Here is a 1,153,433-nt window from a genome sequence, read left to right on the forward strand (position 1 = left end):
GATGGAACTGAGAGTCTGGCAAATGAGCCCAAATGTCTATGGCCAATTGATTCTCAACAAGGTGCCAAGATTGTGCAATAGGAAGAGAATAATCTCTTCAATAAGTGGTGCTATGATAATTAGATATTCACATGCAAAACAATGACACCTACTTAACATCGAATACCCATTTCACAATGCTTTCTTAGATGTGATACCAAAAGCACAAGCAATAAAAGTCAGATAAATTGGTCCTGATCAAAATTAAATAGTTTTGTACATCAAAGGACACTCTCAAGGAAGTGACAAGACAACCCACAAACAGGAAAAAATATTTTCACATCACATGATACGGATCTAGTATGAATACTATGTAAAAAATTCAACAAATTAAAAAACAACAAAATAAGGAAAAATCAGAATAAGTATTTCCCTAAATAAAATGTAGAACTGAGCAGCACACATATAAAAACTGCTCAACATTATTTGTCATTGGGATAATAAAAACCAAACTACAAGGTGGTACCACTGTACACACACTAGGATAAACAGCTGCTCTCAAAAAGATGGACAAAAACAAGTGTTAGTGAGGGGGAGAAAAGGAACCCCTCCTATGCTGCTATTGGCAATACAAAATGATGCAGCTGCTATGGAGGAAAGTGTAATTTTCTCCAATTCTGGAAAAGTATAAACATGGTTTTTGTCCCAATAATTCCTACTTCTGGGTATATACCCAAGAGTAATAAATACTATATGGGTACACACAGACACAAACTTGTGTGCAAGTGTTCAGAGTAACATTAACTCATAATCACCAACAAGTGGAAAAACCCAGAATGTCCACAAATTGATGAGCGGATACTGTAAATATACTGTGGATTTCATACATTTGGATATTATGCATCATTAAGAAGGAATAAAGTAATAGTAAATGCTACAACACGGATAAACTTTGACACCATGACTTAAGTGAAGGAACTGGGCACAAAGACCACATTATATGATTCCATTTATATATAATATCCAGAATAGACAATTTTTTATACAGAAAGAAGATGGATTAATAGTTTCCAGGAGCTGAAGGGAGGGGGTTTTGGAAGGGAATTGGTACTCGGTTTCTTGGAGGGAATAAAAATGTCCAAAAATCAGATTGTCATGATAGTTGCAGAACTCTGTGAATATTTTTTAAAATTGAATTTTATGCTTTAAATAAGCAAATTGTACAATATGTGAATTATCTCAATAAAGCTGCTCAAATTAAGGGGAAAAACAATGGGATATAACCTGCAATTCTCTAAACAGATTGTTTATATATTTTAGAAACATAACTGCATGAAGGCATTATACATTTTTATATAATAATTCAGATAAATATTCACAAAATATTTCATAAAATATCATTTTTAGTGTTGTAGTTTATAGATACTTCATTATGAAAATTCACTTCCAAATATGAAAGTAAACATAGTGAAAGGAAGATGCAATAGAAAACCAACAAAGCGATATTTTCTGTTTTGCTGCTTTGCCAATGGCAAATCTCATTAATAGGCCTTCTTTACACATTTCTGTACAGAAAGCCTTGGTTTATGACATACAAGTTCACTTAATATCTAAAGGCCCATGTAGATTAGTGATGAAGAACATAAACTTCAGAGTCATATGGTTTTGGATAAAATCCTGTCCACCAATTACTACTTACATGACCTTGGCAAGTAACAATCTTTCTAAGCCTTGTTTTCCCCAACTATAAATAAGGATAACAATAAGGGAAGGTATATAAGATGTCACAGGAGTGAAGCCATAGTACGTAACAATTAATGATGTGTAGAAAGAAAAGCAACTGTCTCTACTGTTCTATGAAGGCTCTTATCACGTCTACCATACTAATTCCCCTATTATTTCCAAAATTGTCACCATTAAGGCCACTTCTTTAACCACTCTAGAATAATATTAATTCTATATTAACCAAGATATTATGATTCCCAAAAGAGCTCACATTGAGCCAGGTTGTCACCATTTTTTTAGCAAAGGACATCTTCTGGTCACCTCTCAGCTTTAAAGCACAATCCACCCTCCTCTTTGCTACAAAGTCAAAGTATGAAGGAGGTGAACAGGCAGCTGGTCTCAGGGGATGACTTCAGACACTCTGCAAATGGAAATCGCAACCATCCACTGAGGGTCTTCTATATGCTAGGACTCTGCCAAACCTTCTTTGTAGTTTTCTTCTAATCTCCAAAACAGCCTTAAGTTTGCTATTATGTTCTCCATTTTACAAATGAGAAATTGAAGTCCCATAAGGGTAACCAACGTTTCAAATTTACAAAGCAAGTAATTGCTGAAGCCCAAAATTAAAATTAGATTTGCTTGACTTAGTACATTTCTCCTATCACGTTTACTACCTACTCAGATGTGTCTTTTTGCAGCTGTTTTTTTGTTTTGTTTTGGTTTGTTTTTGTTATTTTCTTTCCATTATGCCTGAAATCTCAAGCATTAAATTTACTCCCTTGAAAAAGATATTAAGGCAGGTAATTTTGTCTTCATAAAAAATTTTTAAATACATGTTCTTTTCTTTTTATTGTTTATGTTATTACAGTTGCCCACCTGCACCCAGCACCACCCCCTCCTTCGGGCAATCCCCATACTGTGGTCTGTGTCCGTGGATCTTGCTTATACGTTCTTGGCTACTCCCTTCGCCTTCTTTTATCCAGTAACTCTTACCCCTTCTACTCTAACAGGTATCAGTCTGTTCCATATATCTATGCCTCTGTTTCTATTTTGTTCATCAGTTTATTTTGTCCATTAGATTCCACTTATAGGTTAAGATCATATGGTATTTGTCTTCCACTGATTGGCTTATTTTACTTAGCATAATAGTCTCCAGGTGTGTGTATGCTGTTACAAAAGGTAAGAGTTCCTTCTTTTTTGCTGCTGCGTAGTATTCCACTGTATAAGTGCACCCATGTTCTTTTTAAATATCTACTGTTCCTTTATTCCTTTTTTTAAACCTTTTTTCACTCCAATTGGAAATTTTTTTCAAGTTATTTTATTTTTTTAAGCTTTTATTTATTTATTTTTAGAGAGGGAAGGGAGGGAGAAAGAGAGAGAGAAACATCAATGTGCGGTTGCTGGGGGACGTGTCCTGCAACCCAGGCATGTGCCCTGACTGGGAATCGAACCTGCAATGCTTTGGTTCGCAGCCCATGCTCAATCCACTGAGCTACACCAGCCAGTGTCCTTTATTTCCAAACAAACAAACAAACAAACAAAGGGACAGTGGTTGCTTCATAAACAGGTTTCCTTTCTATAAAGTAGTAATTTTAAAATTTATCCCGCCATTTTCTGTGTTGTAATAGCTATTTATATGAGCTAAATGGAGTACAAAACTCTTTCAAGGAGTCTATCCTACTAATTGCTATTAAAATTTAACCATATATTTCTTCCAAAGTAATGTACTTTGAAGAATCAATAAAAACCATAAAAATTAGAGAGCAGTGAGTCAGAATTGTCTCCTGTTAAGAGTTCCTGTATGCTGGATTTGGGCAAGTTAGTTCCACAAACCATGCTTTGGGGAGAATTTAAGATCATATTGTCATTGTTGATGTTTATGGCATCTAAAATAGATATTTAACAGGTATATAGTAATTATAGTCATCAACTGCTTTTGAAAAAAAATTTCAGAAGTTTTAACTATTCAGCTTTCGTGATATAGCCAGCTTTTAAAAAGCTGTAATACCTTTGACAATGAAACACTTTAAATCTTTCAATATAGCTGAGAATTAAAGATAAAAATGAATATAATGCTGAAAATAAAATGTTTACTTAATTACATTAAATTTGAAATATAAAATCCAGAAAGTGGTCAATTTGAGCTTGCTATTGATTGATCTTTAAACTGTATTCCTGAAAATTACAGACAAAGAAGTTGAATTTCCAATTGATATCATTCATCTATACTACAATATGAGTTTTCTCCTTTTCTGCTACTTAGTAGCAAAGAGAACTTTCTAAAACATAAAAAGTACTAATCTAGAGAATAACAGGTAATTTTAAAATTTTGAAAGATTTTCACACAAATTTTTATATAGAAGTTATGTGCAGAACCAATATGATTGGAGCACATCCTGCTTATTTTATTCTGTACTTATCTCTGTTTATAAGGAAGTTTTGAGAAATGAACATTCCTCACAATAATGCCATACATATTCATAAAGTAATATTAAAGGGTTATTTTATGGTGTCATTATTCAACATTTATGTGGCAAGGCTTAATGGCCTAGATCTATAAATAATCTGAACATTGCATGCTTTGGTGACTAAATTAAGTCATCTAAAATGGAAAACTGAAAATAATACAGGAATACTAATATCAATGTATGTTGTTTAATAATTAGATTGTAATTCAGCTGAGGGGGGTGGATATGATTCCGTGCATTCATTCTCACCTGATTGCATTTCATCATTCTTAAACACTGATGGATATGTCAGAATGTGTATGTTGGAGAAAAACTTGTACATTAACTTCAGTTAAGTAACTAAACTGATTTTTCAAAAATTCAAAGTGATTTATAATTATTAGCCCTCACAATGCCTGCCTTAACAGTTTGACATCCAAAACAGACATTGTATTTGCTTATTTAAAATTTATTTTAATACAGGTAGGTTGAGCATAACAAGCTTTTTTACTAAAAACACAGAAAATGTAGACATATCTTTTGAGTGTAGTGAATATTTATAAAATATTTTAGTTGTTGGAAGAATTTCCCACTAAATGATTCCAGAATCAGCATAATTGAGATATGTGACATATGGGATATAAAGATTCAGTGAAATATCCTGGATAACTTCTTATATTCTGACTATCCTAATTATGTTATATATAACACATTACATATAAACAATCTGTGACATATATTATAAAACACTCTATAGAATGCAAATTTATCCTAATAATGGGCCATTACATTTAAAGCTTCAAGCATGTCATTGATTCATTAAATTAACAACCACCTACCATCTTTCTTACTCACTTCCTCTGCCAACCTCCATTCCAACTGTTCAGAACTTCCAGCTTTGACTCTGCTCATCTTTTTCTTTTCTCTACCACACCTCACATCCTCACTTTTCATCTCACCAACTTAAATTTTAAGGCCCTATTTTAAATCACCCCCTTTTGCAATACTACTCAGTACCTGCATTTGGTAAAAACCTCAAAGCTTGTCCAAGCCAATTGTTTTCTTAATTTACAGGGTGGAGCAAAAGTAAGAACATAATGATTAATAAATTATAATGCAAGAATTAACTGTGTATTTTGCATACTCACAACTGTAAACCTACTTTTGCCCCACCCTGTATGTGTCCATCCAAGAGCCAAACGTGGCGGAGAGTAATAGATAACCACTTATTCTTAATCACTTTTAATTCTTGATCACCGACCTCAAATGAACTATTCAGTCACTAATCAATTACACTAGTTCAGTCTTTTGTCCTGATGACTGTTTGATAGCTTCTCCTTTCTCTTCAAACATGTAGATTTCCCTGCACCATAACTCCCTCTTGACAACAATCCTACCAAGTCAACAAAAGAGGACCTCTCCTAACCCTAATACCCGCATCTCCCCTGCGTCTGGGACTGTAGATGGTACCTTCTCACCGGTTGCTGTGGATGAGATGGGCAGGCCCACATGTTCTCCTTTTCTATGAAAGTTCTGTTGTTTTTTTTTTAATAATTTGCTCTTTTTTTAAACTTTTTATTTTCTTTTAGTTTCCTAACTATAATTGCAATTTGGAGGAGGGGAAAAGGAAGGGAAAAAAAACCCCAAGACATTTCATGTAATATTATGCTAGTACGATACTATTATATGTTGATATAGTATAGTACAGTACAGTACTATCTCCAGACCTTGCAGATATTTAAAACTCCTTCTATCCTGGACTACTTTCAAGGTTCTTCAGAAGTTCCCTGCTGGGCTCTTCTTCCCAAAGATCCCTTGATATGCCTGATACCGCCTCTGCAGGTGGAGACTTTCATCTCAGCTCCACACTCAGATGCAAGCTGCGGAGTTCCCTCACTCTCCCACGTAGTCCTCTTTGATGGGACATAAAGGCTGTAGGCAAGATGTCTCTTCTGCTTTGCCTCCCCGTGGTCCATAGGAAATGGTGATGCGCTTCTTGGCATCGGGGGGAGTGTTTATTGCCTACTGCAGCCCTGTGGTTTCTTCCTCTGCTCTGCGGCAACCAGTTTGGCTGCACTGAGTGTCCGGTCCTGAGGTCCCCCAGAGAATGCACACCAGGCTTCAGGAATGCTTCAGGTGACTCTTCAGGGACACCCTTTCTCTTCCATTTGTGCTCACAGTGTAGTGACCTCTTCTGGTTGCTACTGCTGTGTCACAAGTTGTTCTAAAATTTAGTGGTATATAAACATTAACTGTACTGTGATCACAGATTCTGTGGGTTAGGAATTCAGATATAGCATAGTGGGGATGTGTTTTTCTTGCTCCATGATATCTGGGGCCTGTGCTAGGAACCCCTCAAGGAGGGAGGTGACTTTATTATTTGAGGTATGGAGTCATCTGGGTGTTTTTTGTCATATACCTGATAGTCGATACTATCAATGGGGACCTTAACTGATGCTTTGGACAGACACTTAATTTGGCCTTTTCTGGTGGCCTCAGGGTAGTTGGAGTTTACACATTGTGGTTTAGGCTCCAAGATTAGTATCCCAGCTAAACAGGTGGAAGCTTTGTCTTTTGTGTCACAGCTTCAGAAAACACACAGTGTCACTCCTGTCACCTCCCATTGGTTACGGGCCTGTGATAGTACTACTTAGTTTAGAGAGTGAATTAAATTTTACCCTAGATGGGGGGGGGTGTCAATGTACTAAAAGGGCATTTGGGAAAGGAGCTATCACAGCCATCTTTGAAAATGCCCAATACTACATTTTCTCTTAAGGTACTTTTACTAACTAAATCCTTTCTTTAAAATATATTTGACTTTTCTTTTAATGCACTTGAACCGACTGAGAGGTCTAAGTGCCATAGAATATGTTTTTCATGTGTTTCCTTAGAAAAGTAGTCATTTTAAAGTGTCACATTACCTTGGTATGCCGTGTCTTTCTATAAGATTTCAATATCTTGTTACAGAAAAGGAGAATAACAAGGAGATCTTCTACCGTCTTTTCTAGTCTGGCATCAACCTCTACATACGTGAGAAAAACAAACTCTAAATGATACTCACAATGGAGTCTTTTTCAGTCACGAAACTAGGAAATCTTTCTCGCAGTTTTTAAAAGTAGTTGAGAAAGAACTTTTTGGAGCTGGAATTCCTAAGTTTTAGTCCTAAAGACCTTACAACCATAAAAAGAAAGTTACAAAATAGAAATCAAAAAGCATTATGATTTTTGTAGTTAAACAGCTTTCTCTTTGGTAAAATATGCAGAACACAGCAACAACCTGAAATAGTTTTGGATTATTTGAAGTGCTATGAAGTCAAGAGACCTGGATTTTCTATATGATTTTCTATATGATTACTCAAGAAATCACCATGGTTGTAAGAAAGTTGCATTCGTACAGATTATATTTCTTCTAGAAAAAATTTCCTTTTGAATTGTGCATTTAGTCTCTGCCAAACTTGTTTATTAAACCTCATAGTGTGAAAAGAGAGTGGAGACCTGGACACCTGCAGAAAGAGTTAAAAATACTCAACCTTCACAGGGGTTAACAGACTAAAGAGTCTGATAATTGTAAATGCTCTATGTCTAGAGTATAGTGGTAGACTATAGTGGTAGGACTATACCACTATTAGTCTACATAAACTGACTTTTGGAAAATATAGGCATCGTGTAATTTAGGGGGTTATAGCTTTAAAGGCTATAAAACAAGATCACTCTGCATCTCTCTCTCAAAGGAAGCAGGTATTCTGATTTCTCATGTGCCTTAGAAGAATAGATTTGAAAACAGAAAACAAGGCTTTGGGAGGTGCACCTTGCTTTAGGGAGGGACACACCATGGCTCTTCTGTCCTACAAGGCTTTCATAACCACAGTCTGAACAGTGTGGACATATCTAAGTGTATCCCACTGCGGACAGATTAGCTGACTTTGGCCATATGATGCAGACCAAGAGCTGGGCTGAGGGGGCATTCCTGGACATTTCAAAATGCGGGACTCAATCTTCAGGGTCACCATAAGTAGAAGCAGCTAAATCTCACCCACTGGGTTGTATTAACTATTACTGCAAAGAGTCTAGAGAAAGTTCTTTCTTCAAATTTGGAGTAAAGGACTGGCAGGAAAAGAAGCAGGGGGCCCTCGGAAAGCTGGGCAGGCAGCATTGAAGCTGCTCTGAAACTAAGTATTCAACAGCTTGTCAGTAGCCTGGGAAGCTATTGTCTACAGGGGAAAAAAAATAACAAAAACAAGTGATAACCAGGAAAGGTTATCTAATGTATAGAGTATATAAGATAACCATTAAATCTTTGAATTTTCCATTTTAATATAGATTATACAAAAATTGATACAAAATCAAAACATGTTCTTTGGAGTTATGGAAGAACCTACCCAAATAAATAAATTAAAAAATGGCTCCCTAAGGAGAACAGAATATCGATTTGATTTCATAACCGTGTATGTGTGTATCAATTTTATAATAAACATTAAAACTAAGTACAAAATAGTGCAGCAGCTCAATTTTATATATGAGCTGATAAAGCCAGGTGACATTTGAATTGCATATGTTTCAGTATGCAGAAGTGAGAGAATGAAGAATTTTGCAGAGGCAGCAATTTCTTCAGGAAGGGAATAGTGGAGAAAAAAAATGCATACTTTATGTTGGAAGGAGTAGTTTGGTTAGACCACAGTCTAAAAGAGAGAAAAGGGAAAGACAGGATTAGAAAAGTAGGATGAAATTCCATTGCAAGTTTAAAGAGTATACATTTCTCCAATAACTATAAGAAAGATATCAAATGTTATTAGACAAAGGAGTGACATGCCTAAGGATCTTTAGAAAGATTAAACAGAGCATTATGTAAGATGGTTTTAGAGGTAGTACGGGTAGGTCAATGGATTGACAGTAAGTCAAATGGATGTCAAAATACGCTACAAACAAAGAGGGGAGAGCAGAATCAGATGGAAGACCTACTGTGGAGGTTCAGTCAGAAGGGCTGGACATCTGTAATCATTAGACCAAAATAAACAAACACATAAATAAGGTAAATAAATAAGAACATGTGAAGTACTCCTAATATTTTAACTCTAGGTAAATTAAAAACAAGTGATTCTAAAGCAGAAACAGAAAATAGAAGAGGAAGAAATATTTAGGGAAAAATTAAAACATAAAAACTGTGCTTAGCCTTTTTGTCTTTTGTACATTTGATTTGGAGTTTCTGGAAGAACTACAAGATAGACGTGTTTTTTTTTTTTAACTAAGTGGCTGGAAATGTAGCTATAAACTTTTATGTGTGGCGTTTTTCCTTCATCAATATAGAACTTTGATTAATAGTGTTAGTAGCCATTCTAAACTGTATGAAGAATGCAATCACAAAAAAAAAGAATGTAGCCGTTGCTACTCTTACGCTAATTCCCACTGAGTTTTGAAAAATTTTGTCACATATTTCACCTTATCACTATCAATGTTCAAAAGCTTTACATTTCATGAATTGAAATTATTAAAAAATCGAGCAATTATTGGAATTGTTTTTCTATTTTAAGCATTTAACAAACTTTTGATATAAAACTGGCATCATATATCTGTATTCCTATTATGAAGCTATTATATCACTTTTCATATTTGTACAAGAAAACAAAATCGAAAATAAAACAGAATTATTTTAGAAAAAAAATTCCATCCAATAATTGTCTAAATAAGTCATACTTCAGAAAGAGATTAACACACACTTTTGGCAGTTGCATAAATAAAATTATTCTCATTAAATGAATCTTTCCAAGTAGTTATAAATGTCCCAACTATATTTTTACCTTCTAATTTTAAGTTGTCAGTGGAGTCACACTGGCCTACTGTCCTAACAAAATATTACAGCCTGTGTGGTATAAACAGCAGAAATTTATTTCTTGGTTTCTGGAGCCTAAGATCTCACTATTATGACCTTCAGTGCATGTTTATTTACAAAGAAGTCTTTGGAAATGTAATTAAGTATACCAGGATGAGATCATTCTGGTTTGGGATGGTCCCTAATTCTAGCGACTGTTCTTGTAAGAAAGAAGGGGAAAGGACACAGAGAAGGTTTTTAACACTTGGTCTTTACACTTGGGGTTACCATCTTACCCATAAGCTCATCTCCCACTACATTTGTTGCCTAGCTCCCACTTATCCAGCCAGGTTGCTCTCCTGGTTTCCTCCAGTATGCTAGACATATTCTTCCCCGAAGGCACTGACATTTTCTGTGCTCTGCTTGAAAAGCCCTTCCCCAAGATGACGGGGCTGCTTGCTTTACTCACCGTCTCTGGGGCTTTCCTCATATTCCACAACCTGTCAGAGATTTTCTGGCCATCGTGTTTATAATTAAACCTATATTCTCTCAAACTCCTTATACCAATTTCCTACTTTCAAATTCCAGAGGTGCCTCTCACACACTTATATTCTATATTTTAATAATGATGTATTGGATTTTTTAAATCGCAGTTATGTCCCTAGCACTCAGGTATGGTAGCTGACACACAGTAGACACTCAAGACATTTTTTGAAAGAGCGATACATTAAAAATGTGGCATTTAGAGAACTTTGAGCATGAATAACTGAGCATGGCTATGATTGATTTTTGCTTTCTTGTCAGTGTACAAAGAGTTAGGGATCAAGCTAAAATTAATCAAAAGCCAGGTTGTAGATGATCATGTATGCTGTATAAGAGATTTGTAATTTATCTTTTAGTTCATTGTTTTCAAAATTGTTTCATTGTGATTTTGTTTTTTATAGCTGCTTGTAGTGAAACACATCAGTCAAACAAATCTTACAGAAAAATATGCAGAAGAGATAAAGTTAAGCTGCTCGGTAAGAAGCAAGAATGCGGGTCCCAGAATCTTGCCCTCTCTCTGTTCCTTTTCTTCTTCATAGCACCTGTAGATCGCTTTATGCACCTAGGGTTTCCTAAGAACACAGGCCTGATAAACCTTGCTGTAAGCACAGGAAACCTCCGAAGGATTAAACCAAGAAGTTACATGAGTGAGATTTGCATCTTGTTAGATAACTGGGGTAATACTACAAAGGATAAATCAGAGGCTTGCAAAACTGAAGGCAGAAAGGCTGGCAGGGACAATTCCACAATAAACCAAAAGAGCTGTGACAAGGGCCTGACTCAAAATAGTATCAGTAGGTAACATCATCTACAAGTGAGAAATAGTGTTGCTAAAATCTGATAAATTGATTAAATATGTACAATGGGGAGAAAAAAAAAGGGGGACTTCCAGATTTCTTAGTAGGACCAATGAGCCAGAAATGACACCATTTACTAATATAGAGACTACAGAAAGAGGAGCAGATTTGCACAGCAGTGCGATCAGCCCCCAGTACATGCAGGACATTTAGGTGTGTGGGTCCAGCAGCTTGGCAAAAACCATAATGTTGAGGTTTAGCTCTGGGTGTTACCTTATTCAGCATTCACTCACTAAGTCAAAAATAGTCACCGAGTTCTTTCTATATTTTAGATGCTTTCCAAGTTAAGGAACATGCAGTGGAAAAAAACATTCAATTTCCTTACATATAGTGATAAGATATGATAGCCAAAATGTGAAAGGGTAAAGGCGGAGCTCTTTGTCCTGTGTTCATGGACAAGGGAAGAAGAACCAGGAAAAGGCTTTACCAAATTAGTCTCTTATTGCCTCTCAGCTCCAGATTTACTTTCTTTGCTGCTCTATAAAATGAATCTTGGTTCTTTAAATATTTTTTTTTCCTTTGCCAGCTGCCATGCTAAGTTTTATCAGTTAAGGGTGATGGAGAGACACTGCAGGAGGAAATGGGTTGGTTTTCCATTTTAGGTATGCTCACCTGGCAGCCTCTGGAGCTGCGGAAGCTCCCCCAGCATCTGTTTCTGCAGCGCACATGGTCTCGCCAGTGCCTGGCTCCTTCAATTACGCTAGCCACATCATCACCCGGCCGGCCATCGCTTTCTGCCAGCAACTCCATTAGACAACTTTATATTAATTACTATTTTAATTCAGGGTCCCAGTAAATCTTTTCTTGACCATTATTTCAGGAAAACACCACGATGACTTAAATTTCAATTTTGATTTAATTAATTATATATACTTGTTTATTTTATATATTTATATGTACTTACATATGTATATAATTTAAAATGTTTTTAATTAGCTCTGGCTGGTATAGCTTAGTGGATTAAGCATGGGCCTATGAACCAAAGGGTCATCGGTTCAATTCCCAGTCAGGGCACATGCCTAGGTTGCAGACCAAGTCCTTGGTGGGGGGCGTGTGAGAGGCAACCACATGTTGATGTTTCTCTCCCTCTCTCCCTCTCTTCCCGTCTCTCTAAAAGTAAACAAATAAAATCTTTAAAAAATGTTTTAATTAAAGGCTGCAATCTCTTATGTATATTTCCTAAAGATGGTCACAGGGAAGAATCAATGAAGTGAAAGTGAGTATATTTTATTAAAAACCTGAGAATATTAACTGAATACTACTATTTAGATTACAGATATTAACAAAATGTCTTTGTACATATAGAGATTTAGGTGTTATAAAAAAGAGTATAAATGAGAAGTTTCCAACCTCAATGAACTTATGCAAATATTTTTACCAATAGACTATTTGTTTATAAAATGGTTTTGTGAGCATTGGCTCATCATTCTTACCAGCCCTCCATCCCAAGATTAAACAGGAAAACAAATAAAATCAACTTAATGGAGTTTCAAGCCAGAATAAGGCCATGATACTTTGAGCCAAGCAAGACTATGATTTAATGTCCTATGTGAAGATGACCCTGCATGCATGAAGCGTGATGATTAATTTTCTACAATAATTTTCTCCCTTTCCACAGTGCAGTGATAGTATTAAGAAGTAGCTCGCTTTCCAGGGACTATGTATTCAGGTACCCTACACGTATATGGGACCACTTATGTATGTATTATTCACCCTCTATTCCCCCATCAGCCAGCTAAATGCAGACAGAACACTCTGAAACCCCAGGGCATGGCAACAATACAGAATAGAAGGAGCCTGAGTCCCTAACCAGCCATGAAGCAGAAAGCTACTTATGAACTAGGAGCTTTCTCATATTGGACTGTTATATGAACAAGAAATAAATTTCTGTTGGCTAAAGTCTGAAATGTTAGGACTTGTTTTTGCCAGTAGTTAGAATCCTCACACGAGACCCAATGGTGGTAGAAAAGTATTGTAACAAAAGAAAAGCTACACTTCTTTCCTTTAAAAAATAGTTTTCCCTTCCTAAATTTATCAAATCTTCATATAAATGTGTTTTTCAACAATTCTTTAAAGTGATAGATATTGTTTTAATCACAATCCTTTCTTACTTTTCAAACACATTTCCTTTTGTTAAAACCACAGTGAGATACCACTTCACAGCTGTCAGAATGGCCATCATTCATAGATCAACAAAGTGCTGGAGAGGTGTGGAAAAAGGGAACCCTCGTGCCCCACTGGTGGGAATGAACACTGGTGCAGCCACTGTGGAAAACAATATGAAATTTCCTCAAAAAACTAAACATGGAACTGACTTTTGATCCAGTGATCACAGTGCTGGGATTATACCCTAAGAACCTTGAAACACCAATTCAAAAGAACCTATGCATCCCAATGTTCATACCAGCATTATTTACAATAGTTAAGTGTAGGAAACAGCCTAAGTGCCCCTCAATAAATGAATGGATCAAAAAACTGTGGTACATTTACATAATAGAATACTACGAAGCAGAAAGAAAGAAAGAAGGAACTGCTACCCTTCCCTACAACAGGACTGGAGAGCATTATGCTAAATGAAATAAGCCAGCTGGTGAAAGACAAATACCATATGATCTCACTATAAGTAGAACCTAATCAACAAAACTAACAAATGAGCAAAATAGAGCCAGAGACTTGGAAATAAGGACTTACAGTTGCCAGAGGGGAGGGGCAGGGAGTAACAGGGGAAGGAAGAAGGGGCAAGCAAAGGAACATGAATAGAGGACTCATGGGCATGGATAATTTGTGGAGATTGACTGTGGGAGTTAGGGGGGACAGTGTAGGGTGAGGAATGGGGAGAAAGGCAGGACAGCTGTAACTAAACAATAAATTTAAAAAAAACAGTTCAATTACTCTGATTTGAAAACTAAATGTATGATATACTGGACAGGTTGCTCTTTTCTAATGAAGATTTCCTAATTGTCTTCATGGCCAAAGGAAAAAAAAAAGAAGTCACTGATATTTAATTTGAACTTCACTGTTAGTGGTACAATTCTATAGTATGAATACTGCAAACTTGGTCCCTTGATTTCAGAAGTAATTTATGCAGCTCTATTTTTAGAGAACACATTTCCACCATATTCAGTTGGACTCAACTTTTGTAACATTGTACCATCTGGAAATAAAAATAGAATGCAGATATTCTCTGTTTTATCACTGTGACACTTTCCCACTAGGCAAACACTCTGTCTTCTGCTTTCAAATTAGTTTGTGCAGGTGGTGCCAAAAATCCTTATTCAATAATTTATCAAACAATCCGCATAAAAATATTACATTTTCCTAATCAGGCATAATTCATCCCCAAATGTTTTAGAGAAAATAAGTACAATTCAATAATTAAAATAAGGCATGCTGTAATTAGTGCATTAATTACTATGATGTGGACTGTACACACAATTAGGATGCACCCTTTCAGTGTACAGGTCATTTCTTTAGTCACAGTATTTACTGAGTGTCTGAGTGAATCCCAAGGCGCTATAAATAAAGTGATATCGGTGTTTTCCCCATATAATAGAATACCCTAACTGCAGATAATGAGAACGGAATAAAGGTAATTCAGGTACAGTTGTGGACAGGACAGGGAAAGCGAGTGATCATCTTGCTTAATGTTTTTCTTTTGCAAGCAAAAAAAGAATGAAGGAACTTGCTCAATTAAAAATGATAATGATGACTAAACACAAAATCTGTAGATTTTGTTTCAACTCTAAAAATACTTATGTGGAATATATGAAACACTGTCTCACCATTCCCTTGGACACAAAGATAGAGTGGAAATCTTGTCCTGTTGACTCTCAATTGCATTGCCGCAGTGTGAGGGTGTGACAGAAGGATGGTCTCAATCTAGTGATGCCGCACTCAAGTCAGAGCAGGAAGGCTTTTCATCTGTCCTGTTTCATCATTCATCTCAATCCAGCTAATTTTATAGCTGGTGTCAAGATTTCAGAGATGAATCCGTGTAGAAAATATGCAGCAGGTCAAGTAATGGAGATATGACTGATATAAGTGAGTTAAAAAATAGTCTAATTAATCTGAGGCAAATAAAAGATAGTTTCATGGTTTTATAAATCAAGTTATACTATAGGGTCCCTTTAAAGTAGCAAGTGTCTTGGAGATTGGACAGTTTTACTAACTGTAATCCCCACTTATTAGGCATCGCATGACCTCCTATGAGGTCAGCTTTTAGGTCTGTCCCATTCAACTCTGTGTCTGCAATGACAAACATAATACTGGTATATAATACATATTTGATAAGTTTTAAAAAAATGTGACCAAGTATAAGTGGACATCTCTGTCTGGGTATATTGCCTCATCTCATGTCATGTAACTGCATCATCTCACTAATTCTCACACTATTCTGGTGAGCAGACATCATTACTCCTCTTTCTACAACGAAAACACTGAAGCTCATGCTTTAAGTAACCTGTTAGATTCCACAAGTATTAGGAGCCCAGGTTATATTAAAGCTCTATTTTCTTAACCATTGTACCATCATAAATCCATTCTATCATAACACTACCGTGAAATATAGAACACAAATCATATTGGAAAGAACCAGAATAAATAGATGTCATAAATTTGAATTGTGCTTTGGAGTTTCGATTTCTTGAAGATATGGAAAGTGAAAATAAATCTTTATATTTGTTTTCATTATTTTCAAAAATAAATATCACAGCATGGCTTTTGTATCTACTTTTTTCACCTTTTGATATTTTCCTAGGAAAATATAAAAATAACAAGATTTTGCAAACACACATTAAATGATAATTTGGCTCTATTTCTTAATGTGATCTCAGAACAAAACTTGTTGAACGGTCAATTCTTGAATCTCCAGTATATGTAGAAATAAGAACATATCCTTATATTACAGCTGAGGGAAGGTATTTTTGTAAGTGGCTGAAATCATGTGTTTCAAATACATTTTACCTCATTTTAAATCAGTATATCCATTATATTATATTTCTCATGTAAAAGATGAAATGGTACAAAATTTTGATAAGTTTAAATCTCAGTACAACAAAAGTCACATTTGTCACAAGTATTTGCAATGCATATAATCCTTTAATACTGGCTGAGTAAAATATGCTTAGATTAAAAGTTCAAAGAAGCCAAATTATTCTAGCAGGCATCTGTTTTTCTGTAATTGTTTGATGGGATTGTTTTGTTTTTTTTGCCTGGAGTTCATTTCATGTCTTTCTTCTTAGAGGCCTGCTTTTATCTGTCAATCATATGATCTCACTTCTCTATTAAAAGAAGAAAAGATAAAAATTGAACAAGCAGAGAAACTAACATCTTTATACCAGTGATTTGGGGGGATGAGGTAAGAGGGAGATTCAGGAAGATGAGTGACCCAAGGAAACCAAGATTTGTCCTTCATGGAAGATACTGAGGGAGGGGTCCTTCTGAGTGAAGGAAAGGAGTCTGAGTATGAATGAATCCAAATGAAGGAGAGCAGAGTTAACTGACAAGAACCACTTAGAGACAGAGTTCATTACAACTTAGAGGTTAGATCCAGCTATGCTAAGAGGTCTACATCAAAGTTTCCTTTAGTTTAAGCATAATCAGGTTTTTTCCCACATTTAATCAAATAAGTCAGTAATAATGTATGCTACATATTGGTAGAAGATAGTTTTAGCATTATTTTTGTTGAAAAAAGCGTGCATAGGGAAGTAGACTTTGAGACCATACATGTTAGAATCAATTGATAGGTATCTGCATCTATATATGTGTATCTATATCATCTATATTCTCATCCACATTCATATTTATATCTACAATCTCTCCAGCCTTCACTCTTGATTAACACATGGTGGTCTAAAATTATGGATCTGAAATTATTTTTGCTCAAAATACTGAAAACCTTCATTTAATGTCCTTTAGCAGCAGTTTGCTATTACCCTGATGTTCAGTCCACGTGGCATAATGGGTCCCCCTATGCACCGACTTAGTTTTTAAGGACCATGCTTTTGTTCTTGTTTAATAATTTTACACTGATATGCCTTGATACGGCTCTTTTAATAATAATATTGGGCACTTACTAAACTTTTCCATTTTTTCTGGAAAAAACTAATATTCTTACCATTTTTCTCTATATTTTCTTTTTGGAAATCATATTACTTGCATACTAAACATATCTCAATTGAGCAACTGAATCTTTCCTTTTTTATTACTATTGTCATTTTTTCCTTCTCCTTTTTTATTCTATTTTCTGTGAGATTTCACAGCTTTATTTTTCACACATTAGCTGATTTTTAAACATATTTTTGCTATTATATTTACAATTTCAAAATCACATTCTCTATTTTTAATAGCATTCTATTCTTATTTTATAATTTTAATATCTTCACTGGATCTGCAATAATAATTGGCTTGGGTGTTTATGTTTTCTCATGCTTATGAATTTCTCAAGTTTGTTCCCCATACCACAGCCCCTTCTCATTTTGGCTTTCCAGGTATACATTTATCTTGATGCTTTTCCTCAAATGTCCAGACATTTTTTACGCCATTCACATTAAAAGTGTAAGAAACTTGTACTGAATTGAACATTGTCCTCCCAAAATCCATGTCTACCTGAAATCTCAGAATTTTATTTCATTTGGAAATAGTCTTTGCAAATATAATTAAGGTCAAAATGAGGTCCTTCTGAATTAGGGTGGGGTCCTAAATCCAATGATTTGTGTCTTTGTAAGAGAAAGGTAAGGGCAGTTCAGATACAGACACACAGAAAGAAGAACAGAGGCCATGTGAAGACAGTGGCAGAGATCAGAGTGATGCAGAGTGGTGCCAAAGAAAGTAAGAACTGCCTAACCCTAACTGCCAGCAACCACCAGAAGCTAGGAAGAGGTGAGGAAAGATTCTTCTGAGAGCCTTCAGGGGTAGCTTAACTTTGCAGACACATAGATTTCAGACTTCTAGCCTCCAGAATTGTGATAGGATAAATTATTATCTTAAACCACCCAATTAGAGGTAATTTGTTCCTGCAGTCCTAGCAAACTATAGCACAGCCCTTTATGGGCACATAAATTATTATTGTGGTCTTTAGAGTAGGATAACAGGTGGAAACCAACCCACTATATAGATATTCTGACTTGGCTTCACCAACATTCTGCTGGTGTGATGGAGCTCACAAGGGTGTGGGTGAGCATTTGTGTTTATGTGAGGGTGAGGGAAGGGCAGTGGTCACAAACTGGTCTGCCTGACAGCGTTCTTTTAGCCAGGAAGGGAAGGAAGGTGGGGACTCGTATCATTCCTTGGTAGCCTCTCACTTGTTCTCCCAGTTTTTAGTAGAAGAGCAAACCCCTTCATATGGTAGTTCCTCCTTTCTTCTGCCAGAACAGGAGTGGTACTCACCCAGTTTGGTAGATTGGGATTGATATTGTGAGCATCTAATTGCTTTTCAATCAGACTGTGCCCTACCTATGCTCACAGTTAACTGGTGCCTCCACTGTTCTCCTTAACTCGCTTCATATTGTTCTTTCCTCTGCAGTTTGTAAGTTTTCAGCTTTCTTGTGTCTTCCTAATTCATTTTGAATACATCCACTTATTTTTTGCAAATTTTTCGACATCTATACTTTGGTGTAACTTCCTTTCTCATATTTTCATCTAGAGGTTTATAATTTTTCATGTATTCATTATATTATAATTCAGTGGGATTTTAGGAAGTACTGGTTATAATCTCATGTGTTTAAGTTATTAAATTTAACTATAGGTGTTCAAATATTTATTTTTAAAGTAACTTTTACACTATTTTATTCTAGGAATTTTTAGGGGGTTATTTTATTTCATCATTAATTTCTGTCAGTCTCTAGGCTTCTTGTTTAAGATAAAAGGCAGGAAAAAAATCAAAATAACCCTTTAGTATATTGGATATGTCTTAATCTCAAACTCTAAGATCTCTTAAGATAAATTTAATTCAATATTTTAGCATTCATTCATACAGATTTTTAAATTAAATTCTTCACACTTAAGACATTAAGATATCACAAACTTGACAAAAATCTAAGAATTTTTGAAAAAACAAGCTATAATTTTCAAAAGCAATGCTGTCTGAAACATATTCATATGTGCTCTACGTAACAGTGATAGAACACAAAATATATGCAAAACCTCATCTGTGACTAAAATGTACTGTACAAAGATATATGGTTTTTACTAACAAATAAGGGAAAGTTTCACCAGGGAAATGAGTATAAAAATTATTTTCCTCATTAAAAACTTATTCATATTCAAGTTGTAGTCTAGACAGAAGCAGATTGAACTGGTGTGGTGGACAAATGTACTGCCGGTAACCTTTCTTGAATTATTCATCATTTTTACTTATCTGCCTAACATTAGCCATCTGTCTCCTCAGGTTTATAGCTCTTAAATATGGAAATACTCCAATATATAATCTTAATGATAAAATATTTCAAGGAACAAATTGGCACATGGAATACTCAAACTTTCCTTATATAACATTGTGAAACATAGAATTTATAAAATGTACTCACACTAGCTACTTCCAAACTAACAGACATAAAATTTTGGAGTGTCTTGGTGGCATGTGATCATGATAATTACAGAGAGTTAATAGCAACTGCAGACCTTCATAAAACTCTTGTCTCTATAATCAATTAAATATAGATCCTTTCTCTTTTACTCCCATAATTTGATTTATTCTATGTGTGAAGACATTAAAATACTACTCTACCATGGGAGAAATGTCTTTAGAAGGACAAAATGCACATCACGAAAGAAAAGTGAGATGGCGAAATGTCTGTATAACTCGGTCTTCTAGAAATCCATTCTGAAAAACACTGTCTCTTTCAGGCATTTATTCCATGGCAGGGAGGGACAAGATGATTAAAACATGTTCTTTGGGCCATAAACTAAGGAAATACTCTCTGCCTTGATCTTCTGTCATAATAACGTATTTCTCAGACTACCAGTCAATGACATTCAAGGATGATTTTTTAATTATATAAAGGAAGAAAGGATAATTACTATTTTAATGAAAAATACCTTGGCATTTCCTGTGTCTAAATAATGCCTTGGTATTAAACAGTATTTATGAAGCAATTTGATAAATTCTGGTTCTGTTACTTAATGATTATTTAAAGATCTTCATGTATACAGCTTACTTATAGTCTCATTCACCAGCATGAACTGAGTTCTTGAGAGATATACATCCTGAGACACAGACAGATATTTTCCAGGGAAAAAATTACTGTGGTTGTGAATTTCCTTTCTTAATTCATCTAGCCTTAAAGTATGACAGATAAAATGGGCTGGGTCATGATAAAGGCAAAGAGCAGAAATTCTTTTTCTTTTCTTTTTTTTTTGTACTCGGAAATTAGTTTTAAAGATTGTATTTATTTCTTTTTAGAGAGAGGGGAAGGAAAGGAGAAAGAGAGAGAGAAACATGAATGTGTGGGTCCCCCTCTCACATCCCCTATCGCAGACCCAGCCAGCAACTCCAGCATGTGCCCTGATTGGGAATCGAACCCGAGACCCTTTGGTTCACAGGCCAGCACTCACTCCACTGAGTCACACTGGCCAGGGCAGAGAGCAGAAATTTCGATCATCCTTAGTGGAGGTTCAACTCAGAAAATGTGCCACACGGAAGTTATTAAAAGCCCCTGTAGCACTTCAGCCTTTGTATCTCTTAGTCATTCCTCAAGTTCAACCAATCCTTCTAAGGTCAACTTCTCTATCCTGATTGGGTTCCATAGTCTCATACTAATTGTTGCTTTCTTGTTAGTGTTCACAAAACTCAATTCGACTTTAAACTGATGCTTCGGCATGGTTTCTGGCTCTCATTCAGGCCCACAGGATGCACCTGTGGGCTGCTCCCATCCAGGTCAATAACCAGAAATCCAGCCCCGGATCTCTTTTCTGAGAGATAAGTCCATGTATCCTGATCCTTCATTTCTATTTTAGTACATACTTGGGGTCCTGCTTGTTCAGTGGTCACAGAATCTGCCAGTATGAACTGATGGCATTTCTGGTGTGTATGGAAGTAATGAGCAACCGTGAATAGCAATGAGTTCCCTTCACATTCTCCTACTGTATACACTGATGCTCATTCCCAAAACTGGAGAAATGAGGTAGAACAAATTCTCAATAGCTTGGAAGGCTGGAAGGAATCATGTAGCCCAGCTTCCTCCAAACCAAAGGCCAGTCCATATTCAATGTGGGGAAGAACTTTACTTAGGACTCAAACAATATTGAGACATAGGGAATAACAGTGCCATTTTTAAAAAGTGGTAACAGAGAGTAAGTAGTAAAAGTCACTTGCCCTGGTCAGGAGAGTGAGTCTGCTGGATCCTCAAACCATATACCAAGAATAGTTGCAGGTTTGTCCTGGTCAGGGCACATGCCTAGGTTGTCGGTTCGATCCCTGGTTGGGATACATACAGGCTACAACTCATTGATGTTTCTTTCTCTGTCTCTCTGTCTCTCACTCTCAAATCAATGAATGTATCCTCAAATAAAGGTTAAAAAAGTAAGTATTGCTGTTAACAAAGAATGAGCCAATAAAAGTAAGTTATGTCACGTATTACTATTAAGTAGTGAAGTCAAATTCAATCTGTGGTCTTCTGTTACTTAGCATTTTCATAAAAATGACTGCTATAGGATTGCCAGAAGGATTAAGTGTGTCACTAAATAAAAAAGTAACTTGATTTGGGATCTGATTTTATCCTAATGTATTTCAAAACCAGTATTTAGCCCAGAGTTGAGGTTCAGGAAACATTTTTGGATTACTGAATGAACATTGACTTTCCCATAGTGAGTGCTAGGAGCAATATAGTCTTTTGTCCACTCCTACAGAGGAAGAGAATTTGGATGATGATAGATTATATAATACCTATTAAATTATCGGTTACATTTGTTTATAACAAGCATGACTGAAATAAGGGGTTCAAAACTAAACCTTTAGTAAGTAAATACTTTATTCTATTAATAACTAAAATTCACATCCCTGGTCATAGCCATCAATTTGTCAATATGTGCCAATGGTCACAGAGTGGTTTTGGGAAAGAATGTGTGCCATTAAGATAATTAGTTCCCATTAATCTGACAAAGAATGATCTTATATATAAATGACTTAATGTAGCTTCCAGACGCTGTGAATTTATATGTTCATACTAGCTTAAATAACAGGATTGCCTATATTTTTAGAGTAATGCACTTTTTTTAAAAGAGAACATTGACATTTCATGTTTGGAGATGTTTTTCCTTAATTAAGCAATGAGCTAGTCATTTATTTCTCAACTACAATATATTTCAAATTATATTCCTTTTCCTTCAATTGTATTTAAATCCTGTTCTCCACAGGAAGGGTAGAAAAGATGATTTATGAAGCAGAGGGCTTAGAATTTTCTAGTCATTGGGAGTTATGCAGGATTTGAATTGGTGAAAAGGATATTACCTGATCCTGCAAACCATGCAGATATAAAGCAAATGCTGAAATTCAAAGAAACAATATGAAGGAAATATAAATTAGTCTTCTAAAAGAATTACACAGAAAAGCACATAAATGCTGATTACTGAAATATGTATCTTTAGTTCTGCCCACTACCTGGATACCAGACACGCATATCCCTCAACCTATTTAACACCATGACTTGGACTGCTATTTTGGGTTTAGCATTTCAGAAAAAAAAACCTCTTTCTTCCGCATCACAAATTACCTCCCCTTGGCTTCCCCCAACCTCAGTAAATAGCATATTTAAGTTTACTCAGCTCAAAAATCTTCAGTTATTATCTTTGCCCTCATTCTCTTTCTCCACCCTATTTCCGCCAGACCTTTGGTTTGGTTTTTGTATATTTCCTGTATCTACCTCTAAGCACGCCTCAATATTCCACTATTACTCTGCTACGTCAAACTCCCCGTCACTCTTCCAGATTATTCTTCTAGATTCAAAGCACTCACCAACTCCCTGGGTCTCTGATTCTCCTCATGCTTTCCTACTCTAAATTACCTCCCCACAAGCTTTACTGAAGTAAAACTATGCTTAAAAATGTAATTAAAGTGTACAACATGATAATTTGGCATAATGTTCTCCGGGATTGTATCTTGTCACAAATAGCATGATTTCCTTTTATTTTTTTTTATTTTAATGATTTGATAATTTTTCTCTGTATGTGTATGTGGGTGAGTGCTATTTTCTTTATCCACTCATCCATCAAGAAAAACGTAGGCTGTTTTCCTATCTTGGCTATTGTGAATAATGCTGCACTGAACACGGAGTGCACATATCTCTTTAGGATCCAGATTTTATTTCTTTGATATATGTTCAGAGTGAGATTGCTGAACATAGTTCTAATTTTAGTTTTTTGAGGAAACTCCGTACTGTTTTCCATATGGCAGTACCAATTTACATTCCTACCAAAAGGGTATGAGTTTCCTCTTCAAACCTTTGCTGATGCTTATCTCTTAACTCTTTAACAAGAGCAGTCTTAACAAGTGGAGGTGATAACTCCTGTGGCTTTGATTTGCATTTTTCTGATGAAATGTGAGGTTGAGCACCTTCTCAGGTACCTGTTGGCCATTTGTATGCTGTCTTTTGAGAAATGTCTATGTAAATCTTTTGCCCATCTTTAATTGGTTTATTTGATTTTTTGCTATTGAGTTAAATGAGGTTCTTATGTATTTTGGACATTAGCCCTTTGTCAAACAGATGATTTACAGCCACTGTAAGCATTCAAATGCATAGCCTTTTAAAACTGTAAGTCATATCAAGGGACTTTCCTCTTCAACACTCTAAAATAAAATACCAGCACACTCAGAATGAAATCCAGATTTTACTCAGACCTACGAACTATTGGGTTGGCCGAAAAGTTTTAATTTTTTCTGTATGATGGGTCTAGTAGTGCTTAGTTGTCTTTAACTTCATCTGAAACAATTTTATTAGATTGTATTGTGACAGCTGTCATATAAGCATGCATTTTTTAAGAATTACCCAAATTGGCGAATTTTTGTGGAATCACTTTAATATTGAAGAGGGAAGAAAATATGCAACATTTTTAGCATTTTATGCTTTATTATTTCAAGAAAGACAAAAACACAAAAAAATTTGTTTGGTGTATGGAGAAGGTGCTATGACTGAATGTATCAAAACTGGTTTGTGAAGTTTCTTGGTACTATTGACATTACGGCCAACTAATTCTTTGCAGTGGGGCTGTCATGCATTGGAAGATGTTTAGCAGCAACCCTGGCCTGTACCCACTAGAAGCCAATAGCAGGATATAGCTGACATATTCAGAATATCCAAATCAATAAAGTTATTGATGAAAATGAGAAATGTGTCTTTTGTTTTACAGAAAAAACTAAATGGACTTTTTGGCCAACACAATACTACATGATAACCCTACCCTCTCTCACCTCCTCATTCATTGCAGGCTAGCAATTTCCATCTTTCTGCTGCTCTAATTGGCCAGACTCTTTGCTGACTCAGACTTCCCATACTTGCTGTTTCCATTACTAGAAATGCAAGTTTCCAAAGTCTTTCTATGGTATGTTCCTTCACTTGATATAGGTTTCTGCTTAATATCACCTCCTAAAAAGTATTCTGTAGACACTCAATTTTAAATAAACACGAGTGTATCACTGTATCTGTTTACTTGCTTTATTTTTTGGCAGATCATTTGACATATTATATAGTTTCTTTTCTGTCTTTACTATCTACTACACTTTGAGTTGCACTGGGGCAGGGACTTGGTTTCGTATCCTGTTTATTATCGAACATCTAAATCATGCCTGGCATGTAGCAGACATTTAAGATATATTGCTGGAACAAATAAATGAGAGACTATGGGAAACCCTTTTTCACTGAAAGATTCAGAGACAGGTAGACAACATCAAAAATTATGTTTTCAGCATTCCTTCCTTTGTCCTATAACTCTACGATATTCACTATAAATGACCAGAGATTTCAATATGGTTTCTTAATAAAATATATTATGAAAATATAAATACAGTGATTGTTCTTTATTCTAATTTCTGGGAAATTTCTGGGAAAAGAAACCAGAATGAATCAAGAGAAATGTCTGATTTGGGAAGTTTCCTCTTTTTTTTTTTAAAGTAACATGTTTATTGCTTTGAAGTTCATCTATAACTATTTGCATTGCTGAGTGGAGAACTTGTACAATTTTTTAAACCAATTTATTTTCTTAAATTACATACATTTTTAAGTTACTCAAATATGATTATTTGATAGTATAAAATATGCAATCAAAACATCTATACTGAACCAGGCTGAGTTCAAGAGGATTTTGTTATATTTTTATGATCAGCTATTATGGTTCTTTAAGTTATTCATTATAATTTGCTAAGTTAAGGACCATTTATCACACAATGTACTAATGATATTTAAGGCTTCATGGAATTGATAAAATTGCTCAACTTCACACTTAGAAATTGTGTTAATAATTTCTAAAACTCCAGTTAAGTCTTGATTTACATCCAAGATGTAATCAAAATGCTTTTTCTTTTTTTATAACAGTAGATATTTACAACAGACCACTTCATATATTTATCATCATTTATCAAAGAAGTACTCAAAATGTTCCCAAATGGCATCTTGGCTTGCCAAATGGTTTGACCTTCACGTAGTGACAAAGCCAGACAATTTCAGACTTTTCAGAAATCTTTCAAGTATCTGAGAAACATTGTTGTACCTTATCTCATATTCTTTTGAAATAGCTTTACATGGGATACAATCATTAAAGACTTTCATTGTAAAGAATTTTGAACATTTGTAAAATATAACAATTGAGTTCCATTTAATGAGGCCTTTAAGATTTTCACTGAATAAAGTATATCCAGTCTCTCCTCCAGTGTTATGCAAATTATAACTTTGAACATAGTATACGCTTATGTCTTTTGCCTCTTAACCAAAAGGTTGCTTATTACTGAGATAAAGTATATCCCAGAGGATTTTCATGCTTTTATTTTCCCGTTCTATACATTTTCAAGAATTAGTCTTGGAATAATCTTTGTTATTTTATACATTAAACTTCCAGTTACATAAATACTTACAATCCAATACTATTGTCTTTTATACTGAGTACTATATATAACTATTCATATTAAAATTATCATTAAAATTTATTATTTATAGCACAAAGACTTTTATATTTTTACTTTGCTCAGTAATTTTCTTTGAATTGAATAGGATTTGTAATATTGAAAAATAAGTAAGATGCAGCATTGTATGTGAACCTGAAAGACTTAGTTATCAAAAAATATTTTATGTTAGCAGGGATAAAATTTAGCTAGAGACCCAGATACAGGCTTAGGGCAGCTGAAAATGAGACCAGGATCCCCAATTAGAGCACAGGCAGCAAACACAAGGCCCACAGGCTGAATCCAGCCCTCCACCTTGTTTTATCTGGCCAGGCACCTTGTTTCTACCCAGTGGCAGCACTGAGCTCTCGCTTAACTGTTAAGGAGTAGTTACACTTATACAGCGCTAAAATTACACTCGGCCCTTTGAAGGCAACCAGGAGCCCCCAGTGAAAATGAGGTTGACACCCCTGAATTAGAGGAATGGATGTTTATTTTAGCTAAGTAATGAGAAAATTCCTAACTCCAGATCACTTATTATCTAAAAACATACACATAAACAGTTTTTTTTTGTAATGAAGGGAAGAGAGTAATTTGACAAGTAGGTGTAAGTAAATGAAAATGAAGAGCAATTTCTAGATTTAACATAATCACAGTAGGATGTTTGGACAAGGCTAAATCATCTCACAAGGTAGGGGAGCTACTCACACTTCAATTTGCAATGGGGTTATGTCCCAATAAACATATTGCAAGTTGAAAATGCATTTAATACTTCACTGGAGGCATCATGAGTTGCTCACTCAGGACTGGAGTGATTGACTGGGAGCTATAGCTGGCTGACTCTGCCAAACATCACACAAGAGTATCGGACCGCCTATTGCTGGACCAGGACAAAAAAAAAAAAAAATCAACATTCCAAATCTGAACTATGGATTTTACTGATCGCTTGTCACTTTCACACCATTGTAAATTGCAAAAAATTGCAAATGGAACCATTGTTGTAAGTCAGGGACTATCCGTATTTAATTTCAAAATTCTGTTGTTTACTGACAGTTCTATTTAAAATTTTTTATATGGTTTCCACTACTTTCTTAACTACTTCCATTCATTTCTCCATAATAGCTTTTCCCTTAAACATCAAAAAATATATCTATGGGATTCTTATATTTTAGAAGATTCTAGAGGTAAATTAATTTTTCTGAGACAGAAATTAAGATACACTTATTGACTAACAGCATATTCTGATAGAAATACACCAGCATTAACTAGTAGACTTTCAGATAAGACAAGAGGAACAGCATGGTAATATTTGATGCTTTTACTCTATCTGCTCTCCAGAACCACATTCACCTGTGATGTGTCTGCCCGAATCTATTAGGGGACTCAGTCTTCAGATTCTTTCACCTGTTCTTGAAAGCAAAATGGATGCTGGGTTTTCTTCTTCACTGTACTTCCCGTGCTGGGCTGCGGCATCTCCCGTTGCATTGATGGAGACCGGCACATCCGCTGAAGAGCCCTCACTATCGGGCCAGATCCTACTCCTACAAGGCTCCTGATGACTTTGTTTGGCACCTCCACCACAAAACCAAGGTCGTATTGTGGGAGGAATGAGTGACTGCCTGCTTGCCTTTTAGGAAAACCCAAGCTTTTACAGGCTGAGCATGAAGGCATTCGGCCACCTGAAACTTAGATGCTGAGAGACTCCAGCTGCAGTTACTTAAGTTTCTCTATCAGTGAAATGGGGTAATAAGTACTTCTCCTTCAGGGTTTTATGGGTATTAGATGACTGAGTAAACAAACAATAAATGTATTTATTAGTAATATTTTACTTAGTACACTTTCTGAGGTAGAAAAGAATTAAATAGGAAGCTAGCTAAGAGATGTGACTTATTTATAGCAATACATATTTTATCCAGTTCAGGACAGCTAACCTGATGCTGTCAGAAAGGGTCTGATATGGCAATGGATGCACATCTTCGCTTAAAACTTCAGATCAAATATTAGGGTAATGCAAATGCAAAAGTATGCCTTAGAATATATTCAAAATCAAAGTTGCTTTGGTATGGCAAAATAAACAAAATTTGGAGATTAATTAATAGATCAATGTGCTAAATAAATACCTTAGATTAGAATATTAGGATAGACGTGTAGATAAGGACAGTTATTTATTCATGGGAATAATTATTAGAGTGGTTTGCTTACTCCTGAAAACATTAAAGAAACTATATTTCTTTAGACAGTTTCATTTGACCAAAGATGTAAAAGACTTGTACTGGAAAAATAAGACACTAAAGAAATAAACTGAAGAAGATACAAACAAATGAAAACAGATATCATGTTTGTGGATAGGAAGAATTAAAATATTAAAATAGCCATACTACCCAAAGCAATCTATAGATTCAACACAATTCCTATCAAGATACCAATGGTATATGTTATAGAACAATTATTCCAAAAATTTATATGGGAACACAAAATATCCTTAATAGCCACAGCAATCTTAAGAAAGAACAAAGTTGCAGAAATTGTGGTACCTGATATCCAACTATACTACAAGTTCATAGTAATCAAGACAGCATGGTACTCGTATAAAAATGGACATATAGATTAATGGAACAACATAGAGAGTTCAGAAGTAAACCCATGGCTTTATGATCAATTAGTATTTGATAAAAGCAGCAAAAACATACAATGGGATAAAGACCGTCTATTCAATAAGTGGTGTTGGGAGAACTGGACAGATATGTGCAAAAAATAAAACTAGACCACCTCCTTACACCATATAATTTTCTTAATTTTCCTAGTCAAAAGACCAATAAAACCTCCTCTTGGAGTGGACAATTGTTGCTAACATTTTCCCATACTTGCTTAATTTTTGTTGGCTATTAAAATAGATTAAATATACCATTTCAAACTCAAAATGGATTAAAGACTTAAATGTTAGACTAGAAGCCATAACAATCCTAGAAGAAACATGAGCATTAAAATCTCAGACATTTTTTACAGTAACATTTTTTTCTGATACATTGCTTCAGGCAAGGGAAACAGAAGAAAAAACAAACAAATGGGGCGGCATCAAACTAAAAGTGTTTTCACAGTGCATGGAACCATCAACAAATGGAAAGAAAACCCACTGAATGAGAGAAAATCTCAACGCTTTCACCAAAGAGTATTAAATTCTGTTTATCATTGTGGTGAAAACAAAGTTGCTGTATCTACCAAAGAATTCTGAAACGTTTTTATAACAGTATGTGAATTTATTATTACAAGTGCAGTCACCGTAAGAGTTTTTAAAGTATCATTCATTAGAATTCTCATTTATTCTCTTATTCTAACGAGGATTCACTCAACACCAGTACCAAATAATTTGCTGTAACATACATCTGTATGCTCCTCACACACTAGGTGCTAAATGCACAAAGATAAATGACTTCGTTTCTACTCACATATAATCTTACAGAGGAAACATGTACAGCAAAGATAATGTCAAGTAGGTTCTATTTATTATGGTCAAAGGAGGGAGTGATATATTCCGTAGTGTGGTGTGGTTGGTAGAATGTGGTATTCAGAGTCAGACCTATTTTTTCCCCCACAAATAGACCTAAACCTTAATCATGGTCTGACCTAAACCAGTTTAGAATGCTATTTTCCCTCCCCAGAATACATTTATATTTCTTCAAATAATCACACCCTGACTTTCCTTTGGGGAAAAAGCCCTTTTATACTTGGTTTGTCTTTGAGCTGGACTAACTGGCAATCTCATCCTCAGCTGTGGACAAAACAAGACTCAGGCTTGGCCAATTTTCTCAGCCTTTCTAATCAAAAGACCCATAAAGCCTCCTCTTGGAGTGGACAAATGTTCTTAACATGTTCCCATATTTGCTGAAATATTTTAAGATAGATTAAATACATCATTGCTATTTATTTCTGAAGATAAAACAATGTTGCTCTACTTCTATTACATAACCACTAAACTGTTATAATACATAAAAGTTAGCAAGTTACCCAGTAGCATAGTATATTTGAATTTCCTCAACTTATGTTTGTTTAAATCAGGATTCAAAGACCACACACCATATTTTGCAGTATAATGTACACCTTTTTGCCCAAAATTTTTAGAGAAAAATAAGGATGTGCATTATGCATGGGTATAATGATTACATATCATGGGTATAATAGTGGGTATGATAATCCTGTGTATATGCACACAAAAACATGGGTGCACATTATATGTGGTAAAATACAGTAGTTTGCACTTGGCTGTTATATCTCAAATATCTTTTCATCTAGAAAATCCTCTACTCTCCAACTTTTCTTTTCCTACGAAATGTGTTAGTTAAGGCTGGGCTACTTATCCCATAGAATATCTCTTCTGAAGTTATCTCAATAAATAAATACATTATTTATTGGGTGTTTTTGTCATTTAACTCCTATTTCTATTTTTTGAGCAATATACCAAGAAAGCTAGATAAAAAGGTAGTAGACACAGGTTAAACACATTTGGCAAGAAAAAGGCACAGGTGATTTTGAATAATGAAGACATCTGCTTTCTCTGACTGTTAGTAGTAAGATTGTTGACTGGGTGAAGATGGAAACAGCTAGCTCTCTCCAGTATGAAGCCGAATTTTCCACTGTGTGCACCACAAGTTACGTGTGGGGTGAAAAGCTGTTTCCATGGCAATATTCAGGTCTAGTCAACCTGTCAGCTACTGGTATTTGTACCCACTGCCTGCCTTCCTGGTATCCATCGTTTCATTGGTACTGCAAACTACCAATTGCTTAATATTTGTTCTATAGTTATTAGTTGGCATTCTTCCACAAGGGCCCTCCTTTATCAACTGTAGCCTTTTTGATATCCAATATGGTTCTCATTCAAAAGTTAGGAGATGTGCTTAGTTCTTACCTTTAGTCACCGCTTTTCAGCAGAATTCACTTGTGTAACAGTCACATTAGAATATATCAGTTAATACAGTAGGCATTGCTACTCACCCTCACCAATATGTCTTCTGTCCTTCTGCTTCTGAATCTGTGAGAACTGCATCCCTGGCTCTGTGGAAGTACAGGATAAGCTAATCAATTGAGAAGATTAGGTTAATGGCATGCACTGGACAGGAACTTCCTATGGAATTTGCCACGCTCTCTCTCTCCACAACCATAGCAAATATTATCCCTCTGGCTGGTGGCGCCTCATCTCCTGGTCCCCAGGTGAGGGACTATGGGAAACCCCATGCAACTTTTGAATTATATGTAGTAAGAGGGAGAAAGTGTTTATTGCTTTAAAATTTTGATTTTTTAAAAGTTTTATTGCAACATAAAATAGCCTGACATATATAGTAAGATATTGTACAATATCTTACAGAAGAGTTTTATAATTATGACTTCAGAATTTGCCCATCACTAAAATATCTACATGCAATATGGGAGTGTTTTCAAATATTCAGATATTCTGTGCTAAGAAGCAAAAACTCAGTTAACTCTTCCTATTTTTTACTTTCCTTCCATATGTTCTCACTTTAGGTATATGCTTGTGTCTGCAATGTGCCAGCTCACTTAGTGGCAGAGTTGCAAATCTTTTAGATGCATTTTACTTAAATAGATCACTGTAGTTTGTCTCCAGATTGAAGTCATTGGCAGAGGACTGGAAATAGCAGTCATAACAATTGTTTAACTGAGAAGCCATTATCCATATGTGGCTACAGGGCTAGTGAGAAATTGAAAAGGCTAAAATGCTACCAGTGCCTCCATTCAGCTCCTATTCCCCTCCAGCACGCTCATGTTTTTCAGCTTTCCAACGTTTTTTCAGACTTCGTCTCTGTAGCACGCCCAGTGCTGTCATACCATATGCTGCTTTCTGCACTTTCACACTTTCCAAGAACACTTGAAAAGCTAAAACCCATGGTCTGGTCTGGGAAGGAAGAAATGCTCAAAAATAACTATACCGCAAAGCAGAGAGTAATAAATGCCATAGGAAAGGGACAGATAAAGTGCTAAGGAAGTAGGCAAAAAGATCCTTCCCAGCTGTGAAAATATGAGAGGAGACGGTTTCTCACACAGACTCTGGAAAGTAGATAAAACTACGGGTGTGTGCCTATGAGGAGTAAACAGGCGGTCTAAGCAGACTGGCAGAGAGCACTGGCCAGTGAAGACATTAGGGAAGGCTCATCAAGGAGTTACATTAGGGGAGAGAGCACGGTTCTTTTCACCTCCCTGATCTGAAATGTGTGGCCTGCTCCCTCTTTGAGGGAATTATACGCAGTTTCTGATTGCTGGAACTCTGCAAACCGGCCTCTACTTAGGGATGATTTATATTCACCATCGAGGTCTCTACTTAAAAACCAGTTTTCCTAGGAACACAGTGTAACTCCTTTCCAACTAGGTCCTTTGTTTTTAATTGCTTATTGCAACATGGAGCTTCTGTTTGGTTGTGCTTAATATCGACCTGTCACTGTTTGCTTTGTTTTTACCCTGCTCCCTCATCAGGCTTTGAGCTCCATGAGAGAAGGGACTGTTGGTTTACAGCAAGTACCCCAGACAGATACATTGATTAAATCAAAGCTAGATTTAAAGGAGGTAGGCCTGCAATGTTTACTTTATTTTAGGGATTGGGAGCGAGTATAAGTTAACAAAAATGTGCTTCAAGTTACTAAATGATAAGAGGCTACCGAAGGTAGCTCTATTAATTTTCTATAGCTGCTGTAACAAATTACCCCAAACCTGGGGCTTAAAACAACGCAGTCCTACAGATGAGATATCTGAGATGGGTCTCGATGTCCCAAAGCCAAGATGTAGGCAGGCCCGCATTACGTTCTGGAGGCAATAGGGAAGAATTTGCTTCCTATCTTTTCCAGGTTCTAGGGACTCCGAGCTTACCTGGCCTCATGGTTTCTTCCTCCGCCTTCAATGCTCAGTGACCCTGGGTTAAGTCTCGCTTCTGCTGCCATCCCTTCACCTCTTCTTCTGGTTCCTTCTCTTCCACTTTTAAACACCCGAGTGATTACATTAGACCCACCTGGATAATCCAGGTCACTCTCACTGAAGCCTGCTCATTAGCAACATTAATTTCACCTGTAACCTTCATTGTCCTCTGCCGTGTAACCTACCATAATCACATTTTCCAGGGTTTAATACGGAGGTATCTTTAGAGGGCCATTATTCCGCCTACTATATTAGCTGCCTTAATATTGGAGAATGCTGACAGACTGAAGGGGTACTTTAGTCTTATGAAGCTGCTATGACATTTTCTCTCTTTGTGGCAATAACTAAATAATAATCCCAATTGCTCCTTAATACCAGAGTAATTAAAACCATGTAAAAAGAATAGAAAAAGGGCAGACACTAGTAAATATGCTATGGGAAAACAACATAAATATGCATTGGTAATGAGAATACTAAGAACTATGTGCAGTTTTACTTTTGCTCTACGGACCTGGAAGGCAGTTCTGTGATTATCATGTCAATCAGCTGGTCAGTAGCTGGCTGCTAACTCAGTCAAGCTGGTGAATGTGAACATGGAGCAAACAAAGCAAATAGCCAAATCACATTGTTTAGATATAAATTGGAAAGAAAGTATTCTGTGATCCAGGCCTATTGGAAAACTGCTTAGGACAGAATCAAATCAGCCACAAGATAACACTTCTAATACCGATTTTAGCAGAATTCTAGGGACATAGACTAGATAAAGGGGGTTATTAAAATGTTTAAATTAATGTTAAATAGTTCAGCCCACCAGGTATTATATATGTGTTGTTAAAGTTGCTGCCATAATCATTTTAAGTTACTTTTAAATAAGGTTTTACAGAAAATGAAACAAGTCTTAAGAAATATCTCTACATTTATTTGGTGAGGTAGAGGGGATTAATGGCTTTCTACTGCAATCAGGCACTGGGCTAGAAGGTGGGCAAGTTATAAATAAATTGTAAATTCCACCATCAAAAAAATATGAGCTAGCCCAAGAAGTAAACACCATTATGATAATTTTAATACAGTCCTTAAGGAAAACAGCCAGGTCCATTAGCAATGACACTTGGAGATACCTCTACACTTACACTTGATGGATGGATCACGAATCTTTCCTTGATTCTCAAATATTCCCTGTTCTACAGTGCCTGATTAAAGATATTTTATTCTCTACACTTTCCAGCAATCTTCAAAACCATAGAAAACAAATCTTCTGTTTCTCTGGTAAAGGGCAATAAAAATTAGTATCATTCTGTTAAAAATTGGTATATATAGTTTAAAATGTTTTCCAGAGGAAAGAATAAAGAACTCATTAAAACTTCTATTCTCATAAATATTTACAATATTTTGCTGGTCTAATTTTGAAGAACATGGTAAATTTGAATCACTAGATTGTAATAACTATAGAGATTATATGGTCACTTCCATCCAACAAATGCCTGCTTCTGAAAAGGAAATAAACAATAACTAATGTTAATAACAATGAAAGGTTAACGTTGCTTCACTGATAACTAACCTAGGTGTTAGTTATAGGAAAACAACATAAATATGCATTGGTAATGAGAATACTAAGAACTATGTGTAGTTTTACTTCTGTATGCTTCTAAAAGGTACATCTGTGATCCAACTCTGCCTCTCATGTATCACTCATTCTTTTTTCCTCCCTTAAAACTAACCTCTCTTATTTTACTTGGCTACACATTTATATCTTAATTTCAATAACATTTTTCTTCTGTTTGTATCCATGTTTTTCCCTTTTTATTCTTACCAGCTTGTAGGCATGTTCAGAGTGAATGAATTTTGCTCTGTGGACCTGGAAGTCAGTTCTGTGATTATCATGTCTTATAATACTGTGGTGTCATAAAGATACAACTGGCATTATGAAATTGTTGTTAGGTGTTCACCTTTAAGAAATAACCTTACCGGAATAGACAGGGGGATGCTAGGAACAGTATAGGCAATGGAGAAGCCAACAAACTTACACGTACAACCCATGGACATGACCTAATGAGGGGGAGTGCAGGAAGGAAGGAGGCACCTCAGCAAAGGTGAGCAAAGGGGGCAAAACTGGGACAACTATAATAGCATAATCATTAACATATACTTAAAAAAAAGAATAAAATTTAGCCCTGGCTGGCATAGCTCAGTGGATTGAGCACGGGCTGGGAACCAAAGTGCCCCAGGTTTGATTCCCAGCCAGGGTACATTCCTGGGTTGCAGGCCATAACCCCCAGCAACCGCGCATTGATGTTTGTCTCTCTCTCTCTCTATCTCCCTCCCTTCCCTCTCTAAAAAATAAATAAATAAATAAATAAAATCTTTAAAAAAAGAATAAAATTTTATCAGTTAAACCACAAAAAAGAGGAAAGAAATAAAAAGAAAGAACCTTCTCATATTAATTTTCTTAAAAACACTTTTGCCAAGTCAAGGCCTACTATTTCACAAATGATGACACCTGTCAGTGGCTTGACAGAGAAAATAATACTGAAAGACCTTAGAACATTTGCCAACACGTGGATAACTCTTTTGCAAATTTGTCAGTGTGATTTTACTCTTAACATAAAAGCTTACCAAATTTACTTTGTTAAGAATCTGGGTCAAGCCCTGGCTGGTGTGGCTCAGTGGATTGAGTGCTGGCCTGCAAACCAAAGGGTCGCCATTTCAGTTCCCAGGCAGGGCACGCACTTGGGTTGTGGGCCAGTTCCCCAGTAGGGGGCACACAAAAGGCAACCACACATTGATGTTTCTCTCCCTCTCTTCTCCCTCCCTTCCCCTGTCTAAGAATAAATAAATACATAATTTCTTAAAAAAAAACCTGGGTCAGAATGTTAGACTAATATAAACCAAATAACTTAGAATCGAATTTCCTGATATTTGAGCTATTTCCAAATAGCTCAAAACAAATTTAAATTACTAAGTGGAAAATGGCCTGACAGTTTGAAAGTCTGTTTTCTGTATCTATGAGTTTTTCTTTATTATTGTTTGTTCATTTGTTTTCATTTGTTTTTATCCCATATATGAGTGAAAGCACATGGTTCTTGTCCTTTTCTGTCTGACTTATTTCACCTAGTATAACATTCTCATGATTGTCCATTTAGTTTCTGCTACATAGTGGAATTGTAGCTCAAAAAAAGTAATCAAGGTGAGTTACATAACAATAATGAAAGTTATATTTCTTGTGCACTTATTTTTGCAACCTGAGATTTGAACTTGCTAGGCAAAGCCTTAAGAATAAATCAAGCTCCCTCAAATAATCGGAGGTACATTGAAGAAAGTACACATGGAAATAAAGATAACAGAAGCTCAGAATTTTAGTGCCTGAAATATATCAGGGCTTTTTCACAAGGAACAAATATAATTTAGAAACTGGAAAATACACAAGAACTCTGGGGATCGGGTTATCTCTACATGCCCTCAACAGCAAGAATGCATTACTCTTCTGGGTGGTGACTCAGCATCTCTATATCTGTTTCTGTTGCTCCTACAGATAATAATCACCTTACATTTTTCTCTCCCTCCATTATTCACCTTACATAATGTGTGTTGTTATCACTTTTACTTATATCTTCAGTTAATAGGAATAGGCTCCAGCTTCCTGTGAGTTCCCTTTGTCTTTACAACTCCTGCTCCCTGTATAAACGGTCTCGTTCTGTTTCTATATTTCTAATTCAAATTCCTAATAGAGATACTCTGAATGGCCCAATCAGTCACCATTATATCCAATTGGACAGATGTCATGGTGCTCACCAGCCATGGCCCCTTAGGTCAAATATAACATGAAGTTGTGGCTTATATATTTCCCTTAAGTGGGACTTTCATATCCTTATCTCTGCAATAGGATTAATTATAAAATTTATAGTGTGTTGCTTAGTTGCTTATATTCTTAGTAGACTAGTGGTTTTCAATCTTTTTTTGACTATGCATGCCTATGAGAAAAATATTTTGAACATACATTTTGAAATTTAACATATTTATTTCGACATAATCAATATGTACTATTGTGCTAATTCCATAGGTACATTATAGGGCATACTAACCCAACAGATTTTAAAATTGTTAGAAACACTAAATATGAAGCAGTCACATGTACTTCCCTCAACTGCAAAATCGTTTTGTCTACAATAGAATCAATGAACTGTTGATATTGCACTACTGTATTAAAAGCAATTAAGCTGACTGGTGCTAATTAGTATTAAAAATAGGAGTAGTAATTATAGTAGAATTAGCAGTAAAGGAAATGGTAGTGATAATTGTACTGCTAGTAGTAATATTAATGATAAGTGTAGCAGTTGAGAGAAGTCACAAAAATATTGATTGAATGCTTATTATTCTAGGTACCATGTTAAAAAATATATATATCACCATACCTCTTCCTGGGTATAGATATTAAATATAATTTCACATTATATGTGAGAGAAGATAAGGCTTAAAGGAACTATACAAGTTGCTTAATGTCACACAAACCAAGTTGATAGATACAGAGAACAGATTGGTGATTGACAGATGTGGTGAGGTTGGAGTAGAAGGAATGGGTGAAGGGGTTAAATTTATTTTTACAAATATATTACAGAAATACTCTATATTTTATTTATACTTTTTATAAACATTTTTGTTAAGTATGCCAAAATTATATTCGAGAATATATATAATTATTACATATGTAGTGAAATTCCACATATATATACTTATGTATGCATATGACCCCTGCAGAATTGCATGTGTGTACATGCCTGCATGTTTGTGTTCCTACATAAGTAATTCTAATTCCTTGGGTGTAAAACATCTCAGCTGAAAAGACTCAAGTCAGATACTTTTCCTATGGGATCTTAACCTCTTCTGAAGAGCTTATTTTGCTACTTGGCAGTTAGGAATTAATAAAAGATGCTAGTTGGCTTTACAAATGGGAATCATAGGAGGAGATCAGAAATAAGGAGTGAGGTCAGGGACCAACTTTACCTGGATCCCTTCTTAACAGATGCTCATTGCTGCTGGATCCATCAGCCAAAAGCCAGAGCCCAGCCATTGTATGTGGTGTTCTCAAGCCTGATGGCCACTGTCCCCATCTTGCCTCTTGATGCTTAAATAGCGGAATAGAATAGAGAGGAATAGAATAGTTAGAATATTCTATTTATTAGCCTAACTGAATTACTGGTATTAACTTATTTAAACCATATAGTGGTCCAAACAGCCAGGTACATCCCCTTCTATTAATGATCAAAGATTTTAAAATACACATCCCTGCCAAGTCAAAGGTACCATACTTTAAACTGCTCTCACACATATTTTCAAAAGGAGAATTTTGAAGAAATCATCTTATTAATTTGCTTTTGTTCAGAACTTAAAAGACTACTTGTGAATGAAAATCCATTGAACTCCATTTAAAACTAAGTAATTTATTTTACTTTGCTATTTTATATTTGTTTCATTTTTCTTCCACATTGATCATTATTTCTCTTTCAGTTGACAAATTTCCACTTCTCTCCTCCTAAGTAATTTTTTTAAATGAGTATAGTTTCATCTGCCATTTCCTAACTGCACTTTTAAGTCTGTTCTTAGAGGTTCATGAAAAATGATTCAAGTTCTCTGTCCTCACATGTGAAGCTCATGGGCAGAATTAACTGGCAATCAAACAAGCAATTGTGAGATATCTATGGTGTAGCTACTCCATGCTTTCCATTATGCTTAGGTCCCCAGGGAATGTGCAATACACACACACACACACACACAAACACATACACATCTCGGGCCTTGAAGGCTTTCTAAATCTGTATGTACAAACAAGGTAACTGAAAAAGATTTGGTAAGCTTGTTTGTAACTGGTTCATCTTATTGTAGCTACCCATAGTTTTAGGATAAATGTTGTCAACCATCTTTAAAAACTTATGTGATAAAAATAGGACAATATTTTAAGGTCAATGTATACTTTTGAATGTATTTCACCCTGGTAAGGGAATCTACCAGACCAAAAAACAAAAAACAAAAAACTGATAAAATGTCCTTAACTTTTCCACTGAATATAAATTTTTCTGCTTAAAATTTTTCATCTTTGATTCCGATCTTCACAAACTTTCCAGCGCCTGGGGCTTTAGTTTCATATGGCTCTAATGCTCTTTTGTAAAAACTGTTCTTTCTCTTGTGCCTTCAGGGTGGTTGAAATAGGTTGGTGTTAAAATAACCAAAACAATATCTCAAAAGATAAAGATCAAATGTCAAAAAAAACTAATGCAAAATTTTAAAAAAGGATAAAAGGTACAAATGCAAAACAGTGTGAAATGATTCCAGACTAGTAGTTACTCATAATGAGAAGTTGTCTGTAGTGTTCTTAACCACCTTCTTCCCACGTTCTCATAGAACACCCCACAATTCTAAGTAAAAAAGCTCTTCCAATTTATCTGCTCTAGGATATAACTACTTATTTGAGATATGATTGAACCCCAGAAACTAAATATATTTAAAATTGGGCTTAAGACCACCGCTCTTACACTGTGTGTTTTCATGTGTGTTTTGTCTTGCACTTAATTTTATCCATTGTTACCATTCTCCATCTGCACTCTCCAAACCAGAAAATTGCAGATCCCATTTAGACTATCCCATTAATGCACTGTCATTCTCTGTCTCCCAGCACACTCAGCCTGGGCCACGTTCTTCCAAGTCCATCTCGACTCTATCACCCCAATGCATACCCTCTGTCCTAGCCAACTAGAACTGGTTTACATCATCTTCCTGACAGACCTCATGGTGTTTTCCAACCAGACTTCTTACTCTAAACTCCTCTCCTCTAACTCTGCATTTCTCTGCTTCCGGAGTGATATTTCGCTCCCTAAACAAAAATTTCATACTGTTTCTAAGTCTAAAATCTTCATTGAATACCAATTTAATGCAGACAAGAGTTGAATTTCTGTATCATTGCACAGGGGATTTTCTTGATCATGTACTTCTAAAGTTTCTAGTTTCATTATTTTTCTTTCCTTCAAATGTACCTTAAGCTTCAGGGTTTCTAAACAACAATGTTAATTCTACCATATCTGTATCTCTCTATATTGTGTCTCTTTGCTGCTATTCTGCCTGAACCTTCCCTTTACTACCCACTTCTATCACCAGTTATCTACCTTTCAGATTCCTATTCATCCTTCAAGGGTCAACTGAAAGTATTTTATTTTTATGTAATCTTTATTATATTCCATTTTCCATTACCATTTAGTCCCCTTCCACTCCCCTGCACCCCACAATCACTACACTGCTGTGCATGTCCGTAAGTCATTTTCCCCTTGTGCTCACTCCCTCCGCCCTCTAACTTCCATCCCCACTAGCTGTCATCTGATCTCCATCTATGAGTTTGTCGGCCTCATCCAACAAGGTTAATCACTTTTTCCTCCTTGTTTTATTAGTACTGGGGACAGACTTTGTCACTTATTACAAGGCAACATGTGTGATTTACAACCTCACTGTGGCTGCTTTACAGAGGACGGGCTAAGAAAAAGAGGACAATGTGAAGACAGCACTTAGCAGGCTACTGTACTGTATAATCCGAGAGAAAGATGATGTTACTTTCAACTAACATATTGGCAACGGAATGGGCAGAGAATGAATAAATCCAAGAAATATTTAGCAGGCAAAACTGACATGACATTATCATACACTGGCCTACGGGAAATGAAGGTGAAAGAAATGGTAGGGGTGCCACCTCCACCGATGGTGTGAATAATGTAATAGCTGGGGTGCAAATCATTGAGTCAGATGCCCGAAACTGGTCTGGTTTTGATATGCTGCGTTTTAATGAGGGAAAGTAATCGAAATTTTTAAAACAGCTTTTTGAGGTAGGAGAAAAGTTGTTCCCTCAGGAATGTGAATACTTTGAACAAAAATCTACTTATATCCGGTACATACAGTCACACATTCATTACCTAGAAACTTCCGTCACTATACACATATTTGTTTAAAACCACTTTGTTAATGGGCATCTAGTTCTCATGTTAGGAGACTGTTACCTACCTATGTTATGTAAATATTTCCTAAATATCTGTTTAAGGTTTATAAAAATAATCCATAGTTTATTAAAAATTGAATATCATACATTACAATAAATGAGGTAGTCAAAAATCTGTACGTGGAGATAACAAAGAATCTCCTATGACAGTAATCTTTTAATAAAACATTTCAATTGTTAGCAATAATGAAATATCCTGCAACTGAATTAGCATAGTCCTCCGATTAAAGCTAAAGGAAGAAAAATTTAGCCTAAATTCTGGTATAACTCATGTTATCATTGAGTCCAAAGTAGAGTACACTTGAGAATGAGAAAAACGGCCCCTGACATCTAGGCGCTGGCTGGCCTGGTGGAATCAGACAGGACTTTCTGTGGCAACGAGTTACCTTGGCCCTGAGATAGAACCTGATGTTTTCCTGTTAAAGATGGGAAATTTCAATACTATATGACTATGATGGATCCATATAAATATGAGACGACACTGTAGTCATATGTGAACAAAGACAAACCACAAACATTATCCAAGCCTAACAATCACCTCTTCTGACCAATGTGCATGACTCTTAACTTTTGTACCAATTATGGCTAAAGTCCAGTTTAATGTTTCCTCTTTGTGATGATTTATTAAAATGCTCAATCATAGAATTGGCCCTGCTTCCAATCCAGTGAAGAAACTCACTTATGTAAACACCAAAACCATGTAATACAAGCCCCAAATCTACAATCTGTCCGTTCTCACACTTCTTACTGAGGTACACGATGATTCCCCATGGTGTGCATTCTCCATCACTGAGACAAGTGATAAGACAAATTTTTTCAAGCATATGTGTGTTCCTGGCAGCCTTCTCCTGAAGGAAATTGATACTAACACATTTAAAGTCAACTAAATGCAAAAGAGTTGTGTTACATAAGATGAGAAAACAATCTATACTAAAGCATGTTTCACTACAAGGAAGAAAATCATTATTAAATAATTTTATTTCATTACAGAGTTGATGTTGGTTTGTTACTGGCACACCTTCTAGAATAAAGAACGTGGTGAAATAAAGGAAACCACCTGGAGATCACTGACGAGGTAGGTCCTAAAGGCAGAGCCTCCGTCCTCTTAGTTAGGATGTTTCCTCACTATGTCTAGAAATCTGTAATCTTCTCACATCAAGCCTTTTGTATAGGGTATTAATTAAATAATTATTCTCTTAACAGATCAAACCTTAGTAAAAATTATTTTTAAAGAAACCAATCGTAAAAATTACAAATATTTAAATTCTTGTGCAAATTACCTTAATACTTTTATTGACATTTCTTCATCCATATTATTTTTACCATAAAATACTTTCATGAAAGATTGCTACACATCTTTCTTAAAATTTATAGTGCCTTAACACAAAGCAGAATTATTTCATAGCTTCAGCCCTTTGGTCAGAAGAATATAGTGTTGACTTTATTTATCTAAATAGGATCAACAGCATTATTTTTATGCTAGTTACTATACAGAAAGTTTTAAACACCTTTATTATATACCTGCAACAAAAGTATTAAATGCAATATATGTTATAGACAATGCTTAACATAGGTATACCTAGTATCTTCCCTGGCAAATAATGGATGTCAGTAAACATTAATTTTTTCTTCCCACCTCAATTGCAGCTTCACTCAGTAGAGTGAGCTACAAAGATAAGATTTGACCTTGGAAGGGTTCACATAACTCATACAAGGTCAGATATTTCATCACACAAGTACATTAATATATCAGCTATTATTAATGTAGACAAGAAGGATTATATGAGCATAAAGGAACAACCTTGCTTTGCTTGGAAGATTTGGAAAGCTCGTAGGTACAGGTGATTAAGAGGATAAAATAATGGGAAAGAAATGTAAAAAATATATATTTCCGTGCAGATTTTCTTATGTAGGTTTCTTTGCCAATAAAATTTACTTGAATAAAAATATTATTTTGATTGTTTTTTTAAAGGTTTCCTGGTTCTTATTTGTTGGTACTTTAGTATATTTCCTACTAATATTTTGATAATACTTATCACTTTTTTCTTACCCAGTACTTTTGTGAAATACAAAGTTAGGGAGGGAATATCTTTTTGTTGTGACTAAAACTCACACTGGCAAAATATCAGAATTCATAAATAATTCTTCTTTGAGTTGCAATGCATTGTTCCCTGTCTACAGTTTCAGGTATTAAGATATCAATGAAGATACATAACTTGATTGGAACATTTTTTTGGTTATTTAAAAATATTCTATGCTAATTTGATTAACTACAGAGAAGTTAACGTCTAGACAAACATAATCCTAAATATTTCTGGGCTTAGAGGTATGTTCCCAAATTGAAAAGGTCATATAGATCTTTACTTTTTCCAAATTATGTTACCAGAAATTCTGGTGGTCTAGGGGATGCTAATAGGCATTCCGTGGTTAAATATTTCCAGAAACATTTGATTTATATTCTCATTTGCAATATTTAATGCGCATTAGCATGTTAAATGTTCTGAGAATTTCTAGGGGAAACCTGTTCTATTCAAGGTTTTCTAAACTATTTTTGGCCATGAAGTTTTTATTTTCAAAAACATCTATTGAGCATTTTGAGGAACACTGGTATCTGTGGAACATAATGTAAGAAATTTTGTCATAGGTGCTGAGCAATACACTGAATGGGACCTATGGCATATAGAGTAAATAGTATTTATGTAATAATTTTTGTTCAGAGAACATTAGAAAGTAGTCACATTCATGGCTATACAGAAACAATTAAAGTCATTTATGACTGGTGAGAGCATAAAATGTCACAAACCTATTTTACCGTTCTATCAAAACTTCAAATGTATCACATCGTTTGACCCAGAAATTTTGGTTCTAGGAAGTGAACCCATAGACCTATTGGCACGTGTACAAAATGACAAAAGTATGAAGTTCGTTATTCACTGCAGTATTTTTGTAATACTTTTGACTAAAACATCAATGGAAATACATGTTGATAGGATCTATTTATACAAATTGTGATAAATATGCATACAGTAAAATGAGGAAGCTTTCTGTGTCTAGATAAGATCTTCAAGAAATATTAAATCTAAAAATGAGGTACAGAAAAGTATGTATAGTTTTCTGTGGTTAGCTTAAAATAAGAGGAACTATTGCCTCCTGTAAGCATAAGATGATTTCTGCAAGAATAAAGAACAAATTAGTAAGACTGAGGTTCATAGGACCTATAACTATGGGGACAGGGATAAGAGAGAGACTTTTGCTTTATGGAATTTTATTTTTTCCAATGATTGAAACATATTAATGCATTAAAAATGGGAAAAGCAAATATTTATAATTCTGCTCTAATGAGATATAGTGTTATTAAAATTCACCATGGTAGGCAAAATCATTCAATAAAAGGCCACAAGGTTTTGAGGAAAATTTATGGTTAGGGGCGTGACACTCAAGAAAAGTAGCACATAAAGAAAAAAGCCCATACAAATCTAATTAAAATGATGGTACAGTTATGTAAATATTAAATGACCCCAAAATATGCATGCATTACAATAAATATAGCACTTTAGCTTGAAAAAATCAGAAGTTGGCTTTTGGGGAGTGAATGTTGAAAGTATAGTAGCTTGTGAGTTACTGTGTGGAGGAGGGTGGAGGGTTAGCTGAAATCTGAGGACAGCTGTACCACCAGGTGTAGATGGTATTTGCCCATGTATTTCCATGCAGCTTAGTTCAGTGGGGGGGGGGGCACTGTCTGTGTTGACAATTTCTTGTGGTTGGGGGAGTCATTTATAATCAAAGGCATAATTTGTTTAAGACTCAAATTGTTTCCTGAATATCAATCATGTTGGAACAGATTCACATTTTCAAAAAAAATGATAAACAACTATGAATTTTGCCATGTAAAGACTTTTTACACATTAAACTTATTTTGTGAATGTTTACTTTGTTGATTCTTAAAGCCACTGAGTTAATGTCAACTTTTCTGCATGTTATGCTAATTAACTCATAACTTTACTTTCATTTCCTCTACATTTTTTCTATATACTCTTATACACCGTTGTCATTGGCATAATGTCAATCATGTTCTGAGAACTGGAAATGAAATTGTAATTTTAAACAATAAGTTACCACTAAAATAGTGCCTCGGATTCTTTATGTGTGAAAAATTAAGGCTTGTTCTCTCCAATCAATTGCTGCTAAAATCTGCTATTTAATGCTTCATGTGGTAGGTAGAGGTAGAGGGACGTATGAAGACCTAAAATTTCTTTTAAATAAAGAAACCACTTATTAAATTACTGGATAAATAGTATGCTTTCTGCTTCTTTCAGTAGTTAGGAATATTTTAAACTGTCAGCTAATAATGATGCACTTAGTCACATAGCACTGTTCAAGGTAAAAGTACTTTAAATACATCTTAGTAACAGAAAATGCCATGTAAAAGGCAAAGGATTTTCACAGTCTGAAAGAGAAACCAGAGCATAGGAAATGTTATGTAAAAAAAAAAAACAGGTTGGGTAGTGTAATTGCTTTAAGTAAAAAAAGATTCATTAACTCGATAGGCTCAAAGGAATAATCACAAACAAAGTTCTTAACATTTAAAAAATGTTATACAGACAAACCATCTACTGTCATAGTTATTTGGAGAAGTATTTATTTTCTAAACTAGATAGAGCAAACTAAAAATGTTGCTTCAGCTTCTTTTCAGTACCATAGTTACATTTTTAGAAGTTTAGTTTTCATGAGAAAAAAAATTACCTGTTTGTCCAATACTATTCGGGGCAATTTTGATGCACTGCAAACAGCTAAAGGAAAGTGAAAATATATAGGCATTAATCTATTATTCAATAGATTAAATTTTTTATTTATTTAACTGATTTAAACAATTTCCTGCATATGTACACTCTCCCTTTTAGTTCTAACGGGTTTTATTCATATTGACACAGTTAATGTGAGGTGATATCCTAAACTCAGGCTCTTCAATTATTGCTTCTAGGTCTAGATATTTGTCTAAGTAAAGTTACTTGTATCATCAAAGTAAAATCTAGTTTTTAAATTTCAACCGATTTTTCATTTGAAGCTATTATTTTTGTATTGAAATTAATAAATATGCACTCTGGAAAAAAGTAAAACAAGAAAATTGTAATTATTTACACACATTCCTGATAATCAGATCTACTATTCACATTGTATTTCTTTAGTTCAAAATATCTGTGATTGCATATGTGTGTATTTGAAAGCAAAGGAGAAAAACAGGGAGAGAAAAAGAAGTAGTCATTTTTGTTTTGAATGCTGAAGTCTCCACACCATTAAAATTTAGGCATAATTTTAAATAATTAGTTATACATTTATGGTCATTTCTCATATAATTCCAGATGAATAAGTATTTATATTGCTGACACATTGGTAACTAGCGATGTATTTTTCACCATATATAAATAATGCATGACTTGAATAGCCATGCCAAATCCCTCTCTATTTATTTCTGTTGGATAACCTATTAGGTAGATTTACTAGGCAACAAAGAACAATGATTTTGCTCACCCAGATGATAGTGCATCTTTAAATATACTTTGACACCTGTCTTGTCTTGTATAATTGACTTCTATTGAAGCTATCAGTGCTTTTTCTCTTAACTTTAACTGCAAATAATATTTTATAGATGAAGTCTCAACTAGTAAAGATCCCTAAGGAAACATATACAAATGAAATAAAAAGAAAGGGTAAAACATACATTGCTCAGGAAAACTTTGAAGAGCCTATGATCATAATGACAGGAAATGTTCAAATTTTCCATGTAATTAAATTGACCTGATCTACAATTTTAAAATAAAATCCATCACATTTTGAATATACTGAATGATATGTATCAATGACATATAATCAAAATGATTTCTATACTCCTCAATCATTAGATTAAAAAAGGTAGCATCTTATTCAACAGACTAAAATTTTAAAAAATATCTTGCTTATAATTTCATAAAAGTCAATCCTAACTAATAGAAAATAGTGAGAGAAAGTATACATAGACATACAATAGATAACAGAATTATTATTTGGCATTTTTAGATATACTTGAAGAATTTTTAGTAATGTGAAAAGACTAGTTTACTTTAGGATAAGGTCTATATGTTTCTTGAAATTTTATTCTTCTAATATTCATTATAACTAATATATAGTAGTATATACAGGCTTAATGTCAAGAAATATTTGTTGCATTAAGAAATTGATGACTGGCATTTTGCTATTTATGCTCAGTCCTTCACACTGGGGATTTCTTCTTAGACTTTCTACTCTTGTTTGGTGGTCAAAGGCCACATGAAGCACTGTGTTTCCATTGCCAATAGCGCAAGAAAGAAAAGTATGTTCCTTTCTGCCCCATCACAAAGCACTCGCTGTAAATTCAAGAATCTAAGGTTTTTAATCTGGTACGCAGATAGAATTCAGAGAGTTTATGAACTTGGATGGGAAAAATTTATACTTTTACCTTCTTGATATGCTAATAAAAATATAGTATTTCCTTTAGTAAAAAGTTGGGCAAAAATAGTCTCTGCTTTGGCCACCAATAAAAAAAATCCACAGATATTTGCATGTCATGTTAAGTATTGTGGGTACCTCAAAATATGGTTTATGATACTATTCAAAGTTATAGATATTATTGGCTCCCCTGCTAATTTAATGTATCAGAAGAGTACAGAAGTTTGTATTAGTATCTCTTTATATATTTTTATATATTCATGTATATGTATATTAGTATACAAGGCCTGTTCGCAAAAAGTCCAGTCATTGTTAATATCACAAGAATGGTGCACGTGACACCAGTGTAACCTGGCAGCCAAGGAGAATGGCCTGCAATGCACATGCATGGCAATGACAACTTCAGGGCACTAGTCAGTAGGAGGCAGTAGACACCACCGAGTGAGCATGTGTACTGTGTGGCTGTCACATTCAAAATGAGCGAGTACAGCAACACATCTGCATCAAATTTTGTGTTAATCTTGAACATTCCTCCACAGAAACTATTTAGATGATTCACAAGGCAGCAGCTATGGGTAACTGGTGACTGGTAGCTTCATCAAGACAATGCAGCTGCTCATGCATCGTGTCTGGTGAGGAATATTTTGGCAAACAAAACATCAAATCACCCAGGTGACTCAGCCCCTGTCCAGCCAAGATTTCCAGCCTGTGACTTCTGGCTTTTCTCAAAACTAAAATCACCTTTGAAAGGGGAGAGATTTCAGACCATCCATGAGATTGAGGAAAATACAACAGGACAGCTGATTGTGATTGAGAGAACTGTGTGAGGTCCCAAAGTCCCACTTTGAAGGGGACTGAAGCATCATTGTCCTAGGTACAATGTTTTTTTGTATCTTCTATCTTCTTCAGTAAATATCTCTATTTTTCGTAGTACATGGCTGGATACCTCCTGGGCAGACCTTGTACATACTAAAATATTTTTAAATGTTTTTGAAACTATTTTGTTCTGATTAATTTGTTTTGTACTTCATGTTATGCATTTAAAAACATCATACATAAAAGAGTGCCAGAGTGTGGGAAAACTGTTTTAAAAATAAAAAGATTAGGAGTGCATGCTCTATTGACTTGCTCTGTCATTAACTGTTAACTTGCTTATTGGGATTATAGTGCCATCATATGATATCCTCCAGGTAACGTATTCCATTCTAACAAGTTCCTTCAGGAGATGCAAACTCTGAACTCAATGGTGTAAAAGCATCCTTGTTCAGAAAGAATCCTTTTGGTTCATATTAAGTTACACCACACAGATAGTTTTATATTTTTCTCTATGTCTGCATATCTTATTGGTTCTGCCAAATACACATTTTCATAGATATGCTGACAGTGACAAGCAAGGTTTGGATTTTTATGAGAGTTTAAACATGAATTTCTTATATTGTGTCTTGCACTACAATTTATAGCTAAGAATTTGAATGTATAGAATATACTCTTTTCCAAGAATAATAAAATTATTACACATGAGAACTTATTAAAAGTTGGAAGAGTATCTGGTAGGTGTTCGCTGTGCCCATTTCTTTGCATACTAAAGAAAGAAATCAGATATCCTGTGGCCATTTCTATTCCCTGGTAGCTTTAAAATAGGCTCTTAAATTACTTTGGAATACCCGGCTCATGAAAGTGATGACAGAAAAGTATTTCTCAGATGTTTATGACATGCATATCTTCTCAGATCAATATCTCATCTCCTCCAAAGTCAGCCTAAAAAAACAAAAAAGAAGCAGCAGCAAATCAATATTACTTTCAGCTACATTTCAAACTACCTGTTCTAAGTTATTTCTTAGACACATAAGCTTCTATAATTCTATAAAAGTTTTTGTACCTTTAGCTTTCCCTATTTTAAATTTATAGATATTTACACATTAATACTTTGATAGGCAGTGTGTTCTCTTACCCTCTTTCAGAGAGAATTGCCTAGTTATTTTTATTGACTCTCTTAGCCAATGTGTGCTCTCTTTTTTCCCCTCACTTGTAAGTGAAAATGACAAGTAAAATAATTCTGATCCTTGGTCTATTTCCACAATCATTATCATCAGTCCACAGTATCAAAAGATCATGCTGGGACCTATGGCTTTAATGTGCTTACATACAAGGGAAGTACAGGAAGACTCTTTAAAATTGCTTCCTTAATTGCAATTTGCTAAGAGAGTAGAGCTTAAATGTTCTCACCATAAAGAACAAAGTATACCTTTAGCAAATCATCACATTTTAGGCTTCAAAGACCTTATAATATTGTTAACTATACTTCAACAAAGCTTGGAATAAATAAAAATAAAATTACCTTGTTAACCTTCGAGAGGTTTAAGTACAAAGAGCACAGAGAAAAAAAGAGAAATAATAAATGGTTAATAAGAATAATATGTGCAAAACCAAGGAATACTATTAAGAAAAGCATCAGCAGAGAGAGAACAAAAAATAGAAAATGAAAAAGGAAGAAAGAAAGAACAGAGAGGAATAATTTAAGGGCAAAGAACAGCAAAGGAAAATACAGACAATATGAAATGAGTGAAAGGTGGAAGTCATATAGTTAACAATGTAAAACAAGAAACTAAAATTATCTCAAGAAGCATTTATTTGTAAAATGAAAGTGTAATAACCAGAGATAGACTTTAAAAGGCTGGAGTCTGAGGTTTTGAAATATAAAGACAACATCTATGTTATGAAAAAGAGTTCTCTGAGAAAATTGAACTTAAATAACTTGTGATTTGCACTTAATAAAAACTTGATTACTTTCTTGCGTATAAAACTTTACATGTTCCATCATGGCAAGATACCTGTTTTTGAATATTAGTTTAATGTAGCTATTCAAAAGGTTACTGTGTTCATCCTTATAAAGCATATTAAACATAAGTATGTCTAAGAAAATACAGAAAGGAAATATTAGAAATCATCAGGTATCCTTAAATAAATTCAGATGGCATTATTCAAATGTTTATATTTGAGAAAAACTCCAAGATGAGGCTCTTATGATACTATTACTTTAACTGGGAATCTATTCACTTCTGATAGGGTGCCATAGATGGAGAACAATAGAATATAAAGAAGAAAACCACCTAAATTTCATTGCTACGTTGCTAAGTGTATATAATACGCAGTTTGGGCACCTTAAAACATCAAATATTTATGGGTTGTTCATTCCTTTTACTGACCAATCCACTGTCAGACAATTTTTTGTAAAGAATACACATTTTACAAAAGCAATTATCCATTTTTATTTTGTTTACATTGCACTGAAAATTTACATCATACTTTTACAAAGTTTTTTTTTTCATAAAAATATACTTCTTTACAAAAGTGTATGCATTAATATAAGAGGAGTAGCCAGTTGCAGAAGAAACATCGTTTAAAACAAGATCATAAATGTATTAACCTTAACATTAATGAATGAGTCATTGTTATTGCAGTCATTTGAATAAACAAGAATAAATAACTGATGGCATAAAATTTAAAAACAGCATCCTGTCAGTAGAGTACCATGTTGAGAAAATCGCATGAATTTCCAAAACAAAGTATCTCCAAGTGGTTTACAAGAAATTCACTAAATGTTGTAGAGATAGATCCAAGCAGCGCTCCGGGTGCAATGATTTCTCTGAGGCACTCTGTCTCGTGATACAAAAGGTCAAGACTGTTTACAGAGTTATCCATATGTGAAAGGGACAGCAACAAAGAGTTCACACTGGGTACATAATTTATTCAATGAAGTAAAACATGCTATGAAAGGAAGACAATGGCCTATGAAATCAAAATGTGGGCCTTACTGTGTGACCCGGATGTAAATGAGCCACCAGTAACTTGAAATGCATGTCTTAATTTGACAGTGAAAGAAACCTGTCATAGCTGAGGCTACGTAAGAGAACAGCATACAATTTTTAAATTAATGAAAAGTTTTTAATCCACAACTTTAGGATTGGAAAGAATCAGATTTTTTGTCATTATGTTGGGGACTCGTCCAAAATGTATGACTAACTTGTTAGATAACATTTCAAAACACTGTTAAATTAATTTGAAGGCTCAACCGAAGGGCAAGTCTAAGGACTGTTAATGAAATATATAACAGATTAGTAAGTTTCATCTGGTGTTTCAAAAACATGGGGAAGTTTGGTAAAGGATAATGTTGGTGTCTCAAATAACTGCAAAATCATCATTGTTATAGACAATGTTTGCCAGCTAAAGTGGCTTCTGCGTGACAAAAACCAAATGAAGCAAGGAGTTAACACTGCATCACGGCTCACTGAATACTATTGGTCCCGAATATAAAGGGGGAATCAGAACACAGCATGATGATCCTGACATTTGCGGAAACTATGACAACCAGTCTAAATAAAGAGGAGCAATGTGACTGTGAAAAAAAAAACACAAAAAAACAAAAAGAGTCAATTCAGAGTGGGTAATCATATCTCTTCTGTGGCATAAAATTAGCTCATCCACATTTCAGGGCTTGACTCAAACTCAAATAACCATGGAAATAAGGAAAACAATGACTTAATTAACAAGACCAAATAGCCAATAGAGTGCTTTGAAATGCAGACTGATGGGTTGTGATGTAGCACATGACAGGTAAGTCAGTGATCCACCGACTCTTGTTAAGTATAGCTCTTATTGTCTACCCTATATCATTTTTTTAAAACCCAGTCCCTCTAATATAGTTTATAAAGCACAGAAATACTGATATGGATGCTCCTCCAATATATGCAAATAAGTTTATGTTTTAGAATATCTCCTTTTGTAAAAAAGCAAATAAACTGTGAGTAAGCACTCTCAGAGTGCAGCCGAATCTCTGTAAAACTCTCCATGGTAAACACGAAGAAGAATTATGGTCCAGTTTATGAAAAAACACTCTTCTCTATCATTCCTCAGGAAAAGGTGACCCAGCAAGTCCTGAAAAGTGTGCTTTATTTTTTTTTTTTAGCAGTGAACTAATGTGCACTGTTCTGTGTGTTGACTTCTGAGCCTGGCGAGAAGGCAGAGGGTTGCCATGCTATACCATTGTGCAGACCGTGTTCAGGTTGGGATCGAATCGCACTGCCTTCCCTTCCACTGACTTCGCATTGGTGTCGTACATGGGGTTTTCAAACGCTGCTTGGCCATTGTTATTTCATGAACTGAACATCCCGTGTACTGTGTTTTGGGTGCAGTCCTGTTGATGAGAACATTGATTAGCTAAGTGTTAAGTTTCTTTCAGAAATAGCAGCGTAGGCTCAAATATATATTCTTCAGTTGTCATCGTTAATGGATATGGACCTAGAAAGTATTTACTGACAAATCATAAACAGAATACATCTGATTTGAACAATTTACTTTCACTTTTAAATACTGGGTGACTTCATTTACATATATACATATTTATATACAGCACCAATATGAGCAATACAAGTATAAATAAATGCTATATTATGGCTACTAGCTTAAATTTTCTTATGAAATAATAAGTTACCATTATGAATTAACATGTATAAGTTGTGATGATGATGAATTTAAATCTCATTACTATTTATTCATTCATTTATCAATTATTTACTGAGCATCTATTATGTGCCAGGCATGATCCTAGACATTGAAAACATATGCATAGTTTTAAAGCATAATCAGTACTCTCATAGAGCTCATACTGTAGTGACAGAAAACAAAGAACAAATTAAATAGAAATGAAAACAAAAAATGTTACCTAATCCGAATTGTTTTGATGAAAAAGGAAAATGGGGTACTATGATAGAAGTAACTGGAAGATACATTAACACATAAAGCATAACTAAGGAGGTAAAATTCAACCTGAGACGTGAGGGACAAGAGCTACTTCTGTACTAAACAGGAGGGGATTCCAGGAGTAGCAGATAACTAACGCTGAGACCAATTTGAGAAGAGATTTGGAGTATCTTCAAGACAGAAATATGCTGTTCTTTAAAAATGCTATGTTTCAGAGCATGTAAATTCAAAATCTCAAAGAAGAAATGACTGTACTGATACTCAAGTCATGAAAACAGTTTGCCTTTTAGTTAATAAAAAATATGGAGTCCAGGCTGGCTTGTGGAAGCTGCTGGCACAGTCCTGCTTCATTGTGTCATTCCTCTCACCTGTGGCTAATGGTTATTTCCAGTTTCTCTTTCCCACATCAGTCATTTACTGACATTGTAATGGAACAGAGGCAGACTCGCCCCTACCTGTTTCTGGACCTAATTCCTAGAAAAGATATATATTAATATAAATGTTTCTCAACTCCTGTGTTTATACCAAGCACCACTATTTTAATTATATTTTATCATGACTTATATTTGTCATTATATAATTTCCCTATCTCAAATGCATTTTCCGATCTTTTTTAATACTGAAAACCATTAGGTAATTTGAAAGACAATTTTTTAAAGCAAAAAGCTATCTCAAGTTTCTTTCAGAGGCATCAAATATCTGCTTACCTACACATTTTCTTTTCTTGATAACGGATAGCCCTAAATATTGTAGAATTGCATAGTAAAGCCCCTCACCAGGAAGTTGTAATGGACATAGTGAACAAGGACCGACTTACAATATGTGTAAGTCCTACGTTAGACATATCACAAATATAACATATTAATTTTATAATCTTCTAAAAGCAGGTATGTTTGGTAACACATACCTTCTTAGTGTATATATGTTTGGTAAACAGGCAGGCAGGGAAAATAAGGTTTACAAAAAATGTGGCAACATTTGGCACACAGATATTGCAACATTCCAGGAAACATAGAATTACAGTTTGAAGTAGGGTAGTAAAAAGAACATGAATATAGATTTGGAAATATTTGTAGTTAAATAAACAAACTTACCTTTGTTTATAAAGATAAAATCCAAATCCTGCAAATATAAGTGCAAAAAAAGGCACAAGAATAGCAATGGCCACAGAACTACTATTTGTACCATGAGGTTGATTTGAAGAATTTAAACCCTCTGACACATTCAATCCTATAAAATAAACAATAAATTAGAGATATATAATCAATTTTATCACAATACATTTTTATTTTCTGAACCAATTAATATATTCCTTTCTTGGAAATTTACATAATATAAAAAATAAGTCATGAAACTTTCAACTCATTTCCACACAATTTTGCATGGTGCCTACTATACCTAAGTTATTTTTTTCAGAAAAGGGTACAGAATAAAAAATAAGTGAAGTTTCTGAACTGAAGAGTTCATACAAGTGTAGGAGGAACAATAAGACAGAATAAAGTGAATTCATTGGCATGAATTAATGATTAATGAATGCACTTTAGGAAAGGAAGGGGTAATTCCATCGGTGGTATGCAAGAATGTTTTTGGAGAATATACAGTATGAGCTTGGCCTTGAAGAATCAGCAGAGCAACAAATGGAGGATGATGCAGGACCATCATAAACCTAGAAATGGGAAGTTCAGTGGCATGTTCAGGCAATGTGACAAGCATTAGGCATAGTAGTGTGTGGAAGAGCCTCTCATAGGAATAGGGGGCTAAAAGGGCATCCATATCCTAAAGAGCTCAAACCTACTGCTCATTTACAGTCAGGGTTAACTGAAGGTGTTTAGAAATGAAAGCCTCAGTGATAAGTCATAAGAGTGAGAATGGTGGCTGGGGTAGGACGGGCTTGTGGGAGTCCAGACTGGCAGACAGAGCAGTTTGAAGGCTGCAGTAACAGCCCAGATAAAATAAAATTAAAATGTGAACTAAAACATGAGAAAGAGCATGAAAAGATATACTGAGGGGAACATTTTGCGGTTAAAATCAACAGAACTTGTTTGTGTGCATGGCAGAGGTCAAAAGGCGATGCAGGCGTGTCCAGGCTCTTCGCCTCTCTGGGCTGCACTGGAAGAGGACGAGTAGTCTTGGGCCACACATTAAATTCATTGTGACACATAATCACGAAAAAATTCTCATAATATTTTAAGTAAATGTATGCTTCTGTGTTGGAGGCATTCACAGCCGTCCCGGGCTGCATGTGGCCCGTGGGCCGCAGGTGGGGAACCCCGGGTAGACTGTTTTACTCCGGCTGAGTAAATGGTGAAGATGTTAGCACAGTTAGAAAATGAGAACGATCAGGTTTGCCAACATTTTGACACATGAAGCGAGAGAAAATAACTAACGGTCATTTTTCAGTTCCTTTCTTACAGGTTCTTTTTCAGACATGTCATGTTTGAGATGCTTTTGGAAATATTACATGACAACATCTTGCATTTAATTACATGACTGGGTTACTGTACTATGCTAATGTCTTACCCTGTTGTTAAAAATAACATGATTTTACATAAGACATTATCAAAAGTGGCATCTTATTATTACCGTTCATTTAGAGAAAGCTAATTTCACTTTTTGATAAATAGTTACATTGAGGTTAATATCAGTAATACCTTAGTCCAGGTTTAAAAAGTTAGTAACTCATTCTATACTCATTCTAAATAGTTTTTTTAGAGACTTAGTATTTATGTAAAGTTCAAAGTAAATAAATTTGTTAAGATAAATATAAAATGGTAGTTTTGGAGCCTGAATTTATTCTTTATGTATCAACACCACAATAAGATAATGGGAGAGAGTATAACCAAAACTATGCTAATAAATACACTTCAAACAAGGCCATTCGATGTTTACACATATTTTAGCAGAATCCGAAATAAGAATGAGAAAGCCCTGTGCCATTCATCACAGCAAATTTACATAACTGCAGAGCACAAAGTCCTGAAAAGAGATCCATTCCTCACAGTTATTTTCCCTTTCTGGACCCTATGAGTTTCTCAAAGTGTCACTGCATTTTGGAAGGAGTAAGAAAATTGCAACAATATTCAAACTGAAGAGAAGTATTACAGTTCTCATAAGATAATATAATTTACAGTTTAATATTTTCCTTTATATCTATAACACTTTTTCTCCTTTTTATTTGCTTAAAGGCAAGACAGTTTGTCATGTTTATTAGAAATATGATGAAAACCACGTCGTGCAGAGGAGGTACATGGAGAACCAATATTTTGAAGAATGTGATTCTTTTAAAGGCTATCGAAATGGATCAATGTATATAGTCCTGACAATACAAAACTCAAACTATAGTAAGTGTGCCTAATATACAGAATTCTCTGCATTTTCTTATGATGTCTAGAGTAATAAAGAAACTACATGAAAATGAAAATGAATAAATACATTACCCAGTCTTTGTAGTCCAAATTGCCCATAATCTTTGCCTTGAATAAATCCTTGAAACACATAAGTAGCTCCATCAGGCTCAGCAGAAACCTAAAAATATTTATAATTTGATTAAATGTGAATTTGGCCACAGCTGTATTTCCCCAGACTTGATATTTAATTTTATCATAAATGAATTGTGCAATGTTCTTTCCTCTAGATCTTCCTCCTCTGTAAAATACAGGACATTATGCACATTTGCCATCATTATAAGCAATCAAAATTTTCATTTTTAAATAATTTTGATATCAAAGAGAGGTTACTCATTAATATTGTTTGTATATATACATAGATTTCTTTTAGGTGAAGGAACCTATTGAAAACAATAGAGACAAAGATATGATGAAACAGAAGGGGGTAAATGCTCAATTAAAAATTGAGTAATAAAACACTGTGTTTTTAGATTCCATTACTGTTCAGCATATACGCACTTCTCTCCACTCCCACTGACCTTCATGGAAAGAGTATACTTCCCATCTCACTGAGTCGGGTTTGGTCCTGTGACTTGCTTTGGCCAATGGAAAGTGGGTGGAATTGACAATGCCAGTTCCTAGCCTAGGCCTTAAAAGGCATCTTCCCCATTATGTTAACTTAAATAAGTCAGTCACAAGCCCAGTATTATATGATTCCATTAATATGAAAGTCCAGAACAGGGAAATCTGTACAGACAGAAAGCAGATTTGTGACTGCTCAGGGCTGGGTGGTGGGGTGGGATGACAGCTAAAGGGTATGTAAGTTCTCTTCGAGGTGATAAAGATCTTATAAAATCAGCTGTGGTGGTGGTTACTCATCTCCAAATAATGAAGAGCCACTGAATTCAACATTTTAAATAGGTAGATTCTAGGGTATATGGATTACATTTTAATAGGGCTGTTAAAAACAGGAGGGGGTGCATATCTTCTACTATGTCCCTCAGTGCTCTGACCTCTGACAAAAAAAGAAGGTGCTCCAGGTAGCTGCTGCCCCCCAGCTCAGGCCCCAGAATCAGATACCCGGATCTTATCTGAACTTGGTACCATGGCTTCAAGTAAAGCCAATGGAAGTGGGTGAAATAAACAACGAGTCTATTTACAGCCAACAATATTAGAACTATATACTGGCCCTGGCTGGTATGACTCAGCAGATTGAGTGCTGGCCTGCAAACTAAAGGGTTAGTTTGATTACCAGTCAGGTCACATGCCAGGCCTCCTGTGGGGGACACAGGAGAGGCACCCACATATTGATGTTTCTCTCCCTCTCTTTCTCACTCCCTTCCTCTCTCTCCTAAAAATAAATAAATAAAATCTTTGAGGAAAAAAAAGAGCTATATACTAGTTGAGTGTCTCTGAAGATTTTGTGGCAATGTCTAATGCTGGAGTGTATTACATATTCAAATAAGACTTTACAGGCATAGTACCATTTGATCTCATAGATAAAATAGGAATTGAAACTTTTCAGCATTCCTGGTTAGATGAAGTTTGCTTTAATTACCAGTAGCTGCAATTAGCTACCTAAGCCATGTATGCTATTGTAAAAATTGTAAAAACAAACAAACAAAAAACCTTGAATCTTGTCCCTTAAAAGCAAAATATCATACAAAACCATCCATGTGAGTCTGATACATCACCACAAGTAGTAAGATTTATTCTTTATTATCAGACATCATACACTGGTCATGGCCATTTTTTAAAATTAAATGCTTCTAAAGAGAATAGCTCAAACTCTATTTTTTAAATGTATTTATTTTGTTTCCTACATGAAATGATGCAATTAAATGACCTGAGTGCATTGAAAAAAGAGTTGGTCCCCAACTCCATGAATAATGGCACCGATAGGGAAACAGAATGGACATGTTTTCCACAGGAAACAAACTAACTGAAGGCTGTGACTTACTATATATCTTCTTTCCCGCTAGGTGTTCCTTGTAAAAGAAGGCTTGTTATTTGAGAGAATATGGCCAGAGCTCTTTCTCTCATGCTCATTTTTAAACAAAGGATCCTAGGCATTATGTGAATATAAGACTTGCTTCCAACTCCCAATTTAGAAACTCCATTCACACAAGTGGCTGAATAGGACAGGGTGACTCCATGGTGAAGCTATGGCAACTATCTCCCCACATGAAGCAATTTACATAACTTCCTGTTCATAGACAATTTTAGAAAATATTCTAAATCTGTGCCTAAAGTTAGTGGGCATACTTCATCTTTTCTGAAGCCTTTTATTATGGTGCATATGCCTTAAATAGTGGTTCCAAAGACTGAATTATATTTTATCCAGATTTATTTATCACTACTGACTTCAAACAAAATAAATTTAATGAAACCAATATAAAACTATATACTACCCCACACATAAATATTACAGAAATAAGGAAAGCTCACCAAAATCTAATAATCCCAGGAGTAACACTTGAGATTAATAAATATACTTGGTCATTTTTTCCAAAAAACTTACCCATAATAGTAATTTTAGCATTTGATATGTATAGTGTTCATAATTAGCTAAATTTAGGAACCACCTTTTCCAGGAATTTGAATGACAAACCTAAGCACAAATTTGTGTCAGCAGCAGGCTTGTAAAGAACTATACTTACAAAGCCATCCATGGCCCAATTTTCCTCCTTCATTTTCTTCACAGAAGCATGAGCTGGTACTTTAATAAGATAGATGTGCAACATTAGGCGAGCTTCCTGGCTTTTATATACTCCTGTAAAAAGTTATGCTTTATTTCATTATCTATAACTCCTTAAATATATCATGTAATACAGATGATTGGAAAAGAAATAAATAAGGCCAAGTCAAGGCCAGTTTTATTGGTAATGCTGTTTACCAATCCTGCAATATATGTTTGGTCTCTCTTTCAGCTGAACTGCTCAACTTACATCTTCATTGTGGGTTTAAATGACCTACACTATTACAATTAAGTAGTACTGTTCTTAATAGCACCATTCCATGACAGTGCAAAGAAAAGTATCATATTTTGAGGTATATAATGTGCATTTTTGGCCCACATTTTTAAGGGAAAAATAAGGATGCACATTCTACATGGGTAGTGCTAACTCAGCATCTATATAAATGTTTTTAATTATTTTATCCATGCTTATATGTTAAAAGTGTAACCTAGAAAGCAATAACGATATCTGTATGCAAAAATGATACCCTGGAATATGATAATCAGTTTTGCTTCTAAATATAAATAAATAAAACACTTAATTAAAATGAAAGATTCGTTTCCTGAAAGTTTGGGCCAAAAACATGGGTGCGCATTATACATGGAGTGTGCTATTAGTGGTAAAATATGGTATTGCTTCCCCTAAACATATTTAAAATCTGTAAATATATTAATCACATTCTAAAACTGCTTATGTTTTTCTTAAATTGGGTGGCAACCATGTGAAAGAGAGTATTCTAGATGCAACTTGAGCGGCAAAGACATATTTTGTTCCTATATAAAGATAGGATGCTTACAAGTTTTCTCCATGAAGTAGAGATTAAGTCAGGTACACAACTAATTAAAACAGATGAGACAACAATAGGTAAAAGACCAGAAGAGAGGGATCATTTCACACTGGAGTGATCAGGAAATGCTTGCTTAAAAAAGGCATTGGAGCTGGGTCTTGAACAATCAAGTGGGATTTTTTGTTCAACAAGGTCAATATAGGTAATGGCATAAAAGACAGAGGCAAAAATATATACGATGATTTTTTCCCCTTAAATTGAGACTTTTTTAAAAGTAGAAATAAGATGGAGTGTAAATGTGTTCAGGGGAATAATAATAAATATAATCATAAGTAAAAATTTTGTGCTTAACTGAATGGCTGAAATTTGACTATTCATTCTTTCACTTAATCTTTTTACCTATGTAATAAAATATCATTAGAATGTGCTGGGAACACAAAGATAATGATAAATAGATCATAATATAAATGACATAATATAAATTATAATTAATAGAAAAAAGACATAGGGGTAATCAAAAATAATATTAATGGGAAAGGTTATAATTCCTGTATACGGAGACAGTGATAGCAAATAAATTAATTTGTGTGTTTGCTTTTCTATATTTGTAAAATAAAATTTGAAAACTTTCTCAGAGTGAGTACCCTTGACCCTAGAACAACATGGTGTCAGAGGCACAGACTACCCTCATGCAGCTGAAAATCTGTGTATCACTTAAGCCTGCTCTCTACTTTGGCAGATCCCAACTGCTTGCGTACCCTTGACCAACTCGAGTTTGGACTACATATGTCAACTGGAAAAAATCCACACATGAAGTGGACCTATGCAGTTTAAATCCATGCTGTTTAAGGTCAATATATGCATTTATTTTGTCCTAACTCTTTTACAGACAATTTTTTAAAAATTGCTTGTTCAAAGTCATGTAAATCAGTAGTCATAATTTAAATGCATTGCTCTTGTTCATATAAAGCTTGTTTCAAATATTGCACAAATATCTATAATTTTAAAAATATAATACATATTAACTTTTCATGCTTCTATTCAGGGTTTAGTGCAGGATCATTCAATATTTAACATGATGCTTGATAGTATTTCTACCCATAGGTATACTTCCAAGATCCCAGTGGATGTCTGAATTGCAGACAGTGCCCCTATATATGTACATTGTTTTTCCTAAACATAAATACCATGATAAAGTTTAAGCTACTAACTAGATACAGTAAGATATTAACAACAGTAACTATGAAATAGAACAATTATAACAATATAAGAAAAGTTATATTTGTATGCTGTCTCCCTGAAAACATCTTATTGTACGGTACTCACCCTTTTATGTGATGATGTGACATGATACAGTGCTATGTGATGAGTGGAAGCAAGGCAGATGCCACAGGCACTGCGACTTAGTGTGGGGTTGCTGCTGATCTGCTGTGGATACAGATACTAAGTGACTAAGGGTGGGCAGCATACAGCACGGATACCCCAATGGGGTAAATCACTTCCCGGCTGGGAGGGATGGAGCAACACAGAGTGATATTTCCTCATGCTATGCAGAATGACTTGCAATTTAAAACTATGAAGTGCTCATTTACAGAATTTTCCATTAAATATTTTTGGACCATAACAGTCTTGGGTAACTGAAACCATGGAAAGTGAAACTGCAGATAAGAGGGAACTGTATTTAGGATATAAAATAGCCCGGATGTGAGTGTGTGTGTGTGTGTGTTGTGTATGCAATATCAAGACATAAAATTTTAATGAGAGCAATAATTCATATTCATTACTTTGACAACATTCTTTGAGGCCTATTTTTTCAGATGCTGTTCTAACCTCTGAGATATAATCTGACTGTGTTTGTAATACGGAGGCTACATTAGAATGGTAATCAGGCATACTGTTGACAAGATGACATTTAAGAAAACGTGAATGTTTTCTTAATGAAAGAAGCATGCACCAGATAGAGAGAACAGAAACTTGAAAAGGTGAGCAGATGGACAGTGGTCTGGGTCCATTATGCCTGTTTAAAGTAGTGCTCTTACCCCTTCTGTCTTAACTAATTGAGCCCACATAAATATTTTCATATGAAGAATTTTGTGACCATAAAATAGATTGCAAATCACAGATCCAGTCTGCTTGGTGTTATGAGAATAGAGTAAAATTTCATTGTATTCAAATTAAAAGTTCTGTCCTACTTCACAATGTCTCATTTTGACTACAGAAAAATATCCTTCAGGGAGCTTATTTCAGCATCATGGAGATTTATATTTGTGTAGAAATATTTATGTGTCAATCCAACAACCAGAAAGCTGTGTTTCTGGATAAATTATAAATGTCATAAAAAAGTAACAAATGCTTCCCAGTATTAGAATCATGAACAAAAATGACGGAATGATGGAAATGAAGGCATGAAGGCATTATTTGTTGCTCTTTAATGGGATACCTGAGAGTAGCAGCTCCATGTTGCTGTTGCTGAGTGTTGCATTGACTCTCCCGGTGGAAGCATTGAAACTAGTAACTGTCAAGGTCATGGGTTGTTTCCTTCCTTTGAAATTGTAAGAGCCTTTCCATATATAATTTTGGGCAAACACGTCATCAGGAACTGTGAATGGATTAAATAAATACACACATTAATTTTATGGTGTCCTGTAAATACAAGCCTTAAGTAGTGGATTAATGAATATTAATGTGTTGGATAATGAAATGTGCTAAATACACAATACTGTGGAATGTGTATTATAAAATAAATTTCTCACATAAATGTGTTTCCATTACTTTAGAATAAACCAAAATTGTAATAACCTAGATTTGTACATGAGTCATCAATAAAAGACAAATAACCACTACCAATTAAGGACATGGAACTTATAGAATCCAGCTAAATAGCAAGTTTCCTTGTACCCGTTCTTCCACAATAGTATCTTTATTTCAGGAGGAAAATAGAATGCTTTTATTGGGCTAAGTCAGTCTGTACACCAGCCCCAAGAGGCCTCCTCTTCTCCTGGCAGTGGGGATAGACTCACAGGAGCGAGAACACAGAGTTTAGCTCCTTGCAAAATAGCCCTTGCAGGTTGGCAGGAGGGACACTCCTTTGTGCCCCACACAGAGTTCTAGTTCAGTTATTCCAATAATAGATGCTCCTGAGGAAGACCGGGCTCCACCATATTCACACCTTTGAAGATAAAGGTATTTTTAGAAATAAAAGAATTGCCACTAGAATTGTCTGTCATGGAGAGAGACAAATTGTGGCAGAACCAAAGACTATTCTAAATGCTATAAAATGTCCATCTAAAGAAGAACACTCTTGTGTTAGATAGAGCCAACTAAGACTTAGTATATTTGTATAAATTGTTATGTGATTATGGTTAGATAATTTAGACATGTCAAACTGTTCAGATCCTGGGAAAAGGCTGAGAGAAGTTTCCATTAATCTCACATCATTGTAAGGAACACACTCAGCAATCAACTAGTCATGGATACATGCCTGCTGGGGTCAGTGAGTAAATGCATGAACTTAGAAAAGGGTATTTTTTTCTTAAGTTACTCACCTTTGACACCTGATCTTCTCTATCATTTATATTATACAGATGAAACAGGGAAACCTCAGTTTGTATACTCACTGCATAGTTGCTAATAAAACATGTGCTCAGCAGACATGTAATTAGCATCATGAAAAATCCACAGTCCTGACCCTGTGACCTTTGCCAAGTCATCCTTCTAGCGGCATCCCTCCTCAAACCTCAAATTTCACAGTGATGCTCTCTATGTAGAGGGTACCCTTACCTAAAATTTTGATAGCGTGCATGGGTAAAAGCCCTTGATTTGGTAAACATCTTAAAGAGTTTTCAGCTTTTAAAAAGTATATGTAGAACAAGTTTGCAGGAAGTAACAAGCTAAACTGCCCTGTGTTACAAAAATTGGGAATTTCGAAGTGTTAGACTCAGTTGTAGAAGTAGGAGGAGAGCAAGGGAGAAGGATGTTCTGACAAAGAGTAGACACTCAGCGAATAAGTGGTGTTGTGTCTCTGTTCATTTCCCCTGGCTTGTGCTGTGATTCCTCTTTGCTACTCTTGAACCTTTAATAAAAATATGTTACACCTAATGATCTTGTCCATCGTGCCTAGGGACATCAGGGAGTGTTGGCTGAAGGGAGTGGAGGAACACCTAGAGCCAGAGAAAATAGCACAGGAAAAAGTAGAGAGCAGCTGCAGCAACGGACACTGGATCAGCATTCATCATTGATTTGCTAGTGAATGTTGAACCATGGACTCTCCAGAAAAAGGAAAAAAAAAAAAGATTCGTAGCAGTTGCTGATTTCTATGGTGTAAATACTCCTATAATGGCAGATTTCAAACTGTCAGTATGACATTGGTGAAAGTACTTTGCAAGAATGCACGGAATTGGCTATGGGGAGTCTATACTTGCTAGGTCCAGCGTGCCAGCACCACCCCACCCTTCTTCCTCACACATAACTCAGAAGTGGAACTCATTATTGGGCAGGGGAGCCAGACACCATTTGTTCCTCTATTTCCCTAAGGGGAAATAGAGAATGTGTCCTTTGATTGGTCAGTCTATTGGCAGTTCGTTATAAATTCTAAAGTGTCATCCAACTATCATTGATGTGGATATCAATGAAAAGGAGGAAAACAGTGGTGGCCATGGTCCTTCCTTCCAAGACATATTTGAACATAAACTTTGAACGTCAGCTTTGCTTCATAGGCTTCCCAGTTTTGCCAAAGAGAACGACATGTGCCTGACTGCGACCCACTGCCAAATGTCATTCCTGTGTCTTTTGGGCAATCTAATCACTTTGTCTCATTCATTCATTTAAATAAAATGTTTCTACTATTTTGCCGTGTAAGATGTCATTGCTCTAGGGCATTATAGGTCCCTTTACCCAGGTTTAAGAAGTTCCTTTTCTTTCTAATTTATTAACAGGATTTCTAAAAATCATGAAAAGGAGTTGAATCTTATAAATTATTTTTGGTGCAAATATTATAATAATCTTATGTTTGCATGTTAATCTCTTAATGTGATAGATTACTTTTAACAATTACTTAACAAAAAATATTTATGTATATCATGAACAAAACTGGAAGTGTTATCTTTACTATAATGTATTTGATTTGCTAAGATTTAATGTATATCATGAACTGAATTGGGTGTGACTTCTTTATTATAATGTATCTGATTTGCTAAGATTTTATGTAGAGATGATTTTTTAATCTATAATCTTGAGTCAAATGGGCCAGTAATTTTCCCTTTTTTTATGGATTTATCTGAGTTGTTAGAGTTGTCTGGGACCCACAGAATGAGTTTTATTGACTGGATGAGTTTTTGTAAAGCTCGGATGACCTGTTCTATTCCTAAATTTGGTATAACTCCAGAGTAGAGCCAATAAACACCTGGTTTCTCTTTGTGGAAATGGTTTCAACCACCACTTTGTTATGGGGTTATTCAAGTTTTATTAGATTCAGTAACATATACTTTTCTAGTAATTTGTCCATTTAGTTTAATAATTTAAAATTGACAGTTTTGATAGTTTTGTGTTAATATATTTCTCATTTATTTTATCTACTCTCTATGTAATTATATTCACATTTAATTTGTTTTTATTTTTTGTTGTTTTCTGATCAAACATATCAAAAATTTTTCACTTCGGTTTTTCAGTGAACTACCCTTTGGGTCTGTTTAGATTTTTCTATGTATCTTTGGTGTCACTTGTTTGTTCATGTTTATTACATTGACTTATGATTTCTTTTGGTTATTCTGTCATACTTTTATATCTTCTTAACAAGAACACTTAATTCACTAATTCTGAGGCTGCCTTCTTTCTAATGTAAGATTGAAGTGTTTAAATTCTCCTGGTAACTTTTCTTTTGCTTCAGTTCCCAAATTTTGATATTTAGATTTCAACATTAGTACTAGTGTTACATTTGTTATTTTAATTTCCCTTAACTCATGATTATTCATCAGCATTATTTTCTTAATTTACAAACATTCAGAAGTTTTAAAATGCATCCATTTTCTTGTTAACTTTGAACTGTATCATGATCAGAAGAGATTGCAGTTTGAAATTTGTGTTATTTATTACTTAATATATGATCAATTGTTACAGCTGTCCTATTCCTTTAAAGAGAGTGTATATTCTATAATTGTTTGACGGAGAAATCTTTACATTTGTATATCACCCAAACTCATTGTGTTGCTTAGGTTTTCCATATTGTTTTTAATTTTGGGGTTCTGCTGGGTTTATTTATTGGTGAGCACTGGCCGTGTTTTTGCCCAGGACAGTCCAGGTTTACACGTGACATTCTGGAGTTATTGTTCAGAGCGCCCTTCCATTTCTAGATAAAGCAGCTCCCATAGGGAAGTTCTGTGCACTGATTGACCATTATGGTTTTCTGACTCCTTGCTGACCTTCTTGTCTTATGATGACTGAAAGTCACTATCCTCTGACTGCTTTAGTCACAGTCTGTATTGCTGAGTGTTGAATAAATCAGTGTCTCAGAGTTCTGTGGGCACTCCAGTTTGGTAACATGTACATTGAACATTTCTGAAACCCACTAAAATTAATCTTATCATTGTTCTTAGCTCAGAACAACTGGGCCAATTCTATTTCCAAGATTAGACTCTAAACCTGTAATTTTATTAGTAGCTTTCATATATATCATGTAAATAAAATACTAATATGAAAACAGTTGCTTTGTATATGAACCCTTACTATTTGTTAAGCATTTTGTACTTCCTTTTCATACAATTCATTTATAATAATTTAATCATTATATGTTTTGTTCAAATATATAAAAAAACTTCTCCAAAGTCATAGGGTAGAAAAAATATAACATGAAAATTGCATCATGGTTGTAGGGCTTCAAAGCCCATGTTTTAATGACTATGCTAGGGTTTAAAATTTGCTTTTTAAATCTAACAATTGAAAATAAACTGAACAATTTCCAGAAGTTTCTGAGCTTTTTACTCGGATAAAATTGTATATGGTTTCTTTGTTAAAAAATATGTATTTAAAATTGTATATAACATCTCATTTTTAATTTACATTTCAAATATAATAATTGCTACTATTATTTAGTCAATTTAGATACTCTTGAAAGGGAATTTTGTAGAGAAAACTATAAATAATATTTTTGGAATATTACTAAGTCACATCATTACACTGGTTGAAATTCAACACGTTATAAAACAAATGATCAAATTCCAAATAGTCAAATGCATTGTTTTCACACACTGAAATAAATTTTTATAAATAAATACTCATTTTAAAGTAGTCAATAGCTTTTAGATATCATGACTTTTAGAAAAAAAATCGATGTTACTAACCACTTAGCTTTGGGCTGGGTGTTCCTAGCACCGGTCTAGGATCTTTCACCAATATTTTGGAACCAGCTATGAAGAGAAATAAAAAAAATGTTTAAAAAGTTAATATAATTAATCACATACATAGACACACCAAAAATATAGTGTCCTGTCAATTTTATTTCCTGACTTATCATATCGTTCACTCCAAGGCATCCTATTTTTCATGGCACCACTGCCCCTCCGCTGACAATTCTGTGGCCAGCCTGCATTTCCAGTAACTCCCCCACCACGTGCCAGTGACACAAGAGGGGCATTAGTGCCGCCATAGGATGGGTTACTGTGTCTCACTGGAGAGACATATCTAACATGGAAAACATAAACGTTGAGGGCTGAGCTCATGTTCCCTTTGCAAAAAAGGCAAAAAACCATTGTGTAAGGTTCGTGTTTAAAATCCAAATTTGTTGAGATAGCTCATAAGACATTGAGTAGGCCCAATGATGAAAAGTTAAAACTAAAGCTTTAAGTCAAACCCAAAGTAGCCCCCCAAACCAAGAACATCCCTGGGGTGTTGGAAGTGCCTGGAAAGTTACAGGAGTCGTGACAGCCAGTGCTTACAGACCTTGTGAAGGCTTCTATCTTTATCTGGAGGACTATGTGACGCCTTTAAAAGGTTTGAAGGGGAAGTGATTTGGGTGAACGCCATTCTGGCTGAAAGATGGAGACAAAACTGAACAGCAGTGGGTACTGACATGGGCAGGGAAGTGAGAAGGCTGCTGCCGTGATCCCGGGATAAGTAATAATCCTCAGTGAGACTACTGCAGTGGTGATGATAAAGCAGAACAGGGGGCAGACAAAAAGCTGTTGAAATCCTGGTGGATTTAAAGGGATAGGAAGATGTCAAAGCCGACTACCAGGTTTCTATGTATGACATGATGACAGACCACTGAGACAGGATTACCAAAAGAAGACTACGGTGAAAAGAAATTCAGGAGTTCAGATTAGCATATATCGAGTACTGAAGTTCTCTGGGGAATTCAAGAAGAGATGTCAAGTAAGCAACTGAACATACAAGTCTGGAGCTAAGAAAAGATAGATAAGCTAGAAATATTAATATGCGAATAGTTTCCATAAAAGACACTGTTGAAGACATTGGCTTAAATGAGCTTACCTAAGGAGAGAATATAAAGTAAAACAAAGAGATGGCTAAGAACCAAGCCTTCAGAAACCATGGGTAGAAAATTAATTTATAAGGGAGAATAGATAGGCAGGATTATGAAGTAATAACATACTTATTTATTCAAATATTTATTGAACAGTTTGCACACGCAAGGACTGATCTCAGTGTTAAAATTAGAGTTTCAAACACGTTGAACAAAGGTTTTTCTATTTATTGAGATTATATTCTAGTTGGGGAGGAGCAGGTGAAAGCACAGAATGGAGAAAGACAATGACAAGCAAACAAGAGAATAAGGTCTCAAGGGCCGGTATTTCTATCATAAAATTTTTCCAAGTTAAAAAATAATGGTAATGTTCTGGCTAAGAGAGTAAAACCATCTCAAGAAGGATAAATTTATTAACATTTGTCAATGCTGCAAGAGATCAAGAATTAGAAGTTCTGAAAAAATGTAAAAAAAAAAAAAGAAAAAGGTAGTTTATTGATGACCTTACAAAGAGTTCAAAACAATTTCCTTTGCTCTTTTTTCTGGAAATACAACCCTATTTTCTCTGGTCAATTTCTTACATCTTGTCCAGATGGGAACTGTCCTAATTAAGCAGCAAGAGGAGTGGTCACTTCATCTAGACAAGGTCAGTGAAACCTATCACCCCGGTTGAGTAATGGATTTGGATATGGACTCTGTTCAGCACCATGACGCTCGAACTTCTGAGGGGTGCCTTCATGGCCAAGCTTTGGGAAAGGCTCTTTTGACCAGGGTTGCTCTGCCAGAAGCCTACGAGCCTAGAAATGTCGGCAGCAATGTTCTCTCCCCTAGGAGGTTGAAGAGTATACCTCCCAAAATTTATGTTCACCAGGAACCTCAGAATATGATCTTATTTAGAAAGAAGGTCTTTGAAGATATAATCAGTGGGGGCTCTCATGGTGAACTAATCCTGAAATAATCCCTAAATATAATGACTGGTGTGTTTACAAAGAGCGGAGAGGACATACGGGGATACACAGGACAGGCCATGTGATGATGAAAGTAGAAAATGGAGTAAGGCTATGAGCCAAGGAATGCCAAGAACAGCCAGAAGCCATGAGCGGTGAGGGAAAAGTAAGGAATGCGGGGGCCTTTGGAGGACATATGGACCTGCTGACCGCTTGATGTTGGACCTCTGGCCTCGAGAACTGTGAGAGAATAAATTTCTTTCTTTTAAGCCACCCACCTTGTGCTATTTTGTTCAGTTAGCCCTATACAACCAGTACACCTACTATGAATAGAAAACTAGAAGAAGTAATAAAGGCAAGAATAAAAAACCAGAGCATAGAAAAGAAGCTATAAAGAACTGAATGATATTTTTGTGCCTCTGGCTCCCAAAGCATCTACATTACTCCTCTCCTTTAATTGTCCAACAAATTTCCCTTGTGTTAAGCTAATTTGAATTGACTTTTTTTCTGTCTCTTGTATCTAAGAGAGGTCAAAATAGTACAACATCTTTTGTGAAAAGGTCTTATGCATAAAACGTACCTTCACAAACAGGAACTTTCCAGTCCAAGTGTTATCAGATCTACACACCCTGTGTTCTGTTCCGCCAGCTAAGAAGAAGCCAGGCTGGCAGGTATAAATCAGTGTGTAGCCGTGGGAGGGAGGTCCATTCCTACGACATTTGCATGAGCAGGAGTTTCTGGCTGTTTACAGCTGTGGGCTATATTTAAAAAGAGAGAGAGAGAAATGTTCATTTTTATAGACATGTTAAGAAAATTTTGAGACTAGAGACATGATATATTTTTAGAAGTATGTTAACATCTTTATATAAATATACTTTAAAACAATTATTCTAATGAGTCAAAGGAAATGTACAAGTGTAAATATACATTCTGATTTCATAGATTAGCATTTCCTAATCATCCGGTGAATACTATGTTAATAGGTAAACTGAGGGAAAAAAGATTGTGTATACTTAAGCCCGTAAATGTATACTATATCACCATTTTAGAGAGTCATATTACATATTAGCATTTTAAAGGGCCTAAAAAGTCTCACAATAAGAAACGTCTTATAGTATGTCAAACTCTAATTTTCTATACCAGTTTAGGGAATATTAGTTCATGATACTTTATTATATTTACTTTAAATTAAAAAAACATTTTCTAAAGTTAAATCCAACCACAGCTCATTATGTCATTCTGATATTAATTAATACTCCCTAATGTAGAAAGTACAATTTAATGTTTTACATGTAAAATTTTTTGGACGTATCTTGGGTTTATATGCTGGCAGTACTTTTTCATCCATTTAACATTTTGTCCCATTTCTTCTCATTCCTAATTCTCTACCTCGATTCCTCTCTACCTATACCTTTGGCACTTATTGGCCCTGACCCCAAGTTCACCTGTTTGTGTCCTTTAAAGACCATTCCTTTTCGATCAGAAATAGGCGGTACAAGAATTTTCCTCCCTAGACAGCATTTCTGATCACTTGTTCATGGATAAAAATCCTTAAAGGGTATCTGAACAAAGTGTTCTGTGGACAAATTTGGGAAAAAAGTTTTCATTTGTCTCCCAATGGAGATTTACAAAGGTATAAATAACATTTTTAACACAATGATCACATAGTGTATTGTACTACATGGTTTATATTTGATATAATTCTGTTAATGAATATGATCCTCACGAAGTTAATATTGCTAAGGATAAACACACATAGTCAGTTCTGGTACATTCTTAGTCCTCTCATTATGCACATATTAAAATTCTGAGATGCTTCGCAGTAACAGAAGCTGTTTAACTTCATTTAAATCATCATATCCCAAATGTAGGTCATCAAAGAATTTAGATTTACTATGAAATACTTAGTCACGTTCCACACAGCTGTTCTAAAGTGCACACTGAGGAATTCTTTTAAGGGATTTTGCCACATTTAAACATAAACAAAGCGGGTGTGTGGCAGGACTTACTGGGGTGCCCTGCTGCTTTTTGGTGACCTGCAGGTCCATGGGGGCTCCCAAGACTATCTGGGTGGTACTGACAGGGCTAGAGTAAATTCTCAGGTCTCATTTGAACTTCAGCAATTCCTAAAAGTTACATACTATTCTCCTCCTGCTTACTCTTTATTTTTTCTCCCAAGGGGGCCAGAATTTAAAAAGATGGGGGAGGAGATAAAAAGAGGAGATATGAAGGAAACAAGAGATAAGTAACTTACCAGATGAAATTGATTTCTAACTGTAAGTAAGAAAAGACTCTTTAGTAATGACCTTGGAATCTGTTCTAATTTACTGTGTACAGCAAATGTTTTCAGTTTAGGGTCAGTGCACATTCACAAGCTCCAGGAAATCCCAAATTAGTATTCCAATTTTCTGTCAAGGTGCATATTTTCTTACATGTGTATTTCTAGCATTCCTCAGATTCTCAGAGTTTCACAAGTGATAATATTAAGAGTCACTATGTTGGAGTCTCCTGTATCTGAGTATTTCAGGTTCATAGCACAGATCTATAAATCTAAAAAAATAATTATCATCTAAAATTACCAGGTGACTGGACTGAACACAATGCCCAGGGCCTTTCAAAAAGAACAAAAATGTGCCTCCTGCCCTCTCACTTCTTTAGTAACAGTGCTTCCCAGTGGACACAGGGCTATGACTTAGAAAGAAAAGCACATAGATGAACATATAATATATGTTCATAATAATATGAAACATCAATGTGATGCATCCATTGTGTGGCTATGCATTGATTTTCATAACTAGAAGAAAAATGCATATAAATTCCTACCCATGATAAATATAATTCCTTAGACACAATACTTACGTATGCATTCAGGCTGAATTCCACTCCATGTGAGATCGGGAAGGCAAGTGCGTGTTGTAGAACCCTGGAGAAGGTGTCCTTTTTTGCAATGAAACTGTACAACACTTCCTACCTGTAGCAAATTACAGAGGGAAAAAAAAAAACAGATGCCACAATGCAACTTCAAATATGGCAACGAACAGAAAAAACTTTGAGAAAATAGTTCAAAAGCAATTGTGTATGGTGGAAGTTGGAGGGCAAATAAATTGAAATCTGATTTAAAATAAAATTGGGCGGAGGAAAGAAAAACACTTAGATCTCTTTGTGTGCATATCATCATCAAATATTTGAGTATCCATAGTTTACATATATGCTGAACTTTTTGCCATAATATAAAGAAGATATATGGGTAGCAAAAGGTAAAAAAACTACATATAAGTACAAGGTAGAATAACAGAGAGACTGACAGAGGTTAAAGATAGAGAAATAAAGATGGATAACGATAGATATGGAAATAAAGATAGCTAACAATATAAAAGGCAAATGAATATGGAGAACAGTAGATGCAATATTGTATTCGATGTAAAAGTGTTTACTGAAGGTCATAAAGGTAATAGAAATACACAATGGAAGACATGGAGTTTGCACTGAGTTTTTAAGGATGCAGATTAGAGATAAACATATATAGCAACGGTTCTCAAAGTGGGGGCCCAGGACCAGTCACTTCACCATCACTTAAGAACTTGTCAAAAGTGCAAATTCTGGGGCCTTACCCCAGACCCACTGACTCAGAAACTCTTAGGGTAGGGATTATCAGTCTGTGTTTTAACAAACCCCCTAGGTGATTTTAATGAACATGAATGTTTGAGAGCAACTGGAATAACAGTGGAAAATATAAGAAAATGATGAGGAAATGTGTGGAGGTTAAAATACACGTCACGTAGTTTAGCGAAAATGAGACTACATTTCATTGTTTGACACGGATAGTTCACACAGTACAGTGAGCGGAGAAGCTGGGGGTACAATGGGTGGTAATGAAATACAGTTTCAAAAGAAAGCAGACCCCACAGGAATATATACTTGGCTTTAACTTTGGATCTGATCTTACTTGAATAATGTATATCTCACCCTTGAGACTTAACTTCCCATCTACAAATAAAGATGATAATATGATTTGCCTTGAGATTTGTTTTAAGGATGAAATAAAATAAGATACATAATCCACTCCACACAGGGATGGCATACGAGTTTTAAATAAATTCTAGCTATAATTATTAAGTCAGACATCAGTAAGAATTAAGGGTCTCAAATGGCAAAAGGGCAGGCTATGACATTTAAAATCTATTTTTTAATTGAAACAAATTTGCTAAAGCTTTCAGAGCAAGTAAAATTGGTATAGAATATAATATCTTTAGAAAATTAGCTGTCATATGAAGAAACTATTAAACAAAATGAATAATGAATGGTGATTCTGATTATGAGGCTGGTGCTGCCATTTGATAGAATTGAGTGGGTGAAAGCTGGGCTAACTTGTGGAAGGAGAGGGGGGAAGGAAGTTGTTTATCCAAAATATATTTCAAGGAAGAGCTACCAGGATTTATTAAATGTTTAGAAGTGGACAAGATAAGGGACCGTTGGAGGCTGCTGCTTCAACCTTCCTCCCCAACCAGAGTCTGAGATGCTTAATTCCTCTCTTAGGACTTACCACAGAGAACCTGCTCCCACTTTCCCCTTAGTCCCTACTGCCACCTGCTAAAGCAACATGAGGCTAAGCCTAATGTGACATAATTTAATACAAGATGCTATTTGGACCCCGAGACTAGCTAAATTCACCATTTCTCATAGTCTCATTGTCTGCCAGAACTATACTCTGCCAGAAACACTTAATTCCAATAGTCATTCTTTTATAACAAATGTTATCCGTCCAGTTACCTTGTATTATGTCTTCCACAAGACCTTCACTTTAGCCTTTAGGAGATATCTTATCTCTTCAATGCCCCATTTCGTCCAAGATTACTATATTGCTCAACTCCAGGCAGCACTTGCCACGCTGTATTCCATAGAAACACAGTCCCTCGAATTGTTCCAGAGCCATTCACAGACTCCCTGGGATTGTGTAAATACAGTGCTACAGATTCTTACTTTCCCCTGTGGCCTAGATTATGTGACTCATCATGCAGATTTTGCAATTCTGTTCTTTAAACAGTTCTTCAAAACCCATCAATCCAACAATCCTGCTTCATGCTAGATCTCAGTTAATGGGGCCACCTCCTACCCCTAAATCTACCTTCACTTCATCTACTACCAAATGCTGACAGTTTAACCTCCTAAATTGTTATCAGACCTTCTCCTTCTTCCCTTACCACTTACATAACCTGTTTTAGTCCTCAAAATCTTTCCTGCGAGCTTTGTTTCTCCAAAGTTAGCAGATGTCATGGTCGCCAGGAGGACCTACCAAAACACACATAGCTGAGGACCCCTATAAAGTTTCTGACTGAGTAGAACCTGCATTTCCAACAAGTTCCCAGGTAAGACTGCCACTGCTTGGTCAGGGACCACACTTTGAGAAAAGACTGCCATGGGCAATTACCATAAGCAGTGAACTTGTCTCCATTTCTCCAATCTTGACTCATGAAATTGCATGCTATTCTCCCTGTATGAAATGCCTTTCCCAACTTTCTTTTCTTAGTCTTACTCTAAAAGATTTAGTCCAGACATTTTTAGAGAGACTTCCCTGCAGCAACTCACTAGGAAAACTATGTGCTTCCTTAACACTTTTCCAGTTATTAATGTTTTACCCATCCTATGAGACCACATATTCCATCTGACCCAAATACCAAAATCTTCCAAGATTTACTAGTAAAAAGTGCTATTTGGCTCTGGCCAGGTTACTTAGTTGGTTGGATGTCATCCGTACAACAGTGGTTATTATGTGTTTGATTCCTGGTCAGGGTGCATATCTAGGTTGCAGGTTCAATCCCGGTTCAGATCATACATGGGAGGCAACCAACTGATGTTGGTCTCACATTGATAACATTCTTTCTCTCTCACTCTCTCTCCCTTTCTCTTGGGTGAGGATTTTTAAGAAGTGCTGTTTGTGTGAGCAGTTACGTACAATGTGAAAATTAACACTGAAAATTATTTTTATATCATGAGTTAACAAGCATCCATATTGTTTTACTTTCACCAGTATTATAATAAAAATTACTTTAAATCAACCCAAATCATCATGTTGTATGCAAATGCATTATAAAATTCTATGTAACATCTAATTAGTACATATGACATCTTTTTTAGCTCATTATTTCTTCTTTAAATGTTATATATCAGTTCCTAAATTATGAAGTTTAGAGAACTAAGTACAGGATTAATTAAAATTTTTGCACAAACTTAGAACTTTCTAAATAAGATCTACCTTCCCCTTTCATGATATTTCATACTAAATGATGGCTAGAATTTTCATCACTGTATTCATTTGTATTTGATTTTTAATATCACACATTTGTTTAATTTTAGTATACAGTATAGGTCCCAACAACTTTCAAAGTATACTTACAGTTAAGGTTTCAAAAATTTATACGCTCTCTGTAATCTATTTTAAACTAGTTTTCTACTTGTATTTTTATTACACTTATATTGCACATTATACTCTTAAAAATTGAGATAACTATTAATAAAAGACATACATAAGTTAAGGTTAATAGAATTGAAGGAAAAGTAGGATCATAACAATAAAGGAATAACGTGTTTAAGATGAGATGCAATAGGGGTGATCATCATTTTTAACCCTGAGTTTTCTGGTTTTTAAAAAATTGAATTTTAAGGTATCTTGTGAGTTTCTATTAAAAATAATCAGATTTTTAAATGAGCAAATAAAATTTATGTTTTTTTGTTTTAAAAATTTCTGTTGTCATATTCATCATTTAAAGATAATAAGACACTAATAACATAGTTGCCTTACACACTAATTTGGATTATAAACTAGAGATCACACAATCAGCATGGTCATTTAGTTAGGGTTAACTATTTTAGCATTAAATACTTGGGGTTAACCATCTAAGAGTCAGATTCAAAACATTTCATATATACACACACACACAAACACACACACACACACGCACGTGTGTATATATAGCTTTATGTAACAAGTCCTAAATCTAAATAATGTGTCTTCCAAAGCTCAGATTTAAAGGGTGATACAGTAGTTAATGAAATATATATTTGGCATGTATCCCATAATTAATCTACATGTTGTATCAATCATTTTGACAGCTATTCCCTTCACTGCCAGCCTATTTCTAGCAAAAATTGTTCCAATTTTCAAGAGTTTAGATAAAGAGATAAATTACAATATGTTGAGTATTTTTTTTCAATGCTAGAATTTCCATCATTTCTATCAAGAGGTGATAGATTCTTATATGTTAATGGTTATATCTATGTCCACAAAAACCTATTAGTATTATAAATCCATATAGGAAAGGAGAGTGAATAAATGAACACATCAAAGAGAAAATGATATGAAGAAAATGATTGGAGTGCTATTGCAGTCATAATTTTCTTTTTCTTGTCCCTCCCAGAAGTGAAGTTCCTACAGCTCTTTCTACTTAACTCTCTATTGCCACCTAATAAAACCAGTGAGGGATACAAACGTTAGAACATTCTGATTCTCTTTCTGGAAATCTGGAACTGAGATTGAGGCAATTAATCACTTTCTGTGTGTGACTGAAGTGTAAAGAGAAACAATACACCCCTGGCCATATGGCCAATATGCAGAGAGAGAAAATGAAGTAAACAGATGAGTGGAAAAGACTGAGTACTGTGGTCCAGTTACTAAATTCTGGGCTTGGTGAGTCTCACTTGAATCCTTCTCTTGTGGCCTCAGACACATCTGCCGCATGGCATGTAATGCCTTTAGGGTTAAGCTAGTTCAAAACAGTTTCTGTCACTCGCAAGAGTTTTTCTCAACCAATAAAGATACCTTTTCTGGTTATATAAGACGATATGCATTTGGAATATTAATAAATTGATAGTAGTTAGAATTAGAATTTTTAAAATTCTGTCGGCTCTCTGTAGATTTAGGAAATATAATTAGTGCATACCAGAGGGGCAAAAATAGGTTTACAGTTGTTTGCGTGGAAAAAAGTCCAATAATTAATAAATAATAAAATGAGAATATACTGTTTTGCATACTCACAACTGTAAACCTACTCTTGGACCACCCTGTATATATAGTAAATATAATTAATATACATAAACATACATACACATATACCTGCCATATGCATGTACAAAAGTTGATTTCTAATGTAACATACTCAAAATATCATTTGTAATTATAATAGAGATTAATATAATTATATATAGACTTTACCATGTTTGAAATCTAGTTTATTCATATATACCTAGATAGAAGATAATGCTCTAATATACTTTTATGAACCAAATAATATGGATTCAGGGTTAGGTTCATTTTTAAATAAATTTTTAATGATTGTAATAGAATTCTTAAAATGCAGATTTAAGGATTCTATTCATTTTTTAATTTTATTTTTTCCATTCCAACTTGTCTACCCTCCACCCTCTTCCACCTCCACTCACCGTTTAATTAGGTGACTATTACAAACTCAATTTCGATCATTTCTATTTCCATTATTTCAGAGCTAGTTTACGAGAAAGAACCCATATTTTTTCAGAAAAATCAGCTGATCCTGTGCACAGATAGTAGCTTCGCAGCTCTGTGCTCTGTGAGAACACTGTCAGTGACTCAGTCTCTGGCCACAGCCGCGTCACACTCTATTGTAGTTTCTTTGCCCATGTGATGAAGACTGATGCTGTTTAGCTAGTGGTCCACGTTTCAGGATTCAGATAAACCGATAAAACCTTTCCGTACATAGGAACTTAAAGTTTTCTAGGACATCAATACAATGGAGACTGAGACACTTCTTTTACACTTTTATTATCTAGGCAGGCCTGAGGCCAACGGGGAGAGTTGGAAATGCTCTCAAATCAGTGTCCATACTGAGCCTGATCTGTAGATAAGTGAAAAGTATTCTAGCAACAAAAATATGGCACCTTTGATGAATACTCTTTTTAGAAATAGATGTTCTTCAGGTTCTCACTGAATTTCACACAAAATAGCGCAATTTGAAAACCCTACAACACAAAGCAGCTGGGTGTTGCAGAAATGGACAATTTCCTTTTGGAATCAGTATGCACTTTGGCTTCCCCGAGGCCCTGTAATGAAAACCTTGCTGAATCTCCACATAAGATCTAAATTGGAAAAGAGAGAACAAGAAAGTCGGCCACACATGACTGGGCGTGCTAAAGAATTGTAATTTAACCATCCAACTACGCATCGTGTAACAATAGGTTACGGTTAAATTATTTTCTCAGATGGTTCTCACATCAATGACAATGTGTAGAAAATATTTTGGTATTATATACACATTATCAAACAAAAATATTTTAGACTTACTGTCTTACTGAACAACCATGTTTTATGTATTAGGTAATTCAGTCTCAGTGGCCTCTCCTTTCCCCTCTTTCGTCTGCTCTGTTCCTCACTGTCCCCACCTCTTCCTGTAGAGTGTACTCATTCACTCCCTCACTTACTCTTACTCCCCTCTCCTTCTGCTTATGGATTTTCCTATGCTCATAGCTATCTCCAATGTTCCTTTATCCTTATGATCAATTAGGCTATTATTATTGAAGCCTATTTTTCTTCTATTCTTCTTTCACTTCAACTCTGTGTGTTGCTTGTTACCTTTTGTAAATACGTTCATTAATGCAGACATAAGTGTAACTTTTCCTCTGTTTGCATCAACAGGGCTTCGTGTTCATGAACCAATAAAGGCCTTATGATACAGTTTGATGTTAAATGGAAATTTTTATTTAAATCACTCACTTGAAATCCAAATGTATTGTTCTGAGATCCATGCCGTGGCACCCCTGGGTTTTCACATGAGGTACGAGTGGGCTCTAAAGTGAAGATTAAAAACATAATATTTCTTCAAAACTTACAGTTATATTTAAATGTATATTTCTCTCATACAAAACTATTTTAGGTGATATCAGCTTTAATGAAATGGCCCTGGGTAATATGAGAATAAATCTAATAGCATCTCACCATGGACAGAAGCCTACTAATAACACAGCAAGCAATCTGGGTAAATTACATTTTATATAAATTATGCAATTCTTGAACTCTGAAACCTTGTACTATAAAAGCACTTGACATGCAACTAAATCTGTAGATAAAAATTTAAAGAAAAGTGAAGAAAGAACACATGCATAAAATATTTGTCTAAGGACTTTGCTACCTTATGATCTCAGGTATAATAATATTCCCCTCAAGAAGTAATGTTTTTTTCCAGTCACAGGACTTAGTTATTTGGATTATCTTACTGATATCTGTAGCAGATTCAGACATAAGAAGGGTAGGGCTGGTTGTCTCTGAGTTGGCTAGTTTGTATGACAGGTTAACTGGTTAGTTTACCAAAAGTGGCATTTAGTTTAGTTAGGATTATAGAAACGTATTTTGACAAACTGTCAGTTATAAAAATAGTCACACAGTTGTAAAGTAAGCATAGGGGAGAGAGTCAATAATCATGTCATGGCTATGTATGGGGCAAGATGGCTACTATACTTATTGGAATGATCACACATTCATAAGGTACATAATTGTCTAATCACCACATCGTACACCTGAAACTAATACAATATTGTATGTCAAATGCAATAAAATGTAAATTCATTTGCCCTGGCTGGTGTGGCTCAGTGGATTGAGTGCTGGACTTTGAAGCAAAGGGTTGCCCATTCGATTCCCAGTCAGGGCACATGCCTGGGTTGTGGGCCAGGTCCCCAATAGAGTGCATGCAAGAGTTAACCACAAATTGATGTTTCTCTCCCTATCTTTCTCTCTCCCTCCTGCTCCCTCTAAAAATAAACAAATAAAATTTTTTAAAAATTCATTTTTTTAAAGAATGAACTTAGAGCCATTTATAAATCAATATATCTTTGGTATATTTTTTGGAGCAAGTTTAATTTCATTTGAATAATTTTTATTAATGCTAAAAATCTATACTGATGTTAGCACTTAATAATGTTACTACTAGGAAAGATTTTGTCTTTTTCATTTTATTGATAAACAACAAAAAAAATATTTCAAGTGTTCCTTCTGGAAGTTTTCCACATTAAAAGTAATATCATGTCTACCAATGTTCATTTTCAGTGTCATCTATATTTTACATCTGTTTTTCACGTTTAGTCAAATCCAGCTTATAGGTTAAAGAAACTCATTAAATGTCACTACTATCTATTGGATCCAAAATTACAAAGCATGATCAACCTTTCATTGATGTTACCTATGCAGTGAGGTGACGAGCCGCTCCAAGTGCCATCTGCTTGACATATTCTGGTGCTCGATCCCACTAATATGAAAGGCGAATTGCAACTGAACGAAACCTCTGACTGGTAGATAAAGCTTTTGCCTTCTCGCTTTCCCTGGGCAGGTATACCGGGGTCACCACAGAACTTTGCTGGAAGTGAAAAAAAGAAGACAATTATAACAAAGGTTTAGGATGCATTAGAGTAAACAATTTATAAAAATGGTGACAACTAACTGAAATAATGCACTATAGTGACATGCTATCCATGTGAATCTATCCCAATGCATTTTTTTAGCTTTTGTCTACATGAATACTGAATGTTCAACTCAGTATACTATTTTACAAATTAGTCTCATTCAGATGTGTCCCACCCAATGGCCCCTTAATAATTGTAGGGTTTTTAAGAAATATTCACCAGACTCAAACCACATAGTGTCTGTAAATACAGGCTGCAAAGTTTTGAATGTAACCCTGAAAAGGCACGTGCTCCTCAGATAGCTCTGTCAGAGGGAATCGACCCATGGCATCTAGGTGGTACACTCCAGAGTGCTCTGTGAGTCAAGTACACGGTCACTTGTTTTGTAGTGTACTGCTGACCAAGCACACACCCCACTGTTTTGATGCCTTCCTCTTCAGAATACTGTGGGGAATTTTGAGTGTTTATCTTTAAGAGAAGACCATCCAATTTCAAAACTATACAAAACTAAGGAAACTCAATCTACAGCAACCTCTAAAGGGATCTACTTGTCAGGATTTTTCACCCAATTGATTAGATAATTCCATTCAATCTTTTTGATTAATTAGTTCCATTGAATCTCTCATATTAATAGCATTTTCTAACTACTGAAAGACAGTATTCTATACCATTGTAGACACTTGGACTTATCAGTAAACAAACTAAGATTCCTGCCCTTGTGGATTGCCTGTATTTGTGAAGAAAGCAAACAATAAACATAGTAAGTAAAGGTAATGTATGGGAAGGTGATAAGGTCTTAAGAGGAAAAATTATGCAGGAGAAAGAGATCAGGACTGTGATTGCGTGGATGAGATAAATGGCGAGGGCTGGGAGTAGATTTTAAATAGGGTGACAAGGGTGTCTCTCACTGAGAAAAGGTTTGTGGGAACAAGGAATTTAGCCACACTGCTACCCCAAGGGAGAGCATTCCAGATGGAGGAAATAGCATTGCCAGCACGTTGGAAGAAGCATAAGGCCAGTAAGGCTGGAGCAGAGTGAGCATGCAGGAGTGTTGTTATAGGGAGTAAAATCAGATGGTTTCAAATCTAGTAGATAACCAAGGCATCTGTACACTAGGCTTCCAATTTATTTTATTGCAGTACAAATACATGACAGATAATAAGTTACCATTTTAACTATTTTTAAGTGTACTCCATTTTTTGATTTGTAGAGTCAGCAGCTAAAAACTTATTTTCCTACAACACAAACAAATAGCAACAATAAAACGTAAATTCTGCCTTAAGATGGGTATAGGTTGGATGACCATAAAATGCATTATCCAAACCAAGACACTTTTGGGAGTGGAAGGGACCTTCTAACTGTATCAGAGGGCTATGGGGACAAGAAGAATAACTAGGAATGCTCCAGGCAAACTGGAATGAATGAATGCCCTAATTATAGAATACCTCAGTCTTAAGCTCAATGTTCAAAGAAAGACTTTTGCTGAAATTCAAGACACTACAAAAGACTTATATTTTCAAAACTATTTTTTTACAAACTTTTCCCCTTTGTAAACACTTGAAAGTGATCATAAATAATAAGATCAAATAAGTAGATGGAAAAATTGAGAGTAAAGTAACACAGGTAAAATAAACATTTTTTACTGTGTGTTGTTTCAATTGTCACCATTTCTAATATATATGAGCACTTCTAGCAATATAACATGAAACCCTAGGCTCCCAGGCCAGGCTCCTTGTCTCACTATTATATCTCAAGTACATTTTGAATTGAATGGTGATTTTCTCAGGGATCAATGGGCACTTTAGCTTTAGCAATAGTTTCTATTGCCAACTTATTTCATAACTCATTTTTGAAGAGTTTCTCTTACACATACATTTCTGCTGAGTCACTTACCTCAAAATCACATCTTAGCCAAGAGAGAAAGGAGAGAAACACACCCACTCACACTCCCCAGGGCTGTCCCCATGCTCATTGTTCCGTCTGCTTCTATCTGCAGATTTTCACGTCCCCAACCAAACCGCCTGTGGGTGTCAGGCTTAGAGGCTTAAGACAGTTTAATTTCAAAGGCTCCAGATCACAATGACAAAAATTTTAACACAAAATGACATGCTTTGAACAGATTTAAAAAGACTTTCCTCTTTATAAAGATCTCTAAAATGAATGAACTTGCCTATTCAATGGATAAGAGAACTGTCTGTTAAGTCTACCTTCTCTGAACTAGAATGCATACTCAGTCATTTGCTGGCAGTGTAACCATCGGCCACATAATGATGTGGCTTGTTCCCTAAATAATGACAGTGTGCTCACTATTTGATCTCTGAGCCCAACTGTCATTATCTATTAAAGTGTCATGACTGAACATATCTACCCAGAGCTCTTGTTACATGTAGTAAAATTATATATGTAAAACAATTGGGACAAAATTATCCCTATTACATTTGTATAGTTATAGGGATAATAGTTGTATAGGGATAATAGTTATTATTATTTAAATGTCAATGACAAGAATTTTATTATTATTTGTATTTTACTAGGTCAAAAAATAAAACATCATTATCGAGAAATGCTTTAAAGCAATCTTATGATGGGTGTTTTGTTGAGCAGAATAGTGTCTATTTTAGAACACTTGCAAGAAATAATCCATAGATGATGAAATGCCAACACAAGGCAATACACATAGCACACACTCCAAAGGCTGTTACTACTGGGAATGCCACAATCCTCTTGAGATAACACTGTATATAATGTGGCAGCTGATATTTATTGAGTGTTTCCTATAAGCCAGTTATGGGTACATAGGAAGGACTCAACAAATATTTTTTTAATGAAAAGAAACACAAGAGAAGGTAAACAAAATAAATATTACTGTCAGCCTTTGAACTTCCCAGAATTTCCTAGAGACCATCAGATTGGATTTACAGCACAACACTGTATTCTAGGAAAATGCAAAAGGAGCTGAATGGAGGGATGGGCAGCATCCCGCACTATAAAAATGTGTCAGTGTGAGGTCTGCCTGTGGCTGCTAGGGGAAAACCATTTGATGGTGGAAAAATGAAGCACAGAGAGGATGAGGTTATTCCTGTTTCAGAAGTAATCAATGTGGGCATTGGGGTTTACCCCAGACTGCTTGATTCACACCATTCATTAGTGAGTGGTCCCCATGGTAGAATGCTTTCAATCCAAGATGGAGCCCCAAACTGTTCTGTAGAAGATGTCAGAGGAAAATACTGCAACATGAATTCATATTTTCCTCACCTAAGAAGCTCATGATTGAGATTTTTTCATTTATAGCAAACAGACTTTGCCATAAGCTCATTTCTGTAATACCTCCTTGTCCCTGTCTATGTGTAAGCAGCCATACACATTGGTTGGTTATTTGGTGTGAGAGAGAGACCATGTGTCTGTGTGTGTGTCAGTAAACTGAGTGCCTTGTTTCATCAACTGCAATGTCCATTCTTTCCCTGACTGCTTAGTTCTGTATTATGCCAAGTATCGTAAATGATTCTGTACTCTAATGTAACATTGCTTTACCTTCTACCCCTGCACCAGTGTCAAACTGCCTTAGGTACTATAGCATTCTAAGTTTTGATATCTGCCAAGCGCTGTGCTACACACCTGAGACACAACCTGAGTGCAGGGCATCATACATATAAACACAGTCAAGAACATGTAGAGTGTGTTATAAGGAGGAAAAAGGGGATGATAGGAGATGATGAAGGAGAAAAAAATAAAGTCTAAAAGGGCAGTGTTATGGGTCAACATATAAAATTTTAATTATTATGACGAGAGAAGAAAACATTGAGAATAGATACTCTGAATAAAAAAGCCCAAACAATAAAAGGAAATGTCCAGGCAAAGTAAAAAGTGAATACACAAAGGACTGATGCCAAAGCAAGGCTGAATGAATGCCCAGGGACAGGCAAGGAAGCCTGGGTGCCGGGGTTAGAGTGGATGGAGGGAGAACAGCAGGCCATCACGAGGTCAGCGGAAATAAGGAAAAGGCCAGATAAGCTGCAGGCAGGCAGTTCCGCTTCTCCTGTGAATGAGCTGAGACCGGCTTCTACTGTGAGTGAGCTGAGACAGCGGGATGCTGTGCCCCTTAGTTAGCCCTGCCTCACCTCAAGGCCATGGGGACAAGAAGAGTGCTCTCCTATCCCATGCTGGGAAGGAGAAGCCTAGGAACAGGATAGCAATTCCTGTCTCTGAATATGTACCGCCCACATCATGTGCTGAAATAACTTACAGAAAACAGAAATCTGGTTTTTTTTGGTTTTGTAATCTTACAGGTTCATCTTCAAATGATATTTGCTGGGATATAGAGTATACAAATATTTTTGCAACCTTTCTAACAAATAATAATCTCTTATCTCTATGCTTACCTTAGCAATTTTAGGTATCTAGTCACAATTATTATCACACTGAATGCCATTATAAGAACTTGATTTCAGTGGACACGTAAAAGTAACATGAATTTATTGCAGAAAGAGATTTGGGGTTAAATTAAAGCATTCAGCTGCGATATACCAGACTTAAATAAGAATAATTTTCTGGCAGATTAATCTCAGAGGTTCTCTATTTTGAGGAATAGTTTTGAAAATTAAGAAAAGTTTGCAAACACAACAATTTAGTCTAAACTTTAGAGTTAGAGCAGAAGAAACATAATGGTTGGATTACACGAAAAGTAGCTACATCAATAAATACTGAATTTTTAAATTGACCTTTACACTTTGGAAGGAGTAAGCTCATATTTATTCCAACAAAGTTAAAAATTGTTTAGTAACAGTTGTAATCTAAGTAAAATAGTTCTAAGAGAGTGAAAATGGGAAAACACAATTTTAAGTGTGGAGATTATACTTACGTAAGCACTGCGGTACTTCCCCACTCCAGGTACCATTCCCTACACAGGTCAAAACAGCAGGAAAGGACAGCTCATAGCCCGGAGAACAGATGTAGCTAATACTGAAGCCCCAGTCGAAATTTGTTCCTTCCAACCTGCCATTGGAGATCTGGGGAGGGGCTGGGCAGGTAACAGCTGCAATTACATCAAAAGTGATTAGACACAGATTTTGAAATATCCTGGGTGTAAAAAATAAACAAATACCAATAGGAGAAGCATTTGTGCTACTTTAACCTTTTGGAGGACAATATGGTGTGTGATGGTTTATTCTCCTGGTCATATTCCTGAAAGCTTCCTGGAATTAGTCCCTCTAGAACACAACTACTCCCCGGCTACTGAAGGTCACAGATTGTCTTACAAAACAACAAACTGCCTGACATCTCAGGGGGGGCACATAGAGGGTCATCTTCATCCAGTACTGTAACGGATAAATTACTGGTTTTATAGTCTTTTCCAATGACATTTAGACAGAATAAAGAGCTGGGTTGTTTGGCTATGTATAGTGTGTGTCAGCATTGTCATAAGGAATGTGGTAGTAATTATACAATATTTTCAAAAACACGAATCATGTTATCTCATTAAAATATCTAAATTGTTTCTATTATCCACTTAGGTTCATAGGTTAAAATTTAATGTAGAATATTTTAATGCATTATTAGATTTTTAAACATTCATTTTAAAAATTACTTTAAGTTGTCCTCAAACAGAGATAGGTTGGCTCAGGTGACAGAGAACAGGGGAAAAAGAAAGGTACTAGCTATGAGAATCTAAAAATGAGGAGTCATTATATGACTAGCAACTTATCTGAATAATTTTTGGACTTGTTTAACATTGTCATTATCAGGATCAATTAATTGTGTGTGAAATTACTTCTAAAATATAAAGGTCTATTCACACATCTTCATGTCCTAGTTCCAGTGATCTGATTCCCAAACAGTGACATCAATAAGAACAACACACATCCGAATTTTTTGTGTTAGATTCTTTGCTACATGCCAGGGAGATACAAACCTATCAATGCATGTAGAGAGACACCTCAATGGGAAATCTAAATTGTTTTAAAAAATCAATAGTATTATTATAAGATACAAGTTACATGACATTACAATTACATTATTCCATAAGTAATCAATCGGAAAACCTGACCAAAAGTATGAAAATATTTCCAATTGAAAAATAAATAGCATAAGGTAGCAAATTTATGTCTGTGTTGAGTAAAAGATTACTTCTAGATCCTCCTTTTCTTTAAGGAAAATTATGGTTTTATATTTCGGGTTAACTATTTTCAAACTACTAGAAAATTTCTCCCCATCCATGTATTATTTGATCCAAATGAATCACCAAATTAAAGTTTTAACGGTGATTTTCAACTGGCACGCTGCGAAAATTTTAAAATGCAATAACTGACTACTTGGGGGTACTGACCTCTTTTCCCTCAGATTGTCAAATTAAAAAAAAACAACAACTGCCAACACAACAATAGCTGACCAGTGTGAATACCTTGTCTTGAATCATAAATACATAGGTCATGTAATAGAGTTACATCTTATTGGTTATGTTGCATAATAAGGTTGTATCTGATTGATTAATTCTTGGTACCAGAAATCCTTATATACAAGTATAGGCACCTGATATTTTAAAAAGTCCCTTGAGAGCAAAAAAGTAGTTATTTACTACTATTTTTTTGCAAGTCAAAATTATACCTTTCGTTGTCAGATTGGCAAAAAATATAAATTTCCGGTGTGTCACAGAAGTTTAGTAATTAGTTTATGCATGTCATGAGATGAAATAGGTTGAATTGGTATTCTAAATCATGAAAGTTATATTCACCATTAACTATTCACCAGTCAATGTAAATGATAGTAGTGTTCACATGTCAGAGTACATGATATTTTTGTTGGTTTTGTTACATTAAAGTTCACTGTCCCTACACACCATAAGATAAAATATTTTTGAATCCTTGTATTATTATTTGAATCCTTTGAATCCTTGAATGTATTATTATCTTATATATGGTTCAAAAATAAAAACTGAAGCAATCATTTTTTCAGTTTCAAAAAAGTGAAGCAATCCACAAGACACCATTTACATTTACTTTAAAGCTGCACACTAAAAATGGACATCTGTGGTCCTCATCACTTATAAGTAATGAAGAAGTCCTCGTACCTCTGCAGCTTGGCATCGCTCCACTCCATGTGCCGTTAGTTGTGCAAGTCCTGATTCTGGAGCCGTTGAGTTCCATGGTGTAGCCTGGCTGGCACATGTATGACACATTTTGTCCAACTACATAATCATCTCCATATCTCAGTCCATTGGCAGGTATACCTGGGTCTCCACAACTGATGACTATCAATATTGAAATATAGAAGCAGATGGTTAATGCGGTATATATTTAATAGAGAGGAAGCTAAGCATATGGCATACTTAATATGTAAGTAGGGAAAATTAGTCATCACATTTCTCTTTAATCATAAAAGACAAGCATATTTATACCACACACTAGAAATTCCTGACAATGACCAAGTATGTTTATTATGGATTCTATACATATAGTTCAGCAATTGTCATTTACACCTTGCAAAGGCTAGGTTATTATGCCATTATATGGTAGGGAACTCTGACACAGTAACCTGTTTTAACATGCATCAGGTGATCATGAGTAAGCCATCCACGGAATCAAGATTTCTAGCATATTTAAATCCGTATGTTTATATATGGCTATTGAAGTTTCTAATGAATCAGGCTTGTTGGACTGAGAAAATATTTTCTGCACGGTGTTACTCAACTGGATTATAATAGTTTTTAATTAAAACAATGCTAGGTGCAAAACTAATTTTTATTGAATAGATAACAGAATGAATAAACTCTAAAGTATGAATTTATCATGTACAGGGTGGGATGCCTAATTTGTGAGGCTCAGTAAAAAATAAAAATGCTACAGACAGCTAGAGATAGAGAGATCAATTTCCCATTTCCAACAACTCATTGCCAACCTAAATGAAAGAACAACCCAGAAAAAAGGAATAACCTTTACTCTGGAATGAGCTTGCTCCCTGGATTAGGTGCAAGTGAAGGGTTTCCATCAAGGCTTCTGTCAAGTGCTTGCTAAATGTGCCAGGCATGGTGGGCCCAGGGCACAGATACTCTGCACCAGTTCTGCATGAATACGCCAAACTCTGACTGCCCTTTGCTTGCACCCGGCCCTTCAAACAGGATGGAGAATGGAGATGTAACATGAGCCTTCCTCTGCTGAGGACAGGATGGAGCATCTGAGCAGTGAGCATCAGTGGCTCCTAAGCAGGGGTGCGGTGTGAACAGGGAGGCCAAGCAGGCCCATTGCATTCTAAAAAGATGGGGAGGCACTGAGCTGAGGCTCCAAACCCTCATCACATGCTCCACTGTGCCAGGGGACTTCAGTTATAAAACACACATTCAAAGGTAAAATGATTGAGTCTTTTGAGATAGTAATCACAAAGCATTAAATCCTAAGCACAGAGACCTTTGAAGTTCTACCAGCAGCACTTGTCCGTAACACACGCTCTGATTACTTGTATCATTGCTTATGATGCCACCCAAAAGCTTTCAAAAAGACTTAAAACAGCATAGAAGATTAAAAAAATCCTAATATGGCATTTAAGAATAAGGCATAACAGATTATACACAAGCTACGAAAGCACTTGCTGTTTTGAGCACATGATTTAAACATGATTTGGACAATGGATAGCCTGAACATTTTCTTGCTGCTAAGAGAAAAAAAAGAAAGACAGGTTATACTTTCTCTTTTCTGGATATAAAAAACAGTGGCATACTTGCCTTTTACTTTTTTTTTTTTTGCTTCTTGAATCTTTTTGCTCATAAAAGGGATAATAACTACACCAGGTGGATCTGGGTTATATTTACTGATTCTTATTTTTAGGTAATTCTTCCTAGGTACCTAAATACATAGGAAGGTATTCAAGTAACACCTTCCTAATTTGAAGGTATGAGGGTTAAAGACTAAAAGTAGATATTAGATATTAAGTCTTGTACTTATTAACTTAACATTAGGAATTATGTATACTTCTTTCATATTACTCTAATCTATTGAGCCTAAGAAGTTTTAGGACCATGAATAATAGCAAATAAATTAAGAACAATGTTCACAGACTCCACCTGCTAATCCTCAAAGCTCTGGGGGCAGGTTTGCTGAAATCACACTCTTTAAATGTTTCTATAGGACTCCTAAGAAGACTTTCTGCACATAAAATTATTTTTGTTTTTTTAATTATTGATGAGGAAAAGATTTTTAAATTATACAACCAAGTGGGATAGGAAATCAAATCTTGTCATTTCCCAAAACTATGCCTTTTTTTTTTGGCAGTTTCAAAAATTTTTGGAAGTGAGTATCAGCCTTCAGTTTATTTTTGTTTTATGCTACCTTATTTTATATTTTTAACCTAGATTCCAATTATGAAGAGGAAAATGAAAGAGAACACCCACCATTGCTATTTTGGGGGCAGTGCCTTACAGACTGAATTAGAATCCTGGCGAGAAAGAACAGCTAACCGGGTGGAAAGGCATAGGAGCTGAGATGCGTCTATCAGAGAGAGAACAGGGGATTTATTTTGCAGAGACACTGAGAAAGAGTTCTGCCTAGCGTGGCAGCTCATGAATGGAGCACCGGACAACAGCAGCTTCAGAAGGATGTGTTTGGTGACTAATGAAGCAAAGGCTCTAATGAAGCAAAGGCCAGTGAAAGAGGCAGTCTCCAATAGCAACGATCTTTTTAAACAGCACCTGCTCCACAAGTCAATTCATTCACCACCAGCGTGTTTTCAACAACAGAAAGAGGCTTTTGGTCTTTTCGCGTGAAACTTTAGAAGAGTAGCTCCTTAGAGCTGTACCTTAAAATTTGCAGACATCAGTACTGGCAATGGAGCGCCTTGGTTTATTGCAAGAAAATCGTTTCAAAAGTAATGAGAATTGCTAAGGACACAACATTTACACACACACACAAGCACACTTACAGACACACACACACCCATAAGCTCCATGAGGAGGACTGATCTTTCCACACTGCTGCATTCCCAGAGCCTAGTCTAGTACATCACAAATACAAAGTAAATACTTGTTTCAGGAATAAATTAGTGAATGAGTGTATAAGGAATGATGAAATAGCTCAGATTTGCAAAAAACACATACGTTCTTTTAAAGATTTGAATTTGTTTTTATGGGAGGTTTACTCATTAGCTTCTGTCATTTAACTGACGCTCATTTGGTATCATTTATGATAAACTGAAGTAGATAACCTCTATGCTAAAAATAAAACATAACTGTCGTAATTTTAATCTATGGCACTTCAAAACATCTTCTTAAATGATCATTATAAATATGCATATTTAAATAAAATAGGATCATACTACCCACACTTTTAAACATAATTTATTTTTACTCAATATCTAATGGATATTTTTACATGTAAATACACATAGATCCATGTAACGTTTTAATCACATAATACTCTCTTATATGGATAAACATGCAATACAATTCATGAAACCAACACCCTGTGGACTGATGTTTCGACCAATAGGAAAAGCCATTGTTTTCCTATTAGAGACAATGTAGCAATATACTTGCTTGCGCGGGCATCCTTATGCACTTGCTTTGCCAGGTTTCAAGCCTGGGATAAAATTCTACTATAGCAAAACGAAGTTCCAGAAAGGTGATCAACTGTTTCTCTGACAGCGCTTTTGGTTTTACATGATCTCTCAATTCAACTGTTGACTTTGTTTTTAGATCTCAGTGAGGTAAATTTTCTTTATTTTAACCTTGGCACTGTTGGCAGTTGGGACTAATTAATTCTTGACTGCATGAGGCCACTCTTCGCACGGAAGGTGTTCAGCATTGACCTCTTCCTGCTAGACACTGTTAGCACACCCCACTCACCTACACTGTGACGGCCAAAAATAACCCCAGACATTATCAAATGTCCCCTGGGAAGCAAAATTGCCTGTTTAAGAACCACTGCATTTAGCCACAGCACTCTCTCCTTGAGGAGATTTAGATGACTTTTTAGCCTCACTTCACCCCATTTCATGCTGGGATAGCTCCCAGCTTTCTCTTGTGTGAGACTAGCCCCATCTCCCTGGCCTATGGTCTACAAAAACAAAGCAACTAACAAACAAAAAATTCCAAGAGTTCTCGAGTAGGTAACAAAGTCCAGTGAGGACCACTTCTGTCCTGGTCCTTTGGAACAACAAGCCTTAAATTCACTTATGACTGGGTCTGATTAAGGATGCTGTCCCTGACCCAAATGACAAGACCTGCTGGAGGCAGGGCATTGGTCATGTTGGAAGAAGTTGTAGTAGATTTTAAAAAAATCCAAGAAATAAGTGGACATATTTCTTTTAGACCTAAAAGCCAGCCCTTACTCCACCTGACAAGCCCCGCCCTGGTGCAGATTGTATCTTTCTCTCTAGACACTATGAGCACGTGTGCTCCAGGTTCCAGAGGTGGCCCAGCCTCTAAGACAGCAAAAGGTCCTATCCTATACATACCCTGAGCGGTTCTTGTGCTGGCAAAACAATAAACAGTAACAACAAAACAGTATTTTTGACCAGTAATTTACCCGTGCTTAGTTTTTAAATTTTTTCTTTCAGTAAGACATCACAGAGAAGAACTTAAATAAATTTTATAATTAAATTGCTGTTATGAGGTACCAGTATTATGGCAAATACTTTTCTTTCCAGTTTGGTTTAGTTCCGTGAATGTTTCTTAATATTTAAAATTCCTTTGCCAATGTGTGCACAATATTTGAATGTGTGACCTTAACCTCAAGATACATGCTTCTACCCACCCTTGAGGATATCTGGAGGAAGATTCACACTCCAGCATGGGTGATGAGCTTGATAAGGGCCTGTTTGGAGTTGTAGAAGGATGGATGTAAAGAGAAGGGGAGTGTTCTTGTTTGTGAGGCATACTTTTAGAGAAGGATCAATTAAATGGAAAATTCCCCAATTCATTTACAATCTGAAGCTGGTTAAATATTAGCAGGTAGAATTTATGGGAGAAAAATTTTACACTTTTACCAACATCTCCACTATGGAGAGATATGAGGGGGAAGCAGAGGAGAATGACCGTTGTTGTTAAATAATGTATCTTCCAAAAATGTTTCACAAAATTATTAAAATGGGGAAAACAATCACAAATGACACATTTATTTATTTATTTTTTAATTTTAGCTATTTATTTTTAGAGAGAGGAGAAAGGAGGGAAAAAGAGGGGGAGAGAAACATCAGTGTGTGGTTGCTTCTCACATGGTCTCCACTGGGGACCTGACCCACAACCCAGGCATGTGCCCTGACTGGGAATCAAACTGGTGACCCTTTAGTTCGCAGCCCACACTCAATCCACTGAGCTATACCAGCCAGGACTCAGATGACATATTTAAACGATGGGACTGGAGTTTTTAAAGAACATAGAAGAACATGTGTGTGCATTTGTGAGATGGTTGTGGTATGTGCATGCACATTACTACTGGACATTCAAGCAAATAAAAGGTATATTTTCAAATCACCTCAGTGAGCAATTCTCAAAGTGCAAAAATGCTTGGAATCCCAAGGCTACTACACTGGCCTATAAAATATTAGAGACCAGAAGGCTTATGTACTGAACTCTTTATTCTCATTTCCTGGCAGAGTGCCCGAAGGTAGTAAGTTTTGTGTAAATGATTTTTTTATTAACTGAAGCTATAAGTAGTCCAATTACATTATATCCCCACAGGTCTCTATTTCATTTTAACTGTATTTATAGATTAAAAAATATATTGCTATAAGTTAAAAATAAAATTATTGGATCACTTCTCTGCTATTCACTATGGAGGAGGCACTAAGGACAGCATGCCTAAGGACAACTGGCCTAGGAAGAAATACTTCAAGGAAGCAAGGTTTTGTTTTTTTAAGTGGAAAACTCCAAATTAAATTTATTTATATTTTACTTTCATCACACTATAGTAAATTGTAATTTATTTAGCTATCTTTCCAGGACTTTATTAATTTCTGCAAAGGTCCCTATTAATTCTTTAATATTCAAGTCACCTTCTTTTGAACCATCTATTAGGCCATCAATCTTCCTGATTTCCTGTCTTTCCACTGATATTGTCCTAATTCTAGCTGATCCCTCTTGTTAATAATTATATATGTGATTCAACAATACTTGGTTCATTTCCTTTGAGTCATTATATTAAAATATTTCATCTCTTGTAAGATTATCAGATGTATTATGGACCTATCTTTGTACTGTATGTGGGATATTTCATCTTGACACAAGCAATGAAATTACTAAGGATATAGAGAGTATATTGCAGTTTTAAGCAGAAAGGATTTTTAAGCAAAAACAAATTTTACCAGTGGTCAGATCAATGAGAAATGATACAGCATTGTAGTACTTAAATTGGTAATGTAGAGAAATTGAAAAATTTAGAGAAATAGATTATATAACTTAACAAAACAGTTCCACATGCATAATAAACAATGTCCTATTTTACATCACGTCAAATACAGTTGACTATTGTAGCAATGATAGTAGATAAAACAAGAAAACAAAATGGAGAAAAATACAAAAGGAGAAAATGAAGTGAACTTGAGAACATTGCACTTTGAATCAAATAGACTTGGGTTTCAAACTTTAGATCCTGTATAAACTAGTGTGTTTCCAGGGGAAAGTTCTATTTTCTTTATAAGATACCATTTCTTCAAGTGTGAAATAGAAAAGATAATAATATATACTTCATAGGTTTATTATTAGAAATAAGTGAAAGAATATATGTATAGCACATAGCACAAATCCTAACAAATGGTAAACACTATTATGATAGAATTAGTCTTTATGAATAAAGTTGATCACAATTTCAATTAAAAAAGGGAAGTTATTGTTTCAGTAGGTTTTCAAAAAATTGCTATCAGGGCTTTTGTTTGGAAATTTAGTTCAGGTACTTTAATTTTTTCCTAATTAATTTGTTTCAAATTATATTTAGGTCCTTGCACATAGATACCAGAAAAAATAATGTGTAGCAAATGCAATTAAATTAAATAAAAAGTTATTTATTTTTTTATTTGAACTTAATCTTTCTGGCATGTATAGAAAATGCTAAAATTAAATGGCAAACCCAATCCATTTATGTTTAGCAGTGTCAGAGTCAATTAAATGAGTTGGTGCCTCGGTTTCCCTATCTACACATGTGAGTCTGTAACACAATCTCTTCTAGCTCTGAAATTACAGAACTTCTATCAACCAAATATTTATATTAACTTTCACTGCAACTAGATGAGAAGGAATCTGAAATATCAATTCCAACTCAATTTGATCACCATATATAAGCACTTTCAGTATATTAGATTCTTTAATTACAGAAGTTTAATCTATTTTTATTTTATTTTATTTTATTTTATTTTATTTTTTATCCTCACTTAAGGACATAGTTATTGATTTTAGAGAGAGGGAAAGGGGGCGAGGGAGAGAAGAAGCATTGATGGAGAGACAAACACCCATCGGTCCCTGCTTGTACATGCCCCAGCCAGGTCTAGGCATGTGCACTGACCAGGAATCAAATCTGTGACCTTTTGGTTTATGGGAGGATGGGTGAAGCAACTAAGCCACAGTGGCCAGGGCAGTTTAATTTATTTTAATTACTACTGAAACTTTACTCTTTGTTCTCTACCTGGGTATATTTTTGTGTTTTCTTTTGTTTTGGGGAGCTCTTCCTAGGGAATTAGCAACTTTCTTTTACCTATAAAGTCAACTGTTAACACATTTTCAGTTTTTAGTTTAATAACAATTCATCATTTAAAAGCTGATGCTTAAAATACCTTCCTTGACACAATATTTCTCCTTGAAGAACTGACATAAACAAGGGACTTTCTTTATATTTTTGATATGTTATTTGTATTTAATCTTTCTTGAGTTGAGTGATTTTTAACTTGACTTACAACTCCTAAAGAAAAATGAAGACCATTAAATTTTTAAAAAATTAATGTATTAATGTAATTTTCAATCCAAGAATTGGGATATGCTTACTTGTTTATCTTTATAAAAACTGGAAAATATCTTAAATACTTAGGTATTTATCCATGATGAAAAAAATCACTATTCTTATTGTGAAAAAATGGATGTGCCATTCAGATTTCTTTTATTCAGAATACACTCATTATTTCAGCCTTTCCATGAACTATAATTTTAAAATATACAATCTACTAGAAACTTATAAGCTCTTTCTGCAACTACTTTAAAGTGGAGTGAAATAATAAGTTATGTATGCTAATAGGTAAAATAAAATTCATATGCGATATTTGAGTTAGTCAACAACTATTAAGTCACTCGTGTGTCACGTGATGTGCTCTACCCTAGAAGGACAATGAGACAAGCGGACCTAGTTACCAATTCCCTACAAGGTTTACAGGTTAACCTACAGGTATTTGTTAGAAGAGTGGCATGGTATAGAGAAACCACTTTAGCCAGAAGGAATATGAAAAAGTACAGTGCTGAAAAGGGTTTTGTCAAATGTGCATCATTTGAACTTATACTAAAATGGCACCAGTAAGAATATTAAGGCTCACATGGGTTGCTATAGTGTGAAATAGTACAGCCTATTTGTTAATTATTAACAAATAATTGCAAAACAGACATTTTCAAAGTCAGTAGGGGGAGTTCTATCTTCATGATGGAGAAATAGATAAGACTTCACTCTCCATTTGAAACAATCCCCTCCAAAAGGACACAATATTAAAATAAAACAAACAAACAAAAAACAACAACAACAATTTTTTTTAAAGTTTCAAAAGGCAGCAAAGCACAGTGGTCCTTGAGTGACAGGAAACAAATGAGATGAGTCCAAAAACAGCCCTGTCCTGTTGCATTAAGAGTTTCCAGGCTGTAGCACAGGGAGGAGGACCCCATGCAGAGCCCAAACAACACCCTGAATTGGAAAGGTGTATCTGAGAGTCAGGAGAGAATGAAGTGGACAGAGTTACTGAGACAGTCCCCAAGAGGACACAAAAAGAGAACCGTGGAGATCTAGGGAAAGAACTCCTTGAGTGTCCTGCAGAATACTGCTCAGCCTGCGAGGATGTTGCGTAAGGTGAGGTAAAGAACTACCAGGAGATTGGATGTGACAGCAGCATTTGGTGCTGACATGGGGCCAGAAATATTACTTGTCACTGACTGATCAACAGCTAGAAAATGTTTTGCTATTATATTACTGACTTGTCCGTTATGTTCTATTCAGGGCTTATTTCAGCAGCCTCTTAGCTATAGTCTGCCTTCACCTTTGAAGAGACACTGTACACACGGAGTATCTCAATAGCCCTGTCAACACACACAATTGTGCAGGCAACATATTAACTACAACCAATTTTCTCCAGAATCACAGGTATGATGTGAAAATACCCTAATGGCATCCTCCCCTGAGTAGATTTATTTGAACCACTCATTCAGGATATACAAATGCTCTCAAAGAAAAGGAGGCAGATGGTATAAGGCCTGGATTCTCATTTAAATTTCTAGGTGTTACTGGCTGTCAAGAGCAAATATTAGCCTCTTAGCACTGCCCATTAAAAAGCCCAACACCTTTTTAGGTCCTGGATACAACATGCCCCTCATATACAAATTTTACTTAAGTTCAATTTATTTTGTTATTCATAAACTGACCAACTTTTACGGAAGCCCCTACAGCAAAGACACATGTAACCTGTCCAAAGTGCAATACAAAAGGCATCCTTTACCCTCCCCAGCGTCTCTTTCAGTATGGAGGTTTAGCGATTTCTCAGGACCCCTGGAGTCTTGGAACACGGCCTAAACAGTCCTCCTTTCTAAACATCTCATGATCTCCATGATGCCACCGAAGTTCTTTTAAATGAATAAGCAACCGTGATTTTCCAATAGACACATTATTGTTACTTGTATAAATCTTATTTTATTCCATACATAAGCATTAATTTATATATAGGAATTTCAAATACATTTAAAAAATTTCTTTAAGTGAATAATTTTATTATAACACAGACTCTCTAAAATACCATATTTTTTTGAGCCTATCAAAAGGGCAAATCAGCTACCAGGACTCCCTATGATGGAGATGCAAAAAGCCATTAATAATCAGATGATTTTAAAAAATCCAACTCAGCTATTGATGTGTGTTAGACAGGCAGAATAAAAATTGCATTCTTTTTATTAACCTTGATTATAGCTCATAATATATCTCTATTCTTCAAATATTGTTAAATTTCACTTAACAGCACTGATTTTCTGTGATCCCTCTTGGCTAACTGATTCTTTAAGTCACTAAACCCTACCCATAACACCATCATTTTTTAATCTGAAAGACAACACACATAGTCAAAACCTAGCTTGGCTTGATTAATTATAAATTGCACCTATGCATGCATATACTCAACTACTTCTCACGTAACTGGTGACACTGACAGACATCGAGGAGAGACGTACTTGTGCAGTTGGGCAAGGTCCCAGACCATGTCCCATTGGCCGTGCACTGTCTGACCGACGGCCCCAGCAGGCTATAGCCCTCCATGCAGGAGTAAATGATCGAACTGGAGAATGTTGTGCCATCAATCCGAAAAACCCTTCCATTGGCTGTTGTTCCTGGGTTACCACACTGTACAGCTACAAAAAATAAAAAAAAGTTAAGAGTATGTATAAAAATAACATAATTAAAAATCCTCTCACAAAAAGTTAATGACTGAAGTTTTGTTTCAAATTATCCAGAGGAGCTATAAAACCCTCTAAAATAAGCATTAAATTATCTTTTACAAGTGGATGAAATTCGAGATTAATTTATGTTGATTTTATTACTTTAATCACTAGAATACAAATTGTACAACAACAATTTTTTCAAAGTTTTTTTGTTAGTAGCTATGGTAAAAACTTTATAAAGTAAAGTAATTACTCAAAAGTATTGCCTTTGGGTACCACAAAATCTTTCAAGGAACTATAAGAGTCTCTGCCTAAAAAGCAACTAATGTAAAATGGAAAGATATGTGATAATGAGATGCAACAGAGATTTATTATAATTAAACTTCTAAGAGGACAGATATAAAATAAGCAATTTAAATAGTTTAAGTATCCATGTATATTTTTATTTATGTAAGTATATAAATTCTGAAATGGCTTTCATTAAATTTTCAACATATCGTAAACAGGAGTCACAAACACAATGCCGTGTGTGATTCACACTCCACTACATTTAACTATTTGCCATCAACACCATAGTGACTTTTAAAACATATCCTAAAAGCAAGCCCATGTCAAACATAATACTAAATTTTGTTGTAATATAAGAATTTAAAGCTTTATTATCTTCATAAATATAATCTAAATTATACTTTCTGAAAATATAATACCATCTATATCATTTACTGCATCATAAATATTTGATTTTGCCTCTCCTTTACAGTGGTGCTGCATGTTTCTGTATGTATGTGTTAGAGACAGGAGACCGATACAGTTTATCCAATTGCAACAAGATCAAACTGTGCATAGTATTTTACAGGGGAACCTATGATATATTAAAAATGTTTACATCTGTTGTCCAGAGTAATTATCCTCTTCTGTATTCATTAGTATCTGCCTAAAATAACAATCTGGTCATATGTATTTATATGTCACGATCCATAGTCTTGACACAATCGAGATGGACTTGAAAAGCATCATCCTTGTTTGGATGAACCAAAGAATATATATGTATAACCAACAGACACGGACAACGGTGTGGTTATGGCCAGAAGGAAGGGGAGGAAGGGCTGGGTGGGAAAGGGCAAAAGAGGGGCAAGTGGGGACATATGTAATAATATCAACAATAAAGTTAAAAATTTAATAAAATGTCAAGTGATTTGCATTTTGAAACAGAGACCTGGGTTCAATTTTTTTCATCAATAAAAATGAAGAAATTTACAGATATAGACAAATCACACTTATACTTCTGTCCTCTTGTCTCTAATTCCTTCACATTAGTACACACGTTTTTTTATCCAGAGTATTATTTGAATTAAATACAAGTACATTAACTTAAGAAAAGAGGCACTGTATTTTTCAGATTATAAGATGCACTTTTTTACCATGATTTTTTGTTTCAATTTTTTTTTCCTATTTTCCTCTTCTAAAACCTAGGTGCATCTTATGGTGTGGACCCCAGATGCACCTCGGTTTTAGAGGAGGGAAACAGGGGGGAAATTTTGAAGCAAAAAATGTGGAAAAAATGTGTGTCTTATAGTCTGGAAAATACGGTAAGTGTACCCCCTATCTAGAGTGAGGGCTGAAAGCTCTGTGGACACAGGGAAGAAAAACAGCAAATACTTTGCCTCTGAAATGTTTGTCTGCATTTTTTGTTCATTTCCTTTGTGCATTCATCTACTAGAATCTGTTTTTCTAAATGATTCATATAAGCTCTATTTATGAGAACAATATTAATTCTGTTATATTTTCTACAAGTCCTTGTTCTTTTTTCTTTGTAAAGTATGTACTAATAAATCAGTCAGCACTAGGTGGTATTTCATCTAAAACTCCTCTGCAGTTCAGGTGAACAAAGGCCTAGTTAGATATCACCCAGTAATGTGAGATTATAGAGACTTCGCCTTTGCAAAGTCTGAGTGATAAAGCTCATAGTTAAGTCTTACTGTTTCTTGCTCAACAGCATTGTCCATCCACTCCTTTCCCTGCGACAGCTACTGAGTTGTAATGTTCTCTGAATTAAGGTTGCCAAATTTGCTACTTTGAGATTACGATCTTTCCTAAAATACAGATCCTAATTTTAAACACAAGTTTCTGAAATATAATCAGTGAAAAAACTGTCAAAAAATCTTTTGGGAATTATTTCCTATTTATAAAACTAGTACATTTGATACAATATGGAGCAACTTTCAAAAATACTTTTGCAAGTTTAGTTTTTGCACTAAAATCATCTCAAAAAGAACAATTGAAATTATAAAGATAATTTTCCAGCAACATTTCTTTTTTTAGCCGATCTTGTAAATATTTAAATACGTGAACTCAGAACAATTAACAATTTTACCCAAATATCCAAAATTTAAAAAATTCTAGTTACAAGCAATGCAATCTATAAATAAAAATATCATTTACATTTAGACATCTTTGTATATGTTCCTATTTCTACAAACCTACAAACTAAAACACGTCTTGAGATAATGTTGATGTAAGAACCTATTTTCCCTCAATAGTGTCTACAATACAGCACTGTGATAAAGAGGAAAAAACAAACCTTTTAAACAAACATTTTAAACTTTTCCAATCCAGATGTTTGCTAAGATGTGAACAGTGTTTGTATATAAATGACCCATGAGAGATATTTTTATAATTAATATTTATCATATATAGAGTGCTGTCAGTAAAACTGAAATACTGCTACTTTTATTCCATGGTTGGGTGCAACAAAGACCTGGTAGGAATAATTTCATTAGTACTAACAACTTGAATTTGAATACACATTAAATTCCAGCCATTTCAACATATTCATTTCTATTCGAGCTTACCTTTGCATTCTGGCTGCCTTCCAGTCCAACTGCCATTAGCTAAACATGTTCTTTCTTCTGAGCCATGAAGGATGTAACCAACATCACAAGCAAAACGTACAGAAGTTTGGGTTCTGAAATTGCTTTCCTGTCTGGAACCATGACCGGGGGTACCTGGATCCCCACAGGTACCAGTGGCATCGCCTGTAATTCAGTACAGTGCAAGTTAGCTTATTTCAATAACCATTTACTAGGTTCATAATTTAGTTTGACATTCTTATAGGCATTGGTTTTATGCATGTTATTTTTAGCGTGAAGTTGATCGGGTAAAATCATAATTCATCTTTCCCATCTGAGTCCAGCCTTAAGAAAAAGCCTAAATGAAAAAGAATATAATTTCAGAGTGTGGTGTTATTTTTCTTATCAGAGATATTTGGACCTATTAATTAAGGTCTTTTTGTTAGTATTTCCAGCAGTTGGTTAATAATGAAGTTATTGGAAAATTTATAAATGACAGTACTATAGGCTTGCATGACAGTGGGTTTGCCAAACTAAAGTTAAAAAACTGGATTTGGTAATTTGTATGTTTCCTTCTTTGCATTTTCTAATTAATGAATTTTGTTGTTGTTAAATTAGATCAGTAGAGTGCTGGAAAATGTAAATGTTACAATATAATATTCCCCGAACACTAAAATTCACACCCTAATTTTCTCTACCAATGATCACTGTCCCTGGTAAATGAACTGTGAACTTCTTATACCTGAAATATAAAAATAAACTGTAAATAATCAAAGATTAAAAACTCTGACTTAAATTACTAATTAGGATTTTGTTCATGGCTCGGTGTTTATCATTTTTACTGTTAGGAATTTACTTAGTCCTTTTATCATTTCTTAAATATTTTATTCCACTGAGCCACACCAGTCAGGGCTCATTTCTTAAATATTTCAAATAAAAGTTGCTATAGTGTTAGTATATATTAAGAAAGAGGAAGAAGAAAAGAAAGGGCAATACCATATTTTTCGAACCATAAGATGCACCTAGGTTTTAGAGGAGGAAAATAGGAAAAACAATTTTTAAAGCAAAAATGTGGTAAAATATTTAATAACATAAATAACATGATATTTCACCAATGTAAATCTAAACAGAATTCAACAGCATTATTAACAACCGTTATTCCTTCCAAATTGGGGGGGGGGGTGCGTCTTATAGTCCAAAATATGGTATATAAGTACTGAAAATACTTTCTGTCTGTTTACATACCCTTTTTGACATGCCCTGTGTATTTGGAATTCTTCACACTTTCTCATTTTCATGAGATTTAATATTAATGACCATACAAATTTTAAGATAAGTGTATCACTTGTAAATATTTATGTACAATTTCTATTTTTTGCAATTCAGTACCAGTTTCCCAATACATCAGAATATATGTCTGTAAATGTATGGGATTTTATGTATAAACAATTATTTGACAGTTTTTAAAGCCCTATAAAGTTACTTCATAGAGATTAACCACCAGTTACAAGGAGATTATGAAATAAGTAACCACTTAACAACTTTTACTCCTGAAGGGAAGACAATGTAAAACAACTCCTCGTAAGTTTTTACCATGCTCTCTATAGATATAAAATAACATAAAGATAGTGGACAATATATAAATAAAAACACAGGCAGAAAAATCAGCACCTGTATCTGGTTACTGGGTAAAACAAATAGAATAGGTAGTATCAAATAGGGAGAGGTCACAGATCTAATACTTAAATGACATTTTATTTTATTTTTTTGACATTTTATTTATTTTAGAGAGGGGAAGAGAGGGAAAAAGGAGAGAAACATTGATGTGCAGGAGATACATTGATAGATTGGTTGCCTCTTAAACACCCCAAATTGGGGACCTGGCATGCAACCAGGGCATGTGCCCTGACTGGGAATTGAACCAGCGACCTTTTCCTTCACAGGCTGGCACTCAATCCACTGATCCACACCAGCCAGGGCTTAAATGACATTTTAAAGAAAAGCATTAAGTGGATTAAAAAAGATTTATCATACACTCATTCTGTGAAAAAATATATTGTTTAAAAATAGCCTTAATATTCACTTATTCTAAACTATTAATAACAGCAGTGTGGTGTTGGAGAGACTCAAAAGGTATATGTTGCCTATTAATAACAAAGAAAGATAGAAAACATAAATATCTTCCATAAAACTTGGCTTAGTTTAATTTAAAACATTTAAACCTTTATTTTAATGTATACTATTAAGCAACCAGTTGTTTAGAAAGTGTAATAGACATGATTTCTACCAGAATATCACCAAAACAACATTGCCTTCTGGGAAAAATTGTATTTGGTAACACCATTTTAATGAACATAAGTACTTTACAGAGTAGCACTCTAAAACCACTTATTTCTTAACATTAGCCACAATACAGTATAACACGTGTTATCTGTAATTTACCATCTACATTAGTACTAATATATGCTCTGAATTTATATTACTTTAAGAAGCACTCCAATAAATGTATAAATAATGTTACAGCCTCTCTCAAATTCTTCTTTGTTTAAAAAAATGTTGGTTTAAAAAAACAAGTATTTTATTGCTTTTGTGCATATATTTCTAATAATAATACTAATAATGTAATTTCCAAGAGACACTGTCCAATTTTCCAAGTGGTACCTGAACAATGAGGCTGTGATCCACTCCAGTGGCCATTTAATTGGCAAGTCCTTGATGAGTGGCCTAGAAGGACACGCTTTCCTATGCAGGAATAGTGAACAGTGGACCCAAAGGTGTACTTCTCACCAGACAGGACTGCATTAGGAGGAACGCCAGGGTGTCCACAGTCAATCACTACAATACATAATTATTGAATATAAAATTTTTTTATATCTCCTATCGAACAACCTGCACCAACTTTCTACAAAATAAATCAAAAGTAAATTATCTGCTCAGATACATACAACCTCGAGAAATCAAACATCCAGGTGAAACCTGAATTTTTAAAAAAATAAAGTGGAAGTTGCAGCTATGGGAGCAATTCTGTTATCCCACTTACCCCGAGCATGAGTTTTAACAGGAACTCTGTAAGTGGGCATAAATGATTGAGTGAGTGTAAGTCTGCATGTTTGGTGGTGGTGAGTGTGTGTTCATATGCATATGTGCATGGGTTTGAAGTACATATGTGCCCAGACAAGGGTGTGCAAGTTAGGGAGAAGAGTATATGTGGATTGGCTAAACAAGGGCATAGGATGCCAATGGAATTCAAAATGAGCCCATAGAGAAATCAAAAGGGAAGGACATTGAAGGTAAATAAAAGGGGTGAGGATGTATCTGTGCCATATTATCTAATAAGTAGTTTAGAATAATTATATTCCTAGTCATTAATAAATAAATTATGCTGCACAAAGAAAATAATCAGTGGCTTGTTAACCCAAACACTGCTGGCACAGCAGAAGCAGATGCCAATACGTTGTAGAATTTTCTTGATGACCTAGAGGTAGCTGAGGAACTTACTGTGTGCCTGCTTTTAAATGTAACTTGAAAAAATATTGAGTACAATAAGAGTCTGGAGTATTAAATAGCACATAAGAGGACATAAAATTAATAAGTCTGTTGAGGTCTTAGCACAATACCAGGAGTGCTATATGAAATAAGAAAGGCAAAAAAGTATATGAGAGGTACAAAAATCTAAAGTTCATGTTTACATGTCCTAGAAAATATTTTCATTTTAATGTTATAGCCACATAAGGCCAAGTAACTAAATTAGTCAAACTACTGGACCAGTGTACAGTAAGAAAGTGAAATACATTTTAAGGAAGCCATCAACAATTGACTTAATGATTTTCATAGAATCTGAATTTTAATAGACATTGCATAACATTTTTAATTCAGTGCATGAATAATATTACAAACTTTTCAAAAAATCCTACCACATAAATGTGAAGTGCCTCTAAATAAAACATGATCATAAAAATAATTTTATAATTTAAAATTAAGCATAATCATAAATTACACAATGATTTTTGACATACTACCCCTTCAATCTATAAAGTTATTTGTTCTATCATATGTAAGATTTTCCAACTCTCTGAGAAATGTAGCTATATTTGAGACCTATCAACTTACTGAATTCCTAGAATTCATGTTCACTTTCCTATTCTTCACATAATTTTTATTCATTTCTATTTTCTCACTACACATATCAATTACATGTATATCTGCTATTAGTTATCAAATTTATATTCTACAACTCCAACATAAATTTAACTAAATACATTCCCCAAATGTTCACTGACTTGAAAGATGATATATATTAACACACCTACATTCATATGTGTATGTATTAGAAAATGATAAATATTTATGATCAATTAGTTTTAAGCAACACCTTTGTTTAAATCCTCAAGTATTCTAAAGCCCTAGTGGCTGTTTACATTAAGACTAATATTGCCTTAAGTGAAATTTGAAATAGCAGTACAGAAGACCATCCAAATAATTGCCCTCAGGGGATGATAGGAAAGATGTCTGCTTTTCATAATCTATTTGCTCTTTCAAGTTTCAAAGCCAAAGAATGATAGAGAGATATAAAGCACATTAATATGAATAAGAATGACATCTAAGCATTGAATAAGTAGAGTATATGAAAGTGTAGTTTCAAAATGAAATAATAAAATAAAAAGTCAAATTAGAATAATATTTAGAAACAAAATCCTTCTGCTGCATAGCTCTAGATGTAAGAGAGCAAACATCCATGTTACTTACATGGCATTTTCTCAAGGAAGAATTCACATTATCTACTTACTGATACATTCTGGCAGTGGTTTGTCCCACTGTCCATTTGGCTGACATATCAGAACTGAAGATCCAAATAAAAAATATCCAGGATTGCAGTCATAGAACACAACAGTGCCATAGGTGAAATTCCCATGTTCTATTTTACTTTCTCTTTTGGAATTGGCTGGAATTCCGGGGTCAGAACAGTTCACCACTGAACAAATGACAAATTTTAAAAGTGTGTTTGAAATAACATACATACATGTATGTAGATTTCTATAAGAAATTTAGAAATTTGTTTCAAAGGTAAATTAAATCAAGCAAATTAAAAATAACAAATAAAATTAATACATCGACTAAGACAATGAAATAAAATGTGTGATTGAAATATAGGAAAAAGAAAACATTTTTTGAAAAAAAATTTTAAACAATAGTAACTCCATAAGCATTATGCTTATTACAGATTTTTTAAACCAATTCATTTTAAGCTATAGTTAAACTATACAAAATGTAAAGTCTATGATGATTTGATTGTGTGTTATCATATATTAAGTATACTGTACTTTGCAAAATAGAAAAACACCGAAAAAAATCTTTAATCTGTTTCTATGCAGAAAATAACAAACTCTCCATATAGGGGTCATGGTAAACCAGGCCTCAAATATACTTTTCCAAAACATATATTTTTTTAAATTATTTATTGTTGTTCAATTACAGATGTCCCCATTTCCCCCCTGATAGTCTCCCCTGACCTACCCACTCCACTTCCTACATTCAATCCTCCCCTCTCCCCGTCGTCTTTGTCCATGACTCCTTCATACATGTTCCTTAACTTGACTCTTCCCTTTCTTTCCTCCACTTACAAAGTAAATAAATGCCAAAGTTGAGTTTCATTAATTATGAAGCAAACAATCTTAATGACATTTTTTCAACCCTTACATGAGGACTTTTCTTCATTGCTTTTTAGAGAGAGAAAAAGAGGACAGGAGAAAGGGAAGGAGAAAGAGAAACACTGATGCAAGAGAGAAGTGTTGGTTGGTTGTCTCCTGTATGCACCTGGACCAGGGACTGAACCCACAACCTAGGTAGGTGACCTGACTGGGAATTGAACCCACAGCCTGTAGGTTACGGGTTGACACTGCAACCAGTGGAAGCAGGGTATGATCTTAATGATATTTCATATGCAGACATAAAATAGGAATAAAAAAATAAATATAAATGGTTAATACAAAGCCTACTGGTGTTAACTTTAAAAAAAACAAGTTAAAAATGAGAAAAATTAAAAGCATTGCTAACGAGATGACATCAATATTAAATCTTTTTGTTTTATTAGCTGAAGACTTCCCACTGTTCTGCCCAAACTGCTTCAAATGCGGTCATCTATGTTTCCACAGACACATCACTACCATATGCCTGAGATGGAGGAGTGTGAGGCTCGTACCTTTGCACATGGGTGGGGGGTGGCTCCACTGTCTGTTGGCCTGGCACTGGGCCTTTGTGGGCCCTTGCATAAGATACCCAATATTACAGGAGAATGTTACCACATCATTAAAGTTGAATCCGTTCCCACTTGTTCTTCCATAAATTGGACTGCCAGGGTGACCACAGCTGACAGCTAACAGCAGGAAGTGGGGGCAGGGGAAGCACAAAACAGTATTTGGTTATCAGTCATCACATGTGAATTACCCCTAATCATTCCAAACAATGCAGAAAGAAGGGCACCTTTATGTGAAAATATGTCTAAAGTACTTTCACTAATGCAGAGGAATGATTTAGAATGCCACAAAAATCTAATATAATAGAAATATATTAATAAGTAGACAATTATTTGTAATTGTGATAATTTTATGCGAGTGGTGCACAGATGTTTACAGTTTCACGGTACCTATTTTTCTCTATTTTTTTAAAGAAGAATTGGAATTTTAGGATTCTGGGAATGAATGAAGTTCATATTATTAGTCAGTAACAGAAAGAAATTAAACTGAACTATCTTTCCATTTGAGGATTGAAAAATACTTGAAAACAGTTTTTTGTGTTTAACTTTGAAATTATTGATTTTAATATTTATACAATTTTTACTTATACAATTTTTATAACTAATGATTGATAAGCAAATATTTGTTTGAAAAATAATTTGTGCCTATAAAATGTGGACAATAAAAAATAACGCTGTACTAGAATTCTTACTGGTTTATGTTCTTCACAATTGATATCTGATAACTTAGCACAATTTTGTTTATAAATAATGGTATCAATTAGATGCATATTTAAATCCTTTTAGTGTTACAGTTCTATTCCAGATTTTATGTGGCCCGGCTTTCCCCAAATACTCTGTTTCCATGGCACCTGTTTCACCGCATAATCTCACTCTATTAATCAGAGCAAGTCTTGTAATAGTTCTTCATAATTGGGCACAATGAAAAACCAGAGTCACTTCCAGTACTTTTGAAATGACCTGAGAGCAATTATTCTTCAGCTGTATTGTTAATGTCAACCTACTCATTTGGAAATGTAATTGCATAGTATTCTTGTTAAAATGATCAATAAGGAAACCGGTTTTACCCCAAGGGCCAATTTTCATTTATAGTCTCAATTATTCAACAAAAAAAATAGCCAAGTGGTATGACTTGGCTATGCTTGAATATAAGTGAAAGAAAAAAAGATCTAGGGAAGCCCAAGCACACTGTTGCTGTCTGTAAGTCACCAGACATTCTGTGTGTGTGCTCACGGGCATGTGCAGGCTCACATCACCCTTAGTCAAGCAAGTTTAATTGTTACCTATATGCTGCTCTGTCCTGTTAAATCTCAACATACAAATGTATTTTCCATGAATCTAGAGTTTCAATACATTTCTGTTGGTTGAATAAAAACTGACAATGATGTATTTTACACATATGGATATAATTAGTTACAGAATAAGTTAAATATTTTTTGTGAATCCACACTATGAGACCAATGTGTTACTAATCTGAAACCTCTAAAATCTCTATTGTATAATCCTAAAATGTTACAATAACAACATATTTTCAGTGTTCATTCTCATTTTCTAATATCACTTTTAATGTAAATGTCAGTAATTTGGAATAAAAATAATTAGGAAGGAAAAAATAAGAAACACATTGATAATTGACTTCAAGTCCAGAAAACAATAGATTATGATATGAAACATGATATACAGCTGAAGATTCAATGGGGTAAGAAAAGTAGAATTATCAATATTCAACTATATTCTGATTTTAGTAGTATAATGGTCATAATAGATGCACAATGGGCATATCTATGTCATACATATAGCAAACACAAAGCACAGCAGGTATAAAGATTAATAATAAAAATGTACTATTTTGAAATCCCTTTTATTCTTCAAGTGTCAAGTCCTAGCTAAATTAACTTAAAAGATCAGATATATTTGTTGAACTACTGAGTTAGTATATTAAAACAATTTCAAAATTACAAATGGTTACACAATTTTCTGTGAATTTACAAATATCAGGAAGAATGCTTGAAACATATTTTTAAATAAAATTTAATATTTTATAATCTATCATAAAATATTATAATCACATTATCTATGTATATATAATCTTGATGTATTTAAAAATGGCATAGATTTTGAGCCACAAAGGGTCCATAATGATAAATACTTTTAATCATTTACTTTATATATAAGGTAATTAGGGCCTAGAGAGATTAAAAGACTTTCATTAGCTCACCTAATTAGCACTGAAACTGAAATGAGAACAATGGTTCTACATGTCATGTCAGATGACTGTCCCCACACTAATTGTACTCCATGAATATCTGATTTTTATATGACACTATACTATCATAATTATTAGTAAAAAATATATCCAAAGTATTTTCTGCTATAAAAAGTTACACGTATTACATTACAGCAATACTGACACTACTACAACACAGTGGTCTGAAGAAATTAAAATCCTTGTAACTAAAATTTGTCAAGAATGCATCTTGATACAAATATGTTTGTAAATATTATATAGACCTACTAAATACTAGAATAGTTCAATTTATTTTTGTCTTTATAATAAAACATAAATAATAGACACTTTCTTCCACTTTCAAAGATGACTTTGATGACTATAAGATGGCTTTATATACCTCTGAACACACCCTGTTTTAAAGAGTAGGACATAGCAATATTAAAATGACTTCTGAGAATTTAGTTTATGTCTTTGTCTTTAAAAAAATATATGAATATATATTTACATATACATGTGTAAACTTATATATCTTACGTAAGAATACTATTACTGGTAATTGCATGAGAACAGAGGTTTCTGATTACTTCTGCCATGCTTACTTACGCACACAGGATGGGAGCTGACCGGACCAATTGTGATCCTGTTGACAAATTCTCACTGAAGAACCAATCAATCGGAAACCAGGATTACACTGATAAACAACTGTGTCTCTGTATCCATAATTTTCTCCAATGACTTGACCATTCACAATGAGTTCTGGAATTCCACAGTGACCTGCTGAAATGGGTCAGAAAATAATATTTTTAATACTGTGATCTACATTCATTTTATTTGTGTATGTATGTACATATGTAATATTACTAAACCTTTAAAACTGACTTAGAAGCATGCCACAAACAATGCAAATGTGATTACATGGCATAAGCGACTGAGTAAAAATGCCAAGTATTAGGGAATTTAAAAAAGAGACACCTCTAGTAACACTTGCATCTAGTAGAAATTAGAATTTCAGCCTGTATAAAAATGAAAATATAATATTGAACATTGAGAGATTCAGATAAAGCAGTGCATGGTGGGGAGATTTATAGCATTAAATGCTTTACTAGAAAGGAAGATATATAATTAAAGACCTAAGATTGAACTTTAAGAAGAGGAAAAAATGGAGCAAAATACAAAAGAAAAGAAAGCCAAAGTAAGTAGATGAAAGACTACATTAAAGTTAGTGAAAAAAATCAAGAGAAAAATAGAAAGACTAATAGAAAATATCATCTAAACAAAAAATTCTTTAAGAACAGCAACTAAATGGTGAAACTCCTATCTAATCCTATCAGCACAAAGTAAGAGAGAACAAAATTACCAATAACAGGAATGAGTGAAGTAATATCTATATAAACTTACAGAAAATCATAAAAAAATATAAAGAACAGTTTTATGCCAATACATTTAAGAGTTCAGAAGACAAAGTCTTGGAAAATGACATTATACCAAAATAAACACAAAAATAGAAAATTTGAATAGTCCTTTATCTATTTAAAGTATCTATATTAAAACCTTTTCCACACACACAAAAAAAGTGTCCAGCTCAGAGGCTGTCACTGGTAACATTCAATGAAACATTGAATAAAAAAAAAATCTTACACACACTCTTTAAGAAAGAACCACTTCCTAACTTGTTTTATGAGGTAATCACAACCACAATAGTAATCCTGAAAAAGACTCAGGAAAGAAGCAGTGTCCTTTATGAACATACCAAATGCTAAACCCCTTAAGAAAATTTTAGAAAATCAGTCTAGAAACATATGTAAATAATAATACATCATATCTGGGGTTTATCCAGAAACTAACAGTTGTTTTTAGATGGAAAATCAACTACTGTAACTTATCATATTGATAAAGAAGAAAATAACACACATACAATTATTTCAATAAATGAATAAAAAGCATTTGGTAAAACTCAATGCTCACAGGTGATTGAAACTAACAGCAAATTAGGTGTTTAAGAAAAATTTTCAATCCAGTGAAGACATCTGTGATATTGTGACATAATAAGAAATATACATTTAGTATTGGTTTCCTTTTCTTTCTTTAACAGAGCTACTAAAACCCTTGGAATTACCTGAATGTTGAGAGAAACTAAGGTATCTTTTGTTATGCTAACTAGGTGACTTTCTGACCTCACCCGAGGGTAGGGGCTGGTTGCCAGTGGAGTCAACTACCTGATTAGAGGATTTAAAATTTCAGCCCCACCCCTTTAGCCTCCAGGGAGGGGAAAGGGGCTAGAGGCTGAATTAATCACCAATGGCCAGTAATTTAATCCACCATGCCTTTGCAATGAGGCCTCCATAAAAAGTTAAAAGACAAGGTTCCTAGAGCTTCCTTCCCAGGCTGTGAAAAGTGGGTATTCTGGCAGAGTGGTGAGTTCAGAGAGCAAGGAAGCTCCAGGCCCTTCCCTCATATCTTGCCCTCTGGATCTCCTCCAACTGGCTGTTCCTGAGTTACCATATTTTGCCGTGTACAATATATACTTTTTTTGCCCAAATTTTTGAGGGAAAATAAGGATGTGCATTATACACAGGGATTAGTACTAAAATGTGGGTACACATTATACATGGGAGTGCATTATACATAGTGAAACACAGTATATCTTTTTAAAAGAACACATCCTATCCTAATCGAGTAGTAATTATAGAATAGGTGGTACTAACAGACTCCTAGAAAACTCATGTATTAAAAGCTTCCTTGAGAGTAATGTGTAGGTATCAGCAGTTGCAGTCCCTGCCTGAGCAAGGAACGCAGGACCCTGCCCACAAGAACTGGACAAATGTCAGGAAACCTACCAGAACTCGCAGAAACACTGCCTGCAGGTCCTGCTCCTGAACACGGGCAGTGAAACTGTAGGTAGAGCCATGGGGCTAGGTCATGACACACACAGGAGATAACTCTGAGACCACCCCAGAGCAGAACTGGGAAACTGCACATTGCCAGAAATTCCTTAGCCCCCCGCTTCCCAGGGTTCCTCCATGAACACAGCCGGGATGTCTGAGCTGCTATGAAGGTTTTGCAGGCATGAGCCTGCCAAGTTCTCAGGCTGTCAACTCCTGAAGAAACCCCTGGCCTTCTCAACCATAACCTGCCTCACGACTTTGGCTTTCTTGATGGTGGGCAGCTGGACCTCTGGGTCATTTTCCCAGTTTCACTTTTATAACAAACTCGTGAGCTAATAAGTAAAATGTTTCTCTTAGTTCTGTGAGCTTCTTTAGCAAAATAATCAAACCCATTAACAAAGTCGCTGGAACCCCCAAACTTAGCTGGTTTTTCAGAATCACAGGTAACTAACTACCAGGGCTTATGACTGGCATCTACAGTGGCGGTTGGGGACAGTCCTGTCAGAGTGAACCCTTACCTTACAGAATTTGATAGTATTCCCAGGTAGATAGTGCCGAAATAGAGTTAAACTGTGGGACACCCAGCTGGGTGTCTAGAGCATTGCTTGTTTTGGGAAATTGTGTGTCGAGCACCCAAAGACATCTAAGAGAAACCTCCAGCTAACATCATATTTATGGATGAAATGTTGAATTCTTTACTCATGATACAGTGAGAAAGACAAGGTCGTCTACTTTTAGGAGTTCTACCTAACATTGCTTGGTTAGCTCTATCCAGTGTAAGATAGGGAAAGCATAAACCTGAGAAATAAGAAATTAAAACAGCTCTATGCTCAGATGATACATATACAGAAAATCCTACTTTAAGTAAATCCTAAAACTAATGAGTAAATTTAGCAAAGTTGCAGGATACTAGATAAATCTTTTAAATAATCGTGTTTTTATATACTACTGAATAGAAGTAAACAATTGGAAAATATAATTAAAGATGAACAATTTTGCTTATAGTAGAAATACACTGAATGTTTTGAGGAACAAATTTAGCAACAGACTTACATGATCTCTATGCTAAAAATAGAAAATACTGCTACTGAAAAAAACAATTAAAGAAGACCAAAATAAAGAAATAAATATACTAAATATACTATGTCCGTAAACTGGAAGGTTCAACATTGTTAGATGCCAATTTTCCACGGTGACCTATAGATTCAATGCAATCCTGATCATTAGTTAACATTAGTTAACCTTTTTAAAAATAAAAATTAATAATCTAATTCTAAAAGTTTTATGAGACTACAGACGACTTAAAGTATCCAAAGTTGTCTTGAAAAAATAAAACCAAATTTGGAGAACTAACATACAAAATTTCAAGACATAAAATATATTTTATAGTGTCAAATATCCTTCTGGGAACAAACAAAACAAAACACCTCGACTTTACTCTGCAATATTTACAACCACAACTTAAAAACAAGTCACAGATACAAAAGTAAAACCAAAACCGCAAACTTTCTCGAACACATGAAAGAAAATCCTTGTGACGTATGGCTGAGCAAAGGTTTCTCTCAATCAGCTACACAAAGTAGTAACCACACAGTGAAAAAAAATATAAGAAAAACTATCAAAATTGAAAACTTCTGCACATCAAAAGACACCATTCTGGAATGTCTACACAAAATATTCAGAAAGCACATAGATCTGGCAACCAGAATTTACGGAGAACTCCCACATTTCATAATAGAAAACAATTCAATATAAAAGATACATTTACAATGAAAATTTACAAATGTCCGGTAAGCCCAAGAAGCTGTAGTACATAAATAGTTATCAAAATAATGCAAATTAAAATCTTATAACTTTATACACCCAACAGAATGAATAAAATTAAAAAAAAACTGACTATCTCACATGCTGGAGAGATTGTGAGACCACTAGAACTCTACCAGGAAATTTACTCCTGATTATTAAAGAGAAATAAATGCATATGTGCACAGAAGTTTTACATGAATATTCATAGCAGCTTTATTTAAAACAGCCCCAAACTGGACAGATCCCAGGTGTCCATCAACAGGGTAAAGGCTAAGTGTGGCATATTCACACAATGGAATTCTACTCAGTGATTAAAAAAAAATTGCTGATATACATATTGACATAGATGAAAGGGAATGAAAGTAGCCTTAAACAAAGAGGTACCATTCCAAGCCAAAGGTGTCTGGAGCTCTAAAGACAAATTGTTTTCCAACATTAGAAGAATGACTGGGCTACGTGAATCCATAAGGTCACTCTAAGCTTAAGATGCTAGGATTTGCGTGTTTGGCAACTGCACTTTCCTCCTATCAACATCCTGTCAAATTCATGTCTGATGTCAGCTACGTCCTCTGCAATAGAGGATGACGCTGTTCTCACAGACTGAGAGGCAATGTTTTCTCATAAATATTTTGTGATGTCAGGTCTCTTTGGAGAACAGAATTGGAATTCTAAATAGCTGAATAAAACCATCCTCTCTATACATCATTTTCAACAAGCAACATACAATAACAGTCCATAAGGGCAAAGAACCATAAAATATAATATTTTGATTTTAGTTTGCATATACATTTTCAAAACTGCAAGTAAACGAAGTAATCTGTAATTGAAATCAGTATTACCAAATTCAGTTTAGGAATTACTAGAAAACCTTTTTATTTGCTTATTTAACCCTATATTAATATAGAAAGATTTAATTTATTTACTATTTTCTTTTTATACAGTAGTCTAATAGCACATTTAAATGTATGTGCTCTTACAGAGAAACAATTGTTGCCATTTCCAAGTACACCAATTAACAGATATGACTGAAGTGGTAAAAAAATATAATTTTGCCAAAACTTATAACAAAATCTTTTAGGCTTCAAATCACCATTGCAGTACCATGAATATTTTCAAGTTAATTAACAAAACAAAATGCATTTAAATTGCTAGAGTATAGAATTTTCTGCAATGTGTCATATTATAAACAGTAAAACTTCACAAACTACTGTACACATTTATCATTACCCTGTTCATAATAATCAGCAATTTTGAGTTGGTAAACACAATGATTATGCCTGTTCCCAAAAGACAAGTGAATAATTAGAACAATTTTTATTATACCTAACTCAGTACTGGCTGTCACACCTCGATATCATTGAAGAGAAAAGTAAGACATAAATCATACCATTTTCTTCATATTGAAAAGATACTGAAATCTTTGCAAAAGGAGATGAAGCATAAATCATAATATTATTTTAATCATAAAAGAGGAGGTGTTAGAAGAAATAGCTAATTCAGTTTTTTTTTACTGCACAATTGTTCTTAAATATTAAATTCAAAGAGCCCCAAAGGGGAAAAAAGCCCTTTTGCCCTAAAACCAGGTTGGCAAACATATATTTTTAAAGTTTTAGTAGAAAGTAATGTTACACATGTTGAAATTGTGAAACAAAAAGGGAGGAGAATTTTTAAATGTGGAAATCATTTCTCTTCTTTGGTTATTACCTTAAACAAATAGGTGAAGGAAGAACTGACTGTGGTTTAGAATGAATTAATTGCTACAGCAATTAATCCAGCTGAGTGTGCAGATACACATTTTTTCAGCCATTAGATTTCACCTTTTTATTTTCACCATGCCTGGAAGACAATGTGTCACTCCTTAATGATGTGAGTTTCATTTGCCATAGTTGACTATCACAGTTATTTGTTAAATAACTTTCTACCATGAAACATTTGTGAATTAAATATTTTCTAGTGTGAACCCTTACTGAGCAAATAAAAGTTGTTCCCTCATATTATGAAAAAAGGACTGCATCTTTTCCAGAGGGGAGAATAAAAAAAGGTTGGTTAAAATGATTTAAAGATCCTTACCTAGACATCTGGTTTCAGACCCACTCCAAAGACCAGAAGAGAGGCATTCTCGCACGGCGGAGCCCACGAGAATGAATCCCGAGTCGCAGGTAAAGATGGCAGTGGAGCCGTAGGAAGTCTGGGTTCCAATCTTATTTCCATTTGGAGGTGTAGGTAGTTCTCCACAGGAAATAACTTCAAATCAGTGAAAAAGTTAAAACTGTTAAATACATAGTCAATATACACTGGTAACAAAACCATGCTTTTCACATTCTGAGTTCCCTTTGACTGGACATATTTACGTTGAAACTGACATCTGTAAACCATGTTTGAAAGAGTGTGAAAACACAGAGAAAATATATGACATCACTTAAAATGTATCCCCTTTCAGTTCCAATAAAATCTAAGTTAGAGTGCCATGTGATGAAGCTATTATAGCTGTGTTTTTGGCTTAGCCAAACTGGTTACTCAGCAAATTGTAGAGGAGAAAAAAAAAATCAAAAGATTAAAGGGAAGCTAAGTCATTAGCCCAAAATCTTTCTCTTGATAAGTGTCACTTACCAAGTGACACTGGGCAATCCCTTGACAAACCTGAGACAAAGTTTCATCATCATCTAAACAATGCTAAGACAGTGATTATAACTACTTTTTTTTGATGACCCTACTATTTTGATGACCCTAAAGTATTCACATGTGAATACTTTACATGTGAAATATTTGGTTCTCACAAGAACTGTTAGATGAAGTTACAATTCACATTCTGTTTGTAGGTTTTAAAATAGAAAAGGGCAGATTAACTGACTTTCTAGGTCTTTCAGAACCCAGATCTTATGACTCTTCTATATTTAAAGATGACAAATGAATTCTCTTTCTAGGAAAAAGAAAATAATGGATCATGTTTATTGAGTCTTTATTTGGTACCAGGCACTATTACTAGTGTTTTCACTTATGTGATTCTCCAAAGAACCCTGAGGGAGATGCAACCATTATCAGAATTATATACACTAGGATGTGGGCACAACAATTTAAGTAATAAGATTATTCAGCCTGTAAGTGGATAATCAAAATTAAACCCAGTAGTTGACCTTCAAATCCAATACCTAACTGTGAACCCATAATGCATTATCCTGGCTCCAGCTCTGCTTTTGGGTGGAGCCTTTAGATGGCCATTAGATAGACAAATAGAAAATCTGCGAACTTGGAATCGTTACATATAAAACTGAAAATGAACTGATTGTTTTGAACTAATCCCCAAGTAATCTTTTGAGGTAGCTATGCTATTTATTAATATTAACAGCACTAATATATATTATTTCAATTTAAATGATGAGCAAATGGAGGACCAGAAAAATTACTATTTTTCTATTTCTCAATAAATTGCAGTTGTTAGATTCCTTGTTGTTCCCCATTCTTAGCTTTTGGCAGGGACCTGATCTTACAGACCAAGTAAACCCTTCTGCACAATAGAGGATGGAGCACAAAGAAACCAGACAAACATTTGTTGAATGTCTCATTAATCTTTTTGTTGGAGATAGTTTTTATTACCTCTTTGAAATATCCCTATGTTACAGGCCTTTTTAATGAAATTATATTAAAAAAAAACACAATAAAGGTAGAGGCAGAGAAAGATCCTGGGAGAAAACCCTAAGGAATAAGGCAAAAATTTATGAATATAGATGCATATTTTTAGAATATCAACTATAATTTAAATACCTATATTTGATATTTTAATTCATCAATATGATTATCTTATAAAAAGGACAACCTCAAAATTTTATGTTCACATAGAGATTAAGAAAGTAAATTACAAAACAGAAATTAATGATTAGAATTAAACTTGGTAACTGTGTACTTACTACACAAATAGTTGTCTGCTGTATTAAATTTCTTATTTATCATTAGACTTCTGATTCCTTTTTTAGCATATATATATATATGCTAAAAAAGGCCTATTTCCTGGCACTAAGTAAACACTGAATAAATGTAGTGAAGGAAGTTCAAAGTGAGTTCAAGAAATTTCATCTGAATATCCTGTGTTCTGTTAGTTTATCTACATTAGACATTGGCCATTTATATTATAAGAATGCATGGAAATAGAAAGGCAATATATTCAATTTGATTCAGTAAATATTTATTGAGCTCCTGTTGTGAATCAAATTCTAGCTGATATTTTTCAACATATCATACCATTAAATCTTTATAATAACTATGAGCTAGGCATTATCATAATTTTATAGTTTAAAATATTTGAATTAAAAGGAATAAACACCTTATAACATAGTGGTTAGAAGACAAGGGTGTAGTCAGACTGCCTGGACTGAGTTCCATTTCTCCACCATTTATCTGTGACATGTAAAATAATGCGATCCCTTTGATAAGATGAATATAATAATATCAACTAATCTGTAGTATGGGAACTAAGGCATAAATAAAATAATACATGAAAAGGGCTAAAAGTGGAGCTGGCATGGTGGAAGTATGCTACAGCATTTTCTAGTTGTTGTAGTAAATGACATACCAAGAATTCCAACACAGGCTTCTGAAGCCAAAGCCCATACTTTCTGCATAAGCAGTTACTAATGCAAAATAAGTTAGAAAATCTTAAAATTTAATGAGAATAAATAATCTTTTAAGTAATATTATGTCATTGTTGCTCAGTGTGCTTGGAAAAGGAAGTGATCAAGCAAGCACTCACCCAAGGTAGCTTATGAAATAAGTTAGCAAAGTGGATACTTACTCTGGCAATATGGTCTTTCATTTCTCCAACTCCAGGTGCCATTGGGAAGGCATTCAATAGAAGCAGGACCTAGTCCATGGTAACCAGGGTCACAGCTGAACACCACCTTGGTTTTGTATTCATAATGGGAGCCATTCACAATTCTCCATCTTCCATGTTCCAAGGTAAAGGAATTGATGCTTGGACATGTAACAACTACACAGACGCCAAGAACATAAATGAAAATAAGCCAGTTTGTCTATTCTACCTCCTAATTGTATCTCAGGTCTATTCCCTCCTTTACATCATGGCTGCCTTAATTCATTCACTATTGTGCCATGCAAGGTCCTTTAACATTTGTTTTTATTTCTTTTCCTTGTGATCTTCTCCTCTGCTCTATGGCATTGCTGGGAGTTGAACATGCCTTGTTATTTCACACTTCAAAGTCTTTGTGCAGGTTTATTGAGGTGTAATTGGCAGAATGCAGCAAAAGGGAACCCTCGTATAAATTGGTGAGAATTTAAACTGGTACAGCCATTACAGAATGCATACATACAGCCAGTATAGAGGTTCCTCAAAAAATTAAAAACAGAGCTACTGTATGATTAAGCTACTCCCCCCCCCCTCCCCGCACCAGCATATATCCAAAGGAAATGAAATCAGGGTCTCTAAGAGGTGTCTGCACTCCATGATCATTGCAACATTAGTCATGACAACAGGAAAAGCCCATTCTCTTCCTTCTTCATAAGTTTTGGAAGGGCTATATTTTAAGGAAATTTGTTTTATTAGAAGGGTCTTTTAATGCAAATGTTGTGATATAAACTTGGGCTAATTCAAAACTTGCTCAACATAAGCATTGTTAGACACCTATGTTAAGATTGCAAATAATTTAACAAGCCTCACTTCAAATGAAATCACAGCTCAATTACAATGTTAGTACTAAATTTTAAAAAATCATTGAAACACAGAGAAATAGTGAAGACTTATTAGAATTATAGTCTCAACATTATATAATATTCATTTACCTTTTAATGTTGCAATGACAGCAATGGGAAATATTCCAAATGTAAGTAACCCAAAGAATACTGACAAAATCAGAAGTTATGGATCATCTCGGCAGCATAATTTTTTATTATAAAACTCAGGACCAATGTATTCAAACATATTTTATTAATGAAAACTTTAAAAAATTTTTCAAGGGCCTGTACATTAAAACACAGGTTGATCGATGGATGATGAAACAAATGAAATGTTATTATGTAAGACAGCTAAATTAACTTTTCCTCTTAGACATCACACTTCATTTAAACATTACATAAATTCCAAATCACGTAAGATGCCAATAGAAACACAAGTGACAAAGTTTCCGTAACGCACATACCAACACAGCGAGGGGTCTTGTTGTGGTTGCTCCACGTTCCATCTGATTGACATACGGCGGTAGTGAGTTCCTTAGACGACAACCTATATCCGTCATGACAAAAATAGGTGACTCGGGTGCCTACCAAGTAGTCTGTAGTGAGTATTCCTCCATTGGTTGGAGCTTTAGGAATCCCACAGGAAATTGCTAGAATAAATACATAGATACAAAATTATAGAAACAGGAATCAATTTTCTAAGTCTTTTAAACTGTAAAGCATGTAAAACTATTTGGGATTTTATTAAACCCTGAAACAATATCAGAATACCTCCTAAAAATCCTTTTCTGAACCAAAAACTTTTTGAATAATGTATTTCAAACCCCTATGACTGTGTTTTTTTATTTGGTGAATCCATACATAGTTAACCTTTGTTTCTAGTTTCTGACTTATTTTTTTGTCACCGTGTGCATGGTTATCAGCAATCATATAGATTATATGAGAATGCAAGTAAGGTAAATATATAAAGCGGATATAGGGCTTACCCATGACTACATCACCACAGAGCAAGTTTGGCCCATTCAACATAACAAGTAATTATTAAATATTATAAAGGGGCTGGTAACCGGTAGTAAATAGGACTCTGGATAGGAATAAAACAAAACAATTTATTTTAGCTGGAAGCTGGTTCGTCTTTGTCTTAGCACCAGCCACATTCTACATGCTTGGATGCATCCATGAAATGTCATGAGTAGGGACGTGTTTAACAAATATAAGGCCAGGACTTATTGTCTTAAAAACTAGCTTTAGGCTTCCTATATTTCATTAATATGTCATAAATGTCTTCATTTTTATAAACGACAAATCTGATTTAGGTGAAAATTAGTTTTATCATAATCATAATGTGACAATTACAGTTAAACTTTTATATTTAAATAGATTATGTATATAGGATATTTTTACATCTTATTAATTCCAATGACTATACAGACATCTCCTAAGATCATTTGGCATCCTGCTCTGCTCTACAAGTACACAATTTGCATCTCAAAAAGAACAAGAGCATAAGTATTCAAAGAATACGTTTGGCAGCTATACTCTAAAGACAGTGAGATTATCTGTATCTTTTATATCATATTCAAATATGTGTAAATATTTATACATATCTCTGCAGCAAAAAATTAGAATATAAGTATAGCCACGGGACCAGTGAAGTTATTATGTAGTATTTGGTATATGTACTATATGTATATTACTGATACAAAATCAGAAAATGTCTGAATCTTGAAATATCTAGTATTATAGGTTTCAGAAAAATTCTACATTTGCAACTATATATGTTTTTCTCATATCAAAAGAAATAAAGAACAGAAAGACATGAGCTCAGTTTCAATGTTTACAAATGCCGTGTTCCATTTACTTGTCTCCAATTTCAACCTAAAATTGCTTCTACTTTTAAAATCTATCAGTAAGTTGTTTAATTTTAATTAATCCATATGAATTAAATATAAAGTAAAAAATTTTTAGTGAAATCTATATGAAATTCTTATAACTGAATAGGGCACTTTTTATCAGTGAACATTTCAAACTTCTGTAATTTGATAGCCTACATATTATGAACAGAAAAGCAGTAACACTGGCTAAATAAATTGTATAAGCAATCTCATGTAATTATGTTATTATCCTTAATATCCAATTACAGACCTTCTAAAATAATAGTGTTATAAATGTAAAGTTTCCTGATGTCTGTTAAAGAAATGTTTGTATTTCCATTTAGGACTTCTGGGGATTTCAAAAACCAAAGATGGTATATTAATCGATCTTTTAACAATTAACTCTACATTGTTGGAGTAGTATAGGTTGAATGTATATCAAAGTAAAAAGACAATATAGGTTAAATATTATAGGTTCCACATATGTGGTTATTGCAAAATGGCTATATTTTAGAACTGGAAAAACCATCACTGAGTGATTGACAAAGAAGTTTCTCTACAGAACTCTCAAAATAAAGCAAAAATTAAAAGTTAGGCAGGGAGTACACAGTGACAGTTTCTACATAACACTGTGTAATACTCAATTGTATAGCTGGATGAAAATGGTTCAGTTCCAGAAATGTGCGGGGGTAATCAATGAGTCGCTATTTGGTGTGTCCACAAAGAAATGAAACTCCAAACCAAATCCAAATAGAGGTAGTAAACTAGATTTTCTTTCTTTAAATATGCTCACATTGTTGCTCAGGTAAATATATGTACAAAAAGACTGAAGAGGCAGAATAAGGATAGAGAATGTAAAAAAAAAATGGAACAAAACAAAAATTTGCATTATGTGAATAGCTCTTTCCAGTTACATTTCAACATTTTATTTTAAATATCTATATCTAAACACAGATAGGTTACATACAACAAACATTTTTAGAAAACAATTAATCTATTAAAATTGTTCAATGGTAGGGGTAAAGACAGTCCCTTCCAATAAATATTGTTGGGAAATGTGGACAGATACATGTAAAAAATGAAAATAGACCACTTTCTTATACCATATACAAGAATAAACTCAAAATGGAGTAAAGACTTAAATATAAGACCTGAAACCATAAAACTTCTAGAAGAAATCATACACAGTAAATTCTTTGACAATGCTCTTAAGTAATTTTTTTTGGATGTAGCTTCTAGGGCAAGGGAAACAAATGAAAAATAAATGGGCTGACAACAAACTATAAGGTTTTTGCACAGCAAAGGATACCATCAATAAAATAAAAAGACAATCTACCAAACTGGAGAAGATATTTGCCAATGGCATATCTGATAAGAGGTTAATATATGAAATAAAAAAACTCATACATATTTACACTAAAAAAATCCAATTAAAAATGGGCTGAGGACCTGAATAGATATTTTTCCAGAGGCCAACAGATATAAGAAAAGCTGTTTAATGTCATTAATCATTAGAGGACTATAAACTGAAATCACAATAAGATATCACCTCACACCTGTCAGAATGGCTATCATCAACAAATCAACAAACAAGTGTAGGCAAAGATGTAGGAAAAAGGGAACCCTAGTGCAATGTTAGTGGGAATGCAGACTGGTACAGCCACTGTGGGAAACAGTATGGAATTTTCTCAAAGAATTAAAAATGAAACTGTCTTATGACCCAGCAATTTCACTTATGGATATTTATTCAAATAAATCAAAATATTCCTTCAGAAAGATATATGCATCCCTGTGTTCACTGCAGCATTATATCTGATAGTCAAGGTATGGAAACAACATAAATGTCCATCAATGGATGACTAGATAAAGAGGAGGTGGTCCATACATATAAGGCAATGTTACTGGGCCATAAAAAGAATGAACTCTTACCATTTGCAACAACATGGATAGACCTGGAAGGTACTATACTAAGTGAAGTAAATCAGAGAGAGAAAGACAAATAACATGATTTTACTTATATTTGTACTCGGAAAAAAGTAAGCAAACAAAACAGACTCATACATATAGAGAACAAAATGGTGGTTGCTAGAAGGAGAGGTTTGGGGGACTGGGTGAAACAGGTGAGGGGATTAAGAAGAACAAATTGGTAGTTGCAGAATAGTTATGGGGATATAAAGTATAGCATAAGGATCACGGTCAATAATATTGTACAGTAATAACTATGTATGGTGTCAGACTTGTCAAGGAGGAACACTCCATGAGCTATATAACTGTCTAACCACCATGCAGTACACACAAAACTAATAAAATACTGAACTCAACCTTAACTAAAAACAATGAAAATTAAAAAATAAGTAATATTGTCCAATGATAATAAAAGTTCTACTTTGGAATGACTGCTTGAATTAGAAGTATTTAATTGCATTTCAATTAACCTATTCTAATTGTAAAACAATTTTAAATCAATTAAAAAACATGATTCCACCCCTGGCTGGCATAGCTCAGTGGATTGAGCACGGGCTGGGAACCAAAGTGTCCCAGGTTCGATTCCCAGACAGGGTACATTCCTGGGTTGCAGGCCATAACCCCAGCAACCGCACATTGATGTCTCTGTCTCTCTCTGTCTCTCTCTCTCTCTCTCTCTCCCCCTTCCCTCTCTAAAAATAAATAAATAAAATCTTTAAAAAAATAAAACAAAACATGATTCCATATGTAAATGTTATATTATATACAAAAAATAATGAAATTTTACAGCTGACTACCTAGCAATTTCAAAGTTTCAGAAACTGCAGGATATATTTTATTTTAGTGAACAGTTAATTATTTCCCTAAAGATTCCTAATGATTATGATATATTAATATACATTTATTGCACATAATAAATATACATATTAAATATATAAATAATTCTTATATAATAAAATGCAGTAGTTAAAAATTCAGAGCATTTTAATATTTATTTAAAATGTATGACATAGAGGTAATTATACATATATATATTTGAGATTCCCACAATTCTAAAATTATGAGATCAAAGATTTCTTTCCCAAACAAGTTCCTAGAAATTATTTAATATTAAGAATAGGTAAATACATCTGCTACTCCTTGCTCAAAGGAAAACAGAGGTTTCTATATTTATTAAAATGTATATATTCTACATGAAATGGGCACCCTCAGTGTTTGCGACCTAGTAAGGTCATGATACTTCCTACAATTCTAATAAGTGGTTAATGTTTCCTGCATCACTAAAACAAGAAAACAATAGCTCTTTCATTTCTCATTTATTTATACATGTCTATTGGAGATATTATCTTTTCATGAATTAAAAATTGCAGTTTAATATCTAAGAGAAGCCATTTCAGGTGTCAGGTAATATCTATTCTCTGCTCATTTTAACTTGCTGTTGTTTAATTTTTCATTCTAATTGATTTTATTAAAATCAATTTTATTACATTTTATTTATGTCATCAAAATCACCTCCATTAAGCAGCCTACAGGTAAGAACCATCATTTATTAACTAAGAACATGAACATTTTTTAATATGAGGATTCATAGTTGTCATATACACCTCCACATTGTGGGAAGGATACATCAAATTTAAAATTAAATTTCATATTGACAATATAATGTGACATGTTAAAATTTTAAAATTCTAGTGATAGATTTTCTTGATGCTCAATTTGTCTTTGTGACTCTACCTAGCTAAGAGACTAAACTGCTTTTTCAAACAAGACCTGGTCCAAGGCTCTAATAATGTGTCATTTGTTAATTCTGTTTTCAGTAGCGGGATGGAATGCTCAGACGGTGCCTCGATTTTTAACAAAATACAAATGAAAATGAAAGACATCTATCTGTTGAGTTAGCTGAACAGTGAAGAAGAAACAATGCCGTGATTATCTACATCGTCCTCTCCCAAAAGAGCTAGCTGCTCTGCCAGTACATTTCTGTGTACTCAGAGTGAAAGCCCTCAGCGCTTGCCCTCTCTTATCCACTCCGTTCTTCCTGCAGACTGCACAGTACCACCACCTCCAGCTCAGGGTCGACCACTTTCTGACAACAGAGTAATGGAAGTGGTAGATGCATGAGCAGGGTGTGTACAACAGTGGATAGAGTAAAGGCCTAAATCACATGACAAATGAAGAATTTAAAAAGATATATGTCAAATTCTCCTTACATTCACCCTTCTGTGTTTTTAAGCCTTATTTTCATGAGAGGCATCTATAATATGCTTCTGAATTTCTATAACATTGGAAATTACAGTGATCCAATTTTTTAAAGGAAAAAGAAAACTTTTATTAACGTGTTTATCCTTTCATGAATAAGACACTTTACCTTGACAGGCAGGAACAGGTGCATCCCATGCATGATACCCATAGGAAGACTTTCTGCACACGGCACTGCTTTTTCCAACAAGCCGGAACCCTCGATCGCAGGCCCAGCGGACCACGCTATTAAGCTGTCCACCCGTCTGGCTGATAATGTATCCATGCGGCGGGGATTCTGGTGTACTACAGTAGAATGCTTTTCAAAAGAAAAAAAGTATCACCATATAATTAACGAATCCGCAATGCCAGAGTTATAAAAACTTCTAAGTGAAGACCGGTACTGAAAAAAATAGGCCATCTATATGAATTTTATTTTATATAAACATTGTTTTTTTCTATCCTCTTGACAATCTATTGACATAGCTCTTATGACACACAACTGTCTCTGAACTTACTTCTTTTATTTCTTATTGTCTCCAAAGATGCCCTCTAAATGGAAATATATCCTATTTTCTTTTTAAAAAGATTTTACTTATTTATTTTTTTAGAGAGGGAAGGGAGGGAGAAAGAGAGAGAGAGAGAAAGAGAAACATCAGTGTGCAGTTGCTGGGGTCTGTGTCCTGCAACCCAGGCATGTGCCCTGACTGGGAATCGAACCTGCAATGCTTTGGTTCGCAGCCCGAGCTCAATCCACTGAGCTACACCAGCCAGGTATATCCTATTTTCTTAATGCCAGAGAGGTACAGAATCCCTGCAAATATTTCAGTGACTTTGGGGTGTGAAGACCACAGCCTCGGTGAGCATATTTGAGAGCGTGTAGTTACGCTTCACTGTGGCCTTATCTCCAGACGCCTACATCACTTTAGGTCATGCAGTTAATGTTGGTTCACGTTTAAAAATGATCCCCTCAGTCCTGTAATCTTTTCTCCCAGTTTATTAAAGGGTTTCCATGCTATCAAGAGGGCTTACAAATGGTGACAAAAATGTCAATAAAATAAAACTTTTTTCATCTCCTGAAGTCTGAAATGCCACCAGATAATGTCAAGTGGCTTTTTCATGTATGTGTACTCTGAGACCGACTATTCAGCCTGGCAGGATCCATTTAGCTTTTGAGACGCCAGTGTATACATCTGAGAAAAATGAGACTTCAGGGGTGAATGGTAGGAAATAGATTGGACTTAGAATGTATGTGTCATAACCTGTTACTTCTAAAGGAAAAACATATTTATTCAATATGTCCAGCTGTTTGGGGGTTAAAAGTGGTGCTCTCACTGTATTTATACCCAAATGTGTCATAAATATCAAATACATAAGGATTTATTCTAGAACTTGGCAATCTAATGCTTATAATGGTTTGATTTCAATGGTTTCCCTTTAAGTTACTCTGGTCTTTAAAAATACAATTTAATGTACTGACTTTTAAATGACATCTTTGGGCATGACTTTAATAAAAAGGCATTTACATTGTTCATATGATAGAAACATAGATCCAGATATAAAATATCTTAAGGAACAATGCATATATTATGACTAGATAATATATTTCAAATTTTTAAACCATTTCTCCTTTGTAAGCCCAAAACATTTTTTTTAAACTTTATAGAAATCTACTTGGTGATAAAACTTGCATACATATTAGTAATATGATCTTAATGATAAAATGCTCCTAGTATGTAAAAGAAAACTGTTAATAAGTTAAAATCAAACTATCATCTTATGGTTTTAAAATCAAAGTAAATAGACAAAAATTGTTTTATTTACATAGTTATGCAAATTAGTCTTAATGAGTGAAATTTGAGAGTATATTTTTAGAACCAAAATTCATAACTTATATAAGCATCTTCCTAGAATTGTGTTGCAATTCTAAAATATTGCTTATAAAATATTTATTAAAGTAATTTTCAGTTGACTGAATTAGCAATGACCCATGGCTTGGGGAGATGTGATCTGAACACTGAATGGAAAGAGATGACCTATTGTTTCAGAAGTCTTGCATTATTGAACACATGGCACATGATATGCATTAGGATGGCAAACAAAAACAAAAGGGAAGAAAGAAAGGAATACAACTTTTACATAACAGAGGCCTATTTATGTACACTTAATAAGAAATTACTAACTTAGAATAGGTACACCTTATAAACAAAAAGGCACTTATAAAAAGTTATTTCACCTGGCTGGTGTAGCTCAATGGATTGAGCGCCGGCTGCGAACCAAAGTGTTGCAGGCTCGATTCCCAGTCAGAGTACGTGCCTGGGTTGCAGGCCATGACCCCCAGCAACCCCACATTGATGTTTCTCTCTCTCTCTTTCTCCCTCCCTTCCCTCTCTAAAAGTAAATAAAATAAAATCTTTTAAAAAAAAGAATGGCTTATTTAAAAAAAAAGTTATTTCATGTTGAGATTAAGTATTTCCAGCCCACTTCTTTCTAAATATTATTAAATGAAAAAAACAGTAAAACAAAGATTTTTTTCTTAAAAAACATTTTAAATGATATACTCATTTTCTTTCAATATTTAATATATTTAGCAAGTATTGCAAAGTGGTGAAAAACATGAAAACAAATTAAACAGAATGTATGTTTACCTTTTGTTTGAAATTGTCATTTAAAGAAAGTCTCAAATAGATCAGATATACACAATTGAGAAACACTATTAACTTTTTGTGAGAGTTCCAGGGAAACAAACTTATTGAGAAAAAAGCATTAAAATATCAGAGTTTAATTGATGATTAATTTAGATACAAATATCCTAAGTTTAATTTTTTCCAAAGACATATGACCAAGTTGTAGAATTATTATCATTATAATGAGGAAACAGACAGAGAGGATACATAAATTGCTCAAGAATCATCAATGGAGGAAGTGTGATTTAAATTCATGTCTAATTCAATAGTGCTGGTGTCTGCGCTCTTTCATCACAGCCAAAGTGAGGACAGAGATGAGATCTGTACTGAAGTTGAAGTGTCACGTACCTATGTATCTTATCCGGAAGCCTTTCTTGTTATTGCCATGATCTGCTGACCACTGAAGAAATACTTCATGACCGTTGCTTGTTACATTAAAAGCAGAAGAATAGTCTCCGCTGAGGGAAATAAGCACTGGACTTTGAATACTTGGTCCTTCAAAAAGAAAATAAAACAATTTAGATACAACTGAATAATTATCTTCCAACTTATCTTCAGCATTTTATACCTTTAGAACGGTATTAAATATGGTTAAATTGCTCCACAAGCAATTTAGCCCGTCAACAACTTAAATATAATATAAAATATTTGTTTTATACATTTTAATTTCCTAGCTAGAGAATCTACAATTTGTGAAATAATAGCCTAGTTAACTACAATGTTCATATGGTATATAAGCAAAGTTGACTGATATTCTAGAAATATAGCATAAAATAATGTAGGCTGTTGTTTACACCGAAGGGCTGTGTGTACAATAAATAGCTGGGGCTGAAATTATGAATATCCAATAAACATAACCCATGGTTACCATCATACACCTGAAGAACATCAAATTCCTTTTCTGTCTGGAAGAATTCTACAAACATGCTGATATTATATCCCTTTTCCACTGAAATGCTCCAGGCACACATCTGAAGATTGGGGTAACTGTCAGGATATCCAGGGCTCAGGATGACTCCCGTGGAATCGAGCCGTAATTCATTAGCAGGGCAGAGCACTGGCACAGAAAAAGATCATTACATAAGATTAGGGTTTTAGGCTTATATGAAAACTGCATTTTAAATACTGGATACTCTGCTTTCACATTCAATACTAGTAAAATATAAAAGGATACCTTAAATGATGTGTTAGAAGAGACAACTTGTATTAAGCTTGCATTTCAAACAAATGGAAGAATGACCTAAAAATTTAAGGTATGGATTTCCATGTTTTTTACTTTTCTAGACAGTAAATAGATACATAATTAAAATATGAGACATCTAAAGGGCACAGTCTCACAGATTCATCTGGATGAAATCCATATATTTAACCACCAAATGTAATCACTCATTATATTTCAATTATATCAAACTCTTTGGAATGCACCACATTTAGAATTGCTTTCCATATGTTAACTGTGAGATAGGAAATTAAAGAGGATCTAGGAAAAGAATAACAAAAATGATGCAGTATTATTTAGAAAAAGTAAAAAAAAAATCATAACAATAATCAAGTAATTTAAAACAGACTAAAAATAATTCAGGTTTCTTTTAAAATAATCCAATCGGATGACTGTTTCAGCAAGCTTGCGAAGTAACTCAAACAAAAATGTAAAGTAAGCTTTTTAGCCTAAGTATCTGGTCAATTATTCAATATAGCAACTCAGCATGGACTCATTCTGAGGGATGATTTATTAACTTTTAGCTAGCGTCTGACGTTATTATGAGACAACAATTTATTGTCTTGTATTCTCCACAGCAGATAGAATAAAAAGAGGTGCAATTACCAATCTATATGAAATTCTGATTTTTAAAATTAGATATTGAAACTCTAAAAGATTAGTGATTGTGACATAACTAGGTTATCCAAATGTTTAATTTTAATTTTTAAAAAGTATTAACTTGAGATCCAAGTATAAAATAAAAAAGTGCTGCCCTCCAAGAGAGCATTCACAATGTAGTTTGCACATTGTGGTCAAGAAAAAAATCCTGGTATGTAACTGCTCATTCATGCCTTCCTGCACCGCCCAAGTCCTTTCCCATGCATGATCTCCAAAAGCTGAGGCTCTGTCTTCCCCATTCACATGTCTAAAGATCTATATTGAATCCTAATATTTACTGTAAACAATAAATACATACATACAAGATAGTTGTATATAAAGGAGGAAGTTGAATAAATGACATCTAAATATCAGGAATATATATGATAGATTTCAAAATATCCAACCAACTTTGAGATGTTCTAAAGTCATGACTAAGAGCAAGGCAAGTTCTCATATTGACACTGGTTTATACCTCCAAAGTGTTTTTCTTTTTGTTACTGTAAAAGCCCCTTATGAAAATCCTTCCTTCTTTTTGTAAGAACTCCAATGACACAGAAAATCAAAACTTAACTCCAACTTTTAGCATGTTCGATATAATAAACAGAGCTTTTGTTTTAATTTTATAACAGTAAAGGTAGTGCACAGGAGACAGGTTTTCATTCCTCAGAAAGAACCTCAGTGAAAAAAATAATCCAAGAACATCTAATTTTATCTGAATCAGCCAATATCGATAAATAGTTACTATGGGTGATGCTATTCTGGATCCTAGAAGCTACACACATGAACAACACGTGATTCTTGAACATCCCAAGTGCTGCACGTCATTCAAATCCATCATTGTCTTGCCCTTCAGCATGGTGAATTCCTCGTAGTCCACACACCACTGTTCTCCACTTCTGTGTCTTTACAACGCATCTGTCCCTTGAACCACACTTTCCCCATCTCTGCTCTAACAGAGGAAGTCTCACTTGTAATTTGGAGCACGTGCCTCAGGGAGCAATGCCTCCACAAGCTTTCCCTTCCCCGTTGACAAGTACACACGATATGATTCTACAGCCCTCTGTCACAGCCCTTGTGCTACGTTGCCTTCCTAGCAGGGGCTATTTATAAGTTGTTTTTTGTTTTTTCCTTAGGTCCTCAAACTTGACAGGTGTTCAGTAAAGTTTAATGAATCAGTGGTTAGATCAGAAACTACTTTCAAATTAAGGCAATCAACATGGAGCCTTTATTCAAAGTGATGTATCTTATTTTCCACCTTCTGGCAAAAATAATTTAAGGAAGTTGAACTGACTTTGGATAAATTAGAAAAATTAAAACTTGGAAAAATAAAAAAAAATGTTTAAAGTCAAATATGAGAAATAATGGAATGAAAAAAGAATACCATATATGAGTTGTATAACTGTTAACATTATTGCTAGTTAAATATTAAGTATTTAAAATTATTCCTGGTATTGAGTTAAACATAAAACAAATATTTAGAAATAAGTAATCATAATAATCGGTACCTTGACAAACCGGAGGTGCTCCATCCATCTGGAGTCGTTCTCCTAATCTGCATGTCAGAATTGCATTGCCCACCAAGGTAAACCCTGGAAGACACTGGTACCTGATAATATCACCTATTAAAAGAAGAGAAAAGAAAAGGCAGAGGGGACTTCAGATAAGCAACAAGGTGAAAATTAACAGGTGTTTCTAAAGCAACAGAAATGCCTATTAATTTTGAATCAGTATTAAAATTCTATTAATTCTAAGTAGGGCTGACATTCAAAATATTGAACTACTAGTACTTCACAGGCACTGATCAATCAGCTCCAAAGCCAAGAGCAGATGACCGGTAAAACTGGACTGTGCATGCCAGTTGGAAAGAAACAATAGTAAAGTAATAATCTGGTTGGTCCAGGTAAGATATTCATTAAAAATGTATGAAACAGTTAAAATTATTCTTAATTATTGCTTTTACATTAAGATTAGATTTACATTGGTCATGGATATTTCCTTACATTTATCAACCAAAATCAATGGGATAATAATAAAAGTTTATTATGGCGACATTATACAGTTATGTGGTTTGAAATCCCACACTGTTGTCTAATTGTACATCCTGGAAATACAGAATTCCTTTTCCTTGCCTTCTATCTGGTCCCCTTGCCTCTTTTCACTGCTGTCCATTCTTAAGAATTCTAAACATTTCCCATCAAGGAGGGAAGATGGTCTAAGGAAGGCTGTAACTATTCTTTATTTTTGTTTATTTTTAAGCAAATAGCTTTGTTAACAGTGTGGTTGCTTTGAAAGTGATTTCAGAGACGTTACCTATTTCAAATTCGTCATCTTCTGTCAAAATGTCAGCATTCGGTACCGGTGGTGGAGGTTGGCACACTCGCAGTTGATAGGCTAGGAAAACAGACAATGTGTTTATTCCTTCTCTGAGCAGCTGTATTTACTCGAAGTGCCTAGCACACAGTCACAACTGCAAACAAGTACTCTGCACTTACTCTATTGCAGGAAATATTATCAACACTTCACTTGCATTAATTATATTAGCCCTTATAAAATTCTCTTTATTTTATTACTCAGTTTATGTAACTATTTCTATAATTATTCCCATTTTATAAAAGAAAAAACTATTAAAGGTAAAAATTGGGTCTACATCACATAGCTATAATGTGGTAGAATTGAAATTTAATCAATCATTTCCCTGATCAAAGCTTTTTTTACTAGAACCCCTTTTTTAATTTCTTTTTTTAATATATAATCTTTATTATATTTATTTCCACTACCATTTAGTTGCCTTAAACTCCCTCCCCCCAGGAATCACCTTTAAAAATACATACTCTTGTTCACTCAAGGAACACATATTCCCTGGCTGGCATAGCTCAGTGGATTGAGCGCGGGCTGGGAACCAAAGTGTCCCAGGTTCGATTCCCAGCCAGTGTACATGCCTGGGTTGCAGGCCATAACCCCCAGCAACTGCACATTGATGTTTCTCTCTCTCTCTATCTCCCTCCCTTCCCTCTCTAAAAATAAATAAATAAAATCTTTAAAACAAAAAAGAAACACATATTATATTAGTTGAATAAAAATGTGTTTTATATGCTTAATTTTATCACTTAAACATAGAAGTTATTTATACACCTCGGAGCTCAGATATGACAGAATAAGACTCAAAGGACACAGCGACTCATCTGTGGTCACACAAGCAGCACAGAGCTCACCAGCACTCCCTTGTGTATCCCCAAGCTTCAAAGCCCATCCCTTCGGTGTTTTCCCTATCACGCTACAGTTATTATTACTAGAGTATTGAGGTGCATCAATTAATCCAGTTAATGAAGACTCCTGTAAAAGCAGATGAATGCGATGAATCTTGAAAGATGAGTAAGAGTCCTGACTGATGTGACTCAGTGGGTTGGGCATCGTCCTGCAAACTGAAAGGTTGCAGGTTCAATTCCCAGTCAGGGCACATCCCTGGGTGGCACGCCAGATCCCTCTGGGGGGTGTGGAAGAGGTAACTGATCACTGTTTCTCTGACACATGGATGCAGCAATGTTTCTCTCTCTTTCTCCCTCCCCTCCCCTCTCTCTAAAAATAAATAAATTAAATATTTTTTAACATGCATAGTATATTTCCAGTTCTGAAAGGTAATCATGAACATAAGAGCATTTCAGATGTAGGAGAAAACAAGCAGAATTTGAGTACCGATTCATCATCAGATAACAACAAAAAACATTTATAAGAGGTTAAGAGTAATAAACTTCCAGGTTACTAAGGACAAAGAAAGAGAAAACAATTTCAAAATGTAGATAAAGAGGGACAAATCAAGGGAGATTTGTTTCAATATCAAATCAAATAGCAGGATATTTCTTTCAATACCCTGCTGTAAATGGTTGTCTGTCTCTTCAAACATCTTCCTTTCAGTGCTTTAACCTGTTTATAAAAACCCTCGCTGTGCAGGGATGTTCCTGTGCAAGTAAAACACTGCTCTACACACACAGAGGAGTTTCCACTGAAAAGAAAATCGCTGGGAAACAAGCTCTGGTCAGAGAAGCATAACCTAGATTTTTCTTTTTAATTGTTGTTCAAGTACAGTTGTCTCCATTTTTCACAGTTGGGAGTAACATTAGGAATTTTGAAAATCATATTCCTGAACTTAGACCTTAAAAGGGATATGATGGTCAAGGTAACAGGTGATTGTAAGACATACGAAAGAGTTAAGAAAAAGGGGAGGAGACACAGAGAGACTTAACATGGAGCAATTCTTACCAAACTATGCTTCTGAGAAAAACATTTTATCTGGTCTTAATGTAGAGCAGAGGTAAACTCAGAAGTTAGAGAAGTGTAGAGATGCCCGTATGTATACTATTTTACTTTTGTTTGACTATAAAGTTAGTTTTAATTTTCATGCTAATCATCTTATTGTCTTATTTAAAAAGAAGCACGTTTTTTTTCTGTCCTGGCTGGCGTGGCTCAGTGGATTGAGCGCGGGCTGCGAACCAGGCATTGCAGGTTTGATTCCCAGTCGGGGCACATGCCTGGGTTGCGGGCTGTAGCCCCCAGCAACCACACATTGATGTTTCTCTCTCTCTCTCTCTCTCTCTCTCTCTCTCCCCCCCTTCCCACTCTAAAAATAAATAAATAAAATCTTTAAAGAAATAAAAAGAAGTACACTTTTATCATTGATGAGCCCATGACTATTGCAGCTTCAGAACATGCTTAGAATGGCTCAGGTAACTCAGCTGCAGAGGTTATAGGACCAGAGTTTGTAAATTATTATTAATGAGGAGTGTGATGTGCAGGGATATGTCATTTTCCCAAGACAGCACGGGTGCTATGAGCTAAATTCTGTCTAGTTCTCTGCCATTTCTCATCACCAACACTTTCATAAACTGTTTCCAGAGCCAAGGGACCGCCGTGGGGTCATGGAGGGGTCCTAATGTCCTTCCCTCCCCCCTCTATGTCAGTCAGACCAATTCTACTTTCATCAGTTTTATAGCTTTGGATTCTGAATAAACTTTCCTTTGAACAAACTTTCTACCATCTTAACCTAAGTGATTTCATGGATTTCTTCACTTCAAGTCTGACTTCAAGTTTCAAATCCCAAATTTGCATTACCGCAATAGGCATTTCTTCCGAGCTCCTGACTGCCTACCTCCCCTTATCCTTTACTGTTATTTTCGAATCATAGAACTCTTTTATGGCACATGCAATACTGCCTTATTTCAAAATCTATTATTGTTCATCTGTTGGCTTGCTTGTTCATTGTTTGTGTCTCTATGTAGACTTTGAGTAGCATGAGGGAGGTGACTTTTTCAAAATCAAGTGAAGAAGATAATGGGGAAAAAACCTTTGTGTCTTTTTCTTTAGACTTTTGAAGGCAAAGAACTACAAAAAGTTAAATCATAAACGGCTTCCAGCCATTCTATTTTCTAAACCTTGTCAATTTCTACTAGTTTGTTTGTGAAAATAGGTCTAAAATTTTCCCAGTGTTCTATTTCTTCTTGTTGCCAGCATCCTGGTGTGAACCCCTGTCATTTCATACCTGTTGTGCTGGGTTGAACACTATCCCCTAAAATGTATACCTTTCTGGAAACCTCAGAATCTTATAGGGAAATAGGTTTTTCAGATATAACAAACAGAGGTCAGATTGAATTAAGGTGAGCCCTTAAACCACTAGGAGTGACCATTATAAAAAGAGAGGAGATAGAGATGGACACACAGGGAAGTCATGTGATGATGGGGACCGAGAGTGGAGTGATTTATCTGCAAGCTAAGGAATGCCAGTGTTGCCTGGCTGCCCCTGAAGCTACCCACAGCCTTCAGAAAGAGCACAATCCTCCCGAGACTTCTTCACACATCTACTTCTGTGTCTTCACCCTTTTAGCCCCCAGAACTGGGAGAGAAAAACATACCGTTTTCTTAAGGTACCCAGCTATGGTGCTTTGTTACAGCAACCCTGGGAAACTAATACTTCTACATGATGAAATCAATCTGCAGGATGTTATCTGGTTTCTGTGTCTTTCTGGCATAACCCTTTCCATGGACGAGCAAAGTGGTGCAAGGGAATTAAGACAGTATTTACACGAAATCCACTGTGTTCAAAGGAGCCGGTGAATGTGAAACCGGCAAAGCCAAAGGTCAGGGGGTTAGGGGCTAGGGTGAGAGAGAACCCCAGGACAATCTATGGGCTGGGCTCAGGACCAGTTTATTTTAATTCGAGGCCAGTGGGAAACCTGTGAAGAGTTTGAAGTCTGGGAGTAACATAATCAGATTTCTCCTTTTAAAAATTGAATCTGGCTGCAGTAGGAAAAAATATACACTGTTGGAAGGGGACAGGCAAACGTGTTCACCCAGACTCTACACTGTAGCAGGTGTTCAATAAACACTTGTTGATTGAGTCTAAAAAAAAAACAAACCTCATATGTGTCCCCAAATGACTTGACATTAAATTAAAAGTCTTGGCTATGACCCCCAAGAACATTAAATTAAAAGTCTTGACTATGGCCCCCAAGGGTCTCTAACTTTATTTAATAAACTTTAGCCCCACCTATTAGCCAGTTTATATCTTTAGCTGCAAACAACAACAACAAAAAAAAACAGGTAATTCCTCTCTGCTTAAAACTGAAGTACCCTGATTTGTTATGTCACCCAACTGCAGTGCCCTTCTCTCCTCACAAAAAGATGTTAAACTGCATCTCTTCACTTTTTCTTTAAAAAAGTGTTTGAAAAATCAAACCTGTCCACAACCTCACCCTTGCCATGGTCTCTTCTATCCTCTAATCAGCATAGTTCTCCAATGGTTGCTAGTGTAACATTTGATAGTGTGGCTAAAACTTTATGCTCTATTTAACTTTTTAAATTTATTTTGCTTTCTTTTTTTTCCTTTTTTATTGTTCAAGTTACAGTTGTCTCCATTTCCCCCCTATTTTGCTTTCTTTGAAACCTATCTTCCTTCCTCATTTTAAACTTTATTCTCAGATGACTAAAATAGAGACATTTTCACTGCTACCTAGAGTTAACTTCTTACAGTTATTATGTTTCACTTGTCTTTATTTCCACTCTGCCAATTTTCACGGTCTGTAAGAATGATCTGTTTGCTGTCCATTTTCTTGCACTAGAATGTAAGCTGTGTGAGAACAGGTGCTTTCGCTTAGGTTGACAACTTCGAACTCCTAGGGGCATAATACAGTAGATAACAGCAATGATCAGTAGTTATCTGCTGAGTGACGGAGTTCTAGAGAAATGAAAAACTACATGGTGAATGAGTAAATCACATATAAGTACTTTCTTATGATATTGAGCATAAATTCTGTCCAGACTCTGGATTTCAATATCATTTCTAAGGCTAACAACTGGAGAAATTTGGGGCAAGTTGCCTCTCTTCTGCCTCATTTTTTTTCTCATTTGTAAAACAGTAATGATAATGGTAATAATTTTATGGCACCTCCAAGGATGGCTATAAAGATCAAAATGTTTATATATGCAAAGCACATGGAGCAGTGCCTGGCACATAGAAGCACTATGTATGAGTAAGCCCTGATTATATGAAATTGTGGCATTCCATTACTTCCAGATAATTGGTGTTGAGAGATAAATAAAATCATTTGGTAAAATATTAATACTTTCTGTTTATCCCAAGTTTTGCTTTTATTCATGAAAGACATTTTGATCTGGCAGTTACTGGAATGATTACGAGCAAAGGTTGGGCGCATTATCCTTGTTGGCGGGACCAGGCTGTAATAAATAAGGCAGCAGTCTGAGGAGCAATGAATGCCTCAGATGTATCTCACTGAAGGCAATAGTGGGGAATTGAGCACTGTGGCTCCACTTCTCCTTCTGGTGATGCTTCTGTCAAGCCAGTCACCATCGCTGGGAAATATATATCCTCCACCTTGTGTTGGTTAGTAACAGTTCTGTGTACAAAACAGCCTAAGCTTCTGTTTACCCTGGAAGCTTGCTACTTGTGTTTCAATCTCTGTTCTGCTAGCTCTATGACCTTAGGCAAATTGCTAAGACTCTGTGATTCAATTTTTTCATCTGCAAAATAAACACAAAACCAAGATTGAGTTAATAGATTGTAAAGTGCTTAGAACGGTGCCTGACGCCTACTTCAAAGGGAAGCACAAGCCCTGTGTGTCGAAGGTTAACCTGAGCCCAGCCGCCGTGTCAGCTGTGTCCTGAACGCAGAGACCTCAATCCGAGGTGACCCCATGCACAGCCCGAGGCCATTCCAAGGGCTAGTACACACACAGCTTCCCAGAACACATCAAACAAGTCATTTTGTTTCTACTCTGATTTAAATTGGTTCTGCTTTGGAAATGCTGAAACTATTTGTTTATTTTATGTTGATGCACAATGCATTATACTGTGATTTAAAATCCTTGAGTTTAGCAATGTATTTGAGAGTCCTGCATAATATATGCTGTATGTGTCTGTGGTCTCAAAACTGCTAGCACAATGCCTGGAAATCGTATTCAATACATACCACCTGATAACTAATTGAATCAAAACATGATCGCATCCTGTATAATGTATATACCTTGGTTACTTTGGAAGAAAATAAATAGGTTTAGGATGAATACACCCAACACTGTATAAGTTAGAATCAAAAGTTTTTTTTATCTGAAAGTCACCGGGTAAATCACCTATCCTGTTTGCTTTATTTTGCTGCATTAGAGGAAGGAGGAGACCTAACGAAGTGGAGTGAGCCAGACAAGGCCACACACCCAGTTACGGGCACAAGGGAAATGTTTAAATGAAATTAGTGTTTGGTATGAAGTTAAAGCAGGTTTAGCATTAAGTTTCTCAGAGTAGCAACTTGAGCACCGACTTCAACAATGCTCTTCATGTTTGTAATGAACAGCTTTGGAAAGAGCTACTTGCAAACTACACAATGTTAAACCAGGAAATGGCATTATATTTAAAAAGCTGTCAGCACTTTGCACACTAGGTTCAGCAATATTTTCTTTCAAATAGAGAAACACATTCAAACTAAAGGATGCATGTATTGTCTATTACATAATTTGTAATTAAAATGTTTCCAAAATCTAAAATAAATAGTGTCATCTAAATTTTAAATAGTATTAGCACATATTTTAGTTCAGGCTTTTCATGGATTATTCTATTAGAAATAGCCTTGGAATTATGATCATTAATGAAAAAGCTGCATAACACAGATCTTTACACATCTACATTTAGATCAAATTTACACATTTGATCTAAATCTGTGTTATCTTTAGAGGAACCATTTATTTGACGTGTCATTCAGCTTTAAAACACCATTTAAATTTAATAACTACATGAGGATATATTCTACATGTCAGTATCTTTTGAGGATGACTATTATTTGAATTATGCCTTATTTTGGTTCAAGTGTATGTAGCTGCCTGGTTCCTGGCCAAACACGTTTGCTTATTGAAAATACTTTAGGCTTTGATTCTGGAAATATTTTTTGGTTATGTTTTATTTCTCCTATTTCCTTTGTAATGAAACATCCAACCTAATTCCAGAAAAGAAGCTGTATTTATCTACTTTACTTCAATGGAGCTATTCAAGGCTCTTCAAAAAAGACAAAACCGAACACTGGGCAAATTGCCATTCTTTCTCTCACCCAAAAGGGCACAAGTACACAGCTTTTCTGACAAGTAAGAACACAGCATTTCTTACAGAGGGAAAAACATGAAAAACATAATATTCTCTGTTCCATTGTAAACTCTAAGATCTCTATGACCACTGGCATACTTCAGTGGCAACCCAGATTAGTTCAACTACAATAATTTGACGACTTGGGAAAAAAAATTGTAGGAGAAAAGCATATTGATAATTACATAGTCAGTTATGCAATTCAGGCAATGTTACTATAAAAGTTACGTAAAATAAGTTTATAAGTCCACATAAAAGTGGACTTAGGAGTATTTATATACATCCTCTATTAGTTCTAATTAAGAAAAAATAGTAAACAATATTATTCTATTTTGGAAAAAATCTGGTAGTGAGTTGTTATGAACCACATAAGTAAGTTTTGGCAGTGGTTAAATTACTTACCTATATCATTTTTGTGCCACTAATGTTTTATAATTGGTTTATTTCCCTGCCTACAAAAAGAACCTTAGAAATTAAGATAAATGCTCATCCCTAAATTTAGAGATGATACAGAAAAGTCTCTAAGATGAGAAATGAATCAGCAAGAGTTACCTCATTCCTGGTATTTCCCTAGAGATGGGATGACAGAAGTACAGTAGGCAAAGCTATTGGGAAATCTGAATTATCCATAAGAAAATTCCAACATCTGTTGCATGAACTGACTTCTCCATGATCACATAGCTAATTGAAAGTATCCAGCCTTTGTGCTCAGCGCATTAGAACCTAACAGTAACGTGCCAACAGTCACCTGGCATATCAGTAGATAAGAGCATATCAACAGTGCCAGTTTTTCTTTTTCAGTCTCTTCTCCCTGTTCACTACCACAGTTGAAGTGCTTTGGGCTATGAAGGGACATGCTATAGCTATATTTATTACTTTAAACTATTCTGCGTATTAAAGAAAAGAAAAAAGGAAAGAAAAGACAAGACAGGACACAGCTCCTGTGTGCTATCAGCTGGGAGCTGGCCTGGCTCTAAATGATAGACCATGATTTTCTACTGTCGACGATAAAAAGCTTCACTAACAACTAATATCAGACATGATAATTATTTGACCTTGTTGGAAAAACACAAACACAAGACCTTTCCATAATAATGTCTGAGCACACAAAGATAAAAACAAATACCAACCCCCCCACAAAAAAAAAAAGAAGCAAGAACACAGTCCAAACAACCAAACTGACCAAGAGTCTTCCATCTCAGCTAATACAAGTGAATGGTGCTTCCTACTATAGTGATTCTAGGTTAGGGATGTTCCATTCCTCTCACCTTCTAGAAAAAATGCATTATGATACCCAATTGTAGAACTGCTCCAACTTTCTGATAGTACCCAATCCAGAGGAAAGCATGTGTCCTTGAAATTTTCCAGAACCATTGAACACTGCCCATATCCTACGACTAGTTCCTCCTAACACCTTCTTACTGATATGCCACAGGGTCACTCAAGGTGCATTTGTCTCACGCATTGTAATGAGCCAATACACCCAACTTTATTTAACTAAGGGTTTTTTCCCGATGGACTTTGGCTGGAAGGGGCTGACAGTAAGATATTGTAAAAAATAAATATCATAGCTTATCAATAGGTGTGCACATACAGCAAAATGTCAAATATAGTAAGCAATTTTGACATGTCTTTTAGTTACTTAAGTAATCACTAAGTAGTTATTAAGTAATAATAAATGACATTAATTCATAGTAGCTTCACCAGTTTGGTATTTAGCTTCAATATATGTATTTATATATAATTGTATGACATCTATAACCCTATGTTCTCTAGGGGACATCAATGAAACACTTTGTGAGTTCAATGCATTATCTACTGAAATAGGAAAGGAGGTCAGGCCTGCAGGTTGTGTGAGGCGAAGGGGTCACATAGTCCAAAGCAATGCTGATTTATGTTTTTGTAAAATGTTTTTACATTTTATGGAAATGTGCCTTTATAGCTGCAGCGGTCTCTTTTAGGATGGGACCTTCTGGAGTTAAACATACTTGTCCCCAAATGCAGCACTTATTGTAAATCCCACATAATCTTAACGGATGACTTAAAAGACAGCGCCGTTCTTTTAAATACAATTTTTAAAGTAATCTGAAAGTCAATATATAATCAATTCATCTTTTTATAGAAGATGTGCCAACAATAGAAAATAATAAGTAATATGTTATTAAATCATATTATGATTACTAAGAAAAATCTTCTGAGTGTAAATTGAGGTACCCTAATACCCTATTAAAAAAAGAAGTGACTTGGATAATAGATTTAAACATTAAAATGATACCTTCTGGTTTAAATTAATAAATACATATTCTGGTTATACTACAGCCTCTGGCTGTTTTGATTGGCATAAGTCAGATCCTCATAAAACTTTTTTTCTCTCCTCACACTCACCACAGAACATTCTGGGAACTATAAAGAAAAACATACTAAGTTGCGATAAACCTACGAACATATTGTAGTTATCTTGTAGGTCCTGAAGGAGAAGCACTAAGGAGTCTGAAGCTCCAAGTTGTCATTAAGAAGGGGTATTTTCTAGAAAATAAGATGACCTACCATCTTGCTAAAAATGAAAATAATTTCTGCTCATTTTTAACTAGGTTTATATACCATTAAATACAACCTGGGCATGGGACAGTACCAGTTTTGGGTATTGCCTGGGTTTGCCCAAACATTATTGCTGCGGCTGTTGCCATTATTTAAAAAGAGGTCGTTTTTTGGAGTCAGACAGATCTATTTTGAATTCCAGGCAGCCCTTCTGTTTATTAGTTCTCTGGCTTTAGGTAGGTTACAATTTTTATTCAGGTCTTTCATTATTAAAATGAGAGCGATAATGCTTACCTTGCAGAGTTATAACAAAAATTAGCAATAATGCATGGAAAGTACCCAGTGTAGTGCCAGGCATTTTAAGTTTTCTGTAAATGGCAACTATTGCTATTATAGTGATTATTATACAGAGTCAGTGTCTGCAAAAATATGTGGTTAAATAGGTTTTGTGCAGTTTACCTCCAAAGAGCCATTGCTTAGGGCTGAATAGTGTTATTATTTATTATAAGCCAACTCCATCTTGAGTCTATGGCAGATATCCGGAAAATTCAGCAATACAGAGGGAGACAAAAACATCTCCCCAGATGAAGAAAAAGTATGATAGCTGAGATAAAGCACCTACACATGTATGCCTGTCCTATTTTTTCATTGCATAGAGATTGTATTTTTCAAAGCTTTTTTATGAATGTTATTTTTGATCATGAAAGGTTTTATGAAAGTGATATTTTATAAAAGACAGATGGCTGGCTGGATCTCATAAAGGAAGTTCAGCTTAAGGAGAAAAAAAACACTGTTTTCCCTCTTTTCAAATATATTAAAAATACACTAATAAATAAAACCTAAATGATCAGTGTGACCTTAAGAAAATATTGATCTATCAGATTTATAAAACAAATATACTAGTCTTAAGAAAACCACTTCTGACTTACAAGGTTGGGCACAACAGAAACCAATAGGGGAGTAAACCATTCTAAACTTAGCTATACCTAGTCAGCTTAAAATAAGGGTTAAACAGTAATTTACCTACTGGCTTACTTATTTAAAAAATACCAAATGACTCGAACAACTCTTTTTTAACATTACAAGAATTCACTTTGGCACTAAGCTACAGGTACTGAATATGGGCCCAGGATATGAATATTATATTTCAGATGCATTAAATTATATTAGTTTTATAATGCTAATTTGAACACTGGCATCTTTGTTTTTTTGAGAGGGAACTGGCATACATCTATATATTATAAAATAATATTTTTAAAAGTTGTCACTAATACAGGTAAAAAATTAAACAACTCTTTGAAAGAATCAGAACATACATTCCCACTGTAAGACTAACATACAATTAGTCGGTCAATCAGTCAATAATAAAAAATATTCAAGGGCTACAAAGCAGAAATATGATATATCTTCAAAAAATGCATTCATTATTATTAAGCTTGCACACTTGTAAAACAAGATACTACCATATTGTAATTAAGTTCTCAAAAGTTTGGTAAAAAGGGTAAGTGCAATCACAGAGAAGATGGCAGTAATACTTGTATGCTGGAATTATCAAGAAATGGAAGAAATGGGACTTAAGGTGGGGGGACTTAAGGGCTGAAAATAACTGAGGAACTATTTACAAATGCAAGTTCAGGAGGCAGTGAGAGAAGGAATCTGCCTAGAGTCAGATTTGACAAACACGGGGGGTAAGATTCAGGAGCCCAGGTGATAGGGAAGCTTTACATTTGATTTAATATAGGCACCCTGCATTCTTGAAAAGGTGAGTGGGGATGAAAGCAGGGCTTAGGAAAATTATCCTAAAGCAGCTGTCAGAATGTCAGGTATGTGTCAATTTTAATGTGAGCCCTGGCTACAACCCCAAATTTCAAGGTTAGTTTAAGGTTTGGGTAATATTTCCAGGGATGTTGATCCAACTGTTGGGATTCTCTAGGCTCTGGCAATTGTGCCTTATTATGAAATTATTTAAAGCATAAAGATAAGTGTCCTATCAGAAAATCTAAAACGTGAGATAACTTGTGGTAAGGAGAGGAAAATGCACTGGACATCTGCTCTGCCAGGCGCTCTAATAACTGTGTATCATCCATTGCCTCCGATTCTCTGATCATCTCAGCAATTCAATGCTGATACCAAGGGCAATGGCAGCGATTATTTGGGTGGAGCTATGCCAAACTGCCAATATTGAGCATAGTTTTACCAAAATTTTATATGGTTGAATCCAGTTTATTCCAGTAATTAGAGTGCTGGCTACATGCACAGTAGCTCACTCATCCTCTCAGCAATCCCGCCATGGTGTTTTACAACAAAAAAAGTAATTGACCGAAGGGTAACTTGCCCCCAGTCAACAAATCGCTGGAAAACAAAGCACCCCAAAATATTTGATCTCTTATTCCCAAGCTAGTTCTATTATATATATATATATTTTTTTCTTTTTCTTTTTTTAGGAAAGGTTTTCTTTTTTTCTTTTTTTTTAAGATTTTATTTATTTATTTTTAGAGAGGGAAGGGAGGGAGAAAGAGAGAGAGAAACATCAATGTGCAGTTGCTGGGGGTCATGGCCTGCAACCAAGGAATGTACCCCGACTGAGAATCGAACCTGTGACACTTTGGTTCGCAGCCTGCGCTCAATCCACTGAGCTAAGCCAGCCAGGACTATTTTATATATATATATAATTTTATATAGCTTATAGATTATATAATTAAATGTAGCTTATATAGCTTATATAAGCTATAATTCTTATAGTTTAAGACTAAGAAGATCAAATATATATGAAAATATAAATATATAAAAACATACAAACATATATGTGTATATTATATAATGTATATACAATATATACCATCCATATATTGTGTATATTATATAATATATATTTATAAATATATAAAAACATATATAAATATATATATGACTCAAAACCTAGTTACAAAACAGGCAAAACATATTTTGCTATGAGAATATATTTACACATTTTCATAAGTGTATAAATCCACATTTGCATGTTGCGTGCAGACATACATTCTATCCTCATGTTTTCTATATGAATACAAATACACAGACATCTTTTTCTCTGACCTTATTTTCCCTTTGAATCATATCCTAAGTTTTATAATAATTTTACATTCCTTATAAGGTCATCTAATGGATATTTATAGTCCGTGTATTGTTATTTGTTCAGGCAGTACACAAAATAATAAAAATATATGCAGACATCCATAAAAAGAAAAAATGTTTTATACAAAATGCAGTCAGCAACTAATTCACCCTGTAACTTTATTATTTAATTTATTGGCTTCTGAGTTATGGTTATTTATTAAAATAATAAAGCTGTTGTTATAGTCTTAGACTATACCTACATACTGCTAGCATCAGTGTCCAAGTCAGTAAAAAAGGCAAAGGAGTTATTTTGGTGAAAGCCCAAATAACATTTGTCTAGCTGCATGTCCCTATCTTGTTGGCTGTGCTGGAATGTACACACAGCTCCAGCAGCTGTGGGTCCTGTGGAAGGACACAACTGGGTACCGTTTACTGGCTGGTGAGTGCTGAGATTAAGTAAACCAAGTATTTTCTGGTCTATGCTCTGACTATATCTAAACCTGATGTACTCTAAATGTGAGCATAACCGTATTTGACTTAGCATATTTCTCATGGAATATAAGATTTGGGTATCAAAGTTTTAAAGCTTTGCATTAAAAAAGATGAAAGCATTAAATTGTATATCAATGTCATAGACAAAACACAAGTTCATGTTGCAAATTTTCATATAACTTACAAATGTAATTCAATAGCTTATTGATCCTGTGAACTATTCATGGAATTCATCTTACATAATCATATAAAACAGAATGTGTTTCATGGAAGCAGATAAAGGTATGTAGTAACTGGAAATAAAATACTGTATATATAATTAAACAAAATCAATTTGAGATGCAAGAAATTTTTTAAAACTGTGAAACCACATGAATGTTCTTTCAAAAAGTTACCATTATAAAGCAATAACCCAGAGTAATCCTATACAAAGAATTCAAATTGAAACTCTTCATAAATTATTCCACAGGAGTACAGCTATGAACTTAATGATCTGAAATAGTCACTTAAAACTGTAAGAGTCTAGAATAGATATGGTTTTGAGACAAGAGTATAAATGATTAATATGATTCAAAGCACAAAGATATTGGGTAATCATTTTAGAAAGACTCACAGCAGGTTGAATAGATTAAACATTTTGTATTGAAAAATCTATTAATGTCTCAAAGTTACATGCAGTAAAATATGAACAGCTGGTTCTCTTTTATTGGTTTCCATGTGAAAAAAATGATTTTCTGCTGGGTAATAATTGAGTGATTTATTTCTTATTTCTACTTGCTTATATTTTAACTTCCCTAACTGTTTAGAAGAGGTTATTCTTTGCAAGTGAATGTATTTGAAATAATAAAAAAAAGTGTCAAATTGTAATACCTTTTCAATCAGTGGTTAAATATATTTTACATTCAACTATCCAGAACAATTTTAAAGATTACCAAATGAAGTATAAACTCTTAGATAATACAAACCATGATAACTGAGCACAAAAAAGCCACTTGTTGTGAAATCACTGTGGAATTTGATTAGAATCTGATTCGAAGTGCTATAGACTGATTCCAAAGCAGTATTGCCACTGAACTGCCCGATCTGAGGTGAGTTTTGATCTGGCCCATCCCTATTAGAAAGAGACACAGCAGAGAGGGAGAAAGAGTAAGATTAATTTGGGGGAGTCTTCCACCAAGTGTAGTAAAAGTATTACATATGAGATGACATAGAGTAGAAGAAATAACCAATGAGTGGCAAATCATATCGATATCCTTTATATTTACATAGGTGATAACATTTAAAATAAGAAGTATAAAAATAGATCACAGTTTCACCTGAATAAAATACAATCACATAGTTGTTATCAATTACACTCTTTGGTTTTCTGACCACAACCCAGAGCCTCCCAAAAGCTTAAAGTTTGCCATCCTTTTATTTTCTTCAAAATAATCTTGAGTATCACAGACTGTTAAATTAGAAGGAATCTTAGAACTCATACAGTGGCTCTATTAAACATTTTCAATGATTAATACAGACATTTCTTTATATTTTTAGATAAAGATGTTTCAATTAACAGGATAATGATACAAATATATTTTATAACAAATTATTATGACAAATTCAAAAGTTATATTAAATAATTGTATTTTGAATATAGGCTTTCAATTTTCACTGGTTTTGTAAATAGAGAACTTTCTTACCTTAAACTTACCCTGATATTAATTCTCTGTTTTGGCATATTAATTTAATCACACGTTTAAATGTTTGTCCACATATAAAGTTTTCATTCAAAGTGTTTAGCTGCTTTATGAGCAAATACGCCAACATCTATTTCTCTTTTGTCTCATTCTACAAAAACACAAACTGCCACCTTCAGTCACACAATTCAAATATCAGATGGCAATTTCTGTTTACAGAGGACTGTGATGTGTATTTTCATTCCGACCTTGTTTCACTGGTATGCATAGCTGAATCAATCAATAACAATGGTCCTGGCTTACCACACAGTAATGAAATCATAGACTGGTTCTGTTTGAAGAACAGTAAAATTGATGTAGATGCCATTCCCAGGGGGTACTCGTACAAGCCAAAAACAGTCTTGGAAGTTGGGATACTCATCAGGATACCCGGGAGAGTAGATGGTGCCATTCATGGCAGTTATATTCCCTCCACAAAGAGCTGCAGTAAAGGTGTGAAACGAAAGTTAAAATAAATTAGCATGAGCTGATTTGATAAAAATACAAACATTTTATTCCTCTTAAGCAGTATAAAATACATCTGTATTAGTTTTTACCTCAGTGAGGTGTATAAAATGAAGTTGAAAACATGAACAAAATACAGTCAGCTTTTATTTATTTTTCAGTATGGTGCATGCTACATAATTATTATCAACTATTGCTAGATTAGTAAAGCACACTTTTCCCCAAATATTTTATGGATATATACATTGTTAACTCTTATTTGTCTTTTACCATGTCTGCATATATAAGTTCTTACAAGAGGTTAAGGCATTATTATGTAAAAGGTTTTTTTTTAAAGAACGAACCCAAATTCAGTAGCAGTATCTGGGTTACTGGTTTATATAAGAATGACTATTAAATACATACAACTACACAAATACACAAACAGGAGAAGCTATAAAGTGTTAACTTTCTTATGGCCAATGGGGAAGGTTTGGACTTCTTCCAGTAATAATACAATCAATTATTCGTTATGGGGCTTAAGGGTTTGACCTGTGTGCTAACCACAGTTACTCAACTGAAAGGGAGACTCTATGTTTAGCACGCTATTTGAAGAGGAAGACAAAAAAATGCCCTGAAAAACTATTGAAGATAGATGAAGCATACCTTCACACCTGGGAAGTGGATGATTCCAATTACGACTCACTCCATGGAGGCAGGTGAGGGCTGAATTTCCAATTAGTGTGTACCCAGGGAAACATTCAAATGAAATGGTTTGACCCACAGTAAAATCGTTGCCGATGACAAAGCCATTTCGAAACGGGCGTGGATCAGGACAGCTTTGCAACTGGTAGGCTGCAAAAGGGAAAAAAATTCTTCTGAATTTTGGAAGACCACAGATGGGGTACTATTTGCAACTTGCAAAATAGATGCAGTGCTGCTTGTAGTTGGTTATAAATAGCAATTCAGATTTATAATAAATAATGTCAATGAGAGTATGTTATGAATTTCTTCTCGTCTCCAATTTTCACATTTAAATGTTAGTACAATTCATAAAAAATGCATTCAGTTTCTTCACCCACTTATGCAATCTGAATTACAAGTTTTAATGAAAATGTAAACTACTCTTACAGCCACAATTTTAATCAAACATATTCTGATTTCTTTATATAGAGTGTAATTGCTTCCTAGTTACATTGCATATACATAGGATAAAATAAACACACATGTAAGCCTAATTCTGAGCCTTTTTGAATTTTATTTTTACTATTTTTTCTCTAAAAGAAACATGCCACTGTTAAGTTTCTCAAAAGTTACTTAATCATATAAAGTACTAGGGAGCAAATTTCCTCATGATGTACTTCAGTTGTCACAGTATTTTAGCCACTGCAGCAAAGCCACATGTGCACTCGTCCCTACTCCTCTCATTCTGCATTCCACATGAGATCAACACTCCTGTTTTGTTTGTCATTGTGTCCTAAGCCTTGCTGACTGCCTTTCACATAGTAGGTGCTCAATGTACTCTGCGGAGTAAATTTTGAGCCTGTAAGTAGTATATACAATGCATTTTTCCAAAGTTCAGGAAGTTCTTAAAGTCTAATCACAAGATCATTTAAAAATAACATTGGTTTATGACTGAGCATAAATTAACCTATTTCTCAAATACGCCATTAGCTCAGTAATATCAATGCAGTAAAATAAGAGATAGTTTTAAAATTCTATATAACTCACCAATAATATGTAGTGATGATCGTAACACATTGTGGCTGATGTCAATAATATTAATATTAGATCAATAACGGTAACCGATTCTTTAACTTTATACTTTTATTACGAAAAGAATTAATCTTTCCTTCAAGGGCATATTGATAAAAATGTAGTGAATGAAGTTCAAATTCCAGTTTTACATCATTCAAATACAAACATTATTTTGAGCGACAGAGAAAAAATGAGGGCAGGGAAAAGAACCTGAAGCCAGGTTTGGGTTAAATAGCAAAGCGCTGGCATCAGGCCCCTACACTTTCCAGAGAAGGACAACAAAGATAGCTCAGAGTCTTCTAGAAACAAAGAAGAAAATAAGTAGTTGCCCAATTGTTCCTGAAATAATTAAATTCTTTGGGAGCACAGTTAATTCTGTACTGCCAGGTGGTAGAAATGACTCCTATTTTCTGTAAAGGATAATGTGTGTTGTAGTGCTCTTACACTATGTCTGCAAATATGATTCAGGTTTTCATTATTTTAGACCCATGCAGTTGGACGTTACAATATCCCCTTTAACTATATTTATAAGGTCTTTCAGTTATATGTGCTTTTTGTGGAAATCACATCCTAGAGCATTACATACTCATGAGGTCCTTAATAATTGTGGCAGATGTATAATAAAATTTTACGTTATTTTATTAAACACTGAAGTCATTGGAATTACATCATTTGTGTAAAATACCATAACATTAAATATTTCATTTTAAATCTTCGACTTTAAAGATCTAAAATAATATAATAATAACAATAATAATAGCTAAAATGCACTAAATACCTACTGATAGTATATACCATGGTACATATTTTACATTCATTTTATAATAGAAAGTTCAAAACAACTATCACTAATATGCAAATTAAAAAACAAACAAACATGGAGTTGAGTCCTAGGCCACTTTAGGCTGAACAGGGGCATCGACCTGTGATTCTGTGTTACCCAAGTTGAAACTATTCATAAGGACCGTGCTCAGGGTCATGCAGCACCTTTATACTAGAACAAGGCCTAAGAGAACACGACTGTCAAAGTGTTTATTTCCTGTTCTCATGGCTATGAAATGGAACTAAGGAATGTCACACCATTCTATCATTAAAGGTAAAAAATATAATTTTACATATAACAGAGGAGTACGGCAAAATTTTTTCAACTCATTCATGTTGATATAAATGCTAAGATAAATATTTGATGTCCAGCTTTGCTTAACTGCCTTGCCTTGATGGGCTTAATTTCATTGTGCATTAAGATTAATTGAATCCTTTTGTTCATTATACGATTTTTCTAAGGCTTCAGAATGACATCATTCCCTCAATATAGTTGCCTGAAGATTGCATAATTTAAAAAATCTTGCTAACCGAATCTTACTAACTGAAGGTTTAGGTTATTCTCTTTCTGAAACAGAAAATAGAAAATTCTTAGAGTTATTTAGATTGCTAGTAGCTGATTTGGCACTAAGTCAACTTTCACTTTATTATTCATCTCACCTTGGTATACAATGTGGAACCCTTGCTTGTTTTGTGAATAGTCACTATGAAAATACAGGCTGGTTTCGTGAGTAGTGCTAAATAAGGAAGATGGGATCTGTGGACCACTAAGTCGGCCGATAACAGTACTAGTTTCTGAGGTTCCACTTCTTACTTCCAAATAATCGTGTATAGTTTCTGTAGAAAAATTAACAAACTGGAGATGTACACCTAAAGAAGAAAAACACACAAAATACTACTTTATTTTTTTTAATAAAGCAAATGTACACACAAACAAATGCACACATCCACATTAATGCAGTTAGACATATTTCCATTTAGGCTGCAAGGCATACTCTCTGGGTCTGGGCCCTGGATTCGCTGTCTGCCTGGGACAATTAACTTTGCTATATGGTTCAAAGAAATGCTATTGCTCGCAAACGCCCACTAGTTGTCACATGAGGAACATCTTCCATTTTACTATGATGCCACCACAGTAAAACTAATCAAGAAAATGGCTTTCTCGCTATTTAATATTATTTAACAATATATCGACCAACTCTTAAAGGTAAAAAGCAACTCAATAAATTGTACTTTGTAAAATACCTATTGGAGGCCAAAATTTAACTGCTAAGTTTCTATATAGTAATGTAATCAGACCCCATAATTACATTAGAACTTAGTCATTCATCAGGGGGAAAAAAGTAACTTCTCTAAAATATCATTCAGAGGCATGCAAGGTATCAGTGTGCTCCTTTAGTACTTTGATTGTCAGAAACTAATGCTAAATGTTATGAAATAGTCTCAATAAAATCTAGTGATCCGTGTTATATGCTGAAAAAATTGCCAAATAGTCTTAGTTTCTTTATAAACAAAACTAAAATATGAGATAGTAAAATATCTCTGGGATGCAAAACAATGTAAAATAAAAGCCTCATAAAGGCATGTTTGCCTAATTCAATTTATATTCAATTTTAGTCAACTTCATGTTTTTTCCTAGAACGACCATTCTGCAATTGTTAATAATAAAATCTGACATTGAATATTTTCTTTCAGCTAGGCACTGTTTTAAGGGTTTGTTTAATGCTCACAGTTACTCAGAAAAAACTGAGGCACAGAAATGCTAGACAAACAAGCTAGGTTTGCACAGCAACTTACAAAAGCTGAGATTTGAAGTCAGACACATGGGCCCTTGAACCCCTGTTCTTAATAACTAACTACACAAGGGTTCTCAAGTCAAGTTATATTTTGTTACTCAAAAAAGGGTCTCATGGAAAAGAGTTCCATAGACAAATAAAGATGTGAAATATTGAAAATGTTCTTTAAAATATTAAATATATTCCTCGACAATCAGACAAACTTCTTAGAATTTGGACATGATACCTTTCTGTGTGAGGTCCCCAGGTATGCAGATTCACTCTAAATTGTTTCCCAAAATTTTTCCCTGAGCCCCCTTTCCACAAATTATCTTGTCAATAACTGTTTTATGAGCACAAGAAAAGAATTCTACAATTATTGATCTGTACTCAATTTTATTTTAAAAATTATAAAGTACTTGATTCAAATACATTAGAACCAATATCTAATTTAAGCAAAATTAAAAAAAAATTTTCAATGAAATCAAACCAGAAACAGTCTCTTACGTTTTCACTTCTAAAATATGTCTTTTTTATTAGGTGTGTCTAATAAAAATTAGACATGCCTAATTTTTAATAGTTTTTCAAATCAAGGGAGCATTAGCAATAGGTAAATTGAAATAATGATACTATTGAAAATGTTTAATAATATATTTTAAAATAATTTATTTAACTCCATAAGCAACATGGGGTGAGTAAAAGATAAAGAATAGCCACATTGGTGCAAACCTGTTATTCATATTTGTCAGTATTCTCTTTCAATCAATGAACAGGAATGTGATTACTTCAAACTAACAGTTTACATATTATAGCCAGAGTAATCCTCACTAAAAAGCCCCTAAGCAGTCTTTTTTTCAATGGTTTCCTGTTCTCTCAACACCTACGTGTAATAATACAGTGTTCCACCTTGTTGAACTTCTTCAGCTTGTCTAGAATTTCTTTCCTATTTCCCATAAAATGACCCTCCTCATTGGGCTGACTCTTCCCGATCTTCAAAGGCACAGTTCAGGCATCAGCCCCTCAGGCAACACTCTTCTGAATTTTTTGGACTAGGCTGGTTGTCTGCATTAAGTCCAGCTCTGTACTCTTGATTATACTTTAATAGCATAGTGACTATCTGTATCCTCATCATGACTGTAACTTATTTCGGGAAAGGTACAAAGTCCATTTTACTACGCATTTTATCCCCAGCACTTAGCACAGTACCTGAAGTATAATATGTACTTAATAAAGAATGATCAAAACTATGAATTTCTGTGAACTTCTGTAAAACATTTAAACACAAATTTTTATTCTGAGGCTGCATATACTTTTGGGTAATCAGGTACTTGAATTCAGTCCTCAGTAAGTGAGATAGTACAGAATTTCTAAATTCCACTAAATCTACAAGGTTTCCACAAGAAGTGTCTACTCATCCTAGTCTTTCATGATTTAATGAACAGTCTAGCATTTCTACTTATGCATTTATAGGTTCATGTGATATGAAGTTGCAAGTGAACATATTTGTGATATAAAGTGAGAATAAAATTAAGTACAATATATCAAAAAACTGGAAATTATATTTTAGAATGAAAAAGTAGTATATACAAGTAGTATTTAATTCTAACATTAGAAAATATGTACTATTTTCAAATGTAAGGTTTTATTTATTTATAATGAATATTAAATAAATTACATAGATTACCAGAAAATAATTTATCTATGTATTACTTGGTTACAAAATGAAGAGAGTTTCAAAAACAATTATATATTAAAAAATTAAGCTGAATTCATTGCCACACACATCTAATTCTGGCTATATATATATATATATATATCAACTGGAAAATGTCATCAAGTTATCTATTTATCTATCTACCTATCAAATAAAAAAATTCCTATATGTTTTTAGTTATTCAAATATTTCTGTCAAAATTATTTGGCTTAGACAATTATCTAAATTCAGTTCCACAATTAACATAAATGTACATAATCCAAATTAAACTATAATTTTGTAAATATTTTATATTAGACATTGATATTTATTTTCAAGGATGCATTTAATGATATTGAACACTTTTTCACGTTTTTTAATATACATACCGAAACCTACGGGCAGCTTTATCGTCCACGTGCAATCTAAACTGCTGGGGTAGTTTCCAGGGTACCCAGGGCTGAGAATCACACCACTGAAATCGGACATGGAACCGCCACACTGAGCTGCAAGATAACAGAGGTCCCACGTGAGCCACGGTGGTGGGATGCCCTACTGCAGTAAGAACAAATCAAAATCATTTCCAGACTTGGTCAAGTCTCTCAATTAAAACTGAGGTAAATTTAAATATTGTCAGCTCTCATTCACCACACACTAGAAATCAAGTATAAATAAACTGATAATGAATTTTCTAAAACAGCACAGAAGACAACATGCTTCCTTTCTCAGCAACATATACAAGGAAAACGAGCTTACAGCACAGCAAGGGGTAGCTCGTGTGCCGTGGACACAACTGAACAAGAGGCACTTGTCCTTTTCCACAGTGGGCAGCTTGTTCCTCATCCTTAGGTACTTCTAATAATGTTTTTGGTCATTCTAAAGATGATATAACTCAGAACAAAATGAAGCCTACAATATTCATTCTAAGTACCGTGTTCAAGAGGGAGCTATTTTTACAAACTTCCCTCCTTTTACTCATTTTGTAAGAAGGATAAATAAAAAAAAATTAAGAAAAATATTGGTTTCTATCAGGAATGTGTGAGGAATTCACATATCACATATGGGGTATGGTCTTTATCCTAAAAGAATCTAAATAAAGAATAGGGAAGTACAAAATATGTAAAAAGATACACCTAAGTTGGAGAATTTAGGTATAATTTATCAATGTGCTTGCTGTAGAATCACCGTAACACTGATTTACTATTGATAAGGTAAGTAAAAATTATAAGAACAGATGATTACCCCGAGTTTTAATTTTTGGATGATTAAACAGAACTTCTTAATATAAAAGAGTAATAGCATTTTGGAAGCTAATTCTTCTAAATTAACATTTTCATCATTTCATCATAAAAAGACTAAAAAAAACACATCTGTTAATTGTGGGTTGAAGAATTACATGTCATGACTGCACATCAAGTTTGAAAGTTACCTGTACTGAACACTGACTTATAATTTCACTCGTTTATTTCTTGTTAAGAATAGTAACAGACATACACTCAAACTTCAGGTTATATATCAGAAAGGAAAATTCAGTAGAAATGCTATCAATGTTCTGTAGGATAGGAATAACAAGTTTGACTGCTATCTTTATGTGAACTGAATAAATTATGTATCAAGCAGATTTTATTAGGGGGATATATATAATCTTGCAGTCCATCTGCATGTAAAGCTATTTTTCCAAATGTGATTACCATTGAGATCTAAAGATATGACTGTATACTTTTCCATCCTTCCGTGGCTCCAGAGTAGATTTTGTGCCCCATTACACTTTTTGTTAGGAACACAACCATAACATAGCACTCCAAGGTAAACTACTCTTTGATTCTTCCTTCTAATTTGTCTGTATTACCTAAAAATCTCAAGTGACTTTTCCTTTCTTCCATCAAAGTGTCTGGCAGATTATTTATTTTCCAATTCACTAGTCTGTAACCTTGTAACTTGATGATGAGACTTCTAACATTCTCTGACTCAGCCTCACGCTATCAGTGTCTCCTTATAATACAACCATGATGCCGATTCAAACACTGTTATCAGTATAGTGCAAACTTGGTGTCCAAAGACTACAAAACACAAAATAAGATGGGTAGAAAAGAAATAAAAATGCCCTATAATTCCACTTCTCACAGCCTGTTTATATTCTTTTTTTCTCTTCCGAAAAATATGTGCATGCATGTGTGTTTATATGCATATGTACATAATGAGAATAAAATATACTGTTATTGCCTATTTTTCACTATAATAGCTACTACTCAGTGTGTTCCAGGTTCAGTGATAAACATTTTAAATACATTCTCCCCTTTAATTTGTACAGTAGGCCTGTGAGGAAGATATTATTATCCCATTTAACAGGTGAGCAAACAGCACTGCAAAGAATAATATACTACAAACATACCTATTGTACCCTAGCTGAAATTTGAATATGGACATTTTGGACATCCAAATCTGTTAAGTATTCCATACAGTTTCATATCAATATATCCTGTGTAATAAAACTTAAACTTCTAGCGAAATTATATTAATATATCATTTCCTTCTAGTACTTCCCTTGTGAATAAGGTACAACGGGGAATGGATGCATAGTTAATCAAAATGCAATACTTTGCCTAAAAAACTAGCAATTTAAGAATAATAATTGGTGCCACTAATATAGAAAGATGGAAATCATCATACAATACTTTGTGATATTTAACATAATAATTTTATGAGAGCAATTTAGCAATGTTTATGAAAGTCTTTATACAATTATATACAATGGCTTAATCAATCAACTTTGGTAAAATCCTAAGTAAACAATTAGAGGTATTCATGAAGGCATGTGAAAAGGCCTTATAAATATGTATTGTGAAGACAAAGCACAATTCTAACAAAAAGAGAATAACTACACAAATCAGATTTATGCTATAAGCCACGGAGCCATTTTAAAAGTCAGGCTTTTAAAAACATGTTATGGCCCTGGCTGGTGTGGCTCAGTGGATTGAGTGAACCAAGGAGTTGCTGGTTTGATTCCCAATCTAGGGCACGTGCCTGGGTTGTAGGCCATGTCCCCAGTATGGGGCACCTGATCTTTCTCTCCCTATCTTTCTCCCTCCCTTTCCCTCTGTCTAAAAATAATTAAATACAAAATAATAAAAAAAATAAACAAAAACATTACAATATGGGTAATTCCTCTAAGTTAATATCATGAAGGGAAACCTTATACAACATATACACACTGTAGAATCCCCAAACTTTAATTTGTTCATCAAACAATATTTATGGGATGCTTACTTAAAATGAGAGCTTTCGTAGGCATTGGAAATAGAGTAATGAACAAAACCCTACACTCTCTGCTCTCATATCAGCAGAATATACATGTTATTTGTTTTTTATGCTCTTTTATGTTCTCAATTTTTATACACAATTGGATATAATACATACACACCCCACACATATAACACATGTATAATTAGCATTGTCTGTATATATACATTTTAAAATAGACATTATATATATTTATATTTTTATAACTAGTATTATATGCATTTGTAAGTTGCTTCTGATATTAAAAGAAATACAGCTTTTAAAAACTATCATCCAATCTAAAGTCTGAATGTTGTCAGCATCTTTCGCCAATTAAACACATCCTTACTCTTAAATGTCATTTTCCAGTATTCTCCAACAAGAATCGTGTACACGGTACATAAGTGTTACACAGTGAATTGTGGCCGCCCGACATTCCTATGTTAAAGCCTCAACTCCCGATGTGACTCTGTTTGGAGACAGGGCCTTTTAGGAGGTAATTGCAGTTAAATGAAGTCCTAAGGGCGGACCCCTAATTTAACAGTCCTGCGTCCTCACAGGAACAGGCAGAGACACAAGGAGCACTTGCTCACGGACAAAAAACCATGAGGAGATGTAGGGAGAAGACAGCGATCTACAGCCCAGGAAAGAGGCCCTCCGAAGTAAACGCTCCTGCCATCACTTTGGCCTTGAATGTCTAGTTCCTGGAAGAGTGAGAAAATTAATTTCTGTTGTTTAAGCTATCCAGTCTGTCGTATTGTGTTATGGCAGCCCAAGCAGACTAATATAATTCAGGTTTGTCATTGCATAGAGGTACGTCATACAAGTCACACCAATTCTTCTGCCTTTGTCCTTTTTCCTCTTCAGAAAAGGTTTTCTTCTTCATCCATGTATCGTAATTACACATACCATCCAAAAGTCTCTGTCAATTATATGAGCTGACTACGTTTCCTAATGACTTCAGTCAACAACAGCTCATATGTCTGAAAGTCCATCACGTAATCAATGATTAATTTAACACTAAATTACTCTTATTTCTTCCACTCTAAATGGTAAATGGATACTTTAATGACAAGGATCCTCTCTGACATATCTTTTCATACTCTGTAGAGCCCGTTATAGTAATGGTTGCATACAGACAGCAGAACAGAGGAAGAGGGAAGAAAATTAAATGGTGGAAAGAAATAATTGGAAGCGGCATTAAGTTAGGGCAAAAGTTTGGGCCCCAACTTTCAAAGCTTCAAGTGCCCTTCTGGTATGAGTCTGTCCAGAGAGAGACCAACCATTGTTAATGTAATGAAAACAGTTTGTGCAACTCCATGTAACCTGGCAGACAAGGAGAATGGACAGGAATGCACATACATGAACAATGACAACGTCGCTGTACTAGTCAGTGGGGGCAGCAGATGCCACTCAGTAAGCATGTGTACTGTGTGGTGCATTCAAAATGACTGAGCCAGTAGAGCAACAAATATGCATCAAATTTTGGGTTAAACTTGAACATTCCCCCACAGACATTATTCAGATGATTCAAAAGGTTTTTGGGAATGACGGAATGGAAGTTTCCTGGATCTCCACAATAGAAAAATGTGTGGCAAAGTCACAGCAAGATCGAGACTATATTAACTGTTTTTTGAATGAGAAGGTGTTATCCATCACAAATACATTCCCCCAGACCATACAACTAATAAGGAGTATTACCTCAATGTTTTTCATTGGTTGAGAGATGAAATAAGGTAAAAATTGCTGTAACTATGGGCAACTGTGATGGACAGCTTTGTCATGGCAACTTACCTGCTCATGCATCATCACATCTAGATGCAGAGGTTTTTGGAAAAACATCACATCACCCAGGTGACTCAGCCCTGCTACAGCCCAGATTTGGCACCCTGAAACTTCTGCCTTTTCCCAAAACTAAAATCACCTTTGAAAGGGAAGAGATTTCAGATTGTCGAGAATGAGGAAAATACAGCAAAAGGGCAGCTGATGGCTGTTCCAACAAAGGAATTTGCAGAGTGTTTTGAACAGTGGAAGAGGTGCTGGGAGAACTGTGTGAGGTCCCAAGGTGCCTACTTTGAAGGGGACTGAGGCGCCATTCTCCTATGTGCAGTGCTTCTTGTCATCTCGTATCTTCTTCATATTACATGGCTGGGAACTTTCTCGATTGCCTGTCACCACTGAAGATATCCCATGGAATGTCATGCTGCCTTTGGTAGACTCCAGATTCCTTGTCTATTCTGCTCAGTAGTAAGCAATAGGATGTTTACTATTTTCCTGATTCCTGGGCACCTCTATCATATCATACTATAAAAAATTCTTTGGGGATGCCCGTACTGGTGTGGCCTAGTGGATTGAGCACCAGCCTGTGAACTAAAGGATCACTGGTTTGATTCCTAGTCAGGGCACATGCTTGTGTTGTGGACCAGGTCTCCAGTTGGGGGTACATGATAGGCAACCACACACTGATGTTTCTTTCTGTCTCTTTCTCCCTCCCTTTCTCTAACAATAAAGAAATTAAATAAAAAAAAACTCTCTGGGAAATCAAAAAACCTAATACTTTTTCTCAGTTTTCTACAGTTTTAAGTCATCCACTGATATAGAGTTGGGGTTAAAAACATAAAAGTTTAAAACAAAAAAGATATATAACATTTATATCAAAGTATCATTTCCATAAAACCTAACAAAAGGCAAACCATATATTTAAACAATATCATACACAGAGTGTAATGTTAAAATTTGATAAAACTTCTAAATGATTTATAGTTCTTTAACTTACCCAAACAAATTGGAATTGGGTAATTCCATCTTCTTACAGGTCCAGGCATACATGTTATGTGAGAATGACCCTATATAGACAAGACAATGCAGGTTAGTACACCTGTTAAAAGTTAAACAAAGCATAGTGAATGATTATTATGAAAACAAGCTTAAATATACATTGTCATCTTTATATTTTTTAACTTTTACTATAAATCTTAGTATTAGTTAGAATAAGAAAGGTAATTATATATACTTGTGACAAAGTGTAAAAAAAAATAAAGTTGAGATAGAAAAATTAAGACTCCATATCATATTAGAATTGCATTTTAGGTCCTGGCCAGACAGCTCAGTTGGTTAGAGTGTCTTTCCTATATGGTAAGGTCCCAGGTCTGATCCCCAGTCAGGGCACATATAAGGAGCAACCCAGGAATTCATAAATAAGTGGAACAACAAATTGATGTTTCACTGTCTCTCCCCCATTCCTTCCTATGTCTCTCTAAAAAAAAATCAATCAGGAAATACTTTTTTACAAACTATATTTTAACATTTTTAATCAAAACATTCTAGTAAGATATTGCAATGATTACAGAAGTGAAAGGGCCATATGTGGTGGTTTATAATAAATTGCTACAATATTCAAGGTGAGATAGGTTAAATAATTATGAAATCCTTTCATAAAATATTAAAACAAGTCAGTTAAGGTATATTAAATTTTAAATTGATATAGAAAGTCCAGAAATATCTGATTGCCCTTCTAGAATTAATCATTTGAAATACAACTATAAAGACTATAAATTATTAATCTTTAAATTAGCTCCCTCTACGAAATTTACTTACTTAACATGTGAAATAGTTTGTGCATCAATTTTTCTCTTAATTTTGTAATATGTCTAAACTTTAGAGAGATTTCTTATGAGACCATAATTTTGAGACCCTTAAAACACCTACAACACACGGTCAATATAAATATAAAAAGTATGAATACACATTACAAATCCATTCCCTTAGCAAAGTATATGTATGGTTAATTTTCACTAATTTGGGGAACTTATTAACATGGAAATTTAGTTTAATGCTTTAAGTAGTAATTCATTTTTATTTTCAAATTCTAAAGAACCAGGAGTTCAGTCGTCACACCCTGTGTGAAGAGAGAAAAGTGAAGAATCGATTTTGCTTAAAAAATCACTTTAAATTACTTGCAATCAACACAAATTTAGTTCATTCCAGCAATTTCTCTCATACACATATTTTAATGAAAAATTAAATGTCATTTAACTTCAGGCTAAATTAGGAGGACCAATATCCACATTGTTTTAAAACTTGAGGATTACTTTCATTGGTTTGTCGAAATATTCTGAAAGGGCAATGAAAATCAGAACTGTGATCTTAAAATAAACTCACCTGAAGAGAGTAGCCTTGATCACACTGAAAGGACACTACATCGCCAACCATGTATCTGTCTCCAATTTTAATTCCACTGCTGGGAGTTTGTGGTTCAGGACAGGAGTCCAAACCGATTGCTAGGAATATGTAATGAAAATATAAGTAACCTTCAAATAATGAATGCTTAAATCATGCCCATTAAAGTAGCAAAACTGAATATCTGCATCATTAAAACCAGATGTTGCATTGAGACATTAAGAATATTCTGTGAACAAGATTTAACTGTAGATGTTAAGAGCAATGTGCTTTGGAACTCCCCCCATAATTTTTTGAATTTTTATGGTACTATTAAATAGCTCTGTGATTATAATTAAATTTTCTTTTAACTCCCAGACTATGTGTCTTCTACTGTAAGACAAAAACAAAAATTCCTGAAAATTAAATCCATAAATAAAAGTAATAATGTATTGTGAGAACAAAGTATTCATAAAATTTTCTTATTAAAATGACTAAAAATTATTTGTTACTTCATCCTTATCACCTGATTTCTTCTTCCTGCATAAAGAGTGGGGTTTAATGAGGTATAGTTTAATATATTTATTACATGTAAAATTTTAAAAATGTAATTATAAGTAAGATTTGTTTTCCCAACAAACTATAATCAGAAAGGAGAGAAACAAGTATCTCACTGAGACCTAAAAGTGTTGTGTAATACATGAGATCAGTTATTTCTGAGAAGATAATGATATAATTCAAAAACACTTTCATTATTTTATAGTAATTTATTTTCAACACTAAAGAATAAGAGTATATAACATGTAAAAGATTTTCTTAAATAATTCATTTAAGACTTAAAACTTTGTTTAATGTTTTTGGCCAAAATATTTTTAAAACATTGTTTGTATTATATATTATTAAAATCTTTTTATCTTCAATAAAAACAATCTTTATTATATTTTTATTCACATTTTAAGCAATCATCACTCCAAAATTATATATATATTCATTTCATAGAAATGCATTTAAACAAAATTCTAAAGCATGACAATATTTCATATATTAGTTCACTTCTCGACCACTTGATTTCCCACTGATAGATTCTCTCACAGCACCAACTTCTACATTTCCTCTGTGGCACTGAACATAAAATAATAGTGAGTAAATAATTATGTGATTTATTTTCAAGACTGATCTTCTCTCTCAGAACAGAAGCTTCATGAGGGCAGCTCAAAGCACAGCATCATCTTAAAGAAGCATTCAGTAACCACTGGGTGTATGGATGAATAAATACTATAAAAAAGAAAGTAATTCTTACTGTAATTACTTTTTAATAAACACAAATTTCTATGTCTGCAAATGGAATATACTTTCTCTATTTAATACTACAATGAATAGTCAGAGTAGCTGAAAGTCATGCCTAATTAGGCGGCATTTAAGGATAGGAAAGAGCAGAATGGCAGTAACTTGATAGTTATGATTAGATCAGGAAATAAGGCAGAAAGAGGAGGAGCTAATTGTTCATTTGGAACTGCATTTGAGGCAGTACTGAAAATCTGTGGAATGGAATCCCAGTGTCCAGTACCTCAATTAGCTAGGTCTCTAAACATATATAATGTTCTATTTTCCTTCCTTCCTTCCTTCCTTCCTTCCTTCCTTCCTTCCTTCCTTCCTTCCTTCCTTCCTTCCTTCCTTCCTTCTTTCCTTTCTTTCTTTCTTTCTTTCTTTCTTTCTTTCTTTCTTTCTTTCTTTCTTTCTTTCTTTCTTTCTTTCTTTCTTTTAGTAATCTTGAATTTATGGACGTAGAAAAGATGTTACCATTAAACTGTGACCTACTTTTAAAATTTTAAGGGATAAAGTCTCACTCCCCCAACTACATTGTGAGATCCAAGAAGACACAAAAACTTGGAATGATTTTAATCTCATTTAATACATATTATTGGGCCTTACACATTACATGCATCTGATTTCATAGAGCCCTTTTCAGGAATTACTGAATACAAGAAAAAAGTAAATTATGATAAAGACATGTGTCTTGTCGATACTATTTTACTTTCCTTTGGTTTATTGGGGCTCCTGAACAGGGCATTTATTACTCTTCCCCATTAAGGTCATTCTCACAGTCATTCTTATAAAATAGAAAACTTACATTTTTTTAAGAAAAATGTGGCCTGAGAAGAGCAGGCCAAATTCTGTACGTGTTCATTTCTTTCCCTTTCTATCAAGTTCTCCATTTAATAACATATACCTGGAAAACTACTGATAACCAGATGTGTCGATTTCCTCCTCTGGGAGGAGGATAAATAAAACTGAGCCAATGATGACATAGATATTGTGAGCCTCGCTTTTATGAAAGGTTATTGCATAATGCAGAATAAAATAGTTATGGGAGAGTTTTAACTTTATGAGGTGATATGAACTCTTACGAACTATGTAATAGCAATGTGTAAGTTAAATATTCTGATACGTATATAATCAGAGAAAAATGAACAAAAGGATATATGGCAAATGTTAGCAATGATTATTCTTGACTATGAGATTTTTGTGACTTGTATTTTTCTGCATTTCTAAAATTTCTGTGATGAACATAAATTATTTTTGTAAGTAATAAAATCTCTTATCTATTGGATAAATTAGTACTAGCTGAGAATTTGCAGGCGTGAAAACATACTTCCTTCTATTTTTCTAAAAGCTGTTGAGTTGGACCAGCTAACCTGTTGAATAAAATTATTTCAGGGAAGAAATTAAGATGACGAGTTGATTAGAGATGCAAGACAAGTCATATAATGGTCTCTCATTTTTTTGCATCTTTTTTATGTGTACTAGAGGAAATAAAATTGAAATACTTGACAATAGTGCAGTTCATATGTTATAAACATGTTTTACTTACACCTCTGAATATTAAAAGTAATTTTAAACTGTCTCATTTAAGAATTATTTTTCATTTCTTTTGAAGTGAACAAACCAATAAGTTATTATTTATAGGAATGAACAAAGAAAAAGAAGTTTTGTAAAACATGTATAGTAAAAGGACAGCAAACTCACAATTAACAACCACACCTAAAGCAAAACCAAAAGAAACTAAGTAAACAACTAGAACAGGAACAGAACCACAGAAATGGAGATCAAATGGAGTGTTAGCAACAGGGGAGTGGGAGGAGGAGAGAGGAGGAAAAGGTACAGAGAATAAGTAGCATAGATGGTAGGGAGAAAATAGACAGGGGGAGGGTAAGAATAGTATGAGAAATGCAGAAGCTAAAGAACTTATGACACATGGACATGAACTAAAGGGGGGGAAGTGGGTGGGAGAGGGTGTACAGGGTGAAGGGGAGTGAAGGGGGAAATGGGGCAACTGTAATAACATAATTAATAAAATATATTTAAAAATATTGCAAAGGATTCGTTCATACTTAACCATGGCAATCAAAATATTATCATTTTCAGCTTCACAAGTGTAAATTTTATAAAATTGGGCCCTTTGCAATCAAAGATGCTCTTTGACTGAATTTTGCTTTCATGGGAATTGGGTCAATTAATGTGCTGTTGTAGCTGAAAACAAACAAACAAATCCAGGGACAAATCCCTATCAGAAGCTGCAGAGTTAAGCCTGGTGTCAAATTACTGTAGGCAATTACACTGACTGAAACATCAAAACCTCAGTTCTTCACTCTAACATTTATTTATAACCGCATATAATTCTCTCCAATTCTGTTTAGAAAGGAATCAATCTGGAGTAGAAAATGTTGTTAATCATATGATTTATATCAGGTAATTCTGATTATATAATTACATGTATATTATTTCCTAGTATTTAATGATGATTTTAAGGAGGCTTTAATGCATTGAGAGAGGGAGACAGGAAGAAGAAAGCGTATTACTGCTAAGACTCTCGGTAACATTGTTCTGTAAAAGGAAACACTCCTTCATAAATTTTACTTGACAACCCATGTATTGAAGATGAAGACGAAAAACATGGGGTTTGCGTACATGTGAGAAAGAAACAGAAATTGAATTGTGTCTCTGCGCAAGAGGTGGTATTCACTGAGAGTGAAGATCTTGCTTTTTAAATGTATTGCATGTCTTCGTTTAAAATTTCTCTAAACAATGGGTACAAAACAAAGAACTATTATTTCTATGTTTATGGCACCTTTGAGGGTATTTTAATGTACTAGAATTATCATTTGGAATTCCACACTTATCATTTTAAGGTAACAGGTTGAGAATCACATAGAAGTCGGTGGTGATCAAAGTATGAATTCAATATGCATTGGTCTAGTGCGGGGGGGTGAAACTCATTTTTACTGGGGGCCACATCAGCCTTGAGGTTGTCTTCCAAGGGCCAAAATAGTTTTAGGACTGTATAAATGTAACTACTCTTCAACTGTTAAGGAGTTGAAATTACATTCGACCCTTTGAAGGCAACTGCAAGGCTGATGTGGCCCCCAGTGAAAATGAGTTTTTGACACCCCTGGTCTAGTGTGAAAATGAAGAAAACTACAATAGTAAGCAGGCGGACTTTTTTTCTGGTAAAATGTACCTTTGGAATTCATAAATCAACTATACAAATACCTATTTGGTAACAAGTAACTTGGCTGTTTGTGGATAAGCTTTTTTAGAAGGAACGATTCTGACATTTATTAATCCCCTATGGGCACTGGTGATTTAGGAACATGTGGCACAGGCTTCATTCATATTTATCTTGATACTTAACATTTTCTTACTTTATTTATGTTTACCTTAGTTAAAATTTAATTTAGCACTACTGTGGATAACTAGTTGGATATTCAATAATAGATACCACTTAAAAAATTTTAGCCTACAGAATAATGCTAAATTAAATGATAAAATGTTTAATGAAATCTGACATGAAGGTACCATTCATTCTGGTAAATAGGCAATTACATAAGCAATTATTGAGCACCTATTGTATATCTGTATCATGCTAGATGCTGGATATGCTAAGATCGATTAGCAATATAGCCATGTTCTGATCTACAGGAACCCATTTCGGGCCAGGAGAGAGGTTAGTTTAAAAGATGATTGCAGTATAGTAGAATAATCACTCTAAATGAAGGTTGTTCTTTGTTTGACTAAATATTTAACAAGGAATAAATTAACAGAGCACTAAAAACTTACATGTTTTACTGATTTATGACAGTAGGGGAGAAGGTAAGTATGATATACTTTCAAACAAAATGGCGTGGAATTCTGTGTGATTTTTCCTTCCTTTATGGAAGAGAGAAGTGTTTTTCCTGAAAACATAATGTAGAATTTGGGGAAAGGCAGCAAGAAATGAAGCTGAAAAGGAAGGCAGGATATAGATTGTAAACAGTCTTTTAATCTTAGCCAATATAGGGAGTTGTATTTTCCTTTTGTAGGTAATGGAGGGAAAATTCGGGATTTACAGCCAAATTAACAATGTATTCATTATGGTAATGTAGCTATACAGAAACGCTTTTCTTTAACGTGGCTCTTTCTCCTTTCTGCACATCCATTCCACTCCCTTCCTTAACTCATAAGCCCTCAGGACAGGAGGTTCTGGTCAGCATCAAACTATTTTAGGAACAAAGCCTCAGGTCTGTTGACCACAGAAAAAGAGTATCCGTCAATCTAAAGATAACATCGGGACTTCAGTTGTGTTTCAACCCCAGGCGGAAGAAAGCAGAATGACCCTAGGAACCACACCCTCGTGAAACCAGACAGAACAGAACAATGCCATAGCAGACATCAGGACCTGACACAAGGACCCCACCCAGACCCCAGCCAATCAGGAGAGCCCACCACCCAGCTCATCCCCAGGAAGCCAGGGGAGCCAGGTCTTTGAGCACAAGCTCACCTGTGACTCTGGGTGTGGTACCACTTCCTACAAAAGAAATGCTTACTTCCTTGGCAGCAAACTCCTGTTTGCATTTGATTGGTCTTTGCTGCGCCCAGGCAAACGCATGCCTTCAATCTGGTAACACTAAGTCCTGCCTTTGGCTTCCTCAGAGACTGCACCCTGAGACCTCTGACCACCCCTACATTCCCAAACAACACTACTGCCTGTATTTTCCCCTTTTAAAGTATAAACATGTTATAAATTCAAATCCCAAAATTGTTCATTGATTTATATATATTCTACTTTACTTCTAGGAATTTCCATTATTGAGATTCAAATGTGTGTCAAAAAATTTAAGGAAATGTGAAGAAACTTTTATATGCATATAACAATCAAATAGTTATTTCAAAATTATCAATAATGAACCTTTACCAGAATCACAGGGGCAGAGAGACTAGAAATTACAAATTCACTTCATGAAAGCCTACTAACAATTGATATATTTAATGGCATTCCATGTACAAGGGGCATTTTCCCTACAACAAATAGATTTATGCTAGATTAAGACATGTAGTTACAACCAGCATCACATGTATTTAAAGACAAAAAAACATATGAATTAGCATTTTAAAAATTGATTCCCACCACCTCATAGATTAGGGGATAGAGAAATTTTATACTTTACAGTAAAAAATATTGGAAATAATCTATAAACTCAGAGGAGCTACATCTATTCACATAACTACCAAATCAGTACACTTTCTCAACAAAAAGAGTGATGTAGCTTCATGTCAATTTTTGATAACTCAAGTTAGAACAAAGCAAAATACTAAGCAGACTATTAACTAATGTTTCAGCTTCTTTTTATTGAGCAGAGAGAAATGTATCCTCTCAACTCTGGAACTACGGTATATTTGCCTTATGTGTTCCTGTGCCTCCCAAGGCATGTGGAGAATAGATCGGTCAGAAGAAACATCAGATTTGTTTCATATTATTAATAATAATAATCAGGTATCCCAAGTTAAAATGTTATGATCTCAAATTCAAAAGAGCATTATAGATAAAAATCAGTCTCTTCGCTAGCACTTACTTTTTAAGCAAATAAAAAGCAAAGCATATCTATCTAGTAACTGTGCCATCAAATAATCTAGCTTTTTGTATTTTTTTTCCTGAAAACCTTACTCTCTGGAAGGAATCTCAGCCAAATTTCCTTTCCTACGACAGGACACATGCCATGTTTCCTGCAACCTTTACTATTTAAAATACTCCTTTAGGAATATAGTGTTTACTTTCTTGGTTTTAGAAAACCACATGAAATCTATCCTTTTTATAGCAAACCTTAATGTCTTCTGCATCTGTTGCTGGTATTCAGAGTGTGATTATGAGACTGTTATTTACCCGTTGTGATTCCTTCCTTATGTTACCCCATGGGCAGAACTTTTATCTTAGAGACTGTCACAAATGAAATACCAAAGATGTGCAGTGAAATAGGTATTCTCCATGGAGAAAAGTAAATATAACTGTTGTATTTAAAATGCACACAATTATTTTGTCCAGAACACAACTGCTTAAGCATGACACTTTTACTTAGCATGACAGCAAGGGTTTAACTTTTGTTTTCTTTTAGCCGTTTTTATAGTCATTAAAATATACAATTTTCTCTTGTAGAGGCTATTGTGTTCTCATATCTCAGCCAGTGACTTCAGGGGCATCTCCATATATAAAGTTCTTTAAAAAGTGTATGTCTACTTAACATAACCTGCCTCCATCAGAGAACAGATTCTTGCATTAGAACAAAATTGATGTTTGTCCACTAAGGGAAATTACTATTTTGAAACTTGACAGAAATGATGATTTTCTTTCTGAAAATTAGATGGAGTATTTGCAAAAAAGCCACTAGACTTTGGCGTCGTCTCTGGAGTTCCTTGAAACAGTGTTCTCTGGGGCATTGAGTGATGCTTTTGCATTGGCCCCACGGGACACTCCACCCAAACCACAGCTGCTCTAACACAGTGTTTGTCCCCCAAATTCACGGCAGGTACCTGCTTTTCACTCTGTTATTAACAAAGCAGCCAAAAGTGCTGCCACAGCTTGTTTCATAAATCTGACCTTAGAGACTAGAGCAGAAGTTATGTTAATTTGTAAAGCTGTGTTTAACCTCCCCCCATTCCCTTTCACTTATTATTTTGCAAGTATTATGTTAATATCAATGCTAATTAGACAATGGATTTGAAAACATGAAGAATAGTCCAAAACCCTTCTAATTAATTTAAAGAATATTAGGTATCCTCTGGCACTGGTTTCATTAAATCTATCATTTTTTCTTTCTTCTCCGCTCTTTCTCTGTCCCTCTTACTTGCCCCTCTTTTTCCAGGCTCTGTAACTCTATTCTTCAACTATTTCTCTACACTTCTTCAGTTTTTGTGTATAGTTCCTATTTCAGTTTAAATTCACTCTGTTAAAAACAGCACATGCAACTGGAGTATTTTTATGTGACGATATTACTAAGTTGTAACTATTTAATTGCTCCCTCCGGAAAGGTCTTTTTATACGTGGAGAATATTTTCACTTCTTTGTTTCAATTTGATAAACATTCGTGTCTTAATATAATTCCACAGAATTTTTGTAATACTGGTATTTTTAAATTATATTTACTTCAACCCAGAAAGTTTTTCAGAATTTCATTATAATTGAAAGGAAACAGAAAATATTTCAATGTCTTAGTTTTGGGCCCTCAATACAATGTTTAAAAAGTCTGGTGATCATCTCATCATTTTCTGATAACATTCCACATTCTGGTTTCTGAAAAATACAATTAATATTCTCGTGTCATCTAAATATGGTGCTTAGTTTTCTGTTCATTTTCCTCTTGGGTGGAGAATCCATACATCTAATGATTCTTAGGAAGTATCTGGGGATCAGTTTGAATACAAAGTATGATTTTGCGAACATGTACTTGAGTTCGCAAGTTTATGTGAATTAAAAGCTAACAAATTAAATGCCATTCCCTGTGAGTAGCCTTCAGACCACTAGGAGTGTTGTTGGTCTTATTTAAAGCAACTGCACACAAATACTTCAATACACCATTTGTTCTTATGCTTATTCATTAGCAACGGGGAGTTCTTTCCCGCATTTCTTGAGTTTAAAATGGATAAGTAATTTAGGAAGTATCAGCATTCCTTCTTCACTGCTCATTTTATAGAAATAACTGTTATTTTATAGTTGGATAAATAATCACAAATATAGACAGAAATCCACGTTGGACATAATCAGGTTAACCTTGATTAGGACAGAGGTGTATCTCATTCATAGCCCACTCCCCCTACAGCTCTAATCAGACTTCCCTTGACACAGGTAGGTGCTTGACTTCCTAAATTAAAAATCATGATTAAAGATGCATAAATTATATTTAGAGTATGCCTTTTCTGCCAGCAGATTATATTTTTTAAGACCAAAAATTGCAAGATTTAAATCCAAAATAATTTCATTTCCTTAAAAGTAAACCCTCAGTTCTGCATCTAAAAGACAAGCTACTATGTATACTAACACCTAATATTTGATAACTAGGATATGGCTCAATTTCCTGCATTTATTGAATGTCATTAACAGTTTCTAACCAAAAGAACAGTTTGAAAAATACTATAGATCATTGGATAACATATCCCATTAAATCTTAATGTTCTTATATTATCTACCATATACCAATAAAGGACCTTCCTGGCATTTAAGAAAACATTGTAGAAATGTAAAAGTCATATACAAGGGGCTTTAAAAATGTTGTAATTTATTTGTGATTATGAATAAATATCATAATATGTGCTGCTTTTAACTGCATCACTTACAAAAAGGTTAAATTTCTGATCATGACATCCTATAACTTTCAGGAGTTGTCCTACCTATATAAACATTAGTTCCTTGTGCTGCCATAAACCCTAGCTTAGCCCTACTGAACTAGTTGCAATCCTCCTAACAAGCCATACAAAGGGGGAGCCCACTGAATCTGGACTTATCTTCTGGAGGGTGGGACCCTTGTAACACAGGCTTCCCTGCCAGGTGAGTGTTCTGGAACCCATCTGTATCAGTGTACCAGCTGGCATTGTTGTGAGAGGCTGCACTCAGCTTCAGTGAATATTTTTGAAAGACTCTTTCAGCATGTTTGCCCTTTTCATGAGGTGTGATTTACAAGTGGACTTGCCCACAGTGTGCCAAGCGTTCAGAAGTTTTTGACCAAAAATGGTACGATCTCCATGCCCCATGCTCCTTGTTCACCTGATCACATGCCGAGATACTTTTTTTTTTGTTTGTTTCCCTGGATATAAAAAAAATCCTCGAAGGGAAACTCTTTGCTGATGTGGAAGAGGTGAAAAAAAAAATGACAGAAGCCCTCAAAGGCATCGAAATTGACAGCTCAAAAACTGGGGTAGTGGAAAAGAAAAACCTTGCTAGGTGCATCGCATCAAATGGAAAGTGTGCTGACGGTGACTACAGTTAAACGTGTAAGAAAATAGTTAAACAATAGTTATACAGTTAAATAATAAATACATAATTTTTTATAAATAAATTCTGGTTTTTGGAGGGGTCTGGCCTCATATATCACAGCACTGTCAGAACCTGAAGTTTTCATGCTGAAAATATCCACTCTTGTCAAAATGTAAAATTCCTACTTTTTCATTAAGAACAGCCAAAGTGTCACCTCCTATTTGAAATATTTCCTGAACTTCATAAATGAAGCTGATTACATGTTGCTTTTATGCACTCTACCATAAATATCTCTATTCCTATATTCAGAACACTGGATTTTGCTTTATTTCTTTGTCTCTTCTACACTGAGATCTCACCAAAAAAGATACTGTGACATATTTATCTTCGCATTTCCCATGCTGAGCATAGTATGTGATATTTAGTAGGTGTTTCAAAAATGTATTGGTTGAATGAAGAATAAACGAATAAATATGTTTTGACTTGTAATCTATTAACATTACAAAACAGTAAGAAGCAACGAGTATGGTGAGGATGCGACAAAAAGGGAACGCATGTGCTCTCCTGATGAGGATGTAACCCAGCACAATCACAATAAAGGTGCCCCCCAAAATTAAAAAATAGAAGTGTCATATAATCCAGTAGTACTACTTCTGGTTATATATCCAAAAGAAATAAAATCAGGATCTCAAAAATATATTGGTACTGTGTATTCATTGAAGCATTATTTACAATACCTAAGATGTGGAAATAATCTAAGTGGCCTCTGTCCACACATGAAGAAATGAAGATGTGTTATTTATCTCTACATATGTATAACATTCATATGTAAATGACAGACACTATATATAAATATTATCCATATATATACATATGAACATTATTCGAACCATGGGAAAAAAGGATATCCTGACTTTTGCAACAACATGGAAGGACCTCGAGAACATTATGCTAAGTAAATAAGTCCGACAGAGGAAACAAACAGTGCACTCTCTCATTTATACGCGGAACACCAAAAAGGTGAACTCTCAGAAGCAGTGAGTGCAATGCTGGTTCCAGGGGCCGAGGGGAAGAAGAAGTGGGAAGCTGCCGTGCACCAAGAATAAAGTTTAAGTTATGCAAGATGAGAAAGTCTGAGAGATCTGCTGTATTTGTGCCTATAGTGAATTCTACTGCTCTGTGCACTTAAACATTTTGCTAAGGGCATAGATTTCATGTTCAGTGTTCTTAAAATTAAAAAAGAACTTGTAAATTCTGATGAACATCAGGACTTCATACACACAGATTTGTAACTGAATTCAAGGAACACATCAAAGTCTTTAAAAAAGTAAGTCGAATGTTCTCTTTTGACAAATTCCAGTTAATTTCTATGTTCGTAAAAATGATATTTAAAATTTAATACAATTGTCTTTAACTTCCCTCAATAGCCCACACTATTATTTTTACCTGTGTACTCAAGATGAAATCCTGCAGCAGACACACTGATGTCCGACTGGAAATTTAGATACAGATTGTTAGACGTGCTGTTCAGAAGGTGAGGTATCGTGGTTCCTGAAAAGGTAATCGAAAAGGCAGGTCAATGTTCATACAACAAAAATCACAATAAAACTAAGTAAGTTAACTACAATCAGCCCATAGGTTATCACTGAAAAGATGTATTTGTTAATTTTTTTCAATAAATTTGTAGTACAAATATTTCTCCCATTTTATTGTTCCTGATTATCTCCAAGGGGGCAGGTCTTTGAGATCACTTTAGATTGCTCCTTAAAAATAGGAGCAAAGAGAGCTGGTAAAAGTTGAAGTAGTAAATGTTATGGTCGCCTAAAATAAATGTTTTGAATTTCATGTGGACTTCAATGTTTCATACAGTTAATTTTAGAGTCTGCATGTGATTTTTATGGTATACTAACTTAAGGCTTCAGAGGATATACTCATTTATTGTCCTTTATTATAATATATGTTATTTTTTATCAGGTCAAGTACCTCGATGTTTCTTATACTCTAATAGCAAAGCTGGTAGGTAGCATTCAAAAAATCCCATTTATGAGCTAGCGTTAGCCTTGTCTTTCAGCAAGTGCATCATAATGATGTTCTTCTAAACTTCTAAAGGAAATCAACTTTATTCAATTATCGAGTAAAAATATTAAATAAGTTTAAACCAAATACTTCTTGACTATTTAACGTTGAGTAATAGTTTAAGACCCGTAAGATTACAACTCAAGCAGTTTCAAATAATAAGCATAAAAATAAATGTCAGTTTTATGTTTTAAGATAAAGTCCAGTGAACATATCAGATGATAGTGTGCAGTTTTGGGTAAGTAACTAGTTACTTTACACTTGCTTTGCACAACTCTGTGAACCTTAACCACTGATTCTTCTATAAAAGAAATCACAGCAAACTCCTTACAGAACACACAATAGCCTTTTTTCTTTTTTTCTGAACTTTGTCCACAGTTTTCATAGTGAATCACTGAAGACAGGAGTAAATAAAACCTCAAAGACCACTCAACCAGCCATTCACCCCTTAGAGAATCTAAATCTCAGTCCCCTGGCTCTGGAGTCACACCATTGGGGTCCTGGCCTCATTCTGACTTTAACTGCACAACCCTGGGCAATGTAATCTCTGTAAGCTGCGATCGCCTGTGAGGGCTGCTAGATAGATCAAATGAGAAATTGATGACAAGCCTCCCACAGGGCTTTGCTATCACGAGCATATCATTTATCACTTTTATCATCTTTACTTTAGTATCCACTATTAGGAATATATTATACCTAATCTATTATAAACAAGTGTATACTCAAAATTTTATAAATATTTTTCCCAGAAAGTTTTGTCAGAATATCTAAAATATATTTTAAGTCTAAATCAGATCACTCCTACTCTAACTATGTCTTCTTTTCTTTCCTCAATGATGATGCTAAAAAATTGGTTATAATACTCTGTTTAAAAAACAATTTTAAAAAATCCATTCAAAATTATTGCAGTGTATCTAAAACATGTAATTTAATAGTTTGACTATGTTCATGTTTCTAGAGTTTAAAAGTATAATTAAAGTTAGTGTAAAATGCATAGTTAAAATTAAAGTAAAACTTCATGTAACCTTACATGCTACAAGAATCGGTTGGATTATTATATAAATTACCTTTAAAAATCTTGACAAATTTTAAAAGCTTCTAATCTTTGTACATGCATATACATTAATTTTATATAATTTTATTCATTTTATAGAAATGATTATATATTCTCTTTATTGGTACTCAATAGTATGTTATAGCTTATATCATGTTTTTATACAGTTTCTATAATTATTTTGATGGCTACATAAAATTCTATTAGGTGGACATACCATAATTCCCAGGTAATGTCTAATGTTTGTTTACTATTGCTCACTCTTTTTTTTAAGGGTAAAGGGCACAACACATATATCACTAATGAAGCACAGGGGAAAATGCTACCCTTAACATACAAGCATCAATAAATAATTACACAAATATAGTAAAAAAATATAGTAAGGTTTTAAATAGAATTTCTATTTCATTACCTTTAAAGCCTTTTAAACTTCTACCTTCATGATTTAGCTCATTACATACAGTTTTTAAAAAGCAAATTAAAACCACCAAGTCAGAGTTGGAGGGAGCATTTTTTAGAGAGAGAGTTTAAAATTACTAAGTATAACTGTATCTTAATGAAGCCCAGCTCTCGTGTTTACCTGAATAACTTCCAAGCCTTGGAGCATTGCTGTCTCCTCCATCGTAAAAGTCCAGAGAATCCCAATTATGTTCTGTAGCAAAGCTGACAACTTGTACCTGTGAAATAATAACTGCTGGTAAGAACACGCGTTTCTAACAAAATAAATATGCTGTCACTTATCTACACGTCCTAGAAGAGAGCGCTAAAGCCTGGATCGTATCACTGTGGCCCTTCATAAAAGGACCTCAGCAGAACTGATCTCTGGCAGCACGCCTTTGGCCTACACGAGTGACTGCCATGAGAAAAGCCTACAGGGCACCAAGCAGTGTCCACCATGGATGCAACACTGAATTCGTCACCATCTCAGGGCATTCCCTTCATTAAAAGCTCTGTGTTATTCTAATATCTCAGTGCTAGGATCCCAATGCACATTCCATTCAACTGGTTAACTTCTATGTTTTGGAGTGGTCGATTCTCGTCAGTGATCGAGTTTTCTCGTTTGCTTTAGCTATTAGAAAATAACCAGATTTGTGGTCTACAGGTATACAGGACCTTATACTATAAGTGTTCCTAGAATTATCCTGGATACAATATATTTTCATTTATTTGCATAACCTTTGTTCAATTTCTTATCTTCTATTTAAAAAACATTTCCCCATCAAATTGTTTATTAGATTGATTCAATAGCTGAAAGATAATTCGTTTTGTTTGGTACTCTTCTAGAAAATATTGCAAGTTTTAAGCGAACTTTTAATGCATAAAACAAAATTATTTTACTGTACATAAAAGTTTTAACATTACTATTCCCTTTGGACATATTTAATAGGTCTCAGGATAGATGGCCAAAATGATACCTTGTAACTAATTTATGTACATCTTTTGGAGATTATTTTTAGGAAAGAATCATAATCACTGGGAAAGTCTTAAGGTTAATAAGGGAAAGGCTGGAGTGTAAGTCTCTCATGTCTTAAATTTTATTTAAGGAAAGAGGCATGTGTTACTTTGCTGCACTTCACTTAGCACAGCTTGAGCTTCACAAGAACCCACAGGATCCTCACAACTGTGGATGTTACCTGCTTTTCTCTTTGTTTAAAACAGAGTTGACAGCTTTGGAGATGGAAAAGGAATAACTTTATTAAAGTCCACGATTATATTTGGCCGAAGTGTTCTCAAGTATTTAGCTAAAGAAAGCACAACATACTTGCTACATAATTATAGCGGTTGCATTCATTAAATATGTCTTATCCACAAATAGTCCATCACCATTCTTCCATTCAAGTGAAGGCTAGTGCCTCCTTCCCAGGGGCGAGTGCCACATGGCAACAGATACCCTGCCTGTGTGACAGGCATTCTGCCGGATGGCAATGCCCCAGGACAGGGAGAAGACCAGAATTAAAGCTGTGTGATTATACTATAATCATCACCTCCTTAAACGATGATCTATTCTTTTTTGAATTTTTTCTTTCCCTTCAATTCAGGAAAAGAAAAGATTACATTCAGCTCAAAATAAAAAATAAAATTGAATTAAGGATTCATGCAGGGACTGACATTTGAGATAAGCTAAATGTATTGAGAGGTTTCCACCAAAAGGAATTATTGAGTTAGTAAAAATGTAGAGAAGTCAAGCCAAGAGGTGGATTCAGTGAGCCATTAGTAATCCAATTTAGCCACAGTGGAGGGTATTTACATAAGAGGAAATATGCATGCAAACTTCCAAAAAGGAGAGAAAGTTTAGAAAGAGGAGAGCTTAGTGGATAAATAAAAGAGACATGAGAGTCAGAGTGCCTGCCTGGGTTTGCAACTTCCTGGCTCCCTCTACTCTCAGGTTTTGCAAGAATCTCTAGAGTTTTATTGGCATGCAGACCTGGAGGAGTTGCTGATCACTCTATGCCTCGGATCAGTGGTTTTCAACTGTCGTGCCTCAAGAAATTTTAAAACATGCAGTACCTGACTATTTAATCAGGGCCACTGACCTCTTTTCCCTTAGAATGTCAAATAAAAAAGGGCAACTGCCAATACAACAGTAACTGTCCAGTGTGAGTAAACCAAAATTGTACCTATTTTTTGTCAGATCAGCGAAAACGACAATTTTTTGGTGGGCTGCGGAATTTTAGTAATTAGTTTCTGTGTGTCATGAAATGAAAAAGGTTGAAAATGGCTGCCTTAGATTACTTACATAAATCATTGTAATTAAGATATCTGGTTCATAAATTTCTTATAAAAATCAAATTAATTTTAGCTTAGGGTAGCACCCAGTGTGTGTTAAGAATTAAATTTATCTTAGCTAGGAGAGAGATTGAGAGAGACTTTTAAGAAGAGACTATAAAGGCTGAACACCATATTAGTTATGCAATGAGGAGTGTTCCACTAATGGTTTTAGAAGCAGGTGAAAGTGGCACAGTCAGGACTGTGCTTTAAGTTCAGGGCTGTGCTGGGGAGAGGAAATGAAAGTGAAGAGATGACTTCAATGTCTACTGCCACAGCGTGTGTGAGAAGCAATGACAGACTAAAGCAGGCTGGAGGCTGGAAGAGGAGAAAGTGGTACCCAGATGTCACAGGTGTTGCTGTAGGGAATGTTACTAGATTTTGCATGATTTGAACAAGGGAAGGAAGCGAGAAATAAGATTTAAGAGTAGTTTATCTTTTCGTTCCTGGCTCATTGAAATCAGGCTGGTGGTAAGAACAGAAATGTAGACATCTCCAGAAAAACCTATTACCTTGGCAGGAGGAAGAAAATATGTCTAATTCCGGGTGTGGGTACAAAGGTGCAGCAGACTGAATAATGGCTCCCAAAGATGTCAAGTTCTAATCCTTTGGGGCTTGTGAATATTGCCTACATGGAATAATGTTCTTTCACATTGGATTAAACTAAGGATCTTGAGAAAGGGAGATTATCCTGGATTACTCAGGTGGGCTCTGAATTCATTTCACATAAGAATGATTAGTTTTATGTGAAAGATGCCAGGGAGATTTGACCCAGACAGAGAAGGAGAAGGCGACATGACCACAGAGGCAGAGCTTGGAGTGAAGTGACCAGACAGTGAGGAATGTAGTCAGCCACCAGAAGACGGGAGGGGCGAGGAAGGACTGTTCCTCCATTCTACAGTCAGGTGTGGGGAGGGTGGGCATGCAGCCCTGTTTTTCAGCACATCTGAATTGGATTGGAAATTCTAGCCTCCCGTACCATTAGATAATATATTTTTTTTAATTTAAGATTTTATTTACTTATTTTTAGACAGAGGGGAAGGGAGGGAGAAAGAGAGGGAGAGAAACATCAATATGTAGTTGTCTCTCGTGCACCCCCTACTGGGCACCTGGCCTGCAACCCAGGCGTGTGCCCTGACTGGGAATCAAACTGGCAACTCTTTGACTTGTAGGTTGGCGCTCAACCCACCAAGATGCACCAGTCAAGGCTGAGAAAATAAATTTATATCATTTTAAACTATCAAATTTATGGTAATTTGTTACAGCAGTCACAGAAGGCTACTACAATTTACTACTAGGATTCTCATCAAATTATGAATGCAGTCTGGCATAATAAACACATAAAATGTGTAGAAAACTCAAGTAAAATAACTGAGGACAAACTAGGACAAAAGCCAAACAAGAGTCAAGTAAAAGATAAAAAGAGAAGCAACTGGTTCAGTGTTCAGAAATACTTCACGTTAGGAGTTGTCCATCATAGATAGATATCCCCCCCATAGACATTCAAATCTCATTTTGCTTTGTGTAAAATGTATTAGTGATGACCATTCTATAAATTAAGACAATTAAGTGACCCACTATTTTTCCCTATGGTTTATCACATAAAGATTTATCTTTGTTTCATAAATCTGCTGCTGTTGAACGTAGCCCCTTTGGAATTCTTCCTTCAATATACTTTGCTAAAATGAATAGGCAACCAAATGGAAATCTTTCTCCCCACAAACTTCTCACATAATATTAACAGAAAAAATTGATCTATTTGTTGAGGTTATTTCCAAAGGATGCTAAACCATCCTATATTATTTATAAGAACATCAGCATTTCAAATGTTTCTTCTTTTTTCGCAAGTGGTTATCACACTTCATCTCATATAGGATTTATTGGGCATTCATGTAATTCCTTATCCATACACATATTCAGCCCAATAGAGTACAATGAAAAGAAGCATTGCTTTAAATCTGGCGTACCCACCAGGTAGCTTTTAGGTGAAGTCAGTGAAATTTCAAATATGTTATATATTCCATATGTATGTGTGTATGCAGATATTATGTAATTACTTATGATTTAATGATATGTCTAAAATTAGCATACTTATAAGAGGTTAGTTAGAAATACGTGCTTGGTAGTCCTTTAGAATATTTAAAATTATAAGTTCAATATGCTTCACACTTTACAAGTTTGATAAATGCTCTGCTAAACTCAAATTTGTTTTCTTAGGTGGACTCATTAAACAAAATGCTTTCTCAGTGAAAAATTTTATAGTTTCATTTATGTGTGTCCAGTTTTGAACAGTGTTTGACTAGGGCAAGTGATATATAACATCCTTTTTTCCCCACAGATTTTTTTATTAGTTCATTACGTTGTATTAACTCCTTAAAATAGCCCAAAGCTTCAGTGATTGCGCAGGTATTCATTAGTTCATTCTCAAAATATTTATTGGGAGTGCATTGCCACACACTGTGTTATCTGCTTTAGCAGACTAGATCACTACTCTCATGAACTTATAAATAAGTAAGGCATAACAGTAAAACACAATGGATGTTATGGCAATGAAAATACAAGAATCTGGGGACATATAAAATGGGAATTTAATCCTGTCTCAAGTTCATGGAAGGTCTTCCACAGAAACTGACCCTAAGTTGAGACAGAAATAATGATTAGAGTAAGCCAAGTCAAAGCAGATTGCAGAGTGTGTTGCAGGCAGAGGGAACGACATGCACAGAGGCCCAGAGGCATGAGAGAGCCAGGTTTTTATAAAGAATGAAAACAGTGTGAAGAGAAGAAGCAAGAAATGGAGACAGAGCACAGAGGCTTAATCAACTGTGTGAAGGCATTGAGAACAGAGGGGACAGACAACGAAGCATTATAAGCAGAAAAACGCTGGTATTAGATTTTTATTTTTAGAAGGTTACTCTATTTGCCCTATGAAGAATAGACTAACGGAGAGTAAGAACTCGGGCCAGGGATGATGGCCACATAATCTTACACGGTAGAAGTCTGGATGGAGAGAATTATTTACTTAGGTTTGTGAAAGACAGACCTGACATAGTTTACTCAGAAGAGTAGCAGACAAAGAAAACTCTTCAAGATTTCTGGCTTGTGCAACTGAATGAATGAAGGGCTCCATTGGAGCCAGAACACACCAGGGAAAATCTCCATTTTGAGAAAAAAAAATCATGAGGTCAGTTTTGAACCAGTTGAATTTAAGATGCCAGCAAGAAGTTTAGCCAGCAAGAAGAAAATGTCCAGTTAGGCCACTGGATATGAAGGGTGGAGCAAAAGTAGGTTTACAGTTGTGAGTACAAAACACACAGGGATTATTCTTGTATTAGTATTTATTGATTTTTGCATTATTTTCAATACAAACAACTGTAAACCTACTTTTTGCAACACCCTATAGGTTACACAGCTTACATAACAGGTCTGAGTTGTTGGAAACTGCCCTGCCTGGTTTCAGAAGCTGTAACCCCTCCATGGCTAAGGCTGAGTGAGTGAAGTTTGGACCATAGGCCAGTAAGGAGACAAAGCTTATCTCCCTGACAGGGGTGCTGCCTCTGCTCCTTTTTCTTCACCCTGCCTGGCCCCCAGTGTTTGGTCAGTTAGCCAATGACAGGTAAGATTCCCCAAGGGGGGAACGACTTAAGACAGGTACAATCACGGTGAGGCCCCAGGGAAGGACTTGGGGGGCTATAGCAAAAGGGGGTGATGGACCCTCACCCCTCAGCTTTGACATAGCTTGGGTCCTCATTCTGTCTTTGGGAAGTCTCCTAATCTCTTGACTGCCTGACTTAAGCCTGAAACAATGCCTTAAGCCTGGAACAATGCCGGGGGTGGGTGCAGCCCTGTGCTGAAAAGAGTGGGTTCCCCAGGGTGATCAGGCATCAGAAAGAATATGTAAAATTCTGTGAAACCTGCTTTGTTTAAAATGCTCTCAATTAAATGATAAGGGTCCAAGCAAGAAGTGACTTTGTTCCTCAAAGTTTTATGGCTCTTCAGCTATCTTACCCTGACTCAAAATAGGTCCCCAGAGTTCTTTGTATGTTACCTATTTTTTGATCCTTACTGCCTGATAATGATTAATGAGCTTTACCTGTATTCCTGTGTAAAATGAACCTAATAAAAGCCCATTGAGGAAAAGGCTCTTGGCCCTTCTCCTTTGAGAGATCGTCCAGCAGATCACATCTTGGTAGACTTATTCTCATCTGTGGCAGCTGGGGGGGGGGGCTGTGGGAAGAGCCCCCACACACACTGAGTTATATATTTAAGCTTTGAAATGTCATTTATTCAGTTCCTCATTAAAAAATGTTTTCTGGTGGTTTATTATGACTCAGGTCCTAGGCATCAGGACACACTGGCAGCAGAAGCGGTACTGGCAGACAGGTGGCAGAGAGACTGCTGTGAGGAGATGAGGAGGCCCAGCAATCTCATAAGCACATTTGAGGAGCTGAAGAGGAAGAGGAGACCAAGTACCTGGATGTAAGAGCAGGAGCATAGATACAGAAAAGAAAACAAAAGTCCAAGAGAGTAGTGGTGCCATGGAAACTAAGAGGAGAAAAAGTGTTTGAGAAGGGCGGGGGGAATCCACAGGACAGAATGTCACCGACAGACTCAACGGGATGAGCAGCACAATGGATTTAATGACAAGGTCCTGAGTGCTCACTGTGTGACTGGCTCAATTAGAGCGCTGTGTGCTGCAAGCACATGGCAGGCATCAAAGACGCAGAATGAGGAGTAGAAGGAAAACTCCAGTGTTTTATTGTTTTAAGATGAGATAGAAATGGACAAGCTGATGCTAGCATAAAGCATGCTCTAGAGTGACCTTCATAATCAGAGGGTGTAATGCATGTTCTATAAGGATTTTAAAGGTTTCAGTTTCCCTGTTTCTAAATTCTTTGTTCCTAAAATCCTCGTTAATTTTAGTGATGATAAAGTAGGCATGATTGGTTATCTCCTGGGTTTACAAATTGGTCAGAAAGTGGTAGTAGTTAACCAGAATGTACACACAGATCTACAGTATTTTGATTTTTAATGTCCTTAAAACACTAAAAATGTATGTTTCATGTTTTCTTATTGGCTTACTGACCTATTTGATTCCCGAAACCTGTCAAGTAAATTCTTTAATTTCCAGAAATATTATAAAGGTAAGTTAAAAATTAGATTTTTTATTGTAAATTATACTTCTACCTGATTAATGATACCTTGGCTACTTTTTCCATAACCAATACATCTCAAGTTCCTAAAGGAAAACCTTATGATTCAATTCGAGAAGTAATCATTATTTTTATGGAATACAGACTATGTAACATTTTGTAAAGCATAATTACCTTCCTTGGAGTATATGAGTATATTTACTCAACAGTAAAATGCCATCAATTTATATGGAAACAATCTCTTTGTAAAATGGACTAACCAGTCAAATCACACCCCCACCAAAAAAAAAATGGTCACAAATGAAACAATAGGGCAGAGACTGTTGTCTCATAGAATAGCAACTTTGCAAACAGAGAATGGGTTTTATTCAATTAAATGAGAGCTGTGCACATTCAGAGAAGGCCAGGCCCCTTGCCTGGTCCAGGTACATAACATTGATTTGTCTGAGCCAAATCAGAGTAAATCTTTTGCTATTGCTCAGTGCGTGGCTTGGGAATAGATACAGTTAGAATTTTGATCAAGAGCACAGGGGAGGAAGTCTGCTGGAAGTTTTCTTGAAAAGATCTTTTACGCATTTTAAAGGTATATAAGACAGAGACGTTCAGTTTAGGGTGCTGGATATTGCTATGTAAAGGCTGTTGTGCTCAGGGCTGTTGCCACCCTCCACCACAAGAATGGGAGCCCAAGAACCGAGCCAACATGCTAGGATGGTGGAGGAGAGACTTGGGGAAAAGACCTGGTCCAGAATGATCTGGCTGAAACGTTGAAATAGACAACCCTTGAGTCATCTTACCCCAAGACTCAATGTTATAAGTGGAACAACACATTTTTCCTATTTTTTATGCCATTTAGAATTGTCATTCTGTTACTTGCAGGTGAAAAAATTAATAATAAGTAGCTTTCTATTAAGTTCAACCATGTCAGTCAAAAGGCTATACCTTTGGCAATAAGGTACACTCTGTTCTCTCTGAAAAGATTGCTTTCACACATACAATGAAAAGAAGTAAAATTTAAATATCCTTACTTGAATGCCAGCTCCCTCTGGCACTGTGATCTTCCACACACAATTCAGATTGTTGTCATAAGGCTCCGGGTACCCGGGAGACAAAATCGTTCCTTTACGCTTAGTTAAAATTCCGCCACAGGGCACTAAAAGTAAAGCAGTCCGAGAGAGAAAGTTAATTCTAATGCAGAAAAGCCCAAAATAAGACAAAAGGTGATAATGTGTTGGGTAGATACTAGACTTGCAAATACAATCAAATCACGCTTTTTTAAAAAATCGCAATTTTTAAATTCATAAGAAAAATAAAAAAATAAGTCCTCTTATACCACAGAAATGTTAAAAATTAATTAGACACATCAATGGATAACCTTACAATTCCATATCTAAAATCATACTGTAATTAACTTAATGATAGCATGTCACTCATTGTGTAATACTAAAAAGTTCATCGACACATTCACATGAAAAATTTCTAAATACAATTTTTTTGAAAAAGTGTTTTTTATTTATTACTTTTCCTTTCATGCATCCTGTGAGGAGTAACAGCATCCTTTGAGGAGTAATGATGATGAGGATAAGAACTGTGTTATAATCATGACATTTATCTAGAGCTTACTCTTTGCCAGGCGCTCTTTATTATAAGCACTTTACATATTTTAACTTATTATAGTTCAAACAATGCAATGTGATATGAACTAGCATACTCTCCATTTTACAGCTGGGGAAATAGAGTCATGAAGAAATCAAATCTTGCAACCTGTGCAACATCATGTAAGAGAAGCTAGCAAGAGAAGGTGCTAGGATTTGAATCCTGGTAGTTGGATTCCAAATTCTATGTTCTTCAGGGGAAGGAAGGAAGATACCCAGTCTGGGCGTCAGCCTGCTTATTGCCAGAACAAGTATTATATGAGAGAAGTACCTGGGCCTGCTGTGAAGTCAAAAAAGTTGTCTCTCAAAAGTCCTAATCTTGAAGTAGAATTCTCATAGTATCACCTTGGTTTGCACATGATCTAATTTACAATTTTAAATACTCTGAGATGTCAGACATATTCCTTAAACTCTCTGAAAATCAGGTACCTTGTCTGTGAAATGGTAATGTAATTGCTTCCAAAGAGCTTCTGTGGAAAATATCACATGGTAATGTGTATGAAGAAGATAGCTCATTACTTCAAAAACAGAAAAAAGTCAATAAATCATATTTCCTTTTGCAACTCATTTTTTTAGGTACCAACGACACTGTTACCCTTGCGCATTTGTCCTAGTCTGGTTATAATGCTGAAATATCTAAATAGATCTTTCATAATATTTTTTTTAAAGTTAAGAATACAGTTTTGTGCCACTTCCAAAGCCAAATGCAAAAATCTGCAGTGCTCAAATGTTTTTAATAATGTGATAACATGTTTATTAGAGAAAGTCATTTTGTCATATTTTCTTATAAAATATATTACTGAGTTACACACAAATTTAGGTTAAATTGGTTGGAGAGAATTTTGCTCCTTTAAAAAGAAAACTGACAGTTTTGTACGATTTAAGGATACATGCCAAGCATGGAGAAAGTACTATAAAAAAAAGATTCACCCCAAATACAGGAGAGAAAGAAGTGATTGATGACGTGCTGATCCTGAGTCGAAAGGAGATCCTTCACGGATGCTCCTGCTCTCCACGTTCACTGGCACTGCCCTCCTCCACTCATTTTTTTCTAGGTTACTCTATTAATCACATCAGTGGTCTTCCTTGTGACTGGTATATTTTCCATGTAATATAGTATCCATGTTAGTGTTAAAATGGCCTTTTTAAAAAGAAAATTTGATCATATTGCTTCACTGATGAAAGTCCTTAAGGCATCTTCCTACTGTCTTAATTCTATAGATAAATACACTTAATTAATTGGCTTTTAACTACAACTCCAAGTTTCTGTGTACCCATCATTTCCCAACAGTTCACTATCTAAACTCCCCATCTCCAGTCATCCTACTAAACTAATATAACCTCTTAATGCTGTGACTTGACAGTCCTCTCCCACCTGGCCTACCCTCCGTGGATGTTCAATGTCACCATTACCTCTCTCATCCTTCGCTGACTCCGTTGTGTGTTAAGCACCCTATAGTTCACCAAGTGCTTTCCTCTCTCCGAGTTTAGCTCATACCATGTTTTCATATTCTTTATGTCAGTCTCTTTCAGTAGACCGAAATCTGGGAAGATGAAGTAATCAAATTTTTTTTTGTCTCGAACTCTGTTGACTGTGGTACCAAGATAGTAACTCCACTACCCTCTGCATTCTAGGGTTTCCTTCCTGCTGGCCCAGTGACGGGCAAGCTATCCCCTCTTCCTCACTTTCCATTCGCTCCTCTACTCAGTTCACAGGCCTCTGTCTTTTCCACTCTACTGAGACGACAAAGTCACCAGAATGTTCTTGTTGTGATATGGTGGTCAAATCTTATTATCATTTTACTCAATCTATGAATAATTGCCTACCATATTTTGCCATGTATAATGTACACTTTTTGCTCAAAGTTTGGAGGGTAAAATAAGGATATGCATTACACATGGGCAGTACTAATTCTGTATCTATATGCATGTTTTTAATTATTTTATTCTCCTTATGCATCAAAAGTATAACTAACTCTACAAAGCAATAATGGTATCCATATGCAAAATAATACTCTAGAATATGATAATCAGTTTTGTTTCTAAATATAAATAAATAAAAATTGAATTTAAAAATTAAAATGAAAGAATTTTTTTTTCCTGGAAGTTTGGGTCAAAAACATGGGCATGCATTATATACAGGAACACACTGTACACAGCAAAATATTGTACCTCCCCCTGCCCGACACTCCATCCACATCAGTCTTTCTTTGCTTAGCAAACAGCACACTCTCCTGCTTTCTCCTATACCACTGCTTACAGTCACTTTCTTTTTTTTATTTAGCTTATTGTGTCCTTTCTGATCCTTCAGTCCTCGGTGCCTTCTCTGCTTTTCTAACCACCAGGCCTCAAGAATGGCATCCATTTCCATGTCATCTATATATTATAACTACTAAATGCTTATCTCTAGCCATGACTTCTGCCCAGAATCTGCAATAATATGTCTAGTAAGCATCTCAAAATTAATGTCTAAAACAATACTTTTGAAATTCTCTCCCATCCACACTATTTCCCATCTCAGTAAATATCACCACCTTTCATCCAGTTCTTAGGCCAAAAATACATAATTTAATTTCTCTTTCTTACATTCAAGTTTACATTTAGATCTATATTCAATTCATCAGTAAACATGTCAGCTCTATCTTCAAAATATATCTCAAAGGTTACAAGTTCTCATCATTGACCTTGACCTTCCCATCTAATCACCATTACCTTTCCTCTTCACTACTGCAACAAGCTTCTAATCAATCTCAATGCTTCTATTCCACCCCTCCTGACACTAGCCATTGTTGTTGTTATTATTATTTTAGAAACTGAAATCATATCACCACCCAGCTCAATAAAGTCTCACGCTAGTTAGAAAAAAATCACAGTCCCCACAGTCTTTAAGGCTCCATATGACTTAGCCTTGGTTCTGCCTTTCCAAATGTTTTTCCTGTCGGTCTCATCATCACTCACTCTTATTCACAGGTTCTTGCTGTGGCTTGAACGTGCCAAGCTCTCCCCCACAGTCTACTACTAGCTCACTCCCAGACTTTTATATAATCCTCCATTTTGTTTCATTTAAGTATAAAATAGCAGCATGTTCTGGATGTCTTTTTCTAATCTCCAGCCCTGGTTTGCTTTTCTCCATCGTCCTCACTACTGTCTGGAAGATGAAAATATATTTGGTAATGTGTTCTATTTCCACTAAAATATCAACTGCATAAGTCAGGGATCTCCTTATTTAGAGCTTTGCTGCCAGTGCCTGACCTTTAGTAAGCATTCAATAAAGGTTTGTGGAATAAGATGTTGAATGACTGGTTGTATAGCCCAGTGCATCTTGTGGTTACACGTTGACTCTTTACCAATCCCACATCATTCCTTTATCCCAGTGTTTTCCTAACAAGCCATATTGTTTAAAATTCCACTTTAATCATTTTATAGTTTACCAACAAAATGCACTATAAAAAATGTTCCCAAACCTGATCACATACATGTTTTACAAAGTTTGACTGCACATGCATATTACTTAACCTAACATTTGTTTTCTATTTGAAAAAGGCTAGGTTACACATTTCCTTTTTGATCACTGTTATACTATACGACATATGCATGCATGAAGGAACAGGCTTTAGAATCAAGCAGCCTGGGTTCAAACCCTAATTCTGCTTTTTTCTTTAGTAACTTTAGAATCACTAAAGTCTAATTCTGTTTTTATTATCTATAAGAGAGAAATAATAATCCTATCTACTTTTGATATTGGTGTCAATACTAATTGAGATAATGCTTCATAGTGTGCTTTATACAAATGCTAATAATTGCTATGCATTATTATGTCATGCTTCATACAAATGCTAATAATTGCTATTCATTATTATATTCAACAACTTTTTCGTGGATGAGTGGATGGATGAATGAATGAATGAATGAATGAGTTCAGGTCCTGTATATATTTTTTCATCTATTTCTTTCCCACTACAAAGAAAGATGATACAGGCAGGTGTTGCCATGGAACCAATACAAATAAAATGCTTCTTTCTGAGTCTCTAAAGAACTTTGAAAAAGCAAACCCAGACAGGGCAGTGGAATGAGCAGCTGATTAAAGGCTCTTGGCCTAGGGATAGTAAGTGGCAGGTTCAGGGACTTTTCCAAAGAGGCCTCCCGGCACCACCAGCACTTACGCCTCAGGCTCTACATGGGGAGCGCTGTTAGTGGCTGCAGGGGCTGTTTCTATCCAGCGTCTCAGAGGGAGCAATGCTGGAGGTTTTAAGAGACTAAAAATTTTAAGAAATCTGAAGTATAACAAGGTCAGGTTTCAAAGATGAAAACTCAGTCTTCAGCATATTTTTCAGTTTTATATTTGTTCCAAGATCAATGTTCTTTAAAACAAATCACTGTACATTTTTATAATTTACCTAAGAATGGCTCGATAGAACAGATTGGTATAAAATTATTAAATTTTGTTTACATACTGGTATTTAAGTTTGTACATCCCTTAACTTGGCACCTGACCATTTTTACTCGAAGCACAGCTTGCCTGTCATGTCTAATGGGGCTGCTATCAAGTCAACAATTTAATTCCAGTGTGTCAGTTTATGCAGAATTACTGAACATTTTATTGTGCTTTACTCTGACAGAAAAAGAAATGGAAGTGTTGATAGCAGTATAATAAGAACTGTGAAACTGAAACAATACAATTGAGATGGAAATCATTAGGAATGTGCAAAGCTGTTTTCTTTTCATTTAAATTGGATCTTCACTTGGTTTAAGCTGTTAACTGAGCATTCATTTAACAGTGAATGCACAGAAAATACAATCATTATGTATAAAATTCTGACAATAAATAGTCAAAAATTATGTCTAAACTACAAAGTATAACTAGAGAATTTGTTTTCTCTCAGAATAAAAATACACATGTCATATATAAATCTATTGTTTGTGTTCTGGCTGTGTATCCTTTCTAGGGATTCGCAGAGTAGTTTTAAACTTGATTTCAGATGGGTGGTAAAGGTCTAAGCAAGCAAAGAGAGCAAGAACACTACCATGTGGTGAAAGCCCAAAATTAAAATGCATGGGCCCAGGACTCAAAAAGTTAGCCGGTTGTTCAACTTCTACAAAAATTCAGGAAATGACAGTTCTTTGCTAAAATCCAATCATTAAACAAGTGTTTACTGAGCACTTACTATGTGCCAGATCCTCTTTAGTGTGAGCAGAAAAACAATATAGTGTCAGGGGAGAGGTGGACAAGAGAGATTAAGACATTTTTTAAAACCACATAGTATGGGGTATGGTTGCTATAAAAATTTTTAAGAAGCAGAGTAAGAATGCAGAGAACAAATGGAAGATGGATGCAGAAAACTATTTTAGATAGGATGTCCAAGGAGAATAAACAGGTGGAGACTTGAATGAAGTGAGGCAGTAAACCCAAAAGAAATCTCAAGGATGCATGAACCAAAGAAAAGAAATACAAAGGTCAAATGCCTTGAGAAAGTCAATGTGCCATCCATTAATAGATACTAAAAATGAACAAAAATTGAATATAAAGCTTCCATATTAATGTAACTCTGCACTCGACTCATATTTGAATCTTTAAGACGGCCAGTTCTTTTCTGAATATTTTAAGACAATGATTTTTTATTCAGAGCATTTGAAGCTAAAAATATTTATAGTTAAAAAATAGAACTGCAAAATATGTTTTCATTTCTGTAAAGATGAGCAGTTGGACCAAACGGTAAAACCGAAGCTGAGCCATTATCCAGCTGTCATTTAGAATCATCACCTTTCTACTTCTTGCCGCACACAGATCCCATATGTCCTTCTGCTCTATATTCGATATTCTGGATGTGTACCTATTTTTACAGAGTGAACAATATTTTTAAATGGTGTCAAGTAATACATCCTTTTCATGTGATCTTGGCAGGAAACAGAAGTCACTGATACAATTTCTATCTCTAGGTACGTACTTCCAAACCAGTGCAGAAACAGAAGATGGTCTGTTCTGTGTGTGGAAACTTTCCTTAGATGTAGTGACACATTTCTGAAAAAGTCCAGGGACCCTCAAAGAGAAGAGTTTTTTGACAGAGAGATTGTAATGGCTCCTGAGAATGTTGTGTTTTGCCTTTAAAGCAGAAACTGTGGCTGAATCCCTGAAGGGTGAGGGCAGTACCTTAGCACTGACTCCTGAATAGGAACATCAGCCATGGACTTGCACAGACTTTCCTGACTGGCAGGAGCACCTGTCCTTGCAGAGATGAGCCCATTATCGATGCCATGACCTTCCTTTTACTTGCATGGAATTTTACTTCTGATGGCACAATACTGGGATTAACAAGCTGACACATTAACACATAAAAAAGCTTTATAATAAATATATAGGAGTTTGTCTACTTTAAAAATGGTTTATGTTTCTAGTTTAGAGTTCTTATTCTCTAAACTTCATCTCCCAAAATATTCTTTTACTCTAATTTTCCTTTCCTCTTCCTAAGATGTTCTTTTTTCCTGTTTTCTTTAGGGTCAGCTCATTTCTCCCCTTTATCTCGTTCCTCTTTCTAACTCTATCTAATCAGCATACCTTGTGGGCAAAAGAAATTTCTTTGGATACTATAATGTTTGGCTCTTTTCAGGGTTAGAAAAACATGAAGTACAAACCTTGGTTAAATATATATATTTTCAAGGACAATTAGAATTGTAGTGATTGTTATTTTAATGTTAGCTTTATTTTTATTTTATACCCTTGCAAACAATGAAAACAAACCATATCATGATTACATGCTTATGGTTTTAAATCTCTGCTCTTTATTTGTCCTTAAGTGCATCAATTGATGGAAAGAAATTTCATTGTCTGTAATAGCACAGTCTAACAAATAATTACTATAATTATAAAACAAACTGTCATGATATTTCTTCAAAGCCTTCCTTAACAATTTTAAGTGCAAAGGAAAATAGTGAATTCAAGAAACCCTAAATTATTTGAATTGAAAGAATGAAGAGAGATCATGCTTTAGCCCTTTCTGAGATCCACAATCATCTGTGGAAGATAAATTTCAGATATAACTTTAAAGTATTATTAAATCAAACTATCAGTAAATAAAAATCAATAATATCAAATTCTTTATCAACATTGCATATAAATTTTATATTCTAGATCCAATACCTTTAGAATCTTCTGATTCTATGTTGGAGGATTTGGCAACAACAAGAACAACCTAATTTTAGGATACATACTTGGTTGCAAGAACTATGCCAAGGCTTTAAATCTTTTAATAGCCACAATAAATCTAAGAGAAAGTTCTCTCATTTTCCTGTTTTATCAATATGGGGGATAGAGAATCTGAGATTATGTAAATTTTCCAGAATCACATAGTAACTCAGTACCCTCCAGATTTACCATCAAAAGCCAGGCTATTACCCAAGATTTAATTAATACTTATGCTAAAACCCTATTGCAATTCCCAGCTGTTGAGATTTTATTCAGTTTTACACAATTCTTTACAAATTTTCCCCAGTAATTAGGACATTAATGTAAGTATACAAACAGAACTTTTAAAGAGTAATTCATAGAATTACATTTCAGTACTCTGTATATGTAGGTATTTAGAACACTCCAACTGGAGGAATAGATGGATTTTTTCAATAACATTTAAAGATTAATTTAGTAGTTTGTGAGTTTCCATTATCTTATCATATAACTCTACTTTTATAATAATTGGTTATCTTGAAGGAATTTTCTTTAGATGTATGAAACCAAGTGAAAATAACTACTTATCTAGTTACCTTCTATTATATGATTTTGATATTTTCTACCAATACCTAAATAAATAAACTTAAAGGGACATAGAAATTATGTAAATAACTACAGGCAAAAGTGAGACAGAAATAATGATTGATTCCTGATGTGTACAGAGAAATATTTTTAAAATCCACTGTGAGCTGAAGAGATTTATTATTATTATGTGTCTATCCTCAATTATTAAACTGATTTAAAGCACTGTAATATCTATTTATGCATATTATATGACTAATTTTGTCACAAAAATAGGAACATTTCTCTCAGCTCATGGTTTCTTAATTTAGAATTATTTATTATTACTTTATAAGAGTGTGCAGTCAACACATATATTGAGGCTCAGAAAGAGGAACATATCTCTCTTGCCTTTCTACGAGAGTATGAAAGTGTGGGAAGAGGAAGACCCGTTTGTCCATTGTGGTAGCTTCATGCTCGGCACAAAATAGGAGGGCCATCAAGTCCAAATGACTTATTCTCCTTTACTTATTGATTGTCAAAAAGTGCATTTTAAAAGGCTGAGAATTTCCATATTATGAAAATCTGTAGAATTCTAATTAGGAAAAAAAAGCTACTTTCAAGTCAAATCATAAAGAGAAGCAGTCTCTTATCCTTGAAGTTCGAGTTAGAAAAAATCCTGCCCCTACTTCACTGGCTGCTTCAGGTAACCCTAACCCTAAAAAGAACTGTTTGACCTCTCTAAGATTCAGTTTATTTGCGTACATTCTGAGAGTTAACTTCACAGGTTTACTGTGGGGATTCAATTTGTATTTAAATTATTCAGTATGGAACCTGGAAAATAGAAAGCATTAAGAAATGATAACCATATCAGAGACTGTGGTTATTTAGCTGACAAATGAGACAGCTGAACAGTCATTTACAGCCTTCGGGGTTTTAAATTATTTTTGTAGGTGGTTTACAACAAAAGAACGAATAATAAGAGAACAATTCACATTTCATTCATTGTAGTGGACAGAACTGAAATATCTGCTATAATAATAACAACCTGTGAAATATGCTGGATAAATCAGCTGTGGGGCATGGTATCAAGTTCCTAGAGAGATCAAGTGACCATCCTTGGTCTACACCATTTTCCCAGGAAAATTATTCGTGATATTCTGATTTGAATGATAAAAATATATGTGTATTCTACCCATTTAGACCAGATATGTCCTGTAAAAATTACATGCCCAATGAATACATAGCAACAGATTTTACCCGTTCCCCAGCAGAAATTAGTGTACCTTCCACATTATTTCACAATTTAAAAATATATTTTATTTTAATGAACTGTGAGCTAATATTATGTTAAATCTGTGTAAAATATTGGTAAAATGTGTCTTAAGAGTTAAGAATACCCTGGCTGGCATAGCTCAGTGGATTGAGCTCGGGCTGGGAACTAAAGTGTCCCAGGTTCGATTCCCAGCCAGGGTACATTCCTGGGTTGCAGGCCATAACCCCCAGCAACCGCACATTGATGTTTCTCTCTCTCTCTCTCTGTCTCTGTCTCTCTCCCCCCTCTACTCCCTTCCCTCCCTAAAAATGGATGAATAAAATCTTTAAAAATAAAATAAATAAAATAAAAGAGTTAAGAATAAAAACTACTGACACATGTTAAGTGCTTTTAAGGTATGGCAAAAGTGTCATTAAAATAAATTTTATGAATTACCATATATATGTTATGTGTGTGCATATGTACACTCATGCTTTCTCTATAGAAAATTAGAGAACTGAGGTTATTAAAATAAAAACAAAATTTTGCTTCAAAATAAAAGAAACATTTTTTCTTTTATTTTCCAAATCACATACCAATAAAAATTTAATGAAAAAGAATTCAACACAGTAAAAGCATTTCTTAACTGGAAGTTTTACCATTCTTTTTTAAATTTAATAGCATGTAATTAAAAAATAAATAACCTCCAGATATGCTCTGGAGACAGAGAGGAAAGAGACTTCCTGAACTTCTGCATTTTCCACATTTATGGAACCAAGAGCCACTGTAATAATTCTGGAATACTGTGCAATTCTAAACTACTTTTTATTGTTTAGAAAATGTTTGTCTGTTTCATGTAACTTAGCATGCAAAGGGCCCATCACTTAGTGTGTGTTCTATTTACCAATTGAAATTGGATATAGTATAGAAAAAATAATGTTTAAAGCAATGAGATTTCTGGCTAAACCCATGCATTCTATGTACTAAAAAGTGTTACTATTTATATTTGTAAAAGACTGTTAAAATCCCTTATTTTATATTTTATACATATTTATAACTAATGGAGAAATATATTTATTTACTAATGTATGTTTTCTGAATCATCTGATGCCAAAGTAAAATACGTTAAAAAATATCAACTTCTATGATCTTTAAAAGACATGCAAGCTCTTTACAAATTGGCATAGAAATCTTCACATAAAATTTTTTAAAATGAAAAATGATGTCTATTTCAATACCTTATTAGGAGCAATCAAATTCTGTTATTGGAAATATTTTGTATATTTTTAGCTATATAATAAATAATGAGGAAATTTTCCAGCTAATTTTTCATTGATTGCAACACACCTCATTGCATCAATATTCACTCTAATTTATATATTTTAGTATAACTAATAAATTAATTAAAATTAACATATAACTATTGAATATGAAATAGAAACACCAAAAGAAGCAAGATGGCTAATTTGATAGAAAGTCTGTACAATCACAAAGCATACACATTTATATACTCACCAATACAGGTAGGTAAGGAATCATTCCATTGGGCCAAAGAATTGGGCACTGTATCACACCTAATTGCAATGGATCCATGGAGGATATATCCTGGACTGCATTCAAAAAGAACCAATGAACCGACTGCAAATTCATTGCCAATCCTTCTTCCGAATCTTGGTTCAGGCACAGAACTGCACTGTGTGGAACTTGTTCTAGGAACAGCTGCATACAAACAAGTCTCGATTTTAACTTCGCAGTTGATAGACAAAGACAGGTTTCCAAATGTAACTATTTAAAGATATTTCAAAGAAATCTTCACTTTTTATCAAAGCTTCAATTACAAATTTAAACACATTTCTAAAAGTTTTAAAATTAATACAGGATTGATACAATTAAAATGAATACCGTTATCAAGGTTTTTGTTGTTAAAAACATTTTGCTTTGATCTTTTAAGCATTATTTTTTCTACTTTTTTGTTTTACAAAACTCTTATTAATATAACAAAGTAGTTTGAATTATATAAGTCAATTCATGGGATGATAACTAAATATATGTTTTTCTTTTTAAACTGGGATACTCAGTTCAAATAATATGTGTCCGATTACATGAGGTAATGTCACAATTTTGTCAGTAGTTGTTCCTTAAAAACAGATTTGAAAAAGCAAACACAACACTTTATTAATTTCATAGCACGTTTATAAACTTAGTTGTTCAAGACATGTTTGTTATTGATGAAGACTAGAACTACATTCAGGCTAAGCAGAAGTCAGACAGATTAACAACAATAGAAACTTATCTTTTAATAATAATTATGCAATATCAAATTTGAGATTGCTTTTAGAATTATTATTATATCCTTTAATTGTGACTCTTTTTTTGGTTTAGTAAAAGAGAATGATAACAGGATGTTTTTTCTTTTTAAAATACATAAAGATGGGATCAAAGTGTTTGACAATGCCCCCCAAAATGATATGATGAATTCCAAATATATTGATTCCTATTATCCAACTTGAGTAAAAGTGATTCAATTTTAATAGTGCCTTTTAAAATTCACAATACCCCACATTGTTTAATAGAGGGAATACCATTAAAAATGAAACTATTTATAACCAATATTATAAATAGAATTAGAGGGCTTAATAAAAATATCAAATCACAAATAATTATAAATTTATTAGAAATGTCAAGATACATTTGAGAATACTATATGTTCATTTATAACTAAAAATATTTCAAATGATAGATTAATTTGGTTTAATGATAATGTGGATGATTATCTGTAAAAGGTGAGAAAAACAGTGTGAACCTATGTTTCATTGTGCAAAAATATTTAATAGCCATGAAAAACATTTGAATTCTCCTGAGACAATGAGAAACTAAAATTTTAGAATGGAGTAATGTTTCCTTGGCATATCTAAGTAGATCATCACAAAATATTGTACAATTCAATTTAGAGTTCAAAACTATGAGGAAAATAGAATATGTAGAATGTGAAGAATTGTCAGAAAAAAAATAACTTTTGAAAACAAAAAGTTAGAAGAAAAGGAAATCATATAATCGAGAATGATGATGAAGCAATAGGTGTTTTTTGACTTTGGTCAGGGTAATAGTGCTATAGTGACGGGGAAGGAACAGGGCAAAACCGTCCAAAGAAAAACACAGCGTGTGTCCCTCTTATATGATTATGAGGATCGGATCATTCAATAACTCTGAACACAGCATGGACACTGATATCATTCCTTAGTGTGTTACTAGGCTACTGGGTCACTTACCTTGGTAAACAAAGTGAAATCCCTTAGCTGTTATTGGTCCAACTGAAGTAAATCGAATTGTGATCTGATTACCTGAACTCAGTGGAAGTGATTCTCCTACTCAACAAAACAAACACTAAGATATCATAAATAATTTCATTCAGTAATCCTAACAAATTATATTAACTTACACTGTCACTTGAAAATATGAATCTATGTTCTATCAAATTACTTTAGTATATCCTATTGCTGACAATATATTTTCTCTGGGTTCAGCTTTAATTGCAACCTTTTTACTGGCAGGCTTTAAGTACATTTTAATACATACTGCCTCATTCTTTAAAGAATCCTTAAATATTTTATATTACATTAAACACCAAAGACTAAGTGACTAAATATTGTATTTACTTGATCACACCCCCAGCAAATAGTTGGTTATAGTTTTCTCAAAAGTTTGATTCACTATTAATTCTGTTTCTATTCTTTTTTAAAAAAATAACGCGCAATTCTATTTTCAGTTTACTTTATCTCTAATATGGATGACATAAATCTCAACTTTCACTACAATATCAATCAAAGTCAGTCTTTAATCAATAACTGAGGCATGGCAGTTCTATTAAAGGATACCTGAATGGGATCCTGAGAGGGAAGATAACAGAGAAGACTGCTGAGTTGGCCCATCATACACCTCAACAACATCGTGGAGTGATGTCTGGAAAAATACAAACTGGCCAAACACCACTGATCAACAGGAACCAGGAGAAGCAAACAAATCACCAACCATCCAAAAACAAAAACAAAAAAACAAAAAACAAAAAAAAATAGAAAGAGGAGGAGAGAGAGAACAAAGTATTACAATATAATAGTCATCTTTTTTTTTTTTCTATATTTAAAAAAAGGTAGGTGCCAATTGGTTGATATGCCTAATATATGTATTTCAGGTCATAAAAGTAATGACCATGGCCTAAAATTTTAAGAAGTTATTAAAAAAATAAATGAAATGGTTATAAGATTTAATTTAGATTGGAAATCATAAGGTTGGTGATTAATGCTTTATAATAACTAGTTTTTGATTTTCCCATTGGTAGTTTAATTCTTATCACTTTGTGACTCTCTTCTCTTTTTCTAATTTTTTTTCCTCTTTTATGTGAGATAGATGGAGTTTTAACTTGGGGGAACTTTATTTTAGCTTGCTTTTAAAATACTATCCCATTATGAGTAATAGTTTCACTGGAAAAAAATATCAGCGAGATATTTTTCAGGTATAGTGTTTAATTCACACTTTAAGTTAAAAGTGATCTCTAAATATTTATTGTTAATCTTCTGCCACAGTAAGGAAATACTATGTACGATTCCTCAGCAATTGAGATATTATAAAATTTCACAATGTGATTGCTTTTTCATGGTAAGTACAGATCTGAAGTACTTACCTAAAGAGCTTTAAAAATGTTTCTTTTTTACTTCATTTCATACTTTTCCTTAAGTTATGTACTTACTTTATGTGCAGAAACTACCCAAACTATAATTTAAAAGAACCTGTTCCAAAACAGAAATCAGCTTGTTTTGTGTTTTAAAAAAGAAATGGGTAATAAAAATGATCCTGAAAACATTTCTTAGGTAGAAGAATTGTGGGGTTTAAAAGGGCATGCCTTTTTTTAAAGTTTAATATTGTAAAATAAAGGTAAGTTTTATAAATTCAAAACCATGATTGTAATTAAACTATACAGTTCATTATAATCTATAATATATAGAGAGTTCTTCACATTTTACACCTTAAATCAAGATTATGGTCATCCCTTGGTTGTTCTATGAAGACAAGCCAGTTCATTAAAAAAAATGCTGGGTTTTGCATATGAACACATATACAAATACTGTATACAAAGCTATACTTATTTTTTGGCCTGCTAAAATAAGCTGGTAACCTCAGTCCAGATCTTTGTGGAGTAAAGAAGATGAACAGGGTTGCTGCTTCGAACAATTTCTGGAAATTAAAGTGGTAAATCTCGTAAAAAAATCCTCCTTAAAACATTCCCTATAAGTCACAAAAGCAAATTTATATTTCTACCAAGTCGTATAAATGTAGTCAATTATTTTAATGGTTTGCAAGTCATATAAAACATATTCAGTTCAGACCTTTTTAAAAGATCCATATTTTGATCTAGCAAATCCCAATCTATTTCAAAAATACTCCAAAAGACAGTAAGAAAGTTTTTGTTTTTTGTTTCTCCATGTGTTCAGATTGGCATTTAGATGATCTGCTTTAAAATGTGCTTTAACGGGTTCTAGTATAAGGCAGACTTTGCCACTGTCTTTCCGTAACCAGAGACTAACCACAGGGACTTCGCTAAACCAAGTACACTAGGCTCCTGACGAGTAACATTCTTTCTCTATGTCTTTTTGTGAATCATTAGGAGAAAAAATAACATTCAACATCTTTTACTCTTTATGCTTAAATACCTCAAATTTCCAAGCAAACTACTACATTTACAAACAACATCTAAAACAATCAAAGTATGTATCAGTGATCTAAGATGTTTTTCTAAGGAAAAAAAAGAACAACAACAAAACTTCACTCTTTTGTTTTTTTGTTTGTTTGTTTGTTTTGTTTTGTCTGTAGGCCTCTTATTCTCAATTGTTATTTCTATAACTGATAGAGCAGAGTTTTGTATCACCTGTAAACTGTGTATTTAGACTATCCTTTGGACAACAGATCCATTAGTATCATTTACTTGCATTATGTTAAGTAGAGAAAACTGTAGGGCATGCCCTTTAGAATAACTTGTGCCTATAATTTATAGTAGTAATTCTAAAGTCAGGTTAGGGAGATTTAAGAAATGTAGGGGTTAAAAGGGGGACTGTTGAAACCTGCCTTACTAAGCAAGCAGTAATCTACTTTTCTTTAACTGTGACCTAATTTTGCATTAACATGGCTGAAGGAAATTTTATTTATTTATTTATTTTTGTTTTAATATAACTGCTCTTTTTAAAAACTGTGGTTGTTATACAATATTATATTAGTCATATTAGTTTCAGGTGTATAATATAGTGATTTAATATTTTTATACCTTGCAATGTGATCACCCCACTAAGTCTGGTAATCATCTGTCACCATGCAAACTTATCACAATATTGTTGGATATATTCCCTTTCATTTTTTAATCCATTTTCTCAACTATTTCCCCATGTTCAATGGAAATTTTAAATTAAAAATAGGTTTAATTAGAAAAGGAAGTTATTCTGAGAGGATACTGAATCATTATATCAAAGGTAAAATTAAATACACATTTAATGTTTTTTGTAGTATGAAAAATCAAGAACATTTACATATCAGATCTGATTTTTTAAACATCAGGATAACTATTTTCTTACTTAACTGATACATTTCAATTCTAAATCAAATGCCCTCTTCTTATCCAGAAATCTCAAGAATTAAATGGTACCCTTGAATTTGCTTCACTGTTCTATCTGTAAATGTCTTAATTTACTTAGTTTTCTTATGTTCAAGTAGCACCAGGCCTTCTGTTTATAAAATATTTTGAATGACCAACTGTACCTTTTGCATGTTTCAGACTGATGTAGGGAAAAAATTGTGGTAGACTTTAATTGTGGTAGACAAAAAATAACTGGATGCTGTTTTTTGTAAGCGAGATGTTGTCTAGCACATGCTTCTGTGTCACCTGTGTTTATGCTGGCTGTGGTACAGGCAATGGATCATCATCTAATGGACAGAGCTGTTTTGCATCTATTTGTAAATTCATTTCATCTATCCACCCATCATCTTTGATTATTCAAATTCTCTTTCAAACCATTGTAACATCTTATTGGCTCCCTCATTAATTCGCAACTTAAATAAAGAATTTTATAAATGTTTGTGTTGTATTTGTATGGGAGGCATAATTATTTCCTCTTTAAAACAGAAATAAAAACAGAAAAAAACGAACATTTGTAACACTAATCTAGATGCTGATGCTTGAACTTAGTAACTGAGCCACCCTTCTGTTTCTAAGACTATGATTAACTCCCATAACCTGGGCTAAATACACCTTCTGGAATTATCAGCAACAGTCTACCTTCTTTTCCTTAGTTTCCAACAGAAATACTGAGTTCTGTTCATCTCAGCTGTGAGTTTCTTTCCATTTTTCTGGAGCTCTGCATGTACATATGGAAAACACTTTGCTCTTAGGCTATTAGAGTAGTCTATCAACACTAAGCTGTTTCTTAAGGGAAACACCATTTTAAAGAAATTTTTCTTTTTTAAGTGTAACAGATATTTAAAAAGTTTTAACCCTTTTGTTAAAAATCTAATTTTATATGTTATAAGTATTACAGCAAGGTAAAAAAAAAAAGGTAAGAAAAGGGAAGTCTACTAAGAAAGAAATGAGTAAAAAATCCCTATAAATAAGCCTATGCATAGAATCTATTATTATGCCTCTAACTACTTCTGAGCCTCTTATTTACCAAATTTTTCTTCTAAAATACAGTATATTAATTCAGCTACTATTTGTTGATTCTCTTCTATGAGTTACCAGGAACTGAGCTAACCGCTGGGGTTAAAAAGGTAGCCAATACATTGACGGTGCCTGCTGTTAGACCCCATTAATTATATTTGTTGTTATTCAGTTAAGTGTACCTACTTTTCTCCTTATAAAAAGACATTAAATCAGCTAATTAATTATAAACCAACAACAGGACACTCAGGGTACGTCTTTCCATACAGATCACTGCTGTGCTAATCATTTAAGTCATTCTTCTAAGAAAGCCCTCTACCATCCTCTAATGGGCAACATTTGGAGGCAGTCCAGTTGCATTTTTAGGAAATCTATAGTTTAGAATTTAGAAAATCACGTTAAATTCTGATCAAATCACTTAAATAGAGAGAACCTTTAATTTAGATCATATTGGTAGGATGTTTACCCCAACTTTGAAATTTTGTCCTGGTTCACTTGATTGTCCCATGACCAGATAAACTCAGATGAGACCAGATATTGTGTCTGTCTGTAGTAAGCAGTTAGGTGTGAGCAGGAATGGAATGTCGTGGGGTCGGGGGGAGCACTGGGTACCTAGAGACAGAAAACTATAGGGTGGGACCTCACCCCCAGGGTGACCTTTCCTTCTCTAGCATATCCCCGGTCATGTGGTTGAGACCCTCCCACCTTTCCTCTCCTAGCGTGCTGCTGGTCTTGTGGTAGGCCCCATCACAGGAGGAACAAGGAGGCTGGAAAATGGCCTCAGATAGCCCTTGCATGGGCCACTTTATTAAGTGTTAAGCCCTCAAGACAATGAGGTTCTGAACCATATCAAACAATCTTAGGAATAAAGCCTCAGGGCTGTTGACCACAGAGACAGAATTTTGGTCAAACTAGAGGTAAGATCTAGGCCTCAGTTGTGTTTCAGCTCCAGGCCCAGAAAAACAACAAAACCAGGCAGGGCAACGCAGTGGCTGACATCAGGACCAGGTGCAGTGACTAATGACCCCCTCCCCTAGTGCTAACCAGTCAGTAGAGACCAAGATCCAGAAAGGACACACCTGGAAAGCTGATGCGTATTCTATTGAGATCCTCCCTTGGGACCTCCCCTGGGATCCCCACCTTTAGAGAGGGGATAACAACCCTCAGAACAGAGAATTCAGCAAGCTCTCTCTCCCTCTCTCTCTCTCCCTCTCTCTCTCTCCCTCTCTCTCTCTCTCTCTCTCTCTCTCTCTCTCTCTCTCTGTTGCAACCTGCACCTTTCCCTTCCTTTCCTTTCCTCTTTCCTTTTGCACCAGCACCTCTCGCATGAGTTAGGCTTTTGTTGTGACAGGCAGCCGAACCTATGTTTCAGTTATACCACCACTGCTTAAGCAATTCAGGAATTTTTGGAAGTTAACACTTAATTCTTTTTCCATCAAAATAACTAGCTAGTAGACTGCACAGAGGCTTCCCGATTAATTAACTTTAAATGAGATAATAAACAAGCATGGGCACGATTATTGTTATTTAGTGATCAGGACTGGAGTTATTAAATAAAAATGAAAATTGAGCAAATAAAATTCAAATAAATTCATAAAATTCATATAACTTCAAATAAAGAAGGGTTTCAATGTTATTTTTGTAAATTTTGTTTTTTTTTTCTCAGAAGGAAGTAATTCAGAGTGTCCTAATGGCAGACTAGTGTGAGAAGGGAAGAAACTCAGAATCAGTCTGAGGCAGGACCCAGGGAAATACTCTAACAAGTTCTAGGAAGGTGATAACTAAGGTAAGATCAAACTGTCTAAGAGCTTATGGAGAATTCAGGTCCATGAAACTTGCTCTGACGTAAAAGGGCTCACATTCGGTGGGGGGCAGCAGTAGGTGTCTCTGGGCAGTGGTAGTTCTGCTAGTCAGACGGGGTGCCTCATTCATTATCATACATACCACGATACTAAAATGACAACATTTCTCTGCTCCACAACAGAATGGATAAAGCAGTTTAAAGACTGTCAGCATGTCTAGCTGAGAAGATTTAAAAAGACTGATGCTTTCAAATTACCACACTGTGGATCTGACATCAGGGCATTTCAGAAAACTACCTAATGAACAGTTAAGGATTCAGTTTCTAGAATCAGATTCTTTAAGATTGAATCCAGTATGTTATACACAGGAAAGTTACCTTACCTTTCCATGCCTCAATTTCCTTATCTGTAAACTAGGGATTATAAACATACTCAACCTAGTAAGATTGAGGCAGGTATTACTTAAACTGATGATTATAAAACCCTTTGAATGATGCATGAAACATAGTAATAAATATTAGTTACTATTTCTAACTACTTAGCTGTTATTATTTGCAGATAATTCATTCTGAAAATTTACTGATGGCCTAAATTTAATTGACCTTTGTTATTAAACAGCATATCCTTTCTCGTTCTCTGCTTTCCATATGTGCATTTTTTGAACAAATGACAGAACTGTTTGGGTTAGAAGAGTATTCCAGCTGTTACAGTCCAGGTTCATTGCAGTTCAGAAAGGCTATGCACTTCTCTAACCACTTGATTCTATACCCTCTCCCTGTGGGTGGAATGTGCAAACGTAATTAGTAGCTTTCTAAATGGACAAAGAGAAGAGGCAGGCAAGAGGTCATTCTGCTTCTGTTTTTGTTTCTCTCTTTATGATAATTCCTTCTGTTGCAAAGGGAAACTCCATTACAAAGACCTATTTCCACACAGAGGGAGTTTGGACAGGAAAAGAACTAGAAAAACGTAAATTCCTATTAGATCTCAGCTTGATTCTCAATGCGCCTGCAACTGCTTTTGAGAAATCTACACATTCTTTAGTGTGTAAGGGCTCATTTGGGTTACATTAGGCACTCAGCTAGCTGGTTACTATGCTAAAAAATTTCTAAGTCATAACTGTTTTGCTAAGCTTGCTTTTTATTAACCAACACAGTGCAGAAAAAAACACACACGTGCACTCACATTACTAAAAGAACAGAAATATAGGATATTCAAGGCAAAGATATGTTCGGAACTGTAGTTGACTACGTATGGAAGCATAAAAAATGACTATTGGTGACATAAACAATCAAAAAGCTTGGCTAGCTTTATTTGCATTTTGCCTCACACTTTCATTTCATGTAAATATTTCAAGACATTTTGCAGAAATGTCCACCTGTGCCAAAGGCTTCCTCTTCAAATTAGTAACAGCAACACAACTATTTGTTCTCTGTAAGCTCTGAACGTGACACTACTTATTGTACAAACTGTTCCAAGGATGCACGTGGAACCAAACTACTCGGATATGTCATGATTTTAAAGGCTCTCTCACTTAAAAATAATTACGGGGTATCCAACTGACACTTCTATTTTGTGAAAAATAAACAAATAAGAGGTAAATATTATGAAAATTTACTGTCAAAAGCACCAAAAGGCAGCATTTTAGAAATCATCTCAGATCAAATCAGTGTGCTACTTATTTTTTAAAAAGTCATTTAGTGGGAAAGTTTGGGGAAAAGTTGAATTAATTGATAAAATAATAAATGAGAGTATCATTAGTATTTTGGAAGTTTATAATTTCTACATATCAGATTTCAAATACTGAAGGTTATTATTATAGTATAATAGTTGTAACTCTTAACTCACAATGAGGTGCTTTATACTACTCTAGTATTTTAGTTAAGATAAATCATGTGAATCATATTTGAATTTTCTAGGGGACTATTAAAACCCCCATGCAGATGCTTGGCTCCAACCTAGACGTAGGGACCAATCCTGCCCTAGAGCAACAATCTAGAAGGGCTAGGTTAGCAGCTCACGGAGCACAATGAGGTCATTCTAGCTCTGCAAATAAATGTGCCATACCTTATTACTGCTGTTTTGTAATAATCGGAAAATAAAATGTTATGTTAAAAATTCATTGATTTTTAGAGAAAGCAAGGGAAAGTGGAAGAGAAAGAGAAACATCGATTTGTTGTTCCACTTACTTATGCATTCAATGCTTGGTTCCAGTATGTGCCCTGACTGGGGATTGGACCCCCAAACTTGGTGTATATAGGGATGACGCTCTAAGCAACTGAGCTACCTGGTCGGGGCTTCTGAAATGTGTGTGTGTGTGTATATATATATATATATATATATATATATATATATATATCTTATCACACCACCCAATTATTTAGTAACTTAGTAGCTCTAGAACTACTAGTCCTACTAGTCCTGTCTGAAGTCATAACAGTAAATAGGATTCTAATTTACTTTCCTGTTAGCAATTTCTGGTGTGATACTTCTGTCAATCCATAAACTGGGCTTACTGACTAAATCCATAATATTTACTTTAGGTTTCCCTTAAGCTGACTTTCTGTCTACATTGTGACCATTTCCTGACTAGCCAAATTTCAAAATCGCCCATTTGACATATTTTAAACATATAAACATCCAAAAAAAGAAAAAACATCTCATATAGCAAATATATTTAAACTTTCTTTAATCTTTTTCCAGGACCAGATATCTGTTCAATTGCAAGCCAGCAGCTTATCTGCAATTTGGCAGTTGTAACATTTCCCAACAGCTCAAAATTAATTTGGTGTTGAAAAAGCAATGAAATCAAGAAAAACACAATAAGCAGTTCTACAGCATGTCTGAAGAATTAAACAAGGAAGCAAAGGAAAAAGTTTAAAGTGTTGGAACATTACATTAACACTTTTTTAAACTCAATTTCAATTTAGATGAGTGTTTTTCTTGAATCATCTCTAAGATGTTTTTCTGCATATTTGGTAGAATATGTCTTCCAAATACCAACTAGACCAGACAGGTTTAGGTCAGGAAAAATTTCTCACATGGATAGTAAAATAAATTTGTGAGATATTTTTTAATTATGGAAATTTCCAAATATGTACACAATTGAAAGAATAGTGAGGCAAACACCCAGGAACCCATCACCCGGTTTCAGACCTTGTTGACACTGGCCCATCCTATGTCAGTTGAGTTTTCCCATCCGCCCTGTATCCCACACCTGGTGGTGCTGTAAGCAACCCCCATGAAAGCTTCAGCATTTATGTGTAACAGATAAGGACTTAAAAAAGAAGTACAATGCAATCACCGTATCTTAGAGAACTAACAATGTCTTTCTATCATTTAATAACCATTTTGTGATTCCGTTTCCAGATGTTTCTCCCTCCAAAAGGTAGTTTCACAGTTGCTTTGATTAAATGGGGATCCAAACAAAATCCGTATATTTCATTGGGTTGATATGTCCCTAAACTTTTCTAGTTTAAATCTTTGACTCCCATCTTATTTTTAATATCATGTACTTATGGAAGGATAGGGGTCTTTTGAAGTTAGGGAGACTAAACTAAGATAAAACTCAGCTAATCCACATTAATTCTGTCATCTAGTTTTTGTTGAGGTTTAATTTTATGAAGCTGCTATTAAGCAAGTAATGTTCTCTGTTTGGAGGACACCTCTGAGCTGAGAGGGCTGCTCTGTGGGCATGGTTCCTAATCCTCCCAGGTCCCATTTCACTCAGGGCGATGTGAATTTCCCCGTTTTGCATATGGGACTTCCACAGACAATTCAGAATTTAGCCTGAACTCAAAGTCTTGCTTTCACTGAATTCTTAAACTAACTCAGGATATTGCCTCCTACACATCACGTCTTTTCTGTGGGCACAGCCCCATGAATCCCTCAACTCCCAAAGGTCTGCCTAAGAGCTCTTCAGTTGCTAGAATTTATAACTATTTTAGGATGGCAGATGAAAGGGTATATCATAGAGCAACATTTCTTAAAAGTTTCTCAGTTTTTCTATAAAATCATCATCAGTCATCTCTTTAATTTGGGCTTTAATCTTATAACATTGAGAGTCATGCTCGTACATAATCAGAGCAGAAGAAAGTCCAAGCCTACTTATTCTTATTATAGACATAATCCTACCATGTTCTGAGATTGATTTTCCTGAACCAGTGTTAAAAATGTGAGAGAATCTGCTAATGCTAGAAATTTAGAAAATGGGATATCTGGTGTATTCAACTATTTACTAAATACATACAAATATATTTAAAAAGTCCTAAAATTATAATATTAACCATTTATCATTCATTGAACCTTTATTATGTATAAGGATATAGGCTAAGTTCTTTTTTCATATCAGCTAGATTGATCCTCAAAACACTGAGGTAGTCACTATTATCTCCATTTTAAATATGAAAAATACTGAGACAAATAAGCTAAGGCAACTCTCAGAACCAACAGAGCCATCAAGGGGAAGGAAGAGCTAAGATTTGAGTTTGTGAAGTATGACTTATCATAAGCACTGATGGTAGCCTGGGGTCTACTAGTGAACACATTGCTTTCAAAGTCATTGAGGAGAACTCAAGGCAGCGAAACCCTGCAGATAAGATACATGATGAAGACTCTGAACTGAAAGAAAAAACAAAATTTTGTTGAGAAAGGTGAGGAAGATATTTGTATAGTAGGTTTATAAATGCATCTGTCCTAGAGAGCCAGAATGTTATTTATGATCATTAAAAATATGGGAGTCGACTTCTGTTATCTGGAAAATGCACTCACGTCACTTATATGAAAATGTATTCTTAATAAATAAGGTGTCATATGTCCTGTAGACTATTGCCAATATGTTTTAGACTTCAGAGTAGTAGTAGCTGGATCTATGACTTCTGTGGTTATAAAGATTATAAAACAAAATGTTAATCGCAAAGAGCCTGGGATTTGCAGTCCTGTAAACCTGGATTTGACCAGCTTTGCTCCTTGCTGTTGCGTGACCTTGACCAAACTACTAAATCTTTCTGAGTATTTTTTCTAATCTGTGAAAAAATACCCACTCCATAGGATTTTTTGAAAGATCAATCTGTAAAGCGTCTTAACCAGCAGGTGCTTAACATACACGATGTCATTCACATATATACACACACGGAAAAACATACCCCATACCTTGTGACCTTTCTAATGTCTTCTATTAAAAGGCTTAAAGTGAAAATATAATTTTACAAATAAAATCAGGTACCCGTTTATTTTTTTAATTTTGTCAAACATGATGGTCAGCAGTAATGTTCAGTAGCAATCTTAACAATGAAAACAGTAATGATAGATTGTCAAATTTGATGCTGTCATTTTGTCCAAATCATCAGATCTGTAAATATCTTTTTAGTCCCTAGCCTTCCCAAGAGAGTACAAACACACGTAATGGACACACACACGATGGAGTATGGAGGGCTTGTTGAAATAATTCTACAGATTATATATTCAAGGGACACACTGAGGTGTATTAGTGGAGAAATTATCTTATTTATGGTTTCAGTTTCCCAAAAGATTTCTATTTTTTATCAGAAACAGTTTCAAACTATTATTGTCCATAATTTAAAAAAAACCCACTAAACTAACTGCTGAGAAATTTATAAGTAAATGGAAATCTAGATGTCATAAATATAAATATGTTTCAGCTTTTTATATAAATATATTTTGATTAGAAATTGATTTAGGTATATAGATAGGTGGAAATAAATTTGAGATGATTGTTTTTTCCTTTACTTGGTGTGCATGTAATTGATAGTTATGGTAAAACAAACTAACCTTCCACTGAACTAGTAAAATCCCATTTCTGAGTGGTGGCCTTTTATTAACAAAGAACTATACCTCATGGAAAAAGTGATACAAGGGCCCGTGGTGGTTAATGACAGGGGGTCCCATACCAGCCAGATCCATCTACAGTCTGTAAACGGGTTATGTTTGAAAGGATTACCAGCAGGCTCTTAAGATTTTAAAATGCACATTTTCACAGAAACAGTGTAAAAATAATAGGTGCCCAGATTAACTCACAAAACCAATTTGACCTGAAACCAGTGTAGTTCATGAAAATAATAGAATATTTTAACTTTGCAGGAGATTTTGCAACCTTCTGGTTCAATTCTTTGTTCTACAAATGAGGAAAATGAGGCTCAAAAGAGGCTGAAAGATTGATTTGCAATCTGAATCCTGTAGAAATGCATTCTAAGGTCCAACTAGAATAGCAAGCAACGTATCCCAGCAGGATTTGGGATTTCATTAGGAAAAGAGAGCTTGAAGCCCTTCAACACGACTGGAAAACATTGCTTAGTCTTATGATGCCTGTGCTGTTATACTCAAAGATGCCTAAGTTGATTAATAAGGTGGAGAAATGGAAAAAAGTGAGGACTTTATGCTGAACCGCAGTTATCTTCACATTGGAATAAGCACATGTGTTTATATGTGCCAGACAAGGGTCCAGACTAAGAATGACTGGACAATTGCTCTTAATTTAAATTAATAATTTACTTTTAAGTTTCCATTCCTATTTTTTGTGCCTTACTCTCTTCGGACTGTGTCTACCCACCTCCAGCCCCGACCCCAAACCCCCGCCCCACTCCCAACGTCAGAGGGTGAAAGCCTTTGGGAGTGTTGTGTGATAAAGCATTTAAGGCCCGTGTGTAGTCTAGATATGTCAGAAGCCGTGAAGTGTGGAATCATTCTAAACAATCTAAATTACTTAATAAGTTATAACTCCATGGAAATAGCTCACTTTATATTGTAAAGGAGCATTTTACTTGTATTTGCAGAATTTATTCATAGAACTGTATAAAACATTTAGCTGTTAACAGAAGCTGTGTGAAAAATGTGTTTTGGATTGTCTTCAATAGAAAAATGGTTGCAAATTAATCATTTTGGTACTGAATGCAAAAAGAGCTGAAATAGCATCACTTTCACTCCTCCTGACTTACTTGTAGGGATGGTTAACTGTTCAAAGCCCTGACCAAAAATAAATAAAAATATATATAATTTAAAAGTGAGATTTCAAAAAACAACTCATCTAGTTAACAATTTGTTCTAGATACCATAGCAAAGCTAAGAATAATTCATGTTTAACTAAAAATTAGTTTATAATCACATTATGATTATTAAAAACCTATATATATATATATATATATATATATATGGAACACAAAGATCTGTGTATGGGACTCACTTATATCACCTGTTGTTAAGTGGTTTACTAAGCCATGGTCACCAGTTTCAAAACACAAATGGAACACTTTTTTTCCCTCAATGAATGGAGCTTCATTTTTAGTGGAGTTTTTGCTAGAACTCTCCCTGGAGATCAAGGATATAATATGTAATTGAGTAAACTTACTCCACTTTCCCCAAGTATGTCTGGCCTTGATCCAAATTACCATAACAGAATTTTTGCTCCTTTTCACATTTCTATTCTTCTATTTTTCTCTTTTAATTAATTGGAATACTACTGTTTAAATATTTCTTGTATAGCAGTTATTCTGAGTAAGTAACTACATTTTATTTCTTAATTGTTAGTTGTTAAATATTCATTACAGTTAAATAATGCTGGGCCCTAATGAGCAATAATCATTAAGCAAAGAAAGTACTGTAAAGAGGGACTCATATAATTTATCAGACATCATATCTCAAAATAAATAAGAGACTGTGAAAACCTTTGGAGAGCATATGGTAAAAAGGTCACAGGTAGCTTACAAGTCAATTTTTGAAAATGAGAACTATAAGAAATCTTATAGTAAATCCTGTTTTATGCATTTTTCATATTTAGAGTTGATAGATATAACGTGTTAAATAATATTCTAACTTCAATATGTGAGCTCCAGACATTCTTCAAGGTTAAACTTGGCTTTAATTTATAGCTTAGATAACACACTTCAGTTCTGCAGAGGGTTGGGAGAGGCCACGAGAAAAGAATCCAGAGGAAGCCTATTGCCACTGTGACGGCCACATTTGCTGCCCTTAGTAATGCTGCCAGGGGGTTGATGTGTATTTGTGTTTTCTCAGGATTGACTAGTGATGATTTGAGCAGAATGTTACTATCCCTGTTTTGAGGATGAGGAAACTGAGGCCCAAAGGTCACCTCAAAGGACACTTGTGCAGCTAAGATTAACACCTAGAGCCTCTTGAACTAACACCCACTTTTAACCACTGTAGAAAACAACGGCCTACCAAACAAATCAGACATGCAGTGTGAATCATTTGTGACATTCCCTCCCTCGTATGGTAAAACTACTTTCATTGACAATCAGAAAATAAGCAAATAATAACGGCTAGAAAAACAGTGAAACACTGTTTTAACACAAACAGTGAAAGAGTTTCTTTTATTGAACTGAACTGTGGTGTATATAAGGGGGGGCCCCCAAAAACTGGAATTATCTTTTGGAGGGCAGGACCCTTGTAGTACAGGCTTCCTCCTTTGGGTGGGTGTTTTAGGAACCAGCTGGCATTGTTGTGAGAGGCTGCCTCTGGCTTCAATGAATTTTTTTGAAGACTCAGTGCATTTTCCCATTACATGGTGGGTGATTTACGAGTGCAACTGCCCATACTGCACTGAGTGTTCAGCAGTTTTTGACCAAAAAATGCCAGATCCTTCATGCCCCACCCTCCCTATTCACTCTATCTTGCTCCTGAGTGATTTTTTTTGTTTGTTTGTTTCCCCCGATGAAAAAATGTTCTCAAAAGGAAATGTTTGCTGATGTGGAAAAGGAGAAAAAAAATGGCAGAAGCATTAAAAGGCATCAAAATCGATTAAGTTCAAAAACTGTTTTGAGCAGTGGGAAAAAAAGTACGGATGAGTGTTTATGTCAATTGAAGAGTATTTTGAAGGTGCGTAAAGTTTGAACATATAAGAATAAATACAAAATTTTTTATAAATAAATTCCAGGTATTTTGGTTTCCCCCTCATATATAGTGGTTATAATGTGTACAATATAATTTGCATAATTATATAATTATACAATTATGTATAATAATATGTTATAGTAGTAAAATTTTCAAAATAAGAAAACAAATATTATAATACAGAAGGTAAGATGTAATGGAGTAACATTTTAATTATATACCTGTAATTTTGAAAAGCATGGGGAAACACATCTTTACTGAAATTTGGACCCCATTTCAGTCCTTTCAATTTTAAACAAAAATAAAAGATCCAAGTGTCCACAGAGGATTGCTTCACTGAAATAAGTCAAACTCAGTTTCTTTGCTTCACCGTCACTGCTCTATCCTGTGGATACTACTTAAATGAAGGAATGTATACTACGATGGGGCTGCAGACATGAACCCAGTCATTACAGTGTTTAAGAAAGGATTGCATTTGCTTAGTTCTAGTGGGTAAAGGGCAACAAAGTAAGTAAAATAAAACAGCTCTTGTGAGCTAATGTCTGGGTAAAAACATTTTAAAAATTAGTTACACACTGCCCTAGATGTATTGTATTGATTGTGAACTTCTTATAATATTTTTAGAAACAATTCTTTGAATGAAAGGAACAAAATAGAATCCCATGTCTGGTTGAATTTTTAAATTTATTTTATAGATAAAAAGCAGATAAAAGTGAATTATCTAATTGAAGAGTGATTCCTGGTACTCTGTGAACCCCTTTTTTTCTGTATATTCTCCCCAATTTCTTTCCTGTATATTCTCTCTGCCTTTGCATATCTAGACTCTCTGCATCATTTTCTAAGCAAATGTCTAGTCATCTCTGCAAACTCCAGCCAGAGAAGCTGTCACTGAGTACTCACTGCCATCACCTCGGCATTTACTGGGTTAAGGGCTGCTTACATATCTTCTGCTTATTCTGATCATATAAATTAGCACAGTATTTTGAAATTTTGGTTTAAATGTCTTTTTCTTCACCATTTGATATTACTCATTTGTGTATCCCAGTACCCACGTCGCTGGCTCACACATTTGTGCAATGAACATAGAAACTTCAATTATGTTAAAAAAACTAAAATAAAAAAATGCTGAGAAAATGTTCTTACTCTGTTCAGACAATCACAATATCTTGTATTCATTTCAAATACCAGGTGTTAAAAAAGATTGTGTCAGTATGACAGGATTCTCCTTTTTTGTTTCCTTGTTTTGTCTTACAAACAACATTATTTAAGCAATTATCAATCATGTCTGGCAGAGCTTCCTTAAATATAAATTGGGTTGTCATAAGTTGTTTAAAAAAGGATAACAAAAATAAGGGTATTCAGTTCAGTTCATTTGAGATGGATGGCCTTGAATGTTTTTTTAAGGAGGCAAGGCAGGAAGCTACCAGTCAAAAACAATTTGCCTCCTCCTCTGCCAAATCTCTCCTAACTTGAGAAAAGATATGTGCCTGGTCACCAGATCCACTGTGCAATATGTATGATGACCTACTTTGCACCTGTGCTAGGTCCCAAAGCACAGGGTCTGCCCCCCGAATTGTTTCCTTGAATGCTTCCTTCTGGTAGCCTCATACATAGAATCGCACAAGTCATTACTTTTTATCTTCTAAATGTGTCTTGATTCTAATTTAACCATCTTCTCTCCTTTCCATTTCTATTATTACATCAGTGCAGGCCCACTCATCTTTAACCTGCTCTGTGATGTCCCTGCATAGAAATCGGGGGCAACTCCATCTCATTCTCCACACCTTTATGGAAGTAATTAATCTAAAATGCAAATCTAATCATATCATTTCCCTATCTAACACAGTTGTGCTGTGCAATTGAGCAGATGGGCTACACGAATAGTTTGATATTTTCATGTTCTCTCCCCCCGCAACTGTTTCCCTGGCATTTAATTTCTAAAGCTTGTCTAGATCCCTGCCCACCACCACCGTATCTACTGTTAAGAAAAAATACTCACGGACACTTTTGCACTTTCTGATATAAACTCTAGATCATTAAGCTGTATTAGTGTCTTGGTAATGCTCATTAATTAAATAACTGCCACTGTTTTTGCAATTTTTAACATCTTGATATGTAACTAAATCTTTGGAAAAGGGATCTGGAGGCACTAAAAGCCAAGCTAAAATAAGAGTATTAAGAATTTAAGCACACACAAAAATTGTCTTCAAAACATAAATCATCATAGAAAGTAACAATTTAAAATATCGAGCAACCAAGAAGAGATTTAATTTTAAGAAAAACAAAGATGGGAGGGTAACCTGAAAACTTGGCCTCAAGTTCGTGAACAAATGTGAAGTAAGGCTAATATCCAATTATTCAACAAATATATTTACTGAACATTAGTAATGTATAAATAAATATTCTTGGAGCTGAAAATATACAGCCCACTCCCTCAAGGATCTTACAGGCTAGTGGAGGAGATTATGAGAATGTCTTTGAGTTTTGCCCCGTATTTCTGGGGCCGGGAAAAGAGTAAATATGTTTATCAAGTGGAAGTACTTGTACTGTGTGCCTCATGTCAGGAAGCACTTCAAACCAGCTCTCCACCCCCAGTTCTCTATTTCTTCCTCATTACTCACTTCCCCAGACAAATCCAAGAATTAGTCATACAATGAGTATGTTCAGCAAAGAGTGACAGAGGTCAGATTAAGTGGGAAAAGAGAAAGCAATTATTACCAAGCCCCAACACTGCCCTCTATAACTCTTCCTACGATAAATACATTGTCCTATGGAAAACTGTCACATGATTAAATTCACTTATTTATGCCATCTGTTATAGTAATCACTATCTATGACTGGTACCCAGGGTTTTTTTTAAAGCATGAGGGCATCCCCAGCTTGCTGATAATTTGTTGTTCCTTCTAACCAATGCAGTAGTCTTTAAATACATTCTGAGACTAACAACAAATTGGTTTTTAAGTAATAAAAATTGTATATATTCTTATGTTCAAAATTTGGGATTTATTATATGTGAATATGAATTTATAAAACAGTATTGATGAATCAGACAATACATATCTTAGGAGACATGGAAAACTCTTTACATAAATCACCTGGTAAACAACCTTATGCCCATCATTCATAGGCTTCAGAATTACAATTAATGGCAACTTTTGATTTTGGATACTACTGAGTTCACTAAACCAGAGATTGATGGCACAGATTGTAAAATGTAATGTGGCTCCTATGTTATTAGCCTGTCCCAAATGTACTCAAGAGAGATAGATGAACTGAGGGAAAAGGGGATTTAATTTAGCTGTTAAGGAAGTGTGTGTGTGCATATGTGTGTGTGACAGAGAGAGAGAGAGAGAGAGAGAGAGAGAGAGAGAGAGAGAATGTTTCCACTTGAGGTAATTGGATAGGGATTCTAGATAGGAATGAGATTAATTTTTATTTCTGTGGATTGATGCCTAAGATCTCACAGCCCCAAAATCAAGCTTTCTGGATAATTTAAGCCATTCTCTACTCTCACAGTAAACATTTACAAATGTTTACAAAGGCTAATAAACATTTCAAGAGTATAATGGAAATAGCCCATTTCTAATAATAGAAATTAATAATAATAGAAAGAGAAGTAAAACTGAAGGAAGGCTGCACTACACCTAGATATCATACACATGACATTTCCTTTTAGTTTTGATGCTTAAAAGGCATGCATTATTATTAAATAGAAACATTCATTTTTCACTTTATCATTAAAAATTAATACTTTAAAAATGTATTTGTGTTTAAAGCTGGCTGACCATATAAAGCAGAGGTGCTGACTTCTTTAAGATTAATTTCATGAAAGAACAGTTTCTCACTGCATAGTTTCTACACATAGGATATACAGTAGTACACTCTGAGCTGCAGATTGTTAGCAATGACTTAGAGCAAAGGACAGTAAGAAAAATGAATGGGGATGAGGTATGGCATGTGTCTACCGTTTAATTTCTTTGGAGAGGCAGAGCTTGAACAGAGAAATGATGGATGATTTCTGTAGACTACATTACTCAATAAATATATGAAGGCCACCTTGAGCTGTGAAATTTACTCTCTTAAAAAAAAAAAAAGAAAGGAAAAGAAAAAGTTGAGCTGACCAATGCTTGTCACCCTGAATGTGAAACTTGCTCTACTTCATAGATAGATGTTAGTTTTCAGAGATTGACTGGTTCTGTGGTAAACATTCATGAAGTACCACCTAGTGAGTAACAGCCTTCACAAGGATGAACATGCGAATGTGCCAAAAATGGAGAGGAGGCAGAGCTTAGTAACACCTATTTTTCTTTCCAAACGATTTCTCCTCTCCTATACCCAGCATGCAAGACATTTCTCTCGTCTTAGAGAATTCTCTCTTAAGCCCAGTCCTAACCTTCAGACGTCAGTTTTTCCTATCCTCTCACTTTTCTATTTCTGATTCCCTCTCTCCCTTTTCTTGACTGTACATTGCACAGCTCTACTGAATAATCTGGAAACTTGCAGATTTATCCTGCATGGGGTGGGGAGCAGGGGGAGAGTGAGCAAAGCAATCATCTAAAGCAAGGGAAGGTGTAGGGAACCTCTTTGCATGGTGTGGAAATGTAGCTCAGCCTCCACTTAGAAAACTAGTGGGGAGCAAGTGGCATGCAGGACCATACCTACGGAGAGGTTCTCCTGTGGGGAATCAGGCCTGCACTGTACCTAGACTGCTGTGAGGCCTGCTTTTGCTAAAATTCCCTCACCCTGAATTGAGGCAGCAAGTGCTTACTGTAACTTCCTAAAATCTGTGCTAAACCTCCTAAGTATATGGGGTGTGACAGTTCAACCACTTTTCCTCTTGGTCTGCAACATCCTCTTCTTTGAAGTAATTAGCAGCATTATTTCTTTTGTTATCTGTAAAATGTTGTCCCCTGCAATGAAACTGTGCATAGTAAATGAGGACTATCCTCCATGTAATGTACCCAGAAAAACAATAAAAGCCTATCCAGGCAGGGGCCGGGGCCCTCTCGCCCTCTTGCCCTCTCTCTCTCAGAGAGTGGCCATGCCACTTTTTCTCCACAGGACTTCTGTAGTCCATGTGCATCTGCCTTGTAGCCACAACACATGGATCTTGTAGGCCAGGATCCACATCAGGGAGGAGTAAGGCTGAGAAAATTCATGTGCTGACAAATATATCCCTGCCATGAAAGAGAAAAACATGCCTACTGCATCTTGTATGTACTCAAGGTTTTCTAAAAGTGTTTCACACTGAATGTCAAGACTCTAAATAGTTTATGAAATCAATGTATTAGATCAGAACAAGCACTATATTTTAATGAATGAGAGCAGTATGGAGTAAAGGAGACCAGACTAGACCAGAGACACATCAGAAAGAAAGGAAAACTGAATATGAACTGAGTTGAGAGGTGACACAATTCTTCCTGTGGGTCTTTGTCAAAAAGTTTGAGAGTCTATACTGATATTAGGTACTAAACTATTAATTTCTACATAAAGACAAAAACTTTATCATGAAATATATTTGCTGCAAATTTTTGTTAGAACTATTAACCTAGGTCTAACCACATTTTGGCATGGGTTAGGAAAAGTAACTGTGGCCCCAATTAAACTCTTATTCCAAAACTACTGGCTGATAAGCTCATAAAGTTTGTGTGAGAGCAGTGCTATCATTGTTTATTTAGAAATAAATTAAGAGAGTAAGCTCATATTCCAAGAAGACAAAATAATTCAGCACCGTAGACAGCTACCTCCCAAAGGCAGAAGTGATCTATGATAGGGAAGGAATGAGGAACGTTTCTTTTATGTATTTTACCAGCTCTGTGGAACAGATCTAAGTTCTCGTGGGCAGAAAAGTTTAAGAACACATTTATGTATCTACCTGTATAATTTTCTGCTTTACAAATGACTGTAGAGGTGCTCAACTTAATAATTAACTTTTGGGTTTAGTGAGTTAAAAAGACAGCAGTAAGTCAACTCTTTCGGTGGCGAATTACTTGTGTTAGGATTGATTATTTCCTGCATTTATTGTAATCTATTATGGCGATTGTACTGAAGTTACTGGCAAAGTCTCCCTAGTGTTTTGCATATGGTCTAGGAGCTATTTTGTTTCTTAAAAGGGATAGTGGGGATAAAGCTGCCAGGGAACTGGGTGGATTTTCATATATACTAACTCCAGACTCCTTTCACTTGCCGAGAGAATAAATTTAGAGATCCTCACCCATGCTCAGACACCCCGGGGAACTTGTGAAGGCAGTGTGAAATGATCCACGTGCATAAAGTCTGATAGGCTCGAGCTGCAAACCCTACCCCAAAACTTACTAAGGAAAGGACTTTGGGCAAGTTAATGGAACAAACCTACCTCATTCCATTGTTATGAAGTTTAAGTGAGACAAAAATGCACACCCCTAGCTTAATGCCGGGCCTATCATTGGCATGATTGCATTTATTGTTATACAATTGATGTAGCAGAACTGGATTTAGTGTCAGGTCGGTTGTTGAACTTATTAATAAAACTTCCAGTTCACTCTACTAATGTATCATCATTGTGTGTACTGTTGTACTCACATTGATGAACACGTGTCTTTCATTCTCCTTCTCCAAATAGCTACAACATGCTTCTCTCTCTCTTTAGGACTGCTTAGTACTTATAATCTGTGCCACATCATACTATCTAAGAAGCCATATCACTTTATAAATACACTGTGAAGTTAACCAAGTTCCTGCCTTGCATAGGCTTCTGCCAGGACCTTGGAAGAGGACCATCAATGCATTTACAAGATATACATTTTGGCAAAATTTGCAAAAGAGCATATTCTTTTTCTTAAAAGGAGCTCCCATAAACAGATCAGCTTTAAGGCACACAAATCCTGTATGCATTCCTATCTCTGAGCAAAAACTCAAAGGGAGAATTCATTTATTTGTAAAGTTGCCTCCAACTTGGAAGTTTTGACACTCTAAATGTGTGGAAACCCACTTAACTCTGTTGAAACCTAGTTCAACAGAGTAGGTCTTCAGGTTCACAGTACATCTTGACTCACTGCATACTTTCAGGAAATGGGGAGATGCACATTCTTTCAACTGCTCTTCAGGCTGTAGAGCAGCTCCTCTTGGAGCTGCCAATCAAAACAGCACTTAGATTTTGGAGGAGTGAATGAAACGAAAGAACTTGGGAGCTGTCAGCTCTGGGACAATATTTAAAAAAAAACATAGGTTTGATTCAGGAAAAATAATGCATAAAAAGACGATAACAAGTAGTTATTTTTCTGCAGAATAGAGCACACTTTTTCATGTGGGAGAGATAGCACTGAATCGTTAAGCATGCCAATAATAATAATAAATAACAACAGCAATAATAATATCAACAAGAAGAGTGCTAGATGTCTTATAAATATAATTTTCAAAGTTGAAATAATTCTGTGAGGCAAGTATTAACATTCCTGTTTAACATGTGAGGTAATTGACACTTACCATTAAATAATTTCACATGATTGTACAGCTAGTGAAACACAAGCCAGTACTAGAACCTAGTCTGTTTGACTTTTAACCATTGCACTTATTGCACATGCACTATATGCCAAACAAGAGAATCTTGGCCTCTAGAAGAAGGAAAGCAGTTGAAAAGCATATTTATTCATCATGAGCTCAGTTCTAAGGTCAAATTTCTTAGGTGCATTTCAGTGAAGGCAGACCCAGGCTCTGGAAACGAATAAACCTTGGTTATGTGGTGTAAGAACTTAAAATATTTTTTGTTAAGTAATCATTTTTTCACAGCAGTTAGTAGAGTGCTTACTAAGACAAAACAATAGATGGGGAACATTTTTTTTAGCTTGGATACTTTTTGAGATAGCTTAAAATGATTTATGACTTATATTTCAGAACTGTGCCTGATATACTAGGCACTGAACACAATGTGCATTTTTTCCTCTATTTTTTCATTGCATTGTCATTGTTAATTGGTGGATGTACTCTCAGGGCCATGTTTCTAACACTCTGAAGGACTTTTATTTATTTATTTTTAATTTTGGAGGCATTTGCAAACCTAATGCATTTTATATATATATATATATACACACACGCGCGCATATGTATATATACACACACGTATACATATATATGATGTGTGTGTATATGCATGTATATATACATATACATATAGAGAGAGAGAGACAGAGAGTGCATTTTAATCCAATTACATTTCAAAATCATTGTGGCAATGCTCTGAGTACAAGAGAAAAAAGGCGAATAAGACATGACACATTCTCTCAAGTGGTTTCAATCCTAGAGTGATGGTTGTCCAGGAGAGTGCACACAGGAATCATTTTGGATGCCTTTGAAATTAATGGAGGATCTGTTCCCCAAGCACCTCAGTTATAACATTGACATAGAGCCTACTAAGGAATCCACATTTTTTAAGAAGTCCTCCAATGATTATTGCATGGCTGGTCCTGACCTTGAGAAATGGATCTAATAAAAAAGACAGACATGCATACAACCAATTGCAACATAAAACATATTAAAATAGGCATAACAAAGTTATAAAGTAAGGAAAGATTAATTCTTTTATGTATCTTTTTTGGATTAAAAAATCACTATTGTAGTCATTCTCTATTTACAAAGAAAACAATTGAGACAAAGCATGAGTGTCTAGAAAAAGACCCCCTTCTTTTATCCATACATGCACTTATTTATAGTATTATACACTACATTCTGTACTGCTGACTAGAATGAACTGTTCTCAGCTACAGAAGTAGTTTTTTTATCCTAAAAATTTTCTGAAGAAAAGTTTTATTATATTGTGTAGACATAGGCACATTTTACCCCATCAGCATTGTTATTCAGTAATAAATGTTTCTTCCTCAGTTCTAGCAGGGTATTTTATGCTAGTATAACAGCAGTCTACTGAAACTCTGGCACTTGAAATATATTATTGGAAATTAAGTCAAAATATCAATAAAATGAAATGTGTTACAAACCCCACACAAAGCAGAGACATATGGCATTTGAATGGATGTGGATGCCATTGTGAGTAGTCAACTGTGGATGCTCAGTGGGAAATCCTTGTGGTTTTGTGTCTAGTCTTTATCCAATGTGGACTTTAGACTTGGCTGAATAACAGGCTCTTATTGGAGCACAGCTAGATACTGATTAAGTTAGGTTCTGTCTACACCATAATGAAAGTCACCGAATTTATATAAACTTTAACACCTGAACCAAAAGAGATATGAAGAGTTATGTCAACATTAGAATGTTGAACAGGAAAAGCTTTTGGAGTAAAATCAACAGGAGAAATCAGTTGAAGCATCAGTCCATTTAATTATTTCTAACATGTTCCATGTATTGCTGTCAATTATCATTTCCAACAAGCAAGCAAATGCTGCTACATTTCAATCAATTTGAATATCCCATAAATGGAAAATAAAACCATAGTTTAGTGTATACTTATTTAAAGAAAGAGTTTATCTATACTTTGAATATGCTTTTTCAGAAGAACAGATTGCAAACGTCTCAGATTAGGAGTCAGCTTTGCACATTGCCTTTGACATGAGGGAAGCTGGTGCCTGCTCACTGAACAGATGATAAAGGGAGCCTTGGCACTGGGAATGTATATGTCAATAAAATGGAGGCATCCATAAAACATGGTTTTCCTCTCTTTTGGAGGAGGAGAGCCTTTTCTGGAGCCCTTTTTTGGCTAGGTACCTATACAAATCTTAATTATATGGCCGAAATCACTTGGATTTGTGAAGCTTTTCCTGTGTAACAGAACATACTCTTTGTTTTTGTTGTTAGATTTTAGTGCTCTTTATAACCGTACAGTCAGTGGCTCTCCAGTACTTTTATCAATGTTAATTCTTATGAAACTGGCATGAGCATGGCAAATACAGTAGCATTATTCAGAGCAAAAAAAGTGATTTTTTTCCAAGTTCACATAACTATATAAAAATCCAAGAGTGCTTCATAATTCCCATAAAGATACCTTCAGTTACTCAGACTTCAGTGATTCTCAAATTTTCCCTCCTACATTATTCAAGGTCCATTCTAACACTTAGCACTTGATGATATTTTTTCATTTAGTTCTACATTTGGTGTGTCATCACCTCCACACACTAATAACTCTCGAAGGACAGAGGCTCCAATTTCTCTCAAAAACAACTCCAATACCATGTTCTCAGTCACTGAGTCGTAAAGTCAACTTGGATTTCTCCATCCCACCTAACCTCTCCAACCATGCCCACACATTCACTGGAAGCGGAAGAATCATCTCTCACGTGCTTCTTGATTCTGTCATTTTCCTTCCGTTCAGGCCAAAAGTTTCCATACAAGTTACAGGGGCAAAAAATAGCAATGTAAGTGAAAACATACCGATAGAAATTAAGAGACCAGCTGTTGCTATTTTAAGAGATGACTCAGTGAAAAGATGAGGAGGTAAAACTTTCTGGAGATAGATTTTGATTTCTGATTACAAAATCTAATATGTGGCAGAATGCTGACCATTCTGATTTCTGGGGGAGTCACGGAGGTGCTATTTTGCTGAATTCACTTTCCACTTTTCTATTAAGTGGCTAAATTAATCTCATTGACATCACGTGCTGTCCTGAATGTTCAGAATTATGTCATCAGTATTAATTTCAGCACTGCTTTTAAATACTTTTCCCTAATTCTGCTCTTGGATTCTCTATTTGAAATCTGAAGTAATGGAGTATAGCAGAGTAACTGTTAATGTTAAAAAAGTAAAGAAAAAATCACTACCTTTTAAATATTTTTCTTTTATAAAAAACTCCTAAATTAAAGGGAATCCTTAATTTTCCCTAGGCAGTGTTGAAGTGACCAAAGGGTCATGGGCTACATCTCATTCATCTTGATGCAGCTAGTGGCCAACAGCACGGACTAATAAAAATAGATAGGATTTGGTTAGATAAATTTATAAAAAGTTACAACCCAATAGTAACACTTTAATTCAGGATATTATGCCCTCATACTACATTTCCAATGAGTTTTAAATAAAATTTCTGGATCTTCTCCAAAGTGGGCACTGCCTTATGAGGGGGGCTGTAAAGGAATAGATTCTGATCCTGGCTGTTATTCATTGTCTTGTACTCTGGCTGAAATTGTAAGACATTGAACATCACTAAGTTTTCTCATATATGAAACTATAAGAATCATACTTTGTCCGCATGCTTCACAGGTAATGTAATGATAAAATGAGAGACTCTGTATCAATAAACACTTTGTAAAATATGATGCAAATAATATAATTTTAAAATGATTGTCCCATTTTGGAGACTGGACCAATTATCTCATTAATAATAGCATAAATGTATATAATCTGTAGAAACATTTTAGATAAACAGTATTTATTTATACATTCAAGCAAGTTTTGGAGGCACACGATGTAGTAGGAAGAGCACAGAACTTGGGGATATCATTGATATTACTTTCACCATTGTGACACCTGAATTTGCATCTCCCTTCTGGCAGTAAGTGTAGGGCCACAGAGAAACTGCTTAACTCCCTGAGCCTCAATATTGCCATCTAAAAAATCACATGATTTGATACATCTCAGAAAGATGATTTTTTCCCTTCATTTTTACGTCTTTCCCTTTCTCCCTGTAGCTGAGAGAACTTAGTGTTCCTCCGTATCCAATCTCCCTTGTCCTGTCAGTTTACAGTAGGGCTTATAGCCATCTGGCTAGCAAGTCCATTCCCTGGGTTCCCCCGAGGCCTAATGCACTTTTGTGACTAAGCACTCACCCACAGAATAGGAGCAGAAGTGGTGGGTACAACTTCTGTGTGTCATTCTTTAAAAGGAAATGACTTGCCTTCATTTCATCCATTTCACATTTCCTACAAATAGCAATGCAAATGTGGTGCAGATGAGTTTGAGTCAATCTGTAAACAAGTTCAAAGCCTGGCCTAAGAGATTTCAGACCAGGGCGGCCCTACGGGTCCTGCCTACCCTCTGCCTGTCAAACAACAAAAATACACTTCTATTTGGTTCAAGCTACTGTATTTAGGGGTCTTTCTGATGCATTATCTTGGTCTCTGTCTTAAGAGTATAATCCCCTTTTTCCTATTTTCTTTGTCTACTTTCTAATCTTATTTACTGAGTGTGTAACTGGTGCCAGACACTTAGGTATGAATTTAATTTAAAAACTTATGTCAAGTGCTTAGGACAGTGATGCTTCATAAATGCTTTTCTTCTCTCACCACATGCCAGGAGCTAACCTGACAGACAGGAGACAGAAGATGAACAGGTCTGACCCTTGTTTATGACAATAACTAGACAGGCAGTGGCACGTCATTACTTTGAAATAACTTACCTCATGCTTATTTAATACAATTTGGCCAAAGCGAAAATATGAAGGAAAAGGATGAACAATACCAGTAAAATCTGAGAAATATAATTTTTGTGTGAATAAAAAGAGCACAGCCCAACAAAATCAAATTTCTAATATGTAATCAGGCAAAATACATTTTATCAATAGTTGTGAAAATATCCATGGGAAAACAGTAAAATATTGATATGTATATGCAGACCTGCTTGTAAAATTTCTTAATCAAATAAGATAAGCACATAGGTTACTTTCTTTTTGCTTTGTTTTTTTTTTTTGGCTCATCTGTTTTCAGATGAATAAAAAAAGCTAAGATGAGAAGGGGGAATGCTTTTGTTATGTCTATCTTGATATTAGAGTCAGCTCTATTAAGTTCAATGAGAATACACTTCATAAGGACAGATAACATCTCTGTTTTGATAACCATTCTTGTCTCGATGGTTAGCAAAATGTCTGGCCCTTAACAATAGTTTCAATAATATTTATTAATTAAGTTTATTATTATTAATATATAATATGAATACTGCCATTGAATACTTACCATGTGCCAGACTCTGCCTTAAGTACTTTATATACGTTGATTCATTTAATCTTTCTAAGAGGTAGATGCAATACTCATGCCCATTTTATAGAAAAGGAGGACAGAGATAGGATTTCTCACAGTCATAATGCATTACAATGCAGTAGAGCTGAATGAATACTTCAGAATTTGTCATTCAAGAAACGACCAAATTAATCTATAGTGATACAAATCAGTGCTTCCTCTGGGAGGGAGGAGAGAGTTAAGGTAATTGACAGCAAAAGGCACAGGGAAACTTTCTCAGGTAATGAAAATGCTCTTTATATTGATCTGACTGATGGTTATAAAAGTATATAGACTTGTCAAAAGCCATCGAGGTGTATACTTAAGATCACTATATTTTATTACATGTAAGTTATACCTAATGAAGTATGATTGAAATAAAACAGAAGCATATAATATTAAGACTAGCTCTAAGGAAGAATATTGTTCAATGTTGCTAAAAATGAAGGGGGAAAACTTTCTGGAGAAATACACATAGTCATTTGTCAGCGATGCGATATATGTGGTACAGCCCAGCTGGCCTTATGATGATACTATTTTTTATGAAACCATGTTCCAAAGCTAAGTGTAAATTTTATAAGATAGTACTTACTGCAATCCCTTCCTTCATGTAATGGAGTCTACAAACTGCACTTAAAGAGTCAAAGCTTTTGATCATGAAAAGTAACTACTTTGATTTCAGCATTATTTAGATTTTTTTGTAACAGAATATATATAGTAAAAGCTATTATGGATAAACACTGAATGATTCTACTTACATGAGGTATCTAAAATAGAAACATAGACACAAAGAGCAGAATGGCAGTTGCCTGGGGCTAGTGGGAGGGAAAATGAGGAGTTGTGGTTAAGTGGGTATAAAGTTTCAGTTATGCAAGGTGAAGAATTTGTAGAGATCTGATGAATGACACTGGGCCTTATAGTTAAGAATACTGTATTGAGCACTGAAGATTTTGTAAAGAATATAGATTTCACATTAAGTGTTCTTAGTACCACTACAACAGCAAACGTTATTTCTTAAATAGTTCTAGGAAAAGGTAAACATTTTTCCTTCCAAAGAGATTTTATAAAATGTAAAGTTTAATGTTTTCTATAGTTTACTCTTGAGTCAGCTGAGACTCAGAGACATCATTGAACTTTCCTGAGTGCATGTAGCTAAGAAGTCTTGTGACCAGAATTTAACAATCAGCTAGAAGTATAAAACTGCAACTTGTGCTCTTACCTCATTAGGCTGTCCTGTGTCCCCCACCTACACTGTGTCCCCTGATGGAGTTCACGCTCAGTAACACATTGTCTCACTTAAGCACAAATGTTTTCACAAAACACCAAAAATAAAATTAAATGTGGCAAGGCCTCTAGCATAGTTACCTGCTAATACTGACAATATTCAGACTTTGAGACATACTGCTGAGGACATTTTAAATGTGTATGTAAGAACAGATGACTCTTGTGCCCTATTTATGACACCCTGCAACAGAGTCATTCACATGTGTTCTTACCACATCAAAGCTTCTGAATGAGAAGCCCTCCCCGATTTGTTGATTTCTATAGTTTTTATATTTTGTCCTGTGGTTAGTTGGCAAATTTTTTTCAAATTATTTTTCAACAGAAATAGTGTTAATGTCTGTTATATATGTAAAACTTTTCTCCTTGTACTTTAAAAATATTTATTATTTACAGTATTTTTAACTTCCATTCATGAAAACTCAACCAAGTTACTTTTGAGAACTTAGAAAGGGTAGAAATAGTTCATGTAACTCAAAAAACTTAATTCCATCAGTAAAAAACTAATTACAAAAATTGTAATTATCAAATTTTAATTGACTTCATATGGTGCTAATTTCTAAGTATTTGAAGCATTTTAAAATTATAAACTTGGGGTGAAGTTAAGATATTCCAGGTGTTCTTTGTTGGGAACTGGATGGGATCTTCGGGATCACTGATCTGTGTGTGGGGTGGATTTGTCATGTGGAAAAATCAATTCACATTTATTTTTCTTAAAATGTACTTTGATTTTCCCCCCACTGCATTACAAACCTCATGCTCATCCCATATAATTTGGTTGGGACTGATTTCTACACTCCATCCAGGAATACTCTTAATTGGTATAAGTGAATCAATATTTCCCATTCAACCACCTCACTGGACAGTTAGGGATTGAAAGCTAACCCAATCGGAGTTCTTGAAATATCAGGGATTATTTTGAGGTGATTCTTGCAGGAAAAAGATTAATTTCCCTTTCCTTTTCTTGTTTAAAAAAATCAAAGAGACTCTCACTCTTCCAACCATGTGGTATAAAACCATGAGGTTTAGAATTGCCCGAGTGCTGAGCTGTGGTGAGGGGAGTGAGGTTGGGGACAGTGACATGGAGCACCTCAGGGAGAGTGGTGATGGAGCTGCCACTGACAGCAGAGTCAGGAACCCGGCACCATGGTTTTATTGGCTGGATTGGGTGTTGCCTGACATCAGTGTCCTCTGGAAATTCCAATTATATATATTGTTTATTAGGTCGGTGATCATTTATATATTATATCACTTAGGCTCAACCATCAGAAATTTGTTTTGAAAGATTGACCTATTTGTCTTGAGACTTTAGTGACCTTTGAAAGGAAATAAGAATGTCTAATATTTCTATTGCAAAATCATTACAACTGAGGGGGTTTAACAGTTCAATTTGTGCCTATAATCTGAAAACAATAGTTTTTCTTAAAAAATAACCCCCCCCCCCCAGAAAAGCACAATATAAAATAATATATGGCATGAAAGTTGATAATAGGCATACAGGCTGATATTTTAGAATTATATATTAATAGAGGCAGATAGAAGTTTCAAAGTACTTTAAGCAAAATGTGTCTAAGAGTACTTGAATGTGAATTGATCCTCTCCTTTCATTTTAGTTATTTCATACCAGGAATAGTTTTAACATGTACCAAGATAAGATATTTTAACATAATACAAGCCAAATATAAGACTTGCATTTTTTGGATACTAACTCATAACAAACTTATCTTACAAATAGCTCAGAGTATATATATATTTAGCATATAGATATGCTAAAATAAAGATGATAAAAAGTCAGTCTTCAAAAGTGTTCTATAAAAATAGATAATCTAAAGCAGATAGTTAAAGTGGCAGGGATGCTTTGAAGCACACACAAAAAACAAAACACTTATCTAAAACCCTGCTTCACAGGATCCTCTTCCACTTCACGGTTTTGAGAAAGAACAATGGCACTCCAACGGACCGCAGGCAGCGTCAGGTCAACATCTGGACCCACACAGGCACTCATCTGCAACCTCTAGTTAAACATTTTCACTGACAGAGAGAACTCACGGTGTGGCAAGGAAACTGCTTCTTGTTAGAAAAACCTACTTTCCAGACCATCGTTTTTTATCATGTGCTGGAATCCACCTCCATGCATTTGCTTCCCATTCAGTGACATCATTCCCTACGAAGCTTCCTCAACAGTGAGCCTTTCTTGGATGCTCCTTGTCCTTTAACTATGCCTTACATATAATATGGCTTCCAGATAGCTCACCATCCTCAAATGGGGAAATATCTCATATTTTAATGACCTTATTAAAGTTCCTGATCTAAAACAAATTGAAAAAAACAAAAAAAAAAAAACCCAAAAACCTGTGCACTATCCTCCTAGGCTCATTTGAACATGATGTTATTTATATGTTATTCGAATCCCAGGTCAACATCAGTCATGTTTCCTGCTATGGTGCATATGACATGGTAACTTTCATAGGGTGCTTACCACTTTCTATAAGTTATATTTATGATATATTTATCTTTTCATCTATAATAATCCTTCCTTAAGATTTCAGCATTTGTTAAAATGAAAAAAAACGATCATTTTACAATGTGTAATTAATAATTCATAAGCTCCTGAGTTTAAAAATTTAGCTTTAAAGAAAGCGTTAATGGCTCAAGAGATTTTGGGTATCTTTTACACAAAAGCTTCTTATGAAATCATGTGAGTACTGATCTGTTTTAACTGTATTTCTTCCTGGTTATTACCTAAGTTAGAGAGGAAAGCCAATGCATATTTACCGTTTCCTCAGTCAGTTTTGTTATCATTTACAAAATGATATAGTTTCATTCAATAGTTTCATTCAATTTCTTTGAATTTTCTAATGTGCAATGGTATCATTTTCAAGTAATGGCATTTTGCTATTTTCTGTTCAGTATCCATACACCTGTTTCATATCTTATAACATTCCTAAAAGGAGATTAAATAATAAGCTTGCTTATTATTTAATTAAATAAATTATTTAAAGACACTTTTGTTTCACTCTAAAGTTGTAACCAGAATGCTCTACAAATTTATCAGTTAGTAATGTACTCGTACCTGGCTAAGAATGTATGTGGTAAGTTGAGAAAATATATAAATATATATATATATTCACAATATATATATTCACAATACATATATATTCAAAATATATGTATATATGTATATATACTAAGGATATATATGTATATCTTTAAATTCTAAATTATTTCTAAATTAAATAAAAACAAAAATCTTTAAGAAGACAAAATAAGAGTTAGGTATGTGCATGAGAAATCCCCATACTGCAGAGAGGTTGTGAAATGATATGTTTTTCAATGCCTCTGTTACATATCATTTGTTCATAAAAGCACATTAAATTTTTTTAAATTGTTGAAGATATTTTAGTCAAACGTGTGGGAAAAGAAAGACTTGGTTATTTCTATTATGAGATAATAAAGTAGTACTTGTTAATGTTTAACAAGCAGTTTCTATATTCTGAGCACTTGTACATAATTACTTTATATGAAAAATCCTCCTGATAACACTATAAAATTATTATCTCCCTTTTACAAATGAGGAATCTGAGGCCTAGAGAGGTAAAGAAATGTGTCCAATGTAATAATTCTATTAAGATTGGAAACCAGATTTAAAAATCAGACTGTCTGCAGATTTAAGAAACACACTATCAAAGGTTAATATGATCTCTGAAAATGCAAATGTATGACAAATTGCATTTTCTTACATTGTAATTAGTATACAGAATGGTGTATATCACAAATAGTTTGAACTACCAAACCAAGAGAGCTTTAAAAATTTCACTTCTGGGATAGAAAGGCAAGAAAATAAAAACCAATCTGAAAAACTGAAATAATTGTAGATACCTAGCTAAAAGTTGTTTTTGAAATGTTGCTTATGAAAGCACAACCATTTCAAAATACCAACCCAATAAAAATTGGTATACTATAGTCTTACAAATGGACAGATGCTTGATGCCTAACTAAGACGTCATGTGAAAGGTGATGCCCAGTTGTGGAGAATACACGTCATGTATTGTGAGGGTATAATCTGTAGCAAAGATCATGTTTTAGCTCATCATTAGTGTGAAAATTAGACGTTATCATCACTGAATTATTTTATAAAAGGATTCTGCACTCTAAAACGTAATCTTCAGATTTCAGTTTATAGGGCTTTACAGTCAGAGAGAAAATGTATCGGTTTGCTAAAAGTAATATTCAGGGCTATGCGGCATAGATAGTTCTCTGTGCAAACTAACAAAATGTCATCTCATCTACAAATCAGTATTTGTAAGTGCGGCTGAGGAGCTGGAGTCCCTGAAGACCGGTTCAGGACTTCGTTTGGCAGTTGCAAAGCTGAGGACTGAGTTTACTGAGTACATTGGGGTATGAGCATCCCATGAGGCTCCTATTGAATGTCATTTTTTTCTGGACATTTTAATAGTAAGAAGTGCTTTTGAATTTGCAGCTGATTGATCTACAACTTCTAACTAAATGACATAAGCTTCTAACTAAATGATGTAAGCTTCTAACTAAAATAGTAGGAAGTGCTTTTGAATTTGCAGCAGATTGATCTATAGCTTCTAACTGAATTCGAAAAGCAGTCGAGTACAATAATGTAGGCAATTATCATTCTTTTTGGTGGGACTCTCAACTGGCTAAACTTTTCCGGAAAGTAATGTAAAAATATGTATCATCAGGCGTTTCAAAGAAGTTCACACCCTCTGATTTAGGAATTTCTTTTTGGGAATCTAGTCTAGATATTAATCAGATGCAGCCAAAGACTTATATTAAAGCATGTTTGTCACAGTGATATTTATGAAGGAAGAAAGGTGGGGAAGAGGGACGATCTGGATGTCCAGCCTTGTGGATATGGTTAAATAAATTTAGGTACTAATATATGATAAAATAAATATTATGCAACTATTGAAATGATGATGTAGTATGATAAAATATTTAAAATACAGGTGGCTAAAAATAAATAGAAAATGATATCTACTCTATATATACTCTTTCAATAAAACTAAATGTAAAATACTTGGAAAAAAGCTTCAGTGTTTATAATAAATTATCTCTCGATAGTGGCATCATGGATGGTTTAAAACAGTCTTTGGGTCTCCTATTTTTTTTCTACATTTAGTATAAAATATTTAAAATAAGCCCAAAGATATATCTTTAAAAATTGTATAGGCATTATTCTTGAAGGTTTTCAAGAAACCAATCAATATGATTTAAAAATGAAACTACTCTTTTCTTAATTGTGCCTTCTTTTTGGACTTTGTTTGATTAATGATATGGCCTTTTAATATTCTTGGTGAACCAAATTAACAACTATATGTGAGTACAAATAATCTTTTAAAGGATAGAATTTTAACTTTAGACTTTAATGATGTTTCTATTTTATTGTATGTAAACATATTCATTATTTAGAATTATTTTTTAACAAATTTTGGGATAATTTATTATCTTGGTTACATACTAATTTTCCCCACAGCATCTGCTCATTTGGCTTACATTTTCACTAGTGAACCAGTGACTGAAATCCTCCCCAGCTGTGATTTATGATCTGTTTATATACAATCTGCCAGACCACACTGCCATGAAGTCTGTAAGATTCTCAGCTGAGAGGAAAGTGAGGTTATATAGCCTATTCCAGACTCCCCCATGTTTTACTATTTACATCTTTGCAAGCTACAAAATTAACTTTGGATATAAAAGACTCTAAATAGCTATATGATGAATCCATATCTGGGGTTTCCAAAACACACTTTATTCTTCAGTGCTGGATTCTAGTTTTTAATACGTTGTGGGAAGGGAAATTTAAAACATGTAAGCCTTACCAACACACTGTTAGTTGCCTAAAAATATGAGGATCTTTAATTGAAGATTAAAAGAGCTGACATTAAATATATTTTTAAATATACACTATATTTGTAGGGAACTGCTTCTCAAGACATGGAAATGTAGCCCAGTACTCACGTGGAAAACCAGTGGGGGGTGTGGCAGCACACAAGACCACACCTGTGAAGAAGTTCTCCCACGGGAAATCAGGCTTGCATTATACCTCAGCTGCTCTGTGATGTGTGCTTGCTGAATATCTTTAAGGTAACTTCCTGAAGTCTGTGCTAATTCTCCCAAGGACTGAAGTGTAACCAGACTTGTTTCTCTTATTGTTACCTTGCATTTGCAATATTTTTCAATGGACTGAATTTACAAGTTTGGGTCCTAGCGGCCCTTGGGTGCCCCCTTGCCTTAATCCTTATTTGTGCTTTATGATATATATATATATATATATATATATATATATATATATATATATATATATATATAATTTTCTTAAGATCGAATTCAGAAACAGCAAATAGTAGTTTTCACAGGCTTAATAGCTACAGTTCATTTCAAAAACAAAAAAGGAGGAGATGTTGGTAACCACCCTACCTGGTTTCAGAAGCTGTAACCCCCCCATGGCTAAGACTGAGGGCGCAACCTTTGGACCAGAAGCCACTAAGGAGACAAAGCTTATCTCCCTGTCAGGGGAACTGCTTCTGCTCCTTTTACTTTAACCATAACTGGCCCCCAATGCTTGGCCAGTTAGCCAATGATGGGTAAGATTCCCCAAGGGGGCAATGATCTAAGATAGGCACGATCATATGGAGGCCCCAGGGAAGGACTTGGGGGGCTATGGAGAAAGGGGGTGATGGACCCTTGGCCCTCAGCTTTGACATAGCCTGAGTCCTCATTCTATCTGCGAGAAGTCTCCTAATCTCTTGGCTGCCTTACTTCCACTGCCTGACTTAAGCCTGAAACAATGACAGAGGGCGGTACAGCCCTGTTCTGGAAAGGGTGGGTTCCCCAGGTGATCAGGCCTGCGAAAAAATATGTAAAATCCTGTGAAACCTGCTTTTCTAAGAATGCTCTCAATTAAATGATAAGGGTCTGAGCAGGAAATGAGTTTGTTTCCCAAAGTTTTGTAGCCTTTTAGCTAACAGAACCTGACTCAGAATAGGCCCTCATAGTTCTTCATGTGCTATTTATTGTTTGATCCTTACTGCTTGACAATGAGTAATGAACTTTACCTGTATTCCTGTGCAAATTGAAACCCAGTAAAAACCTGTCAAGGCAAGGGTCGGAGAGCTCTCCTCTTGAGAGAGTGGCCAGGCTACTCCAAGGTGCTCTCCTCTTGAGAGAGTAGCTGTGCCATCCCTTTTCCTCCACAGGACTCAATAGTTCATGTGAATTTACCTTGTATCTCATCCATAATGCCACAGACACTGCAGGCCGGTGTCCGTGACAATATTGTTTCTAAAAAGGTATACATATGGTTTTAAAAATTAAGAGTAGAAAAAATTAAACCATGTTTCTAAGCCAGTAAAATTTTTGTGATTAAATTTTTTGTGAGGGGCTTCTGGTCAAGAGATGAAGTAGGTGAATGTAATAATCACATTCTCCCATGACTATATAAAAATTATAACTAACCTACAGAAAAACCATCATGTTCAGAACCAGCTGAAATCTAACTGTATGGAAGTCCTATAGCTAAGGTACATAGAAGAAGCCACATTGAGACTGATAGGAGGGTTGGTGAGGGAGAATGACCATTCATGTGTGATTGTTAAAAATAGGGAAGGGACTCCACTGCAGAGGTTCCCCCTGAGGAACAAGGGTTTCTGACCCCCCACTAGGTATACCAGTCCAGGTTCCAGTGCTTTGAGGATAAATCTTCATTACTTCTGAAAATCAGCAGGAATAATGGCTACGTGAGACAGAGGACTGCTGTGGTCCAAGGTATTCCTTTTTACACACACATACTTCCTCAGAGGGTCTGGCTTGGGTGACCAGGGACGTGGTTCCAGTGGGCTCCACAGGATACCTACCACATAAGGCCACTCTAAGACTGTGAGATGTAGCAGCTCTACCTAATATATAGAAACAGAGGCAGCCAGAACGAGACAAATAAATGTCCCAAATGAAAGAAGAGGATGAAACTCCAGGAAAAAAAATGTAAACAAAATGAAGTCAAGCCATTTACCAAATGCAAAGTTCTAAACACTGATTATAAGATTCTCAATGAACTTAGGACTCAGTGAGAACTTAAACAAAGAGATAGAAAACATAAAAATTAAGATAGAAGACATAAAAAAAGAATCAGTCAGATAGGAAGAATACAAAAACAGAGATGAAAAAATATGTTAAAGGGAATGAATAGTAGATGAGATGAAATACAGGATCAAATAAGTGATTTTTAAGAGAAGAGAGCAGAAAAGTTAATGAAAACAGCAAAAACAAAAAAAAAATGAGGAAATGAGGACAGTTTAAACGCCCCTGGGCACAAAATCAATCATAATGACATTAGCATCATGGAGGTGTTGGAAGGGAATAGTAGGAAGGGAGAGGAATTGAAAACCTAGCTGAAAAAATGTTGATGAAAAACTTTCCTAACCCACTGAAGGAAATTGATGTACAAATCCAGGAAGCACAGTGTCCTAACCAAGACACATCATAATTAATATGCCAGAGGTTAAAGGCAAAGAGAGAATCTTAAAAGCACTAAGAGAAAAGCAGTTTGTTATCTACCAGGGAGCTCCCATAAGACTGTCAGCTGATTTCTCAACAGAAATTTGCTGGTCAAAAGGGATTGGCACGGAATATTCAAAGTGATAAAAGGCAAGAATTTACAACTGAAATTATTCCACCCAGCAATTCTAAAACCTACCATTTAGAATTGAAGAATAAAATACGTCCCAGATAAGAAAAAGCTAAATGAGTTCATCATGACCCAACCAGTACTATGAGAAATGTTAAAGTGCCTTCTTTAAGAAGAAGAAGAAAACAAAAAGATAAAAAACATGAATAACAAAATGTCAGTAAGTAGAGGATGGGGCAAAAGTAGGTTTATAGTTGTCACTCCATTAAGCACAGCATTTATTCCTGTATTATTATTTATCATTTTTATATTATTTTCCATACAAACAACTATAAACCCATTTTTGCCCCACCCTATACATTTTTAGAAACAATTACTTTAAATATAAGTGGATTAAATGCTTCAACCATGAAACATAAAATGGCTAAATGGGTAAGAAAACATGACCCTTATATGTGCTGTCTATAAGAGACCCACTTCAGACTGACAGTCCTGCACAGCCTTCAAGTAAAAGAATGAAAAAAAGCCCTGGGTGGTGTGAATCCGTGGAATAAGCATGGGTTGCAAATCAAAGGGTTGCCGATTTGATTCCCGGTCAAAGAACATGCCTGGGTTGAGGGCCAGGTCCCTGGTGGGGGCCAAGTGAGAAGCAACCACATATTGCCCTTTTTCTTCTTCTCTTTCTCCCTCCATTCCCCTTCCTCTAAAAATAAATTAATTAATTTAAAAAAGAATGTAAAAGATATTTCATGAAAATGGAAACATATAAAAGTAAAAAAAATGTCAGTGACAATACTTATACCAAAGAAAATAGACTAAAACAAAAGCTATAACAAGATTTTTTTAAAAGCAAACTAATGAACAGCAATTCTACTTTAGGGTAATTACCAGAAGAACCCAAAACACTAATCAAAAAATATGCATGCTTCCACAAGTTCATTACAGCATTATTTGCAATCGCCAAGACATGGAAGCAATCTAAGTGTCTATCAATAGTTAAATGGCTAAAGAAGAAGTGGTGTATATATACAATGGAACATGACTCAGCCATAAAAAAGGAGATCTTGCCATCTGTAGTAATGTCGATGGACTTAGAGAGTATTGTGCTGAGCAGAAAAAGTCAGACAGAGAAAAACAAATGTCATATGATTTCACTCATATGTGGAAACTGAAAAACAACCAAGCAGAGCAGAAGCAGACTCATAGATACAGAGAATATTTGGATGGTTGCCAGAGGGAAGGGGCATTGGGAATATGGCTGAAAGGGTTGAAGGGATTATGAAGCACAAATTGGTAGTTATAGAACAGTCATGGAAAGTCATAACTATAGAATAGTTATAGAATAGTCATGTAAAGTACAGCATAAGGACTATGTCAATAATACTATAATAATAATGTGCATATGTGTTAGATGGGCATTGGATTAATCAGGGTGATCACTTTGAAAGTTATATAAATGTATCAATCTTGGGTTGCCCACTTGAAACTAATAAAATATTGTATATCATCTGGAATTAAAATATAAAAAATGTTAAAAAAAGTTCTTTAAAAGTTCTTAAACTTAAAAATCAGTACATAAATTAATACTTATAACTTTCTTTGGTCAGAGATGTGAATCCTTAGTGGAAAGGCAAGTTTTTATTAAGGTTTTAAGACAGTTTCAGTGACACCTTTTTAGCATTTTCCAAAGAGCGATAGATTATCTGGTAATTATATTGAACACATGTTGCTTGTTTCAGTAATGTGTTTTTTCTTTAATTACCAGCTTGAGAGCTCAAATAACTAAACCTATGCACATCTAACATAATCCTGTGCGTGTCAGGACATGGCGGCTGTGGGAATATCACCATCTAAATTAATAATTTAGTTCACATGAGTAAACAGGCATATGCACCCACTTAAAACAAGATGTATACCTTTACTTACCATGACATCTGCATAAACAAATAACATATACTGTTCAGGTACATGCAACACAGATCAATACAAATAAATTATTTTGTACATTTTAAGTATATTTTCATTGACAAATTTGCCTTTGTCACTACAACATAAATTATAAAAATTACTTTCTGACATATTTTGTAGAATTATACTTCCCATCTTCTGAACCATGATCTATGAAATATAGTGAACTGAAAAAATATTAAATCTAGTTTAGAAAAAAATTAATGGCCTCAGAGAGGTGATATTATTGCAAACAGTTGATATCAACTGAGATTTTGTACATGCCACATACTATGTTAAATGCTCTAAATAAATTATTTCTTATTAGACTCTTGATTCTCACTAGAAAGCCATTAGGTTGGAACAATTATTTCCTCAGATTAAGAAAGTGAATAAAGTAACTTGATCAAAATGGCCAACAAGTACACAGCAGAACTAGGATGAACATGAATCTCTAGTCACTTCTAGAGAAGTCAGAGGAATAGAACATAACAAACAGGCCAAGACAAATTCAAAGTGTAAAGAAATTTACAGTGACTATATATCTAGAAATATTTTATAAAGTCTTTATAGATGAGGAAACTGAGACAAAGGAATACTAAATGGTTTTCCAGCTTCATATAGCTTATGAAATAATGGACCACAGGCTAGTTGCCACATTCAGTCTTTAAGAAGATATAACTATTTAGATCTATGGAGATCTAAGGTATAAGAAAATGAATAATTTATAAAACATTACACAGTATGCTGCTTCACTGGGAAAACTGCCCCAGGCAATTCCTCAACCCTTGGTGATGTAAGTTAAAGATTAAAATATGTAAAGGTATAGATTTTACATTTATTTTTATCCCATTTGTAAAAAGAATGCTGGTGAAAGATTAATTGATTTTTCAAACATTTTCATGCAGAAAAAAATTTTAATTATAGACTTGAAAACAATCTGGGGAAGCAAATCCCAGATATTGTATCATTTTCCAAGTAAATATAAATACAAAATTTTAAAGCAGGAGAAAAGTAGAGGATGATTCTGTTTTAAATGTTATGAAGAAAAACAAGTGATAGAGAGCTAGAATAAAATGACTAATGATATGCTTTATAATTAGGTAAGAACTATAAGTGTGGGCTAATTTTTCAAGCAGGATATCCATAAAATAATTATAACAGAAATGAGCAAAATGAAGGGGAATAACTTGATAAATTTTAGAAAAATTTAGCAAATTAGTATGGAGGGCAATGACCAGATAGATGAAACTTTGTGATCAGCAGCTTGAAGAGCTCAGATTTCATTTAATAAAGGATTGTAGTATGGTCAAAATTTATTGTCAAGTGCAGTAAGTAATGTGTAGAGATAAATGGTCCTATGAAAAACTGTTAATGAAATATGCATGTACCTCCTGGGGTAGAGAAGGGTCTATTATTTGAAGGAAATAGAACCAAACACTTGCTCAGTACTCAAAAACTATTTGAGATATGATTCTAAAAATTATGTCTTAAAATAAATGAATGAGAAAATAATACATTGAAAAGATTATAATTAACCTTTACCTGAGCCCTAACATTTACAATATGAGCACGCACACACATATTTTACGCTTACAGAAAAATTGTATGGATTATGGATTATGGGGCAGGAAAAAATTACCCCTGTTTTATATGAGATTATCTCAAAAAAGATAAATGATATGCCTCTGGTCACAAGAGTGGTAAGACAGAGTGTAGCCCTGGCCAGGTAGATCAGTTCATTAAAGCATCATCCCTATATGCCAAGGTTGCAGGTTCAATCTCCAGTCAGGGCACATACATACAAGAATCAATTAATGAATGCCTAAGTGGAAAAACAAACTGATCTCCCTCTCTTTCTCTCTCAATCTCTCTCAAATCGATGGTGAAAAAAAGAGAGAGAGTGAACGACACTGGAACCCAATTCATATTAGCTATATGAGGTCTGTCCAGAAACAGTCTGACCATTGTTAATGTAATGAGAATGGTTTGTGCAACATCAACATAACCTCACAGCTAAGGAGAATAGACTGGAATGTGCATGCACGAACAATGACAACTTCACTCTACTAGTCAGTGGTGGTGATAGGCACCACTGAGTGAGCATGTGTACTGTGTGGCCATTGCATTAAAAATGACTGAGTAGAGCAACAGATCTGCATCAGATTTTGCATTAAGCTTGAACATTCCTCCACAATCACTATTGGGATGATTCAGAAGGCTTTTGGGGAAGATGCAATGAGTGCAAAAAAAAATTAAAATGTCGCATGAAGGCTTCAAAGATGACCGAGAACCTGATGAAAGTGATCCATGTTCTGAAAGACCTGCTCTGAGCAGAACACCAGAGAATGTTGAACATGTTCAGGCTGCAAGCAACAAAAATCAGTGATGGACAGTGTGAGAACTAGGAGTTGATCTGGATGTTCCCAAAACTACTGTGTCTGAGATTTTGATGCAGGATCTTGGTATGAAACAAGTTGTGGCAAAATTCATTTTGCAGCTTCTGCTACCAGAGCAGAAGGAACATTGTGCTGCAGTTGCCAATGACTTGATTCAAACCACTACTAATGAACCAGGTTTCCTCAAGAAGGTCATAACCAGAGATGAATGGTGGGTCAATGGCTATGATCTGGAAATGAAGGCCCAGCCATCCAACAGAAATCTATTGGATCTCCAGGCCTGAAGCAGCAAGATCAAGACCATTCTAACTGTATTTTTTTTTTATTGGGAACGTGTTGTCCATCATGAGTACACCCCTCCAGGCCAAATAATTAATAAGGGGTACTACCTCAATGTTCTTTGTTGGTTGAAAGATGCAATATGGCAAAAGCAGCCATAGCTATAGGCAACTGGTAATTAGCAGCTTCATCACAATACGCCAGCTCATGTATCATGTCTTGTGAAGTCTTTTGGTGAAATATCAAATCACCCAGTGACTCAGTCCCACTACAGCCTAGATTTGTCTCCCTGAGACTTCTTGTTTTTCCCAAAACTAAAATCACCTTTGAAAGGGAAGAGATTTCAGACTGTTAATGAAATTCAGGAAAATATGACAGGGCAGCTGTTGGCGATTACCACAAAGGATTTTGCAGAGTGTTTTGAATAGTGGAAGAGACTCTGGAAGAACTGCATGAGTTCCAAAGGTGCCTAGTTTGAATGGGACTGAGGCATCATTGTCCTACATACAATGTTTCTTATATCTTTTTCAATAAATATCTCTATTTTTTCATATTACATGGCTGGATACTTTGGACAGACCTATATGTTTGTCCTTTTACAGAAGAGATTATACTTTCGGTTGTATCAATGGTCCCCAACCTTTTTGGCACCAGGGACCAGTTTTGTGGAAGACAATTTTTCCACAGGTGGAGGGGGTGATGGGAGGGAGGACAGGAGGTGGATCTCAGGTGGGCATGGAAGAGAAGCTTTGCTCACTCACCCACTGCTCACCTCCATCTGTGCAGCCTTGTTCCTAACAGACAACTGGAAGGTACCTGTCTGTGGCCCGGGGGGTTGGGGACACCTGATTTAAATGAATGTGGCTAGACATAAACTCTCATTATGTATGAAAGTAAGCTTACAACATGATGTGAAAAAAATGTTAAATACATATAAATATTAATCTATTAGTCAAGTATAAATACAACAGGTATGTTCCCCAAAATTATAAATAAAACTAAGCATCATACATGAATCTGTTTTATAAAACTGCTTTATATTAATGCAAGAAAATATATTGTGATTTTTGATATGTATTAATATTTCCTTCCTCCATCCACAGAACCTTGCACCATATACCCTTCTCCATATAAAGGCTTCTGATTCTATTCCTACCACACCTTAGGGGAAGATTGACATGATCGAACAGAAATAATGGTCAAATTCACATTTTTTGAACTTCAATGATAAAGTATGGACATCAAAATAAAAAAAATTTGGAAATATGCTGGGCTAGTCAGACGGAGTAATTCCTCCGCCCCCCCCCCCACCCCCGCCGTCATCCTGGGTAGAAGCTTCCCCACACAGGAAGGGAGTGAAAAGAGTCTGCAGATGAGCATGCAAACTGGTCGCGGGCAGCAGCCTCTTAACTGTGTGTCTGCACACAGTCCTGCCCAGGCCAGACTCTGGGAAGCTCCCTTGAGTAGGATAAGCAGCTACTCGAGCCTCGGTTCTTGGAAGGAATTCAGGCGAGCATCTGTCTTTGGCTTAGTCCTACATAGGCAGACATTCAGCTGTATCTGGGAGAAATCAGGTGAAGGAGGCACCTTGCAGCCACAGTGAGGAGGATGGAACAGCAAATGCTGTACTGGCACTCAAATCAGACACAAATGAAGATGCCTCAGTGGGTACTGAAAGACTAAATGCTACATCGTAACCTCCCAGATTTCCTCTTTACCCCTGCCCTGCTCACAACCCCCCCTGTTTACTCTGGCCTGGCAATGTCTAAACTTGAAGAATGTAGATCAAACTGGATAAGATTGGAATTCATATTTCTTGAACACTTTAATTGTGACATGAGGATTGTATCATTTCATGTATTTTAAGAGCATCACAGAATATTTCTCCATAGAATTAATTAAAATATTTCAGCAGGAAATATGGGTCACAGAACATGCTGCAGAATTCTAATTAGCATTACACCTTTTTTAGCATTTCATTTAGAATAGAAATTCCCAATAAAAATATGCAGGGTCACTGTTTCCAAACAATCCAAAGACAGATAACGATACTGCCAATAAAAGCGGGAGTTTTGTCACCATAAAGATTCACTTTCAATTTAACAGATGTTATTTCTATGATTTAAAAATTAGAGTATTTAGCCCTGGCTGGCGTAGCTCAGTGGATTGAGCCCAGGCTGCGAACCAAAGCATCACAGGTTTGATTCCCATTCAGGGCACATGCCTGGGTTGCAGGCCACAGCCCCCCAGCAACCGCACATTGATGTTTCTCTCTCTCTCTCTTTCTCCCTCCCTTCCCTCTCTAAAAATAAATAAATAAAATCTTAAAAAAATTAGAGTTTTTGTGTACCATGCTTACTTATAACACCTTTAAATGTTTAATTGGTAGCCAAGGTAGGACAGTAAAATAAGTTAGAATCAGCAACAAAACATGATGTGAATGGTCTTCTAAAAGAGAAATCAATTATAAGCATTTCCTCAAGAAATTACATGTAGCCTAATTTTATGAATATTAAAAAGGAGTTATCAATGAAACAAGCATATAGTTGATGGATACACAAGTATACTCATCTTTTGCTTACTAAATATGATAGATAAGAGTCTAGAAAAATAACATAAGGATATGCCATCCCAACCCAGGATAAAAGTTTACTCAATTCATTTATTAATCCAATCAGTCACACTCTTAAAATACAAATTGGGTTGTTATAAACTGTCTGAAGGATTATCAAGCTCTTAGGATTTAATAATAAAATAAAATTTCTGGTCACAACTTACACATTAGTGCAATATTGTTATTGGGGCTGTAAATTCTAAAAAAGAGCCCCAACTCGATATGTAGAAATGTACACACACACATAGATAAATATGTATACTGGCATATTAAATGTTCTCAGAAGGCTAAGAAGAAATAAACCAAAAAGCCTTTTAGACTTTTTTAACTCAGTGTTTATAAACATTTTTTTAGGGTTTCTGCCCCTGCCCCTCTAACCCATGTGTCAATGTTCACTCCTGATACTTTCAGAAAGGTTGGTGTAGTGGATTCTAATGAAAGAAGTTCCTTCCTCTAGGTAGGTTAGAATGCTTCTTCCAGCTATAGTTACTGAGATGACTTTCCCATAAGTAAATCAGTCTCCCTTTCAGATGTCATTAACAGTCAATAAACTTCTCATCTATAATTTGATAAATAATTCTTTTTGTCACAGAGTAGATTTATTCATCAATATGGAGGGTTTTAGGCAAATAGCCAGGACAAATAAGCTTGCCAGATATTCTCTCACCATAAATTAGCTAATTGGCAGTGTGATTTATACATCAGTATCTTCTGGGTTTGGTTAGCAGTAATCAGTGTAAACCAACCTTCTAAAGTTTGACAGCATCAAATTGAATTTGAAAAGCTTATGACTGGATTCTGGATCTATGTCTGGCTCAAGTGCAGACACCAGGGATGGCTTTGGCTCGGGTCTTATTGCCTCTGTGATATCACTTGGTCCTTCTCACTCATATGTCTGCTTCCATCATATTCTCTTTGGAGACCATGAATTACTCTAGAATACCAACTATGTATGTTTTGTCCACCTCTGATATTCCCCACACACAATGAGCTGTTCCTCCCTTCTCCTAATGCTTAAGTTAATGTCCTCATTGACTCTTACCTGTGATTCTCAGCGACCACTGTCTCCCTGTCACCAGTGACATATCTGAAATCTCCATGAGGCTGTGCTATTCTCATGCTTAAATAGTTTCATTAGTTTTTACAGCATGCACAACACATTTCAACCACCTTTTATCCTTCAGTTTACAGGGTATCACAATCTTCACTAATTTCCCTGAACTAATTTTGATCTTTTTATTAATTTCTGTTATAGAACCTTATTTTTTCCTTATTCTTCACTCCCAAAAGCAGAATGTCAGGTCATAATTGTGTGTGTGCGGGTTTGAGTGTATTCAATTATATTTACAAGGTGACTCTCAAAATATATAATCAATATGACATGGGCCCTGCCAGTCAGAATTAATGCTAGGCTAGGTAGTTATTTAGGTATTACAGCTTTAATTGCTGAGGGGAAGGGCTAGATGGCCAGAAAAATGAGGAATCATTCAAGACTACCAATAGCATGGAAATATTTCAAAATTCTAACAAGTGGCTGTGCTATTACATTTCAGGTGAATATTATTCCTAGATCGCCTGACCATTTAGCATGCAGTGTTTGTTACTGAACCCAATTAAACATTCTGTTTCATTGGGCATCAGATATCCCCAGCCCAGATAATGTCTCTCTGAAACACAGTAGGAACTCAGTAAACATTTTTGAATTAATCTAAATGTGGCATACAATGCCTTCCATATTTGCTTCTCCAGTTCCAAGTATATTAGTTTCTGAGTAGTACTTTGTTTTTCGATCAGAGAGAAAAATGTGTACTGTAGTTCCATGTACCATATGTCTATGCTTTTGCCTATCTTGTTCTCTCTGGCTACAGTATTTTTTGTTCAAGCAGCTAACAGTTGCTCATTCTCAAAGACTCAGGTCATGCATCATTTCTTCAGCTAAGTATATCTGACACTATGACCCCAATTTCCCAGTCCTGCCACCAGTCTGCCTCAGGTGTTCCTTCTCCGTTTTTCCTTAGCAGCCTCATAAACATCTATATAGCATTTTCCACATTCTTTTAAAATAAACTCTTCAACTATCTAATTCCTTTTCTGTGATCTCTTGAAGAGTAAGTAGGAACCATTGTTGACATAACTTACATACTCAGATTCTAGTTCAACACTGAGTATGCTTTTGGTTTGAATCAATGATCCAGTTAGTGAAAAATTGCCACTCATAAGCAATATAGTATACATTTCTACCCACCCCAAGGGCAGAACTCATACAGTGACATTTCTACAGATTTAGAGATGGTAAAATGCAGCAAAGGGGTAAGGGGAAGGAAAGTGAAGTCCTTAAGTTTCCATACCTCTAAACGAAACACCACAAACAGATTCAGATTCTGAATCTGATGTCAGATTCGTTCCACTCCTGAGTTTTGGTTGGATCATGTTATGTTTTAAACATCCCGTAATTCACCTGTATTCCAGAAGGCATGGATCATTCATTCACCAGACACCACCGTTTCTTCCTGACTAGGCCCACATCCTGGCTTCATTTATGTCATCTGCCCTTAAATCAAGGCTTTGAATTTTAATTTGAATTGGCAACCCCTGTTACAGTAAAATATGTATTATGCCATATTTTTGAAAAATTTTTATAAAATGTTGCTAACAGAAGCAATAGGACAGATGGAACTCTGACATTTAGTTTGGAATTTTAGCAGCTAAGATAGCTTTAGTAAATTTGGAAAATATAATTACATATTTGTTTTAGATTTTCCACTCTCAGCAAAAGCAGCTAAGTTAAAAATATTAAGTTTTAATGAACTATAAGAGAACGTACTTAAACCCCGCTTAACTCGGGGACTGGAAGGACACTTCCATAGTGTGTGATATGCACTGTGTGTCTGTGAACCAACCAGACAACAAACACTCAATCATGTAAACTAATTTGAAATGCAATTCATTGAGTTTTCAAACAAATGAATTATTTCAAAATTCTGTTTTGTTAGGTCTACAACAGACAAATTAATTCACATGAGTCACCAAAACAGGAAAAAAAATAAACATCTGTATTTAATTGTAATCAGCACTGGATTGCAGTGCCGAACAATCAGAGATCATTATACCATCCTTAAATATCAGTGGGAGAATGTCAAAAATGGTAAGCACTCCGTGTTTACAGAAGAGTCTGCCTGTGGCATGCTGTGTGCTTTTGTGAATCATTTATCTTCGAGCTTTAATCTGTCAGAGTATGAAATATTGCAAATGTGAGTCTGCATGACAGAATAATGAAACACTAAAAAAGCCTATATTTAATGACTTCTCCATAGAAACTTTTTCAGAAAATGTTATGCATACATATGCATTTCTTTTCCTTTCCATTATTTCAGATATTCTTCCATATCAAGTTCTTAAGGGAAAATCACCGATTTTATAGTGAAATTGCAGGTAACATTTTCTCCCTAGATACGAGTACTTGAGTTCATTTATGGAATTATTTGGTAACCCAGCTACCAGTAGGAAAGTAGAATAGGAAATTAATCTTCTAACATTAGTAGTGAATAAAAACTTTAAAAAATGCTCTGAGAAGTATTTATGGAACATTGATGAGGAAAAGAGGGAACAAAGGTGAAGATAAACATCAGGGATACTCTGACGAATAAAACCAAACCAAAACAAATAAAACAGAAAAGAAGAGGAGAGGAAGAGAATAAAAATAATGTAGCATATCATTATTATATAACTTATCTCACTTTTGCAGGAACATAGAAGACTCAGAATTTGTTAAATTTACAGTCACCTTTAGAATTAACTGAAGTTACACAAATCCATATAATTATATAAGGAGACTCCAGGATTTCAGAAAAATTGGCAGGACTTTCCTGTACTATACTTGTCTAGCTGCCAGTACCATCCTCTTTATGAACGAAGACAGCAGGGGGGATTGAATGTGGGAGGTGGGGGTGGGTGGGGGAGGGGGAGAGTAATGGGGGGAAATGGGGACAACTGTAACTTAACAAAAATAAAAAAGAAAAATAAAAAAGTAGATTTCATATATGTTTTGAAATGGGCAGATCATTGGAGACCACCGAATCAAAATTTTATTGACTTATTCTTATAAATAAAAAAAAATGAGGGTCAGAAAGCTTAAATAATTTGCTTAGGTCACACTAGCAATGGGAGAGAGATAAAAGACTGAAATTCAGACCTTTGGACCCCTAGCTTGGCTTGTTTTCCACTATTCCACAATAACTGTCCAGTCTGTTCCTCAATCATTTTATCATTGTTACCTTCATTGACTTTATTACATTGAATCTCATTCCAAAACCGTCTTTGGCAATCTGATGCCAGCCAATTGGTATTAAACAGCCTGATGAGGCAATGACTGAACTTATCATCGTGGTAAAATAAAGCAAAAAATAAAAGCAAAGATGAATTGGAAAAATACTGCTATGGTGAAATACTGCTATTTAAACAAATTATAAAATGTCTAGCCTGATGTACTTGTACTGTGTTCTACAATAATTTCTTTAGAATTATTGCATAATTTATTTTTATGGGCACTATAAAAAATGAGAGAAATATGAAACATCAACCTTGACATTCATTACACAAGGAGTGCAAATATACTTTTACCATAATGACCTCATAGGTCATTTGACAATTACTTTGAAAAGCCAACTAATCACATTCTACTCAGGGGTGTCCAACCTTTTGTTGTCTCTGGGCCATACTGGAAGAAGAAGAGTTGCCTTGGGCCACACATTAAATACACAAACACTAATGAAAACTGATGAGCGAATAAAAATGGCTTTAAGTAAATTTACAATTTCGTGTTGGGCTGCATTCATAGCCATCCTGAGCCACATGCGGCCTGTGGCCTGCGGGTTGGACACTCCTGTCGTAGAGCATATTATAGTTATATACTTGGAGGCTGAAAGGAAATAATTTTGTTTAAATTGGAAAGAAAGTTTGAGGTATATATTGATATATTGATATATATATCAATATATGTTATATTATACAATTTATATATTATAAATGCAGTTTTATAAAGTATAGCTTATATTAAAGAGTAAAAACCATCTTTTGTATTAAAACTCTAAACCATCTTTTGATGTTTGACGGTGACTGGCATTCAAGCCCCACCACTCTCCTCCCCCCATCTGGACCAGCTTATTAGAAAGCATAAGTCCTACCCCCTTTGGCAATAGTGAGTTCAAATCATACAAGCTCTGAGCTGAACACAAAACGCTCATCCACTACCACTCCATAACCACAGTAAAACTCCGCAGCCAGTAGTTTTCTTTCCCTGCTGCCTCATGCTATTTTGAATCTGTTTAAGAACCTGCTATGCTTTCCCCAGAAAGTCTAGCTTATGTGAGGAACAAAAATGTTCACACTCCCTTGGTGGTTGAGTGGTGCCATCAGTTTCCAAGTCTAAACCGACTGTGGGGTAACCACAACAGTCGATGCAGTGAGGAGGGTACTTAGGTGACCACCACTGTGACTGAGGGCCTCCTTTCTCTTACTTTGTCTAAGTACCTGGCTCTGCTACCTACTAGCAATCTTGTACTTTGAGCTGGGCTGCCTCAGGCTGCATTTGAGAAATTCTACCAAATCTTTACCATAGATTTAATCAACCTACATCATAAGGTCTGATAACTGGCATTTAGAAACAGGAGTTAGGGCCTTCCTTAAAGTGACTTTAGGTTGTGTTTTCGCCTGCATCTACCGGTGTGTCTCAAGTTGAACAGCATGTCTTGATTCCAGTATGAGCTGTGACTAACGCTAGGTTCAGAGATACAACTCTTACTTTGTGACTGTTGTTTGTGAGTCTCAACCAGGCATTGGCTTTCCTTCTATAGAGTTCTTATGGAAAATGAACACAAAAAACCTGATGCCCCATGCAATACATGGGCCACTCTGGTGGTCAGTTGTGTGGAAGAGCAGTTAACATGCGACATACTGAGGTCTACATTCCTAAGAGCAAATGCCACACTAAGATCCTATAAAAATGCTTTTACTTCTGCTCAGGCTCCTTTGCAATACAGATCTTCCTTCATGGGCTTATTGATGAAAAATGGTGCCCATAACACACAAATAAGGAGGCAATTCAAACTCAAACTCCATATCCTTAAACCTTATAAAGCAACAGTTGTTATGGGGAAAATATCTAACTGATATTACAGATTTGATACTTTCTGGTGGAGAAACTTTAGAAATAGGAGTAGGGTAAAGAGATCATCCTTCCTCCAAAGTAATGTCCAGGAACTGATAAACAAACTAGATAAAAGGTGAGAAGAGACAGAATTAAAAGAAGAGTTCCACAATTTGAGCCAATTAGAGAATGAAAATTTACTAAAGAATGTACACAGCAAAAATATCTCTAATGAATTTTGAAACTCTACAATAAAGGTTTTGAATTAATTTTAACAACTGAGATGCACCAACTGTCCAACCTTCATGGTCTTAATTGATACACAGGATGGAATTATAGTTATTTCTTGGGGATCTCACCAAATTTAAATGAGGTATGAAATATAAAACATTAAACGAAGAAGAATTCTTCACCTTAATAATCAGAATTATTGCCCTGACTAAATATCCCATAGTTGTCATGGAAAGTTTGACTAAAAACTATAATATATTAAATCATGTCTTTTGCACTTATGATAAATAGGCTTGACAAATTGACACTCCATGGGTTGTTCCCTGCAACTAAAATAGTTAATATGTTGAATATGTATTAAAAGAGAGCCTTAAAATATTAAGTAAAATAATTATTCAGAGAAGTGACATTTATTCCACTATTTCTTCACTTAACAGCCCATTTGCCTGTTCCTAAACCTGGAAAGAATGAATGATACCTCGTAATAGATTACTGCACCCTTAATTCTTGGTCCCACTCACTGAAGGCCCATAATCACTATTATTGAAATTACTGACTCCATCCAATCACCAGTGGGTAAACCTTTAGCTATTATTGCTTTGACCCATATGTTCTATTTTATGCTGATTTCAACAGCCCCTTACCCATAGTGTCCCTTCACCTTTGATGAGATACAAGACTTTCTGCTTTCAGCTTCAAAAGCAAACACGTGCTTGACTACCCCAGCAGTTTTTAACAGCTCAGCCATAGCACCCTGTCTTAGTAGGCTGGATCATGGATTGCATTCAACTTTCCCAGGCAGAATGAATAATGACATCACACTGATGACATCTTCCTTCTAGGACATCCATTCGCTATGATCATTCGAGACATACAAACACAAAAGACCTTACACAAAGGGGGAGGTTCTATTTCCTCACATATAACAGGAGGCCCTAGTTAAATCTCTAGGAATTATTTGATCTTCCAGAAGCCACTGTATCTTTGATACCATTAAAAAAGTACAATTAACCTCATGGCACCACGACGTTATACCCAGCTCAAAATACTTTAAGAATGTTTGGATTTTGAGTGCGATGTATTACTCATTTAATATTTTACTTAAGTCGATTCCTGCTGTTCCTATCTGGCTAGTCACTTCGAATAGAGCCTCCTACAAAAAGTCTCTAGAGTCTTTCCAAATAATAATTACATAGGCACTGTCCCCTGGAGAGTCCTTTATTGCAGAGGCTTCAACAACCTCTTCTCATACTTCTTGGAGTCTCTGGACTACCCAGGACAGCCATATGTTGCCCATGGACTTCTGATGTAAGAAGCTCCCTTCCTAAGCCCCATGCCATAAGCCATCACAGTGGTGATTCTGCATTCTGTATCTCCTGGGAACAGGGGCCCTCAGAGGGTTTGAGGCCATGACTCTCTGTATCCAGCTTCCCATCACCACTTGGGTTATGGAAGTAGCACCCTGCGAATATGGTGTGACTACTAAGGCCTCCTTGGTAAAATAAAAATGATACCCCTATACCAGAGCGAAACCTAGGCCCTCTGGCATATTCCATTTGAATGAGGGTATGTGCTTCCCTGTCCTCAGTTCCTTGGTAGATGCCACAGATTGTCACTCTTCTGGACCTGTTAGCTATTTGAGGAGCCCCTTGGCATAAGCTGAGTGAGCAGCAAAGGGAGTCTGTATACCTTACAGATAGTATGGCCACCATCATCGTACATAACTGAACTCCCTGGAGAGCTGCTGCTTTTAATACCTTGACTAAGACATCCATGATAAAGGACTCAATTATCAGGACAATTACCCAAACTGTAGACAGTCACCTCTGCACCGGATGCCCTGGTTAGCAATCAGGTCAGTAATCTGTTCCAGCTGAACATTTTCAAAGACCCTCCGGCCACTACCAATTGTCTGGCCAATGAAACAATTCCTAATCCAAGACTGCCCTTTAGGGGTTAAAAATTTCTGGGAATATTGCCTCAGAGATACCTAAAATATAAATCAGTGCTACACATATCTCCACACACAATGCAAGGCCTCACCACTATACTCTGTATCTTCTTCAGCGTTCCAGTTGTAGTTGACAGTGTTCAAGGCACTCATTTCACTTCTTACAACACGTAACAATGCTGAACTAGGCATTCAGTAGAATTTTTGCCTCCCTAACCAATCTCTGGATACAGGCCTGATAAAATACCATCGTGGTTTAATGAAACAAGGCCAAATTGTATTAAATTAAGCATGGCATGGTTCACTCATAAGTCAAACACCAAGAATGAATTGTGGTAAAGTCTAATCAATTTTTGATGTTTGACTACTGACAACTTTCCAGTCTCATCCCTCTTATCCCCGCTTCCTCACCTTCTGCCCCGTATCTGGGCACATTGTTAAGAGCCTGGGCACAAGCTCCGTAAGAACCAGCAGAAAGTTCAGACCTCACACAGCCCTGACCTGTGTTAGGGAACTTCCACTCCAGTGCCACCCTGGTGCCACAATTAAACCCCACTCGGCTTGTCTTACTCCCTTAAACGATTTTGGATCATTTTGAAATCTGCTCCATTCTTCTCAGACAGCCTCATTAGATGTGTAATAAAGCTTTTCACACCCTCTTAGTGCACATATGGTGTCAAGAGTCTTGACATCCAAATTAGATTGCAAATGCGGGGAGGTTCTGGTCCTACCTGGTAACTGAACATACCTTCAGATATAATTATATACATAGTACCCAAAGGATTAAATAATGCAATTATTAATATACATGATGATCTCATTTTCCTTACTCTAAAATGTTAGGCCAACAAAATATAAATGGTTCTCTTTCTTATAGGCACAGAATTAATATATAATAATCCTCCCTTACCATTGGAAGGTACACTCCAAGACACTCAGAGGATGCCTCAAACTGGAAATGGTACCGAACCCTATATATACTAAGTTTTTTTCCTATACATACATACTATCATAAAGTTTAACTTATAAATTAGGCTCAGTGAGAGATGAATGAAAATAATAATAAAATGCAACATTATAATAATATACATAATAAAAGTTATGTGAATGTGGTATCCACCTTTCTCTCAAAATATCTTACCCTTCTTGCTGTGATGATGTGAGATGCTAAAATGTCAAAACTATTCCTGTATCTATGTAATCAGACTTTACCTGCAGTAAATGGTTTGTGTCTCATTTCTGGGCATCCCAGATCTGAGGTCTTCATAAATGCTTTCTGGCACAATGAGTTGCCATCAATTGGAACATGTTTTCCGTTCACATCTTCCACCACAAATTCAATGCCTTTTCCTTCTTAACTAAGCACTTACTGCTCACTGTGGCCGTAATTTTTGCAGTGTGAAGTATGGCAGCAAAACTAACCCAAATTTGTTTTTCCTTCTTCACAATTTCACTAATAGAAGATTCACGCTTACTATAGATCTTAGCAACCTCAATGTAAAATTTTTCTTTACTTATATTAAGTGGAGGACCTTCATGTTTTCACTTAAAGGAAGCGTTTTATGGATTCTCTTTAGCATCGCTGAATCGCCAGCATCACTACTCTCGCACTTTGGGGCTACTGTTAAATAAAATAAGAGTTACGGGAATACCAATACCACTGTACTGTGTCAGTGGGTCTGGTAACGAAGATGGCTACTGACTGACTAAGGAGCACCTTAGCATGGAGACGCTGGAGGAGGGGAGGTTTTGTGGCCAGCATGGGACCGACTGGGTTGCATGAGATTTGTCATGCTTGCAGAAGAGCACACAATTTAAAACTTATAATTTTTTTTATCTTATGAATGTTATTAATTATTTCTGAAAATTTTCACTTAATATTATCAGACTGCTGTTAACCATGGAAAGTAAAACCACAGATAAAGTGAACTACTGTATCATTCCTGCATTTTTTCCCATAAAAACAGCCATTAATAAAAAAAAAGTTAAGGTTCTCTTTTCTTTTTAATTGTTCCCTATCTAATAAATAATGATAAACAGTAAACTTAAATTTTGAATAAACACAACTTTGTGATCATTGATTATCATTTTTAGTTAAGTAAATTCAGTACTTACAAGATAGTGAAAATTGATTTTGATGCAATTCTACTGTTAAAAAATAAAGTGTCATACACTTTAAATATAAAATGTAAAAAAAATCTTTATTGACCGTAAAGGTTCTTTCAATACTGAAAATGCCACATAAGGAAAAACAGAATGCCAATGAAATGATTTACTGACCTAATGAGCATACCAAAAGTATTGCCAAAAAATTAGTGACAATAAGTTACTGAATTAAGTATAAAAACAGGTCACAATAAGTTATGTAAATGATGCTGAATAAAATAGATCATTTACAAACACCTAGATATAAGATCAAGGGGCAAATGGTTGAATATATGTAAGTTTTAAAGGAGACTATACATAGTATAAAAGAATAGCTATCAGTTTTAACATATAAGATCTAAAGAGTTAGTTAACTTTACATATGCAGGTCAAAACTACATTAGCATATATTTACATATTAAAAAACTCAGATTACCCAAAGGAAAAACATATATACGTACATTTATATATATATATATCTTGGTTTTAATTTATCTTTTCTTTTTCCTTCTAATTTCTAAAACCTACATATTTTCTTTAATGAATTAATTTTAAAATTGAAGTTATATTGATTTATAACATTCTATACATTTCAGGTGTATAACATTATAATTTAACAACTTATATACACTACTACAGGCTCACTGCAAAAAGCCTAAAGTCTAGTTTCCATCCATCACTATACAATTGACCCCCTTTACCTACTTCATCTTCCCACCAGGTCCTTTCCCTGTGGTACCCACCACCTTGTCTGCATCTATGATTTGTTTTCCATTGGTTTGTCTTTATGTTCTATATATCAGTAAAACCATACGGCATTTGTCTTTCTCTGTCTGATTTACATCATTTAGCATAAATAGCTTCAAGGTCCATCCCATGTCACTAATGGCAAGATTGTATCCTTTCTTTCTTTAATCACTGAGTAGTATTACACCTTCTCTATGCATTCAGTTGGGTGGACACTTAGGTTGTTTCTTTATATTAGCTATTATAAATAATGCAGCTATGAACATGAGGTGCTTATATCTGTTCAAATAAGTGTTTTTGTATTCTTAGGATAAATACCTAGAAGAAAAATAGCTTGATTATATGCTAGTTTTACTCTTAACTTTTTGAGGAATCTTTATACTGTATTCTATAATGGCTAAATGAATTTACAGACCCACCAATGGTGTACCAGGATACTCTTTTCTCCACATTCTTTTCTATACAAGTTACTTCTTATCTTTTTAGTAATAGCCTTTCTAACAGGTATGAAGTGATATCTCATTGAAGTTTTGATTTGTGTTTCTCTAATAATTAGTGATGTTGAACATCTTTTCATGTGCTTGTTATCCATCAGTGTTTTCTTTGGAAAAAAGTCTATTCAGGTCATCCACCCATTTTTAATCAAATTTTGCTTTGTTTTTGAGTTTTATGAGTTTTTTAGTGTATTTTGGATATTTATACCATATCACATACATGGTTCACAAGTATCTTTTCCTGTTCAGAAGGTTGCCTTTTCATTTTGTCGATAGTTTCCTTTGTTGTAAAGAAGCTTTTTCGATAGACATAGTTCCATTTGTTATTTTTGTTTTTGCTACCTTTGCTGTTGGAGCCGAATCTGCAAAACCACCCATAAGACTGATACACAGGAGCATAGCATCTGTGCATTCCCCTATGTATTCCATGATTTCAGATCTTAAATTCAAGTCTTTCATCCATTTTGAGTTAATTTTTATATAAGGTGTAAGACAGTGGTCTAATTTAGTTCTTCTACATGTGGCTGTCCAGTTTTCCCAACATCATTTATTAAAGAGACTTTCTTTTGTCCACTGTGTGCTCTTTGTAAAGAAACCTAAAATTTTAAAGACTATGTTTATAGAGAACAGTTTATATAGTAATGTGAAAGATATGATATTGCAAAAATAAATTGCATTTAATAATCACTATGTAGTCACTTAAGTCTATAAGATAAAAGAAAATATTAAATGTAATGAACATAATTTAGATAGTTATCTAATCACTACCAGTATTTTAATAAAGTGTTATGGTAATACTTGAAATTAAAAAAAAACTACAACCCTTTATTATAATCAGTGCCATAGGGAAAGATGCTTTTGGACTGGCTGAAGGAAAAAAACAGCAATAAGAAGTAGGAAAGATAATGGCTGTGACTAAGAAACCAATAGAAAATATGTAGAAGTAGGAGAGAATTTCAAGATGGAGACAGTTATTTAAAAAAAAAGCCTCTCCCACAGCAATACACAAAATGTTTTAAAAACTCTATGTGCCCATTGTACAGAGTAATTCATTATGCAGAGTAGACTAGAATGACAATAACTTTTCAGTATTGGGGCATTCCTAAGTTTGAAACCTACACAACCAAGAGCCCACACCAACAACACAAGACATATATGTATATATATAAAAGCAGATTAACTGGGAAATCTAAGGAGACAAACATCAAAAGGTTTTCATGCACACTTCCAAGATTCCACCTGGGAAAGCTAAGCCTGGGAAAGAGTAAGCTTTGTAGCTTAACCAGTATGCATTCAGGGTGGGTCTTTCAGGATTTAAAATTCTCTGGGAGGTTACACACAAAATTAAGTCACCATAGATTATCATTTTAGCTATCCTCAAGGTGATTTATATATTGAAATTCTCTGAGAAATCTGAATAACTTCAAATGAAATCTGATGATGCTCATGGAAGTATTATAACTGACAATTCTCTTATTGAGAAAAAAACAAAACATAGGAATTGAATGATAGGTCAAAGAGTATTCACTTAATCAACCAGCAAAATAGAATCAGATAGGTGCACATTTAACTTATATGAATTCAATTCTACATCAGGCAAAAATAAATGGAAATAATTTGGTTCCACATGACCTGTATAAGAAACCAAACAAGCTTGTCTGATACTATATTAGCAAACTGTTATCTGGTTTGACATTGGAGGAAAAAAAATGTCTTGTTAGAATTACTCAAAGACAATATAGCCTGTGCAACATCATGCAGACAAACTTCTATGGGAGGTTTAAGGTATTTCATGGGTAATGGCTACATGTGATTTTTCTCCTTACATAACGTTTGAACCTTCATCCATGTAAAAAATGAAATCCCAATGACTAAAGTGAGTGTATTGGGCCGATATTATGCTAAATGACTTACAAAGTAAAATTCTAGGAGTGTATACATAGTCAGCATATAAAACATATAAAGTAGGCATGATTATGATTTGGGATAAATGAGAGAAAATAAAAATAAGTGTTATGTTCCCAATATGGCAAAAGAAGCAAATTAAGCAGAGAATGAGAGGTAGCCAAAGCAAAACAGAAATTTTATTTGTAGAGACCTAGTGATTATTGCTTGATCATCTCACAGTGAGTAGGCAGATGTAAAGCTAGGACAAAGTCAATGATTGATCCATATTTATTTAATTCTGCTATTCTGCTCCCAAATTTTAAGGAATCACAAGGTAATTGGATATCTACTGGAGATGTAAAATACAAAATATTTGTTTGATGCTTCAATTACACAATATAAATGTTTTATTTTTAGTCATGCTACTCTTAAGAGCCTAGTCCAATCTAATAATCCAGGTCATTTTATTTTACCTTTTTTGGGGGGGTGTGAGGGACTATGAATGTGAACATGAAGGAAAGTATGTGCATATGTGCCCAGATGCGTTTATATGACTTATTATGTGTTATTTGCCACTTACATGTATAGTATTTAATTATAAAATAACCCTATGATGTAGACATTTATCATTTCTAGTTCACAGAGAAAAGTAAGGCTCAGACAGGTGACGTGATTTGTCTAATGAAGAAGAGCAAATTGGGTTGGGCTCTGAACCCACAAATGTGACTCGAAAGCTGGCACTCTTAAACCTAACGGTATTGAGCATGAACTTCATGCAACACACTTTATACATACAATTGCACTTATTCCTCACAATGCTGCTCTGTAGACATAACGATCCTCACTTTCCAAATACAGAATCTAAGTCTCAAAGAGATTATATAATTGTCCAAAGGTAGATTGCTAAAAGGTGATAGGCTGAAATTAGAATCCAAGTCTCATCAACTTTATATGTATTTTGAAATTAAGAATGATGCAACATCTATAAAAATAAAAATAAGTTTCCTTATTACTAGATCAAAGTATAATTGATTTTATTGACAATCCTAGATTTGCTTTTTTTTAAAATAGTGTTGAAAACTCCTGATTACTGGTTGCATTATTTTTATATTAAAAAAAATTAAATTTACCTTAAATTACCCTATTAAAATAAAGATTCCATTCTTTATGAATCTGTTAATAGACTTTTATTTTAATCACTATTTTTCCTTCTCTTTTTGAACATACTGTAAAATATCTCCAGGTGATCAGCATATCTACCTATCAGAGAAAGAGCCAGCTATTTTTCCACTTTTTCAATCTTGTGGCCACATGGCATCCCAAGAACACTGTGCAGTAAAACAAATCAATGGCTTCTCAAGATGACTCAGATGGCCATGAGTCTTCTGGACCATTGTTGTTGGGATTCTGTCTGCAACCATGTAACATTTTTGGCAGCTGAAAACTATATGACCTTTCCAGAAAAGAAAGAACTCTCTTGGGCACAAAATGTAGCAACAGCAACAAAAACACAGTCGAGTAGGAAATATTTTTCTTTTTAAACTATTCTTCTCCTCACAAAGGGGTCAGCTCTAATTCAAACAATCACAAAGCTAGGAAGAACAAATATTTTGTGAGTACAGAAACAGACACCTTGCTAATCCTGGCATCATCACTCTATTTCAAGGTTAAAATAAAAAGTTTAGTACATCATTTCAGATGACAATATTCTCTCACATCAGTTAAGAATCTTGGACTTATTTCAGAAGAGAGAAAAGGAGGATATATAGGTAGTATCTGGTTATAAAAAATTGGACTAGAAGCATCAGCTTATTTTATAAATCAGCAGAAACCTGAAGTCAAGACATGATCCAAAAAACCTTGATATGATAAAATCCTTGTCCTTCTGCTATAACACTAAGTCACCCAGACCCACACATCCATTAAAGCTATAGCAAATCCTTTACCATATAATACAATGCTGTAAATCTAAATTCTAGAAATCTGAACTTGCAGCCTCTCTGCCATACTTTACTGCTCAATAAATTGCCTTTGCCTATCAGTCTATAAGCAGAGCTTAACGGGTGAAGTCTAGCTGGATCTCAGATCCAAAACCTTTAGAGGCAGGTCGGTGACTTCTAAGACTTGTGATCGGGGAGATGTAAAGGCAGCAAAGGACACATTATCTTCTCAGTGCCAGCGCAGACGAGATTGTCAGGTTGACAAGACGAGCTGAAATGTCCTTCGCTGCCTTTTAATGCTCATGGCTGCCCCAGAAACTGGGTCTTAAAAACAAAATTTCTTCTTTCTGGAAATGTGTTCACAAATATAAGACTTACATGATTGTTTTTTAACATACTTTTGTCATTATCATATTACGTCTGTATTCGACTTTATGCACATTTTCCAGAGCAAACTGCTTTACGCTCCAGTGATTCCCATTTTATATAATTCAAATATGAAGGCACTTGCAAGGTTACTGGATGTACTTATTTTTAAAAATTAAAAACAATCCTGTTTTCATTTTTATATTGTTGTTCACCTGTGTATTTGACTGTAAATTTAAATGGAATAAAATGACCTAAAATTTTTATTATTATTATAAAGCTATCTAAAAGGATTGCAGAGTAAAGTACTTTATGAATATTTTAATTTTAAAAGTAACATTTTTGAATAGCATATAGTGAAAAATAAAGACGTCTATAATAAAACACTACACGATGAGATGAATCTTACTTACCAAATTCCTTGGGAACTGCTATGGAATAAACACAATTATGTCCCACACTATAATTTTTGGGGTAATTTGGTGATAGAACAGTGCCTTCTGAACCTGTTGAACGACTTCCACAGGGAGCTAGAAAATAAAATAAAGTGATAAACATTATTTTTGGAAAAAATCAAAAATCACATTATGAGTATTTTCTTAACACAAAAATACAGCTACTAGATTTTAAGGTGCATCGAGTATCCCCATATTTTAATGAGATCCCCCATTGTCAAGTATTTGAAAAATAAAATAAAAGCTGTGAACAAAACATTTCAAACATCAAGATCTACTCTTCTCAGAAATACAATAATATGATAATGTTGTAATGGTGCCATCTCTACAGGTAATGATGATGGGCCTGCTTTCACTTATGAAAAAAGTGTAATGATAATCATCTCTTTTGTAATGATAAGAAATTACATATGCAAGGGAGAACCGTTTCACTGCCATGCTTGAAGTCTACTGAAAATCAACCCTGATTGTGCTGTCACCAAATTAAGTAAGGATTTCTAAACATGGTATAAGGATGGATGTACAAATACATTCACTTACTCATCTAACGAGAATATTCTCTCACCATCTTTTATCTGCTTTATGTAACTTACATTTAAATCACAGAAGGTACTGATGGTGTATAGAGGCAGACTTTTTGCTACCTCAACCCTCAATGTGCTATGTTCCTAAAAAAGATGAGAGTGAAACCAGTGCTCCTGGTACACGTGCAGACGCTGGTCCCACTGCTTGCAGGAAACATGAACACATTAGGATTCATAGTTCTGGAGCTCAGAAGGAGACCTGAGCTCCTAACAGACGCAGGTATCCAAAGAACAATAAAGAAGATGGTTCATGTTTTTTAAGTGAATAATATCACTCAGAAAGGTATATATTAATAGAGTAGGAAAAGATGGCCAAAAAGGAGGTCTGAGGGATGCTCAGATCAGATAGAGGGCAAATACAGAGAAATTAGTTTCTTGGGAGCCCAAGGAGAAGACAGTCTCAGTTAAAAGAAAGAGTTCAAAAAGGTTACAATTTGTAAAATGGTAATACATGAAAAATGAATCCGAGTGGATTTGACCATCTGTAGCGCCAGGGAGCAAGGTGCTTCCTCTCTATGCCCATGGTTTCCCTGAGGAGGGATTTGCCTAGCACGCCTGTCTGCTGGCCCCACCCCTCCTCCTGTGGAAGTGGAATGAGCTTCCCAATTTGTGGGCTCTGGGCAGGAACTTGATTGACAGACAGCCGGCAGCCACCCTGCCCGTAGAGCACAATGGCTTCCTCCTCTACAGAGTATTTCAGGGTGGGTCTGTTGAAGGGGTGGCCGTGGTTGTTGCAGGTCACCTGCAAGTGCGTAGCAAGCCCAATGTGACTGTTTGTCAGCTTTCATTAATATTAAAACTGGTGGTTGAATTCCTTTAGTCTATCTACCTCTTAAAAGCTTTGAACTTGTGCAGGATTCCCTTCAAGCACACAAAAAGGAAGTTTTGGGTATTATTAATACAGTAGTTTCTATCAGAGAAGCTTTCTACCAGTTCCAGCCGGCCAAATGTACCCAACCCATGCCAAGAAAAATGTTTACATTTTTAAAGAGTTACAAACAAAACAAAAGCTAAGACTATGTGACAGATATAGAGTCACATAGCCCAAAGCCCAAAATGCCATTTGGCCCTTTAGAGAAAAAGTTTAACCCTTGAAATAGAGAAGTGGTAGCTAAACTCTAGTTGAATGAAGAGTAAGTGGTGGATAAAGAAATACAAAAGTAATCAGAATCCTAACCACAAAGAGAAGGAGAGGTAGAGACAATGAGACAAAGATGTAAAGTGGAATGAGTTTCTGGTGTGTTGTGTTGTGTTGTGTTGTGTTGTGTTGTGTAAAGGGAGGAAGGAGTCCTTACAAAGAAAACATCAGGAGTGCTGGCCTGGAGGCTTAGGAAAATAAGATTGATAGCAAAAGTGGAGTGACTAGTCTCTGTACCTGAGAAAAGGGCTCAAAGTGACATAGTTTGGGTCTATGTTGAAAATGTTGGAGTTAATGACTGATTTCCTTTTTTTTTACATTTTCAAAATATATTTTATTGATTATGCTATTACAGTTGTCCCATTACCCCCCCTTCATTTCCCTCCACCCTGTTCACCCCCTCCCACCAACATTGCCCGCCCTTTAGTTCATGTCCATGTGTCATAAGTTCTTTAGCTTCTACATTTCCCATACTACTCTTGCCCTTCCCCTGTCTATTTTCTACCTACCATCTATGCTAGTTATTCTCTGTACCTTTTTCCCCTCTGTCTTCCCCCCACTCCCCTGTTGCTAACCCCCCATGTGATTTCCTTTTAAGAGAACTGAATGGGTTGTGCTATGTGGCTTGAGAGATGTCATGCAAGTTTCAAAAAGTGAAAACTTTGGATTGATTCCTGGCCAAAGTTTAAAATACGGCAAGCTACTAGTATATTTAAATACACGCACGCGCGCACACACACACACACACACACAGTATGTTCTACTGAAATGGTGGCTAATAACTGTTCTGCCTTTTTTCTCTTTTAACATTCTATAAAATGGTAATAAATAGACTTTCAGATACTAAAATGAGAACTCCCAGAAAAGCAATGCATTGACAATGATGATAATAACCAAAGACGCATGACTCTCATCACTCATTACTGTTTGACATTAGCCAGGGGTATTCTCATTTTGGCATTGATAACTCAATTCAAATGATAATACTGCTGACTAGAGAATCATTCAAGAATAAGTAGTATATTTTATCTTAACTTTCTTTCTGATTTTAAGGTGCTCCCAAATTATAGTACTTTGAATGTATGTGACAAACTCCTATTTTTTAAATTTTGCAAGTATGAACAGAAATGAGAGCTTCTGAGTGAAGTTAAGCTGTTTGCCTTATGAATATTCTGCCACTCCACATTAATGTACAGCTGACAGCTCAATTTGTGTTTTGTGTATTTTATTTTGTATAATGGATATTCAGGGCAGCTTTTGTTGTAAATACAATTTATAAATACAAAAAAATTTTTATTTAAACCACTGATCAATACATATAAGGTTGCCTACACTCACATTCCTTATGGTGACTAATATTATGTTAGATTTTGTTATTTGTACAGGTAGCAATAATTTTATATTTCATATGGTCAGAGATTATAGCATGGCTTAATTTATACTCAGTTATGCTGATTGCTGTAGTGACTGGAATATTTTATGCAGTTATGTAAATATAAATCAGGGAAAATTAACTGGTATGAGATTTAGTTTTATTGTAATCAGTTTTATAGTTATACAAATATAAATGCAATAATGACTAAGCCAGGCTAACTTTACTAATTTTTCTAGTATTCTCTCTCCCTGGTTTAATTTCATCTTATTGGCTAACAGAGAAATGGGCATCCTTTCTCTTCCTGGCTCTGTTAACAATCAGTAGAAGAAGACACAAGCCAGCCAGGACTTGAATCCCATGCTTATTTTTTCCCACCTGGCTTATACATTTAGATTGTTCGTCAAACTGACTGCTTTTCTCTAAACTGCCTTCGTTACTGGAGTGCATTAAATGCAAGAACTCACCTATTCCTGATTACAACTTAAGTGACACTATGCCTACCTTAAAGCTGCATTTTAGTAGCAGTTTTGTAGAACACATGAGAAGAAATGGTCCTAGGGCTAAGTTTGGGAAATACTGGTACATAGATTTAAAAAATGAGATTCTTTACTACAGGAGTTCATTGAATTGTTTGTAAGATTTGGGACATCATGTGATTTCTCATAAACTTATTTGATCATAAAGTCTGTTTCACTGCAACAGGACTAACATTCCCCAGAATGTACCTGGCAAAATGCTAGACTTACGATTCTAAAATGGGCTATCCCACTGGCAATAACTCTAACATTTTTTATTGACTGCAATTAATTATGATTTTGTAGCACTATAGAACTGTGTTTTATGTTTATATATATAGCCAAAGTATTTTAAAGATTTAAAATGTCAGAATTAGCCTGTTATAAAATACCTATACCCTTGTTGCTGTCTCCCTGGCTTTTGGGCTCCAATACATCATTTGTTGTTTGTGCCCCGCTGTAGCTTATCAGCCCCTCCTGCCCGCCATTGTAACTGCCACAATCCAGACTCCCAGTGGTGCCCGTAAGAGCTCTCCCAATCCACAGCCAGCTCTCCTCATCAGCACATGTTCTTACCACTGCTAGTTTTGTTTATAGCACATGTGTCTTATCAACTCTTGTCTTCCAGAACAGTTTTGATAAACTCCTCAAGGTCTGTCGGATGATTAAATGAACTGCACTTGTAAGACCAGACTACTACAAAAGAGTGTTCCACAGTCAGCACATCATTTGGTTGAAAATACCCTAGAAATTCACTTAAACCCAAGAAATAATTGAGCAAACCATCTCTTAATAAAACCATATACACCTGTTTTTCTTTCTCTGATTAAAATCACCAATGTTTCTTTAATTTCCAGGAATCACTGTTGCTTTGCATTTAGAAGCAATATTATGTGAAAGATTATGTATCTTCAAACATTAGAAATGCATTCAATGATAAGATTTTTACATCAGGAGAGCCACATGGATACTGAGCTCCACTGAGGAAATACCAACCAGCAAACGCATGCCTACCACTCCACAGTAGCAAATTCATGTAGCTAACGTTTGTTTATTCACTCTGGAATAGTCCCTCACCGAGTAAGCAAAATCAGCCCCACAGTTTAATTATTTATTATGCTTTCTCTTCTCTCTTTTACTGTTTGTGCTTTAAAATCTTCTTTTGGCTGAATTTTATGGTTTGATTTGTGTAAGTGAAATGTCCCCATGCTCTAACTGTCTTGGATATGCTTGTTTTGCTCCTGAACTAGGAAACAATGATAGAATAGATGGATGTGGTATTTCCAGGGGAATGAGAGGGTGAAACTGCAGCTGGGGTTTAAGGCTTCCAGTCATCTAACGTACATACTTCCCACCTGTGGCTTGATCACATGTGTGGGACGGAGGAGGAAGATGAAAATGATGATAACGATGACGTGCAGGAGGAGGGGAAGGAGAGGGAGCAGGAGGGGAAGTCTTCCCGCTGAATGAAATAGACGAATCCCAAACCATTTAGAGGGAAGAAGCACTACTTAAATGTCCATATATCATAGAGACTTTTAATTCACGCAACATTGCCTTGAGCTACTTGCAGTTTCAGATCTGTCTTTTCACTTATGTTATTTATAATTTATTATCAAATATACTTTATAATGAAAATTTTTATATAATGCATATTTTTTTTTCTCAGAAAGCAAGATCTGTACTTGTAAGTGATGGATTCTTACAGGTCACAAAAGAGCAATATGATATATTAAATCAATAATTTACTAGATGTGACCTGTGATTCCCTCAGTTTGAAAGAACTGCTGTACTTTACAAAAGTCCTCGTCCAGGTCTAGTGAAATACTCATGCCCTGATGTAGCCTGATTGAATGTCACAAATCACACGTCCTGATATAGAATGTGTTGAAAGCTTTATCAACCACAGAGTCTTTTCTTTTTTTCTAAAGAAGGACTTTCATAACCTTAAACTCTGTGATGTGAATTTGTAATGCAGGCAGCTAGACAGCCATTATTCCCAGTATTGACTTTAAGATTAAAATGGCTATCACCTCTTTTCTTCCTTTGTTCAAAACTTTGATCTTAGTAAAAATGCCTAAAAATCCACCTATTTATTTCATTCTGCTCTTCATGTCTCCTACATAAGCATGCATGTTTCATTTTATCTGCCTTAGATCTTAAACTTCCAATATGGCTATATTATCATAATGGTGATAAATACTACTGTAATTATAAACCATTACACTAAGTAACTTATTTGTTTTGTTCCTCATTTTCATCTGCATTATGTTGATACATTTACATTTATTTATGTGTTATGAATTTTCTATCGCTTCATCTGTTCACCTAAATGAAAAAACAAAAATCAGTCTTTATTGCTTATGAATTATTTTTGTGTTATAATTCCACACTCTTGTTTTGCACACACAAAAAAAATCCATCTCAGTGTTGTAATCAGTGGCTTTTAAACCGTTTTAATGACTCACTGAGTCAACTTAGTAGGATATGAGCTTCTGCATTTGTCACCTCACTGATTGCCAGGCCTCATTCATTTGCTTTTGCTGGTTGGAAGGCATTCTCTTCCCACTCCAGTCCGTGAGCCATGTTCTCTCTCAGAGGTGTGTTCTTAGAACAAGAAGAGTCTGTCTATGACAAAGGTTTTGAAATAGCCACACTCCTTGGATAGGTCTTTCATATTACCATATACAAATTCTACTAATAATAGTAGATGTGGATGTTGGTAGTTTACATCTGGTAGTCATATCACTCATTTTAGCCTCATTTTCAAGATTGGGATATAATCCTTTGAAATTCATGAAATTCATCCTTTTAAAGTATACAACTGAGTGTCATTTTTGAAAAGCAGATTCACAAAGTTGTGTAACCAGTGCCACTATTTCATTTCAGACTTTGTCACCCCCAAAAGAATTCCTGTACTCATTAGCATATACAGTCCATTCACAGCACCCCAAGTCCGTAGCAGTCTCTAACCTATGGTTTTATGGCAACTGTGTAAGGGAAGACATATTCTTAAAATGATTGTGAGTGAATTATTAGCACTTTTGAAAAACTCAAATCCCTTTCATCACTTAGTTTTCCTTATTTCTAAGTCATAGATTTTTAGTGACGACAATCTTTTATTTTTGATAAAAATAGTTAAAACAGTTAATGTATTAGTATTAAATATGTTTAGATGGGAAGAACCCTCTGTAACCATTTTTTAACTCCTACTTGATCTCCCCTCAAATGTTGTCTCCTCAGGAAAGTCTTCTGTCTGCCAGACTACTTCAGAAGCTCTCATAATACAATAACACTTCAGCAGTTGTTTTTAGGACACTGATTACAACTTGTAATTATATATTTACTTTTATGACTCTGATTAAAGCCTGTCTTTATCCCTAGACACCAAGATCTATTAAATTAGTTTCCATGTCTTTTAAAAATATTTATAACCCTGGAGCCTAGCATAATGTCTGTTTATATAATAAGATATATATATATATATATATATATATATATATGGAAAATAAAATATAAATTTCATTAGTGTCTTTCTATTGACTAAATGCATGAAATATAAAATTCATGGGTTATTCAAAACTTTTGTTTAGGGTAGCATAGAAGAATGCCATCTAAACCCAAAGATTTGGAATCAGAAAAGACTAGGTTTAATTTCCAGCTTCACTATTTATTCACTGAGTAGCCTTGTAAGAGAGGAAAATCAAATCAGAACACTGGAAGTGTCTGTTAGATCTGATATGTGTGGTGGGCTTAAGTAAAATGAATTAAGATCTCTCTTGACTGACTATAGAATCATCTGGAGGTGATATAATGAAGCTTTCATAAAGGTCTTAGGATGATGAACAAACATCATAAATCTCAGGAAGGAGTACAAAGAGTAGTGAAAGGGCAGGAGGAACTTCCCTGGTGTTTCTGCCAAACTCTTCTCTTGAGAGTGTTAGGCATGGCTTTTGTGACCCTCTCCCCTGACCACCCAGGGCATTGTGTATAAGGAGCTGAGGTTTTTCTTTTCCTGTCCTAATTTTTCCCAACTTTGAAAAGCATGCTGCTCCATCCCAAAACAAGAGGAACCTAGAACTTCCATCCAGCTCTTTTCTCAAGGGGTGTGGTCACTGCACCAGCTGTTAATGGTCAGTCTGGGTGGGGTCCTCTGTGTTTTCAGACTCTTTTCTTCTCAAGTCCAGGCAGAAATAGAAGTTACCACTATGAGTGAAAAGGAGGAGACATTGCCCCATCTTCTCTTTTTCCATATAATCAAGGGGTTCTTCTCATTGTTTCATGAATTTTAGATGGGGTAAATGTCTATATTTTCACTAGACCCTACATTAGTTTTGTTTTCTAATTGGATTTTAGCATTTCCTTTCATTTCAAGTGTAGGCAACAAAGCACAGTAGTATTGAAAGTAAGTGGGACTTAGTCACCAATGGAAATCAGATATTTTTCTATTACGTTATAACTGATGCCGATACCTCAACATATTATTTATGCTCATCATTACTAAAAATCCCAGTAGTTATGAGACCTGCTGCTATAGCTTTCAATTAAGGCATTAAGAAGTAACATATGATTACATCAAAAATGCTTTTATTATAGATTTTTAAGTACTTTGTAATTGGTTTATTTTTCAAGCTTATGTGCTTTATTTTATTTTATTCACTTAGAAAGATGGTTCTAAGGTCCATCAGGTTCATTAGTGGGAGCACAAAAACACACAAGGAGCCCTTGTTCTATTAGATTTATCTACTCTGTGCTTTGGCCTTAGGAGATCTGAAAAATATTACTTTTATTGGAGGATTCTTTCTTTCCTGCTCTTTTGCTTCTTTTCCTAACAGGACAGATTGATTCTTCCTTGAATCAGAAAGGTTTGGAACTTGAGGAGAAGTATGCAGTGACAGGATTTGATTAAGTTTGAGGCTATTTAGAACCATAGCCTAAATATGGTTGAGATTTACTCACTAACCCATCCATGTGTTTCTATGTAACTCACTAGGTTTCTGTTTTGGGACTTGGACCCAAATTCCTGCCTTATGCATGTATATCCATTAGGAATCTTGCAGTGAATGGCTCACTGGTTGAAGTTTAAGTGTAAAATGAAATTTTCCTATGTTTAATAAAGAGGAGGAAAGTGGCAATCTCCCCCCATCTTCTTTTACATCGCCTCCTTGAAAACTCAATGGGCAAACCTTTTCATTTTACAGGGTAAGGGTGCTGACCTACTGACCTTTGGAAATATAAACATATACTTCTGAAATGAACTCAGGATCCATAACAAGGTATCCATGAAATAAGGTACATCAACTGATCTCTCGGAGACAGTGTTATTTGATCTTTTTTTACTATATAAATTTGCACGAGATTCTGTCTGGTTTTTGCAGTGTGTTTAATAAACTGCTTACAATGTGCACTGTACTCTAGTTATGCTCATTCAATAATAACACTGCTTACTTTCTCTTCAAGGTCCTGTGGAATTAACTTTGTTAGTAAGATTTCTGTTTCCCTGATGAAAGTAAAGATTGGTCTGTTCTTAGATCTCTTTTCTTATTACCTTAAAATCATTCTGTCATATAATTTGAATCACACTATGACTTCTAATAATTATCATTATATACATTATTTTCTTCATCTATAAGGAAAGAATCACTGGGTTGATTCAGTTTTCTGTATAAACAAATTCTTTTCTTTTTTCTGCAATACCTGGCAACACATTAGGCAGGTATGTTTGAAGTCTGACTTAAAAATAGACTGCATTGTAGCAGAGAATGGGGACATCTTTGTACATTGAGGGGCCATGTGACCACCTTTCTGGAGATAAGGAGTCTCATTAAGATGCCAAAGGCAGGGGAAATAAAAATGCTTTAAATATGAGCTCTAAGTCAGTGGTCACAAAAAATATTCTGTGAATTATAGCCATTGATTTGCAATCAAATTTCTTTTTACATGGTCAATTCTACATAGTATGCTCCAGAACCCAGAGCAGCAGAGGATGTATTTATAACAATGCTAATGATTCTCTAGAGTAGCAGGCAGGAGGCCAACTGGAGTGAAAATTACATAAGAAGGCTTAGAAAATAGCAGGTACTTAATAGCATCAGCTTTTTTTCCAATTTCTTTTAAAATAATACTTTCCTTCTATTGTATGAAAATGAAACATGCTTCAGTCTTATCCCAATACTACCTTAACTTGTTTCAATGCAAAATTACATCACACTTCTTTATAGAACATTTTCTGACACAGGGTCTGTATATGATGTCTATGAATAAAATTCCTATGTGTAGCTGATAAAAGGCAGGTTATCTTATCAGATACTGAGAAATAACTTACCACTAGGTATTTGTTTTATGAATCTTTCACCTACATGCTTTAATTATATCATGTATTTAAATGAAGTACAATTCTAATGGCTCAGAATATTAGACTAGATAACCTGTACATATATTTATAATGAAACAGGACCACAGACTTGTTTTACATCTCCAAAATTGATATACTTCAAGGACAGTTAAAATAAGAAATTAGCCCAAGGTAAGTTATGCTATTTAAGCAGAATATCTGGAATAAAAGTTCAGTTATTTATTTCTTCATATAGTCTACCAGTATGATTTAATTAAAAATAGGCCATACGAGGCTGCTAATGGGAGACAACTTTCAAGTTAGAAAACTATAATTATAAAATGGCCATTTTATTTTTCATTTCTTTAGTTGTTTCATTTTTTTCTTCTTCAGTTGTTAGGGCAAGAGGGCTCTTTTTTTAAAAAAAAAGCTTTTATCATTCCTCATATATCTAATTGGCAGGTGAACAAAGAATAATGTCAGATGACTACTGGATGTCTAATAGTGACATATTCATATTAATGCACTTTGGACAGACTTGAAGGTCATCAGTGACTGAGATACTTCATTCTTTCATTTTTCACTCCCCTGCCCCCAGAATTCAGAACTTGTGTTAGCATAATTGAAACAAAGGTATTAAAAGTAAGTTGCAAATTTTCAAAAGAACTGAGTGGGCACCAACTGCATCTATTGCCATTTGTATTCTGTGCAAAGTTGAGTTAAAATGGAATGGAAAAATGCACTTCAGATAAATGCTTTTATCGGTTATTGGTAGGAATTTACCTTCACAGTTCTCACACTTAGCCTGGAGGGAGATTTCAGAAATAAGTGGAGAACCCTAAAAGTCACCCTTCATTCTTGGTGCCTCAGGTCAGTTCATGAAACATTAAACCAACTAAAATATTCCAGGTACTCTTAGGCTCTAGAGATACAAAAAGATCAATGCAAAGTCATTTGAAGAACTAACCAGCCTACCTATAGGACAATGATTAAGCGTATGGACTCCAAAACAAGGCTGTTACACAAGTGTGCCTTTGAGCAAGTGACTGAACCTCTCTGTGTGTCTTGGTCTCCTCATCTGTAAAATGAGAGTATCAGTACTCCCGAAGTGAAGGAGTTGTGGCGAGGTGTAAAATAATAGTGGCATGCAATTACACATTGTGCTCAGCACAGGTAGGTGAGCTATTACTTCTCATCATTCTTCTTCACTATGCACTTGCCCTATTGAGCTGCTTTAATTTCTTTCTGAAATTCCCTGTTCACTCTTGTTCCTGCATGTTCACATACGCTGAACCCCAGGGGTGCAACACCATCCCCTCACACCCTGTAAATCACCTGGTTCCTTCTTATTTGTAATTTTAAGATTCAGTCCATGTATCACTTTTATAAAGAAGACTTCCCCGATCTCTCTGTGTAACTAGGTCAGACACGCCTTCATGCTGTGTGCGTAGTAGTTTGTTTTTATTTCTAGCAATGGACCTTATTTGTCTGTATCTCATCAGATTGTAACTCTTTACAGGAAAGGACCATACTGAATGCACGTTTGGTCCCTAATAGTAAGTATAGAACCAGGCTGATAACTGGTACTGCTGAATGCCTTTAAAAAGGAATGAATGATACTATGTCTTCTTTAGAACAACTGGCAAGCTAGTCATTATTTAACAGTCCAAATACTTTTATTCCTAGAGTTTTATTATTATAATTATTAGTTGCGTGTTCACTGTATGCTATGACAATGAAAAAGGCCAAGTATCTTGCATTGGTCCAGTTAAAAATAAGTAAGTCACAGTGCTGTAATGCATAGCACATGACTATAGTTCATAATACTCTATTCATAGTTGAAAGTTGATAGGGAATAGATCTTAAAAATCCTTATCACAAGAAAAACACATTTTTGGTAACTATGTGTGGAAATGGAAGTTAACCAGACTTATTGTTGTGATCAATTCTCAGTATATACAAATATCAAATCAGTATGCCATACACCTGAAGAAAATACTATGATGTTATGTCAATTTTACCTCATTTAAAGAAATATTGATTGGAATGATGGCCAATACTCTCAAATTTAAAGATTTAGCTTTTAAAGTTCTAAAGCACTAAAATAACTAAGGCTTTGCACACATCTGGGCTGTCTGTACACAGGGTATATTGTTTCAATTTTAGATGCACATGATTTCGTGCTGGGAGCTTTAGGGAGCAGGGGGAAGGTTAAATGAGAGTGTTTTTTTTTACTAAGAAGAAACGTGACCATATATGCCTAAAGGAAATCACAGAGCTCGCCAGCCAGAGACTGGGGGAACAACGTTCAGGCAGCAGTGACCACAGAAGCTAAAGCTCTGGTGCAGAAATGTGAGCAGCGCTTTGAAGAAACGTGAAGGCGGCCTGTGTGGCTCAGTTGTGTAGTAGAGAGGGGGACCAGTAGAGAGGTCGGTGTGCATACAGGCAGATGAAGTAGAGCATTATACAATGCTTGGCATTTATTCAGATTTAGGAAGTCACAGGTGGATTTTGAGTATATACGTGATACAATCTGACCTATGATTTCAAGACCACTTTGTGTGTCAAAAGAAATGGAAGAATCGGGGAAGGGAAGAAACTAGTTGGGAGAGGGGATAAGAAGTAAGCGATGGCTGGGGCCTTAGATGTGTTTATATAAACAAATGCAATGCCATCAGGTGAAGGAAGTCAAAAATCATGAATATTAAGAAGAAAATATGGAATCAGTCACTATTTGTGTTTTATTACCTTTACTTAACATTGAATCAGATCATGGATAAGGATGATATAAGGTAGTTATGTGTCAACAGTTATTTTTTAAACTATGTAAAATAACAAAGAAAGAAATTATTTTCTAAAAACATTTTTTATTACAAAGTGATTTGCAGGTACAGATATTTTGTTCTGCTATCATCTAATGCATGTGACTTTCTCATGAGATGATATGCAGGGTTTCTTATCACTGAGCAGAACTTCCCACAGGATGCTATCATTTTGGGTATACTTTTGACAAAGATAATCTCTCAGTGTCCAACATAAGCTCTTATAAACATTTTCTTCAAATTTAAAAGGTGCACTTAATCCTAAACAATGATAAAAATCTATAATCTAAAATAGAAAAACTTTGTGCATTCTTACGGTTCGATTCAGGTTAAAAAATATTTACTTGGAGCCTTGTTGTATAAACTAATGCACTGCATACTGAAAGGTGGTATGTAGCACAGGGCTTCATGAGTGTATGGTCTTTGAGGTGAGACTAAGACAATATTACTAGAAAAAGTAAAATATGTACAGTTGCATTTTAAAAGTGTGCAGAGTAAGGTCATGCTTATTTTCATATAAAAAAATAAAAAAAAAAAACTTATTTCCTTATTTTGGTGTTTAGGAATCACAGTCCAATAACCAACTTCCTACTTATACATGCTAAAGCAAAGGCTACCAGTCAGTCTAAAGCTCCAAAAGACTCAGCATGAAAAGTAGCTGAGACTCACCATCTAACACCCAGACACTGATGAAAGTGAAATAGAGGCATGAGCAAATTAATAATGACGAAGGCAATAGCTAGAATAAGCAAAATTTATATATCTGCAGAACACAGAAGGGGGGGCTGTGGATGTGATGTAACTCCTTATCTCTCATTTCAGGGAATCAGTATATGTTGTCTAGAGTTGGTGAGACAAGACACGGAGCTTCATAGGTAATGCAGGGTCACAGAGAGGGCCATTAGAGCAAACAGGAATAGAAATTATTACAAGACTTGGCTGACACTTAGGAGAACAGGGGGAGTCGGGGAGGATGACCATTGTTTTAAATGGTAAGCTATTCTCTATTATATTTTTGGTTACTGCATGCATATTTTACATTAGTAAAAACATCAGTTATATCTTAATGAAAAGTAATTTATCCTTATGAACAACAAACCCTTCCATCACTAATGCACATACTTTACGCACTAATTTTGACTTTTAAAGTATTAAATGAATAAATCTGAAAGCCAGCCAGTCCTGTGTGTTTCGGATTTTATATGATCACAACAGAGAAAAACAAATAGATATGTGTTAACTTGATAAAAAAGAAAAAAAAAGCATTACTCTCTCCTTACTGTGTGACAGTGACAGTCACAGGACCAAATGCTTTAAGTAAGTTATTTAATATAATTCTTGCAAGAACTTTAGAACTTACACAACATTATCTCATGCTTAGATGTACAAAATAAATAATTTGAACAAGGTCACAGAGCTGACCCAAGCTTTTTTCTTGTTTTCAAATCATTGTTTATATTTAACTATATGTAACTCTAAAACATGGGAATCTTTTTCCCTTCCAGTATACTAGAAATTAACAGTTGTAGTCATATTTCTAACATCACGGTATTTTAACTGTTTTCTAATAGCTTAAAATATGCATTGAATAACTTTTATTTGTTTTCCATAATACTTTGGCATTATAGTTCAAAGTCACATGAGATCCAATTATATTTATGGTAAATTTTTTTACCTCTAAAGGAATTTAAAAATACCGAACTCCTATGATACCTTTAGGAAGTGGGTAAATGTGTAGCCATATGATGACATTAGTAAATTAGATTTAGTTAATATGAAATGGCAAAAATATAGTATTTCAACTAAAATATAACAGGCAATGCATGTTTTCCAGTGCTATGCTTCTTGTTGAAAACTTTACTGGGTCTTCTTTATGTATCATGTTCATTAATGGAGTCTTTGCAATAACTTATTGCAATAAAACTATTATCCAGTTTCAGTGATTTAAAAATTGAGATTCAGCTTGCCCCAGGCCATAGGTACATGAGATGACTTGAATCTGGGTGGGTCTCTTCTTCCCTCCGAATTGCTTGTATATATTACTATTATCAACATGGAATGAGATATTTAATTGCGCTGTAATTAATCCCACAAGAATTCATTTGTGTATATTATGACATACCCCTTGCTGATATTGGTACTGCTGTGACCTATCAATGGAGAAGAAATGGGATTCCTTCCCTGTTGGGGAGGAATGGGATTATTTCAGGCAAGCACGTTCTTAGTGAGCACATGCTGTACTCCGGTACTCTCGCCTTTCCCTCCAAAATCAACAAAAGCCACCTATTTAATCATTTATCCCAGTGTGTAGAACCTATTCTTTTGATCTAAAATTATTTGTATACTTTGAGTTTTGTCCATCAGAATTTTTGGTTATTTTTTGTCTGGATTCTGAAATTTTCCATAGTTTCTTGATGATTACTGAAAGTTTTAAAAAGTGTTTTAGTATGCTTATCTGGCTATAAATAAATTTCTCTTTTGTATCACTCTTAATTCTGAGACGATGTAATAATGCTTTTCTTAAATTTCCTATTAACTTCCATGTATACATTGTTTTTTCTTTTTTTTCTTTGGTAGAATTAAGTCCAAACTAATTAATTCTATTTTTATGTCCCTCATTTTCTGGTAAATGAAATGATCAATTCAAGGCAAGAACTAAACAGCTGTTTTAATATTAACAAAATGACCCTTTACTAGATACCTACCTTTTCTTTACTTCTTTATAACAACATTTTGAAGTAAAGAATTTCAATTTTCCCCATTTTAGAGATGAGTCAATAAGCCTAGAGAAGTTAAATGACTTGTGTTTTAGTCAGAAATGATCACATGTAGTTCTAATCTATCCATATATCATACAAGTAGAAGAAATACCATGTGCATCAGACACCAAGCATCCATGATTTTAACTATCTGATCAGGGCTGTAGGGGTATTTCTTCCCAATGAAATTCATAGTAAGCAACACAGTTCATACCAATGAAAACATAAACACCAGCATGCAAACATACACACTTGTACAGGTATATTGACTACATCTTATTTATCTCTATATGTAACCAAAAAAGTTCCACAAATAATATTTATCTTTACTGGGTTCTTTGAATTATCATGTTTTTCTCTTCTTCCAATTTGTTTTCATTTATTTTATTAAATTTGATGTCAAATATAAAAATGCCAGTCATGACCCAGTGGATTGATTTTATGACTCACAGGTGATGACCCACAGTTTGGAAAACCTGCCCTAGATGATGTCATCTCCACGTCCGTTGTGTGCAATGCATTAGGATCATTCACCTGCATAGACCGTCTGTGATAACTTCCCACTGTGCCGTCATTGTTTCTCTCTCCTTACTGGCTGTTGTTTTCACTGTATTTCTAGCCTCATAATATAGTTGTAGACAAGCATATGATTTTTGAACATGCAATACTATTTGTTCTAATAAAATTATTTTATTCCGTTATAATACCCAATTCCAACAGCTCAAAATACAAAATTGCCATGGTCCACAATTGAACTCTCTGTCGCTTTCTTTTAAAATGTCTGTTTTTCCCACCACCACTTTCCCCCTCTTTCCGGAGACAACTATATTCAAACAACAATACACAAATGATTAAAAATAAAATACAGTGTCTATTTTTCATTAAAATAATTTCTAAAAACACTCTGTATTTGACTTTCTGTTTAACACTCAAATATTTTTTTTTTTTTTTTTTTTTTGTGAAAGGCCACAAGTCACTAGTTCCACAAAGTTGTGAACTGGTCCTTGTTTTGAATTCCTAGAATTCTCTAGGAATTTATTCAAAATACATATTTATAAAATTCTGAACTACCAGCATCAAACCTGCTTCATTGTTAACTGGTGACTTGCATGATTTCCCCTCTCGTGCCCACTCTTGTCTCTTCAAAACCATTCCCAAACTGTTCATTGATGCAGCTAACCGCTTAGCAAATTCCGTTCCCCAAGAGAAGGTGCCTCTCCAATTGGTAGCTGCCTTCATCTCAAAAATATTAAGTCTCTCCCCTTTGAATGTATTTTTCCTAAGACTTTTTCTAGTATCAAAGGACTTCTCCTAGCTATGATCATTGTCTGGTCTTTTGTCAAATTCATTCTGATGACTGGTCTTTTACTAACTCTAGCTGTGTCAGTTCCGGCAACTTTCATACCTGATACCATGCCACCGAAACTAGTTTTAGGTCCATCTCCACCCTGCTGTGTCGTTCAGTCTTTCTTGTGGCACGGGAGCTGTCTGAGCAGCTCCGATTTGGTTGTTACTTTTACATGACCAGATTCTTAGGAGAAATAGATATTTTCCTTTAATCCTGTTTCAGATAAAGATAGATCACTGATTCTTGATGATATTTAAGTTATTGTAGTTATCTACTTCTGTTGAAACGTCAGTTGCAGTGTGTTTGTTCCTCATTTACTCAGCCAGTGTTTTCTGAGCACCTGAGATTTCAGGCAATCAATCCCCTAAGACCCAAGCACAAACGAAGAGGCGCTCTTGCTGCTCTCAGCTCCTAGCTCTCCTACTGTCATGTGCATATTGCTTTAGAAACACCTGGGAATATAAACACTTTCCAAAACCATGTCTCTATTGAATTCAATCTAAAAACCCTTGATAAAATCTCTGCATTGCTATATCGAATTTGTAGGTTACATGTTAAGTGGTTGATTTTTTTAAAACACAAACATGATATTAAACATTTATTGATTTCTTCTAATAATAAAAAACTTAGCAGCCCTGGCCAATGTGGCTTGGCATTTTGGAGAGTCATGCATAAACAGAAGGGTCATGGATATGATTTCCAGTCAGAGCACATGCCTGGGTTGTGGGTTTGGTCCCCAGTTAGGGCTCGAGCAAGAGGCAATCAACGTATGTTTCTCTCACATGGATGTTTCTCATCCTCCGTCTCTCCCTCCCTTCCCCTCTCTCTAAAAATCAATGAACTTGTCCCGAACATGTCCTTGGGTGAGGATTAAAAAACAACAACAACAACAACAACAACAACAAAAAAACTCAGCAAAAGAAAATGCTTCTTACCATGGCAACTTGGTAAGGGTCTGTTCCATCCAGGTCTTCCATCATCTCCCATGATACAAGTGAGTGTTGAATAACCTTGAAGAACATAGCCAGCATCACAGTAATAGGTGACTGTTGACCCTAATTTATAATCCATTCCAAGTCTGGTGCCATTCATTATATTGCCTGGATCAAAGCAGGACTCTCGGAGTTTTGCTGTAAAACAATGTTGATATAAGTGAATGGTTTTAAAATATTGTTTTCTACATAGCCTTTAAGATTTCTGCATTATCACCACTAAAGGAGAATCAGCACCCTTTCAGCCTCTGAGTGCTCAGCTTTTAAAGCAGCCCTTAACCATATCTGACCATTTTGCTAATTCATATTGCTTAGTAAGAGAATAAAATGCTTCATTGGTTTTCTCATTAAAATTAGTATCTAATATATATATATACATACTATATAAAATTAGTATCTAACATATATATATACAATATATATAATATATATATATAAAATCCTATATATATATAGGATTTTAGGGTCTATTATAAAAAGAAGCAAGGCTCATTGCCTTATTTAATATTTCTTTGTTAATGGGCACCCGTCCCATGATATCCCTGCCTATGTGGAGCTCAGTTCATTTCACCACTAAGGGGAAAATGAAAGACACTTTCTTTTGTCCTGAAAACACTTTTCTTAACCTACTTGCTCTAGTCATTCCCCCCCATTTCTATCAGATGCCTGCCCATTGTAAGATGGCAATAAAATCTTTATCAAACAGTATCCAGAGGGGAGAGGGGAGGGAATTTCAGGGGAAAGGGGGAAGGGTTTACAGGAACAAGTATAAAGAACACATGGACAAAAACTAGGGGTGGGGTAGAAATGGGAGGGAGGTGGGGAGGGCTGGGTGGGTGGGAGTAAAAGACAGAAAATTAGCAATTAAAATAAAATTAACAGCAATTAAAATAAACAGCAATTAAAATAAAATTAAAAAACAGCAATTAAAATAAAATTAAAAAACAAATAAACAAACAAACAAAAACCAATATCTTTTAAGACAGAGAGTCTGTCAAACCAAGCACTTTCAAAGAAAATAGAATGAGACAATTGTGAAAATATAGTCCATTCACGACAAAGGAAATGCTTCTTGCACACCCAGGTGCAGAATAAATTGAATAAACTCAATTTCCGAGTTACAATACAAAACTAAAAACTTGATCTCCCAAATGTGTGTACCTGTGTCGGCATGCACACTCGCACACATGTACACTCACACAATTTGCACCCACTTATATTCCCTGTAGAAATTGTTTTCCAATCCAAGAAACTATATCTCTTCCCAGATAAAATATCCACACAACACTGTTTTCAGGTACGAATCAGCAGGGCAAATACTAAATTTAGTCACTAAGAACCAGGCTTTAGTGTTGCAGGGGCTGCTTGTTTAGTTTTAAGAATAAAACCTCACACTGAGTCTCCTTAAACAATCAGGAAAACACAATGTAATATTTAGGCAGAACAACCACCTAGCACTTAAAGCCGGCCCTCATGAGACTGAACTAAATCCCATGAGGGAAATGGAATGATTGAAATTGCTGGTTAAAAGGATCACTCTCTGACAAGTCTAACAGCCTAATATTTATCTTTTGGGAAGTTTGCCTTTCCTTCTTTAAAGCTTCCCCAAAAGTCTTTATCATTGATAAAGCTCAACAAAATTAAAGGCAACATTTTCCACGAAGGTATGAACATGATGGAAATTTACAATTATTTATATAGGATAAAGGACAGGCACATGATAGGAAATATAAAGACGTGTAAGTATTCAAAGATGAAAACCATAAGCACCACACACGGAATTAGGAAGGTACTGTCATGAAAAGTATGGCTGCCTGAAAATAGCCTTGGAGGCTCATCATGTTTTGCCTGGGTCATCAGCGAGCAGGGTCCTGCCACATGGTGTTGGTTGGGAGCTTTTTCTAATAGAAAAAACTGATCGAGTGCTCAAGTTCAACTCTCCACAAGATGCTTCCTAGACCGCAATCACAAGGTCTAAACTTCCCCAGGGTCCTGTGTTTTGGAGCAGTTAGTATCTGTGGACAGCCCCAGTGAATAGCTGGCACCTCAAATCCTCACTGTTTGGTACCAAGTAGCCTGTGTATTCTGCTGGTGACATGGCCATTGTCCTACTTTGCTCTGTAAAATGAGAGACCCGGAGAAGGCTCGGTCTTCCTATTGGAATAAAATCCATGCCATGCCCATGCCCAGCAGACACCTTGTCCCTAGCACACATTCCAAAAAGTGATGAAGATATTGGAGGACTCCAAGCAATTGTATCTTGCTGACTTATGAGTTTTTCCTTTCCCTAAAAAAAACCCTTCCTTAACCCATGGTATATAAAGTTGTGGAATTTATCCTGACTTCTTTTGATAGCCCTGAAGAGACAAACCCAGTCCCCATGGCAATCGCAAAAGACATTTAATTGTATATGCAATATTTTATTTATTAAAACAAGACTTAATAGATCTGAAGCAAATGTGGCACAATGCTAAGGTTTGTCAAGTTAAATGATAGATACTTGCAGTTTATTTTATTATTCAATATTACTTTCAGTTATTGAAAGCACTTCATAATTTTAAAAAGCCAAGTGGTATGTTTCAAATACAAAATATGTATTTTCAAAACTCAACTGACATCTTCAGTTAAATTATCACTATGCTCTTTATGCACTCAATTATTGAAAAATAAATTTTAACTTTAAACAACTAAGATCCAATTTGTTTATAATCACTGAGAGTAAAACTTAAGGAAAATATATTTAGAAGCATCCATAGGCATTGTAATATTGATTCATTTAAATACATGCAAAATATTCTAAAATATTATAATTATCACTATATTTTATTATATTTATTCTGAATATTGGCATATTTAAATTACTTTAGACATTTAGACATTTTCTGAAATATAATTATCACTATACTTTGTTCTCTTTATCACTGAGAGTAGTCTCTGAATAAAAAAATATTTAAATGAATCTTCAGCTCCTCTAAAAGTGAGTTTTTAAAAATTATTTTGTGGTTTCAGCCAACTCTCAGAGTATACTAATTGCTAATTTGTTTGCTGATACATTTCCTTTGGTAGTAATTAGGGAAATGCTAATTTCCTTTTCACAGATAGGAAAAGTCAGAGCTCTTTATGAGATGAATTGTAGGTAGCCTGCACTAAGAAATACACAGATAGTAACCACTGACAACAGCCAATAGAACATTATCCTCCTGCATAAAATACTCACAATTTAAATCATGATGCTAAAGTCAAATGCTCACATTTACCTTTATATTCTAAATGAAATCCAGTGTAACTAACAGATCCATCACTCCGAAATGCCAAATGCATGGTATTGGAGCTACTTTCTATTCTCTCTGGTAACTTGCTGTCTTGAAAACTTCCAATTAGTAGACTATTACTGTCTGGCCCGTCGTATATATAGAGGAAGTCATAGTTTGGTTCTATGCTAAAACTAAATGAGAGAGAGAGAGAGAGAAGGAAGTGGTATGGTTATTACTAAGAAATTAACCTGAAGCCATATAATCACATACTAATACGGTCAATATCTTTAAAAATAACAATAGTCTCTTCAAAAATAAGTTAATTTGAAAATTTGTCTGGCAACAACACATTGAATATGAATATCAAGTCAGCAGTGAAAAACAAAAAAGACATCTTGATATTTTCAAATATGTCTAAGTTGGCACTGTATCTCCAGGGAATAAAAATGACTGTAAGGCAAACAGGTTAGCTGATGAAAGGGTAAATGTTTTGGAGTCATAAATGTAGGTTCAAACCTTGATTCTGTCTTTGTTAAGGTATATATTCTTATGTAAGTTACCTTATATCAGTAAAATGTGGAGGGTGATATCTATTTTTAATTTTTTCATTCAGATATTTTGCATCAGAAAATGAAACCTCTTTTTCTTTATCAGTTATACTACTTGCGTTGATTTCAAAATTTATAAGCAGTTTTGCTGTTTTAAAAGTCAACTGCATATTAGATTCAAACAAAAGTTTGAGATACAAATTTGCATTTAAATTATACAAATGAAGCAACACATAGTTTTAGGTATACCTTTTTTGGAAATAGATATATTTTCTTCTTTTAAAACTTAATGTAGAAGCAATCAAACTAACACACTATTTGTCAAAATTAAATAATGTTCAAATAAATATATTTTAGCATGTAAGTTTTCTAAATTGATATTTTAATATTGCAAAAATTGCACATTAAATTTGCCTAAGAAACCTGCCAAGGTACGATAATTGTCCCATAATGATTATGAAACACACGTATTTATAAGGCAGAACAAAGCAATCATTTGTCTCTCTATCACCCAGCTCACATTTTGGCAGAGAAGGTAATGGACTTAATTGGGTCATTAGGAAAAGCTAGTAAGTTCATGATAAAACCAGTAAAGCTTGTCATTGTTGAACATCCGTCAGTGGAGAAACTTTTTTCACATATTATCACCTTTGCATCTAAATAAGAAACTTGTCAGGTGACAGATACTTTCAAATCTACTAGATTTATAGCGGTTGTTTCCTCCAAAATTCTAATCCTTTATGTGTGCCTGGAGGTATAAGTGAGGGAGATCCCGCTGCTTTACTTGTGCATAAACAGTGGTGAAGCAAGACTGGGATAATGCAGAGGTTCCCAGCCTTTGATGTACATAAGGGACCCTGCAACATGAAAAAATTGGGGGACCCCTACTTTGCTGTATTTTGTTTTCATTTATTCAGTTGCTTTACAAATCTAATGCAATTACTTGATCTTAAAACCTTTCAGTGCATACGAGGTCTGAATTTTAGATTTTGCTGTAATATAGCAGAAATTGGAGAATAGGGCCTTATTTCCTTACTTACTACCCTTGGTCTAGGGTAAAACACGACCTTTCTGAATTTCATCTCTTTCAATTTAAGATTTCATGAGAATTACAACTTCCCGGCTCATCTCACTTTGGGGATAATCAGGACAAACAAGTGCTCTGTAAATGATACATTATAGTGGTGTTTACTATCCTTGAAGGCCAGAAGCTCAGTTAAAGTTGGATTGCAATACCTTTCTTTTTAATTTGTAGTTTGGGGTTAATTAAACACTTCAAAATATTGATTCATGACTTCTTTGAAAATGATTATAAAACAAAAACAGTGTTTTTCTAGGAAACCTTTGAATATTAACTATAATGATCATTTTTCCTGAAAAACTTGAAAGACAGTACATTCTAGTAATACATTGTATTTTATAAAGCACTTTCATAAATATCAGCTTGCTCAGACCTATAATCCTGTGGTATAGGGAAGGGATCATCATTTCCATTTTCTAATGAGTGCACTAAGAATGTGAGTGGTCTCCTTAAGGTCACATAATAAATGACACAGCTGGAAATCAAATTTAGGTCATGCACTTCATGTGAAACAGCCTTCGACCACTCATTTACTTAACTAGAATAATTTTATAACAAAGCCCTGTATCATACATTTTATCATTTTTATGTCAATGTTGCCATTTCCTCAACTGTAAAATAGGAATATTAATAATACTTACCTCAGGAAGTTGTCTTAAAGCTGGGTCCTGCATATAACTAATAATATCATTGTTGCTTTATTACCAATTATCAATATACCACTACAAAATTATAGAAATAAAAATTCTATACATGTACACTTCTTTTCAAATGTTTGTGAATTCAAACTATCTTTAATTTTTTAAAAATCTATCTCTGATATATTAGAAAAAATGCATAATTAATCTTGACCTTTTACCGAACTACTGAGCAGTTTTAACACACTAGCAGAAGGAGGAGTTGTGTTACTCCAGCCCAAGTACATCAGTCTTGGACACTAAAGACTTGTAACATTTCTACTTAGGACATTTTTGATTTGTTGATACCAATGACTCCCAATGAAATGTTAAGGGCAAGAGGTATGTCAGGTTTTGTCATCACAGCCTATTAGCTCCATGTGAGAAAACAGAGACTCATTCAAATAATGTACCCAAGGTGACAGGGATGACAGCGGCAGAGCCAGGGCCCAAACTCAGCTGTCTCCTTTCTCACACAGTACGCTACATTCTCTGTGGCTTCAGTACTGACTGAGCTAACCCTCTGATCAAGTACTAGGATAAACAACAAATGCCAATTTGAAAACACTTTTGTGAAGAAATATAAGGAGGATCCACCCAATTCTTTTTTGTCAGCTTGCTTTAAGGAAACCACCAGCAGAGGTGGTAAATAGATTCTACATCTTCCCAAGCCCAATGGTGGTGCTGCACACATGGATATTTAGATGCTTCGAAAGATTTTGGGTGACCCACTTATGGAGGAAGAAAAAAATCCTTGAAGTACTGACCTTTTCATCTTGAAGCTTAGGAAAAACTGAATTTTTTGAAGCTGTGATGGCAAGTACAAGGAGGCAGAAAAGGTTATAAAGAGATCACATTTCATGCGAGTCAATAAGCCACCTGACTTTTAACACGTTTCCCGTCCACTGGAACCTGGCGAAGACGCTCACCCACCAGCCTTCCGAACTGCACTGGCACCTCTGCTATTAGACAGGGCTTTGCGAACTGTAGACTGTGGCGTGTTGGTGTTGGAATTAATAAGCAATAATCAAAATGTCATGTATAGAAATAAAAATTTGCCTAAGCAAACATTAGAGCAGGTGACAACAAGATTTTTTTTTTTTTAATGTGGGAATGCACAGGCACTCACCTGATAAATGCCAAAGAGATGACATAGTCTGTGTTGACGGTGATTGTCCAGTCACAGTCCCTGCTGTGGGGATACGGGTGAGGGAAGTTTGGCGAAAGAATAAAGCCTGAAGATCCCGTTAAGTTGCCTCCACAGGGTGCTTGGAATGAACAAACAAAACCCCTTAAGTAATTAATAAAATATATTAGCTATGAATATTTGTAAAGACAGTTTTTAAGAAAAGTTTAGGAGATTTTATATAGACCTAACTTTTTATAGCACTCGATGCTTGAATATTGCATTGTCTTTCAAGAAAAAAATACTAAAATATTAAATACATATATGCATAGCTATATTGAATTTAGCTCTTTTTACTGTCTTCAAAAGACATGAAAAATTACCTGTATACTTATGCCCCTTTCTATTTTTGTTTCATGGAGAAGAAAAGCATGGAGAAGAGGGGTAAAGATGGTTTTCCCATGGTTACTAAAAATACCTGAAGGATACTAGGAAAGTCGAAAAAAAAGAAAGTAAAATACAGCCTCTAATAATGCGTAGAATAATGGGATATAAGGTTTTTGGCTCGTTTTCACATCCTCCTGCTATTTTTTTTATATATTTATGGAGGAAGAGCGTTTGATATAGTTTATGAGTGAAAATGGATAATTTTCTGAGAACCTATAGTACTTAAGATTAAAATACTCTTTCTGTAAAAAAAGATTTTGTTTATTTATTTTAGAGAGAAAGAAAGGAGGGGTAAAGAGAGGGAGAGAAATATTGATGTGAGAGAGATATTTCAACTGGCTGCATCTCGTACATGTCTCAGTGGGGGACCGAATAGGCAACCCAGGCATTTGTGACCTTTTGTTCTGTGGGATGACAGCCAACCAACTGAGCTACACTGGTCAGGACTGAAATAGTCTTATTGGGTTGGCCATGAACGTCTGTTTAGATATCATCTGTAAAATAAAAGACACATTCTTCATTTTTACCAATGGATTTATTAATTTGGATATTTTGAGCATGTTGGCTCTCTCCCACTATTGGCTTCTAGTGGGTAGAGGCCAGGGGTGCTGTTAATCTGCCAATACATGAGACAGCCCCTAGCAAAGAATTATTTGGCCAAAATGTCAATGGTGCCAAGAAACTTCACACAATGCTTTTGACATGTTCAATCAGTCACAGCACCTTCTCCATACACTGCACAAATCTTGTTTTGCATTTTAGTTGCACTTTTACCTTTCTTGAAATAATAAAGCATGGGATGCTGAAAATGTGTATTTTCTTCCATCTTTAATATTAAATTGGCACAAAGCTTCACCAATTTGGATTTTTTTAAATGAATGCTGATATGACAGTTGTCACAATGTAAGCTAACATAATTGTTTTAAATGAAGAAAAGACAACTAAGCACTACTAGAGCCACTGTACAGCAAAATGTAACAGACTTTTTTGGCCAATGTGCTATGTTGAGTGTCAAGATACTCCTAAGTTTTAGTTGCCTAAATTAATAAAGTTACTTATATATAAAATTGGTAGTTTCATAAAAAAAAATAAAGACGTTGAGGCTCCTGGTGGTAGAGTCTGACTATACATAAATGAGAAAGACAGAGAGAGACAGATTGAGATACTCGTGATTTCATGATGACTCCTGTACATACTCAGCACATCAGAACTCTTCTTTTAAAATTATAATTTTCTCAGGTAAATTTTACCATTCCGTTACAAGGCAGTCCCCACTTTGTTGATAGCATAAAACTGGTTTGGGTAGGAGGAAAATTCTGGTTCTGGTAACACTGCAGATCTCTGTTTTTTTTTGTTTTGTTTTTTTTTTTTTGTCTGAGTCTAGATATACCAAGTCATGAATACAATTTGGGAACTTTTGCCATCTAAATTATGGATGTCCACCATTACAGTTCTCCACTCCCCTCACTACCCTGGCCTCAGTGCCTCAGTCACGGTAGGATAACACAATCAACCTGGTCAACTATGTGACCAGGACGACATCTTCAACCTGGTCACACAATCCCTCTTTCATACTTTGTACATTTACCTCCTGCACCCTCTAGCTTCTTCCCCTCATCCACAGCATACTCAAGTCTCCTTCATCTTAAAAATAAAATGAAGTCCCCCAAAAGTATTTAATTTTTTTACCTGAGGGTTGCTTAAGAAATCTCCTCGACATTTTGTGTGGGGTTAAATGAGTCAATGAATTTACTGTTTTTGGCACCATGGACCAGTTTACTAAAAGGTGGTGGGGGCAGGGAGGACAACAGGGGACTGAGTTGGACGGGACATAGGAGGCAGAGCTCAGAGCTCAGGTGGGCTTTGATGCTCACCCTCTGTGGATTGCAGGGTGGGGCGACAGGAGGCAAAGGGGAGCTCAGGTAAACTGGGCTTGCAGCTCTGTTCCTAATAGGCCACAAACTGGTAGCAGCCCACAGTGGGGGATGGAAACCCCTGCAATAACCCATCCCCTTCATTTTCCTACGACGAGCCCAGGCACAAACCCTGCTAATTCCCACTGTTTGACTCAAATGGTAAACTGAACTGTTTGTCCACCCAGATCAATCAGCATTAAATGCCCATGACCAAAGTAGGGTTAAAGTTTTCTCATTCCTCTTTGTCCCTGAACTTTGGCCCGTCCTTAGCCTTGAGCCAGCACACAGCCTCTCCTGAGAACCAACTGGACTCAGCACAACATTCTCTGATCTACTATCCTGCCTGGCCACCCTTGTATCCCACCTCCCGGTACCTGGTTGTTTCTGGCCTTGTGTACTCCTCTCTGTAAGAGCAAACTGCCTTTTGCTTAACTCGGGATGCTGGGACATCTGGGGGTCACATGAGTCTCCCTGTCACAGCAGTCCCTGCCCCCACTGCCCTACCCTGACATCATTATTTTTTAATAAAAGTCTCTTTACCTATTTCAGATTTACCTTTTATTTTACAAGGAAACTTTTGAAAAGCAGATCTAATCACATTGGTTCTTATCTGTGTGCTGTATTTACCCACAGGCTGACTAACATGATTAGCAAAGCAAGTCACCTCTGGGAAATATGGTTTCTTGTGTTATATTTCAAAGAAAAGCACCACAGTGCTCATTTCGAGAAACCTTATTTTCATAATAAGTTGTATTTGGAGAGACACGGTAACTTTTTTGTTGCTTAGGGATCTAGACGTCTTTATTTGGTGCTCTCACCTCTCATTCTCTCGCCAGTCATGGCTAGCTCCCTTGCCAACAATACAAAGGCATCTCAGCTCTCCCTGAAATGGCTTTTCCACTGACTAGTGCAATGGAGACTTTCCTGCCTTTATCTTTCTCTTCATATCTGTAGTCATCCTTAACTGTTGACTACATTAATTTCACTGTCTTTATTTTCAAACTCCTGATTTTCTTTGTATAGACCTGTTTCATCGCCAAGGAATTTTTCTTTCACTTCATCTTACTATTTTATTATTCTCCTATGGTTCTTACCCAGTTATCTCTAATTTTCACTCTATTACATTCTTTTTAGTTAACCATATTCATTGTTTTTACTTTGCCTTTGATTATACATGGATGACTTTTTTCCTATCTTCTCTATCAGATTTCTCTGCTTAATCCTACACCCTATGCCCAATGCACACTGGTTCTCTCTACCTGATAGCCTGTAGGTACATTAAACACAGAATATCCAATATGTCCAAACCTCAACTCAAATTTGTTTCTTCTTTTGCATTCCTTCGTTGTTTGATTAGCACTATCATCCACCTGTATTCCCTAGCTAGAGATCTAAAATTCTTCTTCTCTTTTCTTCACTGCATACTTGTGTCCAATCCAATCCCAGACTCCACCTCGCTGACCCTCGTGGATATTTTTTAGCCCATCTCTTCTCTCTGTTCCTAAAAGCATATTTCTAGATCTGACCTTTGCATCTGCCTCCAGAATTACTGCTGTGGCTCCTTGTTTTCCATGCTTCTGGGTTCCGCCAATTCATCTCTCCCCTAGCAGAAGCATCTAATTATACGATGCTCACGTACAAAATCCTGCAGTTGTTCCACATCGCGCAAAAGATTATGCCTCAGCTCTAGCACAGATTTCATAATCTAATCCCTGTGACCTTTCCACTGGATTCTACCACTGCTCTAGACATAATTTACACTCAAATCCCACCAAGCTGCTTAGAGTTCCTGTTGCTTCCATGTGCTTGCCCATACAACTTGTTTTTCCTGAAACGCCTTTTGCCTTTCTGTATTTATATAGCTCTTAGTTATATTTCAAGATTCATTCTGCCTCTAGGAAGTTTCTTGGAAATTTCCAGTCTGGGCTCTGCTTAAACTGTCTCCAGTGCACTTTGGTATCCATAGTAACCTCTGCCTATCTCCATTATTTCCCTTATGATATTTTATTTAAATATTCCTTTCAGGTGTTGGAATTCATCACTAATCTGTGAGATTAAGATTGTGATTTATATGTTACTTTATCCCCAGGACTCAGCACATGCTGTACATTCCATACATGTTTGTGGAACTGGTAGTGACCCTTTGTATTGATTATGAAGATAGTTCAGATGACTACAGATGAATGTGCAAATCTAATTTGTACCTATGTGTTTTGATAAGAATAATAGCATATTTTGCCTTTGATACTTGCAAAATCAATGTGAATTTGAAAATAAATAGAAAAATATGTGTCATAATAGCAAGTATATGTAAGTATATATGCATAAAAGATAGAAATAATAGCAAAATGTTTCTTGTGTTTATTTTCATGTGTTTAAGTTGTGGGATTATGTGTAATGTGATGAGCACTCTTTGCTTCACTTTTTTCTTATTTTTCACAGGGAACACTGGAGTTTTTATTGTTATAAATTTTATACACATATGCACATTCATATATATATACTTATGTAGGTATATCCTTTCTCATAAAATATATAGAAAATATAGTACATACATTTTAAGCCTTTTACTGGATATATTTCATGACTATATTATATTTGGGTATAAGATCCTATAAATTCTTTTAATTCTATTATTTAAATTATTTATCAAGGTTTTTCTGATTTATTGATGTAATTGATTCTGAAAATCTACAAAAGCCATTGAAATAATCAAAAACATTATTTGACATTTATATATTTCAAACACTCAATGAGCAAAGAACATTTTCTTTGCCTTAAAAACACTCAACTTTAATACCATTTGAAAAATGCATATTTTTAATGCATCCAATGATACAGCATGAAGAATAAAATTCTCTTCAAGTCAAATAGATTTATCAATTAAATATTCAATTAGGTTCCATGAAATTCGGATATTGATAATTTTTTCTGAGTGTAGTTTCTTACGACACAGTTATACAGGCCACTATTGATAACTGTTTTACAATCTTCCTAATTATTCACCCCACTGCAATTTTATTTGTGTTTACTGTCTATCTCAGCAGCCCACCCACACTGATGTCTTTGTTATTTACCTTCATATTGAGTGCTGCTACTTTCCCTCTGGCAATGTCACAGTAATCTTCACACTGTCAATTTTGTGGGAATGCATTCTATTAACTCTCTTAAAGATGACGTCCTTCTGCTTAGCACTTGCCATAAGGCTGACTACTTCTACATGCAAGCAAAATGCTTTATGCTCCAGGGTCTGAGACACAGACTTATGGAGTTTCTAAAAAAGTTCAGGGTTTAATCTTTGGCGTAGTGTTTCCAATCATGGAGTTCTTTCTTATCAGTTGCAGAGGTCAAGCTTTCTGCAGCCTTAGCAATTTTTCAGACATTTTATTTTTAGGTTATTTTCTTCCTCAGAGAAGCTCCAATGCATATCTTTTCCTCAAGCTATCTTTTCCTACCAAAAATAATATGCAGCACCATAATCCACACAAAAACTTTCCACAATCAGCTCAATTTAAGTAAGATTTAGTGTTCAACTGTTTTTCCCCCCTAGAATTAGGACTTGCTAAAGTCTTGTCTACAAATGGAATTTTATAATAGCCAATCTCAAAATTCTTCCTTTGATTTTTATTTTAGTGATTACTAGAAATTCAGTAAAAAGCTGTTCAGTATTTTGGAATTCTAAACATAAAAACCTACAAGAGAGTCCTTCTGGTTATTCTACAAAGCAACACCCAATTAACGAAATCTAAGAATCGCAATGAACAAGAAGTTCTATATTAAGTCTGTGGTGTTCTGTCATTTTCTCTTTACACAAAGGTTCTCTTTATGAGACACTCAGTTAAATTCCATTCAGTTGGAATGCGGCATTGTAATTTAATGGCATTTTTTTAGGTTAACTGAGTAGTAAACAAACAAAAACTTCACTGTTCCAGTTTTTTTTTTCTTTACAAATATTTATGCTTGCTTCTATGAGTTTGTTATAATAAATATGAATTAATTAATTTTGATGACTTAGAATCTTGCAGTGGGACATGAAGAGGTATAAATGGAAGCAATAAAGTGCAGAGGGAGATATAGCTAAATAAGAAATGCTTCAAGCTATGCCCTTATTTTGTGCTTTATAAAAAAGTCTCTATAATAGGATTTTCCTTGGACACATGCCTCATTTTCCACAGAAGTCTAGAACTGTCTGCCCTCTCCCCGCCTGGTCTGAGCTATTGAATATGTTTTGTTTAGTGAATCAAGTGTTTTCGTTTTAAATACCAACATATAAAATACAAAAAAATGTGATGTGACAGTTCTGATTTTTTAGTTTCACTTCACTAGAAAGTAGCTGCACAAGAACAAGAAACTTCTGTTAAGTTTTACTAATAAATTCTCAATATTTAAGCCGGTACCTACAATATATTGAGTGACTAATAAATTTTGAGTTTGCAACTCCAGTGTAAAAAATTACAAAATGGGGTAAAATAAATCTAAATAATTGAGTCATTGAATTTGTTCACTGACTTGCCATTTAAGCTATTATCGTGTTTTAAAAATACCATAAAATGATTATTTAAAATGCATTTATGAGTGTGATTAAGTAAAAATATAAGGCTTTTTCTCTTAAATAGTATAAGAAATATACTATTTTGTCTGTGCTAAATGGCATAAGAAATACAGGGATGAACAAGCTATGGAATCTTCTCTCAGGTTGTTTACATTGGAGTGAGAAACAGAGTATGTGAAGAAATAAAACTTTGATGAAAATGTACATATACTGGTGAAAATGTATCATACATTTAAATGACACCAATTCTAAAACACTTAAGCTAAAAGGTTGGAGATTAAATTAGTTTAACATAAAATAATTAACAATGAGATTTTGAAACAAAGACTACATAGCAAGTTTTGCACTGTTTTTATTCCAAAGGTGGTATATCCCTCTAACTTTTTCTCAGGCCCAGTACAGCAGTGAAATACACTTTAATTTTCTGGAGTCTAACTTGGGGATTCAGGAACAGAGCATGGGGACTAAAGGCAGAGAGTTGGAGGCAAGAACAAAGCAGCTAAAACTCCTTAGATCATCAAACACAGAACTAATATTCTTTTAGAATACATAAATTGAATGAAAAAGTCAAAGCTTTGAAGCACAAGCTTAAGTTCCAATAAAATTTTTTTTCTTAGAAGGAATAACTATTACAGAGGCAAAATCAGTATGACCCATTTAAAATGTAGTCTAAACCACTGTTTAAATACTAAAAGCAGTGTATAACTGCATTTATATAGTAGATAAAGAAAGATCAGGATTTTTCAAGAGCTTTGTTTCTTAACTATTTTAAGGATCTTAGGACTACTGAGAACCTAATAAAATTGTGGACCTGTCCCTCAGAGGAAAATCATGATCATTTAAATAAAGGTCATGGTACATTTTTTGAAGGTTCATGGATCTCTGAAATCCTAGACTTTCATATTAGGACCTGTTCTTAATTAATGATACCAATGCCCATTTATAACCACTTTATCCTTATATAAAATTTTAATTGTTCTTTAATTCATACCTATACAGACTGGTGGGCTGGGCTGCCAGAAGTACCGATTTTCTACCTGAATGCAGGTTATTCTTTCTTCTCCTTGAAGTTCATATCCGGGGTCACATTGAAAGACAACAGTGTCCCCAGGTTCTCGGCCATCCCCATTTCGAGTTCCATTCATGGGAACACCTGGATCACGACACGCAGTGGCGACAGAACCTATTAAAAGACAGAAACACAACTTTAGTTTTGGAGGTACCAAATCAATTCCACAGTTCCAGACACTCAAGTTAGAACCTTCCACATACCTATGTGCTTCTAGAAAATTAAAAATCTTTCAGCCAATCTTTAATGCCCATACAATGCATATTTTAAAAATATATTAGTTAAGTAATTTGTGTGCTAAATTATTTCAAGAAAGGGTATGGCATTTCAGTAGCTAAATGGTACATTTACTCAGAATTATTAGATGCTCTGTGAAAGACACTGTGAAAAGTATGAAAAGAAAAATGCATGCTGGGACAACATGTCTGCATGGAATATATTCCACAAAGGATTTGTATCTAAATGTATATAAAGAACTCTTGAAACCCATCTATAAAAAATAAAAAAAGAAGTAGAAAAAATCTAATTACAAAATAAACAAAAGGAATTCAATGAAGAGGATTCCAGATGGCACATGAAAATGCATTCAACATCATTAGTCATTAGGGAAATACAAATTAAAACCACAATGAAATATCACTACATACCTAACAGAATGGCTAAAATAAAAAATTAGATAATACCAAATGCTGACAAGATTCTGGAGAAAACTAAACTACTTATCCATTGCTGGTGGGAATGTAAAATGGTACAGTCACTCTAAAAGGAAGTATGGCAGTTTCTTGCAAAGCTAAACATGTGCTTACCATACCACTCAATAACTGCACTCTTGCCCGTTCACCCCAGAGAAATAAAAACTATGTTCTCATAAAAACATGAACACAGATGTTCATAGCAGCTTTATTGGCACTAGTTGAAAACTAGGAATGACCCCAAAAGCCTTTCAAAAAGTGACTAATTAAACTGTGGCAATTCATATGACAGAAAATTACTCAGCAATAAAAAAGAATGATATACACATGGCAACTTAAATGGTTCTGAAGGAAATTCTGCTGTTAGAACATACACCAAAAGGTTATGCACTGTTTGACTAAATCTATGTAACATTCTCGAAGTGACAAAATCATGAAGATGGAAAACAGGTTAGGAGTTACCAGGTGTTTGGGGCTTGAAGATGGAAGGAGGTGACTGTGTTTATAAAAGTAACATGAGGGGTTCTTGTTTTTTTTTTTTTTAATTTTATTTTAATCATTGTTCAAGTACAGTTTTCTCCCTTTTACTCCCATTCCAGCCCACCCACCCAACCCTTCCCACTTCCCTCCCATTACCACCTTCCCCCTAGCTTTTGTCCATGTGTCCTTTAAATTTGTTCCTATAAACCCTTCCCATTCTTCCCTGAAATTCCCTCTTCTCTCATGAGGGGTTCTTGCGATGATCTGCACTGCATTTTGATGTATTGGCAGTTGTCATACAAATCTACATAGAGCTAAATCAACACCCACATGTATATTTAAAACTAGTAAACTCTAAATAAGATCAATGGATTGTAGGTCCATTTTCTGGTTGTGACATTGTGCTATAGTTGTGTAAGAACTGTTATTGGGGTAAACTGGGTAAAAAAGTACATAGGATCTGTCTTTATTATTTCTTACAACTGCAGGTAAATCTAAAATGATCTAAAAATAAAAACTTTAAGCACATCAGTAGAGGAGAATAGTATGAAACCCTGGGAAAGTAACATTTTTCTATGCACAGTATATGGCACATTTAATAATAGAATTAACTCCAATTATGTAGGTTAATGGAAAGTATTATTTTGAATTATCACAAAGTACATTTACCCTAAAGCATATGCCAATTAAGTATCAAGACAAAGAAGCTATTAAAACATCCATTTAAGCCATTATTAAATTATATTCACAAATGTAGGATTCAGCACTTCTACAAATTATTTGATGAGGTGCATATTAAAGTAATGAGACAAATTGCTGGTTTACAGACACATAACTGATATTCACTCATTCATTCACTCGCTAACAATATATTCCAGGTATTGTGCTAGGTGCTAGACATACAAACAAGAAATGAGCAGATGCAAATAGAGCTGCACAGATATCAAATTGTTTTGTATAGTGGTGGTACTAACAGATTCTACTGGATACATTCCTAGTAAGTGAGTAAGAAGGTAGGTAGACATATAGATAGATAGATAGATCAAATGATTAATCAATGTGTTAATCCATCCATAACATTTATTTTAACTTATCTCTCTAATACATGTAACAAAAGAGAAACCAGAGAATCTGTACACAGCATTGTAATATCCTGACTCTCAAAGTTGTGTGACAACTAAAAGAACTTTATAAATTTAAAATTTAGCAAAAAGTGTATATTGATGGTATGTATAAAAGCAGCAATGACAGCAAAAAGTAGTTGTATATACATTATATACATACATACACACACACATTTTGTTTACAACTTTGGAAGAATAAAAGTGTTTATTTTTTTCTAAGGGTTGTATTTTTTAAAAGGGTTACAAATGTAGACTTAAATGTCATTTTTCCAATCACTTAAATAAAGCAAAATTTATTAAATCGAGACTCTTATAATTTTGCTTCATTTTAGTGATTCTGAGCGATGGCCTAAAATAGGGACTTTACATGTATACTTCTTTTAATTATTTTACCAAACCTATGGGTCCAGTGTCACTATTATCCTCATTTTAAAAGTGAGAAAACCAAGGTCTAGGAGAACTAACCTGTCCAATACTGCAACTAAAGAGTCCAGACCATGATCTGAATTGCCTGATTTCAAAAACCAGATCCTTAAATGTTACACTAGACCACCCTGTCCTCTTCTGGTTGTAATTGTCCCAGAGATGCAGTTTCTCCTCTCAGTTAAAGTGAAATGATAAACCACAGAAACAAATTATGAGAAAAGGTGGAGAGTATATCCATAAGTAAAAAAGCAACAGGGAGCCTATATCTGAATCCTCTTCAAAAATATTTAAATCTATCTTTATGTAAGTAATGTATTTTTGGGATATGTGTTTTCAATTGTTCATGTGATTAAAATTGAACTCATACTAGAGAATATCAAGGGTACAGGGGCAGGGTCTTGATTCTGATCCCCACATTGATTTGTTCTGTACAACTATCTATGACCTTTAGGGAGCAACCACCATGCACACAGAGTCTGGGCAATCACAACCTTTCAATACTGATAGTTTTTGTAAACTGTTTTGGTGATAAACTCCTTCATTAACGTTTTCCTTGAAGTGCTCTAGGGCAGTTTCCACCAAAACTAAAACTTACCTATAGACTGGTTTTGCAATATGTAAGTGGAAAGCGATATTCTACAAGACCTTTATTTAAAATGCTTTTATTGGAAAGAGGTGACATAAATGTGAAATGTGCTATTGCTTTTAAATTGAAAAGTAGAAACAACAAAAAATTATGAGAAAACCTCATTTTTTTTGAGGCTTCCCATGTGCTGGATTCTGTGTGTGCAAGAAGTTTTAATCTTAAAAATCACATTCTCAAGAGTAAAAATGTACATATAACAATGTTATAAACACATATAGAAATTAAAGCAGTTGCTATAATCCTATCCTAGCTGAATTTAAGGGGGAAAATGTTGTTGCTCTATTGTCAGATTTACTGTGCTTAATGATTTAAAGTGGAACCAAGTAGCTATAATAAGATAATGTATAATATGTGAAGTAGCAAGCTAATATATGTGAAAACATTCATTTGCTTTTGGGTCTGTTTGACCCAAAGAAAGAAGTGGTTAGTAACTATTGTTTCTTTTTCTCTTAATTAACTAACAAATTAGTAGTAAGATTTGAAGGCACTATAGAAAATGACGGGGTTTAATGAAAGACTAAAGAAGTTTTTTCCTTTTGCAATTACTTGAGTTCTAAAACCAATTAGTTAAACACACACAGGAACAATTACTTCATGTAAACACTATTGTCTTATTTTCTTATGGAAAGTTTGAATACCATAATGGTTACATTCCGTGTTTGTGGGTAGACAAAATTATAATAATTTTAGTGTCAATCATTCTTGTTCTTTGTATCAGATAGGATGTGTAACCTTTGAAAAAAAAAATAGATAACCATTTAGAGAGCCATGCTATCTCTCCTTGAGAATTTGGAGTGAAAATAATCTTACATACTCATATAGATGATTAAAAACAATACATGATGTTGGAATTTAATAAAGTACTAGTCACATGTCTTAAAATAGATTAATAATTTTATTCAATACTTATTTTTCACTTTTGAGGAACACCTAATTCTTAAAATATATAATTCTTATTTGTATTTTTTGTGTTATATATGTTTTCAAGTAGATGTTTGATCATCTCTATTTTCTCCTGTTCTAAAATAAGACATAGGGTGTTTTTTATAAAATGAAGACTTCTTTGGTAAGTAAGCATTTTATTTTATCAACTACTTTAAACATAATAAAAAGTATATGTCAAAAATATATTTATCACTGACAGAAAATTATTATTTATTTTCTTAATTTCTTCAGTTCAAATTGCTTCTAATTTAATTCATGAAATAAATATCTGCATTTGTTCTTTTAGGTTTAAATATGCTGTTCATTTCTGCATTTTCTAGACATAAATATGTGCAATGAGCAGAAACTCCAACAAAGATAAGGGGTCTTAACAACCTTGTTGTCTTGCCTATAATAAAACCATACAGAGAACATTCTGGAAAATGCATCTACTAGGCTTACATGCTATAGCATTCAAATATAGCTTGAATTTAACTTACAAAACCTTATGTTGTTGATAATAAAAGATAACATTTTTTCCTTCTTTCCTTCCTCTCAAAATAGGAATTATCAAGTGTCTAGTCTTTACATAACTGTAGATAGTATTCCTTATACCAGCTGATTACTCAATAGAAATGATAATAGTCATAGGGAAAGATATATAGGTAGAAGAGTTTATGAGTAGTTAATACTATTATATATAATATTTATTGAGCACTATCTTAAAAAATCACTATGCTGTGAGCTGTGTCTAAGTCTATTCACAAGAAGTGGGGCTACTATTATTATCATATTTTTTTCAGTGAGAAAATTGAAGCATAAAGGGTATAAAAAACTTACCCAACATCACATACTTACCTAGGCAGTTAAAGTGGGAATGCAGACATGAGACCTTATCAAAGGGATATTTCTTAAGTAGAAGTGATAGACACTTCCTAATAAAATGTGCTTAAAGTGTGGCCTATATAAACTCAAATGATATGAATACTTAATCTCAGTAATACAAAGCTCAAATAATGTGATTAGTTAAATTAAAATTTCTAAAATGTTATTAATCTTTAAATGTCATTTTAAAATCAAAAGACCAAATCTCTATCTGCCTATCATTCTATTGGAGTAATCTAAAAACCTGCACAATGTTTAACTTTAAGTGTAATTAATCACTCTTTTTACTAAAAGAATGGCATAGATATCAATTTTATAGTCTTATCTACAGGAATGCATTAGTATACATTGCATCAAACTAAAAAAACTGTGTATCTAAGAAAGAGATACAAGGTACTTGTTAAACATGAAGGAAAGTTCATTTAGAATAGATACCAATAAAATAGTTATAATAATGATGACTCTGTTGAGAGCATATAGTATGTAAAATATTTCTCTGGAAGCTAAGTTTATACTATTAAGCTAAAACAAACAATATTTATAAAGTATTATTTATAACAAAATGAGTTTTATATCTGGTTACTAGGACAAGTTTAAAGAAAAGGGGTGGTGCTTGTGCCAGACCCTGTGTATAAGCATCTCTCTCAGCATACATTAGAAAACAATTTATGCTTTAGTTGGGAAAGTTTATATAAATGCTACCTAAATGTATTTTTTTTTAAATTGCCCTCAGTCTTCACCAATGATCTCAGTTCACTGAGTTAATTGCAGTCATTAAATAATGTGATTTTATCAAAACAAGCTTTGTCCTTTAAATTGTCTTAAGATGTAAGAAAATGAGAAAATCTCCCACAACAATTAAAAATAGCTCATTAAATAAATATTTGTAAAATAATGAATGGATAAAGGAATAAAAGTATAATTTATTATTTCAGTGTATGCCAAAAACTTATTTCTGTTTCAATTATTTTCTGACACTGGGAAATATTTATTCCAAGTATGTGGTAAGAACATTAATATTACATTTTAATTTGTTTTAATCTATCTGGATAACCTGAGGATGTTTCCAGAACAAAAGAGTACCAAGAATTACAAGATATGACTGAGTTTTCATCATTGTTACAACTCACTGATATTATAAATATATTTCTAAATTTTCATTTTATATTTGCTTTCATCTAATAGAGTGTAATTCAATTGGACATATGCACTTTACCTAATACAGATTTTACAGTCCTAATGAGTGCATGTATAGGTTTCAATAAAATTATACATGATAGGTGAACTATTTTTCAGTGATGGAGCCTACATTACTATCTTGGTGACCCTAGACAAATTAACATTCCAGTTTTCTTACTGAGTCACTTTGTATAGCAGATAATAAATGCACTAAAATCTCTCAATATGTTCTCATGGGTCCCTCCTGTTCAGAAAGTTGACTCTTGTATAAACTTTTTTATCTCAAGACCTTTCATAAAAGATAAATCTTGAATTTCATACTGTTAAATAAGTACTGTTATCAAAAGCAGGAGACACTAGATTTTAGTCTCCAGTGCAGTAAGAAAGGGAGATTAAGTAGGTTGTAGACATTCTCTGAATTTTAGCTGCCTTGTCTATAAAATTGGCAGAGCAATATTTTACCTGCCTGTTTTAGTACCAGATAAAATCTCAAAATTTCACCGTAACAACATTGCATCATTTTAAGGAAATATCAATTCTGAAATGAATTTTTAAAGATGAGTAGATTTTATTGTACTTTTCACTGTGTAGTTTATCTAAAGATAAAGCCATTTTATGTATTTTTGTAATATCAGGAGAGTTCAGAAGAGTCGTAGTTCAAATGTGATATCCATAAGGTCTTACATTCCTCTCTTCCAGTTTTATTGTCGTATATTGTTGTATTGATTAAGAAATGACACTATATTCTTCACTTCACTGTCTGTAAGGAAATAAAGTTGGGTAACAGGAATGTTTAACCTGGAAGGAAGTTCCATCCAGAGTCAAATCAATCAGAACATATTTGAAATGCAGATGGTAACCTAGAGGTGGATTTCACCCTGGAGAATTTTGACCTTGATTGAGCCCTTGCTTTGTACAAGATCCATCAATTTTATAAAGAATGTTCAACATCATTATTAGGTCTATGCTCTGCCAACTACTCAGCAACGTGGCTATCTTTAGAATTTCATTATGTTTCTAAGGATGTACCTAATGATATGGCAAGTCAGGTTATAGTAGATGGCAGTGTGACAGAGTCATTCCCATGGGGGAAACGAAGTGGCTTAATGCATGGGATGCAAAAGAAACCTCAAAGTCAGTGTTGTAATATATTTATAAGTATACAGAAATCCCATTCAAAAATATATTTATTCATTTAACTCAACAGAAATTGTTGTGTACTCACAGTGAGCTAGATATTTTGCTTAAGACTGGAGATGTATTTTAGTAAGAGAAAACACCTCCCTATATTCCTTGATTATTATGCTCCAAAAGTGGAGACAAGTGGGGGTAAAATTACGGGTATAGTTTTTGTGAAATCAAAAGGCATGTTAGGTTGAAGTCTATCAAAATTACCTATACAGGAAACTGATTTCATATCTAAAGGTTATAAAAGGTAATACACATAAAGGTCTAATTTGAGATAGAATTATTATATTTGGGGATCACCAGAATTAATGGACAAAAATCAAAGAAAAACCACACAAATTTCTTTTACGCTATTTCTCATAGGCAGTACATATACAGCATTAGTATGCTTTTAGTTTTACATTATTATTTTTTTATCCAATCAGATTATTTTACATTTACTAAGTATTAAGAACCAGGTGCAGGGCAAAGTTCTGTGGAAAAAAATATCAACATTATAACATCCTTGACCTTCAAAGGAACACAACCTAAGAGGAGCCGCGGATGTGTACATGGCTTTCATATAATAAAATGGGTATTAAAATCAGGTCACTTTTTGCCATTCAAAATGAAAAATTCTGGGAATGAAACAGGAAGCTAAAAATAATTTAAATAATGTCAAAATATGTAACTACTAACAGAACTGTTATGTTAATGATGAACATTTCAAAATAGTTATTCATACAAAAGCTATTTTAAAAATAAAATAATTTCTTTAAAAATGCCATATACCTGTGCAAAAGAAACACATTCTTTATATAAATTATCTAAACATTAAGAATAATGGAAGCAGAACAATCATTTGCAGTACATCCGTATTTTTAAATATGTTTCTTAGTCATATTCAATGCATTTTTACTTTTTATGAACAATTTTTTCCAAATTCTTACTTTCATTAGTATTGCTATAAGAGTTTTTAAATTGTTGATATGTTCAACAGATGTCTCCATAGGCAATACTATTTTGAATTAAGAAAGGTTTTTTTCTATAGGTGCTGAGGTACCTGCTAAATTTTTGGCTAATTTTTTTTAATGATGGAAAATTATAATTAGATTGATTCAAAAACAATGTATATACACTTCAGTTTAACTATTTTCATAGAAACTGAATGTGTATTTTTCAGAATACCTTTCTTTGACAAATTTTTATTTCGTGGCAATCAGTGACTTTAAGATTTACAGTGACAATAGTTCTAGTCAACATTTTATACTTACATAGCAGCCTTCAACATAATAGCAATTTTGTAACTATCAATTCTTAATCCTTTCACTTTCTTCACCCAGACCCAAACCCCCTCCCCTCTGGCAACCTCAGTGTATTTTCTGTATCTATGAGTCTGTTTCTGTTTTGTTTGTACACATGAATTCATACGGCATTTGTTGCTGACTTATTTCACTTAGTATAATATCCTCTAAGTCCATTAATTTTGTCACAAATGGCAAGATCTCATTCTTTTAACAGCCAAGTAATATTCGTTGTATACGTACCACACTTTTTATCCAATTATCTATTGATGAGCACTTGGGTTGCTTCCATGGCTGTGGACTTCTGAATCATCTGAATAGTTTCCATGGAGGAATGTTCAAGCTTAATGCACAATCAGTCATTTTTAATGCAATCACCACACAGTACACATGCTCACTCTGTGGGATCTACTGCCCCTCACTGACTAGTACAGTGAAGTCATCATTGTTCACACACGCGCATTCCAGTCCACTCTCCTTGGCTGCCAGGTTACACTGATGTTATGTAACCACGCTCATTGTTTTAACAATGGCCAAACTTTTTCCAGACAGATCTCATATATCTTTTTGAATTATTGTTATGGATTTCTTTATATATATAAAGAAAACTGCTGGATATTAAGGTATTTTATTTATTATTATTATTATTTTTTACTTTTTGAGGAACCTCCATAATGTTTTCCACACTGGTTGCAGCAATTTGCAATCCCACCAGCAATGCATGAGGGTTCCCTTTTCTCCATATTCTCACCACCACTTGTTGTTTGTCGATTTATTGATGACAACCATTCTGACAGGTGCAAGGTGATATCACATTGGGTTTTTAATTTGCATTTTTCTGATGATTAGTGACATCAGATTGTTTTCAGTTTTTTGGTTTTCAGTTGTATGAGATTTTTATAAATTTTGAGAATTAACCCCTTATGGGATATATCATTGAAAAATATCTTCTTCCATTTGGTAGGTTGTCTTGTTTTGTTGATGGTTTCATTTTTTTTTGCAAATACTTTTAGTTTGATGTAGTCTCATGTGTTTATTTTTTCCCTTGTCCAAAAAGATATATCAGAAAAAAATATTGCTAAGAGACATGTCAGAAATTTTATTGCCTATGTTTTTTTTCAAGGAATTTTGTGGTTTCAAGTCTTACAGTTAAGTCTTTAATCCATTTTGAGTTTATTCTTGTATATAGTATAAGAAGGTGGTCTACTTTCATTTTATTTGCATGTACCTGATCAATTTTGTCAGCACCATTTATTTGATAGACCATCTTTACCCCACTGTAGGTTCTTGCCTCTTTTGTCAAGTATTAATTGAGCATATAGGTATGAGTTTATTTCTGGGCTCCCTATTCTGTTCCATTGATCTATGTATCTGTTTTTATGCCAGTACTATATTTTTATGATTACTATAGCTTTATATTATAGTCTGGTATCAGGTGACATAATACCTCCAATTTTATTCTTCTTTCTCAAGATTCCCCAAGGCTACTCATGGTCTTTGGTGGTCCCCTATACATTTTTATTTACTGATTTATTTTGTCTAACTGCTATGGATAAGATTTCCAGTACACTGTGGAAGAAAAGTGGTGAAAATGGACAATATTTCTTGAAAAAATATGTCATGTGTCCCTTGCCTCATCTTAAAAAGTTAGTATATAACTGTCTGCTTAAAGTTAAAAAATATACACTGTGGTATTAGCATACATAGATATGAAATAAATGAAAACAATACCCTAAACACAGAAAGGGGAATTGGAAATAATGTGAGGCTCTTACATTATATGATAGATGGTATAATATCACTTGGCTATATGTTTTAATAAGTGAAAAAATGCATGTTACAAATAATAGAGTGAGTGCCAAAAAATGATAGCTAACAAGTTAATAGAGGAGCACAAAATGATAGTAAAAATAGAAACACAAAACAGGTGGATCCCATAAAAATATACAATAATAAGTTAGACAAACTCAACCACATAAATGATTACATTCAATGTAGATTTTCTAATTATTCAAAAGTGTATAAAAGGGAGAGATTTTCAGACTGTAGAGAAAATTAAGACATAGCGATGTGCTATCTACTAGTTAATCTAAAGAGCTATTCTAAATATTTTCTTAAAATTTGTAGGCAATTTGTTCACAACACAAGAATACCAAATATCAATATCTTAAAATTTAATACACTATTACATTTAAATTTCCAACCTCTCATGTCTTAATATAATACATACAACCTCCTCAATCAAAATATTTCATGTCATATAAGGTCAACAAATTATCAGCAAAAAGCTGGCCTATTACTATGAATTTTGTGATGTTAAGGATAAATGCAATACCAGAGAGTACTTTTATTTAGGAAGTAATTCCACTGAAAAGAATATGGCTACTGAAGACAGCTACTTTAATATAATTAAGGCACTTAATATATTGAGTGTTTAAAAATGACAAAGCTAAAGTTAATACTTTATCGTGGCTCCAAATCACCATTTAATTATGCTTCATATTTTATAATATAAAGTCACCCCCGCCATAGCCTCCTGAATGCTATAACACGACATACGAAATAACACTCTCATTATGTCAGTATCATACTCACTTTCTGGTTGTGCCAAAAAGTGCCCAATCCACATGAGTTCCCCTATAAAACATGTTTTTACCAGTTATCTAATTATGTTTTATTGAAATGGAATCATGTGGCACTCCCTGCTTTCTAAAAAATGTATTTCTGGAGGTACTAAAATACTTTGATTTACAAACAGTGATTAAAAAAATTATTCTAGGTTCTTTCCTGCTACATTTTTGGCCTTAGTTTTAACTTCTGCAAGGATCAGTTTGTCTGACATCCCTGGGGACCTCTGCTTGGAATCTCCTCAAGAGACCCTGCAATGGACTGACCTTCTTTTTGGACATCTTAGGGGAATTAGCTTTCTTTTTCTTCTCTTCTCTTTTCTTTTTTTTTTTTTTGGTACACAAAAGTGATTTTAACTTTTTTTTTTATTATTATTTTTCTATTACAGTTGTCCCAACTCCTCCCCGTGCTTTCCCCTGTCCTGCCCACCCCTCCCTCCCTTGTTTAGTAAATAATCATTCGCTAGGCCTGTACTCTCAAAAAGTCCTCTGCTGCCATAAATATTTCTGGAAAAGATGAGGAAACAGAAAGGAATAATCAGTTTTTATCCTTCAAATTTAACCATGTATTATAATTAATCAGAGCACTGCAAACAAACCTCACACGCTACTAGGTGAGATCAAGTAGAAAGTAGAGAGCTAAGAAATCCGCTTCGGCTAATTTAGCAGAACTATTATTAATGATACTTTACTTTTTAAAAAAATGCCAAGTGCAGGGCAAACAGCAACCAGTCAGGGTGCTGGGAAAATGGACATAAGCCAGGACTGTCCAGGACAAACCGGACATGTGGCCAGCCTAAAAGAATACGCACACAGTGTCACAGCAGTGCGGATATGAAAGCGTCCAATTAGGAGTTCGTCAGTACTAGAGGTGCTCGCCCTGGGCCTTGGAAAATGACTAAAAGTTCACAGAATCTGATGTGGACATACATGCTCCAGGAACAAGGAGAGGGTTTGCGAGAGAAGCAGAAATGTGACTGCCGTGCAGTTAGTGACTGGCTGTGCCAGCGAAGTGTGAGGGATGAAGCTGGCAGGTAGTTGGGACACAAAGTGCAAAGGCTGTAAGTGTAACCCCAGTGTTTTGAACTTATGACTCTGTGGCCATTAAAGAGTTTTAAACAGAGGAGTGATGTCTGAATTGTAGTTTTAAAATATCAGTCAGGTGGAACTGTGGGGAAAAGCCTGGCTGGAGGGATAATGAAGTAAGAGGCTAGCTGACTGTGACAGCAATGCAGGCAGTAATGATGAGGGTGAGAAAACAGGCGTGGGTGCTATGCCGGCCTTTGAGGCTGGGAGGCATCAACCTCTCATGGCTAAAGGGGTCCATTTCCTTGAGAACTTTAAACAGCATACACTTATGTAGGCCTTCGTATTTAATATTACCCAGCGGGGGCAGATTCTTAACAGAGAGGTCAAAGACTGAAGAGCACAGAAAGTGCTCTGTCAAAATCCACTATTCTGTGGGCAAGTGACAGCGTGATACTCAAAGATGCCCTCCCTGTGGAACTGAAGTGAGACAAGCAGATTACAGTTTAAGCAAGGGATATAGTGGCTGACTGCTGAGAGCCAAGGACATAGGACAACATGAGATGCAATGTCAGACTCAAGTAGCTCTGATTAAGCAACAGTGCCTGCGGACTATAGCACCAAGCAGCATAATGACAGACCCCACGCAGAATGAATAGATCGTGAAATAGGAGGCATGAGGCTGCTTGTACTGGCTTGATGATGATTACAAAGTTGTTACATGACCTACATTTCGGTTCCATTCACTTTGCTCCAACTTCAGTGAAATATATTTTGTGGGTTGCGTTCTGTTGTTGAAGACTGAGCTGCTACTATACTTTGACTCTTTCTTATTTTTATTTATTATTTGACATTCAATAAACCACAGCTTTTTGCTCAAAGGAGGGATGCACATTGTGTGTGGGGGGAGAGTAGGGATACAATAAAAGTCTGACAACTAGTGGGGGAGAAATGGAACAACTGTACTTGAACAACAATAAAAAATAAAAATAATAAAATGACACATCCTGCTTCAGCCATAACTGTTACTTTATGCCTATTGTCCAGTTTAACTTTTAATAATTTCTGCTTTTACTCTCAAAACATACTTTAATCAGTAAATTAAACTATCCCTGAATATATATTTGGGGAGCAAAGATCATATAATTCAAACATCTTTGGGACAATGCATTGATAAACCATTTATTCTCATCTTCATTTGGAAAAATCACAGCTGGTGCCTGGGGCATGGCCTGGAATATGTCTAGTAAAGAAGGTCAGAAAGTGTCTTATAAAGAGAGGTCTTGGTGCTGCATCTGTAAGAGTAGGACTGTAGTGGAAAGGAACAGAACAACATCTGAGGTGAAAGAAGGTTTAGAGGCAGAAGTCAGCACAGCATTTTTGGGGTGGCCATGTGTTATGAAACCAAGATACACCTCCGTGAAAGGGGAGGTGCAACTGAGAAGTAATTAGTGATAGACACGTTTAATATCCGGCCCTTACTAGACTCTCCTCAAAGGAATGAACGAACAAATGAATAGATGGGTAGCGTGAGATAATGTATCTAGGGGAGAGGACTTTAGGAAGGGCACTAAAGGGGCAAACTGACCTGCAAGACACATTTTACCTAAAGTGCAGTGGCTTATTGGCTTATATTGTCTGTTAACATTCCCTTTAAGTTTTATTGTTTTCACTGAAAATTAGATGACTTTACATAAAAATACTTATTTCCAGCTCCACTTTAAAATTAGCCTGTCTTCCCGCAGGACAAAAATGACTAAAGCCAGAGAGGACAACTTGTCCCTTTTAAATGGGCATGTGTATGACCCAGCTTTCCTTCAATCCGCCTCACTGCTTTACTTCTAAAAACCACCTGCTTTTCAGAGTGTGACCTTAGAAGTGGCTCTTGAGAGCATCATCACAAACACAAGCTAATGAAATTGCATAACTTCATCGTAACTAATAGGACTAAAATCTTCCTATTTCCTCCAGCATATTAATGCATGTACCCAAATAATAACACAAGCATAATAATAACAATAGCAGCTAAGCATTTTACTGTGACCCAGACACAGTGTCAAGCTCCTTTCAAACACCTGGACCTGAGTCACAGCTCCAGACACTGCTAGTAGTATGACCTTGAACAAATTGACTCACTTTCTAAACCTTAGAATGTTTATTTGGAAAATGGAGATGAAATAACATATCTCCTATGGCTTCTTCGAGGATTAAACGAATGACATCACATAATTGAAACACTTAACACCATTCTTGATATACACATAAGAACTCATTAATTAAAAAGATACTTTCACATCTGAAATCTGGGCACTTGGTAAGTTGTGTAAGCATGAGTTACAGAAGATATCCAACCAAGATGTCCAATCAATTTTCATTGGCTGATGCTATTCACAATATAGTAACCCTCAAAGCAATTTTATGTTGATACATAGGTGTTTAGTCTCAGATCACTAGTACAAATTCTTATGCCTCTTAAAAGCATATTATGAAGGCAGATTTAGTAAAGATCTGGTATTATACGTATTAAACATATTGTTTTGATAACTTTAATATACCTGACAAATACAATAAACATAAAACCACATTGCTAATTTCACACAAAAAATCCTCATTAAAAATTCCCAGAAATTCATATGAAACTCCCTGTTTATCCAAAGTACATGCACTTGGCATTCACAAGCACTAGACTAAGGCACTGTTTAACATGAGCATTTTCAGATGTTTAACCACAAAAACCATTTATTGTAAGACATTATATGCATTATATGCTACTAACTTAAGGTAAAGGAAACGAGAACTGTTAGCAGTCAAACTATAACTAGAAAGAACTGAAATCAGACAGCAGTCAAAAGCAGTTCTCTGACAAATTGTTCATAACTTAAAAGACAGAGGGTGGTGGGGGACAGAGGGAGGGAGGGAGGGAGGGAAAGAGAGGTAAACATTAGAAAACAGAAGATAAACAAATTTGGTGTTTCAGAATTTCATTCAGAAATAGAAGCCATTTATGTTCACTAATTATACAATAAGTTTCTTATTTTTCATACCTTTATAAAAAGATATATGCTTTTAAATTACAAATTTAAAGATTTTGACTTGTCTACACTGACTTACACCTCTCACACAAGCTTGGTTTATACACTGCCAAACAATTCATTTCTATTAGTTAACTATATCAAACAACCCTATTCCACAAGCAAAAAATCCATCAATATTGCATTAACTAGTTGTTTACCTAAAGCAATATATTTGTGGAGAGTCAAGTTTTAGAAGTCCTCCATGCTTTACCTGTTTTTTTTCAAGTTTAATTTTATATTTATTCATATAATAATAATAGCTCACTGGGCACCATCTACTCACTACCACGTATTGTGCACGCATTATTATTCCTATGTGAATTAGAGCACAGACTCAGGTAATGAGGTCAGGTGCCCAAAGTCAGCAATTAGTAAGGAGCTAGGACTTGGCATTCAGGGCCATTTGAAGAATACTGGCTTGTACCTTTCTTGCATCTGTAGATGACCTTGCAAATTTGGATATGTTTCTGTCAATAAATTTTTTAAACACCCTACAATTAGAAATTCCATTAGGTAATTTTATTAAAGAGACAATGTGTCTTGGCAATAAAGGTAAAATGTAGCAATTAAAAACTGGAAGTTGTATTTTTCTCCAGCCACTAAACCATAATTCTTTTTAGCAGAACAATGTACTTAGTCATGTATGAATGCCTTGGAAAAACATAAGAAGTGAATACTGGTAATTACTTATAAGCCATGTGCTTCATTGTTTAGGCAATCTTAAATTTAAAAGTGGGTCTAAAATATTTTGTCAAAGATATCAGTGACTAAATAATAAAGATTTTTAACAGAAGAAAACAAAATTTGTAAAAATGTAGAGTTGCTTGTTTTTGTAATGGTAAATATTCATTTCCTTACTTACCTACAAATATTGCACATTTTGGAAATATACTGTTTGATTGTAAATCCAGATTGCAAGCTTTTGTAATGTAATAATTTCATTTGTGGAATCATTATAACACCACCTATATTTTAAGGAAAATCAGTTTGACAATTGGAGAGAAGGTCTCAACAATTACTTTTTTAATTCAAAGTTAACCGCATTTCTTTTTTCCAAATATATTTTACTTTAACTGTAGATTAATAAGAAGATTAGATAAGACTATTTAAAATCATTAAAATTTTGAATAGTACAGTTAACAGAAGTATTCAAATACCATTCTTATTTTGCATTTAAGAAATAAAATAGTAACTCACTTGAAAACTGAATTGCAAATCCAGATTTGCTGATATAAAAATCCGTGTCAAACTGGATGGTCACAATGTTGAGGGTGCTATGGATTCCTTCAGGGATAAGAGATCCACTAATTTCCTTTAAAAGCATCTCATTTTCTGGCGGACCATCCCAAACTCGGAGTATATCATGTGATGCTTCTGTATCAAAAGCAAGAAACTGTAGGCTGTGGGAAAAATATATGTTTGGTTATTTTAAGCACAAATTCAGTTTTAAATAAAGAATACAACAAATGTGCATCTTTGCTTTTAATAATTGTTACTTTTATTCTATCAGATAAAAATATAAACAGCATATGTAATCTTAATCAACTTCTGAAGTTTTTCTATAATTTTTTTCTTTTAGAATATGATCAAATGCACTATTATGTCATCTTTGCAAATTACCACAATTTCAGGTACACATTCTTTCCCGTGTTCTTGAACTTCAGCGATGGCAACAGCAAGTGACACTTTTGGAGGATCTGGTACATGCCAGGCACTGTGCAAAATGCATTATTTTTATTTGTTTTTTTTATTTAATTACTATAATGACCCTATGAAACAGAAACAATTTTATCTCAATTGTATAAATGTGCTAAATGGAGAAACTAAATAAAATGGTCCGAAGGGTGGCAGAGTCATGAACTGAAGTTTTCTGACTGCATAGTATACATTTTTACCAATGTTTCATGCTTGCTTTATTAGAATCAAATGAGATTTATTCCCAATTACAAGCATAGTTCACACTCAGAAATCAATATCATCACAATGACAGATAAAAGGGGGAAAAATCACATGAACATCTCAATATATACAGAAAAAATATGAGTGTTTTCAAAAAGTCGATGTTATAATTACACACAGCAATCTATGAGTAAAAGGAAACTTCCTAAACATGAAAAATAATGTTTACCACCTTCCAGAAAATGAATAAGCCCCCCAAACTGTTTTATATTAAGTCTGTTCTACTTTATATTTAATTCAGACAAAATTAGTATCTCATACTTTTCATAGCTTATGCCAAATATTAGAAATCCAATTATATCAACAGATCAACTCTTTCTACATATATTTCATATTTATGTTTGATATGTGAATTGTCATAACTTCAAATTTGAGTTGCAATTAAATATCAACTTTTGTTCTTTAATTTTGAAAAAAATCCAGATGCCCATTGAAATTAATATTTTCAAGTTTTCTAATTCTAATATTTAAATAAAACAATGTATTATTTATACTACATAAAAATAGGCTGAGGATCAATCTAGTTCTTCAAACTCCCTTCCAAAAACAACATAGCAGTTCACGTCCAATAACATACTGGTTTACGTCCGACAATGCACTCAGTGTACCTTTCAGCATATTTTTTGAATGATGATACTTGTTTTCTATAACCACTTGCACCCCCCACAATAATCCATTTACAGAAAGAGTCAATTCCTAAGTTTAAAGTCATCGTTTGTAAGCAATGATAACTAGCTCATATGACAAAGACAATTTGTTCATTTATTAATCCATTACCAGACATAACCCTGATATTTAACCTAAGGTTGAGAGCATGTGACAGGGTTAGAAACCTGCTTGTTGTTGATTTAGGAGGCTCTCATCTAATGGGCAGAGATGTGAAGAATTGATAGCCACCTAACTAAGCAAGGGATGAAAATCCAATCTCGGTAAAGGGGCAGAGAGAGAGCAGGTGCTCCAGGGATATGATGAAAGCCATGAAAGGCATGGGGTAGTCTAGTCCCATTTCTCTTCTTATTTTTTCTAAACGTTTGTGAGGTTAATTTTTTTAAATATTCACTTGACTTTTTTTTTCATTGCTTTTAGAAAGAGAGAAAGGGAGAGAGAAACATCGATGCAAGAGAAAAACATGGGTGGGTTGCCTCCTGTACGTGCTCTGACAGGGGGTCTTACACACCCTGGTCCAGGGTTGAACCTTCAATCCAGGTATGTGCCCTGACCTGGAATCAAACCTGCAGCCCTTGGGTTGTGGGATGATACTCCAAGCAACCGAGCCACACTGGCCAGGGCATGAGGCTAAATATAGAATTGTGACTTGGGCAACTGTGTACACCCAACGAAGTGGTAGACTTGATGTTTTAAGTCATCGAGAATTATATGAGTAGAGTGCCCAAGAAACAGAAGAATTTCTCTCCCTCTGTGCCCTCTCATAAATATGAAAAGCTTCTTTTTAAGGTGTTATATGAGCTACCAATGTGACCCATAAATCAATAAATCATGCTCATTAATAATTTTTTCATATGTTTCACAGATGAAATCTGAGTTTTTCTTTACCAAAGTTTAAAGATATTGAAAAATCTTGATATTGATTGGTACTGTACTTAGGGGCTCATCAGGAAATCCCGAGTAATTTTGACAAAATAAAATCCATTTACCTTACCTGACAATGTTTCCTGGGTCTACTTCAATCATCCACATGCAACGCAGGTTATTGTCATATGGGAAGGGATAACCAGGGGACAAAATTCTTCCTGATGATTCTCCTTTAAAACGACCTCCACATTCAGCTAATAAAAAAGTGATGAAAATTTAACTCACAAGTTAATACCAATCTTTTCAAAACAATACAAATTTCACAGGCGCACACACACAAACATGTATTACTTTAAGGAAAATGAGAATTGATCCCCCCTCTTCTTGAAAGTATGTATTTGTGTATATGCTTTCTCAGATTAAGGTATGAATTGATACAAGAACATATTGTGCAATAAAGCAAGAGTGTTGAGTTGGATCCCATAAAAGATAAGAAAATGAACACAATTAGGGACTTAAAACAAAAAAGACACATTCAAAAACTCTGAGGTTAGGCTTCCAAACACTTTAAGATGTGTTGTTAAATAATGACAATTTAAAAAGGAGAAACAGATGGCCAGCTGCTCACTGCTAGTTGGTTGCAGGCTGAATAATTCATCATCTCGCTGCACCACCTCCGAGAAAAACCTAATCTTTCCTTCAGTCCCTCAGGCCTTCCCAATTTCATTGCCCTTTTATTCCCCTTTAAATCACTCTAAATATTTTCCCTTTTAACCTTCCAAAAGGCAAAGTGTCATTTCTATTAGATTTCTTGCTTCAGTTAAATATAGTTTGGTTTGGATTTAATGTGGTCTCGTTTTTAGGAAATTCATTGAATTAAAATGTAGGTATTGTCACAAAATATAATTAAATTGTTATCTTGTGGGGGATTCCCTCTCCACTTTGACACTACTTAATATATCATGATGTCTGCTGTGGTCTTACTTCAGTGAGCAGATAATCTAGAAAGAACTCTGTATTCAAGAAGAGAGAAAGTAAATACTTTAGTTAGTGTATTATACAACATTGCTAAACCCTAGAAATAAGGAAACACTATCTCATATATTTTTAAATTTTTAAAATATCCAGCTTATTTTCCACTAAAAAGTAACCTAAACAATGTTTACTGTTTGTTTAAATATTTGAAGATATTCTGATATTTTTCTTGTTCTCTCAACTGTTTGTATTTTACTTAAATTCAATGACTGAATTTATCTTCTTGGCTTTTGTTTTGTTTTGTTTTTATTATCAGAGCAAAGCTCAAAGACAAAGTTTTAACTTTTGGGAGAGACCTAATAAGAGTCTAACAGTTCAAATGTGCAGGCTTTATTCACATAGGTAAATTTGTTTCGAAGATTTTAGATATTACATTCCAATGCACTGTGGTGGCTAGTTGTATGTGGCAAGTAGGCTAGGCTATAGGACCCAGTTACTTAATCAAACACTGGCGTAGGTGTTGCTGTGAAGTTTTTATCAACGTGGTTGATATCTACAATCAGTTGACTTAAAGAGATTACCTTTGACAATGTGGTTGGCCCTGAACCAGTCAATTGAAAGGCCTTAGAGCAAAAATTCAATTTTATAGAAAAGAAGAAATTCTCCCTCAAAACTGCAGTATAAACTCTTATACGAGCTTCTAGCCTTTTAGTCTTTCCTAAAGATTTTAGACATTTCAGCCACCACAATTCCTTAAAATAAATAAATCTTTTTAGAAAGACCAATTATAGATGATAGATAGATAGGTAGACAGACAGACAGACAGACAGATAGATCTAGATCTACTATGGATTCTGTTTTTCTGGAGATGCCTGGCACATGTACACACAGAGCACTAAGCAACTTTATTTTGTATTGAAACATCAATTCAATTCATAACAATTTGTCCTTTTTAAATAAATAAGAAGATATCTATATTCAAAATGTCACTATTGCTTGAAGTTCTCCTTTTTCAACAAAACTTTTGTTGAACAACTAGAACTACATAACTATATTGTTTCATGTTTTGTCATTTCTTATAATTCATCACTATTATTGGCATATATTTATTATGCAAACATATTTGATACTTCATTTCTCTAGATTAATTTTTAATCAACTGCAGGTCAATCTGGAGCTAGGTGCACTATGTTGTATCTTGAATTTAACCTAGCTTTTTTTTTTCCATATTTCTTTGCTACAAATATTGCTTGGTATCTTGACTTCAAATGAGCCAGGGTCCTATGCCATAGCACTAGTGTTCATTTCTGCAAGGAGACTTATATTTGCAGTATAAAAATGAAGGTGTGTAAAGAAGGTATACCAGTTAAATCCCTCCAGCTATGATGTTTAAAAATTAATTTTTATTTGATCAGTATATCAGCCTCAGAAAATTCTCTAGAAATAATTCATATATTAGAGAAAAGTTTCTTATTTGACAGAGGCCAAAATATAGCCATACAAGTATTTAAGGTTAATAAACACAGAAAATTATAATTTTAGGCCAAGAGGTAAAGCTATTCCTTGTTGTCAATAAAGAACACCACCTAAAATAGAATTGCTCCTTCTGTTATCAGGGAAGTCATCAGCACAACACACCATGTGTCCAGCTGCTTTTGAGCTGTTATTCCTGATCATCCATCATAGAAACAACAACAAAACTTCACACTTCTCATGAAATCTTGAGCAATATCAAGTCACTAAGTTTGTCTTGGGATATTTGTAACTATAAAGTTCATTGATTCACTGCAAACATAACTAAAATCTTCTTCTGATCATAGACCAAATGTCCTTCCATTTGTGTAAAATTTTTCCAAAATACAAATAGTGTCTTCATCTTGGTTCAAAGTAGATAGAAAATACATGGTTTTAAAATTATTTTGTGATTTTAATTTTAGGGATAGCATGCAAATCAGTACTTACAAGTTTATAGTTTTATGTTGTTATAACCCTTAATGATTTCTAAATTTGTTTCCTACATACATAAAAATATAACCACAGAGAGAATTAATCAATGTTACATTTTTTTCATGATTGATGCCAATGGGCTGATTATTATTCATATTCTAAATTCCACACTTTATCAATTTAGATTGATTATTATTTTAGCTATAACCCTCAAACTCTATCCAAAATTCAGATGCTGCCTGCAAATAAAGGACTAAGTTGCATTTTGGTTTGATAAAAATATGTTTGCTTTCTGCATGAATTGATGTTTTAATAATCCAATAGAGGTTTTGTGGCACCAAAAATACTATGCAATTAATCTCTAGGCCTTTAATGACTAAAATTCCATTTTTTAAAAAAACTGTATTCTACCAAGTTTTGTGGAAATTTCTATGTTGTCCATACCAACTAACAAAGGTGAAATTTTGTCTCACAATGTGCAAGTTTCCAAACTCCTCAAACTGTATACAATAAATATGTACAGTTTCCTGAGGTATCAAGTATAGCTCAATAAAACTATTAAAAATATTTAGGTTAATTTAAACCATGTGGATCTGATGTGGAATGATTTGTGCCTCCATAAATGCCATGGTGAAATGAATGACAGGAATCACTGCAGGTTTGTTCTCTACCAAGGAGTTAGTGTTTTGTTAAAATGTTGGATTCTTCGTGTTGTCTTAGTATTCTCACCTAGCACCTATTTAATTTTGAGGGGAAAAGAGAAAAAGTGAGGTATTTATAACACTTTTCTATCCACTGGCCACCACACATACCCAGTGCTAATTAATTGATCTATCAAATGGTAGAAAATGATCATTCTCTAGCTTCCCATAAGCTATATATCTGATGTCACTTTCATATGAATCTTATGGAAAGAGGTTAATTATGTTATACTACATACACATTAAAAAACATATACAGTTCCTTAGATTTTTGAAAAGGTAAGTATATAATGAAAGACTTTTGAATTATTGAGAATAGTTTACTGATTTTAATCTACCTCGATAGGATAGGACATAATTTTTTTATATTGAAACAAATCTGTTCAATGTAATTTAATAAATGTATATGATGAGTCTTAATATCTTTTTGTAATGAGCTAAATTGTATATCAAGACAGGGGAAATAGAATGACTTCATATTGTACAAAATAACTATTCATCAGTAAAATTGTTAAAAGGATACATTCACTTTCCATTAATACCCTTTTGACAAATTTGAGTTCATTAACTTATTTTTTTAATTTTTAATTTTTAAATTTTTAAAAAATTAGTTGATTGTTCAAGTACAGTTGTCTGCATTTTTAAAATTAAGACAACTGTGCTGCATTTTAAAAATCTTTTAAAGATTTTATTTATTTATTTTTAGATAGGGTGAAGGGAGGGAGAAAGAGAGAGAGAGAAACATCAGTGTGGTTGCCTATGTAGTGCCCCCCACCAGGGACCTGGTCTGCAACCCAGGCACGTGCCCTGACTGGGAATCAAACCGGCAACCCTTTGGTTCACAGTCTGGCACTCAATCCACTGAGCCACCCCAGCCAGTGTCATTAACTTATTTTTTAAGGTTTTGAAAAGAGTGTATTTCTTAGCCATAATATATATTTTTAAAATTTTTATTAATTCTATTGGGATAACATTAGCTAATAACCTTATATAAACTTCAGCTTTACAACTTTATAGTGCATCTGTATACTCTATGACAACATGAATGGATCTCATGAAATATGTCAGACAAAGAGGAGAAGAGCTTATGATTGTGCTTCTATGTGGGATAAAAAAAAGTGCCAAATGAGGAAGCAAAACAAACATACAGAGAAACAAACAAAAACCTCATAGATGCAAACAGGGAAATGGTGGTTATCACAGGGAAAAAGAAGGTGGGGGGACTAGTCGGGTAAAGGGGGTCAAACACATGGTGACGGAAGGAGACCAGACCAGGTGGTGAGGACACGTTAACTTCTTGATTTCAGGTACGAGCTGTGTGTACCCAGATGGAGTCACTTGAAATGGTACAGTGTATTTTGCTTAACACTTCTAAAGAAATATTTCATTAAAATCTAAAAGAGCACCCTACCAATGCAGGAAGGCAGAGGGTAGTCCCATGCCCTTCTCTCCCCGGTCATGCACTTGAGGAGGCTACTTCCATGGAGAGTGTAGCCTGGGTTGCATCCGTAAATGATGGTGCTACCCGCAAAGTGGCCCTGGTCACTGATCTTGTATCCAAATTGGGGAATGCCAGGATCCTCACAATGGGAAAGTTCAAAGCCTGTGAGAAGAGTATAAATTTATTAAAGTTGAAATTAAACAGAAAAAAATAAATTCTACAAATCATTTCTTCCTATTATTTTAATAGTTGCATTACTTTTTTCTAATTGTAGTATTCTTGCCATGTTTAAATTTGATAGGATACAACAGCCCTAGAGAACTTTTTTTTTATTAGAATTTTTTGTTATTTTCAAATGATATCCCATGGTCTATTTGACTCTATCGTAGCTTGTTACAGTACAAAGCTTCTTGCCTGCTTCTAGTGATTAACAGCCAATAATAGATTCTGACCATTATAGCTCCCAGGATTCTTTCATCAAAATTTTAAAATTCAGACAAAGTATGTGAAATCACAACTTTCCAAGCAACAAATATGTCCATTACAAATATAAATTCAGACTGCTCTACTTCTATAGTCTTAGAAGAATGTGAAATAGTTCCATATTTAATATATTCTTTATCAAGGGGTAATATGCCACAGTAACTAACATGAAGAAATCTGAATTGTTATATTCTGATTTCTCCAGAAATGCACAGCTCTGAAAAACTCTCACAGGAAAAAAAAATAACACATATTTTTCTTCCTAAATGTTGTCACTGTGGGGTATAATAATGCTGTGTTTCTGCAGAGTGGGGGCTTTTGCATTAATTTTACTGGAAACTTGGGGACCTGGGGCCTGAGCAATGCTTGATAAGTTATTTTGCAACTGTAACAGTGGTAAGAGAATCCCATGGAGATCTACCAAACTTGGAGGAGTTCGTGTTTACATTCAAGGGAAAATGAGGCCCGGGACCTTACAGGCATTTCCAGATTACAAAAACTGGAGACACAGGAGGCTAATCTGGCCTCTGGAGAGATGTATTTGAATTCCAAAGGTTAGAATAAAAACCTAGGGTCCTTCCTGTCTCATCTCAAAAGTGAAAATATTTTCCCCTCTCCTTTCCAGAAAGGACAGGGCGACAGCTATACTTTAAGCAGGGCAAGCCTATTTTTCTTCACTCCTTGTCCTCGTCCACCTGTGCAGGTTTTTCTATCTGATTTTCATCTTGTTACTACAGGGTTAAGGGCTGGGTCAAAGGGGGCTGACGGGCTTATTATTGCTATTGTTACATCTTAAGAATGATTTGATCTCTCTAGATCCAGAAGACTTTGTGTGCACATTCAGAATGAAATTAATAAAGATGGATATTAGAAACCTAGCAACCAGAGCATCATGAACAGTTAAGATTCTGAGAAGAAGAAAAGGATCCTTCATTAATTTAAACCAAACGTGACACTAGTCACCAAAACCTAATAAGTTCCCCAGCTATGGAATTCTAGATTTAACATTTTACAAAAATTAATAATAGTTAGGTGGAAAATTATATCAGTTATGACTTCTGAGACTAGAGGATGACAAAGAACATTCTATAAGGCTGTTCCAGTTTTAGGTTTTTGAGGAAATTTCATACTGTTTTCCACAGTGGCTGCACCAATCTGCATTCCCACCAACAGTGCCCTAGGGTTCCATTTTCTCCACAACCTCACCAGCACTTGCTCTTTGTGGATTTGGTTATGGTAGTCATTCTGACACGTGTGAAGTGGTGTCTCACTGTGGTTTTAATTTGCATCTCTCTGATGGCTAGTGATGCTGAGCATCCTTTCATATGTCTCTGGGCCTTTGGTATGTCCTCCCTGGAGAAGTGTCTGTTTAGGTCCTTTGCCCAGTTTTTAATTGGGTTGTTTGTCTTCCAGGAGTGGAGATGTGTGAGTTCTTTGTATATTTGGGAGATCAAACCCTTGTCCAAGATATCATTGGCAAATATATTTTCCCATACAGTTGGTTTCCTTTTCACTTTGCTGATCTTTTCTTAAGCCATGCAGAAGCTTTTATTTTGATGAAGTCCCATTTGTTTATTCTTTCCATTATGTCCCTTGCTCTAGGGGACATATCTGAGAAAATATTGCTGTGTGGAATATCTGAAATTTGCCTGCCTATATATTCTGCTAGGACTTTTATGTTATCAGGACCTACATTTAAGTCTTTTATCCATCTTCAGTTTATTTTTGTGTATGGTGTAAGTTGGTGGTCAAGTTTCATTTTTTTTGCATGTAGTTGTCCAGATCTCCCAACACCATTTGCTGAAGAGGCTATTTTTACTCCATTTTATGCTTCTACCCCCTTTGTTGAATATTAATTGACCATAGAGACTTAGGTTTATTTCTGGGCGCTCTATTCTGTTCCATTGATCTATGTGTCTGTTCTTATGCCTGTACCAGACTGTTTTGATTACTGTGGCCCTGTAATATAGTTTGATGTCAGGTATGGTGATTCCTCCTACTCTGTTCTTCAGTTCCACTGCTGGGATTATACCCTAAGAATATTGAAACACCAAATCAAAAGAACCTATGCACCCCAATATTCATAGCAGCACAATTTACAATAGGCAAATGTTGGAAGCAACTTAGGTGTCCATCAGTAAATGAGTGGATCAGAAAACTGTGGTACATTTACATGATAGAATACTATGCAGAAAAAAGAAGGAACTACTACTCTTCATGACAGCTTGGATGGAATTGGAGAGTACTGTGCTAAATGAAATAAGTCAGGCAGTGAAAGACAAATACCATATGATCTCACCTTTAAGTGGAACCTAATCAACAAACAAACAAGCCAGCAAAATATAAACAGAGACATTGGAATAAAAAACAAACTGACTGCAACCAGAGGGGAGGAGGGAGGGAGATAATGAGGGAAAGAAGGGAAAGTATCATCAAGGAGCATGTATAAAGGAACCATGGACAAAGCCAAAGGGGGGAAGTATGGAGCGTAGGAGGTGGGAGTGAGTGGAGTGGGGGGGAAAGTGGTGGCAGGAAAGTGAAAATAACTTCATTCCAACACCAATGAAAAATAATATTCTATATGGCATCATTCATGAGGGAAATATGTGATTTTAAGACACATAAAGTTGGAGACAAGGAAAAACTTTGTGTCTTAAATCATATGATAATCAAAAAGAGATTTCCATCACTTTTATAGGCATAGATCCTTGACCAAATTAGTGTAAACTTGAACTAGAAAGAAAAAAAAAAAGAATGTGAATTAGATTACTGATGTCAAATAACTAATTGACATTGTTGGCTTTTTAGAGTATCAAAGCATACATAACATTACCAAAACCTGTAAGCTGAAAGTAATGAGTGTATACTAGATTTTCTGTATCATGAGGGATACATTAGCTCTTGGAGGAAAACAAAAAAGAAAGAATCCCTTCCTTGTCTCTTTTAGGACCCATTCCTTAATCATTCCCTCCTCTGTTAACCCATAGAATCACTCTGTACATTTTACTTCATTTACAATAATTTGCTTCTTTTGTTTGTTTCCCTAAAACTGGAATTTTTTTTTCTTTCCCACAATGCCCACCCAGCACAAATCCTGGCACATAGATGTTCAATAATGTTCATGAGTGCATTTGGATTCTTACAGGCAATTATCTCCAGGAGTCAACTAGAAAAGAAACTAAAATAATGCTGATAAGAAACTGAAATTCATGAAACAATGAAAAAAAAAAACACATGAAGGGTACATGATCAAAAAAGTCAGTCTTTCAGTCCTGGCTGGCGTAGCTCAGTAAATTGAGCGTGGGCTGCGAACCAAAATGTCGCAGGTTCGATTCCCAGTCAGGCCACATACCTGGGTTGCAGGCCACGGCACCCAGCAACCACACATTGATACCTCTCTCTCTCTCTCTTTCTCCCTCCCTTCCCTCTCTAAAAATAAATAAATAAAATCTTTAAAGAAAGTCAGTCTTTCAAACACAGAAGTAGAAACAGCAAAAGTTGTAACTTTAAAATGGGTAAGTTTGCATGGATCTGCATATTTGACACTAGTTTTAAAGTGCCCCTGCTGAAAAATAGCAAGATCGCATTCTTTCTACCAGACATAATATTCCATTTATTCAAGATGCAACCACTTTTGAGTTTCACCACATATCATCAATCAAAGCAAAAATGGAAATCAAGTTTTCTTTTCAAGGGTTATTACTAAATGCACCCTCCTTAGTTTGAATATTCTGTAAATGTGGTCTGCAATTGCTGGTGATGAGGTAAAATGGAGACAGTCTTTGTAAATTAAGAGAATTTTTAGTATTTTGCATTGTAGATAAACATGCACATGGACAATAGCACATAACCTACAAAGTACAACATAACTTAGTCCAATTTGGTGGAATTATTGTTGCTTATTCATAAATATTCAGAACTCTCTTATCTTATGGAAACATTCAGCTGCCAGTCTTTTCATTGAAAAGCTCAAATACTTAAAACTTACAATTAAATAAAGACTTGGATGAAAAGTCACATACGCTATAAATATCCCCCATTCCTTGTGAAATTTGATAGTCTGATGAAATGAAAATTTCTAGAGCACAAAAGTAACTGAAAAGTTCCCATGACCTGAATCCTTTTAATTTGCTGAATAACTTAAACTGAGACCTAATGTCTTTCCTGCCACATGTACTCTATTTTCTAAGGGTTTCTAATTTAGTTTTTAGTTTTAATTTGAAACCTACCAAGGGGTAGAAAGGATAATGTTACTACCATCTCACTCTATGACATTCTAGAGTCATGGTAGCTTCAGGTTAATATTAATTTTAATTAAAATTCATTTTCAGATTAATACAATAATTGATTAATAGTCACAGTAACATTACTAATAAAAGGACAAATGTTGCAAAACAAGTTCAAGTTCCATTTGTGTCCCTCCTCATTCCCTGCCTGGTCTTTCCCTACTAAGAGCTTGTGAATGTTCTGAATTACCATAGTTTGCCATGTATGACGAGCACCCACATTCTTGACCCAAACTTTCAGGAGAGAAACATCAATGTGTGGTTGCCTCTTGTGCACCTCCTACTGGAGACCTGGCAGCATCTCAGGCATGTGCTTTGACTGAGAATAGAACTGGCCACCATTTGTTTTGCAGGACAGTACTCTATCCACTGAGCCTCACCAGCCAGGACTACAAGTTGTTTTTTTTCAAGTTAGTGTACAACATACTCATTTCAGGTATATAACATAATGATTCAACATTTGTATATACAGTATTGTGAAGTGACCTCCACAATAAGTCCAGTTAATATCCATCACCAAAAAGAGTTACAATTATTTTTCTTGTGATGAGAACTTTTAAGATCTACTCTCTTAGCAACTTGCAAATTTATAATATAACACAATGAACTATAATCACCATGTTGTACATTATATTCCTAGAACTTATTTTATAACTGGAAGTTGGTACCCTCTGGTGACCTTTACCTATTCTAAGGAGAAAAATGAGAATTAGATTATTCTATCATAAGTAATCTCTACAGAACACTTTGTTGGATTTAATTCATAATATGTAGCAGAGTAATCTTTAAGAATTATATTTAATATTTAGGCATTAAATTTCATTTAGGCCATTAGTCTTGAAAGAAAAAAAGACTTCTTTTAGTATTCTTTATGTTTATATTAGGATGTATATAAAGCAGAATGTCAACTTTGCTCTTTTAAAATTCACGAGCAGGAAATAATCCATGACATACACAATAGCTATGATGATTCTTTTTGATTCAGACCTAATGGAGAATATAGTGGGAGTATAAATTATAAATAGAGACTGTTGACAAATAACTACACATTCCTTTTTCTCACTGATCAAGTGAATAAAATATTGATACACTCTTATTTTCACTAATCAAACTATATCAAGCATATCAAATTTTGAAATTACAGAACTTTGGAAGAAGGCTTTCAGAAGACAATCCTCACAATTTTTAGCTTGTAGAAGTTAAGAATTTAAACAAACAAACAAAAGATTGTGGAAGTTATCGATATGTATTCTAGGCTGGAGAAAGAAGAGGTAAGGTAAAGAATTTTTTCTTAATCTGCTGACATTCTAAATCCTATCTATAAAGTTCAGAGAAAAATGTGTTGGTTTGTGTATATACATCATTCAGGAATGGTGATATTCAGCTTTTCCTGAAATTTTCTTTTTAACCATCAGCCATTTGTTATTTGGCCAAATGATATGTGGTGCAATCTAGATAAATATGTTAATAATATTTTACTGGTATTGCCAAATTACTCATCTAAGCAACTCTACCAGTGTATATATACCAAAGATAAAAGAGTTTCAAGCTATGCAGACTGTCATCAATACTTGGTATTGTATAGCTTTTTCAACTTTTACCAATTTTGTGAATATGCAATAGCATATTACTTGGGGTTTACTCTTCATTTCTTAATTTCTATTAAGCATTTATTTCTTTTGTATATTGGCCATGGGAATACCCTCTACTGTAAAGTATTCTTTTATCCATATTTTCTGTCAGGAATTCTTTTCTTATTCACTTGTAGAATTTTTTTCATAGTGTATGTTTTTCATATATATGAAAAAATATATAGATATTAAATATATAGATATATAGATATAAAACACATTATATATATTAAAACATATAAACATATATATACATAGTACCTCCTAAAATGCCTTATCTTTTTACTTTTTTTGTGGTCTGTTTGTTATAGAGAAATTAAAAAATGTATTTAATGACTGGGGCTTGGTCAGGAAAACAGGAGCTCCTAAATAGTCTGAGTTGCTAAGATTCAGTATAAAACAATTAGAGGGAAAACATGACATGTGGAGGGAGCGGAGGTCAGAAGACCACTGCTGGCTTCCAGGAAGCCCAGTTCCGGGAAGCTGCTGCCATGCATCCGCCTGCCAGCTCAGCTACACGCTGCTGCTGAAGGTGCCGGAGGGAAAGAACGGCTTCTCCACTGTCCCACCTTCCAGCCTCACGGGCTGTCTTTACGTGGCAGGTTCTAAGCAGAGATCCTCACTGGCAAGAACACAGGAAACACAGTTGTCAGGTTTCCACCTCTGCCCTTCAGGACGTGCTGAGGAGGGCCGGAATGCTCCTGCCTGTGGACGGGTCTCTGCGTGCATATTTTGTTTTAGAAATCTTTCTCGAACAGAGCTATTTCAGGAGGCATCTTTTTTCTAAACATTTAAAAGTTTTGATACTCCTATATGTCCTCAGCTGCCAGAAAGGAAATTTTATGTAAAGAATAAATTTGTAGGAATGTGGAACTTAAGTTCGAAATTTGCAAAAGCTTTTGGGATGTGAAGGCTGTGAAAATGGTAATGACTCTTGTCATTCAAGTTCAATTATATCCAATATTGTCCATATAAATAGATAATCAAGAAATATTTCTTTAATATTATAGTTAGAATACCTTTTGTTACATAATTATCATTAATTGATATTTCCTTTATTATTTGGTTAATTTAAGATTTAAAGAATAAAAGGAATGCCAAAAATATTTGGTTTAAGTGGCTATATTTGTTTATAGGCTATTTAGGAATACATGATGTAACTCTGTTGCTCCCTTATAATTTAATTATTTTTTACTTGCCTTTGCATTAAGTATATTATATACTAATAATAAAGTTAGAGTTAATTGGTCATTTGATTAATTTTCATGGTTAAGATTGCTAATAAGATACTGGTAGTTAAAATAAATGGTTTATTTTTAAATGTAATCTTTATTGTATTCTTTTACATCACATTTTAGTCCCATTTACCCCTCTCCCGCTAGCCATTACCTTCCTACATATCTATAAGGCTAGCACACGAGAAAAGGCATCATATATTAGCTAATGTCCATCTTTAATTTGAATATAAAAATTAAAATGGCCCTGTTCTGTGTGGCTTATTAATTTTTTCAAGGAAATAAACAAACAAACGAACAACAAAAAAACTTGGAAGCCTAAAAGAGTCCAAATATATCTGAACTTCTCCCTTTGGGGTAACACGTGTCTCGGTTAGGCTTTTTAGTGACTTAAATGTACAGAAGTGATAACAAGGGGACATCTGAACCCAGAGGTACTGCCTAATGGCTGTTCTGGACATTTACCAGATCAGCTTTACAGAAGACGATGCTATGATCCATCAAAAGCAAACAATTTAGCTCTGCCGTGGGTAGCTTAAAATACCCCATTCGTTTCTACTGAAAGAAAGTGGAGTAACTACAAATAAAGAGCTGAGAGAATATACAATGAAGGAACAGAGTTTAAAAGCCTGATAAACACCATAAAAGAGCCTAGAAGCAAGTCACTGCCCTACAGACCACTTACCCATAGGAAAGCATTCAGGCTCTCAGGCATAAAATGACAAAAGTGTCTTTGGGAAGAATTGCATTAATGTTTATTATCGCTGGATAATAAAAAGTATTCATTCATGGAATTTTAAAACTAAAACGTCTCCAATAGGTTGGGAGTTACAGAGTGTAGTACTTAAGAGCATGGATTCTGGAAGCGGAACTCCTCCGTTGGGTTTCCGTGTCTGCATTTATCAGCTACGTGACCTTGGGCTTCGTTTTTCCTCCTCTTCTCATGGGGCGTACCAGGACCTCACTCACAGGCTTATGTCTCGTATCTAGTAGGTGGCAGATAAATGCGAGCTATTGTTTTAAACTCTTATATTTAACATGGTATTTAAAAGTCTCGGTGTGCTTTTTAGCCCACCTCTCTCCTGCCTAGCTTCCACTGGGTCCCCTTCTTCTTCCTTGTCCAGCTCCAGGTAAATAACTCAGTCTCAGGCCTTGCTCAGGCCTCTGCACCTAGTATCTGCCTAGAGCCTGCTACCCTCAGATCTGAATGTGTTGCCCCTTTTTATAACCCGAGGATCAATCCAGGTGATGCTTCATCTGAGATAGAGTCCCTGAGCTAACCAGCTACCGTAGCCCCGTCAACTTCATAGTATCTATCCCATTGTCCAATTACAAACTAATTCTAACTGCAGTTCTCTTATGTTTTGTTCATGTCTTTATTTTTTGTCTTAGCGCAATTAAAAAGTTGGCTCCACGTGGGCATACACTTTGTCTTGTTCATTGTTTTCTTTGTCCCTAGACCATAAAACATGTCAGTGGGGAAAGACAAAATTTAAACCTATGACCAAATTAATCAATGATTTCAACAATAAATAAGTTGGTTCTAGCTCAGGAAAGGGAAGATAAGACAAGCCACCAAATAAAAATGACATTTTTCACAACATAGCCTTTAAAGAAAGAAATACAGTAAAGAAGATTAGGTTTAGAAATGCATTCTTGAAATATGCATTGAGAGGCTAAAGAGGTCTGGTCAGAGTATCTCATTAGGATTTTTCAAGTTCAATTATGTAGAGAGTTATCCAGAGCAGAGTGATATTTTAGCAAGATACTCTATTGAGACCCTAATGTCTGATCTGTTCTTCCAGCTTTAGAAAAAGGAACAGTAATTTTTCTTACTTTACTCCTCTACATCCTCTAGGAAAGATAGCTACATCTTCATCGCTCAGAGGGAAATTAACCACTAATTTGTGTTATACAAAGCACCTGAAAATATGCTTCATCTGGATCTTTATTTGGGGTGAGTTTCAGATTTCTCAAGGGCAAGAGTAATTGCTGCCATTATTTTGAGGAGAATGGAAGAGTGATCTGACTCAAGGAAGTAATTACTTCCGAGAGGCCGGAGGGATGAAGAGCAGTGGGATCCCCCACGTGGTGCAGTCAAGGTCTGGCCAAGTGCAGCAGAGATTTTATATTCAAGCAGCGTATCTGTCCACACTTCAACTGTATAATCAAACTAGGATTGACTGAGAAACTTATTAGGGGGAAAAAGAATATCTCCACAAAAGACTAACTAAGATTATTCTTGACAATTCTAAAGGATAGAGACAGAAGAAGTGTAATTTGCTTTATAACATAAAGGAAGAGGACATGTTCTCCCCTCCAGTGTGATGCAGCATTTTTATACTGAGTATGTATATAATTTATTTATTGTTGGAGGAAAGTGAGAAAAGTTTACTGTCTTCTCACTGTAGTAAAGCTAATATTAACAATGGGTAAACCAAATGCTTTTCTTTTCTAAACACCCAAGATTCTCTGGGCTTCCACAACACCAATGACCATGGAAGCATATAATAATACAATATCTTTGAACTTCTATTTTTGGAATGTCTATTACAGTTGTACCTAATCGTAGAAACTCTAAGCTGTCTTTTTAATATCTCTTTTTCACTTCTTTCTCAGTAACAAACTCCTGGTTTTGTCCCCAGCAGAAACATAGAGTCATATCACGCAGTGTATCATGATGGTCTAATAGCAAACCATTTAATCAGCCACATACTTAATTTTCTGGTGTGCTGTGCTGGAACATTTAGGCAGAGCTACACGCCCAGTTGTAGACAAAGAGAGATTAGAGAATGTCTGACAGATGATTGTCATCCCTAATAAAATGAACACGTGTGGTTGGTACTGCCTGTTCCCTCTTCCCTCCTGCCCCAAATGTATCCATCTGTGACCGTGTCCCAACGAGCACGAGGACAGACAGAGAACACTAGAGATGCTGCAGCAGCAAGACAGGGGCAGGGCCCTTACTGACCAGATTGAACAGTTGACTCAAAACCTATGCACCTTCTTTGTTGTCCTTTGTCTTGTATTAACAATAGAAATAAACCGTGGTTGTTTAAGCCATGGTTGGGTTTTTCATTTCTTAAAGCCGAAAGCAGTCCTCTCAGCCAGCATTTCCACCAGTCCATTTTGCTATTCATAATTAACCAATGGACCAATGAGACAACTGAAATAAAATAAAGCTTAATGGCCTGTTCTAAAACATTTCTTCGTTTTTATCTTAGTCAAATGAGATTCTGTCTACCCCAAACTGAAAATAACCACAAACAGCAAGTGTTATTAAGTCAACAAAACAGACAGTATTAAGATAGAAAGTGACTTTCATTAAATAGTGTGTCATTAGACAAGGGTGGTCATGAAAGGCTTCTTTATGCTAAGACTAAGCTATGAGAATCTATGGAAGTAGGATTAGTCTGAATTGTATTATGTGCCTTGAATGTACTTAATGTGTTCTTTCTAATCTCTGTGCCTTTCTTCATTCTATTCTCTTTGCCTGGAGTACCTCCCATTTCCTTCTGTGGCCTACCAGCCCTACCTTGAATACTATCTAATTCATGGATCTATACCTGACCTGCCTTACCCTAATGTTCTCTCTCCTCTCTCAAATTCTCTTAATGGCAGGGGTGGTGTTAGACTTAGGAATGACTGGACACAGGAATTCAAACACAAATATGTGCTCTTTTTCATTTTTTCCTATAAGTGAACACCTTAGCAAATACTCTCATGTTAGGAAATTCATTATTGCTTCTAAGAATTTTATGAATATTTGAAATATGTGGCCTGGTAGAATCTTCTGTATCACAAAGGCATTTTATAAACTCAGTGTTAAGATCACATGTTAACTTATTAAGAATATGGAAAAAGATGCAACTGAACTGAAATCAACTAAAATATTAGGAAGGGAAAAAACCAAAAAACTATGCACAATATGTTTGAAAAAATATAGCCACCATGCAGTGTGATAACTATTACATTAGTTGTAGATATAAACACAGATTTATAGATGTACATCTGCCCTTTTAAAAATAATTGCCTTATACTCTCTTCTGAAACTCTTTATCTTCCCATCTTCATAAAGATGTGCATTCCATAATGACCAACTAGAGTCATTCAAAAAGAAGAGTGACTTCAAATATTTGCTTTTTAAGGTTTCTTTCTCTTTTTTTGACACCCAATAGCTCAGGCCAATGACAAGAAAGTCAATGATTTTCCTTATTCCAGACACCCAAGCACCCCATACAATTTAAAAATCCAGATATGTCACCTGAGTAAATTCAATTAAATAAAAATTTAGGTATGTCCTACAATGCACAATATCTTTGCATGAATAGCCTCAAGTTACACAGAGTTTAAATATCAGAAAAGAAAATCCAGATTTTCTCTATGAAATCCATTAACATTTTAGACATGGATAAATGCAAAATGATGCAGAACAAAGAAAGACTATTATGTAAACACTGAGCCATGACTTGAAAAATGTCAGCAGCCCTGTTTGAAAACAGAGAAAGGAGAAGAGGAAAGTAGATTTAAAAATATTTTCCTTTCTGAAGAGATCACATTAATTATATCTGAACAATAATCCTCAATACCATTAGTTTAGTCTATCATACAGTAATATTTGTAACACAGATTGCTTGCATTTCATTTGTCTTTGGAAGGACTTCATAAGAAATCACATTATATAATAGTTCTCAGGAATTAAAAGTAGGCTTTCAACATTCATTTTGTTAATTTATGTTTTCTTAATGTTAATGATGTAACAATTAAAGAACAAGTAGAAAAAGCCTTCAGATAATCAGGGAGCAAGAGTAATCTCTCAGTATTATGCACAAGGATATTTTAATATAATGAATCATTATACTCTCTTATCTACTACTCCTCATAACATTAAGAAAGACTATTTTCAGAAATGATAATTTGATTCAGATTCCCTTTAGGATCCCATGTGAATACCTTAAATGCTGTAACCTTTTTAATTTCACAGTTTCTGTGATAGTTTCTATACATCTTACTTCTTTAGAAAATTTATAGGGGTCATTAGATTTTTTTCCCAAATATTCTAATACTAAAGATTCCTGGATATTGCTACTTAATTTATTTTGCTATATTAAATAAATAATGTAAACTTTTAAAAACTGACTTGATCTAGTAGATGGAAATTTATTAAACACATGTAACCACTTTAATTTTACATGTGCTTTACTTTTAAGTAGTATCTTATAAATATGTTATTTGAATATAATTTATTGGACATGGATGCTATTAGTCTGTTTCTTATATTGTGACATTGATGAAATAAATTCATACAACAATTGAAGTAAGCCACCTGGTTCTCAGTCTTTGAACTGCTACCTGTTAACTGTTAGAATAGCTGACTTCAATATCATAGAATAGGCTTGTATGAAGTTATTTTTAATAAAGCAGTTCAACAACAAAACAAAACAAAACAAAAACTTAGCTATTCTTCGTTATAAAATCACCTAAAACCATCGTTTGTCATCAATGACTGTCCAACTACTATGGTTACACATGTATTGCGCCTGTTTTGCAATTACGGTGGGAGCTGAAATATTAAATGTCTATCTACCAAAAAGTTTAATTGTGTATTTCTTAAATATTCAATGAGGAGAATAGTGCCATTTAGAAAATACATAAATAAGCTCAAAGTTACAGATTAATTAGCTTCTGAACCTTAGTTGTTTCAAATGTAAAATAGCAACAGTGAGGATACCTATAATTTATGGAATTGTTGTTAGGGTCAAATAAAATTATATATTTAGAAGGGCGTTCCATACCTCAATCTACAGCCTCATATACATCCTCTAAGCCCCACCGGTTTATTTACTTGCTGCATTACCACAGAGAGGGTGGTGGGTGGGAATAAGTCCAAGCCAACATCTTCATTTAATTCCTAATAGCAAGTCTATTATCAAATGTTGGATATCACTTCACCTCATGTACTTTAATTATTTAACAAATACTCAGCATTAGTGTTTGATAACTTTATTCTTCCAAAATACTTACTGGTATAGACAAGTTGAAAGCCTTCATCTGTCCCTTCAGAATCAGAATTAAATTCTAGCCAGAGCTGATTTGAAGTACTACTAAGTGTCAGTCCTCTCAGAGATGCACCAGTGAAAGCACCTAATAGATGAGTCGTTTTATCTTTTCCATCATAAATCTGCAAAATATATGTATAATTACAACATAAATGTGCCAATAATCACCAACTCAAAGGATATATTTATATATACATGTAAAAGAGAAAATTATTATACTCTTCTTAAATCAGTTTACTGCATGTTTCCAAAGGACAATTATAGATGCATATAAATTCCTACAAATATCAAGTTAAGAGTTAAAATGCACATGCATAATTTTATTACTCCATGCTCAGTAGAATCTAAGTAATATTCAAACTCATGTTGTGTAATTTTGCTCTTATTATAAAAGCAATGACTTTTTATGGCAAACAACTTAAAATTGAGAAGACCTATGGAGAAATTAGTTTCCTAGGTTGGTTGGTTGTTTTTCAAATGCAACTCCCTCAAGGGGACCAAACACCTGCTTTTCTAGTAACATAAATAATATAAAATGCACTCGCTTATTTTGCAAGTTCTATAACTTACCCATGTTCTTTCACTTGTTTCACTTTTTACATTTATTAAATATCAAGGACAAGAGAACTAACTGCTTTTAGAAACTAATTCGACAAGTCAAAAGTATACAAAAACAAAACTGATAAGCTCCGAAGCATCACTCCATTGCACTCTCACTTGCCTTGTTTTCTTTCTTCTTTTTTTCAGGGGAGGCCTGAACATAGGCCCCCACTAGCATGAATTATGCAGTCTAGTTTCCCACATTTGGGGAAACGGTAGGGGTCAGCACATGCCGAGTGCAATGGATAAGTCTTGCCATGGGGAGACCACCTTCATGATCATGGTGTCTCCCCTGCCAGGTAAATATAGCTTTTCTTTCACCCACACATTCTGGACACCTCTTCAGGTCAGTAGATAGTCTTCCTTTTGAGCACTGTGTAGTATTTCATACAGTGACGTTAACACAACTTCCTGTATCATTTCCATATTAACAAACTCAAGCTTTTTGCCACTAAAAGTAATGTCAAAATAAGCAGATTTTGCTGGGGCTGGGAGTCTCTTAGTTGAATGCTAATGAGTAGAATGAATGGAAAAATACTGCTCAAAGTTATGTCTCTGGCTTGGAAGTGTCTTTCTCTGACCTGACGTTAGAGTCAGAGTTGGGTCACTAACATCCTAATCCAGTGATCTTTCTATGGCACCAGTGCTTCTCAAGTGTGGTATTTACTACATTTTTATCACCTAAGGGGGGATTTCTAGGTCATACACAATGGCAATTATTGTTATTCTATTAATCTGAATGATCTATTTTTATTGTGCTAGTTTATTTGGTTTAATTTGAAAATCTATTTACAGTGTTTTCTATAGTTTATAAATAAAAACTCATGTATAATTTTCTTTTTTTCAAATTATCTTTATCAGGTTTTAGTGTTAAGTTGAACTTAATAAAATGAATGGGAAAATTTTAACCATATTTCTAAGCTGGATTATTCCAACAAAATAATGAGCCTTTTCTATCTGCAGATTCAAGACTTTCTTTAATACAAGAAAATGTTCTGGAGTTTTTATTTATTCCATTATTCTGTTCTTTTGATCCTTTTATTTTCCACCTGGAATTCCTATTATTTACATATTCACGTCTCCAAACTATGTTGCAATTCTTTTATATTCTCTCTTCTGAAATTTATCTATTTTTCCCTATGGAAACAATCTTTCACTGGATCTTTCACACTAACAACTAGAGTTTCATCAGAGACTAATTTCTTTTTAGGTCTTCTAAGACAATTCTAAATTTTAAAATCATTAGTTAAACTCTAGAAAGTCTCCCTCTCTCATCTCTACTTATATTATTACAATTTCTCATAACTTTTAAAATTATCACGAATTTCTCTTTTAATGCTTTTCTAATTCAAATTAATGCATAGCTCCTGTTATTATGTATTTAACTTTGTCTTTCTTCCCTCTGATTACTTAATTCCCTTAAGTATGTGCTTATTGATATTCAGCTATTTTCAGTTTTCTGCTTACTTATTCTGGATACACATTTAAATGTTATAGGGACAACACAAACTTTAACATACCACACAAATATATTAAAGACACTTAATATACTCTTCTAATCACATTCCCCATTCCCTTTTCTGCACAGGAAGTTTCAAGTCTACAGTGACAAGCCCTTTCTGCCCTTTCTGGTTTTATAAGATTCAACTTTTCACTTAGGAATGTTATTAATCAGGGATAATTTGGAAGCAAGGATCAGAAAACACAACTTTTGTGTCTGTGAGTTTCAAATGTTCAATATTGCCAGAAGTCCACTTCTGAATACATTTGTTTTATGAAATGAAATAGTTCATATACCCAGTAAATCTGGTAGATCTTATTTGTGTTAATATTGTCAAGGTGACCCCAAAGAACAGTTTCATTTTATTTCCCTTACTTCCCATCAATATATAATTTGATTCCCATGTTAAGTATATATAATTGTCTTTTGGATTTTACCTAGTTCTGATTCATGTTGTAGACACACTGAAAGAACTTCCAGTCCATCAAACAAAAACAGTCAAATAAAGGGAAAATAGAAACTAAACAAGTACTTACTATAACTGAGTAAACAAAAACTGGTTGTTGAAAATTTTTTAAGTCTCTCCTAACAATTTTTTTCTATCAAATTTTGATGGCAATAAAAAATGTTTAATGATAGCAAGGGCCATTACTTGACTCCATATTTATAAATCATTGATATATATATAACAATGTAAAAACTAACAAAGTAATTTAACAATACTTCCATGCATGTGTTTGGTTCTGGGAATAAAAATTAAAAAAATATTAAGACATTCTTCTTAACTCAAAGAAAGTTTTAAAAATTAATCTAATATTTTCTATTACAGGAGAAACTTTTATTTTGGACCTTTGTATATTTTTAAGCTAGAGGCATACTTTCTTCTTTTCAAAAGAAACTTTCTTAGAGAAATAATTTTAAGAATAATTACTAAAAGAAGGGCATGGAAAGGAAAAACATTAAAAAACAGGGAAAGAATTATCTGATGCCCATCTGGGAGGACCTAATTCAATACCAAAATGCAGGAACTACATTTCCTGCATTTATTTCACAATGTATAGTCAAAAGGTAGAAAACAAATGCTAAAGAAGCACTACTATAATTAAGAAAGTACAATGAGGCGTGATTATCCAACCATGAATTTTAAAAGCATGTACAAAATTATTAAATCCAATGAAAAGCAAGTGTTCAGAAGGCTTTTGGAAAAGAATAATTTTACAGTAATAAGGCGATGCTGTTTAACTGGTAAATAAAATCCTTCAAATGTATTCAAATAACTATGGAAGCATAAAGGCAACAAGGAAGGACAATGTAGTGTAGCCAAAAACAAATTACTTTTGAAGGAGACATGAGTACAAAGCACACAAATAAGAGATCATAAAAAAAAGTACCTTTCACTTAAAAGTAAATTTACCATAACAGTCATTATTGGGTCTGATCAGAAGCATGAGGAATTTTATTTGGGATTGTTACTTGTCACAATTCTATTCTTACTAAAATCAGGACCTTTAAGAATAGTTTTATATAAATGGGCCTATTTTTCCTTTTTAAGATGCATTGTAAATTAATGTTATCATTATTTTCAGCATATATCTTAATCAATATCTATTTTTATCAGAAATTAGAAAGGTAAAAAATTAGATAACTGTGTAACACATTTTCGTTGGAAGGGAACAGACTCTTAGTGTTGCCCACAGAAACATTCTTAGTCACTGAGCACCTAATTCTGACCCAGAAGACTTATTTTTATGCCAAATATGGAATTTCAAGTCAATTTAAGAGTTAATATCATGAAAGACACTGAGTGATTTTATAATGTTAATAAAATTACTTGATAAGACTCTAATTTGTTAAAAGGTTGCAGTTAATTTGGTAGTCTAACAGTGGAACAGACTAGAACTTAATACTGCCATTTTTCAATTACCAAACCTTTTGTAATGGATCAGGCCTCTAAATTAGTTATGGTGTACAGAGCCTCCTAAGCCTGGAAGGTCAAACCCTACGTTGATGAACTGATTATCAACCCTCAAAACTGTTGTTAATTTTATAATATGTGTATGATTAGAAAGCATACACTCAGTCATTTTTCCAATGAATTAGCAAGAAAGATGTTACTTAAACCTAAGAGCAGAAAGTACATAAAAAGTAAAATCAAAAGAGAGAAATACATGTGTACTATGTGTACAAACCTCCAACTTATCCCTGCTCATAAACATTAGAATTTTTATTTTTGATCATTTGTTGTACAGATTGATTTGGAAACATAAATACATGTTTTTCTAACAAGACACCAAATTGTGAGTGAAAAAGAAAGAATACGTTTTACAATGGTTAATCAAAAAGGACTATATTTTAAACCTTATGTGTTCCTCCAAAAGTAATGTGAAACAGAGCAGAGAACTTTTGTTTGCATTCAAATATTTGTGCCTTGGAAATAGCTATATTGTGTTTCCTCAGTTATAAGAGCTGGTACATTTTAGTGAGGGAGCTGGGGGCACAACGAACAGCCAGGGGCATTAGCTGGTTGTTAGGTAACAAAGTTGACGTCCCAACTTTATGGTTCACATTGTGTGGGCTATCGTTAATCATTTCACTTCTGTGATCATCAGTAGAAGAGAGCTTGAAGGCTTTTGTGAGGCCTAACACAGCACGTTAGGCTAATGGATATTTAGAGTGCTTTTGGAAGGAGTGATAAAGGATTAGCAGTGAACAGCAATAAGCAGAGTTGGTATGTATACGTGGTGGTCATCTGAGCTCACTGATTCGCTGGAAAATGTTTAACCAGTTCTCAAAACAACAAAACTGGGAGTGTATATGTTGTTCATACATTTTTTAAAAAACAACTTTTATTGGCATAAGGAGAGGTTAACAAACTTTTTCTGAAAAGCATGAGATAGTAAATATTTTAGGCTGCTGGGGTCAGAACATCTCTGTCGCAACTACTCAGTCTTCCCATTGCCGCACAAAAGCAGCTATCAACAGTGTGTAAACGAAAGAACGTGACCTTCCCCCAACAAAATTTTACTTACAGAAACGGGTCTCAGGCCCATTTCCCCCCTTAGATTGTCATTTGGGAATTCCTAATTTAAAGGATGTATAGCACACAATTTAAAAATAGTAATAAAATACACAATATTCATTGTTATAAGTCCCACAGAGTTGATTGATTGTTACCAAGTGCTTTCAATGTTTTTTTGCCAAACTATTTTATCTGCACCTTATCATTGCCAACTGACAAACAGTAGTTCCTAAATGAATATGACTCGATATTTTTACTTAGACAAAAGTGAAATATAAAAAAAAGTTATAGCAGAAGTTCACTGGTGTGCAAATGGTATGAACAACTTTTCTAAGTTGAATAGTTGATACCTTTTCAAATACTAGAAAAGGTATTTTTCAATTTGTGGTACTACTTACAACGTACAGATAATGGGCAAAACAACAAATCAGGTCAAGATTTGTGGTGCTTGCCAATTTCTGCAGTATAAATGCTCCGACTGTGACCATGATCACCCTAGCAATGGAACATCACTGAATGTAGAGTTGGGGAGGGATGCCCACTTGGATATATTATGTCCACCACAGAGATACCATATGCATAACTAACATAAAAAACACAGATAGTCAAAGTAGTAAAATAATTAGGGTATTAAAGTGTATTCATTACTTTTGCTTTTACTATAATTTAAATGTAAGTAAATTTAATAGTAATCTAATTCAATTTTTAATAGTGACAACATATAATACCAAGCTCACAAAATTACTGAAAATCTAACAATAGGCTCTTAGAAGTGGCACACCCAAACAATCACATGTAGGTTAGGAAAACAGTTTGAAAATAATACATCTTAGAAAACAACAACAATAACACATTAATAACCTTATCACACTCCTAAAAGATATTATTAATCAAGTTCTTCAAATATCGAATTTTTCAGAAATATGACACCAATTGTCCTAACCCTTTCTTTAGAATCTCAAAATCAATTTTGAGTTATTTTGCTGGCTCTTTTCAATAATCACCTGTTTAGTCTACGTTCTGCATAAGAAATAAGTCTTAAACTACATAATGCTCACTCTGATAGAAAGATTCCCTTGAATTTTGTCTCTGCTAAACAGCAACAAAAACGAAACAGTATTTCTGATTGGTATTCAACTTTTGTCCTATCAGGCTGACAATGAGAACTCTTCATTGTTAATTGTTTAGAGTCGACATCTAATTAAACACCTCCTATAAATGTTAATTGAAAGAATTAATTACATTACATATTTTGAGTGAGGGTTTAGGAAGGTCAGTATTGTTGCCCATTGAAAAGAGTAGAACCAAAGAAGGATATACTTGGAATTCTCAAACCTGGGGTCATCAAGTAATCTGGAGAGTTTTATAAAAATACATAGCCCTGGGTGCAGAACAATAGAAACAGTTTTCCCAGGTTTGAGTCAGAAAATCTGTCAGTGGCACCAGGAATAGACTACCTAGAAGGGTCATATGACCCTTTACACTTGCTATAAAGTTTATTAGTGTAGCTATAAATAACTAAAGTAGTTCATGGAAAGAAGGAGGAGGGAGAGAGAGCACGAGTAAGTGAGCAGCAGCCCAGATTTTGAGCTCTCAGAGAGGAAAAGTGTGTGTGTGTGTGTGTGTGTGTGTGTGTGTATTTAGAAATAGATAAATACATATACATATTTTCTGTTGCTGTTTTTGTCTTTATTAGAACCCAAATACAGTGATGTTCTAGTGTAAATACTACCAGAAAAAAAAACCCACTTTCCAAAACCAATATTTATATAAAATTACAAGAGAATGTGGCTAATCCTACCACATAAAGAAAATGATACTTTTAAGTTCTTTCAGTCAAGGGGCAAAGGACTCTACAACAGGCTATTGTTTTACTCATTTCTTCTTACCTCTTAGGCCAAATGTGGGGAGAGAACTGATTCCACTACGTTTGATATTAGAAAGTGCTGGGGATTGGGATTGGCTCTTAGGGGCTAGTTTGCAGTTAAGACAAATGACCTTTCATCCTTAGAGGACTTGGGCTCCACAATCTGAGAATTTTTCCTTTTTCCTCAGAGGGCACATCTGACTGCCTGTGCTTGCCAACTCTACCTGTGCCATTAGGTGTTTGTGAACTATTAGTTGTCCATGGGATGAATGGGCGGAACCAGGTAACATATTAGCGATTTACATCTTATACTGATGGAGAGACCATGGAGACAGACTTGGAGTGTAAAAGCCCATGATCCCAAACTGTCTCTAGAGAGTGGTTTGTGGAAGCTATTTTAAAGTAACAATTTAGAATAAATCCCAGGCAGATTACCAGTAGCGGGATTACTGAATTTGCATGTTTCTATTTTAATATTTAGCATATAATATTTTCAGTTTTGGGAATTACTCTAAGAAAATTACCCTCAAAATCTTAAAAATTGCTGGGAATATAAATTTCTATCCCCTCATTAATGAAGGGAATTCATTATTTAATGAAATCCAATAGTGCATTAAATTGATATTTTTTGGCCTGCCTTGTTCTCTCACCATCATATCCCCTCACTGTTGTCACTTATTACCAAGGTCCTCCTCTTTCTCAAGGTAACACATGTCACAAGTGCACATACCCATACCCCAAGCAAGTAGGACTTTAGTCAGAGTGCATGCCGAGGAACACGTAAGAGCTATTTTATTTTTAAGAGATGTAAGCTGTTATTCCCAATTAATTTTCCAATAATAAACATTATTCATGCATACATTACTCATGCATTCATTCAAGAAAAAAGAATGCATATATTTCAGCATCCCAGAGAAAACAAATATTCTAGAAAAAATGGGAAAGCATTTCCTGACTTTATGACAGAAATACATGTTTATTATGTTGCTTGTATGTTACAGAGTAGTGGCTGGGCTTACCCTACTCTTTATGTCTCCCTACATCCCCTCCCCCACCTATATTTAGTGTGATCAACAAAACTGCAAAGAACAGAAATGGACCTAAAATTAACACTAAAATTTCATGTATTTAGGTGTACTGCAGGAAATCTTTCCCATGTCTATAAATCTTACATGCATACAGTACTGTCTGTGTTAGAGAACCATGAATTATCATTAAAATAATATATATTCTTTTTTAAAAGAAGAAAATAAGCAACATACTAAAATCACTGCTTATATAAGAGATAAGTCAACCTGAGATATCTTAATTATTTTCAACATTGTGAAAACAGAATTGTTATTTATTGATATGTTTACTTTTATTCTAATCATATATATAAATTATATTTATCAAAACTGTACCAAAAAAAATGTGAATCAGTAAATATGGAAACATTTATTTGCTTAAAATTAAATCTTTTATAGAAAGACACCTGATTATTTCCAAATTTTAATACAAGTAATTAATTTTATTCTAAATGTTTATTATTAACAGTTAATTTTTAAAAATAATTTATAAATACTGAAATTTTAGTTCTATATATTCATAAATATGAATTTCATAGTCATATTTGCAAAGAATTATCCATGTATCAACATAAATAACTTTAATAAACAGCAAAATAAAAACACTTATGACTATATTTCTTGAATAAATGACTATTCTTTTAATTATGATTTATATATACATAGTTATCAAATATATCTGGCATGAAAATGTTTTTGTGTTGATATTAATAAAACATTAAACTTTTTGTATCATAAAATAAAAGTTACTTATAAACATTGGAAGCAAAACACTTTATCGCAATGAAAATAAAAAAAGAAAATAAAAAATAAAAATGTACAGTTGATTACATATGCATATATATGTATTAATGTATACTTAATGACTAGAAACAATCAAAATACAAGTATGTCTGATGACACTTACCTTAAGAACATCTCCTTGTGCTAAATGAAATGTTCTGGCTGAAATATTGATTCCCTTCCCTGCTTGAACCTGAATACTATAAATGCATTCATGGTTGTTTTCATAGTTGAGTGGGTAATTTGGAGAGAGCAAAATTCCTTCATTACTTGTTGCAGATGCGCCACATTCAGCTGCAGGTAAAACAGAATATTGAAGTACAGTTTAATAGAAAGCATTACCATTTTCAAGTAATGTAATGTATGAGTGTGTAAATGTATTTCATTTTAACTAGAGCCTAACAGGAAAGTAATGTACAGAATGGCTATGTGCTGTAGATGATTCATTACCTCAAATATTATATGGGAAGAACTGCCTGTGGTCAGGACACTTGTACATAAATGGAAATATACAATAATTTCAGTACCTCAACCCCTTCCCCATGAAAGTATAGCAGGGGAAAGGCTGAGAGCAAAAGATTTTCAGAATCTACTTTAAGTTTCTAGATCTTTAATTTATTACTTTTAAACTTACAGTTTAATTATTCAAAGTAAAATAGTTGAGAAATTAATTTTGTTTTGTAATGATTCTAATTGGATCTTTTTATTTTTACTTTTGAATTTGTCCTTTTTTTCCTCTCAATAGTCAGCATTTTCCTAATCCAAGAACTTCAGTAACAAAAAAGTAAACGAATACTACATTGCCTTGGAAAAATATATAACAAGTAAAACCCACTAACCGATAATTATAACAAATTGGGTGTCTTTAGAAATGGTATCACCTTTCAGTTTAAAAGATAGAATAGTTTAAAGCATTCTCTTAATCAATGTGTGGTACTGCTAATTCTCCAGGACTGATTATGCAAAATTTGTAGACATGTCTAACTACTTAGAGAGAATTAGAAATTTCTTATTTATTTTTCAAATTTAATTTCAACTTATTGCTTAAAAAGATTGTAGCGATATTGCAATATCAAACAAGGCCTAATAATCCCCAAACACTTTCCTTATATCTCAGAAACTAATAACTCTGTTTTTAATCTTATCTAATAACTTGCTTCATATTACCATTACCATTGGGAGAGTTATATTTTTAAAGGATTAACTAACCAGAATTTATATAGTCATTATATTCCAGAAATAAGATTTTTTAAGTAATAATTCATGGGCACAATCATAGGAAGTCTACAAGAAGGTGAGTGACAATGAACTGCTTTACCTTTTAAATGACTGAACGTTAACAAAATTAAGGCAAAAGAAAAAAAAGCCTAATGAGAAAATGAAAATGATCAAGATTGAGCAATCATTACAATATCAACATAGTATAAAATAATAAAAACTAATGATGTGATGCTAAAAATCAGTCACATGAAGAAATGTAGCCCAATATAGTTCTTTCAAATTTATTCCAAGTAAAACAAAACAAACCTTACAGACTCCCAATACTGATTTAAATTATTTTGTTACTTAAATATGTTCAAATATAAAAATAGATAGGTCCTGATAGTTGTGCATGTTAGTTGCTGTTAGTTGTGCATGATTATAATACCAAACCAAGTTCACAAAGACAGGAAAAAAAAAAAACCTCCAAAAATAATAAAAGTAAAAAGAGCGACAAGCATCTAATGTGGCACAGATTTTGCCTTCCTGAAATTAAATTGCCCTCGGCAATGTGAATAAAGAGCCAGCTGCCAGAATACTGGCTTTTGGAGTTTGCTATGTTTTTAATTATATTGTGCTGTGTGATGGTTCAATTCTTCTGTATCTTACACTTTTCTGAGCTGCTGAGAAACTTTCATGGGCAGAGTGTAAAACGATTACCATGAGTCCTTCACTTAGTGGAAAAGAATCATTTAAATTTTAAATCTTCCTCCTTTCCTTCTCACTAGCTTATTAGAATCTAGGTATGCTTGTGAGGACATGAAGATGAATGTATTGAACCATACAGATGATCCAGAATGCAAACATATTTTTATAAGCTTGTTAGAGAATGTGAAGAGTTTTAAAGTGTTATAAAATCATGGGGATCTGACAATATATTTTTGATGCCAGTTTGCAAAATATTGATATATTGATTAAGAGCTCATGCTTTAAACTTTGGAGGTTTAGTTTTCAAAACTAAGCTCTATCTTCTATCTGCATACTTTTGGCAAGTTATTTGTTCTCTATCTTAAACCTCAATAGTGTTATTATTACAGTGGGAATAATAACACCCCCCTCAGCAGATGTTCGGTTTGTCTGTGTATGAATTGAAAATACATGTACACTGATAATACCTGTAGAACATTAGCAAAGGGCTGGCATATGACAGCAGCTTCATAAATTAAAGTTATCATTATGAGTATTTTAAATACGAATAATAATGCTGGCACCATGTAATACACACACACACACACACAAAAGAATTTGGATATTTATGTTGTCCCTAATGTGACTATCCAGGTGTATACAGACACTTATACATGAAAAGCTGGAGGATTCTTCCTAATTTTGGAGAATCACTTATGATATTAAAATCATTTTAACAACTTATATAAACTAAGATTTTGCTCAGTAAAAAGTTGCTTCACCTATCTTTTACAATATACTAATAATTTATTGTTCCGTTTCCAACATTTGAATAGGCTGTTAGAACTTTCTGCCATAAACATTATTAGATTTCTACTGTATAATTTAAAAGAGGTTTGCTATTATATGAAAAATAACCTGCTTTTGTTATACTTTAATATTTCAGTTGCTTTAAAATGTATATGAAGGGCTTCTTATTTGGTAAAATAAAATGAGGACTTAAACCAGAACAAAGAAAATTAAGAAAGCAAATGTCGATTAAGTTGGCACATTTTTCATTTAATCAAGGATAACTGTAAGTCACGGGGCCCAGTGCAGAAGGAAAAAACACTGACTCTTGTTGATGTGTATTAACAATTTCAGGAAACCAACAGAGCGCTAAACCGAGCACAGGGACCTTCTCAGCTTGGAGCTGTGCATGACTATCTGTGTTTAATACCAATGAAGCCAATTCTGTATTTATTCCTCACAACAACTTGCAGGGGAAAAACTCTTTTTGACTGTTTTATAGATGAAGACACCAAAGTGAGCCTTCTTGCTGAAACCCAAAAGACTGTATCAGAGCTGGGATTTACATCTGTCATTGCACATGGTGTTAATCTACATACTTTTAAGTGTGAAAGAAGGCACCTTTGATAATTATCCTATGGGACTAGAGAAATAGTTGTGTATATTTATACATACTCATATAATGTATATATCTGTAATTCATTATACATAATTAGTAACATTCAGAATGATTATTTCATTTGAAAGGAAGATCTTGAAATATAAAATATATTTTAAAAAAGTCAACCCTGGCTGGTGGGGCTCAGTGGATTGAGTGGTGGCCTGAGAACCAAAGGGTTGCTGGTTCGATTCCTACTCAGGGTGCATGTCTGGGCTGTAGGTCAGGTCCCCTGTGCAGTGCGTCTGAGAGGCAACCACACATTGATGTTTTTCTCCCTCCCTCCCTTCCCCTTTTTCTAAAAATAAATAAATTAAGAAAATCTTAAAAAAAAAACCTTTTTTTTCAGAATGTACTACTTATACGTACAGGAAAATGGACACACAATTTTTTCAATAAGGAATTTAATACATTATTGACTAACAGTAGGTTAAGGAGGAACTTATTGAACCAAAGAACTGAACTCCTGGAGCGAGGTGATTAATAAAGAATTTATTTCTACATGGAATCCAATCTTTGATTTTATCTCTGAATTTCAAATGTACCAAACACTGGCTTCCCAGTACCCAATGCAGCACTAACATTTACCCTGTATAAGCTCTATCTCTGCATTTCAGCTGCAGCAGCCTTGTTTGCCAGTTGAAACTGAACAAGATTTAATGTTGAAATTAACAACAAATTTTGCACAGTGTGACCATATGCCTAAGTCTAGCAAGGCACATGCTTCCATCTCTGTTGTGTAATAAGCCGACACAATGATATTATCCAAATGCAAATCTGATCTTGTACTTTGCACCTAAAATTTACTAATCATCAGCAAGTCAGAGTCCATGGAATGTCACACAAGTCCATTTATAATGTGAACACAGTCTGGCTTTCTGGCTATTAACTATCATTCTCTCCCCTGGCCTTTGCAATTCAGTTTTCCTAAACTACTGGCCCTTTGCCACAGTCTCATACTCTTGGCCTTTGTACATGCACTTTTCTCTGCATGTAAGCATCACCTCAAGTCCCAAGTGATGTGATTCCAGGGCCCAAATAAAGAAAAAAAATAATGTGATGTGGAATTATACTATTATGACTCTTTCAAGCATTGGGCTGCAGCAATGGTGTATGAAATAAATAATGTCATATTGAATTATCAAAGATAATTCTCACAAATAGTCATGGTTGCAATGTTATGAATGTCCGGGAAAAACACCATAACTACAACTTCTCATTGTATAGGACATGAATATAACAGCAAGTTTTCATGAAGCATACTTAAATGAGAAGATATGAGTATTGGCAAACTGTGATTGAATATTCTCAAGACATTTTAAAGTTAACTGAGAAAAAGAGCAACCAGCAGAATAGCTAGCCTAAGAGAGAAGGGTGGATCCTAGGAAGATATGGGTACATAAAACAACTAACTACATGGAAAAACAAAGGAGTTTGAGTAAAAGAAGTCCTAGAAATTCAAGTGGCAAAGGTGAATTGAAAATAGTCATCATTTCCCAGTGATAGTGACATTTCTGAACTGTATACAGCTGTAACTGAATGAGCCTGAGTCTGTGACTGACCACGCCTGGGCAGTGCCAGAGTTTTCAGACGAGTGCATCAGGGTTCAGGGGTTGCAAGGTTTTCTGGAAGTAAGATAAGCACATTTTCCATACCTTCATGTAAGCTCAGCAACTGTTTCCCTCATGTTTTGATCTACAATGAATTGCATGTTCTTGATAACATCACTAACTTTTAAAGACTGTGGCTATTAATACAATTTCCTAAAAATAATCAATGTTAAAGTGTTAATAGCTGATAATGTCTCTTTCCTCTGATTTGAACTGGGGGGTCATCTTAAAATCGTAGAAATTAACAATATTAAAATACTATACAATTTAGCAGAGTATTAGGGAAATATTTTTCGAGAAAATGCCTTCAGTACTAATTAATAGACTATAAATACTTCCTACTTGTTATGATGCCTTTATTTTGTAAAAGACAAAAATCCTGTTTATATAACATATTTTTATTTAAACAAACAAATTAAGAAATGTATTTGATTTACCAATATACAACTCTTTGCAGACTCGAAAATAGTATGTTGATAAACATGGCCTTAGCCGGACTGGAATGGGGGAGATATGTGTGCTGGAATCTGGTGATAAGAGTCACTGCTACAGTGAGAAATACAAGAGAGCTGGCGTATCCATTGAATTCCATTTTTTTCTCACATACTGAAAAACAGAGCAGCCCGTGTGTCATTAATCTCCATTACTGTGGTAGGCAAATCTGGTAGTATCTATTGTTTACACACAGTCATATATTTCCAGATAAACTGGTAAAATGCTTTTCTGTAATTTGGCTGGAAACTTTGAAAAATGTCTATAACGAGTGAAGTGTGTAGATACTTTTAAAAATTTGCATTGCAATTGAATTCTTTCTTTTATGTTATTTTGATAACACCACAGGTTATTTTTAAAATTGTTTTATAAAAACAGTTAAAATAAACTTGACTTGGATTATTCAAAAAATTCAGCTTTTAAACAGAAACATATGGTATGCTAAGTCAAGTAAGGTGTAGAATTAAGTAGAAATATATTTTCCATATGTTTCCAACCAGTGGAAAATAATGGTAATACATGATTGTGTTCATACAGGAGAGGAGTGGGTTCAAGCTGTCAAATCCAAATTAGCCATTTCTTCTTGTCATATATGTGAATGTGCCTAGCTTTCTAGTTTTATTTTTAGTTTGTTTTTCAGCTAATTGAACCCATTATGTTCCCAATCCAGCTTCTACATTATTTCTTCAAATTAAGACACCATAGAATGTAGGAGGTATCATTCATTTACATGCCTCTAAGAAAGTAAAATTGCTGACAGTAATATATAATAGCCATTGGTTATGGGATACATACCAATTTCAGAGATGTTAAAGTGTTTTGAAAAGAGCATCTGAAAATTGTGAAAAATGATAAGTTGTGTTAAGATTGAATATATTATGAGAACTTCTAATATGATTTTATTACTTGGCAGCATTAAAAACACGGTTTTTTTAGAAAGCTTTTATAAAAAAATATTTTTTTAATTGGGTAACTGAAAAATGCTTGGATTCTCAGAAAGGGGTAAAAAGTAGAAGATAGATAGAGCAAAAGAAAATCTGGGGTAGAAGTACTTGTATCAGTCAAAATACACTTTAAAACAAAGGCTGTAACAAGAGACAAAGAAGGGCATTTCATAATGATAAAGGGATCAATCCAAGAGATTACAACCCTTGTATACATTTATACATCTAACATAGAAGCACCTAAGTACATGAAGCAAATATTGACACACAGAAAGGGAGAGATTGATAGCAATACAGTCATAGTAAGGGACTTTAACATCCTATGGTTATCACTGAATAGATCTTCCAGAGAAAAAAATCAGCAAGAAAATGAAGGCCTTAAGTGACACCTTAGGTCAGATATATTTAATTGATATTTTTAGAGCATTTCACTCCACAGCAGCAGAATGTACATTCTTTCTATTAGCACATGGGACCAGCATTATTATAATAGCCAATATATGGAAGCAACCTAAGTACCCATCAATGGACAATTGGATAAAGAAGATGTGGTACATACGAATGATAAAATATTATTCAGCCATAAAAAATAAATTCTTACCATTTGCAACAACATGAATGAGCCTAAAGAATATTGTGCTAAGTAAAATAAATCAGATAGAAAGACAAATACCATATGATTTCACTTACGTGTGGAACCTAAAAAACAAAATAAATGAACAAATGAAATAGAAACAGACTCACAGACACAGAGAACAAACTGATGATTGCCAGATAGAAGGAGGTTCTGGGGAGGGGGATGGCTGGGTGAAAAGGTGAAGGAATTATGAACTACAAATTGGCAGTCACCAAATAGTCCCAGGGATGTAAAGTATGGCATAGAGAATACAGTTAATATTATTTTTGTAAGTAACTATATGTGGTGCCATGTGGGTACTAGACTTATCAAGATAATCATGTAACAAAATATGCAAATGCCTCATCACTATGTTGTACACCTGAAACTAATATAATATTGTATGTCAACTGTATTTGAAAAATAAATTTTAAAACATCTGTGATTCCCAATTCTATATTTCCAATATAGTTCTCTTTTTTTCTTGTTAAGTTTACTAGGCCTTTAATTCTTTTTTTAATGGTTCAATTACAGTTGTCCCCATTATTTCCCTATCACTCTCCTCTGACATACCCACCCCCACCTCCCACATTCAATCCTCCCTCCCTATTGTCTTTGTCCATGGATCCTTTATACATATTCCTTGACCCATCCTTTCCCCTTCTTTCCCCTGTGATCCTCCTCCTCCCTCCAGTCTGAATCAAGAAGAAGCAGAAAGCCTGAAGAGACCAATAACAGCTGGTGAAATTAACACAGCAATCAAAAAAACTCCCAGCACACAAAAGCCCTGGACACCTGGGCCAGACAGTTTCACAGGAAAATTAAAAAAAAAAAAAAAAAACGTTTAAGGAAGAGCTAACCCCTATCCTTCTCAAATTATTCCAAAAAATCCAAGAAGAGGAGATATTACCAAACTCTTTTTATGAGGCCAAAATCATCCTAATCCCCAAAACAGATAAAAACACAAGAAAGAAAGAAAACTACAGGCCAATATCACTATTGAACAGAAATGCTAAAAGACTTAACAAAATATTGGCAAACCACATCCAGCAATACACTTTTAAGACCATACACCATGACCAAGTGGGATTCATCCCAAGGATGCAGTGATGGTAGAATATTTGCAAATTAATAGACATAACATATCACATAAACAAAAGCAAAGATAAAAATCACATGATCATATAAATAGATGTGGAAAAAGCATTTGATAAGGTACAGCACCCATTTATGATAAAAACACACAGCAAAGTGGGAATAGAGGGAGCTTTCCTCAACATAATAAAGGCCATATATGAGAGACCTACAGGCAACATCATACTCATGAGCAAAAACTAAAAGCTTTCCCACTAAGATCAGGAACAAGACAGGGATGTCCGCTTTCATCATTTCTATTCAACATAGTATTGAAAGTCCTAGCCACAGCAATCAGACCAGAAAAAGAAGTAACAGGCATCCAAATTGGAAAGGAGGAAGTAAAACTGTCATTGTGTGTAGATGACATGATAGTGTACATAGAAAACCCTACAGACTCCACCAAAAAACTACTCGACCTAGTAAGTGAATTTAGCAAAACAGCAGGATACAAAGTCACCATTTAGAAATTGAAGACATTTTTGTACACCAACAATGAAATATTAGAAACAGAAATTATGAAAAAGTTCCATTTGCTATAGCAATCTAATTCTCTTTATCCTGCTCCAGATTTGTATGTCCTGCTGTCTACCACCTATCTCCATGTATACATATTATAAGCAGTTCAAATTTCCAAACTGAAGGTATTTACTTGGTCATCCCAATTCGCAGCCTTCTGTACCCTTTTTGCACCCTATCTCAGTGAATAGCCAAATGGCTTGTCAATGCCTATACTACCACAGATGTGTTATTTTTCTTGACACTAGACTTTGCAGGAGACGTTATCCCTCAGCTGAATATTTTCTCTTCCTTTCACAGACATTCTCCCACCCAACATCCATGTATCTAACACCTACTCATCCCTTAGTATCAATTGGAGATCGTTTCCTCTTGGAAGAGCCTCCTGTTTTATAGCAGTTATCGTGCTCTATTAGAAATGCCCATTTACTGTTTATGCATCCTCAGACTGTTGGCTTTCTGAAGTCAAGGAACTTATAACGATACTGTATCTCAATTACCCGGCATAGTGCCCAACCCAGAGTGGTTCTTATTAAGTGAATACTCAGTAAATCTGTGTTAATTAAAATAGTCCCTTAGAGTGCTAATCTTAAATTAGGTTCCATGTCTTTTTAAACTAGGTCAAAACTTTAAAAACATGTTTAATAAACCGCTTGTTATTTTCTAGCCTCAGTAAATGTGAGTAGAGATGTTTCCCACTTTACGTTTCTAATTATGCTAATCTCTAATAAATAAGTTTGGGAAATGAGTTAACTCAACAACTCTAATTTTTATGCCGAACCATGAGAATAGCAGTAGAGTACTTTAAAATTTAAACATGTTAAACGTAAGCATCTGAAAATGAATTAGCAGACATGTATAAAAGGTACTATTTGTGTGAATTGGTTCTTAAGAGGTTTTTAAACACTCAGAGTCCAATCCCAGTGACAAACACCTTAACAGGCATACAGGAAATGAAGTTTAAACTAAAAATAATTTTAATTTCTAACTTTGTATAGCTCTTGGTTTGAAATAGAATACTTTATTTTAGGAGGGAATAGTTAACTGTAAGACTGAGAATGAAATTCCAAAAACGAGAATGTAGCTGTCCATGGAACAGATAGATACACAGAAACTCTGTAATGGAAGTATTCAATGTGTCATGGAGCTGTGTGTCAACGTGTGTTTGTGTGAGCATTAGGATAAGGCAGCTGTGGGGAGGTGACATTGGAAGCTCCAATCATGGCCTAGGAGCAACATCCCTCTAGGGTACTTTGTTCTGACCCTCAGGTTATCAAGCCCCCTTCTTATGACCGATTTGCTATCCCTGGAAACATAATGTTAGGAAAGAAAAACCTGAAAATGACTATAAAGATTGTGATCGGTAGAATAAAATATATTCCTCTCCCAATAAATTAATACATTCATATAATCAATTTTGTCCGGCATATGCAAATCCACTGGAAGTGCTTTGCCAAACTGAGTTCCTATCCTGCAATCTGGTTTTGAATTAGGGGACTTCACCAGGGAAAAGACGCTCATTCAGGCTTCATAGAGTGACCACCCTAGTTGCAGCTTCATATAACAAACTGTGCATGTAGAGAGTGGGTTTTGGACTCAGACTCACCTGACTTCAAAAACCCAGCTTTCCCATTTATAAGCCAAGTAAGTGACTTTTGGCAAGTTATTTAACCTGGTGTCCCAGTTTCTTTATCAGTAAATGAAGTAAAATCTCTCTTACGGTAGTGAGAATTAGAAATTATAAACTTAAATTGCCTAGGACCAGGTTCAGCATATAGGAAAACCTCAATACATGTCAAGTAGTAGTATCCATCACAGTAGTAATTTAGTAGTAATACTGCCTTTCTCTAATTGCAATCTCAAATTTGTCTAAATATTAGTTACAGTGTATTTTGTAATCAGAATTATGGAAGTTAAGGCCATAGCACTCACTGACAGGACTAGCATGCAATGCAAATTAGGCTGTATTAAAATATTTAATTGAAATGTAAATAGTGAATAAAAAACTAAAAATAGCCCTTTGGAGCATAATGTTATACTCCAAAGGCTCCATATGCTCCATCTGCTAATGGTCATTTGCACCGTATATACAAGGTCTGCCCAGAAGGTATCCAGCCATGTACTATAAAAATAGAGACATTTATTGAAGAGGATACAAGAAACTTTGTACATAGGACAATGATACCTCAGTCCCCTCCAAAGTGGGCACCCTGGGACCTCAGTTCTCCCAGTCACCATCAGCTGCTCCATCATATTTTTCTGAATCTCATCAACAGCCTGAACTCTTTACCCTTGCAAAAATAACTTTAATTTTGGGAAAAGCCAGAAGTCGCAGGGCATCAAATCTGGGCTGTAGGAGAGCTGAGTCACCTGGGTGATTCAATGTTTCACCAAAAAACTCTGCATGAGATGTGATGCATGAGTGAGCATGTTGTCATGATGAAGCTGCCAATCACCAGTTGCCCATAGCTGTGGCCTTCTGAATCATCCAAATAGTTTCCATGGAGACATGTTCAAGCTTAATGCAAAATTTGATGCAGATTTGTTGCTCTACTTGCTCAGTGATTTTAAATGCCACTGCCACACAGTACACGTGCTCACTAAGCAATGTCTACCATTCCCACTAACTAGTACAGTGAAGTCGTCATTATTCATGCATGTGCATTCCAGTCTACTCTCCTTGGCTGTCAGGTTACAATGATGTCTCACAAGCCGTTCTCATTATATGACAATGACTGGATTTTTTCCACACAGGCCTTGTATATAATCTCAATTAAATTGTTAAGCATAGAACACAACCAAATTTAAATATACATTTTTGACAGTTAAGAACATTATAACTTATGGAGAGGATTACTTAATGTCCTAAACTTCTTTAAAAGGTCATAATTTAAAAAAGTGACTCTAAACTAAGACAGATGTTTGTGAGATCTTTGTTGTCATTTGAGATTTTATAGTTTATAATTTGAAGAGGACTATTTAAGCTTTTTCTGAAGCAATGAATTCAGGTAAAACTTTGAAGTGTGCTATTCTATAAAACATACTACAAATATGTTATTTACTGATTATTTGGATAGTCATATTTTTATCACTTTGAAGTTCTCTTGAATTATGTATTTTGACTTGTCACAAAATAATATTTCTGTTTTTTCCAATGACCTACAATGAATGAAATTTCAAAAAAAGTTGTAATTCCTAACAAACTTTGAGCTGAAACTTAAAAGTGGTAAAACCTTTTTAATCGTGCTAAATGTAGCATACCAAATGCTATCACAAAACATGAACTTGAACTGTCAAAACCCATAGTTGATGAGATTAATTTCAGAGCTTTGAACCATGATTTATATAGCATTTGACAAAAACCGAACAAATATGTTTCCAAGAGTTAATCTACCAATAAAACTTAAACACATCTCCTAAAATGCCTTTTTAAATGTTTATAGAAGTAGTCATAAAATTACTTGAACCTTCAAATTTTAACTGAGAGTTTATTGATCTTTCCACATATTTAAGATAGTACAGTAATTGATACCTAGAAACATGCAGAAAAGTGCCTTATCATGAAACAAAAAAGTTCAAATAAGAAGATTTTTACAGTCACTTTTGACAAGATATAGAATATGTCTATATCATACAATTTAACCAATAATGCAACCAATACTTGCAAAATCTATAATGTGATTCTTAAAGAAAGGCAAAACTATAACCTATATAGTATGAGTTGTATGAGAAAAAATGCTAGTATTCTGGGGCAGTGTTGTGGGCGTACACCTATTGTCCCTAGGACTACTGGAACTGCCATAAACAAAATATAACAAAGAGGCAGTGGACATATTCAGTTATTAAATTCTGTCAGATAAATGTGTATGTGAAAATATTCATATGAAATAAATATCAGTCTTGTTTTTAGTGGAAGACACCAGTAACTTATTGTCTCTGGAATTAAGGAAAGAAAATCCATTCTCTTCTTCTTTAACTTTAGAAGCATATATTCCCATAAAAGTGTCCATGGGCCTTGTTTGAACTACCATTGGAATTTTAATGTTGGGGAAGTCATACTAACTAACTAGAAGCACAATATAATACAGCAATTAAAAGTGAGTTGGACTTGGAATTTCTGGATTCTCATTTGAGCTCTGATGTCAGGCATGCTAATCTCTTCAATCTGAATATGTACCAAATTCTGTGCCCTTGTGAGGATTAAAGAAGTTCACATATGAAATGGGTTTGAAACAGAGCCATGTATCTGGCCTCTGTTCAATAAATAATACCTATTTGTGTTATTTTATCCTCATGTATAATCTTTTAGTGTTGTTCCTATTTTAGAGACATAGAAATATATGACATCAACATACAAGGCTTGAAAATGTCTATCACGTATATTGTTCTCTCCCACGACAGAGCACTGCTGCTCTACTAGATAAATGAAATGTAGGCATTTATTGAACATTTCAATTCATAACATTTTCCCAATGAGTTGCATTATTGTCAAGTGGTCAAGCAGCCCCTCAGTAGCAGTGCAATGACTAATAAAGCCAAAAAGCTACTACCGTGGCTGCTAGGCTGGCTTGCCTCTTCCAAAGGTTTTGTTGGTAAGGTGACAGCAAGCCCAAATGGATTCAGTTTATTATTCACAGGGACAGGGAACACAAGATCAGCATGATGGCATCTTCCTATAGCCCCTTCCCCACAGGATGATACCAAAGAAAAAGAGGCCAGGTGACAGATGGCATGGGTTTCAGGTCACTATGTCATTGAGGAGCTAACTCTAAATTACAGCCAACAAGTTCCCAAGGCTTATACAGAAGCTTGCAAATGTTCCTTATGAAGGAACAGCAGAATGTCGTGTGTTGGCCAAAACCAGGGAGATGGGTGAGAAACAGCCTGGTGGCCACACTTCACCAGGGGGCTTATCAATCGTGTATTCCAGAAGGAACCCCAGGGCATTCTACCAAGAGTCAGGTCAGGCTGCAGACAAGCCCCAGACACATGATGTACATGGACATATGCAATGTCATCAGGACACTCACAACGCAGTGAAGCTGTTTCCTCACAGGTGTGTCTTCCTTGAAACATTTGAGAGTAATACAGTGTAAAATCTTCACAAAAAACTAATATGGATTACTGTAGTTAGGGGAGGAGTAGATTAACACTAATGTATATAAACATGACCTTCCATGGTCCAGCACAAGGAGAAAAGAATATTGAGTTCGATTCTTTTTCTTAATTTAGGCAAAATATTAACACCTATGCTATCAAGGAAGCCAGATGATTGTATTATTTCCTATTTAAAAAAAAATTACTATTTCTCTAAACATGCATAGTTCTGGCCCAGGTCATTATTCGACCACAGTAAGAAAGCACATGAATTAGGGTTTAAAACACAAGTAAAGTCTTTTGCAATATGGGATAGATCATACGTAAATATGCCTAAGAGAAAAAACTCACAATAGCTAAAAATATTCAGGCTCATTAGTAAAGCACGCAGGAGTTTCAAATCTGTAATTATCTCACTGAATAAAGAGTCTCTCTTCTATTACTTAAAATAATGCATTTCACGTAGATCCTTGAAGGTCGAAAACTCAAAAGTTTGAGGTTATGGTTAAAGAAATTCCCTGGCTAGGAAACTTGTAAATAACCTGGCCTTTCTCTGGCTTTTTATGAGTCAGATCCTAGGACCATTACACTGATGTACAGTCTGTATACGCACTTAACAGGCTGTTTCTGGGCTTTCAGCTCAGCGTAGGTATGGAGAGACCCTTGTTTCCTAGAGCACACATTTGCAGCTGCTGCAGGCAGGGTTCACCAGGACCACTCTTTTGTGCATTTATCTGCATCCTTGTATTTATATGTAGGAGCAGACATAATTTCTGAGAAAGGTAATGAAACCTGATTATTTTAACTCGACACCTAAAAGTGTGCCTGATAAACTGGAGGGGTTCCAGTGGAGGCCACAGCTCCAGGATGGAGGGCAATGTGAGCAAGAACTCACCATGTGCTCAGGAGACATGGCAGGCAGACCAGAGGCCTGAGGGGGTACTGAATGCGGCACCACCTAGTGCTGCAACTGCTGAAACCTGTGTGGCCAACTGCCTTGGAGCCCTGGATCCATCTTGGATAAAGTAGTTACTTGTGGATCTGGAATGCCTTATTACCAAAGTGCTCTAATGTAACAGGGTGCAGCCAGGAGGGGGGCCCAAAATAGGCATTTGGAATGGGGCCCAGAACTCAGGGTGTTCAAGAAATATTAGGATGTCCTCACCCCCACTCCCCCAGATGTGGGTTGGGGGAAGGGACACATGGAGCAGGGCCATTGAGAGCTGTTCCTCAAAAGCAGCAGCTTTGTAACTAACCTCTGGCATGGTCATTTAACATATCTATAACCTTTAACTGGTTGCATAGATATGTTAAATAGCTGTAGCCGTGCTCTGAGCCAAGGGGAATGGAAGTAACTTCCCCACCAAGATGTAACTGGGGGGGCAAGTCCCCCGAGTTACAGTGCCTGCATGGGAGCTTGGAGAAGATTGGCTCCATGATATGGGGCTACACCTGCCCAGACCCACGATGGCAGCCCAGTCAACTTGGAATAATACAGGAATGCTGGCAGGTATAACTGCTTGTAGGAGGAGTCAGAAATGGGGCTGCAGAGGAGGACTGGCGCAGGGATTTAAACCCAGATGCAGCAGCCGTGGGGGGAGAACCATGCAGTTTTGGCTGAGTGGAGACTCCTGCAGCCATTGTACAGAGAGGACCATGCGGCTGGGGCAGTGGAGAGAGAACCTTGAGGCTTTGCCAGAGTGGGGACCCCCGCAGGTTTAGAAGGGGGAACCACCACCCGGCTTTAGCAGAAATCCCAGCGACACAGCTGAGGGCGCCGGAACCGAGGGAGGCCTACCAGATGATAAGGATTACTGAGAAGAACTGGGGGCTGCCTAAGCCATGGATTTCTGTTTCTTTTCCTGAGATATGGTACCCCAGACTGGGCAAAGGGGGAAGGAAGGACTGTGTGTGTTTGTGGGTGTTTTAAGGGACTTTGGGATTTTGATGAAGACATTAGGTCACTACTTTGTTTGTATAGAATTAAATAGACATTTCCTTTCCTTTTCATGAATCTCTGGCATTGAGAGACATCTTTCCCCTGGCAGCAGATATAACAAAACTGGGGGGTTCCTTTGGGGTAATAGTATATCGCCCTTAGGCCCCCCCTTGTTGCTCTGTAACACTAACACTTCGGGTTCAGCCACATTGTCTGTAAAACGTTTTTGGCTGAGGTCTTACCCAAAGGCAAGCATTATTTCCCCTCTCCACAGAGAAGGTTTAGCAAAGAGAAATGGTTCAGCTCTGCTTTTAAAGACTTTGGCTTTGACTCTGCCCACTCCCTCCCCCTCCCCCAGCATTTTAATGGACCCGCAGCTCTGTGGGAACTTTATTTGCAGGAGCTTTTTTTCATAGTCACCTATATAAAAATAACCAGTAAATACAAACATAAAACATATTCTCTTCTTTTACATGTTCTCCCATAAAATTTTCTTTCACAATAACTTTATACCCATTTCAATCCCAAGTTGTGAAGGCCAGAGGGCTAGTGACTTGTTAAAGACAACATAGCTGATAAGCAGTGAGTTAGAACTTAAATCCAGACACTCTGACTTGAAATTTCGAAGTCATTCTATCATGCCAATTATTTATAAGCAGGAACACGAAGTGATAAAATAGCAGTAGCTCAGGAAAGTAGTCAACGCATTCATTAGGGATGATAGGAAAAGAAAGAAAGACCTCCTAACAAGAGAGGTAGGACTACTGAGGAAAATGCTCTGGATAAAGATGAAAGAGTTCTCTAGGCTTCAAAAACAAAGCAGTGTATAGACACTTTTTCCTGCCTAATATCATGGCATACAATAAGATTCAGAGCAGGAAAGAAAGGTTGTTGAAAGCAGAGGGTTTTCACATTGTAAAGGAATTGCCCAGGAGACTTCCATTTCTTATAACTCTCAAGTTAACCGAAATTGAGAAATAGCAATTAAGAAGAAAAACAGAAATAGAATGAGGAATAGAAATAAGATTATTAAGTCCTAGTCAAGAGAGAAGGCTTATTTTTTATGGATTGGTATTGTGTCTTTGAAAAAGGAGAAACAAACTTTTTTGCAACCAGACTATTAGCAGGAATCACCCCAAACTAGATTTACTAATGGGGCTTAAGTTTCGGGGACCCTCATGTGCAGGGGTTCCCTCCAATGCTCTGTGCCTAATTTCACATCCATAACTTTCTATAATTCTTCTCAGAAAGGGCTCCCAAATTCTTTGGGCTTTAGGTACTGCGAAACCTAAATCCATCTTCAAAGGCTACTAGTCCAATCTGGACCATTACAGAGTATACACGCTGATGACTAGGGTTGGCAACAGAGAACAAGGACCATAATAACATTTGGGGACTCAAGTCAGAACAAAGGCAATAACTAATCTTACTACTTGCTAAAGGTTTTTGTCAATATCCTACAGAGGAGTCTTAATACTGAAGAGTTATCTAAGTATGCCTGCATATTTTACAGGGTATACTCATGATTAAGTCAAGCTCATGACCAGTTTTTCTGGGCTTCAGTTCCTTTCAAATCTATGGTCTGGATCTCTATTTTGGTTTGGATAATCTTTATATTAAAAGGCAGCTGAATCAAAGTGATTCAACAGGCCCAGAAATCAGGCTGAGAGCTGTGATTTCTGATCCTTTACTTATTGACAGCATGACATTCTATTTTATCTCCCTGTGCCTCAGCTTCTGCATCTATAAAGTGAAGATTATAATAACAGTGCCTACATGGGATCGCTGTGAAGATGACATTTATGTAAAATCTGAGATCAGTGCTCGGTGTATTACTAAGTGCTCGGCACTGATATTACTCATTTCAATGCATTCTCTGCAGTCTTCTCCAGTAGTGGCTCTTTCCCCTTCTGTGCGCCATTTCCCACGTGGCCTGCAGGGGGCGCAGAATTGCTTATTACTCACCATCGCTTGCTCCCCTCCTTCCAGGCTTCCACATTTTATCAGACTGTACTTCCCTTGTTGTAGTCATGACAAGCCCTCCACCCCTCCTCCTGCCCCACATTTCTTCACTAAATTCACGCTCCTGGCCCACTGTTACTCTCAAACATAACTACTGTCTGATTTTTTGGTGCTTTTAAAATTTCCTAATCCATTTACCGCCCCCATTCTTTGGTGACTATTTCACACCTTCATTTCTCTCCGCAAAGGCGAAGGTCTCCTCCTCAACCCTCCCCTTAGCTAATGACCTTGCCTCTTACTTCACAGAGAAAGAGAACATGTTACAGGTTTCTCCCCGCACAGCATCTCATTCTCCCACCTACTGTGTCTGAGCCCGCGTCCTCTGTCTCTCCCCAGTGATCCATCACTTTCGGTGCTCATGCCTGTGCTTAAGGTTTGTACAGTAGTCCTGCCTATGCAATGACATCCCTTTATTAATTTGCCATAAATTTTTCCTCCTCATCAATTTATTCTCATTGGATCATTTTCATTAGCATACAAATGTATTTTTTTTGCTATCTTATTTTATTCAATTACCTTCAATCAAGTGATCAAACATCATCCACAATAGTGACACATCCAGATTTTTATACGGCACTTAATGATGTATAAGCATCACCCATGAGGGATTAGCGTTAAAAATGTTTAATCAGAAACTAATCAAGTCTTTAGACCTAGCTTTCTGTTTACATAACAAACTGCAAGGGGGTTAGGAGTGGTGTAGCTGGATAAGTTAAATGACCCGTTAAGAAAACAGTTAGACAAATCCAGAATATGGAACATTTTACATGACAACTGTCCCAGATCTTCAAAATGTAATTTTACAGGGGAAAAGACTAACAAATCATAACCAAATATCAGCCTGAAACTTGATTCAGATCGTAATTTGGAAAAAAAAAAACAGCTACAATGGACTTTGGAGGAAAATTTGGGGAAATCTGAGTATATGTGAAATGGTAAGTGATTCCAGGTATAGTAATGGTATTACAATTATATAAGAGAATGACGTTATATTTAGAAATAAATGTTAAAATATTCTGGGGTATAATATCTGATGTATGCAATGTACTTCCAAGTATTTCAGGAAAGCAATACAAAAACAAATGAAAAATTTAAACAATCGTTAAACCTCAGCGGTACTTATATGGACATCCTATTTGTCGCTGAAGCATACATCTTTTAATTATCATAAAAGGTTGTGGGGGACTCCCTTGATCCAACATTTCCCTCCAGCTAGCGCTGCATTACATGGATATTTTCAGCAAAACTCCTCAAAAGAGCTGTCTGGATTCACTCTGCAATTCTCCTCCCTTTTTCTCAAACTTTCACCCTGTCACTCACTGAAATTGCATTTGTCAAGTTCACCAGTGACTTCTACATCACTGCATATATTCACACCCCTCATTTTACTTAACCTGTCAGCAGCCTTTGGGGCAGGGATCGCTTTTTTCTCCTCCAAACCCTTTCTTCACTTAACCTCGAAGGCATCAGTCTCTAACTTGTTTTTCCCTCCTATGTTCCAGACTCCTCCTTCCCCATCTCCTTCACTGGCTCCTTTTTCTCTCCCAGATTTCTAAACATTGGCGAGGCCCAGGGCCTGTCTTCTTCTCAGTATATGCTTACTTCTGGCCTTATCTCATCCAACTTCATGGCTTTTGAGAACATCTATATGCTGGAAAGCTGTAAAATTTTTCTCAGCCTGGAGCTCTCCCATGATTTCCAGATGGTGCATTCGGTTGGAACCCTCATGTGTCTGTAGCCTGGAGACCATGTCACAGGAGTAGTGAGTACTTCTCCCTGTTCTCTCCTTGTGGTATACTCGAGGGGAAGTGGGTTCTTGGAACGGTCTGAGGTCTGGCTATGATATAAAAGCAGTGGAAGAGCATAAATAAAGGTAGCTCTGTGAATTCTGATAGGGACGCCAAGAATCTGCCTCTGAATGGGAGACATTTTTCTAAATTGATTCGAGGAATTGGGACTTTACTAGGCAAAAACTGTTGTTGCATGTAACTTGGACAAATTATGGAACTTGTAATTAAACATTCTGAGGATCTCTAGCACCAATATTCTTCAGTTCTTAAAATGTCCCCACATCTCCAATTTTGGTGCTCTGCCGCTTGAGCTTCTAGGTAGGACACTAGAACTCCTTCTTAATGGATTTCTCTAACTTCAGTAAAGCAAATGCAAATTAGGGAAACCCAAATCCGTTATCCATACATGTCAATATCTTGCAAAATGCAACTTTGATCATATCATTCCTTTGCTTAAACATCTTAATGGGTATCAGTTACTCCTTAACGTAGTATACAAGATTCTGCATCATTCAAACTCCATCTGCCTCTTATTTTGTCCAGCCCTCATCCTCTTACACAAGGCCATGATGAATGTCATGCTTTGGCTTCGGGTTTCTCAAAGAGTAAGCCTTCTAATCTGGTCTGTATGTAAAAGAATGAAGGTCATTCATGCTGAATTAGTGGGGCCCCTTCACGACAATGTAAAAGTCAGGCAATGAGCATTGTGTTATCTTTTTTTTTAAGATTTTATTTATTTATTTTTGGAGAGAAAAGGGAGGGAGATAGAGAGAGAGAGAGAAACATCAATGTGTGGTTGCTGGGGGTCATGGCCTGCAACCCAGGCATGTGCTCCGACCGGGAATCGAACCTGTGACACTTTGGTTCGAAGCCCACGCTCAATCCACTGAGCTACGCCAGCCAGTGCAGCATTGTGTTATCTTGAGCACATGGCTACTTAAGTAAAGCAGTGTTGCTGTATCTCATTGGTCTCATCTGAGAAATGGAGATGTTAATAATATTTTCTCCATCACCTTTGCTGAGAAGATTGAATGGGTTAAAAAATGCAAAAAAACTTAGTACAGTTTCCCACCATAGTAGGAACTCAATAACCTCCAAGATTTTTAAAACTGTATCTCCATTTCCAGATGGGGTCAGAGGGGTTAAATATCTTTTCCAGCTTGCCACAATGACTAAGTTATGAAGCCATGATTTGAACCTAGGGGGTTGTTTTCCCAAATCCAGAAATATGAAATACTGCAGGTACTACTTATTAATACATCAATTATACTAAACCACATACAAAGTCTTCTGAACAACACCGAGAAAGCTGTGAAATAAGAACTATTTATCATTTTGAGAAATGTGGCCCTCATGAATTGATTAAAAACAAGAGAGAAGGAAGCATTGGCTACACATTGACTACACATTTCACTGGGAATCAAATGGAGCAGACCCAAACAGATTTGTAAATATATCAATTTTACCTACTTGACTTATATCCTTTGCCTATGATGCCTTCCCCACCTTTTCTATTTGGGAAAATCCAGCTCATTTTCATAAAAATGGCATTTTTGAGATGCTGCTCCCTGTCCTTTCAGAAAACATCTGTTTTCCTTCTCAGCTACATTAAGGATTTGATTTATCATTCTCATCTTGTGATGCCATAATTAGTCTTAGGGACTTCCCCTTGTGATACAATAGGAGATCCTCAATGAGACAGTATGTTTATATTTAATCTTTGCCATCCAACTCAGTGTTCACTAAAAATTTGTTGAATTGGATTAATCTAATTAATGTTGGGTAGAGGAATAGATAAATCTATCAAACGTATTAGTATGCCCTAATAAAATAATTGCTAATATCTAATTCATCTTCACCTTTAGTTAGCACAGCACGACAGACATTGTTGTCAGTCGAACTAAGTTCCGTGAGCTAATGAATAGATGAATGAATGAATGAATGAATTCTAAATTTCAAAGGGCTGAGATTAGAGTTTCCCAAAGATAAAATGTAAGAGAGTTTAACTTGAGAGAACTCTGATCCATTAAATAGATGACTTATTTTGGAGAGTAAAGGGGATATATTCTTAAAATAATCATAAGCAATAAACAGCAAAGTTTTTGAAAGTGTTCAGTGCTATACCATCATTCACAAAGAAAAAATAATTCTAACCCTAACTAGATCATATCACAATATTTATTGATATTTGATTCCTGTTTTTATTATTTCTATGGAGAGAACATATAATGTAAAGAAAAAATTTTTTAAAATATGCAAAATTTTGGAATAAATTAAGTATCATAGAGCTACTGATCCTAAAAATTAAGTTAATAAATTCAAGGACAAATTCTTTGGCAAATTTTATAATTTTATTTTTAGTCCTCAATCTATTATCATTTCCCCCTGAAGAAAAAAAAAATTAAAAGGACCTAGTCAAGGAACACGTATAAAGGACCCATGGACAAGGACAATGGGGGAGGATTGAATGTGGGAGTGGGGGGTGGGCAGGGCAGGGGAGAGCAATGGGAGAAAACAGGGCAACTGTAACTGAACAACAATAAAAACATTTTAGAAAATGTTCACAGAATGACAATATACTGCTCAAAATGTCTTGCTGCTTAATTATCTGTCATTATTATGATTCTGGAAAAATTAAACAATGAAGTCAAGAATATGGAGTATAAGACTTGGAAGATATAAAAATCTATACTTTATGTACTAACTGTGACATTCAGTGTAAGTCACTTCACCTCCCCGGACATTGCTCTCTCAGTATGAAAAGTAAAAACATGAAAACCTATTTAATGAAATTATGGGGAGGGGTAAATGAGAGAATAACTTTACGGTATCAGACACATGGCCATGCACATGAAAAGCAATTGCCAATGTTACTACTCATCCGTCTCTCCATTAGAGATCTTTTGTCAGACAACTGAATAGCTGGACACTCTTTTCAGATACGATTTCCATATCTGGGGTATTTGGTTGTGACCAACCAACGACTCACAGATCCCTTGCTGCTCATAAAACCACAGCGATTTGCATGTCCTCTATAATCCTGCTTGATTACTTTTTAGGCATTTCTTCATAAATTGTTTCTACTTTTATGAGAAAGATATTGTGAGATCAATAAATATAATATAATCAAATGAGGATGTTTCAGGGGAGGGGATCAAAGAACATTAAAAAAAGCAAAGACAACAGGAAAGTGTAAGGTTTGTAGTTTTATAAAATTCACTAGTTTTTATTTGCCCTCATTCAGAAGGGAGAAGGCAGAATGCCTCTTAAACAAGCTACCACAGAGGAAGCATTGAATGAACTTGTATTAGATAAATAAAGGAATTTGGCATAAGGAGGCATAGGAAGCCTTGATCATATACCATCAGAGGAGTTTTTCTACAATTTTTCCAAGAAGTAAAAGGTATCAGCCAGTCTTTCTTTGACATGCAGGGTACAAGGATAAGGAGGTGATGCACTGCTACAGTGTTTTACAAGTAATCGACACCAGGTGCTTTCAAACACCATGGTTGAACAAATGGGAAATTCTCTTATGCAACAGGAAAACAGAACACCCTAGATTTAATCAAAAGTTTCCAGAACAAACTAAACCTAGGATTTCTTTTAGAAGACAGTGATCAGATTCAGTTGAGATGGCAATTTACATGATAAGAAAAGGTTAATATTTTATGTGTGCAGAACTCTGTAGCCAAGGATGATAAAACATCAACTAGTGGGAATTCAAAAAGGTATAGTAGAATGCATGAAGTAAAAACTATCCATCACCTTTTGAAACACAGTCTTTGTAGACGGATTAAAACACATGAAGAGAAAAATGTGACCTACACATTGAGCATACCAATGATGGAACTGGGATTCAAAAAGAGCTACAAAGAGAATATCTTGGTATGATACAGAGATATAGAAACCTGCCTTAGAGCCAGACATTTAGTCTGTAGGGGGCTTACTAATCTCCTTTTTTAAAAACGCCTGCTTGAAGGGCAATATTTAAATTCTGAAAATAACTTCCTAAAACTCTATGTTCATTTTTCTGTTTTCTGAGTCATTTACCTTGACATTTTTAAATGATTACCAAAGTTATTGTTTATTTAAATAAACACTCTGTCTCATACCTGACCCATATGCCCTTTCTTGATTCTGGATTTAACTTATGATGCTTATTTTACAACATTATATTATTTCCATGGCAACTGTCTTGGTATAATAAACAAAAGAGGATCACTTTCGCTGCTTTATCCTGCAATGAAGGAACTGGGTTTGAGGTTGGTAAGTCTGAACTGAACAGCAAACAGCTAAGGACAGAATTAATTATGAAAAAAAAATAAAATTCACTTTATTGCATACCCTTGATTAAGTGCTGAATGTATTTACTAGGCAGAAAAATCACAGTCCTTCCTACTCTCCTGGACTCCACATAAACCTACCCCCGTTAATGCCACTGGACTTAAGGCTGGCTGGCTCCTTAGTAAAATGCACTGTTACTATTTAATAGTTCTAGTCTATTCCATTGTTCTTTTGTCTGTTTCCAAATCCTTAGCTACATTTAAATACATCTTATCTAAGTTAATTACCAGATGACAAATAATAACACCATTTATTAGAAATATACTTCTGTACTGACATACATTTTTGCTATTATTTTCAATCTTATGAAACTAAATGGAAAAAAACAATACATATATGTCATACAAAAACAAATGGATGCATGAACTTTATAACAACATAGAATTAGATGTAGTAATTTTAAAACCTTTTTGCCTAATGTGACAATGACCTTTCCTTTCAGTTTCAAAAGGCTTTTAGGAACTGTCAGTCTATTGCAACTTCCATTAAATCCTGCCCTCTCCTGAGACTAATTCAGTTACAAGTAGTAATAACATTTAATTATCTCCTCCAGTTAACTACACTGCCAGTGATAGTATTTCCTGAGAGCCACAGATGTCACTGTTGTAAACAAGAACCAGGTTGGGGATACGGACTGAATATCAGAACCACACTGATGTGTACAATGCTTTTATTCCTTATGGCTCATATTTGCATATAACAAACATTTGCTTCCCATCTGAACTACTTCAAATACAATTTTTGTTAATATATTCTCCTAGGGAAAATTACTTAACCTTCCTGCGCCTCAGTGTCCTTATTCAAACCTCATAAGAGCATGCCAGGCATTTGGTAAACACACAGCTAATATTAGCCTTTATTATAAGCTCAGGTAAACTATTTCTTTTCTGGCCCTAATACATATGAGGGACCAGTCACCTTTGAATTAAGTGAAAATATATTAGGCTAAAAGCAAAAATTAATTTTTCTAATGAAAAAGTTGATGAATTGCATGCCTTCTAGGTTATTAAATTTAGTTTTCTCTTAAACACTTATAGATATAATTATTTCCCTTTCTTTCCAGCATGTTCCCCAATGTGCCTAGGTTAAGTTTATTAGACACAGATACAAGAAGAGTATGCTGTAGGTATTTATTTCTGAACTTGGGAATAGTCTCCACAAGACCACGAAGAGGTTACTCAGAGGCCATACGGAGGTTAGGTAGCAGCTAGGAGTGAGCAGCCAGAGGGCACTAAAGGCAGGGCCCTGGCTATAGCAATCTAATGAAGAACTTAATACAGAAAGCTAGAAGCAAAAAGAAGACATGTCTCACCAATTAACTTAGCTGCCCCAAGCTGGGTTTGATAAGATTGTCAGGTTGTCCCGAGCATCACAAGTAAAATAATGCAGGAGAAGGGGAGTGTTTGAGACTGTGCTGAGAAAAGGGGGCTTTTGTAAGCTTCTGTAACCATCCCACTAAGATTGCCAGGTGTCCTGAACATCATAAGCAGGAATAGCCCAGAAAGAGGAAGTGGTCCTTGAAATTCTACCCTGGGGAAGGGGGCCTCTGTAACAGTTTCACTGAGACAATGAGCCTTTGCTAACTGAGAAAGAAAGCCTTTGTAGAGGTCCATTGTTCTCAAATTTACAAGGGGGAGAAAGGGAGGGAACTAAAAGCTAACTAAGGTATATATAACTCCTGAACCCCAACAGTTGGTGTAATTAGATTAGCTAAGTGCACACTTGTTGGCTTGGCTCAGGTGTATAGACTAAACTTACTAACAACTTTATTTCCTCTACTCGTGGGCCATTTAGACTAGCTGGGTGTCTGCTTACAGCTTTGTGCTCATATGTGTTTCATAAATAGACTTGCTATCTCATTCCCACTATATGCATTTCTCTTTCACTTCCATTTGTGTCTTGCAAGCCAAACAAGAACCGAGGGGAGGGCGGAGGGCCTCCTGATTTGGATCTCTCCCTTTCCTCTGTAACAGAGAAAGCAAGTTTCTTTGGTACTTTGTTATACTTTTGTGATTCTTTCTGGTGTGAAACCCTCACTATTACAATTGTTCAAGGACATGACCTTGAAGCATAGCTACAATAAATATTTCACTTTTTGCCCCTGTTCTGTAACTCAACTCTCTAAAGCACTCTGTGCCCCCTATGTAATCCTAAAACTAACTCCATTTCAATTAGCAGGCAAATTTTGGCTTGCAACAAGATTTATAGTGAAAGGACATATATGAGGTATAAAGAGTTTTTAGGAGTCTGCTCATTTATCATCTTAAAATTGAAAACATCATTCAAAGATATTTAGACTCTAACAAGGTAGAGAATTGCTTTAATGAAAATATCCTTAGGAGTGAATCGCTCTGGATAGTTGTACTCTGATCAACTTGGTCCATGGTGATCACGTGATGATTTAATTTCATACTGTCTTATGCTCCGAATGAGCACCTGTGGTCTGCCAAAGCTTATGGTGGGCACACAGGGGGTACATGGATGACTAAGGTACAGCCTCCACCTCCCAAAACAGCATGTATTCACTTGTCAGTTACAGTATAATAAAGTTTAGAAGCTTGTCTGCTAACGGGCCAGTTAGATTATAAAAGGCTCCCCATGAATCCATTTGCTTATAAACCCCAAATTAACGAAAAGATTTTAAGCTCACAGTCTTCAACACAGTTTCATTATTTGGAGCTATATATTGGTTATTCACATTCGATGATCAGTTTCTACCAGGCACATCTTTTCTTCCTTCATTTACTTGAATTTTTAATAAACTTTTTATTTTAGATTAGTTTTAGATGTAGAGAGAAGTTACAATGATAGTAGAGTTCCCAGATATGTGGCACTTTGTTTTACCTACCATCATTAATTTTTAAACTTAATAATACAAAATGGTCAGTATATGTCATAGAAAAAGTCATAAGATGTAGATGTGCACTGTAGAATTGTCATTTTTTTGATTAATGATTAAAATAAGATTGCTATTTGTCCAAGGTCAGATAAAAATTAATGACACACAAAATTAGATACAGAAATAGGTAAGTTAAATAGATAAGTTAAATGGAGGATTTTGAGGATGAATGAGTGTCTTTAAAATGACCAAAAATGTGTGGACTGCGCCCTACAAACAAATCGTTACTAGGATTTCATTTACTAATCTACTTTCCAAAGTATATTCTTTCATTGGCTCCTTGTTTATATGCAACATGACCTGGCTTGATGTATGATATATTTGGAATGCTTAGTAAAGACATAAAGGTTTTTGTCTTGAGTTTCTGTACGGCTAAAGAAAACATCAACAAAATGAAAAGGGAAGCAAACATATAAGAAAATATATTTGCCAGTGATACCTCAGAGAAGGGTTTAATCTCCCAAATATACAAAGAACTCACACAACTCCACTCCAGGAAGACAAACAATTAAATTAAAAAATGGGCAAAGGACCTGAACACAGCCATACAGAGGGCCCAGAAACATATGAAAGGATGCTTGGCATTAACTAGACATCAGAGAGATGCAAATTAAAACCACAATGAGATACCACTTCACACAGTTCAGAATGGCCATCATGACTGAAACAACAAACAACAAGGACTGGTGAGGATGTGGAGAAAGGGGGTCCCTAGCACACTGTTGGTGGGAGTGAAGACTGGTGTAGCCACTATGGAAAACAGTATGGGATTTCCTCAAACATCTAAAAATGGAACTGCTTTTTGACCCAGCAATTCCACTGCTGGGATTATACCCTAAGAATCCTGAAATGGCAATTCAAGAGAACCCATGCACCCCAATGTTCATAGCATCTTTCTTTATAGTAGCCAAGTGCTGGAAACAGCCTAAGTGCCCATCAGTAAATGAGTAGACCTTCACGATAGCATGGGTGGAACTGGAGAGTATTATGCTAAATGAAATAAGCCAGGTGGTAAAAGACAAGTACCATATAATCTCACCTATAAGTGGAACTTAATCAATAAACAAATGAGAAAAACATAATCAGAGACTTGGAAATAAAGAACAAACTCATAGTGACCAGAGGGGATGGTGGAGGGGAATAAAGTAGGAAAGAAGGGCAAAGGTCAAGTCAAGGAACATGTATAAAGGGCCCGTGGTCAAACACACAGGGGGATGGAGGACTGAATGTGGGAGACAAGGGGTGGACAGGGCAGGAGAGAGTAATGGGGTAAAAACGGAGACAACTGTAATTGAACAACAATTAAAAAAGAAAAAAAAAGAAACATGATGGTGGAAATGCCAGTGTTTTGTTGTGATGTGAGCTTCACAAAAGGAAATTAGGGACTTATTTCTTGACTCACAGTAGGGCAGTGTTTCTTATTTTCAAAGTAATCAGGTTTCATGAACTTTTTTATTTTTGTTTTTTTGCTTTGGACATTTGGTTGCTACTTAAAAAAAAGGTGACCAGATATCCATTTATCCATCTCCTTAGAAACATACTTCTCCAGGATGATCACTTTAACATAAAATAGCTTTACTAAAATATCATTTTGCCTGTTATTTTTACCTTTTTCAAAATTTGAAAATAATAATAAAGGTAAACTTATTATCTTGATCATTAAATAGTAAGTGAGATGGTATGTGTGAAGTACTTAGCTGCAGGTAGCACACCGCCTCTCTTTTCTCTCCTGCTGGTTTGTGAACATCACTTCTCACAGCTATCAGTGACTGTGGCTCAAAGGAGAATTGGCAATATGGCAGAGAGAATTAGAGGTGTTAGGAAAAGGGACGAAGGTTTCCTGAGCAAGTGCCATGGGTTGCGGAGTTCAGTGGGTAACCCACATGTCTTTCATTGTTCAGAACCATAACCTGTTTTGCAGCATTTGAGGAAACTTAGCAGAAAAGAGATCTGAACATTTTCCCAAAGATCATACAGCTTGGGAAAGGGTGGAGTATAAACATGGACTACGTGATTGCATTGGAGCCCAATGCTTGGAGAGAAGGATCCCCGCTTCTGTGTGGGGTGGTATGTTCTGGATTTCTATCAAGGTTCTTCTTCTGCCTCTACAAATTTCCCTGTACTTATGTTATGCCCCATAAATGGGTCATGGTTGAAGAAGTTTCCTCCTATGAAAACAGAGGACAGCATAAAGAGTTCTCTGAAGCCACGTGCCGACTAGAACCAAGGCCAGATTTTCTCCTAACTTTTGAAGCCTCCAGTCAAAGACAGTAGTGTGTTGCAGTGAACCCAGCACAGGCCTGGGGCTCAGAACATTGTGACAGGCATGGTTCTGCCCTTAGGTTTGTGTGTACCACGAGTTTCTTATAGACATTACATTTTCTCTGATGGCCATGCTAGATCTACGTTCACAGCGTTGGTAGATTTTGGGATGAGATGCTGCATGATAAAGTTTTTTTAGAGTGTTAAGGACTATAAGGTGGTGTTATTATTCTTTAATATTTGTTAAATTATCACCTGAGAACATAAATGCAAAGATTACTCAGAAAACTGCTTAAATGAAAACATTACTTACTATTCATTTATCATTCAGCATTACAATAATCTTCACCAAATGCTACCAATAGAAATTGAAAAGTACTGACCAATTTATAAACTAAATATAGAATCAACATTAAATACACATAAACAAAAAATGAGCACAAAGGAAGTTTCCAGAATTAGCTTTGTAACTTAGTTGCCTTACTGTCAGATGCCTTCTTATACAACTATGTCTAGATAAGTTTTTTTAGTAAATGGTGGTATTATTTTTACACTTGATATAAAATTTAAAACCTCATCTGTGGTTTGTTTTGAGAAGGCATCCATCATTTGCTACCCTATGCCAGGGAAAGTCATTTAGTTTCCAAAACACTGAAAGAAAAGCAAACGCTTGGAATACAACCTACTTATAATTTGGCCTATAATGTAAGTAAGAGTCTGGCAATGCTGAGGACTAAACAATAGTTTTTGAGCCAGTTACAAATCATGTGCATTTTATGTGACTAAGGACTGTGAACTCTGAAAAGATAACAAAATAAGAACTATAAGGGACCTGAAATAAAAAAGAAACACATTTGTTTTAAGTCAAAGTAGTGAAGAAAAGCTTAAAGAAAATTAAAGAAGTAAAATTTTTAAAATGCCATTTTATTTAGAGAAATATTTTTCCCCATCTTGTAATTTAAATGTGTACCTATAGTGGCATTTACTAAGGTCAACAGATTTAAATGAAAATTTCATAAGCTTAAAAATAAGCATAGTTAACTTGAAATGGGGGAGATTTCCATGACAATAACTTCACTTTCTAAATTTTCCCCTAGGGTGATTTTATTTCATTCTTCCCATGAAAGATTTCAGCACAAATAAACCTATTCTAAAAAAAAAAAACTTTAATAAAACAAAACTAACTTGAAGTTACTTTTTTCCAAAGTCAGATTTCCATAAATCCACTTATTAAAATTTATTTTAAACATGGGCAACACTTTAAAAATATACATGCAACAATTTATTTTCAGCCCGTGTTAGCATGTGTATGACACATGGAGAAAAAAGTATTAATTTTTGTGACTCTGTATGGCTGATAGTCCTTTGAGATCCACCTTTCCTTAGATTTTTTTGAAATAAAATCATCTGGTGGGAAAAAATGTTGGGTTTTAGAAAGAGAAAGGCTACATACAAATCATAGTCTGCCACTTGTAAGCTTGATGCTCTTGGGCAAGTTATTTAACTCTAAGGCTCAGGTTCTTCCAATGAAAAATGAGGGGAATAATCAGGACTGCAGCAAGGATTCAAGGTGATGAATGTGTATGGAAGCCTAGTGGAACCTCATAAAGATTAGTGTTTTATGAAATGCACTGTATTCCCTACTACCTACAACTTTATAAATGAGATCGGTGGGCTGGACAGACAGCAAACTATACTAAAATTGTAATTTATAATGGCATTTAAATTCTTGATCCTTTCCATATTCCAGGGATTGCACTGGGCATCTGGCTCACATGGCTAACCTCTTCTAATCCTCAGGACTAACTCAAAACAATGAACTAGGTACTACTGTTGCAACCATTTAGCAGATGAAGAAAATGAAGTTAGAAAAGTGAAGGAACTCAATATCAAATGACCAGGATATAAACCCAGACTTTCTGCAACCCTCAGTTGGACTATTTTCAACATTCTCATTAATTGGCCTTTGAAAATATTCACACAAAACTATAATGAAAATGGGGGCAATTCAGGTAAATAGAGGAATTCTAAATCTGGCAATAGCAAGGGAAAACAAAAAACAAACAAAAAAACACAACAAAAAAACCAGAGAAACTGCACCCTCCTATCTTCTAGGAAAATATGTTTTGAGAGTGTGACTGATCATCACCTCCCAGCTTCAAGCCTCTGTGGTTGCTTGTGTCATTTCTATGAAAGCCTGTGGTTTTGAAGAGAAATTTCATTTGTTGTTAAGTCAACTTGTCTGTTATATAACCCGGAGGATCTGTGAAAACAATATCATCACTATAAAGGCCTTCAGAGCCACATTAACCTGGAGATCATTCCTTGGACTTGATTTGGAGACTCACAGAAAGTGGACAATGTGTGGAATAAGGCACATACGGCATTCTCATCTTGACTTTCATTTTCATATGAGCTCTCTGCTGAAAAGGACAAGGTCTTGAAGCATAGATCAGTTTGCCCAGTTTTGTAGCATATTATAATTTACACAGATCCATGACCCACAATTAAATTTACTAAGTGTAAATTATATGCTTTGGAGAGTTTTAATAGCTTTATGAAATAATTTATAAAATGACCATTTGCATCTTATTCTATTATAAAAATAAGAACTGATAATGGCTGAATGACTAATGAACTGAAGACATTCTTGCTTCTCTATTTCTTAATGATTTAAGTCCTAACACAAAAAAATCCTTCATTTTTGCTGTAGAATTTTTTTTATCAATCAAAACATTAATTTCCAAAGATTGAGGTGGTGGCTCCCAAGTTTTAATACTTTAATTATTGCTTATTAATTAATCTAAACAATTAACTATATAGATGTATAGAGTCAATACACACCTTGAACACCATTAAATTATCTATTATTTATTCAACACATTTTTCCTTGTAATCATCTTTTATAAATGTTAATTCTTAATGATAAAATATTGTTAAAACTTCAATCAGAAGCCATGGAAAATCACCTATTGCTAGAACACCAGAATGTAACTTTCTGTAAGGTCTCTAGATACTATCTATCTATCTATCTATCCATCCATCCATCCATCCATCTGTTGTTTATGTATTCATTCCTTACACCCACCATTTGGAAACAAATTTAGAAGTATGGTTGCTTGTATGGAGAATTTGAAAAGTTAATTGAGGTACACCAGATTGCCAAGTGGAAAAAAAATTGAAATAACTAATATGAAGTAAATGAAGAATTTCAACAGATTGTAAAAAACGAAGGGTGTATAACCATGCAGTTCCATGAACAGTGACTACACATACAAGCAAATGAAAGCAGCTGACCACGTACCCACACACCTTGGCAGAGGTGCACTCCACACCCGTCGGCCGCCACCAAGACAGATGATCTCTGATGCCCCTTCCAGTCGATAACCTGATGAGCACGAGAAGGTCAGAGTGTCACCAACCCCAAAGTTGAAACCAATTCGGTTACCATACTGAGGAGTTCCAGGATCTTCACAAGGTTCAAGGTTATATTCTGTAAATGAGGTGAGAGGCGGATAGAGAGAATGATAGAAGTCACTTTTAAGGTATATTCCCATACTTTGCAAACTGGATACTCTCAGAGCCTAGTCATACATTTGAAAACTGACCACATGTATAATTATGGGAACATGCAAGTGACACACGATTTTTCTTCTTTTGTTCTAATCACCATAACAGTAGATAACATAACAATAAGTGATAAGATCTAATAATAATAAATACATATATTTGGGAAATTCAATATAGATGATAAAATGTTACTTTCTGAGTGATAAACTAAAAATGTGGCTATTTATCTCAGTCTTTCTTTTGCACTAGAAAATTCATTTTATAGATTTTTGACTTATAATACTGGCACAATAAATGCATGTTTTCAAACACACACACACACACAACATTTGAGATGAAATCATTTGCACTTTGGAGATGCATTTTACCTAGTGGTTTCAATCGTATGCCTCTGGTGTACAAGGGATTCAATTATCCATATTCTGAAAACACCTGACTTCAGATTCAAGGGTTTACATGAGAGTGAAGAGCCCACACACTGAAAACTGTTATATTACAGAAGCAATGAATGAACCTCATGAAAATGAACAGCTAAACACTCGTTAAAGTATGAGAAAGTAGAACTGAATGAACGATATTATGCCACCCTAAAAAGAAATCACTTATCTAAAAATATTCCCAAAACGGTCACTTACTATGTATTGCAATGAAGAACAAGAAGAATTGCTTCATGTCAATGAACTATTATTATATTGTTTAAAAATTCATTTGTATATACTGTTAACATGCTAGCTTAAAATGATTTATGCTCATTTACTACTCATTATGGAATATGTGAATTATATAATAAGAAGTATTTCTATGCAAATACTAAAATAACAGCTAAAGAAAAGTTTAGCATTTGTATGATTTTATATATTTATAATATAATTTTTAATATTAGCAAGTTGGTATAAGGTTTATTTATTGTTCTGTATGAAACAATAACTACTTTTTCACAATTTCACTTAAGTAGACAGTAGAAATCTAACTGATGGGAACACTTTTTATTCACTTTGATCTTATAAGTTTTGTTTTTTATAATCCAAGTCATAATGTTGCCTACAGATGAGGTTGTTCTAAACTAAAGTGATGGCCACATTAATTTATTTCTTGATCATATAGTTCCAAATGAGTATATTTAGTATATCTAATTTTTGGCCTGTAAGCTATCTCTTTTTCAAGATACTTAAAACTATAATATCACTGGCTTAATTCACATTTTATTTTTAAGTCTAATTGAAACTTTAAAATATATATTTGAATTTCCATTTTCAGTTCACTAGGTATTTTAGCTAGTTTCTCTCTCTTTTAGAATTCTACAGGAGAATAAGTGTAAAAATATGTACTTCCAGTGGATTTTTTAGAAAATTAATTTATTTCCTTGAGGTATTTCAAACTATTTATCTATTTTCTTACCAGAAAATGTAATATTGAATCCTTCATAGGATATTGAGAAATCGGAAATAAAGCGCAGCTGAGCCCTGAAATTCCCATAGAGACCAGCATTGATGGTTGGAGGAAGATCGGAACCGGTCAGGCGTGCCAGTGGCCGGGTAAAGCTCCCGTTCTCTGTGATCAGTAAGTAGTCGTGATGGTCTTCCAGGTGAAAGGTGTGAAAGTTGAACTGAACACCTGTCAAGAAAAAGGGGAAAATTAGATTCACAGAGTTACCAAAACAATTAATAAGAGTTGCCAAACTAACAAAAAAAACACAGGCCCTCCTCATAACTGATTTCTCTGAAAATGAGAGGCACTGCGATAAAATATTCCCATATTATCTTTTTTATTTTTTAAAATCAGCCCCCTTATGAGAGAGGTGAGTCATGACTTAAAAACCGCTTGGAAATAAAGTGTAAAAATCAATTCCTAAAAATAACCCATGTTTTATTTAAAAATCATAGAAATATATACTCTTTATTTATAATAGGAGTACAGCTTTCTGTTGAACATTTTACATGCTTCCTTCGATTCCTTCTGCAAACCCCTCAACCAACATAGCACCGGACTTCCAAAAAATGCTTAACTCTATTTTAGAAGAGAGATATAAAGCAGGCATAGGGAAAAGTATTTGTTATGTGAATATAATGACTATATTTTTCACACCCTTCAACCTGTGCACATAATATACTGAAAAATGCTCATTGAATTTCATGAACTGAACACACCTTTGTCAATGCACCATAGTCAGCAGACACACTACCAACACCCAGAGCTCTCCTCACTCAACTTTTCTGTCATTTCAGTTAGCCGAAAGCAACCACTTACTCAACTTCTAATGGCACAGGCAAATTTTACTGCACTATATAAATGTTTCTGTAGTTCATATAATAGATTCATGTGGCATGCACTTTTTTGGGTCTGAGTTCTTTTACTCAACGTTAGGTATGGGAAATGTATCTCTGTTTTTGTGTATGGCTGCAGGTTGTTTATTTTAATGTTGTACAGTAGAGCATATCATTTTGTGAATATACCACATTCATTTATCTTTTCAATATTTGATGGTCAATGTTTGTATTTTAGCACAAATGTAGATAGTACTGCCACAACATTCCAGATTGTCTTTGAAGAACATATGTGCTTACTTCTATTGGGCAAATTACTGGACCATGACATACATCTGTATTAGAAACTATTTGACAAAGTGACTGTGCAATGCACATTTCCATCACCAAATCTGTTTGCTCTGTATCCTCACCAGTACTTGACATTTTTGACTGTTTTTTTTCCTATTCTAATGATTATGACACGGCATTGCATTGTGGTCTCGTGTCAGTTTTTGATGACATTGTCTAGAGTACATAAAAAGGCTAACAATTAAACACACACAAACACCCATTTGTGTAAGATCCCAAATGAAATATACTATGTGTAAGGTCCCAAATGAAATATATGATTATTGTACCATTCATCTTTCCCTGAGTGCTTTATTTGTCTTAATCGACCTAAAAATTCACAATAATCTTTATTCAAAATCCCCCAAACTAGAGTATGATAAGTGACATTCTTTAATATTATTTGTTTACATGTTAGTTCTTAATGCTAAATATTTCTGGACTCCTCTTTGTTTTTTAAAAACAAACAAAAAATGATATGAGACCAAAACAACCTGAAAACACAAGCAATGATAAGGCGACATCTGGCAATGAAGGCAATGACCTTCAGAAGTGAGAAATGTGTGGAGGAGCAGCCCTCAGGTAGACTTTCCAGGAACAAGTGCAGACAGGTGAAGACACAACCCTAACAGGGCAATGGGTATTTGAGGAATAGTAAGGAAAAGTCAGTGGTTCCAACATCAGGGTAGCTTCTCCTAGGAGTAATTATTCATGAAGCCCTGTTAAGGCGATTTATGTTGCAGAAATATATGAAAAGACTTGGGCTTAAAGTAAAAGTATCGTGAATATCTAGGTTTTAGTTGCCACGCCACCAGCCATGACTTTGAGGGTGCCATGCTGATTCCTGTGTATGTCTTTACTCCACCTTTAAACAAAGGATCGGACTACACTTTATCTAAGTAAGGACAATCCCACCTCTAAGTGTTTTTTATGTAGATTTCCCCCCTCAGGATCTCCAGAAGGTTACAAATAATTAGCATCCCGGTTTCTGTGATGAGTTTAAGGAAAAGACCTTCTGGTATCATGTACATAGGGAACAACACAGCTCAATGAGACTGTGTGTAAATGAATGTAACACGGCCAAACAGCTCTGTGTGTTCAAACACCTTCCCTTAGTGTCAAGTGGTGAGGAGATCACTGATGGTAGGTTGGATGTTTCCTAAAGACTTAATGGTCACGATTATTCAAGAAAATTCTGACTATATAATATAAATATAAATAAAATAAAATAAAATAATTTCAAAATGACCTCACTGGAACTCTGGATCAAAATTAATATGATAAATATAACAGGAGTAAATATAAAAGCCTGCACTAGAGAGAGAAAAAAGCAATTGTACAACCACAGAATTTTAGGAATAAGGCTTCACTATATTTTAAAGTTCAAATAATCTACAAAGATGAATCTGTTGACTACAAGCTCATTATAAATTAGTAGTATGACACAGCAGCAAAAAAGTTAATGAAAGCAAACTGATGATGGCCATACTGCATTCTGGAAAAACACATGTTTAGAATATTGGTGTCCCAGGATCAATAAACTAGAACACACTCAGAGAAAAGTAATTAAAATAGTGATGATAATGAAAATATTTTACTATAAAGATTGGAAGGACCTGGGAGTTTTTAGTTTGGAAAAAAAAAGGCTTAGATGACAGTTTTGGGGTAGTGGATGCGAAAAACTTGGTGGCCACAGAATAAAGACTTAGGTACATTTGAAGAACTTTAGGTTGGAGCAGAGATTAGGGTTGATCAATTGATTGATTTTCTAATTTCAAGGAGCTGAACAAGGATAACAGGTACAGAATAACTGCCAAACAATTAAAACTGTACACATACTAAGCAACTTTTCCTAAGAAGTTGAGCCAGTTTTCCCATCAACAGAAGTATCAGTATTGGGTTACCGCGTCGTGTTTCTGGAACACTGTAGAAATCAGTATGCTGGGTGAACGTTTAGTCTAGACTACCTTGACAATTTCTCTGGACTTTTAAGAGATTATCCTTTGACACAGGCTGAGCTTCTCCTGACAGGATTGGCATTTTCTTCAGCTTTACTATAAACTCTGCACCCAATCAGCAGCCATACAAAACTTGTACCAGTAACCACAGGGACCTGCATTACTGGACTGGACAGAGGGACTTTCAGACGCTGACAAGCCACGGAGTGACTTCTGCATGATCTTATTCTCACTAGTATAAAATGCAGCCTGGGTGGAGATTTAACAGGCTAATGAGACACATGACACATGAATAAACGTACTATATTGTGAAAGTGCCAGACTTCCTGCCTGTACATGCTTAGATGTCTTTCTCAGACTTCATATTTCCCACTTAAACTCTATAAAACACCTCCCCAGCCTTTTTATTTTCGAGAGCAGACATTTCTTTCCTCCTTTTGATGTTGTCTCCCTCCTACAAGCTAATAATAAATCTCTCCTGAGCACTCTCTTTGTGGCAAACTGTCTCGATTTCTACCTTGTGAGTTCCCAAGGACCCCGGATGCTGGTAACACCTTCACATAACTTTGCCTATACTTTGGAATAGCTATACTTCCAACAAACTTTGTTGGCTCTTAAAAGAATGAAATCCAAATCTAGATTTCTTGCCATGTAAATACAGATTTAATTAACACTTGCAACCTGTGAAGATGTAAAACCTTAAGTGCTAATTAAGCCTCTATTTACATAGCAAGCAGTATGTAGCCTTCCATTTTCTTGTATAATACGGAGGAGCTTATTTTAAACTCCTTTAATCCGCAGTGCCTGGGAATAATAGGACGCTTTGCTTAACTTCCAGCCAAGTGTCTTGTGTTATGAAGAAAAACAAAAAACAGTTTATAAAATCTCCTACTTTGTTCCTGTTGTTCAATACTGGATTACTAAGTTTTATATTTTTCTCAATAATTAATTTTATTATAACAATCCTTATATAATTCTTACCCTTGATGAAATAATGTATAATTTTAATAAAGAAAAAATTCATTGTGAAAACACAATGAATTCAAATGTATTGAACACATGCTTTAATTTTTTAAATTATAACATCTTTTCATTAGGATTTTTAAAAAGCTTTTCTATAGTAAAACTAACAAGTACAATATAATAGTAAAAATAATAAGAATAGTACAGCAACAGAGTTAAAAGAAAACATACTTCTCCAAAGTAGTTTTTTAAATGAACAAATCAACTAATTTTTTGAACATTAATATATGCATATTTTCTGGTCATTTTAATCCATTGTTGTGTGGATATATTATGATGGCCATTTTCCCTCTGTTAAGTTGTTGCCTTAATCACTTACATTGCTTACATACTGTCTTGGTTGTGCTGCATGCATGAACTCTACTCAGTGCTATAAGGCCTTTCATTTCTTTGTTTGAAGAACATTTGTTAACGTCTATCATACGCAGAGTGCAATTTTGCACCCCTGTTTGTTATGTGAGATATACCTGCCGTCCTGGTAGAAAATTTAATACATGAAGATTTCTGAGATGGTGAAAAATTTGTATGACAATACAATTATATGCATTATGTCATATTGACAGGGGTTTAAGACTTGGGAAAAATTAGCTTAAGGTAAATAGTCATAAATCTAGCAAGTAATGTGTATGTTAAGTTTTTGTTTCAGTAACTACAGATAAGACCCATCCTGGCACCTGGGATTCAGCAGTTGACCTCCTGGGTTACTGACTGGGGATTACCTCAGCTGGAGACTTCAGTACCAGGAAGAAGCAAGCAACTACCCTTCCCCCTTGGAGGCAACTGTTGAATTTCAAAGGCTTTCGCTGACACCTTGTTTGCCTTCCCCCAAACCCCTTATAAAAGATCTGGCTGGGAGAGAAAGGGAGGGATGGTTTGTTAGGGTATGAACCCACCATCTTCTCAGATAGCAGGCCATCTGAATAAAGCGCCTATAAAAGATTCAATCACTGCCATTGCTTATTGGATTTGGTAGTGACAGGCAGTCCGAACACCGGTGTCTTTTCTGGTTACAATATAACCATAAACATTTTAACAGTCTAGTGTATATAAACATGTACTTTTTGCTTTGCTATTGGTTCAACACTTCCAACCATCTTTGTACACTTTGATATAAACTTTTGAACTTTTGAAATCAACCTTTTAACACTCTTTTAAAACTATGCCAGAGACAAAAGCCATCCTGTCTGCCATTTCTTTGATTTGCAAATTCCAAATAACATTAGTTTAACACATCAAAAGAAACTAAGGCTTTCTTATCACCATTCCCGTAGAAACATGAGCATATTATAATGCTATAGAAAAGTAAATATAATCCTCTGTTGCAGTTACTCAAATTGAATATTGTTTTAGCTTTTTTTACTACTGATCTGTTTTTCTCATGCAAAATGATTCTGTAAAGGACAATGGAATAAAAATAGATGCAATAAAAATTCAGAAGATAGCCCAATTATCACTGGATGAGGAAAATTACCTTTTCCATGGGTTACATCAACAGTCCATGTACAATTCAGAGAATTTGGATAAAATTCTGGGTAACCAGGTGATAAGATTGTTCCACTCGGCCCTCTAACATCTCCTCCGCATAATGCTGAAAATAAAAATAAATACAATTATATTATAAATCATAGTTAGAAAGGCAGAGCCTGAACACACTTCATGCCTCCTCTCTTGAACTGGAAAGAGTCTGATGTTCTTAGCTTAAGCTACTTCCTGGGAGTAATGATGGGGGACTCAAGACTTGGGAAATTTTAGCTTAAGGTAAAAAAATTATAAGTCTAGCAAGTAATGTGTATGCTAAGCTTTTGTTTCAGAAACAACAGATAAGGCCCATCCTGGCTCCTGGGAAAAACAGCTGACCTCCTTGGGGCACTGGCTAGAGATTACCGCCTGGGGACAAGTTGGAGGCCTTTTTGTGTGACCACCACCTGCCTTGGGAACAGCTAAAGGCCAGAACAGGAATGTTGCAGCTTCTGAATTTCAAAGCCCTCACCGCACCTTGTTTGTCCTCCTCCACCCCATTATAAAAGATCTGGCCAGGAAAGAGAAAGGAAGATGGTTTGTTAGGGTATGAACCAGCCATCTTCTCGGATCACCGGCCATCTGAATAAAGCGCCCATAAAAGATTCAATCCCTGTCATTGCTCATTGGATTTAGTAGTGACAGGCAGCCTGAGTTCCCATGTCTTTTCCAGTTACAGTAACAGCAGCGTGTAAAGACCTCCTCCAATACTGAGAAGGCTTTTCATCCATTGCAGCAGCACCAGAGAAGGAAAGGGTATGTAATAGCCTCTGAGAATTAATACTGGCCCCAAAAGAACATAGCTCAACTTGCCACGTTTGAATTTGAAGTACACACTTATGTATTTCTAATTATAAGCAATATTTGCATAAATTGTACATGAATAATTAATTGTTTAGCAGGCCCCTCTTTTACTAAGCTTTAAGAAAACAAATTGTTAATTATATAAAATTCTTTTAAATTCCTAATCGGATATTTGTCATTCTTCATAGAATTATTTTTAAAACAGTGAAATAAACTAAAATTTTGAAGGCTGTTTCTTTTTTTTAAGATTTTATTTATTTATTTTTAGAGAGAGGAGAAGGGAGAGAGGGAGAGAAACATGGGTAGGTTGCCTCTTGTATAGCCCCAACGAAGGACCTGGCCCCCAGTTCAGGTGTGTAGAAAGCAGAAAGGAGATCAAGCTGGGCAGAAAGGAGAAAGATCTGGAAAGGATGGAGTCCACATGGTTAAAGACCAGAGTTACGTAATTAATAATTTGAGCTTCCATCCTTAGTCAACAAACACTTATTAAGTACTTTGACATGGGGTATAACATGGAACAACTTTAGTGTGAAGGATGGAGGTTGATCAAAAAAGCTGGAGGCCAAGTTTAAGCTTGACGGTAGTCATGATGACAACAGAAGATGAGGGTCTGTGTTGCTCCTGGGAATGCCAGATGTATTCACTTTTATTTTTAATCGAGTTTAAGCATGTTGGTATACTTCGGCATTATTTTTATCCCTGCTTCTCCTGATATCATTACCTTCATACTTTTCCATCTTGGTGAATTTACTCATGCCAACCATATGGCTTTATCAGAGCCTGGCAAACATAGTGTCTGTATACTACTATCATTTGTCTCAACCATAGGAACGGATGGACACATGGCCTGGTCAAATCCAACCAAAGTGGATGCTTCTCTTTTACTATAGTAACTGGTCTGCAAATGGACCAATCAGAGACCTTTCCTGGGATTTTTCTACTTGGAAGAACAAAGAAAACTCTCATTCTTCTCTGATAATATGAGGCTATACATTTCCAAATTCCTGAGAGTGTAATCTTCCCTGCCAATCTCCTGTGCATAAAAAGCCTGGCTGCAATTGCAAGGACTTATGGTGATGAACAGAGACTTGACTTGGGGCAGTGGACACCTATACAGTGTGCAAAAGATATGTTGGAGAAGTGTGCACCTGAAATCTGCACAATTTTCTTAAGCAGTATCACCCCAAAAATGCAATAAAAGGACCAAAAAAAGAAAAGAATTTTGTGAATATACAGAGAAACCTAAGAAAATAGAGAGATCTTGAAAAGTTTTGAATTCATGATCATAATTATTTATGGTAAGTACACCATTGTGACCTTTTCTAAGATTTGAGTAGTTATACAGCAAATTCTGCTTTTATGTTTTAAAACCAGTTAGAATTGAGTTTCTGTCACTTATCATCATAAGAATGTTGGCTATTACAAATGGTATTATACCAAATACTGGGAGATATGCTGACCACTTTTTCAAACCTTGTTATAAAAACGAATTGGACTAAAGCTGTTACAAAAAATGATAGCACTGACAGTACTTGAAATTTAATTATAAAATGAATAATATGATCTTTCACTTTGAAAAAAAATAAGTATAGACGCTGAAAATAGTGTTATAAATAAAAATTAAAGCCCAGAGCTAAATAGTGCATAGATTTATATTGTGGGTGCTTTTTGGAAAAGCAAGTATGAAAGTACTTCCCAGTCTTAGGGAAGCAGTTTCTTCCACTGTGTTTTCATGTGTCTTTTCTGAAAAATGAATCATTTCTTACTTATTCTCCAGGGAAACAAAGAACTAAAAAAGACACTGGTATACTATTTATTCATTATAACCCGAGACTTGCCACCACAGGGCAGCGCGGCTGCACTGCCCAGGTGTTGTGCAGCTAGGTAGCATTTGAGTTGGTACATGTTGCCTTCCAAAGCAGGAGGTAAATGCTCTGTTCTTCAGTGCATTCATCCGGTGCCAATTTGACATTTTCAATGCTATTTTGTCAAAAGGTCCAAGCACACAATATGCACCTAAAATGATTACCTCAGCACATTAAAAAATAGATATAGCATTCTTGGGCATGGAGCAGGTTTGGCTGGTTATCAATATGCATTCGTTCTTTTCTTTATTAATGATTTGATCATGTAAAATTGCCAAAAGTCAAGATTTCATTAAAAAATGTCAACTATTTTTAGTTATGCTAAATCTCACCTTTTATAAAGACTACATTGATTTCTTTTTTGGTTTATAACTCAGTTTATTTTGCATATTGAATGAATTCTTACCATCACAGGTTGGGAGCGGATGACTCCACCAGTGGTTTTTTTCACACAGAAGGGGCTCTTCATGGCTCAGCCTGTATCCTGGATCACAGCTAAATGAGACAGTAGATCCAATGGAGAAATCCTGACCATAGCGACGGCCATGTACAGGTATGCCAGGGTCCAGGCAAGAGTAAGTGTTCACTGTAACACCTGGGAAACAGAGGGGATATGACAAAGAGTAAGCTTGATGGGAATCAGATTCTCTGAAACTTTTATCTTTGAACAATTGCGAATGATGATTTTCACTAATAAATCAATGTGCTCAGAGCTTTATTTAAAAACAAAACTATTTATGTAACAAATGTGTCTTGTCATTTCCTTTGACATCCCCACAAAGACCACATTCAGGTCATTTAGTTACATAAAATCTCTATGAAAATATATAATTATCAGACTCTGTATTATCATAAATTTTATATACATACACATACACACATATATACATATATATATACATAATCATAGCATTAATTAATGTTTCTTGAGCTTATCATATTCCAGGGACTACACTAAAAATTGCTGCATTTAGTCATTAAAAGTCACCTATGAAATTAGTTTTACCATGAAAATTTCATTTGATTGTTAGGTGACTCTGACTCCAGAGCCCTTGCTCACAACTGATATTATACTTAAGGGTAATAATGACTTTAAAGTTTTAATCAACTTTTAAATTGGAAGTTTATCATTTTGATAGACAATGTATATAAAAAGAAGAGTAGAGGCTTTTTGCTGTATATGAAATCATGAACACTGGTATCTTTCTAAGTAAAACAGTACTTGTTGGAACTCTCAATTGCCTGTAGTGCACTTTGGTGTTTCCTGATGATAATCTCTCTTCAGATGTAAAATCTTTAACTGAGACCATATCATGACTATGCTTTTCCCTTTAATAAGACATGGTTTCCCAGTTTTGGCACTGTTGACTTTTGGGGCTGAATAATTCTTTGCTGTGAGCTGTATTCTTCTCGCAGGATGTTTAGCAGCATCCCTGGCCTTGACCTGCTAATTGCCAATAGCATTCCTGTAGTCATGACAATCAGGGATATATCTCCAGGTATTGCCAAATGTCCATTGGGGTGCAAAAATGCCCCAGTCGAGAATTGGGGTACAGGGTAGAATAAATAATTATCTTATTGTTCCTAAAAGGGAGATGTGGCAATAACTAACTACTGATTAAATTTTACAAAAATAATAATTAGCATTTTAAAAATTATATATCATATTCAATCTCATTCACATGAGAAAATATTTATTTGTATTAGTGACCCAATTTTAAAATGAAACTAAGCAAAATACTAAAAAATAAGTTCAATTTTAAAGAAGTAAAGTGGACATTTAAAGTATATTTATCAGCCATATTTATTTTATTTCAATGCTGTTATTTTTAATAAGGAACTAAAATTTATCAGAAAACTTTATGTTCAACACAATTACTTGGCCTGCTATACTCCTCTTCTAAACATGACCATTATTCTTTTAGGCACCCAAGGTTTTGAAATCCCCTTTCATGTTGAATCCCTCTCAGAACATTCCTTCAGAAAATATGTCTGAAATCCATTGAAAAGCATAATGTCATTCATTTTCTTACCTACCCAAAGCCTTCATCACTACAAGTGTGTAACACAAACAATAATGTGTGGCCTTTATTCCAGTATCTTCCATCTCTAATCTATTTTATGACAATTTTGGATATATACATCCCTAAAATCTGTTATGTCATTGCTTCTGTATCCTATTGCTAATGGTGCCAAGTTCATTACATCCCCGTAGTCATTCTTCATTTCTAGTCAGGTAAGTCTCCTCATCAGTTTTAGGCTTTATTTCTCTGCCACGAATACTCTCAATTTTCCCCTTAATTTACACAATTGTCTCATCTTTAACAGACAAGCTCAGATCCACTCTCTTTGAGGACTTGATCTTCTATGCTCCAGCTCACATATAACATTCCTTTATTCGGAACTCTTACATTGTAATGATATTTAAGAAATCAGGTAAATGGGGGTTTAAAGGGGTTACACAAAATGTAAATTATGGGAAAAGGAAGATTAAGCATTTTTAATTAATCAAAAGTGATTTTAATTATTTCAGATTACTCAGAGTAGAATCCGTCAGTGAATAGTACAAGGATAATCCTTTGATTTGTCCTCCTTATCTTTCCAAGTGATACGTGAATAAGACGATATGTTTCTTGTAAGTTCCCCAGTGTACTGTACCCACCCACCACTTACAGAATGAGTCTAAAGAAATATTTCATGATTGACTGACAACCAGATAAGGGAATGATAATGTTAAAAACCAGGAAAATCACAAAGATAATGATAAACAGATAATATAACTTATTGACAAATAATTGTTAAATTTACAATTTTGTTCATTTCCAAAATTTAAAAATCTTCTAAACAAAATAATAAAATTGAGTATTTCAAATGGAAAATGTGTGCAATTATTGAGTAAAATATAAAAGAACCATTAAACTTAGGAAATAAATGCTAAAAGAATTTCCCAATGTTCACACACATCTTCCACTGACATTTACTGCCTATTAGCTTTTCAGACTATACACGGATAACTCGTATGTGAGCTTATTTTAAACATTTTGTTGTTTGCTACTTATGGCATTTCCTTAGTATTTCTTTCATAATGATATTAGACAGATATTGTTAGAAAATCTTTGGCAGAATTTATTAAAATGCACAACCTGTAAACTATTAGCATTCTCATACACCAACAAGAGCTTTGATTTTTAAAAGAATACATTTAGTTCTCTTAACAATACAATGGTATACTCAAATGTAGGGAAAAGAGAATAGAAAAATCAAAAAACATTTTTGGCAATGCTTACTTTCATAATGAATCTTGAAACCATTATTAGAACGACTGCTGTCTGTTGTAAACAGCAGGTATATGAAGTTACTGCTGCTAAATAGAAACTGGGGCACTTGTGTGCCATTGTAAGATCCAAGCAAGGGTGACAGGAGATTTGGCCCATCGTGAACTTCCAGGACATCATAATTGAGTTCAGTCTGAAACCTGAGATTAAGAGACACATGCAAAATATATTTATTAGCATAACACTATATAGGAAAATAATTAGGTTATTTTCCTGAGATTGCTATTTAAATTACTATTTAAAATGTTCACCAGTTTTGTAATTTGCTTTAGCTTATCTAATATATATCACTTAAGATGCCATCATTTGCAAATACCAAAGTTGTAAATTCTTATTCCTAAGAATTATCATTAAAAAGGTAAGTGTATATATTTGTTGCTTATAAGTAAGATTTCTTTCAAATGTTATGAATTGTCCTCAGTAAATAAATAAATGGCCTTTTCACTAATGAGGCATATTTTTGGATTTAATTTTCTTTTGTCCTTGTTTCTATGAAAAACTATATGATTTATTTTTATCTTCAATCAGAAAATCAGATGCTCATTAATTGTGTGTACACACACATGTGTATATATATGTATGTATATATGTGTGTGTTTATATATATATATAATCTGAACTTTGCTTTATATAGTGGTTTTGGCTTTGACAAATGTTTTGGACATTAAAAGACATTGAATTTTTATATAGTTTTATTTAAAAACAGGGGTTCTAATTATAAGTAGGTAATAATAATGATGATGTAGTTGATGTTTACTAAGTACATGAAGCTCTGCTAAATACTTTATTTACATTAGTTTATCTAATCCTCCCACTAATTCTGTAAATTAGCTCCTATTATTATGAGCACTTTGAGGGTGGAAACTCCTGGTATTTCACTGGTATTGCATTTTCTTAAATGACAAAGCTGAGCTTTAAACTCAAGCATCTCAGTTCCTGACCACCATTCTGTGTTGAATGCTTTTATTGTTGGATTTGTGTTTGTTGTTGCTCCTATCATTTTCAATTTTATTTAAGATACAATTATTTTATACACTGCAACCAATACAGAGCTACTTTTAACATTCCTAACACATTAATAAAAGAGCATGTTGCATTCCTTCCTTGTACTTCAAGATTATGTATTCTAAATCTGGATCAGAAATCTTAACTGTGAAAAACTTCATGTGGAATCACGGAAAACTGAGCATCTTACTTCCTTGCTCACGATAATCCTGCAGCCCGAGAAATTCTTTTCCTACCTTCGCCAAGGTTTTCCTACAGGTCTTATAGTATTCAGCTGAACTGTGCCTTAGGCAGACTATCCCTAACATCACAGTGTAGGTCAGTTACCTTACTATACTGCCACAATATACCGTGTCTTTTGTGACATTAATCACAATTATGTTTGCTTGTTTAATAACTGTCTCATTTAAGAGTTTATAAGGTTCATGAGGTCACTTAGTGTTGTTTTTGTCAATGTTTTGCATGTTACAGCTGTGAAATGAATACTTATTGGATAAATATAAATGGATGAATCAATGCATTTTAATGACAAAATTATCTTTCATTTCTCTAGGGCTGTTAGCAACTTGATGAAAAAGCACTCAATAACCTGGATAATGCAATTTTAACCATGCATTTTTATCCTTTTAAAATGTATTTTCAAAAACATTTTTGGTAACTACGTATCTCTAGTACACTTTAAAAATAATTTTCAGTTGAAATGTTTACTTATTTTTAGATAATCACTCTTACTCTTAAATCTACCAGCCTTTTCAGGATTATAAGATTAAACTACATTATTTTTCAAAAAAGGAGAGTCAGACAAATAAAACTCAGTATCTGGTCAAAACAAATCAAATGGGAACTTTAAAAATTAGAAATGTCATTTCAGTACAAGATTTCTGATGTGATTTTGAACATGGCATGCAAGTGATCAAAATTAAGTGTGTAATTTAAAGCTATTTAAGAAGTACAATTGATAGCACAACTTATATTTAAGTTTTTTATCCATCATGAGTTTATTTTTATGTATAATTAAAGTTGGTGGTCAAGTTTCATTTTTTTGCATGTAGCTATCTAGATCTTTCAATACCATTTGTTGTGTGGGAAAATATATTTGCCAATGATACAATGGGACATGGGACAAAATATATAAAGAACTCACATGACTCCACTCCAGGAACACAAATAATCCAATTAAACAAGGAGCAAAGGACCTGAACAGACACTTCTCCAAGGAGGAAATACTGAGGGCCCAGAACATATGAAAGGATGCACAGCATCACTAGCCATCAGAGAGATGCAAATTAAAACCACAATGAGATAACACTTCAAGTCAGTCAGAATGGCCATCATAAACAAAGCAACAAACAAGTGCAGGTGAGGATGTGAGGAAAAGGGAACCCTAGAACCCTGTTGGTCGGAGTGAAGATTGGTGCAGCCACTGTGGAAAACAGTATGGAATTTCCTCAAAAAACTAAAAATGGAACTGCTTTTTAACCAGCACATCCACTGCTGGGATTATACTCTAAGAATCATGAAACACCAGTTGAAAAGAACCTATGCATCCCAATGTTCATAGCAGCACAATTTACAGTAGCCAAGTGTTGGAAACAGCCTAAGTGCCCATTAGTAAATAAGGGGATCAAAAATTGTGATACGTTTACACAATGGAATACTATGCAGCAGAAGGAAACCAGGAACTACTACCCTTCACGACAGCATGGATGAAACTGAAAAGTATTATGCTAAGTGAAATAAGCCAGATGGTGAAAGACAAATACCATATGATCTCACCTATAAGTGGAACCTAATCAACAAAACAATCAAGCGAGCAAAATAGAACTAGAGACACAGAAATAAAAAACTGAAACTGACAGTGACAAACTGACAGTGACAAACCACTCCTCCTTTGGAGGAGGGAGAATAATGGAGAAAAGAACAGGAAGGGTTAAGTCAAGGAACATGTACAAAGGACCTGTGAACAAAAACTAGAATTGAATGTAGGAGGTGAGGTGTGGGCAGGGCAGGAGAGAACAATGGGGAAAAATGGGGACAACTGTGACTAAACAACAATTTAAAAAAAGGAAAAAGGTGCATTTGGAATATCTTTCAATATGTACCACTGTTACATTCTGTTAAGCAACACTTAGTAAAATGAATGGATTTCATAAGTTTATCTTACTTTTTATTTTGAAACCTGGAATATATCATATTTTTTCAAAATAATTTTTTCAATAATATAATCTAGGATAGGAAAAGTATAAGAACACAATCATTTGTATAAGAATGCACAATAGACAACTGTGCATTATGAATCCTTTATTTGGTTGTTTAGTAGTCCATCTATTGTAGTATTTAAATTGGAGTTTCACTTTGATAGGTAGTCAGCTGATACTAACCAAATTAAAATGCACAGAAGAGTCAGGGATTACTTTGAACTGAAACATAATGTGACTTAATTCTTAATAGAATAGAGCCATTAACTGGTGATATAGAGAACATTGTTCAGAAGGAGCGGAGCTCCTTCTATATAGAAGGAGCTTCTATATAGGGCGAAGCTCCTTTTCTATATAGAAAATCATCACAAATTTTCCCTAAAGAACTATAAAAACATATTATGCTAACAAAGGAAATCGAATAGGGTTACACAATAATTTGAATTTCATTTTGCATTTTAAAATCGCTGTTTAAATTTCTCATGAATTGCCTTCATCTAATGTTTATTTGTTCATGACATTAACAAATAAATTTATTGTTATAAAATCACTAGATGATATTTAACAATGAAGCTGGGTCTAATTTTACCAGTTACTTGTTATTTTTTTTTTAAGATTTTATTTATTTATTTTTGGAGAGGGAAGGGAGGGAGGGAGGGAGAAAGAGAGAGGGAAGGGAGGGAGGGAGGGAGGGAGAAAGAGAGAGGGAGAGAGAGAGAGAGAGGGAGAGAGAGAGAGAGAGAGAGAGAGAGAGAGAGAGAGAGAGAGAGAGAGAGAGAGAGAGAGGGAGAGAGACATCAACTCTCTCCCATAGCTGGGAGTTATGGCCTGCAACCCAGGAATGTACCCTGGCTGGGAATCGAACCTGGGATACTTTGGTTCCCAGCCTGGGCTCAATCCACTGAGCTACGCCAGCCAGGGCTCAGTTACTTGTTATTTTTAAAAAAACATTCTTGGTATTAATCCAAACTTGTTCTGACCATATTGTGTTAGCCCTCGTAAATTTAAAAAAAGAAAAAAATGCTCTCTGGAAGACTGACGTTGACTGCTTGTGGTCAAGTACTGTAGTTGAGGACGGGAAAAGGAATAGAAGGGAATAAGAAAGAAACAGGCTTGGCATGATTAGTAGTACAATAAAATATGTTCAGTTAGGAGATGCTATATACTGAGAAAAATTTAGGAACTATGGGAAGACACAAGGCAAAAATTTCTCTGCAGCTCTAAGGACTAGACTTGTCAAGAGTACTTGATTATTTCAGGAAGAGATAAATGCTAAAAAACACCACGTATGTTCAATAGCATTATTGGTATTCTGTTTGTACTTGATACACAATTATATTTCTGAAGCTTTCAGTGACTTAAGCTACTTGAGACGACCTCAAGTAGCTAACTAATGGCTACTTTGTTTGTAATGCTTTATAGTTTTTTTCTTTTTTTCCTGTAGATTAATTCTAACCAATTTATACTAGACAATATAGGAAAACATTTTTCTAAAAAAGCTATGCCACCATCTCCATTATAGTAAATAAAGATAACTGTGACACCATCTCAATTACACTATCTGATATTTTAAAATTTCATTTTAACATAATTAATTTAAGTTATTCATGAGTACTGTTACTGTAAACAGTCAGGTGGAGCCCTGGGGAGTCCTCCTCATTGGTCAATATGGCGGCAGGGGGAGGTTCTTACACTGAGCACGTCAAAAGCTAGAATTATGAATGGATAGGGTCCTGAGAACGCCAAAAGCTACAAAACTAATTGGATGGAAAAAATGTCCTTCCTCCCTAACCCTATATGGGCCTTGGGCTCGAGAAGGAAGGTGGAGATGGTTTCTGAGGCAGGAGTCCACCGTTATCCCGGGTTGCACAGCACCTGAGTAACACCTCTTTCCTACTGCCCCAGCACCTGCCTCGTGAGTCTGGCTTTTGTGGTGGCAGGCAGCCAAGCCTGTGTTTGGTTTGTTTACAGTACTAGAGAGCAAGTGACATAACTCTGTAAAAAATACAATTCATTATTTGGAACCAAATTCTATTAAAAATATTCTCAGAATGAGAGGGACTATTAAAGAGTTGGCAGTGTCCTTATGAGAGCTTGGCTGGAATTCAAAAGGAAATAAGGTTTTTCAAGAACATAATTCTTGTTACATACTTCAGAGATAACTTGTTTCTTAAAACAATTGTAAGGGAAAAATGAAGCACCAAGACACTAAGGGTCACTAAACAAGGAAATGATAGATGATTTCATCTATCTGATATCAAAGTGACTATTTCACGACACTACACTAACGGATTAAACTCTCATTTATTTGCTAACTTAATGAAGTTTCAGTGTTTTGCTACCGAAATACTACACACCACGTGACAGCTGTTTAAGATGTGGATTATTTTAAGGAACCAGTTATCTAACAAAGCACATGGAGTGTTAGCAGTCCTAAAGCAAAATTTCATATCCTTAAAGGGTTTTAGGAAAGAAGAAATGAAAGATATTTCAGTAATTTTCCCATCAGATAGCTGCAACTCAAGAATCTTATGGGCTTGTTATATGAATTATGTTTGTCCAAATCAATCATCAGAGCATAATTCTACTGTATTTATAAATTTATATGCTTACTACGTGAATACAATACTTACAGAGGTTTCTTTCTTTTTAAAAGAAAGGTGTTATGAAATGGAATCAACAATATAATTAGGAAATTATACAGATGCTTCTATTTGGATTTCTGAAAAGCAATCCAATCACAGATCAGAAGCTTCATTCTTGTAGTCATTGATATTACAGCCACGTACCTTACAGATAACTTGTAATACTAATTCAAAATCAGTAATACTAATTTTCCTAGGAAAGACACAACTAACCAATAATTAATGCACATTAATTTGATAGTCATTTTTCTGAAAGACTTGTAAGTGTAGGGATATGGGTAGTGTGAGTAACTGTCTTAGGCTATAACAGATATTGATTTGAATGTGTTTACAGCTCCTTTGTTGAAATCTGGCACAGCAGAATTCACAAGACCTTCAAAATATAGGGCAATTAAATCATTAATTTAAAGGTCACATATTAATTTCTCAGTAGAATGCATAGATATTTAAAGCTAACAGGTCCACCTTACATATCTCAATAGTACTGATACAGCACTAAACAAATAGAAAAATAACTTGAAAACAGACTGGAATGTTAAAAGGGGGCAAACCATATGAAACATTCAAGGCATAAAAAATATTTATTGCAGCAAAATTATACATTGATTTAGTAAATAAAATGGAAAAGTCAACTGTTCCTTTAGAGAGTATTTTTAAGATAAAAACAAATATTTCCAGAGACCTTTCAAATGTAATTTTGATAGAGTGTCCAGGTTCAGCTTCAATCACCCACTCACAGTTCAAAGAGTCTTTATAGTACCCTGGCCATCCTGGCGAGAGAATCAGTCCACTGGGAGCTGAGAAATGGCCACCGCATGGAGCTGAAAAGTGAAATCAGAAAGTGAACACAAAACTTTCAGAACAAGTTACAGAAATTATTTTTAGCATTTTCTATAATTTTTAAAGTGAATCTCTGTATGTATTATTCAATGCTAGTTCATAATACTTTTAAAGTGCATATACTCCTTCTATTATTGAATGCTTACAGTCCTTACAAAGAAAGTAAATTACTTTTTAAAATATGGCATAGGTAGCTACACATTTAGCATGTCAGCAAACTTGATCACCTCAAGCCTCCTGATATATCCCCTAAAGGTGTTCTTGTGTCTCCATCTTCATCCTCAAAGCTTGAAAAAAGAGAGTGGTTAGTTTGTTTTTCTCTTTTTTCATTTTCTGAATTATGTTTCCAAACACAACTAATTCACACTACATACTATCTAAGACTTTAATTTTCCTTTTTCCAAAGTCCCTACTACTATTTAGGCCTTCATCGATCTGTTGTTCTCCTTTGATTTTCCGTCTGCTACTTTCTCTCTTGCTTCAGTCCAGCTGTCAGATTAATGTTCTTCAAATTGTAGTTTCATCATACCTTTTCTTTTCCTAGATATGCCTTTTCATCTCTCTCCTTTTCAATCCAGGTTATTTAAATACTTATCAAGTATTCAATCTTCTGCTTTTCCCTACACTTACATGCAATTTAAACCATAATAATAGCATTGCAATTTCAGTAACGACATGATTAGGTCTTTTAGTGTAAACACTTCATTTTGGAGATAAATAAACCAAGTTCTGAGAAGAGAAACTTGCTGAAGTTCACAAAGCTTGAAAAGTCTCAAAAGTATTTTCAAGTCAGTTTTTACAAAATGGAACCTCAGAACAAGTCCTCTCCCATTATTTCCTGTATCGGTAAATGAAACTACTGCTGATGTAGTTGCGTAAGCCAGAGAGCTAGAGGTAGTCATCTTTCACATTTGCATTATCCTCCTATTTACCCCTTTATCCAACCCATTCCTAAACTTACTCTAGCTCTGCAGTCTATAGCTGCCATTATAGTTTAAATTACCATAATCTCATCATGGAGCAAACCCTCCTAACTGACTTTTCTAACTGATCTCTACATTCACATTAGCTATCATCCATATTAGAGTTAAAGTGTTTTTTGAAAACAACATATTGACACTGCCCTTCAATGGCTTCTTTCTGTGTTGCTCAGTAAGGCCGTGCCTGACCTAGCTGTTTCTTACTCTCTAGCCAAGCCTCTGAACTCCTCCCTTCAATCAGCAGCAGCCCAGCTGCATTAGCCTGCTCTAAATACCTGCAGGGAGTACACATAGGAAAACATGACTTCCAATGACTTCCCCAGTTATATTTTTACTTTCTTTCAATCTTTCCATTTAAACTCTATCTCCTATGTTTTATTTGTTGTTGTTTATTTGTGTCTTTCTATTTATCTTACAGAATTTATAAAAACTATTGTTCCAGACACTATTTTATACTTTTTCATTCTTCAGATAATTTGATGTAATCCAAATGAAATAGAAAATATTTATAAATTGGCCTAGGAATCAAGCATTACTGAACAATGTCCATTTGAGAAAAAATATTTTCTATGTAAAACTGGCAAAATGTGTTATTTGTATGACAAAAACATCTTTCACATTAAACTAAATATCCTTCCTTAGTAGAATTTAATTGTTTCCTAAAATCTTTTGAAAAAGACAATTTTTATGAAGATTATTCACTTTTCTTTGTCATAAGGACTCATAAGTAGGTCTCCTGTAGGGTTATTATACATTTAAAAATACAAGTATGTGCATATAATTATTTAAAGTACTGTATTTTTAAAAGACAGAATAAAGTATTTTAGTGAGAGAAGGTCTTGGAAATATAGAGAGTTTCTGACAAAAATTCTTGATATGTCTTCAGCTGTCCAAGAGGGTATGAGACCTAGGAGAAAGACGTTCAGAGCTGGTGAGTCAGGAAAAGCCTCATGACCATGCTGACTAGTGGGCATGTGACAGGAAAACATGCAGATGGAGAGGCCATGGTTGCCACAGCAGCAGAGTATGGAGTGGACAAAATGAAGGACAAAAATAAGGAGAAACCAGTGGTAGAGGAAAACAGTAGAGAAAAAAAAAAGATGTAGAAATCCACTCATAGGAGAAAGCAGTATAAAATATAATACAGAAAGAAAAAAAGCTTTGTAATAAAGAACTAATAATAATATTAATAACAAAGATTTGAATTTGTAAAGAGAAACCTAACAATACAAACAGAAAGTCAATAACTTAGTTGCCCAAAACTTGCACTTTTGTTATATGCACGTACTCCTTATATTATATATATTTAATAGTTTTCTCTACATAGATACACACTTATTTTAACTTAAATGACCTTTTTTAGACTTGCCCTAAGCAAAAATACCTGTGAAATCATAGCTTTTGTGTGCTAGTTACATTTTTCCCCAAAATGCCTGAAAATAAATATGTAGCTATTGAAATTTAATAAGTGCTTATATATTTAACACTTACAATAAGTTTGTGTGTTTCTAGGTAAAAAGATAGTACAGTTTAAGAAAGACTTCTGTAAAAGACATTTACTATCCCTGACCAAACAAGGGAAACTTGGAACATATAGAAAGCAGAAAGATCAACCATAACAAGATCATTCATCATTTATTCATTCATATTTCAGTCATTCAACAAACAATTGTGTGTCTGGTATGTGCCTATGTTGTGTTTCTACTATTTCTACTAATTAACATTTATTGAATATTTTCTATGTGTCAGCCACTGTGTTAGAAACCCCTTCAATTATTTTATATAATGCTCAAAATAATCTAGACTCATGTGCAATTGTTATAGATAAGAACAATGATGTGTAATTTAAATAATTTGCATGTCAGCTAGCAAGGATTTGAACAGAGGTAATTTGACTTTAGAATATTCCTTCAAATGTTATTCAGATAGTCTTCTTCTTTCCTCCTCATTACACATGTGCGAAAGACACAAATTAAAAACAAAAAGTAATGATGTCATAAATACTATAAAATACGGAAGTCAATGGGGTAAAGGATCTGGAGGAGGGCATTAATTAAGGCTTCATGAAGAAGATTGTGTTTGTCTTCAAGATGTCAGAGTTCACCAGAAAGAAAAGAGAGAGAACATACTGTAAATTGAAACGTGTAAAAGAGTAGACAGATGAGTTAGCACAATATTTTTGAGCAACACCTGTAAATTTTTAGAAAGCTAGGAAGTAATGGGAGATGAAGGAAGAAGGGTGCAAAAGGATTCAATATGCTATGGGACAGCTTTAACAGCATAAACAATAAAATATAATTTAAAGTAATAAAAAGTGAATGAGAATACAGTTAGCAATATTGTGATAAGTTTGCATTGTGACCAATGACTACTAGAATCAATGTTATAACATAGTAAGGTATAAAAATGTTAAATCACTATATTGTACACATGAAACTAGTATAGCTAATAAAATATTATATACCAACTATACTTAAATTAAAAATTATGAAAAACCTTAATCATTTGAAAATTATAAAGGATATATATATCCTATATATCTATATCCTACACCTATCTACATATACATATCTATAACTATATCTATATGTGAAGAGAGAGAGACAAACAAGATTTCAATGTAAATGGAAGTTACTTGTAATATGGATTAGGGGCAGTACACGTGAAGTTGATGAGATCAGTTAGGTTATCTAGGAAAGGCATAATCAGATTCTGAAATACAGTGATTATAGGGAAGCGTCAAATATGAAAGATATTTAGGAAGCTGATTGAGTAGACTCAAAAGTATTGATGGATTACGTGCAATGAGTTAGCAAGATTCAGTCTAACCGGTTGTTGGGCCCCTGGCATGTATAACAAGATGGACAGTGATTCCATTCACTAAGACAAGGAATGCAAAAGAGGAAGTTTTATGTAGAAAAGAAATGAGATTCAGTGCTGAGGCTGAAAGGTCTGTAAAATATTACAAGAAACAATGGAAAATAGAATCTGGATCTCTTGGCTATATTGTGTCATTTTCAACATAGATTGATCTTAAAGTTTCAATGTAGGTAGAACATAAATGTGAATACTTAGAAGGAAAAATAAAAGATGGTTTAAGATTCAACCCTTTGAAAAATATTTCAGCATAATAAAATAAATAGATTTGACCAATATTCATTATATCAGTAAACTAGGGCAAAGGCTCACATGGGTTATTTCTATTGGGCCTTCCTTTCCCCTAACTATGTGAATTATTATAACATTAACTGATAAAATAAATAAATGCCTAGATTTTCATAGCTTAACATTATGTTTATTTCTTATTTGACCAAAATGGCCTTCAGCTTGACTAAACTTTAAACAGGCTCCTTCAAGACTCTAAAACCCTCACCTAATTTCCTCTAATAGAGGAAATTAGTATTTTCCCACAAGATCACAGCAGTTAAAAAGCTCCCCTCAGTGCAGTTCAGTTCAATCTCTCTCCCCTATTGCAATAGTCTTGGATAAAGTCTCCCTTGCCCATTTAACTTTGGTGAAATTTATCTTTGACACATTCTTGTAACAGTACAATGAGGTAAACCTACTGGCAGAATAGCCTTCTTCCTCCTAGTCTCTCAAGACCCACAATGGCAAAGCCTTGGCCATTCTCACCACCTGACTCCCTAGATTACCTTGACCATCACTTCCATTTCAGGTGGCAGGAAAGGAAACAGAGCATGGAGGACCACACTGTGTATGCATTTTATGGACCATGGCCTGGAAGGTATTTTTATTATTTCTGCTTACTCACATAATTTACCTAACTGCAAAGGAGGTCAGCTGGTTAGCTATTCCTCTTCTATAACTCTATATATGGGGTAGCACAACTTAAAGGTGAACAGCCAGCCATTTCTGTTATACTAATTAAGATAGTCATAATGGTTTCCAGTTTGGCATATGCATTTATGCGCATCACTCGATTTGATTCTTTTAACAATCTTGTGGCACAGAAATTCTGGTTTCTTTTCTATGCCAGTTTTGCAGATGAGGAAAAAAGTCATGAAACATATGACCTTATGATTGGTGAGAAACACAGATCTAGGTAGTGGCAGTGGTGAGATTCAAATCCAAATCTTTAAGTTCTAGGTTAGGAACTACCTTTATGATAGGCCCACTGAATTAATTTTCCAAGAGAGACATCTATTTAAGCATATCTCATCTTCTTTAAATTAGGTTTAGTGAAGACAGAGAAGGATGATAAGGGAGAAAGAGTATTCTACCCAAAGATTTTAATATAAATCTAAGATTCTAATCACCCCATTTTAAGTGCTTACCCATTATTAGTTATTCATTGTAGGGGACCAGTTTGTTTTGGACTGGCTAATGTGACTCAGCTCTGTATGGAAAACCTGCAGAAGCAAAGTGGTGGGCAGGAGCCAGACCTTCAAACTGAGTTTTCCCGTGGGAATCATGGGAAAATATTCATAGACTGTTATGGCTTGCCCTTGCTAAACTCCCTCACCCTGGTCTGAAACAATAAATGTATATTGTCTATCTTCAAGGTAATTTCCAAAGCCTGTGTGAATTTTCCCAAGGACGGAGCTAATCAGTTCACTCCCTTTCACTTCTGCATGTGTTATTTTCATTTCCTTGATTGTACCTAAAATGTAGACAATAATATTCTATGTAATAGATAATAAATCCTTCTTTGATGTAAGGCCCAAGAAAAACAATAAAAGCTGTTTAGGCAAAGGTCAGGGTGCTCTCCTCTTGAGAGAGTGGCCATGTTGTCCCCCTTTTCTCCATAGGATTGATGTAGCCTGTGCATTTATTCTCACCTTCAGTCACAACAGGTGGACTCTGCTGGCCGGAGTCTGCCACAATTAATGTGTTTATTCATTTCAAGTACAATTGACAGTCAATATTATGTATTCATTAATTCAAGTGCTGGTGAGGATGTGGAGAAAATGGAACCCTAGTGCACTGTTGGTGGGAATGCAGACTGGTGCAGCCGTTATGGAAAACAGTATGGAATTTCCTCAAAAACTAAAAATGAAACTGACTTTTAACCTGGCAATTCCACTGCTGGGATTACACCCTAAGAAACCTGAAATGCCAATTCAAAAGAACCTATGCTCCCCAATGTTCATAGTATCACTATTTACAACAGCCAAGTGCTGGAAGCAACCTAAGTGCCCATCAGTAAATGAATGGATCAAAACCTACAGTACATTTACACAATGGAATACTGACAGCAGAAAGAAAGAAGGAGCTCCTACCCTTTGAGACAGCATGGATGGAACTGGAGAGCATTATGGTAAGTGAAATAATCCAGGTGGTGAAAGATAAATACCATATGAGCTCACCTACAAGTGGAACCTAATCAACAAAACAAAAAAGCAAGCAAAATATAACCAGAGACATTTAAATAGAGAACAAACTGACAGTAACCAGAGGGGAGAGAGAGATGGATAATGGGGTAAAGAAGAGGAAGGGTGGTCAAGGGTCAAGGAACATGTATAAAGGACTTATGAACAAAGACAAAAGATGGGGGGAGGATTGTGAGTGTATGGTGGGGGTTGGGGGGCAGTGGAGAGGGGTGGGGGAAAATGGAGACAACTGTATTTAACAACTATAAAAAAAAACTTCTTAAAAAAAGAAAGAAAGTGTGGGAAACAAGTTGGGTCTGTATTTAGAATAAAGAGGAAACCAGAAACAGGCATTAGAGGTCCAGGATGGCAGAGAAGCAATCACGGCTCTGCACCTCCTTCCATTTCCATAAACGTTTCCTCCCTTTGCCCATCTCCAGCTCTAAGGAGAGTAGCAGCAAAACCCTGCAGATTGCTACTAAATTAGTTTCCCCTACAGTAGTCCTCTAGAAGACCTGGGATTTAATACTACCTAAACATGTAACTAAAAGAGGGGGTTACTTTTAGGTATAAATATGTATACATGTGTGGACATATATTCTCTCTATGAGAACTATAAATAAATTACAATCTATGCATCAGATTGTTACTCTAATTGCTCCCTCAAAGGAGTGCTCTCTGAAGGGAATATAATATCTGTGAATGAGAAACATTTTCTTTCCTTTGAGGCCAATTGAGATTCAAGAGAAAACCGCTACCCTCAAAGGGAAAGTTCATCAGGAATTCAAGTCTAGATATCCCTCAAACAGTTCTCTAGGGACTTCAGTCCCATCCTATTCACTCAAGGAATTCCCTCAGATATCACATTAGGGAGCAGGAAGGAGCATAAACCAGTTATGCAGAGAGTTCTCTGCTGAGGGCAGGGAAGTTCTTGCTCGACTGAGCATTTTATGGAATATTCTGAAACTGGTGGAACAAAAACAGAAATTAGTTTCTTTTCTTTCCCCCTGATTACTGCCTTTGAACATTCCCTGACGAATCTCCTTCTCCTTAAAAAAATGTTGGGTAGATCCTCTCATTTTCTCATTACTTTGTGTATTAAAAAATTTGGTCCAATCCAACTTAAAATTGTTACCTTATTCCCTCCACCCACCCACCCAAGTGCATCTTTGAGCAATGGTCAGAGAGACTTAGAAGATGGAGAGGTGGGTATTGATGGAGGACCAGCACTTGCTGACTTATTCATCCATTCATTTCAGTACTTGGAGTAGAAAACACATAGCCTCCTTATTGTCATCTTATCCCCTTCTCCTGAATTTTAGGTCATTCTTCCTGCGGTGTATTAGGGCTAGGATGTGGAAGACTGTGCTGTAAAAGTTCCCTAGCTGTTGTTTCCCTCACTAACCATGACTCATCTCTCTTGTCTTTCATTTGTCAGATGTGGAAAAGGGTTGTTCTCATACAGTAGAAGCTCAACCATTTCCAGTCCCTTCTCTGCTCCCACCCTTAGCAGAACACTGCAGGTCTGTGGCTATTGCGTTTCTTTCTCAGGGGGGCCAAGCCCAGGCACTGTCTTTGGTAGTCTTTCCATGCACAGGAAACTCACATCGCTGACTTGCCAAATTGTTTAAACTAGACAGCTTTCCCTCTTTTCAATCTGCCAGCTTTCACCAATTTTCTTTCATGTGTTCAATGGGCATAGAAGCAGGTCAGCAAGTACACTGTATAATAAGATACCCAAGTATGGATTCTAGCTTCATTTTCTCACAGGCAACTACATTCTCCATGAGGGATTCTTTTACAGCCTTTCCCCTCAACTTGGCTTGAAGAGAAGGAGAGTAGCATCCTCCTTCCCGTTGGGAGGCAAATAACAACCTGAACAGCTTTTGACTTCAACAATTACTGATAGATAGATAGATAGCAAATATGTACATGCATAATAACATAGATCTTAATTTCAGTTACTTTTCTTTTGCTTGCTTATATAAATTGGGAATCAGATGTCTGAAGTTGTGATTGAGAGAGTCCAGTCAATTAGGACCCACTTAATAGACATGCAGGGGGTATCTGGACCTCAAATGTTTGGAGGGGGAATACTGAGTCTTTTTTATCCCTTAACTAGAGGTCTAAGTTGTCGATTCAAAAGTAACTGGAAAGTTTGCCTCAGCACCTTGTTATGCACTTTGCTCCTATTATGTTTCTTGTCAGGGACGTTATAGTATAACAATATACAAACATTATGTCTCTACAAGGAAGGGACAATTTTCCTTTAATTAGTGTTAACTCAGCATCTGAATTAAGTCAACAGCTTTAATCCAATAGCATTCATCCAACTCTTCCAATGTATTTCATTACATGTAATCCTCTATATCTATAAAGCAGTCCAGTGAATGTATTATGTCCTAATTATATTCAAGCACATGGCCATGTAATTCAGAAGGCCAATATTCCATTTCCAGCTTTGTTGAGAGGATTGCTTTAGATAAAAGAGGGCAGCGCTGGATATAGTTCAGAAAGGATGAAAGACAAACCAAGTAAAAAGGAGAGACATGCATAGTAAATATGCATCAGAGTCTCTGAGTCCCAGAGAAGTGGCTAAGAAGAAACTAATCTGTGGGTGCAGGTAAACTGAACAACAACCATTTCTACAGAACCAAAGGGCAGCAAGGACAGAAGCTGGGAGACCAGTTAGAAAGCTACTGCAGTAATCTAGACCAGAGATGATAATTGCTGGCACCAGGATGTCATCAGTGGAGAAAGTAAAAGGCAGATGGGCTTTCAATCTATTTCAAAGATAGAGCTAATGGTTTTTCTAATGGTTAGTGTATGGATGTGATAAAAAAAGTCAGGGATCACTTCAGGAGTTTTGGCCATAATTACGGGAAAACAGAGTGTCATTAATGATGATGGAGAAAGCCTGTGACAGTGGCATGTTTGGAGCTGCTAGGGGACATCAGATCAGTTTCTGACAGGTCAAGTTTGAGGTGCTTACTAAACATGTAAGTGGCATATTAAGTAGGCAGCTTAGTATAGGAGTCTAGATTTCAGGGCAGAGAACTAGGCTGGAGATATATACATTTGAGAGACACTAGCACATGGCTGGTATTGAAGTTGAAGCCTGGATGAAAATTACTAATAAAGAAAGTGAAAATAGAGAGTAAAAACTGCCTATGATCTTGCTCTGGAACATATACCAAAGGAGATCACAGATAAGAGAAGAAACCAGGAAGAGAGGATAAATAAGCCTGGGTAGTATAGTTAATAAAGTGTAATTAAAGAAAGTATGCATTTTAGACCTATTTAAATTATTTTTCCATGAATAGTTGAATAATGTTATAACTTGAAACTATTAAGAGACATCCCATTAAAAAAGGTAAATGGCAGGCATTACAGATTTTGCAGCAAAATAATAGATGCATTTTAACCCAACTCTCACATGTGTTCTGCAAATAAATCCTTTTCATCTTCCAGTCTACATGAGTACAGTTTAGTAGCACTTGAAAAATGGCATTCACCAATAAATAATAAATCCTCATACACAGGAATAGTTCCTTCTGTGACTGAAACAGAGATAGAAGATTTAATGTATGTCCAACCGCTTGCTTTTTAAAGCACACCTAGGAAGAAGAAACCTTTCATGTTTTAATCTGAGTCTCATGGCATAGCATCTCTTTAAAGTTCTTTTTGGATTCATTGGTTGACTTTTTATTGGCAAATACAGAAACAGCTAGTTATAATGCAGAAATGCAGCTCAGAGGGTAGCGTGAAAAGATATGTCAAAAACTTGATCTCCCCCTTTTTTTAGGCAATGCGTAATCCCATATAATAAGGTAGAAGAGTGTATTCACCAAGCTTCCAAGAAGACAGAATCTTAACTGCAAACTATTAAAATGAGATGAATGAATCTTTCCTGAGGTCAGAGTTCAGTGGATTTGGCAGTTTAAGGATGGAGGAGAGGGTCTGAATACGTGCGAGTGAGGACATGGAGGAGAGAGGGAAAAGAAGAGACAGAAGACCAGCCTAGTGATAATAGGATTATGGGTGCAAGCATAAAAGGAAAAGATGATGGGGAGGAGGAGGATAATTTTTATATTAACAGCTATCTCGATCAGAAGATGGGGGGAAGAGATGGGTTAGTCAGATACTTGGGAAACTTTTTGTTTACTGCAATATATAAAACTTTTTCTATCTGAACTCTAAGGAAAAACAAAGTAAAAATCTCCATTATTTATGAATGCTTCTTGAATAACTGTAATTTCTGAGTCTGCCTGAATCAAATCATACTGCTCAATTGAGCCACATTAGCAGCTATATTATTTGGGAAAAAATGTATTGCCTAGTGGTGGAAAGAAATCAGACAGGCACAGAATATAAATGCAAACCCAAAAGGACATTGCAGAAACTTACTCAGAGTCTGAAATGATATCCAGGGAGAGTGCAGAGTTCAGGATGAAGTGGGCTGGCCAGTTTCTAGGAGCTAGAGGGTCAGACTTGAGCAGCGTTACATAAATTCACAAAGAGGAAAGACCTAAAACTTTTTCATGAAATAACTGTCAGGAAAATGGTTTTTATGTAAGTGCAAAGGACAAATAAGTTCTTGGAAAACTGAGATGTTTTCTCTAAAGGGGAAGAGTGGATGGCCTCTTATCTGCCCTTTGACTTATCACACTTCCCAAGGGATTGGTCACTGCTGTTTGATTTCCAATGAAAGTGACCTTCATCATCAGTAAATCAAGCCATTCCCCTCTTATAAGACACCTTTTTTCTACTGTGCAATGAGGGACTGCATGGGCTAATAGGAACGCTATTGTCTGTTGTCAATGGTATCATTTTTATATTTTTAATTATTGTCATTACTGTTAAATAGAGAAATGTCTATCTGTAACCATGTCTCTATGAAAAGTGAGACATCACACCACACACTTAGGAGGGTAATCTGTTTTTTTCAACCCATCTAATTCATTTCTATTACTGCCTTGCTAAGGTAGGCATGTGGGGTTGACTGCTACTCTACAGCACTGGGTATGAGGTGTTACTTTTGGACTCAGATCCATCCAAACCTCTATCTAATGGAACTCAGCTTCACCATATTGGAGAAACTAAATATTCGATTAATTTGGGTGGAGATCTGGTGTTGGAACACTATGTTCTGGATAGGTGCTAAACTCAGAAATAGTTACAGTCAAGGCATCTTCTGGGAAAGGGTATGAACTGATGCAAGGATCAGAAACACCTGTAACAAGTTCATGGCAGAGTGGACTTTCAGCAAATTCACCAAATAACCAGACTCAAGCCCCACTACAAAAGGTGCCATCAATCTACTGAAGCAATTCAGAGTTGAGAACAATGATTTAGCTGTGGCTATATATAAGAAAGAAGACCTCAAACAACATAGATTTTAATCTAAAAATGGTAAAAAGAGACAATGAAAAAACAAGGCCTAACGATGATCATTTGAGGTGGGATGATATGCAGGCATGTCTCAGCCCTTAGGATTGGTCCTTGGCAAGGCAAAATAAAGGTGACGGAAAATAGTGTTTCCCAAAGCCCAGTAAGAAAACCACTCAGAGTGCGTCCCATCTTTCACCTAAAAATTTGCCTTCTATATATAGTCGTGCTGGTCAAAAGAAAAATTCCTGTGACTAGAAGTCCTCTGGGATTTTTCTCAGTGAAAAAAAGATTCCAGGATTTGAGGGTCAGGGGTGGCTCCAGTTTACATCACTCAGTGCAGTAAAGGAAATCTAGTCACCCACTACTCCCTTGACAAAAAGAACAAAGTGAAAACACCATTTTACTCATGTTTCAGGAGATACAGGCACACACACACACACACACACACATAGGTAAAAAAAGAAATAAATCCAAGTACAGTTATACCATGCTCCTTTCCCACATTTCCAAATTTCCTAGAGCCTAGGCTGGTGGAAGCGACATAGAAAAACACAACTTGGGTGAGGCTGGCAGTGCCCTCAGGGGCTACAAGGTAACTCTGACCATATTTTGGGAAAGAAAAAGGGTGTGGAAATAAGGAAATCCAAGGGAGATTTTCATGAGAAAATTTTACTTTTCAAAAGGCTGAATTTAATGAGGAGGCTCACAGGTGCCCAACAGGGCACGTGGGCTGTGTGGAACAGAAAAATCAATGAATTCAAGGGCAGGAGGGTCATGAAGGGACCACTGGGCAAAAAAGGGAGAGTGTGTGTGCAGATGCTATGAGTGAGACACTTTGGTGGAGAGAGAAGATTTTTAGAAAATGTTTTAGGAGGTACATCATGAAAAGCCCTGTGCTGGGTGGACCTATGATAACGATCTACACCATTCTTTATGGCTTTGTGATTTGTCTCTGAAGGAGACACCATGCAGAGACTGGCCATAGAGAAAGCCAGTTTTATTCAGGCAACAGTCCCAGCATGAGATGAGTCAGTGATTGTCACTAAACTGAGTTAGGATGATCATGGAATTCAAAGTGAATGATGTCAATACTGAATGTAGTGATTCATGTATTTTGTTTTCCATTAGCAAAATCGAAATATAATAAGGCTTTAAGAAGCATCTTTCTTCCTCATGAGGGAATTTGATGAGAATCTATTCTAAAGAAATAGATTCAAATTTTCACAAAGGCATCCTAAATCTATCCTTAGTTATACGTCAATGATGAGCTTTAGGTCAGTGAATAAATTATATAACCCAGTTCTTTTTGATTGCATTTAAGCTATGTGAAATGAGTCTACTGTGAGATCCTAAAACTGAAGCATATTATGATCTCATTTATCCCTTTTGGTGAACAATTCTTATTCAAGGACTGAGGCAAATAGTTTCCTTTCACTTTTCTCAGAGATTTACCACAGCTTTGGAGTTGAAGACTGGCTGACAAGGATAAGTCACTAATTTAGCAATATGTCTAAACTTCTAGACAATTGAGGTGGAGGGGAATTGGAGGGAGAGGGAAACTTTTGAGTGGGTTGAAGCCCTGGATTGTCTTATCAAAACATTTTATACAGACTCCCCTTGCTCTAGAAATTCTGATTAAAACAAATAACTTCCTACTTTCTAATTTTAACACATACAGAACAACCCATACAATAGGCAGCTATTAATGATGTGTTTGATTTGGGAGTGTTTTTGTCTAGAAATAATCTAATGAAAATAGAAATTTATTTGCATTGATCAGAACATATAAACATGTATGTATTTCATCTACATAAAATATTCAATATGATAATAAAAAAGTTTTAGCTAAAAGAATGAGCATATTATTAGAGGCAGTAATAGTCCTCTAAAATGGACTATAATAAATAATAAGCAAAACTTTTCTGTCAAAATATGGGCCCTGAAGAGCCAAGAAAATAGGCAGAGAGGGCTCCCAGAAAGTTCTTTTTGGAAGTGAGGGTGGCTGTGTGGCCACTTGAGGAATGGTGAAGGGTGGGCAGGGGGTAGTAATTTAGAAAAAAAAGAAAACTTAGAGGAAAAAGAGTTTTCCTTAGCTAGTTTCAAGTTTTTGTGTTTTGTACCTAAGTAGAATTGAGGCAAAGTTAAAGGAAATCTTTACAAAACTGTATTAGAGTTGAAGAAACGAAATCTCCTTAGTTATATAGGAGTTGACAATAGTTTACTTTATTGGGTGGAAATTGGCTCCAAACACGGTCTGGGACATGGCAGGTAACCAGGTAAGTGCCATGTAAGAGTGCTTCCAGCCCCCTGTGCCTCTGCCTTTTCTGGCTCCAACCCTATCCCTAGTGATGTCCCCAGCTTGGTGTTGGATCTAGAACTTGGCAGGTGAGCTATCTGCACATAACTTCACTCATGTGTGCAGTAAAAAAAAAATCTTCTCCTTTGGACACTTTCATGAAGTTCTCTTCTGGGGTGCAGAGGCCTGTTGGTTGGCCTGTGCCAAATAAGAATTCTGAATGCTTCATTTTACTCATTTTTAAAAGTTCCATGCCATTAATTTTTCACAGTGAAAAATATCACTGAAATTGCTCTTTCACATTAAGCAGCAATTCATAAAATTATTTGTTGATACCGACCTCATTATTTTTACCTCTCCATGCAGCTAGACACTGAGCAGCTCCTAAACCAATGCTCAAGTAAGGCAAGTGAGGGTCCAACAAGGTTCCACAGTTCCCGGGAGGTGGCCTCTCTGTCTGTCCATTTGGACTGCACACGACTCCCAGTGCAGAGGACAGAGTGACTCAGATCATGTCACTTCCCGAGGGCTACAGGATAATTTTGAGTTTGCTTAGCACTGTTAAAGCATGCCACACTCTGGACCCGACTGGCTATTCATCAAACCACTGTCCTCCACTCTAGTTACATGAAACCAGTGTTGTCCCTTATGTCTGAAACACTCTTCTCCCATCTCCTACTTTTTCTTCAAATACTAGCATACACTTTCCTGACTTATTCCCCAACTCTGAGCCAGGAACTGTGAGGAAAAAAATGAATGAGTTCAGGGGCAATGTATGTTGGAAAAAATTGAACATCACTTTCCATTTTTCCCTTTTTATTGTGCAAATCCATTCCATTGTTAAAGCATAATAGCATAGTCATAACCATTACCAGGGGTAACATCTATGACATTTGAGGTTTGGAAAGGAGCAGTGAAGTCATCTTGTTTGGCACCCCTGATATTACAAATGGGAAAGGCAATAGAAATGGAGAGAGGTAATTGAAGGGGCTGATAGGAAAACAACAATCGCATGGTCTGGGTTACTTCATCATGAAACATTATGTACACGTTCATTCAGTGAAATTCAGCATTTACAGATAATGGCTGTATCACTGCTGTACTTCTGAAAAGTATATATTCAATGTCCTCAATTTATCAGCTAGAAATTAAAAAAAAATGTTCCATTTTTAGTGTGGGTGTAGGTAAGAATAAAAATTGGGAAAGCAAGAAAAAGAAGAAACTATTACAAATTATCACGTAATCATTACACGGTGATTTATTAAAGGGTGTTTCTTGGTTGTAGTTCATCAATTTCTTAGTAAAAGCTCTTCTATATCTTAATAAAATAGATTTGTAACTTTAGGTACTAGATTGGAAGGCAAACAGCAGAATTCAGAATGTTAATCTCCACTGGGATAATTCTGAATGAAGCCGCTACCTGCACATCTATAGATTCTAAATTGATACACTATATATCTGTTGTATTTTACTTTTAACTATGAGTATCCTTCCTTCTTACCAATATAACTTATGGTTTTGTGTGTGTGCATATATTCAAAATCATATACTTCCAAAGAGTATATATGTATATTACACATTTATGCATACATTGTCCTGAATTTTCTTGACCACATTTATTAGGGCAATCAATATTTTTAAAAAATAGCAAATTGTGTCCATAAAAATTATACATTTTAAGTAATGGCTGCCTTAGCACAATTTATTTATTGCAATTAATTATTGTTAACACATTTTTGATAATTAAATGTTTATACCACCAATGGTTGAAATACTCCCAAAATGTGAACAGAAACTATAAAGCACAATAAACTATAACTATAAGGTATACTAAAGAGAATGTGAACATGCAATCAATATTTGCCATTTATTAATATATATCTTTTCATAAGAGCTCTTTTCAAAGAAGACTTCTAAATGGTTTCTAAAATTATTTCAACATGGAAAATTAAAAGTGTAATTTTTAAAACTATATATGTCTAATGTATAAAACTGGCATTTCAAGAAAAAGATCACAATGGTTCTGGTAGAACAGTGCATTTCCTGTTACGGTTTCTGGTGTGTGAAGATGATGGGGTTAGGTTTTTGCACAGGCCTTCCTGCTTACCTCCACATTTTGGAATTGGTCCACTCCACATCACTTTTCCATCCATAAGAATACATGTAATTGTTTCTGTTCCCTGCGTTTTAATAAATCCTTCTTCACAAATAACGGAAATCGAGCTTCCTAATTGAAAGTTGTCCCCGAACCGCCGCGCATTGATTGGTGTGCCAGGGTCAGGACACTCATTGTGTCCAAACGCTTGAGGAGAGAAAACAAATACGTGCAAACGGTGTGAGAGGAGCACTTGGGTATTTGAGGAAACAAGATTTTTTTAAAGAGTTATGTTTATTTCTAGAAAATTCTTTATTTTTTTAAAAATGGAGGCTCTCTTTTGCCCACACCTATTTGTCGGGATGTGCAATAGGTGTGATTGTTTTAAAACATTAATTTTACAAAAATTTCTAAATAGAACTTTTTCTGCTTGTTTTTGGACAGTATTAAGCTTAGTCTATGAAAAATTTCGAGTAAAAGTTAGTCAAGATTCCAATTAGTGTGAATACAGAGCAGGTTAACATACACCATTGCAAACTTATCTTATGATTCACTGTTTGGAGTGAAGAACTAGTCTCATTTTTGGAATTAAAGTGTTTCCATCTAGCCTGAAGGTCTTACTATTTCTTTATAATTTTCCATATGTCACCTACTTTCTGCCAGCTAGGAAAAGGGAAGAGAGATAACTCTTTTGCAATTACTACGTTGTAGACACTGTGATAGAAGTTTTAGAAATGCTATTATCTGATTTAACATTTAGAACAGCCTGGTGATCAAAGTATCACCACTTTGTGAGATACAGAAAGACGTTAAATAGCTTGCCTCAGAGCACAGAGATGGATAGAAATGTATCTCCTGGTCTGGCTTTTCATTTTTTCTCAACAACATATTGCATCTTGGGCTGTTTGTCTCATGTCTCTCATGGGAATGTGAGTTCTTGAGTTCAGAGCCTGTATCTCATTTCACCTTTTGTCTCCCACAGGGTGTTTGCTAGCACAGTCCCGGCAAGAGCAGAAGTGGAGTGACGATGCACTTTTTTGAATTTTTCAGAGATTATAGATTCCATGAGCCCTACAATTTTTTCCTTATTCATCTAAATGACTCAATATGCATTTTAAATTTTTTAATTAGTATAGTATAAATGGAAGAATATTTAAAGCAGCAAAGTCTAAATGTATAAACCATTTTATTAGGGATTAACAATTTAACATTATTATAGTCACATTGAATAAATACATGCGTACTCTGGTTTCTCTTCAGAACACACAAATCTTTCACCTTTTCCTGAATAAATGCATGTAGTTATTTAAAATATTCTCACTAATCCTCACTTTGATATTGTTCATAAATTATATAATTGCATTATTGATACTTCTTTTTTCTTTTCTTACCTTTACTTTTTTATTTTATAAGGATTTGATGTTGATTTACAGTATGGGTCTAAATATTTTTAAGTTAAACAGTATAAAATATAATAAAGTGAATTCTAAAATATATAAAATACATATTTAGGTACACATAGCTAACCATTGTTTTCTGCTGTGCTTTTAAACCCAACTTAGTTTAAGCCTAGTTGCTCCCATACAAAATTCCTGATAGATTATTTTCAGCAAAAGAAAAAAGAAAAAAACAAGAATTTCACTAGTAAGAATTAAATATAGGAATTTAAATATGGTAAACTAAGCTTAAGTAATTACTATATCAATGAAACAAGGAACAAGGAGGCGTATTTCTGTAATACCCCAAAGTACCAAAATATTAAAGTAAAAAATATGCGTTTAAGATAAAATAAATACTGGAAATAGACATGTGCATATATGTATATATCTTTATATATATAAAATGTTTCAAAAAGAACTTTCAGACAAAGCAAACATTTTAAATAGCAAGTGTCTATGACATGTCACAGGCAATTTAGCTTTAATGATGTGCAATTACCTGTTGACACATTAGTGACAGTATTCACCACTAGTGACACTTTGAAAAGGCAATAACTGTGTTTTATTACTAATTGCTAAAGCTCAGCATTCAACAGACAGAGATGTGGGAGGGGTGCAATTCTTTTTTAAAAAGTAGAAAACTAAATCTTATTGTTATACGACATAAATATTAACTTGTCAACTTGGTCAATATCCAACATTGTGGAAGCTTCAAGGAAAAACAATAAAAGTCACTAGTAATCTATGGCTTCAGGTAAAACCTTTACAAACAGAAGCATTAGTATCTAAGTATATCAATTTACTAAGATTGTTTTTTTCTTTATGTAAATTATCTTTTGGTAATATTGATGCCATTTTTGGGAAAAAATCATTCTTTTCAAATACAACAATATGAGTGATAGACAATAGCTAAGTAACATTGAAGCCATCTCAAATTTAGAACAATATAACAAACATAATAATATACTTTCAAATGTCAAGGTAATAGTCCAAAAGCCAACTAAACAATAATAGCTGGTGTTTTCTGAGCATTTATTAGGTACCATATACTCTATGCTAAATTATTTACATGCATCACCTATTTTACTCCTTACAGAAACCCAGTATGGAGGACACTGAGGCGATGCCATTAAACCTAAAATATGTAGCAAAACCAAAACCTGAAGCTGCAGAGTTTGGCTTTAGAGCTGATCTTCTTAATTGCTAAGGCATTCACCCCTCTTGGTAGCTTCACTAAATCAGCTCAGTAGGTGACTGTCCCTAAATTAATAATTTCCTTCTTTGTGATACTTCCTTAGCCTCATGGATTTGTCTTTGAAATTGTAACTCTGTGCTGTTATTATTTGTTACAGTATCCTCTTGGTTTATGAATATCTTGAAGGAAAGTTCTATCTCCCTTCTTTCTATGCATAAAGACAAACAAAGCATGTAATATATAGTAGGTCCCAGGTTATGCTTACAAGATTTAATAAAATAAGGTAATATATTGGCTGATATAATAATGATGTTTGAAATATGTATCCTTAATATCAGGCCTCTCAAAAACAAAGAGAAATGAGCAACAGGGAGTAAAACAAGGTTGGAAACCAAGGATGGAGTGAAAACCCCTAGAGTAATCATGTGTATTACTTGTTGAAGTTTCCTTCTCTATGGAACAACAGAGCTGCTTTCCAGAATTCCTTTCTTTTTTTTTAAAGATTTTATTTATTTATTTTTAGGGAGGGAAGGAGGGGGGGCGAGAGAGAGAGAGAGAGAGAGAGAGAGAGAGAGAGAGAGAGAGAGAGAGAGAGAGAGAGAGAGAAACATCAATGTGCGGTTGCTGGGGGTTATGGCCTGCAACCCAGGCATGTACCCTGGCTGGGAATCGAACCTGGGACACTTTGGTTCCCAGCCCGCGCTCAATCCACTGAGCTATGCCAGCCAGGGCCTCAGAATTCCTTTCTAACTGTACTTTGTAGAAACATGTTAAGTGGAAAAAATGCACTTACTGTTATAAGTGATGTTAAAGCCACGTCCTGACATCGAGTGGTCAGCTTGAAACTCCAACCGTAGTATATGACTGTTACTCGTCAGATGGGAGGGCACCTCAGCCCCAGTGAAGGTTCCCAGAATCGGGGAGTCTGGAGAGTCCCCATCTTTAACAGCAAGGAAGTCAAACTGAGATTCCAGGTCAAAGTCATTAAAGGAAAGGTGTATGCGACTCCCGGGATCAGAGATTATTGTCCAGATGCAGTTTAAGTTATTTCCATACCCTTCTGGATAGTCAGGAGAAAGGACTGTTCCCATCGGTGCAGTGAAGTTAGAGAGGCAAGGAACTGTTAAAAATAAGATTATAGAACACAATAAATGTTCAAAAGTCATATTTTACCTTATTTTGCCATATTCTACCATTAGATAGTCAATTACAGTTTAAAAATAATATTAACAATTTAAGTTATCATATAAGACAGAAAATAAAAATACTATTTTTCAGTACTAGAAAAAACAACTAATATTTTGGATGACTATATGCTTAAATATGCACCAAATATAACTGGGACAATAACAGCAATTTATTTAGACACTTAGGTTTGCATAATTGTACACAGTTTTTGTTCCTGTGCTTAAAAATACTGTAAGAGAAATATTTAGAGATTTCATAGAAAGCAATAATGCTCATGAAATAATGGAAGATGAAATATATTAAGTGACTATTAATAGAAGTGGGCAGAAGAGCAGTGAGTTGGTGGGTTTCGCTCCTGCGGTGGCCATGGGCTGGGCGCTCTGACGGTCAGTAACAGAAGAGGAGTTGGCTTGACTTTCATAATTGCTGCCACAGACGGCTAACAGTGGAAAAACAAGCAAACTTTCACGTCAAAGTCTGCACCCACCACCAGAAAAATACATTTTCAAGAGTGGAAAATGTATTTTGTGGCATATTTATAATTCAGATAAAATATAGGTCTTGAAAAATGCCAGTATTTTTTAAAACCAGGAAAATATGGAAGTGAGATTGGCAATAAGGTCTTTGCAAGAAATGTGAGATTTCACAAATGAAAAGCATTATGATTGTAAGTTGGATACAGATGGAAATTCTTATATTTAAAAACAAGAAAACCAGTTTTACTGGCATGATTTTTGGCTTATATGTTTTCATTTGTGAATATTCAAAATGAAAATTCAAACTTTTCAATATTGCAATCATACCTGGCAAATTGTATTTGTTGGTAATGAAAACAGTATTTAATTGAACCTAAATGTGCCTCAGTATATAATATAATTTATATTTTGTTGCAGTTAAAATAAATTTTTAATGTATTCGAAGAAATATATTTAAGCCAAGTACAGTGTATTTCATAAATATCAATGAATTTATTCTGTGCAATATAAATAAATGGCATTTAAGTATGCATTAGTGTGAGCAATTACAAGCAAAACTAAGTTAAAACATCATGCATAGAATATAAGCTTTAACTATTTAAGTGTTTTTGATTGCATATAAGCATATACTATCTTGTTGAAATAAATGAGTCTATTAGATGTATCATTTCCATAAGAAGTGTGCTATCTATATAGTATAAAATGCCACCCATAAAGTGTTACAAGAACACATGTAATATATACTTTGCAATTAACAAGTGAACTATGTTAACTTTATTTAAATCTGTAATAAAATTTATAATTTGGCATAAGCACGCTTGTTAAAGATAGTATCACAAAGTGCTACTCATTCAAAAATAATTACATGGTTCCAGCTCTTTGCAATTAATTACAAAAGCAATTATATGCAAGGACAGGGTAACATATGCTATCTGGAAGCAAAGCATTTGGTACTCACAGATACAGATGGGTATGTTTGCAGACCATTGGTTATTCTCTTGACAAATAATGGATTTCTCTCCAATTAATTCAAACCCAAACTGGCATTCGAACCTTAAAACATCACCATTAGAAAATCCATCGCCTTCTCTGATTCCATATAAAGGTGTACCAGGGTCGCCACAGCTTTCTTTTTCAATTTCTGTAAAAATAGGTTAAAGTCAGTTTCCAAGGCTTTCAGGCATTTGAGATACATAAGCCCAGTTTAGTTCATATATGAATGCTTTCTATAGTTGAGATATTTCAGAGCAAAATATAAAAATGTTATCCAATGTTGTCTTTTTTCCTTTGCTACTTTTTTGAACCTGATCTGATGAACTGATCCGTAGGGAATAATTAGTGTATTTCTCTCGTTTTTGGGAAAACTGAGGTCATCAAAGCTACTGGTATTTTATTTTTATCTATGTTGTAGTGACACTGGTCTGTACTTTTTGTGTTTGCACTGGTTTTACCCAAGTTTAATATCAAGGGACAAGATTAGTGATTTTCTAACTTTCTCTAGTTTTGCACACCAGGTTTTATAACAAAAAAAAAATGCATCCTTGGGTATTAGAACTTGCCAAAAAATAGCTGGCTGAATCTGATATAATTTTGAGGTACATATCTGACTACCATTTCTATCTCCTCTAAAATTATTTTCCTATTGAAGTATGAATTTTAACACATCCCTTTGTAGTTGAATCAAGTTCACTTAGTTCAGCATCATTCAATCATTTAAGTTATTCAGCAAGTATTTATCTGAACACCTGTGATGTGTCAGATTATGTTCTAGGTATGTGAGTTAAATCAATGAATAAACAATGATTTCTGCTGTCTGGTAGTGTGAATTCTGCAAGTTTACAAATAACAAACAACAACAAAAAAACATCTTGTTTTAGAAGGTGACAGGTGCTGTGGGGAGGGCATTGAGCAGGGAATATTGGGATTACAGTGCTAGGTGACGGTGGAATAATATTGTTGCTAGACTCCAAACTTTTATTACTTATTGAAATTGCTTCTCATCTTGAAAGAATGGATTCTTCTTCACCTGAAAATGTCTTTATTTTGGAGGCATTGATTTATGAAATTCTCAACTTACCTCTAGATCTCATTTATAACTTTATATGTTCATTTATACTTATTTATTTTAGGGATGCCCTACAGCCTCATAACAACTGAGATTTTCTCTTCTTATTCTTAAGGATCTGTATATTACTTTTAAATGTTTCTCATCATTGTTGGATAAGGATTGAGAGTGTTTATCATTTAAAAAACATACTTTTTAACTTTGCTCTTTCAATTCAACATTCTTCAAAATAAAGGAAATATTTTCAAATAAAAGCATAATTTTGAAGCTGCAATACTCTCTTAGACAGAAAAGCAACAATATGCAGTAAGTAAAGTAAACATATGCCTATTGTATATAACTGTCTTTGACACTTCTTTTCTATCCAGGAGACAAACCTACTATCTGAACAAATAATTCATGTGCAACAGATGAGTGCTATACTAGAGATATGTGCAAAGAACAATTATGAATAATGTCAACTATCACTTACTGAGCATTGAAACTGCACTGGTACTATAAAAACATTTTAAAACATTTACTATGTACTAATTGTCATTTAGCCTATGAGGGAACTATTGTCATCTAATTTACAGAGGAGAAAACTGACAGAGAAGTAATATTATAGACTGCATATTTGTGCCTACCCCTCAAGTCATATGCTTCCCCAATTCATATAGTGAGACTTAATCCCCAATGTGAATGTGACGGTATTCGGAGGTGATGCTTCAGGAGGTTATTAGGTAATGAGTGCGGAGCCCTCATGAATGAGATAATGTCCTTGTACAACAGGACTTAAGTCCCCTTGTCTCTTCTGCAGTGTGAGGACGCAGGGAGAAGATAGCCATCTCTGAGCCAGGAAATGAACTCTCTGCAGACACTGAATCATTCTGTGCCTTGATCGTGGACTTTCTAGTCTCCAGACTGCAATGTTCCTGGTTATCAGCCATATAGTCTATGGTAATTTTGTTAAGAATAGCCCAAAGAGGCTAAGACACTAACTTGTCCAATTTCACACAACTTGTGAATAGCATAGTTTAGCTCTGTCTGATTCCAAAGTCTTCTGCACCAAGTTCCTGTGGAAGAATTTTCACTCAATAATTATCAATTTATAAAACATTTATTTAGTTTCTACAATGTATCAAAACCAATACTAAGCACTAAGAACATAAAAACAAATAAGAGGCAGCCTCCATCCTTAAATGAGAGCACAAAGAAGCCATAGCAAAGACCTGTTACATGTGGAAGGTAGCAAATAAGTAAAAGTTCCACAGAATTGGTGACTTTTGAGATATCTTTGAGTTATGCATCTGAGTGAACTGGGGAAGAGTGAGGAAGAAAAGGGATCCAAGTAGGAAGAAGAAGAGCAGTGTGAGGAAAGATATGAAGCATTTTTCCTTCTCTGTCCTTCCTCACACCATGACTTGATTCCGGTTAGCTGAGAGGCTGCATATTATGAATGAAAGGTTTGTACTTGTGGAGCTGTCATGACCGTGACAGACAGGGAGAACCGAGAAACACATCCAAACTGAGGGAAATAAAGGCGACATGACAAGTAAAGGAAATGAAGTTACGTGGGTTGCATCCTGACAAGGAAGGAAAAAGAGACATACTTGGATAGAGAAATTTGAATGGGATCTGTGAATTATTTGGTAGTGTTGTATCAATATTTTCTAATTTAGATGGTTGTTATGTGAGAGTCTTTATTTTGGTGAAATGCAAAAAGTATTTAGGAGTGATGAAGTATTATGTTTGTATCTTGCTCCCAGATGGTTCTGTGATGGTTTTAAAACACGTCTGCAAATTCTTTACTGTTCTTCCTATTCAGGGGCGGAGTTAAATTCTCCTCTCTTTGATTATTGGTCAGTGTTAGTAACTGACATATAGTGAATGAAATATGGTACAAGTGACAACCACGACCACTCCTTTTGGCTTCTCTCCTAACACTACAAGTTGTCTCCAGCCCCTGCAAGTCTGGAACATGGAGTGACCATTGGTATAGTCGCCTTTATCTCGTCCATCGTGGTGAAAACTATAGCAGCTCCAGTAGCCATATTTGACCCCACAGAATTGCCAGAAGCATGATCTTCCTGAACAGCTTTCCTAAGGAGCTGCTATGCAGTTGAGAGAGTTAAATGCCTGAGGGATGAACTTAGACCACCAAGGAGCAGGAGATGGGAAGGAAACCAGTAGATGAATTGTTAACCCCTCTTCCTCCAAAACAGATGGCTCCAAAGCAGAGCTGGTCCACATAGCCCACATCACCCAATACACAGCTGTGTTTCTCTCGAGGCTGTTACCACTCAGCAACACGCCATCCTGTATTTGATTCTCCTGTTTCCTTGTTCTCATTCTCTCTCTCTCTCTCTCTCTCTCTCTCTCTCGTTCGCTCTCAACTCATTTTACTATCTTGGAACTGCATTTCTTCCTTCCTGCCATAAAATATTAGTCCATAAGCTTTGCCTCAGTGCCTGCTTTCTAGGGAATCAGAGATAAGTGATGTCACAGGCACAAAACTAGTAAGCAAGGTAAGGGAATGGGCTATCTAAAAAGTATAAGCATAGATGTGATTTCTAGGAACATAAGAACATTAGCTGTCATTACTGAGTGACTATTTGAAGGAGGTTTGCTAATTATTATTACTGTTTTAACTCATGTATTTCTTATTGGAATACGGAGGGCAAGGCACTATTTTTCTAGTTTAACAAATGGAAAAATTAGGTTGGGCAAGGCTGACCAAGGTCACATATGTAGAAATACCTCAAATGAGATTCTACTCAACATCTACCTGACTCCAGTGGCTGCACTCGGCTCCCCTATTCCATGCTGCTCAGCAGAAATGGCGGAGAGAGTATTGTGATCCAGGTACTGGGGTAACTAAGAGAGAAGATCTCAGTATTGGAAGAGAAAAGACAGCAACGTTCATTTTTAAGTGTTTTGCCTTGAATACTTCAACACACTAGTTCCACCTCTGTGTGGCTCAGCTACAGAGTGATTTAAAAACTATTCAGATCTCTTCAAATTCTTTTCTTGTCTCTCAAGTCCTGTCTCCCACCATTTTTGCTACCAGCTACCGAAGTGTCAGGCATGTAGAAACACTCGCTGTTCCCTTTCACCCCTACATGCCCTTAGGCGTGACATGTTCTCTGCCTAGAAAGGAGGCGTTCTCCCGTGATGGAAAATCAGAGGAAATTCTTATGCATCTCCCAAGGTAAACCTATACCTCTTCCATAAAAGCTTTGTGCTTGCCTTAATCTTGCAAGCAGTCGCTTCCTCTCTTCTTTGGGCTTCTATAAACCTTAGGGCATACTTGCATTGGTCCATATATTTTACTATAATTATTAATCACTCATCTGTATCTCCCCGTTAGCTTTATTGATCTTTGCATTTCAAATGTCTACATACATGGTGATAAAGATTTATGTATCATTTATATGTTAGGGAAAGTTCTAAATACTTATTACATTAAATGCTGACATGGCCCTACGAGGTCCCAAGGAGATAACTTGTCTAAAGTCACGCAACTTTTAAGTGGCAAAACTGGATTTGCACCCAGATGATGTGGTTCCAGAATACAAGTTCTTAAGCACTACATGCTCTCTCAGAGCCTAATATTCAATAATAGTTGTGGAACACACAAAAAAGGAAGGGAAGCAATAAAGAATTAGCATACAAAAGTATGTGGTTCTATTAGTAAACTATATAAACCATAAAAAATTCATGCAGCTATACAGAACTACATACATTTAAAAAGCATAGAATAGCACAATTACAGCTCCTGAATTATTTGAATGTTAGAGCTGTATTATTATGGCAGGATGTGAGTGGTGGATATTTTCTATTAACCCCACAAGAATGATTCTCTACACTTTTCTGCCTTGCTTTCCCCCCGCCCCCAAGCATGGGAGTAGAGGCTGACCCACGTGGACCCACCCGAGGCTCCTGTGCTACCAGACTTCCCGCGTGTGCATCAGGTGGTCAGGAAACAGGTGGTCAGGAGAAAAAGTACAGTAGGGGTATTTTCCCCCATTTTTCCCCTGCCTGGTCACCACAGGTTGGGTGCAGCCCTTTACCAAAAGCCAAGCTCATTTCAGGCTGCTCTGTCCATACAGCTGTCCTCCGAGAGGAATGCTCCCATTCCTGAAGGTGAGGAGGGCTCCCCTGTATCACCAGTCAGGGGAACTGTATAACCCTTGTTAATTTCCTCAAGCTCTGCCCACACACCCAGAGTTTAACACTGCCTGTGTCCTTTATTGATCACAATATAATTCGCCATCGAAATCTTTCACCTCCTACTAACACTTGGTTTCATTTACTTACAATATTTTGATTTTTAGAACATAAAATAAGGTTGGATTCCTTTAATAAATGTTACCTCTTTTGGGAATCAGCTAAATAGTATGCACCATTCGCAACTACATCTGGGAGGAAAAAAGTGAGTATCCATTCTCAGAGTCAGGGGGTGGGCACCTTGGGGTAGCACCTGGTTCTGCTCTTTTCTTCCCTGCTGTGGAGGCAAAGAAATCAGAAGCTGGGGAAGAGGTGCTAAAATACGTGAGAATGGGAGATTAGAGGAAATATAAGCAGAGCACTCCAGAAGACTCTCCTGCAGTGAGTTGAGAACAAAAGTGGAAATGTAGGTTTAAATAGCAATGGCTGAAATTTGTACAACAGGACTCTTTCAACATTTTTTTCTTTATTTTTTTTTGTAGTGATCAAGTAACTTTGATCCTTGATGCCTAAAGTAATAAACTCTAATTTTAAATTCAATCAGATTTCCAGGCAAAGACTAACATCTGGCCTTAAAGTGACACAGAAATTCCCATTGATCAATCTCTGGCTTGACAACAGTTGACACTGTAATTCAAATACTTCACACAGAAACTGTGTAGGTTAAAAGAAAGTGATCTGTAAAACTTGCAGTTTTGCTGATTCTTAATGTTAAGAAGCCTCTTGGGAATCTCATTACCTTGGCAACGGGCTTTCAAAGGTTGCGAAATATAGAATCATGAGGCTAGAAAAGACCTTGTGAGTTAAACTCTATCTCACCTTCAAGCATTTCAGACAAATGAGACTACAGTCAACATTTAAAGATATTTGAGAAGGAAGTCTATAACTTCCCAGGCAAAGCAATGAAGGACATGTTTGCAATAATAAATGTAAAGCGTTTTAAATCATGATGAAAACACTGACATTTAAAAGCTTCAGATTATGTACAACCACTTAATTAAAAATATGCACAATTTATACTGCTGATAAATAGACCTTGAGATAAGACTCCCAGAGTTGACCATTTCACAGAGCTAGTATAAAAGACCACCCACAATCGGTACTTAAATTATACGCTCTTTTGAGAGGTAGCAAATGCAGGCACTCAAAAACCAAGAAACTAGAATACCTCAATTCTTAATCATACTTCACCTTAAAAATTACTAAATACCTTAATATATTTAATAGAATTGGGAACTTCTTACTTGTGGTAAAAATAATTTGCTTTTCTTTGGTTCTAAATATAAGGTTATCTGACATATTATTGGAGTTTCTTCTTTTAATTGTGTTTATGTATTTATGGCAAACCATTTATACATTGCTATCTCGGTGCCCAAGTCTTAAATCGGGAAGATAACTGAGGGACCTACAGTTAATGTCTGTGGATGCAAAGGAATTCCCTGGACTTCATAGGTGCCATGGTCTGAATGTGCTCCCTCCAAATTCAAAGATTCTGGTGACAGGAGTTGGCTCCTTTGGGGGGTGATTAGGTCAGGAGGGCAGAGCCCTCCTAAATGGGATTTGTGCTCTTTCTAAAGAGGTCCCCTGGGGAACCATTGCCCCTTTCTACTGTGTGAGGACACAGCGAGAAGGTGCCAGCTATGAACCAGAAAAAGAACTCCCACCAGAAAGCCACATGCTGGCAACTTGATCTTGGACATCCAGCCTCCACGCTGTGAGAAATCAATTTCTATTGTGTATAAACTACCCAGTCTGCGGTATTCTGTTATAGCAGCCTAAATGGACTAAGGCAGTAGGTTTAAAATCTATGAATTTTTATTGTGTAGCATAATCCTCCAACCCAGTGATTATCAGACTTTTGGTCATGGGTATCCCGGGATTTTATGCAAGATAATACTCAACAATTTTAACTCTACACTATTTCTCTCTCAAGAAAACATGCTGGAATATAAGAGAGTGGGGCTAAGGTTAATTTTAGAGAAAACACTAAGTATCTTCTAATTTAATTAAAATAAATAAATAATGCACAGAAGTAGGTATCTCAATCATTATTAATAACAGATTTCTTGAAATTTCACAACAGGTCAGAATAAACCACAATGTAACAACTCCAAAACTGAGAACTAATGCTAACACAATAGTTCCGTGGTATATAAACTTATTCCATTATCCAAAACAACTGAATTAGAACAGGTGGGAGTCGATTAAAAAACATAAACAAACAACAGCAGCGACAAAAACAAAGCCACTTCCTGATGATAATAAAGTACCTTAGTTCAGGGCATCTAAAGGCTATTCTTACCAACTTCAAAGCACTTAATCAAATCACTTTAGTTCATCATTTACTAAGGACCCACGGTGTCCCAAGAACTGTGCAGGAAAGAGTGACCACAGGTGCATGTCACAGTCCCCGCCCTTAAAACACAGTCCTTTAAGATCCGCCAAGTAGATGTATTAAGGATACAGTTTACTTCCTTGGCACACATTTTTAAGAGAGAGACTACTGGTATGCTCTGAATAACACCTATGCCACAAAATGTGAACTTTTAAAAACAAATCTCAAATCCAAGATGACTTGAGAAGCAAAAAGCATTGCCTATGTATTCTGATTTAAAGAAAATCTTCAATACGAAATGTCCAGTGACAAGTGACTCCTCCCTGACTTGCTCTGAGGTAGCATCCTTAAACTCAGCCCGTTGTTTACCTACTTAAGGTCCTTCAAACAACCTCGTGGGCACTTGCCTTCACTTTGTGGTGAGGTTTCCATACAGTGTTTGTGACAGAAGGACAAGGTGGAGGGCTAATTGAGATTTGGGTAGCCAGGAATACATGTTCAAGGGCATTTTCACCATAAAAATCTCAAGTCATTTGATGACATCAACCATAGCTAACTATAGATAGCTTCATTACCAATTTTTTATCAGGTACAGTGACCTTCCCCATTTCTACTTTCATTCAATCACCTATTAGTATTGTCATTCAAGGAAAAATGTCTTGAAATTGCACTATGTTTTAAATTTTGGGAACTTGGATGTAAGACTTAATCTATTAGTGCTTACCAGGAGAAGACAAATATTATAAATAATATAGTTTTAGAATAAAATACATGGGAGACCTGAGAGGAAAATGAACAATTTTACTTAGAAATGGAAAGGCAAAAAAAAAAGATTCTATAAAGTGAAACAAAAACTAAATTTGGGCAGATTTTAGGAATGTGTGTGGTTGGGGGAGGAGAGAGGGTGTGTGATAGGTTCAGACATTTCAGGTAGAGGGAACAATTTGACCAAAGAGATGATAATGTAAAATGTATCTGGAGAAATTCAAGTAGCTCCGTACTGCTGGAGGTTGGCTGCAAGGGCGGTGAGGTGAGGTTGGAGAGATGTGGGATACCCCTGTGTGCTATAGTAAGGACCCCTGACTATCTTGTAAGCAGAGCTAAGCATTCTCATGACGTACATCCAACAAGCACTCCACACAAAACAGTCACACTAATCTTGTGCAAAATGAACTAACCATGAAGAGTCAATCAAGAGACGTGGCCACGCTCTTTTGAATTTATAGTCTAATAATGGAACAGTAAAAACAAAAATATCGGGAAGCACACCTTTTTATAAGAAGACTCCGCAGCATTGTTCAATTGCAACCTCACTTAACCTTTCTATTCTTTAAACATTTTCCTTTGAAGTACCTTGGATAAAAGAACAAAGTGAAATATAGATTTTGGTCTAAATCTCTATAGCTACCTGTTTAAAACAGTTCGTAAGCAGGGATGGATCAATATTTTTTTTTTAACTATAATAGTAACCAGAGTAAATGGATTTTTCTTTCGAAAGAACCATAACTGCTAGGAGCCTAACAGCAGCCATCAAAAACTTCTTTATTGCTCTTACTGCATATACCAGATGGGAAAAGGACTTACAGTTATTTGAAGGTATATCTATAAAGCAAGTAAGAAAAATCAACTAATCTTATTATTTAAAAAAAAGACTACATGGAGGAAATGAGCAGAATACGCCTTCTGTCTTAAAAAATAATAACATTGCTACAAAAATAGACCTTTATGAAATTAAGCCCTGGCTCTCTTCTCATGCCTTTTTTTCTATCTAAGAAACATACATTAAGCTCCCATATGTGCTGAGCTAGTCACTGAGGAGTGGGCTGGGGTTGGGGGAAGTATCCTAGATGAACTGGTCTAGGTGTTTGCTCAAGAAGATAAACACAGCATTTAATCAGGCATCTTGAAGCACGGGTGATAAATAAGGTTTTTGGATGTGGTTCCTTCATATAATTTAGGTCTCTGGGGCTACTATGATAACTACTCCTCCATTGTATTTTCTGTATTTCAGGTTCCAGGGACTCTGTCTCCATTTAAAAATCTATTCTCGGAAGAGGACCCTATACCAATCATATATATATATATATATATATATATATATATATATATATATATATATATGAGTCATTCTGTAACTTCTTATATGCTATCTCCTTGCAACTTTGAAATGGAATGATCATATAACTCCTTACAAGTTAAAAAGCTGAATAATATATAAAAGATATTTTACAGGTTAAGAAGTACAAATTGCCAATTACAAAAATAGTTACAGGGATGAAGGTAAAACACAGAAAATATAGCCAATAATATTATAATAACCATGTATGTCATCAGATGGGTACTAGACTCATCAGGGTATTTCATAAGGCACATAAATGTCTAATCAATATAGTATACATCTCAAAGTAATATGATATTGTATGTCACCTGTCATTTAAACATTTTAAACTTAAAAAATTTTTAAAAAGGAAAGACAATATTTTCACCAGGTAAATTTCATCCCTAATGAGGAGATTTTCCTTGCAATGTTCTAAAATAGGCCAGAAGACCCTAAGTGGAGACCACTCCAAAACGGAGAATATAGTACATCTCAAAAGATTTACACAAAATCACACCTGTGATTTCCATTATTTTTCAAAAATTCTGGAGAAGGCAGCGAATGGAAGAGAAGAGACATATTAAAGTTAATTGTTATAATAATTTTATTTCTGTAACTGAAAAAAAAACAGAAGAAAATAATATCAGAGAAAAAAGTAGAAAGTGTTGAACTAGTTTAATTAATTGTGGACTCCTTAAACAGCAAACATTTCTAGGTTATCTTCACATACCTTGGACCCAGCAAATGGGAAGCATCCGATATGTTTTTTTCTCTTTTTTATTTTCATGAATCATAAGGGAAACCAGACACAGACAAATTGGAAGCTAGAGCTGGACGTCGAGAGAAACCCCAATTTTCACTAATTAGTTGTTACTGGACTTATCCCAAACACAGTAATCTGCATTTATAAATAGGTGTGCTACATTTGATTTACAGAGGACCATTCTAAACAACTGTATGATTTATATGTCATCACCATCATTCAAAAATAATTATTTATTAGTCATATAGCAAGGCATTCTAGAACAACATGCTTTAGGATGTCATGCCTGGCCATTATGTGACTGATGTGTGTGAATCTCCGTGGACCTGATATAGAAGGAGACGAAGGGGGGAAAGTTATGTGCAGAGGCCAGAGGGAAGAATGAGGGACTCCAATGACTAAGAAATGTTGCTTTTTGGACCCTTGCTGGCCCAAAGGAAAGAGTCTGATCTCAGAGAGAGAGAGTGAAGTTGGGTTCACTGAACATACAAGACAACATATACTGAGTTTTCTTTTGTATTCCCCTGAAACATAAAATAAAATATGCTAAAACAGAGACCCATGTTAGGGACTGATAACATTCAGATGACATATTTTGGTGAGTAACAAACAGGTTACATTATTTGCTGATGGGAAACAAAAAAAATGACTTATCTGTCAATGCATCTATGAAATGTAGAGTTAACTTATCAGTGCAAAAATCTGAAAAACTAGAAATGTGATCATCATTAACTTAAGCATGTATTGAGGTGGAACCACTTGCTCAGTGTGAAAGAAATTATTAACACAAGGAGAATGTATAGGGAACACTGGTATTACAGATTTCTTAAATTATAAATGATGAGCACACATTTTCTCATGAATTTCCTTGTCAGTAATGACAGAATATGTGCTGCCCCTATTTCCCAGTAAAGGGGCTATTCCACCACTGTGCCACCAATGGGTCCAAACAGTGCAGTACCCCTCTCACGAGCACTTCAGTCCGTATTTGCCTGTTCTGGTGAGTATATCAGATTGGACACGTCACAACTCACACTCTCGAAGGCTTTGAATGGATTAGCTGATGTATTTCATTAAAGTGTAAGATACATTCTAAACATCAAATGTCAGCAACAATCACTTTTCAGTCTTGTCAAGAAACAAGGCTATTACTCTCCATGAGCATCACCAGGAACTTTCTTTCAGAGTTCAACCCACTTTGCTACACAGATTTTAGATGCAGTAATGAGCTGATGTTAACATGGAACAAAACAGAACACAGGCTTTGGACTCAGGCTATCCGGGTTTAAATCTAACCTTTGCTACTGTTGCTTCTGTAACTTTGGATATATCACTTAAAATCACAAAGACTCAGTTGCATTCTCCATTCCAGAAAGAACACAGCAATAAATACCTCATAAACCATTAGTATGCTTAAATCATGTAATTAGCAATGCACATACTAAGCGCGTAAACTCTGTTATTCAACAGTAATGTACTGGACACACACTCTGTGCCATGTACTACACCAGGCACTTGGGTAGAAAGGGTGGATGCAGAGAAATCAATGAAAAAATATTGCAGTAATCTAGGTGATTGGCGATGGTGGCTTGACCAGGCTATTAGCAGTAAAGGTGGTGGTCTTGGATGTATTTTCCTTTTTTAAAAAAAATTTGTACTTATCTTTTAATAAACATTGTATTTTATATGGAAGTTAATTTGGGGAACTAACAGTTATGCATTGGCTGCCTTTCTCCATTCTTTATCCTCCCTCCCACCATGTGAGCTCCCCAACTCACACACACACACAGATTCAGACACAAAGAGTCTTGTGAGAAAATGCATCCTTAGTGGTCAGAAATGTCTGAACTCACTTCAGGAGCAGTGTGTGTCTCCAGCTCCTTTGGTCTACTTGTCCCCTTATTTAGACAAGCAAACTTTGAAATGTACCATCATAGGCAATAACTTTAAAAACAAAGAAACTGAATTTGCATTACTTCAATTCTTTTTTTCTTCTCTTTTTAATTGTTATTACCATTGTCCCAATATTTCCCCCTTTGTCCCCATCCTCCCTTTAGCAGAGTCAATGCCAGCACCCTTGTTCACGTCCACGGGTGATGCATATATGTTCTTTATCCAATCCCTTCACCTTTTTAACCCCTGTCAACTCCCCCGCCCCTTACAGCTGCAGACTGTTCTTTGTTTCTGTGTCTCTGATTCTATTTTGCTCATTAGTTCATTTTGCTCCTCAGATTCCAGTTATAAGTGAGATCATGTGATATTTGTCTTTCATTGCCTGGTTTGTTTCATTCAGCCTTGGTCTCCAGTGCTTCCATCCATGCTGCCACAAAAGGTAAGAGTTCCTTCTTCTTCTTCTTCTTTTTTTTTTTTACTGCTGTGTAGTGTTCCATTGTGTAAATGTATCACAGCTTTTTTATCCACTCATCTACTGATAGGTGCTTAGGCTGTTTCAAGTTTTGGCTTGTAGAGTGAATAGGATTTGCTGATAGATGAGATGAGGAGGGAAGATGAGAGAAAAAGGTCAATCGATGATATCTGTGATAATGTCGGTTTTAGTAAACGGAAAGATGACCTTTACATCAATTGGGATGGAAAAGACTATGGGGAAGGCAGTTTGGTAGAAAATCAATTAAGTTAAGTTTGGGAGTTCTGATAGTGGTAGAAATATCAAGAAAGCCATTAAATGTCTGGAGCTCTAGCAGAAGATGACTGTAAATGTGAGTTAACATATGGATGGTAACTAAGACACACCAACATGTGGAACCATGGAGGTAATGAGTTCCAGAAGAGAAGAATTCTTGACTAAGGACATACACATTAAGCAACTGGGCATAGGAGGAGACAGTGTGATGGGAAATGAAAAAAACAGAAAGTGTAATGTTCTGGAATACAAGGTTCTGGAATACAAGGTAATAAAAGGAAAGAGGAAGCCCAAGCATTTAATGCAGAATTAATTACTGCTGATATGTCGAGTAAGATATGTACAGAAGATCTACTGCTAGACTTAGCAATGTGGAGGTTATTTTTTTTATCTTGACAAGAGACGCTTTAATACCACAATAACACCTCTTTGAAACAATGTATTTAAGAGACTATAGGAGACAGCAAATCAAAGATAAGCAAGAGTAATCAAATCTGTTGAGAAATTTTGTAGCTAAGAGATGCAAAGCTATGGAGTAGTAGCTAGCAGGGGAATCGGGGTTAGGTAACTGTTTTCCCCTTTTAAATTAGGGGAAATAAATCTATGTTTGCATGATCAAAGGGATAATTCTATAAAGATAGAACACTTGATTTTGCAAGAGAAAGAGGGGAGACTTGGCTGGAGCGACGTTCTGGAGCAAGCAGTCGGCAGTGGGATTTAGTGTCCTAGTGGAAGGGTTGAGGTATAAGCATTGCTATTCCATTTATAGTAACAGTCAGGAAGACACCCTAAATAGGTAAAAGTCTGGATATCTGTGTAAATCTAATAATAGATATGGCATATAATTAATGTCAACTAAAATCTGTTTAACTGCAATGGGAAACGTGAACATGCTAATTTGGTTCTTTAACTCATCCTGCAGTGGTTCAAAGGGAAGCTGATTAAATCCAAACACATGGAATCTAAACCATTTTTACACATTTATACAAATTAGTTTCTAACAACCAAAATACAGTTTGTTTTCTTTTGTGTTGATTAAAAGGATAATTAACCAGCAACTGGTTGTACATGCTTTTGTAACATCAAGATGTAGTACTTCAAAATTTCTAACGTAATTTAGAACAAAGACAAAAAGATCCAAAGCATTCCTTTCAAATACTTATATAAGTGATAAAGTTCTAGATATTTGGATTTCAATTCACTAAAATTTATTTCTTAAGTTTTAACTAGTGAGATGAGACTTTGACATGAAAGGAAAACAAATATGTGATTGTAATTGCTTGAGACACGCAGGTTGCTACTTTCTGCTGAGAGACATCAACGGTAATTATATAATTATGGTTTAGGTGAGCGAGGCCCTTGACATTAACTAGCATATCACCTCTGCTTCCTCCCATGCTTAAAATGCATCCTTAGCACTTAGTCAATGACCACGATTTGGGTCAATAGTTTAGATAATTTTATTAGTGTCCGAATGTTTGTGCCCTGGCCCCAAAATTTGTATGTTGATATTTTAATCCCCACAGTGATGGCTTTAGGAGTAGGGGCCTTTGGGAGGTGATTAGAGAGAAATTGGCAGTTTGTAACCGGGAAGACGGAGGGCTCTTGCCAGTTATCGAATATACCAATGACTTGATCTCAAACTTCCCAGCCTTCAGAACAGTGAGAAATAAATACTTTCATTTATAGACTCCCCATTCTATGGAATTTTTGTTCTAACAAATGGAATGGACTAAGACAGGGAGGTCATTGGAGAAGGTGCAGGTATTAACAAGAAGGCCACCTATCCTTGTAAGCTTAATACTGAGCAGAATGCCTGGTGCATACTATACTCACACCTGTGCTTGTTGATTAGATGTTGATTAGATTCAAATTGTACTTTGGAAGAAGGAACATTGCTTATCCAACCAACAGGATTTTGGCCTTTACTAGTTTGAAATTATTCTTTACCCCATACCACTACAGCTAAGACAATAATGGAATTGAGTAATCCATAAACTACAGACCCCTCTTTAAATTAAAGCAAAAGAGGCTGAGAAAGGAGTGATTGGGTAATTGATGTATGGTATTACATTTAATGCTTAATTAATAGCACTGGGCAACAAAATGATGCTGCATCAAATAAATAAAGAATGAATGAGGATAAAATTCAAGAGAAAATGGCCGATTAAAGCTCACATTTTCCTCAGTTTAGGTTATGGCCAAATCAAAAAAATAAAGACTTAAAGAAACAACAGTGGTACTACTTGACTTGTTTAGCATCATTCTTCAGGTATTTCTAAACCTCAAAAATATAGATAGTATTAAGGAGTTTCATATGCTATTAAATATGCTCTTAATTTAATATCTTCTTAATTAAATATTTTCTTAATTTAAAATATATATTCAATCCAAGCCAAAACTATACAAATGTTAACAGGGGAAAGTAGGGGAAGGGTCAAGTCAAGGAACATGTATAAAGGACCCACAGGCAAAGCCAAAGAGGGGTAGGATTGAGGGTGGGAGGTGGGGGTGAGTGGGGTGGGAGGAATGGTGGTGGGAAAATGGAAACAAATGTACTTGAACAATAATCAAAGACATCAGAAATAAAATAAAATAAAATATTTCATTCTCTCAAAAAATGTATAACTGCCTTGAATAATTGTTTTATTCACAGTAAGCTTTATACCATGTTAAGGCCATATATGGAATCAGCAGCCAATGATTTGTCAGAGATAAATTGTGGCCTGAATCTGATTTTCCACCAGCTGAATATAATTAATTGGTTGTAGTTCTGCAGATATGAGATTTTGAGCAAAACAACATAAACATAAAGGATCTCTTTTATTGACTAATCATAATCTTCTCTGGCTTCTTTCCAACTCTGTTTAGCGTGTGAACATGATGTTTTCCGTTGAATTAAGCTAACTAAGGGGATGATTGAGCATTTAGACTCGAAGGGCTATTCTTGGAGAGTGTTACATAATACTTGAAGATTTTTAATGACCTCAGTAGAAATGGCATAAGTTCTCCCTTCACATTTTGAAAATGGGTTTTTTTAAAAATGCTTACCACCAGCCAATATATAATTACAAAGGATAGGATCAAAACTTAATTATCTCTAGTTTTACACAAATGCCACTATAAATCTTTTATTTTATAACACTTGACTTTCGAGACCCAGTATTCATTCTATAGCATTAGTCTATTTCAAATTACTTTTCTGAAATAAGCCTAATTCACCCAAATCTTATTCAAAATGAAATGCAAAAGTGAAATACTGTTTAAACTGTGGATTCATTACATGTGAAGTTATCCCATTAAACAAACAGTGATTTTGAGAACATCAGATAATTAAATCTTAGTATTGACGTTTGACTTATCATATTGTCTAGACTGTAAACTCTTGAACTGAGTTGGTATCAATTTAAAATTATATTTTGTAGTGCTGTTTCTTTCCTAAAAGCATTTACTAGTTGGTTATCATGAGAAATAAAAGGCATTAACTCTGGTTAATTGGTGGTAGTTATATGATAGAAAATGCAGAGCATTTGGAAGCATTAAGCTTTGTAAATTGTAGTCCTGATTCCCCTCTACGAAAATTAGCTAAAGTGCTCTCAAGACTAACAGATTATGACAACCTAACAGTATAACTAAATTTATTAGATCAGAGGTTTGAGATATTGTTTTGTTAATTAGGTCCCACTTATAGGTACAATCATATAGTATTTGTCTTTCACTGCCTGATTTATTTCATTTAGCATAATACTCTCCAGCTCCATACATGCTGTTGCAAAGGGTAGGGGTTCTTTCTTTCTTCTGAGTAGTATTTCATTGTGTAAATGTACCACAGTTTTTTGATCCACTTATTTACTGATGGGCACTTAGGTTGCTTGCCATACTTGGCTATTGTTAATTGTGCTGCTATGGACATTGGGGTACATAGGTTCTTTCAAATTGATGTTTCAGTGTTCTTAGGGAATAATCCTAGGAGTGGAATTGCCAGAACAAAAGTCAGTTCCATTTTTAGTTTTTTGAGGAAATTCCATACTGTTTTCCATAGGGGCTGAAACAGTCTGCATTCCCACCAACAGTGCAATAGGGTTCCCTTTTCTCCACAACCTCTCCAGCACTTGTTGTTTGTTGCTTTGTTTATGATGGTCAGTCTGACTGGTGTGAAGTGGTATCTCACTGTGGTTTTAATTTGCATCTCTCTGATGGCTAGAAATGCTGAGCATCCTTTCACATGTCTTTGGGCCCTCTATAAGTCTTCCCTGGGGAAGTGTCTTTTCAGGCCCTTTGCCCATTTTTTAATTGGGTTGTCTGTCTTCCTGGAAGGAAGTGGAATTATGTGACTTTTTAAAATATTCTGGCGATCAAACCCTTGTCCAAGGAATCATTGGCAAATATATTTTCCCATACGGTTGGTTCTCTCTTCATTTTACTGATGTTTTTCTTTAGTTGTGTACTAGGTTTTTTTTTAATTTGACGAAGTCCCATTTGTTTATTCTTTTCCTTATGTCTCTTGCTCTAGAGGACATATCGGTGAAAATATCACTTCATGGAACATCTGAGATTTCCCTGCCTATCATCAGTGTTTTTATAAGAGAGGCAAAGGGAGATAATATAGGCACACAGAGAAGGCAGCATAAGGATGAAGACAGAGTGAAATGACATAATCAGAAGTTTCAGAATGGTGGTGCAGACACTGGAAGCTGGAAGAGACAAGAAACAGCTTCTCCCCTTTTTAAAGCCTCAGCAGGGAACATAGCTCTATCAATCTTGCACTTCTTGCCACCAGAACTGAGAGAATAAAATCCTATTGTGTTGAGCCACCAAGTGTATAATAATTTGTTACAGTAGGAAACTGGTGTCACCAAAAAACAAGTGCATAGTGGCATGTGTATTATCCTACATATTAAATTAACATCTGAGGTTCAGTTATGAATCTGATGTGCCATTACTTGGTCAGGTGGTATGGGAAAAGGATACTTTCTTTCAAACATGATTGGAACATTTCTAGATGAGCATGGTATTACAGAAATAATAAGCAGTAAAGAAGGCAATTTTATGGTTTTTGCAAAAGATTGGTTATAATAAAGGATGAAACTGGTATCTAAAGTAGAAACAAAACAAGGGAATAATGAACAATAAAATAAGTAAAGGTCTATTAGTCAATAAATTGGAATATACTTCTTCTGAAGTGCTCAAATTACAAAGTTAGAAAGCAAGAGATAAGGTCACTGGGAAGTTTGTAGTAGAAATGGCACAGGGAATAGAATTATTAATGCTAATAAATAAATGTGTTGTGCTAAAATGGCATGATAGGCACTTTGCTCCAAAGAGATTCCTTTATTTAGACTCTCTGACCAGCTTCATGATTAAGGGCAGATAAACGTCAATTTGGGGTTTGAGTTTCTGAAGAGGGGTGGTTTATCACCCTCCATTCCTTGCTTTAACTTTCTTGATGTCACCTCCACCCTTAGGTACTATCTCCTGGAGTGCCGGCCATCTCCTGGGCTAAACACATCTCGATTTATTTACGGTGGGAAATAGTATACCCGTGTCCTTGACAGCTCAAAGACCATTCCCAAATTGAGTTTATGTGCTTGACTTGTATCATATGGCTATTGCTGCACCAAGTACCTGGCAAGGGTAACAGAAAGTGACTGGCTTAGCCCCATCAGCAGGCCCATGTTTGGGGGCGGGAGTGGGCTCCATACATGCAAGAAGAAAATAGAATTTATTTCAGCTCAAACTCAAGTAAAAAGTAGGATTTCTTTCATTATGTATTTTTAAAATATCCAGTAATTTTTACATTAACCTCTCTCATTTAAGAATGTGTTTGACCTTCTACATTTCTTCAATTATCTATCCCTTGAGGAATATGAATCTACCTTCATATTATGAGTTATGTTTGGAAGGTAGCCATAGTAAATAATAGTATGGCCTAGTAAAATAGTAATAGTTCCTTCTCTAACAACACGTGGCCATCCTTCCACTTCTTCAACAGAACTGAAAATCAAATAAAGATATGACTGTCCTTCCAGATACATTCAGTCATTAGTTTGATGTACACTTTATTTCACAATTTAAACATGTTTTCATACTTCTGTTTTGGCTAAATAAATTAGAATTTGAAAAAAAAGATAGTGCTTCACATAGTGCTTGTTAATTGTTTTTAAAATGCACTATAAGTACAGTCTTATTAAAGGAAGATCCTCTGTAAAATATCAATAAATGTAAGCAGAGAACACTGCATTTATAAATGTACCTGTGTAATTACTAATAATGATAAAGCTCAATGATGCACAAATGGATTGAACAACTTTAAAGAAAACTGAGAAATAAATGAAAGGTAAGTAATTTGTAAATGTTATGGTAATTAGTATTGATTTAATAAGAAACTAAGAATACATGTATTTACTACTTTTGTAAACATATTATGAAAAGAGCTTTTAGTCGTACAAAAATGAGATTATGCTAATTCTATTGAGAGAGAGAGAGAAACAGTAAGACACTTTATTTCACTTCGGGCAAAATGTTAGTGTCTGTGTTATTTGTACACTTAAAGTGAAGATAGTGACAGAATCCAAGGAGGTGCTGTGAGTCTTAATTAATTTCTTCAGAGTTCTATGGGCACGAGAAAAGCAAAGGCAGCCTGGGCATTTTATCACTAGTAGTCCTCCAGGAGTTTTCCTCGGCGCTGTCTGAGGAGGCCGGGGGAAAGTCCACCAAGTTACTGAGCGCCAAGAAGAAAGATCCACACTGAACAGTAAAACAAATGAATTTAAAGCTGACCTTTGAAAGAAACCTACAGCAGGTGAAAAAGTTCCCCATGTGGGGATAGCAGAGGAGGTTAAATAGATTAACTGTATAATGTACAGTCTGACAAAAAGTAAAAAAGAATGTATGATGTAAGCATAAAGTCCTGAAACAGAAGGAAAGAGGAAATGACATAGATATGGAGAGAGAGAGAAACAAATGTTAAAAAAATAGAAGAGATTTTATACGTATATGTCTTACATGAAGGAAAGAAGAAGAAGGGGGTGTAAGAAGTGGGGGAGAGCAGCAGGATGAAGGGTATGCATTAAGGTCATTGTCAAACACTAACAAATTAAAAAAAGATTAATTCAAAAGATTATAATATTACTAAAGTGCTTGGAGAGCTGTTAAATCTCTTCAAAATAATAAAAAAATTACAGCAGAATTAAGATTGATGTTCAGAACTCAAATGATTTCATGAGCTCTCTGACTCAGAGAAATTATAAAACATAAGTCCTAGGCTAAGTAAGTTCACAACACTTTTGTGAGGATTTATTGAAAATATTTCTGTGTAAACCACTCAGAAGGTTAGCAGATAGAAAATGCTGAGTCATTTTTTAAAGAATTATCATTATTCAAACTATAATGATGCACAAGGTAAAGTTGCACTAATTTCTTGCTATGTCATGTTTTCTCTTTTATTTTAAATATTTTATGTTTAAATTATTAGCTGTGAATGCCTGGTACTGTAAGAGCAATCCCAAGTCATAATTTGAGTGACACTGAAGTTTTCTGAATCATTTTGAAACTTGGAACACATTTTTCCCATAGAATCAATGTTATATATAAATCTTGTTTGTTCCCAAGGGCATAAGTTCTCTATTCTTTGAATATTTGTTGAACAGTGCTTTGTACCAGTCGTTTGGGAGAAAACAATACTAGGAGTTGGTCTAAAGCAGCTTACTGCTTAATGAACTGATTTAAAATACATAAATATGTGAATGAATTAAAATAAATGCAATGTAAGATAAATGCCAAGAAATATGATATTTAATTCTAAGAGAGAAAATATTTCTAATACATTACTTCCTTCTAATATCATACTCAGTCCTCCAATCTTTTTATAACTTACCAACAACAGGGTACACTCACTAAAAGACCCCTGAATTAATAAAAATGGAAGGAAGTGGAAAGGACAGCTCATTGGCTAGTTTTGTGCCTTGTTTAGAAAGTTCCTCTGGTGGTGTCAGAGAAAATACATGAATTAAAAAAATAACATGGACAAAACCAAGAAGGAGGGTGGAAGCAAGGGAGGGAGGTAGGTTTGGCTGGGGTCCTGGGGCAGTGGTGGGGAGAAAAAGCAGACAACTGTAATTGAGCAACAATAAGGTAATTTAAAAAATAAAAAATAAGAAAATAAATAACTATAAAACAAACAAACAAACAAAATAATTGTTCTTAGGGAAAAAGTATCCAACTCTAAGAGAAATGCTTGAGCAAAACAAAACAAAACCAGAAAAAACCCCTTACAGTTATTAACAACCACACCAAAAACAAAAAACAAACGAAGCAAACAACTAGAACAGAAACAGAATCACAGAAATGGAGATCACATGGAGTGTTATCAGCAGGGGAGTGGGAGGGGGAGAGAGGGGAAAAGGCACAGAGAATAAGTAGCCTAAATGGTAGGTAGGAAATAGACAGGGGGAGGTTAAGAATAGTATAGGAAATGTACAAGCCAAAGAACTTATATGTGTGACCCATGGACATGAACTAAAGTGAGGACAGGAGGGGGGGATGTGGGTGAGAGGGACTGTGTAGGGAAGAGGGGAATAAAGGGGGGGGGAATGGGACAATGTAATAGCATAATCAATAAAATGTATTATTAAAAAACCTGTTATTTTTGAAAAAAAAAGAAATATAACCTCTATCAAAACCTCCCATTTATTCTACCAATCTGGCTTGCCCTATATACAGTTAAGCATGACCTAAAGTTTTGTAAATAGATGATGATTTTTTAAAAACTGCTGAGAATAAAATAAAAAAAAAACATACAGAAATCTTAGGAAAGCAAGCAAAGTACAATGTGAATAGAGCAGAAAATTCGGTAAACATTTGCCCTTTCTTGCCTCCAAACAACACAACAAACAACTTGAGTATATTAAATCCCAGTGAAAGCCCTTGATCTTGCTAATGATGAAAAATACTTTAGATCAGAGGTCACCCTTTGTAAGTGTTAACTGAAGTATCCTGTATTCAAATCCCGGTACCCATCTATCTTAATTTTGTTTGACAATTATCTAAAGTTTTATCTCTCAGCATTTGTTCTAGGCTGAATTCAAAGACATAATTCTTGCTGAGAAGCAGCTTATAGCTCAGAAAAAAACAAAGAGTATGTAAACCAACACTTGATGAAACCTGCAGGTTGCTGGCAGGTGCTCACCACTTGAGCTCCGCTGTCGCCTTGAATAAGAGGCCTGGGTTTATTGGGTCAATGCCATTTTAGGAAAATATATGTTTCAGGCACAGCCAGTCTAATATTGATCGCTGTCACACTCTCACTCACCTTCTGGAGAAATGTGCCGAGAACAACATGATGCTTTGTACTGTTTTTATTGATTCATCATCTATCTTTAACTCTCTGGACAGGGATCAGTCATGGGCTCAGATGCATGAGTTTAACACGGATCCTCACCCATGCATCAACAAAGTCTAAACATTATAATTATATATTTCAAGGACTAGGGTGGGCAGGAAACCAACCACATTGCAGTTTTCATTTTTTATAAAAAAGAGACTGTGCTCAAGTCCTCTTCTGTTTACATAATACTTTACTGCCCTGATTCATCTTTGGATGCTCACCACCTGGCACAGTATTTAAGTATAAGCACATGTAGAGTACATGAGTATGCGGCTTCATTGCTTCTGGATGAGTTAAAGGCCAACCTCCTCGTCATTGATGGACTTCTCTTAGGCCCTCAACATTTGCCTCCATGTTTCTACAACTCCTTTTTTACACTGTTAACCAAACTGGTTTTCTTCATAAACACCTCTGTTAGATCTTGCTAACTCTCAGTTACAAACCCCTTCCTGTGTTACCTAGCTCCACTAGCACTCTGACCTACCGGCCTTAACAGGCACCGCCTCGAGGGTTCCCTGTGTTCTAGTCCCATGCCCCTGCTCACAGCTTGCTGAATGCCGTGTTCCCCTCTGTGATTGATTACATGCTTTATGCACACTTCCCTCAGCCTGAAGGATCATTTCCCACTTCCCTGCTTGGTAAATGCTCACTCATGCTTTGGGATTCCACTGGTCTATGAACTCTGTGAAGCTTTCCTAGATGAGAAAATCCATTTTGGTAGTCTTTGATGTTCTTCTCTTTGCTGTTCTATCGGGTTTTGCTCTTCTATGATGCTGTGAATCGATGTTAGTGTATTTCTCTCTCCTGCTGGACTGTGAGAGAGAAGCTATGTCAACTCTCATTTTGTATTTCTAATGTAGCACTTGACTGTAGGGAACTCTGTTGACTAAATAAGCAAATGAATGAATGAATACATAAATAAATGGATGAATGAATGTATTTTTTGTCAAAAAAGAATGTGAGGGAATCCCTGAATCCATGCCAGCATTTAGTTTCCTGACAGAAATTAGAGCTTTTTCGTCTAATAGGCTCATAGAAATAATTGAATCAGTTTTGCAAAATTTTACTGCTTTCACATTTCAAATGTGTTCTCTTTAAATTCTTTAGAAAGTACTTTAATATTGTTACCATTTATGTTTTATGCCCACTTTTAGAAAAGTTAAGGCAATCTGCAGTGGAAACAAAATCCAAGAAAGAGGTAGAATTGAAGGTAAACCTTGGATAAGCCACTGGGTGGCTTTCTGCAGCCAGCACAGTTTGCTTGAATGAAGGAGCAGGTAAATGTATATAAAAGAAAAGACTCTGTATAAAAGAGTGTACCATTTCTAGAAATTTCTGAGGCCTTGACAGGATAGGAAGTTGGTAATAGGTGGAGAGGCAAGCCTATACTTAGTACCATTTAGAGGATATTCCCTTGCTGGGCATCTGTCTTTTGTCTTTTGTTACACACGCTAAAACTTTTTTCACAGAGCTAATGTTTTGATTATTTGCTGGTGTTTGACACTTAAAATGATCGGTAGTTAAAGGCAGATTTTGGCACAGAAGTTAAAAAAAAACAAAGTTCTAAGACAGGCTACCCTAAGTCCTGACTTGCCCTGGACTGTTCTGGTTTATGCCTATGATATCACCGGCATTACTCATAGCACCCCATACCATTCTGAGAAGTATCCTGGTTTGAACAATAAAGTATGTTTTCACCTTAACAATGAGAAAAAATAGGCTGATGAGATATGTAACAAAGCGTCTGGATGTGCTCAAAACAAGTACAGACATCCTAAGAGCTGACCCTGATTCCTCAGGGCTGACACCTACAAGTCTAAAGGAAGCTTTACTTGCATATCCCACTTATGCAGTTGAGGAATATGGTAACAATAAAGAAAACCCTTTTTGACCTTTCCAAGTAATGAGCTTATGAATCCATTACTGTAGCTTACATTTCCATCCATGAACCTCTCTGCTGTAAATTAAAACATGCCGGGTCTCGGGGAGATTATTTATTAATGTAAATCACCGTCTAAACTCATCTCCTATTCTTAGAGCTATGATTGCCTTCTGATGATAGTTTGATTGATAGCTAGATGAAAAATAGTCTTGATAAGCACTAAACATGGAAGCTTACAGTGATACGACCTGACCTTGGTTTATGGACGGTAGTGTGCCATTGTTGCAGGTGAAAGGGGAGGGAAGAGGAATTAGCCAGGGATCTGTAAGTGTGCTTGTATGTCGCTCTGGCATTTTTCAAGAAGAAAGTCAACTCATATTCTGAATGATTAAGCACCCATTTTATGAATGTGAAGTTTGAATCTCCAAGGTTAATTAAATAATCCTTTCTAAGTGGTAGAATATCAAAAGATGCAGCCATTTCATCGTTTCAACCAAGTACTCCAACAAAGTCCTTATACAAGTAATCAGTACCAATGATTACATAACAAAACATTATAATGTTATGAATTTATTCACTAGTCAACTAGCCACTTATATAATTATAATCATTCAAAAAGCCCACTACATTTAACATTAGTAAATAGCTCCCTTCCTGCAATTTTTTTGGGAAACAAATTTTGCAACTCTTGCAAAGAATGATAACATGCTATTTACTTCACAAGAGAAATGCCTGTACCTCAAAGATTTGAGAGACTCTTGGGAAAAGTGGGGAAATCACTAAACATTTTTCTCAAAAATGGCTCTCATTATGACCATGCTAAATGAGTTACATATGAAATGAAGAAAAATGTTTTGTACTTAATATTATTTTTAAAATGCCCAGAAGAACAAGGGAGCTCTTGACTTATTTTTGTATGTATTTTAAGACCTAATGTTCCATTGCAATTAGAATCTAAATTTTGCCTAAAATTGAATGCAATGAATTTATTTCAATAATTTTTTATTTAGTTTCAAGATAATGTTTCCCGTAATTCTTTCCAATATTCTAAGTTGCAGAGATTTGGACAATATTAATAGGATACATCCTAAATGGATGAATGAAAATCATCTTCAGTATAAAGACTTCCTAAAATTTCATAATTCACTTATTGATTAGATGCTAATTGAGTATCTATCTAGAAATAGATCTGAATCAAAAGCTTAAAATAGTTCAGAAATAATTTTTCAATGTTCACCTAAACAAATCCAAGTCAAATAAAAATAGTGTATGATAAGAGTATTCAGGATATGAATGAAAGGTTAACTTAATTAAGAAAGCTGTGTTTTAGCTTTAAACTACGCATGCTAGCTAAAGAAGGAAGGAATTTGACATGGAAAGCCTACTCTTCTAGAAATTCTATATTTATATAAATATATAAACAGTTGTAATTCTTTCATATATAATTTTCTGTACAATTTCATATTCTATATTACTTCATACTCTGCAGTGTTTTTCATGAAAACTGCATCAACTTTAAATCTGCTTTTTCCTATGTTCAATTATAGTCAATGATGAATATCAGCCACCCTCTCATTAACCATATACCCAGAGAATGCTGTATTCTCTGCTTCGTTGTTACATCCATAGCTCATATTTATTAATACTTCCTTAATTTTTTACATAATGAAAGAACATAGATCGTTCAGGGAGAAGATTTTTTTTTTAAGATTTTATTTATTTATTTTTTAGAGAGGGAAGTGAGGGAGAAAGAGAGAGAGAAACATCAATGTGTGGTTGCTGGGGGCCGTGGCCTGCAACCCAGGCATGCTGCTTGACTGGGAATTGAACCTGCGACACTTTGGTTCGCAGCCTGCACTCAGTCCACTGAGCTACACCAGCCAGGGTGAAGATTTTTAATAAAATGAGAAAAATTCAATTTGGTATTTTAAAACTTGCTTCACTAAAATCTATGTGTCCTCTTAAAAGTCTCTTAACCTCTTTGGATATCAATTTCTCACATTTAAGTAGAAAGGTGAAAAACAGTCATTGTTTTCTAGCTCTAAGATTCTAAGGACAATGATAAAATTATACCATGTTTATAATCATCAAATATAAAAGTGGAAAAACGCCTAAATGCAGTTAAAATCATATGCATAGCTTTTTAAAAAAAGATCAATACCAACATACTATTTGTTTGGATGTCTGAATGTTAAATGTTAACAATTTAATTTCTAAATGTGTATTTGTACTTTCTACCCCAATTTATAATCTCTAATTTGGATATCATACATATTGTCACCAAACTCTCACAGGATGATGTTTGTAGAAAAATGAAACAACACAAAAGCTAAATTAGACAAAAAGTAATCTGAATCTCATTCAACATCCTTGCTAATGTTGACATCAGTGGCCACAGAGAATTCCTTGGAAGAAATTTTCATGGGTACCAGAAAGTGTGATAAAACTGTGCATTTCCAAAGTATCTGTAAACAAATATTTGATTTTTTACAAAGCTTTTAGTCTCAGAACTCTTGGCACTACTTGCTCACTGTATGTAATTATGATACAAAAATTAAAAGACACATTTTGATATGTCTCGATTCCTTTCAATATGCACCGTCAAGCCTATCTTTGCCCATCTTATTCCTATTTCTAATAGTTTTCTTTGCTAACTTTTAGTCTTTTTTGATGAAGAGCTAATGATGATGAAAAGGCATTTCTAAAATCTAACATAAGGTTTTGATCTCTGCTTTGGAAACTTTCCTTGTCTGTTCATGTAGAGGTTTCTCATTTTTTTTTTGTTTTACTAGCTGATATTGAAGATTCAAAGATGAGGGAAACAGAATGTCCTACAGAAGTCAAGTGAGGATTATACATAAAATATAATTAATAACATATGGAAGTGACCTATTAAAAATAGGAACGCTATTATAAGTTCACAAAAGAATGGTTCACATACATTCCCTAAGAAACTCTGTTTGAGATTTATGGAGTAGGTGGGGATCGAACTGGAAGAGAAAGTAAGTTTGTGGAAGAGCATGTGTGTGTGTGTAGACTGAATGGCATGTGCAAAAGGCCTGGAGTAAATGTCCCTGTAGAGCAGAATGCATAAGATGTTGACTGTTTCCCTACGTTTGGCCACAAGAATCATAATAGGGGGAACAGCTTCTTATGAGGTTGGAAACACATATTAGGGATGGTTTGTGAAAAAGGGCTTGGACTTTATTCTTTTACAATATGGATTTATGAAGAGGTATTTAAAGCCATTATAACTGACAAGTTTTCCCAACAAGAAATCAGAGAATAAAAGGACAAAACTGTGGAGAACACAGGTCAGCAGGAAGATGAGGGGTATATAGAGAGGCCAAGAACTGTATCTCAGAAACCAATGGAAGACCATGTTTCTAGTAGGGACCTATCAGTATTTCAAATTCCATAGAGGCTTCGAGATAACTAAAACCTCCAAAAGAAAAAGATGGTGTCAAAACCAAGAAATTATTGCCAAGATCAAAGTCATGAATTTTTCCCCATGTTTTCTTTTAGAAGTTTCATAGTTTTACATGTTATGTCTTAAGTTTGAAAGCCATTTTTAGTTGATCATTGTGTATTGTATAAGATAAGGTCAAATTTCATTCGGTTGCACGTGGATAGCCAATTTTTCCAGCACCATTTGCTGAAGAGACTGCCCATTTCCCCACTGTGCATTATTCACACCCTTATTGAGTACCAGTTGGTTAAGTGTGGATTTATTTCTGGGCTTTCTAGTTTATTCTGTTGGACTATTTGTCTGTTTTTAAGCCAGTGCTATTCTATTTAAACAAGCAAGGAAAGCAAAAATAGCCAGATAGGGCTACATAAAACTAAAAAGTGCCTACTCTATAAAGGAAATAATCTACAGTGTGAAAAGGCAACCTACGGGGTGAGACAAATATGTGTAAAGCACATATAAGATAAGGAGTTAATATCCAAAATTTGTAAGAAATTCCTATAACTCAATAACAAAAACCAAATCACCTGATTAAAACATGGACAAAGAAAAATAAATAGAAATTTTCATAAGGAAGACATACAAATGGCCAACATTATGCAAAGATGTACTTTATCACTAGTTACCAGGGAAATGAAAATCAAACCACAATGAAATATTAGCTCACACCTGTTAGGAGGGTCATTATCAAAAAAATAGAAAATAATGTGCTGGTACAGATGTGAAAAAATTAGATCTCATGTACATGTTAGTGGGAATGTAAAATGGTCTAGCCACTATGGAAAACAATATGAAGTTTCTTTAAAAAATTAAAAGGAGAATCACTATATAATTCAGCAATCCCTCTCCTGGTTATTTATCCAAAAGAATTATAATTAGCATCTTTAAGAAAATATGTATCCCCATATTCATTGCAGCATTATGCACAATAGCCAAGATGTAGAATCAACCTAAATGTCCACTGATGGATGATTAATAAAATTATGGTATATACATATAGTAAAATATTATTCAGCCATAATAATGGGAATCCTGCCATAGGCAACATCATGGATGAACACTGAGAACATGCTGCCCAGCCACCGAAGAGTAAGTGCTGCGTGATTCCTCCTATGTGATATATCTGAAATAGTGAAGCCCTCGGAAGCAGAAAGTACAATGGTGGTTTCCAGGTCTGGGGGAGGGGAAATTAGGTCTCTGCGGAATGGATTTCAGTTTCAGTTACACAGGATGGATAAATTCTAGAGATCTGCTGTACATTTGTGCTTATTGTTAACGATACTGTAGACTTTAATTTTTGTTGACAGTAGATGCCATGTTATCTTTGCACAATGAAAAAAATAAAATATAGATTATTTATTTCAGCAATTTAGGAAGAGCCCAAGTTGTAGTGGGTTGAAGAATATGCAAAAGGAAAGTAAAAAAGACAGTAAATCATTTCAAACATATGTGACATAAGATGAAACTGATCAAGTGTGGTCCCAGAGGAAATGAAGGGCAATGGAATCAACAGGCTTGGGAAAAAAAGGGATAATTTCCTCAGATATAGAGAAAAAAGCATTTCAGATGACACAAGTCCCTGTAGCTAAGAGGTCCAGGTATAAGACAGACTTGAACCATTTAAATTTTCACTCCCCCCCCAACAATATGCCCAACACACACACACACACACACACACACACACACACACACATAGATATAGAACCAACTTAATGGGATTCTGATTTCTAGGAAAATTGTTTAAAATTTTTAAGATAATGCATTGACACTTTTATATTGAAACTACTTCTGCATAGGTTTACAATTACAAAATTTCACATTAATGCCCCCCTTTCCACTGTCAGCAGAGCCCAGAAATCTTTGGCAGGCTATTCTGGATGCAAACAGGAAGTGCGTACAAGGTGTGTGCAGGAAATCGGTGCTGTGTCGGGAGACTGGAGGTGGCTCCTTACAGGAAGAACGTCGTAAGGCTCTTGTCTTCCTAAGAGAGTGCAGTCGTACACTGAGTTGGAAGCACAGTGTGGACACTGTACTTAAAAAAAATTATTTCTTGCCTGTCACTGGATTGTGTTATACCTCAGAGACTTTATAGGTGAGACAACTTATTTAAGAATTTGCTACAAAGACAGCTTTTGATTTTACTCTGCCCAAATTCATGGGATAAAAATATGACCTATGTTCTAGTCTTGAGGATAAAAAAACATTCTATCAGTATAAATGACCATAAAGTAACGTTAAGAGCAGTAACTGGTATTTTATTACCATTTTTCCTCCTGAACTGATTCGACAGCAAGAAAATGGAAAAGAAAGCTAACTGCTTATTAAGACTGTGAGGTTTCCCTGCAGAGGCTGTGAGCAGCCCGGCCTGCCTAACAAATGTGCAATCTGTGCAATCACACTGGGCGCCCTCTCGGGACAGGCTCCTTCTTGGTTTAATGCTTTTCTGTTGCCATCTTGAAATTCTTAATTATTTTGAACACGATATCCACCACTTTCATTCTGCACTGCGTCTTGCTATTTATCCAGCTTTTGCTGGTGGACACCAAGGCATACTTAGCACGTATTCATTTGTGTGCATGTGTGTAAAAATAATGTTGAAAATTACGACAAACCAAATTTTAAAAAACAGAAACAATTAAGCATATGGTAGAAACTAGTTTAAAATAGTTTTTTCATACTTTAAAGGATACAGCAAAGTTATTAAAGCATACATTTTAATAGAAAATATAGCAAAGTAACTTTCAAAGGAGAACTGAATATGAGGATTTCTTAATGACTAGTTTTAATTGATAGAAAAAAAAACACTAGTCTTGAAGAATCATTCTCATAACTAAATAAAGCTGTGGAATAAGTTTTCAATACGAAAACATCTCAGTCACTGATCTTTGAAGAAAGAGTAAAAGTGAAAAATGTCTTCGGGACTATGCGGTGGTAGCTGGATCTCAGTGGCAATGGGTATGTGGAATACTTATGTTTAACCTGAGCTTAAAGAAAGGATTTTGCCTCAGCAAAGCTGCCTCTGATCAAAGAGTGGCACTGATGCCATAACTCTGGGACCAATTATTATGTTCACTTATATAATAAATCCAGTAATGGTAACCAGGTACAGATTGCCTTCTACAAATATTTTATACTAAGGAAGCTTTTCAGTACTTTTACACAACCCCTTAAAGGTTGGGACAATGGTGAGGAGGGATCCCTAATAATGACAGAATTTTCTGGGGATTCAGCGGATTATGATGCCGAGGCAGATGTAACTGTTTTTTTTGTTTCTGTTTTTGAAAAGTAACATAAGATTTCCTGCACACAGTTTGTGCTGTAAAATTTGTATTGAGTACAATAAAAGTCAGTTTCTTTGCACACTTAATAAATACATATTTACAAAGACATTTAAAAATATCCATTTGAATGAATATCATTACATTCACATGTCAAAGGCACACACATATTTTTATTTAACCAGAAAGTAAAGCTCCATTTGAGAAAAACACTTGAGTAGTTGCCATGGAAATATAAAAAAATAGGAAAAATGTGAAATATTACAAAAGACGAACAATAATCACTGATTAACAAGAGAGAAAGGCATGGTCCTAAGATTTCTAAAAGTGTAATCTTTAATTGAATGGAAGAATAAACAAAATAAATATCAAAATGGGAGTAGATTGACGTTATATTATTAGTCATGTACCTCTCAAATGAATCACTATTCAGGTCTAAATTCCTACACAAAGTCATATTTCAGGTTCTAATTTCAGGATCTAATTTGTAATCTATTCGGAGTAGCAAATTCTTTAATACAAAATTTCAATCCCTTATTTATACAAGTAGTTGTTTTATGATATGAAATAAGAAAGTAATAGTTTAATCCTCATTAGGAGCTAGCGAATAGTCATATCATTAGTATGATAACTAGAATAAATAACTCATCATCAAAATATTTTCTTTTAAAGGCTATGTAGTTTGTATGCATTTAGACTTTTTAAATTTTATTTTCCTAAATCAGTTCCCCAAAAGTTACTGTTGTCCTTATACGTTCAAAAATTCTTGTTTTAGCAGTTTAGCCCCCATTCCCAATGTACCAGTAAAGCCTATGACAAATGCATTAACCCACAGTGAGGTTTGCAGAGTTTTAGACATGCTTTTCCATAACTCAACAAAAAGCAGTGCTGTTTGAGAACAGCTATGTTATTGAACATAGAGAAATGATAATAATACCGATATACTCAATTGTTTCAGTATTTTGCTATGCATTTTGGGTGTATCAGCTCATTTTATTTTGATAACAACCCTATGGAATAGATCCTATATACCCAGTTTTATTTATTTTTAAAGAGAATAGTTTACTTATTATTTTCCATTATCTTATAGTATTTTTCCATTACCATCTATCCCCCCACACCCTCTTCTACCTCCATCCACCCTGTCGCCCCCAACAATTGCCATACAGTTGTTTTAAAGCTAAAAGACTGAGGTTTTACATTGGTCTTTCCCCAGACCACACAGCAAGCATAGGTGAATCAAATAGAACGTGAGTTGAGTTGCTGACTACTTAATGCATGCTCTTAAGCAATGTTAACACCCTTAGCCTCACTGCCCCTTTTAATGAATGTGTTACACATTGCCTCTCAATTTCCTGTTCTTCTGCAGTACCATTTTATAAATAGGAAGTATGCAACAAAACATGTTCAATCTTCTTGGCTAATAGTAAGCGCAATAAAAATAAAACATACTATACTCATAGGATATTAAAGGAGAACTGTTCTTTTAGAAGGGAAATATTTATTGCTTACCATTTTAAGGAAAACAATTAAATATTCAAAGGCTAGGTGCTGTTAGTGAAAGACAGAATATCCCCTTGCACTATGTTCTAAGAGTGACCAGCAACACTGTGAACAGTTCAAAGAAAAAAAATCTCAAGCCTAAGGAATTTCAATGTACTTTTTATAATCCAGGGCAAACAAATAAATATCAGCAAAAATATTTTGACCAAATATAACATCATTTGGTCATAACAATAGAGAATGAACAGCAACAGAATTTTTAGACTTCTAAATTTGATTCTCCTGGATACATCTACATTTCATTTTTTAAAATATTTTATTTATTCATTTTTATAGAGGGGAAAGGTGGGAGAGAAGGAGAGAAACATCAATGTGTGGTTGTCTCTCTCATACCTCCTACTGAGGATCTGGCCTGCAATCCAGGCATGTGCCCTGACTGGGAATCCAACCAGTGACCCTTTGGTTTGCAGGCCAGCACTCAATCCACTGAGCCACACCAGCCAGGGCATAGATCTATATTTTAGAATGCTACACAAAAATAAAATGTAAAGCTAAAAAGCCTTTATCGTTTGTAATTATATTATTTTAGTTTATAATCAATTAAACATATATACACTTATTTTGTAAGTGTATATCTATTTTCCAGTTGAAAAGATTAATAGAAATGAAATACAGAAATTAAGTTCATTTTCATTAAAGCTGAATGAATTTAATTATATTTACTGTATTATATAAAGAAGCAGATTTTTAAAAAAATATTTATTTATTTATTTTAAAAATTTTATTTATTTATTTTTAGAGAGGGAAGGGAGGGAGATAGAGAGAGAGATATCAATATGCGGTTGCTGGGGGTCATGGCCTGCAACCCAGGCATGTACCCTGACTGGGAATTGAACCTGTGACACTTTGGTTCGCAGCCCATGCTCAGTCCACTGAGCTATGCCAGCCAAGGCTAAGAAGGAGATTTTTTAAAAAAAAATATTTAATTCATTTATTTATTTATTTATTAAGAGAAGGGAAAGGAGAGAGAAAGAAAGGGAGAAACATCAGTGTGTTGTTCCCTCTTGAGCACCCCCTACTGGGGACCTGGCCCACAGCCTCGGCATGTGCCCTGACTGGGAATTGAATCAGTGACTCTTTGGATCACAGGCCAATGCTCAATCCATTGAGCCACACCAGCCAGGGCAAGAAGCAGAGTTTTTAAATGTATATCTCATTGTTAAGTTCAAAAACAAATTCTTAAAATATTTTTTTATGATTCTATCAGAAAAAACCCTGAAATCTAATCCTGGCTATTCCAGTTCAACACCTACATTTTAAAGAAAAGAAAATGAATATCCAGAGTATTGTGTTTTCCCAGAAAATTATTTGTTTAATATTTATTTATTGACTACCTATTATAAGTCAGACATTGTTATATGTTAATAAGACAAATTCTTATCCTTGGCTGAACACAATTTCCAATGGATAACAATTGAATTAATGGCAGAACTGAGGCAGGCTACAATTTCACATTCTTCATTAAAAAGAAATGAAAAAAAATGCCTTTGAAATTCTTGGGAGTTTGCTCTGAAAAATACATAATTTTAAACTCACTCTTTAAGAGAGTAGTAAGTTAACTGAGTCATGTAAACTATTTCATTGTTGAAATTTACTGAGCTTGCTATGGAAACCAGTATACATTCTAAAGGGCTTCTGCCGAGTGACAATTTTTATTAATCAAAGAGTTTTTAGAAAAGGTTCTAAGGTGAGTTATTTTTTAAATTATTTTCAAACAAAATTACTTTTCTTTCTTGAATTTGCAAGTGAAAATACCACAAACATGCTTAAATAAATGGCAACCAGAATAGAGTTAAATATATGCTAGAAATTATGAAGTGAAGGGAAGGAATATCTACTTCCAGTCATTGTATGCTGAATTATAGTTATATTATCATACCATCTAAATGAAACAAGAATATAAATCTGATGATGGTTATGAAGGAGGGTACATTATACACATCCTCTTTGAGGTTGATATGGCAAGAATTTGTCACAAATAAAAAAGGTGGAGGGAGAAAATCCCAATCTAAAATCTACACAACTGGATGCCCTCAGCCACCTCTCATAATTGTCCCTTGGAAAAGGATCAGGGAGGGAAAGGGGGCTGCACACTAAACCTGGCAAGCTCAGAGGAGGCCACCATGGCAGTCCTCACAGACTCAGAGACTGAAATTAACCAATAGGATGGTCTGAAATTAAAACTTTCTAACTGAAGGTGAGTCATGGATGGTAGTCTTGTCCTAGTCCTAGGCAAGTATCCTCCTTGGCAAAGCTCAAACTTTACCTTAATTGAGCCACTCAAGTTTCAGAAAAAAAAGTTTTACTTAAAAAGATTATTAAAGAAGGAGAATGACTTGTTACTTCAAGTACATACGGTTTTTGCAAATATTTATCATCTACTGTGTTGTCCAAAAAGTCTGTATGTTTTTTTTCTGTAAAATAAGACATATTTTTCATTTTCACCAATAATTTTAATCATTTGGATATTTGGAGTATGCCAGCTATCTCCCACGTGATATAACACTGATTGTTCTTAATTAATTTCTCTATTTGATCACTATCAACTCAACTGGTCTACCTGACCGTGGAGCATCATTGAGTGAAAATTCTTCAACACAAAACTTTGCAAACTACTTTGGATACATTAGATCAATCACAGCAATTTCTCTCATGGAAAGATTTCGTTTGTTTGTTTGTTTTTGCATTTCAGTTGTGTTTTTACCTTCCTTGAAAGAATAAAACATAATATGCAGAAAATGTTGCTTATTTTCTTTCATCTTCAGTATTAAAATGACCACACAAAATCACCAATTTTGATAAGTTTTTTATAATGCATACTGACATGACAGCTGTCACAATACACTCTAACAAAATTGTTTCAAATGAAGTTAAAGACAGCTAAGTACTACTAGAGCCATCTTGCAGAAACTAAACAAACAAACATTTTGGCCAACCCAGTATTTATCTATCTAGTGGATGTATGTGTTTAACTAAGGGAAATTGCTGATAAAGGCTTATACAAATGAAGGGCTTTATCAAAATCACTACTGGGGCTGATTTTCGGAAGAAGTCAACAGCTGTGAGATAAAGACAGGCTTTGCCAGCTTTGCCTGCTGTGCTAAGCGGCACAGATGTCAGATGTCTTTGATGACCCATCCTGGAAGAAGTCTCGACACTACAGGAGAGTCAGGTATATCCTCACAGCAATTAGTTATAATTTGTCTTATAAAGATTCTCGACTAGGATCAGAACTCAGGTTTTATACTGATAAAGCCTGAACAGTGACTTTACAAAAGTTCTTTAATATTGAATCTCCAAAATTGTTTTTGGTTCCTACAACATGATTAGATCTTTGTTGGCAATGTTCGAAGACTAACCGTTGAATAAGAATTGCACATGGTGAGGGAGCATAATGCTGTGATAGCATATCTAGTATGCATTTGATTAATATATGAAATGCCTTATGTTATTTAATTTGCAAACTATAAATTCATTGTATCTTCACACCATTATTGTACAATAAAATGTGTTATTTGCTCAGCTTCTTAATGATGTTTCCACTGTTCACTGTAATTTCCTTAGAATAAAATTTGACTGAAAGAAACCCCATTTCAGAGCAAAATTGTGTCTTATAGTTATAATTATCATTCTCAGAATAATAGCTACCACTTATTTTATGTTGTACAGTGTTAGGCACTCTTCTAAATACTTGAAATGACTTTAAAGGTGCTCCTTTCAATAGCATTATGAAGTACTAGTATTATTACAGATAAGAAAACTGAGGCAAAATAAGTAACTTATGAATGTCACCCTGCAAACAAGTGTTGGAATCCAAACCAGGCCATCTGACTCCAATACTAAACTCTCAATCACTGCGCCCTCTGATTTCCCACAGATGCCTCCAGGTTCCCCTGTAAGACACTACTGTAACACCAATTATGTTCAAAACGTGAAGACTCTGACATGACTACAAATAACCAATAGAACAAGCACAGTCTAGGTCAAAATTTCCAGGAGTGAAACTGTTTGTCTGTCAGAAGTAAATCAATGCATGAATCTGTCTCTAGTCCGTAAGAGCAGTCGACAAAGAGGGTGGGATCGCTCGCTCTCCTCGGTAAGGACAGACTGATGATCTCAGGCAGACACCTGCTTTCAGTAATTTGTTGGGAAAACATGAAATATATCAGTTTTACTTTTTTTAAATCCATAGCTCTATACATAAATGTTAAATTATTAATAACTAAACAACTTAATTATATAATTTCTATGAAAACCTAAGGTATCAATGTAGATCATGCATTAACAAAAATAATCTAAAAATTTGCTAATGAAAATTGAAGCCATTAAATGAACAGTGCATACCGCATTGCTTTGGGGCCAAATAAGATTTTTTTTGTACAAATAAAATGATTGCTTTTTTTTTAGATTTCCTCATGTGTAATAAAAGCAATATGTAATTTAAGGCACTTTTACCTTATCCAGTATTCATCTCCAACTTACACAGGAATAGCCAGACCAACGCTGCACTTCTAGGGGGATGCTCAGTGGACCCCCAAGAGTTCTAATGACCTTGTGTTCTGGTTTGACTGAAAAATCTTATGAGGCATCACTACTAGTATCCTTTACTGGAAAAAAATCTCTTTTGAAAACCACAGCAGATGATAATATTCTCCTTTGTGAAGATTTGATTATTTAAATAAACTCAGAGTCGTGCCCTCTGCAAACGAGCTTTGCTGGCGCAGAAATGTTCCTAAGAAAAAAGTCGAAGACCGATCAGGAGGTCTCCCATACCCCCTTTTAAAGAAGTACATGTAATCTCTGTTTCAGTTTACTGTGGGGCACCTTCAAATCACTTTGGTGATTTCTCTAATTTATTTGCTACCTGGAGCCAACTTGAGACTGAGTTACCGGCGGACCCGTGCCACAGTTTCATTTATTTTTCATTGAACACGCCGCTAAATCCAAATGCCTTTTCCCCCACCAAAAAGATTAGCAATGGAATTCTTAAATAAATTGATTCTAAGTTTGGCTTGACATACATGGAAAATTATTTATTTCAATATTATAAATGTTGTAAAACATATAAACAAATGTTTATAAGTTTATGCAGAATTATTTTTATATTATTTAGCTAATTTAGTCTTTTCACCTCTTTCTCTTTTACTGTCTGATTTAGGAATCAACAACTTGGCTTCCAAATAAACTGTTAAAACCTATACCATAGATAAAATCTGGAAAATGTTTTGTGATTAATCTTACCTCTTTAATGCCTATAGCCAAGAATAAATTAAAACATTAATAACTGTCAAAAGTCTGGCTCTTGAAATTCTGTATCTAAAGGGATTTAGGAAGTTTAAACATACTTACTGAAAGGGGCCTTTTTTACTTGCTGTGTTAATTCACATGTGTATAACCATGGTATGTAAATATCTTTTGATGATACACTACTATTGGTTAAACCTTTTTGAGCTTGTTCTGGTACTTATTTATCACTTGTATACAGGTGCTACTGTATTAATACATCATGTTCCATACATTTGTGTGTGTACATATAGCAAGTAGTAATCAATCTATTGTACTATCAGTGAAACTTTATTTGACTGAAGCCAAATATGTTAAAGATAAATGTTTAGTTCACAAGGTAACCTGTGTGAACACCTATAATTGTTCACCTTTAATATGCTATTATGCCTGAAAAGTTATCAACCCTAAACTTCTGGTTTACCTTCTTTTTAACAGTAGAGGTCATTTCATAGCGGTGAACTGGAGGTAAGTACCAGGCAAATTTCAAATGACCTAATGTGCTATACCAAGAAATTTATACTTTGTTATATACTATATAGAATTAATCTTCTATATTGATTCCACATATTATTAGCCATGCAAAGTTATCACATTATGTTTTTGTTGTTAATTGATCAGTTGGTTTCTGACTGGTTTGTATTAATAGAGCAGGAAATTCCATGATCCAATTTGTGCCTCATAAAGATGCACTGGAATGCAGCAGGTTTATACCAAGGACAGAGAGAACGGTTAGGAGTCATTATTGGAGGAGAGAGATATGAAAATAATGTTTTAGTGAAACATAAAAAATTATTTTGACACGTTGAGCTTAAAGATCTGTGGTACAGCCTGTGGAAAAATAGTAGTTTGATATGGAGCGGAATAAGAAGGTGAGGAATATAAATTACAGGGAAAAATTCTGTCAAATATGTTCAGCAAAATGAACAGTAAACTTTTCTCTTTTTAATCTCCCAATGTATTTCATTAATAGCACAGAGGTTTTTTGAAATTGAGTAGTTTGACCATTTTATCCAAAAAAGTGGCATCCAAAATCTTCAGCTCCAGATGCTAAAGTAATGCATTCTGAATAAAAAAGAATATTAACTCATATTTCAGTATAATAAACTGTGTTATATGTTGTTTTGTGATAAAAATGAAAACACTTGTTATTATATTTAATTTTTATATTATGTAGTGAGCTTTGCTATCAAACTAGCAGACATATAATTTTGAGTATAGAGAAGACTCCTGTTCCCCGTGGGAACTGCATGGCTTTCAAAGGGTTACAGTGGTGCACTGTATGGTTATGAAGCATAGACACTTCTCCGATTTTCTCCCTGACACAAATTCCTCAGTGTTTTATTTTCCCTAGCTAGCAGCCTCATACTTTTGAAAAATTCAATTATGTATTTTCCTTTTAACTTATAGGCAGCTGAAAATACTGAATTTCCCTAAAGTTTTAAATGCTTTCTATTATCAGAACAAATTTATTAAGTGGTTCAACATAATATCTTACTTTTCTACCTGGCTTAAAAAAAGAACCACTTCCAAAAGAAGTAATATAAGAGACTTTGCAGCAAATACTATGCTGTTGAAATGAACTAAGAAATGGCAATCTTAATGGGGAAAAAAAGTCTTTTAGAAATACACCCATGGTTTCTGTGGTTATATTTGCTTACTAGACAAGATTTAAAGGACTATTGAATGAATGTAGAGGGAACATTCTCATTTATAAGCAAACATTTAAAAACTTCCTGTTCATGTTTTTCATATAAAATCAATATAATGTCCTTTAGGATATAAATATATCTTAAACATATTTAAAATTAAATATATCTTAAATATATCTTAAAATATACCTAAACATATAGAGATTTAATAAAAGCATCAAAATTAGAACAAGGCAAAGAAGAAGAAAAGTACTCCAAACAGTAAGTTTGAGATCAAAAAAAGTTACTTTTTCCCTGAAGTTAATAAGCTTATACTTTGATTACAGCAATTAAGCCTAATTTTACCTTAGTCTTAAATAAAATACGTATATTTCAAATATTTCTTTAAAATTCCAATTCACCATATTTATGCTCAAATATATAAATTTGGAGACTAAATATATAGTCTCTTTTCATTTGTTATTTCTCCTACAAAATAGTAATGACTAAGAAGTTATAATTAAGAGATTTATGAAATTTTTATTGTTAAAAATGGATATAATATAGTCTTTGCATATATTTGTTCTTTGGACATATAAAATGTGATAAGCACATTAATACAGGCTTCTTCTGCTTTTACTTCTGAATCTATACTACAGTATTATATACATTTAATATATGTAAATGGTCATTTTTGAGGTATTGAAATGAGTTAAAGGTGATTCTTTGCTATGTATTGTGACACAACGGGAAGTTTTTCTTGAAAACATGCACTGTTAAAGTATGTAACAATGGTAAATAAAAGAATAGCATAAGACTGGTGAAAAGCAATTTGTATAATATAGCCAACTTAATTATTTTTAGTAATTAGGGGGGATAAGTACAATTAAATTTTTTAGCAGTGTATATGTTCAAAACAACCAATTAAAAATTCTTTACTGTTTGCATTAGTAAGTTTGAAAATTAAGGAACCTTCACAAAAGAGGTTAGCAAACATTTGTGCAGAAGAATGTTTTAGACTCTGGGGAAATATTGACTATGGTTGGGTCAGGAGGATAGGAGAGGAAGAATCTCAACAACACACAAGGGAAGGACACTACAGGTCTGGTATATAAAGTCAGCAAGGGAGAGAGAGACAAGAGCATGGCTTGCTCAACAAACTATCGATACACACAGTGAACAGAGGTGATGGGAACAATGAGGAAAAGAGGTGGATAGGGTCATCAGATTTAATTGTGGGAGCCTTTAATACTTTTGTAAAGATATTTAACTTTGCTAGAGAGATAAATGGTAGCCACTAACAGTAAGAAGTAACATGGCAAGATTTATGTTTCAAATTTACTCTTTGGAGGAAAACTAAAATTAGATGGGATGATGTTTTAAATGTTCCTGCAAGAAATTGCAAGATATTGTGGTTCTGGATAAGAGAATATTAACAAGGAAATGGATTCAAGATACAAGAGTAAATGTCAGAGAGAATCAGTGAACAGGTAGATGCAGGGACAGAAAAAGAAAGTAAGGGGTTTAGGATGTGATGATTAGGTGGTTGAAAGTGTGAGACAGGGTTTCTTAATCCAGTCAAGGCCCTGAGTCAGGACACACCTTTTCTTGGACAATGATAAAAATGAGTCACTGTGATCCAGTGGGCGGGTGATCAGAGTCCTTGGCTTTCCACATGAGGAGTTTTCCAGTACAATATATCTTGTGCATGTGTCCATTATGACTCTCTTACTGAATAAGTGTTTTCAAATAGCTTACCATAGTTAAGTATTTATTTGCTTGCTTTTCCCCCAATGTCCCCTGTTTCCAATTTCCTATTTCAATTTCTCATTAATAGTGTATGCCAACTGATTGCTTTGTCTAGACCTTAACTTCACTGTCGTTTACTTCAAATCAGACAGATTTCCTGGATACATTTCCAGATGCTCATTGTGAACATCAGGAACTATAGCAAGCTTCACCTACCTCCATCAGCTGCTAATTTCTGGGTGGAGACCAGTGGAGCATTTAGAGTTCTCTATTGCCTACAGGAGGACTGTGATCTGGGCTGCTAACTCTTTCCTAAAGTATTTTGTTTCTTCTATGCTTGTGAGTTAGCCCACACTATACTGCTCTCATTTCCTTAGACCCTCCCTTACAGAGCTTCCTCTGATGGAGAAGGTTTCTGGAGGATCAGTGATTGTTTCGGTAAAGGGTTCTCCTCTCCAGGTATCCTCCGCCAGGGAAGGAGGAGAAAAAATTCACATGCATTAAACAGTGTAACAAAGAAAAATTTAACCTACCCAGATTTGATCTAATCCATGTTACTCCACACTGGGAAGATTAATGACAATTAAATTGTTCAGAAAACAGTGTTTTTGCAATATTTTATTTTTGGTTGGAATTTGTAAAGACATGAAACATAACACTTAGGATTAGAACTGAGGGCCTCTCTCTCCATTCAAGGATCAGAAATCAATTTCTCTTTTATGCTTTGTATGTATTTTTTTTCTGGTTGTGTCTCCCAGGAACTTGAATTCAGTAAGCTATATGATATATTTTGATAATAAAAATATATATATATTTATAAAATAGCAACAAGTTGTTGCTATAAATAAAGATGTCTCAGCAACTCATACCTGTGAAAATCTAATGAGGGCTATGCCACCATTTTTAAAAATCAGCATTTTTACCAGTGACACAACTATCACACAGTAGACAATAAACAGTGAAAGCAAAACCTTGAGAAAGCACTTTTGCTGTCCTCCTGGCTGCAGAAGTAGAAAGGCTGATTCCTTTTGATAATTGGCCACTTCTCTATGGTCAAGGGACACTTTAATACAAGAGGACGAGCAGTTCCAGAGAGACAGAACTTGTGCTCTAACTTTGGAGATCAGTCTTTCTAATGGCACAGCAAATTGCAGTAGTTAAGAATCCTGGAATTAGAACTGGGGGCTTTAAATCCCAGCTCAACCACTTACTAGATTTGTGACCTTAGGCAAGATAGTGAACCTTTAAAACAATTGTAAAATGTAAATAATGACTTTGCTTTCAAGTGTTTTGTAAAGAGGAAGAACGTTCAGGAGTAACAGTTAGTGAGGGCTTACCTCAGAGGAAGGTACAATACTTGGTAGAGTTATCTTTGATAATTCACTTACTGTGGGAAAGTCTGGGACTCCTGAAGTAAAAACAAGTGGGATAAAAAAAGCGCAAGAAAAATTTTGTAGAAAAACTGAGGTTATGAATCTGTACATGAACCAAAGATGAAAGAGGATAGTATACAAGCAGTTTAGGTTTGTAAGAATTTACAGCAAAACATGACACCTTAGAAATGTTACTTTAATAATTGGACTTGGGCTGCTTGCAGAGGGAGTGGTTAACTTTGGTTGCACAAATGCATAACATTGGTGTGAAACAACATAAAATAGGACAGTGGATTAAGCAAAACAGAACTGAGATATGGGATGATATATCAATGTAGTCAGGTCACAAAATGGCCAACAATTTCTTAGAAAGGAACAGATTGGTGACTAGGGGCATGGATACTAAAACCAGACGGCCTGGGTCCAAATCTGGACTGGGAATTATGTGGCCCTGTGCCTCACGCTGTCTGGGCCTCAGTTAACCCATCGTGTACAGACTGGTGAATAACAACACCTACCCCCTTTAGCATTGTGTGGAGTTTAAAGTCAAAAGAAATAAGCACTAGATCCATGCTTCTGTGAAAAATAATATCAACAGAGTAATTTCAAAATGGGGGCGGGGCTTCACCCCAGAGGAACTGCTTTGTGAGTCTTAGTCCTCAGAGGTTTGGAATGGTAACAGTGGGCAAAATAAGCTTGGGGCTAGGTCTAAAGCAGCATTGCATTCCAAACAGTTGCTTGCAAAGTGAACAGGAAGCAGACATTATGACTATAAGACTGAATATTAAAAACATTATTTAGAATTAGTATCACTACATCAGCTTATCTTCACCTATAGATACTCCTTTTTTTCTATTCATACATATCCTTTGACTTTAGCTCTTAACCCTGCAAGGTCACAGCTGATCTGAGAGATAGGAACCTGATGAACTAATTGCAAGATCGGTGTCATCTCTAAATGCCAAGACTACGTGATTATGACTGGAGAAAGATGGTGGCTGCCTGATACTGAACCTCCCCTGCACTGCCCCTAAAAACTATGTAAATAAACAAGAATGAAAATAAAACCAGGCAAGACCTATGGCTTCAGAACACTATGTTACAATTCGTCTATAACCAGTGAAAAGAAAGAGCTACCTTCCTGACTATGAATATTGAGCACAGGATGGTAAGCTTAAGAAGGTCTGTGGGGGAAAAAAGGTCTGTTGAAAATAGAGTAAAAGAACAACAAGGAAATAAGCAAAGCACAGATAGAATCACCCCCATAAAGAGAAAGTTAAATATTAATTGTCAAAGTACTAAATATAGTACTGGGACTCAGTAGTTCATAGCATGAGATAAATAGAGGAAACTTAAAGTACGTGGAACTAGGAGCAGCAGTCTCAGAGAGCATTAATTACAAGGCAGATACACATATATAGTGAAATGATAGTACTCCTTGGAAATAAGACAGTGAAGGGAAATCACGAAGAAATACAGAAAAAGAAATAAAGAATCCCAAAGACTGTAATCCATTTTGAATTCATTCTTGTGTGTGGTGTAAGAAGGTGCTTTAGTTTCATTTTTCTGCATGTATCTGTCCAATTTTACCAACCAAAACTATAAAAATCTTGGAAGAAAACACAGGCAGCAAAATCTCAGACATAGCTCTTAGCAATATTTTATCAGATACAACTCCCTGGCAAGGGAAACAAAAGAAAAAAAATAAACAAATGGAACTACATCAAACTAAAAAGTTTTTGTACAGCAAAGGAAAACATCAACAAAATAAAGACAACACGCAGAATTGGAGAACATATTAGCCAACACATCTGATAAGGGGTTAATATACAAAATTTATGAAGAATTTAAAAACTCAACACAAAAAAAGAAAGGAAAGGAACAAATAACCCAATTAAAAAGTGGGCAAAGGACCTGAACAGACGCCTCTCCAAAGAGGACATACAGATGGTCAATAGATGTATGAAAAGATGTTCAGTGGCACTAACCATCAGAGAGATGCAAATTAAAACCACAATAAGATCCCACTTCACGCCAGTCAGAATGACCATCATAAACAAATAAACAAACAACAAGTGATGGCAAGGTTGTAGAGAAATGGGAACCCTAGTGCACTGTTGGTGGGAATGCAGAGCAGTGCAGCCACTGTGGAAAATTGTATGGAATTTCCTTAAAAAACTAAAAATGGAACTGGCTTTTGACCCAGTAATTCCACTGCCTTGATTATACCCTAAGAATCCTGAATCACCAATTCAAAAGAACCTATGCACCCAGTGTTTATATCAGCATTATTTACAATCACCAATATGTGGGAGCAGCCCAAGTGTTCATCAGGACATGAGCAGATAAAACAACTACGGGACATTTACACGATGGAATACTACTTGGCTATAAAAAAGAAGAAAATTTTACCCTTTGTGATAAAATGGATAGTACAGATAGACTTTTGTGATAGTATGAATAGACCTGGAGAACATTATGATAATTGAAAGAAGCTAGGCAGAGAAAGACGAATGCCTCATGATTTCACTCATATGTAGAATCTAATGAACGAACTGAATTAACAAGCAAAATAAAGACAGATTCATAAATATAGAGCAGGATGACAGCTAAGGGAGTGGGTAGGGGTTGGAGGAATTGATGAAACAAGGAAAAGGGCTCATAGACATGGACAACAGTGTGGTGATTGCAGGGGGGGGTGGTATGACAGGTAATAAAAATACAATAAAATTTATTAAATAAAAACAAACAAACAAAAAAGAATCCCAAAGAGACATGAGAGAAACAAGACCTGTCAGCCCTTCTCTTACCCCCACCAACACCATCCCATAAAAACAAACCAACAAACAAAACTATAAAGAAAACAGAAGAGAGTATTTTCAAACTAGGAATGCTGCCCATAAAATGAACAAAAATAGGAAAAAGCCAACCATATCTACACAAAACTATTGTGATAAGTCAGAAACAGGAATTAACACATTCCAGATGATAACAATTTTCACCTGAAAACAACCATGGGGTTGAACAAAATGGTAATACAACTCTCCAAACTAAAGTAACTATATTCAGAGAACCAACTAGGGAGATTAAAAACCTCCTTGAATCAGAAACATAAATAGTAGAACTAAAAATGGACATAAAACAGGTTATAATGAAACAAAAGTTAATTTAACTCAGGGAAGAAATAGAAGAAAATAATAAAATTATACTAGAAGTGAACATAAATCAGAAGGTACCTGGGGAGAAAGATTAAAATGAATATTTTAGAAAGGAGATTAAATAAAAGCAGTAAAAAGTAAAACCCAGGTCTGTAACAATCAGAGAAAAAACTGAAATGGGTCAGAGATAAAGTAGGTGAAATGGAAGACAGGCAAGTAGCATGAGTTAATGTAGTGTCCTTTAAGCAGAAAATCAAAATAGTAGAATCAAATTAATATTTGCATTTATATAACCAAAGAAAATTTCCAAAGGTAAACGAAGTGGCAAGTCTAGACTCGAGAGGACCTACTGGGTGCCAGAGAAAGGTGAGGCAAATTCTAATTAATTTGTTAAATAAACAGAAGGATATCCTTCAAAGACTCCAGGTAATAAGTTGAAATGACTCACAAAGACATAAGAATTAGAAGCATCATTTTTCAAAACAACATGCAAAGTAAAGCAGCAGTGAAGAAGTATTTTCAAGAAAGTTAATGGAACAGAATACTCAACTAAACTGTCTTTCAAGTAAAAAAGAAAGCTAAAGCTATAGAAAAATACCCTTGAACACGAAGAACTCACAGAATATTGCATGTATGGGCTTCTAATGAATTTACTAGGGGAGAAGCTTTGTCTAACCAAGACATAATTAAGAATATTTTGGCCAAAAACTGATTCTTTAGAAATCAGATTAAAATAAGAGTGGGGTCATAGATAAAATAATGATATATTATTATATTTTCTGCCAAAGTAGAGACCAACCAAAAAACATTTAAAAATGTAGGGGATGAATAATTTGAGCTTTCAAGAAAGCAAGACAGCCTTTCTTGTTACCTTTGAACCTAAAGCATTGTGAAGTCAAAGTAGTTACATCCACCTTGATACCCTTCACAACCCCTTGTCCTCTCATTGTAAATTTTCTGAGCATCTTTGTTTTCAAATTGAGAGAAAATTTAAACCATCAAGTATGAAAATCCACACTTTCTTGATTTGTCCCTCCTCCCCAAACCTATAAATTTATCGGCATTCAAACCCATCATTACACATTTGTGAGTGATATCTGGAATCATGTCTATTCCTACGCATGACTACTCAACATCTATGTCTACGATACTGTGTCTAAAAACTTTCCCAGAGACACTTTGGTGCATTGTTGAGTTTCCAGTCACCTAATTACCACCATATCTACCAAGAGTTCTAGTTCAGATATGTAGCACATCTCTGACTTGTGGAGTTCATTCTATAACATACTAACATACATTATAAACACTACATTATAGCTGGTAGTAACTACTTGTTCCCCATGAGACCCTCCTATTCTATGCAACTGAAATCCCAAATAAAGAGCCCAGATCTATTTCTTGAGTTCAGTTGCATATTGACAGCCAATTTGATGTCTCACAGGGAAATTATATGCAACAAGCCTAAACCTGTTTTATTTTTCTACTTTCACATCTGATCTTCCTTCCCAATATTATATGTCCTTAATGTAACCGCTGTTCACCTCATCACTCAAGCAGAAAAGCTGGGCACAAACTTTAGTTATCCCCTGTACTTTATTCAACACAATTCTTACCACATCTGTTCGGGTTCTAGCAACTGCCAATTTTGTCTACAGATTCTCCTGCCTTCTTACAACCTCAACTGCCATTGTATCAGGTTTGGGCTTATCTCCTTTGTGGATGATTAAAATAGATTCTTGGTTCACTTTTTTTCTTCTTTAATTCCCCTTCTATAAAAATTTCAAAACAATATTATCCAAATAGTCACAGGTTACTGTAGACGGCTGAAATCCCTTCCTAGACTCCCACATGCTAGCCTCCTCTGTGGGTGTTCCTTCCTTCTCACCATTAAGCTGTGGAAATATTAACTACTTGTAGTTGACTCCTTTGAACCAGGCCTTTCATCATTCTATATCTTCGCCCATGTGCTTTACAGACTGTCCAGGATCCACCCCTTCCATCTCCACCCTTGCTGACCTGATACCACCTCCTGTCTGGAGCCTGTCCTGATGCTTTGTCCCCTGTCAAATCAATTACTCTCCCCTCTGTGTTACCACTGCAATTAGTCCAAGCTTCTATTATTGCATGCACCACAATGTACTTTTATTTATGTCTATGCCTTGTCTGAAAAGGCAGGGACTGCCTTAAAATAAAAGCTCCTGTCCACATCACCTCGCAGTGTAGGTCCACACATGGTATTTGTCTGATGCATGAATGAATAATGTGAGTTATAATTTGAAGTATCACTGTGTTAAGGATTCATCCTTTTGAATCCCTTACTTTTTACTTATATATTAAGAATGATTTATATTCCCTGGCTGGCGTAGCTCAGTGGATTGAGCGCAGGCTGTGAACCAAAGTGTCCCAGGTTCGATTCCCAGTCAGGGTACATGCTTGGGTTGCAGGCCATGACCCCCAGCAACCACACATTGATCTCTCTCTCTCTCTCTCTCTCTCTCCCTTCCCTCTCTGAAAATATATAAATAAAAATTCTAATTAAAAAAAGAATGATTTATAAATTAGGTTTTTCTAAGATAAATGGAAACCAATCCTTCTTTTATATTTAAATATTTTGAATAAATATATTTAAATACTTGCATTGATTTTTCCCCACTATAGACTAGTTGGAAGCAAGCAAAATACATGTATGAGTGAGTATTCAAAATTGAGTGGGTCTTGAAGTTCCGTGGTTATTTAAATTTGGCTCTGGCAAACTGACACTGTGTGCACACATGAAGATTAAATTAGATCACATAGTTACAACTTGTAGCACAATGTTTGGTGTATAGTGGGTGTGCAAACAATGTTAGTTACCATCTCTTACAGACAGTTCTAAGTAAGCCACACATGGAGAGAGCAGGCTTTCAGAGGTCAGCATACCTTTGAGAGGCATAGAGCCCGATTTCCAGTTTGAATTGGCTCCTCACTCAAATTAGATATATCAGGGTGATCACATTGTAAGTTATACGAATGTCTAGTCACTGGGAGTACACTGAAACTAATATAATGTTGTCTGCCAACAGTCACTGACAATTATTTAGAATGCGGGAGACACAACAGCAGCACCAGCTGAGTTTCCTCAGTGACCACACCCCGCTCATGTACGCTGTCAAAGGGAGAGCACTGGACACCATCATGTAGGGCCCTAACCCAATGGGACTATTCTTTTATGATCGTTACATTTTTCTTTACTATTGATTCATATTTTTTTAGTTTTTTATGGTCCCTATACAATGCCCTGCCCCCCCCAAAATAAATAAATAAACCATCAGCTTATAAATATAAACATTAAAATTAGCTACGATTTAGGTGCTGAGAATTTGAATTGTTTAGAAAGACATAATTTCTTTTGTTTTTTCTTTTGGTATGTTGGTATCCAAATCTTATAGCTAGCTTTCCAAATCTTGTTGTTACAGGTTTACTTCCACAGTGTCTTGAAACTTTCTGTTTTGTTTCTTCTTCTTTTGTTTCTTGTTCCGTTTGGACCTTCTTCTGTCTTCAGATCTAAAGGTGATGGGAGAATTGCCTTAAAACACACTGTGAACGACAGACTTGAAGTGGTGTGAGTTTGACCAAAAGTCCAATTATATATTCCTGGATGTTAATGAACATTTAAATAAGTTTTAAAAATTATGCTTTGGTTTTAAAGCCATGGATATTATATTGTTTCATTATACTTCCTTCAGAAGTCTTTGTTTTTTAATTCTCTATCTTGGTTGTTTGAGAAATACACCCTTGGGTAAGTATTTTTAGTTGTTTCACTGGTGTAAAAACTGATGACAGAAATGTAAACTAATTAATCTCATCTTACTTTTTTATTTCTCTTATAAATTATTTTGGGAAAGGACCCTAAACACAACTATGGCTCCAGATCTGATGATTTGGCATGTACGTGGCCTTTGCACATGTATTGGCATTTAATTTTGCCATTTTAAGCTTTAAGCATCAGATTTCCCAATGCTTATACACCTTTTCTGACCACAACTTGAAGATGCAGTGTCACAAAATAAAAGACATACAAATATAATGATCACATAACATCTTTGTAAATATGTGTAAAAATTCACGAAACTTTCCCAGGCTTTGTCAGACTCTTTGCTTAAGCAGAAGCAAGATGAGATTTCTCTTCCCACATAACTTCACAGCACACAAACCATGAACAGAAAATAGTCATGCTTAAGATAAATAGATACTGGTTGCCAATGTAATTCTCTATTTTGTATTCTGTTACTTTGTATGTGTTTTTATATTTTTATTATTGTATGAGTCACTTCATCTACTTCACAATACCCATCTAATATGTCTAACAGCTTCATGTGCAGAGGATGCTTAATAAATGTTGGCTGTTCATGATGTTTATGGACCATAACATTTGCCAGCATATACTGATGATATGATTATTTCAAAAAGTACAAACCAAGGTATTTATAAAAAAGCTCTTTTAACCTAAGTGTGTAGTGTTCTTCAAAGTAACAGAGGAAAAAAAAAAGATTTTCTTCTGCATTAGCAATTGCTTTGAATGTGCCCTGACTTGGTGACTACTGTACTGAGTTTCACAATTGAATTAGGATAAAGAGAATGTTTCTATCTCCTTATTACCACCAGGGAAATATCCAGAGGAAAATAGCATTATTATTACCTTGAGTGATGTTTTGCAAGACAATTTGAGTCAAAGTTACTTCTCTGAAATAAACTTAATGTAGTCTGAAATACAGTGAAAGCTACAATCAACATGAATGGCAGTTTAGGGTACTGGACAGAATATGCTGTGGACTGAGGCCCTCACAGAGTCATTTTTCTGCTTCTTTCTTCCTAGCCTGGCACCATGCCATGGACACCGAGTGGCAGAGGAAGCCAGAAAACTGTGTTAACGGACCAATGTGAGCAATAACCTGAAGCTTTCAAATATTATACTTCTATAAACATAAAGCAGTATCATTTTACAAATGGTCTTTAGGAGTACTATTAAGTTTTGTTTTGCAAATTTTATTTTTTAAATCAATACACTTGTTTTTAAGATAAATTTCAGATTGATAGTAAAACTGAGTAGAAAATATAGAGAGTCCCCAGATGCTCTTTTCTCACACACACACACACACACACACACACACACACACTCCCTCCGTCTTGACATCCTGCACTAGAGTACAACATTTGTTACAACCAACGGATCTACATCGACTCATCATCCCCCGATGTCTTTAGTTTACATTAGGGCTCACTCTTCATGGTGTACATTTTGTGGGTTCTGACAATTACATAATGGCATGTATTCATCACTGTAGTATACAGATTAGATTTACTGCCCTAAAAATCTTCTTGCTTTGCCTAATAATCCCTCCACCCTCCTTAATTTCTAGCAACGAGTGATCTTCCTACTGTCTTCATAGCTTACTCTTTCCCAGGATGTCACATAGTTGGAATACTGTATGCAGCTTTTTTACATTATCTTCATTCACTTAGCAATATGCATTTAAGTTTCTTCCATGTGCTTTCATGGTTTGATAGCTTGTTTCTTTTTAACCCTAAGTAATATTCCATCATCTGGATGGAACACAGTTGTTTGTTTGTTTGTTTTAGATTTTATTTATTTATTTTTAGAGAGGTGATGTGAAGGAGAAAGAGAGGGAGGAAAAAGATCAATGTGTAGTTACCTCTCACATGCCCCCTACTGGGGACCTGGACTGCAACCCATGTGCCCTGACTGGGAATCGAACTGGCGACCCTTTGGTTTGCAGGCCCACATTCAATCCACTGAACTATACCAGCCAGGGCTGGACCACAGTTTATTTACGTGTTCAACTACTGGAGATGGGTTCAACATCTTGGCTGCTGCAAGTCTTGGTAATTACGAATAAAGCTACTATAAATATACATGTGCAGGATTTGTATGGCTATACATTTTCCATTATTTGGGTAAATACTAAAGAAGTATGATTGCTGGATCATACAGTCAGAATATATTTAGTTTCGTAAAAAAACTGCCGGCTGTCTTCCAGAGTGACTCTACCTTTTCCATTCCCACCAATAATGAATGAATGAATGAATGAATGAATGAATTCCTGTTGCTTCCATCCTCATCAACATTTGGTGTTGTCCTCATTTTGGATTCTGGCCATTGTAATAGGTATGTAAGAGTGTCTCATTGTTTTGATTTGAAGCTCATTAATGGCATATGATGTTAAACATCTTTTCATATGTTTACCTGCCATGTATATGTCTTCTGGTGAGGTGTCTGTTCATGTCTTTTACCCATTTGTTAAATTTGATTTGTTCATTTATTTATTGAATTTTAAGAACTCTTTGTACATTTTGAAAACAGTTCATTATCAGGTATATGTTTTGCAAATATTTCCCACCATTCTGCTCATTCTCTTTACATAGTCTTTTGCAAAGCAGAAGATTTTAATTTTAATGAAGCCTAGCTTATTTATTTCTTCTTTCATGGAATGTACCTTTGGTGTTATATCTAAATATTCATTACCATACTCAAAGTCATCCAGGATTTTTCCTATAGTATCTTTTAGGAGGAGGGGTATAATTCCACATTACACATCTGTCCAATGATTTTATTTGTACAGTTCTGCACTATAGATTCAGGTCTATGACACATTTTGAGTTAATTTTTGTGAGGGGTGTACAGCCTATGGCTTGATTTATTTTACGTATATGCATGTCAATTGTTCCAGCACCATTTGTTAAAGAGACTACCTTTGCTCCACTGTATCGCCTGTGTTCCTTCACACAGTTTAGTTGATTATATTTATGTGGGTTTGTTTCTCGTCTTTCTGTTCTGTGCTATTGATCTATTTGTTCATGTTTGATTCTTGTATGTGCCCTGACAGGAACCTTGCAACCTTGCATTATACGGACAATGCTCTAACCCACTGATCTACCCAGCCAGGACCAACACATATCCAAAATAAAGAAATATGTGTCTGACTGAATTAAACTGAAATATAGACATTCACTTTTTTACAAGTTGAGAGAATTAAACAACAAAGAGATGACAAGTGTGTTAATCAGGATTCATTTAGTTATAAGTGACAGAAGTAGAATTCCCCACGGCTTAAACAAGGATAGGTTTATAGCCTCACACAATTGGAAAACCAAGGTATAGTGTTCCCTTTAGGCATGCAGGGTTTCAATTATGTCCACAGTACTGTGTTTCATTCCTCCATCTGTTGGTTCTGCCTTGGCTCTGTTGACAAGTTTCTGACACAAGGTAACAAAAGTTGGCCTTTCTTGGCACCAAGTTAAATGGCCCTTAAGAGTTTACAAGCTCAGAAAAAAGATTTGTTTTCACCCAGAATCTATATCAATTCCCCCTCCTAAAATGACAAGTGTATCAAGGGAGTTTTGGTTTGTCCAACCCAAACCTTAGAGCCATACGGAATTAGAAGAGGTCAGGCTCACTGAAGCTGAGGGAGAGCAGTTACTCAAAGAGAGTGGAGTGATTTCTGAGGAGGCAAAAGAGCAGGTGAAGACAAAGAGACAGGAAAAGTTACTCCTTGAAATTAATGTGTGCTATAAACATAGCATCTAGAAAGATATCTTTGTTAATTTTTCAGAAAGTGGTTTTTGTAAAACTAAATATATGTGTCAATATATTTGAAAATTATTACTATGACTTAGGGCATTTTGTAACAACATTAAATGACCAACATTAATTCAAGAAGAGTTTTGAAGAGATTTATAGCCACTGGGGGGAAAATAAAATTTGCTAAGTATTTACATTTAAGGTAAAATTACCAAATGGTTTTATAGCTAGGGTCTTTCTTCCTCTTAAAAAGACCTGTCACTTTTATGCTATTCAAAGTATTCCAGAGCACTGAACTACTTCCTTAGTCATTCTTTGAAACCACAATAATCCTAAAACCCAACTTTTACGAAACTAGCATAAAAAGAAACTCTAGGGCTCGGTCAAAAAAGGTGAAGGGATAAAGAAGTACAACCTGGCAATTACAAAATAGTTGCAGGGATGTAAAGTACAACATGGAGAATATGGTTAATAATATTATAATAACTATGTATGGCACCAGGTAGGTACCAGAGGGAAGGGGAGTGGGGAGTTAGTAAAGCAAAAATACAATCAAATACCTGGTGACAGAAGATGTGACTCTGGTGGCCAGCACACAACACAATATACAGATGTTGTAGCATAGAATTGTATGTTTGAAGCCTATATGATTTTATTAATCAATGTTGCCCCAATAAATTTCATTTAAAAAAAACAAACACTGCCTCAGGCAACTTGCAAACAATATTTAAGGATTAAAATGCATTGTTTGAAAAAATGCCCTGACTGGTGTGACTAAGTTGGTTGGGCATCATCCTGCAATGCAAAAGGCCGTGGGTTCAACTCCTGGTCAGCTCACATGCATGGGTTGTGGGTTCAGTCCCCAGTTGGAGCATGTGCAAGAGGCAACCAATAGATGTTTCTGTCTCACATAGATGTTTCTCTCCCTCTCTCTCTCTGCCCTCCCTCAATAAAAATAAATAAAATCCTAAGATAATATGTTATAAAAAACAACCTAAGTTATATAATTTAGTCACTACCTTTAAATGTTTAATTTAAAAAGAATCTATATAATAAAATATGTTTAATTTACAGGAGAGCTACATTTAAAACTATGTCATACAAAATCTACAGGTGACAAAAAAAGAAGTTATCTTTAGATCAGAACTGGAAAGCTATTTTAGCAGGTGTTCCATTTAGAACCAACACACTACTTAACAGAGAGCATGATAATTATGAAAATTATTTTTAGTAGGCTAAGTTGCTGAAGCTATCTGCACATCAAAATCTGAAACTTCGCAAAATGAATGCTGCTTTAACTTTGAGTTCAGCTTTTAAATAATGGAGAATGTAAAAATGAGATTTTCATTGTAGAAAAAAAAATTCATGGTAAACAAACTTTTGAGGACATATTTTATCCTATATTACATTATGTGATTTAGGTTAAATCATTTGTTCAGCTTTATTGAACAGTCATTAATCACCAACAGTGACAAAAAGGGGGTTGCTGTTGGAACAATAAAGATGAGTATGGCATTGCCATCTAGTTATGGGTTATGTAATATATGAGGGGGACCCAATACAATGAAATTTTTTCCTGGAGGATGGGTAAGCGTTCTAGGGACCCGTCTGTATCAGTGTCCTAGCCGGCATTGTTATGAGGGGCTGCATTTGGTTTCAGTGAGTTTTTTCTTGAAGACTATTTCAACCTGTTTCCCATTTCACAAGGGGTGATTTATGAGCGCATCTGCCCACACCACACTGAGTGTCCAGCAGTTTTTGTTCAAAAACCACAGGACCCCTCTGCTCCCACTCCTTATTCAATGGATCTCACCCTGAGTGACTTTATTTTTGTTTATTCGCCTGGATGAAAAAAGTCCTCAAAGGGGGAATGTTTTGTGGATGTGGAAGAGGCAAAACAACAACAAAATGGTAAAAGCACAAAAATGCATTAAAATCAACAAGTTCAAAAACTGTTTTGAGCAATGGGGAAAAAGTTCTCAATAAGTATATTGCATAAAATAAAGGGTAATTTGAGGGTGACTGAAGTTTAAACATATAAGAACAAATGCACAAATTTTTAATAAATAAATTCAGTTTTGGAGTCCCCACTCATCTATAAGGGGAGGTTTTATAAAACTGAAGTGTTCTTTTATAATAGGTGGGATTATGGAAAACTCCAGAGAAGAAAACATATTTGAACTTTCTCTTGAAGGGTGAGTAATGTGCTGTTGAATTAAAATTAGAAGAGGGATTCAGGCAGAATTTACTGAATGCCCAGAGGAGAAGTGTGAAACAGCTTGTTGGGTTCAGAAAATTGTGAATAATTGGATAAAAAATCGATTGTGTGGAGGAAGACAAAAACAGTGTGAGAAAGCTGAAAGATAAGATCCAGGGAGGTTTCCGACTCTAACTCCAGACAATGAAAAGTTACGGAGAGTAAAATCGTAATAGGATGACCTTTTTGCTGCATGGAGAGCACCATTAGCAGTGTGGCGGTTAGATTGGAATGAGCAGAACGCAGGGAGGGAGGATCAGGGCATTATTCACTGAGAATCAAATATCTCATCTTTGAGGACATTTGTGTTTGAATAGTTGGGTACATTTTCCTCAGTCACTGTATTATGATCTTCCTGAGAGAGATAATACCTGGCTGTTCCTTCTGCATTCAACAACTCATTCTGTAGTTGGCACATAAACAGATCCTTAGGAAATATTTTTCTGAGTTAGTCTTATTGAACGCTGACAAAAAGAAAACAAAATCATGGTAATTTTTGTGCTATTTTGCAATGGCACTTTTAGCTCTTGAGCTACAGAGGAGTGAAGAGCTTTGTAAATACCAAGAGACTCTCCTGCTGCTCCAACCTGTTCATGAGCTTTAGTGGCTGTGTTCTCTGTTGAAGCACTGCCATTGATGATGAATACAGTTTCTACCGTTTGAACGACTAGGTTTTCTGGCAGGTAACCTTCATGGGGCAAAGAAAATAACAAAACCAAGAGGAATATAAGGATGCCAGGTTCAATTAACCATTTAGAGGGGAAACAAATGAGGAAAAAAAAAGAAAAATCAAGATGTAGATACTTTCAACATAGGCTGACCACTCTTTAAATTCTGTAACATTATTTCATTTACTGAGGATAGACGTGGATTTTAAATGAAAGAGAAGTATATTTTAAATTATAATCAGGCTAACCCTTTTACTTTTTTAAACTGACATTTATATAGATTTTATGGACTATTCAAATTAATATAGTGCCAAATTTAGTTACAAGTTAAACACACAGATTGCATATGTCCGGTTTCCTTGACAACATCAAGCATTCATTTCCATGTGTCCGGATACAAAGGCATGACAAGCCAATGTTTAAAGAAGGAAACTCTGAGTAAAAATTATTATTATGCAAGTGAGAGAATTTTGCATAGCCATTGTTTAAATGATAAGCTAGAGAATAATAATCTTTACCACAAAAGAAATAATAAATTCAAGCGACATAATGTTCTGATGAGCTCTTTTACATTTCCATCCTTTAAAGCACGGGTTTTAATGGAATTTGTCAACATTTACATATTTCTTCAGTCATAATTCCAAATTAGCATTTCTAATATGCACGTTGTGTATATACATCCATTGTTTCTAACTTTAAACCAAGGTTCATCGTGTTCAAGGTATTCATGATTTCACACTGCTTGCATCTATCTCTTATAAATGGAACTAGAAGAGAAGATTTTGTTACACACATGTAATTAATCATCAAGCTGTCACTACCAGCACCGGGATGGGCTGTATCAACTTCACCCATTTGTGGTGTATGAGTTACATAGGAGTTAATAATCTAAACACTAAGTCTAGGTATTTGATCTGAGAGAGCCAGTAAAAGATTACCAAAAATTACCTAAAATTCTTTGAGATATTAAGCCCTTTACTTGCTATTTAAGAGTTTAATAAGTAGTTTAGACATATATGTCTATATATATATATATTTTTTTTGGCCAGGGACAGTGTATGAGGTGTATAAAACTTCACTGTCTATTCTGGGAAAGGCTAGGAGTTGAGGGACTAAAGCATAGGGCTAGTATTGTGGTCCAGGGGAGACATGGTATATGCAAAGTAGACACATTCAAATACAACTGTTTTGTGTAAAGAAAAGTGAACTAAACATTTGTAGGTAGCTCAAAAAGGAAAACATTTTTTAAATATATCCTTGCTTGTATTCTGGAAAACGTATTTTGTAGATGCAATTAAACTAGAATTTAAAAGCATTTTCTGGTGGTATTAAGATAACATATTTCCCATAGCAGCAATTCATCATTACCTTTGTAGTTAACCTTGAAGCCAACGGACCCGACACTTTCATCTGTTTGAAGGTGCAGCCACATTTGGCTACTCATGCTCACTATCAAGTCTGGCACAAAGCTTCCAGTCAGCCTAAAAAGAGAGGGTTGAAGAAGAGTGAAATGGACTATTAAAACATTCTCTGTAGGCAAATTATGAGAAAAAACATGTTTCTCAATACGTTCTTGGCTAGAAAAAAAGAAGCTGTCAGATAAGTTTACGACACTATGCACTGATATAACAGAGCAAACACAATTTAATGATCAGGTTTATTACAAATAAGTACCATTTAACGTGTTTAACTAGCTTAGCTCTTGCATACTCCTGAGGCAACAAATTAAATTTTAGATCATCGGAGAAGTGCATACTTCTTTTTGAGCTGAAAAGAAAAGAAGGATCTATAAAAATCTTTAAACTTAAAAAAAGAGCACTAGGGGTTTTAACCTTGCAAGTTTCACAGAACTCTTATTCTAAAAAATATTGTAAAAAATATTTAAGCACTGTGAAAAACAATAAAATGTTAATTAATGTAATATAACCCTTTGCAATACCACTGTTAGGCTAGCTATGTCATGTATGTTTTGCTGCAAATATTTTTTACTTTAAAAACCATGCTGCTAATTTCACATAGCATCACTAAATCTATGCATTAATAATCTTACTCAGTAATGCTCACTTTTATAACCCAAACAAGGGACATTATTTCATGTTTCCTCTGTCACTAAAAATGCTGTAGTCACATACTTGAAACAAAGCCAAAGGTCATATAAAGGAGGTCAGCAAATAAGTAAATAAGATCTTGGGGGGAAATGGCTATCAAGATTAGAAAGAGAAAAAAAATGGACTCCCTGATGAGTGAAATACTCATATAGCTAGGGAATTCTAAATTATATTTTAAAAATACATGTGTTTAAAACAAGAGATTACCCTGTTTACCTACTTTATTACTGTAACCACGAAGAGAGCTGAAAAAGTACATTACAACTTGTCAGCCCTTTCCCCTCCGCACAGCGGCGGGCGGCTGTCGCTGGGCAGCGCCCCTCCCTGGTGGGCTGGAGGAAGGGCTCCCTCGGCTGCTGACACCACAGAAACGCGTGGTCTGAGCAGCTCGGTCCGTGGGCCTTGGGTTTCTAGGAATTGGTTTTGCTGCTCTGTCATTTCGTACCAGCTCCTCCTTTCCCTGCTGCCTGCCACCCAGATCGTTCTTCCTATGCCCCCTTTGTAGGGTAACTTCCTGCGTGTCCGTTTTCTTCGTGAAGCCCACCAGCCAAGTGTCCGGATGGCCAGGAGGTATGCGGGAAGGGAGTAGTCCAAGCAACGTTAGCACCAAGCGGAGCACCAGTGGATGTGGCTGGCGGTGGGGAAATCAAGTTTAAAATGTATGTATCAGGCTGTATACAGAGATGGCGATTACTCTGGGTGGTAAATAACACTCCTTTAAGCCCGATTTTACGGAATTGTCATTCATGCAAGTGCCTGACCAACTTGCTAGCCAGAGAAGGATCCTGGAGGTGACGCCAGCTGAGGTGAAGAGTTTGCATCCACTGGTTTAACTTGAGTGGATGATGATAGTATTGAGGTTGTTACTGTTTCACCCCCAATTCTCATGGAGACAGAACTGGAAGAAATTGTAAACATACATTCTACTGGTGACTCAACAGCCACGCCCATTTCCATGGAGCCTGCCCCAGTGTAGAGTGACCACCCTAACCACCTTGCAGTGAATACCACAATCACTAAAGCAGATTCTAATACCACAGTGAAACCAGCATGTCCAAGTGACCTTCAAAACCTTGGTGCTAAGACTTCTGTGACTATATCTGCCCATCAGACTATTTTAAACAAAGTTTCATAGACATTTGATCTTAAACTTGGCAATCAGACACTTAAACCAGAGAGACGGAAGTTAATTTTAATGACTTAAAATTAAGTCTGGGCAAGTCTGGTTCACCAATAGTTTTAGCACTGCCCCATAGCCAACCACCCCAGGCTCAGAAAGTTACAACTCAGGCCCAGGGAGCAGATGCTAAGTTAGACCAAGGCAGCAAACTAAAGCACTAGTTACCACTAGAGAGAGGCTGGAGGTGCGACCCTCAGTGGTGTCTCAGCACTGACCCCAGGAAATAAACTGACTAACACTACAACTAGCCCTCTGTGTTACAGACCCAAAAGTTAAAAACAGTACAAGAAAAAAAAGGTGGGGGCTTATGAATTAAAATGTTTGTTAAACATCAAGTTGATTGGTAGTTGTGTTTGTAGGGTGATTCATTACTTAGTTGTTAGTGAATTCCTTTGAATACTGTGTTTGGTGATTTGTGTGAGTGAGTGTGTGTGTGTGTATGTGTGTGTAAAGTTTGATGTGTCTAATCCTTTGAATATTTTTGCTAGAGAAGTTAGGGCAAACTTAATTTTGGTTAAATTCCAGATTAGTGTATTCATATCTTTTTACTCATTTTTTATTATTGTTCTAGTACAGTTGTCTCCATCATCTTCCCCTCCACTCCACCCCCCCACCCATCCCTGCCTCCCACCCTTTTTACTTATTTTTAAATACATTTTATTCTTAGTAATAGTTTGATTACAAGGATGTTCTGCTGGTATAAAGATGCCAGACTTACTCATGGGCTGTCAAAAAATCTTGCAGACATAATTTTTTCAGTTAACAGATGGCCGAAGTCCAGGAAAACTTGCTGCTCTAAGAAACTCTTGGAGCTAAAAATAGTACATAGTAGCCAGTGTGCGCTTCCTTTGGAGTTCACTGTCCATTGCCATCACTCACCTTTGCATTTTAGAAAAGGCAGGGCCATGTGATGGAAGGTAGTGTACAGGCTTTCAAGGTGGACCAACTAGATTTCGGTGGCTTGTCTGCTACTCTACTACCTGTAGGACTTTGGATAGGTTACTTATCATCTCTGAGTTTTTGACTTTAGCTGGAACATGGCTATTTGATCATGATGAAATACATAGTAACAGCGAGTACTTGATGTAGTTCTCAAGATTTTGAGGATCCTTCAAAATGGTAGCAATCATTAGTATGAATAGGACCTTAACATAGAAGGTTAACAGAACATTTATTAAATAGTTTCCCAGTTTTCATGCCCAAATAGTCCTTTTCTGGTGACTACTCTTAGAAATACAATGATCCACTTAAGATGAGGGAACATAAATACATTTCCTGTTTGAAAGAGTCACATTTTTAAAAAAAGGAGGAGGCATGAGGTAGAGAACTAAAGCAGTGGTATCAGGAGATAAGGAGGCTCAGGAATGATCCACTCTCAGCTGATATCAGAAATAACGTTTGGTTACTATGTGGGCAAAGTATTAGAAACTTCTTTTTCACGGGCTTTTCATTTAAGAATTTGATAAGATTTCTCAGACCTCGCAACTTGTCCATGTCCCTCTGCCACTGCTAACCATTCAGTGTTCTTTCCTTTTTTATCCATTATCATCTCAGTTATCTCTGACTTCCTTTCACTTCTTTTGATGAGGGTATCTTGAATGACATATCCTATCACCATCAAGTATCTTGTCCTCGGATTGTTTTTTAAACCAGTTTTGAACCTTGTTTTTTATTGGTTTACCAAAGTATATCCGGCCTTGGGGATATGGGTCATAACCATGTCACAAGAAGCCAATAATATAAATCCGAATGCAATATTTTCATTTACAACACCAATGTAGACACACGATTTTCATGACCGATTTATTTGTATCCACTAGTTTTCTGCATAATCACCTAAGTGCTGACAACAAAACAAACATTGAGACCAAAAAAAAGAATTTTACGTAAAGTTTCCCTTCGTAATAAAAAGGATTCTCTGAGAGCATCTCTTGGATGGAGGCTATACTATGATAGACCAGGAGAGGGCAGCATGGAGGAACACATCCTTGAAGTGACCATGGCTGCAAAATGCCAGCCGCCAGAAACTGTAACATATCATCAGTGGACTGCATGGGCAATGTAACTACAGCACCAGTGTCCAATGTTACAGGATTTATGTGAATCTGTCACAAAGAAACCCAGTTAAATATCATGATTTAATTATGAGATTATACATGACTGGGGAAAATTGTGGTTGTTATGATATAAAGATCTTATAAGATACTATAAAATTTTAGATTATAGTTATTTCTTACTCACAAAGCAAGTTTCAAATTACTATAATATAAAAGATGCACAGGTAATTCTCCTTTGTAATATATGTATGTCTATCCATATGTATATGTCTACATACTGCCATTTATTTGAAAACACCTTGCAATTAAATGTTGTAGCATGTAAATGTTTAATTTCCAAATTGGTTAGTTAATACATTCTAGTCTTTTGAGCTACAGTAGAGAAAGAAGTTTATGGACAAGAGTAAGAACTAAAGTCAGAGATGGCAGAAAATAAAATAAGTCCATTATGAGATGGGCATGAGAGCTTGAAACAGTAGCATGTGTATTAGATCCATTATATCAAATATGCCAACAGTCCCTCTCACAGAAGATTTTAAAGAGGTGTACAAGTGGAAATTCAGTTATTTCTCTTTATTATATCTTCTTGTATCCATTCTGTCAGAAATGTTACCAGACAAAGCCTTCAGCGTGGTAATTTTGTCAGTTCATAAACAACTAATGCATATAGTCTAAACCATTCCCTCGCTCATTTATTTTCCTGTTGGTCACGATTCTACCTAGCTCACTACTCATTTGTGGTGTACAAGTAAGTGTAAACCTAAACTAATAATAAATAAAATAATAATTTTCCTATGCTAGAAAGACAAACATCCCCTTTCGTTTAGCAGTCCCTTTAGAAAACTTGACATTATAAATGCTATCTGTTACTTTCGAATGGATGGAATCTTTTAAGCTAAATGAGCCCCTTGCCAATTCTGCATGCCATGAATGCTTTTCTTGGAAGCCTCGGGACCCTCTCTTTGAAATGTGACCCTGAAAGAGGATGTCACCCCGTCTCCCTGTTTCTGTGGAAATTTAAGTTCAGCCACAGAGCTGTGATGTAACACCCTGTTTGTCATAAAAATAGAACTTGTATTTCTTCTTTGGATAAGAATGCTAAATGTGTATGTAATGGAGAGACTGCCTCTGCTTGACTATACAAAAAGTTGAGGTTTATTTCTCTTAGCAATCTCCTGAACAGATAACCTGGGATGCATATCACTGTCAGGTTTAATGCTTATTTAATATTTAAACCGCTTCATTGTTTTCTATGCTTGGTGGAGAAGGTTCACTGGGATGGCAGGCGATTTAAGTTTGAATGGTATTTCCCCAACAATGTGATGATGAGGGTGAGAGGCAAATGGCATTTCTAATGATGTGGACCAGTGGAAGTTCGTATGGCCACAAAAAGTCACGTAAGAGGCCCTGGGTTAAACAAAGTCTCTCTTCTAGTGCTCTGCCCTTTTGGAATACTAGCCAGATGAATTCCCCTCTCCAAAGTCAAGATTTTACTGTTGAGTAAGCACGGGTAAACTGGGCTCTCAAATGCCATCAGGATCATAACTACTTTTGATGAAGGGAAACTATGGGAAGCCAGGAATGTTGCTGGCAGTTCTCTCTTAAACTGTTAAACTCCTCTGTCACATTTGGAATGCATGTAAGAACCCTGCCTTATAGAATGTTTGAGGGTTTTTGGAGGACTCCATTCTAAGTAAACAATTACTGGTATTTATTGCACGGATATCATCCTAAGAAGAAAGTTAAAAATGACTTGGATAGCCAGCGGGGAAGAGAAGAATGGAAGAGGGAATGTGAGAATTAAAAGTACTTTCTCTTTCACAGCAACCTTTTCTTCTTTTCTTTGCTATTTATACTCCCTCTGTTCCCCCTACACCTCTTTATCCTTTCTAGCCTCGAATACACCCTGGGAAGAGAAAAGTGGTGGTTTGTTAGATATATGGTCCCATTTGTTAGTGGATTTCTCTTCAAAGAAGGATGAGGACACAACTCCTTTGGCTGATAATGAATTACCTGTCTTGTGCGCCTCATATCCTAGCCCTGAGCGCACACTCTATCACAGTGTGGATGCTGTCTCCATACATCTTGTATCTGGGAAAGCAGAGATTATAAACGGATAAGTTTAGGGAGTAGTTGAGAAACTTGTGGAAAAGGGTGATCCCGATACAAAGGCAACGTGATGCAAATCAGTTTTCCTAGGTAGTTGGAAAAAGGCAAAACTTTAAAAAAGTTTTATGTGAATGAATATACCAACATGAGAAAAAAGCCAACAAGGTGTGTAAGTGCACGTTTCTCTTGTTAACATGTGAGAAAGATGAGCTTCCTTATTTGATCACCAGTGACGCCGATGCCGTTGAGAATCTGCCCAGCATGGCTGCTCACTGATACCATTCACATGAAAGCTTTCCCTGGTCCCTGGAAGTCTGAAGACATCCCTCACAGTGATTTTAATTCAGACCCCCACGCTTGCACATGTGCACAGGCTATTGTGTGAAACTCCCTAAGCAGCAGGCTGTGCTCACTTGATGTCACAAGCCTACTGGGGACCACAAGATGACCCACCACATCAAGGAGTAGCCGACCATTCACCACCCTCCACAACTGGAGAACTCAGGGCTTGGGAGACCACTGGAAGAGATCGCCCAGAGCCTTTCCTCTAAAGGGGAGCTGGGACAAACTGAAGTGTTATATACTCCAAAGGAGGTGACTGACCCATTATTTTCCATCAGCAGATTTGCTGAGAGATTCTGAAAATTTAGATGCATGGATCCAGGGGCAGATCAAAATCACCCTCTGGTCCTATCCACCTTTACCTTGGCTCTCTTGCTGATTAGCCAAACTTAAATTTAAAAAAAGATGGCAGAATAGCAAGGTCAGACAGTTACCCAAATCTTAGCAGCATTTATTCAGTTTTGAGACAACCTAAAAAAATATGAAGCCCTGGCTGGGGTAGCTCAGTGGATTGAGCGCGGGCTGCGAACCAAAGTGTCGCAGGTTCGATTCCCAGTCAGGATACATGCCTGGGTTGCAGGCCATGACCCCCAGCAACTGCACATTAATGTTTCTCTCTCTCTTTCTCCCTCCTTTCCCTCTCTAAAAAAATAAATAAATAAAATCTTTTTTAAAATATGAAGAAAAAGAAGTTAAAAACAGGTGTGTTTACTGTTCAGTTAAAAATTATTTGCTGAAGAAAATAACCTCCATTCTGGCCAATCTAGAAAAGAAGCAGAGGAAGAAGCTGGAACATTGGAAAAGGAACTGGAGAGAGGAGATTCCAGATGACACAGACATTACAGAAACAGGACATCAGGAAAGGGCATGATTAACCGATGGTTTACAACTAACTGAGAGAATCTCAGAGGTAGAAACTGATAAAGAAGATGTTTCAATAACTCTCTCTCCAGTTAACATTCTCTTGCCCTTGCTGGTAGACACTGGTGCAACTTATTCTGAAATTTATCTGGAAATTCCTCACTTTCCTTCTGACTGGTTGTTGGTATTTTGAATACACTTTATATTTGTGAGTTTTGTTTGTTCTGTTTTTGTCCTGTGGTTCCCAGGTGAAGTCTGTGAATGAGAAAGGTGTTTTCTCACTGTCTATTACTTCTCATGTAAGCCTATAGTGAAAAGACCTCCTGTGCAACTCAACTACCATATTATACACTCCACAAGGAGGGTTTGGGTGGGGTGCCCTGGGGAAAAAGCATCCAATTTGCTTACTGAAAGAAAATGGATCCAGCAGAGAGCCGCAGCCTCACACACCGCTGGACAAGCAGCCTTGAGCAGAAACAAATTACTGCATCACTTTTTGGCCTTATAATATGCAACATTGGTTTAATCTGAGATGTAGAACCAATAGAAATGGCTCGTTTCTCAAAAGCATAAGCCATGGCCACCTGTCAAACAATGCCCTCTGTTGAGAGCTCAATTAGAGGAAATAAATGCAGTTGCGAAAAGAATGAGAAAAAGGAGGAGCAGTTTTAAAAGAGCATTCATCCGCTAGTACCTGTGCTGCTAAATATTCAGTAAAGGAGGAAGGTAAATTTGGTAAAGAAGGCTGACCTTTATGCAAGATCTTGAAGAAGAAAATAAATTAATTATTCCACTAACACCTGTAGCTCCTAACACTGGACCATTATAAATTTGATACCATCCTCTTCAAAGGTTTTCTGCAATTTACCTATGCTCTGCTTTTTTTGAGGAGGAGAGGGGGGAATTTTGTTCCTGTAATGGACAAGTCTAAGTTTTCATTTGCTTTTACTTATAAAGAGTCCCATATTTGTGGCAAAGTTTTTCTCAAGAGTTCCAGTACTCTCCTATATGTCTCTAGTCATTTACAAAAATACAGCTTAGCAAAAGCTAACCCACCAGAAGGATCTGTAAGAATTCATCATACAGATGGTTTGCTGGTGGAGTCAGACACTAAGGAGTGAAGCAAACCTGACTCCTTGTCCTTGTTACAATCCACCCTTCATGGAGCATAATGCATCACTAGATAAGCAGGGTTATTACTAAAATGAGGTAAAATATTTAGAGCACTTGTTGTTCTTGAGGCCCCCAAAGAGTTGGCCCAATTTGAAGATGAAATTCCTATTACAAACAACAACAACAACAACAACAACAAACTGAGGCAATTCTGGTGACTAGCAAGATATTGGAGACACTGCATTCCAGCTTTTGCAGTGTGGGAAAAACTTCTGATGGAGCAACTGCGTGATAACTTCTCAGATCTTCGGATCAAGCCTGTGCATTCTGAAGAGGCTTGTGACCAAAACTTGTTATGGTCTTGCTTTTGGGGATTCCAAATTTTGTAAAGAATTTCTGCTTGTTTGGTCATGAAAATACAGGTGCTATTTTTGGAATTTTAAATCCCAAAGTTGGTTTTAGGCCACACATCGATAATGTATTCCATGGATCTTCTGGGGGCCACAATGCTGTGACAGCAGCAGACTGCCTATAAAAAGACCGAAACCCTCATCTTTAGTTACCAGACTTATTAGCATGCCAATGTATTGTAATAGCTATCTTATAAGGGCATAAAATCCAGACTATGTGAGTATGCCATCAGACTAGCTATGAACAAACATTAGTATTCAATCTCAACAGTGTGCTTGGGAGATTCAATCTCCTACATCTTGTTAGTCTTTTATGAGATCCTCATCAAACAGATGATCATGCTGTACAACAGGAAGAGAATTAGACAATAGGCCCTGGCCCAATTCATCTAGTATTCTTGTTCAGAACGCCGATTTAATGTTTGCTGATGGATCATGGACTCAGGATAAAAGTGGCCAACTTAAAGCTTTGCATGCTATAGTGACTTCTTCTGAAGATTTGAAAGTGTATATTATTCCTAGAATTAAACTGGCAAAACAGCCTAGTCGATAGTAGTAACAAGAGTTGCAATTCTTGCAGAGATTGGATAGCAGCCTAGTCCATAGCAGTAAGAAGAGAATTGCGACATGGCCGTGTGATATGTTTGATGTCTGTCATGAACAGAGGAAACTTGGGAAAATACAGCATTCTTTACTTTGAGAAGAAATAAAATATCTCACAGAAAACTGACAGCTGATTTGGGAGAGGCTGTACATCTGCCTGCTCAGACCCGCACTCCATTGTGGAGCTCCCAGGGAAACGTCCAAAGGCGATGATTTTGCTGATGGAGCTGTAAAAGCCGCTGTTCAACGTGGCAGACTTCAAACTCAGAAGCCTCACATTTAATATGACAAGCAATTTTTGTTATTTTCCAAGAATGCACTTTGCAGAAGAAAACTGAAAGGGAGGCTAAAATAAACTTTACTAAATTATGGGGATAATCCAACAAAATCATTGCTATGCTGCGATCCTTATTTCTCAGTTAATAATGTTGTGTCATCAACATGATCATCCAAGTAAAAGAGAGATTTTAAAGGCACTAGACCCCAACTATGTGCATCTAAAGATGAAGCTCTCCAAAACACATTAAAGACATGAGCAATGTGTCAACAGAATTCTTCACAGGACACTCCCTACATATAAGCAGGCAGTCTTCCCCAACCAACTTCACTGGAAATTGGTGGCTTTGGATTTTAGTGAATTAGTGCCTGTGGGTTGTAAGAGATTTTTGTCCAGTTATGGTGCATAGGATATGTGGGTGGTCTGAAGTCTTTCCCTCTTCAGAGGCCAATGCTAGGTTGTGGTAAAGTGATGCCTCTCTTAATTCACATATTTTCTATTTTGAGGACACTAGAGCATAATGAATCAGAGAGAGGAAGTTGTCTTATTTCCACTGTCATCTAGTAATTATGCAAATGTTTGGCAATTTCCATAAGTTGAATCAAAATCATTTGCTAAGATTTAGCAATATACTAGATTAAAATAGCCTATAACTTTATGGTGAACCTTGTTAAAAATGAGAACATCTCCTGGAAGCAAGCATTATAGATTTCCCTTTGAACTTATATTTGGTAGGCTAACCCATGTGGCTGTCAAAGGGAAAGAAATCCGAGGGGCTCCCACAAAGGACTTGAGGCCTAAATTTTCTAGAACAACTGATAATGGCACTGAACTCAACTCAAAAAGATATTCTAACAAACTTGTAATTCTCATTGCCTTACTGTCCTATTCACAGTAGTGTTTTTGTATTTACTTAATCAAACTTGACTAGACAACTAACATTTATTTATAACACTACATTTTTCTTTTTGTACTCCCAGTAATATTTCCCACAATCCATTTCTAAACAGCTCTAAATTGTACTTCTAACAGCCAAGAGCACCTTAACATTCCCCTCAGCTTTAGAAGAGCTTAAATTATGAGGGGTTTCTTCTAGACTGTAGACTCCTCTCTTGCCTTTTCTTAGAACATTACTTTAGACACCTTGCAATTATAAATCTTGTCTTGGTCCTTTGAACTGTAACATTTCTACAACCCAGGAATGTCTTTCTCAAGGACCTGGGAGTTATCCCTTTGAAGTACAGTGATCAAAGGAGATGGCACTCCAGATTCTGTCTCTGTGGGAGCGTAGGAACCCAGCTTTCACAGGCCACTATTAGAAAGCACAAATGGCCTGTTCACAGTGATTATTCGTCTACCTACAATTCTCTGGTACTTCTTCACTAGCTCACCCCAGCATTTAAAAACCATCCCGGCAATTGTCTCAGCAGATTTCCATTCCACTTGTCTTTCCTTCTGCAAAGGTCTAGACTCTTTCCAACAGTTGGGCCCTATCGACATAGTCCTGACTCCTGCTGCACCTGTCTTAAATACAGTCTTCCCTGATAGTTTTACTGGCCTGCCAGGATTTTCCTCTTACACAGTATTGACATGGTCTGTGCTTGTAAATGCAGCGATCCAAATATTGGCAGAATAAAAGCGAAACCATCTTCTTACTGTTTTTAATATCAAAGTAAAGTAACCAATATGCATCCAGATACTGAATCTCCAAATATGACACAAAGAAGTAGTTTTGATAGTTGGTTTGATTGGAAGGATGGTACAGGATGAAATGCATCTAATTAGGAGGCAGACAGAAATCTACCATTTACAGATCAAGACTGCAGAAGACGGGTCTAATGTTATTTGATTGACTTTGAGATACAAGTTCTCTACAGTCCAAGTATAGATAAATAAGTAAAAGTGGACATATATTATTCATGGGGATTTAATTGACTGTTATAATGATTGATTTACCCACATAAAAAATGGCCTGTAGGCTGGGTTTTTCCTCAAGACTTACAACAATTAGAGTCCTGTAAATTAAACACTGGAAGTTCCATACGTACCTTTAAATAGTGCCTCATAATAATGCTGGATAATGGTTCTGGGTATCTTTGTGTTTCCTGTCTGGGAAAAACTACTTGGAAAGATGGAATAATTATGGAAAGGACTAGGTTATCTCATAAATATAATGTTTCTTATGTTATTGATGTAAATTTGTCCTAAGAAAATTATTGGATTGTTAAAAAAAAACTCTTCATATAGTTTTAACATGTTTTAGTACATCTTTTCAAATCTATTACCTACAAACTTTAAAAAAATCTTTTTAAATATACTTATTAACAGGCAGAGTAACCTCAGTGTTCAAAATGCACCCTAATCTTTCTAGTTAGTCCTTTAACACTAGCATAAAAGCCCTAAATAAGTGAACTCAGAAATACCCATCAAGCACTCAAATACAATATGAAATAAAAGACAGAATCTGTTAAACTTCTATTAGGTTCAATATCTGATTTTCTTTATAATCACTCTAGACATGTGGGTGTATCCATTAGAAATAACAACTGTAGGCCTATATTACAACATATTTTTTGTATCACCCCAATATGTAATTTTTGACTTTTATGGAAACTCATTTAGCATTCTTTCTTCTAATGCAGTGCATTCAAGGGTGATTTATATGTTCATTTTGGATATATGAAATCTACTGAACCTGGCAATTGTTAAAAAAAATTACATTTAAAACAATCCCTGAAATTCCCCAGTAGGGTGACATAAGTAAGCAATATCACTTCACATGGTAGGATGGCTGTCATAAAGATGAGAAATAATACATGCGGGTGAGGGTGTGCGGGCAAAGGAATCCTGTGCACCGTCTCAGGCACATAAACTGGTATAGCCATTGTAAAACAACACGGTGGTCCCTCCAGGAATTAAAACTATAACTGCCATATGGTCCCGAAATCCCATTTCTGGGTATATGTTTAAAAACCTATTATCTTAAAGAGATACCTGTACTTTCATGGTCACTGCAGCATTATTTACAACAGCCAAGGTACAAAAACAACCTAAGTGTCCTTCAACAGATGAGTGGATCAAAAAAAAAGGTGATTAAATGACCTTTTTTTTTGTATGTAATTTTCAGTCCTTTAAAACCCTGTACATCTTCTGATCACATTAGCTCTATGGCTGACAATTTCTAATTCAATATTAGAAATATTGAATTAGAAATTGAATATTATGAATGGAAATATTCAATTGAATATTGAATATTATGCTATTAGAATTTAATAGCATAATAAATCTAAGCTATGGCATGTAAAATCACAAGAGAATCTAGGAGGAATTATAGATTATTTCTAGAAAGTATTTGCCCAGTGTAGTGCAATGTCTACCAGGCTCATCATTCTGATAAGAATGCTGAGGCTTTTAAGGGGTGGAGAAAGTATAATAAACAATTTCAGCACCACAGCCAAACAGGCAAACGATGTAAAATGCTGACCCTCTCATCCATCCTATCTTAGAAAGCCCAAAATGGAATCGTAGTAGGCTCAGAGACAGGCAACAAAGTCGTGGCTGATCAATGATGTCCCTGTTTCGGCGAGAGAAGGAGGTTGAACTTGAGGTCAAGTACGTACAAGGAAGGGCAGCTAAGAAGAGTAGAGTTTGTCTTTTGTTTTGTTTTAGTTTTATTACTTTTTTTCCTTGAAAGAAAATAACTAAAAGGGAATAATACTGGGGCCTATAATATACACATAAGGCAAATCCTTGGCTTTATTACAGGATGGAATTTGTAAAATTGACTGGCAAATATAATGAAAAAAGATAAAATAAAAGAACAAACTAAAATAAGCTTACCTTCGTTCAATTTGCACAGTAAGAAATGCATACATGATAAGCACATTACACCTAGAAGATGTATATGTTGAAAATGATTTTTTAAATATTTATATAAGTAGTTCTGAAACTTCTGGTGTACATAAGGATTACCTGGTGAGTGTATGAAAATGTAGATTCTGAGGTCCAAATCCCAGACATACTAATTCAATAAATCAGATATGGGAGTCCAGAAGTCTACATTTTAAATAGTTTCCCAGGTATTTTTTTTTGCAAAAAAAATGCACTCTGAGAAATATTGGCTTGATAAAGCTTGAAATGGAAATCAAGACTTATGAAAGAAATACTGAGAGAAAGCATACCTTAAGCTTTTGAAGTTCATAGCAAAGTAAACAATATACTTTCCCAGTAACTTTTCTTTATGCCAACAGCCAAGGTAGATACATGAAAGATAACCAAGGACCCAGCAATTTATACGTTCTTAATATTTTCCTTTTTGTAAACCTAAGTTCATTCTTTCAGCTCACACTAAGAGCTACACTTGGTCTGTTCTAAGTATCTCAATTCTGAGATAACTGCTGTTCATTGCTAGTTCACTATGTCAAGTTTCATTGCTGAGTACTTCAAGTTTCAAACCGCTGATAAACTCTCAACTTCAGATCTTGACAGCTAGGGAGAGTTTGCCACCAACAAGTGAGCAGCACTGACCAGTCTTCACAACCAGTATGAGTCTGTGGGGTCAACTTTATACTTCTTCTTTTTCTTTAATTTCTCCAAGAGCAAGGCTCTTTTCTAAAGTAAGGCCCAATCACCCACTTTCCAATTTCACCCCAGGCCTCCATTTCCAACAGGCTCCTGTCTGTCAATGCATCCTAAGAAGTTGTGTTTGGATGAAGTACATTCTGTCCCATACGATAGGTTGGTTAATCATAATAACTAAGGTTACTGAGCTTATTCTGTTGGTGGCAGTGAGACAGCAATAAAAAAGTAATAAGGATAAAAGTTTGTAAAGACCTGATAGGCAAAGTCAAGAATGAAATATTGAGAACTTACACTTGAAGCACTGTCCTTGGGTCTCCAACTTCCCCCCCATCACCAATTGTCAAAGTGTCATAGCCAATCTCCAAGTCAAATTCTTCAAAATTTATCTGGATAACCTAGCAATGAACAAAAACAAACATCTCACATATATAGCATTGTGTAATGAACACAAAAAGAAAGCAATGACAGAAAAATATTTAAATTGTACATCAGACATTTCATACTAAGGCAGCAGATCATGTTAGACTGTGGCTCAAGTTCAATTATTATAATTATCAGACAAATTTCACTTGCTCCATTGTATCTTCTGTAATAGTTTTTCAATGAAGTGGCATGGCTTCTGTTTATAGAATATTCATATAAAGTATTTGAAGCATGATTAATGCAAATCTACTTTGAGAGAGCTTTATAAAAAGTACATGTAGGTGGAGAGTGGTTTTCCATACATTTGCATATATTTTTATAACGCTAACATGAAGAAACACAGAGTATGCTATTTCCATTAAATAGTAGAGCTTAAAAATGCTACAGCTAAATTCGAATCTAGATCACCAGTTTTAAAGGTATCGGGGTCAGCGTCCAAAATAGCAACATATGAAGATCCTGAACTCACCTCCTCCCACAGACACACCAAGTTTACAACTATGTATGCATCATCCCCCTCTGGAAGTCATCTGAAATCTAGATGAATTGCTGTTCTCCACAACAAAGGGTAAAGGACCATGTCAGACGGAGGAAAGGAAGAGAGGAAGAGATACTCTCTCGTAAAAAAGCCCACCCCTGCCATGTCAACACACAGTAGGGAGGGCCCTCAGCAGACAGGCGCCTGTCCTGGAAGAGCAAAGGTTTGGTGCCCACACCTGGGACCCCAACCCCTGGGAGCTGCACCAGAGAGACAACCCCTACAACACCTGGCTTAGATAAGAAGCACGATACTTGCAAAAACACATTAAACCATGATAAATAATTCAGTATTATTATTAACTAAAACATACTCGTGCATTCATATTGTTTATGCTCCCATGCAAATACCCATACTTAATTAAATTACAATTCTTAAATTAGAAACATAATATTAAGAATAATGTGACTAAAAATCAATACAGTAAGAAATTACATAAATGCTATCCTATATACAATCAATTCTTAAGCGAAAATACATTTATAATAAAGTATTGTTTATCATGAGATGAAGAAAATGAGTGCTTTAAGTTATCAAAATTAGTAGAAAATAAATAAAAGGCATTTAATAATTATCATAACTATTTTTATCTTTGGTAACATAATTGTTTAAATTTTTATTTATTTATGTATGTATTTATTTAATTTTTGTTCAGTTACAGTTGTCCCACTTTCCCTCACTACTCTCCCCTGCCACGCCCCCTCCCCATGCTGCTCCCACAGTCACATAGGAATAAATGATAAAAAAAGAGAGAGATTTCATAACATGGTTTTTAAGAGCTATATAACAAAAATTTGTGATTATGACTCTTTTTTTAAGATTTTATTTATTTATTTTTAGAGAGAGAAGGGAGGGAGATAGAAAGAGAGAGAAACATCAATGAGTGGTTGCTGGGGGTCATGGCCTGCAACCCAGGCATGTACCCTGACTGGGAATCGAACCTGCAACACTTTGGTTCGCAGCCTGCGCTCAATCCACTGAGCTACGCCAGCCAGGGTCGATTATGACTCTTTTTAAAAGTGATTTTACATTAGCATTGACTAAAGCAATTGTTCAGTCAAATTTAAATATAGAATATATGAAACACTTAAATATACAATTTTCATGACTGCAATTAAAAAATTTGTTTCCCAGTTTTACCCTGAGTTAAATATAAACATTTTCAATTAATAATTCTCTTTCAATAGAGGTTTAGGTTGCTTCCCTTTTTCTGCTATTGTAATCAAGATGGTTATGAGCCATATTGAACATTTTCTGGTTCAAACACAAGTATATCTTTATGTTATATACTTAGGAGTATGATTTCGGTATAATAAAGCAAAAATTCAAATTCATAATATTGTGCCATGTGTTTTTCCAAAACGATTTTACTAATTTAAATTTTTACAACATGTGTACATTAGAATTTCATTATTTCTACCAATCTAGAGTATGCAAATAAGTGATCTTCTTTGCATTTTCTTCATTAATGATTAAGCTGCATGTCTTTTCATGCGTTTGCCATTTACATTTCCTTTTCTGCAACACAACTATTCGTAGTTCAGTTAAATTTGCCTTGGACAGCTGTCTGCTTCTCTACATTACAACAATTCTTTCTATCAGCGATTCCCCACAGTTTTCCATTACAGCACACAAAGGAAAGGACAGGCACAATGAGGTGAGCAGTGAAAGTTGTTCCTTCCCCCAAGCCCCACCCTGCTCCGCTCTGTCCCACAGAGAGCCAAGATCAATATTCCAGTCCTACCTGTAACTCATTCATAATGCACCATTCATAAAACACAACTGAGCCTGGCTCGCCTCTTGAGATCAGCTTTATATAGTTTGGATACTAATCCATTACATGTTATATGTATGTTGCAATGTCTTCAAGTTTATAGTCCGCTTTTTCACTTTTTGTGTTGTCTTTTGATAAGAAGAAATTATTAATTTTACTAAAGTTGGACTTGAAAATTTATTATAAGTAGCACTCCTGCACTGGCCTATGGTCCAAAGTCATAAAGACATTTTCTTTAAACCTTACTCTTTAAGAATTGACTTTTTTTGTATAAAGTATAAGGTAGGTATGCATGGTGAACAGAATTCTTAGATGACCCCCAAGATCACCCGTGACCATGGAGAAGGCTTGTATAATTACCTCCCCTGGAATGTAGGCAAAACCTATTAAAACATGGGGTATCAATCTCATAATGAGTTATATTATACAGATAATATAAGGGATATTGTAGATTTACAGATGTATTTCAGGTTTTTATTTAGTTGACTTAAGTTCAGCAGAAGGGAGATTGTCCGGGGTGGGCCTGACCCAGTTTGGGGAAGTTCTTTAAAGAAGGTCTGGAGCTGAGAGGCGAAATTAATCAGTTTGCCCTTGAAGGACGCACTGTGGCACTGTGAAGGGGTCCAGGTAGCAAGGAACAGTGGGTGGCCATTAGACACTGAGAACCTCAGTCATACAACCCCAGTAACCAGACTCTTCTAAGAACCAGGGAGCTGGGTCTCACTGTCTGTAATGAGATCACAGCCCTGTCCAATACCTTGATTTTAGTGTAGTGAGACTCTCTAAGAAGAGGATTCAGCGGACTTGTGCCTAAACCCTTCTCCCATGGAAACTGTGAAGTAAATTTATTCTGTTTCATGCTGCTGATTTGGGGTGATTTATTATACAACAGTGGAAACTGGCACAACACCACTTTCATTTTTTCTTTAATTCCAATATGAACAAGACATTGTCTCAGTACTTTCATTAAATAAACAGTATCCCTTTCCCCAGTGATCTGCATGGCAAGCTCTGACATACATCAAAATTCTATGTATCAGGGAGTTGGTTCTGGGGGCTCTAAACCCTATTCTCTGGATCAGGTTTTCCGCCCCTGAGCCAACACTAATTGGCTAAACTCTTATTTTTTATACATACACTGAATTTTTTCATTGTTATTATAAATAGTATATACTTTATACTGTCAACTGTTGGCATATAGAAATAAAATTTATTTTTGCTTATTGACATAATTAGTCAAATTGATAAGTTGACTTCAGCTTCTCTATTACTTAAAAATCTTTATAAAGTACCTGTATTTTCCTATATAATAAGCCTGCCTTTTGTAAATAACATTAAAGTCTAGCTTTTAAGCTTTATTCTGTATTCCTTTTATCTAACCTTCCTTGGACCTCCTGTATAAATTTTATGGGACTAGGTGATAGTTCACCTCATTAAAGTATATCACATTTAAAAGGGAATGCTCCTAAAGCTTCACCACTAAGAATATTGTTAAGTTAGATAATAGTTTATGAAACTGAGGAGGTTTGCTTCTCTGGTTTTCCTTGCTGATTTAGTATTAAAATTTAATATCATAAAATAAGTTGACAAGTGTACGCTTTCTTTTCTATCATGAAAAGCCTCCATAACTTTGAGAATACTCTATTTTTTTTTTGGAAGTTGAATAAAGCTATTCTGTAAAAACATCTTAGCCTCCTTTTGGGGAGCAGTAGTTGACGTTTTATTGCATGTTTATGTAATAGGTGTAGTCCTTTTGTTTTATTTATTTATTTCTTAAGTCAATTTAAGTTAAATTTTCTTTTTATTTTTCAAGCAAAGTAGAAGCAATGTATTTTACAGCAGTATTTTCTTCCAATGACTAGTAAATTCTCTCCCACCTCATATTAAAAAAAAAGCAGCTTCCCAAATTTAGCGATTACAGTTAAAATTCAGAGAATCTGTCACACTTGCATTCTACATTGAAACACATCCCTTACAATAATTTATCTGAACTGTTTCATCCTGATTTTGGGAAGAAAGTTTTCACATCTCAGACTGTTAACACCTGGTTTGGAAATGAATAGAGGATAGCATATACTATAATTCAAATGTACAGGTGACTCCACACATATGTTTACTCAATGATAATTGAAATGCAGTCAATCCTGCCCTTTGTATCTTATTTCTCTTATATTTAAGAGATCCTTTCCTACCTTGTGTTTTTGGTAAGAAGGTAATATTTAAGGACAATTGGACAGTTAAAGAACTTCGCTAAAATGAACTATAGCAATACTTATATTGGCAAAATCGCTCATTTTAAGACTCCTAATTCTGCAGTATAGTGTCACAGGGGTCAACCTCAGGCAAGACAGAACTGATTAATTGTTAACCATGGAAACCATACAAAAGGTTACTGAGGAGTAAGATCTGCTTCTCTGCCTGGCTGGCATAGCTCAGTGGATTGAGCGCAGGCTGCGAACCAAAGTGTTGCAGGTTCGATTCCCAGTCAGGGTACATGCCTGGGTTGCAGGCCATGACTCCCAGCAACCACAGATTGATGTTTCTCTCTCTCTATCTTCCTCCCTTCCATCTCTAAAAATAAATAATAAAATCTTAAAAAAATCTGCTTCTCTGTCATAGAGAATTCCCTGGTTATTTGTCTTTGCCTTTGCGCCACTCACAATAAATCTCTAAGGAAAATAAAATCATTGAAACTGTGGTGCATCTAACTTAACTCCTTAATTCTTGGCATCTTTAAAGCTTGGGAGTACTCGAAAGCAGTGGGTAAATATGGAACATCTTCCCAGAATGTAAACTTTATGTTGATATCTAACATGAAAACAAAAGGCAAATTAATGCATGGTTTACACTAATTTTTAACAGATGAGATTTCCCACGAGCTCCTGCTGTCTTTTGTCTGGTGTCATCTGACTTTGAAAAGCTCTGTACCAGCACATGGTTACTTTTGCCATATAGCAAAAGCTCCTATAGTTCTTAAAATGTCTATTTGAGCAGGTCACATATATCTTGACCAAGCTCTTCCCTAGGGGACACTACGTAGCTAGAAGGCAGTTGGGTAGATGTTATTTTAGTTTAACTGCATTGACGGTATTTACACCTCTTAATTTAAGGTCAAATTTTCCTAGAATGATTTCAATCCTGAAGAAGTTTCCAAACTCACTGTCATATAGTTATTCCCTCTTTAGTCTGTGTTGGGTCTGCACTTTTATCCTGTTTCTATTTCTAATGTTATTAAATGTACGTCCTCGATATTTGTTTACTACTTTTATTGTGGTAAATATATGTAAAAGAACGCTTACAATTATAACCATTTTTAGTGTGCAGTTCAGTGAGATTAATGACATTTACAATGTTGCACAACTGTAACTGCTGTCTGTGTGTCTGTATGGCCTGTATGCACACAGTCTTGTGGATTTCCTTTGCTTTTTTGTGAACCAGCAATGCTCTGAAAATTAAAAAAAAATCAGTGTATTCTGAGTACTTCATCTGTCATCCTATCAAAGGAAGAAATTTCATGATCTACTTTACCTCAAACCATTTCAAAATAGATACATGAGTGCATTGTGTTGAAAATTAAGGAACGTCTCCTTTTACATGCCTTAACAAGCCTAATAGACTGCTAGATACAAAATATGTGTCTAATAAACGACTGATTGATTACTAATTCATGCAAAACCCTTCATAGTCATTATTGCATAATCAAGTCCTAAAGAATTTGGACACCCATTTAATGGTAGATTTTATTTTGCCTGAATTGTAAGTGAGATTCATGCATGTATATATGCCACAATGAGAACTCTTCATTTTAAATTAAGTGATGGATTAATTACTAACTTATCCACATACTTTCGGATAAGCACTTAACCACTGAGCTGTCACGAAAATTTTAGACACTTACAATTCTTGAACAGTTTCAGTGACACCCAATCACTGAGAAGCTAAGATAGTCTGAATTTGTAGAACACATTAATTCTAACTTGATTCACTGAGGCTTATTTTAAACATCATTACTCAAATAGTACTTTAAAAGTAAAATCTATGAGTTAAAAACATTTAAAAATTGTCTTTGCCTCAAATGGACAATAATTATCATAAAACTCAAAAATAGCACATTGAGTTACTCCCAAATGAGAAAAAATATTTAGGAGACTATATAAAAGTAATTTGGAAAAATTAAAAAAGAAAAATTTGTGTAAGAATATAATAAGTAAAATCAGGAATACGATGTGAAATTTTCTTTTTATGGATATTCTTGTAATATGGAGTTGACGAATAGTCATTTTCCATCTTTTGACCTTTGTATAATGTGGAAATAAAATTCAAAGTTTAAAAAATGAACAAATCATCATCAATATAATATGAATGCTTTCTGTACATGTTAATTTGGCAGTAGGGCTGACATATTTAGTAGGGAAAGAGGAAGAATATGTTTATTAGTATAGAAAAATGTCACATATTTTGTCTCTTTTATTTGTTCCTAATCACTTGCTGAAAAAAGAAAACTGCATTTAGCTCATAGAACTGCTTAAATAAAAAATGGTGATAATGAAATATGCCCCTAAAATACAAAAAAAAAAGGTTATAATTGTTTTGATTTCTTTGTAAGAAATTAAGCTGCTCTTTTGGCTTCCATTTTCAGAGTGGTAATTCCAAGCAAGTGCTTGTACAGTGCTGTTTATTGAGGGTTATTTAAAACTTTGAAGCTGCTAAGGTAGTCCATTAAGAATAATCCCATGCATTTCAACATTGGCTTTACAGAGGTGTGAAAACTGTAAACAGCATTAAACATTAAATGCTTCACAGATCACTATCCCACTAGGCCCAATAGATGGATTTTTTTAAAGGTATTTCGATAGAAGTTGTATAAAACTTAGGTCTCATAATTCTAATCTCTGCATTATCCACAGAGGATTTTGTATGAATATTTTAGTTATTTATTTTTAGAGAGAGGGGAATGGAGGGAGAAAGAGAGGAGAGAAACATCAATGCAAGAGAGAAACATCTATCAGTGGCCTCTCACGTGTGCCCCGAATGGGGACAAACCTCAACCCAGGCATGTGCCCTGACCAGGAATCGAACCAATAACCTTTTGCTTTGTTGGCCAACACCCAACCCACTAAGCCACACTGGTCAGGACATTCATAGGGGATATAAAGCCATGATTTCTCCATCATTATATTTGTATGAAGGCATGTGTAATTCGCACTTGATTATAAACTTTGTAAACTTTACATCCGTTACCCATGAAATTTTAAAATTGGCAAATAGTTCTGATATGTAAGTTATTGGGCTCATAATTATATGCATTGCTTTATTTTAACCATCAAAGTACATGTAGTGTATCTGTGTTCATTAGTTTAGCCACTTAGCACCTGGCTATCTACCTTGTATTTGAGAAAACAGGAGCATACTTCCCAATACAAGCAGATGCAAAATACTTGATCATTAATTGCATCTAGAGTATAGACATGCAACTTAAGCTTCAGCAATTATGTATTCTGGCAGAGGGTGGCAAAAGCAGCAGAAACATCCAGTTTTAGGTACAATAGTTGTCATAATACTAAAGTCTTAGACAAGCATTGTCCAATAGGTAAAACAGATCTTCTCATGAGTCAGAACCAGAAGTCATGTCACACTGTGACAAAGTAAGATCCTAGAAAGATGAAATTAGTTCTGTTACATTCTGGGCTAATCAAGGACTTCATTCCACTTCCAGAGATGGTAGTCTTTCTTCACCAATCTTGTCTAGCAGACAAGAAATATTTTCTTGTCTAAATATTCTATACACCACTGTAATTGCAATACTCTCTTCTGAATGGGCATTTGTAGGATGGTTATCACAGCTGTTTTCTATCATTTTATTATATGGGATGTGATGATAACCTGTCTTTTGGCCATAGTCTCTGGACAGTGAAGAACTACTTCGGAAATAATGGAGAAGCCAGTGCAACACTTGGAGATTCCAGACTTGTAGGTGGTACCTGGCTGAGATTTTGGGTTTTTCCACTAATGCAGATAGAAAGTATGTTCCATGTAGGCCTTTTACAAAGTTAATGCAGGTGAAAAAAAGATGCAGCTATATAGAAACCTGATAATCAAAGGAGAGAGTTACAGCGGAAGCAATTGATTGCCTTCCCAAAGGGCCTCTTCTGTGTTCATCCCAGGCCTTTCTCTTCCTAACAGAACATTAATTTGTTCAGCTATGTGCCTTACTCTGTTCGTCCTCATGCTTTGCGGGTTGCTGACCCCCACATGGAGTTCCATGGAATGGGTCCTCATCAGCCTATGCTAATTTTAGCAGTATCATTTCAATTTGTCAGGCATGAGATTAGATATCACTGTGTGACCTAATTCCGATCAGTGGAAAGTGAGAAGCAATCCACTGGGAAGCTCTGGGGAGAAAGGATTTCTTGGTGCCCAAATTAAATGCTGAGTGGAAAAAGTCAGACACAAGAGGACAGGAACTGTATGACTTTACTCATCTGCTGGATATAACATATAAAACAATAAATGGAAAAGCAAAACAAACAAACAAAAGAACCCAAAGTCATAGACACAGACAACAAAAATTGTGATTACCAGAAGGGAAGTGGGTTGAAGGTGGGGGTGGGGATGGAGAATGAAGAAGATAAAATGGGCCAAATAAGCAGCGATGAAAGAGGCTAGGCTTTGAGTGGTGGACACACAATAAAATTACATAGACGTTATCTTATGAAGCCGTACACCTGAAATTTACATAATGATATCAACCATTGTTACCCACTTTAAATTTAATTTTAAAAATAAAGAAAAAGACAAAGAAACTGTCTGTTTTGGAAGTGACTATATCCGACTGCATTGACTGGTGCTATTGCAGCCGTTTCTTAATATGTGGCTTGAGGTCAAAGCCAATGTGTGGAGACGCCCAGAGCCAAGAGTCAGATGTTTTACTGTGCACCTCAACATGTACACCTCCGGGCAGTGTGCTGGGCTAAATAATGCATTCTCTATGATTTAAAGTACTTGATTTATGGTTTCCCATACTTGAAAACATTCTAGTGGACAAATAGGTACAATTAATTCTCATTTTAAAGAAGTACCTTGCCCAAATAATTTGCCCATGTTTATTTGCTTACCACTGATGAGGCTAAAATCTATTTCAAATTTGTCTGATGCCACAGTCCTTGCACTTAAACATCACACTATTCTGCATATTCATAGTAAGGATTGCAATTAAGAAACACTTTTTGTCTGCCAAATATCTGATGCACCTGTAATCACTAGGTCCTTTAAGGCTGGACATATGCCGTTTGTGTTACATAGTGTTGGCAAGGGAGGATAAATTCTGAAATCTAATAGCTAATAAAAGTATGTCAATTCCGTGGGGAAAAACACAGGAGGGATGAATTGGTATAAGCTATTTTATCATCCATGGAAAAGTCTGTATTATTATTACTATTATTATTTTGCTTCAAAACATATCTGAAAGTTAATGAAATTTCTCAATATTTCTCTAACATCTGACCGTAGTATTAGGCATTTGTACCCATAGAGTCAGTACAGAATTCAAATAAACCTTTGATGATGTTTAACTAAATAAATTAGTGATGTTTTAATATCAACACCATGCTATCCACATTAGTGAGACATGATGATACAGTTAAGGACACAAGCAAAGCCTAGAGTATTATGGCCCATCACTGCCAGAGCATGTTCTGTTATTTGAGGGTAGTCTCTCATATCTATAGAAGAGTGTTTATACTTCAGACTTCCTAAGATTGAAGCTGTGCTTGCTATATAGTAGATCTTCAATAAATGGTAATTATTATAAGCTGTGATAAATTAATCATTATAAATAGATGTTCTTTTCACAATAAATCCTGAGGACTCAGTTCTTTTTTTTTTTTTTTTGGCAATGGCTCTATGATTCAGAGTTTTCTATGATTCAAAAGAGAAGGGTTCATTCCTCAAACTCTATGCTGCCAGAAATTTCTCTCTTCCAACAGTAGTTTTTCCCCATTATGTTCATTTTAGAATGTCAACGATTCACTCCAATATTAACAAGTATTTTTGCTACCAGATGAGGAAATATACTATGCACACTATATGCATAAGTATAAAAATATACAAAGTTTAATTAAATTTTAGCTATGCAATACCATGTCACCTAATCAATGTAACATCTAATTAAAACACTTCCTTTTTCACATATTTTCCAGAGACCTTGATGCTCATAAGACAATGGTGAGAAAGGAGATAAATAAGATTAACACAGCATTCTGTATTAAGTGCTCTGGGACATGGACACACTGGGTTACTTGGAAGCAGAGATGAGAGCCACCTAACCCAGCTGGAGAGTAAAGAAGAACAATTTCCTCCAGGATAACATTCCCAGGCAGCTCAATGGAAGGTGCTGCTGGGAACTGGGAAAAACATTGTAGAGAAAGAACAACAACAAAAAAGGCGCAGTGAAAAGAAATGTTCTTTCTGTTTCTGTAGTATAAGCTGTGAAACAAGAAATGATGAGGAAGAACACTAAAGGGGGAGGTAGGGACCCAGTCACATTAAGAACTTGAAGCTTTATATTGTAAATGAAGAGCAGCTAACAACAAGTTCTAAGCAAAGGGCTGATTGTGTTGAATTTTGCCTTTCACTGGCTTACGTGGGCAGCGGGAACAATCTGGATTTGAAAGGAAGCAGGTCAGGGTGAAGGTCAAGACCTTAAATTTTGGCTGCGGAAGTAAGGATGAAGAAGAGTGGACTTGATCACAATGCCTCTACCATAAATAAAAATAACTGTAATCACTTTCTTCTTGTTTTCATTCTCCATACATATAAAAGAACAATTGAAAAGTCCACTTAAAAGAAAAACAAACTGTGGCTTGCAGGACTATTTTACCAAATTGTATTAAGTATAAAGTCTAATTAAGACAGAACAGAATATGCAGTACATTCATTAAAAAAACACACACATTTCAGAATAATTGTAAAATGTGCCTGCTTTTATAATGAATATTGTATGTGGTATGCATTTCATATGCATATGAAAAACTAGTGTTTAGTAACTGTTCACTTAGTAATAATATTAATTTGCTTATGTTTGTAAAAAGATATATAGAAAGTTAAATTTACATGAAATTTTTGGAATAGATAAATATTGTAAGATATCAAAACTTAAATAGGGCACATGCCAATCCAATGTTCACTCATTTGAAAGTAATCTTACTTTAAAGAAAGAATAAATCTCAAATTCTTGGAAGAATTATACACTATGGTATTACACATGGACATTTTATTACAGAAAACCTATTCCAAGACTGAACTAGACCACTCAAATATGAGAAATGCCAACCTAGGCACTTTTTTAAGTTCATCCACTTTGCTTCCAGCATCAGGTTAATAGTTTCAGTTCTTACAAGGGATTGTATTTTAGAGACAGGGGAGGAGGGAGTCTGGAGACACAGAAAGATATCGATGGAATAATGAAAGCTTTCAGCTTTGCTTTATTTTTTTATGCCTTTTGTGTCTACACACAGGTCTTCCCCTTAAGGGAACTACTGGTATGTAACAATGACAGATTAAATATGGCATTACAAATGCTTCACTGAAGGGAAGAAGCTACAAAATTTCTTTAAAAAATGTATCAAATATTAAATCTATAACACAATAGTACCAAACTGTAGGTTCTTTTCTGTCATTAATTGATGCTTAGCTACTGGAGGATATAATTGAAATTTCATAATACATATAATTGATCAACTTGAATTTAAAAATTTTGAAGAAAATACTTGAGGATAATGTTATTGGTGTTAGGAGGATTTTCATTACACGTTTGTATATGTTAGGTTGTACATATCCAAGATATTTTGAAAACAAATAAAAATGAGGCTCATGAAAATAAGTTTGTTAAAAAGAGCCTTGTGCTGGTTTTGTCTCTCATTAATAATTGGTCAGCTTAACCTATGGTATCTATTTATTGTTCCACTTATATATTTATATCTATTTTTATATATGGAGAATCTTTAATTGAAGCTTTCTTAAAAATGATATTAGCTCAAAATGACTGAGCACACAGCTATAATAGTGACAATCAGATACCACACACTTTTACATATGATGAATCATTCAGTGGGTTCTAATTTCTATCATCAATTTATATTTAGTGTTTTTCTTATAACTACAAAGCAGAAGGATGAAAGATATTAGCTTCTCAGTTCACAGCTTTTGCTGTTTATCTTTGTTTATGTAATTTCTCCAAGTATAATCATTACTTAATGGATCTTTATAACTTAGTATCTATGGAAGACTTTGTTTACCTCCAAAAATATCTTCCTAAATAAGCATTTAAGTAGGAGTCCAAGAAGTTGGGATACAAGAAGATTCATTTGCCTCTGAATCTACTGCTTGTCATAGCTATAGAGGTAGAAATATCCCTAGACCACGAATAAATATTCTTTTGAGTGAGTGGCTGGGTTAAAAGTGGGGAGAGGTAGTTACACTATGGTTTCCTGTTTTATAAACTGTTCTTCAATTAATAACCTCTATCTTCAGTTGTGGATGTTATGATGAAACATAATTCAGGTAAGGTAAGTCCTCTAAGTAAAAACTCTCAATTTATTTAACTCATTCTATAAATATGTATTTAGGACTTATTCCTTATGAAGCATAATTCTACAATACTACAGGCTCACTGGCTCTGAGCTCCAACACTAGGTCAGCAGCTTGACAAGCCCCAGACAACCACAATGAGGAACTGAATTGTCTGGCTTCAGGACGGGGACTGGAAGGGCAACTTTCTCATAGACAAAAGTGCTGGTAGGCACCACTCTTCCTTTGTTAAGCCCTCCCATGACCCCACCCAGCTGGAAGGCGCATCAACACTCAAGTATCAGACAGAGAAACTAGGGAAAAATCCCATTTACTATAGCAACAAGAAAAACAAAGTACCTAGCAGTAAAGTTAACCAAGGAGTTAAACACCTGCTCTCAGAAATATATAAAATGCTGAATAAAGAAACTAAAGAAGATACAAACAAATAAACGGAAGCATATACCATGTCCATGGATTGAAAGAATTAACATCACTAAAATAGACATACTACCCAAATCAATCTATAGATTAAAATAATCCCTATTAAAATACCAATGCCATATGTCACTGATATAGAACAAATACTCCCAAAAATTATATAGAACCATAAAAGGCCCCAAATAGCCCCAGTAATCTTGAGAAAGAAGAATAAAGTTGGAGGAATCCCAATATCTGATATCAAACTATACTTACACAAGGCCATTATAATCAGATAAGATTCAGGGTGGTATGGCCACTATAATCAAAACAGCCTGGTACTGGCATAAGAACAGACACACAGATCAATGAAAAAGAATAAAGAGTCCAGAAATAAACCCACATCTCTATGGTCAATTAATATTTGACTACGGGGACATGAGCATGCAATGTAGTAAAAAAACAGTCTCTTCCATAAATAGTGCTGGGGAAACTGAACTTGTACATGCAAAAAAAGATAAAAAAGATGAAAGTACACCACCTACTTACAACACACATTGGAATAAACTCAAAATGGATAAAATACTTCAATATAAGTTGTAATACCATAAAAGTCCTAGTAGAAAAGATAGGCAGTAAAATTTCTGATACTCCACATAGCAATGCTTTCGCTGATACATATCTTAGGGCAAGGAAAGAAAGGAACCAATAAACAAATGGGACTACATCAAATTAAAAAGCTTCTGCATGGCTAAAGTAACCATCAATAAAATGAAAATGAGGTGAGTGTATGGGAGAACGTATTTGCCAATTATAAATCAGATAGGGTTTATTCTCCAAAATATATAAAGAATTCATTTGACTCAACACCAGGAAGACAAAACAATCCAATTAAAAACAGGCAAAGGACCTGAATAGATGCTTCTCCAAGGAGGACATACAGATGGCCCATAGACATATGAAAAGATGCTCAATATCACTAGCCATCAGAGAGATGCAAATTAAAACCACAATGATATATCACCTCACACCTGCCAGAATAGGTATCATCAATAAATCAACAACCATTAAATGCTGGTGAGGTTGTGGAGAAAAGGGACCCTTAGGCACTGTTGGGGGGAATATAGACTGTTGCAGCCAGTGTGGAATTTCCTCAAAAAATTAAACAGTATGGAATTCTGTAAAAAAAAAAATAAAAACAGAACTGCCCTTTGACTCTGCAATTCCATTGCTGGGACTATACCTTAAGAATCCCCAAACACCAATCCAAAACAACTTGTGCAGTACTATGTTCAAAGCAGTGCTATTTATAAGAGCCAAGTGCTGGACACGGTCTAAGTGACCATCAGTGGATGAGTGAATCAAGGAACAATGGTACATTTACACAGTGGAATACTATGCAGCAGAAAGAAATAAGGAACTTCTACCTTTTGCAACAGCATGGATGGAACTGGAGAATATTGTGCTAAGTGAAATTGGCCTGTACACACACACACACACACACACAATGGAATATTACTCTGCCATAATAATTAAGAAAACTTTGTCATTTGTGACAACGTGGATGAACCTAGAGGGTATTAAGCTAAGTGAAATAAGACAGAGAAAGACCAGCGTTATATGACTTTACTTGTAGATGGAATTTATAAAACAAAAAGGAAGAAACAAAAGAGAAATTTAGAGATACAGAGAACATTTGATGGCTGACCCACTGGAGGAGAGTTGAGGGGATGGACAAAAATGGGAAGGGATTCAGATGTGTAAATTGGCAGTCACAGAAACAGTCACGGGGATGTAAAGTCCAGCATAGGGAATATAGACAGCAATATTGCAATAACTATGCATGGGGTCAGAAGGGCACTCCACTGATCAGGGGATGACTTTGCAAGTTATGTAAATGACTACTCACTGTGTTGTACACATGAATCTGATGTAATATATTTCAACTATCATTGAAAAAATATTTTAAAAGTAACAATTCTAAGCAGACTCCTTTTTATTCTACCCAGTGTTTTCTTTAAGTCATGACTGTTATTTTCTGTGTTTACCCATTTCTTTTCTTTTTAAATCACTCATTAGGAACTTCCTGAAGATAGAGAATTTTTCTTTCTAATTGTTAATCTATTATAGATTCAGCTTCCTATTCAGTAGAAATGCAACATTTCCTAGGAAAATCTTAGGATTTACTACATCAGTGTTCCTCTGGCTAGTCCAAGGTATATGAAGTGTTATATAGTTGTTCTGTCATTCTAGGGTTCAAACAGACTAAAAGTTTATGCAGAGGTGGTCCTAGTAGAGAAGGGGTACAATTACTGCATAGCCAATGAATGCACACCGTTTGCAAACACGTGTATATGCGGTAATTGTACTTCCTTTTCTCCCTCCCTTCTCTCCTTCCCCCTAGTATCACACAATGTGCGTGGGTATGCTGCTCATTCAGGAGGAGTCTGAAACTCAAGGAAGATAAGTAATCCTGAGCAAAGGGATTAGGCAGATTGCACACTTTGATGATAGATATCCTATGTGACTCTGGTTGTATGAAGATAATAAAATCATCTATGTGACTCTCTTCCATATTGGTGAGCTATTCCAGAAGACCAAAGAGCTGACAGGCAAATGCTGGATACACAGGCACAATATTGAACTTATCTTTCCTTACTACCTAGCTGCAGCTCTTGCTGAGGTGCTGGGCAGCTCGAGCCAAAAACAAGGTCCCGGAATGGTGACTGTGGTTCTCACTAACTCCAAGGCTGCCATTAAGATAACCTTCTACTGCGCGGGAAAGTATCTCAGGGACAGGAAGCAAAAGCTCACAGCACTCTCCAATTCCTTTTTCAGGCCCTTAATGGAAGCTATACTGACTTCTTAGAAGGATGTGCTGATGGCTCTGATGACTAATTTCAGCAGAGAATCTCCACAAGGATATTCCAAGTTCTCAAATGTGTGAGAGCACTTGTTATCCACACAGGAGAAAGTAAAGCTCAAACACTGGTACTTCTGCATGCTCTGGGAACAGGGTGGTGGTGGTACTAGTTGCAGTAGTAGTAGCAGCATTATTTATTATTAGTAGTAGTAGTAGTATTAACATTTTTGAACATGTACTATAATCCAGATTCTGCTCTAAGTGTATTGTGTATTAACTCACATAATCCTTTCTAAACCCCTCTAGAAAGGCATTGTTATCTTTATTTTATTATTGAGAAAACAAAAGCCCAGGTAAATAAAATTTTTGGTGATCTGTGACTATCATACCATTGTGAAATACGTATACCTGCATACTCATGGGTAACTTTTATATTTTAGATTATAAATGAGTAACTGTTAGCACTAAGGATACAGAATATAGAAAGGGAATAGAATATAGATATACATAATATATACATAATCTATATAATATATTATATATAAATATATAACTCATATATACTATATGATATATAGTATATATTGTATATATTATGCAATATACACTATATAATACTGTATAATATATCATATATTGCATATATTATACAATATGCAATATATAATATTGTATATATTATATGCAATATATACTGTGTATATTATTTTAAGCTGTGTAATGGATAGGTGGTGACTTATCTTCAAGAGAAAGTAAAATGTTGAAAGTCAATGGTTATTATGGAGAGTATTAAATTCTCATGTTATACAAAAAAATATGTTGCTTCAGTTTTTAAGATGTAAAACGAAGCTACATCTAACTTTGTTGAAATTGCAATCAAGGATACTGATCATGCAATTATGGAATTAACTAATATGCATATGATGAGTGTTAAAGTGTTATTTTAAGAATAAGAGAAATATAATACTTCTAAAATATATATTCTTTGAAAAAAAGAGAGATTTTGTTTTCTTTTTGTATTTCTCTGTGCCAGCATTTAGAAAATGATAATCATAAACACAAAGAAAAACAAGTTATAAAAAGTTATAATTATAGAAATAAAAGATATCTGAAAATGATATAATACTAGAAGCTATTTAACAAGTTATGAAATAATCATACATAAGTCATGAATAAATTCAGTGTCCTTTTATAGCCAGTGCAGTGTCTTGCACACAAGTTATAAATATTTGAGAACTGTTTTACTAAACAGAATATAAATGTTTTATAATTCATTATATTATTGCATTTAGGTGATTTTAATAATATGAAACTGCATACAGCAATTGCTTATACAGATATTTTACAAGCTATCAACAACAAATAATCAACACCCAATATTTCTTAAATATTTATCATGTGATAGACACTTTTCTAAAGTCTAAGCCATTACTACCTCTTCCATTCTCTTTCCTGTGGAAGAACTTTCCCCTTCTCTAACTCTTACTTGAAATTAATGATGATTAACAGGGCTGATTTTTTAATTAATAGATGTGACAAGTTAAGTATATGGTTTAGTTTGGAGATTTTTTTTAAACAACGATTTTTTAAAACATTTATTTATTTATTTTTAGAGAGGGAAGGGAGGGAGAAAGAGAGAGAGAGAGAAACATCAATGTGTGGTTGCTGGGGGCCGTGGCCTGCAACCCAGGCATGTGCTCCGGCTGGGAATTGAACATGCGATGCTTTGGTTCGCAGCCTGCGCTCAATCTACTGTGCTACGCCAGCCAGGACTAGTTTGGAGATATTTTGATATCTCTTTTACACAAATGATTCTTCTTTACCTGTTTTACTGCTTTCTCTCTTTTTTGCCTGTGTTTTTCACCATTAAAGACTTTGTGATGGGCAAATGTGCAGTTTGCAAAGCTGGAAAGGTGCGATCTGCCTGAACAAAATACAAAATCTCCAATAGGTTTAACAGGATAACCACTGCACTTTGCTACATTAACAATGAAGAAACATATCAATGGTTCCATTACCTTTGCCTGTATTAATGCAAATTCATTTAATGTTCTTACAACTTCCCATTTCTTGAGCCACTGAGGGGGTGTTTGCTGATCAGCCCAAGTTGTAACCAGGAAATGTTGAGGACCTACTCTGGACATAAATGCTTTCCATAAATACTCCCTCCTTCCTTAAGTAGAAATGTAATCCTTCAGTGCTAGGGATAGAGAGTGAAGGCATGAAATGAAAAGGGTATGGAATTTTGGAATAATTAAACAATGTTTAAATCTGTCTATTGACAAAGGCATGCATCTGGGAAGAAAAAGAGACGGGGTGGGACAAAGTCAAGATTTGAAACTTTCCCTTTTATATCTTAGCTAGTAATTTGTTCTGGGTCTCCTTTGCTTGGCAGTGTTTCCCATTTGAAGACACCATCCCTTAAAAGGCCTCTGCTCTGCAATCCCCTTGCCTTCTCTTTCCCACCTGTGGTAAACAGACTAGCAGCCTCCCAAAGATGGCCATGCCTTAATCCAGGGAGCCCTGTGTATATGTTGAAAGTGACTTGCAGATGAGGTTAAAGACTTAGAGGTGAACAATTTGCGCCCCCATTGTCCAGGTGGGCCCAAACTAATCACACAGTCCTCAAAAGTAGAAGAGAAAGACAGATGATTGGGCCAAAGAAATGTGACAGAAAGAGAACTAGGCCTGGATTTGAAGATGGAGGAGGATGGCTGGAATGATCTTCAGTGGAGAGCCAACAACAACAACAACAACAATGAAACAGAAAACACAGGACCTTGGCCCCACAACCACAAAAATTACATTCTGCCGAAAGCAGGAATAATAGGAAATATTCTTCCCTAGAGCTTCAGAAAGGAACACAGCCTCCCGAGACCTCAATGTTATTACAATGAGACCTGCGCTGAACCTGTGACCCACAGAACTGTAAGATAATAAACGTGTTGTTTCAAGCAAAGTTTATGATAATGTGTTACTGCAGCAATAGCATCCTCACCATCATAATGCCATCCAGCTGTCATAACTTTCACATTGTGTAGTGTGGCCGCTTACTCATAAGGTTGAGACAAGTCACTCAAGTTCTCTGAACTTGTTTCTGTATGTATAAAATGAACACAGTGATAGCAACTACATCATCTAATTAATGAGAGGATTCAGTGAGATGATACATAAAAAGAACTTAGAATAGCTCCTGACATAGGTACTCAATCATGTCCATTTTAATGCATTCATATTCATGTTCAATAATATAATATTAACAAATTAATAGTTATTTTCCTAATATCTGCCCTCTTACTAGACAGTCTTAAACAGGAATAGTCTTCATTTACCCAGCAATTTTGGACTAATTCTGTGTAATAGGGTTTGTAAAACCTTTCCCAAACATCCTATTACCCCTTCTTCTATAGTAGTAGGATTTCTATCTGGTGTCAAGTTACCCCAAGTAAAGACTGTATTTTCCATCTCTCTTGCAGCTGAGAATGACCATGTTGCTAAGTCATGCTATAAGTAAGTAAGTAAATAAATAAACAAACAAATAAATAAAGTGTTTTGCAGGAGACTGCAGAAACCTTTCTTAAGAAATAGCTTGCATTTGTCCTTTGCTCTCCTTCTTTACCTCTTGCCCCAGTCTTTCTTGGAAACTGTGAGACACCACGCTGAGACCCAGAGGGCAAGGGCTCCTCCCTGGGAATGGAGGGGTAGTGAATTAGCCTACTTCATTGAGAAATGCCTACAGCAGGGCCACCACAAGTCTTGGACCACATCTTGCTTCAGTCTCTCTTATAGCGGGGTTTTCTGTCACTAAGAGCCAAGCCTAATCCTAACTGGTAAATCTGGATCCTGGTACCTTTAATTAAAGATTTCTTTGTCTAGTGTCTCATTTTCTTCCCCTAAACCAGCTCCTCCAAATTTTATTTGGCTATATAAAGTATACTAATTGCTGCCATTTGTATGAATTACTTAGTATTTATACCTAATTGTCATTTAGCACAGTTTTGATTATATATATATATATATATATATATATATCATTTTAAACCAATTACAATATTGAAATTAAAGTGATAGGGACACCAACAGTTAGTAGTGGAAGGAGTAGTAAAAAGAAAACTAAAAATACTTTGTTTTTACATATTATGTCTCCTTTTTTTTGTAAAAATCCAAGAAATTCCCAGGAAAAACTAATAAACATGCAAATAAACCAGTGAGATTTTTACATGGGAACATTTAATCACTTCTTTCAATATTCATTTGAAAAACTCCCACATGGCATCTACTGTACTAAATGTTAAAGAAGCAAAGATTCAAGCATGGTTTTTGTCCTTAAAAGTTAAAGTAGGAAAACAGATGAGTAAACAGATAATTACAATATAATATGATAATTGGTGAATAGTAAGCAGAGAAGGATCCTAAGCCTGTGGAAGAAGAAATAGAAGGAAGTGTTCCACAAAAAAAAAAAAACAACAAAAAAAAACAAACTAAAACATGAATCGAATCCTAGAATATGGCCATGAATAACCAATTTAGGGAGGTACCAACAGAGAGGGGAAGTATATTCCTTAAAGAGAGAGCAGCATGTCCTGCAAACTAGAGGGCTCTGTCATGTGCAGGCATGGAGCGGCGTGCTGGGGTGTGAGCCTGGAAAGGTGAGAGTGTTCAGGTTGCCGATGGAGTCATCTGTGAAGCTACATGGATCTATGTAAATATTTCATCAAGGAGGAAGATATTTCATTTTAGAATAAAATATCGCACTGGATTTGTTAGTAGTCTTAGGGTAAGCCGTAAAAGGAGATGAAAGTTCACCAGTTGAAAAGTTGGTTGATAATCCAAAGGAGAAATAATGCAAATCTGGATTGAGAGAGTTAAGCAACTTTGAGGCATATTAATGATCTATACTGAATTAATCAAATTTTGTATTTAGATGTGTCAAGGAAGAATATACAATAAATATGCTTGACTTCAGAATATTGAGGAACATAAATTTTACAGACGTGGCAAACAAAGACGAGTACTGGGGAAAAGCCTGAGAAAGTAGGAGAAAATTTAGGAAATCAGAAAATAAACAAGCAATAAGAGAAAGTTTCAAAAAGCAGAAAATGATCAACAATGTCAGTAACTGTCTACCTCTATCTACCATTTTCCTTTTATTCACTTTTATTTTTAAACTGTATTTTGTTATACAGCATAACATGTATTACTGAAATTTAAGACACATTTTTGTTAGCATACAAGTGGGAAAAAATAACTCTATTCCTCCAACCACGGATAATCGTTTTAACATTATGAAATATTTATTTTTTTCTGTGTTGATATTTATTTTTAGGTGGCTATTCAATGTGCCCACCTAAAGTTACTGATTTTAAATAAATTAGTTCAAATAAATAAATCATTTTGACCAGAGGACAGGTCACAGTGTCAGGTGCTGGGGAGAATCAAGAGGTGCTGGGAAGACAGGTGGGAGTCAGTGAATTGGAGGGGAGTAAAGGTCAGTACCTTTGATAGTCACCTCCTCCCAAGGCTGGGTTGTCCTATAAATGGCGATCACAGCCACTTTGTCTAGCTTGAGGAACTTCTAGTTTGTTTCCCTGTTTTCTGTCTTATTGATTTATACCACGGTCTGCATTTTATGACTAAGCTCTTTCTGAATCACTACTTGGTAAGTCTTGGTAAGTCCAAATGGCTTTGATTTCAGTTTATCTCTGAGCTGCTGCCTCAAGTTCGCTCCCTCTTGCCTAACTAAACTGTAGCAGACACTATCGGTACTTCATCCGGACAGCTCCCCTTGGATGCTTCTTGTCTTTTCTGTTATCTGTTTGCTGCCTTCCATATTCATTTGCCTCTCAGTCTTGTGAGGACTGTCTTTGAGTTATGGGAACAGCCTGTCCATACACCCTAAAAGGCCTAAGAGCCCTAAAAGACCTGTCTAGCCCATAGCCCATGATTATGGCATGCAGAAGTATGAGATCCCAGCTCCCCTGCTCTGAGTTGGGGTAAATTCTCAGATATAATTTACATGGCATAGAATCAGGCTGAACCTTGGATTTTGCCTGAACGTGCTCTCCTACTTAACTGCTTATTTACTGTCTTGCTTCTCCCCATTCCTCAATAGTTTTCTGAGCACACTTTCTTAATAAATCACTTGCATACAAATCCTTGTGTTATGTGTGCTTTCTGCAGAAAGGACAGCTGCAGGCTGCAGAAGTAACAGTCTCCGTGCCTGGCTGAGGTCTCAGACCTGGCACGGAAGCTTGGCACACATCCCCAGCCTCCGACTACTTGGCACATAGAACTAGTACCTAAAGTGGTCAGGCTAAATTAAGTGGCAAAAGGCGAGCTGCCATGATGGAACAGTGACAGTATGGAAAGGCTTCTAATAATAGTGTTATAATGGAAGTCAGGGGTGTATTCTGATGCCTGCAGAGTTTATGGGGAGGGACACTGAGGGGAAGGTTTATGGATCTAAACACAAACCATGGGCTTAAATGTTATATTAAATATAGGAATTAAATATTAAACAATAATGATCATGTTATAAAATTGAACTTTGATACTTCTTTAAAAAATAAAAGAATAAAAGCACCTCCTAGAAGGGGATAGCAACCTAGAAAAGGCTATCCTTATGTACCTACAGTTGCACGTGAGACAGGCATCCATGTGGAGGTCGGGGGGAAACTCCCGTCTATCCTGCCACTCCAGCAGAAACCAAATCTGTGTCAGGATAACGTGAAATGGTAGAGTGAAACTTCATCAGAACTATATGGAATATCCCATAAATTTGCTTTATGATTTCTCTAGAGAAAGTAATATACAGGTATAAATATTATTTAATATGATGTAAATATAGTTAACATTTATTTATAAAGCAGTGTAAATGTCAACAAAATATTTTCTACCCATCGTGCACTAATTTTAGCATATGCTGGATCAAAATGCCTAATCATTTCTCACCTAATCCATATATATTGCTTATTCTTGTCTATTAGCTCTTTTATTTATACAACAAGTGGTAGCTGAGCACCCATGGGAGCTAGATACCATTTTAATGTGTGAACCTTCTTAATTACTCAACATATCTCAACCTATGTATTTTCCTCTATTTGATGTGCCTTCTACCTAAAATAATCTTTCGAATTAGGGAAGGTATGAATAATGGCAAATTTAATACTTTAAATTTGCACGATAATTTCCAGTGTATAAAGTGTTTAGTTTATTGTCTTCTGTGATTGACATGGCAGGCGGGGGAGATCCTCCCTGCCTTAAATGTGAGGAAACTTGCATTCAGAGAGGAGAAACAATCTGCACAGCATTTCAGGACATTAGACCCTTAGATCAAAACTCCATCGATGCATTATTCTATATAGAACAATAAGAAAGTGATTTATAAGTAGGTCAGAAAGGCCCAAAGTGGGTTCTTAAATATATAAACTTAAAAATCATGACAGCCCCTGGATGCTCCTCACTGACGTGCCTAGGTTATAGCAAACAACATTCTCTGACTCCTAAGGTGCAAACGTGAGCCATTGTTGGAATATTTATAGTCTTGGAGTACAAAAACCATTCTGCTTTTGGCTAGTGTTACCCCACATTTTAAAAAAGTCAATTCTTACTCTTTTGATGACCAGTTTTATTTCTTCTGACACTTCAGACTTCTGCTAAACCAGTGAGAGTTTTAATCTGAACTGAAGGTGACCTCATGTGCCTGTCTTTATTCTTCTGAATTATATTCTTCTATGCTCAATTAATTTAATCTTTCATTGCTGACCTCCCAATGGATTGCATTTTCTCAGTTGTGAGATTTGCTGACATCCTTGAGACATCAACATTACTCTTCTCGCACTCATTCAGTGTGGAGGCCAGAGCATTCTATTGAAAGTGGGCACAAGGATTGGTCAAAAATCCATGAGAATTCAGGCCACAATTTTTTCATCTTAGTTCTGCATATTACACTATAGGATTATTTCATTAAAAACTGTTTAAATTTACCATTGATTTGTATGTTTATATTTGAAGAACCACTTATACAAATGCATTTTATAATTTTTAATACCAATGATCTATATTTATATTTGAAACTATGTACAAATGCACTTGAGGTATTCATTCTGCAATTCTTCCATGGATATTGGATCTTGGAGTGGAAATGGATGACATTCAAATGTATAAATGTAACATTAAAAATACACACAATATATAAAAACAGATTTCCAGTTAGGTACCCTACTCATTTACCTTTGCAAGCTGTTCATACACTATTTACTATAACTTTGATTCTCCTCCTAAGAATTACTTTGTGATCTTATTCTGTCTAGTGGCTTCAGATGATATCTATATGCTAACAGCTTGTGAATTTGTGAGTTCCTGTTTTACAAAGTTCCTACTACAAACTGTTAGACTCTGTAATACCATAGTTTCTATTTTCTTCCTCCAACTATATCTAAAGATGGTGTCTGCCTGTATGGTTATTGCTTATATGTTACTTTTTGTTATTTCAAAATTACTGTATAAAAATTCTCCAAATCCATTCACCATGTTTTAAATAACTAATGCAGATTATAGTTTTCCTGACTAGACCTTGACTGATATATCCCTTGGTGTCAAGAGGTGCCCAAGAAATAGGCTCTCAAACAAGGAGTTTTGTAGAGCATTTTGCTTATTTTGGGGCCTTGACATAGCAGGGCTCTTGGTCTGTAGAAAATGGCATAAATATTATTTCATTTATTACTTGAGATTGGAATGAAATGTTTATTGAGGGAAAGGTTTGGAGGTGTGTGGCAAGTGGCTGTTGCAATGATGACTACCATACCCAAAACTATAAGGACTATGGAGGCAGATGACCATGAATGGCTTTACTAGAGTCAGAAAAAAAAATTAAATTACAGTGGACAAGAGACCTTCTCTGGTGACCCTGTGGGCAGGTATGGCTGAAAATTATATCCATAATTTAATAATGCAAGTTGCATAATTATAATATGACATATTGATAGACTCTCAATTTCTCGCATGGAAATTAGGAGATTAATTGAGAAGGAATGTGATCTTATAATTTGAAATAGACACATTTGGATGCTTCATAACAAAGCTGAGAATCTTAAAACCTCCAGTCTTTCAGAGTCACCTCTGCCAAAGGGAGCACCTCCTCTTCTCTTTCCTCGAAGCGCCGATAAAGGCCTCACTTGAGGCAATTCCCTTGTGATGGGGCACTCAGTCCCCTTGAGAGCTGCCACTGCCGCCACTTCTCATTTTCTGAAGCAGAGCAGTCAAACCCTCCGTGGGGGTGGCAGTGTCCAGTATTCTGTACAATACGGTAGCCATGGCCAACATGTGGCAGTAGAGCGCTTGAAGTGTGGCTTGTCTGAATTGATGCCACTTAAGTGTTAAACATGCTCAGTAATTCAAAGATTTGGAATGAAAATAAAATGATGGTAAATTACTGCATTATTAATTTATGCTAATTACATGTTGAAATGATAAAATCAGCATTAAATAAAATACAATCCTAAAATTAGTTTTATACTTTAAAAATGTAACTACTAGCCCTGGCTGGCATAGCTCAGTGGATTGAACGTGGGCTGCAAACCAAAGCATTGCAGGTTCGACTCCCAGTCAGAGCACATGCCTGGGTTGTAGGCCACGACCCCCAGCAACCGCACATTGATGTTTTTCTCTCTCTCTTTCTCCCTCCCTTCCCTCTCTAAAAATAAATAAATAAAATCTTAAAAAATGTAACTACTAGAAAATGTAAAATTATATGTGTCTCACATTATATTTCTGTTGGACAGGGCTGGTCTAGAGAGTCTTTAAACAATTCTATACACATAGATCAAAGGGTTTTGAAAACTACCTTCTTATATAATTTTAAATAGGCATCTATTAAAAAAAACAATTCTAAGTGTGAGTAGATGCAAATATTGCAATTTCTATTACACTCTAATTTTTTAAACACCAAAATATAGTTTCCTTAAAATCTTGCATCATTAGTTCATTTAATTTCTAATATTTTCCACCATATGTTAAAACTGGAAAACCTGTTAAATCAATTTGACAAATCAGAAATGTTTTGTGTTCAAAAAGTCAAACTTTGTGTTTCAGTTCAAATTGGTATATAATGTACTTCTCTGTATTGTGAATTTTAGTTCCATTATAGACAGACTTATGAATAGATAGATGGATTACAAATAGGTGTATACTTGGATGAAAGAAAGATAGACAGATAGATACATACATACATATATAGATGCATAGATAAAGAGATGGGCCATTCAATAAGTTTGTTGATAAAATAAAGTTGTCTCCTAATATATCTTAGTGAATCTATTTTTTTGCTTTGTTCTCAAAGACTCCGACTCACCTGGAATTACTTACTCTTAATCTCCCGAGTTTTATTTACACTCAAGTAAAGTAAAATATTAATATTTCAGGGGGAAGAGTAATACATGCCTTTACTTTGTCACTGTGAAAGACAGTCATAAAAGGAAGCGTGATAAAAGAGAACAAACAGAAGACAGACGATCATCAGGCAGGACAGTGACAGAAACTGGAGTATCTTAAAATGGTGTCCAGGACCCTCGGGTACAATAAGGGAATTGTTTTTGCATCCCAAGGGTACATGTACCTCAGGTTAAAGACAAATGCACAAGATCACCTATACTGAGGAAGATTATCCTCATAAAAACTAAGAAAATGTTGAAGACAGAATATTATTTATTTCACATATGGATCTATTGTTAAATGCATATATTAATGCAAGAACAATTCTGTGATCAGATTATTTAAAATATCAACTCTAATATTTTAACTTTCTGTTATGAAGAAACCCTCAATTGCATTCATTACTGAAATGCTATAATTAAAGGAAACATTCCCTTAAAGAGGCTTGTGGAAGGGATATAAAAGAACCTTAAAATTACATATTACTATACAATTGTAATGCCCAGTCATTATATTCTGTTTTTAGTAAGCTTAACGGCAATGGTAATATACTGATCAGTAAAAGTGACTATAATTTATGGTTTAATATTTTAGTATGAGACACAGTTACCTATAAATTATTCAGCCACATAATCAAATATGGAAAAAAATAGTTTGTAGTAATGTTTTATTGCAGTGATACATAAGCTAAATCTAACAAATAACTGAAGAGAAGAAGCATATTTCTTGCCAAAATGGTAAAATTTGGAAATAATAATTGCTACCATTTAAAGCGATCCTACTTTGAATCAGAAATTTCACACTTTCTTATCTAATCAATAAAACGACTTTATGATATGGTATTATTGTATCTAAAAGATAAAACAAAACAAACAAGCAGACACCTGTGGCTCAGAGGACTCAGGCGTCACGCCTGCCTAAAACTGTGTCATGTCTAGAGTACAACCCAGATTTGAAACCCGTTCAATCTGGTTTCATTTGCTTCCAAATTTCAGAGGTTTTCTTTTCTCTCTCTCTCTCTTTTTTACCTACCATCAATTTGTATTGGATGTTGAGAACACCATGATTACTTTACAAGTCACTGAACATGCAGAAAAATATGAGCAATCTTTTCTGAGGAAAAGTATAGATACTGAAGGATGCAGAATGTTGGCTAACTGGGGTGTACACCAACTAGGAGACCTGTGTGCCTGTGTCTCATGCCAGCAATGCCTTCCAGAAACAAGGTTCTAATGTGGTAATCTAAGCAAGCAAGACTTTAAACAGTATTTTTCAAACTGTGTGTTGTAACTTGTTAGGGTATCATAAAAATGATTTAGTGAGGCATGATCAACATTTTAAAGATAAACAGGTTATAAGGTTATAGTTCATTAGAGTACAAAATAGTGAAGTCCACTTTTGTTGTAAGAGGAAATATTCTGTGGCCCTGTGTGTGTGAGCAGGTGTGTGTCTGTGTAGTGTGAATGATCTGGGAGGCGATAACACAATGTCAAATATAACTCTAACTGTGCAGAGCGGTTAAAAATGCTTGAAAACCAATTTCTGTAGATTATCCTAAAATAGAGGCGAGCCAACAGATTAAAAATTAATGTCCTCAGTCAGCTATTTGATAAAAGTAGCAAAGAAGTAAAAGTAATTATGTCCTCCTTAGAAAATAAATTGGATTTTTTTAAAGAAGGAAACGGGGAGATAAAAGTTTGGCAGATTAGGTCAGATAAACAAGGAGAAATGAGACGACCTCTGTGAATCTTCAGGTAACTCAGTGATGAAAATAAATTAAACTGAACAGAGCAGCTATCTTACAGAACAGAAAATAATTACCACATTTTGATGACAATTGCAGGTAATTACCGTGGCACAAAAAAGATTTCTATCTCCATGCAAGATTAATACAATGCGTTTGTTCCGTACTTTACAATGAACTCACTTCATGCTTATCTTAGTGTGAGATATAACCTCGCAAATAGCACGTGTCTCATAAAGCACACATCTCTGACCTTTGCTATTTATGTAATCGTAGACAAGTTATTTAGCTTCTTTGTTAAAAGCAGGAATAAAACTATCTACCCCGTGGGGGAGTCTCATGAAGATTAAATAATTCATAAAGAGTGCTGCAAATTTTACCTGGCATGTTGCTAAGTGTTCAATAAACCTGAGTTTATCTTTCAAGTGCTTCATGATTTTTTATTTTCTCAACAACTTGTAATTTGAACAGAGATGGTGATCAATAAATAAATATTTGTTGAATTGAACTGAACTGATGACATGGGTTGAGTGGTTAAAATGATTTCCTCTGTATATTCTTACAAGGAAAAGCAGGGGAGAGTAGGAGAAGAAACCGACCTAATTTTTTCAGTTGTCCCTACATTCATTCAGAATTATTATTATGTTTGAAGTATTGTATCACATGCTTATTTAGATGTATTACTCACTTTTAATGAAAGAGAAAGATAACCCAACCTTTTAAATGTTATATTATGAGTCTTCCATTAGTGCCGAGCACATTAAAATAAATCATTTATAGTAAAGAATAGGTGTGTGACACATGGCAATAAAGAAACATCGGAAGCCAGCTGTGTTCATAAACATGATACACCTGAATAATATGTCAAGCAAAAAGATAAGAAGTGAAAGCCATTATTCATGGCCTCTTTAAAAAAGAAAAATATACTTACAATCATCAAACACCTGTCTCAGAAAGCATTCATTTATAATTTCAATGTGCTGTCAATTGTATGTTAGCATCTGGAAGTGCAATTGTATTATTCTACATTTACTTTTCCCAAATTTTCCATACAAGTTTATATTCTGTACAATGGATAAGCAGAAAAGATTGCAGAAATCACACTTTCTGCAGAAATGGTTTTCACAGCTCTTTCCTCACGCTCTCCTTGCTGTTGGCCCCCTGGCTCTGCTTTTCTACCACAGGCCACGTTCTCACCTTATTTGTATTCACTGCTGTGATGACCCAGACACACTGTGCGTTGCTGTCATACTGGAACGGGAAGTTGGGAGACGTAAAGGTTCCACTTGGTCCTTGAAGATTAGAGCCACATGTCTTCACTGCAAGAGAAATTGGATTTTAAATGATAAGCATATACCATATGCAAAATCATAGCAGTGAAATAACTTGCAAATGGCCTTTAAATGCAAAATTGCACAATTAGAACCATATTGAAATATATATTCTGTCTATAATGTTCACGTATCAAAATGAGAGTGTTTTTATACACACTAAAATTCACAAGCTCAATATTTTCAACAATTGAAAACTAATGATGAATAAAATGCCCTTTGACTGTAAATTGGTTAGTTTAATTAGAGAAAGGTATATTTATTTAATATTATGTTAACACAAATCTACAAAAAGAAAACACAAAAAGCCTTGGATTGACTAAGCAATCTAAAGGGTAGTATTTTCATTTAACTAGCCTCAGACACATAATAGCATAATTGAGGCATCAATATTAAAAGCACTCTTTCCATTCTTATAACTGTGAATTAGCACACAGTGGCTACACAGAAAGCTACAATGGGAATAATGTGAAGTCCCACAAAATTTAAGTGTTCTAAGTTTCCGCTAATGCTTCTTTCTTCTACTTACCAAAACAGCTTGTGACCACACTGCATTTGCCTTAACTTCTTTTTTTCCCTTAACTTGAGTTTATAGCTTGTGATTGAAATGGTTGCTTTTGATTTTCTCTTGTATGTGTATGATTTCCACCTTTTTTTATTGCTGTTCAAATACAGTCATCTCCATTTTCCCCCACCACTCCCCCCACCCACCCATCTCCACCTCTCACCCTCATTTCTACCCCCTTTGGTTTTGTCCATGTGTCCTTTATACATGCTCCTTGATGACCCTTCTCCTTTTTCCCCTCCCATTATCCCCTTGATTTCCAAATTTTAAACAAAAAAACTTATTTTGTAAAAAGGGAAAATCAAAGTGTATTCTTCCTTTAACATTAATTACCAATTTTTCCTTTTTTATTTACTGTCTAACTTATTATAAGTCTTGTATGCTCAACTTCATTTTCTTCTGTTCCTTTCATTCTGGTGTTATTTGTTCTCCAATTACCATGGTATAAATACTCCCAGATTCTGGCTAATTTGAAGCTACCAAAGGCTTATCAAGACCTCACAAATTTCTGAATATTTCACAATTGGCTCTTTTTCCCCAGCTCTATTGATTATAACTGACATGTAATACTGTGTGAGTTTAAGCTGTATAACAAGATAACTTGATATATGCATATGTGTGTGTGTGTGTGTGTGTGTGTGTGTGTGTGTGTGTGTGTATGGCAAAATAATAAAGGTAGTTAACCTCCTCATCACATCACACAATTATTTTTTGTGTATGTGTGTAGTGAAAATATTTAACATCTCTCATATTCTCTTAGTAATATATTAATCCGGCACTATTAACTATAGTCACCGTACTGTACATTAGATCACCAGAAGTTGTTCATCTTATAAATGGAAATGTATTCCCTTTGAAAAACTCCTCCGCATTTCTCCTGACATCCCCATTGCCACTTATGGCAATTCATATTCTCTGTTTCTATGGGGTTTTTTTCTTTCCTATTTTTCTTTTATGTAATTTTTATTGAGATATAATTCATATAATTCATATACCATAAAATTCACCCTTTAAAATGTATAATTAAGTGATTTTCCAGTAAAGTAACAAGCCATACAGCCTTTACTGCTACCTAATTCCAGAGCATTTTCTCTGTATTTCCCCTCTATAATCTCCTCCACCTCCCTGCACACTCCCTCCCCCCCAGCAATCACCACACTTTTGTTTGTGTCCCTAAGATTCTTCTCTCTCCGTTTTTTTTTCTTTTTTGGCTCAATCCCACCATCGCCCTGATTCAACCCCCGCCCCTGCCCCAACAGCTGTCAGCCTACTCTCTATCTATGAGTCTGTCTCTGTTTCACTTGTTATTCCATTTTGTTCGTTACATTCCACAATGTGTGAAGTCATATGGTACTCGTCTTTCCCTGACTAGCTTATTTCACTTAGCATAATGCCCTCCAGATCCATCCCTGCTGTCCAAATGGTAAGAGTGTTTCTTTTTTAGGTTTCACGTATAAGTGAGATCATTAACCACAACTTCTTATAATCCATCCATACTCACTACTCCATTTTTCTCCCCCATTCACTTTTGAAACTATTTCAATTTTTCTTCTCTGATTTCAGTGTGAACATCGCATTCTCAACACCAACAATGATCACCCAATTGCTAAATCTAACATCTCTCCATTTTCTCCGCATTCTGGATCTCCCGCAGTAATGGAAATGTATTGCTAAACTTTGGAATTCTCTGCCTTCCCTGCCTTCCCTTTCACAGCCCTGAAACTGTCTGGATTTGGGACATATTTGTTTAAAATAGTTATGCTCCATACTTGTGTCCTGGTTCTATTTTTTTTCCATCTGACCCTTAAGTAGCATAATTATAAACTGATTTAGTGGCCTCTTTTCTCTTTTTTAATGACCTCTCTGAATATTTAATCGCATTCACTTCTCCAGTAGTAACTTCTGTGTTGATAGCTCTCAAATCCACATGAACAATTCTGCCGTCTCTCTTGATTTCTAGAGTAAACTTCTGTTTGCTGGACATTCCATGAAATATTTCAAAGATGCTCATAATTAAGCCTCTCTGATCTCTCTGCCTCTCTCCCATATAAACAGCACTCCTGGAGACCTATACACTCCCCTACTGAAACACCTTTTTTTTTTCTTTTCTTCTTCTCTTCCTGATACCCGTTGCTTCATCATCATCTTTTTCCTGGGCTAGAAATAGCTACTTGACTCCTTATTACACTCCATTTTCTCTGTTTTTATCTTCATTAGTGTTACTCTCTTTTTCTTCCTAAAGTACAGATTTGATCATTTTAATTAATGGCATAAAATCCTGATCACCTGTTTCCTATAGGATAAATTAAAACTGGTTAATGTAGAATATAAAATGATTCCTGTGAGGCCCCACATTTCCTTTCCAATGCAATTTCCTGACATTTTACACAGCCATATACTCAACTTCTGCCAGAAAAGAATTCGTGCTCTCCCTTAGATGTAGCATAGCCTTTATAATTCTCCAGTTTTGCTATGATGTTCTTAAAGTCTAAAATGTGATGCCTTCTTGCATTTACCTGCAGAAATGTTATTTTTGTTTAAAGAAAGCTACACCGATGCACCACTTCTGTATATAGAAAGTGTTCCCATTTTTTCCACCCAGGGTTCAGTAGTGGGTAATAGTACTCACAACACATTATTTGAACAGCACATCAACAAATATGTTTAGATGCTAGTGATCTGATAGAAAATGTAGTTATAAATATTTTTAAAACTTATAGCAACAAAAATGCTGTAGTAATCAACTAACTGGTTTGAAGTTAGCACAATAGAGCCCTGTGATGGGGCATACTGCTTCTCCGAGTGGCACTGACTGCCAGGTCTTTCACTGGCATGCTTCGTTTTCCAAAACGTATACACACTTACCATCTTCTGTAGACAAGGCCTCATGTATCATCTTTGTTCACTAACTCCTAGCTAACTTTTTTTCAGATTTTATGTATCTATGATTATTTTAACTGTTCATGCCTTTGAAGAAGCTGTTATTTTATAACATATTATATGCTGTATCAATACCTTTCTATAGTTTCCTCAGGTCAAATACATAGAGTTAACTAGGCTTTGAAAAATGTCTAAGATTAAGGCTCCATTGTTGTGTGGCCTGTTGGCATGAAGGGAAGGCGGTGAAATGGTGTATGTACACAGCACTCTGTACTCTGCAACTTTTCTGTGAGTCTGAAATTATTTCAAAATAAAAAAAGTTTGACCGAAAGAAAAGAATACGGTTAAGTGCAATGAAATATGTTTTGGCTCAACTAGAACCCTTGGGCATTTAGATTTATGCTGGATATAACGTTTTTACAACACAAGCAAGACACGCTAAAATTTTATATTTTGGTGGAGTATTAAAGTTACGACTCAGAGGTTAAATATTCTTTTTGCACACAGTACCCCAACTGAGGCCTGTCTGCGGCGATCTCTAGGTCTCCTGTGCCCTAAAGTACCTCTTTCGTTCTCTCCTTCCAGAATCTCATGATGTTTGTACAATATTGAGGCGCTTTTGTGGTCTTGTTCCAACATGTTATCACGATGTGAAAAATTCGTAAAGCTCCTACGCATCTGCAATTCCTTAAGCACACTGACGATATTCCCACTTTAAGACCTTAGCATTTGCTGGTTTATTTTCTCATTTTGTATAGTTTTCTACTCAAATGTTTCTTAACAAAGAATCTGTTTTGATTAATCTACCTAAAGTTTAGATTTTTAGGTATCACCTTCATACATACACATACACAGATATCTATCTTTACATGCAAGTGTACATGCCCACATACGTATATGGGTATATGCATACAGTGTCTATTGTCCCTTTTCCTCACTTTAGAATGACAGCTTCGTGAGAGCAAGGACTTGGCCTTATTCCCCACAGTGTCCCCAGTGCCCAGAACAGTGCCAGGTACATAGTATATAAGAAATATATAACTGGATAAATAAACAAATTATTAAAATAATGAGAGTCACAACAGAGGTGTTTTTGTTCTTTTGTTTCCGGTTTGTATCTTTCTTACCCCCTCTCTCCCTTTGGATGTAGTGGCAATTCAAGCAACCTCCCTGGGTGAATATTCTCATCCCTGTGGATTCAACTCAAACAGTTGTCTGAGTAACCGAATCCTATTGTCTGCTTCTCTGAAGCTGTTCTATGAATGCTGGAAGATTTTTAGTAAGAAACATTGCGTTTGGTCATATCTATGTGTTTCAAAGTAGATGAAGTTTTACTTTTTAGTTTCTGTATCTTCAACTGTCCCTACATCTTCAACTTACTCGGTGTTCGCACTTGAGCAAATCCAAACCATCTGGATCTCAGTTATTCCACTTACAAACCTAGACAAGTAGGCTGTGTCACTCTCTGATGGGCATAGAATGATTGCATGATTATATTATGCAGTTATTCATATGCTCTTAATGGCTTCTTCCAATAGGTGCAATGAGGATAGTAGAGCCTGTAAGTTATGCTTTGTCCAATGATGCTTTTACTGTCTCAGAGACATAGACTTATTGTTATTAAAATGACTTGATGGCATACAAAACATGGAAAATGATGGATCCACCAAAAAGTCAATTTGAATTCAGTAGTATTTATAATACTCCTTTTTTATCATCTGTGAGTTGGGAAACATTATGATCTTGCCCTTAGCAAAAGTATTTCCATTTCCACCTTTCAATATCCACAGTTACTAATTTGCTTATTAGACAGGGATTGGGATAAAAACAGATACTGTTAAATTATGTCTAAGAGTAACTAGCCATTGGTCATGGAATAAGCTATATTTCTTCTGTTATTCAAGAGGTGGTGGACAAGAGCAGGTGATACTAATTTTACCTTAGTAGAGTTTATATTTCCCCTAGATCTCTATTTCCCCTTGAAAAATTAGATATTCTAATAAGGTATAACGATGTAGTAATAAATAAGTATGAATGGCTCAAACTTTGTGAAATGCACCAAGTCACAGCTCACACCATGGAAAATGTCCTTGCTGGAGGACAAAAAAAATATATTGGTAGGGACAAATATGGAATGACTGGAGATGGATGAATGTTGGTACCTGCTGAGTAGGTACTTCTACTAGCCACTGGCTCCTTCCTAGGCCTAAAAAGGAACTATCCCTGGTTTCACAGAGATAAGCTGGGGTAAGTGCCACCTACAATTTCATTCTAACCCTTCCTTCTCCGATTATCACCATTGGTATTTGAACTGTATCCGCACCATCTACATTTTGCAACAAGCTTGTGTTTTTATCATAGCATTTGATTGAGGCACTAAGTGGGGGTTTTGGTGGATTTTTTAAAATAATTCATTTTCTCTCCAGGAGGTGGAAGAATGTCCCCTGGGACTGTGTAAGGCCAGGAGGGGAAAATAAGAGAGCGGTGACCACGTGTCCAACAACTGAGTTAGAGTAATCTGGAAAACTGAATTTATTTTGTATTCTAGGCTAGTGAAATAAGCATATTGTCTGTTATAAATATTCAATGTTGGTTAAGGAAATCAGACTTACTATAATTTTGGAACTTTAATAAGAGTCTAGCATTTAAAACTCTATGTCTATGATGTAAACTGATATTAAAATTTTTATCATTTATTTTATAGCATAAATTATGATATAAGCAAATATAAACTAATATCATAGCAATATGTGATTAATGTATAATGACAAAGAAATTAATATTTTTATTATTTATTAAGCAAATATGTTCCATGTCTAGAAACAAATATGACCTGATGGTTGAGAACTTTTGTTCAGTGAAATGTTAAATCAAATTGTTCAGTGGAAAAAATGAGTGTGTATATTTCAATGTGTTTTTATTTTGATAAATTCTGCTTATTCTATATTAGATAATATAGTTTAATTCATTTGCAAAAGTTGGATGCTGTATGCTTTTACTCTTCAAGTCTACATATTCCACAAAACATGAACTGAGTGCATGTTCTGTTTGAAATACTATGCTGGGCATTGGAAGTGGCAAGGTAGAAAGACAGTCAGTCAAAATTCCTGCCCTCATAGACCTTATAGCCATGAAGAAAAGAGAAATGCTAAACTAATAGATAAAGCTGGGTTTATGAGGTCTTTGAAAGTAATAGATCAAGAAAGCCTATGGAATTAGTTAACAGATCAGGAAAGGCTATTCATAGGAAGTGTGATAGAAAAATAATCATTTATTTCTATGTTTTGCCCCTCATTCAAACCCTTCCAGAGTAATTTAGGAGTCCTTCTCATATGGCCTTTGTAGAAACCTTATAAGGAACAAATTCATTCTAATCAAATTGGGGTGAACTTGTACACAATAACCCTGTTTCCATTTCTATGGCAACATTTTCATGAGACATTATCTTTTAAAATTAGAATGTTATCATTACTATTAGAGATGGCTAAATTGAAATGCTTTAGCGACATTCTAAGAAAAAAAAATTCCATGTTGGCAGAGGTATGTGTTTTGAATATAAAACAGTGCACTATGAAAAAATGGCTTTGAGAAAATAAAATGGCTCAGAAAATTACTAATTTCTAAGATAGAAGTTATAGGAGATACAAAGTTTCTATTATTAGCTCAAACAGGAAATGGGTATTTCCAAAGTTATAAAAAATACTTTATAAATTAAAGTACAATATTTTTAATGAAGGAATTAGTAACTTAGCAAGGCAAAATGCACAGAAAATAAAAAGGGTTGCTGAATTTTCTACTCAAATCAGAAAACATTTGCTGTAAAAAATAAATAAAATATGTTAGAAATGTATTATCAAAGTAGATAAAGGAAAACAGGACAAGAGAGAACACCACCCAAAATGAGTGTCTTCTCTCTCAAAGGACATGAACAGGAACTGTAGGTTTTCACATGGAAAATAGAATTCCATTAAAGAAGATACAGATGTATGGGTTGAACGTCACAATTGTAATCTTTCTGCATGACATTTGGCATTTGTTTTGAAAGACTATGTTCAACCACCCTTTGTCTTTCTTTTGCACTTCCTTTCTGGGAAATAAACTAATAGGTTTGAAAGTCATACACAAAGTTATCCATATTATACATTGAAATCTCACCTTAGAGTTTATAAAAATTTACATGCTAAAATGTAGATTTAAATAATGTCTTAAAATATGGTTACAACACTTTTAATACACTAGAAGTTCATGTTGTTTTTATTTTACTTTCATTGTTTAATAGTGTATATAAGGCACCTGAACAATACTGAATTATTTACCTAAATATCAAAGAATTCTTATTAAACTGCAGATAAACAGGTACAGAAACTTTTCTCTGAATCAGTTAAAATTCAGATTGTTGACTGTTGCTCCTAAAACACACATCTGAAGGTAAATGATAAAACTTATTTAAATCACTATCTAGAACTATCAATAAGTAGTTCAGTTTAATAATATTTAATTGAACATCCTAGTCTCTATGTCTTCATGCGAAGCTGATAAAATGCCGGAAGTGGAGTAGCAATTAGGACTAATCTTCAGATACATCAAAGTGTCATCTGCGTAAGAATGGGAATCTAATCCATGCCATCACTGATAGGAAGCATACAAATGTGGAATAATAATGATATAACTCCAAAGCAAGGAATTGGAAAACAGAGGAGATGCTATGAAAGGGACAAAATTAAAATCAGCAAGTGGCAGACTACACAGGATCAGATAAATTTGATTAAAACCAAACAAATGCAATTTCTTTTAAAAAGAGGTAACGTGTGCTCATTTGTTTAGACAAAAACAAAAGTAAACAAATCCTCTCTACCCCCGCTTCTTGGCTCTTCGTAATTTAACCTAGTCAAGAAGGTTATGTCCATATAAAATTCCCCCTCTGTTTGCTGTTTGTTTCTCTGAATCATTTTGTCTGCATACCAGGATGAAAGCACAAACAGCATTACATCAGAAATAGAGGTGATTTCTATGAATTAATGGTTCATTACACTTTTTGACGACAGTATAAGAATATCCAACTTAATCTAGGTTTTTCAGTAAGAAAGTGAGACAGATAAAATGGTAAGGTATAATGAGATGAATTAGTATGCACATATATCTGTGTGTGTGTGTGTGTGTGTGTGTGTGTGTGTGTCCTGCAGTGCCCTTGAGGCCATTCAGGAGGGAAGGTGAGTGGAAGAGAGATGGGAAGCAGGAAGAAGAAAAAGGAACACAGAGGTGGCACGAGTGGGATGATGATGTACAGGTGAAGTCAGGAGGAAAAAAAACTTAAGCAACTAGTTAGGCAAAGAATTTTTAACAGATTAAGAGTAACATTCAGTTGCAAGCTCTTTCTCTACCTTCGATGTAGATTACCTTCATCCTTTCCCAGTAGAGCAAGTTACCTCCTGCATACTTAAACACTGTTCTTGTTGGTTTGTTTAGATGAAATCAGGGACAATGGCTACTTGAATTTATGTAAAATTTACATAATAAAAAAACTAGTAGAGCAGGAATTTGGAGTCAGTATTAACCATTAGATGCTACATTTCCACTTCCTGGCCCAATAGATGTTCTGAAAGCTTTAGAAGGTTGTATACTGTCCCAGAACTTAAAACAGGGGATTAGACTATCTGATCTACAACTACGGAAGCAGGAAGCTTCATTTGACAATTTGTAATTTCAAAATGCACCATGCCCTAAGTTACGTCTATGGCTTCGCACATTCAGTTTCCTTCATCTGCATATTAGGTTTTAGCTCCTACCCTGCTGTCTAAAATTCATTCTGCCTCATCCTTCCTTGTATTGGAACGTTAATACTTTACATTAATTGTTTGTTTTCCTACAGAGTCCCCTTCTGTCAACAACTGTCTTTCATCTAGTGACTAGAAGCTGGCTGTGAGTATAACAAACAGCGAATGCTCAAAAAAGTTTTCTGAAAAATTAATTAATGAATAACTCAATAAAGTGAAGTATACCTACATGGAAGAAATTCTTTTAAATGTCAAAGTTTATCATTTAAACATTTCAATCAAAATGCAAGAAGAAAGACAATTCATCAAGAAAGTATCTCAGGGAAATTTGCATATCACTTGTAACTCTAGACAATCTTTTCTTCTGGCTAAAGGTCAAATGAATATTTGATGATGATTTGTCATTATTCTTTATGGAGATACCTTGTCAACACCAAACATTGACTTAGAAGGATTCAATGCAAAAAAGGAATCAGCTGGATCCTTTAAGGAGCTCAAAGTCTTAGAGAAAAGTTAAATGAGCAACTTTAGCAGTGTTCTGTAAGTGCTAAGATAAAGGCAAGCAGGTGCTATGGGAAGGTAAGGACAGTTTTGAAAGTTGGTTGCTTAGAAACAGTATCCTTGAGATGATGTCAGAGTTGATTCTTGAAAAGTAACAACACATGAACACAGACTAGAAATTTAGGATGGGCTTCTAGGCAAAGGAAAAGGTGCACTAGATTATACATCATATATGAGAAAACTTTGTAATTCCCAAAATATCTAAGACTGTTTGGGGATGGAGAGGTTATTTAGGTGGCACTGGAGAGGTAAATAACTACATATTCAAGAGGCACCAAATATGTTAGTCTATGGCAATTGTTGGATTTTTGCTTATCAAAACTAAAGAGATACTTTGGAATACTAAAGGGCACTTTACTGAACCATGACCAAATTTAGGTTACTCAGTCCAGGAGCCAAAAGCAAGATGAATTTAAGAAAGAAAGACCCAGAGGCCTATACACAAGAAAAAGAACATCAAGTCATGTAATTTTTTCTTCTCATATATACTTATTTTAATGTAGATCGATTTACTTTTAAATACAGAGCATAATGTATTTCTTCATTTATTTATTTACTCAATCATTCATTCAACTAACACTATGTATTCAAGAACTATGATGTACTCAACAGTGTGAGAATTAGTGATCACACAGTCATGGAGTACGCCTCTCTTCCCGCACCTCACATTATAGGGAGAGAGACAAGCTTGACACTGCCTATTGCAATATCATTTGCATAATCATTAAAAATGCTACAGAGAAACTTCAGTCAAGATAGAGGCATAGGAAAACAGGCTTCGCCTCCTCTCACAACTACAGCAAAAATTTCAACTAGACTATAAAACAAATATCAGCCAGATTCATCAGAAAATCAAACTGTATGGAAGTCCAACAACCAAGGATTTAAAGAAGCCACATTCATCCAGGTGGATAGGAGGGATGGAGATGCAGAGGCACACTGAGGGGTGGAGAGGCATGGAGAGGTGCAGAGAGGTGGCAGAATGGGTGGTCCCACCTTCACATTTTTATACATGTGGAGTATAAAAATGTGGAGGGATACCTCAGGAGCAAGGAATCCCCGCCCCACACCAGACCACCCAGCCCAGGTTTTCAGCACCAGGAAGATAAGTTCCCATAACTTCTGGCTGTGAGAGTCAGAGGCACTTGGGGCAGTGAAAGAAACTACAAGATTCTCAGCAGACTTCTTTTAAAGGGCTCACAAAGGTCTTAGGACTTATGTAGACCCATCTCCTCTGGGATTCCACACTGTAGCAACAGCTGGAGGAGCACAAGTGGCATAGGTGGAGAAAGTGAAGTGACTGGCAACAGGAAAGTTCCAGAATCCTCCTGGGAAAACCTTCAGAGGCCAGGCAGCAGCATAGTCCCCTCTCTGAGCCCTCCCCGCACAGAGCCACGAAGCGGGGGAATGGGTTGCCTTGCCCTGGCGATTACCAAAGGCTCTGCTCCTGACAATTGACAGATGCTCTTTTCTACAATAGGCCATGCTACTAAGACAGGGGGGCAGTGCAGCTCTGTCTAATACACAGAAACAAACACAGGGAGGCTGCCCAAATGAGGAGCCCAAGAAACATGGCCCAAATAAAGGACAGAACAAAACACCAGAAAAAGAACAAAATGAAATGGAGATACACAACCTATCAGATGCAGAGCTCAAAACACTGGTTATCAGAATTCTCAAAGAACTCACAAGGTACTGCAACAGCATAAAAAGGCCCAGGCAGAAATGAAGGTTACATTAAGTGAAACAAAGACAATTCTATAGGGAACCAACAGTGGAAGGGATGAAGCTGAGAATCAAATTAACGATGTGGAACATAGGGAAGAAAAAAGCATTCAATCAGAACAGCAAGAAGAAAAAAGAATTTCAAAAAATGAGGGTAGACTAAGGAGACTGGGTCGTCTCCAAATGTACCGATAAATGAATCATAGGGGTGCCAGAAGGAAAAGAGGAAGAGCAAGAAATTGAAAACTTACTTGAAAAAATAATGAAAAGAAACTTCCCTAATTTGGTGAAGGAAATAGACATACAAGTTCAGGAGGCACATAGAGTCCCAAACAAGTTGGACCCAAAGAGGACCACACCAAGACACATCATAATTAAAATGCCAAAGGTTAAGATAAAGAGAGAATCTTAAAAACAGCAAGAGAAAAGCAGATAGTTATCTACAAAGGGGTTCCCATTAGTTTGTCAGCTGATTTCTCAAGAGAAACTTGTAGGCTAGAAGGGACTTGCAAGAAATACTCAAAAAGATGAAAAGCAAGGACCTACAACCCAGATTACTCCATCCAGAAAAGCTATAATTTAGAATTGAAAGGCAGATAAAGTGTTTCTTAGATAAGGTAAAACTAAAGAAGTTCATCATCACCAAGCCATTATTATATGAAATGTCAAAGGGGAACATGAAAGAAAAAGAAGATAAAAACTATGAACATTAAAACGGCAGAAATTCATGACTATCAACAACTGAATCTAAAGAACAAACTAAGCAACAAGCAGAACACGACAAAATCATGATATGGAGATCACTTGGAGGGTTATCAGCTGGGAGGAGGAAGAGGGAGAATGGAGGGGAAAGGTTCAGGGATTAAGAAGTACAAATTGGGAGGTACAAAATAGTCAGGGGAATGTTAAGAACTGTATAGAAAATGGAGAAGCCAAAGAAGTTATATGTATGACCTGTGGACATGAATTAGGGGGAGGACTGCTGGAGAGAATGGGGGTACCAAGTAGAGGGGAGAGAAGGAGGAAACCCTGGAACAACTGTAATAGCAGAATCAATAAAATATATTTTTTTAAAAAATGCTACAAAGGAAAAGTACAGGGTTCCTAGCAAGAGGCACAGAGCATGCTTATAAATATCTGAATTATACAGCATAGTTAAGAGAAATTTAGAAAATTATTTTTTTCAAATGTATCCAACAACAAAACCAAATGTGAATATTTTCTTTGAATCTTATACATATGTTTCATGCATTGTTAGAAACGTATGTGCTATATTTTAGCTCTTGGCGATGTTGCTAAGCAATCTTTAAAAGTATATGAAAGCAGTTTGTTTTAGATTGGCCTAGCATCTTCTGCCCTATAATCTTTTTTATTTTTACCAATAGGCTTGACAAATCCTTGGTGATATGAAGGCCACATAACTTCCAACCATTTCCCAAAATAATGGCATTTCATTAAAAGCTTTTTCCTGCTAACAACAAATAGAATATTCCTCTAAAGTAACATCCAAGGTCATTATCAAAAGAATAAGGAAATGAAGAGTGGAGGAAAAAAAGACTAAGAGGGTACTTCTGGAAATTGGGTCAGGATATCCTAGGATATAAGAAACAATGATACATAGGCAAGTCCAGTTCCCTATGCAAAAAATAATATTTTAAAAAGTTACAATTGTTTCAAGGAACAAAATAAAAGATTCTACAGAATTTCCATCGTCAAGATCATCTGTGTTTATACTACTCATTCCTATTCCTGGAAGATTGGCCAATAGCATGACATCATCATATCATTCTTAGAAACACCAGTAACAATAACCTTGCTGTGAGGGTTTACTACATGCCAGGCAGACACTGTATGGGAGCTCTATCTATTTTACAGCTTTTAATCATTAAACACACACATGCACACATGCCCCTATGAGGTAAATATTTCTTTTGAGAACTAAGGCTCAGTCAGTGGAGCCTAATACATGGGTTCAAATCCTGGCTCTACTGGGTATCATCGATTTGCATACAATGAATCACTGAAGGGCTCTGCATGTCAGTTCTTTACTTTGTATGAGGGGAAGAATTGAACAGCATCTCACAGGCTTGTTGAGAGGTTCAAATGATACACTTGAATCTTATCTAGCAAATAGTAAACTCTGTATAAGTGTTAGTTGTTATGATAGTTACTTAGTATTATTATTTGAATTTTACAGAGAATGTAACTGAGATTAGAAATTTAAATCACTCCAAGTTTATTTGAATTCATAGCAGCTACATGTCCAAGTTCTGAATGAGTGCGCTATAAATATTTGTTACATTTTTGGTAATTTTGATTTATTTTGTAGGTAGAATTATGATAGAATATTACTGAGAACATATTCTAATTAGCCAATGTAGCTTTTTATTTGCATATATGAATTAATTCTCATATAAATATTAACTGTTACGTATGTGCATTTATAATATGTAATTTTTTCATGTTTGGATACATGAAATTATTTCTTATTAATATATATTCACTGCTTACACTAATATTAGACACATTTCTTAATCCCTGATCCTAGAAAAATAAAGCCTTATCAATATGTAAATCATAATTCTTTCCACATTCTGCATATTTTTTATTTTTTTAAATTTTTAAAGATTATCCTTTTCTTAAAGATTTTTATTTTATTTATTTTTAGAGAGGGGAAGGGAAGGAGAAAGAGAAAGTTCACTGTGTGGTTGCCTCTCATGTGCCCCCTAATGGGGACCTGGCCTGCAACCCAGGCATGTGCCCTGACTGGGAATTGAACCAGTGACCCATTAGGTTTGTAGGCTGACCCTCAATCCACTGAGCCACACCAGCCAGGGCTGCATATTCTTTTTACTGTATGGATAGTACATTTACATTTTTTAAAGAGCATAGGCCTGCAAAGGATGAACAGTTGATTACCTAATAAAGTGGTTGATAAAAAAAAAGTCCATGTAAAAAACATCCTGAACATGCCAAGAATTCAGGATTGTCAAGAATTTCCCACAGCATATAAACCATCGCCAAATAGAAGACAGCAATAAAGTCACATTTATTTAGTCTATAAATCAATTCAAACAGTTGGTGTTCTACCTGGTAATGAAATCCTCTAAGTCACTGCAAAATGTGTACAAAGCATACTTCTGGGTGGGAAGCTGCGTGACATTTTCAACTCTGTGGTGAGCCATAATAAATTATTTCAGCAACTGCTATTTCCCCTATGTCCATATATAAGTATAAAGCCACAGAACAGAAAAAAAAAAAAAAAACAACAGTAACATAAAACTCAAACCAAACCTATCCACAACACAACTATCAATCTTGTGAGGAAATTGACCTCAGTATCTGTTCCCTAGAAATATATCAGTGATTGTACCATCCCCTGGAGATTAGCACAAACAATTCCCCTATGGGTTAGGAAAATATCTGAATTCCCGTTGGGACTGTGGATATCCACTGAGCCAAGGGGGCATGGAGCAGAGATGTTTGCTATATTTGAGTTTCCTATGGGATCTTTCTCTAGGGATATACATTTCTGATTATTCCCCAAGCATGGGTAATGCAATTATATGACCCCAAGCCAAAAGTCAAGTAGGGATTGATTGAATCTATATGATGTGTACTGAGAGCCAAAGGGGGGGCCAAAGGAGGTGCCCATAAAGTGATAACTTAGACTGTGTTACCCAGAGTGGTGCCTGGGCTAAGGTCTTGTGTGTGAGAGGTTAAATTGGTGAGATGGTCTTGGGGGATAGAAATGGGAATGAAACAGATCTGAAATGCAAAAAAGCCAATACAAGGATGTGTTATCCAATTGGCTACCACCAGGGATAACTGGTAGGAGACCCTATAAAAACTTCTGATGAAGCTTGTAAAATGCCTCTCAGGATTACAGAGGAAAGTGCAGAAGAAAGGAGGATGCATTTCATTTGTTCTTATTCCCTTGAAGCTCAAGAACTGACTACTAATGCATTAGCTCCTCTACAAGTTCTGCTAGTACCTGTATAAAGGCCAAGCCACTTTATCAACTTGCTGATCCAGGTGTCAGAGAAGCCAGAGGTTAGAAACTAAGATGCAGAAAGAGAGACATGATCAGGTGCACCTGCAGAAAATGTACCTGTCACCACAACAGTTCTTAGAGTAAGGGACAGGATTGATACACTGTTCAGATGTTTTGGACACTTTGCCTCTCCTATTAAAATTCTAATATTAAGGCAACCATTTAACAAAAAATAATTCCACTTAATAGGTTTAAAATTTTAAATCATTTAGGAAATGTTTTAATACTAAAAGAAGTCTCTAGTTGCAATATTGCGTCCTCTAACGGGAAAAGAGAGAGTTAAGTGTACTCTGGATTTTCCTCCAAAACTTTCCCCTCTCTTCCCCTATATTTTTCATGTTTTCCTTCTAATTCTTATAATTGAAATGCCAGGAAAATCCTCTGCTCTATTTCTGTCCCAAATAATAGATTTAGAGAGCAATGAGATACCATCATTACCCTGATGCTATTCAGCTGCGCCATTCATTTCCTCTGGACTCAGATGGCATTAAACCTCTGTACTCTCTTCAGCAGCCAAGTCTGGAGGAGAGACGAGCTGGCGCACTTCCAAGCCATTAAAGACAGAGTGATTTGGCTGGAATGCTGAAGAAACACCCAGGGACTTGAAAAGAGGAAGTTTGGGCTTTCTCAAATGAACTGACTCACACAGACCTGCCCGGTGTCAGTCTATCTCCAGGTCTCAATCTGCCCAGGCATTGCCAGGCAGCACCTGAGGGAACGAGTGCCTTTGGTCTTCTTGCATTTAATGTGAACCTTGAAGACTGCATTCAATGATTTAATGTTTGCCTGGGAAATCTTCAGACTGACTTACGAGCCGATACGCAGAATGTGTGTTTTGGTTATGTTGGTGTTGTGAAACAGATAACTTGGAATTCCTCAAAAGAAAAAAAAAAAAAACGATGTCTATAGAAAGCATTAATTACAGATGCAAAGTCTTTATTAATTCCCTTTTAACAAAGCAATTTTAAACCATGACACTCCAAGTAAGCCGACATCTTACTGATTCTGCTCTCCCTTTCCTCCTCTAGACAGTCTTGCAAGGGGGTATAGCTAAAGAGGATCCTCAGGGCAGACAGCCTTTAGAACAGAGCCCAGCTGTGCCCCGTGTGAGACTCCTATCTTTTAATAGGCCCTTATAACCCGACAGATCGTCGCTCCTGAACGTTGCCTTCAGAATGAATTCATAAGTGAGTAATATATGTGAACTAAGCATAGCTTTAAAAAGGGACAAGAAAGCACTTGTCCATTTTTAAATGCATAATTTTCACAAGGTCATTGAAGTATTCTGCAGTCAGTTTTGTCATGAATGGTTTATTCCCCCATTAAAATTCACAGGAGAAATAAAACATCAATGATCTTATTCCCATCAAAAAGCAACAAGTGACCATAGGATGTTACCATGGGGTTAAACTGCTCTTATCTAAGATAAATGAAAAACCTTTCAATGATTGGCGGCACTTTTGGGGGGAGATGTCTTTGCTGTACATCTCTGGCATAGAGGAAAACAAATGCGGAGGAAAGGACAGCTAATTGAAAAACATGAGATTCAGCCCTGGCTGGCATAGCTCAGTGGATTGAGCGCAGGCTGCGAACCAAAGTATCACAGGTTCGATTCCCAGTCAGGGCACATGCCTGGGTTGCAGGCCACGGCCCCCAGCAACTGCACATTGATGTTTCTCTCTCTTTCTCCCTCCCTTCTCTCTCTAAAAATAAATAAATAAATAAATCTTAAAAAAAAAGAAAAACATGAGATAATATTACTTTTGTCCCAATTCTATAATTGATACAGTTTTACGATGCCAGAAACGATGCCAAGTGAAATTCTTTTCCATTCAATGACTTCACATTGTGGGGCAAAGATTAAATAAGCAGATGATACTCAGGGTCGGCTCATGCTACAGCACCAGGAGCCTGAATTCAGGATGTTACTCGATTTCCTGGAATATCTGGAAAGTGTACACGTTAGCTTCTTGAAGTCTGCATCCTTTTAAACCTGCGTCATTTGCAGAGCAGTGGCGTGTACATCCCGGGGAAGCCTTTTTGGAAGGCAGCCTCCAGGCTCCAGGCCGCCTCCCCTGAGTCTAAACCTGCTTTCATTACGTTCTCCAATCTGCACGTTCAAGCTTGAGAAGCACTTCTTTTTGCCACAGAGCCCCTCCATATAGAGCTGCCCATCAGTTAATTAAGATTATTGATGGGAAACTTCTCTCACTCACATTTTCTCTCTAGTGCCTCTCGTTTTATCATTCGAGAGAGGAATACTTGAACGGTGATGTTTCTTTGTGACCTCTCTAGCAGCACGGCTATTATTCAAATGCTATGAATCTTGGAGAGCTGATTCTGCTTTGCTAGGTTATCAGGTTCAATGCAGTGCACTCTGTTCGGCAATTTTCTGCTCTCTCTCCTCATGAAATAGAAAAGAAGGACTAAGTTCACCCTGTCAAACCAAGCAAGTAGGGGATTAGGACTTCTACAGTTTGGGTATTCAGCCAAAATGTTTATGTGTAACAATGATGTGAAATGGGTTTCATTATTTCTGTTTTATAACTCAGGAAACTGAGGCTTACAAATAATTTTTCTATGGTCATACACATAGTTACTGGGTTGAGTGGGAAATTAAACTTGTACCTCTCTGACCTCAAAGTCTGTTGTCTTAAGCAAAGGCTATGCCAACTCCCTAAACTGAGGTGTGTTTGTGTACGTGTGGTCGTCTTGGGGCCAGGAAATATGGACAGATAAAGTTATGCACACCCCAAAAGTCTTATGATATTTATCCATCTAGAATTATCAATGTTGATTAAATATCAATTCGTACTATATGAATTGATTTCTATTTCCTCTATCAGTTAGTGATACATGAAATTCATTTATCTGTATTTATATCCCTCATTAATTTTATACCTACTAAATATGAGGGGGGACCAAAAAATGGAATTTATTTATAAAAATTTGAGTATTCTTACGTGTTTAAACTTCAGTCATGTTCAAAGTACCCTCCATTTGCTGTAATACACCTACCAATCGAGAGGCTTTTTCCCACTGCTCAGAACAGTTTTTGCTCAGGGTGAGACCAGGTGACTAGGCAGGTGGGGCAGGGTGGGGCAGGGTGGGGCATGGGGGTTCATGGCATCTTTGGTAAGACAATCATTGAACACTCAAGAGGTGTGAGCAGGTAATCTTGTAAATCACACAGGATGAAATGGGAAATGCATTTAAAAAGTTAAAAAAAATCACTGAAGGCAAAAAGTGCCTCTCACAACAACACCAGCTGGTGCACTGATACAGATGGGTTCCTAGAGCACTCACCTGGGGGAGAAGCCTGTACTATAAGGGGCCCACATCCAGAAGAGAATTCTGGTTTGAGGGGTCCCCCCTTGTATATCCCTCCTACATTGTCATTCCTCTGAGTATATAATTTTATCTTGGTGTAGTTGAGTAAATATAACCACAGACCGGATGTGTTTTCAAACATTTGTTGACAGGTAAAAATACAATTGCCATTGTGAACACATATAAGAAAAGAGTTGAAAGACCACACATTTCCATGACTCTAGGGAAGATGAAAACTCTGAGTTAATTTTTCATTCCAACTCTGCCCCACATTATGAGACCTTAACAAGTCACTAAGTATTAATGTCTCATTGTCTCTTTCTATAAAATAGGAATAATTATGCCTTGTTGATAATGATTTTATCATGATTTCAAAAAAACAAATGAAGTAATACATAAAATTGTACTGTCATTCAAAAAAAAATAAATAGTAGGTTTTTAAAAACCAGAAACAGACTGAACACTTAATTTACATATATTATGAACGTGCATTATGCAAACACTGATAACCTACCATCAGCACTTTATTACTTACTGTTCTCACTGCTGGGACTATTGCTTCCTCAGGTGATGAGCATTCCCCCGCCCCCTGCAGCATCCCAGCACACTGCTTAAATGGGACCTCAGAGAAGACTTATCTGGCCATTGCATCCAAAATAACAGTTGGTCATTCTCTTAGTTTTTCTCCACAACATTTATCCTGCAAATACTGTCTATTCCTGTATCTATATTTGCTTGTGTCTCTTGTCCTATACCATTAGTTCTATAAGAGGATCTTGACTTCTTTGTTAACTATTTTATCTCCAGAGCCCAGCAGTGACTAGCAAACAGCGAATTCACAGCCAATGCTTGCTGAATAAATGAATGGGCGAACTAAGTCTACATGGAGCCATAGGAAGAGGATCAACAATGATGGCACTACCACTCTCAGCTAATATGCTTATTAGGTGCCAGGAATTACATTCTTGTAGCAGTGAACTCTCAAGCCCTCACAACCACCGTGGGAATGAATACCATTATCTCCATTTTCCAGGTGAGGGAATTAAAATTTAGGCTAGACTAAACTAAGTTATCCATTCTCAACCTTGCTGGTACATCAGAATTATCTTGTAACATTTTACAAATGTTGTTGCTGAGGCCCCAGCCTTAAGAATTTCAATTTCAGTGCAATGCTCACACTAAAGCCATTCAATTAAAATGTCTATAGGTAGGAGCAGAGTATCAGTGTTTGTTTTAAGGTATGATTGCAAATCACAACCATCCCTGAGAACTTTATCACTGGCTTAATTAATTAACAACTTCCCCCTGTTCACGTGATTAGTAAGTGGTGGATTAAAGATTTGGTCCAGTTTCTCTTTTACTCAATGTTCCCTCTACTACTGATGTGCTGTTTTGCACATCTACTATAGGGGAGTGTATGATTTCAGTACCTGGCCAACTACAGTATTACTACCTAGAACTTTGAGATAGTATGATTTTATATCTAATAGCACTATTTTTAAACCTGTGCTGTTCTTACATTCAGTTTAGTCCCCTCTATGAAAGAAAGAAAGAAATGAACAAACAAACAAGCAAACAAACAAAAAAACAGAGAGCAGCTATTTATCATTCCTCCTCTCTCCATCCTGGAAAGGTGCCTCTATGAATAACGTGCAGAGAGAGGAGCTTTGTATCCCGTGGACAGAGAGGGAAGACTGGGCCCTTAAACCACTCCTTTAAACACTGTAACAATGTTAAAAAAGAGCAGAAATGTGTTACAAAAGCAAGGCCCTGTGAAATGATGAAACCAAATTAGGGAGACATCCAGTACAGACTACATTATACTGTTAGGCAAAGTTTGACAACTTAAAAAAAAAGAAGAAGCTAAAATTTAGATAGGGTGTCCCTGACACAAAACTTGGGTTAGTTTTGAGAACAGATCATTTGAAAAGTTTTTATCTACTAAGTTAGGTTCTAAGGGATCATAATATCTCCAAGTATGACAATGCTTTCCAGGATGAGAGCCTCATCAGGGAGAGATTTGTCTGTGCGGGCATTACTTTCAGCCAGATTTATAGACAGTTGTGTCCATTGGTATAACTTGTCATTATATAAGTGGTAAGTAATGCAGGCCCTGGAGTGGGGAAGACTGGGGTTTGAAATTCAGTCCTGCCGCTTTTTAGCTGTGTGGACATGCACTCCAAGATCTCTGGGACTCAATTTTAACTACAGTTAATTACACAGTATTATTAACTACAGTCACAGTGCTTCACATTAGATCCCCAGAACTTAGTCATCTTATTAAAAAGAATTTGAAAAGGGCAAAAGAGAATGATTAGTATGGAGAAGCACATTAGCAATATTGGTCATAGAAGCCTAAATAAATGAATAAAAGAAATCAGTTATGCTTCTGGGAAAATTATTCCAGAAGAAGCAAACCCCAAGGGCAAAATCCTCGGGAGAAAATGAGCTGATTTGTTCTATAACTTGCTAAAAAGTTTGTCCAGACTATTGTGATTAAGGTGGACTTGGCCGTACCTGGCAATTGACTGCAGTTGGTAGTGAGGGAATTTAGTCAAAAATAAGTCCTAGATTTTGGTCCAGAATGGTTTTGCCATTAACTGGAAAAAAAAATAAGAGAAATTTTGAGGGAAAATAAGGTATTTGATTTTAAACAATTTAAGCTGGAGATGATGTTGAGACACCCTAAGGACAACAAGAAGCTCCAGATACTGGGACTTAGAGGAGGGGTCAAGGTTATGTAACAGGGTGCAACCAAGAGGGGAGCCTCAAATAGGGATTTGTAATAGGGTCCAGGAGAGCCTGGAGATAATTGGCTCCACACCACAGAGCCACACCTGCCCAGAATCTGGCAGCTGTAGCCAATTGTGAGAGGAGCTGGAAATGGGGCTGCAGAGAAAGATTGGCGCTGGGAAGATTGGCGCTGGGGGATGTGGTAGCCATTTGGGGGGGAGAACCGTGCACAGCCCTGCAAGAGAGAAGCACACAGCTTTAGCAGAGTGAAGACTCTCGCGGCCCTGAGGGAGAGAACCACGTGGCTCTGGCAGAGTGGGGACTCCCGTGGCCCGGGGAGAGAGGACCACGTGCCTTTGCCAGAGTAGGGACCCCCACAGCTTTAGGAGATACGGTACTCTGGACTGGGCAAAGGGGGAAGGAAGGAAGGACTGTGTCTGTTTGTGGGTGTTTTAAGGGACTTTAGGATTTTTGGTGAAGACATTAGGCCCCTACTTTAAGTTTGTATAGCATTACATAAATGTTTTTTTTCCTTTTCACAAATCTCTGGCATTGAGAGACGTCTTTCCTCTGGCGGAGGACATAACGGACCTGGGGTCTTCTTTCAGTAATAGTATATCGTCCCAGGCCCCCCTTGTTTGTTCTGTAACAGTTATATAGGTTTTTGAAGATAGGTTTAGAAATATGAGACAAATTCCTGAAAGAGCAAAAGTTGCAGAATAGTTGCTTAAAGATCAATAGTAGAAAAAAAGAATTTTTTCCAATCGTCATCTTTTGCTAGTGCTTTTCTCTCAGTAGAGGGTCTGTCTGCTGTCGAGTTACCTATACTGCTTTTAAACATGGCCATGGATTTTTTTGACCCCACCCATCTTGAACAGAGGTCGACCTCCTACGGAATATAACATGGTGGAGTTGACGCTGATGGATTTTGAGGCAAAATCATAAAAGGCACCAGAGCTTCTGCTTTTCATTCTCCCTCAGTGTTTGTCCTTGAAATGCAGTCACTTTTCTACACTAAGAAATTTGGCTGGAGGAGTCAGGCATCTACATAGAAAGTCCACAAGAAGTTGTTCTGGCCAGAGCTCTAATACGTTTCAGCATCAGTCAGCATCAAACTCCAGACATGTGAATTAGAGGAATGTTGTGGTCCTAGCCTTTGAACTGCCCAGCAGATTCCAAATAATCCAAAGAGGAGCTGTTACTGCTAGGCCCTGCCTTATGTGCAGATACCTGAGCAAGATAAATATTACTGGTATTTAAACTACCAAGCGTTGGAATGATCTGTTACCTAACCAGACATAACTAGAAAATGGTAAAAGCCAGATATTCAGAAGTCATTTATGATTTGGATTTTTCCACCCAGTCCCACTTTATTTATTTATTTATTTTTAAATATATTTTATTGATTATGCTGTTTAAGTATCCCATCTCCCCCCCTTTGATCCCTTCTGCCCAGGACACCCCGTCCCACCTGCATCTCCCCCCACCACTTTAGTTCATGTCCATGGGTCGTACATACAAGTTCTTTGGCTCCTACATTTCCTATATTATTCTTACCCTCTCCCTGTCTATTTTCTACCTACCATGTATGATACTTATTCTCTTTACCTTTTCCCCCTCTTCCCTCCTCCCACACCCCTGTAGACAACCCTACATGTGACCAGTCCCACTTTATTTAATCCTGCAAATCCTGTGGTGTTTTCCTCCTACATAATCTCTAAAATTAATTTACTTTTCTCCATTTCCATCACCATTACAACAATCCAATTTATAATATCTTGCTGGGACAACCTTCGATCCCACTCTCTATACAACAGCCAGCCAGCATGCTATATTTTCAAACCTCAAGTCCGATTATATATACCCCCAGCTGCTAAAAGTAACGAAAACAACAACAGCAACTTTCTATTGCCCTAAGAATGAAACCAACTTCCTTAGCATTGGCTATAAATCCATGTGCAGTCTGGCCCTACTTGCCTCTACAGGCTTATTTCAAAGCACTCTTTCCTCTCTGGTTGCTACTGCCTTCTGATTTCTTCCCTTTCCTTCCCTTCAGCCACGGCCTTTGTATATACTACACCCTCTGTCCCAAAATCTTTCTCTCCTTTTTTTAACTTCTACTCATCTTTCAGAGGTCAATTTAACCATTATCTGGTCATAAAGCTTCCCATTTCTAGGCAATCACCCAATTTAATGTTTTTATTGAGCCAAATGCTCCTTAGGCAGTCATTATTCTGATAAAGTTGTATTTACGTGTAGATGTAGGCATGTGTTTAATTGCCTTCTTTCCCTACTAGACAGTAAGCTCAGTGAGGGGAGAGACCATGTCCACTGTGGTTAACATTTTATTCCCAAAACCTAGTCTGATGCCTGACATATGGAATGCACTCAATCAATAATCTACAAGTATTCACAGAATAAATTAAGAAGGACTATAAAGACGTCTTTGTCAGCAGCATAGGAGGAAATCATCAGGCTAAGAGCTTAGTAATTGAAGAAGAAAGTGATAAATTAGAGGTCTCTCTATAGAGCTTGGTTCTGGCCCTACCAATTGCATTCTCTGACTTACCTATCTTGACTCCCATCAGATAAGTAACTCAGAAACTTGGCCATTTTGGTATATAATCTCCTAGATTAATTTGAATATGTATATTAATGAAATGATGTGTTAATCTCCCAGGAAAAGAGTCACTTTAATGGAGAATTCCTGAATATACAATTACTGTGTGTGTGTGCGTGTGTGTGTGTGTGTGTGAAGCAAGGGCAAGAAGAGATACAAGATGAATGAAACAGGCATAAAAAGAGTAAGAGGCAAAGAGAACACACTCTAACTACAATATAAAAGGAATGATAAGTACATGTGGCAGGCAATTTTTATTTCTATTTTCTAATCTCAGGTTAAAAAGAAAGTTAACATGGCAGATGTTGAGTGGCCCCCTTTTCAGCGATTTATTAATAAAAAAACAAGAAGTAGGAGTTCAAGGTTAGATGTTGCTTACTGTCCTTATATTTACCAAACAAATCATTATTCATATACGAATATATTTTTAAGGTTTTATCTATTTATTTTAGAGGGAGGGGAAGGGAGGGAAAGAGATAAACATCAATGTGTTGATGTCTCTCACACGTCCCCTACCAGGGACCTGATCTGGTTTGCAACCCAGCCATGTGCCCTGCCTGAGAATCAAACCAGCAACCCTTTGGTTTGCAGACCAGAGCTCAGTCTACTGAGCCACACCAGCCAGGGCCATGTACAAACCTTTTTATAAATATAAATTATTTTCCTTTGTGACCGTGCACAAGTTAACATTACAATAAAAAATAGGCAACCTTCCAATTTTAAATAATGTCATACATTGACAATGTCTAATAAAAACCTACAAGAGAAAGGTATCAAGGATAGTGACATCCTTTTTAAAGCTTAAAGACAGTGATGTTGGTGGATTGATTTCAAAGAAAATGTTCTTATACTTGAAGAATTCAATTTTCCTGCCAATAAAACAATTATGCTTAGCTTGCTGATGACACTATATTTCTGTTGCTTTTGCATTAGTAAAATGTATCACATATCATGCATTACTGTTTTCACTTGTCATTATGAATCTTAAACCCAATTTTTATATCACCTGTGAATAAAAGACTTTTTTTAGATAATAGTGTTCTAGTAATTATTTTGCTTTAAAGCAAGAGGAAGTGCTATATTTTGGCTTCCTCTATTTCCGATTCTGCATAATCTGAATAATAATGTGTAAATGTAATAGAATAATAATAAACTGTATAAATGTATTAGTAATGCCTATTTTAATATGGTGTACACATTGGACATTTTGTTGCAGCATTAAAATAAAACTGAGTATGATTTAAAACAAGTAACACATACATGCATGTATGTATGGAAACACATACATAAGCCCATGTTTGTGCCTGTACACCTACATGAATGTATTAAGTTGTCAATCACTTGCAAAATTACAGGAAAAAATGCTATTTTATTGTTAAACCAAATTATGTTTTTTAAAAATCTTTCATCACACATGAGATACTATGATTACTATAGGAAGATAGATGGCATTTTTTCCTCTGTCATAAAACATTAAATCCATGGTTGGTCGATAGTATGGTAGGAAATTTAAAAAGACATAAAACTTGAAACTGCTTTTAATGGTTTTGTATTATATTGTGCAAGGTTTACCTTCAGATAAACATAAAGTACTCTTAAAAATGAGCAATAATATATTCATAAATAGAGTCAATGAGCTTAATTTCCATTTCATATACACAGAGAATATAATTTGACACACATACAACATGCAATGTTCTTTAAAATATCATTGAACTGCCAAAGTTTTGAATCCGTAATTCTAATGCTTTATATAGTTCAAGTTTATTCGTACTTCAGCAGTCTCACCTACCTTCTTATAACCTGAACTCTAATTTTACACTTGTTCTGGTCTATGCAGAAGGTAAAATTTTTGCCTCTTCTTTTACTAGTAGTAGAGCAGAAAAATGTGCCTCTCAGCTCTGCTCTTGTAGAAACCTAATTAACCAGCATTAAACAGTGAATGTATCATATTGCTCCATGTCACTTTAAAAACTTAAATTTCCACATTGATATTTAAAAACATTATACTGTTTATAAGCAATTTAGTCTCTAAAATTCTAAAGAATTCACTAATGATTCCATAGTGTATTTTTTTTTATCCATACCCACAAACCCAACACTTTGCCTAAGTATCTATTTGATATACAGGGTGGACAAAGTAGGTTTACAATTGTGAGTGTGTGAAAAATAAATGCAATTTATTCTTGCATTAATATTTATTTATTAATACATTATTTATTATTATTATTAACCTATTTTGCCCACCCCTATATATCTATATAAGTAGATTTTCTAATCAGCCTCAGCTTAAAAGATTTATTGCCTAATATTCATTTCATTGGTTAGAAATAATTGCATCCAATATAGAATGCTATAATTTTTACTGAAGAAAATTATATTGAGTTCATATTTCATACTTATGTGTTTCTCTCTATTTTCTTTCCTTTGCTACCAATGGCCATATTTATCTAATCACTGTATTATTGACACTTCCTCTGTGCCCATGGGTGGGGCAGCAAATAACCCCCTGCAGGGCCATCACGGAATTCCCGGCCAGGGAAGTCACAGCAGGCTGCTGCTGAGAATTTGGTGCTGACGAGATCAAGAAGTTTAGTTCTGGGCAGCTGGGAGACAATTCTCCAAGGGTCTCTGTGTGTTTTCACTTCTTGCCTATAGAACCATTGTTCTGAACTATATTTTCAAAAATTTATGGAGCAAACACCTGTAGAAGAGAGAGACGGTATCTCCTTCTAGAACAAATTCCATGTTTGCTTACCATTTGGGGAGATAAGAGTGCATCCCCCAATGGAGATGAAAGGTCAGCGTTCCCTAGACTCAGTGTTCCTCTCAGATAAGACACAGCGAGGGCAGCTGGTGTCTCACGCTCTTCACCTGGCCACGTGGAAACTGGGGCTCAAGGGAGTGGTGCAAAGCTGATACTCTGGCTACTCCCATCATCGTGAGTAATTAACTAAGACCAAAGCATCTTTTGACTTCTGCCTGTAGCCATGAAACTGTGAAAGTCTGAGTTCCTAACTTGAAAATATGGTAGAATCTCACAAAACACTGCATATGCTATTCTCTTCCAGGTAGAGAAATCTCTGAAAAAACGTGGCAGTCAGTCTCAGGTTGCACACCATTCTAACAACTGGTATTAAGATTTCTGCCAGCAAGAGGGGCCAGAAATGTCTGCCCACCTTCAGAGAAGTTACAGACATGTTTACCTACACTGACAGGTAAACAGGTGAATCTATAACCACGATGCAAAGAAATAACTGTTCAATGTTTGGCTCACCTCAGAGGTGAGGGCAGGGGAATAATGCTTGAGAAGAAGGAATGACAACAGCAGGACCACCTTACAACACAGACTCCTCGGATGCATACAATGCCGACCACAGGTCCACTTGGAGACACCATGAAAAGGCGTCAGAATTTTGGGCAGTGCATTCCGGCTGCTGCAGGGGAGCTTCAGCCCTCGTGGGGTTATTCCATTGAAACAAACTTCCATAGGAAACCATAAATGAAGCACTGACTACTATTTCTGCTTTTCCTGCCCCAGATGGAGTTTACAATGCTGCCAAAGTTGACCTACTGGAGCAGGGGAAACTCGAAGATATCTAAGAAAAATTCCTGAATGCAGCCACTGCAATGCTCAAAACAAAAGTGAGCACGCTTTTCTTGCTGGGGTGAAGCTGTTTTCTGCATTTGTGTCCTGATTTCTCCCTCCATCCACCAGCCTGACCTCAGATACTTTAAAGACAAGGATTAGGGGTGGAACTAAAGCCTCTCTCACCCCCTGAGTCTGGCCATTGGCCACAATCAGTTCTCTAAATATGCTGAAGAATTTAGGAACAGGAGGGATTTAGACTTATATAACTACTAGATATTGGCACGTGAGCCACTATTCTAGTCAGTGCTGTGGACTATTCAATTCCAAAATCAAATAGATGTGTTTCAAGTAGAGGTCACGATGGAGAACTGAAGATATTGTGCCCTGGCAGGCAGGGCCTTTAGGGCAAAATCAATGTACGGTTGCTGAGTACTCTGAAATACATAATGAGTATTGATGTGCTGCTATCTTCTACTACAAATGCTCGTAAATGTCTAAGGGGATTCTCCCAACTGCGAAGACCATCTTGTAGAGAAGTATCACAGCCTTTCCCCCCTGTAACCCTAATGACTCCTTTGAGAGAGATATCAGTGTCCATGACTATTCGGAGGCTATTTGGAGTTTCTGGCAAAAGGAGACCATTGTGAATGGCAAGTCTACTTCCAAAAAACAGCTCTTCTTTTACTACCAGGTTCTTGTCAGATAAAACTCATTTGGGGTGGGTCAACACGGACCCATTGATTAACAAAGTGGGGAGGGCCTATAAGCTTTGCCCGTCAAACGAGAGTGGCATCTTGAAGGAAGTACCTAACCTGGCTCCAAGGCATCTCAGCTTTACAGGGAAAAGCAACATCTTCTTTTGGAGGGAAACTACCCCCTACTCCACTGTCTCAAGCAAAACCTCTAATCTAATACACCATCAATTCAGAATTTTCTCTAAACAGATGGGCCTGTCTCAATGATGGTATCCTCTGGTCTTCTGTGGCTGTTCAAACTCTGCATTAGCCACAAAAAAATCTGAAATGGACATTGGTCTGTCAACTCAACGGGCAGTACTCAAAACCAATTTCACAGTTCCAGTTAATACTGTCCCTTAATAAACCTTATGGATTTACTTTCTCTTGGGCTGCTCTTTGCCTAGCCGTTTAGTCTGTCACTTTGAAAACTATAGATTATAAAATGAAAGATACACTCTTTGAGGCTGTGAACTGTGAAAAAATGCAAATGATGAAACCTAGTCATTCATGCAGATTCCTGTGTTAAGGCCCTTTTCTCTGTGAGACCTATTGAAGGCAAGTCTGACCTACCCAGACCACCACCACCGCTGCCCAGACCTATCACCCTATTGGACAGGCTGGATGCAAAGTAAATATAAATGTAAATATAAATATAAATAAATATAAACTGGATGCAAAGTAAAGGACACTATGTTTCTGGTGCAGAGGACACCATTACCTCTCAGATTGTGATTTCTTCCTAAGGCTCTCCCATTTGTCTTTTGGCAAAAAAGCCACATTGCAGGAGTCATATCCCTACCTAGTCCTGGGAGACTGGCTGCATCATACCTCTGACCTGTCAGTCATCAGGGGCGCGCTGGCGCTGCTGACACTCTTTCAGGTTACGGTGTTGCTGGTCTGGTCTGATCCACCTGATCCAGACATACCACTGACTGAGACCTTGAATCAAAACTTGTCACTGTTTTTTCTTCCAGGGCCACTCTCAGTCTAAAAGTTGTTAAACTATTGTCACAAAAACCATTAGAATCTGTGATTATAATGAAAGTATTTGATAGATCTTCCACGTCTTCTACCACCCACAAGCATCTGCAATGGTTGAGTGTGGAAATGACTTCCTCAAAAATAAACTTAAAAAATTCCTTACCCTACCTCCTCCCCTTCTCCCAGGCCATCTTCAGAAGGGGATCATTGGTCTTCTCAGCTACTTCCTGAGTAATGATAACAGAGCTGTAGCATATGCAAATCTATTTTACTAATCTGAGATTCCAGCTTGACCGTTCCTGGGCATGGTATGTTTTTCTTTCCCTGACAGAAACTACATCTCTGCTTGGCATGTACACTGCTGCCTGGTTTTGCAGCCTAGAGTAAAAAACTCACTTAAGATACTGAGACTTAGCTCTGCTTCTGTTGGACTGACATAACCTAGAGCATAAGGATAACAGTTACTCAGTTAATTATACACCGATCACTGACCCCTCTACAGAGGCCCACATGGACCAAATTGGGGGATGTATTGGGTCTCTGTAAGTTTTGTAAAAATGCCCTTATTATACTTATAGCTGACATATTTGAATTAAATGTCCAAACCAGACTATATGATGATTGGACAAAAGGTGGAGTTATCATTCCTGACAGGATATAACATTTCTGTGGTGGTGAAGGAGCAGTAATGTAAGGGGGAGAGATGGGTATAAACGAGGAAGGCATGCTATTGACATTTGTTTTTCAGAATCACCCCTGAAGCCTATTTTAAAGAACAAATATGCTTCAGTATAGCATTCCTAAGTTGTTGTGACTATCATAAAGTTAACTTAGCGACAGATCTGCCATCTCCTGCCACATGTCTTTGACAATGATTTGACCATAATTGTCCTTAGCTTACTAAGAAGTCTATGAAAACAGCAGAGCATGACCCCAAATTCTACACCTGCCAGCTAAAGCAACTGCTCATACCTCCAGATATTCTCCACACCTTCATCCTTAGAGTTTTCTCTCTATTGCTCCACTCTGTGGGTGAACAAATGCCATGTCCTGGTGGCACAGACAGATAAGACAGAGAGCCCCTCCAGAAATAAGAACCAAACTCAGTTATTTGAACTTAACTGAGAAACCTATGGTTTACCAACCATCTTTTAGTTCTTCCTTGGGAGATGGGGACAGTAATCTTAAATAAAGCTTTCTTTCCAGAGGCAGGGTGTATTCATCAGGGACTGTTATCGTGTAGAAGGTATATATTAGCCATCCTCCTCTACCAGAATATGGTGACATCTACTTTAAAGATTTTCAATAAAAGACATTCAAGAGTTCAAGGAAAATACCACCCATAGGCCACGTAGCCATAAGACATTGTGTAGATCTTGCCATTTGAGACTACCTTGGTTATGTGGGGAAGTTCCTGGAAGGAACAGCTGATTCATTATTCATGAGTCCCCTGTGGGCACTTCTCCTATGATAATGATGATTACTGAATTAGAAAAGGTTGTATGAAATCAGTCCCTGACTTCTGCTGAATTGATCAATAATACCACACTGATTCTGGAAGGTATTCAGGTCAACCTCAATTTACTTTCCAGGGTTATTAGATATGGTAGAATTGTCCAAGACTTGTACCTTGTGGACCACAGTAGTTGTTAATGTATCCCAATACTTGGATTAATGCCTTGGGACAATGCAAAGATCAACAGAGAAATGAAAAGAAAGCCACCTGGTTTTCTAAAGTACACACTGATGGTTGATGTGATTTGTTTTGCTCGTTCTGTCTGGGTCACTGGAGGTAAGCCACGTTCTGCCGTTTGGAGTCCCTTGGATAATAATCTTAATGAAATGCTGCATGATGAAAATTTGAATGGATTTGTTTCCAGCCTCTGGCATTCAGATTAATCAGAGTGTCGTACTAATGGAAATTCTCATGGGAGAGAGTGTACCACAAGCCAAATGTTATACAAATGATGGGTGGATATTGCCAGGAAGAAATTCTCCATGGGTCCATCTTAGTAGACATGTTTCAACCAAAGGCACTAACTGCCTTTGCTCTGGAATAATCTGTTAAAGTTGTTTGTACGTTGAAAAAACATTTGCCCATTAGACAACCATGGAAGATGGAGGCAGGGTCTCTTTCCAGAGCAAACAAGTAAATTTATAGTCTTGGGAGAAAGACTGTATCCCTCCAGTGCAAAGGAATAGACATTCAAGGAATATGCATGCAATATGGCTCCTTCTAGAAGGTTTGGATTTCCTAAGCTCCTGGCTCCTTTCCTACAGTACAATCTATTACATGAGCAGCTGTTTTCCAGTCCTGGAATTTATGTGGCCCTGTGGAAACTGGGCCTCAGGGTAGCAGCAACAGTTAGGACTTTGTGATATTCTGGCCATCCTTGTTGTGAGGAGCAAACTGTCCTTTATCTCTGACCTAGGGGTGTGTTGACTTCTGTTAGCAACTGAAAAAGTGTGGCAAGCTAACTTGCTAACTGCAAGTATGTAAAATCTCACAGCCCCCATAGTTCTTGACACATTCCTCTGAACATCCTATGAGGCATATGCTGAATCCACAAGGCTGAAAAGGAATGACCAGAGTGCCTATTTTCCAAAAAATCAAAAGCTTTTCCAAAAAAAAACAAACCACATATCTCCCCATCCTTTAATGAAGTCAGCTTCTGTAATAGTTGAGAGCTCTCAATTTCAGTAAAAACAAACAAAAAAACCTTTAATAATTGAAAAAGGAGACAACTGTCCTTTACATTTATTACCTATATTTCCTAGCTACTATGTTACTAGGTCAACTATTACTTAAGGTTTGAGGCTACGGGACAGGTAGGGCATTTACATCAAAGCAACACAAACAGGTTAGGATTAAATATTAGATTTTTGCTTCCCTTTCCTGTGGGAAATGCCAGGTTGAGAGTAGTATGCCTTCTTGTCTCCACGTCATGGAGTGTGCTCGTCCACTGATACCAGTACACTATGAAAAGGGGAATCATCCGGCAAAAATGTCACTTTGCCTGTTGTGCTCAAGGCTTCCATTTGACCAGATATTGTGAACCTTGTTCACACCAACTGGCACAAACACAGCAGACAGCCCTATGCTGCCAGTGAATTGGCAGGACATGAAACCAGGGCTGAATCCTGAGGTGCTGGCAGAGCTGTGGCTCAAATTCCCAGAGTTCAAGGTGGTGGGACTCATTGTCCAGGCCAGGGTGCTTTTGGAAATATGTGTCATGAGGGACAAACATGTGCACCAACCAAAACCTGGCACGGTTGGCAGCACAGAGCGAACACAACACAGGAGTGATCGCCATCTGCTCTGCCCTGGCTGCCTCGGCCTTACCAGCACGGGCCTGTCTACAGGTCATCATACTGAGGATGTTCCAGAAGTCATACTGACTTCCTTTGGCGGCTGAAGGTAATGTTGAAGGCTGCAAGAAAACCTTGGAGGCTGTTTTGCTTCTTCAGAAGCTTGAGGCCTGGAATGATACCGCAAAGGGCTATGCCTCTCCGAGAACGAGAGCTGGCAAGGGCAAAATGAGCAGCCGTCCTTGTATCCAGTGCGGGGGCCTTTGGATCATCTGCAATGAGGACGGCGGTCTCCTCAAAGCCTTCAGAAACCTGCCTGGAACTACTCTGCCTAAGCAAACTGAACACTTTGAAACTTGCTCCCGGTGGGCATGTGGGCCGTGTCTGCATGGGGACTGAAAGTGCTTCCGCACATTAGACGATCTGTATGGCACTTGGCATAAACCTCTACAGTATCTACAACCTGCTCAGGACATTTGCCCATTTTTTAATTGGGGGGATTTTTTGTGTCGAGTTTGTAAGTATAAATTTTGGATATTAACCTTTTGCCAGATATATGGGCGAATATGTTCTCCCATTCTGTGGGTTGTCTTTTTATTTTGTTGATGATTGTCTTCGCTGTGCAAAAACTTTTTAGTTAGATGTAGTCCCATTTGTTTATTTTTTTTTTCTTTTGTTTCCCCTGCCTGGGGAGATATATCCAATCAAAAATGTCTATGTGTAATGTCCGAGATTTTGCTGCCTGTGTTTTCTTCTAGGGTTTTTATGATTTCGGGTCTGACCTGGTCTGACATTTAAGTCTTTGGTCCATTTGGAATTTATTCTTGTGTGCAGTATAAGCAGGTGGTCCAGTTTCAATTTTATCTGTATATATCTATCCAATTTTCACAACACCATTTATGGAATAAACCATCTTTAGCCCATTGTATGTGATTGCTTCCTCTGTCGAATATTAATTGATTATAAAGATGTGGGTTGATTTTAGAGATATACAAATTACAACCACAATGAGATACCACCTCACACCTTTCAGAATGGCTGTCATCAGTAAATCAACAAACAACAAGTGCTGGTGTGGATGCGGAGAAAGGGGAATCCTTTTGCATTGTTGGTGTGAATGCACACTAGTGTAGCCACTATGGAAGACAGTATGGATATTCCTTAAAGATTTAAAATGGATCTGCCTTTTGACTCAACACCCCCACTTCTGGGAATATATCCAAAGGAACCCAAAACACTGATTTGAAAGAACATAAGCATCCCTATATGTCCATTGCAGCATTATTTACAATTGCCAAGTCATGAAAGCAGCCCAAGTATCCATCATTGGATGAGTGGATAAAACAACTATGGGACATTTACACAATGGAATTCTACTCAGCTATAAGAAAGAATAAATTTTACTCTCTGAAACAGTATAGACAGACCTGGAGAGCATTATGATAAATGAAATAAGCCAGTCAGAGAAAGATACATGCTATATGATTTCATTCGCATGTGAAATCTATTGAGCTAAATGAACTAACAAGCAAAATAGAAACAGACTCGTAGATGGAGAGCAGATCACAGCTAGTTGGAGGGGTGAAGTTATGGGGTGGAGAGATTGAGCACAAAGGAAAAAGGACTCATGGATATGTACCACAGTGTGGTGATTGCTGGGGAGAGGGGGACAGAGGTATAAGGGGGCTAAATGGTAATGGAAAAATACAATAAAGATTAAATGTTAAAAAAAGAGTATCTACAAGTGTTTCATGCACAAGATGCTCAATACAGACCTTAGCAGAATCTTGAAAAGCCCAGAGATCCAAAGAACCCTTAACCACCATGCAAGAAGATTCATCGTAGAGACCTGAGGAAGAACCCCCTGAAAAACCTGAGAATCATGTTGAAGCTAAATCCATATGCAAAGACCACACACCATTAAGGCCATTCTTCACCAGGCCAGACCCACGAGCTCCAGGCGGATGAGGCAGCAGCAGTGCTAGAGGCCAAACCAGATGAGAAGGGGGCTGCAGGCAGGAAGCCTGGGGTAGGGAGGAAGGGGAGGAGGCACTGGCGTTGAGATGCAGAAGCAGCCTTGGGTGGGGAAAACGGCTGTAGCTACTAAGAAACCGGCAGCGGAGAAGAAGCCCACAGAAAAGAAACCCACACAGAAGGAAAGAAACCTTATATTTGCAGCAGAATAAACTTATATTCGTTTATTCCATGAAGGTCAAATCACTTTGGAAAACGAATTTTGAACAGAAACATGATCAAAGGGGTGAAAATAATAAAAACAAAAAATAAATATTAGAGCCTCCCCTTTGTATCCGACCCAAGGATTTCTCACTGGCTTATCTCTTCCAAAGGCTTCAGTCTCTTTCCATATTGCTTTGTATTCTACCAACTTTTTAGATCCGTCCTCTTCTCAGCCCCACATCCCAATTCTCCTTTGCTGAACAGTCCCTTTGTTTTCCTTTACTCTCCCAGACTATGGCCATAGGACCTGAATACCCATGAATAAAATTGTCTGTTTCTTTCAAAATTAGTCAGTGTATAAACTAAGAGTGACCTCAAGCTCCCTGGTGCACAAAAGTATAAAGTATAATTGTGTATGCCAATGCTTATCACAATTTTTGACTAGGAAGAAAATAATAGATGAGCATGTGAATATGTATCTTCCAAACCAGTTAGTAATATTCCAGAATTTGGAGATAAATTGAGTTTTAGAAGAAATCACTTTTCCTAGGGACAACTCAGGGGAGATGAATTAAACAAGATACAGGTTCATTCAGAAAAAAAAATATTTGGAAAAAAAAATCCAGAAATGCTGCTGAGTCAGGGCGTAGGTGGGAGATAAAATAGCAGTTCCTAACGGAGGCAGAACGTCTTATACAGGCCGGAACTGAGAGTCACTCTTATTTGCAAGAAACTTCCTAAGAGCCAAAACTTTACATGAATCTTTGCAAAGCAAAATTGTTACTCCTCATGTCCTTGGTTTGTATATTTTGCATTTTTTGGTGTTCTGGGCTCTTTAATTCAGCATGGTGCAGTGAAAACCACGTGGACTTTGAAATCGTGCGCATCTAAATCCAACTCCTGGTCCCAGCACCTAAGAGCTGCATTCCCTTGAACAATTTACCCGACCTTTTCCTCTTCTCAACTATAAAAGAAAAAGTTATTGGAGTAATTATAGGTTTTATATATATATTATAAATTTTACATATATATAGAAGGTAGTCAGCATGATTTATATATACACACATATATATAAGGTAGTCAGCATGATTATATATATACAAAAGGTAGTCAGCATGATTTCTGTTACAGAGGAGTAATTAAAGAAAATATTGGTGTGGAGGAGATGGCTCTTGAACCTAGGTATTCGGACTCTCCGGCTGGGATTCTATTCACTAAGGGAACTTAATGGGATGCAGCATAAGCTGTGGTCATATCTACCTTTCTGAGCAGGGTTTATGAGTGGGACTAAAAAGAAATAAAGCTGAAAAGAAGTTCAGGGTAAGTTTTTAGAGGCTCCAAAATGTCAAGTTAACAGATTTTGATTTGAATAGTAAGCCAATGAATCGTTTGCAGAACAGAATGACATACGGAAAGAGGTTTGCTCCCTCTTTCCATACAGGGTTGGCTCCCTCTGGCTTAGAACTGGGGGCAGGTCTGTAAAAGTTTGAGGCTCTCCCAGGCCTGTCTGTATCTGTTGGCTACTCTGCTTCTCCCTTAGGCTGCCTGATCTTACTCTGAAACCCTTCAAAGAAAAACTGCATAGTGGACCCAGACTGGCTGTGACCCACAGGGTGTGAGCTCAGTGGGATGGAGTGATCAGGGTTGGGAGAACAGTGCTATTAGGTCCCCTGCTTGGGGGCAGTGCCATCAGTCATTCAATGAAGGGATAGTGGCTCCTATTCCAGAGATATGCTAACCAGTCTCTGCCAGAGTCTCCAACTCTAGCTTCCCCAGGAAGAGTATGCCACAGGTTTAGGTTGGGTGCAGCCAGCCCACTCCTCTGCAGAAGAACACATCAAAAGAGTATCTGTTGGGGGTAGGTCAGCAGAGTCCACAGGAGGGGTGCAAGCACTTTGCCTTCACCCTGCTCCACAGCCAGCCATGCACACAACCCAGTGCCCATTGGAGACAAGAGCCTCTGAAGGAGATTTGGTCTAAAGGTCCCAGTAACATGTGCTTTCCCCCACGGAGCTGAGCTCAGCAGGGCAGGCCACTGGCTTTTGGTAGGGGAGATCCAGACAGTCTCCCACTGGGGTTGGTGCCAGTAAGCTTGTAAGAAGTGGGTGGGCACTTCTTCCTGTTCTTTGGCAAGAGCTTCTGAGGGAGGCACACTCTGAAGGTCTCAGCTTCAAGAAGCTCTCAGGTGCCCCCACACGACTGAACTCAGCCGAGCTGAGAACCTGGGTTTCTGGAGAGGCAGGGCAAGTGAGTCTCCACGGGCGGGGGGAGTGTGGGCTGAGCTCACATGTTATACAGAAGTTGCCCCCCCACCCCACCCTGTGATGGAGTCACGCAACCCAGAACCTGCCACTCTGCTTCCTAGACAAAAGCCTCCCAGGGAGATGTTCTCCATAGGTTCCAGTTCTGGGCAACACTTGGGTCCCCCTGCAGGGATGAACTCAGCAAGGGGAGGTTTTGGGGAGTGGAAGGGTGGGGTAAGTGATTCAACAGATTGTGGAAGGTGGGGGACACGGGCTCACGTGAGCTCATGGTGAGGAAGAATGGTCCACTTTCTAAACATACACAGCTCAGTCACTACCTGAGTCCCCAACAAGAGCTTCTCCAGAAAAAGAATGCCCCAAAGGTCGCTGGTGGGTACAGCCAGCACACCCCTCTGCAGGACTGTGGTAAGCAGGGTGTTGTCACCAGTACTTGGAGGACCAGGTGGTACACTCTCCAGGTGCTGTAATGATAGGAGTACTCAACCCTGGGGACACTCGAAGATGGCATCTGGGTCTGTAGCCAGCATCCTTCTACCCCAGGTGGACATAACTCCCACTGATCTTCACCACCAGATGGGTATTTGAAGGCTCCTCTTTCCCACCTCTGTGCTCTGGGTTGGGGATCTCTGTGTGCAGTTGAGCCCCCACACTCATGGAGGAGGGGAGTTTTGCCATTGAGGCATCCCTCCAGGTTCTCAGCTGCTGCATGTGTGTGTGGTTATCAGCCCTTTCTGCATCTCTGCCCTTCTCACCAGCCTGTGTATGTCTTCTATAAATCCTTGGTTATACTACTTCAGTTCTGCTAGCCTTCAGTTGGTTATTTGGGTCGATTGATCTATAATTTAGCTGTAAATCTGGTTTGGTACTGGGAGGAGGTGAGTTTAGCTTCTACCTACTCTGAAAACATTTTGGAGTGTCCAGAAATATTTTTTAATAAAATGATTTAAACAATAAGCCAGTAAGGCAAATACTGCACACATAAATTGGATTCTCAATACACACAAAAAAAGAGGTGCAAAAGTAATGCATCTGTTGACATGTGGGCACTTTTGACAAACTTTAAATTCATTTTTCAAAAAGTCATAGTTATTTAGTTTTCTTCTCACAATTATTTCTGTGCTGCAAACCGACATTTGTCTTCTCTCCTTTCCTTGGAATAAATAAGGCAAAGGTGACTGGGAGGGACAGTGGGAATGCAAATGAGCCGTAGCTCCTTCCGTGGTGGCCCCGTTTCATTTCTTCCCTAGAAACACTTAATTCAAAGTAAATCAGTGCCATTTTCATCTGGTAGTACATGATAAATATGAAAATGAGGCCACCTTTGACATTTAACATGCAAATTTATATTGCTCTCAGTATCTGCATGTGTCCGGTAAGAAGAGGCAGTGGCTAGCTGCCACTTCCACTCTGAGACCTGAATGCATCCAACTCCCTCCCCTTTGCCACTCTGTAGAACAGGGATATGATAAATGTAACAACGTATTCCAACCAGCCTGGTCGTGAGTACATTACTCCTTGGGAATGAGGGAGAGGCTTCTTAAGAAAACAGAATATAATTTCAAGTTGTTTTTTGAATCCTTGATGCAGTTAATTTTATCAACTTATCCCAGAGGGAATGCATTAATTGAGTTATCCTCCACAGACTTCGATGTAATTGGTGTGGGTTGGGACCCAGGCATAGGTTGTTATTTTAAAAGCTCTCCAATTGCTTGTAATGTGCAGCTGGGGATGAAGACCACTGGGCTAAATGAACTCCGTCAGGATACGCTTGTGTTTCTCAGACTCTCACTGACTGGTGACTTCCCCTCACTCCCCACCCCCATTAACATTGTCTTCAAGTGCATCCTGCTTCATCACAGACATGCTGGGTTTCTTTCTCTCCTTATAAAGTTCACCTACTTTACAGACGAGCAAGGGGGAGAGGGGATGTGCACTATTGGCGAATCACACCTTCTGTCCCCCACCTGTAAAGTCATCTGTACCTTCATTGGTTGCCTCCTCGTAGTCTCCCACCTCAAACCAGAGGGTGTGTTAGCTCCTATGCGAGGGCAATGCCATCCTCTCTATTCTGAATCCCAAACCCTTCACGACCAGGACTGCATTTCCAGTCTTCACCCAGTTCTCACTTGTGTCTCATTCTCTCACAAGCACTGGGGCTTTGTCCTTGCTTTTAAACCTCTCATATCTTAAAAACAGTCTTTCCCCAATTGCATACCCCTTTTTATCTATTAATCTACCTCTTGCCTTTACTTCATAGTTAAGCTTCTGTTTTTCACTTTAAGCCTCAATCTTCTCATGCAGTTACTCCTCAACTATATCCATGTGTCTTTCATATCAGCAGTTGCAAAGAAAATGATTTTACCAAGGCCACTAGTGACCTCTTGGTTGTTGAAGTCAATGCATTCTTATTTTCTCGAGTGATTTGCAGCATTTAACAATATTGACCAAATCTCATTTATAAAACCTCTCAGTCGTGTTATAGCAGCATTTTCTCATATTATCCATCTCTGTTCCCAGCTACTCATTTTTTGTCTCCTTCACAGACTCGACTTCCTCTTCCATCCATTACATATTAGTGTCCTTGTACTTCTAACCCCTTCTCTATATTTCTTTTACCACTGATTTAAGCTAAAATCATCCATAAAATATCCAGCTATGTGCTATGAAAAAGAGACATTTACTCTAGAAGATACAAGATGCAAGAAATAATTGTACATAGGACAGGACACCTCATTCCCCTTCAAAGTAGGTACCTTGGGACCTCACACAGTTCTCCCAGGATCTCTTCCATTGTTCAAATCACTCTGCAGAAATCCTTTGCTGTAATTGCCATCAGCTTCCCTGTCATATTTTCCTGAATCTCATGGACAATGTGAAATCTCTTCCATCTCAAAGGTCATTTTAGTTTTGGGAAAAGCCAGAAGTCTCAGGGAGTCAGATCTGGGCTTTACAGGGGCTGAGTCACCTGGGTGATTTGATGTTTCACCAAAAAACTGTTCATGAGACATGATGCATGAGTGGGAGCATTGTCATGATGAAGCTGCCAATCACTAGTTGTCTGAAACTGCAGCTGTTTTCATCATATTGCATCTCTCAACTGATGAAGAACATCAAGGTAGTACTCCTAATTAATTGTTGGCCCTGGAAAGGTGTACTCATGATGGACAATACTTTCCCAATCAAAAAACACAGTTAACACAGTCTTGATCTTTCTGCCACTTTGCTGCACTTTCTTCCAGTGTGGAGAACCAGGCAACTCCCATTGGGACAACTGGGCCTTCATTTCAAGATCACAGCCATAGCCCCATGATTCAGCTCCAGGTGTGACCTTCTTGAGGAAATCTGCTTCATTGGTAGCAGTTTGAATCAAGTCATTAGCAACTGCAGCATGATGTTCCTTCTGCTCTGGTAGCAGAAGCCAGAACGAATTCTGCCAGGATACATTTCATGCCAAGACCCTGCAGCAGAATCTCAGACACAGTAGTTTTTGGAACCCCCAGATCAGCTTCTAGTTCTCTCACTGTCAGTGGCCAGTCTTTGTTGATTGCCAGGGAAAAATATTTTTTTCTTATATATATGCTTAATTCTGAGATAAAGTGACTAAGTAACGTTTTCATGGTCAATTTATTGTCCAAAGTTTAAAACTATCGTTTTTGTCTTATGTCTTTTATTTGTTTAGAATCGTGCTTATGATTTGAATATTGTCTGTGCAACCATGCCTCTGTTGCTTTAGGGATGTTCTGTGATTGTTTTATTTTGAACGGTATGTAGAATCAATGAGGCTATAAATTCCTCAAGGACATGATTTGTTCAGTTCTATTCTGTGTTACTTACATCGTGTCTAGCATAGTGGGAAACAAAACATTAACTCATTCATTTATGTATTCGTGAGCATGTCTGGTATGTGCTGAGCATTGCTAGTTGTTGCTTTGTACCTACATCCACAAAAATTGCTGTAAGACTAGCTAAGCAGTAGAATGCAGCTTATGCCTTAATGGAAGAATAGGTCTGTCAAATGTGATAAATTCTGTATGTCCGTATCAAGGGTAAAACCCTATGCCTTTTGTTCCCTATTTGGTGTCCATGTCTTTCCCAGGTTTGTATAGATCCATTTCACCCTGTATCTTCCATTTGGCATCATACAATTCTATATTTTGCATGCATAGACAAAATGTTAGATAGTCTAGGAGATCACGTGATAATTTTATCTATAAACTCTCCCCTCCAGAAGTAGCTGTGTTGCTATTTAAAAAAAGAAAGAAAAAGTTTGTACTATGGAGACGCTAAGGAAAGAAGTGGAATCCTCACTCCACCTCTTTACTTCTCTCATCTTTTTATGTGATCCGAATTAGTGGAAAGGCTGTTCATTCCACACAGATCTTCCAGGTGGTTTGTACTAAATAGCACATCTTGTCAGCCCACACAGAAAATAAGGCTTTCTACATCACAGGGGAATTTTGAGGAATCTCACGAATTTACTACTAACATGATGGAGTTATTTTAAGAATTCTTTGAAATTACATTTCAAATGGGTAATTTCTCCTGCTAATTTTAAATCCCCTGTTCTGATTTCATTAATTTTTTATTTATCATCTTTTCATAAAGATGAAAGAGTTCCCCCCAGTTTGCTCAGTTCAGTGAAAACACCCATTGTTCATTTGGTTGTTATTGTTTTTTCCTCAGTTATCTGTGCTTTGGCCATGACACATTCCACTTTACCCCTATTCAATTTCTGTCCTTCATGCTTTTAAAATTATATATGCTAAAAGTTAAAGAGCTTTTTCCTGTTTATTCCCTCCCAACTCTCAAGAATTGTTGATTAATTATATGAGTTAAAATATATGCCATTGCGAACTCTCAAACTATAATTCTAAGCATATAGCAGAATTAAGAATCATGTTATGAGCAACTTTATTTTTCTAAAGATACATTGTTTAAAATCAAGATATTTTAGGGGTGCATTTAAGAGTAGGAAATGTATGGATCCAGCTGATTATTTACCTTAATATGAAATTATATTTTTAATAGTGAATGAGGTATAAAAGATCCACATAATCTAATTTACTCTTAAGCACTTTGCTGATTGATAACCATAGTTTTTGCACTAAATAAAAGCAACACTTGCTTATTTTTAAACTGCTACTCAAAACATAGTGTATAGAGAACTACAATATCCTGTTGGCAATAGTTTATCAGAGACATACTAGGCCTACAAAGGTAAAGAAGAATGTTGCTATAAATTAAAGAGTTGTGCCCCTCTCCCCAAAGAATTGATAGGTTTAATCCTAATGCCCAATGTGATGGCATTAAGAGGTGAGGTCTTTGGGAAGTGATAGGCGATGAGGGTACAGCTTTTAATAATAGTGTTAGAGCTTTATAAAATAGATCCAAGAGAGATCTTGTGCCCTTTCCACCATGTAAGGTTATGGGGAGAAGTTTAGGGTTTGGATGAGTTTGGGTCATAATTCAAAGGTTGTAAAAGGCAGCTGGCCCTGACCAGACATCATCTTGGACTTCCCAGCCTCCAGCATGTGAAAAAATAAAAATGGTGGTTGTTTATAAGCCACTCAGTTATGGTATTTCTATTATAGCTACCAGAGCAGACTAAAATAAATATTGAACTAAAAATAACCTCAACATGATCCTAAATCAAGAAAAATCAATAATTTCACTTAACTATATTTAGAATTTACAATGGAAAGAAATTCATAGTAATCAATGGGCACAGGCTCTCATCAATGTACAAGAAACCAATCTGAAGTTAAATAAAGGTTAAGAAAGATGAGCAAGGCCATACTTTCAGGCAGTGGGTGACCTAGATATAGAAAATTCTCACAGATATCTGTGGAGATCCCCCCATCCCATATGAAAGGGAGTCATTTATTTGCTATCTATTTGTGTATTTTTCTAATAATTTTTGAAGTAGCCAAGATGTGTGGAGAGTAGTTCTGAATAACTGTTGGAAGGATACCATTGAAATACAAAATTTCTAATTGTTCACATAGTTTTAAATGTTAAATGATATACATAAATGCACCACTATTGTCTTCATCAAATAGCACATAGATACCATCTTATCATTAAAATATGTTAATCATTAGAGCTTAGTAAAATGCATTTTCTTATCAATATCATATACTAAATTTATAACTATTGTTTCAGAAAAAAAGACCATCAAGAAACACAAATGTATGATAAATATCCATATCTAGACCTATTCTTCACCAGATGTTACTCTATTAATTGCTAATATCACCCTTATTATGCATCATCTCATCTGTAACATTATTTCATGAAACTAAATAGGCATCAATAACAAGTACATAAAAACACCTACTATATGTGTTTCTGGTTGATAAATTCCAGCAGGCTCTGGTTTGCTCTTGCGCAAAATTTTCTGATTGGTTTTACACAATAGGAAACCATCTACCAGGGCAAATTTCCCTAGTTATACCCAGTGTTTTACTATTTTCTTAAACTGTTTTTAAATAATTAATAAAATCTCCCCAAACTATTGTTTAAAATGTTCATTGAGCAATTCTCATGTGAACAAAAATATGGGCATCATACTCACTGGGCTAAACTTGGTGAAGAAGAAAAAAATTTCAGTAGGAACTTATCCGTGAATTAATGTAGAAAACCACCAACTTTCTAAATAAATACTAGGTAATAAGAGTCAAAGCTCTTAGGTTTAGCTAGCAATTACCTGCCATATAAACTATATATGTATTTTTTACTTTGTATATGAAGAAAAAAATGTGAATGCATTGTGATCATTCAATTTAATCAAAGGCAATAGATGGCTACACCACATAGATAACAACCCTCTTCATGGAAACAATTGAACCAGATCCACAGAAAATTCAAGCATTTTAGAAGTGTTGATTATTGTGTTTTTTGTGAGGTGGTTTTGGTTGAAGGAACAGGTCTCCTGCTCATGAATGATTAGGAAGCAGTGCCAAAAAGAATAGAATTTAATGTTAAATTGCGTGATGAAGACTGTGAATGTGAAGTAATGCTAAAGAAGGTGGAGGAGGTAAAGAAGGATTAAAATTGTCAGAAAAGAATTTTGGAGAAGGTGAAAATTGAGTAAGACATTGAAAGGTAGGCAAAATATGGTTAATAGGTGTCCTTTCATTCAGGAAAAGTCAGAGGTATAGATCTAAAAAATAGGATAGTGGTATTCTCAGCATTGAGATGTTTGAGTAGATTTTGCTATAAAGGAAGAACTGGACACAGATAAGTCATGAATGATGTTTGAATTCAGGTGAGTTAACAATTAGCAGCAGTAGCAGCACAACCACCTATCCATTAAGTGTTTGTGTTTCAGCCCATATACTAAGTGCTTTTACATGGATTATCTTATTCCATCCACATAAACTCTTAGCAGCTTATGAAGTAGGTATCGGTTTATTCACTTATTAATATACTGATTAAATTTTGGATTGGATACATATTAACAAACAGTAGTAGATACTCAGATTCACTATTAAATTGAATATACAGTTCTTTTTTTATTATTTTGTATTATTTACAAGGCACAAACAGTAAACTAGTATTACAACACACTTTTTTAAAAGAGGTACAATCCTCTGCAAAATTCAGATGACAAAGATAACTGATGATTGAAAGAATAAAGAAATTAAAATAGGACTACCATGGTCTTTCAGCCGAATGGCAAAGTGGATAAACACTGAGCTTCTTGTCTCCCATGACCACATCAAAATTACAATTAAATTATAGAAAAACTATCCTTGTGAATTACCTCACAAGGTTAGCAGAACTCCTATAACTAAAGATATAAAGAAGAAGCCACTTGGAGACTGGTAGGAGAGGCAGAGACTAGAAATGGGCTGGTCCATGTCCATGTGTGGTGGTTAAGAATATGGAGAGATATCTTGGCTGTGAAGGTCCCCACTGAAAAGCAAGGGGTCCCAGCCCCAGCCTGGGCTCCCCATCCCAAATTATCAGTGATGGGAACAGAAGTTCCCACAATAGCTGCTGTGAAAACCAGCAGGTAAGGCAATGGGCTGCTGTAGATCCAGACATCTTCTTAGCAACCCAAGCACAGACTCACTCACAAACACTCTCTCTAAGCTCCACTGAAGGAACAACAGAGCAAAAAAGCCAAGGACATATGAAGAGGAACTGAACTATCTGGCTTCAGGGTGAGGGTTTCAGGGACAGCTTGCTCTGGGACTACAGTGGAAGTAGGCACCATTGTGCCTTTGTTGAGCCCTCTCTCATACAGCCTACAGGCTCAGACAGAAGTGCCATTGTTCACTCATTGAGTCCTACCCCTAGCCCAGCCTGCAGGTGAAGGTAATTGCAAAGTCTGGGTATCCATCAACCTGGCTAACAACTTTCACCATGACCTGGTGATTCTCTGAGACTCCACTCCATCTGATTTACACACCACACCTGAACCATTTTCATAGGTGAATCCCAACAAGTGGCCAGCCTGGTCTAATACTGTGGACTTTCTTCAGATCTTTCAGAGGTCCATAAATCCCATGACAGCTGGTATGGACATGCCATTTACCTCTTGTTAAGTGGCTTCAAGCCCAGCACTGGCGATAACCAGCCTTGGTTCAGAAAACAAAAACAAACAAACAAACAAACAAACAAAAAAACCCACACCTCTCCCAGGTACCTCTAAGCCCAACAGAGGTAGCTAGTAACTGTAGAACACTTGGGGGTTCCCACCAGGTGGTCCTGGGCCAGGCACAGGCAGTGGCTGACCTTGGTCTGCACCAGAGCCCCTCCCAAGAGGCCTCAGGACAAACAAACCTGGTGGATGGCTATAGACCGCACCAGATTGCCCCCAATTATTATCACAAATGCCAGACCCAATGGGTGGACTTGATAGGCACTGAGTCCTTCTAAAGCAAGCCAAGCTCCATGAGGTTGGCCCACCCACATAAGCTTATTTGCAGTGCCCTGGTCAGTCCTTACAGCCACTTTTCTGAGGGTTAATCCCACCCAGTGATGCTCTGACAGCATATGAGACTCAACCACACCATGAGAGCACACACGGCCTACACAAGGGACATCCCTGGAGCACACAACTCAAGTGAAAAAGAAGGCTGCACCACCAGGCCCCTCAGGACACATACCATATAAGGCCACTCTGATAATACTTGGGAGTCATAGCAGATCTACCTAATACATAGAAACAAGTGAGGGAGGAACCGAAATGGAAAACAAAGAAATGTCCCCAAATGAAAGAACAGGACAAAACTGCAGAAAAAACTAAACAAAATGGATGCGAACAATCTACCAGATGCAGTGTTAAAAACACAGGTGGTAAGGATGCTCAGTGAACTTAAGGGAAAAATAGATTATCTCAGTGGGAACTTCAATGAAGAGACAGGAAACATTTTAAAAAGAAGATAGAAAACATAAAAAAAGGACAAGTCTGAAATGAAGATTGCAATAACTGAAATGAGAAATACATTAGAGGAAATCAATAGCAGATTAGATGAAGCAGAGGATCAAAACAGCAATTAGCAATTCAAGGTAGCAGAAATACCCAATCAGAATAGCTAAATGAACAAAGAATCCATAAAAGTAAAAATGGTTTAAGGATCCTCCAGGACAATATTAAGATTACCAACACTTGCATCATAGAGATTCCAGAGAGAGAGAAAGAATTAAAAAAAAAAAACTCTTTGAAGAAATAATGACAGAAAACTCTCCTGATCTGGCAAAGTAGATGTACAAGTCCAGAAAATGCAAAGTCCCAAACAAGGTAAATACAAAAAGACCCACATCCAGACACACCATAATTAAAATGCCAAATGTTAAAGACAAAGAAAATCTTAAAAACTGCAACAGAAATGCACTTAGTTACCTAAAAGGGAGTTTTCATAAACTGTCAGCTGATATCTCTGCAGAAACATTACATATGAAAATAGATTGTTATGGAATATTCTAGGGAGTGTAACTAAGATTACCCAGGAAAGCTACAATTTGGGATTGAATGATAAATAAAGAGTTCTTCAGACAAGAAAAAGAAGGAGTTCAATACCACCAAACAAGCATTACAAGAACTACTACAGGGATTTCTTTAAGAAGAAGAGCAAAGACATTTAAAAAATATGAATAAGGAAATTTTGCAAAGAATAATATTCTCACTGACAAAAGCAGGCACATAATGAAACCAGTGAGTCAGTCAACAATAAAGCTATTACAAAGGTTCAAAGGTAAAAGCTGGAAGATCACATGTAACTAAAACAGTAATTTAAGGGATACACACAAACACACAAAGAAGTAAAAACTGACAAAAACATAAACTTGAAGGAGTACAAATGGTTGTGATTTTACTGTTCAAACTTAAAGTAACCATAAACTTAAAATAGACTGCTATAAACATAGCTTGCTATATGTGAAGCAATGGTAACAACCACAAACCAACACTCTATAAGAGATATGTGATAAATAAAGAGAAAGGAACCCAAACACAACAGAAAGTCATCAACATACAAGAGAGCAAGAGAATAAGAAAGGAACATAGAAGAAACAGATAAACAATACAAAAAATTAATAAAATGGCAATAACTACATACCTATTAATAATTACTTTAAATAAATGGATCAAATGCTCCGATCAAGAGGCGAATGGATAGAGAAGAGGTGGTACATATATACAATGGAGTATCACTTGGCTATGAATAAAGAATGAAATTATAACATTTCTGACCAAAGGGGCTGGCCTGGTGGGCATTAGGCTAAGTGAAATAAATCACACAAAGAAAGACAAATACCATATGATATCACTTATATGCAAAATCTAAAAAACAAATAAAGAAACCAACAGAACAGAAACAAACTCATATATACAGAGAACAGAGTAAGTGTTATCATATGGAAGTGGCTGGGATTACTGGATGAAAATGGTGAAGGGATTAAGAAGTACAAATTGACAGTCACAAAATAGTCACAGGGCTATACAGTACATCTTAGTGATTATTGTCAGTAATATTGTAATAACTCTGCATGGTGTCAGGTAGGTAGAAAATTTATCAGGGGGTCACTTTGTGATATATATAAATGTCTAACCACCATGCAGTACACCTGAAACTAACAGTATTGAATATCAAGAGTGATTTCCTGATTTTTAGCCAAGTTTCCAATAGTTTTTATTTCTTTTGCCTTCTTCTCTAACTTTCCTTTAATCATCCCTCCCATTACTCCCACAAGTGATTCATGTCCTTGTGCCTTAACAGACAAAAACTTTTCTTATATGGGAGCTTCCAAAGAAATATAGATTGAAAATTAGTCAAAAATATTAGTCAAATCACACACTATCAACTCTGTCGAATGCATCTCAGTTAACAAATGATCAGTTCTCAAACAAATGTTGTTTCTTTGAACATCATCAAAATCTGAAATAAACATTCTGTATACCTTCCTAGGGCATAAGTCTGCTTACTTGCCTGAATTCCAGCTTTTGGATATCTACTGCACCTTCCACAAAGAAATAATGTTTCCATAACTGTAAACTGGCAAATATCCCATATATGTATGCAACACACACACACACACACACACACACACACACACACCATTTAGGGGATAAAAATCATTGCCTGTATTTGTGTAAAATCCATTAATATTAATTTGCCAATTGCTCTTTTTCTTTTAATTGATAATTTGCTGTTTGTGTGAGCTGTCGGTTCCTTTAAAATCCCCATTTCTTCATTGCTCAACCATGCAATCCATAGACAGCAGCTATATTAATAACCTCTCAAAGGTGCAGTGCACTGATACTGCTATTTATGCTGCTGTCTGGAGAAAAGCATATTTATTCTGTCCAAGCACCCATGAGACATGAAAACTATTCTTTGTTCAGACTCACAGTATATAGTCATTTCAAAACTTCAATTACTATTTCAGCATGTTCCCTCCATTACCATTGCCAGCACCACAGCCAGTAATTTCTAATAGCAAAATGTACTTTATAAACCATACACACATGCACCCTGCATGCAATGAACAAATAAGGCTATGTATAAATAATTAATATCTGCAGGAAAATGTAAAATTTAGGTGAAATAATATCAATACATAAATCTTGAACATGCAAATTTTATACCTCCCAGCTAATAACAGATGACTCTTGAATGATGAATATATGTATATTCATCATTCATGTATATACATTCAACATTCATATGTATATTCATCATTCATGTACAAATAGGTATGTATATATCATTTATCTTGCAAATGAAGAAAAATAATCATATGTTAATATTTGATAAATATATCTTGATATTCAAGGCAGTACAGAGCTATTTTTGTACTATAGCATTTATGAAAAATAAAATAATGTAACAATTCTGCCTTTGAATAATTCACAATTAATATTATTCATTCTTTTTTACTGAATTGAGAGGACTGAATGAAAATAGATGGTTTACAGCCTCAATCTTACTTTATGAAGACCTTAAATTCCATGATCTAGCAATCACTTCTCTTCTTGTTCGAGATTTTGTTTCTTCGTTAACATCAATCTCGTTTTCTTAAATCTATTCTCTGTATTCCCATTTTTTATTTTCCATAAAAATGCACATACCTAATGAAGCAGAACACTTGGATCGCACCATTTTAAAAACAAAATTTTCAATATACTGTCCCTCATAGCTATAGCTTTTCTTGAGTGGAGGACGCCATAAAAAATCAACCTTATACAGTTAAATGTTGTTTTCATTGTTGGGATGAAAGTAACTGCCATTACACTTATTACTCAGTGTTTACTTTATTTTTTATTTTTATTTTTTTTAAACAGATCTTATTTATTTATTTTTATTTATTTATTTTTAAAGATTTTATTTATTCATTTCAGAGAGGGAAGGGAGGGAGATAGAGAGAGAGAGAGAGAAACATCAATGTGCGGTTGCTGGGGGTTATGGCCTGCAACCCAGGAATGTACCCTGGCTGGGAATCGAACCTGGGACACTCAGTGTTTACTTTATAAAGAACAATGCAATATATTTCAGATCCGAAAGCCAGGAACAAAGTTTGCTTTTGTTCTGCCATTCTTTTTTTTGTGTTTCACGTACAATAGTTTTCATGTAAACTGATCAGGCTTCCCTATTTGTTTGGCAACTCTCATATTTGTCCAACATGTAAAACATTCTTCAAAGTTATTTATCAACTTGTATGTAAACTTTTGTAACTATTTTACCTTTTTTCATTATCCCTATTTCAACATTTATTTATTTTCACCCTATTGCACTATACCTCATTTTGTAAGCCTTTCAAAACCAGAAGACTAATGAATAAACATCTACCCCTCACCAGGAAGTTGTACTTAAACCTGGGAAAAATCTAGATTCTCCTTCTTATTCTGAGTTGCCATTGCCAAGTGAGTGGAATATACCTGTTGCTTCCATTTTATCATGTTCTACTCCCCCTTTAATATTTTAAAACCTTTCTCTCCACTCTACAGATAGTTTTACTACAGACTTTGCCATTTTTTTCAAGTATTTGAGCTTAGAAAAGTAACTGGCTCTCTCTATGCCTTGTATTACTGATCTCTAAGATGGATATGAAAACGCTTCCATCAGTTTGTTTTGAGGATCAAATGAGGAGTATAGGAAGTGGTGAACCATGCCTGGCACAAATCAAGTGCCTAAAAATGGTTCTGATGATGACAGAGGTGTAGTAACAGTAGATAATCCCCCATACAACTTGATTTTTCAGTCCTGTCATACTTCTAAAAGCATGAGATTTTTCTAGTCTCATGGGCTTAAACATTCATCTTTGACTCTATCTTGCCACTTTCCTTTTTTCTATCTAGCCAGTTCTCAAATAGTTTGTCTCTGTCCCTTTACTGTGGCTCTCAGATGTGTCCCTTCTCTGTCCCTCTGATATCACCCTCATTCTGTCTGACAGTAATCTGCAGGATGTGGTGAGCTAATGGAAATGCCCTCTGAGGAAGAGCGCTAACAGGATGATGAGTACTGAGACACTGAAAGATGCAGAGACATCATAATTGCAAATAACAACAACAAATAAGCAATCAAGGAGCCAGGAGGCTAGGAGGAAGAAGTGTTCATTTTCAAACACAGCTTAATAAAGTTGAGGGAAGAAAGGGGGTTCATTTAATTTAGATGGAAATATTTATACGTAGAAAGGGGTTGGAAGTAAATCTTACCTGCAATTGCTGGTAATATGAAAGCTAGAACACTCATTATCCTCCTTAGATTAAACATTTACTAACGATAGAACCTGTGCTCCTCATCCACTGCCACCGCCATCACTGCTATTGGACGCGTAAGCAGTTAAAATGCCAAATCATGCAAGTAGAGATAGAATTATGGTTTAATAAACTCCTAACAACCAAATCAATGCCTATACAAGGCAAACTCTGATTCAAATAAAAAAAGGCCAACAAAATCACCAGTGCCTTATATTATATCTTTTATGCTCCAATCTGTTGTTATATGATTATCAGTTTGGGAACTCCTTGGAAACCTAACATAGTGGTTCGCATATCACAGATTTTCAATAAATATTATTAAACACGCCAGCTAAAATTTCCTTCAAGACGCCATTACACCTCAAAGATTTAATTAAAATTTATTCTCTGTAGAGCAAATGTCAAACTATTAGAATGTGTTAAGAGAACATTTTTATTTCAAAGACTTTTCTTTACCTTTACATACAGGCCTGTGATCACTCCAAGCAGCAAAGACTTCAGCTATCCGTTGGCAAGTGATGCTCTTAGCGCCCTGCAGGACATAATCTTCATCACAAGAAAACTGCACAGTTGATCCAAGGCTAAAATTGAACAAAGGATTAAAAGGCAGGATTAGAAGCATATAACATGATGATTAGGCTCCACTGCTACTGGCATGGTCCAACAGGTCAAAATGTTCCATGGTGACAGAATCTTCCTACTGTGAAAAAATACATTTAAAAATGATTTGAGCAAATATATAACAAAAGTCATGTACAGATGAATCTAATGTAAAATGATAACATGCAGATACTGGTAGGGATTGCATAAAAGTGTCGTCGAGTTTAATTATCTTGTTATTAATTATAGAAGCCAAGGTTAAATAACTGATCAAGTGTCCCATCCTAAGTAGGTAGCAAATATGAAGCAAAAGATGGACTTCCTAACGTGCATCCCAGTGCTTGTGTTCCTGCCACATCAGAGTACTTCTCTAGCACGTGTTCACATGTGGACTGATTTGGACATATATTTGCACATCTATTGCTTTATGTGTGTTTACATATATTTAGGGCTGCAAAATGGTGCTGATTGTTCATATAAAATTCGTCCACTTTTTACTATCTACCCTATTGCAATTTGGATTTTACTTCCCTTTCCACTAAAAGCGAAGTTACTAAAATGACCACTTTTAAAGACCCTAATTGATAAAGATAACAAATGCTTTTTTTTCTAAAATAAAAAAATTTACTGTGAATTTTCTTTCATAAAATCCTCAAACAGCAATTCACCTGCAATATATATATATATATATATATATATATATATATATTCCAATTTCTTAAACATGACACAAAAAGGCCTCCAGCAGGTAAGTGCCTGGCAGCCTGCACACCCCATCTCTAACCCAGTGCCATACATGATGGGTGTTGCTAGCAGCTGCTGGTTTCTACCCTGGCCATGCTGACTGTTCTTGCCCAGAGCGCCTTCCCTGTGGCCTCTCAGCCAGCCTGTGCCTGAACAGCTCCAGTTCAGTCCCTGAGCTTATCACACAGGGGACTGCACGGTCACATTTGTGCTGTAAGAAAAATATCTCTGGAACAATGTGGAGAACAATTTAAAAGGAAGGCTAATAGAGAAAGGGAGGCCAGTAAGAAAATACCTGAAGTAATTTATGCCAAGTGTTGGCAAACCATGTTCTGCAGGCCAAATCTGGTCCACTGCCTATTTTTGCACAGCACAGGAGATATAAATAGTCTTTATACTTTTGAACATTTGAAAACAATCACAAAAAATAGCCTTTTATGAAGTGTAGAAATTACATTAAGTTCACATTTCAATGTGCATAAATAAAATTTTATTGGAACACAGCTATCCTCCTCTTTCATTGACATACTAACCTATGGCTGTTTTCATGCTACGGTGTCAGGGTTGAATAGCCACAATGGAGACTCTTTGGCCTAAAGAGTATGAAAGGTTTACTATCTAACCCTTTGAAGAAAAGTTGACCCACCTCTTGTCTAGGCTAAAGAAGATAAAAGACCCTAAGTAATGGGTGGCATGGCAAAGAACAAACGGATTCAGTATAGAGAAAAATGTAGGCACTCAAATCTATTTCCCATTGGAATAATTTCCTTTCTCTCTCACTTTTTAAAAAATTGTTTTCACTTTAAATATAACAAGTTTATAAAAGTGTATAATAATACATAGTTCATTGAGTTATCATAAATTAAACACCCATATAACAAGAGAAAGATTATCTTGATAGTTTTCCTGGACTTCTAATGACTCTAAGTTTTATTTAAATGGCCCTGTAGCCTGAGCAGCCTTACAAATTTGCCTAATGCTTAATTCTCTTTTTTTACTTCCCCGTCTCTGTAAGTGAAAAGTCCATCCTTCTAGTTGAAGGCCAAAACAAGTGGAGTCATTTTTCACTCATCTTGTTCACATCCACCCCATGGAACAAATCCTGTTAGCCACACCTTCAAAATGAAGAGCCTAGCATTTCTCATCCCCGCCCTGTCACCACCATGATCTGAGCCACCATAATTTCTCATCTGTGTTAGGCCGTTTGCTCTGTGTTGGTTTCCTGTTTCTCTTCTTGACTCCCTGCAATCTATCTTTAAATAGTGTCCATGGCAATCCCTTTTTTAATTTTTTGCTCTTATTTATTTATGCATTACTCTTAGAAGACCTCATTTTTGACTGGACTCAGACTTAGAGGTAAAAGCTCTCAGAGAGGATAGGCTATGTCTCCAGGCAAGCTGTTCTTGGTGTTTTTCTCTGGCCTCCTTCATCCTCGTGGCCAAAAGTTTAGCCTATTCTACAGTCTCTTCCTTATTTTTCTTAGGATGTTGTTTCTTCAAAGCAATATGCTGGCATTTGTGTTGCAGACACGTGGGATAAAAGACACTGAATCTTGGGTGCTTTGGTCATAGATTTCTTACCTTCTTTGTTGAGGGGCTTTAAAACAACTCGTTTGTGGACTTCATCTTCTGTAGAGAGGCTGAAAAATTTGCAGATTCTGCTAGCTCTTTTTGAGTCCCAGACAACAAGGCACAGTAGTATCCGTGAGACCAGTAATATCTTTCTCCCGTTTTTTTTTTTTTTTTTTTTTTTTCCACAATGACCGAGTTGAGAACACTGAGATCGGCATCCACAGTACAACCCCGAACAGATCTGTACTTTCACTCCCCACTCCTCCTTGGTCTGCAACAGGAATGCCCCTTGCTCAGCAGCAGGCAGACATGGTCATGGGTCAAGACACCCTGCTCATGGGGAAACCTTCTTTGTTGTTCCCTCCACTGATTCGAACCACATAACCCTTCTATTCTTCACCCAGAGCATCAGCAGCCACTTCTGTGGCCATATGCTTCTCATCAAAGGTACCAAGTTTGCATTTATCATTCACTTCAGTGAGTTTCTGGCAACCACAGGCTGGGAAAGAGATGTTCAACTTCATCTTGAAACAGCCAAACACCTCCAAGGCACCACAAGAAAGAGAACTCCATAGCAATCTTTTCAAGAAAATGGCTCAAATTATGCCATTCCTATGCATCAAACCCTCTAATGCTTCCCTATTTCACTTAGAGTAAAGGAAGCACCCTTGTAAAGGCCTATGTGGTCTGCCCGTGCTAATTTTCACAATACATTTCCTACCACTTTCTCCTTCAATCTCTGTTCATTAGCCACAGTGAATTCTTTGTCCTGGTTTGAAAATATTAAGGATTCACTTGCCTCAAGGTCTTTACACTGCATTTATATTAGTCTGAAAAATGTTTTATCAGGAAGTGCGCATCTGTCACATCCTCATTTCTGATTTTTCTTCACATGTCACCTTATTTGTAAGTTCCTCTTTGACTATTCTCTATAAAACAGATACTCCTATTCCATAATCATCTTCTACATTATTTCCTTCACAATATGATACATCACATAATTATCCATCCACCTGTGTACCTCATTGTTCTAGAAAAACTCCTGGCACTCCTCTGTTTTGTTTTCCAACCTGTAATATGTATTCTAATATACATATTAAATAGTAAATAAATAAATGAATGCATGCATACATAATTAGGTAATAAATAAATGAATACATGCATACATAATTTTTGAGAGTGAATAAATGCTCTTTATAATATATGTAGTAAACACAAATATGTATTTTTAATAATACAAATTCATTATCTGAAATGGCCTAATCCAGACATAACATATCCCTGTAACTGGACAAAGTTACTCTTGGGTAAAGTACTTCCTCAAGACTATTTAAATGGCTTATAACCCACATGTACTCACCTCCCACCTACTGACATATTTGGTACATTCCAGTAAACAGCAAAGAAAGTAATGTGATTAGAGCATAGAACATGAAGAAGACGGGGTATAAAATTAAGTTAAAAGAAGCAATTAGAGAGTGGGGTGAGATCATTTATGAATTTGTAGGCCATGGTAAGGATTTTAACCTTTATCCTGAGGGAATTAAGCAGTAATTGCAGGACTGAGAGCCAAAGGGATGATATTGTGTAACTTCATGTTTTAAAGTGATAATACTGGCTGCTGAGTAGAAAATAACCTGTAAGGGGCAAATGTAGAATCAGAGGGAATAGTTAATAATCCATTGCAGCAACCCTAGCTCTCACAGAGATGATACTATGGGGACTTGTACCACGAGGGTAGTTTTCAGAAACTAATGATGGTAAAACTTTTTTTTCTTAGAATGCCTTAGTATAGGCCTGACCCACAGAAGTAATTTTAATTACTGTGTTCTCACTAACTTAATGAATTAATGACTCTGTAAAGGTCACTCAGTTTGTCACAGATGATTATAATATTCTTGTTTAACCAGGCTCTTCTTGCTAAAAATAATAAATTGCATTTGTAACAAGTGTTTGAGCTTGTTTCTTTTGATTATAGCCAACGAATTCACATACCCTGATGACATACAACTGGTAATAAGTGCATTGCTACCATACCAAAGATTGGCCAGTGATGGCCTTTGCATCAAACACTCTCCCTTCTACTGAAAGGTTAACAATCTCAACAATGTTTTCTTCCTTCAGTGCACTGGGGGAGTTAGTTCAGGACTGCAGTTAATAGTTTCAGCTGCAGAGTCAGAGAGATTTTTCAAACCTCAACTCTTTCCTTTCTAAGCTGCATGACTTTGAAAAAATCATGCTTTCCCGCTATTGACAGAAAGACTCTTTGTATGATATCTGCATATATCACCATCCAGGATCACAGCTAAACTTCAACACATTCTAGACTGAAAATACGAAAGTACTAAATGGCACAGAGAGGACAAAAATCAATGAAGTAACCAGTATTTTCAGTAGCACACAGGCTCAGTAATATCCAGGCAGTCAATATCTTGAACAAGTGCACCATTTCCTTTTTATGAACTGATTTAACATTTGAATCAAACTTAAAGACCACTACCAACTAAGTTTCATCAAAAATATGTATTTCTAGGAAAGCAGCTACATGGTAGTGACAATAAAGGAAGATGAGCTATACCCACTGTAATTTCTCTGTCATTACTGAAGAGATAGCTAAATAAAAGCTTCCACCTTAATAGGTTACTCAACCTGATAGCATATTCCAAAATAAATGATTGAACACATTTTTAATTTAATTATCAAATCATCAATCATACAGCATGCAATAGCATAGTTTAGAAAACAGATGTTGATCTTCACCATGATTATGCATGTCTATGTTAAAGTGATATTTAAAAAACTATGGTTATTATTGCAAAGTATACCATAATAGCAAAGCTCTCAGTGAAAAAAGATATGAATTTTCAGAATATATAATATTTTCCTATTTTTACACAAGACAGCTAATATAATTATATATATAAAGGAATATAACTATATATATATAAAGGAATAAAATATGAACTAATATAGAGATAGGAAGGACAAATCATGATGGTTGGGCTACAGAAGGGGATTTAAGAGATAAAGAACAAGGGATCTCTAGGGTATTATATCAAGAGTGAATTTGGGCTGCTTCCAAATTCTGGCTATTGTAAATAATGTTGCAATGAACATAGTGGTCCATATATTCTTTTGAATTAAGGTTTCGGTTTTCTTTGGATAAAGATGAGTAAATTAAAAAAAAAAAAGCTGTGGTACATTTACACAATGGAATACTACTACCTGACCATTAAACAGGAGGAAATATTACCCTTTGTGACAGCATGGATGGGCCTGGAGAGTATTATGCTAAGTGAAATAAGCCAGTCAGAGAAAGACAGTATCATGATTTCACTCATGGAATCTACTGAACAAAATAAGCTAACAAACCAGAGAAAGACTCATAGATACAGGGGACAGACTGATAGCTGTCAGAGGGGAGACTGCTGGGGGTTGGATGAAAAGGTGAAAGGATTAATAAAAAAATTAAAAGCACTGACAACAATACAGTGATTACAAAAGGAAAAGGAAGGCGGTGGCAGGTTGGAGAGAGTAAAGCGGGGATAAGTGGTGATGGGAAGAGACTTGCCTCGGGGTGGTGAACACACAATGAAGTGCACAGATGATGTGCTGTGGAATTGGGCACCTGAAACCTTTATAATTTTCTTAACCAGTGTCACCCCAGTAAATCCAATAAAAAAGAAAACAAAGACTGAAATGTATTTAAGTACATTTTTCAATTTGTGTTTTTATTTGATTTAAATGTATGATAATGTCCTGGATGGTGCAGAAATTCCTCACTTAAAGCAGTTGTATATTTTTCAAATTATCACTGTATAGGTAGAAATTAACCAGGCATGAAGAATGACCTAAAAATTAAGCAATCTGCAAATAATGTCTAAAGTAAAAAAAAATACTAACCACGCAGAAAATAACAAAATTGCCATAAAATACCAGTTTAATATCTTTGAAACTAAAATGATTCTCTAAATGTATTTACATTGTTAATTTCAAAAATGATTTCACTGCACAATAGAAAATCCAAGCTATTTTTTACTGAAATAATATTTGGAGTTGAACATTTGTACAATATGATTTTTCCCATTTAAAATTACACAAGCGATTTATGATTATTATAGAAAATGTTGAAATGAAGATTAGCAATAAGGAGGTAAATGTTACTTTAAGCTCTACATTGTTAACATATTTCAATGTAATTCCAGAATTCCAGTTCTGTTCATATCCACATTCATAGTTTCAACCTCCCTTCCTATGAAAACGGAACAATTGTCTCTTCTAAGAGAAGAGCTATTTTTCTACCTGGTTTTGGATTTGTGCACCTCTCCTTCTCATCACTTGTGCCATTAATCATTCTTTCTCTCTCATGAATATTCAACCTTCCATTGTAAGCTAGAAGCTAAAGTGGCATTAACCCACCTATTAGGAAGTTGAAAAATTACATGTTAATATAATTTATTCTAAGGCGATGATAAATTACCTTATTTTAAAATTGTTTTGTTTCTGGTTCTACATTTTATGATAAGTTGTGCAGACATTTTAGAAGATTTTCAACATACACCAAAACTTTTCTTCAACAGAGAATAAAAGATGTTCTTTTGACATGGATTGCTCATTTCATTGTTCTTATAAAATTAATGGCATTCCTCTACAAAGATAGTACCAGCAGAACTGAGTCTATGTTAAATGCAAGGATAATCTAACTCAGTATTCACACACCTTCATATTTCAGTCTAATCTAAAGCCTTCTTTGCACTGTTGGTTATGAGCAGGTTGGATATTGTTTCTGTGCATCTTGGTTTGTGCAATGTTAAAAGCCATTCAGTGCCTCAGTCAACACTGAAACCAACTACCACCCTGTTACTCTCCAGCAAATCGGCCCTTTATGCACAATTTATAATATTGCTAGACAGCGATGTTGCTTACTGTCCTCACCTCTCCACTACTTCTTTTCACTTCAACTTAAATCATATTGCTAGGAATAAGTCCTACTACTTATGGCTTTAATTCATATATTTATATACTTCTATGAAACAGCACAATAGGTTGAGAAATGGATCAATTCCAAATGGGGTAATATCTGGGAAAAAGTAAAAAACACCAAAAGAATAGATTACTAAGAAAACAACAACAACGGAAGAGCACTAGGTGGGTACATTTTTTTTTCTTTTGTTAGTTTATTTTGTTCATTAAATTCCATGTATGAGTGAAATCATGTAGTATTTGCCTTTATCTGACTGGTTTATGTCACTTAGTATAATACTCTTGGTGTCCACCTCTGCTGACCCAAAAGGTAATATACCTTCTTTTTTATGGCTGAATAGCATTCCATTGTGTATGTGTACCACAATTTTTTGTCTACCCATCTACTGATGGGCACCTGGCCTGCTTTCAAACGTTGGCTATTGTAAATAATGCTGCAATGTATATTCAGTTGCATACAGTCTTTCAAATTAGTGTTTTGGGTTTCTTCTTAGGTGAGCACATTAATGTGGATTTTTGTATTGAGAACAGCTCTTCATTAATTAGTTAACTAAGGAAAAGCAAAAGCCATTAAAATAGTTATAATTCTATACATTCAGAAAAAAATGTAGAATGATTATTATCGCAAGTCCTTTAACTTCCAAAGTTAACTGTGCTTAACCTTTCAGAATCCTTGAAAACCCTTGCTTATTACATCTGACAAATATATCAAGATTTTAAAAGTCAGTATAATTGTGAAAAAAGACAACTTAAGTTGTTACTTTATCTTGATATTTGTTTTTTTCTCTGGAGTCTACAAAATACATTCTTGCCACTGGATGCTATCTTTTTTTTGGTTGTATTTTATTTACATCTTATGTTCAACATTTCCTGGATCAAATTGTGTCTTAATTGAACATAATTTTGTTTTATAGATGTTCAATCCTTGATAAACAGTGTTTTTACATTACAAGTGAAATATCACACAGCTCCATAACTGTGTTATAAAGTAAGAAAAAAGGCACAAGGTAAAATAATGATATTCTTCAAAGGAAAAAAATAAATTAGTAAAGAGTACTTTTGACTATTAGCAGTAATAAGAGTTAGGAAGTGACATAATATTCCAAACAATCACAATATAAACAAACACTTAAGAACCAAAATAAAGTATATTTAAAACTCTAAACAAAAACATTTTTAAAGATTTTATTTATTTTTAGAGAGAAGGGAAGGGAGGGAGAAAGAGAGAGACAGAAATATCAATGCGTGATTGCCTCTCACACGCCCCCTACTGGAGAACTGACCTGGCCTGCAACCCAGGCATGTGCCCTGATTGGAAATTGAACCAGTGACCCTTTCGTTTGCAGGCCAATGGTCAATCCACTGAGCTACACCAGACAGGGCTCTGAACTCAATTTTTCACATTCAGTTTATCAACATTATAACACACTGAGGAAAATTTCAAGTAGATTGTATTAGATTATCCCTAGTTGCATTATAGCTGTAACATTTCATGAATCAATATGCTTTTTATGAAAATAAATCTGCCAGAACAAATACACCTCAAATATTTCATCATGTTTTTCTGCTGTTGTAACTCTAATGAATAAGAGCATCTAACTTTTAAGTTTGGTGTGTTTAACTTTTAAACCATTCTCATTTAACATAAATAACTGTGCTATAAGGCATTTCTTCTAATATGGATACCATAATATTACATAATTCTGATTAAACTAAAAATATAATTAATATTTCTTCTGGCAGTAAAAATAACTTTCCAGTAAAAACTAAAACTAAAAACAAGAAATAGTGGTTTAATGAATGGTTGGCAAGTCTCAATATCTGCTGTCTGAATTGTAGAGAGTGATATGGAAATTACCAGGTAACTTCTGAGGTTTACTTCCCAGGGATAAAGCTCAGGGAGGCTATAATAATAGCTATTGTAATGAAATACAAATAGCTATATAAAATATATAAATTGGTCTATGGATTATTTTAACTTTAAAAGAAAAATAAGTCCCAAGCATTCTATACGGGTAGGGCATACAAGGACATTGTAGCTTAGCTAGGAATTACATGTCTTACCATAATTGTTAGGGGAGCCATGTTCCTGTGTGTATCACCCTTCCCTGCCTCTGTGCTATCTCTCCTTCAACTACGAAGTCATCTGGAGATTATAAAGCATGGAACTGGAGATTTACAAATCACCTGCATCGTATACTCTTATTATCAGAATCATAAATCAGAGAAGAGTTCCACATGATTTCTACACAAGTAGAAATGAGTGAGTGAATGGCTACCTTAAATCTATTGATTGTATTTGAGAAGTTAAACTTAGAGTAACACAATTACATTATTTTAAATTTTTTTGAAGAATTTCAAATTCTGTCATGGTCAAACTGGTGCCCATCATGTCAGATTAATGAGTTCAGGAGTGTGAACTCGTGAGGCATTAAAGATGGTTTTGCACATGGAATACAAAGTCTGGGGCTGAGGGAAATCTACTGGACAACCCCACAGACAGCAGACAGGCAGACAGAGGTACACCAGGATAAGGCAGGCCGGTGTAGATGCTGAGCCTGGAGAGACTGGCTGGCATTTGCAGTGTGGTAACAAATACCACAGCATTTGCCTGGACTCTGGCAGTGGGTGCAGAAGTAGCTAAGCATTCAGGCGATAGGTATTAGCAAAACACAAAATACAAGTGCCAGCAGTCATTTTACAGTAGATTGTTCTCTGCCTTTTCTCATCGGCTAAAACAGCAGTTTGCCAACTGTGTTGGACATGCCAGGTTGCCGCAGTGAACGGACACACTGGGGCTGGAGTGTGCTTCAAATTTTTGAAGAAAACACAGACATCTGTCATTCATTGTGCAAATTACTGGCTTCAGACAGTTCAACATTAGATCACTCTGTTTCTTTCACTGACATCATGTGTTCGCCAAGCTGGATTTTCAGTAACCGCTGTGATAAATAGCTAGTACCACGCCCTTTCACTGGGAACAGGAAATGAGAGTGGTGATATCCAATCTAATTCCAAGTTGTAAGAAGTTACGAAGTGCCCAACAGTGCCAAGTCGTTAGAACATAAAACTCTAAGACAAACTACTTAACAAATGCATGTGTTAGATTTTTCTTTGGGCCTGGGGAGATGTGAAAACATGACTGAAATATTAAGAACACTGTGATCCTAAACTACTGGGGATTTTTTATTGTGCTAAAACATTATACTCCATTTTATAGGTCTATTTCTTTTTGTACAGCATTGTTTTTCAAAATGTGTCCTGAAGGGGGAGGTGGTTACTTACTCAGACATACTGACCACACTCAAATGTCTAAAGGTGAAGATCAAGAAACTAAATTTTTATACTGAAATTTTTAGATAATTCCAAGCAATGAAGAGGTTTGAACATGAAAAACTTAGTGGTTAGCTGGGAATATGGGTCAAGTGGGTATAGCAATAAAGCGAGTACTTGGTGTGAATATATTTTAGAAATAATAGCTATTATTAGCTATCATGTGAAAAGCTCTACAGAGGTTACATATTGCTTTCCAGATAAAGTGTAAGATCTCTGGGATATAAAATAAGAGGCCACTTATGATCTGGTTGCTCCCTACATTTTCAACCCTCTCTTCTACAATATGCACCCATCTTCATCATGGTGACCTCTGTGACCTCTTCTCTCACACACACACCATACTCTCCAACAGCAGAATTCAGATACAAACTCCTGCCCCTCAAATCCAAATGCTGTGATTTTCACTTAAATGATAAATTAATCATTTAATTTCCAAATGTGTTCTCTGATGTTATCCAATTTGACACTTGAAAATGATGAAATGTCATTAATAGTAACATATCAACAGAATTTATCTGCTATAGTTGTAAATCACTGTGTTTTCATCTCCATATTATTAGTTATTTTTAAACATTTAAATTAAAATATACTTTAACAAGATAATGAAATAAACAATTAAAAATATTACCTAAAGTCTGATCCAACTCTCTTCCCATTTTCTGGTTCGCCTGGATCTGGACATAAATTGGAAGCTGTTTTAATGCCACCTTCATTTACTGTAACAACAGAAAAGAGAAAAAGAAAGAATCAAAATGTATATAATTAGAAAATTAAGGATACTAATATAAAAATTTATATAAAATGTATTCTTATATTTTGTTATTAGAATTTAAATATCAAAAGTTAAAATATAATTCTATAACCCAGTAATGAATACAAACATTTTTTTCTATTTTGGATCTACAAGTAATTAAGTTTGATATTCCAATTCAATGCCATATTAATATGAATATTAACTCTTCAACAGTGAACACTTAATTTTTCATTACTATCAAAATTGTGAAATTCCTGGAAATGCATTCCCAGGGTATGGATGCCAAAGTTTCTATTATTATTGGCAGTGAAGAAGTTATTAGTTCTAATAGTGTCAACTGGGTACCTATTATTTTTAAAGTTGCAATAGAAAAATAAGGCCCTATGAAAAAAGTTCAAGGTTATTAGTGCTTCTTATATGGTCTTTAACAAAGTAATTTTGTCTACAATGCCAAAGTAAAACTATGCTACAAATTACCTAGTATGCCCTAGAATTATAACAATAAAAACTAAAATAATGGCTTTACCTTCTAGCAATTTTCATGATGTTTTACTTAGCCATTGTACTCACTCTCAATATTTTTTCAGAATACCCAGTTAACAAAAGATTAATTAATGTGTTCAGTAGATGTGATCACATTGGATAAATAAATTCCCAAGGTAGAATTTTTAATGGGAAAATCATTAAGCTAGATAATTCTGAAACATCTGAGTGATATTGTTTTATAAATTCAATTGCATAGTAAATTCAAGAATAACTACTATTTTGCTTTTTCTGTAACTATATTTTATTGATTATGCTATTACAGTTGTCCCTATTTTTCCCCTTTGTCCCTCTCCACCCAGCCCCCCCACCATTCCCTCAGATAATCCCCACACCATTGTCCATGGCTATAGGCCATGCATATGCGTTCTTTGGCTACTTACTCCCTTCACCTTCTTTCATCCTTCATCAGTTTAACTGTTCTGGCTGTGAGTGGTAAAAATATAATGTGATGTCTAGATGATGTGTTATGGAGTTGTACACTTGAAATCTATATAATTGTATTAATCAGTGTCACCCAGATAAATTTAATTATTTTTAAAAAGAAAATAATAGGGTCTGAATAGATATTTCAGAATGAAAAAAATATAAAATTTGCAATGGTTCCCATCTTACACTATGGATTATAATCACTATGGAGCTTTTCTTTTTTAAAGAATAAAGATGAATATGTCTACCTCTCGATATTCTAATGCATTTATACTATGGTAGAACCCTGGACATCACTTTTGTTTGTTTGTTTATTTGTTCTTAATAATCCTCAAGGTGATTCTAATCTAAAGCCAATGTTGAGGACCACTGGATCCCTGCATCATTTGGTAAAGACTGGTCCATGTACTGCAATTGATTTATCAGATAACAAGAGAACTGGACTGTCAGATCATGGCCCAACAGTCATAGCTTTAACAACATTGTGACATTTTTAATTCCATATTAAATTGAACTTTTGTACTCTTCATTCTATAAAAAGCACCTTTCTAAATAGCCCTAACAATCCCCTACTGCCAACTTTATTACACATTCATGGGTCCCTGCAAATTCTGGGGTATTTATGCGTCACTTGGTCTGTTGACTTGCCATTTCATTCCATTTACCTCTCTATCTGACTGTGCGTGAGAGTGTGTGTGTGGCTATTCTGTTACTTTGGCTGATCTCGCATATAGGGGCACAAGTCACTGACCCATGTTATCCAAATTTTATATTTCCTTCATAGCCTGAAAAATTACCTCTTTGTTAATGACTCCAAATCTATGGTTTTGTCATCTTTTTCAAGTTCTTTCCTTGTCCTTTTAATGACTTAAGAAACCAAAAAAATTCCTAATGTCATCTCATGTGCCTGCTCATATTCATCCTAATCACAGATGCTTTTATGACTCTATTATCATTCATCTCCAGACCTTCTTGAGTGATAGAGGATGAAACTTCCTCAAAAACAGTTCTGATTACCATTTAGTCACCTATTATTCTAGGTTTCTAGTATATCTATTGTATTTCCCACTAGTCATCACGACACATCCACAACTCAAGTCCAACAGATTCTTCATCATCCTGCAGTTTCACTGGCCAGCCCTCCTGACCCCATGCTTTGTCTCCATGTCTCCATGTTTTTCCTTTCTTCTGAATATCAAAATCCTATTTAATTTTCAAGACTCATCTCAAGTACCATTTTTTAAATAAAATGCAACCTCTATTTTTCCCAGATTATTCAAATCCTCCTTTTTACATAATATGGACAATGTTATATTAATTTTAAAATCATTTTATATTATAAACGAGTAATTTTACATTCTTTAGTCATATGTACAAAACATCATGTCCCCAATGAGGGTAAAACATAATTATTTTAATATGCCTAAATAGGAGTTAGTAACTTCTCATTAAATATAACCTAGTTATTTGATTAAACTATATTTTGTATATTATTTTCAATGAGACATGTATTTTTTATGGGAAGCACCATCTTTCCTATTTTTAAATGGCTTTTGTTAAGTATTGTAGTGCATATTATTAAAATGTGACTTTTGAACATGGGATGGAGATAAGGAAAATAAGTGGCATGACTATACTTACCTACTTTATTATATTACAATATATAACAAATATACTTTAACCTAGAAGTACTCTATGAACACACTATTAAAAATAAAAATAATAAAACATTATTTTTTCATTTCATTATTGCTTCAAAAAGTAAGTCTAAGCCCTGGCTGGCGTAGCTCAGTGGATTGAGTGCAGGCTGTGAACCAAAGTGTCTCAGGTTTGATTCCCAGTCAGGGTACATGCCTGGGTTGCAGGCCATGACCCCCAGCAACCACACATTGATGTTTCTCTCTCTCTATCTCCCTCCCTTCCCTCTCTAAAAAATAAATAAATAAAGTCTTAAAAAAAAAGTAAGTCTAGGTCATATCAATTTTTACAATAGCTAACACTTACATAGCACTAACTATGTTATCAGGAGCCATTTTATACTGACCTTACATGCATCAGCTTATTTAATCTTCACAACAATCTTAAGTGTAGCTACTAATATTATATACTTCCTACAGGTGAGGGAACTGAGGCATGGAGAGGTTAGAAATGGTTTCAAAGTCATAGTGATAGTTAATGCTTTCCTCGAGGTTTAACCCTTGGCAGATTGATTCAAGGAATTCCACTATTAACCCTTTAGCCCTATATCCTGTCTAGATATCTCAGTAAGAAAAAAACAGCATCATTAATTAAAATTCAAAACACATTCAAGACATTTCATTTTAAAATGCAGAGAATAATTATAAAATTCACCATTTTTCACTTAGTTAATCCCAGGTTTTTATGATTTCAATTGTCAAATTATTTGTGTCTATTTGAAGCTGTCCTTTAAACTGCTGTTTTTGAATGTCTGAGATATGGGGAAGACTTCCCAATTTAAAATGTAAGGATAACAGAACACCTCTGTGCAATACATGCATTTAATGTTCACTAATTAAAAACATTTACAACAAAAATAAAGGATAAAATGTATAATCATTTATTTCTCTGATATTTAGATGTTTTATAATTACCCATAGTTAATGATGCCAAGAAGTTTGAATGAATTTACTACTCATTTTAATCAGCAGCTTTCACTATATAATGCTATTTAAGCAATTGAGCACATTTATCACTTTTACTTCTTTTTATATGAGTAGTAACTTGCAGAGTGGTAAGAGCCTATGCATTGCTTAAAAGTTTAAATACACGGACAGGGTGATGTTTCTTGAAAAAAGCATCATTATGAGGGTACTCTTTTGCTCTGATCTTTGGGATATTACTACTACTACTACTACTACTGGAGTCCTTTCTCCAGACATCTATGGGAAAAAGAGAAAGGGACAGAATTGATAGCATTCAACAAAATTAAATTGTCATTTCACATATCATTGAAGTGTCTTTATTATATGTGTTTATAAAATATGCTACAGAAATCTTAATGTATCATATCATTGTATGTTCTAGCTTGAAAACACTATATGATTAGTCGACATAAAAAATATGGTATTGTTATTATAAGCAAGGTATCTCAGTCTTTTAACGTTATTTAGTATATTATCTAGTATAAAATAAAAATGAGTAGATTTATACCAAAATTCACTTCCACATTATTTCATACAACTAGTACACTGCTGCATTTCTTAGATTTTTTTAATATTAGATTTTAATATATTACGTCTCCTTATGTCTCCTTATAAACAGTGTTTTTGAATATTGCTCTGAACTCAAACATCGTAGATATTGGCAGATTGTTATTTTATACCAACTTCATGTCACACACAAAGTTGCCTCTTAACTGATTTAGCTTCCCAGTAAAATTTTAGATTCTTGCCAGTTGAGACCACACTTTATTCATTTACCTGTTTCCCTTCTCTGTGGTGCTGCCATGGAGAAGCAGCTCACATGGAATTGTGGAATGATGGAGAATGTGAATGAAGGCAAGCGTGGATTTAAAAAAGATGAAATAATAAAAACAATAAATTGTGGGAACCTCACACTTTCTTTACAATTGTACTTTGCTATTCTAGAATAGCCTCATAAAAAAGTTGACAAAACTAGTTCACTAAGCTCAGCATTTTAAATTATAAAGATATTTTTATTTTTTAAATAAATTTTCCTTTCTTAGAAAACCTATAATATTTGATAAAGAATAACAAAGGATGGACAGAGACTATTTAATTCCACACATTAAAGTTAGAAAAAGATCAGATTTAACCATTTAAACAACCAAATACTCCCCATGAAGACCACCTGCAGCTTTCTGAATCCTTTAGAATTTGTTTTGTAGTTAAACTTGATCAGCTGCTGTGGGGAGATGTGATTTGGCAAACTGTGTAGTCCATGTCCTTCCCAGTTATGCTTGCTTCTCGCAGTGCCAGTGACAGAATTGTTGTTTTTACAAAGACCGCGGGCTTTACCATGTTTTTCATTTGAAAGGTGTCAGATAAAAAAGATCTTTTAAAATTGTTTGATCTTGCCCTGGTTGGCATAGCTCAATGGATTGAGCACTGGCTTCGAACCAAAGTGTCGCAGGTTCAATTCCCAGTCAGGGTACATGCCTGGGTTGCAGGCCATGACCCCCAGCGACCGCACATTGATGTTTCTCTCTCTCTTTCTTCCTCCCTTCCCTCTTTAAAAATAAATAAATAAAATCTTTAAAAAAATTGTTTGATCCTGTGTTAAGTGATGTCAAGGAAATGAAGAACTGAATGCCTACTTGATAATAGATACAGAATATTAATCATATTTAAAATAATGTAACCTTTTTCTATAAACAACTTTTGAGCACATATTTCTGAAACTAGTTGTTAAATATTTGACATAACATTGTAGTAAAATAAAGTAGGCTTGTTATTTTTGTGACTAGGAAAAAACTGGCATAATTTGTATTGATTGAAGTGGATTGTTTATATTCAACAACAGAAAAGTACAAGAGTAGTTTTCATTCCACATAAAATGCAATAGATACATGCAAATTTTGTTTTAGAATTACTAAGTAAATTAACATTTTGTTTTATATTCATATTTTTTAAATCCAAGTTTTTCCCCCAGATGCCACATCATGTCTGTTGCCTTTCTTGATCACCCTCATAAACCCTGTATAAAAACAATAAACATAATATATATGCCCACTAAGGCAATATACTCAGTATAGAGTGTTGCATGTATCTTAATGCCTTAACAAATCTTATATACTTTAGTATAAATAGCTTGAATTTCCCAGGACATCTAAAAGAATGAACAATGCAGCATATAAAATAACATTAGTGTAGCCAAAACAATGAATGGGTGAAATAGGCATAGCATATAACTCTGCTAAGAATTCCAAAATAAATGTATTGGCCACATGAAATATTAGAAATAAAGGTAGTAAATCTAATATTTAAGTCTGCCAGCATCTAACATTTATTTCATGTTGACATGATGACATCGATGTCAGAATAATTAAATCTGACTTTTTTCTGTTTATATTTTCTATTATAGAAAACATATCTTTCTAAAATATATCATATAGTTCAGGGGTGTCCAATCTTCTGGCATCTCTGGACCACAACGAAAGAGGAGTTGTCTTGGGCCACACATTAAATACACTGTGACACGTAATCACAAAAATATCTCAGACTGTTTTAAGTAAATTTACGATTTTGTGGTGGGCCATGCTCATAGCCTTCCTGGGCTGCATGCAGCCCACAGGCCGCGGGTTGGACACCCCTGTATGAACAAAACACTGTAGCCCTATTTGTTTTTTTTAAAAACTGACATATCAATATTGAGTATGTGTTACCCCCAAAATATGACAAGAATCATAATTACACCAATAAATACTTTAAAATGAACTGTTTATTGCTTTACAAACAGATAACGCTATTTAATCAAGAATTTCCAACTGATATCCATCATTTTTGGTTTAGTATTTTCAAATTTGGCATTTTAAAGTTGTGATACTTAAAATGTTTTTAACATACAGGCTCCAAATTTGTTTCCTGATGACTGATGTAGCTGCTTAATTTGTCATTTTCTATTATATATAGAAATCTATGAACAAGTAGGTAGAATATCTTTCAGATATAACTATAATAAATTATTTTTGTTAAATAGTTATAAACTCATTTCATTGAATGATTTAGAATTAAATAAAAATATGATTCTAAAAATATACTCTTGCTAAAATAACACATTATTTACAATTACTAATCATATTTTCTATCAACATGTCATTCTGCAAATCAGATGTTATGTCATGAATGGCTACTTTCAAAATGTGTAATATCTGTTTGTGTGAATATAAAGACTGGAATTACTACAAACTGCTATTGATTTATATTACAAAAATGCCTACCTTTCCAAAAACTTTTCAGCTTGTTTATTGTAATAAAGATGAATTCACTAATGCAATGATTCTCAATCAGATTCATGGATGAATGGCATAATCAATTCATGAAAGACTACCAACTTTAAAAGGTTTGGATATGTAAACTCAAATTAAGAACATCTTTTTTTCTTAGATGAAAAATTACTATTAAGTGTTTCCTTAGAAAATTAATGTGAACATGTAGATATAATATTTATATTGTTCAAATAATATTTTCCACAAGGAACCACCAATTTGAGGAATTTCACTAATTTTTTTTTAAAATCTCCTCTCCTGGAATTACACAACTAGAATATTATCAATGCACTAGATCAAATTTGTTTACCTCTTGAAATAAGCTGGGCTTGGACATTCACCATATGAATCCATTAACTCAGTACACATTTAAAAACACTAGGATAATGAATAATCATGCATGTTATGTAGATATGAATGCAGTTAATTTGGTCAATATACAAACAGTTTCATAAAACACACACAGACCACACAAACATCATGACTTCACTCTCACACCAGAGAAAGTAACGAAAAGGAGTGCACTCACAGAGAGAAAACTTGTTGCTGTTGTCTTTCCCTGGAAACAACTTAAATCCTCTAGATTTAAAATCTATGGCCTTTTTCACTAGTTAAGGAAACAAACAAAAACATGTATCAGGATATACAATTTTAAAATGAAATTCAAGTTAACAAATTTTGTTAGCATGGATTTATGCAAGTTAAAGAAACTGCTTTCTTAAGTTTGATATAGGGTACCCAGAAGAAATGTATTAAAAAAAGAAAAATTAGTAATATTATCACTAAGGAGTAAGATACCAAGCAGTAAGGAAAAATTTTAAGTGTTCTATGGGAAAAATCCAGCATATATGTATAGGAATTTTTAATATTGTCCAAGGTTTTATATGAGAGCAAAGCATTACCACTTTATCAGAAACCATTTGAATTCATCAACTTTTATGTATTAGATTGGAAAAATTAAAAACATAAAAGTGGAAAAATTTAATCAACTTGGTCTTTCAAATAAATTAACATATTTCTAAGGTGATTTAGCCTAATTGAAATGTTGGGACACATTTAATAAAATGGCATAATTGGAAAAATATAAAATATATTTTAACATTTCTGCCAATAACCACTTCCTTTCATAGTCATTGGTTTTGACAGTATGATTGACATCAGGGCATAGTGCATAACATTTGTGAAAGTAAATTACAGCTAGAATGTTTCACTGCTCTTTTTGATATGGCAATATTGGAAACCAATACCACAAGAGTGTGGCATACTGTATCGTGCATTGTAAGTTTAAAAGCATGTGACTGGGTTTGCTTAAAATAATAATAAATTCAAGGAAGTAACTGAAAACATTTTAAAAACATGTTTGCTTATTTTGAATAAAAGAATAATTTCCTTTTATAAATAAATTATTTAACTAGAGTTGCTATATCATCTTTAAAACTAATAAACAATAGTTCAAAAAACTATTTAAATTTTAATGACACCAAGTAAAATAAAGAAAATTGATTTAATTAAAAGCTCAATAATTAAAAAGTTATGCAATGTTGTCCAATGAGATACTTAAATATCAATTATTTTCTTTTAAAAAACCAGTATGAACAAGAATGCTAGGGATAGAGTTTACTTCCTCAATTATAATTAAAAATTTTTTACAAATTGCTTTTCATGAGGTTTATAGGTAGAGATAATGGACTAAAATACTAGACAATTAGGTTTTATTCATGCCACAAATGCAAAAAGAAACAAAACTGCTTTTTGTTAATTTAAAATGACCATCTCACAAGTGGCAATTTGCCACTTTATCCAAATAGTTCAAATATTTTATTGGCTTTGAAACATTTTAACGTGATTTTTTCTTGTTAACATCTTCAAAAGCAGAAAGTTAAAGACAAGGTCTGATGGTTTTCTAAAATATAGTTAAGAACTACCCATATATACTACATATAAAAAAAAAAAGAGGAAAATGACCACCAGCGTAGGATTTTAAAGAGCACTGATCCTGAGCAAGTATTAGTTGTGTGATTTTTGGACTAGAATCTGCCTTTTTACCTTGGTCTCTTCTCTTAAAATAAGAAGCTTCACGGGAGGACTGCTCAGTCCCATTACAGCTTTGAGATTATCTATGTCCCTTAATTCACAGTGAAAAAATGACTGCATCTCTCAAGTTGTACTTTTTGTTGTTTATTCTCTTTCTCACACACACCCTTATGGTAAGCTAAAGTTTATTTCTATTGGAGTTTTCAATTGCTTTAAATTTATTTTCTGTCACTTGTGAATTTGCTGGCCGTATTAAAATTCCTTGCATTTTTTATCTTGAAGCGTAATTCTAGATTCTCCAAGTCCAAATACAAACTATAAGTAGGAATTCTGCCTCTATTTTTTTTTTGTATTATAAGATTTGAAGTATTACAAATGAATCTACAGATTTCATGGTAGTTTCAACACAAATCTAGGATTCTTAAAACTAAAAAGTTTGTAAGCCAACACACAAAAATTAAAGAAGAAAAATACAGAAGTTCAAAGAGCTCAGTTCTATAATGTGTTACTAGGAAATGATTTTGAAAACTACAAAACCAGTGTGTGTGTGTGTGTGTGTGTGTGTGTGTGTGTGTGTTGGGCCGATTGTGTGCTGGGCCAATTTTGTGTTGTATGGTATTCACAGACACCCCTGGTAGTCGGTTTAGGTCCTGACTCCATGGAATCTTATCTTTCAATCACTTTAAAAAATATGTGTAATATTTTTTGCTTGGAAAACTTAAGAGAGTATGGAATTTTAAAAGAAGACACTGCACTTTACAAAATCATTTTTTTTTAATTTTCATAAATCTAGATTGAATTAATTTTGTAACTTTTTATTCAAGTAAAAGTGGATGTATGAAATAACTGGTTTTAAATCACACAACTAATATTTGAATAAAGACTCTAAAATTTGTACATGGGATTCCTTTCTCCCCAGAATTCAAACAAATTCAGGAACTCATAACACTTAAGTAGATACCAGCAGATGTGTCCACAATGCTCTGCGTGCTGTAACAGGTCTTAAAGTTATAGTGTGTTCTGAAACATCAGGATGAAAAATGTGGAATTTTTACAAGCTCTTTACAGATTCTAATAATTAGCAAATAGAATTACTACATGCCAAGTGTTACCATCAGTAGGATTCACACTTTTAACAATTTTAAGACTGTCTCAGCCTTTAATTTAATTAAGTTTTAACCTTCATTTTCTGACACTTTCAAATAAACTTTTTAGTATCTTTGGTTCTACAATTAAATATGAAGTTCCCCTCCATTTACTTCCTTAGACCCCTTTTTTGTTTTGATATATCATTCTTCTGAGTGGAAATGAGTTTCTGTTTTATTTATAATTGCTGTTTCCTTTTTATGAATTAATTTTACCAAAGATAATTTGACTATAAAATGTAACGTGAAAAATGATTAATATTCTTTTTTTGTATGGGAGAGGATACTTAGGATGGCCCTGGTTTTCAAACTTCCCAAATGATCTCTACAACAAAAATATACCTGTAGGTCTATTTTTAAATATTCCTATTCAAAATAAATACAGTAATTTTATGTCACATACTGGTAGTTGTTTTATCCTCAACGTCAGAGAGCACGTACATGCACTATAATGCCTTCTAGTATGATGCTAATAGGGAAAGAAGCAACTGCTTCAATACTGGTGACCAGCTGGTGCAGTTAATGAATAGCATCAGACTTGGTGCAATGAAATCTATTCCTCCATTACAAATTTCATTAGGACACTAAACAATTTTAAATAAAAAAAAATCCAGACAAATTACTTTAATGCATGGCAATATTCTCTCATCTCTTCTATCTGATTATCATATTTTATTTAAGTTCTTCACTAGAAGTCTTGGTATCATTACTTGGATTCTATTTTTTTCTAAAGTGTAGATGGGTTCCGATAGCTGTCTTTGATGCAGGGTTGTACTGCTAAATTCACGGCTATATATGTGTCATAACTCATGTTCTACATTGTCTACATGCCTTCCCAGATCCTGCCTCCTCCTCATTCTCTGGACAGAAGGTTGATCTGAATGGGTTACATGTTGTTACACAAACTGTAACACTGCACTAACAGCACTGGCATCACCTGGGGGCTTGTTAGAAAAGGGGAATATCAAGCCCCACCCCAGGCTATTGCACTAGAATTCATGGCTTAACAAGACCCCCAGGTAATTCTTATGAACATTCAAGTTTGTTAAGCACTAGACTCTACCAATCAGAGTCCCTTATACCTTGAAGAATGCAGAAAGATGGAAGGTGGGAGGAAAGCGAGATCAAGATTATTCCACAGTTTCTCATCATTACATTGACTGGTGTTGACTAGGACCCTTAACTGAAGGCTATTCTCGAGCCAGCCAACTATATATGCCTCTCCATTCAACATCTCTCTCCTGCCATCCTAATGGGTTGAAAATGGTGATAGCCTAGCTGCTACTACTCTAGGTATTACATGTTTCCTTGTGGTTCCTTTACATGCACTCATTTAGAAATAATCCTGTGGTAAGTAAACCCTTGTTGAATTAACACTTGTTCCATTGTTTCCCAATGGACTGTGATGGTTATACCACTGGTACATGGACATAATTAGAGGTTTGGTTTTTCAGGAACTATATTAAGTAGCATCTCTTAAATTGTCTATAACCACTCTTACAATCTTCAAAGGACTATACCCAAGCAAAATTATGGATAGCTATTGCTGATCATTCTAACATTGGTTGCTTACTTGTTTCCTAGGGAATGTTATGAAGAATTATATCACCCATCTATGCTCTTTTTCTAGAAATTATCTCCCAAAGAAGAACTGAAAATTCACAAGAATAAAGTAGATGAAAGGCAAGGCAAATGAGTTGGTTGTATTGAAGTTAGAGAGTAACGGAATGACGGGTAAACTGGCAAGAAAAGAGTATGAGGCTAATAGAAACCTGAGATGAACTGAAAGTTACATATTAATTTGGTACAACTTACACATGAGATTACTATAAGTGGTACTAAATAAAACTGTATATATTAGTCATTTCCATAATTCTCTATCAACATTGCATTAAACTTTGATTACAACATTGCATTTTTATTTCTAAGAAAATCAGCTACCTAAGATATTTAAAATTCTATGCTAAATATTTTCTTAATTTCTTTACTATTTTTTTACCATATGAAATTTTTATATAACTAGAACATGGTTTTGTTGTAAAAGTGCCACATGGGAACAGTATCACTTATTGGTTGTGTTTCTAAGGCATAGGTACTCTATTCCAACTGTCTTTTATAAATAGGATTATTTCCCTCCTTCCTATAGATATAAAATAGAGAAGGGCTAAGTAAATTGCTCAAGTTCATACATATGTTAGTAAAATGTTTCACTCATTGACTCTGAAACTTCAGTCCTGGCATCTAAACCACCGCCTGACTGTAAATAATAGCCTTCCAAATATGCAATCAGAATCCCCAAATGTACATAGATAAGATTAGTGCATCCTATTCTTATTTCTTCTTTTTAAGGCAAAGCTAATAATGAAAACTTTAAGTAGTCAACAATATCTGATTTTAAAATGGTTTACTTTAGTATAGAACAGAACCACCTTTATTAACTGAATTTAATAATGAATAAAAATATTTACTGACAGTGCTGAGTTTAACCTCAAGGCTTGTAGCCTCTTAATACGTTATCTTACATGTGTGAACAAATGAATTAAAAAGGTGTAGCAAAAGCCAAATGGTTTATGAAATTCAAATCATCATACAGTCATTTTAGCAAATCATCTTTGCCTGCATTCTTTTATAATGGGAAGGTTCAGGAGAGTTGATGAACTGTATTTCCCCTTTTATGTAAACCTGCTAAAGGAAAATTTTTCTAACCTCTCTGGGCTCTAGATCAAAACTGTCTAGGAATTTCTGTCATTTTAATCCCATTTGGCATTGTGAAGAAATATCATTTGAAGAATATTTTAAACAAAGAAAAGTCAAGCATCAACTCTAGAAAACTATAGTCCATGACTTAGAATACAAATGATGTGATTATGAAGAGAAAAATATTCTAGGCAGTGCACCCCAAAACTAACACCATGCCGTTCTACCACGTATGAAGGTTCTGCTATTTCTAAAATTTTAAAGCTTAATTGTATGATTTCACTCTGCACACAGCAGGGAAACCATATGCTCTAGAACACTCCATGTGAGGGAAGTAGCTTGTTGTGAAAGTGGGTGAAAATGCCCTGAAATAATTCTGAACAAGATAAAAATGTCTCTGACACAGGACCGTTTCTTCAACTCCAAAAAGCAGAGGAGTCAGCTTTGGCACTGGCTTTGATCACAAATAGAAAGTCTAGCCCCTTCAAAATATTTTAAAAAGGGAAAAGATTTAAGTCATGAGCATCACATTCACTATGACTACCGGATTCAAAGGTAAAATAATTAGCTATGGAAACCATTCGGGAAAATCAGTGATACACAAAACCGATTTCATTTCCTATCTTTAAAGGTACGCCTTCCCTTTTAATTCAATTCAGTAAATATTATCTTCCTTGTTTTACCCATTCTATAAAAAATAGAAAGCAGTACATTAAACCAATGAATAAGCTACCACGATATCTGATTAATGATTATTAGCAAGCATAACAATGGGGTTGAAAAAAAATCACTAATGAAATCAGGTCATTGCTATAAGATGATGTTTCCAGGTAATATTAAAATACATATACTTCCTAAGGTCTGCTCAAAGAAAAGAAAAACATTGGGTCATTAGAAGTTCTTAATTTCTATATAGGAGTAACTTGGACACACAGCTGGAGAGGTAGCATTCAATAAAAATGTTAAAATGGTTGGCTACAGATTTATCATTGGTGAGAAAAATGAAAGTGCCATCGCTTAATATTGTCATGAAGCTTTTCAGGTATTCAGATTGTTTTAATCTTATACCTTTTTAAAATACATAAACCTGTTTCCAAGTAAATCTTAACACTTCTTTCCTCCCTAAAAACAATTTATTCCCCAAAGTGTAAAATAATTAGAAATAAAAATATATTTACTATTATGAATGAAATAGCATTGACAATTTCACAAATGTGATAAAATGTGGTAATAGAATATAAAATGAGGATGATGTTCAATAAATAATTATGTATTTGAATAATAAATTGGTACATTTCAGGACATGGATTTGTAAATTGTTCTAAATATTGACAGTGAACACAATTTTTCATAAAATAATTAGATAATGTCATGAGAACTATAAGAATAAAAAACAGATAAGATATTGATAAAGCATGCAATAGTCAATTTATAAATATGTAGTAAATATGTATTTATTTGACCAGTATTGAAGTTCCTACACAAAAAGTAATAATTAACTTAATAGAGTATCTTATAACAATCATATGAAACAAGATAATTTTTAAAGTTATAAATTATTCACTCAGTTATTATTTATGCTGAACATGCATGAAAATCAATACATCTGCTAGTCTCATAGAGGTGTAGGGAATTTAATCAAGCAATCAAATGCAGTTTCACCATTTATATAAAATGAAAGGTAATGCTTAATTATTCAATCATAAAATATTTTGAATTGGAAATTAATTTTTGTATACTTTTTTTTACTAAATTTTGTTTCCATCAATCAGGTAGTCTTTCAGAGATTTGAAACATGGTAAGTAAAGGGAAACTAAAACCTGTATTTTTCTTGTTACTTGATAATACACTTAAAAATAATTTCAGGTATAGAGAATTTAGGGTAAAAATTAAAAGTAATATTAGTTAAAATTTGACTTGGGAATGTTTTCATCATTTATTCACATATCCATTTATCTTTTTAGTGAAATCACAACTAATGCCATCAGCTCTGTCTTAAGGATTGACAGAATTAATTACTGTCATTAAAGTTCATCAAGGAAATCCTTCTGCCTAAGATATCCATTCCACTCAGAATTTCCTATCTTTCAACTCACTCTTATAGAATTAAAGTGTAGCTTTAGAGTAATATCTAGGGCAGCTTGTCAGCACTGTGATTATTGCAGTAGAGAACAAGTTCTCAGGGACCCTGGACGGGGGCAGGTGCTGTTTGATGGGTATTGCTCTCTGCATGCCAGTCATCCTCATTTATGTTCTTCTTATTCAGTGTATCCGCATAACCTGCAATCTTGTTATAAATGCAACATTTAAGATTCCACTCCAACCCCATCAAGTCACAATTCGCCTTTTGGTTAGACTGCCAGGTGATTTGGGTTCACGTTCCGGTTTGAGAGTACAGTCTCAGATTTAGACTCCAAATCCCTATCAACACTTCATTTCACCTCTGTCTATTTGACCAATTCGTCTGCCTGCCTCAATTTGCTTGTCAGTTTTTTTTTAAAATTTCTTGCTAAAATGACTTCTTTTTAAAAGTTCCATTAGACAATATTACTTCCCTGCTAAAGCCTTCTTATCTCACTTAGATCAAAATAAAGCTCTTTACCCAGGCCTCAGAGCCTACCTATATGGTCTTATATATATATGGTCTCTATGGTCTACCTATATGGTCTGCTGGTATCTCCCCTCAACACCACTGCTCTTAGCATCCACTGAGATCCAGGCATACTAGGCTTTCTTTTCCCCAAGCAAAACTCAAGCTTTTACCAGCTAATTCTTTTCTCTGTCTGATGCTTTCTCCTCTAGTGCTGGCATGGCTGTCTTCTTCCTGTTATTCAGGTCTCAGTTTAAATTTTAACTCCTCAAAGAGGCTTTTCCTGACCATGCAATCTAAGGTAGTCACTCACATATTATATAACCTATTTTAGGCACAGATATTGCTTCCATCAGGTAGTTATCTGTTTATTTGCTTGTAGTTCATTTGTCCCCATATTAATATCAATTCAACTACGCAAGGGCTATTTAATTTTGTTCAACGTTTTATAGTCAAGCATTGGAAGAAAGTCTCACGTGTAAGTACATAACAAATGTTTGCTGAAGAAACAAACAGATAAGGAAGGGAAGGAAAGGAAGGAAGGGAGGAAGGCAAAAAAATAAAAGAAAGAAAATTAAGGATGGAAAGAAAGAAAAAAAGGAAGAGAGGGAGGATGAGAGGAAGGAGAAAGGGAGGAAAGAAAGATAGGTAGGTCTTTAAAAAATAACTTTTGTCTTGGACACTCTCTGAAAGACAAGCTAGAGTTAGATGTTCAAATGGAGTGTTTTTGGAATTTAAAGCAAATATATAGGCATAGGGCCCTGGGCAAAAAATGTATGTGATGGAGTGCCCCTTTACTGGGATTAGAGGAGCATCAATCTCTAACCTTCTTGGTGGTAATATGGGCCACTTTTATGCTTATTTTAACATTGGCACTATGTCACATAGATAACATAATGATGTGACTGTCAACTCAAACATCAAGAGAAAATGTATGATAATAAGTATGTTAATTAATAAACAATATCTCTGAATAGCTTCATAGACACAGGATTAGAAGGTACAGTGACAATCATATTATGACACTCTTTGATGTTTAGATGCTTTCTAAATACCCAATTTTACCATCAAGTTATTTTTTAATATCTTATTAGTGATTGAGGAATTTACTATATTTGAAGCAAACTCAATATGAGAAGAGTTTACTTTATAGTAAATTATTTGCATCTTTAGGGGTTCTGTACACTAAGTTCTACAACTATGAATAAACAGGTTTAATTTCTCTTACATATAACAACATATCACACAGTAGAGGACAGCTATAACTCATCCTTACTTCCATATCATACTCATTCTGTAGCAATTTTTCTCTTAAATTGATCAATCAGTTCTCTCTGTATTGCTTTTCCTTTCAAAATAGGCACCATATTTTCTACTTCTTTTGAATCCATCATATGCCTAGCACAAAGATACTATGTTCAATAAAACCCTGATACTTGCTACACATATATCAGTATCCATTAGGCAACCATCCCTAAATTAACTTCCCCATTGTGATATTTCTTACGAAGATTTAAAAGAAGAAGATGCTTTGGATTTACAGCTTAATACTCCATGAAACTATTAATAGAATTTTTCAACACAGAATCAGGTGCTTGCAAACTATTAAAAATATTAAAATATATTTTACATGTAGCCAGACAGCCTATTAGTGAAAGGCACATAGTAGATCCCCCCAAATTGTTATTTTCACACAGTAGAGATTTTTTCACATTGCAGCCTAGTTTTCTGAACAAAGTTACATACACTTTAGCATCTCACTCCCGAAACACGCTGTAAATGAAGTGTAGACCTGTGTCTGACCGTCTGCGGTCTTCCCCTGTTTGCTGAGCAATGTAAAAGTGAAGACAAGCTTATTCAAAAAAAATTGCTCCTGACACAAATGAAAAAACTTGATTTTGTTTGGTTTAAAATCACTGATGTAATATGAATGGTTTTATGCTGCATTACCATTCTTACCTGAAAATAATAAAAAGTTCTATTTAAAAACTGATTAAAGTAGGCTTTCTTTTAAAAGAAAGTGAAGATTTCATTTATTTATTTCTTTAGAAAGAGAGGAAGGAAAAGAGAGAGGGAGAGAAACAGTTGTTTCTCATGTGCCCCCAACCAGGGACCTGGCCTGCAACCCAGACACATGCCTTGACTGGGAATCCAACCAGCGACCCTTTGGTTCACAGGCCAGTGCTCAATCCACGGAACCACACCAGCCAGGGCAAAACAGGATTTCTTTTAAGCTGCCATGATTGGTGGGGGAGGGGGCTCTACATCATACTCAAAATCAGTTCAACATAATTTCATGTTACTTCGTAAATTAAACTAAAACCCTGATTAATGCTATTGAAATGCTAGCTATGAAACATCACGCAGTCAGTGCGGAAGAACCGACTACACTACGTCACAACAATCAGCAGCCGTGGCTACAAAGGCTCATGCGTAACATGTACTGGACTCCACAGATGGTACAGCCATCTAGTTAAGTTTCTACTACAAAGGATAATTTTAGAAAGAATTTATATATATATATACACACACACACATATATATATATATATAAAAGTATATATATATATACTTTTCCAGAGAATATGTCCACATTTTTTACTTGAAAACAGAAATGACTGAGACTGTTCATTAACAGTTGACAGAACTTGTCCACACATTTAAAAATAAATAAATAAATAAATAAATGTCACTCTAGTACAATACACAAGATAAACAATGTTAAATAATTTTTTGCAGTAAAACACACATTAATGATTATTTTTGAGATGGCATGACTACAAACTTCCAGAGGAAGAAAGCCCAGCTGTGCTCATCATCTGTTATTACTTTAGCCTTAAGTTAACCTAATACAAGGCTTTGCAGGCATACATTGGATCCTGTGAGTTTTGAATACATAAAAGAATGAATGAATACTAGTCCAGCAATATGATGGCCAAGTTTTCATAAAGCTCTGCCAGACCATAATAGTCTTTACAGAATAATGGTGTTACATTAGATAATCTGAAAGATTGCATCTAATTCTAAGATATACAAATTTAGTAATATAGGCCACTTATAAGTTTTAAATCATATCATCACATAATACCTGCTATTTTAAGGCAACTTTGAATTGAAATATTGATATCCTACTGCTGTATATGAACTAATGGATTTAGGAATTATTAAGAAAAGTATTTTATGTTAATACTAACAAATAATTTCAGAAGACATATTGTTAAGGCAACAAACTATTCTGGTAAAATTATAAATATCACTAGATATTATGTTATCTAATTTTAAACACAAGGATAGTTTATAAACTAAAAACATAGATTTTTACATTTATTTATGTGAATATAAATCTCCATTTAAGCATACTTGAACACTTCCTTTATTTATTTTGATATGCTTATCATATTTCTATTCAGCACTAATATCTACTCAACATTTTGAATGCATCTAAGTGATAGAAACACAACTTACTAGTTTAACATTTTATTCACCTTTCAAGAATTAATTCAAATTTTCTTCAAAAAAAGTAAAGAAGCGCTGGCTGGCGTAGCTTAGTGGATTGAGCGCGGGCTGGGAACTAAAGTGTCCCAGGTTCGATTCCCAGCCAGGATACATTACTGGGTTGCAGGCCATAACTCCCAGCAACCGCACATTGATGTTTCTCTCTCTCCCTCTCTCTCTTTCCCTCTCTCTCCCTCTCTCCCCCCCCCTTCCCTCCCTAAAGATGGATGAATAAAATCTTAAAAAAAAAAAGTGAAGAAATAAGCCTTTCTTCACTTATATATTGAAAGGTAATCAGTCTACTTTACTTCAATAATATTTGAAAAATACTGTTAGGACAAGTGTTTTTCAGAATAAATTTGTAACTACTCTTTTTAAATGTTATATAGACTACTGGGTGGTATCGCCTGCATTGTTCAGTTTTTTTTTGTTGTTGTTTTTTTTTTAGATTTTTTATTTATTTATTTTTTTAGAGAGGGAAGGGAGGAAGATAGAGAGAGAGAGAGAGAGACATCAATGTGCAGTTGCTGGGGGTTATGGCCTGCAATCCAGGAATGTACCCTGGCTGGGAATCGAACCTGGGACACTTTGCTTCCCAGCCCGCGCTCAATCCACTGAGCTATGCCAGCCAGGGCTGCATTGTTCAGTTTTATAGCCCTAATTACATCGCCCCATGTCATGCTTACAGCAAGTTAAATGAATTTAGTAAATAATAAAAATAAGAACTGGTATTTTTTTTAACACAATTCAGCATCTGTGCTACATTTTTTCACACAACTGCCTATGAGGCAGGTATTCTCAGCTACTAAGAACTTGCAGCTTTGAGAGTGTACGGTTTAGTTCAAGGTCATATAGCTAACAGGGGGCAGAGTAGAGTCTCAGCCTAATCTCTGACCTCAAAACTAAACAGAGATGGTGGGCGTTCTGGTTTTATCATTCAATTAGAAGAAACTATCTAAATTTTAACACTTCTACCCAATTACACACATTTAATCATCTTAATAATCATAATGTTGTATGCACTACAGTACTTTTCTGCAGATATGGAAATTGAATTCCAATAATTCTGTGACCAGCCCAGGATCTCACTCACAGTAGGTGGCAAAGTGGACTAAAATTGAGTCAATAAAAATTGAATTCTTGTTCTGAGGACTACTGGGCACTAATCCAGGAAACTGCAGTGTAGTGCTAATACACAGTTCAAAGAAGATCTAAAACAATATTATTTATTAGTATTTTAATTCATTTTTTGCTTCTTTTTATTTCAGTGTCAAAAGACTCTAAATGGTAAAAATAAAAAAATGGTGTTGTTTTACTGACAACAAGTAGAAAGTTCTAAAAAGAAAGAACTTAAAAAAAGTTCTTTAAGAAGATAGTAAATTGATTTAGTGCTGTTTTAACTCTAGTACAATAAGAAAATTAGTTGCAGTGCCTTAGAGAGAATTGAAGATATCTTTAATAAATATTCTAATTTTTCTCAGATTTATAATTGAGCAGCTGTTCTTTATAATAATCTAACTAGTTATAGTGATTAAATGTAACATACCATAAATTAATTCTGAGCCCACACTCACACACAAGTACGGATACTATTTGCAATTTCAGTGTCCAGGTCTCCTTTGTGTTCATAGTAACATTGATGGAAACTATAAGTACTCTGCCTCAGGCTATTAATAATAAATTAGAAATTATTAAGGATTAAAAACACCATAAAATAAAAGTTTAACTGCAGTGTGAATAGCAAAAAGCGATGAAAATGCTAAATTATCACACAAGGCATAAGAGTGTGGGCTCTTAGACATCAAAGGCACCAACGCTGCTGTACCCTCTTATCACAGAGAGTAATTAGTTCCAGTAAAATAACACCCATTTTATTATACTGATATTTATTCATGTGAAACTCATTAACTATAGAGTTCTTGTGTTTAATTACAAATTTCTTTTGACTTCATAAATGTATAAGAGCTATAGGCAAGGCATTTATATCCAGTTTGAACTGTTAATATAGTAAAAGCAATATATTATTGTGGGTTAATGAAAATGTTGTTGCCTTTAACGGGGATAAAAACAGTCTCTTCATAACTGTGTAAAATGAAGTAGTTATCTTTAATTCTGAAATAGGCAAATATTTGATTATAGTGAAGTATAATTTTATGTCTTTTAAGTGAGGTGAATGCACTGGCTAATGAAACTATAGGTAGTTATTCATTAGTATAGCAAATATCTAAATATGTCTGTGTGTGTTAGAAGCTCAAGTCTAGGAATGAAACACGAATAAGATCCATCTACTCCTTAACTCGAAGAACGTAACATTTACAGGACAAGGGTAGGGCTGCTGATTCCAAAAGCAAGGAAAGTCCGGGATACAACAGTGAGTAATACCGGAAAAACCTAAACTTCATGGAGGTGACAATTTGAGCTAAAACTTGGGGAAAAATTAGAATGACCTGGTTGCAGGAAGGAAGGGATACATTTTGAAAGTAGCTTAAGGTAGAAAAGAACATGGTGAGTTTGACAAATTAAAAAAAAAAAAAAAAGATTATGTTTGGCAAAGAGTGAGAGGGGAGGGAGAGAGAGAGAGAGAGAGACTCAGGCTGAGTCACATGAGACAGATTTGGAGATGTGGACCAAAGCCAGAGCATGAAGTTTCCTGTGGGTTATCACCAAGTCTTGATTTTATTCCTAAGATCCTTGAGAAGCCCCTGGAGGCCTTAACACAGTGGAATGATATGATTAAACATTCATTTTTAAAAGGTAATTCTGACTACATTGTGGAGAATATGACAGATGGAAAATAATTATTTTTTCTCTAAAATATCTAGAATAATTAAGCAATTAGTTTTATATTATATCTACCGATTATTTAAAATGTTGATTGACTCACTGCCTGAATAGCCTACAACTTCTTTAGTATTGCTATGAGCCATAAGCTTCAGAGAATCTTCCTTGTATCACCAAGATAGGTTTTTCTACGACCTCTACTCTATCGCTGTCTCTTAAAGGAAGAGGTCATATATTATTTAACTTCATTTCCCATAGATCAGAGCAAGGTACTCAATAGGACTTTCATGCATGTGGAAATTAATTTAAGCTGACATTATTTTTAATAACAATACTGCTTTGATGTCAGCCAACTGCAGTTTAGAAATTTGGCCTTAGTGTGAGTGGAGCTCTGAATGTTTTTTTTTTTAATTACTTATGGCATGGTCTGTAGAAACCATGCCTAACCATTCTACACAAACCATAATCATTTTAGTAAATATAGGATAATGAGTTGGAACTAGAGTTGGAGTAGACATTTGGTATTTAAAATGTGTTCAATTAATTAATATTCCCATTGATGCATATATTGATATAAATGAAATCCATTTATTTTTTTGACACTACATTGATTTTTTTCCCTAAACTGATAAATGAAACTCGCTACTAAGAAACAGAAAAATACACTTGCTACCCTCCCAAATTCTCTGTAAGGTAGGCAGGCTAATATTAAATGACTAGAAAATTACCAGTATATAATTTGGCTTCATGGTACTTTTTGTCTAAAATTTAAATTATAAAGTTAAGTAACATTTAAATTTGGAGCCATAAACTCAGTGAAGAGCTGTTACCTTTTCCAAATGAGAATCTGTCCTCAGTACAATAACATGGGTCAGGTAATTTAGACATAGAAGAGTAAGCTGTGCAAAACCATCACCAGACTCAACGTTTCCATTTTTCCCAATCAGATTATCTATTTTCTCAGTCATTAATTAGCATTTATTTGTATAACATAAATATCTCATGCAAATACTGAAAATTACTACATAGGATAAATCATCAATGTGTAAATATGTGCAATTATTAACAGAAACTGGCTATTTTATTTTCATGTTATCTTAACCTCATAACTGGTATGTAATAAACAGTAGATATTTAGTACTTGTTTTTACTACTTTTTCATGCATTCTTTTCTCTCTGCTTTTACCCCCACCCCTTTTAACGTTTCCATTGCACTTTGAACTGTTGTGTATTTTAATTTCTATGCCTTCATATTATTCAAGTTTTGGCCGTACTATCTATATTTTTCAGCTACTACTTTGAACTGTCTTTCCCTTCCTACATCTTGTCTGTCTTTCAGTTCATTCTCTAATTAGAAACCATTACCAAAATATAGCTTCGGCTGTAACTAAATGGGCACAAGGAAAATAACGTCCAATACCTCTATGAGTAACAACTGCAAGTTCTTTAGTTCTTTCTATCTGTTCAGCATTTCTTGGTCTTCTCCTTGTACTCTGTGTATCTGCTGGATGAGGAGGGAGCCCGTCCTTGGACGTGTTGGGGTCCAGACCTGCATTTCTGAGATTCGTAACTTGCACTCGCTGTTCCTCGGAAAGTCTACGGATGGTGACAGCTGTAACACTGGATACAGTAACATCTGCAGGTGTGCTAGCAACAGCAATAGCACCAGTGGCAGTCCTGTTATGCTCCGCTAACTCACCAGTGGAGGTAGTGTGGGTCAATGTAGAAGAACCTGTGGGACACAGTAGCACTAGATGCTAACTTTTTCTTTTAAATTGTGTTTATATTTTTTTCTGATAAATTTAATAAATCATATTCCCTTCTATTACCTTAAGGATAATCAACATTAAGAGGCATAACACAAACATACCACTAAAATGTGAAGCAACCAGATCTGATGGCTGGTTTGTATCAATCAACCTACAGATCGATATTACACATAAATACGTCACATTTTAACTATAATACAATAACGGGGAAAAGGTAAAACAGTAAACCATTTATGTGGCCCTGAATGAATCTTCTTTGCTATTTATTGATAGATGAATTTTAGCAACAGATGTCAAGCAAGTGACAAGTTCTGATAGAATGAGTAACTATGTAACCACACTTTTCTCAAAAGAATGCTTTGAATAGTCAGTGCACCTTTCTTCATAATTTTGGGGAAAAATATGAAAATAATCTATTTTAAGACAAGCAAATGAAGAAAGAATTTAAAAATCAAAGCCAAAATTAAAACAAAATGATTTTTAAAAATGAAACATTGAAATATCTGCTCTATGTAAATATTAATCTTATTTGCCAGAAAGCAGTCAACACCATAAAATATTCAATGTCATGAGCTATACATACTTTAGAACTTAGTGAACTGTTTGGAATTTGGGTAATACTTGTCTCAATTTTAAAGTAAAATTTGAGATTAACCAATTTTCCACTAATTAATATCAAACAAATCATTTTATTTAGAAATTATTGAAAATTAAGTATATTACTGTGAATATTTAATATAAATCTTGCTTTAAAATGGTTCATAATTTGTCAATATCTCATAAGCATTCTACAATATATATCTCTAATTTTTAACTTTATGATTAAAGATTTATTATAATTTAATATACATTTTAAAGATGCCAAATTAGTTCTCTTTTTTTTTTTTCCTGTTCACTCAAACCTTTTAAAAGACTGTCCTGGATAATAAATAATTCTTACATATTTTTAAAAAAATATCCTTATAATAGAAGCATGAAACTAAATGAAGATACATTTCAAAGAATCTTGACAACTAAAATGCTTCACGAAAAATATTAAATTTTGGAGGTGTACCCTCTAACTACAGATAGCAGTCAGGTCCACGTTAGGTATCTTCTGAATGTTTTTTAAAGCCAATGAGTGGCACATGCCTTCCTATACACGTGCCTTCTCAACAAACTGCCCTCACCACGTCTGTCCACAACATAATTAGTTTTAGACAGAAATACACAAAGATATTTTAAGCATTCCACAAAAAGAAAATAGCTGTGTCATTTAAGGTGTTTGGGGCATGCTCTGCTTTTCTATCCTCCTGTGGGCAGGTGCTTGGTAGACAAAACACTGCTGGTCACTGTTTTAAAGTCAAAAAGGAAGTCAGATATTCATGAAGATTAGAATCTACTCACTTCATGTCAGCTATGCAAACTGGCCAGTATTACTTACTAAACTAATTTTTGTCAAAGGCTTTCCTTAATCACATAATTACGAAATAACTGTGCTTCCACTACTGATGTTCAGTGATGGACCTCAAGCTAACCAGACTTTTGGGATGCCCATGTTCTGGCTCACTACTATAAACAGTTACCTGATCCTTGTAATTCTCTTGAGGAATTTAACTACACCTTCCATTTTTGAAAGAAATCATGAAAATAGAATGAAAAGCTACTATTTTAAAATGTTTCAGAACTTCACTGTAATTTCCAGGCTTTTAAGGTTTAGTTTTAAAAGGAAACCATTTAACTATAAACATGTCATCACATATAATCTAAAAGTATGTAAAAAATGAAATTCGTGCCCTGTCTCCAATCTCAATGTTCCTAGCTTTAACAAAACAAATGGAATAGATATTATAGTCCATCAGTAAGGTCATTACAACTAAACCCAAATGATTAAACTGAGCATTTAGACCTAGCATTTGCTAGTGACCCTAGTCTTAAAATCTACAGTAACAGAGCTCTATTTCTGGCTAATAGTGGTGGTGATTAAGTACCATTTTTTTAAGACAAAATATTTTAATATGATTATCTTTAAAAAATTAAATTGTCAAAAATTGATGATTAATCAGATATCAAAATTTTAAATAAAGGGTCAACATTACTGACTTTTCTGCCTCAATCTGCATTGTTTCTTTGTTTTTCTTTTTTAATTGTTGTTTAAGTACAGTAAGTACTATTTTCTTAACCAGTGTGTAACAGGCTATATACTGTTGAAATAAAGCATTGAAAATCCCATTTCTTTAATAACAACAATCTAACCAGATATACACTGTACTTCAACCAGAAAGTTTACTAACTGGTTCTTATGCTTTATTTATATTTTTTTATTCACATTCTTTCTTCTTCATACTAGGAGGCAAGTTCCCTGAAGGCTGATACTTTTGTATGTTCTAGTCACTGCTGAATGGCATCTAGTATGCTGCCTGGTATGTAGTAGATGCTTAAGAAATATGTGTCAAAAGAAATAATAAGTTAATGAATTGATTTAATAATAATGCTACAATGATATTAACAGTAATAAAGGAGATAAAGTTCATAAATAAAATATGATTATAATTTTAACATGGCCAAGTAGTATTTCAAACAATATAATGAAACAAAGGTAAGAAAGCAAAGGAAGAAAAAACTGAAAATTTTGTTTTGAACTTTCAAAAACATCACTTTGAAAAAGTGTGGGATGTGTAGATAAGTAATAAGAGCAACTTTAAGATTTTTTGTCATCATTCCCAAAACATGAAAGCTTACAGTGTTAGTGTAAAATAGGCCTAGAATGTTCAAATTTCAATAGAGTAAAAAGTAGCTATATTTTATAAGGTCAGGGTTAGAAGTACATTTAATTTTCCTTAGGTATGTTTGATATATAAAGTGGAAATATAAAGAAATAATACTCGTTTCCTTTATTAAAAATCATCCTCTATCATACAGTCATATTATATAATATAATCATTTAATTAAAAATGTAAACAAATTTAGAATATTGATTTTGGTACCACTTTAAATTGGCAGTGTGTGAAAGAGATTTCTAACTTGTCAAAATATATCATTTAACAACGGAAAAACACTCAACATTTTGCATGCATAATTGTTTTATAAGGTAGTTATTATTGTTGTCAAAAGTCTTAGACTTGAGTATAGCAACATTCTGATAGTAAATATATAATATAGCTTATCCAAAATTAAAATATATATCTTACTATCTTTAAAAAATTTTAGGGAGGCTACACAATTTTGTAACATTATATTTAATAGCACAATGTTAAATACTTATAAGACATACAAAAAATTAAGGAAAATAATGTACATTCAGAAAATCCATTCTTCATTTGAAATAAAATCACATATACAAGATGTAGCTATCACAATTATATTATTCTTTCATTAAGTTGCTTGAGATATATTAAATTAGATGTTTACAACATAAACACACATCTAAAATATGTTTATTAATATTCTTTAACAACACATTTCCCAATATAACAAAAATAAATGAAATGGATTACATATATAAGCATGCTCCTAGAAATCATAACTACATGTTATCTTTGAAATTATGATAACAGAAAAATGACATACATAGTACATGTAAACTTGCAAATTTGTTGAATAGTAATATTTACAATATTAAATTAAGTTTTTTATGAATGAAAATCATGTTTTTGAAGGCTTTTTATTTCAGTGGCATATTTGCAAGAGACTAAGCATAATTAATGAAAAGCCATTTATAAATGTGTCATTTAGAAAGTACACAAAATACTCATATCGTAATTGATTTTTATTTTTTTGATTAATTTTAAGTACTGTATATATATTTAAAATATGCTACTTTGTCTTGTAATTTTTGTCTAACTCATCATGGAATTAAAGAACAGAAAATCTTGCTAGAGATTTAAGTGGATAGACATATATATATATATATATATATATATATATATATATATATATAACTATATAAGCACAGTGAAAGATAATTGCATATTCTGAGAAGTAGTTTTTAGGTATTTATGCTTGGCATGTTATTTATATAAAACCATATATGCTGTTCCATTAATTTTATTATTTCAAATAAAAAGCACAAATGAAAGTTTAATTAACAAAATAATTCTAAGTGAATAATTTGTGGTACTGTGATATTTAATAAAGAAAATGTAAAACATTAAACATGAAAACATGCAAAATAAAAATATGCAAAATATCAAAATAAAATCTAAATACAACTCACACAGCAATTCTATCTGAGTAATAATTTAAATGTCCCATAAAATGTAGCATATGTAATTTAATGTATATGTTGTATTTATTTTGTTTAATTGTACATGAAACTTCTAGAAACATGAACCTCAATAGGTGAGGTCACTTGAAAATTAATTGAAACTTGAGGAGGTAAATTAAAACAAAGCCTCTGCTTTGTTACATGTTACAATTTTCAGAAAGTAAATCATGGTTGGCAAAATAAGATTTTTGCATTTTATACATTATTAATTGCAGTATCTCCAAACCTGTAGAGACTAGTATTTTATTGCATAAATTAGTAAAGTGTATGTAGTATGAATATTTAACTTAGGAAAAGATGGGTAAATTGAAATGGAAAGTAGCCCTTAATGTATAAAATATAAATGATCCTCATCACTTGTTACCTAATAGGACATTGTCTAACTGGGAGAACTTTAAGTAAACAAATCCTGAAAAAAAAATTGTTTGTCATTTACTTTGAAAGAGTAGGTCTATATTGGTCTTGTAAATTTTTTATTTTAAACTAAAATGCTGAATTGATGTTGAAACTACATATGATTATAACCTTAAAATACCCAATTAAATGAGTATAAGATACTCTTGATTATAAGATATATTCACCTCTAAGAAAGAAAACAGAGGCCAATTTAACTTTAACATGACAACGCAAAAATGCTTTCACCTGCTTACAGATTGCTGAGATGTTAAACTGAAAAAAAATTGATCTTCATAAAGCAAAAAAACAAAATAAAATCAGTAACACAAATAAAACATTTTCTATGAACATGATTAATTAAATGAAAAAGGTATATGCTAATTTAAACGTACAACTAAGAGATTGAATACAAATTATCTTTCTGAATTGGTTGAGGTATCACTACATATTTTTGTTTCTACTTGTCACATTTTCAATTTAAATTTCTAAGCATTGAATAAGAAACCAATATTACGTTTTACAAATATATTTTTTAATCAAGTACAAGTGATCTTACTGATTTAATATAAAAAGTGAATGAATAAATATTTGCAATCTAAACTGAAACTTATGATAGCAAGATTTAATGATACATTTACTAAATCCATACCTACTATGAGTAAATAAATGATTATAGAAAATACTCAACATACAATGGACTAAAGATAGTTTATTCAGTAAATAGTGTTGAGAAAATTGGACAAATAGATGCAGAAGAATGAAACTGGACCACCTTCTTACACCACACAAGAATAAATTAAAAAACGATCTAAGACTTTAATGTTAGAGCCCAAAACATAAAAATAGGAGAAAACATAGGCAGCAAAACTCTGATACAGCTATTAATAATATTTTATCTGGTGTGTCTCCCCAGGCAAGTGAAACAAAGGAAAAAATAAACGAATGGGAGTATATCAAACTACAAGTTTTTACACAGCAAAGGAAAATCAGCAAAGTAAAAAGACAATCCACAGAATGGGAGAATGTATTTGCTGATACATCTGATAAGGGGTTAATATCCAAAATTTATAAAGACCTTAAAAACTCAATGCCAAAAAAACAAACAACCCAATTAAAAAATGGGCAAAGTACCTGAATAGACACTTCTCCAAAGGGGACATGCAGATGGCCAATAGACATATGAAAAGATGCTCAATGTCACTAATCATCCGATAAATGCAAATTAAAACCACAATGAGATACCGCACACCTGTCAGAATGGCTGTCATCAATAAACCAACAAACAAGTGCCGGTAAGGATGTGGAGAAAGAGGAACCCTTTTGCACTGTTGGTGGGAATGCAGACTGGTGCAGCCACTGTGGAAAGCAGAATGGAGATACCTCAAAATATTAAAAATGGATCTGCCTTTTGACCCAGTGATCCCACTTGTGAGAATATAAATGAAAGAACCCAAAATGTTAATTTGAAAAAACCTAAGTGCCCTTATGTTCACTGCAGCATTATTTACAATTGACAAGAAATAGAAGCAGCCTAAGTATCCATCAGTAGGTGAGTGGATAAAACAACTATGGGGCATTTACACAATGGAACACTACTAGGCCGTAAAAAAAGAAGTTTTACCCTTTGTGACAGCATGGATGGACCTGGAGAGCACTATGCTAACTGAAACAAGCCAGTCAGAGAAAGACAAATATCATAAGATTTCACCCATATGTGGAATCTAATGAACGCATTGAACTAACAAGCACAACAGAAGCAGATTCATAGATGGAGAGCAGGATGACAGCTAAGGTGGGGGAGAGAAGGGGATGGATGACTGAGCAAAAAGGAAAAAGGACTCATAAACATGGAAAACAGTGTGGTGATTGTGGGGGGTTAAGGGGGTTAATGAGAAGTACTGTAAAAATAAAAAAATAAACAAAAGAAAAGAAAAGAATAAAATATATACTAATGCCAAGTTGTTTACATGGAAGATAAAGTACTCATATTCTGAATTTTGAAATTTTGAAAAACCAAAAGTCAACCATAAATACCTTTATCTAAGTGAAATATAAAAAAATCAAATGTTTCAGAAAGTATACGATTACTCTATTAGTCAACTATGACGAAAGTATATGTACACATGTCAATTATGCCATATTATGTACAATATATGCAGCGAATATATGTTGTATATGCTATATAAATTATTTTATTATTTTATAATATAAGTGTATAGTTATAAGAAACTGAACCTGTCCAGATATGTTCAGACAATATAAGATCACATAATTATAATATAACTGGCATTTATGTTTCACGTGATAGAAGTAAACGAAAGAGAGGAAGAAACATCCAATAACTTACATGTCACACCATTTGTATTGTCTCAAAGGAAGGTAGCATTTCCCTTCTCTTCCCTTTCCAGCCACCCTTTTCCTCCAAAATGTTTTATAATGAAAATATTTTATATGGTGAAAGAGAAAACAGAAAGTAGAGGAAGAGAGCTGGTGGGGTTACTCTTTGTACGGATCATCACGGAAAGGGAAAATAAGGGGAGGTTTTACCCTAACCTAGCTGACCATGTCCCCGAGTCCAGCTTACCTTCACTACCTGACTGTATCCATGTTTACCCTCTGTTTCATTCTACTGAAACCTTTTAGTTTGGGGAAGCTGGGGTTTCATCATTTTTCATTAATTGTAAGTGTTCCTCCTTTTTCATTTCTAAATTATAAAAGGCACATAATGCTGGGTTGATGTGTGCAATGTGATTTAAAGGAAAGCACGGGGCTATCCACACCCCCACATTTTTCTGTCTGTGGGCGCAGATGCTACCATGAAGATGCTCTCTTAGGTAATGCCCTCTCAAGATTGGTCTCTTACAATTAGAAAAATATCTTTCTGGGTGAGAGAACTGCCCGCTATAGTGATTGCTTACCTATCTCATTTGAATGAGTTTATTTTAAAGTAGCATCAGGGGCAGATTGAGAAATACATGTTTGGGGGAGAAGTGTCAAGCTTGCAGTAAGATCATTGTGGAGGCTTTTGTCATCAGGTGTTACCTGATCTTATGTGAGGGTTAAATGATTGGAAAAACTGCATTATTATTATTAACAGGTGGGTTATAATGGCGGCGTGGGCAGATTGGAAAGGGCTGGCATTCTGAAGAAAAGACAATTATGCTGTTGATTGTGGAAAGGTTGCTGAGCAACTGGTGAGCAATGGCATGAATATACTGAAATAGAGAAACTTAATAAGAAACTCAAGCCAAAATTGTCTTAGTTTCCTTAGTTTCATACACTCTTTGAAACACTTGTTATTCTATAGCAGTTAATTAATTGGTAGCAAGAGTGATTTGCTTAAAAATAAATACCATTCTTGGCTTAGACAAGTAGCATGTTAAAGGGAAAAAAACTTCAGAAATGGTAACAGCCTACAAAGTTTAGCATCCAAGGTTACCATTAACTGGAAAGGCAAATACATTATATCATGCATCAGGGTCTTAAATATATATTGTGATATTTATAGATTTTCATACTGAGAGGTAAACCTTTATATTTCTTCATGCATTACTCTTCCAAGTTTCTTTACACAAAGGATAATTTTATCTGCAGACAGTAATTTAAAAATATCTTGTAGTACCATCAATAAAACTGAGGCAGGAATGCTATAGCAACGATGTCTGATATACATTAGTACTTGGCTTCTTTAGTATGTAAGTATGTAAGTATGTTTTGGTTCTTTAGTTTGATCATGGAACTAGATGGTGTTAAAATTTATAGATAAAATGAGGAGATCTGACAGAAGGATATTGCAATCATCACTTTGACACCTGGCCAACTTTCTCTGACGCTTTCCTCTCTAGGAGTACAAAGTTTGATTCTCTGAGTTATACACATCAGAAGGTTCATTAGAGCTTCTTTTACTCCAGTCTTCCCTGGGGAAGAGACACATAAATGTGTGTTTTAAGGACAAAGAAATTCCACCTCACTTAAAGTTACTGGGAAAGACAGGGAAAATGAGAGTAAACTGTAAACAAAGGTTTTTAGCCAAGGACTTGTGCTTTTACATCTTTGTAGACGCTGAAAAAAAAAAGAAAAGAAACCTTGTCTTGTATTCATTTCAGAGAAAGAAAAGGTATACTTAGTGAATCTTTCTATTCCTCATCCTTTCTATACCAAGGAAAGTGACAGTTTTTCCCTATTCTGTCTTTCAGTAGCATTTTAAATGTGACTGTAATACTTAGTAAGTTCCATCTTCGCTCTTTTCTAACGAACATGAGTTAACAAACTACTGTATACAAACACACACACACACACACACACACACACTTTCACACATAATATGACTATATGTTTAAATAGTAAACCATCAAGAATTTAAAACTTTAGAGCTGCCCTGGCAGGGTAGCTCAGTTGGTTAGAGCATCATCCCAGTATGCCAAGGTTGATTCCCAGTCAGGGCACAAACAAGAAGCACCCAAAGAATGCATAACTAAGTACTAAGTGGAACAACAATGTCTGTCTGTCTGTGTGTCTGTCTCCCTCTCTTTTTCTCTCCAAAATTACTAAATAAAAATTTTAAAAAATAAAAATAAAAATTCAGAGCTATGTGTCATGTTCAATAAAGAATGCACAAAGAACTATGATAATGCAGCTGGCAAGCTCTTAGCTGTGCTCCAAAAGCAGGAAAGACTTCATTAGCACAGGTATTGGGATTGAACTTAAAAGGTGAGCACTGTTTGGTACATGAAGAATAGAAAGAACATCTAGTCAAAGGTAACAGCTTAGAAAAAAGGAATGTGTGGAGAAAAGGCAGGACATGTTCAAGAATTGCAAATTATTTGGTTTGCAGAAATTAAAACAGCCACGGCAGGTTTAATAGTCATGGACTAATGTTTTGAAACTGAAAATTGTCAAATCAAAAAGATGAAGTATCAATGACAGATATTAAGCAGGAGGTTAATGTGACAAAACTGTTACTTTAGAAGATTGTAATCACTGTAACATAGAGAAGACATTAGAGATATATGGCCTAAAGGGAGGCCAAATATGTAGCTGACTCAGCCACATGACTATGAGCACCTGGGAATAGGGTTGTTGGCTTTATAAAAGATATATATCGCTGTCAATTTGAATTTAAGATAAACAATATTTTTTCTAAAAGTATGATCTGTGCAATACTTGGGGCACCTTTATAATAAAAATGTATTCATTGTCTATCTGAAATTCATATTCAACCAGGAATTCTGGAAACCTTACTTTGAAAGTGATTCCGACTTACCAGGTGAAAATTTTCTGCAACCAAGCAAGGACAAGCAATAAATAAACACCGGTCCTTCTAACTTAAGTATGTTTTGATTCATCCTGTGAGAACTTATGGAATGCCAGAGAGTGGGCATGTTGACATCACAAGTTCAACTAGACAAAATCTATGCAAGTATTTTCTTAACAAAATAGGAAATAAAGACACATTGAATGAGGTATGCGAAAGCCATTTATCACATTTGTATTTAACTAATTTTAGTATTAAAAGAGTAAATACTCTAGCCCTTTCTTTATTCAGCATAAAATATACTTTATATATTTTATGCTTATGCTTGAGGAAGAAAATGAACACTGAGCATTAAATCTATAGAGGACTGTGAAAATTAGTAAAGGGAAGCTTCACTACCATGTAGTGGGCAGGCCAGAAGGGGGAGCTCTCACACAGCATCACTGAATGTTCAATCATAGGGAGAATTGTTGATTATAGTCCCCGGTACAAGAATCAACAGAAAAGAATGGTCAGTTATAGACTCCAACAAGAAAAGATGTACACTGCATCTCCTACAAGAAGTCACTTACCCCAGCAACTCTACCAATGAGAAGCCACCCTCTCCCTTAATTCTCCCTTTTCTCCAATGGACTTCCATTTAAAACAACTTATTCCAATTTCCTCCTTTTTCTCCATTAACTAACATTCCTCTCCTTTGTTTGTTGAACTTGCCTATGGCTTTCGTTATAGCTCGCTTGTCCAAAATTGCCATTTTTTACTATTTCTGAATAAATGTATTTTTCTGGTTTAAAAAAATGGCTTTTAATTTTAAGGTCAACAGGACATTCAAAACATGCCAGCTTTCTTAACAATGCTTTAATCCATTGATACTTGAATTGAACATAGTTCCAGCAAGAATGAATTGTATCACAGCACTGGCAATGACAATAAATATTGAATAAGTTGATGATTCTCTAGTTATTGAGTAAGTTGTTTTATTTATTACTCTTTTTCCAATTCTTGTTTTTTCGGATGAGAGAAAATACAGAATGGAAAGGAAAAAACCCAGTTCTATCTCTCTCTTCCTTGTACTTTTTCTTTTTTTTTTTAAGATTTTTATTTATTTATTTTTAGAGAGGGAAGGGAGGGAGAAAGAGAGAGAGAGAAACATCAATGTGCGGTTGCTGGGGGTTATGGCCTGCAACCCAGGAATGTACCCTGGCTGGGAATCGAACCTGGGACACTTTGGTTCCCAGCCCGTGCTCAATCCACTGAGCTACGCCAGCCAGGGCGTACTTTTTCATATATAAATTGAAATCTAGACATATATGAGATATTTAATGAAAATTATACATATATAAGATACATATCTTATATGAGACAGGAGAGGCTTATAGACACTATATACAAAGAGACCATATATGCATATATATGGTATATCTCTATATATGTGTTTGTGTGTATATGGGTATGTGTGTGTGTATATATATGTATATATATTTATATATAAAATATAGACATACTTATGGTGTATATATTAAAAACTGAATTCTGAAAAGAAGTTTTTGAGTGTGTTTTGTTTGATCAAGGTCATGTACATTCATGTATATTTCAACAGGTTGACTTCCTGATGAAAAACGTTAATTAAATCAAAGGAAATTGTCTTAATCATTAAAGTGGTTTTGCATATCTGGAGTTTTTTTATATCTACCTGAATAATTTTGATGCATTCCAATGACAGGTAATAATAAAGTTACCGAATCATTTTCCTGAGATATACTTTTAACTCTCAGAAGGGTGATGGAGAGTGGGGGACGGGTAGGGTGAGCAATGGGGAAATGGTGGGACAACAATAAATAAATAATTTTAAAAAAGAATAATGGAGGTTTGTTCCTGTATGTGGAATGGTTTCTTTTTATCTTTCCAAATTTCTGAGAGGTAATTAAGATGCTATTAATTGTATCTGACATACCAACAGGTTTACTTCAAATGACTACATAGCAGAACTATTTAAACAAATATGTTCTAAAGAGCAACCAGTATTTATTGAGCATTTATTATATTCAAGGCACAGCCATCATGATTTCACCCTCAAAAATAGCTATGATAAAACTCACAGCAGTTTCAAAACATATACTGACTCACCTTGCTAGTAAGTGGAAAAGATAGGATTTGGATCCAAATTGTGTAATCCCAAACTATAATCTTACATCCTGTGAACTAGTACATTTCTCTCTAGGCCTTCTAATATAATACAACATGTAAACTAGTATTTGAATCAACATGTGATTTTTTTCATGTTTTGTTTTCATTGTATTTCTTTCTCATTACCTCCTTTCCTTATATGTATCCTTTCCATCTGCTGCTTTGAATGTCCTTGCCTCAGGGGAGAATGGTTCTATGGGGCTAAAGGGAGAGTTGCTCTAAGATCTTGCCATAGCTTTTGTTCCCTGACAGTCTAGGTCTCTTCCCGGGATTGCATCAAGTCATGGGCCCTGGGCAATGACTACGGACAGAGGTGGAAAATGCCGGTGAGGCAATGACATACACACCTTCCCTCCTGCACTACAGAAACTGGAAGGGTCTAGAACCTGGACTTTCACCTTTGGCTAAGAGTTCGCACAATGGTTTGTCATGGAAGCATAAGATCTCCCGCCTTCAATGGAAACGTGTGCTTCTGCAGCACGAGCGGGTGCCTTCCTTCCCATTGACCAGGTGCTACAAAGATCCCCTGGATTCTTGTGCAACTCAAGAGAAGAAATAGGTACCGATGTTTCTTTTACTGTCACTCCAATGACCTACATAGAACGTTCCTCCTGTCAAGTGCAATGGGGGCTCTCTAATGTATTTGAATTTAAGAGAACAAACTGACATTTCTTGCATATACAAGTTGGCAAATTAAATTTCACAACTGTTTAACTTGCAATTACAGCAAATATGCACACTATACCCCAACAGCCTTTTAAAAAAAATAATTTACTTTCAGCCTGACATGATGCCACTGTGTTCTGTTTCCTCCTTTAACTATTATAGTTTTTTGTCTCATAAAACAGTTCTTAGTAATCTAATTTCACTTATCTTTTGAAAATCACCAACTGCTCAATAGTTACATGACTCATATTATCATCCCTGAGGCCTCTTATTATGTTGTAAAATTGGATCTTTGTTTTCTTTTTTGACATAAATAAAGCTTCTGTAAATTTCTGGTTCTTAAATTTTACCTACAAGGACTTCTTCAATCTTCAGAAAATGTCACGGGAGTACTCTTTTTCCTCACTCCCATGAACGTTTTATTGCTCATGGAGAGTAGATGCTTTACTATGAGGACTTTTCACCCAGGAATCAATTAGTCCTCGGTAACTATTCCCCACTGATGCAAAGTCATAAGAACCATAGCCTCCAACAACTTCTTACCTCATGCAAGCTCTATAGTAAATATTTTACATCTAATCTTCTGAACATTCATATGCAGCAGATGTTACTATAATTTATATAGTCAGAGGTAAAGAACTTGATTAAGGGTATTCATTGATGTATGCATTCAAGGGTTTGTTGCCTTAGGCAACTCATTCATTCACTCATTCATTCTTTCATTCATGTATTTATTCACAAGAATTTATTGAGTTCCCCTTGTGTGCCAGACACTGAATGATCCAGAGGTGAACAGTACAGACAGTATGCTCCCTAAAAAGATTAAACTCAAGTGGGAGGGACAAAGAATGGACAGAGTAATATAACAGCTGGAAGAGAAACACAAGGTGACATTTGAGCTCAAAACTTAATAAAATGAAAGAGTAGGACATGACAATATGAGACCCGATAGATCTGGCACTTTTATTCAGACTGTCAGATTCCATAGCTTGTATTCTTAACCTTGGTGGCATCCTGCTTCCTAGGTGGTTATGCATTTGGGCATTTCCCTTTGTCTATAACAATGTTCTACAGTCTCCTGTGATATGCAACAGTATGTATTTTCATTTAATATAATAGTATGTTTTAAGAATAAATTCCAAGCCCTGGCTGGTGTAGCTCAGTGTGTTGAGCACGGGCTGCAAACAAAAGTGTCACAGGTTCGATTCCCAGTCAGGGTACATGCCTGGGTTGCAGGCCATGACCCCCAGCAAACACACATTGATGTTTCTCTCTCTATCTCCCTCTCTTCCCTCTCTAAAAATAAATAAATAAAATCTTTAAAAAAGAATAAACTCCACATTTAAAAATAAAAAATTAATAGTAATACCACCATTTACTTTTTATTCAATGAATATATATAATCTCCTGTTTGCTAGCCACTGATATGAGCTATGATACAATGATGAGTGAGAGAGAGAATGTGAACAGAGAAACATACAAACAAGAAAAAAAACAATAAAATACAATTGCAATATATTGGTGTGTTAGATTAGATGTAGTCAAAAATTCTTTGCAACTCTCTCTATCAAGACATAGGCTATTTCCCCACCCCTAGATCTGGCCCATCTTTGTGACTCACTATGACCAAGAGTACAGAAGAGTGATATGATGTGAGTTCTTGGGCCTCAGTTGCAAGAAGGTTTATAGCTTCCAACTTTGCTGGGGAAAGCTTCCCTGAGACTTCCATGAGCAAGTATGCCCAGCCTGCTGGAAGCTGAATGGCACAAGGAGAAGAACTGATGTGTGAGGCCATAGAGGACCCTGAAGCATGGTCAACTTCCAGCTTAATGTAACCACACGTGTGAGCACAGAAGCAGCATGCCAAGCAACAGAAGTGTGCAAAATAATACATAATTGCTGGTTTAAGCCTTTAAGACTTGGGGTGGCATTTGCAAGCCATGGTTAACTGACACAATGAGTAAAATACAGAGCTTTATAGGGATATACAATAAAAGCTTGCATCTGATCTTGGGGGGGGTGATTTAATAAAGAGGAGTTTTTTGGAGAAAGCGTTTTAGATTAAAACCAGAAAGATGCATAGGGGTTTCCAAGGTGAAGAGAAAGAAAAGAGGTGGTCCAGATAGAACATGCTCTACATACAAAAGCCAAGAGGAAAGACAGGTTTTTGTTAATTCTCAGAAATCAAAGATCATTTAGTGTGGTAAAAGATAAACTGCGAAGAGGAAATCATAATAATTTAGGCTGAAATTATAGGTGGTGTGTACACTGTGGGAAGGTCGTAGAGTAGATATGGTACAAGGCATGCGGAGGTCTCTCGATATTGCCATGTAGCAACAGAAACAGTCCCTCGATCCCACTCACTCTTCTAGCACCATGTTTCTCTCATTTCTTTTCAGAATCAAACTTGTTTCTTTAAAAAACAGTAGTAGTGCTGTGACAGGTTGTATTCTTGTTTCACAGATGGAAAATATAAAAGGCATTCTTGAGATTCAACTTCTCCTAAATGTGGTTACCTGGAGGCATGTCAAAAGCAAACTGGGAAATCACAGGTAGTTTGGTTTTTGAACCCACGAGTCTGAAATGTCTATTCATTTCCCTTGGCTGTCAGGTTTCTGACTTCCAATGCCCCACCTACGAGGAACTAGTTCATCAATTTTTTCAAAGGAAGAGAGAATTTTTCGTTGAATTAAAATACATTTACAGCAAGGCTAATGCAGGTCCTTTGAAACGCATGCTGTGGAATCCCAGCCACTAGCCAGAAGGCTGCAGAGGATTTGGTGGATGTCAGGGGTTCTTAGAGACCCCAGAGATGCCACACGACCATGAAAAGGGTCCATCCGCAAAAATGGTCAGCTCCAGGGATTCTTTGTTTGTGATTACATCTCAAGATGTGTGACCCAAAATGGCATTTTCCATTCAGAAAAATGATTTCTGCTATTAAGTGTCACAAAATCGGTACAGTTCTTCCTTTCCTGATAGAGAGCAGAATGCTTTCAAATACAGGTAAATAACTTCTAAATTTTAATTAGGATGAAACTGCAGATGGTAGGCTTCGAAGCCCATCAGAATGAAAAAATAACATGCCCGTCAGTCAACAACACAAACTGACATTTGCATTGTAGAAAAGAGAGGACAATATACTAATGTGACTACATATATACTTTCTCTTTCTGCAAAATATAATTTTTACAATTATTTTTTATTGTCGTTCAAGTACAATTGTCCCCATTTCTCCCTTTTTATCCCCCCAGCACAACTATCCCTGTTTTGATCCTACCCCCACCTTGGCTTTGTGTGTCTGTCCTTTATAACTGTTCCTTGATGATCTATTTTTAACACGGCCTCATAGATTAGCTGTATATAATGTGAGGAAAAACAGTGTTTGGGAATTTGTTATGGGTTCATATTGACTATGCTGAAATGCTGAAACTAAGAATAAAATTGTGGGTGATTTGCCTTAGCTTCCTCACTTATCATATGAGGATTGTGGGCAGAATTAGTGTTTCTCAAATGTTTCATCATGAAATGCTGCTACCTTCATTACATTTCTGGGGGAAAACCCTTTTTCTTACAAATAAAGTGAATCATTTTCAAAATTTAAAAAAGTATGCTCATTAAAAAAATCATGGAATCTACTAATCAGCACTTCTAATCACCATGAGGTAACCAATCTACCACCGGGCTAATTTAATTATAGTGCTAAGCAAAGAAAATTGATGCTTTAGTTAGCATGTGAGACCCTATAATGGGTAAGTTTTAATTATGTTTTGTGAAATAAAGAAAGTAATGCATTATTATTCTTTCAGAGAACCCCAAAAAGGATTACAGGGCTTCGAGATATTTTAAGGTCCATCCCAGCTCTACAAATACATGAGAATAGAAACTTTAATATAAATAATTAATTTAACACATTGTCTTCCTGCCTTCCTCTCCTCCTCTAACCCCCAGTACTCTTCTCTCTATCCTTGTTTCTCCTGTCTTCTTTGTTTGTTTGTTTGTTTTTTCTGCTACAAACTGTGTTAGGAACTTAATACATTTCAGGCATTCACGGTTCTAAAAATTATCAAAGGAAGAAAGGAGATACCAAGAAAGTAAGCATGGCGATTTCAGAAATGTCAGTGCCATTTAAGTACAAATACAGGAGGCAGTGAGAGTAAATGACGAGGTTATTGAGGGTAGCCTAATTCACATTGGCTTAACCTGAGAAGGAAATTTTTGTGCTGAGCCTGAATAGTGGTGGGCAGGGGGAGCTTGGGAAGCTTGTCATAGGAAGACTTGAGTGCTTAATTTTCCACTCAGAGGGAACAGCAAATACAAGGAACCTAAGGCAGATTAAAAACAAAACAAACAAAACTAAGAAGGCAGTGAGAGAATGCTAAATATTAGGAAATTAGGAACTTGCAAGCCACTGTAAGGAGTTTTTTTTTCCCTCTAATTTATTCTAAGTAGGCAATGGAGAGGGAAGAACTGCTTTAAATTCAAACAAATCACTTTGCTTTTAATGGGTAATGTGTCTGGGTGCATATGTGGGCACGCTTGTGTTGTGTGTATGTAGGGAACTGATGATGCTACTAGCTAACTGCTGTGACAAGAAGTATGTGACAGAGTAGCAGTAGAAGAAAATGAGGCAGATTTCCTGGCCCTTTTCCCCACTAGAGCATTCCAAAGATGAAAAAGTTTGAAAATAGCTGCTACAGAGCTTCTGCACCAGAGTGCACATTTGCAAAGACTGATAAGGTAATATATATCAGACCAGAGAGTCCATATTAAGAGCCATGGGCAGATCCATGCCGAATGAGGAGCTGCCTGGGATGATATGGGACGCATAATGAGTACCGAGGTTTAAAAGTATCCAAATGGCTAATTGGAACTGATGTTTCAAATAAATAACAGAAGTGATGGGGATGCTAAAAGCTGAGGGGCACAGTCTCTGATAGAAGCAGGTGCTGTGAGCAGCAGGGAGACACCAGCATAACTGGCACAAATGTGACTGTGAATAATGCTCTTCCATGACCCTCAAAGCCTCTAATCCGTGCTTGGGAAGTGTGTCCAAGATATTCAGAAAACTTTCATCTTGGAAGTTTTAAAGAACAACAAGCATAGCAAGGCAAAAATGGGGCATAAAAACAAAATGAGATTGGGCATTCTACAAAATGAGCTGTATTAATTCTTGATTCATTTAACAAATATTTATTGAAAAAACATACTTATTGAGTGTCTACCACATGCTAGACACCCTTATGCTGAGGATCTTCTTTTCAAGGAACTTACATTTTTAAAGGAGAAGACAACATCAAACTAATTAATTATCATACAAAGGAAATATCCAACAGTGAATTGAAGAAATTTTTAAAAGTAGCATAATGGAGAGTGGCTGCTACCTAGTCAGTGAAGGTCTGTTTGAGAAAACCATTTCTTGAATGAGTCAAAATTATATGAAGGCTGGGAAAAGAATTCCAGAAAGAAAGTCAAGGTTGCTGAGCTGAAGTTAGGGAACAGGATTGTAAGAGTTTGGTGACACAGGCAAGGGCTGACCATGGAAAAGCCAAATAGCTGGATCAATTAATTTTTTAAAAACAAATGTGCTGGTAAGGAATGGTGATGTTTGGAGTTTGACCTGGTTTACATTTTAAAAAGTCATCCTACTTTTGTGTAGAAAACAGAGAGGCAGCAGGGTCAGAAGACACAGACCTAAGAGAAGGCTAGTGAAGTTGTAAAGGATAGAGATAATGTTTCTTGATAATCAGGGACAAGGGGTGGGCTCAATAATCAAGGAATAATTAAAGCTAACATGAATTTTATATCAGATCATATTAGCTTAATCCTTTGAAATATCAAGTACACATTTGTGATGGTTATGGTTACATCTAGCAAAGAAATTTTAAAAGCTCATAGTCTGTGTATGTGAAGTAATTTCCTATATTTTGATCAGACAGGTCCAACTCAATGAACATGAATGAATACTTCCAGCTACTATCAGAAATAGGATTGTTGTAAAGAATAACTAGATGCAAAAGGTGACTAACACCTGTAAAAGACCCCAAGCTTTTTCGTTATTATTACTCAAATCAAGAGAATAAATTCAGCAGAGAAGATATAGGATGTTATGTTGTCAATTTTTTTCCATGAAAAATAAGCATAATGGTAATTATTCATGTGAGTTCCTAGTATGTATAAAGTAGCAAATTACTGTAGGTTCTTTCAAAAATATCACGGGCTATAATTTTAAGATAATACTATACATTAGAAAGTGTTATTACTGTTTTGTCACTGATAAAATTGAGATTCCAAAGGCTAAGAACTTCATGGGTGTGAGTCAAAGTCTAATAAATGTTCCTCACTCTATAATACTACATGGACACCCTACATCTTGATATCCGTCCCTTTTTCGCATTGTACTGGAGATAAATGTAGAACCAACACACCTGATACACATAAGCCATATTTACTTGGAAAGTATAACACTTATACAAGCAATTCAGTTCACTCCTTTCCCGATGAAATAAAATATAGGGAATAGAAATGGGGAAGAATAATGGCCTTGCCAATTAAAAATAATAGAATTATATATTACCAGTGGTAAGCAGGTAGTTTTTTTTATTTTTGAAAAAATACATCCATAAGAATCCAGAAATAGATAAAATATACCTTACAAAATATTTTACAAAAATGAATAAATATGCATTCATTCTCTAGAAGATACCCAGATTTATAATCCCCAAGGCGCTATTCACAGTTTGGATAGGAGTACAAAGGTTAATACGGCATACCTTTTACTTCTTAACAATTATAGAAATTTTACAAATTAGCTACAATCAAGGGAAGAATGGATAAAGAAAAGGATCATATCTGAATTACTGCCTAAGGATAAAATACAGCAAAGACTGCATCTGAGTGATGCAGGCAACTGCAGGATGAGCAGCCGGGGCTGAAAGCAAGCGTGCACCAGGAGGAAGAGGCATGAGGAGAACAGAGGAAATGGCAACTAGGTCAGTTTGGGTGCAGACAATGCAGGAGGAATTGGCATAGAAGAAATCTAATAAAGGGTAGTGTAAAAGATACTAGACAGTTTGAAGCAGTCCTTTGTTACTATGCGGCCACCCACAAAGCATACAGCATGAGAGATTTGTTTGAAGGATTTTAACTTGTCACAACTTTCAGCTCTTACCTCTAATTTCTAATTCTCTCCAAGTCTCACTTGGAGGTATAATGAATATTTAATCAAAATTCACGTTGTGAAATTTTAAGTAACTTAGACGTTTAAGTATTTAACTTATAAATAAAGTTCCTTAAACAATGGGGATAATCAATATACCCATGATTTAGTTTTAATTCATACAACCTTTTGTGCAATCATGAGGATGGAGGCAGAAATCCTCTAATGAAAGGGAGAATCCTTGCCTGTCATTTGCACATCCTTAACACTGCTAAGACGGAAATTCTATTTGGATGATTTGAACTGTAAAATGTAATTGTAAGTGTTCCATGAATTATATTATGTTTGATTAATGGATGTATTTACAGCTGTCCTAACTATCCCCAGTTAGAATTATATAAATAAAAAGAATATTTCTCTCCTTGAGGGACAGGGCAGTTCAGTTGCCCTTCCACCTTATGAAGTCCAGGTTATGAATTCCTGCATCGATGCTTTTCAGTTGGGAAACCTGTAGGAAACTAATGAGTAACTATGGATCTTATGTAATCCCTCATTTGTACAAAGAAGAAAAGAAAACCACTGCATCATATTTTGTGGATATGAAGTACAGGGAATACAAATCCTGACAGTACCTGGCACAAAGTCAATGTTCAGTGGTACCAGTAACAAGAAAAAGTTGATAGATATTATTATTCAGGGAAAAAAACAATATTATTTTATTCTTCTCCAAGTTAGACAAGCTCTCCAGTAAACTTGTTACACAGTTAAAACAATTTGATTAACTGAAACTCAATTTCTAAATTATTTATTCTGGACCGTTTGTTTCAGCCACATTTTAAAGTACTTATTAATTTCACTCAATGAGAATTACCATGTGCATTAATGATTTATGATTATTTGATGACTACCTGTTTTCCCTAAGCTACTGTCTCTATGAGACATGTTTGTACAAAAGTTTCATTTTACAAATGTATGAATAAAAGATAAAAACCAAGTGTCAGATAATTACTGGCTAGGGAATTTACAACCTACAGAATAATTATATCAGAACTCCAAAATACCTCAAGATGGTAATCTGGTGGTCAAAAGACATTGTATTCACACTTTTCCTTAATGTCATATTAAGTGACATTATCGGAGGCTAAAATATTAATTACTGAACATGTTTTATAAGATTGTTAACTTGATTGCTGCACTGAATCTCTCCTACCATTTCATTGTGACAAAATGGCAGAACTAACAATATTGGAGTTAAAATGTATTTCCCAAATCTTGCATTTCATCTTTGGAAGAACTTCTTTTATAATTTCGTTTCTTGACATTATAACATTCACACAAAAAATGTAAGCAAAATACATAGTGAATTATAGAGAAAGAGCGTGGAATTTGGAATAAAAACATACAGATTCAAGTGCTCTGCATGTGTTCCTATTTTATTGTGGAGTTCTTTCCTAACTTTCTCACCTACTCTCTTCAGTTTAGGCCACACCCATGTTGGTGAACATCTGACCCCATGTGCCTATCTCTTCTTCCACTGTATTAAACAATCTTATAAATCAGATTATTTTAAATGTTTATGCTGAAATGTGTGACTCATTCCAAATCCAAAAACTAACCTTAAGTTTAGCTATTATTTCTTTAAAATATTTTAAGTAAAGAAGCATTTTTAGCTCTGGCTAATATGGCTCAGTGGATTGAGTGGCGGCCTGCAAACCAAACGGTCACTGGTTCAATTGCCAGTCAGGGCACCTGCCTGGGTTGTGGACCAGGTCTCCAGTAGGGGTCATATGAGAGGCAACCATACATTGATGTTTCTTTTCCTCTTTCTCCATCCCTCCTTCCCTTCTCTCTAAAAGTAAATAAATATTTTTTTTCTAAAAGAAACATTTTAATGACATTTATTCAATAAACATTTATTAATATTTTCCTTCTCATTAACCCAGAAATAAAAATATCCTTCCTCTTAGTAAAGACAAACTAACAAACCAAATTCATCTACCCTTCTCTGCTCTGGATCACATTCTATGGCACCACTAGGATTTGGGTCCTCTGGTTATATTCTTTGTTCTCCTACATCATGAATTCCTCTTAATTTATATGGTCACCTACAATACATAAAAATATACTCTCAATCTCTAAGGTTAAAAGACAAAAAATAAGTAAAACCATATCCTGACCCTACATTTCACTTCTAACCACCTTCACATTTCTCTCTTCCTTCTTAGCTGAATTTCTTAAAAGCATTATTTACACAACCTATTTACTTCCCCACTTATTATTTATACTTTTTAAAAAAAAGTTCATGTAGAATCTTTCCCAACTTTTACCACTAAAATGGCCTCTATGTTACCAAATCCTATCCTATGTCCTCAACTTACTGACTTGATGAATATTTACTCTGCACCTTCCATACACCAAGGAATTTTCTGGTGACTCAGCACACAGCAGAGTAGAAAATATTCAAATATCCTTGACTTTAGGAAGCTTATATTCAGATGACAACAAGCACTATGAAGGAAAATGAGGAGGGGAATTTAAATGCCAGCAAATAGATGCCATTTTAAGTAGGGTATAGGAAAGACCCCACTGAGAATATGAGATTTAAGCAAAGGCATAAAGTGTGTTGGAGATTGAGCCATGCAAATTATCTGAGGGAATAAGTTCTCAGACAGAACCATGACTGCAAAGTATCTAGACAGGAGCACTTCAGACACTCTGGGAACTGGCAAGGATGCTGCTGCAGCCAGAGGAGTTGGGAAGGAAGAAATGAGGTCAGCAAAGCAGAGGGCTGAATCACATAAGTCAATTAGACAAGCCCTTCCTCTGATAGGGACACAACCATTACAGGGCCCTGAGCTGAGGAAGGACACTAACTGACTTAGACTTTAAAAATATTACTGCGGCTGCTTTATTTCTAATACACGAAAGGAATGAAAGCAGGAAGACCTTTTAGGAAGAAGTTGTGATGATGGAGACAAGAGGCGGTGGTAGCTGGAAACTGGGCATTTGCAATAAAGGTGGAAGAAAGTGGTTACATTATGGGTATTTTGAAGGTAGAGCTTGATCATGACTTGCTGATGTGTGCAAAATATGAGGCATCAAGAAGGATTTCAAAGTTTTTCCTGAATAAGTGGACAAAAGAAAATTGGTCATTTGTTAATATGAGAAAGACAGGAAGGAGCAGACTTTGTGAGAAAGTATCAGTTTGGTAACAGGGATGTTAAGTTTGAGGAGCATATTAGGAATCCAAGTAGAGGATTTTGCAAAGGAACTTGCACGTATGCCACTGGGGTTCAGGGTGGAAGGTCTGAGCTGGAGACACAGTCTTGGGGGTCATCAACACAGAGTGTTTATGTTTAAAGCCATAGGACTGCATAAGATGGCCAAAGAACTCCATGAGGAGAAATCAGTGAGGTCGGGGAAGAGCCAGCAAGTAGCATTCTTTTCCATTTTTATAAGATTTTATGTATTTAATTTTAGAAAGAAGGGAAGGAAGGGAGAAAGAGATAGAGAGAAAGAAACATCAATGTGAGAGGGAAACACCGATCAGTCGCCTCTCACACACTCCTCAACCAGGGATGGAACCCGCAACCTGGGCATGTGCCTCGTCCAAGAATTGAACCAGTGACCTTTTGCTTTGTGGGATGATGCCCAACAATGGAGCCACACTGGGCAAGGTGAGAGTACCAAACACATATGCAGAATGTGTATCAATGAGGAGGGGAAAACCAACTGTGCGAATTTCTGTTAAAAGGCTAAATAATACAAATTTTGAGAATGGTGACCTCTGTTCATCATTGGCACAGATGCTGCTTGGAAGTGGTCCGACACAAACTGAATATAATGAATATGTTAAAAATTTTCCTGAGAACTTAATATGAAGGAAAACAGAAAACCTCCAGAGCATGCCATTCATTGACTGCTCCCTTCTTTTTGAAACGTTCTATTTTCTGGGCTTTTACAAAAACCACTCTCAGTTTTCCATCTGCTATACTTAACTTACCCTAGTGGATTCTTTTCAATTTCTTGTTGGTTCCTGCTTGTCCACACAAAATCTAAATCATGAATTTCCCAGGGCTCCATCCTGGGTTTTTTTCTTAGGTTGCACTTTTGTTTATTTGGGGAAAAGTGATCAAATACCGTGGATTTAAATGCTCACTTACTAGACTGAATTCCAAACAATGTTTTAATTTAGAATTCTGCATGAACTTCAGCATTCCAAATGCTTTTAAACATCTTTCTTATTAGCATGCATATATGATCATTTCTGTGATAACACAGATGTACTCTAGAACACAAATAATACAAGTCTCAAAGAGTACTTTTTCTTTCTTTCCACTATAAAACATTTTGTCCTTACAGTCTTTTGTATCTTACCAAGGAAACTTTAGAAATTATTTATAATTTCTTCTTTTCCTTCGTGCCAACTTCCAATTAGTCAGTAAGTCCTGTCAATTTCAATTCAAACTTATATAAAATCTGCTTTCCTTTCATTTTTTCCTTCACTATCCTAGGTCCAGCAGTCCTTATCTCTCACCTGGAGAAGGCAAAACAGTTACCTTATCCACTTTCGTTCTTCTACCTCTAGAGCACATTTTCCACAGCAATGTGAAGAGGAAAAAAAAAAGAAGTCTCAAAGATTAAATGGAGTTTCTCCTTCTCTTCTGCTTAAAATCTTTCTAGGGATTCCTTATCACTGTCTGAGGACAGGATTCTACATTACCTAAGGTCATTCTCACTGAATTTTGCTGCTTCGGCCACATGGGGAAATTTTAGTTTCTTCAAACATGTTCAGCTTTTCCTCCTGTGTGGACTTTGTCTGCCCTGACGGGCCCACTCTCCTCCACGGCACTGCCCCTTCCCCACTCTGCTCATTCTAAGCTGCATCCTGTCTTTTACCTCATTTCACAAGGAAAATATGATCCTTGAATGTCTACCTAAACTAGGTCCTACATCCCTATGTTATCCCCTATTCCAGCCCCCTCATTTATGTATTTATAGCAAACATTCATATTTACCTTTCTTTGTTTATTTGTTTAATATGTATGTATTTGTATATTTGACTTGTTTTCTCAACTACATTGTAATAGCCATGAAGGCAAGGACTCTGCACTTCCCCTCATCCATCCTACCCCTTAGAGCAGCACACAGATCATCCTCAATAAACGTTTGTTGAATGAAGGACTGGATGGGTGAATGACTGCTGTGGCCAGGTCACAGTGGGACTATAGGACTGAACTAAATGGGCCTCTTAAGGAACTTCATTAATAATGGAGAAAACTAAAAGTAACTATGACACAAATATCTTATGTGTCTCATAGAAGTGTATCCTGATGGGTAGACATTTATAATAAGAGCTGACATTTTTTTCCAGTTCTTAGTGTTCATTTCCTTGTATAAAATATCATTTAACACATAAAGTCTTTGATACAAGTTGCATTAACATATCTCAAAGTTGTATTTCATAGTTAAAGAGATAAAGTTTATGAAGATACTAGATTAGTTAAAAAACTACAACAGATTTTGAATCCAGACCTCTTTTTTCCAGGAGATGCATTTATAATCATGAATGATTTTTAAAAAAAACTTTACCATTCACAAATTATATTCAAATTATTTTATATTTTTAGATATATGGATTAGTTTTTCACTTTTATTAAACTATGGTTTTCAAAAACTGTTTTATTGAAAATAGAAAAAATAGACATTCACTTACAGAGAAGAGAAAATGTGAAATCAGAAATATAAGCCTTCTGTCATGAAGCAATCAGCTCAAATTTAAAAGAAATTTTGAAATAATCAGTGTGTTTGCTCAGGGATCAAACAGCATTCAATTTTACTGTGTTGATGAGAAAACTGGATGTCAGAATTTAAGGAGTTAAAGAAAAACTCAATTAGCTCATTCATCAGGTTAGGTTAGATATCTGAAAAATATTTAATCTGACTATGATGGACATTTTATCATATGCTGCACATTTTCTTTCTCATGTTTCCAGGCATTTATTATAAAGAGACATAAATTATTCTGTCAACTCGTTTTGCCAGGGAACATGCTATTACTCCTCTGACATCTACCACAATTGATCTCCATGTTACATGAGTTTCCAGTTTGTGAAAAATGGTTAATTACATGGTTATAAATCATGGTGTGAGAAATAGTGGGTATTCAGAACTGCTATTGCATTCGAGAACTTCATACAGAAATGAACTTGTGTTCAAGTTACTAATTTTTCCATGTTTGTTTGTTAATTTTATCTTTATTTATTTGTTCTTCAAAGATTGATCTTTTATTTCACACCCTATATAAAAATCAGCGTAACTTATACTATTTTAATAAGTACTTTCCTCGTTACTGTTTTTTCCTGCAATATCTTTAATACCTTTGTTTCTGCCAGTTATATAATGTAGAACATGGATAATTTTACCTAGAAATGGGAATAAATTACCAGAATAATTAGAACACCTAAGCAGTAACATTTTATGGATTAATAAGAAACAAAATAATCTCTGGGAAAATAGACTATAGAACAGAGGTTTTGAGGGAAGGAGAAGAAAGCACAGAATCTAGATTATTTACTAAAGTATTCTTAGAAAAAATCATGATTTTATGAAAAAATGGAAAAAACACAAGATTTGAATCAAGACATTATGATTCCTCAAGCACCATTTACTACTATGCTACAGAAACCAATGTAGCTATTGCCATCATATTACACCATAAGGAACTGTACCTCAGCAATGTATAAGTTAATCCATAAAAAGATGCAAATTTATCATAAGTAGAGACTTAATAACATAGCTCTATAACTTTTGGGAAGACATTAGCTTCAGCAGATACAAAACGTTTTTCCATCCTACCATAAAATAAAAAATAAAGACAGTGAAAAAAATGAGGAAGGAAAAAACATTGTAACAATATTATTTATATTGGAAGGGACATCACTTTTTTTTTTCTGTTGGTTTTGATGACATTATCTTGATTAAAGAGTCCCTTAGGCACAGACATTATTGGAATTTTTTTTATTAAGTTAAAAGAATGGAACTTGTACCACCTTTAAAATATGCTATCCTCTAAGTCTCCTCCCCCCAAAAATATACTTAGGAATAATATTCTCTTTTAGGGTATCAGACAAGTTGGTCCCACTCAGATTCAGATGGGTTCTGGCCTACAGCCCTATGTATCATTTAATTAAGTGGGGATGCACTACGCAGAGCTATTAAGTAAGTCATATACCTGAAGAAGCAAAGAAATGAAGCATGAAAACACATTGTAAATTATATAGGAAAAATTCTCAGGAAGATTAAAGTATATTGCAGTATTGCAGGATTATTTATACACAAAGGTATACTAAAGAAAAATTCAATATCCAAGAAAATGAGATAAAATAGAAGAGTTATTGGACAATGAAGAGAAAGGCTTAAAATGGTGGATCTTAATTTGCAAAATAATATTGGCTTAAAAGAGGACCTTGACCTCCTTTCCTTTCCTTGGGAATTGTGGGAAGTCATTCCATTTTAGAGGATTTAGCACGAGATTTAGTTAGTGGATTTTCTCAAGGTAATTTAATAGCTGTTGAATCAATAGCGCAACCCAATGGAAAAATGATAAAAATTAAAATTTGTATATTAAGAATAAACTTCAGTAATTTAGCAATTCTTATGCACAAATTTAGGTAAAAAAAAAAAGATGAGAGGCCAAAGCTTTAATTTACTGATTAAATATTAAACATGGTTGGCATAGTTTAGTAAATTATTTTAAAGATATAAATAAATCATTTAATAATAAAGTTGTCAAACATGTTTTTAACGATGGTAGAGCAAACTCGGTGCCCCATTTAAATATCTATTGATGAGTAATTTAACTTGTATCAGTGATAGATAGATAGTAAGTAGATATCTAGTGATCTCCCTTTCATAAAGAAAATACAAAAACACATAATTTTGGAACAAATAAAAAAACAATATTTGATTTCAGACATTACAATGAGAGAGAGAGATTTTGAGAAACAGAGAGAGATTAGAGAGATGCCAGAACAAACCCCACACCAACTACTGCCGAGTCATTGCATACACCAGAGGAAGGATACAGTATCTATCTCTTCAGTCAGGTCTTTAGCTGCCACATCACACAGTGAACAAATAACCGTGGCTACACAGTCGTGGTTTAAAGTCACCAAGACTTTATTAAAAATAAACATACAAATGAATGAAGTCATCATGGAAAGATATATGCTGTATGAGAACATATTCATAAACCACGAACAGTGTAATTTAAATTAAGATTATATAGAAATCTAGTTCATTTGGCTAATTCTCATTTAGAGTTAGAGCTGCAATAACAGCTCCCCTAAAATTTATTCTCATAACTATATGCAAATTTTGAAACAAAACCTAAATATAAGCATGCTCTCAAATGTTCTGGCATCTACAAATAATTCACTGAAAGTCACTGATAAACCATTTAAAAAAGAAATTTAACCACTTAAGATTAACACAAACTACCCAAGAAAAAAGTGTAATAAATATATAATCTACATCCCTTATTTATGAGTAAATTAAGATTCAAAGATATCAAACAATTTTAAAAAGTTAACCACTAACATAACTGAAATTCCAGTAACGCATTTTAGATCCCTGGTTTAATATTGGTGTGTCCCCTAATTTCTTAAACTGGATGTTGGCAGCTTTCTATTTACCTCAGATTTATCCTAGCCACTGGAAATGCCCCTTTATAGGCTAATTTTGCATTATCTATTCATCATTGGTTCTCATATTTAGTTCATGAACTACACAATATCACAAGAGTTCAATATGAATGCGACAAATAGGTTCTTGGGAGAGGAAATTTACAACTAAAATAACACAATGAAGCACACCATATGAAAAAATATCATACCAATGGCAAATATAAATGAGAAATGAACATGATAAATATAGTTTCCACTAGGTATTACATATTGTAACAAAGTGTAAAGCCCGATTCAGCAAATGAATAAACATTTCCATATATTTGTATGTGTGGAGTATGTGTCAGGTTACAGCAGGATTCTTCCTGACTTGGTTTAAACGGAAACAGTGATTTAGTAGATATTAAGATATTTAAGTGAAAGTAGGACATTCAACTTCTTATATGAATCTCCTTCAGAGGAAATGTAGAAGAATCTCTTTTGCGACTCTTGGACTCTTAAGGCAGAGCAAGATGAAGAAGGCGGGCCAAGAAGAGAGATCGAAGAAAATATTTCCTTTGAGACATCTCTTGTAGGTCGGTTAGTACCCTGCCCAGTGCTGCCTATGTGATCTCTCATTTATGAGATTTGTCTCACAAAGTTCACACACACAAAAGACTGGTGTCTATTTATGTCCAACAAAGCTAAAGTCAAAGTCACACATGAATAAGCTAAAACTCACATCTGTTGGGGAAACCTAGAGAGGAAGAGAATAAGCCTGAATTTTTTGTGTTTTTTGTAGCAAAGATTTGTTTTCTGTTTCACCAACAATGATCATGCATCACATGGCATCATCAGAGGACCTGCCCAGGTAGGCCACCTGAAGGGTAAAAGAATATCTCAGCCAAAGAACGCTGGGGGTGTCAAGTGTCTGGGACGGACTCGGGCAAGTGTCTGTTTAGGATATGGGTGAATCCCCCTGGGATGAGCAATCGCAGAAGACAGAGGCCAGCTGGAATCACTGGCTAGGTGCCAGGACTGGTTATGCCAGTCAGCCTGAATATCAGGACCGGAGAGCATATAGCCAGCTTAGGACTTAGTCCAAACCAGTTACTTTTACCTTCTCTGCCCTCCACTCTGTTTGATCTTAGAAAAACCTAAAATAGTGGCAAGTGGGAAGCTTAAATGAAGAGGACAGTAAAGGTCTAGAGACCAGGATGGCCGATCTTGACCCTCTCCTTTCTTTACACAGGCACCGGGCTAACAATGCCCGGGAGAAAGAGAAGGAAGAATTTGATGATCAATCAAGTTTAGTGATTTGATTAATATCTTGGACTTGGTATTCTAATTATAGAATTCAAACTGTTTCTCACTTTATGGATTAATTTTTATCTCTCTAAAATTCATAAGCTAAAGTCCTAACCTCCAGTGCCTTTACATGTGGCTCTATTTAGAGATAAGTTCTATAAAAACTAGTTAACTTCAAATGAGTTCTTTAGGATGGCCTCTAATCAAAGGTGGCTGATACTCTTACAAGGAGAGGACATTTGGATATGCAGAGACAGACCCAGTATGAGTAAGCACAGAGGAAAGCTAGATTAGGGCACAGCAAGAAGGCACCCATCATAAGCCAAGGAGAAAAGCCTGCAAAGATCAGGAACCCTGGCACCCTGATGTTGAACTCCCAGCCTCCAGAACAGTGTGAAATAAGTGTCTGTTGTTTAACCTGTCCGGTCCGTGCTATTTTGTTATAGCAGCCCTAGCACACTTATTCAGCAGTTTAAGGTTCCCTCTGGACCTAAATGGATTTTCATCCTGTGGCAGGTGCATGTAGATGGCGTCTTTCTTTTATAAAATTAACAATTTATTAAAATTTGTCAATATAGCTAAGTGTGAAAACTAGAAGAAATCTGAGGCTTTTCTTAAACCTTAATGAGCATCTGATATTTTGCTTTTTGCATATGGTTACAATACTTTGTGATTTACAGAATGAGTATCCTTATGGGGAAAATAAAACAGGCCAGTGGTAGATAATCAGAACATACTGAATCTGAAACATTCATCACAATTCTTAAATACGAGTAACAGCCTCCTCAATAACTTGGTGGTAGAAAAAAGGCCTGTACTGCATGTCTCACAGAGGGATTGAAGGCACAAACGAAAAAAAATAAAGAAATAGAAGTTGGTTTCAAGTAATTCCTGTTTTTCAACTTTAAAATGAGAATGTTAGAATTTTATTGAAAGCTTTTATTTTATGGATTTATTTTAAATTGCATATGATGGGGAGGGAATCATAATTTTTAACTATGGATTCTAATGTTCTGAAATAAGGCAGAACTTGAAGTACAATGATCCTATTCAATAAATCATTAAGTTTTAGTGGGTAATAACAGCCAAAAGCTGAATAAAAATAAGAAAAATTACACCATCATATTCTCTCAATGTATTAATTACTGTGATTTTGCAAGTTTCCAGCGTTCTTGTAATTGAAGAGCACTAACTCAACTTCCACAAGAGGGCGCTTCACGTGATCTGCTGAACCTGCAGCGTTTAATATGGTAGCCACTGGCCACTTCTGTCTGTTGAGCACGTGCAAGAGTGGTAGGTAGTGAGACGGAAGAACTAAAATTTTAATTTTATTCCATTGTAACTTATTTTCATTTAAATTTAGAAAACGGCAGCACAAAATATTTTTCATTAAATACACTTTTATTGTTTTAGTAAACTGCATCCGTACACTGCTTAGACGCAGAATGACAGTGAAAGTGTTAGGAGTATACACTGGTGTAACGTTATGATGCGTTTATTTAAATATTTTGTGCAAACAGTAAATTCCAATGAAATGTAAGGAAATCATAATTGCCAATACATTTAAATACTACTTATTTTATTTGTAAGTTAATTATTCTTTAATAAAATTAATTTCTCCCTAATGAAAACTTAATTGTCAGTATAAGTTATGCTGTGTGAAACATATACATATATGTATATACATAGATTTTTGAGACTTAGTTGAAAATAAAATACAACATAAACCATTAACACTTTTTACATTGTGTTGAAATGTTAATATTTTGGTCATATTAGTTAAATGTAATTAAAATGAATTTTGTTTCTCTTACATTTTATGTGGCTGCAAGAAATTTTACAATTGTGTGTGTGTGTGTGTGTGTGTGTGTGTGTGCATAGCACTGTGAAGCTGAGCTACCTTTAGAGCAACTTTCCCGAGTTATAGGCATGGGGAGCAGATTAAGCCAGAAAGTTTTAGACCTGGAAAGAAGTCTAGTATTCCATTATCTAGTCACCCCAAAGTCCTCAGATGTTATGGAAAGCATTCAAGTTCATGGAGTGGGTGTTCTACCCAAATCTCCCAATTTCTAGTCAAGTGTTCTTTCCAGAACAGCATGTGTGTGAATAGAACCATACTTGTGCAAAGAAAAATTTATCCCTGGGTATCTTTACCTGTTGCTACTTTTCCAATGTTAGTTTTTATTATCATTTCTCACTTAAACAGCTGTCTTGTGTAAAAGCTTAGAAGATTTTTTACATGGGTAAATTAGGAAAATTAGCATATGCTTGGAAATTTCAACAAAATTTCATGACCACAAATCTGGAGGCTCGTGTTAGCTATAGAAACTCTGTGTAGTATTTGTTACTACATTTTCTGTAGGAAGAAAGAATGTAACACGGCATTTTTTCTTGTTAGACCAATAATATAATGTTTAAATTTGACCTTTTCAAATAACAGTGCACTGGGGCATTATGAAACCAATGCCTTTTCTGATAAGGGTTATTATATTTCTTTCACCTCAAGCTGTTTTATTTTTTTTTACAGCCACAGATTTCTTCTTGGGTTTTCCAATAACAGTCAGTATACCTAATATAATAAAGCGATGAATAAGCCTGTAAGAACAGATGTTTTAGCGTTTGTTGTAGCCTATGCACATGTGGTAGGCAAGGAATACACTCTGCTGATATACCACATGGTTAATTTTTAAGACAAATGCCTGTTAAGTATTTGGGATAGATTTCCTAGGAATAATTTTCTTTATATATCTAATATATTGAAAACTATATTAAATGAATTATTTGAAAAAATCAACACTTTTATTATATAATCAAACAAATATGAGTCTCCAAGAAACTTACTGTGAAAGGTGGGGATAGTCTTATTTCAAGCAATACTGCTCTTAGTCCTAATATGCTTGAAATTGCCCTACAAGTCACTTTTAGTCAAACAGGAAGGGGGATGATGCTTCTCCTGCTGCTGCTACTGATAATAGTAATAACAGCTAACATTTTATATAATTCTTAACCTGGTAGACACTCTTCAAAGTGTTAATGTATGTTAACTAATTTTCTAATGGATATTGTTTTATTAACACAACACTTTTAATCAGGTACAATGTATTGACATGATTTTTTATTTACTCACCAAATTTGATTCTCAATGAATTTTAATCTTTTCTCAAAATAAAGAATATAATTCTATGAATTTGCAAATTTGAAGACAAGGCTGGAGAACATACTAAAATTATCATAGAACTTAGAAGTAAAAAAAAAAAAAAAACTTCTAAAGATTAAGAGCTGGTTCTACTATTGTCTAATGTGACCTAGAAAAATAAGCCTGTTTCTTTGGGTGGCACAACATCAGCCCATCGCTGAGCAAGAGGTTCACAGCTCCTGCTTGACATCTAGCCTGATGGCTTTATGCAAGGCCTGCCTGCATAATTTATTCCAGATCTTTGTTTCTTGTTTGGTAAATAGAGAGAATAATATATTGGGTTAGTCAAAAAGTCCATTTAGGTTTTTTTTCTGTAAATTAAAAGACACTTTTTTTTTCATTTTCACCAATAACTTCATTGATTTGGATTTGAATACACTGGCTATTTCCTGCTATTGCCTGCTAGTGGGTAGAAGCCAGGGGCACTGCTAAATATGCTCCAAAGCATAAGACAGCCCCACAACAAAGAATTACTTGGCCAAATATCAATAGTACCAAGAAACTTCTCAAACCACTTTAGACATGTACAGTCACAGCACCCTCTCCCTATACTACACAAATTTTTTTTGTTTTGTTTGCTTTTTTTACCTTTCATGAAATAACAAAGTATAATACTGAAGTATACACTGAAAATATTGTGTATTTCTTCCATTTTCAATATTAAATGGCTACACAAAAAATTCACCAATTCTGATATTTTTTTATTGCACGCTGATATGACAGCTATCACAAAACAATCTAACAAAATTGTTTTGAATGAAATTAAAGACATGTAAGCAATCCTAGAACTATCATACAGAAAAAAACTAGGCAAACTGTGTAGCTAACCCAATAACTGATGGGTATTATGAGAATTGCATGAAATGATGCAATAATTATTTTATAAGTATTATACATAATTATAATTATTTATAATTATTATATTATTATAAATAATAAATATTTTATAAATTATGACATCTATGAATGTGTAATATTTAATTATTCCTTTAACATTCATTGGGCATCTCTAATATGGTAAACTCTGGGTATACAGAGTTAAAAAGACACAGATGCTATCTTTAGAAAGTTGTAAATTATAAAACCAGGTAACCATAAAAGAACTCAGAATTTGCTTTCTAGCTTTTGTACAGTAAATGAAACATTTACATATCTGTATCTTCTAATTTACACAGATATAAGCTATTATTTAAAGTCAGTCAAGAGTAATAGAGAGTACTACTTTTTGCTTTTTGATGTTCACTTTGAATTTGCCATGAACTAGAAGGTCTGGTGTGATATTGAGAATATTTAATAACAGTTGGTTGAGGCTAGAAACTGAACTGTGAATGTCAGCCACAGAAGTACCCAGAATGCACCCTACCATACCAGCTATCAGCCATTTGTTATGCTATCAGGCGATCCAGTGGATCCCGAAAGAGATGGGCAATTCAAGATTTGGAAGGCAGTGCTGGTACTCTGGGTCTAGAGGAAGTGGCTATATGCTAATCTCTTCTATTGAGATATTTAATTATCTCTGCAGCCATTATGGACTAACATAGTTCTATACCACATAGTTGCCACATCTTCATTCTAACCTAAAACTACTCGAATTTTTCAAGACTCAAGTCACGAGTCAGGGTCAGGTATTCTGAATGTTTTCTTGAGACATGCATTCTCTTTCACTCCCCATGTGAGCCCATAGTTTCTGAATTTTAATACTTCATATTTTTTAATATGATAATCACTCATCTTTTCACGTCCTAGTCGGGAAGCTCTCTGACTTCAGGGACTGTGTCATATCAGAGCCTAGCACCATGTATGGTGCAGAGTTGGTGCTCAGCAATGTTTTTGTTGAACAACATTGGACAGATGGGCAAATGAACAAATAAACAAATGTGCTATAATAGATCTCTAATAGGGGTTTCAATTTTTAAAATATTTTAATTTCATTAAACATCATTAGCAATGTGCCTGCCTCATTTATAACTTTGGGTAATTAAATAACTAAAGAAAGCATCGGGCTAAATAATGATAAATTCATTGTCAGATGAAGCTTATTCTTTCCATGATACCTCACAGGATCATTTCCCAAGATATGTCCTGTGTTAAAAGTAGTTCCAAAATAAATTTAAAGGGCTTATTTGCTGATATAAAATAATTCAGCTTAAATTTGTTCAACTGTGTGTTTCCAAAGCTTTTCGGGCTACAACACTGACTCCAGTATAAACACTCAATACCCCACAGCTGTGAACGTGAGGAAAATCCAAACCTAGTGTCTCTATCATCTGAATAAACTTCCTAAATTGCCTTTAGCTATTTATATTTTTGAATTTAAAATAAAATATCTAGGGATTTTAATTTAATTTGATGATGCCCTCTTCAAATAGCATGATAAAATTGCCTGCAGAATAAATGTAAGTAAGGTCCACAAGGCTTAATGCCTCAGACCCCATTTTTCATGCCGACATGGAAGAATCAGTCATATACAATGTGTTTGCCTGCTTGAATATGCTGTGCTTGACTGACGTCCTTTGTAGGTCGTTTTGTGTAATTACTTGTGTAATTACTAAAACCAAATTACTTGTTCAATGTACAGGCTCTGGTAGAAGTAACACCTGTTTGAGTGTGGTTGGTAGTGTAATAATACAGGTGTCATAATTCATAGTTTTAATTTGAACATTTCACCTAAAATGTCATATGGTATGCTTGAGTGTGATACTGTTATGTTGCAGAGTTGCATGCTCATGATTTTGTAATAAAAAGAGATGCCATTTGTGCTGGACCCTGTATTTATGTCAATAGAATTTATAGAACTGAAATTTGTTTATTATACACCAGCTTCATCTGTTACCTCTTGCTATGTGTTTATCCTTAGGTGTTACAGCAAAATTGCCCTCACTACAGATAGTAAATGTGAGCAGTAAGGCTTATGTGTGAAAACTATCACATATATTCATATGCAAATGAATACTAAATGGAACACTATTGAATCACCAGAAAGTACTATAATAAAAAAATGCAACTTTTGTAATCTACCAAATATACTTTAACCACAATAAATTTACACTGTTATAGACTAAAAAAGCATTATTCATGAGTTCATTACATTATAATAATTTAAAATACTTCACAGAAATAACATTAAAAAGAAAATGCCAACTCAAAGTTAGTTGGGATAATAAAGATAGTAAATATTGTAACCATAAGTATTTTTTGAAAAAGCACATTGCAGCTATAAATGCAGCTTGAATATTAGTAAGTCAATACATAATATATATTAGGCTTATTTAGGAAAGATAATGTAAATATTTCCTTGAGGAGATCAATTTCTCACTTAATAAAACCCATCTTAATAGGTGAGCTGTTTGAAAACTTTAAACTTTTGCATTTCTCATTCCTATTAATTTTGACATTGTAGACTTTCCTCATTCTTTGAGCACGTTGGATTACTCTGATTTAGGAGAGTTCTTCTACAACTTTGATTGAAAATTACATTTTTAAAGTCCATACCCAAATATTAGTCTTGAGAGCCATGCTATGGTGAGAAAGATTATGGAATATGAAATTCAAAAAGTTCCTTTTTCAGCTCACGACACAAGTCAGGAAGACTCAGCTAATAGACCTTAAAAAAGCCGAGATTAGGGAGAATTCAGGACATGACAAAAGAAGAGCTCTCCCAAGGGCCAAAGAAGCAAGAAATCTAAACTGTCCCATTGTGTAAAAAAAAAAAAGACTCTCTTGCAAGATGAAGTAAGGAAGAGTGCAACCATCTATATAGATTTGTTACACGCCATTTGCTTAAGGAATAATTCTGAAATCTTACAGTATCAACTTACAGAGCACGCAAGCCCCGAAGACACGCCTGCGTTCAGCAGACCAGCAGAGTAGTGTGTGTCCAGCCACCGGTAGGCTTACAGTCTGAGGAACGATGAGTGTTAGGTGGCAGATAGGTATGGTTAAGTGAGTTAAAGAGCTAGCACCTTGCCATGGGGCTATCCTGGTATGGGAAAAAGAAACTGTGGGGTAGAAAATGTGGCTTAAAGGGTTTTAGCAGAAGTGGAGATGGTAGCCCCAGCAAAAAGTGTCACAGAGTCAGCAAAGTAGGAAAGGTGGAAAACTGACCGTGCTAAAAGGGCACACCGCAAGTTGCCTTGTGGACACCAATAGTAAACATATGCAGGAATTTCAGTTGCCAAGAAGTGACATCATCATTGAAACCAGTTAATATGTATGAGTAAGAACAAGCATTTATAAACAGACTAGTCCATTTCATCCTATCACTATTAGGGCTCAAAGGATATCACTTTCATCTAGAAGTGGTTTTTTTTTGTTTGTTTTTTTTTAAGGAAGAAGGCAGTGATCTAAACTTTAAAAGTTTCAGCATCTACCCCAAGGTTACTGAATTAACATAAAAGAGACTATTCTAGAAGAGATTGAAAAGTTTTAAGTTTAGTCTATTATCAGCAGGAATCTGTGGGCCAAATTAAAATGTTGCTGTATAGTGATATTTTTGTTCGGTTTTCCAGTTGTTGAGTGCAATATTTTAAACTCACTATATGTTTCAGAAAATATTGTTCATATTATAAGTGCATATTTGATATATTATCTCCAATTCACAATAGTTGTCCTATTTGAAGATAGTAATCTAAACCACAATAATTTTACTAAAATATTTCTAGCTTCTCACAAATTCCAAGTGCCTGTAACATGCAGTTAATATAATTTCCCTTTCACTTTATAAAATATATCAGTAGCCCTGGCTGGCATAGCTCAGTGGATTGAGTGCGGGCTGCGAACCAAAGTGTCGCAGGTTCGATTCCCAGTCAGGGCACATGCCTGGGTTGCAGGCCATGGCCCCCAGCAACCGCACATTGATGTTTCTCTCTCTCTCTCTCTTTCTCTTTATCCCTCCCTTCCCTCCCTAAAAATAAATTTAAAAAAATAAAAATCTTTAAAAAATATATATATATCAATAAAAGTTTTTGTGTGTGTGTGCATATATGGATTAAACACTGACTGAGAAAGAATACTTGGTAAATATTAAATAATTTTTAAGGAAACAAAATACTGGCTTAAGAAAGAACACTTAGCAAAATAAGCATTAAAGGCCCTTTAAAAAAATAAAATTGTGATATTTTTCCTTTTTACTATTAGAGTTATTCTTATCAATGAATATTGACTCAGTTCCTTAAAAACAATGAAAATTGTATAACAGAATCTTCATTTACTCCTGAATATGCTGATTTCTGTGACTATTTCTTAAGTATACACATTTTTGTTCTTTTACACTTGGCTCAAAAGCCTATTATCATCTGACTTTAAGCAATCCTCCTTATCAAAATCTGATTTAATGTTTCCAAGTGCAACCTTTTCTCATGAATGATGTCTATCACTCACAGGTAGTCTCAGCACTAATACATAACATAACTCAATCAGAATAAAAAGAACTATAGAAAGGCAAGATAAAGGAAATAACATTATTCCTGACATACTACTTTATTTCTAAAATCTCATTTTATGGGCATATATATGTGTGTATAGATTATATGTATATATGATATACAATGTGTTGTGTATATAAGCTTTAAAACTGTATTCCAACTCTAAATATAGTCACATGGCTTAATTTTAATTCATGAATGTTAAAATGTATAGCAAGATGAAGTATTTTACTATAAACTATGTTTGACTAGAGTGAAGCAAATTAATCACTAGCATTGTGTTTCTGATACACAACACTTAGCTCAGTTTTCCAGGCTGTGTTTTGAAGTGGAATTTCTATTTGAGGGAAATTTGAAATTAAATGACAGCCAGTTTACTGTCAAACACACCCACAATTGATGCACTGAATTTTGAGCTGAAAGATATATAAAAATTGGTTAAATAAATTTTGAAGACAGAAATGAAAAATTAAGTATAGTCAGCTATGGAAGAATTTAATCCAATCATTTTATCAGCTAATGTGGTAAAAGTCCTTAAATTTTATACTGGTATAACTGTAAAATATACACTTTCATCACAAAAAAATCTTTTTGGGAGTTTTTATTGGCTGTTTTAGATAGATCAATGTTTACTTAGACAAACCATTTTGCCTACTAAATACGTTATTTTCATGATCTCTGATGACTGTGTTGACAATGTACTAATTAAGATGATAAATCTGAAAAACTAGACAGGTTCATAAAGCAAAAAGAAAAAAAGAAGTTTCTTATTGTTAAACAGTCAGTAAAATAAAAGAGAATTTCCAGATAAAAGTAATTATTTTGAATTGAGTGATGTGAAGAAAAATGATGATTTTAATAAAAATCAAAAGAAAATAAACCAAAAATACAAGACTAGAAATTATTCTCAAACACTGAAGACCAATGAAATTCAACATCCTGTTCTCTCAAAACTCAGTTAATGAAAATAACTAGCTTGCCCTACAAGTTTAAAATAATGCAGTTTGTCTATGTACAAAAAGGAAATTATTTTGAGATAAGGATTCAGTTTATGAATTTCCCCACAGCATATTCTCACTAAAAATTAAATAATATGATAGCCCTGACTGGCGTAGCTCAGTGGATTGAGTGTGGGCTGCGAACCAAAGTGTCGCAGGTTCAATTCCCAGTCAGGGCACATGTCTGGGGTGCAGGCCACAGCCCCCAGCAACTGCACATTGATGTTTCTCTCTCTCTCTCTCTTTCTCCCTCCTTTTCCTATCTAAAAAATAAATAAAATCTTTTAAAAAATAAAAATAATACAATAATATGGGGAAAAAACATATTCAGCAAGGCTTCTTGAATTGTGCTGACAAAGCCCTGTTCACTCTCTTTACAGAAACTCCTATTTGCCCACGCCCAGCATTCCCATGACAATGAACTACACCTGTGCTCTTGGAGCCACAGTTTTGACCCTCATTTATGGTGTCACCCTCTCACCTGCAACCTAGAAATCATGCACCTGACCCACACAGATAGTTATCGAATAGAGGAGGCGTTTTATGATTAGAATGGTGGGTATGATTCCCAGTCTTATATCAACAATGGACATATAAAGGTACTGATGTTGGGCCCTGTTTTTAAACCTGGGCTAATGTATGATTTAAAAAATTTGGTTATACAGAGCAAACTGCTTCTCATTTTTACTTACGAAAATAAGTTCTGTCTTAAAATTGGGTTAAAGGTAAAGTGCTGTTTCCTGGGACAAACATTGTTTTCCATTTTTAATTGCTTGTTGAATTTGAATTTTATGTTTGAGCACAATTTTTAAATGATTTGTACCTCGTGGTTAGAAAGTGAATTTCTCACCACTCCATAGGGTTGATTACCTCATTCCTCTGAAGCATCCTCCTTCCCTGCATATCTGACATTTACTATAAGAAGTCTTACTATCTTTTGGTTTGCACAACGACAAAGCGTCTGGGTACTGTGACTTTAACTGATGGGGAAATTAAGGCTCAGCCAACTCAAACAGCAATTGCTAGCCTCATTATTTAATCCTCATTGTCGGACTCCAAATCCTACACATTGTTTAATATACTATGCTGCATTCCCAATAATATTATTTATCTTTCTTCAGTAACTGTGCAAATACACTTGTCAAAACATTTCCATGTGTAAACAATGGAGTAAAAACCCCCAAGTTATTTTAACATTAATTATGTGCATCAAAATGCCAAGGGCCTCTGGGTAACTGAGGGTAATGGCAGTGCATTTTCAATACCACTTGAAGGATTGGTCTATGAAATATGTTTCCTTACCAAAAAATACACAGGTGATACAAAATTATGATAACCTCTTTGAGAACCTGCATAAATATTATTATTCATAAATTAAAATTATGAATAATCTATTAATATTACATCTATTAATATTATAATACATCTATTAATATTGATGTATCTTTGCTAAATTGAAAATAAGAGTCTATAAAATACTAAACCGCATAAGAAGTACATGAACAATATTATGTAAGAAAAGAGAAATCAAAATGTGATAAAATCTATAAGGATCTAGATTTAATCTACAAGATAGAATAGCAATATACTTTGGCATTTGGAATTGATTAAATGCTGCAGGTCCTAAAGTTACATGTCCAAGACAAGTTTGTCATTATCTAAAGCTACAGCATCTGTGCACATTAAAAAAAAAGGTTAAATGTATAATAACTTAAAATGAAAAATACTGTAATGATATTAGTACTTGAATAACTGAGGTTTATGGATAAAGAATACTTTTAATAAACATCATCATCTAGAGATAAAATATTCTGTATTAGTAAAATGAGTGTCAACAAAAAATCTTCCAATTTGGAAATTAAGAAAACATGATCACAATGGAATGCAGCACAGCAGAAAGAAAGAAGGAGCTCCTACCCTTTGTGACAGCATGGATGGAACTGGAAAGCATTATACTAAGTGAAGTAAGCCAGACAATGAAAGACAAATACCATATGATCTCACCTATGAGTGGAACCTAATCAACAAAACAAACGTGCAAACAAAATATAACCAGAGACATCGAAATAAGAACAAACTGACAGTAATCAGAAGGGAGGGGGAAGGGGGATAATGGCAAAAAAGGAGAAGGGTCATCAAGGAACATGTACATGGGATCCATGGACAAAGCCAAAGCTGGGTAGCATCAAGTGGAGGGGGGGAATGGGGATGGGTGGGGCAGGGTTGGGGAGTGGTGGGAGGAAAATGGAGACAACTTTGCTTCAACAACAGTAAAAATATTTTTAAAAAGAAAGAAAACATGATCAAATATTGATAGAAATGGAAAATAAATAAACTGTAGGTTTGCAATAAGACCAAATGACAATAATATGTAGATGTCAATAAATAAATTAAAATTTTCAAACACCACATCAGGTTATACTATTTAAAAGTAGGAAATTGCACAATTCGAGTTCTCATTAAAAGACGTTTAATGGAACTTGAATACAGGAACATTATTGAAAATAAAGACTAAAATAGTAAAATGATACTGAAATTATTTTCATTAGGGAGAGTTGAAAATAAAAGAGGAAATATTTAAAAGCATAGAAGAGATAACAGAGGTTTAAAAGAAGAGACTTCCAGTAAAAAAGAGGTGCTTTTGTTGATTTTTGATAAGAGCAGACATATGGAATGGGTGATCTGGGAGAGGGAAAGCATTTTCTGTATCAAAGGGATTTTATTTAAATCAGTACTTTCCTTAGCACTCTTGAGTTACAACAGAACTACATTGTCAGCGTGTTCTCAAACTCGGTTTAATCCCATTTATATTATAATATCTAAACCAATAAAGACGCAAGCCTATAACAGAACTTGATGGAAGCTCTATTGGGGAGAGCATATTGTTGTATCTATGTGACTACTCTATGGATTATGCAATTAACTCTAAAAACAGCTGCTGGCATTTAGGAACTCTTAGGAGTATACAGTTCATTGTCATGGTGTTTCATAAGACCCAGGAAAATAGAAATGCTATGAGGAAAATAATCGTCTTTGGCAGTCTAAGTTCCATTAAACAACTAAATATTTAAAATATTTTAAATAATTGATAATAATTCTCGATAAAATGTTGAGTTATAAGAAACTCTTACACGGAGAGTTGGTTGTGACTGTTGTATATTATACTCCAGACATTTCCGATCTTGAATCAGTTTTCATTGAGATACCACTGAAATTAAATGGTAGCATGGGATAATCTAAAAAGCATGATTCTCACTTCATGCTAGGGCATGTATATCAGCGTGTCAGAATTATGATTTTTACAGCCATTTAAGTTTGCTTATTAGAGTTTTCAGTACACATTTATTTGATTGTAGTTTTAAAAATTGCTTCTCCAATTGAACTTATATTGTCTAAGTAAAATATAATTTGGAGATAATGCAACAAGAAAATCAAGCCTGCGCTTGATCTTAGCCAAAAGGCCAAGAAGCAATTTGAAAATCAAGTCTGAATCAGAAAAGTTTTAAAAGGATACAACGAAAGGTGTATTTTTGTATAATAATTTTTTCTTGATCTTTTTAGAAAATCATAGCTTCTATATTTTAGGCCACTTTATTTTTTCTTTATAGTGTAAATATAGATTATAAGATTATATTCAAAATTATCATCTTTTAACTTTTTTCCTGCTGAAAATAGAAATAATTCATACCCCATAAAACACTTCCTTTCTGTTTTACTACAGTGAATTCATCGATATGCTATTTTTCAGTGATGAAACCAGACAGACAATGCTAGAAAATAAAACTGAATCCTGAAAAACTATAAAAGTCAATTTAGGATCAGCAAGTAAAATATTGAAAATGATAATTAAATACATAAATCTACTGGCAGCTTTGCACTACTGTCTTGTAATGCAAAATAACCCTATTGACCAGTTTCATGAAACCGTACTGCATAAAGCAAATGAAGTACCATTTTATTTTGGGGAGAGATTTATTTTTCCTCCAGAAAAATCTATTTAAATAGAAATTTATACATTTCTATTTAAATATGAAATGAGTGCTATTTTATTCATATTAAGATAAAGAAGAAGAGGCACCTGATTTAAAGATTCTATGACCACATGGGTCATAGATGGTAAGCCTTTTGAATTTCCCCATGCCATTCACCTTAACTCAGGGCAGAGGGGAAGCAGAGCCATACAATCTTGTGGATGAACAACTCAGGGGAGAAATGCAGGCTCCACAACAATCACTCTTTTCAATTAAAAAAAGTCCTCTGATTTTTGAAGTACAGAAGCATTTTAGAAATTTAAATTGGAAACTCAAAATATTGTTCAAATTTAAAGGTGACTTAGGTTAAAATGGAAAGATTCAAATTACTATGGTTTTGACAGTTATTTTTAATAATATATAATAAAAATTTCTATGAATATTTAATTTTTAATTTTAAAGTGTAGTGTTCTATGATGAGTAATATATTCTGAAGAATGTTAATATTATGCATAGCTTTAAGAGCACATTTGCATTCATATTTCTTTTTGAATTCACTACATTAGAAATATAAATTATAGATTTTTCTACAGTGGATTTTGTCTAAAACCTTTACTATCAAGTTACTTTTTTCAGTGAATTTTATTACAGTGATACCAAATACACTATTATAAGTGTCAAAATACCATCACATCACTCTGTTGCAGTTAGTGCAAGAGATCGTAGTGATAGGGCAATAAAGAGAGGATGCTGGTCCTTGAAATATAAATTGACTGTTAAGATTTGTACCCCAGAAAAACATGTGGTCTAATACCATTTTTGGTATAGACTATAAGCTGGCTAAAGTCACCATACTAAGTTTTCAAAGCGCTTAAGCCTGAAGACTACCAAAAAGGAAATCATTAAAAGAAAACAAAGAAATAGATGGGAAAATGTAACTGGCAATGCTCACTATTCCCTGAACAGTAGCTGATACACTACTGAAAATGAAATAAATTATTTACATAATAGTCTGAGGATAAAGTGCACTAAACCCATATAATATGACTAAACACTGTAGAAGCTACAGTCTCATTAGTACTCCATCTTCATAATAATCTTATTATAAACAGAGAGTGTTTTCAAGTTATTATACAAAGTATTATATCCCACTTATTCAAAATTATACCTGTTAATAAAAATGGTAGATAAGAAACTTAAAAAGGTTAATTAAACTAGCAATAGCAGGCACACTGCACAGGGGAGTTAATTTCAATTGAGGAAGAGACTGCTTACAACTGCAGGTTTTCTGCAGTGTTTGGAGATGCAGCTTCAGGTAGCACGTCCAATTCCTGAAGCACTTTATGGAAGTAAAATATAACATTTGTCACATGCTACCTTTCAGAGGTTGTCATACTCCTTGTCCTGAAACTGTGCTATAAAAATCAACTAAGTTTTACACTGTAATTTAGCTATGATAATATCATTACCCTAGCAAGAGAATGACCATTTTTGCTTGTTCAAATGACCATTTATTAATGCTAAAGATATGTTGCTTCTATCACAAAATGCAGTCGTGTATACCGAAATCATTGTACACATCAAAAGAGGCAGAAGTGGGCATGAAATATACCTTGATACGGAGCACTAAAGCCACGATATCTGTGATTGCTGTCGGTAACGAAATGCAGTCTGAGCCAGTTTTTGTTGCTGATAATTGGTGGCGGTATATTCATTCCAGACAACCTGAATTATGGAAGACAACAACAACGCAAATTTAAAAGGCTTTTCAGCAGTAAACGTTTTTAATTGAATTGGGGCCCCCTAAAGTTTTTCTAGCTGTACATTACAATATTTGTGACTTTGTATTATTAACTTTTAAATCACAGATGAAATAGTTGTTTTATGCATAGAAAAGTCAATAATAGAATAGCATAATTTCACACACATTTTGTGTCTATTAGGTTTCATATATTAATAAAATCAATAAAGTGCCTATCGTCGTTTATTCACCCAAACTTCTTGCATAGATATTAATGAACCTACAGGAAGCTGAGCTAATGGTGCAGGTGATCATGTTCCCTATGTTATTATGGATACAGTATAGTTACAAAACAGAAAGACTTCAAAGCAGTAGGTATACTTTTCCCTTCTAATATATTTTCAGTATTTCACATTTGGTGACAAGTTTCACAATTTCATTTCACAGGACAGAACTATTTTAACATAATTTCACAATGCTATAATTTTTTTTGATTAACTTTCTTTATAAAATACAGGGTCTGGCACAAATAACGCCCCCTTTTGTTTTTACAAAATCTTTTATTACAAAGTCATAAGCATGCAATTCTGTAACATAACAATATCATACTCAAGCACAGAATATGACATTTTAGGTGAAATATTCAAATTAAAACTATAAATGATTGCACCCATATTATTATTACTCTATCTACCAAACTCAAGCAGGTGTTGCTTCTGCCAGACCCTGTATATTTTTATAATGCACTAAAGATCTGCTTGATAAAAAAAATATTCTATTTTGGATATATGAGGTCTGTCCAGAAGGTATCTAGCCATGTTATATGAAAAATAGAGACATTTACTGAGGAACATACACAATACAACGTAGCTAGTCACAAAAAGTAAGAAAGCTTTTTATAATTTCCTTAGAGCAAAATCTTGAAACTATGCCCTAGATATTTCTAGGTGTGTTATAAAGCCAAGGTTTTCTCAAAAGAAATAATATTATAGAGTTAAGGAGACTTTTAGACTACGGTTTTCTCATAACTAGTATATGCTGTATCTTTACCATTCTTCAAAACATAACACTTTTTTCTTTATCAGAAGGCAAAATGAACAGCTGATTTCTGTGTGTGTATGTGAGTGTCCGTGTGGTGCGTATAACTCTTCTCCTAGTCAATCTAGGGAGCCACTAGGAGGACACTGGAACATTTGTCACTGTGCATGTATAATCAGTAGTGAAGTTTAGCGATGGTGATGAGAGCAAGCGGCCTTTATCCAACATCATCCTCCCTTACCCTCACAAACCAACATTACCTAGCATGTTTGGGAGCTCACAGTGACTGACGGCCAGCTAAGTCATGGAAGTCTGAATTCACCTTTATTGTACCACTGTGCCCTTGGGTATATAGCCTGGGCTTGTGTACTAATGTAACCTAATTTTCTTGGCCTCTCCTATAAACAAGTTGGGTTTTATCCCATAGAGTTCTCATGTCCCTTCCTTTTTTGGATTCTGTCTTTAACTTTATCAATACCATATTTTCTCTTTTTATAGTGGTGTTTCTCTTTATGTGTCCAGCCGGTTTGTTTTTCCTATCAGAATTTAGTAAACATAAGTAATTCATCTGTACAATTTTAAGACTCAAGTTTTAAGATTTTCACTTCATTGCATCCATAAAATATCCATTTTACATTTACTTTGTCTACTTATTGCTCAGTTTGGTTCAAAAAACAATTTAATGAAAAAAATATTTGGATTTGATATAATTTAATTTTCAATAGAGTAGCATGTTTCATGCCAGATTTTGATTTATAATTTGGTTCTCTTCAATTCCCTGATCTGATAAGCATAAATATTCTTTCAGAAAAGTTTAAATTATTTTTGACAGACTGTACATATTTTTTAATGTAATGAGTCTATATTTCATGGATGGTTGTAATACAGTAAAGTACAGGGTACTGGTTACCTAGTACTGCTCGTTAATTAAACACAACTTACACAATAAGACTTTTCTTATGCTTTATGCAGAATAGTAGTAAGTTAATCTACTCATCTTTGTACCCTTTTTTACATGTTATCAGAGGATGTCTTAGAAATAGAAAAGTAAAAATATGTGCCACATAAAGTCCATCAAACTAATTGTTTTTTTATTGTAATTTTCCCATTACCATTTAGTCCTCTTTTACCACTCTGTCCCCCAAATCACCAAACTGTTGTCCATGTCCATGAGTCCTTGTCCTTGATCTCTACACTCCCTACTCTCCCGCCTCCCTTAGCTGTCGTCCTGCTCTCCATCTATGAGTCTGTCTCTATTATGCTTGTTAGTTCAGTTTGTTCATCAGGTTCCACATATGAGTAAAATCATATGGTATTTTTCTTTCTCTGACTGGCTTATTTCACTTGTAATGTTTTCCACATCCATTCATACTGTTGCAAAGGGTAAAATTTTCTTTTTTACAACTGAGTAGAATTCCATTATGTAAACGTCCCAGCGTCGTTTCATCCTCTCGTCTACTGATGGGCTCGCAGGCTGCTTCCATATCCTGGTGACTGCAAATAAGGCTGCAATGAACACAGGGGCACTTATGTTCTTTCAAATTAGTGCTTTGCGTTCCTTCAGATATATTCCCACAACTGAGATTGCTGGTTCAACGGGCAGATACATTTTTAATTTTTTGAGGTATCTCCATTCTGGGTATTTCCATATTGGCTGCACCAATCTGCATTCCCACCAACAGTCCAAAAGTCTTCCCCTTCCTCCACATCCTCGTCAGCATTTGTTGGTTGGTTATTTATCGAAGAAAACCATTCTGACAGTTGTGAAATATTTGTCATTTTCATTTCTGTTATGGTTAGTGATGTTGAGCATTTTTTCATATGTCTGTTGGCCACGTGTATGCCCTCTATAGAGAATTGTCTATTCAGGTCCTTTGCCCATTTTCTAATTCGGTTGCTTGTTTTTTTGATGTTGAGTTTTTAAGTTCTTTAAAATTTTAGATACTAACCCCTTATCAGATGTATCAGCAAATTACATTCTGTCCTCCTGTGGGTTGTCTCTTTATTTTGTTGATGTTTTCCTTTGCTGTGCAAAAACTCTTCATTTTGATGTAGTCCCCTTTGCTTATTTTTTCTTTTGTTTCTCTTGTTTGAGGAGACATATCTGATAAAATATTACTATGAGCCGTATCTAAGATTTTGCTGCCTATGTTTTCTTCTATGATATTTATGGTTTGGGTCTAACATTTAAGTCTTCAATCCACTTTGAATTTATTATTTTGCATTAAGAAGAAAGTAATCTCATTTCATATTCCTGCATGTATCTGTCTAATTTCTCCAACACCATTTATTGAGTAAACCCTCTTTAGTCCATTGTATGTGTCTGCTTCCTCTGTCAAATACTAATTGATTATAAAGATGTAGGTTTATTTCTAGGCTTTCTATTCTGTTCCATTGATCTATGTGTCTGTTTTTATGCCAGTACCATGCTATTTTGATTATTATAGCCTTACATTGTAGTTTCGTATTAGGTAGCATGATTCCTCCAACTTTGTTCTTCTTTCTCAGGATTGCTGTTGCTATGTGTGGCCTTTTGTGGTTCCATACAAATTTTTGAAATAGTTGGTCTATTACTGTGAAATGCGTCATTGGAATCTTTCTTATATGCAATTTATATGTACTGAACACGCTCCAAGCTGGTTGGTTAGCTATTGAGATAACAAAGATATCACTCTCAAGGGACTTACATTCTGGTGGAGGAAGAGAATAATAAACACATGAATGAAAAAATATGTATATAGCATGACAGGCTTTTATAAATACTATTAGTGAAACTAAGTAGTGTGAGAAAAATATAGAGTGATGTGATTAGATAGATCAGAAAGGGGGCTCTCTGAGAATGGCCCATTAGTTGAATACTGAAGGAAGTGAAGCCACAAACCACATAGGTATCTGACATGTGGTATATACAAAGAACCTTGAACTGGGCTCCATGGCTGGAGTGGAGTGACTGCCAAATGCAAGGGTTAGAGATGATGTTAGAGGGATGGCATTTGGCCAACATTATGTAGAATCTTGTGCAGAAGCTATTGGAATATTTTTATTAGAGGAGTGTCAGATCTGCTTTGCATTTTACAAAATCTGAGCTGTTGTGTTTAACAGAGAATGGCTGCTACCAGCGGAGGTTATTCAGGCGATTGTTGCTGGTGTACTCTGGAAATAAAGTTGATGGCGGTGGAGACAGAGCTTGTTCCCTGAATTAATTTTTCTGCGAGTCAAAGGAGTTTGTAAGAAAGGGAAGAGCTAAAGATGATTTCAAAAGTTTGGTCTAAGCAACTGAAGAGATGAAGCATCCCTAACTGAGATGGAGGAGAATGTCGGAAGTGGGTATCTTGGAGGTATGAGTGGGTGCCCAGTTTTGAACTTGTGCAGTTTTTAGTACTTATCAGAAACTCAAGCAGAGCTATCAAATTCACAGTTGAATATAGAAGTCACTAGTGCATATGCATGGTTATTAAAGCCATGTTTCTAGACTGAGTCATCAAGAGAATAAGTGTTCATACTGAGGAGCAGAGGACCGAGAACTTACTCTGCTCTGGTTCCCTCCACCAAGGTCAACCCCAGAGCCACAGCAGAGAGAAAGATGGAAAGAGAACTTTGAAAAGTCTTCTCCAACAGGAGAATATGTGGATCCTTCCTTGAATCCCTCTGCGGATCAGGGTGTGTGGCAGCTAGTTTTGAGAATGGGAGAATAAAAATAGAAAGAGATATGTTATTCTGCTCTCATTTTTCTTCCACTCTTGCCTTAGTATGTCAATGTGCTCACCTACAGAGTTGGCAACTCCTAAATTCCCCCTCATCTTAACTCGTCTTGGCTGAGTGACAACATAAAGTTGTCACTTAGCCCTGTGCTTCAGATAAAGATTTGTGAAACACAAGTAAGGACCACTAGCTTTGGGGAAGTTTCTTCCCACTGTCCACTGCAAATCTAAATGGTTAGTAGGGTTTAAACTCATACAGTCTAACTTCGAAGCATATTATTTCTAGCAAGTGGTATCAAGTATCTTTATATTAATAATATTTTATCTGTTTCATTTCCTCCCATTTTGTTGTATGCCTTTAATGTCATTTTTTGGAGAAAAACTAATTATATCTGTGTTATCTTATTATAATATTATAAATTGCATTCATGCTTAGAAATCCACTTTTATTCAGAAAATAAGTGAATCTTCCTGTCTACCTCCTACAACATATTTCTGCTTCTATTTTAAGCATTGAAATATTTAATCCTTTTTTAATACATTTTAGTGGAAAGTGGGAGTGAGATATAGGTTGATTTTTTCCCATACAGCTGGCAATTGTCCTAGTACCATTTGGAAATACTGTATTCTCATTTCTTACAGAGATGTTATCAAACCTTATGTTACAATATGTACTAGAATTACTGCTTTGTTTTGTTGACAGCATCCATTTTCATGTGTACCTACAACATGGCTTTAATGATTGCATCTATTTGTATTTTTGTCTGTGGCTAGTCAAAGCTCCACCCTCATTTTACAGTTTTTGAAAAGTTGTAGTTATTTCTACCAGTATTTTTTCCAAACTTATTATCAAGTGTCTAATAAATAATTTTTGAGCTTCTGACTAGAATATTATTGCACTCATTTGGAAAGAATTAAGTCTGGCCCATGACTAAAAATAGTTACCAACTGGAACAGCCGAATCACAAACTAATTAGAATAGACAAGAAAATTACCAGCCTTTTTTTTTTCAAATATTCTTGAGCAAACTCCATACTGTTTTTGAAAATGGTCGCATCAATGTGCATTCCTACCACCAGTGCACTAGGGTTTCCTTTTCACCATATTGTTGCCAATACTTGTTTGTTGATTTATAACAGACCAGTGCAATATGATATCTCACTGTGGTTTTGATTTGCATCTCTCTGATGGCTAGAGATGTTGAGCACTTTTTCATACGTCTATGGGCCATCTGTATGTCCTCCTTAGAGAAGGGTATATTCAGTTCCTCTGCCCCATCCTTAATTGGGTTGTTTGTTTTCTTGGTGTTGAGCTGTATAGATTTTTCATAAATGTTGAAAAATAACCCCTTATCAGATGTATCATCAGCAAATATGTTGTCCTATTCAGTGGGTTGTTTTTTTTTTCATTTTGTTAATGGTTTTCTTTGCTGTGCATATTCTTTGTTTGATGTGGTCTCATGTTTTTTTTTTCTTTTTTCCCCTTGTTCGAGAATATATATCAGAAAAATATTTCTATAAGAGATGTCTGAGATTTTACTGTCTATGTTTTCTTCTAGGATTTTTTATGATTCCATGACTTATATTTAAGTCTTTAATGCATTTTGAGTTTATATTTTATACTAGTATAGCATAAGGAGGTCGAACTGCCTTATGACCCAGTGATTCCATTTTTGGGAACATATTTGAAGAAACCTGAAATGCTAATGTAAAAGAACGCATGCACCCACATGTTCATTGCAGTGTTATTTACAACAGCCAAGATTTGGAAGCAGCCCAAGTACCCATCAGTAGATAAGTGGATAAAAAAGCTGTGGTACAATTACAAAATGGGATATCTTTTGGCCACAGAAAAAGCAGGAAATCTTGCCTTTTAGGATAGCGTAATGGACCAGGAGAGTATTATGCTAAATGAAATAAGGCAGTCACAGAAATACAAATACCATATTATTTCACTTATTTGTGTAATATAATGAAAAAAATAAACAAACAAAATAGAAACAGACTCAGATACAAAGAACAGACTGACAGCTGTCAAAGGGATGGTGGCTGGGGGACTTGTGTAAACGGTAAAGGAATTGAGAAGAAAAAAAAAGAACATACAAAGACAACAGTATGTTTGCTAGAGGAAAAGGGGGTGGGAATGCTGGTAGAGGGGAAAGGGGATAATCGGTGGCTAAAAGAGATTTGACTTTGAGTGGTAAGCATCTGATGCAGTATAGAGAAGATGTGTTACACACTTTAAACCTATATGGTTTTATTAACCAATGTCACCCAAATAAATTCAATAAAAGTACCAGCTGATGCAGTCATCTATCTTCTTTGATATCTCTCAATGCTATGTTTGTCTAGTTTGATTTATCTCTAGTTTCCTCACATCTCCTTTACAATGTATAAATAAGTTGTGCTAATATTAAAAATGAGCCACCCACTGCACAGTATTGATTTTTACATAATTTTGGTAGACCAAGTAAAAAGAATTATTTTTTAAGAATAAGAAATAGGTAACACAAAAGAAGAATACAGAAGCAAAGCAGATCAATAAATATGAAGACCTCCAAAATAGTAGGGCAAGGTATATTCTATGGCATGTGTGTGTGTGTGTGTGTGCTTACATTTACAATTGTACAAAGTCTTTAAAATAAGGAAGATTTGATGATGACATATTTTTAGAAATGAATTTAGGAAGGATTGTACAAATATAAGGGAAGCAGTTAGAATATTTCTTCCCTGTTTCAGATTCACATCATTTGTGATTAGGATTGTTTTCAGTGATTATATGAGTATATGATACACCCATTCCCAAGTCTTAGTGTAAATGACATAGAAAGGGTCATATTGTTTCACATTATAGAATTTTCATACAAAGTTGATTATAACACATCTCAGTCTTACAAAATACTCTAAATAGCTATGAGAATCACATGAAAGGATTTGCTCTTTAACAGTAGATACAATCAGTTATCTGTAGAGGAAATTAAAAATAAAAAAATTAACCTCAGTTTGAATACAAATAAAAAAATTTTAAATAGATATTTAAACCATAAGAGCTCTAAAGTGAAGTAGCATAAATTTAAACATCTCAGAAGTCATACATCTGAGTGATAATGCCTAAATCTGGCTTGCAGGACTGCATGTAACATAACATATATTATGTCTGATTGATAAGAGGAAATGGAATCAAAAGCAATAAATAGAAATCTTGATTTATTCTATAAGCTTTTTAAGCCTATTTAAATTTAAACTGTACAAAAATATTGTTCAAAACATATTTGCATTCTATACTGCACATTCAGTTACCTACAGAGATAAACTATGTGTGGTTGGTGATCTGATTTATAAGCCTGCCAGCAGAGTGCAGAGGCAATGTTGCAGAAACAAAAAGACTACCACGTCCTAAATAAGAAAATAGCATGAAAAAATTACCAAGCTCTTTCAGTGATGGGAGAATCACACGTGTCAAAGCCAGAATACATTCATATCAAGCTTTACAGAATTGTGCTGCAAACTTAAAAAGAAACATTTTAAATATATATTTGTACATATCTATACATTTATTTTAAGCTTTCCATTTTTAGATTCGTGACGTGCCCAGCAATGACATGTCTCCAAATGTGGTTGTCTGAGGGACAAGCTGTTTAAATACATATGCATGAAGCCTCTTTAAGTATAAAGTGTTAGGCATGTGAACCAATCCAAACATCTCTGAAATATCAAAATACTTTATATAGACAACCATATTAACTATATAATCTGAGATAGAATTATACATTCTCATCTTTTAGCAATTCGAAATTCTGCAAAAGAGTTCAGTTTCCCACATCTAGCAACAGCGATGCAACATTTGGTGGGAGAAAGGGAGTGAGAAGGGGGAACTGTAAATTTAGATTATTATCAAATTGTCACCTTCCAATTTTATTTCAACAATTTAGCATTGAGTCAACATGAAGAGTGACAGATACTCTAACAATTTTCCTATGATGTACTCAAAATGTAGTAATTCTCTTGAAGCTGATGTTTTGTGCATTAAATGCTGTATTTCTGACTTAGGTTGAAAAATATGCTTTTGGTAATGGTGGTTGCATTAGCCTGGAAGGCTATATTCTAAGAGTCATTTCATCCCCCTACCGCTTCCAATGAGTATTGCATATAGTCTAGATAGGCAAACTACTGCCTATTCGATGCCTAATTTTCAAAAGTGGTAATTTTGTAAAGAAACTTGGTGATATCTCCAAAATTAATATCTTGGGTATCTGTCAAAATGTATATACATTTCAAATATCTCCATTAGGTCAAAAAAGTGTTTCTATAGAGAAAATATATTATTTTTTCATGTTAAGAAGTGAATGATTCTTTTCTGAAAATCTGTAGTTGCAAATTTTACTATCTTTTAATCTTCAGTTACTCAACTTTATGCACAAAAGAAGTTTTACACATAAAATTGTAAAGCACATGTTTACTGGCTACTTAATACATACATAGCATACAATGTAAGATATGTATTTGAAGAATTTTAAGATCTCATGAATTAATTCAGCTCAAATGCTGCATTTGTGTTAAGATACTACCAACCACTTTGACCACTGAACTATATTAAAATTTCCTGAAGGTCAAGGTTTCATTTGAAATTCGTCACAGTGTTTACGGCACAAGCATATAACAGGTGCTCAGTAAATGTGGGCTGAATCGCATTAAATGTCAACACCTAACCTTCGGGAAAAAGTCATCACTTTTTCTCATCACAGGAAAGAGCAAATGTGACAAGATGATATGTCAATAACACACCGTGGAAATGGGATTTCTAAAGGACTTCACTTAAACTTACCTTCACTTTTCTCATAATAAATTTGGAGATGATTCTGGTAAATTTCTGGTAAACTATACTTCAGTTACCTATTAATAGGGTCTGCATATTATGATGGCGAATGTAAGTGTTCTTCATTGTCATAATTACAAAAGGAGGTTTAGGGGACATTTACCTGAATGACCTTAGAACAGATTAAGAGTAAAAAAATATTTCAGGGATCTTATATTAAAATTCTATTATAAAATGTTCATTTTACTTTTATATAAAAACATTTAATTGCAGCCAAATTATAATTGTATTGAGAGGTCCTACAGTTACAGCGTGTATTCCTCTACTACCTGTGCCATTTCATCTCTTTGCTCCCCATCAAAATGGCCCTTCTGAAAATAATTCTATGCACACATGGTCATAATTTTCTCATCTAACTTTTCCTCTTCCACCTACTTCACTTAGGCTTCCAACCATTCTACTTTATTTAAATGACTCCAGAGGTGGCTAAGACTGTTGCACTTAGTAACCCTTAATCCTGGAACACCTGTTCAGAGATATCTGCATGAGCCTCCCTCATTTTCCCCATCACACCTTGTCAGTGTCCAGGCTACCCGATCATTACATTAACATTTTATCTCTTCCCTGCATTGTCTATCAGCTTTCCCCATATTATTTTATTTCAAAAACTTACAGCCACATAGCATATTTTATATTTTACTCAACTTGTTTACCTGTCACACCAAACGTTATGATTTATTCTCAGTTCCATCATCTCCTATAATAGTTTCTTACAACAAGAAATCAATAAACAACTTCAAGCTTGCCAACTCCCCTTTATATCCTTATATCTTTAACCTCTCACATCATCAATATGGCTTACAGTGTCTCGACAAGCCTTTGTGGTGTCCTATCATTCCACACTCTAGTTTTCCTTCTATCCCATTAGCCTGTCATTTTTAATTCAATTTAATAGCTCCTTTTCTCATTGTAAGATATTTGGATTCAGTTTCCTGAGGTTAGTCATGGGCCACCTTCTTTAATGAGTATGCATTCGACCCAAGTGATCTCACCAAGTTGCCAGACATTAAATATCTCCCATAGTCAACTGACACCAAAGTCTATATAACTAGACAATCTTAATTTCCCCTCAAGCTTAAGACTTCTATAAAATTCTGATGTTATCTATACTCTTGTATGCTAAAATTATTTTTCTACCTCCTGGGTTGTGCAAACACAAATTTAAAAATGAGAAAGACATTAAAATTATTTATCTTTTAAGGTTCAAGTTCAGAACAAGAGAATTAAATAGGTGACATTTATAATTACTTATGTACAAGGTCTTTAAAGGGGATAAGTAGCCTTCTTGGGATAGCAGAGTTTATTACTTAAGTAGTTGTCCCTCTACCCTCATCTCTCTGTGGGACAGGCAAGGCACTTGGTATTGTTACTCTCAGAGCTGTGGACCCTGAGAGAGGTGCTCCTGTAGTTTGAATACCAAATACCAAAGACTGGCAACATGTATGAGGCCTTATGAGGGGGTAACATAAAGAACAGTGATAGTTAAGTGTGGGGGGTGTGATAAAAAGGCAAGAGAGAACAAAAAGGAACCAGTGAGGTTTCCAAGATTCTGAAGATCGATCAGAGTGTTGTCCTAGGAGAGCTTTCACAAACATTTAAGAAAGAAAATATCTTCAAATGTTGTAAGTTTCATACCTTTTGTAGGGCATCAGAAACTATTCTCCCACCCCTGCTCTGATGATCTGTCATTTCTTAAATCCATGACAAAATGAACAAACAAAACCAAACAGTGTTTGACAGCACACAATGCCTATACTAAGAATACCCAGACGACAAAGGAGATCAATGTAGACACCCAAGTAATATGAACAGTTGTGTGGGCATCAAACACTATAGAAAACCACAATCAGAAAGAAAATTCTCTTTTGTTTTTGTATTTTTACCACCACCATTTAGTCCCCTATACTCTCCTCCCTAACACTATCGCCACGCTGTTCTCCAAGGCCATGAGTCCTTTCACCCTTTTTGTTCAATACCGTCATCCTACTGCCTCCCCACGCCTTAGCTGTCATCCTGCTATTTATGAGTCTGTCTCTATTTTGCTTATTAGTTCAGTGTATTCATTAGATTCAACATATGGGTGAAATCACATGCTATTTGTCTTTCTCTGACTGGCTTATTTCACTTAGCATATTGTTCTCCAGGTCCCTTTTGCACTGTTGGCAGAAATGCATATTGTTGCAGCCACTGTGGAAAGCAGTATGCAGATACCTCATAAAATTAAAAAAAAAAATGGATCTGCCTTTTGACTCAGTGATCCCACTGCTGGGAATATATCCAAAGGAACCCAAAACATTAATTCGAAAGAACATAAGCTCCCCTATATTTATTACGGTGTTACTTGCCATCGCCAAGATACGGAAGCAGCCCAAGTGTCCATCAGTAGATGAGTGGATAAAACAACATGGGGCATTTACACAATGGAATTCTACTCACATGTAAAGAAGAAGAAAATTCTTAATAGCAGCAGAAACTGAGGCAGCATGCAGAATATCACATAGCAGTATACCAGAACAGAGATTAAAGCCAGCTTCTTATTGTCTATGTCAAAATGTCACCTGTTTTTCAATGCTACCCAATATATCCAATTATCTACTCAATATTTACACTTGTGTAAATATGTGTCTCAAATTCATTATGTCTAAATCAAAACTTTTAATGTACACTCCACAAGTATGTTCTTCCTTTATACCTCAATCAAATGGCACCGTCACACAAAAGTCAATCAGATATTTAAGAGTCATTTTAAATACTGCATTCTTCTCATTTCTAGAAGCCCAATTCATTTGGAAATCTTCTTCTGCCTCTGAAATGCATCTTTAATGCATTAATTTTAATTTATCATATTCCCTTTCATACTAGCCAGGTCTACATGGCCTCATCTAGACCCTGCAATGGTCTCTTCATCAGAGTCTACTGTGCACTCCTAAAAACTGCTCTGTACCCAGTAGATGGTGTGTTACTTTACCAACCTACATGCCACTACAATGCTTAACTACTCATTAAAATCGGAATTATTTTTCTTATTGAATTTATTGTGGTGAAACTAATGAATAAAATTATACAAGTTTCAAGTTCACAATTCTACAACATATCCTTTGTACACTGTATTGTGTTCACCAACCCAAGTCAAATCTTTGTCCATCAGTCTTTATCTTCCTCCACCTCCCTCTACCCTTCTTTCTCTCTGGTAATCATCACACTGTTGTCCCTGTCCATAAGGAGAAAAAAACTTAATTTTTTTTCTTTTCTTTCTTCTTCTTCCTCTTCTTTTTTTGCTCAATCCCTCTACCATTCATTCCTCATCCAGCTTCCCAACCTCCTCCATACCAGCAGCTTTCAGCCTGGAATTAAATTTAGACTCTTAACCTAGGTCTTACAAAGCCTGGAAGTTCTGGTCTTTGTCTACTTTCCTTCCTTATTTCATATGAAGTCACTTTACCTTTACTACAAAGATGCCACACGCCATTTATTTTTCCTTAATCACGGGGAACTCTGCCACCACAATGCTTTTTCACTTACTTTTCCAACCTTGAAATGTCATTTCTTCACACGGTCCTCTGGTGAGCTGATCTCATCTTTCATTATTCAAAATATTTTATTGTCTGACTGAAAACAAGTCTTCCCTATTTTAATATTAATGTTTTCAGTTTTTGAAACTTTATTTTATTTCTTAATTTAATGATTTCAGAACTCACATATTTAGAATATCATAGTCATGCCAGCAGAGATGGTGCCTGTCTTGGTCACCAATCTATCTTAGGCCCACAGAATAGCACAGAGTCTAATTTCAACAAATCTAAAAACTGGATTGAATAAAAACTTTAACATTGATTTCTATGTAAAAAAAGAAAATTTAGCTCTTGCATTTAGGTAAAAAAAATTTTAAAAAATTTATCTCCATCAGGCATTCTAAGACAGTAACATGAGGCCCTTTATAATCTAAAAGTTACCAGAATATGAATTTAGAACTCATAGTTATTACCAAATAAATATATTTATAGCTATTTGATAAAAGAAATAACTTATAAGTTGGTTGTTTATTTGACAAATGAAGTTATTAATGAGTATTTTTGTTAGAAAGAGTCATGAGAAATGGTGAAAGTGGACACCCTTTTTTGTTCCTGATCTTAGGGGAAAAGCTTTTACTTTTTGCCCATTGAGTATGATGTTGACTGTAGGTGTCTCACATATGACCGTTATTATGTTGAGGAATGCCCCTTGTACTCTCACTTTGCTGAGTGTTTTTATCATCAGTGGGTGCTGTACTTCACCAAATGCTTTTTCAGCATCTGTTGATATGATCATGTGATTTTTTTGTCTTTCATTTTGTTTATGTGATGTACCACATTTATTGACTTGCAAATATTGTTATCATCCTTCATCCCTGGGATGAATACCACTCGATCATAGTGTATGATCTGTTTAATGTCTTTCTGGATCCAGTTTACCAATATTTTGTTGAGGATTTCAGCATCTGTGTTCATCAGTGATATTGGCCTGTAATTTTCTTGCTTTGTTGGGTCTTTACATGGTTTCAGAATTAGAATAACACTGGCCTCATGAGAAGAGTTGGGGAGTCTTCCTTCTTCTTGAACTTTTTGGAATAGTTTGAGCAGGACGGAGGTTAGCTCTTCCCTAAAAGTTTGGTAAAATTTGCCTGCGAAATCATCTGGCCCAGGGCGTTTGTGTGCCGGGAGTTTATTGATTACTGCTTCAATTTCACTAGCTTTATAGGTCTGTTCAGGCTTTGTGCTTCTTCTCAATTCAGTTTTGGATGATCATATGTTTCTGGAAATGTTTCCATTCACCCAGGCTGTCAAACTTCTTGGCATACAGTCGTCTGTAGTAGTTTCTGACAATCATTTGTATTTCTTTGGTATCATTTGTAATTGCTCCTTTTTTATTTCGTATTTTATTTATTTGGGTCCTCTCTCTTTTTTCTTGGTGACTCTGGTTAAAGGCTTGTCGGTTTTGTTTATCTTTTCAAAGAACCAGCTCCTGGATTTATTGAACCTTTGAATCATTCTTTTAGTCTTTATGTCATTTAATCCTGCTCTGATGTTGATTATTTCCTTCCTTCTGCTCTCTCTGGGCTTTGTTATTGTTGTCACTCTAGTTCTTTAGTTCTTGTACACATAGAGTTAGGTTGTTTACTTGAGTTTTTTCTATCTTTTTTAGGTAGGTCTGTATTCTCCAAGGAGGACAGAGGGCACATAAACATAGGAAAGAATGCTCCACATCACTAGCTATCAAAGAGAGATGCAAATTTAAACCACAATGAGGTATCACCTCACACCTGTCAGAATGGCCATCATTAACAAATCCACAAACAACAAGTGCTGTCAAGGATGTGAGCAAAAGGGAACCCTAGTGCACTCTTAGTGGGGATGAACACTGGTGTATCCACTGTGGAAAACAGTATGGAATTTCCTCAAAAAACTAAAGATGGAACTGCCTTTTGATCCAGTGATCCTACTGCTGGGTTTATACCCTAAGAATCCTAAAACACCAATTCAAAAGAACCTGTGCACCCCAATGTTCATAGCAGCATTATTTACAATGGCCAAGTGCTGGAAACAGCCTAAGTGCTCATCTGTAAATGAATGGATGAAAAAAACTATGGTACATTTACACAGCAGAATACTACACAGCAGAAAGAAGGAATAAACTCCTACCTTTTGTGACAGCATGGATGGAACTGGAGAATATTATTCTAAGTGAAATAAGCCAGGCAGTGAAAGACAAATACCATATGATCTTACCTATAACGGGAAACTAATGAACAAAATAAACTAATGAACAGGCATGGAAACATGGAACAGGCTGACAGTGGCCAGAGGGGAGGGGTGGGATGATGGTGGATAAAAGGGGAAGGGACTAATCAAGGAACATGTGTGAATGAGCTATAGACATGATGGCAGTGTGGGAATTGTGGGAGTGGGGTGTGAGATAGGTGGAGGAGAGCAAAGGAAGAAAAATTGGACAGTGGTAATAGACTAACATTCAAAATTACTAAAATTTATGTTGGATTCTGTGCTGTGTGTTGATAAATTCTAAAAGTGTCATTTGTTTAAGATGTTAAAAAAATCTGAAATTGTCATTGTATAAAATATGCAGATACAATTTGCTAATTAACCTGAGTTTCAGAACCATGAATCACTTTTGAAACCACAATTATTCTAACAAAAGTTTTATGTATTGGGAGCAAAGAAGAAAGGGAGATGGAGATTTATTTAGATATGGGCTGGCACCTTTGCTACTGGGTCTCGATTGGAAACATTTGGGTTGGAGAAATAGGCCCTAAGAATTTTATGTTAAAATAGCAGAGGAAAGCAGAAGGCATTTCTAGGGAGCTCAGCAGCGCATGAGTCAATGTTAACACTTTTTTATTTTAATAAGATATACAAGTTAATTAAAAGCAATTAACCTAGCAGTAGGTTCTGTGGACTGCAGGGCCTTGTCTTCATGCCAAGGTTTACATGGCACTCTGATACCTGAAGGGCCTTGGAACAGAATACCATAAACTTGACAGATGGGTGACAAAAGACAATTAACTATAAAAATGGAAATAGTAATACCTCTCCCGTCTATGTGTGCTTATTTAAAACCTTTGCATAGGGAATATAGTCAACAATATTGTTATAACTACGTATGGCACCAGGTGGGTACCAAATTTATTTAGGTGATCACGTCATAAGGTATACAAATGTCTAATTGCTATGTTGTGCACCTGAAACTAATATGGTATTGTATCATAACCATAATTAATTTTTTAAATAAACCAAAGTGTTTTAAAAATTAAAATTTTTAACTTTTATTTTATACATTGTTCAAGTACAGTTTTCTGCCTTTTACTCCTATTCCAGCCCACCCACCCAACCCTCCCCACCTCCCTCCCATTTCACCACCACCTAGTTTTTGTCCATGTGTCCTTTAAATTTGTTCCTGTAAACCCTTCCCATTCTCCCCTGAAATTCCCTCTTCTCTCCCTTCTGGTCCCTGTTAGCCTGTCCTCTATTTCAGTGCCTTTGACTATATTTTGCTTTTTTTTGTTTTGTTGTTTAGGTTCCTGTTAAAGGTGAGATCATATGGTATTTGTCTTTCACTGTCTGGCTTATTTTGCTTAGCATAATGCTTTCTAGTTCCATTCATGCTGTTGCAAAGGGTAGGAGCTCCTTCTTTCTTTCTGCTGCATAGAATTCCATTGTGTAAATGTACCACAGTTTTTTGATCCATTCATTTACTGATGGGCACCTAGGTTGCTTCCAGCACTTGGGTATTTATAAACTGCTATGTGCTGCTATGAACATTGGGGTGCAAAGGTTCTTTTGTATTGGTGTTTCAGGGTTCTTAGGATATAGTCCCAGAAGTGGAATTGCTGGGTCAAAAGGCAGATCCATTTTTAGTTTTCAGAGGAAGTTCCATACTGTTTTCCATAGTGGTTGTACCAGTCTGCAGTCCCACCAACAGTGCACTAGGGTCCCCTTTCATCCACAACCTCTCCAACACTTGTTGTTTGTTGCTTTTGTTTATGATGGCCATTCTGACTGGTGTGAAGTGGTATCTCATTGTGGTTTTAATTTGCATCTTTCTGATAACTAGAGATATTGGACATCATTTCATGTGTCTCTGGCCCCTCTGTATGTCCTCCTTGGAGAAGTGTCTGTTCAAGTCCTTTGCCCATTTTTTAATTGGGTTGCTTGTCTTAGAGTGGAGTCATCTAAGTTCTTTATATATTTTGGAGATTAAACCCTTGTCTGAGGTATCATTGGCAAATATGTTTTCCCATACAGTTGGTTCTCTTTTTATTTTAATACTGTTTTCTTTAGCCATGCAGAAGCTTTAAAAATTAAAATTTTTGCTAGTAAGGTATGGTATTCATAAATTTCAGAAGCGGTTCTACATATTATAAAGAAATATTATTTACTTTCAATAAAAACACAGTTATGGGAGAAAAGGGGGCTGTTATTGGAAGATACTACACAACTATGCAGTTGGCTTCCTGCTACACACCCTCCTTGTCTTCTCTTCCACAAGGCCAAAACTCTGTTTATTTAAACTTTTTTTTTCTTTTCCAGAAGTAATTCAAATGTTTGTTTCATTTGAATAATGTTTCCCTTCATTTGAATTACTATGAACTATGATCAGAAAAGTAAAGGTCAAAAACATAAAAAATGTGTGTACCCTATAGTGGTCAATTAAGATTAGAATTCAGATTTCATTTTTTGTCCTTTCAATTTGCACTGTAAGAACAGAACATTTTTCCTTCCTCCATTAAACATCCTGTCCAACCAATATTAGTCCAATATTGCTCCCGTCACTGCTAGGAGACGATGTGACTTATTTAAAGCATATCCTCAATGCACGGGTATTTTTTTTGAAAAGTATATCAATTTAACATAGACATTACTTTTTATATTAAAAATAGCATGCTCAATGTTTGAGATATAATATTTTCTGCATTTTAGATTTATATTTAATTTGCTGATGAAATTACAACTGAACCCATGTCAGACTCACTACTTACACACTTGGTTTCCTTTGAAAATTAAAACACTAAGCTAGAACACAAGCACACTGTTCAGGGACACTATCTCACATGCTTGGTTGTTAGCTACCTGCTGTTCTCAATAAATCAGCCTGCAAACTACTGATCCATGTCACAGAATTTCATCTCCCTATTTGTTGGAAGCAATTGCCTACAACCTAACACTTTTCATTGAGTTTGTTCAGTGGAAGATATCCTGCCTTCCTTAGTGTAATTTATGTTTATACATTTTTAAAGCAAAGGAAATATCAATAAAAAGTAACAGTAGAGTAATTATGACTAGAAAATCAAATATTAATAGGCTAATGCTGTTATATTTTTCAATATATTAGAGTCATCTAAATTCATTCTTCAAATCATAGTATTCATTATAACTATAATTAGAAGAGGCTTATTGTAATCAGTATATTTCAAAATAATTTCAATAATTTTATATTATACCATTTGCTTTGACTTCATCTTCATTGTTAAATAGCTTAAGTAATTACTTATCCTTAAACAGTTTTGATTATTGAATTAAATTAAAAATAAATTTATGAATACAATTAGTATACATTGATGATGCTCCATTTCTGTCCATTTTGCTAAAAGGTACATACAATTGTCTAGGGTTTTCTGTGTTTTGTTTAAAGTCTAATTTGTTTAACACATTTGCAGAGTAAGCAACTCATAAAGAAATAGTACATAATCAATTAAACAAACAAGCAATCAAAATACAACCAGAAACATTGAAATAAAGAACAATCTAATAATAACCAGAGAGGAAGGAGAGGGGTAATAGGGGATGAAGGGAGGGGGGATCAAGGAACATGCATGAAGAACACATGGACAAAGCCAGAGGGGGTAGGTTTGAGGGTGGGAGGCAGGGATGGGTGGGGCAGGAGGTGTGGTGGGGGGAAAATGGAGACAACAGTACTTGAACAACAGTTTTTTTAAAAAAGAAATAATAAACAAGTTACACAAAAATGTGGGGTTCTTTTAAAAGAAAAATTTTAATAATTGGTTTATTAAGCTCCACCTCAACTCCAACAGCTTTTGATACTTTTACCGATAATACATTGGGATAAATGAAGCTATTCAGGCAATCAGTGAAGGGTAACTAACAGAAGAACAAGACAAAGCCGTTCAGTGGTGAGCCGGAGCTTCCTGGTATCAGCTTGTGAGACTAATTCTGTACCTGGCTTCATATGCTCCATGTTCAGGTGCAGCGGTTAGTAGCTTGGGCCATGGAATTGAAACATGCCACAAATTAGGACAATGTTTCCCTCTATGTTGGGAGAGGGATTTTAGCAGCACATCACTGATGCTATTTCATCTCTGCAAACACCTACTAGAAAACATCTACTAGAAAATACTCCACCAAAGAGATAAAATGCTGCTCAATATGACAGAAGTATGCAGCATAGAGCAGAGCCACCATAGATTTAACTTGGATATGTTTTTAAATCAGTATGACTTGATACTTTTTTAAATATTTTTATTTATTTATTTATTTATTTTTAGAGAGGGAAGGGAGGGAGAAAGAGAGAGAGAGAGAGAGAGAGAGAGAAACATCAATGTGTGGTTGCTGGGGGTCATGGCCTGCAACCCAGGCATGTACCCTGGCTGGGAATCGAACCTATGACACATTGGTTCGCAGCCCGTGCTCAATCCACTGAGCTACACACTACGCTGGCCAGGGCTTGACTTGATACTTTTAATTAGGTATCTATAGAGTAATGATTTATAAGTTATGTCATTTCCTGATGTACCTTCTTCAGTAAATTAGTGAGAAATGTACAATGATATAATTGGTTGATATTGGTAATCTAGAGTTTCTGGATATGTTAATTAGGTGTCTGTACATACTGTAATACACTAAACAGTGCTTTGAGCCAGCTTAGATTTTACTCAGCTATTTTCTTTGGCAATAAATGAGTAGCTGGTGTGTTGTTTCTTATGCTGTCATTAGTCTGCAGCAGTAATGCCATAAAATTATTCTAGAGAGGTTACATCTTGCTATTTTAAGTTCCAAGTACATCAAAAGCTATCTTAGACCATTAAAGTCCAAGAAAGAGATGAGGGGTGGGGGGCAGAAACAGCCTGTTTTTCTTTTATCTGGTTATATAATACATTCTTTCAGACCCTCCATTATGATGTTAATGAGCTTTAGGAGATATTACAGTACGAGTAGCTAAATTTATATATTAAGTTTACAAACCTCAGAACTGGTAGCTTCTGCATCATATGTGGAATGTCCAGAGTTGTTACTATTGCTTTCTATTATGTAGTCATATACTCTATAATATACTAGTATGGTATGGTTATATTTTATATTAGGTACTATGTTGTTATATAGTATAATATAGGTGTATGTATATATACATGCATATTATATAAATAAATATACAAACAAGCAAATAAGCATATTCACAATCCATGCTCAGATTTTTTTTTCTACATAGGTGTGCCAATTTAAAAAGTATAGAGACCTGTGTTCTGTTTTTTCTTTTCTCAATGCCCAAAACCCAAAAGCAAGTAATCTCATTCTGTATATTGAGTTACAGTAGATTACTGGTAGATTAGTGACCAAATAGCCACGTCTAAACTTGGACAGCTTATTTTCAGTATATAGGGATGCAGGTTCAATGCATTAGGGAAGAAGCACTCATTTTGACAATGTGATATAGGGGTGAAGACCAGGTTTCAGATTGGCTCTGGCAATTAGTAATAGCTAGGTGATCTGGATAAGAAAATTACTATTTTAAGATTTGGGATTTTCATCCATAACTTCTAGGGGAATTTTAAGATCGTTGTGAGGGGTTTGTAGCATTTAGTGTGTATCTTGAAGGAAAAATAGTGCCTTTAAATATGAAGTCCAGGCCATATCTATAGTTGCTGTGGAGGAATGTATTGGGGAATGAGGAGACAGTGGGAGAAAAAAGAAAGAAAGGAAAAGAGCAGATGGAATACACTGTCTAAAAAGTGAGTAAGACTAAAGTTCTGTTTAGCCAGTTAGAGAAAATTTTAGAGTCACAGAATTTCCATGACATTTTTTTAAATTTAAGCCTTTTAGAATCAACTGTGCTTTTAGTTCTAGATTCCCCTACATTGGAAAAGAATCTACAATATGCCTCCTTTGGGCTTGTATTCCTATCACAAACCTGAAAAAACAAACAAAGCTCACTCACGTCAGTCATGCATAATATATGTGAGGATAAATAAGAATCTGTCCTCACACCTAATTTGAATGTACAGGACAAATTTTTAGTATAAGAAAAGGATCAAGCACCATCTAAAATCATGGACCATCTCTGGATCTTCTGGTTCAAATTCTCGAACAAGTCACGCCTAAGAAAAATGCTGCTTTGTACTGCGGTTATACAGGCCTGCAATAAATTAGACCAGATAGGGGTGGGAATGATGCTATTTAATTCAAATGGAAGAGAACAGCATGCATTTGGCACGTGAATCTAGAAGGATCATTTGACAGGTCTCCTAGTAATCCAAGATTGGTATTTGCTATCTCTTTAAACAGCAAACAAGAAAAATAGAATTCCAACATTAATTACCTTCTTGTGTTCCAAGAGTTTACCTAAAACAATAAGCACTATAAAAAATGATGAAGTAGAGAATTTTAGGTTTCTTTAACCCTCACATTCTACCAAGACCCAGATTTTCCAGTGAGGATCCAATCTGAAAGGAAGTCACTATCACTACACTAAAAAGCAATTATAAAAATCTAGCACATTACTACCTCTGGTCCATGCATTCTTGACTGTGAACAATGGACCAAGAAAGCTGCACAATATGCACTTTCTTACAATCATGCAGATAAGAAGGCTGTTCCACAATGAACTTAGAGGGACATGTCCAAGTCTATAGATGCTGAGTTAGATGACTTCTACAATTTTGTGTAAGTCACATTAAAAAATCTTAAGACCATTCTGTTTTTCAAATAAGGAAAATCTTAAAAAGGGTAATTAAACCATTCATGGATACATGGCTAGTAATTGGTAAACTAGGGCTTGAATTCAGGCCTGTCACTTTCCAAAACTCCAGCACGTAAAACTACTACCCTATGTCTCTCTTTGGAATGTTGACCAAAGGTTCCATCCTGCGTTAGTACCCTGCAATGTCTTTGAGGCTTTTTCTCCTATAGTGTAACATCTTATTTCACACATTGTCCTAAATCCAGTGGCTATTTGCATCCACATCTATGAATTTTATTTATTTATTTTTGTTGAAAGTACACTTATTTAAATTTTAAATTCTTTAGTGTATGGAGGTAATGCATGTGAATCACTCCCCTTGTGATCAAAGATTCTGTCACCTTCAACTAAAGACTGCTGGCCTACAGAGCTAGTGTTTAACAAAGGATGGACAATCAGTGAAAAAAAAAATGAATACATGAACAAATGACCATTTGGTGAGGGGGAGAGAGGAAATGAGAATGAGAGTGTATATATCCTAGAAAGAAGATTATAGATTATACTTGATTTAACATATAGATACAGTAGTCAAAATAGGCTATGGGAAGGAATTCTATTTGAATAGAAAAATATTCAAAATTGTATCATGAACATTTGGAGAAATAGCTCCTCATCACCAAATTTGTAGTAGGTGAATTAAACCAGCAAATAATATGGGTCTCTGTATTTCTTAAAAGAATGTCATTATGGGAATATATCTACATTCTAGTAACTTTTGAAGATCTAACATCAGAATGTTGGAAAATCTTAAAGAAGTTTGAAAATTACTACAAGAACCACTGGGGGGTGGGAGGATGACAGAGGGTGGGGCCTGTCCATGTACAGCAGCCATATTGTGGCAAGAAGAACAATTTAAAAAAAGAGAAGAAATATGCAGAAATTTAAACTAGTTAATACCACAGTTGTAGGGATAATAATAAGCAGATTAAATAATGTCAAATGCTAAAAAATTAATAACAGTAAAAGTTAAAGTGAATTAAGTACTTTGATAATTAGATTTTAAATAAAGTTAATATTATGAGGTATTAGGGACATTAAGTTAAATAAGAAAAATAAAATGTTATTTTAGTGTAATTGTTTAGATATACACATATTATATAATTATAATATTTAGAGATAGATACCTCTGCTTAATATTTTTTCACTCTTCCATTACTATGTTAAATCTAACCAAATTATTTTTCTTCTCTGTCTTAGATTTTAGCTTTTCAGGGATACTACTTATCCTATAAAAGTAACAGACTTAAACATATTTAAACGTAGCTACCAAGTCATTATTTCTTTTAAATTTTTCTAAATCAATATATTTAACCACTTTTAGATTTGTTCATTTTATTTCTCCTCACTAATAGTTTATTCCAAAACAAAGTTACAGATAATATTCTTGTTGGATTTCATCTTCTTACACAATTTTACCTTAACATGTATGATAATTTTTCATCTCATCCAATTTTCAGCTCATTTGTTGCTAAATTGGTTTTCTACTGTATTGTTCCTGCTTGCTACATGTAAATCATCCCTCAACCACGGCCATTCCCATTTGTGAAGCTCTATCTATAAATTATTTTTCCATTTTTCTGAGAGACTAATAGGATTATAAGTGATAATTTTCATTTTTAATCTCAAGGATGTTAATGCTTTTTCCATTCATCTGTGTTTATGTGTTATCAAATTTTAACTCCTTTTATTTTTACTTAATTGATCAAATTTTTTTTAAAGATTCTATTTATTTATTTTTACAGAGGGAAGGGAGGGAGATAGAGAGAGAGAGAGAAACATCAATGTGCAGTTGCTGGGGGTTATGGCCTGCAACCCAGGCATGTACCCTGGCTGGGAATCGAACCTGCGACACTTTGGTTCACAGCCCATGCTCAATCCACTGAGCTACGCCAGCCAGGGCTTAATTGATCAAATTTTTTATGTCATATACATATCATATGTGTATAGATTTTATGTGTGTGTGTGGGTGTGTATATATATATCAGTGCACAGTGTTAATAAAATCAAGAAACATTAATAAACACAGAACATGCCAAACATCACTAACCCAAACATACAATTTCTCTTAAGTAAACATGGCGATCTATTGTTATCAATAATTTCTAAGAATAAAAGTATATAAAGTTGGCTAAAACTATAGAAGATATTTCAGGTTAGATGGAAGAGACCATATCCAAACCCTTCTGGCAGGAAGAGAGGAGGACTCTGAAGACTCCCTGGATGTAAAATACTAGTTGAATGAGTCATTAGGTCAGTTCGCTGCCAGAATGCTCAATGGCTGGTAAGTTGCTGGTAAAGACCATTCGGGCAGGAATAAATATGTGCGCATTCATGCACTGCACTGTCAGCTGTGTCCTTTGTATGTTACTACAGACAAAAGACTAAATCCTAGACACATGGCCATATTATTGATCCATAATGAAGACAGAATAGTATATAATTGACTAAATTGTAGACCATAGATTTAAAAAGAATGCCTCCTCTTTAAAGGAGGTGAAGTGCTGAAATTTATATAGTTTCAAGCCTAGAAACATATATAATATTTCCTGATCGGATGTGTTATTAGCAGGCAAAATGGACACTAAAATATTTCTAAATGGAAAGGAAAGATTATAGCAGGAAGAAAACTCAGAAATTATCTGATTTATCTTGATGCCTTTCTAATATAAAATATTTCTCATGCTTCCTTTTTTCTTCCAAATCCAACACCCAGGAAAACAGTGGTAGTGTTAGTTGGTATGTTGTATGCTGATGGTTTTAAAGAGTTAATATGACTCTTTAACTTGAAGATAATAAACAGCCTGCATTAAATCTCTCAGAGCAATATCCCCAGATCACCAGGGCAACCCTTGCTTCACTGGTTTGAATGTGCCCTGGTGGTTTAAACCATAATTGCACTTCCCTGGACACCTAATTGACTACAAGGGACTGATTTAGCCACATTGAATAAAATTTGAATACTTTCATTATTGTTCATTGAGGTATCCCAAAATTTTAAAACAAACTGTTCATGTAACACCTCATTTCCAGAAAAAGGGGAAAAAAACACTCTCTAAAATTAGTTTATCATTTTAATAAAATCCCAACTTTATGACAGAAGAAAGTAAAATAATCTTTATTGATAAAACTTATGATGTAAATATAATGTTTATTGTCAAATAACAAAAGGAGATGTTTGGACAACTAAAAATAATAAAAATGCCTAAAATGTACTGAGCATTCAAGTTAGGCTCATGGTGATCTCTTCTGTGTACAATACCATATTCCCATGAGGTGGGCATCAATATCCTACTCATTTTAGAGAAGAATGAAGTATAGAAAATTTAGAGTAAATTGTTCAAGTCCTAGACACAGCTAGAAAGTGGCAGAGCTAGGATTCAAAGCAAGAGTTTTTGGCCTCAGTGGTCTTGACTATCACACTATTAAACAAAATGAAAATAAAAATATTGATCATTTCAATAACAACACCATTTCCTGTTTACCATGTATGATACTCTGATAAATACCATTCACACTGGACGAAGTGTGATCCATGACAAACATGGGCCACACTGGATGAAGAATTGTCTTGGGCAACACATTAAATACATAAACACTAATGAAAACAAAAAAAATATATCTCATAATGTTTTAAGTAAATTTACGATTTGTGTTGGGCCACATCCTGGGCCCCATGTGTCCTGCAGGCTGCATATTGGATATCCTTGTGTCCAATTTAATAATTTAATAAATTATCTCATCTAATCCACACAAGAAACCTTCTCCTCTACATGTTTTTACTTAGCCCACAGGAAAGGCATCACTTACCATAACCCTTTGTATTAGTTTGCTAGGGTGCTTGTCACAAAGCACCACACAGTTCTACAGGCCGGAAGTCCAATATCAAGGTATAGGCAGTATCGACTCCTTCTCAGGGTTCTGAGGAAAAATTTGATCCATGCCTCTGTCCCCTAGTGTCATGTGGTTTCCTGAGAATTTGGTGTTCCTTAGCATGTAAAGGTGTCACCCCAACCTCTGCCTCCATGCTTACATGGCATTCTGCCTATTTGCTGTCTGTGCGCAAGTTTCCCCTTTTCATAAGGACACAGTCCTGTGGAAATAAGGTCTACCTAATGACCTCCCTTTAACTCAGCTATGCAAAGACTCTATTTCCCAGTAAGTTTATATTCATAGGCTCCAGGGTTTAGGGTCTCAACACATGAATTTGGAGGAGAGGAGATACAATTCAACCTATACACATCTTGCTCTCCCTCCCACTTATTTTTAGGTCTCTTTGCACAAGAGAAATGTTACTAATATGACTAATGAGACACAGAGCCATTTGTTGGGCCATTTATCAAGTTTTGGCAGGGTGACTGATTTAGAGGTCCAAAACCAATCTTCATACACTCCCTATCCATCTCCATGTGGTACACACACCTGGTCCTTGGGACTACGCCACCATCATCTTTGTGCGTCTTGCTAGAAAAGTCACCGACATTCTTCTCTGTAGCAGCAATTTCATATTACAGAAGTATAAACTGAAAGCCATGTTTGAATTTTGGAACTAAGCCAGAAAAACTATTGTACCTGGAATATCTGGGTTTTCCCAATTTAACAAAATAATGTAACTGATCTTCTATTTGATTATTAACGTTCCCACTATGATGGCTTTGTGACTGGCAAATCCAGAGGTCAAAAGGTATAAACAGAAAAAATCTAGCCTATAAAAACTACCCAAACCTTGACAGATACAATATAGGTCTCAGAATATATGCTATTACACAGATAAGGAAACAATAACTTGAGAATTAAGCAACTTAATTAAGGCTTCATGCAAATGACAGAACAAAAAAATAAGAAAAGCAGAAAAGACAAATTATTTTTCAGATATATATTAACTTCCTTCCTCCTTGCCAAAAGGACCAAACAAAATAAATTTTATTAAGTTTCCAATTTACTTCCAAATGGGCTTAATTTTATGCTTTAGAACAAGCTGTTTTAAACTTGGCATACTCTTACAATGGCAACTAGTAGTTTAGAATACAAACACATATATGCATGCCAGGGAAGTCCTCTCGCCTTACAGTGCGGGAAACCACAGTGTAGAGAAAACCTCCCGGCCCCGCTGTTTGCACGCCTGGAACCACCCTCTCTGTTTCAGTGCCCACTCTGTTCTGACGCCATCCCTGTCTGCTTTTGTTTTCAGCAATATAGGATCTGACATGGAAATATCTAATTTATTTTAAATTCCATGAATGTAAGTCAAAGTATTTTGAGAGCTAATTTACAGTAAATTAAATATTTTTATTTTATTCTGATATCTGCTAGGATTCTGTTTGGCCAGCAGACACAAAATTGATTTATAATACCTCTTATAAATAGAAATATATTTTCTTACATAGCAAGACATCCAGGTATGGACAGTATGGGGTTGATAAGCTGCTTAAGGTGCCTTAGAGAACTCCATCACTAATGCTCCCCACTTTCTAGTATCCTTGCCCTTCCCGAGCACTTTGAAGACTATACTTTGTTGCCCTCTTGGAGCTAGGCAAGGCCAAGTGACTAGTTCAAGGCCAATTGCCTAAGAGCAGAAGTCTGGTGTTACTTTCAAGCTAAGGTAGGTGAAAGGCCTTTCCTGATCCTTTTGATCTCACTTCTTCCCTGCCTTGACTTAGAAACTCTGCACTATAATTGTATGTACAAGACAGTAACAGACCAAATTCCCTGAGCTACCCTAGGGCAAAGATTTTCAACCAGTGTGCCGCAGAATTCTTAAAACATGAAATGCCCGACTATTTAGTTAGGGGCCCTGACCTCTTTTCCCAAGATTGTCAAAATAGAAAATAACAAAAACAACAGCCATCAGTGGGAATGCCCTGTCTTGAACCATAAATATGTAAGTCATAAGATACAGCTGTACCTTTTTGTTCACATCATATAATTAATTTGCATCTGATTGGATAGTTCTTGGTACCAGAGAGACTTATACAGCAGTATAGGCACCTGATTTTTTAAAAAGTCACTTTGGAGCAACAAGGGTAGGTAATTACATTTATTACTTTTTTGTAACTCAATCAGAATTGTATCTATTTTTGTCATATTGGCAAATAATATATTTTTGGTGTGCCACAGAATTTTAATAATTCATTTACATGTGCCAGGAGATGAAAAAGGTTAAAAATATCTGCCCAAGAGAGATGATACCAGAACTGGCTTTGCCTGAGTGAGAAATAAACCTTTGTTTAGTAAGCCATTGAGATGTCAGGATTAATTGGTTACACTCCACAGCCCAGACTCTGACTAATATATAATGATGGTTTTCATCATCATGCTTGCCATCCTTTTATCCATCATTATCACATGTCAGGCCAGGTCAGGTAGGGGAGAAGGGGAAGGGGAAATAGCCAAAGAAAATCCTAACCAAGTATGCTTTTTCAAATTTCTCTCCCAAAAGGCAAAACTCAATGACTTGTACATAAATTCCTGTGACCCAAATTCTTTCATATCACCATTACAGTTGCCTGGGAGAGAGGCGAATATGTTTAACTGAATATTCCACCATCACCCAAATATTAAGAAGGAAGAGAAACTGGGAATGAAGAATTTACCCAGTAATGTCTGTCATAATATTATTTGAATTCTTCTATGAAATAGTCATTTCCAAAAATTTTAAGATCCTTCTAATTTCTAAACCCTTCTAAATGACTTCTTTCTTGATTTTTCTCAAATTTCAACCCTCAAGGCCACTCTCTTCCCTGAAACTCTCTCCTCTCGCTGCCTCCATGGAACCTAATTTTCTGTGTTCTCCTCCTTTCTTTCTTACAGCTTTCCAATCGGTTCATGAATTTCTCTTCCTGCCCATATCTCAAGGTTGTCCCTTATCAGTGTTTATTATTCTACTAATTCCCTTTGAGCTCACGTATTTCTATAGCTTTAACCATGAGTCCTCAAAATCATTCTCACTCAATTTCAAAATCTCTTCCACTAACCAACCATCTCTTGTCTTATTCTTTGGAAATTACTTAAATAAGTATATGTTTTTATCCGATTAAATTACTCCTTTTCCCATTTTCCTCATTTCACATAGAATCAGAAACCTTTCAGAGAAGCTCAATCCCTCCATCTCTATTTATCTCATCTTATTTTCAACTGACTTGCAAGTACCAAAGACTGATTGCCAAGTTAAATTTACATCATCCTCGTCACCTTCAACCTGAGTACAACTTTATTGGTTCTTGTTATTTTCATCACTCCCAGGATCCAGTTTTCAAAGCTTCTAAGCTGGAATGCTTTCCCACATTCTCTCCATCCTCACTTAATGCCTTCAATGGTAATTCCAACTTCAAGTCAGATTGTGTAACGTACTTGTTTAGAATCATTTTGTCCCCATCCCCCAGTCAACCTCCCTGGAATGTTCATTTTTTCAGGGAAGAAGATGCCTGCTATCTTTCATACAGATGTGATTTCTTAGCTTTCTTGAGACACAACATACTATGTGACTTCTTGGAGATACTACATTTGGTTTTTTCTTTGGGGAGATTCTTCATGGATCTGTCTCATTTCTGCATATCTGGTAAGTGGACACATCAATTCCCTTATTTCCAGACTAACTTTTCAAGAATTTTAAAAATAAAACAGCCTTGAAATATGCAGTTAATACAGTCCTCTGAGCAAAGGGTAGGTTTCCTCAAAGCTTTGAAAGGTATAACATCTTACTCCGGAGAAATAGGCAGACAGTTCTTACTGTGGAGCATACAGATTCAGGTGCCTTGAACTCAAGGTTTCTCTCTTGTAATGAATCCTACTGCTCATGCAGCTCTCGCCTGGTCTTTTTCATGTCACTCTGTGGGAAATGAGGTAAGAGAAACTGACAACTTCAGTTCACCTTTTCTGTGTGATGATTAATAGAGCCCATTGGAACTGAGTTAGGTGTCTTATGTCTTCTGCATATTTGAAAATGTGGCAGGCTAACTTGTTAGCTGACCAGTAGGATACAATTTCTGACCCTTCAGAATTCTTAACAGTGTCCTCCTGGGAGAATATTGCCCAATTTTACTTCCTGTGGAACCCAGTCTTGTCATCCTAATTAATTGTAAACCTTTCTCGAAGACTTTGCTGAAATGTACCCTCTCTGTGAAGTTTTTTTCCTTAAACTCCTGAGCCAGTCTTTTCCTCCTGTGTAGCTCCAGATCTGCTTTATATAAGAACATTTCATGTAAGCGTTTATAAATGTTTTCCTTAAAAGACTGTGATCTTGCTAAATATTATATCTAGTTCTGACTTTATGTGTTATATACTGTCCAGTATATAGTAATAGTGGGCCTCTCTTGAAAATAAATTTTTGATGGATTTTTTTGCATGTGTTCTCTCCAAAACGTGACTTAAAGCACACATACATGCACATGTAGAATACCTTGTTTTCCACTGGTCTTTTTGTAACCAATGTATTTTTCCTACATAAACCAACACTAGAATCTCACTTTTTCCCTGAACTTGTAATGCATTATTACTTCCATCTTAAGCAAGTTGCCTGTAATTATAATTATCTTTCTAAAACAGAAAATGCAACAGCTGCACCTACTCTGAAAATGGATCCTTGGAGAATGTAATTAAGTTATTTCAATTTAGAACTGAATATTATCAAGAGCTATGGGATATATAACCTTAAGGCATACCTTTCCACCAGGTTTTTAATGGTATGCCATTTGCAGAAACCTAGATAACTGAAAAATTAGAATGTAAGTTTCGTGTCTGCTCCAATCAGAGGTTTAATAAATGAAATTATGTATCATACAATCTCACATGCTATAGTTAAAACCTTTTGTAGATGATAAAGTCATGTGTTTATTAGCTTTGTGATAGTCCTTACAGCTTTATTTAGTTGGCTTTATTGCTATGGAAATTTAAATTGTATTTAAATAACAGACAATATGAAAAGAAAGTCTTTATAAATTTCTAACCTCTCCAGAAAAGTCTATTCCAAGGTCATATGTGATTTTCTACAGTTTATGCCTTCATATATAAAAAGTACAATTTTATCCTTTGCAATTACCTTAAGGATTACTTTATACCAAAGGGGTGTAGGATCAAGGGTGGGGAGTGGGTATGGCTAGGGTATGGTGTAGTAGTAGCAGGGAAATGGAGACAACTGTACTTGAACAACAATAAAAAATGTTAAAAATAGTTCAAATATTTTGGTAGAATAATGTTTTTAAAACATTTACCACATCTTATTTCTTATAATTTTACTTTAGATAATGCTGTACATTTTAATGGCTGAAATGATCAATATATGGCTAAACCATTGGTGTTGTAGCAAGCATTGTCTCTAAGAAAAACTCAGGCTAGGTGAGGTTTTATTTGATGAACAGAGCATTTGATGTTAGTAACACTTGGTAAATACTGAAAAGATTGCCAATGAAAATAGAAGTCTGGCATTAAAAAGGTATTTCAGTAATTATCTAGCATAATCACTATCGACATCATAAATTCTTTATTGCCAATAATCAATTGCCTCGACTTATGTAGAAAATTTTTCCAAGAAAGATACTACCTACAAGTGATTTCTTTTTTTGGGGGGAGGGGTTAAATCATTATTTTACATGTCTACTTATCTTGAACCAAATTTTCTCCATTTATAATTTGTAACTAGTAGCTTTAGTTTTTCCATTTATTCAAATAGGCCAAGTAAATCCCTCTTGCCTTATAAATATTGTAAATATATGAAATAATATCATATGACCATCTGAAGTGTTAAATATTTCCTGCCTAAGGAAATATTGAAGCTATTATAAATTAATAGCTTTATTGAATGAAATACAGTATCTTTGTATTTTATGTACCTTATTAAACTTGTCTAAAGATAAGCTACCCTGATGGAAAAATGGATAAAGAAAATATAGCCTATGCACACAAAAGAATATTTTTCAGCCCTGGTAAAGAAGGGCATTCTTGAGGACATTATGCTAAGTGAAATTAGCCAGTCACAGAAGCACAAACATTTCGTGACCCACTTATACAAGGTAACTAAGTCTACCTGATAGAAGCAGAGAGTAGAATTGTGTTTGCCAAGGGCTAAGGGGAGTCAGAACTAGGGAGTTGTTATTTAACAGGTTTAAAGCTTCAGTTGTGCCAGACAGAGAAATTCTAAAGATCCCTTGTACAGCATTGAGTATTAACAATATCATATTGGACACTCAAAATTTTGTTCAGAGGGTAGATATTGTGTTAAATATTCTTACCACAATAAAGAGTGTATTGTGTTCAAAATCACAGAATCATGATAGATATTTTAGTCAAGTTACTTTACCATGGATACATAGTAATGTACAAAACCATAGCTTCATTGCTACAAGAAGCCTTGGATCACTGCCTGAACTTCGGGAACAAAACTATGATGTATAGTAGCTAGTGGCACATTTCAATTCCCTCAACCTGAAGTCAAAGAAACCTTTTGTAAATTTTATCATTTACCTTTATATTACTCAAATATGTACTACTCTAGAAGTAGCAATTTCTAAAACAATAGTTTTTTTTTTTCTTCCCATTCTCAAGCATGTAAATCATAATTGTGCTGGGTTTTTTGCACCTGGGCCTGAAATTATCATGACAAGAATAACATTATAGAATCCTAAGCAGTGAGACCTAAAGGAGGGGAAAACACAAACATAAAACAAAGTGGGTACAGCTAAGTGTGTTATTTTTGTCTTATCTTAGTAGGTATCTATTAATGTGATAGATACATTTGGTAGTTTCACTGAAGCCTAGCCAACTATGAATACATTTAAAAAAAATCATTTACCTAAAGTCCTTTCATCAAGAGTCTACAATGTCACCTACTCTTCTTCATATTTCTTCTCCTTTTGTCTGAATGCCTATATTTCCCTTAGTTTTCCTCCTGCCTCTCTGAATGTACTTCTTCAGAGTCCTTCAATGGATCATCCTCCTCACCCTGGCTTATATAAGCTGTGAATGTGCCGACTTACTCATTCTCCACTCCTGTCTTCTCACTCCATCCTGTCTCTATCTAGACATAATTCCTGATGTCTACTGGTTCAGTTGCCATCATAATCTACTGTATATCATTTATGCTTCTACTAAGAGTTCCTGAATCGTATAGACAGATACAGTTATCTATTACATTGCTTTAATAAAATGCCTAAAATATTTCAAGCTAAATAAATCTAAAACAAATTTTATTTATCATAGAATTCCCACTGCAAATTTGGCCTTCATTCAACATTCTCCAATATGTCTTTACCAATTTGTGAAAGATCTTTTATCATTCCTCAGTTCTCTCCAGAGTCCTTTTTATTACACCTCCTAAATATCTCTCAACTCACTCTACTTCTTTGTATCAATCAACACCCTCATGATCCAAGTGACCATGAGTTCATTCTTGGGTTTCAGCAATCACCTTTTAAGTGTTCTTCCCACAGCTACTAGAGCCCTGCTTCAAATCAATTTTTAAACATAAATAAGAAAAATCACTTGAAAATTCAGACCTCTTCATGAAATTGTTTTTGATAAAGCACTTTCATAAATCCCCATTGTTCATATCAAAACCTTCATGTGGCTTAAAAGGTTCTCCCTAGTCCAGTGTTTATATTTCTTTCCTTCACCAATTTCATCATTCTTTATTCAATTACTGATTCATAATTTACTTTACCTTGCAACAATACAAATGGATCTAAATTTTCAAAACAGCATAAACATTTTGTTTTTAAAACTATTATACCCTAAAAGTATGTTCTCTAAATGGCAGTTTGCAGAGCCTGTCTTAAGTCTCTAAAGAGACCATACTCACTCAGCTCACATTATTTAATTTTTGCCTTCAGAAAACAGGGTACATGAAAGACCTACAAAAAACAGAACCAAATTTCTTCCAGGACTATTCAATTAATTTGAAAGGAACCATCAAGCATGGACTGACATACTAAATAACACAACTGCAAATTACATTAGGAACAACTTTAATTTTTGTATACAAATTTTTATTGTCACATTAGTTTTCATTGATGGAGTAATAAAGAAATACTGATGGAAAGCTCTTGTCTTTCAAATTTTCGATCTATTTGCTATATTGGTGTCCAGATCTTAAATGACCCCTGAGTTCTGACAGCTGCCACTTGTAATTTTCCTGTTAACTCTAAGTTTTTTCAAATATTTAAACCTTTAAAAGCCCACAAACAGCTGTTCTTTGATCCCTAGTTTGCCTTAGGCTATGACATCAACACTAGGTGAATAAAAACTATCTACTTACCATATTGTAGGTGGCTCAGAACCTTCTATTTCTAAGTAATCATACTTTTCTTCCATTTGGAAATCAGTAAATATGAGTGAAATTGTGTCTCCAGGCTCTGCTACAATGGTCCAAGTGCAATCAGCATTGTTATGGTATTCGTTAGGAAAGCTAGGGCTTGATATAATGCCACTGGATCCTCTCATTGTTCCTCCACATGCATCTTCAGCTGTTAAAAACAAGGATGAAATGTTCAGATATGTCATTAAGAGGAATGTAACTCTTAACATTTTTTTAGATTTTTTATTTATTTATTTTTAGAGAGGGAAGGAAGGGAGGAAGAGACAGAGAGAGAAAGAGAAACATCAATGTGTGGTTGCTGGGGGCCATGGCCTGCAACGCAGGCATGTGCCCTGACTGGGAATCAAACCTCCGACACTTTGGTTCGCAGCCCTCACTCAATCCACTGAGCTACACCAGCCAGGAACTCTTAACATTTTTTAATAAAGCAACAGTGCAAATGTTGGGATACCAAGTGCATATTATATAATAGAGATTAAATAAAATGAGAAGTCCATGAAAAAATTAGCACATATATAAATATAAACTACATCTTAATGATTTTACAATCATGCTTGAAACAGCAATAAATGTAAATAAAAATCTGCACTCTAGTCAATTTCAATATAATAGAACCAAGATTATCTTTTAATTGATTAGCTGATGATGCTCATCCTTAAGGTGATGAGAAATCTTTAATCACTTTGTTCATGTTCATGGTAGAGCTGAGTTTTTCTTTTTTTAATTTTTAATAGAGTTAATTACAAAGTCAAGAAACAATTTGAGAAACAATATAATATAGTTTTAGTCAATGTCATGATTCAAAACTACTAAAATATTTATGGAAATGCAATTTAATCATATTTCTAGGAAACTTTAATTAGAGAGAGAAATATTATAGTCACACATAAATCCTTGTTAGTAACCCCTGTGACTCCATCGATGTGAAGATAATTTTCAAGGTATTCAAATGATATATGTAATACAATACTATAAATAAATTTCCTACTAACTTTACTTTGGAACCTATGGTTTTCATTTTCCAAATAGGGGCCATAAATTCTCCATGAGTTTACTTTTGCCCAGTAATGTATGCTAACTGAGGGGATACATGACTGCCTGTGTTCAGTGTGAAAGTATAAGATAAAGCTCCTTATTTCATAAATAAATTGAAGCTATAAAACTTGTCTTGCCATAATGCTGTTTAGACCAGTTAAATTAATAAGTTACCAGTTTACTTGTGCTATAAATTGTCTCAAGATTTATACTGCTGTCTTGATCACTCAGGGGATTCTTCTAATTCAAGTCAAATGTTTCAGGAAAAAATATAGCTTTCCAATTATTATTTCATGTAATGGATAATAATCCATAGCTTTCATAAATATATGGGGCAGTAGCCTCTGTAACTCACAATAGGCAGGGAATAGCAAAATAGCCTTAGTACTGGGAAAACTTTATTACTATGTTGTATTCATCAAAGAACATCAGCTTCACTCTGCCCCATTCTCTATACATTTAATTCTGTGATTCATATATTAAAAGCACAAATATATTACTCTTAAATACATTTGAATTTATTAATAGGCAATGTAAATATGATATTTATTTTCACTGCATGTCCTCCCAATTTTTTAAGTTTTTTTTTTTAATTGAAATGAGCTAGTGGTCCAATCTAGACTGCAAGACATAGTACTATAATTTTTTGCCAGGACACACTGCCTTCCCTCAGTACCTTACCTTTAGCACCTGGTAAACATGTCTTGCTGTTCCCTCATCTCCAACTACAAATTAGTTGTACTCTTTAACTTCTCAGTTACTCAGTTACTATTCATCCTTACCAATACTAAGGATGAATATTACTTTGGAAATAAAATGTCACACTATTATACATTTGTAGTGGAACTGGTATGGAATCTACTCAAATCATTTCTGTGTGCTATTTATTTTCCTGTCTCTAGAATTTCAGCTCACACACAGATTAAAGAAAAAATTTCTCCATTTTTTAATGGAAACATTTTGATTGATCAATTAATATGTCCAGTCCCGGGTAGTCACACACACACACACACACACACACACACACACACATTACTTCATTTGGGTTAGGGTTCTGTTGGGCTTGTGGCAGATGGCACAGAGGTAAGGCAAAGAAGCGGGCTCTTCTTCCCTGTTGGCCTTCCTAATATTTCTGTTCATCCACCCCACTCACTGAGCTCTCTGTTATTCCTCCTCCAGTCGGAAGTAGGAAGGATCAGGGGATGTGAATCTTTTCATTTGCCTGGTACTGATTTGGTACAGGTTTGCAAAACTATGGCAGATTATTAAAAACCGATGGTTCTTTTGCTTATGAGATTTTTCATGGGCCCCTCAGAGATATCCCAATTAGTTCCGTCATGGGGGAATGTGTCTCTCCGGCTGGCTGCTTACATTTCTCTTTCATGCCATGGGGATAGAATTATGTATTTCGTTTTATTTCTGACTGTCTTCATGCCCCTGAAGTGAGCATCTTGGGCAGAATCTAAGACAATTCCAGGCCAGAAATCTCTCACACAAGTCCTGAGTTTGGCCAAATGAAAACATATCCACTGTATTCATCATCTGTGCAAGTTCAATTTCTCCCCACATGCAGTCCTATGGGCTTGCAATAGACACTTAAATTTTTCAACCATGATTTTTAAAAATAATAATCCATGTGTCCTCCAAGTTCCAGGGCATGCAAATAAAATTCTCTGTATGGTCCCCTTGAAGCTCCTCAATCCAAGTTAGCAAAAGAGAAAAATAATACCAACCTCCTAAAACATGCAGTGGAGAGCAGTTCACAGAATAATTCACTCCTAAATTCTTATTTTACAACAAAATAACTTCAAGCCTAAAATTTTATTCATTTACACTTGAAAACAAGGAGAACTCACATCTTCCAGCATACAAATGAATGCTCTTGCCAATTCTTGTATCTAGTTCTTCATTCAGCACTGCTGTTTGATCTCTTTATTACTATAGAAACTATCATAGAATCCTTATAGGATAGAACTGTGAAGTAGGTAGATTGCTTTCAGTACATGTTAGATACACAGTATAGATACGCAGTATTGTTCTTAGGTGGCCCTGCCCAAATGCTAAAACTTATGCATTGTTGTTACAGGGTGCAGCCAAGAGCGGGGGACCCCATATGGGCATTTGAAATGGGGTCCAGAACTCAGGGTGTCCAGGAGATTTTAGGATGTCCTCACCATCCCCCCACAGGTGTGAGCTGGGGCAGGGACAAATGGAGCAGGGTCATTGAGAACTGTTTTGCATAGCAAGAACTCCGCAGCTAACCTCTGGTGTGGTCATTTAACATATCTATAACCTTTAACTGGTTGCATAGATATGTTAAATAGCTGTGCCCATGCTCTGAGCCAGGGGAATGGAAGTAACTTCCCCACTAAGGCTAACTGGGGACAGGTCCCCCGAGTTACAGTGCCTGTGTGGGAGCTTGGAGAAGACTGGCTCCATGACATGGGGCCACACCTGCCCAGACACATGATGGCAGCCAGTAAAGGTAGAAAGGATGTGAAATTGATGGCAAGTGTAGCCAAGTGTGGAAGGAGTCAGAAATGGGGATACAGAGGAAGATTGGAGTGGGGATTTAAACCCAGATGCCGCAGCCGTTGAGGGGAGAACCATGTGTCTTTGGCAGAGTGGAGACTCCCACAGCCCTGGGAGAGAGAATCACCATGTGGAGTTAGCAGAAAATCGCCACTCGGCTTTGGCAGAGTGGCGACCCCCCTCCCCGCAGATTTGTGGAGAGATCCATGTGGTTTCACCAGAGTGCAGACCCCTGAAGCTCTGGTAGGAGAGGACCACGTGGCTTTGGGGTGCTCCTTTTGGCCGCTAGGCCTAGGAAGCAGGAGAGACTTTGCCTGGAAGTAGGGTGAAAGAACTCTTACCAGTAGGCCATGAGAAGGTGCCGCATGGCTTGGGATTAATTGGAGATCCTGCCTGGACAGCGACACAGCTGATGGTGCCGGGAACTGAGGGAGGCCTACCAGCTGAGCACAGATTACTGGGAAGAACTGAGGGCTGCCTGAGCCATGGACGTTTATTTCTTTCCCTGAGATACGGTACCCCAGACTGGGCAAAGGGGGAAAGGAAGGACTGTGTGTGTTTGTGGGTGTTTTAAAGGACTTTGGGTTTTGATAAAGACATTAGGTCACTACTTTAAGGTTGTACAGCATTAAATAAACATTTCCTTTCCTTTTCATGAATCTCTGGCATTGAAATAATGGACCTTAATGGACCTGGGTTTTCCTTTCGGGTAATAATATTGCCTAGGCCCCACCTTGTTGTTCTGTAACATTGTGATTTGGTCTGCATTTAATAGAGTATTTATAAAAACCAGTACATTTTCTGTAAACATGGACTCAGAGCAGAATGTATTACATAAACCAAATTTTCTACTTTAAGCAGAGTTAGAGCACGTGAAATGCAGCATCAAAACAAACCACGAAATTCTCAAACCGAGTGCTGTGCTCTTCCTGCTAAGTAGTACTGTCTGGTCTCTAGTCATGTGAGTTGGTGCAAATCCTGCAAATGACAGGACCTTTTTTCAAACTGAAGTATAATTGGCATGTATTATCTTATTAATTGCAGGTATACATCATAGTGATCCAATATTTATATACATTATGAAATGATCACCATATTTAGGTAAATATCTGTCACTATGAAAAGTGATTATAATACTATCTGACTATATTCCTGTTTTGTGGAAGTTTGTACTTCTTAATCGCCTATTTTGCTTATCTTCCAACCCTTCATCCCTCTAGTAACCACAAGTTTGTGTCCTGTCTTTATCAGTCCATTTCTGTTTTGTTTTGTTTCTTCATTTGCATTCTTTAGATTTCACATACCAGTAAAATCATATAATATTTGTCCTTCTCTGTCTGACTTATTCCACCCAGCATAATACCCTCTATGTCCACCAATGTTGTCATAAAGGGCAAGATTTATTTCATCTTTATGGCTGAGTAACATTCCATTCTATATTCACACCACAAATTCTTTATGCAAACATCTATTGATGGGCACATAAATTGCTTCCATTTCTTGGCTAGTGTAAATAGTGCTGCAGTGAACATAAGGGTGCTTCTATCCCTTCAAATTCATGTTTTTACATTCTTCATACAAACACTCAGAAGTGAAATTGCTAGATTGTATGACAGTTGCATTGTTAATTTTCTGAGGAAACTTCAGACTGTTTTACATAGTGGGTGCACTAAATAACATTCCTACAATAGGGTACTAAGGTTTCCTTTTCTCCACATCCTCAACAAGACTTACTAATTTTTGTCTTCTTGTTAATAGCCACTTTGATAGGTGTGAGGTGATATCTCATTGTGGTTTTGATTTGCATCACTCTGATGATTAATGATGTTGAGCAATTTTTCATATGCCTACTGGCCATCTCTGTGTATTCTTTTGAAAAAAATTCTATTAAAGGCTTCTGCCCATTTTTTAAATTGGGTTGTTTGTGTTTGCTGTTAAGTTGTGCAAGTTCTTTATAAGTTTTTAACATTAACCCCTTTATTATGTGGATGATTTAAAAATATCTTCTTCCATTCAGTAGGTAGACTTTTCATGTTTTGATGGTTTTCTTTACTGTGAAAAAGCCTTTCAGTTGGATATAATCCCATTTGTTCATTTTTATTTTGTTGCTCTTGCCTAAAGACACTAATCCAAAAGGATGCTAATCCAGTGTCAAAGAGCTTCCTACCTATGTTTTCTTCTATAAATTGTATGGCTTCAGGCCTTATATTAATTTCTATTCCATTTTGACTTTATTTTTTTATGGTGTAAGATAGGAATTCAGTTTCATTCATTTTGCATGTGGCTGTCCAAGTTTCCCTGGAACAATTTATTGAAAAACTTTTTCCCATTGCATGGTCTTGTGTTTGTCATCATTGATCAATTGGCCATATATGTATGTGTGAATTTATCTGTGGGATCTCTGTCCTATTCCATGGATCTATGTGTCTATTTTCATACCAGCATCATACTGTTTTTATTATGACAGCTTTGTTGTATAATTGTATTTTTATTTTATTTATTTTTAATGCACCTTCACTTGTATTTAACTTTGAAATCCTGATGATCAAAAGCCAAATCCATTTACATGAAATTATTTTTTTTAATTTTAATTGTTGTTCAAGTACAGTTTTCTGCCTTTACCCCCATCCAAGTCTATACTCCCAGCCCTTCCCACCTCCCTACTGTCTCCACCTCCCCTTGTTATTGTCCATGTGTCCTTTATAATTGTTCCTTCAAACCCTTCCACCTTTCCCCTGAAATTCCCTCCCCACTCCCCTCTGGTCACTGGCAGCCTGTTCTCAATTTCATTGTCTTTGGTTATATTTTGCTTGTTTGTTTTGTTGATTAGATTCCTGTTAAATGTGAGATCAAGGAAAACACAAACAAATGGAAACATATACTGTGTTCATTGATCAGGAGAATTAACACCATCAAAATACTCATACTACTCAAAGCAATTTACATATTTGATGCAATACTTATCAAAGTACCAATGGCATATTTCACAGACATAGAACAAACACTTCAAAAATTTATATGGAACCACAAATGACCCCAAATAGCTGCTGCAATTTTGAGAAAGAAGAGCAAAGTAGGAGGGATCACATACCTGATACCAAACTGTATTACAAGGCCACTGTAATCAAAACAGCCTGGTACTGACATAAAAGCAGGCACATAGACCAATGGAAAAGAATAGAGAGCCCAGAAATAAACCCAAGTCTCTACAGTCAATTAATATTGTTGTATAGTTTTAAACCAGGGAGAGTGATGCCTCCAGTGTATTTTTCTGTCTCATGGGTCTTTTGTGTTTCCATACAAATTTTTAATTCTTTGATCAAGTTCTATGATAAAGCATTCAAAGGTTGAATCATGAAGAAATAGAAAATTTGAATAAGCAAATACAAATAAAATATCAGAAATTTTAAAACTGCCATAAAACAGAAGTCCAGGAATAGACAGCTTCACAGGTGGATTTGACCAATCAAGGGTTAAAAATTATATTTCTTGAGTTATTCTGAAAAGATTGAAAAGGAAGGAATACTTCCAAACTCACTTTATGAGGCATTACCTTCATACCAAAATCAGATAAAGCCAACAACAACAATTTCAGGTCAATATCTCTGATGTACATAGATTTTAAATATCCTCAACAAAAAATGAGCAAACCAAATTTAACAATACATTAAAAGGATCATATACCCCAATCAAGTGAGATTTATTCAGGAATGCAAAGAAGGTACAATATTTGCAAATCAATTAACATTGTCTACCACATTAACAAAACAATAGGTAAAAATCATATGATTATTTCAGTAGATACAGAAAAAGCATTTGACAATATTCAACATTTATGATAAAACCTCCCCAAAAAGTGGATATGGAAAGAAAATACCTCAACATAATAAAGGCCATATAATACAACAAGTTCATGACTAACCTCATATCATCTCAGATAAGACCTTATTCTTAGACCATCCCTCCGTGTTCGTCTCCAGGCTTACCTGCTTGACCAGTGCCATTTGCAACAATCTTCTGTCCAACAACTCACCAAAATGGCAAGGTTCACAGAAGGTTGTTTGATAGAACCATTTCTTAACAGACTCAAGATACATGTGGGATCATATTGGCTATTTTTCAAAATTTCTGCAGATTTTCAACTTTTTTCATTTGATCGTTTGTTAAAAATTTTATTGATATCCACTAAGTACAAGGAGGAAATATATTAGTCTCTCAGGCTACAGTGAAGATAAAATGTTAGGATGATATCTGCCCTCATGTCTAGTAGAGAGTAAGGCTAATAAAAAAATGGCAAAATAAACATGCAAAATTACATTTCTGTCAGCTATCATGAAGAAGCAGTATTGTTTGAAGCAGTGAATGGGATATGGAATTCAGGAAAAAAAAAAGGAACTCTCTGAAGAAATGATGCTAGAATAGAAACCTGAAGAGTGAATAGTAAGCATGCGCTAGATGAGAAGCAGGAGGAAAACTGTTCTGAGCACGTGTGCTGAAACTTTCACCAAGAAAAATGGGCATTCTGCAGACTGAGAGCCTGTGTGCCGTTTCTAAGCCAATGAGGACCTATGGGGTGCCAGAGGAGGTTGGAAGGGTAACCAGAGGCCAGACCTTGCAGGAACTTCTGACAAGGCTGTGGAATTTACTCAGAGCAATGGAAAGTTATCGATGGGTTTTCAGCAGAGATCATATGACTAGATTTGGGTTTTGAAAATATCATCCTGGAAGCTCTATGGAGAAAACAGAGGAAAGCAGTGATAGAAGACACAGATTAGGTCTTGAATCAACAGTCCAAGCAAATTACTGTACACTGATTGCTTCCAAAAGGTAAACTATCCCTTCTTTATTCGGTGTTTTAGCATATTTTTTCTCAATGCCTGCAAAAGATTAGATTTGCGGGCACTTTGGAATAAATACCATTGTGGCAATATAAATTAGAATACCATCCTTTGGCCAATTTTTAAGAACAATATTTTTTCACCTAAAAAGTAAACCATAGTGTTTAACTATCTTAGATTTCTCTTGAGGTTAACTAGAAGTTTTTGTGGCTTCGAATTGCAGTAACTTAACATATAAAAATATAGTGTGTAATAAAAAGTTAGTATATGCATACACATACTCTTGTTCTAAGAAATGTGTATCATAAAATTTATGGTGTATTGATTTTTTATATAAGTATGCGTGCACATACACGTAGGCTGGATGATGGCAAGCTGAATGTTAAGTTACTTTCAGAGTCAACTGTTGTAAAATACAGAGAAAGCAACTATGCTCAATAAAATCAACCAAAGCAATGTAATATTATAAAAATAAAGATTTTTTAAAAGCTATTCCTTATGACTTGAGAATATTTCACTTATCTAGAGGAAATACTATCAAGTACCTAGTAAGTTCTTATTGTATTTAAATCTATTGATTAAAAACTATGAATGCTAAACTTAAAATGTTATTAAATCTAATTTTAATTCTTCCCAATGTTATAAATTTATCATCAAATAACTCTTATTTCTACACTTTTGAATAACTGAATTTATGTTAACTTGGTAAACCACCTTCAATTTATTTTCTGTAGAGTAGGGAGAAACAGTTCAGTATTTTCCCACATATGTATTTTTCCTAGAATTAAATTTAGTTATTTTCAGTTTGTTTTGGCTTTAGGTCATACATTATATTTAAGATATAGTAAATGAAAACTGCCCCAAAAATGACAGTTAAAAAAAAAAGACAGCTACAAAAACTACTGGACGAGTTTTCTGTAATACATAATTTCGGACACTCATCTCTTTCTGTGCTCTGCCTTCTTAGCTTTTTGGGAAGTAACTTAAGGATGAGGGTGGGTCAGGGAGGGAGACAGCAAAGAGGCTTGTTTATCAGTGAGGAAGAACTGCAGGTTGTGAGATGAGACAAGTACACTCGATCAATTCCAGACTTTGAGCATTCCATCCCGTCTCCAACTTCATCACGGGAAACTTTTTGGCCAATCTCCCTTGTTAAATTTCAATGTTCCTTCCGCCCCATCGGCAGTCGAGTAAAGCTGTCATCTGCACAGGACTTTGTATTTATTCCCAAGGCAGTCATCACTGTTGTCTGACTTTGAATTAAAAAATCTATAGCAATGTTGCACTCATTAATTACATGTTATATTATATATACAAGGCAGAAGTCTCATTTGTATAACTGCCTTTGTTCACATTTAGTAGTTCAGCCTTATGCCTCTTTGTGTTTAAGAAAAACTTTATTGATACAGAAGAAAACTGAGCAACTGCTAGGTAAATTGCACAGCTAATAGACTGTTAGTTTTATTTTATGTTTGTCAAGGCACAACAAATAATGCTCTTCCAAGTTTTAAAGAAAAGTGGGTTTTTATGATTATGAAGAAAAATTAAAGGGCTTTAATCATTTTAATTTCTCAGTCCAGCTTCTTTCATACTAAAACATATGAAATTAAATTCATCTGAGAATAGATGTATAAATCAAAGAAAATATTAATTATTCATTCTGATGAACACCTCATAGAAAGAGAAAAAAATCTATGAATAATGGCATCTCAGAATTGGAGGTTTTTTCCTTGAATACTCAAATATGCTTTTGATCAAATATTCCATGATATCACCCATTTATAATAAAAAACACTCTGCAGACAGAGAATACGGGGAGCATACCTCAACAGAATAAAGGCCATCCATACATGAGAAACTTACAGATGACTTAACACTCAATGGGCAAAAACTAAAAGCTTTCCCCTTAAGATCAGGAACAGGATAAGGGTGTCCACTTTCACCATTCTTATTCAATATAGTACTGGAAGTTCTAGTCACAGTGATGAGACAAGGAAAAGGCATCTGAATTGGAAAGGAGGAAATAAAACTGTCATTATTTGCAGATGACATGATAGTGTACAGAGAAAACCCTGTAGTCTCTGTACAAAAACTACTTGGCCTAATAAGTGAAATAGCAAAATAGCAGGATACAAAATCAATATTCAGAAATTGGTGTCATTTTTGTAAACCAACAATGAAATACCAGAAAGAGAAACTAGGAAAAAATCCCATTTACTGTAGCAATAAGAAAAATAAAGTACCTAGGAATAAATTTAACTAAGAATGTTGGGAAAATGAGAGGTAAACTTAATGCACTGAGGCAAGTAATAAATAAATATGTGGACTATAGTTTGATTGTTTAATTTTAAATTTTGCTTAAAATAAATTTCAGAATGTACAAATAAAAATTTGGGTGTTCATTCATGATCATTTAAATATTTGAAAAATGTCTTACATAAAAGAGCTACGACGGAGCAACAGGCAAAAAATTACATTCTATTCTTCAAAAAAATTAAAAACTTACAACTGAAAACAGTTACAAAATATAACTGTTTTCAGACACTGACCCAGAGTCATACAGAACCGTAATCTCAGAAAAAAAAGAGAAACAAATGGGGGAAAGCCCTACAATTGCCTGGCTTTCTGTCTATAAGCACATTCCGGACTGTAGAGCAGGAAGGGTGATTCTGAGTAGAACATGGCATTCTCCACAAGCTGAGTGCAGGGAGCATGAGGTATCTGTATGTTGTAAGACAGAATTCCAGAGGAGAGGAAGCTCTTCAGGAAAATAACTCACAATATCTGCCTTGTGGCCCCATGGATCTCAGCTAAATACTAACAAATGGATACAAAGGGTGAAGCTGCATGAAGTCAAGCAAAACACAGACTAGGGATCTGGTTGCTGAATGATTCCAAGTCAGCACACAGGGCTGGGTTATTTTTCAACTTCCTCCAGCTAGGGTCCAGAGTCCTCTTTAAATAACCAGAGTATTCTGTAGAAACTTCAGAACATACTTCAACAGAAGTAATAAACTATCCCTGGTGAAAAGGTTACTCTAGAACTGCCCTAACAAGACTTCAAAATAAACTTCAAAAGACATGAACTGAACCAAATGTAACTACACATATACCAGAAGAAAGCCCAGTGTCTTCTAAAGAAAGATAACTAAATCCAGACACTCAATAACTTCAAATTCATAAAGATCAACACCCAGTAAAAAATAATTAGTCACAAAAAGAAACATAAAAATGTGACCCATTATAAAGAGAAACATCAATCAATAGAAACAGAATGAAAATGATTGAGATGGTGAAATTAGCAGACGAGGACTTTATAACAGATAGTATTATTATGTCCTACTCTTTAAATCAAGGGTTAGCGAACTACAGCCCAGAACACATCTTGTCCACACTCTGAGATCTAAGAATGATTTTGTAATGTTAAAGGATTGTAAATACAAATGTAAAACAAATCAGAATCAAAGATAAATAAATGATAGAGACCATTGGTCCCATGCAAAGTCTAAAATATTTACTATACAGCCCTTTTTGGAAGAAATAAACACAGTGAACACAGTAAGGAAACAAAGGGAAGATATAAATGAAATCTTAAGAGATGAAAACTACATCATTAAGAAATAATAATAATAAAAAAAACTGCTCAGTGGGCCTGACAGCAGATTAGATGCAACAGAACAAATCATGGTGAAATTGAAGAGAACAATAGAAACTTTCAAAATGAAACAAGGAGAACAGGAAACCTTTTAAAAAGTTCCCTGTCGAAAATATTGAGGAGTTTAACATAAGTGATACTGAAATTCCAAAAAAGTTATGGGACAGGGAAGAAGTGCATAAAATTACTTGAATAGATAATGGCCAAAAGACTTCCAAAAAGCATAATTTTTTAGGCATCTTGCTGTGGCAGTGACTACAGCTAAGCACCACCTTTCCTGCTCCACCTCCACACGGCAGCTGTTGCTGGGCAGCAGCTGCTCCGCCAGGCCAAATGTTCTGGTGCGCTGCACATCTGGGTGAGGTTGTGTAACCATGAATAGAGTTCTGGTGAATAGATGGTCAGTGAATGAGCTGCCACTGGCTGCTTTGCCCACTAAAGCCTACAACAAGATCATTCTTGTTCTTTTTTCCCCTCCATCTGCTCTCCAATGTGGTGGCTTTGGGGGACCTTAACGGCCACATGTTGAGGGAAGAGTTTCTTTCATGTGAGTATTTGAAATCTCTAATTTATGAAGTCTACAAAGCAAGGATGTTTGTCCATATCATATTTCTATTGTTTTTAAAAGATTGTCATATAGTAGGAATTTATATAAATGTACTGAATTATATTTGAAATAAATGAGTGAATATAATTATGCAAACTGACCACTAAACTAATTAGATTACAATCTCTAACACATCTATGAAACAGAATAAAAAGAAAATCACAAGGAATATGTCACTATTAAAAATCCAAGGAAGAGTATGATAACTGGTATCAAAAGTCAAAACAAAGTAGAAGGATGAGAGGAATAGCCAAATGAATTCTAAAATCATGTGGTGGGTCAAAAGCTTTATTAAAAATGAGAAAGAGAAAGAAAATGACTGGAAACACATATTGCTATTCCATGCAGAAGATGGAAGTTCGTTAACTTTTAAATTTTATTTCATATTTAACTTCAGTAAAGTACAACTTCATTATTCATAGATTACATCATTATATATGTAAAAAATTGAAATGTAGAAGGGACTCACCAGATAAAATATACAACTTAATGTGTAAATTTAGCAAGATCATTGAATAGAAAGGTAGCAGATAAACATATATCAGCAATGAACAATTAGAAACTGAAATTTTAAAACATCATTTCTAATAAGATAAAATTTTAAATATCATTAAATAAAACCAGTGAAACATGAAAAGCCTGAGTAAATTTCTACTTGTCTTATTGAGAGAAAATACAGGTCTATGTAAATAAATAGATAATCCTTGCGCTCAGATTTCAAATCTATAAGTGCCCATGCTCCCCCAGATTAATCTCCGGTTTTACTATAATCCCAGTCAAAATTTGGCGTCTGTATATGTGTTGAGGAGCTGATTTTCTACTTTATCTAGAAATGCAAAGAAGCTGAGGATAACTAAGATAATCTCAAAGAGAAAAATAAAGCTAAATAACCTGTATTTAGACTTATTATAAAACTACACCAATTAAAACAACGAGAAATTAAAAGTAAATATAGGCCAGTCAAACAACTGAGCAAAATAAAGACTTCAGGGTCATACACACAAATACACACACAGAAACACTTAATTTTTGTTATAAAGAGTACTGCGTAGCAGTGGGAATTTTTTAACATCTTTGTTGAGACCTAATTCATATCCCATAAAATTCACCTATTTAAAGCACACAATTAAATTATATTCAGTGATTTTCAAAATTCACCTCCATTGTAGCACATATAATAACATCATTCTATTTTCAATAATATCCTATTATATTGATATAGCATATTTTTAAAACGTATTTTTAATTAAATGGTATTGGGCCAATTAGATATCCATTCATACACAAAAGTCAATTCCAGATGAAGCATGACTTAAATGTAAAAGTGAAACAATAAAGCTTCTGAAAAATATGACACCTTTTTGTCCTTAGAATTGGTGAAAGTTTTTTAAATACATACATCACACTGAATTAAAATGAAGAATTGTATTCCTTAAGTGGTTTCACTAAGAGAGTCTAGACACACAGTGGAAGATATTTCCAATACACATAACTTATAAGGGCTCATTCAAAATCTATAAAGAACACCTATAAATCACTAAGGAAAAGGCAAACAACTAAATAATAAAATGAACCAAAGACTAGAAGAGGAATCTTACAAGGGAGAATCAACAAACTGTCAATGGACATGGGAGAAAGGGACTCCACTCATTAGTTATCCATGAAATTTAAATTAAAACTACAGTGATTCTCTACTGGACACACACCAGGATATCGAAATGACAAAGATCAATATAGTAAATGCTTAGCAAGGATATGAATCAACTAGAATTCAAACAACCCTTGCTAACTCTGTAAATCAGCAGAGCCACTTTGGAAAACTCGTTAGCAGCTGTCTGATAAAGCTATCCATATTCTATGACTTAATGTTTCCACTGCTAGACATTTTCTCAGATATGCATCAAAGTGGTATTTATAGGAATGTTCACAGACACATCATTTATAGTAACCAAATGCGGGGAGAATCCAAATGTTCATAAAAGATAACACATAAATACTGATTTAGTCCTATAATGCACCACCATCAATCAATAAAAAAGAGTAAACTATTACTATATGCAACACCGTGAAGGATCTCTCAAAGAATGTTAACTGGTTAAAGAGCAAATTACATAAGATTCCATTTTACAAAAGTTGAAAATTGGCGGGGGGGGAGTCTGTGGTGCTAGAAATCAGAGAGGTGTTTACGCTCAGGGAAGGGCAGGGTAGTGACTGGGAGGAAGTATTCAAGAGATTTCTGACTTTCTTGTAACTATTCTGTTCTTGATCTGGGTGCTAGTAACAAGGCTGTGTTCGGTTGGTGAAAATTCATCATGTTGTACACTTAAAATTTGTGGCTTTTTCTGTATATATGTTATATTTCATTATATCAACAATTACCTTATTTTTATTGTTACTATTTTATTGAATGTATTGATTTTATTTTTTTAATTTTTAAAAATGCTTTATTAAATAAGAAGGAAATTCTTCAAAAGCACACATTATCCTTCCAAGGTTTCTACTGTTCTTTTCATAAATATCACCTTTCTCTCAAGCTAGTATTATCTACTCTCTTTATTTCAACTACCCTCCAGCTATGCTGATGATTCCACAGTCTCTGTCATTTAGCTCCATCCTCTTCACCATCCAACTGCCTAAAGGGAACCTTTAATATTAATAAAACATATTGACTAATTTGGGTAGCAATCATCCTTCCCAAAATCTTTGTTCATTTCATAGTGATTGATTGTATAAACTTCAGTTGGAGGAGTTAATTCTCATCTGGAGAATGAGCTCTCAGAAACTGTGGGAGTTTGAAAAAGTGGCTAAGAATGAGTAAAATGGAAGAAACAGTTATCATTCTGTAATGAGGAACCTTTGCTTCCAAGATTCAGATGGAAAATGTTATGAGGCAGAAACAATATTGTATTGTGTGTTTACAGATCTAGTTCATCAGGAAGACTGCACATGCCACCACCCAGAAAGTTAGGATGGTACCTTGAAACCATGGGCTGTCCAATGGGAACTGAGCAAAAGTGACGGAAGTCACATACTAGCTTAGCCCTTAAAAATACCCTTTCAGTTCCTTTCTGCCACAGAATACCATAGGGTATGACTTTAACGCCATCTTCTCCTGCCTTTCATAATTTATTTTCTACAGTGAATCCTGGAGTATTTTTTTTTATTTTTTATGTGATTACAGTTGTTCTCACTTTTTTTCCCTTTTACCACCTCCATTCAGCCCCACCCTCTCTCCTTCCTAAATCAATCCCCATATCGTTGTCTGCTCTGTGTCCATGTGTCATGCATACATGTTCTTTGGTTAATCCCTTCACCATCTTTCATCCACTCCCCCAACCCCAGGCTCTGGAGACTGTCAATCTGTTCTATGTATCATATGCTTCTGTTTCTATTCTGTTCATTAGTTTATTATGCTCACTAGATTCCACACATAAGTGAGATTATGTTGTATTTGTATTTCACTAACTGGCTTATTTTGCTTAGTATAATGTTCTCCAGGTCCATCCACGCTGTCACAAAAGTTAAGAGTTTTTTGTATTTTTTTTTTACTGCTGTGTAGTGTTCCATTGTGCAAACATTCTATAGCTTTTTTATCTACCATGGACTGATGGTCACTTAGGCTGTTTCCAAATCTTGGATATTTTAAGTATCACTGCTATGAACATAGAGGAGCATTATTTTTTGTATTGGTGTTTTCAGATTATTAGGATATATTCCCAGAAGTGGAATCACTGAGTCAAAAGGGAGATCCATTTTCAATTTTTTCAGGATGCTCCCCATTGTTTTCCACAGTGGCTGCACCAGACTGCATTCCCACCAACAGCTCGCTAGGGTGCCCTTTTCTCCACATCCTTGCCAGCACTTCCTGTTTATTGATTTGTTGATGGCAGCCCTTCTGACAGGTGTGAGATAATATCTCATTGTGGTTTTAATTTGCATTTCTCTGATGATTAGGAATGTTGAGCATTCTTTCATATGCCTACTGGCCATCTGCATGTCCTTTTTGGATAAGTGTCTATCAGGTCCTTTCCCCATTTTTAATTGGGTTGTTTGTCTTCCCGGTGTTCAGTTGTGTTTGTTTTTTTCATATTTTGGAGATTAAGCCCCTATCAGTTGTATCATGATGAGAATGTTCTATCATAGATTGGGTCTAGCTGATGGTTTATTTAGCTGTGAAAAAGCTTTTTAATTTGATGTAGTCCTATTTATTTATTTCCTCCTTTGTTTCCAATGCACTAGGAGATATGTCAGCAAAAATATTGCTATACAAGATATACTGAGATTTTACTACTTATGTTTCCTTCTAGGATTTTTATGGTTTTACAACTTACATTTAAACCTTTGATCTATTTTGAGTTTATTCTTGTATGTGGTGAGTTGGTGGTCTAGATTCATTTTTTTCAGGTACCAGTCTAGTGTTCCCAACACCATGTATTAAAGAGACTGTCTCTGCTCCATCATATACTTTTGCCACCTCTGTCAAAATCAATTGATCATATGGGCGTGGGTTTACTTCTGGGCTCCGTGTTCTGTTCCATTGATCTATATGTCTACTCTTATACCAGAGGGATCATACTTCAACATAACAAAGGTCATATATGAAAAACTCACAGCTAACATCATTTTCATTGGGCAAAACTAAACACATTCCCCTTAAGATCAGGAACAAGACAGAGATGTCGGCTTTCACCACTCTTATTCAACATAGTTCTGGATGTCCTAGCCATAGCAATGAGACAGGAAGAAGAATAAAAGGCATCCAAATTGGAAAGAATGAAGTAAAACTGTCATTATTTGCAGATGACATGATATTGTACATAGAAAACCCTAAAGACTCCATCAAAACCTATTAGACCTAATAAATTCAGCAAAGTAGCAGAATACAAAATCAGTACCCAGAAATTGATGGCATTTTCATGAGCTCACCAATAATGAGCTATCAGAAGTAGAAACTAAGAAAATAATCCCATTTACTATTGCAACAAAATAATAAGGTACCTAGGAATAAATTTAACCAGGGAGGTAAAAGACCTGTACACAGAAAACTACAGGGCACTGAATAAAGAAACTGGGGAAGGTACAAATAAATTGAAGCATATATCATATTTATGGATTAGAAGAACTAACATAATTAAAATGTCCATACTACTGTAAGCAATCTACACATTCAGTACAATTCCTATTAAAATATCAATGGCATATTTCACAGAACTAGAACAAATATATCCAAAATTTATATGGAACCAAATTAAAACAAAGACCCCTAATAGCCTCTGCAGTCTCGAGAAAGAAGAACAAAGCTGGAGGTTTCACAGCTTCAATTGTCAAACTATAAAATAAAGCCACTGTAATAAGAAACCTAGAGTATTTTTTGAAAGTGGAAGTCAGATCACGCCACACATACTCTCCTATGCATAAGGTTTTAATGGCTTCCCTTGAATTTGGAACAAGACCAATGCACTTACCATGGCCTTAAATAATCATAATTCACAGAACTCTCAAGATAACAAAAACAGAGAGCAGTAACTACAAGATCAAGATGGGTACCTAACTTATAATGGATACTGAATGGGTGAGAAATAAATATTTACTGCATTAGGTAGTTGTGATGTCAGGATTTGTTTATTTACAACATAAACTATTAGTTATATAGACTATGGAAAATCCATCCTACTAAAAATCATTTCATCAATGAATTTTTTTAAATTTCCAAAAATAAAGGATTTCCAAAAATAAAGGATTTCCAAAAATAAATAATTTCCATTTTTGGACTTAAATTTGATGTATTTTTGAGAGTCTTTCTCCCAGTTCTATATTATAGGCCAGTAATTCATATCTTGTGTTTATTTTTCTAAATCTCATGCAGTGTTCTACCATTTTATTTATGGTAATTTACCATATATAAATTACAGAACTTGAGTCCAGTTTACTTGAAAACAGAACATTTAAAATTTGAGTGCATCTGTTAACTTATTTTATGGAAGACAATATTCATTTTGGCAGCAAGCATTTAGCCCTGTATATAAAAAACAATGTCTATCATTCTCATCCTTGTATTTTCATTGTTTGGAAATATGTTTAGTATTTAATGGGTAGCCAGAGATCTATCTTAAATGATACTGAATAAAATGGCTTTGGAAGATAGATATCACAGACTTTGAATGATTTTTTGTAAAATTAGAGTATTTATGTCCTCCAATTCAATCTTACTAACATCTTTATTGTATCATTCCAGGTGTAAGTGCAAATCATTTTAATAAGAAAGATATTTTTACTTTCAACCTGGTCTGACACTGTTCTGAAAATGATAATAAACAGTCACTAAACTTAGGACATTTCTCAGATCTTTCCAGATAGACACCGGGTTCTTTAAAGACAGAGGTCTGATACAACTAATAGTACTTATCTATTTGAGTATTCATTTTGTGCCAATCACTATGCTATCAATTTTAAATAGATATAAATCCTTGTCTATTTCTCACTACATTTTGGTTGATGTTTTTATCCATGCTCCATTGTTTCTCAGTGGGACCAAATTAACATCCAACAAACTTCTTCATTTGTCCCATTAAAATACATTCTCTACATGGAAGTGAAAAGTATTTTTAATGGAAATTAGATAATGCCATTCACACATTCCTATTTGGTTTATGACATTCTAACAGCTTTTCTTGAATTTGAAATGAAACCAGTGCTCTTGCCATGACCTTAAATGATCTTAATCCACAGATCTCTAAGTAAAGTCAGGCCACAGTATCATTTTTCATTTTCTTAAGCTTAACAAAGTTTTTTCCACCTTGAGGAACTTTGTGGTAACTATTCCCTAGGCTGGTGTCTTCTTTCTCAAGGTCTTCTAAGGCTGGCTGTATGATGCCACTCAAACCAGCGAGGCCTTCCTTGACTAATCACTATCTCAGCTACAGCAGTTCCCAGTCAGTCTCTATCACATCACCTTGCTATATTTTTTTCATTGGACTCATCACTATTCAGTAATTGTTGTGCTGTTTCCTGCTTTACCTGTAAAATATAATTGCCGTGCCCTCTTGACTACATTACTCATACATTGGTCAGAGTGCTATCCCAAGCATCAGAACAGATAGCTGGCTTATGGTAGGTATCTAAATAATACATGATTTGATTAAATATATAAGTTTACTCCTTAGTATGTCCAGGAAATTTCTTGAACAATTATATGAAAGACAGCATTGTGCTGAACTTAAAACTTGGTGTTCTTGAATCACAGAGACCTGGAGATAAATCTGACACTTAAGAACTATGTAATCTAAATGAATTTACTTAAACTTCTAAGCTAGTTTATTATTTGTAAAATCACATTTATCCTGATAGTGTCTGCCTATTGACTTAAATGTCGCTAACAATCTCTCACTTACATATTTTCTGGATTTTGTTTTGTTTTGTTTTGATCAGTATCCCAAGAGTTCTATTTTTGTTGGTGAGGAGCAGGATCCACAAGGTGATGCGCAATTGACTTGTTACTCCCTCTGGCAAAATTGTCACAGCAGAGAGAGAGAGAAGACACTCTCAGTCCCATATATTTCGTTTCACTCTTGCCATCTCCACTAGTTAAATGACAGGTTCACTGCTGCTGCTTGTTTCTCATTTTCTGCTACAAAATAGAGTAGTAAGAAAAGAATAGGAAGTGAAGAAAAAGTACGAAATTGTTGTTATGAAAAAGCCCTATGAAAAGGTACATTATGAGAACACCTTTAGTATAAGTTGAATTTTTTACAGTGCCTGATCACTGAAAAATAGGCTCTTTCTCAATCTGCCCCTGAATTTACTATACATTAATATCAGTTTACTTTGGAGCCTATTTCTAACCAATAAAATTAAGAAGAAAATAGATATATAATGAATCATAAAGCAGATAATTTTGGTTAATAATTACTAATATTCATTGTGTACATAAAGGTAATTTTCTATGCCTTTAAAATAATGTATCAAATTTAATCCTAATAATACCTCTGTAAGGAAAACAAAACAAGATGAAACAATTATTTGTGTTCTACAGGAAAGGAAACTAAGGCAGAGAGAGGTCACTAACTTCACTAAGATCACACAAGTTAAGAAGTGCTAGTACTAATTACAAAGGAAACCATTGAATTGAATAGCTTTAACCACTGTACACAGGGCAGAGTGATATCAAATACAAGTTATGAAAACTCAAGGATGCACTATTGTACCGCCAGACACAGGGAGACAATGTGGGGAAATGGAAGATGCCCAAAGGAGAGGAAACCAAACCAAATCAAAGAAATAGGATTGCCCTTTTTATTTTTTGTAGAGAGCCACTCCTGGCTAGCTCTAAACACGTGTAATAAAACAAAATAATGCTCATCACAAAATCCTCTCTCAGTTTCTCATTTTCTGAATTCATTATTTGAATTAGAGTTCATAGAAAAAGTAGTTAAGTACACAGTATAAAAGTTCATATTGGGTAAACAGGTTAAATATAGATGGCACATTACATTTTTGGATTTGTTTTATTAGTAAATTGTAATCACAAGATTTAATAATTTATTAAAATAAAACTATTATAACATTTCTATAGTTTCTATGTTATTACTCTGTATTATTTTCTCAAAAATGTGGATTTTAGCCCTGGCTGGCGTAGCTCAGTGGATTGAGCTCGGGCTGTGAACTAAAGTGTCGCAGGTTCGATTCCCAGTCAAGGTACATGCCTAGGTTGCAGGCCATGACGCCCAGCAACCACACATTGATGTTTCTCTCCCTCTCTTTCTCCCTCCCTTCCCTCTCTAAAAATAAATGAATAAAATCTTTTAAAAAATGTGGATTTTAAATAGAGTATTTACATTTTTATTTAAAATATTTAAATAATTCGCAATGTTTATAACACACAGTAGAAAGAATTTTTTAATGTTTTTAAATGCACAATTGGGGTGTTAGCCTAAACACAATGTAAAATATGAATGTACACATACAAAAATATATATATACATCCCCAAAATATCTTAAAAATGGGTTACAGTGAATCCTTCTACAACCTACTTCAAGTACAATAATTTTTTAAAAGTTTATAATGTGATTTTGCAATATGACACAGAATGTTCTTGTGAAAATTCATGATTTTATTATAGCAATGTTGACAAAACTTATAACATCTTGAAATATTTCCACTTAATTAAAAATTGTAGGCTTCCCATGTACCTTGAGAAATTCATCCTTATTAAAATTAAACTATTAAATCTGGTATTTAAAATAAATTATAAGTTAGTATTTATAAATACTAATATAAAATAAATTATACTGATTTGTTTTATTATTTATTCTGAAGTAAATTAGTATTTGTATTTTTGTATTGTAAATGCACAATCTGAGGAGCAATGGTCAGGATATATTTTATTTTCACATCAATTTAATATGATTGTCACTTCTGTCCTCTTTCTTCCAGTTATTTATTTATTTTATGGTAATGGTATAACCCACAATTGCCTGTTAGCATAAAATGAAATCAAAGGAGAAATTAAATTATGCATATTATTATTTCATAATTTTTGTTGATAGACCTTTGAGACAGGCTAGTAAGAAACTAGGAAAATACGTTGGCCAGTGGAATAGGGAAACAGAGAGCTGAACGCAGTGACCAAGCAATTGACAGCCAGATACAAAAGGTCACCTCCCTGGAGAAAACATGGAGTCCCCAGTTGTATTTCAGGTCCAGGCCCAGAAAAGCAGCAAAACCAGGATCAACTGCAATGACTAAAGAACCCCTGCCCTTCCACTGACCAACCAGAGGAGACCATGAGCCTGAAAGGGCACACCTGGAGAAATGATGACTATTCTATTGAAACCTTACCCTGAGACCTCCCCTAAAGTTCCCTCCTGCAAGAAAGAGGTAAAAGCCTCAATACAAAGCACCCAGCTGGCTGGCCCTTGCCATTTCCTTTTTCTTCTTCTCCCCCAACTTCTTTCTTCACAGGCACCTATCTCATAGACTCAAAGGCAATCTGCACCTGGTGGCTTGTCCCAAGCTAATTCCCTGAACCTGTCCCCAAAACCTCCTTTTCTCTGACCTCCCAGTGAGCTCAGCAGCCCAGCCTAGGCTTTCCTGTTGCTTCTTCTTTGCTAAGCCCTTCCTTGTTTCACGGTCCCCACTTTCATAAATGCATTCTCCTAGTCACCTAACTCCTGTTGTGAAACCTTCCCTGCACAGTCAAGAACACACTCAGGGCCGGGCCCCTGTCCAGTAACAGTTTAACTGTAATACAACTGCCTATTTCAAAACAAAGTGTTTTTATATACATACAAACGTGTTGGTCAAAATTAGATTTTCATCTGATCAATTACGAACTTCCAAGTTAAGAAGAAATAAAATGAAAACATGAATACCTCTAATCAATGACTTATGCCACATGTAAAAGTAAACACTGTTTTCATCTATTTAGTAGATAGTATGAATGCCAATCTTATATAACATATTACTATAAGAAATATGTATCTGATTCTAATATAATAAATGTTGCTAGAGCAAAATGCATTTATCAAAAATTATAGCCAGTCCATAGCTCACCTATAAATTTTTAGCTGTGTATTGTTCATACAAAACCTTGCCATACACTACTTATCTGGGTCACCCTTTCATGATGTGAGTTACCATGTGCTAGGGAATACAATCTAATTTTTATGGAGTCCAAACACATTATAACTGGGAAGGTTAAGTTCGGAGCCAAACATAAATGAGTTTTGCATATTCTGCTCTTTTGGATAATATCTTTTGGCATGATAAATAAAAACTTGGCTGCAAAGTCACAAAGGGGGTGAACAGAGAAATGGCACACCCACATTTACATGCAGGGCCCCAGGACAAGCAAAGCATAAATTTTCTACATGGTTAATTTCAGCATCCATCCAAACATCAGTGAACCAGTTAGTGAGGTGAAGCTGCACTTTAAATGATGTCCAAGGGCTTTTTTATACAGTGTTAACATTTGCATAAAACCAGCTTTTTTTCTGTGCCTTATGTTTCCAAATCAATTTAGCTTTGTGTGCTAATATTTTACTTGAGCCCTGAAGATAAAGAAGCATGCGGGTCAGCCATGTGTGCTGCTAAATCCCCAAAGGAAACCACCACTAAAAACCAAAAGATTGACACCAGACAAGATTAGCAAAAGAATTAGTCATGCACAATCAACTGTGTTAAATACTGGGGAAAAAAACATCTGCTTCTCTTGTCCTTCAGGAAAAGGCTATCAGGACGTATGTTAATGCTTCCAGTGTATATCATTATGTGATTCTGAGTGTACCACTGTTTTCTATGAAGATGAGTTAATTAGAACCAACTACCATGGCTACTCTAAATGCTGCTAATGAGGTGCAAGAGTAAAAGCTTCAGGCTCTGTACTACTGGATTCCCAGACCTAGGTGGACCCAGAGACCTTCCCCTGACGTCTCTTTCTCAATCTAGAGCTAAAGAGCCTTGGCTTCTAACATCAAAAAATGCTATACAATGACAGAAAATTTCCAACCCAACCGAACAACACACAAAAATATTCAATGGGGAATCCTTTCCCAAAAGGGCTTGTTATCCAAAAATTTTGATTATACCATAGGATGAACATCTTACCAAATAAATAAAGATGCTTATAATTCAACTTCTAGAAAAATAAAATTTGTTCAAAGTTCTTCATTACATTTTTAATGTCCTGCCTTTTAAGATCTCAAAAAGAATTATAAAAAAAGCAAATGCTTTAAATATTTATTCAAATGCATCTCATACCATCAAATAATATTTCATGTATGGATTATTTTGAAGTATTACCATTAAGAAAAAAAACCAAGAGAATAGAAAACAAAATGAAGTACAAAAAAGAGACATACTTATATACAATTGTGTACTTTTATGTTCATTCAGTCCATCTCATTCCCTTCTTAGGTCCATGTCAAAAAAAAATAAGTTATTTTAGGTGATGAAGGGCTTTAGAAAATTACATGGTTTCTTCTGAGACATCATTTCTTCCTATATGAAGTTACAGGAACCAGTTAATTGTAAGCAACACTAGATCTAGTAGCCTCAATAATTGAATACATATTCCACGCAAACCCTTTGTTAGATATGTTACTTGTATTGTTTAATTAGGCCAGCCACATTTACAAGCTTATTTTAAACAGAAGGAAATTAGCTCATTTACAAGCCTATTTTAAACACCAGGAAATTAGGGTGAATAAATGTATCCCCATTTACACAGCTAACAGTAGAAACATGTGGATTTAATTTTTAAAAAGTGTTAATGTGTGGTAAGCAAAATGATGTCTCTCCCCAAAGATGTTAACTCAGGTAACCCATGATCATGTTAATTTACATGGCAAAACAGAAAGTGTTGCAGATTAAGGTCACTGATCAGCTGACTGCAATCATGAGATTACCTGGAATTATCCCAGTGGGAGACTAATTGAAAGAATGCTTAAACTCACACATACACGCACATACACAAAGTTATATGCAAGGCTTGTCCAGAAGGTATCCAGCCATGTAATTTTAAAAATAGAGACATTTATTGAAGAAGATTTAAGATACAAGAAACACTGTACATAGGACAATGGCTCCTCAGTCCACTTCATAGTACGCACTTTGGGACCTCACACAGTTCTCCCAATCGTCATTAGCTACTCCATCATGTTTTCCTGAATCTCATCAATGGTCTGAAATCTCTTCCCTTTCAAAGGTCACTTTAGTTTTGGGAAAAGCTACAAACCACAGGGCACCAAATCTGGGCTATATAGGGGCTGAGTCACCTGGGTGATTTGATGATTTGCAGAAAAAACTCTGCAAGAGACCCGATGCATGAGCAGGTATGTTGTCGTGATAAAACTGCCAATCACCAGTTGCCCACAGTTGTGGCTTTTTTAAATCACCCAAATAGTTTCTGCAGAAGAATGTTTAAGTTTAACAAAAAAATCTGATGTGGATTTATCGCTCTACTTGCTCATTTTGAATGCAAGGGTCACATGGTACACATGCTTACTCAACAGTGTCAACCACCCCCACTGAGTAGTGCAGTGAAGTGATCATTGTTCACACATGTTCATTCCAGTCCATTCTCCTTGGCTGCCAGATTACATAGATGTCGCCCAAGCCATTCTCACTATATTAACAATGGCTGGAATTTTTCTCAAAAGACCTCATATATATTTGTGTGTGAAAACATAATAACAATGTATAAATTTGAAAATACATAAAGTAGATCTATAATTTAAAATAATATAACTAATATAAATAAATATTATATAAAGTTGATACTAAAATAATAAAAACCAAATAATTTGGGTGGGATTAATAAAGGTGATATTTAATGAAAGTAAAATTGGAGACAGATTTTTAAAGAAATGGTAACATAGATTGACAAAAATGAAAAAGAACAAAAGGAAGAGAAATGGGGAAGAGAACATACAACTCATTTTTATGTTGTTGTTTATATTGTTGTTGGCTGATCAATTTTGGCATCCTTATAACCCATAAGAAAAAGCAGAGGACTCAGTTTACGTTCCAGGCTTCAGTTCTTCCCACAGTTCACCTCTACAACCCTTCTACTAATGTACACAGTGCTCTCCCACTCTCAGCTCCAGTGAGTCTCACTTTTTCTCTCCCCCTCCTAGATAACTCTTTCCCCTTTTGTCTCCTTTACTGACTGGAAACTAATTGTTGCTTTCAGCATCATGTCAGTTATTATTTTTAAGAATGGCTTTTCTACTTTTTCAGGCCAGGTAACTATTTCCACCTGTTTATATCGCACCGTAAGGATACAGATAGATCTGTATCAGATCTGGCCAGGCTGTGGGGTACAGGAGGGGCCAAGTGAGGGAGGGGTCCCAGGAAACACCAGAGGGGCAGGGGTAAAGCCACTCAGCCAGCCCACCCAGTGGTGATTTCCCTAGCCCCAGGCTGAGAAGAGTAAGAGGAGGCCCTGCTTGGAGTTGTGCAGGCTGGCGAGGGTGACTGATGAAGGGAAAAGCCCTCCTACTCCCTTCCTGAACATGGCAGCAGGGGGAGGTGCTGACCTGCCAATCTAGCTTTGGAAAACTGGACCAATCCAGAGTGCACAGAATTTTGGACCAGGAAATTTAAATGTAGGATAGGGAAAAACACATGTTTTTTTCTCCCTCTAGCTCACCCTGCCAGGTGGGCTAGAGCACTGGTAGGCCAGCTGGCCAGGTGTCAGACCCCTCCCCACCCAGCCTGGAAAACAGTGGCGGTGCAGGCAGCTGGCAGTGCATAGTCACAGATGCACTGATGAGCCGACAGCTGGAGGGATGGTTGCAGGCGCTGAGCTGGTGGAACAGCTAGGAGGAAGCTGGCAACCACCAGACTCTGGGGAGAAGCCCAAGGCCAACAGTAATGGGGAAAGAAGCAAGCCACCTGGGTGACTGTACACTGGCCACCTGTGATTTCCCAAAGGATGGTGTTTTTGAATGGGAGAAGGATCTCCAGGTACAACCTTAGGTTGGTCTGGCAGAAAGTAGCAGGAATTTTCTCTGGGTGTTTTTGGAGAGGATGGGCTGTGAGGCAGAAGCCTGCCATTCTTCCAAAATTATGTAGCTTTTGAACAAACAACCTCTTTCCTATTTCACCAAACTTCTGCCTCTGGAATTTTGCTTACAGGGTGGCAATGGGCAACAGAACCTCATATCACTGTTTGCTAACCATGATACTACTTTGTAGTAATACATTTCTTCATGTCTTCAAGACACCAGAAACTCTTTAAGAGTAGGACTGTGCCTTCTATCTCAACTCCATTTGAAATAGAAGAATGTATTGCTCTTGGAATGTATTGAATTATCGTTTGTCGAAAGGAGATTACTGTTGGCAAATGGTTCACAAATTAGAAATTAGATGTCCAAAAATCACACATCAACAATCACCTTTCATATCCACTTGGATATCTCACAAGCATTTTAATCTTTATACAATAAAAAGAGATCATAATCTACTTCCGTATTCACCACCTTTTGTAACATACTCATTCATCCAGTTAACCCTTCCGGGCATAACACAGTAACACTGAGTATGTGTGCTAGCCTGAATGTGATGCTCTTGGAACCACCAGGACTACCACCTACTCCATTGCTCAGACAGGAACCCTCTGTATTTTTCCTCCTTTCCCTCACCCCATTCCCCCCATACCCTAGTCATCAGCCAGTCCTGTTCATTTTATCCCCAGTGAATCCTAACTGTGCCAACTTCGTATCTCCAGGTTCAATCACTTGATCCAGACTGTCTCTGCATGTTCTTCCTCACTTGAATCTTTGCATCACTTCTAAACCCCTTTAATCTATACCCCAACCAGCAGCAAAACTGATATTCTAAAAATATAAATCAGAACATGTTACTCTCCTCCGACAATGCTTCGGATTATATTTAAACCGAACTGAGAGGTCTTTCCTGTAAGTCCCAGAAACCTACATGACCCGATCCCCCAATTGTGCCTTTCCTATTGTGCTGCCAGCTCCAAACCATTTTTCATGTCATCAAATACCCTATCCTGCGTCTAACTTCAAGGGGTTGTTTGACTTTTCTTCTACCTAAAACATGTTTTACTCTTCATTAGGAAATTTATCATCTTTTAGAGTTCAGCTTAAGCATTGCCCACTGAGAGAGGACTTTTCTGACCACACTATCTGAAATAGATAGTTATTATTCTTCACTTAAGTCATTTTTTTCTTCACTTCAGGCTCTGGTTTCTTTCTTTCATAACCTATACTACAATTTGCAATTTTTGTCATTATGCATTTTTCTTTCTGTCTTGCCCAATTCAGGAAATAAGTATATTGAGTTCCCTGGTGAATATTTAGTTCCTAGCAGAATGCTTAGCTTAATAGAGGCTTAACAACATTTACTCAAATGAGTGAATGACAAATGATGAAAGGGGAAAAAAAGGTAGAAAGGAAGGCAGGTAGGCAAGAAGGAATACAGAGTTATAGCTTGCTGCTTATTTATTGAAACAACATTCATGAACAGAGTTTTCTTCCCACAAATGGAAAAATTCAAGCCCAGATCACTCTAGAACAGACTTACATTTTAAAAATATAGCTAGAAAACAAAATTTGTGTATGGATTTTTTACTCTATCAATGGCTATGTCAATGTGATTTTAAAAATACTACATTATGTAAATCATGGTATTAAAATGTATTAAAATTGTATGAGAGTAGAAGACCTAGGTGCATTGATTTATATCATTAACAAATCATAAATGTAATTAAAAAGTTTCTAAATATAAAAATAAGTTAATATATTTAAAAGCTATAAAAGATTCAATTAATATGTGTTCAGAAGCTTCCTTATTTAAATTTGAACATATCTTAATATATAAACCAATTCCAGGAACTGTTTGTAATTTCAAGAACAGTTTCAAGGTATTGCTCATTGTCTGTGTTTTCTTACTTTCATAGCTACTGACAGAATTCTTACAAGTAAGACTACTTGGTACTATGACAATACAACTCCTGAGGCACAGTGAATCAACTAAATGGCATAATTTTATGTCACATTGGATAATATAATACTTTACTAAATCTCAAAATTCATTTCTGCTCAAAATACTCTGTTTACTGAAACATTTAAGCATTTTTGAGAAAGGTAGTTATCTGTTACTAGATTGTCTTCCATTTGGAAGTAATGAGAAGTTTCACATTTTCTTAACAATGATAAATGGAATCAATGAACTGTTGCAAATAAAATCAATATCAATATTCAAATGCATGACAAAGATTGGATTTTCACATACACAGAATTAAATTTTACACATATTTTTATATTTTTCTTTTCACATTGTAAACACAAACTAGAGCAACAGATACTCAATCATGGCAATTCAACAGGTTTTTCATGTCTTTCTCATTGGGAACTCCCACCTTTGGAAGATCTAGGAGGCACTATAGTAGGACACAGGATAAAAGGCATGAAAAGAATAGCACAGTCCATTTTTTCCAGGATTTAGGGGAATTTTCGCTATTTCCTTTAGAGTTTCAATGATAAGGAATGGACAAAGCCAGGAGGGTCAAGAGTAGGCCACTCAGTCTTCCCTATACTCATCAGAGTTAAGGATGAGAAAGGAAGCCAAACCTACCTTATTAACACGAATGACCAGCTAGAGACTTGTGATAAAATACACATTTGCTGAACAAAAATTTCTTGCCCACCCTCTAAGACCAAGCAGTCTGTTAGGCATTAATGATGGGAAATAAATGAAGTATTATAGTCTCAAAAAGTTCCATAACCAGTAAGAAATTATGCATTTCATGGAAAAAAACACAGGACACTTTGGAAATACTGAAGAGTGGGAGCTCTCCTGAAGTGGGGTCAAACAGAAGCATGAAGTTTGTAGAATACTAAAGAATGACTATAAAATTTGCCAAATAAAAGAAGGGCAGGGAGAGTGGAGAACACTTCATGCTGAGAAAGTAACAAGAAAAAAAGAAGAGACTGAAAACAGAAGGATCTATGTGGGAAGTCCAACTGTAATTGGCAATAAAAATTCCTCAATGGCCTTGTTTTCATCAATGCTCAAGGCATGGGCTGGCCACATGTTGGAACCTGGATCTGGTACCAGGCCATCAATTTGCTGTCTCAGAGACAGGAAGATGGCTGTAGCCAATAATTTTATAAAGATCTTTAAGTTTATACATGTCTTGACTTTATGACATTTTCAAAATCTAACGTATTAATAAATATATAATATCAATAAAATATAACGAATACTATTGTCATACTGTCTTTACTGTATTAAGATATTATCATGGTTAAAAGTCAAAGCACTTTACAGGTACTGGGCACTTTGAGGCAGTCCCTGTACTACCTGCTGTGTACACACTATAATTGTATTCCTACATGACTGTCTACATAGAAATTCCCAAGAAATCTACAAAGAAAAACTTCTAGTACTAATAAATGATTTCAGCAAAGCCTCAGGATATAACAGACATACAAAAATTAATTCCTATATATATTAGCAAAGGCCATTTGGAAATTCAAATAAAAAGTACAATACCATTTGAACTTACTCAAAAATATTAAGGTAGAGGAGTGTGGGTTTTTTTAGAAGTCAATTGTGTATTCATAAGGCAAACAGGTAAAATACTGTATATTTTTATTTGCCTAACTTTTTTCCATTACTTTTTTATTGTTATTCAAGTACAGTTGTCTCCATTTTCACCTCACCACGCTCCCTGCCCCACCCATCCCCATCTCCCACCCTCAAACCCACCTCCTTTGGCTTTGTCCATGTGCCCTTTATACATGTTCCTTGATGGCCCTTCCCCTGGTGCCCCCCATTATTGTTCCCCCCATCCTCTCTGGTTACTGTCAGTTTGTCCTTTATTTCAATGTCCTTGGTTGTATTTTGCATGTTCATTTGTTTTGTTAACTAGGTTCCACTTATAGGTGAGATCATATGGCATTTATTTTTCACAGCATGGCTTATTTCACTCAGCATAATACCCTCCAGTTCCATCCATGCTACTGTGAAGGGTAGGAGCTCCTTGTTTCTCTCTTCTACATAGAATTCTATTGTGTAGATGTACCATAGATTTTTTTTGATGCACTTATTTACTAACAGGCACTTAAGTTGCTTCCAACACTTGGCTATTTATAAATTGTGCTGCTATGAACATTGGGGTGCATAGATTCTTTTGAATTGATGATTCAGAATTCTTATGGTATAATCCCAGAAGTGGAATTGCTGGGTCAAAAGGGAGTTCCATTTTGAGTTTCCTGAGGAAATCCCATACTGTTTTCCACAGTGGCTGCACCAGTCTGCATTCCCACCAACAGGGCACTAGGGTTCCCTTTTCTCCACATCCTCTCTGACACTTGTTGTTTGTGGATTTGTTTATGATGGCCATTTTCACAGGTGTGAAGTGGTATTTCACTGTGATTTTAATTTGCATCTCTCTGATGACTAGTGTTGCTGAGCATCCTTTCATATGTCTCTTGGCTCTCTGTATATCCTCCTTGGAGAACTGTGTGTTCAGGTCCTTTGTCCATTTTTTAATTGGGTTGTTTGTCTTCCTGGAGTGGAGTCCTGTGAATTCTTTATATTTTTTAGAGATCAAAGTCTTGTTCAAGGTATGATTTGCAAATATGTTTGCCCATACATTTCTTTTCTTCTTTTTTTTTTCATTTTAATGCTGCTTTCTTTAGCCAAGCAGAAGCTTTTTATTTTGATGGGATGCCATTGGCACACAAAAGCCCTGGGCCTGATGGTTTCACACGAGAATTTTATAAATCATTTAAGGAAGAACTAACCCCTCTCTTTCTCAGAGTATTCCAAAAAATCCAAGAAGAGAGCAGACTCACAAACTCTTTTTTTGAAGCCGGAATCATTCTAATTCCAAAACCAGATAAAAACATAACAAAGAAATAAAACTACAGGCCAATATCACTGATGAACACAGATTCTAAAATCCTCAACAAAATATTGGCAAACTGCATCCAGCAATACATTAAAAAGATCATACACCATTACCTATCTTGTTTTATATAAATTCTAGCATAGTCTTGCATTTTAGGTGGCTAAATATGTTTTATCAAAGAAATGTTTCAGGGGAGGTGTGCTACCCCATTGGAAACTATCTTGGTAGATGGTGGAAAAATGTTTACCAAGTAGCAGTACTGCATTTGAGGTTTGCTCTGGATCTATTTCAAAGTTTATGAAGATAGAGCTAATGAATGTATGAAAAAATAATATTGTACCATATTTTAATATAATCTGAATTTTATCTGAGTATGCTAAAAAGATATGAAATAACTGCCCTGGCAGGTGCAGATCAATTGGTTGGAGCATTGTCCCATACGCCAAAAGACCACTGGTTCAATCCCTGGTCAAGGAATATACCTAGATCGTGTGTTCCTTCTGCAGTTAGGGCATGTACAGGAGACAACTAATCAATGTTTCTCAATCAATATTTCTTTTCCTCCCTTCCTCTCTCTGAAAAATCAGTAAACATATTTTTAAAAGATATTGAATAATTGTCTATCATATTTAGTTTTAAAATATTGAAATAAGTGTAATTGTAACAAACTGTATACAACTATTGTATAATGATAATTATGAACTGTTGATGGAAGAAGTCAAAAAGAATATCTAAAAACTGGAGTCATTCTATCTTCATGAACAAGGAAACTTAATAAAAATGTCAGTTTTCCCCAATTTGAGCTATTGTGATTCCTATTGAAATGCCAGCACATTCTTTCTAGACATAGACAGAAACATTAAAAAATTAATATGAAAAGGCAGGGGACTATATGGCTAAAATGATTTTGAAAAAGTAGAATGAAGTGGAATGAAATGGCCTACCTACCCAACTTGAGACTTCCATAACTACAGTAATGATAACTGGCTGGTATTGTCAGAGGGGTAGACACACAGATCAATGGAATACAGTAGAGAATCCAGAGATAGACCCACAGAAATACGCCCAACTGGTTTTTGATAAAGGGGCAAAGCAATTCAATGGAAGAAAGAGCCCTTTCAACAAACCATGCTTGAAGCAATTGAAAATCTGTAGTAAAAAAGTGACATAAACCTCAGATTTTATATAAAAATTAACCCAAAATGAGTGACATAAATGCAAAATAAAAACTACAAGAATTTTAGGAGCAAAGCAAGAGGAAATCTTCAGGATCTAGTACTATGTAGGACTTAGACATGACACCAAAGGGACGATTTATAAAATGAAAAATGGAGAATTTGGACTTCATAATTTTAAATTGCTTTATAGAATACCAATTATGAGTATGAAAGAAAAGTTTCAGACTGAGAAATTATATTTATGTAGCATATATCCAATATAGATTAGTATCACAAATGCATAAAGAACTCTAAAAGCTTAATAGTAAAAATCCAAAAAAAAATCTGAAAAGAGACAAAAGACATGAAGAGACATCTTACTAAACAGGATATACGGATGGTAAAGAAACACCCGAACAGATGTATTCTGTGCACTACTGAAGTCCTAAATGTGCCCTTATGTTCAGAGACCATGGTTAGTGCACACATAAATTATTTTTTCAGCTTACTTTAATAGTCACTTATTGAGTTCTGTAAGAAGTGATGAGGATAAAGAATAAAAAGACCTACACTCTGCCCTCAAAACTATGCATTGCACAAAAGTCTCCATGGTCTCATTCTTCTATCTAATTGTAAAATTTAAACACAGCAGTTAACAGTTGGTATTCCTTCCTTCTCAAAACTTCCTTCTGTTTAATTTTGTGACTGTGATTCACGAAACATACTCTACTGGTCTTTTCTTATATCTCTGAGAGATTTCACTATTTCTCATTTGTTGCATCTCCTCACTATTGGACGTCTTACATATTTTAGTACCTCTGGCTGTAGTCCTGAACTTGGTTCTCTTCTCCATTCCATGGTTCCTCTCCAACATGTGTATTCCACAGATCCTCAAGAGTATAACTCCAGCTCCAGATTTCCTATCCTGTGCTCCAGGTCTATATATCTCATGCAATTTTCATTTTACCATTTAAATATCTTATAGATATCTGAAAATAAAAATGAACAAAACTATCCCCAGTGAAAATATGCTTCTCTGTCTTCATTCTTCATCTCAGTGAATGATGAGTCTCCCCCCCCCAGATCTAATCTCTTGCTTGATAACTCTTTATCACTCATCCACATATCCATTGATTTAAAAAGAAATCTGTAATTTCTATTATTCCCTTCCTGAGAATGTCTCTTCTTCATCATACCATTATGTCTCCTCTCCAACATCTGTTGCCCAAGCCATCAGCACCTCTTGCAGGGAACACTACAAAAGCTTCCTCTCGGACTGTGCTCCCATGTACTCTTGGTCACTAGAATCTTCCTTGAAAATGCAGATTTCCAAAACTATATAGTGGTATTCCAGTGCACACAGAATAAAGATAAAAATCCTCAAGATGACTCACAACGTCCTGCATCAGAGCCTCATTTCCAAGTCTTTTTATACCCACACATTCCACTCCACTTTATCTCACATACTATGTTTGAAATGCACCAGATTTTTTTCAGTTCTTCAGAAATACAAAATTCACCTTATCTTTGACCATGTTCTTCCATCTGCTTAAAATGCTCTCTTTATCACCCTTATCAGCCTCAGAGCCTTTTGCTGGTTGGCTTTATTTATTCCTCATATTTCAGTCTGAATGTCATTGCCTTGGGATGCTTTCTGTAACCCGAGTGTCAGTTACATCTTCCCACAGAACATGTTATCATTTCCTCACAGCACTTACAACAACTGCATCATATCTTCTGTATAATTCTTTAACTGAGACATTTAACTGCCTCTGTACAGATCAGCAAGAGACATGAGGGCATAAAATGTGTTCCTGCTGTGTTCACGGCTATATTTCCGGTACCTGGTCTAAAAGTGTTATCAGAAGTACAGCCTTTTCACAATGTGTTAAACAAACTACAAACAAAACTTTGTTGGTTTCTTCCTGCATGCTGTAAAATGATAGATTATAACATTACAAAATAATCAAAGTAGTAGCATATGATTTAGAAAAGAATTAAAGTTAAGTAAACAGTAATTTATCATATGATCTATTAGCATTTAGGTTAATTATATATTTCTGAAGGCTAATGTAGATATTATCAGTGACTTAGTATATAACTTTTAAAATAAATAAATTATGTCATGATACATGGCACAAATTCTGAATATGTGTACAAAGTCTGTCTGGAAAATGTTAAGCATGTGTTAATATAAGGAGAAAAGTTTGCACGACATTGACATAACCTGGAAGCCAAGGAGAGTGGCCTGGAATGCACATGCATGAACAATGACAACTTCACTATACTAGTCAGGGGGGTGGTAGATGCCATTGAGTGAGCATGTGTACTGTGTGGTTACCCCATTAAAAATAACTGAGTAGAGCAATGAATCTGCATCAAATTTTGTGTTAAGCTTGAATATTCTTCCACAGAAACTATTTGGATGATTCAGAAGGTCATGGTTATGTGTAACTTGTGATTGGCAGCTTCATCACAATAATGCACCCACTCATGTATCTGCCTGTGCAGAGTTTTTCGGTAAAACATCAAATCACCCATGTGACTCAGTGCCCGCCACAGCCCAGATTTAGTGCCCTGCAACTTCTGGCTTTTCCCAAGGCTGAAATCACTTTCGAAAGGGAAGAAATTTCAGACCATAGATGAGATTCAGGAAATATGATGAGGTAGCTAATGGTAATTGGGAGAACAGTGTGAGGTCCCAAGGTTCCTACTTTGAAGGGGACTGAGGCGCCATTGTCCTAGGTACAGTGTTTCTTGTATCTTGTGTCTTCTTCAGTAAATGTCTTTATAGTTCATATTACGTGGCTGGATACCTTCTGGACAGGCCTTGTATTTTATGGAATCAAATCTGAGAAGCGAGTTAACATTTCAGAGTTTGAATGATAAGCCTATGAGAGGTAAAAGTCCAAATTTTTACAGTAAATTTATTCTCTTAAAGGGATTTTTTAAAATTTTAATTTACATTATACAAAATATCTGGGAAATAGAAGATGCTTACTACAAATCCATGCTCTCTGTCATTTGCTTCCTCAGTACTGCAATGGCCAAGTTGCTAATATAGGATGTGTGATCTGCATCTTCATCTTGCATTGCCTTCCCTCACTGTTGTTATGTGTTGATACAGGCATGTTCTACATTCAACTCTGTTTTACTTCTAAAATCATACTCCTTCTAGAATAACCCAAAATCACAGTTCATGATAGTTAATCAAATTCAAGTAATTCATTTAAAGCTACAAAGCATGCCTTGGCTTCCTTAAAATGTGTGCACTTACATTTCCAAAAGCTTCAAAATATATTTTCTAAGAGACATGATTTAAATATTTTCCAAAATCTCAATACACAACATCAACCCAACCCAAGCCCTGTGACTGTATATGGTGTAATCCTAGACTCTACTTTTAGCTAGAGGATAAAATGTTTCCCTAAGATCTAATTTAACCACATATAAAGAAGGAAAATCCTTTGGAAATAATGTGAGATTTCACATATGTTATCCTTCAAAGATTCCTAGAGTCTCCAAGGTGTAACAGCTGTGGAGCCATCTGTGAGCTGAATCAAGTACCAATAGCAAATACCATTAATACAGAATTTAATCCAAAAAGTTAGAATCAGGTCAGAACTCATTAGTACAACATTGCTACCTTCCTAATGAATAGGTCAATCAGCAATTAATACTCTGACATTTATTGTGGGAGAATAAAATTTTTAAGCAACATATATTTTATTAGGGTTTCTCAAGAATTACCTGTCTATGCTGAAGTTCATTCATTCATTGATTCATCCAGCAAATAAATATTTAGTGATGGCACCATGATATGCCATCATGTTGGCCACAATAACAAACAAAATAGAAAAGTTTTCACTTTTAGAATATTCTGCAGGGATTGTGGCCCCTCACTTGAGTGCAGGCATTACCTACAAAAATAATAGAATATCATTTTCTGATTATTGTGTGTCCTATGGCAAAAGGATTTTGCATATATAAGTAGGGTTCCTAGTTAGCTCACTTTGAGCTAATTAAAAAGAAAAGTATCCTTGGTGGGTCTCATCAAATCAATTGAGCTCTAGAAGAAATGAAGAGCATGTGAAGCAGATGATTTTCTACTGACCAGGTGGAGGCAAACCGCCATGCGAAGCGTTGTGCCACATGGGAGAGAATGGCAGGCAGCCTCTAGGATTTAAGAATATCAGGACTAAGCTACAAGGAACTGAAATGTGACAGCATTTTAAGTGTTGTCCCAATAAGTCCAGAACAATACTTATTTCAGCCTGGTGAAGGATCTGAGCAGAGAATCCAGCTAATGCATACACAGATTTCTGACTTACACAAACAGTGAGGTGAAATTGTTCGTTTATTTTTTAAACCACCAGATTTCCTGTGTTTGGTTATGCAGAAACAGAAAACTATTATGCAAGCAGGCAAGTCTTGCACTTTTCGCTTCTTTAACTGCAGAAGGAAGCTTTTTTGGTCCCTTTTCATCACTTCTAAACTTCATCTATATAGATACCAGTAAATTACTGCACTTTTTTGGACCATAAGATACACCTAGGTTTTAGAAGAGGGAAATAGGAAAAAAAACTTTAAAGCAAAAGTGTGGTAAAATATTTAACATAAATAACATAATATTTCACCCTAGCTGGCATAGCTCAGTGGATTGAGCGCGGACTGCGAACCACAGTGTCGCAGGTTCAATTCCCAGTCAGGGTACATGCCTGGGTTGCAGGCCATGACCCCCAGCAACTGCACATTGATGTTTCTCTCTCTCTCTCTTTCTCCCTCCCTTCCCTCTCAAAATAAATAAATAAATAAAATATTTAAATAACATCATATTTCACCAAAGTAAATGTAAAGCTACATTCAGGCTATAAGACACACCCCCATTTTCCTCCCAAATTTGGTGGGGGAAAGTATGTCTTATAGTCAAAAATACAGTAAGTGTTATGACATATTAGGGCATAAAAAGTTAAGAAGTGTAATAGTGTTCAAAAGGGTTAAGAACTGACATCTCTCTACACTTTTATCTCTGTATTTATGATAACCACCCTAGCTCCGTGAATTACTATAAGCCCTGCGATGAGCATAAGCTATAGAAATTTTTTAAAGAGTGAGGGTAGAACATAGGGACTCATAAAAAATATAAATTGAGGATACCTAGCAGTAGGAAAGAAGGAGCTCTAATCTGAGCGCACAAATAATATGCCATTAATCAATAATTAAATGTAGTTATCTAGGGGGAAATTTTAGAATCAGACTTAAGTCAATCAGGTTTTAACTTTGAGGAATATATAATAGTTGTAGGTGAAACACTTTATTCCAGCAGGTTCAAAACTGTAAAAATGCTGCGTGCATCACTAACAAACACCACACCCATGTCTCTGACTTTGAAAGCGCAATCCACTGTTTTATGTCTCATGTTAAACATCCTTATCCATTTTTAGCCTTCTTATTTCTTATTTAATATTTATCCCAAGATTCCTTTCTTCAGAAATATTTTTCTCAGTTTAATGATTATGCCCAAGTCTTTTTGGAAAGCCAGTAGAAACTGTTTGAGTCAATCTTCCCCCCCGCCAAGCCAAAACATGATAAATTATATGTAATGTATAAAGCAACCTGTCATATAAAATAGTAGGAAATGCAAATTTGGAGACTCAACAAATTTGTTTGATTTTAAAATGTAATAATGTTAACAAAAATTTCTCATGTTTGGAGGCATTTATTCAATTTCATAACTGACATTTTATTTTGACAGAAGATCAACAACACAACCAAGCGAAGATACTATGTTCTTTTACAGATATTTTGATATGGTGAAAAAAGTCTAGAGTTTGGAGTAAAGAATATTTAAAGTTACATTTTATTTCTGCGTGATCCTGGGGAAAATACTACACTTCTCTGCCAAATATTATAAATTTTGATTATGCCAAGTTTTGGCCAGACATAACAGGAATATCGATGCCTTACTAATGGGAATACAACCAGGTGTGGCCATTCTGGAGAACAGCTGAGAAATAATTAGTCACACTAAGAATTCATTTGCACTTATGTCTCAGAAATTACACTCCTGAGTACCAAATCAGTGTATAGACTTTTGTAATATGAAAACTTTAATGTTCTAAGCCACTTTAAAAAAATTAAGCAGAAAAAAGAATACAGGGTTGGGCAAAAGTAGGATTACAATTGTGAGCACGTGAAATGGAGTTTATTCTAGCTATTTCTTAATAGTTGTATTGTTCATTTTTGGTACAACTTTAAATTTACTTTTGCCCACCCCTATGTTGATGTTAAGGCCTCACTCTCAAAAATTCATATCCATTTTGTCTGGAAAGGCCTGGAAAGACTAGACAGTTCACAGAAGGCTCTGCAGTCAACATTGAGAGCTTTGGATAAAGCGTAAAATCAATAGCACAATTCCACTAATTTAAGTTGAAAGACAATATTAAAAATAACACTTATTTTATAAGGACAGAAATAAAAGATGTAACATATATATTTGAATGGTCCTCATATGGACAGATTCAAGAGTATACGGAATGGGGATAAAATAATTCAATATATAGTTATCCATTGAAAATCCCCGCGTGCTGACAAGAAAGGGATCTATATGTAGTCTTACAAAGTATTCTGGTAACAATGTTCCAGGAATAAAAAACATGATTAATTCAATCTCCTATACCTAAACTACAAACACCAATAACAACAACAGAGACTACATAAAATCAGAGGATAAGACTATTTACTCTTTGAAGTCCTTTGTAGTTTATATTGTGTATTTTTTCTCTGGGTAGCTCTTTTTCATATATACATTCATCCAGTTAGAAAGGTTCTCTTTCTTTGGCTGAGTCTCATCTACTAAGTGAGAATTCAGTAGCTACATAGCTATGAAAAGGCCAACACTTACGATAAGTATAAGAGGAATAATAAAGAGACCAAGCAATGATTGATTGCTTTGAAGAAGGAAAAGTCTTGGTGATGGGCACAGGACTATGAACAATGTTGTCCAACATGTGAGAGCCCTTCATCTGTCATTTGCAGAAAATAAAAATGATATTTATTTTGTTTGGCACCAAACGGAACAATATGAATCACCACATGGAATTTATGAGACTTCCGTTTCAACATAACAGAGGGCTTCTATTTAGAGTTGTTCAAAAAGTGAAGACCTGCCCCTGAAGACTGTGAGTCACAGACACTGGAGGGTTCAAATGCAGTGGGAGTGCAAGGGAAGGTCGTCACATGTTGGTGCTAAGAAGAAATGACGGCCACTCTTTGAGTCATAACAGTTATACCCCTTTTACCTCTCCTTACCCTCTTATTTGGGATCTATGATAAGAAATGTAGGTCATTTTTTCAATAACTTTTAGGCTCATAAATACCAAGGAAGGTAATTTACAAGGATTCCACTAAAGATTACCTATGAGAGGTAAGAAATGAATCCATGCATTGCATGAGTCAGCCATTGCTCTATATTCTACAATATATATCAATTTCAATATAAGATAACCTGCATTCCAGTAAAACTTATATTTTTAAAAAGTTAAATTTACATTCCAATAAGAAACTTAAATTAAATTAAGTTAAAAAAGTTAGCCCTGCCTAGCATAGCTCAGTGGAGTGAGCACAGGCTGTGAACCAAAGTGTCGCAGGTTCAATTCCCAGCCAGGGTACATGCCTGGGTTGCATGCCATAACCCCCAGCAACAGCAAATTGATGTTTCTCTCTCTCTCTCTCTCTCTCTCTCTCTTAATTTCCCTCCCTTCCCTCTCTCTAAAAAATAAATAAAATAAATCTTAAAAAAAGATATGTGATTTGCAAACATTTTAAAAAAAGTTAAATTAAAAATTCCTGAATTTTAAATAGTACATGAAAACACAGGTCAAATGAAAAAGAACTGAACATTAGAGAAATCTGCAGAAAAGGGTATATTTTATGTTTGTACACTAAATTGCCTTTTACTGGAATTCAGTTTATCTTATGTTGAAATTGATATATATTGTAGGCTATAGAGTGATGGCCGATGTTCACAGCAGCACAATTTATAATAGCCAAGTGTTGGAAGCAACCTGAATGCTCATCTGTAAATGAGTGGATCAAAAATGAATGGATCAAAAAAATTATACAATGGAATACTACACAGCAGAAAGAAAGAAGGAGCCCCTGCCCTTCCTGACAGCATGGATGAATCTGGAGAGCATTATGCTAACTGAAAAAAAAGCCAGGTGGTGAAAGACAAATACCATATGATCTCACCTAATCAACAAAATAAATGAGCCTAAGTGGAACCTAATCAACACAACAAATGAGCAAGCAAAATACAAACTGAAACATTGAAATAAAGAACAGACTGACATTAACCAGAGGGAATGGAGGAGGGGGATAAAAAAAAGAAAGAAGGGGAAGGGTCATCAAGGAACATGTGAAAAGCACCCATGGACAAAGCCAAAGGGAGGTAGGATTGAGAGTGGGAGGTGTGGGTGGTTGGGGGGAGGAGGGGATGGATGAAATGGAGACAACTGTACTTGAAAAGCAATAAAACAAATAAAGAACAATATAAAGGAACACACAAAACAGAAACAGACTCCTGAATACAGGGAACAGATTAATGGTCACCAGGTAAGAGGGAGTTTGGAGACTGGGTGAAAAATTGAGAAATACAGATTGGTAGTTCCAAAATAGTCATGAGAATGTAAAGTACAGCATAGGAAATGTAGTCAGTAATACTGTAGGCTATGCACAGTACTGGAAATATCACCTGGGAACACTTTGTAAAGTATACGATTGTCTAATCACTATGCTGTACACCTGAAACTAATACAAAATATTATTAAATGTACATTGAAATTGAAAAAAAAACCTGAACAGGACAAATTTTATGTACAAAAAAAGGATGAGTAATTTAATCGTTTTAAGAGAAAAATTATCTAAGGAACTGAATTATTATAAACCAAAAGCGTTTAATAGTAGTGATATTGCTAGGACATCTGGGTATCACTAAGAAAATACTTTGTTTCAGAATATCATAAATTTTACTGAAATCTATTAAAGCAAAATAAAGAGCATCAAAGCTAGAATTAGGAAACTGTGAAATTAGTAGTCCTAAAACCCAAGTTCACAGTTCAGTACTGCTACCTAACAAGTGTATCCTTCTTTGTGAAACTCAGATTTTTGATTTCTGAAACTCATTTTAACTCATTAAATATTCATTCAGTGATTACTATGGGGTTAATCCTGAGCACACAGAACACAATCTCAAGGAGCTCAAAATCTTAGAGTGGGGCTGTCTGTGTAAGTAAATGCTTGAATTCAGGTCAAAAAAATGAATAATGGAAGTGAACACCTTGTGCACTCGCCGCAGAAGGAGGAGATTAATGGCTTGGCGAGCATAAGGAACGGTGATGCTGGAGGTAACAATACCAACTGCAGAGCCTTGGTTGAAGGATTGGAAGAGATAAGGGGTGCTGCAGTATCTTAGCGCTGCATGTTTTCTCATCTGATGGAGGAATTTCTGAATGTGCACTCTGCCACATCCTTCTTTTTCATGGCCACTGACACTATACGTGGTTAAGCTCCTAATCCCTTCCCATGTGAACTATAAATCTGTCTCCCTTTGTGCAGTATGGATGAAGCTATTTTCTTCAGAAAGCTAAAGTTAATATATAGTTTCTTTGAACAAATAAGTTAGTTTGGCATCTGAAGGTGAAGAGAACAGAAAATGAAATATGATGAATTATCTTTCAAAATTTTTCCTGAAAGACTGCATTTAAACAAAGTTAGGAATACGTTAATAATTACTGGTAGTAACAAGTTAAAAAGTGAATGGTAGTGCTGGCATGGGGAAACCGTCTTCCTTTAGTGATAAGGCAGCCAGCACATTTAGTAACTTAAGTATCTTGTATAAGGTCCCACATCAGCTACTCCATTTTCACCAGGGTCAGGAATTGACTATTCCAGATGGCCCACCTTACCTAAGGGTGATAATGCCCACCTCAGAGAACAACTAGAACAAGACATCAGGTGATGACCCTCATCAAGCACAGTGCATGACACAGAAGCACATCAAAAGTTCATTTTCTTGGCTTCCATACCTTTGCTTTTGTTAAATTATTATACAGGTTCATGGCATTTTTTTATTGAGATATATAAGGTCTGTCTGGAAAATGTCCAGACATTGTTAATATGACAAGAGTAGTTTGCTTGGCATCGATGAACCCAGGCAGCCAAGGAGAGTGGACTGGAATGCACATGTGTGAACAATGACCACTTCACTGTACTAGTCTGTGGGGGTGGTAGATGACATTGAGTGAGCATGTGTACTGTGTGGTTGTCACATTCGAAATGACCGAGTGAGTAGAGCAACAAATCTACATCAAATTTTGCATTAAGCTTGAATGTTCCTCTGTGGAAACTATTCAGATGATTCAGAAGCCTGCAGCTATGAGCAACTGGTAATTGGCAGCTTCCTCGTGATGACAAGTCTACACTTGCATCATGTCCCACATAGAATCACCCCAGTGACTCAGCCCCCCCACAGCCCAGTGGCTTGGTGCCCTGTGACTTCTGTCTTTTCCCAAAACTAAAATTACCTTTGAAAGGAAAGAGATTTCAGACCATCAATGAGATTCAGAAAAATGTAACAGGACAGCTGATGGTGATTGGGAGAACTGTGTGAGGTGAAGGTAACTACTTTGAAGGGGACTAAGGTGTCATTGTTCTATGTAGACTGTTTCTTGCTACTTGTATCTTCTTCAATAAATGTCTCTATTTTTATATTGCATGGCTGGATACCTCCTGGACAGACATGGTAGTCTACCATATAACATTGTGTTAATTTCGGGTGTACAACATAATGATTTGATATTTGTGTTATTGCCAAATGATCAACATAATAAATCTGCTTAATATCTACTTCATGCATAGGTAAATTCTTTTCTTGTAATGAGGACATTTTTTTAATCCTCACCCAAGGATGTGTTTATTGGTTTTAGAGAGAGAGAAAGGGAGACAGAGAGAAAGAGAGAAAAACATCGATGTGAGAGAGGAACATTCATCAGTTACATCCTGTATGCTCCCTGACCAGGAACTGAACTTGCAGCTAGTTATGTGCACTGACCAGGGATCAAACCCACAATCTTTCTGTGTATGGAACGATGCTCCAATCAACTGAACATCCCAGCCAGGGCATAATGAGGACTTCAAAGATTTAATCTCTTAGCAACTTTCAAATATGCAATGACTGTGCTGTACTTTAAATCCCCATGGCTTACTTATTTTATAACAGAGAGTTTGTACCTTTGAATTACCTTTTGCCCATCACACCCTCACCTCTGGCAACTACCAATGAGCTTGCAATTTTTTTTACATACAAGTAAGATCATATGTTATATGTTTCTCATGGCACTTTTATCTATGAAGAAAAGAAGAATGCCATTAGAAAATTAAATAGTATAAGCTATTATTTAACTAGGGAAACTGCAAAACATCTAGAGGCTTTTAACATATCATCTATCAGACAAGACTAGAGGGTTGACTATTCAAGGAAAACTTCATAGTCAAAAAGGAAATTGAAGTAGAAGTACAGCTGGATGAGAAAATTCTATGTATTGTGAATATTCCTCTAAAATTAATTCCAAGTGGGCAAACCTGAAAATATTACAATTTTAAGAAAACAAACAGCTTGATTTTTTTCAGAAAAATGCATAACTACGATGGTGTTGATTCTGACAATGACCTTGCTTCTCCCATATATGGTAGGAAGCTTAGTACAGATATATTCAGTGCGTAACTACACACTGAGTGATGAATGACAACATTTAGGTTTCTCAGTTTTCCAACTAATAGAGAGGATGTAGACAATATAAGAACTCTCAGGGGGTGGGTATGTGAAGCCTGGTTTTCTATAATGAATGCTGAAAGAGTCCTTTGTTTCCTGGAATCAAGAGTTAACAAATCAGGATTATTGATGTACCTAATTTTCTTGAATGTTTTTCTTCTTTGTTTCTTATTATTAAGTACTTTACAATGGGCATCAGGCCAAAAGCAAGCACCTTGAGTTTAGCTGATTGAGATTTAGTTTTAATCTGAACCAAAAATTGCTAGGAAAGGAAAATTACTACATTAACTTTATAAGAAAACTAAGTATACTGACCTCCTCTGTATGCAGGTTCCCAGAGTAACAAAGGACATATGTTGTAAGTGAAATAGGGTACAATTGCAACATATCTGCATTAACCATGACCATATGAAGCAAGTAAATTTTCCTGTCAATCAACAGATGTGTTTTAATGGCACCTTACCATTTTTATGGACCTTTCCCTTCAATAGCAGCCATCATAATTTGTAACTACATATATGTTTTGTGTGATTGTTTGCAAATATCTCTCTTCTCTACTATCCTATTCTCTTCCTGAGTGTAGGAACTATGGTTGGTGATATAGTTAGCTCTACAGTTGTATCTCCAGTGTCTAGCATAGTGAGTAAATGAATGACTCATCATCTGTTCTGGCTCAGCCTTTCTCTCTTTACTGCTGCACATTCACAACAGATGCCGTTCAAAGAGAGCTGCCACAGTCTAAAGGATGTCATAAAGAGAAGAGTGGCCTGATTGTATTGTTTTTGACCATTTAAAAGTAAGATCAAGGGGCTACCTCACACTCATTAGAAAAGCTACTATTAAAAAAAAAAATGACAAATAAAAAAAGAAACTAAGCATTGTCCATAATGTAGAGAAATTGGAATTTTTGTACACTCTTGCTAGGATTCTAAAATTCTGTCACCACTGTGGAAAATGGTGATGTGATTCCTAAGGAAATTAAATTAGAATTATTATGGCATCCAGAAATTTCACTTTTGGGTTTATACCTAAATGAATTTACAATGGGGTCTTGAAGACATATTTATATGCCCATCTTCATAGCAACATTATTCACAATAGATATAACATGGAAGCAACACAAGTGTGCACCCACAGATAAATGGATAAACAAAATGTATTACACACACCCAGTGCAATATCATCAGCCTCAAAAAGGAAGGAAATTTTGACAGAGGCTACAACACAAATTAATTGTTAGGGCATCATGCTAAGTGAAATGAACTATTCACCAAAATACTGTATGATTCCACTTGTATGAGATAACTAGAGAAGTCAAAATCAGAAAGAAAATGATGGTGGTTAGGAAGTGGGGGCAGGAAGAAGAGAATGGGATACTACTCAGCTTCAGTTTTTGGTGTAGTGTTTCAGTTTTACAAGAGGAAAAGAGTTCTGGAGATGGTGGTTGTACAACAAAATGCATATGCTTAATCCACAAAATTGCATACTTCAAAATGTTTAAGTGGGTAACTTTTATGTTATTTTACTACAATAAAAGGTAAGGTTAAGCAAAAACATGGTTTATGTTAATATACAATACAGGAGCTTGGTTGAAAAAAAGCTGTCTCTATCATGATTATGGCCTAACCTTTTTAAATAAATTGAAACCCAAAAGCTCATACTTAATTCCCAAGTGTAGAGACTTTTCAGGCAACCAATAGGGGCTGTGAGAAAATGACGTTCTATTTTATGGAAGGAAAGGCTCTCTCAGAAGTCATAATAAATGGCTTTGTGCAGAACTCAGGGTTGTCTCAAGGGACTGAGATGCTAGTGCTCCACTCATTTTTATCCTCTAAAAGTACTGCAAAGATCCACAAGCCCTCTATGTTGCTGGATTTTTAAATATTCTTTATGATCCCTGATAAGAATAATCCTTTACAATGTAATATACCTAAAAGTAATTGTGAACGTATTTTAAGACTTTGTATTTTTCATTAGCAGCTGATAAATGACAAAAACAGAACAGACAAGAGTCGCACAAAGGTGCGTACTACCTATCTCTAAGGACATCTGTGATTACAGTCATTTGACAAGCACCAAAATATCTAAATTCATTATTTTTTAAAAAGAAAAGTAGTAGACTTTGGGAAAAATGTATTTGGATCTTAGTACAAATACACCTTTGGAACAGAACTTAGCCTTATCTGTTAAGTGCATTTTGAAGTCAAAAACAAGCCATTAAGTTCGTTTGTACTTGTCAGCTGGTATGGTATTTCTGGAATTTTATATCAGGGAGAGGACTACAGTCAGAGAAGTGAGGCACTCATCTCAGATGCTAAAAATTCAGCACTCAAAATAACATATTAAAATAAATATTAACACAAAAGTTCTATGATATCAACATTTTAAATAAAGGCAATCAAGTTTTTGGCTCCCACTCCACTCCAACCCTCCACCCTGCCCCCACTTTTAAGTTTTTTGACTCTAATATGGCTGGGCACAACACTAACTTTTTTGTTTTAAACATTTTATAATGATATTAGTATAATAAACAGCACTGGAAGATAAAGATAGTCTCTCTCTGGAGCAGAGAGCAGATTTCCTGACAAGGATAATGAAAATCATGTCTTGAAAGTTACAGGCCTTATCACCTAGCGTGCACTATTCGCATGGTCCCCTACCTGGCCATGTCTTTGTTAAGTTAATGGACATTTTTAGGTTGGGTTAAATGAAGAACTGGCTTCCCACTGTGCTACAAAATGAACAGAAGATACTTAGAAGTAATTAATCCTTAAAGGTACAATGTTTACCAGAGCTATGCTTAATAATGTATAAATAAATTATACAATATGTGTAAGAGTACGAAACCCTTGTTAAATATTTACCACACAGAGACAAGAAATAATGTCTTCCTTTATGGCGAATGTTAGGCAGGTTTGCTAAAAGTCTGCATTTAAAATATTGAGGTTTCATAAGTTTGAAATTCCTCAAGGTGACACAAACTCACTGCATCTACGGTGTCCACCTATGATGGTTCAGGTAGTCAGATGGCAACTGATACAAGGTGAATGGGTTTGACCATGAAGCTCATGATACTTGATATACTTAAATTAGTAAAGTCCTTTATCCCCTCCCATGAAGTTTCATTTTGTTTTGTCTTGTTTTGCCAGGATACATAACACTATGGCAGGCTAGCTTGCTAGCTCCTAACTAAGGCAAATCTTAAAACCTTAGTTGTTATTGACAGTATTCTTTTTCATTTGTTTCTCCTCAGTTTCTTCAGAGGTAAATAAAAATCTGGGAAATGTCTGTGTGCTACAATATGGGGCAGTTTCACCTGATAACAGTTCACTGATACCAAATAATTAACTTTTTAAATAGCTTTATGTATTGTTAATGCGTAAAGGTCCTTAGATGTATTTTAAAGGTCCTTAGATGTACACTAAATACAAGGCCTGTCCTGAAAAAGCCCAGTCATTATTAATATAATGAGAATAGTTTGAATGGCATGAATGTAACCTGGCAGCCAAGGAGAGTGGACTAGAATGCATATTCATGAACACGATGACTTCACTGTACTTGTCAGCGGAGACAGTAGACACCATTGAATGAGTGTGTGTACTGTGTGGCTGTCAAATTCAAAATGACAGCAAGTAGAGCAACAAATCTGCATCAGATTTCGGGTTAAGCTTGAACATTCCTCTGTTGAAACTATTCAGGATGATTCAGAAGGCTATAGGGGAAGATGCAATGAGCGCAGTGCAAATAAAAGTGCAACACAAATGCCTCAAAGTCACAGCATGATCAAGACCACCTTAACTGTGTTTTGTTGATTGGGAAGGTGTTGCCCATCACGAACGAGTACTGCCTTCTGAGGCAAATAATTAATGCGTACTACCTCATGTTTTTCATTGGTTCAGGGATGAAATATGATGCAAATGGCCGCAGCTATGGGCAACTGGTGATTGGCAGTTTCAGCATGGTAACACACCCACTCATGCATCACATCTCATGCAGAGATTTTTAGTGAAACATCAAATCACCCAGGTGACTCAGCACCCCCTACAGCCGAGATTTGACACCCTGAGACTTCTGGCTTTCTCCAAACTACAATTGCCTTTGAAATGGATGAGATTTCAGACCTTCCACGAGAATCAGGAAAATATGATGGGATAGCTGAGAGCGATTCTGGCAAAGGATTTTGCAGAGTGTTTTGAACAGTGAAGAGATGCTGAGAGAACTGTGTAAGGAGCTTACTTTGAAGGGGACTGAGGTGTCATTCTCCTACGTACAATATTTTTTCTATTTTGTAGCTTCTTCAGTAAATGTTTCCCCGCCCCCCACAGTGCATGGATGGATACTTTCTGGACAGACGCCGTACATTAGACATTGATGGAACTGAAGAAAACAGTGGTATATTCATACACTCTCTGTGTTTGCATTCAGCATTTCAGAAATAGATGCTCAAAATGCAGAGGTAGTTAAATTTTCAGAGGATGAGATATGTATTGTAAGCACATCTTTCTGTGAATATAAAACTTCCCTATGCTGAATTTAAATCTAATTTCGTGACAGCTGTAAAAATGGCTACCTCACAGAGAAAAGCAAAGAAATCAAATTTATGCTATTCTCTGGAAAGTTAAAATGCTAAATAAAGTATTGTTCTGAATTTTAAACCATAACATTTCTGCCTCTAGTGAGGTTCCTGGGAAAATCTCAGTTCTTTAGAATACATTTGTAAATCAGCCTTCATGATGAAGAATTTTGAAATAATTTCCAAATATAAGCAGTAGTAAAAGGAGGGGTGAAACTTCACACAGAATGTATTTGTTTACAAACATCTATGGCAGAAAAAAATGCTATGGCCACTAACTGATTGAAAATTATGATTGAATTATTCAGGTTTGTACTAAATCTACATGACACCAATTCTTCTGGACAAAAAGGGGGAAAAAAGCAAACCAAAAAAATAATCAGCCTTAAGAAAAGCTGACATTACTGATTCCACAATGAGCAGAGGTGCAGGAACAAGAACACATACAATTTGTGAACCACGTGTGTGACAAACCAGATGCCCCCATAGATTATCTGTCTTTGTAGTTCCCCTTATGAAGAGATGAAAGCGGACAATAAATGAAGGTGAACTTCATCTCTTGAGTTGACTCTCCCTAAGCTCACAGTTTTCAGATGCAAGTCGCCCATTTTCATTCTGGAAGCAAACTGAAACAGGTAGTGATATTTTCATTTATCCTTTCAAAGGTCAAAGAGCCTCTCCCTGAGTAAAATTGCAAATTTAAGCTTAAGAGTCTTTGTAACCATTCACTCTATACATAGCCTATAAAATATGGTACTATAAAAAGATATGATCAGAAAAGCTTTTGTTTTTAAATGTGCGTATGTAGCTCTAGATTTAGATATGTATGTATTGGATAACATGTTTAATGGACACATTTAATACAACACTAATGATAGGAAATATGTCCTGAGTTTGGAGTAATAATCCCTTTTTCAACACATGTAGGAGGGAGATGAATGACGGAGGATAGTAAAGAAAATGGTGTCAGATTATATCTTAAAATTAGCAAGACTTCTAAAGAGTTTTCCCATTACTCAAATGTCTGAAATACTTTCCCTGTTTGCAAAAAATTGATAATTCTTTTTAGCTCAAAAAAATTACACCCTTGTTAGGAAATCCAGACATAATTTCTGTTATTTACAGTCACATGGTATTATGAATGTTTACAGATATTCTGCTACTACCTCTGGGTTTGTGGTAGGTTTCTACTTCTCTACCATTTTCAAGTATTCATAGTCATGTGACTTGTTTTGTCCAATGACATGAATGAGGACTTACCCAGGGGCACCTCCTGATCAAAATTTAAAGAAGCACTGCCTAATTGCCACTTCTACTTTTTTTTTTTACCCTACTATAGTAATTACAGAAAAATGTCCTGTGTAGGTGCCTCTATAATTAACAAAATGTAAAATAAAATTGAAGTCATACTAATACAGAAGCATTATATTTTTGTTCTGTTGGTTTGCAGGCCAAATTCCAAATTTACAAATTAGGAAAAAGATACAAATTACAAAAATATGCAAAAATTGTTTCAGAAGAAATCCTATAGTTGAATTTATGTAACTTTCATATTGGCCAGGGTCCATAAGCATAGGTGTTTTAATTATATTGCTTTTATGAATACAACTCTCAATCTTTTCAATATCAAACTGTGATTTATCTGTCACTAATAGATGTCATGCAACCCTAAGAAGCTCATTCATGAGTTCATATTTACTAGTATTGTAAAGCAAATAGATGATTAAATTATACTGTTCCTTCTCTGTGATTTATTGCTTAAGAAATTTATCACTCTGCTTAAAAAGTTTGGTTTTCCATCAAATACTATTTCCTTTTACTTTGTGAGACTATGAACCAATCATATTTTTCAAATATGTTCAGGTTCCCAGATGGATTAAAACCAGATATAAGGTTGGTTCTATCAAGCATATAAGAATGCAGAACATTGCCCTGGCTGTAGGCTCAGTGAATTGAGCATTGGCATGTGAACCAAAGGGTTGCTGGTTTGATTCCCAGTCAGGGCACATGCCCGGGTTGCAGGCCAGGTCCCTGGATGGGGGGTGCACCACATGAGAGGCAACCATACTTTGATGTTTCTTTCTCTCTCTTTCTCCCTCCCTTCCCCTGCCTCTAAAACTAAATACATAAAATCTTTAAGAGAAAAGAATGCAGAACATTATTCTAGTGTATTAACTAACCTCCCTTTTGGTTTCATCTTACTCTTCTATTTCTTTTAAAACAAGTGCCCCTATTCGCGTTTAATTCATTTGCTATGTGTATTGTGTTTTTATGCTACACCAGCTATTTTTTAAGTTAGCTATATATTAAACATAAATATGTAATAAATGAACTTAATATTTTAACATAGTTTAAATGCTATGACACCCCTAAATACAAGGATTAGTAAATAAAGAGAAAATTGCCATGTTCAAAGCACAGGGAATTAGTAACACTAATAGGAGAACAACAAAAATGAGAGACAAAATACTTATTTATCAAAAATTGATTTTAAGCTATTTACTGCCAGTTTTACATATGTAATAATTATATAGTAAAAAAGAAAATTATATCTGTTCTTTTGAGTCAGATCTGCAATTAAGAAAAGCCTAAGGAAAGTAACTATAGAAAGATTTTAGATTTCGAGCACATTCAGCAAAAGATCAAAACACATAGTTTCTAAAGGCATACAAGTTTCAGCATGAGATTTTTGTCCTCTGTTATTAACTATATGGAAGATCTTTTATCATTGCATGGCTCAAGGGCACACACCCTTAATGTAACTTATTCAGGATACTGGTGACCAATCAAACTTTGCAAAGGAGAAAGAGCCAAAGATCAAAAATGTGTAATGTCCCTGTAGAATGATTCTTACAAAAATTCTTATTACTGTGATTTCTTAGCACAGAAAAATAAGAACTTTTCACATGGAGCTGTTCCATTAAAATATGTGCCACACGGCATTAGCCTATGTCTTTGGTGGGCTACCATCCCCTTGTCCATTCATTTATCCGAAATTATTTTGTCTCGTTTTTAGAGTGGTGGCTTTACAAAGAGCAATGGAATACCAGATGGCCATTACTGTGGTTCACTGAGTTTATATCCTACCAGGAAGTTAGATGATTGCTTTTCAAGGTTCTTATCATGCATTGAACAGTCTATTTCACCACAGGGGATTCTGAAGCTGTCAATATATTTTTGGCTAAGCATGCCCCATCATTTTTCCTTCAAGTCATGGTCCCATATAATCATTTGAATAAAAGATAATATAATTTTATTTCCGTCACACATTTTAAAACATAGGTAAGTGTTAAAAATGAGTATTGCTTAATGTCTATAAAATTCTGTTTCTATTTTGGGAGCAATATTATAAAACTATTTCTTATAGCTTCTTCAAAAAGTATAAACTTTCCCCATGCAACCTGTATCTTTCATTTAGAAAAAAAATGTTAAATTCATAATTGTCAAAACACATATACAAAAAATACAAATAAACAAAAGCCTCTACAAAAACATATGAGTCAAAGTTACACAAAATGGGCAGAAACAATTAAAACTCAATTGCCTCAAAAAGAAACTGATTTTTGTGTTTGATTTTCCAAACATACAGGTCAATGTCTTTTTTAGGAATTATACCAAAAAATGGAAATGATTCTATTAAGGTAAATAATATAAACCTTATAAATTAACAATATATTATCATAACATATAACATTAAAAAATACAGACCTAATGACTGTCTCTTAATTGTCAATAAAAATTTATCAGTTTAAAATGAAAATGACAGATGAGGGATCAGAAAAACTTGGACAACAGAGTAAAGCATCAAAAATGCTTGAGTTATTATACACAAAATAAAGAAGGGAAAAAAGTAAATAGCTTTCTGAATGAAGACTCAACTCACAAATACCAAATGGGAAAAATAACGTGAGTTGAATGTTAAAAACTAGGCTGATTACTAGTTACAGCAGCAGAGCACAGGCCAATTATATGGTGAGAATAGAAGGTCCTGATTTTATTTTCTAAGGATCAGAAATATATGGAAGGCCAGCATTTATTGCTTATGCAAGAACACCATTGTTTTTGCATAGAATTAGAGGGCACACATTTGGGCGATAACCCACATCACCAAATAGGTAACTTTCCAAATAAAAGGTCCTATACTTAATAGACTATGGGTTTCAGGAGGCCCGGAGCTGTTTCATCTATCATCGTACTTAGCAATGTGGCCTGTGCATAGTGACTTCTAATAAACATCAGTTTAATTATGAATATATTTTAAATATGAGTACTTCCACAAACAAATGACTCAGAAATGCTATGTTAACCTTTGGAAACATTTTTTCACCACTAATGAATGTTATTTGCTGATCCCAACCTAATTTGCTAGGTTAATGTGGAGCTAAAAGTTCCCCATAGCACACAGGTGGCAAACACAAGGCCCACAGGTCAAAGCAGCCCTCCACCTTGGTTTGTCCGGCCTTGTACCTTGTTTCTACCCACAGCAGCACCAGCTCTTGCTTAGCTGTTAAGGAATAGTTACACTTACACAGTCCTAAAATTACATCCGGTCCTTTGAAGGCAACTACGAGGCTGATGTGGCCCCTGGTGAAAATGAGTTTGACTTCCCTGATAGCCACAACTCTGAGAAAAATTAATTCTACTTCCCAAATAGTTCTAGAACTTAGATATGTCCATTCCCTGGTGCTCAGTTTTCATATACATGTTTTGATAATGCCAATATACATAAGATAGTAGTTACTATGAGTTGAATATTAAAAGATCAGGTATTTATATACATTAACTAATATAATTCTCATCATAATACTATAATGAGAAATTCCTCTATTATACCAATGAGAAAACAGAACTGAACAATTAAATATCTAGATAAAGGTTCTACATTTTCTTAGTGGCAGATATAAGAGCAAACCAAGGCTTTTACTTGTCCAGTGTCCACTCTTTCCAGAGTTCACACTCTTATTTAAAAAATATTCTCAATATTCTCCATTATAAGCACACTTTAATTGTCCATGGATATTTTAAAATATTTTAAACAAAATAAAAACAACAATGATAGCTATGTCTTATATATTATTTGAAAATGTACTATTTTATATATTTAGAACCAATTTGCATGTTTTGAGTACCTTCTGAGTGCTAGGCATTATATAAACACTTTTAGAAACATCATCTCATTTAACTTAATCTCTCTAACATTCACAATCTCATGAAATAGCTAAACAATATTCAATTTTTACATAAGAAACCACATTCTCAGGTAATGCATTGTAATACGTTGCAGAAAGGAAAATGAACTCACAGACCTTATATCCCGAACTATAAATCACGTGCTGTTTGCCCCAACATGCTGGATACCTCTAAAACAGTTTAATCAGGACAGTTTCATCAGTTTATGTCATAAATGGACTTTTCAGAACGAGGTTAAGGTACATTAGAGAGTAACTGAAGCGTGGCCCGACTGACGGTAAAACAGCCAGCAGTTTTCCAAGGAGAAATGAAGAAGGGTCCAGTGACCTGGGAGACTTGTAATTCTTCCCTGTGGCCTGCCATCACTGGGATATTGCTGGCAGCCTATTGGAGAGACACTACACCCCCGTTGCCAAAGGATTCCTGCTTGACTTGCTCAGGTTTCCAGAGCACTGAGTATGGGAACACACTAACAGTGCATATCTTTGCACTACCTCCCTGACGCCAGTCTGAACAGTAAGTTCTTTACAAAGTATCACTTCTTTTTAATACACTCTGCTAGGTTTTCTATTATTTGTTTGTTTTACTTTTAACCTTTGATTAGAAGTCACATCTTTGGAGGGCTTTTGATGTAATTTTCATATAGGAAACACCTGGCCAAACCTTCCCTTCCCTTCCCCCTTTCCCACTGTTCCTTTAACTGCTCATTTCAATTCCTTCTTTGGGTATAACACTTTGATCCCAAATCACGTATCAAGGTTTATAGCGGGAGAATAATATTGTATGCTGACAAAAGAAACTGCTGTTATTACTCCATTAACTATTTATCGTGTAGCAGTAGAAGACAATTTCATACCAAGAAAAAAAATTAGAAGACCTTTCACTCTTCATGGTTAATTTAATTAGGTGTAATTTTTTTGCTTTGTAAGAGGCAACAGTTTACTTATTAGCACTTTTGCTTATCTGCACTGACAAATATTTGCTTTAGATGGAACCAGTGACATGACATCCACAGCACTAACATCCAAGCCTTCCTCTATCAGGATCTCCCCTGTGAGATCAAAATAAACAACATGTTTACATCATATACGTCAACGATCAGTGCTTTCTATGAATTCTCTTACACAAGGCCTGTCTAGAAGGTATCTAGCCATGTAATATGAAAAATAGAGAGATTTACTAAAGAAAATATAAGAAACACTGTACATAGGACAAGGATGTCCAAACCTCCTTCAGAGTAGGCACCTTGGGACCTCACACAGTTCTCCTAATCACTATCAGCTGCCCCATCATATTTTCCTGAATCTCACCAGTGGTCTGAAATCTCTTCCCTTTCAAAGGTGATTTTAGTTTTGGGTAAAGTCAGAGGGTGCCAAATCTGGGCTGTGGGGGGGGGAGTGGCTGAGTCACCTGGGTGATTTGATGGTTGGCCAAAATACTCTGCACAAAACGTGATGCGTGAGCAGTCATGTTGTGATGAAGCTGCCAGTCACCAGTTGTCCATAGCTACGGCCTTCAGAATCATCTTTCCACAAAAGAATTTTCAAGGTTAAAGAAAAATTTGATGCATATTGTTGCTCTACTATCTCAGTCATTTTGAATGTGACAGCCACACAGTACACATGCTCACTCAACAATGTCTACTGCCCCCACTGACTAGTGAAGTTTTCATTGTTCATGCATGTGCGTTCTAGTCCACTCTCCTTGGCTGCCAAGTTACATCGATGTTGTGAGACTGTTCTTGTTATAATAACAATGGCTGGACTTTTTCTGGACAGACCTCATATATTCCAGGATCTTTACTTTTGGCTATAAATTTACTCAAATCAACAAGGAAATACAACACTGAACATTTTTTATAATCTGTCCAAAATTCATCCTTTAATAAACCTTAAATGTACTATGATTAACTTTATATATTAGAATGTTAATTCTTCCAGCACATACTTTGATTTTTTTTTGTGGACCTAGATTTAGCTGTGTCAATAACACTGTAATTTATGTGTAATTTTTATATTTGTATTAGTTTGTGCTGAAGTGTGTATATCAAATGCCATTCTCAATATAGAATATCATTATGAATTTTAGCCTATTTAATCTAGGAATAACATATCAATTTTACATTGCCTGCCAACTGCTCACATTTAGTAAAAAATATTGGGAGACTGGGTAGAAAAGGACTCTGAGAACAGTCAAAGCTCAGTGGCGATAAGTGTAATGGAAATGTCTATCAGAGGACGGATGCAGAGAAGGAACGCATGCCAGGTGTTTTCATTCCCGACGTAGGGTTTCATTTTCATAGACTACTGTACAGCCCAGCATCAGGTAGTTAGCTGTCTTTTACAAATAATAGCAGATGGTATTGATAAAGCTCACCCTGCCTGTGAATAAACACAAAAACCCTTGCACCATACCCTCTAGGTTGAAGTGTCATTCATTTTTCTTAATTAAACTATCATTGTTCGGAAGCATCAAAAGAACTCCCTGAAAGCAAGTGTTCCATCATGGACAGACTCTATGTAAACACTAGGGGAAGCAAAAAGCCTATCATCGCAGGGTCATCAGCCCCCAACAAAGTTATAGAATAAAGAATCAGTATACTACCAAGTGGCAACAAACAAAGGGGAAGTCATGGACTGAAGAGTCTCCTATTTTTTTTTCAAAATTAATGATAACTATATAAAACCCAAATATACTGTCCCTCTATTCTTTCAGTTTTAATTTTAAAAAAATGGTTAGTGGGAAACAAATTGCTCCTTAGAAAATTAGGCCATGTGCTTTATGAAGTATGTCTTCATACACTCTACCTTCAATCAGTGACTATCAGTAACAGAGAACTGCCCTGGGGAAGGAAAAGATAATGATTGACTCATTGAAACTGTTCTTGCTCTGTGGACTTTCTGTGTCTAGTAAGACCTCTCTGAGAGTTCTTCTTAAAGCACTGTCCCTCGCTGAACTTTCTTCCACTCTCCTGGCAGAAATGAAGATTTTCCTTATTAAGGTGCCTAACAAACTTTATAGGTTGTGCTATTAAAGCAAGTGTCATATATTATTCTAATTATTTGATTACATTATGATAGTCCCACTAGAGCTCTGTTCTTAAAGGCTAAACTTGTTTCTTAATCATCTTTTTGATTTTCAGTGAATGAAATAATGCTTTGCACAAGGTGGGCCCACCCTTAATACATCTATTTCAATGAGTAAATGTATTTATTAGTATTATTGTTAAAGAGAAGAAAAGATGAACTTGACAGACTTAAGTTGAGCAGGCAGAATTTCCAAAAGCAGTAGGTGTCATTTTTGAGAAGATAAAAAATACCACAGAAGGTAGAATGGAAGTCAAAGGATATCAGTGTGGACTTGGGGAAGATGGGTCTATCCTATGGCAAAAGCAGGAAAAAAACAGCAACAATATGAAGTATTGGTTTTAGGTTTCGACTTGGATATGAAAATAATTGATTTCTATGCAGTTTCTGTTGACTGTAATTCCTTTCTCACAGTAGGAGATAGTAACAACTGCTGAAGGAAATTAGAAAAATAGAATTAGCATAAATAATAGCATAATATGTACCTGGCCTTTTACATATACTATCATATTAAACACTAATGGTGTTGTGAATTTGGTATCTCTATCTCTTTATCTTATTATAGCTAAAGAAATAGTCACCAGAATATTTTTTCTTAAAGGCCCGAGTCAGTAAGTGGCAGAATCAGTATTCAGACTCATCTGTCTTACTAAACAGGCTGTGAACTGAGATGGAGCAGGAGCCCAACAACAGAAATTAATGTTCAGTTAGTATTGGGACTGCTCTACTGAAACATTTAAAAAATGTTTCTTGGTTTTGAGTATCTCCTTAAGTCCTTTTGACTTATGCAGTTTTATGCTTTAAAAAAGTTGACTATGTGTCTTTTGGCTGATTCACATATAAAATTCCATTTCCTCCCATCATAAAATATTTTTTGAGAGTGATGCAAATTATTTTGTGGAAGTGTCAGTGTGGTAGCAAGCTCAGGCTTTGAAATCAGACAAAATAAGTTTAAATTTGACATCCTCATCACACCCCATTCACTGCTAGCAGAAATTTCTCCATGGATTCTAACATTTCTGCACATCTTGTGCTTCTGCTCTTTGTACCACATCATGCCTACCACGATGTTCATATAACAAATAGATCCAAAGAAAAGAAACAGTGCCTTCCACCACACTGAAGAGCAAGTTAGCTTACAAGCTTGGAAGAGAGAGATACGGTCTCCCTCCAGAGCAAAGGGCAGGTGTTCCCACTGTGAAGGATTTGATTTCCCCAAGTTCATGATTCCTCTCCTGTTATGCCACCTACTACATATGAAGCTATCTGACACTCTTCATGTCATTCTATGAGAATTGGGGCTAGCAGAACTGGCACAAATGTTGATTGATACATTAACTTCTACACTCTGAATAATGAACTCTCTTTTGTTTCTGACCCAAATGTCTTGTGTCTTCTTATCACCATTTAAGTAACTGTGGCAGAGAAACTTGTTAACTTGCAAGTTGAGTTAAATCTCATGCTCCTCATAGTTCTGGACACTGAATAACCTTGAGCAATAATTTTTAATTTTTTGAGCTTCAGTTTCCTATTGTGAAATTTAAAAATGATTATGCTTATAATTTCTTAGTACACAATAAGTGCTCAAATAAATGGTAGTTAATAGTCATAGAAATAGTACCAGCAGTAGCAACAGAAACAGTAGTAATAACAGTAATAACAATAATAGGACTAGTAATAACAGTAATAGGAGTATTAGTACTAGTAGTGGTAACAGTAATAGTAGTAGCAACAGCATCAAAGGGAGATAATATTGAAAGAATATCATATGTGGCAGATATTTTACCCAGTGGGAGTTGTAAGCTATCTATTTGATCTTCAACAAATAAACAGACCGGCTTTTCCTCTCACTGGTTAAATGAGATAAATTTCACAGAGTTGATGATTTGCCTAAGGTAACTCACATTGTAATTGTCAGATCAGGGACAAGAAGCTAGCTGTGTCTGATTTCCAGTGGTTTTTCCTGCATACATTTGTGGCCACATGTTTGAACTAAGCAGTTGGACATCCCTACATCACATCCATACAGGGTAGAGGAATTACAGAAGCAGATGTCAAAAGATAAATGACCCATCTCTTTTGTTTTTTCTAGAAAAATGAAGCCCAGGGAGAAAGCAATGTCAGTCTCCAGAATTTCTGGGGGTATGATTCACCCATGATTTCTGCTAATGTGGAACACATTCTGTCTTCTAGTCTCTGTATGGTTTTTAAAAAATTGTAAATGATTTTTTGAGAGAGAGAGAGAAAGAGAGAGAGTTTTTTTTGTTCCACTTATTTATGCATTCATTGATTGATTCTTGTATTGTGCCTGACGAGATCAAACCCATGACTTTGGTGTATCAGGATCACGCTCTTAACTAAATGAGCTACCCAGCCAGGGCCCAGTCTCTGTCCTTTGAAATTATGTCCACACTGCCAAATTATCGTGTTTTCCCCATAATACCAATAATGTTTACCAGCATTGGTAATAAAGTATACAGCATTCCTATCTTCACAATTGCCCATTCTCAGTTCTCTACCAGAAATCTTTAAAAGATTCACAGATCCAGTCAGTAAATTCAAAGTTAAAGAAAAGGTCCATGACTTTGACAACCTAATTAAATTTCTAAACATCATAAACTCTAAACATCATAATATAAATTAGAAGACACATACATAAACAATGTATGCATAAATATGTATATAAATGTAAAAGTATATTTTACTTCTTTCATTTGACAAATAAAGCCACATTTTGCCTAACATTTTTCTAAACTTGTCATGTAGTATATGACATATAAGTAATGTTTATGTTTCATATATTACAAAAGGAACAACTGTCAAACACCAATCATGTTTTGCAAATATACTACCTGATTATAACTTCTTCTTTTAAAATATTTTCATTGTGTCTAATATACAGCCGGCATAAAAATAAACATTATATTTCTCCTTACCTCTGCAGATGGGAACCGGAAAATCCCATGAAGCTGTATTAACGGAATTGGCTATACAGGTGAGTTGAGGGTGGCCATCTAGGATGTATCCAGTTACGCAGTTGTAGCGGATCTTGTCCCCAACGTCGAACCTTGTACCATATAATACACCTTTGGGTGGGACTCCTGGATTTCCACAAGAGCTACTCTGCAACTCTGTAGAAGACAGGAAAAGGGTAGTGTATAGTTATTTAGTATTTTAACATATATTTTAAAGTTTTAAATTTATAAATATGTAGATATAATTGTATTCTATCCTTTTAAGGAGGTCACAAAAAATGTCTTCCATATAAACACATGTAACACAAAAAAATGGAGAAAGAAACTAAATTTTACTAAACAAACATCAGATTTTTTGGCTGAAAAAATTACATACTTCATATGAGATCTGTCCAGAAAGTGTCTAGCCATAGATGAAAAATAGAAACATTTATTGAAGAAAATACAAGATATGGGAAAAACTATACATAGGACAATGACACCTCAGTCCCCTTCAAAGTAGGCAACTTGGGACCTCACACAGTTCTCCCAGCATCTCTTCCACTGTTCAAAACATTCTGCAAAATCCTTTGTTGGAATTGCCATCAGCTGTCCCATTGTATTTTCCTGAATCTCATAGATGGTCTTAAATCTCTTCCCTTTCAAAGGTGATTTTACTTTTGGGAAAAGCCAGAAGTTGCAGGGTGCCAAATCTCGGCTGTCGGGAGGCTGAGTAACCTGAGTGACTTGATATTCCTCCAGAAAACTGCACAAGACATGATGCATGAGTGGTACATTGTCATGATGATAATGCCCATCACCAGCTGCCCATAGCTGTGGCCTTCTGAGTCACCCAAATAGTTTCAGTAGAGGAATGTTCAAGCTTAACACAAAATCTGATGCAGATTCGTTTTTCCACTCAGTCATTTTGAATGCAATAGTCACACAATACACATGTTCACCCAATGATGTCTACCACCCCACTGACTGGTATAGTGAAGTCATCATTGTTCATATATATGTATTCCAGCCCACTCTCCTTGATTGCCAAATTACATCAATGTCACACAAACTGTCCTCATTAGATTAACAATGCCTGGACTTTTTCCAACAGACCTCATACTATTTAATCTTTGTAGCAATTCTAAAATCAGTATTACTTATATTGTACAGATAAGTAAAACAGATTAATACGATTTACATGGCTTCTTAAAAGTTACATTCTACTAACATAGTAATAAGAAATCAGTTTTATTGATACATTCCACATTATTGTGATGTTTATACTTAACCCTATAACATGAGCATTCACCTGGAAATAATACACATTTGGATGAAAATTCTTTTTTACTTAAATGAGAAAAATATAATGCTGTAAAAATAGACATAGTTTTGAAGATAGAGATTGAGCTACGGTGCCATCTGTCATTTGTTTAACCTTGAAAATATAATAAAACTATAATAAGTATATAAACTTGTGAAGTTTTAATTAGATCAATACACAAAATGTCTGATATATCAGAGTAGTTTACCTAGTGCCTTATTTTAGTTGATGTTAAAAAGTATGTAAGTATATAAATATGAGATCTAAAATAAATACTTATTTCAGAGAAAAATCAATTTCACTTTATATTTTAAAAAATGAAAAAAAAATTCATAGAAATAGCAGAACTTATAGAGTCTAATGAGGTTAGGGGAGAATTTTTTCCCTTATATTATTTTCTAAATTTCTAATTTATAAACATCCTATTATATTCCTTTCATTTTCATGCTATAAATAGTAATCAATAGAAGTAAAAAAAAGTAATGAATTCCTGGGCTAAAAATGTATTCCAGTTTGAGTAAAGCCTATAATTCAGTTATTGGTATTATGCAAATGTTAATTTCCTAGTTTTGACTTTAATACTATGGTTACATATGTGATAAATACTAAGGAAAGCCGGATTAAAATATACGAGAAATCTGAACTGTTTTCACAAATTACATGAATATCTGAAATTACTGCAAAATAAAAAGCTAAAAAAGACATTTCAAGGCAAAATGAAGTACACTTCTATTTCGTTCAATAGTCATCCCATTTGTGCAGTTATCAATGTGATCTCATTTTATATTAAGCCAAATAGTAATAAACAACTTTATGCTGAAAATACCAGTAACTTTATTACATAAATAGCACAATTAAAAATGTTTCATACTATGAAGTGGCTTTACAAAAGTGATGTCATTTATGGATAATAAGCGTATGTAGAACTGAAATTTTCCATTTTTATACATGAGGTCTATTGGAACTGTTTCAAAGATAGAAAAGTAAAGCACATAACTAGTATCAATTAAATACCACTGGTTTTTATAAATAGCACACAATTTCCTTACTCTTCCTCAGCACTTAATGACATCATGAACTAATATTTTAAATATCAGTAACCAAGGTTAATCATTCGTAATATTTTACCTTACTATTTTTGCCAGGCTTATGCTACTAGCTAATTTTCTGTAAAGTTCAAAACATGTATTGTCTATGAATTTGGAGCAATTTTTTAAAAATGCAATTTAAAATGGATAGTTAATTTTAAAATAGCTAATTTTTTGAAAACTTATTTGATTAATAGATGAGATATTTGCTGCAGGAAATGATGAAGTTAATAGGTTTTGATAAATTGAATAAGAACTCGATCTTTTGAATATAATATTAATAAAGGAAATACTTTTAATGAAACTACCACTTGTGGTCTTAGAATCCATCCACTTCTTTCCCTCCCACTCCTTAAAAAATAATTAAGGTCAAGACTTCAATTATCATAAAGTTATATATTTAGGAGAAAAAGCAGTTTCCAAATTATTTCACAGGAAGCAGTTAGGCATAGAAATAACAGGAAAGAGACAGAGGAAAGCTTTAAATAATTATACTCAGATTTAACTTGGACTTGAATGAACAAATAAACATTACCCAGAACAAAGTACCTAAAGCAAAAATGGACAACAAATGAAGTGAATCAATGAATGAATAACACTAGTTGAAATCTTAATAAATTAGCCAATCTGTCCCCTGCTCTGTGGCTGAATTACTTCTAAACCAACAGATAAGAATTTAGACGGTTTCAAATGAAACTAAAAGAAGATAATTTAAAACAGATAATTCCTTCTTCAATTGGTTTTGTTTTTGACCTTCATTAAATAAGAACAACTATACTTCATCCCCTGTAGACCAAAGACAGTTACTAAAACACTTCACAATGAGGTTTAATAGATTCTAATTCTATATACACTGCTTATGGATTCTATTTTTTTGCCATCTCCCATCCTTTAATTTGGGACTTCTCTTTAGGATCTCTATTCCTAATTTAAAATGCAGGGCCAAGAAGGATGTGTTATTAACTAAAAGAATTATATAACCAACCATCAAAATATACTTTATATTGATTGAAAATTCACTTTTTGTTCTTCATTAAAAAAAATAAATAGTGCTGCATATTTGAATTTTTTAACTAATTTAGCTTTCTTATTAATATGAGTTTCAGATGCTAAATTAGACTAATTTTTTGGCACTGAATCTACTAGCTATGAAGAGTTTGAATTTTAAAAGTGAGGCAGAGAGAGACAATTACTATAGGATTTCACTGTTATGTGGAATCTAATGAACAAAATAAACAAACAGAAGACACAGGCTCACAGATACACAGATCAGACGGACAGAAGGCAGGGGTGTTGGGGGACTCGGTGAAGCGTGAAGGTATTGAACAGGACAAATTGGTAGTTACAGAGCAGTCACAGAGATGTCGACTGCAGCACAGGAAATACAGTCAATAATGTGGCGATGACTATACGTGGGGCCAGGTGGGTATTTGAGTAAGCAGGGGGATCACCTGTAAAGTACCCGATTTTCTAACCACTTTATTGAGCATCTGAAACTAATACAGAATAATATTGAATATAAATTGTAATTGAAAAATTGAATAAATAAGTAAATAAAGAGTTTGAATTCCAAGGCAAAATGAAGACATATGCTATGTTTAGTACTAAGCTCATTATAAACTAATCATTAACATGCACATTATTTACAATAAATAATTTTAATTATTATAAAATTACCCTTAAGAAAAATAAAGACTTAAGCAATAAAATGAATAATTCTCATTTAATCCATCCCATGTACCTGCAAAATAATCACATTGTACTTATCATTTCAATTCATTTCTGAAGCAAATACTTACATCTAAAAGCAGAATTGCCAAACAGACTGTTTTCTTCTTTCACCAAAGATGCCTCTAATATATCAATCAAATTTTAGGTGGTTAAAATAAAGCAATTATGGAATGCTGACAAATTCTACCTGACATTTATTCCATAATTCAAGTACTAAGTTGGGGTTGGAGTGGGGTGCTGGGCGTGGGGGAGGCACGGCAAGTTATTTTTGCCACACTGTTGCTGAGCACTGGTCAGTTTTTAAATGCAAAAATGAATATATAAAAGAAACTCCTCTTGTACTGCAGCCTTATTTGAATTAATTCTTGAAATCTATCTCATGGGATAAAGTGTGTAGATAAAACAGAAATACTTAGAGTACACAGTTTAGTGAATTGAGAAGGTCACTGGAAAATGTGTCTGAAGACATTACATTCAAAATATGTTTCTGTTGATTAGGTTCTACGTATAGGTGAGATCATATGGTATTTGTCTTTCACCACCTGGCTTATTTCACTTAGCATAATTGCTCTCCAGTTTCATCCACGCTGTCACAAAGGGTAGGAGCTCCTTCTTTCTTTCTGCTGTGTAGTATCCCATGGTGTAAATGTACCACAGTTTTTTGACCCATTTATTTACTAATGGGCACTTAGGTTGCTTCCAGCACTGGACAAAACAAACAAGCAAGTATAATATAATCAGAGACAGTGAAATTAAGAACAATCTGATAGTAACCAAAGGGAAGGTAGGAGGGAATAATGGGGGGAAGGGGGGAAGGGTTTTCAGGAACAACCATATAAATCACATGGACAAAACCAAGAAGGGTGGAAGCAGGGGAGGGAGATTGGGATGGATGTGGAGGGGTAAGTGGTGGGGGTAAATGCAAACAACTGTACTTGAACAACAATAAAACAATTTAAAAAATATGTCTCTGAATATGGTAGAGAACCTTTAGTTAAGTTTACTACTCTATCCACAACTAATGATTAAGCTAACTCAAATTCATCTTTTTTAATTGAAAAGATATGTGTTTTATTTATTCTCTCTTCTCAGAGATATTGAAATTATCAGCAAATATGATGAAGGCATTTTGGCAACATAAACTATTTTAGAGTATGAAGTATGGATTATGCAGCAACAAATTACTTGGAAAAGATCCAAGAAAAGCAAAAACCCAACTGTGTTACAGAAGTTAAAGTTTAACGACACTTGTCAATATTAGTTGAAAGGAAACACAACTCATCAAAAACTCTTGAGGGTTACTACTAACATTGCTCTGTGATGTGCACAAGCTAAAGCAACACCACCTCCTCCTGCTTTCTAAGAGTTCACAATTTAGGAAAGTCAGTAGTCTCAATGTGATTGTTGAGATCAGCTCTGAGCCATACCCTGTCCTAGGCACATAGACACTCATATTTCCAATTATATTTCACAACACACCCAAAAACACACATGATTTTCCTCATTGTACAGAAAGGGAGCCTGAGACTGAGATAAATTATATAATTTCCTCAAGGCCACCTGACTAATAAACAGTAGACTTGTTGTTCAAGCTTAGATGTCTCACACTTAAAAGTCTCAGATTCTCTTCCAATTGCATGCTGTTATCCATGAAAAGTGGGTATTTATTATTTTTACAAATGTCTATTTAGCAGCTACTATGGGCAATGCTCCAGATACACAGATTTGCATATGATACATAGGGTCCTGCCCTCATGGAGTTTATCACCTGGTATTGACAATGGCAATACAGAATTAATTACAGAATATTAATTTTAATGTGCCTAATAAAATAAACTAACATATATGCTATAATAAAAGTATACAATTGAGAAAACTTAACTAGTCTTGATTAAGAGGAGATCTGAAAAGTATTGCATGATAAAGTAAGGTTTAAGTTGAGATCAGAAATAGGATAAGGAGTTAGCTGGATAAAAAAGAGAAAAGTTAGTAAGTATATTCAAAATTTTAAAATGTAAGAATCAATGTACTATAATAATTATTGGACTTAGCGATGTAGTGAATACAGGTTCTATGAATGCGATAGGGTAGAAAATGAAGCGGGGAAAAACATTCCAAAAGAGTGGAACAAAAATAGGCCCATACAGTGAATGTATATGCTATGCATAGGCTCCTGAACAGAAAGGGGTGCTATTTAAGTCATCGCATTTTGTTTGTTCGTTTTTGAGGGAAACAAGGTAAGCTCTTCAGAACAGAATAACTGAAAGTAAACATTGAAATCCATTCTAAAGAAATATAGGCAGAGGTTTTCCTAATTATGTATGGTATATACTGTGTGAATGCACAAACTTACTACTAGAGTAATATTGAATATGAATGATTATTAAAAATATTCCTCAAAATTTTAAAACAAAGAGTAGCCAAAATAATATATACATATTAAATATGAGAATATCAAATAGGGCTGTTGATATGATTACATAAAATATTTCATGCAATTAATTTCCATGCTGAGCCAGCTCTTTCTACATAGAGGGTATTATGAGCTCAACAAATTGTAGCTCTATTATTATTATAATAATTTTGTATTTGAGATATCTAAATTAGGTGTGATTAAGTTATGATCTACTACACATAGGGTCATGTCTTCATTAAATGCTTATGTTATGTCATTCCTGCTGTCTTAAAAAATTAGTCAAAAGTAGTAATTTAGTCAAGGGTAAAATTCAATTAATCTTCTCTATATCATAAATGAAATTCAAGAAATAATCTCAACTCCTCTATTAGTTGGTACCATTTATCAATCATTATGCCAGGCACGATGATTATAAAAAGATATGAGTTCACAGTAGTTTTTTCTTTTTAAAGAAAAATTGTTCAAAAGTCAAATGTAAATCCTGAAAGACAGTATATAGAAAGAACTATAGGGGAAAGGGTTTTCATCATGTTTTCCTTCAAGAAATTCAATAAAACTCTACTAAGCAATTTACAAAGAGTGAGTTGTACTACATAAACACACAAAATAAACTTGACTCTAAGAAATCCCCAATTTGTTAGGAGCACACAGATAATTGTGAAAGGCAAGATACTTAACAAAATATCAAGAAGCAAACCTGACCTTGAAAATTGGAATGAAAATGGAATAAAAGGGATACCATGACTACAGAATCGCATAATTATTCAGTCAAGTAGATGAAGCATGATCCTGCTAAGATCAATTAACAATGTTTTAAAACACTGTAAAATTATATCTACTAAGGGACATAAAATCAAGTTGTTTGTACTTCTTACAGAAAATTAATCTCAAGGCTTTATTTCCCAGATGATTAAAAATAACTTAGAAAAACATAACAGCAAGTTAAACCACCTAATACCCAGCCATCCTGAGACTTCAAAGCACTTAGCAAACTAATATGTTCTCTAACTTTTTTAGTGGTATGAAATGTTCTTTTATTACAGATACTGAGCCACTCCATTCATATAAGATAGAAATGGCATCATTTAAGAATTCATTTGGAGACTGATTTGAGGAAATATTTTGTGAATATTTTGAATCAGTTACTGAATTTGCAATGATCTCATGGTGTTTAATTCATGTATATACCTGAATTTTCATTCAGATATATATAAATTTTCATTCAGCTCTAAGATACAACGGAATGAAATTTGTTTCTTTATGCATTTTCTTTCTCACTAGACTGTGAGCACCTTGAAAACAGGGTTTCTAATTCATCTTTGTGTTTCAAGAACTTAGCCTATTGCCTGGTAATGTTGTTAATAAGTGACTAGGATTGCTCAGTTTATTGAGCTATTTCCTCTGCTAGAAACACATAAAAGAGGATCATCACACAGAGTTTGTGAGAGTAAATGCAGAGACACAGATGACAGAGAGGACCCATAGAGCATCAGACGGCTTCAGGCACACCACCAGTTAAACCAGCGTCAGGACAAGCCCTGGGCCACGCTGGCAACACATGATCTTGCTGGGTCAAACCACACACTTTGCCATTGAAATCTGTTGTTGTTTTTTTTAAGATTTTATCCATTTATTCTCAGGGGGAGGGGAAGGGAAGGAGAAAGAGATGGAGAGAAAGAAACAATGTGCAGTTGCCCCTGGAACACCCCCCACTGGGGACCTGGCCCGCAACCCAGGCATGTGCCCTGACTAGGAATCAAACTGACCATCCTCTGGTTTAGAAGTCCATGCTCAATCTATTGAGCTACACCAGCCAGGGATGTTTTTCCCCCTAATTAAACTGTATTAAATTCTATAAGACAGATGGTAAATATACGCACAATTCTTTTTTTTTCTTTTTATTGTTGTCCAAACTACTGGTTATGTCACAAGTCCTCACTGATGTTGAGATGGAGCAAATGTTAGTCCACATTTGCCTCTTAAAACCACACTGAAATTTTGAAAAGCTTTTTTCAGATTTGGCAATCCAAGGAAGAATGTCCACTACCATTTTTCTTATCTTCACTTAAGAAAGGGAATTCAAACAATTGGTTGCTGGGGAAGAAATGAGAGCACACCAGCACTGTCTTAGTTAATATGCCTACGAGAACCTTGGAATACTAGATTGGTTTAGGTGGGAGAAGGGAGGATGCACATAGATTACAATATATTTCAAGCAGTAGAAAGATAAAAGCCTAATGCTACACATATTTTTTTTCAAATTAAGATAAATCTGCAGGTGGGCGGATTATATTTCTTCCAAGTGAGGGAAGTATGGGGCACTGAAAGGGTCAGTGTGAACCAGACAAATAAAAATGTATGCTGCCTAGGCAGCAACAGCCCATTTGGAATGTGGGGTGTGGATAGAGCCCACAGACAACACAGGTGACATGTTGAAAACCAGTTTGAAAGTAATGGTCAGATACAGTGGAGAATACCCACTGCACAACATCCAAAGAATAGCAGTTGCTAGATATGTAATTTTGGTATGTGAATAAGAGGCAATTAATGCTCTTTCTGTTTCAAATATCTGGGTCCTTTTTGACAAAACAAAATTTACCACTGAAAATGAACTGATGAAAAATTGTATTTTTGTCCTGTAAACTATCTACCACTGCATTAAAATAAATAGGCGGTGAGGTCATTAAATATAAAAAATTATGATTATTTAAACCTAACTATATCCTGTGTAGCTACTAGAATATTAACAAAGCAAATATATAGAGAGAATGGGGGCATATTAGAAGCCATCCTCACTTTACAGTTTCTAAAAATGGAGTGATGCAGCATCTGGCATGGGTGGCATTTGATAACTTGATTCAGAATAGAAAAACATGAATAGAGTCTCCCCTCTTTATGACAGAATTGGGACAATATCTGTATTAAGGCTTTTAGATAAAAGCAAGTTAATTCTTTTAAAAATGTGTTAAGCTGATTGTGGATAATTTACTAGATTATATACTCATTGAAAAAGAGTGAGTGAGAGATGCCACTATATTTCAGCAATTAATCAATCACCAAATTGAAGCCTGAGGTATAAATGTGAAAGGGATATAAAAATAGGACACTATCTCCATTCCTTTTGAAATTCTAACTCAGCTGGAAACATAGGGCATGCATGCATACTCTGACCTTCTGGTAATTAAATAATAAAATAGATTCCACAAGATAAAGTAAAAATTAAATAACATATGCTTATGCAAAAGGTGGAAAACTGTATGAGATACAATAAATAGGATTTTATTTGAAGAGGAATCAAGAGAAAAGTCAAATAAATTGCAGGAATAAAGGCCCCTAGAGAGGAATGTACAAGATGTGGTCAAGGGCAAAATGCAGAATAAATGGCTTGAGCAGAACACCGTAGATGTGGAAACACAGAATGAAACTTTAGAACAGAATGTCAGGGTCACACTTTGGAGAGCCTTTAGATCAGCTGTCTGGGGGTCAATGCTATGCTAATACTACAAAAGGCCTCAAAATGAAATGGCTTCGATAGCTAGCAGTTATTTCTTGTACGTGAGTCTCTGACTGGTCTAGGCCAGGATGGATCAGGCTATACTCTGAGGTCATCAGGGACTCAGATTTTTTTCCATTTTACTGCTCTATCATCCTTTAGGTCATTGTGTTTAAACGACGAAGCTGGACCATCAAAAACACTGACATTCAGGCTACTGAGAGTTGAATCAGAGAAAGAAATGCCCCCTCCCTTCCATAACGCCTGACAAAACCCCTTCTCAAGTTACTACATCCTGCTCAAATCCAAGGCTTCCTAGAGAGGCACAAAGTCTGTTTTGTTTTTTGTTTTGTTTTATTTTGTTTTGTTTTCCATTAAGGCCAACTCTATATCCTCATGGATCAGTGACCTGTTATAGAAGGAAATGTTCATGGAAGTGAATAGGTGCTGATGGACTGAAATGAAAATCCTCCATTCTTGGAAGGCCCTGGTTCTGTCCTGGAAAAGGTGCTGCCTTGTCTTGTATCCTGAGCTGTCCCTTGACACTTCCTGTTGGACGGTTCTTCCTCATCCATATTCTCTGCAGCAAACTTTGAGGTGGGTGAGGGAAGGTAGACTACCCTTGGGAGTACACAGTTCTTACATTCTACATCTGCTAATGTAGGTTCAGTGCTTGAAAACGGCCTTAAGGACTGAACAATCAAAGTGATTTGAAAATGAGTTCTAGAATTTATTTGGCTAAAATTTCCTTCAAAATCTTATTAGGGACTGGCTTGCACGCTTCCAGTTATTGTCATGTGCCAGGGAACACTCACCACCCACCCACACCCTGCTTTAACCTTTCCTCTCATTCTCTTTTCAGCGGGAACTACCTCGGGGTGATCTGAAGCAACCTGCAGGAATGAAACTCGCTTTACCTGATTTCTACTCCATCCTTGGAGTAAGAAAACAGGAGACTTACCAAGCCTTCTTACTCTTACCATAACATAGCAGTTGACTTTTCCATTCCATAAATCACCAGGATTTTAGACTCTATTTCCTTAAATCTCCCCTTGAAAAAGAGCCAATATAGTCCTGAGCCCGAATCTTTGTTGTAAGACCTTTTCAAAGGGAGTCAGGAACAGGCAGCACACCTTAACGATAATCTTGTTAACCTCAGCCTTTTGAGCTAAAGCTGCAGTGGTCGGCTGTCTATTCAATCATAAACAATTACTTCATCACGCTTGCCATAACACAGTGAAGTCACCAGCTTTCCAGCTCACATAGGCTTCCTGACCACAAAACAGTAACAAATATTTTAGGTTTTTATTTCAATGCACCACTTCTGTTATAAATATGTCATTAATGTCAGAAATAAAGCCAAATTATTAAAACAGAAAGGGATTTAATAGAGTTCAGGAACAGGTTCTGGGCTGGACCCCTTGATTAATACAGAATTAGCCCAGTAAGAGGACTGCTTCCCGGAGGCCACCACTGAAAGGAAGTTTACCTGGAGTCACTGCCACCTCACCACTGACCCCTGAACAGCAGGAGACTGGAGAAGAGCCACTTGGAATTATATTTCAATGTCAAGGGAGTCAGAGCAAGAGGCAACAAATACAACAACTGTGATTTGCCCAAAGGAAGCCAGAAAATGCTGGAAAGTGCTAGAGTAAAACACTGATAATGAAATCAAAAGTCAGAATCTGCAAGACAATTGCTTTTGCCTAAATTCAATGTTTCATTCTCACACAGGTGCATACAGGTGGGGGACACAATTCACATCTACTCAAGGAGCCTTAGAAATGTGATCTTGTTTTTTTTTCTAAAATTTTCAGATAAAAAATAATGGAATGGAGAGTGAGAGAAATTGATCATACTGCCTAATATTCAGGTATTCCCCCTTCATCCTATTTCGAAATTTATAGGTTAATTTTTTCAAAATACCCCTAATGCAGTCCTTCCAACTCTGCCTACAGAAGAATGCCCAGACTCTCACTTGATGGGCAAGGTCCTCCACAATCCACAAGCTCACCCCTTTATGCATTTCTTGAATATCCCCATGCTCACCCACTCACATGCTCGATTTCGTTCAAATAGTCACTTCCCACCAAAATGTCACCTGTATTCCTGCTTCACAGATTTACTCACACCACCTTGAAATGTCTCCTGTTTTCTTCTTTGTCTATCCAAATGTTTCTCTTGTTTGATATTTAAACCAATTCCTTTGCATAACAGTTTCCCAAACACTTCAGTCCGACCCCAGTGATCGCCTTTGCTCTGGAACCACAAGTTTTTATTCTCTATTATATTCATTGATTACTTATTCAAATGTCTTGAGACATTTCATTTTGCCATCTTTTGTTGCTTTTCTGGTTTTTTCTTTAAGTTCTACAGTGGTGGGGGGAATGGAGACAACTGTTCTTGAACAACAATACAAAAATAAGTAAAATATAATAAAATAGATAAAATTCTACATTGCTCTCTTATTCTATATAAATACTGTCCACTTGATGCTGTGTTTTTCATTTGCATGTCTAAAAGTGCAAACTCTTTAACTCAGGTACTTGGCTCTTAATATTTATTTGGTTACAGAACTAGCTTAATTCCAAGAATAACTTGAAGGTTAGAAAAATGTGAGTACAAATGATTTCACATCTATTTGAGAACTCAATATCCTTGGGTGAAATAAGCCCAGATTCCATAGTGAATCAAAGGATGAGACAATAAACTTTCTGGGGACAAGCCCAGGTGGGAAGCAGAAACCAGGGCCTGGACGACAAGTACAGTGAATCCACAGTCTTACTCTTCCACGATAATGCTCAGCCTTTCCTCCCTACAGGACTAGCTCTGAAATTTTTGAAAAAACAAAAAACAAATAAAAGCTCTTGACCTAGTTGATCTGTATTCTTGCAGTTGAATTCATCATTAGAAAACTAAATATAATGAAATGAAATAAATCTAGCTTTGAATCCCACTGCCATTTACTAGTGTTTGACCAATATGGCATTCAGTACTTCAGTTTCTTCTTTGGTACCATAGGCGTGTCCAACATTTATGTGAGCTACTTAAGCCAATTAATAGTAAGTCACTAAGATTTTAACTAAGCTGTGATTTTCTTGATATTGCCACATTCTGAGGTTCATTTTTTAAACTGAATTTATTGGGGTAAAATTGGTTAATGAAATTATATAGGTTTCAAGTGTACCATTCTATAATACATCATCCGTACATTGTATTGTGTGTTCCTTACCCTAAGTCAAGTCTTCCGTTACCATTTATGCCCCCTTCTACTCTCTTCTACCTCCCCTTACCCCACTTTCTCTTGGTAATTACCATACTATTGTCTGTGTCTATGAATTTTTTTTGCTTAATCCCTTCACTTTTTTTACCCAGCCCCCAACCCATGCCCCTCTGACAGCTGTCAATCTGTTCTCTGCATCTCTAAGTCTGTTTCCATTTTGTCTGTCTGTTTACTTTGTTCATTAGATTCCACACATAAGTGAAATCATATGGTACTTGTGTTTCTCTGACTGGCTTATTTCACTGGCATATAATACTCTCCAGTCCACCCATTGTTGCAGAATGTATGATTTCCTTCTTTTTTACAGCGAAATAGTATTCCACTGGGTAAAAGCATGACAGCTTTCTTACTCACTCATCTACTCATAGGCACCTGAGCTGTTTCCAAATCTTGGCTGTTATAAATAACACGGCAATGAATATAGGGGTTCATAACAGGCACTTGTTTGATGAAAAATAGTCATTTGCACATAAACTAATTTTCCTCTGAAAATATGTATTAATGATGCTTGAGATCATTAAATACGTCTGATTTCATTCCATTCAAACAATATCATATTTAAAAATGACAAAGGTTTCCCAGCAATGCATTTACATTATTATTCAGTTCACTTATCTTCACTGAGATTTTAATATTTAGAATGTATTTTACCTTATTAAACACTGAAACGTAGTAGTCATGATACTAGTTTTGTTACTGGTTATAGCTCATGGTATAGTACAATAGGAATTGCCTCAACAAAGCTATGAAAAACTAATTGAAACCAATTATGATAATTATATCTTAGTTCAATTACTTCATTGGACTCCTTATTCCATACTGACAGACTGCAGACAATTTTCCCAGATGCCATCTACCCAATTGCATTTCAGGCTTTATTTAGTGGTCATGTATACTTCTAATTAAAATCAATAGGAGTTATGCATGAATTGAGTGAGGATTGGAGTTATTAGGATTGTGACATGAATATAAGTGACAATTAAGTATCATTGGACCTTTTTATTTTAATTAAATATCCAAACACTCTTAATCAGCATATAATTAAACTTAAGAGAATGTACATTGTGTGCTAATTGCCATTGATTATTAATAATATGCTTATTTATGCATGCAAGTTCTATAATAGCATATATCTCCAAACTGTTTGTGAATGACAATAACTGAGCTCAGCATAATAAAACTATTAATGAAATGGAGTCTCGAAAAAACTGTCAAGCAAGAAAATAGCTCAGATCTCAGAATCATTTTCCCTATTTATTTTGAAAAATTACAGCAAGCCACATGAACTCACACAAGAGAACATGAATAATTATATTCTGCTTTATTTTATCAATCATGTTTTATTTTCTGGGGTTATATATGTTTTGGGAGTATTTGACTAAAATATAAAAATAATTCATGTACACTAAGAACATAATCTTCATTGTATCTTTATAAATGCTATGCTTTTTTCTCTTATTATGCCAACATATACAATTAGAAATGACTCTTCATTGGATGCTACAAGTTCTTCTTTCATTTACACATTCATTCGCTTATGTTACCTAATGGCCACTAGTGTATTAAGCACTGCCTGCATGCCACACACTGACTGAGGCACTGGGGACACAACAGGGAGCAACGTATACCCATTCCTGCACGGCGTTTGTGAGCTAAACTTGTGAGCAGGTGGTGGAGAGGTGATTCAATTAATAAAATGATATTTAGGGTTTTGTTAGATAGTAAATCTGAAAGAGAAATATATAGCAAGAAAGATGAAGAAAATTTTGATGGGGGAGTTGGAGGTTTTATATATAAGCGAGGACCCCCAAAAATGGACTTAGCATATGAAAAATTGTGTATTGATTCTAACAATTGATTTAAACTCCAGTCACCTTCAATGTACTCTCCATTTGATGCAATACACCTCCTATCTAGACTTTTTTCCACTGCTCAAAACAGTTTTTTTATTTTAATGCCTTTAAAATCTCTTCGTTTTTAGTGCCTTTTAGTGCCTTTTAGTGCTTGGGCCTTTTTTTGTTTCACCTCTTCCATATCAGCAAAATGTTTCCCTTTGAGGACTTTTTTAAACCAGAACAACAAAAGAAGTCACTCAGGGTGAGAGCAGGTCAATAGGAAGGGTAGGGCATTGGGGTCAGGCTGTTCTTTGGTCAAAAAAAAAAATCACCCATTATGAAACAGGCAAACTCCTTGAAAGAGCCTTGAAAAGAAATTCACTGAAGCCAAAAACAGCTTCTCACAACAACAGCAGCCGGCACACCCACATTCAGATGGGCTCCTAGAACACTCACCCAGCAGGGGAAACCCGTACTATAAGGGGCCCACCCTCCAGAAGACAACTCTGGTGTTTTGGGAGTTCTGCCCCCTACATTAGGTAGGGAAGATAATACTGAAATGATGACATCATAGTTAAGATCTGACTAATGGCAGCAAAAGAGCTAACCATAAGGATATGCAGGAACGCATTCTAGAAAGGAGAGCTGCAGATGCAAAGACCCTCAGGAACCCATGGGGTGGTAAGACCTCCATGGTAGGTGGAGGGGATTTACTGAGGGGGGATGGGAAGGAAGTGAGGTCTGAGAGTTAAAACATCCAGAGAGTGTTAAGACGTTAGAAGCCACTATATTTTCAGCTCATTTGTTTCCTCTCTACCCCTCTCACTGAGAAAATGTTTGCATAGCTACTTCATGATTTTTGGTGTTTCTAGACATATAAATTATTTCCTCATAATGGAAAAAAAGATTTACTCTCCTGGTCACCCCAAACTATCCCCCTCCAAACACTGTCTCCATAAATTTTGTTGTTGAAATGTTCAGTATTAACATTTTAACTACATAAATGCTATTCATAACATTCTTAGAAAAGCTATGCATTATATTGATTACTTTTATTTTCTGAAACAGTTTCTACTTTCTGTAGAATAATTTCCTTTTTTAAAAAATTTCATATTGAGTAGAAACTCAACTTCAAATTCTTTGCCACTGGTCTGAATTTCTTCAGTGAAAAAAAAATTTTTGCAGAACACTCTAATCTTTTCCATTTGAATAAGTTGATGTCTATTTCATGTTTCTATCACCAGTAATTATTCTATGTATTCCATAAAACTAAGAGGTTGGATTCTCTTTTGTATATCCCGTCCCAGTCTCTTTGTTAAAATGAAATACTAGTAACTTCCTAAAATGCATGTGTCTCAGAGATCAATAATGCACATCTATAAATGCCTTATCCTATGCTCAAACTCCATGACAGTTTGGATGGGTATAGAATTCTAACGTGAAAACCATTTACACTAGGATTTGGAAGGCAATTGTTTGATATTGTTGATGTTTTGAGGATCAAAACCATTCTGAATTACAGCACTTCAAATTTCAGTTTATTTTTCCCTATTTCACTTGCTAAAAATCTGTATATCTGATAGTTTACAGTTTTTTTGTTATTTCACAAAGGAAGAATTTACTTTAATCAATTGTTATGTATATTTGTTGGGCCCTTTTGGTCTGGAAGCTTGTAGAAAGAAAGTTCATAGCTGTAGAAAGCTGTAGAAAGAAAATTTTGGATAATTTCCTCTTTTTATTTTATCATGCTCTCTTTTAAGAATGACTATTACAGATTTCTCTAATTTCTATTGGTTCTGCTACTACTTTACCTATTCTTTGCAAATTCCTAAGTCTGTTTTCCCCCACTTTCCTGAAAATTTCCGCAAATTTCACTTGAAATACTATTGACTTTTATTTTTATTTCATTTTATTTATTTATTTTTAGAGAGAGGGGGAGAAAGGAAGACAGAGATGAGAGAAACATTAGTGTGGGAGAGAAACCTCAATCACTAGCCTCTTGCAAGGCCCCAAAGAGGGACCTGGCCCACAACCCCCGCGTGTGCCTTAACTGAGAATCAAACCAGCAACCTTTTGTTTCGCCAGCTGGTGCTCAGTCCACTCAGCCACACCAGATGGGGATCCTTGTCTTCTTTTACAGTATTGTGTTCATGCCTTATGTCTTTCAGTGAATATTCATATTTTTTGTTTGTTCATTTTTGAGTTTTTCTTCTGCTCATATAGACTATGTCCTCTAAACTGCTACATCTTACTTGCTTTAGGCTTAGATTCTAGGCTACAGAACTTCTACACAAGTTAAATTATTGTTTATCAGATAATATTTACACTCCATTAAGGAAAAATCTGAATAGATGTCCTGAGTATATGGGAGCTGTTTCATTCCCATAAATTTCACTATAAGGTCATGTTCTTGATTATTTTATGTCAGTATCTTTAACTATGTCCTATTGGATTGTTTATTCTGCATAAAAGAACCATTAATCATTTTCTTGGAGAGTACAGTACTGGCCAACAACTTTATGTGAGAGTTAAGGAGTGAATAATATGTATGTGGAGGGGGGCATTAAATTTTTGTATGGAAGTATTTACTTAATCTGCTCTTTTTTCCAATTATAGCTGAGACTCAGCATTTACAGATCCTTTTAGCCACTTCAAAGAAGAAACTTCCAATATTCAGATACATAGAAAAATGAAAGTTACCTAACTGCATGTTTTTGCTCCTCTCACTGCTTCTTAGTTGGATTTTCAACTCATCACCTGTTTTAAGCATGACCTTCCCTGCCTCTGTTAAAGGTTTCTGTTGCCAGTAATTCAAGAGACTGTTAGGACACTAAGAGAGGTAAATTTGATTACTTCTTGGCTTTCCCAACTAGTTACTTAAGATTCAACCTTCTGATGAATTCTAAATTGTTACTGCTGGTTCATCCAATTAATAGTTCCTAATTTTTTTTGTTTGGTTTTAATCCTCTCTTATATATTCTCATGAGTTTTGCCATTTAAGAATCCCACCCTGGCTGGTGTGGCTCAGTGGATTGAGCACCAGCCTGTGAACCAAAGAGCCACTGGTTCAACTCCCAGTCAGGGCACATGCCTGGGTTGCAGGCCAGGTACCTAGTGTGGGGCACAGGAGAGGCAACCACACATTGATGTTCCTCCCCCTCTCTCTCTTTCCCTTCCTCTCTCTCTAAAAATAAATAAATAAAATCTTTAAAAAGAAGGATCCTTTTCTGTTTCAGAAGGGTTTCAGGAGAGAATAACAGTTTATGTGTTTAATCCTTTACCTTCACACAAAACTCTAAACCCAGTGCTTACAAATCAATTGGAAAATGACAAATGAACTACAAAGTGAGCATGTTGGGAACTGGGGATGGCCGAGGTGGGATAGGGAGTGGTGGAGGGAAAATGGAGACAAGTGTAGTTTAACAACAATAAAAAATAAATAAATAAATAATTTGTAAAAAGCTCTGTATAATCCTAACTAAGCCTTTCTAGTGAGCTATTTTTTAAATATTTAATTATGTTTATGAATGAATTTAAACATATTTACTAGTGAATACACAGTGTTTTAAAGGACTTGGGGTCATTAAATTTGCAAATATGTTTGATCTACCTGCATATACTGTTAAGTCCTTTTAAATTAAACTCACTAAAATCTGTACACTGATTCACTTTCTGAGTCTGGAGAAACAACATAACACATTAAAATTGTAAAATAGAATGACTGTTAATTTCCATATATTGAACTAATATGAAACTTCATTGTACCAAGAACAATCTACCTTTGGGGGAAAAAAGCTACAAATAGAACATTTTAAACAGGCTTTTAACAGCACAGAAGAGACTGTCTCATGTGACAACACAGCAAAGGATGCTGCCTCACTGCCCTTGAGTCATCATACTTAGCAGTTAATCACACTCTAACTATGCATAAAGCTACCTGTTCAAATGTTTTTAAAATCTTACTGTATTTTAATGAAATGTATTTCCGAAACAATGGGATCAGTTATATTTGTTCTAACTGTTTGTATGTTGCACTGCAATGCACAAAGTACTCAGTCAAAAATAAGTGAACGAAAAAGGGAAAGAAAACATGGGGGGAGGAGGAGTGATGAATAGGCCTAGAGCACAGAGGATGTTTAGGGCAGCAAAATAGTCTGCATGTTATTATGACAGAGACCTTTGTCCAGACCCCTAGAATGTACAATGAGGGTGAAGTGCAATGCGCACTGTGAGTGTTTGGTGACAATGGCATGTCCGTAAAGGCTCTTGGATTGTGACAGGCATGCCATTCTCGTTCTGTGGTTCTCAGACAGATGCTCCAGGTATTTTGTAGACAGTATTTTTATTAGATGACCTCGAGGCCCTATTTAGAGAAACTTAATTATTGAGGTCTTAAAGACTTCAAGAAAATACAGATTATTAACATTTCAATATAATTTCCTAATTAGCAATACTAAACCTACTAAGCTAGCTATGTACTATAATAAAATTCAATCAAAAAAGGGAGTTAGGTCAAAAGGAAATATTTTACTATCACTGCTTACAATATTCGCTATATGATAGGAAAAAACTTACCCCAATTCCTCCTAAATTCTATGCCTGAGCACCACTTCTGCATGTGTGTATACATATATAATTGAAATTTAAAGGCATATATAAATTGTACAAAAATGTATACATTTAAGATATATAATAGCATGCATTATTGATTTAAAAATAGGAAGTGTAAGAGTATGTGTATTCAAGGGGTTTATTCAAGTGTAAGAGTATGTGTATTCAAGGAACTTTGCTTGTTCTGCTCAGTTTTGCTGTGAACCTAAAACTGTTCTAAAAATAAAGTCTATAAAAATAATATAATATGATGCTAGTTTTCATTGACATTAAATTTCAAGTATTCTTCATTACATGACCCTTGCTCTGAGTTAGGGTTAGCTTGCCATCAGGTAGATTTCACATTGGTTGACCAAGTGAAGAAATGTACGTACCGTAAGACATCTGTTACTAACTTGTAAGTAGAGGTTACAGAACCATCCTCCATCTCCAATTGCCCCTACTCCCTCACACCTACTTCACCACTGTAGTCCCATCCATTTAACTACCAGTCATAGTCCCATCCATTTAACTACCAGTCAGCATGCCTCTACTTCACTGAAATCAAGAAAATACGAGCATAAATCATTTTCTTTAAATTTTCTTATATATGATCACTCTAAAGGTTATTGATATATGTCTTTTTGCTTCTTATTAAGAAACACTTAGTGCTGGCTAAGCTCTATTTCCATGATATAGCCAGTTCGCCGAGTCACTCCTCACTCTCCACTCCAAGGACCCTTATTATTCCTGTGTTTTTCACACTTCAGGTGCTTATTGGCAACATTTGTATTTTAGAAAAATCATGAGATTGTGGAGTACCTGCAACACAAACAGAGTATATTGAGAGAGCTTTCCCCTGACACACTTGTTCTTAGAAGTCAAAAAAGAGAGATCTTTGGGACAGAGCCTTCAAACGGAATTTGTGGGCCAGGAAAAAAAAAAGCACTATGGTTTTCTTTTTGAATAGGATTTCCAGATAAATTAAAGAAAGTCCAGTTAAATTGGAATTCAGACAATGAAAAAATAATTAGTATAAGCATATTTGCTAAATTCAATGCCTTCATTTGAGGGTGGGGATCATCTAGGGGGTCTTGGGCAAATTCACGAGGAGGTCTTGCTAATACACAACAGCCTGCACTTCCTGCTGTCACATTCGGAAGGGACCTACTGCTAGATTTACTGGACTGAATGTTTAAAAAATTAATATAGTTTTTTTTTGCACAATGGTAGGCATAGTTTGATAAAACTGCATATCCCCCACAGCTTACTTTTCCTTCACCTCTATTCAACGGAAAAGTTATATGTTCTTCCTGTACAAATATTTGAGAACAACATACACTGTGAGAAAACTTGTCTTCCTTCCCAAATCCTTTCAGTCCACTTATTAAAAAATACCGCCCTCTTACAAGGTTTGCAGAAAAAGTTCAGTCCCTTTCTCCCTCCACGGGAGAGTTATCTAATTGTTGCCCAGCACGACAGCTTCTTTTGTCTGTATCTCCTTTAAGCTATTTGTCTGAGAACTTTTTCTGTATTCCTCTCCTATTTTTCGATGAAGTAAACTCATTGGGAGGCTCTGGCCCTAAAGGAGAGCCCTGCCATTTCCCGTCTGCTCATGTTGTGGATGAGTAAGTAGGTATGTGATGCGAGGCTCAAATGCAAAGCTGAATCTAGGTCCTGGGCTCCCTGTAGCCTCCTTCCCAGCTTCAGAATAAAAAGATAATATTCTGATCCATCTACAGCTACTGTAACTACTGTCTAATTGTTCCAGAATGCAGACAGAAAAGGTGAGAAAAGAGACACTTTCTTAACCCCAGCACATACATTTCTTACCTTTTCTGCAAAGTATTAGTATTTTCTCCATTAATTTATTACTCAGTTATTGGAATTTTCTGTGCCTAGCATTGTGCTGTATCTTTCAAAAACATGTTCTCTGCCCTGTAGACTCTTACTCTCTAGTACAAGAAACTCTCTTGAAAATTTGATTATGATATTGGGAGAGTAGGTTCACATGCAAAGGGCATGGGGAAGACAGAAACGGACAATCCAGTTCGTTTTACTTAGAAAACTCACAGAAGAATATATTTGAACTAGCTGTGACATTACACACAAAAGCTCACTTGGTGAAGATGGGCTAAAAGGCATTCCAAAGAGGGACCTTTTGCAAAACCAAGAGGCAAAATACAGGAGACCTGTTTGGGTAGGATGAGCAGATTGAATAGAGTTTACAGCATATGCTTATGTAGACAAAGAGAAGCAAAGTTAGAAAGATATATTGGGGCCAGATTGTAAACACTGTTGATTACTTCAAATTTTCATCTATGATGCCTGGGCACATGGAAGGCTTTCACAGAAATTAAATGACATGATCAGGGTTATATATTGAAAATATAGCTATGGCAAGAGAATCAGAGCTGAGTTGAAACAGAGCAAAAGGACACTGGGGACAATAGACTCAGCTAGGAAGTTTCCTCAATTAGAAAAGTGGTCAGAAGGTCTTATGCCGATGATAAACTAATTTCCTTTTCATCAGCTAAACTCACTCCCATGCTGAGGAATTTATCATGACTTCATATTTCCCTTTGTAGAAAGTCTCGCATCTGCCTCACATCTTGTGTGGCATTAATTACACTCACAATTTAAACTCACTCTTCTTATATAATCATTTCTGACTCCAGTTGTTTAAGAACCCCCCTAAAACTAGTAGAAAAGTGATTTCAAGAAGTCCTGCAATCTAGCTCAGGTTCCACTACCCTAGTTTTACAACCTCAGGTGAGTATTTTAACCCATTTGTAGAACCATTCTCCCTTCTAGTAAGTTCCATGTGGGCATGAACCATGTCTACCTTGTCCATTGTTTCATCTCAGCCTAGAGTATATTATGACTAGTGTTCAATGAACACTCATTGATTAAATGGCACGGTAGCATGTGCCTTCTGTACCAGATAGGAGTCTGATGAAGATTAAATCAAAGAATAGAGGGGATAAGCATTTATGAACAGTTTAGCCATGTTAAAAATAGTTTGATTATTACTTAATTTTATATATATATATATGTTCTGCTTACAAAAATAATGCATAGTTACTGTAGAAAAATTTTAAATAACAATAAATCGTAAAAGAAACAACAGGAATTCTTATGCTGTGCCGAAACAATCAGCAAGCTGAGCTTATACCCAGGCTTTCTCTCTGGAAATATTTACCTTTAAAGAAAAGACCTTATAGCACAGAATATTTTAAACCCTATTTTTCCATCAATAATAGATTGTAAAAATTATGTCTATCATTAATGTTTCTTATAATGTGGCCTTAGTTGTACATTATTTTATATGCTATATGTTCAGTAATTCATTTAATTATCTGACTTATTGGGTGATACCATTTCTTTTTCTTGTGGACAAATTTAAATAGAGAGGTTGTTTTTACAAAGAAGTCAATTTACTGAACAAAACACTGTAGGAGGACTAGGCACTAGTGTCACCTACATGTATTTGATAGCATATAGAATCTTAATAATTACAGTTGTTTCTATTATAAAGGATAGTGTAATCACATGAGTGCTGAAATAGTCAATACATGAATCCTTATTCACTTTACAAAATATCTAAAAAGATCAACACACCTCACAATCTATTACTATGTAGTGGTTCCCATGTGGACTTGGAACTGTGACCGTGGACTCCCATGCTAGCTCAGCCATGCATTAGTAGCTGATCACTTAATCTCCATGAGCCCCAAATTCCTTATATGTCAACTGGATATAATAATAATCATGGCAAGTGGTTGTTATGAGGATTATATGGTATTGTGCTTATAACACACTTAACGCTCTGCCTGACACATGGGTAATCACTGAGTATAAGCTATTGTTAGTTTTATTGTCATAATTACTCAACACATATACCATCAGCCTATTAAATCCCAACAGTCTCTAGAGAAATCTCCAGGATCCTCTTAAGTGGCTCTACTGGGATGATTCTTACCTCTCCACAAAATACATCATGAAAATTACTACATGTACAACAAATCATTTCTGGTTCAAATTTACAATGGCATGAACTCATTAATTCAATCAGTTTCAAAAATTTTTAAATTTAATTAGCAGGTATGTAGAGTTCTTAGATTTATAAGTAGAAAAACAATAAAATTGGTGGTTTGTTTTTGTAAAATTTGAAGAATATTTTATCATGCTATAGCATGATCTTTGAATTTTACCATTTAGAAAACAATCTGACTTCTATTCTATTATTGGTCTTAATTTCCAAATATAAGGGAAGATTGTATACGTATAGGTTTAACAATCCTTCTCTGGAAAAAAGTGAAAATAAAATATTTAGCCTGGATTGTATACACATAACTTTTGAAGTTCTTCTCTGAATATAGATAAACAATTTATGCTGGGGAATATGTGACACTCTCTATTATGTAATCCACGTATGAAACTCATAACAATGTCCCTGACCAACATTTCTAAATACCCCTTTCTTTCCTTGGATACACTAATGCAGGACGGTGTCTTTCATGTATAAAGTACATGACTACATCTTAATTCAGTATTAAGAACGTGTCTTAGATAAACTAAATAACTTATTCAATGATTTTGCAATTTCAGGTATTACTATTTAATCATTACTCCCTGCTGGACACTGAGGAAGTGTAACCGTAGTGGCCTCACTGAGGCTCTCGGCTGACCACTTCAGAAACTTCAGTGTGTCCCCTGGTTCTGTACTTTACCCAGTTAATATCTGATTTGCACTTGGGAAAATACGTAGGATTATCTAAATCATTAAACAGAGACAACATTAAAGATATTCTAATGTGAAATTACTTAGCTCCAAAGAGGCAAATCAACAATTTAATTTTCTGACTACGATATATCATTTCTAATTTTTAATTTCCAGCAGATGCTATGTATTAATTATGCTTGTCAGCATGCTAATAAAAAAATAAATTCACACTTAACAATGGTGTCAGCAATATAGAGTAGTATATTTCTAGTACACAAATGAAATCTGGATGGCGTAACCTTCTAAATCTTAGTCAGGTATGAAACTACTTAGTTCTTTTTAGTCAGCCCCTTAAGTTAAAAATTGCTTTATCATTTTTTTAACCTGATATAGTTTAGGTTGGATTCCCCAACAGAAAATATGCACACACCTAATAGGGTATTGTTAGCTGCCTATTTTCACGGAGGATGAGCAAACAGAGGCTCAGCGACATCAAGCAACCGGCCTCAATTCAAACCATTAAGTGGTGGATGCAAGTTTTGATGTGAGCTGAATGATGTTTTCCCACTGGACCCTGCTGCCTATCATCCCTAAGGAAGTCACAACAATTTCCACAAGACTGCAAAGCTCTGAGGAAATAGAACACAATGAAATGACGTATTAGAGGTTAGAAAAAAAGGAAAGGAAAGAAGCATCTGGAGGTGACAGAGCCGCTTCCTCCTGTGGGAACTGCACTCTCAGGCCCGGGCCTTGGTTATCGGAACGCATACCGTTCCCAATGGAACGGTGCTTGATTACATGCTGACGCCTCCCGTGATTCCCCCCAGCCCCACCTCTTCTCTGTGCTTCCGACTACACACCCAACTGCCTACTTAACATCTTCATTTAGATGCCACATGGGCATCCCCACTTGAACGTGCCCAAATGAATTTCCTGCTTTCTCCCCAGTCTCGGCCTTCTTCAGCAGCCAGTCCCATCACCTCCCCTGCTGTTAAAAGGAGAGCATGAGGAGTCCTCTCACACCATTTCTTCAATTCATCTTCAAATTCTACCACATTTATCCCCAAAAGATAGGTCCCACCGGCTCTCTTCTTTCCATCTCCACCGCTGCCACCTGATTTCAAGCCACCAACCCCTCTCCTGGCGGTTGTGATATGCTCCTACCTGGTCTGCCTGTTTCCATTCTCGCTCCCGGCAACCTATTCGCCTACACAGCACAAGTAGTTATCTTAAAGGATAAACCACAGCATGGCACCCCCAGTTTAAACCTTGTAACAATTCTCATTTCATCTACGACACTATCCGTGCTTTAAAATGCCTACGTGCTCTAGAACAGACTGTGCTGCAGTGTAAGCAGGCCGCCAGTTTCTTTGCAACAACAAAAAAAATACCTATCTCTGTACTTAGTCCTTTATTTTCTCACCTGAACTTGCATGGATTCGAAGATTATATATATAAAATTGCATATATTTGGCATATATTTGATCTTTAGTAACACTTATGCAAGAATAATTACTGAATTTGACATTTACTTCTTTAGTATTCATGGAAACTATAAATCTCTTCAGGGTAGAGGCTATCTATGCCTATTTTGTTTGCCAGTGCTCCCCAGTGCATTGTTTAATCCTTGGCATCTAGAAAGTGCTAAGTACTAGTTGAATTAATTAGTAAGTTAGAGTAGAAAGTTCACAAAGAAACAAGGTCCACTGTTAGTTTAAAGGGGGCAATCCAAAATATTTTCTATTTCTCTCAGAACTCTTTATAGAAAGATTCATAGGAAAGACCTCCTTGCATTATCTTGTCTTAGATGGCATTGCATGAAGCTTACAGATTCATATCATTGCCTATAGTCATAGGTCTGCTAGGAGGGTTCTAACATGCTAATAAATATCCTTCTTATTTCAAAGCTGTGTTTCGCAGTTCTCTGCTGCCAACAATTAAAGGATGCATGAAGTTCATTAAGAATGCAATGCCCTGCATTTTATCATAGTTGTGGTCAAGTATTACACAATTTCAAAGTCCTCCTGTAGCTTTCAAAGGTTAATTAAAAATAGAATTATTAAATTTCAAAATTATAACCTGAGCTTTATCCAAACAGCCTTCTCTTGTCGTATGTGTCCCAGAATGGTCTAAATTAAACATTCCTTAGATACTGAGCCAAAAAATAAATTATCTGATGGCCTGTTTTATTTTTTCTTTCATAAGAATATCACATATTACCAGGAAATGCATCATTACAAACACAGGTGCATTTGTCAGAGTCTGAGTTTACTGGTTTTACCAGAGTTACTTAATGTCATAATATTTTCAAGGTGGTCCTTTGCCTTTCAACTTTGAGCATTATGCAAAGAGACATGTGACTTTTTGAAATAAAAATTGTATGTTTGTTTTTTTAAACTTTATCACAGGATAAAGTTTTTTTATTTTACCTCATGTAAATCTAATGATCACATTAGTTCATTTTAGAAGTGCATTTAATACACTCTTTTAAAGGAATGTGAAAAGATAAATATGCACATTTTAATGTCTCACCCAACCCAGTTCACTGGGACAGTTTTTATTTTATAAGCTAAATTTCAACATAGATTTCTTGGTATTATATACCTTTCAGCTACAGCCCAGACTTTCACAACTAATAAGCCACATGTTTTGCTACTAAACTAGAAGAACAAAAGCTGGAAAAATTAAAGAAAAAACAATGCTCTCTGATGGCACTTTGACAAAATTATAAATCTACGGGAATTTTTCCAAATTGTAACACTGGTCATCATATCTGCCCTGTTGCTATAAACCAAGGCTAGTAAAAAGCAACTTTCCATGGCATAATGGCTGCTGGTTTTGCTTAAAAATAATTGCACATGTGATTAATTAATTGCAGCTCTTTAAATTGATTATATAAAATGTTATTTATTCTTGGTCTTGCTCAGATCTCTCAAATTATAGTTCTCTAACTCTGAAAGCATCCATGAATTTTAATAAAGGGCAGGGTTTGCAAATTACTGTTGCTCAGTTGCTGCCAGTGACTGACAAGCCTCTATTAGAAACTGAATGGAGTTCTGTTGTTCATCTGTGAGAAGGGACTCAAATTACTTGACTAGGCCACCAGAGGGCACTCTGATAACCAGAAGATACTCCTCTTGTGGGGCTGCAGGGCCTTGAACTGTCTCATTGGAATTGCTAGTTTCTTTTTTTTTTTTTCTTACATTTATTTATTTTTTAATATATTTTATTGATTATGCTATTACAGTTGTCCCATTTCCCCCCTTCTCTCCCCTCCACCCTGTACCCCCCTCCCACCCATATATATATATATAGGTTCAATGCTTTCTGGTGGAACATGTTACCAATTGGAACACCTTTTTATGTCCACATCTTCTACCAACAGATTTTATGTCTTTTCCATCTCAATTAAGCATTTACAATGCTCTGTGGCCATAGTTTTTGCAGTCTGAAGTGTAACAGCAAAACTACCATGAATTTCTTTTCCCATTTTCACAGACAGAAGACTCATTCCTACCATGGATCTTAGCAACTGCAGTGTATACCGTCTTTTTTCCCTTAAGCCAAGAAGTTTCACCTTTTCATTCAAAAGAAGCACTAGACAGCTTCTTGTGGCATATCTGAATTATCAGCATCATTACCCTTGTGGTTTGGGCTGCTATTGAGTAAAATAAGGGGTACTTGAACATAGGTCCTGCAACAGCATGACAGCTGATCTGATAACCAAGACAGCTACTAAGTGACCAGTGGGCAGGTGATGTATGCAGTGTGGGCATGCTGGACAAAGAGATGATGCACATCCCAGGCTGAACAGAGTGGGGATATGGGAGATTTCATCATGCTACTCAGAATGGTGTGTAATTTAAAACTTATCAATTGTTTATTTCTTGAATTTCCATTTAATATTTTTAGACTGCAAGGATTTTTAAACGATGCATAAGAGGAGACTTCTTCTAAATACATGACAAAATTTATTTTTTCTATTTTACTCAGTTTTTAATAGGAGTCAAAGGTAATTAATGTTAGGAAAATACAGCTTTTATCAAAATGATTATGTGTGTCCAAAATACTCATAGAAAATGCAAATTTTTCTTTCCTAGAATTGTTCTTTCTTAATATTAAAAAATGACTTATTTTCCATATTTCCTTACCTTTGTAAAATAATTGACCCTGTTTATCAAAGTAGCCACAATTTTACTTCCCTCAAAAAGTATGTGTGTGGGGGGGGGGTTTGTGTGTGTGTGTGTAAAATGTCATTTACCATGTTATGCATTCTTTAAGAATTTATTTTACACTCTTGGATTTTGATAGGTCCAGCTACTGGAATTGTCATATTTTGCTTTTCAAAAATGGAAACTGCACCCTTGATATCTACAAATACCCACTCCAGTTTCTCATCTGAGTTTCTTAACCAGAAATTTCAGCTTGATCTTGAATCCTTCAATTGAATTGCACAGATTCACGAAGGATGGATAAGAAATAGTATGATTCTTGCTAGACAATTTTAAATAGCTTCCATTAGAAGATTTAAATTGATTCTGATTATATTAAAATAATTCTCTTTCTGAACTAAAGACAATACATATTTTATATTTTATAAAATATATTTTATAAAATATAAAAACACAATAGCAATGATTTTAGCTAATAAAATTGTGAACGTTTTATACATTTTAATCAAGTTATCATCAGAATCATCTAAAATAAAAATTACTGTTTTTATTATATATAAAAGAAAGCCGAAACTCAAAAAGGTTGCCTAACTTAGCCAAGACCACGCAAGGGGTCCAAAGCTGACTCTAGATTTAAACTCATGTAGCTTTGCCTTCCAAGTTCATGTTCTCTCCAATCTACCACTCTTCCAAACCATATATAACAATGCTGGCATGCCCTCATGAAGAACTACATGAAGGCATAAATAGAATTTTATTAGTTTTTAAATATAAGGAGGCCCTGGCTGGTATAGCTCAGTGGATTGAGCACGGGCTGTGGACCAAGGGGTCACCAGTTTGATTCCCAGTCAGAGCACATGCCTTTGTTGTGGGCCAGGTCCCCAGTGGGGGCCACGTGAACCACACATTGACATTTCTCTCTCTCTTCCTCCCTTCCTTCTCTCTAAAAATAAATATTTAAAATAAATAAGTAAATAAAAAATAAATAAATAAATGGAATCATTATCTTCCCGGGTGAAAAATAGTCTCTCCTGTAAGCAAAAATGACTGAAAACAATTATAAAACTTCTTATACACTCAATTATACTTTTGCAAATGTATTAAAGAGTTCTCTGAATCTTAGCCTCTTCCAGAAATCCTTATCAATGACCATAAAATGATTTTAGGCACCAGGAATAATAGATTTGAGGAATAAAATGAAGATATAAAATGAAAATTTCTAAACAGTATTTAAAAGTTTCTCTTCCCTATATCATTCCAAATATTTGATATTGTTAAACTTTTGAAATTTCTAATCTAACGAGTATGAAATAATGTTTTGTGTTGTTGTTTTAATTTGCAGTTCCCTTAGTCACATGAAGCATATATAGTTTCCTTTGTTTACTAGGCACTTAATTTCTCCATTTTATTAATTGCTTGCCTGTGATCTATTCCCTCATTTTTAAAATAGACTTTATTATTTTATCTTTTATAAATTTGGGGAAGCTCTTCATGCAACATGGACGTTAATTATTTTTCTGTTGTATATTATCATCTCCCATAAAAAAATATCTTGACTCAGCATGGGCTGCGAATCAGACACCCACATAAATCCCAGAGATGCACTGACCTTAAAAATTCCTGCCCTTTAAAGCACAGAAATCCAACCTACACGATGCACATAAGTTAGTAATAAATGCTGTGACACTAAGTGTTTAAAAAGCATTGCGTGACACTACAGAAATGACAATTTACGAATGTTTTGAAAGTCTTACGCTTCAGTAGAAACCAAACTAAAGTGAGGCTTCTGCTCCTTATTGTCCCTGTGGTCTTTGTTCCTGGTGTAGTCGATATAAAGGTTTATTTTGCTTCCCACTATATCAAGGTATCCTTTTATATTTACTTTTAATTTTACCTATCCACTGCAATGTGTTTACAGAGAGGTAGTGTGTTTGTGGGATGAATAATTGGGAGGCAGATATAAGTTATTTTGTGTATTCCGAGTAGTTCCTTGACCCCCAACACTCTGTAAGTTGCTAATGCAGGTTTGGCGACCTGAATATGGCACTAGCAACTGTGTCATACACTATGGAGAATCTACAGAGACATGATTTTTTTCTTCTAAGCACAGAGTATAAGAAAAATAGAACTTCTCATCTTCTACATCATCCACCTTCTAGTTAATAAAACATATCTAGGGATTATCATTGTCTCTTTCTCTGTCTTCAAACCCTTATGTTCAGTAACTCTTCCTACAAAAACTCTGTAACATCATCATCTTACTCTTTTACCCTACGAATCACCTTGTTTCAGAAAAATTTGAAGGAATGCTTGAAAATGCCATGGTGAGCAATGATGTAATAAAGATATGTTCATATCAATTTGGTTGTTTTATATGATATGAATAGCAAATAATGATGTCATTCTTTAAAACAATATCCTAAAATATATCCCTAGTCTAAAATATACAGTAGACTTATGTTTGTGTTACGTTAAAGTGAAATAAATTTCTAAGTACCTATAGATCTTGAAACATTGCGGAATTCTATATATGACCTGGTGATTTCAACATGATATGAAAATAAGAGAAAATTCTATGGACCAGATAATTTAGACTTTCATAGTGTGAATAAACTCTTAAATCTTTCATATACACATGCCATGGTGTATGGAACCACAAGACAAACTCATATGGTCTTAATAAAATATGATTTTTATGGTTTTAGAGAAGCATATGAGTTCACTTATCTGTACTTGTGAACAGACTGGCTTCATCGGCGATTTTAACAAAAAAATTTAATGACTATGTTTTGAGCTTTAAGGTGAGGTTAAAAAGTCTGATGTGGTTTAACTGATCTGTTTCAAAATTAAACCAAATGTTTAAGAAGAAAGGTTTCAAGAATTTCCATTTAATATTTTCTTGTCTTATGTGGAAAGACAATAGGAAAGCTAAACATTAATAAAACAGACTCAAGTTGTTCCTCAGAATGTAGATTTAACCTGTATCAGGCTGGCAGACCATTTGTTGTTAATGATGTCAGTGAAATTACTAATCAAGTAGAAGTACATTCAAATTAATTGAAGCTGACCTTGGGAAAGATCATTATTTTCTAAATAGACATTCAGCTGAAGGTGAAATAATATCAGTCTGACTGTGGGTCATTAAGCCATGACTGCAAATTTTATTTTCTGAAAGTTATTTACTCTCAAGTAAATATATAATAAATCAATTTCATACTAAAATTACATTCCCCACGTGATGTGGGATAATGCAAGCACAGGGAAAACAAATGAGAAAACCTTAATAAGTCCCACTACGTTCACTTTCTTTCTCTGTACTATACACTTTCGTGGCTATGTTCTCTCCTATACTACACTACATAAACTTTCAAATGTCTCATTCATCTCTAGGCTATTTATAAACTTTTTTAACAGTATATAATGCTTGGCACAGTCTTTTATTCTACATCAATCAAGTTCAGCTTCTGTAAATAATTTTCAAAAGAAATTTGGTAAATGTATTTTGACAAAGAGGCAGGGAAACAACCATTATAATGCATTGTTAGTGAAAAAGAATTGCTTTATGCTTTCAGAAAGTAATCCCAAAACATATTAAAATGTATTTTATTGAGGATTTTAGCATGTATGTTCATCAGGGAAATTGGCCTATAATTTTCTTTTTTTTGTTTTTTGTAGTGTTTTTAACTGGTTTTGGAATTATGACAATGCTGGCTTCATAAAATGAGCTTGGGAGGCCTCCCTCCTCTTGAATGCTTTGGGATAGTTTGAGAAGGAGAGGTATTGGTTTTTCTTGGAATGTTTAGTAAAATTCACCTGTGAAGTCATGTGGTCCAGGACTTTTGTTTGTTGGGAATTTTTTTGAATACTGCTTCAGTTTCACTAGGTGTAATCTGTCTGTTCAGATTGATTCTTCTTGATTTAGTTTTGGAAGATTGTATGTTTCTAGGAATTTATCCACTTAGTCCATGTTGTCCAGTTTGTTGACATATAGTTGTTCATAATATTTGCCTACTCCTTTGTGTTTCTTTGGCATCAGTTGTAGTTTCTCCTCTTTTATTTTGGATTTTATTTATTTGGGCCCTCTCTCTCCCTCGCTCTCTTTGGTTGCCTCTAATTAAAGGTTTGTCAATCTTTTTGTATCATTTTAAAGAACCAGCTCTTGGAAGCACTGATCCAAGAATACAATGATCACTGTATCATTCTTTTAGACTCTATTTTGTATATTTCTGCTCTGATCTTTATTATTTCCTTCTTCTAGACTCAAAACCAAAAAACAAATCCTAGAAGAACACATAGGCAGCAAAGTCTGGGACACTGCTCGTAGCAATATTTTATTAAATATATCTCCCCAGGCAAGAGAAATAAAATAAATAAATAAATAAACAAACAAACAAACAAATGAAACTACATCAAATTAAAAAGTTTTTGCACAGCAAATGAAAACATCAGCAAAATAAAAAGACAACCCAACAGAATGGGAGAACATTTTTGCCAATGCATCTGAGAAGGGGTTAATCTCCAAAATTTATAATGAACTTATAAAACTCAACATCAAAAAAAACAAACAAACAAGCCCTGGCTGGCATAGCCCAGTGGATTGGGCGTGGGCTGTGAACCAAAGTGTTGCAGGGTTGATTCCCAGTCAGGGCACATGCCTGGGTTGCAGGCCATGACCCCCAGCAATCGCACATTGATGTTTCTCTCTCTCTCTTTCTCCCTCCCTTCCCTCTCTAAAAAATAAATACATTTTAAAGAAAAAAACAATTTAAAAAATGGGCAAATGTCCTGAATAGATACTTCTCCAAAGAAGACATACAGATGGCCAATAGACATTATGAAAAGATATTGAAGTCACTAATCATAGGATAAATGCAAATTAAAACCATGATGAGATGTCATCTCACACCTGTCAGAATAACTATCATCAAATAAATCAACAAACATCAAGTGCAGGTGAGGATGTGGCATAAGGGGAACCCTTTTGCACTATTGTTGGGAATGCAGGTTGGTGCAGCCACTGTGGAAAACAGTATGGACATATCTTAAAATTTTTTTTAAATTAAGTTTGATATGCCTTTTGACCTAGCAATCCCACTTCTGAAAACATATCCAGAGAAACCTAAAATGCTAATTAGATAGAACATAAGCACCTCTATGTTCATTGCATTATTTACAATCACCAAGATATGGAAGCAGCCCTAGTGTCCATAAATAGATGAGTGGATAAAACAACTATGGGACATTTATGCAATGGAATACTACTCAGTTATAAAAAAAAAAAAAAGAAAGAAAGAAAATTTTACCTTTTGTGACTTTATTAATTGCAAGGGGATAAATTACAGTACATGTGCACTGGAGAGAATCAAACATCCAGGATCAGAGATGCAGGTATTGGGTTGGCCAAAAATTTCATTCAGTTTTTAGTTTTTTCCATATGATGGCTCTAGTAATGTTTAGTTGTCTTTAACTTTATTCAAAACTATTTTGTTAGATTGTATTGTGACAGCTGTCATATTAGTGCGCATTTAAAAAGCTTATCAAAATTGGTAAATTTTTGTGTAGTCATTAATATTGAAGATGGAAGATAATACGCAACGTTTTTGGTGTATCATGCTTTATTATTTCAAGGAAGGTAAAAATGCAACTGAAATGCCAAAAAAAAAGGTTTATGCAGTTTATAAAGAAGTTGCTGTGACTGATCAAATGTTTCAAAAGCAGTTTGTGAAGTTTCTTGATATTATTGACATTTTGGCTAAATAATTCTCTGCTGTGGGGCTGTCTGATGCATTGGGAGATGTTTAGCAGCACCCTTGGCCTCTACCCACTGGAAGCCAATAGTAGGAGATAGCCAACATACTCAAAATGTCCAAATCAATAAAGTTATTGGTGAAAATGAAAAATATGTCTTATTTTACATTAAAAACTCAACAAACTTTTTGGCCAACACAATACATTATATGCCTCCAGATGCAAGGACCGAGCATCACCTATGCTGTATTCCACCTGAAAATTCATATCCTATCCTCTATTTAATCATGAGAGAAATATGGTAAATCTTTTAGTTTTAAAAAGGTATGGAAGTGGGAAGACTATTTTCTTAAAAGTAAAAACCATAAAAGATAATGAGAATCTGTGGAAGTATTCTAGAGTGAAGGAAGTTTAAAAGGCATGTCAACTAAATGCAATACCTGTAGTATGTTTGATTCTCTATTAAAGAACAAAATTAATAAGAACATTATCAAATCAGCTGACAAAGTGGGAATATAAATAGATTATTGCAGACTACAGTATTGTGTCAATTTTAAGTATGCTACAGTTAAACCGTAAGGAAATATCCCTAAGAAAATATGCACTAAAGGATAAGAGTAATGAAACATAATGTTTTTAATTTACCTTCAAAAGGCTTAAGAGAAAATCTACATACATACATATATGAACACACACGAACACAAAGACCAGCAGACAGGGCAAATAAAGCAACTGGACTTCAACTTGGATAGTCAGTCAATCTGCATAAAGGTTGCATGACTGTTTGTACTGTTTTTATTTTTGCCAATTTTCTCTGAGTCTAAAGAACTGTTGAATTATAAAGAAGACAGAGGGACCTAATTTATCTTGCAACTGACTTCCAAGTACTTCCTCTGTTTGGCCTCCTCATCTTACTGTCCTCTACCACCCTGGTTTTTTTCTACACCCCAAGCAATATCGCTGTCTGCTCTTCCTTCAGCTTAGAATGCTCAACCTTTGGATATGGACATATTTTGCAACCTTATTTTATTCAGGTCTATACTTAAATATGGTCTTAGGGAGACATTTCCTTTTTAGTCTTTTCAAAAGAGCATCCTCATATCTAATTTAATCTCCTAAATATGCTTTATTTATTCTCAAAGCACTTAGTATATATTTTCCCCTACCTTATTAGAATGTTAGTTAATAAGAGCATGATCTTCATTTTGTTCATTACTACAGCCCTTAAATGCCAACAGTTATTGGAGCAATAAGAAGACTCAATAAATATTTATTTATAGAAGCAGTAAAGGCAATAACTAGTCATGAAGTTCAAATATGGAATATGAATTTATAAATTTCAAATCAAGAATGCAGATGATGTAAAAAAGACAACTATCCCTAAATATTTTAAACATTTTTTGACTCATAAAGCCTTTAGAAATTAGGTAGAGTTCCAAAATTCTTACATTCTAATATTTTATACTGAAATTTGTTCTTTTTCCAATAAGTATTATAATTCAAAAATAACATTTGTCAAAAATTCTCAAAATAATATTCAATATTAAATAAAAACAGGCAAGGTTCCTCTCTTCTAGTATTTTTAGAAAAATTAAAAAAAACTATCTTTGGAATATTTTGAAAAGATATCTAGTAATACATATGGCTAATAATCATGAAATATAGTAAATGCATCATTTCAAGAAAACAAGTTCCAAGTGTTATAAAACATGAATTTGATAAATCGAAACTAAATAGAATAAAATGTTTACAGTATATCACATTCACACATAATTAAATGACTCTAGAGAATTATGCAAGGAGAAATAACTACCATTTATCATCATCATGCAGATAAGAGTTGCACATGGCTACTTAATATGCTTGAATTATTTTCATACAAAACACATATTACAAATTAAAAAGTTAAAGTCCCCTCTACATCAGCGCTTGCAAATTAGTGTTACTTTGATAGCAATTTCCCTAATGGAGACATTTTAAAACAACTCATATTGACATATTTCATTTAACCTTTTTTAAAAAATTAATCATGCATGTGACTTAGTTGTAAATTTCATTTTTATAACTATCCCTATGGCTTTTTACACAACACAGTATACTTTTAAAGAAATAGGGAGATTCACTCAATATTAACTGCGTTTGTTGATGTGGATTCATAATTTTTTCTTTTTTTTCTTTTTTCTTTTTTTTTTGGTAAGTAAATGCTTTAGGATGAGATTAATGTTAGATAGAGATTGCAGAAATAAAGCACTATTTTGACATCATGTTCATCCTGTTTACTAATTCCTAACACATGCTTTACTTTTCTTCTTTCTCAAAAGGTTATTTAACATTATTTTTTACTTTTCTAGGTCATTTTAATATTTATTCAAGTCTATGCTAAATGCTGAATTAAAAAAAAAACAAGCAAGACAGATTTTATTGCTACTTTTACAAGTTTTCCCTAACTTAATATCAGTCTAGCATAATTTTTAATATTTGAGCTCCAGAGCCAAATAATGTCACCAAATGCAAGCTCTACAACTTCCTAGTTTCATGACATGAGAAAATTACAATAGTCTCTGTCCTAGTTTCTTTATTTATAAAGTATGGATGGCAGTAGTCTGCCTAGTGTGGTTGTTATGAATATTAAAAAGGTTAGCAATTATAAAACACGCAGAAGAGGAAATGGCTCGCAGCAAAAATAAAGATTAGCCTTTATTATTATATTATTCACTGTGTTTTTAATAACATGTGCTAGTTTCAATATATTTCAATAGCATTACATGTTATAGCATATTTTATATTCTTATTTCAAAACTATTAAGTATTTATTTAATATGTATTCATTATTTTATTTGTTCATGTATTTATCAAATATACAGGGTCCAGAATAAATAATGTCCCTTTTTATTACATAAAATCTTTTATTAAAAAATTATAATCATGTAACTCTGTAGCATAACAATATCACACCCAAGCACACCATATGACATTTTAGGTGAAATTTTCAAATTGCTGTCCATCTCATGCAAGACATTCACATAACCTACCATCCACATTCAATGGTGTTACTTCTGCCAGACTATGTTTATTAGGCACTTTCTTAGGCAAAAACATCATTCTAAGCTGTGTGGGTATGTGCGTGTGTATAGTCCTATATGTATTTGTATGTTGGTATAAAATCTAAAAAAGATACAAAGTTAAACAAGATGTATTTCTACAATTAAGAGGCAATACTATTATTATTACAAATAAGCAATAGTATTAATTAGTAATGATTGACAATATACAAGTAATCCCAAGGAAGAAACTCAGGGAAAGAGCAAAAATCCTGAATGTGGGCTGAAAATGAAAGTAACCATCTCCTATTTTCTAGCAAGTTGTTAAAGCATGTAATCTCTGATTAAGTCAAATGAGTAAGTGACACCATGAATTTCCATCAGATGCCCCACAACTTCATGCTTTCAAAACCTTTCAAACAAAACATATTTTCTCTGTATTTTGTGCTTTATATGTTGCAGCTTCTGCTTTTTTAAACCTCAAAAATTTAATGTAACTTTGACTTATATCCTAATTCTGCATTGGTTTATTTTGTTTTGTGCTAGCCTTTATTGAAACTGGTCATTTTGTCTCTATTTAGCTTCAATAACCCACTCAAGTCACCAACCAAGTTTTGCTAATATTTCCATGTATTGCCTTCTACAATTGAGGCTTTGTATTTCCTGGAAACCTCAAAATATTTCATGAAGTTATGACTGAAATAGTATAATGGATTATTTTCTCTTACAAGCAGGTATTCACACCTATTATCATCCTTTGTGTCACCGCATTTACTGTATTTTGCCATGTATAATGCACACCCACATTTTCGGTCCAAACTCAGGAAAAAAATCTTTCATTTTAATTTTTAAGTCAATTTTTATTTTTTTATATTTAGATACTTGTCTTTGTATTACAAAGGAATTTTAGCTTTTATTTTTTAACATGTGGATATTGTTATTGTTTTCTATTGACACTTTTAACACATGAGCATAAATAAAAATATTAAAAACATTTACATAGATATGGAATTATTACTACCCTTGTATAATGTGCACTTACTTTTCCCACAAAAATTTAGGCAAAAAACTATGCTTTATACCCAGCAAAAAATGGTATTTTCAATGAATCTAAGTTCTGATTTTTTTAATAAGCTTCTACAATATATCACTAAAAATTTCACCTACCCAGTACACACATGAAATTAGTCTTGTATTATCATGTGCTGATTAACTTTTGCCAATAAACATTCAAACATCTTTTCTTAGTCATATTAATTGCAACTTAGTTTTATAAATAGCAAACAAATTATCTGATGCAAATAAAATATATACTGTAATGACTATTCACCTAAATTATACTTATACAGTGTGATCTTAAATCAAGAACATTGTAATTACTACACAATGCCTGTGTTTACTATCTGTCTCTTCTCACATGCATAGAGAAGTATTACATATGCTTATATACTTACTAAATTCTGGCTAAAATGTGTCTGTTCCTTTAAATTTCTGGTGTTCTTTATTCTTCTCAATTGCTTTTGATTCCCTCTTTGATCTAAGAATGAACTAGTTTGTGGTAGTAAGTTTTATTTTTTTTTTTCTTGTTGAAATGTAATCTCAACATCTATGTGCAATTACTTTGAGACTGAGTGGCTTAAAGCTAAAGTTTACTAATTAAATAAAATAGAGCTACCTAAATACATTGTTTTTATCTTTTTATTCTTATTATAAATCTGATCAATATGAAAGTGATGAGTTTAGATGAGCTGAGTCTTAAATACCCTGTTTTTCCTAAACACTGTGTTAAAATCTGTATTTATATTAATCCCAGATAAGGCATGGAAAAGCACTGTTGTTACCTAAAACACCGGAATTATCTAAATAAAACAGTGAAGCATCTAAAAGGGATTAAAGAGAGAAGAGGGGAACTAATTCCATGAATTTCTTAACCAAAAACATCTAGGGAAGAGTATTCAGGTTTCATTTTGTACCGGCATTCATCTGTTGTCCACAAGTGTCTCAGCTCTTTTCTTATTGCATTGCTTTTTCTCTCTTTTCCAGTAGTCAGAGTTCCAGTCTCAATTATTACATCCATGAAAATTAATATAAGCATGCTAAGGGGTCAAGGTAGTTTGGTTTTCAAGGGGCACATTCTACTCTTATTCACTTCTGATGCAGTGATTAAGCAAATGTGCCATATTAAAATGACACTTAATAAAGACAAATTTCTTTGAGAGAATGTTACTGAAACCAATTGGTAGGGGTGTTAGATAATTAAACATACACTTCAGTAAAAAAACCTTAGATAATGAAAGGAAATTCGGAGTTTATCTTTGGTAGTCACCAAACAAAAACTACTTTATCAGGTTAGTGGGGGGCTTTGTTTGTTTGTTTTTTCATCTGTCTTGTTAGTCCTGGGTAATAACTACATTGTATTTTCATAATTAAAGTGGAGTATGAACCTAAAGTAAATAAACCCTTAAAAATATTACATGGATACCAACTTATGTCTCTGCCCTCATCATTATGAAAATCCACAGATATTAAGAGAGCCACAATATGATTTAAACTATACACTCACTGTTTTTAGATAACTTTACATAAATATATGTAGCTTTTCATTGCATATACAGTATAACTTCATCCCTGGTATTCAAGCAACCCCACAGATGGCGTTTATGGGTCTGTCTGAAAAAGCAGATGTTTGACCTGAAGTCATTCCCCTCACACATATGGTCCCTCTCTAGGCTACGTTCTCTAGCCACTGTTAGTTGTTTTGTCCATACAGTGTTCTTCAGCGCTCTAGTTGACATTAACTCATGCGCTATTGATTGTTACAGAGGACAAAATGTTGTTTCCTTGTTGTCAACACATAGTCTACTGCTTAAAATATTAGTTCTAGACTCTCAGAAGGAAGCAGTGCATGGCAAGAAGATAAGGACCAGGTTATCTGTGATTTACAAACATATGGATTCTATCCCTGCCCCTATCGCAGGTGTCCTTGATGCTCTTGGGGAAATAATTTACCTCTTTGAGACAGTTTCCTCATTTGCAAAATATGTATAATATTTTTCTTCCATATTCCATAAGGGTGCCATACAGATCAAATTAGATACATTTAGGAAATATTTTGACAGTTGTAGCACTATATCGAACATTGGTACTATTAACTTTATGGTATTGCTTTAACCTAATTTTTCCACATTTTTTTCACTCTGAAAATTAGATAATTTACCAGGTAAATCCTGGTAAATTTACCTGGTAAATTAGAAATTTACCAGAATTATGCCTGTTTACACAGAGAACAGTATTGTTGGGATTTTAAAATAAGCAAAGTGACTTGCACTTGGTCATTTCCTTTTCTATATACTCCCACATTAACTTTAATTTCATTTCGTTCATTGTATTTCAACCACTTTTAAAAGAGGAGGAGGAGAAAGAGAACAAAAGAAAATAGACAGGTAGCAGGAATTCCTGCAGGACCACTCACCCTCGAAGAATTCTGCAGCACTTACTAGTAACATGAAGCCACAGAAAATTCTGATGTCATCTAGTAGAGCCCGTGTGGCCCCATTCTAGGACATTTGCCTTCTCTCACTAAGGACCAGAATAGACTGTATTCGCAGAGAACTATGGCACTAATCTAACTCACAAGAGACTAAGATATTGACCAGGATGCAAATTTACTAACAAAAAAAAAATTAAACTTTATAAGAATCAGGCATGAATATCAACCACATCCTCCCTAACAACTCTTATACTTGTTCAAAACAGAGCAAGTACTTAATGCAAATATCCCCAAAATTTGTCTATCAAGGTAACTAGATATTAAAGCCACCTAGTCGAAGTTATCTTCCACTTGTTTCTTAGGTCATTTTCTAAATTCAACCCCTCTAACTCTTTTGATTCTGCACTATCAGCTTATGGTCTGCCTCTTGTTTCTTTCAGTATATTTTTATATTCATTGTTAATATCACAAACTAAACTGTGGCTATAGTCCATATTTTGGGGGGGTGAAAAAGAAGGCATTCCTATCTTCTTTAAAAACTCCCTACATCTTTTCATCCTGCCATTATATCTTTGTTAACTTTTCACATTCAAGGTCCACCTTTCCCTATTCCTGTATAATTATGGGAGTACGGTAAAGATAATAATTAAAGTTGCAAGAAGAAACATGAAATGTTATTACATAGTGCTTTGTCAAATCCCCATGCCAGAAAAAGTCAATCAAAAAAGTCATAAAAGGTGATTTGAAATCTACCTTTTACATACAATGCTTAGCTATTTTGGGAAAAAATGGTTCAAATACATAGCTGTTCTATATTCAAATGCATATGCATCCTCCTTCTAGGCCTGTCACATATTCCGTTGGCAGATACACTAAACTCTGTCTACTGGTCCCCGAAAGATAGCTAAAAGGTATGACGAAGTCAAGGAACTCACTGCTGAGCATTTAGTACTTAATGATGTGCAAATGTGATTCTGGAAGAACTCCACTCAAGCAGCTTCACAGGAGGATAGTTAAATTATTTGATATTTGCTCTAGTGAAACTGTAGAAACAACTTAGACATATATATAGTCCCAAAGTATTTTCTTCCTATTCCATACATTGCGTACCCATCCATGTAAAAGCATAAGAAGATTCCCCATCACTTAAATAAGGAAACACACAGCAGGGTGACAGCTAGGGGGTGGGGGTAGGTTAGCGGGTAGGGTACTGGGCAAACAGGAAAAAGGACTTGTACATGGACAATAGTGGGGTGATTGCAGGGGAGTGTATAAGGGAACTAAATAGTGATGGAAAAAACACAATAAAATAAATAACCAAACATATAATTCAGCAAGCCCAAGACATAATCATTCCAATATTCTCCTTATATGGCTATATCTCCATTATTAATGGCACATCTCCTTCTTCTAGTATTATATAATATCTTCTAAATGATGAATATAACAGTAACAAAGAACCTAGAATTTGGCAGACATAATTAACAGTTTTCTCCTCTGGTTCAGTGATGTAAGTGAAGTCATATTCAGCATTAACCTTATATTTGAAAAACCACCAATACTAAGTACAAAATGACATGCTGGCTCTGAATCTATCCTCTGGAGGTTAGTATCTGAGATGTTGTTTCTAATGGAAGTTTTGTTTAAAGATACATTGAAGGAACATATTTGTTTGATACTTTCCTAATATGGACAGATATTTCGGGTCTTTCTGAATGCTCTATCACTTTGTCTTAAGTGAATAAGTTTGAAATGAATTCCCCATAGTCAGAGAGGTGTCATTTTTTCCCTCTAAAAGTTTCAACACCCAAATAAAGTTTTTAAAACTTTATACCTACAAGTATACAGGATTCAGATAACATTTGTTTGCCATCTCAAGGTATAATTGAGATATACTTAATGTAAGTCTATGCTAGAAGTAAAGGAATAATTGCCTTAACTAAGCTTTCCTCCCTCAAACTCACCTATCCCAAGATAGAATGGGAAATTACACACAGATATATAGAGACAGGTAAGCTGTCTAATGGAATGGGAATAGAGAGACTCATTTTAGGGCAGAACTGTAACGTGGTTCTTGGGTAGAGCCACAAAAGAGGTGGTAAATCACAGACTGGGAATGAGGCATAAATCCTATTTGGCAAATGAGACCAAGGAATAAGTGCATGTAACCGATGTGGGAATGAAGCCAGTGGGCCATTAGATCTAAAGGGCCCTGTTAAGGAGATAAATGGATTTTCCATCAGCTACATGTATGTGCAGATGATTCCACTGCCTTAGTCTAAGGTATAACTTGAAGAATGAGAGGACCAACAGAATGGCTCATGTAAAATCTCTCACCATTATGGGTGCTTGAAATAAAATATAAGTTCAATTCAAGAGAATTTTTAAGTTAATTCTTTGAATACCTTTGTGAGTTAAAAATCATACTCGCTACTCAGTATTTATTCTTTTATTAAGAGCCGACTATATGTTAGACAATACCCTAGGACCATGGTGCCTTGCAAAAGAGCATGGCAGCATGAGTTCAAAGAATTATTAAATGGAAAATTAAGAAAAAAAATGTAAAGTGTGGCAAAGTCACAGAAAAATATATTTCAATGTATAATTCCTACAAAGATTTCCTTCTCTAAAATTTTCAAGACTTTGAAAACTTTAAATATGTCAGATATCCCATGTGCCCACTTGTTGCTGAATCCCTTTTTTATTTTCATTCAGATTATTGAGGTAACCATGGTTAATAAAATTATACAGGTTTCAAGTGTACAAAGTCTACAAAGTCAAATCTTCCAATGTTAAATCTTTGCTCTTGGGTTTTCCTAATGTTAATCTACTCCCTCCTCACACCCAGTCCTCCACAGGTCACCTATCTGCTATATATGCTGTAGTGCCATATGATTTGACTGGATAATATTTACCATACTTATAATTACCCTTTATATATCTGTATTTTCAGCCCTTTGTCTAGAATCCATACCACTTGAACACAGGGATTGTGACTACCATAGCGACCACTGTGTCCACCATCTCAGCATGGGACCTAATGTAGACAGGAAGCTCATGAAGAGACTGTTGAATGTAATTAACCATACCCATGAAGGCATGTCTGTGGGATGTTGACATACTAGGGTCTGAGTCATTTGGTTTCTTCTATCTTAAATTAACACATGGATAGAAATTAAGAATTAGCAGAACTGTTCGTAAAGACCCTCATTAAAAACTTGGTTTAAATTGTCAGATGTTTTAAAATCAACTTTCACAGATGTTGAATCACCAGTAATTACATGTGTTAGCCTAGGATAAGTTTAATGACACTTAACATCCATAAATCTCAGTTTCATCCCTTTTAGAATTATAGGAATGGTTGAAATAATCTGTAAACTTCCTTTCAGTTTTAAGAATCCTTCACTACTTTTTGTGTTGCCCCAAATCCTGTACAATCAGGGGTGTCCAGCCTGGGGTGTCCAACCATCTGGCAGCTCTGGGCCACGCTGGAAGAAGAAGAGATTGTCTTGGGCCACACATTAAATACATTGTGACACATAATCACAAAAAAATTTCATACTGTTTCAAGTAAATTTATGATTATGTGTTGAACTGCATTCATAGCCATCCTGGGCTGCACGTGGCCAGTGAGTGTCAGGTTGGACACACCTGCACATGAGTAAGTCTGCTCATACAAGCTCCAAGTCTTTGGATAGCCCCAGAGATCTTCTGCCTGAAACTATGAGTGATGCTGTTCGCATCATCAGATTATAACAGTCCAGATATTTTGAGCCCAACTTCCATCAAATGCAATGTAATAATTCTCTCTAAAAACAGCCAGTGCAAGAGTATTCCAAAGACTATTGAATACTCTCATACAATGCACTCAATACTTTTGCCCATTCCATTTTTAAAAGATATTTTGTTTAATGTTACACTGACTGTTATCCTGTTATTAACATTTTAACACTGACACCCAGCAAGTTTGTTTATAATTCTGCTCATTATCCTTGTATTAGACCATTTAGTCCCTTTCTCCATGTTAGTTTTTAAAATGTTTCAAAAATAGCTGTCAGATTATCACATTTTTATAACACATTCATTTATCTCCTTCAGATTAAATTTTCTCAGCTAACAAATTTTCTTTCATATGGACATGATTTACAACAATCTTAATTGCACGCTTTAGCTTGTAAATCTGCCCTGTACACTTGCCACCTGTACTCATAAATATAAAAATGTCATCAAAGAAAATTGGAAGCTAGCATACTTCCTTAACTCTAGAAAGCGTGCATCTCCTTAACTCTACTTCAATTCTGTATTTCTCTGAATATAGGAATATACACATACTTGAATGTGAATTATTCAGGATTCCTGTAATCGTTTTGTATTATTCTTTTACACTCAGAAATGTCATAAACATTTCTTATACTCTTCATAGTCATAATACAGCAAATAAATTAGTATCAGGCAGTAAGCTGCAAATGATTTATCCATTTCCCTATAGTTAGATCTTGGTTGGCAATTTTTTCACCTTGCTATAGAAAAATGACAGATATTTTTGTTTCATAAACTTTTCTTCTTACAGTGAATAATTGATTATTTGAGGTTATTTGCCAATCGGTAGGAAAAACTGGGTCATGGACACATATCTAAAAGCATAATGTCCACTCATAAAATAACAACATAGGTGCAGACTGCAGTTTACTATAAATGTAAGAACACTTAAGGCTCACTAATTTTTAAAATAGTACCTCAGGCATGCTTTTGTGGAAATATTTTCAAATAAAACTAAATGTGATTTTTTATTTCAGCTAATATCATAATTCATTGTGATATATGTTAATTTTGAGTTTATTATAAATTCCTTCCTCCAACTAATATTTACTGAGAGTTTTATGGCATAGAATTATAGTACAAATATAACATACAAGGATGCTTTCCTTCATAAACTCTACAATAGGTATTAATAAGTAACATTTTATTCAGAAATTAGGGAGGGGAAAGGCAATCTGAGAGTAGCTTTCTAGAAAAAAAAAAACAGGAGCTTCTTTTCATTAATGACAAGAAGGTTGGTAACAACTAGTTTGGCATGAAAAATGAACGATGTTTTAGACACAAGCTATAAGCAGTGCTTACCAGCTTAACACCAGCTCAATACCATCCCTGGATGTACATATTGAAATATCTGACGCAAGCCAAGAATCATTTCAAGCCATTTTCCCAAAATATTTAAGTGAAAACCAAGGACATGATTTCAGTAACACTTTATAAAAGGTTTTGATCTTAAGTGAATGACCCAATTAATGACACTGTAATTAAAAATGAACTTACAAGTTTCAGCCAAGATGGAGGCGTAGGTAGAAACACTTTGCTTCCTCGCACAACCAAAAGGATAACAAACAATATAAAATCAATAAACAACCAGAAGTGCCAGAAAATCAAACTAAGAAATTAAAGAAACAGTCAAACAGAAAAACCAGACAGGTAAGAACCTGTGGTAAGTGCTGGCTGAACTGGAAACTGAGACTCAGAGCTCACTGCAAACTACGCACGTGCCACGGTGGGAGAAACGCCCAGTGTCACACGAGAGTTCGTTGGAAAGTGAGCTAGCAGGTGAGCTGCATTGTTCCTTATCTGGCCCCTCTCCCATTGGCAGCGCTGCAGGCAGCCCAGCAAGGAGGGTCGCCCTGCCCAGGTTAATACTGAAGGCTCTGGCCCCTTACAACTTAGCAGGTGCACCAAGACAAAGAAATATGGCCCAAATAAAAGAACAGAGCAAAGCTTCAGAAAGAGAGCTAAGTGATGAGGGGACAGCCACCTATCTGATGGAGAATTTAAAGCCTTGGTAATCAAAATGCTCACAGAACTGACTAAGCTTGGTCAAGAAATAAAAAAAAAAAAAAATTGAAAAATATCCAAAATGAAATAAAGCAAAATATTTAGGGAACCAACAATGACAGGAAGGAAACCAGAACTCAAAACAATGATATACAACAAAAGGAAAAAATCCAATCAGAACAGAATGAAGAAATAAGAATTCAAAAAAATGAGGAGAGGCTGAGGAATCTCTGGGACAATGTGAAATGTTCCAATGTCTGAATTATAAGGGTGCCAGAAGAAGAACAACAGCAAGAAACTGAAAACTTATTTAAACAAATAATGAAGGAAAATGTCCCCAATCTGGTGAAGAAAATAGACTTCTAGGAAGTCCAGGAAGTCCAGAGAGTCCCAAAGAAGTTGGACCCAAAGAGGAACACACAAAGTCACATCATCATTAAGTTATCCTAGATTAACGACAAAGAGAGAACCTTAAAACCAGCAAGAGTAAATGAGAGAGTTACCTACAAAGGAGTGCCCATAAGGCTATCAGCTGATTTCTCAAAAGAAACCTTGCAGGCAAGGGGCTGGAAAGAAGTATTTCAAGTCATGAAAGGCAAGGACCTACATTCAAGATCACTCTATCCAGCAAAGCTTTCATTTAGAATGGAAGGGCAGATAAAGTGCTTCCCAGATAAGGTCAAGTTAAAGGAGTTCATCATCACCAAGCCATTATTATATGAAATAATAAAGGGACTTATCTACAAAAAAGAAGATCAAAAGTATGAATAGTAAAATGACAACAGACTCACAACTATCAACAAATGAACTGAAACGACAAACAACAAAAACAAAAACTAAGCAAACTACAACAGGAACAAAATTAGAGAAATGGACATTACATAGAGGGATTTGAGTGGGGAGGAGGAAGGGAAGAATGGGGGGAAAAGGTACAGGGAAGAAGAAGCATAATTGGTAGGCATAAAATAGATGGGGAGAGGTCAAAATTGGTATAGGAAACAGAGAATTCAAAGAACTTTTATGTACAACCCCTGGACATGAATGGGAGGGGGGAATGCTGGAGGGTTGGGGGGTGCAGGGCAGAGGGGGGAGGCAGGGGAGAAATTGGGAAAACTGTAATAGCATAATCAATAAAATATATTTAAAAAATGAACTTACGTTCTTGAAATTTTATCATTTGGTTTGAAAATTCCAATTAGTTCTGAAGAGGACAAAATTTTATTGTATGAATTGAAACATTAAATTAATTGCTATATAAATTCCATGTATTTTTTTATATTGGTTATTTGTAAAAAATTTGATATTTGTGAAAATGTGTATTTTACATACTTGCTTTTATAAAACTTATTGAGAATATTAAAGTTCTAAATTATCACAATCAATTTTTTTTCAGGAGACTTAGAGACAAAACTGTTCAAAAAATGTTCTTTTTCAAACTGATCAATTAACAAGGACACATTAATCTTACCTCTTCCATATTTTCACTGTTTGGAGATGTCTTTAAAATATCTAGATCAGTATTTCTCATATTGTAATCTATTATTAAATTTATTAATAATTAAATTTATTTAATTAAATTTATTTATTTGCATATATGTTAAAATATATCATCTAATTCAGTAGCTCTGAGTTAGTTAAAAATGAAATCTAATCTTTTCATTTTTAATAATGCTACCAGGTTATGCTGCTGATTCTATGAACTACCTTTTAAGCAGCAAGGATCTGGGCAGACTCGCAGTAAAACTAAAAGTAAAACCTTTAATTTTGTTCTTCTCATGTGGTTAAAAGATATAAGTACTCATTATCTATATCAACTTCTATTATAGGAGTAAGGTCCAGTGTGTTGGACAGTAACTTTTAAGGTAATCAAATACTTTGCCTTCACTATGGTATTTGAGCATCCATGAGTGCCATTTATTGGTTCATTGACTCTTCTACGAACATTATTCTCATAAAAACTCAACCTAAACTAAAAAAAGGAAACAGTCGTGGAAGTCTATTGTAAGTGTTCCTCCCACATTGTGTTTCCAACTGTGACAGATTTAATGTCTCGTAACATTATTTTTTTATGTAGGTGGAACATTTGGTTTTTATCCTTTTACTCTCTTCCCCAGCAATGATCTTAAAAGTCAGATTAAAGTTGTTAGATTGTGTAGGCACAAAAGTTTAGGTACACGTTTTAATAATCTGTACCTACACGTTCATGTTATTTCCACAATTCTTGGAGGCTTTCCTAACATCTTTTCAAAAATGGAATTATTATTATTTTAGCTTCTTTCTTTGTTATTATTCTGTTTTTGTTGTTCAAGTACAGTCGTCCCCATTATACCCCCGCCACTCCCCCAGACCCCAGTCATCGACACTCTCCTTGATCCTACTCACCTTTGATTTTGTCCATGTGTCCTTTATTCATGCCCATAGCAAAAGTTATGTCAGAAAGTCAGTATTAACATGTTGAATTGAAATTATAATATCAGTTAACCCCTCAATTAAATTCATATGCAATTAAGTCATATTCAGAGTCCAGATTGCTAACCATTACATTACGTGATCTGCAAACTAAGTCATATTCAATGGATAATTATTCATATAGCCAGGTCTATTTATCTCTAATTTATTGCTAAACAATATCAAGATTAAAGCCATTGTGTCATGCAAGTAGTGTTTGTATATTCCTTTTAATAATCTCTTGGCTACAAAGTAAAAAACAATCAATCATACCTAGTTTATGCCCAGAGATTAAAATTACATCGAGTAGCCAGATTTTTCTTTAAATTGCACATATAACAAAGTAGAATATCAATTATGAATAGAAATAAATTATAAATAAAGTAGAAAATTAAATAAGAATGGAAAAGAGAAGTGAAAAAGTATTTATTGATCAGAAAACTACAATGTAAAAAAAAAAAAAAAAACGAAAACAATCAACAGGTGGAGCAAATAAAATACACACAGTGTGGGGGTAGATATTAACGCCACTTACTGCCAGATTATGAACTTCAATGTAACAAAAGACAAGCAGATTGGACAAAGAAAATATCCAACCACAAGTTGTTTATTATGCTAAGTGAAATAAGAAAAATACTATAAGTATCACAGATATAGAGTCAAAAAAAGTCAAACTCATGGAGACATAGAACAGAAAAGAAAGTGGAGTTTGCTAGGTGCTGGGTGAGAGACATAAGGAGAGGTTGGTAAAAGGGTACAATAAATATTTTAGTTATACAATAAAGTGTGAGGATCTAATGAATAACCTGGTGACTATAGTTGACAACACTGTATTGTATAATTGAAACGGGCTGGAAGAGTAAAACTTAAATGTTCTTATCAAAGGAAAAACAAGGTAAACATCGAAGTGACAGATATCATTATGTTAATTAACACAATGAGGGAAATTCACCATGTATACATGAATCAAATTATCATATTTTACACTTGAAATATTTTATCTTATAAAATTATTAATTATACATCAACAAAAATGAAAAATAAAGAAAAAATACACATATTCAAGAATTAAGAAAAGTTGAATATAAAAGGATGAAGAAATCTACAACATGAAAATACAAATCAAAAGAAAAGTAGAATGTATTGACTGACAATGTACATTTTAAGGCAAGAAGCATAATTTTAAAGAATAAATAATATCTGATTATAAGACATTAATTCTCTGGAAGATGCAATAATTCAGAATATGTAGATATCTAATAACATAGACACACATAAAGCAAACATTGATGAAAATAAAAAGAGAAACAGGCAAATGTACAATTATTGACAAAGGAAGAGTCAAAAATTATGGATGAACTAAGATTCTGCTCTACTTTTGGTTAATTATAAGCATGCATTCTTTAAAAGGCAGTCCATGTTATTTTACTATATACTTTTAATCATATTCATGAATGCCAGCTAAACAAAATACTCTATTTAACAGAAGCAGACACATTCTGCATTCTCCATTCAAATGCTAGCAAATTCAGATAACTAGATTTGAATCAACTTTAGGAATAGGCAAACACTAACTAAGTAGTATATTTTTTACCTCTCAAAGGCATAAGCTTTATCCTCACTAAAGGACCATTCAGAAAGGGGGGTGGAGGGAGGCAGGAGAGGGTAAAGGGTGGTGAATGGTGATGGAAGAAGACTTAACTTGCAGTAGTGACCATGCAATAAATAGAGAGATGATGTATTACAGAATCGTACCCTTGAAACCTATGTAATTTTATTAACCAGTATCAACCCTAAAAATCAATTAAAAATGTGGGAAAAGAGAGAAATATCTTTAACGCAAATGCAGGTTCAATTTATTTTTACTTTTTATTTACTCACTTATTTTTATTGTTCAACTACAGTTAAATTTAAATTTTTACACTTGTATCTTTTCAAATTAAGTCTATTTTTACATCTATTTTCACAAGAGATATTCATCCATGGTTTTGTTTTCTTGTGAAGTATTTGTCCGGTTTAGGTGTCAGGGCAATACTGGCCTCAATGAATGAGGAAATGTTCTCCCATCTTCTATTTTTTGTAAGAGTTTGTGAAGCATTGGTGTTAATTATTCCCTATTTGGTAGAATTCACCAGTGAAGCCGTTTAGCTCTGGGCTTCTCTTTGTGGGACTTTGTCTCTTAAGAGAAGTCATGAAATTTCAACTTTATGCCATGAGAAATTAAAAGAAGAATAGAAGAAATGACCCAGGTATTGTTCTTAGTTGTTTTTTAAAAAAAGTGATTTTAAAAATAGGTAGTGTAGCCCTCGATGGTATGACTCAGTGGTTGAGTGCCTGCCTGAGAAAGGGTCGCCAGTTCTATTCCCAATCAGGGCACATGCCTGAGTTGGGGGCCAGGTTCCCAGAAGGGAATGTGCAAGAGGCATGCACACATTGTTGTTTCTCTCCCTCCCTTCTCCTCTGTCTAAAAATAAATAAAATCTTTAAAAAAATTGATAGTATATATATAACACACAGGCACAGACAGCAGTGTAGTGACAGCCAGAGAGAAAGGGCTAGGTGGAGGTGGACACAGCAGGGAGGAGTGGGGACAGAAAGATGGGCACATCATGCAGTGTGCAGATTGTTTTATTGAGTTGTGCTTGAAACCTGAATGGTTTTGTGAACCAATGTCACCCCAATAAAGTCAACTTAAAAAATAGGTAGTAAGTAAAAAAGAATAAAGCATTCTTTCCTTCATCCATTCATCTATTAATATAACCTTTTAAAATTTTAAATCTCATGGGTTTTAGATACCTTAGGCTGATTTAATCCTGCAAGAACTGGAGGAGGTTCTATCCTCCCCACTTGATACAGGAGGAACCTAAGGCTAAGATAAATCACATAATCTGTTTGAGGTCATGGGCATAGAGTAGTGTTTATGAGCCGGAACTCAAAAATCACAATTCCTCCTTGGCTACTTAGGCAGTTGGCATGCTGGGTGAATTACTAACTTTTGGGCTTCAGTTTCTTCATCTCTAAAATGAGAATAATAACACTACCCACTTCTCAGAATTGTTGTAAAAACAAGTCATGGAAAGGGCTTATGCTTATGCCTAATTTACATCACATGCTCAATATTAGCAGTGATGTTTACTATTACTAGGTATTGCCCAGAAATGCCACTTAAGTTTTAGTTGTTCTAAAACTATTGAGTTGTAAGACAAATAAGAAACTGTTAAGTCTCACACTGGAAAATATAACCACTTAAAGTAAATTTGATCCCAATCATATAAACCATTTTACTACTGTTTTTTTTTTGTACCTTCTTGTTTTACTACATGTAAGTCTGGTAAAAAAAAATTAATTTAAAAGGGGAAAAATACATAGAATTTGAAGTGATATTTATTGTAAAGGTTCATCTGTTTAAAATAGATCTTTACCCAGCTGATGTAGCTCAATGGTTTGAGTGCTGGCCTGCAAAGCAAAAGGTCAGCTCTAAATGATTCCCAGTCAGGGCACATGCCTGGGTTGCAGGCCAGGTCCCCAGTAGGTGGTACATGACAGGCAAGCAAACATTGATATTTCTCTCCCTCTCTTTCTCCCTCCATTCCTCTCTCTCTAAAATAATAAATAAAATATTTTTAAAAATGAAAACATGCCTTTAATATCTTATTTACCATTTTAAATTTTGTTCTCCATTAATAGAGACATTGGAATTAATTTTCCATAACACTTGCTTTTTTCCTGTAAACTAAGTAGGTTTAAGCTGTAAACACTCAAAAGCATATTGCTAAAGATTCTCTAACTTCTTTCAAGACAAAATTCTCTAAATAATGTTCACAGGTCACAGTGAAGTTTAATTTAAAATTACATTTGTCACAGTGGTGAAGCATTCAACCCACACTTTCCTGACAAAGTTCTATTGTAAAGTCCATGTTACAATTATGTTCAAGCACTTTTATTTCCTAGGATCATTTATGAGCTGCCCACTCTCCTATTTGCACAGTTCACTACACTTTCAAAATAGTTTCACATGCACCATCTTATTTGTACCTCCCAATAGCCCCTAATGATAAGGTATGCAGGCTAGTTCTCATTGGAAACCAAGGTGTTTCATAAGCTAATTGACATGCTGGGCGTGAAATTCAAGTCTCTTAAGCCTCCATTTATATCTACCAAATGGCACTTAATCCCCTAAAGCTATAGTGCAGGGCAAAGTGAACTCTGTTAAGTGAAAGAATGCAAATAGCATGACTAACAAAATTGCAGCAACAACGTCTGACATATCCTTTACCCCTCCTGGTCCTTGGAAGATAATGTGCTAATTGAACCATTGAGTTAATACAGTAAAGTGAGGAGGGATGCTGACACCCATTTTTAGATAGGTTAGAATATCTGTTTGTTCTGCAATTCACTCTAATAGCACGGATCATGAGAGCCTTCGTGAGATTCATTTAGCCAGCTTGTGTGTGCGCCCTGACTGGTACGCAGAACTCCCACACAATTCTTTACCTCTCTTCTAAGTATAATTATAGCAAATGCACATGTGATTCTACTGATGAAGCTCAAACACAGCTGAAAAAAGGACTGAGATACAGAATGATTTTGAAAAACAATGCACTTCTCTTCAAAAACTCTCTACTTATTAAAAAATTAAGCAAAAAGTTGCCCTTCCTAAATTAGAGGTAGTGAATTAACAGTGGTTTACCTTTTCTTCCCCACACTTTTAATAACCTGCTCAGTTTAATATCCCTCAACCAGCAATCACACGTGTCAGGCTAACAGCTAACCCACAAGGTGGTTTCTTCCTCCTATCACCATCAATGTGACCTCAGGTCCTGAGAAACAGGACATAAACAACTCAAAGACTACAATATCAGTGCAGTGGACTAACAGCATTCTCACCATAATAGTGGATTGCAATCATTTATGAGTAGTTAATATGCTTCAGGGTCTCCTACTTGAGACGTATCTTAATTTAATTCTAAAAGTAACTCCATCGGGCATTATTTTGTCCATTACTTGGGGACACAGTAGCCAAAGGATAAGTAAGCTGTCCAAGTTCACACAGCAATAGATGGCCGATGAGGTCTTGAACGTGGTCTTCAACCACTACTCTCAGCTGGAATCCCAACATGATCTTTAAACTAATCACATGACCCTGGGCCAGTCATTTCAGTTCTGGGCCTCAGTTTCCCTCAACCTGCCCTCAGTGACCTGCCCTCAGTGACCTGCCCTTTCAGTCATGTTTAGAAGTGACCAAAAGCAGGAGCTTTTTGGTGCTTCCCTGCTTCTAATGCCCTGTGAATTCCTCCTAGATTACTACCCATCCCTGAACACATGAAATGTTAAACTGTACATGTTCAGCATGTACAGTGTGTTCTAGTATATTTTCCTTACTCTTAGGGTGTTGGGACCCAGTCTTTCCTTGATGTTTATTTTCAACTATTCAAACCTATAACAGCAATCCTAAATATCCTCTCATGGTGGGCTATCGCCTTCTGTACTATTAGGGGTACTGACTAGGTCTGACCTACTCCAGACCTTTCCCTTGTTACTCCAGCCCACCTTGCTGCTTCCCAGGCAGCCAGCAAATTGCCAAGAAACCCCTAGAAGCAAAGCTATAGGAAGCCGTGACATTTCCCAGAGGTCAAGGGGGGAAGAGGGATTCTAGGACACCTGCCACCACCTGCAAGCCCCTAACTCCCATAGTATCTAGGACTAGGCCCTGAAAACTCGGGACCCTTGGTCCTGTGCCACACCCAGCTCCTTGGCCGCTGGGACTCTGTGCTGTTCACCCAGACCCCAGTTCGCCAGGGTCCACACAGGTCAAGGAACACGCAGCCCTTGGGTCTCACTTGGGCCTATGGTTTCCACCTGCACGCACCAGCTTCCCATTCCTCAGCACACCTGGTCGCCACGCAGCATTGCAGATCCAGCGCGGAGGAGGCCAAACCGCACTTTTAAAGGCCACAGAATCAAGAGGACTCCACCCAGCTGTCAAAGAGTCCCACTCCAGGGAGCCCCCTCCCCCGCTTTTTAACAGTTTTTTTTTAATCTTTGCAGTTATTTGATGTAATTCCGCATGCTGTGTGTGCGGAGGTCAGGTTGTAGAGGAGTAAATAACGTGCCCCTTACAGTCCGTGGTATCCCGGAACTACAGGAATGATCTACTCAAGGATCTATGTCTAAGTCACCTCGTGACATAAGGGCCTGAATTAAGTGGCAAGGTTGTGGACAGCCCTCAGAGATAAATAATACAATAATGGGTATTTCTGTGAAGTCCTTAGGGAGTGAGTGCCTCCAGTTGGAGCAATGTAAATAATTGGGGAGTTATAAGGTTGCATACTGAGGCAACCTTAAACAAGGCCAACAAATTACTTGATACTCCTCCTCTTAATCAGAGGTGAAGTCTTCCCCCCGCCCCCCCCACACTTAAAGGCGGGCAGGCTTGCTACTGCTTGTAAACAGTAGAATGAGGCAGTAACATGCCGCGTGACACCTGAGGCTAGAACACAAAAGGCAACGCAGCTTCTGCTTTATTGGTGGAGCGTTTGTGTTCGGAACACCTGGCTGCCGTGGAAGAAGTCCAGGATCCTGAGATTGCCGCGTCGGAGAGGGCATGTACGCGTGCTCGCCCAGCTGAGCTCACAGCTGACAGCGAGCATCTATTCTCAGCCATGTGTGACACATCTCGGACATAAAAAAAAAATGGTAATTTTTTTTACACAGCAGTGGTAACGGGGACAAGATAGAAGGGTTGGAAAAAGAAGAAATAAAACACATGAGTCATGGAAAACTAACGGAGGAATTTAAAATAGCTAAGTCAAGCTATTATAATTAAAAACATATTTGAAACATAACTGGAAACAGGGACCAATCAGTAATGTTCATTTTCTTTTTAATAATCCAGGGATGTATACTTAAAAATAAATTTTTATAAATAATAGCATTTACCTTATGATGAAAAAAACCTCCATAAAGTATCTTTTCACAAAATGAATTTGTATCATCTTAAATAATCAGAAAAACATTTTGTCATACAATAGAAAATATACCTAGTACATTATTGTCCAAATGAATACTTCGAACGCCATTTGGAAGTGCTCTGTACTTGAATGCCTTAGAGGCTGCTGAAGGTCTCAGTACAAAAGGTTGAGTTACAAAATGGGAGTGAAGAAGTACAATTTTCCAGAAAGGAAAACACTTTAAAATCTCTCAATAAAAGAGGTCGCTCCGAAGACATTAACTATTAGAAATTGCAAAGAACGGATGTCATTTCAAAATGAAAAATACAATTCAAGTGGGAGGATTCTATCCAGCTCTCTGACACACATCACTGACTTTTGCAGAAAAGCATCCATACTGATGCTAAAAAGTGCTGTTATTTTTTTAAAGGTCTTGATGTGCACTGAATACAAGTTTCATAAGCAAGATAACTGTTTATGTGAAAAATAACTAAATATCCATACACAATTTTAGATAAGTAAAATATGCATTACACTAAAAATATTAACACTATTATACAAAAAAAAATTTCTTCACTTTCCCTCACGATTGAGTAATTGTGATATTAATTTAAAATGAAAAAGAGTTTAATTTTAATAAAATGATAATTACTGAACTAAAATGTTAATGTGAATATACTAAATAGCTTTATGTTACTTGCATCAAAAGATAATCAACATTTTAGAGTTAACCTTGGGTTTTTTAGGGACATTGCACACTCCCATATATTTTAGTTTGATGGCCGGAATGAAATATTAGTATAATGGAGTTCTTTTTGTTTCTCTAAGTATTATCAGATATTATTTCAGGGGTTGAGGAGACATTTAATGTTTCAATTTATTGTAATTGAGTCGGTTAGCTCTGTACCATTTCTGGACTTGGATTCTATTGTAACATCCAGTGACTTACAATAAGTGATGAAAATTTCTGTGGACAGCTTCCAGAATGGCTGAAGTATGCTAATCTGAAAATCAGAAATCCTGCTAACACCGTAGTAAAGAAAAGCGATTAGATAATCATCACATCGCACTCCACTTCCACTGTGTCCTTAACAGCAATTCTTCTCCATTGTGAGAACTCATTGTTAGGTAGGATAATGGACTTTGAAATACTTTTGAATTTTTAAGGGAAATCAATTTATTTTTGACACAGATCTGTGGTAACAAAGAAATGCATTCATTTATGCAATATTTAAATATGAAATGTTTGCAAGCAAACTTCTCTTATAATGATATGTAAAATTCTACTACATATGAGACTTGATTTTTCTCTGTTAAATTGGAAATTTCTACAGGGAATCAGGGCATAGATTATACACCTAGAATGCATGCCAGGACTCTTGGTAAGGCTTCATTAACAGACTATTCATAATATTATTTTCAAGAGAAACAATGAAAAGGTTCCTCTCTTTCTATGAATGCAGAAAAATATATCCCAGAGACTTTCACAGGCTACTTTAAAAGTTATACTGAAACACAAATAAATTTAAAAATTGACTAGAATCTGTAATAGACAGACCTGCATAAACTTGCAAGGTGATTAAAGTGATTTTTAACTTTGAATATTGGATCATATTCTTGATTTTTGATTTCCTTTACAGATTATATCGCTCGAAAGCCCAGAATAAGAGATCAACGAGGCGAAGGGGAAAAGTGGTATTCAAATAAAAAGTAGCTCCATTTTAATAAACTTCAGTGTAATTCAGTAACACACATATTACTTGAAAGTGCCCAATCAATGGTTTCTAGTATAATTACAGTCATGAAATCATCACTGCTGTCTACTCTCAGTACACATTCGTCACCTCAGAGGACTCCTTATCTCATTGGCAGTCCTCCCCATTCTCTTCCTCCCTTACTCCCTGGAAACTTTATCTATACTGGGTTTCTACAGATTTTCTATTCTGGGTATTTTATAAATAAGTAATACGGTGTGTAGTCTTCTGTTCTCTGGTTCTCAAGGCTCATGCATATTGTTGTGAATATCACTGTCTCATTCTTTTTAATGGCTGAGCATATTTAATCACATAGATATACAGGTATACTGTGCTTCCCAAAGTTCATGCTTTACCACTTTGCTTTTAAGAAAGACATACAATAGTACCTGTTTTTGCTAACATGTGAAATCTAAAGAGAATGTTTGCTTTTACAAAAAATTACTTTATTAATGTAAGTCTTTGTACAGGGAAGTGGTATAACTCAAACCTTGGGTAAGCAGGGAGATGCCTTGCTTTATGCCGCTTTAGCTCATGAAGAGTTTATGAGAAGGCTGTACTTTCAGATGGTGGGGGAATCTTGTGCCACTTTTTAAAAAATTCAGATCATCAGTTGATGGGCAGTTGGGTTATTTCCACATTTTGGCTATTATTGAATGCTACTGCTGTGAGCATACAGTTTTTATTTTTAATACTATGTATTATCATGCTGTTGACTTCCAACTATATATACTATTGCATTGGGTTTTAAAGTACTTGATGTGGCTACTCTTGCTTTAAGTAAAAATAGACTTTGTGGGTCTTGTTTATGGTAAAAGCAGAACTAATATATGACAATAGTATTGAAGAAAGAAAGCAATGATTTATTTTTTTCTACTTTTACTTTTATTAGCATTTATTTTATGCTGAATTTACCCTGGGGCCATAGCTTTTGTTTCTTCATTTTTTTCTGGAATATCTTGTACTTCTGTGTAACTTCCTCTTCTGGTTGAGGAACAATCTGTTCTTTTCAGTAGGATCATCTCAGTGTGGCAGGGAGAGCTCATGTATGGTATAATCGGCCCGTGACCTATGTAAATTCTACACCATGTCTTGGGAGCTTTTTACCTGGATGTGCTCAATGACCAGAGACTCTACATCTAAACTTTTAAGTTCAGCAGTACTCTCTGCATTTTTAAGCATGTGCTGCAAAAACTCAGCACTGTTTTAGGGTCACCAACCCTGTGTCCAGCCCCACTGTTTGGCCTGGGCATACCTACCAGGTCCACCATTGTAACAATGGAATGGGACACATTGCTTCTTTAAAGTGACATCTTTCAGATATTTGGTGGCTTTTCAAATAAGCATACCCTTGATGGGCTGCACAGTTTCACAAGTGTTCTTAAAGTGAACGCAAATATTTGAACCTCTTGATTTGCATGTTTATGTGGTGTTTTCTGGGTTAAATGAATAGCAAACCATTTTCAGAGATCACCCCAGGTTGGTTTTAGAAAGAGGAAGAGCAAAGAGCAATAATTTAAACAGTAGGTTATAGGAAGGATGGGCTGATGACCAACTAGAAAACAGGGCAATTATTCTGTATGCATATATAGAAACATACTAATTGCAGAACAGCTATTGATTTAGCTTAAAGACATAAAAGTAGTTAATTGATAAATAAACACTTTTACTTATTCAACAATAACTATATAGATTAGCTTCCAACCAATTGGGAAATAGCCATATTTAAGAAGGTGATAATTAGGCATTAAAAATAAGTAAAATAGAAATAACAGAACTTTAGGAAGGTATGAATATTGTATTCTGTGTTCAGAGAGTACCAGATAGGGATTAAGCTATAAGATTTAAAAAATCTGTTTACAGAAGGTTACATGATGAATAAATAGAGTCCCTCAGTATCTACTATGTGCAAAATGTAAATGAGAATTAGCAAAGTGAATTAGGCATGTCTCCTACCTTATGACATTTGTAGTATTTATAAATATATACTGTAGATTATCATTTCTTTGATAACAAGGGTCACTATTTCTGTGTCTATCAATGCCTCAATTATAATGATGGAGAAACAAAGAACAGCAGTAGAAAGCACAAAGTATCCCATAGGTGAAAGTGAATTTGAGGGTGAGTTTACATTGAATAGTTGAACTGTTCCAGGCCCTTAGTCTAGACTGTGGTTGAAACCTCAAACTAACTATTAGAATTCTTGAGTCAGAAGAAGAGTGGTATAAGAGATACAGTTTTCACTCCTTAAGTTTATTTATTCTTTTTTAAAAAAAGCACAGGAAAAAATAAAAAGTTAATATATACTTTTTATTAGAAAATAAAATATCGGCCTGGCTGGCGTAGCTCAGTGGATTAAGCGCGGGCTGCGAACCAAAGTGTTGCAGGTTCGATTCCCAGCCAGGGCACATGCCTGGGTTGCAGGCCATAACCCCCAGCAACCGCACACTGATGCTTCCCTCTCTCTCTCTCTCTCTCTCTCTCTCTCTCTCTCTCTCTCTGGTCTCCCTCCCTTCCCTTTCTAAAAAATAAATAAATAAATCTTAAAAAAAAAGATTCTTTATAAAAAAAATAAAAAAAAATAAAATACATATATATAGTGTCTAAAAGTGAAAGAATTCCCTAATTCTGTACTTACTTTGGGATTTTCATTTTTTTAGAAAAGTTAAATAAATTATTATATCAATACTAGGTTAAACAACTTAAATAATATATATCCAAAAACACTTCCATAAGGAAACCACCATGGAGTATTGGGAGCATTTATCCAGCATATTGAAAACAAATATGACACATCAATTTCTGACCCTTGTGCTAGATATTTGTCTAGGAAATTATGAGGTAAAAATGCATTAGCTTTAGTAATCTCCATTCTTCTTAATCTGACCATTGCCCTGATGGACTTGACAGAGTTTTCATGTCTTTTTAAAAATTAAAAAATAAATTTTGTAGTTTCTCCTTAGAACCCCATGGGTTTCAGTGTGCATATAAATAATTCAGGATGATATGGTCACATACACCTTCAGAGAAATTTAGTATCTAATCAGCACTCATTATATTATACTCAAATATATTTTCACAGATACCATAAAGTAAATTTACTCTATTTTTTTACTGCTGTTAGATCAGAGGAAAAAAATCCTTAAAAATCTAATTAACTTTCAAAAAAAAAATGCCATGGCTTCTCAGCAACTGTCTTTCTAATTTCTATAAATTCCTTGCCTTTTTTTTCTAGTAATCTTTCCTTCTCTGCTTCTGTCCACTCATCAAAATTAGTAATATCCAAAATTTATCTGGTGAATCAATATTCATAAACTATAAAACAATATCTGCAACAATGATTTTCACAGCAAGTATTCTTTTTTTGCAAGATTTTATTTATTTGTTTTTAGAGAGAGGGGGAGGAAGAAAGAGAGGAAAAGAAACATAAATGTGTGTTTGCCTCTCATGCACCCCCTACTGGGGACTTGGCCTGCAACCCAGGCATGTGTCCTAACTGGGAATTGAACTGGTGACCCTTTGGTTCACAGGCCTGCACTTAATCCACTGAGTCACACCAGCCAGGGCAAGCAAGTATCATTCTTTAACCAACTATTGACAATGCTATATAGCACCAAAGAATGATCCACAAAGGCTTAAATGTTTTCTCTCTATTTACCACAAGGAGACATGAAGTTGTAATTCTGTAGGGGAAAAAAAAAGATTAAACACATGTCAACTTATTTTTCTTTAATCCTTTCTAATTTTATGAAAATCTTTTCACTTTCTTTTTTTTATTCTTCTGCTTTCAAAAAAAACTTTCAACTGTCTCTTTGTTATATATAGATTGGATTCTACCACTCACTAAAACTCAATAGAGGGAAAAAAGAAACCTTTTCATCCCCTACTTCCTGCCCACTCTCCATGACCTCCTCTACTATGACTGGCCTGATTTCATTTTTTTAATATTAAAGTCAAAAATTGGAGTAAAGCATTTGGTAGAAAATTTTTACATGAGAAATCTATAGTTTACTAAAATTTTAAGTTTCTGCCCTCAAAACCATAAACAGCACATGAAGATACACTGAAGATAATATAAGAATTTCCAGAGTGGTAGGCAAACCAAACTAAGAAAGGCTAGCATCTGATTTTGACACTGACTTCTTGTATCCTATCAAGAGACTACAGAAGCCCTAATAGTGGACAATCGGAGCTGCCAGGTATATGGAGAATAGAAAAGGCATTCTACAAAACTGGAGGCAAACAGAAATGAATGTTCTGCTTGAGTAGATGAAACTAGAAGATCTAGGGCTGGACTCCCCACCTGACAGAGTGGGAACTTAGTTCTTTCTCCTAACTAGGACACAGATCAATAATATGATACTAAAGCTCAAAGAAAAGTTGAGGGTGTCAGTCCAGATATGAATTAAACCAACACATAGGCCAAAGTTTCATTTCAGATTTCCCAAACCAGAATCATTTCTTCTGAGTTAAGGGATTGCTGAGGACATTAGGACTGGTCAGTTGACAAAACAAACTGATATTATTTTTCTTATCAATTTTATGTCAAACTTTTCTTTCTGCTATTTCATCCCTTCCCTGGAATGACAGAACTTTGTGCTATAATTTACTCATTAGCCAAGTACCATTGACTTTTTTTTTTCATATCTTTCTGCCTAAAAATCAGGTTTTATTTTTCACTTTCATTTTACGACTCAGTAATTTTACATCTTCTCCTATCTCACTTTCTCATTCTTTAAAATGATCTGTAATGATAATATTTTAATCATCTTCAACTAAACTCTATTTTTGCTCTGGCTGTCACTGGACATGTGTTCATCTCCTTCCAAGTCTATCTTTCTTTTTCCTTACCTCGTTTCTTTCCTTTTGGTGAGAGGTTTTCATGGGTCATACCCATTGCCACATATACTGAAAAAATTAGTTTTCTACTGAAGCAAACCAGACCTTTCAGGGCTTATCCCCAGGCACAAAGATAGAAAGTGTATTAGCTCCTGTGTGCAGACAGAAATTGATGACCTCACTGTATCAGTTTGTGCCACCCCCATTTCTGAACTTGGGATATAGTTAGTTACATGACTTTTCTTTCAGACATAAGTCTTATAATTTTGTTTGTCAATTATACCTCATAAAAGCTGAAATTTAAAAAAAAAACTTCAATATTTTTCTATAATTAGATGTCATACCTCTTAAATATACTTCATCCACTGTAAACCTGGACACTTCCACATTGACACCATTATTTAGTATAGAAAATTCTTTTAAATATACTGAGTATGACCCAGTTGGCCATACCCTATTTCCCAGTCTGAATATTTTATAGAATAAATAATATAGTTTATAGTCTTCTGTTTTGCAACCTGTATGCTGAGCTGAGAGTTAATTGCTACTTTGGAGTCCTCTCTTTTTTGTTCTGACACTGCCCACTGAGATGAAACAACTAGAGAGTCCTCTGAAAAACTAGCAAGGCCCTCCATTCTGCCACACTAAGTTCTGCTATTCCATCTTTTTCAAAAAGTTTAGCACATTTAACAATGCACCTCTCCATAATGTATATGTTAGTTAGGTTGATTGTGGTAGTCATTTCACAGTGTGTCTGTGTGTCAAATATACCATAATATTCTGTAAATATATACAATTTTTATTTGTCAATCATACTTCTATAGAACTGGGGAAATATACCTCTCTTATCCTTGCTATTAAGTTAAAGTTTATAAGAATTAGAATCTGAGGAATATCTTGAATTTATGTAATTAAGTCTCTTCTCTTTGCATCTAGTGATTAGAAACACATTTATGATTTTTAAGATAATAGTGGTACAGCTTCTAATTATCCAGTCTGACCCTTAACAAGTTTTTTAAATGTTCTGATCAAGTATAGAACTAACCATTGTCTGTTTGTCCAGTGAGTGTTTCAGACGGGTTTGGAATTTCAATGAGCATTCTTTCCTTAATCTCGCAGGTGGGAAGTTAAAAAAATAAATTCAATTAAAGGCTAGTTGTTAATAAATTATATTTTACATTAATTTTCACCTGTAAAACTGAAGACACTTACTATTTCTAACCTGTGTCACTATTTTCATATAACAAGAAGACAAATAAAAGCTAACTCATTGTTGTATTCTTCTAGAATTTTCTGAATGTTCTTTATGCATACCGGAGAAGTAGAGCTGAAATACAATATTTCAGAATCTTTTAGAATTATAGGACTTTTAAAAAAGAAGACCTGCACTAAAAAGATTCAATAAAATTGTAAAACCCTGATATATATGCATTGAAAATGTTCCGAGAGTACAGCTAGTCTCAGCACTCCATCATTAACTCCAGATTTTATAAAGACACCTTAAATACAACTTATAATGTTCAAACACTGCACCTAACTAGGAATGATTTGTTAAGGTTGCTCCCAGGAGTTTCTATTCACAGGAGACTAATGACCCATCAGTTTCAACAAAATGCTCCATTAACGTAAAAATGAATTTGGCCATCGGAAAGGCTATTAAATTCCACCAGGAGTTTTAAGAGCAGATTTAGATTTTCCTTTATAACATTAAATAACAGTGTCTATCATCTGGCCAAAGAGGGAGAGGCATAATTGAAATGTAATACTATGTCAAAAAATGGAGAGAACTTCCTCATTTATGTTTAAATAAAAGAGGTAAAAATGAAATTGGGGTGGAAATCCTGAGAATTCTAATTTGCCTCAAACTTTTAGGTTTCCTTTTAGAACACAGGTGGCAAACACAAGGCCCATGGTCCTAATCTGGCCTTCCCCTTTGTTTTACCTGGCCCAGCACCTTGTTTCTACCCAGCGGCAGCACTAAGCTCTCACTTAACAGTTAAGGAGTAGTTACATTTACACAGTCCTAAAATTACATTCGGCCCTTTGAAGGCAACTGCAAGGCTGATGTGGCTAGCCCCCAGTGAAAATGAGTTTGCCACCCATGTTTTAGAACAACTGTTCAGATTATATTTATTTTTTAGCAACACACAATATCAAAGTCATCATCACTGGACTACAATGGACACTCAATTATTCACTAGTTCAAGTATTCATTCAACAATAATTTTTGAGTGCCAATTAAATAAAGGCATTACACATTTGGAAAAATATGAGTAGTTCAAGAAGCCTGGGATCTAGCTCTAGCTCTGGCTGGTGTAGCTCAGTGGATTGAGTGTGGGCCTGCGAACCAAAGCACCACAGGTTTGATTCCCAATCAGGGCACATGCCTGGGTTGTAGGCCATGTCCCCAGTATGGGGTGTGCTAGAGGCAACCACACACTGATGTTTCACTCCCTCTCTATCTCTCTCCCTTCCCCTCTCTCTAAAAATAAATAAATAAAACCTTAAAAAAGAAGTCTGGGATCTAGAATAGAAGTGAGAGAACAGGAGATGAATGAAGATAAACAGATATGAAAGAACTAAATTTTCTTATACCTTCATTAATGTATAGCCATGCCTTCAATTGAGAGTCCCAGGAAGATTTATTAGACAAAAGACATGATTCATTTCTAATTCTCCAAATGCCAAGCAAGAATATTACTTTAGAATATGTAAATGTAAAACAATGTGGATCTTTTCAGTCCATTATATAAAGAAAAGAGAATTTAATTAGAAATTGAGACTATGTTTTAGTCTCTGTTAATATGTAAAATAAAAGCTTCCTCCATCACCTGATCTCTGACTCATCACTTTGTTATTTTTCATTATTTGTTTTAAAGTCATAAAATGGATAGTGTTTATTGCACTGGAAATTAAGAAGAGCATAAGTTATATTTCTATGAAAACATTGTAACAACTATAAACAGCTATGAATGTAAGATTTGTAGAAAAACTGATTTATATTTGTAATTTGCAGAATGGGACTGCTTTCTGGTAATAAACATTGAGACTAAGTACGGTGCAGAGACATCATTTCCATTTAATTTTTATTTCTAACTATGAAAAGTGATTGACATCAATTTCAGCCATGTTACAGGAGGAAAATTAGGATAGTTTAGCTGCAAGAAATTCCAACTCATATTGAAGCCACTAAAATATGGCCAACTGATGCTATTTTGGAATTAACACAATGACAAAACTGCCACTGAAAATTTTAAAACAAAATAAAAGATTTTATATCATGAGGTTTGTGGCGTGTGAAATAGCATAGCTGATATCACTTACAATTCTGTTCAGAATGCTGGATCCTGAGCCCCCTGCCAAATGTTCGAAATAAAAATCAGTCGTTGAACAAGATCACCAGGTGGTTCTTATGAACACAGGATTGTGGAAAACTCTGCTTCAAACCAACGTGGGAGAGAGAGAGTGGGGCAGGCTATAGAGAATGAGGACTTCCAGTCGTCAGCCTGACATTTACTTCCCTGGGCTGGTAAATGTTTAATCGCTAGTTCTCTGAAAAAGGAAAAAAACAACAACCACAACAACAAAATCCTGCTTTTAAAAATCTGCTGCTTTTCCTAGTGTAAATATTTGCAATAGAGCCAACTTTGAAGGATCATTGAAGTCACTGGTGGCGGTGTGGAGAAGAAGATTCACAGTGCAGTATGCTCTCTCCTGACCTGCTCTGAGCTGGCTCACAAACTCTGCTGGATAGCAGAGTTTGGATGTAAGTCAATTGTGTCGTATTTTCTTTTGCTGTACATCAGAATGATAATATATATCAGACTGAATTATTTTATGTCCATATAAAAAGATGTAAGTGCTCTTGTGAATTATCAGGAAATTAATTGCTTTTATTTATTTTTCTCCAGGTAATCAATCATAAGCATCCTGAGAGCCATATTAAAGGTGTTCTAATACAATGGCTAGAATATGGTTGGTGTATCATAGGTATTTTGAAATGCATTAATAAATGGATAAAACTGTGCCTCATGTTTCTTTATTGGCAGAACCATGTTAGAACCTTTTTAGAACCACATTATTTTAATCTTCATACAAAATATTGAGCAAGAATGTGTGCTACTTTTTATTCTGACACTGTGGCAGAGACTCCCTGCTGTTCCCAATTGACCTCTGTTCCTTACTCTCATAGCGATATAATGTTTACCTGGCAATAGTCACATCCTGCATATGGACTACATTTCCCAGCCTGCAGTGCAGCCAAGTTCCAAGTGACTAGAATCGTGCCGATTAGATATAAGTAGAAGTGTCATATAAAGGTTTAGAGTAAGTAAGCATTAGGAACTGACCATTATTGAAGAATGCACTGGTGTAGGAAAGGCAAGAGAGAAAGCTAGGAAACCCAGTAGAGTCTAGTGTAGTAGTCTAATTTAATCCAGGTGAGAAATGATGGTTACTTAGGCTAGCGTCTCAGTAGTATGAATGGTGAGAAGTGGTAAGATTCAAGATATATTTTGATTCAGCATTTGCTCCCCTCCCTTAGATGTAAATTGCTAGAATAAGAGGAACAAAGCATGACCCCAAAGTGTTTGGACCTCAACAATTCAATGCATTATGTTGCCATTTACTGAGAAAGACATGGGGATGAGAAAACTTGAAATTAAGGTAGACATCATATTGTAAAATATGATGGGCAAATATAGTGAAATAATTCCAAAAATGCCACAATTTACTCATTCCGTCTGCCCCTGACACATTCCCTCTGCCGTATAACTGTGCCATGCCCTCATGGTCTGATCTCTGACTTACTTGTGTGACTTCCTTTAGCCAATGGGATGTTAGTAGACCAAATCAAGCAGAGATTAGAAAAGTGCTTGTACATGTTCTTGTTTCTCATGATTGTTTCTCTGGTGTAGGCATGAGAACCTGCCTAACGTATGATGTCAGTGGATGAGAAGTTTGGGTATTGCCAAATTCCCCCACTTGCCCTAGGTGAGGTAAGCAGAAACATGAGTGAATCTAGCCAAGATCACCAGAGTGACCCCTTCAGAAGCTTGAATAATAAATTTCCTTTAGTCAATAGGATGTGTTATGAACTGACCACTATTGAAGAATGATACAGTCAGTTCATAGCACATACAAGCCGAGGAACAGCACAAGGGGTCTAAAGAATTAAGGTGCGTTAGTGGGAAATCAATGATTAAATAGGGAACCCTGAGAGGCAAGTGATAGAAATGTTTTAAAAAGAAGAGAGAAGTATAAAATATTAAATACTAAAAAGTGTTAGAGTAATTTGGGAATTGACCTTTAAAGCTATCAATGTTTCTATCATTGGTAACCTTGACATAAGATTCAATTGAATAAAGGAGGCAAGTCCTAATTAAAGTGATTCTAGGAGGTGAATTAACAATGGAGAAGGTGACCATAGAAAATACAGAAAACTTTGTGAGGACTTCATTGTAAGGAGTACCAGGCAGATGGAGCAAGGAATGGAGGTAATTCAGAGCCACAAAAAATTGTTTTTTCAGTTTTGTTTATCCTAAGAGGAAAGCTAATATCATATGCCTTTACAGAAAACAATAGGAAGTATTTATTAGAAAAAAAAAAGATAATACACAAGAGACATAATTGCAGAAACAGAGTAAAACAAACAAAAACCCTAGAACTGAGTACAGTTTAGTCTATACTAGGGCCATGATGTCTAACATCATGCATATATGTAGCAGTGTACAAGCTAGAAAACCCTGAACTAGGTCAGAGTCATTACTTTTCAGTTTTTTAATGCTGAAAAGTTTAAAGTTTGTTAAAAGTTTTAACAAATTTTTGTTCTATGATCTAGCTCAGTGTATTTTCCATTAGCATATAATTAGTAAACAATAGAAATGGTTTATACTAATAATATAATTTATAAATTTCTAATCATTTATTTACATTTATATTTATAAATATTTGCATAATTGTATTATATTTGACACCAATTGATAAAGATTCCTACTAGTCATAACTAATTCTAAAGTAAAATATTCTAGCATTTTCTATGTAGCAATAAGTATTCTCATTTTATATTTCTGATCTAATATTCTTATTCAGTCCTACATAATAATTGAAGAATTGTTAATTGTGCATGACTCCACACATTTTCCCTGTAATATTTTTGAGAACTTTTGATGATCCTAACACTCACTGAAGCTTCTAGTAAAATCACATCAACAATTGTATTTACTTTTCTTAATGAACCAGTGTTACAACACCTTTGAAAAGTGTTGTTCAACACCTATTTTTTTCAAGTGGCAAAAAATGTGAAAAAAAGTAATATAGACTATTTGACAGACATGTTAACATGAGAAAATTGAAACAGGTGTTAAGGATTCAGATGTCACTTAAATAGGATTTATTTAAACTGTGCTATTATCATTCTCTATCATATATCTTTATAGAATGAAATATATAAAGTAATGCTAGATTGCACACATCTTGTCTTTGGTTTTGTACTTTCTTTTTTAATTAAATTTATTGGGGTGACATTGGTTAATAAGATTATATAGATTTCAAGTACACATTTCTACATGATCTGTAGATTGCATTGCTTGTCCACCACCCAAAGTCAAATAATCTTCTGTCACCACATACCTGAACCCTTTTACCCTTTACTATCTTCCTACCTCCTTCCCTCTGGTAAGCATATTGTTTGTGTCTATGAATTTTTCTTTGTTTTTCTTGTTTGTTCATTTGTTGCTTTCAGTTTTATATCCCACATAGGATAACTGTTATGGTTCATAACTAAGTGAAATGTTATGACATTATGGTTCACAACTTTCTGATTTATTTCTCTTAAAATGGTATTCTCATGGTCCAACTATGGTGTCACAAATGGCAGTATTTCTTCTTTTCCTATGGCTCAGTAGTATCCCATTGCATATATGCCCCAGGACTTCTTTATCCATTGTCTATCAAAGGACACTTCAGCTGCCTCCATGTCTGGGCCACCATAAATAATGCTGTGATAAATATAGGGATGCATATATCTTTGTGAATAACTAGTTTCAAATTTGGGGGGTAGATACCCAGAAGAGGGATTGCTGGTCATAAGGTAGTTCTAGTCTTAATTTTTTGAGGAACAACCATACTGGCTGTACCCGTTTATATTCCCACAAGCAGTGAAAGCGGGTTTCTTTTACTTCACAAACTCTCCAATGCTTGTTAGTTATTGGTAGTAGTCATTCTAACAAGCAGGAAGTGCTATCTCATTGTAGTTTTGATTGGCATTTTTTCTAATAGCTAATGAAGTTGACTATCTTTTCATATACCTACTGACCGTTTGTATATCTTCATGAGAGGAGTGTCTGTTCATATCTCCTTCCCATTTTTTTAATCAAATTGTTTGTTTCTTTGGTGTTGAGCTGTATGTGTTCTTTACATATTTTGGATATTAACCCCTTGTCAGAGCTATTGTTTGAAAATGTCTTCTCCCATTTGGTTGGTTGCCTTTGTTGTTGTTGACAGTTTCTTTTGCTGTATAGATGCTTTTTAGTTTGCTACAGTCCCTTTCATTTATTTTTGCTTTTATTTCCCTTATGTTCAAGTTCAAATTCATAAAATACTCTAAAGTCAAGGTCCATAACTTTGGTACCTATCTTCTATGTAATTATTTGTCTTATATGTAGGTCTCTGATCTATTTCCAGTTAATTTTTATATATGGGGACACTGAACTTTATCAATTTCGGATGGTCATGGGGTAACTAAAATTTGAAATTGAAGCAGACCTCCATGACAAAATTTAGTTCATGTGACAAAAGTACCTCAGTATGTTTGTAAACAACTGCTGGGAACATGATATGCATGGTTTATTGAAATATATAAGGGTTGAGTAACTGATATTGTTAGCATGTTTTCCACTGTAAATAAAATTATATCAGATTCACTCAAGAGCAAAATTAAATAACAACTGGTCATAATTAAAGAAATTTAAATATAACTCAAATGTAATATAGCAGACTTTCAGACTAATTCCTTAAAATTAATAACTTGGAGCCTTTGAAATTACACACAGGTGGACCTTTTAAAATTATGTAAAAATAAACAAACAAAATTTCCAAAATTGTTGTAAAGTGAATTCTCATTTACAAAAAGGCTGTGTACTATCCAAAGTACATGAAAATATACCATCTATTGTTTCTATAACTCAGATCTTCCTCTAACTCATAAATAGAAGACATTTGTAACATAAATCCCCTCTGTTTACATTAATCAACTTACATCTGAAAGATTTCATTTGATAATTCTTCTAAACACATTTTTAATTGCTTTTACTTCATCTCATATTTATTCTTTATGCTTACTAAGCTCAAAAGATCTTTTTGTCATTTTTTCGTATCAACAAACACAAAAAAATTCTAAGATTAACATTAGTATTAATGATAAATTTACTCTAGGTTAAAGTCTTTTATTCACATGATCTTGGCTTGTTTTGTTTTTTTTTTAGTAATTTTTAGTTAATCTTTTTCACAAATGTCATATCAGAGATAATGATGTTATATGTATATAATATGAATCTAATACAAATCATATATATATTTCCCTATAGATTTTGCATTTTAAATCCCTATTTTTGCCTTTAGTATAAAAACTTTATTGTTATTATTATTATTATTCAGCTTTCACATGTTATTTGTCTATTAATAGTTTCCTTAGTGATATATTTTATCACTAAGTTTTTGCAATTAGCAAGCTGTCCTCTCTTGAATTGATGATATTCATGATCTTCTGCTATATTTTTTATAAACTGCATATTATAATTTTTTAAATTTAATTATTTCCAGCCATCTGGAGTATATGTTGTGGTAACTCTGTGAGGAAATCTCTTCAACACATCTGATGAACTAATACTATCCTGGTATGAAACAAACAAAAAGTTATACAAAAGATATAATGAGACACTGATTGTATAAAGAAATGTAAATGGATAAATGCTTATGAAATTATGGAGTAGGTTTATCTCACACTATAGAAAGATAGTTCAACAAATATCCCTCAATATAAAAGGTGGACAAAGGAATATGAACTCATTATTTTCAAATGATATTTACAACAATATCCTAAAGTATATAGAGAATGTTATAGTTTATTAAGCACTTTTAAAAATAATATTAAATATGACCAATAAAATCTTAAATTTTTATATAGCATCTACACATTTGAAGGATCTTTGTATAATAATACTTTGAGGTACCATTTATTTGGAATTTTAAAAAGTGATTGAAGTTGTCTAAGATTATTGGATCCTGAAGCTGTGGTAGCAGAACACTGTACCTACATGTTGGAATATGCCTCTCATGTTTTCCCCATCTTGTAAGCAAAGCTATTTACTATCCTGGTTCAGCAGCAATATAAAAGTAGTATACTTTTATACTCCTCTTCCAGAGGAGAGGGCCTGTTTACTTGGTATCTATTACAGAAGATCCCTAACTGCAGAGTTCCTCTCCGATAGCACATCTCACTGTGCAGGTGGGCATCACCAGGCCCTCTTCTCATTGCCCTGTGAGAACTGAGCTTCTGGGAACCTAAAGGATTGTTGATAGTCTGGCTATTTCTATTACTGTATGTATTAAAGTCATTTGTCCCTGACTCAGTACTTTATGCCAGCATCTGTGAAACTATGGCAGGCTAACTTGTTAATTTTCAAATAGAACAAAATGTCAGAAGCTTCACAGTTCTAGGTAGTACGTAGATATAGAAAACTATAAAGTTTTGAAAGATGAGTCAGTAGTTTCCATTGTTTCTTTGTTACTTGGAGAAAATAATTAATCAAAATGATCAAAAGAATACCCTGTAATAGTTTGGCACATAGTTACTTAGGTTCTAGGTATCATCTCTTCTAGCCACAATGTCTATACAAAGATGTCTGTTCTTTGCTTCAGGGACCTTATAATTCTCCATAAAGTTCCTAAGAATTTTTGGGTTTTTTTGCACTTACTTAAAGGGCTGTATTTTTGTAACAAGCATTATTCAATTAGTTTCTACACAAGACTTGCCATTCTTCCGTTGTACCCTCTTCTCAAGTCCATTGGAATCAGTACCTTGTCATGATCCAACAGGACTGTCTCTAGCACTCACTTGTTAGCTCAGAGCTACAACAACTCTTTAGTACTTCTCTTAGCCTCTGTCAGGGTTTTGACATTTGTCACAGGAGGAAAATTGTATGTGTTTGTGCATGTATGAAAAGTGTCATTTCTTTCTTTGGTTCAAGCTGAAAATGAATTACTCCATTGGCAATAATCTGATTCCAAGAAACCCTACCCGAGGATACTTCTGCATAACTTATTTGGCCCAGTAATACTTGGGTAAATTGTCACATCTATTGTCTTATTTGACAACACTCTAAGGAAAACAAATCCAATACTTGGATATAGTGTTCTTTTTGAGAAAACAGAAATTCAAAGGGTTTCTATAACATAATCGACCATTATAATATATTATCAATATTATGTATTCAGTATATTATTATATTGATGTGATATTAATATTAAATATGCATCAATATGTAATGTTAAATATATATCTATATATTGTATATGTATGGTGGAACAGAAAAAATAGTAGCTAAAATATATTGAATGGTGTTTATATATAAGGCACTACCCTGTGGACATTGCATCATTAACCCCCTTGATCTTCAAAACAACCTTGTAGCACCAGTATTATATTACTCATTTTACATTAAGAGGACCTGAGCCTACAACATCTGAGTGATGAAGTCAGCATTAAGTATTAGGTCTTGTAATGCCATGTCCAGCATTTAGAAAAATATTTCCATTACCCTAAAAATGTCCATTTCCACTAAGAAGAAAGACATGCAGTATTAAAAATGCATTCATACTAAAATGTGAAAATCCTTAAAAATGAAAATATGAAGTACACTTTAATTATAAGATTATAATGAAATTGCGTTTAACCTATGCATTTGCATATAGCAATGTGCTATTTACTGACCTAAATCAATTTACCAAAGTAAAGGAAAAAATGTAAAGAACCCATCAATTATATCTGTTTTTAGCTAAAAAATGGAGGCATTTAGGATAATTGATTATAAAATGTATCTTCTAACCTCCTGTTCTTTCCCTTCTTGTATTTTTTAATCACATTTTCAACTATCACTCTAATGAGTTACTCGACAGGACCTGCGAGGCAGAATTCTAAGATGGGGTCCAAGACTTCCACCCCGTCCCATGAGTGTAGTGGCATGTATGGATATCATGAGGTATTTCCCCTTCATTAGTTTACATTATGTGCCAGTGATAATGTGACAGTCACTCCTGTGATCGTGTTATTCTATATAGGGCTCCCTTTTAGCCAACTGGACAGGGAGGTCAAGTCAGAGAGGTGTGCTCCAGCTGAACTGGAAGAACGCCGGACTGTGAACTGCCTTTGGTGGGAGGACAGGAAGGAATCTCAGGCAGCCTATAAAAACTAAGAAAAATCCCTGGTCCATACCTGGCAAGAAAATAGGAAACTCAATTATTTTAGTGCTAACAAATATTATACCAGCAACACATAAGCTTGGAACAGGACCCTGGCCTTAGGTTTAATCGCAGTGCTACCCAACATCCTGACTGCGGCTTTGTGAGACCTTAGCTAAGAACCTGACTGGCCCCTCCCAGTCTGCTGACCTACATCATGAGATTTTAGTTTGTGTACTGTTTGTCCACTAGATAATGGCAATTGTTATGCAGCAATATAAAGCCAACACAAGCCCTGGCTGATGTGGCTCAGTGGATTGAGTACTGACCTGTGCACAGAAATGTCACTGGTTTGATTGCCAGTCAGGGCGCATGCCTGGGTTGCAGGCCAGGTCCCCATTTGGGAGCATCTGAGAAGCAACCAGTCAATGTATCTCATGCACATTGATGTCTCTCTCCCACTCTTTCTCCCTCCCTTTCCATCTCTCTAAAAATAAAATCTTTAAAAAATAAAATTAAAATAAGACCAACACAGATGGAAATGTTCATTTTTGTTGGGAAAATTTCTTTAAATATCCCTATGAGAAACAAATTCTATAATACGGCTATCTGGAAAGGAATGATGAAATTTTTTATGAAGCATAATTAGTGATGACTAGTGCTGAAAGTTCTGGCTGGAAGAGCACACCATCAGAGAACTGTTGGTGAAATGAGGAAAAAAGTCTTCATGGGCAGCCCCATGAATGAAGAAAATGTATCAATAAGGGTCTTCGAACACAATAAGGAACCAAAGAAATTATTATAAATGCAAATGAATATGAAGAAAACTACTTAGAAAGATTCAATTATTTTATCTAAATATTTGGAAACGTTATTGTTAATGTAATAACTAGATTTTACAAAAGAGTAATGACAAACGAACACTTAGTTACCTGAAATACTAAAACAACCACAAACAGTGCCTTGAGGTCAATTCACATGTTGTTACATAAGGAAGCATTGACATATGGTTCGAAGAGTATTGTGAATTACTATTACTTCAGAGTAGCTTCTTGCATTTCTTTAGATTTATGATCATCTACTTCCCATCTACTTTAGCTTGTTATAACCTTAGAATAACTAGGATTTTCTCCCTCTACTACTCCAAGCATGACTGACTGAAAACCACGCTTTTTCTCCTTTGCTTACAATGGCATTCTATTATGTACGGTTTTGACAACATCTTCCCACACTCATTAAAATGACAGATTCACTTTTTAAATTTTTTACTTAAAGAGTATACAAAATCTACAGAACTTTTTGAACAGTTAACATATCACACTACATAGAAAAGGTATATAGTTTTTATTGAAATATTGAAGACTTATTATAAACTATGTTGTCCAATGTGGCATAGGAAAATTCCTAAAAATCCATTTTAAAGCTGAGAATTGTGTACTAAGTATTGAAAAAGGAATTTGATGAAACTATTATTCCTCCTGTAAGATAAATAACTTTATCTAATACAGTGAGTACAATAATTAAATCAGAATGATTGATATTGCTTATTACTCCCATCAAAATATTTGGTTGTCACATTGTATTTTAGCTATTTATTTTTTATGAAATTAAATGTTACCCTGTTTAAAAGCATAAAATTTTATAAGGAAGAAACCATTAAGTTTTCATTGCTGTGATATGCTATCACACTTAAAAACAAATTTTAAACATAAAATTATATTTTTGTAACTTACTAGATTTTGGTAGTGGGAAAATCAAGATAAATTCACAAATTAATTTCTTAACCAAGCTCATACTATACTTGTAACCCACACGTTGTTTATTATCAATTGTAACAGCTTATCACAGTGTATGCCCTTTGAATCTATGAAACACAAAAAAGTATTTTTGACATATAATTGGAATCTTTAATCACTGTCTCAATCTCGCACTCATATCAAAATGATAAATTATAGCAGTGGACCAGTATGACACACTTAGCAACATATATAAAAGAGGGACATTCCATATGAAATGAGATTACATACTAAGTTTAATCATTCTCTTTCTGGAGAATAAAACACAACCTTGAATGCCATCTCATCTTTTCCACATGAAGCACAAAAATTAAGTAGGTCATATATCACTGGCTTGAGCAATTTTTCATTTTCGGCTTGCTTTTTTTTTATGCTTTATGAGCAATTTTGTAATCTTAAAATGCATCCTAAAAAACCCCTTTAGCCGCCCTGGGCCTGCAGGCAGGCACAGGGAGCAGGTTCAGGGTCTATTGGCTGCCGGGCCTTTGCAATGGGAGGCCCCGCCCAGCGCTCTTGGCCTTGCTGAGTGTGTTCAGCTAGCCTTCCGCTGCTGCCTCCTGGAGCAGCTCAGTAGCGCAACTCAGGTCTTCACAGCGCATCTCAGGGTGCAGACTGAAGACTCCCAGTCCTCAGAAGCAGCATCAGACGGAGAAATTTCCTAGCCAGGTTTATTTTGTAGAATCATCACTGAGGTTTCAGAAAGCATATGTTCCAGGTCACGGGTTTTCTGGCTTTCCAGAGCAGGGGTTGGGAGGTGAGCAGAGCAAAGGTGTCCCTACTTGTTTATGAAGTCCTCCTCCAGGTGAGGAGCCAGAGGTGAGGCTGGGTGCACTCAGGACTCAGCAACACCAGACTCTGGGGGTCCCCTCTAATTGGATACATATTTCAGATGAGTCTGGCAGTTCACCAAATATCCCACCTCAAGGGCAGAGTCAGGCCAGTGTGAAAGAGTGACCCCATGCTCATCAGGTCTGTCTCCACCCTGAAAGATGAGGGTGGATGGTGGGGGGATGGCACAGGAATTGGTATGTAAAACCTGCCTGGGACAATAGGGAGCCTTATTCAGAGGAGAGAAAATATTCAGCAGGACCCAGCCATGCTTTCCAATAATTGTAAGTTATTTTATCAGTGCATTTGCAAAGGTTTGTAAAACCTTTTTATATTTTTCCTCCGATTCTAGAATTACCAGTGTGACAGCTAATGCAATAGTTTGTTTCAAATGCTAGTATTTAAGCTGTATGATGCTGATTTTATATATTTTTCTCGTCGGCTGTATTACAGTTAATGAAATTAAACACACCCATCGTGTTTGTCCCCAGGGGCCAAGGAACTGAGCGCACCACTGGTTTATTTTCTATCAAAATAAATTGCAGGCAGCTGCATTTGAATGGCCAGGGCTGGACCAGTATTCAAGAGATCATGACAGCTGAAACCTACAATAATAAAAAATGCAACTTTGGTGATTAATATTGAGGATCATTCTCTTGATCTTCCTAGAAAAAAAAGGATCTTTAATTTCACTAATAAGAACATGAAGGAGGTTAAGAAATTTATAAAACAGCTGGTTGCTTGCATAAATAGAACAGCTGGATAAGCTGTGAATAGCCCAGATAAACTACATAAGGTGTCATACCACAGAAAGAAAATTCATCATCCTCTTCCAAATCCTTCTTATAAAAAGAAACAGTCCTCTAGGTGTTGGAGCAGTGCAAAGAAAACTTGCACTGGGATAGCACTGATTCTGGCTCTTCACACAACACCTATCATCAAAATATAGTAAAATTTATTTATTTTTCCTGAGGTTTCTCAGGACCACGCAACAATGGCACATGCATTGTTCAGTAGGAATTTGACATTGAATGTCGCTTTAACTTTCAGGAAAAAGAGAAGTGTAAGTGAACTTGCAACTTATCTGAGGATGGGAGACCTCACAGTGCTGGTGGGCTGCCTTCTTGTACTCATCAGTAGTTTAGAGGAAGAAAAAACGATATATCTCACTTGGCTGTTGCGCAGACTTGTTGTCTCTAGTAAAGTCACTACTTAAAAGAAAATTTGAGGACTATATAATGAAAGAAAAGCCCCTTGTAGGCCCTCTTTACCAGAGCTAGCTACCTCTCTTTCCTTAAGTCTGCCAGGCATAATGAACTGTTGTTTCTCTGAGCCTCCATTCTCAGGACTGGGAAGATTACTAAAAGCCTTCCTGGTGCAGGTGTTTTAAAACATACACAGACAGGACATTCCAGAGTGGAGCAGCCAGACCCTGAACCCAAAGAGAACAATGAAACAAACTGAAGCCTGCACTATCAGCCTTAAACCTCCAGATTTACACCTAATTGCCATGATTACCCAGCTACAAATTCCTCCCCCTTTTTGATCCAATAAAAATTCACAGTCCCTACACCTCGAGGCTGGTGCACTTCTCCACACCTAGCCTTTTTCGTCTCTTGGGAAGGTAAAAAATAAAACTTTGCTGTCTGCATTTTCTTCTCTTTGTGAATTCTTTCACAGCCCACATCCCTGGTCACCCTAACATATAATAATTGTTTTAAACTGGACTCAAGCAGCCATAAAAAAGTGGTGATAAAAATTATCATCCAAAACAGAAATTTAAAGGATAAAAATATTCACGTTTTAAAACAACAAATTAAGTGGATTGTGGGAACAAAAAAACCTTACTTTGGTTTCAGGATATACTGATAATATAGCTACAGATGTAGATGCTTATTTATTATAGGTGTTTTGAGAAACTTTATCTACAAAAGAAATTTGCTTATTCAAAACATCCCTGAACTATTTGATTTCCAAAAATGGCATAATAAAAACTGAATCGTGGAAGAAATCAAAACCTTTTGTAATGGGATTCAAAGGTTTCCTGAAAATAGGAGAAAACCCCTACAACCTGTGGTTGGGGGCAGGAGGAAGAAGATGATATGGCCTTTAAGATACTTGCATAATAATGACAAGTTAATAGCTGTGCCTTTCTTGAAGGGTAGGGGACTAGTGCCAGAGCAAAAGGTGTACATGACTTTAAGAGTATATAATGACTCGTGACAGAGCCAGGGGAGGCAGATACCAACCCCAGAAGTCACTGGGAACTCTTGCCCTGACTTAAGATGGCAGCCAAAGGATGGTAAAAGATACAGGGGAAACTGTGGTCACACAGGAAGTCCTGGGCTGGGCATTTATAATAAGGGCGGGCTAAGAGAGAAGGAAGAAGAAGCCATGGGGTCAGTAGTGAGAGGAGCAACTTATTCTCTGGGGAAGAAGTAGCCAAGCAGTCTGAAAGGGTACAGATGGGAGTCATCTATGAGGTCTGGTGTATAAGGGGAAAGCCACATGGTTTGCAGTAAGAGCATGCCATGAGGTCTGGAGTAAGAAGGCAAAGACAGGAGCATGACTGATGGGACTGTGTGGGGTCCTTCCCGACAAAGCACAAATTCGTAGGAGGTGCTTGAAGCTGAACTGTGACTAGGACTATTGAGCTGCAGACATGTGCTTCCCTGAAGGACGTACAGAGAAGCCACTCTCTTGGGACATGTGGCTTCCTGGACTCCATCATGACCCAATGTAACAGGGCACATGTTTCCCTGGACCATTACATGGAGGCTGAGAACAATGTACCCCAGGTCCTCAAGGAGAGAGCTGCTGCGAGAGGTCGGCGACTCTGAAACCTGTGAATGCATTTTAGAGAGGATAGAGATCCATTTGTGCAGCTGGCTTAAGAAGAGATGAGGTTATGAGGAACTTCTGGGCATGGTTTTGGCTTATAGCCTGGTGGGGAGAGCAGGAAGTGCTGGGTCTCATGGGAGAAGAGGGCTCTGAGTGTGAGTGCTCTCAGCCCCACCAAGGTTAGAACCCTGTTAATAAAAACCTGTTTCCTGAAACACTAAAACACTAATTGTTGGCCATGTGTCAAGGCACTATGTGGCCAAGCCCCGGTTTACTCTGTTACACATTTCTTTTTAAAGATTTTATTTATTTATTTTTAGAGAGGGAAGGGAAAGAGAAAGAGAGAGAGAAAGAAAGAGAGAGAGAGAGAAACATCAATCTGCAGTTGCTGGGAACCATGGCCTGCAACCTAGGCATGTGCCCTGACTGGGTATCGAACCTGCAATGCCTGGTTTGCAGCCCACGCTCAGGTCACTGAGCTACGCCAGCCAGGGTCTGTCACACATTTCTTAAAAAGTGTAACTTAATAAAAAGTTGCATAATAAAAACAGTAACAAAATTGTAACAATCTACTTTGGAACAATATCCTAATGAGATAAATGAAGCCCATCACTTTTCCCCTAAAAAATCTCCTAAGGAACCTGTGAATATGTCATGCTACATGGCAAAAAAAATATTTCAGATATAGCTAAGTTTCAGGATTTTAACAGAGAGAGACATTAGCCTTGATTACCCAGGGTGGGAGGAATGGAGGCAATCATACAGATCTTTAAAAGCTGAAAAATATCTCCAGCTGAAGTCAGATAAGTGCAGGGAAAGAAGATAGTAGAGAGATGTGTCAGGAAATGAAGGCTGAGAGATTCCAAGTGTGAGAGCACCTCGCTGCCCCAGTCATTCATTGGCTTTCAGATATAGGGCCCCGGAAAGAGAGTATAAGGAAGAGCGAGGCCTGTAGGAGCTATGAGCAGTAGATTCTTTGCAGAATCTTCTGATAAGAGCCCAAGATGCTGACATTTTTATTTCAGCCTTTGAGATCCTGAGCAGACAATATGAGATATATTTCTGCTGTTTTAAGATGCTACATGTGTGGTCATTTGTTTTGGTAGCAATATAAAACTAATATACACAGTAAAGGATGCTCATCATAAATCAATACCTGAAGATTTCTGCAGCATGGTAGCCATTTCCTTAATACTACCTGGATGCCTAGCAGCTTGTATTTTAAGTCAGGAACTCCCACACATGCATTTAAATGTCCTGAAGATATATGAGTCCATTTCACTGAAGCGGAAAAGTCAGGCAGAAATTTAATGTTGCATATATAGAAACAATAGGGAGCTTAGAAAATATTTTTTAGCATATTTTATAAAACTTGACAGTCACACCAGAAAACACCGACATCATAATTCATCTTCCAAGTTGCTACATTTTCAGCATACTTAGTACTTAGTGAAAGAATCAACAAACCCAAAATATCTCTGTATGTTGATGCACAGAGACAGGTTTTTCCATTAAGGAGGCTTTAGTAGAAACTTATTGTATTACTGATTCCTTCAATGTTGCCAAAATTACATTATTTAAAATGAAATCACTGTGTTTTAAACTAGAAATTAAGTTGCCAAGATAAAAATATTCAACTGTTGCAAAAACACCTTTAAAATAATGATTATTACTCACACAATGGAGGAAAATAAGTGCTGGAATGCATCCACCCTTGCTAGACAAGACAGTTCAGAAATGTATTAGGTGGAAAATAGTGATCAGCACTGTTGTAATGTGGCATAGTTTAAGATGTGAAAAAGAGAAAATATTTTTACCGAATTGTTTGCTAGAGGGTATTTTTATTTCCTAGTGAGAAAGGTAGCACTGGATGAAATGTAAACTGTTAACCTTTATCCTACAGCAATTGTACTTCCTATATGATTGTCCTCTAGCATGCTTTTTAACATGTCATATTTTGAATTATCAAGTGCTTTAGAGAGTAACCACCCCTGCTACTATGTTTGTGTATCTCTTATGACAATATTAGGTCTAGTGGATAGAGTCCTGGGAGGTGTGGTGAACTCTGACCTACTATTCCTATGGATAAGGCATGGGCTGTTACTAAACTAGGTGAGAATATTGTCAAATTAAATACAGAAAAAATTTACAAGTCCGTGACCTCTCTCAAAGCCTCAGGAATAGGTTATTTTGCATTAGAATTTTCTGACATTTAAAAAAAAATGCAGATTCTATAGAGTTTTAATACCCTCAACAGAGCCTGGGCTAACAACCCATTATCAAACAATATTTCTGTAGTGACACATGATGTCCCTAACTATGTAGGATAAATAAAGATTATAAATGACCTCTAATCAGTTCAGGTCATGTTTTGATGTCAAATGAATTTGTAATAAACTTCTAGATAAAAACCTTCAGTACAGCCCTGGCTGGTGTGGCTCAGTGAGTTCAATGTCATCTCGCAAACCAAAAGGTCACCGGTTGGATTCCCAGTCAGACCACATGCCTGGGTTGCAGGCCAGGCCCCTGATCAGGTGCCTCTCTCGCATTCACTTTTACTCCCTCTCTTTCCCTCAGCCTTCCCCTCCCTCTAAAAATAAATAAATAAATAAAGTCTTAAACAAAAACAACAAAAAACCCTTCAGTATCAAGAACTTTTTAAGTTTCCATTTTGTTATTAAGGTATTATAGAACTGTAGGTCTGGAAAGGTTAGTTTACAATGGAAGATGTTAATTCTCGTATCTTAGTGGCCTTTTACTCCGGACTCCAACCTGCAGAGACAGACTACTAGTTTGTTTCCTGGCGGAGAAGCAAAGCTCAGGGGAGAACAGGGCTGAGACCAGGGTGCCTGATTCTCTAATCAGTCCTAGTTTCCTGTTTCTCTCACCTTTTGTTCCCTTTTGTTAACATCTAACCCTTTAGCGATTTAGTGGTCTCATCTCCTAAGATTTAAGGGAAAAACTTTTCTTTGTCTAGGTGCACTGCCATGGAACATAAGAACCAATTAATTCTAGCATTTTAATATACACGTACATTAATGATGAATAAAAAAGTGAATTTGAGGACAGGATTTAAGATCACAAGAAGAACTGCATTTTTCTTCCAGATGATTCTTCCATTTCCACCCTAGAGAATTTCAGCTTGACTACATTACACTGTGCCGCGGTCCTTTTATATCACCACCACTTACCTTCATAATATACTTTAAACCCATGAGCACTAACTGCAAAATCACTGGTCAAACGTAGTGAGAACACAGATTTGGTACTTGTCACTGGTGGAGGCAGGTGGAATCCTGTTAACCTAAAACAAAAAGGAATTAATTGTTAGAGTAATAGATATTTTAACTAATAGGGTTTAAAGAGCAGTATAGTAATTTTATCACATCCCCAAGCTTTGTATAAGTTATGCATGTGTATATATATATATACACATATGCCTGAATTTATGACATGTTGATTAGAAGTCACTTATCAAAAGTGATTACTGTAAATATAGAGAAGTATATTAATGTACTATTTATGTAAATTACTGTATATTATATCTATCATATTCCTTATCTATATGAGAATATTAATTCAAACTTTGGAAAATATTAATTCAAAAATTGCAAGAATGTGTCTTTGTGCATACTTTATGCTTCTGATTTTTACAACTAAACATTTACAATTTTGTCAGTTGTTAAAAATATTTATAAAAAGTGGGAAGTATTTAGTGAAATTTAATACTGAAGAGATGTGACCTAAACATAAAATCTTGTTTTCATATTTTAAAAATGAAGAGTAATTTTGTTTTATCAGTTTATCTAGTAAGTTCTATTACATGCAGTTACTTTTTGTTTAATATTGCATATGTTCACAGACCAAGTGTTTGACATTCTACCCATAAATGATCACTTATCTGGCTAATAATTTATAAGCAATTTATACAGTTATATGAAAGGTAATTTATAGGTCCTAGCTTGTGTGCTCAGACTGAGCACCAGCCTGCAAACTCAAAGGTGGCCAGTTCGACTCCCACTCATGGCACATGCCTGGGTTGTGGGCCAGGTTTCAGGTTTGGGGTGTGCTAGAGACAATCAACAATGTTTCTCTCCCTCTTTCTCTCCCTTCCTTCCCCCTCTCTGAAAATAAATAAATAAAATATGTTATGGTAATTTATAATTGAAACTTTCCAAATCCTAAAAGAAAAATTAAAAATTTAAAAAACACATTCACAAGATATAATTTTTCTAAAATGAATGAAAATACATAATTTTTTATTTCTATGTATTGCCTTTTCTGATTTTTCTCATTTTAGTTATTGTGTAAAATGTGTATGCAATAGAATTATATTTTTACATAATTGCTATTTTTTACCAACATTCTATGTGTAGGGTCAACCTATGCTGAAATGAGCATATATGTTTATTGCTATATAGCAGTAGTTCTCAACCCTGTCTTAGGTTTGCTTACATTCTAAAACATTACTGAGAGCCCCAAAGGGATTTTGTGTACTGGATCTTGCAGCCTTCACCCTACTTAAATTGAAGCTGAGAAAATTTGAAGTGTGCATTTATTATTTCATTTTCAAATGGCCAACCACAATAAGTTAATTTTATTTGGAAACTCAGACTTTATAATCGACAACAAATCCTGTCCGTTGTTTTCCTTGAAGGAACAAGTCAAGTTAATTTTTTTTTAAGAAAACATATACCAAATAGGCAAGTGCAACTAACCATAATTTATGTTAAAAGTAACCACACTAAGTAAAAAGTTTGTTTCATCAAAAAAGTGGCTGGCTCAGCTGCCAGTTCAAGCATATAACTGTTTTTCATTGAGACAACCATTATATTTTTGCAGGAACAAGAAGGGCCTTTTTCATACTTTTTACTTGGCCACAAACCTCATTAAAAACAAGGATACTAGTGGATTGATATTAATGAAATTATTTATAGCTTCAACATAAACATTCTTAAGTACAACTGGGTTTCCTTTCTTCCTTTCTCTTTTCCTTTTTTTTTTTTTTTTGCATTGTAGGTATGTTACAGTAAAGAATTCAGTGACTGGTAAATACTGGTATAGTTTGAGACGACTAATTAAGATTCTTTAATGCACCAGCTGTTTTTCCCGCCATTACTTTTGTACCATGAGAACTAAGGCCAGCACAGTGAAACAGGTAAATAATGACTTAATATTATTATGGAAATAGTTTTATCTAGTGGATCCCCTAACGATGCCTCAGGACCTTCAAGGATCCATGGATCACATTCTGAGAACCACTCCTATATGGGAATATACTGTCTTAGACATACATACTCCCTTGATTCATTCTACTGTTGCTGGATATTTGGGTGCTTTAGAATTTGTCCACTGTGTTTTCATCAACATCTTTGTAAAAGTTCACCAGTACACACTTATGTAGCAGTTTCTCTAGAGTATAAAAACACTTAAAACTTTAAATTTCCTCCCTCCCTCCCTCTCTCCCTCTCTCCCTCCCTCCTTCCCTCCTTCCTTCCTTCCTTCCTTCCTTTCTTCCTTTCCTTTCCCTTCCCTTCCTTCCCTTTCCTTCCCTTCCCTTCCCTTCCCTTCCCTTCCCTTCCCTTCCCTTCCCTTCCCTTCCCTTCCCTTCCCTTCCCTTCCCTTTCCTTTCCTTTCCTTTATAAGCTACATCCTCCAGCAGACCTATTCAAACTGTTTTCTAAATTCCTTTGTGATTTCCATTTTGGTCAAAGGTTTACAGCTACATCTCTTAAATTCTAAACATAAAAATATGGTGACAGAAGGAGACCTAATTTGAGGTGGTGAATGTACAATGCAACATACAGGTGATATATTGTAGAGTTATATACTTGAAACCTGTATAATTTTATTAAATAATGCCACCCCAATAAATTCAGTTTTAAAAAACTCTGTAGCATATTACTGCTTATAACGAGATTGGGGAGAAATAGACAGGAGGAGTGGTGAAACAGAGTGAAGGAGACAGAGGGGCCTTATTTAACATAAAAGTCGTAACATTACCCAAATCTCAAAATGTGATTGTTAAGTAAGAGAATTCATGTGGAATTGCCTAATGTATTTTCTGGAACCTAAAAATACAGGCACTAAAAATCAATTTCATTACTGTTATGATTCAAAATCCACTGCCCTTCCATCTAAATCTGGCATGCTATGGCTGAGATAAATTGTGTTATAATACCAACATTTTCACAGTGATTTATCGTGACATACAGTAAGATTTGTAGATATGAATTATCTTACAATTTTGCTTTGGTTATACAGTTCTTAGAAATGAAGCAGGTGATAATACAGAGAATTATCTGCTGAAGCAAACTATTAACCTATTTAATTTCAAAATGAATGAGGAAACCACAGGAACAAGTAGATGTTAAAGTAATGACTGTTCTGTGAGAATAAATCAAGCATACCCTATTGATATCTGGGTACATGAAGCACAGCAAATAACTCATGGCTATGTGAAGATGGCAGTAATTGTACTATTAAAGGAAAAGATGGCTGTGGCAATATTTGAATAATTATATCATTTGCTGAAAGTAAATGATCTGAAGCTTCTATCAAATACAAAATTCCTGAAGAAGGCATCATGTGTGAGAAAGGCAAATTCATAATGTTAGGACCATGTGCTAGGTATAGCTCTAGAATTGGAAATTAAACAGATGCTGATAGATGTATGGCTAGGGATTGGGGTAAATATGGATATAACTATGAACATCATAAACATACAGATGAATAGATAAGCAGTCAGAATTCATTGCCACTGTTTTCTATTCTTTCCATTGTATTAAATGCCTTTAAATCTTAGAACTACACTTGCCAGAATATCTTTAATTGTCACTGGTTTCTCTGTTAGATTTTGCCAAAGAACACACTTTTAACATATTTGAAATGTAAATTAAAAGTGTCAGCATCATTATGCCTTGGCCAGTAGCTGCATGGACTGTAGTGTGTGTTAAAGGTGAAGTTGTTCTACCAGCTTACCAAAATTCTTATTTATATACCTGTTTTGGTGCTACCAACAATTGAACTCATCACTGGTGGTTTCCCACAATTTCTGCAAATTCCTTATTTCCTAAAACCGCAAGCTTTCTGTAACACTCAATGGCTCAGATTTAAATTCAGAATTTTAGTATTGAATTCTTTTCTGATATAAGTGCTGTATTTTTTTGTATGAACCCCGAGGAATGGGAAAATGTAAGAAATCTCTACCCAATAAAGAAAACAGCTGACAATATCCTTAACTCATTATACCCAGAGTCAATCCATACAGGCTTCAACAGAAGTGAGGCCTGCTTAAGTGTGGTTGTGATAATATGAGTGTAATAATTTATAGCTTTAATTTGAACATTTTACCTAAGATATGGTGTGCTTGAGTGTCATATTGTTATGTTACACAATTACATGTTTATGATTTTGTGATAAAAGATATTGCAATGAAAAGGGCATTATTTGTGCCGGAACCTGCATATAAAACTCATTTTTCCCAAAGATATGGAATTTCATATTAAAGATCAATATATTTATGGTAACTACATAAAATATAACTAGAAATTTTCTTCAAAATTCAACCTTTTCAATTTCTTCTCTTTCTGCCGCAAATATTGTCCTTGCTTCATAATCTTAGTTTTTATTAAATTTATTGATTCATTTATCTTTAAAGCTATAAATTATTATAATTCCAAAGGCAGTCCAGTTCAGGCATGGAGAAAACTTGAAGTACAGTAATGTTATGTTGGACATTTAATCAATGTCAGACATTTAAATCTATTTAACAGTGTCCCCAGCTTGCATAAACACCTGATATTATTAATGAACATATTATTTCCAGAGTCTGGGGTTTTTAAGAAGCAGTTGAAGTTATTGACTATGAGCTTGGATTCTAGACTATACAACTGGAAAAGATATACTCTGCTGTTTATCATTACTCTGATATTGGGTTTACTGCTATATCCAAATAAGATGAGTTTAATACTAGAAATTATCCCATAGTTGTATTATGAGGATCAAATGGGATATTGCTTGTAAAAATGTAACAGAGCTCCTATCACATGCTGAATATTTTTTTTTACCATAATTTGGTAATGAACCTACCCAGGGCTTATCTAAGTAGAATAAACATGTTACGTGATAACTCTTGAATAAAGTACCTGGAGTACATCTCAGTGTTGCCATTTACTGTTTTGTGGTGTTGGACAGGTTACTTCCCTCCCATTCTGTTTTCTGTCAAAATGTGAATGAACCTATTTATAACCTATCCTTTAAGTTTGTGTCAGTTTTTATATAAGTTAATACAAGCATGCCACTTGGAGAAATGGCATTTATAAACCATTACAAAAGTATTTGTCACTATTGCTATCCACTCCTAATGAAAAATGTGAGAATTAGAAAATTCTTTTACACACCTATCAGAATTTTCTTCCTGTAGTACCCAATTATTGAGACTTATAATAAACTTGGATTATTTGAACAAGTGTAGTTTTTCAAATATATACTATTATGCTCTTCTACATTTTTTTCTTTCTTCCAATTTAGCAGTCCTAGAACTTTTGATTATCTTGGATTTAAATTAGTAAAGGCTGATTATATGCTGTTTGCTACAGTAAATTTAAAGCAAAACAATGACAAAGAAAAAGATGAGAGCATTATTACCTCCCAGTCATTGGTAAAGCTTCTCAGTTAGGAAGAGGAGAAGGAGGGAGAAGGTGAGAGGAGGGAGTAAGAGACAAAGAGATGAGGAGACCAGATGAGAACTGTGCTCTTAGGAATACAATTCCAGAAACTGAGTCAAGTGATGCCCCCAACTTCCCCAAATCCTGACATTCATTAAGAAAAAAAATCATGACTCTACAAATGTATACTTTGCATTCTTCCATATCGACAATTATTTGTTTGAACCAGGTATGCAATACACATCAGTAAGAATTTAACTGAAAATTAATGGCTGTTTTTGGTTACTGTCAATCTGTTCTTTATTTCAATGTCTCTGGTTATATTTTGCTTGCTTGTATGTTTTGTTGATTAGGTTCCAGTTAAAGGTGAGATCACATGGTATTTGTCTTTCAGTTCCTGGCTTATTTCACTTAGCATAACTCGCTCCAGATCCATCCATGCTATTCAGAAGGGTAGGAGCTCCTTCTTTCTTTCTGCTGCATAGTATTCCATTGTGTAAACGTATCACAGTTTTTTGATCCATTCATTTACTGATGGGCACTTAGGTTGCTTCCAGCACTTGGCTTTGTAAATTGTGCTGCTATGAACATTGAGGTGCATACTTGCTTTTGAATTACTGTTTCAGGATTTTTAGGGTATAATCCCAGGAGTAGAATTGCCAGGTAAAAAGGCAGTTCCAACTTTCATTTATTGAGGAAATTCCATAGTGTTTTCCACAGTGGCTCCACCAGTCTGCATTCCCACAACAGTGCACTAGGGTTCCCTTTTCTCCACAACTTCACCAGCTCTTGCCGTTTGTTCATTCTGACCGGTGTGAAGTGGTATCTCATTGTGGTTTTAATTTGTATCTCTCTGACGGCTAGTGATGCTGAGCATACTTTCATATGTCTCCAGGCCCTCTGTATGTCCTCCTCGGAGAAGTGTCTGTTCAGTCCTTTGCCCATTTTTTAATTTTATTGTTTGTCTTCCTGGACTGGAATTGTGTGAGTTCTTTGTATATTTTGGAGATCAAATCTTTGTCCAAGGTATCATCTGTAAATATATCTTCCTGTACAGTTGGTTCCCTTTTCATTTTGCTCACATTTCCAGAGGAGAGGGGAGAGAGGGATAATAGGGGAAAATAGTGGAAGGGTTGTCAAGGAACCTGAATAAAGGACACATGGACAAAGCCAAAGGGGGTAGGATCAAGGGTGGGTGGCAGGAACGAGTGGGGCAGGAGGGTAGAGGGGAAAAATGGAGACAACTGTACTTGAACAACAATAAAAAAAGAAAAAAAGAAAGACAGTTAATTCTTAAAAAAGAAACTATTTGCTCTTTCTAATTCCCAGGAAGGCATTATTATGATCTTTCAGATTTAGTAAAATTTATATTAATATTATTTATTTATATATTTAAAACATGTGTATTAGAAGTATGGAATTTTGTTTGTCTATTTTTTCAGATTTTAAAGATTTTGCTCCAAAAAGAAAAAATGACTGTACATTCAATGTTCCTGCATAGATAATGTAGGGACTGATGAAATGATAACAATATGTAGATAATGCTGTGACTCATCTGTGTGTGTGTGTATATTTGTGGTCTATATTCTTTGTCATATGATCCAGTGATGAAAATAGCTATTAAATTTAATCAACCTAAAAGTACTATAAGGAAGGTTTTGAGATTCTGTGTCCTCACCAATTTTATGGATTTATATAAGTAAAAAATGTAGTAAGAAGTAGTATTATATGGTACATAAAATTGAACACTGTAATTGCAGAGTTTGCAATATAGCTTTTAGTTGGTAGTGATTGAAGATGCTCTATAAAGGAACTATGCAATCTAACTTAGACATTCTAAAATTTAGGAAAGTGATGGCTTCTTCAGAATAGTTTTGGTTCTGTTTAATTCAACTTTTTAATTTCAAAACTATTAGATAAAAGCATTTGAGAATATGACTACTCTTACAAGATGTACATAGCCATTAATTATACCCACTATGTCCAACACCACTTTTTAATAATTTTCAAAGCTGCATGTTGATATCTACATCTATAACTATCTATCTATCTATCTATCTACATCTATAACTATCTATCTATCTATCTACATCTATAACTATCTATCTATCTATAAAACTCACAACTGGTGAATGACATAGGATCTTGAAAACTTCTCATGATACAGACATACACACAACTTATGAATACATAGCACCTTGTAAACTTCTTGTAGTCATTTTAGGTTGAATCAAATTATAATCTCTCTTCATTGGAATACATCATGGAGAATAATTAATATGAGAATGCAATGACATAGAACATATGTACACTCATTTCTCTACCTAATTAACTAGTGGATTTGGACATGATTTATGAACTAATTTAGTGCTATCAAATGAAAATTTTTAACATCAAGTGCAAAATCACTCAACCATTAATCTAGAACTTTTAAATAACCATATTTCAGATCCAAACATTTTAATTGGACTAATTAAAATTAAGTCATAAATTAGTCCTTATACTGTTAGGAAATGTTTTACTGTATATAAAGTATTTTAAAAAATTATTCTCTACAATGTCAAGATAAAATGACTAAAATGTTTCATGTCACTGTACCTCTTTTGACTTTCTTCACTTCACTCCTAAGGTTCCTTTCTCTCTCAGTTTCCTCTTAGTTCCCAGGCCTCTGCCTTTTACTTCCCCTCTGCTGGGGCTGCCTGACCTCCCTAGTCTCTGTGCCTGAAGTGCCAATACCTCGGTCCTCAGACATCTTTTCTGTCTCACTGTGTTCTCACCTACAACCATGCTTTTAACTGCTGTTCTTCCTGCCCTCAGCTCCAGATTTGTAGATCCAAACACCCACTTGTTGTCACTACTTGTATGCCTAATAGGCTTTTAAAACTTAACATACCCAATCAAACATTTTATTTTCAACCTGTGCCCAACATGATTATTCTTTTCTTTATCCAGAAAAACACAAGTATTTCTTTGGTGTCAGTTGTTACTGCCCCTCTTTCATTTCTGATTATATTTATTTGGGTCCTCTCTCTTTTTTCTCTTGATGAATCTGGTTAAATGTTTGTCAGCCTCATCTTTTCAAAGAACCAGATCTTGGTTTCATTGATATTTTATATTTCTTAGACTCTATTTTGTTTATTTCTGTTGTGATCTTTATTGTGTCTTTCCTTCTATATGCGGTACTTGAAGCTTTGTTTGTTGTTCTCTTTCAAGTTTCTTTAAGTATAAACTTAGATTATTTGAGATTTTTCTTGTTTCTTGAGAAAGACTGTATTGCTATGAATTACTTTCACTGTGTCCCATAGATTTGGGGTTGTTGTACTCTCATTTTCATTTACTTCATGGTATCTTTTGATTTCTTCCTTGATCTCATTGTTAACCCATTCATTGTTTGGCAATATACTATTTAGCCTCCATGTCTTTGTGTGTGTTTCTCAGCTATTGTTTTTTGTTTGTTTGTTTGTTTTGGTTTGGTTTGTTTTTTTTTTTGGTGACTGATCTCTAGTTTCCTACCATTATGGTCAGAGAAGATGCTTGATACAATTTCAACATTGTTAAATTTATTACAACTTCTTTTGTGTCCTAAAATGTGGTCTAGACAGTTACCTACAAAGGAGTTCCCATAAGACTATCAGTTGATTTTTCAAAGGAAACCTTGCAGGCAAGAAGGGGCTAGAAAGAAATATTCAAAGTCATGAAAGGCATGGACCTACATACAGGATTACTCTATCTAACAAAGCCACCATTTAGAATGGGAGGGCAGATAAAGTGCTTCCCAGATAAGGTCAAATTAAAGGAATTAACCATCACCAAGCCCTTATTATATGAAATGTTAAAGGGATTTATCTAAGAAAAAGAAGATGATAAAAAATGTAAACAGTAAAATGACAACAAACTCACAACAACTATCAACAATTGAATCTAAAAACAAAAACAAAAACAAACTACATGAACAACTAGAACAGGAACAGAATCACAGAAATGGAGATCACGTGGAGGGTTATCAGCAGGGAGGGAAAGGAGGGAAGATGGGGGAAAAAGTACAGAGAATAAGAAGTATAAATTTTAGGTACAAAATAGACAAGGGGAGGTTAAGAGTAGTATAGGAAATGAAGAAACCAAAGTAATTATATATATGACCTATAGCATGAATGAAGGAGGGGGTAATGCTGGTGGGAGAGGGGTGCAGGGCAGAGGGGAATAAGGGGAGAAAAAGTGGGACAACTGTAATAGTATAATCAATAAAATATACTTGAAAACAAATATACAAAATGCAAAACAAAAGAGAATGATATCCTGCTGCACTGGGGTAACATGCTCTGAAAAAAATCAATTAAATCCATCTTATCTAGTGTGTGATTTAAGGCTGATGTTTCCTTGTTGATGTTCTGTCTGCTAGACCAATCCATTGAAGTCAGTAGAGTGTTAAAATGCCCGACTATGACAATATTACTGTCAACACTCCCTTTATGTCAATCAAGATCTGCTTTACATATTTAGGTACTCCTATGTTGAGTGAATACACTTTTAAAAAGGTTCTTGTTGGATTGCTCCCTTTATCATTATGTAGTCTACTTCGTCTGTTACTATAGCCTTTGTTTTAAGGTCTGTTTTGTCAGATATAAGTTTTGCTACCCCAGCTTTATTTTTATTTCCATGTACATAAAATATCTTTGTCTATTCCTTTATTTTTAGTCAGTGTGTAGCTTTTATTCCGAGGTGGGTCTCTTGTAGACAGTATATAGATATTTCTTGTTTTCTGATCCATTCAACTAACCTATGTCTTTTGATTAAAGCATTTAAGCTACTTACATTTAAAGCGATTATTGATAGGTACACATTTATTGCCATTTTATTCTTTTAACTATGTTCCTCAGTTTTCTTCTTCCTCTGCCCCCTCTTCTATTTTTTTCTCCTACTTCTCTTCCTTCTTCTCCTTTCTGTTTTCCTTAAAGAAGGCCCTTTAGAACAGACTCGTAAGTAGAGTGCAGACTGACAACTGTCAGAGGGGTGTTGTGGGATTAGGTGAAAAAAGTAAAGGCATTTCAGGGGCGAATGGGAGGGAATTTCAGGGGAGAATGGGAAGGGTTTACAGGAACAAATTTAAAGGACACATGGACAAAAACTAGAGGGTGGTGGTAATGGGAGGGAAGTGAGGAGGGATGGGTGGGTGGGCTGGAATGGGAGTGGAGGGCAGAAAACTGTACTTGAACAATGATTAAAATAAAATTAAAAAAAGAAAAAAGTAAAGGCATTAAGAAAAACAAACAAAACAAAACAAAACAAAAAACACAGACAACAGCATGGTAATTACCAGAGTGGGGAAGCAAAAATTGGAATAGGGGAAATAAATGGTGATGGAAGGGGAGTTGACTTGGAGTAGTGAACACACAGTATAATATATAGATGATATATTGTAGACCTATATAATTTTATTAACAATATCATCCCAATAAATTCAATTAAAAACAATAAATAAATAAATAAACAAACAAACAAATAAACAAACAGAATCACTAATTATAAAAAACAAGGGGTAACAGTGACCAGTGGAATTTAAGGTAACAGTATGAGAAGCCCTTTGACCTGGTTTCAGATTCTACACTACTACTAACCTTTAAGAAATTACCACTAGTCATATTTTGACATGGTAGCAAAGAAGAATATCCCCAATTGTCTAAAAGAGTCTTTTAAATAATATCTCCTTTTCCAAATGCATATCTGTGTAAAGTTAGATTATCACATATTTCAACTCAAAATCATGGCTTCCCCCAGATGTACTGCTGGAGCAGACATGCTTCTATAAAGGCATACATTAAAGATATTTGCAAAATTATTTTTAGGTGCCAAACTTCCCTTTAGTTGTGATTTTGCAAATATAATTATTTTCATGAAATGAAGTTGTTTATATTAATATGTAATAGGCTTGTTCTTTCTATTTTTAACTTACAGATAAATATACAAAATATTTTTAAACAAGTAGAATTTTTTCAACGTTTTATTGCAGAGGTCTAAGGAAAGAAGCTCAACTTCATTGCAATTATAAAAATGCAAATTTGAGCCATGAGACCATTTGACGCCCAGTATACTGTCAAAAAGTTACTATACATTAAAAATAATTCATCATAGCTCTGGCTGGTGTGGCTCAGTGGACTGAGCACCAGCCTGTGAACCAAAGGGTTGCTGGTTTCATTCCCAGTCAGGGCGCATGCCCAGTTGTGGGCCAGGTCTCCAGTAGGATGCGCATGAAAGGCAACCACATATTGATGTTTCTCTCCCTCTCTCCCACCCTTCACCTCTTTCTAAAAATAAATAAATAAAATATTTTGAAAATAATAATTCATCATAAATTGTTGGTGGTATTGTAAAGGGGTATGATCAATTGGAAAACAATCGGCATTATGTAAATTTGAATAAATCTGAACAACTGCATTTTCTGTATACACTGAATCAGTCATTCTAATCTGAGAGTTAATAGATTCTCTTTTACTCTCTACTGGAAAATATATACAAGTTTATTCATAGCTATATTTTTGTGAAGGCAAAACTGAAAACAGCACAAATGATTACCTTTTAGAAAACAGACAATGAATTATTGTATTCATAATTGAAGTATAGTGTATGCATAGATTGAATATAAATGAATTAAAATAGAAGTACAGCGACCTGCCACATCACAATGACTCCTAGAAACATTATGTTGAGTCAAAGAACTGAGCCCCAGAAAGCTATAACAGTGTCAGGTGTATTTTATAAAACTTACCAATAGATAAGCAAAATTACCCTCTATGTTTCTACTGATAATCTATGTATGATTAAACTATATTGTTTTGAAAAAATAAAGGAAATGATGGTTATATTATAGGAATGTTTGTTACAGATGAGAGGGCAGAGTAATGCCAGGGATTGGGTGGAGAGGAAACAAACGTTTGCATTCTCCTTGTTACATGGAAAGCCTATTGGTGTTCACGCTAATATAGTAATAAACTGTGTGTTACATAGTTACATATTTCATATGTAGAGATTGTGAAGAGAATGTAGGAAGTGTGTGAAAATATAATTGACACAAATACGGTGACTTAGTTCCAGTATACCAATATTCCTGGTGAGAAGGCAGTTATATTAATACTATTTTTCTACTTGGTTGAGTATATTCCAACAATCCTGTCTCACCTAGATGTAGTTTGACATTTGGCAATTAGAAAACACTGTTTTTAAAATGAATTCATGAAGTTGCTGTATTTCTTTTATACATTGAAAAAATACTGTTAATATATTGGTTGCTGCTGTGAGTTTACATATCTTATGCATTCTTAGTCCTTTTATCCACCAAGCAGAGGGCCATATACATGGTGGGGCAAAAGTAGGTTTACAGTTGTTTGTATGGGCAATAATACAGTAATTACTAAACAATAATATAAGACTAAACTCTGTGTTTTGTTTTCTCACAACTATAAACCTACTTTTGCTTCACATTGTACACAGCAGTATTATGAAAGCTTTTTTTATTGCTGTTCAATTAGAGTTGTCCGTATTTTCTCCCCACCGCTCCCCACCAGCCCAGCCAAACCCACCTCCCTCCCTTGCTTCCACCCTCCTCCTTGGTTTTGAGTATTCTGAAATTTTATCTTGATTTTGAATTTTTAAAGGAAAATATAATACAAATATAATGCATTAATTTTAAAATAGTTTGAGAATAACAGTATTTTGACACAATATTTTGTCATTGATTTTATAAAGTCCTTATATTTGGTATGTGTACAAATTTATGATCCTTTCTATTTTCCAAGATTAATGTTTTTAACTCTATATTTAATGGGAAAGATTGTATAAGAAATTTTTATTGAAGTTTCTTGAAACCTTAAACTTAATTTCTTTTGGTCTTCCCAAACTTTGGGCCAAATTACATATTGTCGTTGATACATGTAGTTCTTTTTTATGTGGAGTCAATAACTTCTAGTTATCATAAGAATGTCAAACTTAAACATTTATGAAAGAATAGTTAGCTTCTTTTATACAATTATTTTTTTTAAATGTATTGAATTTATTGGGGTGACACTGGCTAATGAAATTTTATAGGTTTCAAGTGTACAATTCGATAATACAGCAACTGTATATTGTACTGTGTGTTTAGCACCCAAATTCAAGTCTCTGTCCATCACCATTTATCCCCCTTTACCCTCTTATGCCTGCCTCCACTACACAATTATATTTATGACACTGTATATATGCCTTTGGATGCATGTAATGTCATAAAAGCAAACAGGTGATTTTTTTAAAAATTGGATTCTGAAATAAATATGTGCCTTTAATGTTATTGAACTTTAAATGTATACTTAGTAAAACGACTTTACAAAATAAGTGGTCAATAAAAGTTATCCAATTCTGAGTTTGTCTAATTTAAAGTAAATTTTCTAATCCATCATTCTAAAAAATGGAGAAATGTAAATAAATATAACCAATTAACTGTGCTTTAACCTATTAAGATTAAAACTTCATTGTTTTAGAAATCTAATTTTGTGACCTTGGATAAGTTATTGATATTTCTGAAATTGAATTTTTTCATCTACATAATAAAAGTATTGGGAATAATATCTGAAATGATGTGAAAATTGTATATAAATAGCATGACATAGGGTGTGTATTAGAAAATGTAAGTTTTGGCCCTGGCTGGTGTAGTTCAGTGGATTTAGTGCGGGCTACGACCAAAGCATCGCAGGTTCAATTCCCACTCAGGGCACATGCCTGGGTTGCAGGCCAGGTCCCCAGTGGGGGCCATGCGAGAGGCAACCACACATTGATTCTCTCTCTCTCTGTCTCCCTCCCTTCCCCTCTCTAAAAATAAATAAAATATATAAAAAAAAGAAAATGTAAGTTTTTAACAGATACGGAGTAACTGTAGTTTCCCTTAGAATATCATATATTAACAAATCTAAAAGAAATTATAAGTGGTAAATTCTGGAATAACCAATCTAAAATTTCTATTTAGAGTTTGAGATTACTATATAAAAATTTCTTTTGCTAAAACATGTATACTTATGAGAACATCAAGTTATTCCCTGTGAGGTCATTGAACAGGCACTTTGATTACGCCACTGTACTAGTGAAAAAAATGAACATCTATGGAGAGTAAGTGACTTGCACAAGAAATATCTCTACTAAGTAATTTATTAACACCTTGTATAGTTTGTTCTTAGGATACCAAAAGCAGAGTAATAGAACTAAATGTTTCATAGATTTCCTATAAAAGATTGAATACATATTAATCATAAAACAAAGTGTTTAAAGTTGCTTGTTGACTTCTTTTGTTTTATGCTTTAATCTCTGTTTTAATGATTTAATTTAGTCTGTTTTAAAACCCACCCCAATTCCTTTTGGAAACTTGCCTGGTATAAACAATAAATGATTGCCTATACTCTTCAATCCTTGCCTTACTCAGGTTTTAAAGAGTCTTTTATGTTGACAAAAAGTTTAAAAAGCTCATTCTTGAGATCTATCCAATAATTAATTTGAATGCTACAAAGTCAGGAATGATATATAAGGAGGAGAGTATTTAATTGCCTACGGTGCATCTAAATTTTAATTGGCTTTTTTCCCTTAATTCACTTGCATGCCCCATAGCAATACAAGTCTTTAGTAAATTAAAGTGTTGGAAAGGATGGTACTAACCACAATATGTCTTTTTAAAGTTTGTCCACAGAAAAACTCATTTCTACCATTAATTCCTATGATGTATGGAATCTATATATTCTATACAAAGCTATTTATTACCAAGGTGATTAACAGTAAGCAAAATCCATATTGTCATTAGGTGGAAGTCATTAATATAATAGCTAGATAAGAAAAAACTGGTATTGTTTCTCTTACTGAGCAAACAGTCTTTAATGTCACATATGCAATTTATACACACACACACAAAACATCCCTGCCCGTGGGTCAAAAATTTACAGCCTCTGCATTTCCGAAACATTTTATTACATAACATGTGTGATCGAGATACAGAGATGGTTTCTAACCCTGAAAGGGGATGTCCTCAGAGGCAGCAGATTGGATTACATCACTCTCAGTCACACCTGTCTGACAGCATGGAAATGGGGTTCTGGGAGTAGAATTAAATCATTAGGGTGCGCTGACACAAAGTCTACTCCACGGCCATTTACTTCTATGGTCTAACAAGTCATTTAGGAATTTTCTAATAATTGTCGTGGGAGAGCCTTTTTCTACTACAAAATTTTACCTATAGGAAAGGAGGTAAAATTGTGGTTTTTACTATTGTGTTTCAGTAAAAGGAGCAGCAATGAGAATGAGGAGAGATTTTAACACGGGCATTAGGAAGTGACATGGGAAATTCAGGGAGCAATGGAGAAAAGAAAGGAGACAAGATTAATTATGTAAGAAGAGAACCATAGTGACTGCTGAAGTACATTTAAGGGAACACTGCCAACATTTTCTGAAGAAGAAAAGGTCTACCAATTACCCAAGTGGGAATTCAAGCCACAGATTGTTGTTTATTCATTCTAATTACTGTTCCTTGATGATGTCCCTTAGGCATGTGAATTCCATGATAATGTCAAGAATCCAGCAAATTTATAAAATAAACAAGATATTATGGCAGAATTTATTACATCTTTTATATCTGTCCTTCACAGTAGTGAGAAAACAAACATGAAATAATTAATATTCAGAAACAATAAAAGGATAAATAAAGCACAGAGTTTAACTACAGTAGTGAAGTATATTTTATAACTATGACCAAGAAAGTATACATAGATTGTGGGCAATCACAACGTAAGAAAACTAAAGGGGAAGAAGGCAGCATAAGTAAACACGGCATGCCTCCTCACACAATGACATCAAAATTACAACTAAAATATAGGACAACCATCACTTAGAACCATCAAAAACTGATTTGAATGGAAGTCTGACAACTACTGAATTAAATAAAAACACATCCATCCAAATTGATAGTCAGGGCAGAGACACAGAATGGTCTCGCCCCACATCCATGTGTGGTATATATAATTAGGGAAGGATATCTTGGGAATGAGGAGTCCCAGCCCCACAACAGGGCCCCCAGCCCAGGATACAAGTGCCAAGAAGATAAGTCCCCATACCTTTGGCTGGAAAAACCAGTGGGGATTGAGTTAATGGAAGAAACTTCTGGAGTCCCAAGCAGTTCCTCCTAAAGAACCCACACAGAGACTTACTCAGACTCATTCCCTTGGAGAACCAGCACTGGGGTGGCAGCTTGAAAGGCACCAGTGGCATACAGGGGGAAACTGAAGTGTCTGACATCAAGGTGAAAGGTGCGGGACAGCTTTCTCCCAAATAGAAAGGTGGGCAGAGGCCATTGCCCTTTTTCTAAATTCTCCTCCCACAGAGCCACAGAGCCAGTAAGCAAGTACCATATCTGAGACTCCATCAACCTGGCTAATACTATTTGTCCACCCTGGAGACTCTGTCCCACCCAATTTACCAGCCCACCCAAGCTGTTAACAGTGTTTTTTTCCATATAAATGGCTTGTCTTGGCTCATGCTTTACAACTTCCTAAATCCTCTTGAACGAGAAACAGCCAGCCTCAGTGAACCTCCAACCCCTGTCCTCTTGCTAAGTGGCCCCAGGCCTGGGACTAGTAGCAGCCTGCCTAGATTCACAGCTTGGTTTTTCCTGGGAATCTCTAAGCCCAGCACAAGTAGCAGCCATCTCAGATTGTTTTATAGCTCATACAAGGTGACCCCAGGCAGAACACAGGTGGGAGCTGACCTTGGCCTGAACCACCCAGGAAATCCCAGAGCCTGCACACCCAATGGACAGCTACAGATCATGTTGGAACACCAGCACCCTGCCTCTGCACAGCTAATATTCCACAGAGGACAGAGGTTGGTGGTCAGTGGTCACAGCCAGTCCTTGACACTGTCTGGCCTGGATGAATCCCTCCCATTGACCTATACAGCAATTAAATCTCAACCAGGATAGGAGGGTGTACGCAGCTCGCATGCAGGGCACACCTCAAGTAAGTACCCAGCTTGGGTGATAGGAGAGGTTGTGCCACTGTGCCCTATACAACACCTACTACATTAAGCCACACTACCAAGACATGGAGTCAAAGAGACTCTACCTACTACATAGGAACAAACAAAGGGAGGCTGCCATAATGACGACACAAAGAAACATGACCCAAATGAAAGAACAGATCAAAAATCCACAGAAAGAACCAAACAAAATGGAGATATGCAATCTATCAGATAAGGAGTTCAAAACACTAACTAAAAGGATGTTCAAGGAACTTAGTGAGGATGTCAACAGCATAAAAAAAGATCTAGTGAGAAATGAAGGATACATTAATCGAAATGAAGAACAATTTACAGAGAATCAACAGTAGAGTAGATGAAGTCTAGAATCAAATCAACAATTTAGAACATAAGGAAGCAAAAAACAACCAATAGGAACAAGAACAAAACAGAATTTTTTAAAAATGAGGATAGTATAAACAGCCTCTGGGACAAAGAGGTCCAACATTTGCTTCATAGGCATGCAAGAAGGAGAAGAGAAAGAGCAAGAAATTGGAAATCTATTTGAAAGAATAATGAAAGAAAACTTCCCTAATTTGGCAAAGGAAATAGACATACAACTCCAGGATGCACAGAGAGTCCCAAGCAAGATGGATACAAAGAGGCTCAGTCCAAGACACATCATAATTAAAATACCAAAAAATAAAGATAAAGATAAAATCTTAAAAGCAGCAAGAGAAAAATATTTATCTACAGGATAATTCCCTTAAGACTGTTAATGATTTCACACACACACACACACACTCACACAAACTTTGCAGGCTGGAAAGGATTGACAAGAATTCATGAAAAGCAGGAACCTATAGCCAAGATTGTTCTACCAGCAAAGTTATCTATCATTTAAAATTAAAGGGCAGATAAAAAGCTTCCCAGACAAGAAAAAACTAAAGGAGTACATAATCATGAAACCATTATTATATGAAATGTTAAAGGGACTTACTTAAGAAAATGAAGAATATCAAAACTATAAACAATAAAATGGCAATAATCACATATCTGTCAACAATTGATTCTAAAAACTAAACCAAGCAACAAGAAGAACAGAGACAATCATGGATACAGAGTGTTTTGATGGTTGCCAGATGTGAGGGGGTTTGGAGGAATGGGTGAAGAGGTAAGGTGATTAACAAGTACAAATAAATAGTTACAGAATAGTCATGGGCACGTAAATTAAAGTACAACATAGGAAATGGAGTAGACAGAGAACCTATTGACGTGATCTACACATGCAAACAACAGTCTGGGGATTGCCTGAAGCAGTGTGGGGTGCTGGAGGAGGGGCGCAAGGGGGGAAAATTGGGACAACTGTAATAGCATAATCAATAGAATATTATTAAAAATATAATAAAAACTAAAGGGATAAAATGTAGTTTTATCACAGAAATTTAAAAAAAAAACCCAACCCTGACAGAGCCTCTCTAGGCAAATTTAGTTGATAAGATAGTAACTTTTTTCACATTTTTTATTGTTGTTCAAGTATATTTGTCTCCAATTTCTTCCACCATTCCCCCCCACCACAGCCATCCCCACTTCCCACCCTTGATCCTACCCCCACTTTGGCTTTGGCCATGCATCCTTTATACGTGTTCCTGAAAACCCTTCCCCCTTTCCTCCCTATTATCTCCTCCCATCTCCCCTCTGGCTATTGTCAGTTTGTTCTTAATTTCAATGTCTCTGGTTATATTTTGCTTGCTTGTTTTGTTAATTAGCTTCCACTTATATGTGAGATCATATGGTGAAATGACTTAAAATATGCATAATTATAGCTGTGCCCAGAAGCAGCTAACTGGGCCCTATTATTTAAGTTGTCATTGCTACAATTCCTTAAAACAGAGTCCATCCTAATTCCTGTTCTCCATAATACCCATATGAAATAAAATGGATCTAAACTCTTGCACACCTTCAAAACCAGTCATAATCCTAAATATAAAGCCTAGCATTCTAAAGCTTCTGAAGAAATCCAGGCACTAACTTTTCCATCTTTGGATAAGCAAATATGTGTTAGACTACATAGAAAGTACTAAGAATAAAATATTAATTAAACTTTATCAAAAGTTAAACCTTAAGCTTATCAAAATATATTGTAATAAAATGAAAAAAGCAAATCATAGATTGAAAAAAACATCAACAATGTGTATATTTGTCAAAAAATGGCATAAAGATTGCATCAAGACACATATCTCAATATTAAGACACATCAAACAACCCAACTGGAAGGGAGGCAAAACATTTGGACACACATTCCATATGATATATCAGTAAATTTTAATAGCGCTTTTACAATGTGCTTAATATTTTCAATATTCACAGAAATGTGAAATGCAAAGTAAAAACACAATATTGACAACCTCAAGTGTTGACCATGATGTGGTGCAATCAGAGAACTCTTGTAGTATTATGGTAGAATATAAAATGGAGCAACTATTTTGGGAAACTTTTTGGGAGTTTCATATTTTAGTTATATATATTTACATATATAGTAAACATATAGTATATATTATACTATATATATCTTTACTATATCTTTATCTTTATATCTTTACTATATTGACTCAATAACACAGAATTCCACTCCTGGGTATTGTCCACGACAGCATAGCCTCCAAAGTAAAACCATTCAAATGTTCATTTGCACCCAGCTTTTTAATATCAGCAATATTAAATGATCATAAAAATAACACAGTCAGCCCTGGCTGGTGTAGCTCAGTGGACTGAGTGCAGGCTGTGAACTGAAGAGTTGCTGGTTCGAGTCCCAGTCAGGGTACATGCCTGGGTTGTGGGCCAGCTCCCCAGTGTGGAGCATGCGAGAGGCAACCACACACTGATGTTTCTTTCCCTCTCTTTCTCCCTCCCTTCCCCTCTCTCTAATGATAAATAAAAACTTTAAAAAAAATAACACTGTCAGATAAGTCAACCATACTGTATATTTTTAATTGGATGGATATCGAAAGACTTAAACAATGTAAAAGAAAGAAAAAAATAGAAATATTAAGTGTTGAATGTATTATGAGAAAAAAATGGAAAAACAGAACCTCACTTGTAATCATTCTAGTGACCTTTATCTTTGCATAGACATGTAGTTTGAAACAACAATTCAGGCATTTTTAACTGCCATTCCAATGAGAAACATGGCCAGGAATGTAAAAGAGCTTTTACTTCTCACAGGTTATTTGCTTAGAATATTTTGAATTGGAAGTTTGAAAAATAGCTACAGTTAAAGAAAAATATACACACATTGGCAACAATTTTGGACTAAGTGAAATATGTAATATCTGGCATTTTGAACTTGAAGAATAAGAGTTGATCTATGTTTAGGAGAAATTTTTTCATAAGACAGTAAAAATATTTATTTTTAGATATCTTCTTTGTCAAACTGAAATTCAGAAAAATCTGAAATAACAGGCAGGCTGTCAGCTAATTTTCACATCTGTTTTACCAACTAGCTTAAAAATAAACAATTTCTCAGTGGATTGAGCATGGGCTGCGAACCAAAGTGTCGCAGGTTCAATTCCTAGTCAGTGTACATGCCTGGGTTGCAGGCCATGACCCCCAGCAACCGCACATTGATGTTTCTCTCTCTCTTTCTCTCTATCTCCCTCCCTTCCCTCTCTAAAAGTAAATAAATAAAATCTTTTAAAAAATAAACAATTTCGTTTATCTGGACAGAGATGTGAATATTCCAGGTGTTCACATGAAAGGATCTACTTTTCAGATATTTATATTTTATAAATCACATATATTAACTAAAAATAATGTTTTATTATCATATGAATATTTATTTTAAATGTGTTTATTTTTGCATATTGTTGTATATTAAAATTGGGTACATACCACTCAAAGACATATTACATGGTATGCACTCACTTTACCAAAAAGACAACGGTGGGGAGAGGATTGAATGTGGGATGTGGGGGTGGGTAGGGCAGGGGAAAGTAATGGGGGGGAAATGGGGACACCTGTAATTCAACAACAATTAAAAAAAAAAACAGAATGAAACCTTGAGATAAATATTTAAAAATAATATCTTTAACCAGTCTAAAGAGGTCATAATTCAATTAAAAGTCACTTTTGTGAGATATTGATATACTAGTATTATAAAGTCAGAGGCACATAGCTAATTTGTTCATGGGATAATATATTTCCAAATAAATAGTAAATGGTGTATACGGCTTTATTATAATTGTACCACAAATGTTAAGCATCCTTTGTGAGATAAAACTGCTTTTATCATAAAATATTTTTTCATTAAAAATATACTAACCTTGTTCTAAAGTTCGTCGGATGGGGATGTCCATCATATAAGGATAAGTAGTCATATTCTTCTTCTAGAGCGAATGACTGAAAAACAATTTGTATTCTATTTCGTTCTTCTGCTATAATTACCCATGTACAGTTTGCACCATTTGGATATCCATATGGAAAACCAGGGCTTTCTATAGTGCCATTAAGTCCTTTTAAAGTTCCACCACACGTATAAATAAATCCTGCAACAACAACAAAAAATAGATATTAACATTATATAAAATAAGAATAATCCAGGAGATTTATTATTGTTTAACAAGACCCAGGGTAAAATAACTTTCTAAATGACAATTTTAGAAATATGCAAATTATCTAATTTTTAAAAAAGATAAAACGGAACTAGCAAAATACTAGAAGATGTGTCATTTACCATACATACAGGGTTTAGTAATTTTAAACCAGTGGATAATGTTAAATCCCCCATGTCTCTGATTCATCATGTATACATGATGCAACACACAAACAGTTCTAAAACATGATCACTCTCCTGGTAGTTTTCAATCTAATTGTAGATACACTTGAACAACAATACTGAAAAACGTGAGGGGATTAAGAACTACAAATTGGCAGTCACAAAATAGTCCCAGGGAATTAAAGTACAGCATAGGGAATATGGTCAATAATATTGGAGGTCCACATTGTAAAGTATATGATTGTCTAGGTACTATGAAGTATACCTGAAACAAATATAAAATAATGTTCAACGTAATCTATAATTGAAAAATAAAATGTAAATAAATTATGAGTTTACTATGCATTTTGGATCTTAAAAACTTAACTCCACTTTGTTTTGGTAAAGCATGATAACTCCTATCGGTGTCCATGCCGCTACCCGCACCAATCATTGTGCTTCAGGACAGTCTGCCCCACCCCCCACGCCCCGCCGATTCTAGCAGACTCAGACCTAAAACAATCAATGGCACTGCTCTGTTGTCAACCAGAGACTTTGGTCCAAAGTGTACACAGTCCTGATTGAATTGCAACAGGTGAAAACTGAGGTTGGGAAGAAAGCAGTTTCAAAAATTGAATTCTGGACAACTGTCAGCAGGCATCCTAAAAACTTCCATACTGGGTCTACAGGATACTGGTATCACTGAGAGCATATCTGTTGGAAATAACTAGAAGACTGACTATGTTTCTGGAGAGACTGATTTATGAAAATTTAATATGCTATAGTCATGCCATGTAATATAAAGCCCAAAGATTTATATAATGGTCAGAGAAGTTGGTCCTCAGCATGTACCTAAACTAGTCTATGCGCTGTTAAAGCTTGGATCTGGAAGTAGCCATGGTTGCAGATGTTCTAATGAGAACTCTTCACCCAGATATTATTTCCCCATTTGTGGTCAGATGTGAGGCTTGAGTGCCTTGAAGGTGTCACTCAGAGATACGGAGCTGACCTGGGGGAAAGGAAATTAGTTTGGCTAATATGGGAGGCCATAAAGCCCACAGCATCTGTGTTTGGAACTAGACGAAGAAAATGCAAGAACTTTGGAGCTTCTCCCTCTGAGAAGGAATGCATTTATGTATTACAGGTATGGATATTTTTCAGAAGTGTGAAGACATGGAAACAACAAAAGTGTCCTTTGAGAGGTGACTGGATAATGTGTGTGGTGCATTTATGCGATGGAATACCACTCAGCACTATGAAATGATGAAGTACTGCCATTAGGAACAAAATGGATGATTGGAGAATACCATGCTAAGCAAAATAAGTCAGACAGAAAAAGTTAAAAACCATAGGATTCCACTCCTGTGGAATATAAAACAGAAAGGAATCCATAGATAAAGACGAGAAAAATAAACAAAAACTCATAGACACAGATATCAGTGTGGTGGTTACCAGAGGGAAAGGAGGGGTGGAGGGTAGTAAAGGGCAAAGGGGGTCAAACGTATGATGAGAAAGGAGACTTGACTTTGGGTGGAGGGCACACGATGCAATATACAGATGATGCATTATAGAATTGTACACTTGAAACCTATAGAGTCTTACTAACCATTGTCACTCCAATAAATTAATTTGAAAAAGAAAAACTAACAAAAAGTATGAAAAACCCTGCAAGGAAGATGGGAAGCCAGAGATGCAGACTGTGGCAGACAGAGGCCGATTTGCGATGTTGAACATTATTCCTACACTCTCCCTTTCTTTGCTAGAGGAGCCTCTTCTCTACCAGACTGTGTGTTTTGAGTAGCTGACAGTACTGAATGGTGGTGAGGTCTATGGCTTAGCACTGAGTTAATCAGTCTAACCCTATCCTCCTAACCTTAGTAACTTAAGACATCCACTTCAGTTACCATCATATATGGCGAAGTCCTAAGCCTGGGATGTTCACTGGATGATATGGACCAGAGGTCTTGGGATTCTTTTGCCTTTTTAAAAAACGTACTAAAAAGTTGGATAAGGTAGAAGGTTTTAAAAACCAGCATTTTGGTGTGTGCATATGTTTTTACTCATTCACCAAATGTCAAATAGGGCATTTTATTATTTTCAAAGTAAAAAAAGAGAAAGGTCCCTTTTAAATTGCTTCCTGCAGAGCAATTACTTTGAAGCCTTAGGTTAATTAGCTATCACCCATTTCTATTAGTTTTCTGCCTGAACAGCTTCCAATTTGAACTTCATAACTAAATGCAAGCCTGAATCCCTTCATCTACAAACTGATCTCTGGGCTATTTTATAAATTCACAAGCCTCATAACCCTGACAGTTTTAGAAAGAGGACATATGTCCTAAGATAACATGCTCAGCTTTGTCCAGTATCTCCTCAAGGACTTGTGGATTCATGAATTTCAATTATTTTCCTTTTTTAATTCTCCAGACAAATTAGAAATTATACCTATTTTAAACATTCTTATCTGTATTCTCTATTTAATTTTCATTTTTGTTGATATCTAAGTTTGATGAACATCACATTATTCATAATAATAAAGTACATATTTCCAACACAAAATATTAGAAATAAATATAGTTTTTAAAGCTAAAACAAAATGGCCCCTCATTTACTTATGCTTCACAAGGTTAGTGATTGTTCTTAACTTAGTGCTTCTCATTCCAGGCCAGGTCTAGAAATACATGCACACATATATATGCATATTTTCTATGCATATTTTTATGCATTGTGTATTTTTTAACAGATGAAGTCATGTATACCATGAATTTTTCTGAATCTCTATATTTACTTTTATAGAATATTATGATTTTATTCTGGACCCTCTGTGCCCTTCTACTACATTCTTTTGTAATGATACATAGCTACATGGCATATGGTAGGTCTGTACTATGAATTATTTTATAAATCTCCTTTTGAAGTCATTGTTCTTCATGGTTGCAAAGTGTAGAGGGGAACTTTGGATGTATATCCTTGTGTACCTGTGTGAAATAGTCTTCAGATGCAGTTCCAGAAATGGAAGCACTCTATTTTATATTTAGATAGACATAGCTAAATTATCCTCAATAAATATAAAAATGTCTACTACTATCTCCAGGTTATGAAGTATGGAAACGCTTTATACCTCCGACCCCAATTTTGGCAATACCAGATTTGTCACAAAACAAATTTTATGAGGCAAAAAAATGCTGTCTCCCCTATCCATGTACTAACCAGGCCTGACCCTGCTAAGCTTCTGAGATCAGAGGAGATCAGGAGCATTCAGAGTGGTATGGCCTTAGACAAAAAACATTATCTCTCTATTCCAGAATTTGAGGAATAGAGCATCAAGAAGATAGAGTTGTGCAGCAAGGAGTTTGTAAGAGTTCATGTGCATTGTCATTATTAACTGATGGCTGAAGGTGATGCTGTAGATTTACACAGTAAAACTATCCAGGTATTTCCAGTAACACCTGCCTGCGCTTTGTTGCTAGAACAGAGAAAGGAGAGGTTAAGCAGTATCAGGGAACAGCAGTGTAATGGGTGATTAGGTGTTAGTTTTTCTAGAGTTAGCAAGGTCTAATCAACCTGTTGTTGATGTCTCTAACTACCAGCTGAGACACCAGGACCCTTGGGAGTATGAACATACGCTGTAAACTAATACGTATTCTCGACTTTCCCTGATAAACATTAAGGCCAAACTTTGATGAGAGAGACAAAGTTTAGAGACTGAATCCTGCCATGTCCTAGGGCTGGGCAAATACTTCAAGCTTTCCATAAATTGCCATTTGCAAAGTATAAAATAAAAACTACCAAAGTTTAAGGTAATAAAAAATAATTCAAATCCCTTCTAAATCAAGAGTCAGCACTCTTCTGAGGAAGATAACAGAATCCAATGTCTCTAAAACATATTATTCTCAATGTCTTAGTATCAATCAAAATTTACTTGAAATTTAAATAAATAGGAAATTGCAAACCATTGTTGAAAAAGATGAAGAGAAGAGAGAATTAAAAGAAGATGAGGAAGGCCTTGGCTGGGGTGGTTCAGTGGATTGAGTGCTGGCCTGTGAACCAAAGGGTCACTGGTTCAATTCCCAGGACACATGCCTGGGTTGCTGCCGGGGTCCACAGTCGGGGTCACATGAGAGGCAACCACACATTGATGTTTCTCTTCCTCTCTTTCTCCCACCCTTCCCCTCTGTGTAAAAATAAATAAAATATTTAAAAAACAAGAAGATGAGGAAGAAGAGGGGGTAAAGAAAACATAGGAGAGGAAGAAAATAGAATTTAATGAAAGATTAGCCTGATACTGGATTTTGCAATAAAGATTCTAAAATAGCTATCTTTGGAGCTGTTTAAAAGCTTTTGAAGTTGTTACTTAAACACGTTATTTTATTTGAAAGTTCAAAGGTTCTAAAGCTGTTTGACATATTAAGAGAAGATAATATCATCTTAATAATGGAACAGATAGAGAATATTAGTAGAGAAATGGAAAATAAAAAGAATCAAAGAAAATTCTAGAGCCTACTAGATCAACATTCTAGCATATTAGAAACTATAAAAGAAAACATTAGTGAATTCGAAGATATATAAATATCAATTATCCACTGTGAAAACCACAGAGAAAAAAGTTGAAAAATATTATCCAACCTTTAAGTATGTGTTGGACTAATGCCAAGTAGTTTAAAATTAGTGCAATTTGGGTTCTGGAGGAAAAGATAGTGAGTTGAGATAAAAATAACAATTGATAAAATAATGGCAGAGACTTATGTATTTTACATGAAGTATGAACTTATATCTTTAAGAAGGTCAGAAGAATAAGAAAAAAAAAGAACCAGAGCTCATTAAAGCATTATCAAAATGCTAGCCTTAAGTAAGAAAAAAATGAGTAAGTTTTTTTGTCATTTTTTTATTGTTGTTCAAGTACAGTTGCCTCCATTTTTCCGTCACCACTTTCCCCTGCCCTACCCACACCCACCTCCCATCCTCAAGCCTTTCCCACTTTGGCTTTGTCCACGGGTCCTTTATACATGTTCCTTGATGACCCTTCCTCTTCTTTTTGTCCATTATCACCCTTCCCCCTCTTCTCTGGTTGTCAGTTTGTTCTTTATTTCAGTGTCTCTGGTTATATACTTCTTGCTTTTTTTTTTAAATTAGGTTCCACTTATAGGTGAGATCATATGGTATTTGTTTTTCACTGCCTGGCTTATTTCACTTAGCATAATGCTCAAAACCCACATGACAAATAGGGAAAAAGATTAGGAAAATTCACCATCTGAATACAATGTAAAGATAATTTTAAATTGATAAAAGGAAAGCAATTCCACTTATATTGATCAAAAATATTTTAAAGAGTTAATTAGTCATTTTTCAAATAAATGAAACCTGAAAGGAATCATCTTCTGCAAATGTGCACTACAAAAAAATACGAGAAGATCTCTGTCCTTTAGGAACAAGATAAATGATAACCAGCGGAAATGGGACTTCACAGAAAAAATGGAAAAACATTGTAAGTGGTAAATAAGTGCCTATTTTTCTTCTCATAATTTCTTTAAATGTCAAATGATTGTTTAGATTGTACATATAAAATAAAAAAATATTATAGCAACCTGACAAAGACAAACAAGGTCATTTAAGTGAATAACCATACACCTTTAATTTTATTACATTCTTTTAAATGTGAGGTTAGGATCATAAAACAAGAAGGAGAAAGACATGTCAGATGCTAAGAGTGAAAGGAAGAGAAGGAAGCTGGAATTTTGAACATATTATTTCATGGAGAGCAACCTATAAGGTCATGTCCTCACGTTTATGTAAAATCATCTATGTTTTACTAATCTCATAGTTTCATATTTTCCCAAACTACCTTAACATTTTTACGTGCTACAAAATTTTGCTTGTTTAATTATGTAATTGATTAGAATTATAGAATCACGACCAATCGTCAGGAATAATCTTTTTAAATTTCCAATGCTTATTGTGTACAGAGTATACAGGTGCTAATCAATAAATGTTTATTAAAGTTTTTAAAAGTATATCCAGAATACATTTTAAACTATTGTATGATTGAGAAATTAAATAGAAACATAAATAGATTAGTTTAATTAATATAGCATAATTTGTCCCTTACATGTTGTGGTAATTTTATATTGAAAGCCATCAAATTGGCACACTCTTTTCCTCATATTCTTTGTAGGTCCATAGATCAATTTATACCAATATGTTAAATTATTAGGTTTTTTATATTCAGGTAACAATCTGAGTATGGAAATGACAGTTTATTTATTTAGCTTTTCATTTTCAGTAAGTTCTCTTCTACCATGCTGAATTGTTCGCTGATCTTTCATTTTTGTTCTAGGGTTTTCCACCCTCTTCTCATTTCCCCCCCTTAATCAATTCATAGGAATATGTGTTTCCTTTTTAAAAAGCTTTCTGTAATTTTTCTTTGAAATTATAAACAGTTTGAAGAGTTATCTAACACCTCTTGATAAATTTGAGTTTTCAACCTTGTTCTCCTTTAAATTTCTGCTCAATTGAGAAATATAATAGACTTCTGGTCAAGATGGAGGTATGGCAAATGTGGCTTGCCTACTCACACAACCACAGCAAAAGTTACAAATAAACTATGAAATAACTATCACCCAGAATCATCAGAAAACTGAGCTATATGGAAGTCTAGTAGCCAAGGAATTAAAGATGTCACATCCATTCAGGCGGGTAGCAGGGGTAGAGGTGCAGAGACATGGAGAGGCAGAGCAAACGACCCTACACTCAGGTGTGGTCAATAAAAATCAGGAGGAACATTTTGGAAGCTAGGGATCTGAGCCCCACACCAGACCAACTAGCCCAAGTTTTCAGTGCCAGGAAGATAAGCCCCCATAACTTCTGGCTGTAAAAACCAGTAGGAGTTAGGGTGGCAAAAGTCACTGTAGGATTCTCAAGTGTCTCATCTTAAAGGACTGCAACGGACTTAGAACTTACGCAGACTCACTCCTCTGGGCTCCAGCACCAGAGCAGCAGCTCGAAAGGTACCAGTGGCATATGGGGAGAAACTGAAATGTCTGGCATCAGAGCAAGTGCCAAGGGAAGACTTCCTCCCAGACGATACTCCAGTGGCCAGGCAGCAACCATTGCCCCTTTTCTGAGCCCTCCCCTACACAGAGCCACAGAGCAGCTGCACCATATCTGAGACACCATCAACCTAGTTCATAGGGGTTGCCCCACCCTGCCTGTTACCTAAGACTCTGCCCCATCCAACGTACAGGTGTGCTTCTCTACATTAGACCATGCTACCAAGACAGGGAGTCACAGAAGCTCTACCTAATACATAGAAACAAATACAGGCAGTCTGCCAAAAGGAGACAAAGAAATATGGCCCAAATGAAAGAACAGAACAAAACTCTAGAAAAAGAACTAAACAAAATAGAGATCAGCCATCTGTCAGATGCTGACTTCAAAACACTGGTTATTAGGATGCTCGAGGATCCCCCTGGGAACTTCAACAACCTAAAAAAGACCTGGCTTCCTAGACAAGGTAAAGGTAGAGGATTTCAACATCACCAAGCCATTATTATATGAAATGTTAAAGGGACTTATTTAAGAAAAAGAAAATCAAAACTATGAACATTAAAATGAGAATAAATTCACAACTATCAAAAATTGCATCCATAAAACAAACTATGCAAACAAGCAGAACAGAAACAGAATCATAGATATGGAGCTCATTTGGATGGTGAGCCTTTGGGGGGAGAATGTTTGAAAAAGTGCAGGGATTAAGAAGTACAAACTGAACAGACAGGGGGATGCTAAGAACAGTATAGAAAATGGAGTATCCAAAGAACTTATATGCATGACCCATGGACATGAACTAAGGGTGGGATTGCCAGAAGGAATGGGGGGTACTTCGTGTAGGAGGGCAAAGGGGGAAAACTTGGACAATTATAATAGCATAATCAATAAAATATATTTTAAAAAACAACAGGCAAAATCATAAAAAAAGAAATGTAATACACTTGGTTAGACCATTAATGTCAGATGAATAGGCTTGAAAAAAATTCTGGGGTGGCTGTTCAAAAGGCTCTTGAAATTAAAGAATCAAAAAGCTCTTATGCTTATGTCATAATTCAAATAATGGTGTATGTTTGTGATTGTGGAAAAACTGTGAGATGTGCCAAGAAAACTAGATTTTTTTTAAAAAAAAAGAAAGTTGTGTATGTCTTCTAATACAAGTTGTTCTACACAGAGCAGCTTTTCCGGAATGTATCTGGGACTTAACAATTTCTCTGTTTTTACTCAGCCTCATTAGAATAAACTTTACACGATTTAGTCTGTTAGGTGTTATCAACTTCCTATCTCCAATCAAATAGTAAAATAATAAAATGATTGTCAGGAATATACCAGAGAATCATCACAAAATATAGAAATTATAAAATAACTTACAGTTATGTGACAATAAATATTGCTTCAGTTTAATGATCTTATGCTTTGCCATGGTTAAGAATACAAACAGGTATTATTTTCTCTGCTGTTTATAGCAAATTTATAGCTTTGGGGTAGCAATGGAGAAACACAAGACTTCATGGTGTATGACATTTAACTTGTTTTTCCATCATTTCTTATTTATGACAAAATAGAAATACTCCAGGCAATGACATTCTTCCAGATTATTATATTTGGGGATACTGTTAATTCAGTCTCCCCATACTTTACAAAATTCAGAGGTGTCCTACAGCCCTCCAGACACAAGCTGCCTCTCATGTTTATTGCCTGAACACTTCTATTAATTTTTTTTTGCAAGAAAGTGCTGAGCTGGAAAGAGCAGAGAAAATATTTCTATATCAATAAAGTAACTGAAAGGCATTCAGGGTTGTATTTTCCAACTTATCTTCTTTTGACGTTTACTTTTCTCCACTGCAGCAGCAACAATGTGATTTGCCTTTTTTCTCTTCTTATTGTTAGCTGGCACATGTTAACCCTATGCTAATAATAATGGTTCTGGTTATTATCTTCCACTCCTCGGCCCTTCCTTGAGGCCTACCCGTCGCTATTTACTTTGGAAGGAATAGTACATTGAAAAGCAAGTCAAGATGAAAAACAAGCCTTTTGTGATTCCAAAGAGTAGTTACAGCCCTTGGCACATCCACAAACAAATCATAAGGACTTTTGAATTCCTCCGCAGGCTTGCTTTCTTGTACTGTTTGGAAAGCAAAAGTGTGAGTGACAGCTAAGAAGATATCACCATTTGGGGAGGTGCTCAGTCCTGCCCATGACGTAGTACAGGGGAATCAATGGAGGTGAAAGATAAATTGCTGCTGAACGGGTTTTCACACCACGGAAAGTGTCTTTTCGTTGAACGGTGGTGACAGTCCAACTCCAAACTGCTGACAGATGGCTGCTAGCAGGAAGATACATTTGAGACTTACTGTCAAGATACAAGCTTTCATGTTAACCAAAGAATATTTTTAAAAGAGTATTTCAAAGGATGATGGGAAAAAAAGAGAAATGATATTTAACACATACCACATGAAAAGAATATCTGAAGGCCAAAAATAGAGCCTGGGTTGGCAAAGGGAAGGTAACTACATTCCCTAGGAGTGAATACCTCCAAGAAAAAAGTAAACCCTTAAGGATAAGGGTTGGCATCGGGTAAGAGAGCCTACTGAAAACTGCCACAGTTACTGGGTAACGACAGCTGAGAGAGACCTTTACCTCAGATTCTCTCACCAGAAATTTGGAAAAGAGGAAAGTGAAGGTAATGTTAACGTGCCATGACCATAATATGCATTTTGCATGCTATCCATATTTATTTAGTGGAAATTTAAAGACTAAGGGCAATCTTTAATTGATAGGTGCGCATGGTGCTCTTTTAAATTGTGTAACATTCACAGCCTTCACCTGCAGTTTTTAATCACAGCACACAGAGGCACCTACTATTGCTATTTCCTCATTTTGCAGAAAAGGAAGAAGTGGAGAGAGTTTACATGACTTCTCCAGATCATGCATCTTTAATAGGGAGTGAATCTCTATATCAAACACAGACAAAGTAAACCCATTGCCCTCGCTCTTACACTGTTAGTGCAGCTTCCTGTATAAAATATGAAGCCATTTTAAGCGATGAGATGCCTCTCTTTACCAGGGCACCCAGCTTTGCAAGAAAGGGTGAGGATGAACAGAGATAGCTTAATAGTAATAACAAAACCAACCCTGGATATCAAAGGGGTAGATGTTTCTGGCAAGAGGAACAGTGGGGAGCTACATCCAGATTGTCCTCATATTCAGTTAAAAGGGATTTAGTCTTCCAAATACATAACATAATTGAACCAAAAAAATTAGTCATAGAATGTTCAAAGAGTAAGGTATTTTTGTTTTGCTTTGTTTTTCTTTTGACTCTTGATTTTGCTCTGTTTTTGGTGGTGGAAGGGTGGTAGTGGCTGTGGGTGTGTATGTTGTGTGTGTTTTAGGGTGATGATTATTAAAATCTGTCATCTTCAATTATAGGCATCATACGTATCATACAGATTTTCAGTGTGTTTGTAAATTAAACTGCATCTATTTTTAAGACCCTTAAATGAAACAGAATAAACTTCATATGATTCTGTCTACCGAAACTCTTCTATACAAATGTAAAATATATTTATTAATTTCATGTCCTGAATAAAACGTTAGTAGTTTACTACTATTTGATTTAAAATACAAGAAGCCAAGTTGGAATGACTGTGGTCTAAAGTTCCCTACTGTTATCACAAAAAATTAATGACACTTCATTTTCCACTTTTTGTTTTATCTACTTTACCTACCAGTTTCTAACACTGACCAACACATGTGCCAAAAGGACATATGAACCACTCCTTTTAATATTTAATATTTCCCATTGGAAGCTATTAGACTATAAAGAGATTTTCTTCCTATATGGGATGATTATAAAATGTATGTCTGATCACAAAAGAATTGCTGGCTCATGAAATTTTATCATCACTGTTGAAACTGAAGAGGATACAAGGAACAGCATACATGTTTAATGCATTTATAGAGCTATCTAAGCCACATGTCTCAAGAATATTTTACAGGCATATGCAAAGGAAAAATAATTTCTTATTAGTTTGAGGAATAACTTGTTATATAAATATTTATAAATTACCATATACCTTTAAATTAATATTGCCTACTTCAAAGAAGGTAATAATTAGAAAAAAGGGAATAGCTTTTCAGAGATGATCTGCAAAATGGGTCAGTGCAGATGACGTAGTTTAGTAGAAAGTTTCTAAATAATCCCTCTATTTCTACACCCTCATGCCACTCCTCCCACCAAAAGTGAAATCTGTTTCTCCTCCTTGAGTCAAGATAGGATGTATCTGTTAGGTAGCAGCTGGGAATGAGCAGCCAGAGGGGAAATAAATGCAGGGCCCTCACCATTGCAAGCTCACAAAGAGCTTAATACAGGAGCCTGGAAGCAAAAGGAAGACGTGTCTCACCAATGAACTTGCAGTCCTGAGCTCAGTTTGATAAGATTGTCATGTGGCTCAAGCATTATGAGCAAAACAGGGCAAGAGGAGGGGAGAGTCTCAAAGACTGGGCTGCAAAAGGGGCTTCTGTAACAATGTTACTAAGACTGCGAGGTGTTCTGTGCATCACAAACAGGAATTTCACAGGAGGAAGAGAGGCACCTATGCTGGGAAAGGGGGACTCTGGAACAATTTCACTACCTAAGACAAAGAACCTTTGCTATTTGAGAAAGAAAGCCTTTATAGATGCACATTACTCCCAAGATTTAGAAAGGGGAGAAGGGGAAAGGACCTAAAAGCTGACTAAGGTATATAACTCCTGAACCCTGATAGCTGATATACTTAGATGAGCTAAGTGCCCACTTACAGCCTCAGCTCAAGTGTACAGAATTAAACTTACTAAACTTACTAACAACTGCATTTCCTCTATTTGTGGGGCATTTATACTAGCTGGGTGCCTGCTTGCAGCGTTGTGCTCACACGTGTTTCATAAATAAACATGCTATCTCATTTCCACTATACATCTTTTGTCTCTTGCTTGAATTATTCCCTTTATTCTCTTGCGAGTGAGACAAGAACCAAGGCGGGGGAGGGAGCCACTTGACTCAAGTCTCACTCTCCCCATCTGTAACGTATGCATTGCCTTTTCCAGTACAATGCATCTAAGTCTGTGCCATTTCTGAACATAGCTATTAGGAAGCCCTGTAGTCTTCAGTTTCAGTCTTAGAGTCCTGGGCCACCATGTCAAAACCCAAATCCTTGCTGAAGAGAGACACAACCAACCACAGCCTTTTCAGCCACCTCAGAAGAGGTCCAGGACATGCGTGTAAAGCCATTTGAATGTCGTAGTCCCAACTGGGGTCCTAGGTAGGACAGATCAGACAACACCAGCGTGACCCCTGCCAATGCAGCATGGAAGAGAAGAAACATTCAATGGAGCCCAGACAGCCCAGGGAATGGTGAGAGAAAACATCATTGTTGTTTTAAGCCACTAAATTTTGGGTGTAGTTTTTTTTTCCAGGTTTAGAGAACTGAAATGTATCAAAAACTAAGAGACAGTAATTAAACCTAAAATATTAACTTCAAACTCCTTAGAAAATCAAGCTATTTCTCCAAAGGGAGTGTGATAAGAGCTACTAGTATAAGTTAGGAAGAGTTTTATGTCAAGAGTGAACAATTACCATTTACATGAATTTAAGCAAGTCACTTAAATTCACTGAGAACTGACACCTAATTGGATGCCAAGTGTTTGTCACTTTCTTTTTTTCAAATTATTTTTATTAGTCACTTGTTAATGTCACTGGAAGCTATTCCCTTTTTTCCGACTTCACCTATAAGGCAGCGATCACACCCTTCCCACTTCTCTCAAGAATTACTGGGGCCCTTATTCCCCATAACTTCTCTTTAACTCTTCTCCAGTTAACTTCAAAGTCCTAATTTGCTGCTTTCTAAAATGTAGATGAAATCGCCCCTCACCTAAAACTCCTCAATGATGTTCCACGGTCTAAAGGATAAACTCTGTGTCCATGGCATGACTTTGCAGCCCTTTGGTGTTCGACTCCGCCCCCGCCCCCCCACCGCTCATAATTTGTGTCACCCTCTTCTTTGAACTAGGACTTCAGTCACATTAAGCCTTCATGACTTTGCATCTGCTCTTTCCTCTCCCCAGTTTTTCCTTTTGCTCTGTAGACCTAATTTCTATGTTAAAAAAAAAACAATAACAAAATAAAATACAAAACAACTTTTGGCAGATCATGCCCTGCACTCAGCTCTGAACCATTTACCGGACCTTTAAACTACCTTGTCAGTTGACATTTACAGCTTCACCACACTGACCACACACACTCCTTTAGTGTGCTGCCTAAGTACTGGAGCATGGCTTTTAGTGCTTTTTCCCCAGCACCTAGCTCAGTGCCAAGCATGCTAGCAAGTGCAGCGCCTAACGAATGAGTAAGTGAATAATAAATGAGATAGATAACATGCAAATGTATATTATAAAGTTAGAATTGCTTTGCAAATGTTATTTTGATAATTTCCATGTAACAGGTTGTAAAAATAGTTCCCAAACGAATAGAGTGAAACCCAGATGAATTAAATGCCTGTATCTGGGGAAAAGTGGGAAGTGATTGCATATACAGACAGTAGAAGTAGCCTGAAGGTTGCCTACAAAATAAATATAAATATAAAATATGTTTATTTTATATGTTTGCCTGTAAAAAGAATTAAATAATTTTATACTTATTTAAAGACACTAGGGAATAATGAAAAAATTAATGTTACAACCGGAAAATGACCTTTCATCTTATATTGTATTTGTCAGAAAAAATTAAATTATTTATTATTTGATCATGGTGGTTTTAAAAGAGATTTGGGGAAAAATGGAGATAAAGGTAAATTAGTTATATTGAATAGATTTAGAAGGATGCACTTAAATTAAGCAATATTTTAGTCACATAATTGAATTTATTCACCATTAGAATGAGACAATATTGAATCCAATTGTTGAGTGGTCCATAAACTTCAGGCATTGCACTAAGTGCTTTGCAGACATTATCCAGTTCAATTCTTAGAAAAGCCTATATGACAAGGATTAGCATCCTCCCTTTAAATGTGAAAATTAAATCTGTCCATTTGACACTGTCAATAAATGGCAGAGCCATTGCCAAATTTATGGTTTAAGCCCATGCTTTCTTGTCATCAGTGAGAATGGAAGACAGAATGAAGCAGTGGAATTTCCTGCATCCAAGAATTATATTAAAAAGAAAAATTACCATTTATCTTCAATTGCTTCATATTTTTTTTTATTTATGGAAGAAATACTAACCCTGTTAACACCATGGCTTTATTTTAGCTCTTCTTCCATGAAATCTATCATATCAAAAGTCACATGCCTGAGAAATAACAAGTGTTTCTAACATCAATTTATGGTTTACTGCTTGCCTTTAAATTGCCATACAAAAGCACCTGTGTAAAGAGGGTTGACTAGTGGCCTTTCAAAAAATTATATTTCCATCCTCAGAATGTGGCATTATTTGGAATTAGCGTATCTGCAGATATTATGAATGTAAAGATCTCAAGATGAGGTCATTCTTTATTAGGTAGGGCCCTAAATCCAATGACAGGTATCCTTACAAGAGAGGATGGAAGACCCACAGGGACACAGGGAAGGCCATGTGAAGATGGAGTCGGAGATGCAAGTTATGCTGTTCACAAACAAAACAACGCAAGGGAGGATTCTCTCCTAGAGCCACTGGGGGCAGCACGATCCTGCCAATGCCTTCATTTCAGACCTCTAATCTCCAAAATGAGAGAGGATGCATTTCTGTTGTTTTAAACTGCCCAGTGCAGTGCAATTGTTGTTGCACACCTGGAAAGTAGTAGCACCTATTTCCCATTTCTGCACACCAGCCAAGGGCAGGGTTATGCCTAGGGCAAGGGCAGCTCATGAATTCCTTAGTTGTTTACATGCAGTGGTTAGTGGAGGCCCTGTTGAGGCAGTGATGTTTAAGAGTATACCAGCAGTATTTCAAACAACAGTGAACAGACAATAAGAGCTGGAGGGAAGAGACAATACAAAGACTAGAAAGAATTTAAGAGTGTTTGTAGGAGGGACTGGAGACCAGTGTGGCCAAAGTGCAATAGATACGAAATCAGCCGGGTTTGAGGGATGTAAAAAGAAGCCAAATCATGTAGGCATTTGTATAGCTTATCAAAGAATTTACATTGCATTTTCAGTTCCACAGAAAGTCATACAATGATTTCATAGTTTGTGTGGAAGTGCAAATGAGATACAAGCTGAAGAATGTGTGATTGAAATTTGTTTTAAAGTGATGATAATAAATACTGGTGTGTGGAGAACAAGCCGAGCTAACAGGATGGAGGGAAGGAGATGGGGAAATAGGCTTTGGCAATTATCTTGGAGAGGTAGCAGTGGGTTTTCCAGCAGTGGCAATGATCACTGAGACATCTTTTAGGAATTTTGTGGATGTTCTACTCCATGTGCTGGTAAATATAAAGGGGGAAACAAATCTCTGCACTAAGATATCAGAAGGCATAAGGGGGTACAAAAGCCACTAACTTTGAGGAGTCGAGAGAATTAGGGAATGTTATTCAGAGAATATATGTATGTATATACATATATATACACACACAGTGGCATACATGTATGTATGTATATTCATGTGTGTATATATGCATCTATGCATATGCATGTGTACACATATACATATATATGTATGTGGCCTATTAATTTTTTTAAATTCATATGAATGTGAGAAACAAGAGGCTGTAGGGAGAAGGGTAGAAAAATCATTTTTGTTCTAAATGCTCTTCTAACAAGCCCAATTTGCCGTTGAGCTCTGTTTGTATCCCTTAGACTATAAAGAGCAGTAATTACATACAACACTGAAACACTAAATTATTCCTTTGCCTCAAATTTGTTAATCTTCCATTCTTTTACTGTGTGCCTGCTTTAGCACTATTTTCTGCATCAAGACATTTTTAGATTTGTTTAAAATTTGAAATCGTTTTATTCAAAGTGAGCTTATTCATACTTTTTCTCCATTATTCCTGGAAATATTTTTGCTTTTCTCACCAGTTCTACACAATGACCTTATAAGGGTTCTGTTAAAGTGAGTTCACACTTTAGACAAGGTTTCTTATCAGGTTTTCACACTTTACTAGAGAGGACATTCCCCCCCGCGAATCATGTAATGGTTCTCTCTATAAATAGTATTCTGCTATTTTGTGTCAAGCTAGTCTATGTTTAAAAAAAATAACACTGGCTAGAGTATACCTTTTAAGAAATACTTCATTTTTAAAAGATAGTACACATTTTCCTGCTTGTCTCAGTGGCCTACTTTCCTTTTTAAAACTCTGCACTAACTTGTTTCTCCTGTCTCCCAGCTTCCTCATATTATCTGCTTTCCTTGTAGCAGCCATTCCAGTTTATTGTTGTCTGTAATAAAGAAATACAACGTTATAAATATCCTTGTATGGTCTTTGCACGTATGTGAATTGCTGTTTAGGTTAATGAAAGGCCACTGTATGTTCAGGAAAGGGCATGCCAGGTAAAATCAAAACACACTTCATCAAAGAGGGTTCAAGTTCTCCTTGGCTTCTGCTTTTTACACAATACTCCCCATTCCCAGAGCATAAAATAATTTCATTTGGGCACTTTTCGAAATTAGTAAACTTGGTTTTTCACTCCTCATTCAATTTGAATGTCTGAATGAATTCTATGAAAAAAAGTTTTTACATGAATTAGAGGAAAACGTTTTAGCAAAAATGTATGTACTCTATCTAGGGGACTCTCCTTGAAGTTTAAAGAAAAAATGCCTAAGACAAATGAGAGACTTAATTTCTGGAAAATGTAGTATAGATTAAGAATAGAACTAAATTATGAAGAGCTTACATAAATTAATGAATAATATTGGTTGATCCTGTTAAACATTGGTGTTTAAAGAATGATCTTTTTTTTGAGGGATAGAGGGAGGCTATCTGCCAGTGTAAAATGTCAATATTCCCCAATTTGCTCCCCCAAAGCTACATAGGTGCCTCCCAAACCTTCCCCATCTCAGTACACAGCAACACTGTTATTAGAGTTGCACAAGTCAAAAATTAACAGATTTCATGAAATATGAGATTACATTAGAAAAGCAATGTGTCAAAATTAATATATCGTTATGTGTTATATAGTTTTAAATACATGTGTTAACATATAAGACTATTATCACTTGATAATTCCATAGGTCCATCTATATTTCTAAAAGTGTGTGCATATAAAACTATGTATATATTTTTGAGATGTGAATCTAAAAAATAAAAGAAGAAAGATGCCCAACTTTAAAGAAAAAAACCACAGAGTATTCTCATTTTTTCAATCCTCCTACAATAAATATTTCTTGAGGGAACGTAAGCACTCAATCAATACAAATGTATCAAATAAATAGGAGAAAGTAATGCCTGAACCAATGGAGAGACTATGGGTGACACATTCTCACTAAGAATGCAGCAAGCATCCAAAAAAAAAAAAAAGAAAAAGAAAAAGAAAGAAAGAAAGAAATGAAAGTCAATGTAAATCTCTTATGTAAAGTGTACTAAGTTTGACTCTATTAAACATTTGTAATAGAACCACAGGGAGTATATTAGAACGCAGAATACTTCTAAATATGTTCATATGAAGGAAAAGTTAATCACATCTACATTAGAGTTACCTAAATACTATTATTATTTCCATGACCATTGTGAAATACAACCACAAAAAATTATCTATAAAAAATTACCTATATGTTTCTTGAATATGTAGGATCTATAACATCAAAAATAATTTTTGTAATGTTATAAAGTCAGTGCTACTGTTGGTAATATTTTAAAGCTCTGAATATTACTTAAAAACAGGCAAATATGAATCTAGACCAAACTGATATAAAGCAAACTTGTTAAAATCCCTGGAAAATAAAATATATATATTTGCATATATATGCACATGTATGTATGTTCGTACATGTGTGAATGCATGAGAACATGTCTCAATGGATACTTACTAAAAATAAAAAGTCAAAAAGCCACGTTGTACTTATATCAATGCTGAAAGCAAATTAGTAGAGTACCTTATGTCATTTATTATTAGTACTTATTAAATAACAAATGCAGTTTTTTTAATAATGGCTGATGCACATCATGTTAAAAACCTATCATAAGCACTTACTTTGTGTAATATTGCTCAGCCTTTTCAAACAATTTGTGAGCCAGTTGTGTTTTTCACCCTTGATTCCAGATGCAGAAACTGAAACTTAGCAACTCAATCTCCCGCCAGTCACAGTGAGCAAGCAGTGAAGCTGCACGTGGAATCCAGACCTGCTCTAGACCACAGCCGGTCACTGCGGAAGCCGGCAGCCACTTGCCTTCATTCAGCGTTTGATTTGTAGACAGTGCAGCCAATGGAAAGGAGGAGATGCATTCTTTAATTTTACTTAATTTGTTTCAATCAATTTAAGCTCCAAACCAAAGAAATGTAAAATAGTTTTTCATTAAACATAACTGTGGTATTGGTAGGACTAAACTTGAACATTTATTTTTTTTTACAAATTTGTTGTATATTTTAAACATTTTATTTTTTCCAATGCATAATGCTTCTAGATGCTTCTAGATGCTTCCAGTGCATAATAACATGTCTGTGGGGACTCAAGAATAGTAGCGATGATGGTGGAAGGGGGCAGAGACAGATAAAAAGTTCTACAAAGGGGTTGGAGGGTGGAGGGATTGAGCAAGAAGGAAAAAGGACTCACGGACATGGACAACAGTGTGGTTATTGCTGGGGGGAGGGGGTATAAGGGGACTAAATGGAAATGGGAAAAATATGATAAAGATTAAATTTTTAAGAAAAGTTATACAAGCAGATCTCACATCAGCACGAAGAGCACCAGCTCTGGCTTGAGGCAGACCAGGGTTAACATTCCACCTCAAACCCTTGCAGCTCTATGATATTGAGCTTGTTCCTTAGCTTCTGCAATTCTCCATTTTATCAAATACAAAAACAGTGGTGTAATAATAGTATTTATGTCAAAATGATTTGTAGATAAATTAGGACATATCAAATTTGTATCATGCCTGTCCACATTGATTTATTCCTGCTATGACAACAGAGTGGAATACTGTATGCATTTTGTGCTTGAGGTAATATATCAATAAGCCCTCGGGCCCATGGACATTGACTACATTACAAACATTTATTAACTAAATATGAACGCCCTGATAAGCCACTTCAGTCCCAATAAAATCTCCTTGTATAAACCCACCAGCAACGCGATGCTTAATGGACTCGCAGAAACTAAAATATGTCTAATAAATCAATAAGGATATTTAAATATGACTTCAATGGAAATAATCTAGTTTTTACAAGTAGTGAGTGCATCATTTTATTTCACACGTGAAGACTGAGGGGATTTCTAAATTCCCTGTGTTTCAGACAACAGCCTGAACTAAAGATTACATAACACAGCAAACGAAAAGTGCCACCTGCTGGCTTTGGATTTCACTGCAAACTCCTTGGGATCCTGTCCTTTCGCAACTGCTTCCCCTCCCCACTACAATTACTCTGCGTGTAATTGCTTCTCTGTTCCCTAAAAGTGTTACAGTTTTGTATTTAAACTCAGTGATCATGAATTAATAGATGAAAAGACTAAAGGAATAAGGCTTGCACCGTGATATAAACCTGCATTTTGAACCCACGGCTCCATTGTCGGGAGGCAATAAAGCAGCGGAATTAACTGTGTCGATGCAAGAAGACCTTATGATGAATAAATATCCCTAAATATTTTAACAAGTGTGTTTTTATAATGCTTATTAAATACCTTCATTCATATTCAAATAATCAGTTCTTATGACAGAAATGAAATTATTTTGCTATATAAACCTCACTTCATTGAAATACCATATTTTTAATAAGTTGTCAAAAAAATTAGATGAGACCATCTAATTTCATTCTATTCATCTGGCTTCTGAGAATAACTCAAAACTAATGTAGTCGTAGTAGAATAATAGGTCTTTAAAATTTATTCATGTGGAATTGTAATTTTAAGTAACTGAATGTTTGTGACGTTTATAGGAACTGTATTCATGTACAAGCTATGAAGCACAATTTATAATATAAGTCGTGTGAGCAGAAAACAATATCACTAGTCCATTAGCAACAATAAATATAGCTGTAATATAAACTAATCATAATGCTTCCTTGATCAATTTAAGCTATACTCAGTGTTATTTCTCATTATACACAAACATGTATATTAATAACTAGAGACTGATCTCAAAGGGAAATTGAAATAGATTTTAAAAAATACAGGGTCTGGCAGAAATAATGCCTGCTGGAGTGTGGTTGGTTGGGTAACAATATGGGTATAATAATTCATAGTTTTAATTCAAACATTGTCATACCGAAAATGTCATATGGTATGATTGAGTATGATATTGTTATGTTACAGAATTACATGGTTATGATTTTATAATATAATTTTTGTAATAAAAAGGGTGTTATTTGTGCCAGACCCTGTATAACTCTAAGCTCTGATTAGCCACAAATCTATATATGTAAGTTATCCAAAGAAGTTTGTTCATCTGTAAAGAATCCAGGAAAACAGCATTTATAGCTTAAAATTAAAAACGATGCATTTGAGGCTTTAAACCGAAGTTGAACATAAAAGTCTAGTTGGCCAAATGTTTTGATTTAAAAACAATTATTTATCAAAGACATTGGGTGAGAAACTCTGCCAGGTTTGGGACATGCTTGTCCCAAACAAAACACAGGGCACAAGTTTGACATCCATATAAACAAGAAGGAAAAATATGATTTAATAATTGCAGCAACAGAAGTATTTAGTTACAAATGCCACAGAGAAGAGCTAAAGCGGAAAATTGAAAATATTTCTCATTAAATACCCTCCATGATAAAAAGTAAGTGTACTATGTTTGATCTTCAAATGATACTTCCTAGTATACTTTTTTATTTTTTAATGATTTTTATTTATTGATTTTAGAGAGAAAGAGGAAGGGAGAGAGAGAGGGAGAGAAACATCAGTTTGTTATTCCACTTATTTATGCATTCATTGATTGACTCTTGTATTTACAATGACCCAGGATTGAACCCACAACCTTGCTGTATTGGGACTATGCTCTAACCAAATGAGTGACTCAGCCAGGGCTCTAGTATACTTTCTTGTAATAAATTAATCAGCATAAAAGTTGGGAACTGTTTCCGTATGATTAGAAAGTCAGCATGCCTGGTTTTCTGCATCGTAACAAGATTATGACAGTGTAAAGTAGTATCTATCACCTAATATTTTAACAAGAATTTTTAGCCCGTGGCAAAATGTATAGGCAGGCAAAATGGCTATCTCTCTTTACTGAGTATTTCCACCCTTTTTTGACCCTTTTGAAAGTGTTGTGGGAGGCATCTCTTCTGAATGCTTGAGGCTTTGTTCTGCGTGGCACCTGTTTGCCCATCAGTGCAGCATTCCGGATCCCTGCTCCATGCCCCACTCTCTAGTCCAAGGACAGGAGTGACAACCTGACTGGTGTGCTCTGAAGGAGAACCTGGACACACACAACAGCTCATTCCTCACCACCTTCCCCTGGGAGTTAGTTGCTCTATTCCTGTCTGCCACAGAGTTTAAATGCAGCATTTGCTACTGCAAGCTGGGAAGCCTGAGGTTTTGGTGGTGTTACCTGAATTCTAACACTAAGGAGATAGAGACGTTGAATCCTTTCTTCCTTGATAATACTCCCTATTTCCACCATCTTTATTATAGATAAAATCTGCTAATTTATTTTCTATTAATTCATAAAGTATTACTTCTAAGGTGCTATTTTACAACATAATGGTTTATTTTGCATATTTAAACCACATATCTAAAGAAATGAGCAATTTGTAGAATATATTAAAATGTATATTTAAATTTTAATTAATTTGCATGTGTAAATGCAAAATACATTTAAAATTACTGGAAAACACATGTGAGTGATTTTTCATTATCATTTGGGAATGGAAGGGCCATCTACCCTCAGTCAGGAGACTCAAGACACAAGGGGGTCAGAATGCCTGAGCCGAAAGTCTGTTGTGACAGTCATCACGTCTATGAATGAATAGAATTATTCATTCATAGACGTGAATTATTGTGAGGTCCCACCAGGGAACTGTGGCTATCGATACAACTGCCTCACATGCTCACTATGAGAATTAAATGATCATTTCGTGAAGGCAAAGTGAGATAATGTAAGCAAAGGACTTAGTCTTGGTGCTCTAATATATGAGTATTAAATATCAGAATGGACTGTGTACTTTTTAATGAAAAACTAGACAATTCACATCATATTCAGTGTGTTTACGTGTTCTGATTTTTTATTACTTGACAAAATCATTGCAGAAGTTTTTGTTCTTCCTGAGTATTTTTATTTTTCCCTTCTTCATGTAAATATAATTTAATAAAATGCAGGGAGGGACAAAAGTGGGTTTACTGTTGTGAGTATGCAAAACTTGGAGTTTGTTCTTGCATTATTATTTATTAGTTATTGCATTATTTTCCATACAAACAACTGTAAACCTACACTTTCCCTACCCTGTATAACTTTATTTTATTTTTTAAAGTAGTTTATTTATTATATTTTTATAGAGAAGGAGAGGGAGGAAGAGAGAGAGAGAAACATCCATGTGGGAGAGAAATACTGATTGACTGCCTCTTATGCATGTTCCAGCCGGGTTGGGCACAACCCCAGGCATGTGCCCGGACCAGATCAAATAAGCAACATTCACTTTTCAGGACAACGCTCATCCAAATCAATGACACCAGTCTGGGCATCCCCACCCTGTATAGTTTAGAAATGAGTCTTATGTACTATTACTTGATAAAAAGCAGTATTTTTTTCTTAAATATGGCTTTTGCCTTTACTAAGAAATTGGAGTTTTAGATGAAAGAAAAAATGCCATGAGTGTAAAGTATTAAAAAATATCATAAATTTACTTAATTTTATGTTCTTTTTAATTCAGAAAATCTATAAAACATGGTAGAAAACATTACCATAAAAATTGTTCACTTTTTTACTAGCAACATATAATTCAAATGAAAGAAAGTCATGGAAAGAGAATATCTGTAACATATGCTTCAAAAACAGGACTCCCTAATATAAATAAAACCTTATAAATTGATGAGAAACCAAAACAGCACAAGTATAAAAATCTTAAAATTATATCAAGAATATAAATTAAAAATACATATCGGAAGAGACCAATGATTTCATTAATTATTAAGAAAATGCAAGCTAAAATGAGATAAGGTATGTCCGTCCAGAAACTATTCAGCCATGTACTATGGAAAACAGAGACATTTATTGAACAAGATACAAGAAGCGTTGTACATAAGACAATGATACCTCAGTCCCCTTGAAAGTAGGCACCTTGGGACCTCGCAAAGTTCTCCCAACCATCATCAGCTGCCCAAGTATTTTCTTGAATTGCACTGAGGGTCTGAAATCTCTTCCCTTTCAAAGGTGGTTTTATTTTGGGGAACCAGATGTCACAGGGCGACAAATCTGGACTGCAGAGGGGATGAGTCACCTGGGTGATGTGATGTTTTGCCAAAAATCTCTGCATGAGATGTGATGCATGAGTGGGCACATTGTGCTGATGAAGCTTCCAGTCACCAGTTGCCCATAGCTGTGGCCTTTTGAATCACCTGTATAGTTTCTGTGGAGGAGTGTTCAAGCGTAATGCAAAATTTGATAGGCTGGTTACTCTACTCTGTAGTTTTGAATGTGGCAGCCACACAGCACATGTGATCACTCAGCGGCGTCTACTGCACCCACTGACGAGTACGGTGAAGTCATCATTGTTCATGTGTGTGCACTGTAGCCTACTCTCCTTGGCTGCCAGTGTCCATCGATGTTGCACAAACCATTCTCACGGCATGACAGTGGCTGAACTTTTTCCAGTCAGACCCTGTTTATATAGTCTAAACATACAGTGTAATTAAAGATTTGATAATATATATTATCCCATAATATAATCAATAAATATTTAAAATAAATATGTAAAATAAAAAGTCAATTGATATACTCAGTAAATATTTGGGGCAATAAAGTGATGAAGATTATTAGAAGTTTATATTCTTTGTGAAATTCCACATCGAAGAATCTGTCATGATTACAACATAGTGTTATACAGGTATATTTTCCATCATTATTTATAATCGCCATAATTATAAAGTGACTTATGTGACCGTGAAGAGGAAGACTGATACATTATAACATGAGTACATAGTGGGAAACAGTATATATCACTTTAAAATGAAGAAATACATATATTTGTCTGACCAGAAAATTGTTAAAGAAAAAAAGCCATTTGTAGTAAAATTCACAAATCTCAATCTTATACTTGTAGAACAATAATATCAACAATAAACATGATCAAAAGGGAAGTATTTTGCAGTATAGATGTACTTAGCCATATGCAAGAGGAAATGTGAAGTGAAAAATTACTAGTGGTAATTGACTCTTATGCAATAGTGGAATTTTATAGTGGAGACTGTGGTAAAATGAGAAGATAGGGATCACCACTTGTTATTTTCTAACTTCTCAAATCCACAATAAAAAATGGTTAGTATTTGTTTTGCATGGTATATAGTTGTTTGAAATAAAAAGACAAAACTTTCTTATAGGAGTAAATGCAAAAATAAGCAATAAAAAAGCACAGTACAGTAAAAAACACAAACAAAACAACTTCATGAAAGGAGCAGCCAGAGTGGAAAAATAAAATCCCCCACAGACGTTAAACATGGTATTCTAGATCATCTTTCACCCTATCACACCTCCAGTAAAGAATGGTCATTAACAATGACAACAAAAGATGGGGCTGCTGATCGATCCCTAACACGCAAAGAAGTTCCTTTAGAAAACGATTTTTGTTGATTACTTCTCCACTCCATTCCCTTTTCAAAGGCTCTGCTACCGCCCCAGCCCCAGCCATCGCGATCCCTTGCCTGCACTCCCTACGCTCACCACCTCTCTGACTCCAGAGATATCTTCACAGACTGGCAAGGTGAGTGCCCCATGCTCTAAGCAAAATCTCTCACTGGTTCCCCACCAAGTTCAGAATGAATCTCAGACACAGAGCCTGGCCCTTCTGTCAATGACTCTGACCCCTCAGCCAAAAGAAAATATTAACCTGAGCGGCAAAGACTTTCTAATTTTTCACAATCTGACAATTAGAAGGAAGGGAGAATTTCTCCTCATTTCAAGGAATCCACTGCCATAATTTCTAATGTGCTTGGCTAGAAAATAGTCATCTTAATTAAGATAGTGTCTCCAGCACCCTACATCACATTCATCCCTCTCCCTATATAATTAGGTCAGCATAAAAAGGCCATCTATTTAGGTGGATCATTTTTCATGATAGCGTATATATGGCTTGAAGGATGGATTCATTTACCAGAGTTCCATAAAACACAGATACTTGATTGCCATAAATACATCCCATCTTTTGAGAAGTGTCAGCTTCCAGAGGCTTTGCTGGCTAAGGCATCTCCTTGGGGCAGATATATTTCAATTGCATCCTGCAGAATGATTACCGTATGCTTACATGTGCCAAAAATAAGTATACAACAAGTGCAGGCACAGGGTGAAGATACATCTCATTGTACTTTCCAACTCTCCATGGAGATGTGGAACAGGTGGGTCCCACACCCACGTGTGGTGAATAAACATTTGTGAGAGCTGTCTCAGGAGTGAGGGGGTCCCAGCACCAGACCGGGCCTGGCCTCCAGCCCAAGGTACCAATGCCAGGAAGAGAAGCCCCATAACTTCTGGCTATAAAGATAAGCAGGGTTGGAGTCAGTTAAAAAACAAGCAAACAAACATACAAATGACAACAAAAAACACTGGACTCCCTGGCAGTTCAACCTAAGGGTCCTGTGCTGAACTTACTCAGATGAGCTGCCTCTGCTCCAGCACCACCAGGGTAGCAGTTTGAAAGGCACCAGTGACATATGGGGAAGAAACGAAGTATCTGGCAGCAGAGTGGGAGCTGGGAGACAGCTCTCTCCTAGACCGAAAGGTGGACAGAGGCCACTGTGCCTTTTTTGAACCCTCCCCCCACAGCCTTGGAATCGAAAGGCAGGAGCCATATCTGAGACTCCATCAGCTGCTTTATACCGTTTGCCCTGCCGTGCTGTACCTGAGGCTTTGCCCCACCCAATGTATGGGCCCTCCCCCAGCCCTGTGCCTCTGTCTAAGTGACTCTAGGCCCTGCACTAGCAGCAGCCAGTTTTGGATCACAGTTTAGCTCTGCCTCAGAAACTCCAAGCCCAGCACAAGTAGCATTCATCTGTGGATTGCTTTGTGGCTCATGCAGGGTGGCCCCTGGCCCCAGACAGAACACAGGTGGTGGCTGCCCTGACCAGCACCACCCATGAAACCCCAGAGTCTGCACATCCAGTGGACAGCTACAGACCATGTCAGAGCACCACCACCCTGCCCCCGCACAGAGGGGAGAGGCTGGAAGTCAGTGGTCAAGCCAGTCTGTGCAGCTAATGGGCCTGGGTAAATCCCTCCCATTGAGCTGCCAATAGCAAACAAGGAAGGTCTACTCAGCCCACACAGAGGGCACAACTGGGGTACCTGGTTCAGGTGATAGGGGAGGCTGTGCCACTGGACCTTACAGGCCACACTATCAAGACAGGGAGTTTTAGTGCCTCTACATAATACACAGAAACACAGAGAGGCTGCCAAAATGAGGAGACAAAGAAATATAGCTGAAGGAATGAAATATGGCTGTGGATGAAACTGAGAATCCAATCAATGATACAGAAAATAAGAAGGGAGCCCTGGCTGGCGTAGATCAGTGGATTGAATGTGGGTTGTGAACCAAAGCATCTCAGGTTCGATTCCTAGTCAGGGCACATGCCTGGGTTGCAGGCCACAGCCCCCAGCAACCGCACATTGATGTTTCTCCCCCCTACTCCCTCCCTTCCCTCTCTAAAAATAAATAAATAAAATCTTTTTAAAAATTTACCAGAAAATAAGCGGGGGAAAGAACAACAAAAACCAAGCAGAGCAATAAGAAGAAAAAAGAATCCAAAAAATAAATGAGGATCGTGTAAGAAGACTGTAGGACAATTTTAAGCAAACTAACATTGGCATCATAGGGATGCCAGATGGAGAAGAGAACAAGCAAGAAATTGGAAATCAGTTTGAAAAAAATAATGAAAGGAAACTTCCTTGATTTGCTGAAGGAAATAGACATGGAAGTCTAGGAAGAGCAGAGAGTTCCAAACGAGATGGATGTACATAGGCCCACATCAAGGTGCATCATAATTAAAATGCCAAAAGTTAAAGATAAAGAGAAGCTTAAAAGCAGCAAAGGAAAGCAGTTAGTTACATACGGGGGAGTTCCAATAGGCTATCAGCTGATTTCTTAAAAGAAACTTTGCAGGCTAGAAGGGATTGACAAGAAATATTCATCATCATGAAAAGCAGGGAACTATACCCAAGATTTCTCTACCTAGCAAAGAAATCATTTAGAATTAAAAGGCAGAAAAAGAGCTTCCCAGATAAGAAAAAAACTAAAGGACTTCATCATATCCAAACCATTATTATATAAAATGTTAAAGGGACATATTTAAGATAAAGATCAAAATTATGAATAATAAAATGGCAATAAACACATACCTATCAACAATTGAATATAAAAAACAAAATAAACAAACAAGAAGAGCAAAGACAGAATCATAAATATAAAGAGTGTTTTGATGGTTACCCGATGGAAGAGGGGTTTAAAGGAATGGATAAAAAGGTGAGGGGATTAAGAAGTATAAATTGGTGGTCACACAATAGCCATGGTGATGTAAAGTACAATATAGCGAATGGAATAGCCAAAGAATTTATACACATGACCCATGAACATGAACAAAGGTGGGGGATTGCCTGAGGGGAGTTGTGGGTACTGGGTGTTGGGGGAAAAGATGAACATTGGGACCACTGTAATAGCACAATCAATAACATATTTTTTAAAGGTTGCCTTTTCATTTTGTTTTTTATTTCCTTAAATATATCCATTACCATCAAATGTCCTTCCACCTTTATTATTATTGTTATTATTATTATTTTGTATGCTTACTTCATTCGTTTTCATTGTTTTTTATTCTTTCATTGATTGCATAATTACAAAGGGCCTTTCTATGAGTTTACTGATTCTTTCTTCTAATTGTTACTAAGACTCTCTATGGAGATTTTCAGTTTGGTCATTGTATTCTTCAGCTCCAGAATTTCTATTTGCTTCTTTTTTATTATTTCTATTTCTTTGTTTTATGATTTCATTTACTTTAATATTTCTGTTCTGTTGTAGTTCACTAAGCTTTTTAAAGACAGTTATTTTGAATTCTTTCTCAGTTTTAGACCTCCATTTCTTTAGGGTTCGTTACTGAAGCTTTATTCTGTTTCTTTCATGGTGTTAACATTTTTCTGACTTTTTGTGTTTCTTGTAGCCTTGATTAGTCTGCTCATATGAAGGAACAGTAACATTTTCCGATCTTTACAGACTGACTTAGGCAGAACCAGCCTTTCACCAGTGACCTTTGCCAGAGGTTCCAGTGGTCTGGTTGGCAGAATTCATGGGTGGGTGGGGCCAGCAACAGGGGTCACAGTCAGGCCCAGTGTGAGGAGCCAGGGAGTGGCTTTTGAAATCTGCACATTTTGCTTTTTACTTAGCTACCCCCACGCAACCTAGCCATTATTCCCTCAGTGTTCTGGATGAGGTGCGACAGAAGTAGGCCTTTTACCTAGTGCCCCCAAAGGCAGGGGAAGACAATCACTTTGCCTTTCTTTCTCCCACAAGAAAACTCACAGGCTCCCAGTGTTGTATGTGCAGGTTTAGGGAAGGGGTGATGTGGGTGAAGTGAATCTCTTCTTACCCTTTTCAATAAAACCTTTTCTCATTTCTGTGTTCCACTAGTATGCATAAGGTTCTCACAAAGTTATTTTCACCTGCAAATGGATGTTAAAATAAGCATTTCTGTGGAGGCACAGGGCTGGAAACACCTATTCCACAGTCTTACTAAAACCACTCATTGAATTGTTTTTTGTGAAAGGTAGAAGGTCTGTATCTAGGTTCCTTTTTTTTTCATTTTTGCATGTGAACACATAATTGTTCTAGCACATACTTTTACAACATTCATATGTATCTTTAGAATAGGTGTTCTCTAAGTTTTGGTTTGCACATTTTATTAGAGTTGGTCTTTAAAAGAGCTAATACAGACTATGAATAAAGCATGGGGGCCTGAATGGAAATATTATCAATCTATGTATAGTTAAGCAGATTTTATCACCATACTACCTTGCCTTTACATTAATATTCTCCAAGTTCTTGCCTTCAAATGGAATACTCTAAAGAAAAAAAATATTCCTGCCCTGGCTGGTGGCGTAGCTCAGTGGATTGAGTGCAGGCTGTGAACCAAAGTGTCGCAGGTTCGATTCCCAGTCAGGGCAAATGCCTGGGTTACAGGCCATGACCCCCAGCAACTGCACATTGATGTTTCTATCTCCCTCTCTTTCTCCCTCTATTCTCTCTCTAAAAATAAAAAATAAAATAAAATATTTATAAAAAAGAAAAGAAAAAAAATATTCCTGAGTGTGTATTCCATTTTGCTAAAATTAATTCTTGGGGAACCTATAATACAATATATTTGACAAACATATTTCACCAAAACGTGTATTTCAAGTCCAACAGGCTCTAGTCTTCTGAGAGAATACCCCCAGATGAAATTTTCATGATGAATGCATAAAGGGAGACAGTGAACTGTATGGCCCAAATGAATCAGCAATAGCAGTGCAATCTGGAGATTTTGCTCAATAATTAAAATGTTTAAGTGATTTCCTTTAATGTTCTAAGTTGTCCAAAATATATATACATCTGAGAAATTTGAGAAAGAAAATATGCAGCAAATGGCCTTGTTTGTGACTGTGGCCCCTGTTCTGTACTAAAACAAGGTTCTGAAACAAATGCATGACCTTGATTATGTGCCATAGCATGTATATGAAAAATCCTTTGGGGACAGATATTGTTGACAAACAAGAAGAAGGAGGAGGAAGAGGAGGAGGAGGGGGAAAGGAATGGGGACAAGGTGGACAGTTTTCTTTATCACAAGTTTCTTAAATCCTATAACTGGTTACTCTATTATGTGCATTTTACATTTGGAGTTGATGGCAAATCATAATTCTAAAAGTGGCTGGCATCAGAACCATCTTTCATGAAACACCTTTCAATGTCTCTCATGAGACCAGTGTTCTGTATTATGTATTTATATGACATGTTCAACTATAAAAATGCCTGGATCTGCTGAGCTTTTCTTAAGAGAGCAGGAGTTTATGACTTTTCACAAAAATGAGAGTAAATATAAGCAGAAGGAAACTTTAGATAACTTATTTTGATGTGGGATAGTGAGATACAAGTGTTGAAAATTAAGCTGCTATAAGAATTCAAAATTGTCAAGCTCTCTAGCATTAAATTTTGAGAAATTTAAATGTACTTCGTAAAGTACTTATATCTGAAATAGTACATTTTCATAATTTAGGAGTAAAAATAAATTTAAGTTTTTATTGAAATAAATTGAATTTGAAAATTAGTCAAAGGAAGAAGCATGTAATCCTCTGGGGATAGAGATTTACAGTGAATTTTCAATTTTACACATTTCCATGTAACTTCAGGGAGAATGTTTCCAAGAAACTCATAGAATTAAAGCTAACATGTTGACATTTAGTATCATGAAAATATTCTTCTGTTGTATTTTAATGAAAACTTTAATGAATATTTTCATATTCGATATTTATAAACCATAGTTCTTGGTAGAGTGTAGAGTAGTTTTCATTATAATGACTTTATATAGGAAATAATGTTCATTGCCAGTAAACAAAAGTCACACTTGAAAATGGGTTTTCTATGTGCCTTCTCCCCTGCTGCACACTTGCTCCAGAATGACTCTATAAGCGAAATTTTATCAATAAAATAATGAGAATGTTTTTCTTGTATTGTCTTCAGTGTCAGTGTCTCAGAAACATAATTCTATCAATTCATATAATCTACTATTAATATATACTACTTTTATTTTTGTTAAATTAACTTTGTAACACTGGCTGAAAAAGTACTCAAAAACACCATATTATACATATTTTTCTTAGAATGTATAAAGTTTCCAGTTTAACCAATAGGTTTTTTAAATGTTAAGTCGAGATCATTTTTATTCACATATAATTGGTATATTTATCATACAAACTATTCCTAAGATTGCATCTATAACTTCTTTTCAAAATACACAGGAAAAACACTCCACTATTTTATACTAAAAGCTATCAGTATCCCAGCAATGATATCCTGCCCATTGGTGTTAATAAATCAGTTGTCTTAGATTTTATTTTGTTTTATATTGTTTGCTTCTACTTTTGAAGGTGACAGAATTTCTTCATGTAGCTTTGGCTTACTTTTCGGAACTCACCTAGAGCTCTCTCCCAAATTATTTTCAGAGACATTCTTAGAAGATGTGGTAAATCTGAAGGCAAGATACCACTTGCTAAAATACATATTTTTTCTATAAAGCACCTCAAGCAATACCCCTTAAATTTCCCTAATTATTAAAAAAAAAACTTAACATACTGCAGGTAAAACACACAAAAAAATGCCTTACTAAGAACTATAGTTACTTTAAATGCTATTTTATAAAAACTGTTTTGGTCTATAATGTGCAATGGTGATGGTAAGTAGTGGTCCCCTATTTCCTTAATAATTTAAAATACAAGTTTACTTTTTCCTTTTTGGCTCAGCTCAAAATTGAAAATATCCAATGATTTATATGAATATTTAAATATCTTTTTCTCCAAAATGAATTCTTGAGGACACTAAAATTTTGAGTGTCTAATACATGTGATTACACTGGATAAAATTTGTTTACTGATTTACAAGCTTTACAAAATACATATAAAGCTAGAAGCTTTTTATATACTCTTTAAACATAATCTACTACATCTTAATAGCTACTGTCTAGGGATGATGTGTTAACCATGAAAAATTATGTTTAGAGAATAATACTAAGAAGACCCAGAGTTATGTAAATTATTGATGTTAGAGCAAAAAGTTTTCCTTTACTCCACAGTATTTAAATATATGTCAAAACCTTATTTATTAATATTAGGCTATTCCCTTGAAGCTAGCTTTCAAAAATAGTTTTCAAAATATGTTGGAATAAGTGCTTTCTGGGCTGAAGCTTAAATAGTCAAGATTACTGTGTGATTGACATTTCGATCAGATTAAGGATTTACTTCCAGAGAAGAATGAGTGTGGTTAGTGTTTCCACAAACAGAATGAATACCTACTAATCAGATAATAATTTTGTAAAATAATTTGTCTGCACTATCAAATCACCAACACATAGACCCCCTTAAAAATAACAGCATATATCTGTGTTTTTGTTATTTATTTTTTTATTCAACACAAGTTCTGATGTATTGTAAGGATTTTGAGCTACCTGTGGAGAATACACTATGAATCCTCATCATAATTTTGCAACATTTACTTCATCTTCTAATATTTTATTTATAAGTTATGGATTTCTTTGTTTAAACTCTCACCAGCTATTGCTTTATAAAGTCTTGCACATAAATTTACCTATTATAACTTAAAACACAATTATGATTCCTCAAGATTGTAAACCCCTGTTACTGAAATTAAAATAAAATCCAAACTCTTCATTGTGGCTTATAAAGATATTCCACAATCTAGTTCATACTTATTGTTGCAACTTCAACTTAAATCCTATGAACCCCCTTGCTCTCCTTACACTTGACCTCCTTCGTATTTCTCAGGCAAGCCAAGGACTTTTCATGCAGGACTTTTGCACTTATTATCTCTTATGTCTAGAAGACTATTTTTGTGACCATTGCACGACTGTCTTCTTTCCATAATTCAAGTCTCAATTCAAACCATGTCTCCATAGAAAAGCCTGCCCTGGCCACCATACTTAAAGTGATCTTTACCACTTCACTGTATACTCTCCATCACAGCCCCTTATTATTCATATATTTGCAGTCTATGTATTTTGTTTATGCTAATTACAATCTAATTCTTTCACACTTTTACATATGTATTGTCAAGTTTCAGCAATGAGATGGAAACATCATTGGTGCTGAGTATTTGTCATACCTGCTGTTTGACACTGACTGGCAACAGTGAGTGGTACATATTTGTTTTTAAAAAGAATTACATTATCAATCATACTCCCTATGTGTCCCTTTGGAAAACCAGTTAAATGGAAATTTTCTCTTCCCAAATAATGTTGTCCCCAAAGAGCATAAATTGGCCAATTGCCAGATTACTAAATTTCTGAAGCAGCATTTCTCCTTTTAGACTAATATCAACTTCAAACTCCCCAGTTGTTACAAGAACACCTTTTCAGTTGTTCGCTTCACCTCTGAGGTCAGCTTCGGGGGAAATGCCTGGAGTCCCAGAGCAGATTTTCACTTACAAGAACAGACTGGATAAGCTGGATCCTATCTTGGATAAGCTTGGAGAGCCAGACTTAGTCCTGGCCTTAAACTCAAGTGTCACAGTTGGCAAGATTAATTGATACTACAAGGTGTATATCTGTATATCTGCACATCTTCTATATTTTTGCAGTTTCCTTTACAGTAAGTGTTCCAGTGGATGGTGAATAGATAAGTTCTTTGGGATAAAGATCTTAGTGTCTTATTTCCCTTATATATTTTAATCTTTGTCTACCTAAATGTCAAAATTTTTTTTAAAAAACCCAAGTTTTCAACATTTCAAACTCTTTTATCTGTCATCATAAGGCCAAGGAAGAATAATAGTGGCAAAGAAAATGGTGAGCCCTGACTAGTGTGGCTCAGTTGGCTGGGCTTCCTTCAAGAAGCAAAAGGTTGCCAGCTTGATTCTGGTCAGTGTATGTGCCAGGGCTGTGGGTTTAGTGCCTGGTTGGGTCACATGTGAGAGGCAACTGATTGATGTTTCTCTCCCATTCTTTCTCCCTCCTTCCCTTCACTCTAAAAATAAATAAATAAAACATTTATCTAAAAAAAAAAAAAAAGGAAAATGATGACCTTACCACACATTGTAAATATCTTGAACCTTTGAAACTATAGAACACAAAGACTGAATTCCACAATCTAATAATTGATTGACATTACTTTAATTTTTAATTTTTTTTGTCAGTGCACATCATATCTGGATAATATCTAGTCCTACTTTGATCCTCCTTTAATCTTTGCTTATCTGAGGTTTTCTCCAGGTAACATTTGTGGGGAAATGGACACTGGGATTGCTGGGAATGTTGGAGTACTCAGGGAATCACCTATAGGGAGTCACCAAGGAATGGCGGGTGGCTCTGCTGTCCAAAAAAATTAATCCTTGGGACAGACACATCCAGTGAAATATAATTTCATGGAAATGCCCCCCAAAACATTAAAAAATATAACTTAATATGCTCAATGGTGACAAATGAGATAAATGAAAGGAGAATATTAATCATTTTTTTATTTGGGGGATCAGATTACTGTCATTATTACTGTTCCTCTCTATCCATTCATTATCATGTTTTGGTAGAAAATAATTTTAACTTTATTTTAATTAAGCCATGCATACCAGTCCCAGAGAATCTGTGCCAGTAATAATGGGGGATGCTAGAGTTTTGAAGAGTAAACTGGAGTTTTGGGAGTCAAGTTCTCTGATGAATTCTTGCTATCTGTATTTATATTGCATCTGTCTTGAGAAAGAAAGTTTCTCTCTGATAAAGATATGGATGGATTGTTGACAGGAGGAAAAAGACATCCCCAGCTGAGAGAGAATTATTTTCCATCTTAACATCATATAACAAACAGGAGTGGCAAGTATTTGAACATGACTACAACACGGGCTTTCACCCAGCAGTATTTTCTTCAAAAGCTAGGGTATAAGGACCTTGTCAAGTTTGACGTTAGGTGTTTGACGTTAGGACCTTAGGTGTTTGATGTTATCCTCTAGACAACTCTAGAATCAATGAATTGTTACTAAAAAATGAATATTGTGAAAGATATTTCACATCATTTATTGAATGCATGCCTATATTTTCTCAAAAATATGATATTTCTTTTTCTATAAGAGAAAAACTAAAACCCCAGTTATGGCCTCCAGAGTCATCAGTAAATGCCTTTGTCCAACTTTTCAAAACGTAATCCCCACTCTCTCTCAGGCTATTAGTCTTTTCCTAAACGTATTATAAACCTACACCTTACAGCGATTTTACTATGCTTTGACAAGAAGTTTCATCTCTAACTTATGTCCCTATTGAACTTTCTCATTCTCTAAGCCCTATACTGTTTATTGACCTTTTCCCATGAGGTCTACTCTAATTCTCCCATAAAAATAATTCTCTTTTTTCCCTTTTCTTCAAATGTCTATAGTTTTAAGAGGCTTGGTTTTATCTTGAAGTCAGGTAATATAAAGTTATTGTATGATTAATAATGGATTATCTTTATTTTGGGGCTGCGTCTCAAAATAACATGCGAGTAGGGAATATTAATTACAAGTATAAACAAAACAGCTCGGCTCCTTAAAATTGGTTTTGGCTATGATTGTTTTTGGATTTGACACCAAGAGCAAAGACAACAAAAGTTTAAAAAAAGCGAGACTACATCAAACTAAAAGGCTCAGCCCAACAAAAGAAACCATCAACAACATGAAAAGACAATCTACAGGATGGGAGAACATGTTTGTAAATCATATATCTGGTAAAGGCTTGAAATCTAAAATATATAAAGACCTCATAAAATGCAATAGCAAAAAAACCAACAGACAATTCAATTAAAACATGGGCTTGTACCCCGGCTGGTGTGGCTTAGCAGATTGAGCGCTGTCCTGTGAAACTAAGGGTCACCAGTTCAATTCACAGTCTGGGCACATGCCTGGGTTGTAGGCCAGGTTCCCCAGTGTGGAGCATGCAAAAGGTAACCAAACACTACTGTTTCTCTCCCTCTCTTTCTCCCTCCCTTCCCCTCTGTCTAAAAATAAATAAATAAAATATTAAAAATAAATAAATAAAACATGGGCTTGTAGACATGTAAACTTTTTTTGCAGTGAGAACATAAAAATGGTCAGCATGTGCTAAATGTCACTAATCATCAGGGAAATGCAAATCAAAGACACAACAAGATGTCTGTCAACTCACAACTGTTAGAAAGGCTATTATCAAATATTTAAGAGACAACAAGTATTGGCAAAGATGTGGAGAAAAGGGAACCCTTGTGCACTGTTGATGAGAATAAAAATTTGCTCAGCCTCTATGGGAAACAGAATGAAGTTTCCTCAAAAAATTGAAAGTGGATCTAGCAATTCCACTTTTGGTACTTAACCAAAGAACCTGTCTCAGAGAGATACCTACACCCCTATGTTCTTCGCACCATTATTTACAGAAGCCAAAATATGGAAACAACTGTGTCCATTGATGGGTGAATGGATAAAGTGCAGTATATGCATGCAATGAAATATTATTCAGCCATAAACATAAGAAATTCTGCCATTTATCATAATATGGATGGGCCTTGAGGGCATCCTGCTAAATAAAATAACTCAGAGAAAGACAAATACTGAAGGATCTCACTTGTATGTGGGTGGAATCCAGAAAAGCTGAATTACAGAAATAGAGAACATACTATTGGCTGCCAAAGTCAGGGAAGGGAGTGAAAAATGGATGAATGGGGTCAAAAGGTACAGACTTCCAATTATAAGATAAATAAGTTTGGGGAATTTAATGCACAGCCCGTTAATTATAGTTCATTATACAGTATTGTATATTTGCAAGTTGCTACGCAAATAAACCTTAAAAGTTCTCATCATAAAAATTTAAAACCATGTGAGGTAATGGATGTTAACTAAAGTTAGTGTGGTAAATACACAAAATTATTATGTTGTACACCTTAAATTAATACAGTGTTGCATGTCAATTGCAACTCAAATAGCTGAGAAGAAACTTCAGTGAGGCCACAGGATTATAATTGTCTAATCTGGGTTATGGGTACATGGAGGTTAATTATATTATACTCTCTACTTTTACATATATTGGAAACTGTCTCTAATTTTAAACATAATCTTTACAAAATTCATGTTATTTCACATTCAGATAATTTTAAATGAATATAAAATTTGTCTGCTGGAGTTAGTTGCTTACATAGTTGTTTTCTCCAACATATTTCTCAACTGTATCCTTTTTGAGGATAAAGACAATATTCTATTAGTTTCCACATTATTTTTAAAAATACATTTTCAAGTATAAGTAAACATATGAATGTTTACTTATGTTTAATGTTTATATGAATAAAATTTAAGTGAATTATACAGAGTACTGACAATGTATATTTTATCCTTTAATTTTTGTTGCAAGTGTTTTTAAGTTATAAACTATAAATATTAAACATATATGTCAGCAGTATTTGCTGCAGAACAGAGGCAGAATTATTAGATTCTTTTATTTGTTTTCTTAAATTTATATTTAATGCAAATTAAGCTTATAACTTTTATTATTATCCGTTTTGTGTTGCTTGGATGACAGGTACCCTGAGACTCAGAGCAGCATTCATAAGCTTAAAGTGAATCAATAATATTGAAAGGTGATCACAACCAACAATAGTGGGAGCTGGTGAAAAATCACAGTCTTTACGCATATGAATTGTGAAGTAAATCTTTAAGCAAGGAAGAATAGTGTCAGCTACCCAATTCAGGAAGGGATATAAACACAGATAAGAGATTCCAAAGAGATCAACAAAAATATTAAAATATTGTGAAACAGGCTTTATGAGAAATGGTTGAGAGAATTGTGTTTATTAGCTTATAAAGTAAAAAGCAAAGAAAGAGCAACACTTTTTACAGAAAAGTGTTCATATGGGAGTATTTCAACAAGAATTACAGCAAGTAGAATTGGAAAGCACTGAAAAGGATTTCAGACTCACATAACTATAAGGCAAACACTTGTTATAGCTGTAGAGAGAGCCATAGTGGTTAAAGAAAGTTAAGGTGAGGTCAATATGATTAAATCCATTGATTCATTGTTCACTCTGGATCAGCGACTCCGCAAGGCCAATTATAAGTTTTCCTGGTATTATAAGTATAATATAATTTGGGAAGAAACATGATTTTCTATGTAAAAGAATAGGTTTATTCCTCAAGGTGTCTAGTGATTTTAAAATTCCATGAAGTACCATAACATTATTTTGAATGTGTTCCCATTAGCACACGAATCTACAGTTAGAATCTTTTGTTCTTTTAATCTCCTTAGCAGTTAGCATATTCATTTGGTAAACTCTGTCTAGGTTGGCCCAGGTAGTTTAGGTGTTTGGGTCTGTAGGGGATGAATACAAGAAGTAATCTGTTAATATCTTGAGCCTCAATCTCCTAATATAACATATGAGGGACTGGGTGTATGATTTTAATTTATCAATCTGCTAAATTTTTAGTTTTTCATGAGTGATTTAAAAACTGCTTTTAATGCAAATAAAGCAAACATATCGCCAGTAGGGGGAGTCCTGATCTTTTCCCCAGAATTATAGAAGCCTTTAGAGTTTGGCACAGAATTGTGACAAATCTGGCTGCTTTTTTCCCCCCACATGGGGAATGTATATTTATGCCAAATGTGTAAAAAGTAAAAAATGTAGAGAGGTATTATCCTATAAAAATTTTCTGATATCATAATAGATTTTTTTGACTGTTTATGATTAGCTTTTTCACTTCATCTTCATAAAAATTAGCTACTAGTTCCAGGAGCCACTCTGAAGTAGAATCAAACTTCCAAATCTTTCAATAACAGTGAAAGAAAAGATTTTTTTGGCTACACTTAGACACACACAGATGGCATTCCTATATTCTGTGCCTCCATACATAACACCTGCTACAAATCTGAACTCAAAACCGCTCTGGAAAAAATAAAATATTTGTCTCTGTTGATTTATTTTTAAAAATATTTTTTACTCATGTATTATAAAATAAAATAAGTTGTTATCTCTGATTTTATAAATACAACGTTAGTCTTTTTTTGCCCATTTTAATATATTAATATTATACCTGCCTTCTTCCAACATTTTTCAATTTTAATTCTGTTTTCATCTTAATATACAAAATATAATAAAACTTAGAAGGAACTTAGCATTTACCCAGAATGGCATATTATTTCCATTAATCTGCACAACCTGTTTTAGGAGAGCTGCCCATGTCAGTTTCATTAAATGCATAAGGTAACATTTCATTCATATTTAAAAATATGGGAAACACTAGGCCAATTAAAAAAGATATCTGTCTTTCTCTCCCTCCCCCCTCATTTCTCTTTCTCTCTCTCTCTTGCACAAAAGGGACATTTGAGTATAGTTATAAGGGGAGAATGTAAATTATTATTATTATAAATATAAACCCTTTTGGGTAAACAGAACATGCTAGTATCTTTTTTTTTCCTTTACCTAAAATGAAAAAAAAAACATTAACCTGCATATACTCTTTTGGTAATAAAAGGTTTTCTGTGAATGATACACACATACCACACACACAATTCTGAGTATTTTGTGGGCTATAGAATAGCATGAGAGATGACACAGGAGTGCCAGTAAGGCAGTTACAATATCCAGGCAGAGTGCAAAAGATGCAAGCTTGGTCTAGGAAGGAGGCAATAAAAATGGAGTGAACTGCTTGGATTTAAGGCAAGCAATGGAAATAAGACATGACAACTTTGTAATATGTTAGGTGCTGGTAACATGCGGAAGAAGACCTGTTCAGGAATAATTCCCAAGTTTTTGGCTTTAGCTCCTAAGCAGGTTAGGTGCCAGTAATAGAGATGCAATAGAAAGGGTGTGGTTATGAAAGAGCTGAAAGGAATTCCCTATCTCCAAATGCCCCACCCCCTCTGTAATTTAGTAACATTTTTATTTAGAGTTATTCATAATCTAACCTTTGGATATTTCATTATATTTGAACACAATTTATCTTGGAGCTACAAACCAGAAAATAGTGACTTTATACTTTAGTGTTTTTGTATCTGTAGGAAAATTACGTACATCAGTAGAAAACTAACTGTGCATTATTTATTGACCTCTCAGTTTATCAGATTCCTGTTCCCTGAAAGCTATTTTACAACTATGTAAATTGTAGAAAACTGATAGCCATGCAAATTTGGCCCTTTCTGGTAGATGTTCAATTGACTTTCTAGTTTGCCTCAATTTGCATAATCATTTCAATGTTGCTGTTCAAAAATGTGTCTATTCTTTGAAAGATTGGTTCCTTAGAACCATCTATTTGGCTCCTTCATTAATTAGGAAGTGAAATAAAAATGTTAACATTTGTTCATTTTGGTAAATTTATGAGTTGTAATTTCACATTTTCTTGGAAAATTATATTTCCACATATTTATTTTATTGCATTTTAATTTAACAGGACATTTGCTTTGCTAGTTCAGTTCAAGTTACTTGCCATTACTTCCTTAAAATCCTCAAACAGGGGCATGAAGAAAATATAGCTGAAAAGTTTATCCTATATCTGAACTATATTTTACTGAATATGCGAGCTAGGGAAAAAGTAGGTTTGCAATTGTGAATATGTGAAACAGAGTGTATTATTGTATTATCATTTATTAATTATTATACTATTTTTATGTGAACAACTGTAAGCCTGCTTTGCCCCACCCTATACTGTTGGAATATTTACACTCAAAAAAGCTCATATGTTTCTTCCCTTATTAATTTAGAAAGAGGAGACATGAAAAGAGGTACCACTATAAGCACCTTTTATGGGAATGGATCTTAATCCAGGTCTAATGTTCCTACAACTTGCTGATAAAGAATAATTGAAACCAATTTCCTAGAGACTGGCAATGAATACCAACCACAATTAACTAACAAATCCAACTTCAAAAACAAAGTGCCCCAACAGTAACCTTTCATTATAAAGCAAAATTATTTTAAATTAGCCCAGTATTCTGTGAGTCAAACAATCAATGTTTAAGTTAATTACTTATAACTGATAAATAAATCACGGAATGAAAGTTCCATCTTACCCCCAAAATGCTTTATATTCTCATGTCTTTTGACATGTGCTATTCAAAGACAAAATGCTTTGCAAAATGTGTGATATAATCAAATACAGTGTCTTGAAGTCCTACAGTCTGTAGTAAAACAAATAAGCCAAAAAGAAAAAGGGGAAAAAAAGAGAAAAAAGCAAATCTCAGAAGATTGCTTCTCACTTCTTCCCTCAGGCTTTTCCAAACAGTCAGCTCTTTCAGCTAGGAATAGATCCAAATTTTGTCTCCATATATAAATGCCAAGTTTGCACAATATTTCTTGACTTCAAAAATAGATGTTTCTCTTCAATAAAGTTGTCAAATTATTTTAGGAGATTTTCTCTTTATTTGGCACAACTGAAGAATTTATCACTACAGGTAAACTAAAAAAGTTTCCTAGATACTAGTGGAAAAGGGAGCACAATAAAATTGTTTTCATAGCATAATTAAAGTGTAAGTGGCAAAATCAGTTTATAAAGCTTATTTGGGAAATATAGAGGGTTGTACATCATGAAACTTTAAGATATAAAACAAAAATTTATGAAAATAAAGAATGTTCAAGGAGTATAGACAGATCCAGGCATTTAAGTTCTGAAATTTTATGTGTCGGGGAACTTCATGTTAAGAAATAGAATGCAAAACTATAAAAAGAAAATGACTAAGTCCTTTGTTGGGTTTTTGAGAAGCTTAAGCAAATGCAGGACTAGGAAGCTCAAGGTTCATGAAAATAAACACCTCTCTGATGAAGAAAGAAAACTTGCAGTGCTGTCCAATTATTGATTCATTTATTAAACAAACATTTAAGGAACCCAAGACTCCCTCACAGGGCAGTTTCTGAGGAATACAATGAGGGGGAAGAAGAGGGCATGCCCCCCTGCAGCATATGGTCTGCATGAATTCAATAACCAAGAGGCCACTTTGGTAAAGAAAATAAGATATAAATTTACAAAACAAGCTATATCTGAAAAATTCAAAAAATATACAAGCATAAGGAAATAATACCCAAAGACCCACCATACCTATGCCATTATTTTGAAGCAGTATTTCCTATTTTATTTTAGCCTATTAACAGATAGGTAGTTGTGGTATGCTTATGACAATACTGTGTATTCAGATTTATACTGCTTTATTTATATTACTGTACTTCATAATTATTTATTTTGAATATCTATTTTATATTTTAAATGTGAAATTCTACTTAATTATAACAAAATGTGCTTAAATATCCCCCTATTACTGGAAAGGTTTTGTTTTAAATTTTTACTGTTTTAAACATTACCATAATTAACCTAAGATAGGTTGAATATCTGTTTAGAGTTCTACCTGTAGGATTGGTTGGTTGTGTGAAATATGATTTTCTAAAGATATTTTTTATATATTATTATTTTCTCAAGAAATATTTATTGATTTTAACCTACAAGAATTTTAAATTAAGACCATTTTAATTTCATACCAGCTTCATTATCATTGTTATGATTTATAAATAATTAAAACTTGATAGTCAAAAAAGTATTAAAGTTTTGTTTTATCTAACATTTATTTCATTCAAATAGAGGGTGAGTTACTTTTAGGACTGCTAGCTTTTTACATTTTTCTAGTGACTTGATAATTTAAATTCTTCATCATTTTGGAGGGAAGTTAGTATTTCCCTTTATTGCTTTTGTATTTTTTTGTCAAAAATAATTTAGTGGATCATAGCATAGTAAGTTATTTTTACTTGGTGATTTTTTTTCCTGAACATTAGTGCCACATACTGAAATGTAGAAGAATTATGACTGAATAGTAAAGTCAGATAGTAATAATAAAGGGGGAAATCTTGGGAGTCAATATAACAAACCTCATAAACCTAGCAATTCTCTCCAGCAAATATTTATTAGGCACATCTAAACACAGTATTTCACAAAAGATGTGGTATAGAAATGAATCCGGAGAGAGAGGGTATGGCAGCAGCCACCTCAAAGAGAAGGAATGTCATTTAGATAACCACAGAGGGTCACGAGAGGGAATACAAGTGCTAAGAAATTAAAATAGCTGCATATTGACAAAAATAGAGAAGTTAGGAAGGTTCAGGCAAGAAAGTGGCAAGACAGAAGGGGCTTAGTCTGCATGACAAATTTTTAAATAAAGTAATCACCTGTTCAAATTTGTACTGTAGGAAGACTAAACATTAAGAATCTATAGAGAGATTAAACAAAAACACAAGAATGGTTGTATTTCTACTAAAATGCCCATACTACAGCTGGGGGAGGGGCTTGGCACAGGACTCCCAGCAGAGCTGGAAAGGAAGAGATGCACATTTGAAACAGACAGGTGAGGAACTGAATGAGTGGAATGAGGCAAGGAGACACCTGACTTGTAGAAATGAGAGCAAAGTTCAACAGGATGAGGACTCGGAGAAAAATACAAAGCTTGGAAAGACAGCATATGTTTCCTTTGCATCAGGTTGGTTTTCAGCTGTCTGCAGATCATCAGACAATGCTTTTCAGTAAACAGGGATTTTATGTGTTTTTTTTTAATTGACATTTGATAATTGACTTTTAAATTGTTTATTCTAATTGAAAGAGTTGCCAGACATTTAAATCATTTGGACCACATGGGAGGTTTCTCACAGGTGGGTCAGTCCTATCTTATATTATTAGGCTCATCTCCTCCCCATTCTGCTGTCCCTCCCTTCATTCAGGTGCTCACTGTGTCTGACCAACACCCTAGACCATCACTCTGGCTTCAGTCTTGCCTCCTCTCTAACTGTTCTCCAACACTTGCCAAAGGGGCTTTCTAATGCATATGATTAATTTACCATCTTATTATCTCTTATAGTCTTAAGAAAACTACCTGGACCACAAACGTTTACAATGTGTGTTACATCTTAGTTCTCAATACTCATTTCTTAACCCAAACTCCCACCATACTTAGGGATATATCCTGATGTTTTATCCATTCCTTAAAACAAAAATATGAATCTATGGTCATATTCTGTAATATTCTGGAGAAAATATTTGTTATTTACCCTAGCACTTAAGTTTCCTTAGCACTTACCTCTGAACCTAATATTTGGAGGGTGCTCAAAATATGTTTTATAAATGAATTGTTTCCTCTGAAAGAGTACACTATTCATTTTTGAAGATAGTTTTGGATGGGAGTCTATGAGTACAGTGCATCTGTAAGGATCCAGTGAGAGACAAAGAAAAACACGCTAGGTGTTTCAACAGAGAGAACACACAGAGCAAGTGGAAGACAGAAAAAGTGAAACAATGAATCATCAAATAGGAGATAACAGCAGATCCCATCTATTGAACTGAAAAAATAAAGGGAAGGATTTGGGTTTATCAGAATCCAGAAGCTCATTGAAGGGATTTCAAAGATTTGGAAATCAAATCTCAGAGGAGGGGGCATCACTCAGCTGGTTCTTGAATGTATGAGAAGACATAATGAGGTTGCTTTGAGAAGTGCCAAAAGATTCTGGAGAATAAAATGAAGCGCAAGTGGTGAGGGAGAAGTGTAACAGGGTGCAGCCAAGAGGGGGCCCCCAAATAGGGATTTGGAATGGGGTCCAGAACTCAGAGTGTCCAGGAAATATTAGGATGTCCTCACCCCTTCCTCTTCAGATGTGAGTTGGGGGAAGGGACAAATGGAGCAGGGCCATTGAGAGCTGTTCCTCACAGCAACAGCTTTGCAGCTAACCTCTGTTGTGGTCATTTAACAGATCTATAACCTTTAACTGGTTGCATAGATATGTTAAATAGCTGTGGCCATGCTCTGAGCCAGGGGAATGGAAGTAACTTACCCACCAAGATGTAACTGGGAAGCAGGTCCCCTGAGTTACAGTGCCTGCGTGGGAGAGCTTGAAGAAGATTGGCTCCATTACATGGGGCCACACCCACCTAGACTCAAGATGGCAGTCCAGTGAAGGTGGGATTTGAGAGTGCTGGCAGGTGTAACTGCTTGTAGGAGGAGTTGGAAATGGGGCTGCAGAGGAGGATTGGCACGGGGATTTAAATCCACGTGTGGCAGCCATTGAGGAGAAAACCACTCGGTCTTTGGCAGAGTGGGGACTCCCTTGGCCAATGGAGGGAGAACCACGTGGTTTGGGGCTGAATGGAGACTCCTGCAGTCATTGTGGCAAGAAGGACCTCGAGGCTGTGGCAGTGAAGGAGAACCTCCTGGCTTTGCCAGAGTGGGGACCCCCACAGCTCCAGAAGGGGGAACCACCACCCGGCTTTAGCAGAGATCCTGGCGACACAACTGATGGTGCCAGAAACCAAGTGTGGCCTACCAGCTGAGACGGATTACTGGGAAGAACTGGGGACTGCCTGAGCCACGGACTTCTATTTCTTTCCTGAGATATGGTACCCCAGACTGGGCAAAGGGAGAAGGAAGAACTATGTGTGTTTGTGGGTGTTTTAAGGGACTTTGGGGTTTTTATGAAGACATTAGGTCACTACTTTAAGTCTGTACAGCATTAAATAAACATTTCCTTTCCTTTTCACGAATCTCTGGCATTGAGAGACATCTTTCCTCTGGTGGTGGACATAACTAACCTGGGGGTTCCTTTTGGTAATAGTACATTGTCTTTGGCTCGCCTTGTTGTGCTCAGTAACAGAAGTCCGCAATAGAGCATTACTACCAGGAAAAGGAAGAGGACAAGGAGATGCAAATACCTTCTCTCCATCTTTTCACTTGCTCCCTAATATCCTGATTTGTGGGACCTAGTATTTCTCACCAGCTCGGTTGCTGAAGGGATAAACTGAATTTACATACCCCTAGCCCCAGCATCCAAAACACAGTCTATTTTATTTTATACTCAAAGCAGATGGATAAATTTAGAGTTTAGATAATAGCTTAATAACCAGTATATCCATAAACCAACTTGGCCTTAAAAATTTATTCTAGAATCCTAATATATAAAAGCAGCCAAGATTCTTTTTAATAAAAGGAAGAAAAAAAGAAAATTATACCCATTCAGAAAAGAAATAATAAGAGATGACTTACCAATGTCCTAAAACATTAAGGAACTAAGGATAGATCTTGCTTATGCTCAGCAGTGATGACATAATATATAAAATAAAAACGAGCTCACTGAATTCATGGGTGCTCCCTGGATGGCTTGAGGACTGATCAGGAGTACATTACCAGGAAGAGGTGCTTGGTAAACCTTGTGCTGACTTCACAAAATGGCTGTGCCTAATATTTTTTGGCCTTGACCCTTGTTGGAGGAACTCAAGTGTTAAATATGAGTTTGGACCCCAAATAAGATGCTGGGGCTAGGGCTAGAATCTGTGGACTCTTTAACACTTAATGAAACCAGGAGAGAGGATAAAATCTCCCCAAAAAACTGTGTACAAAATCATAAAATACCCAAGATTGTTCTTGAGAAATGTGAATATTTAAAGTTTATGGCAGGCTATAGGGAGAGAGAAAAAAGAGAGATTGGAAAACACTAAAAGATGCCATTCAGGAAAGATGGGCCCAACTATTACTTTGCTGTTTTAATTTGCATTTTTATTAAAATCCAATTGAATGGTTTTCTTGTATTGAGTGCTCATTTATTTTTGGTAACATGTATTTAGTAGTCATTTATTTTTGGTAATATGAAGATTATCTATTTATTAAGGTTTTATTTTGGAGCTTTCATGATTTTCTTTTAGACATTTCTATGAACCTTTAAATATAAATTTGTATCCTCAGATAGCAGAAAATCTTTAATGACATGATTCTAACTGCTCCTATGAAACAGCCTTGAATTTTAGTTGCAGTTTTAAGAAATGTTGTGCCAAAAATACAAACTGTTTTGGAAAAGCCCAAATATATGGAAATGCAGCAGAAACTGTGCCAGTATTCTCTTATTCTCTTCCTTCTCCTGCCTTTTTCATTTTTGTAGGCAGAATCCAAACACAGTTGGTAAGGGTGGGGAGTGGATATCTGAAAAGCACATTCCTGGATTGTGACCTTATTTTGACCAATTACAAGCATAAGCTTCTGAGCAAATTATGCACCTTCTCTGACTCATTTTCCTTTTTTGTAAAATGAGAATGTTTTGTCATTAAATTAATTGTAAATATTAATTGAATTGATACATGAAAAAATTAAATCAGTGCCTGCACATAAGAAACATCTAATAATTAATAGCATTTACATTTATTCATCTCTGTACTCCCTTTGACTAATAATCAGCACATACTATTGAGATGTCTCTCTCAATATGTGTATTACCTATATAAGAGCCTTTTATTTATAAGTAAGAAAACTAAGGCTTAAATATATTAATATTTTGACCCTAGAAAAAGCAAATGGGCATTCAGTGACAATCATAGTTATTAGAGTACATTTGCCACTCTTTTTGAAGTGTGAACCACAGACCACCAGATTAGAATAAACTGCAATGCTTATGAAATAAGATTATTGAAACTGACTCAGTCTTACTGAACAACAGTCCATGGAGATTAAGCCCAGAAATTGCATTTCACACTGCTACTTCAAATGATACACAAGCATGCTAAGTTAGAAAATCTTTGTGGAGAAAAAATATGATCCAGAATTTATAAGAAAGGGAAATATGAAGGAAAAAAGCTTCCACTGATGACATATATAGAACACATAAATTATGGAATATTTCAGATCTTTTCTTGCAATTAATCCTTGGAAAAATTATCTTCTTGCTCCAGAAAAGAAAGGAATATTTTAAATTTAAAGTATTCCTTGATATTAGAGGATCATTCTGTTGGCTCTTAAAGAAGATTCAAAACAAAAGAAGTATGTTGAATTGTATAAATTCTTTATATATTTTGGAAATGAACCCCTTATCAGATGTATCATTGGCAAATATGTTCTCCCATTCATTGGGTTCCCTTTTCTTTTGCTGATGGTTTGTTTTGCTGTGCAGAAGCTTTTAAGTTTGTTCTAGTCCCATTTGTTTATTTTTCCCTTTGTTTCCCCTGCCCTAGGAGATATATCAGCTTGGATGGCAAATTCAAGCTATTTTTCATTCATTAATTGGACACGTACATGCTGGTTCAGTTTTTCAAGATCCAGCTGTTAGGAAAAAAAAGCAGACAATTTATTTTCTCATTTAGGCATAGTTACATTTGACTTTTATAATAAATGACCTCACATCAATGAGACTGAAATTAGATAATGTCTGTAAAATTCCATAAACTGTAAAATGTAATGGACTGAGCAATAATTGTTATTCTTTTGGAAATACAGTGGTATTTCTACATCACTTGCCTACTTTTTACATTATTAGATACCTCTAATAATCAACAGATACATTAGAAACTTATGTTTCATAGACTATATGAAGCCTAACATTAAGAAGATAAATAAAAGTCATGCCCCCAGCTTGTTCATAGTCAGTTGAAAAGTTTCAAAGATTAATAGCATAACTGTAATCACAGAGGTGATAAGACACAGTGCATGTAGAACAGAGAGGGGGAATTTTAAATCTTCTTGAGAGCGGGCAGAGAAGATGAAATATGTATGGGAAGGTGAAGAGGATCTCCTAATGTGAATATGATTGAAAGGGATGACTGGAGAGGTAGCACATTGAAGAACCAGAGCACAGCATGCTCGTATAGGCCAGATGTCCTGATATTAGCAGGAAGGTCAACAATGAACCTGGGTAGGTCAATAGCTAATAGATTCATTCATTCATTCATTCATTCACTCATTCATATTTTAATTGAACCAATGTTTGTTTATCTTTCTATGCTATGCTAAGGAGTATAGATAATCCAGAGCTCAAATATGCAATTTTAAGCAGGGAATATCCCATAATCATATTTATATTTTATGTGCTATATTGAGATGAGGTAGAGGCAAACACATGAGTTGCTCTCATGGACAATGATACCAGCGTGAAGTGAAAAGTGCCACAGGCGTGGAGTGGAAACAAAGGATATTAATGGTTTTAAGGTGGAAAGTAAGGGAGAGAGACCAGGTTTTTGTTTGGATGAGTGAATGAATAAATTGTGGTACTATCCCCCAAGAAAACGATTCTGAATGGAATATGATTGATTTGCTCTTGTACTTTCCATCTATATGCATGTGATCCTATCTAATTATAGTTATCTGATGCCTTTTCTAAATCATATGAATGAGTTTGAGTAGGAAATTGACATCCTAATTTTTAAAACCATTTTAACTCATAGCACTTAAACCAATATTTGTCACAAAGTAGGCACCCAACATGGTTGTTGTATTGAATTGAATATGTGTACTATGGCCTTTCAAGTAGAGTACCAAATTTACAAAATTCTCACTAGGGAAATTCAATCCAAGGAGAAACACTTATATGATTATGGTTGCTAAAGTTCTGAATTTATCAGCATGCATTCCTATCAGAAAAGGCATCTTCAGCTATCTGAATTGCTCTTTTCAGTTGTCACTTATTGACTTCCATTCAGAGATATTTTAAGCACATAGATATTAGCTCCTGAGACATAGTTGGTAATCAAACAAGGTACCTGTTTATCATGAGCTCAAAAGCACCATGGGAATAATTATAGCATGAGCACATGAGTGCTTGAATTTTCTGAGTTTCAGCTGTCTTTGAGGACACAAGTCATTCGTTTTCCTATTCTCTTTGTCTGTCTCTGCCTCATTACTGCATGACATTTATGAAAACAAATCAAGATGCAAAATGACAAGTTACCGCATCACAGTCGTTAATGAAATAGAAAGGGTCCAGTGGAATTAATGTGAAATTTCTGTTACTCAGGTTTATGAAGACCTGTCTATCTGCAGCTAATTCCTACTGTTAACAGGCTGAAATAGACTAAGAATACATATTTAGGACAAAATGAATGGGCTTTCACACTTAAATTCATTATTTTAAGCATAAATTTTATTATTTTTCATAAGTAAACCTATGCCCCTTCGAGTTCTTCCTAAATAATAGAGTTACTATCTATTCAGTCTGTAAAGCTAAAAACAGCAACAATGACAACAAAAATGTCCCTTCCAAAAAATCTTGGGCCTTTAATTCACTCTACTTGTTCTTTATCTTCAGTTTATTCTCTCATATTTTCCACAAAATGTCCCTATATTATTTATGCAGTCACGAATAAAGTGGCTGATGTATTGAACACTTTTAACATGCCACACTGGCTTGAACACTTACTTGTATGGATTATGTCATTTAATTTTCATCATTAAAATACTCCATGAGGTAATAATTGATGTTACATGTACTCTGCCCTTAAAAAAAACTAAATCATAAAAAGATTAAGTAACTTGCTCAAACATATATATGTTTCCAAAGTGAGAGTATCCAAAAATGAATTCTGTTTTCACCATACTAGTTGTTTGATCCTGGGTGAATTACTTAGCCAATTCAAGACCTAGGTGACTAGCAAATCTCAGTTTTCTCTAGACTGAAGGACTTCCTAAAAGACAGGACTGTTAGGGCTAAAATTGATGTAGACCTTGAATAACTGATTACCCTTTCATATTTGAAAAGTAAACATAGTAAAAATACACAACTGTAAGAATGTTGTTGAGTATTAAATGATAATCTATAGTGTATTAGAATAATTGGCTAATAATTAACGTTCAGTAACTGTTCGTTTTTATGATAGCTATTGTTTTCTCCTCTATCTTCCTTGTCTTAAATGCCCTGCTCTATTCTGTTGTCCGTACAGCTGCCAGGATTGTCTTATAAAACCTACTCTGATAATGCCACTCTCATGTTAAAGATATGTGGTGACTCCACATTTTCTATTTAATAAAAAATCTATTACTTAACATTAGATTCTTTGCAATCCATTCTTTACACTGTATAGTGAACTTCTTGGGGTAAGGGTGAAAAACAAGGCAAATTCTGTGGGAAGATATTCCAGGTTTGGATTCACTGTACAGTCTCTTACCTGTGTGACTTTGGGAAATTCTAAAACTCTACATTTTAGATTCTTCACTTCTAAACGGTGGACCATGATATCTGCCTCAGTGAATCTTTGTAAACATTAGATAAAATAATGATTGTAAATTATCTTGCCAATAATAGGTCTCCAATCATTTGTTTATATCCTCTGGGTTTCTTACACCTGACTTACCTTTTGAATCTGTCACTTCCCCTGCATCTATAAACCCAAAACAACAATGCAAAAATGGTCTTAAAAAGTATTTCATTCATTCATCCTCTTTCCTTTCCAAGTAATTTTCCCTCCCAACTTCTAAATGGGGACAATTGTTCTTATACTTTACTTTAGGACTCATGAAAAAAAAATGTCATTTCCACTGAGGAACATTTCTAATTAAGTTCCAGAATACTCTTAATAAACTACTTGCCTTCAGTACAAAACTTTCCACATTTTAAAATTATTAATTTATTTATTCAGTTCCTTCTACTGTCATATTGTGAACCTCCTCAGTTTCATATGACATTTTGTAATTATAGAAAATATTAATAATACTCCTTTAAAGATTAGTAAAATTAATGGATAAAATGACTTGTGTTACTATCTTTTACATGTGGACTTGGGTTCCACCAAGGATCTGTCACTTACAGGAGCTCACAATTCTTAATCAATAAATGACTAAATAGAATTTGTATGATGTATTCAAATGGGCATTATCCTTTGGATGTTATATACGAAGGTCAGTCCTGAAGAAGTCCAGCCATTGTCAATATGACAAGAATAGTTTGCTTGACATTCATGTAACCTGGCAGCCAGGGAGAACAATGACCAATTTACTGTACTAGTCTGTGGGAGTGGTAAATGACATTGATTGAGCATGTGTACTGTGTGGCCGTCACATTCAAAATGACTGAGCAAGTAGAGCAACAAATCTACATCAAATTTTGTGTTAAGCTTGAACATTCCTCCACGGAAACTATTTGGATGATTCAGAAGGCCACAGCTATGGGCAACTGGTGACTGGGCAGCTTCATCACGACAACACACCCGCTCAGGCTTCATGTCTCGTGCAGAGCTTTTGGGTGAAACATCGAATCACCCAGGTGACTCAGCCATGCTACAGCCCAGATTTGGCACCCTGCTACTTCCCAAAACTAAAATAAAACAAAAACTAAACTTTCATCTTTGAAAGTGAACTGATTTCAAACCATGGATGAGATTCAGGAAAATATAACAGGGAGGCTGATAGCAGTTGGGAGAACACTGTGAAGTCCCAAGGTGCCTACTTTGAAGGGGACTGAGGTGTCATTGTTCTATGTACAATGTTTCTTGTATCTTGTATCTTCTTCAATACATGTCTCTCTAGCATAGTATATGGCTGGATAATTTCCGGACAGAGGGCATATATTTTAAAAAATGTTTTACTATATCATGGAACCTCTCTCAGACCTATTCATACACCTAAGACACTGACATTTTAAAAGAAATCAGTCTTGTGATGGCAGTATAACATTTATAAAGGAACTTCCATAGTAGAAGGGACAACAAAAGATTTTTTTATGTTAGCAACAAAACTGGGAAGGCACCTAGTTCTTTCTGAAGTTGACAAACCTTATTATGCATTAGAGACACAGGAACTGCAAATGGATGCAAAGAATACTGGCAAAGAAATGCTGGCAAACTCTTACACATCCCATTAAAATTGTATAGATGAATTTAGCATATATGCAGTTAAATAGATATTCATATTCAGCAGAAATATCTGGAAGTACTAAGACACTATGCAGGAGAAGATCCGTATTAAATTGAAGGAAAATTTGTTCTACATATAGCTGCTAACTATAGGCATTATGTATGCATATTTTAACTGTTCAAATATTCCAAGTGTTCTTCAAATTGACTTGTTATTATGAAACATTGTAATAATTAGAAAGCAAATCAAATATGTATAAATGCTCCACTTGGTTTCCCATGGTAGTAACATGGGATAATTAGTTTGTTCATGAAACTTTGCATAAAATCCTCAAAGAGTTCCCTGGCTTTAGAAGTAATTTATTTATATTAGAAAAGCAATGTCATAACTGTGACAATGCATGCCATTAAGGAATTATGGGAAGTTGTAACTAGTTTGAGGGATCTTTGAATTGGTAAATAGCTCTCTTGATTAAATCTGAAGTTTTATGATATGAAAGTTTGTTTTAATGGAAAGTTTAGAAACTTTTTCTGAAGAAAAATTCCACATCTAATCTAAATACTCTTTTATCATGACCAGTAACAAACAGTACAGGAGAAAAGAGGTGGAGAGATTTCACACACCTAGAATTGACAGAGAAAACACAACTCATGCTGGATATCACTATAAAAAATAAAAAAATTTAATTAGTGTTTAAAGTATAAAGAATATTTTGTTTAGATGCTGATTGGTCTAGATTACAGTTGAAGTAGAGAATATTGACCCATATATAATGCAAAATTAGATAGTAAAAGTATATTTTTTATACCAAGTCAACAGAGTGCTGATCCATTTCCCTCTGTTGCTCAGGAGTTAGTTGACAGGAGAGTGGGAGCAAGATAAGAGGGAGGAACAGGGAACATCAAAGTGTCCTACATGAATTATAGAAAAGGGACTACAATTCAGACGAAATTTAGCCCAATGCCAGGACTTGCAGTGTTTCTACTGAGTGACTGTGTGATTTGAAGAGGGTTGCTTCCTTTGTCCCTTAGTTTTATGATGTTAAAATAGCATCTAATCTTGGAACCTCATAGCAATAAGAGTAGCTAACAGAATTTTAGTGTAATCCATGTGACAGGAACAATCTTAACACTTTATGTATATTAACTTATTTCATCTTAACAAAACCCTATGTGATAGGCCATACTATTATCTCCACTATGTAGATGAGGAAATGAGCGCAGAGAGATGAAATAACTTAGCCAAAGTCAAAGGTAGAATAGGAGGAAATCTGGCATGGATGCTACATGATTAACCTGAATAATATGCTGACTTCTAGAATAACGTGGTATCACTAGATTCTGAACTATTAGAAGATGTGTGTCAGGTAAGTCAAGAATCTGATCGCTTTAATGATTTATTGTCAGCAGGTATTCAGGAAATGTTTCCGGACTTCCAGGTGATGATAGTAATAGTGTATGTGTCTGTAGAAGAAAAAATTAGGAAGCACTCTCACATATATTATCTCAGATGAGCCTCATGAGAAATCTACAAATTACCAGGAAGGAGACAGCGACTTAGAAAGAAAAAGTTATTTGGGGGTTCAAGAACCGATGATGTATATATGTACCACATTTTATTTACTCAAACATCTAGTGAAGGACGATTCGGTTGTTTCCATATCTTGGCAACCGTGAATAGTGTTGCAATGAACATAATAGCACGTATATCTTTTCAAAATACTACTCGGCCATAACAAAAGATGAAATACTGTCATTTGCAACAACATGGATGGATCTTGAAAATATTATTCCAAGATGCTAAGCAAAATAATTCTTGGGGGAAAAAATCAAGAACCATACAATTTCACTCATATGGTATATAAAACTGAAAGCAGCAAATGAACAAACAAGACAAACAAAAACTCATATACACAGACAACTGTATAATGGTTGACAGAGAGAAATGGAGTTTTAGGGGAGGTAGTAAAGGGTAAAGGGGGTCAAATATATGGTGAACACACAATGCAATATGCCAGATAGTGTATTATAAGATTGTGTACTTGAAATTTGTATAATTTTATTAACCAATGTCACTCCAATAAATTCAATTTAAAGAAATGATAATAACTTTCTAGTCTTTCATTCGCATACTTTTCTTCTCGCTCTTTTTCCCCTAATTTTTAAATATGTTATCATGCTATATTTTCTAATTTTTTGTACAATTAACTTTGGTGCAAAAATGTTTAATGTTATCATGCATCATATAGGCATGCTTTGAGTGTGCATCTTATCTCTCTATAGCTTGAGGACAACTTATGTCTTACACTTTATTTGTATGCATTACAGAATCTGAAGGGCATTTGTGTGTTATGATAAATACTGCTGATAATTTGAGGGTTTTGTTAAGAACCTTTTTGAAAGCTTCATAGACAGGACATTTTGATCTTTTTTATTGCACGATACTCAAGACATCACGAAAGATCATGGAATTTTCACTAAAAAGTCAAATGCATATGCGCAAGACGTAAAAATGAATGATCATATAAAAATAAACCTTAATTTAAAAGACAGTCTTCTTAGCCTGTCTTTTAGTGACTGAGGTATATAATCTGAAAGCAAGATGAAGCAGAAGAAACTGTGATAAATATGTTTTGTGGTAAGGTATGTACTATATCTACTTCATATATTGAGGAGAAATTAAAATGCAGGCTTCCCAAGGTTACAGTGGGCAAATGATGCTAATTATAGATTATAAATTTCTGTTAAGTTATTCATGAAGGGAAAAGAGACAGCTGTAGGACAGTTTCACAGTTGGTACAGTTTCATTTCACTCCAAAGATGACAAACACAACTTGAAAGCATGAATACATTACAATAAATAACAAAACCTGTTAAATTGATTTGTATTAGCTTTCATACACGTGGACAATGGAGAAGACTCATGTTTGGAGATTCTTTCAAGGTCAGGAAAACTATTATTCTGCTCCTCAATTTTATTTTTTGTTAAAATCACCCAACATAATCATTTAATTTGGAGGAGTCCTTTGTCTTTGCATCTCTCTGAAAAAGAAAGCAGACTCCCAGACCCACATTTGTAATATCATATGAAATAACATATTTGCAAGTGTTTTGTAAAATACTTATATACTTTGTCTTATAAAGAAAGGGTACTTTTTCAGTTTTCAAGTACACTTGGAATGTATAGAATATATATTCTATAGATAATATTGCCCCAGATAGCTTGCTAGCAGTAGTAAATATGTTATACCCAGTTTTCTCTAAGGCATGTTTTGAGGAAAGAAAATTAAAAGAAATAAAAGGCCTGGGAAACAGTCAACAAAAGGGAAGTTACTCAACATATATCTCATAGACAAAGTAACAGAGCAAGACACTATATAGTTATCAAGGTCAGGGTGACAGACTCCACTAAGAGGAATAGTTTCAGGAACAGCCTTCCAGAGCCCCAAATTTTGATAGAAAGCTGTAGACACACACACACACACACACACACACACACACATACACACACAGGCAGGCAAGCATGCAGTTGTGCACATGTGCACACTACTCACACACCAAAATGAAACCAAAATAAAGAAACAAGCAAAGAATGACATAAATAAAAGAAGGGTAGAAATTTGCAAAGGTAAAGGATAAAAACAGAAATAAACCTGTCTCATTCTCATATGGTGAGTAATTCAGTAAGAGCAATTGACCTAGAAATCCTGCCAGTTTGCATAACACAATCCAGAAAACCATTTGTCAGAAAAAGTAAAAATGTATAACATGTAAGGTTGGCCAAAAAGTCCATTTGGTTGTTTCCATAAAATAAACGACACGTTTTTCATTTTCACCAATAACTTTATTGATTTGAATATGTTGAGCATGTTGTCTCTCTCTCACGTGGTACATAACATTAATTGTTCTCAGTTAATGTCTTGATTTGATTACTATCAACTTCAACTGGTCTACCCAACAATGGAGCATTGTCCAGCAAGAAATCTCCAGCATGAAACTTCACAAACCACTTTTGACACATTTGATCAGTCACAGCACCTTCTCCATATACTGCACAAATCATTTTTTGTGTTTCTGTTGCTTTTTCAACTTTCTTGAAATAATAAAGCATAATATGCCAAAATGTTGTGTATTTTCCATCTTCAATATTAAAATGACTACACAAAAATTCACCAATTTTGATGTTTTTTAAGTTCATGTTGATATGACAGCTGTCACAATGTAATCTAAAAACAGGTAATAAAGGTAAAGATAACTAAGCACTACTAGAGTCATCTTATGAAAAAAAAACTTTTTGGCCAAACCAATGTCTCATTTGGTGAAACTTTTGCACTTGTATCTTCTCATCGAATCCTGCCAGAAACCATCATCGTATTGTCAAAACTTGTGGAGATTGGCTTTCAGGGAGATTAGGAAATCAGCCACAAAATACATAGCAGAGACACTATTTGCACATACTTGGAACAATTATTTTGGTTTGTTTTGTCACTATGTCACTATGGTATATGAATAGTAGCTTTTCCACTTCCAATAGAAACAAAAAGTAAAATGCTTGGTACAGTCTTAGAATAAGGTAAATAATAACTCATGGGGTGAAACAGAAGCACAGTGGTGTATACAGGCTGAAGGGAAGAGATGGGGTCTGAGTTTGAAAATGGTTTTGTTTTGCACCAACAGTACTTAGGAAAATTAAGTTCTCTAATTCTCAATTTTGTCAAGTAAATAAAGAAAAATAATAATAGAATCTATTTCATAGGAGCATTTAGCACAGCATCAACATATTGTTGGGATTCAGAGTCAGCTCTGACTTGTAGTTTGAGGTAGTTGTCACTAAATAGAAAACTCGATTGTGCAATAACATGGAGAAAAGAACATATGCTTTGAAATCCACAGAATATGATTTGTAATCAGACTCCAGTGTGAATTGCCAGAGACTCTTCATATGTGTTGTAACCTAAGTTTCATTGCTGTTTCTTCAAAAGGTTCTAATATTTTCAGAACTGGGGCAGGGCCTTAGGAAAAAAAAGTGAAGGTAAAATTCCCAGTCCAATGGCTGACACACAGGCAGTATCAAGAATGGTAGCCTTTGATGACATTTCAATGAATTATGTTTATTAATATTCACATGTAATATTTAGCAAACAGAAAAAAAGAGAGAACATTGTCTGAGTCTTCCCTGCTGCTCACTCAGACTTATAGCCATATGTCTCCAAGACTCTGTGGAGGGATGCTTAGCATCTTGGCCTGCTGAATTTTAAGCTGGAAGAAACTCAGTGTGCACTTATTTGAAATGTAGCTTGCAGATGGAGAGTCATTATTTTGCTGAGGTCACTTAAATGCCTATGATAGGGCTTGGCCAACAATTGGGTTTTCTGATATTTGTTTCAGTGGAAAGAGGTCAATTTCAGAAGTCATCATCCAAGAAGCTGGAATATGTGCTATGACTAGAAAATGTAACAAATATGAATGGGTAAGCAAGAAGGGAAGTATTCTGGGGTGAGCAAAGTGAACAAAGCAAAGCGCATAGCTCATTTTAGAAGGTGAGTTGCCCACTATCTCTGAAAGGGTGTTTCCATTTAGAGGAGTTGAAAGAGATCATGAAAATGTAATTTCAGGCCCTTGTAGACAGACATGAATGCCTGGATTATGTAGACACTGTCCTAGAGATGGAGAAGTCATGGATGAGTGATAAAATTGGCTTTCTGAAGTATCATATACTGTTTGAAATCAAGAGCAAGGGGTCAGTGAAAGGGAAAAAAAACACAATTTTTTTCTTAAATGTGTTTGGAACTAAACATCAGTAGCAAGAAATGGAAGATGTAGGATAATGCGTATAGTATACAAACAAGCAAATAAAAGGCAACTGAGTCCTTCAAATAATCATTCCTTTCAAATGAGTACAAAGATTTTTTAAAAGCTAGAAGGAAGTGAAATGCTTTAAATAGATTTTTTTTAAAATTTGGTTAAATTTAATAATGGCAGCATAATGGAAAAAGATATATGTTAATGTCTTTAAAGGCATATGTCTGTTGAGAAATCAGCAGAGAACAAAATAGTAACAGAAGCTTAGATGCATGAAACAGACTGACAGCTGCTGGAAGGAGGGACACAGCCAAGGGATGAAAGATGGTGAAGGTATTAACCAGAGACCATTTATGCACAACCCCTGCACACGGGCAACAATATGGGCATTGACTTAAGGAGAAGAGACAGTGGGGCTGGGTGGAGGTAAAGGGAGAAAAAGAGGTCACAACAGTAATGGCATAAATAATAAAAATAAATCGATGCAATTAAAAAGAAATAAAGGCAACGTGTGTCTACAAAGCAGAACGTGGACCGTTAGAAAAGATGACCATCTTTGCTCCAGGCAGATAGCTCTTCATTGCTTTGATTGTTGTTTGATAAGACCTTTTAAGTGGCAACCAGTTTTACCTTAATTTTCTGATATCACATTTTTCTTCACGACTAAGGATTATTGGTTCTTACCACCCAAGTTGACACATCATGGTAAACTTACTCATCATAGTAAGATGATAATTTGGATTTGACACTCTTGGGAACTGAGAAAATAGTCATAAAAGCAACTAGAATCTTTGGCCAAAATATAAATATTATATTTTAAGTTTAAATAAGTTTAATATATACATACATACATACACACATACATTTAATGTTTTTTTTATTTTCTTTAAAACATGGACTGCTATATGGCTAGGGTTTCAGTACCCAGAGAAGTTGCTCAAAACTACTCAAAAGAATATCTGTATTTTCTATGAATATTGCAAGATAGATGGTGAAGCTACAATGTCCCAGAATTTAATCTAGTGACGATATGTATTAATACAAGATAAAACATCTGATCCAATCTGATCCACTGTTACAATAATCTTCTTTCTGATAGTGACACTTAAAGAAATTTGATAGGATTCTTCAAAGCTCGAATTTTTGTTTAATCTTAACTCTAAAACAGATATGACAACTCTTAAATAAATACATCCATTACTGATATTAAAAATGTAAGTAACTAAATATAAAGAGGAATTCTGAGATATTAGTACAAAGAGTTAAACATTTTATTTTACTAGTAAATGATTTGTTATAAAACAACAATATGCTGTAGTAAAGTATTGCTTTTAAAATAGTCAATTCATTTTTTATAGCCTACATTTTTTCAGGGAACATGTTTTGGTTACGAACATTATGTTATAAACCAGGTGCACTATCGACATCAAGACAGAATAGAATAACTATACAAGCATTAAATACAATTGCACCCTCTGAATATAAAGACCAATTTTCAGTCCTTACTCGGGCAAAACTATCTTTAGAATCAGTGGGAGTTCTTACTAAATTAGGAATGAATTGGATTTAATAAACCCACAGCTGTGTCCATTTTAGCACTGCTTTTATGCTAGAATTCATCACATTTTTAAAAATTTTTAACTAATGAAAAACTGTTTGTGTCACAAATGTGCTGATAATTAAACAACTCATTTTGACAGCTCTATTTCTGAAAATCTTGAAAAGATATCACTAGAGTAGCATAGAACACATGCAAAAAAACAAGGGTTTTAAATGCAGAATCTAATATTTTAAATTATATTTACTTTCTGTTTCTATGGTACCATCTATGGGTGTATTTTTGGATCTAATTAAAAAGAGTCTCTAGTCTAAAAAAATTATTTCAAAGGAATAAAGAAGAGAGGGGAAAAAAGGGAAACTGAAAATCTGGCAAAAGCACTAGGCTGAGGTTTGGAAACTTCCCATTCTTCCCTCATCTTATTTTCAGAGAACATAAAAAGGAAAAGAGTAATAATAAAACATGATTGCTTCCTACAATTATGAAATTCCAAAGGGAAAAGCAATTTTTGTATTAATACTATGAAAAAGTCTTCTGAAAAGCCCAGAACAGCTGTTTTAAATTCACCGATAGCAAATGTAAAAGTAAATACTTCTTTTGAAATTATGATAAAAGTGTCATCTTAACAATCAAGCCATATTTTCCCAGTACAAACATTTGTGCTTGGTTGAAAATAGAGAGTTTTTCTTTCCCTAAATGATAGAAAGAATTTCATTGGCCCCAGTTGAGAATTGAGGCAGAGTAGTTACTGCAGTGGTTGTTGAAGTTTCATGTGTGACAAAGTAATGCCTTATGATCTAGTCCCATGCAAAGTTTTAGTTTCAAGCAAAAGAGACTGGAAAACTTGAACCAACAAAGTTATTTCCAAAGTCAACTTAATAAAGTAATAATATAGGATTGAAACATTAATAACTACTTTTTTGAAATGTTATTAATTTCTTAATTACAAATCTGTTTTAGAAGCAACCTAAGTGCTCATCAGTAAATGAGTGGATCAAAAAACTGTGGTACATTTACACAATGGAATACTACACAGCAGAAAGAAAGAAGGAGCCCCTACCCTTTGCGACAGCATGGGTGGAACTGAAGAACGTTATGCTAAGTGAAATAAGCCAGGTGGTGAGGGACAAATACCATATGATCTCACCTATAAGTGGAACCTAATTAACAAAACGAACAAGCAAGCAAAATATAACCAGAGACATGGAAATAAAGAACAAACTGAGAGTAACCAGAGGGGGAGAAGGATAATGGGGGAAAATAGGGGAAGTGCCATCAAGAAACATGTATAATGGACACATGGACAAAGCCAAAGTGGGTAGGATTTAGGGTGGGAGGTAGGGAAGGATGGGGTGTGGGGGAGTGTTGGGGAGAAAATGGAGACAACTGTACTTGAGCAACAATAATTTTTAAAAATGTGTTTTGTACAGTTTCAAAAATGAACCTAACATATAACACATTTCTTCCAAATTTTTTAAAATAGGTTAAAATATACCCTATATTTTAAAATCTATGTCCATATTTTCATTTACTTCATGAATAACGAAAATGAATGTCAATGCATGTAGTTTATGTATAATAAATAGAATATATAATATGATAAAAAAATAATGAGGTATTATTACCATGGCTTGATATACAGTAACCATGGATAATTTAGTCATGCTCAACATTGTTTAAAACAACTTAAAAAATGCAATAAATAAACACATTTATAAACATGAACTTTAAAAAACATGATTAAACATGTTTATTCATATTGATAAATTATGAAAGTTCCACCCAATCACAAGAGAGTTTAGCTTTCAACTCCTTGCAGGCAGGCTATATCTATTTTTCTTTTTTATTTCTTTTAAATGTATTTTATTGATTATGTTATTACAGTTGTCCCACTCCCCCAACCCCCATTTTATGTCTATTTTTCTATCTAGAACCTAATTCAGTGACTGGGACCTAGCAAGTTTTCAATGTCCAGCTTCTGTTATAAGTTGAGACATTACTGATTATAAAAGGGAAACAACTATACTATAATGCTAAGGTGATATCCTGATATCTGTCTAAATAGAATATTTCTTCATTCACTCATTTGTTCAAGTAACATGCCATAACCATTTTGGGGAAAAGAAAGACAACCACAAGAATGATGCTGGTTGCCAGAATTAAGAATGTATATTCCTATTGCAGATTAAAAACCAAATAAACCAGCTAACAACCATTTTTCCCTTTAATATTTGTATATGTATAAATTATATAGAATGTCATATAAATTATATAAAATATGTATATTTTGTGTGTTAGGCATGTGCTATGTGTCAGATATGGACTTAGGTCCTTAATATATAAAACATAAAATAAACCAGATCCTTGCCCTAATGAAGCATGTGTTGCTAAAGGTGAACATAAATTGTCTAGATTTTCAACTGGAGCCCATGAAAACCACTTAAAACATCACTGCAAATGCACTCCCTTCTCAATCTCATAAATCAGTAAATAGCAGCTTTCTTTTCATTTAATCCTGACCACCATGAACTGTGTCAGGATTGTTATTGTAACTTTCATATGTATCTCTAGTAGCATAAAATTGATATGGATATATACATATATGCACAAGTATGTACAAATATCCTTAGTATAAGAAAAACAATTTCCATAAAATTACTGCTAAAAGATGACATGCTTTCAAAACCTGAAAGCAGAGATAATGTTATCTATTAGGAAATTCCCCAGTTTTCATCTGAGAAGATGTGGATATAAATTGAATTTCTGTCATTTGGGAGATAGGTATTTGGGCAAATTTCTTAATGTGTCTTCTTGTCTTTTTGTTTATTGAATTCATTGGGGTGACATGATTAATAAAACAACGCAGGTTTCAATGTACAACTCAACAAAACACCATCTGCATACAGAATCACGTGCTCACTCTCCGAAGTCAAGATTCTTTCCATCCCCATTTATTTTTACCCCGTTTGCCCACTTCCACTTCCCCCAACCTCCTTTCCCTTGGCTGTCATCATACTGTTGTCATGTTTTTGTGATTATATAGATACACACACACACATATATTATACACATATATGTATTTTGTTGTTGTTGTTGTTTGTTCATTTAATCCCTGCAGCTTTTTCATCCCAGTCTCCCAACCCTCTTCCCCTCTGACAGCTGTCAGTCTCTTCTACGTATCTATGCTTCTATTTCCATTTTGTTTGTTTGTTATTTTGTTGATTAAATGCTACATATGAGATCACATGGTATTTGTCTTTCTCTGACTGGCTTATTTCACTTAGCATAGTAACTTCCATGTCAATCCATCCTGTCACAAAAGGTAAGGTTTTCTTCTTTTGTATAGCCAACTAGTATTCCATCATGTAGATTTACCACAGCTTTTTTATCCACTTATCTGCTGATGGGCACTTGGGCTATTTTCAGATCTTGGCTACTGTAAATAACACTGCAATGAGCATAGGGTGCACATATTCTTTCAAATCAGTGTCTTGGGTTTCTTAGGATATAGTCCCAAAAGTAGGATCACTAGGTCAAAAGGCAGTTTCATTTTAATTTTTTGAGGAAACCGTACTGTTTTCCATAGTGGCTGCACAATGAAAACACCCACCAACAGAGCACTAGGGTTCCCTTGTCTCCACATCCTTGCTAACAATTATTGTTTATGGATTTATTGGTGACAACCATTCTGACAGGCATGTGGTGATATCTCATTGTTGCTTCAATTTTCATCTTTCTGATAATTAGAGACTCTGGGCATTTTTTTTCATATGTTTGTCATCCATCTCTATGTCTTTTCCAGAGAACTGCCTATTCATGCCCTATGCCCATTTTTTTAACTGAGTTGTCTATGTTAGTGTTGAATAGTATATTTTTTAATATATTTTGGAAATTAACCTCTTATCAAATATATTGTTGGAAAATAGGTACTCCCATGCAGTGGGATGACTTATCATTTTGTTGATGGTTTCTTTTGCTATGCAGAAGGTTTTTAGTTTGATATAGTTGCATTTGTTTATTTTTTCCCTCTGTTTTTCTTGCCCAAGGAGATATATCAGCAAAAATAACACTAATGAGAGATTTCTAAGATTTTACTGCTTATGTTTTTTGTACGATTTTTATGGTTTCATGACTTACATTTAAGTCTTTACTATTTTGAGTTTATTTTTTATGGTGAAATTTGGTGGTTTAGTTTCATTTTTTTTAATGTACTTGTTCAATTTCCCAATACCATTTATTGAAGAGACTGTCTTTACTCCCTTGTATGTTCTTGTCACCTTTGTCAAATAGTAATTGACCATAAAGTTGTGAGTTTGTTTCTGGGCTCTCTGTTCTGTTTCACTGATTCATATGCCTGTTCTTACATCAGTACCATGTAGTATAGATTGATAATAGGTAGTGAGATAACTCCAACTTTGTTCTTCTTTCTCAAGATTGCTGAGATTATTTGGGGTCTTTTTGGTTCCATATAAATCTTTGGAATATTTTTTCTAGATCTGTAAAATATGCCATTGCTATTTTAATGGAAATTGTGTTGAATCTATAGATTGCTTTGGGTAGTATGGATATTTTAATGATGTTAATTCTTCCTCTCCATGAATACAGTATATGCTTCCACTTATCTGGGTCTCCCTCAATTTCCTTCTTCAGTATCCTATAATTTTCCAAGTATAGGTCATTTACCTCTTTGGTTAAATTTATTATTAGGTACATTATTTTTTATTGCTACAATAGTAAATGTGATTATTTTCTTAATTTCTTTTTTGATAGTTCATTATTGATATGTAAAAATGCCACTGATATCTGAATATTAATTTGGTATCCTGCTACTTTACCAAATTCATTTATCAGTTTGAATAGTTTTTTGGTGGACTCTTTAGGATTTTCTATATACAGTATCATGTCATCTATGAATAGTGACAGTTTTAATTCCTCTTTCCCAATTTGTGTGCCTTTTATTTCTTCTTTTTGCCTGATTGCTGTGGCTAGAACTTCTAGTACTATGTTGAATAAGAGAGGTGAAAATGGATATCGCCATTTTCTTCCTGATCTTAAGGGAAACACTTTTAGTTTTTGCCCATTGAATATGACATTTACTGTGGGTTTGTCATATACGGCCTTTATTAGGTTGAGATATGGTCCCTCTATTTCCAGTTTTATGAGAGTGTTTATCAAAATGGTTACTGAATTTTATCAAATTACTTTTCTGCATCTGTTGATAAGATCATGATTTTTATTTTTCATTTTCTTTATGTGCTATATCATATTATTGATTTGCCAGTATTGTACCAACCTTGCATCCCTGGAATAAATCCCACTTGATCTTGATGTATGATCTTTTTGATGTATTGCTGGATCCAGTTTGCTAATATTTTGTTGAGAATTTTAGCATCTATGTTCATCAGAGATGTTGACCTATAATTTGTTTTCTTTGTAATGCCTTTATCTTGCTTTTGAATTAGGATAGTGCTGGCCTTGTAAAAAGAGCTTGGAAGTCTTCCTTACTCTTGAACTTTTTGAAGTAATTGGAGATGGATAGGTATTAGTTCTTCAAATGTTTGATAAAATTTGTCATCTGATCCAGGGCTTTCATTTGCTGGGAATTTTTTTATTACTGCTTTGACTTCATCGGTTACAATTGGTCTGTGCTGGTTTTCTCATTCTTCCTGATTCAGTTTTGGAAGACTTTATGCTTGTAGGAGTGTATGCATTTCACCTAGATTGTCCAATGTTTTTGCATATAGTTTTTATAGTACTTTTTTACAATTCTCTGTATTTCTGTGATATTAGTGGTTACTTCTTTTTCATTTCTCATTCATATACTTGGGTCCTCTCTCTTTTATTCTGTTTGAGCTGATTAAAGGTTTCTTAATCTTGTTCATCTTTTCAAAGAATCAGCTCTTGGTCTTGTTGATCTTTTATATGTATATTATATATATATATTTATTTAGTCTCTATGTCATTTATTTTTGCCCTGATCTTTATTATTTCCTTCCTTGTACTTCCTCTAGGCTGTTTTTTTTTTTAGTTATTTAGGTGTAGGGTTCAGTTGTTTATTGGAGGTTTCTTTTTGGCTTCTTGAGATAGGCCTATTTTGATATGTACTTCCTTCCCTCTTAGCACTGCTTTTGCTGTGTTCCATAGATTTTAGGTTGTTGTGTGTTTATTTTTATAGATACCTATTCCAAATAGGTTGTTTCTAGGTAGCTTTTTATTTCTTCCTTGATCTCATTGTTTACCCACTCATTGTTTAATACCATGTTCTTTAGGATCTATGTGTTTGGATGTTCTTGTTTTATCTTGTGATTGATTTCTAGTTTCAGAGCATTATGGTCTGAGAAGATACTTTATATAACTCAGTCTTCTTAAACGTACTGAGACTTGTTTTGTGCCCTAACAGGTGGTATATCTTAGAAAATGTTCCATGTACAGTTGTAAAGAATGTATATTCTGCTGCTTTGGAGTGCTCTGAAAATACCAAATCCACCTGGTCTAGTATGTCATTTAAGGTTGCTGTTTCCTTGCTGATGTCCTGTCTGGAAGATCTACTTATTGATGTCAACAAGGTGTTAAAATCCCGTTATGACTGTATTACTGTTGATCTGTCCCTTTTTGTCCATCAAGATGTGCTTTATATATTTAAGTGCTCCTAAGTTGAGTGCATACATGTTTACAAGGGCTATAGCCTCTTGTTGCTTTGCTCTCTTTATCATCACACAGTGTCTTTCTTCTTTTCTTACACTAGCCTTTGTTTCAGTCAATTTTGTCTGATCTATGTGTTAGTACCCCAGGTTCTTTTTTTCATTTCCATTTGAATGGATTTTTTTTCCATCTCTTCACTTTCAATCTGTGGGCATTTTTGTTCTGAAGTGGGTCTCTTTCTAACGGCATATATTATACAGGTAATTTTTTTCTTATCCATTCAGCTAAGTTATTTCTTTTGATTGGAACACATAATCCATTTACATCTAAAATTATTATTGATAGGTACTTATTTATGGCCACTTTATCCTTTACACCTATGTTCCCTGCTCCATATATTTCTCTTCTTCTTCTTAAAGCAGTCCCATATGTCTTATTTTTTCATGAATAAAATATGCATTATAGTTTCTATCAGCCTAAACTGTATTTGAAAGCACTTATAAACTACAAATAACATGTAACGTTTTTATTAATTGAAAATATGAAATTAGGGGAATAAGTCCAAAAGAAATTTAAAACACATATCTGGAAATTATAACAATAAGTCATTATAATGATAAGAAAAAGAAAACTGAATGAATTTTAGGGGAAGATTCACATGAAAGGTTATGTGCACATGAGGTGGGAGGCTGCCAAAGAGGGGAGGCTAAACACAGTCCAAGGTTAAAGACTAATAAAGGTGGCACAACCTGTGTGATGAATATCAGGCCAACTAAAATTTAGGGTTATTTAAGGACTGTAAGCATTCTAAGCAACAACAACAAAAAAAATTAAAAGGTTATCTTCAAAACTGATGAAAGAGGGTAAGCAAGTATAATCTGGGTCACATAGTATAAAGCAAATGCATGCTTTTTCTTTTTTTTTTTTTAGGGAGAGCATAGAAGACTCATGATTAAGAGCAGCTTGAAGGTCAGCATGAGAGAGGATTATTTAGAGCATATCAAGCTGATTTAAATGAGTTATGTGGAATTATGTCCTTGGATAATATAACAACTTGCTGATATGATCTTACAACCATTGTCACCACCTAATAAATCACAAGAATGAGCAGTGCTGTTAGAAGCTGTATATGGCAAAATGGTTCAACTTCAAAATAAGGGAGAAAGCAGATTTCAGAAATATAAGAAAAAGAGCCTGACACAAAACAGAGGCACAAATCTAGAAGAGAAATATTAATTCTAGTTTGCAAGTGTGTATTAGACATTTTCTATTTTAAAGAGCTGTATTTAACTCTGATACTTAGAGATTAATATAGCATGAAGTGTATATTCTTGGCATGGCAGGGTCATGGAAAAACAGCCATGTGATAGGCTCTGTGATAGATTTGCATGCAAATGCTATGAAGCATGTATATGGAATATTAATTTTATTTAAGAAAGTGATCATAGTATTTGTATAGGGAATAATTTTTAATCTGAATGTTAAGCAGGTGAGTTGGAATTTTACAGAAAGAAACATAAACACTTCAGTTCATTTGAAAGATAAGTAAGATGCCAATAACAATTTACTAAGAACAAGTATTGTAAAACATGGCATAGTGGACAAAATAACGAACCTGGGTCAGGCAATGTAGTTAGTATAATACTGAGCTACATGACTTTAGTAGAGGTACTTGGGAGAAAATATATATATAATATTCTGGATCTAGTTTTCTTATATATAAAATAAGGATTATGCAACAGTCTTTTTTATCTATTATAATCTACTGAAAGAAGGGAATCCCACAGAGCAAATGTCTTGATTTAAACAACAAATTTGGGATGGAGCAAAACCAGAAAAGGACTCACAGACATGGATAACAGTGTGGTGATTGCAGAGGGGAGGGGGTATAAGGGGGATAATTGGTAATGGGAAAAATACAATACAAATGCAAATAAAAAATAAAAAACAACAAAGTTAAGTATTAATTATCAAACTAATAATCAAAATGGTCATTACTAAGTGCTTTTATACATATCATATTTCATCATGATGATACATATATGCATTGTATGGGGACATGTGACCTGGATAGTCGTAAATTGCAGATGCTTCAAAAACTGTATCAACAATGGTCTATTAGGAAATTTATGGCCAGCTCAGTAATGGTCTCTAATGACATGCCACAGTATTCTGATTTGGACTGTAGTGTTATTAAATATATTTTGCAAATTTGTATACAGAGTACACAAGTTGTGTTTACCAACTTAGTACATTACAGAAGTTAGAAAAGGGAGCTAAATTAGACTTTCATAAAATTATGCATGCTGCAATAGTAAGCATGGAGTAAAACAATAATTTATAAAAGAAGATAAATGAGAACTCTTCAAATTAAATTAAGAACTATAATCAATAATATTTGGTATTAATAGATTGTAAAAGTTTCATCTTATCACTAGAAATTTGTCTTTAAATTTTCTGAAAGAAACATATATGCCTTTTTTTGCTCTGTGTAGAATCTAGTTCAGTGATTGGGGTGTGGCAAGGGTTCATTCATGTCTTCTCTAACTGCACTTCTCTGAAATTAAGTGAACCAGCATGTATAATAACTTTACAACATTGCAATGAATACTAGTTTAACTAAATTATAGTGTCCTGGATGAGGACAAATCTATGCCTTTGCACTCTATAGAGCTAATCTGAGCCATCAAGGTCATGTCCAGGAGCTAAAGTTAATACTACTTGACTGTAATACTGCTATCACCATAAAAAAGAAGCCAGTTTTACCCTTTGTGACAGTATGGATGGACTTGGAGAACATTACTCTAAGTGACATAAGCCAGTCAGAGAAAGACAAACACCACATAATTTTACTCACATGTGGAATCTAATGAACGAACTGAGCTAACAAGGAAAATGGGGAAAGACTCACAGATGGAGAGCAGGATGACAGCTAGTGTGGGGGGAGGGGGGAGGTTAGGGGGTGGAGAAATTGAGCAAAGAGGAAAAAGGACTCATGGACAACAGTGTGATGATTGCTGGGGGGAGAGGGGTATAAGGGGACTAAATGGGAATGGGAGAAATACAATAAAGATTAAATCAAAAGAAAAGACAAAATGAAATTAAAAAATTGAAAACAAATTATAAAGTAAGGAAGATAGAAGTCGGAATGGGAAAAGAAAGGGGAAAACAAACAAAGAAACAAACAAACAAGAGGTTCATTGACAATAATTTTAACAATCAACATTGTGAACTTTATCATAATTATCTGTGTACATTTTTCTGTGATTCTATGTGTACCATTCTTACAATGTTATAGTTACAAATAGTTAAACATAAATTAAAAACAATCCACAAACAAGAATTTGCTTTCAGTTGTTGAAGGTCATGGTAAGGCCTTTCTCATGAACTTGAAAATGAAACTAATGAAGATGCCAACATTCAGTTATAGAAGTTGACTGACCCCACAGGGTTAGAAGGCTAAAATAATAAAATAAAGGATACAGAAGCATTTCTTTCATTAGATAATATAGTTCTAAACAAGCAGAGCTATATTCTGTTCTTTTTGCATCAACAAGGGATCTAAGATCTAAAGAGAAAATAAATGTATTGAAATAATAACACTACTACTACTACTAATAAATGATAATTAAATAAAGGAGCAAAGAAGCATGGCCACATTTCCACACGATTTAGAAAGAATATTTGTAACAAAACTTCAAATGCTTCTAAGTGCAGAACAAACAGTGAGTTATTTCTGAATGACCTCTCTGAATGAGACATTGTGTTACCTTATCTAAATTTCTTCAGCCCCTCTCCATTTTCATTAAAGCAACTATTGGTTTGTCATGAAGCTTAAATGCAGAGAGAGGCATTGTAAATCCCCCAAGAGCACGCCTTGGTCCGTATTGTATATTTATGCCTAGCAGACTCCTGGAAAACAATGAAAATGAATGAATGAATGTTTATTTATTTATTTATTTATTTATTTATTAAATTGAGGCATGATCACAGAGAGAGCAGGTATTTGTATCCTCATGACATTCCCCATTCTCAGCGGGAATTAACAGATTGAAATTCTTTTATCAGTCTTAATTCTGATGATGTTTAGTTACTTAAAGCCAATTGACCTACATTGCATACCAAAGAACGAAATTTCTAACCTAAAAGGAGACAGCCAAACACAGTCCTTATTTCTGGGAAAACACATCTAGCTCTTCTAATTAAAATAACCATATTTTTTCATTTTTACATAAACAAATAACTTTACTTTGCTCTTCTTAACTTACTGATTGCCTATATTCATCATCCCAGATGTTGATATATTCTCCATATTCTAAGCATGGCAAATAAGTTCTCACATAAAAATACAGACACGGGTGCTTGAGGATTTGTTATTGCTTGTTTTGGTGTTCTATCCTGCAATGGGTATTATGTATTTAAATTCTAATTACCAGGGCTCCAGAAAGCCCTGTCCTACTCACCCCACCAATAGCCCACATCATAGGTTCATTAGGAAAACTGTGTATGTGTGTCTATATTTTCTCATCACCTACTACCTTCTTAATTCCTTGCAGATTGATTTATGCCTCCACCACTCTACTGAGACAACTCATTAAAAGGTTATTTATCAGTGACCAAATCCAATTAACTTTTCTAAGTTGTTTTTCTTTAATCTTTAATGCCTTCAGTGTTGTACATCTTCCCCTGCTGCTTGAATACCCTTATATTTCCTACCAGTGAACTCTCATGGTTCTCTTCCAAATTCCATCAATTGTTCTTCTGTCTCCTTCATTAAGTCATTACCTACTTTCTACTTTTAGAAATGAGTGGTCTCCAGGGTGCTATCACTGACATTTTGCTCTTTTGTTTTTGCATGCTTTGCACTCCTCAATTCAGGTGCATTCAAAATAATCACAACACAAAACGTCTCCCAAATGCTGGATTGCTCTGAGTATTAAATGAACTAGTATGTTTAAGGAGCTTTGAAGCATATAATACACATTCAATAGTTGGTAGCTATTATTATACTTTCCTGAAAATCTAAACACATCTTTTCTATCATTTACTGGGTATCAATAAAAAATATCAAATGTCTCATACCCAGTCTTTAAAAATCTAGTTTCCCTCTCCCCAATAACCAGCTTCTTATTCTCATTATCCTGTTTGTTATTATCATCCTTTTATCTTAATTTTTCATATGCAAATCTCTTCTTCCCTAAAAGTTTTAATCTATGCAGAGTATAAGGTTTTATTAAGTCAATGTGTAGAATATGTTCAATTACATACATAGCAATCCAGCCTAATCTCTTCATTTTGTAGAGAAGGCAAATGAGGCCCCGAGGGTGTAAGGAATTGAGAGTAAGTGATCTGCTGATGTTCGCACAGCTGGTTCGGGCAGAATCAGATTTGCACCTATTTTCTTATATATTTTAGAACTGTTTTATGGGAAAGAACATTTTGAATGTGTAAAATGAAAAAAAATGCTGTGAAGGGGAAAGTGAGCCATTTGTCAGCCTCTCATAATGGGGTAATGATGTGTACCAATATTTTGTTACAATAAATTGTGTCCGAAAAAAATCATTTTAGCTTATGAGGTGGCTGAATGTTAAACATGGAATCATGCTTTTTGGTGTCACCCCACACACCTGGAGTCAACGGATATCCTATTGAAGAGCCTCAACCACCAGAGACATGGAGGCCAAAGCAACTTTAGTTAGGAAGCTGTGAAATTAGGATTTGAGAGGCATCTCCAGATTCTCTGTGTTGCTTATTCTTTTCTGACCTGTGTCCCACCTCAAATAACTGGATGGTCTTCTTTCAATATAAAATACCCTCATTAGAAAAAATTCATATTTCTTGAACTCAATAAAATATATATGTCATTGCATATGAATTCCAAGTTGTTAAAAAATTTTAATTCTAACTGTACTTGAACAACAATAAAAAATTATTTAAAAAATTGAAAGAAACCAAATTTTTTTTAATTTTATTTTAATCATTGTTCAAATACAGTTTTCTCTTTTTTACTCCCAGAAAACCAAAATTTTTTTAAAAAGCTACAAACTTCATTAAGTAGTTTAGTTTGTGAGACTGAATCAACTGAGCAAGCTTTTCTCAAAATTAAGACACAATGCTTCTTTAATATATAAAAGCCTAAAACTAATCATTCATTGTGCTGACAGACTTTATAGCACTCTAGACAAAAAGAAATAGGAACCCATATTTCCAACCTAATCATATCAATTTAAATATACATTGAGCTGTTGAACTAATCCACCTCTAGCAACATGTGTATGATACTGACAGCTTCAGAGCAATATCTTTTCAGTGTATTATGCCAGTTTTATGATAAAAATATTTCTTAAATTCTAACTACTACAAAATATTCTCATCTGCAGCATAATGGATAAGACTATGACTTTAGGAGTCAAAATGTATAGCTGAAATCCTGTTTCTACCATTTATTAGCTGTGTATTTTTTGTATCGCTCCTGCTTTTACTATGCGCTGGTGTTATTTTGGTTGTGTGTGTGACATTTGGATTGATCTGGCAGGTTATTTGAGGCCTCTGGGAACATTAAAAAATGTTTCCATATAAATTAATGGTAATATTTTCCCATTATGCCATTTTAACTTATAAACACTTTCATTGTTTTTTGTTATACTGGAATGTTAAGTGTGATATATAAATTAGCTCATCAGAATATTTTACTTTTTATGGTTTAAATAAATCATCACAGCTAATTTTCAGTGGATGAAGCAAAGTAATGACCGCATTTAAAAATTGGAAATATATCCAATGTAAAGCCTACTATCTGAAAATATTCTGTTTTGTTGGTAGTAGTTGTGCTACAAAAACATACAGAATTTTGCTATCTACATGTCAGATTTTTTTACAGCTATTTTATTCTGCTTGCCAATATCATTACTTTGTAACAGCAGTTTTCACTGGGTAGCCCTATATAACCCACTAAATTTTTAAAGTCAAAGACTTGGCATTGGAAATTATTGCATCTCTAAAACAAATGTCAGATTCATTCATGCTGTGAAACACTATTATAATTTTATGTCTATAAACTATGTCTGCTTTGCAAATAATCACTCACCTGTTACAGTTGTCGAACAACTGAAAGCCGGTTTTAGCATCCTCCACTCCCCTGTGCATACAAAGCAGCAGGAGTAGAATAAAGTTGCTGGAGTATACCACTTTCATAGCTCTCTACTTCCTTTCCACTAACCCAAAAAGTAAGCTAAAATAAAACATCGATGGCAAAGCCCCCAACTAAATATCTAAGCATTTTTCGGCTATGTGATTGTCCTATTGTAAACCATTCACCTGGGAGTCATCATATTATTTTTACTAAAGATATTTTTTGCAGCAAAATGAATCAGGTTAAATAACTCTGAATTAATATGCTTTCATCATAAAATGGTATAAGTATAAAATGGTAAAAACTGATGTGTACTCTATCCTTACTGTCCAGAAGGCAGCAAGACATTTTTAAAAACAATTGGCTCTTTAGAAATATAGGTGCAACAGGTTAATATAAAAACAGCTTTGATAATTACAAAAATATACCTGGCTTCCTAGAGGCAAAAAGGAAATAAAAAGTAGTTATTTGTGAAGCAACTCTAAGTAGATAGAACAACAGGCAATGGTACCTTTCAGAGCAGAGCCTGCCAACACCACTTTCATTGCTCCAAAAAGTTCTCATATCCAATAAAAAATTCAAACAAGGAATATAAAAGCTTGTTTAAATGTTTCAAATTGAGGAAAATAACTGGCAAAGTAAAATTGTAACAACAAAAGAAAGGCACACTTTGATATGTCAAACAATGACACAGAAGGGCAGTTTTCAAAACCCTGAGGTTCTATATATTTGCTCCAATGTTCACAATTTAAATACAAAAAAAAAAAAGACAGAGGTAAAGATGAAAACAATGAGAAAATAATGGTTGAAAAAGAGCTTTCACAATCCAAAAGATAATGTCAAGGGGTAGTAGGATAGAGGGCGTTTTGAAAACAAACTTCGAAGATCCTCAACACTACCGTTCCTTTCACCTCAAGAAAAATAGAATCTCATAAAGATAAGATTTTATTAGTTATTTGGTTACCTCCAAGTGGTGGGGATATCTAAGGGAAATACATGTAATGCAAGTGATTGGATGTCTTAACTTTTTTTATAAAATAAGAAACCTGAAATGATTGTGTCCAGAAATTTTCAGAAACATAAATAATGCTTCAAGAGACATTTCAAATTCTAAAACACATAAAAAAGAAGAGCAAATAAATAAAACACTAACAAAGGGCATGTTAAACAGCATAAACGTAAGTAATGTCATATTCTGATTTTCTGTAATGGCAAATTATGGAAAATCATGGGGGACTAAAACAACATAACAAAAGATTCGAGGAGGTAGAAAAAAGATAAATATTAATATGCTAATTATGAATTAATAAAAATAAAACCATACAAAGTGATATTTACAATGCCAGAAAGTGGTAGGTCAGGTAATATTCTACTGTATTTCAGTATAATGTAGAGCAACCAATATTATTTAAGTTTCTATCTCTAGAGCACTGTGCAAGATTCCTTAGTAATTGCTAAATACACAACCATTGACTTCTCATATTTTTCTGTTACATGAGGGAGATAGAATATGCAGAAGTTACTAAATACAAGGTTGACCATGGTAATAACTGTAATTCTGATACAAATAAAATTTAGGGTTGATGTGAGGAAAGAAGTGTTTAATTTCAACTAGAGAGTTCCTAGAGATGATATTTCAATAATGTAGGAGATATATTTTACACCAGGGAACAGGTTTGTTTTGTTTAAAACAGAATAGTTTAAAATCCACTCCAGAAATAGCACTTACAGAATGAGAAACTGAAATAACTATGCATACAAAAAATACCTATAATGAAGAACTATGGTCATCTACAGTAGTGAAGAACATTAAATTCTATCTGTAATACTGTTAAAGTGCAAATTGGTTGAATTTTCTTCTCTGTAGAATGGCTGGTTCCTGCATATGCTCCCCATACTTCTAAACCATGAAGAAGTCTAGGATCATATTACAGAAAAGTTTCCTCTGGAATCATGGTCAGCCTCAACAGGTTATTCACAGGTTTAGATTTGTTTCAAGAACAATATCAGGAAAGTAAACAAAAGGCACAAATCCATCAATGGCCAAAGAATGGCAATAATCTAAATTTCAACTTCATGGTTGGAATATTTGAAGCTTTTCAACAGGGGAAAAACTTTCTCTAAAAAAAGTGGCCAGAAGCAACCAATTTGAGAATTATAAAGAATCGCATTAGCACTACAACTACGGTGTCTGCTAGATATTTGAGACTGTCTTGGAAAATATTGGGTTGTTAGGAGGTAAAATATAATTTCCTCATACAGTAGTCCCCCATTATCTGCGGGCAATATGTTCTAAGACCCCCAGTAGGTGTCTGATACTGCAGGTAGCACGAAAACCCTACATGTTCCATTTTTCCTTCACATACCTACATATGATAAAGTTTAATTTATAAATTAAGCACAGTAAGATATTAGTAAAAACAATGCACAATAAAATAAAACAGTTATAACCCTAAACAGTAGCTCTTTGCATAATGTCATCATGCAGTTCTTGAAAGTTGTGACTTTATGTAAAACAATGGATTATGGAAATGATTCTACTATAGGCTAATTGTTATAAACACGAGTTAAGTTCTTATGGTATAGGTTGAGTCACAAAAACATCACCATGCTCCTAAATAAACACCCAAAATTCTTTCAATATTAAACATTGAAATAAATGTGAACAATACAGTTAAGAAAGATGAATAAAACTGAGTCAGATGATGATTTTTCTAACCCACTTATTCAAGTTCAGGGTCATGAGTGGCCGAAGCCTATCCTGGCAGCTCAGAGATCCAGGCAGGCACTCATCCTGGACATGATGTCCTTCCACCTCAGGGCTACTCATACAAACTGCAAAAGATGTAGACACACCAGTCACTTCAGGTATACATCTTAGGGATGTGGGAACAAGCTGAAGTACCCAGTGAAAAGGCCACAGACATGAGGTGAACGTGCAAGTGCAAAGTGCAAGTGCACAAAGTGCAAGTGTACAAACTCCATGCCAACAGTAGCATTGTTTTTTCATCAACCTTACATCCAAAGAAGGTTGAAGGAAAGGGTGTTATTTGGAGGGCCTGCTCTATTGTGAGAAAAGTTATGTCAATGCGAGTACTCTCTCTTTGTGTCTTTCAAAATAACTTTTTAAAAAGGTTTTATTTATTTATTTTTAGAGAGAGGAGAAAAGAAGGAGAAAGAAAAGGAGAGAAACATCAATGTGTGGTTGCCTCTCACATGCCTCCCCAGTGGGGACCTGGCCCACAACCCAGGTAGGTGCCCTGACTGGGAATCAAACCAGTGACGCTTTGGTTCACAGAAAACACTCAATCCACTGGGCCATACCAGCCAGGGTCCAGAATTGCTTATTGTACAGTTCTTACTCATCTACTTTTGATGATATGAGGTGAAACAATGCCTATCTGATGAGATGCACTGAGGCAGAAGATAGCCTCAGCCTTGGCCTGCTATTGACCTTCTGACATATGCAACGAACACTTTACGGCTTCTTGTGGGCATATCTGAATTGCCAGCATCGCTACTCTTGTGCTCTGGGGCCACTGTGAAGTAGAATAAGGATTATTTGAACACAAGCACTGCAATAGCGTAAGAGTCTACCTGAAAACCCAGATTTAGATGGCTACCACATGACACAGATACGCTACAAAAGGAATTACTCACACCCTGGCTAAAATGGAGCAGGATGGCAGATATCACCACACTACTGGAAAGGCATGCAACTTAAAACTTACAAATTGTTATTTCTGGAGTTTCACATTTAATACTTTTGAAAATATTGCTGGAAACCTCAGAAAATAAAACAGAATAAGGGGGAACTTATTAAAGAAAAAACAATGACCTAAAATCTTATATACATGCAAAATTTCAAAAAATACTCTTATCATGTAGTCAAATTGAAGTATGCTTCATTGTGAAAGCCAAAAAAATGCATTTGAAATGTTTACTACACAGAGGCATAAGACATTCACTACAACATCCTTTGGTGATTTGTTAAGGGACTGCCCCGCCTAAAAATTCCCACTTGGTGATGGAAGCAGATATGGAGAGGGTAACATGAAAAGACGATGCACGTTAGAGGTCACTTAAGTCCAGAGGGCCACTGCCTCCCAGGCCCCCAGACTGCAAATGCCAGCACAACACTCAACCATGAATCTGCTGGGAAACTTCCGTTTCCTTTTTTAGGCTAGTTCACCATTCTGTCCTCCCACTCCCGTAATGTTTTGATCTCCCTTTAAATAGTGTTTATTAACATATATTAAAATTACTTTTTATGAGCTTTTCTTTCTCTTTGGAATGAACTATGCATGTGTTGATGGTATGACGAAGCCATTATTCAACTCTTTCTTACTCTTCCAAATCCACCATTCTGACTAGACTTAGAAAATAGGAACTCAATAAATGCTTATTAAAGTGGAAATGTGAAAAAGTGTCCATAAAAGTTAAATTTTATATTTGTATTGTTCAGATAACATCCTAAGGAAATACTTTAAAATCTAATAAAAGCATAGTGATTAAGAAATATAGCACAAATTAGAAACCTCAAATAATAATATATATGAAGTGAAAAATAATAATGACACCCTAAAGAGTTAGGCAACAAAAGAACCTACATTAAAATTGATCTTAACTTTACGTAAGTTTTTTAAAAAAATTGCCTATATACTGAGTGGTATAGATAGGCATAGTAATTAAAATATCCTTATTATATATCACATATCAAACTTAATGAAATATGTTTTATATTATAAATAAAAATATATAACTATAAAATAATATACATTTTCATATGAACTGACTAAATGGGAAAGGAGATTCAGAACCAAAACTTAAGACTTTAAAAAATAGTCTTTCAACATAGATGAATAGTATGTTTTCAAAAGAGTACCTTGAAAAAATATTGTATGTTATAGTATGAGGCAAAGAAAAATAAACATAATAGAACGTCTCTTCCTAAAAGTTCAGAAGCCAAAGAAACAAAAATAGAAGTAATAAAACTAAAAATAGAAATAATGTTGGGGAAAACTATAGCATTTATGTTTACAATGATATTCTTAAAAATATTAATAAAATTCTTAAATTATAAATTCAACTTATAATAAAAGAAAGTAATATATAGAAAATATAGGAAATAAAGTCAGGAATATCAGTAACAGTATAATAATAACTTGTGTGAACATTGTCAAATCATTTGGAGAAATATTTTCACAGAAATAAATACAAATAACATTACAAAATGCCCAAACTAGTACAAAATATAATTAGGGAGGAAAAATAAAACAGAGAATATATAAGAAAATAGTATAAAGAAATATTCATTTCATACTCCAAATTTCTAAAAACAAAAAAAAATGCTTATTAATAAATCTAGCCAATATACAAACCAAATATTGACGTGATAGAAAACAATCCCCCATCAGAGGAATTGCTGACTGGGGTTATGTAGGGTTTTTCCCCAGACTGCAAGGCTGACTGCTGCCCAGGGGACCAGTTAATATATTTTATCATTTTAACAGAGAAAACTAGTTAAAAATGTATAATTAAGAACATATATCCAAGAAAATAATCGATAAAGTTGATTATTTATTCTTTAATTAAAACTTTTGAAAAGTACAAAGGCCAGTTTTAACTTCTTCATTGCAAAGACTACATTTAAGCAATGCCCAATACAGCTAGCACTGACTTACAAAACCAATTATTTTGGCTTAGGGTGTGATTACTCATTTTATCAAGGAAACTGCTGGTTTATAGAAAATAACACCTACCTCAAGGCTTATCTTAAATAACGTAAGCATGTTATTCTAATGTAAGCAAAAGATGATTTAAAACAATTCTCTCATTAAATGTTTGAGAAATGAATCTTATTCTTTTTATTATGTTAACATGTTATTGAATAAATTGAAGTATGCTTAGATACTTTCAAATAAATATTACAGTAATTATTTAATCGCAATAATCATTATCAGTGGCAATGTATGCTTCTCATCCCAATCAATGCAGTATCAGGATTATGTCAAGTTTACAGATAATGTAAGCAATGAGGAACCAAGACCTAAAAGAAGATACTTGGGGTCATCTGGCCAGTAGAATGTAACTGGTATTAGAATCCATGTTCTATTCTGTCAGGTTAGAGCTTGATGATGATGATGACGATGATGATGATGATAAATGTTTCCAACTTAATTTTCTCTATTGTATATTCAAAAGTGAAAGTAGCAAAGGTGATTCATGCTTTTACATGCTTAATAGATATACAAAAATTTTGTGTTATTTTATTTCCTAGAAAACATTGGATATCCAAATAGTTATCAGTAGCCGCTATTAATGGAATTAGAAATATCTGAAGTCTATAACAACTGAAAGATTTGGGCAATATGTATTGAGTCAATATATATTGAATCAGATTGGACTTAAACTAAATTAATGAATTCAATTATCTACAATCCAATTCAATTATCCTAATATTTAATTAGTGCTTACTCTATTTATAAGAGTCTATGTTAGGTGTAGAGATCCCATCTTAGTGATTTAATATCTTTGACAAACTCTTTTTTACTCAGTACAGTTATGATTAGGGAACCACATTTTATTTCCTTTATGTTTCTAAGAAATAAATTCACAGAAGGTTTTCCATAAAGTCTGGGCTGTTGAAAATAAGATAGAATGTAAGTAAACATGAAAGGAGATCTTATGCATATGTAATAGTGATGAATCCCTTTCTATCTATTTTAATTTGTAAAATGAAAAAAAACACAATATGAGGTAGCATTAAATAAATACCTAACATAACAATATAACACCTAATATATATGTATGTATATATAAAATATAGGTGATTATTTATATAATGTTTATATATAATGTTAGCATATGTGTACACACACACACACACACACACACACATAGTAACAGCAAACTGTAACTTAATAAAGGATTCAACAAAGCATGTCCGAACATTAGCATGAGGCCTGTTCCTCTGGCAATGTAACCACAACCAGTCTGACTTTTCTGAATCCTCATGTTTCTATAGCTTTCCCTTCATCTTGCAGCATATAAAATAAATTGTTCTATATTCAGAAATAGTCACTGCAAAAAAAGATAACTTTATACATGTGAACAAATTTAGAATTCATCTCCATCTCTGACTTTTTTCCCTCAAAGTCAATGAAATACTGTTCAATGTGATAAAATAAAAAGAGCAAAGGTTTTGAGTTGGGCAAGCTGGATTTGAACTGTTTTCTTCACTTGCTGGCTGATTTCCTCTTTCTAAGTTGTTTCCTCAAATTTCAAAAGGAGCCAACTCTACCATGCAAAGTTGAGATGCCCAAATGAGAGGTACTCAGAGCACACAGCAGTGGCGAGGGAAAATTGGTTCATTTTCTTGCCATGAAGATGGGAAAAGAAATGAAGATCCTGAAGAAGTAGAACTATCTATGACTTATAGTACTGAGGAAAATGTTTTCACAAGTACTTTAGAGAAAAATGAACTATTATAAAAATTGAAGTAAAAATATAGGAGACAGAAGTCATTAACTGTGGATATCTACTCTTAAACATACAATTAATAAGAATGCATATACTTTTGATCCAGCGATTTACTGCTGGGAATATACCCTCAGAATCCCTAAATACCAACTCAGAAGAACTTACGCACTCTGATGTTCATAGCAACACTATTTAGAATAGCCAAGTGTTGGAAACAGCCTAAGTGCCCATCAGTAGATGAAAGGATTAAAAAACTTTGGTATGGTACATTTGCACAACGGAATGCTATACAGCAGAAAGAGAAGAAGGAATTCCTACCCTTTGGGTCAGCATGGATGGAACTGGAGACTATTTTAAGCTAAGTGAAATAAGCCAGTCAGTGAAAGACAAATACCACATAATCTCACTTATAAGAGGAATCTAATGAATAACAAGCAAATCTAACAAGCAAAATAGAACTGAAGACATAGAAACAGGGAACAAATTGGCAACTGCCAGAAGAAAGTAGAGAGGGGAAAATTGTGGGAAAAAGGGGAAAGGATTAGTCAAAGAACGTATATGAATGACCCATGGACATGGACAACAGTGTGGGAACAGACTATAGGAGCGAGTGGGGTTGGGTTGAATGGAGGAGGGCAAAGGCGGGAATATTGGACAATTGTAAAAGAATAAATAAGATTAAAAACATAAATAATATTAAAAGAGAATGCATATACTTATTTGGTATTGTGTTTACTCACTGTCAACAAGCTTTTGTTGACTGCATTTAATTTTGGAGTTTAAGAAGTACTTGAAGAGTGTGTAACAGAGGTGCCTCTTCTATGTAAACATCTTTCTTAGAACTAGCAGAGTGGGCAAAGTTCACCAATCTAAACCTCTTCTAATTTTCATAAAGGCTGACTCTGCATCTTATAGGTGACTTCACTGGGATTCTCTTGTGTATTCACAACAAACAAGTCAGCTTGAAAATCTCTCCACATCATTTTAGGCAAGCATTCCTTCTTATAATACTGTCATTATATATAAATTGTCAGTAACACTTTGAATGAAAAAGAGTTGGAAGTTGAGAAGAAAAGAGAAAATGAATGGGACAGAACTTTGTGAAAGGTGGAGGGACCCCTTTCTTTGACATGGCAAAGAAACGTAGACATTGGTTTTGAAACGTTGTTGGAACCAAGTCAGCATACCCAGCAGATCATCTCCCCTGAGTTAGTTTGGTGTTTCAATAAATGGAGCTAATCCTGTGTATTGTGGAAAGTGTTGTAAATTCACCATGGTGCATGCGGAAGTTACTTCTGTTTGTTTGTCTCAAGTTAAGTAAAACAATTCAAAACATTTATTGCAAGCTTCTAAATTTACTGTTTCCCCCTGCTGAAGTAATCAAAGCAGAGAAGATAGTAATATACACAAACAACAGAAATGTTTGCTTTTTATCTTATATTAATAGTTAAGGTTTTGAAACTTAGAAATTGAAAAACCACTCAGTATTTGTTGCATAATATAAACATAAAATCTGTAACTTTACACATTAAATTATCATTAGATTTTGAAGAGTGTGCTTTATGGATTGTGAAAGGGCATAGGGAGATGCAAATTGTGAAAGAGGACGTTGGTACAAACATTAAAATAGTGTGAATCGACAAAGCAACCAATGTGGGGGAATGAAATAAATACATTTTATTTTATTTTTTGAGTTTTTTCTGTTTCTTTTTTGGTTAATCCCCCACCCCCTCTCAGTCCCTTAACCCTCTACCTACCCCCAGAACTGTCATCCTGCATTCCATCTATGATTCTGTCTCTGTTTTGCTTGTTAGTTCATTTTGTTCACTAGACTCCCCATATGAGTGACATCATATGTTGCTTGGCTTATTTCACTTCAGCATAATGCTCTTTAGGCCCATCCATGTTGTCACAAAGGGTTAGATTTCCTTCCTTTTTATGGTCATGCAGTAGGAAATGAAATAGATATAAAATGCCAGATCACATTTGGTGAATGTCCTAACCTTATAATGATAGGTCATTCTACTTGACTCCTTTGTAACCAAAATTGGTATTAATTCAATGTCATTATCTCACCCTATAACCATGTATAAATCCTTGTATTGCTCTTTATATTACAGATTAAAAATAAGAAAACTGAAACATAATCTACTTATTTAAGTCTCCAAAAATACAAAAATAAGGAATAGAAAACTGTGACACAAACTGTTGTATTTTATACTTAGTGATTTGTTTGGCCCTTTGCATGTGTTCACCTTGGTAAGTTAGCTCAAGGCTCCTCTCATGAGTCACTAAATTCAGGGGCTTAAATTTAAATTTAAACTTAAATTTGAAAGAATTAGCAAGTCATTGAGGAATTCTAAAGCAGAAACTAACCTGGAAAAAATGGGTGTGAAACACAATTTGCTGATCACAAACTATTATGAAACTGTACAAAACTGTCACAGAAATACACGTGGAATCATCATTAATACTGGATAAACTAGTTAATATCCATTGGCTGAACAGATGGAAATCAATAAACATTTTAATTGAAAATTAGCAGGGAAATTACATTAGATTAAATCACAAAATGATGCATTTAATTGGAAAGTTTCAAACAGTGTCTGTAGGATGTTAAGACTCACCTGTGATAGGATAAAGATTTACTATCTAAGATATGTAAATACAGATTGCATATCACCGATATATCATAGAAAAAGAATCCCATTGAAGAACTAAACACTTTCACAATAACCAGATTGGTGTGGTATTATGTTGACAGAAAGCTTGCTTCAAAAATAAAGAAAGACTATCTTTTCTCTTAGAGTAATGACTAGATATTCATCTCTATATTCCCAAATGTAGGCAAGGGCTCTACATATATACTGGTCCTAAATAAATTATTGTCGCCTGAAAGAATATGTTGTGAGTCCCAGAACTGATAAAATAAGCTGCTGGTTCTTTTTGTGGACATAAAATCTATTGACCATTGTGTTTTTCAAAACTCCTGACTTAAAATGTGTCCAAGCTATAATATTTAATTCAAGATAATACTGTTCTAAATAAAAGAGATAATAAACCAAACTGGACTTTGAACCAAAATAAAATGATAGAAACAATTAAGATAATATTTATATGAGCGAGCACAAGATATAATATTGGAAGACTTAAGATCTCTAACATCTTCCAATTTCTTGTGAGGCCTTTGAGCATTTTGCTTTTGAAAGAATTGCGTAATTAGAAAGCAGCCTTTCTAAAATGAGGAGATTCCAATGATCTATGCAATGACAGGTAAAAATAAGTAGCGATCTTCAAATTATTGTAAAATGGCTGATTTCTAAGTACTTATACATTGGTACTATTTAGAAACTATAAGTTCAAAATATGATTCCTATTTTTATCTATTAATATGTTAATGAATGCTGCCAAGCTCATACAGATATTAAAGATTTATTAGCACTTTGCTATAAAATGGATTTGAAGAGTTACTATTTGACCTCTTTTAAAAGATTGAACCAATAAAAGGGCTTAAAGTACTAGTAGGATTTATAGAAGAAAGTTTTTTTAAGCCATGAATAGCACATTGAACATGAATTCAGCACAAGTAATGGTGGACCTGTCATCACTTCTATTGCAAATTTCAAGGAAGAGAGTTTATCATCTCTATCATCTGTAGAAGTTATGAAACTGGAAATTGGCACACAAATTAGCAGCCTGGATGCAAATTTGTTTACACGAAAATCTGAATCAGCCCAGCTGTTTTGATTTAGACATTAACCCCAAAACCTTACCCCATGGTTTCTCTAGGTATGGGAATATTGAGTAAATATGTTGTCTAGACTGCAGTGTTCAGTCAGCTAGAGCACAGAGCCGGTAAATCTAAGGTAGCCTGTGTTTATTCTCCAGGAGATAGTACTTTCATTAATGTGAACATCTAATATCATTACATGTAAGTGTCTGTGTCTCCTTGTAAAATCGCTTTAGGAACTGTGTTAAGTCTGATTAAGATTTTGGGGTAGGCACAGTGTTCTTCCATCTCAAGCTTTGCTCGCATAATCAAACGAAAACTAAATAAAGGGGCTCATAAGGCAGCATGCAATAAAGAGAAATGTGCAGTAGACAAGAAATTTTGAGGATGGTTTGTACACCAGCTTGGCAAGTCACTTTATTTCTCTGGCCTGCATATCTTCTTTCTGTAAAGATATGCAGGTAAACCTCTACATTTTGCCAGGGTGCACTTATGGAATCAAGTAGACTCTGTTGATGAAGTTTGCATATGAATATTTTTAAAAAAAAATACCTTTCTGAAGAGTTAAAATGAAAAGAGAACCAACTATATGGGAAAACATATTTGCCAGTGATACCTCAGGTAAGGGTTTGATCTCCAAAATGTATAAAGAATTCACACAACTCCACTCCAGGTAGACAAAAACCCCAATTAAAAAATGAGCAAAAGACTTGAACAGACACTTCTCCAAGGAGGACATACAGAGGGTCCAGGGACATATGAAAAGATGCTCAGCATTGCTAGCCATCAGAGAGATGCAAATTAAAACCACAATGAGATACCACTTCACACTGGTCAGAATGGCCATTGTAAACAAAGCAACAAAGAAGTGTTGGAGAGGATGTGGAGAAAAGGGAACCCTGGTGCACTGTTGGTGGGAATGCAGACTGGTGCAACCACTGTGGAAAACAGATGAAATTTCCTCAGAAAACTAAATATGGAACTGCCTTTTGACCCAGCAATTCCACTGCTGGGACCATATCCTAAGAGCTCTGAAACACCAATCCAAAAACACCTATGCACCCCAACGTTCATAGCAGCACAATTTACAATATCCAAGTGCACAGGACCCACATCTATGGATACATTTTCCAGTGGGGAATCAGGTCTGCAATGTACCTAGGCCACTATGAGCCTTGTTTTTTGTTAAAACTCCCTCACCCTGAATTGAGGACATTTACTGCAAAGCAACTTCCTAAAAACCATGCTAAACCTTCCAAGGATGAGTGTAACTGTCCAACTACTTTTGCCTTTTCATTTGCAAATATCCCTCTTCTGTGATGTGATTACCAGCATCCTCTCCTTTGTTTTCTGTATAAGGTAACCACCTAAAGCGAGCCTGTGCATAGTTAATGAGCACCTTCTTGTAATGTGTCCAGTAAGACAATAAAAGGTCATTGGAATAGGGCCAAGGTGTTTGCTCCCCTCCAAAGAAAAACCATGCCATCCCTTTTCCTCCACAGGACTCGGTAGTTTGTGTGAATTTGTCTCATATTTCATCCAAAATGATGAGGATCCCACAAGCCGGGAAGCAACCTAAGTGCCCACGAGTAAATGAATGGATCAAAAAACTGTGGTACATTTACACAATGGAATACTACGCAGCATAAAGAAAGAAAGAACTCCTACCCTTCGTGACAGCATGGATGGAACTGGAGAGAATTGTGCTAAGTGAAATAAGCCAGGCAGTGAGGGACAAATACCATATGATCTCACCTTTAACTAAAACATAATTAGCAGAAGAAAAAAGCAAATAAAATATACCCAGAGATATTGAAATTAAGAACAACCTAACAATAGCCTGAGGGGGAGTGGAGGGTACAAAGGGGAGAAGGGTTTTCAGGAATTACTATAAAGGACGCATGGACAAAACCAAGAGGAAGGGTAGAAGCAAGGGAGGGGGGTGAGTTTGGCTGGGGGGGGGGGCTGGTGGAGGGAAAATGCAGACAACTGTAATTGAACAACAATAAAATAATTTAAAAAAATACCTTTCCTTGCCCATATAAATAAATCTAATGTGCATTTCCTGACTAGATGACACTAGGCTAGATAGTAAAAATAGGTTATAAGAGCTTTCCCATCCTTAAAATTCTATAGAATCAAGTGGAAGATTAAGTTACCAAAAGGAAGAAATTTATTTTCCAACACTTATGATACAGTTGATAAACAATTTCTATGCCCATGTATTATTTTATATGCGAAGTCCATAAATTCATCTGCATTCATAAATTTTAAACTTTACTCAAGACCACTGGGTTAGAATTGAAGGATTATAAATTAGTTTTGGGTGTTTTGTTGTGTTTTGTTTTGTTTTTGCATTTAATGCACTAAACAGTTTTATGTGTTTTATTGACATAGTTAACTTACATATTATTGTGCATTTGCTTCACTTAATATTGCTTATAAAAGTGGAAAATACCTTTCACATTTATCTTATAGAATCTTCTAGAGAATAAAGCAAGACAAGTAAAAGATGTTGAAAATTACAAAACTGAGAAGTTACATCTTAATAAAATTGTGAAATATATAAATAACAAATATTAATTATAAGCTTTTTAAACATTAAATTCTCAAGGTCTGTTTTTCTCTTAAAAATGAAAAGGTTTCATTAGTAACTTAGACACTTACAGTTTCAGGTTTTGCTAAGTCTATGAACTTATGAATCTTATTTCAGATTTCACTCAATAACTAGCTAACCATATAATCCTGGGAAGTTTTTGTCCTCTCTGGCCTCAAGAAATGGGGATAATTTGTAAATGGAGATAGCAATCTGTGCATAGGAGATAACAGTTATCTCACAAGACACTTGATAGGTCTCTAAGCAGGGAAGTGAGGGAGAGAACCACTATTTGAGATGTAAGTGACTCACAATATAAATGGCTTAGTGCAGAGCTTCCCCCATACAAAATATGTAACAAAAAATTTTATCCCAATACTATTTCCCAAAACATAATACTGTCTTATATCCTCTCTATAAGAAGTACTTCGGAACATTCTGGAGTCAACCGGATGGACTTGTTGTAAATAGAAAACTGTGGCAGGAACCCTTGCTTTTTCTGTTATTAAAATTTAATAAATCCACTAATGCAGAGTCTACTTCCACTAGCAACTTTATTTTCAAAGTGGTATCAACCATATTTTAAAGGTAATATTTACAAAAATTCTTACAATTATTTAAAAATATATAATCATAACTATTCCTTTAAAACTGACTAACATAAAGCAAAGAGGGAAAGAAGGCCTTTATAATCTTGAACATTACAAACTCAGCTTTTAAAAGACTTGTTCACTATTTTTATATATTTCAATCACTTTCTGAACATTTAAACTCTTCAAATTTACTAGCATTCATCGTTTTGAACACTATTCACATACCATAAAGAAATAAAATATTTCACATATTGATAATATTGAAGATAACCCCCCTTAACAATATTGATGGCCCTTATACTATTAATATTTGTAAAATGTACTATCACTCCTATGGTAGAATTTTGAATGACACCATTGTCTTATATAAAGTGTGCAAGAACAATATAAAGAGTAAAATGCAGGTGAGAGAGAATGCATAAATCATACATCGATATGACTTAAACATAATAAAAAGTGAAAAAAATAAATTAAGAACAAATTTTCTAGATTTAAAAGCCTTTAAACAAGAAATTTTATCCAGATTATAAGAAAAAATAAATAAGAATTTAACTAAGTACTATCCCTCAAATTTGTCTACGAGACATAACCTGTCAGTGCATTAATTTTATTTTATAGACTTAACATCTTCAAGAAATAGATTTTATTAAAAATATGATTACTTATTTCATATACATATTATATATTTTAGAAACTGTTTCCATTATAGTTATTTCAGTTTGCCTTCCACAAAACAAATGGTTAATACATATTTTTTTTAATTTTACCACAAAGCACAATCACTTACATACTTAGATGGTATGAATTGATATATGGTACTTAAATACTAACTTACTTTTGAGATTGTGTTTATTGGTGATATCTGAGCAGGCCCTATAGTAAAACCGGTAAGGTGTAGTACAAAGATAGTTAAACATGAGCTCGAATGTCAATGACCTAGTCTCAATTCTGAAGCTCATGACATCTGTCACCTAGTAAAATCCAGTTATCCTTTCTAGGTATGCGCATTTACTGTGTAAAAAATTAGCATTGAACTACCTGATATTTAAGAATCGTTCCTGTCTTATAAGCCCCACGATTTGTAATAAGATAAATATACAGATTTATGTAATCATATTAATAACTCAATATTAAAATGTCAATTCTGAAATGCAACAAATGCAGTGAACCTTAGAAGCAGGGCTAACATTTTAAAGCTTTGGGTCTGGCCCTGATTCATAGAGCCAGTACCTGAAGTAACTGAGTAAGGGTGAGAAGTACAAATTTCAGAGTGTTTCTCAAATAGATAAAAGCCTGGGAACTTAGCCAAAGTGAAATAATAGCTAGTGAGAAGATGCCACATTTTTTATTTACTCCTGTGGAAAAGCTAGGGCTAGTTGTGTAAGGGATAGAGCATGTGAGAGTTTATACTGACTTTGCATATAAAATGTATTTCGGTATCATTGATTATAGCTGCCACTGTCCAGCACTATATATGTTACATCTATAATCTCCCTATAGGCCTTGAATATTCTAAACTTTTTTTAAAAGTAGGTAATGAAAGTAAAGGTTAGGAAAGTTGAGTGGTTAGTAGATTCATTATTTGATATCAGACCTTGGTGGCTCCAGAGTCCTTGTTCTTCTTTCCACTTTACTCCAGGGGTTCTCAAATTTTAGAGTGCATCGGAATTACTTGGATGACTTGTTAAAAAGACCAATGTTTGTGCCCAGCTACCACGACATCTTATTCAATAGTCCTGGGGTGGGGATCTGAGAATTCATATTTCCACAGAATTCTGATGCCACTTTTTCAGGAATACTTCGAAAATCACTGTAATGAAACCCCTTAGGAGTCAATGGAATAATAGTGTGATACCCAATGCCACGTGACAATCATCGATATTCCCATTATCCAGTTCCATGGTGTGTGGTACAGATGGTAATGATGTAAATGTAGACTTTGTAAAGAGGAGATTTTAAATCGGATTGTGAGCAAACAAGCCATCATTATATAGAAAATATTAATCCTTATGAATTCTCAATCAGCACCAAGAAATAGTTCAACGAAGGGCCTGATAGCATAATGCACTTGGGCCGGCTACAAGATGAGAGGCTTGAGAGAAAATGCCTGTCGATGCTGAGGCCATGAACATGAATACTGAAAGGTATTCAACAAATTGATTTTTCTCAGTGTCTTTGGTACAGCGATATACTCGATGAGAATAAGAGCCTTGCCAGAGGCCTAACTCTGAGAAAATGCAAACATGGAGACTGATCTCGCTGCAAAATACCATGAATCACCCATCTGATCATTCTGAGAAAATAGATGCTTTTGGTAACGATAGGTCTATCATCCTGATCAGGCCTCATCCAAAATCCAAATCAGCACTGCCATTGTGTCCCTAAACTATGTACCCCTTTAGATTATGAGTAAAGGGAATGGGATAATGAGATAGAAAATTATGTTCTAATGTATAGATAGATCAAATAAAATGGTCTTAGCTTTTATTTGTACCTCACATATTTTTTTTCTAGTCTCTTCATTTGCAGGCATTTTGCTTCTAATCCCTCAAACACTGGGATTCAAAATACAAGACGGCATATTTTCTCATAGTCATGCTACCCTAAGTAACAGGTCCCTTGCGAGACATGTTGTTGATCGCTTCACAGTTATTTTACAAACTGGACAAAACATTGAAAGTATTTGATATTCTGAAGTGCTTTCTGAGACCCTTGAATAAATAGAAGTCACCTCTTGGGACACCAAGAGAAGTATATTTGGAGCCTAGGTAGGTACAGGTTAGTCCCTTTTAGTTACTGGTTTTCAAGACCTTAGACAAGCATTTAACAGCAGAGTTTGTTTTCAAACAAGTACAAGGGCATTATTAAATCACTTTTTGTTTTCTCAGATCTCACTTTATTATAACTATTAAAGATGCCATTAGCTACTGCTTCATTTTATTATTTCAATGTTTCTGTAGACATTGAATTGTATGTTCAGGGAAAAGACACATATACCCCCTAAAATATTCCATTACCTCACAGGTGGTAGCTCTAATTAATATCATGAAGAGTAATAACTACTGCTGCTAAGTTGATACTCCTGGAATACCTAATACATTGGGTAATTTTCCCTCCTTTCTCCTTGAAGGATCTCAAAGAAGCTGGAATCACGTTTTTAAGAGGCTGAAACCTGCTCCTTAATTATTTCTACTCACACACTTTTGCTACACCAGCTTGATGCAGCCTCCTCCTCCCCAACTGTTCAACACCAGAAGATTCCAGAAAATACGGTGCTGCAAAATGACATTTCAGAACGATTTCACCAAGATCGCTGTACAGGGCAAGTTCAGCTCAGAACTCTGGGTGCTGCCCAAGCCTTTCCAGGGCGGTGAATTGGGTTGATTTATCAATTCGGCGGTGCAAAGCCTCCCTGAAGTCGCAGTGCTCAGGGAGAAGGGACTCCGCCTGATGCCCGAGTGGATTTTCTTTGGGCTTCCCGCTTCATTACTATTCTGCAATGCGCTTCAATCCCTGCGCACTCCCGGCTCTCAACCCTCAGCTGGCCCTCCAGCCGGGCAGGAAGAGGACCCACACCGCGACCAGGATGACCCTGCGCCTTTTCTTTTTGTTTTTTTTTTTTTTTCTGCCCTGTCCTCTGGGGTCTAACTAAGCCATTGCAGCGCTAGAATCCTGTGACTGGCCCCCTGCTCGCCCTTCAGAGACAGAGCTAGGGTGGGGATGCCGGTGATTACAGAGGAGCAGCAGTCTCGTTACTTGCTCCCCGTGAGGTTTTCCAACTCCCCAGTGCCTGTTAGAGTTGAAGTTGCCTGAAAGAGAGCAGCGCTAAGGTCAACTTGAGGAAAGGGAGCTTTCTCAGCGCCTCGGCCAGATTGCGAGACAGCAGTGGCCACAGCTCACCGACCATCATGGTTCCACCCGGGAACATAAACGCTCAGTTACCAGCCACCCATTTCCTCCTCGGAACCCCTCTCCTAGCTCTCAAGGCATTCTAAAGGCCCCTCTGTGTCAATCCATGCGGACCTCCTCCCAGCAACGCATACACACACGAACGCACACACGTGCTGTGGTCCAAGCCAGTCACTGGGTTTCAATCTCCCGGTGGTCCTTGGGATTTCAGGGAGTGTGGCCTTCTAAAAGATATTACTAAATATTCCCAGAGGAAACAGATGAAAGGGATAAATACCTGTCCAAACTGCAGCAGGACAGGAACCCCTGAGTCTAACACAAAGGTCACACCTCCCAGCAGGTGTCTCAGTCTTGCAAACCTCAGGGAAGGATTTTGATGATGATGGCAGTGGGTGGGTTTTGTTTGTTTGTTTGTTTGTTTGTTGTTACTGTTTGGTAAAGACATTAACCCACCCCACTCCTCTTTGAAAAGCTCCCTCAGGGTAAGGCAATTATTTTCCTCACCTGCCAGGTCAGACTGTCTGCTTTGAGGACAGGGAATCAGGGTATCAGTCCTGTGGACAGGTGCAGGACTGAGACCTCCGGTGTGGCCACCCCAGGGGCTGGGAAAGGTGGTGCAGCTCTCCCACCACATGGACACCTGAAACAAGACCCTTTCTAGGAGTCACTAACTGGGGCAGAGTGTGTGAGCTCCGCTCTTTCACAAGAGCACTGCGGTGGGAGGGAGTAAGAAAGACCTCCTTGGAGTTCCAGAGCACATGGAAACATGGATCCTTCTGGAAGTCTGGGGTCCTAAGAGAAACCCCAGAAGCACGCCCTGGTGCAGGGTTCAGGACCAGCACACTGGCTCCCACTTGCTTTTGCCCGAGGTCAGTTCATTCTGTATCTTCTCTGCACCGGTTGTGTGTTCTTCCCCTCCAAGCCCCATCCCAGGAGAAGGAGTATGGGAAAGTACCCCACAGTGTCGGTTTCCGGGGGCGGGATGTTTAAGCAGGACTTGGAGACTCACAGTTTCTATCTGCGTGAGACCTAAACAGACACGCTGCAGTTGCAGCCTGCATTTCAGAAACCTCTGCGTGTGTGTGTGTGTGTGTGTGTGTGTGAGAGAGAGAGAGAGAGAGAGAGAGAGAGAGAGTCAGTTTGAAACAGGCAAGCAAGCATCAGGTCTAAGCAGCCCCTGCCCTGCCCCACCCCCGAACCCCCAATTATCTGCCCTTTATCTCGTTTCATTTTAGATGGTAGTGGACATACAATGCCCAGAGAAAGGTGACTCTTTTTCCAACCCCACCAGGGAGGTTCAGGCCTACTACTGAAGGCCACTTTCTCTTCTACTCTGAGGCGTTTCCCCCCACGGAGCCTCTTTGTCATTGCTGTTGCAGGCAGAGGTGAGTGGTGGAGGGATGGAAAGTGTGGACACAAGGTGGAAATCTCACGCTGGAACTTCTCACTTAGAAAACTGTGCGCCCCCGACTTCCTGAGCCCTGGAGTTAGCTTGGGTTAGGACCTGCAAAGCCCTTCCAGTAAGTCCCCAAAGTGAGCTTCCCCGTGAGCCTAAGTGTCCAGAAGCAGCCGCGTGGAAGACAAAAGCGGATCTAGACTAGACATGAGGGAAAACAACATTTATGCCATTTCAGCAATACCAGTCCTAGGAAAGCCTTGAGACTAAGGTGACATTAAAATAAAATGAGAAGAAGCACCTGTCAAAATCGGCACTGCCCTCGACCATAGGGAGCAGGTCTGAAGCAAACAGCCTAAGTTTGTTTTTCTCAGAATTTGAGGACGGTGTTCCAAAGTGTAATCTATAGGAGGTGCCTCCCAAGCAGCAGAGAGGCGACAACAAAGAACTTTACTACCATTAAAAACATTTTTTAAACGGTCTGTAGCAGATTGGTTTTGAACAGATCCAAAGCAGAGTGCAACACTCTTCCTTCTCCCAATGTCCCTCAACCTGGTACACGCTCAGTGGAGACCGACTATCTTAGTGCAAAGTCCAGGAGTTGTGAGTAGAGGGGTCCCGTTTCAGGTGTCATTTAAGTCGCCATTCGGTTCTCTAGGCGCGTCTCATTCGGAAAATACGGTAGGTGCGGGCAGCAGGGCTGTAATCGCAGGCGGCATGGACCAGTGTTTGTCAGGCTGGCGTGCTCTCCCTGCTTCGGAGACTCCCTCCCCTCACTTGCCCCCCGAATGTGTTTTGGCTCAACAGGTATCACATGAAAACTCGCTCTTCACCCCCGGTCATCCTCTAGCAGGAACCACCCCAACCTTTTTCCTGTTCTTGGCTCTCTGCGCCTCCCCCACGCCGAGCGCGCGTCTAGCAGTCAGCCCCGGGGCCATCCATTAACCAAAGACTCCCAGTGGCAGACGAACTAAGCATAATGGGAGGCTCCTCACAAGTCGAGCCGGCGACGAAACCCCCTGTAAGCAACCCGAGACGCGTTTTGTGCACTAGTCAGTGTAGTTATGCAGCTTAGAGCAAGCAGTTTGCCTTAGATCTGCGCTGAGGTTCCAGGGGGGAAAAATGAAGGAAAAAAAAAAAAAAGATGCTTTAAGGAGCAGGCTTAGATTACAACGCTGTTACTATCAAAGAGCCTAGGGACGACTTCTTGGCATTTAGGGATGTAAATTAAAATTCGAAACCATCATTGGCCCTAATTGAGGGAGAGGTAAGCCCTCCAGCTCCCTCCACCCAAAACATGAATTATCATTTCCACTGAATGCAAATGGGCTGCCTTCTGTGGGGGGACAGCCAGCTGCAAGCTGGACAATAAACTGTTTCATAGAGACGTGGGCCGATTGCGGTTCAGAGAGGCACTCCTTCACAAAGGAAGAAGCGTCCAGTTTGTGTTGACAGCCCTGGCGCGCCTGGGCCAACACACCCCCGCCCCCACCGCGCACCCCTGACACACAGACACCCAGGATTTGAGACGAGCTTCGCCGAAAGCGACATCCATCTCGTCTATTCGAGCTGCCATGAGTATGGGGAGGCGATTGTTCGAAAATGATGGCATGAGTCACATACACCCTTGAGTATTCTTTGCAGCAATTAATGGGTAGCAGCAGGGCGCAGGATAAGTTGTGGAATAGAGCTGGGGATTTATTTTCTCCCCGAGGACAGCTCTCCTTCCAATGCTCCTGACTGTCCCTTGCCTTCCTGTTTAGGAATAAATTTTACATCCCACCCACCACCTCCCCTTGCCTGTGCATGTGACACTCTACCTGTCTGAACGCTGAGACTTGCTGGGGATTTTCTTTTTGGTCGTCAGCTAATGACTTTCCTCCTACCTTCATTCATTCCCAGAGGTGGATCTTTGTACTTCAAGGTGTCTCAGATCATTTTAAAACCACCTTTTAAGCTAAACCTCTACCACAGGACCCAGGGAAGCTCCCCTACCCTTCACCAGTGGATAAGTGCCCACACAGAATTAATTCACACATGCATGAAGACATTTACGGAGGTGGGGGGGATGCTTGGAAAACCCCTGAGCTCTATTGCATCTAAAATCATCACATTCCTAGTATGTCGGTAACTTTCCTACCTGAAAGGGTTAAAAGGCATTTCCAGGAGTACCTTTAATATAAATATTCCAACCAAAGCATCAATCCACACTGGTTTGAACAGAAATCAAGGTAATCCTCACCACCAAGAAAAGTCTTGCAGAGGAATTCTGTCTGGATATCCACTAGTTAGAGAGGCTATAAGAACCAACTCACGTATTCGTTTGAGCATACTGCAAGAATATTTATTGAGCACAAGCTCAATCACTGCATTGAACGCCAAATCTGGCAAGCAAAATGCATTTCCTATCTGAGGGGGGAAAAGAGCTCTGAATCAACTCCTTCAGTATAATTATGATTATTTTATCGGTGCAAATTGCAAAGTAAGATACCAGCCTCTCTCTGGTGACAAGTCAGCTCCCCTCCATCCGAAGCAGAGGGGACCCCCCCAAAAGCAGACCTACCTTTCACACAAGACACCGTCAATAAAAAGACGAGGTTCCAAAATGTAAATCCACTTTTAATCCCCATTTTCTTCATCAGGAGAAAGTCTAGGCGGCCACATTTAGCACATCTTCTCTTGCCAGGCTCCAGGGGCTTGGATTCCTTTGCTCGGCTTTCCCCTTTGCGGATCCCTTTCATATTATTCGCGAGCTCCTAATTTCTGCTCCTCAGCCCGGCGCAGTGGAGTTGTTGCTGTTGTCGGTGCGCGGTCACAGCTCGGAGTGAATGGTGTTTCTGGGATACCACAGCAACCTTGACGAGGACTCAACCATCTCTCCAACGGGGGCACAAAGTCTCCGTACTCTGGGTTCTGTCTTTCCTTGTGCGTTTTTTCCTCCTCCAGCAAAATCTACCTCAATGCTAGCTCCTTACAGCAACCACCAGAAACCACTAGTGAGCCTCTTACAGCTCAGCTCGGCTCTCTGACAAACTCCCCACAATATTTGAAATTCAGGGGCTTGTTTTTTTTTTTTTCTCTCCCCGAAGTAGATCAGTTTTGCCTGTAAAAGCAGCCCAAGAAATATTATGTTAGTGAGCTCTCCATTGCAGCCTGTGAATACAGAAGCATGTTAAAGGAATATTTTAATCGGAGGATATGTGTTGCCTTTAGGGAAACCGCGATGAAAATGAATCGGGCTCCATCGATGTCCACGTCGCTATAATGGGACATGTGTTACTACTGTAATTGCAGCATATTACAGGAAGGCGCCTCGCATTTATTATCCCACGATTTAATTGCAAAAGGACATCACAGGGAAGAATTTGTTTGGACACATGCATCCACATTTTCAAACGCATACGTGTAAACCGGGAACCGGATTTTTAAGATTCGGTAAACCGATACCATCGGAGACCAAGTCGGAGGTGGGGGGTGGGGCAGGGGAGCTTGGGGTGGGGAGGGAGTCAGAGTCATTTCCCCAGATAGTTCGCCCTTTCATCGTCCCTTCCCCACTTTCAAAGCTGATGTGTGCCGCAGTTCAACTACTTTATCTGTGGTAGCTATCTAGAACAGATCCATTTGTCTTAATTCTGAACTGGTCCCAAATATGTAAATAGTAGGTTTCTCTCAAAACGGAAAATGTAAGTATCCATAGGACTAGACTTGGCAGCCTCACACTCAGCTCAAGGGTTAAGGTTGTACAAAGGAAGAGTTCTTGCGCCATCTACTGGCCATGATTAACTCTCCTGCTTCTCTTTCCAGTCTCTGAGGGACCTCCGTGAGTCTCGTCCCCTAGCGTGCGGGCTGCTTCCAGATCCCGGCGCGTTTTACTGCTGTGTGTCAATTTCCTAATCTTTCTTTCAGCTGGTCCTGCCCTAGATCCTACGACCAACAAGTTCCTTAGACAAGACGCCAAATGGTGATCTGACCTTTTCAGGGATCTGATCCCATCTGGGGGTGAGGTGTGGGGGGAGGAGGAGAGAGGGCTACCGCGCCGGTTCCGAAATAGATCATTGCAAGGGCTTCTGGCTCTATTTGCTGGCTGAAAGCAATCAAGGAGATTAGCATCTGGTTACAGGACTTGGTCAGAGTACTCCACAATTTGAGTTTGTAGCTTTCCACATTGCCTACAAATGATGGCTCCCGTCCCGTACCGCACGATCCTCCTAGCCAGCCTTTGTTCCCGGGCTCCAAGGTGCAGCTGCCGGCTCAAGGGAGCCAGGAGGTTGCATCTAAAGGGAGTTTGGCTCTGGGAAGTGGGCACATGCCAGCGAGCGTCTATAAGGCGTGCGTGGTAAGTGGGTTCTGTCTGCATCATAGGGAGGATTCTGAGTTCTCCGGCTACGGTGTTTTGTGATTCACCCAGGGAGTGTGTGTATGTACACAGGCGCGCTGTAGTGCTGTAGGGAAGGGTAAGAGTGCGTGCTTATGGAAGATGATAGAAGGTGTGATTTTCTATGAGTGGGTGTTTTCCCAAGTGTGTTTGCGCAGTGTATATGCGTGTGCACGCGGTTATGTGCGCGCGCGCGCGCGCGTGTGTGTGTGTGTGTGTGTGTGTTAGAGAAGGATTTCTCTCCTGGGTAGGGAGCCTTAGCAGGAGGCAAATGCTGTAGACTTCCAACTGACCTCATTAAATACGGAAAGGTGCCTTTAGGGTGGTGTGGCCGAATGCTATTCCTTCCAACAGCGCTTCCTGTTGTCCGCATGTGCAGATTTCCAAGGAGAGCGGGCAGCTAGGTTGGGATGAGACCTGACTGGGAGGATCAACGGTGAAACCATCATTACCCTGATCAGCCACCTTAGTGGAGGCTCTGGCATTGATTTCAGTCAAGATGCCAGGGTGTGTTGCTGCTGCTGTTGTTTTCGCTAGACTGAACAAGGAGATAGATGCAAACAGGTCCTTGGACTTGATGAGCGCACAGGACAAAACCTTCCTCACAGTGTGCAGGGGTTAGTCGCCTCAACTGAATTCACCGTTCATCAAAAGAAAACAAAACTCTTGGGTGTACATAATCTGCTTAAATGCATGGTTATGTATTCAGACAGGAGGACTTCAAACAAAAAAAAAACATTATTTGTCAAAAGTCAGGGATATTTTAGTGGGAATTAATGGGCAAAAAAATAAACTTTGACTATGGGATCATCATCACTACTACTCAGATACTAATTGCTAATACTTATTTTCAAACATGCTAATTCTGTAATTCAGTTATCTTTCCCTAATGATAGGCAATGAACCTTGCCTATCATTTCAATGTGAAGTTGTTAAAATTATCTGGTAGTTAATAACACATTGAACAACACTACAATTTCTAGTTTCTATGGCTCATAATAAATCAAAAACCATTTTTACTGGCATCTTCCAGCTCCTGAGACCAAATGGCAAATCATTATTTTACATACAGGAAAAGTTAGGGCATAGAGAAATCAAATGTTCATCCAAGGTCATTATCAGGAGCATGGGCATTTAGTCCACTCATTTAGTGTTGGATCACACTCTAGTCTTTTAAGCTAAGCAGACTCCTCTTCAAGGGAGCATTTCCAAAGGCACTCCAGAAACATAACACGATAAAACAAAATCCTGCATGGGAAATCCCTCAACTTCTCTAAAAGGAAAAACGCAGTGTCTACGTTTGGGAGGTAGAAATCACCTCTCTCAGCTGATCTGCAGAAAAAAGAGTGGTGTTGTACACAGATTCAGTTAAGACTTTTAGAAAGAGAAGACAGAAATAGGTAACGTAAGAGCAAACATTAAGTGCTTCCTGTATGCCCCGACATTGCGTTATGCTTACATGGCATATCTTTGTCAACTCCATTATAATTTGCTGAGACAAGTACTACAATTATCCTCATTTTATAGGTGAATAAATTGACACACAAAGGCGTTATCTCTCCCGCTTTGCCCAAAGTAACATGTCGAAGAGGAAATATAAACTGCCGTTGTCTAATTTCTGCATCAATATGCATGCTCACTGTGCTATGCCATGCCAGATCCCAAAGATGCTTGTTCTAAAACAGTCTAATAATAAAAAAAAATTATAGTAAATTTATTTGGATAATCATAGAAAAACAAAGATTTATAAGATAATCTAAAGGTGATCAAGTTTTAAGATATATATGTATACATATAAACTTTTTTTATACAGGTCAGTCACTCCCACCCCGCTTTTTTTTTGCTTCTTGCACACTGTTGGTCTTCTCACATACGGGCCAAGGAGAAAAGTGACTTGGCAAGGATCCTTCAAAAGAGATAGGGAAGAAATGGATAGGTGTTTTAAATGGAAAGTTACAGATTTCTGTTCTTTTTCCATTTTGCCAAAAATACTTGTGTGATATCATTAAGTATGATCTTAAAACAGGGCTCAGTTGGAACTTATAAGGGAGAAAATAAGCACCTTTTAAAAAGTGCTTCATATTAATCAAATCCTCTCTATGTATTTATTCTGCTTTAGTATCACAGGGGTGACATCACGGAAAAATGACTGAAGCAGAATGAGCACTCTGAGGAAAACAAAACAAAGACTTGGAGACAGGTTACTTCAAATTTTTAAAAGAAGTATATATACTTTGCACAGAGTTGTGAACTTAGGAAGTGCTTTTCTTAACTTACGTCACAGGGATACAGGTTTACATGAGTATTATTCTCCAAAAGCAGTATGTATTTTGTTATAGAATGTTCCTGACTTTTGGAGCTGAGTGTCTACTGATTGTAGAGATACACTTTCTAATTAAAATGCTCAAATTCCAATCTGTGGGTCTGTGGGGAAAATCTAGTAGGAGTAAAATAAAAATGTTAATGATCTACAAATAATCAAGCCGATTTTTCCTGTTTGTCTTTTTCTATAGAATTTGTTGCCAAGAGAATAGTAGAAAAGAACTTATTTCCTAATTTTTCTACGAATGTCCATTCTTGGATCTGTCCTGGCTGTTCTCTCCAACTCCTGGAAAATAAAATATTTGAATGTAATTTTGAATAATGAAGGAACTCTAATTCAAATCTATAATTTCCTTGATGATTTGCAATAGTTCTTATTTGGCTGAGGAGAAAAGAAAGCGGTCTAGTATGCAGGGTAAAACAACTTTTTTTAAAAAATTATATTTAAGAAGATAAATTATCAGGCAGATCAGAGTATGTGTCCTGCCTTTAATCAGGAAGCATTGTTGAGAGTCGGAGACAGCATCCTGGAAGTGCTACTAAGCGCTCCTTCCTGGACGTCCTTATGTCCTGACTCCTCTGAATTCTATTATTAGTGAGGCTTAGCAGGCAGATCAGACTTTTTAAGCTTTAACAACATTAAGAAAATCAGAGACTAAAAGTTTCTATGTTACATAAGGGGAATACTCGTGTATTTTGAAGAATTTGAAGAATTTGAAGAACAGGAGAAGAGAAAATACTTAAAACCGAAGGCAGTATCTATTGCTGTAGTGATATGAATAAACCACACGTTTACGCCCTCCAAAAAACCTTATTTTGGGCATAGGCCACATACATAATAAATTTAGTACATTAACACTCACATTTTATTAACTAGTGCCTTCCTAAATACAGATTGTTTAATATATAGATATTTTACTTTAAGTTATATGAGCACATTTTCCCAGAAGAAGAAAAATATGGTGAAAAGTAAGGGTACACATGGGTGATGACCTTAAAAGAAAAGAGGTAACAATTGAGAAAATGTTTAAAAACTTTTCTGTTTGTCTTGACATATATTTCACTCTCCTGTTCCCACCTGGCCTCATATCACTTGTCTCTGTGTAGGGAAATAGAAATAAAAAGTTAAACAAATGCTACCCTTGATGAACATCAGGATACTCCAGACTTCTTCTTTTTGTAAGCAATGCAGTTGTTTCCCTGACACAGTCTGAATAAATCTCAGTTCCTGGTGTAGCAGATCTATTTATCATCATTTCTTTAACCCTAATATAGTTATGTGGTCTCGGCCACAGATGCACTCGAGAATACATAAATATTTAGAGACTATAAATCAAAAGAGTGATTTCAAAAGATATTAAACTTATCAAAATTACTATCAACATGCAATGCATATTTGATTTCATATCCTGAACTATCTGCTAATAAATTCATTAACTCCTTCAAATTAATTTTCTAACTTTATTCTCATCCAGGTATTACCTGCTAATCTTCAACATTGATTATAAATTCTTGACATAAATGCATATTTTTAAAATATTCACAATACAGTAAAATCCCTAATGCATTTTATTTTGCAGTTTTCTAGTCTATCATAGATTACATAGCATGTATGAGACCTTTTATATATTGTATTTCATTTATCTACTTAAACATAAGTTTTACAAAGTTTTGCTGAGGACTCTTAACACTAGCAGTAAACAATTTTACAACTGAAAGTTAACTCTGGAAAGGTGCTAGCATTTGTTTTCAAATTATTATTGATCATAACCTCTGAAGCCCCAAATCAGAAAAACACAGCTCACAGCTAGATGGTCAGTGCCAGTCACCTGTCTCTCAAATTTCCCTCCACAAGTTAGTGAAGTTGTTTTGTCCGTGATACTGCAGAATTCATTAACTTTTTATAAATAAAATTCTGAGATTATTTTTCCTGAAGAATTATAAACTCTCAAGACACAGGGACCATTGTATAATAGTGGCACTGTAGGAGGGCTCGCAGGTTTGCAGTCTATAATCTATGTATGTGTATACACGTGCTTGTGTCTGAACCACATTAAGAGAATGAATTTCCATTATTGCATAATTTGACCCAATGTTTAAACTTCCCTAATGATCACAAACAGCCGGTATTTCATTGGTTTTCCAGATTTATCTAACATTAACAAATGTTGAAATATTTCTCAGAATAAGAGTACAGGAAGCCAAACAATATATAGATCCTTTCTTCAGAGGAAGATAACATTTATCCTGACTTAGAAGGACCGTTTTGGCCACCAAAGCAAATTGATGCAGCAGATTCTGGCTTAGCTACACATAATCCAACTTGTATGGTAAGGACGGGTGTCTGCCCCATGGGGCAGGGATCCATTTCGTCTTCACCCCTCATGTAGCAGGATCATTTTCATCTGCCTGTTCATTCATTGATTTGAGAAATTATTTTGATTTCTTATTGTGAGGAAACATAAACAAGAATTGCAACTATCCTTACGTTGTAAGGAGCTTACAATGTAATAAGGATAGAATATATTCTCAAATAACAACAGTGAATGTCAATACAGAATAACCATTTTAGGGGCAATACCTGTAAAATGCTAAGATGGTAGGGAATTCTAGTTGGGGGAATTAGAGAAAAATTCTAGGAAGAGATATGCATTTGAGCCCTTCTAGAACCTCTTGGGGATGTTTGACAGGAAAAATCCTTGGTGGGGAGGTGGCCTTGTAGAAATATTATAAGTAAAGTTTATGTGCTATAAATATTTTTTGAAATTTAGACAATTAGGTTAAGTAATACTTTTAGAAAAGATATGGCAAGTAAGGCCAGAAAGACAAAATTTGCCAGGAAGAAGTGTGAATTGGGAGACAATGAGTCCTTGCCAATATTTCCTACATTTTTTTTCTTTACTAGACTATGATGATTGGTCAGTTCAAGTAAACATCTAGCGGCATATTTTTTAAACAGCTCAATCAATGGACTGTTTCACTGCATAGGCAAATCAATTTGGTTTAGTATTTTGTATGGCAGTGGTTTATAAAAAAAATCAATTTAACCTTTCAATTTGGTTGAAGTCCTCAAGCATTCATTATAAACATACTAAATAAGGTTTAATAAATTTTAAATGATATAACTTAATATAAATGTAATATATAAAAATAAACTGTGCAACATATAATATTAAAATATAGCTTAAATGTGATACTAGATCTAGATACTTTCATCTCTATAGTAACAAGATGAACAAATGCTAAATTGCAATTGCCTAAGGAATTTATCTCATTATCCAGTATATGCACACCAATCTGAATTTTGGGAGATTTCACCTGTTTAGCATTGGTTCAAATGGACCATGAATCAAATGCATTATGTAATATTTTTATGGATATAATAGTAATTGCATCTCTTAGGAGGTTAAACTATTTAATAATTACAATATGATAATAACCCAATTTACCCATTTTAACATTTTAGAGGGTATTTCTTCTGGAACAAAAGGAATCTTGTTCTTTATTTTTCCCAATTAACTTTGTCCTTTTCCAAATAAATTTAAAAAGCAAACAAACAAGCAAAACTCAATCAGCAAGCAACACCAATGACAAAACACACAAACAACTAAACAATTCTATTCCTGGATAGAAAGCTTGCCCATTCAAGTGATGAGAAGATAGTGAGTAGAAAGAATGTGACAGATGAACACAAATTCTTTTCTTCCAAAGGAAAAACAATACAATAGATGTTTTTTTTTTCTGAGTCTGCATCAATGTACAGTAATGTCTTCAAGATAAAAGAGGAACTGGGATTGAAAATGCCTTTAGGGTAAGAAAGCTATCACTTTTTTTAATAACAGAATGGACCTTAATTTTTCATCTGTAAAATGGGAACAACTGTTTACTTCACAGAGTTTTTAGTAACTCTCTCAACAGGTGTGACAGTATAAGAAATTACTCCATACCTTGTCATAGTTCCTCTCACTAGTTAAACAGTATACCCCCAAAATGATATTTCTGAGTCCTAACCCTTGGAACCTATGAATGTGACCTTATTTTTTTAAAAGAGTTTCTGCATGTATAACTAATATAAGTAAAACAAGAACCTTGAGATGCAGTCATCCTGGATTTATCGTGGCCTCTATATCTGATGATGCCTTCTTAAATAAGAAAGAGAGAGACTTGAGACATAGAGACACAAAGGAGGAGACAATGGGAAAAAGGAAGCAAAACCTGGGGTGATGAGTCTAAGAGCCAAGGAACTCTGAAGGTGGCTGGCAGTCACCAGGATACAGGAGAGAGGCATGGAATGATTTCTCTCTCAGAGCCAATAGAAGGAATCGATCCTGCCAACATCTTGACTTCAAACTGTGAAAGAATAAATTTCTATTGTTTTAAGGCATCAAGTTTCTAGCAATTTGTTATGGAAATCCTAGAAAACTACAATACCTGAAATTGCCAAGACATTGGCCTTATGAACACAGCTACTGGACTTCAATTTGGTAATAGGCTCTTCTTTCTACCTCTGCCCTAATACTGGAGCACTCTTTGTTGGAATATTTCAAGACCTCATAAGTTATTAATATTTCTTTATTTCAAAATAGTTATATATTCTTATGACTCATGCTTTTTAGAATGAGTTTTACATAAATATCTCAGTCTGAACTACAACTCTGAAGCCCCAGGTTGAGCCCTAGACACACATTTTATTCTCTTCCTGACATCTCAGATGCAATGCAGGAAATATTGCATTCATCCTTTTCATATGCTCCTTATTCCCCAATTTGCTTCTTCTGATTGAACTTCTCTGTAATCACTGCCTTTTTCATCCGACTACTTAGTCAAAACCTCACTTGTAGACCTCTCTCCTCATGTTTGCAGTAGAGTCAAACACTAATATCTGAAAATATCTCCTTTATATTAGACTCCACTGTATCTCTTTCTATCTATTATTTTAGTGCCATCACCTGAGCTAGGTAATAATGATTTCTTGCATATATTATTGCAAAGACCTCCCAGATACCCTGTCTCCAGCCTTACAGCTTCTGCTCCATCCTAATATATACTAAGTACAGTCATTTCAGCATGACTCTAATCTTCTCAAACCACCTTCGGGTCCTTTCATTATCATTATCATCAGGAGATCTTGATGGTCTATGTCACAAATGTCACAGTCAAGCCCATCCATGGATGTTTCCTCCTCCTAGTGAGTCCACTCTGATAAATGCACACACTGAATGTGTTTGCATTCTGCATTAAGCCTTTGTTGATGTTGCTCTCTTGGCCTTTAATACTTGCTTATCTTTACTAGCCTCTCCAAATTTCATATTTCAGCTCTTAGTTCAGGTCTTATTTTCTCCAGACATGTGGTATTTGTCCATTTCAATGGACTTTAAGCATATCTTTTTTTAAGTTTATAGACTATCTTGTGACATTTATACTACTTTGCTTTACTTATGTTTTGTTATTTACAGTTATTTTCCTTATAAATACACTGAACTATGTTAGGGTTTATTTAGAAATGTATCATTAAAATGTCTTCTATATACTCAATATATATTTACTGAATGCCTAGTGTATAACATTTTGACAATTTAACTCTTTGAGGGTTTTTTTTTTCGGTTGATGGAAACATTGGTGTGGATGTGCTTATGGAGGTGTGGGGAGGGGAGAGAGAGAGAGGGGGAGACAGAGAGAATGCACATCATACAAAGAAAGCAGGAAAAAGAAAGTTTTGAGTCCACAACCACTAACATTAATTATAATAAAAGGTTTGATTACTAATGCCAGAAAAAGTTCTCTCTGATTTCTTCCTTGGCTCAGAGACACTCCAATTTCCCATGCAGAAGCAGTTCTGTCTGTTTGGCAGATTGTTTGAGCTGGAATTAAATGTGCACAGCTGGTACCATCTGCTGTAAATTCTTTAATTCTTGTTATCTCTTAAACAGCTTTTGGTTTTGTTGTATTCATAATTCATTTCTGGAGCACGAGGAAGATCTATTGGGGTCTTAATAGTGGGGTCTTAATGGGTGTATTGATGGTTCTCAGATTAGTAGTAGACAATAGTACTCTGATTTTACCAATATTGCTAAGTATCTACCTAGGTTTACTGGTGACCACACTGATTTTTGAACTAAAACCAAGGTCAACTTTAGGCAGCCAAATCGAATGGTTTTTTAAAAAGATTATGTATTGTAATAATACTAGTATTTAAAATTGCCCTGGCTGGTGTAGCTCAATGGGTTGAGTGCTGGCCTGTGAACCAACGGGCTGCTAGTTCGATTCTCAGTCAGGGCGCATGCCTGGGTTGCTGGCCAGGTCCCTAGTAGGAGGCATGTGAAGGGCAACCACACATTGACACATTGACATTCCCGTCCACCTCTTTCTCCTTCCCTTCCCCTCTCTAAAAATAAATAAATAAAATCTCTAAAAAATAAAATAGTTATTTGTTTAAATCTTCAAAATCTCTCAAATCAGGGTCTTCTTATGAATCTCATCATCAATGACTTTGTGCAGGCCCTCGCCCTGAATGCCCCCGGCCGCTTCAGTGCACCATCTGCTGAGGATTTCGAGCGATCTTTCTGAAACAAAACACCGACTATACTCTCCTACCTAAAATTCCCCATTGTCTACATATTGTCTCCAAAATATATTTGAAAATCTGTATTTATACCAGTTACTGCTCCTCGTTTTCCCACATCTACTCTGCTTCTGTTCCCACTTTGCTTGGAAAACTCCAGAATACAATTCAAACCAAAATTCAAGTGACTATTTTCTTTTGTAGAATTTATTTCTTATTTTCCTGGGTTTGAACCAAATGACCTTCTATGTTTCTGTAGAAATTTGTGCATAATCTTGTTGGAACATTTATCATAATATATTGTCATTTTTACCTGTTTAGTTTCTGCATTGATGTTTGCAGTCCTAATGGACAAAATGTATTTTTCCCCCCAAAACTTCAAATACTAATCCAGCACCCTATAAAATTGGAAATTTGATAAATTATTTAATGGACAAATGAATGATTAAACCACTAGATCTGTAGTGAAATTGGCAGGAAAGAATTCAATTCATATTGGACAAGTAGAGGTTCCTTTATAAATGAAGGTAAGAAACTTATTTTAATCTGGTAATAGACACTTAAACACACATAAAAAACATCATTATTTCTCATTTTGTTTTAAAATTATCCTCAAGTAATTTGACTCTAATCAATTAAAGGTTTTAAACACCTCTAATCAATGAAAATAAGGGCAGCCAGGGCAGCTACTTGGGCTGCTCAGTTCTAAATTTAGTTTTGTATTGATAGAATTCATGCTGATTGGTTTTTTTTTTTCACTTGCTACTCTGCACAGAGGCAAGCAGTTGGCTTTTCCTTTAGTCTGACAATTGTCTGACCTGGCATTGGTAAGATACACTATGCTCAGTGCATCCTGCTAAAATGCAGGAAAAAAAAATATGTGAAGGCTTGGTCAGACGATACATTGTGGAAATGTCTATTCAGAATGTTTAAGAAAATAATACATGTAAGGAGAAAATATGCAGGAAAATACAGCAAGTTTTCTGATATTGTGGAAGTCATGTAGAAAACCTGTGTATGGCATTTTGAGATGCTTCCTGGTCATTCTGCAAAACACTAGAGAGAAATGTTATGACATGTCACTTTTTCTGGCAGATCATGATTTTGTTAGTCAAATTCTGATAACGTTAAAAGGGTTTCTCTCTGGAAGTAGCAATTGGATTTTTCTGTGCCACATATGGATGGATTTTTTATTTTGGTGTACAGCAAAATGACCTGACAACCTACTGTATCCAAAGCAATGGGAGCAAGGCCCCTATATTTTTTTAACATGCACCTTTCTAGTAGAGGTTAAAAGAACATTAAGTTTCACATAGCTAACTTTTTCCAGGAAAGAGAATAGAATCCCTCCCACCCACCAGGTCTACTCAAGCAAGCTTTTGGGTGTCGTTGACTATTAAATGAATGAAAAACAGATGTAAAAATATTAAAAGAAAAAACACACCTGCTATTACAATTAATTTAACAGAGCCATACACACACATGTTTTTACTCAATGCAGATTATGCAATTGGATACTTGAAAGTTGTAATAATCAGCTAATGTGGACAGAGACCCTGGGAGAACAAGGGCAGGAAGGGCAGCAGGAAAGACATGTTGTTAACTCGTTGATAAGTTAGGTAAGCTGCTGCTCAGATAAACAGTTTTCATCAATTATTTTGCTATCTTATAAAACTTGTGTGCAGAAGAATCCTGAAATTGATCATCTTCATATACATCACACAGATAAATGTTTAATGCACCTGTAAATTTTTATTTCCTTTTTCATTTGCAGAGCAAACCAGCTTTTTAATTCAGAAGTGGAATGCAATCAACAACTATTGGCATTTACATCAGTTGGAGATATGTCGATGTATTAATTTATTAGGAAATTCATTGAATGTAGAACACGCAAATATCACTGACTTCTAAACATTGAATCTAAATGCTATGTAGTTGCATAGCTCTCTCAACCCCTAATATTTGTGTAGGTGATGAATGAGATTTTGACGTGGCAACTTTTCGGTATTGTACACATATGTTAGCATGAATACAATTATTTTTTTCAGTTATTCATAACTAGGGAAAACCTTTCTTGAATCACAGAATTTCGTAAATACCTGAGAATATAATTCTTGAAGTATAATTCCAAATAGTTATTGCTCCAAAATTCAGCATATTTTTTATTTTTAAAAATTGTTTCAATAACTCCAATGGTAGGTATGAACATCAATTTTTGCATAGTGGAGTTTTGCATTGATCTCTGATGTGCCTCTCATGCTTTGGTTGACAAGAAGATCGAATTCCAATTGCAGCTCAAATCTCATAACAGTTCCGGATCTTTGGACTTGCTTATCTTTCACTCGCACTTTGTCCCTAGTTGTGACATGATGTTATTGGGTATTATTCAGAATTTGCTCCAGCCTGCACATGACTCCTGTCTAACCAATGTGCACTTAACAACCTTTGAGAGATGTGTTTTAAACAATATTTTTGTATTTGTTGTTTTTTTACTTTTGCTTTTCTATTTGTGCCATATAACCTCTACTTTCCTCCCTCTCTCCCCCCTCCCTCCCCCCTCCCTCCCTTCCTTCCTTCCTTCTTTCTTTCCTCCCTCTCTCTTTCATTACCACTCTTGGATTTCCTCCCTGGCTATTACCTCCTCCTTCTTTCTGTAATCTTTCAGGGTTTCTGAAGACTGAAAAATGGTCAGAACTATTTTATCACAGTGGTGAAAACAAAATACGACTGTAGTTAACTTCTACTACTTGGAATTTTTTATTTACCTGTGTCTTCACTTTTCTATTTTATTAATTTTGTGTGATCCCAGTATCTCTAGATCTCTATAATGAATATCCATTTCGTATCTGCTAGCCAGCATTGATTTCTATTGCTTACCCTGATAAGAGTAACTTCTGTAATGCCTACAAGGGGGAAGATAATGAACAAACAGTCTAAGTTTTGAGTTCTCTGAGTTTAATTAAAATTTTTCACACTTGCCTTTGACACTTTCTGTAAGTTAGACATTCCCCAAAGGTCATCAGTTGAATAAAAATGGAGCAAATAAACAAAACAAAAAAAATCTGGGCCTCAAAGAAGCAATTTTTTTCTCTAGGCATGTAACATCAGTTCCATTCTTCAATAGCCCTCTCAGAGTCACTGGCTGCCACTTGAACCCACTGTCACAATCATCACCCCTTGCTTCTATTGCCATTGTCACCATAAAGTCACCCCCTGTTGGCATGGCTGTGGTACATAGCCTTCAGCTCTTAGTCCAGGAGCTTATTCCTAGCAGCAGCTGGTGACGAGGGAGGCCAGCTGGTCTGACAGGACAGAGGCTGGAGTGCTCGAAGGTGTGGATTGGAAGAATCTCTCTGTTCAGACTCTGCTGGACAAACCCCCTCCCCCATTCATCACTACTTCCTTCCTCTGTGACTGGACAATTATTCTCTTCTTTTCTTTAGAATTTTCTCATGTCATTTAAAGTAATTTCAGGTAAGGTTCATCAAATATTTTTTTAAATAAAGCCGATCATGAGCACACACATATCTTGTATGTATTTATGTTAAATGAATACAAATTGATTTTATAATTGAGGTCATTTATATGATTTTGTCATTTTTGTAATTCACCCTTTTCTGGCAGATGGTCACTTTTCATTATGTCCCTTCAAGCTGTCTCCTCATTGTCTGTAGATCTATCTGGAATAGTCTACCACTCACCTTCCTATTTATTTATTTTCCTAATTATTCTGGAGCTTGGAAACCACACAACTAAATTCTATAATACTGATTCGATGTAATAAATAGGGTCTCAGAGAGAAAATAAGAACCGCTACTGTGAATAGTTTGTGAATGTCAATGTAATTTGAACTATTATTTCATTACTCAGAACCATTTAAGGCTCGCAGGTTGGCTCCGATGTCTGTGTTCTCTATTAATGGACATTGTTAGATAATCGAATTTGAGAATGGTAAGTTAATTACTACCTTATGTTTTTTATTTACACCAAACCTGAGAGGTGATCACTGATCAAAATAAGAATTATCTTCAGGGAGTTTAAGTTGCTTGCTTATGGTAACAAGATACACTTAATGGGAAACTAAAACAATTGTCAGTATTGCCATGCCTGATCCTTTTGTTCCACTAGTCGGTGTGTTTGCTGCTAAGGCCAGCCTCTGCCATCTTTTGACAAAATTGTCCTTGGGCATCTGTGTGGAAACCCTGCAATGCCTGGGGGTCTTTTTCCCAAATTCTTCTGGAGGTCACCCATTGTCAATGCTTGTCTGGTATCTCAAGATGGACACACTGAAGTGTATCATTTCTATTTCAGTTTTTCTCAAGGGATTAAACTGCATCTGGGACTTCACCTCAAATTTTACCCTTGTTTAGCTTCTTGTCTTTTCTTGTCGCATCATGCTGACCGGTACTGGCGCCCGAGGCCAAACAAAAAGTATGCACTCAATATGCGTACTTACCAAAACATTGTCCTGTATTTTAAAGCAAGTAGAAGTTAGTGGAAGCTCTACAGTTTAAACACCACAATATCGAAGGCCCCATGTTGCTTTATTTGCTTGCACCCCATTGCCAGCGGTCACAAGCTTACTTGACAGGAGGGCTGGGGAATCCGTGCAGTTTGACACGGCTGTTCTTGTCACATAATGGCACAGGGTCACATACCAAGCAGGGGACAGTGCAGCAGCCTATCTTTATTTAGAAATTGGCATTTTGTTCATCATGACTTTTTCTGTATTAATTTTATTTATGTAAAATATTGCCTTAAAATATAATTTATCTTGATTGCTGAGATTTGTGGCCACCTTGGTGGCTCAATTGCTTCCCCCTCATCCAGGCCTTACTTTCCAGTCCTGCTTTCACCCCCACTCCTTTTTCTGGTTCTTGCTGGGAATGCTTCTGTTATAAATCATTTGACCCCTTTGCCTGTTTTCTCCATTAATGCACATTGTTAGAATACTGAGACGTATCCTTGTCTCAGGGTCAGGTATGGGAGAACCTGATCTAAAATAGTGAATAAGCACAACTTAAATCACAGATTATGGATAGGGACAGTATTCTTTCTCTGACAGCAGATTTTGCCTTGTTAAAACACTCTTCTGCTGTTTAAGGTTGCTTTAACTGTGCATCTGCTTAAGTCTTATAAGAAATAAATTCATCTTTTTGTATAATTTACATTAATTATATCTGCTTTACATAGAACTCAGTGCGTATATTTTTGGCCCCCATAAGTGCTATTTGTTATCTACAGTTGAATGCATGACTGTTTGACATTCTATTGTTTATATTTCTAAATCAATGATCTCACTATAAATAAACATTTGCTATTTTAATACTCTTAACTACCTTCATCTGTACTGAAAACAAACAAGCAAATATTTGCTGTAAATCAAATTAGGAAATTTTATTTCAAGGTACAAATTAAGGTACATTAAAAACACAAAATCATTTTCACTAACTAGATAAAAATGAAACCCCCCATAACAAATTAAGAGATAACATCATTTAGATTGTGAGCCATTAAATAAGAACAGGCAAAAATGCTAACTCTAAAAGAATTTGAGATCCTTTTTAGGAACTGTGTCTGTTCATATAATGAATATGATAGACTAAACTAAAATTTTGTATTGTGTGGTCATATGACACCAGATAATTACTGTAAGTAGATTTAAGTGAATTTTAAATATTTTGCATGACTAAATACCATATTAAATTATATACTTTAAACCCAAAAAAGGTCCAATGAGCTTTTCATATAATTTCCTCCATACACAAGTAGGAGGACGGTAGCCTCCAGGTGTCCAGAATGAAGCGGAAGGGTGTTTGCTGAGATGAAAACGTGCAGGGTGCTTCGCCAAGCCCACTAGGGGGAGTTTTAGTATTTGAATGTGGTACCACGGGGCTTGCCATATGCTGAATCAGACCAGCCAGGAAACAAACTGTGGCAACTGTCTGAATCTTCTAGCCTTGATCTCTTGTGTTTTTGTACCACTAAGATGTTCAATGATTTCTTACCCTTGAAATCTTGCTGACTCTTCCAAATGGGTACTGTTGCCTTTTTTATTTATTAATCGAATACCCAGCTATTGCTTATTATTCAGTTAATCTATTTCTCCATTTATTTATTCCCTTAATAAAAGTTTATGGCATGACCTTTCCCCTTCTATAGCATGGAATTGGTTCTAGCCAAGGAAAGCGTTTCCCAGCCCCCTTTCACCCTTTAGTCCCATGAGAGCAGGCCTAGTGAATAGAATGTTAGTAGAGATGGTTCATTTGTAGTTCAAGAATTTTAAGAAGTGGGTGAGAACCCTTCATTCTCATTTCATCCATGTGAAGGCTGGAAAAGGAGTACTTTGAGGGCTCTGGAGACATCAGTCCTGAGATGGAAACAACCCTAATCTATGACAAGCCACTGGTCAACCTGGAACACACATATTATATGACTTACATGTCATGGAAGTAAGAAATAATCTGCTTTGTAAGTGATAGATACATTTCTGTTTTGTTAATCCCCCAGAATCTGGAAGCTGGCTTCAATAGTTAGTGTTAACCATGAAGGTATATTTGCTATAATAAAGCGAATGAGTAACATTTTAATATCAATAGAAAACATATAGTTATTTAAATAAATAGCTAATAAGCAGACATTTCATGAAAAATTAGCATAACTAGCTATTAACCATTACAGATGTGCATATTGAAAGGGAATCTCTTCCCTTTTGCCCCTAATAGATTGGCAAAAGTTTGTTAAATGTATATTAGTTCCAGTGTGGAGAAATACTGGGATTCTTGTACAACATTGGTGAGATGGTAATTGCTACAAAATTTTAGTTAGTTTTATAGAATTTGGCAAAAAACATAATTTTTCAAGAATTTTCCTAGCAATTCTCTTTTTAGTGTCTGCCCTTGAGCACGCACTCCCACAGACGTATCCCATCCAGGACACGTATAGTCAGTGCAACTTTGAAGTCATGAAAAATTGAAAACAACCAAATATGCATTATTATGGGAATGGTCAAATAAAATATGACAACTTTTTACAATGACATACTATGTCCTAATAAAAAAAAGAGGTAGATGTCTATACATGGATATGAAGAGATTGCCAAGGCATATTAGTGGGTAAAATAAGAAAATATACAGTATAATTCCTTTATATGAATTAAATGTATTTCTATATACATAAGAAAAGTACACACATGTAAGAAAGTGTTGAAGACATGTGCATAAAATACTTATGTATTTGCTTTAATACTAAATTTTCTCTTCTTAGAGAATAAAATTCTCTACTATATGAAAAATTGACAAGAACATATTCATATGTTATGCATTACAAATAGAAAGCTCTCAGATTTATAATCTTAATCTCTGTAAGACCAACTTTTCCAAAAAATGCTTCCCTTTTCAAACTTACATCCTGAAGAGTAATATACATAATTAAATTGTGGTAAAGATACTTTGAATAAGTCTCATCACTAAGATACTTATTTCTGAAAATTTATTATTCAATTTAGTAGATTTCCTATATTTAGTTATTAGTATCCATTATTGATTATTGCCACATATCATGAATAGAAATGAATAATATATTCTCCCTATATTGTTCTCCCTGCATCATTTAATATAGTGATAAAAAGTTAGTGGACATAATTTTTCAGCAAACAGCACATTTAGTTATTATTATTGTAAGTCATTGATCTTCTATGAGGTTGAGTAGATATCAGCTATTCTCACTGGGATGTAGACAGAAAGCGGTGAGATAAGACTGATGTGGTTTTCTTCATGTTTAAAGATTTCTAATTATGGCTCATACATCTTTTGCAAAATAAATCAAAATTATGATAACAGCCAATGGCGGTGATGTGTAGTCATTTATTATCTTAGCAGATATTGTCTTCCAGAGTGTGGCATGAAGAACAACACAAAAATATTGTTTACTGTAATTTAACAGCATAGAAGTAAATTTTATATTTGTATAAAAAGAAAAAAAACAATAAGAACTACACTTTGTTTTCACTGTTAAAACATTATTTTTCAAAAGCTAATTATTTGTCTAAATTAATGTATTATGACCATTTAAAATGTAAGCTCATACATTTCAACTCAGCCATTAGTTGATGATGATACCAATGTTGAGAAACATTTAATGATTTGCCAACATTCAAATAGCCACTTATTCATGTCAGGTCTATAACTAGACCTTGGGACTTTCCCTACAGTATTTACTGTATTTCTATTACATTACATCTATTTCTGAAAAGTTGAAAGAAATATATTGGCATATACTACTCAAAAGGGTATAAACATATAATTAACTCTTAAAAATTAATCACAACTCACACATTGTTACCATGTCTTGTGAAAAAGGAGTGTGTGTGTCACATGCCATTAGCAGCTCTTTGACAACACACAAGTAGATGTAAGCAAGGTCAACACCAATCACCCTTGTTTGGGAGAACAAAATATAGTAGATAGGGATCTAACTCCTCGATTATTTTTTAATATTACTTTGAGTAAATAAACAAATTCACTTATCTCATTAAAGAAACATATAATTACTTTGTGCTAATTAATCCAGTTTCTTCTTTTCCTTTCTGCATGCGCATATTCTTTGCAGTCTCCTAGATACGTGTAACTTCAGTTATCCCTTTTGTAGATTTTTTTCTACACTTATGTCTATCTCTCTTCCTAACTTCCCTCCTGCAGCTAACTTTCTACCTTTCTGACTACTTGAAGGTTGCACAAAATTCTAAATTTAGCATGCCTGAATCAAGGCTTCATCAACTCCTTCTGCTACATACATTTTCCCAAATTCTCCCTTTTATTCATGGCATCATCGTTTTTCCATAATGAAGATGTGACCACCAGTGTTAGCTCCCTTCTTATTCGTTCAATAAAATAACAGCATAGTGAATGACTGAGATGTTCCCTGTACTGCAAGATGCTGTGGCTTATAAACCATATTCTGTCATCTTGTAATTTTCAATATACTGTGAGAGAAAGATAACCAGAAAATCACAGTCCTGTGAAATAATATTATAGAAATATCCAAGGGCACTTTGATAGTATCTTCCAGAAACTCTCCATAGATGTTGCAGGAAATGAGTAGAGGCAAGAAGAGATTCATCAGAAGTCAGGAAAGGCTTCCTGGATAAGGTAGTGCTAAGTACTGGCAAGTGTCTCGCTGGAAGATTCCTTGCTTCTGTTATGTGTCCCACCATTTCAATGAGACCTTTTTTTTTTTAAGTGAGCAGTCCCTTTACTTTAATTATTTTGGTCCTGTTTTTCTTTTTTATTGGATTTATTGGAGTGACATTGGTTAATAAAATTATATTGGTTCCAGGTGTACAATTCTATAATACATCATCTGTATAGTATATTGTGTATTCACTACCCCAAGTCAATTATTCTTCTATCATCATTTGTCACCTCTTTACCCTCTTCAACTATCCCTCATTTCCCTTCCCTATAATGATCTGTGTCTATAAGTTTTTTCTTAACTCCTTCTCTTTTTTCACCAAGCCCCCAACACCTCTCCTCTCTGAAAGCTGTCAGTGTTTTCTCTGTATCTGTGAGTCTGTTTCTATTTTGTTTCTTAGTTTATTTCCTTCATTAGGCCCCACATATAAAGGAAATTACATGGTGCTTGTCTTTCTCTGACTGGCTTCTTTCACTTAGCATAATACTCTCCAGGTCCATCCATGCTGTCTCAAAAGGTGAGATTTCCTTCTTTATTTATGATTGATTAGTATTCCATTGTGTAAATGTACCACACCTTTTTTTGTCTCCTCATCTACTGATGGACACTCAGGCTGCTTCCAAATCTTGGCAATGGTAAATAATGCTACAATGAACATAGGGGTGCATGTATTCTTTCAAATTAGTGTGTTGAGTTTCTTTGATGATATTCCCAAAAGTGGAATCACTGGGTCATAAGGCAGTTTCACTTTTAATTTTTTTGAGCTAGCTCCCTACTGCTCTCCACAGTGACTGCATCAATCGCATTCCCAACAGCAGTGCACAAGAGTCCCCTTTTCAACACATCCTCACAAATACTTGTCGCTTACTGATTTATTAATGACAGGCATTCTGACAGGTGTGAGGTGATACCTTATTATATTTTTAGTTTGCATCTCTCTGATGATTAGTGATGTGGAGAATCTTTCCATATGTCTATTGGCCATCTCTATGTCCTATTTGGAGAAGTGTCTATTTGGGTCCCTTCCCATTTTTCATTGGATTGTTTAACATTTTGCTGTTGAGTTTTGTGATTTCTTTATGAATTTTGGAATCAAGTCATTATCACATTTATCATGGGTGAACATGTTCTCCCATTCAGTGGGTAGTCTTTTCAATTTGTTGATGTTTTCCTTCCTGTGCAAAACTTGTTTAGTTTAATGTAGTCCTGTTTGTTTATTTTCCTTTTGTATCCCTTGCCTGAGGAGACATATGAGAAAAAATATTGCTAGGAGAAATGTCCATGATTTTGCTATGTTTTTCTCTAGGATTTTGATGGTTTTGAGTCTTTAGCCTATGTGAGTTTATTCTTGTGTATGGTGTAAGAATGTGGTCTGGTTTCATTTTTTTTTTCACATATCTGTCCAGTTTTCCCAACACATCATTTATTGAATAGGCTATCTTTACCCCATTATATGTTCTTGCCTTTTTTGTCAATTATTAATTTACTATAAATGTGTGGATTTATTTCTGGGCTTTCCATTCTGTTCCATTGATCTATAGTTCTGTTTATGCCAGTACTTTGCTGTTTTTGATTATATGGGCTTGTAATACAGCTTGATTACAGGTAGCATGATTTCTCCAACTTTGTTCTTCTTTCTCAAGATTGTTGTGGCTGTTTGGGGATTTTGTGTTTCCATATACATTTTCCATATACATTTTATTCTAGTTCTGTGAAATATGCCATTGGTATCTTTATAGGAATTGTGTTGAATCTATAGATTGCTTTGGGTAATATGGACATTTTAAGATGTTAATTCTTCCAATCCATGAACATGGTATGTGTTTCCTCTTATTAGTATCCTCTTCTTTTTCAGTGTCATAATTTTCTGAATACAGGTCTTTTACATCCTTGATTAAATTTATTCATAGATATTTTATTTCAATTTTTGGTGCATTTCTAAATGGAATTGTTTTCTGCTAAAACTTTCAATAGTATATTATCAAAGTGGACCCAGCAATACATTAAAAAGATCATAGACCATGATCAAGTTGGATTTATTTCAAGGCTACAAGGTTGGCACAATATCTGCAAATCAATAAATGTAATACCACTGGATAAACAAAATGAAGGAAAAATCACATGATCATATCAGTAAATGAAGAAAAGCATTTTATAAAATCCAGCACCCACTTATGATAAAAACTCTCAGCAAAGTGGGAATAGAAGAAATGTACCTCAATATAATAAAGGCCATATATAACAAGCCCACTGCCAGCCACATGCTTAATGGGCACAGACTCAAAGTGTTTCTTTTAAGATTAAGAACAAGACAGGGATATTCACTTTCACCACTCTCACTCTTTTTAAAAAAAAATCTTTATTGTATTTTTGTATTACCTTTTAGTCCCCCTCTTTGCCCCTCTCCCAAGCAATCACCACTCTGTTGTCTATGTCCATGAGTCCTTCGTCTTTTTTGCTCAATCCCTCCACCTCCTAACCTGCCCCCACCACTAGCTGTCATCCTGCTCTCCATCTATGAGTCTGTCCCCATTTTCCTTGTTAGTTCAGTTTGCTCACTAGATTCCACATATGGATGAAATCATATGGTATTTTCATTTCTCTGACTGGTTTATTTCATTTAGCATAATGTTCTCCAAGTCCATCCATAATGCCAGAAAAGGTAAACTTTTCTTCATTTTTTATGGACAAGTAGTATTCCATTATGCAAATGTCCCATAGTTGTTTTATCCACTTATCTACTAATGGACACTTGAGCTGCTTCTATATTTTGATGATTATAAGTAATGCTACAAAGAACATAGGGGTGCTTATGTTCTTTTGAATTGCATTCTGGGATCCTATGGATATATTCCCAGAAGTGGGATCACTAAGTCAAAAGGCAGATCCATTTTTAATATTTTGAGGTATATCCATACTGCTTTCCACAGTGGCTGTGCAGGTCTTCTTTCCCAACAACAGTGCAAAAGTGTTCCTCTTTCTCCACATCCTCACCAGCACTCATTTGTTGATTTATTGATGATATTGCTTGTAGAAATTTTCATCAGATATATCTCCCCTGGCAAGGGAAACAAAAGAGAAAATAAACAAATGAGACTACATCAAACTAAAAAGGTTTTGCACAGCAAAGGAAATCATCAACAAAATAAAAAGACAATCCACAGAATGAGATAACATATATGCCTATATAGGCATAAGAGGTTAATAAGAGGTTAATATCCACAATTTATAAAGAACTTATAAAACTCAACACCAAAATAATCCAATAAAAAAATGGGCAAAGGACCTGAATGGACATTCCAGGAAGAACATACAGATGGCCAATAGACAGATAAAAAGATGTTCAATGTCACTAATCATCAGAAACGTGCATATTAAAACCTCAATGAGATACCACCTCACACCTGTCAGAATGGCTATTATCCATATAATCAACATCACCCTTATTCAACATAGTATTGGTAGTCCTAGTCACAGCAATCAGACAATAAAAAGAAAGTAAAACACATCCTAATTTAAAAGAGGAGACCTGTCACTATTGCAGATGACATGATACTGTATGTAGAGAACCTGAAGGTTCCACTAAAAAGACTACTAGAACTGATAAATTCAGTAAAGTAGTGAGATATAAGTCAATATTAGAGATTCAGTTGCATTTTATACATCAATGAACTATCATAAAAAGAAACTAAATAAGACGATTCTGAGGTGTTCTTTTTTTTACTTTTAGAATACCCACTTGCAAAATTGTCTACTAAGTCATTTGTCCTCTTGTTTTTCTTTTATTTTGGTTTGCTTTTTGTAAGGGTGTTAGTTGTTGAACATCTTGATATTTCTACATTCCTACTCTTGCTATTCTCCTACTAGAAAGCTTGAATGGTTTCTATTGTTACCATAGGTAGTTAGCTAATGATTATTGAAAAGAGAGCAAGGGGAATTACTTTAATTTGATATTTATTTTAAAAATATTAATAATCCAGGTACCTTTGAGTTTCATTTTCAATTAGACCACTTCCATCCTCACAGATACTTTTTATCAGGCAGTCTTGTGTTTTCAGTACTTTCAACTTATTTTTAAACACATCAGTGTTACTTTAATCAGAAAAAAATCCTGTTTAATTGGTAGTCCAGGGTCATCCTCCCTCAACCATCAGGTTTTTTTACCTGCAAGACTGGGGCCATTGAAAATGCTATGGGTGGGGTGTATAATACCCACTCAGTGCAGTTCTTGAATAGTGTCTCTGATTGTCTTATGCCTCCAAGTAATTTATATTTTGACAGTTACCATTTTTCATGGGCGATAGACTTACTGGTTCCCAGTTGGTGTTTCCCGTCACATTAGTTCGATTAATATAAGCCAAAGGCACAATTCACTGATGGAAGTTTGCAGAGTTTGATGATGTAGGATATTGTTAAAGAAAAAAACACAGGCCCAAATTGGCTCTCTTGTGCTAAATAAAGCCAATGATGCCATATCTAGGTTTAATAATTAATGTAACTGCTGTTTCAACCTCCCCCAGAAACATAATCTTAGTCAACCAGTCTGTAACTTTCTAGTCAAGACCAGTGAGGTAATCCCTTACTTAGCCCCTATTGAATCCCTTACCCTTATTCCTTTCCCACCCACCTAACCCACCACCCCCCCCCATACAGAAAAGAGACAATCTGCATGATAAAAACTTTTGGCATTCCCTTTTCCCCAAAAGAATATCTGCTAGCCTAAAAGTAATCCTTTATTTCCCTGGCCATTGTGGCTCAGTTAGTTGAAGCATTGTTCCCAGTCAGGGCATAAATCCAGGTTACAGGTTCAATCCCCAGCCAGGGAGCATATGAGAAAGCAACCAATAGAGGTGTCTCTCTCATCTCAATGTTTCTCTCTCTCTTTCCTTCCTCACACTCTAAGCAATGAAAAATGTCCTTGGTGAGGGTAAAAATATAAAATTAACAAACAAAAATAATCCTTTCTTTTCTTTTGCTAATAGTTCCATTGTCTTCCATCTTGTGTAACCTCTGAAAGTGCCCTTTTAATTGCTAGATGGGAGCTGCCAGATTTATGGATCATTTAATAGATCTCAAATTTTCTCAGTTGACTTTTGCTTTTTAACAATATCAACGCCAATAGGATCTCTGGTATTAAAAATACAAAATCTTATATTCTTGAGGGGTAGAGCACAAATGGGAAAAAAAAAAATCTTATATTCTTGAGGGTAGAGACCAAATGTGCAGTGTCAAGGAGACCATTCTTACCATAAATATCCACTCTCTCCATGATCGTGATGGTACTAGCAGGGCCAGAAAACTTCTGAGGATGACCTTGTGTTAGAGTACATTTGCTCCAGAATCAACTAGAGCCAGAACCTTTTATTTCTGGGGGACCAGTGAATAGGGAGATCAACACGAGGCCTCCCTGATAGCCTCCAAAAACCCCCATGGAGACAATATTGGCTGGCATTTTATGCCTGTTTGGGAGGCACACACCCTAAATTAGGACTATATCTCTGAAGACTCTCCTGAGCAGAGGCATCAAAGATGGTAGGGGTAGGTAGGGCAAATCCAAACTGCTGTTATGTTTTAAAGCTTTCACAAGCTGACCAACATAGTGTGGGTTTGATTGTCAGTCATATTTTCAGGTGGGGTCCAGGCAGCATTGAGGTCAAACCACATTTGCTTTGGGTTACATTTATCAGACCTCTTACAGCTGATTGGCTTTTCTAGCTCCCTTTCTATCTTGGGTCTTTTCCACAGTCCATACCCATTCCTGGAATGTATCAGTTTCTCACAGATCAGCAAGGGATTGTGGAACATCATAAATGTCTTGTCCCACTGAGGTATCTCTCTCCGTTGACACCATGCCTGGGCTCTGCATGAATATCCGTGTCCCATACTAGGTGCTGGGGATGATTTGGAGTATCTTGGCTTTCATTCTTATAGTGAATATGACCTGACCGTATTTTCAAAGACAGAGGTATAGATGGCCTGTCTCATTATCAACTCCCTAATAATTGTACTTCCTCCATAGATTTCCATGTGGTCAGGGAGAGGCCCCTCATTGAACCAAGCCTTTCTGCAGGCTAGAATAATCAAGTCAGTAATGAATCCATTGTTCTGACACCTGACCTGACCCACCCCCTCAACTCAGCCCCAGGGTCATGAAATTGTGGTCAGAGGGCAGGGTGTGTGGTGATGCTGATTTTCTCTGCCTCCTCTCCAGCTGCATAAATGTCACATTTCAGATCCTGTAACTGTATTAACCATGCCTATGTGCTTTTGCTGGATTTTGGTGGCTATATCTGTAAGCTCAAATGGAGTACATTTTTTCATTAGGAAGATTTCCTTAATGGGGGTTGGGGGGGTTGGAAGGAGGGAGTAGCTGCACCACTGGCCGAGACTACTGTTGTAATTTTGGTTTTCTTTGTATTAGGGGTTGGACAGCACAGGGCTTTTCCTTATTTGCTGGTCAATCACCACAGGCATCCTCTCCTCACTTTCTCAGGATTTCATCTTAGTTCCAATCAGGCTTACTACAAGCACTTGGCCTTAATCCTCAGCGGTTTGAGTTCTAGCTTTGCAAAACAACATGCTAAGATCTCTTATTATCCTGTTCTCCCACCTGTCTGCAAGCCCTGAAGCTAGTGGAGTATGAACTACCTGCACATCCTTCTCTAACCTCAGTTCTTCTACCAATTTCTGACTGGAGCTTCAGCCTCTAGCAGGGCATTGGTGGCCTACCATAGAGCCCACAGTAAGGCCAGCCCACTGCTGCGGCCACTTTTTTCCTCCTAGCCTCTGTGAGCTCAGCAAGTTTCTCAAAGAATGCTTTAGACCAACCAATGCCTCTGGGGCATCTACTAATCACACAGGGAGTTGGGGAGGGCTGGTCCACAAGCCTGTAACATAACCACTACTCCTCAATTAGAGGTCAAAGACCAGCTGGGGTTCCCACTCCTCCTGCCACTTTCCCAAGACTCGTTTTTGTCTGTCTCTTCATTGGCTCATTGTTTGTAGGTCCAGGAACTGGCCCTGTACCCAGAGGTGGGCAGAGACCCAGGCAGTGGCAGATGAATCCAGACTGGTAAGGTGAGAGGTTTAATAAGTAAGGAAACCAGCAAACGAGTCTCATTTGGCAGCTGTGAGCAGAGTCGATCTCAGCACACACCTGCCAGAATTTTATAGAGGCCTTAAAGGGATTCAGTCACGTATACCAAGGCTTCTAACAACACATTGCTCTTTCGAAGTCTGCATTCTTGTAAACCACTCTGGCTGTGGGATTAATATGCAGAACGTGCAATCCAAAGAGAGGGAAGAGGGTGGGGAGCCTCTCATTGCCCAGGTCCAGCTGACTGGTCAGCCGCAGGGTCATGTCTCTCCCCTAAGATAATGAATGTTAGAGATCGAGATACTATGAAATGGAGGCAGGGGTAGAAGCAGGATAGTGAGGAAGAGGAAGTCAAGGGTGAAAAAATGCAGCATTGACTAATCCCAACATTTTTCAGTTTAAATACAGAGCAAACGAGCATTTTACTCAGAACTGATTTTGAGTCAGGTTCTCTGCTCAGAACTTTGCAACATATCTTACATTTCGATATAACCCATTTAAAGCAGGCATCTGATATTTCATCAGAGGTTCCCAGGCTAAACCTTTGCTCAAGATTTCACAACAGTGAGGGAAGGAAGTGAGATTGAACTGAGGCCTATTCCCTCCAGGTCAGGTAACATAACTCTTACTCACCCATACTGACTATATTGGCTGCTTTAATCATTCACTAGACAATAGTTAACGCTCTTCATTTCTCTTTATGTTTAAATGCCATTGATTTTAAAATACTTGTAGTATTCCCAAAATGGAATGAGTACAGAATAAAGCAAACTTTCTCTATTTTTATAGCTATATAAAATTATGCTGCTTCTTTCCTAACTAATTTGCTCTTGCAAAAAACAAATTATTCATTTGTCAGTTATAGGATTTATGACTATAATGAGATACAAAAAGGAAAATATATTTTCTTTGCTTTAATTTTTTTAATCTGTATGAAATTTTTAACTGTATGAAAGTTACTAAAGGCAATACTTTATGGTAGGGACCAGCTTTTCATGGGTTTACCACGCCATTTCTTAGTGCTTCAAAATGATGAAGTGAATTGCAACAAGATACTTTATTTTATGCCATAAAAATATTCTCAACCCTTAAAAATTAAGTCTTACCATAGATAAGACTCCCTTAAGTAAATTCTAAAGTGTAATGGGGAAAAATTAAAGAGGTAAAACATATATCTAATACCCAGGGAAAATAATTCATATATGAAATATTTTACTTCTGATATATATAGTGAATTCAACTCATGGGAAATACATTAAAGACAGCATTAGAAATAATGTAAAACCACTTTAAGCAAAACATAATTCTCTAAAAAGTGACAAGTCGACAGCTTAAAAGGCCTCCAGCTTTATCCTGCCAATGTTCATTTCTTTTCCTCTTTTCATTTGAAGATGTTTTTAAAGATAGGCACCATCAAAGTATTCCTGGCAATGCTAAGGGACGGTATCAAGAGAATAAGGAGGATTTCCCCTCATTGTTAAGTTTGGTTGTGTATAGGATGTCGGTTTTGAATTTTATCCTCAAAGATGTGCCTATATTGATCTAAATACCAATGTCATTAAAAGGCATATTGTAACTTTGTGAATATGTCACTTCTCGAAAGGCCTTCTTTATCATTGACCTTATTGAACAATTTTTTTTTCTGAGAGAGGAAAGTCTTTCAAATAAATGAAAATCACCATTAAACAAAAAGGTACATATCTCTTAGGTAGGCAAATAAATACATAATTTGAAATAAGAAAATATATTGTCTATGGATTTGTAAAACAATTTTCGTTAAAAATACTGGCTGATTCTGACAAAATGAAGCATTTTTTGAACCAACTATTAAGTTGAATTAATATATCTAGCAAATTAAATTAGCATATTATAGTTGCAGGACAGTATATTTCCACCCTGTTGGAGAACCAGGAAGCAACTTGTTTTCATTATAATATGAAGGGCAGATGCTTTGCTCTTGACTACAAAGAGAAATATAACAATGACAGAACCAAAAAGATATATAAATAATAAAGATATAATCTTATAAGATATAAAAGATATATCTTATCTCACATACTGCTACTGTCCCTTAGTGCTTTAAAGTGGATATTGAACAAAAGTGGAGGTATAGCTGCTTATTCAAGACAAATCTGCCTCTTATTATAAAGCATTCAAATATAGAAAGAGACATTTTATTTCCAATTAGTGTGTTCCTTTGTTTTGATTATGTGCTGTACAGGGTGTTTAATGCAGAATACTATAAAAATGGAGACTCAAGACCTGTCTTTAAAATTTTCACGATATAGTAGAGGAAACTGATATGATAATATATAACTATGATCACATGTAATGCTCGTAATCATGCTATCAACACTGTGCTGTAGAAACACAAATCACATTAGTGACCATGTTGCCTGGAAGAGTGCAGGGGAAGTGACCCCTTGGAACCGATTGTAGAAGAATGAGAGTTAGCTTGTATGTTGCAGGAGTAAAGGGAGGGTGTCATAGGTTAGAGACATACTATGTGAAAATGAAGAAAGGTGAAATGTCATTTTGGATTTTGTCTTCTTTAAAGAAAATGTCTGTGTTAATGAAGGGTTGAATATTTTATGAGTATGTTAATTTCCTATCTTTGATCTAAAGAATTTCAAAGACATGATTTTAAACAGTATTTTTGAGATAACTCACATGCTATACAGTTGACTCATTTAAAATTTACAATCCAGTGGCTTTTAGCATATTCAAAATATGGTTCTTCTTGAGTTCCTCTGTCTGACTTATTTTACTTAGCATGGTATTCTCAAGATCCATCCATCTTGTTGCAAGAAACATATGATTTCACTCACATGTGGGACATAAAACTGAAAGAATAAATAAACAAACAAGAAAATATCATAGACACAGACAACAGTATGGTGGCGCCAGAGGGAATGGACATAGGGAGGTAGTAACAGTTAAAAGGAGTCATGTATATGGGGAGAGGATTTGACTTTGGGTGGTGGGCCACAATGCAATATACAGATGGTGTGTTATATAATTGTTGTACTTGAAATGTACATAATCTCATTAACTAATATTACCTCAATGAACTTGAATAAAAGATAAATATTAGCCTTCCCCCAAAGTACAACTATCACCCCCGCTCGATTTTAGAACATTGTCTTCACCTCAAGAAGAAATTCTGTTCTCCTCTAGGACTTTTATGGTGTCACAACTTATATTCAAGTCTTTTATCCCCCTTGAATTTATTTTTGTATATGATGTAAGTTGGTGATCAACCTTTATTTTTTTGCATGGAGCTGTCCAGCTCTCTCAACATCATTTATTGAAGAGGCTATTTTTACTCCATTTTATGCCTCTACTTCCTTTGTCAAATATTAATTGACCTTAGAGACTTGGGTTTATTTCTGGGATCACTAATAAACCTTGGTCCATGTGTCTGTTCTTATGCCAGTACCAGGCTGTTTTGATTACAGTGGTCTTGTAATACATGTGATCTCACCTATAAGTGGAACCTAATCAACAAAACAAACAAGCAAGCAAAATATACCCAGAGACATTGAAATTAAGAACAAACTGACAGTAACCAGAGGGAAGGTGGGAGGGGGTAATGAGGGGGAAGGGGGAAAGAGTTTTCAGGAATATCTATAAAGGACACATGAACAAAACCAAAGGGGGATAGGATCGAGAGTGGGGATGGCTGGGGTGGGGTGGGGTGCTGGGGGGGAAATGGAGTCAATTGTACTTGAGCAACAATAAAAAAATGTTTAAAAAGAGGAAATTCTGCATCTATTAGTTATTACAACCCTATTTCCCTGTCCTACGCTCCCAACACTATACAGCCATTAATCTACTTTTTATTCATATAGATTTCTACAAGGTATTTATTTAGTTTCTATACTTAAGTCCATTTGTCAGGCATATTGCCTGCATTTCTAATATCATTTTTTTATTTGATTAGGAATACATTGCATTTCTGAGCCAGACAACTCTGTACTATAATTACCAACTCTGTAGATTTTCCATAATTTCTCTAAATTGTATCATATTTTATAATAGTTTTAATTTTGAAATTTTAAAACCTCACGTGAGGGTATGTTTATCAATTTTAGAGAGAGGGGAAGTGGAAGAGAGAGAGAGGTGAGAGAGAAAAAAATTTGTTGCTTCCTGTACATGCCCTGACAGAGGATTGAACCCACAACCTATGTATTTGTCCTGATCAGGAATCAAACCCAAACCTTTTGGTGTATGAGACAATGCTCCAAGCAACTAAGCCACCCAGCCAGGGCTTTATCAATTTTTCATTACCTCTTCTATTATTGTTTTTCAAAAAAATTTGGTTAAATGATTTGTTATTTCATTTTCACATCTTCTCTGATTATTAATCAAACTTTTTAATTAACCATTTTCTTGATTACAGCTTTGCATTTAATAGATTTTGATAAGCTGAGCTTTGATGTTTTATTTTATATTACAGTTCCAATTCTTACTTGAGCCAGCAATTTTTGTGAATCTTTCAAGTTCTAGGAAGTTTGGAATTTCATTTCATTTGACAGCTTATACTGTGTTTTATTATTTAAATAATTACATTAAATTAATTTAGTTAATTTGATAAATTCATCATATATGTACATATGTATATATATATGTGTGTGTATATATATGACTTTTGTTGGGTAGATCAGTTTGCTAAGGCTGTCATAATAATGTACCACAGATTGTATGGCCTAAAGAACAGAAATTTCTTTTCTAAGAATTTTGGAGCCTAGAGGTCTGACATTTAGGTTTCAAAGTATTGGTTTCTCTGAGGTCTCTCTCCTTGTCTTATAGGTGACTGTCTTCCTCTGTCTTCACATGGCCTTCCCTCTGTAATACTGTGTCTGAGTTTCCTTTTCTTAGAGACACAACTCATACTGTATTTTAGTTGTATTTGGTAATGAGGGTGTTGTTGAGCTTTGTTCTTTTTTATATACTTTGATATATTGAGGGTAATGTACACATGAGTACAGTTTTAAAAATGTTTTGCTATGTATAACCCTTTTGATTCATACACTATAATAGATATATTGCAACAGCACATTTTACAACATATTAAAAAATAAACTAGAGCCTTAGAAATCATCTTCTCACTATAGATCTATTATACCACCATGAGGATTTTAAAATACTATTAAAATATATATGGTACTTGATTAGATTAATAAGTACTTTAAAATGCATTTATTTTTTGTTTTTTTTAATATATTTTATTGATTATGCTATTACAGTTCTCCCAGTTTTCCCCCATGGTCACCCTCCAAGCAGTACCCTACATTCCCTCCAGCAATCCCGCCCTTAGTTCATGTCCATGGGTCATGCATGGATTCTATTTCCTACACTGTTCTTAACATCCTCTTATCTATTCTGTACAATTTGTACTTCTTAATCTTTGCACTTTTTCCCCCATCCTCCCCCTTCCTCCTCCCAGCTGGTAACCATCCAAATGATCTCCATTAACTATGATTCTGCTTCTGTTCTGCTTGTTTGCTTAGGTAGCTTTATATTCAATTGTTGATAGTTGGGAATTTATTGGCATTTTAATGTTCATAGTTTTGATCATTTTTTCTTAATTAAGTCCATTTAACATTTCATATAATGGCTTGTTGATGATGAACTCCTTTAGCTTTAACTTGTCTGGTAAGCACCTTATCTGACTTTTGATTCTAGAGGATAACTTTGCTGGATAGAATAACCTAGTTATAGGTCCTTGCTTTTCATCACTTTGAATACTTCTGCAAGTCTCTCCTAGCCTGTGAAGTTTCTTTTGAGAAATTAACTGACAGTCTTATGGGAACTCCTTTGCAGGTAACTATCTGCTTTTCTCTCTGCTTTTAAGATTCTCTCTTTATCTTTAATCTTTGGAATTTCAATTATCATGCATCTTGAAGCAGACCTCTTTGCGTCCATCATGTTTGGGACTCTTTGTGCTTCCTGGACTTGTATGTCTATTTTTTTTGCTAAACTAGGGAAGTTTTCTTTCATTATATTTTCAATTTCTTGCTCTTTCTCTTCTCCCTCTGGCACCCCTATGATTTGAATATTGGAATGTTTGAAGTTGTCCCAAAGGCTCCCTACCCTATCCCCATTTTTTTGGATTATTTTTTTCTTGCTATTCTGACTGATTTTTTTTTCTTCATGTTCCAAATTACTGATACGATCCTCAGCTTCATTCACTCCACTGTTGATGCCCTATAAATTTTTCTTTATTTCACTTCATGCAACCTTCATTTCTGTCTGGGTCTTTTCTTATGCTTTTGAAGTACCTAGTGAGCTCTTTGAGCATCCTAATAACTAGTGTTTTTGAACTCTGCATCTGATAGATTGCATATCTTCATTTTGTTTGTTTGTTTGGAGGTTTCATCTGTTTCTTTCATTTGGGCCATGTTTCTTTATCTCTCATTTTGTCAGCCTCCCTGTGTTTGTTTCCATTTATTAGGATGAGTTGCTTTGACTCCCTCTCTTAGTATTGTGGCCTATTGTAGTAAATCACACCTGTAGGGTGGATGGGGTGGAGCCTTAGGTAATCACAGGGGTTAGGGGTACAACCCGTGTGAACCATGTTGATGGAGTGAGTCTCTGATGTGGTGCAGCAGATCTGTGGCTCTGTGCAGGGCAGTGCTCAGAAAGGGACAATGGTTGCTGCCTGGCCTTTGGAATTTTTCCAGGAGGAAGTTGTCACCTGGCGTTCACCCTGATACCAGACATTTCAGTTTCTCTCCATATGCCACTGGTGCCCTTCCAGCTGCTGCCCTGGTAACTGGAACCCAGAAGGAGGAATCTGCTGAAGTCCCAAGTCCCTTGAGAGCCCCTTAAGTGGATACTCCTGAGAATCCTACAGTTTCTTCCTCTGTGCCAATCCCCACTGGTTTTTACAGCCAGAAGTTAAGGCAGTTATCTTCTTGGCACTGGAACCCTGGGCTGGGTGGTCTGGTGTGGTGCTGGGATCCCTCACTCCTGAGCTATACCCCCAATTTTTATCTATACACTTGGGTTTGGGACCACCTCTTCTGTGTCTCTGGATCTCCGTATCTCTGCCTCTCCTACCCATCTGGATGGACGTGATTTCTTTTAATTCCTTGGTTGTTGGATTTCCATAGAGCTCAATTTTCTGATGATTCCAGGTGATAGTATTTCATAGTTTAGCTGTAAATTTCTGCAGTGGTTTTGTGAGGAGGCAACCATGTTTACCTATGTCTCCATCTTGTGATTTTCTGAGTCAGGCCCCTGGGTTATGTCACATCCAGCCTCGGTGGCTCTTCCCTGGACTTCATCAGTAAGAACGTAAGGCAGATGTCAGTGGTCCACCTGTGTGTGAGTCACTACTAGGTTGCAGGGTTGCACATAGCTGGAGTGGGAGTCAGCATGCCTAAAAAAAATGTATTTAAATAAAATAGTTGATTCTGTATTAAATTCAAGTCAACACATAAACACATTTTTTCTTTGTAATCTAGCATAATCATTATGCTCTTTGAGAAAATTAGTGGTATAATTTAAGCTTACCCTAGCTAAAACAATATCTTAAAAAAATTAATTTTTCTGACATCTAAAATGTTTTTTTTCTTCATTAGTCTCTAACCATGTATATTGAAATTAAAAAAACTAATAAGGCAACATTTTGCTTAAAATTTTAATGCCCTTTTGTTTGGGAATTGTTTTGCATGTTTGGCAGATGATCCATAGAAAAGCAACATGATTAATATCTTTAAATACATTTTTATGAAGGCAATAACATCTACTTAACAGGTAGATTTCAAACCCTTGCTATAGAACCAGACTATACAAACCTTCACAAACAACTTAAAAAATTGAAGTATTGTTTTAGTCAATATTTATTTTACATATTGCCCATAAGCCTAAGTTGAAGGATGAAAAGCAGAGTTTTGCACACTCTGTATTGCATGAAAGACATGGGCTGACCTTCAGAACAGTTTAAGTGTTTAATATTTAGTATACAGAAGAGTGTATGTAATAAAGAGGACAGAAACAACATCTGTGTATTTTTCAGTGCCTGAACTCATCGCGGAATGTCTAGTCACCACACAGCTGGTAGTGGAAGTCCACTGTGTATTTTGAGCAACAAAATTGCATTTATCAAAAAAATTCAATTAATGCTTGGCATAGTGTTAGCTACTAAGTTAGGCTTCATCAACATCAGTAAATGAAGGAAACATTATGGTCAATAGTTGAGTGTACAGAGTAATAATGATGCAGACACAATTCATTAAAAGTTACTATGAAATAAGAGGTGATTGATCTACCATGGGAGCCTTGAACAGAAAAACAAATTAGAAAGCCAAGGACAGAACCCTACAGGATACCAAGAGAGCCAACAGATATAAAATAATGTTCTCTCTTTTAACCAAGTAACTTGTTATACTTTGTCAAGTTTGTTAGTATTAAAAAATAACTGTAAAATAAATTTAATGATAAAGAAGGAAAAGGGAATATTGCACAGTTTGAAGAAAGTATTACAATTTTATTCATGTATCTACATCCACGTTGACAATTTTGAATGAACTAACCTATTGAATGAATTATAAGCTAATAGTGCTTAGAAGACTCTATCAATTACTTTACTGAATTCAATCAACTGGTCAAAACAACTCGCCCATCTAGGTGGGTTGATTTCACAGATTTTGTGAAAGAGGTGAAATTCTACTGAGGAAATTTGGGAAGAATGATGCATAAATTTAGATATCTGAATATTCAGTATCTTTTCTAACATTTTTTCCTAAGCGGTACTATAGTTTTTGGGTCATTGTGTAATTGATGATAAATTCCATATAAAAACCATTTGGTGCTTTTGTCACAAGTTGTATGACCTTAACTTTTTTAGTGGCAGCTGTTGGAATAAGGTGGGAATTCATTCTAAGGCTTTCACAGCTACTATTTGCTTACCAGCTATTTTGTTATTCTATTAACCATAAAACAAATCAATGTATTATAAAAATATAGGAAAACATGTTTATATGAACGGCTAGCACTCACTAAGTAGGCCATTAAGGCAAGAGGCCTTGGCACTAAGGGAATTATAGTGAAGTGTGTTGTTTATAAGAGCACTACTTAATTCTCAGTTTATATTTCACTACAATAATTTTGAAAAAGAAATGTAGGAGGTGTATGAGCTTCAGGACAATGATGGAAAACCGCTTTTCCCTCTCCCTGCCAGGCACACAGTGAGCATACAATGAATATTTGCTGTTGTTACCAGTGCCCTCTCCTTTCCACCTGCTTTGTTCTCATCCCAGTTCCTGCATGAATGCTTTGCTGAAGAAAACATTGATACACTTATTCAAGATATTTGATTAAGTCTCATTGTAGTGTTTATAGTATCTGCATTCTTGATTGTAATTTCTGAGCACAGATCTTGGGCTTGCCTCTTTTAATAAAAAGGAAAGTAAATTGCCTCAAACTGCACTTTAGGGAGAGTGTTCATTCCGTAAACGTACCATTTATCTAAGACTAGGAAACTTAGGTTTCTGTAGTAAATTAAAAGGGGTGTACCAAATGGTTTAGACATAGAAGTCCCTGGAGAAGGCTAATAACCCCTTTCATACAACTTACTTGATGGAATTAAGTAAGCTGAGAAGAGCCTTTATTTCTATATGCCATTAATGTGTTAGGACAGTGATTTTCCATTTTTCACAATTATTACATTCATGAACTTCATACCTATGATTCATTCCTAATAAACTGAGGCACACACTCCTTTAAAATAGACCATTGCTTTTAATCAACTGGCCCAAAAACGTGCACACATGAAAACCATACTTTAATAATACTGTTTGCTAAATAAGCTTTGCAAGACTTAGGTGAACTGAGTTAAAGCAGTATCTCTATTGCATGCCTCTTTCCATTTCATTCCTTATGCTCTGTGTTCTTCATCAGATGAACAGAAATTATATAATATACAGTAATTCTAGCACCCCATGTATCACAGAATGCTATTACTTATCACACATATGAATAGTGTCTGAAAGTTTTTTCATGGGAAAATAGAGTTTTGATAAAAAACCTGATCTAGTATTTTTTATGTAAACTTATAATTTTAAAAACAGCTTTAGACTTATGGAAAATTACAAAGACGGTGCAGAGAGTTTTGCCATATTACTTAGGATATTACATTAATATGGTATATTTGTTTCAGTTGATGAACCAATATTGATGTATAATAATTAACTAAAATCCATGCTTCATTCAGATTTTTTTACTTTTTACAAAATACATACCCCTTTTCTATTCAGTAGCCCATATTATATTCAGTCATCATGTCTCCATTAGTATCCTCTTGGCTAAGACCTTTTCTCCAAATTCCTTTGCTTTTAATGAACTTGACATTTTTGAGGAATACTCACTAAATATTGAGTAGAATGTCTCTTTTTTAAAAAAAGATTTTATTTATTTATTTTTAGAGAGGGAAGGGAGGGAGATAGAAAGAGAAGGAGAGAGAGAAACATCAATGTGCAGTTGCTGAGGGTTATGGCCTGCAACCCAGGCTTGTGCCCTGACTGGGAATCGAACCTGCGATGCTTGGTTCGCAGCCTGAGATCAATCCACTGAGCTACACCAGCCAGGAGAATGCCCCTTAATAGAAAAGTTTTTAGACTGGTGATATAGGTTTTTATAGAAAGATCACAGAGATAAAGTACCGTTTTATCATATTCTATCAAGGGGAAATACCATTAACATGACATCAATTGGATAATAACCTTGATGACGGTTTTCTGCACAACAAGGTTACTCCTTTTCCCCCTATTCCAATAGTGTACCCTTTGGACGGAATCACTATATTTATCTCATACTTAAGTAGTAGAGAATGTATATTCCATACCTGTGAGAGCAGCACCTACATAAATTATCTGATAGTCTCCTGTTCCCTGTTCTTCCTTATTTATTTATGTATTATTTTACTTATTCAATCACTTACTTATATAAAGTATGGATTCATGGATATTTATTTTATAAATAAGTTTGAGTTATAAATCCAATGCTACCATATTTTTGTTGCTAAAATTGCCCCAGGTTTGTCCCCTGGGAGCTCTTAAATTCATTCCAGTGTCTCTTTGACATACCTTCTCTTCTTCATTGTGCTCTTTAAATTTTTATTTTTTTTTTATTTTTAGCACTTTCTTACTTTCTGACACTACATGATGTTCTAAACTCATTTTACATATTTCCTTTTCCAGTCTTAAAATCATCCATTTCCTCAAGAACTCTGGTTACCTTTATATATTTGTAATACAGTTAGATTGCTTTGTTACATTTCACATTCCAACCTGGGATTCCTCTGACTTCCTGAATTGGACAGAGTAGTTTCACTCCTGAAAATCCCCTTGTGTATCATGTCTTTAAACCAACCCCCTGACCCTATAGTTCTGAGAACCACTACACTCTTCACTATAATTATAGTTTTGCCTTTTCTAAAATTATATCTAGTTGGTAATGATATAGCATATAGCCTTTTCAGACTGGTTTCTTTCATGTAGTTCTGTGCATTTAAGATTCATTCTTTCTTTTGTAGTTTGATAGCTCATTTCTTATTATGGTGAAATAATGATTAATTATATAAATATTTGGACATTCCAAACAAATTTTTTATTCAGTCATCTATTGAATGACATCTTGGCTGCTTCCAGTTACTAGTGATTTTGAATAAAGATTTTATGAACACTCCTATGCAAGTTTTTATGAAGCTATAAGTTTTCAAAGTAGTTTGCTAAATACCTGTTATCACAATTGCTGGATCATATGGTAAGACTAAATTTAGCTTTGTTGTTAGTAATGCTAAATTGTCTTCCAAAATTGTTGTAGTTTTGCATTCCCAGTAGCAATGAATGGGAGTTTCTGTTGATCCATATCCTCACCAGCTACTGGTATTGTCAGCTTTTAGAATTTCAGTCATTCATAATAGGTGTGTAGTGATATTTCACTGTTGTACTAATTTGCAATTCTGTAATGACATATGATGTTGAACATGTTTTTAGATGCTTTTTCACCATCTGTATATTTCCTTTTGTAAAATATTTTTTATCTTTTTTTTCCAGTTTTCAAATGGGGTTGTTTTCTTGTTTTGAAATTTAAGTGTTCTTTTTGTGCTGAGGACACAGTTTCTGTATCAGATATGTGTTTTGCAAATATTTTCTGCCAGACTTTGACTTGCTTTTTCATTCTCTTAAGATCTTTCACAAAGCAGAAGTTTTAATTTTTAATAAGGTACAACTTACATTTTTTTCTTTCATAGATTGTACTATTTATATTGGATCTAAAAGTCACCAAAGCCAAGGTCATGTAGATTTCCTCCTATGCTTTTCTTTTTTCTAGAAGGTTTATTATTTTGTGTTTACATTTAGGTATATTATCAATTTTCAAATTTTGTGTAAAAAATAAGTTTTGTGATTTGCTTTATATTTTAGCACAAGGACATCAAATAGTTTCAGCACCATTTGCTGGAAAGACTATTTTTGCTTCATTGAGTTGCCTTTGACCCTTTGTAAAAGATGAATTTAGTAAATTCGCATGAGTCTATTTCTGGGCTCTGTGTGTCTGTTCTCTTGCTTAAATGTACTGTTTTTTTCTTTCTTGATAACATTTTTTTTTACTTTAATTGTTGTTCAAGTACAGTTTTCTGTCTTTTACTCCCATCCCAACCCATACCCCACAGAGCTCCCCATCTCCCTCCCATTTCCACCCACCCCTAGTTTTTGTCCATGTGTCCTTTATACTTGTTCATATAAACCCTTCCCCTTTTCCCCTGAAATTCCCTTCCCTCTCCCCTCTGGTCACTGTCAGCCTGTTCTCTATTTCAGTGTCTTTGGTTATATTTTGCTTGTTTGTTTGTTTTGTTGTTTGGGTACCTGTTCTGTCTTGATTACTATAGTTTTACAGTAATCATTGGGGTTGAGTAATGTGAAACTTCTAGCTTTGCTCTTCTTTAGTATAGTGTGGCTATTCTAGATCAGCCTTTCATATGACTTTAGAATGATTTTGTTTACATCTTCAAAAGAGTTCACTGGGATTTTCATAGAGATTGTGTTGAATTGACAAATCAAGTTCAGAAGAATTGACATCTTAACAATAATTGAATTTTGCAATCCATTATGTGTATACCACGTATGTAAGTATTCCATATATATGAAGTCTGTCTGGAAAAAGTCCAACCATTGATAATATAAGGAGAGTGAACTGTGAAACACTGATGAAGCCTGGCAGCCAAGGAGAGTGGACTGAAATGTGCATCTGTGAACAATGATGACTTCACTGTACTAGTCAGTGGGGTGGTAGATGCCATTGAGTGAGCATATGTAATTTGTGGTCATCACATTCAAAATGACTGAGTGAGTAGGGCAGCGAATCTGCATAAAATTTTGCTTTGAGCTTGAACATTCTTGTGGAAGCTATTTGAATGATTCAGAAGGCCGCAGCTATGGGCAACTGGTGACTCACAGCTTCACCACAACAATGTGCCTGCTCAGGCATCACATCTCATGCAGAGTTTTTTGGCAAAATATCAGCTCACCCCAGTGGCTCAGCCCCTGCACCCCTATAGCCCAGATGTAGTGCTCTGCAACTTTTGGCTTTTCCCAAAACTAAAATCATGTTTGAAAGGCAAGAGATGTCAGACAAACAGTGAGCTTCAGGAAGATACAATGGGGCAGCTGATGGCGATTGGGAGAACTGTGTGAGGCCCCAAGGTGACTACTTTGAAGGGGACTGAGGCATCATTGTCCTATATACAATGTCTCTTGTATCTTCTGTGTTCTTCAATAAATGTCTATATTTTTCACATCACATGGCTGGATATTTTCTGGAAGACATATGATAGAAAAGTCAAACAAATTATAGATCGTATTAATACAATAAGTACTTGAACTACTCAACTGCAATTAAAAATCAGAGTGACACAAAATAACATATCCTCAAGTGACAAAACAATGTCCTTTTTCTGAAGGTTATACATTCACATCAATAATTTCCACTTTATGTAACACTTAATTTTTTAAACATGAGAATTTTATGTCCACTTTTTTTTTCATTTGCTTTGATGTGCTGTGCTACATGTGCTATTGTTACAGAACACAACAAGGGGGGGCCTGGGACAATATACTATTATTGAAAGAAGGCCCAGGGTCCATCATGTCCGCCGCCCTAAGAAAGACATCTCTCAATGCCAGAGATTCGTGAAAAGGAAAGGAAATGTTTATTTAATGCTATACTAACTTAAAGTAGTGACCTAATGTCTTTATCAAAAAATCCTAAAGTCCCTAAAAACACCCACAAACACACAGTCCTTCCTTCCTTCCCCCTTTGCCCAGTCCAGAGTACGGTATCTCAGGAAAGGAAATAGAAGTCCATGGCTCAGGCAGTCCTCTGGTTCTTCTCAGTTAGTAATCCCTCTTGACTGGGAGACCTCCCTGGGTTCCCGGCACCCTCGGCTGAGTCGCCAGGATCTCTGCTAAAACCAGGTGGTGGTTCCCCCTTCTAAAGCTGTGGGGGTCCCCACTCTGGCACAGGCACGTGGTCCTCTCTCTCAGGGCCACGGGAGTCCCCACTCTGCCAAAACTGCATGGTTCTCTCCTCCAGGGCTGCAGGAGTCTCCACTCTGTCAAGTCTGCGTGGTTCTCTCTCTCAGGGCTGCGGTCCTCTCTGCACTTCTACAGCTGCATGGTTCTCCCTCCCTCAGGGCTGCAGGAGTCTCCACTCTGTCAAGGCCGCGTGGTTCCCCCAATGGCTGCCATGTCTGGGTTTAGATCCCCACGCCAATCTTCTTCTGCAGCACCATTTCTGACTCCTCCTACACTTGGGCACACTTGACCTCAATCTGTTGTCTTCTCCAGCTTTTCTGGTCGCCATCGTGGGTCTGGGCAGGTGTCACCCCATGTCCTGGAGCCAATCTTCTCCCAGCTCCCACGCAGGTGCTGTAACTCAGGGGACCTGCCTCCCAGGTCCTATCTTGGAGGGGAGGTCCCTTTCCATCCCCCTGGCCTTGAGCATGGCCATAGCTATTTAGCATATCTAAGTGACCAGCCAAAGGCTATAGGTATGCTAAATGACCATGCCATGGATTAGCTGCAAAGCTGCCCTGCATGTTCTTGCTCTGTGTGCCCCTTCCCCCAACTCACACCTGTGGGGGAAGGGGTGAAGACACCTTAAAATCTCCTGGACACCTTGAGTTCTGGACCCCATTTCAAATGCCTATTTGGGGTCCCCTCTCTTGGCTGCACCCTGTAACACTATTACCAAAAAAAAAAAGATATTTAAATTATAGGTAGATCCCTCAAATGAGAAATATTTCTTCTTTTCTCTTTGACCATAAGTTCAAGCACTCTAGAACTGGATCTAAAGTCTAGAAATCCTTTTATTGATATGAGTTCAGAAAAAAGAAAATCTGACCCATACTTGAGATAGTGCTCAAGACTTTCCAGATACATAGTATTTAGTATGTCAGTTGGAATTCCCTATGTTAGTAGGCAACAAACAGAAAAATGGGTATACAAATAAAAGCCTTGATGTTAAGTCTAAATCCCCTTAATCTTTTCTTTTTCTTTTTCATTCTCACTTGTGTCTTTACTCAGCTTTTAACACAAGTAAACCTACTGTTGAATTCAGTAGGGGTATTGTCTTTACCTAACAAGAAAACTAGAATGCCAGAACATGCAACTAAATTAATGTCAAGGAACATCATTTTTTAAAAATGTACCTCGAAGCTTATTTTTTAAAATTTAATCTTTACTGTATTTTTCCATTACCATTTAGTTCCCTTATACTCCCATCCTCCCAGCAATCACCAGTATCCTGAAGTTTAAATGGAATAATGACTTAAATCCACATGTTTAAAAATACTTTAATATTTCCCAAGACCCAACTCATAAAGGACACTAATTAATATCTCATATTTATATTTGTTACATTTAGATATCTTTCAATGTCTTTATAGGTAACTTTATGTCACTTCAGACTCATCAACAGAGGCTTTAATATACTTACAAAAACGAAGTATTCAGTAAGTTACTTTTATGAAAAGATTAGTTGCAAATGTTCAGCAGTTTGCAGGAATTAAGGCATACCATATCTGTTTGCTTGATTTTGCATCCTGTGGGAGCCAACTACATGACTTCAACAGAGAAGACACACAAAATCACTTTGGGTAATTTGATATGGGAAGGGTAGTTACGGTTTTTGCTGAATTTCAAAAAGGCATTGATCATCTTATTTTGCCCTTGATATGGGTAGAATAACAACATGGATTACACTGAGTAAAACTGACAAAAAACTTCCCATAAATGAATTACTTCACATTCATTCTCTGCTGGGTGGATTTTAATACTCAAGTTTAGGTTTGGCTTGTCAAATTAGTATCCTCACTCTTGCAGGAGGCTTCGTATGCCAGAAAGTATTTGTATTGTCATTCCTGCATAAATGGAGGCATACCCCCTACCTGCCTAAGCCCCTTGGCTGGGAGGCACCCTTGACCTGGTCTGGAAATTTCTCAGCTGACCTTCACTTTTAAGGGCTTAGCACAGGAAGCATGCCTACATCTTCTCTCCTGTCATTCTTGAGCTCTTCTTTTCATTCGGAATCTACAGAGATGCTTCCATTAGTCAGCTCTCACTGGGTTAGAGCTTTTTTCAAGACATTTCACCCTAATGTAAGCCATTTTATATTGAAAAGAAGATACATATATTTACCCACTCTGACACTTCCCAGCATAGAAATTGTAGCTTTAAACCAGACTTTTAGAAATCCATAAAACAGTAAAAATACTTCTTTTTTCTTAAGGCTTGTCACATGGGGGAGGATTAAGATGTACTGACAAGTCTTCCCTCCTTCCTGCCCCCAGCCTACCCTCTACCTTTGCCCTCTTATTGAAATTAGCTTCAGCCCAAAGAAGTCATTTTCATCTCACCAAAATTATGCCAGAAGTAGATATATGCATAGTCCCATGACCATATAAATTCAATATATTAGCATCTTGAACAGAAAAAAAATTGTCAGTTTATATGTCTTAAATTCACCTCTAGGTGGTACATCCCCTAGCTTATTTTTATTATTTAACTCCGTGGAAGTGTTTTGGCTCTATGACTATGGACCCTAAGATAATGCCCTTCTTTTGATTGCTGGAGGTGGAGATCCTCATTGTCCTGTAACGTGTAGGACCATTCAGAGCAGTAATGAAAGGTAGCACTAAGAAAGGCAACAGTGCCACCGCTGAAAAACACTTTATTTCTAATCAGATGTCATCTGTAGATCCACCATACTTTAATCCAAAGTTTAATAAAGAAATAGCTTTTGCCTACTCTTACCAATTAAAGTTTTGTGTCTCAATTAAGAACTTTTACATTTGAACTTGGAGGCCACCTGTTCTAATTAGAAAATTATTTCTGATGTCCAGCTTTCTGAGTATTATCATTTGTAACCCAATTAGCTTGCACAACGCATAGTGCTACAAGGTCACTGCTCTCATTTCAGCCTCTCTGTGAAAGCAGGAAGATTAGCTTGCACATCTTAAAACAGTTACTCACAATTAAAAGTAATAGCAAAACTTTAAATTATTTTCCCTCCTCCTTTTGATCTGACCCCCTCATCTTTTTCTCTCCTACAGTTGAACTACATCAGTATGAGGCAAAGCATTTCTCAGCTCTTTTTGACCCATTCCCATATTTAATACCTCAGCAGTTTGCAAATACTGCCTAGGAAGTTGCTTCCTTGCAGGCTGGGGCTTGCAAGGCCCACAGGACCTCAGCCAATCACAGCACCACCATTATAGCTGTCTCCTTTCCAGCCACGGAGACCACAGTTTTAGTATTTGCTTCCTTGCCAGCCAGACACTGAATCTGGTGGTTTTCTTTTGCAAAACCTCAGGTGCCTCTCCTACTGAGCCATTAGAAGCCACCGGGAAATTACACATTTTGCTGGGAAATTACACATTTTGCTTGCTTCAGATTCTAGTGTGTGTGTGTGTGTGTGTGTGTTTCAACAGTGGATCAAAGGGCAGAAGATCCTGGAGTGAAGAGGGAACAGACTTGTAACTGTTCTAGGCTTTCCAGCTACCCAGAGTTTGTTTTCTGATACCAAGAATGGTTAAAACTAGGATCCTATTTTCTTTCTGAGATCATACCCTTCTGCTTTCTTTATGTTCCCAAGTCAGTATTCCAGAGTGCAATGATTTGTGTTAAATTTACTTTAGGCATCAATCAGCGGGGCTTCCATCATGACGCTGGTGGCAGAAAGATGCCCGATGACTCAGCCTAATGACACAGGTCCTTTAATGCACAAAAAATGGCCGGGAAAGCAATAGCAGGCTCAGTCAAAAGGCAAGCTGCTGTGACTTTCAAACCTCCGTAGAAGAACCCAGTACCATCCCCTCAACAGAGTGTGCAGCACAACACTCCTTTTCCAGCAAAACTCTGCCATGGGGGCAGGATACTTGTGTAGCTTCAATGATATCCCTGCCTGCCAATCAAAGGCACATGAGCACTTAGAATTTAAATATATCCTTTAGTGTTTAAGGTGAATCAAAGCTTGGTTTCTCAGGTGTACCATTTTCTTGTTATTTCAAGCTTCCTTAAAATCTGTTCCTGTAGGTAATTGACTCGAGTTTCTAACTACCATTGAAAAGAAGTTTTAACAATAATTAAACTGTAATACAGCACATAAATATTACCAATGACTATATTGGTCTCATTGAAATGCATATTGGGTATTATGCTTCTTTAAATCACGTATATCTCAGAAATATTTGTGAGGTTTTTCTCTAATGAAGTTAGACTGTTGGTAATACGCACTTTGAATGAGATTCAAACCAAATGGATGTCTAGGAAAAACAGCTAGGATTACAAATAGCATCACGTCTGTAATGTAATCTAGAGTTTGGGACTTCAGGTGTTCAAGTAAGTACAACTCAAGTACCAGATTAGATCCAAATGGTCTTCTTAGGGAAAATTCTAGCCATATCTTCAGGTATCTTTCAAAGTTCACCCTTTTTATCGTGTGGTGTTCTTTCCAGTTGAACAAAATGTTGCTGGCACTTTTTGACCATTTTGTTAGAATATCAGCCCTATCACCTGTTGATATGACAACCTTAACATTATCTTCTTTCACCTATATGGAATAGCTTCATGCCAAAATTATCACCTCAAAGTATCTTGTTATTCAGCTGCCTGGCTTAGAAGATAAGACTTTTACTTTGCCTTTTTTAATAAGATTATATTGCAAGGTTGTGCTTTTGGGGCACATTACTTAGTTTCTCTAAGAAATCTTCATTTGTTTGTATTTAATGTTATGCTCTATACCAGGAATTATAAAAATAGTCAAAGGAACATTCCTAGCACATTTTTCGTAAAGCTCCCCTCACAGACTCGAATAACATATAAACTTATTCCTTAAAGTTTTTTTGTTTAAAGTGTCTTAGAATTTACTAGCAGAAAAATACTATTGAAAACTTGCCTGTTTTTCTCATTATTCATTATCCATAATGAAGATGATATAATTATCTATTTCATTTCATTGTTCTACCTTTCAAGAAATGTACCTTCTATTTAGACTAGTAGACTTCTAAAGTGTTTGATGAACTCTTACTCTGGAATAGCATAAGCATTTATTGCTGCATAACAAGCCCCCCAAAGGATTACCATTGTATTTGCCCTCAATTCTGTGGGTTGACTGGACGGTTCTCCTATTGGCCTTGCCTAGGCTCAGTCCTGGCAATGGCACGACTTGATGGTAGTCACCTCCAGAGACTTTCCAGCACAAGACAGCTGAGAATTCACTACCCCTTGGGTCAGTGGATTTGCTGCTGGACAAGTGGAATAAAGTTTTTGATAATTTTGATCAGTCAGGATATTTCTATGTTGTGAAATAGTAGATCAGTTGCTGAGAGGGAAAATAGTATTAAATAATTTATGAATCCATTTATCTTGAGAAAGAGAAAGCTGGCCCCTGTTACTAAGAAGCCAACCTAATGCTATCAGTTAGGCCTTAGGGTTTGTGGGAATTGCCCAGCACCCATACCTAGGTGTTGGTATTCTCTTGTGGAATCAAAACATGTTATCAGACAAGGCCACTCTGTGACTAGAATGAATCCAGAAAAAAAAAAAAAACCCGAGACCACCCCATAATCACATTTGAACAGAGGCAAAAAGAGGAACATTCTCCAAACCAAAAACATGACAGTACAACCTCCTAATGTGGCTGATGTAAGCCACAAATGCTTCTTTACTGATTACAGCTTTGGCCTTTGATTTGTCACCATCTCCTCAAAAAGAAACATTCAGATACCCAATGATAGAATTAACCTCACCCCTGATTGCATCAGATGAAAAGTAAAGCTTTGCTTTCTTAGAGCTGCCCTAAAGTCACCTGACACAGGACCAAATCTTCCACACTCTCTGATTCCCGCTTACTAAGATTTCCTGGTTTTCCATGATAGGTGTTTTTCCTCCCTTCTGAGTCTTAAAGACAAACTAGTTTAACTATGAGTATGCTCTTAGTGGTCCTTGACTTGCTGTCATTGAAACTTTATTCAATAAAAACAGATCACAAATGCCCATTATGCATCTAGGCAATGCTAAACATTAAAGATGCTGTAAAAAAGACTATTCCCAGGAAGCTTACCTTTGCATGGGATGGAGAACAATAAAAAATGAGCTACCATATTTCACTACAGTATGATATAAGCCTTCATAAGAGCACGTAGAAAAGGATTCTATTACTGTGTGTCAAACGTCAGTAGGAAAGTCAAAGGCAAAACAAAAATACTGAAGCACTAAATTCAGGTTTTAAATACATTAATGGATTTTATTTTGATATCAGCATTCTCAGATTCTACCTTGGGGCACCAAGAAAGTAAGTGGTGATTAGTAGCATGGAGATGTCTCGTATTTTCCTTCATAAAGATGTATCTGCCTGGTATGTTGTGTCTGAGGATGTTTTCTTCTCATAATTAGAGTTTATATTACCAAATGTTGTTTATTATTTTTTCCTTGAGTATGTTTGATAATAGAATAGTTTGTCTCACTCAGTATTTGGTTCTCTCTCTTGTTAATAGCTTCTCCTGAAGAATATTTATTGTTTTGATGTAATCAAGATTTAGTAATCATAAGTAGATTTAAACTATACATGCAAGGATTTTTTTGTTGTTTTCACTTCCTTCTTAGAACTCTGCCTTGTATTTTTCTTTTATAAAAAATGCTGGATTGTACTGACTCATTTTTCTTGCTGATGTCAGCATTCCATTTTTTTAATTCATTTTAACTAAATTTTTATTTTATTGCTCTTTCTTGCCAAATATTTAAGATGTGTGTGTGTGTTTTCAAGGGTAAATGATATGTATCATTTACTTCTTTAAAACTTACAAATGGAGTGATTTAGACTTTTGGATTCTTTTTAGAAAATGGTGAGAAGAAAGCAATATGGTTCAAGACACTTTATTATATGTATGGAAATTTTAAAAGTTCTAATCAGAGGCAATCATTCATTGACATGCTAATTTGCCTTAGTAGTGCAATTTTATATTTCAACATCTTTCCTTTTTAATCCTGTTTTCTGTTAATATGAAAAGTAAATATCTTGAATAATTTGTCTATAGACAGGTGTTGATGCGTGCACACAGCGGTGTGGAAAGAATAGGAATAAATTCTCTCTTAGTAAGCTGTAAGATCCTGGAATTTTTTCTCCTTTTAAAATAAAGACTAGAAGGTTGATCATTAGAGGTAACTAGAAATAAACTTACCCGGCAAAAACATTTTACATTTAAGATAAAACATTAAGTTTCATGGTTGATTTATTGCCCCTCCTTGATCCAATATTTGTCAAGAACCACTGTTTTAAGTGAGTCAGATAAAACTTTTTGTCCTCCATGGTTCAAAATTCAGTAGCAAAGACAGAAGAGGTCCATACTTTAGTGCTAAGACTATATCTAGGAGGGGTTGGGATAAGATAAAGATAAGAAGAATTAATTTGTAGTTATTTACACAAAGGAGTGAAGGCACTTCAGGCAGAATAAACAATGTATGCAAGTTGATGGAGATGAGAAAATAAAGCAGACACTTGGGAAATTTAAGCAGTTGAGTTTGATTGGAGCATAGGGAACTTAGGGTAGGGAATGTATTTATTGGATCTAATCATGAAAGAGGAAACTTGTATTTGTGCTAGGTTAATCCTTATGAAAGGAGGGTCACTAAAGTCTTTCAGTCAAGGGGATGACATCATTATATCTGGATTTTTAAAATTTTATTTTGTTGTAGGATAAAAGCTCCAATAACAAGGATAGGGAGTTCTGGTCAAGGCAGGACAAGTATCAGTGGAGAGAAAGGATTTGTGACATATTTATCAGGAACATGGATGGGATTTGGAAACCACTTGGGTAGAGTAGATAAGGAAGAGAAAGGTTCTCCAGATTTTTTGCTTAATGAGATTAAAGGTCAGGATTCCTAGATGAAGAAATCATGGTTGAGAACTGTTGTAGAGAATAGGGTGAAAAACTTCATTTGGAAACAGTGAATTTATATAACATTGGATTGTTCCATAGTGAATATCTAGTAGGCAGTTAGGAATGTTCAGTTGAACTTCAGTAAAAAAATATTATGTTAAAATTATAATTTACCCAAAGTCATTCAGTAGTGACAGAACTCATCATTACCCTTCTCAGCTGTCATTCTCTGATACTTTGGCTAACCTGGTTTATTGGTCCTTCTTTGTATTTTTGCCCTTCAAATGTCTATTTAGTTGCATTAAACTGGTAGACTTTTTTTTTTTAATTGTCACTTGTTTGTTTTGATCCAAGAAACAATTTGGTTGATGTGTTGAGCAACAGGGTTTGGGCAGGGTTAAACAATGGAATTAAGACAGGATTAAACAATAAGGCTTGTCTACTGTCACATAAACAGTAGACGGGCAATCAATCAGTATGTTACATTTCCTCTGTCTCCCTCTCTCTCCTTTCTTCATGTTCCATCGTTTCCTCCTTTCTATGCTTCCTCTGTTCCTGCCTTCCTTCTTCCCCTTCTGTCTTCTCACTCTCCTTTCCCCTCTCCTCCTTTCATTACTTTTTTTTTTTTTTTTGCGGGTATTTACTAAGCATGTACTACATGGCAGTGTTAGGAATAAAGTAGCCAACATCACAGATATATTCCTTGATCTTTGAAGATTTTACTCTAGTAAAGGAAAGATGAAATATACCAGCAATTTAAAAATGCTTATTACCTATTTAAACTAAATTTTTATAAGCTCTATAAAGAAAACAAAAATGGTCAAGACTTTACATGTAGTATTTACTATCATATATCAAGAATTCCACTCAAGACTTTCTGGTAGTTAATATGCATTTAATAAATATACATTGAATGAATGAAAAATACAGTGAGAGATTAATGAGTGATGAGTAAATAAGCAGAACCCAGGTTTTATGACTTTTAGTTCAGCAAATTCAAATTATAATGTGAGATTTTGCAAGAGAAGAACTTATAATTCTGTATTCTGAAATCAAAGCTACTAGAAAAATTATATAAATATTTTGAATGCTGTAATTCATTGAAATTGCTCTTAAAATTTTAGGTCAAATTTTGCTTTTTAAAAAAATAGTATCTGTGTATCTCACAGCATTTCTGCCATGTAAAATGCATTTAAATTATTTCTAAAGTAGCCGATGCAAGTGACTCCCTCAGTTAACCCTGGTTTACTTTCTTCCTGTAACTTTCAACTGTCATGTTCTATTTCACATTTTATGTTGACTAGAACTTAAGCTATAAGAGCAGAAAGTTTATATATCTTCTTACTTTTGTTTTGCTAGCTTCTAGTATTTAAAATAAAATATAGTTGAATAAATAAAGAAATGACTATGAACCAAAATTTAAAATTCTCTATAAATGTTTTAAGGGTTTTTAAATGAACAACAACAAAACCCTTATCTCTGCTGTATTGTTTTAACACCAGAGAATTTCTTGTGGTTTTTAAATCATGATTTATTTCAAAGAAGTAAATTTATGTTATGTTGACAACCATCTGGTATTATAAACATTCAGATGTTTATAGAGTTGGAGTGGCAGATTCAGTGGTAAACTTTAAATTCCTTTATGAACATTTTTGTTTATACATTAATATTTTATTTGTCAAGGTCTCACTTTGATATCTGACTGAATAGTGTAGGCACATTTTTAGTTTGAAATCTAGAATTAATATTTAATGTTCCTCTGGCAACATTTATTTACAATAAACACATATTCATGATCCAACTCTTTTTCTTTGCTTTATTTCTATTAAAACACAGCATCTAGGTCTCTCAGTTTTACTTTCACAATATAATATGTTCAAAAACATTTTTCTTATCCTAAACTCTTTTTTTTCTTTTATGGGAAACTTTGACCTGAACACATTTACTCAGAACTCCCTAGGGCCTCTATGCTTCACAACCCATATATTTAGCTTGATTTTGAGATCCCTTATTTGTTTTACATGCAGGTTTAAAAATCCTATGGCCAGATATATATTTGGTCTCTGTGGACAGTTTGCCTTTGTAAGTATTCAGATGTTTTCTTGGTTCACGATAATATAATTAACCACTTTCCATATAGATTTACAACTTGTCTGCAAATATTACTGATTACATTCTTTTGTAAGCCTAGAATGTTAAAAAAAAAGAAAAACAATGATAGGAGAGTCTTAGTAGCATGCTGAGTGTATGCCCGTTCTGCTTGGGTCAGTTCTAAGAGCTTGGGCTTTTGTATAACTTAGAAAGGCCAACCAAGGGTCTGGAAAAAAATTGCAAAGTGTATTTTATCATCATAGTTTTAACCATTTTTGAATATTATATTAAGTTTACTTCTTTAATAATTAATTCCTAATTCTCTTCTTTCTCAATTCACTAATTAAAATTTTCCCAATTGCTTTGTGCTATTCATTTTATGCCTTCTAACTAAAGTAATTCCTTCGTAGGATATTTATCAGAGAAACAATTTCTAATAGCTATTAATAGTAGTCATATTCATTGGCAGCCAATTTTACACATTAATTCCAGTGGCAAAATGAAAGCATGAGATTACACTTTCTTTATTTTGTTTGTGTTTTTTTCATACCAGATTATACAATGTACTGGGAAATGTCTCCATGGCCATCTTGTGATTTTTATTGAGGTAGGGTTTTTACTGAAGATTTGTGATGATTTCAGCTACTAACTGAAAAAGTAGGAAATTGGACTTCTGGCCAAGGTGGAGGCATAGATAGATACACTGTGCCTCCTCGCACAACCAAAATGAGGACAACACAAATTTAGAAACAAAAGAAAAACAACTACTACACATAGAAAATTGAACTGTATGGAAGGAAGTCCAACAACCAAGGAGTTAAAGTAGACATATTCATCCAGACTGGTAGAAGGGGCAGAGTCTGGTGGCAGGGTGGAGAGGGGTTGCAGCAAAAAAAGTGGTGTCTGGTAGACCCCAGGCATGTAAGACAGTAGCTGACGGACCCCAGGTGCCCAAGACAGCAGTGGACAGACCCAGTGAGGCAGCGACTGTGGAGGGGCATGGTGCACAAGGCAGCTGGAGGACCAGGCAGTCTAACATTCCATGCAGATAAACCAGCAGAAACTGGGGAGCGAGACAGACCATGCAACCCAGGGTCCCAGCGCAGGGAAATAAAACCTCAAAACACCGACTGAAAGTACCTGTGGGGGTTGAGGTGCCAGAAGAGACTCCCAGATTCACAGGAGAGTTTGTTGGAGAGACCCATGGGGTCCTAAAATGTGCATAAGCCCATCCACATGGAAATTAGCACCAGAAGGCCCAGTTTGCTTGGGGGAAGCAGAGGAAGTGACTGAAATCTGACAGAGAGCAGAAGCAAGCACCATTGTTCCCTCTCAGACCCCTGCCCCACATACAGCATCACAACCCAGCAAATGGGTTGCCCCACCCTGGTGAACACCTAAGGCTTTGCCCCTCATAGGTAACAGGTGCATCAAGACAAAAAAAAAAAATGACCCAAACGAAAGAACAGATCAAAGCTCCAGAAATAATACAATTAAGTGATGAAGAGATAGCCAACTTATCAGATGCACAGTTTAAAACACTGGTATTCAGGATGCTCACAGAATTGGTGGAATTTGATCACAAATTAGATGTAAAATGAAGGCTATGCTAAGCGAAATAAAGGAAAATGTACAGGGAATCATTAGTGATGGGAATAAAACTGGGACTCAAATAAATAGTGTGGACCAAAAGGAAGAAAGAAACATTGAACCAGAAAAGAATGAAGAAACAAGAATTTAAAAAAATGAGGAGAGACTTAGGAACATCCAGGACATCTTTAAACATTCCAGCGTCCAAATTTTAGGGGTACCAGAAGGAGAAGAGGAAGAGCAGCGAGTAGAAAAGTTATTTGAACAAATAATAAAGGAGAACTTCCCCAATCTGGCAAAGGAAATAGACTTCTAAGAAGTCCAGGAAGCTCAGAAAGTCCCAAAGAAGTTAGACCCAAGAAGGAACACACCAAGGCACATCATAATTACATTACCCTAGATTAAAATGAAGAGAGAATCTTAGAAGCAACAAGAGATAAGAAGACAGTTACCTACAAAGGAGTTCCCATCAGACTGTCAACGGATTTCTCAAAAGAGACCTTGCAGGCAAGAAGGGGTTGGAAAGAAGTATTCCAAGTCATCAAAGGCAAGGACCTATATCCAAGATTGCTCTATCCAGCAAAGCTTTAATTTAGAATAGAAGGGCAGATAAAGTGCTTCTGAGATAAGGACAAGTTAAAGGAGTTCATCATCACCATGCCCTTATTTTATGAAATGTTTAAGGGGCTTATCTAAGAAAAAGAAGAAAAAACATATACAGTAAAATGACAGCAAACTCACAACTATTAACAACCACACATAAAACAAAAACAAAAACAAACCAAGCAAACAACTAGAATAGGAACAGAACCACAGCCATGGAGATCACATGGAGGGTTATCAACAGGGGAGTGGGAGGAGGAGAGAGGGGGGAAAGGTACAGAGAATAAGTAGCATAGATGGTAGGCAGTAAATAGACAGGGGAAGGGTAAGAATAGTATGGGAAATGTAGAAGTTAAAGACCTTATATGTATGAAACATGGACATGAAATAAAGGGGAGAATGTGGGTGGGAGAGGATGTGCAAGGTGGAGGGGAGTGAAGTGGGGAAATGGGACAACTGTAATAGCATAATCAATAAAGTATATTTTTTAAAAGTGGGAAATCACTTAACATCTACTTGTTATATAGTTAGATGGCATAATATTGAAAGGGGAAGGAATGAATGAAACTGAGGCAGCACACATGTATTTCTGCCCATTTCAGTTTTCCTTCCAAGCATCATGGTGACATGACTTCAGTCCCTCTAGTAAATCTCTTATCAATTTACTGGCAAGAAAAAATCAGGCCACATTCAATTAATAAGGACGCATCAGCTAGCATAAGCTTAAAAGTTAGAAGGTGAAGTCTGGCTCATGAAGACCTAAATTGTTAGAAGTTGGGCGACATGTTTACCTTCTCTATTTAAGATGGCTGCTGAGTGAGCTGAGGAAACTGGGGAATCAGGAGGAAAGGAGTGGAAATTTTAATAGTATTTTCCATTTCTCCCTGACCGACTACTAGGCGTGATCAATTAAGCAACCATTTTTGCTATTCTTCTGAGGAACAGAATATTTATTGGAGATGAAGTGAAAATATCACATTAGCCAATTAATGCCTTTACTCATATTATCCTATCCTGGGCCCCACGGAATGGGATTCCTTCAAGATGCCTGGCTAGTGATGGGTATAGTGGGGCTGGGAGTGTTGCTTCCTAGACCAAGACTTAGGTACTTCCAAGTTCCCACTTACTTCATCCTGGAAACCTTGCAGTCAAATATGTTCTCACAACATTATCTGATCAGTCAGATTGAATATTTTAAAAGCTGTAGAATTCATTGTTTTAATAGTGCTTTTCCAGTGTCCCAGGTTCGATTCCCAGCCAGGGTACATTCCTGGGTTGCAGGCCATAACCCCCAGCAACTGCACATTGATGTTTCTCTCTCTCCCTCTCTCTCCCTCTCTCTCCCTCTCTCTCTCTCTCTCTCCCCCCTCCCTTCCCTCCCTAAAAATAAATAAAAATAAAAATTAAAAAATTAAAAAAAAATAGTGCTTTTCCCTCAGTCACAGTATCAGGAGTTGGACCTGCATTACAATGGAACATATTTGGAATTGCTACAACAGATAGGACCTGGATGTGCATTATTCTGGACTTACTGATTACTAAGTTTCCACACTGAATTTGAGAGCCCACTGCTCATATGAGACACTTTAGTATCTCATATCATGAAACATAACTGTTGCTTTTATCTCTTATTCCTTTTATTTCCTATATATTCCCATGATGTCCTTGCTGTGGGCAATACTGACTGAATTTTTTAAAGTAAGCAGCTTACACAATATCCCTTGGTAGAAATAGGCACACAAGCTGCCCACTAAATTTTAACTACCAAACTGAATTTTCAAATGCATAAAGAGCTAAAATTTTATTTTAAGTATCATGTAGTATTCAATTGAAATTTTCCAATAAAACATAAATTAAATTAATCATGTGTTCCCCAGTATAGTGAGTTTATTGTAAGTCATCTTAATAACTTTGTTTCCATTCTCTCATTGTGTGAAATGGTTGCAGAATAGATAGTAATTTTAAGAAAAGACCTATAAAACTATGTGCTTATAATATGTATTTACACAGAATTTCTTAATGAGCAATCAAATGTTTATTTTTCATAATAGGAACCTATGCTTGGTTCATAATAGCTACAATATGTGTTTATTTAAATAAATGAATCAGTGAAAACTGACTTTTTTACTTAGAGAACTGTAGGTTATCAAGAGAACTTTATAATTTCTTAATACTCAGAAGAAACATATTTTGTGTGATTTTTTTAGTGTGTAGTAAGTGCATAGTATGCTTCAGATAATCATTTTTGGATGTAATATAAGAAGAGTACATTCAATTTGGTTCAATAAACAACTTCAAAAATAAAGAGACTTAATGTTCAAGAACCTACAAATTTACTATGTAATATATCACTTGAAAAAAATTATCAGAATGCTCCAGGAACTCATTCAGTACTTCAATAGCATTAAAAAAAACAAAGGTAGAAAAACCCAGGTAGAAATAATTATATTAAGTGAAATAAGGAAGAATCTATAGGGAACAAACAGTGGAGGGGATAAAGCTGAAAATCAAATCAATGATTTAGACCATAAGAAAAAAAAAAGCATTTACTCAGAACATGAAGAAGAAAATATAATTTAAAACCTGAGGATAGGCTAAGAAGCCTCTGGGACATCTTCAAACATACTAACATCCAAATCATAGGGGTGCCAGAAGGAGAAGAGGAAGAGCAAGAAATTGAAAACCTATTTGAAAAAGTGGGCTGGATTGGGAGTAAAAGGGAGAAAACTGTACTTGAACAATAATTAAAATAAAACTAAACTTATTTGAAAAAAAATAATGAAAGAAAACTTACCTGATTTGGTGAAGAAAATAAACATAAAAGACTAGGAAACACTGAGAGTCCCAAACAAGATGGATGTGAAGAGGATTGCACAAAGACACATCATAATTAAAATGCCAAAGGTTAAAAATAAAGAGAGAATCTTAAAGGCGGCAAGAAGAGAGCAGATACTTACCTGAAAAGGAGTCCCTATAAGACTGTCAGCTGATTTCTCAGAAGAAACTTTTCAGGTTAGAAGGGACTGGTGAGAAGTATCCAAAGTGTTGAAATTAGATTAGGACTTACAAATTAGATTACTCTATCCATCAAAGCTATCATTTAGAATTGAAGGGCAGATAATGTGCTTTCTGGACAAGATAATCCCAAAGGAGTTCATCATCACCAAGCCATTATATGAAATATTAAAGGGAATAGTATATGAAAAAAAGGCCAAAACTATGAACATTAAAATGACAATAAATTCACAACTATCAACAACTGAATCTAAAAAACAAGCTAAGCAAACAAGAACAGGAACAGAATCATAGATATGGAGATCATTTGGAGGGTTATCATTTGGGAGGACATAGGGGGACAATGGGAGGAAAGGCGCAAGGTTGAAGAAATATACATTGGTACATACAAAATAGACAGGGAAATGTTAAGAAAAGTATAAGAAATGGGTTAGCCAATATATGGATTATGCATATATGCATATAACTTATATTCATGCCACATGAACATGAACTGAAGGGGGATTGCTGGAGGGAATGTGGGTACAGGGTGGAGAGGGCACAGAGGGAAAACTGCACAACTGTAATAGCATAATTCATAAAATATATTTAAGGAATTGGAATGTGAAACTTAATTTAAAATAACCCTGAAAATAATACCAGATAGAGAAACAATTATTTACATTTTAATGTGAGATTAAAGGCAATAAAATTTTACCCAACTTAAAACAGAAACATCTTTTGTAAGTAAATATTAGAAATAATCTATACCTTATAAAGAGCATTTTCTCTGTTCATTTGGCAAAACCCATAGAACTGCACACACCAAACTACATATTTTACTGTATCTAAATTATCAATAAATATGCAAATGACCAAATAAATGAATACATAGTACTATGGAAAGTCCTTGAGGTATTTTCATGAGGAGCTAATCTATCTGTTTCTTTTTTTTTTTTTTTCATTTTTGTTGTGTTTCAGAAAGACTAATTGGAAATTCAGTGGAGAATGGAGTGGTGGGCATCATGACAGTACTGACAAGTGGTGTAATAGTTGTGGGGTTTGCAAGTAATGGAGATGGAGATGTTGAAGGCTTGGATTGGTGAAAATTCATGAAATTAGAGGTATGAACTGAGATAGCAAATGGTTGGGAGGTTTAGAGCCAGAAAAGTTGATGAATAAAATAGAGGTGGTGGAACATATGAAGAAAGAAATCAAGAATGCTCCATCTCCTCATTGTTCCATATTTTTCACCATGTCTTTTCCCAAATATTATAATGTGCTGGCAAAGAGAGAAAGAGTCAGAAGTAGTGAGCCCTTGCACAGTGGTTGTTTTCCACTCCATGCTTCCAACTGATAGAAATACTTTTCTCATTTTATTCTTTATGAGAATTTGCTGCCATCATTTTACTTTGAAGGCACTAGGATCAATTAGTTAAACACTTAGCAGCAGACTTGGTTTTCATAGACCTCTCATTTTAGTTTGATGCATGCTTGTTCTACTGAACAGGTATATTTCTAATCACATTTGTTCTTAAAATGACTCATCTTGTTCACATTGTTTTGTCTTTCCCTTTGGATGAAATAACTTCTCTCATTTCTGTACCTTCTCAAGCCCACTTTTCCTCTAAAACAGTCCTACTCAATATGCCCTTCTCTGAAAACATCATTGTTCTTTATGCCATCAGTGTGTTTTGCACTAGATTTTCTTGGAACTCCTGTCCCACTGTATTCAGTAATAATTTATTTACCTGTCTTAGTCTCTGACTAGTTTCAAAATAGAGCTAAGATGATTTCATCTCTCACAATGCAGTGTACTTAGTAGACATTCAAAAAATGTTTTGAATGATTGCAAGAAAGAATAAGTAAATTACTAAAAAAAAAGAGTTTATTTTAAAGAATTAAGGAAGGGACACAATCAATGACATAAGCCAGCCATTTGCTGCTCTATTGCCTGTGTGTTGAATTGAAATGCCTGTACTTTGGGGGACAAAGAATATTGTGTGGCAGTAAACACACAATCTCATGGCTTATCAACATGAAAATTGGTTTTGGGTGGTCATATTCTGGATTTATTCTGAGATCATGTCCTTAACATGATATCAATAAAGCTACCTAGACTGGAAAAGATTTTCTCTGATCTTTGTATAACTGGCCAAGACCACTAATAGTTTCAACTGGATGGGAAAAAGAAACCAAACTATCCCCACAATTTATTCTAAAATACATATTCATTAAAAGCCAGACAGGAATAATTTTCAAACTTTCAAAGAATTCTGTGATCAGTCTAAAATGGCATACATAAGAAGATATTCACTTACCAAGAAATTGTCATTAATGGGTTATTAGAAATGAACACTGTGGATCATGTAAAGTAGAAACTCCCACATCTCCAACTTTTAACTTTCATGACATTTAGAAGTTTAATCTTTTTTCATCATTACTTTTCAGCTTCCTCCATGTTTCATTTCTGATTATAAATGAAGGAAGAAAGTTATACCGTGAATATTTTTTTTTACTTCAAGCAATGGAAAATTCATATGGGGATATTGAATCACACATGCTATGAGAATTCAAATTGCCTATAAGTTGGCAGATCCATCATTCTACTCAGCATCGCTTATCCTCCATGAATTGAATCTTTCCCTATAGTCCCACCTTAATTCTGCAAACATTTATTGAATATATTCTACATGGAAATCATTGTGTTAAGCGATGAACCATTGGCAATGTTTAGGCAGAAGTTGTGGGAAACACAAATATATCTGTATATCCCAAATCCATACTGGTTTAGAAAAAAATTGGGTTGTTAATAAATCTTTTAACTGATTGATGGAATTTGAAGACCTACAGAGAACTGATAAATTTAAAGTATAAAGAGACAATTTTCATCTTGACTGAACTTAAAACTCAGAATCAAAATTTTAGTAAAACCAAAGAGAGGGATAAAAAAATTAAAATAATGAAACATTTTGATATTTGTGGAAGTATTTCAAAGGGATTTTAAAAGTTATTTATACTAATAAAGTTATGTTATAGCTCAAATGTTGAAAAAATAGAAATAGTTGTTTCTATAGATACATTGATATTTCATATTTTTATACTTACATATTTATAAATAGATTTAGGTAAAAGAAAGAAAGAAAGAAAGAAAGAAAGAAAGAAAGAAAGAAAGAAAGAAAGAAAGAAAGAAAGAAAGAAAGAAAGGAAGAGAAAGTGCATTTGGGATTAATACAGATGAACCATCAGAATTATATGAAGGTTGATTTGTTTTACCCACCACTTGTTATGATTTCCCCTGAATTATCCACAATTTCTCTTCTAATAACTGTTTATTATCTGTGTTAAGTGTTTACCAGGGGGCTGACATTTAATTAATATTAAATACAATTATGCATTATTGGATTAGAATAAATCTAATTACCTTTTGGAATAATATAATTCTTGACTTTGGCTTTATTTCCCTTGCATCCTGGTCATCTGAAGCAGAATTTAACAAAAGATACATGAATTAATAATATAGTTTAATTTTTTAAAAATGCTCTCCTTCCCTTCTTCTTTGTCAGTGTCTACTCTTTGTTTTTTCATTTCAACATTTTATTATATTTATAATGGTAGGTATCACAGTTGTAAAATATTTCTTATGTGTTTTTTGCTATATTTTCATTATTATATCTGATGTATACTTTCTTCCTTATTCTTCCAAAAAATATAACATGATGCTCAGCATTTAGAAGATGATACATAAAAGTTTTCTGGGACCAATGAATTATTTATTAATTACTGCTGTTTATGAAGGTTTTACTAGATTTTCATGGATTCCTTGTATTATTTATAAATAATATGTAATGTTTGAAATGTATGTTGTATATACATTTAAATTGGAAATGATGCTTACTAATCTTTGTATTATTTCTGTTACCACAAAATTCATCTCACTAGAAAACTATCCATTAGGTTTTCACTTCTCATTTTCTAAATAAAAGTGTTTGATCTGAGTATTCACGAGCTTTATTTGACCAAGTTTTCACAGAGTCAGAATTACAATATATGTCAAATGATTTATCTTAATTTTGCTTGACTGTTGGATTGTGAACTTTTATTATACAGGGATAATTTTCCTGCAGAATTTATCTTTCAATATATATGCATTCTTCAGACTATTTAATTCTTACTCATAAAACTCTCTGGTTTGGTCCACAATAAAACCACCAGCCTTTGCTAGGGTATTTCAATTACTCTCTAGCTATTGATTTTCCCCCTTTCTAGCACTCAATTTTTGCCAAGAGCTTAATGCTTTAAAATCAATGTATTAGGTAAAATGTAAACTTTCTCATAATTTTAAGCATGTATCTACCTACCATTTTTTGCAACAAAATAAAAGCTACACCTAAAATATTTACTGAAAATTAAAAGGAAGGAATACAATAGAAAAACACAGAGTAAATAATAATATGTCAATAAATTGCTCACAAAGAATACCACAAACTGCAGCGATAAAAACAATGATAGTTCCAATTGCACAGTAAAAAGCAAAATCATGAACAAGGTCAAGAACTCAGCTGGTTTTCATTCTGGCCTGGTAATTTGTCATTAGTCTCCCCCAGACACCATTGTCTTCAGTGTATTTCAGACCTGGATTATTCAAAGTATTGTAGGTGGTGATACATTCTGGAAAAGACATTGCTGTGCTTTGAATAGACAATTGATTGCCCTTTGGCTGGTAGGGCAAACTTGCTGATTATGTTCACTTGACATTCATTTGACAAATATTTATGTGCCTACCTCATGCTGGGGACACAACCATGAACCACATACTGTATTTTGCCATGTATAAGGTGCACATTTTTGCTCAAATTTTTGAGGGAAAAATAAGGACGCATATTATACATGGATAATACTAATTCTGTATCTATATAAATGTTTTTAATTTTTTTCATTTATGCTCATGCATTAAAAGTGCAACTCTAGAAAACAATAATATCCATGTGTAAAATAATACCCTGAAATAAGATAATCAGTTTTGTTTCTACATATATATAAATAAATAATTAAATTTAAAAATTAAAATGATTTTTTCCCTGAAAGTTTAGGTCAAAAACTTGGATGCACATTATGCACAGCAAAATACGGGTAGTTTCTGTCCAACAAGGAGATTTCTGCATTGGGGTGGTGGTTACCTTTACTCTGTTACTAGCTGACATAGTATTTATAAAATGTCTTTCTGGTGGGAGGAAGGGATCCTATGCTTTAACCAAGCTAATGGGTTGAAGTCTAAAGGGACTTAATCAATATAAAAGGACTTAAACCTTGACACCATTAAAGTTTTTCTTGTTGGAAGAGGTATTGTTTTTTTGTTTGTTTGTTTTCATGGCTATATAAGACTATAAGGGTGACTCAGGTAATCATATAGAAAGTTTGTTAAAAATGCAAATTTCTGAGACCCACCTTCAGAGATTTTGATTTAGTAACTCAAGGCTCATGCTCAGGAATTTGTATCTTTAACTAGGACCTCCGATGTGGTCCTTACTTAGAAAAAATATTAAATTTGGTGTATGGAGTTTGTGTAAGTTTGGAAATATAGTTTTGGTTTTGAGAGTTATCTGTTGTTTGTTTCCCCCTTTTATAGGATTGTGAATTTTTTTAAATCTTGTGCCAGTTTCTTGTCTGGCATGACATATTACTGTGTACATTTTGGTTTTTTTCCTCTCTCTTCACATGAATTTTGTTAAAGCTCAACAAAATAGTCTTAAAGAGAAGTTTAATATATACTATTTTTATTATATAAAACATACTGATATAGTGGCTAGGAAAGACTGAAGATGAGAAAATTTTTACAGAGAAAAACCTCCAAGTCTTGCAGTTTCAAGTAGGGCAGTAGTGGAAGCCAAAAAAGTTTCTTTCTTTCTTTCTTTTTTTCCTCTTTTTTAAACACTGAACCTGCAAAGTCACGTCAAGTACAATGGATTTGGGATGTCAGCACCCTGATTAACCCAAGTTGTCTGAACTGTAATCTCTTAAAAGGGACTTTTCCCTTTCTGTTCAAATTCTGTTTTCTTGTCTGTGGATGAGATGTTTCAAGTTTGGTGTGACCCAGCTAATTTTTCTTTGTGGTCATACACACATTCAGGTCAACTACAGGTACTACAGGAATCTCTAGATTTATGCAGAGTGTCAAGTACCATTTTTCTCAAAGAAAGATATTTATGTCCATCTGTTTCATTTCTTCCTAAGACAAGGATTTCTCATAGCCTCTCCAACCTTGAAAGGATTGATAGTTACAGGCATAGAAGCCATTGATCAAACTACAGAGGACTATCAATGTGAGGTATGTGAGCTCAGGTTGAAAATACTCAAGGAAGCCAGCACTCAGGTTTGCATTTCAAACTATGCTTCTTCTGTCTTGCCTAAGTTGTCATGAACACTTGGTGATTAAGTCTGACCAACTTAAATAAGAACTGTGGTATTTGTTTAGTAAGCTCGGTTAAATCAAAGGGAACTGGGATTCTTTTAAAAATAAAAATTTCAGAGTATGCAGAACACTCTCTATATAGGGAGAGTTCTGCATATTCTGAAATTTTTGAATATATGCCTACATATTTTTCTATTTCTATTGTTTTTAATGTAATAACAACATTTACTTATGTTTACCTAAAGAATTGGCAGTATAAAACCAAGGAAAAGTAAGTGTACCACTAATCCCAGCATTTCTCAAGAATTTTACATAGTATTTCTTTTTTTTAAGATTTTATTTATTTATTTTTAGAGAGGGAAGGGAGGGAGATAGAGAGAGAGAGAGAAAAACATCAATGTGCGGTTGTTAGGGGTCACGGCCTGCAACCTAAGCATGTACCCTGACTGGGAATCGAACCTGCAACATTTTGGTTCGCAGCCCGCGCTCAATCCACTGAGCTACGCCAGCCAGGGTCAAGAATTTTACATAGTATTTCAGTGCAATTTATTTGTTGTTGGTAGTTCACTATATTTAACCCTACTTAAATTACCCAATTGCTCTGTTTGGAGAATGTTCTCTTCTAAGACATAGTAATCTGGGAAACAATTCAATTTACTTCAATCTCTAAATCAGCTTTGTCTCAGCAGTTCTCAATTTATATTTAGAAAAAAAAAGAAGTAATGGATTTAACTGAAACATGAGTAATGTAGGTTAGATAGGAAGAAGACATTTCTGACAATAGGGTTTTAAAACTTTGAATGAATTATAGAAGGAAGTTATACAATCTCTCCTCAACTGAGGTTTTAAAAATATTTAATTTATATCTTTCAGTAATGAGTCTAGGCTTTTCTATACTGAATAGAAATGCTCTTGAATATTACCTCAAGACCTATGGGGTTTGTAAATTTAAGTTTTGCATTTAACAGAAGTGAATTTGCTCTTTTAGCTCCTATAATTGACTCTTGTCATGTACAGCTTAATAGAAATTACTGAGTTTGCAAGTTAACAGAATTTAAATGTAGTATTATTTCTGATATACTCTATTTGAATGACTAATTTTTATTTTTCAAAAGAACCACTTGAATGTCAGCTTGATTAACGGGTTTTTATAACTGATCATGGGAAAACCATACATTTTGTATCCTACTTTTCTTCAATGTAATTCACATATCAGAGAAATGTTTCATTGTGATTCTTTTGAACTATATAGAATATAAATGTTCTACAGGATCCTATCTAATCAGTAACTTAATACCCTAATTAGAATTTTAAACAACTATAATAGAAACACATAATAAAGATATTTTCTCTGCTAGAATATAGACTATTTGTTTAGAGAATTGGCACCCTTCAGAGATTCAAAAATTACAACAATAAGGGGGCTGGAAAAGATGATCTCTAAAGCCCATTTAAGCTCCATGAAGCTCTGATTATTTGAAAGTGCTGCTAGAGTCCGGACTATATAAAGAAAGCTGGAAATTTCTAATTTTCTCCTTTTCCCCAAATATGCATACATTGCTTCATATTTGCATCTTAGAAGTTAATCTAAAAGTATAAAGTTTTAATTTCCTATGTGTTTGCCACAGAATGCCATATACTTTGGTTTATTGTTTATGCAATTTGGAAAGTATAGAACTTAACATTACTTAATCAAATCGTTGCTTGCTAGTAATTCAATGTGATACTGCTTTTTCCTTTAGAATCTTCAGATTCGAATTTTACCAAAGTGTGCTACTTAATGAGTAGCTTAAATGCCTTAAGAAGAATAATGAATTAAGTAATAGATGATTTAATAAGAGAGAAACCAGAGGCTGCGTTAGAAGTGAGACTTTTTTCAAATGTTAAGGAACATTAATAGACTAAGATATGGTCATATTATCATATTATGTTATTTGTAAATAGCATATTATTTGGGCATGTTATATGTATATAGTATATTATTTGGGTATGGGGTGGGACAGAGAATGGACCAAACACACACATACACACACACACACACACACACACACACACACACACACATTACTGCTAAGAGCTGCATAAGAAACGCTGCTACCAAGTGACTTCTTGGAATAACTAAGTTCATCTCATTTTATTTTTTCTTAAGCTTCCAACTTATGAATTATTTATATTTCAAAGTTGTTTATAAATGCATTTCACATTTCAGGAATATACTATTTTAGGGCAGCAATGCTGCAGATAGTGCTAAACTACCAAACAACCCACAGGAATTGAATTACTTCAATCCTGGGCATAATTGTATCACTGGAACAAAAAGTCAAAGCTGCAGAGATTTTTAATTAAAACATATCATTTTTGAAAAGAATGGTAAGTTAAGACAATGAACTCATTCAGGTAACATTTAAGGAGCAAAGCTCGCTAGGAACAATACAAAAGTGGCTAAGAACCATGGCGGCAAAAAAAGGTGGAAGATAAGCCATTCCCTCCAAGTCGGAAAACTGGATGTTCCGTGGAAGGGCATTGCCATTACTTATTGGAATAGATGATTGTGTGTAAAATAAGGTGTGAAGTAAATTACAGGAGACTGTTGCCACTGTTTTCCCCAGAAATGACATTATTGTCCCACTGTACTTGGAGTTATCTTTGTGTGTGTGTGTGTGTGTGTGTGTGTGTAAATTTCCTTTTTGCTAGATTCCCTCCTATCAGGAAGATAAAAAATGATACTGAGAATCAAGAAAATATACCGGGGTGGACAAAAGTAGGTTTACAGTTGAGAGTACATGAAGCACAGTTTACTTTAGTATTATTATCATTAATTATTGCATTACATTCCATAAAATGACTGTAAGCCTGTTTTTGCCCACTACATATAGATCTTCACATAGAAATTAACTTGTAGAATTTATTTATGTAACCTGGGTATGATTCCTTTGTCAGAAATATGTTGCTAGCCTGTTGCTTGCTTTTTCAATTACTTGTCATGTCTTTTGATAAACAATTTTTAAACTTGGTGAAAAAAAAGGTAAAACATTTTTCTTTTATGGTTGGTGAAATGTAAATTAAACCCAATGAGGAATCACCTCACACTTATGATCCAGCAATTCCACTCTTGGTATTTATAAAAAATAATTCAAATCAGTGCCTTCAAGAGATAGTTGCTCCTATGTTCATTGTACCTTTATTCACAGTAACCAAGATGTGGAAACAACCACATAGATGTGAAATACCTATAAATTGGTGAATGGATAAAGAATATGCGGTATGCACATACAATGGAATACTATTCAGACTTAAACAAAAAGGAAATTCTGCCCTATGTGACATCATGAATGAACCTTGAGGATGTTATGCTAAGTGAAATAAGCCAGTACCGCATGATTCCACTAATATGAGGTATCTAAAATAGTCAAACTCATAGAAGCTCCCATAGGAGCTTGGGATAGGGGACAATAAGGAATTTCTTTTCAACAAGTATAAAGCTTCAGTTATGCAAGATAAGTTGTAGAGATCTGATGTATAACATTGTGCTTATAGTTAACAATAACATATCATACACTTAAAATTTTGTTAAGAGGGTAAATCTTATCTTAAATGTTCCTATTTTTAAAAATATTGCATAATTGGATAAATTTATTTTACAGATAGCCATTAGATAAATTGTATAATAACAATATATGAAAAAGAGAACAAAATACTAATTTAGTTATATTCATAGTTGAATAATACATATTTAAAATGATCCATTTATTTTAAAATGTCCTATTTATAAAATCTAGTGTCACAAAAATAAAGATTATAATATGAAATTCATTTTGGGGATAAAAATTTATTTATAAATTTCATTTGTAACCTAGTTAAAAATCATGTGGCAATACGCATTTGGGCCTATTTCTGGACTCTACCTGTGTTATTGCTTCATTTGTTTAACTTTATATCAGTGCTACCAAGTCTTAATTATAAATGTAACTCTTCAAAAAAGAGGTTACACTAGTAGCCATAAAAGTATAGAAAGATGATCAAAATTGTTTTCATCAGAAAAATACAAATTAAAGCCACAATGAGCTATGATACAGCCACTAGAATAGCTAAAGTAAAATGACTAACTATACCAAAAGTAGGTGGGGATGAGGGGACACCTGGAACCCCCACATTGCTGGGGAGGGGGCTGTAAGATTATCAAATCACTATACAAATATCTGTCAGTTTCTTATAAAGTTAAAATATATGTACCTTATAACCCAGCGATTTCAGTCCTAAGTATCTGCAGCAAAGAAATGAAAATATATGTCTACAGGATAAATTTTAATGATTGTTCATTTTAGTTTTATTCAATATAGCAAAGTATTGGAAGCAACACAGATATCCATCAGTAGAAGAATAGATAAACAAATCGGTCTATTTATGCAATGGAATACCACTTAGAAATTTGATGGAACAAACAGTAATATATGAAAAAACACAGATGAACTTCAACAACATTGCAATCAGCAAAGAGGCCAGACCTAAAAGTACAGACTTTATTACCTTATTTTAATTAAAATCAAGAATAGCTATATGCAGGCCACTAGAGGAGGATCAACATGAAAGGCATGAGGGGGCCTTCTAGGGTCATGGTTATACTCTACATTTTCATTGGGATTTGGGTTATAAGGATGTAAACATTTGTCAAAATACTTTGCACTATACCCTTAGGGTTTGTGTTCTGCCTTAATGTATCACAATAAAATCATACATGCGTATAAGTCATTTCCAGCATAAAGACAAATTTATATTCTCTTTTATATAGAACCTCTCAAGGCATTTTCACATATTTTGGTAGATAGTTAGACATAGTTGTATTTTTATAAATTGAAAACACTGAACTTCCTAAAAACTCAGGTGACTTGACTGGGCAAATTATATGGCCTCTAGTTTCCTGTCCATTACAGTCACCAGCACACCACCGTGTACTTCAGGTGAAGTCCAGTCTGCAATATCTGACAGCGGCGCTCTGGGCGCAGCGTAACCGAGGAGGTAAGAACCCAGTCTAAGTCACATTGCCTTTGTTTAAAACATGGTTGTGGCCCTTATGAAGTGTGATCCTGGGACAGTTACTTAGCCTTTGAAATTCTTGGTGTCTTCTCTTGTAAACAAAAAAGAAATAAGTATAAATTTATTATTTAATTGCTGTTGGGATAAAAGGCATGTTGCCGGTACAAAAGTACTTGCGACACCACGGACTGTAGTAAGTGTTCATTATCGTGTCTGAATGCCATACTACTACTACTACTACTTTATAATAATTATTTTGTCATTAAATTAATTGTACAATAATACAATAGTATCCATTATATTAGTAATATAATTAATAATTATTTTAATGGAGCCTATTCACCAGGGTTGTGCTGGCTCAATCACTTTCTACTAGTCCAGTTGGGATGGGAACTAAATGGAGTCCCTGTGTAACCAAGAGCGAGCCACTGAATTCAGGGGACAATGAGAGAAGCTAGAACTGTAAGGCAGACTTTTCGTATTGCTTATGGTGCACCTGACCATCCAAGCACAATTCTTTTGCCTGACAGGCAGACCTGTCAGCACCTCTCAGGGAATACATACTATCTTATCATTGTCACAGAAAGTAGCACTGCATCCTGATTATAGGTGTCAGTTGAAAAGTTAGACAGCAAAGGAATGGGGTGGCACAGGGCATGGAACAGGGCAGGGAGATGTTTACAATGATGGGCCTTTCCTTTGTAGCTTGGGTGACCTACTTTGACACTTCTTTATTAAATGCAATAAATAATGACACTCTTCTAAGACAGGGTTGTACAATACCCAGTTTCACAATTGATTTTTCTAATTAACTGATTTTACTTTTTATAAAAATTTTACTTTTTAAATAAAATGAACAGATAGTACTGGGTTTCAATGTTCTCCTATGTGCCATCATAGTTTCCCCAAATATTAGCATCTTCTATTTGTGTGGTACCATAGTTATAATCAGTGAACCGATATTGATATGTTATTATTAACTGAAGTCTGTAGTCGACATTAAGGTTTATTCTTAGTGTTGTGTACTTTTGTGGAATTTGGCATGTGCCTAATGTAACATGTCCACCATTTTAAAATCAAACCAAATAGTTTCATTGTGCTAAAATTCCTCTGTGCTTGACCTACTCAACTCCACACACCCCTGCCCAGCTCTGCCACCCACTTGTCTCATTACAGTCACTACGGTTTTGCCTTTTTCAGAAGTTCGTATTGTTGGAATCATATGGCAGTTAGTCTTTTAAATTTAGATTCTGTCACTTAGCAATTTGCTTTTATGTTTCATCTGTGTCTTTTCATGGCTTCACCTCTCATTTCTTTTTATTGCTGAATAATATTCCATTGTATGGATGTGACATGATTGTTTATTCATTTACCTGTTGAAGGGCATATTATTAGATTTTTATGTGGACATAAGTTTTTCTTCTTACTTTTTAAAAAATATTTTACTTTTCAATTGCAGTTTATGTTCAATATTACTCTGTATGAGTGTCAGGTATATAACAAAGTGGTTAGAAAATCATGTACTTTACAAAGTGGTCCCCCTGCTGCTTCAGGTACCCAGCTGGCCCCACACATATTTATTATGATATATTGATTATATTTCTTTTTTTAAAAAACTATTTATTTATTTTTAGAGGGAGGGGGAGGGAGGGAGAAGGAGAGCGAGAGAAACATTAATGTGTGGTTGCCTTTCGCACACCCCCTACCAGGAACCCGGCTTGCAACCCAGTCATGTGCCCAACTGGGAATTGAACAGGCAACCATTTGGTTCACAGGTCTGTGCTCAGTCTACTGAGCTACACCAGCCCGGCTGATTACATTTCTTATGCTGCAATCTACATCTCTGCGACTGTTCTCTAACTACCAATTTGTATTGCTTAATCCCTTCACTATTTTCATCCAGCCCTCCATCTCCCCTCCCCTCTGACTACTGTCAGTCTGTTCTCTGCATCTATGAGTCTGTTTCTATTGTTTGTTTTGTTCATTAGATTCCATATATAAGTGGAATCATATTGTATTTGTCTTTCTCTGTCTGACCTATTTCACTTAGCATAATATCCTTTAGGTCCATACATGCTGTCACAAAAACTGTTTGTTTTTTAATGGCTTGCAGGATTGTTTCTGGGATTAGCCATGATGTAAAAAACATAGAACAAGGCTGATTTATATCAAGAATGACTATTATTGTATTTATTCATATCACATTTTCTGTCATCTGTGTGGAATACAATAAATTTGAAACTGTGTAACGGTACAGTCAGGTTAACATTAAAAAGCTATTCCTTAAAAGTGATTTTCCCAAAAGTCATCTTGTCTTAAAAAAACAAAGAAAGAAGTAAACCGAAGACACCTCAGTTAATGCGGAAAATCATATCAGTATAACATCAGAACTGGCAGATCAGGGAAGGAAAATATTAAATACTTATGTGGGCACCCTATTCAATAAATTGTAATTGTAGGGATTGTACTAGTTTACTCAAGCTTCAGTAATAGTGAGCTACTATCTTCATAATAGAAGTTAAGAATTCTTTTGATCGTGTAAGAAAATAAGACTGGAATAATATATTTATCTCTCTTGAGGATCAGATTGAATAAACTCTGAGAAGTAAAAAGTCAATACAAGATTTTTCTGTGCAATGATATAGTTACTAATTAGAGAGATCACTATTAAGTTCTACCAATATAGAACTTAAAGGTTAGAGTACATGAGGCTCATATTTGTTTCCATGGGCTGCACCTTTCATCAGTTACCATCATGAATTTAGAATGGTGGCTCTTATCCCTGGATTTACATTAAAGTCACTTGGGAAACCTTTTAAAAACATGATTTTTAGGTCCCCACCAGCCAATTATATACGAATCTCTGAGAGTGAACCCGGGCTTGAGAAGTTTTAAACGTAACCCAAGTGATTCCTAATGAGCACTCAAGTGTGAGAACCAGCAATCCAGTGGCAAATAACTGATAAATATCCGAGTAGTTCTTAAAATAATGGAACAATACCTAAAGTTTTGTTTCATTACCATCTGTGGGAGAAATGGATCTTCACATTTCAACTGTAATATTTGATTGAAAGTAAATAATAAGAAATGTAGAAAATATAAATTGTGTTGGGGATCTAAAACTAGTAGACCTTACATTCTTTTATATTCCTACTTCAGAAAGAATCTCTGTCCTACGAGTTATATTGGCAGCTTTGTGGTGATTGCCTGGGAGAACTTGGAGCAAAGTTATGATTTTATAACACATTTTTTATTCCCAATTCTTTAATCTGTATAAGTCGTTGGGCTATGGTAGCAAAAACATTCAAAGATGCTGTCTTATGGAAATACCCTTGAACATCAGGTCCATGGTCCTTGGAACTCTGAATTTGTATATGCTGATGGCACACATTGTGTTAATTGATGCCCTTTTTGCAGGGGGGAGGAGTGGGGAGGGGAGGAAGTACCGTTACAATATTTGTTCTTTACTGGATAAAAACAACAGGTCCCAGTGAGGGTTAGGGTCATGATTATGATACTCGAAGCAACAGAGTGAGCCAAAACTAAAGAAAAAAATAAATCATCAATAAGCTTTAAAGTTATATATAGATAAAAAAATCTGAGAGATGACTGAAAAAGAGTAATTTTCTTCAAAAGTCTGAGTGGCCTTGAAATGTGCTTTTTTTTTAAAGCAAATTATTTTTATCATTTGAATTACAAATGAAATTTTGATAAAATTGGACTGATGAAAGCAATTATTATTATAGTCCCAAGGCTGAGAAAATTACTTAAATTCATGCTAAGTGGGGCAAGTACCAGCTGATAAATGTAGCAGAAGTCAGGTCTTACACCTACACTGGTATATGTATAGGTTAAAATATGAGAAGCTTCATGTGGGCTCTCCTGAGTCCTATTATTTTTGTATTACTAACAGATGTCTTCAAGAAATTTAAAGTATTTGGAAAGCATTTAGAAACAAGTTGATAGAAATCCAATATGCATTACCATATATAATACACATAGTAATATTCTATTAATATTCATAAGCCTAATATTGATGAAACTGCAGATGGAAGGAATCCAATAAATTGAGATTCAGTGTGTTGCAAATCTGTGTCCTTTCATTATGAAGCTTTGCTTCTGAAATATGACGTTTTAAATACATTTTCAAAAGATTTATTTCTACTTTTACCTTTTTTATTACACAAATCGATCCTCACACATGACTATTGCTTTTCCTAAAAGTTAAACATTTGCATGAGGATTTGACAATATGGTGACACAATTACAAAATAAATCCCATAGGCCCTGACCAGTGTGGCTCAGTTGGTTGGGTATCATCCCACAAAGAGAGAAGTCTTTGGTTGGGTTCCAGGTCAGGGCACAGGCTTGGGCTGTGGTTCCATTCCAGTTGGGGTGTGAGTGAGAGACAACTGATTGATGTTTCTCTCCATCTCTCCCTTCCTTCCCCTCTCTCAAAAAAATAAATAATCTTTAAAATAGATAAATAAGTAAATAAACCCCATAGGAGAGCATACTTTTATAATTCATATATTCAGAATGTATATTCCTTAATGAAAAGTAATAGTTTGGCAAGACCATCAGATACATTTGGAAGGTAAAAGCAACAAAAATTAACCTTTATTTCTTTACTGAAAGGGGACTTTAAAATAAAAACAGATATATCAGAAGTTTACAGAACTGAAAGCAGACTGGGAATCTAGGCTCGAATCCAACAGGCAGAACATGAGAAAGGAAATAAAATCATCATAAAGTTTTAAACAAGAACACCCAGAAATCATGCAGTTATTAACATCTGCAACCATTCTCAAACCCCAGATCTGAATTCTAAGGGAAATTTTGCCTAGGTCACTTTATATACCTGTCCTTTGACTTGCCTAAGGATGACTAGGTAATTTCTCCAAACAAGGTGTTGACGTAATGTTAAAATAAATGCTGAACATCTAGAAATAAGCATATCTTCCTTATTGAAAAGTATGTAAAAATTGGCTATACTAAAAATTGCAATCTGAAAGTATTCTTAACATCTAGGTTACTCAAAGAAGCGTAGACAGCACCAGGCTTCCTTCGTGCATACAGGTATTTATTTTTAAATGTTATTTGCAAAGAAAGGAAAACAATTTCCCAAAGGTTTTAACTTAAGTCAAGATGCAAGAGGGGGATCTTTATTACTACAGGTTTCATGCATCCTGACAATTGTGTGCTAAGCCCAGCCATATGCTGATCATGGGTGAGCATTATTAGAGCTGAAACCTGGATGAAATGCAGACTGTGTTTTCACAGAGCTACTGATCAAGTAGGATTATAAGTATCTACTGAGCTTAGAATCCAATTATCCTGCTTTCTAAATCCATGCTCTTTTTCAGTTGAAATATTGAGAGCGCATTTCCATTATAATGTATTAGGTAGTATACTTGTGCGGTTTTTTTTTTTTTGTATGCCATAAATACTGTAGACAGGCCACGTGAGGATAATACAAGATGGAAACTTGGATTACTTTACTTTTGGACTATTTTATTTGTTTCCATATTTGCAGTTATCTCCTTCACCTCTTCGACTTGGAACACCCTCTCGAAGCAAGTTATTATCTCAATCCCATTGTTACCTTACAAAAAAACACCTTTTTTACTGCATGGTATATGATAAAACACTTCTTTTATGTCAGAAAGCATGCCAGTTATAATTTGATATGACTAAACATTATAGTATGCATTTCCTTTTCATGGAGTCTTTAATGATATGTTTATTTGCATGTTAGGCACATTTGATTGCTTTCCCAGCAGCCATTCCTCCTCTTTCTTACTTGCAAACAAACTTTAAATAGAGTTTCTACAGTAAAATGTCCAGTCCACATTTGGGGAGGTGATTATTTTGGGTTTAATTCTATCATGACGTTCCTACTCTTTTTGTTTGAATGATTTTTCTAGGTATAGGCATATGATAGAATTCTGGCCAAAGAGACATAGTATCTGTTTAAGGCTTTTGGGCAAGATTTTCTTCCCTAAGAGAGAAGGGATTAAAGATTTTTGTTACTGTGGATGGTGTCCTATAAGATTGCAGTGTTTTAACTGCTACATCGTGTAGGGCCATGAGGAAAAAGCCAAGAGAGACGCAGAGGTGCCTGCTGCTTACCTTCTTGAAACAGGAAACAGGCATGAGGCTGCATGTTCTGTTAGCCATCGTCAAAAACAATTCTAACTGGCACACCAGGAATATGTAAATATGGTTTGTTTTTCATTTAACAACTGATAACCATAGTTTATCTTAAATTATACAAGAAAAATATTTTTGGTGAAAACATTCACAAATTCCGTATAAAGTCATTTGGTATTTGGATTAATATGAGTTTTAAAAGCATAGATTGACAGTATCCTGGAGTTATTACATCAAAAATAAAACAAATGCTGAAACATGGTCAATATATCATAAATTTTATTGTATTTATTAAAGTAAAGGGATTTTAGACTGTCATTTGCAAGAACTCACTCGCAAAGTAAGTACATATTGTGGTATGCCTTCCATTTCAAATAATTAAAAATGTTTCTGTATATTTTCTTCACCACATGAAGAACAGGTTTATAATTTTTATTTTAACATTGATTTTGATTTACTAGAAACAATGCCATTCTTGCTATAACTCAAAATTATAACTCAATTAGAGAAAGAAAAAACAAAACTAGTTATTTACAGTAATTCTTAATGGTATATAAAAACTCCCAAATGGTATTTCATATTTATTATAAAAATAAGCAATATCAGCACAATGCATAAACATCCAACTTTTTAAAAAAAATTATTATCTTTTACTTTTTAATTATTTTTCAATTATAGTTTATATTCAATATTATATCGTATTAGTTTCTGCTATGTTGAATATTAGTTAGACAATCATATACTTTAAAAAGTATTCCTCCTGATATTTCTAGTACTCATCTGGCACCGTACACAGTTCATTACAATATTATGGACTATGTTTCCTACACTTCACTTTACATCCCCATGACTATTTTGGAACTACCTATCTGTACTTCTTAATCCCTTCACATTTTTCACCCAGTCACCCAACTCCCCACCCATCTGACAACCATAAGTCTGCTCTCTGTATCTGTTAGTCTTCTTCTGTTTTGTTTGATCATTTATATTGTTCTTCAGATCCCACATATAAGTGAAATCATGTGATATTTGTCTTTCTCTGACTGACTTATTTCCATTGATATAGTACAGAAGAATAATACTCAGCCATAAAATCAATAAAATTTTACCATTTTTAAGAGCATGGAGGAACATCCATTTCTCAACAAATGAGCAAATCTCTCCCACCCTCCATAAAATATAAAATGTGTGGTTGCCTCTCATGCACTCCCTACTGGAGACCTGGCCCACAACCCAGGCATGTGCCCTGACTGGGAATGGAACCAGCGATCCTTTGGTTTGCAAGTTGGCACTCAATACACTGAGTCACACCAGCCAGAGCTACATTGGGAATTTCTTAAAGGGAGAAATAATGATGTCTCTCAGCAACTAACAGAATACATAGCATACATTGGATTCCAAGTAACTTTTACTTAAATAATAAATTAATACATTAGCAAATAAATGGTTTAATGAATAGGTAAATAGATATCAGTATCTAAGAATATATAAATCAAGTCCATATTAGCTATAGTATATTAATATAGATTTATGCTTTTGGTACTACAATAGTGTTCTACTCAGGATGTTGGGTAAAGACACTTTATTTCTGACTTTTTGATTGGATTCTAAGTTTCAATAGTTTCCTTGTATAGATTTTATGAACTCAGAATGCCATAGTTTATCTCATAAAACGAGGAGGATGAAAAATCAGTATGCACATGTAAGATACTGGTAACTAATTTTACCTACAGTCTTTTCTGACTGCTTTCTTTTTTGTATGTGCTTAAATACCTAATATCCCATCTTTGTATTTTGTTAAAATCCTACCTTTATATTTGACCACATAGAATGTCCAGGTTAATCACCTACTCAATCCTGCTCAATATTTTGCCACATCGACCGTGCTTCCTTTTGCAAACTTCCTCAGGACTAGCTCTTTCTCTAATATTAAAGAGATAAGTGATTTTTGTTTATTTGTTTATTTGTTTTAGTTACTCAGACTAGTGAAGGTAAGAAAGTTCAGAGGTTCCATTCACTAAGTGGTTATATTGGGTTGGCAAATAGGTTATCAGCACATATTACATCACGTCATTTCTTTCACTCCTTGAGTTAGATTCTCCATCACACTAGTTCATAGTTCACTAGGCACAGCAATCCACCAAGAGTGAACATGGTGTCCAACCCATCCAATCTAAGGAAACTTATGATTTGCTGAGGCTTCAGGAAAAGGGACTCTCTCTTCCCATTGCAACTGGGTTTTTGAAGAAAGATTGGTTATGCCATAGTAGCTATGCCTCGAGATGGGTGGTATTAGGTATTGGAATACACGTAAAGGAAGTTAGATTCAGAGGAGGGAGAGAAGTTAGGGCCTTGTAAAGCTGAGTCCCTATAATAAGCGCTGTATTTGAAGCCAACCCTACCAAACCCTGCTTAATCTGGTAAATGAATATATCTCCTATATTCTTAACTCACTTGGAGGTTAGTTTTGTCTCCTCTGCATTAAGTTTCGAACGGATTGATACAAATAGCAGGTGCGGAAGTCTTACCTAAACCCAGATTATCTGACCCTTAACTCTGTGCTGTGTCCACTGCCCCGCACTGACTGTTTCAGTCTTCTTGCTGCTGATGCGCTCTCTCTAAAGCCCGCTTTTCTGATATGTGCCCCTACCACCTCCACCACTATCCAAATGTCTTCCTATCATCTGTACTTTTGTTTTGTGTGTGTATAGTCACCTGGTCAAGTTATTTAGTTGTATTTATTTTTTATTGTTGTTCAGTTACAGTTGTCCTCATTTCTCCTGGGAATAGTTTGCTGTCATGTTCTCTGGTATTTTTCTACTTCTAGACACGTGATTGCCTTCCTAGCATTTCCCACTTTCGGGCTTCAAATTTTGACTCCTGTGCATTCCTATTGCCTTCATTTAGTTTCCAAACTTTTTTAAAAAAATGTTTTATTTATTTATTTTTAGAGAGACGGGAAGGGAGGAAGAAAGAGAGGGAGAGAAACATCAATGTGTGGTTGCCTCTCACATGACCCCCACTGGGGGACTTGGCCCAAAACCCAGGCATATGCCCTGACTGGGAATTGAATCCGCAACCCCTTGGTTGCAGCCCGCACTCAATCCACTGAGCAACACCAGCCAGGGCAGTTTCCAAACTTTTGGTTCAGTATTAGATCAAATAAAATTCCTGTATGGTATTTTACTCGTGTGTTCATTTGATCACTATTCCCGTAAAATTCCATTTATCCTTAGCTTTACAGTAATGCTCTAGTCTCAATTACAATTTCAGTTGCTATATCATTATAAGCCAGTTCACACAGAGTCCAGACTTCTGAGTGGATGTGCCTGGGTTGGGAATACAATTATGTGTATGGCCATGGCTGGTCCAGGTGGGGCTAAGTCCTTGACGGCAACTTCCTCTAGAAAACCGCCGTGTATTTGCTATGCTCCAAAGCTAGTGTGGAGAGGGCAGTTCCCACCCCCAATCCCACGCCTGTGAGGCAAAGACTAGTAATTACCTATTTTTAGGACTAAAAAAAAAAACACAGAGAATATTAGCCTGGCACTGGGCTCCTTATGGTCTACTGGCTAACTTTACTGGAGAACTAGTATTTATGGCCAGTTTAAAAAAAGTGTATTATTTTTTCCTTTCCTTTGGAAAACATAATCTTTATCACAAAAATAAATTTCATTTCATTATATCTAAAGCCTGGCAGGATATATAGGGATTGCATAAAAGAATGCATTAAATCCTTAATAATTTAACTTATAAGTAATGGGAACATATAAAGTCCAAGGCTATAATATACAGCTATTTATACAATCAGGCCTTCTAAATTACTGTTGTAAAGAGCACACAACTGGTCAATTAAATTATTTTTCTATAACAATTACTTATAAAAATGTAAGTTCCATAATACATGATCTCTATGCATTAACCCCTACTGATATTTAAAGCACAGTAAGATTATTATTTTTAAAGAAATAGGGACTGTATATAATGCATGACAAGTGAGTTCATTATTTAAATGCCATGGGACAAATAGGTTTTGAAAAACTTATTATGGAAAAACTTACTCTAATTAGTCATTATGTATCTATGGAAACAATCACTTACTAGTACTCAAATTAGAGAATTAGGTCCGCAATTATGTGTACAGAACCAGCCCAAAGGTGGCCTAATTCTGCACACACTGAGTCTTAGGCTGTGAATATGTAAATGGTTGTCCGTGTTCCCTTTAACGAAAAGAACAGAATGTGAATTTCGTTTGGATACTCCAAGGCTTAATTAAATTATAATTTTAGAAATGGGAGGTATTACTTTTAACTACTTAAATTTGCCAGTTTCAGATTATTTAAAAATTTGGTATTTATACATATAATATCCTAAAAAGTTTTCTTATAAAATCTCATTTTGTATTGTGTCTATTTATTGTTATGTAATGTTTGTTATAGAACAATGTTAATAATAGTAATTGCAGTAGCAATAAAAAATAATACCTATTATTTCTTATCCTCTTCATACAAACTAGGTCTCTAGTATTCAAAAAGCAAAGTGTTTATATTAATACAGATAAATTAATATGCAAAGAAACATGAATTTTGTAATGTTGCAAAGCTAATATTTGGTACAATGGGGATTTATATTGGGTTTATGTAATCCTTTGTAATTTATGTAATTTATGTACTCCAAGGATCATTTGTATTCTAATTCTGTCTGAGGGTGATAAAAATACACACACATTTGTGCAAGTAAGAAACTTTTGTGGGTAGCTCATATGCTTACAAAGATATTCTCAAATATGGGGTCACGCAAAAGTAGGTTTATAGTTTGTGTGGAAAAGCCATGCAGGTTACGGTTATAATAATACAATAATAAACTCTGGGTTTTGTGTATTCACAACTGTAAACCTACTTTTGCCAACCCCCTATATTTGAGAATTTCCAAAAGAATAAGGAACAGATTTTACTCATTCTTCTAGTGAATATTTAGTGAGTGTTTATACTATGAGTCAAGTACAATACTGGGCACTAAGGATAAGTCATAAATAGTTTAAACATGGCCCTTGCCTTCATGCAGAGGTTCTCGTGGTTCCACAACTTTCAATCTATATTACAGAGAACTTAGAAATTATTTTCATTTTCCATTTGAGACTTGTGGTGTTTAAGTTACTTATGGTGATGAAGTAAGGAAATACCTGTATCTTTGGCTTAAATCAATGCTCCAAATATTACCATTTTTATTCTCTCCCATTTTAATTCATTGCTTCTATGAATAAATAATTTTAAAAATGTTATTTTCATAATAGAAATTAATTTTAAAGTATAATTCACCTTCCATCAAACTTGGTACAGTACATTTATGTTTGGTAGAATTAGAATTCTAAGACATTCTACATCAGATTATTCTTAGTGAATAACTGACAAATGCATAAGTGGATTGGAATATTACTTTTTTCACTTTCAAGCAATCAATAATTTATATTAACCAAAAGTAAGATTGTACAGTTGACTCTCATTTATATTTTACACATATTGATTGCTATTTACCTTTTTTTATATTTGTATCAAACAGTTGAGAGAAATTGTTCTGTGTATGTGAATGTATAATGCAAGTGGATCAATAACACAGTTTTGTTTTTTCCTCAGGACTACCTTGTCAAAAATATTCCACATACTACAGGTGACACTATTGTAAGATTTGTGAATATCTACTAGGAGTGGAATGCTTGATATGTTTTCCTTACATACATTTCATAACTTTACACAATTTTCATGCACCAATGAGACATTGGGTTGATTAGCATATAACTTCACTAAAATGGCATGTAATTAAAAGGTAAATGCAGTCATCATACTTTCTTTATGCTAATGATTACATTCTCTTCCGTGGGTCCCCTAAAGTAAAAGAGCCCAGAATCCATTTCACTTTTTGCACAAAAACAGCTGTTTGATGACTGTTCATCTTAGTTTAGAACATTTCACAATTTCTTTCTTCAGGAAATTAACAAGAAACAGATGTTTCATTTGATTCTTTTTCTAGGGTAGACCTTTCATGAAGATATAACTGTGTTAATCTCAGATGTTCTCAAAAGTTTTCACCTTTGACCCTAAGTCAGGTCCTGACATTTTTACATCACAATAGTTTAAAAATTACTTAGAATTATTAATACAGGACCGTGTATGTTCTAGGTGGTTAACAATTGCTTTTTTCATTGATTCATAATTATGTTTAACTATGTTGGATGGTATACATTAAAATTATAAAAGTTTTGAGAAGGATATTATCTATATAGAGAAAGATGTAGATATCTCATTTTTCATATGTAACAATTATAAGTCTCTTTGAAAAGAAAATGTCCTTCAAGCTACTTACATTGCTTGGGGCTACTAGACTAAATCATTAAGAATGTTAATTGACTCCATAATATCAGCAACTGTCATGAGGTCCCTATTTTTTATATGGTTTATCTTATGTCTAATTTATTTAAAATTGTGTTTATAGTCTCATTTCTAAATATTAAAAAAACATTAAGCATTGGTTCCAGTGATAAGAAGAGCCTTTGTCTGTTGTAGCTTTTTCCCAAAGATAGCGACTGGAAGAGAACATGTTTTAAAGTTTTTCAATAAATGTTTTGCTAGTTAAATGAATAATGTTACCAGTGTGTCAGGATAAAGTATCAATATATTAATTTGTATTTTTTTACCAGTATATTCCTACTGGTATGTAGCTTTCTCTGCCTCTGTCCCTTATCCAGATAGATAGATAGATAGGTATATGATAGATAGATAGATAGATAGATAGATAGATAATAGAGACACGCTATTGATTGTCAGGGTTTTTCCTCATTTCCAAAATGACTTTAACATTTTCCAACTAAGTCTGGTCTTCTCAGTCAAAAAGATGTTTTGCATTGTGGAGGCTGTATTTTAATAACTCTTCAGCCAAGGAATTTGTTTTGAGAATACACTGGCAGAATAAATGAGGCCGGTAATAAGTCTGGAAGTGGTAGATTCACCCTGCTCACATCGATTAAAAGAGTTACTTGGAACTTGGCCACAATGGCAGATGTTAGTGTAACCAAATGCAGGTCTGTCTGCTGGCCATTACGGATGCCAATACTGGAGAGACAGGATGTAAAGGGAAAGTGGTTTATTTTCAGGTGCCAGCTGCCTGGAAGATGGGGAGCCCATGTCTCAAAGCACATCTCCTTGGGAAGATGGGGCACTCATGTCACAAAGCTCATCTGCACATTTCAATGGAGGCAGAGGTTTTTATAAGGAGGGAGAAGGGAACAGAACAAAGAGATCAAGGGAGGTTGAAAAGTTCTCTGTGTACAGAGGAGCACAGCCCATTCCAATAAGGCAAGTGCTGGTCCGCTGTGCATCATCTCGGTTTAACCGCACTGGCTTCATGCTGTCCTGGCTCCACGTCATCCTGGCTCCACAGCTGAAGGTCAGCAAATCTCTCAGAGCTGGATGCCTGAAGGTCAAGGTCTGTATCTTTTGAAGTTAGTTCCTAGGATTCTTATACAAACATGCTGTTTATTTGTAAGTTACACATTAGTCCGAGTTCGTACTTACAGAAACAATGTCAAAAGAATGATGGGGTGGGTTACAATTCTCCCTTACAGTTTTCTAGTGTTACTTCAGTGGATTGGGCACTGTGACCTGTTTCCTGAGATGCGACCTCTGAGGGGATGGCAGTGGACTTCCTGGAAGGTGACCATGACCAGCAGAGGCTTTTTGACAATGTTTAACATGGAGAACTCGGAGCTGCTGCCTTCCTCAAATGACCATACATACTTGAGGTTCAATAGTGACTACAACTCTTGGGCTACAGATCAAAAGTCTCCCCCTGCCCCCAGGTAATCATAAAGACCACACATTTAGAATTCTCGTACAGCAGTAAGGAAAAATGGCTACCCTGTTCCACCTGATGCAGAAGCACTTCACTACTCTCTCTCGTGGGGTGGAGATGAGTCAACATTCATCAACTTTAGAATCAATATGATGATGTGAAGCTTCTTAAATGTCAGTTCCGTTCATCATATTCTTACTATTACACAAAAATCTGGGTGACACACTGGCAACAGAGCAAGATTAGGAAGACCATACTGGAGCTGTCACCATATAGAGTGATGATCTATATCATAAAAGCTGAATCATAGGCTTGATTGATCATTTCCATTCACATTCATCAGGAAGGACCACAAAGCCTGTCTTCACATCCATTAGTGTCTATTTTACTTTAAAAACTCATTTTTTTCCCTAGGTGATGAATTGCAGATCAGATTCTTCCTATAATAAAGGTACAATGTGAAGGGAAAGGGTACTTACATACAAAGACATGTACTAAAATAAGGAAAGCATATTTTATACTATTTAGAAAATATCATTTCTTGGAACAGACATATTAAACATGAATGGGCTTGAGGGACTGAGCATAAGGGAAAACAGACTCACGGACATGGACAACAGTGTGGTGATTCCTGGGGGGAGAGGGGTCCAAGGGGACTAAATAGCAATGGAAAAATATAATAAAGATTAAGCAAAAATAAAAACTAAATCTATGAATTTAAATTTCATATTTATTAAGGAAATGCAGATATAAAACTATGTAAGATAAGTAAAAATAATTTAGGGAGAACATGTTGAATAGGGTTTGGAAAATTTAAGGTTATTGCATGCCATATGTGTGTAGTCTAAATAAGTCTCCATTTGTTTATTTATTTATTCAACTATTGGTCATTGGATATCCTTTTGATAGGCATTTCTTCATTTTAATGACAACTTTATGTTTTATAGTGAAGAAACTCAAGATTCATTTATTTGATGATACATTTCTTGAATAAGATATAAAGAAGAAAAAACATAGATTCTATAGTCCTCTTGAGGCTTATTTTAAACAACTTATATTGCTTTTGGCCATTTAATTTCTATCTTGCTTTATTCATAGTACATTTGGATTGTGGCCATAGGCTTGCTTCTTGGTGTAGACTGAACTAAATGCTGGGGAGAACCAGGAGTCTCTGGAACACTTTAGTCTGGTAGGTCAGAAAAAAGGGAGGCTTTCTGGCTGCAGAATGGCCTCTGGGATTTGGGGAGTAATAGAGAGATTATCACTCTTCCTTTCAGCACCTGGCTTTGGGGCAGGGAACTGGCATCTTGACAAAGACTATGAGACTCTATGGCATAGCAAAGACTACCTGAAAAGTGGCACAGAAAGTGCCATGTTGACAGGGACAGTGTTGGTGAAAGAGATGGTGTTATCAGAAGTGGAGAAGGGAACAAAGATGACTTTGTTCTGGCCTCCGACCTAAGAGGTCACCTGAGAGAGGGTGGCCCAGTGCACAGCCAAGGACGGGCAGAGAAATGACCTTTCCCATAAAGTGCCAGGCAAGTGTAGCTGCAATGCAGTAGCTACTCCATGTCTGTCCCAGCAGGGGAAACAACTCAAGCTGTATAAACCACTGTAGAGAGTGCCCTCTGTTGCAGAATCACAGGTACTACATGGAAGCTACAGAAATTGCTGCTGCTGCTGCTGCTAACAATAAAATTCCTTTTTAAATATCCTCTGAACCCTCTTAGACACAAAAGCATGAAAGAGGGAACAGGATTCCAACAGTCAGAAAGGCAGCACTAAACACTGTTATTGCCACTTAACAGTTATCCACACTTCCCTTCCTCGGGCTGGTGTTTCAAAGAGATCCTATTACACATGCGGGCGACCTGGGCTCCTTTCTTTGCCAAGACAATGACTTTGGAGCTGATGCAGCCACCATTAAAACCTCTTTGTACATGTATTTGCCTGTGAGTCACATTCATCAGGGACAACCTCTGTTCATCAAGCCTGAATTCTTATGGACTCAGACCCAGCAAATGTAGGGAGTTGTAGCCTGTCCATCACGCTGCTGTTACAAGCGACATCATCCTTTGCCCACCACTGGTAACAAGCCCTCTTGTCATCTTGGTCCTGAAAGTAATCTTTGAGAAGGTACAATAGCAGATTCTATGATATTTAGTGAAGAAAGGGCAGTTCCTTTCAGGATGCACAGAACTTGCCACAAAAATTATACATTGTTTTTTGTTAAAACAATTGACATTTAGGTAGAGAATCATCTGCTCTTCAAAATAGGAATACGTATTTTTGTAGAACTCTCAGTGAGCAGTTTTTCCAAAAACTTTCATGAGCTGGGTAAATTGCTTCTTGCTTACCTTCTTTCTCAGCCTTTTGACTGTTGAAAGTTTCTGTGGATTCCAGCTCAAAAGAATCCTGACAAGGGCCTCAGCGGTATGATGAGGACTTGTTGTTTAGCCCCTTCTGTGAGTCATTCTCAAACATGTCGGCTCCATTCTTGTTCTTCCTGTTTTCAGTGAAAAATCTAGATACACTGTCAGTATATCCATTATTCTTTTCTGTTTCTTCCCTGTATTTCTGAACATACACTATAGCACAAGACCCATGCTGACTTCATAAGAACAGATTTTCACTTTTACTTGGCGTGAAAATAACTGAATGCTTAATGGCCAAGTTCAGAATTGGCTTTGGAAGGTCAGTTTTTATTCACTAAGGAAAAGGAAGAATACAGAACGCAACTTTGACCTCAATTTTCTATAAGCCTCTTGGAATCTTGCTAATTCCCCATCCCCTCTGCTTTGGTCTTCATTCCCATTCAACCCCCTAGGGAGGCATACGGGGCCCCTCACAGCTGGAGGGAGATCTTGACTTTAGTATACAGCTATATAATGGGAAGAACACAGTGTGGTTTTCATGTCTTTTTTTTTTTTCATTCTTCTCCCAAGGATTTTTTTTTTAATTTAGAGAGAGAGAGAGAGAGAGAGGGAGAAAGAGAAAGAGGGCAAAAGAGAAACATCGGTCAGTTGCCTTCTGTACACACCACGACCAGGGAGCCAGCCAACCCGTAACTCAGGTTATGTGTCCTGACCAGGAATCAAACCTGCAGCCTATCTGGTTTAGGAGACATTGCTGTAACCAACTGAGCAATCTGGCCAGGACGGGGTTTAGTTTTTAAATCTCTGTTTCCAGTTTACAGTTGTCTAATTCAATTCACCAGACAGCAGGTATTTGTAATCTCTGTTGCCATTTAGTTTCAGCACATTTTATGCCCAGCTGAGTTGTAGTCAGTAAGCACCTCTAAGCACGAATCAAAGCTTCCCTGGGTAAACTATCAAATAACAAGGTCAACCTTGAGCTCCCAGAGCCTTCTGTCAGTGAGGTCTCAATGAGGTGTCTCTAAGGACCCCTTTGTTACATGTAAGATCAGAGAAAAGCAAGAGACCTCCATATTAACCCACCATATAGATATTTGATGTTACTCTTTGTCACTTACTGAACAAAGTGAATTTTAATAGAAATGAGGTTGCAGTTGTATTTTTCCTATGGCTAATCAAAAAGTCATCTGTCAGTTGTAAAATTTAAAACAAATGTGGCTTAATGTTAAAGAGAACACAAGAAGAAAAAATAATACAATATTAAGGAAAAAGTTAAGTTGTATCTAATATAAATTATATCAAAATGTGATCCATAATAGTCATATTAACTTTTGAAGAGTTAGCCTTGTAAGAATTCAATATCACATCTGCAAGAATCGCCCATAGCAGATGTGTTTGTACTGGAAATGGAGAGCAGTGGGAATTAACCAGAGGAAAGAGGTGAAGTGCATAGCATAAAAGAACTGTTTCTTGTATCCAGCCTCAAGAGAAATAAAACTGGTTCAATACAGGAAAGCTGAGTCAAAATCTGCAGGCCTTCAAAAAAAATTGTTGTGTGTTAGTGAAAAAACTAATATACGTTGTAACATATTTTACAAGTTTAGGATTTCTAGTCAGAAATCTTGGTGTTATCGGTTGATTATACTGAGGTTTTATTTTTAAAGGTTTCAGTAAAAACTTAAAGGATTCTGTTCCATTCAGTTTTCTCAGTCTCAATGTACAGAGCAATAGACAAATCTAATTAACTGTACATTTTCCTAAAAAAGCATAAAGTAAGTTATTTTGATTCCCTGGCATCTTACTCTTAGCATTACTCCTACTTTCCCATTCTTGCAAAATACCATGATGTGCTATTATTTACTTAAAATGTAACTGTTGCAATTAATTTGTATATTTTTATTTCTAATCCCAATAGAAGTCTATATAAATATATAAATTGAGCCTGCATATTTTGATTTTTCTAAAATTTATTTTTTTAATTTTTATATAAGTTTTATTTTAAAAATAGAGGCTTAATTGATATGCACATTATATTAGTTTGAGGTACAACATTATGACTCAATGTTTTAATGTATTGCAAAATGATCACCTAAGTGTAGTTAATATCCATCACGATGCATAGTTTCAAGTGTTCTTGTGATGAAAACTTCTAAGACTGAACCTCAACAGCTTTCAGATAGGCAATACAGTATTAACTACCATTGCCATGCGGTGCATTACATCCCTATGATTTCCCAATTTTACAGCTGGAAGTTTGGGCCTTTTGACTCTCCTCACTCATTTAACCACTGCACCCTAACCTGGGCTGGCAACCATCAACTTGTTTTTGGTATCTATGATCTTTTTTTTTTATTCTACATATGAGTGGGATCATATAGTACTTTCATCTGGTATTTCTACCTTTATTTCTATGTCTTATTTCACTTAGCATGAAGCTCTCAAGTTTCATCCATATTGTCTCAAATAGCAAGATTTCTGTGTTTTTTTATGGCTGAATAATATTTGATTTGATATATATGTATATAATTATCTATTTCATTATCCAATTTCTTCATCCACTTATCTGTCAGTGGGTGGATCCTTTTATTGTGATGTTCATCATTTACCTGGCATTTTATGGCAGAGCAGGAATAACAATAGACTTGGTATTTGAAAACTTTGGTTCACATTACTGTGTTGTGCCATTATTAAAGCTCTGTGTTCAAGTGTCAATTCCTTCTTTTATAAAAGGAAGTTAATAAGTTTTCTATCCCTCCCCAAACTTTACTTCCTGTGTATATTTAAGATTCAGTACAGGTCTTTCTAACCTCAAATGCTCCTCTCTAGTTTAGGCAGTCAACTCGGAATGCTATTCTTTCTTTCCGTGTTTGAAAGAAACCATTGAATCGAGGGGAACATATAAATAGATTTAGCTATTACTTCACTAACACACCGGTTTAAAGTTTCTATCAAAGAGCCGTTTTATTGTATTCAGAGCAATGCTCCTAAACCTATTTGTCTGACTAACGGTTGCAAAGAAACTTCTAGTATTTCACAGGTGTATCTGCCTTAAAAACATCTTCTGTCCACACTGCCAGATGATCAGACATCAGAGCCTTCTCTGTCCCTGTAAGTGGCTAAATGTTTATAAACACTCTAGTATGCAGGTAATTTTTAAACTTTTGTTTTATTTATGGTAATGTTTACTTGACAACTAAAGATTATACATATGTATTTTATATTGTTGATACTACTTAACAGTTTTATAGTTCTTCCATATAGTTTGGAAAATACAATGATAACCAGGTCAGAAAATACAGCTTTTGACTTTTATACCAAAGTGTTCAAGTGAATATTTTGTTTCACAACTTCTTTGGTTGAAATGATTAAAATTCAATAAGTTCATATTATATAATATGTAGCAGGAAAATACAAGTCAGAAGTTTCACTGTAAGGTTCAGGAGGTGTATTCTCAGGTGTAGGATCTTTTTCTTCTTGATTCAGCTACTGTAGGTCCATCTTAGACAGCAAGACACAAAGGGAACTTCTGTGTCTCCCAGGAGAAAAAAACCCAACAATGTAGAGCTAAGCCACATCCAGTTCTGAGGTGTCTAAAGAGGGCAAAGCAATCTTACCATAAACTTTAGGAGTTTGTATTCAGGGTTTTTTTGTAGGTTAAGGATTTGAATCAAAACCATCCCAGGGTAGACAGAAACATGAATGACAAGAAATATTTACAACATGAATAGCTAGAGGTTAATATCCCTGACATTTTAGTGGATGAAAAGCTGCAAATAATGCACAAACATAGACATTTAAAATCCTTATATTGGAAAGTATAAAAAAGATTGATAAGATCTAGCGTTGCTGAAGATGTAAGACAAAATACTTCTCCCTGATTAGGTAGGTAATGATGAGAGTAAAATTTGTTCTAGTCTCTTTAATTTTTCAATAAAGATAAAACATGAAATAACCATACAGTTTGATCCAGCAATTTACCAAGCTATTTATCATCAAGGTTTCTTTTACCAGAAACAATGTCCACAAACATATACATATGTGTATGCACATTTATGTGCATGTATGTTGAACAAACACAAAGATATATACATACATACAGATACAAGTCTATTTAACTCACTTAAAAATATAGTTCTCTACCTGTAGAATAGGGCTATTAATAGCTCTGGTATCATGGAACTGTTTTTATTAAATGAGAAGACAGAATATATGTAGGCAATTTAGACAATGCAGGACACATAAAAAGTAATCAATTTGCTTTGTTGTTATTATAAAAACTAAAAAAAGAAAATACTCTTTTATTCTGTTTGGTCACAAAATTAGTCTGAAAAACACATTCCAAAACATACCAGAAGAACGGGAACAGAGAAAGGAATGACGTAGGAAGAGAAATGTCATGTCACGTACTATGGGCCATGTTTAATACATTTTCAAAGAGGATTTGTGGGTGTTGTAAATTAATTATGATGATACTGATGATGGTAGTGGACTGGTGATTACAATCTAGAAATTCAGGAATTTTCCACTCAGAAATCACTTAATTTGACATTGGATGGAAAAGATTTGTTTCATTTAGAATCTTATCATTGGTCTATAAAGATTCAGTAGTAACTGGGACACAAGTTTCCCAGGAAGGATAGCTGTTGAAAATGTTTCACAGAATATTTTGGTTACATTTAAGCTGTGGGGAACACATCTTAGGAGAAATGTCAAGGTTAATTAATTTGGTAAGCTTGATTTATCTCTGAAAGAATTCATCTGATGAGTTAGCTGTTCTGTGTAAATCTGGAACGATGTTCAAAGAAAGAAAAAATCTTCGTGAAAAATCTCTAGTTCTCTTAAACTGGAAGCTATGAACTATGAGCAGGAACCCATAATTGATCTTACCTGCACTGGGGGAAGGCACTAATTTTTCATAATTCATGCCCTTGATGTTTAAAGTTGATGCTTATCACAGTGTTGTTGAATGTGAATGAGCATGACAAAAAAGCTGACACAATTAGTGGTCTCTACAAGAAAGCCTCCACGTAATGATCTTTCTTGTAGTGGGTACCAGTAATCACAATTTACCATGTTGCCCCTTAAACATAATTATGTGTCTCTAAATAACTAATTTCACTTTGAATTTTGTTTGAAAAAGTGTTTTCTATTCGTGTCTCTTCAGGGCATTAATTAAGGTGTCTTTTTTTTTAAATCAAGATATATATATATTTTAAATTTGTAGTTCTTTTCTTTTCTTTTAAAATTGTATTTATTTATTTTTAGAGAGGGAAGGGAGAAAGAGAGAGAGAAACATCAATGTGCAGTTGCTGGGGTCCATGGCCTGCAACCCCGACACATCCCCAACTGGGAATTGAACCTGTGATGCTTTGGTTCGCAGCCTGTGCTCAATCCACTGAGCTATGCCAGCCAGGGCTGTGTGTGGGATTTTTGATGACAGGCTGAATGGAAGAATGTGTCGCACCTGGGGCGGAGCAAGAGCAGCAGCCAGGACTCGGGATCCCTCACTGTTTTCCAGTGTGTTCACAGGCAGCAATCACTCCCATTATTCCTGCCAGCATCTGGTTTTCTTTCAAAGTAGTAAATTCATTATGGTTCCCAATGAACTGAAAAGCTAGAAGGCACAATATTAAGCAGCTTCTATCAATCTATCTTGATATTTCTACATGTATATAATTTATAAATGTATTTTTAAGCATATTTGAGTGTGAAATGTAGTCTTTTTACTGCGTTGATATATTTTATTGTTTATTTTTCCTTTGTTTAACTTTATATTTAATATACATTACTTTACTACCTTAATGAAATTTTGCTATAATTATTAGACATATCTGAGATTATGTCATCAGATGGTTTAGTTATAATTCATATTCCAGTTTCTTTCCTTTTTTAAGTCTAGGTGCCAATATTTTAGTCATATTTTATTTTTCCTTGAATTATTAAAATATTGAGCTCTTTTTAAATTTCTGATGTTACTTAATGAGTGACACTTCATATATGACAATTTTTAAATGTTGAACTGAGATAATTAACTGGACATTAATGTTTATAAAGTGAATTGAATAGGAATTCTCATATGAGTAAAACCACTAAATTTGATTCATCACTGACATATAAAATAATAAAAAACAACTCTTCTTTATATGTTGATTTAATATCTATTATGCTGTTCAACAACAATACAAAATTTTTCAGTTTTTTTCTTTTGTGTTGACTTTATGAGCATCAGAATTCATCTTACACTACACTGTAGGTAAAGAATCCCAAAAATATGAATCTGAGAGCTTATAAATATCCCCTCTCTCTCCCTTTCTGAGACCGAGAGAGAAAATGTTGCTTCCTACGATAAACCCATCATTCGAAACAAAAGAGGAAGAATCCTGGGTTCTTACCCTTTGGAATATGAACAGTTGTCTCTAGGGGAGAGAGCAATGGTGTGTCACCAAATTTACAATCCAGGGTTATTTATATTTTTGAAATTTAACTACTTATCTCAAGGAAAGTACATCTTTTCAGAGTTTCTCCTGCATAGGCTTGTCTGTTAACCCAAAATGTTCGTCACATTTGCCCAGGATGTCTAGCAGCATAAAACGTGATGTCTACATAAGAGTAGATAGAAATGTAAAGTATCTCAGTGTAATGTATCAATATAAAACTGTATTCTATACAGTCCTACAAGAGGACTGTTGGTTTTTTTTCATTTGCTTTGCTTTTGTGTGCTTTCTTAAGGAAGATGACAGTAGAACATGTGATGGAAATGCCCACTGAAGAGAAAGAAACTGTTAATTCGCGAAAGCATTGGATCGGTTGCTAGGGCAAATTTCTGCAGGAGTCGAGAATTAACAGGTTACAGAACAGATGTGGAGGAACTGGACAAGGCAAAGCAGACAATGTTTTTCCATCTATCATACCAGAAGAGAAGAAAGAAAACACAGGTACAAATACTAGCAACTTAATAAATTTTGTGATGAGAACATGAGGGGATTCCTCTATGATTGCTTATTCTCTTAGTGAAGTTTACTGCAAGTTTATTAGCTAACTGATGGGATGGGTTAAGAGTGTGTGTATGTTGGAGGTTTAAGATTAGAGGAGAGACCTAAAATATCTACCTTGATGATTGGAAGTATGACTTTGCTGGGGAAATATAGTTGGCAAGTAGTTAGAATAAACTTGTAGTTGGATTTTTTTTGCAAATGAATCATTTTTAAAAATTGATAGAATTTAAGGAGGTATGATGGTTAATTTTGTGTGTCAACTTGACTAGGTTATAGTGCCCAGTTCTTTTGTCAAACACTAGTCTGGGTGTTCCTATGAAGGTATTGTGTAGATGTCACTAACATTTGGAATATAATGGTTTATTTTAAGTAAAGATTATACTCAATTATGTGAGTTGGCCTCATCAAATCAATTGAAGGCCTAAAAAGGAAAATCTAAGGTTTTCTCCTGAAGAAGAAATTGTACCTTAAGACTGTAATGTGGAAATCCTGCCTGAATTTCCAGCCTTCTGACCTGCCCTACAGATTTCAGACTTGCCAGAGGCAACAACCAATGGATCATGTTAGCCAATTCCTTTACAAAAAAAAAATCTCCCACTGGTATGTTCTTCTGTAAAACTTTGACCCTTACAAGGTGCTTTCATGTGAGTTAACTTTGTATAAGTATGAACTCTGAGTTGGGTAAAGATAGATATGACAAGATAGGACAGGGATAGATTTAATAATATATTAGGGTCAATGGGTCACTCTCAACATAGCCACCGAAGAAGAGCTGGGTGACATGAAAGTGTTGAAGGATTTCCAGCATTTACTGATAATAAACTGAGTATCAGGAAGTAAGATGAAGGGTATTTGAGGCAGGAAAGAAAAGGAAATTTAGTGGGATTGTGAGCAATAAAATGTGACATAGAAATATTCTGGATAATTAGAAGGCCAGAGTTTCTAGTACTGAATGAAGGAAATAGGCATATGGAGAATAATGGAACTATCTTACAATGGTGTGGGTGTTAAAGCTTAGCTGTTTTCTGTGCATTTCACTGGACGTTATGGGGACCTTAGTAACTCATACCTCCTGTGGGATAGTTAATTCCATGGGAATAATAATAATAACCACAACAAAAAGAACAACAGAAAACCAAGAACAGCTAATATATCTATACTATGTACTATGTTGGCATAATAATTAATAATAATAATAGTAAACAACAATAAGACAAAGAGCAGCTAATATTGCTACACTATGTGTACCTCAAAGCACTTTGCACATGTTATCTATTTAATTTACTCACTGAAGCTATTTGGTGAAATAATTTAGCCATAGTTTATAATGAGAAGTAACTTTTTCAAGGTGACACAGATAATAATATGACCTTGGACAAAATTCCCTATTTCTCTGCTTTTGTTTCATCATCTTTATTAAGGAGATAAATAAATGGCACAGTGGGTTAGATGAACTCATAATAGCTAAAGACACCTAAATAGTGTTTTCAAAGTAACAAACCTGACCAGAACTCACTTCCAGTGCTAGAGAAGTAGAAATCAGTATAGACAATAAGGAATATAATCTTATCATATAGCTAGTAAATGGGACCCTGTCTAAATGCAGACATGATCTTCTGTGTGTGCACACACAGGTTCACCAACTGCATCGGTCATGGACCTCGGAGGAAACAGATGACACACATAAATAAGGTAACTGAAAGAAATTTAATTAAGGAAAAACACAGTTATTTACAAGGTTGTTGGCAGACTGCAGGGAGACCAGTGAAACAGTGAAACGCACACTAGCAGCAACAGCGTGGTGGAGCTATTACAATGCCAAGGCCTGAAGAAGGAAAAGTGAAGGAGCAATGACCAGCAAAAAGAGAGAGTTCTGCAGGAGTTGGGCCTTTGGTAGAGGGAAGCAGTCAACCTGTGGCTCTGGCCATTCTCTTGCCTGCGTTGAAGACTTACTCCTACTGGTAGACTCAGATTGAAAGACAAAGGGCATGGGTGGTCCATGATGAAGCCCACAAAGATCAGCCCTCCAAGGGCACACAAAGCAGGATGGAAAGAGAGTAGTTTGGAAAAACAAACAGGGACTCTCTAGCACACTGAAACTCCAAGCGGAATCCACACTACGAATACCTATGGATCCAGGATATGCATGTAATCCTACATCCCCAAAGTCCCATATATTAGAGAAAGACCAGAATGTCTTGAAGAATAAAACATTCATATACAAAGCAATGAGAAAGTATGTGACCCTTTTGTTTTCTGTTTTTATGACTGTAATTTCTTATCTGCCTTAAGGGTTTTATCCTCTAAAAATCACTTTCCACAAAGACTAAGAAGTTAGAGATACTCACCCAGTTTGCAGCTACGAAGTGACACAAGGCAATGATCTTTCCATTACCATACAGCTTCCACCAGAATAATGGTGTCCCCTGGATCTTCGGCTTCTCCCAGCAAGTTAATCTCACCTGAGGTCCTTTCATTTTCATCTCTACAAAAATACCTTCCTTATCCTCCTTTTTTCCTACTTCTTCACTTTGTATAGAGTACCTTACTCTTCTTTCTGCTTTTTTTCCTGTGTCGCCCTCTTGAACCTAACTGAACCTCATTAGTCTTTTATTAATGATTGCCCCCTGTGAATAAACATGCTCAGGTCCTACAAAACTGACCCTAATTTCCTAATAGGCTACCTCTTCAAATGTCTGTCTTGAGCATTTCACTAACACCTTTAAAATCTTGATAAATGTACAACTTAAATGATTTCTCCCTTAGTTCTTAGCCCCTTTCAATTCTGAATTCTGGCTGTGCAGTTCCTGGGGCTGTTTCCTTTGAAATAACTAGGGATTTAGGAAAATTGATCTCCAAACTTTTTTTTCCTTTAGTATTCATGCCCTGCAACCTACCTACAGAATTTATTTTGTTATCAAGGGAGTCTTTATTGAAATATTTTCCCCCTTTTCTTCCAGTAACACAATAGCATACTGTTCTGATTCCATTAATTCTCTCATTTCAATTTACCTGTCCTCTTTGATGTGTTCTATTCCTGTTTGCCTCTAAAAAGTGTAAGAGTTATCCACATTTGTACTTTGTTCTCCATTCTAACTGCATATTTTTCTTAGCTGTTTTCAGCGATCCCTACATTCAACTGTCATCTCTATAATCTAAAGATCTTCAGTCACTTTTTTCCTCGTAATCACCATTCTTCCATTTAAAGGACCCATATAGGAAAATTCTATACCTGTTTGCTAAAGTATATTCTCATGATCACATATTCCACAAAATATAAACCAGAAACATTTTCCGCAGCCCAGCATTTCCTCTCCTCTTAGACAGTCATCCTGTATATGTCAGTGTTAAAGGTGCAGAGTCTTGTAAAATAAATCACTTTAGTCAGGTCAGATATTCTAACAATTGTTTCACCAGAGTCCATCATCCTTTTTTATTTTTTTTCTCATAAAAGCTTACTAATTGGCACCAGAAATTTGGCTTCCCAGAAAAACCCCCACAGGATGGCATTCCAAGTGAAGTCCTGAATTCAACAACTGCCGAACAGAACTAATGACGTGCCTTCCAGGGGCTCCAGGAAGCTTCCAGCACCTCGTTGCAAAATGTTGGAGTTATCGTCTTTTCTGCTGCTCCCAATAGTCTCTGTATCTAATCACTCAACAAAATTGGTTGACTCCATTAAAACAATGCTTCATGTAGTTTTTCCTTTTCCTGCCCATTTTCATGCATATTATCCTATATCACAGACTCCTTTTATCTCTCAAACAAAATTTCAAAACAACATTTCTAGTTAGTTTTCTCATTTTCCTTAGTATAAACTATGATGTTATCATTTTCCCATTTAAAATCTTCACTGATAAAATTACTCCAATAAAGGCATAGATATCTCTCTTTCTGACATTTATAACAAATCCTCCAATACATGATCCTAATTACTTGATAGAGAATGAATTTAATTTTCATAGGGGTGTTATACTACTTAGCTATTTTAAGATACTTCAAACCATGAAATATTTTGATGATCTTGAATCAATTTTCTTATTCACTGAAATTTTGGAGTGTTCAGTATATGCCTGGCTTAATGACATGTAATGGGAATACACAAAGATAAAGGAGCCAGTATCAGGGCACTGTTCTTGTGTGTCTGTGAGCATGTGTGTGTGCACATGCCTGTTCTCACCGTGTCATACTGGTTCTTGGGTTACTCTGGGGGAGAATTTGCTCAATGGAAGCTACCAAGAATTGTAAAATAAGGTAAATATCCCATATAAAGGCAACTCATATTAAATAAAACATGGCATATGTGTGTGACTATGGTTATAAACTATAGAAAACTTGAATTAAAATATTTATGCAGAACATATATGTTGTGTTCACTGCCCCCCCCACATACTAATATATGCACAAATTCATTGCCTGGGTGAGTCCTATTCATTGTTCAACTGTTTAGCTCTCCTAAGTCTGTGTTTGATCAGCTGCTATAACACAGTGGTTTAGACTTCATGACCTGAAATCACACAGCATGGATTCAACCTCTGACTCCCCTAATAATCAGTCTTACTTTAAGTACTCAAATATGTTTTAAAAAATATTCTCATTTCAGAATTTGTGGCAAATATTTTTACTGTAGGCGTTCTTGTGAAAATTAATGTGTCTAGTATATAATAAGTACGCAATTAATGTTACTGATTGTTAGTGTTTATTATCATTTTTCAGACTATCTCAAAGAGACATTGACTTTGTTTTGTTAACTTGGCATTTCCTCTGTAGTTCACATAGCCCACAAATTCCTTCAAGACCCATATAGGAAACCCATATAGGAAAAGTGTATCAGTTTTCTGTTGCTGCCGTAACAAATTACCACATATTTCTTGGCTTAAAAACAACAGGAATTATTTGTTACATAATATACAATACTAAATAATATATAATATATGTTATATATTATATCGGTATAATAGAATATAAAATATAATTGTATAAATATAATTTCTGAGAGGTAGAAGTTCAAAATGGGACGTAGACCATTTAAATCAGCATGTTAGCGAAGCCACGTGCCTTCTGGAGGCTCCAGGGCAGAACCTGCCTTTTCCACCTTCTAAAGGCCACTTCCATTCCTTATCTCATGGTCCTTTCCTTTATCTTCAGAGCCACCAGAGTAATAATTTCACATTTCTCCTTCTAAGTAGTACTCCTTCCATTCATAAGAATCCTTGTGGCCCTGGCTGGCATGGCTCAGTGGATTGAGCTCGGGCTGCAAACCAGGCATCGAAGGTTCGATTCCCAGTCAGGGCACATGCCTGGGTTGCAGACCTTGACCCCCAGAAACCACACATCGATGCCCCTCTCTCTCTCTCTCTCTCTCTCTCTCTCTCTCTCTCTCTCTCCCCGCTTCCCTCTCTAAAAATAAATAAAATCTTAAAAAAAAAAAGAATCCTTGTGATTACATTAGGACCACCTGGATAATTCAGGATAATCCTATCTCGTAGCCTTTAATTTAATCAGATCTTCAAAATTCTTTTTACTGAGTGACATATTCACAGGTGTCAAGGATCAGGAAGATGTCTTTGGTGGCCAGCATTCTGTCCACCATAGGCAGGTTCTATAGGGGTTTTTTTTTTCAATTTTTTTTCAGTTAATTTCAGTTTCTACAGTATTTAGTATATATCTTCTACATTTGTGGGGTACAATGAATGACTGCTGAGTAGATAAATCAATAAATGGAAGTGTCAATGAGTTAATAATAGTAAATTTAAAAAAATATTTTGATTCCCTACTCTACTGCTGATACTACTTATTCAAACCAGAACTTCTTGAACTCTGTCACAGTAGCCATCAACACATGGAGGATTTATCTATCTGTTATAAACTGGCTTGCTTATTTTATTATATACCAACTTGGAATGCACCTCCAACAAGAGGTGTGCTCTCAGGACATTCTCACATCATCTTAACCTGACTGGCATTCACTAATAATGTACTGTGGCTGCAGTGGTAAGATTGTTTCAGATAAGTGACGTGTGTCAGGAATGTTTCTTTGAATACAGTGAGTTCTGGAGTTTGTACCATGAAGTCGTAGTCATGCTTAGAAAGTTCTAAGTTGTGATTTTAAATTAAACACACTTTTGCTTTGCAGAATGCCAGAAGTTTTTTTTTCTGTATTAACTAAAAAAAAAAAAAAAAAAAAAAAAAAAACCACTCATCTTTATATCCATGAAGACTTAATGGAATATCTTCAATAAACTTAGCATAGATGCCAGTTACTTATATAGATTGTACTGTTTCTCTATACACTAAAGTCCTGCTTTAAGCTACAGTGAAAAGCTTTGCATTTGAATGTTTTTATTTGTAAACTGCTCAGAGCTGTTATTCAATATTCAGTTTTAAAGGTTTTGCAAAGCTCAGTGGAATTTAGTTCATACATCTAAACTTTAATCATGGCAAAGCAGTACATGGATTAAAATTTATTGCTTCAAAATAGAACCATGAAATGACAAAAATGTTTATATCTTGATTGAAATATGAGTATTTACATGGTTATTATATTTAATTAACTTCATGCTAGCAGCACCAATAGAATTTTCAGTGTTGTGATTCTGTGCTTATTTGCACTACAGACAGCTGTAACCGAAGGTTGCTGTCTTGACCTGCCTCAGGCAGAAAATTCTGTGTGTGACATTTTTGTCATCTATGTTTCCTTTATAGGTATGTTTTAAATTAAAACATTTATAATCAACTACATGCATTGGTTAAAAAAACACTCCCTACTCTATGCTATAGTTTTTGATATTTTCTGAGAGACTGAAACTAAATAAGAAATACCTGCAATGGAAGTGTTACCAACCTTCAAACCTGTCAGTAGAATGCCTTATTTGAAATGTAGACATTTTGGAAAACATCTGATTTATAACTATAAAGAAAAGATACTGATAAATGTAGGAGACCTAGATATGTGTTTTGTTTTGGTTTTGTTTGTTTAGCTTTAGTTAATGGCTACTGAGAAAAGTAGTAGAGGAATAGAAGTGCCAATGATATTGGCAAGCGGACCCAGGGGCTAATCTTAAATTCCTAAAATAAAACAACAAAAAAAGTGTTGAAAAATTATGGAAAGTACCCTAAGGTGAGACATTCTGGGGACTGACACTAGTACGGAACAGAAAGAAAGACCTGTATATCTAACAAAGAAAGTATTTTATTTAATTCAGATGGAACTTAACTAGAATGAATGAACACCACAATTTTCTCCACATAGTCCCAGTTTATACCTATTGCCTCATGTAATTATTTATAGCTGCTCTTGATGCTCTCAAAAGTGTCCAAGTTAGAGTGATAAATGATGTGACCACATAAAAATTATAGAACTAATACTTTAGACCCCAGGGGACATTTACTACTGAGAAAAAATTGCTCCCTAAACTAAAAAGATTGCCAGAATTTGAGCAACTTTTCTTATCCTATTTGACTAAGAAGTCATGAAATTTGAAGTCCAGACTTTGAGAACTGATGTATTTGATGTGTGTATTGCTTGGTCCAATCTGTGACAGTTTCATTAAATTGGTGTAATTTTCTTTGGCAGAAAAGTGATTGTATCTAATTTCAGAGCCAACTCTCTTGAGAACACTAAGCTAACAATTGCAATATGAGAAGCTTATCAACTATTTAAATTTTATGTTAAGGATTTATTATGCTTCATGAAACTTTTTCAAGATTCTGTAATTCTGTAGAAGAGTGAAATATGAGACATTTGCTTATAAATTACTCTTCTGAGAGAATAGTACAAACCTCAATATCTAAACAATGATATACCTGTTTACTTAACATTAATATTTCTGTCTTGATGTGCTTATCATCACTTAGTAATGAGTAGAGCTTTTTATTCAATGACCTAAATGAATTAATTAATATTAATAGAAATAAAATTAAAACAGACATCCAATATTTTTGTTTTGTATCTGCATTATACTTTAATATAATGGACTTTGAGGAAAAGAAGGGTAGACAACATGATTTTTGCTCCAGTAGAAATCATTGTGCCATCAAAAATATCAATCACTATGATAATTTATAATAGCACCAAAGTCCTGGCAGAAAACAGAGGCAGGGTTCAAGTTGAGTATTTTGAGGAAAGTTTGATAAAGAAGCTTTTTTCAAAAATATGTAAGGAAAGTGCTTTAGCTGTAGAGAAACCACAAGGGCTAATGCAACACTGAGGCTGGTAACCAAAGTGCTATTATAACCCTTGATCCCACCTCACCTGCCCCAGAGAGGGATCCACAGTGATATAAGTAGCTAGACTTCAATTCTTCTTCTTCTTCTAGTCTACTGCTGATGCTCCCCATTGGCCAGGGTTGACAGGGCATGAGCGGTAAGAGAGAACACTAAATTAGTCCCTACAGACTCCAGCCTCCCAAGGCAGAGATCATGGTGGAAAGAATGCAGAGTAGTTCTATAGTTCTCTAGGGTGAAATACAACACAGCCGTCATTATCCTCATGCCTAATTTTTTTTAATTTACCTGCTGTATGGCAAGGACTGATTATATATTATTTAACTTAAGCTGTACAATAATGACATGAAATTATGTGTTTACTCCTCATTTTATAGATAAAACTCAAATAACTTAAGTAAATCTCTAATGGTTGTATATCAACTAAGTGGAAGAATTTTCATAAAACCCAAGTCTATTTAAAGACCCTAATTATGTTCTTCATCTCAACATTTTTCCTTAATAGATTTGCTTTTGAAATATTGGACATGGATTGTTAGTACAAGGAATAATGGAGGAATCATATAAGGAAGGATACCATCCAAAGTATGGAAGATTGTGATATATAGAACGTGAGAGCTAGTATGGATAACAGAAAATGACATATAGTGAGTGTGTATTGAGCTTGAGATTGTATAAAGTTTTCTGACATTGGCTCTCCTACTGAAATGGAGTTAGACAACCAAGGAATACAAAGCTAGTTAAAAAGAAAGCAAAACAAAAAAAAAAAAGAACACTTTGTGAGACCAAGGCAGAATCACTTACTCCGAAATCACAGTTAATCAAACTAGAAGGTAGGAGACATTGAGGAGACCTGTGTGACTAGGGCTTGTTGACAGGAAGCAGTGGGAGATGGTATAACTGCTTCCTGTCACACAACCCCTAGATGTTCATCTCCAGTGGAAAAACCAAGTGTTGAAGAAGCAATGCACACTAAATGCTCTTCCTCTAAAGCTGTAGTTCTTGGAATTACACACGTGAAACTCAAAACTCCTAAAATATTTCCCTCTACTTAAAAATGTGATAGGTAATGGCCTCTCTGAATCTCCATAACTCAAAGTTCCTAAACGGTTTTCTCTTTTGTTGCTGTGTTTAGAATATTTGCTTAGGATATGTTGGAAAAGACAGCCATGACATGAGAAGTACAAGAATATTTCCTTATCAATCACTGATACACGCAAGGTCTGGCTCCCCTTGTCTTTACCACCATTAGTCACATGCAGTCCTTGCATGGCTGGTGTCCTTTGTCTTTCCTTCGGCAGAGCTGCATTCTCTAAAAAGAAGTTGACTTTTTAAAAATATATTGAACCTTATTTCTAAAAAAGATTTTGTTTTTCAACAGATGCATATTTTTATATTGTATAAAATAACTGACATTTATTTAACTTACTATATGCAAGACATTGTTCAATGATTTATTTTTTTTAACTTTTTTATTGTTGTTTAAGTACAGTTGTCTCCATTTTCTCCCCACCACTCCCCCCATACAGCCACCCCCACTTCCCACCCTTGATCCTACCCCTTTTTGGTTTTATCCATGTGTCCTTTATACATGTTCCTGAAAACGCTTTCCACTTTTCCCCCCATTATTCCCTCCCACCTCCTCTCTGGTTACTGTCAGTTTGTTCCTAATTTCAATGTCTCTGGTTATATTTGGCTTGCTTGTTTGTTTTGTTGATTAGGTTCCACTTGTAGGTGAGGTCATATGGTATTTGTCTTTCACCACCTGGCTTTTTTCACTTAAGGCCAATGAATTTTTTATGTATTAGCTTTCACATGTATTAACAATCCCAAATATCTTCAATTTGCAGATGAGGAACAGCTCCAACATAGACATGGTAAATTGTTGAAAAGTATCCTGTCAGTAACTGTGGGACATGGCATTAAGACACATTGTCTATGGATTCAGAAATATTCTCTTTAACACTGTATAAAAGCCTAAGATAAACCTTCAAGCAAGGCTTCACATTGCTACAGAGTATGGATGAGGCCCTCACTTCTACGCCTTTGTGCCAGGCATACTTGGCCAGCTATAGATAGGCTGGCTCAAATTTAATTCTATAGTCAGGCTAAAGGAGGGAACCATGAAGTAGCTAGACAACTTTGGATTCATGTGGCTTAGCCACGGCCTCTGAGGCATCGTTCTTCATTCTTTGAGATCAAATTGGCCCTGGATTCTTTAATTACTTAAGCTCTGACTAGTGCTTAATTTTCTATGACTCCCCTTGTGGGTTTATCTGTAAAACATGTTTGCTAACAAAAAATTAGTAGTGATGACCTGTGTATTAAAATAAAATGCCATTTTTTATGACTTGAAGCAGAGAAGAAACTTAAAGAACTTATTGCCAGCCCCGGCTGGTGTAGCTCAGTTGATTGAGTGCGGGCTGTGAACCAAAGTGTCGCAGGTTTGATTCTCAGTCAGGCTACATACCTGGGTTGCAGGCCACGGCCCCCAGCAACCACACATTAATGTTTCTTTCTCTCTCTCTTTCTCCCTCCCTTCCCTCTCTAAAAATAAATGTAAAAAAGAACTTATTGCCAACTAATAAAGCTACATTAATGTTCTGGGTCTGGAGTACTTTGAATCTCGGAGTCAGATTTGCTTAAAAGTTGAGAAGAAGCTGGATTGATTTGAGAAGAGTGCTCCAGTCTAATAATCAGGATAGAAACAGTACAGAAATAAAAACAAAATTAAATGAGCCAGGCTGACTGAATTGGAGGAAGAGAGGTATTCTTAAGAAAAGGGTTGAGATCTTAGAGGACAGATTAGATATATCTCAGGGGAAAATGAGATCTCGAAGGTCAGGTCAAACTGATAAGTACTGGTATATAACTGTTCTTTAACAGGCCATGAAAAGAAAGAAGTATTTTACATACTATTCAGAGAAAGTGACTGACACCCAAAGAAATTTTACAGGGAAAAGCAAAATATGCCAGAGTAGATGAAAATTATTCCTCCAAAGGGAATCTTTTGAGAGAGAATTCTGAAAGCTATGGTTCAAGGATTGATAATAAAAAGGATTGGATAATTACTCATTAAAATTATTACAGACATATTTAGAGGTTAAAATTTCTAGACATAGTTGAGGGAGAAAGGCCTGAATGTTAGAATATAGCCCTTGTGGGTGGGTTGGTGGCCTTTTGTGTATGCTGCTGGAACATGCCCAAGTTAAAAGAAGACGCAGCAGGGGAATTAATGACAGATGAAGACTATGTCTGGAATAGATGTTCAGCTGAATAGAAAATACCTCATAGCTAGAATTATACAATTCAGAAAAGTAAAAGTAAACTACATGTATTAGATATGTTTGGCATTGAATGATGGTAACTTCTGAAGGTCTAAAAAAATTGTGCCAACTTCATTGAGAGACTTCAGGGATGGTCACTGGGAGGATCCCAGCTGTACCCAGATGCTGAAGTCCTCTCTGAGACATGCAACTTAGAGGAACTTAGGGTGTTCACTCTGATGTTTTTCTTCCTCCCATGTTCTTCTTCCAGGTGCTAACATGGCTCACCTCTCAGTTCACCTACCTCAAATCATGCTTAAATGCACCTTTTTAGTGAGGTTTTCTGTAGCCAATCTACTTAAAACTATCAGCTGTAGCCTCCTAGCTCCAAACTCACTATTCTCTTTATCCTGTATATATTTTTCCAATAGCACATTTAAACATTTTATATAACTTATCTAATGCATCATTAATGGTTTACCTTATGCCATGTTCTCTACAAGGTCATGAGAGCATGGATATACGATATGTTTTATTCACTAATGTGTCCTAAGAATTTAGAAAAGTGCCTGTCACACAGGGGATGCTCAATAAATATTTGCTTAATGAATAAATGTAGTACTTATGTCACTTGGAAAACGAAGGCAACTTCTGGGGCTCAGCAGGAACCACACAATTCAGAGAGGAAAATTCTGGCTTCTACCAGGCATCAAGAATCCCTTCAACAAAGAAAGAACAGATTAAGAGAATTGGGAAAATGGTTTTAGGATTTAAATTAAGACTATGGAACTTTAATCAGTAATTCACAAGTAGAAGAGATTTTCATTTTGAACTTTAATTCACTGAATTTTTAACGTCCTTACAAGGAGGTTTAATTTTTGAATTTTAATTTCTCCCCCAAAGAGTAATAAAGACTTTGTGTTGAATTTGGAGGCATTTCTGTATTTGGCATGTATGTATGGTTGAAGTAAATTTGTACATCTCACTGAAGCATTTTAATATTATTTGTATTTATTGACTTTGTTCTAATTGATTTAGAATATCGAATAATGAGGCTGCTCTTACTTTGTTATCAAAATAGAACAAGAAGGGAATTTTTACTTGACAGTGTGGAGTGACCTTGCTGTTAGTTTAATGAATGTATTGTTTCATTTCAGAATCTTTGGAAGGCAAAATCTAAACTGAATACTGATGGTTTCAGAAAAACACCCAAAGGAGCATTTGCAAATGTTTGCAGAAACAGATTCATGAAATGTGCAGTACTCCTCAGATAAGCTGTTAATCACTTGGGCCAGAGGAAACACAACAAAGTTCTTTAACTACAGGTTCATTGGTGAGCTCGATAGAAGGGGGTGGGCGGGGGGGGCGGGGAGCAACTAGAAAAGAATAAGGGAATCCTTTCTTCCATGCCTGATATTTTCTTCCTTTAAGGAGAGGTCAGTCCTCTTTTCACCTTCACTCACTCCTCCCTAGGCATGTGTAGTAAATTGTCCTACTGATAAACCCGGGAATAACTGGACATACCCAGCTCAGCTTCTACCTTCTCTCTTAGAAGATAACCAGCCCACAGAGAGCACAATACTTCTCTGCCCCTGCTCAGGGGAGGACTTTTCAGGTCTAGCCTGGCAATGGCTGTTTGGGTAAATGTGCCTCATTTGGGGATCTAGCTGGGAGTCCTATTTTATGCTAAACTAAGCTACACCCTACACATTAGCCTTCATTAATAAGGAAGAAAATAGAGTAGCCTCTGTTTTTACTCTTTGTTATCTAGACTAAGGCAGATAAGTCTGCTTTTTATTGCCCCTTTGTGCCCCTCTTAGTAAACCCAACAGAAAGTTTCTTGCTGATACCTACCTGGGTGAGAGCTCCTCATTTTAAGAATGATGGTGGTAAAGAAATGTTTTCTTTTCTTCTTCTTCTTTACCCTGTATTACATCCTCTTAGAGCATCTTGGATGTTACTTGCTTTATCCTTTTTGTCCTCCGGTGCAGCCTTTTGTCTCCAGCCACTCCAAGCTAGTTCAGTGAGCTGATCCCTGTCTCCACGAGGGCCAGCTTTGAGACAGGCTGTTGTACTTCTTCAAGGATGGGTTCATTGGTACTGAAAGTATAAGCAAAAGCTTTTCACTTGATGGTCTTATACTGATATAATGAGATCCTAACTCAACAAAGGAAGATGAAAATTTTTACTTTCTAAAGTAATTTAAATGTACTCTTTTTTAAGTCTTTCTTCCTGACAATCCTCACAGCCCCTTAGAGAAAATGGCATTTCTACACATTAAAAAGAATGTATACCCCTGAAACTATTTTCTTATCTTTGTACAATGCCCTATTTCTATACCTATTATTTTGCAGTATTATCTGTTTTGGGCCTTTAGGTAGTGTAATTCATGAAAGGATTTGTACTTCTCTACTAGAGGTCGTCTGAACATATTTGGGAATGCAGGTTGGTTGGCAAAATGACTAGGGAATTGTACTGTTATTTTTGGTGGGCTGGAGGATGCTAATTAGACCACAATAAAAGGTATACTCCCATCCACATGTCAAAAGCACCCCATTAATTAAAATGGAGAAGTTCATTTCAGGTTTGGGTTGTTCTGAACAGTGCTGAGATGATCATTGTTGCCTGTCTTTTCTTGCCTCTGTGCGCAGTAATGAAATGGCCGGGATGTATAGACTTGCTTTCATATGTATTATCAGTCAGTTTTCCTAAGTGCTTGTATAATATTTATATCTTCATGAGTAGTGTTTGAGTATTCCAGTATCTCTACAGGCTTGTTACCACTTGAAATTTTATTATTTTTATTTGTGTTTAGGTTTAGCTGCCTTGTTCAGTGTATAGTGTTATTCTGGCTTGAATTTGCTTAATCGTGACTACTATGGTTGAAAAGGTTTTCATATATTTTGGGGGAATTTCCTCCAACTGGGTTTTGAAATTCCTGTTCAAAATTCTCCTACTTTATGTCCTGCCTTTTTACTGTCTAAATTGTATTGTGTGATGAACCAAAAGGTAACAACGTACTAGTTTATCTTATTTTTCCAATGAAAGTATTTTAGTAGTTAACATTGTTAAAGTACATTCAAATATTTTTCAAAACTTACTTTGTGACATTCTCTCTGACTCATGGGTTATTCATTTATTTATTGATCGTGTTTTTTCCATGACCATTTATCTCCCCTCTTCCACCTCCAACTGCCCCCTGCCCCGGCCATCACCACACTGCTGTCTGTGTCCATGAGTTTTCTCACTATTTTTCTTTTTGGCTTGATCCCTCCACCCCTGCAACCATGCTCCCCACAAAGCTGTTAGCCTGCTCTCTATCTGTGAATGTATCTATTTTGCTTGTTAATTCAGTTTGTTTATTAGATTCCACATATGAGCAAAATCACGCAGTGACTGTCTTTCTCTTCATGGGTTATTTAGAAGTGAGTCATTTAGTTTCAGTATCTTTGGGGAATTTCCATATATCTTTCTTGTATTAATTTATAGTTTATTCTCTGGGGATCAGGGAAAATACTTTAATTCTTAAGTTTTATTTCATTTATTTTTCTCCGGTTTAAGTGAAGTATAATTAATAAATAGAATTATAGTAAAATATAGAAAATTATTATTTGATATATGTATATATTTGAAATGATTGCCAGAATAAAAATAACACATCCTTGACTTCATAGAGTTTACCTTTATTGTTGTGTGGGGTGAGAATGCTTAAGATCTGCCCTCAGTATATTAAAGCCTATAACACAACAGTACTGCCTGTGCTCACCGTGCTGTACATCACCTCCAGAACTTGCCATCTTATAACCAGAAATTTGTACATTTCCATCAGCATGTCCCTGTTTTCCCTGAGTCTAGCTTCTGTTAAATACTTTTCTACTCTCTGAGTTCATTTATTTTTTCAATTCCACATATAAATGAGATCTTTTTATCTTTGTCTGCATGGCTTAGCATGATATCCTCCAGGTTTATAGCTAGAATGACTTTCTTCCTTTTCAGGACTGACTAGTATCCCGTTATATATACATGTGTCTCCTACGAGGAACACTTAGGCCATTGCCATGCCTCGGCGATGGTGACCAATGCCGCAATACACATGGGGGTGCAGATATCTCTTCAAAGTACTGATTTTGTGTCACCCAGTTGTACATGAAGAAGTGGGAGTGCAGGAACATGTGGCGGCTCTACTTTTAACTGTTGGAGGGGCCTCCATAGTCTTCTATAATAGCTGTACCAGTTTCCATCCCCAAGAACAGTTTATAGGGGACGCTTTCTCCACATTCTCCATAATACTTGGTCTTTTTGATAAATGCCTTGGTAACTGGTCTACAGTGGTATCTCATTATGGTTTTGATTTGCATTTCTTTGTTGATTGGTAAACAAATTTCTGCAGAAAGACAATGTTTTACAAGAATGGTAGGAAGCAATTAAAGCTCAGATCATATTGGGACTTGTAGGAAAGACATTGACACTTTGGGATCAGGGCTGTATCCTACTCAAATTTGAGATTATTTTGGATCCTGTACAGAGAACAGTCAGGTGAGCACTGGAAGCCGAGTGGCCAGGTATGAAATGCTAAAGATGCAGAGTAAAAAATTTTTAACATAGCTACTGAGAAATCCTGTTTTTGTATTTTTGAGAAATTAGTGGAAAATTTGGAACTTCCTGAAAATATAGTTAGGTATGCTTAATAACTTCCCTATGAGAATACCAAGAGAATGTTGATTAATGACTCAATGTCAAGTTGAAATGAACTGAAGCATAGGACTTGGTTTTTAATATTAGCCTGTTCAGTATCTTTATCTGTGATTCAGTCGGGTGCAATGAAAACATGCTAATGAAATTCACAGGTTAACTGGAGCTGGCAGTAAGCCATCGAAACCCTAGTCAGGCTGTTAGATTACTACCACAGACTGGAAAATATAGTCACAGTTTCCAGATATACTGTACTTTGCTGCAGAGAAGCAAATCTGGGACACTAGACAAAAATTCCAGGCAAAGCCAAGATCACCAACCCTGTAAACTCCCGTGTCCCATAAAAAGTTTAAGCAACAGAATAGAGTTCAGACTATAGCTATAATAACAGATAAAAACAAGAAAGGGTGTCATCAATATGTCAAAAGTCTTCAGAAGTTTCTGTCAGTAAAAAAGGAAGACTTTAGTTATGGATTCTGCAGAGAAACACAACCAGGGAAACCACAGTTCAAATCAATAGCAAAAATATATGGCTGATGCAGTAGGAATATTTCAAGGGATATATAAAACAGAGTTAATAGAAATAGTATTGAACCCTCTGGCATTCACTAGTGTTATTAAGTGGAAAACTTTAGTACAGGTGGGTTTGGCTAGTCAATGTTAGCACTGAAGAATGAGGGAAATGCTTTTGGGAAATAATAACCTCCACATAATCCTACCCCTTTAATACACTCAACAGAATTAAACACATAAAACAAACACTAGTGAGCAAGAATAAGTCCTTGAAAAAGATAGGGAAACAATTAGAAGGGAAACTAATGCCAAGGATAAAAGTCACCAAACTAAAATATGTTTAACACTCAGCAAATCAAATTTAATAGAACAAAATCAAGAAGTCTTTGGAAAAAATATCATTTGTCTCTTAAAACATAGTTCCAAAGAATATTAAACCCAAGGGAACAATCAGTTAGAATTCTTGAAATGAAGACATTTTACTAAGTTAACCAAAAAAGCAAATTAGTGAAATGGAACATAGAAAAAATATTGAAAAACAGTAGAAAAATACAAAGAGGGAAGGTTTGAGAAAAAAATTAAACACATGAAACAGAGATCGAGACAGTCCAAACTTTACTTAATATAAAAAGAGAAACATAACTGAGGGGGTGGAAATACAAATAATTAAAATAAAATTGAAGAAACTACGTGATTGATAGATGAGAAAAACCAACTGCTTTATATATTCAGTCAGGAAGAGAGAGGTTATGCTGCAGTTAAGGTACGATTTCCTCATCTCCTGCTTGGACAATGGTTTATTTCCCATTCATACTATATGTCCTTCTCAGCTTGGCACAGGGTTCCAGTCCATTTCATTCTCACCCAAGGACCCAGGGGAGCGGATTATTCATCATCTAAACTATTGCTCATTGGGAGAAATGAAGGTGCCAAATTGCACACTGCAGCTTAGGGGGTATTTTTCATGCTCTGAGGTGGCACGTATTCCTTCTGCTCGTATTCCACAGCCTGAGCAATTCATAAGGCTAAAGCCTCACTGCAAAATAGAAAACAAAACAACAATGAAAAAAATATATGAAAAAGAAAGCCCTGCCTGGTGTGACTCAGTCGGTTGGAGCACTATCCCATAACAAGAGGTTGGGGGTTCAATTCCTGGTCAGGGCACAGGCCTAGGTTGCAGGTTTGATCCCCCATTTGGGTGCATATGCGAGGCAAACAATAGATGTTTCTCCCTCAAATTGGTGTATCTCTCTTTCCCTTCTACTCTCTCTAAAAAGTAATGAAAAAAATGTCCTTGGGTGAGGATAAGTGTGTGTGTATACACACACATACACATATATATATGTATATATAAATATATATATTCAAAATGAAGAATAGGAGATAATTATTACAGAGACAAAGTAGGATCAAGCTATTTATAATTAGTATTTGAGAAGCAGACAACAGTACAAATGAAAATAAAATAGTAGATACAAATATGTAAAAGAAAAAATATTCTTAAAATAGACTTGAATCTATAGATTGAAAAAGCACCATTTATTACAGGAAAAGGCTTGTAAATAATTATTTCTAGCTAATATCCTGTATAGCTGACAGGTGTCTATTCATGTTAAATCTCAATTTTTAGAACTGAAAGTCAGCTGATACAGTTAATAATATAAATATGTTTAAAGTTTTGCTGGTTCTTTTCGTATATTTTATAATATCACTTTAACATGATCATGTTCTACATTAACATTATACATAAATTAGTATTTTTTTCAGACAGCAAAATATCTTATACAAATATGAGAACTTGTATCAGAATATGAGAGCTTATGTGAGAATGTATCCATTAACTACATCTTTGTGAAATACATGTCAACAATAATTAAGAAAAGACCCATTTCACAATGTTTTAATTGTGCACAAAGTTTTACTCTTTTCCCAAACGTCAGAAGCTTGTCATTCAAGTGTGGGCCATTGCTTCTCCAAGTTAGCAGTAACCAGTTGCCTTCTTGATTTCCAGTAATAGTTTCCTAAAATACAGCCCTCAGTATTATAGTTAAGATGTTTACATAAGCTCTCTATATTTATAACCAAATTGCAAGCACATTAAACAGAAACCAAAGGAAGGAGGAAGTTAGAGGAAGGCAGAGAAAAACACACCTCCTCTCTTTAAAGACACTTCTGAATTTAGTAGACTGCTTGCTTCCTTTGATACTCAGCTGGCTAGCATAACTGGCTAGCATTTGGCCAGTTATCTACGTGCAACTGCATGGAGAAAGGAATGTAGTCATTCTTCTGGACCACCATAAAGAGACAATGAGAAATATTTGACACAATAAAGTTTTTGGTCTGGAACAAAAAGACATGGTGGACATGAAATTTAACACTTAATATGTTCAGTGTCTGATACATTAAAGAAGAATGACCGATAATTTTTGTGACTCTAGAGGGCTAAACTGAGATCCTTGTACATAATATTTATGGGGGAAGACTGCAAAATACACTAAACACACACACACACACACACATTTAAATCTGTCTGCAAATGGAATGCGTGTCTCCTATGTTCTGTGAAAACATCAAACCCTACAGTGGTTCTACCAGACACTATGCTGTCTTGAACTAACTAATCGCTACAGTCCATTTCAGATCTTAGATGCCTACAATAATAAAACAGAAAAATATCTTGTTAATGAGGTTTTAAGTAGCAAAATTAAGGGTTAAACATGTAGCAGTTATGAAAAATCTTTTCTTCTGTTATTATTTCTTGCTTATATAAGAAATAGATACAGTATTTGAACACTTATGCTGGTGAAACTCTTTTAATTTAATAAATAAATGTGCCTGAGATAAATGTGTTTCCATAAAGTGAATATGAAGATATCACAGGAAGATGAAAAAGGAATAACTGAAATTAAAGAGAGAAACACAAAGTAATTTTCCTTAATTAAATTTAAATCCTGCAAGAGAACTGATCTTAAATCCTAAAATACCACAGGGTAGAGTTTGTAATAAATTGTTTTTTTTTTAATTTATTTTCTTATGGTTCTTTCAGACTCCATGCAAAAATATTCCAAATTCACTTATTAACTCACTAATTTTATCTACTCAGGCTTGCATTTTACGCTAGTTTAGATTGCTAACATACTTTTTATTAACCACTGAAGTAACAGTTATAATGGTTAGAAGTACCTCCATCTTTTCTCCAGGGAGTAAGCCTTTCAACCTGGTTTTGGTTGCTTCCAAAGTTTGCTCCCCTCACTTTGGACAAGATAAGGAAAATTTCAGTGATCAGAGTGGTCCATGGAACAACTTTTAATTCCCAGGCCTCAGCTCTTGAATATTTTTTGAAATGTCCCCACCAAGTTTCTTCTTAAAGCTACCTCTTTGTTGATAAACTTTATATTTTTTAGCCTTTAATTTCATATGACGTTGGACTGCAAAAAGATACAGATAATGGTATGCATTAATTGAAATAGAATGTTGATGTGAACAATTCAATGTATCCATTAAAGTAACCATACAGTCTTTAGATTTTGGAGAAAGTGGGATTACTTTATTGTTAGTTAATAACCATCAACTTGATTATTTTCTTTTAATACATATCTTTAAACATCATCATTTTTATTAAATGTTCATATGAAACAAAAAGAGACCATTAATTATTTTCAGTACCTATTCACTTCCTATTTGTTTAGATACTTACCTGGACATGTGGTCACTGCTAACAAAGATCACAGCTCCGTCTTCCTGGGAGCTGAGAATGCTTTGTGACTAAATTCCGTCAGCGGGATTTAAGTAGAACCGGTATGTGGCGGCTATGGGAATCTTCCTATAGAGATGCTGAGTAGGACCTTGATCCTATTAGTTTTTATTCTTTTTCCTTCTTGTTGCCTTGAGCACAGATGCTATTCAAAACATGAGAATGAGGCACAGACTCTGGATAAGGCTGAGGAGTAAACTGAGTCCCCGAAGATATTTTTTGCCATTATGCCACCGTAATTTTGGGAGTTTTCTATTGTTCGCAAGTAAATCTCTAACTAAATTACATATGCAGTATTCTCAGAATACATTTTTATATTTGAGTGCATCTATTCCTCCTTAATGTAGTTGTGTTAGATTAGTCTTCAAAAGAGTTAAGTCCTATTTCATAGAGAGTCATTTGTTACTAGCTGAATCAATGAGAAAATGGTCTTGATACCAGGAAATGATGAAGTTCACTTTACTAGAAACCAACGTGATAATTTTCAAGTACGAGAGATCCTTTTTTTTTCCCCTCTCAGAAATTGGTACTGCAATTCTCTGTCTTTTCTCTCCATTTTTTTGAAGTTGGTGTACTTTAATGACATTGATAAGCTTGATGATCCTCATAGTTACAGATCCAATACCTTCATCACCTGAACTCCAAGCCTGTATATCTATTTTCCTACTTCATGTCTCTACATGGATTTCTAACAACTATTGCTAACATACCATCAAAAGATGATTGATTTTTATACCTATACTCTCAAGAATTATTTTTCTTATTCTCTCATCTTTGTATATAAAAACTGTTGCAGATTTTAATGATTTTATTTACAAAATACATCACAAATCCCTTCTCTCCACTACTGTCACTTTAAATGAATCCATTTATCAGATCTAATCCAGGATTAACAGAGTCATATTTTATTCTAACTTTTCTTCTTCAAAATTCACGCCCTTTCAATTTAGTCTCCATGCATCAGTTCATTTATTTCCTGCATTTGAGCTAGAATGATCTTTCCACTGGATATTCAGATCTTGATGATATTTTGTTTAAACCTTCAGTGAATTCCCATTAATAAATAAAATCCAAACATCATATGATATTCAAACTAGTCTAACATTAACTAAAGCTCTATTGGCTGACTTCATTTCTTGTTATGCAAGTATTGTATTGGCTATGGCTGGAGTAAGGCTTTTCCTGGAAATTGAATGGTGTAACCATTCATTCTTTATCTCAATGAACATATTTTTACTATATAATTTAGCACTTTTGACCAGTGTCATTACTTTTTGCTATTTTTCTATCTCCCTTCACTGGAAGCTAAGTTTCATTAAATAGTGATCTTATCTTGTTTATTTCAATTTCCCCAGAACCTAGAACAGCACTTGACATGCAGTGAATCTATGAGTATTTAGAACAAATTAGGGGTCAAAATACTTGGAATTTACCATCCTGAATGGCTGTTGGCTAAGGATGCTGCCTATATTGCACATGATGAATTTTCGTCTCTACACTTATAAAACAGGCAGTAAAAATGATTTATAGATTTTGAACAACAGCTCTTGACTGAGGTAAATGACTTTGTTTCTTAATGCAGAAAACATTTTCAATTATCTGTAGAGAGAGTCATTGGACTGATGCTGTACCCAATGCCAGGTCTACGGCCTCTTAATTGGTGAAAAAGCAGAGCTCAGTTTGCACTGAACTGCTGTGGAGAGGGTTACAATGGAAATCTCAGTTTCCAGTGACTGCATTTCCATGCATTTTACACACTCATCTCTGACGCAGTCCAGAACAGTGGTTAGCTCAGCCTTTCAGTTCCTAAGGTAGGTGGCAGCTATTAGCCAAAAACTCCCTTTGTGGAGGTAAGAGTGTTTTAGGATTCAAGTTTGGCTCTCGGCTCTCCATTGTGCTTTTCTAAGATTAATCCATTTCAGAATACCTAGCAGGAATCAGAATTTTTAACTATCTTTAATGAGGTTGCTCTAGTCAATTAAAAGTTGATATCAGCATAATAAAAATCACATAATTTGTTAAAATGTACTGAGAGCAAAGTACCCCAAAATAAACTCTAAAATTGTATTTCCTATAAAACCCTATTCTTCAAAGTGGTTGTTATTCTTTTTGATATTAAGTATATTGGGGTAACAGTGAAAAAGGTAAAATAATTTTCAGTGTACACGTTATAATTCAACATCAGTGTACTTTGATTACTAGCGTCATTACCATTGCGAATGAGAAAATTGAGACTCAAGAATTTAGAAGACTCAAACTCAGATACTCAAGTTAACACAATTGGATTTTAGATTCCCCACTTATACCCACTATTTTATGGAGCGAGATTATTTTTCTCAGGAAAAAAAAAATTACCCAGCTCTTTTGGGTTATAGAAGACAGAAAAGTAATAGATTGCCCTTCTTTAATTTAGGCCATCAAAATCAGGGATTTTCTTAAAGCCTATACTTGTGAAGAAAAATGCCAATTTAGGTGAGAAAATAGCGAAAGCTTCAAAAGTAAGGTAACGCGCCATGAAGAAGTTTAATTAGTGAAAATACCTGTTCCATTTAAAGGCAAAGATCAAACTTCCATCAAATTTTATATAGCTGCCATTTGGTCTGTTTTAGAGCTGATCCATTATCCTCTAAGTGCTGAACAGAATGATGTAATTGGTAAGGCTTATCTGGCACTTAGAACATAGCAAAATACAAGAATTCACAGTAAGAGGAATAGCCTCTTCTTTTATAATACAGTCTCTTGGAAAAGGCGAAAATCCAATTTAGCGTACTGATAGATCACTTTAACTCCTTATGTTGCCTAACTTTATTTTTCCAGTATATACAGCTTTTCAATAAACAAACTCAAATTAATGTTACACCTCATTTAAATGGATCATTTATCAAACAAAGCCATTTAAATTGATTGTTACCAATTTGAAAGCCAAGGAAGGTAAAGCTACGGAGGCCGAGGGGCCATTTTCCACTTGTTTTACCCTCTGTAACCCTTAGGTGATTCCAGTGTGCACATGTGTACTCACACACACAATTAAAAAGTAATTCTGAAATCTGAGTGAGTATGGTTCTACCTAAAAACAAATCTTTGAACTTTTTCAAAATATGAAGAAGTAGAACAAATTAAATTATGGAAAAGAAAGTAGGGGCATAAAAGAGCATATTTTAATTATCTTTAAAAATTATATATTATGTCTCTCTAACCATTGTGCATTGTGTTAATTACTAATGTTCTTATTGGCAAAACTGGCCATTGAAATACACTCAAAGTTCTAGTCATGAAGCTTCATTTAATTATGACTAATCCAAACTGATGTGTTTACATAAATGAAAAGTATTAAACCAGCTCTTTTTTCTATCAATTCACTCTTTTCTATTTCCTTAGAACAAAGGACTTGAATCTAATTAGCATTTTAGAAATATAATATTTTGTTAGACAGTAAAAGAGGAATCATAATCTTGTATTATATCATGTTGCCTAAACTGTATCACTTATACTGTGGCTTGCAGAAATGGACTAAGTCTATTTAAAGAGGTACAAAAAGAAAGATGTCCAGAACACTGAGAAATGACTTCTAATTATCTGCTGCCTCATACACATCACTATGTGATTCCATACAGAGGCTATTGGATCATAATTTAGCCTTGGAGTGAAGTATGTGCTTCATCTATGGGATGAAATCTTGGAGAAGCTTGTTATGACTGTGAAATTCACAGGATAATTGGCTCAGCATAAAATATTTATTATATCCCTTTCCTTGAATAAATAATCTTTATTAGGCCAAAAAAGTAGTGGCATCAAGAACTATTTATGTTTACACTTTTTCCCAGATAATTAAATAGATTTCCTTATGAATGTTGCTATAACTTTTATCTAACCAATGCCAGATTAAATCCAATAAATTTTTCATATATATTCTAATTCCACAGGGCAACATTTTATTAAAAAATTACTCAGTCTTTCAAAATGGGATAAAACAAACCACTGTAGTGACAGGCTTCCTGCATAACAGTATAAAACTATTTGATTAAATAAACATTCTTTTCGTTTAATTAAAGAATAATGATTTAATATTGAGCCTGTGATTCCCCACTTGCCATCAGGGGTGTGAAGACACTTATCCAGAGACCCAGAAGGGTGGAGTCCACCACCTTCGAGGTACAACTGAGGCAGGCTCCGGACCACTGCTGAGACAGCCGAGCTCCGCACACCAGAGGGCTGCTCCACGCCACGCTGGTCTCCCTCCGCATCGTCCACCAGAGGCTCTGCCCTGCTGAACTGAGAACTTCATCTGCCCTGCTGCCCACCTGGCTCATGAGATCCTTCCTTGCAACACTCTAACGATTCCCTTGTCCCCCATGCTCTCTCCTGGACCTGCAGACTGTTTGGACTCGGGATCATACTCCCCACTGACTGCTCTGTGTGTGTGTGTCATACAGGGTCTGGCATAAATAACACCCCTTTTTATTACAAAATCACAAGCATGTAATATAGCACCATAATAATATCACACTCAAGCACCATATGACATCTTAGGTGAAATGTTCAAGTTAAAACTATAAATTAGTACACCCACATTATTATCCTACCAACCACACTCAAGCAGGTGTCACTTCTGCCCAGACCCTGTCATTCTCTTTGATTGCTAGAGTGTGAGTAGGCTATTAATGTATGTTGATGTTCCACTTTGAGTGAACAGCATAGATACTGTGTGTGACTCTTGTCTATTCCTTGGTGCCAGCCTGCTCAGCAGGCAGCTCGCCAGGCAGTTGCCCAGCCAACTCATAGGAAAGATTGTATCATGAACATATGCTTGTGACACATGGCCACAGGAAGATCCAAGAAAGGGATTGAATAGTTTGAAACAAAACTTACCCTTTCCGAAACCCAAGCACATATAATTAAATCTTAACAAAGGCCCAAGGCTCTGTCTCTCGGCAGCTGAGGCCCAGGCATCATCAAGCTTGGCAGCAGACATGCAGATGGGGAAATGAGGCACAGAGTTATGCATCTTTGGTCCCTGGCCCTTCTCCTGGGCTTGGTGAGGACAAGTGTGGGCCTCCACTCCAGAGGCTGGACTTCTTCTGCAGCGAGATGGAGCTGAGCTACCTGGAGGTCACAGATGAGACTTCGATGGTGTACCTAGGGGCAGTCCTTTGTTTTCTCTTCAATAGATTGTGCCACTATATTTCAAATCTTCCTATGCTGTATCCCTGAAATGCATTCCCTGTGACACTGTGGAGGAATCATATTTCCTCTGGCAACTATAAGATATCATTGCTGTATTAAGGTGATGGTTTTGAAATCCCCTTGACTGAACGAGATAGGATAACTGAGCAGTAATTGAAACTTCTGTTTGTGTTTTACTGTGACTCAGGGAGGCAATACAATTCAACTTTTGTTCCCGTTTAGAAGTAGCATAATAGATGCAATATATTTAACTACTTCACTCTCTTTCTCTTTCTTTTTTTGTTTTGTTTTTGCCCATGTTGGTTGAGGGCAAAAATTGGCTTTAGGCCATTGGCAGCTGATCATAGAAGACAATTGGGTGTGGGAAGATAGAGTCGGCATGGATTGTAGATTTCTTAAAAGGTGGGGTAAGTCTTAGTTTGTATTTCTATATTTTTATTTTCACTTATTTCCTAGATATTTGTATATTGAATTTTTCCATTAAAAAACAATGACAGAACAACTGTACTTGAACAACAATAAAAAAAAGACTTAAAAAATAATGACAGAAATAAAAGAAGGAACCATAGTAGGGAACAAAATCAATAGGCAATAATAAACAGCCTGAAATTTTTAGATGGATATGGAAATTATAAAACAATAAGGGTAATAATGCCCGTGCAGTATACAATTTACATAAACTAATATGAATGTAAACAATAACACAAAATCTGAAATTGAATGAATATTTTCAATGATTGCAGACAATATTTAGAGTGATAAAGATAATAAATGTTCAATATAGTAAATCAAAGATTGTAGTTATAATTTCTAGTATAACTGCTAAAAGAGTACTGAAAGAATGTAACTAATAGACAAAATATAGAAGAAAGTGGAAAACCCTTTGATTAATTCAATGAAACAGAAAGGATTAAAAACAAAAACTAAACTAAACAGGGAACAAATTAGCCTAATTGAAAATAGAGTGAGATGGCATATTAAAACCTAACTATTTCAGTAACTATTATAAAATACAAATGAACCTAATACTGTATTGTGACTAACATAGCCAGACTCAATTAAAAATACTCTTTGCTATTTGTAAGTGACACATTATTTTCCATATTCAGGAAATTGAATGGTAAAAAATACAAGCATGTAAATATCAACAGTCCAAAAATATAAATGTGGCTATGAGAATATAAAACAAAATACACTTTAAGAAAAGACCCATTACTAGAGATAAAGGAATAATTCATATAAATAAAGCAGTTAATCAAATAGAAAGTTGTCACAATCCTAAATATATATGTATAGCTTTAAATATGTATGTCAAATGAAAATGGCAGTTATAATAAAGACCACTGAGTTTGTCCCTTTATAAACCCCGTGAAAAACTGGCAAAAAATACCAGAATCAATATTTTCAGAATTCTGGAATTTAACATAAGGCTCGCAGCAACCTAGGAAGCATTTAGTCAAGAAAAATGGTTTATTCCTTATAAGAACAGAGAGCTTTGTGACATTTTCGCTTATTCCAGTCCCATATCACACTCCCTAGTACAATGGTAGCTTTCAAAACTAATAGCTTGCTTTCTTGGTATAGGTGGGAGCAGAACAGAGTGACATCCTTTTCAAAGACTCATTCCAAAAAAAAAAGAAAAAAAAAAATCACTTGAAGTATGGAGTAGTCCCTGATAGACTCTGCTAGAAAGGCACATCTTATCTGATCTTACCCAGATTCACCCAGTGCTAAAAGCATTCCTCTAGAACTCAGAGGCAATTTATTAAATATTTTAACATCGTCACTGCCTGAGGTGATAGATAACAGCTGGAGCAAACAACTGACTAACCAAAAAGTTTAAAAAGAGAAACTGAGTAATTAGATATCCCTATGAGTTTTAGAATTCTCCCATATATTTGGGGAATCTTAAAGAGGACACACACGCATAGGGTTTGGCACATGCTCAAGAAAGACCTAAGAATGTCCCGTGCCTCTCACTTCGGATCGCATCGCACAAGCAGAGTGAAGGCTGAAACACAGTTGTAACCTTCCTGGCTGACTCAATGAAAATCAGGAATCAAAGAGGGAAGTTTTTACTGACCCTCTATAAATTAATAGGAGTTGTAAGAATATACTATGAATAATTATATGACCACATATTAGATTGCCTATATCAAATGGATGAATTCCTAGAAAACACAAATGACCAACACAGACTAAGGAAGAAATAAAAATTCTGAATAGACTCATAACACATAAAGAAATTGAGTTAGTAATAAAAAAAAATGTTCCACAAATACAAACCAGCACCGGATGTCTTCACTGGTGAATATAATCCCAGCAAGGGCCTAAAGAGGAATTGTAACAATGAAAACTAGTCTTCGGTCTCTTGTCACCCTTATATATGACCCAACCATTTGTGATGGAGGAAACAGGTTTTCATTAACAGGGTCCAACTTTGCCGGGACTGAGGGCACTCCTGCTCTGAGCCTTTCTCTCCCACCAGACCCAGAACTTCTCTTGCTCCTCAAATGACTACCAGCCAAAATCATGCCCAGAAGTTCCCCATTTCCTTGTCTATCTTTAAGTCAGCCAAGCAAACAGATCCCTGTCCTCTCCGACATGCACACTCGAGGATTTCAGGATCACCATCTTCTTGCAGCAGCTCTCTCCTTCTGGATCTAGAGTGTGCTGCTCTCAGTCTCCCATAGCAGTCCAGAACAAGGCACCGTGCTACACTGGATCATAGTGTCCAAGGTGCTGGAGCCCAGGGACGGATTCTGCCTCCAGAAGTGGGCTTCCCTCTATGTGGGGTCTAAACCCCTGGTGGGATGGCATCTCCTAGTCCCATGAGCACTCCCACTGATGCAGGGGGCAGGGCTAGAGGCTCAGAATGTCTGAATGCTGAAAGCCCAGAGAGAAAGCTTGTATGAAACTCCAAAGCCCTGCACCAAGAGCATATTGCTCACAACTGAGAGGGAGGGAGAGAGAGAGAGAGAACAAGAACATGGGTACAGAGCCTTTCCATCCTTTACTTTAAAAGGCCCTCCTGAAATCCCATGTGTGAGGGAAGCTAGTGGTAGTGTCCAGCTTGTTCTATAGTGAGTCAGTGTCCACCATTCCCCAGTGTCTTTAACCCTCTTCCGGCTGCCATCTTTAGTTAGGGCTAAAGTTCCCCAGTCATGCACCAGCGCACATGCATCATGAGCTCCACCCCTCCCCACCATGACATAGTGACTCTACTGACACACATTCTCACCGTCAAGTCACAGCTTTCTTTGTTTACAGATTGCACCAGACAGCAGCCTCCTTCAGCAGCCTCTCTCTACAGGAAGGCCTGGGCAGTGTTAATCTGTCTTTTTTATGCAAATGAACCCTAAGCACTGTACCTTCTGCTCTTTTGGCACCCTTTCCTGCCCCCCTAACTTTTTCTTTGGGGGGGTTCCCCTGTTTTCTAGGGACCTTTGGTCTGCCCTACCCCCGTTACATAATAAACACTTATCTTTCACAAACATTTTTAGAAAAATGGAAAAAGAGGGTGTATTTCCTAACATTTTATGAGACCAACTTGCATTTTTTTAATACTGAAACTAGACATCACAACAATAAAAAACTGCAGATTAATATCTCTTATGAATATAGATAACTTTTTCAACAAATTACTACTGGTCAAGTTCTGAAGCATATAAAAAAAAGATTATATTCCATAGTCAGTGGTATTTATCACAGGAATGAAAGGTAATTTCAACATATAAAAATCAATGTAATACTCCATTTCAATAGGATAAAGGACAAAAAACACAGGCTTATATCAATTAATTAATGAAAAACATGTGACGAAGTCCAACTCTCTTTCATGATGAAAACATGCAATACACTGGGGATAGAAGAGAATATTCTCAAGGTAATAATGAAAAACCTGTAGTTAACACCCTATTAAACAAAGAAAGACTTCATGGTTCGCTGTTCTGACCAGGAACAAGAAGAATATCTACTACCCCCACTTCTGATCAACATCTCACTGGAGATTTTAGCCTGGCAATAAGCAACAAAATAAAATAAAAGGCATTCAGATTGGAAAGGAAAAAAGTAAAATTATATTTGCATATGACAGTTTTATACAGGGGTGGGGAAAAACAGGTTTATAGTTGCATGTGAAATACTTATTCTTGTATTGTTATTTATTAATTTTTGTAATATTTTCCAATAAACTATAAGTCTACTTTTGTCCACCACTGTTATAATTTGAGTTCTTAAATTCAAGTATTTGATCCATTTCATAATTTTTATTGTTGTTCAATTACAGTTGTCCTCATTTTTCCCTCATTAATCTCCCTGCCCTACCCACCCCCACTGTCCACCTTAAATCCTCCCTCCTGTCTTTTATACAAGTTCCTTGATGACCCTCCCCCTTATTACCCCCTCTCTCCTCTTTGGTTACTGTCAGCTTGTTCTTTATTTCCATGTCTCTGGTTTTATTTTTCCCCTTTGTTTTGTTGATTAGGTTCCACTTACAAGTGAGAACATATGGTATTTGTCTTTCACTATCTGGCTTATTTCACTTAGCATAATGCCCTCCAGTCCCATTCATGTTGTTGCAAAAGGTAGGAGCTCCTTCTTTCTTTCTGCTGCATAGTATTCCATTGTGTAAATGTACCACAGTTTTTTGATCCACTAATTTACTGACAGCTACATGCAAAAAAATGAAACTCAACCACTAACTTACACCATACACAAAAATAAACTCAAGATAGACAAAAGACTTAAATATAAGTTGCAACACCCTAAAAGTCCTAGAGGAGAACATAGGCAGGAAAATTTCAGATATTCCACACAGTGATATTTTCACCTTTATGTCTGCTAGAGCAAGGGGCATAAAGGAAAGAATAAACAAATGGAACTACATCAAATTAAAAAGTTTCTGCATAGCTAAAGAAAAGAGCCATAGAATGAAAAGGAAACAAATCATATGGGAAAATATATTTGCCAGTAATACCATAGACAAGGGTTTGATCTCCAAAATATATAAAGAACTCACACAACTCCACTCCAGGAAGACAAAGAATCCAATTAAAAAATGGGCAAAGGACCTGAACAGACACTCATCCATTGCATTAACTTTTGCAAATAGTTGAGGTAGGTGTCCAATTGATTTATTTGCATGTGGATATCCAGCAATATTTGTTGAAACAACTATTCTTTTCCCACTGAATGGTCCTCTTGCTCTTAAAATGAATCAGTCATAAATATGGAGATTTATTTCTGTACTCTCAATTCCAGTTCATGGAAATATATGATTATAGGTATTCCAGTACCACACTGTCTGAATTACTGTAATTTTGTATTGTTTTAAAATTGGAAGTGAAGTCTTCTAAATTAATTCTTCTCCTTCAAATTTATTTTGGCTATTCTAATTCTGTAGAATTTCCATATACAATTTAGGATCAGCTTGTCAATTTCCACAAAGAAGTTAGCTGTGGTTTTGATGGGGGTTTCATTGAATTTCAATCAAATGAGTCTCCCAATCCAAGAACACAGAAAATCTATTTATTTGTCTCCTTTACATTGTTCCTCCAATGTTTTGTAGCTTTGTAGATGCAGCTAAATCATAACATTTACTCAAATTTTTTGATAGTTTACTCCATAATAATGAGTAGATGCTCATTTGTATTTTTTGTTTAAAATGATATTTGAAACATATTCTATGTATAATAAGCATTGTAAAATTGGAGGTTGAAAATAAATAAAAATATTCTAAAAACATTAAAATTTAATTCACTTTAATGCTTCCAATTTTTTTTGTCATTTATTTTTGCATTATATCCATTCCTTAATGTTAGCCATTACTGTTACATAAGTTAATCTGTTTTAACTATGAACTCTTTTTTTTGTTTTAGCAGTACATATTTTTGTAGTTGTTTTTAGGAAAAAATGAGGGACCTGAAAATAATAATCACCATATAAGTAAAATACTGACTACTTATTAGTAGTCAGTAATATTAGAGCAATATGCAAGAGAAAATATGCAAGTCTTTCTGCTCATTTGAAATGTCAAATATTTGTAAATATTCTTCAGGAGAGTGAACACAATAAAACAACTAAAAACTTTAGGGAATGTAGGTAGGATGGAGAAGATAATACCAAACATTTGTTTGTTCCTAAGGGCAAAAGAAATACATTGGTAACTTTAGAGAAAAAACTTTCTAATTGTTTTTTGAGAATTGGTGACAATTACTATTGACAAGTGTTCCAAATTTGTAAATTGGACTTAAGTACTGAAAATATAACTAAAGACAGAAGAAACACCATCTAGATTCTAGTTGAATTTCTCTGGTAAGTCCCAAATTTCTTTTCACATCTTGCCAGTTGGGAGTTGGAATGGGAGCTTGAAGAAAAGTTTATTTGGAAAACTGAGTGAGAAAATAATTGAGAAAGGGATTTCCCATTATATTTTACAAAACCCTAATTTTAATAATCTTCAAATATATTTCTTTTTAGCATCATTATTAGCATGATTATATTTTTAGGATCTCACAGGGGTGGGAGTTCTCGAGGTAATCTATAAACAATCTATAAACATTCCTATAACTTTTATCAGATAAAAGAGCTACATATTTTGGAATGTATACATCAACTAATGGGATAAATATATTGCTGAATATGAGTTTACAGATAAGCTAGTTACATATATTGTAAATGATCACATTTAGTCAGCCATCTGTTCCTTAAATATTAGGACTTATGCACAGTTTCATCATCTGCGTGCGCACATATATTTTTTACAGTGTGGGAAAATTCTGACAGAAGTGGAAAACAAAATGGTAAGCTAATGAAATTTCAAAGCACATTGTATGTTTATCTCCTACTTCTAAGTACACCTGTTGTTGCCTTTCTGAAATTCCAAAATTAATCAGAATCCTTCTGTGAAAAAAAATGCATTTAAATTCAATTTTAAACGCTTTGTAAACTCATAAACTTGTTTGTAAATGTACACCATTGGTCCAAATTTTTGACTTTCACTAAGATAATTTTCCATAAGCAATATGTAGCCATCAAGTTACTTTAAAAAATCACTACTAATTAGCTTTGAGGAATTAAGGTAGTCACTGTGACCACATTTTCCCAAATTTAGAAAAAAATTGCATATGCACAGGCATGCACACACATACATACATGGTCAATCAGATAAGGAAGAAAATATAGCTTCTGAGCTCAGTGTGTCTGAAGAGTACCAATGGCATAAAGTTCTTTATACTTGCAAATAGAGATAAAAAAATAAAGAAAAAGAAAGGAAGAAGAGAGAAGGAAGGAAGACAATGGGAAGGAGAGAAGGAAAAGGAGGAAGAAAAAAGAGAGAAGAGAGGGAAAGGATTGTAGAGAATGTTACAGAAGATCATAAAGGAAGAAACAGGAGGAAAAGAGTTCATGAAAATGAAAAGGTTAACTAAATTCTTACCAGGAAAAAATATTTAGAATTTAAAAGTTATCAATATAAGTAAAACTTGTAAATATGCCTTAAAAATCTTGGAAATAGATTTATCATACAATTTTCCATGTGCCAACACAACTTTGATTTTAAAACATAGAAGAAAACGAGTTTTGTGGGGTTTTTTGGTGACAAATGTCACATTATAACTTCAAGCCATACAGAGAACAGAATAAATATGATTTAAGTTCTAATCAGATCAGATTATCATATGGTCAATAGGGTATGGCAAAGTAGTTGCAGTGAAGTATCAATATATTTTCACTGAGTCGAAAAAGAAGAGAAAATACAGATCATTATCTAATATTATCATCATCATTATTGTTATTTGAGTTTACAATATGAAACTTCTTGAGGGTAGATAAAATCCCTGATGTATTCCAACTTTCTGTATACTGTGAATATGCATTCCTTAGCTGTTGATAATTATGCTAATATCTCGGAGAATTACAAGATGGACAGTGATAGTGCATTATAAACAACAATAAACAGTAGTCTCACTCTGAAGAATGCAAAAGCCGTTTTGAGTGTTTGACTTGTGAAACAAATCTTTAGTGACTCTCTTTATTTAGATCTGGGTTGCTATCCTTTAGGGAAGTTTACTGTCTATCACTGATTTCCATAGAATTATACTGAGCCATAGTTTTAACAACTTGAATTATTGTGATAGGGTTCATTTCTTATCTGTTATTAGATAGAACCACTAGTGAATTCCAGGGGCTATGGAAACTTCTGAGGACTTAGGGAAAGTCGATTCACATATGGAGAGTCAGAAAAGTTCTGAAACAGGTACCCCAGCATCACCAGAATCCTGATTTTCTTTATCTTCTAGTATCCCCTTTCCAAACAAAACAAAACATGAAACACATTTAGGGATTTTGGAAATGTGTTTTTCCCCCTCCCTGCAAGACACAATAAGAGTGCACCCATGGTGGGGTGGGGTGGGGCTGTGGGGGGTAAGTGTATTACAGGATATTTTCTTTCTTCCTCCAGTTTTATGAGGCAGAGCCTTAGGACCCCACTGGAAATGCCAGACAATGTTTCCCTCATTTTAGTTTTACCTGCCTTTTATTCTTACAGTCCAGTGTTAGGTTTTCTTTCCATGGCACTTTATGGCACTATTTTGATCCTTTATGGCACTATTTTGAAAATTGAAACGTACGTGAGTTAGAATGTCTTCATATAAACTTTCAAGTGTCCTTCAATATGCTTTCTGAGTTGGGGCTGGATAGATAAAGTGGCCTAGAGATGCTCTCTCTTTTTATTCTTTTAGATCCTCATCAAACTATTTATTTATTACCTTTCCCAGAGTTGGAAAATGCTTTCTTCTTGTAAATTTTTCTGGATATCCCAGTTTGGTTGCCATTTGATTCTGAGACCCAATTTTTATATACTTACTCCATAGTACAGTTTTTGCAGTTACAATTTTCTTTTTTTCTGTTTTAGCTAGTAATTATAAAAAGCATACTTTGCTAACAAAAGTGGCCTTTTTCTTTTCAATAAAAGCTTGACTTGGTTTTATACATTGTGAAGGCTACAAATATCCATTAACTCTCTGTTTAAGAACACATGGGAAATAAACTGATCAGCTTTTCATACTGAATGGAATTTATGAAATAGGACTGATATCAGTAGCAGAATTATCTTTAATTGATATCTTTAACTGATGGTGGTTTCTTTTTCTGTGCAAAAGCTTTTTAATTTGATGTAGTCCCATTTGTTTATTTTTGTACTTTATTTCCCTTGTGCTAGGAGACATATTGAAGAAAATATTGCTACATGAGATATCTGAAATTCTACTTTCTATGTTTTCCTCTAGGATTTTTACGGTATCCTGACTTATATCTGTTTTTCATCCATTTTGAGTTTATTATGGTGTATGGTGTAAGATGGTGGTCTAGTTTCATTTTTTTGCATGTACCAGTCCAGTTCTCACAATTTATTGAAAAGACTGTCTCTACTCCATTGTATGCTCTTGCCTCCTTTGTCAAATATTTTTTAAAAAGAATTGATTGACTACCTATGATAAATTTGATGTTCTATTTGTCCTCTATGTTGTTCTATTTATCTATATGTATATATATTTTTATTATCAAACTACTTTATTTGCTGTAGTTTTAGAGTAAGCCTTGAAATCAGATAGTATATGTCCTCTAACATTTTTCTTTCCTTAAAAAATTTGATGCTTCTATGTTCTTTGTGTTTCTGCATAAATTCAAGAATCAGTGTGTACAGTGCCAAAAATAATGTTGTGATGCAGTAGGATTGCATTAAGCCCAGACATTAGTATGGGGAGACCTGACATCATACAAATACTCTTTTACTCCACGACTATTGTAACTCTCTCAACTTCTTTGAGCTTCTTTAATTTTCTTCAGCACTGCTTTATAATTTTCAGGATACAGATCTCCCAAGTAAAATGTTGAATTTATTTCTAAGTTTTGTTTGTTTTTCATGCTATAGTAAATTATTTTTCATATTTTTTAAAGAAACTTTATTTTAAAAAATTAGAACAGCTTTAGATTTACAAAAATCATTGCAAAATTATACAGGAGATTCCCGTGTATCCTTCACTTAGTTTTCCTGTTAACATCCTTCATTACTATAGTACATTTGTCACAATTAGTGAAACAGTACTGATACATTTTTACTTTATGTTATTTTCAGTACTTTATGATTTATTAAGTTATTCCCATTATTTACCCAATGTTCTTTTTCCCAGTTAGGATGTCATCCATGATACCACATTATAGTTAGTAGTAGTGTCTTAGGTTGATCTTGGTTGACTTTTCTTGTTTTTGATGAATTTGAGAGTTTTGAAGAACACTGGTAAGGTATCTTGTAGAATGTCTCTTAACTAGGATTTCCCTGCTGGTTTTCTCATGATTAAAATGTTTTTGGAAGAAATACCATAGACATTACATTTTATTTATTAAGAGTTTTATTTATTAAGTGCCAGTATCATTATATCAGGTATATACTATTAATATGTCTTATCACTGCTGATGTTAACCAGGAGCTCCTGGCTTCAGGCAGAGTTTGTCATGCTTTCTCCACTGTACAGTTACTATTTTTCCCTTCTTATTTTATACTATTGGGAGATAGTAACATTTCGATCCACACTTAAAGACAGGGGAGTAATGCTCCATCTCCTTAAAGGAAGAGGAAATACCTAAATTATTTGAAATTATTCTGAAGAGGAAATGTATTTACTCCCTCATGTTTATTTATTTAATCAATACTTTTTATATCAATATGGAATATTGATATTTTGTAATTTGGGTTATAATCCAATACTATTTTATTGGTCATGTTGCTGAAATTGTTAAAGCTTTGGCCACTGGGGCCTCTTACAATTAGCCTCTGAGTTCTTTTGAAATATTTCCACTATTTACACATAGGGGATTTAAAAAAAATTTTTTTATATATTCTGGGCCCTGGCTGGTGTGGCTCAGTGGACTGAGCACTGGCCTGCAAACCAAAGAATCACTGCTTCAATTCCCAGTCAAGTCCCATGTCTGGATTGTGGGCCAGGTCCCCAGTGAGGGGCACTTGAGAGGCAACCACACATTGATGTTTCTCTCCCCTGTTGTCTCCCTCCCTTCCCCTCTGTCTAAAAACAAATTAATACAATGTTTTTTAAAAAGATGGTTTCTTGTATTCTGGTACTACAAAGGTCTCCAGGTTCATCTTGTATATTTCCTATCCAGTCTTGGAATCTATCATTTTTTCAAGGGTCATTGGTTTTTTTCATGGAAACATCATATTAAAAACCAAAATATGAATATTAGAAGAACTCATTACCACCAGGCTATCATTACTTCTAGGCCTTCTCAGATGAAAAAACAAAGACACACACACACACACACCTTTGTATACATACATATCTCTCTGTACTTCTGCGTAACAATCTGTATTTATATAAAGGTAAATATGAATTCATACTCATGTTTCCAACTCTAATCCATACCACATGTATTGTTCTATCATCCTCCCTATTTATCTGTAACTTTCTAACTCTCCATCATCCATTTACTTAATTGCTCAGTTCTGGTAGACATGTATAGCTATTTCAGAATTGTTAACCTATACATCCATGGTAAACAACTTCATCAACTGGAGTACAAGTCTTAAGTACAATTCTTTTGTTTTCAGTCTCACAGACTTCATTTACAAAGGCACTTAGGTCAGCATCTTATTACCTCAATCCCCCTTCGAAGACTTCATTTCAAATGGTTGCAATACATTTATACTATTTTGTAAAATTTTATAAGCCATAAGGTTTACTCTTTGTAATGCTCAGTTCTACAGACTGTGACAAATGCTTACTGTCTTGTACTCAACATTACAACCTCATACAGAATAGCTTCACACCCTAAAGCAATCCCTGGTCACCCCCTATTCCACTATTTTGCTGATAAACTTTTTTATCCAGTAATTTTGCCATACTTGTCTATTACTTATAGAAGTGTTTGGTTCATTCTTTGGTATTTTCTACATAGACAATCTTGTCATCTGCATATAGAGCTTTATTTCTTCATTTCTAATCTGTATATTTTTAAATTTATTTTTATTTTCTTATTTTACTCGCAAGGAAAGTGCTACTATGCTGAAGTGGGTTCTGAGAGAGGACATCCTTGCCACACCAAAATCAGAAGAAGGTGCAAAGATTTCCCGTGTACTTCCTGACTCCACAACCGCACAGTCTCCCTTATTGTCAACCTCCCCCCGCAGAGCGGTGCATTGATTCCAGCTGATTACTGCTTTAAATGTCCTACTGTTTGTTGCCAGTACATAAAAATGTAAATGATTATTATGCACAAAGTTCTTGCTATGCATTTTAGTATGGGGCCATAAACAATACTTTTCAAACTGGAATGCTGCAAAGCAATCTTAATAATCAATGATAAAAATTAAACTGTTTCTTTCTCCCAAAGCACATATTCTCCTAGCACCAGAAATGGCCTTTGGAATACAATGGATGTATTTGTTTTGACCAGCTAGAGACTGGCACACACATCTCTTTGGCTGAAATTATGTCACCTGGAGGGGCAAAGTTCATGGCCGTAGGAGTATACCCTTTGGGCATAAAGACAGATCACAAAGGATATTAATTTATATTCCAGGACCAAAGAGAGACAAGACCCTGGGGTATAAGGAGGGCCAGTTGTCTCTTTATTTTATTGTTTGCTTGCAAAGCCACAACCTACCCTGAATGAATGCGGGCTCTAGGAGAAGGGGGATCACTCAGGCATCCTAGCGAGGTACATTCAACCTGAAACATGAGTCTGGAACAGAAAACTACTACTAACCACTGACCAGTAACTTTTCTTTGTTTATGAGGAGAAAAACCTGCCTAGAATTCAGTTCGATGACTCCCTCTCCTGAGTCTCCAGTGCTTTATGAATGTTAAGCTTAAGGACAGAGAGAAATAATCAAAGAACCCACTGTCCTAATATTGCAGAGATGACCAGAAACTTTGGGGAACATTTCAGGACAAATAGATATGTGACAATACCTGGAGGAACTGCTAGAACATTTTCCCCCTATAGATGTGAGACACAACTAGATTCAAAATTTATTCATTTGGAATTGCTAGCAATTTAAAACACGTGAATGCTGGCAGACAGTGGTTAACATAGGAGCCTAACGTCTCACGGAAGCAACAGACTGAGCCATCAGAAGATGGAAAGAGAGCCAATGAACTCAGGAAGCAAAAAATACTTCCTTCGACTCTGATTCCATTTGTGGACAGCCTGCTGTATTAGAAAAGCTCCCCTCCTGAATTGCGGGGATGTCTGAGAGATTAATGTTCGCTAGCTCTGGGCCAAACTCCTGGGAAGTCTGCCAGCAGCTGAAGTTCTGTGGCTGATTCAAAAACCAGACTGGATATGAAAAAAAAAAAGCTGATGGGAAGAAAATTGTCAGCATTGGACAAACTGAGATAGTGACAAGAAACATCTGGATGGTAAGAAAGGAGGGGGGATATCCTTAGGAAGACATTGTGCCAGGAAAGCCTGCGTTAGGAGCCTACTGTTTTAGGGATCTGGGGTATGCCTTCTCAACCCCACAGCACACAGCCCCTTACCTCTCAGTCAGAGGGAAGGAGGGCTGCTTATTTTGTCTCCAAATACTTTAAAAAACTCTTCACTATTCCCATTGCCCCATTGCCACATCGCCATCAGGCTTCTCTGAGTCTCCTCAGACAAGAGGAGAGCAAAGTTTGGAGGGCAGGGCAGCCTCCCTTAAGCAGATGCTTGATGAAAAGAGAAGGAACTCCTAACATGTCTAAGTCAAGTGGACACCAGAGCCCTCCCTGGAAACTGAATTTTGCCTCCTTTCATGGAACTGCCTTTTCTTCAGCAGCAGCCAAATAAAGCTAGTACAGTTGAGCTTGCTCACTAACACCAGCCAATGGCTTTTGGTGAAGAAAGGATCACATCAGGGCTTGCTGCAGGCTAGAGTGCTGATGGCAAAGATGTGTCTACACAATAATCATAGCTTTTAACAGGAACTCCAGACTTCCAGGAAGAAAGAACTATAGAAATGGGAAGTGACAATGAACTTTTCTTTCCTACTACAACTTCAGCAGATGAATAGACATTTACACCTGAATAAGAAAAACAGCAATAACAATCTGAGACTGAGGAAAGAAAACAGTGATGTAAATGGCTATCTGTTTCACTCCTCAGGGTAAAAGACCAAACACAATTGAGACATAGACATAATACACTACAAAAAGCAAGTGACTATTCAGGTCAAATGGAATGACAAATAACTCTCTTTCTATTTTTGATCCCAGATGGATGCGATAATCCCCTGAATCAAGGAGTTTAACGGGAGTACCATGAACAGGAGTCTCTGAGGGGACCTCCACGGGGACTTGGACTATTTGGTAGGTAGCTAGTGTCCTAACCAATGTTTTCTAACTTTGTTTTGAGAAAAGTGTTCGGAAGTTTTTCTGTTTATGTGAGACGGACAATAGTCCACATTCATCCCACATTAATACTGGTGCTCTTGCTGTCACTCGCAATTTAGTTCACGAGGATGTTAACATTGACATTTCTTAGAATGTCATGCTGTGTTAATGGTGTTGTGCTGGTTGAAACTGGCAAACAGAAATGGGACGTGCTCTGGATGCCTTGGTAAGAGTGAGGGAGATAAACTTCAAAAATTGTTCAGGGGCCTGAAATATTAATTAAGCTTTTAAGTAACCAGTGGTATGCATATGCTGAAATATCATCTTTAATGACAAGGCCAGATTGTTGAAACATTCATGCCCTATCAAAACAAGAACTCAGACTGTTCCAAGGAACAGCTCAACGAGGCTCCAAGGATCCAAGAGGAGTCTCTGAGAAGCCCCAGGGAGAGAGTGTGGTAGGTAGGATTCTCATTCTAATTCTGGTTCAATAACCCTTACCCTTGTGTAAGCACCTCCTATTAAGTGAATGAGGAGCCTATGTACATGACCAGTTGTCACTCAAATGATCATGTTATCTTGTGTATTAAAAGGTATTTTACTGAAGTAAGTAAGGTTGCAAATCAGTGTACCTTAAGGTAAAGAGTGGCCACAGTGAGCCTGACCTAAGCAGGTGAGTCCTTAAAAGGAATGGAGTCTTCCTGGTGAGAGATATTCCTTTAAAATGTGAAAGGATTTCACATGAGGGTGATTCCCTGTAGCTGGCTTTGCAGATGGAGTGTACCAAGCAGTTGAGTATGGAGGCAGGCTCCAGGAGCTGAGAGTAGCACCTGCTGACAGTCATCAAGGAATGAGGGCCTCTATACTATGTCAACAAAGAATTGGCTTTTGCCAGCTGTCTAAATGTGATTGGAAGCAGATTGTTCCTCAGATTTTCCAGGATGGGGTGGGGGAGAAAAAGAAGAAAAAAAAACTCAGTCTGCCCAACACCTTTATTTCAGCCTTAGACACTTAGCAGGAAACCTAGCAAGACTGCCTTGCCTGGACTTATGACCTACAGCATTGTGAGACAGTGCGTGGTGTTGTGAGTTGCTAAGCCTGACATATACTCTCTAAGAGTCACGTAAAAGCTAGTCTTTTGTTACAAAACTGTGTATAGTGATGGAGGAAGTTATCAAGAGGATAACAGCCTGTTGACCTGAGCACTGGACCTGGGCAGTCAGAGCATCCTCCACTCCTCTCCTCTTTTGTTCTTGAGTGCACCTACTGTTCACTATTCCCGCAGTAGTTGCTATTTCAAGGACAAACCCTTCAGAGAGGAATGTGGATCGACGACATGACTGAACTCTGTTAAGGCCTCTGTAAAAACTCTCAATATTCTGGCAGGAGTGTGTGGAGATCTCATTAGGGGCTGCCTCCCAGGACAAGTCTTGTATGTGAGATCCCTTGCTTATTAACCCTGCCACCTACTGATCTCGAGTGGTCTGCCTTTCCGCTCCATTTCTCCTTGGCCTTGGTGAATAAGAGCCAGTTTAGAATTTCACCTGGGGGTTCTCCTGAGGTGGGAAACTGACGAGTGGCAGGGCACCTCACCTTTCACAGAAAAGAAGCAGGAGAATCTCTTCCAAAAATGCTAAACTCATTCTCTGTCTTTCAGCATCTGCGCAAAGACTCAGACACACACACACAGAAAAAAGAAAAGAGAAAAAAAGAGGAATGTCTCTTATTTCAAAATAAAGAATTGTATTAAGCATTTTAATTGTTTTTCATATTATTTTCTGGAGATTAAATTTGCCATTGGCAATATATTAATCAAATACACATTATTATATTAAGTTGCTTTTGGTAGAAAAGTTTTGAACATAAATGTGAAGGAGATAATAGTTTCTAAATATTATATGTAGTATATGTATTTTATATATTTAGTTCTTTTTCAGTAGTATTTCATTTTCAATAATACTTTCCAAGAAAGCTGCAACTAGCTTTCGTTTACAACTATTAGTTAACTTTTTGATAATCATTTATAAACAATTCTTTTAATATATTCTATTCTTTGTCTTGTTATTAACTGGGATTTCTAGTCACTACATTTAGCCAAATAGTATGAGACACTTCCATGGAAAATGTAGACCTCTCACCCGGATGAGAAGATTATTACTATGTATGGTCTTCCCCAAATAAAAGAGTGTTGTTGTTAAAGCCCCTGGCTCTAAATCACACCTGTACTGCATGGTGAATGCAAGGTGTTCGTTCCTCTTTGCGTTCTCATATTTTTTATCCATAAAGTGGAGACAGTATTAATGACACCTAATTCAAAAGTGGCTAGGGATACTAAATCAGATATTCTGTGTAAAGTACTTCACACTGAGCTGGTTCAAAGTAAATGCCAATAAATGTAATTTTTATTCTTGCTACCTCTATGGATTTTTTTGGAATGCTGGATAGTGTAGTGTTTAAAAAGTTAATTTGTATATTATTTATATCTCTTAACTAGTAATTACAGTTTTGTTGTATCAAGACTAAAATGGTCTCAGTAAATCAATTTAGGGTGACTGATGTCTACTTATTATATCAGACAGAGATGATAGGGCAAGGTCATTAAGTGGGTCAGGAAAAAAAATAATTTCTCTTAAAATGTTTTAATGTGGGGGAAGCTATCTGATAATTGTATAGTGAAATATAATTAATTTATGAGTTAATGACATGTTGAATATCCTAGTTATATTCTGCTGTAGCCCTCACTGTTAAGAGTGGACACATATTTGGGATTTTCTTGCTACAATTGGGAATAACCACATTAAATAACATAGCCCTGTTAGAAGACTGAAAATTTGTAAAAAATAGACACATCAAGAATAGAATGAGACACTGCAAAGTGAGAGTCTAAGATTTAACTCAAGTAAAAAAGAATTCACATGAGAGAACCTGACACAGACAGTAAGATGTCTGCAGACATGGGTATGCACTGCCCGATTTCTGCTTCAAAGAAAGACTGGATGTCCACCAGCAGGGAGTGCAGCCAGCTGTCTAGCTGTCAGCTCCATCATGCCAGCCTCAGTTGCATAGAGCCAGCCTCCCCAAAGCCACATCCCTTCTGTGACAGCCTATGGACAGTTAGTGAATCAGGTGGGGACATCAAGGTTTTGTCATTGCAACAGGGCATTAGACATCCTACCAGGTGGTCCCTGTTGCAGAGCCGGCTATTATGTTGGCCGAGGCATTGTCAGTCCTTTACTGTAGTTTGATCTTTTGCTTTTGCTCAGTCCAGCGTATTCCACTCACAGGCATTGGTTCCCTGTGAATGAAAGACCTTGCCCCTTAAATTTCACCTCAGTTTCTGCTGCTGGAGAATATAACTTGTGACACTAGGGCAGAGTGAGAAAGGCCTTTCCCTAGCTTACTGGGATAGCAAACCAAGGCAAATTGTTTTCCTCTAAAGTTACTAGGAAATAGGAGAATATGCGTGACCATTAAAACAGTGCTTTAACTTTGACAATTTCTGGTAATAGAACCAAAACAAATGATATGAAATGAAACTAAAGTCAAATCAATTATTTTCTTGAGAAAATTAGAAATATGTTAGTCTTAAGAGTCCTAAATATCAGCATTATGGCATATTTACTCAAGTAGGGTATTATACAATAATTATTTATTATACAATGGTTATGTTTATCAACTATTTTTTAAATTATTTTGTTATTTTAGAAAGAGGGGAAAGGAGGGAGAAAGAAAGAGAAAGAAATATCAGTGTGAGAGAGAAACATCAATCAGTTGCCTCTCACACATGCCCCAACCAAGGTACAAGGCCAGCATCCCAGGCATGTGCCCTGACCGAGAATCGAACTGGTGATCTTCCCCTTTGCAGAGTGATGCCCAGCCAACAGAGCCATGCTAGTCAGGGAAATTAAGTAGTTTTAATGTCAAAAAATGTCTTTAAGATTTTAGGAGATAAATGGGATAAAAATCAGTACAGTTATTTATGCTAAAAAAATATGATCCAAATGATAAAATATCCAATGTCATTTTATGTTAAAAAAACATTATGCATAGAGGGAGCTATACCAAAATTTAAAAATATATACTGTTATTTTTTGGTGGTTTCAATTTTTGTTTTCTTCATGGCACAATTTTGTGTTTCTCTTTCAAAAAAAAATGAGCATCTGAACATTAGAAGTTTACTATTATGTGACAGTTTCTGCTCTTATATTACTTATTTTCTAGCCAAGGAGATAGGGTTCATGATAAGGTAATGGTATTGGCCCACTAGTTACTGTAGATATGCTATTTCCAGTAATTCATACAACTTCAGATCTCATTTGTTATTTTAGCTGCTACATTATTTCACATTAATTAATTAATTAAAAAGTCAACTCGACATATACCGCTACAAAGCCACAGTTGCTCTATAGCCAATTTGTTTTGCAAAGTATTTGAAACTAAGGGCAGAATTTCTATTCCTATTGAGAGTCACCTTTTTAGATTCAGCACCAGTTCCAGCCTGTTAAAAACTTTTGGATCTATATCCTATATTACAGCCTTCAAAGGTATATGTCATCTGAAAATCAAATCAATTGTCATCAATTCCTACTCTAAATTTTTGTCAAAAATATCTTGCTGACTGGGATCAGAATTTTTCATAAATTTGTCTGGGGCTTATTGTAGCCAATTAGTATTCTCTGAGTTGGGTTATTTATTATTTTAGGGATTCATCCAAGTGTAAAACTTTCTAGTTGATAGTTTACACTTGTCCCATAAATTCAGTGGGCAACTAGAGAACAGAAGGAGAAAGAGTTACGTAATTGCATGATGGAATGGTCTACAAAGGGGCACAGGTAGGATGAATGACATTGTTGGACCTAAAGTCTGATGATGAGAAATCTATTGGTATTTGCTGCACCTAAATTATCACATAAACAGCCAACCACAAGCAAGGGGTAGATAGATGGAGGAATGAATGACCCTAATGTTTGGTTGTTGCCCAATTAATCCAAGACAATAAATGTAAAAAAACCACAAAGAAAGGATTTTTTTTAATTCCCTTTTCCTTCATTTTTTTCACCTCTGGATTTTAAGCCAAGTTTTTAGGGTAATAAAATCCAGCTTTTACTTTGATCTATTCAGGCATTTCTTGTCTTTTTGTCTATTTAAATTTTTGGTTCCAAAGTACTTCCATGCTTCCCAATTTTTAAAATTTTTGGTTTCTAAAATCATCTTAATATTTTATTTCCTGAATTTAGAAATATGATCAAATTAGTGTTCTTTTATGAGATCTTCTAACAATGTCTGATTTGTTTTAGAAGCTTTCTTATTTTCAAACTTACATGGTTATTATGCATGGATAAGAACCAAAGCAACTTTACTTTATTGGTCTTATTTGGATTCATTTTATTTTCCTCTTACATCCTAGGAACTTCTTATGGTTTCTTCCTTTTACATAATCACAGAAGACAGTAGAGCATTTTAATCTATTGTCTAAAATGGTCTTTCCACTGCTACACACTTATTGATTCTCATACTTTTAAAATCTCTTTTAGAAAACAATGTTTTGTCCTTGGCATATTCTTAATTCCAGTATCAAAAATACATTAATTCAGTTTCAGTTTCCTTGACTTGGTCTGCTTTATCAAACCAAAAGTGAACATTATAAAAAGAAAAAGTAAAAGTTTTTATTTGAGATATTTCTTGATGAGTTTTCATTATTCTGTTTAAATCACGGCAAAAAGACGACAATACAACCTGGGCTTTACGTTTCCTCATGTTTAATTTATTTTGGGTTGGAAGAACATTTTCTAAATTGTCAAATATGTTGGTTTATATTCTTCTTTGATTATTCTCCACAACTCATATGCATATATATGTGTGCATTCCTGGTCACTCCTTCTCATTCCACCCCTGTATTATTCCCAGCCACACAATTCTCTTTCTGACCATGACAATTTATCTTTGGAGTGTCTTCTCCTCTACTTTACCCAATTTGTTTTATTCATTAATTTTAAATACTGCTTTAAATTTTTCTTTCACCATTGCACTTATTGTGATTAAGCGTATTTATCTCTAAGTTCTTTGTTGTATTTAAATCTAATTCCCAGGAAAGCAATTTAAATATATTCAGATGCTTCATTTGCTTCATACTTTTTATGTATTTTCTCTGCATGTAATAAAGATTGCTTCTTCTCTGATATAAAATTAAATGTTATCTCCTATAAGAAGCTTTTCTATTTCCACTGGGCAGAATTATTTGATATTTATTACCACTAATTGACTAATTTATATGTATGTTGCATAATAGAAGGCATTCTAAATGCTATTTGATAGTTTAATATTAAATAATTGCTAGTTTCTTAGTAAGAGATACATATATGTTTAAGTAATCAGAGAAATTAAAGCATTTTCTCCACGTTCTTTTATGATATAGACCCTAGGACAGGGAATGGTGTGAGTCAAATTATTTATATAAAGTGTGAAAGTAGAAATTGTGAGATGCTTTATTATAACTTCCAAAGACTAGTAAATTATCCACCAAATAGTAGTGTTCAATAAATATTTGTTGAGTTAATTTTGTCAATTAAAATTTAAGTGTTACTGGTCACCAAAGAGTAGTTCTAAATTAGCATACTGCATTTGCGACTTGATATATATATATATATATATATATATATACACACACACACATACCTAACAGCAAAATTATTTTAACAACTACTAAATTACTTTTTGAACTCAATATGGTATTAAAGTTAAAAACTTGTATTATGCTTAAACATAGTTTAAAAATTAAATGTTTGGCTTATTTTCTTATTCAAATAGCTTATTATGCTCTAACAGTCAAATGTGTATTCTATATATAGTATTTATTATTTAATGAATTTTTAATTTTAATTCAGAATACATGAAAAGTCAGTATATCCCACAAATCATTACTCTTGTGTAATGAAAATGTATGTATTTCTGTTTCAACTAATGAATGGCTACCTAAGACCAAACACACTCAGAACTTGTTGGTTATATTTTCAAACCAGATCTAAATGCAATAGCAGACATACACATTCAGAAAAGTAGTCTCACAGTGAATATCAACATAACCTATTTAGAATAAATCTTTCAATACAACACACGCATGCTTTATCAATGACTTCATTAGAAGACAAGAGGTTTGCTACCACTCAAAGTAAAATATGATGGTCTGTGTCAGCGTATTACAAAACACATTCCTCCTAAGAGCAGAGGGGGAAAAAGAGTGAAAAACATGATGGACCTTGAATAACAACTCAACAGTAATTCTGTTTAATTGCTTTTCATCCTTTCTAGCAGCAGTGAAGCTTTAAAACATTGATCAAAGATGATGACTATCACAAAGTACTTAAAGTACAGCACATTGTTAAATTTCCTCAGCCTCTGAAATAATTACAGAATGAGCAAGCATAAAGATGATTCCCATACCTCCACCCGCCTTTCTCAAATGATTTTCTCTGAGCCAAGGTTGATGGGATGAAGAGAAATTTGACATGAGTGAGCTATATGAAAACATCAATGTCAAAGATATATCATAGGCACTTGCCTCAAAAGGATATAAATATCAAAGAACATTTCACATTAGTGCACACCGAAATTCAGTCATGCTCCTTAATGACAAACACACTACTGAACTAAAGGACACAAAGCATGCACAATGGATGAGGAAGTAAACACAGGAACAGGGAGTGTTTTCTGCTGGTGTAAAGGGGGTAGCTCTTCTCTGCTAAGACTTTGTAGCTTAAGAAATTATGGGGATGAGGGGCAGAAAGCTTTTCATCCATTTAAGGGGATAACTGGTTGAGGAGTTCTTCTCCCCATAAATATGGTTTATGTTAGATTAATATTTCAAGCTCATGGTTTTATTAGAATTTAACTATATCAATTTATCCACAATTTAATAAATTAAAAATCATTATTGATATCCTACTATGTGCCAGACCTTGTGTAGGGAAACAGGTGCTATGCTCTTACAATAGTTGCACGTGGGGCTCCAGGTCACATCATTCAGCCCATCTGATTTCAGCATGCATGGCTAGGTTTGATGGTCATACACCTTTGCCAGTCTCCTATTATCAAGTGCTCACTTGATGTCTCTCTGCTCTGGAATACCACTCAATTACAATTAGAGGAATTAGGAACCAAGGGGAATTTAATGCCTTTCAAGTGAGCTTCAACCAATGTCATCACTCATTAGTGGATAGATGTTTCATCCCCTATGTTCTCTGGAAGGATAATTGTAAGATGCAATGTACTTTCTCAGATGATTCCCTTAGAGTGGTTTGAGCCCTTATTGGTCAAGCATGACAGTAACCAGCTCATGAGTGCTCAATCACTGACTTTTCTTTTTTTACCTGTCCCATTGTCCCACTCTTTCCATTTTGTTACTCTACTTACCCCCAAAACTTACATATATCCAAGTGCTTACTTCAGGATCTGCTTTCAGGGAAGAACCTAAACCAAATAGTTGGCACTGGAATTAGAAATGGAAAGTAACCCCTTAAAATGGGATTCTGAAATCAATTCCCCCTAAGGTCAAACGGCAACAAGGCCCCTGTCAGTGGTCATAAATGAGGTGCTGAAAATTTCAGATTTGCTTTACTATCACATTTTTTAAGACTCAACTAACTGTGGACAGTTGAATGAAATTCAGGTGGGTGGAGGCACACAGGTGTATCTAATAACTCCAGCGCTCGAAAACCACGAGAGCAAGGTATTTATAAGGCTTGGGGAGGTACTGTATCTTTTTTCAACTGTGCCACAAGTCTTGAGGTTAAAGAATAGCAGGCTCAGTTCAGGCAACTACCAACTCATGACATGCTAGCAAACCAAGAAGGCCTTCTTGCTGTGGACAAACAGCACTGAAAAAAAAAAGAAGAAAAAACAGGTCCAGGATTTAGTCATAAGTGTTGAAGGAATGCAAAAGATGTGGAATGCTCAGCTTCTGTAGGTTTCCTCACATCAAGGTTTGGTAGTGAATAAGTGGGACCTGAGGACTTGATGTATTGCTGGGAAAGATGGAGCTGAGAATGCTGCATCCCCATATCTTCCGGTGTCTCTGGACTTTGAGAGAAGCACCGTCACTACTGCCACAGTCTCTGCTTGACTGTGGACAATGTCAACAAATTCTCGGAGGTGAGTGCCTTGTGACATGTTCCCCCTCTCAAGATCATATATATCTTTAATATTTGACTCAAATCTATACATACACTGAATTGTCAATCCAGGAAGGGAAATACTCTCTAACATGAACTGGCTAATAGGTAAATATGTGCTAGCATAAGCTCAGAAACAAATAGAAGTGAATACTGAGAATAGCGCCCTGGATAAGTATATAATGTAAGTCTGGAGAAGTAAGGTTTTATTTACCTGGAGGCACACTCCAGTGACATAAAATATAATATTCTGGGTGACCACCTGGACATGGTTTGAATGTGAGGCTGGGAAGAGTACTTAAAACTTGAGTGAAGTAGTGGTTTAGAGTAAATAAAATGGAGATGCAAAATCTCCTGAGCAAACTTTTAAGGAGGTGGTCACAGTGGTGAGCCTGAGCAAGGTGAATGGTATATGCAATGAAAACCACCGAACCCTGCAAAGAGATATTATAGGGGAATTAAATGGTAGAGGGTTACATTATGCACATAAATTCAATAATATAATTTTAAGTTATTCTCTGCAAGTTGTGATTTAGATTTAACAAAATTTTCAATTAAAGTAACAGAGTTATTGGATCAAATTTGACCAGCTGGTACAAAATTTATGTGAAAATGCAATGAATCTAGAATAGCCAAAATACTTAGGAAAAATAAGAAAAAAGACAGAACTTATATTACATTAATTTGTGTTCCAAGTCAAATTTTTATCAATAGATGAACTGATGAACATATTAAGTACATCAGCAAAATGGAATATTACACAACAACAGTAAAAAATACTCATAAACACAACAAAATTGAATCTCAAAAATATTTTGAGCTAAAGAAGCCAAATACAAAATTGTATATATTGTGTTATTTTATTTAAATTAAATAGTTTGACATGAATCTATATTAAGTTAGAACAGGTGAAACTAAAATGTAAGGATGGACAGAAAGAAAAAGAATGATTTCCTGGATATTTATTTCAATGATTTTGAAATTTTGAGGGAATGAAAATATAAACATGAATATACATTTGTCGTAATTCCTTGAACTGTACACTTTTAAAATCATTGACTATCATTGCATGCAAACTATGCTTCAAAGTTTACTTAAAATAAATGCCTGAACAAAATGAAATTTCACTATAGTCAAGTAAGAAACAGAATCATTGGTTAGTCAAGTTCTGTGAAATAACAGAATTAGTGGGCAGGTATTAATAAAAGTTGAGAAGTTACTAAATGGCTGCTATTATAGTCATTCACGATACTTAAAATACATTTGAAATATTAACTAGTTTAACTTTCAATTGGAAATGTGATTAAGCGTTTTCAAATTGCCTCCTCCCACTTTGATGCACACACTGCCCACTCATCCTGTGTGTTTCCACACAAAACTCTAACGTCGCCAGTGAATAACGTATTACAAAAATAGAAACCCAGTGACATAGAATACAGGAAGGATATCTTGATGCTCCTTCACATTTGTGTGAGTACACTTACTATTTTGGCATATTTCCTTATAGTCAGTTTTGGCATATATGTATATTTTTTCCCAAAGTTATAATTATGTTCTACTTTCATTTCTCATCTAACTTTAAAAAGTGTCATTAGATCATGTAAATAAGTACACATTTTGAAATAGTTTTACTGGATAAATAGCATTCCATGAAATGGGATTAAGAGTCCCTTAATTTATAATTTTTAGTTGTATTTAAGTATTTTTTTGTTAGATATACTTCCCACATAACTTGAAAATAATGAAATTGAATGAAGCTTCCACTAGTTTACTCAGTGTATGAAATTAACTTATCAGATGGTGCAAACAAAAAGATTATATGCAAAAATTATATGCTAAACCTTACAAATTGAGACATTATTATATTGTATGTGTAATTTAAGAAGATAAAACATAATCCACTATATTGTACCTTGCATAAAGAAAGAGTGAATAGTAGCATAGGATTGTAAGATTGGGATATAGAACATGTGTGTTTCCATCAGAGTCTTTCCTTCTGGACTTTCAAACTTGAAGCAGTGTTAGAAGAACATGGAGCTCATTAGTTAGAGGTCACCTTCATCTCTGCTGCAGGAGCAACTCTGTAGGCAAGACAAATCTTTACTGTGGTTGCTAATGCCTCTGCTTTCAGAGCTTTTTGGATTCTGCCAGTTTCCTAAGCCTCAATTCAATCTGATATCCTGCCAATAAATCCCTTTTTGGCTTAAGCTAGTTAGATTCATTTTCTGGCAGGTACACTTAAATATCTCTTTACTAGATTACAACATCTTTAGAGAGCAGGAAACACATTTTATTCATTGGTTTGTTCCCAGTGATACAGGATAGGTCTAGAACTTAATGCATGACTTCAACTTAATACATGCATGTTATGGATATTCATATGAAAGGGTCCAGTGTGGTGGGCATAGAACTTTTTTAGAAAACATAAGTTGGCCTGTTTGGTTGAAGAGTGAGTGCCTTAAAAGGAAAAATGGGATACAAAATTTTAAATCGTTGCTAAGGATCATAATGTGAACAGATTTAAAAACCAGGTTGAGATGTTTGTGAATAATTTGTTGGCAAGGTAAACCTTATGAAATGGTGATTGTAGATTTTTTTTAATACATCCGAAGGTGTGTATACAGGATGCATTTGACAGATTTTTCTTGGAAAAAATAATATAGTTAATTTCAGTTACTGTTTTTTAGTCAAATATCTCTAACATACTAGCGAGAGTGATCCCTTTGTTTAAAAAAGAGGTAAAGTTTAGAACGAAGACACTTAGAAATTATACATACTCACAATGTAACCTACAATTTGAAGTAAGCAACCACAAAATTCTAGAATATCTATGGCAACGTCTTCTATTACATGTATCATAATAAGGAGAAAAGAAATGTACATTGTTTTTTCCCCCCTTCCCAGAAATAATTAGAAAGAGAACTAAGATGGTTGTACTTCTAAACTGACTGATCATGTGACGTCCGTGATAAATAAATAGTATTTCGTATTTTAAAAATAAATATAAGTAAACTCAATTGTTTTGACATTTCCTTAAATTCCCATGCATTCACCTATTTTCCACTCCTACAAAACCCAAGAGCTTTCAACAATATACTTTCTCTGTGTTTTTAACCATTTTGCTAGATAGGACCATTTTGAGTATCTGTTTCTTAAATGAGCCTCCTCGTTAATTTCTCCCCAAATGTTCAATTTATAAAGCTGGATTTGTTCATAATATTTCTTTTCTATCTTTTTAATGTCTGTGAAATCAGTAGTGATGTTCCTTTTTTCATTTCTATTATTTTAAATTTTCCTTGTAAGTACTTCTCACCCCCAGTTTGAACCATGATTTATTTAGGAATTGTTGGTATTTTGGTATTTTATAGGCATGTTTGTTACTGATTTCTGGTTTAAATCTATTATAGTATGAGAACAAACTTGGTATGATTTCTATTTTTTTCAGTTTCTTAGACTTCAGCTCCTGTTTGCACTGAGCGCAGATTTTAATCAAAAGTGAAAACTTAAGAGTTTCCTCGTGTTTTTGCTGCCCACGCCCTTCTTTGGTTATATGTGTGGCTTTTAAAATTTCCGGGAAAATATGGCACTCTTAAATACCCTAATGCCCTAATGAAATTTTCTAAGCTTTTCCTCCCAGGCTTTAGGTTGTCTCAAATGTCACAACTGTGATCTTTTGCCCCAGATAACCGGGCATTTTGATTGCCTTACGCTATTTTTAAACGATTTTGTGCTGCTTTTCCACCCTGTTGAGTAGAGTTAGGCAAAACAGAAATCAGTAGCTCATATAAGTTCTACCGGTAGGTCCCAGATAATGGATAGCAAACAAGCAAAATGATCTATAAATAAGGTGTGCTCTGCTCTCTCTGGAACTAGTTACCAGGGTAACACAATTACTAAGGAACACAGATTTCCATTTTTAAGGCAGCTTCCAAACCATGGAGAGGTGAAGGGCAATGAAAAGAAAAGATACCATAAAATTTTCCTACCATTTTTAAGTTGCCTTTTTTTTTTTTTTTTTTTTTTGGAGTTGTCATTTGCTTGGTTACTGTAAACCATTGGTTGTTTTTTCAGAGTTCCGAATGAATTGGTACTTTTAAAGTGATTATTGAGATGGTTAAAGTCTACAATTTTTGTTATCTATTTCATTTGTTCTTTTTTTGTATTTTTTTTGCTTTATCCTATGTTAATTTAGTATATTTTTATAATTCAGTTTTCTTCTACTGAGTAATATTTTTAGTATTTTAACTTTTTGGTGTTTCCCCTAATGTGAATTTATACATCTCAAAATAATCTCAAGATGACCTCAAAATACACAATATCACTCTGTGTGCAGTCTAAGGACTTTTGAACAGCATTTTCCCAATTCCTTCCAGCTATCCCTGCTCTTGTGTCGTCATGCGTTTCAGTTTCATGTATATAATACAAACACATTTTGTTACTATTTTTAACACAAGCCTACTCGTTTATTTATTTGTGAATTTGTTCTGTGCATAAGTCTTACCACTACATGATGCTTTGAATCTGTTTTATTTTTTTCCACTGTTGTTGTTGTTACTATTATATGGTTTAAACAATAATTTTTGGAGAAATTAAGAAAGATCTGTTTCTTATTTCCAATACTTTATTTCTTTCCATAGACCTGAGTTTCTGACCTGTGTTGTTGTTCTTCTTGGACATTTCTAGTAGATTAGATCAAGTGGAAATCAATTTTTCATTTTTGTTTCAGTAAGGCTGTGTTTTTTCAAGTATTTTTTTGAATTTATTTAATTATAATTGAGGTTTACTGAATTTTTCCACATAGTTAATGTATGCAATTCGATCAGTTTTTACATATGAAACCATCACCACACTCTAGTCTCCTGTTTAGTTAATATCTTTCATTGCCATTTTAAAGTGTATTTACTTGCAATTTATTTATAAAAGAATTCAAGTTGTTTATTCTTTCCCACATTCTGTCTTTGTCTGTCTGCAGTACTATTGTGGTATTTACATATATTTTTGTGTTTTGTTTTCTGTATTTCCTTTAAATTGGTAGTTAAATATAGAGATGTCATTGGATTCAGCTCTGATTTTTTGAAGAAGTGGACCAGGCTACTTTATAGACAAATTATCTTCTCTTTGTGGTGAGGCTTTACTTTGAGTTGGCACTCTCCTTAATGTTTAGTGAATGAATACTCTAGATGTAGACTTCTGGAAGCATAGTATTTTTTCTTTCAGAATTTTATAGTTGTCATCTCATTTTCTACTTTGATGAGAAGTCTGCTTTAATTTTACTTATTTTTTTCTTTATAAGGAATATGCCTATTTTTCTCTTACAAAATTTTCTTTTGCTGATTTTCAGTATTTTTCAATGTAATATACATAGATTTTGTTTGTTTGTTTTAGCTGAGGGGTGGTGTGTGTGTATTACTACTTAGTTTTCTTTAATCTTGGATCTGTGGTTTAGTGTCTAACAATTTGGATACATTTACATTTTCATATTTCTTCTTCCCAATTGCTTTTTTCTTCAGTCACTTGTGAGTTTGACATTTTAGTATCATCCCACAGCTGTTAGATGCTCTAAAATGTTCTTATTTTTTTTTCTGTCACTCAGTTTGGATAATTTCTATTGACTTGTTTTCAAGTTCATTGATTCTTTCCTTGTCTGTAACATCTCCTGATTCTTCATCTCTGTTACTATGTTTTCTTTATTTCTAAAATCTCCTTTTGAGTCTTTCTCATAGTTTTTATCATTCCAGTAAAACTACCTATTATTCATGTTATCTAATTTTTTCATTAGAACTTTAATATGTCAAACTTAGTTATAATAAATTCCCTGATAGTTACATCTTTGCAATATTTAAAGCTAGTTTTGATTCTTTTATCTTTTGAGACTGTTGAAAAATATTTTTGTGTGCTTCATTTTTGTTGTTGAAAGTTTGACAGATTGTATAGGACACTGAAGTAAATGATTTTTTAAATTTACTTTTTTTTCTTTTTAAGGTTGTATATAATTTATTTTATCTACTTATTCTATGAGCGTTAATTCTAAATACAAAACAAATTATTTTTTAACAAAGTTCAAGTGAATAATAAATAATGTTATCTAAAAAATTAACCTCTAGACTCTTTTTTTACAATAACTTATTATAGGGATTAACTTCTGGTTTCTCTCAAGTTCAAAGGTAGATATCAAACATTGGCTTTCAAAGATGAGTGTGTGGGTGATTATAATTAAGAGGAAAGTACCCGGCAGAAACTGTAGGAAATGTGGAGAGGCTGGGATTTCTGGCTAGACTACAATTAGGGTTTACCACATACTGCATCTCAGTTATTTGTCATTCCATAAGACAAAGCTCAAGTGATATTCAAAATATCAATGTCTTCTACGTGTGAGTTTCTGTTAATGTAGTCAGGTGTTGGGCTGGTTTTAAAATTCTTTTTTCTGTGCTTGCTCTCAGTGTAACAGAGACTTCAAATTCCTCTACTGCTAATTTATGTTTAAGGAGTGGGCTAAAATGAAAAGTGTTTTTTTTTTTTTTAATCACTTTTGTTTGGCTTCAGGTCTATCTGCTCAATTGAGGAATAGACCTTTCCTTTGTTCTAAACCCTAGAGAAAATCTCTCTCCTGTGGATTTCCTACTTGCTTATACTGTTATTTTTACTTGACATTTGTTGACATGATGAGGTGAGGAGGTACTCAGAGAGTCTTACTTGATTGTACTGATTAAGCTTCAGTCTTCTGCAGGCACCATGAACTTCAGTTTTGGAACTGAGTATCTCTTTAGATATAATACCAAGTCTGTCAAGTAGTCCTGCCCACCCCTAAACGTTCTCTTTGTTTTCCTTTCTATTTCCTCTCTTATGCAGGCAGTGGATTTCGTAACCCTTCCACTTTTAGGTTAAGGCTTTGTTCCTGAGAGGAAGTCCCTAGGTGAGCAATCAGCAGCGGCTACTATCAACACAGGGAAGCTTTCTCAAGACCTTTCTTAATCTTGTTAGAGCCTGCAGGGCGTTCCAGAAGGAAAGGCCCACCAAAGGATATTAGTCTCACTATGTCTGTGTCTCTTGTGGGCTTCACAGACTCACACTAGTCCATACGTAACCCAAGCAATTTGTAAAAATATTATAAAATTGATTCATCTTCCTGACTTTTGTGACAATTGGAAACTTCTGTCTCAGGTAAGCCAATGCCTGGATCCTGTTTCTTCCTTCTGTTTTTTCAACATATCTTGGGTTAGTTTGCCTGCCAATCTCTATTTCCTCAGGTAAAGTACTTAACTTGTCATTTTCAACTTTTTGTCTTTGTTGTCAGTATAAGAACAATACCTCCAGCTCTCAACATTTTTGAACTGCAATGGAAAGTCTCCTCTGAAACTATTTGAAACAAATTTTATAGAAAGGTCTGTGGTAGAGATGAAAAGTGCTTATATTTTAGAATCCACATACTTGGACCAACTTCCAACTGTTCCGCTTACATATTCATGTGTCTCGAAGTAAATAGCTTGACCTCTGATCAATACCAAGAGGACACTGATACTAACCTTGTAGAGCTAATAACAACAAAGAATACAAAAAAGGCACCTATTAAATATTTGTCTTTTTCTCTTCTCTTGCTATGGCAAAATTTTCACTTTGAATTGCTTATGCGTCAGTATGTTCTAAGCAAATACTGAGTTCTCTGAAAGTAGGAACATTTTCTTATTCAGATTAGACTCCTCAACTCTACACACAGAGCTTGGAACATAATAATTTTTGTTGTAAAAACATTCCTGCAGATATGCTTAAGACTAAGCTGTAGGTGGTTCTTAGGGAAAAAATTACCAGATATATTTTCAGTATGAAAAGCTCCTGTGAGAAGACCATTAAATGGTCAGGAAAATTATACACGGAAGGGTGAATCATCGTCTCTCAGAAGTAACTTTTCCCATCTGGAGACCTTTACAGAACTGAGTAGAGAACACAGTTTTGCTGTTAGATAACCTTGGCTTTGATTTTGGCTTCTCTAAGCCATGTGAATTTAGGCATGTTAGTTAACCTTTTAATGGATTCAGGTTTTCCTCTACACACTTCACAGGATATTGAGAATTAGAAATAACTTATGTAAAGTTTCTTACACACAGTGATGCTTAAAAAATATGTTATTCTTAGTTTTTACACAAAAATTCCTCCTGGGGGAATCATGTTCTTTTAGTAGAAAGGACTTGCCATGGTTAAAAAAAAAAACTGTGCTCTGCACAAAAAGAACTATGCATTTTCAGAATTTAGAGAAGACACATGTCTTGACCCAGGGAAAACTGGTTGTGTGGAGAACGTGAATCCTCTTCAAGTCATTTTCCTGGGCCAACAGTCAGCATGCTAAAACAATTATGCTGAAAACTTATAACAGCCAATTTTGAAAATGTAAATATGCCTGGGTTCATATCTATAAATTTTAAAGATAAATGTTAGAGTTATATGTAGTAGTTAGAAATGTCTCTCAAATAGTCTCTATTGACTTATAAAGCACTGCCTCTTAAAAGATATGAAAAAACTAAAAATATCCACTTTTCAAAAGTGGGAGGATGTGGTGAGGAATTTTTTTTTATTATTATGGAATATTTGTAGCCGCAGAGTGAGAAATTCCCAGAGAATATTGAGTTCGTCTGTTTCATGCCCCACAGATAGAAAAAATTATTAGAGTCCTGAAGCAAACGCATTTTTATTATCTGATAAAAGATATTTATTTATCTACTTCTAATTCATTAAAATATTTATTATTAAAACTTTTGTTGCTTTTATTTGACAATAAACTTCTGTTTGGTTTCTTCACAGAGTGCCCTCTTATCATTAAAATATTTCATTTTCTTAGTTTAATTATGACATAAATTGCAATTTTCTTCCTGGAGTTTATATTCAAAATACTTGGTTAAAACTTAAAAAAAATAAAACCTTTTAGTCATGCTTTTTCAATAATTTCTAGTTCCTAGACTTTTTTTTTGAATGGTAAAACTTTAGATTTGAAAAGAAAATAATAGCAGATAGGTTTTTCTAGAAAAGAGGGAAATAGGAAACATTAATTGCTTAAGTACTTACAGATTGCATAGTACTTTACTTATTCTAGGTGGTTTTCAAAGCATCTGGGGTGGGTACATGTGAATAAATAACATAGAAAACCACAAAACTAATAAATGGAAGAACCATGACTCATTCCAGGGGTGGATTAACATTTTAGCTTTATCCACTAAATACATATGCTATGCCTTCCATAGCCCTATACATTTTTTCATGTTGCCTTGGATTTTATAATTTAATCAACTTTGCATTGATACAAATATCCAACTTTTGGCTCAACTCTGACATTCAAAGTTTTGGTCACTCTAGTTTTCCTATGCTGTTAATATCTCTGCATATTCTTCTATAGTGTTAGACCCCCTCTCCAAATAATCAAGATAATATACCTTAAAACTCTGATCTCTAAAATAGTCAAACAGAATTTTGTTGATAAAGCTCTGTGTTTTATGAAATACTGATATATATATACACATATATATACATAAATATATATGTACTACACATATATATATAGTACATGGATTGATCTTACTAACAGGAACTCCTGCTATAATTCCTTTAGCTGGTTTTTTATTCTCATCATTTGCTACATATGAATATGGTCCTTTCCTCCCTTGGTCCTTTTCTTTTCCCCCCAAACAACATAATGTCTATGCCTTCATGCAGTATGACATCTCTAGAATATGCATCTATCGAATTAATCACATAGAACATAGGATATCACATTAGTAGAGTGAAAGATTATGGAGTTCCAGTCTCTGATGAGAAATAAGTTCTGTGAGAAGAAAATTGTAGTTTGTAAATGGACATTTATATATCTGATACAAATATTCATTTTTGTAAGCTACTGTTCTATTTATTTAATGTGTAAATAATGCTTAAATTCAAATTTAGTTTCTGACTTACTTGGAAATAATACAGCAGAGTCAATTTGGTTTATGTTGCATAGTTTCAAACACAAAGACGGTTATTACAGTTAAAGGTCCGGTGTAGAATTGAACCAGACCACAATGCCACTATGTAACCCTAAGTCCCTCTCCTTTTCTCTCTTTATGATTACAGGAAAATACGTGGTTTCATTTTCATTGATAGTGATAACATGCATTTTGTGAGGTTTCTGTAAAAATCACAATTTTACTTGATGTTATCATGCATAACGCCATCATAGGTTTATCTTAAAAGATACCTGGCATAATTTCAGGATGTTATTTGGAAGTCGAAAGGCCTACTCTAATTTTACTCATGAATGAATTGTTCTCATTCTCAGAAATGAATCTTTAAAAGAAACATATGTTCAACATTTCTTTTTTTTTAAAGGATGACAGTTAAGTGTCTAAAGGAGCAAAGAGTGGATCAAAGTGGAGAGAAAATAAAGATGGATGTACTTAGTTGTTGAATAAGAAGCTCAGCCATGAAATTTATCTGGAAAGCTCTCAAGGATAGAAAGTCTAAAGAGGAGTTAATTAAAATAAATGTAAGCATCACTGCCTAATTGTGATCATTTTCCTCCTGTACCTACTTGATCTCACTTTAATCCTCACCGTCTAAATATAAAATAATGGTCAGCTTTTGCAATTACTTTGCCAAAGCTAATCCATCAAAGGCATTTAAGAGAAACCAAGGGATCTGGAAGGGATTTTGTTTTTGTAAAATAGAGATTGCTTCTTTACTTTTTAACCTTAAGCATAAATTGGACATTAACCCAACTCATTTTCTCTCCTTGGGAGAGTTTTCATATCCTTGCACTGTTACCTAGGATACCAAGTCTTTGCTACATTTAGACACCTGGATAATTGCTCTAGGTACATTATACCAGGTCACTTGTGAGACAAATCAAAGACAATCATTTAAGTGAGATTCTGATAAAATAAAAATTACAAAATAATATTTTGAGGTTTTATGTTTAAGAATTTTGAAATTACTCAGAAAAAAGAATTCCTGCCTTTTCCAGTGTAACTTTTAAAATCAACCAATTTTTCCCACCAAAATATTTGCCTCTATCTTTAAAATTAACCCTATCATACCAAAGTACTATGACTGAAATTTGTGACTTTTTGTTGTTTTTCTTAACTATGAGGTTGATGCTAAGCCTACCTTATTCTAATTTAGATGCTGGAGTCAGTATTTTTTTAATGAGGCCTTTGGAATGAGATTTTGATAAACTTTAGATAACCAAGAAAGTTGACTAAATCCCTAATAAACATTTTAATTGTAGAAAATAGAAATTTTATATTAGAGTCATTGTATAAAAATATCTCTGACCTGATCTCCAAGAATCTTCATTTGAGTAAATCACACCATGATTAAATTAAATAGCAAGTCTTATTGATTTCACCCATATATATTCACACTTCTACAATACCTCTAACACACCATATCCAAGTTTCAGACAACTTCTTGTGGACTATTCTAACAGGCACTTAAAGAGTATTCTTGCTTCCATTCTCCCATGATCCACTTCCACATAGCAGCAAACGTGATCTTTTCAAACAGAAAATTAGACTGCATCACTCACCGAGGTAAAATCCTCTCTTTCTCATTATACTTAATGTAAAATCCGGACTCCTTACATTGGTTTAAAGAATCCTATTTGATATGTTCCCAGCTATTTCTTGGAATGCATTTTTATATGTTCCATCTCATCCACCATATCAGTGATACTGGCTATGGTGCAATGAACACAACAGCCAGTTTTCTTCCGATTGGATGGTTTTCACTAGCTATATCATCTCTGAATCAGAGATCGTGCTTTAGAGCTATGTAGGTCTGGTTACAGGAAAAAGACTCTGTGGTGAAGATTTACTTGTAGATAATTTACCTAAGAGGCTGCACTTGGATAGAGATATGCAATTCCATAAGAAGTTCTGAAGCTCAGATAACACTTGAACAATATACCTTATTGGTGCAAAGGAATAGGGCCACTGTACCCACTGTGGACCAATCATTGGGTGCAGGATTCTGCTTAGGACAGCCTGGAAACCTGAGAAAAATTAAATCTGTCTGGCCAAGGGCCAAATATTGTTAGTCAGCAGCATTTTCAGATACTAGAAAAATAACACTTTTAATAAATTTTATCTAATTGCTATATGTAGTAAGTCCATATCTTTTGGGAATAGGGCTTCAGATTGTTCTCTTTTTATCTGGGAAAACTTATAAAAATATAGCTAATAGAATGAATTACAGCCACTTACACTATAACTGGTCTCAGGGCAGCAACTTGCATGTATCACCTTGTTCTCCTTCTACCTCATCTATTTGTTTCTCACCTTTAGCTGCCACCTCTGAGTGCCTGGATGAGTCTGGTTGCCACATATTTCTTAGGCTGTGGCTGCTGATTCTACCCATTTACCATGAATATTTTAGTGGAATAATAGACATGCAGTGGACTCTCTAGATCACCTAAATCTCAAATGTATTCTTTTCTGCCTCGTGTGTTAAAGCTTCCTCATGAAAATCAGGACAGCACATTGACTCTTTGGGGGGTCTCTTAAAACAAGAAGTACAAATTACCGGGCAGCAGCCTTGACTTTACTTTTCATCAGACTCTTGCTTATTTCCTCAGGGAGAATCCTGCCTCTGATAATCAGGAGACCTATACCCACACAACTTAGAGTTGTAGAAACAGAGAGCAAAAACCCTAATAGAGTTACTGGAAGTGACAGTGAAGGAAGCCACTTCTACGGTTCTTGGTTTCCTGACCCAGGCATGATACATGTTACATACATAGAACTGTATAATTTCTACTAATATTTACTTAGTGTATATATTGCATCTGGAGGATGTTTGTCCATCCTTGTGAGGTACCATCTCCAAGCTGGAGTTTTAGTTGAACGTTCAAAAGTGTGTCTCATTTTTTTTCTTCAGCCTTGTGGTTGCTGAGTGTATGGTATGCAGTGAAATAAATGGATGTCATAGTCATGCATTCAGTGATACATATCCCCTGCTTGGTCCCATGTGATATAATGAGGGATCTATGTCAGTGGGTCACTATATAACTATGAAAATATTTAGGTAGTAATTCTGGCTGAGATCCTAGGAGAAAGAAAAACAAATCCAGTTCAGAGTATGGGTCAGTTTTAGTGAAAGGAGTCCAAGGCAACCACCTTGGAACCAAGTAGCTTATTGCTACCTCCTAGAGATGATTCCATAACAGATCTCATGCATTGGATTCTGTTGGATATTCAGAGGCATCAGTAGCTAGATTACCCTTGGTTAGTGAGTGTAGCTCTCTCCATTGCTGTTACCATGGGTTCATTGTAACAACACTGGGGTTCCTGAAGACAAGAAGGCTGACCTGAATTTGTCAGGACAGAACTTTACCAAACAGGAGATGGCACCTTTCTGTCAGCTTTCAGGGCCATTCCTGAATGTGGTCATACCATAGAAGGGGTGTGTCTTGAGTTTGTGTCCATGTATGAGCTGACCCGTGCACAAACCAAGCTAACTTTGTTCTTCTCCCATCATCTCTTTTAAGCACCACCACTGCCCATACTTGGGCACCCAGAGGTATGACCTAGGGGAAGTATTTCTGGTGCAGCTTATTTCTGTCCTCTGGACCTACCTGCACCCTATACTTCGTATAACACTTCTGTCTTAAGACACTGCTACCAGGCTTCCCCAACCTTTTGACTCGGTAACTCGATAGGTCTGACAAAAACCATCTATAATGGGCATTCTTAACTCAAGGTCACTTGATAACTTTTAATTATATTTTCAATATTTCCAGTGCATAGTAGCGTGCTAGGGTGCTGTTTTCATGTGATGACGTAACCTTGTCATAGAAAACTAAGTTTTCTGAAAGGTGTGAGGTGATCTCTCATTGTGGCTTTAATTTGCATTTCTCTGACAATTAGTGACATTGAGCATCTTTTCATATGTCTATTGGTCATCTCTATGTCCTCTTAGGGGAAATGTCTATTCAGTTCCTTTGTCCATTTTTAATTTGATTTTTTTGTGTGTTGAGTTTTATAAGTTTTAAATTTAAAATTTAAATCTAAAAATTTAAATCTTTATAAATTTTGGATATTAATACCTTATCAGATGTATTGGCAAATATGTTCTCCCATCCTGTGGGTTGTCTTTTATTTTGTTGATGGTCTCCTTTGCTACAAAAACATTTTAGTTTGATATAGTCCCATTTGTTTCTTTTCTTTTGTTTCCCTTGCCTGGGTAGATGTATCAGATAAAAGACTGCTACAAGCAATGTCTGAGATTTTACTGCCAATGTTTTCTTCTAGGATTTGTATGGTTTTGAGTCTAACATTTAAGTCTTCAATCCATTTTGAATTTATTCCTGTATGTGGTGTAAGAAGGTGGTCTAGTTTTATATTTCTGCACATATCTGTCCAATTTTACCAACACCGTTTATTGAATAAACAATCTTTAGCCCATTGTGTGTGCTTGCTTCCTCTTTTGAATATTAAGTGACTATAATGATGTGGGTTTATTTCTGAGCTCTCTCCTCTGTTCCATTGATCTATGTGTCTGTTTTTATGCCAGTAGCATGGTGTTTCGATTACTACAGCCTTATAGTATAGTTTGGTATTAAGTATCATGACTCCTCCAACTTTGTTCTTCTATCTCAGGATTGCTGTTGCTACACAGAGCCTTTTGTACTTTCTTATAAATTTTTGAAATATTTGTTCTAGTTCTGTGAAATACACCATTGGAATCTTGGTGGGAATTGAATTGAATCTATAGATTGCTTTGGGTAGTATGAACATTTTAATTATGTTAATTCTCCCTATCCATGGACATAGTAGGTGATTCCACTTATTTGTATCTTCTTCATTTTCTTTCTTCAGTGTCTTATAGTTTTCTGAGTATTGGTCTTTTACATCCTTGGTTAAATTTATTCCTAAGTATTTTATTAGGAATTTTATTTTGAATGCAATTGGAGCGGGATTCTTTCCTTAATTTCCCTTTCTACTAGGTCATTATTAGCATATAAAAATGCAACCAATTTCTGGATATTAATTTTGTATACTGCTACTTTGTTGAATTTATCAGTTCTAGTAGATTCTTGGTGGAATTTTTTGGGTTTCTATGTATAGTATCATTTCATCTGCAAATAAAGACAGTTTTACTTCTTCCTTTCCAATTTGGATGCCTTTTATTTCTTCTTCTTTTCTGATTTCTAGGGCTAGGATTTTCAGTACTATGTTGCATAAGAGAGGTGAAAGCAGATATCCCTGTCTTGTTCCCAATCTTAAGGGGAGAACTTGTAGTTTTTGCCTGTTGAGTATAATGTTGGCTGTGGGTTTGTCACATATGGCCTTTATTATGTTTAGGTATGTTCACTCTATGCCCACTTCATTGAAAGATTTTATCATAAATTGGTGCTGGATTTTATCAATTTTTTTTGCATCTATTGATATGATCATGTGGTTTTTATCCTTCATTTTTTAATGCAGTGAATCACATTTATTCATTCATGCATGCATTCATTTTTTTCTGTTGTTCAATTACAGTTGTCCCCATGTTCCTCCCATTACTCTCCCCCACCCTACTCACCTCTGAATCACATTTATTGATTTGCAAATGTTGTACCAACCTTACATTCTGAGAATGAATTCTACCTTTCAGAATGTCTATCATCAATAAATCAACAAACAATATGTGCTGGCAAGAATGTGGAGAGATGGGAATCCTTTTGCACTGTTGGTGGGAATGCAGATTGGTGTAGCCACTGTGGAAAACAGTATGGAGATACCTCAAAAAATTAAAAATGGATCTGCTTTTTGACCCAGTGATCCAACTTCTGGGGAAATATCCAAAGGAACCCAGAACACTAATTCAAAAGAACATAAGCACCCCTATGTTCATTGCAGAATTATTTATAATCACCAAGTTATGGAAGCAGCCCATGTCCATCAGTAAATTAGTGGATAAAACAACTATGGGACATTTGCACAATGGAATGCTGCTCAGCCTTAAAAAAGAAGAAAATTTTACACTTTGCTACAGCATGGATGGACCTGGAGAAACTTATGCTAAGTAAAATAAGCCAGTCAGAGAAAGAAAAATACCTTATGATTTCACTTATATGTCAAATGTAATGAACAACCTGAATTAACAAGCAAAATAGGGACAGACTCATATCCCTATGACTCACATCTCATATCCCAGGATGACAGCTATTGGATGGGGGAGGGTTGAGGGTAGAGAGATTGAGCAAAACTGAGAAAGGACCCATGGATATAGACAACAGTGTGGTGATTGCTGGGGTGGGGGAGCAGGTACAAGGGGGTTAAATGGTAATGGAAAAATTATAATCACGTTTTCAAAATGTAAAAAAAAATAAAAATAAAAACAGGTTTTACATAATGATACTCCTACTGGGGCTTGCCATACATTCTGAGTAGTGTCACCCCTGCAGGGTCACATGGCCCAAGTAGTACAAGGGCTGTTGGAATCACAGCCTGTGTCTGCTGCAGATACCTTTTCCGGTCCAGGCCCCACGAAAAGCTACCAGACTTCCAATCACTTGGCAAACGGACCAGAAACAATAATACTCAGAATGACATATGCTATATCCAGATTATACAGAGTCTATCAAGTTCTGTGCTTCCTTTATAGTGCTGAGTAGTGCAAGATGCAATTGATTGTCCCTTATTTTTGAGAAAAGCAGACAGCTAAAATCTTCACTGCTGCGATAGGTTCCATAGCATTTTAGTGTTTATCTTCTACCTTCTAGAACCCCTGAATCTTACCAAGTCTTCAAATATACTTGCTCTTTTTGCTCAGTTGGTTTAATTGTTGTGCCATTGATGTAGTGAACCAATTTGATAGTCTTCTGAACAGTTTAATGGTCTAGAGTCTTGAGGAGTATTTTATGAGGGGGGACAGTTGACATAGTCTTGGGACATTATAAATGTCAACTGATTCTGGTCCTTTTCACGATTAGGTTTATAAACTGGTCAGATTAATTACTGCAGACTGTGTGCCTAAGTCCATGTTAATATGCTCTTAGAAAGACAGCACCTCTTGCACAGCAGCAAAAGGGATACTACTTGCTCAAATTCGAGGCAGTTGACTGTCATTATTTTGTTTTTATAAAGGCCAACATGATGAATAAATGAGAATATAATAGTGACTGCAATGCGTGAATTCTTTAGGTACTTATAGGCAGCACTGACCTCTTTCGTGTTCTCTGATATATGATATTGTTTTATTTGATAACTGGGCTGGGGGATGAATAGTTCTGCAGGCCTCACCGGCAAAAGCCTCTTACTATATAGGCCAAGGAACCAATTTGGGGATTGGTTTTGTGACAAGAACGTCCAGTTAGATTACACACTAAGGGACGGGGGAAATGAAGATGAGGTGCTGTTTTCTTATTGGGTCCCACTGTAGGCCAGACCTGAGCCATTTCTGTACTTAGTACTCGGCCCCCTCTGCCTGCCACTCTAACTAACAAGAGTTCTGTTCCTTCAGGTACCATCTATCAGCATCAGCTAGGACTCTCTCCACCAATTCTCCAAATATTTTTGTATTCCTCAGCCCCTAGTATATTATTTTCTGAGTGAATAGTCCTGGACATTTTTGGGGACAGTTTAGGTGAATTATTACTATTTACACATGATGTGTTATTTCAGTGTTCTTCCTTTTGGGAATTTTGACCCTCCTTCATTTAGTCAAATAGTTCTGGGCCAGAAAACTTGCCCAGCATCAGAAAGCAGGCACAGCTTCATGACTTTTCGATGACAATCGTGAGTGGCTGTCTTCAGCCTCCAGATCATCCATCCTTAATTCATCTTGATTGTTCAGATTGATTATGCAGATCAAGCCATCTTGCCCTATGTATCTTTCTCCCCAGGATGCCATATCCTATTACAAATCTCTGTGTCTGGATGTCAGCTTTCACCCTGGTGTTGCTATGACATTGTTGCTTATGAAAATAATGGCAAAACAAAACAAAACAAAACAAAACAAAAAACCAACACCTTGTGTCTGACAGTTAAGAACCATCACATGGTCTTCATTCTTTCAGGAAACTCGCATTCCCATCCCCATCAAGGAATGCAGTTCTACTGACCGGCTTGGACTAGAGCCTCACAGAGAAACTGCTGTGTAGTGTCTCAGCAGTGCATGTGCTGTTGACTAGGTACATGGAGCGTCCTTCAGGCCTCCTTTAAAATGTGGTTGACGAGTGGCTTCCAGCCTTACCAAATTGATATCCACTTCAACATTCCATTTTGCTGAACTTCTCAATCCCTTTTTACATTGCCTGCTATGATAGTTATGGCTTCTATTTTTTACTTGGTGGGGGACATTCTTCTCTAGGCTTTCAACTGCCATCCTACAAGGTTAGCACTATCTCCTGTGTTCTTGACAGGGTTATAAATCCAGTTTCATAGATGATCATTCCCAATTTTATAAACTTTCCCTTACCTGACTTTATGTCATGATGTCCTTAATATCAGACTTTCTGCATCCAGTCCATTACCTGGGCTCTGATTCCTGTTAATATATTTGTCAAGGCTATGTAGCACTTTCAGTTATAGCTCTTAGTAGATCAAGTGCCATCCCAGCTGAGTTATGTTGTCACTTAACTCTGGCTGTGATCTCATGAAATAAAATAGGAGAAGAGGTGGTGATTCTGTGGGAGATGCATTATTTTTTAAGGCAGGGCTTGGTAGATTTTCTTCAAACAAGTTGTATGCAAGATTTTAACATGGAGATCTCCCAGAGGATTCTGGGGAGTACAAAAATTCTCAGAGGGCTTAGGACATTTTGTAGTCTCAGAATTCAGGAGAAGATGGAGGTTCAAGATGCTCATGCACATTGGCCCATATGTCTCAATCCCAAGTATATTGTAAGAACCTCACTCTTCCCAAATCGTCATTTTTTTGCCATGTATATAAGCATATGCATTATACACAGGCAGTACTAATTCCCGTGTATATGCAAATTATATATGAGAATTAGGACTAAAATGTGGGTGTGCATTTTATACAGCAAAATATGGCAGGGCTCAGGTCATGGTGTAATGGAATTGCTAGGGTCGAGAATCCAATCTTCTCTGGAGCTACACTGTCATTATAACTAAGTGCTGACCTTTAGCCTCAGCTTTCTGTTTTCCAGCTTTAGGAGGTAAAATTATTTATGTTGCCAAGGAGGCACTATGGCTTTTAAACACATAGTCTTAAATTGGTGAAGCATTAATTCAGGCTTTTGCTGTCTTTCTCCAATTTCTTGATCACCCTTAGCAACACTTCTAGAAAGTATGTTTCTCATAATTACTATTTCTCCTAAACCTCTCAAGTACCCAAGATATTGATAATTCAGCACATTCCTTTCACTAGTATAGCATTCCAGTTCACCATTGGTGAGAGTGTTAACAACACTGCTAGCGCATGCCAGAGGCTATCAGCACTTCACCTGTCCTGGTAATGGGATCCTCATTGCCAAATAGCCAATGAATAATTCATCTCCAAAGTCCCATTTTTAGAGACTGCTTCTTCCTCCAGACACCATCGGTCAATAGCCTGATTCTGCAGAAAACTGAGTCCTAGTAATGTTGGGGAATGCTTCAAAATCAATCCCTTTTAGAGGTTAAAGGAAGGAGGACAGGAAAGAATGAACACTTGGCCTGCAATGTAGCTGCAACAAAACTCTCAACCAGTCCCACGAGGTGATCTGAAGCTGGAATAGCTCTTCAGCAATATCCTCCATTGCATCCAAGAGGTAGGAGGTAAGGGGATGCTTTGTACCCTTGCATGAAGCAATCATTGGAAGAAGGCTCTCCCTGGGGAGGAAGATTAACTTTGTGCAAGCAACTCCCTTTGCCTAAGAACATTTGCAGAGATTCAGCCACAGCTCATCAGTAGGCAACACTTTCAGTCCTAAAGAGAATGTCTGTGTGGTGAGCCTCAGTATTTGCTACAAGACCCGTGATGAGAGTTCTACTGCAGCTCTGTCCTCACACTCAGATCTACAGCTTTCCTGGTTTTTTCTTCAATAAATTGTCACTTTTAGTGCATTTCAAAACATTTTGGATGAAATGTGCTTTGTCTATCAGGTCTTTTTTCCTCTTATGTCAGCATTGACCATTGAAAAGCAGCTTTTTTTCAAAAATTATATACTATTCAGTTATTAAGTTAAATGTTTGGATATTTTAGATATCTTCTCCAAATACAAGAAGACTTGAGAGCATCACAATAATTTGTGATAAGATGTGTACATTAAATTGAGTGGAAAAGTACCATACTAGGTTAGCTAAAGTTAGGGAAGGGAATAAGGCACTAAACAAGAAAATGATACAAAATAAATATAACACATTTGGAAAATGGATCTGGAATCAAGTGCTGAAAGGAGTCATTTTAATATTTTCAAAGAAAATAGAGCTGAGTTTAGATGGTTCGGAATGTATTTACCCTACAATTTACTTTGTAATTTAAAATCTTTTGAGGGTGATTCATGACAAAATCCACGATCGGTGGCAAAATTACAAGTTTAAGATTTGGCTTTCCCCTGTTTAAACTCTTCCATACCAATCACTTATATTTACTTAGCACTCGCTTACTGTTACATCTCTGGCTAGGCTCATTACACACAGAATGCAATATAGGTGTGCACCACTTTCCCAATTTAATTTTAAAAATGAGGTTCAGAGAAATTGGGCAACTTTCTCAAGGTAACACATTTACTAAGTTACAGAGTTAGAATTGTAATGCAGGAATTTTGGGCTTCAAACTTAAGGCCGTGTGTTCTCTACCAAACTGCCTGTTACCCAACTGCTATGTGTTCAGGATCACACCTTACTATTTGTATTCCCAAATCACTTCCCACTAAGACAATATAAAAACATGCTGGTTTTCTGAAAATCCCATGAAACGATCTTTCATATCTTCCTCTCTTTATAGTTTTTTTCTGTCTATATTCAAGTTCTTTCTATTGTGCTTTTACAAACCTGATGAACTCTTCTTTTCCTTAAAAAGTATTATCATATTATAGGTTCCCAATAAATTCATTCCTGACCACCACTCTTCTTTGGAACAGGGACATTTACTCTCTCTTTAACTTGTGGACTTTTGTGTTCTCTGCATCTTGTATGCCTGTATTCTGTTTTTATGTATTTACATACTGTATTTTTGGGACTACAAGATGCACTTTTTGACCCCAAATTTGGGAGGAAAATGGGGGTGTGTCTTACAGTCCGAATGTAGCTTACCTGGCTCACCGTGGAGGAGGGGGCAGCGGTGGAGCAGAGTCCTAGCTTATTAAATATTTTACCACATTTTCTGCTTCAAAATTTTTTTTCCTATTTTCTTCCTTTAAAACCTAGGTGCATCTTATGGCCCTAAAAATACGGTATATATCTAAGTTTTCTAATACTGTGTTGGCTTCTCTCTCGAGAGTGCCATGTTATAATCGTATCTGAAACTCTAGTGCCTATGACATTATCTGGGGCATAGTATCTGCTGAGCAATGGTAGAAATAAAGACATTAGTTTTTTTCTCAATCATATTTATGAAGAAAAGAAGACAAATTGGTTAACATGATTAGGAGGATATCATTGCTTTTGTTATTAGAGTACTGGAATGAGGAGTAAACATTTTAAAAGGTGAACATTATATAAAAGGACACTGACTTTGAAATGAGAAGACCTCAATAAATTTGTGCTTTGCATACACAAGCAGTAAGAATTTAGGCATTTCATTCCTCTCTAAGCTTACATACTTCGTCTACAAACTGTGGCTTATGTAACACCTTTCAAATCATAATGTTATTTGGGGGAATCAAATAAAGGGAAATGATGCATATAAAAGCACTTGCAAACTGCAAACCATTACATGTGATATTCCCATTATTATTTCAGGGAGAGAAAGTAACCTCAGGAAGATTAGCAAGATATAGTGAGACCACCAGTCTAGTGATTTAGCAGAATTACCAGGCTAGGTGCCATGGACTTTCTTAAGTGAACTCTTGAGTTAAGTCTTCTGAAGACTCAGTGATGACTACCTGATTTATTTGTGTATGTATGTATTTATTTATTTAAAATGTATTTATTTTTTATTATTGTTCAAGTGCAGTTGTTTCCATTTCCCTGCCACCACTCTCCCCCACCGCACCAACCTCTACCTCCCACCCTCAATCCTACCCACCTTTGGCTTTGTTCATGAATCATTTGTACCTGTTCCTTGACAACCGTTCCTCTGCTTCCCCCTGTTATCCCCTTCACCTGTTTTCTCTGCTTATTGTCAGTCTGTTCTTTATTTCAAAAAAGAATTGAAAAAAAATAAAATAGGTAAAGGGTTTATAATAATACATATATTAGTACTAGTTAATACACCTTTTAAATTTGGATTTAAATGTTAGATCATTGATCTAATAAAATGTAAATCTAAAAAGTTATCTAACAGATCTGTTTAATTGTACTGACAATAAAATTTTTAAAATTAAAAAAAAGACTCAGTGATGAAATTTGTCATGAACTGCAGTTGCCTGAGATGCCATTGTTAATGTCATGCCATGCACTGAATTTAGTGCTTACCTATTTAGAAATCGCATCTGAAATTAAAATGAGATGTAAAACTCACGAATGTTAAAGACACTGCTCTTCATTTCCAAAACTGCTCACTAAAAGGTAATGAAAATTTTGAGAAAAATAATTTTATAATAATTTAGGACCATTTTGTACCGTATCCTCTTGTGATGATTCTGAATGCACGAATGCAAGTTAAATATTTGTTTCTGTTTAAAGTTTAGCAATGTTCAGAAAATATAGGTTGGGTTTTAATGAATTCCAATCCAAGTTACTATCTTTCAGAAAGCAATTTGGAAAAACTGTCCTAGAGATTTTGGTCATATGGAGAAGGAAATAAAAGCAGAGGGACCTGAGATTTGAACAGGTGTAGCTGGAAATTTATCCCCAGCTAAATATTCAAGTTAGGAAGGATGCAATCATTAAGATTCCAAGAATTGCTCCACTGTTGAGGAGGGTGTTTCATTTTTCGGTGTAGTCATGAAAGTAGCAAAGTGTTCTGTCAATCAAATATATTAGGCAGAGTCATCTCAAGGTCTCAGAAAACCAGCAGAGCACATTTTGTGAATATATTTTTCTCATCATCACTGCTTTTTTGGGATTAAAAAAAAAAGGTGTAGGCTGGGATGTAATATTTGTTCAAGGGGAGGGAGAGAAAGAGAAAAAGAGAGAATGAGAGCACATTATTGCAAAGCAAATATATAAGGGTATGTACCCATAGGGAAAACAAACTTTTGCTATATATTAATTCAGAATTAAGCAAGGGCTGTCTTAATAATACCTCTTTAAAAGCAGAATTAATTAATGGTTGAGAAATTATGGAATTATTAATTTCCATATATTAAAAAAACTCATGGGCAAGCACTACTATTAGTTGAAAATATGTAGCTGATATTGAAAGAGACTACTTATTAAATTTCACAAGGGAATTTGGAGTATACAGATGTAGGCCAAAACATAAATGTCTTTAGGTCAAATGTAAAATATTTTAAATTAATTTTTGGCACTAAACTAAAATGATTTTTGTACTGTGATTATTTTTAACTTTCATTAGCAATGGTTCTCGAACTTCAGTTTCTAAAGTGTGTGATATTGCAAGGTTCTTAGTAAGCACTTATAGTAAATGTGTTCTCTCTTCTAGCAGTTTAAATCTCTTAACAAGTCTTTTATGAATAATTTTACCAGCTAAATGTCAATATTACTTTTGGTTATAGAAAAATGTATTGATAGATTTTGCTTATTAATGAATTTTTAAACAGAAGTTTAATATTTAGGTAAAGCATTCAGATTGTATTCCTACAATAATATTAGAAGCTTGAAAACTTATTAGATAAAATAACATCATCGGGCACTCACTTTTGCAGAATCCAATTTGAGAAATATCATAAACCTCCATTTTATTATTTACATTATTTACAATCAGTGGTAGACATGAACGCATGCATTGATTTAGACTTCTAGAAAACTCTCTAAAGAAATTGAAAACCTATTGAAAAATAGATGATCTGGAAAAAGAAAAGATGGGGAAAAGAATGGGAATAAAAATTGCAACAACAACAACAAAAAAAAATCACCTGATTCTAAGCTTTGAGGAACTTTCTAAAAGGAGTGATTAAAGAAATGTCATCATGGAAAATACTCATGATCAGGAAACATGACAGGATTTTTTTAAAAAACACATTATGGTAATATGACATATTATTCCTTCATTAAAATGCCATCACTAACAAATAACAGTGATACACTCATCCACCTACAAATATTCACTGCTATTAGATTCTGTAAACATAAATAGAAAACAAGAACAAAAAATGGAAATGAAATCTTTGCCCTCATGGGGCTTACATTCTAAGGAGGGGGAATAATGGATAAATAACTACATATGTAAAATGTAAAATGAAGACAGATAAAATGGAAGATGACGTGGGTGTGCCGGGGGTGATACATGTTACAATTTAGTTTGGGTAACAAGGGAGCTCTTCCTGGAAACAGGACATTTGAACAAAGGGCTGAAGGGAGAGAGACAGGAGTTGAAGGAGCCACCCAGAACACCATTGGAGGGACCCACACACATACTTTGCTTTGGTTTTAGTGAGGCCTGGGAAAGGATCTCCTATAAAATTTAGATATTTAATATAATTAAAGGGTTTTAACTATAAATACAAAATATACTCTGTTTGTTCATAAAGTGATGTCAGCTTGTAGTGATGTACATATCAAAGATTCTGCCTTCCAATCTGTACTCTTCAACATTTCAGACTTGGCTAAAAAGAAACTTTAGTTAAAATGTTTGAAATGTTAGGTCGGCCACAAGTTATGCTATAGCTACATCAGAGTGAAAAATAGTTATATTAAGTTAGGCCTTCCTATGTTAAAGAAAATAACTCACCCCCTGTCTTTCCCGGTGGTTATTACATGGGAACATGTTCAATGTTCAGAACACTATTTGAAAAAGGTGATAAAATATTGATGTTAATCCTGAAAGGTACAATAACCCTAGAGAAAAATGTAAAACTTTGCACATGGTCTCCCAGAAACACTTAATTCAGGTAACAGTCTTTTGTTCTAGAATCTCAGAAAAGTGTCCATTTTCTCAGTGGTCCTCTTAGCCTTGTCAATATAGGGAGGTATTTTATGTCACTCATCTCTGGACATAGCTTTTTACCCATGAGTAGGGGCCTGCTGGACTAACCTACTAGGAAAAGCATTGTGAAAAATTATTTCTACAAATGCGGTGTTGTTTTTGGAAAAGCCATGACTATAAGAACAAGAAGATCACTAACAGGAGGCTATTTTTTTTAGGTAAAAAAAAGAAATAAAACAAGTAAATCTGGATGGAAAGTTGTATCAGAATACCTTAGAGACCATGTGTGACTTTTCCAGAAAAATTTTCTGTAAATGCATGATCAAAGGTGGTGAATTACTACAGAGCTTTCATGAATGGCCTGTGGTCCAACAAGGAGTAGCAAACTGAAGAAAGAAGTCCTTCGCAGACTTTGAAGAAGTCTCATGCCTTGAGAGAGCCACCTGCCAAGAAAGCAAACAGCATCGAGGTACCGGTCCCTGGCTGATGACCACGAAGAAAACAGAGGCCTCAGTCCTACTATCACAAGAAATAAAATCTGCCAGTGACTACAGGGATCTTGAAGTGGGTTATTTTCTAGTCTAGTTTTCAGATTGTTGTGATTTTGTTGAATTAACTTTTGTTAGGCAGACCCTCTGGGTGTTGATGGTGAGCCAAGCTTTAGGGCCAGACCACAAAGGGAAGTAAAACAGAGAAGTTCATTACTCACAGGTCCTGGAGGAGCTGCACAGCACACCTCCAGGGTCCATGGGGTGGGAATGCAAAGGCAGAGCACACCAGGACCTGTGTGTGGTACGTGCCTTTATTAGGGTCTGCAGGAGGGAGTGCTTTGGGGTTCCCAGGCTGAAGGTGGTGGATCAATTCAAACCAGAAGGGGCAGTATTTTGCTAAGTTTCATAGGATCTTATCAAAGAGATGTACAAGGGAAAGGCTCTAGGAGGTGGGGGGTACTGTGCTTATCACTAGGGAGATCAGAGAGGAGTCTTACCCATAACACATTTACTCAGGGCTCTGGGGACTGTTAATCAGGATGTGAACTGGAGCAAAGAGCTAGGGTCAGCTCAAGGCACCTGGGTATAAATGTGTATACTGAGGTAGTAACATTATCTCGTTTAGCTAAACTCTCAACATAGATAAAAATGCAGCTTGGCAGAATCCTTAATTTCAGCCTCATGAGACACTGAGTGAAAGATGTAGCTAAGCTATGGCTGCACTCCTGACCATGGAAACCATGCGGTAATAACTGTGTGCCATTTAAAGCTCCTAAATGTGTGGTCATTTGTTATTCAGCAGCGGAACACAAAAAGGAACCATCTGATCACTTCTGATAGTCGGGTGGTGTGGTGGTAGTTGCATAAGTTAGGTCAAACCAAATGGGACTTCATTCCCTGAGCTCGAAAAAATTGATTTAGAGATTGAATATGAATCAAGGTGAGTCAATCAAATTCTTTTTAAGATATTTCTGCTACAGCAGATAAAACATTATCTACTAAAGCTTTTTATGTCAGTCATCGTGCTACCTGGGAAGAGCACATAAATTTAAAAATACTTTTGTATTTGCTCCATCCAGCTATATATAAACCGTCTCTAATCAGCTGCACATTCTAGAATCTGACTGTTGCTTAGGAAATGTGTGCTCTGCCCATGAAAGAGTCATGACTTATACAGAATAAAAATTTGCATCTATTGTCTTTTCCCAGCATATCTCTCATAATCATTAAATTCTGGCCAAGTGTCACTGTATGTCATTTCCCAAACTCATGAGTTGTATTTGACTTCTGTATTTTGTTCTGCAGGTTTCTCTCTCTGCAATGCACTCCCTTTTGTAAGCTTTTACTTGCCTTTTTATATCTACCTTATATTCATTCTTTAACGATAACAGCTGAAGTTGCCTGTCACCAGAATGCGTTTGTTCAAAAATTCAAAATAAATTTCTAGAATTGTCTTACCTCAATCATGCAAATTAATTCCTCTTATAGAATTCAGTAAAAAATGTCTCTGTGGCTTAGTACATGATCATTTATAGTAATTCCTCCCAGCTTATTTTAAATGAATATATATATATATATATATATATATATATATGTAAATATATATATTTTGGGCTTTTTTTAAAAGCACTTCGTAACTACTTTAAGAACTATTAATAGGCCCTGGCCAGTGTGCCTCAGATGGAGCATCATCTTGTAATCAAAACATTTCAGGTTTAATTCCAGGTCAGGGCACACGCCTAGATTATGGGTTCAATCCCCAGTCTGGGCACATGTGAACCCCATTCTTGAAGTGTACAGGAGATAGCCAGTCAATGCTTCTCTCCCATCCTGTCTCTCTAAAAGCAATGAAAAAAATGTCCTTTGGTGAGGAAAATACATAAATAAATAAAGCACTGTTTATAGGATTTCAATTCTGATGTAAACATATCAATTGTCATTTAAATTTTAAAAATATTTCTAATGTTGATATTTTAAAGGGTTAAAATTTGAAATATGGAGAAATGTGTGATGATAAGTATAATCTTAATTAAGCAAAATGGTACCATCTTGATTTTTGCAAATGGAGAGTCTACTATACACTAGGCTACTGGAATAAGATGCAAAACACCTCCTTCCACTTTGCCAACTCACTACACTAGTCACTCAGATATTCTGATACAGCAATCTACGCGTCTCATCCCATACCCTAATAATTTCATACCTGTATGCATTCCCGCTCCATTGTCTAGACTGTAAAATCCTCCTGATACAGGGCTATCATCAGATACACCTCCGTATGCGTGTCTTCCCAGCTGTGCCCCAGTGATAAGCACTTATTTTATCTCAGTATGCCTTTGATACATAAACAAGAACCAACTGAGGAAGCTGCGTGGACAGTTCAGAATGGAAGCCTAGTGAGAATGCTTCCCACTTGGCGGCAGCACAGGGGGCTTGGCACGAAGTTAATAATAACAGTGAATTAGTCTGCTGAGGAATAGGAGGGGATGAAGCAACCTTATCTGATGGCAGCTATGCAATGCACATGCATCCTGATATTTTAAAATCAAACATCAAGACCTTACTTGACTGACATGTGTTTAACTTTACTATGATATATGCTCCAGAAGGGCAGGGAGTCTGGAGGTAGTGTTTATGTATCTGTTCCTGTCTGTTCTCAGTATGTATCAGACCTTTGATTAATATTAATTGGATTAATGGATAAATCACTGAATCAAAACTAAGATATAGGAATTAAAATATAATTAGCTAAAAATGTTTCCCTTATTTGTTACATAAATTTCTCATGTCAGTTAGAGCAACAAACCCTAGAGTGAAAGCCAAGAGAATCTACTTGTATTTATTTACAAAATGTCTCGGTTTATATTAAGGAACATTCACTCCTCACCTCTGAATTCTGACATTTTTATATTTATGTTCCACTTAGTCTTCAAACATAACAAGTTCAATCCCGAGATCATCATTTTTTCACTCAAAATAGATTGCCCTTCTTGTCTTCCTCACTGTGTTAGAAGAATTATAATATTTCTAACCATAAAAGCCTGCAAACAGGATAATTTTCAAATTTATTTTTGCTCCATAATATACTGTTAATTGTCTTAGGCTTTCAAGACATCTGCCACCCACATGCATTTTGACAACAACCCGATCGGATAATGTAGAGCTCAGTGTACAGAGAGAGGTGTGGGGGTGGGGGACGCTTCCCCAAAGAAAGTTCAGATAATCATTTTTCAGGCCTGGATTCATTCTGTTTCCCCATTAGCTCTTTCTATAGCATTCACTCACATAGTTTACTTTTTCCTGATACCTATTAATGCATATATTTTACTTGAATAAATAAATGTTAATTTTATAAATCCTATGTTATAGTTGAACAGTTTCACTTGTGCTTATCACCTTTCCTCAGACATACAGGAAGCTCTTTGCTAGCTCAGACGGAGGCTCTCTCTGGCCCCCTCTGAAAGGTGAATGCCTGTAGCACTTTCCGTTTACTGTACGGAAAACCTTGACACTTCCTCTCAGGGCACTTATGATTCTGTATTTGAAGCAGCCTTGTGATCACAGAGAAACCCCTAGAAGGCATCTACAAAGTTCTGTTTTATGTTTTTCCAGTGTAGTTGATATGTTCATCAAGCACAGTTCTAGCTATTGGGCTGAGGTACATTATCACTAATCCCCAGAAGTCACAGTCAGGTTGAAAAGATGTGCAAGAAAATACCAATTTCAAGAGAATCTGATAGAGATATGCAATGGGTGCCATGATAGCTATAAGTTATCATATGATACCTATATGGAATACCAAACTTAATGTGAAGGAGTCCTTAAAACTTTTTTTGCAGGGGGAGTGGGAAAGGAGAGAATAATTTTTATTGAGATGAATTTACATAACATAAAATCTACCACCTTAATTATTTAAAATTTATAATTCAGTCCAATGTAGTATATTTAGTGTTGTGCAACCATCACCACTGTCTGAAATTCAAGAAAAATTTCAACATCCCAAAAAGAAACTTCATTTTCATTAAGGAGTTGTTCTTTATTTTCTCTTGCTCCTATCTCCTGGAAATTAAAAATTCATTTTTTATCTGAATGTATTTTCCTGTTCTGGATATTCTATATCAATAGAAACAAAAAAATAGATCAATCTTTGTGCAGTAAGGTTAATGTTTGATCTAATTTATGAGTAGTTTCTCTTTATTGCTTTCCTCCCCTTCTGTTCACCGGAAATGCTTTCTTGTTTATTTGAATACATCATATTTTTTTGTTGAAAACTGAATGCTTTTACAATGATAATGTTAAATGTGGGAAAATGTCATCTTTGTAAAACAGTTATCCCCCCTCCTCAGGTTTCTTGTTGCTACTCTAGCCATTGTTGTCATTTATTTATGAGAATTTTCTCAATGAATTTTGTTCAAAGAGTAGTCTTTGTCATTCATTGCCACTAATGTGTTAGTTTAGTGGAGAGACTGGACTGAGATTTGCTTAAAGACCTGAAAATGATAAACTCCCAGTCTTTGCTGATGACATCTGTATTGCGTGGTGGGTATGCCTTTAACACTCAATGGGGCAGTTTACAACTCTGCCCTACTTCACCTCCTCTCTGTGCAGCACCTGAAGATTGGTCAGAGGTGACAGTGTAGGGCCCCTTTGAGATTTCTTCAACATGTGCCCTGCTCTGGGGTTTCACATGGCCTTCTAGATTCCCAGGAATATATTCAAGCTTTTAAAAATTCTTATTACCCTGAAACATTTTATTCCCCAGCTTTTTCTCCCAAGCTATTTAGTTAGTCAATGATGTGTTCCAAAGATTATCCACTGTGCCAGAGAGCAATTGCTAATAAATTTCCCTGTATGTGCTTTTGGAAAAATACCCTAGATAGCTGCCTCAGCACCAGGAGAATTCCTAGTTAGGAAATATAAAGGCAAGCCCATTGGAGCTGGGTTTCCAGGGAAACACTAGACAAGTCAAAAGAAGCATAGCAGCACAATTTACAATAGCCAAGGGCTGGAAGCAACCTAAGGGATCATCAATAAACGAATGGATCAAAAAACTATGGTGCATTTACATGATGTACCATAGAATAATTGGTAGCAGAAAGAAGGAAGGAGCTCCTACCCTTTGCAACGGCATGGATGGAACTGGAGAGCATTATGCTGACTGAAATAAGCCAGGCAGTGAAAGATAAATACCATATGATTTCACCTATAAGTGGAACCTAGTCAACAAAACAAGCAAGCAAGCAAAATATAAACAGAGACATTGAAATAAAGAACAAACTGACAGTAACCAGAGGGAAAGGGGGAGAGGGATAATGGGGGAAAAAAGGGGAACTGTCACCAAGGAGCATGTATAAAGGACCCATGCACAAAGCCAAGGGGGGTAGGTTCAAGGGTGGGAGGCAAGAGTGGGTGGGGTGGGGAGGTATGGTGGGGGGGGGGGGGAATGGAGACAACTGTACTTTGAACAACAATAAAAAAAAACCAATAATGTTGTTTGCAAATGAACTATGCTCTGATCCCTCTGACACTGGAGTTACTGCAAGAGTTATGGGTTACACTCTTCACAGGCATTGCATAACTAGGGGATGTGAAATGCGAATAAAGTAACTTAAAATACCACAAAGCTCTCTGTTCTTACCAAGATTTAGATGGCTTTTATTACTTAAGCATTACCCCCCTTGCTGCAAGCTTTTGGTGAGTTTCCAGAGTTCCAACAGAGTTGATTATGACAGTTTTTACAAGTTTTTCATTGACTTTATGGAAGGATGAACTTTTGGATTTCTTTGCCATTTTCCCTGAAAACACTATAAAAATTTAAGATGATGTTACAACTAAGCTGGGTTTGAAAGAACCAGCAGGAATTAGTTGGGCAGAAAAGGTAAGAGAACAAACCAGGTAGAAAGAGCATTGGGTCAAAAGGCCCCAAAACACCAGGAGACTCAGTCTGTGCACTGAGAAATGCCCCTTGTTCAGCACAGCTGAATTACGGCATGCAATTAAAGGTAGAAAGACATGAATTTTAGAGGAGGCAGGATGGGCACTCAGAGCTCATTATGCCATAACAGAATGTTTGGACTTAAATTAAGCGATTTGGATTGAATTATTTAAAGAGGATTTTTAAACTATTTTTATAAACATTGTGGAAGATGGATTATTCATAAATGAATTTAGACATGACCATTGAAATGGAAAGGAGAGAATACTTACATATTTAATACTTAGGGAAATATATAGAAGCTAACATTTATAAATATTGACCTCCAGTTGTTTCAGTGTTGGGGGGAGATAAAGGCATGGCAATGAGGAGAAACAGTGAGGAAAATGTTTAGAATAGTGCTGATATTTTGGGTTCAAAAAAGTGAGAGGACACTGATACCACCCCCTGAAATTAAGAATGCTGAACATGAAATTGGAAGAGGAAAGAAAAACTAGATGTGTTCAGATTTGGACACTGTGAGATTAAATTGTCCATGAAACATGCAGGAGTGGTAGTCAGCAGACACTTGGAGACACAGGCTCGGTGCTCAAGAGGAATTTAAAGCTTCCAGTGTAGATGTTGGATACTCAAAAGCATATAAAAGTGGTGGAAGAAACTATGGGTATAAAGCAATCCTTAGAAATAGAACTGTAGTGAAAAGAAAATTTAAGCCACACTGTGATGCTTTAACAATTAACTAGACAATTTATTAGCATTCCATGTAAAATTACAGCTTACAATAAAAGTCAGTGAATAATTGTCTTCACCCAACATAGGAAGAATATCGCACTCTTACTTAGTATGTGTGCCTTAACTCTAGAATTAGTAAAGTTTTTTTCTGAAGTCAATCCAGAACATTTTTTTGATGGAAAAATAAGTCTGGAGAAAGAGCTTTGTTCCAGTAGGATAGGACCAAAGTTATTACTTATCTTATACTGTAGAACAGCTTACCTGGGGATTATCTTTTTTTTTTAAATCTAGGTCATCAATATCAATTTAATTTTTAATAATGTAAGCTGTAAGAAAATCAAACCACTAAGAAAACAAGCCAAGAGATTTTCAAAATATAACCACAGGAAAAACTGCTTTCGGGAAATCTTGGGTATAGTAAACTCACCCAACATTAGCCATATTACCAACTTTAATCTACCTTAAGATTAAGATTTAAATAAAAAAATATTTATGTGCTAAAAAATAATGATTTATTTCTATTTAAATGTTCAGGTTTAAAAAATTAATAGCATGACTAAAGAAAGTAATGTTACATATAAAACAAAATACTATACATTGAAAAAAAAGCATATTATATTTTTAAATAAAGATTGAAATAATCAGTCACTACTACTGTTCAAAACTGGCAGCATTTTAATTTCTACATCTTAATTTCTAATGAAGAAGAACAAACCAAATTATTCAGTAAAGGATTATTTCCATGTGAGTATCTCCATTCATAGAACAAGATAATTTCCCAGCAAATGTTCATATATGGATAATATCTGTGAGGGATAATAAATATTTCTATAAATATTCAGATACCAATATTTTCAGTTTTTCAGTCCACGCCATCTTTCATAACTATTCACATCCATTCTTTTATTGCAGTAACAGCCATGGACAATACATGAAGGAGTAAGCAGACTTGTGTTTTCAAAAAGCCTTATTTCCAAATACTGAAGTTTGATGTCCTGTAATTTTCCTGTGTCACAGAATTGTAGACTTTTGATTTTTAAAAATATATTGAGGGTGAAAATACTTTCTTAGCTCCTCATACAAAACAAAGCACAGGAAAAGGTCACACTAGGCATCTGGGCTGTAATTTGCAAATTCCTGGTCTAGCACCTAAAACATGCATGATTATTTTCTCAAACTCTGTGTGTGTGTGTGTGTGTGTGTGTGTGTGTGTGTGTATGCAGAATATACATAGGCTAAGAGCAAGTTCTCTGGACTCTGAAAGCTCTAAGGCAGTTTGGTCCCACCCTTGCCATTCCTTTTATTTTATCTAGAATAAAGGATTGTTTTTTTGTCCTTACTGTATTTCATAGGCTCAAAAAATGGCATTTGGAGTGACTGTAAGCATGTTTGACTGAATGAAAATATTAACACCATTTCTGTTCTGGCAGGGCACTAGAAAGAACCAAAAATCAAATGACACAATTTTCTTTCTTCCCATAATTTTTGTGTAGCTATATTACAAGAACCCCCATTTCTTCATTGGTATTGATTTAACCCACAATGTGTAAGGATGAATAGTTTTTTAAATCCCATACCAATTTCAATGGTTCACAAGAAGCATTATAACAGACTTTACTCCAGGGGCACAATGAATGAAACACATTATTAGTTCTACGCTTACAAAGCATAGGCATTTAAAGACTCAAGTATTTTGGGGATGACATCGGTTAATAAAATTATACAGGTTTCAGACCTGGAGAGCATTATTCTAAATGAACAAGTCAGAGAAAATAAAGTAGCATGTGATCTCACTTATATGTGGAATCTAATGAAGACTCAAGTGTTTCATGACTATAATGAAGAGTGGTTTTGAATATGCCATTACTTAATAAGTATGTGTGTGTAAAAACAAGATAATTACATTGACTTTTACTTTGGAAGCATAATAGTGTTCTAAGTGTTTTAAAGTCTATCTTCCCTACGTCATATATGGAGTTGTGCTAACCTTTGCATATATTTAGTTATTCAGTTCATAGTAGTTTAACACATCATGCTGTACTTATTGCAGCATAATTAAGAGCATAGGGTCTGCAATTATGCAAAATACATGATTTTTTGTATGTAGATGTAGATAGATCTACATCTATCTATCTACAGACTTCAGATCTACTCCTTCCTGGATGTGTGAACTCGCAGTTTACTTATCTGTCTTATTTTCCTCTTCTTTGCATGGAGATAACAATTGATAGCTTATAGGACATTGAAATTTTAAAGAGTTAATGTGAGCAAATTGTTTACAATTCTTTCTGGTACACTTTAAGAATTTGTATGTGTGAGCCTCTAACACATATACATTAGTCAATAAAATATCGCTATAAGACTTTTTACTTTTAGTTATCTATTTTATCCAACCTGGAAAAATTATGATATGAAAAAAATAATTTTAAGCCATTAAAGAAGATTCCAGACAAATTGGCTAATATATTCAGAAGAATGTTTTCAGCATACTGGTAACCTGAATTGAAAATTACATTGGAAGGAAACTTACTACCAGCAGAAAGCAACTAAACACCCTGAAGAAATTTACCCTAAAACACAAGCAGGTGCTTTTCCTTCTAGAAGGACATATTCATATTCATCCATAGGCACGCATTTGTTTGTATCAAATTTCTTTTATCTTTAAATATTTTAAGGTAGAATTCACATCTGTTTCTCATTGATGTGAATAAATACCCTTTGGGTGAATACTGCCTCTTTCTTGGCCGCAGAAGCATATTAATTTGGTTATTTATAAAACTGTAAATTATTTTATATCACTATCACTATATTAGAATATATGGTGATTTCAAAAATGGATAGAAATAATAAACCATGAGGTGACATGAAACTAATTGGGGGAAAATTAAACTTTTCCTTAGCCAATATTATATTATATCTTTAATTTATTGATAAAGATCCATTGTAAACCTGGCTGGTGGGCTCAGTGGATGAGTACCAGCCTGCAAACCAAAGGGTCGCTGGTTCAATTCCCAGTCAGGGCACATGCCTGGGTTGCCAGCCAGGTCCCCATTAGGGGAGTCACATGAGAGGCAACCACACATTGATGTTTCACTGGCCCTCTTTCTCCTCCATTCCCCTCTGTCTAAAAATAAATGAATAAAATATTTTTAAAAGTAGATTCATTTAAAGAAATTTACAGTCTGTTTGGAACCTTCCAGAATAGACATCTTGATAAAAAGCAAATAATCCCTGAGTATCATCATGCATATTTGGATGGGTTTTGTTGTTTTTGTTTGACAATGTGTTGTTGTAGTTGTTGCCATAATTCATTTTAAGTGATTTTGTGAGTAAAATGTTTGACAGTGGGTGGTTTTCGACATCTAGGATAAACACTGTACCATCACCAAGGTAAATCTCCTTTACCATCCTAAAATTGATTTGCATTTTATAATTTTGAGAATGCCACCCCATACATTCCAAAACCAAATAATAATTTTTAATTAAAGTCACAATGAATTGTGTCAATTAATTACTATTTAATCTTATCTGAGATAACCTTTGACACAGTCGTATTTGTAGTGACAGCATATGAATCCATTTCCCCAACTGAGAACTATTAACAGATAAGAGCTTCTCTACCCTTAGCTGATATGTCCATAACACTGCCTTATTACTTGCCTGACTTTCTCTAACACCCCAAGCCATTATCCTGTTACAATGCTTCTCTTCATATTTTCCCCAATTGATACATATATGCCTAATTTTATATTATTTAGTGCTAGTCATTTTGCAACTTTAAAACATGATATCATAATATATATTATCTTATTTTTTTGCTTACTTTGCTTATTATTTCACCAGTTACATCCATATTGCTATATGAATCAAACATATGTATAAAATAGCATTTGCTTTTAAAATAATGTTATTTGCTTTAAAAGTTATTTGTTAGTCTGTTTTGTTTATTTGATTGGTCGTTTTTTGTTAAGGGATACCACAGCTCAGCTTTATTTTTTTAAAAAACATTCAAATAAGATCATGTATAAAATAGAAAAAGACTCCTGGATACAGAGAACAGACTGACATCTGTCAGAGGGGAGAGGGCTGTGGGACTGAGAGAAAAGGTGAAGGGGTTAAGCAGAGAAAAAAAACCCTTATAGACACAGACAACAGTTCGTGACTATCAGAAGGACAGGTGAGTGGGACAAGGCATAAGAGAATAAAGGGGGAATAAATGGTGACGGAAGGAGACTCGACCTGGGGTGGTGAACACACAACACAATATAGAGGTGATGTGTTATAGAACCTATACCTATCGGTAGGTATAGGTTCTATAGGTAGAACCTATATCGGTAGGTATCGGTAGGTATAGGTATACCTAAAACCTATCAATATATTATTTTATTTACCAATGTCACCCCAATAATTTCAATAAAGTTTAAATAAATGCATAAATTTAAAAGGTCATGTATGCATTTCATTTAGAGAGAAATTTTATTTAAAAATTAACATTTTTACAGTGCTTAGTTACCCAGAATTTCCACCCAAGAAAGCATTTGTAGCTTGGGCATTTTTAGCTATGTGTGGCTGCTGGATGCAGCAAGACTCAGTGGTAGCTGATCTAGTTTTAGAGGTGATATATTTATTGGAAGTAACAAAAAAATTCAGAAACGGTTTTATAGAAATTCCCTCATATCCGCAATTCTTTGTTGAATTAGATGGAAATACCTATTGTCATAGACAGCCCACATTGTTCTTGATGTTTTTAGTTAATATTTCAGTGGGATGAGAATAACTCAAACCCAAATGTAAAAATGTGCTTTTTGCTTAAATCAAAGGACATTTAATATTATTCACAATACCAAATTATATCACTATTACATAAAAGTTTAAAAATAAAATAATTGTTTCTCTTCATTTAAATCTGACACCTTAATATAAGTTAATAAGACTTGGAAAGCCGGCTCAAAGACATGGCTCTTTTATGGCTGATGTTTATATAACACAGTGTGTCACAAATTTTAGGGTGCATAAATAAAATCTAGAAGATGGTAAAAAAAATAGGGAATATTCATGGAGTTCCTTCTCAACAGAGGAAGAAACTGTAGGTCTCTGTAGGTCTGGATTAGGGCTGGAGTTTGGACTTCAGAGGTTAATCTAGTAGCTCTTTTAATGCAGATTGTCCACACATACAATTATGAAAATCACTGTGACTAGTCCCTTCTCTCGACATGCTGTAGTTCACCTTTGATGAAGAATGAAGTATTGTCCAGGAATGCAAACAATTTTCCTGGTGAGGAAAGAACCTAATTTTATCAATGGTCAGAAAAAGTTCTATATTACCTTTTCTTTTTTCATATTAATCAAATTTTATTTTATACATTATTAGGCACATTACATTTTAAGGAATAACATAAATACCTTTCATATATAGGGTCCAGCACAAATAATGCCCCTTTTTATTACAAAATCATTTATTACAAAATCATAAGTGTACAATTCTGTGATGTAACAATATCACAGTCAAACACACCATATGACATTTTAGGTGAAATGTTCAAATTAAAACTATAAACTATTATACCCATGTTATTGCCCTACCAACCACACTCAAGCAGAGCCTTACTGCCCAATCCTGTATTTCTTAGAAATCAAATTGTACTTGGAAATCTTCATCTATAACTTATTTTTCTTAAGTTTATTATTCATTAGTTTATATGTCTACTATATTTATATAAATCTTTCACATTATTTTTTAAAATAAAAAATAATTATTATCGATTATATACAATATATCATATATGGTCCTTGAGTTACTGGGATTACAGCAATAAACAAAGTCCCCTCCCTGACTAACTCTACGATTGATTACTAACTATCAGGGAGGGAAGAATGGCTATGAACATATTAATTACATATTAGGTAGTATTAGATGTTTTAGAGAAATAGAACAAAATTGGTGTATCAAGTGCTACAATGGGCAGCTATTTTATACAGGGTTGTCAGGAGCGGACTTTGTGTGGAAATGGCATTTTCCCAGCTACCTGAGTCAAGTGAAGGCAACCACTGAGGCATCTGGGGGAAAACATCCAAGTCCAGGAAATAGCAATAAATAGCTTCTAAATCAGAAACAGGCTTAACGATAAAGATAATGAAAGAACATTATGAAAGTAGCAGAGTTAAAAGGACAAAGTGGTAGAAAAGACGAGTGACATAACTGGTGACCTTTTGGTCATTAAAAGGTGTGGTTTAATGTGTGTGGAAGGGGAAGATACTTGATTTTTCTAAACAGAAATTCATTATTATGGGACCTTTCTGGAGAATAAAGCATTGGGTGGAGGAGCGATGAAGAAAAACTGGTCTGGAGGCTGTTGCAATGACCTAGGTAAGGTTGACTGCATCTTGGACCAGTGGGGCTGTAATGGTGAGTATGAGACAGTGGATTATAGTTGGATTCTGGATTTATTTTCAAGCTAGACTGAACAGGATTTAATGATGAATTGGAAGGGAAATATGAAAGAGATGAATGGAAAAATGACTGAAAAGTTTGGCCTGAGAAACTGAAAGAATAGATTTCTACTTACTGAGAAATATGATTGCAATAAAAGCAGGTTGAAGGTAGACAAATAACAAACCCCATTATTTTCTACATGTTGAGACACCCATTAGTTTGCAAGTGGGTGTGGCTGTGAGAATTTCCTCTGGCAGTCTGGGTTATGTTTACCATTTAGCTCCCAGTGGTTAGTGTTCTTACAACCCTGGACATATAAGTTTTAGTGGCTATTAATGGAAATTTATAAAACCATTAAATACTTAGTTTTAAGCCTAGATTCTGAGGTAGTCACCATGTAAAACTCCGTACCAAATAAATTCATATTAACTTCTACCTCTTGCTTTTGTTTTTAAATAATCTCTCTATTAATAAAAAGCAAAACTCCTACCCTTCAGTTTTCTCTTACCCTTTTCCCAACCCACACACCCAGACACCCACACAGCACACACCCAAAAATACCCCTACACACCTCAAGACACACACTTCCTCATAAATATTCAACTGTTTTAACTAATAATTTGTTCTTGTTCTTAGGCAGATACTATTTATTACATTTTTCATTCCATTAAAGCTCAATTAACTAGATATATAATTATAGAAAATAGAATTTCAAATTATATTTACACATAATTATTATTTAAATTAAGAAATGGGAAATCAGGTGTTAACCTGAAATTTGGGAGTTTTTCTCTACAGTACAGGTCTTATATTTCCCATTCCCTTCTTCTTAAACATAAGTGAAACACAGTTTAGCCTAAGGTTCACAAATATAAGTACATTTTGCTTTAACAATGAAAAGGCATACAGATAACTTTGTATAAGCCAATATTAATATGGCTATAGAGATGCCTGCTTGTAAGCAAAGCAAAATCTTTTAAAACGAGTCATAACAGTTAACATTCACTGAAACCTACTACACACTATGCATTTCGCTGAGGGATTTAAGGGAATCATCTTGTTGAATCCTCCCAAAGATCCTATAAGCCTCTTTTCATTATCATTCATTTCTTTAGATTATAAAAAATTGAGACACTGAGATGTTAAGAGATCACACCATGGTAACACACTGTTAATAGGAATAACCTAACCAAGTTCCCACTTCATCTCACTCCATCCTCTGTTTTTATAGACATTAGGCATAATGAAGTTAAACAATGAAGAAATACTTCTGTAAATGTTCAGTTTTGATATAACAGCTTTATGTTTAGATGGTTAGCATCGTGAAAACAGTGGGGTTGGCCCCTCTGGGTGTCATTTGTCTTAGGATTCTTTCAATTATTTTTTATTAGCCTTCCAAATTCAATTCCTGTCTTCAAAGAGGAATTTCCTGACCACTTGATCAGGAAACTTTCCTTCACCTACTAGGTATGTGGGTATTATTACTTTTTATCATGGACTTCTGTTCATTTTCTTCACAGACCTGCATGTGCTATTTATAAGTTTATTTATTTGTGTATTTGTTGATGGTTTTGCCTTCCTCTCTAAATTGTAAGCTTCTTCATTTTTCCATGGGTAACAGCTGTCAATCACAGCACTCTGCACATTACAGATGATCAATAATTACTTAATAAATTAATGAATTAAAAGTGCCACTACTCCTCTTTAATCTCCCCAACTATACCCAAAAAATATGACTTTGCCTTACTTTTCAGTTCCTGGTATTAAAGGGTACTTACTTTGATTGACAGATGTGGGTCAAAATGTGAGAAATTAAACAGACATTGTACAAATTAAGTTAGCTCAGTAACCACTTGCTGCAAACAGATTTAGTGTAGTGTTTGCACCAAAATTATCCCAAATTGTCACTTAAGAATGTTTCTTAAAGTCTCATCATCACCTCACACTCATAATTAAAACAAGATCAGCTCTATGGAGCTTAATGGGGTCCTATAATAAATCTGCTTCTGTCACTCATATCCTGAACCTAAAATTTCAATTTATAAACTTCATTTCTGCATCTTCTTTATTCCTTGCCCCATGAACACATATCCTCACAGAAACCTTTACCCACTCATTTATCTGTAAGTCTCTTATCGAGTAGCAAGTATGTAAAATATCCTACAGTATTTTAAAAAAATAAAAATCATCTCTGAGCACAGACAAGATATATATCTGTGAGGCTCAGATTTATCTATCATCTACATGAAGGGATTGGTATTCTAATAGGTGTTAGAAAATTTACACAATAATTCAAACTAGAGCTTTGGGATTTGATTGGAGTCTTACCTTCTCTGCTTTACAATTTTTAAGTCTCTGAATGATATTCCAACCTATAAACCTGAAAATTAGAATAATATATACATATTTCATATTCATCTAGAGTGAAATGTGTACCTCCTGCTGCACAATAGGAGATAAATAATTGGTAGCTAGTTCAGTCAGAGCTCGGTGACTCAATGGGAAAGTTGAACATACAAATGTGACCACAATAGCAAGGTTATATGTAGAATAATAAAAGTTTCATATTCATAGTTTGGTCACAAGAGAAGGGAGTAGCCAGTTCTTATAAGGAAGGAATTCTTTACAAGATGAGACAATTGAACTGAATTTTGAAAGACCTGGTGGATATATATTTTATGAAGAGGAAGTGAATCAGAAGCAATGGGAAATGGTATTATGATCTTTGAATTGAACATTGGATGAAAGTAAAGGAAAAAAGGAGGAGGGGTAAATATGCTTATAGATGTCCGTAGGGACCAATCAGGGAGACCTTATGGGGCATAATAAGAAATATGATTTGATTTTTACTGAGATAGTAAAGAGTTGGAAGATTTAAACAAGGGATTCATCTAACCACTAAAAAAACTCTTGTGATATTATGATTTATAATAAGAAATATATGTTCATTTTTGTCCCCTTTTCTGACACATAGTTCCCAAACAATTTGAATTTCTTGAGTATGAAGAGCAATAACATGTATCTTTGGTATGTTAATGGGGTGATTTTTGGATCCCACTTCAGGAGAACCAACAATGTGATTACAATTTTGGAACTTGCAGTCCCAGCCCTGACTTCCAGGGAGGGGAGAGGGACTGGAAGTTGGGTCAAGAACCACTGACCACTTATTTAATCATTCATGCCTATGCCATGTAATGAATCCTCCATTAACAACCCAAAATGACTGGGTTTAGAGAGCTTTCTCATTGGTGAACATGTTGACACTGGGGAGAGGCGTACTCCTGGAGAAGGTTTGGATTCATCATGCCCTTTGCCCATGCATCTTTTCTACCTGGATGTTGCTGAATTACATCCCTTTATAATAAATTGATGAGCTAGTGATTAAAATGTATCTCTTGAGTTCTATGAGCTACTTTAGCAAATTAATTGAACTCAGTGAGGGTGGTTTTGGAATATCCAGTGTATTGGGTTGGCCAAAAAGTCTGATTAGTTAAGTTTTATTTTGTTTTTGTTTTCTTTTTGTAAAATAAAAGGCTCAGTTTTCATTTTCACCAATAGCTTTATTGATTTGGATATTTTTAGTATGTTGACTACCTCCCATGTTGTATAACATTGATTGTTCTCAATGTCTCAATTTGATCTACCCAACTGTGGAGCATCGTCCAGAGAAAAATCTCCAGCACAAAACTTTACAAACCACTTTTAACACATTTGATCAGTTACAGCACCTTCTCCATATGTTGCACAAATCTGTTTTTTCATTTCAGTCACATTTTTATCTTTCTTGAAATAATAAAGCATACTATGCTGAAAATGTTGCATATATTTTTCATCTTCAATATTAAAATGGCTATACAAAAATTCACCAATTTTGATGTTTTTTTAAAGATTTTGTGTATTTGTTTTAGAGAGATGGGAAAGGGAGGGAGAAAGAGAGGGAGTGAAACATCAATGTACGGTTGCCTCTAGCACACCCCATACTGGGGATATGGCCTGCAACCCAGGCATGTACCTTGACCTGTAATCAAACCAGTGATGCTTTGGTTTGCAGGCCTGTGCTCAATCCAGCCAGGGCCATTGATAAGTCTTTTTAAATGCACAATGATATGACAGCTGTCACAATACAATCTAGCAAAATTGTTTCAAATGAAGTTAAAGACAACTAAGCACTACTATAGTAGAGCCATCTTATGGAAAACAACAAACTTTCTGGCCAACCCAATACATATTGTTAGTTGGTCAAACCCTTAACCTGTAGAATCTGACACTACCTCTGGTTAGATATTGTCATAATTTAGTTGACTTATAGGATAACTAGCTGATACCTGAGAATTGTCACTAGTGTGGCAATATCCCTGCCTCCCTCAACCTTGAAACTGGGTGATCAGTACTTTTATTGTTAAGTAGCCAAGTTATTCCAAAGCGGTAGCATAGTGGCAACTTCCAGGTTCTAGGATGGCTCACAACATTTCAATAGATTCAGCTGATGAGAAATAACAAAGCCAAATGAAATTCAAAACTAGACTACTCACAGTACAGCACATAGCATGCATTCCACGTCTGTATCAGTACCTTGCCCAAGGCCCACAGGCATGCGGCAGCGGTGGGCTCGAACACATGTTGTAATGTTTTATGTAAAGAGGTCCATGCTAATGCTTAGGAAACTCTATTCTTACAATGTGACTGCTAGAAAGAAAACTGCTGATCTTTGTCTTCAGAAAGAAACTTTATCTTGATTACCCTAAAATGTAAGCAAGTTTTCTATGGGGAGAGAATTGAGATTTTTACAATTGCAATCTTAGTAGATACATAGATGATAGATAGATGCTAGAGATAGACAGATAGATAGATAGATAGATAGATAGATAGATAGATTCTCTATCTTTACTATCTTGGAATATAAATAAATTTAAGAATATGTGCTATGAATACCTAGGCATGATGAAATGTGAGATTCATTGAAATTTTCTTCTCCCAAACAAAAGCACTCTTGAACAGACATTTGAATTAAAGCAAGGGATCCAGCATCAGAAAACCTGAACAAGAGTGCTCTAGGATGTGAGGCCAATAAATTTAAAGCTCTGGAGTCACATAAAATCGCTCAATAGAGAAACAATGAGATGTTATATTTGACAAAAGCAGAGTAAATAAAGCATATAGTGGTAGGAAATTAACTCAGGGAGATAGGCACAGGCAAAATTACATAGAATATTTATTATCAGCTTTAATGTAGACCTCATGTGGAGAGTCATGGGAAGCTATTTAAGGGTTTGAGTAATGGAATGGCAAGATTTAAATTAGATTTTCATAACTTCACCCTGGGTGCCATGTGGTTGTATAATTTGAAGAAAAATTACTCTCTAAAGAAAATGAAAATATTATAAATCTGAAATGATTGTGGCCTGTAATGCATTGGTTAGATTCAATATGTTTTGAAATCATAAATGATAGAAGTTTCTGGCAGACAGAGTGTAAATGAAGAAGTGTAGTTAAGAATGAAACATTATTTTGGATTAAGTGCTTAGGTGAATTGATTTGCTGTTATTACCATGAATAACACTACATTGGGGAGTGGATTCAAGAACGCTATTTGGATAGAATGTCCATATTATCCAAATCAAGACCTCCTTCAGATTGAATAGAAATGTATTACTAATTATGCAAAGACAATTATTATAAGTGTAAATGAAGATTGTTTTGGCTAAACAGGGACCTATGGTCACAATGGCTTGGATATTGGTGATGTTTATTAAGTACTCAGTTGTAGAAGTGAAGTTGGGGGTTGGATAAAGAAGTCCATTGTTCAGCAGGGAGATGAGATGGAGGTATGATTTTGGAAGTCATCAGTGAATGAATGATGTACAAAACCATGAGAGCAGTAACCAGAGGAGAGGTGGGAAGAGATAATTGGGGGTGAGGGGGGAAGTGTTTTCAGGAACAACTATAAAGGACACATGGACAAATCCAAGGTGGGGGTGGAAGCAAGGGAGGGAGGTGGGCATGGTGAGGGTGGGGAGGGAGTGGTGGGGGGTAAATGCAGACATCTGTAATTGAACAACAATAAAATAATTTTTAAAAAAGAAAGAAAATGCAAATAAACACAATGAATACCAACAAAAAATAAAAATAAATAAAACCATGAGAACAAATATTAGCACCAGGAGAATTAATGTAGATAGAAAAAATAACCAAGAAAGAATGCTGAATAAACCCAAGTTTTAGAGTTTAAGAAGAAAAACTAGTAGCATAGAGGAGACTAACCATACTTAGCAAAAAAAAAAAAAAAAATAGAAGACTGCGAGCCCCACTAAAGCAGATAATTTTTTCTGTTTGATTTATTAATGTATTCTGAGCTCCTAAAAGCATAGTGGGCACAAGGTATTAAACATTTTATACAAACACTGTTGGCTGCAAATAGATTATTTAATTTGGTGTGAAAACCCATGAAATGAATAAAACACTAATAAATGCTCCTTTTATGGCTTTCTCAATAATATTTTATCACCAAGGCTACTTAAAAGAGTGAATCAGGCACACTGCAAACATGACTGTAAATCATTAGCCAGTTATCATGAGTCATGTTTGCATAAGGCCAGCAAAACCAAGACAAATCAGCCCATTTAATTGGCTTGTTCAGAGTCTATTTATAGAAAGACAATATTATAAGCAAATCTAATATGTTTATTTAATATTGATGACATAATTTACATATAATAAAATAAGACGTTTTTATATTTTTATTTTGCCGAGTTTTGTAATCATGCATACCTATCCACCACCATCCAAAATTAGATATAGAACAGTTGCTTTGCCTTTGTTTCTGACCCGGCAGGCTTGTGTTTTCTGCCAGCGTCCATGAACTGTGGCTGGCTGACTTGTTGGCTTGCCCACAAAGCAAATCCTAGACACTTCTCAGTTTAACCACTAACCACTGAATACATAATCAGAATGAGTCTATTTGGCATAAAGCATAACCACTGCATTTGGTGCATGGCCTATGTGATAGAAACTATTATAGTTTGTACCTGTTTGTGGGTCTTCTGAGACTGATCCTAATACAGGGTGCAGCCAAGAGGGGGACCCCAAATAGGGATTTGCAATGGGGTCCAGAACTCATAGTGTCCAGGAAATATTAGAAAGATATAAAGGTTGTCCTCACCCCTTCCCCCAACAGCTATGAGTTGGGGGAAGGGACACATGGAGCAGGAATGTGCAGAGCTGTTTTGTACAGCCACAGCTTTGCAGCTAATCCATGGCATGGTCATTTAACATATCTATAACCTTTAACTGGCCACATAGATAAGTTAAATAGCTGTGGCCATGCTCTGAGCTAGGGGTATGGAAGGGACTTCCACCCAAGACGTAACTGGGGGGCAGGTCCCCTGGGTTAAAGCACCTGCATGAAGATTGGCTCCATGACATGGGACCACACCTGCCCAGACTCACGATGGCTGCCCAGTGAACTTGGAATAATACAGGAATGCTGGCAGGTGTAACTGATTGTAAGAGGAGTCGGAAATGGGGGTACAGAGGAAGGTTGGGGAGGGGATTTAAACCCAGACATGGCAGCCATGAGAGAGAGAACCACGCAACTTTGGCCAGGGTGGGGGCCCCCACAGCTTCTCTGAGAGAGAACCACGTGGCTTTGCCAGAGTGGGGATCACTGCAGCTTTGTGGAGAGAAGAACCACACAGTTTTGGCTAGAGTGGGGACCCCTGCAGCTTTAGTAGGAGAGGACCACATGGCCTTGGAAGCAGGAGAGACTTTGCCTGGAAAAGGGGTACAAAGACTCCTGTTGATAGGCCATGAGAAGGTGCCACATGGCTTTGGATTAGCTGGAGCTCCTAAATGGCAACACAGCTGATGGTGCCGGGAGCCTGAATCACAGATGTCTACTTCTTTTCCTGAGATACAGCACCCCAGATTAGGGCAGAGGGAGAAGGAGAGACTGTGTGGTCTGTGGGTGTCTTAAAAGACTTTGATATTTTAATGAAGACATTAGGTCACTACTTTAAGTCTGTATGGCTTTAAATAAACATTTTCTTTCCTTTTCACAAATCTCTGGCATTGAGAGATGTTTTTCCTCTGGCAGCGGGCATAGCAAACCTAGTGGGGGTCCTTTCAGTAATAGTATATTGTACCCCCTTTGGCCCATGTTCTGTAATGATCCTCCTGGACAGCCAGGATTTTAATTAAATAGCCATCATATCTTTGAGGGAATAGCAAAAATTAATAGCACTTAAGGAACTAATAGATATAGGAGTGGTATCCCTACTCCATATCAGTTTAATTCACAAGTCCAGATCCTGTAAAAATCAGACAGTGCGTGGAACAAAAAAGTTAAATTCCATTATCTAAAGCAAGGAGCAACTCTAATTTCAGACTCTACCAGGTGCAGTAATTACGCTAGAGAAAATTAACATTAAAATAGATACATGATATCAGGCCATAGATTTATCAAATTTGTTTACGTCTCTATTTGGAGAGAGAATCAGAGTAAGGTCACATTTACGTGGAAGAGATAACAACATACAGTCACAGATTGCCCCGGGCTATGTTAACTCTGTTGCTCTCTTTCATATTATCCAAAGAGATCTCACCGTTTAGGTATCTCACAGACTATCACCTGTGCACTGAATTGATGATACCATACAAATAGTGGATCAGAGGCCTTGATAAAACATGTGCTCATATAACCAGTCAGCAGACTCATCTACCTGAGAGTTTTGATATCATCATTACCATCTGTGGGGGCAATTCAGGCGTTTGCACTTTGCTTAATTTGGGCCATTACTTTCTCCAGGTTTCAAAGAACCATCTTAGCAGGAAGTCCATTCTTGCTGTTATTATTTCCTAGCTGTTAGTATCTACTGTTCCAAGAAAATACCTAAAGAATTAATTATTATTTATTCAGTGTTATGCTATAGTCCCTTTGAAGCCTCAGACAGAATCTCAGAGATGTTTGCTGGTTCATAATGTGATATGCTGGCTAGATCTTGCAATTCCTTTCGACTATAATTACTCTCCACCCTTAACAGGTTTAACATCTCTCCAGTCTGCTAATAACAACATAACTCTTATTTTGGGCTTGATAATAAGGAAAGTAGCTCCAGAGAGAATCATCTGTTGCCTTGTAGAGTTAAAGCCTTACCCATCTTCTTGTACGAGAGAGTACTGTGTCATACTACACAGAGATGGCCCGCCTTTTTAATCTCTGAGTGGTATGTACACCAAAAGTGCTCAGCATTCTCTGTGGAAATATACCACCACCCATTTAAGGATACCAGATTTTACAAATTATGCCTAATGTTAGCATACCAACCAGCCTTGACAAATGTAAACATCTCTGATCTTCTATGACTCAGATCCTGAGTTATATAGTTATCTCAGTCACTCTTCCGTTGTAGGAACTAAGGGCTTTTTTACATGCTACCAAATAAGATCTAAGGTTCCTACCCTGAACCTTTAACTTTAACTGCCTTCAGTTTCTTCCTAATCCTTCTCTGGTAGGACACCAATGTAACTTAGTAGAAAATGGGCAATTTTGTTGCTTTTGTAGATATTATTTTCTCTACAACTTTCAATGCCTGTATCATTTTACCAAGGAGTCAAGGCATCTCCCACTATTAGGATGTTTTCCCAGGTTACCACTGAAAAAGTCTTCCCGGAATAGGCCTGCTATCTCGTGCATCACTACGCTCTGTATTCCACTCAGGATGGAGTCTTCCCTACCAGGTGGATAATGAGAGATAGCCTTAAACCTCTCCTTCCTTCCTGTTTTCTCAGACCACTCTCAGTGTCACATGTGTTAGTTGAGATCAAAAGAAAAACAAAACCATAAAAACCTCCAAGAGTAGATTAAATAGGATATATACAAGTTTTAGGGGGCAGAAACCTTCTGTGAAAGATAGAAGGTGAGAAAGAGAAAAGCAGCCCCTATCAACAAGGAACTTCCCTGATGCTGTCAACCAGACCTTATTGTTGCTAGAAACTCACTCGTTGGTCAGAAGTAGACTGGGCTGTTCGGTTGACATGAACGATCTCACAGAACATCAATATCAGTCAAGTTCAGTCTGCAACTAGGATCAACTAACATTAAAACAAGCCTATGTGTATTAGTCTGTCTGGGCTGCGGTGGTGAGATATCATAGGTGGGAGCAGGGGGCTGAAATAACGGGAACTTGTTCTCACAGTTCTGGAGTTTAAACGTCCCAGAGAGAGGTGTCCGCAGATTTGGTTGCTGGTGAGAACTCTCTTCCTGGCTTGAAAACAGTGACTTTTAATTGTGCCCTCACATGGCCTGTCCTCTGTGTGTACTCTAGAGAGCTCTCTGGTGTCTTTTCTCTTGTTTTGGAGGTACTAGTCCTATCAGATTAGAGCCCAACCCTTATGACCTTATTCAACCTTAATTACCTCCCTAAAGACCTTATCTCTAAAAATAATGGCATCTGGAGTTATAGCTTCAACATATAAATTTTGATGAAAATCAATGCAGTCCATTAAACTCCATAACATGAACATTGTCTAAGCCACAAAATAGAAAACATCGCTGTAACATAATAAAAAACATTTGGTCTCTGGTCCCATTTTCTGATAATATTTGGCTCTTGGCCCCATTTCCTGATATAGAACCCCTAACACCTAGGAATTTCTATTCTTTGTACACGAATGTGCTGATGGGTGTCAGGTGGCTATTGAATAGCAGAGGATGAGCAGCTGGTTGACAGGGGAAATAACCATGTGGTCAGAGGGTTGGAACTTTCATTACTCTCCAGGCCTCCCCTGCAGGTTGAGTTAATCATTAATGACCAATGAATTGATCAATCATGCCTACTCGATAAAGCTCCTATCCACAAAATCCTCACCTGAATGGATTTATGGGGCTTCCAGGTTGGTGAACATATGGTGCTGCCAGAAAGGTGGTGGCCACCTGCAGAGAGATGGAAGTCCTGCACCTACACCTCCATACCTTGCCCTATGCATCTCTCCCACCTGGTTGTTTCAGAGTTGTATTCTTTTAGCACAAACCGGTAATCTAGTAAGTAAAGGTTTTCCTGAATTCTGAGAGTTGTTCCAGCGAATTATCAAATCTGAGAAGAAGGCTGTTGGAATTTATGACCTATAGCCAGTTGATTAGAAGCACAATTAAGTAACAAATTAGATTTACAATTCATCTCTGAAGTTGGGTCCTGTGGGACTGAGCCCTCAACCAGTGGGGTCTACGTTAACTCCAGTTAGTCTCAGAATTAGGTTAAGTTGTAGGACACCCAGTTGGTGTCTGAAAAGTTGAAGAATTGGTTGCTTTGGGGAAAAGGCCCACATATATGCTGTCAGAAGTGTGGTGTGAGTATAACAGAAACAGTTTTTTTCCTTCTTTCAATCCCTGTTTTCTAGCTAATCTGAGTATCTATTGCTTCTTTAACAATTACAGCTTTATCTTTTCAATAGTCTTCCCTTCTTATGATGAGATTTATTAAAATATTCAATCATTACCCTACTTCCTGAAAATATCCAATATAGAGCAAAGCCACACAATTTCATATCTTCTCTAATTACCTAAAATAAGTTCAGATCCTATGATTTCTTTCAGATACCCTATAATTAAGACACACCAGTTTTCTATGATCTACTCTTCTCTCCTTGGAATGAGTAATAACCCACATTTTCAGCACAGCCTTGCTCCTGGTGGATTTTGACTACAGGACGTTGACAAGTTTGGAAGGGAATAGGAGCAGCCTTGGAGAGTCTTTGGTCTACAATGCATGTCTGATCCGTGTGAGGGGAGAGAGGAAAGGAAGGAGCCTTGACTGGTAAAAGACGGAGGATCCAGTGCAGTTCTGAGTAAATCTGATTAAGGCAAGTGGCATAAGCAAAGATTGGCCATTAAAGGAGTCTTTAATTTTGCAGGGTGTGTCTCAGCCTTTGGTTGGAAGCAGTCTGGGGCAGGGCAGCCACAGTGTGCATACTGGGGTAAATCTAACTGTAAGGCAGCAGATGCTTATCATTCAAGTACACTCTTCATAAAAGTTTCTCTTAATGGCATATCTGACTGATGTACCTCCATGGACACTATGGAGAGAAAAGAGGTAGCAGTAATACAAACTACAAGGTTAAAATGTTATCACTGGTGTAAGGCAGTAGAGTTTGAGAGCATTGATACAAATAATGAATGCAAGAGCAATTTGATATTTTTCTTAAAACTTCACATCTGACTAGATATTGGGGTATAGAAAACAGGAATTATTGACAGATAACAAAAAGCCTGAAGTTTTAGTAGCTTGGAGAATGGTAAATTTCAAAATAATAATGTTAAAGTTTATGATAACAGCAATTCATGGAAGATATGATGAGTTGATTTTTTGGAGGGATTTTTCTGGAGGGATTTTTAAATCAAAATTATAGCAAAATATTAAAATATATGAGTGGGGATTATAGGAGAAGTTGTTTAAGTTTTTTAATAAAAGAGAAGAAAAATCTAATATAAATTTATCTGGAGATTATAGCTGAAATGATTAGTAGTAAGATAGTACAGAAAGAAAAATGACTAAGAATTATGGAACAGTGTGGCAAAACAGCAAAAGTAATGATGAAGCAAAAGGAGGAAATATTAATGAAAACCAAGAAGGAATCCAAAAGTATAAAGAACAAGGGCTAATTTAGAATCCCACAATGACAGAGAAACTGTATATAAATTAGATGAATTTGAAAAGGTGTCAAATTCTTCAAGGAAAATGAGGACAAGAATTATTCATTTACTTATCAGAGAATCATTTGTATTAATTGAGCAGTATTAACATGGAGATCAAAGCAGAGGATGAGATATTTTAGGTATAGAAAGTATTTTTTGATATTTAGTCAGAGCCCCCACTAGAATTAGAAATAAGGATTCCTGGATTTCCCCCACAATAGCTAAATCAGGATGCATGGGGAATTAGTTGGTTGGGACAGCAAGTGAATCACAGGAATCAAAACTTGAGAACCAGTAGTAATATCCACTTTCTACAGATAGGATAAGCAAATAAACAATATAATATTTAAAAAGGTTAATTAATAAACCATTAGAAAAATAAGCCATTCCATGGATAACATAAGATAGATAATCTGATAAATAATTAACCAATCCAAAGCTCCAAGATGATGGTAGAGTGGGGAATGAAGAATATGTGTTATAGTTATCTCTACAATAAAGGGGGGCAACTCTTCTTTTGAAAGACAATATAGAAAAGAAGGAACAACTCTATGAAAAAGTAGATAAACTTTGAAAAAGATAGTTGAATAATTCTTGTCATTTCTTCCCTACCAAATCACCAATATATCACTCTCTAAAATGACAGAGGTACTTAATCTTCATAAGTTTTGGCAGTTTTTCTTCAGGGTCAGTAAGTATGTTAAAAAATTGAAAACCCTGAAAGCTTCAGCAATTCCATTGTTTACTTGTGGTCAGTATGGAAAAGTATGCCAGATTTGTGCATGCACCTTGTATAAGAGAAGTGTCCGATAAGGCCAAATCTATCTGTAGGGAAGGTGATAGGTTGAGTGCCTATTTCACTTTCAAGTCTGCTTATTAGGAAAAGGAAGGAGAAAAAAGTGTTTTGGGGGCAAATCTCCAGTATTTGTCCCTTTGATATTCATGTCTCCAGCCACAGACTGATGCCTAGATTTTACATGAATGATCAATGAAGGCCACAATGTATTATTTAGTTATTTTTTCCTTTTGCTCTCTTTTTCTCACTTCTCCCACCACCAGGCCTCGCCTCTGGCAACCACTAATCTGTTCTCTGTCCCTATGAGCATCTTTTTAAGATTTCACATATAAGATAAATCATGTCATATTTGTCTTTCTGTGATTTACTTCACTTAGCATAACACTGTTGAGCTTCATCTATGTTGTTCCAAGTGGCAAGATTCTTTTTATTTTTAATTTGTTTTCTTTTTATAGAATTTATTGGGCTGACACTGGTTAACAAAATTATTCAGGTGTAAGGTGCACTCATCTACAGCACATCATCTGTGCATTGTATTGTGTGTGCACCACCCCAAGTCAAGTCTCCGTCCATCACCACTTACCCCCTATACCTTCCAGACCCTTCCCCACACCTCCTCTTCCCGACAATCACCATACTGTTGTCTGTGTCCATGAATTTGTCTCTTCTCTTCTTTTGCTTAATCCCTCCACCTCTCCCACCCAGGCCCCCATGTCCCCAGCAGCTATCAGCCTGCTCTCTATCTATGAGTCTGTGACTTTTATGCTTGGTAGTTTATTTTGTTAATCAGTGGTAGTTCATTTACCACTGTGTGTGAAATCATATGGTACCTGTCTTTCTCCAACTGGCTTTTTTCACTTAGCGTAGTGCTCTCCAGGTCCATCCACCTTGATGCAAAGGGTAAGATTTTCTTCCTTTTTTTATGGTCAAGCATTATTCTGTTATGTAAATGTATCACAGCTTTTTTTATACAATCATCTACTGATGGGCACTTGCGCTGCTTCCAAATCTTGGCTAATTGTAAATAATGCTGCAATGAACATAGGGGTCGTATTATATTCTTTCAAATGAGTGTTTTGGGTTTCTTTGATTTATTTTTGTTGAATTTATTGGGATGATACTGTTTAATAAAATTATATATGTTTCAGGCATACAACTGTATAATAGATCATTTGTATAATGCACTGTTCATTCACCACCCTAAGTCAATTCTCCTTTCATTACCATTTATCCTAACTTTACACTCTTCTACCTCCCCCCGTTTCCTCTGATAATCAGCATGCCATTGTCTGTGTCTTCTTGTAATCCCTTCGTCTTTTTAATCCAGCCCCAAACCCCTCTCACCCACCTCATATTTTTGAAGAAGTTTGAGAAGAATTGTTATTAATTGTTCTAATGTTTGGTAGAACTCATCTGTGAAGGATTTTGTTGTTGTTGTTAGAGAGTTTATGATTACTGACTCAATAGCCTTGCTTATAATCAATCTTTTCATATTTTCTGTGTCATCATGATGTACTCTTTGAAGGTTGTAGGTTGTATGTTTCTAGGAAACATACCTAATCTAAACCTAATCTTTTAGGTTTCCATTTTTGGGCCTATAAATTTTCATAATATTCTCTCATGATCCTTTGTGTTTCTGTAGTTTCAGTTGTAACATTTCCTCTTTCATTCTAATTTTATTTATTTAAGACCTCTATGTGCTATGTTTTTAAAATTTAAATTTATTAAGTTAACATTGGTTAATACCATATAACTTTCACGTAGAATTCTGTGCTACGTATTCTGTATATTGCATTGTGTGCCATATTTTTGCTATAGTGATTAAAATTTATTCTATTCTGTTTCTTTTATGCACTAAAGAATAATAGCAGCTTATTGCCATGTTACTTTTGGATAAATTTTCTTTGTGTATGTACATGTTAATGTTATAGATAGATATAACTGTAGATATAGATATGTATTTAGCCACAATTTTAAATACTTGTAATTCAACTCTATAATTAGGCTGATACTTTGGAGTAGTACAAATCAGGTTTTCATCACAAGATACCGGTAACAAAATTTGAAACACAAACTTTTAAAACAAAAGAAAATATTTTCAGCGGCGTTGGTCTATACAATCAGTGTTGTATAGTAAAGGTCACAAGTCACTGCAATAAACATAAACCCTAAAAAAGTGATGCCAGCTAAAGTCACGATGAAAACAGTCACTTTAGTAATAGCATGAAAAATGTGATGAGGACAGGGATAACACCTGAAATAATACTGAGTAGTAGAACTGTTCTTGAAGTTTTACCCTTTGGGGTTTTACAAAACTGTGGCATTAAATACAATAAATAAGTTAGTATCTGTCTGCTTTGTTTGATTCTATTTTTTAAAGTAAATACATTTGGTATTATGTATGGAAGAAAAGTGGTGTGAATTGACATACACCATTTTACAATGAGGAATCAGTCATTTAGCATTGTATCTTATTTTAAAATCTTCAGTGATTATTTCATTAGAAATTATAATTTTCTAAAAATAATTATTTGCTTGCATATGAAATGTGTTTTATGCAAGTCTGTACTGTGGTAGAAATTTGAATATATGTTACAAAGTTTTTATTTAATTTTCTGAAAGTGAAATGATCAAGAAAAGAGTAAAGGCTGAGTTTAGACGTTTCATGGCTGGAATCCTCCTCAGTCTTTCCTGGTCTTTAGCTGTGGAATCATATACAACATTTATCACAATCAGGATCATCAGTTTTACTGACCTTCCAAAATACCATCTTTATTCTAAAAATAACAAAACAGAAGAAAAAGCATGATACATCTTCCAAGAAAAAATATCTAATCTATGAACCACTGAACAGGAACTAATCAAAAATGATCTTAACTATAAGGTAGTAATGCACAAAATATGACAATACACTATTTCTCAAAAGGTGAAAAATTATTTTTATAAATAAGGTCATTTGAAATCCAGCTTTTGAACCTAAAAGATAACTGAAAATGGCAAGTGTTCACAGTTCCAAATTTGTCTATGTACAGAATTTTTTATATTTTATCTTTTACTTAAGCATGAACTTAATAAGTATTAATTGCCTATTGAAAATGTATATAAAAGGTTTAGAGAGATAAAATTGTACAAAGAGTTGTATCTACAAAAATTAAAATTGCCTTCATTGCATATATAAAAATTGGACTTTTACAAAATAATTTTCTCTGAACCTCACCTTTCTTATGTGATGAAGCTTCACAATTTTTAAATAATGACAGCCTTGAAAATACTGAAATTATTCAGAACCATCCTTCTTACAGAATCATGAGTGGGAATTACCATTTATATTCTGTTATACCAGCATTTATTTTTTTCACAGATACAGAGATTATTTGATAAAATACTAATTGGTAAACTACAAATCTGACAGTTCTTCCTAGGATTCTACTCTATTCATTGCATACAATTTTTTACAAGTATATATGAAAGAAGTGAAAGCAGATAAAATACTCATGGCGATGGAAACATGTAAGGTAAGGGTGCTAAAAGAGCTCTTATGGCATATTCAGTTTTAAAATATTTCTAAAAAGTGTAATGAAACTTCTGCTAGCTCTACAACTCCTTGTCTACTGAAGATTTTAAAAGAGGCTTTAAATTCCTAAACAATAATGTCTGGAAATACACAGCACCTTATTATTTGTGATTATTGACACCATTATAAGTGTGTCTTCTTCCCCATCTCCATATATATCCTCTTTTCTCTGTGTTATCCCTAAAAATGTTTCTTCTGTTGTTTTGAGTAACTCCTCCCCCTTATTTCAACAGTTGGGCAGCATTTCTCAGGATAATTCAGTGTTGTTGGCTGGAAACTTTCCAGGGCACAATGTGGGATGATTATTTCGTCTATTAAATAGACGAAAAGATAATCAGAAAAGAGAGACTTTTCCCACACTTTCCTTACTGAAGAACCTTCTCAAGTAGAGCCCTTTTGGTATTTTCAAAGCACAGTTCATTTGACCAGGGCATACCATGCATGTGCACAGTGGTACACTGTTGTCTTTCTGTTATTTAGCAGACATACAACTAGATGGACATTTATGTAAATGCATTTTGCTAAATTTGTGCTACAATAGTGATTATAATATTATAAACACTATTTCAAATACAAATGCAGACTATAGGAAAAAGGAATTGATTATTTAACATGTTACAATTTAAAATTTGCTCATGCTCAAATGCTGGCAGATTGGGATATTGGAGCAAGTTGCTTAGTTACGCATTGAATTTGACTAACAACTTCTATAAGGGAATTAAATATTTCAAAAGGGTTCACAAATTTGGGGTTTCTTTCAAAGCATTACAGTGTGCCTATCATCATTTTAATTTTTTTTTACTATTATTTCTTTTTGTTGTTGTTGTTTAGTTACAGTTGTCTGGCCCTTTTCCCCATTGCGCACCCCTACCCCTTCCCTCCCTACTACTCACAGTCAATTGCCATCCTATTGACCTTGCCCATGAGTCCTCTATTCATGTTTCTTTGCTTGCCTCTTCTCCTTCTTTCCCTCCTTATCCCCTTCCTCTCTTCCCTCTAGTTAGTGTCTGTTTGTTCTTTATTTCCAAGTCTCTGGTTCTATTTTGCTCATTTGTTTGGTTTGTTGAGTATATATAATATAAAATTTACCATCTTGACCATTTCTAAGTTCACTATAATTAAATGTGTCTATAATGTTCTGCAACAACATTTCCAATTAGTCCTAGTGTGGCATAATGAAGTCTTGCTGGAATTTTGAGTCATACAAAGCTCAGTTTACCAGCCAGTTCAAGCACTTAGGTACCAGCCTTCTGTTCTTTCAGAGTCTCAGTACCTTCATGTGTAAATATAAAGCAAAAATACTACATCCCACAGTTAAGACTCTCATTACCTAGAGTAGCATATGTGAAGAGGCCCACCAAACAGTGAATGATTATATCATTCTCTTCCTCTCCTTTTACTTCAATCAAAATATTATATATTTCTATTTTTAGACATGTAGAAATAAACTCCGCAACATTTATCTGTTAATTTACTTATTTCTATAACTAAATTTATCCCAAAAGAGATATAATATAGTTTGCAACAAGAACACTTATAAGACATTAATGGAAAAATTCAAATAAATGTCTGGCTGAAAAACTGCAGATACATAACACACAAACATTTACATGGCTGACAAAGTGGAATGACTCCAAGATTTTGGTGCAAGTGAACAAAGAAAAGAAACAAAACATAGTGTATACATACATAAAATGAAATATTATTCAGCCCTATGAGGAAAGAAGCACTGATACATGGTAAAACACTGATAAGTTTTGAAGACATACTAACTAATTTAGTCACAAAAGTGCAAATACTATGTGACTATGTATATATAGTCACAGACTATATATATATATATATATATATATATATATATATAGTCTCTCTAGACCATATATATATGGTCTAGAGTAGTTACATTAATTTAGACAGAAAGTAGCACGGTAGTTGCTAGCTACTGGGGAGAAAGAGGGAAAACTATAACATGGAGTTTCAGTTTTGCAAGTTAAAAATAGTTATGAAAATAGATGGTTAAAATGATTGAACAACATATATTGAATGCACTTAAACCATTGAACTGTATGAGTAAAAGGAGGCAAAAATGATAAATTTTATGTTGCATATGCTTTACAAAAATTTTTTTAAATGTTAGAAAAATTGATATAAAAACTTTTTTCTTTTTCTAGTGAAAAGTAAATTATAAAACATTTTGAGAAAATCAATAATAGCAAAGCAGTGCACAAAACTTTTATCTCTGAATACACAGGACATCACATTGCATATCATATGGTATCATTGATTCATTAAGTAGTGACTGAGTTTAAGAATCTATTTTTAAATGTGCCAGTCTGGTAATTTTTTTTAAGATTTTATTTATTTATTTTTAGAGAGGGAAGGGAGGGATGGAGGGAGGAAGAGAGAGAAAGAGAGAGAGAGAGAGAGACTGAGAGAAACATCAATGTGCAGTTGCTGGGGGTTATGGTCTGCAACCCAAGAATGTACCCTGGCTGGGAATCGAACCTGGGACACTTTGGTTCCCAGCCCACGCTCAATCCACTGAGCTACATCAGCCAGGGCTAAATGTGCCAGTCTGGTAATTTTGATAAATAGCCTAAATTAGCAAAAAAAAAAAAAAATGATAGTAGCTAATACCCTCAATAGCATTTCTATAATACTAATATGAACATTATGAGAGGGTACAAATTTTGCTCACATGGTTAGACCTTCAAGAGGGCATGCTGTAAAATCTATGGAGTTCAGTTTTGAACATGGGTGAGATGTAACTTTCTAAACTGGAGGTTTCTTGTTTAGGAAATGCCACGTCTATGAAATGCAATGCCAATTCATTAAGGGTTATAACCAAGGAATTCTCTAAGGTATTCCTTTATGCAGTGAGAAAAGGAATTGGAAGTTTATACTCAAACCAAATTAGAGGACATAAGTGTTTTCTATTTCCATATTTATGGAAAGAGACAAAGGAACCCTTATACTCTTTATGACAAGATAGAATTCCCTGGAGATTGGACAGCTGACAATAAGGAAAACACTACAACCACTGGGGGAACCTGCTACTGGAAATTATAGACAAGTTGTGCCAGGACCCAGAAACCGTGGTAGTGATTAGAACGCTTAGTCAAGATTGGAACATTGTACTGCAGTGTCAGTGAAAACACGGTGTGCCATAGGAGCTCCACAGTCTTTAAACCATCAATGTGTCAGGATTGGAAGCAGCAATTTTTGTTTAAAGAATATTTTATTTAACTGGACTGTTATGTGGATTGAACAATATTCAGCATGCCTGGAGCTTGCACCAACAGCCGATCACACACACACAGAAGTCTGCTAGTGTTTCTGAGATTCTTACACAAGGGCTTGAATGTGAAACACTAGTGTCAACCTTGTCTTTCATGAATTCTCTAAGTTTTCCTGCCCTGCCCAAATGTCAGGTGTTATAAAGTATTTTACACTTCTCTACACATTTTATGTCTTTACCTTTAGCATTAATTCTTCAGCCTGTAATTCTCCAATCTCTTATGTCTTTACATGTAGCTCTATATCCTCCCTGTCAATCAGTCCTGTTCCATCCTAGTGCACATGTGTAAGTCCTCAACAAGCATGTATGTGAACAATACATTCATGCACACAGAGTTCTGAAAACTCACAATTCACATGGAAAAGGAAATTAAATTTAAAAAGTCTGGTCCCTGAAAAACTGAATGGAAACATAAATGGGAAATAATAAAACAGTTTTTATTCCTGAGTCTTTGTTTTTCATTTGCTGTATAATTTTCTGAACTTATTTAAACCACTACGTTCTATTCCCTCACAGTAATTACAGTGTTGCCCCAGTAATCATACTAGGATAGTGGAAGTCTTGAATGAAAAGTACTACAAATTCTCCAAAAATATGCAAGTATAAAAATAAGTATTTTCAATTCTTGACTATTATATCTAGTGCTATAATGAACACAGGAGTGCATATATTCTTTTGAATTAGTGTTTCAAGTTTCTTTGTATATACTCCCAGAACTGGAATTACTGGGTCATAAGTCAGTTCTATTTTTAGTTTTTTGAGGTACCTCCATACTGTTTTCCACAGTGGCTGCACCAATAGACATTCTCACCAACAGTGCACGGGGATTCCCTTTTCTCCATCCACATCCTCGCCAACAATTGTTTGTTGATTTATTGATGATAGCCATTCTGACAGGGGTGAGGTGATAACTTCATTATGGGTTTAATTTGTATTTCTCTGATTACTGGTGATGTTAAGTATCTTTTCATATACCTATGGACCCTCTGTTTGCCTTCTTAGAGAAATGTCTATTCAGGTCCTTTACCCATTTTTTAACTGGATTTTTAAATTGAGTTTTTTAAGTTCTTTATAAATTTTGGATACTAATGCCTTATCAGATGTGTCACTGGCAAACATATTCTCCCATTCAGTGGGTTATTTTTTATTTTATGGATGGTTTCCTTTGCTGTGCAAGCATTGTTGTAGTTCCATTTGTTTATTTTTTCTTTTGTTTCACTTGCCCAAGACTATATACAAGAAAAAATATTGCTATGAGAAATGTCTGAGATTCTACTGCCTACATTTTCCTCTAGGATTTTTATGGTTTTGAGTCTAACATTTAAGTCTTTAATTCATTTTGAGTTTATTCTTGCATATGGTGTAAGAAAGTGGTCTAATTTCATTTTTTGCACATATCTGTCCAATTTTCCCAATCCCATTTATTGAACGGACTATCTTTATCCCATTATATGTTTTTGTCTCCTTTAATATTAATTGACCATAAAGGCATCATTTTCTTTTGTGGGAGGGGGTCTGTATTCCGTTTCCTTTGTTCTGTGGGTCTGTGTTTATGTCAATACCATGCTGTTTTGATTACTATGGCCTTGTAGTGTAGTTTTATATCAGGTAGCAGACAGAGTCCTTCAACTTTGATCTTGTATTTGAAGATCGCTGTAGCTATGTGGGTTATTTTGTGGTCCTATATAAATTTTTGAAATGTTTGTTTTAGTTTGTGAAATATGCCACTGGTATCTTGATTGGAATTGTGTTGAATCTATAGATTGCTTTGGGTAGCATGGGCATTTTAATGATGTTAATTCTTCCTATCTATGAACACAGTATGTGCTTCCACTTATTTGTATGTTCTTCAATTGCTTTCTTCATTGTCTTATAATTTTCCAAGTACAAGTCTTTCTTATCTATGGTTAAACTGATGTTAATACATTTTATTTTTTGAAGCAATTGTGAGTAGGATTTTTTTTGTGTGGTTTCCCATTTGATAACTCATTATTTGTGTGTAAAAATGCACCTGACTTCTGGATATGTATTTTATACCCAGCTACTTTATTGAATTTATTTATCAATTTTTGTTACTTATTTTGGTGTCCATCGGTAGATGAGCAGATAAAAAAAAAAAAAACGTGGTACATTTACACAGTGGAATATTACTTGGCTGTTAGAAAAAAGGAAACTTACCCTTTTCCAGCTTGGATGAATCTGGAGATCATTATGCTAAGTGAAATAAGACAGTCAGAGAAAGGCAAGTATCATATGATTTCACTCATATATGAAATCTAGTGAACAAAATATCCTAACAAACAAAATATAAACAGGCACATAGATAAAGAACAGAATGACAGCTGTCAGAGGGGTTTGGAGGTTGTGGGCCTGGGTAAAAAAGGTGAAGGGACAAAGAGAGAGAGAAAGGGAGAAAGAGAGAGAGAAAGGGAGAGAGAAGGGAAAGAGAGAAAGAAAAGAGGGAAGGAAGGGGAAGGGAAGGGAAGGGAAGGGAAGGGAAGGGAAGGGAAGGGAAGGGAAGGGAAGGGACATGGATACAGAGTCTTGGTGATTCCCAGAGGGAAAGGGAGGCAGAAGAAAATGTATTGAGGATAAATGGTGATGAAAGGAGACTTGACTTAAGTGGTGAACACACAATAAAATATACAATCGATCTATCTGAAACCTATATAATATCATTAACCAATGTCATGCCAATACATTCAATAAAACAGAGTAAATATTCCCTTTATAGTTAAAAATGCCCATGATTTAATTTTTACAAGTCTCTCTGCTGTTGGTTTTATATCTCTTTATTACTTACTGATTGATTTCTTGTTTCTATTTTATTGGCCTTTTAATCCCAAAGGGAATTTTCACCAATGAATGGTAAAGAATAAATGAAGATTATAGTTCATACTCATTGCATTTGCCCTTCCAGTGCACTTAATGTAGTATTCAAACACGCAGCAAGCCGAGGTTCCCTTTACTATTTTCAGGCTTAATTCCTTGGCTGAATCAAACGCTGTCTCCTAACCTCTCCAATTCTCTCCTCCTCTGCAATAACAATCTCTGCCTCATTGAATGTGGTCTGTTGTTTGTATGTGAGATTTTCTTTTAAAGCACTGATTTGCAGCCAGATGTTGCAGGGAAATTCCAACCTACCACCTCATGATCAGTGAAACAGGTACTCAATGCTTCAATTGTGCTTTGCTCCTTTACTTGGTTAACAGGCCAGAATAAAAAGCAAAAAGAACTGGCAGAATACAAATGATTGCCTAGGAGAGGTTACATGGCACTTTAGAACACAGAGACTCCAGCAGTGTACAATTTGAAATTCAGTATAATGAACATCTCACTTTGTGAGACATTGCTATTGTGGATGGAATATGCTATAATAGAGAATAGAGGAGGATAGCTAAAAATAATCATTGCATTGTGCTGCTATCTATGAGGCAATTCCGCTGTTCAAAACTCCTGCCACTTCGTATGTGGAAACCAATTAGGTGCAGGAAGGCTTTTGGATGGTGTACACAATCCAGCTAGCCCCATTTCTTTTTAAAAGGCATGGCAAGAAGAAAAGAGTGAAAAGACATTTAAAATATTTGTGTTCTGGTGACAGGTATCCCAGAGGCTAGAGAAAAAGATCCAGCTTCCTATAATTATTCTTGCTGAATTATAATGCCCATAAATGTGCTGTTAATACATTTATTTTAGTAATTTTTGTATCTAATAACACCTTTTTAAGGAAATGAGCCAAAGCTACTATATCATATATAAGCAATCACCAAAGTTTCCTCCTCTTAAAAAAAAACACACATAAGAATAATTTAAGGAAATATGCATCTTCTCTATTGTCTGAACACCCAATGCTTTTTTAAAATAATTAAATGTTGGCATTTTCAATGTCACTTTCATTTTCAAAAAGTTTATGACTCGGTTGTAGAAATCAGCACCAAAATACAATTTGGCACAGTGAGTTCTTAGTGGAGGGAAACGATATTTTAAATGAATTTTTTTAATAGTTCATGTTATTTATTGTATTTTTCCATTACCATTTGTCTCCCCCACAATACCCTTTCCCTCCACCCCTGCACTGCAATCACTGCATTGTTGTCTATGCCCATGAGCTCTTGTTCTTTTTTGTGGGATCCCTCTACCCTCAACCCCCACAGCTGTCAGCCTGCTTTCTATCTATGAGTCTGTCTCTATTTTGCTTGTTCACTAGATTCCACATATGAGTGAAATCATACCAAATGAATTTTTAAAATACCGGGTCCAGCACAAATAAGCCCCTTTTTATTACAGACTCTTTTATTACAAAATCATAAGCATGTAATTCTATAACATAACAATATCACACTCAAGCACACCATCTGACACATTTTAGGTGAAATGTTCAAATTAAAACTGTAAATGATTATACCCACATTATTACCCTACCAACCACACTCAAGCTGGCGTTACCTCTGCCAGACCCTCTATATATTGTAGACTCTATTTCAAAGCAACTGGCTAATTTAATTTCAGAACATTTCAGTGCTTCCTTCCCTGCAGCTCCCCTGCTCTGCTCTGTGCAGAATCTTCTGATACACAGATTAGGGGAACTCCAAAAAATATCAGCAGAGTGCAGAAAACAGAAGTGTAATTTACTCTGAGAGTTGCTGATTCAGTGAGCTAAATCATATTCTTGTATTAGGAAGTATAAGATTTGGGGGGAAATTTGGGAAGCTATAGCAAGTTCAATTTTAGGATGTGAACAAATGTTACACTTTGTAATTTTCAAGTGAACAAATTTCAGATACAGCAAAGCAAAATAAACAGGGTAGAACAGGGATGCACAGCATGGTATTGTGGTCAATGTCACGTGCTCCCATTAAAGAGGTAAAGGCAGGATGGAAAAACGGATGGTCAAAACAGGTGGAAAATATGCCCGAGTACTAAGACAATCGGAACACTGGATTGAAAATCAACAGATGAGGTTTTGAGTTATTAATCCATAACTTATCAACTGTGATAAGAAACCAAATTATCTCCATCCTTTAGTATTGGGGTCTTCAAGTGTGTTTTGAAGAATTTTGACTCCTAATTTGCACAAATTCCACCCAGAAATGCGAAGAAATTTCTCATTTTTCCATGTCTTTATAAATGCTAACTTAAAATCCTTAAGCTTTATGACCAATTAAGGATTTTATATTTATAAAATAAACTCTTAGAAACTTGACAAAAGCCCAATCTTATCCATCATCCTCCATTTTCCAGTTTTTCAATTATATAAATTATATTTTACTAGACAGTGATGAATGGTGAGAATTCCATAATGCTGAAAGGTTTTGAGAAACATATAAGTAAAAAAACCTATTTTAAAAATGAAAGCAAAAGTATATAATTAAAATAAAGTTTTTTATTTGTCCTGAAAGATATGAAAAGCTCAGGAATATTTATTTTCATATAAAATGAATGTGCTGGAGTCCCAGGGCACTCGACACTTTTAAAACCAGGCAGCTGGGATGTTCATTCCCATAATCGTTTGTGGCTGCACTTTCTGGCTTTATCAATGTTTTCTAGTTAATAATTATGGATGTGGTTGTTGTGGCAATTAAGTGTGTAGATTTAGAATCTTACTTGTTTTGATTTTCTCTTTATCTAGTATACTTTGGTTTTCCTACTTGGAATTTAATACAAATTTCTATGTCCAAATACAGCATTTGGTCTTTTTTGTAGAGAAGATTTAGCCTCATGAATCTGGTTTCCTGACCATCACCTCAAAATCCCACATGTCTGTCTCCTGCAGACAGACTCACTGGAGCAAAGGGAAAGGTGGAGATCGGCCCTTTTCTGGGTGTGATGTGGTTCTTTCTTTTAGCGCAAGCCATTTCCTACAACGGGATTTTTAAAATTACTTTGTCTATATTTATTTTTTTGAGTTTCTATCTCTCTCTTTCATGATACTAAAATAAACTTTGGTGGGAGAAAATCCTTCTAAAGATCACAAACACCTTTAAGCACAATTTCACAAGGCATATTTTTGTTTTTCCTTGGACACTAACTGGTTACTTAAAAGCAAATCTGTCAGTTGGCTATTCCATGCAGTTTCAGTGTTTTCCAAAGTGGATTAAAGTTCCAGATCCAGATCAAAGGTTATATTCTCTTCTCTCTGTGCTGAAATTGAGCTCACAGGTTAAAATGTAATAAAATCAGAATGTATACATCATCATCCCAAACCAAGTGTTCCATTACAGATGACAGGGGGTTTAAGAACTTATTAAATTGATGTGCAAATTAATTTAAAAAGAAGGAGATGAATAGCTTTGGTGGACACCCCTCTGCCAATTTGGCACTGTCTATTGAGTTACATTAACTTTTTGGAAGGCCGTAAATATGATAATGAAAGGAAGGTGCAGGTGAGGAAATAGTACAGAGGCACTAAAGCTGAGAAAATGTGTCAAACAGGGATTTGTTGCTGACTTTAAAACGCTGGATGCTGTAACAGCTAAACCATTTAGTTCCAAATAAAAAGCTACTATTTATTAAATACATTTATGTAAACTAATATGAACTATGATGTTCTCATGCTATCATATCACATACATAATGTAGAGTAAGGCAAGTCAAACTTCATGAGACCTTTTATACTTTTTAAAAATCTCATTAGTTAAAAATATAGAAGTCAGATTTCAGTTCCATGAAGTAGAATTTAGAAGTTTTCACACCGTTTCCTATAATCAGAAAAAAACTACACCAACTGAAAACTCAGAGGTTTTCTTCAGTTCATTGCAGGCGAATTGCCAACCCGAATGTCGTGAGACAGACCCATGCAGAGAGTTATTCAATACAAAATCAGAGCACCCGGGGTAAGGTGTGCTGGAATGGCAAACTGAGGAGGCTACTTAAACGGTCATTTTGATGAGCAGATGAAGCCTGAGTGTGAACTAGAATGGGGCTGAGAAATTCCTGAAGCTACATCTGGGGAGTTCCCACACTGTTTGGGGATTTCCTCCATGAACCCCACTAAGATCCTCCTGGGGAAGTCTGATAAACATACCTTCATGGCTTCAGCAGGAGGAGTGGGAGTTGAATCCTTGAGAAATATGCCCAGAATATTCTCCATAACAAAGACCTACTGTCCTGAAGAAAAGACTTTGTCAAAGCTTCATCTAAGCTAGAGGAAATGACTTTTCCCCAAACCAGCCTCTCCTGCTTTTTCTGTCTCATCCGAATTTTGGAAAGAATATGGTCACTAGAAGTTAGGGCTTCAGGAAAATGGGCTGGGAATGCTGCAGTCAGGGAAGGGAGTAGAGAACCGGGGAAAGGGGAGGGCTGTTGCTGGTGAAACGCTCATGAGGGCCATGGCCCAGAGCTCAAGACTGGGACCTATACATTAGATTCCAGAACACTTTCCTTCCTCTGCCTCTTACTACTAGGCCAACAGGGCTTTAATGTCAGAACAGTGGATAAGAGCTGAAGGAGGCAGACTCCTTCTCAGGAGGTGTTCTTAGAGAAGTCCAAAGTCAAGGGTGGTGACAAAAACAATGAAATTAAGTTAGTTTAATCTTATGGTACTTAAAGCTAAAGAAAACATGAAACAGCACAACTCTTACCCAAATTAACATAAATCCTGACACTAAAGGCTTATTTGCCTCAGAATCTATTACCTGGAACATGTCTGGCTTTCAAAAAATTACGAGGCATGCTAAAAAGCAAGAGAAAACATCATCTGCAAAGACAAATGAAACATCAGCACCAGTTTCCCATATTACAAAGATGTTTGAATAGTCAGACAGGTAATTACCAATAATTATGCTTCTAATGGAAAAATATACAGCATGCAAGAACAGGTGGGTAATGTAATCAGAAAGAAACTCTAAGATAGAATTAAAAGAAAATGCTAGAAATCAAAAGCACTGTAACAAAAGTAAATATTGCCTTTGATGGGCTCATCAGTAGCAGTAACATGGCTGAGGAAGCAGTAAACTTGATGACAGGTTAATAGAAACTTCTACAACTAGAAAGCAAATAGAAAAAAAAAAGCAGGAGAGAGGGGTAAAAATTTAACTGATGCAACATAAGCTCCATGGGAACAAGGACCAGAAGTAATTCCACAAATGAGACTAGGTACCTACAGTTAAAGTTCAAGATAGACATGGACTAAATGAATGAATAGCTAAATGAATAAGAAATAACTTTTAGTACATTCTATAATTAACATGGCTTAGCAGATTACTACTTTTACTTCACCTTAAGAAAAAGAATGGCCCTGGCCAGGTAGCTCAGTAGATTAGAGCATTGTTCCCACATGCCAAGGTCATTGCAGGTTCAATCACCAGCCGGGGCACATATGATAATCAATCAATGAATGCATCAATGGAACAACAAATTGATGTCTCTCTTCTCTCAATCTCTTTCTCTCTCTCTTTCTCTCTCAAATCAATTTTTTAAAAAGAAAAAGAATGTTTGTGGAAAGACAGAATGGGAAAAAAAGGGTGGAAGAGAGATATAAAGAAGGCTTTTCCTTCAATCACAAAATGGAAAGGACTGCTTCACCCTCTTTAAACAGTGATGTGAGTATGAATTAGGCCTCAATTTAGAAAGAAAGCTCTTCGGTTCCTGTTCTCAAAGGACCTGTAGCAAGGATACACATGAGATGTCAGAGCCCACTGAATGTGACTGCTATTACCCAAAGAGCTGTTTACTGGCTCACCCACAATAAAAATATTTTGTAAAGAAAAATGACACAAAATTCAGATTTCTAACTCTGTGGGGATAGGCATATGGAGGAGAACTATTCCACTTTGATTTCTCTTGCACGCTATAGGAAATCCAACTGATGATTGCAGTGTGGTTATTTCCATTAAGAGAAATTCAGGTCCTTTCTCTCTCTATTACCATTTCAGGATCTAAGGAAACCATAACAGTATCCATTCATCCTCAAGGTGCTTAAGGATTTAAGGTTAGAATGAAGAGAAAACCCCAATGTTCTTCTAGAACTTAGAATTACACAGGAAAGAAAATAAGACATATTTATAAGAGAGACTGTTTTTGGTGAAATGTAACAAATTTTATAAGAGGTAATATTTTAGTTCATTTTGCTAGACAATTTTCAACAAACTCTTCTGCTTAAAACCAGTACTTTAGAAGTTACAGAGCAACCAATATTTATTGACTTTCAGGAACCAGGACTATGATATTAGATCTAATATGAGTGTATGGTGGTGCTGAGGAAAACATGGTTTTAATAGTGCATAAAATAATCACAGTGTTCAGTTAAAAAGGAGAATATCTAAGTCTTTTTATAACCTGGACACACTGTAAATTTCAACAAGAGCTGTGTTCAAATAAAATAATATTTTGATGGTTCAAAATGTAACATTTTATTGGTTATTTTGGACTTTTACATGATGCATGATTTTATAATGCTTAAATTTAGATAGTAAAAATATTATATTGTCAACAAGAAACAATCAGTATATCATACATTATATTTTACTTCTACACTCTAAAGTGTGGTCAGTGGTCAGCAATCATTTAAAAAATACAGTTTTTGAATTCATAGAAATGCACAGATATGCCATCATATATATCCCATCCTGGGGTATTGACCTTATAGATATAGGCTTGATTATCATAGAAAATCTGATGTGATTTGCATATAAATTGATAATCAGTGAATTAGTAGTTCTCAATTGGTTATATTTTATTCATTCTGAGCAAAGGGATATGGTGAGAGTAAGTCATATTTTAAGGCAAATCTCATATACTTTTTCATAAGAACAAATATACATACTCTTGCTCCTGAATTTATATAGTCCATTCTCATATCAAATGAGAAAAACTTCAAACACCACTGAGATACACACAGAAGGTAAATGTCTACATTCACAAAAACTATTACTGGCATATCTTCTGTGGGTTTAGTATTTATTGCCTTAAGAAGATCATATGTATAAATCTAAACTTCTTTGTGTACTTTCAAAGTTCTCAGATCTTTCACTAGTTGTTATACATATATACACGTGTGTATATATATATATGTGTGTGTGTGTGTATATATATTCTTCTATGTATATATTTATTTATATATTACTTGCTTCAATATAGTAAGCTAGGGACAGTTTTATTTTCACACATGTAAAAACTGGAGGATTAACTTTAAAAAAATTCTAGAAGTTATTTAAAACAGTAACTTTAAATAGAGAGACCGATAGTTCTATCATTTACACATTTTGAGAGCCAGATACATTATTTTTGTATGATTTGTGTGAGATAACTCATCCCTCAGATCTTAAAAGTTAAAAACTAGGAGAAAATATAACTATACCTTCCCTCTACAATAGATTTAAAAAATACTTAAGGTAAATCAAGCAACTTGTAACTCTCTGCTGAGCAATAATGGCAACATAACAGAAAGATGAACTTTCACATCAATGCGATATGTTTCAGCATACCACATTTTTTAAATCTAATAGTCTCCCCAGGAAGTACATGATAGTGCACATGGAATTATAATCACACTGAGGAAGCTGTAAGTCACTACAATGGCACGTGAAGATTTTCTGAGTATCAATAACTAGATACCTAGATTGAAATCCTCCAAGTAGACACTGACTTTGTGATA

At 35.3% G+C, this 1,153,433-nt stretch overlaps 1 protein-coding gene, 1 non-coding gene and 2 pseudogenes across 2 annotated transcripts; 2 read left to right on the forward strand and 2 right to left on the reverse strand.

The window, feature by feature from the left end:
* Positions 1 to 50,305: 50,305 nt before the first annotated feature.
* CSMD3 (CUB and Sushi multiple domains 3) lies at positions 50,306 to 943,542 on the reverse strand. Its single transcript, XM_028533680.2, is given in 74 exon segments — positions 50,306 to 53,001; positions 53,004 to 53,041; positions 54,702 to 54,837; positions 57,045 to 57,132; positions 59,654 to 59,766; positions 62,959 to 63,117; positions 67,853 to 67,918; positions 70,519 to 70,533; positions 70,536 to 70,640; positions 70,643 to 70,696; positions 72,798 to 72,909; positions 79,681 to 79,754; positions 81,140 to 81,313; positions 86,218 to 86,391; positions 88,423 to 88,602; positions 98,737 to 98,913; positions 101,796 to 101,978; positions 104,454 to 104,627; positions 106,579 to 106,764; positions 107,992 to 108,165; positions 110,879 to 111,052; positions 117,037 to 117,210; positions 119,753 to 119,947; positions 121,113 to 121,298; positions 126,856 to 127,044; positions 129,761 to 129,907; positions 130,281 to 130,469; positions 132,779 to 132,892; positions 133,584 to 133,664; positions 147,998 to 148,143; positions 149,015 to 149,192; positions 149,861 to 150,049; positions 152,435 to 152,644; positions 155,632 to 155,748; positions 161,298 to 161,367; positions 162,683 to 162,801; positions 174,405 to 174,509; positions 176,669 to 176,765; positions 185,030 to 185,154; positions 196,150 to 196,353; positions 197,904 to 197,999; positions 198,510 to 198,623; positions 259,399 to 259,515; positions 277,251 to 277,445; positions 280,565 to 280,752; positions 283,997 to 284,135; positions 291,900 to 292,091; positions 308,729 to 308,931; positions 311,151 to 311,277; positions 316,058 to 316,249; positions 329,747 to 329,903; positions 338,743 to 338,912; positions 370,925 to 371,113; positions 372,589 to 372,804; positions 378,237 to 378,353; positions 381,359 to 381,547; positions 384,240 to 384,427; positions 390,818 to 390,956; positions 407,080 to 407,274; positions 410,495 to 410,821; positions 412,324 to 412,506; positions 470,120 to 470,232; positions 484,684 to 484,787; positions 514,349 to 514,470; positions 566,451 to 566,575; positions 577,857 to 577,944; positions 585,452 to 585,529; positions 601,085 to 601,396; positions 646,516 to 646,628; positions 681,025 to 681,232; positions 741,915 to 742,109; positions 824,797 to 824,909; positions 846,608 to 846,830; positions 943,075 to 943,542. Coding segments are annotated over 74 exon segments (11,115 nt in total). The 5' UTR covers positions 943,253 to 943,542; the 3' UTR covers positions 50,306 to 52,882.
* Positions 330,527 to 330,688, reverse strand: LOC114514912. Its single transcript, XR_003686140.1, has one exon. It is a non-coding gene; the product is annotated as a U1 spliceosomal RNA (small nuclear RNA).
* LOC114514790 lies at positions 546,980 to 549,529 on the forward strand (annotated as a pseudogene).
* Positions 818,358 to 820,425, forward strand: LOC118501767 (annotated as a pseudogene).
* Positions 943,543 to 1,153,433: the final 209,891 nt, after the last annotated feature.

The sequence above is a fragment of the Phyllostomus discolor genome, chromosome 7 (genome assembly GCF_004126475.2).
Source record: "Phyllostomus discolor isolate MPI-MPIP mPhyDis1 chromosome 7, mPhyDis1.pri.v3, whole genome shotgun sequence".
NCBI lineage: Eukaryota > Metazoa > Chordata > Mammalia > Chiroptera > Phyllostomidae > Phyllostomus > Phyllostomus discolor.